General features: G+C 35.5%; 2 protein-coding genes, 2 non-coding genes and 6 pseudogenes across 8 annotated transcripts; 7 read left to right on the top strand and 3 right to left on the bottom strand.

The window, feature by feature from the left end:
- Positions 1–116,443: 116,443 nt before the first annotated feature.
- STPG2 (sperm tail PG-rich repeat containing 2) lies at positions 116,444–756,705 on the bottom strand. Its single transcript, XM_047091542.1, has 14 exons — positions 756,597–756,705; positions 746,958–747,070; positions 740,774–740,932; positions 737,817–737,981; positions 725,135–725,247; positions 721,345–721,456; positions 617,523–617,630; positions 602,383–602,542; positions 593,968–594,128; positions 581,152–581,244; positions 513,067–513,226; positions 423,855–423,970; positions 194,606–194,754; positions 116,444–116,573 (listed from the first exon to the last, which is right to left on the bottom strand). The coding sequence occupies exons 1-14, from the start codon at positions 756,703–756,705 to the stop codon at positions 116,444–116,446; spliced, it is 1,848 nt and encodes a 615-aa protein (XP_046947498.1).
- Positions 239,128–240,400, top strand: LOC124520398 (60S ribosomal protein L7a-like; annotated as a pseudogene).
- LOC124521386 (U6 spliceosomal RNA) lies at positions 579,220–579,327 on the bottom strand. Its single transcript, XR_006964484.1, has one exon. It is a non-coding gene; the product is annotated as a U6 spliceosomal RNA (small nuclear RNA).
- LOC124521434 (uncharacterized) lies at positions 591,045–591,144 on the top strand (annotated as a pseudogene).
- Positions 716,927–717,220, top strand: LOC124520572 (60S ribosomal protein L37-like; annotated as a pseudogene).
- On the top strand, positions 747,723–749,952 carry LOC124520399 (dnaJ homolog subfamily A member 1-like; annotated as a pseudogene).
- Positions 756,706–765,266: 8,561 nt separating the features above from the next.
- LOC124521421 (U6 spliceosomal RNA) lies at positions 765,267–765,371 on the top strand. The gene has a single exon (XR_006964516.1). It is a non-coding gene; the product is annotated as a U6 spliceosomal RNA (small nuclear RNA).
- A 15,268-nt stretch (positions 765,372–780,639) lies between these two features.
- On the top strand, positions 780,640–781,442 carry LOC124521109 (cytochrome c oxidase assembly factor 8-like; annotated as a pseudogene).
- Positions 781,443–857,703: 76,261 nt separating this feature from the next.
- Positions 857,704–1,030,769, top strand: RAP1GDS1 (Rap1 GTPase-GDP dissociation stimulator 1). Of its 5 annotated transcripts, none has more exons than XM_047090391.1 (15): positions 857,704–857,871; positions 886,466–886,573; positions 922,892–923,014; positions 932,511–932,636; positions 968,168–968,314; positions 981,565–981,693; positions 995,649–995,774; positions 1,003,681–1,003,824; positions 1,004,257–1,004,388; positions 1,006,017–1,006,151; positions 1,007,132–1,007,257; positions 1,008,020–1,008,156; positions 1,014,147–1,014,273; positions 1,024,733–1,024,861; positions 1,028,862–1,030,769. In XM_047090391.1, the coding sequence occupies exons 1-15, from the start codon at positions 857,868–857,870 to the stop codon at positions 1,028,987–1,028,989; spliced, it is 1,821 nt and encodes a 606-aa protein (XP_046946347.1). In that variant the 5' UTR covers positions 857,704–857,867; the 3' UTR covers positions 1,028,990–1,030,769. The 5 variants fall into 5 exon arrangements, with proteins under 5 accessions (XP_046946347.1, XP_046946346.1, XP_046946348.1 ...); XM_047090390.1 differs by having other exon boundaries at positions 857,705–857,871; positions 1,008,017–1,008,156; XM_047090392.1 differs by lacking the exon at positions 968,168–968,314 and having other exon boundaries at positions 857,706–857,871; positions 1,008,017–1,008,156.
- Positions 984,484–984,734, bottom strand: LOC124519929 (40S ribosomal protein S27-like; annotated as a pseudogene).
- Positions 1,030,770–1,039,313: the final 8,544 nt, after the last annotated feature.

Here is a 1,039,313-nt window from a genome sequence, read left to right on the forward strand (position 1 = left end):
GCAAGAGTGGAAGCCAGAGGATTGTCAGAGTCAATAGTAATAACCCATGCAAGAGATGGTGGTGCTGTGGAGCTAGTTGTAGGAGTAGTAGACATGTTTGGGCATGGTCTAGTTCCGGAGGTATTTGAAGGCAGAGCCAAAGCAGTCTTCTAATAAATTAGATGTGAGGTACAGAGAAAAGTAAGAGGATTCTAAGGACATGAGTCTAAACAACTGTAGGACAAAATTGTCATTAATATGACAAAGACTAAAATGGAGCAGTTTTGTGGAGGTTGGGGGCAGAGTTAGGAGTTCAATTTTAGACATGTTGAATATGAGATATCCTTTAGACAGCCAACTAGAGATATTGAGTATGCAGTTGAATATAGAAGTTTGGAGTTCAGGGCAGAGTTCCAAAATGTATATATAAACGTGGTGCCATTAGCACACAAATCATATTTAAAGCCACAAGATTGCATGAGGTGCTCCAAAGGAATATGTGTTTAATAGGAATGAGTCACTGTACCAAGGCCTGGGACCTTCCAAGAACAAACAGTTTGGAAGACAGAAAGAGTTGATAGTCAGCCAAGAGAAAAATCCAGAGGAGTGGTGTCCTACAAAGCAAGTAAAGGAACAAAAGGCTTTGGGAAGGGGTTATGATCAACATCAACAGAAGCTATCGACAATTTTGAATTGAAGTATTAAAAATTATAGTGAGATCATTCTATAGTCCCTGTAAAAGTTAATTAATGTAGAGGGAAAAGAGTGTGTTTGGGATTCAGACTTACATAAATGCAAATCCTCTCTGTCACCCAGGGTGTTCCTTGGGCAAGTTGCATACCTTCTTCATCCTGCAGATTCCCGAGAAAAGAACATCCTCTGGTCTTCCCCTGAAGTTGTTTGTCAGTTTGCTTTATATTTTCAGGCTATAAGCAATGAAAACATTTTTCAATAGGTATTCATTTTTTGAAGGTGTTTAATTTTAGCTTTGACTAAATAAGCCTGCATATTTTTTCTCCAATAACAGTAGAATCCTATTTATGAATTGGGGTAATATTTAAAAAGCTAGACAATTGACCCCTTTTTGTCCCTGGCCTGGCCTATGTATATACTTATACCTTGGCTACAAATTACTACAGGGGTTATGGAAAAGCAGATGGTCTATGAGTGCTAAGATGTACATCTTTGTCTTTGTAACTATAACAGGTGGTTTTAAAATTTAGTACTTCTACCTAACTATATGAAAGAGGTAAGACTATGGAAAGGCATGGCTAAAAAAAATGGCGACCTAGGGCTGTATTTACAAGATGACCTTATTTTCAATTAGAAAATGATACGATACTTTTATAACTGACAGCTCCAGGGTACATGACTTGTGATATTTAGCAATGAAGACAACCATAAACATAGCAAACATGGGGAGGGATAACTTGGGAGGCAGGAACTCACTTAAAATAAATGTTTTAATTGTTTGAAGTCAATCATTACTGCTAGATTATCAGTTATGATTTCAGTTATATGTCCATATAAAACATTACCACTCACAAATTTTCCTCAAACTCAGCAAAATGTAGAATCTGTCCTAAAAGCAAGCCCACACCACTCAAGGTTTTAAATAAGCAATTTTCTAATGAGGAAATTACCTTCTTTACCCTTAGTGATAACATAGATTTGGGGTCAGAAGAATAAATGTCTTACATGGAGAGAAGAGTGATACCTATCAAACAGAAACTGAAGTTGAGTAACAAATAGGTTAGTGTGGTATTGGTAGCAAAACAGAGATAAATATCTTGGCCCAGGTCAATGGTTAGCATTTCATTCAGTACAGGGAGCCACTAGAATAGTAGCTAAGGCCACTCAAACAGTGGGGCTTCATATGTTTTGTTCTGCAAAAGAACACTAATAGAACTTGAGGAAATTAGTCAGCCATAATTGCACCCCACTTAGAAGAGGAACTTAAGATGTTGGAGCCTCAGTGATTCCAGTGATAGGTCCTCAGGTTTAATTGTTCTTTCCTATGCTTCTAATGAGGGGTGTTGGGGAAACCCATGTTATGTTAGTATGAGCATTTGTATCAGCATCTCACTTTTTCTGCTGTGAGTCTTCTGAAGAAATCACAAAAATCATAAAGCCAATTACTTGTTTCTCTATTTTTAAATAAGACTGGCTAAATCATTTCAGACAAAATGTAAATGTATTCTAAAAAGAACCCTAAGTAAACAATTCCATCCTGGGCAACTATGACATCATATAATAGAAACTCAATAAATATTGAATGATGAACTGAACACATTCATAACTAACAAAATTCAACATCAAGAAATGTTTCCTCATTGCTATGTTAGTCTCTCTGATTTTATTTTCTCTTACTATGATCTCAGTAAATGTAGAGAATAGCTAGCCATCAATCTCTGTATACTATCTGTTCTGTACATGAAGACATTAAAGACATGAAGACATTAAATTTCTTTCATGATACTCAAACCTACTCAGCCTTCTCTTCTATAGGCTAAATAATTCATTTCCCTTTTTATATTTTAGTATTGTCTGAGTTTCTTGAATTAGCCAAAAGGAAAAGGTGCAGGGGATTTTGAACCCAATATTCCTTAAGTATGTTAAGAGTAATGAGAAAACAGCAGTGGTGTGTGGAGATGCCTCTACTAATACATGATAACCAACAGAAATTTTCAAAGAAATTGCCTACATCTGAATAATGTTATAAGTTGAGTCTTCTATAAGACACAGAAGAAAAGATGCTCAATGAGGGAGAATAAAAGGTTTGTACTTAGTCTATATTCTTTAAATACATGTGCCCCAGTTCCACAGTTCCAGAACTCCTAAAATCTTAGGCTCCCATCCAATACCTGCTAATGTGTACACTCTATAAAATGACAAATGCCTTGGAGTCTTTTTGTACTAGTAGATTCTTCTCTGAATACTAGAGAAAAGAAAAAATGGTTCATAAATTTCTGATGGCCTCAGAGAAAAAGAATCTTGAATTCTACTCAGAAAAGTTAAATATATAGAATGCAAGCTATTTATCAGCCTGACATGCACGTTCAAAGGAGCAAGACATGAGAAGTTTTAAGTTATGAAGAAAAGTTTTGCTACTGAGTTTTGCCCAACATTCTGGTATTGTATAATACAAGGGGAGGGCATCCTGAGATGGTTTATGTCATGAAGCAGTGGATTCAAGGGAAGTTAAATGTCTTTTCCTCCAAGAGACTGAGAAGAAACTGCTGATGTCGCAGATCTGGTTCCAGAGTGGATACTGAAGATTGGACAGCTACAACTTGACCTCTGTTTTCATGAGGGTGGCACCATCGCATAAGAACTCTTGTTAGTCAGTCCTCAAATACTAAGGCTTAAACTTGTCATGGGATTACTTTACTTCTAAATATTTTACTTGAATCAAATGTAATAGAAATAGCAATCTCATATCCCTTTCAGACATAAAAAAAATTTCTTGCCTTAACATTTGGAAAGATTTCCCAGGAGACTTGTCATCGTTACTGTGAAATGCAAATAATATAACTTAGTCATTTACCTCAACTTAAGTCCTTAATGATACCCCATCGACTCAAAAGGCCTGTATACAACTCAATTTTAATTTTTGTCTTAATTTGCAGTATGATTCAAAGGGTCATACTTAACCAAGGTTTTGAGGAAAGGGGGTTCTCAAATTTTGCAATATTGTCATTAGTGAGAGACTGAATGGATAACTGGTTTCCTGCAAAGCCTGTTTTCCCTAGGGAAGGTACTCACGCTAGTTAATCAACTGGAAAACAAGACACCTAGGGTTATCTCTTTACCACCCTATTTGCCCCATCAATAATGTACAGGCTGTCATTAAGAAGTCATTCCTCCCTTATGGGCTGAATTTTGAGAGGTGCATCATGTAGGAAAAAAATAGGAGTTATAGTGAGAAGACTATGGGTCACACTGTAATCTCAGATACATGCTGTGCTATTCTGCAGACAGTGTATCAAGATATGTTCCAAGGCACGCACAAGTGCATATAAAAATATATAGGCTGAGACCACCAAACTCATTTCATTAGGACCTTTCAAGGTTAACATTATAATCATGCTTCAGGGTATAAACTGATCACCAGCTGAGCTCTGGAAGACATTTCTTCTGTGGAAAGACTATCCCCAGTGGGTTAGTTGCAGAGCAAGAACATTTTACCTTTTGCAGATATTTCTGTAGCTGTACCAAAATGTCTTTCTTATCTTTTTCTTTATCTTGCAAATTAAAGCTCAAATCATCAAGCACTACTGGTTTTAAATAATTCCAATCTGAGGCTTTCTTTTTTCTTTTCCTTTTTTCTGTTGTTTCCCACGTTTCCAATTAGTAATGTATATTTTCTTGGTTTATTTGTTTTATTTGCTAACAAATTTACATGAGAACTATGTATTAGAATTCATTATAATCATCTCACAATGGAAATTTCATTTAACTAAGAACACCATAAGTACTGTCAGTAGTTATATTATAATATAACAGTTTCTATTTCCCAGAATGGTGTGTGATGTTTAGCACCGACTCCTGGATCCCGCATTAGGGTGGTAGATTTCTGATGGTTCTGATCATTCACCTGTTCAACAGCATAAAAGACACAGATGTGATCCCCATCATCAGCTCCTGCAGCACAGTGCTGGCATTGAAATCTTCTGTGGAGTAATACCTTCCAAACATTGAACTCCCGTCCATTACAGGAGTATTCCCACATAAGGAGGTGAGAAAACACAAGTTCGGGCTCCAAATACAACCAGACGGTAGAGAGAAAGAATAGGAACATTAGCATGCCATGCTGTTGTTCTTTCGGTAGGATTTACCTAGAATTTCTTGTTCATCACTTGCTCCTTTTAGTAGGTGTCCTCTTTCATTTCAGTCTAGAACCTGGAGATTATTAGATACGTTAAAAACAAATGAATAATATCCAGCAGTGGTTTCTGATCTGCCAGTAATGCTATGACTGAGAAGTCACAGCCCTTATGTTTTCTTTTTAATTATATACGGGATGTTATCTATATCCCCACAACCTGCTTTTGTATGTCACCCAGCTTGAAAAATCACCTAGAGCTGCATAGTTAATCACTTAGCAGCAGAGCCTATCTACTGAGGCAGTAAAGCATTGACCCAGAGTGCCTGGGTTCAAAACCCACCTTCACCACTTAATTAGGCGATTAGTTAACTTTTCTTTGCTTCAGTTCCCATCCCCCCACCTGCCACACTTGGGGTTACCCACAAGGTCAGTGTAAGGATTACATGAGTTCATTCAGAACAGTGCCTGGCATACAGTATATACTCAGTAAGAGTTTATTGAATAAATAAATGTAAAGTGTAAAGGTGTACACGTGGCCTATAGTAAATACTCATTTATTTTGTACTTTTTTAAATTTTTACCTTATATTAGAAATCTTGGGTTTATTTGGAGATAGAACAAAGCAAAAGCTGCCATTCTTGACAAAGGCTGTGTTGGGCAGTGCATATCAGAAATCCTAGAATTTCAGAGTGGCTTGAAGGCTCCTTTAGGGGGAGAATGTCAAATTGCTTAAAACTAATTTACTTAAAATCAATTGGCATAATAATCAATTTGCCTAAGGACACATTCATCTAAAATGTTCATTTATCAAATATACAACTTTTCTATGTTGTACCAACATAGTGTTAGCTCAGAGGCGTTTTTATAAACTCTCATAGTAACTGTTTGCCTACTTCTGAGGGTTTCCAAACATTCCAAGACATTTCACTCAATTAAGACAAAATGCTTAAAGTTTTATAAAGTAGGTTAAAAAATACACAGTATCTTAAAAATCATTAGAGTGGCATCTTCTTATATGTGCAATGCTATATCTATGACAGATTTTTATTAGGAATATGATTATTAGGCTAATGGGTGCTTTGGGGGCTTAGACATTAGGAGAATTAATTTTAGGTGAACAGACCTCAGATCCTTAAAGGGTCGGAATGTGAGAGCAGTAGCACTGGTTTGTGCCCTTGTCATTTTCGTGACTTATCTCTGTGACTAGCTTCAGCTCTGTCTTGACCTGCTCCCACATCTAGCCTGACAGCATTCAACTTTAGATCCATGACAAATTTCCAGACCTAGAGCCTGCTCGCCCACCTTGGTTGACCCTATGACAAAGTAGCAAATCTATATTCTGCACAGACTTGATGTGGCTACAGAAATCTATTTTGCCCTGTCTATGAACTCACAATGGTACATACAATTTAATATAACAGCTTTTCATTTTACTTGTTTTGATAATATATATGTTACAGCATCCATCTTCTCTGATAATAGGTATTCAGTTCTCATTAAGAAAATGGGAAAAGATAGTTAAGAGGCAGAGGTGTGGGGAGTTTGCCTAAGAAAAGAAAGTATGAAAGAATATTCAAAAGGTATGAGGAAACATACAGTTTGCACACAAAGGAATCCTGAGATGTGTGTGAACTCACAGTACCTCTTATCAAGGCAGCCAACATACTAGACCTTTCTTTGAAATCAGTTTTGCTTTTCATTGATTCCAGCTCTTATGTGGAAGACTCAATTCTCTACCATTGCTACTTCGTAAAACTCTTCTCCAATTGCACAAGGACTACAAAGGCAAAGAATTTATGTTTTGACGACGATTTTTAATTTTTTTCTGAACCCCAAGTTTGGTATAGAAATGCTAGGTTCCCAGAGTTTGTTTAAAGTTCTGTCTGCCTGTTTCATGATGTGAGTGTGTCCGTCACATCATGTAGTAACTAGTAGTGTGGAAACTGACATCTGCCAACCAGTAATGGTGGTCATACCTCACTGCTGCTCCAACTGCTCACAGTCCGGTTCAGCCTGCCACCCTGAGCTCCAGCCAGCTGTCAGGACTGTCACAGCTGCCATCTTATTTACTGCCATAAGCTTTCTTGGCATTGTAGACCCAGACACTGCTGAGACGGCGCCTGTCATTGGCTGTAAAAGGCACAGAGACGAAAGACTCTGAGGAACCCTGGGAAGGTGCAACATGTTCAAACCACCTGACAGTGGAACCAGTCAGCACTGAGGTCTCTGAGGTTGTTCTTTGTTGACTGATAAGATAGGACAAGGCACAGTAGGCCCTCCAGAACTCCTATTCAGAGCTGTTTTAATTGAATGTGTCACTGACAAGGGACAATCACTTGGGCTATGGCATCTATTCCAAATGAAACAATTGTTTTAAAGTAATTGGTTGACAAGAAGCCTGGCAGCCATTTAGGATAAAAGGCACGCATTTGTACAAGAAGAGACAGAAAACATGCTCCCTGTAATGGCCACAAATAAGCTTTTGAACTTTTCCCTTTACTTCTCATGAAATGAGTCCTTTCAAGACCTCTGTTTGAATAACTGTTGAACAAGTTTAGGGACACCACTCTGCTTTCCATGTTTTTTACAAACATAAGAGACTCATTCTCAGCTTGTTTGAATTATCTAGCCACAGCAATTTGCAGTGGATTTAATAGGGAAAAAAAGTGCAGAGGGCTGGTTTGTCTCTGAACTTTTTTCAGATCTCACTGTTAACAAGTCCTGGTACAGGGCTGCAATTATACAATGTAAGACAGAAGGCCAATTACACCAGCTAGTTAGCACAGATTGGGACACATTTTCCCCAATATATACATGGTTTCTTAGGAGGGCAACTCGGTCTGCAAAAGCTGAAAGTATCTAAGCAAGTGGCATTTAGCCACATAACACACCTGTACAACCACAGAATATATAGCACATTAGAAAGAGAAAAATTATATGCTCTAACCCACAATCACTTCATATACTCTAGACAAGATCATGTCCCATTATAATGATAAAGAAATCCGGCACTGTATAATATTTTACAAAATATTTCACATATCTCATTTGAGCCTCACAGTATTTGAAGCAGGAATTGTCTTTAACTATTTTATATATAGGAGGATAAATCCCACCTATATGACCATGGAGTAGAGATTAAAGCGAAAGCAGTATTTTTAACTCCAAGTCATCAATGAATGACTGTCTCCAACCCTCTTCTATTTCTGCTATACTGAATATGTCCTTCCTGTGAAATCATATCTAGTCTAAATTTTTAAGTAAAATATGAAAATAAGAGAGAGAGAATTATCCTTTCTCTAATACCTTCTTTTGTGAACTGGAGTTTCCACTATGCGTCACCAAGCACAAAAAGCCACTATAGTGGTTAAACATGCATGTTCTTAGTAATATTTTATAGGCTTGAAATGCAGCTCTTGACATCTATAGTTGTATGAACTTGGGAAATTTACTTACTTATTTATGTCTCAGTTTCTTAATCTCTAAAAAGAGGATTCATTCTTACATTCATCCAGCCGGTATTACACACTCACGGTATGTGGCACAGTATTCTCAGGCCCCAGGAATATAATCGGGAACAAGCCAAAGAAGATAGTTAATAAGTAGATAGTGGATATACTCACAGCAATAGCTGTAATGAAGAAAGAGAAAGTTGGGTAGAGGAGAGAAAGTGATGGTAGAATAGGGGGCAAGGTGCTATTTTACATAGAATGATCAGGGAAGGCATCTTTTAGGAGATGGCATTTGAATGGAGATCTGTCCATGGGAGGGAATCCTGTGAAGAGAACTGCAGGAAGAGAGGGGAACAAGTACACAAGCTTAGAGCAGGAATGTGCCTGTGTGTGTTCATGGAAGAGTGAAGAGTATGCCAAAAGCAGAATGAGAGAAGTGGAGGAAACTGGTAGGCAGTAGGTCAAGGAGGTAACCAGTGATCACTCAGGTAGGGCATGCTGGCCTTTTAAAAGATTTCTGATTTAGATCTAAATGTGATGGGAATCAATTGGTGCCTCTGAGGCATGGAGAATATCATTGCAACTACTGTTGGAAGAATAGTCTGTAGGGAAACAAAGGAAGAACAGAGAAACCATTTAGGAAGCAGTTTCAAATAATCTGGAGAGAGATGATCACATCTTGAACAAGGGCTGTTGCCATCACTCATGGTGGTGAGTGACTGTATTCTTTACTGCTGAATTGGATGGAGGGTGGAAGGGTAAGATTAATCGAGGGCGATGGCATCCAGTCTAAGCTATTAGGTGAGAGGTGGCCCCAACTACTGAGCTGGGACCATCAGGGGTAAACAAGTTTTAGGGGAATTAAACACATCCTTAGGGTGTGTTTAATTCCCTTAGGGGAGTTAAATCAAAGGTTTAATGTGAAAATGAAAGAATTCAGTACAAGGCCTGGTCTATAATATGCCCCAATAAACATTAGGTTTTGTTATGATTATTATCATGATCATTATTATTACTAATTAGTCAAGTCCTATAAATCTTATTTCCTTAATAGCACTCAGATGCATACTTACCTATCTCTACTCACTGTTGTATCTTGGTTCAATCCCTCATTTTCTTGTACTTGGATTCTTGTAAGAGCCACCTGAATTTCCCACCTCTAAATTAGACTATATTTAATCTATTTTCTTCGTGGCAGGAAGAATGGTCTTTTGAATATGTAAATCGGATCATGTTTCTTCCTAGCTTAAACATTTCAGAGGCTCTCTGTGGCCCTACAAGGAATCTGTGATTCCTTAATGATCTGGTCCTTGATTACTTCTCAGTACTATCCTCCTGTTTTTTTCAGGATCTGATAATATCAAAATGCCTGTGGTTCCCTAACATTATAGGTATTGGATACCTTTGCCCACGTCATTTAATTTGCCTGGAATACCCATTTAGTCTCGATATAGGTTGCAAAAAATTATTCTTCTGTTTAAATCTTGCTTAGGAATCATCTTTTCCTTTGAAGCATTTTACAAACTCTCCCTGTGAGTGGTACCTTCACAGTGCCCCCTGTCTTTACATAGTTCTGTTACTATAAATAACATCCTTTTACATACAGAGGACTTTAACATGTATGTGTCTAGTTCTCTCTCCTAGACAATTGCAAAATCCTTGAAGGTAAGGATATGCCTTCTCTACCTTTGAGTGAATACCATAGCCTAAATGGTTTGTGAAAAGAGGGTCTCTCTTCATCACTCCTGGGTTCTAGATGCCAGAGACCAAGAGTGGAGTCATACTATACCTCTGCACTCTATGACCTAAGATCACAGTGGCTTAAGACAGGTTTTAGAGTTTCAGCAGACTTCTTCAGTTTGCTATGAATTTTCCAATGATGCAGTGGCTATTAACACTAGTGAGTTATGCTAAATTTGAAAATGACTATAAAAATGAAATAATAGTGACTGTGGAAATAAGACTTTTTTCCTTTGCCTCAGTAACTACTGCATTTTATCGTGCCTTTTTGATAGCTAGTATATTTATCTTTTTATCTCATTACTACCTCAAACTGTTCATACCAAACTAGCCTCTTTGTAGAGATTTCAAGATCATTGCTGCCTTGGACCTTTTACATTTCTACTATTTTTAACATTCTTTCCTATTTTCTGAGACTGTGGGCCTAACATATGCAATTTATGAGTCACCTCTTCCTTGAGGTCTGTTCATTCACTCTGATTTGAATTGATAACTCCCTTCCCTGAGGTTATAACGTTATGTACACAATTCCCATTGGATTCTGAATTTGCATGGTCTCATGTTATTTTTGTATATTTCATTTATGCATTTATTTCTTCAAATAGCTTTTAATATGCTCACTTGAAGATACTGTCACATATCCCTTTCTGTATTTTTCAAAGCCCATGGTACAGTTTTGACCTCAGTACAGGTGTTCAATAATAAATGTTGAAGTGAAAAGAAAAATGTATAAAATATGATGATCAAACCCACAATTATAATCACTCCAAGCTTACATTAATGGCCTCTTGCTTGATCTCAGATAGAATGTCTTTTGAGGCTCTCAAGGCAAAAGGTAATAAACATTTTATTTGCTTTCACTTACAACCATATCTAGGAAAATGAATTAAATTAAAACTTAAAATTTGATCATGAATAGTCTTTATTTTAAAGTCAAAAAGGGAGACTCTATTTGGGAAAGGAAAGCAAAACTCATTTCTCCTTCAATTTTATAAGAATAATAAACTCACAGGTGATGTATTAGCATGATGGAATGAGGAAGCAATTCTATCAGATCTTCCAATTTACTCTTTAAAGTAAAATGGCCCCATCTGAAAATAATTGGATAAAAGTTTATTTCTTTAAGTACTGCAAGTGCCAACATCTTGGAGGTCAAACCTCCTGAAAGCGAGGGGCCCCATGGACACAGACTATATACCATCTCTGTTCTCCAGCAACTACCAGAGAAACAAATAATTAGATTCACCAGGGGTAAGAACTTTAAAGGACCCAGTGAAATTGATGTTATCATGGTAAATCTGATACTTACTTAACTGCATTACACCTTTGTTTTTCACCATTGAAACAAGTTTTTGGAGGGAGATTTGAAAGTATTTCCATTTATCACATATTAAAGCATGAAATAAGGGAGTGTACACTTTTTATAGTACATAGTCTAAGAACAGTTTCCACTGCCCATGTCATAGCTAGTGTACAGGTTCCTCACTAGACAATTTCACCCTGGCTGAACAGACCCTCCCTCCATTACTTGTTTGTCAAAGCAACTTTAAAAATGAAAGCCTAGGACAAAGGGCGTTTTAAATGAATTAAAATGGTCACAGCTGTTCCAAGGAACCTGGTGAAGAAATGTAGCAAATTTTACTCCCCTTCATGTTATTTTTTCTTAGGATAACTATTGGCATGTGGTCAGCCTGTCATGACAGAGTCCAATTAAAATTATATATCATTGCAAGTTTTCTTTTTTCTGAGGTCAATAATAGAGATTCTTCAGATAGCCCTTTGGTATCCACTCCTGGGCATTTTAATTTCCTGACAAATCTATCATCTGAAATTTGCCATCAGGAGTAGTCAATCTCTGAGCAGTGATAAAACAGCACAAATCCTGGTACTTCTCTTAGCATTGGAACAAAGAGACCATCTTTACAGATATTATTGTGGCTCTGTATTCTTATAACCTTACTTATGTCTGTGTATTAGAGTACTATAGGAATGAAATTCAGCCATGGATTTGATAAACTTATGAAAGAATGTATGAATATATGATATCTTAGACCAATATTTCCTTATCTTCCGGATCTCTCTTGTCTCTCAAATTCTCATTATGTTGTTATAAATCTGTTAAACATATTTTGGCTCTGTAAACAATAAAATTTATTCACTGACACAGAAAAACATAATTTCTAAAGAGTATACTGAGAATGAGTGGACATATTTTGAAGTGGAAAATTTACTAACATAGAACCAAACCACAAATTTCAACAGTTAAGAATTTACTGTCTTTGTGATACATATGTATCCAATTAAACAAAATTTAATATTTTTCCTTGGAATAAACAGAAATGCTTAGGATCCAAGGGGAACGACAGTCCGTTTGTTTGTTTTTTAACTGTTAACAACTTGTTACTTAACAAATCGAAGTGGAGGTCAGCAAATTAATTTATTAGAAAAATTAAACTGGATTAATAACAGCACTCAAAATATTTGGGGAAGCTATTGAGTTTATTTCTCAATAGTGATAAGCTGCTGTGGAAGAGATTAATGGGTAGATTAGATGGCTTGAACATGAGAACTAATAAGACTTCGGCAACATAGAGCATCATGCATACTACATGTTGAGGACAGAATTGTGTCTTCTCAAAATTCATATGTCAAAATCCTAATACCCAGTATCTCAAAATGTGACAGTATTTGGAGATAGGGCTTTAAAAAGCAATTAAGTCTAAATGAAATATTGGAGTAGCCCTAATCCAACCTGAGTAATGTCCTCCTAAGGAAATTAGGATACAAAGAGACACCTGGGATATGAACACAGAGAAAAGACCATATGAGGACACAATGAGAAGGTGACTATCTAAAAGCCAGAGAGAGAAGCCTTAGAAAAAACCAAACCTTGCAACATCTTAATCTTGGCTTTCTAGCCTCCAGAACTATAAGAAAATAAATGTATGTTGTTTAAGCCCACCCATTCTGCGGTATTCTGTTACAGCCGCCTTAGCAAACTAATATACTAGGGAAGGCCAAGACCCATTAGAAATCAGTGCAATAGCATCAAGAATGGAACTGAAAAAGTAAAAGCTTCCCCCACCCCATGTATTTACCAAAGAAGTGAGAGCACAAGAGAGCAGCAGTGCCTTGGTGGCTTAGTAGGTTAAGTGATTGACTCAATTTTGGCTCAGGTCATGATCTCACAGTTCATGAGTTCAAGCCCTGTATAGGGCTTTGCACTGACAGTGTGGAACCTCCATGGAATTCTCTCTTTCCCTCTCTCCCTGTTCCTCACCCGTATGCATGATCTCTCTCTCTCTCTCTCTCTCTTTCTCCCTCAAAAGAAATAAAATTAAAAAAAAAATTTAAAAGAGCACAGGAGAGCAAGTTTGCATTTGAAGACTTATGTCCAAGAAGCATAAGATTAGACAGTGCTATATACCAAGAATTCCAAACCGCATTCTGATATATAGCAATAAAGGAGGATTGGGTAATAAATGCATTCTGAAATAAGGACGGGTGGTGTTCTGTCAGGCAATTTTTACGTATAGACAAGAACTTCTGATAGGGGCTAGAGGTAAACTAAGCAGGATTTAGATATAGGGTAAGAGGATGGGCAGAAATTAGTGAAGTGTCAGATACATTAGGCACTGATTGAGGGTTAGAGCAAGGCCACCATCCTCAATTACCAGATAGGGTGAAATGGAGAATAGCAGAAATCAGTGTCATGTGAAGAGAGAAAATGCTATAATCCAGAAGCTGAATGAGATTTAGCTTCTTCCACTTTACCATTCTCCGTACTAGTACACCAGATCTTTTACCTAGATGGCATAGACCAGACATGTGGACATTGGAGCATTGATAGAGGGGTAAAGTGAGCTCATGTAGGTGTATAGATTTATGCAAGAATCTGGTTCAGTCAGAATTCTAAGTCTAGGGGAACTTGACTTAATCAGGTTAAACATTTATTCATTCATTCATCCAAATGCCAACATGTATGGAGAAACCACAATGCAGAGGCTTCTTCCTGCCATAATTGATTTAGTAACTGATGCTGAAGATGGGGGTGTTAGGGTGGATAGTTTAGAAAGGGCAGCTATACCTAAAGGTAGAACTCAAATGTAGTGAGCTATAGGGGAAGAGGCAGAGAAGGAAAGGTGTGAATTACATTCATTTAGGTAATCTACAAATCAGCAAATATTTGTTGCCCGTTTACAATGTGCCTAGTTTTACACAAGTTTCATAGAGAATTCACAAAAAAACTAATACATGATCTCAAGTTTTAAGGAACGATTCTGTTACTTAGCAAAAAAATATATTTACCTGAAAATATAAACTATGTGGCTTAGTGGAAATGAAAGTATAAAGATTCTTATAGATGAGCAGGGCACACAAATGTCAATGTGGATTGGGATTTTAACTGTGCTTTGTAAACAGGGAATGTAAATGGACATTGGCACCAAAGAAGAAGAAAGCATTGAAGCCAAACGTCTTGAGCAAAGGTTTTGAATTAGGAGATTAGAGCAGCATATTTTTTTTAAATAGAAAGCAAACAGATCTTACCAGAGGGAGATGATTAGTTAAAGAGCAAAGGAAATTTAAAGGCATTGGCTTCCCCAGGAAAGAGATTCTCAGATGGAGAGTGTGCAGAAAATGCATTAGGGAGTGGTCCCACGGTCAACAGCTGTGCCATGAAAGAGAAAGAAGTAGCACTGAGCACAAGGAGAAATTGGGCTCTGAGGCTATCTCAACAAAAACTTCAAATGACCCACGGGGAAACTCTGAAACTGGGATAGTCCTTCAGAGTTGCAAGGGGGACTGAGCATCTATAGTCTTAAACTGACCTGTCAATGGAATACAGACAGGAAGGGATGTGATCTTGGACAAACCAGCTGTTCTAGCTGAGGGTAATTGCCAGACAACCCTGACAGCTAGGGGTACTCAGCTGGCAGTTGGGAGACTCACTCAGTCTTTGTGTCCTGGAAGGAGACATGGGTAACATTCTAGTATCCATTCCAGTCCTTGTCCCTCTCAGATTTAGTTCTTTGTATGTGTTCTTGGAACAGGTCTTCCAGAACTCCAGTTTTAATGGGACAACTGTCCTAAACTCCTGATGGTCCTTCATTGCTTTTGGTTATTTAGATTGAGTCATACCCTTATTGGCTACCATCTGTCTTTCTCCTAAGGGAGACATATTCTATTAGTCATCTCCATAACTCTGTGTGTCAAGCCATCCATTTACTCCCTTCTATACTATGACCTTGCCACTAATTACAATAATTCCGTCTACCTAGTTTGTGTTGCTTAAGTCTCCCCACCTGTATTTTATTGCTTTGAGTTCCTGATATCTCCATTGCTCTCAGAGAATGCAGTTCCATAATGCTATAGTCTACCATCCACCTTGGCTTAATAGAGAACAGGCATCACTGAACTTCTTAGTGATACTGATTCCATTATCACCAACACATTTGTTTTTGCTTTGGTAGAATGAGCCCTCTGGGTGGTTCCAAGGAATGCAGTCATTGGTGGTATTTCAGACTTTACATAGTAAGATCTAGCATTCTCTTGACTAGAAGTTTAAATCTCTTCTCTATCTGCTGTAACAGTTTTGACATTTCTACCGCACTTTGTGTTGTTTATTTTTTGTTGATTTTTTTCAGCTTTTAAGATCTAGAAGTATGTTGCTGAGACCTTGTTAGGCTGTTAAATCCCACATTCCATGACAATGCACCAAAATTGATAAATTATCCAACTTTATATTCTTTCCTGCCATTGACATATCATTTTAAGAATCCAATTTCATGAGTACCTCACCTCCTAGTTCCTACGAGCATATATTGCCTAAGTTCTACATCTCCTTATAAGTATAGTTATTTTTCTCCATTTGCAGGCATAGCACTTCCCTAATCTGATTATATTGGGACTCAGTGCTAATTATTATCTTTGTGTCCAGGAATGAAAGAGGGGGGATTTGAAGGGGCTGGCAGGGATGTTCATATCTTCTTGCAGGTGGAGGCCTGTGCATCACCCTTAAGCAAGAGAAAGCAACAGCACTTAATAAGGAAAAGTGAGCCACCCTCACAGGGTAGAGAATTCAGGAATATTTGGTGATTCAATATTTGAATGCTGCAACACTGGCATCCCACCCCATGACTCAGGGCCCAGATCTTTGGACAGGATACATGACTAGGTTTGGCATGTAACTCTCTTAGGAGCTTATTATTAAATTCTAGACCTAGTCTGAATATTTCTCAAGCTTGAAGAAGTGAGAGCCTCTTTATATTCTAATAGGAGGACTCCTGACTTCCACTCATAGTTCTAAATACCAGTTAATTCTCCCAGCCTTTTATTATCCTTTTCCAAAGCATCAATTATACCTAGCAATACACATCCAATTCCATTGTCCTGTAGTTATTATTTCCTCATTGTTCTCAAACACCTGATACGCCAGCCCTATTAATGCAGTCTCTTCCACAGTCATATCATCCCAGTTTGCCACCAGTAGAAGTTTTAAGGATTACATTTGATCCTTTATACCAGCAGCTATATACTCCACCTGCTACCAGTAATGGAGTCCCCAGTGCCAGAGAGCTGGAGGATAAAAGCTCCAGGTTGTTATCTTAGCATCTACTTTCTTAAGGCTGCTCATGGAACCAATTCCTGCAGGTTGGGCTCTTCACGAAGCAGAGTTTGAGGTGGAGATTAGCATGAAAAAATTGGTTAGGGAGTGTTCTTGAGATTAAGACCTGTACAAGGAAAGGAAGGAAGCAGGATTGAGGGAGGGAGAAGTTATATTGTTATACAGTCCACAATAGACTCCAATGACCCCTAAGGGAACTCTGAAGCTGGGAGTTTAGATTTAGCCTTCTTGTGGCAAGAGGGCCAGATCTCCATACTTACTCACATATCAGCCATTAAGTGTGGTCTGCTTCTGAAAAAGGAACTTGACCTGGGTTAAAGAAGCTCCTTCTATCTGAAGGCAATTTCTGGAGATGTGGTAATGAGGGATTTAAGCCCGCATCACTCCTAGTATCTGGAAAAATGTGTCTTTAAGTTTTAAAGAGGTATCTGGGCAGTGTATTAGAACATCCATTAATGAGGAACTCTGAAAAAAATGTAATATTTTATATATTCATTTTATATAAAATTCCCTTCCTTCCATACCACCATTTACTTTGTATAATGACATAATTTATTCAGTGCAACTAAATCTAAGCTATCACATAAAAGAACATAGAATTTAGTGAAATTGTGAAAACACAACCCCATTTGATTTCTTAGCAATGTATCACAGGTTACATAAGGTGAAGAGTTGACATAAATTTTTAACATGTATGATAAACTCAAATTACATAGATTTCCATCAAAATAAGCAAAAATAGCACAGAGGTTGCAATAATCAGGGTGAAAGTTGATTAGAGCTCAAAAACATAAAAATCTTTTAGAAAGCAGTATAAGAAGGGATCAAAGAAAATATTTATATAGAATAGTTCACAGTGGCATTGTGTACCACACAGAAGTTTCAAAGAGAATAAAGTTGCAGTTTATTTTTTAAAAATGTTATCTTGCAGTAGAATACTACTTCTAATTTATCACAAAAATCATATTGGAATGCTTGTTATAAACACAGGTATCTGGTCTTATTCCAAACCCATCAGATTCTCTTAAGTTGGGTGACCCCAAAAGAAAACCTTGAGAAAAGTGTTTGAATACAAATAATGTAGTTGGAAGAAGATCCTAGGAAGCAATGGTAAGGGCATAGGGAAATGAAACAGGAAAAAAGTGATCACTGAGCAGGTTACAATTGAGGATAGCTGGAATTTAGTATTGTTAGAGAATTCTGGGATTGTGCAAATAGTTACAAATAGTTATTTCACCCAAGAGGCAAGGAAGTTCAAACCCCCATTAGTCATTGGCTGAGATCTGTTTCCAATAGCGTTAGTGCTTCATCACTTTTTATCTGTCCCACATGATCAAAGAAGAGCCCCTGGGAGGAGAGCTGCAAGTGCTCATAGTAGATGTGCCAGAATAGTGAGTCCAGATTGGATATGGGTAGGTGAGGGACAGTGTTTGCCAAAGAGACTTTCCAGAAGAGGAGAATGGAATTAAGATTTTTTTAAGTATCTTTTTTTAAGTTTCTTTATTTTGAGAGAGAAAGAGAGCGAGCTGGGGAGGGGCAGAGAGAAAGGGAGAGAGAATCCCAAGCAGGCTTCATGCTGTCAGCACATAGCCTGATGCGGGGCTCAACCTCACAAAGTGTGAGGTCATGACCTGAGCCGAAACAAAAACCTGGATGCTTAAATGACTGGGTCACCCAGGCACCCCAAAAGAGCAGAATGGGATTAATATTAGAATAAGATTGTTATGTAATTGATGTGATCAAATAAGTTTGTACAATACCACTCTATGACATACTGATGGAAAGCTAGACATGTTAGAAATGACCAATATAAAGATATTACCTCCAGAGAGGGAGCCAAGATGGTGGAACAGCATGGAAGTTTTTTGTTTGTCTCACGTCCATGAAATACAGCCAAACCAACACTAAACCATCCTGCACACCTAGAAAACTGATTTGAGGATTAACACACAATCTGCACAACCTGAACTGCAGAATTCAGCAGGTACGCGGCACAGAGAGGTGAAATTTGGGAGATAGAAGCTGCAGAGGGCAGGGAGCTGATTTTGCATGAGAAAAAGGACATATATGGGGGTGTGGTGGGGTTAGAATATGGGAAAAGCACCCCTCCCCAAAACCAGCTGGAGAGAAAGTAGAAAATTAGAAACAGCCTCAGGGACTAAACTAAAAATGGATAAAGGAGAAAGAAGAAGGTTTAAATTCCATTAAGACTGTAAACAGGGGGAATGCAGAGTCTGCAGCTCTGCAGCTCGATACTTGGTGGTGCTCTGGTGGGAAGGGCGAATCCCCAGGAACAGAATGGGGTCAGGGAAGTTCTCAGGCCACCCAGGGAAAAGTGGCTCCACTGCTGGAAGGACATTTGGTAGAGACTGTGAGGCCACCTGGACCCAGCAGACCCCAGAGAATGGCCACACTCGCTGGTGCTGGAACAAGGTCATTAAGGCTGAAGCCTGGTGCCCTATGTGTGTTGTGATTTTCCATAATCCCTGAAATGCTGCTGCTACACTATCTCGTGAACTTTTTCTGGGGTGGGCTGGCACCTGGCCACAGTCTCTGGGCATCAGAAGCAGCACAGTCCCGCGAACTTTCCTGGGTGCGGCTTGCATTTGGCCATTGTTCAGTGAGACACTCCACAGAGAAGTAGAACAGGTCAAAGCCACAGTCCCTTAGAAGTAAGGGGCCATGAAAAACAGCTGCATCTGAGACAAAACTTGGGAAAGAGTTACTACCTGGGGCTTGGTCATGGACAGTGTAAAAGCGGAGAGTGGAGGACAACTGAAGACAAAGAATGGGTGTGCAATTGCTGATTGGGGAGAACAGAGTTCCACTACTAGAGACTGGGTAGCTGGGTGATGCCATTTTCACCACTCCTGCACGTGCACATATGCACCTACAAGCACCACAAAATACACCCCAGTAGGCTAGTAGCACCATCTAGTGAAGAACGGAGCCGTTACACTAAGCCCCACCCAACTGGGCCAACCTCACAATGCAAGAACAGAAGTCTAACCTCCTGCTTAGTTTATGGACTATAAAGCGCTTCATAGTCTGACTTCTAGGGGAAAACAAAGTAATTTCAGTCTTATTTCAGTAATATTTCAGTCTGTTAGCAAGTCCACCTATTCAATTTTCTTTCTTTCTTTCTTTTGTTCTTTTTTATTTATTTTCTTTTTCTTGAATACAGAAAGAGAAAAAATTCACTTTTATTTTCAATTTTTATTAAAAATATTTTTCTTTATTTTTTTCCTATATTTTTTACTTTTGTGTAATTTTTTTTCAAATTCTATTTTACTTCCATCATTTCATTTTAGTTACTTCAGTATATTCATTTTTTCAAATTTTCAAAAGATTCCTTTTTTTTCTTTTTTCCCTTTTTTCTCTAATCTGTCAAGCCACTTTCAACACCCAGACCAAAACACACCTAGGATCTAGTATCATTTATTTGATTCTGTGTGTGTGTGTGTGTGTGTTTAATTTTTTAATTTTAACATTTTTTAATTTTAATTTTTTTAATTGTAATTTTTCTACTTCATTAATTCCTTTTCTCCCTTCAAAATGACAAAACAAAGGAATTCACCCTAAAAGAAAGAGCAAGAAGAAACGACAGCCAGGGTTTTAACCAACACAGATACAAGCAAAATGTCTGAGCCAGAATTTAGAATCATGATAATAAGAATACTAGCTGGAGTCGAAAATAGATTAGAATCCCTTTCTGCAGAGATAAAAGAAGTAAAAACTAGTCAGAATTAAATAAAAAATGCTATAACTGAGTGGCAATGATGAATGGATGCAGCAGCGGCAAGGATGGATGAAGCAGAACAGAGAATCAGGGATATACAGGACAAACTTATGGAGAATAATGAACCAGAAAAAAAGGAGAGAGATTAAGCCAAAAGAGCACGATTTAATAATTAGAGAAATCAGTGACTCATTAAAAAGGAACAACATCAGAATCATAGGGGTCCCAGAAGTGGAAGAGAGAGAAATAGGAGTAGAAGGGTTATGTGAGCAAATCATAGCGGAAAACTTTCCTAACCTGGGGAAAGACACAGACATCAAAATCCAGGAAGCACAAAGGACCCCCATTAGATTCAACAAAAACCGCTCATCAACAAGGTATATCATAGTCAAATTCACAAAATACTCAGACAAGGAGAGAATTATGAAACCAGCAAGGGAAAAAATGTCCTTAACCTACAAGGAAAGACAGATCAGGTTTGCAGCAGACCTATCCACAGAAACTTGGCAGGCCAGAAAAGAGTGACAGGATATATTCAACGTACTGAATCAGAAAAATATGCAGCCAAAAATTCTTTCTCCATCAAGGCTGTCATTCGAAATAGAAGGAGAGATAAAAAGTTTCCCAGATCAAAAAAAAAAAATTAAAGGAGTTTGTGACCACTAAACCAGCCCTGCAAGAAATTTTAAGGAAGACTCTCTGAGGGTAGAAAAGATGAAATGTAAATAAATAAACAAAAAGATAGATAGACATAAATACCAAAAGCAACAAAGATTAGAAAGGACCAGAGAACACCACCAGAAACTCCAACTCCACAAGCAACATAACGGCAATAAATTCACACCTTTCAGTACCAACTCTAAATCTCAATGGACTCAATGCTCCAATCAAAAGACATAGGGTAACAGAATGGATAAGAAAAGAAGATCCATCTATATGCTGTTTACAAGAGACCACTTTAGACCTAAAGTCACCTTCAGATTGAAACTAAGGGGATGGAGAACCATCTATCATGCTAATGGTCAACAAAAGAAAGCTGGAGTAGTCATACTTATATCAGACAATCTAGGCTTTAAAATAAAGGCTGTATCAAGAGATGCAGAAGGGCATTATATCATAATCAAGGGTCTATCCAAGAAGAAGACCTAACAATTGTAAACATTTATGCACCAAAAGTGACAACACCCAAATATATAAATCAATTAATCACAAACATAAAGAAACTCATTGATATAATACCATGATACTAGGAGACTTCAACACCCCACTCACAGCAATGGACACATCATCTAATCAAAAAATCAACAAGGAAACAATGACTTTGAATGACACACTGGACCTGATGGACTTAACAGATATATTCAGAACATTTCATCCTAAAGCAGTGGAATATACATTCTTCTTCAGTGCACATGGAACGTTCTCCAGAATAGACTACATACTGGGACACAAATCAGCCCTCAGCAAGAACAAAAAGATAGAGATCATACTGTGCATGTTTTCAGACCACAACGCTATGAAACTTGAAATCAACCACAGGAAAAAAATTGGAAAGGTAACAAATAATTGGAGACTGAAGAACATCCTACTAAAGAATGCATGGGCTAACCAAGAAGAGAAAGAGGAAATTAAAAAGTATATGGAAGTCAATGAAAATGATAACACCACAACCCAAAACCTCTGGGATGCAGCAAAGGCGGTCATAAGAAGAAAGTATATAGTAATCCAGGCCTTCCTAAAGAAGGAAGAAAGATCTCAGATACACAACCTAAGCTTATGCCTTAAAGAGCTGGAAAAAGAACAACAAATAAGCCCCCAAACCAGCAGAAGACAGGAAATAATAAAGATTAGAGCAGAAATTTATGCTATTGAAACCAAAACAACAACAACAATAACAACAACAACAACAACAACAGTAGAATAGATCAATGAAACCAGAAGCTGGTTCTTTGAAAGAATTAACAAAATTGATAAACCACTGGCCAGTTTGATCAAAAAGAAAAAGGAAAAGACACAAATAAATAAAATCAAGAATGAAAGAGACGAGATCACAACCAACACAGCAGAAATAAAAACAATAATAAGAGAATATTATGAGCAATTATATGCCAATAAAATTGGTAATCTGGAAAAAATGGACAAATTCCTAGAAACAAACCAAACCAAAACTGAAACAGGAAGAAATAGAAAATTTGAATAGACCCATAACCAGTAAGGAAATCGAATTAGTAATCAAAAATCTGCCAAAAAAACAAGAGCCCAGGGCCAGATGGCTTTCCAGGGGAATTCTCCCAAACATTTAAGGAAGAGTTAACTCCTATTCTCTTGAAGCTGTTCCAAAAAAATAGAAATGGAAGGAAAACTTCCAAACCCTTTCCATGAAGCCAGCATTACCTTGATTCCAAAACCAGACAGAGACCCCACTAAAAAGAACTATAGACAAATTTCCCTGATGAACATGGATGCAAAAATCCTCAACAAGATATTAGCCAACTGGGTCCAACAATACATTAAAAAAAAATATTCACCATGACCAAGTGGGATTTATACCTGGGATGCAGGGCTGATTCAATATCTGCAAAACAATTAACATGATTCATCACATCAATAAAAGAAAGGACAAGAACCATATGATCCTCTCACTAAATGCAGAGAAAGCTTTTGACAAAATAGAGCATCCTTTCTTGATAAAAACCTCAAGAAAGTAGGAGCATACCTCGATATCCCAAAGACCATATATGAATGACCCAATGCTAATATCATCCTCAATGGGGAAAAACTGAGAGCTTTTCCCCTAAGGTCAAGAACAAGACAAGGATGTCCACTCTCACCACTGTTATTCAACATAATATTGAAAGTCTCAGCCTCTGCAATCAAACAACACAAAGAAATAAAAGGCATCCAAATCAGCCAGGAGGAGGTCAAATTTCACTCTTCTCAGATGACATGATACTCTATATGGAAAACCATAAAGATTCCACCAAAAAAACTGCTAGAACGGATTCATGATTCAGCAAAGTTTTCAGGATATAAAATCAACGCACAGAAATCGGTTGCATTCCTATACACCAACAATGAAACAACAGAAAGAGAAATCAGGGAATCTATCCCATTTATGATTGCACCAAAAATCATAAAATACCTAGGAAGAAATCTAACCAAAAAGGTGAAAAATCTATACACTGAAAACTATAGAAAGCTTAAGAAAGGAATTGAAGAAGACACAAAAAAATGGAAAAAAGATTCCATGCTCCTGGATAGGAAGAACAAATATTGTTAAAATGTCGATACTACACAAAGCAATCTACATATTCGATGCAATCCCTAACAAATAACACCAGCATTATTCACAGAGCTAGAACAAATAATCCTAAAATTTGTATGGAACCAGAAAAGACCCTGAATAGCCAAAGCAATCCTGAAAAAGAAAACCAAAGCAGGAGGCATCACAATCCCGGACTTCAATCTACACTACAAAGCTGTAATCATCAAGACAGTATGGTACTGGTGCAAGAACAGATACTCAGATCAATGGGACAGATACTCAGATCAATGGAACAGAGAACCCAGAAATGGACCCACAAATGTATGGACAACTAATCTTTGACAAAGCAGGAAAAAATATCCAATGGAATAAAGACAGTCTCTTCAGAAAATGGTGCTGGGAAAACTGGACAGTGACATGCAGAAGAATGAACCTGGACCACTTTCTTACACCATACATAAAAATAAACTCAAAATGGATGAAAGATCTCAATGTAAGACAGGAAGCCATCAAAATCCTCTCAAGATGAAAAGTAGGCAAAAACCTCTTTGATCTTGGCAGCAGCAACTTACTCCACACGTCTCCAGAGGCAAGGGAAACAAAAGCAAAATCGAACTACTGGGACCTCATCAAAATAAAAAGCTTCTGCACAGCGAAGGAAACAATCAGCAAAACTAAAAGGCAACCAACAGAATGGGAGAAGATATTTGCAAACGACCTATCAGATAAAAGATTAGTATCTAAAATTTATAAAGAACTTATCAAACTCAACACCCAAAAAACAAATAATCCAGTGAAGAAATGGGCAAAAGACATGAATAGACAGTTCTCCAAGGAAGACATCCAGATGGCCAACCAACACATGAAAAAACACTCCACATCACTCATCATCAGGGAAATACAAATCAAAACCACAATGAGATACCACCTCACACCTGTCAGAATGGCTAACATTAACAACTCAGGCAACAACAGATGTTGGCAAGGATGCAGAGAAGGAGGATCTCTTTTCCACTGCTGGTGGGAATACAAACTGGTGCAGCCACTCTGGAAAACAGTCTGGAGGCTCCTAAAAAAATTAAAAATAGAACTACCCTATGACCCAGCAATTGTACTAATAGGTATTTATCCAAGGGATACAGGTGTGCTGTTTCAACGGGGCACATGCACCCCAATGTTTATAGCAGCACTGTCGATGATAGCCAAAGTATGGAAAGACCCCAAATGTCCATCAATGGATGAATGGATAAAGAAGTGGTATATATATATACAATGGAGTATTACGCAGCCATCAAAAAAGAATGAAATCTTGCCATTTGCAACTACATGGATGGAACTGAAGGGTAGTATGCTAAGCAAAATTAGAGAAAGACAAAAATCCTATGACTTCACTCATATGAGGACTTTAAGAGACAAAACAGATGAACATAAGGGAAGGGAAACAAAAATAATATGAAAACAGGGAAGGGGGACAAAACATAAGAGACTCATAAATATGGAGAACAAACTGAGTGTTATAGGAGGGATTGTGGGAGGGGGGATGGGCTAAATGGGTAAGGGGCACTAAGGAATCTACTCCTGAAATCATTGTTGCACTATATGCTAACTAATTTGGATGTAAATTAAAAAACAATAAAATTAAAAAAATAAAGTTAAAATTAAGTGTCTGAATGAAGGAACACAAAAAAATAAAATGAAATAACAAAACAACAACAAAAAAAGTTATTACCTCCACTGGGAAGTACATAGCCACAAGGTGGGTGAGGCCAACTGACAATAAGTGTGAACACAACCAACCAGCCAAAGGAATTCAATAGCCACCTAATCACATAGCACTTAGATGATGAATTTCCAGGTAATCTTAGTATAATTGTAATTTGGGGAGCCCTATCTATGTAAAAGATGCTTTTGTTATTTGTTTATGTGAGTTTAAAAAGATATATTAAAACTGATGAATTTTTAACCCACTCTTTCCTAGCCATTTAATTTCTTGAGTATTTTTCAATACACTTTAAATAGAAAGATGCTAAGGCAAAAATAATTAAATTGAAGTTTGTCTGAGGTAATGAAGTTAGTCTCCTCCAGATGTGGACTGTATCCTCCTTCAGAATTCATGATGAGGAGAGACGTTTGGGGGATCACAGTGATACTCTTTAAGCTTTAAAGAGTAGGCTCATCAACAGTGGGAATGTTTGCCGTCCCAAATATAATTGTGTTCAATCTAAGACCTAAATTATTACATTGCTACCTTTAATGAAATGCATTGGAAACCGAGTTTGAAATAAAAAGAAATATAAGAAGGCATCAGGTTGTACATTTGTTCATCAAGCTGAAAAATGTTAAAGAATCAATTATATTCACTTTTCTAGCTGTGTGTGTTTTTTTTAGGGTATTTAAAACACTTCAGTTTTCATTTTGAGGCTCCTAATAGTATGTTGGAAGTGGTGAGCAGGAAATAAACCACGAATGGCCTTATCAGTCAGAGTGAAGAATTTAGATTTTACTCTAAGTTTATTTTTCTCTAAGTTATTGAATTATTTTAAACAAAAGATTACACACCGTTGTTTTTTTTTTTTTTTTTAATTTTTTTTTTTCAACGTTTATTTATTTTTGGGACAGAGAGAGACAGAGCATGAACGGGGGAGGGGCAGAGAGAGAGGGAGACACAGAATCGGAAGCAGGCTCCAGGCTCCGAGCCATCAGCCCAGAGCCTGACGCGGGGCTCGAACTCACGGACCGCGAGATCGTGACCTGGCTGAAGTCGGACGCTTAACCGACTGCGCCACCCAGGCGCCCCTACACACCGTTGTTTTTAAAGAGATCACTCTCAGGAATTAGAGGCACACAAAGATGAATAGTTAAGAGAGTACTGTAGTAATACAGAAAATAAAGAGAAAGGATTTAGGCTAGGGGTTGGAATTTAATGGAATACAATGGACAGATTTGAGATAAATGTTTCAGGTAGATTGATGGCTCTAACTGCTGAACAGGATGAGGGGCCATGAATACTTTGATATTTAGAGAATATTAATAATCTCTGCCACACTATGATGCAAGAATGAATACAAAGTAAAGATAATTTCCAATTAACAAACAGTGAGTGTTTATTATCATCAGATTTACTGAGGGTGTTCCAAAAGCTCCATCATAGGAAAATAAAAATTAAACCTCAAAAGATAGATTAAGATACAATAGGGAATAGGGAATAATGACAAATACTTTTGTTAACATACGGTAAATACTGCATAAAACAATGACAAAATAGTGATGTCTATAGAAGTTTTTAAATGATGGAATTAAAATACAGAAAAATAATGACATGAAAGTGTCAAGAGATAAACAGGGTCAGAGTATTTTAAATCTTGTATTGTTTAAGCGAAGGTTTGAGATGTGGATTCATTTCAGACTTTGTTAAGTATGCAAACTAAAAATGTGAGTATACACTAAAAAATAGAAAAAGAATGTATAACTTCCAATCCAGAGAAGAAAAAAATCAATAAATGAAAGAAAAATAAAATGGTAGTAATGAAGAAAGGGAGAAAAAAACAGTTTTTTTCTCTGGTTAACCAGTTTAACCAGTTAAAAAGAAAGTACAAAATAAAATGCCAGTTGGAAGTGGGGAGGAGGAACAGGTAAAATGGGTGAAAAAGAGTGGGAGATACAGGCTTCCAGTTATGGAATGAATAATTCACAAGAATAAAAGTCACAGCATAGGGACTATAGTCAATGATATTGTAATAGTGTTGTATGGTGACAGGTGGTAGCTACACTTGTGGTAAGCATAACATAACATATAGAGAAGTTGAATCACTATGTCAAATGTCTGAAAAGTAATATAACATTGTGTGTCAACTATACTCAAATAGACAAAAATAATGGTGTAATAAATACAACTACCTTGATAATCACAATAAGTGTAAGTGGATTAAATTTACCATTTGAAATTCAAAGATTGACCTTTTTAAACAATCCAGTTATATGCTTTTTAAAATAAGAAACATACTGGGATGCCTAGGTGACTCGGTTGGTTGAGTGTCCAGTTCTTGATTTTGGCTCTGGTCATGATCTCATGGTTGGTGGGACTAAGCCCAGTGTCAGGGTCCATGCTGACAGCTTGCTTGGGATTCTCTCTCCCTCTCTTTCCCTCTTCTCCCACTCATACCCTTTCTCTCTCTCTCTCTCTCTCTCTCTCTCTCTCTAAAAATAAATAAATAAACTTAAATAAATAAAATAAGAAACATAACTATAGCACAATGACAGAATGGATAAAACATACTAAGACAACTAGGCAGATACTATCCAGGATAGCTGGATACTATCCAGGATAGCTGGTGTGGCTATATATAAACATCAAATAAATAATACACTAAGATAAAAAAAATTATTAGAAATACAATGCTTTTAACACACTATATATTGATTGATCTGCCATATGTAGTATATAATAATTCTAAATATGCATGTATCTAATATGAATTGACCTACCACATATAATACATATATATATTAATTCAAAATATGCATGCATCTAATAACATCACCTCAAAATACAGAAAACAAAAATTAACAGAATTATGAGAAATCAATATGTCAATTCATGTAATATATGAAAATAGTAAAGAATTTATAGTTTTGGTTCTTGATGTTAAATTATTTCTTTTTTTAGATATCTAATGCTATGCAAAAACCAACTCAAATCTTAGCAGTTGCAACCAACAACATTTATTTTTCTCTTGAATCTGTGATTTGAGCAGGCTTAGTAAGGAAGCTTGACTCTGTTCTACTTAGCCTCATGTGAGATGGCTTAAATGCTGGAGATCACCCGAAGTCTTGGCAGCTGATGTTTGGCAGCTATTGTCACTCAACTGAGACCTTAGCTGGGGTATTTGTCAAAACACATATATGTGGACACCATATGTGGCCTAAAATTCATGATATGGTTGTTGGGTTCCAAGGGTGAACATTCAGAGAGAGTTGAGGTGGGAAGAGGGCAAGGCAGAAGCCATATCACCTATTATCACCTGGCCTTGAAAGTTATACAGCATCACTTCCATTGCATTCTGCGAAGGCAATCACCAAGACCTGCCTAAATTTAAGTGGATGGAAAACAGACTCTACCTATTAATTGATTGAGTGTCTAGGTTGTAGAAGAGAATTATAGAACTGGAAATTCTGCTGTGCCCTCTTTTTAAAAAATGCAATATGCCATACCCTTGGACCAGAAATGCAGAAAAAAAAAAAAAAAACAAAAAACAGCATCTTATCAATTTGACAAATAATGACTTAAACTTGACTACTCTGCCTACTTATCTTACTTTAAAATAAGTATCTTTAAAAAAAATAAAATAAATAAAATAAGTATCTTTACCCAGTTCTCTTTTAAAAGATAAAGCAATTTTTGAACTACAAGAATTGTTAGGCCACCTAAAACTTATTATCTAAAGTAATTACCTATTATCAGAAGCAGTACTTTCTTCATTGATAGGTGGAAGTTGAAAAATTGCCATTGAAGTAGGAGACAAATGAGGCCTATTTTATAATTGCCTTACATGGAGTTTGCTCTGGCTTTTAAAAACCCCTGACCAGTAAACAACTTGGGTCAGATCATGAGATAGTCTACAAAATGCTTATACATTTGAAGTTCAATGAGGAAATAAGTATTTACTTAGTTTCAAAGCCACATTTTTCTTAGTAAATGGGGAAAATGTCAATATACAATTATACTGAGGTTTTATTAGCAATGCACCCCAAAAAACTAGTTTTTTTGTTTCTTCATGTGTTTTTGCTTTGCTTGCCTTCCTCCAAGGGATAGCATCTGTAGGTGATGACCTCCATGTTTTGATTAATTTTAGGTCATCCCAATTATAGCAGCACTATGTTGAAATTTGTGTCTCCCTCATAGCATCCACTAGAGTGTACTTCTTATAAGTACTTCATATGAGCTTAAAAATGATCACAATTATTTACCAAAAAAATCACTGAAAATTGCACATTAATAAAATAACAAGGATACAGAAGATTGGAACAACACAATTAAAAAGTTTCCACTAAAGGACATCTAGTGTACATATCTGTTTTTTCTAACTAATGATTTGAGAAATACATTATAAGTAGATAAAAGATTATGTAAAGTAGTATTAGGCCATACAGTAATAAACAATTATCATTAGCACAGGTCTTCTACTAGATTTTTTAAGTGCTTCAGAGTTTTTGTTGCTATAGTAGATATGTTTAATATAAATTTTATTTTAAGTAAAATAAATTTTATAACTGTTCTTGGTGTATAGGAATGTGCTTTTATATACTAATTTACATTGAGGAATCTCACTGAACTCTTATTACTTCTGAGAATATAGCTGTGGCTTCTCCCTGGGTTCAATGTGCATAAGGACTCTGTACATAGAGTCCTCTGAAAGAGGAAACTGGGGACATAAGGACTGTTGGAACCAATTCTGACTTTCGTGGTGGAGGGCAGGCCACTCTGTCCTGGAGTTCTTATTCCCAATGCTTAGTTTGATGGTGCAGTTCCCAGCCCATCTCCCTGGTTCTCACCTGCAATACTCAAGGCATGGCCTCAGCTGGAGGCTCACACTCCAGTTTTCACCATTCTGAATGCATTCAGTAGGACATTAAGAGTTATGAATAGCTCTTGTAAAGCAAAGACTCGTTATGTGGAAAACCTCTTTTAGAGGGAAAAAATCAATTATTACCCACTTAGGTAATTGCCATTAATAAATTGCTTTTTAATCTGTTCGCTCTTAAATATAATAGCTGTAAATACTTCACTGACATATTTGTTTAATATTTTTCTTTGGTTGCTCATATTTACTATCATAAATATCTATGGCATTTTATCTAGGGATTATATTGAATATTCCCAAATAGGCAAAGCTGTAGTTAAATATTCTGCCTTAGTATACTGATTCCTCAAGTAGTATTAAAAACACTATCAGTGGACTATACAGCTGTTTATTTTGTGGAATTTGAGAGATATTTTGAAGGCACCCCTGTTTCTACCTGAAAAAATAGTTTCCAGCGGTAAGGATCTAAAATTCTACAATGAAATTCAAATAATCATTGTTTAAATTGTTAAAAATCAAATAAGTCAGGCAAATTATGACCTTATATTATCTGAAACTGCCTATAGTTTAGTCTGCCTTATTATTGTCATAAATACACAAACTTACCCTGAAATCAAGCTCACAAAAAACCTCCTGTACAGAGGTAACACAAAAATAATATGTCATACAACAGGTCTGGTGTTTGATTCAGAATATAAGTGGGCCCTTGGTTATGTTAACACCTTTCAGTTATGAATGTCTTATGTGGAATTAGATGTTTCTGACTATGAAACAAAGACTTTGTGGAAATGAGATGTTGAATATGGAAAAACATGGTGAAGGATGTGAAGTAACTGTAAACACATTTGTAAATGGAGAGGCTGGGTGGAAAGTGTGTGCAAGAATGGTACAAGAAAATACACTCACACTTATGTTGCCTGAGAACAGATTCAATTTGAACTCTGAACAAACTAAAATGTAGTCCAAGTATCATACTCATCAATTTTCTTTTAAGCAATTGAATACATTTTCTATGTGTCTACAGAGATCTTCTTGTTAACATGGATAATAATATTTCAAAAATCATTTTTAAATTAAAATTTGAAGTCCAAAAAGAGTTATGTGATAAGATTTTTTAAGTCATGAGAGGTCTGAATTCCAGACACAAGGCTAGGGTGTGGGGAATGAAAATGTACTTCTATACTAGTTGGGTAAATGCTAGTTAGCCAAGTTCCCTTAAGTAAATATATGGTTCTGGGCATTGGTTTTCTCATCTAATAAAATGAACCTCATCAATTTTAACTAATTCTTAGGAAGACTGTTAAGTTGGTGATTTGGGATGTTTTGGAAGGAAATCATATATTCATTCATTCACTAAGGCCTTCTTGAATAATACACCACCACTCAGAAAAAGAAGGATGAAGTCTTTGCTTGGATAAAGCTCACATTCTATTAAGAGTGAACAGTTATATGAATATAAAATATGCCAGAAAACAACAAGTATCTAACACACACACACACACACACACACACACACACACACAGATTAAACCTAAACCAGTGTGGTAGTATGGTCTGGGGTTGTGTTCTACCAAGGGTGGTCAAGAAGTCATCTCTACAAGGAGCCATCTGAGTAGGGTTGTGAAGGAGGCAAACTAGTGACTGAGCTGGTTGCCTCAGGAGAGAGTGATCCAGGCAAAGCAACATGCAGGACAAGTGTTCCAAGACTGAAAAGAGTGGCATAGGCAAAGGACAGCATGGAGGATAGCATGATTGAGAGATGTGAGGGGAAGAGGGAAGGGAGGTAATGTTGTCTAGAACACATAGCCTCTTACTCTGAGTTACCCTGCAAGCCATGGGAGATTCTTTGAAGGAGAGTAGCATGGTATTCTTATGTAAATGTTAGCAGGATCACCCAGACCACGGGTTGGCATGGGTAGAATGGAGAAAGCTGTCCTATTGTGACAACTGAGGTGAATGATCAGGGTGACTAAATAGGATGGTGGTGGTGAAAGTGCTGAAAGTGGTCAGTTAGCTTTGGGCCCTATTTTATTATTCTTTATTTTTTAATGTTTATTTTTGAGAGAGAGAGAGAGAGATTGAGAGAGAGAGAGAGCATGAGCAAGGGTAGGGCAGAGAGAGAGAGAGGGAGACACAGAGTCTGAAGCAGGCTCTAGGCTCTGAGCTGTCAGCACAGAGCCTGACACAGGGCTTGAACTCACTAACCATGAGATCATCATGGCCTGAGCTGAGGTCGGAAGCTTAACCAACTGAGCCACCCAGGCACCCTGTGGGCTCTATTTTAAAGAGAGAGCCAACAGGATTTGCTGATGGACTGAATGTGGGATACCAAGGATCCAAAGATGGCTTCAAAGTTATCATGACGTTTTTTGAAATGGTTCAAATATTTTAAAAATAGATCAATGTACAGTCTTGAAGTGTTTTGTTTCTTCCCCCTTATGGTTTGGATCAGTGGTTATCAAACTTGAGTGTGTGGCAGAATCATCTAGAAAACTACCTGAGACTCTATTTTATCAAGTTTCTCAGGTGATTGTAACACAAGCTCGAGTTTAAGAACCACTGGTTTAGGTAAAGAAAATCTTTTTGGGATATTTACTAATGGCTAAAGTCCTTTTGCAACAAAAGCCAAAAAATAAATTAGAATTTTACTTATTTCATTCTATGACCAGGGACTTTTTTAATATGTTATTTAGTATTTACTGAATAAAAAACGAATCTCATTCAATTAATCATGGATTTTTTTCTTCTGACATTTCCTTTTCTTTTTAGATTTAATCCCCAAACTGAATAATTTCCCCAGTTTCCCTATTGTGTTTGAAAACCACATTTATTCTTGGTGCTGTTGCCCATAACCAGGCAGGTGAGTGTGTAATTCTCTTACTGTTTCCATACACAGAGGAAGGAATATTTGCTGGCAAAATGGAACACCGTGCTAATAGTTTCTGCTTTGCTACACTCACCCTCTTGCTCTTTGGGGCTTTAAGTTTCCCATTGTGCCTTCATTCTTCCAACAGAGGAAATTGTACCCCCCACAGGGATCATGCTGTGTTTTCAAATCCTAGAGGTAATGCAACAATGGTCATTCCTGGAAATGGGGAAACCCAGAGAAAGGAAAACAGTTTTCATATCTGGGTCATCCCAGCTGCTGCTGGCTTAAGAAAGAAGCACAAGAAACCCAGGCACATGGGAACCTATGGTCTGTACCCAGTTCCTTTTCACACAGCAGGCTGCCTCTGTGTGGCTGAGAGGGCACTTGATGAGATGCAGTGGAGTGATGGGGACTTCAGGAGAGAGAATGGAACGTGAGGATAAAATATTGGACAAAAATGCAAATGAAGTAAAGGTAATGGCCAGCATTACCAGGGTCCGTTGCTTTCAATAACACAGATGCTTTCAAGAAGATGAATTTCCAGGACAAGAGACAGCACAGATACAATCTAATTGACAGAACTGTTATGGACAACTGATTCTATTATTTTCAACAGGCTGAATCAGAGAATCTGTAGAAACACAGTCATATCTTGTAATAATATTCAAAAGAGAGGAATGTATAGAAAAAGACAGAATTTAACTTCTTCATATTCTTTCACATAAATATCAAAAGATGCAAAGTTTCAAAATGACCTAAAGTATAAGCCTGAAAAATAGAATCCATATGATGTTAAATAATTTAATTAACGTAGTTGACACTTAGAGGAAAAATCAAAAGTAAAATCCTCTCAATCTGATAGCTATCTTACATTCATTAATCTTTCAAACAAAACTGCTTCCCGAAATTCATGCATCACCCACATCTATGGAATTATCTGAGGGCAGTTAATTCTAAAAAATGATTACAACAGATTTCCATAAACAGCTGCAACATGTACTATTTTACAAGATCTTAATATATTGATGGTACTTGTAACATTTTATTTAGATTTATTGGTTCAGTCATGTAAAAAACTATTTTTTTCTTTCTTTTAAAATCAATTTTCTGATGTAAAATTTTTTCTCAGTTTTAAACCAGAGAAAGAAATATATATTAGGAGATTTTTTTTGCAAAGATATTTCTAAAACTATAAATATCTACTTAATTTTTTTAAAAATTGTATTTATTATTTTAGAAGCAAACAACCAATGAGAAAAAAAAAACATTGAATAATATCTGCATTTTAGTTCCTTTACCTGTTAAGTCTTTTCTACAAAATTTGTGTGAATATCATGCAGCTCATTAAAATTCTTAGGAGATATGTGCCTCATAAATGTAGGATTACTAACTTTTTTTAAAAATTGAGTTAGACATCACAGAGATTTAGATACACGCTATACTTGGAAATCCCCCAAAATAGAACTGGCCTTACCGATTCCCAGGGATATTGGTGAATCAATACTCTAGTAAAATGGACTTTGGTTGTCTTTTAAATGAGAAAGCACTTTTAAAACTATAAAGAGCTTACAGAGAGTACGAGTTTGGGCATCATTAAAAATATCCGTCTGTGTCACAATGCAGGTTGAGGATCATAGTCTCTGGCTCTGGGGAGCAACAATTAAACAATGGAAGAGCGTTTTTTAAAAGATCAAGTGAAGCTTTCCCAGTTTCCTAAATTCCATGTTTAATTAGGCTTAACTTTATAATAGAAAAAATTTACTTGAGTTGCTGGCTCAATAAATAGTTTCTTTATTTGCCAACTGTTTATTAAAGTATCATTCAAAGAACTTCTTTCTAAAGAAGGGGGGGTCATAAATTTAGGGAGGTCACATTCCTTTGGGAATCAAATAAAAACCAATTCTCACTGTTCCACTGCTGTGTGTATACACAAAGTTGTACTTACAGTGTCAAGAGGTCTTCTAACCGTCTGAAATCCACATGAAGAATTCCTCATCTCCAAAGGGACTAAGCACTGACTGAGCACCTGATTTTTTAAAGAAATGTCCTAGGTGCTGAAGACACACAGGGAAAGAGGCACTGTCACAGTCCTAGAATACACATATTTTGGATAAAACATATCTCTCTGAATCACACAAATGGCTTCACTTGGCTTCACAAAAATGAATAAAAAGTAATTATGATGATTACAATTTTGAATACAGTAACAGAATTGAAAATATTGAGCTAAAGGAAACAATGAGCTTTTCCCCCCTTACTTTTTCTTTTCTTTCTGCTTTTTGCTGCCCTATTATAATGTAGGTAATCATGAAATCTAAGCTTTGCTTTAAAAAAGTACATTATGGCTTACCGTGGAGTTAATAAGCATTTTTGAGTGCCTACAGTATGAAGAGCACTGCACTAGATACTGTAAAGATAAAAATCTAAATATTTTAGTGCTTTTATTTCCATCCATTTCTATGCTTTCATAATCATGTGTTCTCTCTCACTGAGCACTTGCCTCTGAAAAATGGTATTTTAACACTTGACTGTCTCTTTAGCAAAAGTCATCTTATTGAAATGATAAAACAGACTATATCCTGCTGAGCATGATATTGTGTGAGCAAATAGAGGAAAGGAATTAAGATTTGCTTAACATTGATGAATGTAAGGAAAAATAAACAAAAATGTCAAAAGATAGAGAATAAATGACAAAATGTATGTATATAAGTATGTGTGTGTATATAAATGCCTACATATGCGTGTGTGTGTGCGCGCGCGCACACGTTTGTGTCTTCTATGCAGCAAGGTCCTGAACAAAGAATGTGACAGCGATACTCAAATAAGTATAACAGTAAACTATCCCTCCATTTGTGTTTTATATTTTCTCATTTGGGATCCAGTTCACTGGGTCACTGGAAGGTAGGTGAGTGGACTGACGTAGGCAATATAAATAGGCAAAATAATGGAAAAGGCCCTCTTAGAGGCCCTCTGGGCATTGTTCATGAAGCGGGTGTGCTTTTAGCAGAGACAGAGACCCAATACAACACTTCTATTTCTGCAATTATTCTTCACCTGGAAAGTAAAGCAGGAAACGCAAAAAATAATCATAAAAGAAGGAAAGGACAGCAGAATAACAAATAACCACACACAGTCACTTCAGACCTATTCTGAAACAACAGAATACACTTTAAAAAGCAGTAAAAACAATAAAAATCCAGTCATTGTGAAAAAGGAGAGCCTTAGCTGCAATAAAGGCAGTCAATAAAGAAGCTCTCTCATTTAAACATCAAATGCACATTGTTTTGCAACACCTGTTATTCAGCCATAATAGCTTTCTTAACCTGTCAAAGTGTTTAAGCTGAGGAAAAGAAATGGGCCTCCAGCTGTGCAGTTCTGTGGAGAAAGCCTGTGCGAAGCGATATTAGTTTAATGAAATGTGTACAGATTGTAATTGTGGTAATAAGAGGGCAATTCCCTGAGGTGCCATAGGAAGGCGGTGAGCGCAGCCAGGCAGAAAACAGAAGCTTGCAGGCTGAGGGAGAAAATGCAGGCTGCTCTGGAGAGAGGGCAGGGAGTGAGCCGGAAAGACCAGGAAAGAGGAATCCTGCGAATGTGTTTTCCGCAGACTCAGTCCAAGAAAGAAACCAGGTCTACAAGGGGTTAAAACCTTCTCCTTGCAGCACAGCTGACCCAGAGATAATCTGAATCAGTGTTAACTCTGTGCTGCAGGTGCTGGGGAACACAGGGGAGACAGCTCTCAGTCAGTGACAAGATGACAATGACCCTTCTGAAACTCATATTCAGGATGAGAGACAATGAATAATCAAAAATAAGTGAGGTGTAAAGGGAGTGATAGAAAAGAAGAAACCAAAATATATTACAGATCAAATAAGCGTTGCCTTATTTTTGTGTTTATCTAGACATCATCCTAGGATTTACTCATAAAAGATCATACTTTAAGAGTATTCCTGAGAGAAGGAGTCACTTCTATCAGTTACTTGATAGACAATCAATTTATCATTATTTTAAACTTCCTGAATAATTTAAAAGCCCAAAGGTGAGGCATGTGTGGCAGGTCTCCATAGACCCTCATTGTATTTCTAGTTCTTTTTCTAAGTAGCTGTGTGCCTTTGGGCAAGTCTTAGAACCTCTCTGGACCCCCATTTCATTACCTGGGAATCTGAGGAAGTCAGTCTAAGCAATTACTCTCTATGATGCCTGTCAGTGGTCCCTTATTACCTAATAACATCAAGGTTCATTTTAATCATGTCCCTTCTCTCTCCTCAGGGTTCATGTCCTATGGCCATGACTGTAGAGTTGTGAATGATTATACCAAAATCCTAGTGCTTCCTTATATACCTGATGTGATTTAATTCCTCTATAACTTGTCGTTTTCCTCTCTCAAAATTTTATTCAACTGGCTCAATTCTGTTTGTTCTGTAAGATGAAGCTGAAAGCGCTCTTCCCATGTGCTCTTGTCTAGGCTGGAATGTTTCCCCCATTTCCCCCAATTTGCTAGGGTATGCTTTCTCTTCCTTCAATTAGCAGTTCAGACATGGCTTCTTTCAGAATGCACTTCCTGAGTGCCCAAGTCCAGGCAAAGCATTCATCCTATATATTCCAATAGCTTCTTCTACTGCCCACATCATGATGTCAGTCTATATTGTAATTGCATAGTTCCCAATGTCAATTAGATCTAAACTTCTTGAGACAAGGTTTATAAATGTATGTTAATTTTGTTTATGGTGGTATTGCTAGGGACTAGTAAAATTCCTGGTGGCTGGTAGAATCGCAGTGACTATGCCTTGAATGAATGAATGGATAGAGTGCTAGGAGAAGGTTAGTTTGCACATCCAAGCAGGGCAAAGGACCCATTATCCGTGTTAGCACCCTATGTTCCCTCTGAGTTCAATATTCTCTTTGTCCACCTCACTCATCAGACTATTTACTTTCTTCATGGTAGGAAGGCTACTATACTACCTTGCACAACATCTTCACTACAGAGATACACATAGAAATGTTTGCTGTTTTAGAGTTCTATACAGATTTTACAATCAGCCATTTCCCAAAAGGTTTTTCATCCCAAAGGGATTTTTTTATCTTGAATGGTAGAGATTGATTAGGAAATTATATATCTAACTACCCAATACCTGGCTTATTTTAGAGAGCATACTATGAAATTTGAAGGAGGAAAACCAAAAACAAAGAAAAAGAAATACATCATCAGAGTTGAACAAAGATTATCCAGTTTACTTTCTGTCTCCATAGACGGACTGTAGGAGATTATAATTTTTGTCCCCAAAAAATGTGTAGACCGAAGAGTCTTCAAATGTTTTTGATAACCACTTATGAATATTAAATGATTAAATTATATAAAACTTTTGTAGAACAAATTTAATTTGTTAATCCATAATATATGTCCAGGGATTATTTTTTTAGTAAATTAGATTAATCCTTTAATAAAATTGATCTGATAGGGCTTGAGCTCTAGAAATCATCTGTTAAATTATCCTTTCTTTGTTATGCATCCAACACAGTAGAAAGCGGCTTAGACTTTGAAATGAAAAATTAGGTTCATGTCCTGGTTCTCCGAGTTTGTTGGTTGGCCTATCTGAACTCAGTTTCCTCTTACAAAAAATCAGAATAATAATATGTTTTATGTTGTCCTGCCAAGTTCACATCCACAGTTGTTTAGGGCAGCTACCTTGAAGGTTTGAGCTAAGAAAAGAGAGATCCAAGAACATAGCAAATTAAACCTATATTTGCATTGTTTGGAATTTGATATTAGAACAGATTTTGAAAACCTCTTTAAGAATTCACAATTACTTGGAGATGGAGTATATTCTCCATGTAATTGCTAGGATTAAAGGCATACAGATATTTAGTTAACTACTCAGAAACCACAGGGTGCCAAGCCGTATTACCTGTTACTTCAAATTAATACTTACATATAGTGTTATAGTTTGTATAGCACTTTTTTTAGGAACAGTTGCTCACTTAATGTATGTAAAACACTTATTACCTGATTACCTGAAACTTGTGGCTGGAATATGGTCAGCCCTTAATCATTGGCCAAATTTCTATAGTTTATCTTCAACAACTCTTACAAAGAGGAATAATATTCTAATCCATGACTTACAAATAGGAAAACTGGCTCAAAATGTCCAGTGACTTGCCTAAGCTTACCCACTAGGAATTGGCAGGTTAGAATTTGAATCTAGATGATGTAGTAGCAAATTGTGTGATGTTTTCATTGCTCTATGTAATTACCTATCCATACGCATGAAAGATGACTAAATTATTATGGAAAGAGGACAATATTAGAATCCAAAAACGCACATCTTTCTAGTGACTCTATGTATTTCAAGGGTCATTTACTTTTACTCATAATTGATTATAGTTCCTTTTTCAAAATTATGCATTGTTTTCACTCCTATGAGAACGGCATTCTCCTGTGATATTTCCATCACAGGTGTTATATTTTAGATAATTAAGCTACCACTTGAAGGGGACACACTTTGTGTGAGGCCCTGCAAAGCTAGGAGCTTTACTATCATCTTCTCATTTCATCCTGCCCCCAACCTTAGGTGGTAAATAATATTATTCCCCATTTCCTAGGTGAGGAAATGGAGGTTTAGGGTTGCTAATTGATTTGCCAGGTACACACAATGAATGAAGTTAGGATTCTGAGCCAAATCCATTTGCATTGTCACCACCACACCACAATACCCTGGGGAAATGAAGAAACAAGTTAAACACAGCTTTTTTGTAGAATTATTTTTTAGAAATTCTCAGGTCTTTAATATACTAATGCACAAAGACTCTCTCCAATTGAAGGTGTAGAATACATCATGACTCAAACATTTTTGACAATGGAACTACTTTTTTCTCTGAACATCCTGTGGAAGTACTATCCGAAGTCCATATACTTTAGTATAATTAGGTGATTTCTAAGAAAACCTCAAATCCTAATATCTTGTAGTTTCAATCCAAACTTTGCTAACTGGATCTCTCTTCTTTTTCTTCTCTGGATCTCTTTTTAATCAAGAGCAGTGCCCATTTTTTCCATGTGAAATAATATCACATAAACACAGAGGGTTGTAAGAAGGTCATAGGTATCAATGGGTGCCAGTAATAAAATAACATAAAACAAAAAGCATTTATTTTTAACAGGTCATAAGTACCATGTACATTTAAGTAATATCAGAGTAGATTGTATCGTCGGTTGGAAAACTGAGATAGGCTTTCCTAACTTAAATATATTTTTTAAATAATGTTCAAATAAATCAAAGAATTTAGCAAGTGTCCCATGACATGAAACCTGAGCTAAGGTAGTGGGAGAATTCTAAAATCTATCTCAAACTAAACAAGATCTCTGAACCCAACTTTGCAATCTTTGTTTACTCTCGCGTACTCTTAACTTTTTCTGAGATAAAATTTTGAGCCAAATAAAATTCAAACCAAGCAAGCTGAACTTTTCATCTCTAATTTGTGTTAATTTTAATAATAGTTTGGAGGGTTTCTGAGACTTTCCCCAGCTGAGACCTCATATTGTGAGGTGACACCATCTTTTTAAATGGTCTTTACTCTTCTCTGATCCATGATGTCATGTGGAGAATCATGACCAATAGAACCTGACACGCCCTGTCATGGAGCCAGATACACCAGCTGGGAAGCCTAGTGAGCAACAAGCTTCAGCAAAGGGTAACTTGGAGGTTAAAAACTTGGCTTTTTCTTTTGAGGACCAATCAATTTGAATTACAAAGAACCTTTTTCAAATCTAAGCCAAGCAAATGACTTAGAACTTGTTCCATGGTCACTTTTGAATATGACAAGATTGTAGGACATTCATATATATATACACCTTCTTCTGATTCCTTTTAAAACAGAAATTAAAAGTTACTTTTCTTTTAATAATAAAACAAAACTATTATAATGCTATATTCTTTTTTTTTAGACTGGTACATAGTTGTTTTTTTTTTAACTTTTTTAATGTTTATTTATTTTTGGGAGAGAGACAGAGCACGAGGTGGGGAAGGGGGAAGAGAGAGAGAGGGAGACACAGAATCCAAAGCTGACTCCAAGCTCTGAGCTGTCAGCACAGAGCCTGAGATGGGACTCGAACCCACAAACTGTGAGATCATGACCTGAGCCAAAGTCAGGCACTCAACCGACTGAGCCACCCAGCTGCCCCTGGACTGTGGTACATTCTTAATAAAGCTCAAACTATATTAAATTGGCTGATCTAAAAACAGAGTATAAATATTGGCTTTCCACTGAATTCTATTTGAGTATTTTAAGGGAAATGGTGATTTTTCTGAGTGACTTATGGAGTAACTTGTATTTTATGTATGGGGATGAGGGCAAGATGTTCTCACATGGCTACCAGCATTGGCTCCCTTCTTTTAGGAAGGACGTGGTGATACTGCCATGGGCAAAACTCTGCCTAGGGATTAAGGTAACATGACTATATTGCTACTATCTAACCTTATTAAGATATGTCTCCGTTTTAAGAAGAAAACCTTACCTCTATAAATGTCAGGGGAGATGAGTTTGAATTTTGGCTGTTCCATCAACTCAACTATTCCAGTAGCCCTATATTTGGCACATAAGTAAGACTTCCAGGATGAAATGCCTCTGCAAGCATTAGAGTAGTACATGCTGCCCCCACATTAAGTCGCTGAACTTCTCCACATGCTTTTTCCTACTCCTTATCATCTTTCATTCAACATCTGAACCCTAAGAAGCTACCTCTCCTTTTACCTAATCTCCCTCAATCAATTAAAAACAAAAGAATCAACTTCAGGTTAATATGAATGAGTTTTGCTGATATATTATGCTTCCATAGATACTTAGGCCATCCCCCTAATCACCAAAACAAACACTTCTGGTACCCCATTAAAAGGAACATAAACTTCATTGAATGCAGTGAAGGTAGAAAACGTAATGGCTTGGGGAAGCAAAGTCCCCTAGCACTTCTGTACAGAAGTGCAATTCTGACCAGGATTTTATTAGAAAAGGATTTAGTCCTTGCTCTATGTATTAATTCAACATAATCCCTACCTGGGCAAATGTTTCCCATTCATAGTTTCTGAATGAGCTCTACTCAGGCTATCGTTTTTGCTGTCAGTAAATGTCACCAAGGTGAGAATTGTCTATTTCTTTTCTACTTCAGCCTTTAGCTTCAGCAGAAAACTTAAAAGAAAATGTATGAGCTATCTGTATTAAAAGGCCTTGGTCATTGAATCTTCCGTATGTGCTCCCTGGGCATCTAGAAGTTCTGTTTTATTCAAGCTGCTCAAATTTAAGCATCTATTCGTACTACGTTGAAATTGATATAGTCATAGCTGTTCCAAAACAATCTATTTATTAGGTCCAGGACTTTCTACCCCATGTCCTGAATAAAATAATCAGAACAGCTTCCTTTCTGTTTTCTGCACTTTATTATGAGTTGGACATTTGAAAAAAATACAGATCAATGATTTTCCCTTAACATATGACATAGGTGGTTTGTTTGTTTGTTTGTTTGTTTGTTTGTTTGTTTGTTTGAAAAAGAGAGGGCACAAGTAAATGAGAGGCAGAGACAGGGGAAAGAGAGAGAATCCCATGAGGGACAGAGAGGGAGAGAGCAAGAGGGAGACAAGGAAAGGCAGGGCTCACATGAAGCAGGACTTGAGCTCACTTGAAATGGGGTTTGAGCTCACCCGATGTGGGGCTCAAACTCATGAACCATGAGATCATGACCTGAGCTGAAGTTCAAAGCTTAACTGACTGAACCACCCAGATGCCCTGACATAGCCATTTCCTCACAGATTTTCCCAGGTTACTGGTTATGATACACATGAAATTGGCTTAATGAGTCCATTTGAAGCCTGTAACTCTTCTACTTATTGTGGGAGTAATTCACTTCCTATCTTTATATATATCCCTGCTGACGATTTCAAATAGTGTATATGTTTCCTTTTAAACGTAGTACACAAAACCGAGTGCAGCAGTAGCATTTTCCACCCAGAAGCCAAGACGATATCGCAAAAGCTGAAAATAGAAGAATTTTAAAAAGATCTATTACAAGACCGAATTGTTAACTCTGACTTTGCCTAGCATACTCCTCAAATATGGGGAACAATATTGGCCCTTTGTCGTTAGCATCATTGGAGCTTATGCACCTTGAATTTAATTATTTTGGTGATTTGGATAATAGCTATATATATATATATATGTATATGTATACATACATGTATACATATATATGTGTATATATATATACATATATATATACTATACATATATACATATATATATACTATACTATACATATATATATATATATACATACATATATATACATACACACACACACACACATATATATATACACACAGTATGCTCACACACAAACTTGTCAATCTTTACTATTAAATAACATGATTTTCAGGGCACCTGGGCTTTTGTTGGGCATATCTGATTCATTCTTTCTGGCATCAGGAAGATGATACTTTTGATCTAAGTGAACACATAACCAAAGGAAAAAGTATTTTCTAAAGTTAGCTTATAGTTTCCACTGCTATTAATATGTTGACTAGTATAGCATGTTTGAAGTAAAAGGCTTTTTAACAGTTGATCCAAACTGAGGCCAGGAGACTTCACAGTCACCACTGAATTCATGAGAAACCTAATCATTTTCTCTTCTTTAAAGTAAAATCAAAAAGCATGAAATACAGAATTTAAGAGCACAAACTTTGAAGTCAGCTAGGCTTTACCAGTTATAAACTGTTATTTAACCCCCACGATCCTCAAATTTCCTCTCTCTAAAGTAGGGATAACAAAGGATAAGTGGAGATGAACAAAGGGTAAGTGGAGTTTATATAACATAAACTAGCACATAGTAAATGATCAATAAACTATTAATGCTAACCTGTATTTCCTTAACATTTGCCAAGGGCATAGAAGAGTTCCTCCAAGTATCACTGAAATTGGGTAATAGTTCGAGACTCTTTGCCTAAGGCTAATCAGTCAAAAGTGCAATAACCAATAGACATTCAAAACATTCCTTTAACCTGACATTTTTTACAGGAGTAAATGGGAGCCATCAGCATTTTAAGCTTCCCTTTAACCCATCTCCTGCACGTTGGACTGAGCTTTACTTAAGGTGTGGTTACTGAACAATGGCCAAGTTGAGGAAGGAAGGAAGGAAGGAAAGAAGGAAGGAAGGAAAGAAGGACAGGAAGGACAGGAAGGAAGGAAGCAAGAAGGAAAAGAAAGAAAGAAAGAAAGAAAGAAAGAAAGAAAGAAAGAAAGAAAGAAAATAAAATGGTGATGGAAAGACTGGAGTTCTGTGACTTAGCAGTGAAAGTCTTTGTATTAAATTACCAGGCCTTTGAACTAATATGTCTCCTAAATGGGTAATTCCTATCATCAAATTTTATTTCCTTTCTTTATGATTGTATTTCACCCATCACTAATTTTCTATTTCTCTTGGTTCTCATTAACTGCTTTCTTTATATCTTTTTGTTTATCAGTCCTTTGAGGAAATGTGCTCTGCAACATGTTTTAAACAGTAATAAGTTCGTATTTATTTACTTACCAAGCTGTCATTAAGAAAGCATCCAGTATATGCAAAGAAATGTGCTAAGGATGGACAAGTATACAAGGATAAACAAGATAAATTTACTGTCCTTAAGGACCTCAAATTTAGTAGAAAAAATTAAAAAGTGCTCACAGTAAAGAATAACATAAGGCAGATTCTGATTAGTTCCATCAAGTTATCACCTCATTGGCTTATGATAACTGATTTCACAGTGTCCAGTCTTGCATTGCTTTAATGTATATATACCTCATCCTGGAGTCACACTGGTCTTAATAAAAAATCAATTAATTAATTGATTAAAAAAAATCCAGGAGCGACCAGGTGACTCAGTCGGTTGGGTGTCTGGCTCTTTGTTTTGGTTCGAGTCATGGTCTCATGGTTTGTGGGTTCAGAGCCCATGTTGGGCTCTGCACTGGTGCTGCAGGGCTGGCTTGGGATTCTCTCTCCCTTTCTTTCTACCCCTCCCCTGCTCATGCTGTCTTTCTCCCTTTCTCTCTCAAAATAAATAAATTTTCTTTTGTTGTCAAGGAAAACTTCAAATTCCATAAGATGACATTCAGTGTTTTCCATGATTTGGTCTTGGTTAGCTCTAAGTCTCCCCCCAACTTGTCCTTATCTCTCCCAACCCCCACCCTACTTTCTGTTTACTTATCTCCACCACAGAGACAATATGCTGTTGGTTACTCTATTCTTAGCACATACCAGTACCTACCTCATTGAAGCCAACTGACATATAGTTTCATTAAGGGATAAATTATATGTCTTGTAATATTGAATTTAAAGTTCTAGGATAATATTCAGACCAATGTATCTAAAAGGTAACTGGAAATGTTGGATTAATGCTTGATATGGAAACTGGGGTCCATCACATACAGTTATCTACAGACACATGATCCTTTAAAGCATAGCAATAAACAAGATACCAAGAGTTTAAAATGGTGCTATAGGGGCGCCTGGGTGGCTCAGTCGGTTAAGCGTCTGACTTCGGCTCAGGTCATGATCTCACAGTCTGTGAGTCCGAGCCCCACGTCGGGCTCTATGCTGACAGCTCAGAGCCTGGAGCCTGCTTCAGATTCTGTGTCTCCCTCTCTCTGACCCTCCCCTGTTCATGCTCTGTCTCTCTCTGTCTCAAAAATAAATAAACATTAAAAAAAATTTTTTAAATAAAATAAAATAAAATGGTGCTATATATTGAGTTAAACACAAATCTTTTCATTCTAGAACTTGAAAAAGAATATAATATGCTATGATGAATCATCAAGTAGAGTATAATATGTAGTATTTACCAAATTAATTTGACAAAGGAGCATTTCTCTTGGCTGACCATCATTGGCTTATAAACATTTTGAAAGAGAGAGAGAAAAGAAATGAGAAGTGATGAGAAAGGTAGAAAGAGAACCAAGTATGTTAAGTGTTTTGAAAATAAAAGGATCTGTTTTAGTAATAAAGTGGTGCTTAATAAATCAAGTACTATTGGGACACCTGGGTGGCTCAGTCAGTTAAGCGTCTGACTTCAGCTCAGGTCATGATCTCACGGTTTGTGGGTCTGAGCCCCGCGTCAGGCTCTGTGCTGACAGCTCAGAGCCTGGAGCCTGCTTCGGATTCTGTGTCTCCCTCTCTTTCTCTCTGCTCCTCTCCCACTCATGCTCTGTCTCTTGCTCTCTCTCTCCCAAAAATAAATAAATGTATAATAAAAAAATTTTAAAAAATAAATCAACTAATATTGGAAGACTTGACCGACATAAGTATTTCCAACAAAATAAATGTAACAAAATATACAATATGGGGTAGAATGGAAGAGAAAGAGAGAAGGATAGTGAGGAAGAGGTGCAGGCATAGAATGAGAGAGTCTCATAGAGGTCAAAAGTGGAACTCGAATACAGCCATCCTGAATTGTCCTAATGATATGATTGAGGTGAAACCACCACTTTCAGCTTCCAGCTACATGAACCATACCGAACTGGGCCAAGAACTCTGCAGTAGTAATTCATTCAGGGCATATAGACATAGACCAAAATGGAATTTGGATAATGGTTGTGCCTGTTGGAATTATATAATTGATGGGCTGTAGTCCCCAAATTGAGCTTATTTATTTATTTTTGACAGCCTAATTCATTAGAACAGGCACACTGACTGTTTAACATTCCAGAATCATTTGCTAAGGGACAAATAACAAATCTGACCCCAGAGAGACTGCTGACTGCCAATATACCTGTGCTGATTTTATATTCTCTTTCCACACACCCCACTTTTATTCCATTTTTATCTGCCATTTCTCTGTTTTACTTGACTTTTTCCCTTTAGAACCAGGCTTTCGGTGAGTCTCATTTTCTGCTTATTTTCCACCTTCCATTTTTTCTCCTTTCTCTCTGACCAACAAATGCTATATAGAAGACAGACTCATTCATCTCTAGAACCTTATCTAGGGGAGCATATGTTTCTTTTCTTTGAGGTCAGATTAACTATTCCTTATATGTAACAAAAAAGAAATATGCATTGGCAGCAAATTCAGCTATGGTAAACCATCATTTCTGTCCGCTACGTTAAGCCAATTTAACATGCTTAAACATGCCTTTTGTCATCGACAACAAAAGCAAAAAGCAGCTGAACTCTGGTTAATAAATCATTTTCTGAGGCAGAGAGACTGCTTGGGAAATATGATGCCAGACATTTAAGACTATTCTCTAAAGGGTTTTAGTCAGGAGTTCACCCAATTTTCTTATGATTAAAACTGTTTTAACAAAAGACATTTAAAAGAACATGAGGAGTATCTAAATTTAAAAACCAGCTCACTAAGTAGTTGAGGCAGACTTTGTAGTTGCAGAAGAGTTTATTGGATGAATTATTACTCCATAGGGTACAGTAATGGGAATATATTATGGAGGTATTTCATGAGGATATGAATTCCAAGAAAAGTTAGCTTGTGCATTTCAAAAAAATTGCAGGACTTCAACCTCTCTCTATTTGAGCTTCCACTTTTATTAAATTAAAATAAATGCATTAATTATATTTCAATTATTAACAGAGTATATAATACGTAATAAGGTTATAGGTGGAAGTGAGGTGACCTGAGCCCTCACCAAGAGACCATTGTGGCCACTGCCTCCCAGCTCCAAGAGTACATTGCAAAGCATGTACTGTAAAAGACACAAAACATCTCAACACACACACACACACACACACACACACACAGGACAAACTTCTGGAGACCACATGTTCAGTTGAAATGGCCATCTATGTTTTGACCACACACACAAAGATATTGTATGACTATTATGGTAAAAACTTGCCAGTATCATGTTTTATAATTGTCACTGCCAAATATTTGAGAAGATAGCATAACCAGGACTAGCTATTCACACTCTTGTGTTTTATTTCATTACACGAGGAAAAGAAATTGTGTGGTATTATATATTCGCTCATGTTAGGTAGTACATGCTTTCATTTTAGCTAGGACATTTTCTGATCAGATGATACATTTAGAAATACGTCTTCAGGTGGTCTGGGATGAATTTTTCTGGCCCGGTTTTTAGCTTCTCCTCCCATCCAGCTGGTATATGACTTTTAGAGCTTGGTCATGCTTCCAAACTGAGCACACTCAGAACAAAAGAGAGTAAAAGCCTTTGAACACACAGGTGCCGCTATATGCAGAATCCCTTGTTGCCATGCTTATTGATGTATGTGGGGGAGTGACAAACAACCCTGGCCAGATAATATAGTAATCTCCAATCTCTGAAATGACATTGTTTTCCAATAGATGACTAACATTGCAAAATACCATCATCCATATGGACACATAGAGTAAAATTGGGTTGAATGGCTTTTAAGGTGGTACAGCAAGCTGTGCTTTGAAAAGAACCATCCACAACCAAAAGAAGCAAGCAGCAAATCTCTGACTAGTGTATAGCTTGATACTGTCTTTTTAACAACATACTATATTTATATAAATGCTTTAGCCTTAAAATAATTAGGTCCATAAGTTAGCTAAATGCCTTCATAATAACCATGACATTTATGTGCCAGTTACTGTGCAAAATGCTAAATGCTCATTATCTCTCTTTTGTATGAGAACACTGAGCTGATAGAATAAATTATTTAGTATGCCCTTTTAATTGTATTTTTATTAGATTTATTTAATGGAAAGAGCACTTCTATGAGACAACTTCTAAATTTAAGGCTACTGCTCCATACAATTAATACTACCCCCACCATCTTTCTAGGCAAATATTTATTGAGCACATACTATTCTACAGGCATTGTTCTAAATGTCTTACTCATTCAACATTCACAATAAACCCATGAAATATTATTATTACCATCTTACAGGTGAGAAAACTGGGAGCAAAAAGGTTGTTCAACCAGATATTACACATGGGATAAGAGGCACACACAAGACTTGTTCCCAGACATTCTAAGTATTCTTAATCATTTTAATGTACTGCTTCTTTTACAACCTTGGAATATCTCACTTCTTGGAGGGTATTATTGCAAAAATTGTTGTGAGTAATGTTGGTGAAAGAGTTTTGTCTTGTGAAAAGTGCCATGCAAATAGTGGTGATTTATTCATCCATCCCTCCTTCATTCATTGACTGCTTTGTTCTACTAAACAATGAAAGTATCAAAGTCAGTGAAATGTTTTATTGTTTCAGATGGTAGACTGACTTCCTACTTCCTATCCAGCAATAAAGGGTCAAAAACACTGATTACAACCCATTCGTGTTTAAATTACACTTTGCTAATCCAAAAGTAGTTTTACATTTGCCAACTCTTGTCTGATCATTTTGTATGTTTCCCAGACAAATAATTAAAACAGTGTGAAACTTTCAAAGATATATCAATAAGATACTCACTTTAAATTGTGGTTCAATTTAACAGCACCTGCATCAGTTTCTCTCAACTCCCCAATAAAGCTTGGAAAAGCAACTTCCTTCACTAATGTAAATATCCTAGAGAAAATAATTACAACTTAAAGTCAACTGCATGTGATACCCTATGTAATTAAGCACAGTTTACTCCAGGAATGCACAGATGGTTTAATATCAGTGCAATTTATCAGTACAATTAATCACATTATTAAGTTAAAAAAAGAAAAAAGTGCATTCATAGGCAGTAAAAGGCAGTTTTTCAAGCATTTACCATTTATTCCTGCCTCACACAGCAGCCAGATACATCATTTTAAAACACAAAGCTTGGGGTGCCTGGGTCGCTCAGTTGGTTAAGCATCTGACTCGATTTCTGCTCAGGTCATGATCTCACAGTTTGTGATTTCAAGCCCTGCATCAGGCTCTGCACTGACAGTGAAGAGCCTGCTTGAGATTTTCTCTCTCTCCCTCTCTTTCTACCCCTCCCCACCCCACTTGCTCTCAAAATAAACTTTAAAAAATAAAATAAACATAAAACTTATTATATCATTTTTTTCTTCAAAATTCTCCAATGACTTCCCACACTCTTTGAAAACATTTCGAAGTTCTTACAATTTCCTGAACGATTTTATATTGTCTGGCCCCAAATCATCTCCCTGATTTCATCTTTAAGCCACTTTTCACCTTATTTTTTTCCCATCTGTTTCCTAAGAAACGAAATGTACCCACCTTGGGGAACTCTGTAATTGAAGTTTTTCTACTGAAAACTTTTTCATTATATTTTCATGTAATTTTGTCTCCTCACTTCATCCAAATTTTGCTCAGGTTAACACTCTTTAGAGAAACCTCCCTGTGGGAAATAGTTTTCTTTCTTTGTCCCCATATCAAGTTACTTTCCAACCTTGTTTTACTTTCTTTATAACATGTATCCATGGGAAATCATATTTTATGTTTATGTATAATTTTTCTGTCTGCCTCAATAGAACAATACATGGCATATGCTGGATGTCCAATAAATGTTAGCTAAACCAAGTCGTGAATTCAAACTCTGTATGCACCACGATGAATCTAATGATGTCTTATCATCATCAAGAACAATTGGGCCAAATCAACAGCCCACACCATATTTAAAATAAAATTTTATTGACATATAAAACACTACATAGTGTACATGACTTTAATGTTTCAGAGGGAAAAAAAATCAAAGTACATATTTATAGAAGAAAAGATTCATAGAAATTACACCTACAGTGGATTTTCCAAAGTGGCATGTTTAAGAAGTAGAGCAATTACTGGAATTTTTGTTTGTTTGTTTATTTTTATTCTCTTTTGTTTTATTGTTTTTTATCTTATCTACAATGATTTCTTGTTTGTTTTTTATAACCGTGTGGTAGGTGTGTACAGCATTTCTGTCTGACAGAGATACACTGTACCTCTTGGTTGGTACAGAGATTTGCTTTACACTTGATTGGTGCAATGGACTGAATGTTTGCACCCACTTTCCCAAATATGATGAAACCCTAACCCTTGGCATGGCTGTATTTGGAGATGGGCCTTCTAAGGAAGTAAGTAACTAAGGTTAAAGGAGGTCACTAGGGTGGGACCCTGATCCAATAGGATTAGTATCCTTACCAAGAGAGATACCAAAGGGCTCACTCTGTCTCCTCATACATGCATCAAAGAAAGAGCGTGTGAGTGCACAGCAAGATGGTGACCACTTACAAGCCAAAGAAGAGGCATCAAAATGAAATCTACCCTGCTGGCACCTTGGTCTTGGACTCTTAGTCTCCAGACTGTGAGAAAATAAATGTCTGTTGTTTAAGCCACCCAGAGTGTAGTACTTTGTTAAGACAGCCTGAGAGACCAAGACAGTTGGTAAAATAAACAGACGAAGCAAATCATGATCAAATTGTTCACCGTCAAGTTATGTAGTGAACTTAAGGACAAGAGACAGATACCCTTTTGACTTTCTAAAATGTTTAAATTCAGAAAATGCAAGAAAGCTTCACATTAAATTAGTCGCTACTTAATAGGTACATGTGTTTGTACACTATAAGATTTCTTACGGGTAAAGAATAAAAATGTGTGTTTGAAGATATACAAATAAGCATTTTATGCTGGACACATAAAACCTCTCTCAACCCAGTAACTTCAAAAATCCACTCAAAAGAAGTATTGAAATATTGTTGTTCAAAGATGTCCAATACTTAAAGATGTTGCTTAAAAGATATAATGACATTGGCTAAGTAAAGTAATGATTTATGGTATATTCTTACATTGGGAGTATACAAATAATAAATATCACACTTTAAAGAGCAATTGTATGGAAAATCACTTACAACTTAAAGTTAAGTAAAAATAATAACTTAAAAAGTATATATTACAGGATTTAATTTTCAAAAATATATTCTATATTGTAGAAATAGATTCAAAAGAAACAGCACAGTAGTAATCTTTTAGGTGAGGGATGTATTAATAACTTATGTAATTATTCTCTTTTTTATGCTTTTTAAAATTTCAAAAACTCCTACAGTTAATATAACCAGGTAAAATGACTATAACTTTTTTGAAGGAAAACCTTGCTTCTTATTGTAAACCTGAGTACTTTTGAGACTTATCAAAGGTTTAAGATATTGTACGTGAAAATGACATATAAGAAGAATATATAGGGAATATCTATGCTATTATGTTTGTGAAGCACAGAAGTAATACAAAAGGATAAAAGGGAAAAAAGCGATACATTTCACCATTTGAGAAAATGCATCATTTTCCTTTTCCATAAGACAAAACCTAGGAATTATCTGTAATCCCCTTCTACCAATTTAGGATCAATTTTAACCCCCAATTATTTATCAAAACCAACTTTTTTTTCATCTTTAGTTTTCTTCCCACCTGCATTACCTTTCTTCCAACAGAGCTGCTACATCAAAGTCAGAATCATTTTTTGAAAATATGATTTTATTCCCACCCCCACCTCTAATGTCAAACTTTTAGTTGTTCTCCAACGATCATAAAATAGAACCAGGCCTTCTTCTGAGCCCTGTATGATCAAAACCTGTCAGCTTCCCTTTGTGAAGCATTCTTCTTCCTGATCTAATCATAGTGTGACCTCATTTCAATTGCTCAGAGTACCACACACCCTTCAACCAGAGAAGGGAAGATACTCTTACCTAGCTGCATTCTTCAGATTCTGGTTCACTGGTTACTTCACCAAAACACTCTATGGCTGGTCAGTAAGGTGTGTTCCCTTACTGGAAGGACTTATAACATCTTAGGTCTTTCTTTCAGGACACTTAGCTTGTAGCAATGGATTTGTTTTAGTAACGATTTTATAAATATGGCTCTTCTTTGACTCTAAGCTCAATGAAACTCTGTGAAGTCAAGGACATCAACTGTTTTCACTTACTATTTTACCATCTTTCCCATTAGGCCCAGAAAAGTGTCTTGCATACAGTAGTGATTAATAAATATCTATTGAATACATATTTTCAGAATATTTCAAAAATCTGCAGTTAAAAAATACTCATAGATAAGAGAGAAAAGACATAAAAAGACATAAACAGTGTAATTTATTGATAAATACATAAATGTAGCCCTTCAAATAACATTTATAAAAGATACAACCTATATCTGCAAAAGCTAAAAAAATTTCAATTAACACCTTAATGTCAACAGTGGCATCTCCAGATATCACTGCTATAGATCTTTTTATTTTCTTTGATTCTCTTTTCAATATGTTTTCATATGATTATAAGCACCTATTAATGTTACATTATTTTAAAAGAAACTTACTTTTGACGACAAGTTAAATAAAATGATTCAAAATAATAGGAATATTTATCATCTCACATACTAAAAAGCTCAGAAGTCAGTAGGATTCTCAGACTGATATTTTCAGTAGCTCAGTGCTGTCATCAAGAACTCAGGTTTCAAAAATCTCTCTGTTGGTTGTCTTTTATCTGTCAGCTTCTCCTTGATTTGGGACCTCATGGTCCCAAGTTTGTTGACATATTAAGTGAATCATTGCCTTTTGTTCAGATCTTGTGAAAGAGCTGAAGAAACCTCTCCCACAATCATAGACTATAATTGGGCAAATTTAGTTCCTTATGCCTGACTCTGAATGAGTAATGTCATCAGGGCAATGCCATGCATTTATTGGCTCAGATAAATCAGGTTCTAGTATCCAGATAAGCTTTCTCTCAGTCACATGGTGGAGAAGTAGATACATGAACAAAAATGGAGTGCTGTAATGGAAAAGAAAGAGGTGAGAGACAGATACTAGATAGGCAACTAAAACTGTATCTCCCTTTATTGACACATATTAGAATTTCAAAAAAGGAAAGGAAAGAAAAAGAAGAGTAGAGAGGAGAGGAGAGGAGAGGAAAAGAAAAAAAGGAAAGAGAAGAAAAGAAAAGAAGTAAAACAAGGTAAATATCTAATCAAGCACAGTAATGAGTGCCTTATACCCATTTTGACTTTTCATAATTTATATTAAGAGAAAACACAAATTTTATCCCTATTGAACTGATAAATATCTTCTTAGATTAACAAACTCATTCTGGATAAACAATACAAATTTACATTTTCAAGTATACAGATCTGCTCTGTATGCTACACATTTAATTTAGCCCAGATCTAGGCACATCTACAGAAATAATAAAGTGGAATAATGATATGAGCATCCATTTGGTTCAACAACATGGTACAAATAAACTAATTAAATGCACCAAACCTACTTTCAAAGCTGCATATGATAAAATTGATCCTTCTGCAGAGATTCTAAGCTTGTCTAATTCACAAAGGACAGAAATTCTGACTTTACAAAATTATTACAATGGACAAGTGGTAGTATTTACAGTGCATTCACAGTGCAGCTACACATTAAAACCTCAGAAATTAATCATTCAAAGAACATCAGAAGTCCAAAAAGTATATTTCAGTATTCTAATATATTATGCAGTTATGGATTTCCTTTATATGTAATAATATTTATTCCTAAACATATAAATTGGCTTGAAACATATGCATAAAAATAGCTCTTTTTTATAATATCTGCATGTTGCTTGTATAGGTAGTTAGATTTTTTTGTACACTATAATAGCTCTAAGTTCTTTTTGTCTCTGAGAAACTTGTCTGTTGATATGAATAGTTGTCACCTTTTCCATTTGTATATTTCGATCAAATGGAGGAGTACTATTGCCAAAGATAACTCTGAGATTCTACAGAGATAAACACATCTTGGGATTTCTTACAACTGACGTAGAAAGAAAAAAAGGCAAATATTAGTTTTGACCCCCTCCTCAGAAGTTTCTCCATGTAAACTCAGGTTCTCAGCAGATTTCTCAAGGAAAATGTTATGACAGTCCACTAGCTTTAGATATGCTATCAGAACATCTAACTCTGTCTAGGTCTTTGAAGTTACAGACAGATATATTCTGATTCAGTTTCTACTTCATGCTTCAGCATTAAGCAGGGAAAAAAAAGAGAGGGGATGCTTTCATTTTTGAGGGCACTTAATGCAAAGGAATTTTACTTCTTTATCTATCACTGAGGAGTGCTGTTTACTTGCTCAGTCTACTCAGATCACTAGGGCAGTGAGCCAGTCCACAGCACCCCATCTTACATTTACATGAAGGGTTTCTCTCAACTTATTTACTTGAGGAATGAAACAACAACAACAACAAAACTTAAGAATTGGTCAGTTATTTTCATTTTATGTCACAAAGCCATAAATATATACAGAAAAGTATAACTATTATATTCATACTCACCACAAAATTTTAATAAATCTAGAAAAGAAAAAGAATAAATAGACCCTGTTAAGTTCTACAAAATCACCTTAGTATATATTAATAAACATTTTCATAAATATTCTAGTGAAAGGGGTTAATATGTAGCATATAACATATCTTTAGACATAAAGTTAATCTCCATGAACTATGTCTCTTTTCCTAATATGATTTCAGATCTTTTCAGATAGCTCCTGTTGTCCTTATGAAGTCATAAGGCAAAGAACCTTATTCAACTACACAATTAAGAATAGAAATGTGAAATGAATTGACCCAAACAATATTAATGGGTGCTTTATTTATTTATTTTAACATTTATTTATTTTTGAAAGAGAGAGAGAGAGAGAGAGAGAGAGAGAGAATGTGGGGATGGGGCAGAGAGAGAATCCCAAGCAGGCTCCACACTGTCAGCGCAGAGTCTGATGTGGGGCTTGATCCTACAAACTGTGAGATTATGACCTGAGCCAAAATCAAGAGTCGGATGCTTAACTGAGCCACCCCAGGGCCCCAATAGGTACCTAATTTAAAGTAAGTAGTACTACTTACAAAAGAGGATTTTCTGGATCGTAACAAGGAGCTTAAGATATGAACTTCCTTTCAAAGAATTAAACAGGTCACTGTGAGTAGATAAGGAATTCATAAAGCATATGAACAGCAATGTTTGTATTTGATTACATGCAAAATAATGGGTTCCAAGTGTAGATTTTATAGAAAGTCAAAGAGAATATTATCAATGTGAGAAAAATTAGAAAGCTTTTCTTAAGGAGGCAGAATTGCTTAGGATTAACACCTGTGATACAGACTGTTACGTACTTACTCCCCTTCCCTTTTACTCCTCAGTAAGGTTACACAAATTTTTAGAACACGTTACCACCTAGAATAAGAGAATACATTTCCCAGCTTCTGCCTTGGCAAGATGTGGTCATGTGACTAAGTTCTGGCCTATCAGATATAAGATGAAGTCCAAGATTATAGAACTTCCATGAAAGTGCTTAATAAAGACATGATTTTTTCTTGAAGAGACTCCCTTTCTCCCATTTGTTTTCTCTCTCTTTGAGGCTGAAACTTAAATGTGATGACGCTAAGATTGTGTCATCATCCTAGGAGCTGAAAGTTAGAATCAAAGAAGGATTTTTTGTATTAGAAAGAAGTCCCAACTTGCTTATATTACTGTCATTTTAAAAGTATGCAGCCAAATCTAAACCAACTAATATAATAGATAGAGAAGGTAAGTGTCCCTGCCTGGGGCACCAATAAGTTTTCTTTGTATTGGCTGCCTTGGGGAACATATTAAAGAGACCATATCTGCTTTCAGGGATTTTACCCTAAAGAAGAGAAATATGCTGAACAAAAATATTGCTTCTTATCTTGGTATCTTTTCCTAAATTGATCTTGAATGTGCAATAACTTGTATTGACTTGAGTTCTTTTGATTGAAAAGCTAGAGTCCAATTTCACATATGTCAGTTTGTTCTGAAGCACAGATCACGTGATCTTAAAGAATTTTCATCATTAGGTACTTTGTTTCAAGCGTATCCAAAAAAGTCAACAAATACCTTTGCATTGGATTTTACTTAATAAAACAGAGACATATAGAAAATAGAAATATATAGGGAAAAATTTGCATATTCAAAGCATTTGACCAATAGAAATGGCAAAACTTTTTTTGAAAAGATTAGTAAGGCAAAAGCATATTTTAAAAACAATTAGAATCATCTTTCAATTCAATCATCTCCACTTATGTAGAGAATCTTAAGCAAATGATTCTTAGGATTAGCTTGTTTTATTTTTTTTTAATTTGCTTTTTTGCAATAGATGTTCCTTAAATGTTTAAGAGCCAGAATTATTGAAATATATTTTCAATGCGTGAAGTATTTTACACTATCTTCACAGTGATGCTTAAATTCAAATACTATTCATAACTTCAGGAATCACCAAAAATGTTTTCCTGTTCTGTTTTGCCTTCATTCCACAACATATTTTTATTGTCAAAATATAAATATTACAAATATGTGTTTACAAAATCTTCTGTGATAAAAAAGAATAAAAAACTACTGTACACTTATAAATATAAAATAAGCTTGGGACATCACACACTCCACAAATGTCAGAAACACAAAGTTCAGAGGCACTGTTAAACCAGAAAAGCAATTTGATAAGTTGCCAACATGGTTTGTCTCCCTTAAGTTTTATAAAATCCTTTGTGCATATCTGGAAAAATAAAGTGCAGAAAGGTTTTCAAGGATCATCTTACAATCCTTTCCAAATGTCATTTGCCTTCTTGCCTAAAATAAAGCTTCAGTTCAAAATTAACACAGCCCCCTCGCTTAGGATTAATTTGGATACCTTCCTTCTTTAAGGAGCCAGACATTTTATACAACTAGTTAAAGAGTCCTGTTTGGCAAGCAGTTGGCAGAGGAGATCCCACCCCCTAGAGTTTTGAGCATGAGGGTCTATCAATGTCAAATCTAATTGCTCTCAGTGTTTCCCACGATTGATAGAGTTGAAGCCAACAAGTCCATAACATATCTCATCATTATAGCTTTCTCACTGTGGGGCTGATTGGTGCACCTGCCCGTGTCTGACCAAGGGCCAGTCAGATTTGTTTTTTTGTCTCTCTTCTGCTCGTACAGAGTAGAGCTGCCTCCTACCCTGAACATGGATTCACATTTATCATTTAGAGGAAATATGGGTTCATTACCAAATTCATAAATGAACCAGTATGACTAATTTTAAACATAATATGGGCAAAAGAAAAACTGATATTTTTTTGTATATGAACTATAAGACAGGCATAGACTTCAACTATAAAATGTGTGTATGATTAAACTATAAGATGGGAATAACTACCAACTAACCATACACTATAAGGTAGGTGTCAACTTAATGCAACAGCCCATCATGGAGAGGCAGTTAAGGAACATACATCGAGAGAAACTATACCTCTAGTGGCTGCAGAATCCAAGGGTCATCCGTTTATAGGCTTAGAAGTTCATGAAGATAATTTTTGCAATATCAAAACAAAAATCATAGTCACTAGTATTCGTGGTGCTCAGCTAGTTCAGATATGGCAACCTCTTTGACAGGGAACTCTTCTGAGAGGAGTACACTGAAGTGAATTAATGGGCAAAGCTACAGAGGTCATTTTTTCTTACTAGAGAAATAATTGCCTATCAAGACAATAACTTAGAATGTTCAGATGAGTCGTATGGTAAGTGCACAAATAGGTGTGCACGTGTCTATATGTGTGTGAAATATGTAAAAAACTACAAAATTAGCATTCTATCTTAAGACCTGGCAGCATGCAATTAATGATTTCATAAACCTGATGTATTAGTCTCAAATATCTGTAAATATCATGTCCTAACTATAAATGTAAAATACAGCAATTTATGAGACAACCAGAAATCATTTTTGGCATAAAAATTCACTTTGAATAAACAAAATTCAGGATGAACCAATCTTACAATTTTTTTTGGCTTGCAATCTTTATTTTAACATCAACAATTAATCAACAGAACTTATCATGGTCAATTGGCTTTCCATCCCAATGGCCATTATATAGGATGGCAGTATGTTTCCTCTTAGAGACTGTGCCAGTTTCACTGTGGAACAGATGGCAAGTCAACTGGGTTTAGGAGGGTAGTCTAGATGATGCCATATTAAGTGACATCTTCCAGCAGGAATCAATTTCATTGGACACTGGTGCCACCTTGACACATCACAAGGCTATCTGCTGCCTTCCATCAGACCTGTTGCCACTGTCACATGAAAATAGAGAATCTTGGGCAGTCATTGGGATAGATCTCCAGTGCACTCTTGGAAATCTCTTACAAAAACACCCCAGCTTCCAGGTGAATTTCTGCCCTTTAACTGTTCAAACAGAGAAGGGAGTGTGGTTCTTGTCCACATTCTGAAAGACCTAGTGGTTTAAAAGAGTAGAATGCACCTTCCCTATAGTATCAAACACACAACTTTTTGTCTGGCTGAAAAAAAAAAAAAACAAACAGTGATATTACAGTCCCTTTATCCCCTGCAATATAGTTGCCTAGAATAATTGAAACACAGCACTTTCACAGTAAAGCAGTAAAAATACTAATAACGTATAAAATCCCTATCATTATATTCTTACTAAATGAAAATATCTGTCACCCTATTCAGTCTAAAGCCAGGTTAAATTTGGCATGAATTTGTACATCCTTAGCATGAGCTTGGAACAGAAATAATTTCTTCTCCTCCATTCCTGGAGCTCTGACTTCTATTTGACTTTAGCTCAGCATTTCCATTTTATACCAGAACATGAACCCTCACTGGTATTCAGTTCCCCTGAATTGAAATAATGTCTCAGCTAACGAGCGGCTTCCAGTAGGGATCATGTAACTGGCATAGCTACAGCAGAAACAGCACTGCGTTCTGCCAACATTCCCATTTCATCTACCCTGGGTAGCTTTATTGTTGTGCATGTTTATGAGCATGAATCTTCTTGTCTAAAGATTACAATACAAAAGAAGCAGATCTCTGCCTCTGAAATGAGGACTAAAGCTTTAGAATGTGGCGCCTTTGATAGCAAAAATTGTCATTGGGAAATTTACATCTCAGAGCAATAGGACCCACCTTCTTGCCAGATTGTAATCAGTTTCAATTCGGTCTCTATTTTACCAGCTGAAAGAAATATGCAGATTGCCTTTCAACAACAACTTTTAAAATTATTTTAATGCCTATTTCATTATTTTTTGAAGAAAATAAGCAAAGGTTTCCTGTTTTCTATGCTTAATTTCTTGTATTAAGAAATGATTGCGAATTGGGGCTTTTTTTTTAAATCTTCAGTCCAGCATGCCTAAGTTCATATCACAAATCATCAACATTGAAAAAAAAGAAGCATTCTCTATTGGCATCTTTGTCTTTGGGTTTAGCTTTAAAATCCATCTCACAAACACCTGCTTTCCATGAGGATCAGCCAAAATATTCTGTTCAAAGATCAGTGCTATAGAGCATTGCCTGGTGGCTAGCGCAGATGACAAGAAGCGATGACAAGGAAAATTTCAGTGGATCTGTATCTCACCCAGGATTGTTTTTGTGAACCCAGGCAACCTGTGCCCTGCATCTGTGGTTTGGTAATATTCCACTCAAATTTGTCTGTCTGCATGCACAGGGCAGAGAAAATATCCAGCCATGAAAGGAAGATGGTTATTTTGGTTTATGAGTTAACTGAAATACCTCCACCTTACCCTCTACCCTCAGTCAAGATTTATTTCTTTGCCTCTTTTTTTGCCCAAGGGGAAGTTAAAAAGACTACTCAAGGCAGACAGATACAGACACTGTATGGCGTTACTTCGTTCTCACAACAACCATGTGAAGGAGATAGTATTAGCTCGGTTTTATAGTTCAGAGAACAGAGGCCAACGGAGCTTAGTTAACTCTTCAAGACTTACAATTAAGAGATAAGAGTCAATATTTGAACCCAGGTCTACATGACTTCAGAACCCATGCTTTTTTCTACTATCAATGATGGCAAAGCAGTTTTTCGTCTCTTGATGTCAACTCCAACTGATTGGCAGCAGCTCTTTGTAAATTTGTCCTTAGAAAGATTCTGAGGTCAAGACCCAAAAGAGAAATGTGCTGGGTTCTGTTAGTCTTACCTGAGAAAGTGGGGGAGGGAGGAGCTTTGTCACAGGTGCTGTGTACTTGACATGAAACCATTTGGTCTCCCAGGACCGGGTCTGTTCTCTGATCTGCAAGTTGGAAAACAGGCTTTTGTATGTCTTCATGTTGCCACTCAGGGTTGAAGTGTCATCGTGGTGAGCCCTACTATGATGCCTCCTCTGAAAACAGAAATCTGTTGCAATGAGATTTATAGTTAAGGAACAGATTGAGCGTGATACAAATTTCACAGTTGCTTATGCGCAATTTCATTAATGACAAAAACCACATGACAGCAGAAAGCTGCACCCTTCCAAACCAAGATGCATAGGAATGAACAAAAGGCATACATGCGCACACCTCAAATATCTACCAGCTATCCCAGCTGTGCTGTGAGCCACCCCTATCCACAGCTGGCACTGCAACTCTCCGACAGATTTCGGATCACTCGCACTTCACCACTTCACTAACCTTCGGGCTGTAATTCTGAGGCCCCCTCCCAAGTGAGCTTCAGGTCTCTGTCAAGGTAAAGTTTCATACTGTATTATTTATCTATTTCCTAAACACTTAGAAAGTGTGTAAGTATACTACAGTTTTTATCAGCTTCCTATCTTTTTCTAATGTGTCATTAAAGTGTTCAAGTGTTTGGGATGCCTGGGTGGCTCAGTCGGTTGAGCTTCTGACTTGGGCTCAGGTCACGATCTCATTGCTTGTGGGTTTGAGCCCCACATGGGGCTCTGTGCTGACAGCTCAGAGCCTGGAGCCTGCTTCAGATTCTGGGTCTCCCTCTGCCCCTCTTCCACCATGCGCTCTCTCTAAGAATAAATAAACATTTAAAAAATTAAAAGAAGATAATACTATTCAAGTGTTTGTGCCTCTAATTCCATTTTTGCCATAAGCTTGGTGATCTTAATTTGTGTGTGCGAGGTTAGCTAAACCACTGTATGACGTTGCTCCCTGGCATCCGTTTTGTGTGGCCAAGTGGCCTACAGGGGCCTTGAACTGGCACTAGCCCCCCCATGCAAGCTCATGTGATAAGCACTGTCCCCACTCCTCCTGGGGCCTTCCCCTTGTGCTCCCCTTAGATAAGATTCTTGCAAAATTGACTAAAACCCCACTCTTTGGTTTGAATTGACCATCTGGCTTTAGCTCAGAACCCCAAAATCCTCTGCCCATGGACCCTAGTAAAGGCATGTGCCCCAGATCCTGCCACCCTCTCTGCCTGTACCCTGCCTTGACTTTCCCAAGTGGCCTTTCAAGATGCACCGTAAAACCTCTTCTAGGACCCGTGAGTAATAAATGTCTCAACTTCAATCCTCTGTGGTCTTTTGTTAAACACAGTTCATCCTCTCATACCTCTGAGCTCTACTTAACAAGTGTTATTTTCACAAAGTCACAACAGAGTGAATTAGTATAGTGATTTTTAGAACACGCATGTCTCATTATAGCAGCACTTATTGTACCTGAAATAATCAGATTAGACTTTGATAAACAGGCATTTAAAATAAAATACACCTGGGAAGAACCTAATTGATTCAGTGGCAAATCAAAGGTAGGGCAGCAGGAACAGTCACCCCTGCGGACAGGTTATGCAGGGATGCAAATCTCTCTGCTTTTTCTTATTACCATGCTCCAGTGAGCCTAAACAACATCAGTGGTAAATTACTCCTCTATGAAAAAATCTTTTGGTGGCTAAAATTTTCAACAATTGCTGCAGTTACTGTTAAGTTTCACTAATTGACAAAGAAGTTTAACATTAGCACATTTTTATGGCATGACCTTTAATAAATATTGTTTTCTACATTAAAGTTATTTCAGGCCACTTCTAATATAAAATTGGCCCTGACCCATGTGGGCTCAACTATACAAATTCATTTCAAGAATAAATTCATCAGTGCAGAATTTTTCAAGCTCATTTTGGAGAAGTTCATTTCTCTAATGTCTGTGAAAAACCCTGTGTTTAATAAATTAGATTAGAAATAACCATATTTTTTGTGATCGATTTGTTAGAAATGAATGAATAGAACAGTGATTGTGAAGACAAAGAAAAACAGAATTCAGTTCCTTCAATTCTGTCAGTCCATGTGAGCACTTGGAGTTTTGTGTGTGAGGGTTTAAAATGTAAAACAATAAAACAAAGGGCAAACTATAAGACATAATACTTTTGATTGGTATGTTAGGCAGAATAATTACCCCACACACACACCCAAAGGAGTCCCTGAATCTATCAATATGTCACCTTACATCAGCAGAAAGGACTTGCAGAGGTGATAAAATTAAGGATGCTGGGATGGGGAGATGATGACGGATTATCAGGATGGGCTCAACGTGATCACGAGAGTTAATATAAGTGAGAGAGGGAGGCAGGAGACTGAGAAGAGATGAGACAAGGGAAGGAACAGGAAAAGATAAGGAGAGAGCATCTCCTCTTGAGCCTTGGGAAGGAACTCAGCCCTGCCAGGAGCTTGATTTTAGTCCCACAAGACCCAATTCATACTTCTGAGTTCCTGAATTGTAAGGCAATAAATTTGTGTTGTTTAAACTCACTGAGTTTGTGGTATTTTGTTATAGTAGCTAAGAAACTAATACAATTGGTTAAGTGCGATTTTAGTGCACACATGAAATATTTTAATACATTTTAGTACCTTTAAAAATTTGTTTAATGCTTATTATTTTTGAGAGAGAGAGACACAGAGAGCGCAAGCATGAATGGGGGAGGGGTGGAGACAGAGGGAGAGGCAGAATCCGGAGCAGGCTCCAGGCTCTGAGCTGTCAGCACAGAGCCCGACGTGGGGCTCGAACTCAAAAACAGCAAGATCATGACCTGAGCTGAAGATGGACCCTTAACCAATGGAGCCACCCCACACAGGTGCCTCACTTTTTAGTACCTTTAAAATTGAAAGTAATTATCTGTTTAAATTATTAATTGTATTAATAAAGAACAAATCAATAAAATCATGATAATGTTACTATTAATTGTTCCCCAAAATAATTTTGTCATAGAGAAGAGAGAGACGTTAAAGAAAAGGTGTCAAGTACGCTAAATATGTCAGTCATGGCACTGGTGATGAAGCCCGAGAATTCTGTCAGCTCTTCCCTGTCCACTCACATCTCTATGGTATCTGCTCTGATTTAATTTTCAACCTCTGCTCTCCCTTTATCATCCTCTCCACTTATGACCCTAACTGACTGGTTAAACACAATTGTTTAAAAATTTGTATCAACATACTGCAGGAAGAAAAGGGAAAAAGATAAATTGCTTCCATAATATGAACAGTCACTGTTAATTTCTTTGAGGGCAGAGACCACATTTTATTTATCCTTCCTCCCAGCATCTAACACAGCGTCTGGCATAAAACAGAACAATCAATAGTATTTGATTAATACATGAATGCTATAAAGAAGAGGTATGTATTTTGCATGTCCCTACTTCTCAGATATATCCTATATAACTCCTACATGTCTATTAATATTCTGTTTCAAAGCCATATGTTTACCAAAATTTTACTAGGTACCCCCCCCCAAAAAAAACCATGAAGTTCCTTCTTTAAGTCCTTTGTATGCCACATATTAAATCTAATTATACATGATTTTATTTCCTCTGCTAAACTATAAGCTCTTAATGATTAGAGGCATATAGTTTATTCTTAACTGTGGTCACCATAAGACCTACAGAATAATTTTCATATGTTACATGATCATAAATCATTGTTCAATTTAAGTTGAAAGCACTATCTCATCATTACCTATTTGACTTCTATCAATTCATGTTTGTAAAAGTATGAAAATGTCAAACATCTTTACATTTGCTTTAAAACCTGTAAAATGTAAGATCATACCTTTATCTCATTACCTTTACTATTTTATACTATAATGCATCAAACGAAGAAATTTCCTGTAGGAAACTAATTCTTGGAGATCTCAATATATATTACATGCACTTGTTCATGACCCTGGCTATAAATGAGTTATTTTTCCCTTCCCTTATCAAAACTGAACAGTTTAAATGGGTCTCTTTGATGTAAATGCATTTTCATACATTTTCAAAACATTTTCCTTCCTCCTTTTTATCTCTCTAAATCCTCACCTTACCCTTGCCCACATTATATTACCACATGTCATATCCTTATTTTCTGCAGCTAAGTGACCTATTGAGATTTATGGAGACTAAATGGTAATGACTTTAATAAAAGATGTGATGTGAAACTGCCTTTGCAATTTAAGAGTATGTCTCCCACAGTCTTTCCTGGATGCTAAAATAATCTGGGCATCAACCTTATGTCTCCATGTACAAAGGAGGCAGACAGCTGGAATTTCAGACAAACTGCATGCCCCTCCCCCTGCTCTCAAGACATCCCAAGCTCAAAGCCAGTGACACTACTACCTCTTGTGGTACTAACATAACTACATCAAAAGGCCCCAGGGAACTTCAGCTTTTCCTGAGTCTGATGCAAAAATATCAACAGAGTCTGTCTTGAAGAATAGTATCCGGCTTGACTCTCTAACATTTCTATCACAAATAATACACATGACAGTATCTTGGATAAACCAAGTCCAAGATGTTTCACACGTAACTGCTAAGTTTTTAGGAAATAGAAAAGGAGTTTTTTAAAGCTAGCATGAAAAGACTTTGAGAAAAATGAATTTGACTGGAGGATATGGACAAGAAGAAAATGTTTTCTCTCAGATGAAGCTACTTTCTGAAGAAAGAAAAATAGTCTCAGTGAAATGCACAAAACAGATCATTAACAAATAGAAAACCTATACATATATCTTGTCACAAAATTTGTTTTAAATACACACAGTGGTTAACGATATGGTATCACAGACTGTAAGGATTCACATACTTCGTGTGACATTTGTAGATTTTCTTTCTAACAAAACATGAGAAGTAAAACATGGTGAGACTTGAATTATCTGGAAGGAAAAAACACCTTTACATCTCTCTCCAGTGATCAGAGTGGGAAAGGAAGTAGTAACTTTTAAAGAAAATGAAAGATAGGATGCCTTTAAAATGTGGGCTGTATGCTGGAGCCAACTCATACTGATTGGAGAGTATTAAGGTCATTGTGGAATTATTACGGAATTCTGATACATCATTGGTAGTCTGAAACCATCTACAATGGAGGTGTCTACAAACATGGATATTATTTATCAGTAATTATCCAGCACACACTAATTTGTGAAGCATTATTTAGCCTAGTGTGGTTTCTTTTGCATACTTGAAAAAGAAAGGATACATTTAGGCTTTTTCTCCAAGATGGCGGCATAGGAGGATGCTGGGCTCACCGCGCGTCCTGCTGATCACTTAGATTCCACCTACACCTGCCTAAATAACCCAGAAAACCACCAGAAGATTAGCAGAACAGAGTCTCTGGAGCCAAGCCCAGACGAGAGGCCCACAGAAGAGGGTAGGAAGGGCAGAGAGGTGGTGCACGCTGCACGGACTGGCGGGAGGGAGCCGGGGCGGAGGAACGGCCCTCCGGCCAAGCAGAGCCCCCTAGTCTAGCTTCCAAAAGCGAGGGGCCAGACGGAGTGTGTTCCGACAGCAAGCAGGACTTAGCATCTGGGAGGTCATAAGTTAACAGCTCTGCTCGGAAAGCGGGAAGGCTGGAGGACAAAGGGAGGGAGAGTTGCTGAGCCCCAGGACTACAGAGCTGTTTGGCGGGGAACAAAGGCGCTCGCCAGCACCATCTCCCTCGCCCATCCCCCAGCGAAAATCCCAAAGGGAACCAGTTCCTGCTAGGGAACTTGCTTGATCCGAGCAAACAGCCAACGCTGTGCTTCTGCCAATCCGACCCTCCGGCGGGTCTGACTCCCTCCTGGGGCCCCAGGGACCCTCCCGAAGCAGATCTCCAAAGGAAAAGCGAGCTGAGCCTGCCCCTCCCGCCCTTGTGCTCCTTGCCGCTCCACCCCAGCTAATATGCCAGATCCCCAGCACCACAAGCCTGGCAGTGTGCAAGTAGCCCAGATGGGCCACGCCACCCCACAGTGAATCTCGCCCGTAGGAGAGGGGAAGAGAAGGCACACACCAGTCTGATTGTGGCCCCAGCGGTGGGCTGGGAGCAGACGTCAGGTCTGACTGCAGCATCGCCCACCAATGTAAGTTATTCAAGACAGCACAAGGGAGGTCCCCGAAGTCCTGCACCACTCCAGGGACTATCCAAAATGATGAAAGGGAAGGAATTCCCCTCAGAAAAATGTCCAGGAAATAACAGCTAACGAACTGATCAAAAATGATTTAAACAATATAACAGAGAATGAATTTAGAATAGTAGTCATAAAATTAATCGCTGGGCTTGAAAACAGTATAAAGGACAGCAGAGAATCTCTTGCTATGGAGATCAAGGGACTAAGGAATAGCCAGGAGGAGCTAAAAAATGCAATCAATGAACTGCAAAATAAAATGGAGACAACTACGGCTCAGATTGAAGAGGCAGAGGAGAGAATAGGTGAACTAGAAGATAAAATTATGGAAAAAAGAAGAAGCTGAGAAAAAGAGAGATAAAAAAATCCAGGAGTATGAGGGGAAAATTAGAGAACTAAGTGATGCACTAAAGAGAAATAATCTATGCATAATTGGTATTCCAGAGGAGGAAGAGAAGGGAAAGGTGCTGAAGATGTACTTGAAGAAATCATAGCTGAGAACTTCCCTGATCTGGGGAAGGAAAAAGGCATTGAAATCCAAGAGGCACAGAGAACTCCCTTCAGACGTAACTTGAATCGATCTTCTGCACGACATATCATAGTGAAACTGGCAAAATACAAGGATAAAGAGAAAATTCTGAAAGCAGCTAGAGATAAACGTGCTCTAACATATAAAGGGAGACCTATAAGACTCGTGACCCATCTCTCTACTGAAACGTGGCAGGCCAGAAAGGAATGGCAGGAGATCTTCAATGTGATGAACAGAAAAAATATGCAGCCGAGAATCCTTTATCCAGCAAGTCTGTCATTCAGAATAAAGGAGAGATAAAGGTCTTCCCAAACAAACAAAAACTGAAGGAATTCGTCACCACTAAACCAGCCCTACAAGAGATCCGAAGGGGGATCCTGTGAGAGAAAGTACCAGAGACATGCTACAAGCATGAAACCTATGGACATCACAATGACTCTAAACCCATATCTTTCTATAATAACACTGAATGTAAATTGACTAAGTGTGCCAACCAAAAGACATAGGGTTGGATAAAATGGATAAAAACACAAGACCCATCTATTTGCTGTCTACAAGAGACTCATTTTAGACATGAGGACACCTTCAGATTGAGAGTGAGGGGATGGAGAACTATTTATCATGCCACTGGAAGTCAAAAGAAAGCTGGAGTAGTCATACTTATATAAGACAAACTAGACTTTAAATTAAAGGCTATAACAAGAGATGAAGAAGGGCATTATATAATAATCACAGGGTCTATCCATCAGGAAGAGCTAACAATTATAAATGTCTATGCACCGAATACAGGAGCCCCCAAATATATAAAACAATTACTCACAAACATAAACAGCCTTATTGATAAGAAAGTGGTAATGGCAGGGGACTTTAACACTACACTTACAGAAATGGATAGATCATCTAGACACACGGTCAATAAAGAAACAAGGGCCCTGAATGATACATTGGATCAGATGGACTTGACAGATATATTTAGAACTCCACATCCCAAAGCAACAGAATATACTTTCTTCTCAAGTGCACATGGAACATTCTCCAAGATAGATCACATACTGGGTCACAAAACAGTCCTTCATGAGTATAAAAGAATTGAGATCATACCATGCACACTTTCAGACCACAATGCTGTGAAGCTTGTAATCAAGCACAGGAAAAAGCCTGGAAAACCTCCAAAAGCATGGAGGTTAAGAACACCCTACTAAAGAATGAATGGGTCAACCAGGCATTTAGAGAAGAAATTTAAAAATATATGGAAACAAATGAAAATGAAAATACAACAATCCAAATGCTTTGGGATGCAGCGAAGGCAGTCCTGAGAGGAAAATACATTGCAATCCAGGCCTATCTCAAGAAACAAGAAAAATCCCAAATACAAAATCTAACAGCACACCTAAAGGAAATAGAAGCAGAACAGCAAAGGCAGCCTAAACCCAGCAGAAGAAGAGAAATAATAAAGATCAGAGCAGAAATAAACAATATCGAATCTAAAAAAGTGTAGAGCAGATCAACAAAACCAAGAGTTGGTTTTTTGAAAAAATAAACAAAATTGATAAACCACTAGCCAGGCTTCTCAAAAAGAAAAGGGAGAGGACCCAAATAGATAAAATCATGAATGAAAATGGAATTATTACAACCAATCCCTCAGAGATACAAGCAATTATCAGGGAATACTATGAAAAATTATATGCCAACAAACTGGACAACCTGGAAGAAATGGACAAATTCCTAAACACCCACACGCTTCCAAAACTCAATCAGGAGGAAACAGAAAGCTTGAACAGACCCATAACCAGCGAAGAAATTGAATCAGTCATCAAAAATCTCCCAACAAATAAGAGTCCAGGACCAGATGGCTTCCCAGGGGAGTTCTACCAGACGTTTAAAGCAGAGATAATACCTATCCTTCTCCAGCTATTCCAAGAAATAGAAAGGGAAGGAAATCTTCCAGAATCATTCTATGAAGCCAGTATTACTTAGATTCCTAAACCAGACAGAGACCCAGTAAAAAAAGAGAACTAGAGGCCAATATCCCTGATGAATATGGATGCAGAAATTCTCAATAAGATACTAGCAAATCGAATTCAACAGCATATAAAAAGAATTATTCGCCATGATCAAGTGGGATTCATTCCTGGGATGCAGGGCTGGTTCAACATTCGCAAATCAATCAACGTGATACATCACATTAATAAAAGAAAAGATAAGAACCATATGATCCTGTCAATCGATGCAGAAAAGGCCTTTGACAAAATTCAGCACCGTTTCTTAATAAAAACCCTCGAGAAAGTCGGGATAGAAGGAACATACTTAAAGATCATAAAAGCCATTTATGAAAAGCCCACAGCTAACATCATCCTCAATGGGGAAAAACTGAGAGCTTTTTCCCTGAGATCAGGAACACGACTGGGATGCCCACTCTCACCGCTGTTGTTTAACATAGTGTTGGAAGTGCTAGCATCAGCAATCAGACAACAAAAGGAAATCAAAGGCATCAAAATTGGCAAAGATGAAGTCAAGCTTTCGCTTTTTGCAGATGACATGATATTATACATGGAAAACCTGACAGACTCCACCAGAAGTCTGTGAGAACTGATACATGAATTTAGCAAAGTCGCAGGATACAAAATCAATGTACAGAAATCAGTTGCATTCTTATACACTAATAATGAAGCAACAGAAAGACAAATAAAGAAACTGATCCCATTCACAATTGCACCAAGAAGCATAAAATACCTAGGAATAAATCTAACCAAAGATGTAAAAGATCTGTATGCTGAAAACTATAGAAAGCTTATGAAGGAAATTGAAGAAGAAATAAAGAAATGGAAAAATATTCCATGCTCATGGATTGGAAGAATAAATATTGTCAAAATGTCAATACTACCCAAAGCTATCTACACATTCAATGCCATCCCAATCAAAATTGCACCAGCATTCTTCTCAAAACTAGAACAAGCAATCCTAAAATTCATATGAAACCACAAAAGGCCCCGAATAGCCAAAGTAATTTTGAAAAAGACCAAAGCAGGAGGCATCACAATCCCAGACTTCAGCCTCTCCTACAAAGCTGTCATCAAGACAGCATGGTATTGGCACAAAAACAGACACATAGACCAAAGGAATAGAATAGAAACCCCAGAACTAGACCCACAAACGTATGGCCAACTAATATTTGACAAAGCAGGAAAGAACATCCAATGGAAAAAAGGCAGTCTCTTTAACAAATGGTGCTGGGAGAACTGGACAGCAACGTGCAGAAGATTGAAAGTAGACCACTTTCTCACACCATTCACAAAAATAAACTCAAAATGGATAAAGGACCTGAATGTGAGATAGGAAACCATCAAAACCCTAGAGGAGAAAGCAGGAAAAGACTTCTCTGACCTCAGCCGCAGCAATTTCTTACTTGACACATCCCCAAAGGCAAGGCAATTAAAAGCAAAAATGAACTATTGGGACATCATGAAGATAAAAAGCTTCTGCACAGCAAAGGAAACAACCAACAAAACTAAAAGGCAACCAACGGAATGGGAAAAGATATTTGCAAATGACATATCAGACAAAGGGCTAGTATCCAAAATCTATAAAGAGCTCACCAAACTCCACACCCGAAAAACAATAACCCAGTGAAGAAATGGGCAGAAAACATGAATAGACACTTCTCTAAAGAAGACATCCGGATGGCCAACAGGCACATGAAAGGATGCTCAACGTCACTCCACATCAGGGAAATACAAATCCAAACCACACTCAGATATCACCTCACGCCAGTCAGAGTGGCCAAAATGAACAAATCAGGAAGCTATAGATTCTGGAGAGGATGTGGAGAAATGGGAACCCTCTTGCACTGTTGGTGGGAATGCAAATTGGTGCAGCCACTCTGGAAAACTGTGTGGAGGTTCCTCAAAAAATTAAAAATAGACCTACCCTATGACCCAGCAATAGCACTGCTAGGAATTTACCCAAGGGATACAGGAGTACTGATGCATAGGGGCACTTGTACCCCAATGTTCATAGCAGCACTCTCAACAATAGCCAAATTTGTAAAGAGCCTAAATGTCCATCAACTGATGAATGGATAAAGAAATTGTGGTTTATATACACAATGGAGTACTACGTGGCAATGAGAAAGAATGAAATATGGCCCTTTGTAGCAACATGGATGGAACTGGAGAGTGTGATGCTAAGTGAAATAAGCCATACAGAGAAAGACAGATACCATATGTTTTCACTCTTATGTGGATCCTGAGAAACTTAACAGAAACCCATGGAGGAGAGGAAGGGGAAAAAAAAGAGGTTAGAGTGGGAGAGAGCCAAAGCATAAGAGACTGTTAAAAACTGAGAACAAACTGAGGGTTGATGGGGGGTGGGAGGGAGGGGAGGGTGGGTGATGGGTATTGAGGAGGGCACCTTTTGGGATGAGCACTGGGTGTTGTATGGAAACCAATTTGACAGTAAACTTCATATATTGAAAAAAAAGGATACATTTAACTCATTTAGACTAGCTTTTTGTTATTTCTCATTACAGAGGTTTTACTGCATGGGTTTTTAGTAGTTTTGTAATTGTTATCACACTGTTGCATGTGCCTATGTTTTCTTTCCTCAGCTAGTTTCTAAGGACCTCAGAGTCAAAAACTGTATTTCCTGTTTTCAATTTCTGTCTAAAAGACCTGAGTACACTACTAGCTTTGAGATTACATTGAATACTTGAGTGATGTCAGATAACTAGTGACATATTTTTGAAAAACAGTTACTAATATTCTCAAGAGGAAAACAAATATAATAGTTTTATTCCCTTTATTTGAATCCAACACTTAGTTTCCAAAGCAATAATGGTAAGAAAAACGTGCTTTATTAATGTGTTAGATATAATCATACAGACATACCCTCTTTAGTACATATCATCCTCATTTTTACAAGCCTTGAAGCAAGGCTGATATTTTGTCTTTTTGACAGTGTTGTATGCCAATCACCAAGGATGCTGCTTTGCAGTATTTATCAATAAATGTTTATGGAGCGATATATCAGTTCTCTTAATAGTCACAAGAACAAAAGATCAAATGTGTAAGTTTCTACGTTTACAGGGGCCAGTTTTTGTGTTCCCAATTTTAGTTTCTGGTTACTTAACTTACTTTACTTAATTTTAGCTTCTGGTTAACTTACTGTTAGATCAGAAAAATCGCAATGGTATTTTGTAAAGTATTTTTGTATTTAGCAAGCTCTCTTTTTACCTTTATAATTTGTTGATTCTGTTGGGCTTTCTATTAGATAACCATAATCATCTGAAAATAAGAAATACTTTTAAGTTCATACAAATAAATATGGATCATCCAAATAAATACAAATATGAATCTCCAAACTGGTATCATACAATACAGGTGCCACAATAAATGATATTGTATTGCTTCTGATCATGAAAAATGTTTCTAGTCTGGTATTTGCTCCAAATGCTTTAGTAAATACTCTTTAAAAAATTTTTTTTAATGTTTATTCATTTTTGAGAGGGAGAAAGAGAGACAGAGTGTAAGTGGGGGAGGAGTGGGGAGAGAAGGAGACACAGAATCTGAAGCAGGCTCCAAGTTCTGAGCTGTCAGCACAGAGCCCAACGTGGGGCTTGAACTCACAAACCATGAGATCATGATCTGGGCCAAAGTCAGACACTTAACCCACTCGGCCATCCAGGAGTCCCTCGTAATTACTCTTTATCAGGTGAAATGTCCCTTTAGCTCATAGTTTTCTGATAATTACTATGCAGAATTGACTTTGAGCTTTATCATAGACTGAGGTAACCATACACTTAATAATTTTGGCCATTTATGTGCCAAATTACATTAATACATTTTCCGATGATGAACTATCTATGCATTGCAGAATTAAATCCTACTTGCTCATGATATATCAATTTTTAAGGTGATATGGTGGTCATTTATCTAATAATTCATTTAGAAATTAACTACTTGTAAGTTGAGTCATCCTATAATTATGTTTTCTTATATAGACTGATCAGTAGCTTCCTACTCAATTCCAAACCCTGTGTCTTCTTTGCTAATAAAACTCCAGTTTGTTCATTACAGTGATCTTCCCAGCAGTTTAAGGTCCTGATTAGTTTTTGTTTTTTTTTTTTTTTAATTTATTTCTTTTTGGGACAGAGAGAGACAGAGCATGAATGGGGGAGGGGCAGAGAGAGAGGGAGACACAGAATCGGAAACAGGCTCCAGGCTCCGAGCCATCAGCCCAGAGCCTGACGCGGGGCTCGAACTCACGGACCGCGAGATGGTGACCTGGCTGAAGTCGGACGCCTAACCGACTGCGCCACCCAGGCGCCCCGGTCCTGATTAGTTTCTAAGCCAGCAGTTTTGAAACGTTTTTTTCTCAAGCCCTATTACACGTTTCAAAGTTTTAAGGAAGCCGAAGAACTTTCATTCATGTTGGTTAAACTGATTGATATTGACTATAGTAGAAATTAAAACTGAGACATTTAAAACAAAAAAGTGCGGGAATATACATCCCATAGCCCCCAGATCACTAACATTATAATTATCACATCATGTAGTCTCTGGGAAACTCCACTGTACACGTGTGGAAAAATGAGAACAAAGGAGGCAAATAACATCTCAGTGTTGTTATGAAAATTACATTGACCGGGGCGCCTGGGTGGCGCAGTCGGTTAAGCGTCCGACTTCAGCCAGGTCACGATCTCGCGGTCTGTGAGTTCGAGCCCCGCGTCAGGCTCTGGGATGATGGCTCGGAACCTGGAGCCTGTTTCTGATTTTGTGTCTCCCTCTCTCTCTGCCCCTCACCCGTTCATGCTCTGTTTCTCTCTGTCCCAAAAATAAATAAAAAACGTTGAAAAAAAATTAAAAAAAAAAGAAAATTACATTGACCTTTCAGGTTCCCAGATCACACTTTGAGGACTGCTGATCAGAGAAAATAAAAATAGTCATATTTTTCAGGTTCCTCATCTCCTTCTAGCTTGCTGTATACCCCATGATTGGATTCTAGCCGTTCGTACTGAAGCAGAACTCACCTGAGGAGGTTTCCAGAAGAACTCTTATTTGAGTGATAGAGGAGAGGAGTGTACCTGGCTGTCCATTTCTCTCTTGTTATTGACCTGAAAGAGGTTATGATATGTGGAGCTGGCAACAGCCCACTTCCAGCCATGAAATCACAAGTGTGAGGATGAACACCAGCCTGCTGTAAAGGCAAGAGTGGAGACAGAAAAGTGGCCTGAGTCTCATTTCCTCAGTTAGTATGTGGGTTTTTCTGTTATTTGAATCTGAACACACTTGTCTGATCCACTGTGCTTAACGACTTTGGGAATCAGAGTTTTACTAGCATCATCAACTAAGTTTAGAGCACCCTCACTTCTCTTTTGTGGAACAACTCGTAGAAGACAGGGACAGCGGTTTGCTGGAAAGTTTGGTTGACTGATACTGCACATTAAAGATTATATATAAAGCTGTCTAAATCTGATGTCTTTTTGCACAGGATATCTCTCGTGAGATTGGCTCCTTAAATTATATTCTTATTATTTCAGCTTCATTAGTGGTTTTGATATATTCAACATTTTATTTCTCCTTATACTAATTTTGACATGTATTTTGGAAAGAATGCTTCCATTTTATCTAGTTTTCAAATTTGTTGCTGTTCTCAATATTTTTATCATGTTTGTTTTAACCCTACTATGTTAGTTCTTTTAACATTCTGTATTTTGTTTACTTGCATCCTTCATTTTTCTTTACCTGTGTTGCCATGGGGTTGCCTAGCCTATGACTCTTCAAAAAACAGATTGCCGATTTTCTATCTGTTTCACATTTTTCTCCATTTTAATTTTTTTTTTTTGTTTCTTTGGTTGCCATTTTCTTATTCCTGCGGTTAAACATTTGGCTCTTTTTGTTTTCTGCCTTTCTAAAGCTAAAGGCTATGGATGCTAAAGCTACAATCTAGCTAAAGCTACATCCTGTTTTATTTTTGTCTCATAACACTTGACATATGGTGCTTTCAATATTACTCAATTTCCATAGTTTTAATTTACCATTTTCTTTAACCCCAAAGTTATTAGCATTTTTTTCCATTTCCAGATCTCTGATATTTTCTCAGTGATTAATTTTTGTTTCCATTAATTTTGTTCCCATTTTCCTTCTTCTGCCTCTGTAGATTTTCCTTTTCTGGCATTTCACAGAAAATGAATCTTACAACATGTGGTCTATTATAACTGGCATCCTTTAATTAGTATAATGTTTGCAAGGCTTACCCATGTTGTAATATACCTCAGTATTCCATATCTTTCTAGTGCTGAATAATATGCCATCGTGTGGGTGTACCACATTATATTTCTCCATTCATCAGCTGATGACCGTTGTGTTGCTTCCACTTGGGGGCTAGTATGAATAGTGCTGCTATGAGTATTAATGTACAAAGTTTTGTGTGCACACACATATGTCTTTATTTTTCTTAGATATATACCTAGGAGTAGAATTTCTGAGTTATATACCCACTCTCTGTTTAAATAGTCTGCCACTAGTTTCTGAAGTGACTAAACCTTTTGCATCCCCACCAGCTATTTAGGATGAGTCCATTTCTCCACATCCTTATGAACACTTAACCATTTTCTGCCTTTTTGATTATAACCACCCTAGTGTCTATGAAGTGCTATCTTGTGATTTCACTTGCAGTTTCCTGATGTCTAATGATGTTGAGCATTACTCAAGTACTTGTTAGCCATTTGTGTATCTTCTTTGAAAAAAATGTGTGTTTAGATCCTTTGCCCATTTTTAAATTGTGTTGTTTTTCCTTGGTTATTGAGTTTTAAGAGTTTTTTTTTAATATATTCTGTCACATGTATGATTTAATAATTAGGTATAGTTATTGTAGAAATTTTGCCCCATCCTGTGGATTGTCTTTTCACTTTTTTGGTGCTGTACTTTAACATGACAAAAATGAATACATATTTATTGGCTAGGTTCATTAACTCCTAAATCCATCTAATTATTTATTTTTTTAATATTAAACCAAAAATGTATTTATGTTCTCTAAAATTAAATAACCCGTTTAATTTAGTGCTTAATTCTGGACATTAAAAGCCAAATGATCAGTCTATGTTTCAAATTTTTTCCCTTTCATTTTGTTCACAAACCATTATTTGAGTCCTTATCCATGTAAGACACAATTCTACACTTAATGTAGAAGGAAACTTACATAGTTAAATTATATGCCAAACATTGAAAAACACTATCTTACTAAATTCCTGAGTAAATTCTGTATGATTTTAATTTGACTGTCACCAATATATAGATAAGAAAAATGAGATTCAGAGAGTTTAAATAAAACTTGTTTAAATTTTATAATTGAGGGAGCTAGAATAAAGATATAGGAGTTATGATTCCAGAATTAGACGTTATTTTCCACTGTCTTAAGCAAACTAGTATTTTTTAATAGTTCAGTGAGTTTTTTCAACTGAGATATAATTGGCATACAACATTGTATAAATTTAAAGTGTACATGTTGATTTGATACATTTATATATTACAATATGATTACCACTGTAGCATTAGCTAACACATTTCCCATGTCATATAATCATCATTTGTTTCTTGTGATAAGAATAATTAAGATCTAGTCTCTTAGCCACTTTGATGTTTATAGTATTGCTGAAATTTATCACTGTGCTGTCCATTAGAACTTATTTATCTGTAAGTTGCAAGTTTGTACCCTTAAATAATATCTCCTCACCCTCACCTCTCCCCAGCCCTTGGTACTATCATTCTACTCTCTGTTTTTATGACTTCAGTTTGTTTAGAGTCCACGTGTAAGCGATATCATACAGTTCTTGTGTTTTTCTGTGTGACTTATCTCATGTAATATAATGCCCATAAGGTCCATTCATGGTGCAAATGGCAGGATTTCCTTCTTCCTTGTGGCTTAATAATATTCCTGTGTGTGTGTGTGTGTATGTGTGTGTGTATGTACATATATATACCTCATTTTCTGACCAACAGTTGGGTTGTTTCCATATCTTGGCTATTGTGAATAATGCTGCAGTAAACATAGCAGTGCAGACATCTTTTCAATATCCTGTTTTCATTTCCAGTAGTCATGCAAGATCACTCAGCAGTGGGACTCCTGGATCATATAGTAGTTCTATTTTTTTTTTTGAGGTACTCCTTACTCTGTCCCATAGTGGCTGAACCAATGTACATTCCACCAAAATTGCACAAGTGTTCCTTTTTCTCCACAACCTCATAAAAACTTGCTATCTCTTGTCTTCTTGATGATATCCATTCTAACAGGTGTGAGATGCTGTCACATTATGGTCTTCATTTGCCTTCCCTGATGATTAGGGATATTGAGCATCTTTTCATGGACCTCTTGGCCATGTTTATGTCTTCTTAGAAAAATGTCAGTTCAGTTCCTATGCCCATTTTTAATAGGATTATTTGTTTCTTTGTTATTGAGTTGTATGAGTCACCTAATTATTTCTTCATTTCAATTAATACATTCTTCAATTGTAAGCTACTACTTTCTTGTGGGCTTATATTCCTCTGGATGGATCAGCTACATTGACTGGTTGTTAATCACTTAGGGGAGGAGCCAAACATGGCACAGAGATTTTGCCCCTTTGGTGATTCAGGATGTGGATACATAGGGTCCATCTCAAGGAAGAAGGTGTCGACTATCACAATCTGCTCAACCACCTCCAATCCGCTCCCTCCCCACATGCCAGCCTCACAAGTTTACCCTGTCTCAAGCAAAAATTCCCATACCTTGACCAACATGACATTCTTTTAGATTCTATTTTGGTTACATTTAAAATCAACATCACAGCTCTTCTTTGAATTGATATTTTCCAGTATAGTTTTTGGTCCCCGGCATCATTCTTTTCTATGATCTCCTTCTCAAACTTAATCCCTCAGACAAAGAGTGGGAGAAGAAATAATTAGGAGCTGGCCCACTTATTTGTTAAATATACTATCTGCTCTTCACCTCAGTTGTCCCCCAACATCGTCCTGATGTTACTCTGTCACCTTGGGCTGATTCTGTAGGACCACTCTTTTTCTGTCCCACAATAGTGCAGGGACAGGCAATTATCCCCCCACTGACACCATGATTAAGTAGTGAAGAGAGAAAGACACAAATATGAAGCTCTCACCCACTTTGAGGAATCCACTTTTGCTCTGATCTGAACTCTCAGTGTCCCCATTGCAGATGTGACCCCAAATGACCTCTTTCCCCAAGAGTTTTTCTTTTTTTTTTTTTTTTTTTTACCATTTGTCTAGGTTATTGAGCCCACTAGTGTCATTCTCTTTTCCATTTTTGGTTTTAGGTTTAAGGGGTAAGCCAGCAGCCATGCAAGATCATCTTGTCTGGAATCAGAAACATTTTTTTTCCTGTTAATTATTTGTAACTGGAAATTTCCTTATACTTAAAAGATTCTAAAAGGGTATCATGGAGTATCCTTGCCACTTCCCCTAAAGGCTGAATAACATTTAACTAAGATCTAGAAATAACCTTTAAAATACTGTTTATAAAGATGTCACCAGGGATTCACTGAACACTTGTAACTTAAAATGCTTTTATTAATAATGCAGGAAAAAGAGAAGGCATGGAAAGAAAGGGTTTGAGAGCAAAGCGTAGAAAGATAGAAAAATATTTTATAAAAGACATATTATGAATAAAATTTTAAATAAAGGTAATATTTGGGGCACAAAGAAAAATTGAGGAAGTAAGGACAACAGGGAATGAAAGAATTTTAGATAGGTTGCCCTTTTAATGTCCTTAAAATGTTAAATTTTGCCTACTTTGTTTATGTAGAATTGTAAATTTGATACTGCATTCAGACCAAGCTAGAAAATTATGAAATGTAAAAAAAAAATAATGAAGCTTATTTCTAATAATTTTTCTTTGGTAGCTGTGTTAAGAAATCTATAGTCTGTAAAAGAAAATGTTTCAGTTGCAGAATAGCCATCTCCTCATTGTAGTTATAAGTAGTATACCTTAAAAGTTTATTTTTTCTAATATGTTTTTTAATTTGACAATGATGCAAAGTCTCCAGAAAAAGCAGTCATCTCAAAGAGGTTATCTCCCTGACTTCTTTTAACAGCATATAACATATTTATCAAAGAATTTTGATGACACTAATATTGAAATAACAGTGATAGTACTGTAGCATTATTTATGGACAATATTCAACAAGAAAGGAGAAGGATATGCCAGTTGGAATTTCAGGATGTCTCCCACTACAGTAGATGACAGATGAGTTTCAGAGTTGTCATTGCATATCGATAAAACTGACTTAGATATATCCCAAGGTCTGCAGACCAGAGTTTAATCTCCCCCTTGGTACAAAGCATATTTGGCTATTTCTGTACCTCTCTAACAAGGCAGACTGATTGCTGTTCATTGGAAAAATCTGCACGTGGAAGGTGTTCATCTTTAAATCCCTCACATATTATTTCTGTGTTTATTTTCATCGGCCATAATGAACTGAGAATCTGAACTAAATTATAATCTGAACAGATTAAAAATTGAAACCATTAGGATAATCCACCTTAAACCTCAATCTGTGTCATTCACTCAAATGACCCAAATTTTTTTTTTAATATGAAAAATTTATTGTCAAATTGGTTTCCATACAACACCCAGTGCTCATTCCAACAGGTGCCCTCCTCAATGCCCCTCACCCACCCTTCCTCCCTCCTACCCCACATCAACCTTCAGTTTGTTCTCAGTTTTTAAGAGTCTCTCCTATGTTTTGGCTCCCTCCCTCTCTAACCTCTTTTTTTTTCCTTCCCCTCCCCCATGGTCTTCTGTTAAGTTTCTCAGGATCCACATAAGAGTGAAAACATATGGTATCTGTCTTTCTCTGTATGGCTTATTTCACTTAGCATCACACTCTCCAGTTCCATCCACATTGCTACAAAGGGCCATATTTCATTCTTTCTCATTGCCAGGTAGTATTCCATTGTGTATATAAACCACAATTTTTTTATCCATTCATCAGTTGATGGACATTTAGGCTCTTTCCAAATTTGGCTATTGTTGAGAGTGCTGCTATAAACATTGGGGTACAAGTCCCCTATACATCAGCACTCCTGTATCCCTTGGGTAAATTCCAAGCAGTGCTATTGCTGGGTCATAAGGTAGATCTATTTTTAATTTTTTGAGGAACCTCCACACTGTTTTCCAGAGTGGCTGCACCAGTTTGCATTCCCACCAACAATGCAAGAGGGATCCCGTTTCTCCACATCCTCTCCAGCATCTATAGTCTTCTGACTTGTTCATTTTAGCCACTCTGACTGGCGTGAGGTGATATCTGAGTGTGGTTTGGATTTGTATTCCCCTGATGAGGAGCGACATTGAGCATCTTTTCATGTGCCTGTTGGTCATCTGGATGTCTTCTTTAGAGAAGTGTCTATTCATGTTTACTGCCCATTTCTTCACTGGATTATTTGTTTCTCAGGTGTGGAGTTTGGTGAGCTCTTTATAGATTTTGGATACTAGCCCTTTGTCCCATATGTCATTGGCAAATATCTTTTCCCATTCCGTTGGTTGCCTTTTAGTTTTGTTGGTTGTTTCCTTTGCAGTTCAGAAGCTTTTTATCTTCATGATGTCCCAATAGTTCATTTTTGCTTTTAATTGCCTTGCCTTTGGGGATGTGTCAAGTAAGAAATTGCTGCGGCTGAGGTCAGACAGGTCTTTTCCTACTTTCTCCTGTAGGGTTTTGATGGTTTCCTATCTCATATTCAGGTCCTTTATCCATTTTGAGTTTATTTTTGTGAATAGTGTAAGAAAGTGGTCCAGTTTCATCCTTCTGCATGTTGCTGTCCAGCTCTCCCAGCACCATTTGTTAAACAGACTGTCTTTTTTCCGTTGGATGTCCTTTCCTGCTTTGTCAAAGATTAGTTGGCCATACTTTTGTGGGTCTAGTTCTGGGGTTTCTATTCTATTCCATTGGTTTATGTGTCTGTTTTTGTGCCAATACCATGCTGTCTTGATGATGACAGCTTTGTAATAGAGGCTGAAGTCTGGGATTGTGATGCCTCCTGCTTTGGTCTTCTTCTTCAAAATTACTTTGGCTTTGGGGTCTTTTGTGGTTCCATACAAATTTTAGGATTGCTTGTTCTAGTTTCGAGAAGAATGCTGGTGCAATTTTGATTGGGATGGCATTGAATGTGTAGATAGCTTTGGGTAGTATTGACATTTTGACAATATTTATTCTTCCAATCCATGAGCATGGAATGTTTTTTCCATTTCTTTGTATCTTCTTCATTTTCCTTCATAAGCTTTCTATAGTTTTCAGCATACAGATCTTTTACATCTTTGGTTAGGTTTATTCCTAGGTATTTTATGACTCTTGGTGCAATTGTGAATGGGATCAGTTTCTTTATTTGTCTTTCTGTTGCTTCATTATTAGTGTATAAGAATGCAACTGATTTCTGTACATTGATTTTTTACCCTGTGACTTTGCTGAATTCATGTATCAGTTCTCACAGACTTTTGGTGGAGTCTGTCAGGTTTTCCATGTATAATATCATGTCATCTGCAAAAAGTGAAAGCTTGACTTCATCTTTGCCAATTTTGATGCCTTTGATTTCCTTTTGTTGTCTGATTGCTGATGCTAGCACTTCCAACCTATGTTAAACAACAGCGGTGAGAGTGGTCATCCCTGTCGTGTTCCTGATCTCAGGGGGAAAGCTCTCAGTTTTTCCCCATTGAGGATGATATTAGCTGCGGGCTTTTCATAAATGGCTTTTATGATGTTTAAGTGTGTTCCTTCTATCCCGACTTTCTCTAGGGTTTTTATTAAGAGGGGATGCTGAATTCTGTCAAATGCTTTTTCTGCATCAATTGACAGGATCATATGGTTCTTATCTTTTCCTTTGTTAATGTGATGTATCACATTGATTGATTTGCAAATGTTGAACAAGCCCTGCAGCCCAGCAATGAATCCCACTTGATCATGGTGAATAATTCTTTTTATTTGCTGTTGAATTCAATTTGCTAGTTTCTTGTTGAGAATTTTTGCATCCATATTCATCAGGGACATTGGCCTATAGTTCTCTTTTTTTCTGTAGTTCTCTTTTTTTGCTGGTTCTCTGTCTGGTTTAGGAATCAAAGTAATGCTGCTTCATAGAATGATTCTGGAAGATTTCCTCCCCTATTTTTTGGAACAGCTTGAGAAGGATAGATATTATCTCTGCTTTAAATGTCTGGTAGATTTCCCCTGGGAAGCCATCTGGTCCTGGACTCTTATTTGTTGGGAGATTTTTGATAACTGATTCAATTTCTTCGCTGGTTATGGGTCTGTTCAAGGTTTCTATTTCTTTCTGTTTGAGTGTTGGGAGTGTGTGGGTGCTTCGGAATTTGTCCATTTATTCCGGGTTGTCCAGTTTGTTGGCATATAATTTTTCATAGTATTCCTGATAATTGCTTGTATTTCTGAGGTATTGGTTGTAATAATTCCATTTTCATTCATGATTTTATCTATTTGGGTCATCTCCCTGTTCTTTTTGAGAAGCCTGGCTAGAGGTTTATCAATTTTGTTTATTTTTTCAAAAAACCAACTCTTGGTTTCATTGCTCTGCTCTACAGTTTTTTTAGATTCAATATTGTTTATTTCTGCTCTGATCTTTATTATTTCTCTTCTTCTGCTGGGTTTGGGGTGTCTTTGCTGTTCTGCTTCTATTTCCTTTAGGTGTGCTGTTAGATTTTCTATTTGGAATTTTTCTTGTTTCTTGAGATAGGCCTGGAATGCAATGTATTTTCCTCTCAGGACTGCCTTTGCTGCGTCCCAAAGCGTTTGGATTGTTGTATTTTCCTTTTCGTTTGTTTCCATATATTTTTTAATTTCTTCTCTAATTGCCTGGTTGACCCATTCATTCTTTAGTAGGGTGTTCTTAACCTCCCTTCTTTTGGAGGTTTTCCAGACTTTTTCCTGTGGTTGATTTCAAGCTTCATAGCATTGTGGTCTGAAAGTGTACATGGTATGATCTCAATTCTTGTATACTTATGAAGGGCTGTTTTGTGACCCAGTATGTGATCTATCTTGGAGAATGTTCCATGTGCACTCGAGAAGAAATTCTCGAACTTCTGTTGCTTTGGGATGCAGAGTTCTAAATAGATCTGTCAAGTCCATCTGATCCAATGTCTCATTCAGGGCCCTTGTTTCTTTATTGACCATGTGTTTAGATGATCTATCCATTCCTGTAAGTAGAGTATTAAAGTCCCCTGCAATTACCACAGTCTTATCAATAAGGTTGCTTATGTTTGTAATTGTTTTATATATTTGGGGGCTCTGGTATTCGGCGCATAGACATTTATAATTGTTAGCTCTTCCTGATGGATAGACCCTGTGATTATTATATAATGTCCTTCTTCATCTCTTGTTACAGCCTTTAATTTAAAGTCTAGTTTGTCTAAGGGCTATTATCCAAAATCTATAAAGAGCTCACCCAACTCCACACCCGAAAAACAAATAATCCAGTTAAGAAATGGGCAGAAAACATGAATAGACACTTCTTTAAAGAAGACATCCAGATGGCCAACAGGCACATGAAAAGATGGTCAGCGTCACTCCTCATCAGGGAAATACAAATCCAAACCACACTCAGATATCACCTCACGCCAGTCAGAGTGGCCAAAATGAACAAATCAGGAGACTATAGATGCTGGCGAGGATGTGGAGAAACGGGAACCCTCTTGCACTGTTAGTGGGAATGCAAATTGGTGCAGCCACTCTGGAAAACAGTGTGGAGGTTCCTCAAAAAGTTAAAAATAGACCTACCCTATGACCCAGCAATAGCACTGCTAGGAATTTACCCAAGGCATACAGGAGTACTGATGCATAGGGGCACTTGTACCCCAATGTTTATAGCAGCACTCTCAACAATGGCCATATTTGGAAAGAGCCTAAATGTCCATCAACTGATGAATGGATAAAGAAATTATGGTTTATATACACAATAGAGTATTACATGGCAATGAGAAAGAATGAAATATGGCCCTTTGTAGCAACATGGATGGAACTGGAGAGTGTGATGCTAAGTGAAATAAGCCATACAGAGAAAGACAGATACCATATGGTTTCACTCTTATGTGGATCCTGAGAAAGTTAACAGAAACCCATGGGGGAGAGGAAGGGGAAAAAAAAGAGAGGTTAGAGTGGGAGAGAGCCAAAGCATAAGAGACTCTTAAAAACTGAGGACAAACTGAGGGTTGATAGGGGGTTGGAGGGAGGGGAGGGTGGGTGAAGGGTATTGAGGAGGGCACCTTATGGAATGAGCATGGGTGCTGTATGGAAATCAATTTGACAATAAATTTCATATATTGAAAAAAAAATAAAGTCTAGTTTGTCTGATATAAGTGGGGCTACTCCAGATTTCTTTTGACATCCAGTAGCATGATAGAGAGTTCTCCATCCCCTCACTTTCAATCTGAAGGTGTCCTCATGTCTAAAATGAGTCTCTTGTAGACAGCAAATAGATGATTCTTGTTTTTTTTTAATCTATTCTGATATCCTATGTCTTTTTTTGGAGCATTTAGTCCATTTACATTCAATGTTATTATAGAAAGATATGGGTTTAGAGTCATTGTGATGTCCATAGGTTTCATGCTTGTAGCGATGTCTCTGGTACTTTGTCTCACAGGATCCCCCTTAGGATCTCTTGTAGGGCTGGTTTAGTGGTGACGAATTCCTTCAGTTTTTGTTTGTTTGGGAAGACTTTTATCTCTCCTTCTATTCTAAATGACAGACTTGCTGGATAAAGGATTCTCGGCTGCATATTTTTCTGTTCATCACATTGAAGATTTCCTGCCATTCCTTTCTGGCCTGTCAAGTTTCAGTAGATAGATCCGTCACTAGTCTTATCAATCTCCCTTTATATGTTAGAGCTTGTTTATCCCTAGATGCTTTCAGAATTTTCTCTTTATCCTTGTATTTTGCCAGTTTCACTATGATATGTCGTGCAGAAGATCGATTCAAGTTACATCTGAAGGGAGTTCTCTGTGCCTCTTGGATTTCAATGCCTTTTTCCTTCCCCAGATCAGGGAAGTTCTCAGCTATGAATTCTTCAAATACAACTTCAGCATCTTTCTCCTTCTTTTCCTCCTCTGGAATCCCTATTATATGTATATTATTACGTTTGATTGCATAACTTAGTTCTCTAATTCTCCCCTCATACTCCTGGATTTTTTTATCTCTCTTTTTCTCAGCTTCTTCTTTTTCCATAATTTTATCTTCCAATTCATCTATTCTCTCTTCTGCCTCTTCAATCCAAGCTGTGGTTGCCTCCATTTTATTTTGCACCTCATTTATAGAATTTTTAGCTCCTCCTGTTTCTTAGTCCCTTGAAATCTATAGCAATAGATTATTGTCCTCTATACTTTTTTCAGGCCCAGCGATTACTTTATGACTATTATTCTAAATTCTTGTTCCATTATATTGTTTAAACTGTTTTTGATCAATTCGTTAGCTGTCTCTACTTCCTGGAGTTTCTTTTGAGGAGAATTCTTCCATTTTGTCATTTTGGATAGTCCCTGGGGTGGTTCAGAACTGCAGGGCACTTCCCCTGTGCTGTCTGGAGTAACTTATGTTGGTCGGCGTGGCCACAGTCATACCTGATGTCTGTCCCCAGCCCACCGCTGGGGCCACAGTCAGAGTGGTGTGTACCTTATCTTCCCCTCTCCCAGGTTCAGGACTCACTGTGGAGTGGTGTGGCCCCTGTTGGGTTACTTGCACACTGCAGGCTTGTGGTGCTGCTTTGATGGGATCTGGAGTATTAGCTGGAGTGGATCCTTTTCCATGGGCCTCTTGTCTACACTTGGCTCTGGAGAGTCTGTTCTGCTAGTCTGCTGGCTGTTTTCTGGGTTATTTAGGCAGGTTTCGGTGGAATCTAAGTGATCAGCAGGACGACGTGAGCCCAGCGCTCTCCTATGCCGCCATCTTCCTTCTACCCCAAACTTCTTAAATCTAGTTAGCATAGAACCAATCTATACATTTTCCAAAACCATGAAATTATAAAAACATAGAAATGTCAATAATCTACACATTAAATTAAAAATATTCCCCATTCCTTATAGTTCCAAATATAAACATTAATATAATACTGCTGGTAATACTGCTTTGTTAGTTGTTCATAAAATCTACACATTTTTATTGGGCCAGAAATTCTTCCAAGTTCTAAAGATTTGGACGTGTACAACATAGTTAGAAGTTCCCTTTCTCAGAGAGCTTACATTTAATGGGAGAGGCAGACAATTAGCAAGTAAATAAATAAGCAAGCTAAATTCAGGTCATGATCTTCACTATGAAGAGAGGAAAACAAAAAATGATGTATTAGGGTGGGTGGACAGTGGGGTGGGTGGAATCAGAGAAGGTACTCTAGGAAAGAACTCTCTAAAAATAAGATATTACAGCGAAAATTTTAATGATTAGAAGGAGTCAGCCGTGTGAAGATCTGAGGGAGTAACATCTCAAACAGTATGAAAGACAGGTACAAAAGAGAAAAAGAAATGAAACAAAGCAAACAATTAAACAAAAACTTGAAACTTGATTGAATGCAACAATTATCTCAGTTGCAAAACACTGTCAGGGCATGACCATATGTGTCTGTTTGCCTGGAGCAGTCTGTGTATGTCTATTGCCCAGGAATAATTACCCATAGCTCACCTATTCACTCTTCAAATGTTCTGGTTTCAAGCAGAGATGATGTGGTCACTCTGATTATAAATCTGAGATAATTGCAGCAATTTGTGGAGCAGTATTAGAAATTTTGAATATTGGGGTACCCAGATGGTTGGTGGTTAAGCATCCAATTCTTGGATTCAACACACGTCATGATTTCATGGTTTGTGAGTTCCAGCCTCACATCAGATTCTGTGCTAACAGTGTGGAGTGGAGCCTGCTTGGGATTCTCTCTCTCTCCCTCTCTCTCTTCCCCTCCCCCACTTGTGCATTCACTCTTTCTCTTTCTCTCTCCCTCTGAAAATAAACTTTAAATTTTTTTTTAATTTTGAATATTAATTTCACTCTTTTATTTATTAAGCTCAGAAATCAGAAAATTGCTTTCACTCATTACAATCTATTGTCTTAAGGCAACTCTTTTAATTGAGAACAATATATTTTGTTTATCATCTTTTCCTATGATCTTCATAAACCCCTCTGGTAATTATCTAGCTATGTATTCTAAAGCGGCAAAAAAATAAAAATAAAAAAAATAAATAAATTTTAAAAAATTGAAAGGATACCCCTTATTATTAGGTTTCTTTCATTGTCATTATTCTACTGTTAATGTTTGTAATGTACTTGGGAAGTAGGACTATATAAATAAGAGTGATTGATTAAATTTTCACCGTGTCCCTTTATTTGTGTTCACGGTTTATTTCCCAGTTTTCTTCAATCTATACACAGAAAAGTCCTGCATGATCTGAAGCCAGTTTAAAGGTTGACACCACACTTGCCCAAGGACTGGACATAAAGACCAACAGTTTACAAAGCAGAATATTTGCCAGCATAAATGTGCCAAAGGAGATTTTTTTCAATTTTCAAGTTCTTTTAAACTTTTTTTTTGAGAAAAGTAGTGTGACAGATATTGATATTGATATAGAGATAGATAGATATACATACATATACACATATATATTTTTAAAGCATTGTTGTATAACATATATGTAAAATATTACATAACATACGTAAAATACTACACTTTAAGAGGAGCATGAACATTCAGAAAAAAAATGTACTTGCATGGAATTTTAAAAATATAAGATTTGAAATAGTGAAAATACAGTATGTAATATACTGGAAATATAATGAGTACCTAAAATTCATCCTTTAAATTGTTCAGCATCTCATATATCAGACATTTTAGTTTCCATGCTTAGTAAATTCAATACTATTCCCACAGAGCTTATATATTAAGAAATTAGGATGGTCTTCCATAGGAAATTAAAACTCTTGAACTGGGACACTTGGGTGGCTCGGTCAATTAAGTGTCCAACTCTTGATTTTGGCTCAGGTCATGATCTCACAGTTCCTGATCTGGAGCCCCATGTTGGGCTCCATGCTGTAAGACTCTCTCTTCCCCTCCGCAGCTCGTGCTCTCATTCTCTCTCTCACTCTCTCTCTCTCTCAAAATAAATAAACATGTAAAAAGAACTATATGAAGGACTACTTATGGGAAAGTGGTTGGACTGATCATGTATTATCCTGGAAGAGAAATTAAGGATCAAGAGACCTAAGCCTAAACTGGTAGGAGTAGCAAGAATAAGCATGTATTTCACCCTAAATATCAAGGATTTGAAAATATTAATATTCTCACATTTGAGTATTATCTAATTCTTATTTCTAAAATTAAGTTCTTTGTTGCCAATAAACGTCTGGTACTAGCCATAATTATTAGGCGGTGGGTGGTAGAGATGTATATACTTTTATGACCAGTTTAATATAAGCTCCCTTCAATAAATTTACTTTCTCGAAGGCAAAAACAGAAATAATGCACATCACCTGCAACTGTTACATTGCCTACATTAGAAATGCCTCCTTTTAGGGGCGCCTGGGTGGCGCAGTCGGTTAAGCGTCCGACTTCAGCCAGGTCACGATCTCGCGGTCCGTGAGTTCGAGCCCCGCGTCGGGCTCTGGGCTGATGGCTCAGAGCCTGGAGCCTGTTTCCGATTCTGTGTCTCCCTCTCTCTCTGCCCCTCCCCCGTTCATGCTGTGTGTCTCTCTCTGTCCCAAAAAAAATAAAAAAAAAATAAAAACGTTGAAAAAAAGAAATGCCTCCTTTTAAAGTACCAGAATGAAACATGTCAGAGAAAGGGCACGAGGCACCTGAGTGTTCCTGGATGTGGCACTTTCTAATGACCATTCTTTCTCAACCACAATGGCTTGGTAAATTAGAATTTCTGGTATGACTCAATGCTTACTTATTTATCTAAATTAAATTCTAAATGACTTAATAAATTTCTGGAAAAATAAAATCAATGAGCTATTCATGCTTGCTAAATTCTTTTTTTTATTTTTAATGTTTATTTATTTATTTTGAGAGTGTGTGTGTGTGTGTGTGTGTGAGCAGGAGGGGCAGAGAGAGAAGAGAGAAAAGCCCAAGCAGTCTCCACGTTTAGTGTGGAGGGCTTGCTCCCATGACCCTGGGATCATGACCTCAGGCAAAATCAAGAATTGGATGGTTAACCAACTGAGCCACCAGGTGCCCAGATATTGCTAAATTCTTAATCATGCTCATACCTAAGACATTTCTTGACATTATAGCAAGAATAAATAGAAAAAAATAAGTAGGAAAAAACATTTTACTTCCTGAATGGTTCACTAAAAGTTACAGATGTGTCTGTAGGCCTCAAAAAGATCTCTCCAAAGTCAAAACGCTCTGTGGACACTGAGAAGTCCAGCTCCAGCCCAAGTCCTATGTGTGCTCTTGAGCTTTCAGGCCCAACCACAGGCAACTGATTTCAAGATTTTGCTAACAGGCCTCTCATGGGTGGGGATATAGGAATATGACTCAGCCCCACCATTTCCATGGCCCAATCAGGCTTCTACTCTCATATGCATAATGGCAGTCCTAACCCAGGATCCTCCATTTGGATGTGGAGGGTCTCAGCTGAGGCACTTTTATCCACTTTGACTCAGCACTTCTTCACTTCTATCTTTTCTCCCATTTCTCCCCTGGCCTACAGGTCCCTAAAAGACAGAAGTTTTTGTCTGGGACTCCTCATCAGGGAAACAATTCCTCCCATTTTCTTTGCATCCACCTGAGCCTCTCCCTATGATGTTCTCCAGAAGAAATGAAACACCCAGGAGCTGGGAGTGGTGCCTGTTTTCTTGCCTTTGTTTGCACTGTCACAGTAACTGAACAAAGGCTTGGTTGTTACTTTCACTTTGGCTCATTGTCCCAATTGACACACTGACACCTGATTGCATGGCAACCACTAAATGGTTTTCAGACACCACGCCTACTTTGAAAGTTGGGCATGAAAAAAGACTGCCAGCATCACTTTTGCAAGAATTACAAGGGGAATTATAAAATTGCCTCATGGCACATGTTACTTGTTGCTATGAATGGCAGTTAAGAAACATAAAACATCATACAAGAACTAGCACAATCCGGATTTTCTCAGAAACATCTACTAGCCAAACAGCATACTAAAATGAAAACATTTATATAATTAATTAAGGAAATACTTCTGATCTTGTTAAGCCCTGTTCATATCATACAATCCAATTTCCTCTACATCAATTCCTATGACATTTCTAACCGACAGATATAATCTATCCCTCTCATGTTATTTTATTGTATTTTCCTCAGATTTCAACCATCACATTTGCTTTGCTACTAGTTTCCTTAGAATCAGTTACTTGTGCATGCCTACATCTCCCTCCATATATTGTAAGCCTCTGGCATACCACCTCGCATCCATTATCACAGCCAAACCATTTTAATTAGCACTGTTTTGATTGTGATAAACACTCAACAGGGACACCTGGATGGCTCATTCAGTTAAGCATCTGACTGTGGCTCAGGTCATGATCACACAATTTGTGGTTTCGAGCCCCACATCAGGCTTTGTGCTGACAGTTCAGAGCCTGGATCCTGCTTCAGAGTCTGTGCTTTCCTCTCTGTCTCTGCCCCTCCCTTGCTCATGCCCTGTCTTCCTCTCCCTCAAAAATAAACATTAAAAAAAAATTTAACACTCAACAAATATTTAAGTTGAATTGCTAATTTGGATTTGAAAATTGTGAGAGAACTTCATCACTATGTAGCTTTAAAAGGTAAGCCTCATCCAGGAAGTTCTACTGGTGGAATAGCCAGTTAAGGCTAGTTTGTGTTTTTCAATTTTACTTCTTATTTTGAGATAGTTTATTTTGAGATACATTCACATACAATTGTAAGCAAATAATACAGAGGTATCCTATGTACCCTTTATCCAGTGTCCTTCAATGGCACCACTTGCAAAACTATGCTACAACAAACCAACCAGGATTTCAAGATGGATATATTCAAGGTACAGAACAGTGTTGTCACCAGGGTTCTTGTTGCTCTTCTGTAACCATACCCACTACCCTCCCACCTCCACTACCTGCTTATCCCCTAACTGGTAATCTGTTTTCAATTTCCATAATTATGTCAAGAATGTTAGACAAATGAAGGAATAATTTTGTGTTTGTATGTAACTTTCGGGATATGCTTTTTTTCAGTCAGCATACTTCTCTGGAGATCCATGCAGGCTGTTGTATGTTTCAGTAGTTTTTCCTTTATATTGCTGAGTAGAATTCTATATATGGTATCTTTAACCATTCATCTATTGAAAGACATCTGGACTGTTCCCAGGTCTGGTTTTTAAGAATAAAACTGCTCTAAATATTCATGTGTAATTTTTTGTGTGAACATATTTATTTCTCTGGGATAAGTAACCAGACTCAACAATTGTTGGGTCATGTGGTAGATGTATGTTTTAGGGTATTAAGAAACTGTCAAACTACTTTCCAGAAAGGGTGTACCATTTTACATTTCCACTAGCAATGTATAAGTCATCCAGTTCCTCCAAACCTTGCCAGAATTTGGTGTCATTGATATTTATTTTTAATTATAGCCATTTTGGTAGGTGTTAGTGATATCTCATTGTGGTTTTAATTTCCATTTTCCTTCCCTAATGGCTAATGATGTTGAACATCTTTTCATGTGCTTATTAGCCCTTTGTGTATACTCATTGACAAAATATCTCATCATGTCTTTTGCCCATTTCCTAATTGAATTGTTTGTTTTTGTTCGTTTTTTACTAATGAGATTTGAGAATTCCTTATATATTCTGGGTGATAGTCCTTTGTTAAATGTGTGATTTGCAAATGTTTTCTCCCAGTCTGTAGCTTGCCCTTTCATTGTCTCAGCAAGATCTTTTCAAGAGCAAGGTTTTTAATTTTGACATCCAATTTATCATTTTTCCGCATTATGGATTGTGCTTTTGATACCCAAATTTTTTTTTGTCTAGTCTAGCCCTAGATTGTAAAGATGTTCTCCAATTCATTTATGTTTTATTGTTTTATGTTTTAAAGTTAGGCCCATGACCCACTTTGGGTGAATTTTTGGCATAATATGTGACATGTTAGTCAAGATTCCCTTATTTATTTACATATTTATTTAACCTATGAATGTCCAATTGCTCCAGCACCATGTATTGAAAACTCATCTTTTCTTCAATGAATGGTATTTGCATCATTGCCAAAATTCAGTTGGGTATATGTGTGTGGGGCTACTCCTAGATTTATTGTTCTTTTTCATTGCTCAATGTGTCCATTCTTCTGCTAATATAATGCAGTCTTGATTAATAGACAAACAAAACAAAACAAACAAACAAACAAAACTCCACACCTAAAGGTAGAAGAGGCCACATTGAAGAAGGCGGGAAGTGCAGAGAAAGGTCTAGGAGAAAAATGGATGGTGGGTGCTCTGGAGGGGAGGCAGCTGTGGTTTTAGAGTAGGGAAAGAGAGAGAAGAACACACAGGGGAAGACACATGGAGAACATTTCCCCAAAGCGATTGGCTTGGAAAACAAGAGGAGCTGCATTTTGTGAGTTCTTGCAATCAGCTGGTCTTAAAGCCTAGAGTTTTAAAGGTCAGGGGCTTGGCTGCGATAGAGCCCTGAAGGCACTTCCCTGCTCCTGGAGAGTAGGCAGGTAAATAACCCAGGGGCAGACAGCGTGGAAATAGCAATTTGAAGAAAACTTCAGGCACAAAGTGGAGAGATTATTCACTCTTCTCAGGAGGAGTTCCTGAGAGGCAGCAGTTCAAGGAGAAGCCTCTCTGGGAACAAAGGAACTGGCAGGTTCCATTTCCCTCCCCAGCCCTCAGCATAAACCCTTTCCACGTAAGAAAGCAGCTAAGCGTGGACACTGGATGCCTAACTTGCTTACACCAAGCCCACACCCACTGTGCTCTGGCAGGACTGCCCTTCTCAGCCAAACTTGCTCAGTCCCAGCATGACAGCCCTTCCCCCGCCTCCCAGAAGATCAGCATAAATCCTGCAGACACCATCTCTCCTGACCAGAGAATTCTGCAGGGCCTCAGTTCTGGTGGAGTTGGTGTCAGGTCTCACTTCACAAGCAGACCATAGCACACTTAGTTAAAACTCAATACATTCAGTTCAGGGACCAAACACTTTCCAGAGCTGGCAAGGAGAGCTTTTGAAGATGACTAGCCAGAAAAATAGAGCAGTCAAAACACAACAGCAGAGTTCACACATCAAACACCAGAGACATTCCCTGAAGTGCCAGTCCCTGCACCCTACATGGGCTCTTCTTCATAAGGCCATTACTTGCAGGAGCAGGAGACATATTGGTTTTTCTAACATGCTAGAAGGCAGAGACTTAGACAAAATGCCAAGACAGATAAATTTATCCCATATGAAAGAACGAGATAAGTCCATGGCCAGAGATCTAAGCAAAACAGATACAAGTAACATGCCTGATGGAGAATTTAAAGCAACAATCATAAGGATATTGACTGGGCTTGAGAAAAGAATAAGACATCAGGAAGACAAAAGAAAGATAAAAGAGTTAAAAAAGAAACAGAGATGAAGAATGTCATGAATGAGTTCGGAGACAGGCTTGAAACAAAGAATAGAAGGCTGGAAGAAAAAGAGGAATGAATTAGTGACCTAGATGACAAAAAAAATGGAAAATAATGAAGCTGAACAAAGGAGAAAAAGAAAAATTATGCAACACAAGAATAGAATTAGGGAACTCAGTGCTCCATCAAACATAATAACATTATTATTATAGGAGTCCCAGAAAAAGAAGAAAGAGAAAAAAGAGCAGAAAATCTATTTTAAGAAATAATAGCAGAAAACTTCCTTAATCTGGGGAAGGAGACAGATATCCAGATCCAGGGGGCACAGAGAACTCCCATTAAAATCAACAAAAGCAGGCCAACACATACTTTAATTACTTGTTGTAATTAAATTTGCAAAATATAATGATAAAGAAAAAAATTAAAAGCAAAAAGACAAGTTTTTATTCTTATAAGGAAAGACCCATAAAGCTAGCTGGAGACTTCTCAACAGAAACTTGGCAAATCAGAAGGGAGTGGCATGATATATTCAAAATGCTGAATAGGAAAAATATGCAGCCAATAATATATTATCCAGCAAGTCTATCATTCAAAATAGAAAAAGAGATAAACAGTTTCCTAGACAAACAAAAACTAAAGGAATTTGTGACCACTAAACCAGCAAAGAAATATTAAAGGAGACTCTGAGCACATAGGAGAGACCAGAAGTGGCAAAGACAAGAAAGGATCAGAGAAAATCTCCAGAAACGATGACAAAACAAATAATAAAATGGCAATTAATACATATCTATCAATAAGTATTCTGGGAGTGCCTCAGTGGCTCAGTCAGCTAAGCGTCCAACTTCAGCACAGGTCATGATCTCACAGTTCATGAGTTTGAGCCCCACGTCGCACTCTGTGCTGACAGCTCAGAGCCTGGAGCCTGCTTCAGATTCTGTGTCTCCCTCTCTCTCTGCCCTTTCCCTGCTCATGCTCTGTCTCTCTCAAAATTAAATAAACATTAAAAAAATTTTTCTTTAAATAATAATTACTCTGAATGTAAATGGACTAAATGTTCCAATCAGAGCCGTCCTATGTCAGAATGGATTAAAAACCAAGACCCATCTGTAGGCTGCCTATAAGAGACTCATTTTAGACCTAAAGACACATGCAGATTGAAAGTGAGGGAATGGAGAAACATTTATCACACAAATGGATGTCAAAAGAAATCTGGAGTAGCAATACTTCTATTGGACAAACTAGACTTCAAGACAAAGGCTGTAAAAAGAGACAAAGAAGGACAGTATATAATCATAAAGAATCCAACAATCCAACAAGAAGATATAACAATTGTAAATATTTATGCATCCAAAAGAAGCACCCAAATATATAAAATGGTTAATAATAAACATAAAGAAACTAAATAATAAAAACACAGTAATAGTAAGGGACTTTAACACCCTACTTACATCAATGGACAGATCATCTAAACAGAACATCAACAAGGAAACAAGAGCTTTGAATGATACACTGGGAACAGATGGACTTAACAGATATATTCAGAATATTCCATCCCACAACAGCAGCATACACATTCTTTTTAAGTGTACATGGGACATTCTCCAGAATAGAGCATATATTATGTAAAAAATCAGGTCTCAACAAGTACAAAAAGATCAAAGTCATACCATGCACCTTTTCTGAACATAATGCTATGAAACTAAGTCAACTACAAGAAAAACTTTGGAAAGACAACAAACACATGGAAGCTAAACAATATGCAACTTAATACTGAATAGGTCAACCAAGAAATCAAAGAAGAAATTTAAAAAATACATGGAAAAAAGTGAAAATGAAAACGCAACAATCCAAAACCATTGAGATGCAGCAAAAGCAGTCCCAAGAGGGAAGTATACAGCAATACAGGCTTACATCAAGAAGCAAGAAAAATCTCAAATAAACAACCTACCCTTAGACCTAAAGGAGCTAGGAAAAGAACAACAAACAAAACCTAAAGCCAGCAGAACAAAGGAAATAATAAAGATTAGAACAGAAATAAATGAAATAAAAACTAAAAAACAAACCAACAACAACAACAACAAAAAACACAATAGAACAGATTAATGAAATCAGTAGGTAGTTCTTTGAAAAAATTAATAAAATTGATAAACCTCTAGCCAGACTTACCAAAAATAAAAGAGAAAGGACTCAAATAAATAAAATCACAAATGAGAGAGGAGAAATAACAACCAATTTCACATAAACACAAATAATTATAAAAGAATATTATGAAAGGCTATATGCCAACAAATTGAACAACTAAGAAGAAATGGACAAATTTCTAGAAACATATTAATTATCAAAACTGAAAAAGAAGAAATAGAAAATTTGATCAGACCAATAACCAGCAAAGAAATTGAATGACCAATCAAAAAACTCCCTAAAAACAAAAAGTCCAGTCTTCATAGGTGAATTCTACCAAACATCTAAAAAATATTTAATACCTATTCTTCTGAAACTATTTCAAAAGTAGAAAAGGAAGGAAATATTGCAAATTCATTCTATGAGGCCAGCATTACCAAAACCAGATAAAGATTCCACTAAAAAAGAGAATTATAGGCCAATATCTCTGATGAACATGGGTGCAAAAATTCTCAATAAAATACTACCAAACTGGATCCAACAGCATATTAAAAGAACCATTCACCAATATCAAGTGGGATTTGTTCCTCGGTTACAAAACTGGTTCGATATTGGCAAATCAATCAATGTGACATACCACATTAACAAAAGAAATGATAAGAACCATATGATTATTTCAATAGATGCAGAAAAAGCGTTTGACAAAATACAATATCTATCCATAAAAACCCTCAACAAAGTAGGGTAAAAAACCTCAACAAAGTAGGTTTAGAAGGAACATACCTGAACATAATAAAGGCCATATATGAAAAACCCATAGCTAATATCCTCAATGGGATAAAACTGACAGATTTTCTTCTATGATCAGGAACAACACAGGGATATCCACTCTCACCACTGTTTTTAACATAGTACTAGAAGTCCTAGCCACAGCAATCAAAAACACAAAGAAATAAAAGGCATCCAAATCAACAAGGAAGAAGTCAAACTTTCATGATTTGTAGGTGACATGATACTTTATGTAGAAAACCCAAAATACTCCACCAAAAAAAAAATGCTAGAATGATACACAAATTCAACAAAGTCTTAGGATACAAAATCAACATATAGAAATCTGTTGCATTTCTATATAGCAATAATGAAACAGCAGAAAGAATAATTAAGGAATCAATTCCATTTACAATTTCACCATGAACAATAAGATAACTAGGAATAAACTTAATCAAAGAGGTGAAAAACTTACACTCTGAAAACTATAAAACACTAATGAAAGAAATTGAAGAGGACACAAAGAAATGGAAAGACATTCCATTCTGATCAATAGAACTGAATAGGAAACCCGGAAACCCAGAAAGGAAACCACAACTACATGATCAATCTTCAATATAGCAGGAAAGAATATCCAATGGGAAAAACAGTATCTTCAACAAATGGTGTTGGGAAAACTGAACAGCAACATGCAAAAGAATGAAACTGGACCACTTTCCTATACTGTACACAAAGTGGATTAAAGACCTAAATGTGAGAACTGAAACCATAAAAATCGAGAGGGGAACACAGAAAGTAACTTCTTTGACATCGGCTGTAGCAACTTCTTTCTAGGTATGTCTCTGGAGGCAAGAAAATAAAAGCAAAAATAAAGTGTTAGGACTTCAACAAGACATTAAGCTTCTGCACAGCAACAGAAAAAAAATTCAACAAAAGTAAAAGGCAAACTTTAGGATGGAGAAGCTATTTGCAAATGACATATCAGCTAAGGGGTTAGTATCCAAAATCTATAAAGAATTTATCAAACTCAACACTCAAAAACAAAATAATCCAATTAAAAATGGGAAGACACAAATAGATATTTTTTCCAAAGAAGACACAGATGGCCAATAGACACATGAAAAGATGTTCTACATCACTCATCATCAGGGAAATATAAATCAAAACTACAATGAGATATTATTTCATAGCTGTCAGAGTGTCTAAAATGAAAAATGCAAGAAACAGCAAGTGTTGGTGAGGATGTGGGTAAAAAAGGAACCCTCCTGCACTGTTGGTGGGATTGCAAACTGGTGCAGCCACTGTAGAAAACAATATGGAGATTTCTCAAAAAGTTAAAAATATAACTACCGTATGATTCAGCAATGGCACTACTGGGTATTTACCCAAAGAACACAAAAATACTAATTCAAAGGGATATACGCAGGCTGATGTTTATAGCAGCATTGGCTAAAATATCCAAATTATGGAAATAGCCCAAGTGTCCATTGATAGATGAATGAAAAATAAGTGATAAACACACACACACACACACACACACACACACACACACACACACACAGTGAAATATTACTCAGTCATAAAAAAGAATAAAATCTTGCCATTTGCAATGATGTGGGTGGAGCTATAGTTTATAATGTTAAGGAAATAGGGCAGTCAGAGAAAGACAAATATGATATGATTTAACTCATACGTGGACTTTAAGAAACAAAATAAATGAGCAAAGAGGGAATAAAAAAGAGAGGCAACCCAAGAAATAGGGTCTTAACTGTGTACAACAAATTGATGGTTACCAGAGAGGAGATGAGTGGGGGGATGAGTGGAATAGGTGATGGGGACTAAGAAGTGCACTTGTGATGAGCACCAGGTGATGTATGGAAGTTTTGAATCACTATATAATACACGTAAAACTAATAGTATGTTAAGTAACCGGAATTTAAATAAAAACTTAAAAAAAAGGGATGAATCAGAGGTAGGAGCATATAAAGACAATTTTCCTATAATATATTGCTAAGTATGTGTTCAAATCTTAGACTAGTAAAAAATCATTTGTCCATGATCTTTTGATAATTCCTGAAATAAATTTCCCTAAATGAAAGTATTATTTGACTTGAACTGAGTTCTCTCTAGAGACCAACATTTTTTTTAAGTGGCATTGAGATTGAAAGGATGAACAAAGATTACTTTCATGGCAATATCTGGAATTTCTTACAAGAAACAACTTTATTTTCTATGTTTGACCCTGTTAATAAAATATCAACTTGAAAAAACTCTTTACTCTAGTTCTTGATTTTCCATATAAATGGTAGAGTGATATTGCCAATAGCTACAAAAAACAACCTTGCTGGAATTTTGATAGGAATTACATTAAAACTTACAACAATTTGGGGAGAATTGACACACTTACTATGTTAAGTCTTCCAATCTACAAATACATTATGTCTCTGCTTAGATTTTCTTTGATTTCTTTCATCAGCCTTGTATAGTTTCCACTCTATGGGCCTTTTTTTTAGATACACACATAAATATACTTTTTTGGGGGTGTCAATGGAATTATAGTATTAATTTTGGTATCCATATGCTCATTTCTAGTACATGGAAATACAACTGATATTTATCTTATTTACTGTAATCCTATTGAATACCATCCTTTTATTTCTAGGAGTTTTTTTTATAGATTTCTTGTTTTCTATACAGACAGTCATGTCATCTGAATATAGGGACTGTTGTATTCATTTCCGTGCTGTATTGTTTTTCTTTTCCTTTTTTGCTTTCTTATACTAGCTAGAACACCAGCATTATGTTAGATAAGTGTTGTGAGAGTGGTCATCTTTGCTTTCTTCCTGATCTTAGTGGAAAAGCATTCAGTCTTTCACCATTAAGTATAAGGTTAGCCATGTTAAGTTTGTTTCCTTGTTGTTTTGCAAATGGTCATGATCAAGTTGAGGGAGTTTCTCTACATAGTTACTTTTCTGAGAGTTTTATCATGAATTGGTATTGAATTTTGTCTAATTATTTTTCTGTATTAATTTCTCATATGATTTTTCTTCTTAGCTTTAATATGGTAATTAATATTTAATTTTTGCTTTTTTAAAAAAGTTTTTGTGCTCTAGTATGCTGAGCTATTACACTTTTTTTTTAATGTTTATTTTTTGAGAGAGAGTGAGACAGAGCACAAGTGGGGCAAGGTCAGAGAGAGAGGTAGACACAGAATCTGAAGCAGGCTCCAGGCTCTGAACTGTCAGCACAGAGCCCAATGTGGGGCTTGAACTCATGAACCCCAAGATCATGACCTAGGGCAAAGTTGGATGCCTAACCAACTGAGCCACCCAGGTGCCCCTGACGTTTTCTAGTGAACCATCATTGCATCTCTGGAATAAACTCTGCTTGTTCATGATGTAGAATTCTTTATATATTGCTGAATTCTATTTGCAAATATTTTAAAGAATTTTTGCATTGATTTTCATGAGGAATATTGGTCTGCTGTTTTCTTTCTTATATTGTCATCAGTTGATTTTGGTATCAGGGTAAGGCTTTGTAAAATGAATTCCTTTTCTATTTTCTGGAAAAGACTGTGCAAAATTGGTGTTATTGCCTCTTTAAACTTTGGTAGGATTTTCCAGTGAATCCATCTGGGCATGAAGATTTCTATTTGGGTTATTTTAAAATAATGAATTACATTTTCTTATTGGCTATATGGCTATACTGCTTTAGCTGTATCACACAAATTTTAATATGCTGTATTTTTATTTTCATTCAGCTTCAGGTATTTTTTGAACCAACTTCTTTGACTCATGGATTATTTACAAATATGTTGTTTCCTAGTGATTAGAGGTTTTCCTATTTTCTTTCTGTTACTCATTTCTAGTTTGATTCCATTGTGGTCAGAGAACACATTCTGTATGATTCAATTCTTTTAACTCTAATGAAGTGTGTTTCTGGGTTGAGGACGCCTTCTGCTCTTGCTTCTGGGATACAAGAGACAAAAAGAAAACCGGAGGCACTCACCACTGCTTCCCCCTCAGGTACTGAGTCCCTAGCCCGTCAACCTTCTTTCAGAAGAGGAAGATGAAGCCTTGTTTTATCAAGCCTTGGTTAGCTATTTGGTTGTGGTGGTGGTGGAAATGGTGGCAATTAACATAAGGAGAAAGTAAAATGTGTGTGTGTGTGTGTGTGTGTGTGTGTGTTGGGTCATACCACTTAATAAATTCCTACGTAAATTTCATATGTATGAATAAAGAACTAATAGGAAAGTAACCAAACAATAGCATATCATAAGGAAATATAATTTAACTGAAAATTACAGGATAGATTAAGAACTTCTAGAAGTACAAGTGATTGAAAAAAGTCAGAAACAGAAATGCAGACAAATATTACTAACATTAGAAAACTTTCTACAAAAGAAGCACACAGTATTAAAAATACATAGTCATGTACATAGAGTGTTTATAAATATTTATAAGGAGGTCAGTAAGATTTGAACAGACAATTCACAGAAGAGGAAGCATGCATAGGTAATTATTAAATAATTAAAGTTTATAACAATTTAAAAATAGAAATTAAACAACAATAGTTTTCTAGATGATGTGTCTTTGAATATTTATTGTATTTATAGTACTGCATATCATATATCTGATTGGAACTTAAATTAGGCATGTTTGATATAAATTTTACAATGATACAGTAACTTCCTTTAAGACAAAAATAGCTGTCTAAGTTCTTACTGCCAAGGATCACATTGCCAACATGGTAGTAAACAAGCTTCTATATTTCCTCCATCATCTACATGATTATTTGCAAGTAGATAATATGGTTGTGCCCTTTCTTTCATTTTTTTAAGTTTATGTATTTATTTGGAGAGAGAGAGCACAAACAGGGGCGGGGCAAAGAGAGAGGGAGGAAGAGAATACCATGCAGGCTCCACACTGGCAGCACAGAGGCCAAGGCAGGGCTCTATCCCACAAACTGTGAGATCACAACCTGAGCGACATCAAGAGTTGGATGCTTAAACAACCAGGCATCCCTGGTTGTGCCCTTTCATATAAATTCATATTTATTGTGAAGTAAGCTAAAAAGTAGTGAAGATTTATATTCGTTTCTGAATAATCTTTCAGCCTCCTGGAGGTCAGTAAACTTTCTCTGAAATGCCAAATAGCAAAATATCTTAGCCTTTGTAGGCCATAGGATCTCTGTTGCAACAATTTGACATTGCCTTTGTCAGGGAGGAAAAATTTTTCCTCAGCTTTCTTAAGTTTGTTCTTAAGGGCCTGCCAATTAAACTGACAAAAGGAAGATTTACAATAGAAAAGACAATGTTTATTCTTATTTGTTTATAGGACAGCTCACAGAAAATGTGGCATAAAGAGGGGGTTAGAATTTGGGACTTATATACCACATTAGTGTGGGAAAAGTTGGAGGAGAAAGGACCACTTAGGAAAGATAAAGGGGTACTTAGGAAAACAGATGAGAGATATGATAGTTTTGTAACAATTTCTTGGACAATTTCTTATCCCAGTGCTGGCTTCTCATCTTGTTGATAGGAGTCATCTTCCCTGGTTATGAAATTCTGGCGAAAGGATTTATGACAGTTGAACTCCTTGGGGAGGCTCTGCTTTTAGGCAGGTAAGGGGAGTTGAGACAAAGCCTTTTTACATCTCTTAATTCACAAATATCTTCACCTCAAAATAATCCTTATATCAGAGTAGTATATTCTGGAGCCCTTCACAATTTTATTGTGAAAGCAGCCATAGACCATATGTAAATGAATGGGGATGGCCATGTTCTAATAGACCTTTACTTACAAAAACAGGGGGCGGTGGTTTGCAGATCTCTACTCAAGACTTTCTTTATAATTTCAGAGCACATACATTAAATACAGATAATAGTTAAGTAGTTTAATTAATAATAGTAGTAAAGATTAATTTTGTAAGCAAAGAAAGTAACTTAATTTCCTGTAACATTGTCAAAGCCTCTAATAGTATATTTCCATAGTATTTATAATTTTTGAAATAGCAGAAATAATAGCATATAATGTTTAAAGAATTAGATAATAATTATCTATATGAAAGAACATGATTTTGGAAACACACAAACATAGCTCATATTTCTGGCTCTGCCATTTGCTAATTGTAGGTCCAAGGAAAAAAATGTTTGCAAGCCTTTGTTTCTTCATTTATAAAAGATAAATAATAATATCTATTTCATAGGGTTATTATGAATATTACCTGGAAAATATCATAAAAGGGGTTAGCACACTCCATAGCATGTAGTAACCTCTTAAATGACTAATGGCTGTTACTGTTTATAGCTTATTATTTATTAAGTAGAAGTTTCACTGGACAGATAATGGAGAAATGAGCATTTGGGTTATGCTATTATCCCTGTAATAGATTTGATATCTGCACTTTGAAACATTCAGTTTAATGATGATAATTACCACTTAAAAACAATGTGGTCCAAATTTTATAACCAGGACCATCCCATATTATTTTGTTTAGAATTCTGAGGGAAAAAAAAGTCTGTCCTAAAGCCCCTGCGGTTCAGTAGTTAGATGAAAAAAAGCACTGGACTAGTACTAACATGATAGGGAAAGGTAGGATAAAATAGGCAGAGGGGGAAAGGTTAGGACCTGAGGTCCCCGGTTGGGGAAAAACACATATTGTGACCATGAGTAAACTCCCTTAGGCTTAAGGTTCCTCTTAAGAATGTAACAGACACCACCCACTGCCCATCAGGTTCCCCTCAGGAATTTGACAATCCCAATACCTAAGTAAAATCAGTAAATCATAAAACTTACGTTATATGAGGGACAGTAGGACCGCCATCTGATTCCTCACACAATGGAATTGAGCTAATCAGGAATGAACAACACAGCACTTAGAGTGATCAAGCCAATAAGGGTAAGACCTGAGAAGAAACAAGGAGAAGAAACAAGGGGGAAGGGAAGGGAGGGCCAACCAGAACCTTATCAAAAACCCTTGCCTATAGGGGCGCCTGGGTGGCGCAGTCGGTTAAGCCTCCAACTTCAGCCAGGTCACGATCTCACGGTCCGTGGGTTTGAGCCCCGCGTCGGGTTCTGGGCTGATGGCTCAGAGCCTGGAGCCTGTTTCCGATTCTGTGTCTCCCTCTCTCTCTGCCCCTCCCCCGTTCATGCTCTGTCTCTCTCTGTCCCAAAAATAAATAAAAAAAAAACGAAAAAAAAAACAAAACAAAAGAAAAAACCCTTGCCTATAGTCGCAGGCATTCTCTTTTGAATGTCCCCTCTCTGTAAAGAGAGTTTTCATGCTACTCTTTAATTATTTTTTTGGCTTTGATCATTTTATTATTTTTTTCTTTTTCAAGAGCTTTTTATTTATTTTTTATTTACTTTTAAATCTTATTTAAATCCAAGTTAGTTAACATACAGTGTAATAATGGTTTCAAGAGTAGAATTGAGTGATGCATCACATATATAACACCCAGTGCTCATCCCAACAAGTGCCCTCCTTAATGCCATCACCCATTTAGCCCATCTGCCACACCCAACACCCCTCAACAACCCTCAATTTGTTCTCTGTATTTAAGAGTCTCTTATGGTTTGTCTCTGTTTTTATCTTATTTTTGCTTCCCTTCCCCTATGTTCATCTGTTTTGCTTCTTAAATTCCACATATGAGTGAAATCATTTATTTGTCTTTCTCTGACTTATTTCACTTAGTACAATACCCTATCCACATTGTTGCAAGTGGCAAGATTTCCTTCTTTTTGATTGCCGAGTAATATTTCATTGTATTCTTACTTTCTGATCTTATATTGTAATAAACTCTTGCCTGCTGCTTATTTTATTTTGTGTTCACCTCTTCATTCTTTGAAACAGCAAGACAACCAATCCCGGGTATTGAGGTAAAAAAAAAAAAAAAATCCTGCAACACTAATGAAATAGACACAAGTGGCAGTTTAAAAACTTACCATTTGAAAGGTGAAGAAAAGTTTAAATCAGTTATCCTAAGGTCAGGAGCATGGATCTTGTGTCCTTTCTCTGGGCTTTCTAGTTTTATGTAGGGTGACTAGTAACTGAATAAGAGTACTGCATTAAATTACAATACAATGAAGTAAATTGCTCTCAAGCCTGGGAGAAGCTGATGACATCACAGTCTCAAAAGCTCCTCTAAAAGTCAAAAATGCTTTATTCATCCTTAGCTCTCATCAGGGAACACTGACACACTAATGACATCTGGGTTTCTTTCAAGCCAGTGGATTTTGGAAAGGGTTGAAAGTTTTTTCTTTGAATGGTTCATAGCCCCAATTAGGAATAAAATTAGCCATTATCAGGGGATGGATGATTCTTTTCACAGAAGACTTCCTCCTAGTAAATTTGAATTGCAAATGTCAAAACCCCTAAAGAAAATGAAGGCAAAATACATACATACATACATACATACATACATTCATACATAAATAGTGAGGGTTTTTTTTTTTTTTTTTTTTAAGAGCAGCAGTAATTCATTATCAAGCAATTAGCCTTGCAATAAGCTCCCATTTCTCGGTTTAGAATATTCTGGTCAATATTGGCAATATAATTATGATAAAGGTTGAAGACACAGTGCAGTCCTCAAATGTTAACCATTTACAAACAATTTGTCTTTAATGACAGACAGGAGAGCATCTAATTACCCTCAGCATTTCAAGAAAGGCTGACTATTTGCCAAACAGCACTCCATTTGATTGCCTTTAAAGTGCAGCCCTGGGTTGTTAAAGGGAAAATAGGATTTTTGGCTCCAGGTAATTAACTTTCCCGCTGTTCCTTTCTGAGGACATAATGAAGGCTCTTTGAAGTCTTCATTACCAATGGGTATTTGTCAAGGCCAAAATAATAATGCACAGCCCCAAGTCCTTCAATAACAGTTTCCTTTATCATTCTCTATAAAATCTTTGAAATGACTAATGATCGCCTGAAAGGTGCAAAGGGCAAAATTCACTGTCTGAAATGAGACAAGTCATCTAGAGCTCTGGGACAGGACAGCCAAAGAAAGGAAAGTAATACTGAACTGAAGGAGGATACAGGGGGATTATTTGAAATCTAGATTATTTTCAACAAAGGCTGATTCTTCAACGCTTTGTGAAAAAAGTATAGAGGAAAAAATGAAAAATGAAAAGTAAAGATAAGTGAAAAAAATAAAGCATATGTTAAAATACATACATGATCATAGGAACTCGTTATTGATGGAACGGGCCAACACTTAGTAGCATTTGCCTTGAAATAGGAGTAAGAGTGAAATCATTCACAGAGCTGGTCTGCTCCATTTGTCTCAGAGATCACTAGATATGTTTCTAGTACTGCTTTTTCTCCTAAGACTCTAGCGTTGATAGAATCTATTGAAGGATAGCTCAGAAGTGCATTTCAGGGACTCTTCATAGGCTTTCTGAATCATGTGCCAGTGTGCCACAGATTTTCTCAAAACCCCTTCCTTTGTTAATTAAGGTGCAAGAAGAGATTCTAAATTAACGATTTGTCTTTTTAAGACTTTTCTGCCCAGCTTCCATAGTATTCCATTCAACACAAGTTTTCTTAGAGCTGGTAATAAGCTCTCTAATTGTGACACATTTTGGTGTCTCATATTCTTATATCTTTTTCAGAATATTCAAAGTAGAAGAGAACCAGCAATGATGAAATACTCACCATGTGTCACATTATCATATTCTCACTTTAACCTCCCAGCTTTTGTGTGGATGAAGGAACAATTCTAATTAGTCCTCTCCTGCTTTTAATTCCTAGGGAGCAGCCTAGAGTTCCCTTTCATCATTCCCCTGTTCATCACAATGTTTACTCATCTGACGAAACTCAGTTCATGGCTACATGCACATCTCATCTGCAAATCTTGGATTCCATTTTCATAATACATCCCGATTCCAAACACTTCTCACACTAGTTCAAATCAGCATGACCTGACCTTCAAATAGATTAGTGCAATCTCCATTGACTTCTACCATTGCTTATACCATGATGTTCCCCTACTCAGCCAGAAGGACACTGAAATCCTATGTCAGATTATATTATTCCTCTGTTTACAACCAACCCATCAACAAACTCACTCAAAAGAACATGTATATATTATATAATATATATGTATATATGCATATATATATACACATAGATCCATCTAGATCCATATATATGGCTCATTCCCTCATTCCATTGAAATGCTACCTTATGAAAGACACCTCATCTGACAACCTAACTAAAAGAGCATCCCTGTTCCAATATTGTCCATCTTCTTAACCTACTTCATTTTCTTTCAAAGAATTATCCATCGTGTCATATATTTGGGTTTCTTTCTGTTGTACCCCCAATAGAATTCCATCTCCAGGAGTGGGGATCTTCACTGTATTGTTCACTGCTATGTCCCTGAAACAGGGGACAATGAGTGAATAGGCAATAGATGATTCTATGGTCTTCTATTTTGTGTCCTCCAGTTACTAAAAATTCCAAGTAAAAATGTTTCATCACTTTTTTATGTTTCTCAAGACAGTCTTTTCCCAACTTTGAGATATTTGGAAACAAAGGGCATTATATTTCATAAGTCTACTTGTACCCAGTAACTTGTAAATTCATGTTCATTCATTTGTTTACTTCAAAGAGCTAACATTTCAGGTGGATGCCATGTTGGGAGATCATTAACACCATTTAGTGCCTTACGGAACAGAGACAATCTTCAAATCCCACATTTGCTTTTATCCTCTTGCCTAAACCAATTCCACTTTAGGGATAATTCCATATCTTATTTTGGGGTGGAAACATGACAGTTTAAATATACTAGGTGTATTAGTTTCCTAGCACTGCCCTAACAAAGATTCACAAACTGGGTGGTTTAAAACAAGAGAAATATATTCTCTCACAGTTCCAGGGGTTAAAAATCTAAAACCAAGGTGTTGACAGTGCCATACTCCCTTCAGAGCTCCTAGAGGAGGATCTTTTTTTTTTTTTTTTTTGGATCTTTCAGTTTCTGGTCCCTTGGTTTTACTCAGTTTGTAACACCAAACTTCAGTCTTTGCTGAAATGGTCTTGGTGACCATTTTCCCTGTGTCTGTCTCACCTATTTGTATGAGGATACCAGTTGTATTGGATTATGGGCCCACCTTACTCAGCATGAACTCACTTATAACTAGTTACTTCTGCAATAACCCTATTTCCAAATAAAATCACCTTCTGAGGTGCTGGGAGTCAGGACATCAACATATTATTTTGTGGGTCACAAATCCACCCCACTGCATGAGGAAAACAAAACCTCGTATATTTCCTTCCCATGGATGATGTTCCTTTATTCGTTTCACAGACATTTATTCAGCAATTCTTTTTTGTTACACGCAATGCTAGATTCAAAGCAGTAAAAATGAATTAGACCTATTTCTTATATAAAAGGAAATACAGAAACAATTAAAATATGATGCTTAAATGCAATACCGGTGGTATGACCAGAGTGCCACAGAGGCATAGATTAGTGTGTGATTAATTCTGCCTGTGAGACCAGACTAGCAATTACAAAGATAATTTTTTGAAGTAATATTAATAGAAGTATAAGAACTAAGCACGCAGAAAGATCAGAAGAGGCATTCCGGATGAGTCCATTCAATGCACATATATAAAGCACCTGCTGTGTGCTAAACATACAAGTTGGATGCTGGCAAACAGCTATAATTGGTGTTTGTTTCTGGGGATAGAGACATTAAATGCTTTTGTCTTGACAGAATATTAATTTAGTGGGGAAGACAGAAAAATAAACAGAAAATCATGATAGAATGTGATAGACACTATGGTGGGGCTATAAAGGAGTAGAGGAAGAGAGATAATTAGATTTGAATGCCATGTTAAATGACTCGGCAATTTCATAAAGAGTATTATACAGGAGAGTCACATGATTAGACATTTTGCTAAAAGGAAAAAAAAAGACTCCTATAAGGCATCCTACTGCAGAATGAAGAATACTTCAGACAGTGCAGTGTCAATCTTGTTTGTATTTCATTTTAAGTCCAGAATCTCATATATTCATACCCATATGCCCTTTGCTAGGTGTTGCTTGGATGTTGTGTTTTTTTTTATCACCATCCATGAATTAGCCACCCGGGGTCTAAAACAAAGAGATAATAAGAAAGCAATAAAAATGGGAGCCAAATTTCTATCTTTCTCTTGGACATTAAGCTATGAACATATGGAAAGAGAAGGCAAGTACCAAACCAATAAGTCTTTGGTAGTATGAACTTGAATTTAAAGTTTTTCTGAGCATTATTAAAAATTTAATCTCCTTTTGAATCACTGCATTCTACAGTAAGAAAGGATTTGAGAAAAATCTTCATTAACCAGAGTCCACAGTTTTTACTAAACACATTTTCTCATGATTACCTTTGTTTTAAGGGTATCTCAGAAATAACAATATAGACATATGTGAAAATTATAAGGAATTAATTTATGTATACATGAGTACACATGTTATAACTTCACCTTTTTAAATGCACATACATGAAATTCTATAATACGTTGGCGTCTGGAAGCCACCTAAAGAACAATGACAGAGAGAACTTCTAAAATTGTTAAGCATGAGCATAAAGCCCTATTTTCTTTTTTTTTTTAATTTTTTTTCAACGTTTTTTATTTATTTTTGGGACAGAGAGAGACAGAGCATGAACGGGGGAGGGGCAGAGAGAGAGGGAGACACAGAATCGGAAACAGGCTCCAGGCTCTGAGCCATCAGCCCAGCGCCTGACGCGGGGCTCGAACTCACGGACCGCGAGATCGTGACCTGGCTGAAGTCGGACGCTTAACCGACTGCGCCACCCAGGCGCCCCTAAAGCCCTATTTTCAAGGAAATACTTTTCCTCTACCCTTTTAGTTAATTCTTGGGGACCCGTGAATTAAACTGACAGAAGACAGATTAGGAAGAGAAAAGCCTGATTTTAATGCATAAAGGGGAACATAAGGTAGTTCACCAAGAAAGGTGATTTCATTGTGGTAGTTAGAATTTAGGGTTCATAGACTTAAGGGGATAGGAAGAAGGACACTTATGGTTGGGGGAGAGGGGGAGATTAATTCTGAGAAAGGGGTGTGGAGAGAAAGACACTTAAGAGAAAACAAATGACTTCTTGTTAAAATGAATAAGCCCTTAGGAGAACAGATGGGCAAGATGATAGTTTTGTAACAAGGTCTTTTTGGTGTGCTACTGACTTCTTTTTTGGTCTCTGGTGATAAGAATCAGTCTTTCCTGGCTGCTCTCTGGGAGGGGATTTATGACAATTGAGTTCTTTCTGGAGGTTCTGCTTTTAGGCAGATAAGGGATTTCAGAAACTCAAATGCCTTCAGCTTAAAATAATTGTTATGCCACAGTGGCATATTTGAGATCCCTTCATGAGAACTGAAGGATGGGCACAGGGTCTCAATAGAAAAGTGGAGACAATAGGATCCTGCCTCTCTTCCAACCACCCTAAGGCTAAGAATAAAAATGTAATCCTTCTGTGCTCTCACTTGTAACTGGTGGCTGCCACACCCAAGGGAGTGTTTAAGGATCAATACATTTGGCCTCCAAGTTTCAACTCAGAGAATCATGAGCTAGCAGCTTTTGCTCCTGTCCCTCTCCTCCTTTTCATAGGGAAGAATAATAAATAGTTTAAATTAGCCAAAATTCTCTCTGCCTCAGTTATTTTCTAGAACTAGATTTGCGGTTAAAAAAAAACACAAAACACGCCACTCCGGATAGTGAAAGAATTTTAATTAGGACTTTGAAATCCAAAGGCAGTACAGCCCTGTGTGTGCTTAGTAACTAAGGAGACCCAGGAGCATCCAGGGTGTCTGCAGTGAGCCTGGGAATATTAGATCAGGGAGAGTATGAAACACAAAGAGCTCACCTGGAGAAGGCTGCCTGTATTTCTGGCACTTGCAGGGGGAGGCACCTTCCAACAGTGGCTATAGAGATGGTGTGGGGCCATGGGGAGGGTGAAGGGGGCTGTGCAGTTCGGTCATTACACTCCCTCCTCGCAGGCTGATTATGACATCACTACCATCAAACATTTCTTAAATTATCTGTGCTTAACACATGTGATGCAAAATGTAACCTGAAGGGGTGTTTCTTGTTGTAAAAATATTAAAAATGTATTTCCCTTTCTTCCGAGGACCAATGCCATCTTGCTCTATTTCTCTCATAAATTCTGTGGTTATAGCTTCTATTCTTTTCTATTTTTTTAACTCACTTTTATATACAGATGAGAGATTTTAAAGGCATTCTCATTTGCTGAATATAAAAACTGAAGTGTAGCTGAAATCCTTAGAAGAGCAAACTATGTCTATCACACACCATTACCTTCTACATTGTTTGTGATTACCGGGCTTGAACTTAACAAAAGGCTCCATTAGAAATGAAGGGCAAGATCCCACCTTTTTGAAAGAATCTATTAAACAAAACAAAACCCATGAGATTTGGGGGGAAAAAAGAAAGAAATATCTGACCCATTTTTAGCATGCTAAAATAAACCACCAGCACCATCTATCAGGAGACTTCAAACAATGGCAGTAACACAGACTTAATCCAAATGGAAAGGTGATCTGAGTTAAATTGTCAGTATGCCTCGAAGCCTTTAATTTAATAATTAAATTTATTAATTATTGCCCAGTTCAAACTCAAATCACACTTCTTGTATGCAAAATATAAAAAAATATAACGTACACGTGTGCACTTATGTGTATACGCATTTGTGTGTGAATACATACACCTGTCTGTAAAGCAGAGCAAACATCAGATCATACACAATAGAGCCATGTTAAGGTGAATCTAAGAAACACAGATTATAAGGATTTTTCACATACTAAATATGGGCTCAGGTTCCTAATGGCAACAAAAGAAATATGAACATATTTCTCATATATGATTCATAGTGGCCCAGAATTTATAAATCTAGTTCAATTAAAATATTATCTCCATTTGGAACAAATAAATAAATAACCTCACAGAGCCTGTGACTAATCAGACTTGTGCTCTGATTGCATTATCCAGCATATCCAGCAAGTTTCTATGACTACCATTGAAATAGGAGAGAAGTGACTAAAAAGTTAAGAATTACTTGAGGGTAAGCAAGCACGGATATCCTGGCTGTTGTCACACGTTATAAAACTCTGATTATTGCAGTCTTCATTTGAGGCTTTTTCAGAAAATTGGGCTTTGCAAAATGAGATTATATAACACATATTAAATATAATTATTTAGCTTATCCTCTAGATTAAAAATAAAGCATTTTGTTTGTTTTTCAGAAGAAAAATGTTCTGTTGGTAATCCACTTCCTTTCTCAGTGATCTCCTCTGAATGTCCAATTTACATTTATTCGCTCAAAATGACACAGCATGAGTGACTTTATAAAAATGATCTTTGGCCCAGTCCCTTATGTTATCCTGGCCTATATAATGTTTGGAAGGTATGATTTTAGGAGACAAGAAATCAGTGAAAACTCTGAAATCCCAAACCCAAACCTCTTATTTCCTCTATGTATGAACTTCCTCTAGCCCTAACTTTCCTCAGCATTGGGAGAACAGGTGCAAGTTAGGACTATCATCTAAAGAATTATACTATTAGTATAACTATCCTTAGCTTCTGCAACATCTATTGCAGAGGCTAGTTAGAATCAACACGATTAGTTTTAGAGAAAGATCAAAGCACAGTCTTTGTTGTCTTGCTTTGGCTCTATATTAAAAGTGAGGTATTTTATTCAGCAATTTTCCATCTAGTGACTCATGATGGGTGATGGACAGGTGGATGATTGAGTTGTTTTTGAGATAAGAACTGCTTAGCGGAAGAGTTATGGACCAAAGCAGCCAATAAAACCATCTACAAAGAATAATGGACAGTGATGACAGAGCTATAAGCACAGCAGGAAACATTTTTAGCTCCCTTTCCTGTCATGGGGGTGCACTTTCCTCTGCATTAGCAAGGATTGGGTCAACACCTGCAATATAATGCATTTTAAATCTCAAATCTGAGCTCACCCTGCTTGAGAGAAAAATGTTCTATCAGATTCCACCTTCAGCTTTGTGAAACCCTTGTAATTATACAATTACTTAACAAACACAGGGGGCTGGGCATCACAAGAAGAAAATAAATCAAATTACGACAAATTCTTAGTATCTGGTAATCCCAACTTGTTTACCTAAACAGGTTAAATGATCTCACCAAATGGCAGAACTTGACTTCTCCCTCAACAGCAAATATATAAAAAGTGCTGAGTGAGCATATTTTATTCCTGTCACCTAATTTCAGTTTCCATCAACTTACTTCCAAGATATTATTGACCGGAAGTAGAGAAGAGTAGTGGGCGTAAGAGAGGTGCTGACTTGAACTTAAGCTGAGGGTACTCTGAGACATGACTGAGGAATTTAAAGAGTAGAGAAGTCTAATTCTACGAAGGATGAAAAATTTCCTGGAAAATACTCAGGCTTAGGGACACTAACCAACCCATACTCTTTGGAGGGCAAGAACAAAGAGAGTCTGTCATGAAGATTGTCCTGGTGGATATGTACCTAAGAGGAGTGTCCCATAAATAAAAACAAAAATTTGGCTTTCCTAAGAACTTGGTAACTCACAGGCAAACCAGAGGGGACATAAGAGTCCCCTGGACTGGTTTTATGTGTTACTTCCTTAAACAGGTCTAAAACATTTTTGTATTCAGTGTATATTTAACGAAGTCATGAAGGAATTGATGTTCTCCTTAATATTGTTTAAGAAACAGATTCACTTACTATTTCATTTCCATTGTCTGAATCAGACCTGATGTTCTGAAGATAGTTTGCAAACCATTTCTCTTTGGTACTTGTTCTTTAACACTCTTGTGGTACCACATCTCTTTGGTACCACTTCTCTTTGGTACTTGTTCTTTAACACTCTTGTGATTTTCCAAAACTTCTTGGGAGGCACAGTAAGCTATTTACAACTTAGATAATAAAAGAAGAAAAACAATCTCCATAAACAGCATCATGCCATGTATTATTATTTTCAGGTTTTTAGCTAACTGTGATCACTGACTTTCAACTAACCAAAGTACGTGACCTTGCAAAAAGAATTGACAGAAATAGAACTATGTTAGTGAGGAGCTGCTGCTGTTGCTATATGTATATGTGCCATTTGGTTTAGTTTTATCAACTTCCAGCCCAAGGCTCAGTCCATCTCACAGGAAGTAAACACCATGGTATTTCAGTAATGTTTCATTTCTACTACACTGAGTAGCAGAGCTGTGCCCTGGCTGACCCACTCTTTTCTCAGACTCTTCACCAGGACAAAATTAGCACGGCTTGATACCTTCTATCTCAAAGCAACCTTTCTCAGTGAGAGACCGATTGGTCTCCAACTTTCCCTTAGAGCAATACACAATGTTGGGGGTGGGGGGAGGTAGCCTATTCCATTTTTTTCATGTTTATGTGAATTTCTTCCTCCAGCTTCTCTGTCCTCCCTCTTAGTCCCTCCTCTCCACAGAAAAAGGATTGACTGATTTGACCGATATGATAAGCAGGATCTAGTGCCTACTGGCTCCTATTCCTCAGTTGGTGAGAAAGTAGCCCCTGTCCCAGGGCCTTGCTCTCTGTCCCTGCTATCAGGGCTCAGTGTCTGAGCAGAGTCTGGTTTCCCTTTGCAGCTTACCTGTGTCAACAGCCTGCACATTGTGTATTGTTGAAAGGAGTTTTTCCAAGATCAGAACTCAGGCAATGGCTATTAGGAAATCCACATACAGTCACAAACCCAAGGTGTTTTCTAATCCACCTCTACCGATAGTAAAGCTGATGCTTTAGTCTATATTTATCAAGCTCCTGTGTCTGTTTTTTAACTGGCTCTAAACTTGAGGGGAAGGAGAAATATGTACTATATTGGCCCTATTGAAACCTTCATCTCATAGATCTACCACCTCCAATGCTCTAGGGCAATGTTCCCAGAGAAGACAATGGCCCCACCAGATTCCCAGGATCCCACACAGGCAGCCTAGAGCAGGAGAAAAAGTAAGAAATTGTGGATGGCATCTGGCTTCTGATTGAGAATAGTTATAAGAATATGAGAGGTATTCTTTGGAAGCTCCCAAAAACACTTCGGGGGCAGGGGTAATTTAAAGGGGGTGCAGTGAACTTGGAATCACTTGTAGTGAACTATGGATTCAAAATACGTCAAGTCATTCTTATATATGGGATCTCAGACTTGTGAAATCTGTGGAAAGTTAAACTACCTGCACGTACATCTTATGCTTATAAGAAACTTATTTGTTCAAAACATTTTTTTGCTTATCTCTTTTTATTATAAGAATATGTTCATGAGATAGGCAGGATAACCATAATATTTCTATTTCACGTGTAGGAAATGGAGACATAGAAGGCTAGAAATGATCCTATGTTATATGCTATCAAGGGGTGGAGAAGGATTACAAAATGTATGTTGTCTAATTTCTAGACTGACTTTGTAATAAATCACTTAGAATTCCTTACAAATTCTCCTTCACAGAAATATTTTCTCAGAATTTTATAGGAGTATGAAGCTATTAGATGTAATGGGATCAAAAATTAGAGAAATACTTGGGCTTGCTGATTGTGATGTGCAGACTCTAAGACACCCCCTGTGATTTCTGCCTCCTGGTATTCATGCCTTTGTGTAGTCATTTACCTCTGAGTGTGAGCAGGACTGGTGACTTACTTCTAGCCAACAGAATCTGGCGAAGGTGATGGATGTCACTTCTGTCATTATGTTACATAGGGTTGTAGAAGACTCTCATTATTAGTTCTGTCTCTTGCTGGCTTTGATGAAACAAACTGCCATATGAACAGGCCTACATGGCAAGGAACAGGGGGAGATCTCCAGCGAACAGCCAGCAAGGAACTAGATCCTGCCAACAACAATGTGAGCTTGAAAGTGAATCCTTCCTTAGTCAAGCTTCAGACAAGAACTCAACCCTTGGACGCCTTGACTACAAGAAACCCTAAAGCAGAAGCCCAGCTAAGCGATGCCCTGATTTCTGACCATGGAAACAGGGCATAATTATGTGTTATTTCAAGTTACTAAGTTTGTGATCACTTTTTATGTAGCAGTAGATAACTAGATTGGTTTTCAGTGAAACAACAGGAATCCTCTAGCAGGTCCAAGCTACAAAGAGTCTAACAATTATGTTTCCTGCCATCATCCTGTTTCCCATGCTGCCCTAACTTGTACCAGATACTATAATAACCGCTTGTGCCTGGTGATCTTGTCCAGTAGATGTAGTCATCTTACCATGTTATCTCTTACCTCCCTGGCAGGATTTAATGCTCAGTTGTCTGCTACCAGACGCTGCAAGGCCAGAATCATTTATTACAGAGAGTTTAAGAATATTTCTGTATTAACAAGTCCTTGTCACATAAACATTAATGGAAAGCATAACTCAGTCTCAAGGTACCTTATGGAACATTTATCCTGAATTGCTTTACCAAGGCCTGGAAACAGGTGATCAAAATTCTCCTCTGATGATGTATGCAGCCCAGGACTATTGTGACAGAAGAAGGAAGGGAGAGGGAAAAAAAAGGAAAGAGAAAAAAAAAAGATATGAACCTCCTTACATTGTTCCCAGGCAGCTTTCCTTCTGAGTGTCAATTTTTATTAAATGTCTCTTATTTCTCTTTTTCCCCATGCAAGTATTGGAAATGAGGAAGAAATTGGTTTAATAATTTTCTGAGAAATCAGCTAAATTCTAATGTTGTTTGATCACATCCAGTTACAAAAATGTCAAGTGCATTTCCATTTAGAGTGCTTGCTTAAACAGCCGTGCAAATGGGGAACACCCGAAAATCAGCATATATCATGAGAGAGTTTTCACTTTTTTTTTCAGTACACACTTGCATTAATCCACTCTGTTACTCTTGAAAATAATGCATTTTTCCAGCACATCATTCCTTAAATGAGGGTGATCCATCACCACTGGAGATTCACCAGTGAGGCACATTAATAAAAGCAGACAGATTCAGTGTGTTTTCTTTGGGAAGGTTTGCTTCTCATGAGGACAACGTTTGGTTGCTTATGCCAAAAATTCAACCCAGATGTTTCTACAACTCCTGTTTTCCCTGCTAGGACATTTCCCTAGATAACAGCTTATCATAATTCTCATTCTACTCTTCATTAAAGGGCTGTTCATCTCAAAATACTATGTGCTATAAGGGGATGTGATTTTTCTCCCCTCTTCTGAAAGCTGTTGAATTAAATATGTTATAGTAACTATACTAGACATCCTACTCTGATGAACTCAGGACTTGTGTGTGTGTTTATTGTGATTAAAACACACACACACACACACATACACACACATTCAAACACCTATGTGAATAGTAAGTAGTGAGGCTCAGACATGTGGAATTCAGGCAAATTTCACATTTTTATCACATATTTTTCAAATCTTAAATATTTCTGAATAATTTACTTCCTGAAAATGACTAATAATGGGCTGTGGGAGAACTGAATATTTAAATTTCAGTATTTAATTAGATTAAAAATTAGCTAAGCAGTATTTTATTGAATAAAATTATATGGTATTTTTCTCCTAATCAACCCCCCATTTTTATTTCATTCCACAATATGTATAAGTACATCACATATTTAGGCACTGCTACTGACTATGTGCAGTTTAATCTCTAATTCCTGCTACTATATTTTAGAATATAGACTTTCTACAGGATGGGTGAATTCTCCAGCAGGCTACATTTTGTTTTTTAATGTTTACTTATTTTTGAGAGAGAGAGAGAGACAGAGTATGAGCAGGGAGGGGCAGAGAGAGAAGGAGACACAGCATCTGAAGCAGGCTCCAGGCTCTGAGCTGTTAGCACAGAGACCGATGCAGGGCTTGAACCTGAACCATGAAGTCATGATGGGAGTTGTAGTTGGACTCTTAACTTGCTGAGACACTCAGACGCCACACCTCCCTCCTTTTTTTTTTTTTAAATATTTATTAATTTTTGAGAAACAGAGTGAGACAGAGCATGAGTGGGGAAGGGGCAGAGAGAGAGGGAGACACAGAATCCAAAGCAGGCTCCAGGCTCTGAGCTGTCAGCACAGAGCCCCACACGGGGCTCAAACTTACTAACTGTGAGATCATGACCTGCGCCAAAGTCAGACTGTCAACCAACTGAGCCACCCAGGCACCCTTCCCTCCTTTTTTTAATGTCCAGCATAGCTACATTTTAGCCTTAGTGAGAAGACTTCATCTTCTCATATTCATTTTGACAGTTCCACACTTAAACTATGTGTAATGATTGAATTGAATCCCTGTGCTTGAAGTATTGAATCAAATATTTAGTCACCTCAATAAAGCTGAGAATAACAAATTTCTTAGCACAGATTATCAAATACCCAGTGTTAAGCCATATAGTATGTTTATGAACTTCAGAGTAAAACTCTGAAATTCAGAGTTATATAAAAACATAATAATAAGATATATAGACACTCCCTAGAGCAGATCAATTATTTTTGGTGTTATTCTCAGTAAATGGATTTGAAGAAATTTAATCAAGTAAAAACAGTTGATAAAATATGTGTTGATTAATCATAGCAACATACTTATATGATAGATTCAAGGAGTCATACATGATCTAAAACATGATTTACGAAAAAATATCAGTAAAAACTGTGCTGAGTATCTAATTGCATGAAGTTGCCAGGAAATGGGAAGAGTTTTAAAAGATAATTACCATAGACCTAGATCTAAGATCAGAAGAGTCATATGTCTCTATATAAAGAAAAGTTGGCCTACAGAGAGAAATGGTACATTCAAATCAGTTGAGAATATCAGCACAAAGAAAAGTACTGAAGACATGAATTAGAACATTCAAGGCAAACAGCTTGAAAGAAGAACACGGTATGAAACAAAGGAGGAGATTAGAAATAGACACATTTTAACAGTTTTTTTTTTCCTTAAAATTTTCTGAGGTTGGCTGAGAAGTTGATAACGTTCCAGAACATGAGCTCAGATTAATAGTACTAATTTTTAGTCACCAAATGGAGTTAGTATGTAGAAAGTTACAAGTGAGTGGCACTCTGCTCAAACTACTAGAACAACCTGGGTAGGCAACAAAATCGGAGTTAAAAAAAAAAATCAGAGAATTGAATATGCAAAGAAACTAAAATAAACTAAAATCCCACAAGTTATTGTGGGACCCAAGGAATTTAACAAAAATCCCCTACCCCTGGACAAGCAGAGCAAGACTAACTCCATTTTGTGCTACACCCACTATCTCATGTATAACCCCCACATGACCTACTTATTGCTTAAGACACTCCCCCACCCTAGTCAAGCCGCTGAGCACACCCTTACTGGAAACCGGCTCATATAGGAATGCGGAACCCCTAACCGCCAAAGAATGTAAACCCCACCTTTTGCCCACCAACCTTGCACGCCAATTCTGACCAGAGTGATAGGCTAGTTCAAACAGTTACTATAGGGTAAATTGTAATTCAATTGGCCACCTGCGTGTGGACTGACATGACTATGCACCTTTCTGTGTGTGTTACAATCTCATTGGCCACTGGCCCCTATAAAACTGCTACACCTTTTAACCTAGGGGTCCAAGTCCCTGCTCTGCTGTGTCGGGTATACTTGAGCCCAAGCTCAAGCTTGCAAATAAACCCTTGTGTGTTTGCATCGGTATCGGCTCCTTGGTGGTCTCTCGGATTCAAAATCGGGGGCATTACATTATGAGCACTTGGGAAGCTGCTTTTACCACTAACAGGGATGAGGAGAGGAGAAATCTTTCAGAGATAAGGGCCAGGCATGTAGAAACCTGACCGACTTTTAATGAACTTTCGCAGCACTACGCAGACGAGTTCGAAGGATGAAAATCACATGACACCTCAGCCAGAGTCTGGTCTGTACCCACTCGCCCTGTCTTTCCCCAAGTATTTACCATGATGGGGGTACACTGAAGCCTGGGGACAGAGCAGGGAAGTTGAGAGAGATACCCCTAAGGTACATGGGCCTTTTCCAAGGGCAAAATAACTATCCACCAAAAGCTGGAACTAGAGAGAGAGCAATAAGAGAAATCCATAGAAGTACTCTGAGCCTTTGCTGACTGCATTACAGCTACATGCCAAAGGCTGGGGACAGGGCAGGAGAATAAAGAGAAATCCCTCTGAGAAACTGTGGCTCTTCACCAAGGGTTCTACAGCAGGCCTCCAAACCCTAAGGGGTGGGCTGCAGGATAGAAAGACATTTCCCAGGGAGCAGGAAAAGAGAGCAGGACAAGAGAGCAAAGAAAACACCCAAATGACTCAGAAAACGAGAAGCTGGATGTGAGTGAAAAAGAGATTACCAGACTCTTGCTAATGCTCAGATTCCAAACCTTGCTAAAGGGAAGATTTTAAGTCAATGCTTTAAAGTACTTTAAGTTAGTGATGAACTGAATTTAACCAAAGGGGCAAGAAAACTCAGATGAGAGTCAAACATAGATTAGGCTGATTTAGCCCACGGCACTAATGCTTGACATAAGAAGGGCAGCCTTTTTATGGAGATAAATAGTATATACTTGGTCTCTTATGTATAAAGTCTGTCATAAACAAAACAACAATAATAATAACAATGATAATAATAAAAGTCACAACAAAATAAGCAATATGACCTTTGGTGTAGAGAGAAAAGAATCAAGGGAAACAGAACTAGAATTGGCCTCAATCCTGGAATTATCACAGACTTTAAAGTAACTTGGAGAAATATGCCTAGTCGAAAAGGTGGACAATAGACACGTTTAGATAAGGAATTTTAGCAGAGAGGTAGACACTATAAAAATGAAGAAAATGAAAAATACAATATCAGATTTTTTTCCTATGGGATTAAACACCTGAGATCTGTGGAATACTGTCAAATGGTGTAATTTCAGTGTAATGGAGTTCCCAAGAGAAAAGAGAAAATGGACTAGAAGAACTATCTGAAGACATAATGGCTGAGATTTTTTCCTGATTGATAAACTATGTCAACCTATAGACTGAAAATTTTCAACAAAACTCAAACAAAATGCAAAGAAAACTATAATTGGTTTCATCATAAACTGATGAAAACCAAATATTAAAAAACAGCTAAAGAAAAAGCAAGTATTATGTTAAGAAAAAAACAACTATACATAGAAATATATTGTAGCTGATTTATCAAAAACAATGAGGATCAAATACAATTGAATGATATCTTCCAAGTGCTGAAAGAAAACACAAAAAAAGACTGCCAAAGTGGAATTTCATATTGAGGGAAATTATTCTTCAAAAATAAAAACAAAAGAAAGACGTTTTCAGAAAGACAGAAACTAGGCAAATTCATCACTAGTACATCTGTATTGGATAGAATGCTAATAGGTGTTCTCTAGGAATTAATACCATATGGAAGTCAGATATGCAGAAACAAATAAGGGGACCTTATAAGGTAAAAATATGGGTAGACATCAAATACATTTTTACTTTATTTACATATACATGTACTAATTTATCTGTAAATGTTTTTAAAAAATTATTTAATAAAGTAATATGCTTTTGCCACATATAGAAGTAAAATATATTACAATAAGAACATAGAATTACACTGCTGTTTTTTTTAAACATTGTTAATGACATAGTATAAATAGGAACAAATGTGAAGATGATAGACAAACTCAATCATAATATATAACATTAAAATGGACTAATAATCATGGGGTTCCTGGGTGGTTCAATAGGTCAAAAGTCCGACTTTTGATTTCAGCTCAGGTCATGATCTCACAGTTGGTGAAATCAAGCCCCACACCAGACTCCACACTGACAGTGCAAGAATTCTGCTTGGGATTCTCTCTCTCTCCCTCTCTCTCTGCTCGTCCCATGTGTGTGCTCTCTCTCTCTCTCTCTCAAAATAAATAAACTTATAAAAAATAAATAAAATGGACTATCATTCCACAGGCAGAGATTGTTAAACTAGATTTTTTAAAAAAGGATTTGATTATATGCTGTTCTCAAGAAACACAGTTTAAATGTTAACAAATATGTTGAAAATGAAAGTATGTAAAGATGCATCATGCAAACACTAAGCACAAGGCTATAACTTTCAAGATAATGGTCTTTACCAGAAATAAAGCATCTCATAACAATAAAAGAGTGAATTCATTTAGAAGACCTAACAATTTTAAATTTTAAGTACATAAAAACAAAGCTTTCAAGTACATGAAGGACAACTTAAACACTAAAAGAACAAATAGAACTCACATGTAGTTAGACATTTCAAGAATCTTTTCTCAGTAACTAAAAGGGACAAAAATATCAGCATCATTGTAAAAGACTCGAACAATCACATCAACTAAGTTGGCCTGATTGATATTTGTAGAATACTAGACCCAATAGCTATAGAAATACACTTTTGTGTGTGTGGGGGTGTGTTGGGGGAGGTGGGTAGAAGCTATAAAAAGGTCAATATGGTGGGGGCATAAAATTAGTTTCAATAAATTTCAGAAGATCAAAATAATATAGAATAGCATTTCTGACCACAACATTAATTAGAAATTAACAAGATACCAAGAACATCAGAAAATATTTGGACATAAAAACACCTTTTAAATGGCCTGTTGTAAACATGTAAAATGGGGTCAGTCTGGCAAACTTTCAGATATTATCAGGAAACAAGATTATGAATATATAGCTATATGGTCAGATGAACTTTCCTGTAAGAGCATAATAAATGATTATTCCTTCTAATGTGATAGAGAAATGTCCTTTTGTGTTTCATGATCACTGATAGCTAATTCCTACTCCTTGGAGCCTTGATAACCTCTGTCATTCATTCATTTTTGTCTGAAATATCTGAAATATTCTTTTACAATTTCTCCCCAAGTCCCATTTTATTCTTCATCCTCAGTAAAACAGAGTTTATAGCATTACTAGAATAGTGCAGGAGTCAGAGGTGGTAAATACATTTAGTTACCCCAGGAGTCCACAATGTTAAAGTTACTCCAACAAAAATATAATGGAAGGTTAGGATCCAGGAATGTATGTTATTAATGTATCAACTCATAATCACAGTTGTAATTTAAATAACAAAATTTTGAAATAATTAAAAAATTAATTCTCTAATATTAATTAATCATGTTATAACCAAGCAAGAAAAACAAATGTAAAGAATGGAATATTATGCAAAAATAGAACATAAAAGCCGTAATCATTGTTCATTAAGTAAATGCAGTTGCATGAAATGAGTATGCATAAAAATATTTTACTTCACAGGACACCTGTGTGGCTCAGTCAGTTGAATATCCCACTTTGGCTCAGGTCATGCTTTCATGGTTCATGAGTTCAAGCACCATACTGGGCTCTCTGCTGTCAGCAAAGAGCCTGCTTCAGATCCTCTGCACCTCCCCCCTCTTTGTCCCTCCCCTGCACATGCTCTCTCCCTCAAAATAAATAAACTTAAAAAAATACTTCACAAATATTTTCTGTTAAATTACTAGTAAGTATTTGGGCCTATTTTGCATGTGTAATTATATTTTTGTCCCTTATTTGGAAGATGATTTGCTCTTCAGATTGTTTCTATAATCAATGTTACCTTGCTGTTCTATTTTATAAAAGTAATGCATGGATATTATTAAATATATAATATATAGAAATGTCTAAACTGAAGGAATACATAAAGGAAAAAATGAAGTTGTTCCTTAAATCACCGTAGAGATCATCATTGTTTAACACTCAGCAAATATTCATTCAGACTTGCTTATGTATATAAAAATTGGAGAGATGTATGTATATACATGTGTGTATAAAACATTTATTAAATGTTCATGTAATTATAAACATATATATACATACATATTATCCTGTAACCTGATGTATTCATATAACAAATAATGCAATGCAAATATATTTCATTATGTACTATGGATAATAAAATCCAGCATGTATAATAGCTTTATGCTAGACGTCTTCCTCAGTACTTGACATAAATTAACTCATTTTAACCTTATAATAACCAGTATGATAGATGCAATAATTATCCTCATTTACAGTTCAGAAAAATGAAGTGCAAAGAAGTTAAGAAATTGTCCAAGGTTACATGGCTAAGAAGTAGAATAACAGAGGATTCATCCCCTTTAACAGTTGCCTAGTAGGCCAATGTATAGATGCCCCTTGGTTCACTTAATTCATTCCATATGGATTAACGTTTAAGCTACTTCTACTATAGTTCTAATTCTTATATATATATATTTTTTTTCTATTGTTATCCAATCATTTCCAAAGGATAATTTCCTAGGTTAAATAGATTAGCTGGGTTCTAGATTAGAGAGAGAGAAAGAGGTACGTAGATATGTATATATATGCATGTATCTACATAATAAATAGAAAAAAATAATTTTTGTTTTTCGAAAGATTATTAGTAACAGTATGTATGGGGAAATATATACTTCAGTGATAATTTCATATGTATGACATATCTGTATATATATTTTTACAAATATATTTTATACAGTATCATATATGTATTGTATATATGTATCATGTGCATGTCTCACATATACATATATATGATGTATATAACCATGACATTTTATATCAAAGTGCATATTTCTTCACGCATGCCCTTATCAATAATCTTTGCAAAACAAATTGTATTTCTTTTATTATAAGTGATATTATGCATCTTTTCATAAAGCTTATTAGTTACTTGGTTTTGGTTTATTAGTTACTTTGGTTTTTGTTTTTCGTTTTTGTTTTTTTTCCCAAGAATTTTGATCCTGAGCTTACCTCTGCTCTGGGAGACTGTTGTTCCATATTTGTGGTTGAAGTTGGTAACTACACTTCTAGGGTACTCAGTGCTCTCAAAAGGCAAGCACATGTTCCCTATAACTCATCTATAGTTAAAATAAAAGTGCCTGAGCATTGGCCTCTGTGGGAAGAACACCTGCCTGGAATTGCAAGAAAAATAGATGCAAAAGCCCCCACGTGCAATGTGCATGCCTCTATTTGTAATGTAAAGTTTGTTAATAAGAGCCAGCTGTCTCTTACAGAGCCAGCGAGTTCCTGCTCAGAATGTGTTTACTAAAAGACCCTCTTGAAATGGCAACCAACTGGGCAAGTATCCTCAAGCAGTTTTCTAGATGAGAGAAAAGAAGGAAAAATAGGGTTAAAGATACATTTTATAGAACTCCTGCTGAACAACTTCAGGAAGCTTTTCAATAAATTTAAGGTGGTAGTCAATAAAGGAAAACCTTAATTCTACTTAGAAATTGCTTTCAAGACCTCATGAAAAGGCTAAGCTGTTTTTATGACCTTTAACATTCTTCATTTTCCCTTCATTTGGACCATTTCATTAAAGCAACTTCTAACCAGGTAATGATGCAGATCTCTTTGCTTGTTCAAGATATATACCAATTATCTATTTTTCAGCTTCATGCAGAAGTGTTTAAAGATCATTATTCCTGTATCTAAAAATGAATTCCTTGAAATTACTTTTTCAAACTAAAATGTTACTTTTACTCTGTGTGTGTGTGTGTGTGTGTGTGTGTGTGTGTGTGAAAGCACCTTAGATAAAGAATAACATACATTTTATCTGAAAGACTTGGGAGGCCAGTAAGGATCTTTATTATTCATGAAAGGAAAACTGTGGAAGAGAAAATAAGCAAGTTGTTTAATGTATGGGTTATCATTTGGAATACCCTGAAAAACAGGACCTAGTTGGAAGAGATCCTTCAGAAGAATTCATGTGTTAAACCATGTCAACTTAAGCAGCATTTTATTTATTTGGGTGTCACAAATTTTGAACAGTCTAAACTAATGATTTCCAACATGTGGAAACTTTGCAGAATCCTTTGGACATATTAAGTTAATGCACAGAGTTGAATAGATCCAAATGCAAAGCAAAATGTATTATTATACCAGAGTTGTTGCCTTATGTTTAAAGACTTCTTGCAAATCAGTAATGAGGAAAATTGTAGTCCAAGAAAAGAATAGTGAGCAAAAAATACAAGTAGGGAATAGACTTTATAAAATGAGAGTAGCCAGGACAAGAGATTTTAAAATTTTTCTTTTTTTTCAGTAGGAAATTTCAAATGATAAAGTGGTGGGAGCACCAGCTCATGAGTGAGGAGGATTTGGATTCTAGCTTTGCAATCCATAGTAAGATCCTTAAGGCATGCTGAATCTCAGTGTCTTTATTTATAAAAGGACAATAGTATTAGTTCTTACCTCATAATGTTCTGTGAGAAAGAAAGAGAATACATTGGTGGCTAATGTGATTACTTTCTTCATTTATTTAGTCAAAATATTAGGTGGCGCCATTTGATGTTTGCATGATTTTGAGAATCAAACATAACATATTATAAGTCCAAACTGAAGCATCTTGCCACACTGGAAGGAAACTTGGCAATATGAACCAAGAAGGTAAGTAATTCTATATGTACAATACATAATAAACAAATTCTAAAAACAAATGTGTAGGACTGTTTGCTAAAAATTTGTTGATTGTAGCAAAAAATAATTCCAAGAGTATAAAATTCAGGGATATATCTCTTACATGTATATAATGGACTGTAACACAGTCATTGAAAATAACGTGGCAGAATAAAATTAATGTGGATTGATATAATTACATGAAAAGATGGTTATATTATCCAATAAAATGAAAAGATTAATAATCCCCATAAAATGGCCCTATTTTCTAAGAAGTTTGAAAATATATACATTTTTAAGTATAGAAGAATATGTTATGAAATATTTTGTCAGTTATTTCTAGATAGTGAAATTTAAGTTGATGTATCATTACATTTTCTAATTGTTCAATAATCAATGCATTTATTTATATACTTTAGAATAGTATATAAGAAGTATAGATGGAAGAGGAATATTATATAGTTTTTGACTATAGTAATAACACGTTTAGCCATGTAAAGCAGTACATATTAATGGTTATTTCCATGAATCACACAATTCCCTAACAATAGCAGATAAATGAAAACTTAGTGGACTATTATTTATTAATACGTTCTTAATTTCTATTCTCCCACCCCTTGTAGAGTGAGCTATTGCAAAGGTGGAGAAAAAAAAAATTTTAATCTGAGCTTCTCTCTTTAGTTCTTCTTTCCCCTTGTGGAAAAATCTGGGCATTTCTCATATTTTGATGTGTTGAATAACACATTGGTCAAGTTGGAAAGAGTAATTTTGCTAAGATTTTCTAACTCATTTTTTACCCAGAAACCATATCTATCAAGGCTAAATTACTCTTGCATTATTTACTTATAGAAAGAGAGCACGTGCATGCATGCATGCATGCATGTGTGAGCAGGAGAAGGGCAGAAAGGGAGGGAGAGAGAATCCCAAGCAGTCTTCATGCCTAGTGAGGAGCCCAACCCAGGGCTCAATTTCACAACCGAGAACGCGATCTGAGACAAAATCAAGAGTTCATTGCTCAACCCAGGCACCCCTATTTTCCATTTATTGATCCAAAAATATTTATGGACTATTATGTATCAGGTATAGTCCTAGAGTGGAAGCCTATGTGTAAAAGATGGCTAGATGTGTCTGTTGATATCTAAAATAAAAGGGTTACTAAAAGACTTAAAGGAACCTAGTACTGAAAGAAAGAGAGGCTAGTTGCATTTCTTTTCTCCCCCAATCAGTAATAGAGGATAATATAACGGAAGCAACTCAAAGAAAAATAATAATAATTTTATCCAAGGATTGATATAGCTTTAAGCTATATTGATATAGTTTAAAAATGTTTTTATTAAGTTTATTTATTTATTTTTGAGAGAGAGCATGAGCACAAGCAGGGGAGGGGCAGAGAGAAGGAGAGACAGAATCCCAAGAAGGCTCCACACCATCAGCACAGAGCCCAATGCGGGTCTTTAACTCGTGCACCATGAGATCGGGCCCTAAGCCAGATCAAGAGTTGTACACTTAACCGACTGCACCACCCAGGTGCCCCTACATTGATACAGTTTTAAGCTGTGATTGATATATCTCTAAACTTATTTAATGTTTTTTTTTTTTCTTTTCCTATGTCGGCCTTTATTTCCAACTGGTAAACCTTTGACTACTAGATTTGATTTGACTACTATTAAAAAGGTTACAATGATAACATTTCCATTACTCATATACAGAGCAGAGAGAAAGAAATAGCAAAAGTGAGGATGGGACTATCATAATACTTGGTGAATACTAGCTGAAATACTTTACATACATCAGAATCCCTTTCTAAGGGGTTTATGTGTAATTTCACTAATACAAGAAAATACCATCCTCTTTAATCATGACTGGCTAAGCTAGACTCTGTCAATTAAATGACATTGACTTTCATTAGTGAATTTGTTGCTTTCTTTATAAAATGCAGATTGTGAAGAGAAATGAACAACCACAGGAGGCTCAATTCAAGTTTGTTGAGTCAATTCATTTAAATTCAACAAATGTTTATTGATTACCCACTGGGTATCAAACTTTGTGCTAAAGTAATTGATTCATAATGGTTTGGGTGCTTATTAATTAACAACATTTGCAATGCTTCCATTATTATATGTGTGATTGGGTGGCGTTCTGAGATAATTAACATTAAAATCCTGTGAATTTCTTTTTTTTTTTTTTTAATTTTTTTTTTCAACATTTATTTTTTTTTGGGAGAGAGACAGAGCATGAACGGGGGAGGGGCAGAGAGAGAGGGAGACACAGAATCGGAAACAGGCTCCAGACTCCGAGCCATCAGCCCAGAGCCCGACGCGGGGCTCAAACTCCCAGACCGCGAGATCGTGACCTGGCTGAAGTCGGACGCTTAACCGACTGCGCCACCCAGGCGCCCCAAAATCCTGTGAATTTCTAAAGGAAATATACAGAAAGATAAACAAATATTATTCTCTGTACTCATAACTCGTATTTTTTGTAACAATTTCTTTTGTAATGAATTTTCTATTCATTAGAAAATTGTGCCTTAAAACCAAAAATGGAATACTCACACTTGATAACAAATGTATATGAAAATCAAGTTTGCAATTATTTTGAGATTTTACTAAAATCCTGATAAGTCAACATCTGCTCCTAGAAAGTTTCTCAGACATGCTAATAAATAAAAAAATGATAAAGCTATATGTAAAACCATGAGGCTAAATGAGACTTCAGGATAAGTGTCTTTATTTTTTGTCCTCTCAGAGAAACCTTATCAAATCCTTCACAGATTTGGCTGTTCCATTCATGCAAAACTCCAGAGTGAGATGGGGTGTGTGTGTGTGTGTGTGTGTGTGTGTGTGTGTGTTAAGCTGTGACAGATTAATTTATTGAATTCTGTAAAGTATTATTTATTGAATTCTGTAGCAAGCCACTTAATATCTCTTCAGATGGCCCAAAACCATTAAGCCTACCATTTAGCTGCCAATTTCTATTTTTTTATTACTGAATTTCCTTTATACTTCTCACAGATTACTATAATATATTTCACACACCTGTGCCTCTGTTCAGTAGTCTCTTAAGTCTACTTTTAAAATTCTTCCATAGTTCTTTTACTATGAACAAAGTGTAAGCATCTAGAACTTAAGCAGTGTATATATAGTCTTAGTAGATAAATTCTTACAGCAGAAGAAGCAAGAAAAACAGGAATCCATGCTCTTTTTTTATACCTAGATTTGTAACACAATGTTTATGTGATTCTGAATCCTAATCATTAGTGAAGAAACTATTGACATAGGATGCTTGGATAGTTCAGATCTGGAACATGAAATTGGACTTATGTTAAGTGAGGTACCCATGGGTGGTGAAAAGCATGAAAAATAATTTCAATAGGAGGTTCTCAGAGACACCCATTGAGAGCTTTGCCTGTTTACTTGCTGCTCTGAAGTGGAGTGGCTTAGAAAACTGGGCTGCTGTCAGGGCTGGGAATGTGGCAAATCCCAAATCCACACCAAGGGAAGCTACACGTTTGTTTTTTGATTAAGAGGGGCCTACAGTGATAGGGTGCCCTCTGTAAGAACTCCAATACTCAAACCCTCATATTCAAATACCTCCTAACCTTTCACCCAAAATCACTTGCCAAAATCCTAGAAAAGGGACCTTGAATGCCAAAAATAGTCCAGGTTTGGCAGTACCTCCAGAAATGACCCCATGAAATTATACTCACTCCAGAAGAAAGGTGCTTTTTAGTGGCACAATTAAATATTGGGCATCTCTTCGCATACATATTCAAATAATGAGAGAAAACAGTGAGAGGGACTAGATTCATTATCACGTGCATGTTTCTTCCCCTTTGCCTGCCTTTACTCCCCTCTCTTTTCCAAGGGAAAGACATGACTTCTTCCTATTTTGTAAATGAAGAAACAGGATACTGGGACAGAGTGGAGGTAAGAGTGTGAGACTTAATTTCGGTGGCTAAATCAATTACTGCAATGAAGACCTGGAAGTGGAGGGCGAAACTGGGAAAAAGAAAATTTGGGTTGGAAAGAATGATTGGCAGGAGGTGTGAGAGATTCCAATCAGTTATGGCAAATGAATGGGCTATTTGAAACATTTGCCCTGGTTTCTTCAGGAGACGTGAGTAAAGAATGAACTTCCTTTCTCTAACATCAGTTGTTGTCTGTTGCATCTCTAAATATGATGGTGCAGATGTGGAATCCCAGTGTCTCAAGATTTATAATAAAATAGTCAGTTTATTGCTCCTGTTCCAGATTTTCACCTTCTTACCGTCTACCATCTACCTTCTACCATCATTGATTTATCGTCATTATTGAATGGTTGCATGATTACTTCAACATTTTCTACGATTCTACATTGGTGTTTCCAAATACTAATTTTTTTATTACAACAATTTAGTTATCACTTTCTTTGAAAGCATTACTGTTTGTGTTACCTTGAACATATGTATCCATGTGTGCATACAGACATAGATGTAAGCATGGGTATCGTCAACATAGAAGTTTAAAGGTATGCAAGCAGAATATTAGACCTTATTCTTAGAAATATTACAAGGATGTGGTGATTTTTTTGCCTGAGAAAACCTACTGTCTACCTCTGAAGTTGAACTATTTGGCAGCTACTGGTTGAATAAAGATGTAATATACCAATCCTGATACTGGGGATCTAAAATACTTTAAAATATATTTTTAAGTTCTATTGTATTCTAAGTCTAGAATACCACTTAAGAAAATATTATTTTTAATTCAGAAATCAAATTTATGTCCAAAGATATTGAGTATTATTTTTTAGATAATGAAAAATTGGAAATATCCAAGATATCCTAAAAAGAGAATAATGGTTTTGTTAAATTGGTATAACCTTAAAACAAAATAGCTAGAAAATATTTTTAGTTATGGTATTGCTGAAAAAGGTAAGATTAAACTACTCTATGTACATATACACAATCTAATTTTAAAATATAGATAGAAAATTATTAAAAAGTAATGCAGTAGAATGCTCATAGTGGTTTGTAAGTGTTATTGAAACCAGTTAATTTTTATTTCCTTTTACATTTGTGCATTAACTGCCTTCCTATAATTGTATAACTTTCAAAATAAAAAATAACTTTAAAAGTCTTATTAATAAGATTTTTATCTTCAATTCTATAAATAAAATTCCTTCTTCAGATTTCTCATATGCCCCCAAAACTGGCATGCACATCTACTCATTCAATCAACATGTATTGAGAGCACTCTATAGATGAGACAGTATGTTACATGCTGGGGACACGAAATGCCAAGCTTTAAATCAGGAATCTTTCCTTTTTTACTTTTTAAACAGTGAAAAGTGACTTGCCATAAGTCAAAAAATCAGATACGTTATGGGAATTTTTACTAGGGTGTTAAAATGTGTATTATCTTTTTGCGTATGTTGGGAATTTAAAAAGATAGGCAAAACTCACCTCCAAAAAAATCAATAAAATATATTAGTCGCAGTTAATTTCCAAATGACATCTTAGAAGTAAATCAGCTTAAAAATAAGTAATCAAAAGCATGCTTATTTCACTCTCTCAAACCCCAAAAAAAGAATGAAAATAAAAGACATTTCTAAGAAACAAATAAGACAACACAATAAAATCAACCAGGGAGTTTAAACCATCCATGGACTTCTGTCAGTCTACACAGGTGTAGACAATGCACAGGGTGCATTTTTCAATTTCACTTTTTAGGTGACCTCATATCGTTCAGTGTATTACATACCATGTTTAGGTTCATGTCTCCAAGTCTTACATATCTTGTCTAGATTACTCCCTTGAATTTCATCATAATTTTATTTTATTTTTCAATATGAAATTTATTGTCAAATTGGTCATATATCCAACTAGCTCTTAATTCTATTCCCTTGGATATCTAACAGAAATCTCATTTTAAAAACTGGAATACTGAGAGTTTCCCCCAAATCTATGTCTCTTCCAGTTTTTAGTTTTATTTTACCTGAGGCTCAGACCAAACTCTTGAGCGCCTCCTTTATCTTTTCTTTTCCCTTTCTTCACACTCATATCTGATCCATCAGCAAATACTGTGGGCTCTACCAAAATATTTCCAGAATCTGGTCAATTCCTCTCTACCTCCACTGCTACCACCCATCTCACATCTGAATCATGATCTCTGTTTCTATCTTTCATATCTCCTCATTCTCTTTTCAAAACAGACACAGCATAATCTTGTCAAAATCTAAGGCAAGTGCCTCATCACTGCTCATAACTCTCTAGTGATTTCCCGTCTCACTCAGAGTAAAAGCCAAAGTCCCTACAAGGCCTTTGAAGGAGCATTGTGATTTGCCTCTCTCCCATGGCCTCTGATTTCATCACCTCATTCTAGTTCACTCTGCTCTAACACACTAATGTAATTACTATTCCTTAAACAACAAGCTCTCACTTCAGAGCATTTGTACCTGTGCCCGGATTTTTTTCTCACTAGCCGCAAGAATCACTCCTGCTCTTCCCTTTGATCTTCCCTCAAATGCCCCCTTCTCAATGAGAACTTCCCTTATTAGAGTAGGCAGTTAGGCTTTAGCAGGATGCCTGGAAGCCAGCAAAAGGAGAGTCCCGGCTTGTTATCAGGAAAGTTAGGACCTGTCCTGGCAGCATTCCAAAAACAAAGCCACAAAAAAGATGGATCAAACCAGACAGGCCAAAGACAAAAAAAAAAAAAAAAAGTCTGGAGAGACTGACCAAATAAGGAAAAAAAAGACATGAAACACTGCTCCCAAAGAAATTCCCTCCCCAAATATGAAATATTCCACTCCTTAGTTAACAACTGTCAATGAAAGATAGAGACCGGGTCCAGCTCTCCCTTGAATTTGCTTGCTCTCACTTCTCAAGAGTGTACTCTCTTAATAAACTCTTCACTTGTACCATTCAACCACTGTCTGGGGCATCCTTGAGTTCTTTTCTTGCTAAGAAAATAAGAGCCTCTGGTGACATCCCAGGGACAGGCTGGGCAGGGGTCTCAGAGCCCAGGAGTCTGCCTAGTTCTCTTGGCAACATCTTGGCCACCTGGCCAAAATTGCAACACCACCTCCCACAGGAAGATTCCCTAACCCCCCTCCCTGCTGTATTTTCCTACCTAGCACTTTTATTTATCTCTTTAATATCATACACCCAACCCTCCCCAATGTAAACTTCATGAAGGCAGGTATTTTTTGTGTCCTTTGTTAATTGCTAGATTTCCTCCAGTTTCTAAGAGAGATGTTTTGCGTGTGGCTGATACACAACAAATATTTGTTTAATTAATGAATGAATGATCCATGGGGTTAGGGTTGTAACTTGGGTAGAAATATGAGTAGAATTTAAAAAAAAAGGACTAAAAAAGGAAACACACTTGTTTAAGAATATCTGGGGAATATAGCTGAATTATTTCTCTCATCAAACAGATAAATAGATGGTAAAAGTAAATCAGTATTGGTCAATTTTTATTGTTTCACTTTGTCTACCAACCAGCCTCATTGTAAAAGCTGGCTCATATCTTCAGAGATGGAATGGCTTTAGACTGGTCAGTTTCTGGCAATTATACCACAACCAAATTGCTCTCACAGTCCAAACTTCCAGCTAAGTTAGAGAGGGAGTTCTTCAATAATACCTGAACACGCAGGGTGCATTTTTCAATGTCTTTCCATTTACATAAGAGAGAGTTGAATTGCTCAACAGAGTAAATACAATCATTGGAACCATGTACATTTGCAGTTACTTTCAATGAGCTGGAAATGCTTTTGGAAAAGAGTATATTCAGTGTTGAGGTATCTAACATTTCGGTAATTGACTACATATGGAAACAAATGATTAGAAAATTAGATAAAGAAGTTACACTTAGTTTTATATTTCAATGAAATCACTTGGTAGGATTTTTTTGCCATGTTTTGTAAAAAAATCATTTAATAGATAAGCTCAAGCAAACATAAATATGACCTATTTCTATTGCTGAGACACAAGTAACAATGATTCAGATATGCCACATTCAGTATATAACTCACAGATAATTATGTTCCATATTTGTAAGGAATCTAGTACATAAATCCTTAAATGGAGCAGTTTAACCAACTTTAAAAGAATGAACAGCTGAATGGAATTGTAATGATATAATGTAGAAGCATAAAAATTGAAAGAGTATAGTCACCTTATAAATTTTCTCCATTTCATATTTATGCTCTCTCTCCTCTATTTATTGTATCATATATCAAATGATTCTACTTTCTAGGAAACCTGTTTTTATGAGAATAGCCCCAGTGATACAGCCATGGTAAATCTGGAGTAAGAACTTAAAGATACATGACCTCCTATACACTCCAGATGGCCTTGTATGATTTCTTCAATCATTTTGAAATGCAAAGAAGCTCTAAGGACATCAGTCAAATGGTGGCATTTAAATGTTCACCTATCTAGGGTTTTCTTGGGTGAAGAAGACGTCTGGATAAATGTGCACATTTGGAAAGCAATGTAGTCCTAGCTTCTGCCACGCAGCCCTGAGAAAGAGCTGGTATGATCCATGAATAATGTGGTGATCGCCAACACAAAAGCAAATCGTGTTGTACCTTAAACCAATTCTTTACCTTGAGTGTCAAATTAAAGTGGTTAATATATCCATTGTCTTAGAAATAGCTTGATAACTCTTTATAAGACTGCAATATTTAAATTGCCACTAAGTTGCCACCTTCAATAACTTTGCCATGATCAATAAGTGGTTCACTACATTTTGTAAGGTGATACCTAAAGCCGTTGTTCATGATGTGATGTCCGAAGCATTTAGTTATTACACTGTTTAAAAGACACTTATTTTATAAAGATCTGATATATAATTTTTAAGATACTCTTCTGTCTGTTGCTAATAACTACTTTGAGTATACTTTGAATAACCATTATAGAATATTCATGTTTATCCTTTTGTCACATAATCTGGGCTTTCTTCAATCTCATCCAGGCCTATTCTTTTATTGACAAGTATAAATTATTATTAGATTATTTCAAAGACAGAGTCTTTATAATAATAATTCAGATGTATAAGATGTTTACAATTTATAAAGCACTTGTATTTACACAACAGCCATATGCCATGAAAGTCTTAAAGCCAAAGTACAAGTTCACATGGCATCAGTTTTACTCAGGAGTAAATACAAAACAAAATTTTATTGAAGCTAATGCAATACATTAAGAAGTAGAATTAGGGGCGTCTGGGTGGCTCAGTCTGTTAAGCGCCCAACTTTGGCTCATGATCTCATGGTTTGTGAGTTTGAGCCCCGCATCGGGCTTGGTGCTGACAGCTCAGAGCCTGCTTTGGATTCTGTGTCTCCCTCTCTCTCTCTCTGCCCCTTCCCTGCTTGTGCTGTATCTCTCTTTCTCTCTCTCTCAAAAATAAATAAACAATAAAAAAAATTAAAGAAGTAGAATGAAAAAGCCATATGCATGTTTTTTAGATTGCAAGAGAGCAAATATGTTTATTATTATTATTTTTTAAAGTAAACTCTACACCCAACTTGGGACTGGAACTCACAACCCTGAGATCAAGAGTCACATGTTTTGCTGACTGAACCAGTCGGGTGTCCTAGTTATATGCATTTTTATAAAATACCTAGTAAAATAAAGAAATTTTATATAGTCCCAGGATTACATATCTATACCCCTAGGACCTTAAGATATACCCATGCAGAACCTGTGAGAGACACCAAATACATTATTTATATTATTTTAATCACTCTAACAACTGTATGTGACAGGTAGGGCAGAAGTTTAACAATCCCATTTTATAGACAAGGACTCCGAGACTATAAAGAATTCCATGATTAGCCAAAATGATGAATTATTAAGTATGAAACCCAGTTCCCAGTTGCTGACCTATATAAGTCTAAATCTCCTTCCTGAATTTCATGCTCATTTTAATAACAGTGGAGGAGGACAAAGAACTGTTAAGAAAAAAGGTAGTTAAAATATTAATAAGAATAGACCCAAACCATCAAATCAGGAATTAGCTTTCTTCTTCAATTCTGATATATACTTTCTCTGATTTATACAAACTCTATTCAATACATTTCATCCATATGGCACTTCTAGTATGGCTCAATTTTCAAAATGATGTAGCACGAATCACCCATAAGAAGTATCCAGCTAGCTAGCTACTTACCTATCCAGTTATCTATAAGTCGGTGCTGAGTTAAATGAAAATAATAAAAATATAGAAGGAAATATTCCCTGACCACAATAATGACTACAATAAAATTGTTCTCTGCATGACAGCCATGGCCTGGTGTGATCTGTATTGGATGCTGTAATATGAACTAAATGCAGTATATTAGTCAAAGGATCTCAGCAGCATAAGCAGCTGTTAATTGACAAAAATAAATTCAGCTGGTACATGAACTCATACCATGAACCATGTTTTATACTCCAACAATTTATGTGAAACTGAATGGGGCCCACATGGCATAACAAAACAATGGTTGTTAGAAAAATTACCCCCTCCATGACCACTTGATTTGTATATTTAAGTACTCCATGGTTTGGTACTTCATGCAGACTAAGTCATTACCAAAAGTGAAAAAATTGTTGGGAAGTTCAATTATTTTGCATGTCTACTAAATACATAAATAAGTGAATAGATCCAGTCCAATCTAGTTTTAGAGAGGGAATTATTTAAAATGTGAGTTTGAGGTTTGGTATTTCTTATAATAGATAGAAATCTGTGAAATTCAAATTTCCAAAAGCTGATGTTATGGATTAATAAGGAACGACTTCAAATGAAATGTATAATCAGTAAAATCCCTTTTCGTATATTGCATCTGTTTGACAGATTGGGTTATGCTACAGTTAGTTATCATGTGAAACAGATATTATTTTTCCCAGATACTAACCTTGACTCTTACCTGAGGATCAAGATTTTTTTTTATAAAATTGAAAAATAGATACAAGCAATCATCTGTATTGTCTCACTTTACCAAATCTGTTACATGTATTCTGTCACTTAATTCTCACAAAAAACTGTTAGGTAATTTTATCTGCATTTTCTATAAGAGTTAAGTCATGGTTCAGAGCAGTTAAACAACTATCCCTGAATCTTACATTAAAACTGGGATGTGAGAGGTGAAGGGGATTAAGAGTACACTTATCATGACGAACACTATGTTGAATCACTATGTTGTACATCTGAAACTAATATAACACTGTATGTTAGCCACACTGGAATTAAATTTAAAAAAAAAAAAAACTGTATTTGATGCCAGATCTATGTAACTACTCCAAAGTTGATTTTTTTAGTAATAAATGCCATATATTTGCCTCTAAATGGATACAAGAATCTTTAAAAAATAAACCCAAGTCAGGGTATCTTTTCATTTTCTAAGCGTAGAAAAACTACATAAAATCATGAAATCTTTAACTGGATATGACAATCCCAAAGGTGACTACAATGATCTCTGCCTATTGGCATTCACACCCTTGCATAATCACCTTCCCTGGGGTGTGAGTGGGGCCTGTGAGTACTTTGTAAATAACAGAATATGTAAGAACTGATGGGACGTCACTCCTGTGATGACATCACAGTTTACGAGTCTTGCCAGCCAATGTGCTTGAGAGCTTCTCCTTGCTGGCTTGATGCAGTCAGCAATGTTGAGAAAGCCCACATGGCAAGGAATCATTGGTGGTCTGTGGGACCTGAGGGAAGTCTCAAGTGAGAGCTGACAGCCAGTAAAAGTCAGGGCCTTCAGTCACACAGCCACAAAGAAGTAAATTCTGCAACAATCTGGATGAGTTTAAAAGCAGGCACATTCCTCCCTGGGTGAGTTGAAAGTACAGTTCAGCCAACGCCTTGATTGTGGACCTGCTTAACCTTGAAAAGAGAAGCCAGTTAGGGTGTGGCAGGACTCCTGACCTACAGAGACTGAGGTAATAAACGTGTTGTTTTAGCCATAAGTTTATGGCAACTTTTTATGGAGCAATGTGATACTAATGCTCTGAATGAGAAGCAAGGTTGGCAGGAATGCTTCAGAAAGGAAAAAGGACATCTCTATTTGACTACGTTGCATCTGAAGCATATCCGTGTGCCTCCTCCATCCTTGAAATACCCACTATAGACTTTTGGAGTTACCTCAGTGGTCTTGACCTTGAGTGCTATCATGTAAAGTGGACAGAAGTTTTGCTTTTTCTCAAAGTATTTTTATTCTGTAAGTGAGAAATTATCTCCTGAGTCATTATTATTCAGCATCAAATATGCAGTATTTGAATTGAGATTTTGTTATGCACCAGGCAAAAAAAATAACAATTGTCTTTTATTTTTCTTGTTGTCCCTTGATTTTCTTGAGTGCCCTTTATAAAAAGTCAAGGCGTACCCAGGGAAAAAGAACTGAATTTTAGAAACTTGGAGTAATGTTGCTTAATTTCAAAGACTATTAAATGTCAGGAAACCATCTGAAGAAAGGTGAAAATGTTTGGAAACGATATTTGTTTGATCATTGTTAAATTGTGAATAGTATTTGGAAGAAATTTAGATGTATTTACAAGCATTGAAGCGTTTCTTGATTTATTATTTGCATAGTTTCTATCACTACAATGAAAATTACCGCAAACTTTGCAGTTTGACAACACAAAGTTACTATCTCACAGTTCTGTAGGTCAAAACTCTAGTAGGCTTGGCTGGTTTCTTTACTCTGGGTCCCACAAAGCCAAAACAATGTATCATAAGGGCTGTGCTTTTTTTGGAGGTTCTAGGAGAGAATCCATTTCCAGACTCTTTAAGAATCCATCCATTGGCAGAGTTCAATTGCAGGGGGTCCTACTGAGGACCTATTTCCTTGCTGGATGTTGGCAGAGGGTTGTTCTTAGCTTCTTGAAGTGACCATATTCCTTGGCTCATGGACACCTCCCTCCATCTTCAAAGTCAGTAATCGGGGCTCAAATTCTTCTCATGTTTCAAATGTTTCTGCCTCATCTAGCTGCTCCCTTTCTCTTCTGCTGCATGTCTCCAACTGTAGCCAGAGAAATTTCTCTCTTTTTAAGAGTTCATATGGTTAAACTGAGCACAGGTAGATAACCCAGGCTAATCTCCTCATCTCAAAACTGTACTCACATCTGCAAAGTCCCTTTAATATATAACCATAATATATTCATAGAATCTGGGAATCAAGGAGTGGGCCTCTTGGGGAGGAGATTTATTCTGTCTACCACACTATTCTTCAGATAAAAAGTTATAATTTAATAATAGATGACTGTATAGAGCCAAAAACATCTTTAAATTGGGCGAAACAGTGTCTCAACAGAGTTTTCAGTTGTGTCATTCTGTGATCTTTATTTAGAATTACTCCAATCAGGGGGTGCCTGGATGGCTCAGTTGGTTAGGTCTCTGACTTCTGTGCAGGTCATGATCTCATTGCTCGTGAGTTCGAGCCCTGTATCGGGCTCTGTGCTGACAGCTCAGAGCCTGGAGCCTGCTTCAGATTCTGTGTCTCCCTCTCTCTCTGCCTTTCCCTTGCTCGTGCTCTGTCTCTCTCTCTCTCTCTCAAAGATAAATAAACATTAAAAAAAAATTTAGAATTACTCCAATCAGCCTGGAATAGGGCACACAATCTTGATTACATATTAAAAAAAAGTTCAAAGCAGAAAAGCATACAATTTCTTATATCATTTTCTTTTCTTCCATGTACAGAAGCTCATTTCAAAGCCTATTTGTAGTTACCAAACTTCGTAAACTCTTATTTTATGTTTTTGCTACCTAATTGTCTAAAAATGATATATATTTCTATTTTTCACTCTTTATTCTGAAAGTTTCTTCACTGACTTTTTTTAATTATTATAAAATGTACATAGAGTTTAAATTTTTAACCCTTTTTAAGTGTAATTCACTGTCTTAAAGTACATCCACAGTGTTATATAACCATCACCACTATTTCCAGACTTTTTTCATCATCTCAAGTAGAAATTCTATACCCATTGAGTAGTAATTCCCCAACACCCTTCTCCTCCCAGCTTCTGATAGCTTCTATTCTACTATCTGTCCCTAAAAATTGTTCTATTCTTGGGGCACCTAAGTGGCTCAGTCAGTTAAGCAGCTGACTTCAGCTCAGGGCATGATCTCACAGTTTGTGAGTTTGAGTCCCACATCAGGCTCTGTGCTGACAGCTCGGTGCCTGGAGCCTGCTTCAGATTCTGGGTCTCCCTGGCTCTCTGCCCCTCCCCCACTCATTCTCTCTTTCTCTCTCACTCTCTGAAAAATAAATAAACATTAATTTTTTTTTTAATTTGCCTATTCTAGATACCTTACATATGTGTAATCATACAATTGTTTTCCTTTTGTGTCTGGCTTATTTCAGTTAGCATGTTTTCAAGGTCCAGCCATGTTGTAGAATGTATCAGAACTTTATTCATTTTGATTGCTGAACAACATTCCATTGTATATATGTACTACATTTTGCTTATCCAATCGTATGTCGGTGGACACTTGGGTTTCTTCTGCATTTCCCCTTTTGTGAATAATGATGTTAAGAACATGGGTGTATAAGTATCTCTTGGAGACCCTGCTTAACTTTTTTCAGGTGTATATGCAGAAGTGAAATCACTGGATCACGTGACAATTCTGTTTTTTACTTTTTGAGGAACTGCCGTACTGTTTTCTGTAGCAGATGCACCATTCTAAATCCCCACCAACAGTGTGGATTCCAATTTCTCCACATCCTTGCCAATACTTGTTATTTTCTGTTGTTGTTTTGTGTGTTTTTTGACAGCAACTACCCTACTGGGTGTGTAGTGGGATTTAATTGTGGTTTTGATTTGCATTTTCCCAATTATCAGTGATGTTGAGCGTCTTTTCATGTGCCTGTTGATCATTTGCATATCTTCTTTGGAGAAATATCCACTCAAACCCTTGGCCCGTCTTATAATTTGTTTGTTGTTGTCGTTTTGTTGTTAAATTGTGGGAATTCTTTATTCTCAATCTCAAAAATAACCCACATCAGACATACAAGTTGCAAACATGTTCTCCCATTCCTTAGGACTTCTTTTCACTCTCTTGATAGTGTCCTTTGATCTTTGATGCACAAGTTTTTAATTTTGATGAAGTCCAATGTACCTTTTTGTTGTTGTTGTTCTTTTTTGCTGCTGATGCTTGTGCTTTTGGTATCATAGCTGAAAAATCATTGCAAAATTCAAGGTTGTAAAGATTTTCTTCTATGTTTTTGTCTAACATCTTTATGGTTTTAGTCCTTATATTTACGTCTTTGATCTGTTTTAAGTTTTTACTGACTCTTTTTTTTTTTATATGAAGTTTATTGACAAATTGGTTTCCATACAACACCCAGTGCTCATCCCAAAAGGTGCCCTCCTCAATACCCATCACCCACCCGCCCCTCCCTCCCACCCCCCATCAACCCTCAGTTTGTTCTCAGTTTTTAACAGTCTCTTATGCTTTGGCTCTCTCCCACTCTAACCTCTCTCTGTCTCTTTTTTTTTTCCTTCCCCTCCCCCATGGGTTCCTGTTAAGTTTCTCAGGATCCACATAAGAGTGAAACCATATGGTATCTGTCTTTCTCTGTATGGCTTATTTCACTTAGCATCACACTCTCCAGTTCCATCCACGTTGCTACAAAAGGCCATATTTCATTTTTTCTCATTGCCACGTAGTATTCCATTGTGTATATAAACCACAATTTCTTTATCCATTCATCAGTTGATGGACATTTAGGCTCTTTCCATAATTTGGCTATTGTTGAGAGTGCTGCTATAAACATTGGGGTACAAGTGCCCCTATGCATCAGTACTCCTGTATCCCTTGGGTAGATTCCTAGCAGTGCTATTGCTGGGTCATAGGGTAGGTCTATTTTTAATTTTCTGAGGAACCTCCACACTGCTTTCCAGAGGGGCTGCACCAATTTGCATTCCCACCAACAGTGCAAGAGGGTTCCCGTTTCTCCACATCCTCTCCAGCATCTATAGTCTCCTGATTTGTTCATTTTGGCCACTCTGACTGGCGTGAGGTGATACCTGAGTGTGGTTTTGATTTGTATTTCCCTGATAAGGAGCGACGCTGAACATCTTTTCATGTGCCTGTTGGCCATCTGGATGTCTTCTTTAGAGAAGTGTCTATTCATGTTTTCTGCCCATTTCTTCACTGGGTTATTTGTTTTTCGTGTGTGGAGTTTGGTGAGCTCTTTATAGATTTTAGATACTAGCCCTTTGTCCGATATGTCATTTGCAAATATCTTTTCCCATTCCGTTGGTTGCCTTTTAGTTTTGTTGGTTGTTTCCTTTGCTGTGCAGAAGCTTTTTATCTTCATAAGGTCCCAGTAATTCACTTTTGCTTTTAATTCCCTTGCCTTTGGGGATGTGTCGAGTAAGAGATTGCTACGGCTGAGGTCAGAGAGGTCTTTTCCTGCTTTCTCCTCTAAGGTTCTGATGGTTTCCTGTCTCACATTTAGGTCCTTTATCCATTTTGAGTTTATTTTTGTAAATGGTGTGAGGAAGTGGTCTAGTTTCAACCTTCTGCATGTTGCTGTCCAGTTCTCCCAGCACCATTTGTTAAAGAGGCTGTCTTTTTTCCATTGGATGTTCTTTCCTGCTTTGTCAAAGATGAGTTGGCCATATGTTTGTGGGTCTAGTTCTGGGGTTTCTATTCTATTCCATTGGTCTGTGTGTCTGTTTTTGTGCCAATACCATGCTGTCTTGATGATGACAGCTTTGTAGTAGAGGCTGAAGTCTGGGATTGTGATGCCTCCTGCTTTGGTCTTCTTCTTCAAAATTCCTTTGGCTATTCGGGGCCTTTTGTGGTTCCATATGAATTTTAGGATTGCTTGTTCTAGTTTCGAGAAGAATGCTGGTGCAATTTTGATTGGGATTGCATTGAATGTGTAGATAGCTTTGGGTAGTATTGACATTTTGACAATATTTATTTTTCCAATCCATGAGCAGGGAATGTCTTTCCATTTCTTTAAATCTTCTTCAATTACCTTCATAAGCTTTCTATAGTTTTCAGCATACAGATCCTTTACATCTTTGGTTAGATTTATTCCTAGGTATTTTATGCTTCTTGGTGCAATTGTGAATGGGATCAGTTTCTTTATTTGTCTTTCTGTTGCTTCATTGTTAGTGTATAAGAATGCAACTGATTTCTGTACATTGATTTTGTATCCTGCAACTTTGCTGAATTCATGTATCAGTTCTAGCAGACTTTTGGTGGAGTCTATCGGATTTTCCATGTATAATATCATGTCATCTGCAAAAAGCGAAAGCTTGACTTCATCTTTGCCAATTTGGATGCCTTTGATTTCCTTTTGTTGTCTGATTGCTGATGCTAGAACTTCCAGCACTATGTTAAACAACAACGGTGAGAGTGGGCATCCCTGTCGTGTTCCTGATCTCAGGGAAAAAGCTCTCAGTTTTTCCCCGTTGAGGATGATGTTAGCTGTGGGCTTTTCATAAATGGCTTTTATGATCTTTAAGTATGTTCCTTCTATCCCGACTTTCTCAAGGGTTTTTATTAAGAAAGGGTGCTGGATTTTGTCAAAGGCCTTTTCTGCATCGATTGACAGGATCATATGGTTCTTCTCTTTTTTTTTGTTAATGTGATGTATCACGTTGATTGATTTGCGAATGTTGAACCAGCCCTGCGTCCCAGGAATGAATCCCACTTGATCATGGTGAATAATTCTTTTTATATGCTGTTGAATTCGATTTGCTAGTATCTTATTGAGAATTTTGGCATCCATATTCATCAGGGATATTGGCCTGTAGTTCTCTTTTTTTACTGGGTCTCTGTCTGGTTTAGGAATCAAAGTAATACTGCCTTCATAGAATGAGTCTGGAAGTTTTCCTTCCCTTTCTATTTCTTGGAATAGCTTGAGAAGGATAGGTATTATCTCTGCTTTAAACATCTGGTAGAACTCCCCTGGGAAGCCATCTGGTCCTGGACTCTTATTTGTTGGGAGATTTTTGATAACCGATTCAATTTCTTTGCTGGTTATGGGTCTGTTCAAGCTTTCTATTTCCTCCTGATTGAGTTTTGGAAGTGTGTGGGTGTTCAGGAATTTGTCCATTTCTTCCAGGTTGTCCAATTTGTTGGCATATAATTTTTCATAGTATTCCCTGATAATTGTTTGTATCTCTGAGGGATTGGTTGTAATAATTCCATTTTCATTCATGATTTTATCTATTTGGGTCATCTCCCTTTTCTCTTTGAGAATCCTGGCTAGAGGTTTGTCAATTTTGTTTATTTTTTCAAAAAACCAACTCTTGGTTTCGTTGATCTGCTCTACAGTTTTTTTAGATTCTATATTGTTTATTTCTGCTCTGATCTTTATTATTTCTCTTCTTCTGCTGGGTTTAGGCTGCCTTTGCTGTTCTGCTTCTATTTCCTTTAGGTGTGCTGTTAGATTTTGTATTTGGGATTTTTCTTGTTTCTGGAGATAGGCCTGGATTGCAATGTATTTTCCTCTCAGGACTGCCTTCGCTGCGTCCCACAGCGTTTGGATTGTTGTATTTTCATTTTCGTTTGTTTCCATATATTTTTTGATTTCTTCTCTAATTGCCTGGTTGACCCACTCATTCGTTAGTAGGGTGTTCTTTAACCTCCATGCTTTTGGAGGTTTTCCAGACTTTTTCCTGTGGTTGATTTCAAGTTTCATAGCATTGTGGTCTGAAAGTATGCATGGTATAATTTCAATTCTTGTAAACTTATGAAGGGCTGTTTTGTGACCCAGTATATGATCTATCTTGGAGAATGTTCCATGTGCACTCGAGAAGAAAGTATATTCTGTTGCTTTGGGATGCAGAGTTCTAAATAGATCTGTCAAGTCCATCTGATCCAGTGTCTCATTCAGGGCCCTTGTTTCTTTATTGACCGTGTGTCTAGATGATCTATCCATTTCTGTAAGTGGGGTGTTAAAGTCCCCTGCAATTACCACATTCTTATCAATAAGGTTGCTTCTGTTTGTGAGTAATTGTTTTATATATTTGGGGGCTCCGGTATTCGGCGCATAGACATTTATAATTGTTAGCTCTTCCTGATGGATAGACCCTGTAACTATTATGTAATATCCTTCATCTCTTGTTACAGCCTTTAATTTAAAGTCTAGTTTGTCTGATATAAGTATGGCTACTCCAGCTTTCTTCTGGCTTCCAGTAGCATGATAAATAGTTCTCCATCCCCTCACTCTGAATCTAAAGGTGTCCTCAGGTCTAAAATGAGTCTCTTGTAGACAGCAAATAGATGGGTCTTGTTTTTTTATCCATTCTGATACCCTATGTCTTTTGGTTGGCGCATTTAATCCATTTACATTCAGTGTTATTATAGAAAGATACGGGTTTAGAGTCATTGTGATGTCTGTCTGTTTTATGCTTGTAGTGATGTCTCTGGTACTTTGTCTCACAGGGTCCCCCTTAGGATCTCTTGTAGGGCTGGTTTAGTGGTGACAAATTCCTTCAGTTTTTGTTTGTTTGGGAAGACCTTTATCTCTCCTTCTATTCTAAATGACAGACTTGCTGGATAAAGGATTCTCGGCTGCATATTTTTGCTGTCTAGCACCCTGAAAATCTCGTGCCAATTCTTTCTGGCCTGCCAAGTTTCAAAAGAGAGATCAGTCACGAGTCTTATAGGTCTCCCTTTATATGTGAGGGCACGTTTACCCCTTGCTGCTTTCAGAATTTTCTCTTTATCCTTGTATTTTGCCAGTTTCACTATGATATGTCGTGCAGAAGATCGATTCAAGTTACGTCTGAAGGGAGTTCTCTGTGCCTCTTGGATTTCAATGCCTTTTTCCTTCCCCAGTTCAGGGAAGTTCTCAGCTATTATTTCTTCAAGTACCCCTTCAGCACCTTTCCCTCTCTCTTCCTCCTCTGGGATACCAATTATGCGTATATTATTTCTTTTTAGTGTATCACTTAGTTCTCTAATTTTCCCCTCATACTCCTGGATTTTTTTATCTCTCTTTTTCTCAGCTTCCTCTTTTTCCATAACTTTATCTTCTAGTTCACCTATTCTCTCCTCTGCCTCTTCCATCCGAGCCGTGGTGGTTTGCATTTTGTTTTCCATTTCCTTTAAAGCGTTTTTCAGCTCCTCGTGACTGTTCCTTAGTCCCCTGATGTCTGTAGCAAGAGATTCTCTGCTGTCCTGTATGCTGTTTTCCAGCCCAGCGATTAATTTTATGACTATTATTCTAAATTCACTTTCTGTTATATTATTTAAATCCTTTTTGATCAGCTCATTAGCTGTTGTTATTTCCTGGAGATTCTTCTGAGGGGAATTCTTCCGCTTGGTCATTTTGGATAGTCCCTGGTGTGGTGAGGACCTGCAGGGCACTTCCCCTGTGCTGTGGTGTATAACTGGAGTTGGTGGGCGGGGCCGCAGTCAGTCCTGATGTCTGCCCCCAGCCCACCGCTGGGGCCACAGTCAGACTGGTGTGTGCCTTCTCTTCCCCTCTCCTAGGGGCGGGATTCACTGTGGGGTGGCGTGGCCCGTCTGGGCTACTTGCACACTGCCAGGCTTGTGATGCTGGGGATCTGGCGTATTAGCTGGGGTGGGAAGGCAAGGTGCACGGCGGCAGGGGGGGCAGGCTTAGCTCGCTTCTCCTTAGGTGATCCACTTCAGGAGGGGCCCTGTGGCAGCCGGAGGGAGTCAGATCGCTGCCGGAGGTTTGGCTCCGCAGAAGCACAGAGTTGGGTGTTCGCGCGGAGCGAGCAATTTCCCTGGCCGGAGCCGGTTCCCTTTGGGATTTTGGCTGGGGGATGGGCGGGGGAGATGGCGCTGGCGAGCGCCTTTGTTCCCCGCCAAACTGAGCTCTGTCGTCCGGGGGCTCCGCAGCTCACCCTCCCTTTGTCCTCCAGCCTTCCCGCTTTCCGAGCAGAGCTGTTAACTTATGACCTCCCAGACGCTAAGTCGCGCTTGCTGTCGGAACACAGTCAGTCAGGCCCCTCCGCTTTTGCAAGCCGGACTCGGGGGCTCTGCTTGGCCGGTGAGCCGCCCCTCTGCCCCGGCTCCCTCCCGCCAGTCCGTGGAGCGCGCACCGCCTCGCCGCCCTTCCTACCCTCTTCCGTGGGCCTCTCGTCTGCACTTGGGTCCGGTGACTCTCTTCTGCTAATCCTCTGGCGGTTTTCTGGGTTATTTAGGCAGGTGTAGGTGGAATCTAAGTGATCAGCAGGACGCGCGGTGAGCCCAGCGTCCTCCTACGCCGCCATCTTCCCAGAATCCTCTTTACTGACTCTTAAACTTACAGTTTATTCTTCCATTTTCAAGATTTCAATTCAGATACAAAAAGTGTTGTTCATTTTGTTTTCTTTCTTCCTTTTTTGGATTGGCAGCAAAAAAGATTTTCCCTTCTGTTTCAACTGGAAATCTAAAATGAACAGTCTCTGATTGCTTGGTATTGTGTTTTATTTGTTTTAATAAATATAATAGAGAATGAAGGTATAAACACTTTATAAACTATATCCACTAACCTTTTTCTCATACAGTTTAAAAATGTACACATGGTGGGGCGCCTGGGTGGTGCAGTCGGTTAAGCGTCCGACTTCAGCCAGGTCACGATCTCGCGGTCCGTGAGTTCGAGCCCCGCGTCAGGCTCTGGGCTGATGGCTCAGAACCTGGAGCCTGTTTCCGATTCTGTGTCTCCCTCTCTCTCTGCCCCTCCCCCGTTCATGCTCTGTCTCTCTCTGTCCCAAAAATAAATAAACGTTGAAAAAAAAAATTTTAAAAATGTACACATGGAAATCTAAGGAACTAAGGTTTCTTCTGCTTGGGAAGAAAGTTGTTAAATTTGTGTATTTACTATTGTGTAGTAAAGGATTTGGCAAGCTTTTGTATACAGTTCTTAGGAAACGACCTCTTAACCTTTGGAATTTCCCAAGTGATAGGGGTATCTTTGTTATCTAGTGTGGACCCCTGGATCACATTTGATACTTTATGTTAATGAGGTGACTCTGGTGGGTCCCTAATTTGTGCTAATGAAATGACCCAGGATAGGGGCTGGCCATGCCAGAAAGACCAGTCATGTGATTAGAGTGTTTGGGCTTTAAACCAGGTGATATCTACCCTACCTCTGAGGAGGATAGGGAATCTGGAGATTGAGTTTAACCATATGGCCAATATTTTATTCGGTTATGCCCGCATAATGAAGCCTCCATAAAACTTTGGGCACCACAGCTTGGGTGAACTACCTCACCCTTTGATTCTGAAAGGGTCATAAATCCCTGAAAATTCTGCATTTGAAACTCTCCCAAACTTTGCCCTGGGTACCTCTCCTTTTGGGTGATTTGTATCCTGTTGCTATAAAAAAACTAATTATAAGTATGGTGCTTTCAGTAAGTTCTTTGAGCTTTTCTGCAAGTTATTAAACTTCAGAGGTATCATGGAACCCCTGAATTTGTGGCCAGCTGGTCAGAATTGAAGGTGGCTCTGGTGACTCCCAAACTTGGAGCTGGTATCTGGAGTGAGGACAGTCTTATGGAGGAGTATACACTTTATCTCAAATTTTGCCACCTCCCAATATCTATTCGAATAAATACTGTATGGTGAAGGGAATAGTCAGCTTCCTTTGTGTTAGGATACCTTAGTGCCACCTCCCCAGTTGCCCCAAAGCAACTGAAACTTCGTACTTAGAAAGATACAATTAAAAACCATGTATCCTCAGAGATGTCTTTTAAAATTCAAAAGTATCTGTGATTGGTAGCATATCAAAGTGTTTTTAATCACTCATATCTAAGGCCACTTAATCTATTAGAGTAGTAAAAACAACTTGTCATGATGTATGAAGGAATAAGTGTTTCAAGAAAGGATAGTAACCTGAGAAAATTTCAAGGCTGGGTTTTCATGTGGACTACCAGAGAACACCACGTCCTCTGGAGATGTAAGCAGGAAAAGAGAGCGTAGAGAGAAGGGGCAAGATACTTTAAGAACAGGGTGAGAATGTCCCCAGTGCAAACCATTAATTTCATTAAACCATTAACAACCATTGACATAGCCTAAGGCTAAGCATACATTTTGAAATAAAAATTATTAATCTCAAAATCCACAGAAGATACAATGCATATGTGTGGGGTGCCTGGGTGGCTCAGTTGGTTAAGCATCCCATTTTGGCTCATGATCTCATGAGTTCAAGCCCCATGTCAGGCTCTGCGCTGAGAGCTCAGAGCCTGGAGCCTGCTTCAGATTCTGTGTCTCCCTGTCTCTTAGCCCCTTCCATGCTCATGCTCTCTCTCTCTCTCTGTCTCTCGATAATAAACATTAAATTTTTTTAAATAAATAAAAAACAATGCATATTTGTTTTCCTTTTGAAAAAAAAAAAAACAAAACAAAACAAAAAAAAAAACAAAAAACAACAAACCTTTCCTAAGCTCATCCCCCTTAATACAGATAACAAGAAAGCACCAGGGCAGTCCCAAGCCATAAACCAACAATGAAATCCAGTGACCTTTATTTGTTGTTGTAGATACTTGCAGAATTGTAGACAAGTGAACTGAATAACTGTGAAGCAGACTCATGTGATTCACCAAAGAGACTTCTGCGTTGTGAAATCTATGCATTAAATATTTATTAAGCAGTACCTGTAGTTCACCCTTGTAGTAAGTTTTATAGGATATTCAAAAGAAAAATCAGAATCAGATTATCTTCAGGAATTGTATCAGTATGCTGGGGAAACATTTCACATTTTAGTGATACACAAAATGTAGTAAAAAATAATTCATTCTGAAAAAGATAAATAAGTCTAGAAACACACAAAAGTCACTGGTTATTCCTGGGTGAGTGTTTCAGAAAAAAAATTTACATAAGGTTATTTCTTAGAAGGAGTTTACAAATAAATAGCAATTTTATAGGCAGATTGTGGCAGGATGTGTATTTTGGGCAGACAAAATAAAATATGTATGAAAAACAGAAAGTAATAGAAGGGCAGATTTAAAGAGAACGTAAAATAAATATAAAAGGTAGGACAGTCTAGCCATAAACCAACAGCTAAACCCAAGGAAGTTTGTGGAGGAACAGAGAGGTTCAATCAAGAAAGTTCTCCTGTGTCCTCCTAAGGAGCCTATGCGTTATTGAGTAGTGAAGTCAAGTGAAGGGTTATCAGGAATAGTGATTACACTGAAAAATAAAACAGAACCCTGGCTTTAGTGTGAAAAGAATAATGACAGGAGTGGAAGAGAGGCAGGTAGAAAAGTTAGGGGGGTATTTCAATAACCTTGCTAAATTATAAGGAGTAATTAATACTATGTTAGGGGTAGGGTGAGGTGCAGTAGGAGAAAAATAGAGAAACTGAAGATATACAAGGATTGCCACCAACCATTGTTACTGGGGGTGAAGGGATAAGAATGGTCTTGAATTAGTTTGGTTTTAACATGTAGTGTTTTAGGTATCTGTGGAAAAGCCAAGGATAGATAGAGATATAAGCATAGAACTCAGGAGAAAAAAAAAATGCATTCTAATTTACACCACTGAGAGTTATTATTGTATTGATTCTAGTTGAAGCCCCTGGAGTGAATGAAATTGCTCAGAGAAAGTAGATGCAACTAAAGAATATAAGGAAAGAAATATAAACCATGATCCTGGGGAACACTAACCCCAAATGAGATAGAAAGACAGAGAATGCAGTAAAAAGAATAATATAGAATAATCTGGGAAGTAGAAGGAAAAGAAGAGAGTGGGGTGGCAGCCAAAGGAAAAGCTTTTCACAAAGGGGCAGTGGCCCACGATTTCAGTTACCACATGAAGAGCACAGGAGAACAATGTTGAGAATAGCCAACTGGATTTGAGAATTACAAGGTTGTGAGGAACCGTCTGTGATACAGATTCAGTCATACCCTGAGGGTTATGTCCATTTCCTCCTCCTTTAAGTCAGGAAGGTCAAGCTTGACCAGGAGAAGCAGGGCAGCTTGGTGAAACACACACAGTGAGAGGCTTGCACATGTGTATACACTAAACAGTAGGATTCATTGATAAATCAGAAGAACAGATTAATGGAAATAAAGGACAATTAATCAGAGAGAGAGGAGGTGGACTTGAGTTCAGGGGAGGATTGTGCCTTAAAATTAACATAAACACATGATATGCTGAATATGAGAAAGAAAGATTATTCTGGGCTTGAAGTATTTGAGAGACTTGGAGCTGTCAGGGCTTGTGCAGGACCTTGAAGGCTGACCCAAGTTAACGGGAGAGAAGATGTGAGCACTTGGGGCAGAGAAACATAGTCACACAAACTGTTCATCAAACTGCTCGTCAATTTTAGGAGAAGCTTCATGGTGTGAGGATCTAGAGTTACAAATTGAAACTGAGAAGTTTTATAGTTTCTAGAATTTCGTCCCTAAATTGAGCTATAAATGTTTGATAGTCAATGGAATGGGCTGAGGCATATCACCATGTTTTTCTTATTTTTTTGTAAAAGAATGAGAGCCAGAAAAAGATCATATACCACAAAGTATACCACTTAAGCTCACCATGTGGAACTAGAATACCTAGGGGTTTTATTCCTTTTCATTTATTTTTACTTGTAGGCAAGATTTGTTTGTTTGTTTGTTTGTGTTTTTTTTTGTTCTGAAAGTGTGCAAATGTGGCATAAAAGCTAATCTTAATAAAGATAATATAAAGAAGTGAAGTAAAATCATTCATCCTACTTCCATCCAGAGATGATAGTCATTATAGATAATAACTATATATTTTTAGGTAAATACCCTTCTGGTCTATGCATTTGTTACATAATTGATACACTGCAAATAGAGAGAATATAACTTTAATTTCATACATTTATAAGCAATTTTCCATGTCTTGAAAAAAGCCTTGTAAAACATTTTGAAGGTCTACAAAGCATGTTCTAATATGTTTAGCCATTTGCTTATTATTAAATATTTAGTTTGGGTTTATTTTCACAATTCTAAATAATATTTATGTGCATATATCATTGTATACATTGCAGGTTATCACCTTATAATAAATATTAGACATTATATTATGAAAACAATGGGTGGAACTGAGATATCTTATTTCCTCAACTGATATTTTTATCAAACTCACAAAATATTTGTTTTATGTAATTTAATGAATGACCAAGAATTAAACCCATGCCTTCACATACAAAGGGAAGGGTAGTTTTCTCCTCTTGGGGTCTTTGATATTGTAATATTAGAATAAGTTTGTGGGAAACTATTTGGCGGAAGCACTTGGTTTGTTTAGCTAAGTTGAAGGAAGAGAAATAAAATAGTTATATACCTGAAACAGTGGTGCATATCTACTGTAATGCATATAACTAAAATAAAATATGATTTATAACAGTACTTAGAACAAGAATCACTATTACAAGGAACATTCATGGAATAAAGTTTGTTAGAAATATGAGTTTACGTGTATTTCTTTTTTTTATGAATGTAATTTATTGTCAAATTGGCTTACATACAACACCCAGTGCTCATCCCAAGTGTCCTCCTCAATGCCCATCACCCATTTTTTCTCTCCCCCACCACCCCCATCCACCCTCAGTTTCTTCTCCGTGTTTAAGAGTCTCTTGTGGTTTGCCTCCTCCCTCTCTGTATCTATTTTTTACCCTTCCCTTCCCCCAGTTCAGTTTCTCAAAATCCACAAGTGAAAACATATGATATCTGTCTATCTGACTGACTTCTTTCACTCAGCATAACACCTTCCAGTTCCATCCATGTTGCTGCAAATGGCAGGATTTCATTCTTTCTCATTGCCAAGTGTATATTCCATTGAATATATAAACCACATCTTCTTTACCCAGCTGATGGACATTTAGGCTCTTTCCATAATTTGGCTATTGTTGGAAGCACTGCTATATGCATTGTGGGGTACATGTGCCCATATGCGTTAGCACTACTGTATGCCTTGGGTAAATTCCTAGTAGTGCTATTACTGGGTCATAGGGTAGTTCTATTTTTAATATTTTGAGGAACCTCCATACTGTTTTCCAGAGTTGCTGCATGCAACCCACCGCTGAAACTAATAGAGAGCTTCCTTTTATTCAATAGCTTAATGTAAATCCCATGACAAAATATAGTATGAACTCTTAGGTAAACTGGTAGGTAGGTAGACAGATAATTTTATACAACTTTACTGAACTAAGATACCCAGTTGTTTGGCAGTATCAGTGCAGATACTACTGTGAAGGTATTTTTTAGATGTGATTAACATTTCAATGAGCAGACTTTGAGTAAAGCAGATTACTCTCCATGTTGTGGGTGGGCCTCATCCAGCCAGTTGAAGACCCTAAGAGAAAAGACAGAGGTCCCTGAGAAGGAAGGCATTCTGCCTCCAGACTGCCTGCAGATTCAAGACACATCAACTCTTGCTGGAATTTCCAGACTGCTCATCTGCCCTACAAGTTTCAGACTTGTCAGCCCCACGATCACAACAATATGAACCAATCTTTAAAATAAATAACTTTCTCGTTTATGACATATATTAGGTAGGATAACTATGTAGGACAGGTGATAAAAAGGGATACAAATATGTATCTTCTATTGTTTTTTCCCCTCTCCGGAGAACCCTAATATAAATAGATAGGTAGGTAGTTGCATGGATATGGATGGAGAAATAGGTAGATAAAGAGGTGCTGCCTCCAACTGATTTGAGAGTGTGTGCTGAAAGTACATTGTAATTAGAGTCAAAGACTGGGGTCCTGGCTCTACCATTTACTAGTTGTGTGGCCACAGAAACTCTTTCAACCTTTTTGGGTAACAGTGTCCTCATTTATAAAATAGAATCAGTAATATCTTTTTTGCACATTTGACATTATGAAAATTAATGATAAAAATAACATGAATTATGGCCTGCTTTCTAATACACATTGAGTGCTAACTGAACCATGTAGTGGTAATCACTTTGCACGCATTATCTCATTTAATCTTCACCAAAGACCTTTGAAATAGATACAGTTATATCTTATGGGGCACCTGGGTGGCTCAGTCAGTTAAGCAGCCAACCTTGGCTCAGGTCGTGATCTCACAGTTCGTGGGTTCAAGCTCCACATCGGGCTCTGTGCTGACAGCTCAGAACCTAGAGCCTTCTTCAGATTCTATGTCTCCCTCTCTCTCTGTCCCTCCCCTACTCACACTCTGTGTCTCACTGTCTCTCAAAAATAAATAAACAATTATCATGAAAAGATGCTCAATGTCACTCCTCATCAGGGAAATACAAATCAAAACCACACTCAGATACCACCTCACACTGGTCAGAGTGGCTAAAATGAACAAATCAGGAGACTATAGAAGCTGGAGAGGATGTGGAGAAAATGGGAACCCTCTTGCACTGTTGGTGGGACTGCAAACGGGTGCAGCTGCTCTAGAAAACAGTGTGGAGGTTCCTCAGAAAATTAAAAATAGATCTACCCTATAACCCAGCAATAGCACTGCTAGGAATTTACCCAAGGGATACAGGAGTGCTGATGCATAGGGGCACTTGTACCCCAATGTTTATAGCACCACTTTCAACAATAGCCAAATTATGGAAAGAGCCTAAATGTCCATCAACTGATGAACGGATAAAGATGTGGTTTATATATACAATGGATTACTACTTGGCAATGAGAAAGAATGAAATCTGAACATTTGTAGCAACGTGGATGGACCTGGAGATTGTTAGGCGAAGTGAAATAAGTCAGGCAGAGAAAGACAGATACCATGTGTTTTCACTCATATGTGGATCCTGAGAAACTCAACTGAAGACCAGGGGGGAAGGGAAGGGGTGAAAAAAAAGTTGCAGAGAGGGAGGGAGGCAAACCATAAGAGACTCTTAAATACTGAGAACAAACTGAAGGTTGATAGGGGGTGGGAGGGAGGAGAGGGTGAGTGATGGGCATTGAGGAGGGCACCTGTTGGGATGAGCACTGGGTGTTGTATGGAAACCAATTTGACAATAAATTTCATAAATAAAAAAAAACTATAATTATGTCTTAATTTTATAGATAAAATCTCAGCTTGGGTATTACTTCCTCAGAGACCCACCTGATCATCTTACCTAAATAACACCCATTCTATTGCAATTTTCAATCATCTCTCTGATTAATATGTTAAGAGCAGTAAGCACAGTCCAAGATTTTCTTCCTTAAAAGACTTGTTTACTATTTTACTATTAACTTGGCAGAGAATAGGCATTAATTTAATACTTGAAAAATGAATGTGTGAATGAATGAATGAAATGTTTTGGGGAGATATTGAGCATATGTGATAATTCACCATATATAACCATTACAAATTTAGAAGTAAAAACTCCATGATGAACATTATTGCAGTTTATACTACTACACAAGCAACGGGGCCTGCACGACTCATCTCCACTCTTGCTGAGGGACCAGAAGCTCAAGCAGTTCTTAGTCGTCATCTCCACTGCCCTGTAGGACCTGACAGCTGCGAAAACAGACGAAGAAGGGAGATGCACCCCACAACCTCACATACTCTCTCCTTTTGCAATACTTTCTCTGGAAAAGCTAATATTTAGTGCATTATGTTGATTTCTGCCTCTTCCACCATAATTTCCCTTTTAATGGATCCAGTCTTTCACTAGAAAGTCCCTTTGACTCTGCTGTCTTGTTGTTAGGGTCTGGGTTTTATTTGAGGACCTCCACCTCTTCACTAGCTCCTGTACACAGCAGGCTGTACCCCAGAGAAAGGAGGAGTTCCTGGAGGTGGTCAGTGTGGTCATTAGTAGAGGTCCCAGAAATGCCAGGCACATGTACATATCAAAAGCAATCAAGAACCAACACCTTTGTTTCCCCACCATAGTCTAGGATGAGCCAGCCTGACTGGCAGGGGCTTGAGGAGGAGTGTGAGAAGACATATTTAAACTGAAGTTTTACTGATGGGTAAACTGTGTGACGCTACAGGTCATGATTTGCCCAGGTTTACATGTTAATGACAGAGACAGGGTAGAACTCTTGATAATTATTCCATTACATAGTGTTTCACTTTTTTTTCATAATTGACAATAAACATTACAAAACTTATTCTTAATAAATACATTTGAATAATAAAGGGAAGAAATGCTATTTCAGAAGATGATAAATGAATACCTGCATTTGGCAAGGCATTCTCTTCCCAGAGGCCTCATTAGGTTATAATTTCAAAAGATGCTTCATGTGGCTCTCTGATGGTGCCACTACTACAGTTTCATGCTTCATTTCTCACCCTCCCCTGAAACGCTGTTGCACATGGTCCAGCAGCTGTTGTAACCAGGCATCAAATTTTCCTTTTACTAATAATTTTGTAGAAATCCTGATATGGTCACTTTTATCTTTTTTCTTTTTTTATTTTGAGATAAAAAGAGAGCACAAGTGGGGGAGAAACAGAGAGAGAGGGTGAGAGAGAATCGCAAGCAGGCTCCATGTTGTCAGCACAGAGCCTGATGCATGGTTTGAACTTACGAACCATGAGATCATGGCCTGAGCCGAAATCAAGAGTCAGACGCTCAACTGACTGCACCACCCAGGTGCCCCCGTCACTCTTTAAATGCAAAGTCAAAGAAAAAATATTACTTCATCTTCCAAAACCAATGCTTGCAGAGTCAAGTTGTGAAGGGCACTTTCCATTTGGCTCGTATTTGGTGTTTTATGAGTTGAATTATGAGGCATCATCCAGCAAAATTAAGCATTATCTATAGACTGGTGGTTCTCTTCATTGGCAAATTGTGCTTCAAAATTGTGCGATTACTGGTTCAGACTTACAGGCTGGATGAGACAAACCACGCTTCAATCTGATGTGACATGCTTCAGTGTTAGAGGGTAACTTGTGAGCATTTGGTCTCACAGGGCTTAGTTATTTATATTTTCAATGACAACTCATAATTTCATCTGCATTTCTCTCCTAAACACATTCATATCCAGAATCCCAGAATCCTTCATTTCTCTGTTATTTTGTATTATGTTTGTATTATTTCCTTTGTCATCTTTAAAATCGCCCTAAACTCATTCTTTTTTTCATCATTTCTGAACAAAGTAGTCACAGAAAGCAAACTTTGTTTTAATGCATAGTTGACTTGGCACACTGTAATTTTACAAGAGTGTAGCAAAGGCAGAGGCTGCTACAGAGTGAGATGGTTTCCCATAGGCCTTAATTATATATTTCTATCAGACAAGGTAATTCACTGAAATAAAAATTTTCACAGCAAAGTGGTGAGAACGGTAGCCATCTAATTAAGTCGTTCCCTAGGTGAGAGAAATCAGATAAAAATATCTAGGTGGGCTCCATGTAACATCTAGTCCATTCTTTCTCTAACTTTCATTTATCTTACTTTAAATAAAGAGGGATGAGGGAGTACTTATTTGGGAAAGCTTAAAGAGAGCTGTAGAAATGGCCACTAGTGATGAGGTGAAAAATGTTCCATAGAATGAAATAGAATGTATAGAAACAGCAAGTGCCTGCCGCTCCCTTCAAATATGCGAATGAATACACTGAAACAAGACAAAACTTATGTATATACTCTGCTCTGTACTAAGAGGAAATGTTTATAAATAAGAATGACTCCTCGGAGAATGTATATATAAAAGTAGACTATGACTATGCCCATATCAATATTTTCAGGAAATATTGTCCTGTCTTCCTTTATTTTTTAAAATGTTTATTTATTTATTTATTTTGAGGGTGGAGGGGCAGAGAGCAAGGGAGAGAGAGAATCCTCAGCAGGCTCCGCACTGTCAGCGCAAACAGCACTCTACGTGGAGCTCTATCTCACGAGCTGCAAGACTGCGACCTGAGCCGAAATCAAGAGTCCGATGCTCACCCAACTGAGCCACCCAGGCGCCCCAGTCTTCCTTTAAATGCATCCTGACAGTGAGCAGTTTTTACTCACTTCATTGCTGCCAACCTTGATCCCAAACACCGTGAGCTCACACCTCAGTTACATCAGTGGCCTAATGTCCTTACTTCCTGCCCTTACTCTTTACAGTGCTTTATCAAATCAGCACTCACAGTGATCCTTTAAAAATATAAGGTAGGTTGGGGCACCTGGGTGGCTCAGTGGATTGAGCATCCGACTTCCGCTCAGGTCATGATCTCACAGTTCGTGGGTTGGAGCCCCAGGTCGGGCTCTGTGCTGACAGCTCCCAGCCTGGAGCCTGCTTCGGATTCTGTTGTCTCCATCTCTCTCTCTCTCTGCCCCTTCCCCACTCACATTCTGTCTCTGTCTCCCAAAAATAAATAAATGTAAATGTAAATATATATATATATATATATATATGGCAGGTTGTATCAATATTCAGTTTAAATTTGGTGGTCTCTTCCATTCAGGATGGAAGCCTTACAATGACCTAAAAAGCCTTACTGAATATAGAACCTGGTGTTCTGAGCATTTTCTTATTTCTTTGTAACAGATCACCTTAAAAGTTAGTGGATGAAGAAACACTGATTATGTTATATATCTCCTCATTATTAAATCAGATAAAACTATATTTTATTATTGTATCTGGGGTTGATTAAGCTTGGCTGGTGGTACTTTCTTGGATTCTCTCATGCACTTGGAGTCCAATGGTGGCTGGGCTGGAATCATCTGACAGGCCTTTTAAGTTACAAGTCTGACAACTGATGCTGTCTGTCAGTGGTCTGTTAGTTGGTGGCCTGTTCTTGTGGCCTGACAGCTGTGCTCTAAGAACAAGTATCCCAAGGAATGGAAGGTAGAAGGTGTCAATTTCTTAAGTTTTGCAGCTAGAAACTGGCACAGCATAACTTCAACTATATTATATTGGCCAACTAATCACCAGGCCTAGATTTAAAGGGAAGGGACCTAGGCCCCACCTCTTGATGGGAGGAATGTCAAAAAATTTGGGAGTTATGTTTTAAAATAACTATAGCTGATTACTTCTCAGACCTTACCTTGTATACTTCTTCATGTTGACTCATTTCTAGGCATACTCACCTCCTTGTTGTTCCTTGAACACATCAGGTGGACTCCCTTCTTAAGGCCTTTGTACTAGTGCTCCCTCTGTGTCCACAAATGAACCATCTCCTGTCTGCTCTCCCCGCCCCCAACACTGTCTAAATTCAGTAGTGTTCCTGAAAGTCAGATCTAAAATTCCTTCCTTGAAAGTATGCTACTTTCTATACTAGGTTGTTCATTTCTTATAGGAACTTGATCTTACTTTTCCTTTGGTAAGCTTAATGAATTCAGTTATTACTGAATACAGAGTGGGTGGAAGGGTGATTAATCATTGATATTTATAATGAAGACTTAAGAGTACACAAATAAACTTGACTCATCAAAAAAAATATAGTTGGCAACATATAGTTAGTAAAACAAGGTTTGTTATGGTTGGTTGGTTGGTTATTTATTGAGAGAGAGAGAGAGAGAGAGAGAGAGAGAGTACAGGGCAGAGGGCAGAGAGAAAGAGGGAGAGAGAGAATCCCAAGCAGGTTCCATGCTGTCAGTGCAGAGCCTGATGTAGGGCTCAATTCCATGAGATCATGACCTGAGCTGAAATCAAGTTGGACTCAACAGACTGAGCCCCAAACAAGGTTTTAACAATTGTATTTTAATAAGATTTTCAATAATGAATATTAATATAAAGAGAGGATTATGGTTAATTTAGAGTTAACCAGAAAACGATTTGAAATACTTCTTTCTTTAGATTTCTTTAAGTTCAAGTTTCTACTGAAACAAACATGTAAAGTTACATCACAATAGATAAAAATTGCCTCTCATATTATGTATACTTGAGTATTATGTTCAGGGTTTTTTGCTGAGAAGTGATGTGATAGTTTATTCAAAGATACATTTTATTTTTGCTATCTTACAAACTGGCAATAAAAAGCATTACAAATGGATGAAAATTTTCAGGCTTTTAACAAGGTGATTGAGAAACGCATGCTTTGGTGAAGAAGGATAAAACATACAGTGTTGCAAAAATGTCCTTTGATGAACGATGTAGGAGGAAGGGCTAAAACATAATTATCCTATGTCACTCCTTGTGTCTAATTAACCACTAAGTGCTATCTACTCAATCTCTTGAATCTGTCCTTTTCTTTCCACCCTAGTACCAGCAACTTGAATTATGGCGTCATCATTTTGCAGTCCGCTAAGGTAACAATTTTCTAAATGGCTTCCAACACTCCTATCTTGCCCCTCTAAGTTCACTTTTCACATTGTCAGGGTAATATTTCTTGAAACAAAACTCAGTCATGCAGTGACACAATTCCTTTCTTAAAACCTTTCCATAGCTCTCCTTTGGCCTAAGGAAAAGGAAAGATGAAAATCCCCAGTGTGACAACTAGGTCCTTTTATGGCCTGGCCCCTGCTTCCCTCTTCAACTCCACCCTGTACCGTTCCCTCTCACACTCCCCATTCAAAATCCACTCATTCGGAAGCACTTGCAGTTCCTTGAAAAGAACCATGTTTTTCTTGCTTTTGAGTGCACTTGTAATTCCTTCTGTCAAAACACCTCTTTCCTTTCTTCTGTAGGAATATATGAAGGTGTTAATATCTGTCCATTATCTAGTCCTCTCTATGCACATGAAGTGGGAATTGTGAATATAGAAAATTATGCGTAAGTCAGATGGTTTGAGACAAAGTAGGAATAGCATCAAGACCAGGATGGACTGATCAGCATGCGTGGTCATACGCATTACCCAGGTTAAAAGAAGGTTCAGCAGTATATCACACTGGACCATTAACTCTTGGCAAGGCCAAGGCTGGATACACACTCCCTTGCTCTCAGATGGGAATAACTGAATGTGTGTTGTCTCTGGCTTATTGCTGATAGAGAAGGCCAAATGTACCTGGGTCACTAAGAAATTCTTCTGACTACATTGGATCTGGTGCTAATGACTTAGAATCTGATAGCGTGAAACTACTGGCCAGCAGTTAAACTTGAGGATTAATATTTCCCTGCTTCTGGATGACTTTCCTTACTTCTCCCTGGCCTCTCCTTTCCACACTGGGCCAATGGCCTGCTGTGTGTCTGTGGTAGCCTGTGCTTACCTCTGTAATAGCATGTGCCAACCTCTATTGGTTGTAAACACCTGTTTATTATTTTACCTCCTCCACCTGTCTGTATGTTCTTTAATGACAAAGACTATGAATGATATCCCATCACCTAGCACAGTACCTGACACATAATGCATTTTGAATTAATAAAAGGAAGTCCTGAGACCTTGAAGAATACCGAAGTTTGAGACTATCACTTCAGTATATTCAAATTGTTAGAGAAAAACAAAAAGTACAAAACCTGCAAGTAGAGGACAACATTTTCCTGGATAAGAATGCTTCAGCTTACTTGGTAAGGACATGTGGTTCCAGTTTCTATAACAACATCACGTTATAACATACTGGTCAGAGTTGACATCCTTGCATTACTCTTAATCTCAAGGCAAAATGATGACTATTTCATCAAATTTGTCAAATGCCTCTTTTGATTCTATGGAGGTTATTTCATACTATTTTCTTCTAAATGTGGTAATTAAATTAGTAAAAATGTTAGTGCTGAACAAATTTAGCTTTTCTGAGATAAACTCTGTTTGATTATGATGTATTATCCTTTTTATGTATTGCTTGATTTCATCCATTAATATTTTGTGTCTATGTTCATAGGTTTCAGATTTGATAAGTTCTTTTGACATTGATTCAGGTTCACTGAATCCTTTCCCATCTGTGCCCAGACCACATTAGCTTATTAAATAAATTCTTTATGATTTCATATATTCTTTATCCTTAGGAATCCCATTTGATTCTTTTTAGTTTCTCTCTCCTATTGTTCCCTTAAGTTGCTAAATTTTCTTCTAGAATATTTAACATATTTCTCATAGTTATTTAAAGATTCTGTCTGAAAATTCTAACATCTGGACCATCTCTGCATCTGATTTTATGAAGTCTTTCCTCTTTTGAGTATATGCATTTTTGTGTTTACTTCTTTATGCGTCTTACAAGTTTTCATCACTTTACAGTTACCATATGAAAAAAAGAAAAAAAAACAGTAGGATCTTAATAAATATTATATACCACCTAGAAAAATTTATGTTGGGTAAGGCGGTCTAATGCTCACAGCCTTCTGAACCCCTGCTTGGCCTCATGGGAACACTCCTTGGGCCTGGAACACTTCCTTACTAAGAGATAAAAGCCCACACAATCTGTGTCAGGTTATCTCCTTATATGGGAATATCTTTCCCTGTTTCAGCCTCAATGAGTGCACTTTCATTCTGCTTAAGTGTGTGTGTTACAAGGTACTTGGCCAAACCCACCACTATCTGTCCTCCATGCAGAGGGGACAGCATCCTTCCATTGCAGCAAGAGAAGGGTATATATAGGAGACTTGATGGGTTGGCTCTCAGGAGAGACCTGCTGGCCATAGGAACCAACAGCCACTACAGAAGCTAACCTTGCTCTGTCTCTTCTCTATGTAAGTAAAGCATTATTCCATCTGGTGCTTGAGTGCCTGGTGTTTTCCTTCATGATTCTGATATCCAGATTCAGTGGGTGGAAATGTTTGGACTTCTAATTCTTCTGGTTGGCATAATGATGATCTTTGCTATTCTCCACATAGTTGGAATCTTCTCTTGGGATTGGGGATCAGTGCGCACTGTTCTACCAGACATTATGTCTCTTATTCTCTCAGTCTGTTGGTATAAGGGCCTGAGTTAATGCAATCTATATTTTATTTAGGTCTGAGCTTTGTTGTACTTATAGTTAGATTCAATTCACCACTGGCTTCAAATTTTTGGAGGGGAAGATCATAAGCTTTCCCTTAGAAAAAGTTGACAGGCTAGAAATGCATTGAGCTGTTCTTGAAAACAGCATTATGACTTGGGAATGATCCTTAGAGGATGCAATATAGTTTTAATATCCATACTGTAGATAGATTTTTATTCTTTAAATGGACTTTTGGTATATAAAAATAAATGAAACATCTTTGAGTCAACTAGGTTAAATAAAATTTGTGTGACAAAAGGGTAAAATGCTGTTATGATTACAGTAAGGTAGTGGCCACAATGGGAAGATACTCATGATATCTTAAGATCTGGCCCAATGCAAAGTTCATAGCAGATTTCAAACAATGATAGTCTCTTTGGACTAGGTGTACTACCAAGGTAATTATTTTTAAAAGGGCAGTGTCTCTAACTAAATCAGTAATTTGTTCTAGCCTAGTGTTTGTCAGAATATGGTGTCAATTCAAATCACTTGGAGATCTTGTTAAAATTTAAGTTCTAATTCAATAAATTTGAAGTGAGATTTGAGATTCGGCATTTCTAAATCATCTCCCAAATGATGCCAACCCTCGGATTAAACCTTGAAGAGCTATGGTTTAGTCACCTGGCCCTGAAATCAAAATGTCTGACTCCTCACTAACAATATTCCAAAATGGTTCTTAATGATCTACACTTGCTCATATTAACCCTTGTATTGTCGCCTCCCACATTGTATTAGGATTTGTCTGTGTGACCAGTTAACTATGGAAGAAATGATGGTCTGTCACTTCCATGATTAGGTTACCAAAGTCACTGTGGTTTCTGTCTTTGGTTCACCTCTTTTCTCTGGGTCTCATATCACTTACTTTGGTGAATACTAACTGCCATATCATGGACATCCCTATGGAGAGGCTGATTTAATTACGAACTATGGCCTAAAGCCAACCGACAGTGACAAACTAAGTGAGATTCAAAGTGGATCCTTCAACCCTATTTAAGCCATCAGATGACTATAACCTCAGAGGCCAGTTTGACTACAACCTTGAAAGAGACTCTGAGTTAGAACCACCCAACTAATCTGCTTCTGGATTCCTGATCCTCAAAAGCTGTTAAATAACAAAGGTTTGTTATTTTAATTCAGGGACTAATTTCTTATGGAGTAGTAGATAACTAATACAAGTTGCTTAAGCTCTATATATTGTTATTAATTAATGTTTATTTATTTATTTTGAGAGAGAGAGACAGAGAGAGAGAATCCCAAGCAGGCTCCATACTTAGCATAGAGCGCAATGCAGGGCTCAATCTCAAGAACTGTGAGGTCATGACCTGAGTCAAAGCCAAGAGTTGGACATTTAACTGACCGAGCCACCCAGGCACCCCTTAACTTCTCCATTTTCAATTAAATAGTGTTAGTGGATTTTAGAGAAACCAGATCAATACTTTTCACTCTGGGTGCCTTAGTGATTGAATTATATCACCTTCCCTTCTCCCCCCAAGTATGTTCAGTTCCTAATCCCTAATCCCTGTGAATATTACCTTATTTCAAAATAGGGTTTTTGCAGATGTAATAAAGTTAAGATGAGATCATTCTGGATTAGGGTGGGCTCTAAGTCCAATGACTGATGTCCTTATATGGAGAGACATAGAGACACAGACACACAGGGAAGAAGACCATGTGATGTCAACAGAGGCAGAGAATGGAGAAATGCCACTGCAAGCCAAGGAATGCCAAGGATTGCCAGCAATCAGTAGAAGCAAGAAAGAGGCAAGGAAGGATACTTCCCTTTCAAAGCTTTCAGAGGGAGCAAGGCTCTGCCAACACATTGACTTTTGGCTTCTAGCCTCCTGAACTATAAGAGAATAAATTTCAGTTGTATTAAGCCACCCAGTTTGTGGTAATTTTTTATGGAAGCTCTAGGAAACTAACAGATGCTCAACAGAATTATCTATGAAATATCTAAAAATGGACATACCAGTTTCCCATTGAAGACATAGTGAGTAAGGATCTCAAATTCTGATTCTTATTCATAAATACCTGAGACTCAGGTATATGTGTTTTAACTCCTAAAGCTTATTATAATGCATAGTCAAGCTTGAAAATCATGGAGCTAGATGATTTTGAAGTCTTAACTTTACAATTCGATGGCTTCAAGTCCTGATGGAGTATTTGAAAATAAGAAAGATATTAATTTATAGGCTACTTTGGTTATTCATGCAAATACATGAAAGCCATTTGCAATTGTTTGTGTGGATACATACATAGACTTAATTAACTGTTTGGTACGTAGACATTCTAGGTGTTGAGTTGTTTACATTAAATTGTTTGTTTTGGAGTTAATGCCAGTTTCAAAGACAAGTGCATTTAAATGTGTAAAGATTTATGATTATTCTAAACAAGAACAGCATATGGTTTTGCTCCACAAAGAATAACTGCCTGTATTTTGCTGCATTTTTGAATTGTGTGATAAAGTAGAAAATTATCAGGATCTGGCTCTTCAGTTTTTGCTAAAATAATTACTGAGAAAAATGAACAGATGCTAGCTATAAATAAATTTCATAAACTCAGATATTGGAGATCTTCTGTGGATTCTGGGCACTACTTGTAGAAATATATTTATGATGGCTTCAATGAAACAATTATTTTGTACTTTTCCAGGTCAGTGCAGTGAGGTGAATCTCTCCCCCAAAAATACCAGAGCCAACACAGTGTCAGAATGTCATAGTTTTTATCTGGCAGTAGAAGGGCAAAGAAGCTCATATTCCTATATAACCAGAGACTCAGCAGTCATAAATTACCTCCAAAATCATACTGCTCTTCTTTTTCTGTTCTCCACTGGCAGTACCCAAAGCACAGAAAATACGATTTCTCTACTGAAAATAGAGATTCTAAAATTTTTTTCTATGACTTATAAAAGAAGAGGTGATACCAATAGGCTATTACCACATGCATCTCAGGACACTTGGTGACGGCCTGGTGAGAAAGGGCTGCCAGTCAAATTTATCAATGAGAAGGATGAGGCCAATTGATAAATGCCATTCTTGGGGAATTAAATTTAGAACTGCTATCATTGCCACACGCAGAGCAAGACTGTAAAATAAGGTGAATATACACAGAAAAGTTGAGAAGTATAAGATTCTATTTCTAACATCAGACACTTACCAGAGGGCAACTTAGGATTTATGATGATTTCTGCATATTCAGGCAGAAGGAGCCAGCATGCAGCAGAAGATGTGATTCACATGTGGGCTTCAATTAAGGATATCAAAGAGCAACCAGGGAACAAGATGCAAGGGTAGGAAGGTAATTAGAACCTACTCTTAACATTTCTTAATTGCCAACCTTTATCAGTAGCAGATGGTAGGTGAGCAGGAATTTTGGGGAATAGCCACCTTTTTGACATTACCTCTAATTAAGAAGGCTTTCTCAGTTATCAGGACAAACTTTGAAATCATTGTATTTTTCCCAGGTCAATATTAACTCAGAAGGTGTAATGAAGTCTGTTCCCCTTCTGTCTATCATTTACTCTAGCTGCTCCCATCTGTTCTAAGGTGAAAAGATGAACTTTTCAATGATTCTTGTCCAAGCTGCACACTCAGAGGTCCCCAATGACTCATGAGTGTTACTTCTCAGTGGATAACCCTATCATTGAGACAGACCTGGAGAATCTAAAACGGGCTCTAATATGTCAGATTGTCATTATGTCACAGCAAGGGAATTTGATACAAAACAACAATGAAACAAAACATTGCTACTTTACCATTCACCTCAAAAGCAATACTGTTTTGAAAAAGGGAAACCATCCCAGACCAGCACAAGTTGAGTGCAGACCAGTTGAAGATGTTTGTATACTTCTTTACAAATCCTGTTCTTGGCAGACTCTAGGTTAAGATAATAACTCTGCCTAAATGCGCAGTTTTCTTAAATGTCTCTGGTATGTGTGTCTGTAAATTACTCTGATAAATGCACCTGATACAACATGATCACTTTGATAGCTTCTCTTTTTATAGAACACTTGTCAGTTATTCTATGACAATGATTCGCAAAGTGTGGTTTTCATACCAATAGCATCAGCAACACCTGGAAATTTGTTAGTAATGCAGATTCTCAGGTCTAACCCCAGATCCACTGAATCAGAAGCTCTGGGGGTTGGGGGGTGCTCAGAAATCAGAAATCTGTGTTTGAACAAGCCCCCCAGTATTTCTAAGGCAAACTAAAGTTTGAAGCTATGATCTTAGGAATAGACACCAGTTAGTGATGCCTGTACCATACCATATACTTTAAAAACATTATGCCAGTTAATCATGACAATTGCCATGTGAAACAAGTTTTATCATTACTCCCTTTCTGTTGGTCAACAATCAAAGACTAACCAGTATAAAGTAACATGGTCAAAGTTCCAGAGCTAACAAGTGGGAGCTAGATTTCTAACCACATTCTGACCAGTCTAAGCTCATACTCCTAACCACTGAAGAACATCTAAGCAGAAACAGAAAATAACTTCCCCAATTTTGTGCAAAGATACACTGTAGGCACTATAGAAAAGCCAACTGTAGGCCCCAAATAGAAAAGGTTACATAAACTTTTTAAAAACACAAGGCTCTGGGGGTTAGCAATTGACTGAGTGTGGAGAAAAAATGACCTCCCTTATAGACATAAAACCTTCTGTATTGTGGAACAAAATATCTGTACCCCATTTTAAAACATGATTTAAGGTCATGTTAATAAGTATTTTCCAAAATCTCAGTTGGGAAGCAACTGATCTGAAATGTAGATAATATAAGTTATAGTCCTGGGTGTTGTGGAAGGTGGCTCTTGCATTCCATTTTCATTCTATCTAATGACTATAGGAAGGTTATATGTAGGTTAGCTTCCTTCAAGATCATCTTCAACACATTGTATTTCAGTGCTAGACATTCAATTTTTTAAAAAAAAAGTTGATGGAAGCATGTAAAAATCAGTTTGTATTTGTTTTTTGGATATACATTAAGAAAATTTTTAACATATTATTCATTGCCCTTTGAAGGACTCACATTAAACAAGACTTAACATGACTTTTCCAAAGGTGATTCATGGTGAATCATTGGTTCTGCAAGATTTTATTTAGTGAGTCTTCCAGAAGACTTTTTCTGCTATTGAGTAGGTCTGCAAAATACTAGATTATATTTAGTTATCCTTATGTCTTCATTGTACATCTTCTCAAAGCCTTTAGCATGCCAATGTGTTTGTAAATTTCCAAGGAAATTAAGAAATTGGGAAATTTCCCAATTCAATGAACCATGGAATCCTTTTCTGGATGACCACTGTTGAGACTAGAGTTCTGTGGAATATGTGCTAGGATGAATTTTTGTAATTAAATACCAGGAGAAATGTCTTCCTGGAGGAATTATTATGCTCTATTTTTGCCCTACATTCTGGAACTCAGAATCAAGTCAGATATTCACTTGTGAAAAATGATAGCATAATGTAGAGAAAAAGGCATTAACTCCAAAGCCTATCTATCTGGACACATCCCAGTTCCACCACTCACTAGCTGTGCGACCCTACCAAGATGCTTAAACTGTGTCTCCATTCCCTCAGTAGGAAAATTATTTTTTTTAAAGCAAGACCAACCTCTTGGAATTGTTTTTATGAATAAAATTTGTGAAGGACTTAGGAAAGTGCCTGGAATATGGTAACAACTACACAAACATTTGTTAAGTGGCAATTGAACTAGCTCTCATGGCTAATATCATTGTTCCTTTCTCTTTTGACCCAGCTCCTGCTTGTCAGCATCTATATCTCTTTTGTTAATTTTAAAGTACCTAAGTGACTTGTGGGTGGCATACTTTTTTTGGAATTATATAAATGATATGAGGGCATGTTTCAAAATGAAGCCGATGGGACAAAAAGGGAACTTTCAAAATAAACCTGATCAGTCAGTGTTTCTGAGAACAGTTCAGGGAGATAAGTACTTGGTCAGTTTAGTGTGAATATAGTTAATGAAGATGTCCCAGTGGATCTGGTTGGTTGATTGTAGTTGCCAGCATTGTGACACTCCCCCAAGCTTAGTATCTAATTCCATTTGCTCTGATCTTAGTTTCCCAAGAAAACTTTCTTCCTGTAATAAACAGCTATTGTGGAAATAGTCTATTCCTCTTAATAGTACTTTGGTTTATCTTTTGTTCTTTTCTGACTTTGGATAGCGCAAATTAATTTATCAGGGTTTGACCACCTTGAGTGAATTGATAGAAACGTGTTTTTACACTGACAAAGATAAGAAGTAGAAACGTTGTAGAGGAAACTGAAACAGGCAGTGCCCATGACCAGGAGACTTGGAATTGATTATACTTGAGAGGATTCTGCTTCCATCCCTAGCACTGGCATAGACCTGCTGCCAGAAGGCTGTGCTTTATCCCTGTAGATCTTTAGTAGATCTGGTGAAGAAGGCATGCTATTTGAAGAAATGGAAAAAGGGTGTTTGCCACCTGACAAGAGTACAGTTGTGAGACAATAATTAAATCAAGATGGACAGCAGGTTTGGAACCTGCCAGTGTTAATGAAGATTTACTCACTAGTGACATTTGATCAGATCTATTGGGTGGATTTTTAGATTTCATTAGTTAAAGACATAAAATGGTCTGACTGATTAAAGAGGGGAAAAACAGTAGGGAGGGACCATAAATTACTATAGCTCAATTAGGTGCAGACAGTTTAGTGAGTGTTTATTACTAGTACAAAGGAAGATTTTCCAATTAGTTTAAAAGGTTTTGAAAACAACAGTTATAGGCACAGTGATTTAGACCAATTGCTGGAATAATGTATTGGGAGAAGTTTTATTGATTAAAAGTAAACTGATAAGTGATTTGTAGTGTTCATTGTTTATCAGTAGAACCCCTGCTGTAAGGTACAATTTTCTTCACAAGATCAATTGGAGGACTGGGCTAATTTCTTCTCACCCTGAAAATTGATAAGAATATGAAGGGAAGCTGTATAACCACTGAAAATACCACCATTATTTATTCAGGTTAATCATCAAGAAAGTGACATTGTATAAATCATTGGGAATTTACCTTGCCAGGCTGGGTCCTTCAAGCTGGTTTCACTGTCATAAGGTAGACCAAAGATAGACAAAAGGGAGCCCAGGATTTAATCAACTGAAGCCATAGCTACTGCAAAACCTGGAAATGGCAAGGAATCAAAGTTGCATAGACACCTTCTCCAATAATGACTACTAGAATTTATGACGATAATTTGGTGGGATACAGCCTAAGATGCAGGCTGGTAGCCTGGATGTCTCTTTTTTCCTTGAGGTATCTATATGACCTCTAGGAGTGCTGAGCAAGTGAGAAATCCCCACCACTTGGCCATAGGTCTTGGAGGAGGCATTTCATTGGCCACAGACTTCCTTACCATGTGGGATTAAATATGAAAATAAAGAGAGAAAAGCAACAAAATGATAGTCAAGTCTCTGGGTTCTGCAGATGAAAGCAATACTAATACATGCTACATGAAGCTATCACAATATATATTAACAAAAATTCTACATAAGGAATAGAATGAACAAATATTTTCCCCATACAACCATTATTCTTTAAAAAGTATTTTAACGGCAAACAATATTCCCTTTTCATTTCCTTACTGAAATATACTCTGAATGTGTCCATCTGAAAGAGTTGCCTCTTGTGGTTCTATTCTTTCTCATTCACTTTTTCTAATTTTGACTTTCCCAACTGAAATTCTAAAGCCAGAAGCAGCAGCTTGAAACGTCCAAAGGGCAGAGTAAGACAACAAACTAGCATTCCATCTGTTGTGACATTTAGTATTTGCTTTTTCTGAGAAACTGCTTAGTGAATCAACTTCATATTAGCTTTAAGAAATTAAGATCTTAGTTCACATGCATGTAATTTCCCTGAGTATGGAATCAGTCTTCCTGGTTTGAATACCTGCACTGCTCTTCTGGGCTGCATGTGTGTGACATAGACTCATTTCTTGATTTCTCTGAACTTCAATTTGCTTGTCTGTAAAGTGGATAATAGTATTTAGCACATTTGATTGTTAAAAGAAATAATTGGGAGAATATATGTAAAGTACTCTCCACAATCCCTGGTACATAGGAAGTGCTCAATAAATGATAATTTTCTTATTCATATTTTTAATGTTTTTCTATTGCTACATTGTATACTGATTTATTGATGCAATCTAAACATGTTCTAATATTTCATATCATATCTAAAATTTTGTCATTAAACTAATTGGGTTTTTTTAAGTTTACTTATTTATGAGAGAGAGAGAGAGCAAGAGAGAGAGAGAGCACATACAACCGGGGGAGGGGCAGAGAGAGAGGGAGACACGGAATCCAAAGTAGGCTCCAGGCTCTGAGCTGTCAGCACAGAGCCTGATGTGGAGCTTGAACTCATGGACCATGAGATCATGACCTTAACTGAAGTTGGATGCTTAACTGACTGAGCCACACAGGTGTCCTCTCATTAAACTAATTCTGACTGCATTTTCCTATGTAACAAGAGAAAAACATGTACAGAAGTAGACCATTCATTTCTCATTGTTTTTAATGTGAGTGTTCATAAAAGCAAAGATGCAACACTCCTCCAATCTGGCTCACATACTCAGGGGTTTAAAGGTTAGAAAACCTCAAATAAGTCTTGAATATACTGGGTACAGAATCAGCGTCATTAAGGTGATTGATCTGGGTAACCAAATGTACTAAATGTCACTCTATACTAGCTAAACAATCACCTTAAGCAGGTAAAAATCAGTGACCAGTAAAAGATACTAGTTAAACTAACTAGCCAGTATTGTTTGTATGTAAGCAGGAGAGAGAGAAAGAGAGAAGCTAGAAGATTGAAAACCAAAGACCTTAACTGAAGATCAAAAAACAAGGGCCATTATTCATGTACAAAGTACATGAATAAAGTGCTAAGTGAATACCTGCCCCCCCCCCTTATAAACTGTGTGAAAACCCAGAGAATCCTATTCCTGGCTTCCTGGAAGAGTATATAACCTAGTTAAGCTGGACATCCTATTGAGCATTGGGAATTAACGTGTTCTTTGGCCTTGCTAGAAATAATTTTTCAGGGAAATAAATGTCTCACATAAAATGGCCTTTTTCTCCACTAAGGACTTCTATCTATAAATGGAGATATTTTGACTTAAAAAATAAAAATGGCATATTAATTTCACTTCTAATTTCAGACGAATACCTACTTAAATTCTCCACATTGCATAAGAGCTATCAAAGCATATTTATTGAGATATACTCTTTCAGGTATCTACCCTAACAATATTTGGGTCTGAGAACACAAGAGGACTATGGACAACCAATTCTGCTATCTGACACAGATGTGATCCCCTTTCTAATATGTATGTGAGAATAAATCAAGTAGTCTTATGCCAAAACCCACTAGCAATCTGAACAATAAACTTAGAAACTAGCAGTTACTTTCTATCATCAAATCCTTTCCGTGATGCCTTTGAAATAGCTCACATCTATTCTCTTGTTCATATTTACAATTTTCATTTTCATTTTGTGCCATTATTTCTTCAACTCTAAATTACAGCAATTATTTCATAAATGACTCCATTGCCTCTGTTTTTTTTTCTTTATTCAAATCTATGATCCTAAAATCTTTTGTGAGCACTTACCATATGTCAGATGTCATGGTGAAGGTCTGACACATAGAATCTCACCTAATCCTCCCAGTCACCCTGAGTTAGGAGGTGATAATGTGGGTTGGTTCTTTCAACATTGAATCTAACTTCTTCCCAGTGTCCCTTCCTGGGTTCAGAGGTGGGAACGCTCAGTGCCACATTTCTGAGACTCATTTCTAGACGAGGGAAATCAGGGCATCATTCATATGCATTCATGCAAAATTCGAACTGGAACTGAGTGAAGTTGAGAAAGATACAGAACTGGAGGTGTCCGTTTTCTGTTAGAAACTGTAGCAGAGATGCCATGACTGCACCTAAGAGATGTAGTGGTGACATTTCAATATAGCAGTGGCATCCTGATCATGACAAAAGCAGGAGTTTCTGTGGTGGTCCAGTCCCACAGTGTGGCTTTGGGCATCGCTTTCAAATCTTAGCATAAATACTGCTTTCTTCAGTCAATGCTTCCAAAAGGCGCGTAATATCCTGTAGTGACTCTCTACATGCTTAAACTAGTCAGAGAGGATTATGGTAACTGCAAATGGGTACTAGACTCTATATGTAAATATATTCCCACTGGACATTAGAAAGAGAGTAGTTAAATGTCTGTTAAGTTTATACAGATGAGTAAGTGTTTGGGATTCCAATCCAGGGAAAACTGTCTGAAACCATGATTTGAAATACTATGGTAGGAAGAGTGTGTACTTTCCCTGTTCTCTTCTCTCCTTGTAAATTCCTTGCTGCTGACAAGATGAAGTCTAATTACCTTCACTTGTCACCAAAAGCCATTTTTAGCTCACCCCAAGCTTCTCTCTTATTTCTTCGTCTTTTTCTCCCCCAGAGCATGCTACCTTCCAGTCCCACTGAACTTACTCCTGGCCTTGCCCATCTGTTTTGTATTTCACTCCAATTCTTTGGTCCGGAATTCTTCCCATCCACTTATCCAAATTCTACCCATGCTTTGGAGAATTTATTCTTAAACTATTTTTCTGAGAAAACTGTAGTGCATAATGATCCTTCCTCTTTAATTTCATGTTACTTTAAAGCACAGAATAACCAATTGAGACAGGAGACTGAAAATAGTTAAAGGGTGATTTAAGGAAAAAAAAAGTATTATTACCAAGAGATGTGGTGGTGACCTGGGAAATATTCCTAAGTTAGGCAGAAACAAAAGATGTCTACCTAATCACTAAAATACTTAGGTATAAATTATGGAAAGCTAGTATGAATCTGCATAGGAGGAAACATTATAATGATTTGGGAAGTTTGAATGGATTAATCATGCATGTGGGTAAAAGTATGCCAATTAGATGTTTTTCAAAAAGTCTTTGATGAGGGGTATCAATCATTTCAAGGTAATAATCATTATGTTTTTCCAGCAGATTTGAAAGAAAAAGAAGAACGACAACAATAAGTAGATCTAAAAGGGCACATCTACGAGGGAACAATGCTAATAATCCTGGTGTTTTTCAGGTATCAGAACTAGGATTGCTCTCAGTGACAGATTGTATTATGTTCTAAATTATTTTCTCTCTCTTCCCTGTTATAAGATTATACATTTCTATCTTTTATCGTGTAACTTTCTATGGAAGGAGTATACTTTCCAACCTCAGTGGTACCATGCTGGTCCAAGTGATTTGCCTTGGGCAATGAAATTTGGCTAGAAGTGAGAATATGCCAAAGGTTAGCAGAAGCTTTGAAAGCCATTGGCATGCTTTAGTTTGGTCTCCTTTCCTCTCTTAGAAGAATAGCATGTTCTAGATACGACCTTCAGGCTCTATTTTTAGCCTGCATTCTGGAACAAGGCAGAAATGTGGGACAGGAGCAGAACTACTGTGACAAGTAGCTAATACAAAATAGGAACAAGGAAAAAGGCAAAACCAAACCACAAAAAAACCAACCTTTAATTCTTATAAACTACTCGAGACTTTTGGGAAGGTCATTTGTAATGGCAATGTGACCTAGAAAAAAAAAAGATTGATGAAATCTTATGTAAAGAGTTGAATAATTATATATGTATAATCTTATGTAAATTTTGTTGAGTGACTTGGAGAAAAGCCTACTTTGTTTTCCCGTCAAATTGCAGAAGGGAAATGACACAGAATAATTTTTTAACAAAGAGTCATTTTGAATAATTAAATGAAAACAGGTAAATTACCTGAACATTTGCTATGTCTCAAGCATTATGCCCCCAGCTTGAACAACTTTATTTTCAGTATCCTATTTAGTCCTCGCTAAAACCCTATTGCAAATGAATCCCTTTACTAGTAGGGAAACTCACTTGCCCAAAGTCACAGGTCTACTACCATGCACGCTCATTAAAACCTGGCTTCAAGTGCCTGGCTTTCAAACATTTATTCGTTTTGGAGTGAACAGGTGATATATAACCCACGCATGAAGTGGTAATCCAAACAAGGGTAATGGAATTGAAAACCCTGAAAAGGTAGAAATTACTCTAGAAAGGGTAAGAAAGAGCACCTGTAAAACATCTGAATAAAAGCAACTGACACACTATAGATGTTGAAAATAAAAGTTTCAAGATGCAACTGAAATCTAAAAAGCCATGAAGAGTGTGAAATAAATGGATAGGACTTCAGATATAAATTTCAAACTATAATGAGTTATTTCTTATTTTGCTTGAATACATTTAATTTAGATTTAATAAAATTGTATTATGGGTTGAATCCTGTGTCCCCCATTCATCTGTTGAAGTCTTAACCCCTACTACCTCAGAGTATGACCTTATTTTGAAATAGAGTTTTTGCAGATGTAATTAGTTAAATTAAGATGAGGTCATATTGGATTAAGATGGGCCTCTAAATCCAATATGACAGGCATCTTTATAAAAAGGGGAAATTTGAACACAGACATGCACATAAGTAAATGCCAAGTGAAGATCAAGGCACAGATCAAGGTGATGAAGGAGAAGCTGAAGATTGCTGTCCAACCACCAGAAGAAGCCAGGAAAGAGGAATAGAAAAGATTTCTCCCTCGCAGCCATCAGAAGGAGCCAGTCTCACCATGGGTTTTCCAGTCTCCAGGAAACAAGAGACAACACCTTTCTGTTATTTAGGGAACCCAGTTGGTGGTACTTTGTCACCCTAGCAGCCCTAGTAAACTAATACGAAAGGATTACTAACTTAAAAAATAAGTTGTAAACTTCAAGAACATCATTACAATGGGATAATAATCAATTTATCAATATAATAAAAAGAAGCATGTATAAATTCATAATTCATAAAGCAATAATGAGCTATGGAGAACAATTATGACATGTTCATGCTTCTAGTCTTTGAGGCTGACTTGAGGGAGAGAACCTGATGGCATGAAAAAATTTTAGTTTATGAGATGAAAGGGATAGACATTCGAGGTTACTTCAATAATTATGGTTATTTCAATCAGACTGGGATAATTTTCCCGATTTAATTTTTAGTATTTCCCAAGAGTGCCTAATATCTCCTTGAAACACCTTAGTTACCTTAAAAATGTAGGCATAGTGGGAAGGACAGAAGTACCGTGTCTCCCCTGGAAACAGTATATTCTTTCATGTGCTCTAGCATTCAGCTGAAAGCAGCCAGAGAGAGTTAATTCACATCCCAGATGCCTAACTTACTCCCTGCGAGCAAATTACTCAACAGCGGGACAAGGTCATTCTTCATTTTAACCATTACCATAGCATTTTATATTGTCATGTGCTATGTGGTTTCACAATCCTTAAAATCCCCTGGTGAAGTAAAGGGGATGACAAACACAATTATGTTTGATTTACAGACAAGGGAGCTGGGACGCAAGCAGGAGACAAAGCCGTCATTGGTAAGGGCCATCCCAGAAGACAGGAGCTCTGGCTCGGGTCTCTATCATGTGGAGTGCACGAATAAACCTAAGGGATATTAACTATGCATGTAATTCTTACATTTCTTGAAACTTCATCTCCCCACCCAAGCTGATTTTGGGCAGCAGCCATCTGTCAAAGGAACAAAAGGTATGAAGCAAGTTAAGTACAAATTGTGTACAGCATGTTAGAATTGCAGGATTAGAGATGTCTGCAAAGTCAAAATGAAACACTGTAACTTAAAATCAACTTCCTAAAAGAGTATCAGGAGGACTAAGGACAAACACTCCTATGTGACACTATTTTGACAGGTGAATCCAGTCGAAAACATTAGTGGAGGTATGTGCAGGGGCCAGAAAAGACAAAGCTTAGGAAAAATACAAAAAATTCAATTACTTAGCATATTTTTCATCTGAAAATCCATATTAATTTGAGAAAAGAATCACCATTTCTACTTTGTTGCTTCATTATGAGATCAAAGCGTGACATGGCATTTATTTCAATGAGCCTGTCTTACCTACACTTGCAGCATGTAAACTCAGCTTTTGTCCAAGTATCGCCTGTAAAGCAACACTGGGCTTTTTGTTGTTATTGTTCTGGGGGCGTATTTTTATATCCAAGCCCACAACCTAGGATCCAGTTTCTTGAAAACTGTTAGAAGTTTTAAAATGAAATATCCAAAAGAGCCCTTAAGTCAACATTCAAGTCTCAGCTGGAATCTTGGGTATTGGACTGCAAGGTCAGGGTGGCTGGTTCATTTTCAAATTTCTGAAGTTGAATGTTGGACGGTTCATGTCTGTGTCAAGGTAAATCCTAAGATACCAGCAGCCAGAGAAGATGTGATTTCATGTAATTTAATGTTTACTGGCTTTTATTTTATAAAGTTTGAAATGTTCTTACCCATTTTCCTGCTGCCAATCAGAGATCCAGTGCTGCCCTGAATGTCTCATTGATTCCAAAATCAATGCCTGTGCTGCCACTGCTTAAGAGAACATGATTGCTCTTTCAAAGCAAGAGGCTGGCTAGAGAGGGCCCTTCTGAGTTTGATCAATTTTCCCACAATGAGGCAGAAGAGTTAAGAATCAGTGTGATGACCTATTTATATTGATGTCACTCAGGTCCAGGACTCTTCTGGCACAGAGACTTACAGATGGGAATTACAATCTGGGGGATGACAAGTGTGGAAACAGCTGTCACAAATCTATGACAGAGCATGTCAAAGCTTTTCTAGTGATTTCACAATTTAGTAAAATGGACACATAATTAGACTTAATTGTAGGATACAAATCACACTCTTTAATACAATTATAGAATTTCTTGTTTGGTGGCAAGACTATAGTATCTACTAAGCTAAATACCTTTCTTAACAGACCAAGCAAATTTATTATTATTATATGCTATCACATGTAATAATGGGAAGTGTCTTCAGATATCCTTCGCTTGGACTTTAAGATAAAATTCTACCCATTACAAATATTTGGAAAGAAGTTTCTACTTTAGTGAGAACTTAAACTTCAAAAGAATGTACATTTAGTGGGGGCATCTTTTTTTTTTCACAAATCATTTTTTTTGTTGTGGTGGTGGTAAAAATCACATAACATAAAGTTCACCATTTTAACTATTATTTATTTTTTTAATTTTTATTTAAGTTATTTTTTTATTTTTTTAAAAAAAATTAATTTTTTTAAATGTTTTAATTTATTTTTGAGAAGAGAGAGACAGAGCATGAGCGGGGGAGGGGAGAGAGAAAGAGAGAGACACAGAATCCGAAGCAGGCTCCAGGCTCTGAGCTGTCGGCACAGAACCTGATGTGGGGCTTGAACTCACAAGCTGTGAGATCATGACCTGAGCTGAAGTTGGACGCTTAACCAACTGAGCCACCAGGTGCCCCGATTTAAGTTATTTTTAAATTTACATCCAAGTTAGTTAGCATATAGTGCAACAATGATTTCAGGAGTAGATTCCTTCACGTCCCTTAACCATTTAGCCCACCCACCCCCACAACCCCTTTAGTAACCCTCTGTTTGTTCTCCATATTTAAGAGTCTCTTATGTTTTGTCCCTGTCCCTGTTTTTATATTATTTTTGCTTCCCTTCCCTTATGTTCATCTGTTTTGTACCTTAATGTCCTCATATGAGTGAAGTCATATGATATTTGTCTTTCTCTAATTTTGCTTAACATACTACCCTTCAGTTCCATCCATGTAGTTGCAAATGGCAAGATTTCATTCTTTTTTGATGGCTGCGTAATACTCCATTATATATATATATATATATATATATATATATATACCACATCTTCTTTATCCATTCATCCATTGATGGACATTTGGGGTCTTTCCATTCTTTGGCTATTGTCGACAGTGCTGCTATAAACATTGGGGTGCATGTGCCCTGTTGAAACAGCACACCTGTATCCCTTGGATAAATACCTATTAGTACAATTGCTGGGTCATAGGGTAGTTCTATTTTTAATTTTTTTAGGAGCCTCCAGACTGTTTTCCAGAGTGGCTGCACCAGTTTGTATTCCCACCAGCAGTGCAAAAGAGATCCTCTTTCTCCACATCCTCGCCAACATCTGTTGTTGCCTGAGTTGTTAATGTTAGCCATTCTGACAGGTGTGAGGTGGTATCTCATTGTGGTTTTGATTTGTATTTCCCTGATGATAAGTGATGTTGAGCATTTTTTCATGTGTTGGTTGGCCATCTGGATATCTTCTTTGGAGAAATGTCTATTCATGTCTTTTGCCCATTTCTGCACTGGCTTATTTGGTTTTTGGGTGTTGAGTTTGATAAGTTCTTTATAGATTTCGGATATTAACTCTGTATCTGATATGTCATTTGCAAATATCTTAAGTGTGCAATTTGGTAGGATTTAGTATATTCACAATGTTGTGCAACCATCACCTCTACCTAACGTCAGAATACTTTCATCAGTCCAAAAGGAACCTCCATACTCATTAAAAAGTCACTACCCATTTCTCCTTACCCACAAACTCTGGCAACCACTCATCCATTTCCTAACTCTACAAATTTGCCTGCTTTGGGTATTTTATATAAACAGAATCATACAATATATGTTCTTTGTGTCTGACTTAAACTTTTACGAAGCATAATGTTTTCAAAGTTATCCATGCTATAGCATGTATCAGTGCTTCATTACTCTTCATGGCTGGATAATATTCTATTGTACAGATACACCACATTTTGTTTATCCACTCAACAGTTTATCAATATCTGTGTTGTTTCCATCTTTTGACTACTCTAAATAGTGCTGTTATGAACATCCAACTATAAGATTTAGCTTGAATATCAATTTTAAAATCTTTGGAGTATACACCTAGGAATAGAATAACTGGATCACATGGTGATTCTATGTTTAATTAACTGGAAAACTGACAAACTGTTTTTCATAGTAACTGTACTATTTAACATAGCAGCAATATATGGGTGTTCCAATTTCTCCATCTCTTTGAAATATTTGTCATTTATTATTATTATTATTATTATTATTATTATTTTCATCGTACTGGGTGTTAATTGGTATCTCATTGTGTTTTGATTTACATTGATCAAATGATAAATTATGGGCAACTTTTCATGTGCTTATTGATCATTAGTATATCTTCTGTGGAGAGATTTCCTTTTTTCAAAATTTTTTCTTTTTTTTTTTTTTTCCTTTGGAGAAATTTCTATTCAAGGACTTCACCCAATTTTTAATTGGACTATTTGTCTTTTTGTTCTTGGTAGTACAGATTCTTTACATATTCTGGATACTGGATTCTTTTCATATGATTTGCCAATATTTTGTCCCATTATGTGGATTTCATTTTCACTTTCTTCATAGTGTCCTTTGATTCACAAATGTTTTTAATTTTGATGAGGTCCCATTCATCTATTTTTTCCTTTATTGCTTGTGTTTTTGGTGTTCTATCTAAGAAACCATTGCCAAATCCAAGGTCATGAAGATTTACTTCTGTTTTCTTTTTTTAAATGTTCATTTATTTATTTTTGAAAGAGAGGGAGAGAGATGGTAAGCGGAGGTGGAGGGGGCAGAGAGAGAGAGAAAGAGACAGATATTTCGAAGCAGGCTTCCCACTGCCAGCACAGAGCCTGATGCAGGGCTTGACCTCATGAACTGTGAGATCATGTTCTGAGCTGAAATCCAGAGTCAGACACAACCAACTGAGCCACCCAGGCGCTGCACCTCTGTTTTCTAAGAATTTTGTACTTTTAGCTCTGACATTTAGTTATTTATTCATTTATTTAATTTTTGTATATAGTATGAGGAAAGGGTACAATTTCATTCTTTTGCATGTGGATAGCCAACTGTCCTAGCATCATTTGTTAAAGACAATATTCTTTCCCATTGAATGGTTTGGCCACCCTTGTTGAAATAAATTGATCACAAATGTATTAGTTTATTTCTAGATTCTCAATTCTATTCCATTAATCTATGTCTCTATCCTTATGTTAGTACTACACTCTTTTGATCACTATAGCTTTGTAGTAAGTTTTGGTATTAAGAAATATGAGTACTCCAACCTTGTTCTTTTCCAAGATTGTTTTGGCTATTTGTAGTCCCTTGAAATTCTATATGAATTTTAGAATCAGCTCTTCCATTTCTTAAAAAAAATAAATTAAAAAAAGGACATTAAGACTTTGATGGGGACTTCATTAATCAGTATGTTGCTTTAGAGAATAATTCCATTTTAACAATATTGTGTCTTCTGATCCATGAACATGAGATGTCTTTCCATCTATTTAGGTCTTCTATAATATTTTCAGCAATGTTTCATAGTTTTCAGTGTACCAGACTTGTACCTCCTTGGTTAAAGGTATCCCTAAGTATTTCATTCTTTTTATGCTATTATAATGAAATTGTTCTCTTGATTTCCCTTTTGAATTGTTCTTTGCTGGTGTATAGAAATACAACTTATTTTTGCATATTGCTCTTGTATCCTCCAACTTTGCTTAATTGATTTCATAAAACTGTTTTATATTATAGTAACTAGTCAAAAACAGACTAGAGAATGCCTGGATAATGGGTACAATGGGTTACCACAGAGTAACCATTATGCTTTAAAGAAATCAATAGGATGAGTTTTTTAATCATGTTTCTATTTTAGTTGATATTATGGCTATTGTCACATACTTATTTCATAAATTAATAGTGACTTTAAGATATACCCTTCTGGATGTGACTGAAATAATCATAATATATACTGGCTTTCAGAATGACTTTTTAAAAAAAATTTAATGTTTATTTTTGAGAGAGAGAGACAGAGAGACAGAGAGAGAGAGAGAGAGAGAGAGAGAACAAGTGGGGGAGGGGCAGACAGAGGGGGAGACACAGAATCTGAAGCAGGCTCCAGGCTCTGAGCTGTCAGCACAGAGCCAGACGCGGGGCTCGAACCCACAAACAGTGAGATAACAACCTGAGTGGAAGTCGGATGCTTAACCGACTGAGCCAGCCAGGTACCCCCAGAATGACTATTATTTACGGTTACAAAATGTTGTTTGTTTCATGGATAAATAATAAAGCTGCCTGCCCAAGACCTTTGAATCATTAGAAAAAGCAAAAAGGAACCCAGTAGCTAAGCAAAATAGAATTTTTAATAAGAAGACATGGTGAAAAGATATAAAGACCTATTTAACATTTAAGAGTTGCATATATTTTTTGTGAAAATTTGTATCTTAAATAGCACTTTGGTTCTGGTGAGGTCATTGGTCCTCTTTATCTATTGGTAGAAACTTCATAGTATTTACAGACAAAGTTTAAACCAGAGCACCAGAAAGTCTGCCACCAGAAAAAAAAAAAAATACAGGGCCACCTGGGTGGTTTAGTCAGTTGAGCACCCGACTTTGGCTCAGGTCACGATCTCACATTTCGTGGGTTCGAGCTCCGCATCAGGGTCTGTGCTGTCAGCTTGGAGCCTGGAGCCTGCTTCCGATTCTGTGTCTCCCTCTCTCTCTGCCCCTCCCCTGCTCTGTCGGGCTCTGTCTCTCTCTCCAAAATAAATAAACATTAAAAATTTTTTAAAAATGTATAAAATTTATGCCATAAAATGTTGAGTAAATTTTATCTGTAAGCAGAAAGGACTTACACAAAACTAAAAAGTTTAGTGATGATAAAAGAGAAGTGACCATGGGCTAGCAGAAAGACTCTAGCTCTGAGAGAACTATATGATTAAAAAAGGTGGGAATGAAAACTTAATTTTCTAGCAATAAAGAAAAAGAGCTGAAGCAGAAATAGGTTGTCTCAGGGATGAGATTGATCACAAAGAAAATCTGAAGGAGCTGAATGGTTCATGGCCAAATACAGGGGAAGAATCAGGGGAAGGCCAACTTGGGGAAGAATCAGATTTCAAATTAAGAGCTTAATAAGCAAAGTTAGCAGTGTGCGGGGAGCTTAAGCTACAGAATTGTGAAACTGTGCAATAGCTATCTGTGGTACTGGTGGAACCTGAGCTCTCTAGGCAGAAGTATGAAGCAACTGGCTGAAAATATTTTAGGGCAAGTAAATAGGATACAGTTTATGGCATCAAGGTCATGGCATTTAGAATAATCTTGTTTTAAAGCCCTAGCTTAAATTCCCTGGAGTGATGGCAGTAAGAGGTGACCAGTGACAAATTAACAGGAGTCGCTCTTTAGTATTTGCTCTAAGTCAGCTTTGTCATGCTGACCTGATGGTGTCTGAAAGTTCAGGCCAGCATCCATCACTTAGCATTCCCAATTTTAGAGGGTGTTCATATACAGAGATAAGCCTTTCTTCCAGCAAGGTCAACATGTGAATACACTGGTTGTCTTAAAGCTAAACATCTAAGTTAGTGGGTGATTATTTCCTTCATGAAATAAATTATTTTTCATTTACAGAAGTTTTAAATATGACATCTCTGATCTCATAATCAAAATGGTTCCAATTTAAAAAGAAAAATGAATCCCTAGAGTATTAGGAGAGTATCTTTTACATTAAGGTAAGAGAGACTCATGGAAAATATTCATTCTTCCATGTAGTGGACCCTGAAATACAATACCCAGGCTCCTTTTGGTGAAGGACTTACTGCCTCAGCTGCTGGGGAGTACTGTTGCCAGATAGCTTTGAACTGTCCACCCCTTCTAGGGATTGATTCAGCTACAGAGAGCTACCTTACACAAGGTCACACTCATTCCTGAGGCGGCCCACACCTAATGACTGATATATGCAGGAGTATAAAGGCCACCCATTTTAACACAAAGGAGCCCAACTCTGAAAGTCCCACTTTATCTGTAGAGCACCACACTGGGTTGACTAGGGCTGCTGCTGAGCTTGGATGGGACCACTTCTCCCTCTGCTCAGTCCTGCTCCTCTCCCCCTCTTCTGTAACTGTTGATCTCAGGATCCTTAAAAAACATTCTGCATGTTAAATTGCCTCCATACTGGAGACTGCTCCCAAAGGAGTCCAATTTCTAACATGATACAAAACACATCAAACATATATATATATATATATATATATATATATATACAAAATGCATCCAGATTGTAAAAATGTACATATTCCAAATAAAATATGTAAAGAAAATATATCTAGATGGTTAAATCATACACATATTTTCATAGATTATAGAGGAATGAGGGGAAATGATAAAAAATGGAACAGCTTTGATGACATGAAGTGGAGAATTAAGGTTGAAACTAACATAAATATAGTTAAAAATAGTGGTTAATAGGAATGTGTGGGCATATATTCTGAATGATATGACATTCCATTAAAAATATTTATTTATTTTGAGGGGCGCCTGGGTGGTGCAGTCGGTTAAGCATCCGACTTCAGCCAGGTCACGATCTCGCGGTCCGTGAGTTCGAGCCCCGCATCGGGCTCTGGGCTGATGGCTCAGAGCCTGGAGCCTGTTTCCAATTCTGTGTCTCCCTCTCTGTCTGCCCCTCACCCGTTCATGCTCTGTCTCTCTCTGTCCCAAAAATAAATAAAAACGTCGAAAAAAAATTAAAAAAAATATATTTATTTATTTTGAGAGAGAGAGAAAGCAAGGCAGTGTATGGGCAGAGAGAGAGAGAGAGAGAGAGAGAAGCCCAAGCAGGCCCACACTCTCAGAGCAGAGCCCCTCGCGGATCTCAGAACCATGGGATCATTACCAGAGCCAAAATCAAGCGTAAGGCACTCAACCAACTAAGCCACCCAGGGCCCCTCCATTTTTTTTTAATGACTATCACTAGAAGTTAAAAAAGGTGTTCCCCTTCTTTCTTCTCATCCATAATAAAGTATAATTTACCTACATTTTCTGTTGATGTGCAAAATAAATAAAATTAATAAAATTGAAAAAAGGCAAAAAAGAATGGAAATTGGAACAGGAAAAGAAAAAAGTCATTGATCATTTTACAGTATTCATTCATCTATTTTTTTAAATTTTATTTTCACTTCCAATATTGATCTATACACAGACTTTTTTTTAAATTTCACCAAGTAAAATTTGATATTGCTTACAGATTTTTGTTGACTTCCCATCACAAACATTTGTTATTGCCCCCCAAAGCACATTTTAACTAATAATAAAAAGATTAAACATTAAATCTATTGTTATATTGCCTCAAAAGATACATCTAAATTTTACATTGTTTGTGACTCATGCATATTGTGTTACTTTGTTAGGGCTGCAGGAACAAAGTACTACAAACTGACTGGCTTAAACAATAGAATACTGAGTCCTGGAGGCTTGAAGTTTGAGATAGTTTAAAGAGGTAATCTACACATGGAGTTCTCTCTGTGTGCATCCATAATGAGAGAAATTTTCTCCCTTTTACAGGTATGGAGTCATATTGGATTAGGGCACACCCAAATAATCTGTTTTAACTTGATCATCTATAGGTGTTCCATTTCCAAATAAAGTCACATTCACAGGTACTGGGAATGAGGACTTCAACATCTTTTTGAAGAACATAATTCAACCATACACATATGGAAGATTCTTTTTATCTGTACAAGTTACAACAAGTCCTAGTAAAATATGAACAATGAAGGTGGCCTAATATTTTTGACAACATTGCAGTAATATGTAGCCTAAACAAAAGGAGAAGAAAAAACACCTTACTTTGTTTCGCTGCATCTTTTATTTTATTGCCAATCTGGGATAGGCAGAATTAACATGTACTGACTATTTGACTATTACATGCAAAATATTTTGCTACGGGGGTGCCTAGGTGGCTCAACGGTTCAGTGTCTAACTCTTGATGTCAGCTCAGGTCTTGATCTCACAGCCCTGAGATTGAGCTTTGAGCCCAGGCTCTAGACTGCATGTGGAGCCTGCTTAAGATTCTCTCTCTCTCCCTCTCATTCTGACCCTCCCCCTTCTTCTCTCTCTTTCTCTAAAGAAAAAAAAAAATATTTTCCTATGCATTTTGGATGATATGAAGATATATAAGTTGAAGACTTTGAAGAGTTTCTATCGTATTTATAAGAAGATCAAAACATTAAGAATACAAAGACATTTAAGTCTACTTTCTGCAATTTAAGGAAAATGTTATACTAGTGTTCTTCCATTTTATACACATTTCTTCATTGCAGAATTGGGTTTGTACTCTGTGAGCTGGAAGTTATGAAAAGTCCTTGAATCTTGTAATTATATGAATTTATACCACTAACTGCATTGAGAATATAATAGAATAGGACTTATCAATTGTTAAAGAAAGTGTAAAGCATTTTTATTGCTGAATAAAACAATGATGTATTACACAAAATTTTCAAATGGTAGCTAACTTCCTTTCTAGGATCAGCAGTTTACATTTATTTGACATACATGGAAAGTTATCCTTAGGAATTAATTTCATAACTTTAATTGGGGATGAAGAGCTTTATACACAGGATTTGGGAAAGTACCGTTTCCTTTCCTAAAAATTTGTTCTGTGACCCCTTAGCAAACAGCCTGCAATACATTATCATTTTTACATAAGAACCAGAGTGATTAATGCTGTATTCAAATTGCTTGTCTCACTTTTTTTTTTATTTTTTAAACATTTTGTTTTTAATTAATCTCTACACCCAACGTGGGGCCTGAACTCACAACCGTGAGATCAAGAGTTGCACACTCCACAGAATAAGCCAGCCACGTGCCCTGCTTGTCTCACTATTGTTTCAGAAAAGAATAAGAATTAACATAAGTAAGAAACACTCTCTAAGAAGGTGGGTTTAAGTGTAATGTTCCACATAATCCTACAGATTACATAGATCCCAATTCACTTTTGAAGCAATTTACAAGATGAAGTTCAAAATGAGGCAATTTGTATTTTTAGAGCAGTGTCTTTCTTTTTATAGATCATTTTGCAACAAGATTTAAGACATATTTAGCCATGGGAAGAGAAGATAAGCTTTAGTAATGAATTTATGCCTCCCCTATGATGTTATCTACTAAGAATAATTTTAAATCCCACTTTAGATCTTTTATTATTTGACTGTAGAGAAAATTATATGTAGAGGCACTAAGGCAAACTGAAGGCAGTTCATCAACAAAATCTACATCATGTGAAGATAAAATCATAATCCTCAGAGTATATATCATTCTGGATATCTGAATTATCTATACAGCTGAGCTAGAAGTAACCCTTTAAATTCTATCAATGAAAATTTTTAATTATTTTTAAAATGTTTATTTATTTATTTTGAGAGAGAGACAGAGACAGAGAAGGAGAGAGAGAAAATCTCAAGCAAGCTCCACATTGTCAGTGCAGAGCCCAATGCAGGGCTCCATCCAACAAACCGTGAGATCATGACCTGAGCAGAAAGCAGGAGTCGGACACTCAACTAACTGAGTCACCCAGGTGCCCCCAAATTTTAATTATTTTTAATGGACACATTTCTTAAATTGGCTATGTGCTTCACTGTCATGTTAAGTAGAAGTTTAATGAAACTTTCTTGAGACCTTAGTCATCATTATATAATATTTCTTACTTAATGTGGCAAAATATGATTTTAGACGTAGATGTATAATGAGAAGACTTATAGTCCTGAAATGGCCCTGACCAAGACAAGGGTTCTGAATTTTCTTTTCTGATGTCGGTTTGTTTTTTAATTATCCGTTGCCTCATATAGAAGCTGCCTTGTGAAATATTAAAAGGTATCTCATGGATTGATGTCATCTTGTTCTATGTGCTATCTTACTGTTCAGAAAATTGTAATCCTTATTGTGTTAGTTAATATCACTCAGTTTTGTCTTTGAACATCACAGGCTCAAAACCATTTCCAAAAATTTTATATCCTTTCTTCTATGTTAAGTACCTTACTTTCAAAAAAGCATAGAGAAAACACTCCACATCTTTTCAAGAATTAGTTAAAAATTTTTGGATAAGTAGCTTACTATAAGTTTTACACACACACACACACACACACACACACGAGATAATTCTGCAGATGAGACTCCAAGATTTTCTTAGTGCTTGACATTTATTAGAATTCTAGGTATAAGTAATATTAGGAATCCTACATAAACAAATTTATGTTCAGTAGTTATGAGTGTGAGATTACAAATAAAAGCTTTGCTATCTTGAGTTTTATAGGTAAGACTCAGCTTTTAAAGTAAATATATATATGTATATATATATATATATATTTACTATAAAAGTAAATTATAGTTTTAAAATTTGTAGTTTAGAGTATATATAGTTTAAATAGTATATATATACATGTATATTATATATATAATTTCTAAATAGTCTCTGTTAAATATAATGTATAATTTATCTGTATAGATAAAATTTTAATTTATAAGTGTTTAGTATTAAATCTCATGAAAACTGTTTCATCCATTTCCTCCAAATTTAGGGATAACCATGGTAAGGCCTGATTTAAAATAATGAAAAATAGGGCATGTAAAATACATTTCCAGCAACCTTGGAGATAAAGAGGTAGATAATAATTTTGCAGAGCTGTTAAAAATGAGATACAGTGCTAGTTTTTTTTAAATAGCTGCTGACTGGAAGAAATATACTATATAGTATTAATTAATATACCAGAAAGCAAGAGAACAAATAATAACTTTAAAATCAGATATACAATTAGAAGTCACAAGGGAAGATCATTCAAATCATAGATCCCGTTTGCCATGTAGATACTCCTCACATGGAGAACTGTAGGCAGCATGCCGTAGTGTGAGTTAGAGCAGGGATTCATCCATGTTACCATGGTTAATGAAAAACCTAGGCAACATCTGGAAGAACTGACAGTGTAACAGTAACAGCACACATCTTGAGAGTGTGCACACGATGGGTTGTCCTGCTCATGAAATCTCTTTTGTAATAACATTTACTATCCTGAACATTAACACATTAAGCAAAGGTTAAATTGGATACTAACATTAAGAACAAGAGACGGTTTAAAAATACTTCTAAACAAAAAATTACAACCTCACAATGAGCTCTATAATTATCAAATAAGAGACAGTTACCTCAAGGAAAACTAATAGTAAGTGATAGTGATGGTTCAAGTGAAAGAGATGAAAACTAACTAAAGCAAATAAGAGAGTTATTGGATAAAATTACTAGAAACGATCAGTTGGTGGTAGGGGAAGTTTTTTCTAACTAGTTCCATTCTTCCAAATAGTTCTGGTCTAGAAAGTTTTTAAACAATTTTAGGATTACGGACATAAGAGTTGTTCTACTGAATAATTAATGCATTATCTTAAGAGTAGTGATTGGTGAACTCTGCTGCATTCTAAATACTCATCTTTGTATTCTTCTTTCATGAACAGATTTTCATATTATGTAATATATTCCAGAGGAATAATAATTAAGAGGAAGACAACAAAAATAATTCCATGAAGTATTATCTGAAAATAATACAAGTGAGGTTGTTGCAAAATATGTAATATATACTCCAAATGCTCTTGGTTATCTGAATCAATAAGATCTACTGTGACCAGAACTATAGTTTACATGGTTTGCACGACATATGAAAAGGTACTGGTGAAAAAAATACTATAGAGATGACAAAGACTTTGGGAATTATGTAGCTAGGGTTTAATTTCACCACATAAACACCTAGAGGGAAATACAGGTTGGAGGGCTTCATCCCAGAGTACAGACTATAGTAGCTGGGGAGTTGTTAGATACTGGGAAGTTATGGTATTTTACCAACTCATTTGGCAATTGTGAAGCAGTGGCTATGTTTGAAAACTACTGACCCAACACACCGACTGCTTTTACAGCCATAGAACAAAGATTATGTACTTTAGTTAGCGTTACATAGCTAGGACATGAGCTCAGAGTTTCCATCCACCATCATTTCTGTGCTCTTTTCTCAATTCAATTCATCCAGTCCAATGGGAGAGCAAATATTCATTGATCTTTGTTTTTCTGTTTTATTGTTCTAATCTGGAAAGATTGATCTTAAGTACATTAATGGAGACATTTTAGATGAAGTTTTCTTAAACCAGAATGCGTTGAAAGAGTCCAAGCGTGCTTGAATCCTTTGAAATTATGTTAAATTTAGGTTATTTTTATCAAAGATGTTTCCATAGCTTTTATCAAAATTCCAAAGGAGCTTATGCTACTCTCCCTCCCAAATTAAAAATCATTGATCTAATTCTTATCTCTCACTTGTTTTTCAAGACCATGTTAGAAGCAGCCCACTAACCCCCAAATTTTGGGACTTAATATTTAAGTTTACCCATCTTCCCCAAATATGTAGGCTGTTAAAGAGAAGTAAATGTATCACCACAATTTAATCAATTTTTCTTGATCTCCTATCTGTACATGAAATTCACACCAACTAAAGCATACACAAAGTAAGTCATTTTTTTGTGATTTTTATTCTCCACTTTTATAATTTCAGAGAACTGACGAGTAAGAAAATAAGTCAAGTGGATAACACACACATAATAACATCATGTACTTATTTTCAGCACACCTAGTATCTGGAAAATAATTGCATTCTCTGGTTAGAGAATGAGATTCTAAAGTTAAAAAGAAAGGGTTTTCAGATGTCTTTATAAAATACAGCATTGTATTTTATACGGAAGCACTAGTAATATATATTGAGAAAGAATGCAGTGAATATATATACCACTATTGTAATATGAAAATTTTGAGAAAAAAAATAGAGAATTAAATGTCTTGCAAGAACAGATTTTTCTATCTCTTGAGGTTAGAAGAGCAATTATGTTCCTTTGAGTAGCTGATGGAGGGCATCATCAAAATGGAATTACTTCTTTGTGAGAGAACTGTCAGCTTACCTTTATATTAATAGATAATACCTTTAGAATATATCTGTGGGGAAAGAAAAGCTGTTTCAGTAAGTGGTGTCTCTATTGTACTTCTCAACTGAAGCCAAAATATTCTTTCAGATTGCTCCTCTAGTTCATTACCTCAAATAAAAATGATAAAAAAATTCACAAAATACTTTTTTTTATAACCAGATTGACTAAGTATCATTTATATCAAGTAGTTCATAGTATGTGGTAGTCCTAGCTTTTAGATTGTCCTAATGACTCTGCAGGAGAGTTTAAGTAGTTAAAGTGTATATTCGATATATATTATACCTGCAGTTGTTTGGATATTACGTTATATTAATAGTGAATTTAACACAACTGAGAAAACAGGAAAGAAATGGCAACCAAATAAGCCATTCAAAATTTCAAAATATAATTTAATACACTAATTTTTTCATTGATTAATATTCTTGGATTAAGATATTTTATAATTAAACGATTACAAAATGTACTTGTAATACAGAAGAGACTATACCAGATTTCATCTCAGAAGAAATATCAATTCTTTCACTAAGTCTTACATACATGAGCCTCCACGCAACAAAAATATTTTATGTTCATTTCCATGATGACCAAGAACAGTGAACAGAATGTGGCTTGGTTGATCTAGGGTAAACCTGTGAAGTTCAGAACTTTGTTCTGGTGACATCACTCCTGCTATTTAACATTCAGATGGCAATTCTTTCCCCACTTTCAATCATCTAACACACTTCTGTTATCTAGCTTGTTCCCCTTCATCCAAACCTGAGTGGAGCTGATAGAAGCTCTTTGCATATGGTAACTCACTCATTTCTCTTTAGTGTTAGTGTACTAGTTCAGCCAAGCATTAAGTTTCTCTATAATTGTGAAATAAAACTGTTTTTTCCTGAAAGTTAATTAAAGAAGGGAGCCTCCAAATGACACTATACTGATTGAAATGCAGAATAATTCTGAATGGAAATATAATGTCATGTTTTGAGGTTGTCTGGTGGGAATGATAGGCGTATATAAACAGAAAAGATAGACTGTCTTTTGTTTCTCTGTAATGGTAATGTTGAACAAGGAGCTGGTCTGATTTTATCTTCTGGAGGTTTACGTCATAAAAGGTTTGGGATGTGGGTGGGCATATCTGGGATACTAAAATATTTTTGAAGTACTTATTTTTGTGTGACACCATGTAAATATAAATAGTTTGTAATATCACAATAATAATCTTCAAAGAAATAGATTTGCAAGTAAGTTTAATAGGGAAATACATTTCCTTAAAAAATAATATGAACTTTTTAGTAGGATATTGAATAAATGTGTCGATATATGATATCTAATATATCTTTTCAGTTATAAATATTCATAAAAGATATAGGATTTCTGGAATTGTTTTAGAGGTAAAAGGGACAGAAGGCAAACTATAGTAAAGGAAGAGTTTTCAGATATGGCAGAGTAACTTGTTCTCAGAACAAGTCTCTTAGAAAAATTAGAGAATTTACTTCTGTTTCTTTATATAAGAGAATGGAGAGCTACACAGACAACCTCAGGTCTTGTAAGGCTCAGAAACCTGGTGAGAAGGGTGAGCAGGGAATAGCATTGGAGGACATTCCCTCACATTCCCTTGGAGGAATTTAGTTTTTAGGCAGCACAGAAGACAACCACAAACTGGATAGAGATCTAAACTGAGGGGCGCCTGGGCGGCTCAGTCGGTTGGGCGTCCGACTTCGGCTCAGGTCATGATCTCGCACTCTGTGAGTTCAAGCCCCATGTTGGGCTCTGTGCTGACAACTCAGAACCTGGAGCCTGTTTCAGATTCGGTGTATCCCTTTCTCTCTGCCCCTCCCTTGCTCACACTCTGTCTCTCTCTCAAAAATAAAATAAAAACATTAAAATAAATTTTTTAAAGAAATCTAAGCTGAGATTTTTGTCTTTCTTAGGTTCTATAGAAACGAGGTGGGGGCAGGAAAACCTAGGGACATTAGAAATAATCTTTTAAAATGCATAAGGAAAATTTGAAAAAGCAGCCAGATAAATAAAAGGCACATTATTTTCAAAGGGAAAACATTTCATCAGAAACCATAGAAGGCCTTATACAATGCAATGACATTTTTAAAGTGCCAAAAGAATGTATGTGTGAACCTCTAATTCTTCAGCCAGTAAAAGTATTCTCCAAAAATGAGGATGAAATAAAAATGTTTCCAAACAAACAAAAAAGGAGAGAACTCATCAACAGTAAACGTGCATGAACACACATATGAAAAGAAATTCATTAGAAAGAATAATGATCCCAAAAAGGAGCACAGAAATGCAAGAAGGAAGAAAGAGCAATGGAACAGATAAGTATATGGGTAAATCTAAATAAATATGATCTGAGAAATGACAATAACAACCTCTTATGGGCTCAAAAAACTAGATCTAGAATTGAAAATTATGACATTGTGGCACAAAAGTCAAGGCAATAGTTTCAAATGACATGAAATAGCTTTCATATCTTTGCATTTTAAAGAAGTACTAATTTAAAGAAGTATTAATAACTAATGATGACAATGAGTAGTTAATGGGCTATTGCTCCCTGTCATAACAAAATGTGTAATAGAAGTGAAAGTATAATGTGTGAAATGGAATTGAAAATAAAACATTATTGTAGACATTGTTTTCCAATATATTTGCTGACGAAATCACTACTCCAAAATATGGATATCCTAGACTAGCACTGTCCAATAGAAATATAATATGAGCCTATGACCATATTAAAATGTAAAAATAAACAGATGAAAATAATCATAATGGTATATTTTATTTAACCCAGTATACCTGAAATACCTGTATTAAATGTATTACATTTTAAAAAATATTATTAATCAGATATTTTATACCCTTTTTTTTTTGTCAAACTAAGTCTTCAAAATCTGGTGTGCCTTTTAGACTTAAAGCATATATCAATTTGAAACAGCCATATTATAAATGCTCAGTAGTCACATGTGACTAGTGGCTAACATTATGCACGGCAGAAGTCTAGGCTGAAAGAATAGACTCTGATGGCATCTAGATAAATTTGATCTACTGCTCCAACAAGTAGTCTAACAATATATCAGATATTAAACTCTACACTTTATTATTTTAATAAGTACTTTTTTGTTTATAATTCCTTAGAAATTAATATAATCTCAGTACATTCCTGAAATACAATGGCATTTTGTGGTGTGGATACTGAAATAAAAAGCAGTCTTTGTCTGGAATATAATAACATCAAATTATTCAAGCCCAGGCCTACTTTACACACACACACGCACACACACACATGCAAACACTGAAAAGTCTAAACCACTGTTGGTCATTACCATACACTCTGTGTTTAACCCATATCTATTAACTATTTACATAAGAATATTCTTAGTCCAAGCTTGCTTGATTATACTATTTGTTTGAAAAAGCCAAAATGTTTCACCGAGCTGTGATCTCACAATAAGTGAGTAGAACATGGCATTATTTTTTAGATTCCTTTGTTTTAAAAGATAGGTTAATTTAACAAAGGCTGTCAACTTCACCTTATTAAGGTAACTCTTCTACCTTAGCATTAAAGACAAATGAAGAGTAGACTTCTAAAAAGGAAAATATAATTTCTATTTTTGACCAGTCAACATTTACTTCTAGCAGCATACAGAGTGGCCCCTACTAAATATGTTAATTATTCTCTGTAGTTATAAACATAACCAATCTCTAGAACAGGGATACAAATGCATTGCTTTGAAGATAAAAAAAAAATATTTGTCTCAGAGATTCCATATGACAGTTAACTTATGGATTGTAAAAATGTGGCAACCCTATGATTCAGTGAGAACCAGCACACTTACCATTTAGAAGATTTTACTTTGCTTCCTGAGCGTTTTTGTTTGGCTTTTTGTCCTGTAGTAAAAGTGTTTTCTCTCTTGATCAGGGAAGGATTTGGTAGAGTGACATTGAATGTCCTCTTCAGAACAGAATGTCTTAAAAATGGACTGAGCTACAGATATTCAAACAAAAGAATAGCGTATTTTAATTATATCATTTATAAACTTTGAAAAATTATTTTTATAACTCTATAAGGAACTCATTAATGTAAATAACTTATAATTTATCAATACCACTCATTAATATCATACACATTTAGATTCCTAAGGTTAATATCTATAAATGTGCCTTAAAGTAAAAAATAATTACCAGTCATCAGGTTAACTAAAGCATATTTAATAGTTTTGCCAAAGGGTATACATATTTGAGAGAGACAAATATCTTTTGTGAAACTTTGAACATGTTTTTAAAATAAATATATAGCTTTTTGTATATATTAATATCAAATAATCTTTATTCCCAAAATAAATTTTGCTACCAATGAAGGTAGATATTGACTTTTCAGATGTTCCTTCTCTTAACATTTATCATTTCAACAAATAGTGATTAAATATATATAACCTGCCCAAAATTATATTTGGTACTATGAACATGCAGTAATGGGATAAAGTCCATTTACATTCACCATTCACTTACCAATGAAAACATTGAGAAGGCAAAAATCTAAAAATCAAAAAAAAAAATCAAGAAATAGTGTCTGATTTTCATTTGTTGTAAGGGGTGTCTACTAAATCACTTGCAAAAAGATCACTAAAAACAAAATTATAGAATATTCATTCAACTCATATTCATTGAGGTGCTTCCTATAAAGTAGGTACCAGTCCTAACATAGTGCTATTGACACTTAACTTTTGTTTGTTCTCATGCCCCTCTCTCCAAGAACACAGTACAAAAGGATACATAAAGAAATTGGGAATTGAGATGAGTAGTTAAGTACGAATTGTTGAGAATACTGCATTCTCAGATTTATAATTTTCATTGTCTGCATGTGATAGGATGAGAGTTACAAGTTTAGAGTCAGCTTCATGTAGAAGGATAATTAATAGAACTCAGTGCATTTTTGAACTTGGACACTTCAAATGTCTGTGACCTTTGGAAGGTTATTCCCCTTCTCTGAACTTCAGTTTCCTCATTTTCAAATGGAGTTAATGTCATCTACCCAATACCTACTTTCTGGGTATATTAACTGAATTAAAGTATGTAAAGTAATCTTTGTTCTAGAGAAGCAATACACTTAGTGGTTAAAAGCATGGGCTTTTGGTTGTAACCCTATCCTTGCTATCTGCTTTCTGTGTGTCCTTAAGTAACTTAACCATTCTCCCTGTGCTTTGTTTTGCACATTTAAAAAACAAAGATGATAAAATAGTAACTATTTTGGAGTATTGTTTTGAGAATTAAATTAGTTAATATGGTTTAAATGTGTCAAGCCTGCCATACTAAAACATCATGTATGTTTCAAGTATTATTATTATCATTATCTTGTATAGTGTCTCCCCAAAAGTAAATATTTAAAGCAAGTTACATAAAAATAAATTTTCATTCTTATAGCTAAAGAATTGTGAAATTAGCACTCAGTCTAGTACTGGTCTGAAAAAACACTGAAAATTCACTGGGATATATTATTCCAGCAGGACAAAATTAAAAGGAAGATCATTTTCATGATCAGAAAACAGAGAACAGAGTCTGGCAATCCCCACACCTTGTTGTCAGAAAATATAAATTTTTCATAGATATCCTCTTTTAAATGCATTGGTAAACAGAAATATATTTATACATTTCCAATAAATATAAAGCAGCATACGGAAAATAACATTAATTTGAATAATAACATAAGGGAAAAGTGCTAGTATTTATTTATAACATAAAACAATAAATACATTTCAGGAAAAATGTAATAAAATTAGAACTAAATAAAGCTGAGTTTATTTTTTTAATTTTTTTAATTTAAATACTTTTTAAAACGTTTATTTATTTTTGAGACAGAGAGAGACAGGGCATGAGCAGGGGAAGGTCAGAGAGAGAGAGAGGGAGACACAGAATCGGAAACAGGCTGCAGGCTCTGAGCTGTCAGCACAGAGCCCGATGCGGGGCTTGAACTCACGAACCGCGAGATCATGACCTGAGCCGAAGTTGGACGCTCAACCGACTGAGCCACCCAGGCACCCCTAAATAAAGCTGAGTTTAAATGTTAATCATTGTGTATATAAACCACAATTTCTTTATCCATTCATCAGTTGATGGACATTTAGGCTCTTTCCATAATTTGGCTATTGTTGAGAGTGCTGCTATGAACATTGGGGTACAAGTGCCCCTATGCATCAGTACTCCTGTATCCCTTGGGTAGATTCCTAGCAGTGCTATTGCTGGGTCATAGGGTAGGTCTATTTTTAATTTTCTGAGGAACCTCCACACTGCTTTCCAGAGTGGCTGCACCAATTTGCATTCCCACCAACAGTGCAAGAGGGTTCCCGTTTCTCCACATCCCCTCCAGCATCTATAGTCTCCTGATTTGTTCATTTTGGCCACTCTGACTGGCGTGAGGTGATACCTGAGTGTGGGCACCTTTTGGGATGAGCACTGGGTGTTGTATGGAAACCAATTTGTCAATAAACTTCATAAAAAAAAAAAATAAAAAAAAAAATAAAAAAAAAATAAATACACTTTAAGAAAAAGAAAAAAAAATGTCAATCATTCCAAAATTTTAAAAGAGCATTTTAAAATAACTAGTAAATTAAAAAAAATATAAATATTTTAGAAAATAATACAAAAGAATAACATCAACATTCACAGAATTACAGTCATAATCCAAATGTTTCATAATTTAAAAAAGGAAAACTGGGGAAATTCCACTTATTCCTCCTTTCATTCATTCCACAAGTGAATATCAAGTGGCTACAACATGCCAGGCACTGTACTAGGGTCTAATGATAAAACTGCCAACAAACAAGACAAAATTCCAGGCCTTGTGAAATCTACTGCCAATAATCGAATGATCGAATATATAAATGTAAAATCAAACAGTGATAAGAACTCTCAAGGAAAGCTACCCAGAAAGAAATAGGAAGACCTGACTAAGTAAAGGCAATCAGAGGCTTCATTAAGGGAGTGATGGAATGGAAATCTGAAGGAAGGACAGACCCTAGTTAGGCTACGATGAAGAGGAAGATGGAGTGAGGTAGTCCAGGTTCAGAGACCAACATAAGCAAAGACCTATTGCACATTCTAGACACTGAAAGAAGACTAATGGGCCTTGAGTGGCATAGAGGAAGGGAGGCATCATGTAAGGTGATGATGTAGAGGTAAGTAGGCCATGTTAAGAATTTTAGTCTTTGTGCTAAAAGTGATGAGAGACCATTGAAGCCTCCTAAAAAGAGGATGAGAGATGATTTTCAGATTTGTTTTTTGGAAAAGTTATTCATTAATATATTTTGCATTAATGTTTTTATTGTACAGATACTGAGTATCATATGTATACTTATCTAATTATTGAAATGATTTTGTATTACTAATTCCAATGGGAATTATTTATTTTTGTTTGTTTTTTTAAATAAGAATTACTCAGCAAGAGGCTTTCAGATTAAATTACCTTCCAGAAGCAGGGAAGACTCTACAAACCTGCTCCTCAGAGAAGAATGGGTTATAGATGAAAATGACAAGGTTTTGTACAAATAGACTATTGAGAGATTATGGCACAAGAGAAGGATCCAGGGTCAAGCCACTAAGAACTCTAAAATTCATTGCCATGTATGGGGAAGGAGCCTATAAAAGATAGAGAAATGGAGCAGGTGGAGAGATTGGAGTAGTTATCAGTCAGGGAAGCCAAGAGAAGAGTGCACAAGAGAATGTACTGAGATTTCAACCCTGCTGAGAAGTCTAATAATAAGTAGACTGACAGGGGCGCCTGGATACAGTCGGTTGGGCGTCCAACTTCAGCTCAGGTCATGATCTCACAATTTGTGAGTTTGAGCCCCGTGTTGGGCTCTGTGTTGGTAGCTCAGAGCCTGGAGCCTATTTCGGATTCTATGTCTCCTGCTCTCTCTGCCCCTCCCCGCTCACGCTCTCTCTCTCTCTCTCTCAAAAATAAACACTAAAAATGTTTTAAATAAAACTGACAAATGTTCTTCATATTGAGAGAAAAGAAGCACATTGATTAACTTAGTTGAGGTAAACTAAAGTGGTTATAAGCTAGATTGGAGGAAATTGAGATGAGGGAAGGAAGTACAGCATTAAGGAGAAATTTTTTTTTAAGAGATAGCTTCAAAAATAGAAAAGAGAAAGAAATAGCTAAAGGTAAATGAAGGTTCTGGAAATATTGGTATATACATATATATATGTATATATATATATATATATATATATATATATATATATATATAGCAGAAGAGATTTGAAAGTATTTAAGAGACAATGGAAATCATCCCATAATTGAGAGTGAGAGGGGATAACGGACGGTGAAATGTTCCAGAAAATACAGCAGCAATAAAATCCATAGCTTAAGATACGTAGAGGAAAAAAAAAGTTAGAGAGGGAGGGAGCCAAATCATAACAGACTCTTAAAAACTGAGAATAAACTGAGGGTTGATGGGGGGGTGGGAGGGAGGGGAGGGTGGGTAATGGGTACTGAGGAAGGCACCTGCTGGAATGAGCACTGGGTGTTGTATGGAAACCAATTTGACAATAAATTTCATATTAAAAAAAAAAGATACATGGAGGTATTGGTATTAGAAGGAAAAAAGGAGTGATCTTCTATTGTAATAGTTGAAAAGGATTAAAAGATAAATCCAGATGCATATAAATTTATAAATTATATAAAATGTAATTGAGGGAAATTCCATCTGATATCTTTTTGTTTGTTTTTCTCTATAAGTGGCTTCAAATGTTCCTCTTACTCATATTCTCATGGAAATGACTAAGGAAATATACGATTACAGAAAATCATGTGTTAGTGTTGAAAAACAGGGATAGGACATTTATCTGATGAAAGAATTACTGATAGATATCATAGTGATAGGAATGGACTGAATGGGGCTTTAGAGGGCTGCTGATTTAAGCCTCCTATCTCCCATCTTCAGCCAAGTTCCAAGAAAAAAATACTGACTTCCAGCATTTTGTCATTCTTGATCTAGAAATGAGGAAGTAGTATGGTATCATTGGGAATGAAATACTGGAATCAGTAGTTTTGAAAGGCCCCAAGTTTCAATCCTGGCACAGTACATAGAACAAACTTAGAAATGAGCATGGCCAATTTTATTTCTGACTTTAGAAGTCAGACAAAAGCCAAGATTCCACTATGCCTGCATTTGGGAAGTAGAAGTAGAGTAGAGGTATCAAGCTTTATCTATAGCAGACGAAATAACTGAAACTCTTCCCATGGCTATTCACCCCACTAGTTCTTTCTATACCTTTCCCCAAAGGTTTCTGGACCCCAAAATTGAAGGTCCACCTAAAAAATATTTAGAGAGGTGGTATAGCACCAGATATTATAAAATAATATAAATCTATATATTTAAAACAATGTGGCTCAAGCCCAAAAACAGGTGGTAAATTCAGCGGAAAAGTAGCTTGCTAGGCTTAAAATAAACATAGGCATTTAGCATATGGCAAAATTGGCATTTCAAGTCAACAGGAAAAGGATGCACTCAAGGGTTATTGGTACTGGAATAATTAGATTTGTAAAAATAAAATGAGTATCAAAAATATGAATATATGAAATATATCTTCACATTATGGGCTCATGCAAATTTAAATGTTTAAATGTTGTTTTAAAAGTAGAGAATTAGAATAAACAGAAGAAAAGACAAGTTATATCAGGCCTAGGATTTTATTTTTAGGAAATTATTCTTATTCTTCATAAATTGGTACCTGAGATGATTTTTTATTGTGTTGTTTTATATGAGAATGCTAAAAACTCTTCAGATTTCTAGAAAGAACTTCTGATAATGTTTTGTAAATTAATTTCAATATAAGAAAAAAAATAGAATGCTGCCATGGTCGTTTATATAAAGTTAAATATATGATTCTAAAACATGGCTACTGTTCACTATCAAAAAATATGTGCACGATCCAACATCAAGAGTTCCCATAGAGCTACAATAATCAAGATAATGTGATATTGGTGAAAGAACAGATAAAGAGATAGATGGAACAAAATAAAGAGCCCAGAAAACAATCCACACAAATATAGTCAACTGATCTTTGACAAAGGAGCAAGGACAATACAATGGAGAAAAGATTGCCGTTTCAACAAATGGTGCTGGAACAAGTGGATATCCAAGTGCTCAAAAATAAATCTAAACACAGACTTTACACCCTTCACAAAAAATTAACTAAAAATGGATCATAGACCTAAAGGTAAAATGCAAAAATACAAAATTCCTAGAGGATAACATAGGAAAAAAATCTAGGTGACATTGAGTTTGGCAGTAACTGTTTAGATACAACACCAAAAGCATGACCCATGAAAGAAATACTTGATAAGCAAGACTGTATTAAAATTAAAAAACAAAAAACAACAAAATAAACAAACAAAAAAACCCTTCTGCTCTGTCAAAGATGCTGTCAAGAAAATGAGAAGACAAACCACAGATTGGGAGGAAATATTTGCAAAAGACATATATGATAAAGAACTATTATCTAAAACATACAAAGAGCTCTTGAGTCTGAACGTTCTGATTTAAAAATGGGCAAAAGATCTGAACAGACATCTCAGCAAATAAGATGTACAGATGGTATATAAGCTTGTGAAAGATGTTCAACACCATTTGTCATTAGGGAATTGTAAATTAAAACAAGATGTCATTACATACCTATTCAGATGGCCAAAATTCAAAATACTGATGTCACCAAATGTTGGTAAGGATGTGGTGCAACTGGAACTCACTCATTGTTGGTCAGAATGTAAAATGGTGTAGCCGCCTTGGGAGAGAGTTTGGTGGTTTTGTACAAAACTAAACATATTCTTACCATACAGTCTACACTTTCTGGTATTTGCCCAAATGAGTTGAAAACTTATGTCTACAAAAGACCTGCACACAGATGTTTAGAGCAGCTTGGTACATAATTGTCAAACCTTGGAGAAAACAAAAATACCTTCAGTAGGTGAATGAATAAATAAACTAGTACATCTAGCAATGGGATATTATTTGGTGCCAAAAAGAATGAACTAACAAGCCATGAAAAGCCATGAAGGAACCTTAGATGCATACTAGCTGACAGAAGTCGAGCTTAAAAGACTGCGTAATGTGTGACTACAACTGTATGAGATTCTGAAAAACAAAACTATGGAGACAGTAACTAGATAACTGGTTGCCAGGAGTTAGTGGGAAGTACGGATGAATAAGTAGAACACAAAGGAATTTTTAGAGCAGTGAAACCATTCTGTGTGATACTGTAATGGTAAATACATGTCATTAACATTTGTCCAAACCCATAGAATTTACAGCATCAAAAGTGAACCGTAATGTGACCTATGAAATTTGGGTGATAATGATGTGTCAGTATAGGTTCACTAATTGTAATAAATGTATCCTGTGCTGCAGGATGTTGATAGTGAGGGAGGCTGCGCTGGGGCAGGGAGTATATGGGGGCTCTCTGCATTTTCCACTTGATTTTGCTATGAACAGAACACTACTCTAAAAAAGTCTATTAAAATATGTGGAGTGATTCCAAAATTCATCTGAAAGAGTAGACAAAAAAGAATAGATTGGTAAATTATTAATAACAATAATAAGCTTGCCTGTTACAAATTAAATAATTCAAATAGCCATAATGATTAAATTAGAGATATACTGGTATGCTGTTTGACAAATGTTTGGATGGAAACTTTTTATTAAACTCAAATGTTGCCATGTCTTATATGTTTCCATTCTAAATTCTAAGTTACCAAACATTTGTACATGCAATTTCATTTCATCTCTTTAATATACATTAAATAAAAAATAAGACATTTATGGTAAATTGTTCAAGAATGGATCTATACATTATTATCGCTGAGGATGGTATGAACATAAAATAAATGGTTAAAAATCACTAATACTGCAAATAATTTGCAGAAGGAGAATGATAAACAAGTACATGAAGAGAGACAAATTAGGTCTGGAAAAGACTAAAAAGCTGGACTCTAAATTAAACATTAAATCTTAAACTGTGACATTTGAGAAATGGGGTGATGTTAACAGGAATCTAGAGAGACACAAAATTTAATGGCTCAAATAACCACGTTGAAGAGGTGACAATGATCAAAGAGCTAAACTTCTGCAGTCATTACACTGTTGGGTGAAAGAATGAAGCACGTAATCATATGTTCTTAACTGTGCATAACATCTTCTAATTAACAACTTGCTTTCTTTTGAATCCTATGCAAGCAGAAGTAAGAAGATTGCCATCCTTGCTATATAGAAACGAAAACAGTTATTTAGTATTCCAAGCATTTTCCACCTAAAGATAGAATGAATATGAGATGGCTCTTAAGTGTATTTGATCTGCATTGAAACCATGTTCAGATCGTGGCTTTCAGAATACAAAAATATCTGAAACTACTCCTCTGCAACAGAGTCACCTAATGTCCACTTAGACTTTTATATTCTGTGTTGTATGGTTTGCAAAGCTGATTTAAAATTAATCTGAACTAAAGAACAATTTATATATGCCATTTCCTTGGAATTATGATGAATGTGTTTGAAATTTGAATTACAATTGAGATAAAGTCAATACAATGTTAAAAGCTGTGTTTTCTTTCTCAAACTCATAATGAAATAAAAGTTAAAATGGCTCTATTCTAATTTGTCATGTCCATAGTTTTCATGAAATTATAAATAATATGGTATCTATTCATTATGTAAAGTAAAACACATTTCTTAGGACATTTTAGTCACAAAGAGTCATTAGGGTATATTTATTCTTATGTTTGGTAGGATAGCAACTGTTGTATTTTTCTGGGGTGCTTAATGTCTTTCCAAGCCACAGTGGGATATTAAAAACACAAAATGCATTACATCGTTTCCTGCCAGAGGGTGATGAGATGACAATGACCTGATAACTTTTGTAATAGTGATTAGAGGTATGCATTTAGAATAAAGAATAAGCAAGTATTGAGACTAAGTCTACTGAATCATAGCTTCGAAAAGGTCAATGTCCTGAAAGACTGAGGAACTAGTATAGACTAAAGGAGACTAAACAAGCATGGTAATTAGAGATAATAGATGATTCTGGATGTAGAAAATTAGAATAAGGACTGCATTACAGATAATGGTATTGTCACAATGTAAATTTTGCAGGAATTGATCATTGTTTTATTGTTAATATCTTTGTTGTCAGAAGATATGTGCTGAAGTATTTAAAGGTAAAAGATTGTGATAACCGGTTACACAATATGTAACTCCATCATCATCATCATAATATGTAAATATGTATGTATATACATGTGTGAGAGTGAGCGTATAAGAGAGTGAGGAACAGAGAGAAAGATAAAAAGAGGAAGAGAACAAATGATACAATATGCTAACAATTGGTATTTGGAGTTGGAATTTTTTCAAAATAAATGTTGAAACAAAATTCAAACTCAAAATATACTCTCTTTTCTATGACTCCCAGTGTTCAACTGTCCTTTTGCTAATATCCTGGTTATAATGCCACCTCCCCTGCAATCAGGAGTCCTCTGTCCTCTACTCAATCCTATACCATGTGCCTCTTTTTCACAGTATCAGCTTCAATGGTGGTTCAGATTTATCTTTCCCCTAGAGATTTGTAAAAACTCTATTATTGGCCTCGTTGGGTCCTCCTAACCTTCAGGTCTATTTGAATTAACTTCGTCCAACACCCTTATAAGTACTGGAGAGAAGTTTGTGATTTCTATTGCCTGTTGGTCTTGTTAAATAGCATGGTCCTCTGGTATTTTTTCTCTTTCAAATAATTAGAGAATGAAGATTAAAGAAACACTAATTAAAAAATAAAGCAAGTTTCATTTACTAAGTGTATAGGGAGGAATGAGGGTTGGAAGAGAGGAGCAAGAGGGAGAATGACAATGAGACCAAAAAAGAGAGAAGGAGAGTATGAATGACATATGTTAACAGTTGATGTATGTAGTCATTCTACATCTTCTGTGGCAAAGCACCTCACGGTCGGGTAACACTTACCACAGAAAATTAGCTACAGTATTTGTAGAAGGAAGTCTTATTTTCTCCTCTTTTGTCAACCACACTATCACATCTACCCCCCTCCCTGCATCTGTACCTCTGATATCTCCACCTTGAGTAAGAGGAACCCCATTTAGGATTTCCGCATTGCTCCCAAACCCAGTATTTCATAGCCTCTCTCTCTGCTTTTTCTACTTATTAAATTTGATATTATATATTTTATTTTGTACCTTGCTTTATTTCTTATCTAAATTAGTAGAAGTAGTTTTTGTCTGTTCTGTTCTGTAGTACTTACAACTATGCCTGACACGGAAACCTGAGAGGTCTTCTTTTTGTTTGTTTTAAAATTCTGAGGACTTCAGGTCCTCATTCATTTCTGGAAAATTCTCAGGTAAGATTATTTGGGTATCTCTTCTCCATTTTCTTTATTTCCTTTTTTCTGGAATTCATATGAGACATGTGTTTAATCTTAAATATTCTCTATGTGTTTAGGTAAATGTTTATTAAAGCATGGAGAAAAATGCACAAATAAGTATAATGTAATGTATCTTCAAAAAAGTGAACATTGCTGTTTAAAAAGCACCCAGATCAAGAAATAAAACATCCCAGTCCGCCGGAAGGCTCGTGCATGCCCCTGCCCAGTCACAATTCCCCATATTCACTGCAGAGTCTACAGGTCACAAGTACCCTGACTTCTAAGACTGTTATAAGATCATCTTTGCCTGATTCTAAACTTTACATAAATGGAATCACATAGAGGATCCCCTTCTGTGTCTAGCTTCATTCATTCAGCATTATGCTTAACGCGGTTGGTGTGACATTCGTTCTGATTCTCTTTTACATTCCATTTTAAAAATATACCACAATGTATTTTATCCATTCTATTTCTGATGGCCATTTATGAGTTGTTTCCAGATTTTAGCCATTATAAATAATGCTGCTATCCATCAGTGTGCATGTCATTTGGTACACATACGTATGTATTTCTGTTAGTTATATGCCTAGAAGAGTAACTGCTGAATCATAAACTATATGTACTTTATTTTTACAGAATATACCAAATAGTTTCCAAAGTATATGAGAGGTTCATTTTTTACCACATCTTTTCCAAGATATGATTGTCTTCCCCCCCCCCACCTTATACATCTTAATGGGAATGAAGTAGTATAATATTGTGATTTTAATTTGGTTATCACTTATGATGAAATGGAATACTTGTTCATATGTTTATGACCATTTGGATATCCTCTCTTTTTAAAAATGTGCGTGTTTCAGGGAACCTGGGTGGCTCAATGGGTTAAGCGTCCGACTTCAGCTCAGGTCATGATGTCACAGTTCATGGGTTCGAGCTCCGCCGTCAGGCTCTGTGCTGACACCTCAGAGCCTGGAGCCTGCTTCAGATTCTGTGTCTCCCTCTCAATCTGTTCCTCTCCTATTCCTTCTCTGTCTACACAAAAATGTTAAAAAAAAATTAATGTGCCTGTTTCAAGTCTTCTCTCCATTTTAAATTGGGTTATCTGCCTCATTTTTATGGATGTGTAGAATTTCATTTCCAGATGTATGTGTTGCAAGTATCTTCATCCCTCTCTGTGGCATACCTTTTCATTCTTTTAGTGATATCCTTCAAAAATAAGTTCTAAATGTTAACGTTATCCAGTTTATCACTTCCCATTATTAGTTAGCATTTGTAAGTCTTGTTAAAGAAGTATTTGACTAGCTCAAGCTCATGAAGATAGTCCTGTATCTTCTTTTCTATCTTTTCTTAGATCTACAGTACATCTGAAATAGACCTCATATGCAATGTAAGACAGCAGTCAAGATTCTTTTTTTCCTATATGGGAAACCAGTTGAATGAGCATTGTTTATTGATAAGACCAACTTTTCCCACTGTACTACATTATCTTAAAGAGAAGTCTATTTGTAAGATATGTCTTCTCTTTCATTTGTCTCTTTATTTTCCATACTACCTTACCTACAATAGCTAGCTACATTCTTATTCCTAATTGTGTTGGCTATCAATTTCCATATACATTTTCAAGTCAGCATGTCAATTTCACACACAAACTGCTGAGATTTTTAATTGGGATTACTTTGACTTTAAAGAGCAATTGGGAGAAAACTGACTCAAAATATTTAGACTTCCACTTTGTAAACATATGTTTCAATTTATTTGATTCATTCCTATTTTTTCTCAATAATTTTTGTAGTTATCTCTTTAGAGATTTTGTATATTTTTTATACACATTTTAAGTTTTTATTTAATGTACCCTATAATTTTTCATGTCACCGAAGTTTCGTTTAAAATTTTTGTTTTCTAACCATCTGTTGCTGATATCTATAATATAATTTATTTTTGTTCATTAACTTTGCTAAATTATTTATTTATTAATGTGGCTTATCTATAGATCATTTTGGACTTTTTAAATGCATGCTATCTTCATATGGTTGCAATTTTATTTCTTCTTTCTAATATTTGTACTCTTAATTTCTTTTTTATTCTGTCCCTTATTGTATTGACTAAGAATTCCAGTACTAGGTTAAATAGCAGTGGTCTTAACACTGGTTATAAATAAGGAATCAGAACATACCACCCCAAAATATGTCACTTTGGCATATTGATTACGAATAGCAGATTCAGGAAGGGCTCTCTGCCTTCTCCCTTTTTACCTAAAATCAGGTTATAAATTTCCCATGAGAAAGGTGTCCTCCCTGTACCAGGAAGAGAGGAATATCCTTTTTATCAGTGACAGAAATGAATCTGTAGAAACAAACCTTACTAAAATAACCTTATCTTCCATTAGTTTTCTCAATATATTTCCTAGTCACTTTCCCACAATTTACTGTGCCTAGCCCAAACTCCTTTTTCTTTTGTCTTGTCATATCTTCATGATTTATCACTCTTTGTTAAAATGATATATAAGAATCCTTTCTTTGGGGTATTCATTTCCTTCCATGAAACTCCCCCACCTATGTCACATAGAAATATTAACATCAAATAAAATGTGTATGCTTTTTGTCTTATTAATCTATCTTTTGTCAGTTTAATTCACAGGCTCCAGCAAGTATATCAGAGGATAGAGGAAAAGTCTCCTTTACTAGAGGAGTAGACCACTTGCATCATTCTCAATCATGGATGGATATCTTTCAACAGTTCAGCTGTAAGTATGGCTTTTAAAAAAATATTCTTTATTGGATTATGGAAGTTTACTTTTATCTCAATTTATTGAGAGTGTTTATGATAAATGCACACGAATTGTATCCACTTTTTCTCAGTCTATTAAGATGATCACATATTTTTTCACCTTTTCCTACTTTTAAATGGTAAACTACAATTCTCATATTTTAGTCTTGTTACTCTTGTTTTTCTGGAATATTCTCCATGTTTTCAAAAGTTTTTTTTTTTTTTTCAATGTTTATTTTATTTTTGGGACAGAGAGAGACAGAGCATGAATGGGGGAGGGGCAGAGAGAGAGGGAGACACAGAATCGGAAACAGGCTCCAGGCTCTGAGCAGTCAGCACAGAGCCCGACGCGGGGCTCGAACTCACGGACCGCGAGATCGTGACCTGGCCGAAGTCGGACGCTTAACCGACTGCGCCACCCAGGCGCCCCTCAGAAGTTTTTAAAAATATTTTCCATCCATTCATCTCTTTGAATTGTATTCTGATTCCTCACATTAACTCATTACTCCCTTCGTTCCTCAGTTGTGTCTAACCATTACAATTTTTTATTTAAATAAATTTATGTATATGTGCATATATAAATTCCAGAAATATTATTGATGTTTCGTAAACACTTTAGTTAAGAGTAATTTTAGGTTTACAGAAAAGTTGCCAAAGATAACACAAACAGTTCCCACATAAACCACATCTACTTCTCCCTATCGCTATTATCTTACATTAATATATTTGCTACCATTAATAAACCAATATTGATGCGTTATTTATCTACTAAGACCATATTTATTCATTTTCCCTTAATTTTCACCAAATTATACTTTTTTCTATTCTAGAATCCCATCTAGACTATCACATTATATTTACTAGCCATGTCTTTGTGTGACTTCACAGCTCATTCCTCTCTGTCATAAATATTATTCAAGTATGTAGATACATCAGTTTGTTTTTCCATTCACCTATTGAATGACATCTTGGTTTCTTCCACAATTTGGCATTTATGCATAAAGTTGGTTTAAACATTTGTGTGCAGGTTTTTGTGTAGACATTGGTTTCAAATCAGTTGGGTAAACACCTAGGAGCAAGATTTCTGGACTGTATGGTAAGACAAAGTTTAGCTTGGTAAGGAACTGTCAAGTTATCTTCCAAAGTAGCTGGACCACTCTGCCTCCCCACCAGGAATAAATTCTGTTCCTGTCCATGTTGCTCCATATCCTCGCCAGCAATCTGCATTGCCAGTTGTTTAAATTTCAGTCGTTTTAATAGGTGTATAGTGTATCTTATTGCTGTCTTGATTTGCATTTCCCTAATTACAAATAATATTGAGCGTATTTTTACGTTTATTTGCTCTGCCACTGTGCCTGGTATGCATTACTACATAGTAGTGGTAATAAATAGTGGATGAATAGAATTATTTCAGAGAATAACTGTAAGGAATAAATACATTATCACATAGGCATATATTAATAGTCATAAAAGGTCATGTTTACGCCCACTCTATAACTCTATAATAACTATAGCCTTCTTAACACATGCACCCTTAAAAAAAAGTCACCTATATTTTTCTGTGCCTCATTTTTCTTCAGCTGTGATAATGTTTTAGAATTGCATCAGGCAAGGTCCTGTCCCTGGTGAGTAGACCTTTTACTGTGGAAAAAGCTCTGGGACTGTTTCGCAATGGTTTCTCCCCTTACTAGATTTCTAAAGGCATCTTTCTAAGATCGTCATAAGAAGACTCAGGTGGTGAAGTAACTGAAGAGGAAGCCCATGAAAGTGTGGCACCCCCTTAAGCTTGTATCCCCAGGACTTTCTCACTTTCAGGCTAGTGCACGCTCCACCTCCAGCAATTTGTTGCACTTACCATGTAAGTATTCCCACCAGTTTATGGCTCCAGTGGCTTCTGCTCCAGGTTAGTAAATCTCAGTTGCTGTGTATCTCTGGATGTGTCCGTCCCTTTAGCTATCAGAGTGGTGGTTGTCTCTGCAACTTTGGTTTTCAGATGGATCTAAGAAAAGCCACTGATTTTCACTTGGTTCATCCTTTTCTTGAAAACACAGGACCAACGGTTCACATGTGCTGCATGTATTAGAGCCGAAACCAGAAGTCCATGGGTATTTTCAAAATCTTTAAAATCTTTGTGTGTGTGTGCTTCCCAAATTTTTCATCTTGGTTTTTATTAAATCATATTATTCATGTGTATTTGATAGTCTGTTATCAGATTGCTTTATCATATATTCTTGAGTTTGCTAATTCTCCTGTTGTTTACATATGTTTATTCTCCCTCAGAGTGGTTTGTGATGTTTTATTGTGAACGAATTTTCAGAAGTTAAGAAAAATCTGTTCAAAACTGAAAGTAATCCGATAGAAAAGTTTTGTGGTTGCTTCTACAGGATTCTAGGTTTATGAGACACAAGGTTTAAAAATAATTATTTATATCTATTTATTATTATACCAGAAGTTAATAAAAAGTAGGCCCACACCTATTGTTCATGGGAGGCCTATGATTTACATTTCTCCTATTAAATACTCAGCCATACCAACCTCCAGCCCCAAAGTTGGAGAGCCTGTCTCCGGGGTTGAAACTTTTGCAAGTCTATACAGCCATTCTGAGTATATAATTGACAGAAGTTGGGTCTCACCAACATCAGTTTAGTTTTGAAATATCTGTTTATTTCCTAATCGTTGTGCTGTGCATTCCTTTGTGTATATATTGTCCTTCTGCCACTTGCTTGTTTTTATGTCACATACAAATGGTTACACAGATTATATAATGCAAGGATTTCCCCAAGGCTATTGAAACCTTTCACAAACATATTTTAGGGCTGCATCATATGCCACTGTGGTTAGGTCAACATGTAATTTATATTGCTTTCAGTTTTTCACTTTTAAAATAGATGATTAGACATAAACTTACTGAGCCAGAGGGAACCATATTTTGAGTTTTTTGAGGCCTAATTCATACTGCTATCTTCCTCATCATATACTTCTGTCATTATGCATTTTTCTGAACAAAAATTTTTGCTAATTGTAGTGTCATCTAGTTCTTTTAATGATTTTGCTTTGATTACTAGTATAAGGAAGTCTAAATTTTACCTTTACCTAACTGTAGTTTCTTTTGGCTGGGCCTTAGAATTAAATTGATCTAAGAAAGATTAACAGAAGAAAAGCATATAAATTTATTTAATACAAGTTTTTCATGAAATGGAGGCCATAATAATAAGTGAAGACCCCCAAACTGGAGAAACCTACAGTCTTTTACATTGGGTAGAACAGCGAGGCAATTGCGAAAAAGTAACTAAAATATATGGAGAGGCTAAAGGAGGGTAAGAATTATTTTAACAAGGTCTGTTTATATAGTATTCTTTTAGTGTCAACTTTTTATCCTTGATGACAAGAATGTTACTTTCTTTTTGGTATAGGAGGACAATCTTTCAAATGGGATTTTATCTCCTGCTTTTATAAGAAAGGAAAGTTACAGTGGTTTTCTTGTATTTGCCATTTTTTAAGAGCATTTAATTAAAAATAGTCAAACTGCCAGAGCGGAATAATTTTGGATTGGCATGTTTCAGAACTCCTTCACACCTAATGGAAATAATTTTATTTCTTTTAACTCTTAGTGGAAAGGTTAAGAGCATGTTCTCTTGAACCACATTTTCTAGATTTAGAACTAAGCACTGCTTCTTAATAGTTTTATGAATGGGAATAAACCCGATTTCCTAATGATCCACATCTGCTAGTTATCTGTGGTATTTGCTAATAATATTTTTCTATTTCTATTTAAAGATTTTAAATGTGTTTGTTTACTTTTCATACAAAAGTTTTTACTTTTGAGATGGATAAGTCTGTCACATTTGTCTTTTGTAGGGTTCTTCCACTGCTTTTATGGTTATATTTTTCACACCCTCTGAGAGTTTAACAAAATCATCCAAAAGTATATAAACACCATAGTAAAAATGTTAGAATAAAAGTGAGCTACTTAAAATAAATAATAATGAATAAAAAAGGAAACCAGTGATCTTTTCTCATGTCCTTTCAGAAGACTAGATCATAGATTATTCAATGCCATAAATCACGCATTCAAGTGTGAAATAGGATTACCTATAAGTTGAGAAGTAGTTATAGAGTTTGTTAAAGATATTTGCAATAGACTTTTTAGCACCCATGCTGGTATAGTCAAAACCCACAAATGTGTGAAGAAAAAAAATAGTTAACATTTTAGTGACATTTTTTAAAAGTTCACAACATTCAAAAGAAATATTATAGCTGAAAAACGGAAAATGACTAAGTTATCTCCAGTAACTGAAAAAGGTCATAAGAATTGTGTAGCCACTGAATTTAACCCCATCTTATGGGGAAACCTTAACCAGACAGTGCTTTGACATTATTACAGATAGAAATTACAAGCCAGAGTGACTGACAATGTTTAAACTCTACCAGTATAATCATTTTTAGTTTTAATAGCAACTATAAAAGAAATTTTTCATTTTTAAAATTATAATGATAAAAAGTATATGATTAAAAGAATATAAAATACTTTAAGTTGTATAAAGGTATACACATTCATAGTTACATATCACTATAACTGAATATTCTTCTTTTTCATATAGAAAAAACTCTAAAACTATCATCATTAGTTTACTAATGGCAAAAATAGAACATATTCACTAGATGGATGATTCACTAAAAGACATTTTCAACTTTAAAATAAATCACATGAATAATGGGATTAAGAAATCATTTTACATTCATATAGTATTCATCTTATATGAATAGCACATATTAATAATAAAGTAATTTTTAAAATATATTGAAAGGGAGACCAGTCTGTTAATTGATTGATTATATTAAAAATGGAATTGGAAGGGGCGCCTGGGTGGCTCAGTTGGTTAGGCTTCCAACTCTTGGTTTCAGCCCAGGTCCATGATCTCACAGGTTCATGAGATCAAGCCCCAAGTTGGGCTAGGCACTGACAGCGTGGAGCCTGCTTGAGATTCTCTCTCTCCCTCTCTCTCTCTGCCCCTCCCCCACTCACACTTGTTCTCTCTCTCTCTCAAGATAAACAAATAAACATTTAAAAAATGGAATTGGAGAAAAAACAAGAAAACTGGTAAATAGGTTGAAAAATTTAGGCTCTTGTGGTGACTAGGGCAGGAGATCAGTGTAAACTCAGAGTAGACAAATGTAAAATAATCAGATTGTGATCAAGGAACACTGCCAGGAACTCTATACTAAATAAAAGACATCCCATGGTTCAAATAAGAATATGACTGATGCTGTTATTGAAACTGCTTTGTAATTTTTTTTACGATAGAACTTTGTTTACTGTAGTACAAATAGATTCTCTGCTTGGTAAGGCATTTGGAATACTGTGGACAACAGAGAATAGCCATTATATTCTCTCTAAAAGATGAAAGTAAGGTGATAGGAAAAGGAGGTACAGCACATTTAAATGATTATTCTATAAATTCTCTTAAGCATTAATCTCATGATTAAATTCTACTTTAACAGCCTATCCTTAATATCTTAAAAACAAGGTAAACTAAAAGTAAAGCCACTATATCTAGGTAAATGTTTATAAGACTCTAAGAAAGTAGTGTGTAAAATATTTCTGCAAAATGTTTTAGGTTTGTTGCTGTTTTTTTGTTTTGTTTTGGTTTGGTTTATTTGTTTTTTGCCATTTAATGATTACTTAAAAAATCTGTGACAGTGAGGGGAACATGGCTGGCTCAGTATGTAGAGCATTTGACTCCTGATCTCAGTGTAGTGAGTTTGAGCCCCACATTGAGCACAGAGCTTACTTTAAAAATATATTCGACAGTGAAAACTTGTGTATTTAATTTTATCAATATTTGAAAACAATAATGGAAACTAATTTCTTTGGGTGTAAAAAATTCACGTGTATGTACCACCAAATGTCTGTTGTTGTTTTTTAATTAATCGAGGGTAAACGCTCTCTTTTCTTTCCTGATTGACAATTGGGAAAAAATGAAAAACTACAGTGAGCACTGTGCTGTCTGGAAATGAGAATTTCAATGGATAGGTTGCTAAAATTGATGTCATCTAAGATGCAAGGTCCTAAAAAAAATCAGTCTTCTATCCTTCTGTTTTTTTTTTTCTCAAATTCCTAAATACATAACATTTGCTACCATATCAGTTTCAGTATCTGGAGACAGTGAGATTTTTAGAATAAAAGATATTTAAAAGTGATAGTGTATAGTTCCAACAGTTTCTCTGGAAGTGGTCGTTATAAACCTCATCCCTAATGTTTTTTCCTCTGCCCTATAAAGTCTATAGGGCAGCAAATCAACTCCTTGCTGGTCCAACTGAATCCCATTTCCCCCTTCTTAGGCAGAAAAAGTTCTTCCATGTGTCAAATAGCCTATGGTAATTTTGCCTAACCAGTAGAATTGGCAAATGAATAAAAAGATATTTGAGAAAAGTGTTTTATTTGGTCAAGCTGCTTTCAGATTTCCCATAAGATAACTAAACACCATGAACTCCCTTCTCTCTTCCATCTGGCTTGTTTTTCCACACTGAAGCAAAAACTACAACAGAACCCAAACAAAACCACATACAACCGAAGTTTAATACCTTCAAAACATTGTAGTATGCTGGCGAGATAATTAAACTAGCTGCCAATTGTTTAGGAAACGTGGGTCAGAAAAACAAAGGTGGGAAATACTCCCACACAGCTAGAAGGATTTTTTTTTAAATCAGGCAAACATATATGATTATGATATTCATGAAGTATTATTAAACATCCACCTTCTTATTGGCTTAACAGACTACTCAATTTTGTATAATAACAACCCAATAACGTTTAAAAAAAATTTAATGCACATTAATATAGTAAGGAGCTGAATTCACACTTAAGAATTTGGATTTAGAATCACTGTGGTCACTTTGTCTTCTTTTGGAATAAAAATGAACCAAAACCTGAAATGATGTAATATTGACTCAGGATAGTCTGTTATATCTGGAAGAGAATGTGGAGGAAAACATTGGGTTTGTCCAACTAGATGTGGCAGTGATGTACAGGAAAAAATCAGATGTAACTCATAGGATGTTGCTAGAATTCAACAACAGAGTGAGTACAGTGGGAGAACCTATTCCGACAGGAAGATACTAGGTTTAGTTGTGGACATTTTGCATCTGAGATATCTGAGGGACAGCTAAGACAATGAAGACAGCAGGCAGTTGTATATTTGAGCCTAGAATTCACAGGGTAGGAAAGGTAAAATTAGTTGCTTCTGACCCATGATTATAAAGAAGACCAAACTGCACACACCCCAAAAATAAAAACAAACAAACAAACAAAAAACAGAGACAGAAGCAACACCAAAGGGAAAGAACAAGCTTAAAGAATCAGAAAGGGAATCTGGAAAAATATCACATAAAGACACAGATAGAGAAAATACAAAAGCTAAAACAGTGAGGCAATAATCTATATGCCAGGAAGTCAGGAGGGCAAGAGGGAGTTGCAAAATACCTAGAAAAGCTTTTGTTATTCCTTGCCTACTTGTATGTGCCAGTCAGGGCATTGTGAGGGAATGATCTGATAGAATTTAGATGATCAGTGGGGCACCTGGGTGGCTCAATCGGTTGAGCATCTGACTTTGGTCACGTCATGATCTCGCGGTCTATGGGTTCGAGCCCCACATTGGGCTCTGTGCTGACATCTTGGAGCCTGGAGCCTGCTTCAGATTCTGTGTCTCCCTCTCTCTCTGTCCCTCCCCCGCTCAGGCTCGCTCTCTCTCTCTCTCTCTCTCTCTGTCAAAAATATGTAAATATTAAAAGAAGAAGAATTTAGAAAAGAGGAGACATGGCAGCGTAGGAGGACGCTGGGCTCACCGCGCATCCTGCTGATCACTTAGATTCCACCTACACCTGCCTAAATAACCCAGAAAACCGCCAGAAGACTAGCAGAATGGAGTCTCTGGAGCCAAGCGCAGACGAGAGGCTCACGGAAGAGGGTAGGAAGGGCGGAGAGGCGGTGCATGCTCCACGGACTGGCAGGAGGGAGCCGGGGCGGAGAGGCAGTCCGCCGGCAAAGCAGAGCCCCCAAGTCTGGCTTGCAAAAGCGAAGGGGGCCAAAGGAGTGTGTTCCGACAGCAAGCGGGACTTAGCATCTGGGAGGTCATAAGTTAACAACTCTGCTCGGAAAGCGGGAAGGCTGGAGGACAAAGGGAGGGAGAGTTGCTGAGCCCCAGGACGACAGAGCTCAGTTTGACGGGGAACAAAGGCGCTCACCAGCGCCATCTCCCTCGCCCATCCCCCAGCCAAAATCCCAAAGGGAACCAGTTCCTGCCAGGGAACTTGCTCTCTCCAGGCAAATACCCAACACTGTGCTTCTGCGGAGCCACCCCTCCAGCAGCGGGTCTGACTCCCTCCGGCTGCCCCAGGGCCCCTCCTGAAGTGGATCACCTAAGGTGAAGCGAGCGAAGCCTGCCCCTCCTGCCTCCGTGCACTTTGCCTACCCACCCCAGCTAATACGCCAGATCCCCAGCACCACAAGCCTGGCAGTGTGCAAGTAGCCCAGACGGGCCACGCCACCCCACAGTGAATCCCGCCCCTAGGAGAGGGGAAGAGAAGGCACACACCAGTCTGACTGTGGCCCCAGTGGTGGGCTGGGGGCAGACATCAGGTCTGACTGCGGCCCTGCCCACCAGCTCCAGTTATACACCACAGCACAGGGGAAGTGCCCTGCAGGTCCGCACCACTCCATGGACTATCCAAAATGACCAAACGGAAGAATTCCCCTCAGAAGAATCTCCAGGAAATAACAACAGCTAATGAACTGATCAAAAAGGATTTAAATAATATAACAGAAAGTGAATTTAGAATAATAGTCATAAAATTAATCGCTGGGCTTGAAAACAGTATACAGGACAGCAGAGAATCTCTTGCTACAGAGATCAAGGGACTAAGGAACAGTCATGAGGAGCTGAAAAACACCTTAAATGAAATGCAAAACAAAATGGAAACCACGACGGCTCGGATTGAAGAGGCAGAGGAGAGAATAGGTGAACTAGAAGATAAAGTTATGGAAAAAGAGGAAGCTGAGAGAAAGAGAGATAAAAATCCAGGAGTATGAGGGGAAAATTAGAGAACTAAGTGATACACTAAAAAGAAATAATATACACATAATAGGTATCCCAGAGAAGGAAGAGAGAGGGAAAGGTGCTGAAGGGGTACTTGAAGAAATAATAGCTGAGAACTTCCCTGAACTGGGGAAGGAAAAAGGCATTGAAATCCAAGAGGCACAGAGAACTCCCTTCAGACGTAACTTGAATCGATCTTCTGCACGACATATCATAGTCAAACTGGCAAAATACAAGGATAAAGAGAAAATTCTGAAAGCAGCAAGGGGTAAACGTGCCCTCACATATAAAGGGAGACCTATAAGACTCGTGACGGATCTCTCTTTTGAAACTTGGCAGGCCAGAAAGAATTGGCACAAGATTTTCAGTGTGCTAGACAGAAAAAATATGCAGCCGAGAATCCTTTATCCAGCAAGTCTGTCATTTAGAATAGAAGGAGAGATAAAGGTCTTCCCAAACAAACAAAAACTGAAGGAATTCGTCACCACGAAACCAGCCCTACAAGAGATCCTAAGGGGGATCCTGTTAGACAAGTACCAGAGACATCGCTACAAGCATGAAACCTACGGACATCACAATGACTCTAAACCCGTATCTTTCTATAATAACACTGAATGTAAATGGATTAAATGCGCCAACCAAAAGACATAGGGTATCAGAATGGATAAAAAAACAAGACCCATCTATTTGCTGTCTACAAGAGACTCATTTTAGACCTGAGGACACCTTTAGATTCAGAGTGAGGGGATGGAGAACTATTTATCATGCTACTGGAAGCCAAAAGAAAGCTGGAGTAGCCATACTTATATCAGACAAACTAGACTTTAAATTAAAGGCTATAACAAGAGATGAAGAAGGGCATTATATAATAATCACAGGGTCTATCCACCAGGAAGAGCTAACAATTATAAATGTCTATGCGCCGAATACCGGAGCCCCCAAATACATAAAACAATTACTCATAAACATAAGCAACCTTACTGATAAGAAAGTGGTAATTGCAGGGGACTTTAACACTCCACTTACAGAAATGGATAGATCATCTAGACAAATGGTCAATAAAGAAACTAGGGCAATGAATGACACATTGGATCAGATGGACTTGACAGATATATTTAGAACTCTGCATCCCAAAGCAACAGAATATACCTTCTTCTCGAGTGCACATGGAACATTCTCCAAGATAGATCATATACTGGGTCACAAAACAGCCCTTCATAAGTATACAAGAATTGAAATCATACCATGCATACTTTCAGACCACAATGCTATGAAACTTGAAATCAACCACAGGAAAAAGTCTGGAAAACCTCCAAAAGCATGGAGGTTAAAGAACACCCTACTAAAGAATGAGTGGGTCAACCAGGCAATTAGAGAATAAATTAAAAAATATATGCAAACAAATTAAAATGAAAATACAACAATTCAAACGCTTTGGGATGCAGCGAAGGCAGACCTGAGAGGAAAATACATGGCAATCCAGGCCTATCTCAAGAAACAAGAAAAATCCCAAATATAAAATCTAACAGCACACCTAAAGGAAATAGAAGCAGAACAGCAAAGGCAGCCTAAACCCAGCAGAAGAAGAGAAATAATAAAGATCAGAGCAGAAATAAACAGTATAGAATCTAAAAAAACTGTAGAGCAGATCAACGAAACCAAGAGTTGGTTTTTTGAAAAAATAAACAAAATTGACAAACCTCTAGCCAGGCTTCTCAAAAAGAAAAGGGTGATGACCCAAATAGATAAAATCATGAATGAAAATGGAATTATTACAACCAATCCCTCAGAGATACAAACAATTATCAGGGAATACTATGAAAAATTATATGCCAACAAACTGGACAACCTGGAAGAAATGGACAAATACCTAAACACCCACACTCTTCCAAAACTCAATCAGGAGGAAATAGAAAGCTTGAACAGACCCATAACCAGCGAAGAAATTGAATCAGTCATCAAAAATCTCCCAACAAATAAGAGTCCAGGACCAGATGGCTTCCCAGGGGAGTTCTACCAGACGTTTAAAGCAGAGATAATACCTATCCTTCTCAAGCTATTCCAAGAAATAGAAAGGGAAAGAAAACTTCCAGACTCATTCTATGAAGCCAGTATTACTTTGATTCCTAAACCAGACAGAGACCCAGTAAAAAAAGAGAACTACAGGCCAATATCCCTGATGAATATGGATGCAGAAATTCTCAATAAGATACTAGCAAATCGAATTCAACAGCATATAAAAAGAATTATTCACCATGATCAAGTGGGATTCATTCCTGGGATGCAGGGCTGGTTCAACATTTGCAAATCAATCAACGTGATACATCGCATTAATAAAAGAAAAGATAAGAACCATATGATCCTGTCAATCGATGCAGAAAAGGCCTTTGATAAAATCCAGCACCCTTTTTTAATAAAAACCCTTGAGAAAGTCGGGATAGAAGGAACATACTTAAACATCATCAAAGCCATTTATGAAAAGCCCACAGCTAACATCATCCTCAATGGGGAAAAACTGAAAGCTTTTTCCCTGAGATCAGGAACACGACAGGGATGCCCACTCTCACCGCTGTTGTTTAACATAGTGCTGGAAGTTCTAGCATCAGCAATCAGACAACAAAAGGAAATCAAAGGCATCCAAATTGGCAAAGATGAAGTCAAGCTTTCACTTTTTGCAGATGACATGATATTATACATGGAAAATCCGATAGACTCCACCAAAAGTCTGCTAGAACTGATACATGAATTCAGCAAAGTTGCTGGATACAAAATCAGTGTACAGAAATCAGTTGCATTCTTATACACTAACAATGAAGCAACAGAAAGACAAATAAAGAAACTGATCCCATTCACAATTGCACCAAGAAGCATAAAATACCTAGGAATAAATCTAACCAAAGATGTAAAAGATCTGTATGCTGAAAACTATAGAAAGCTTATGAAGGTAACTGAAGAAGATATAAAGAAATGGAAAGACATTCCCTGTTCATGGATTGGAAGAATAAATATTATCAAAATGTCAATACTACCCAAAGCTATCTACACATTCAATGCCATCCCAATCAAAATTGCACCAGCATTCTTCTCGAAACTACAACAAGCAATTCTAAAATTCATATGGAACCACAAAAGGCCCCGAATAGCCAAAGGAATTTTGAAGAAGAAGACCAAAGCAGGAGGCATCACAATCCCAGACTTTAGCCTCTACTACAAAGCTGTCATCATCAAGACAGCATGGTATTGGCACAAAAACAGACACATAGACCAATGGAATAGAATAGAAACCCCAGAACTAGACCCACAAACGTATGGCCAACTCATCTTTGACAAAGCAGGAAAGAACATCCAATGGAAAAAAGACAGTCTCTTTAACAAATGGTGCTGGGAGAACTGGACAGCAACACGCAGAAGGTTGAAACTAGAACACTTTCTCACACCATTCACAAAAATAAACTCAAAATGGATAAAGGACCTGAATGTGAGACAGGAAACCATCAGAACCCTAGAGAAGAAAGCAGGAAAGACCTCTCTGACCTCAGCCGTAGCAATCTCTTACTCGACACATCCCCAAAGGCAAGGGAATTAAAAGCAAAAATGAACTACTAGAACATCATGAAGATAAAAAGCTTCTGCACAGCAAAAGGAAACAACCAACAAAACTAAAAGGCAACCAACGGAATGGGAAAAGATATTTGCAAATGACATATGGGACAAAGGGCTAGTATCCAAAATCTATAAAGAGCTCACCAAACTCCACACCCAAAAAACAAATAACCCAGTGAAGAAATGGGCAGAAAACATGAATAGACACTTCTCTAAAGAAGACATCCAGGGGTGCCTGGGTGGCGCAGTCGGTTAAGCGTCCGACTTCAGCCAGGTCACGATCTCGTGGTCCATGAGTTCGAGCCCCGCGTCAGGCTCTGGGCTGATGGCTCGGAGCCTGGAGCCTGTTTCCGATTCTGTGTCTCCCTCTCTCTCTGCCCCTCCCCCGTTCATGCTCTGTCTCTCTCTGTCCCAAAAATAAATAAAAACGTTGAAGAAGACATCCGGATGGCCAACAGGCACATGAAAGGATGCTCAACGTCGCTCCTTATCAGGGAAATACAAATCAAAACCACCCTCATATATCACCTCACGCCAGTCAGAGTGGCCAAAATGAACAAATCAGGAGACTATAGATGCTGGAGAGGATGTGGAGAAACGGGAACCCTCTTGCACTGTTGGTGGGAATGCAAATTGGTGCAGCCGCTCTGGAAAGCAGTGTGGAGCTTCTTCAGAAAATGAAAAATAGACTTACCTTATGACCCAGCAATAGCACTGCTAGGAATTTACTCAAGGAATACAGGAGTACTGATGCATAGGGGCACTTGTACCCCAATGTTTATAGCAGCACTCTCAACAATAGCCAAATTATGGAAAGAGCCTAAATGTCCATCAACTGATGAATGGATAAAGAAATTGTGGTTTATATACACAATGGAGTACTACAGGGCAATGAGAAAGAACGAAATATGGCCCTTTGTAGCAAGGTGGATGGAACTGGAGAGTGTGATGCTAAGTGAAATAAGCCATACAGAGAAAGACAGATACCACATGGTTTCACTCTTATGTGGATCCTGAGAAACTTAACAGAAACCCATGGGGGAGGGGAAGGAGAAAAAAAAAAAAAGAGGTTAGAGTGGGAGAGAGCCAAAGCATAAGAGACTGTTAAAAACTGAGAACAAACTGAGGGTTGATGGGGGGTGGGAGGGAGGGGAGGGTGGGTGATGGGTATTGAGGAGGGCATCTTTTGGGATGAGCACTGGGTGTTGTATGGAAACCAATTTGACAATAAATTTCATATATTGAAAAAAATAAAAAATAAATTAAAAAAATAAAAGAAGAAGAATTTAGATGATCAGTAATTGAAAGGACAGACAAATTAAGGAGATTCTACTTTGAGTATGCCTCATTTCTAAGAGCTGTGGGTATATAAAAAAATAGAAACTAACATGTTAGTAAAAAATACCCTACTATAATAGTGGATTTTATTATTTATTTATAAGCTATGATTGTGTGAGATTCCAGTTTATAAAATATATATTTTCATTTTATAAAAGAAAATAAAAGTAAGATTTGAGACAATCATTTTGCAATTTGGATTCAAATCTTCTCTCTCAGGAGGTAGAAAATTAACAATAAAATGAGATAAAATATGGAGGCAATGAGATTTAGAAAATATTGTAGATGAAGTCTCTTAGTGAGAGTTCTGTGATTTTAAAACCCGGCTGATCAAGATCTGAGGCACCTTTGCTTTGCTGATTTGTGCTACTTTGTTGAGGTTTTTCACTAAACATTCTTTGTGATTTATAATGTGGAAAACTGTTTTTTCACTATTTTGCAAAGAAGAATTTGGTATGTTATATATCTTTCCTTTAATATAATATTTATCAGTATATACTTTGAAACATGTAATTCTTAATATACTTGATTTATGGCATAAAATGAGTCTTTATAAAATTGTTATACACTATTATATCATATAAGATATCTTGATTATCCATAGTTTAAACTTTAGTCTCTTCGTCTGAGTAAATGTCTCTGACCACAGTCCTAGTTAGAACAATAAGGAGAAATAATAATATTCATAATATTAAAATAATATGCTATTCCTATTATCAATGTTTCTCAAATATTCTTCAGAATGGTACATGTCACCAGAGTGATTCCTTTAAAAGAAACATTGTAACCCACTAAAATTCAGTTGAATTTTTTTTATCACTATGAGCTGGCAGTGCTGAACATGTCAGTGGTAAAAGGCCCCTCGGTACCAGGTGTCCACTATCCATTCCAACCACCATTTTTCCATGTTCTACCATTAGTTAAGAAACGAAGCTAATATAATTTTACATGCCAATTATATCTCAATTAAAAGGAAATTTTTGTGTGGGGAACCTCTTTAGCAACCTATCTCAATAGTGTCTATCTTGTCTCAGTTTTAGGCAAGTCTTTCTCTAGTTCACTCTTTGTTATCAACAGAGTGTGCGTGTGTGTTTTTTAGGGGCGGCAATTAATGAACTACATTTTTCTTTGTTAAATCTACTTTTGTCAAATAGAAATATATGTTCATAAAAAAGGAATACACGCATGAAAGTTTATAAAATCTCTAATTCTCTCTTCAAAGCACAACCAATGTCAGTTAGCCTTTTGGTTCATATCATTCCATAAGCAGATATTTCACCCTTCTGATTCTTTTAGACATAGTCTAAAGCCCGCAACATATATTAACTATCATTGTTTTGTTATTGTTATTTTTGTTTTATTTTAACTTAAATTGCTACTATTTCAGTTTACTTATGCAAGTCACATTTGTTCTCTGACATGTGGGTCATTTATAATGATGACTTATTTTGGATAACGTTTTCAGCTCTGAACTCTTAATTGCCTGGTGGATGTCATCAGTTCTAGGAACTATCCTATCATGATCTTCCTAGAAATATATATAACACAATTTTTTGTATCATTTTAATCTACCCTCAATCATCAGTTATTCTTTATGATTCTGTTTGTTTTCTTTTTTTTAATGTTCATAAACTCCTCCTTTATTATTGGCATCATTTACTATTGGCTCTCTACATCCTTTTGAAAAATCTTATCCCTAGTGTATATTAATCCAATAGATATTTTTAAATCACTTACTATCTTGTAAGAACAGATACTTTCAGTAAATAAAGGTAATCAGACAAGATATGTTTATAAGGAACATATGGTCTAGGGGCTCCTGGGTGGCTCAGTCAGTTAAGTGTCTGAGCAGCTCAAGTCATGATCTCATGGTTCATGGGTTTGAGCCCCACGTCAGGCTCTGTGCTGACAGCTCAGAGTTGGGAACCTGCTTCAGATTCTGTGTCTCCCTCTCTCTCTGCCCCTCCTCTGCTTGTGCTCTCTCTCTCTCTCTCTCTCTCTCAAAAATAAAACAACATTAAAAAAAATTTTTTTAAAGAATATACAGTCTAATAAAAGATGGAGCTATCACATAACCGATATTAACACAAGGTAAGAATTAATATGTTTCTGATATAAAGAGTAAAGATGAACAAAATTCAGAGGAAGAGGTCAATATTTCTGCTTCAAGTGGCTAACAAGTCAGCATTTAAGCTGATTTTTGAAACATAAATTGATTTTGTAAATGTAAAGATGATTAAGTGATACTCAAAGGAAAGTGAACAGAATGAGTAAACAAAATGGGAATATTGGGTCAAGTGATATGGAGAATAGCAAGTACTTTTCTTAAGCTAAAATTCATGAATATGAAATAAACTAATAGAAGTAATGTTTGAAAAGTTCATTAAGATCAGGAAATGGAAAGCTCTAGAATAAGTGAAGACTTTATTTTTTACGGTGATCTGGTCACATTTTTGCTTCAGGTAGATTAGAATGACATGTATTTGAGATATGACTTGGAAAAATTAATGGCAGAGGATTGCTATAATTTTCCCATGATAATTTTAATGACTTTCAATTATCAAGGTAGAATCTATTTTTATCTTGGATCCCATTTTGTCCTGAGTCCTACTAAGTCCAAAGTATGTAGATTATTTGTTTGTTAAATGTCACTTTTCATTATTTTTGCACTAATTTTGGTACAGATTAATTTTAGTAAAGTTAAATAATATTGTGATAAATTTATTAGGTTTTTCTCTCCTACTAAGATATTCAATTTAATTATGCTGTTATTATTATTACCTAAAAATTCAAAGAGCTGATAACCACTGAGATAACCGCAACAAAATTATTAAGGAAAAGCTTGCCATACTAGATCTCTAGAATAATTAAAATCACTAATTTATTAAATTGACTGACAACTATCCCAATGGTAAGCATAAAATGGAGCCCTGAAACCAAGCTGTATATATGTGCAAGCTTGGTATATGAAAAACAAGGCATTATAAATAGAGAATGAATGTTAAGACAATGGTTTATCCACTTTAAAAGTAATTGGATCCCTAAACACCAGCTTACAAACAAACACACTCCCACAGATACAAGATTTGTCAAATATATAAATATAAAAACAAATACTTTGAAACTATTAGAAGGATAGAAAGGCTCACCCAAGCCTTTGGATATATGTATATGTCCATACATATGTGTGTGTGTGTACATATATATACACATATGTGTGTGTGTGTGTATATATATATATATATATATATATATATGTAAATATATACATATAAGAAATATATATAAAAGACACTTAGGGATAGGAAATGATTACTTAAACAACAAGCAAGAAGTAAAATGAATAAAAAGGTTGCCAATTTTGAAGTGCTGATGGCATGTAAGTCTAGAGATTTTTGTCAACTCTAAAGTTAAGGGACAAAGCTATTATTATGAATATATGTCAGAGTACCTTAGCGTGACCACTTTATCCTCATCAAAATGCATCAGACCATAAATAGAATAAAGTACGAAATCTGTATGATAGATATAGCAAAATAAATTCTCAGTTTACCCAAAACCCTTGATTAAAAATAAACTCTACAGTGTACTACCTCAAGACAAATAACTTGGTAGACTATGAATGCTCTTTAGACTCTGGCATTCTGATATTAAGTGCTAAATTTACTACATTGTAGCTGAATAATTGAAATAGCTACAGAATTGAGCAGCATCAATATTTCAAAAATAGAAGTCCTAAAGGCATACCATAAATTTTGCAAATGACATATATGATAAAGGGTTAGTCTCCAAAATCTATAATGTATTAAACTCAATACCCAAATACAAAATAATCCAATTAATAAATGAGTAGAAGACATGAATAAATACTTTTCCAAAGAAGACATACAGATGTCTAACAGATACATGAAAAGATGCTCAACATCATTCATCATTAGGGAAACGCAAATTAAAACTACAATAAGATATCACCCACACCTGTCAGAATAGCTAAAATCAACAGCACAAGAAATAACAGGTGTTGGTAAGGATGTGGAGAAAGGGCAACACTCTTACACTTTTGGCTGGAATGCACTGATGCAGCCATTCTGGAAAACAGTATGAATGTTCTTCAAAAAGTTAAAAATAGGACTACCCTACGATCCAGCAATTGCACTACTAGGTATTATCCTATAATACAAAAATACAGATTTGAAGGGATACATGCACCTGATGTTTATAGCAGCATTATCAACAATAGCCAAATTATGGAAAGAACCCAAATGCCCATATACTGATGAATGGAAAAAGAAGAGGTGGTGTGTGTGTGTGTGTGTGTGTGTGTGTGTGTGTGTGTGTATATATATATATATATATATATATATATATAATGGAATATTACTCAGCCATAAAAAGAATGAATGAAATCTTGCCATTTGCAATGACATGGATGGAGCTAAAGTGTATTATGCTAAGCAAAATAAGGCAGTAAGAGAAAGTCAAATACCATATGATTTCACTCATATGTGGGTTTTAAGAGATGAAATGGTTGAACACAGGGGAAAAAGGAGAGAGAGGCAAACCATAAAACAGACTTGTAACTAAAGAGAACAAACTGAGGGTTGCTGGAAAGTAGGTGGGCAGGGGGATGGGTTAAATGGGTGATGGAGGAGGAGAAAGAAGATGGTGGCGTAGCAGGACACGGGGTTCACCTCTTACTGCTGATCACTTAGATTCCACCCACACCTGCCTAAACAACCCAGAAAACCGCCAGAAGACTAGCAGAACAGACTCTCCAGAGCCAAGCATAGACAAGAGGCCCACAGAAGAGGCTAGGAAGGGCAGAGAGGTGGTGCATGCTACATGGACTGGCGGGACGGAGCTGGGGCAGGGGAGGGGCAGGCGCCTGGCAAGGTGGAATCCCCGAGTCTGGTTTGCAAAAGCAGAGGCACCAGACTGTGTGAGTTCTGACAGCCAGCGGGACTTAACATCTGGAATGTTATAAATCAACAGCTCTGCTCGGAGAGAGGGAGGGCAAGAGGACACCGGGAGGGAGAGGCGTTGATCCCCAGAAGACAGAGCTCAGCTCGGCAGGGAACAAAGGCGCTGGCCAGCGCCATCTCCCTCTCCCATCCCCCAGCCGAAACCCCAAAGGGAACCAGTTCACCAAACTTGCTTGCATCCCACAAACACCCAATGCTGTGCTTCTGTGGATCCATCCCTCCGACCCGGTTGGCCTCCCTCCCAGTGCTGCAGGGCCCTCCCGCAGGGGACCACTGAGGGCAAAGCAAGCTGAGCCTGCCCCTCCCGCCCCTGTGCACATTGCTGATCAACCCCAGCTAATACACCAGATGCCATCAAAGCAGCACCACAAGCCTGGCACTGTGCAAGTAGCCAAGATAGGAGCCACACCACTCCACAGTGAGCCCTGCCCCTGGGAGAGGGGAAAAGGTACACACCAGTCTGACTGCGGCCCCAGCGGTGGGCTGGGGACAGACATCAGGTATGACTGTGGCCACACCCACCAACACAAGTTACTCCAGACAGCACAGGGAAGGTGCCCTGCAGTTCCGCACCACCCCAGAGACTATCCAAAATGACAAAACGGAAGAATTCTCCTCAAAAGAAACTCCAGGAAGTAGCGACAGCTAATGAATTGATCAAAAATGATTAAAGCAATATAATGGAACAAGAATTTAGAATAATAGTCATAAAATTAATTGCTGCTAGGCTTGAAAAAAGTCAGGGAGGACAGCAGAGAATCTATTGCTACAGAGATCAAGGGACTAAGAAATAGTCATGAGGAGCTAAAATGCTATAAATGAGGTGCAAAATAAAATGGAGGCAACCACAGCTCGGATTGAAGAGACAGAGGAGAGAATAGGTGAATTGGAAGATAAAATTATGGAAAAAGAGGAAGCTGAGAAAAAGAGAGATAAAAAAATCCAGGAGTATGAGGGAAGAATAAGAGAACTAAGTGATGCAATCAAATGCAACAACATCCATATAATAGGAATTCCAGAAGAGGAAAAGAGAGAGAAAGGGGCTGAAGGTATACTTGAACAAATCATAGCTGAGAACTTCCCTGATCTGGGGAAGAAACCAAAAAGCATTTGGCAAATTTTAATAAATATTCATGGTAAAAATTCTCAGCCAACTAGAAACAGAAGAAATTGTTTTCAACCTGATAAACAGCATCTATGAAAAACTTAAAACTAACATATTTACTTATAAAAGACTGAATGCTTTTCCCATAAAATGAGAAAGAAGGGAAGGATGTCTGTTTTCACATCTTCTATTCAACGTGACATTAGAGTTCCTAGGCATTGTAATAAGACAAAACAATAAATAATAATAATAATAATAGGCATATTGATTGGAAAAGATTGCCTTTAACTGTCTTTAATTCATAGACAAAATTGAAAGTCCATGTGGAAAATCAAAGAAATTTACAAAACAGACACTAGAATTAATAAATGAGTTTAGCAATGTCACAAAATAGAAGGTCAAGATCAATTGTGTTTAAATATTAAGCAGAAATATTGGAACATGAAGTCAGAATAAAGCATTTAACAAAATATGTATTAGACTTATACACTGAAAATATAAAACACTGATGAGAAAAACTTTAAAAATTTCTAATAAATAGAGATTTATATGTCATTCATAGAGTGGAAGATGCTAAAATATTCTCTCTAAAATGATCTATAGATGAAACACAGTACAAATATCAGCAGGCTTCTTTTTAGACTTGATACACTGTTTCTAAAATTTATATAGAAATTCAAATGACCTAAAATGACAAAAACAATTGTGAATAAGGGAAGCTGATGCTACCTGATTTCAAGATTTATTCTATAACTACAGTAATCAAAATAGTTTGGAGTTTGTATAAGGACAGACATAGATAAGTAGAGCAGAACAGAATTCACAAACCGACCAACATATATGATGTGTTCATATTTTATGTAGGTGCCAAGGTTGTTCGATGTAGAAAGAAAAAGTTTCAACAAACATTTCTGGAACAATTTTTTTATATCCAATGCCAACAAAAGGTTTTCTTTCTGTAGGTCATGCCATATACGAAAATTAAATTTGAAATGGTTCTTAGATATAAATATAAGTACTACAGCTACAGAAATTCTTGGGGAAAAAAACTAGTAGAAAATCTTTGTGTCCTTGAGTAAAGCAAAAATGTCTTATATAGGATACAAAATTATGTACCATACAATACAAAAACTGTTAATTTGGACTCCATCAAAATTTGTTTAAATGTTCTTCAAAAGAAACTACAGATCTGGAAAATTAAAAACCAAGCCACAGCCTGGGAAAAAAATATTTTAAAAACATAATATCTTAGTAAGAATTATAACCAGAGTATATATATATATATATATGTTAAAAAAATCCTATAGTCAATAATAAGAAGGCAAAAATCAATGAAGTAGTGACAAATATTCTCTCCTGTCCAAACTCTAGTCAGGCTCTTCTGAGCCCTTTATTGTCTAAGCCTCAACCTTGGCTTATAAAGCCCTGAATAAAATAGGTCAAAGCCACTAAAAGTGCCTGTAGCTCCCCTTAAAGTGTCTGCCTGAGAAAACTGACAAAACAGTTACCCATTTTTCAGACTATGCCGCCAAGAGTTTCCTGTTGGTACCTGTCAACACTTGCAGACGGAGTCCCTGTCTCCCAGTTTCTGTGGGAGGGTGGCACCCTAGCTTTGATAAGTGTGCCAGTTAATAAACCAATGTGGGTTTCACAGGACCAGTCTCTCTTCCCATTTTTTGCAATTTTTCATTTCCCTGACTCTACTTGGCCCCTATTCATCTCCCTCCATATTCCTCTGTTCTCCCCTTAAAACACCCAGTTACTTCTGTACAATCAAAGTTGAGTTCACTTCACACTGGACTCTTTTCCCTAGTGTAATAACATATTACTGATTAAAATCTGTCCTTACCACTTTGCTGTCTGCCTTTGTTTGCCTTTGACATTAGGCAAAATATATGAATAGGCATTTCACAGAAGATTATAAACAACAAATAAACATATGGAAAGGTGCTCAATATTGTTAATCATGTGGAAAATGGAAATTCAAGCTACACACCTACTGCAATGGCTAAAATTAAAAAGAAAGTATCAAATGTTGATCATGACAAGGAGCAGCTGACACTGTCATACATCTCTAGTGGGAATGCACAATTTTTCAGCCACTGTGGAAACTTCTTTGGCAGTCTTTTGTGAAGTTAAATACATACTCACTGATATCACTCTACCCATTTACCCAAGAGAAATGAAAACATATGTTCACATAATAAGTTGAACTCAAAAGTCCATAACTGTTTCAGTCACAGTAGCTTAAAACTTGAAGCAACTCTAATACCTCATCAACTTTTGAATGTATAAACAATATATTGTATAGTTATTACTGAAATACAATTGAACAATAAAAAAAGAACAAGCTATTGACTCATTGAACAACAGAGAAATCCAAAAACTATTATACTAAGTGAAAAAAAGAGGCAAAAGTCCACATATGCTATGATTCAATCTACATGAATTTCTAAAAGATAATAATAATCACAGAAAGTAGAACAGTGGCTGCTAAAGGCGATGGGTCATTGAAAGAAAACTCACTGTAAGGAAGTGTTGGAAGGTGGGCAAATGGGTGAAGGGAGTCAAAAGGTACAAACTTCCAGTTATAAAATAAAGTAATGGGGATATAATGTACAGCATGACAACTATAGTTAATATTGTGCTGCATATTTGAAAGTTGCCTCACTGAGGCACGTGGGTGGCTCAGTCAGGTGAGCATCCAACTTTGGCTCAGGTCATGATATCATGTTTGTGGGTTTGAGCCCCATATCAGGCTCTGTGATGACAGCTCAGAGCTTGGAGCCTGCTTTGGATTCTGTGTCTCCCTCTCTCTCTACGCCTCCCCTGCTTGTGCTCTGTTTTTCTCTGTTTCTTAAAAATTAAAATAAAAAATTTTAAAAAAGGTTAAAAAAAAGTCTCATTACAAAAAAATTCTGTAACAATGTATGGTGACAAATGCTAACTAGACTTATTGTGGTGGTCATTTCACAATATATATAAATATCGAAAAATTATTTTGTACATCTGAAACTGATATAATGTATGTCGATTATACCTCAATAAAAACAAATAAGCGATGGAAATGTTCTATTATATGATTTTGGTGGTGGCTATAGAACTATTAAAGCTCATTGAACCTTTAAATTTAATTTTAAAATGTTATATGAATAGAATATCAATAAACTGGGGTGCCTGGGTGGCTTAGTTGGTTAAGCGGCCGACTTCAGCTCAGGTCATGATCTTGCGGTCCGTGAGTTCGAGCCCCGCGTCGGGCTCTGTGCTGACAGCTCAGAGCCTGGAGCCGGTTTCAGATTCTGTGTTTCCCTCTCCCTGACCCTCCCCCGTTCATGCTTTGTCTCTTTCTGTCTCAAAAATAAACAAACGTTAAAAAAAATTAAAAAAAAGAATATCAATAAACCTAATTAATAAATTAATCATTTCTTGATACTTACGTCTATTGAAAGAATAAAAACTGCCACTAGAAAAAAACCCACATTTTATTGATTCCAAGACACCCATTTTTCAATATCTTTAAAACTACAACACATCTTACAATGCATCGTTTTTTTTTCTTTTCCTTCCCTTTTTTTTTCTTTCCTTTCCTTTCCTTCCCTTTTCTTTCCTTTCCTTTCCTTTACTTCCCTTCCTTCCCTTCCCTTCCCTTTTCTCTTTCTTTCTTTCTTTCTTTCTTTCTTTCTTTCTTTCTTTCTTTCCTTTCTTTCTTTCTTTCTTTCTTTCTTTCTTTCTTTCTTTCTTTCCTTCCTTCCTTTCTTTTGAGAGAGGCAATGGAAGAGAGGGGCAAAGGGAGAGGGAGAGATAGAATCTTAAGCTGGATCCATGCTGTGCATAGATCCAGCAGGACTGGATCTCACAACCATAACATCATGACCTGAGCCAAAATCAAGAGTTGGACACCTAACCGACTGAGCCACACAGATGCCCCAATGTATGGTTTCTTAAAGTCAGAATGGGAAATACTTTTTCTTTCTTAGTATTATATGAAGTAATGAGGCATCTAACACTGGATGGCATATTAGATTTAATGAAATATGGTAATACTAAAAGGTTGAATTAAGCTAATTCTACCATTTATGTTTATGTTATGTGTGTTTCAGGCAAACACACATATACATATAGATATATCACGAGTAATCTGCTTTTTAATTATTTTTTTTAAAATTAGAGAAAATATAGAATATAATAGAAGCCTATGTATTTACCATCCATAATTATTAAAATTTCCATTTACAAGAAAAGCATACAGTTCATCCCTTCTCCCCTTTCCTTTTCTTACCATAGAAGTAAATATACTCCTGAATATGTCACATGTTCTTTATACCCATATTATTACATTTTGTATTCATAGCAAGAAATAACGAAGTCGTGGGCCGTAACATAATAGAATACTATCTAACAGTCAAAATAAATGAATTAAATTGACATGTATCAACAGAGATCAATCTTGAGAACTTAAATTAGGAGAAAAATCAAATAATAAGTGTATGATAATTGTAATACCAAAATACTTTAGGCTGTTTTCTATGTGCTAGGCACTGTTCTAAGCTTTCTACATATATTAAAAATACACATATAAACTCATTTAATCCTGAGAAAAAGCTCTCACATTATCATCATCCCAGTTTACATATGAGGAAAGTGAGGTATAGATGGATTAAGTGTTTTGCTGAAGATTAAACAGCTAATAATTTATTTACTCTTAGTTTGTCTGTCCCCAGAATCTGAGCTCTTACCCACTCTAATATGTGTAAATGTAGTATTGACCTACATTGCTATAACAAATAGTCACAATAAATATGTCTTATTCAGATAAGGGTGAGAACAAATGCTTCAGGTCAGCAAGGTGGATGGGGTGAGGGCGGTGTATAAGGTATTCAGTCTCTCTGGAACCCAGACTTAGAGCAAACCCACCATCTTCAAAACCTGGCTTCCTACAGGACTCTGGCAATCCCCATTGAACAGAAAGAAAATAGCATAGAGGACAAAATAGCATAGAGGACAAACAATGTGTAAGAGCCAGGCCTGGAAGTGGTAGATATCATATCTACGCACATTCCAATGACTAAAATTCAGTTATTTGGCCACAGTAACCATATGAGAGCTTCTGTCAGGAGCTCAGATTTACGACCTCTCAGTTTTCTTTTTTCTGATATTAACTCTCCTTTTTCCTGAACACTAATCATTGGCAAAAAGCACACAAACAAATGCACTAAAAAGCAAGTAAATATGTATATGACTATGTATAGAGTCGAGAACTTAGTTAATATAACCTCAGCTGGCTTGGCAAATGTATTTTTGATTCTCTTTCTGTTTCACTAACTTAAAAATTTTTAGAATTTTTTTTGACAGTTGAAGTTATTGTCACTGTTAATTCATTCTAAATTCATGGTGGTATATTAACCTCATCTTAGTTGAGCCCTAAGTTTAGTCAGAAACTCACAAAATTTGCCTAGCTGGATTTCAGAATTGTTATGGACCGATGATTCCTATGTGTCTTCTGTCCTTCTCTCTCCCTCCTTATGTGTATTTACTGAGGTCATCCTATCTTGTTCTCCCCCACTGTATGTTGGATAAAGACAGGAAAAATTCCCTTTCTAGTTTATAAGTCTTGTATTAAGTAAAGCTACATTTAAGGAGCTACCACTTAGGTAACAGCCCTGAGAAGCACCATCACAAATTGATAAGATTTAGATGATGAGATGATAGACTTCAAGCTAATGCTATAATGGGATGAAACTTTTGGGAAAGAAGAGAGAATTTTTCATATGGGCAGAATTTGAATATTTATGGTCAGAGAACAGAGAGTGGTAGCTGCAAAGATAGCTATATATCGCTTATTCCACAAGCTTGTCTGCAATGTGACATTAACAGTCTTCCATCATAATAAATGTACAGAATGATACAAAATTAAGAAAAAAATATATGTCAATATGTACTCAGACATCCTAAATCCAAAATTAAACTATACCCATTGTATACAATATAAATGAGAAAAAAGAATATAAAACAAATATCAAAGCAAATATTTTTGATATAGTTAATGAATGACAGGGCTTTAGCTGAAAAGTGTTAATCTTGATAACAAATTTTTAGTACTTGTATTTTTAGTGTTATTTTCAGAGAATAATTGTTTATTTACAAATACATAATAATGGATATGTAGGAGCACCTGGGTGGCTCAGTTAAGTGTCCAACTCAATATCAGCTCAGGTCATGATTTCACAGTTCGTTAGATCAAGCCCCTTTGTCAGTGAAGATACTGCTTGGGATTCTCTCTCTCCTCTTTCTCTGCCCCTCTCCCACTTGCACACTCTCTCCCTCCCTCAAAATAAATAAATAAACTTAAAAAATAATGGATATATAAGCAATATGTGAAGATAAATTTACTTTATTGAGCTTATTAACATCTGGATGTATCTGTAAGTAGCTATTGTCCACATGAGCCTAAATATTTGTATGCTTATTTTCCTTAAGTTTCAGTCATATGATAGAAGTGAGAGAACTATTTTTTATGTTCTCTATAGATTTCATGGACCCGTTAAATAAATATTCAAAAAATAATTTACACACACAGACACACATACATATGTTGAAAACTCACAAAGAGCAAATGTGTTTTATAAATTCTACATGACTAAATTAACAAAGGCCAATTTGTTCAGTACTGTCATTTTGTTTTTTTTTTACCCTAAACATGAAAGTACACTAAAAGAACCTACTTATGTGCCCAAAAAAGGAAGAAGGTGTTTTCAATCAGCAACACATTGTAAAGACAAAGCCAAAAACAGTTTGCAGTTTTTTGTTTCATTTTAACAATTACAAATTTCTGCTTTTACCAATATAGAGTTTTAACAGTTGAACAGAATGTTTTCTGTATCTCAAGGCAGACAAAATAGAACTGCCTTAGGAAAAAAAAAATTATTAAACACACCTCCCCCCAAGACACACACTGAACTCAGAATTACACAGCATGGCCCTAGTCTCAAAAGATTGTGATTTGCTTTGCAGCCCAATGTTTCCTGCTGTTACAAAAAAAATATGTAAGCTTTGTTTCATGAAAAAGCTTTAACCTGAGAATTACTGCACCACCATGGTTACTCAGTGAAATATATTGCATAATCTACAAGGTAGCAAGAAAACATTAGGTTTGGAAAATAAAATGATCTTTCTGTTGGAAAATCATCCATATGCCCCCCATGCATGTGTAGATACCTAAGCAGTTTACCACATTCTCTTAGAAACATCTTAACTATGAAGGAAGTTCCCACAGAGAAGTATGTGAATCCCAGCAGTGTGCAAATCACTTCTCTTATCTAATAATCTCTTACAAATATACCTTTGGTTGTTCTTTGACTTTCCTAAAGGTGAGACTCACCACAGGCATTCATTTTGTCTGCCAAATATTTTTTCAGAAGCTGTTTGCTTTTATGCTGTTATACCTGAGATGGGAGCTCATGACTCCATGAGAGAAGAGAAAGCAACATTCATATTCAAATGCTAAGAAAAATAAAGTAAGCTTCTCATGTTTAATTCCATCACTTTTTAAAAAAGCAGGAATTCTTCTGTTTTACATAGGATGAAAGAAGCATTATACAAAGTGGTTTATACAAGACAAATAAGTATTATTTAAAATAAAAATGATGAAATATTTTTGAAATATTACTTATTTCCATTACTTCCCAAGTATTAAAGATAATAAGAAAACACATGCACATAGCGTACATGCACAGAGGTTCCCAATTCAACCTGAAAAAAGCTAGAATTCATTCTATAAAGCTGTTGATAAACAAGTCCTTTATATGTCTAATTATAATCATTTTACTATAGCATCTAAAAGAACCAGTAATTTAATACATGTCAGTTATTTAACGTTATTGATTAGGTTACATAAAACATGTAACATTGATATAAATGTTCTAGATAAGTTCTAATATAATTGAAAAAAGCAATACTTTTCCACCCTATCATGTTTTCCAAATTATTTTTCAAATTTTAAGGAATTACCTGCCAAAATAAATCCCATTAACAGAGAAAGATATACTTAGTTTATTTAAATTGAAGAATTTAAACATTTAAACATACATCTCTGTTCATTTCTATTAATTAAATTATTTTTAATTATCTATACTCAATATAAAATTACTACTTAGAAACTATAATTAAAATATTGCTGTGCTAAGTTAGAACTTAAAAAATTAGCAATGTAAATAGTAATATTCCATGTATCTATGCCACATACTTTGCCTTCTTTTTGCTACACTCTTACAGAGCTATTGTTTAGTATTTCTGTCTGAGAAATGCATATGATTTCAAAATATTAATAAGGAAAACAAAGTAGCAACCTATCACTATGAATTTTTCTATTCTTTCTCTATTCATATACGTATTTTCCTGATTCCTCTTTTTTATTGTCTCTATGTCTTCTGTTATTTGTTCCATTTCTTTTGTTGCCTCAGTGTTACTTCTAGATGCTGGAGCTTAACAAATTTTAATGGTAACAGCCTGAGAATCAGTTCCCCTAACCACGTGCAGGAAGGGGAGTAGAGAGAAGCAGTTATAGATAGTCTTGGCAAAACAAACCATGGGGAAAATTCAGAATCCCGCTGACCTTTTCTGTTTCTGGAGATGGAGGTATGTAATTAAGGCATTTATTAGGTGAAAGGATTTTTTTTTGATATTTAAATTCAGTTTATTTATTTATTTATTTATTTATTTATTTTTTTTTTTTTTAAATTTTTTTTTCAACGTTTATTTATTTTTGGGACAGAGAGAGACAGAGCATGAACGGGGGAGGGGCAGAGAGAGAGGGAGACACAGAATCGGAAACAGGCTCCAGGCTCTGAGCCATCAGCCCAGAGCCTGACGCGGGGCTGGAACTCACGGACCGCGAGATCATGACCTGGCTGAAGTCGGACGTTTAACCAACTGCGCCACCCAGGCGCCCCTAAATTCAGTTTATTTAAAAATTTCTTTTTAATGTTTATTTTTGAGACAGAGAAAGACAGAGCATGAGTGGGGGAGGGGCAGAGAGAAAGGGACACAGAATCCGAAACAGGCTCCAGGCTCTGAGCTGTCAGCACAGAGCCTGACGCGGGGCTCAAACCCATGAACCATGAGATCATGACCCGAGCTGAAGTCAGCGCTCAACCGACTGAGCCACCCAGGTGCCCCTAAATTCATTTTATTTTCATTCTAGTATAATAAACCTATGTTATATTAGTTTCAGGTGTACAATATAGTGATTCAACAATTCCATACATTACTCAGAGCTCATCACATTAAGTGTACTCTTAACTCCCTTCAGTGAAGTGATTTTAAAAGAAATATTCAACTTAGTCTTGTGGGTCGATTATAGGATAGGCATTTTCAAACTATTACTCAGTTTTCATTCCTGAAGCAAATCATACTGCCCATCTTTAAATGGTAGACTTAATAGCAGAGAACGTGTTCATGAGGAGTAATGTTGCTTAAACAGGTGAAGTGTTTTTCAATTTGTGTCATTTGCATGTAAGGTATTAACAAATTTTTAATAAAAAGTTCACTTGCTTCAATTTTTATATTATGAATTTCAAGAAAACCTCCTTATAAAGATCTCTTTAACATTTGGGAAACCTTTTTTGTTTTTGATTATATTTAACACTGCTGAACATTGCTGTTATTTAACTATAAAGACTTTTACAAATCACGAAACAATTGCTTTCATGTGTGAAACAAAAGAAAAATGCATAATCATACAGTTCAGGAAAATGTTATAGAAATTCTTGCAGTAAAATCTATAGCTGGAAAAATAAAAAGCAGCCTGAAAAAAATATCATAACGGTATCGAAACTTGCAACAAATAATTGCATGCTTTAACTAAAATAAGAAACAAAGACACAAAAACATGCCAATAGCACGGATTTTTGGCTTATTTTTAAATATTGCTGTACTTCTTTTTTTCTGATTTTTTTTAATGTTTATTTTTGAGAGAAAGAGAGAAACAGAGTGTGAGCAGGGGAGAGGCACAGAAAGCAGACACAGAATCCGAAGTAGGCTCCAGGCTCTGTGCTGTCAGCACAGAGCCTGATGTGAGGCTCAAACTCATGAACCGTGAGATCATGACCTGAGCCGAAGTTGGATGCTTAACAGACCGAGCCACCCAGGCACCCCAATATTACTGTACTTCTAAACATAAAATATAATTCATGAACTTCCTGCAAAAATAGAAGACTAAAACAGTATTGAAAAATCTCCCCCCTTTGATATTTAACAAAATGAAGAAAAATAGTAAAAATAACAAAATTCACCAGCAGGAGCCAAACTATGACAGAGATAAAATGAAAAGCCCAACCCAAAAATGTAGTAGCTAACAAAACACAACTGATCTTAGTTTTAAAAAAAAAAAAAGGTATCATCCCTGCCCCATCTCCCCCCAAAAAAGCAATACTTAGGAAATTATGAGAAAAAATTATGTAAATTCTCAACACTTTCTAATTTTGAGCGAAGCTAACTGGAGTGATTCATCAGCCCTGGGCAAATCAGGATGACTCCAAGAAAGTAAAAATAACTTACATGATACAGGGAAACATCAGTAGAGTGAGAAAGTATCACCAGGATTTTCCATATTCCAGGATATTATACTGAGTTATGTAAAAGATCTAAAAGCTACGGGAGTGCCACAGTTTTAGCTGGCATTAGTGGCCCTGACACAGAATTTAATAAAACAATAAGAAAAAGAACCCAGCTCAGATTCCACAGAGCCGCAGCTGAGGCCTAGACCTTTCACTACTTATTCTTGTATTCATTCCTTTAACCACTTTTTAGTGAGAATCTATGATGTATCTGGCACTGTTCTAGGCAGCGAAAAAATGACAGTAAAAAATCAGACAATAATATCTTAGTATGACAGAGTTTACATTCTAATAGTTAGACACAGCTTTTAAAAACAAACAAAACTCAAATAAGTCTACAGCCTATTAGAATAAGATAAATTGAGTGGAAGAATTAAAGGAGAGAAGAGAGAGAAGATGACAAATAAGTAAAGACTGGAAGAAAGGGGATGAACCATGGACAGGCAAAGGTGAGATTCCAGGCAGTACAGACAGCAGGTGCAAAGGCAAGTGTAAGAAACAGCCAGCTCGAAGTGGTATTTACATGGAGTGAGCTAAGTGAAGATTAGAAGGTGAGATAAAAGGGTAATTGGAGTGGAAGTGGAGGCAGGTACATGGCATAGGGTCTTATACCATTGTATGTATTTTGGTTTCTATATGGAATTAGAAGTGAAGCCACTGAGTGCTTTGAACAGAGGAGAGACTTAATCTAACATATAATTTAATTGGCACATTCTGACCATGGTCCTGAGAATAGACACTAGGAAGAACAAGCGTAGAAGCCAGGAGACCCATTAGGGAATTATATGACTAATTCAGAGAAAAGAGGATGCTAGTGCTAGCAGTAGATTTAAAAAAGAGGTTAAAATTTGGATATATTTGGAAACTAGAGCCAATAGAATTTTCTGACTGATTAGGTAAGGATGTGAAAGAGAGGAGTCAAGCCAGAAGTTTGGCTGTGGATATGTAAATTTTGAAATGCCCACTTAGACACCCAAATGGAGATTTGATGATTGGCGCTCAGTGAGAAAAGACCCAAGAATCTTGGCATCAGATAGGACACCCAGCCCAAAAGGAACCTCACCCTCTTTGTCAAATAGCCCTGCTATATTGGTCAGCAGCAGCAAAGGGCTATTTAGGCTAACCATATAACAGTACCTCCTGCAATAAACCAGTTCACCCAGTCCTTGGACCGCCAAACAGCTACTCAACTGCTTAGGCTGACCCACAAATATACACTAGAGACAAAGCAAGAGAAGAAGCAGAGATTGTTAGTCCAGGCTGAGAAGAAAGCTGCTGGCAAAGGGACTGTCTCCACTAAGAGGCCTCCTGTCCTTCAAGCTGAGGTTAATATTGTCACCACCTTGGTGGAAAACAAGAAGGCTTAGCTGGTAGTGACTACACCTGATGTGGATCCCATTAAGCTGGTTGTCTTCCCGCCTTCCCTGTGTCATCAGATGAGAGTTCCCTTCTGCGTTACCAAGAGGAAGGCCAGGTTGGGGCATCTAGTCCACAGAAGACCTTCACCACTGTCACCTTCACACAGGTTAACTCAGAAGACAAAGGAGCTTTGGTTAAGCTGGTAGAAACCATCAGGACTAATGACAATGATAGATATGATGAGATCCACCGTCACTGCAGAGGCAACGTTCTGGGTCCAAAGCGGGTGGCTTGCATTGCCAAGTTGGAAAAGGCAAAGGCCAAAGAACTGACCACCAAACTGGGGTAAGTGTATGCTGTTGAATTTTCTGTACATAAAAGTAATAAAAAGTAGTCCTCTTCCCCCCACCAAAAAAAAAAAAAAAAAAAAAAAAAGATCCTTACTGGAGGTAAAACATGTGACTTTGTCAACATAAAGATAGTATATAAAGCTGACGTCAAGGTTTTGAGATAAAGAAAACAGGAAGTACAGGAAATTGAAAATCAGAGCCTAAGAGAATTCCAATAAGGGAAATCAGAAGGAACCAAAAAAGGAAACTAAACATATATGGTCAATGAAGCAGGATGGTGTCCCAGATGTTATGCACAGAAGTTTCAAGGAACGGTGTCAGGTGCTAAGTTAAATGCTGCTTGGGAAGCCTGGGTGGCTCAGTTTGTTAAGTGTACAACTTTGGCTCAGGTCACGATCTCACGGATCGTGGGTTTGGGCCCACCATCAGGCTGTGCGCTGACAGCTCAGAGCCTGGAATCTGTTTCGAATTCTGTGTCTCCCTCTCTCTCTGCCCCTCCCCTGCTTGCCCTCTCCCTCTCTCTCTCTCCAAAATAAATAATGCTGCTAATAGGTAAGATGAGGACTGAGAATTCACCATTGGATTTAGCCACATTGAAGTTACTGTTGGCCATTCCTGTGCAAATGTGGAGACTGAAAACCGGCTAGGCTCAAGGAAGAATAAGAGAAGAGTTGGGGAAAATGGGTATAGAAACTATGAGAAAGTTTGCAGTAAATGGAGACCAAGACATTTAGCAGTGATCAGAGGAGAAGAGGGATTAAGGAAACAGTTTTTTTTTTTTTTTTTAATGTGATATATAAGCCTGTCTGTCTGCAGCTGGGATTATCTAGAAGAAAAACTAATGTTGATAATGAGGGGGGTGGGGGAAACTGCTCAAGAGATGTCTTTGAGTGAGAGGAATCCTGATCTAGCACACACTGAAGGAGGAGGCCTTAGGTGGTCCAGGAAACAGTCCAGAAACTGTCACAAGCACTTCCAAATGTGCAAGTGGAGAAAGTGTGCAGATCATAGTATTTAGCCTTTATATGTAGTAACAGAGAAAATAGTCTTTTGAAAGTCAAAAATGAGTCAAGGACGATTCAGTCACATAAATCAGAGCAAATTTAAGATCTGAACAAAGCTGTCCATTTTAAGATTTTTTAAAAACGGAAGATAATTTGCATACGTAAACTATTTAAACATAATAGGGAAAAAAGAAAAGAAAGAAAAGGTTTGAAGTGGAGAGAAGCAAAAGATAAAACAAAGAATGAAAAATATGCAAAATAACACAAAGAATTTACATGAAACAGAATCCAAGGACTCAACACCTATTCTCAAGAATATTTGGAGAGATAGAAGAATTTAGAGAAATTAGGAGCTGAAATGGATCACACAGATAATAGGAAAGAAAACAAAATGAGTTGAAACATAAGATTTCACAGCTAAGGACAATAATTGAGAGGCAAAATATTCAAATGGAATGTATAGATTAGAAATAGCAAGAATCAGAATAAACATGATAAAAAGTCAAATAAGTGATAAAAAGAGAATAATGGAGGCAATTATAAGAAATTAAGAGAAAATAGAAACAGATATTAAAGATTCACATTGCGAGATGATGGTAAGTAGGCACACTGACATGATCAAATATGTGAAAACTATTTATCAGAAATCTGGCAAATGGAATAAAAAAAACTTAAGAAATATAATACAATCACAGTCTCTGACATGAAGGAAGAAAATAATCTAAAGATATTACACTACAGATCAGAAAGAACTTTAACAGAATATTAACAAATGACACAGATTCTGGTTAAACTGTTCTGTGTCCATGATAAAGAATTACTTAGATAGAGGCAGAAAATGCAAGTCAATTTCTTCAAGAAGAAAAAAATAAGCTCGCCTCAAATTTCATCAAGTAACATTAAATGCCACAATACAGAGGAACAGTGTCTTCAAATTTCTGGTGAGAAAAAAAAATGTACGAGTGAAGATCAGAAAGTTACCTTTGGATCTAAAGGCAAATGTCAAACATTCACATAAATGAGACAACACATGTTGAGTGCCCATGAGTTCAAGGATGGTTAAAAAATTAACTATTCAGTATTCAAATCCAGATAATCAAAAGATGACTCAAAAACTGAGAATTCAAAGACAGTTTTTTAATGATATGAACATGGTTAGTAAAGGGATGATGGTAAATATTGAATTCTTTTAGGGAACTAGGAAAACCATCTAGAAAAATTAGGGTTGCAGGAAAGTCTATAATATAAACCCTGATAAAGTAAACTAGATCTAGCAACAGAATAAGTGTAAGGAATGGTAAAATGTGTAACTTTAACTTCTAGAGCAGGGGGTCACTACATGCAGATTAAATTGAAACACAATTAAAAACATTTCTTTAATGGCTATTTTCTCCCCACTATACAATTGATAGTAGGGACCATGTCTATTTTACTCCCAAGTGTGAACGGCCCCCTCTCCCCTACCATTGATGCTTAAAGTCTAATCCAAGAATTCACTGAAGACAGAAAAGTTGTGATAGTTCATTCTATCATTGAATATTCATTTATAGCTGAAATAATTATTTACAAGGAGATGTTCTTATATACTATTTGGTTACCCAGGGGATAATTCAATTATAAAAGGATTATAAATAGTCTATTCTATTGTTTTATTTGTATATTTTTTTTACTGAAAATGATGTGATTTTTAATTTATAGATAAAAGGCTCTCTGAATGATACTCAGAAAGTTTTACGAGTTTAATTTTAAAATAGATTTGAATTCACAACAGGTCTTAACACACAATGATTTCAATATATCAGTCATGCCAGAGCACAATGTGGATGACAATTACGTGATGACTCCTTAATAGTCCAAGGGGATAAAGACCTTTTTCAAATGTGGGGAAAATTAATTTTTTTATAGTATTAACCCCTGAAAGCTATTCTCCTTTATAGACTACAATAGTAATGTCAGTTTCATATACTTTTACTTTATAAAGAACTCCCAGAGGAAGAAATTTCTGGAGGTTTTCCCAGATATATACAGCTACATTTTCTGTTGTGCTTGTAACATCTGCAAAGTATGGCACATCCAGATCCAGATTCTTATGATCATGGGGTTTCATAATTGCTTCCTCCATATTCTTTTTGAGGTAGGTCATATTCATAACCACTCCTGTAACAGTATTAGTCTTTATAATTGTACCTTTGGCCATTTGGATTGTTGCATTTCCCAAGCAGTTTCAAGTTTTCTTCCTTACTCAGAGATTTGCTGTGGAGCCAGTGGGTGGGTGGCCCCGAAGAAGACCAGGCGGCACGGTGGCTGCCTGCGGCAACCACATGCCCCACCTCCCCCCTCCTCCTGGCCGAGCTCATGAGCTCAAGGCCTTCTACTAGGAAAGAAGTACTACTACATACAGTACGTAGTTTTCAGGATGAGTAATCAGGTCTCTGAAATGTTAGAATGGCTCACACTAGCTCAAAGAACAACTGTTAAATTTTCAGAATTTCCACCAATGACTTGTTTCTATAATCAGCCATGGTGGAAGTATTTATGCCACAGAAATAGATGCTACAGCAGGAGTTATAGATAATATATTTATCTTATAATTTAGATTTGTTTGCAATGAGGAGACTCCATATTTTTCAGTAATGCTTACTTTCAAAAAATATTCATTTGAAAACGTTTTAGAACAGCAAGAAAAAAGAAAGGATATTTCAAAGTGTACTGCTTACCTAATCATAATTATTGAATATATAATATCCTTGTGTATTTTATAAGATTTTAGTATGCATGTTTTTGAAAATTAAAATGCAACTTATAATTCTATTTTCCATACCGTACACTGTAATATAAGTATCTCCCATGTTTAGGTATTCAATAAACAACATTTTAATAAACTAATCCACGATATGTAATTATCTTGAATTTATTGAATATTTACATATTTTCAAAATATTCACAATTACACAAAAATTATATGAGGGATGTTTCTGTGCACTTTTCCCTTACTTTCTGGTTACTTTCTTAAATGTATCCTAGAATTTGGATTATATAGGAAAAGAATATTAACTTCTTGCAAGACTCTTTAATAAATGTAACTAAAACCTATCTACAGCTTATACTCAGTGGATTCTGATTTTTATACCAAAACCATACTTTGGCATTTTTTAAATATAATTTATTGTCAAACTGGCTTCCATACAACACCCAATACTCATCCCAACAAGTGCCCTCCTCAATGCCTATCACCCACTTTCTGCTCTCCCTCACCCCCATCAACCCTCAGTTTGTTCAATGTATTTGAGTCTCTTATGGTTTGCCTCCCTCCCTCTCTGTTTGTAACTATTTTTTCTCCTTCCCTTCCCCCATGGTCTTCTGTTAAGTTTTTCAAGATCCACATATGAGTGAACACATACGGTATCTGTCTTTTTCTGACTGACTTATTTCACTTAGCATAATACCTTCCAGTTCCATCCATGTTGCTGCAAATGGCCAGGTATCATTCTTTCTCATACTTCAGCATTTTTAGACCTTGGCAAGTTTATAGAATTTGGGGAGGGGAAAGAATGTGGGGAAAAACGAACATCATTAAAAAATAATGAGAAAAATTTTAAAAGCACCCATGAAAATAATGTTTAGCAAACAAAATATCCTATAGGTTTTAAGTTCTAAGCTATGTTCCATATAACCAATTATTATATCCAGTAGAAAAAATAGTTTCTTTGTTAAACTTTTTACTCTCTAGGAACTTAAAGTCTGAGTGTTATTTTTATCAACCTATACTGCCATTTGAAAAATAGGAAAACAGCCAACATCATATACAATGCAGCAGATTAGAAATGAAAGGGCTTATATGAAATATCTTAGGGGACTGTTAAAATGAACAGAAAGCAAAACAAAAAAAAAGAAAGAAAAAAGGAAAAAAATGTGTTTGAATTTTTAGCTAGAGAAAAATCCTTTTGCTTTACTAATACAGATCGCCCCCAATTTATGATGGGATCATTATGTCCCTACAAACCATCATAAGCTGAAAATATTGTAAGTCAAAAATGCATTTAATACATTTAACCTACCAAACATTATGGCTTAGGCTCGCCTGCTAAAACGTGCTCAGATCACTTACATTAACCTATAGTTTGGCAAAGTCACGTTAACACAAAGCCTGTTTTATAATAAAGTGTTGACTATCTCATGTAATTTAGTGACTACTGCACTGAAAATGAAACACATAATGGTTGTATGGTAAAAAATGGTCGTAAGTGTATCAGTTATTTACCCTCAGGATTGCGTGGCTGGCTGGGAGCTGTGGCTGCTGCCACTGTCTAGCATCATGAAGCATCCTACCGCATATTACTAGCTTAGGAAATGTCCAAAATCAAAGTAAGAAGTATGGTTTTTACTGAATGCACATCATTTTCACACTACTATGAAGTCCAAAAATCCTAAGCCCAGCCATCTTAAGTTGGGGACTAGCTGTAGTCAAATGCCAAAAGAAAAACCTATTATGTCCCATGGACTATTCAATGGCAACTGTAATATAATGTGTTTTGCTTTTCACAATTCTGAAAGGAAATTATTGTCACCATGTTAAAACAAGGCAAGTCCAATGTTCATAGGAATTAGGCTTGCCCTTTTTTAACAGAGCCAAAAACAAGTCTGAAGCCCAAGCACAAAAGGTCAGTCACAAATGGTAATATATTACAGAGGTATTTCTTCATTTAAGTAATCTGAGTTGGATCTTCAGCCTACAATAGCTAATCAAATAAGACTATACTAAAGTACCAATCCAACCAGATATCAAAGCATTTACTCAGGATGAACCCAAAGACATGAAAAGGGCCTAAAACTTTATTCTTCTTTTTACTTTTGGTTTGTCACACTTTGCAATATCCTTGGGAGTATTTTAAATGACTCACCTCCCCTCAAGCAGCATTTTTCCTGCTTTTAAAATGATTAATCTCAGGTGCTTTTTGCTCACGATATATCACTCCTACAATGAACAGCATCAGCAAATATGTAATCTTTAAGACACTTAATTTATCTAATTGAGAAAATGAAAATAGAAGTTGAAAACACTCAGTGGAAGATAAGTTCTGCGGATAATGGTTATTGAAATGATAGTAGTTAAAAAGAAAGGACAATTACAACAACAGCAACCAAAAAAAAAATGAAGAAGAGAGTTTCAGGTACAAAGGGGTGTAGGTTGAGAAAACCAGGTTTTACCAGTTACATGCTAAAAAATGAAAAGATCCTGGGTTCTCGATGGCATTATTTCAATAACTGTGCATTGAAACTGTGCACTGATATTGTTCTAATAATGAGTTATCTATTATGAATATGCAATTTCAGCAACTAGTCTATATGAATGGTGCATGTTTTTAATAATCCACTTTACCTTTCTTATTTCTCATTTCTAAATGTAAAAATAACCTGAATACGGTTCAGTTCTACTGTATTGTGCAACTCCAGGGGGCATGCTGTATTTTAACCAAATGGGGCCCCTACAGTCATGCAATGGGCAGCCCTACCTTAGATATTTATGTTCATTTTGAAGAAGCTTTTTATAGAAAGTTGATTAGCTACTATTTTTATAGATGTTTTCCCCTTACTATCACTGTTAGCAATAATACGCTTTTAAGGCCATATGTTCAATACAGCAAATAAAATATTTCTTAGCAACTGAAATATATATGTTCTTCTGTATAGAGTGCTCATTCATTCAACAGATTTTTTTTTAATCTCTAGTATGTTCCACACAATCAGATTACAAAAATGAATAAGACACTCTCATGGTCCTCAAGAAACATCTTAATTTGAGGTTATCAAACTTCAAATCACATAACTGACTTGCCTTTTCTGATTATATGCTCCCCAAACCATCTTTCAATTTTTGTAACGTAGTTTCTCACATGGCACCTAGGAAGAAAATGTGCTTACTATGAGACTTAAGTACCTGGTCTCCTAGATACCTGTATTTCTTATTATAAATTTATACTGGCATCTTAGTTATAATTAGGTTTCCCATGTAGCTTCCTTTATGTAGTACTTTAAGTAATTATAGGTCTTATTGTAAATTGATATTTGAATTTTATATCTTTCTCCTGAGCCTGGTTAACATGACCCTGTCCATGAATTTTATCTGCCATGGGATGGGCATACTAGAAAATAAAATTTCTGAAATAAAATAGCTTGTGGGTAATGGTAAATTTACTAATGCCACATTTTAAAACCTCTTGGCAGTGGGGACACTGAGTAGCTCAGTTGGTTAGGTGTCCGACTTTGGCTCAGGTCATGATCTCATGGTTTGTGAGTTCAAGCCCCATGATGGGCTGTGTAGTGACAGCTAGGAGCCTGGAGCCTGCTTTGGATTCTGTGTCTCCCCCTCTGCCCCTTTCCTGCTTGTACTTTCTCTCTCTCTCTCTCTCTCTCTCTCTCTCTCTCTCACAAATAAGTGACCATTAAAAACATAATAATAATAAAAATAAAACCTCTTGGGAGTTACCAACCTAAGCTTCTCTAGGTAATCTACCTCTTCCTTTAGATCAGTGAACCAATTTAATATTTGACAGTAAATAAAATACTAGGTTAAATACTGGAGTTCCTGAACCAATTATAATTTCTGTATACAAAATTATAGCTCCAAACTTGATTTATTTCCTCTTAAATTTGTATATTTCTTTTGAATAAGTGTATACTTAAAGCACATTTAGCGGACTGCTTCTTCCTACCATACCATCTACAGTCCTTAGGCCTACTAACTATAATCTTAAATGCAAAAAAAGTTAAATTCCAATTTATACTAGTTTTTAAAAACTGCTTACTAATAAGTTATGATGACAAAAACTTGGATTACAAACTACTGTTTAAAATTTGACGGGCGCCTGGGTGGTTCAGTCGGTTAAACAACTTTTAATTTCACCTCAGGTCATGATCTCATGGTTCCATGAGTTTGAGCTCCACATTGGGCTGCACTGACAGCATGGAGCCTGCTTGGAATTCTCTGTTTTCCTCTGTCTCTGCTCCTCCCCATTCACTCTCTATCTTATTCTCTCAAAATAAATAAACATTAAAAACAATTTAAAAAATAAAACACATTTGTGAGTAGGAAAGTCAAAAATTTTCAACCTACCTTTGTCAGCAGTGATTACCATCACTGATATTAACAACCCTAATGTAATCAATTGAATTGGAGGTAGAAACAAATTATAAAAAAAATATGCCCAATAATAAACATAAAATAAGGTTATAGGAACAGTGTCAAAAATATCATTAATGACTACCATTGTTGAATGAGCTAAGTTTTTGAACTAAAGCAGAGACCCTCTCTGGAAGACATTTATGTAGCCAATCTAATACTTCCAGTTCTCTGCCTTCCAAACACATAGTAGGATTTCATTACCTGACTCCTTCATCCCCACTTTGGATTAATGGAGTCATATAATTAGTTCTTGCCAATGGTTTTAAGTGGAAGGGATGTTTATTAAGCATTTAGCGGATGATGTAAGACCCTGCAGAGCATTATTTTTCCTCTGGCACAGTGACTAGCAATGAGACAGTGGGTCTTTTAGTCTGGGGCCCTGAATATTTACAATGAGAAGAGGCCCCCCCCGCTAACCTGTTATGTACATCTAAAATGTACCAAATATAAACTGTGGTTATAAGCTAATAAAGTATGAAAATTATTTGTTAACACAACCTTTCTTAATAATATACACATTTCATATTACATTAAAAAATAATTCAGATAAAGACTGTTTACACGAGGCAGCATTAAAAATAAAGTGCAAAATGGGGCACCTGGGTGGCTCAGTCGGTTGAATGTACGACTTCGGCTCAGGTCATGATCTCACAGTCCGTGGGTTTGAGCCCCGCATCTGGCTCTGTGCTGACAGCTCAGAGCCTGGAGCCTGCTTCAGATTCTGTGTGTGTGTCTCTCTCTGTCCCTCCCCCACTCATGCTCTGTCTCTCTCTGTCTCTCAAAAATAAATAAACAGTAAAAGAAAAATTAAAAAAAAATAAAGTGCAAAAAATAAAAATAAGGAGGCAAGATAAAAAAGTAGAAATGACAAAATTAATGGACAGATTTCAAGGCAGGAGGCATTAAATTAAAAATTATACTTCATTTTTATAAAATATCAAATCAACAAAAATAAAATATACTAAAGTAGAGTGGCCTAACAATAGTGTTTCAAAATATATGCAGCAGGAAAAAGAAAAGTTAGAAATGCAAGGAGAAATGTAAGAGTCTACTTCATTAATTGGAGATCACATTATCTCCCCAAACTGGGCAGAAATTAAAATGCATTTGGAAAGAAATTGATGGTATCAGTTAAGAAAGTTAATTAGCATATAGTCTTTGTACATTAAGAGATAGTGAAAGGAAATTTTAACTAAATCTAATGGACTATCACAAATTAATATAATCGATGGCTTCCTTATATTGTTAACATACATATACACTCACAGCAGGGCCTTAGGACTGGGGAGAGGAGAAGGGAGATGATTATCTAGAAAAGAGTTAGAGGCAGGAGAAGATTGAAAAGTAGGGATGGAGATAGAAAAAAATAAGCTTTATCTCCAACAAACAGGAAAAAAATACATTATTTATAGACAACCTCTGAAAATTCATTAAAGTTAACAATACGTTAGGAAATACACATAAAAATCCAGATAATTTGTAAATAAAATGGAGCAATCATATAGGCCATATGTTTAACTAACTGTATTGAAAGAAGTTTATGAATTAACAACCAAAATGAGCGATGTGATCATGAGACACTGAAACACCAGAAGAAAACATTAAGAACAGACAAGAAGAAAATATTTGTAAATGCATAACAAGAAAATAGGTAATATCAAAAATATACACATAATGGCTTTGAGTCAACTGGAAAAAAATTACACATTGGAAAATTGGGAAAAGTATATAAAGGGCATTTTTTTTGCTTGTTTTATTTTTTATTATAATTCCAGTTAGTCAACATAAAGTGTTATATTAATTTCACGAGTAGAATTCAGTGATTCATCACTTACATATAACACCTGGTGCTCATCACAAGTGCCCTCCTTAATTCCCATCACCTATTTATCCCACACACCCCCTCCCCTGCAGCAACCTTCAGTTTGTTGTCTATAGTTAAGAGTTTGCTTTATGGTTGCCTCTTTCTTTCCTCTGCATGTTCATTTGTTTTGTTTCTCAAATTCCGCATATGAATGAAATCATATGATATTTGTCTTTCTTTGACTGACTTATTTTGCTTAGCATAATAGTCTCTAGCTCCATCCATGTCCTTGCAAATAGCAAGAGTTCATTCTTTTTTTTATGGCTGAGTAATTTTCTTTTGTGTGTGTGTGTGTGTGTGTATGTATATGTATATATATGTATATATATGTATATATGTATGTATATATGTGTATGTATATATGTATGTGTATATGTGTGTATATATATATATATATACACAAAAGAAAATTACTCAGCCATAAATATATATATACATGTATATGTATATGTATATGTATATGTATATGTATATGTATGTATCACCACTTCTTTACCTATTCATCTGTGAATGAACATCTGGTCTCTTTCCACAATTTGTCTATTGTTGATGATGATGCTATAAACATCAGAATGCATGTGCCCCTTCAAATCATTGTTTGTATCCTTTGGGTAAATACCTACCAGTGCAATTGCTGGGTTGTAGGGTAGTTTTATTTTTAACTTTTTGAGGAACCTCCATTCTATTTTCCAGAGGGGCTGCACCAGCTTGCATTGCCACCAATAGTGTAAGAGGGTTCCCCTTTCTCCACACCCTCATTAACATCTGTTGTTTCCTGAGTTGTTAATTTCAGCTATTCTGACAGGTGTGAGGTGGTATCTCATTGTAGTTTGGATTTGCATTTCCTTGATGATGAGTGATGTTCGATCATCTTTTCATGTATCTGTTAGCCATCTGTAAATCTTCTTTGAAAAAATGTCTGTTCATCTCTTCTGCCCATTTTTTAACTGGGTTATTTGGTTTGGGGATTCTTTATAGATTTTGGATACTAACTCTTTGTCAGATATGTCATTTGCAGATATCTTCTCTCATTGTGAAGGCTGCCTTTTAGTTTTGTTGATTGTTTCCTTCCTGTGTAGAAACTTTTTATCCTAAAGAAGCCCCAAGAGTTCATTTTTGCTTTTGTTTCCTGTGACTCCAGAGATGTATCCAGTAAGAAGTTGCTACAGCTGATGTCAAAGAGGTTGGTGCCTGTGTTCTCCTCCAGGATTTTGATGGTTTCCTGTCTCACATTTAGGTCTTTCACAGATTTTTGTGGATGGTATAAGAAAGTGGCCCAGTTTTGGGGCGCCTGGGTGGCGCAGTCGGTTAAGCGTCCGACTTCAGCCAGGTCACGATCTCGCGGTCCGTGAGTTCGAGCCCCGCGTCGGGCTCTGGGCTGATGGCTCAGAGCCTGGAGCCTGTTTCCGATTCTGTGTCTCCCTCTCTCTCTGCCCCTCCCCCGTTCATGCTCTGTCTCTCTCTGTCCCAAAAATAAATAAACGTTGAAAAAAAAAATTAAAAAAAAAAAAAAAAGAAAGTGGCCCAGTTTCATTCTTTTGCATGTTGCTATCCAGTTTTCCCAATACCATTTGTTGAAGAGACTATATATTTTTTCCATTGGATATTCTTCCTTAGTTTACCATATATATAGCTTTGGGTCCATTTCTAGATTTTCTATTCTGTTCCATTGATCTATGTGTCTGTTTTTGTGCCAGTACCATTCTGTCTTATCACTATAACTTAAAGCCCAGAATTGTGATCCCTCTGCTTTGCTTTTCTTTTTCAAGATTTCTTTGGCTATTTGGGGTCCTTTGTGGTGTTGTACAAATTTTAGAATTGTCTCTTCTAGCTCTATTTAAAATGCTGGTGATATTTTGGTAGGGATAGCATTACATGTGTAGGTTGCTTTAGGTAGTACAGACATTTTAACAATATTTGTTCTTCCAATCCATGAACATGGGATGTCTTTCCATTTCTTTGTGTCATCTTCAATTTCTTTCATCAGTATTCTATAGTCTTTAGAGAACAGATCTTTTGCCTCTTTGGTTAGGTTTATTCCTAGGTATCTTAGGTTTTTTGGTGCAATTATAAATGGGATTGATTCCTTGATTTCTCTTTCTGCCTCTTCATTATTAGTATATAGAAATGCAACCAATTTCTGTATGTTGATTTTGTATCCTGTGACTTTATTGAATTCGTGTATCAGTCCTAGGAATTTTTTGGTGGAGTCTTTCAGGTCTTCTACATAGAGTATCATGTCATCTGTAAATAGTGAATGTTTGACTTTTTCCTTTCTGATTTGGTTGCCTTTTATTTCTTTTTGTTGTCTGATTGCTGAGGTTAAGACTTCCAGTACCATGTTGAACAACATTGGTGAGAGTGGACATCCTTGTCTTGTTCCCGATTGTACAGGGAAAGATCTGTTTTTCCCCATTGAGGATAATATTAGCTGTGGGTCTTTCATATACAGTCTTTATAATGTTGATGTATGTTCCCTCTATCCCTACTTTGTTGTGGGTTTTTATCAAGAAAGGATGCTGTATTTTGTCAAACACTTTTTCTGAATCTGTTGAGAGGATCATATGATTCTTATCCTTTCTTTTACTAATGTGGTTTTACAAAAAGCATTCTTGAAAAAAGAAATACAAATGACTAACAGACAGGCAAATAGATACTCAACTTCACTGGTTATTATGGAAATACTAAACAAAAAATTTTTAAAAGGTACCATATTTTTCTCATATTTTGAAATCCTCAATAGATTGATACTTCATAGTGATTGGATGTGGCAAAACTTGTAAAATACTAAAGCATTTACAGAAAATAATTTGGTTGTATCTAACAAAAACTGAAAATGTGCATGTCTAACCCAGCAATGCCATTTCTAGTTATCTTATAAACACAATATTCATGGTTTACAAAGCATCATTTATAATTGTACACACACACACACACACACACACATCTATACATCTAACCTATACATCTAACAATAGGCTAATGACTAAATTCACTACACTATAATTATACTATTCCATAAATAAACCAGAATAAGGAAGTTATTTATCTACCAGTATATCCATCCAGATTTAGTCATAAAAAGAGTCCTAAAAATATTAAGCAAAGAAAGCATGTTCCTAAAACATATCAACTACACATATTTCTGTTTTCTGCCAGGATGGAATGGCATATAGCTCATCAAAACTTCCACAGAAAACAACCAAAAAAGGCAGATAATTTAATAAAGAGCTGCTGAGGCACCAAAGTCTTGATGACACAATATACTAAGACAAAGAAGTCAAATGAAGTGACACCAACTTTCTCCTCACTTCTTTTTCCTTTCAAAGCATTTGCTCATTCTTAGTGCAAAGAGGCTTAGAAGCCAGGCAGCAGAGAACTGCTAAGAGGCCAGGATCCAGACAGCTTTCAGCAGTATCAAAGAGCTCAAGAAAAAATAGAAGGTGGAGCTAGAAAGGTAGCCAGTGCTTGAAGAGCCAAAATTCCTGAAAGAACAGAGGCACAGAAATTTAGCCCAATGTTTGAAAGTTTTGTTCTGTGGCAATTAATAAATTTGAAAGCTGTTGAGAAAAGTGAGTTCTTAGCTAAACAGAAAGGCGCTGTAACCCAGAGAAGAGTTTTAGCTGTTTCAAATTCTAAGGGCGAGCAAGATTTCAGGATCAGCAAGAGAAGGAGACTTAGAAAAGACTTGTTCTCAATTAAATTCTGTGGAAATGTAAGAGTGAGTGTGGACCAAATATAGCCTTATATTTACAAAGACTGCAAACTCACCTCAAGACAGCTTAGTCACTGATCCGGTTGAGGTAATCTGCCCTACTTTACTGACTGAATTAAGATAGAGTGAGTTTTCTCTGGAGAAAGGACATTTTTATCCAGAGACTCTACAAACTTTTATGGGCAAATCTGGCATTAATCAAAAGTTACTAGGTAGGTCAAGAAGTGGGATCAATAGAAAAAAAGATACAATAAAGACAGACTTGCAGCTGATCAGGACATGGAGGTTATCAGACAGAAACTTTGAAATAAAGATGCTGCATATGTTCAATAAAAAAATGACAAGATGGAGAATTTTAGCAGAAAAATAGAAACTATAAAATAGGCAGAATATTTTTAAGTAATTCATGGGTCAAAAAAATCACAATGCATATTAGATAACACTTTAAATTGAACAATAAAACTACAACATATCAATAAAAGATTAACTCAGTATTATTGTGTTATTCTAAATAGTTCAGTTTCCCATTTTATTAACTTCTATTTTTCATTTATCAAGTATTTATATTCTAAATATTTTAAAAATTAAAATCATATTTTATAGCCTATTAATAGATTATTTACTTCAGATAATAATGGGTTTACAAGAAAGTAAGAAGATTTACAGAAAGTCCTTCTGATATATTTGCAATATCGTATTATTACTCACAACCCCTTCTGATTAGCTGTCTTTTCCTAAATAACCAGTGAGGAGTTTTGTTATTTAAATTAACAAAGGGTTTTAGTAGAAAAAAGTTCAGTAAGTATAATTCGACTACATGAAGGATATGAAGCTAAAAGAAATCCACCAATTAATTCCAATTCATGAGAAAATTTTAAGAAGCTTCAGATGCAAATTTACATAATACAGAAGTTTCCATTTATGTTTTTAAGAAGAAACTTTAGGGGCGCCTGGGTGGCGCAGTCGGTTAAGCGTCCGACTTCAGCCAGGTCACGATCTCGCGGTCCGTGAGTTCGAGCCCCGCGTCAGGCTCTGGGCTGATGGCTCAGAGCCTGGAGCCTGCTTCCGATTCTGTGTCTCCCTCTCTCTCTGCCCCTCCCCCGTTCATGCTCTGTCTCTCTCTGTCCCAAAAATAAATAAACGTTGAAAAAAAAAAATTAAAAAAAAAAAAAAGAAGAAACTTTATTCCTCTTTATGAGCTTTAGACATCCAATCCATAAAAATTAGAACTGATGCACTAAATTTTAATTAGTTTCCAAAAAATCTGAGAAGAAATTGTAATAGTGTCCTTCCCTAAAATAAACTGTAAAGAACAGTGAAGTTTCATTAGCACATTGTTAAGGGAATCATAGAGAGTTTCCAAATGAGAAAGAAAAGTGTGATAAAGAATAACTTAATGAGGATTTGTGTCATACAATATGAAAAAACAAAACACTAAAAACAAAGCCTTATTTAAGTGTTAACACTGGAAAGTTCTCATACTATTTGATTTTAAATCAAGATAAATCTGTACTTTTAACATTATGTAATATAAGGCCAAATAAAATATAAAATGCTACCATTGTTTTCCCTACTTTTGCTACACATTACACAGATGAAAGAAGGCATTTACTTTGAAGAGGGAAAATGGTAGTTTGTGCTTTAGAATTATAACAACAACATAGTAGTGTAGCCCAGGTATAAATGCTATCTGACTGAAAATTTAAGAAAGTTGAAACCTTAGCAATAGCTTTACGAAGAACATTAAGTATCTACTAAGAACAAAGCACTGTGCTAAGCCCTATAAAAAACACAAAGTAGAAGTATTGTAGTTACCAGAGTAAGCTGAGAAACTCTTGTCAGGGTCAAAATTGCATCTGTAGCACTAAATTATACATAGGTATAGAGAAACTATTGATACTAGAATCCTTTACCATAAGCTATTTAAAATATTTCAGGCAACAACAATATTTCATTGTCTCTTTCAGTATTGGAACCACAAAGACTGAAAAGAGTAAAGTGTGAAACATGAGTTTAGACTTCTAATAATCTGTGTCCTAGCATGTAGGTATCTGCCAATCATTGATTCATTCTACATGTATTGTTCACCTTCCACATATCACAGACATAATGCCGGGGGCAGGGAGTCTAGAAATTCTACAATGCAGAGGCAGAGACAGATAAACAGAACGAGCAAACACAACCAATTATCTCCTGCCCTCTGTACACACACATCCATATATACACACAAAGAGTCATTATTATCAAATGAGAAAAGTATTATGACAAAGATAAGGAAAGAGTATTACTATGTTATGGGAACCCTAGGAAAGAACAGGCTTTTGATCAATGTTCAGATCTAAACACAATCTAGTAAATTGCAGGTCAGTGCAATCAGGTCAGTTGTCACACTGCAACAACTAGTAAACCCAGTAAAGTGGATAACTTTAAAAAGTTACATACTTTTTAAAATATCAGAGTACTGAGGAAGCTATTAAGAGTATAAAAGCTAAAAATACCAAAGGGATGAACGTTTCCTCAACAGATAATCACCATCTGTTTTCTTCTCTAGGGGCATTTGATTTTGGGTGTGGTCTGAGGATCAGTGCAGGATCACAGAAAGTGATTTCACTGGAATAAGGAGACACCAGAAGAATATTTGGTGAGCATAAAGAGCCAGTGTGATTGTGGGAAACTAGATAAACTACAGGCAAGTGTGGGGAATAAGCTTAGGAAATCCCTGAGCTTGCGCTGGTGGGTTAACAAGGCATAAAGAAATAGAAAGCCACAGCATGTATGCATCTAAGATTAGGTAAAACAGATTAGGTAAACAGGACAAAGGCCCCAGTATAGGACAAAAATATAGGAATAGAAAAGTCTCAGAATGAAAGCATCAAAAATGAGGTAAAAAGATTAGGTATTCAGGGCAGACCCCCCCCCAAAAAAAAAAACAACTTACTACAATAGCAGAAAGCTGCTTTCACAGGAAGGAAGGACCAAAATAGGTAAACAGGTAAACAGGGCTATGGACCACAGCAGGGCGAAGTTGCCCAGAGAGGAGCTAATTAGCTAAAGAAAGATGACTTGTTGGCCCTGAGATAGCATGCTCTGTCTGTCTTGTCCTGTAGGCTAGCTAAGATAAACAGACTTGGCGCCTCATGCTTGCAGTAAACAACCAGCTGCCTAGCACTCGGACTTTGTTTTGTATTGACCCAAACCCCTAACACCGCATATCTTTGAAACCCCCTTTCCATCACACCCATGAGTTAATGTTCATGGATTCATTGTCTCTTTGTTCATGTCCATCAGGCTTGTAAGCCTTCTGATCCTAATAAAAATGGAGCAAGGACCCTTACTCAGGGCTCTTGTCTCCTCCCGGATATTAGCCTCTCTTGCATTTCAATCCTGTGTCCACTATCTTGCTGGACAAGAGAGAACTCCAGACCCAGAGTCTATGACAGACAAGTGGTTAGTTTTCCACATCAAATTTATTTGGGTAAATGGACAAGGATGGCACTGGACCTGAAGGGAAGAGTGAAATCTTTCCATCTTGCTATAGTTGTGAGGCAAATACTGAGAACTGTGGAATGCATCACATACACATCTGACATATTTTGAAACTTTCTGGGGCAAAGCATGAAAGCTAAAACTCCCTCAGTCTTTCAAGGCTAAGGAGACAAAAATCTACCATGCTTTCAATCAAAAGTTCATAAGGGTCATGTCCAGGGAAATGGGCCGAACCAACGGTGAACTGAATCTTAACTAAAATTGCAACCCAAACATGATCCTATTCTGTCCTGGGTTGGATTGAAGTGACTAGCCCCTCATGGATAAATCCTCCCTGTTGGCAAATTAACTGTAGAGCTAAAGATTTTACAAATATTTTATACACAAAGTCTGACATATAATAAAAAATTACTTGTCATGCAAGAAGGCAGGAAAATGAGACGACCAATTAGGACAAAAGGTAAGCAATAAAAAACATATGAATAAATGATCCAGATATTGGAATTATCCAAGAAAACCATTAAAATACCAATATGTTATCAACAATTAAGGAAAAGGTTGAAAAATTTGATGGAAAGATGAAAAATTTCTATAAGGAATTAGAATCCACAAAGCAAACATCAAGTTGGTATTTAAAAATTGACCAAGCACAAGGTCTGAAACTTCAAGCCCACTAAATGAGGTTAATAGTAAACTGGACAGAGAAGAAGACACAATTCGTAAACTATAAAAGAGGTCAATAAAATATTTGTAAACCAAAACACGGAAGGCAAAAAAGCATGGAAAGAACAAAATAAAGTGCAAGAGACATAAGGGACATAGTGAAGGGTTAACATACCTGTCACTAGACTCTCCAATAGAGATGACAAGGAGATTGTGGCAAAAGTAATATTTGAACAGATAATGACCAAAGATTTTCCAAAACTGATCAAAGATATCAACACACATATTCAACAATATTAGCTAACTGTAAATAGGATAAATAAAATGAAGAACATAACTAGCCACTAGCTATTGAAATCTGAAGACTAAAATAAATTGTAAAAGCAGTAACAGTAAAACTGATAGCAGACTTATCAATAGAAATGTGGAAGTCAGTAGAAACTATGCTGAGCCCCTAAAGATTAAAAAAAATTCCAAACTAGATTTTAATCCAGTGAAAATATTCTTTAAAGGTAAGGGTGCAATAAAATATTTTCAGACAAATAAAAAATAAAAGAAGTAGTCAGCTGCTGAGATAATCGGTTGCAATATACATACATGCATACATACATATACATATATATACATGTACATGTATATATAAAACACAGGAAGTTTGTCAGGATGAAAGGAAAATGACCCTAGAAGAAAAGATAAAACTAAAGGAAGAAATGAAGAGCAGTAGAAATGATGACTATGTTGATACATAGAAAAAAATATCGACTGTTTAAAAGAACAGTATTACTGTGTCTTGTGGACATACATCATAGAAAGAAAAATGTCTGATAACAATAGTTCAAAAGTTAAGAGGAGACTAAATAAAGGTAAAGTGTTGTGTGGTTCTAGCATGGCTTATAAAATGCTAATACACTAACTTAGATAGACTCTAGGACACTAACTTGGATAGACTCTGGTTGGAACATGCTGTCTTTGAGGTGCTTAGGAAATCCCCAGTTGGAAATCTGTAGCATGAAATGCAATATGCAGTTTTGAAGCACTTGGGGAAGATGTAGACTGGATAAATGTGTTGGGGGTTATCAGTAGCAGCAGCCACTATAGTAACTGGAGGAGAGCTCTAAAGAAAAAGCCTGAGAAGAAGAGAGGAGGAAGGTAAAAAGAGGGAAGATGGGGGAGAGGGGAGGGAGGAGGAAAGGGAAGAAAAAAGAAAAAGGAAAAGAAGGGAAGAGGAAGGAAAAAAGAAAGGACAGATAGAGGAATGGATATGGAGAAGGAAGAGTAAGGCAGGAAGAAGGAAGAGTGTCCTCAAGGCTTAAAATATTAATAATGCTATCACTTATTGAGGGCTCATAAACACCAGACATCATAATAGGCCCTTTAATAATTTTTTTTTCAAAAATTTGGTTCTATAGCCCTGTGAGGTAGATATGATTACCATCTCCACTTCAAAGCAAAAACAAAACAAAACAAAACATAACAACAACAAAAAAAAAGCAAAAAACAAAAACAAGCACACAAGCAAACAAAAAACCCGTGAGTTTAAAGAGATTAGGTAATATTTCCAAAGTAATACAGATATTAAACAGCAAAATAAAAATAGTAAATCTAGATATTTCTGACAGGTTTCATGAAATCAAACACATGCTTTAGTGCCCCTGAGAAGGGCCTCAGGCCCCTCAACAAGAGAGTTCTTGGTTTTGTGTGAGAAATTCAAGAGTAAGATATTTGGAGAAAGGGACAAAGATTTATTAAGTATAGAAGTAATAAAGGAGATACTTCATAGACAAAGTAGTGACCTTTCCTCCCACATGGGAAATGGGTCCCTCTTTGACTCTAACGAAAGGTTTTATAAGTTTTTAAAAACTAGCTAACCATATAGGGAGGGCTTACTCTTTAACTTTGGATTTATCACTTATATTGGGAAGTTAGTTTTTCCATTGTCTTAGGGTTGTGGAATTGCCCACAGGGAGCAATTTTAAGAATGTCCAGGCTTTATTACTTTCACTGCTAGGGGGTGTGTGGTCTTGTGGTCTTCCATGAGTCAGATCTCATTACTCTTTTTATGACCTACTGACATTTAGGTTAAAGTTCAGCTTAAAAACCAAAATGACTTTACTTTGGTCAATTTGTCTCCAGAGTCTCCCTTCCCTCCTACCTCATCCGTAGTCTATGTCGCAAAGCTAAGTCAAAGTAGGAAGAGTCCCAACACTGAGGAAGTGGTCACAATTGACCACTGCTGTGAAAACAAAATGACCAAAAAACATAATTGACAATGCTTAGAAACATGTTCTTTGGATTTTTCTTTCAAGAGGTCACTGCTGCTCTTGACAAAAATAGTTGCCACTGAGTGGTAGAAGACAGACTACAGTAGGTGGAGGCATTCATAGAAGGTATTTATATTGTCACATAAAGACAATAATATATCTGGACTCTCGACCCTTCTCTAGAGGCTGGTCATGAAGAAAGAACAATTGAGAATGGTTAATGTGTCATGGACAGAGGTTTTGTCTTTGTTCCAAATATCCTGGAATCATGAATATGCTGAAGTATGCTGAAGGAAGTGTCAGCAGCTAGAGAGGTTAAAGGAATAGAGAAGGCAGATAACTGAATGAGAGAGTAGTCTGAAGGAACAGGGCAGGGAAGAGACTGATGAAAGTTTGAGAGCCCTGGGGGATTGTGCCAAGAGGAATAAGGTGAAAATTGTCTTCCAATCCAAGGAGGGATTTTCTTTCCACTAAGAAAGTCAATGCTCAAGAGTCTACAAAGGAAGGAGTTGAAGTTCTTTCTGAGACTTCTATTTTCTTATAAAGGATAAAAAAGTGAGTTGCATTTTATTCGCAATAAAAATATTTTTCATACAGCATATCATTTAGTGTGACTTAAACTAAGAGTAAATACAACTCTGAATCATTCATATTTCTCCTTATAATTTTTCAGCTTCAAGAGTACAGGCTTTTATAGACTTGAAAATGCTATTTGGATATACTTAAGTAAAAGTTAAAGTTCCAGTTCATTGTGCCAGTTGGTTCAAAAAATTTTAAACCCTTAATTAGTTTGTACTTTATATTCTTTATAACTACCAAAAATTACACATACAATCAAGTGTGAATTTCTTTAAGGGTAACTCCCCTCTCCTGAATGTTTCATTACCTTGTAAGGTCACATTAAGAGACATTACAAATATAATATAATATAATATAATATAATATAATATAATATAATATAATATGTATATAAGTATAATGATATATATAGTTACCTATCTTCATTTTAATCAATGTGTTCTCTTTCATTGGGAAATTGGTGATGAAGCAAGGCTGGGAAAAGTGGTCACTAACTGGAATATCTTATCTGAAAGTTCATAAATGTTATAAATGGAAACACTGAGGATGATTTTCTGAAACATGTATGGGTCTTTAAGACTGAAGTATTAGTGAAATCTAACTCTGCAAAATTATCAGGCCTTTGGACAAAATCAAAAATGTATCTGGAACATGATCTCCCTAAGGTGAATGTGAGGCATAACTAATAAGTGTTATGAAGATATACAGTTATAATTAAGTGAACCACAAATCTGTTTTGTTGTGGTGTGGAACACTTTCAGAGATGAAAACCTTACTTATAGGAATGTGTGTGACCATAAATCATGGCCTTAGTAAATCTATAAGATTGTATTATTATAAGTAGTTATGGATATTACAAGCAAGTCATTTTTCCTTCTGGTTTTTCAGATTTAGGATCCCATATTCAGAAATGTATACCCATTTGGGACACAGCATTCTGGAATTTTTAACAAGATATAAAGTTTCATTTTCATAGAAAGACAGTCTCATTGTAAAGACCACATATCAAGTAAATGAGAAAAGACACGTACATGTGTTTGTGGGTGCTTAGAGGGGAAAAGCAGAAAAGGGAATTGAAAGAAGGAACAACTGGAAAATAATCACCCCATAAAAAGTCAACCACTGTCTCTAGAGTAGTAAATTATAAGTTGAGGGAGCAATTTGAAACAGGAAGTTAGGAGAGAATGCACAATTTGTAAAGTTAAAATACTGTAAAGTTGGAGTAAGGAATTTTAAAGTAATTTTAATGTATGAAGAAATTTTGGACCTATGCCATATTATTTTTTTCATATACTTCTAAAAAATGTACTGTAATACTGAGTATAAAATTCTCTATGAATTTAGCCTATAGTTATATGTCAGGAAGTACTTTTCTTTCCTTTACAGAGGCAAACTTTACATATAAATATAACACTTTATATACATGAAATATTACACATATATGTATGTATATGTATGTATATATGTATATATGTATTTATGTATACATAAGGGATATATATATATGTGTATATATATAAATACATACATATATATGTATATAGTTTTTGTTGAAATCTAACTTTAAAACTTACATTGAGTTGCAACTACGTGGATGGAGCTGGAGGGTATTATCCTAAGTGAAGTTAGTGAGTCAGAGAAAGACAAATATCATATGACTTAACTCATGTGAGGACTTTAAGATACAAAACAGATGAACATAAGGGAAGCGAAGCAAAAATAATTTAAAAACAGGGAGGGGGACAAAACATAAGAGAGTCTTAAATATGGAGAACAAACAGAGGGTTACTGGAGGGGTTGTGGGAGGGGGGATGGGCTAAATGGGTAAGGGGCATTAAGGAATCTACTCCTGAAATCACTGTTGCACTATATGTTAACAAATTTGGATGTAAATTAAAAAAAAATAAGTAAATAAAATTAAGTAGTAAAAAAAAACATCGAGTGAGTATGTCTCATATTTTGTTCTGATATCGTAATATGGTATTTTCAGCCTGATTAAAGAAATCACTTCAAGAAGTCAGTATATTTTCAACCACTTGATGAAAACAATGAACACATGAAGATGGACTGAAGACTGAAGGGAATAAATAAAATATACCTGAAGCAATTCATCTTTTTCCCCAACACTGTCCCCAGGGACACCGTGGGAAATTTCATAGCTCTTTAGGGTCTCCCTAGGATACTCCCTCTTCCTTGTCATTCACAATGGAATAAAATTCTTGAGCTATGAAGCTACCTATTTCTGAGCTGAGTTCATTCTCCTCTGGAAAAAAAGCATTTCTTCATTCATACAAAATAGCAATCTATTTGCAGTCGCTTCTTTGTGATTTAACAATGAACTTGGACCTGAGTCACAGTCACAGAGTTTAGGGTTAAATGGAAGCTTTCAAATACTCTAATCAAACTCATTTGTTCTATGTGCAGATTTGGATGTCAGTTCCAATACAGTGTACATACTACTTTTTTTTTTTCTTTCAACAGCTGGCTATATGCAGCAAGTTTTAGGAAATCTGAGATAGATATCCATCTTACTTGGATTAAACTTTGTGCCATTCTAACGTCACTTCTAAAATCACTTCCTCGTATGAAAATTATATGGTTTGGCCCTCGTGAGAAGACACAATCTTTTCTCTAATGGTATTAATCAGGCTCTGAATTTGTGCTACACATTGGGCTTAATCCTGGAAGCCACACTGATAAGCATGAGGGGATGGCCCCTGTTCTACTGGAGCTCCCTAAGACAGAGACAGACTTGGTCCAAAAAACAAGAGAGTGTTATTAGGATCTCTGACTGCTGAAAGGAGAACAATACAAGTATTTTTTTAACATAAAACTCAACATAAAATGTACCAGGACACTTAGCCTTGGAACTCTGTGTGCTCTTAGTTTTATTTTATTTTTCCAGTTTTTAAAACCAATGCATAACTATGTTTATATTTATTGCATTATTTCTCATAAATTTCTATTTATGATGTTTATTTTACTTTTCAAATTTCTCTTCAACTCTTCTAGGTGTCAAAAATCTATTAGTTTAACAAACCACATTACCACAGCCATTTCTATTACCCACAAAACAATAACTTCTAAGAGCCAACCCATGATTAAACTACAGTTTAAATGTTAGCAGCTGAATTAATTTTAACATGCTGATACCTTGTTAGTTTTCCCATTTGAACTTTTGTATTGCTACTTCAACAAAAAGAACATCAACTATGTAATCTTTATAGATTGCTCTCTTATTCAAATAGCTATTACTCATTTACTAAAAATAAAATGAAAAATAGAACAAGGCTTTCTGAAACTATATATCAAGGAGAAAGTTTTATAGCTTCAGTATTGCTTACAAATCAATTTCTTAAAGTTGGTCTGCCATTAGTAGCTTTTAAGACTGCCTAGAGCTGTGTCATTCACTGCTATTTTGACACATTAATGCACTAATGGTATGTGCAAGCTGACATAACTTCTCTCAAGTTCTATTACAATAATTATCAAGACCCTTCTATGAGACATGCAAAGTTAAGCAAGGTGACAAAGAGTATGTAAATACTCAAGTATTCCTGGAGCATTCATTTAAAAATGACAGTGAATAATTAAGAAACTATAAAAACACCAAGATAAGAACTGTCTGCCGAGAACCTCACCAGAGGAAACAAACTGTGAATAAAAGAGACAGCCACTTAGAAATGAAAGCAGGTACACTTAAGTACTCATTTGCTTTTTACAAAACAAGGTAAACGTTATGACATGATAACACATATCACATATTAAAATGCTCTGAATTATTGGTAGGTAGTTCTATTAAGTGAGTACACATTTAAGGAGCGTGTAATACAGTAAAAATGGAATTATCATCAAAAATCATTTCACTTTTAGTGGGAAAGTAGATAACATTTTTTTGTGGGGAAAAAGCATTAATATAAATTAGTAAATATGATATTCACTGGAGGAACAACTTGGTTATAGGCAATAAAGTACTTAATAATCAGCCTTCTGTAGTTTCCCTCCTTCCTTTTATCCTATCCCAGGCTAAAAGAACAAAATTCTTCCATATAGCCCTCCTGTTAGATTGCTTCTGTCAAAAATATGAAATGCCTTCCTATTGTCTATCTTATCACATTAAAACAAAATGTTCACTATCCTGGCTCCTTCCCAGCTCTTTCTCAGAAACATTATTTTTCACCCCTAATTTGATGCTAATGTGAGGGAATGATATCAAACCCTTTAAATAGAATTGCTTTTCATCCTCACTTCCCTCTTGTCCTGTGAATGGCCCAGCTATTTGAAGAAATTTGCTGCCCCAAGGGACAGCAGAATCCAAAATCAAGACATCAAGTTCTTGACTTAAAACATAAAAAAACAAGAAGTAAAAATGGTGACTCAGGCTTAAAACAGAGGATTAAAAATCATATGTGCTATTCTGTCAATACAGAAGAGATAAGAAATTATATGGTAGAGATGGAGAAATGAGAGGTTTAGAACTGGATCTAGAATAGAGGACATAATTGCTCTCCTCCCTTGTTGTCCTGGAAGGTATCAGGTCCAAAAAGTTATCCAGAATTCCATGTCAAAGGAAAATAGAATTGAAATAGCTATGTAAAGAGATTGGTGTAGAAAAGCCACACTGGCACTCCCAGAATGCCAGCAAGGTACAGAAGAGCTGTCAAATTTCCTCTATTGGAAAAAGGATTAAAAAGAAAAGAATAAAGAAAGAAACATACGGCCAGCAGACCTGATGGGCCCTTGTGGTCATAATGAGGGATGATGCATGGAAAGTGGAATCAAATGAAGAAGCAAACAACTCTACAAATGCCAGCACGGAGGATCACGATCCCAGGCATAACTGTACTAACTCAGAAGATGATAGATCAGAACAGAAAATGTCCTTAAAGCAAATTTCACTTTGCATCTCTAGTTAGGACACTACACAAACAGAAACATATTATTCCAGAAAGAATGAGAAATGACAAAAGGGAGAATGGGAGAGAAGGACAGGTAAATCTTGTAACAAACTAGTTAAGAAATCAGACTCTTGAGTAAAGAATGTCAGAGTTCTATCCCAGGTCTATTGTATTTTCTGTATATCTTTGAGCAAGTTACCTAATTTTTCTGTGTCACAGTGTCTTTATCTGTAAAATAGAAATAAAATAGTGCTTACCCCTCATAGAGATGGTATAAAATTAAATGAATGAATTAATAAATACATAAGAAAAACTTCAAATTGATAAAGGTAAAGCTCTTAAGCAATTCTGGAAAAAAAAAAACAAGCAACAACAACAATACAATGATCATGGCATATCCAGGTAATAAGTAAAAGACAGTTGGGTAAAGTAGAAATATTATATATAGAGGAAAGGAAACTGAGTATAGAATATACTAGATAGGAACAAAGTATAAAAGGACAGAACAATGACTTGGGTCCAGTCTACATCCTGTGATCTACATGCAAAAGGGTCTAGTATAAGTAGGTATGTGATCAGTGTATGAACAAATGAACATGAACAGCCATGAAGATGTTTAAAAAGGATTTATATATAAAGCACAAGATTTTGAAAGAATAATCTTGCAAAGTTAGATTGAGAATAAGAGATGAGTTTGAAAGAAGTATGATAGAACATGCACATATTTTTATAATAATTTGCCAAGAATGTTGATGAGAACAGTGACACTGAAAATTAAAGGGAATTTATCATTAGAAATATAAAGCAGAGGGGCACCTAGGTGGCTTAGTCGGTTAAGTGTCAGACTCTTGGTTTCAGCTCACGTCATGATCTTGTGGTTCATGAGTTCTAGCCCCATGACTGGCTCCATGCTGACAGTGAGGAGCCTGCTTGGAATTCTCTCTCTTTCCCTCTCTCTCTGCCCCTCTCCTGCTCTCTCTCTCTCTCAAAATAAATAAACTTAAAAATACATATAAAGCAAAAATAAATAAATACAGCAAAAAGAACTGTGAAAATCATTTACCCTCAAATGCTGTGAATTCCATAACTAAAAAGAAAGAGAATAAAGGAAAATGAAAGAAATATTTTAAACAACACTGAAGACAGTTTTTTTTTTCGGGGCACCTGGGTGCTCAGTCAGTTGAGCGTCCAACTCAGCTCAGGTCATCATCTACTGGTTTGTATGTAGAGCCCCGCATCCGGCTCTGTGCTAACAGCTCAGAGCCTGGAGCCTGCTTTTGTTTCTGTGTCTCCCTCTCTCTTTGTTCCTCCCCCACTCGCACTCTGTCTCCCTCTGTCTCTCAAAAATGAATAAACATTAAAAAAAATTTTTTAAGATACTTTTGGGGCACCTGGGTGGCTCGGTTGGTTAAACGTCTGACTTTGGCTCAGGTCATGATCTCACAGCCTGTGGGTTCGAGCCCCGCATTAGGCTCTGTGCTGACAGCTAAGATCCTGGAGCCTACTTCAGATTCTGTGTCTCCCTCTCTTTCTGCCCCTCCCCTGCTCGCACTCTGTCTCTTTCTCTCTCTCTCAAAAATAAATAAACATTAAAAAAAATAAAAATAATAAAAATAAATTTAAAAAGATCGTTTCCCATTTATAGAAAGATTTAAAATACCCCTATAAATTGTATACTATGGACTAGCCTTGGCCAGTCCCCAAGTCCATAGTATGATACTTTGTTCTAAAATGTTTGTGAACTCTGCATGATTAAGTGTGCGAGTCAGAAAAACTCCCTTCTAACTACCTTTGATCATCCTACAGGAATTTAGAAAAAATGTTGAGACTTTACCATACTATCTAGTTACATGTTATTAAGTTAGACTCTTAAAAATTTCCTCTGTGTATATATTCATTACAGAATATTTTTTAGTTCGTGGTCTAGCATTTTAAAGAATGATACTTAAACTCTCCAAGACAGTTTTTGCTTTGTGCTCTTAAGAGGACAGTATTTCAGAAAAAGTGATTACAACATTTACACTTCACGGATGTATCATAAAGTGTAATTAATCTTTATGGATACCTATAAGAAATACAAAATTGTTACATTTCCTTTTAAGAGTTTATCTTATACACGGATTAAAATGTCAATAATAAATCACCTTTATTTATATTTAAAGGGTAAACTTTTATTTCAAGTGCCAGAGGTTTTAACAAAGTTTTTAAGAGTATAGGCAAATATGAAATAATAGAAATAATAAAATTTGGTCTGAATAGATAGATAAGTGTGGGTCAAATTTTAATTTATAACAAAGAACCAGTTAGGATTTCTGAAAATGAATTCCAGAATTTTTTTTTTTAATTTTTTTTCAACGTTTATTTATCTTTGGGACAGAGAGAGACAGAGCATGAACGGGGGAGGGGCAGAGAGAGAGGGAGATACAGAATCGGAAACAGGCTCCAGGCTCTGAGCCATCAGCCCAGAAGAGCCTGACGCGGGGCTCGAACTCACGGACTCACTGGCTGAAGTCGGACGCTTAACCGACTGCGCCACCCAGGCGCCCCGAATTCCAGAATTTTTAGAGTTATGTTGTTAGAACTTATTTTTTATATTTCACATGTAATACTTCAATATTTACATTCTGATAAAGAGACATAAAGTTCACTGTTACTATTGTGCATTATTAAACAGTATATTGAAAAGAATAAAACTAAGTATATCATTTCTCCAATATATTTGCTAACCACTGGGGAATTTGAAATAGTCTTTTTCATCTCTAGATGATCATTAATTTTTGCTTAAAGAAATAATGAATGACTTACCACAGGACATAAAACAAATCACCAGGCATGTCAAAGAACTTTAGGGATTAAGGAAACTTGAGACGTTGGCTAGGCCAATCTACTAACTTATTTGATTGAAAACCAACCATATATAGTGACATAAATTGACCAGTTTGATACCGTTACAGACAGAGCTAGGATTAAAAGCCAAGTTTCCTAATGCTCCTTTGTTACACCACTCAGAATCATTATCTAGAACTGATAAACAAGTAAATCAATATTTGGAAATACACTCTGGACACAGGACATGAGATGAACAAAAGTGAAATTGGTGTTAACAACAATAACCAGGACCTATTATTTAATGTTATTTCAATATCTTTGAAAGCGCTCTTGAAAAATTAAACTAAAATTTTATCTTCAACAGAAATATTCATATGATCTAATTTGTTCATAAATAATGTATACCAAATATTATATTTAAAAAGTGAGCTTATATTAACAGGCATGCATAAGTAGGCTAGAAAAAATCCTGAAGTTAAAAATAGAATGATTGAGGGGCGCCTGGGTGGCGCAGTCGGTTAAGCGTCCGACTTCAGCCAGGTCACGATCTCGCGGTCCGTGAGTTCGAGCCCCGCATCAGGCTCTGGGCTGATGGCTCGGAGCCTGGAGCCTGTTTCCGATTCTGTGTCTCCCTCTCTCTCTGCCCCTCGCCTGTTCATGCTCTGTCTCTCTCTGTCCCAAAAATAAATAAACGTTGAAAAAAAAAATTAAAAAAAAAAAATAGAATGATTGAGATTCATTTTAAAAATTCTTCCATATTCATATTTAATTTGTCATTTAAAAAGGTAAGTCAAAACAAAATATCTGTTCTCTATATATCTTATTAAAAACGTTTGTTGGAATATCGACCAGTACTGGTAAACATGGGAGTTAGTTACCCTTTCAATTTAAATCCTGAACTGTGCTATCTCCTATGATAAAGAAAAATATGATCTATTTTTTTTTAAAAACCTGACTCTTCTTACATCCATGGGAGGGGGGGAGGTGAATAATAGTAAAACTTAATACTTATGAATACCAAATTGAGTAGCGTTTACACAAACAAGTAGTTTGATGCATTGTATTCATTAAATAATTTGATGCTACTGCTAAATTAGGAAAAGATTATCAGTGTTAAAACACATACCGAATCACTAGTAGTATAATTAAATTTCCATGTTTCTCTTGCACTGAAAAAAAATATTGCTACTTTGCCATAAGCATTACTAGTTTTTGTTTAGTATATAATTTATTTTTTAGGATGTTTCTTTTATAGGTTTTCAAACTTTTATAATTTCAAGTAACTAAACATTTTTCATAGCCTCCAGTTTTACAATGGAATCTGGTGGAAAATCAAACAGTTGCATAGTAAACTTTGTTGGAGTGATTTTTTCTCTATGCAAGTCACATTATTTAGCTACTTGAATTTAATATGTTACCATAAAAGCTATAAATATACTTACCTTAGGGGTCACTACTGACACTTGAGTCATTTATAATGACATAAATTTTAGTAAAGAAACTTGACAAACCATCCTGCAGGTGACATGCAGTCTTTGTCTTATCTTAAGTAATACTAGCTTGGAGAAGAGGGATGATTTACACACACACATGCAGTAGCTGGTGACTTACATTACATATGGATAATGAAAAGGTTTAAATTAGACTGGCAGAAATTTCGGTTGGAAAGTTGAAAAATGAATGAAATACTGGTATGGTCTGCAGGAGTTTTAAGTTTAAGGAAGCTGTTGACCCGTCTATACTGAAAAATGTCATCTATCTTAGGATTCAAGACAGAAGCTTGGAAAGAATAATGATTCATAATTTATCTCAGCTATGGTATTACAATATTAATCTCTTGAAATACCATATACTCTTACACCACCTAAGATGTTTGTCACACGTGAATGGAAGAGTTTCTCCACCATAGTGAAGCAGTTACTTAAAGAAGAAAGCTAGTCAAACAATTTAAATGTCATCTGCTTTAAAGTTACAACTGTAATGTAATGCAAAGCATTTTTATCCACTATATAAATAGCACATGGTATTTGACATTTTCCTACTGTTTTATGGCTTCAGATTCGTAATCTAAAATTTTTAGGACAGAAAATTTAGTTCAATATTCTAGAAGAGTGGCAAGAGTATGCAGGAGCTTTGGTATAAGATAGATTTGGATTGTAATATTGAATCTGTTACGTACCAGCTAGGTAAATGTTTTAAATACCTAGTCTCATTTTCATCATCTAGGAAAACAGAGGGTATATACTTCCTAGGGTAATTATACTTCCTAGGGTAATTATAAAGATTAAGCAAAACAATTACTATATAAAAATCTAGGAAGCACATGATAGATGCTCAATAAATATGGGTTCTTTTATTATTTTTGGGGGTGTTCTTTTATTTTAATATACTTCCCATTTTCCCTTCAAGAAGGTGCTATGTAAAATAGAATTGGTGATTATAAGCAAATTAGTAATAGTAAAGGGTGACATTGTTTATTAGACTTCACAGTCTTCAAAGGAATGATTATTTATTAGAAAAAATGTAACGATATAGTTTACTGTGTAATTATTTCATTTTTCTCAAGATTCCATTGCAAACCTGGAGAGGTTGGGAAAATATGGTTTAACATAACAGAAAAAAAAATTATTGGTTAGTGAGTGTGTCCTTTCTTGGCTGAAGTAGTTGTCTTACTCTATCCAACAACAAATTATGGCCATTCATTCAACACTAGTCACTGCACTAGATATTGACAATGCAGTGACAAACACAGATATAGATCCTGAGGGCATGGGACTCACAATAAAATGAGGGAGACAAACAATATTAAAATAATCACATAATGAAGCACATAATTAAACTCAGATAAGACATCTCTGTCTCCAGAGGAAGAATCAGACTTGGGTTCAGGGGACAGGGAAGACTTTCTGAATGAAGAGGCCTTTGCTGATCCCACATCCAACAAAGTAATAAAGTTTTGGTGACAGGAGTAGACAGTGGAGACTCCAGGTAAATAGCACAGCATACTAGAAAAGTTAAACTGTAGCAAAATATGTAACAGATCTATTTATTTTATAATATAAAAACAAGTAAAAAGTGAAATAAAATTGAGATAAACTTGGCCGTCAAGTGTTGAATGTGTCAGTTGTAGCAAGTTGTGGCAGACTTGTTCCTTTCTGGTTGGTGGTCTTTACAACACCGAATAAACAAATCTCCATATTTTTGCAGTGTTATGTAATTTTTTTGAGAGTAAATTTCAAAATTTCTGTGATAAGCAAGATCCATTTGGTGTTGTATTGGTGTGAGTCTTTTTTTTTTTGCAATATACAGGCAGTTTCCTGTTTAATCTTCCTTAATTTATTATTGCCTTCTGTTCACATTAATGATGCCTTGCTTCTCACTCACTGTTTTGCTGAAACTCCAAAGATCAGCAATACTCTTTTCTTAAGCATTTTATTTTAATGGGATTCAAAAAAGCTAGTTGATTATCACTTCTTTTAAATGGGAGAACTAACATGTCCTTCATTCAACAACACTTTCTCTTTTGGAGCATTATCTTCTGAGATTCTTTCTACTAAGGGCCATCTTGTTTCCACTTCTGAGCTTCTCTCTGGAAAAGTTTTGTACAACTAATCACTGAATATCTGAGCTGATACAAGCTAACATTCTGAGAATCATAAACTGAATCTTCACACTGAGAACTTTTTTTTTTGTTCTTCCTAAACAGAGGCCTGTGTTCATGTTTTTCCTTTTTAAGAATTAAACTTCAGTCACTAAAAAGTTGAGTGGAACAGCATGTTGACTTCAAATTATAGAGCTGACTTTATATAGAACATGTACATTATATAAAAATATTTAACAATTAAGAACAAACTATATTTCATCAGAGATCTTTCTATATTTTCTAAAACAACATTATTGAAATGATTCATTTCTAAGTTATGAGCATGACTCTTTGAAGATATTATTTACCAAAGGATGAACATTTGCACTGATTTGTACTGTGACGTGCTTTAGAAAACCCAACCATAAATATTAAATTCATTTATGCATTTATGTGACATATTTATTATCATCTAATATAATTTACTGCCACTTGAAAATGTCCATTTTCACTTGTGTTTCTCAAAAGTTGCAATTGCAATAAAATTTAAACATTGCAAATATTTTAGGTAAAGGATTATCACTTATATCTACTGGAAGAGTTATAAGTATTTCAAAGAAGGAAGTTTTGGGGGGCACCTGGGTGGATCAGTCGGTTCAGTGTCCAACTTGGGCTCAGGTCATGATCTCGTGGTTCCTGAGTTCTCCACGTCAGGCTCTGTGCTGACAGCTTGGAGCCTGGAGACTGTTTTGCATGTCAGGCTCTGTGCTGACAGCTTGGAGCCTGGAGTCTGTTTTGGATTCTGTGTCTCCCTCTCTCTCTTCCTCTCCCCCACTCACACTCTGTCTCTCTCTCTCAAGAAATAAATAAACATTAAAAAAATTTTTAAAGATGGAAGTTTTCAACAGCCAACTTATCTATAATTATTTTCTGTTGCAATAGAATGGTTATATTCATACACAGTTGTTCTAAAAATAATGTGTACATTTTGGTGACTACGACATAGATATAAATAACTGAAACAAAATTTAATTATAAAGCTGGTATTTGATTTATGATAAAAATATACAAAACAATAAAACCTCAGTTTTTGTATGAACATACTTCAATAAAAATAAAGTGAATGGTTAGCAACTGGTAACAGACTAGTTCCAAAATAGGTCAAACTACTGTTTACATTCACTGAAAAATAGCCAAAACATGAGTGTGATACTTGAGTGATGGGAACCAAACAAATTTAACCTTGTAAGTTACTAATTTTCTATCTGGAGGCATTTACTGAACTCCAGCACAAGGAGGAAAAACCCAACTAGAGCATGGTGGGCTCACTGAGCTGAGGACATTGACAGTGCAGTTAGAAAGTCGGAGGCAGCTAGAATTTGCAAGTCAGAGAATTAGAGAGGAGAGACCCATGGAGCATAACATAGATCCAAAATTCTGCAAAAGACGTCCCTTGAGTCTTTTTCTAAATAGTAATCTGTGCATGCATATGGTATAACTCCATAAACATGTACAAAGAAAAATAATTACTGGGGTGCTGTAGCTTGAATAGTTCCCAAAGATTAAACAGGAGAGAAGTTCAAGTTCAGACAAACCATAGAGCAGGAATTTTGTTGAACACTTGGGGCATCTGGGAGAATACATAAGTCTTGCCTCAGTAATAGGAATAGAAACTTGAAAGGCTATTCTAAGCTAGAAAGGGCTTTAAACATCCTCAAAAATTATATATATTTTATATATGATCCGCAAGTAAATTAGCTGTTTGTCAGTATAAACTTCAACAGTTTTCTGAAGAAAAACAATAATATCAAGTTATTAAACACCATAATAGTCAAAATGTTCAGTATCCAGATAAAAATTACTATACATGTGGGGTGCCTGGGTGGCTCAGGTGGTTGAGAGTCTGACTTTGGCTCAGGTCATGATCTCTCAATTTGCAAGTTTGAGCCCCATGTCGGGCTCTGTCCTAATGGCTCAGAGCCTGGAGCCTGCTTCAGATTCTGTGTCTTCCTCTCTCTCTGCCACTCACCCACTCACACTCTGTCTCTCTCTAAAAAATAAATAAGACATTAAAAAATTAAAAAAAAATACTATACATATGAATAAGCAAAAAAAAAAAAATGTGATCCATTACATGGCAGGGGACAGGGGGGATTAGCCAATAGAAATAAACCCAGAAATGTCTAAACAAAGGACATTTAAAGAGTCACTATAAGTATATTCAAGGATTTAAAGGAAATGTTAAGATAATGAGGAGCCCAAGAAAAAAAGTGAGATAAGATTTAAATAATACTCAACTTTTCCCTAATTTTGACTTAACAACTATAAAATATAAGCTCTCAGATAAAAGAACTCAAGAAATCATAAACAGTTTCAATACAAAGATTGCTGCAAAAGAAAAGATTGGTGACATTCAAGACAGGGCAATAAAAATTGTTCAAATAAAGCCCAAAGAGGAAAAAAAAAAAAAGAGGATGAAAAATAATGGAGTCCCAATGACATCTAGAGCAATATCTAGCAGTCTAATATATGTGTAATTATAATCTCAAGTGGAAAAGTAGAGTGGAACATAAAAATATTTGAATAAATAAAAGCTAAATTTTTACAATTTAAATGAAATATAAATGTTAACCAAAAAGTTCAACAAATCTAAAGCAAGATAAATATCAAACATCACCAACATTCATAATAATAATTGTATAAACAATATAAAAAAGAATATCTGGTATCAGAGAAAAAAGGGCACATTGTATACATCAGAACAAGGGTAACTGTCAACTTCAGAAAAGAAACAAAGGAGCTAGAGATCATTAACTGCATCTTTACAATGTCAAGTATCAGAAGTTTCCTATGTTTGGGGCAAGAAAAGGGAGAAGACTGCAAAGAAACATAGGGAATATTTTGGCATGAAGGAAATGCTAATTATTTTTATTAGAATGATGGTTACATGGGTGTTTACATTTGTCAAATTTATAACACTGTATTTCTAAAATGTTTTTCATTATATATAAATTATATCTTGATGAAATTAATTTAAAAATAATAAAGATAACAGAAAAATATAATTTGATAAAGAAATGTATTTCCATTCACAAAAATTTAATAGTCTAAGAGGGTATAGATATTAAGTTAAAGATATAAGCTTATTCTCCTACTCATTATTTTATTTATTCATTCTATAAATAGTGTTTTAAGTCCTTAATATGCACTTTTCTGACTCTCTGTGATTATCTATATTGCTAAATTCTGTAAGAAAATATGCTCAGTAAGAAGAATAGTTGTAAAAAAATTCAAACAGCTCTTGAACTTTGTCACACATACATTTCTTTTCACTACATAAAGCATACTTAAATGTATACCTTTTATATGAAAATTGAATTTATTTTTTTTATCAATTGTTTTAGTAACAAGCATATCAAATCAAATCTAACCTAGTACAAGAACACTTTTTGTACAGCAAATAATTTCTATCACTCCTTTAAGATACATTCCATTTTTCTCCTACACTGAAATGAGTACAAGTAATCTATATATTTTAACATATCTTTCAAATTTGATGAAAGCAAACTTTGATTTTGGTTATGTGCCTGGTAACAAAGCAGTTTATTTCATTTTCTTTTGAATACTTCTTTAATTCATCAAATAAAGAGAAATACTTCTGCTTTGTTTTATTTTGAAAGAATATAGTCATGACATCTAAAAATATATGAAAAATTTCTTTGAACTAAAAGGATTACAATGTTGATTTAGTTGGTAATAAAATAATCAAATAAATTATTGTATTTCAAATTTTTTTTGAGACATAAAAATCTTAACTGTAAATATAGATATGCTGAAAATTTAAGGAATCTGACAATATTTAAAAATATATTTTTGGGGGCACCTGGATGGCCTAGTCGATTAAGTGTCCGGCATCAGCTCAGGTCATGACCTTACGATTTGTGAGTTCAAACTCACCTAATTCAAGGTTCTCTGCTGTCAGCACAGAGCCCACTTCAGATCCTCTGTCCCCCCCCCCCCAGCCTCTCTCCCACTTGTGCTCTCTCTCTCTCTCAAAAATAAAATAAACATTAAAAACTTTTTTTTTATATTTATATATTTTGAACCAAGCCATTTCAACATTCTTGCCATAAACACCATCCCCAGCATAGTACCATACAATTGGGAAGGAACTTCCAACTCCCAGCTTCTCCCTGAAGAGTAAAGGGTTTGGACTTCACATCTAGCACCCCAACTTTAAAGATTTGCATTTGAGGAATAGGCCCCTAAAACACCCAGCTGTGAAAGCCAATGGGGCTTAAGTCCATGAGACCCATAAACCCATAGCAAATAAAGAAGTAGTTAATAGGAGCAAATACTATCTGCAGCTGTCACCCCAGGGTTCAGTGCAAAGGAAGCGAGTAAAAAATGCCCAATTTCCAGCTTTTCCCTAAATAGGGTCTATCTTCATAGTTTGAAAGCTGTTACCATGGGGCACCTGCGTGACTCAGTTGGTTAAGTGCCTGACTTGATTTCGGCTCAGGTCATGATGTCACCATTTCTGAGATCAAGCCCTGCCTTGGGCTCTGTGCTGATAGCACACAGCCTGCTTGGGATTCCCTCTTTCTCAATCTCTCTGTCCCTACCCCCATTCTCAAACTAAATAAATAAACATTTAAAAAATAAATAAAAGCTGTTACCAGAGGTTAGGCTTCTAACTTAGCATGCATCTAACTGTGAGCCTCACCTGAGTGTGAGAATGGGGAATTTGGTGGACACCTCCCTCCCTCTCTCTCTTGCCTGCCACAAGTCACTAGTATCTCTCTAGAAAAATATTTTGCACACTTCTGCACCCAGCTTTAGCAGTTGCTACCCCAGCTAAGAGTCTCCAAGTAGTCTGGCTCTGATAGCCAATAGGGTTTCTTTTCAGTAATCCCATAAGACTATAGCAAACAAAGTTCTTAATGGGCCCAGAAGCATAGCTCCACCCCTACAAACAGCTATATACCCAAGTCCAGAACAGTGGGAGAAGGCAAAAATACTTACCTTCAGTTTCCCTCAGAAAGAGGCCTAACGACATACTTTCCTAGCTGTTTTCTGAGGATCCAGCTTCCAGTTTACTTGCAGAGGTACTGAGTGCATCCATCCTTTTGGGTTACTGCTACCTTTTGGCAGACCCTAAAACTACTGAGAAACAGTAAGATCAAGAAGAAGGCTTGGACAATCATAATGGTTTGAGAGGCAACCAGAGCTGTGGCTATCAATAAGGTTTATCTCCTACACGACACCATCTCTCAAGACTGGGAAAGGTGGCTGTCTCATTTAGTACACAGAAACCAACATAAAGAATCAAGGACAATGAAGAAACAGAGGAATATGTTCCAAACAAACAAAAACCAAGATGAAACTACAGAAACAGACCTTACCAAAACAGAATCATAAAGAATTAAAATAATGGTCATAAAGTTGCTCACCAAAGTCAGAAGAAGAATGCATGCACAAAGTGAGAATTTGACAAGGAGATATAAAATATTAAAAAGTATCAAACAGAAATCACAAAGCTAAAAAGTTAAATAAACAGAGTGCCTGTGTGGCTCAGTTGGTTGAGCATGCAACTCTTGATTTCAGCTTAGGTCATGATCTCATCATTTGTGAGATCAACCCCCACATCTGGCTCTGTGCTGACAGCAGGAGCCTGCTTGGGATTCTCTGTGTCTCTCTTTCTCTCTCTCTCTCTGCCCCTCCCTTGCTCATGCTCTCTTTCTCTCAAAATAAATAAACTTAAAAAAAAAAAAGTTCAGTACGCAAACTAGAAATTCAATAGAGGGGTTCAATAGCAGAAAACATGAAACAGAAAAAAGAATTAGCAAACTCAAAAACAGAGCAGAGATGGGGCGACTGGGCGGCTCAGTCGGTTGGGCGTCCGACTTCAGCTCAGGTCACGATCTCGCGGTCTGTGAGTTCGAGCCCCGCGTCGGGCTCTGGGCTGATGGCTCAGAGCCTGGAGCCTGCTTCCGATTCTGTGTCTCCCTCTCTCTCTGCCCCTCCCCCGTTCATGCTCTGTCTCTCTCTGTCTCAAAAATAAAATAAACGTTAAAAAAAAAATTCAAAATTCAAAAACAGAGCAGAGAAATCCATCCAATCAGAGAAGCATAAATTAAAAAGACTGAAAGAGTGATAGTCTAAGGGACTTCTGGGACATCATTATTATGTACACAAAAGGGGTCCCAGAAGGAGAAAAGGAAGAAAAAGGGTCAGAAAGCTCACTCAGAGAAACAATGGCTGAAAACTTCCCTAAGCTGGAGAAAGAAACAGACAGTCAGATCCTTTTGTATGAAACCACAAAAGACCTCCAAATAACCAAAACAATCTTGATAAAGAGCAAAGCTGGAGGCATTATACTTACTGATTTTAATCTATATTACAAAGTTATAGTGATCAAAATAGTACGGTATTGGCATAAAAACAGACACATAAGACCAATGAAACACAATAGGGTGCCCAGAATTAAAATGATGTATATATGATCAATTAATTTGCAACACCACCACCACCACCAACAACAACAAAAACAATAATAGACAATGGAAAACAGATAGTCTTTTCAATAAATGGTGTTGGGACCATCTGGACAGCCACATGCAAAAGACAGAGTCTGGGCTTCCATCTTACACCATACACAAAATTCAACTCAAAATGGATTAAACACTTTAATGTAAGACCTGAAACAATAAAATTCCCAGAAAAAAACATAGTAAATAAGATCCTTGACACTGGTCTTGGTAATGAATTTTTGGATTTAACACTAAAAAGCAAAGACAAGAAAAGCAAAAATAAGCAAGTGGGACTACATCAAACTAAAAAGCTAAGCACAACCATCAACAAAATGAAAAGACAACCTACAGAATGGGAGAAACTATTTTCATATTATGTATTTGATAAAGGATTGATATCCAAAATATATAAAGAACTCATACAACTGAATAGAAAAAAAATCTGATTAAAAAATAGACAAAGGACCTAAATAAACAGCTTACCAAAGAAAATTAACAGATGGCCAACATGTACCTGAGAGGGTGCTCAACATCACTAATCATTAGAGAAGTGCAAATCAAAACCATATCTCAAAAAAAGTGAGATATTATGTCATGCTGGTTAGGATGGCTATCATCAAAAAGACAAAAGATAACAAATCCTCATGAGGATGTAGAGGAAAGGGAACCCTTATATACTGTCGTTGGAATTATAAATTGGCATATTCACTATGCAACAGTATGGAGGTTCTTAAAAAACTAAAAATAAAACTATCATATGATCCAGCAATTTTGCTTCTGGGAATATATCCAAAGGAAATAAAAACACTATATATATATATATATATATATATATATATATATATATATAGTGTTTTATATATATATATGTATATATATATATATAGTGTTATATATATATGTGTTATATATATATGTGTGTTATATATATATGTGTGTTATATATATATAACATATATACATATATATATACATATACACCCACATATATATATACATATATACATACATATATATAATGGAATATTATTCAGCCTTCAGAAAGGACATCCTGCCATTTATGATAACAAAGATGGATCTTGAAGGCCTAATGATAAATAAAATAAGACAAATACTGAATATCTAGTAACTGAGACTAGAATGGTGGTTACCAGGAGGTGGGGGTGGAGGCAATGGGGAGACTTTGAACAAAGACTACAATCTTCTAGTTGAAAGTTGAATAAGTTCTAGGTATGCAATGTATAGCAGGATGATTATAGTAATACAGTATTACGTACTGGAAAGTTGCTAAGAGAGTAGATCTTAAATGTTCTCACCACAAAAAATAAATGGTACTCGTGTCATGATGGAGGTTAGCTAATGCTAGTGTGGTAATAATTTTGTAATATATACATGTATCAAATCAGTATGTGAGAAGTAAGGTAGACAATTCATTTTCAGAATACCAAATAAAAGTTGTGTTGTCTAGTTAACAGTAGGTTTACAATCTACTGGAAATATATATGAACCCCCCACCCCACACATGATGGAGTCCCAAACCCTTAGACACTTCACTTCCTGGTCCTGCTTCCCCTTTCCATTTCACGGGCTTATTTTGATGGGCTTTGCAATGAGCATGCATCAAAGAACAAAGGGAGGAGGGACTAAAAGTCTCTATGTCACCTCAGGGAATGTACATTTGTTCCAATCAGACTACTTTTTGCCTTACATGGACATAGGCAATCTCAGGGTAAGCCTGTAACCTCTGTAGTACTCAGCCAATGAGGAAGCAGGGGAAGGACTTGCATGCTAGGAAATAAATTGTCTGCTATAACTGCCCTGAGTGTGCCTGCCCATCAGACACTTGCTCTTGCAAGAACGTTGATTAAAGCCTTGCTTCACTGGGCTCCAAATCTCTGCATCCCTCCTCTGTTTGGGCTGGTGGGCTTATTTCTCACAAATACAGGGTACACCTTTTATTCACACAGTGTTTTATGTCAATAAAATTTTATCTCTAGGGGCGCCTGGGTGGCGCAGTCAGTTAAGCGTCCGACATCAGCCAGGTCACGATCTCGCGGTCCGTGAGTTCGAGCCCCACGTCGGGCTCTGGGCTGATGGCTCGGAGCCTGGAGCCTGTTTCCGGTTCTGTGTCTCCCTCTCTCTCTGCCCCTCCCCCGTTCATGCTCTGTCTCTCTCTGTCTCAAAAATAAATAAAAAACGTTGAAAAAAAAATTTTTAAAAATTTTATCTCTATAAAATGTGGGGGGGTGGGAGTAGAGAAAGGGAAGTTAAAAAAAAAAAAAGACATGAAGGAGCCAATCTGTAAAGTTCCTAGGATGAGAATACAGGGGATCAGAAATAACTAGAGGAAAGCCATTGCTGAGTCAGTGTGGCTGAAACATAGTAAGTAAAAAAAAAAAAAAAAAGAAAGAAAGAAAGAAAAAAAGAATAGTCCAAAGCTAGGTAGGAGCCATATTATGTAGAGGTTTGATGGACATGTTGAGAAGATTGAGTATTATTCTAATTTGCAGCTTTCTATTTTAGTGAAAACATAAGAGAACATGAGCTGACATAGCCCTGTGGCTAAATCAAAAGGCACACCTAACATCCTCTCTCCTCACTGATAGATAATCCAGGAAGTTTCCCATCACAATATCCAAATGTCTTAAATGTCTCCTAACTTCATATGAATTATCTGTCCACCCAGAATACTCCTGGAAAGAATAAAGGGTGCCCCTTTACACCTTCTATTCTGGGAGCATTAGTTCTAGTGTTTCATACATAAGCATCAGTGCCTGTCCTTTGTTTTACTAGGAGTCCAGTTGAGTTCTTGTGTAAATTTATTTCCTAGGAGTTCATTCTAGAAAACAAGTTCACAGGTTTAGGACTTTTCATTAATAGACACTAATAAATCCTATATCAAAGGTGTAGGGCTTTCTTCTTACACCCCTGCAAGCATAATTGTCTGCAAACAAATTTAGTATATAAAGAAGAAATTCCCTTTGGCAGAAAGACATAGAAAGAAATGTCATTTCTTTTTCTGACTTAATAAAGAGAGAGACTGATTGCTTATAGCTTAAAAAGGGATTTGTGAGAAGAGAAAGGCAAGTAAGTCTATGAAGTCAATTTTCCTACCTAAAGCAGCTTTTGCTTCAATTCTGAGAGTATAGTTTTACGTAGCAGTAAAATGTAAAGCTTAAAGTATTTTTAGAAATCATATACTACTAATTATTAATAAATGTATAATTTATGAATTCAAGATAATTGTATAAGCTCTCATTTTGTCTGGTATTCTTGTCTTTTTTATTTAGGTTGCTATACTGGTTGGCAAAACTCCTATGAGAGAAAATGCCTTGCCTTGATTTATGTGATAATCAAAATTCTACATGATTTACAAAATCAACATGTCTTTCATGGTTTGGATTTATATAATTTAATTTTGTAATATAACTGATTTAGAATATGACCTTTAATCTTGATCTAATTTTTTGAGATAATAAGTAAAGTCTCTTTTTAAAGGTTATCAAATTTTAGGAAAAAAATCACCAGGGGAACTTATTAAACACATAGATGATTGATATCAGTAGATCCTGGTAGGACTTGCATGTTTACATGATTGGTAGTGCCCTTGACACATGTGATCTACTGTTCACATATTGGTTTATGAGAAACATTTCCAAAAGAGACAAAAATTAAAAAGACTTTTTTTCCCAAACATAACAAAATTTGATTTAATTTTTTTTTAACGTTTTTTATTTATTTTTGGGACAGACAGAGACAGAGCATGAACGGGGGAGGGGCAGAGAGAGAGGGAGACACAGAATCGGAAACAGGCTCCAGGCTCCGAGCCATCAGCCCAGAGCCTGACGCGGGGCTCGAACTCACAGACCGTGAGATCGTGACCTGGCTGAAGTCGGACGCTTAACCGACTGCGCCACCCAGGCGCCCCACAAAATTTGATTTAAAAAGAACTCTGTCAAAGAGGTCACAGGAAGTTTAACTTAAACATATTTGTAAAAGAACTTCCTAACAAATTTAACTAAAAAAATATACTTCATCAGAACATAAATTAACAAACAGAACTCTATCCATATAAAATTACAAAGATACAAATCCAATGAATTACATTACGAATCAGTATCTCAGAATGTGTGATCTTGAAGTTAATGGAATCTACAAAAAAGCGTACAACTCAGATTCAGATAACAGTACCACAGAGTAGTAGAACTTTTCAGATCATATCTGTGTATTATTGTGCTTTATTATAGGATTCACAGATTGAAAGAAAGTCAGGACACATAGATTAAGTAATTTTTAAAAGGACAAAGGGGATAGGAGAGTTATCTTCCAACACTCAAATGACATTCACAAAGGAAACACAGGAGCCATATAAACTGCTGAAGAGAACTAGAAAAATTGAAGAGTGAATAGAACAGCCAGCAGAAAGTACAGCCATCCAGTGAAATACCAAGAATTAAACAGAGGGTGGAGTTCAAACTCTCAGGAGAGGGGTTCCTGACCCAGGCAGACGTTACACTTGATGACCCTCATTTTCCCTATTGAATTTATGATTTCATGATGATTTCCAATCAACAAACTAAAATAATATAGCAAAAATAGAGTAGTATCCTTTGCAAAGTAGCAACATAAAAATAATAGACATATACTCTTTTGGTTAAAGGAGAACTGAATTTCATAGTCATATTTTAAAATCTCACATGGGCTAAACCCACGTGAGGTTATGGAAGGAACAATATCTAAGTAAGGTCGATATCCTCCCTAGTACATATCTTAAAACAGAACTCAACACATCCTCACATCTCCAAAATAAAAATCTCTACAAAACTTGAAGAGGCAGCAGTGCAGTTTTCATGGAATATATTCCCAGTTATAAAAGAGAAGGTACATTATCTAGTACAGATTGAGTAATTTAGTGATAATTAATGACATTTCTCCTCTAGCCAAAAAAATCTCTCTTTACTCTCAGCTTCCATGCCTCTTTCTTTCCACCCTTCTTAGCAGCTTCTAAAAATTTCTCAGGCTTGAGTCTCTCCCTCCATCTACTTTACACCTCTCTATATTTTTTGGATTTCAGTGATGAACTGTTTAGCTAAATCCTAAATCCCTTGATGTTGCATCCTCCAAATTATTATTTAGTATCATTCTAATGTATATGAAAGGCCAATGAATACAGGATGATTCTGTACCAAAAATCCTCAGAGTGACTTGTAAATTATCAAATACCTTATCCTGCTTCACTTTATTTTTTTTTTCATTCTCAAGCCAAATTATGGCATGTATTAAATGCAAGTTCACTTTTTAAAAATATTTAATTTTTTTTCATATAATACATCTCTAGTTAAGTGTAGGCTTCCCCTTAAGCTTTTGGTTTTAAGTCAAAACACACATATTCATTTGGATTGGTACTATCGGGAAGCAAAATTTGCCACTCCAGAATGTGTCTCTTTGGCATGTGGATTACTTTAGGCTGGTTATTATTATTTTTTATATAATTTATTGTCAAATTTGCTAACATACAGTGTATACAGTGTACTATTTACTTTGGGAGTAGATTCCCATGAGTCATCATGTACATACAACACCCAGTGCTCATCCCAAAAAGTGCCCTTCTCAATGCTATCACCCATTTTCCCTGTCCCCCTGACCCTCCACCTCCATCAACCTTCAGTTTGTTCTATGTATTTAAGAGTCTTATGGTTGCCTCCCTCTCTGTTTGTAACTATTTTTTCCCCTTCCCTTCCCCCATGGTCTTCTGTTAAATTTCTCAAATTCCACATATGAGTGAAAATATATGATGTATACTTTTCTCTGACTGACTTATTTCAGTAAACATCCACATTGTTGCAAAGGGCAAGGTTTCATTCTTTTTCATTGCTGAGTAGTATTCCATTATATATATATACATATATATATATATATATATATATATATATATATATATATATATATATACATATACATACACACCACATCTTCTTTATCCATTCATCAGTTGACGGACATTTGGCCTCTTTCCATAATTTGGCTACTGTTGATAGTGCTACTATAAGCATTGGGGTACATGTGCCCCTATGAATCAGTACTCTTGTATCCTTTTGATAAATTTCTAGTAGTTATTGCTGGGTTGTAGGGTAATTCTATTTTTAATTTTTTGAGGAACCTCCACACTGTTTTCCAGAGTAGCTACACCAGTTTGCATTCCCATCAACAGTACAAAGGGTTTCTTTCTCCACATTTCTTTCTCCACATCCTCACTAACATCTGTTGTTTCCTGAGTTGTTAATTTTAGCCACTAAGACCAGTGTGAGGTGGTATCTCAGTGTGGTTTTGATTTGTATTCCCCTGATGGTGAGTGATGTTGAGCATCTGTTCATGTGTCTGATAGCCAACTGGATGTCTTCTTTGGAAAAGTGTCTCTTCATGTCTTTTGCCCATTTCTTCACTGGATTATTTGTTTTTTGGGTGTTGAGTTTGATTAAGTTCTTTATAGATTTTGGATACTAACCACTTATCTGATATGTCATTTGCAATTATCTTCTCCTATTCCCTTGATTGGAACAGAAGGCTCAAGAAGAACCTTTGACATTCCCACTAACTGCCTAAAAATTTTAGATAAAGGACCTGTTCCAGAAAGGGAGCTATCACCATAGATAAATATAGTTTAATATAAACTAGCTCTGGCACACAGGGAGAAACTTAGCAAAGTCTGTTAAAATTCCTATGTTCCATTGTTTCTGTATGGTTCAACAAACATTTTTTTGTTTATTTTAACTTGTTTTATTTTTTATTTTTTAAAATTTACATCCAAATAAGTTAGAATATAGAGCAACAATGATTTCAGGAGTAGAACATTTTCTTACCAAACATTGACTCTTTTTCATTTTCACCCTCCTGTGAATTGCTCTTCTTTCCTTTGAAGTCCAAGCCTACTACCTCCTTCTTCTTAGTTAAGGATGTGTGTGTGTGTGTGTGTGTGTGTGTGTGTGTGTGTTCATATATATAATTCTTATATATATATAATTTTGCCTGACTCTCTTTTGAATCTCTTATGTTTCTGTGGATTCCCTGCACATAGGTAATTAAATTTAATTTTCTCCTGTTATTGTGTCTTATGTCAACTTAATTCTTAAACCATCCAAAAGAACTACTACAGGTAAAGTATTTCCTCTTTAATAGTTCTTTTGAAATAGACAATAAATGACACAATGTAAGTAGGGATTGCTAATAAATTTACTAACTAAAATTTATAGTACATGATTAAAAACACATATGTAGATATTTTGTTTTTAAGAGAGGGGGATAGTTATCTTATATATTGTGGAATCACAATTTTACTTAAAATGTAAACTTAAAATTTAAAGATAATTTTAAAAGATAATACTTTAATCTGAGTTTTTCCACAATAAAGGTTAAAACTAAGCTGTTCTAAAATAAAGTAAAACAAACAAACAAAAACTACGCTGTTCTAAAAAATAATTATAAGAAAAATAAAGACCAGAGGATTTCCAAGAAGCCAGAATATTATGAAATCAGGAAATTGGCATGGCTTTTAAAATTCCTCAACATATTAAAGGCTTTAAAACATATATGCAACATCTGCCAAAGATTCCTTCCTTGACCAAACTTGAGTCAGTCTCCTCTGAGTCATCTTTTTGACCTGCTCCCAACCTTGGCCTCTGTCCTTAGCCTTTAGTTCAGTGTTAGCAAGAAACCTGCTGGGTCAGTTTAGTTAAATTCATTACCTTGGTATATTATCACTCTGGATACCTGATTACGTTTCTCATCCACCATGCTCACTATCTTATCACTGCAGCCTGCCTTCAGCAAGAATCCTATTAAGTCGGTCTAGGAAAAATTCTCCTAGCCATGATGTTTCCTCCTAGTAATTTACTATCCATTGACCCTTATCCTTTTTCTTGGCTATGAATCACTACTCTACTTGTCCTTGCTCTATTTGTACTTGATCTCAATCTTTCTCCCCTATTGTAAAACCCCACTGCAGTAGTCCCTCTTGAATAAAGTCTTCTTTATCATTTTTAACAACAGTAGTGAATAATTTATTTTCTTTAACACAGTAGGATAAAGGAGACACAGTGCCTAATCTTTACTTAAATATTTCAAAAAATTATAATGGAAAGTTTAACATAATGTCCTACATAACAAGTTCTGACAAGAATTATTTATGTAGCATACAATTTAGTGTCCAGTAAAAAACCAAACCAAATAAAACAAAACAAAAAAACAAATCCATATTCTCCATAGGTACTGCAAGGCCTAGAATTGAGGAGGAAGAAATTAAATCTGTAGCTGGTACTATAAGTGACATGGGACTGTTTTCTTATACTACAGTGTTTCTTGAAGTGTGGTCTATTGAGAGCTTCTCAAATTTTAATGGGCAAAGAACATCTAAGAGTATTGTTAAAAGCTCAGGTTTGAAACCACAAAAATTCAAAAACATATGTGCAGCTCTATGCTTATTGCGCCATTATTTACCATAGCCAAGAAGTGGAAGCAACCTAAGTGTCTATCAATAGACTAAATGAACAAGGAAAATGTGGTATACATATACAATGGAATATTATGCAGCCAAAACCAACCAAACAAAAAACCATGAGATAATGCCATCTGAGGCAATATGGATAGATCTAGAGGGTATTATGCTAAGTGAAATAAGCCAGACTGAGAAAGAAAAATACTATATATCACTCCTAAGTGGAATATAAAACAAAACAAAACAAAATGAATAAACAAACTGAAATCAGAATTAGACCTATAAACACTGAAAACAAATCGATGGATGCCAGAGGGGAGAAGGGTGGGGGGTTGGGTAAAATGGGTAAAAGGGAGTGAGAGATACAGGCTTCTAGTTACTGAATGAACAAGTTACGGGAATAAACGGCACAGCATAGGGAATATAGCAAATGATACTGTAATAGGGATATATGTAGATAGATGGTAGCTACACTTTTGAAAAACACAGCATAATGTGTAAACTTTGAATCAATATGTTGTACATCTGAAACTAATGTAACACAGTGTGTCAGCTATACTCAAAAAAAAAAAAAAAAAAAAGTCAGATTCTGATTCAGTGTCCTGGGAAGAGGTCGGAGATTCTGCTTGTCTAACAAACTTCCAGGTGATGCTGATTCTTCTAATCCTTGGACAAGACTTTGAGAAGCAAAGCATAGACAAGTGGGATTCATTGGGCTTTTTTCTTAAGAGGATAAGTGAGTGAACCAAACCATGCCAGACTCTGATTCAGCAGATCCAAGGGAAGTCATAGGAATCTACATTTTTAACATTCTCCCCCAAGTGATTCTCTATGAATTCTAAAATTTGAGAACGACTGGCTCATAAAAAGGGCTGGAAGAGGATTTGGGAATGGGTTTCCTACATATAAACTATAGCTTTCTCCTCACACAGCTCCCAGAAGCTTTACACTTTAGGAATGTCCTTGATGGTAACTTTCACAGGATATCATAAGAACAAAAATATTAAGCAATGAGATTGCAAAATGATTTGGTTGGGGCCCTCTACCTCCCTGGGGATGGCCCTAAGCCATTAAAAACAAGTTAAGTGGTAGAAATTGAGTGGAAATAAGTTCTAAACCCTCAGGAAGCAAAGAGGTTAATTAGCAGGGTTAGTCTTGGATCCAGAGCTGTGTCTCTATTCAATACTTTTGTTAATGATCTGGAAAAGAAGGTGAAGTTTTAAAATTTGCAGAAAAAATTTATTTTAATTTTTTTGAGATTAAGGCAATCAGCTGAATTCCAAATGACCTAACAATATAAGGTAATTAAGAAACACAAAGGTTGATAAAATCCATTTAAAATATGTAAAGGCAAAGCACATTTAAAAAATAAATTCAAATTACTCATACACATTGATGAGCTCTGAACTAAATGTAATTTTCTCAGGAATAAGATTTATGTATCTCTTTGTGCAATTCAATGAAGACATTTGTTCACTACCTAGAGGCAATAAAAATGGAATGAGGTATTAAACCATATTAAAAGAGGCCAGAAATAGGACACACATATTATAATACCTCAATTTATGAATCAATAATATCTCTTTATCTTAACTATAGTAGTATAGTAGTCATCTTAGTCACATCATCTTTAGAAGGTTATATGAAAAAAAAAAAAAGGAACCAGAAAGCAATGAGAAACTATTATACTTACAAGGAAAATGAGGCACTCTTTATCATAAAAGATTAAAGGATACATTTAGTTGAGAAAGGGAAAATTAAAAGGATATGTAATAGTATATAAAATAATGAATACTAATGGCAAAACCAATTGAGCACTCTAATTTATCTATATTTCCAAAGACCATTTGCTAGTAACAGAAAAAATATAATCCAATTATATTAGAAGGTAGACAAATATTACCAATAAAGGGTATATTGGTTCTTAACAATGTCCTCCTATGAAAAATCCATTGTAAAGGGTATTGTATTATCCAGGTAAATAAGATGACGGAATAAGATTAGGAGACATTGTTTAAAAATAATGGATTATGAGTATATCTGCAGACGATATGCAGTATACTAAATAACATAACCAGTGGAGGTAGAAAAGTAATTTTTCCTTTGACTGTTCCTATACTTTGCAGGATAGAGAGGGAGAAAAATGGAATTTTAAAAAGATCCCTGTTTAACCTGACGAGCAAGGTGGCTCTAAATCATGTGCATCTGGTGATTCTAAAAATACACAACTGTAAAAAAATTCATTTATTAATTCTTATAAAGAAATAAATTTAAAATTAAGTAGATGTCATTGAAAAAAAAACCTAAGAGATTATAATCATTAATTCATTAAATAATACATACTATAACAGGAATTGTGCTAGATGCTGGAAATAAACTAATCAACGGGAAAGACATTGTACCTAACTTCATCAAGCAAACCCAGGCAGTTGTATTTCAGTGTGAGAAGTGGTACAACAGAGGAAGTATATGAATTTATGATGATATAGGAACATATATAATAGACACATAATCCAGATATAGGGCATCAGATAAAGCTTTCTGGAATACTTGATTCCTGATATGGGGAACTCTGAAAATATTTTTCAAATGAAAGGCAGCAGGTTAGATTGTTCAATACAGTCAATTACATGGTAAATTTTTGCAAATGAAAGACGTTCCATTTATCCAAACTAAACAAGAGGTGGGACAAGAGGCGCAGGAGACAGGTGAAGGCCTAGTCATGCATGCCATGATAAGGCGCTGAACTTTATCCTGAGAGATGAGAAACTCTTGAATGATTTTAAAGCAGTAGAAATATATAAATACAATTTCATTTTAGAAAGTACTCTGGCTGCAATGCGGAGCACAGACTGGGGGGCAGGGATTGGGGAAAAGACTGAAGCCGGAGAGTTTATACAGTATCTATGGAGTAGATGATTATGGGTAAGATATTGATACTGAGAATGAATAGAAGCAGACAAATTCGAGAAATGTTTAGTGGGTAGAATCCACAAGTTCCTAGGTGACTGAATGGGAGATGACAGTAGTGAAACTTTTACGAAAGAAAATGATGTATGCATTTGTTTAGAATTTCAAGACACCTTTTCCTTTCTAAATATAAATAGAAAAAAAACTTTACAAATTTGTTGATATTAAAAGTAACACAAGATATGTTAGATATAATTTCATCATTCTTCTTTGTTTATAATATGATACCATGCTGTACATAAATATGGACAATTTTATTGAAAAATAATCATGTATTAAAATTTCCCCCACTATGCCAGATTATAAAAAGTATTTCAGGGGCGCCTGGGTGGCGCAGTCGGTTAGGCGTCCGACTTCAGCCAGGTCACCATCTCGCGGTCCGTGAGTTCGAGCCCCGCGTCAGGCTCTGGGCTGATGGCTCGGAGCCTGGAGCCTGTTTCCGATTCTGTGTCTCCCTCTCTCTCTGCCCCTCCCCCGTTCATGCTCTGTCTCTCTCTGTCTCAAAAATAAATAAACGTTGAAAAAAAAATTTAAAAAGTATTTCAATTTAAAAATTGTCTTTTTGATTGTGAGATTTTACTGCAGTTGTAATATGTTCATCACTATAATGTTGAATGAAATACTAGTATTGTACTCCACTTCTACTGTCATATTCTGAAAAACCTCTACTTTTATTAGAATCAGCACACAAAAGAGTCAGGTTGGTGAAAAAGAATACAAAAAGCACCCGTGGCAAGAAGGAGCATAATGTGTTTCAAGAAACTGAAAGAGAGCTTGTATGGATGGGGTGTAGAAAACGGGAGGATGGAGGGAATAAAGGTGAGCTAGGAACCACTAGAAAACATTGAGTTGGTTTTAAGAGAATTAACACTATGGAAAAATTGACTTTGCGAGCTCATTAGACATTTAACATATGACTATATTCAATATATGAACTGGAATAAGATGAGTTCTGATATGGTATTATGAATCACTTTTGTAGTGAACAGACCAGAGCAGATCATCACTCTGTTTATCAACTTGTGGCCTTGGCATATTAGTTAGCAGAGCTAAGTAATATCTCTATAAAGTTAAAAGAACGTATATATTACACCTGTTATAAAAACTAAATGAAATAATATATTTATTATATACATTCAATTCACTAGCACAATGCCTAGACATAGTAAAACTAAATGATAGTGAGAATGGCAATGTAATTTTTATCTGACTTGCTAAAATTTAATTTCATTATGTCTAAGTGAAATTTAAAGCCAGTTTAAACCATCCTGATTTATCTTTTCATAAATAGTTTTTGAGGTCTGGAAGTAAAGATGGCATTGGATTTGGAGAGTGAATAACTAGGTTCAAGACTTAGCATGTCTCTTATTAGTGTATGTAGATATATTGGACTGAATTGTGTGCTCCATCCCCCCAAAAAGATATGACCACCCAGAACCTGTGAATGAAACGTATTTGGGAAAAAAAGTCTTTTCTGATATAATTACTTTAAGGGTATTGAGATGAGGCCATCCTGTATTAGGGTAAGCCCTAAATCCAATGATAAGTGCCCTTATAAGAGAAGTCCATGTAGAAACTAAAGGGTTATGTGAAGATAGAAGCAGAGATTGGAGTTATGCTTCCTAGAGATAGCAGAAGCTAGAAACATGGAAGGATTCTGATCTAGAGCTCTCAGAGGAAGGATGGCCCTATTGACACCTTGAGTTTAGATTTTTGGTCTCTAGAACTGTGAAAAAATAAATTTCTGTTGTTTTAAGCCATGAAGTATGTGGTAATTTATTATGGCAGCCCTTGAAAGCTAATGCAGTATATTTTTGGCTTTGAACAAATGGTTTAACCTATATGAACTTCTATTTCTTTCTCAATAAACTAGTAAAATTATGCCTGACACATAGGGTTGCTGTATTGATTAAATTGAATGATGTATATAAAAGTATTTTTAAACTATGAAGTACTACTCAGGTCTAAATGCTTATTATGTTTTATAATCTGTGGTATGAGGTTTTTAATAAATGTTTTGTTTTGAAGGATGTTACAAGAAGAAAGAAGAAAGAATAGTATATTTAATGTTTATCATCTGTCTAAATCATATGCCTAAAAAATAAGTAAAGAAAAAGAATACGGAAACATGAAAAGTTTAATCTTATAAATAAAACCAGTGGCATATGTGGAGTAAAAAGGTTACAGACCAACCAAGATGTCCTTCAGTATGTGACTAGGTGAATAAACTGTGGTATCCAGACAATAAAGTATCATTCAACATTAAAGAAATAAGCTATTAAGATATGAAAAAGAAATGGGGAAAACTTCATTGCATATTAGTAAGTGAAAGAAACCAATCAGGAAAGGCTACATACTGTATGATTCCAATCATTTGACATTCTGGGAAAGGCAAAATTATGGAGACAATAAAAAGATCAGTGGTTGACAGAGATTAGAGGGAAGAGAGAAATGAATAGTGCAGTACAGAGGATTTTTAGGGCAGCGAAACTACTTATTATGATACTATAATGGTGGATTCCTGTCATTACAAACTTATCCAAACCTACAGAATGCACAATACCAAGAGTATACCATAATGTAAACTATGGACTTTGGGCCACCATGTTATGTCAATGCTGGTTATCCTTGGAAACAAATGTGGCACTCTGGTAGGGATGTTGATCATGGGAGAGGCTATGTATGTGTGGGGGCAGGGAAATATAAGGGAAATTTCTGTAACTTCTGCCCAATAGTGCTATGAACCTAACACTTCTCTAAAAATAAAATGTATTAAAAACAAAATGAGCCAAAAGAGCTAATTAAAATTGTTGTAAATAAATTAAAAGAAAAAAGCTTACAGAGGAGAGTGGCTTATACTATGGAATAGCCTAGTTTAGGAAAATCTTATGCTAGTTCTATGTTCATTTACCACCACATACAAAATGTTATAACACAAATAATTACAATTGCCTGTGTTGTTAGTGCTACTCACTGCAATGAATATAGAGAAGAATCATGTGTCCCTTATGATTTCTAAAAGGGAAGTCAGTTCACTTTAAAATTAATAAATCTCTGAATATTCTATGATTGTAGAATGAAAGTAGTGAATGGAGCTATTTTTAAACAGAATCACCTGTGCTGAGCTCTGTCTTTGTGGAATAGGGCTTTCAATTTGCTCACACCATCCACACAACTAAATACAACACTGCCATTTCTGAGAATTTTTCACTTATAATTTCTTCTTAGAATATGGCTTCATAATCACTTTTGATCAACATCTGCTGTTGATTTTTTCAGTTTGCATTAGAACAAAACAAATTTCAATATCTATTGAATATCTCCATAGGAGATCTAAATTCTAGTCTCTGCTCTCTTATTAATAGCTGTGTGACTATAGTTATTAATATGCTAATTATAATTTCAAAATGAGGAGCTCCTACTCATGTACCTAGACAAAATAACACTTATTATTACTATAAAAATTCTTGATTTAGCTGTCTTTGACAGATGTCAAATATGTAGATAATAAGTTCAGGGAAACATTCAAGCTGTTAGGAAGGTTTGGTGGGTCCCTCACAGTTTCTTACTTATGGACACTTTCACTCCTAGTCAGAGATTGAGGTAACTCTTGCTGTGCCCAGTAAATGAATTTAAGAAATGATTAAAAGCTTTAAGACCTAATCAATGTTATGTGATACTATCTAGATTCTTAGATTCCCTTAATAACTAGGATGATGAGAGGATATAAATAAGGTAAAATTCAATGGGGATATATATAAAAACATGTTTTGTATATGTTTGTTTGTTTGTTTATTTATTTAGAGAGTGATTGAATATGCAGAGGCAGAGAGAGAGGGAGAGAGAGAATCCCAAGCCAGCTACACACTGTCAGTGAAGAGTGTGACACAGGGCTCGATCTCATGAACAATGAGTCGTGACCTAAGCCAAAATCAAGAGTCAGACACTTCACTAACTGAGCCACCCAAGTGCCCCAAGACATGTTTTTAAAGAAAAAAAAAAAAAAATATATATATATATATATATAATATGTAAATTAGTTTAGTGTGTGTCAAAAAGATTTGGGTCATTTGGGGTTGTAAAGGGATTGCAAAAAAGAGAATCTGAGTTAGGTCCATATAAATAAAAGAAATATATTGTGCAGCAAGTATTTAAATCAAGACTAATAAGCATTCCATTCTTTTTGCATAGCTCAGACATATCAGGGTAAACTGGGGCAAATTATTTCAGCTCTCTTGATTTCAGTTTATCTGTAAAATATGTATAATAAAAGCACTCACCATATATAGTTATTATAAGAAGTGAACAAATATATGAGAAGCACTTAGATTAGTTCTTGCATAGAATTAAAGCTAAAAGTATTTATAAAATAAAGAAATATATTAGCCTTTAAAAATCTTGGTAGATCTAGAAATTGATGGGACAGTAATTTTCCTAGACAAATGAGGCTTACTTCTGTCCCTTCCTTGTCCAATTTTGGCCAGATCTGATTTTTATTTTCTGCCTTTCTATAATCCTGCTATTCTGTAACTGGGTGTCATATCAAAGAAAAAAACTATTAAGTTATCAAAATGTGATTTTTCTGCTACTGAGTTCTTTTTTAAAGTATAATGCTATAAAATAAATTTAACATATAGACTAGAAAAAAAAGTTGTCTGTTAATATTTGGAATATTTTTAGAATTTAAAGTTTAAAAAATCCATGAAAACCATACAAAGAAACATTGTACTTTGAGAGACAAACTGTAATGTAAAGAAGAAAAATGAAATGTTTTGAGTTTTCAGACATTAATAGTAGCATTGGAGCAAATATGAGAACATACTTTTTTCAAATCCTCTAAAACATGTCAGCAGTTACTTTCCATAAAAGTGAAATCATTTTATTCACTATAACTAATATCTGGACCCTGAGTCTTGAGAAAGGTCAAGTCATGCTATGAGTAATGTTTTAAAGCAAATCAAACCAGACTGATACTCTTAACTCTTAATCACTTTCCATTAGAGTAATAACTTGCAATCATAAGGCTCTTTTCCATGGAGCTTTTTTCTGAATAATCTACCTCCATTATAGAAGTAGATGACAATGCTCCTCTTTATACTTCTCAAGTACATCTCTAATTTTCTCCATTGTGGAAGCAGTTAATGGCTTATTTTCTCTTTCTTTATGACATGAATGTTAATAGCAAGGATCTGTGAGATAAGTGACTAAATCCTAAATGAGTAGTTTTGTTGGAAACATTCCAAATCATGACATAAAATGAAACTGTTTTTGCTTTTTTACCACTTTTTGTAGTATTAGGGTATCACGGCCATATCGTTTTTGTTACAGAATAATATATTGCTGCAAATGCTTGGGAAAGCAACTGCCAGAGAAAGAAATCACCAGACTAATGTAGACGCAGTGGGAACCAGTCATTCCTTTCTCATCATTATCAAATATTACTAAATCTCTTCATCTGAACCTGGGATATAGGCTATACAGTTTTGTGAATGTAGGTTGTAAACTATTCAAATTGTTAATTCATTCCAGGACCTCTTTTATTTAAATACCATTGCTAGATCACCTCTTCAATAATAAATGATCAGCATTTACTTATATTTTTGGTAAAAAGGATTCTGGGTATATTTGAAAGGACACTAGACTGGCTTTCAGATAACTGGTTTCAAATTTAATCTGCTATTCAAGTTTTGTGATCTCTTTGGGAAGATATCTTTTCGTGACTCTCTCATCTCTATAAGACTATTTTGTCCCAGCCCCAAGCCTCCTTGGTCAATAGCAGTCACCTAGGATCAACTGTGGCCATACTCTCCCTCTCTTGAGTCTAGTCAATTCTCTTTTTGAATTAGTCTGTTAAACAGCATTCGCAAACCACGCCTCATGACAATAAAATACCATTTTCCTCAGTACTGGCTCCATCTCATTATGGAGCAACTTTAAGGCCTAGATAATTAAGAACCTTGTGGTAGAAGACATTTCAGACATTCAAGTTCAACCTCGACTCCCTACTTCCTAGCAGTTCTAAGGTCTGTATTTAATTTCTTACCACAAAAGAGGTGGTACAGGAAGGATTAGGAGCAGCATGAAAAAAACAATCTCCTAGAAATGGGTGGGTGAGATAGAAACTTAACATTAAAGACGGGAGATTTCAAAGACAAACTCTTGCTCTCGGTAAGTCATTCTTATCTGCCTGTTTCACCCCATCAGCTGTATCTATTTCTCATTCCACAAAGGTCTTTATGGTTCCGTATTTTTTTAAGATAACACACATCCTTTTCCTGAGCATTAGAAGGCATGATAGAGTCTTATCTTGCATCAGATTTCAGTATGATTTTTAAAAACCCCTAAAATGAACACAGTCATTCTTAGGTGTGTCTGAAAAATAGCTACTCTGAGTGATTAAAATACATTTATCGAAACTGGTAATGTCTCCAGGATACATCTGCAGAAACATAGAGATTTTATTGGACAACTATTAGACAAAGCACTCTTCATCTACTAAAAGATAAGCAAGAAAGTGGTCATTAGAGTAAATGGTGAAGTTACTTAGGTCCACATCAGTAATGCATGGAATTAACCATATTTAATGTTATTGGAGAGGAATAAGCCATCTCCCTAATCATAGTCATCTTGATCCAATTCCATCCTTCAGAAATTTTAATTTATCTAACTTATAAGAAAATGTGTTAAACAAAGGCACTTCACAATATTAGTGCAATTTGCATCAAATGCACTAGAGAAAATTACCTAATACAATTTTCTAAGCCATTTAGTATCATGAACTTGGCACTAAAAGGAGAAAATTGCATTTTATGATTTGTAGGCTGTTGAAAACATCACACACCTGAATTCACACAATCTACATATTTTTATGCTGTTCCCTCAACAAAATACCAAGTCTTTAATAATCCAGAACACTAACTTGAAGATGTTACTGCATTAAACTAAAACATAAAGAGAAGACATCTAGCTCTATTTGAGAAACAAACTATAAAAACACTACAATCATTTCTCCCCCACTTTTGAAATAAAATTACAAATCTCTTCTTGTCTCTATAATTATTTTTTATAAGACTGAAAGAACAAAAGGTTAAAACAGGGACTGAAAAAATGTGTGTATGTATTGTATTAATGTTCATACTCTATTGAATCAAAGGTTGCTGAGTAAAAGAACCAAAGAGAAAAGATCTATGTATCAATAGAGTACATTAATTTCCCTTTAAAAAATAGACTCATACTTTATTAGGTTCATGCCAGTATAAAACTAAATTATATAAACTGGATAAAGTTATTCATTTACAAAACTAATCTTATAAGGAAGGCCTCCTGTTTTGTAATTCCCTAGTCAGCTATCTGAAAGAGGGGTAGGGGGGTAGTCAAAATAAATGAAGCAGTTGATATTTGGAATTATCATAAAGAACACCAGCTTTCAGAACTTGTCAAATGAGATGAACTGAGTGGCTATCATTTCTATCTTTTCATCATCTGATGTGGCATATAAAACAGTGACAATAAAATGCTGTAAAGATGACTACTCCTGAGATTCTTCTGATGTCATCTTACTGCAAACATAGCAGGCTCACATTTCAACTTAGACACCCAAAACCTGACTCATCTTGCCAAAGGGGAGGGAATATAAAACATCACTTTGACCTCAGCACAAGAAAGAGAAGTAAGATGGCAGAAGAGACACAAAGGCAGACACAAATTTCTCAGGCAAGAGAAGGAGCTACAGGGCCAAACAAATACACAAAAGTCATTCCTGAGGTTAACAACTAACATAGGCAGTAAGCATTTTGCTAGGCATTTGGAGCAAAGGAAGCAAAGACTCTGTACAAATCGATTTATAAAGACTGTACTTAAAGTGACCTTTGAGCAATTGCATTAGCAGGGACTGAGAATTTCTTGCAAAGAGAGTAAGGATCCTGAAATAAGTGATATCAACACCAAGGAAAAAAGGCATAGAAACAAGAGCAAAGTGACATACACAAAAGAAGACTCTAGATTAAAGTGGAATACAATTTACTTCCTAAACCAAGCTAAGTCTTTCTTACATTTTTCTTAGCAAGGAATAATTGTCACTTTACATTAGAACTTTATGTTATATTTTAGAGTTGGCTACATATACCTGTGCCTAAGGTTGCTACGTGACAAAATCCATACAGTGTCATATTCACTGTCATTTCCTGGTATGAGTACAGGTGATTTCAACAAATATTCATAGTCTATTTTTTTTAAAATTTTTTTTTCAACGTTTATTTATCTTTGGGACAGAGAGAGACAGAGCATGAACGGGGGAGGGGCAGACAGAGAGGGAGACACAGAATCGGAAACAGGCTCCAGGCTCTGAGCCATCAGCCCAGAGCCCGATGCGGGTCTCGAACTCACAGACCGCGAGATCGTGACCTGGCTGAAGTCAGACGCTTAACCGACTGCGCCACCCAGGCGCCCCTATTCATAGTCTATTAATTAATAAAGTTGAGAATCACCAACTGATGCTAAATACAAGAAAAAGGATGATGAAAAAGAGAATATTTACATAGTCTCAAAGTATCTCCCTATAAATTATTAATTAACTATAAAAAAGAAACATAGTATCTTTATAGTGAAGAAAATGGACAAAACTGTAGCCAAATGACCTTACCAAGGAGGGACAAATAGTCACTCTGTGCCTTTAAATGTGATACCCTGAAAAGTACACATATCACATATGTAGCATTGCAACCATAAATGCATAATCCAATCCTAATCATGAGGAAACACTAAAAAAGGCAAAATTTAGGGAAATTCCTCAATTTCTTCAAAAATATCAACCATCATGAAAGACAAAGCCCATTCTAGATTTTTTTTTGTTTTTTTTTGTTTTTTTTAATATGAAATTTATTGTCAAATTGGTTTCCATACAACACCCAGTGCTCCTCAACAGGTGCCCTCCTCAATGCCCATCACCCACTTCCCTCTCCCTCCCACTCCCCATCAACCCTCAGTTTATTCTCAGTTTTTAAGTGTTTTATGGTTTAGCTCTCTCCCTAACTTTTTCTTTTTCCTTCCCATCCCCCATGGCCAATTCCAGATTAAATACAAGATACACACAACAACTAAATGTCAAACATGATCCTGGATTGGATTCTGTATCTCCCAAAAATGTTACCAAGGATATTACTGGAATAAAGGACAAAAGTAAGATGTGGGCTATTAAGGAGATAAAGTTATTGTATCTAATTTCTAAATTTGTAATGTATTAAAATTTCTAAATTCGATAGCTACTGGGTTCTATAAATGATATCCTTATTCTTTGAAAGTCACACTAAAATTTTAAGTGTTATGCTCAGAATTCGTGATCCCCAAAGGCCACCAGGGAGCCGAGTCCGATGTAAAAGCAAAAGAGCCTTTATTCGAGCTAGCTCAAGCTCAATCCCCTACCTGCACCAACACAGCAGTGAGATACCGAGATACTGGAGAGAGAGTTTCAAAAGGACAAAGGTTTTATTGGGGCCTAGGGGCAGTTGGTGAGGTAAAGGCTGTAGCCTCAGCCGATTGGCTGGGGAAGGGTCCGAGTCCTGTTAGGCAGGTGAGCGGGAGGTTACTCAAGGGGAGGAGGTGGTCAAGGTGAAGGACACAGAACAAGATGGAGTAGGCCAGCGTAGGCCCACCCTTTCATAAGGACTAAGGGGAAGTATGATGTATAACTTTGTACATGTAACAGAAAATCCTGTACTACTGTAATTTTACCGTAAGTATAGAAATATTTCAAGATAAAAGGCTAAAAAATTCATTATGACATTAAAATTACAGCTGAGGCCAAAATCACCTATCAAAAACATAAAAGGAACATCCACAGTGGTAGGATATATTTGAAATGTAATTAAAACAATTTTAAATATTTTTATAACCAACAATATTAGTATATTTATTAAAAGTTTGACATAATGGTGCAGGGACAATAATTTCTTACTAATATCAGCTGTGAGTTTTGTTACTATACATATATAAAACAATAAATTATAGCTTTCACTTAAAGCTGGTGGAAGAGGAAGTATCTTTTGGCTCATTCTGCAAGTATATGTATGATGTTGTCCTCAGGTTCTTACATGACTAGTAACTGGCCAAGGTGTACACCTTTGTTCTTTTCAACTCCTGATTTTGACATCTGCTCCACAGTAGTAAGGCAAGTTAAGTGAAATAATCCATTAAACTGAAGTTTTGTGTATTGCTTGAATAAAATGCTTCCTAAACATTTTCAAGGCTATTGTCAGATTGCTGTCTTTAATTATTTTATTCCTAATTCTTTTGCATTTGCTTCCTTTTTTTTTTTGTACAATCATGTGTCTTCGTTTTAGTTTTCATTACATGCACATTTTCAGTATGATGCTGGAATCCAGTGGCAGGAAGGTTGTAGAGGGTGTATGCGTAACAATTACCTGTACTCTCAATGCACAGACAGTTGGTTACATTGTCCACGGTTCCCAGAATGCTATTTTCTCTGCTAAACTACTGCTTGTTAGTCATTCCTGTTATTCTTGGTTTGATAAGATTTTTTTTCAAGCAATAGTTTGGCAATATTTTGTTTTGTTTTGTTTTACATGCAATAACTGTTATTATATCATGGTTGAACATCTCAAAAGAGAACAGTATCCAAAGTCTTTTAACTCCAGCCAAAATTTCAAAAGATGAACATATTATAAATTACGTCTTTAGGTTTATCTCTATTTGGAGGTGAATCTTTGGAAATTAACATAAAGGCAAATGTCATGCCTCATTTGTACTAAGGACTATATGCTTTGGAAGCCTTCATGATCCTATGACTACCAGTCACAGATATGTTCAAGGATGTCAGAAATTATTTTGAAATAAGTATTTTCCCATTCTATCTCCCAAAGTTTCAGACCTGAAGTTGAAGCATATTTTGGTTCTATTCCAAAACAGAATCCAAACTTCCATTCATGTGTAGTGTATATGGATGTCAAAGTTTTGAGGCACATACTTTAAATCAATGTGGGAAATGAGAAAACATGGTTAGTGTTAGAGATAGTAACTGTTCATAAATTTCAACTACTATTAATCAAATTCATATGTAAATGAATTTAAAATGAGTTCAACGAGCTTTTAACACGTTTTGTCCCACATAGAGTGACGTATTTGATCTTTAACACTATAAAAATCCTCAGGGTAATCAGGAGTTGTTAAACCAGAAGTCTAGTTTGTTATCTCCCTTTTGCAGTGATTCAGTAAAAATGCCTCAGACATTTGCTAAGCCTAAATACAATGTGAAATCGCTTTCTCTATGCGAATGAATTTAATTTCCTTATTTACTTGGAGTTTTTGAATTCCTTATATATCTATAATTCTTCCTAATTTCATGGCAAATTACTTTTATAATTGGAACAAACACATACATATTATATAAAAACTATTTTGACAAAATATAAATTGTTCTATATATTTGAAAATAAAAACAGTAGCTAATACAATTTTCAAAATATTCTCTACAACTTAATAGCATATTCATTCATCCAAGCTGTACAAGTAATCATTAGATCAATACTGGTAATTCTATCAGATGCCTGACATCAAATAAAACATGAGATAGCTTTAATCATTATGTAGGAAATCAGAAGAGGAAAGGAAGAAAAGTCAGAGTGCTAGTTATGAGGGATACATGGCAGAAACAAGACTTTATTATGGATTTATTAACAGGATAATAATTATTTTAAAATTATAAGAAAAAGATTTAAATACAAACAAAATTCAAAGTTCTGAACTTTCAATTAATTGAAACTTTTGTACACTCTACAAAAAAAACAAAAGTAACTTAAAACTAAATGATACTCAAAACTTAAATAAACAATTTTTTAAATGTATTCAATATTCCCTATGCCCGTACATATCCATCATTATTTTCATCTACAAGAAGCATAGCTTGGCGGAAACTGTATGGCATTATGAGCTAAGCCAACTGTGTTTTGGTTTTAATCCTAACAAGTGAAGGGTAGCAGAATATGTCCCCTCAAAAATGCCACTTGGGCATAAGGATTAATTTGAGCCAAAGGCACTTGTAAAATAACAGATACAAGAAGGGCAGTCTAACTCCTCTATTCTTCCTAAAAACAGGAGATAAAACTCCCATATGAGAGATGCCCTAGCTAAGCCAGCAGGAAAAGAACATTCTTATTATATAAGATGGGGAGTTAAGGTCAAAAGAAAACTGTACAACCAAGCTTTGTTGAAATAACCCCTATCTTTTTTTAATCTCCCCATATATTTTAGCTACTTTTTCACAATTATGACTTCATGCTCAACATAAGCACCTAGACTTAACTGCTTTTTGGGTCTTAATTTTTCTGTGATGGCTCCCATGTACATGTAAAACATATTAATTAAATAAAATTTCTATGCTTTTCTCTGATTAATCTGTCTTACGTCAACCTAATATGCAGGTCTAGCTGGAGACCCCAAGAGGATAAAGGAAAAGTTTTGCCTCCTCTATGCAAGTACAGAAAGAAGGTCCCTAACTTATAATGGTTCACCTTAGGACTTTTCAGCTTTATGATGATGCAAAAGTGATATGCATTCCAAAGCATGCAGACTATGCTTTGAATTTTGAATTTTGCTCATTTCCTAGGCTAGTGCTATGTAGTACAATACTCTCTTATGATGTTGGGCAGTGGAAGTGAATCACGGCTCCCGGTCAGCCACGTAATTATGAGGGCAAACAACCAAGGCACTTAGAACTATTCCATTTTTCACTTTCAGCATAGTATCCAAAAAACTAAATGAGATATCCAACATTTATTATAAAATAGACTTTATTTTTAGATGATTTTGTCCAACACTAAAGTACTGGAAGTGTTCCAAGCACATTTAAGGTAGACTGGGCTAAGCTATCATGTTTACTGGGTTAGGTGTATTAAATGAAATTATGACATGATATTTTCAATTTATAATGGGTTTATTGGGTTGTAACTTCACCATAAGTTGAAGATATGTAATTACTTTTTCAGCTTGTCAAACATCTTTAACATCACTAGGTCTCACCTTTTTTCATAAATAAAAGACATTATAGAACAAAAACAGACACATAGATCAATGGAACACAATAGAGAACCCAGAAATGGACCCAAAAACATATGGCCAACTAATCTTTGACAAAGCAGGAAAGAATATCCAATGGAATAAAGACAGTCTCTTCAGCAAATGGTGCTGGGAAAACTGGACAGCGACATGAAGAAGAATAAACCTGGACCACTTTCTTACACCATACACAAAAGAAAAATCAAAACAGGTGGAAGACCTAAATGTAAGACAGGAAGCTATCAAAATCCTAGAGGAGAAAGCAGGCAAAAACCTCCTTGACTTTGGCCACAGCAACTTCTTACTCAACACATCTCCAGAGGAAAGGGAAACAAAAGCAAAAATGAACTATTGGTACCTCATCAAAATAAAAAGCTTCTGCACGGCAAAGGAAACAATCAGCAAAACTAAAAGGCAACCACCAGAATGGAAGGAGGTATTTGCAAATCACATAAAGAATTAATATCCAAAATCTTTAAAGATCTCATCAAACTCAACACCGAAAAAACAAATAATCCAGTGAAGAAATGGGCAAAAGACATGAATACACACTTCGCCAAAGAATACATCCAGATGGCCAACCAACACATGAAAAAATGCTCAACATCACTCATCATCAGGGAAATACAAATCAAAACCACAATGAGATACCACTTTACAACTGTCAGAATGGCTAACCTTAACAACTCAGGCCATAACAGATGTTGGCGAGGATGCAAGAAAGAGGATTTCTTTTGCATTGCTGGTAAGAATACAAACTGGTGCAGCCACTCTGGAAACAGTATGGAGGTTCCTCAAAAAATTAAAAATAGAACTATCCTATGACCCAGCAATTGCACTACTAGGTATCTATCCAAGGGACACAGGTGTACTGATAGCAGCACTATCAAAAATAGTCAAAGTATGGAAAGAGCCCAAATTTCCATCGATGGATGAATGAATAATGAAGATGTGGTATATATACAATGGAGTATTACTCAGCCATCAAAAAGAATGAAATCTTGCCATTTGCAACTATGTGGATGGAACTAGAGGGTATTATGCTAAGTGAAATCAGTCAGTCAGAGAAAGACAAATACCATATGACTTCACTCATATGAGGGCTTAAAGAGACAAAACAGATGAACATAAGGGAAAGGAAGCAAAAAGAATATAAAAACAGGGAGAAGGCAAAACATAAGAGCCTATTAACTATAGAGAACAGAGGGTTGCTGGAGGGGTTGTGGGAGAGGGGGATGGGCTAAATGGGTAAGGGGCATTAAGGAATCTACTCCCGAAATCATTGTTGCACTATATGCTAACTTGGATGTAAATTAAACAGTAAGTTAATTAAAAATAAATTAATTAAAATTAAAATTAAAAATTAAAAAAAAATTTTAAAGACGTTAGACTTAAACCATCATTTCCAAATTACTACACATTTAGTTGCTGTAAACAACACAATTTGTCTTATAGTTCTGTCGGTCCAAAGTCCAACATAGGTCTCAATGGGCTACAAATAAGGTGTCAGCATGGATGTGTTCTTTTCTGGAGGTCTAGTGATGTGTTTCTAGCTCCCACAGGATACCTGTATCCCTTGGCTCATGGTCCCTTTCCTCCACCTTCAAAGCCATTAATGTTAAATTTCTCTTCTTCCATCTTTGTATGTCTCTATTTGACCAACTCTGGGAAAGGTTTTCTGTTTTTAAAAAGTCATGTGATTGGGGCGCCTGGGTGGCTCAGTTGGTTAGGTGTCCGACTTTGGCTCAGGTCATGATCTCGCGGTTTGTGAGCCTGAGGCCTGCGTCAGGCTCTGTGCTGACAGCTCAGAGCCTGGAGCCTGCTACAGATTCTGTGTCTCCATCTCTCTCTGCCCCTCCCCCACTTGTGCTCTGTCTCTCTCTATCAAAAATAAATAAAATGTAAAAAAAAAAAAAAAAGTCATGGGATTATTTTGACCTACCCAAATAATACAGAGTAATCTCTCCACCTCAAGACCTTTAACCTTCATTATTTTGGCATGTAGGGTTATATATTTACAATTTGGGGAGATTAGTTCATGGACAGATGAGGGGCCATTATTTTGCCTATCACATAGTATTTCATGGGACTGCAGTTTAGTACCAGAATTATTAATCTATAAGAATGAAGAACTGCATGATCAATAAGCTTGTGAAATTTCCTTTTAAAAATATCACTTTTGGAGAGTCAAAGTATACACTGCTTTTTTAAGAATTTAAAAAAGTCTTCATAGTATTGAAAAATTTTTGCTTAATTATCTTTTTCTATATTTCACACCCACTAATCTGGGAAGATTTTCTCTTAACACCAATTGTGAAATGCTTAATTACAATACTTTGTTTTAGCAAAAATAGTCTGTGATATCTGAACTCAACAATAATTATGGATATTCAAAATCATGATGAGAAAGATGCTAAAAACACTCAAAAAAGAGGTAATATGTGTACAACTATAGATATGTGTCGATTTTGTAGTAATTCATTAGAGTTAAGATTGGCAAGAAATATCATGGATATACCACATCTGCTGTGAGTTAGATTAATCCCTCAAGTTAGTTTGTCAAAGGCAATGTAAAGCAAGCAAGGGGACTATATGGGGGCAATAGATCCAGTGTACCTTGTGAGGTACTTCCTTAGCCTCTATTCTCTTAGTCTCAAAGTCACTTAGTGACCCTGTCTGCCAAGATCAAAACTTGAAAGACAGGGGCGCCTGGGTGGCGCAGTCGGTTAAGCGTCCGACTTCAGCCAGGTCACGATCTCGCGGTCCGTGAGTTCGAGCCCCGCGTCAGGCTCTGGGCTGATGGCTCGGAGCCTGGAGCCTGTTTCCGATTCTGTGTCTCCCTCTCTCTCTGCCCCTCCCCCGCTCATGCTCTGTCTCTCTCTGTCCCAAAAATAAATAAATAAAAAAAAAAAAAAAAAAAACTTGAAAGACAAAAGACTAACTTAAATCTCACTCCTTCAAAAGTCTTTTCAATAAGCAAACTTTAGACTCTTCTGAAATGTGAATCAAATTCATCATCAGAAAAGCCATATCCTCATCTATGCACGCATATCTCAGCTTCCAGTTTCCCCACAGAATGGAAAGCCAATTTTCTCCAATTTTCAACTAGGGTTAAAACAAAAAAAGAGCTTCTAGTAAATATTTACTTAACCAGAAATTCTAATAATGAAAGCAGCCCTTTTCCTATAGCAATACAAAAATTGAACTTACCTATATTAAGCACCCAGCTACTTAGGTACTAGGTTCCTGGCTATGATATAGCTGTGGCCTCCACTAGGTAGGAACTGAACATGAAAAACTTGGGGAAACAGAACTTGTTAAGATTTAAGAATTTACAAGGTTCCTATTCATTTAGCATCAAATGAACAGTATCTGTGTTATCATAGAAATAAAATATCCATCTGTTTTCAGCCAAGAACTCGGGATTAAGTGAGAAAATGAGAGAATATCTACAATAAATGATCACTCTATAATCTTTAAAGTGCATCTGTCTTTTAGACAAAAAAGTTATCTACTTCTGCCAAGAATTTTCATGCATTTTTAATAAGTTGATAATAATGATTGTTAGAGCTATTAAATGGTATTTGAATGTATCCAACATTACTCTCCTATTAATAGTAAAGTATATATTAAGATACTCAAGAGTTTCATATTATATACATAAATACACACACATATTATATACATAAATGTACACATACATACAAACTCAGAAGATACAAAAGACTACCTATCTGAGTGAAAATATTAACTATTTTTACTATCTTATTTGGGAAAACTGAAGGAAACAATACCAACTAATACATTTTTTCTTTTATGTACCAATATATGGCTCTTAACAATTCAAAGTAAAATACTATAATTAAGGTAAAAAATGTTTAGTCCTAACACCTTAGAAAAGATTTGATCCTAGAATTTGAAATATGTCCAAATAGCAGTTTGGGGGTGAATAAAATGTTTATCTTTCTCTTTTCTTTGAAAGATATTTGTGCTGCTAAATGTATTACTTCATTTTATAAGTTCTGCTTTTATTTAAACTCCATTTTAAAGTAATTACAAATTTGGGGCGCCTGGGTGGTGCAGTCGGTTAAGCGTCCGACTTCAGCCAGGTCACGATCTCGCGGTCCGTGAGTTCGAGCCCGGAATCGGGCTCTGGGCTGATGGCTCAGAGCCTGGAGCCTGTTTCCGATTCTGTGTCTCCCTCTCTCTCTCTGCCCCTCCCCCGTTCATGCTCTGTCTCTCTCTGTCCCAAAAATAAATAAACGTTGAAAAAAAAAATTTTTAAGTAATTACAAATTTAAGAAGGGATTAAAGTTGAATATATCTGGGAAAATTGCAAAAGTATGGCCTTTCATTTTCTAAGTAGCAAGTTGTGACCCAACTGCTGCTGCCTTTATAAAAGAAACTTTTAACTTACTTTAGTTCATCTATTTACGTATATAGATCACATTTTGTGCTCTCAAGTGCACCACACTAAGGAGATCTATAGTCATTAAGTTCATGCTTTGGTCTTCAATAATGGAGCTTGATTTTCTCTCATTTAATCAGATTTATACAATTTTCCAAACTAATTGGGGTAAACTGCCTAATTAAAAAAACAATTATATTTTATAATTGACCAAGTTTTTTTTTTTTATCAAAACCACTATTCCCCATAATCATTGTAGATTTACACATATGCAGTCATCAAAATTGAGTATTATATATGAATGCTTTATTTATCTACCATCTATTATAAATGTCCAGTCAGTTAGAATGAGCAAATAGAGTGAAAGAAAGTTTGGATTGACTGCACATTCATGACTTTTATCACTCTAGTAAGCATATTAACTTGTCAATGGGTATTTAGTACACTGGGGTATAACAAACTATACAAATAACTAAAGTCCAAATAATACTGTTACACATAGCAAATGACTGCCCCATAAAATATTATAAGAATTATGCAAGTGTTCAGCAGCTGCCAAATGAAGACACTCATTACCTATGTCTAGTCTGCAATAAAGTTACAAGACAATATTTACTTATTTATTTATCTGTTTATTTATTATTTATTTTTAGATAGACACAGAGGGAGAGAGAAAGAGCAGGGGAAGAGTAGAGGAAGTAAGAGAAACTTAAGCAGGCTCCACACTCAGCTGTAGCCCAATACAAGTCTTGATCCCACGACCTAGGGATCATGACCTGAGTGAAATCAAGTCAGATGCTCAACTGACTGAGCCACCCAGGCACCTCTACTCATTCATTCTAGATGACTCCATATCAGAATCCCTAAGAGACACACAAATGCAATTTATATAGTACAAACTATAATGATTATCTAATATGATCAATATATAATTAATGTAATTACTGGTGCAGAACAAGCTATAAAGATTATCAGATAGACCATTGCTTAGAATAGATCTTGTGTACCTATCACTAAACGAAATTTACAATATTCTTTTTACATGACAGTTTGAGAAGGACCAGTCATTGGTTTCCTACATAGATAGTTAGAAACCACGTTAAAAATTTCTGTCTCTTTCTCTGTGTCTCTATCTCTATTTCTGTCTCTTCTCTCTCTCCCTCTCTCTCTCTCTCTCTCCCCACCCCCTCTCTCTGACACACACATAAACAGAGTCATTTAAATTCCTTAAATTCTATTTTAATCACTAATCAAGTGTAGGGGCTTTCAACTTCCAGATACCTACAAACATCCTTAAGGGAAAAAGAAAGTTTATGAAAGTAAACCTACTCCATATTGGGTAAATATTTAAGTGTAAGAAAATCATAATTTGATGTAGGTTGAACCAATTAATAAATACTTTATTGTCACTACTTCTTCATATATGCTGGTGTAGAGTCTGATTCATTACATGAAATATAATTGGATTTTCAAGGAGATATGGTTATTTCTAGCAAGCATCAAAGATCATTTCCATGTTTACGTTGTAAAGATGTGCTTTCCTTAGCATTTTCCTATCATTGTTATTTGTCAATATCATTGTTATTTTTCAAATCAGAAAAAAATAAAATCATAAACAGTTTTGATTAAAAACTGTTAATGGTTGAGGGGTGCCTGGGTGGCTCAATGGTTCAAGCATCTGACTCTTGATTTCAGCGCAGGTCATGATCTCACAGTTTGTGGGATTGAGCCCTTCATCAGGCTCGGTGCTGCCAGTACAGAGCCTGCTTGGGATTCTCTCTCTCCCTCTCTCTCTGCCCCTTCCCCACTCATGAGTACAAAATAAATAAATTAAAAAAAAAAAGAGACTGTTAATGATTGAAAATTAAGCTTTTCTCATTCTTCATTTTATATATTTATCTATGGTATGATTGCCATGGTGATTATTACTTTTGCATTCTAGAGCTGTGCTATCCAACAGAGTAAACACTAGCCACTATTTAAATTTAATAATATTAAAAATTCATTTCCACAGTCACACTAACCATACGCTAACTGATCAAGTAACGGATAACATGAAACATTTCCATTATCTCAGGGAGTTCTCTTGCACCATGCTGCTCTAGAAGTCCTGCCAAGAATGAAAGATCATGAGTTTGGGCAGTCAGTGCTCTTTTGTTTTTGTTTTTGTTTTTTTCCAGACAGCACTCTTAAGTAATGTAGCCAACATTCAAACCCACTCCTATCTCCAGAGGCTCTGCTTTTCCCGCTGCACTAGGCATTTAGCAACCAAAGATACTCTGGTCAACAATACAGTTTCAGCACAATTTATAAATGTACAGCAGTTACAGAGAGTTAGGTAAAAATTATATTTCGGCCCAACTCCCTAGCTATAGAGAACACTGCAGACATTTTTCAAAAGCATATCAGGAAATATAAACATAGATTAATATACACTTAACTAATAAAAATTATAGGTTTGGGGTACCTGGGTGGCTCAGTTAGTTAAGCGTCTGACTTCGGCTCAGGTAATGATCTCACCGTTCATGAGTTCAAGCCCCACGTCAGGTTCTGTGCTGACAGTGCAGAGCCTAGAGCCTGCTGCAGATTCTGTGTCTCCCTCTTTCTTTGCCCTTTCCCTGCTCGTGCTCTGCCTCTCCCTCTCTCCTTCTCTCTCTCTCTCAAAAATAAACATTAAAAAAATTTAACTAAAAAGTGATAGGTTCATATGAGTCTGTACTCAGCCTACTTTCAAAAATAATATGGAATTATTTATGTTAGAAAGTCTAAATATCTGGCACTTTATTAAAACCTTATAATTTAACTCATGAATTGGCTTATTAATTTCATTCTTCAGTTAACCAAGTGGAAAATGACTGTTGTAATATTATTCAAAGACAAATGGGAAATATCTTAAAAAAATTTTTTTTTTGCATTTTATTTATTTTTGATAGAGAGAGAGCACAAGTGGGGGAGGGGCAGAGAGAGATGGAGACACAGAATCCGAAGCAGGCCCCAGGCACTGAGCTGTCAGCACAGAGCCGGTCGCGGGGCTTGAGCTCACAAACCGCGAGATCATGACCTGAGCTGAAGTCGTATGCTTAACTGACTGAGCAATCCAGGCACCCTGAATATCTTAATTCGGGAAGCTATAACAAAAATAGCATAGATTGGTGCCTCAAACAACAAACATGTATTTCTCAAAGCTCTGGGGAATAGGAAGTAGAAGATCAAGGTGTCAGCCTTTTGGTTCATGTTGAGAGTCCTCTTCATGGTTTGCAGAGAGACACCTTCCTGCTGTACCCTCACATCCTCTTTTAAAAGGGCACTATTCTCATTCATAAAGGTTCTACCCTCATGTCCTAATTGCCTTCCAAAATTCCAAAATTGATGGTACTTCCATCAATCCTTCATCTGAATGCCATCAAATTGGGGATTAGGGTTTCAATATATGAATTTTGTGAAGATACAAGCATTGAGGAAAGGATGTTGCAGGAAAGGACAACTGTATGCCCTGGTACCAGATCTTTGCAATTCTTTTAAAAATAGTTTTAATACTGGGCACTTGGGTGGCTCAGTTGGTTAAACGTCTGACTTTGGCTCAGGTCATGATCCTGCGGTTTGTGGGTTAGAGCCCTGCATCGGGCTCTGTGCTGACAGATTCTGGGTCTCCCTGTCTCTCTGTGTCAGATTCTGTGTCTCCCCCTCTCTCTGCCTATCCCATGCTCATGCTCTCTCTCTCTCTCTCTCTCTCTGTCTCTCAATAATAAATAAATGTTAAAATAAAATAAAATAAAGTAAAGTAAAATAAAATAAAATAAAAATAGCTCTAATGTGTAAAGAAAGATATTCAGAAAACAGGATTATTTTCTAAACTAAGAATATTTTGAAAAAGCCAAAATTCCAAGGAATTATAAGTGTATTGTGATTGATTTTATCTGGAACTCTTCATATTACCTTTCCAGTGCATCCATGAGTGCCAACTCCTTATATCTAGTAGCTCTAGGAAATTATCCATATACTATAATAGAAGATAACTATATCATTTATAATTATTTCTTTTTTGGCATTATTATTTGGCCAAAACTATCTGTTTTTAAGTAGAACTTTATACCATAAAGTAATTTGCCTAGGATCTGTAGCTATAATCAACACTGACTCCTGAAACCGTAGCCTATCCCAACCCCTCTCTTATTTCTGCCCCAGCGTTCTCCCTCATTGTGTAAGAAGTCAGACATTGACTTTAAAACCAACACTTTCTAAATGTTTCTTGAAACATGAGTTACTAAGACTTATAGAATGTGCATGCACCTACTCAGTGCATTTTTCAAATTGTGAGTTGAATCAGTTTAATGGATTAGAAAATCAATTTAGGGAATAGATAAGCTTCAGAAATAGTAAGCATCATAATGCAACACACAATAATTTTGTTTCAGTTACAAATTTCATAGCAAACAATAGTGAATGAAGACAAAGTGAACCAATCCAGTAATAAATAAAGAATATTGTTTCGTGTTAAAATCAAAATTCACTTGTTTACACCATTTAATTTTCTTTTACCTGCTAATTATACATATCATTGTCTTTTTCTCTGTTTTTTTTTTTTTTTTTTTTTTGAGAGAGAAACGGTGCAAGTAAGCGAGGGGCAGAGAGAGAGAGAATCCCAGGAGGGCCGTGGGGGGGGGTGGTAAGGGGGGCAGGGGGAGGGGAGAGAGAGGGAGGGAGAGAGAGAGAAGCGGGGCTTACCCGAAGCGGAACTTGTGTTCACCCAACGTGGGGCTTGAGCTTACCCAATGTGGGACTTGAACTCACAAACCATGAGATCATAACCTGAGCCAAAATCAGGTGCTTAACCACTGAGTCACCAGGTGTCCTTTCTGTCATTAATTTATATTCTCATCAACCATCAATAGATCAATTTTGTTAACAAAAATTAAATTTGATTCCTCAAAAAAGAATGTTTTAGATATATTTTAGGGAAGAAAAAGTCCAAATCAAAACATAGTTTTTATAGCTGAGGAAAAGATATATTCTAGAATGATAAATTGATTGATGGCACAATTATTAGTTTAACTGTTGTATTTGCTGAATGCATCCAAATGCCAATAATAACCCTAAAAGCTATCCAAAAATAAATTTTAGGTTAACTGGATCACTAAGAAGCTTTGTATTATTTACACTGCAGCACAGAGATAAATGAGGTCAGTGCTATGCAAACTGCTGTCATAAACTGGGAGAAAAGAAGGCCTAAAAAGTGACAAATATTATCAAGACTGTGACAATCTCCTGATGTTTCAAAGACATTATAGCACATTTATCAGTGAAACATTCCTGGGGATATATTTATTGCATAAACATAGAATTCTTGACATTACTGATGAAAATTCCCTTACTTTTTTATTCTGATAGTACTTTTTAAGCCTTTATCATTTGCCAATTTATAAGCAAATATAGATTTGATGATCTATGCTATGATGGTTTCTTGCCAAGACTACAAACAGAATTACGAGGAATTTCTTCCACTAGAAGAAGAGATTCAGGGTCCGAAACACCAGTTTCATAGTGGCCAGGTCTTTGCTGCATCCTATTATCAGCTATAAAAAATTTTAAAGTAAAAATAGAAAGAAGTCTAATTAGGGTCACTCAGAAAAGGTTGAAGCCATACTACTGTATATTATTGGTCAGTTGGTAGGCCCTTTATAATGCTCAAGTACAGAACTAGTCTAGTCATAATACAGGTGTTAACAGAGATTAAGTTGCTTTAAAGAGAAAAAACAATATTGGGGCACCTGGGTGGCTCAGTTGGTTGAATGTCTGACTCTTGATTTCACCTCAGGTCATGATCCCAGTATCATGGGATTGAGCCCTGAGCACTCAGCATGGAGCTTCCTTTATATCCTCTCTCTCCCTCTGCCCTTCTCCCCTGATTTGATCTCTCTCTTTTTCTAAAATTAAATAAATAAATAAATAAATAAATAAATAAATATTAAAAAAAACAACATTAACCCTTCATTTTACAAATTTGGGAAATGTTCTGCTTAAGCAAAATAAGTAAACAAATTTAAAAAAAATGGACAAAAATTTAGCTACTGCAATAAGGCCTGAAAGGCACACATAATGGAAAAGAACAAGTAGAACTTTCTTTGTTCACAGAAGGTATAATCATGTATGTAGAAAATCTTCTTGTGAAATCTAGAAGAAAGCTATGGGAAATAATAAATGAGTTTAATAGAATTGCAGGATATAAGATCAATATACAAAATTCAACTGCTTTCCAAAAATGAGTAATGAACAACCAGAAATTAAAAATTTTTAACGGCACCTGGTGGCTCAGTCAGGTAAGTGTTTACGTCTTGATTTTGGCTCAGCTCATGATCTCAGGGTTGTTAGATCAAGCCCCATATACAGCCCAGTGTGGAGCACAGCACCTAACTGGGATGCTCTCTCTCTCCTTTCTGTGCCCCACTTGTGCTCTCTCTCTCTCCCTCTCTCAACATAAATAAATAAACCTTAAAAAATAAATTAAAAACTTTTTAAATGCCATTCACAAAAAATATGAATACTGAGGGAAAACTATGAGAAAAGATGTGCAATATCTGTAAATTATAATGTTTTGTAAACACTGTTGAGAGAAAATAGAGTGAACATAAGTAGTGGAGTCATATCATGTTCATCAGTTGAAAGAATAAAAATTGTTAGCATGGTATTTCTTCCCGAACAGAACTACAGATTCAATACCATCTAAATAAAAAAAAAAAAAAAAAAAAAAAAAAGAGGTTAGAGTGGGAGAGAGCCAAAGCATAAGAGACTCTTAAAAACTGAGAACAAACTGAGGGTTGATGGAGGGTGGGAGGGAGGGGAGGGTGGGTGATGGGTATTGAGGAGGGCACCTTTTGGGATGAGCACTGGGTGTTGTATGGAAACCAATTTGTCAATAAATTTCATATATATATAAAATAAATAAATAAATAAAAATAAAAAACCAAACAGAGTTTTTAAAAAATAAAACAAAAGTTGAGAAGGTGATTTTAAAATTTATATGTGATGTAAATATTTAAAATTTATATGTGATGTAAAATTTCAACATAACTTTGTGAAAGAAAAAAATTTGAAGAACGATTTGATTTCAAAATATGTAATAAAGCTACAATAATTAAGACAGTGTGGCATTGGCTGCACATAGTCAAATAAATCAAAACAACAGAATAATGTATAGAATTGTTCAATCACTATATTGTACACCTGAAACTAACATAACATTGTTTGATAATTATACTGGAATTTAGAAAAAAGAAAAAAATAGCTATAGTAAGCCTAGAAATATACTCACTACTGATTTTGTCAAAGGTAAAAAGTCAGTTCAGTGGAGAAAGGACGATCTTCTGATGCACAATGCTAAAACAATTGGATTACCATATAAAATACAAAAAACTACAGCTCAAAGTTCACACCATATTAAAAAATCAAGTTAAAAATATCCAAAACATAAATGTAAAACCTAAAACTCTAAAACTTCTAGAAGATAACATAGAACGTTTTTGTGTCCTTGGGTTAAACAAACATTTCTTAGATATAACACCAAAAGTATAGTCTATAAAAAGAAAAATGGACAAATTAGACTTCAACACATTTAAGAACTTCTTTTCTGAATGTCATTATTAAGAATTAAAAAGACAAGACCCATAAATTCACAAAACATATCTGATAAACTACTCTTATCTAGAATGTACAATAAACTCTCAAAACTCAACAGTAGAAGTGTCTTTGCCCCAGTGAGCCTGACCCTTCCTCTCCTACCCCTGACACCAGAGTGGACAGGTTGAAACAGCTAGAATGAACCAACCACAACACATAGACCAGACCAGATCACACCAGACTAGGAAGCCTCTTTGTTGTTCATGGTTTGAAACTCTTCTCTCTCTAAGATACAGAGGATAGTGAACACCATTGAGAAAATCAATCAAGAGCTCCACTAACATTAAGCAACCAGAGGAAGTGCTCTCCTTCACCACCAGGCAGGAGATTCATCTCAGCCAGAGAGAAATACCACAGTAGTTGGAATAGCACCAGTGAGAGGGATCTAGCCACTATGAGGAGCCCACCACAAAAAGCATCTTTTACCCTGTCACCTGAGACTCTCCTTGCTGGCACACTTCAAAATACTAATGTGGCCAAGGGCCAATGGTGGGAAGACCCTGTCACAACAAGTACTAAGGGAAGTATTCTAGATTTCTCACGAACAGTAGTTAACCTTGTTACAACAAGGGAGCCTCTTTAGTTACACATGTCTGAAGTCAGTCACTCCTTCCCCTTCAGAGAAAACTATGGCTCAGTCAAGGAAATGCCTTCTGCCTACTCAGGTCGCATCAGAAGGGACCAGTAGGAGTCCCAGTGGTACCAGATAAGTCAAAAAATATCAAAATGACACTGCAAAGTCTCTAAAATTTAAACAATCTTAAGAACCATCGTCCCTTAAAAGTAGGTCAGGAACTATGAGCTAGATATAAACAGGGTCACTTCCTGCAAAAATAAAATATTTGACTATGACCCAGACAAAATAGAAGAAAAATGTAATAATAAACTAAATCTCTGGGATACAATAAAAAAGCATTCATCACACCAGAAACCAAGATAATGACAACCAGAAAGAGAAAAGACTCATGCCAAATTGACATGAATTAGATGTTGGAATTGTCTGACAAGTATTTTAAGGGAGCCATCATAAATATTATTCAACAATCAATTACAAACTCTCTTAAAACAATTAAAAGAAAATCTCACCAAATAAATTTTTAAAGAGGACGAAATGGAAGTTGTAGAACTGAAAAGTTCAGTAAGAGAAAATTCACTGGATAGACTCAATAGTTGAGATGATGTAGGATAGAAATAGTCAAACTGAGGGCAGATCAATACAACTAATCTAATCCAAGAAATATACACTAAAAAAAAAAAAAAACAGAGCCAGGAGGGTCTAAAGAACCTGAGAGACAATATAAAAATACTAGCATTCATATTAACTGAGTCCCAGAAGGAAAGCAACAGAATTATCATATAAAACCATGGAGGCAAGAAAGAAGTGGCACAATGTTTTTCAAGTGCTAAAAGAAAAGAACTGTGGATATGAATTTTATATCTAGCAAAACTATCCTCCAGGAACAAAAGGGAAATGGGAAATAAAGACATTCTCAGATGAGGAAGACTAAAAGAATTTGCTGCTGGACAACTTACCTTTAATCATCTGGTAAAGAAAATTCTAAAACAAATAAATAAAAAAATAAAAACTCTTGGAGCATTAGAAAAGAAGAAGAAACCACAGAAAAAGGAGACTCATGGATACAAGCCACAAACTCCCCTTTTCCTCATGAGTATTATAAATTACATTGATGATTGAAACAAAAAATTGTAACAGATAAAATACAGATTTTTCACCCTTCTTATGTATGGCACTTATCAACATGGCAATATAGGTAATGTTTATTTTCTTCTGTATCGTAAAACACAAGTGTCTAAAGAAATGGCTTCATAATTCACTTTTCTTAATATCACTATTTCAGAACGATTAGCACATATTAGTATTCAGTAAATAATAAATGGATGAATGAAATGAATAAAATTTATACTTATCACTCTCTTCTAAATACTAAATAAATGCTTCAGGTATTAAAATGATTATTATCAAAAGTATTAAACATACTTGATAATTTGCTAAGAAATACCACAATCTGTAATTAAATATTATTTTCAGTCACATATTTTTAACCAACAGGCATCTTTGTGTTATGCTATTCTTAAGACAATATTCAACAATTTTTTCATTGACATATAACTTTATAACTTCATGGGAAGAAGAAGTACAAGAAGGATATTAAAGAAATTACAAAAATATTCAAATTTTTAAAATAATAAGAACCTTCATTTTATTGCATAGGGACACTTCATTCATAGCCAAGTTCAATAATACAGGTAACATTAAGAGCTAATGTGAGTAGCATAACTTAGTATGCAAGTTCTGTGATCCTATTTTTAACTTATGGTGTTTTTGAAGGAGGTCAGTGTTCCAAGTTTCTATTCTTAGATCTGAAGATTTGAGACATATCTGATAGTCTTTGTAGCCCTAAAATGTCATAAGCTTCTGTTTCAAACTTCCCACATCCAACCTAAGTCCCTACCTTTATTCCTGTATCTCCAGCCTGAACACATTGCAGAATATAAAATGCAGTAGGTGTTCATTTTCTAAAAGACTTTCTTAAGGATCTTCAATAATTACATAGGAGGACTTATCCCAACCATCCTTAATGCTGAATGGATTCCTGATGGCTGTGTGCATCAGCACATTTATTTATAGGGATATGTAAACCTAAATAAAAATGAATTTCATATTCTCATTCACCATTAGGTATTTTTTAAGTTTATTTATTTATCTTGAGAAAGAGAGAGACTGCAAGATCGTATATATTAAAACACACAAATTATTTATTTATTTATTTACTTACTTACTTACTTACTTTTTGAGAGACAGCATGTATTTACATGAGTTGGGGAGGGGCATAAAGAGAGTGGGAGAGAGAATCCCAATGCTGAGCATGGAACCTCATGCAGGGCTTGGTCTCATGACCCTGATCATGACCTGAGCCGAAATCAAGAGTCAGACACTTAACTGAGTCACCCAGGCACCCCAGTATGATTTTAAAGTAGTGAAAGCAATATAAATAATAACCCATGAATCAGTAATTTTTAACCTAACAATCATGAAATTCATTAAATTATTTGTTAATTTAATAATTTATTCATTAAACAAATATTTATTAAGCAATTAACCATATAAACTATTTTTTTAAGTCAGGAGTTAAACTTTTTCTCTAAAATCTATATAGAAAATATGTTAGGTTTTGTGGATAATAAAATATTGGTCACAACTACTGAACTCTGCCATTGCAATGCAAATGTACAATAAATAATATATATAAAAAATTACTGTGGTTGTGTTTTAATAAAACTTCGTTTACACAAACATCTATCAGACCAGATTTGGTCCATGGACTATAGTTTACCAATTTTGTTCCAGGTGATTATATTTAGTCTATCTAGGTGTCTTTAGATTACAAATACTACAAACGTATACTTACAATAAATACACACCCATATAATTTACATATGCTTATAGCCCACACTAGCACACATCCAATAAACACTACACAGTGAAAGAACCAACAAAGAGATTATGCCTGACTCAACTATAAGATGCAGATGTAATATCATGGAATGTTATAAAAATTGATAGTAATTATATACTTGGGTGATACCAAACATGTTACTAAAAGATAAGAATTTAGAGGAGAAAACATGATGCAGCTTTATTCTCAGATTTTGAATAAAGAAAGAGAGTGAACTAAAAAGCAAACTAATTGCTGTCTGGATTTACATTTATGCATCAAGAAAATAGGTCACTGCTATTTTGGGATAAGTACAAGACATCCCATATGAAAATAAGGAGGTAAAATTCTTCACTACACAATTATATTGAATCTGTACCTGGAATACTTATTTTAGTTACATACTTCAGTATCAGAAACATACAGAATAATCCTATAAGCCATTCATAACACAACATTAAACATAGCTCAAAGACAGAAGAAATTGATTTCAATTGATGAAATGATAAATATGCATCTAATAGCTGTATGACAACAAAGAAACTTAAAACTAGAAAGACAACAGATCCATTTATCAGAATATTTTTAAATAATTTAAATCAAATTGTAACTTTTATATTTTACAAGTCAATTTTCACTAATTTGGAATTTGGAATTAGACCAGAAATACATAACAGAAAGGGTACTCCTGTGGCAGGAAAAGATCATTTGCTGCTCCATTTTCTCTGACATTAATTAGTTTACATAATCATGAAACCCAAGTTATATAATCTTATCCCCACGTGAATCAGCCCAAAGGTTGACTTGCTCAATTTTTAAAATAAAAGGAAAGAAAGTTACAGCAGCTTGGAAAAATTTTGTACTTATAAATAAATGGTACACTTTTTGGATAACCTGATTCTTCCACAGATCATCACACTTGAAGATGAAAAATGATGTGAAATAAGAGATAAGAAGATAAAATTCTGAACAATGTATCTTTTATTTCTTTCAAGCACATGTTGTACCCCAAGACTGCCATGGTTCACTGCAACCAAATTGGTTTTCTCTTTTTGTATCAATATCCAAATCATGGTTCTCTCAGAAGGCATAAACTAACCTTCTCATTAATCCTGTGAATGTCACCAGTCAGAATGTTGATAGCTAATCCATGTTGCCTTCTCGTAAGATGTATATTAATATTTCCAGAATGTAATTTGTTATAAGTAATATGAAATTCTCTAAAATATGCTTTTATCTAGATGATATATACTTATACTTTTTAATAATTCTTTAAGCATAGTATTCCTTTGATGAAAAATTTAGAGAAATACCTGAATGTCTTTAAATCATTTTTTGTGATTAAATAAAATATCTAAAACTCAAACATGTGAACTGAGTATAAGGGAAATACCTTAAAATAGATTATTCTATTAAATAAATCACATTGACTAAAATCTCAGAAGAAATAATAATTGAAAAGGGCAATAGAAAAATAATAATCATTCTAGTAAGTATAATTAATCCTTAAATGATAAGAAAAAATAGATAAAAATGTTAAATTACTATATTGGGATCTGAAAACCCAAATTGATATCAGTAGTTCTTTTTGATTTATTACTTAGGAGAATATATTTATCTGCTTCTAGAATCTAGCAAATGAAAAACAAAATATTAGAATGCTTATTTAGAAGACTTGTTTTATTAAAGTTAATTATTTAGTAGAATAACAAAATTACTATATATGTATGTTTTTATACATAGGTTCATGCCAAAATATTTATGAAGTTTCAATTTATCAAGCTCAAGTAATTAATACACACACATAAAATTTTATTGTGGATAAAATTTGGAATTTTTTTTAAATTTATTTTTTTAAAGTTTATTTTTGAGAGAGAGAGAGACAGAGCGTGAGCATGGGAGGGGTAGAGAGAGAGGGAGACACAGAATATGAAGCAGGCTCCGGGCTCTGAGCTGTCAGCACAGAGCCCGACACGGGGCTTGAACTCACGAGCTATGAGATCATGACCTGAGCCGAAATCAGCCGCCCAACAGACTGAGCCACCCAGGCGCCCCTGGAATTTTTAATCAAATCTTTCTTTTTTTGATATTAAAGGTGTATACTAAATGAACAAAGTTGAGAATTAAATTCAATACAACATATGTTTATTAAATGCTCCCTATGTGCAAGGCACATGACAGATGTTGGAATATAAACATGTATAAAATGAAGTCCTTTCTTCAAAGGGCTTAAAATTAAAAAGTCTAAAATCAGCATACAAATAGTTATAATGTAAAGCAAAAAAAAAAAGGCAAATATTTTGAAATTGCTCAAATAAATTTGGATCTTCAATGAGATATGTGCCTATTTCACATTGTTGAGGTTTCAAAAAGGAGTCATAAAGGAAGTAGCATTTGATTTGGGTTTTGAAGGCTGGATGGGATTTCTACAGAAGGAGATGTATAGAGAGAACACTCTCTGTGGATGACACAGTATGAGCAAATGACAAAGTGATAAGGCAGTGACTAGAAGATATATTCATTTATACACATACACAAAAGCTAAAGCATGGGGTATGCATTTGCATAGTGGGCAAAAATTCAAAAATTAGTGTTGTAATATTTTTATACATATTCTTAAAACCCAAGATGAGGAATTGGACTTTGTTTAAGAAGCAATAGGAAGCAGGAGGTAATTTTGAACACAGTTAACCTGTCTAGGCATATAGATTAGAATGCAGAGATATTTTAGGCAAAGATTAATTTGGAGGTTATTAAAATAATCAAGAAAAGTGAGGATGATGACCTGAACTACATGGTTGTAGAAGAAATGGAAGGAATGACGTGAGAAATGTGGTAAAAGTAGAATCTAGCACACTTACCAGCCAATTCGATTAGGCATGGGCATGGAATGGATGAGATGAAGCCAAACTGACCTTAAGATTTTTGGTGGTATCATTATTCCAGTTTTCTGGGGAATTTCAAAATACTATGTCTTTGCTTCTTTTATTCATTTGTTTTTGTTTGCTCTTCCTTACATTGTACCAGGACATTAGTAGGCCTTTTCAATCTGGAGATTCATGGCTTTAAATCCAGGGAGAAATTTTCATATTTTGATTAATTTCTTATCTTAATTTCCACTGTTCTCTCTTTCTGGAATTGCTATTAGTTAGATATTCTGTTTCCCAGGTTTCCTTACACTATGTGCTTTTTGTGAATTTTTTAAAATAAAAACTCTTACAAAGATAGCTTCTATGTTTTCTTCTAAAAGCTTTTTTTTTTAATTTTTTTTAACGTTTATTTATATTTGAGACAGACAGAGAGCATGAGCAGGGGAGGGGCAGACAGAGAGGGAGACACAGAATCTGAACCAGGCTCCAGGCTCTGAGCTATCAGCACAGAGCCTGACACGGGGCTCGAACTCACGGACCCTGAGATCATGACCTGAGCCGAAGTTGGGCGCTTAACGACTGAGCCACCCAGGCACCCCACTTCTAAAAGCTTTTAAATTGTGTTTTCAAATCAAATATTTCACCTACCCAGAAATGAGTTTTGCATCAATGTGCTGTAATGATCCAATTTTTCCCCATAAGGATGATTAATTTTTTTGCAACAGGTCTTAAAAAAAAATCCATCTTTCTCCTGATGGTCTTCAAGCCACCCCTCTCAAATATCAAGTTTCCATATGTATATAAGTCTATTTTGAGCTATTCTAATCTATTGATCTGTGCATTTATCCCTACACTGATATCCCACTGAGTTAATTATTATAGCACTACAAAATCTTGTTATGGGGCTCAGTACTTCTTATACAGGTATAGGAATGTATGTGATACAGGTACTGTGATGTTCTTCCTTAGGAGTGTCTTATATATTCCTTTGAAATGTATTTCAAATACATTTTAAACAATCTTGTCAAGTTCCTTGTCATTAAATTTACAGATGAAGTTGGGAGAATACAGACTTGAGAAGCTTCCTATTCATCAACATAGTACATTTTTCCATTTACTTAGGTTTTGTAACGACTTTCCATATATGGCAAAACCTTGGATTGCGAGTAACTTGTTCTGGGAATGTTCCACAAGACGAGCAAGAATTTCTAATAAATTTTAACTTGATAAATAAGCAATATTTATAAGAGCCGATGGTTCTTCTCCCTCTCTCTCTCTCTCTCTGCAGGACTGTGAGTGGTCACCTCTGATGCTTGGATGCTAGGTCTCAGGCTGGGTGTTTGGCAGAAATTGGTGATTTTTCAGAACGTTGGAAGGTGCTCACAACTGGTACTAGTGTATTTTTTGTCACTTCAAATCACCTATGGACAGTCCTTTGCTTTTCCATACAAGAATAGGTTTAGGAATGCTTTGCTTCATTCTAGCTCAGGCTGCCTGCAGATATGGACCCTTTCCTCTGCTGCCTTATTGCCAGTTACATTAAGTACAGTATATGACAAGGGTTTTTTTTAATACTGTACTGTAGTCAACATCCGTGCAAGCATATACAATGGCCCCCATTGTATATGGCCCCCATTGTAGAAAAAGTTTGAAAAGAAAGGTGGAAAGAAGGAGATGATTACAGTGGAAGTTAAGAAGGAAATCATCAAAAAGTACAAATGAGGTATGTGAGTGGCCAAAATTACAAGATTTTATAAGAAGTCTACATCAACCATTTGCACAATATTAAAGAAAAAAGAAGAAAGAAGGAGGCTAGATGCAGAAAAAGGAGTCACAAGCATATCAAAGCAATGTCCACGTGTTCTGGAAGATGTAGAAAAATTGCTTTTGGCTTGGATAAATGAGAAGCAACCAGCAGCTAATATTGTGACTGAGAACTCTATCTGTGAGAAGGCAAAGGCCTTGCACACCAATCTTTTAACTAAACTGTCAGGTACATGAACAGAAAATGAAGAAGGCTTCACAGCAAGCATGGGACGGTTTGATAACCTTAAGAAGAGAAGTGGCATCCACTGTGTTGTGAGGCAGGGAAAGGCTACGAGTTCAGATACTAAGGCAGCTGAGGCATTGACTACCGAGTTCCAGAAGCTCATGATTTCTGAGTGTTGCCTGCCAGAGCAAGTTTTTAACTGTGATGAGACGAGACTTTTTTTGAAAGAGATGCCAAAGAGGACCTACGTTACAGAAGAAGAGATTGCAATGCCTGGTCACAAGCCTATGAAAGACTGTCTCACCCTCTTGTTTTGTGCTAATGAGGATGGAGGATGGAGGAACCCCTCACTTCAAATGAGATTAGAGAGATGTATAAAATGTGGTAAACAGTGCAAAATTTTGTAGAAAAGCACCACAGGAATAAGGCTGCTGCAGTGAGAGTGATGAATCTCTTTAATGACAGTGCAATGTCACATCTCGGCAAGAACCTCAAAAGGAGATAAAAGCAAGTGTCACTGGATAGGTTCCTTGTTAAAGCTGCACAGAAAGAAAAAGATTCCATTGGGCCAATAGATAGCAGTGATTCCACTAGTGATGGTGAGAGTTGTCCTACACAAATAACCCTCTTCTTTCTTGTCTCCTTCACACCAGTCACGAAGCTTTTCAAAGGTAAGTGCAGGGTAATTTGTTTATTTTTCTTTATATTTTGTATTTTCTTTATTATTTTGTATTATATTACAGTATTGTAATCACTTTTATATGAATATTTTGGGGTTATGGAAGAAATCATCTGAGTTTCCATTATTTCTTATGGGGAAATTCACTTTGATATACAAGTGCTTTGGATTACAAGCATGTTTCTGGAAACAATTATGCTTCAAACCAAGGTTTTAGTGTACTTTTATTTATACTTCTTTTATTAGATTTATCTCTATGTATCTCATATTTTATTGTCAATTATATAGTAACTTATAAATAATTTTACATTTTCTAATCACTGCTGGCACATAGAAATGCAATCACTTTTAATATAATGATCTTCCAACAGTAGGTAGTCAAAATCTGTTATAAATTTTATTATTTGCCTATAGATTTTTTTTGTATGTTAATGTCATCATCAAATAATACCAGTCATTGACATTTTTTCATTTTATTAATTTTCTATCACTAATGTCTCTCACATGTCCCATCAAATCCAATGCCTAATCACTTCAGTTTTCAAATTTAGAAGTGCATATGATAGGTTTATTATCATAGTTTTTGTTCTTTAAAACTCCATCCATCCTCCTCTTCCAATCTTTATCAATCCATTCCACACCAAACTTTATCTACCTTTGTTCCCTTTTGCCCTTAAATAGGAGTGGAAATATGAGATGTCCTTGTCTTTTCCCTGAATTTGTTTGAAATGTTTCTAAGATGATAACAGTGAATGCAATGTTTGTCCTATATTTTGAGTAAATACTCTTAAATTAGATTAATGAAGTCTCCTACTATTGTTAGGTTCTTAGCAACTTTTATTGAGAATGGGTAAGACTCTGTGCCCAATTCCAACGTGTAGGTTTTTCCCCTGCACATCCAAGCAATTTTCCAATACCAGCTGGGTATCCTACAATTCATATCAATTCTGACATTATCTATCAGGTGGTAGTGTCAGATCCCACATGGTAAGGGCTCAGTGCTACATACTGCCTCCCCTGTACACTTCAGATACCAAATTCAAGTCAAGGTTGTCACCTGTGCTTCTGACTGAGTGGGTATAGAAAAGAGGTTCCAGTGACCCCTCCTTGGGTTCAATTAATTTGCTTGAGCAGCTCAGAAAACTCAGAAACATTTTACTCACTAGATGAACAATATATTGTAAAAGGATGTAACACAAGGAGAGACAGATGGAAGAAATGAGAAAAGTGTGCAGAGATTCCATGTCCCCTCTTTGCATTCCACTCTCCTCAAATCTCCAGGTGCTTGTCAACTTGGAAGCTCTCCAAATTCTGTCCTTTTGGGTGTTTATGGAGGCTTCATTACAAAGGCACAAATGACTAAATCATTGGTCACTGATGATTGAACTCAATCTCCAGCCCCTCACCCTTCCCCAGAAGCCAGGGAGTGGGACTGAAAAGTTCCAACCCTCTAATCACGTGGTTGGATCTCCAGGCAACCAGCCCCCTTAGTTGTTTTCCAAAAGTAACTTCATTAACATAACAAAAGGCTCCTTGATAGCTTTTATCACTTAGGAAACTCCAAGGGTTGTAGGAACCCCTGTCAAGAATAGAGTGAGAGACCAAATATATATATTTATTATGTCACAATATCACAATGAGTGTTGAGTTTTAGGAAATGCTTTTGTTATTGTTAATTTGTTTTGCACTTAATGATACTACTGTATGTCTTTCTCCCTTCACATGTTAACATATAAATTATATTAATGTATTTTCTAATTCTCCATTATCTTAGTTCTTACAGGGAGAATTTGGGAAGGGAGATAAGTTGAGTGCACAATCAATTTGACATTGTCAACCAAAAACTCAGGGTTAATATTTATTAAATGATAAGGATTCAGATAAAACAATAATAAAATACTAAGACCTTAATTACCTGGATACTTGTCAGTACAGATGGTTTACAAGAGACTAGCAAACATGCGGAGAAAGTTTAACTTCACAGCTATTTTAAAAATGAATATTAATAAAATGATTGTTGAAAATGGAATTTTTAAAGTATCAAATTAGATTTTTTTAAACATTAGAAGATATACAGATAATGTAGTACCATACACACCTACTATGAGTGGAGAGGTAAACTGACATAATCTTTCTGAAAGCCTAATTGTCAGTAAATATCTAAGCTTGTCATTGCAATTCTAAAATCAAGCAAAGGAATCAATTTGAACAATAGGAAAAGTTTTATGTACAAAGATGTTCAATGCAGTATTACAGTATCAAATATTGGTAGCAAATTAAATGTTCAACATTGATAGAAGGTAAATGTAGGGAGCAAATCAAAGAATACAAGAAATATTGAACAGTGTGGGGTTGTTTTAGTAATGTTGGGGACTATTCATTTGAAAGATTAGAAATAGTCTTCCTCACATAATGAAGTCATTAAGTATACATAGGAAGATATATTTCTTAACATCTATCTACCTATCTATCTATCCATATATACTATATTTTTTATATTTAAAGGAGCTGGAAATAATATGCTCTTAACTTCATAAGAATTTGGAAAAAAAGAAGAGAATATACACTGAAATATAGCACTCTTTGCCTCTGAGTGATAATAGAGTATTTGTTCTTTTTTCCTATATGATTGTCTTCCTGAAAAAGTCTATATGAAGTGAATAGTATTTTCTAATTATAAAATAAACTTAAAAATACACAAGTCTTATCGAGCAGTAAGCAAGCCCATTTTATATTTCAGAGTGAAAGAGCATACACATTTTAAGTTTCTATGGGAATCAACATAATTTAATATGTAAATGTTACTATATTAAGTGTCAAATGACCATATTAGTGCCTGGGAAGGCACTTCATTCGGAAAATGTCTGAAAAAGCTAGCCAGTAAAAAGTGCTGATGAAATAACCTCTATCTTTAAAATGTTGTTATGCCCAGAATTCGTGATCCCCAAAGACCACTAGGGAGCCGAGTCCGATGCAAAAGCAAAAGAGCCTTTATTCGAGCTAGCTCCAGCTCAATCCCCTACCTGCACCGACGCAGCAGTGAGATACTGGGGAGAGAGAGCGTGTTTCAAAAGGACAAAGGTTTTATTGGGCCCTAGGGGCAGTTGGTGAGGTAATGGCTGTGGCCTCAGCTGATTGGCTGGGGAAGGGTCGGAGTCCTGTTAATGTTAAATAAAAAAAATGAGTTTGTCCACTCTAACCAACCACTAATGATGACTGATATGTTATTACAGCATTATTAGATGGAATAAAGTCATAACTTTATAATTAGGCTATCCATATCCTATTAAACTTATATATTCAAAATGAGTCAACTCTTGACCATGAAATGGCAAACATTCCTTTTGTTATATGTATAACCTTGAAGAAACTGGCTTCTAAGAATGCTTAATAAAACTTCAAGTATCTTAGCAATGACTTGGAAATTCTATAAATTATCTGATCACAAGAATGAAAATAAAGTAATAGAAGATGATATTTTTTGTGAATTTTGATTTAGATGTAGTCTAGAATTTAAAAAAACACTAGAAAAAAAACAGATCTGAAAATAACGAAAAAGAAGATCTGAAAATAAAGACAAAGAAAATCTGAAGATAAAGACAAAGTCAACTGTACCACAGGTAATGGATCTTAAGAAAGCTTGTGTTTTTGTATGATGAAATTATCATTCCCATTTAATTCTTAGGATAGGAGGTTTACTGTGTTAGAATGATCAAAGCAGCATCAAAGTTCTTCTACAACCTGGAAAAATATAAAGCCAGCCACATGGTTTGCTCTAATTTTTAAAAGCCTAAAGAGAAGGGATGCTTCCTGACTAGTAAAGAGTTAGGAGTTCTAAGCACACATCTGAGTGACTGTTTTAAATATCAAAACTTGAATACCAAAACAATCTTCTACTCTCAATATATAAAATATAGAGCAGCAGCCAAGTTTTTAAGTGTGACTATAGTATCCATAAATCTCTTTACAGCAATCCATCCTAGTTATAAGTACTACATAAAAAGTTCTTGTGTAGCAGATATATTGGGTATCAAGACTTGATATTTTCATTTTGTAACAGGAATTACTACACACAAGGGACAAAGGAACAAAATTGACACATAAATGAACAAGCAAAGGACAAATAGAAAAAAAAAAAAAGCAACAGGGTCTTAAGACAAGTTTTTGTTTTTGTTTTCATTAAACTTCCCAAGGGGCACCTGGGTGGCTGTCGGTTAAGCATCTACCTTCGGCTCAGGTCACCATATCGTGGTCCGTGAGTTCAAGCCCCAAGTCGGGCTCTGTGCTGACAGCTCAGAGCCTGGAGCCTGTTTGGATTCTGTGTCTCCCTCTCTCTCTGCCCCTCTCCCGCTCACACATTGTCTCTCTCTCTCTCTCTCTCTCTCTCTCTCTCTCTCAAAAACAAATAGAACATTAAAAAAAATTTTTTTTTAATTTTCCCAAAACTCATGCTTCATGTTCACTGAGGGTATGGAAGGAAGAATGACATGTATTTACTCCTTTTATTAGTGCATACACTACAAGATCTGAAAAACCAAAGCATAGGTAGGGAAGACAGGTTGAAGCATTCTTCCTCCCTTTTCTTTGTCTCTGAGTGTGGGTGTCTGTGTGTGTCTGTTTCTTCCTTCTCTTTTATTTTCACATTTTGAATAAGGGAATGTTAAAATTATATTCTATTTCTTTTGAGCAAGGTCAAACCTCAGTAGTATTTCTACTCAAAAGACTTGAGTGATAGAGGAGTAGATTTGAGTAAACTTTGACATAGGTATAGAAATGACACAAAATAGATTCCAGAAATGGACTGACATAAATATAGTAATCATATAATAAGAAAAATGGGGAGGGTGGTGAGAATGGCTGTTTAATAGTGTTCTTGGCAGGGGTAAGTGGGTGGCTCAGTTGGTTAAGCGGCTGACTTCAGCTCAGATCATGATCTCATGGTTCGTGGGGTCAAGCCCTGTGTTGAGCTCTGTGCTGACAGCATGGAGCCTGGAGCCTACTTTGGATTCTGTGTCTCCCTCTCTCTGCTCCTCCCCCACTCATTCTCTCTCTCTCTCTCTCTCTCTCTCTCTCAAAACTAAAAAAAAACATTAAAAAAAATTAAAAAATACTGTTCTTGGCATAATTGTCTATATATCCCAAAGAGAAAAATATTTTTACCTCAAGCTACACGCACACAAAATTATCTTCCTATAAGCAAAGATATAATAATCTGTTAATTTTTTTAAAAAGTAGGAAAATATTGTTATACTTTTAGAATGAAAGAGGCCTTAAGGAAAAAAAAAGGAACTATGAAGTAATAGGTAACTAGATTCAAGTATATAAAATTACAAAATTTATGAATGCAAAAGATACCATAAGTTAACAAGAAAGACAAGTAGTCAAAATGCAGTCTTAAGAATAAATGTTATATATCTCTACTATATGATAAGCTTCTTATCATTTGCATAGTCAAAAACAATTAAAGAAATAAGAATGGGCAAAGATTGCATGCAACTTTGTGGAAGAAGAAATACAAACAGGTAACAGAAAATATACAAAGGTTCAGAAAAGCGGAAATTAAAGCAAGGACTTTCCTCTTTTTAACTGATAGGACAAAATTTAAAAATTGGTAATATCTAATGCTTGTATTATTGTGGGGAAATGGGAATTTTCATGCATTCTTGGTAGATATATGAATTTATACCACTTGATTGAAAAGTGACGTAGCCATTTCAATTGAAATTAAAAATGTGCATACACTCAGCCAATGGTCCCACTTTGGAAACTAACCCATTAAGATTAAACTCTAACATGTAAGTTGGGTGTTCTTGGTACAACCAAAGTTTTTGTTATCATTATCAATAACAAAGATAGAAAGGCAATCTGAATAACCCAAAACAAGGAAACAATATAATGTATTTGGAATATCTATTCCATGAATGCTATATGTTACTACTATGCAGTTATGTAATGTTAGGGGAAAATGTTTATACATACTGTTAGTGAAAAGGCTACATACTGCATGATTTCAATTACATGAAATTCTGGAAAAGGCAAAACTATGGAGACAATAAAAGATCAGTGGTTGCCAGGGTTGACAGGAGCAGAAGGGATAAATAAGCAGAGCACAAAGGATTTTTAGGGCAGTGAAAATACTCTGTATGACATTATAATGACAAATATATGTCATTATTCATTTAAACCCATAGAATGTACAACACCATAAGTGAACCCTGGGGTAAACTATGGACTTTGGATGATACCTATCAATGTAGGTTCATCCTTGGTAACAAATGTACCACCATAGTTGGGGGTGTTGATAATGAAAAGGGCTATCCTACAGAGGATATATGTCAAATCTCTATCTTCTGTTCAATATTGCTCTAAAATCTAAAACTGCTCTAAAAATTAAATTGTATATTTAAAAAATAAAAGCAACCTATGGAATGGAAGAAAATATTTGCAAACCATATATCTGAGAAGAGATTAATATCTGGAACACATGAAGAACTTCTATAATTCAACAAAAACAAATAATCTGATTAAAAAAAAAAAAAAAGCAAAGAACTTGAATTTCTCCAAGGAAGATATACAAAGACCAACAGGCATGCGAAAAGATGTTCAACATTGCTAATCATTAGGGAAATGCACAGCACATCAAAACCAGAATGAAATATTATGTCACACCCAAGAAGATGACTATTATTTAAAAATAGAAAATAGGAGCGCTTGGGTGGCTCAGTCGGTTTAGCATCCGACTTCAGCTCAGGTCATGATCTTGTGGTCACGAGTTTGATTCCCACATAGGGCTCTGTGCTGACAGCTCGGAGCCTGGAGCCTGCTTTGGACTCTGTGTCTTCCTCTCTCTCTGCCCCTCCCCCCCCCACATGCTCGCTCTCTCTCTCTCTCTCTCTTTCTCCCTCTCTCTCTCTCTCAAAAATAAATAAGCATTAAAAAAATAGAAAATAACAAATGCTGGCAAGGATATGGAAAAATTGGAATACCACTGTGGTAGGAAGTAGAATTGTGTAGTCAGTAGGCAAAACTGTATGATGGTTCCTTAAAAACTTGAAAATAAAATGACCATATGATCCAGTAGTTCCACTTCTGAGTAATACCCAAAAGCATTGAAAGCAGAGTCTTGAAGAGACCCATGTTTATAACATATTCACAATAACGAAAGGTATAGGCAACCTCATGATCCATTAGTGGATAAATGGATAAGTAAAATGTGTCATATGTGTACAATGTATTATTATTCAGCCTTAAAAAAGGAAATTGTGGCATATACTATTAAATTTTGAGAATATTATGTTAAGTTAATAAGCCAGTCACATACACACACACACAAAATACTGTATGATTCCACCTATGAGGTGCTTAGAATAGTCAAGTTCATACAGACAGAAAGTACAATGGTGACTGCCAGGGACTGGGGGGAGAGAAAATGGAGAATTGTTGTTGACTGGGTTTTGCAAGACGAAAAGCATTCTGGAGATTGGTGCCACCATAATGTGAATATATTTAACACTATGGAATTGTACACTTAAAAATGGCTAAGATGATAAATTTCATGTTTGTGTATATTTTGCCACAACTAAAATTTTTAAAATTAATCTTAAAAGATACTATTGGTCCCTGGATACTTTAAATAGGAAAATCTTTGTCATACTAGAAAAGATCCAGTGCTGAAGCTGAGAATCTGGTTTTGTTCTTATATTGATCTCTGTACTCAATTTTGCACTAAAGGTAGTTTCATATTTAAATGGTAATCTAGTAATCTATATTCTGAAAGTTTAGCTCCATATCTTGAAAGTTCTCTGAGTTGTGGCCAGAGGAAAATGACATCAAAAATCTTTTATAGCTCATCCACACTGAACTTATTTGACAACTCAATAGTTGACATTTTAAAAAGAGAATATAAGTCTGAATAGATATTTAAATATGTATAATGTATGCATTGGTGATTTACTTAGTTCTACAGTTATACCCATTGCTTCCTATCTTTCATGATACACACAGATATAAATCATCCAGCTCTGACCTATAAATATTTCATTACCTTTTTAGATTCTACTACTGATAAAGACACAGAGATGTGAACTTCTATATCAGATACACTTATTTTTAAATAAAGAATTTCCAAAATCATAAAAAAATTCAACCCAGTGAAAAATCTACATATATTACCTTGATACACAATATACCTGATAGTGCTGAAAGTGTTTAGATCAGAATTTAGAACATACATATATTTGGTTGTTGTTGCGCTGTTCTTTTGTGTTTTCTTTTTTTTTTTTTAAATATAAATCCATGTTAGTTAACATATAGTGTAATAATGGTTTCAGGAGTGGAATTTAATGATTCATCACTTACATATAACACCCAGAACTCATCCCCACAAGTGCTCTCCTTAATGTCCATCACCCATTTAGCCCATGCCCACACCCAATACCCTTCAAAACCCCTCAGTTTGTTCTCTGTACTTAAGAATCTCTTATGGTTTGCTTCCCTCTCTCTTTTTATGTTATTTTTGGTTCTCTTCCCCTATGTTCATCTGTTTTGCTTCTTAAATTCCACATGAGTAAAATCATATGATATTTGTCTTTCTGTGACTTATTTCACTTAGCATAATACATTCTAGTTTCATCTACATTGTGGCAAATGGCAAGATTTCATTCTTTTTGATCACTGAGTAATATTCCGTTGTTATACATACCACATCTTCTTTATTCGTCAGTCAATGGACATATGAGCTCTTTCCATATTTGGCTATTGTTGATAGCACTGCTATAAACACTGAGGTGAATGTGCCCTTTTGAATCAGCATTTTTGTATCCTTTGGATAAATACCTAGTAGTGCAATTGGTGGGTCATAGGGTATCTCTATTTTTAACTTTTGGAGGAACCTCCCAACTTTTCTCCAGAGTGGCTACATCAGTTTGCATTCCCACCAACAGGGCAAAAGTGTTCTCCTTTCTCCATATCCTCAGCAACATTTGTTGCTTCTTTAGGTGATAATTTGAGCCATTCTGACAGGTGTAAGGTGGTATCTCATTGTGGTTCTGATTTGCATTTCCCTGATGATGAGTGATGTTGAGCATTTTTTCCTGTGTCTGTTAGCCATCTATACACCTTCTGTTCATGTCTTTTGCCCATTTCTTCACTGGATTATTTGTTTATAGGGTGTTGTTTGATAAGTTCTTTATAGATTTTGGATACTAACCTTTTATCTAATATATCATTTGCAAATATCTTCTCCAATTCTGTCTGTTGCATTTTAGTTTTGCTGACTGTTTCCTTTGCAGTGCAGAAGATTTTTATCTTGATGAGGTCCCAATAGTTCATTTTTGGTTTTGTTTCCTTGCCTCATGTGACATGTCTAGTAAGAAGTTGCTACAGCTGAGCTCAAAGAAGTTGTGCTTGTTTTCTCCTGTAGGATTTTGATGGTTTCCTGTCTTATTATTAGGTCTTTCATCCATTTTAAGTTTATTTTTCTGTATGGTGTAAGAAATTGGTCCAGGTTCATTTTTCTGAATGTTGCTATCTAGTTTTCCCAACACCATTTGCTGAAGAGACTGTCTTTTTTCCATTGGATATTCTTTCCTACTTTATCAAAGATTAGTTGGCCATACATTTCTGGGTCCATTTCTGGGTTCTCTCTTCTGCTTCACTAATCTATGTGTCTGTTTTTTGTGCCAGTACCATGCTGTCTTGGTGATTACAACTTTGGCTCCAACTTTGACTTTCTTTTTCAACATTACTTTGACTATTCAGGGTCTTTTCTGGTTCCATACAAATTTTAGAATTGTCTGTTCTAGCTCTGTGAAGAATGCTGGTATTATTTTGATAGGGATTGTACTGAATGTGTATATTGCTTTGGGTAGTATTGACATTTTAACAATATTTTTTCTTCTAATCCAAGAGCATGTAATGTTTTTCATTTCTATCTTCTTCATTTCTTTCATAAGCTTTATAGTTTTCATCATACAGATCTTTTACCTCTTATCACCAAACAGGTTTATTCCTAGGTATTTGTGGATTTTTTTGGGTTTTGTTGCAATTGTAAACGGGATCAATTTCTTGATTTTTCTTTCTGGTGCTTAATTATTGGTGTATAGAAATGCAACTGATTTCTGTACATTGACTTTTTATCCTGTGACTTTGCTGAATTTATGTATCAGCTTTAGCAGTTTTTTTGGTGGAGTCTTTTGGGTTTTCTGTGTGGAGGATTATGTCATCTGCAAATAGTGAAGTTTTACTTTTTCCTTGCCAATTTGTACACCTCTTATTTCTTTTTGTTGTCTGATTGCTGTGGCTAGGACTTCTAGTACTATGTTGAACAACACTGATGAGAGAGGATATCCCTGTCATGTTCCTGACCTTAGGGGGAAAGCTTTCAGTTTTTCCCCATTGATGATGACATTAGCTGTGGGCCTTTCATATATGGCCTTTATAATGTTGAGGTATGCTCCTTCTATCTCTACTTTCTTGAGGGTTTTTATTAGGAAAGAATGCTGTATTTTGTTTAATGCTTTTTCTGCATCTATCGAGAGGATCATGTGGTCCTTGTCCTCTCTTTTATTAATGTGATGCATCACACTGATTGGTTTGTGGATATTGAACCAGTCCTGCAACCTCGTAATAAATCTCACTTGATCATGGTGAATAATTATTTTAATACATTGTTGGATTCGATTTACTAGTATCTTGCTGAGAATTTTTGCATCCATATTCATCAATGAAATTGGTCTGTAATTCTCTTTTTTAGTGGGGTCTTTGTCTGGTTTTGGAATCAAGGTAATGCTGGCCTCATAGAATAAATTTGGAATTCTTCCTTTCATTTCTATATTTTGTAACAGCTTCAAAAGAACATGTATTAACTCTTCTTTAAATATTTGGTAGAATTCCCCTGAGAAGCCTGGACTCTTGTTTGTTGGGAGATTTTTGATCACTGATTCAATTTCTTTACTGCTTATGGGTCTGTTCAAATTTTCTATTTCTTCCTGTTTCAGTTTTGGCAGTTCATATGTCTCTAGGAATTTATCCATTTCTTCCAGCTTCCCCAGTTTGGTGCCATATAATTGCTCATAGAGTATATATTTGATATATTATCTCTTTCAATGTAAATATCTCCATGAAACCTTTTAACAAGTATATATCAGAGACCTAAAGAGTTTATGTTATGCTAGTTTTGCAAGGATGCAAAAATACTGATAAATGGGCTTGGGACTAAAACTCAGTTTGTGATTCTAAAACCTAAACTCTTTGTGTTGAATAGAATATATTGCCACCAATTGTTAACAATTAAATTAAGTTTTGGAAATGAGCTATGATTTGGAAGTATTGTATAGAGGTACTTTTTTTTACATTAAATCACTGATGATAATATGAAAGCTAATAAGCAACTAATAAATATGAAATATGAATATAAATATGGAAAATATATTCATATTTAATATAATATATGAAATAACTATATTTCATATAAATATGAAAACTAAAAATCAACCACAATATGTGTACATATAATAGAATCATCAAGATTCTACACTATAATCAGGCATTTTATGATTATAAAACAAAAACAAAAACAAAATGAAAGCTCATGTTAAAAAAAAAGAAAACAGAAAGACAGGCTCCAGTATAAGCTCTTCAATCTCATCTCAAAATGTTTCACAAAGAATCACTTGAAAAACAACTTAAAAGCCATGGCAATTCCATTGTTGTGTTTTATGTGTCATAAAGCCTCCTGTTACGAAATTTTTAGATCTCTAATTTTCATTCCTAGATAATAACTGAAAGACAAATTACTTTCAAGCAGCAGCTCAGCTCTATTCACCTTCAAAATGATTTGAAATGGTCTAGGACATTCCAGAGTACAGGATGTTGATGATGTCTACTTCTAAATGTTTGCTCATTCCATCATCTGAGGCATTAAGGTACTCTGTGCTCATAATTTTAGTGCATGACATTCGATCACATCCTGGTATGTGTCTTTAGAGTAGCTTTCAAGATGGACACTATTCTCTGGACAAAGATTACTAAATATCTTTATTTTCAAGTTAGTTTTGTTTGTTTTATTTTAGTTCTTAACTGATACCCTTGCTGAATATATATGAATATAACCAGTGAGCACTTAGGAGGTCTGCTGTCTAGGCTGCACATTGTCTGCAAGTCCCACAAGTGGAACTCTACCAAAGAGCTTTTTCACTGCCCCCCAAATAGGAAGTGTATAAAAATATTTTATTGGGAAAAGGCAAAAAACATAAATATATAGGCCAAGTTCAGAAATTACACACAAATTCTTTGGTTATTTTCTCTTATAGATGTGTTTCAACAAGAGAGATGATTAAATATAGTACATGTTTGATTCATCCACTGGCTGATTTTATTTGTAGCAGAGCAATTTTTGTAATGTTTATTCTTTTTTGCTGAAACTTATTCTTGAAATCACAATCTACTTGTATTATTTATAATACTGAGTCCAAATTAATGATTAAATAAAGATCGTGACACTTTAAAAGTCCTTATGTTGTCTTTCACTTCTGAAAATGTTTTTAAGTTCTTGCATTTTATTAGATGCTTCCATCTTTTCAGTTATGCCTATAATTCCAGAAATGTAGTTTACAAAGATCGTTCTAAGAGAAATATAAAACTGTTACACAACTGTCAAAATAAAATTTCAAGAGTACTGGCACTTATGAGCTACAGTTGATATTCCAAACAATGATACAGAACTGCAGTTATTTCTCTTCTATATTATAAAATAATAAAAACAAAACAAAGAAGTAATTATAGCAAAAAAAAAATTATGGACATTGGTTTTGCTTCCAAGAGAAAGAAATCTATACTAAATAACTTGAGATCTTCAAGTACTGATCTTGAGCACAATTTGATACACATATATTAACAAATTTATTTCAGCTGTGATAGTAGCAGCACCAGGAACAGCAGCAATGGCGAGGTCGGCTGCTGCTGCTGCTGCTGCTACTGCAAAATCCAGTGTCTCAAAACACTTTACCCTGGCATGTTCCATTCCCCCTCCTTTCCTTCCCTCCCTTCCTTCCTCCCTCTCTCTCTGTCTCTGTCAGTCTGCTTCTCTTCCTAGCAGCTCAGATGATATAACGAGAGGCTCTTACTGGCACTATATTGTAGAAGAATTTGTAGAAACACTGATGAAGAATTTTCCACGACTCTTGGATTCATCACCCAAATCAGAAAGGTATCACAGAGAGAAGAGAAAATTGGCGGCAGGAGTTGTCAATATGCTGTTGAATTCCTCATCCCACCCATTTAGGAGTGGATGGGTGGGTGGGTAGGGCATGTTCTTTTAATAAGTCTTTAGAAAAGGGGCATTAAAAAACACTGTTTTTGAAATGTATTCCCTGAACCAGTTTGACATCTGCTTATGATAATGGGATTAGCCTATACTGCTAGACTTAGAAGAGATTAGAAATGAGAAAGTTTTTCTCATAAATCAGGTTTATGTTAGAAAAGAGAAAAAAACAGATTGAAGTTGTGTTGAGTCTTGTCTAATAAATCCAAGGAAACATCAGCAGAAAGAATCTAAAAGGTTTCTCAGTGGTTGCAGAAGGAGAATCAGTGGACCATTTGGAATAGATAGGTATCTGCCTAGATCAAGAAAATAGAGATCCAGGAGAGAATGCCTAGATTTCACAGAAGCATAAATAGATTCAGCTTTACATATCTGTTAGCTTAAAGGGTTTGAAGCCAACTTATTATCCAGTTTGGCTAAGTATTTTCTAATTCAATCTCTTCTCCTTTTCCATATTTCCCTCCCTGTGAAATTCAAAACCATAGCAGGAAGGTAGGGAGATAAGAAGGAAAGAAAAGTTCTAAACAAAGGAAAAGAGATGTCAATCACACAATGTCCTCTTTCACACTGTAGGTTCAAGTTGCAGGAAAGAAGGAAAAACAATTGCAACCAAGTGAATTTCACAGTTTGGAGATTATAAGCAGTACTGACTGGGACAATTTAATTTCTTATTTGAGACTTGTTTCAGGATAAAATGACTATAGTATAACATTGTGTCTTTTTTCTAAAGGTGGGCAGAAAAGTCATGAGCCTGCTTGAGTTTTTAACCCAAGGGTAAGGGAACGTTGCCCTTGAGTAAAGTTTAAAGGGATGGTAAAAGGCAAACTCCACACATTGTGCTTACTCAGCATATTAGCTATATGTACATCTTACTTTACCTAGTAGCCAGCGAAAATAGGCAGTATTCCTTAATATCTTAGATAGAAAATCCCCCCCTTCTGAGTCATTTAGTTATCCCTTAATCAATCACTCTGGCCAAGGTAGTACTCTCATCAGGTATGGATAAATTTTCCATTTATTCAGGAAAAAAACAATCTGTTGCCATAAGAAAGGTGGAAAGAAAAGAAAGATGACAAAAAACAGCAAATGTCCATGAGAATAAGTATCATCATAATATCCTGAGTGTATCAGTGAGTTACTAGATGCTCAAATGTCCTACAGTAAGCACATAAAAGAAAGGACATTATTATGCCCTGCTACTGTGGTCTTCTACATGGCATCTATCTAGTGAAATGTTTGTAATGATTTATATAAAAAGTACATTTAATAGAATTGCTTATAATTTCCATATTTTCCTAAATTAAAATTAAAATTCTCCCTACCATCAAGGGATCTCTAAGAATTCAAGGGATCAAAATTATAATTCAGATTATATCATGTTAGAGTTTATACTTGAATTAATCTTACATATACCTTGACTTCATATCATAATCAAATGTTTGTCCTCTGTCCCTACGTGAGTTTACATTAAAGATCATAAATATCTTTTCCCATCTTTCTTTATCACTAGAAAATGTATATGCAAAACATTCATATGCATTATCAATGTTATATATGTATATACACATATAGTAGGACTTCTTACATGTCACCAAGAAAATTTCTTTCAAGTGAGAACATAATTTCCTGATGATATTCAGGTTAAAATATTGGCTAGCTAGAAGGTCTTTATTTTTATTCCCTAATTTTCCCACAGAAAAATATTAAAACTAGGAAAGAAAACAAAGCCACCAAAGCAGGGAGAATCAGGATAAATGGCCAGGCATGTGCCTGAGACCAGAAGGAATTTCTGATAACTAAAGGTTAGATGGAGCCATTAAGCAAAATCATTTAGGAGAAGGTAATAAATTATGTCCATCAAAATTTAGTTCACATTCTTACCTCAGAGACATGGTACCATCACTAAGTAAAGAAAAAAAAATTCATTATTTTACTGACTAGGAATGGTTTTCTAAGCAACTCAAAGCCATTCTCTGTTGCCTTCTAATACTACACTCAGGACTACAAATCTAATAATCAGTAGATCCCAAGACAAAATTTGCCTGGAAATAACAAATCAAACCCCAGAACGAAGTCAGTAGCAGAGGGAGATGAAAGCAAGGATAACCATGGGCAAAGTGCATACTCTCTGGGCTACATAGTCTTCATGATTGCTTCAAATTATCCTAAAATTAATTCCTATCTACATAATGACATAGCTGACCACGCAGTGAGAGTAGGAGTCTCAGTTCAGCATAGCTCACCAAATTAATGACTAAATAGCAAAGAGTCTTTTAACTGTAGACCTGGAAGAAAGATTCTAATAACAAGCAGGTATTAGTGAAGTAGAGCAAGAAAGATCAATATATTGATGATAGGCAAGTATGACTCTTTTCATTAAATGGCAAACACAAAATAGTAACATGTCAATTATACAAAAAAGGAGAACAATGCAGCTGGAATAAAATATTGTAGAAATAAAAATATCCTTGAATAATATGAACTATAGTAAATTTCAAATATCAGGTGAAATTTTTCTACATTTATATGATAATAGTATTTATAAATCTAATACATTTTAAAATTTGAATTAAGTAGAATATTATCTAAGGAAAAATGATCAAATTGTTAGAGACAGTTCTAAAATTTATGAAGGAATTTTTAAAAAATTGTCATAGAATTTCTGCCGTTAGGAGGTTCATAGCTCAGGTTCATTCATTTAACCATGAATGTTTTTATTCTTTCAAATAACAGAAAAACTAAAAACTCAGATTTATTTACCCACTATTATCTATTATGTGCTAATGGATGCTAGGAGCTAAAAATAAAGTGGTGGGCAAGAAAATCATGGTCTCTGTCCTCATGGAGTTTATAATCCTGTGTGTATAGAGACCATGGATCCAACTGCTTGTGGCTAAATATTAAGGAAATGTTGGAATAGCTAATGAGTTACATAATGACATACTTTGTACCACTGAGCTGGCCAAAAAAAAAGTAACATAATATTAGCCCATTTCATGTGCAGTTTTGACTAAAGATGAGAAGTTTTTGAAAACCATAGAGAAATATTAAGGTACCTTAAAAAGTTATGATGATTAGAATACTCATTTGATGTTTTGTTTTGGGGAAAATTCCATATTATTTCCTATATCCTTTTAGTGAGAGCAGAAATAAAACAATAAGTAATGTATACTCAATTAGCAAGGAAAGGAAGGGAATCAATACTTTCCTGTCTTTTTATTTTCTTTCTTACTAAGATTCTGATTTTTTTAAGTTTTTATTTAAATTCCAGTATTGTTAACATACAGTATAATATTAGTTTCAGGTGTACAATATAGGGACTCAACACTTCCATACAGCACCCAGTTCTCAACACAATAAATGCACTTCTTAATCCCCATCACCTTTTTTTATAGTCCCATTTTCACAAGCAAAGTAGCAATAGAACAGTAACTACTCATGACAAATTTTGAGAAATAACATAATTTTCCACCTATCTAGTAAAAGAAGTCTTTAGGATCATACTTTTAAGTTTCCTTTTCATTATTTGTAATATTCTCTTGGAGACTAGGAAATCAATTTTATTTTATTATTGCTTTTGTCTTTCTCTATATGCCATTATTGATTTGTTTCTACTCCATTTATTCCTGAGCAGAGACTGCATGAGGACTGATTGTTTAATTTGTTGTTTGTCAAAAACATCACTAGTGGTGGTATCAGCAAGTCTTGGGGAATAGCATTTGCTAACTTAGGCTCAACTATGTGTTACCACTCAATTCCTTTAAAAAAAAAAAAAGGCTAAATTTGTACAATAGCAGAGGTTGCTTTTTAGAGAATTATTTCATTTCAAAAGGTTGACCAGTTTATGCCAATTCATATGTGCCCTCTGAAGATTTATTAAATTATAAAATGATCAAGAGGTAAGAGTGACTTGTTTGCAGTGAAGAAGGGGCATACTACTTTAAGTGTACAAGCTTGAAAATGTTCTAAATACAGTTAATAAATTCTACCAAACTTCCTCAGATTTACAACAAATTTTAAATACTATATGCTATTTTAATATTTTGGTTTGTAACTTTACTAGACAAATTACTTCATATTCACATTATAATAGAATGTGTAGGATAGAGAGATTATTTAGATAAAATATATGCAATATATATGCATTATATAATGTATACACACACATATATGTACATATATGTACATATACATATATATATACATATACATACATATACATATATACATATACATATATATATATATATAACTTAAACACAATAGAGAAATATGAAGGTACCTTAAAAAGTCCTGATGATTAAAATATCCACTTAATGTTTTATTTTTGGAAATATTCCAAATATGGAAACATTCTGTTATTCCCTAATCCTTTTAGTGAGATTGATCCCATACTTTTCCTTGCTAAGTGAGGTTAAATTTAATATATAATGTTAATATATAATATATTAACATACAATAATATATGTTATCTTAGGCTTTAGAATGTAAGATTCATGAAGACAGATTTTTGTCCATTTTGTTCAAAGCTGTATCCTTAATACCTGGCATTAAATTGGTACACAAATGTAGAAAGAAGTTTCATTATCCCCATCTCAGAAATGAAAATAAGTACATACATATTAATTGATTTATGATTAGGATTTTAAGTGTCTAACTTCTGATCTCATACGAAAAACATGAGGTTCAGATTAGAAATGATTTATTTTTGTGACCAAGTTTAAGATTAGGAATTAGAATCAGTGATATCTCCATAATACATAAAAGGGATTAGTGTTTGACAGAAGTTGCAAGGGTACTTTTCTGGAAGATTCATTTGCATTGCAAAAATTTGTTAAAGATAATTGGCTTTAATAGGTTTGATGGAGATTATTTAGGGGTAAAACAGAGATAACCCTCCCCACCCCAACCAAAACCTTTTGACACTCTCTTTTCCTTTAACTGGGAAACCAGACAGAATGAGTATATACCATATTGGTAGGAATAACAAAATACATAGGCTGCTCCTTTCCACTCCATGAAAATCCCTTTAAGCTTTGAAGAAAGTGATATAGTAGCAAGTTTGCCTAAGAAAGAGGTGTGAATTACATACCAACAATGGATATAGTCCAGGTAGTATTAAGAAAGAGTGCCAGAGTAACAAAGAGAGACATGCATTCTGGAAACTGGAAATCTGCATTAGACTATGATGGTACTATATCATAGTTTACAAGAATGGTGGTTAGGCAGGTCTTTATTATTATTCAGTTTTGTCTAATTAGTATTTCTGGCAAGTAATTTTTAGTACCAAAATCCAGACTTGCTCACCAAGCCCAAAACCCAAGTAAGTAACTCTCTAAGAACTGTAGCAGAAAATACTTCCCAAAGAGTATCTAATGCATTCTTCTGCAGTGTAATCTTGTTCTTCCTCCATCAGGAGTTGGAGTCTAATCCCCCTGGCCTTTGAACCGAGGCTGGAATTTGTGACTTGCCTAACAAACAGAATGTAGCTGAAGGGATAATTTGGGACTTCCAAAGCTAGGTCATAAGCCTACAGGTTCTGCTTTCACCTCTTAGAGGGCTTGTTTTGGGGCACCCAATTGCCATGCTGTGAGAAGCCAGCAAGAACTTCCATCATGAGAGTGATCCTTCTTGGACATCTAGCTCAGTCAAGCCTTTAGATGATGCCGGCTCTGGTTCACGTGTTATTTCATCTCAATGAGAGACCCCAACTGAGAACTGCCCAGCCAAACCCAGTCAGCCCACAAAATCATTAGAGATAATTTTTTTTTTTTTGTTTTAAGCCATTAAACATGTGGGTCTTTCAATACATAGCAATAGGTAATACATATAGGAACAAAGTGCTTTTAACTCATTAAGAATGTAAAATATGTCAGGGTATGAAAAAGCTGGACTAAATGAGTGCTTTCAGGGTATCAGCTCATTCAGAGAACAGCTCAACCATAAAATTTTAATATCATCCAAATGGGTGACCTGAGTATAAACACATGATTACAGGATGCACTGTGTTTTTAAATAAAATGCTATTTTCTTGTTAATCAAGTGGTTTGCATTCACTATAAGGAGGTTTCTTGCTAAAATCAATTTGAGGACTCGTGCTGTGGTAGTTGTTTTACTCTGTATTTTACATTCCCATTTGTTGTTAGGTAAGTGGGATAGCAGCCATAGCTCTCTCACTAGTAAGCTTTTTATAATTATGAGTTGTTGACATCTATCAACAGAGTGGTGTTATATATATATAAATGGGCCCTAAATATCTATCTTCATACATATGAGAGATGTAGACAGAGCATAATGATTCATTACTACGTTATTTACAATAATCAATTGAAATGTGTCACGTAAATGGACACAGGACATAACTAGGGAACCATCTGTTCTTATTTTCTTATTTCTCCCCCTTATCACAAATGTTCCTTCTCACCTGACCCAAAACTGCACATATCCCTTCTAGGGAGGATTAAAAAGTACTGATTACCTCAATGCTATGTCTATTCAAATAGTGGTCAATGATGGGATAAGGGAAAAAAATGAATGTGTGTGTGTGTGTGTGTGTGTATGTGTGTGTGTGTGTGTGAGCATATTTTTACATGTGTATTTGATCTAAGGATCAAATAGCATCTGATTATCTCAAAATTCAAACGGAAAACCCTCTCATTTTGTCTAGGAGGACATATAGAGAAATAGTGCCTGGACACCACTTTGAAATTCTACCTACAAGCTTTAGCATTATGGTAAACTGACAAAATTCATAAAGTTATACAACCTTAGATATGAGAAATTCTGCTTGCTCATACGCAAATGCCAAGATATATAATAGATAATACAAAAATATATCAGGTAATTAGGAGTTAAGGAGAGCAAAAGGGTAATTTGCTATCTATTTTAGAGCATAGATTAAGACAGCTTGCTTCTGGCGAAGAAACTCTTTTTCCACATTGGTTCAGATAAATATTTTCCCAAAGAATTTACTCTGTTTACTATGATCCCTAAAAATGTAAAAGCTAAAAGCTATTCATCCCAAAGGCATCAATTATCTTCAACTATCTGAAAAGACTTTGTTAAGTAGTATCTATTTATGAATATTATAAAAAAGATGTGGAATATTAAAAAAGAAAAAGTAGGACATGACTCTGGCCTCACTAAGATTATAGAGCAAATCAAAAGACAAAGCTAGGTTGGACTAAATACTAAAGATACAAATATAAAAAGCGATAGTGCTATATCCAAGGAAAGTCTTTTGGACTGGAAATAAGGCTGGTTTCAGTTACAGGCCTCAGAACTGTGGAGGAGACAATCCCCTGTGAGCCCTGAGAATTCCTGCACATTCTTGCTGAGTATACAAAGAATGCAAGGCCTTGATCACTCTTTACTTGGTCCATTTTCCAGGTCTTTTTGTTTTTATTTTGTTTTTGTCTTTTTGTGGGGAGCAGGGTTGAGGAATGAAGTTACATCTCTTCCCAAAAACAGCCATGCTTGCATTCACTATGAAACCAAAACAGTGATCTTCCAAGCTCTGGCTTTCTCACGTGTAACACAGCCAACGGTATATGCAGGCATCCATCATCGGCCCCTTGCAGCCCCCCTGTATAATTACCAGATAAAATATAGAATGTCCAATTAAATTTGAATTTTGTATAAAAATGGATGTTTCTCATGTAAGTGTGACTCAAATATTGCACGACACACACACATATATAATGAAAAACATATTTAACTAAAATTCAAATTTAATTGGGCATTCTGTACTTTTTATTGGTAAATTTGGCAAGCCTATCTTCATGCTACAAGGGGAACATAAGAACGAACAAAAATGAATATGAGGCTTTGGTTACTGATTTTGCTGGGAGTAATAAACTCCTTTGTCACTGATACAGGAGTCTCATGTTTTTCCCCCAACATCCAAGATAATAGTAACAGGCTAACATATTATCCTGCAAGTATGGAAGACTCAGATTCTGCACAATTCCTGACACAGAAAAGAGGACCTTTGTTTGTATCTGTCCACTGTGGCAGTTTATAGCTAAGTAGAAGCAGAGGGGATGTTCTAGGCAGGGGAAATGGAGCCCAAACAGAACACTTTTTGGAGAATAAAAAAAATAATAATAAAGTTGCATACTTAAAAAAAAAAAAGGTTAGAAACAATTCTTCATGGGTCCCTTGCATTTCTTACATGCAGAGATACTCATCGTTTTTGTTTTAACTAACTTTTGAAGGATGTTTGTAGAGTGAACAGCTTTGAATGAGACAGTATATTCCTTCCAGAGCAAAGGGCAAGTTTGTTTACTATTCAGTGAAATAAAGATAATGTTTCCTTCTTGCGCAAAGTTCAAGCAGGCTTACTGCACCTTATATTCAAATTCTCTAAATTTCATATTCCCCTTATGTAATCCTATACAGAGCGTGCAGGTACGACCTGGTCTTCTTCATACTACTCTAAAGGAATCCGGTCTTGGGAAAATGATGCAAAAGCTGATACTCTTGCTACTACTATTGCTGCAAGTAATAAAAGATCTATGTCTCAGATGCAGGTATCTCATATCTTCTTCCAGCATCCATGAACAGCGGCAGACTAACTTGTCAGCTTGCAATAGTTCACAGTTCTTAAGATTACAGAGAATTTTAAAATTTTGAAGAATTTATACATGATGTGACAATCACTGGAGAGCAATTACATGTTTTGGCTTGAGAGCTGATAGGAAGATGGTATTTTGGCATGATTTCCATGGCTCATCCTCACTCCCAGGACCTTCCCATATACTGTTTCTCTGGATGGAACAATGTTACCTCACCATCTTCTTCCCAATATTAGAAATGCACGCTTCTACATATGCGTATACAATTTCCATGTGTACTATGGCTAGATAATTCTCCTTCAGGAGCTGTCAACCATTTCAAGAAGCCTTCCCTGAGCCCCTCAAGTTCTGCTCTTTTGTCCTTTCTAAGTACTCCAAATGTGCCTTGTACTTTTCACATCAGTCCTTATCACATGATTGTAATTTTCTGTTCACATTCCATTTCGCCCACTAGACTTCAAGCCCAGTAGAGGCAGGTTTTAAAGTTATATTCTCAATACTTGAGATTATTAAGTGGCATAAAAAATTATCAATGGATATTTGTTGAAATAAAAGTTGTAGAAGTTGCAGGAAAATTCCCTTCTTTGTGGTATGCATGGCTGAATTTTTAATTATTTTTGAACACTAATCTATATTTATGCAGTGCTATAAAAACATAATGAGAGGGACACCTGGGTGGCTTAGTCAGTTAAGTGTCTGACTTTTGGTTTCAGGTCCAGTCATGATCTCATAGGCTCATGGGTTGGTGCCCTGCATCGGGCTCCCTGCTAACAGTGCAGGGCCTACTTAGTATTCCCTCTCCCTCTCCCTCTCCCTCTCCCTCTCCCTCTCCCTCTCCCTCTCCCTCTCCCTCTCCCTCTCTCTCTGCCTCTACCTCTCTCTCTCTTTCTGCCCCTCCTTAGTTCATGTTCTGTCTCTCTCAAAATAAATAAATAAGCTTATAAAAAAAACTTAATGAGAAAAGACAATGCCCCAATATTTTGCTTTCTCATTCCATTTCCAGAAAGATCTTCCCTATTTCTGTCATTGCATTGTTTAGAGGTGAATGCATGCAAGCTACCAACTCAAATTTGTTCTTCCTTTTTTCTTAGGCACAAAGTTATGACTGTATTTCCTGGCCCCTCTTATGGATAAATGTGGTCCACATAGTTATATACTCTCAGGTGAAAGATAAATGGCAGGGATGTGTTAGGAATCTCTGGCTCTGGATTTCTGTTCCCCTTCTAGAATGAAAAGGACTAGAATCATGACCCTCTGTGGTTTCATGGAGCAAGCCTGAAAGTGGCCTGAAACATTAACCTTTAAGCCACTTGCAGACACCTTCTAGATACCCTTTTCCAAAATCTGTCCCATAGATATTATTGATCCTGGGTAAAATGATGATTTTTATAAAACTTTGAACTTCTTATCACCTATATTTACACTCTTACAGTTTGATGGCAAAGTATCCATAACTGCTGAGAAAAGTTCAATTTTACTTGCAGGATCTGAGGTTAATCATATGAACAAAGTGGTCCTTCCCAAATGCACAATATTTTTGAGATCTCTTAAATGCTATTCTCTACTCCATGATATATTTATCTCTGGATTAACATGAAATAATGTTTTCCATCACTATCAGAAAAATTATTATCAACCTTATTTTTTCCAAAAGTATTTTAAGTAAAATTAATTCAGATATGCCTAATGATCCTGGCCCTATATGGCCCTATTATTAAATTACTTGCAGTTCCCAACATGTGCCATGCTCCTTCACACTTTATATTTTCTATTCCTATCTAAATTATATTCTCCCTCTTTGTCATTGTCACAAACTCTTACTTATTCTTCAAGATTCAGAAACTATCACCTCCTTTTGTGGAGTCTTCCTTAACTCTTTTGTGCTTTCAGCAAAACAGAATTGTTATATTCCAAATCTGGGCACTCCTCACCCCTTTGTACACACCTCTGCTATGTCATAATGGATGCTGGTGAATAGTCAGGACACCAATGTCTGTTTCTCATTCATTTTAGAATTTGGAATTTCCTAAAATATTGTAATATCCAGTAAAGATCTCACCATTTCCAAATAATTTATTCATTCTTAATCAAAGATGTTGGATTTCTCCTCCTCATCTTCCTCTTTATCCTACCCTTTCTCCAACATCTCCATCTCAAAAAGAGGAGGAGAAATCCAACATCTCGATTAAAAATGAATAAATTAAAAAAAAATTTTTTTAATGAATAAATTATTTGGAAATGGTGAGTTCTTCCTCCTGTTCTTTCTTCATTTTATTTGACCTCATAGCTTTATATTCACCAAATTTGTAAAGTTAAAAAAATGGGTATCTGCTAAATTGAAAAGCCCACATGTGAGGAATTTAAGAACATATAAGGGCATATACTACTGAGTCAAAACATGAAAGGAACAATTCAATATTCTTTCTAGGTGTTAAAGTTTCATCCCCTTGAGATTCATTGCACAGCCCTGTTCAATATGAAATTCTAAAAATATGAAAAATATTTTTTAGTAAGGCATTTGGTTTCTTAAAACCAAATGTTTTAAAAAATGAATTAGAAAGTAATTTTCCTATGTTAACCCACTTATTTAAACTAGGATTCTTAACCTACTTGAGCTAATTTAGAAAGAAAAGTATTGATCTGAAAAGACTTGTGCATGTCTGAAACTCTTATGTAAGATACAGGATAGAATATAATAGGGGCGCATGGGTGGCTCAGTTGGTTAAGCGTCCGACTTCAGCTCAGGTCATGATCTTACGTTGGTGGGTTCGAGCCCCGCATCGGGCTCTGTGCTGACAGCTGAGAGCCTGGAGCCTGTTTCAGATTCTGTGTCTCCCTCTCTCTCTGCCCCTCCCCCACTTGCACTCTGTCTCTCTCTGTCTCAAAAATAAATAAACATTAAAAAAAATGTTTTTGAAAGATTATAATATAAAGTATCTTGAAAGATTTTGTTATACATACATACTGATGGACATTCTGTAATTAGCCAAATATTTACAAAAATTATTTACAAAATATTATTTACAAAAATAAGCCAAATATTTACAAATATTTACAAAAATAGGTTTCTTCAAGGACAGAATTATTTATACATATATCAATTTTGTTTTCTACAGTGTGTAGTATAGTCAGAGAAACACATTTCTTTGAGAACGTTATATTAAGAGATAATGCTCCTGATTTTAGCAGGATTATCAATAAGAACCTGGTGAGTTTCAATAAGACATTTTTAAATCCCCTTTTTAAGCTAGCTGATAAATTGCATTCATCGGTCTATTTTTCACTAGGTATCTTAGCAACTCAAAAATAAAGCTGTGCTAGATTGAATAACTTAAACTACATAGTTCTGGTTGACAAGTCTAGATTTTTGCAAATATTCTTAGTAAATAATACCAAAAGTAAATTTAAAGTTTACAACAAGAAAAATCAAACATACATTTATTTCTTATTTTTTAATAACACTCTAATGTGTTATTAACTGTTTGTCCAGGCACTGTGCTTGGCACTTCATATGCATTACTATATCTAATCAATTCTAAGAAACTTATTTTTCACATTTTAACATCTCTGAAATATGGATTTATATTACAACCATGTTAGACAGATATCAGGATTCAATTATTACTCTATGTGCATAAATTAACTTGGCTATTATTCCCAGTGGCATGACTAGATAAGTAAAATTTCTCAGTCAATAAATCATCTAAGGACCATAGTTAAACTGATATTTTTTGTTCTTAGTACATAAAATAATGGTGCATTTTACAGTACTCTCACTAATGGCCAAGTTGTCTCTAGATTAATTTTTTGCTGGAAAATCAGAGTCTGTACTGTATCCTAAAAGACAGCAATCCCAGTTGCTCATCCAAAGCAAAGGCTTTGGAAATATTTTGTCTCTAAATAGACATTTATATCTTTAAATATCAGAGTATTAGCTGATTTTGATTTCCCACATTTATGTATAAACTTTAATTCAGTACATTAACCATCTTCACTATGTATAGTATAGAGTGCAAAGGGATTAAAAAATAAACTTAGAGTCAGAAGATCAGTAATAGTAATAGTAATAGTAATAATAATCCTTGAAAGCCATCAGTAAGGTGTTATTGAAAGAGCCAGGTAATTATTTAAAATGCAAATTTTATATAAGAAAGCAAGCTACTATATGAAAATAGCATCGGTAATAAATCTGAGCAAAGGGCATATACAATCAATGATTCTCATTAATAATGCAACAAGGAAAGTGTTGGAGTTTTTTGTTTGGTTTGTTTACCATTTTTGCTATTTGAATATATTGTTGGTAATTGTTGAGATAAAAAAAACTGGATTAAAAAAACCACATTCCATACAGAAAGTTCAACAAAGAGGTGTAGAGTCCTTAAGAAGAAAAACAAATTAAAGATAATAGTAAAGAGTGGCTTTTTTCCATCACTTATTTAACTGTAAATCTTGAACATACACTTTAAGAATGGTAACAACAGAAAACATTTTCAAGGATGATTTACGCCAATACAGTGAGTTCATGAGCACATTAATTTGCACCAACTAGGTATTTCATAAATTTTGGTTGAATGAATATCTGAAAAAGTAGAATGGTTACAAGATGCAGTAATCTTGAATACAGATACATTTGGTTATAAAATAATACAAATTCATCTGTAAGATATAGCATCAACATTTTGAAACATGACAGGAATAACAGAATGAAAGGAATTAGGATGGCCAAATAAACAAGATGGAAATAATCATTAACAAGGCCAAAACAAAAGGAAATTTTGTAAGTGAAATAGAATTTGTAAAAGCACAGAAACTTTGAAAAGCTCTATGTGAAGCTGATGTGCCTATTAATCCATAGACAATATCAAACTGTTAATCAGCCAGTGAATCAATCTTCCTTGACATTAATTGAGTTGTTGTGAAATAAATTAATAATTCTCTACATGTTAAGCACCAGATGTTAGTCTATAATTCATATAAATATGCAAACATTTTCCAGACAAAACGAATTCAACTTATCAATGCAAAATAATAATGAAATTCATTAGCTAGTTTCAGAAACACAAAATGATGATCCAGCGTGATCTGCAAATTTTGCTGTCGAACTATGAAATAATGCTTAGATTCACCCAAAACACAAAAAGCCAAGGGCTCTATCTTGAACTGATTCAGCTCTTAGAGTTACTACTTATCTTGAAATAAAATAATTTGTGGTTATCTTACTATACAACAATCTGTCTCAAGAGAATATCTGAACAACTTTAGCTACTGTATACAACTTTCATTGTGTTAAAGAACTATTAGCTACAATTCAGCAAGTAAAAAGCAGTTGCTTTTTTTTTAATGACATAAATTACCATAATGTATTTGAAAACTGAAACTACTGCTTGGCCCAATGTTATATGCTTCTGATTTTTCATTGTTAATCATAGAAAATAACTTATCTAGCATCTCTTATTTATGTATACATTTAAATCACAATTACATCTTGCTCACAGATTTTATTAGAACATCAATCTGAAAGTCAGATATAAGTAAAACACATTTGTCCTTCACAAAAATAAATATTAGCTTTCTCTGTAAAATAATTGGTTGAAAGCAAAATATAAAAATAAGTATATTATAAAAATATTACAGTTATGAGAGAATGCTCTATTAGAGGAAGTCTTAGTCAAAATCAAAGATGGCTAATCATTTCTGTCTTATTAATCCTAAAATGTCTTACAAAACACAAAAAAAGTTATGAAATTGATTTTAAAAAATTCAGTGTCTTTAGAGTTAACAGACTACATGATCAGTATAAAAATGAAAATTAAATAGGAAAATTTATAAAATTGGCTATATAAAAACAATGAAGGCAGAATGTGACAAATATTCATGGTTTTGTGATCCTGCAAGAGATAGACCCTCTCGACTACATTCTTAATTTATTGAAAAAATGGAAAAACTACTCTGAAAATGACAGCAACATATCTAGACATATACTTGTGTATATACTGTTCTTAAAACTAAAACATTGCTTGCCATTTTAAAAATTGATTTTCTATCACAGAGGAAAAAAACACGTCTTATTAAATCTGAGCAATCAGGGGCGCCTGGGTGGCGCAGTCGGTTAAGCGTCCGACTTCAGCCAGGTCACGATCTTGCGGTCCGGGAGTTCGAGCCCCGCATCAGGCTCTGGGCTGATGGCTCAGAGCCTGGAGCCTGTTTCCGATTCTGTGTCTCCCTCTCTCTCTGCCCCTCCCCCGTTCATGCTCTGTCTCTCTCTGTCCCAAAAATAAATAAACGTTGAAAAAAAAAATTAAAAAAAAAAATCTGAGCAATCAAAACTAAAGAAAAAAAGTATTATAATCACTATTTTAATATGATTATTTCCTTGATAGAGAAGGTAAGATATTATTCAATATCAAATTCAGAACAAAGAAATAGATTTAGAAATATTTCAGTGTCATAAATTGCTTAAATTTCCATCAACACAGTGAGAATTATTCCTCAAAGATACTCAGACTGATTTACCAGTTGACCTGGACAACGCTTATAAGACCTCATATCAATCCTGATGTTAAATTTAGCTTTTCAGCATTAAAAATAACTAAGTTGATATAATCAAAAAGTTAGAAAATTAAAAACGTATTCTGTGGGGTTTTTTTACAGTTTCCAAATGATAAAAATTTTAATAATCTTTGTGGTTTATAGATAATCTTCAGGTTATCTGAAAGTGAAAGAGAACTCTGTATTTACATTTGAGAAATTATTTCTAAATTCTAAAATTTCTTGTCTATTGAAAATACTGAAAAAATCTAAAGCAAAAAGTTTTCATACAAAGTTATCGCACACTAAATGCTCTCACGGCCACCATATCAAAGGAACAAAGGCCGAAAATGTCACCTGGTCCAGGAAGAATGTTTTTGCTAGATTGTGCTAGGCTGGTTGAGTTGTCAGCGTAAGATAAATGGAGCTGAGCTGTACCATTAACCTGTGACATTTCTGACAGTGCAAGGCTATGTGCTATGAGAAAAGTAGACTTTTTTCTTTGCTGTTCCTCAATTTATAATAGAAATAAGAAAAGATAGATGAAATGTTTTAATGAAAGACAGAAACATACCAGAAAAGCCTATCTTGAATAGATGCTTTCCATTATATGTAAAAGCATATCCCCAAATAAAAATATATTAATAAATATATCACATAAATCTATCACATTGTCTAAGGAGATAAACATTAAAATAGTCCTTACTTTAGCCACTTAAGAACAACAAAATTCATCTTTCCTTATTGATACCTTGACTTGTAGTCCTATCAAAAAAGATAATTAAAACCAAGTCCTCATTTTTATGACAATAAATCCCATTGCACTCTTAAAATCACTGTTAAGCTTAAAATATACAAACAATAATGGCATATTTTGTTTTTAGGTTTACTAAAATTTCACAGAAAGTTTGTTTTTTATTTCTGAGTTTCCCACTGGCATGGGAAAAATAAAATAGATAGATGATGGCTATGCTAGAAAGATCAACTACCAAGATATAATAAAGACTAAATACCAGTTAATGTTTTAATAAGAGTAAAAAAAACTAATAAAATCATAAATTAGTATTGATATTTACTCACAATTTAAGGGTGAAATCAAGTTACCTAATATGACTCTATGCCTTACTAACATGTGTCAATAAAATGACATTTTGTGATCCTGAGTCCTTGCTCAGAAATGCAATGCATACAAAAAAAAAAAAAAATCAGTTTTCAAGGACAGAATGTTACACATATACTGATTCATAGAAACCACTATCTTTTATAAATTCATATAATAACTAATATGAGCCAACAAAAAATGCTATATTAGTCACTGTGCTAAAGAATGACAGTATAAAGATGCAGAGATACAGAGCTTGTGCTCAGTCTGCCCAAGTCTAGGAAGGAAGGTGGAAATAGGACCAATGCCTATATCAATAATATAGTGCTAAAATGCCGGAGTAAGAAAAAGGAATTATCAATTATTCATTAAAGAACAATTTGTTGGATGTTTACTATATGCCAGCTACTGTTTAATTATATTTAAAAGGATATGGATAGATAGTTAGATGGAAGGTATGTAAGCAGACAGACACTTAACATAATACAGATATTTATCCCAAATACTTAAGGAAATATTATTAACAGTGTTTTAATTTTATATAGAGATATCTCACAATCTTTAAATCATGTTACATACATATGGATTTGTAATGTGAGATGAGGGATTTTTTTTAACAAGTACAGATTTTATTATATTCCTTTCAGTTATTAAGCAATTTCTGTGATCTCTTAATCCTCAAGACATAATCCTACATTTTTTATTGTAACTTTGAAATTTCATTTAGAATATGAGGTGAAAAATTCACCTCCTTAGTTCTTGTGTTTTATAAATTATTCAATGATCTCACAAACCCTTTCAAGGTTTGTGTTACCATCACTTTTCTAGATTATTACCTAGTTATCACATTGAGAATTTTAATTATGGAATGTCAATGTATGATTTCAAGAATAATCATCAGTGTTAAAATTTAGAGACCGCTTATACTCCAAAATAGCTATTTAACTTTCTATTTTATACCTGAGGAAAATCATGCTGCTTTTCCCCTATAGGTTCTTCACAATACATGATATTTGCTTCTTAAAACATTCTCTTATTTTTCTTTATTCCCCGCCCCCAATTTATTGAAGTATAAATGACAAATAACAATTGTACTTATTTAAGCTGTGCAGTGTTGTGAAAAATGTTTATTTGTACTTAATTAAGGTGTGCAACATTGGGTAAAAAGCTGTAATTGAACCCAACTAATTCTGCATGGGTGTGCACATACCTTTTGAAGATCCCGATTTCATTTCCTTTCAATCAGTATCCAGAAGTTGGATTGCTGGATCATGTAATAGCTCTATTTTTATTACTACAGAATGGCTATGCCAGTTTACATCCCCACCAAAAACGTGTAAGAGTTCTCTTTTCCCACATCTTTGCCAGCACTCATTATTTCTTGCCTTTTGATAAAAGCCATTCTAATAGGTGTGAGGTGGTAGGTATCTCCTTGTGACTTTGATTTGTATTTCTCTGGTGATTGGTGACATTGAGTATATTTTCATATACCTATTTGTCATTTGTATGCCTTCTTTGGGAAAATGTCTAAACAAGTCCTTTGGCAATTTTTAAGTTGGGTTGTTTTGTATTTTGCTATTTTTAATATTAACCTTTCATCAAATATATGGTTCACAAATATTTCTTCCATTCTGTGGGTTTTCTTTTTGTTTCCTTTGTTGTATAGAAGCTTTTTAGTTTGATGTAGTTTCACTTATTTATTTTTGCTTTTGTTCCCAATGCTTTCTTTTGGTGTCATGTTCAAAAATTCATTGCTAAAGGCAATGACAAGATTTTTTTCTGTTTTTTGTTTTTTTTCCAGGAGTAAACTCCTGGAACTATAAGTTTCAGGTCTTATATTTAAGCTTTTAACCCATTTGGGTTCATTGTTTTTCTTGTGTAACATAAGAGTCCAATTTCATTCTCTTGCATGTGAATATTGTGTCCCCCCAGCACCGTTTACTGAAGAACCTATCTTTTCTCTGTTGTGTATACTTGACCCTCTTATCAAAGATTAGTTCACATATGAGGGAATTTATTTCTGGGATGTAAATTATGTTCTATGAATCTCTTTTTATTCCAGTACAACACTGTTGTGATTGTTATAGTTTTGTAGTATATTTTGAATTCAGGTGGTGTGATGCCTGAAGCTTTGCTCCTCTTTCTCAAGACTGCTTTGGCTGTTTGGGGTCTTTTGTGGCTCCAGACAAAATTTTAGATGGTTTTATCTATTTCCCTGACAAATGTCATTGGAATTTTGATAGGGATTGCATTGAATCAATAGTTCATTTTTTGTATTATGGACACTTTAAGATTATTAATTCTTCTGACCCATAAACACAGAATATCTCTCCATCTATATGTGTCTTCTTCAATTTCTTTCCTCAATGTCTCACAGTTCTCAGTGTACAGATCTTTCACTTCCTTCATTAAATTTATTCCTAAGTTTATTCTTTTTGATGCTACTGTAAATGGGATCATTTTCCTAATTTCTTTTTGGAGAGTTCATTGTTAGTATATAGAAATACAACTGATTTTTGAATGTTGATTTTGTATCCTACAACTTTACCAAATTTGTTTATTAGTTCTAATAGTTTTTTGTGGAGTTTGTTGGGTTTTCTATGTATAATATCACGTCATCTGCAAACAGACAGAGAAGAAAAGCATTTAACTTTTCACCATTGAATATGATGTTAGCTGTAGGGTTGTTACATATGGCTTTTATCATGCTGAGGTGTATTCCTTCTTTATCTAATTTGTTGAGAGTTTCTACCATTAAAGTGTTGAATTTTATCAAATGCTTCCCCTGTGCCTGTGAAGATGATCATACGTAAAGTAAATAACAGGGAGAATAAACAGTAAAAGTTGGGCAGAAACAACAAGCAAAAGAATAGTTTAAAAACAAAGTCAAGTGTAAATACCAGATCAAGTATCATGTAATGCAACGGGCATTTTAAAGTACGAAGGAGCTCAGTTTTGTAAGAGAGATAATCCTATAATGAATATATGACATCTATGTGAAACCTACATCTATGAAAACTTACATCATAATAAAGTAAAATACATAAATAAAGTGAAGTGGCATCCTTCCCTTGGGATGGATGGGAAAATTGGGAAAAAGATAAGAATATTAGCTCTCACCATTCTACTTAATATTCTACTGGAGGTGATAGCTAATGTAATAATGGAAGAAAAAAAGAAATAAAAGGCAGGGCTATGTATTCAAAGTGAGAAGTAAGAATTAATTCTCTTTTAAGCAAATATTATCATTGTATAAAAATCGAAGGAATATACAAGGCAACTGCTAGAACTAGTAAGTTAATTTAGTAAGATTGCAAGCATATACAGATTATATTTGTATGTATTATCAGAAAGGAATTAAAAATAAAATAATTCTACTTCTAATTGACATTAATTATGTGAATCAATTTTTCAATATTCATGATGCATCATTGCACATGAATGTTTATATATACACATATAAACACAGACACATATTAATATTCATGTATGTTCATCATCTGTCAGTTCTAGTTTAGTATTTCTATTATGTGTGTGGAACAGAGTGTCTTGGAACTAATATGAAGGAAAGACATAGGAAATAATTTTGGCTAATTTTCTAATTCATTACAACTTTTACTATTATCCATTTCATGTTATGATAGACTATAATAACAGAATGGTTACATAAAGAGATTTTTTTAAATCTAAAGTTCACTTCTTTCTTTTATATGTCCAAATGAAAACAAAAAAAAAAGAAAAAAGGAAAAAGATTTTGAATACAAACACAGATATCATTTAGCACTATAATAAACGAAACTCACGTCTAAACAATGCATATTGCTTCATTTCTTATTTTCCTCACAAATCAACAATGTTTGTTAAAATATGAAATGATGACTACTACATATCTTTCTTTTAAATCTTTAGTTATGATTCACTTTCACCCCTGTAGGAGTTAATATGACACAGGAAAGTTATAGGTATAGTCTTTTAAAACAAGGCATGATTATGTTCATAAGATAATAATACCTATTCTTCCTCTTTCATTTTACTTACTATTTAACTTAAAGAGATTTTATTTGGTGTTTAATTTATTTATGCTATAGTCAATAATCCACAATCTTGTTTTTTCTCCAAATTATTTTACTGGCAATATTGACAAATGAACATGACATGCCTGTGACTTTTACTGCTCAACATAAATAGATCCATAGATTTTAAACTGGTATCTACTTGTTTAGAGTATTTTTAGAAAAATGTAAACTGTAATTCAGAATAAAAATAAGAATGAGATGCTCTAGAGTAATACACTAATTCTTGATAATTCATATATTTAATATCTAAGATATACCATAAAAATACTTACAAAAATTAAAAATACTTAATGTCACATATTTTATAATATACTAGTATATTTATTACTTAGAAATTTTAAAAGAGGAAGTTTGATTTTAATACTTAAGCTTTTAAAGACATTGCAAAAATTATCTCAATTCTCTACTAAGGTTATTTGAATTATTAATGGAGAATTTATTTGGTTCTGCTCTCACATTTTATGAAACAGTTTTATTAAAACTCTTTACATGCATTCAAGACATTAGTAGCTTTCTCATTGCATAGCCACATTTTTAGTCACAGAAGTTTCCTGGAGCATATTATCCTCACGTCCACCTAAATAATTTCAAATACAGCAATTTTTGAATCAAATTTTGATACTATCATGGCAAATTTTATCTGAAGCCACATGTACTTATCTGTATATCACAGTAAAATACTAGTGCTTTCTTTATTCATTCTGAACTTTACAAATTAATCTCAATAATAAAACTATCTTTAACAGTTTCATACTTTAAATGGTTTGTGTGCAACAACATTATGCATAATTATGAGGCTGTATACCCAGATATATTTACTTAGTTAATGTAAAATCTCTTTTCCTCTTTTCTTCTATGAAACTTTTTCAGTTGACTTCCATGAACACACATATCTAGCAGTGATTAAAGCTGTATTAGATTAATGTGTCTTTTCAGGAAGCCATCAAAATCCTCGAGGAGAAAGCAAGCAAAAACCTCTTTGAACTTTCCCGCAGCAATTTCTTACTCAACACGTCTCCGGAGGCAAGGGAAACAAAAGCAAAAATGAACTGTTGGGACCTCATCAAAATAAAAAGCTTCTGCACAGCGAAGGAAACAATCGGCAAAACTAAAAGGCAACCGACAGAATGGGAATAGATATTTGCAAATGACCTATCAGATAAAGGGTTAGTATCCAAAATCTACAAAGAACTTATCAAACTCAACACCCAAAAAACAAATAATCCAGTGAAGAAATGGGCAAAAGACATGAATAGACACTTCTCCAAAGAAGACATCCAGATGGTCAACCGACACATGAAAAAATGCTCAACATCACTCATCATCAGGGAAATACAAATCAAAACCACAATGAGATACCACCTCACACCTGTCAGATGGCTAACATTAACAACTCAGGCAACAACAGATGTTGGCGAGGATGCGGAGAAAGAGGATCTCTTTTTGCATTACTGGTGGGAACGCAAGCTGGTGCAGCCACTCTGGAAAACAGTATGGAGGTTTCTCAAAAAACTAAAAATAGACCTACCCTACGACCCAGCAATTGCACTACTAGGCATTTATCCAAGGGATACAGGTGTGCTGTTTCGAAGGGACACATGCACCCCCATGTTTATAGCAGCACTATCAACAATAGCCAAAGTATGGAAAGAGCCCAAATGCCCATCGATGTATGAATGGATAAAGAAGAAGTGGTATATATATACAATGGGATATTACTCAGCAATCAAAAAGAATGAAATCTTGCCATTTGCAACCACGTGGATGGAACTGGAGGGTATTATGCTAAGTGAAATTAGTCAGAAAAAGAGAAAAATCATATGACTTCACTCATATGAGGAATTTAAGAGACAAAACAGATGAACATAAGGGGAGGGAAACAAAAATAATATAAAAACAGGGAAGAGGACAAAACAAGAGACTCATAAATATGGAGAACAAACTGAAGGTTACTGGAGGGGTTGTGGGAGGGGGGATGGGCTAAATGGGTAAGGGGCATTAAGAAATCTACTGAAATCATTGCTTCACTATATACTAACTAATTTGGATGTAAATTTTAAAAAATAAAAAATAAAGTTAAATTAAAAAAAATGTGTCTTTTCCAATGGGACTTTGTTTCAAGAGTGTCTGAAAGTATAAGAGAATCTGAGATGAATTCCTACATTCCAAAGATAGCTCCTTATTTGCAGCCATATTTACTTTTCTATCAATACCTATAGGCTGAAAAGTGGTCCACACACTTTTCAGTGGGAATCACCACGAAATGAGACATACTGAATTAACCTCAAAAATTGTAGAAGAATATCTTTAAAAAGTGGTTTTTGATTTTTCTCAAAGAATATTAAAATCTAATAATCTAGACTCAAGCTGGAATGTCAAAGTTTATGCCCTGCCATCCTGTAACTTAAGAGAATGAAATTTAAAGAAGATGCAATGTTTATTTGATGTGAACTTTGATCTTTGGATTTTCTAAAACCTTTGAAAAATAAACACAACTTTCATAGAATCTTTCATTTTAACATGGTATGTATATGTATATATTATTTAAAAGACATATTTGCCTCATATTTTTCTTGACAATAAAATGAGAGAATGTTTTTAAAGCTTCTAGAACATAGAAGGAATCAGGATACATTAGTTCCTTTCCCTTGCAAAGAAAATAAAACACAAATTGTCACAAGAATTCATGAATAAGCATTCTAGCTGTCCTGCATTACTGCTTTTGACAAAAGAACTACCTTTCCTTAGTCCTCAGCCAAGCAAATAAGCACCTTTTTAAAAGGAACAAATGAACATTCTGCAAATAATTTTCCCTGATGAATTGTCTGAACAGTCTGCTGGAGGAATGTGTATTATTTTATATGACCTACCTTTTAAAACCAAATTAAGAGAATCAGAAAGCAAGCAAACATCAAATGGTTCTAATCACTCCTGAGATATTCTAGGTTAAATGCGACACTTAGCAGGTTGGGAACCCTTCGCATAAAATGATCTGTTTTTCAATTAAGCAGATCTCACTTGGAAGAGAGCAATGATGTTCAATACCCTCTCACTAGAAGAGCCACCAAAGTGATTTACTAGAGTAAAATTAACAGATCAGTAATACATTTTTTAGCATGCTAGTTTTCCAAAGCCTGTTTATTTTGAACCTTTGGTCAAGATAGATAAATTTACTTTGCTTCCTTCCTCTCAAGCACGGATTCAGATGTATTAAAGTTTTGTCAGTGACAACGCTAGATTTTGGATGAACTGTTGTCATCTTTTGTTCCCCACATGTCGTGTTCAAAATTGGATAAAGTGTACAAGCAAATTGCATGGCTCAGCAGGGTCAGGAAAGTTACAAGGAACTGCCTTGTGCTTTTTCTTGTATCCTAAAGGTACAATTATGTAACTTCTCTGCTAACTTTAAAAACTAGCTTTCATCAAATATTATTTTGAGTATAATATGGGGTTTATAAATAAACTGTTGCCACTTTAAACAATCCAGAAAGACATAAAAGACAGATGGGGAACTGAATGTGGCCTATTGTTTTATATAGCTATGGTTTTTTAAAAAAAAATCCCTACTCAGAAGAAAAAGCCTCTGCTAGATGGCAGCTGTTGAATACAGAGTGAAAAGCATCTTGCTAGAAAAACAAAGAAACCAGCACCACAATGTAAATAGCTCAGCTCTATAGCCTTCTTCAGATGAAGGACTCGAAACTTGGGTTTTAAAGACAGTTTATAAAATAATATCAAGAAGCCTTTTTTTTTTTTTTTTTAATTTTGCTACTGATTTCCAACCGGGCTGCAGCTATCAAAGTTTCAAATACTCTGGAATCTTTAGGCTTCACTAGCTGCATTTTAACCTCTGCCATGTGGCATGTGAATGTGGCTTGTTTAGTTAGGTTTAAGACATAATTAATAGGCAGTGTCAGGGACTCTCATTTCTGATCATGGGGGGCGTTGGCAACCTTTTGTTGCTTTCATTCCAGGCTGTGAGAAACTGGCCAGATGCTATGTCCTACTACCAAACTGCTATGTGGAAGACATCCCTTTTAGGACGCTTTCAAATCCTTTCTGGACAACTTCATGACTCCTGCAGAAGTTCAATTAGTTAAAGTTTTACTTAATTTGCTATAGGTACATAGAATGTTTCTAGATTTTGATGAAAACTTCATTGAGATAAAAATTATTACTGTAAATCATTACCATCACTTTTTTTCCCTCCTATATTTGGCTTAGTTAGGAGGCAACAGGGGATACTGGGAAGTGTTTCTATTATATATAAATTCCAGTCCAAGCCCTGCCACAAACAGACTTCTTGAACCAGGGATGTATTTCACTTTCCCTGGGTCTGAGTTGCTTCACCTTTGTAATAAGACATTGGGCTGAATGATCTGATCCTTTCTCACTGGAAAATCCATGGTTCTGTGGGTCTTGCTATGTGTAATCAATCACAAACTTTATGCTGCTTGAAGCCGACCCTTGCTTGGTTTTCACAAATTAAAATGCATGGTTTGAAGATTTGTGAGAGTCCTTGAGGTTCCATGACAAGTAGCAATTTTTTAATTTTGCTGAGAAACAAATTTTATTTGCACACAGTGCAAGGCTATATGCAGGAAAGAGTCAGATTTATTATAACAATATTTAGCCCTTTACCTACCGTTTGTATCTCAACAAAGTCTATGTCATCTTCTTGTTAGCAGCCTCAGCAAGGTTCCAAAAGGATCACTTTGTTTTTTGTATATTTTGTCTTTTTCTATGGGGGGAAATTGGTAATGCAATATATTCTATTAATTTGAAAATTTAGTCTTCTTATGAAATTTGAATTATATATCAAAATCACCTAAACATAGCTCTACGATGGAAATGAAAACTGTAAGGACCTTTAGAAATGTCCTATATGCCTCCATAATTTCAATTCATATCAGCATTTCCTAATTTTTCCACCCTAAACAATCACAGATTCCAAAGGCTTTGATGCTTTATGTAAATCAATATGTGCATATAGTGTTTAAAATACATTTTTATTCTCTAAATTAACATAATTACATACATTATAAAACTGTTTAATAAGTGATATATATTACAGTACAAATTATTCTAATAATTTAAAAATCATTTGTTGAATTTTAGAAATGTTTGATGCAATCTTTTGTTTGATATTACTATCATTAAGTAATGCTTCTATGTAATGATTTGGCATAGAGAACTACATTTAATACTTTTATAATACTTTCTTCCATTTAATTGACAGTCATTAGGTATCTCAATAAGTAATTTCTCTTCAGATCAACATTGTTTATAGTGCTTCCTCTTCCCTCAGCTTCTGTTAAATTAACAGTAAATGCATTTAAATACCTTCTAATCCATGTCTGAGACATTTATAGATTCAGTTTTCTATTATCAACTAACACATGACAACAATAAATCTGAATCTCATATTTAATAGGATTAAACTGATCCTTCAGGTCAAATGAGAGGTGGCATAAAGTGGTGGTTAAGAGCATGGGCACGTTGCCAGGCTGCTTGAGTTAAAATCCTGGCACTTCTGTTTCAGTTCTAAATAAGCTCTTAGTGCCTCAGTTTCCTTTCCTATTGAATGAGTAAGACTCAATTGTGTTGGAATGGTGTCTGGCCCTAATTTATTTTTAACATTGATGATAATGCTTGTGACTAGCTGTCTGAAGTGAAGTAAAGAGAGGTGATATTTAACTGAGAAGGCTGAACACAAAGATTTGCACTCTTGGCACTCCCGTAGGCTCTGTCCATCTTCTGCTTCTTCCTCCTAGAAGAATCAGAAGCCCCTGGTTTTTGCCTGAGGCTGCCCAATTACTCCCTATTTATCAGCTCTCTCCATCTCTGTCTTCCTTCTTAAAGTCCTATGGAGGCTACAGTGTACCCAAGCACTATTTGGCAACAGCTGGGGTAGGACCCAGTGCTGGATAGCCACAACCTCATGGGGACAGATGGACTCTAAGCATTTGTCCTCCAAGATGCTTGCACTACTTCTCAGGATGCCACCTTAGTTTTTGATATTTGGTATTTGTAGGCAGAGGGAAATAGTTCAAGAGCTGCAGTAAGTGAAGTGAACCATCCGTCAGTCTAGCAGACTGGGGACAGTGTGGCTCTAAATGTTACCTACCTTGAGGTCCTTGTACATTGGGACACAGGATGGACATGGGATAAAAGAAGTCCCTTGGGCATTACTAGGTGTGGAGCCCATATTGTTGCCTAAGGGCTGATCTGAGAGTTTGGCCAGAATTGGCACTTACTAATCATAACAGCTGCCAACCCTAAAGAAGAAGCAGAGTCCTAAAGGCTCTCCATGGAAACAGACCTTAATTGTTTAGTTTCTAGAGAAGTCTGAAATGGTCCCAAGAGAGCTAGTGCAGCTGGATGGCAAAAGCCCTGGGACAGGGAAGAGTTTGAGATAAAGGCTATTTATCAACAGATAAGAGACATGTTTCAACAACAGAAAAATCCACCCCAATGTATGTTGGCTAAAAATCAGTCCAGTCTAGACTAACAAGGGAATTTCCATGATTCCTCTATCCTTCAGACATAGGCTAGTATTCTAGTGCATATTGGAACCTCACAGAATCACAATGCTAGCATCTGTTTTCAAATATAACTTGGTTTTAGAAGATATTTAGTGAATTAGGGACTGGATGAATTAATGTACTTATAGAAAGAAATCTTTTCTTGTCTTACCTTTCTGGAAAGTTTGAACCACTTACTATCAGAGATTACTTGAATATACCTTATGTTTGAGGTATGTTGAATGCTTTCTTATCCACAGTGAATAGAGGACTAGTGAAATGAGCATTGGCCTTGAAGTCAAATACATCATAATCAAATCTCAGTTTTGTTTTATACCATCTTTAATGATCATGGACAAATCATTTCTGCTTTCTGAGATTATGAGACAAAAAGACTAATTTTCTCATTATTAAAAATAAATAATATATACTTTACAAGGCCATTAGGAAATTAAGGAAATGTATATAAAGTAAATATACCTAGTACCCCCAAAAAATAATAACTAGTACCTATTGTACATTGGTGTTGCTATTAACATATTGCATTAGACTGTTAGCCTTCCCTTGTCTGGGAAGGGAAGTCTTAATATTCATTCAATCTCTCATGACTTCAATGAACTAAATTCTGGTTTCTCTTCCACCTTACACATCCAGGTTATAAATTTGTTTCATACTTAGAATCCAAGCCTGTTGGTCCAACAATAATTCAGTACGCATTACTTGACAAACTTATTTTTTAACTAAAATCTAGATGTAATTAAAGAATTCTCCACTAATTGTCAGGAAATGCTTTGAGGAAAGACTAGATACACAGGAAAAATATGCTTTCTGGTATATACCCTGTTGATGTGTCAAACATCCTGCCCATCCTTATTACCAGAGCATTAATACTTTTCATCTTATAACTATGCTTAGCATTTCTCTAGAACTCAGATAATTATTTTACTCCATGGACCTGAGAACCCAGTTTCCAGGTTAAAAGGTTCAGGTAAAGGTTATTTTGTTCTATAATCATATTAACACTTGCTGGAAAAAGAAAAACAGATATTCTAACACTGTTTGTAAAGCATTTCTCTATGTCCAGATCTGGCCTTGGTTTTCACTTTAAAAGGTCTTAACTACCACAAGCTACTTTTAGGAAAAAGTAATAGTTTAATTTTTTTTTATTTTTTATTTGATTCAACTTGATTTGACTAAGGGCTTTGTGGGTACGTAAAAGGGACATGTTATCAAAGTAAGAAGGTTGGTTTCTAGCCAGCAGGAGCTGGAAGTAACAGGAGTCGGGGGGCTTTGCCTGCAGACAAATGGGCTACCAGTGTGAGGTGAAGAAGCGTAATGTAGATGTTTCTGTACATAATTTGAAAGAGACATTCAGTTCTCTGTCATAAGATAGGGACTTAACCAAGGTAACCATTTGAAATTACAAATGATTATAAAAGCACAGTTCAGTTATATTCCAGTGTCATATGCCCTTTCTAGAGAACCAAGGAAAATAAAATAAACCATGTATGTATGGTACATGTTTAAAAAGATTTAAAAAGCACTAGATGCTTACATCATTTCCTCCTAAGAATGAAAGTAAAGTTTCAGAGACCTTAGAACCATTCTGATTTTTAAATCCTGAATAAGTCAATAACTTTCTTGTATATGTGTGATTGCTGTTACATAAGTACAGTTTCCCAATACAGGGTAGAAATTATTGTTTAAATCTCCTTATTTATTAAAAAAAAAGATTTCTAAATCTAAAAATGTGAATAGGGGTGCCTGGGTGGCTCAGTTCGTTAAGTGGCTGACTTCAGCTCAGGTCATGATCTCCCTGTTCCTAAGTTCAAGCCCCATGTGGGTCTCTGTGCTGACAGCTCAGAGCCTGGTCTCTGTTTCAGATTTTGTGTCCCCCTCTCTTTCTCTGCCCCTCCCCCACCCATGTTCCCTCTCTCTCTGTCTTTCTCAAAAATAAATAAACATTAAATTTTTTTTAATGTGAAGAAAACTCATCAATGAAAAAGAATGCATTATTAGAAGATGCTGAAATCACTATTATAAAATCAATCTTGTGTATAAAATAGCTCCAAACCTAATATCATGAGGCAACTTTTCAGAAATTATGTTGCTATAATTTATGTCATTAGGTTTCCTGGAACACTTAAAGCCATCAATGTAAAATTTGAATTGAATATAGATTCCTAAATTACATACAAAAATATATGAAAAAAATATTTAAAAAATTCAAATGATAATACATTCGGATCAGATAAACTTATATTTTAGATTTTAGTGGTGAGTTCCTTATTTTCTAACTAGCAAAAAAAGCACACTTTTCTCTCTTTTATTATTTTATAGGGAATGCTTGAAAGCAAAGAAGATAGGTGATAAAAGTGAAGGATGAGATAGAATTACAAGAAACTGATAAAGCTGCATGAACTACAAGAGTCATTTGAATCTGAAAAGTAAATAAAAAAGAAATTAAAAATAGGTTCAAGTCATTGAAAAGAATTCTCCACATTTTAAAAACATTGGTCAATTACATAATGTGAAATACTTTGAAGTTTCCTCACTAACTCCTAGTAAATTCATAGGAAATTATTCTTGCCATATGAAAGGACACACATTTTATGAATATAGTTATGGTAAAAATATCAAATGAAACTTTTGGTAATGGTTATTAATATGAATTTCATTGTCTGACATATAATAAAAACAAGTATATAATCTTGAACAGATAAATGGATACTCTGATGGTGCTTACTATCACAAATTTGCACAAGCTGAAAGAGTTTTTATCTAAAGGCTCTGATATATCATTTATGATAAATGTTTTATGGGGTTTATGACAAATATTTCCATTTACACATTGTAATGAAGAAAGCGAAGCATAGAAAAGACTTAAAATTGTTAGCATGTCCTTTGCCATGTCCCACAAACATGTGAATTTATCAGTCTCTTACTGATAGAATTACAGTTAAATTTAAAAAGAAAAGGATGTAGAACTTTCTTATTCCATTTTATATTTATTTTCTAACTTGAAGGGAGAAAAACAAAAATTTGATGAAACTATAAACAAAATAAACCATGTCTTTTTCCATATAGAGTGTACCCCCAGCATGAGCTTTACTTGTCTCTGACCACTGAAAGATTAAAAAAATAAAGAGAAAAGTATGGAAATTAGTAATACATGTTCTTACAAGAAAAAAATGCTATAGTTTCATATTTCTCCATAAGCTAATTATATTAGAATGTATGATATTTTGTAAAATGACATAATGCTTTTAAATCTTTTAAATTTACATCTTTTATCCAAAAATTATAGTTTAATTTCCCTACTTCATTCTCAGTTCTGTACATTGGGGAGATAATCAGAAATAAAATTAAATTTATGCCTTAAAGGGTAGTAGAAGGCTATGGGAGAGATAATGCATGTACATATAAAATAATAAAATATAATGGTAGAAATTATTCCATCATTAAAACTTTAATGAATTATATAGACAATAAATGAAGTTTCATAAGAGCATGAGAACTTTAAAAGCAAAAAAAAAAAATTATCAAAGATGAGATCAGTCATAACTAAGCAGAAAATTCAACAACTCATTTTACTGATGTTACTAAGGTTGTCCTTAAACCAGGATGGACTAAAATGATCATCACTTGCTATGATTTATTGGGTGCTAAGGGAGGACTTTTTGTCCAAACTATATACAATGATACCTCACATACCTTTAGTAGAAGACCAAAAGTTTTTCATAGTAAGAGTTAAATTTAAATATGTAAGCAAAAGTGGTGACCTTGGTAATACAGTAATTTTAAATCACAATGTGGTATGTATGTATTTAATATTGGATTCACCCCTAAATTCAGGCTTTGACTCAGGTATTTGGGAACCACACAGTAGCACAGAATGGGAAAAGAAAAGAAAGTTTGACAGTCTAATTTTGTTACTTAACAACATAGCTAAAGGCAAGTTGTGATTTCAAATAATCTAATGTCTCAATGAACAGTACTGGAAAAACAGTTACTGATACGAAAAAAAAAAAAAAAAGAAGTAACTCTGATTCTCCACCTTTATCATTTTCTATCAAAATTCCAAATGAAAATTAATTAATTAATTAAGAGTGCCAACAAAGCATCAAGAGTTTTTGTTGTTGTTTGTTTTTTTGTTTTATACTTTGGAATTAAGTCTTAAAAAAGGGAAATATGGTGCTAATGCTAGAGAGCATTAGAGCATAAAGGAAAAAAATGGATCCATCTCATCTCACAAAAAGACAAAACTTCTTAGAAAACACTACCAAAAAAATACAAACTAGAAAAACATCTGTAAGCTATGTAACTGAAAAATGCTTGTCTTAATGATAATTAAAAAGTCTGTAGCAATTAGGGATAAGTAGAACAACTTTTGTCTGAGAATGCTGTTCAGTGTCCCCAAGCTGGCTTTAAGAATAAAAGCCACGTGTAAGTTATGTGGGAGGTGCTGGAAGCTGCAGCAATGGAAAGAGAAGGGAGACAGGGAAGAGAAGACAGCTAGTTCGGGGAACATTATCATAGCAGCTACCACTATGGGAAACAATTGTTTGAAAACTATGGGGAAACTCGAGGAAACTGTAGAACACAGGCCTCATAGTTATAAACGCAAGAGGTGAGGAAGGTGGGTTATATATCAACAACTCCTGCCAACTATTGATACAAATCTGCCTTAAAAAGTATTAATTCTCTGGGACTTGTAGTTGAGATGTTGGAGGTCAAAGTGGCCTTTGTGACTTCAGAGAACTCCCTGAAGAAAACAGATGCAGATGCCTGCAGTTGGAAGTTTGGCTGGCACTCACTGAAACTGTTAATCTCAAGAGAAATAGCTGAGATTGTAGGGCCTCTGCTATGAGAAGCAAATAACAGTAACTCCATAAGTAAAATTAACTGGTAGTTTGCATTAAAAAGACATAAATGTTTGAAGATCATGAAAAAGATAAATTTCATTAGTAATCAAGTAATGCAAATTTTATAATATTTGGATTTTGCATATTAAAATTTTATTTTTATGTAAATCAAGTCATTATGCTGTTCATCTTAAACTTATACCATGCTATATGTCAATTATATCTCAATAAAACTGGAACAAATGTAAAAAACTAAAGTAACATTTTTAAAAGATAGATTTTAAAAAATAATGTCAGAAAAACACTTGCTCATATGTTGGTGGAATGCAACTGACAAAAGTTTTATGGAAAATAATCAGCCAATATATTTTATGTACATTGATGCAAGAGTTCACTTCCTGGTCAGTCTATTTACAACTGCAACTCTATCCTTTGACACTTCAGCACTTTCATGCTTTCGCTTTCTCCACAGTATATTATCACCACCTAATAACGACATTTTGTTTTTACTTATCAAATTAGTTTTATTATTTGTTCCCTTCACTAGACTATATGCCACATGAAAACAGGGTCTTTTATCTGCTTTACTCATTGCCACCTAGACTTGAGAAGAGTAGCTATCACTAAATAGATAGCCAATAAAATCTGTTGAATGATTTTCCATAAATATATCATTAGGCAACAATGGAAAAACTGACCACTAATACATTCAAATAAAGTTTATCTTAATGCTGTTTTGTAATAGTGAAAAAATAGAAATAACATAGTGACCAAACGAAGGTACTCTTTACATAATATATGTGTATACTACATGGGTTAAAAATGATAATATGCATCTGTATATTTCTGATAAGAAAAATAGGCATTCTACATCATTAAGGTAACAAAAGAGTTTACCAAACAGCATATTCAATATGACTTGATTTTGGCTAAAAATATATATTTAGTATACATCTAATCTGGAATAATATGCAGAAAGATATTAACTCATCTCTGCTGATAGAATTCACAAGTTGATTCATCATTCACTGGTGATTTTCAATATTTTATACTGTGAATTTTATATAGTATGTGCTTATAACGAATTATAAACATATTTTTATTGTGGAAATATATTGAATCTAATATAGACAGCCTCTAGTGGCTAAAGGGTTGCATCTTTAATTTCTTTCAGTGCTGTGAACTGACCATCATCAAACAGACAAGCATTTAAAAATGACAAAAACATTTGTGCATATTGTTTTATGATACTAACTTGAAAATTCTTTAATGTGACTTAGACTTAGACTAGTATTTTATTTTTTTTAATTTTTTAATATGAACTTTATTGTCAAATTGGTTTCCATAAAACACCCAGTGCTCATCCCAACAGGTGCCCTCCTCAATGCCCATCACCCACTTTCCCCTTCCCCCACCCCCCATCAACCCTCAGTCTGTTATCAATGTTTAAGAGTCTCTTATGGTTTGCCTCCTTCCTTCTCTGTAACTTTTTTCCCCTTGCCCCCCACCCCAGTCTTCTGTTGAGTTGCTCAGTATCCACATATGAGTGAAAACATATGGTATCTGTCTTTCTCTGCCTGACTTATTTCACTTAGCATAACACTCTCTAGTTCCATCCACGTTGCTACAAATGGCCAGATTTCATTCTTTCTCATTGCCAAGTAGTAATCCATTGTATATATAAACCACATCTTCTTTATTCGTCAGTTGATGGACATTTAGGCTCTTTCCATAATTTGGCTATTGTTGAAAGTGATGCTATAAACATTGGGGTACAAGTGCCCCTAACATCAGCACTCCTGTATCCCTTGGGTAAATTCCTAGCAGTGCTATTGCTGGGTCATAGGGTAGGTCTATTTTTAATTTTTTGAGGAACCTCCACACTGTTTTCCAGAGTGGCTGCACCAGTTTGCATTCCCACCAACAGTGCAAGAGTACTCCCATTTCTCCACATCCTCTCCAGCATCTATAGTGTCCTGATTTGTTCATTTTAGCCACTCCGACCGGAGTGAGGTGGTATCTCAGTGTGGTTTTGATTTGTATTTCCCTGATGAGTAGGGACATTGAGCATCTTTTCATGTGTCTGTTGACGTCTTCTTTGGAGAAGTGTCTATTCACATTCTGCCCATTTCTTCACTGGATTATTTGCTTTTCGGGTGTGGAGTTTGGTGAGTTCTTTATAGATTTTGGATACTAGCCCTTTATCTGATATGTCATTTGCAAATATCTTTTCCCATTCTGTTGATTGCCTTTTAGTTTTGTTGGTTGTTTCCTTTGCAGTGCAGAAGCTTTTTACCTTCATGAGATCCCAATAGTTCATTTTTGCTTTTAATTCCATTGACTTTGGAGAGGTGTCAAGTAAGAAATTGCTGCGGCTGAGGTCAGAGAGGTTTTTTCCTGCTTTCTCCTCTAGGGTTTTGATGGTTTACTGTCTCACATTCAGGTCCTTCATCCATTTTGAGTTGATCTTTGTGAATGGTGTAAGAAAGTGGTCTAGTTTCATTCTTCTGCAATGTTGCTGTCCAGTTCTCCTAGCACCATTTGTTAAAGAGACTGTCTTTTTTCCATTGGATATTCTTTCCTGCTTTGTCAAAGATTAGTTGGCCATTCATATGTGGGTCCAATTCTGGAGTCTCTATTCTATTCCATTGGTCTCTGTGTCTGTTTTTGTGCCAATACCATGCTGCCTTGATGATTACAGCTTTGTAGTAGAGGTTGAAGTCTGGGATTGTGATACCTCACGTTATTTAGCTATTCGGGGTCTTTTGTGGCTCCATACAAATTTTAGGATTGCTTGCTTCAAGAAGAATGCTGGTGCAATTTTGACTGGGATTGCACTGAATGTGTAGATAGCTTTGGGTAGTATTGACATTTTAACAATATTTATTCTTCCAATCCATGGGCACAGAATGTTTTTCCATTTCTTTGTATCTTCTTCAATTTTCTTCATAAGCTTTCTATAGTTTTCAGCATACAGATCTTTTACATCTTTGGTTAGGTTTATTCCTAGGTATTTTATGATTCTTGGTGCAATTGTGAATGGGATCAGTTTCTTTATTTATTTTTCTGTTACTTCGTTATTACTGTATAGGAATGCAACTGACTTCTGTACATTAATTTTGTATCCTGCGACATGCTGATTGCATGTATCAGTTCTAGCAGACTTTTGGTGGAGTCTATTGGGTTGTCCATGTATAATATCATTTCATCTGCAAAAAGTGAAAGCTTGACTTCATCTTTGCCAATTTTGATGCCTTTGATTTCCTTTTGTTGTCTGATTGCTGATGCTAGCACTTCCAACCTATGTTAAACAACAGCGGTGAGAGTGGACATCCCTGTCGTGTTCCTAATCTTAGGGCGAAGGTCTCAGTTTTTCCCCATTGAGGATGATATTAGCTGTAGGCTTCTCATAAATGGCTTTATGATGTTTAAGTATATTCCTTCTATGCCGACTTTCTCGAGAGCTTTTATTAAGAAAGGATGCTGAATTTTGTCAAATGCTTTTTCTACATCGATTGACAGGATCATATGGTTCTTGTCTTTTCTTTTATTAATGTGATGTATCACACTGATTTGCGAATATTGAAGCAGGCCTGCAGCCCAGGAGTGAATCCCACTTGATCATGGTGAATAATTCTTTTCATATGCTGTTGAATTCGATTTGCTAGTATCTTGTTGAGAACTGTTGCATCCATATTCATCAGGGATATTGGCTTGTAGTTCTCTTTTCTTGCTGGTTCTCTGTCTGGTTTGGGAATCAAAGTAATGCTGGCTTCATAGAATAAGTCTGGAAGTTTTCCTTCCTTTTCTATTTTTTGAAACAGCTTGAGAACGATAGGTATTATCTCTGCTTTAAATGTCTGGTCGATTTCCCCAGGGAAACCATCTGGTCCAGGATTCTTATTTTTTTGGGAGATTTTTGATGACTGATTTAATTTCTTCACTAGTTATGGGTCTGTTCAAATTTTCTATTTTTTCCCTTTTGAGTTTTGATAGTGTGTGGGTGTTTAGGAATTGTCCATTTCTTCCAGGTTGTCCAGTTTGTTGGCATATAATTTTTCATAGTATTCCCTGATAATTGCTTGTATTTCTGAGGGATTGTTTGTAATAATTCCATTTTCATTCGTCATTTTATCTTTCGGTACTCTCCCTTTTCTTTTTGAGAAGCCTGGCTAGAGGTTTATCAATTTTGTTTATTTTTTCAAAAAACCAACCCTTGGTTTCATTGATCTGCTCTAAAATTTTTTTTTTAGATTCTATATTGTTTATTTCTGCTCTGATCTTTATTATTTCTCTTCTTCTGCTGGGTTTAAGCTGTCTTTGCTGTTCTGCTTCTATTTCCTTTAGGTGTGCTGTTAGATTTTGTATTTGGGATTTTTCTTGTTTCTTGAGATAGGCCTGGATTGCAATGTATTTTCCTCTCAGGACTGCCTTTGCTACATCCCAAAGCGTTTGGATTGTTGTATTTCATCTTCATTTGTTTTCATATATTTTTTTAATTTCTTCTCTAATTGCCTGGTTGACCCATTCATTCTTTAGTAGGATGTTCTTTAACTCCATGCTTTTGGAGGCTTTCCAGACTTTTTCCTGTGGTTGATTTCAAGTTTCATAGCATTGTGGTCTGAAAGTGTGCAAGGTATGATCTCAATTTTTATACTTATTAAGGGCTGTTTTGTGACCCATGTTCCATGTGCACTTGAGAAGAAAGTATATTCTGTTGCTTTGGGATGCAGAGTTCTAAATATATGTCAAGTCCATCTGATCCAATGTACCATTCAGGGCCCTTGTTTCTTTACTGATCCTGTGTCTAGATGTTCTATCCATTGCTGTAAGTGGAGTCCCCTGCCATTACCACAGTCTTATCAATAAGGTTGCTTATGTTTGTGATTGTTTTATATATGTGGGGGCTCCCGTATTCAGTGCATAGACATTTATAATTATTAGCTCTTACTGATGGATAGACCCTGTAATTATTATGTAATGTCCTTCTACATCTCTTGTTACAGCCTTTAATTTAAAGTTTAGTTTGTCTGATATAAGTATGGCTACTTCAGCTTTCTTTTGACTTGGTTAGGATTCAAAGTTCTGCTCTGTAGGCTCTGGCGCTGGGGAAGCACCTCTCAGTCTGGAGATACATGTTCCTGGCTGGCTTTGTCTGTGCCCCCTCACTTCAGGGAGGACTACCTTCTCCTACTGCAGACTGAGCCTCCACCCTCACTTGGAGCCCCTGAGGTGGTGGACACAGGCAGGCTTTGTCTTTTCCCACAGCACTGCAGGGAAACAGTGGCCTTTTCCTCCTGCAGACTGCGCCCTTGGTCCAGCCACCTCGCAGGCTGGTGGGGGGCGGATGGGGAGGGGAGGGATCCTGCCAGGTCTGTACTATTGTGCAGCCCTCCAGGGCTGGAGGAAGGGAACCACTTTCTCCAGCTGCGGACTGAGCCTCTGACCTACCACCGCACCCAGGGCTGGCTCCCCTCCTCCCCAGGTGCGGGAATAGGGAGCTGGCCCCAGAAGAAAGCCCCACAGTTAGAGATCGAATCCCTCTCAGTCTCAGTCCGAGGTCTTTCTCCAGTCTAGCTATGTTCCTGCACTTCCCTAGTTGTTCTTTCTCTTCCCTTTGTCTCTCCGCAGAAGGGGGTCCCTCCCCTCTGTGCCCACATGGCTTTGTTTTTATCTCCCCTGGTTCACAGTTACCCACCTATCTTTTTTCCAGCTTTCCCATTTTCTTCCTAGTAGATTCAGTTTCTTTGCCTCCCAGGCTCTGGTGTTCCAAGTCCTTTGGCTTCTACACATCTTTGTTTGAGGGATGCGGGAAGTACGGATCCCCTACTTCTCTGCCATGTTGGCCTGGGATCTAGACTAGTATTGGAGAGTTGCGGAACTGAACATGAGAACTAAACTAGTTTTCCTAAGTAGAGCTCTTTAATGGGATATATTTATGTGTATTTTGTAGAAAAAAAACCCACCAAATTAAAGTTTTCTTTTACCATTTCGAGGAGCTGATAGAACTATTGAACCAAAACATAACTTTTTACTTCATTTAGCATCTTGATTCACACTAATGTCAACTTCTTATATTAACATTTTGTATGCTATAGGGAAAATAAAATCTCAAGAGAAGAAGACATTTCTATTTTTGTTTGTTTATCAAGATAAAAAAATGTATAAAGCCCTCTATAACTGTATTTAAGTAATGCCTAGAGCACCAAATAAGAAATTTTAGGTATTCACTTGAAACAGCTAGCAGAATTATTTATTTCCTACTTCGGTTTTAACAGCATATCCATCACTGATGTTGCTGCAATACTGCAAAATAGTTTTGTTTTTGTTTTTTTAAATTTTTTTTTTCAACGTTTATTTATTTTTGGGACAGAGAGAGACAGAGCATGAACGGGGGAGGGGCAGAGAGAGAGGGAAACACAGAATCGGAAACAGGCTCCAGGCTCTGAGCCATCAGCCCAGAGCCTGACGCGGGGCTCGAACTCACGCACCGCGAGATCGTGACCTGGCTGAAGTCGGACGCTTAACCGACTGCGCCACCCAGGCGCCCCAATTGTTTTTTTAAAAAAACAGAAATTATTTTATTTTTCATGTCGATGTAGTCTCTTAATATCTGGTCATGTTTTTATAAAAATAAGTTAAACAATACAGTTTTAAGACCAAGTAGTGATACAAAGCTAGAACTTAATTTAGGATACACTCTTTCCTCTAGTTATAAAGGAACAATTATTTTTATTCTGTATTTTTCATATGACTCATTTGGTGGCAATCACAAAAGCTATACAGATGTAATCTTAAATTATACTATAACATCAGCTGTCTTTAGGTGGTGGTTGCAGTAACCGCGTATTACAAATCCTCAGGTCTACCTATAGAATCAGCAAGAAGGCTCTCTGCCTAAAGTCCTGTGCCTTGAGGACCTGTATTTCACAAACCCACAAGATAAATGTATTTAAGAATGAATGGATGTCCTGGTCACTTGGGATGCAATGCTCAGTACAGGCACACTATAACCCAAACATTACAAATCCACTTTTATGACCTACTACCGTTTACCCCAGGGAAACATTTCATATCTTTTTCTATGTTCTCAAAAATAAGAAGTGACTCCATCCAAATGTCATGAAAGTGTGCGGTATGTGCTCCTATCAACATCGGCCACAGACATATTTTGACTCTTGAGCAAACACAGAATGAGATGAAGCCAAAGGAAATTTACCACCTGGGACCTCCTCAAGGTGGGCCTAGGGCAACACTACAAATGGAAGTCCAAGTTCCATACTTTGAAATATTTTAAAGTTATACATCAGGCTAATAAACTTTTAAATATAATATGTTCTATTATCCTGCCTTAAAAGAGAAAGTTTTATAACCATAAGATTAAGAAAAGTACATCGTTTCATATTTTGGAGTTGGCATATAACAAGAGTGACTGAACATAATTTAATTATGGTACCTATCTGAATGAACTGATGATTGGCCAGCAGAGTCTGCATGAATAACAAAATACATATGTAATTCAAAATCACTACACCTTTATTCCATTAAATTTTTCTTGTTTTCATTTCGGCAAGATTACTAATTAGGTTGTGAAAATCAAGATCTTTCACATAATTTTGCTCTATTGATAGTAATGATTTAAGTTAGGATTATAAAACAATGGTAACTGCATTAAAAAGCATATCAAAAATTGTTGAAAATTTTAAACTAAGGGTTAAATGATTAAAATTATTTTTATGTATATTTTCAAAAAAGGCTCTTCTAAAATTTTTAAGTTATTAAAATTAATAATTGTCTTTTGTATAAAATTTATAGTATTTATTAAAATTAAAGGACAAATACAACATTACTAGTGAATATCAAAATTTTAAGTTTAATATATAGAGCTAAAATTTTTATGTAATAATCTGAAAATCAAATAAACATTTTAAAATATTTTTATAAAAATGAAACTATATAATTCTAGCATCAGTGTCCATCTAGTTGCCAAATTTAAGAAATAATTTCATGCTGCACACGTTAGGTCACATATGTACATGTTTTCCCACCACTATTTATTGAAGAGACTATCATTTCCCTATTATCAAAGACACAATGAGAAAACTACTGGCCAATAGTAAAGATTATCTCAGCAGTGGTTGTATTTCCTGGGTAAAAAGGGCAATGCCAACAGAGCCTGGCTACCAGGCTTGACTAAGAGAATATGGACATTAATGGGACACTTGCATTGAAGGAGAACTTGCGCAGTAGACTGTGTTGAGAATTGCTTTTCCTAAGAAATTGTCTTTAAAAAATCACAAGACCAGATATTATTGAATAAGCATATATGTATGGAAATATGTACTACCTTTAAACTTTAAAATAGCAGGGACTATTGTAGCCAATGGAAGTAATAAGGAATATACACAAACATCCACAAACAAATACATATGCTGAAGGAATAACATTTTAAGAATACAAACTCTACAGTTTTCTCTCCCTATTATAGTCTTCTGTCCCATATGCTCTTTTACTCATTTGGCTAGATATTCTGTGTTCCTTGGGGGGCGGGGGGAACAACCCAGTAGTAAAACAATGAATTGATAAATACTGAAGAAAGTTATCTGTTTTAATTTCTCTAGTAAGTATTGATAGATATAACCCACAAAAAGAAAATCTCTTTGAAGTCCTCAGTAGCTTTTAAGAGTGAAAAGTGGTTCTGTGAGCAAAATGTTTGAGAATCACAGCTAGGAACCAAGCTGGTTCCAGATCTCCACTTAGGTGGAATGAAAAGGGTCTGTGAGAGAGGTTACTTCAAAAAAATGTAAATTCACTAACCATTTATATATGTGTAACAAACAACAAAATAACTTCAATATACATGTGACATTTTAATTGCTATTTAGTTTGGATTGAACATCTGCAGGTTCTGAAGTAGCTACTGAAAACCATTTAAAGACAGAATTAGAACTTGATGCAAGGATTTTATTACTTCATTTACAAAGGTAGACTTTAGATCCCTACAGAACTAAAGAGGGTACACTACATAAAAAGAAGCAAAGTTGCCTTTTATATGATGACTCTCACATGACAGTGAGTTCTTATACATTCTCAGGCTTTATGTCAGTTCATGAAGCTTGCTGGAAAGCTTGGGAGTGAATGACCTTTTTATTTTTGAAGTAGCTATTTCAGACAAAGCTTTATCTGCACCACAAGGAGAGAAAAAGAAAAATGCTTTGGCCTACTACATGTGCCTCACAGGTTTCAATGTCAGTTCAGTAATATAACAATAACTATTTTAGGTTTCTGAATAGTTTACCTACTGTACTGGGCATGTCTCCTTTTTGTTACATAATAAACAGTAAGTCGAGGGAAAATCACCAAAGCTTATCTGAACTAGTGGACACACATATAAAAGAATGGGAAAAGTAAGCTAAAATATACTAGTGCGTGTTCTGTTGAGACAGAACACATCTATCATATTCCAACAACGATTCATCATAATATGGTTCCTTTAGGCCTCTGACCAGTAATTTGGAGTTGATCCTCCTAAGGGAGAGGAACATTTGTAGATGAGGCTTCATATTATATTGATGGATCTGTTAAATTAGATTTTGCCTTGTAGCTATTGAGCAATAGTTGAGATTCCATCCCCCTACCCCCCCTACCCCTGACGAGACCCTTTGTGTACTTCATCACATACAACTACCAGAACTAGAATACTGCAACAATCCTACCGGGATGAAAGAGGAATGTGACACATGGTATCGGGGATTTCTTAAACACCCGCCAGCATGGATGAAAAGTGTGTGCTTTATTCATACTTTTCATGAAATACATCTACTAAATAATGGCAACATTCCCAGATCTGGGGATACTGCTCTAATTGTTCAATCTGCAGACGGGACAAGTAATATCTGGTTAAAAGATTTATTGTACACTTATTCAGGGTCTGGCGTGATGCCAAGTGTTTTACATGCATTTTCTCATGTGATCCCCAGAAAAACCTTGTAAGGAGGTTAGTGTCACCATCTCAATTTTATAGAGAGGAAATGGAGGTTCAAAAAGGTTAAATAAATTCCCTAGATCACAAAGTTAGTAAATGGAAGAAGCTAGATTAACTTTTTCCAATTACAATCATTTCATAGATTAACCAATGTACATATTAATTCACTAACTGTATTCCAACTGGTGAGATTTGTTGGGAGGGGTTTATATGAAACACACTTGGCCAAACTACTTAAAATAAGAATATGCACATTTGTATGGTAAGATTAGTCTCTGAAACTGATCCTTACAAAATATTTTTATTAAGGTAAAAATGACTAACATGCCTATATACTGTTAAAATGATAAAAGAAATCCTAGATGAAATCTACTTATAGCTAGCACAAATACAGCAATGATTCCACAGTTAATATGGATTCATCCTTGACAAACCAGAAAAGCAATTTATAATAATAGAGTGAGTTTAGTATAGTGAAAGCAAAACAGAACAAACAGAAACACAGGCCTTAGACTAGCTAGACCTGGCTTTGCTGCTTATGACCTGTGTAAATTTGGGCAAGTTACTTAACCTCTCTGGGCTAGTTTTCTCATCAATAAAATGAGAACCCCAGTACCCAAATGGTACGGTTGCTATTAGGATTAGTGATTATGTACTAAGCCCACTGTGACATGGTGAGTACTCCTCGATCTCTATTCATTGTATCATTTCCTAGAGTGACTTATATCCAAGTAAGGCATTTACTGTCTGGAGCTGAGAATTTGTATGCAAGGAAAATAAAAAATCCAGGATTTTAATAATTTGAGAACACTGAATTAGAAGACACAGGGTACCTGTTATCAAATGTTCTTTATGACAGAGATGAAAGGAGTGAAGGCTAAGTTCTCTGTACCTCTCACAATCTCAATATCTAAGAGAGAAATGGTATGTATAATATGTACTTCTAATGGGAAAAAATGTTATAGGAGGACTAAAAAAACATGGATAAGAAAGAAAAAAAACCAAACTTGTAAATTCTAGGCTTAAGCTCTAGACTTTGTTTTTCCCAATCATCTGCTAGTTTTCCTAGCCCTGATCTATCAAGAAAGAGTTTTAGAAGCAGTGGCCCAGAGTAGGGGACTAAAACACCTTGAATTCAAAGTTGGTTTAGGCAGTTCCAGCCCTGATTAGTTCTGTAATCCCAGACAAATCAATGGATTCTGAGATTATTCTTCGTTTATAAAATGAGCGTTTGGGCTATTTGCACTAGTTCTACAGTCTCTACTAGAAATGAAATCCAATAACTACTTCAAATTTTAGTAACTGTCACCAAACAGGCTTCAGTAGGAGATAAACAGTGATTTCTGAGACATTTTAAGGGAATTCCAAAATATTCTCCACAAACAAGTATATTATTTGGCATATAGAAATCAAACCTTATTCATAACAATTTTCAGGTAACTGTAAAATGAAATACAATAAACTATACTAGATTCAAAATAAAATATTGAGACAAAATTATATATTGTTAGATGACATATACGAGTTGTGATAAACCAATGAAATTGGAATTTGAATTCATGTCATAGCTTATAGAATCAGCTTCATAGGTTTATATTCATATGCTTAATGCATTTTGGCACGTGACAACTAAGTTTCGTTAATTTATTTCAAAAATTCCACAAATATTTGCTGAGTACCTAAATATACCAGACACTAAGTTAGCTAGAAGAATGATATCAATGATTAAATATTTCACATTTCATGGGGATAGATATTAATTATATAAATATGATAAGTACTGCAAAGGAAAATTAAAGCTTCGATGTGAAAAATTAACATAAAATCTGATTCAGATTGTAAATTTAGGAGGGCTTTTTTTGAGGAAAGGACTTATATTTAATTTAAGAACTGTGAATGGGATGCTGCCAAAAAAAAAATGTAGAGGGAATCTGAAAAGGCTACATACTATACAATTCCAACCATTTGACATACTGGTAAAAGCAAAACTCCAGAAACAGTAAAAAGATCAGTAGTTGACAGGAGTTAGGAGGGAAGGAGGAATGAATAGGCAGACCACAGAGGATTTTTAGGGCAGTGAAACTACTCTGTAGGAGTATACTCTATACTGGTGGGTACATGTAATGATAAATTTGTCCAAACCCATGGAAAGTACAACACCAGAAGTGAACTGATGCAAATTATGGAGTCAGGTGATAATGATGTGAATATATGTAAGTTCATCAATTATTAAAAAAAGTATACCACTTTGGTGGGGTATGTTGATAGTAAGGGAGGCTATACATGTGTGAGGACAGGAGATCTATGGAAGGTATATCAACTTTCTGCTCAATTTTGCTGTGAACCTAAAGCTGCTCTAAAAAATGAAACCTTTGGAAGAAGATCCAAGACATGCAGGACTAAAAACAGGAAAATTTTAGAAATTTGGAAAAGAAGCCATGGTTTTCTCATCATTCTAAGATATTCTTATCCATATAAGGTAGATACTTCTTAAAAGCTGATAAATATGAGCTATGAATGAAATCTAAACTGAATACATAAATAAAAACAAAGTGGAATGCATTAAATGCTCATGTAAAAGTATTATACTAAAATGCTCTCTTTATAGCTATACAAATTGATTCCATGATACTCTCTACCTAATATTGTTTTAAATTACCTAGATAATATACATTAATAATGTCAATTTTAAAATATATAAACTACAAATACTCTCTCTAAAATTCACTCTAACTTTGGCTCAAAAGTTAGATCCAATGTAACTTAACATCTACTCCAGTTTCTAATACTATGTAACAAATTAACCCAAAACTTAGGGATTTAAAATAAAATATTCATTCCCTGTGTTCTATGGATCCAAATACAGGCCTGGATGATTTGTCTCTATTATAGCTCAACTAGTTAATTTTGAAGCTGGGACTCATGTGTCAGCCAGAGGGCAGTATCATGTAAAATCTTTCATTTGCATAGCTGGTACCTGGATAGGAACAACTCAAAAACTGGGACTGCTTACTGGAGCACCAATTTGTGGCTCCTCCATGTGGTTTGGCTTCCTCCTAGAATGTTGGCCTCAAGGTAGCCAAACTTCTTACATGGAATCTTTGGGCTCCAAACACAAATATCCCAGAGAACAAAGTAGAAACTGGGTTACCTTTGAGGACTTGGCCTCTGAAGTAACACACCATTGTTTCTGCCATATTCTATTGGCCATAAACAATGTGTAAACCCATCAAACTGGGAAGAGTATAGTTGTCACTGTTTATTGAATAAATGTGAAATTCACATATTGAATAAATGTGAGAGAGTCTGTGGCAATCTTAATTTCCACCACATCTAAAGCACTACCATAATCATGAAAAAAGTAACCATTACTTCCAAATGTGCTTGTTGCCTACTTTTTCTCAGGAAACTATTATTTTTCCTGAGGTAATTTAAGCATTTTAACCCCACTTTTCTGTCATCTTTTTACGTTCTCTACTTTGATTGGCCTTGGTGTCTCCACTAACTTCCACTACATTCTCACCTAAGGGCCTACACTGATTACTTGGATCACTACCCCATCATCTTAATACTGCTTTTCTCCTTACCACTCCATGAAACATATTAATATAATATTTTTATAATTAATAAAGATATTTAAATAATATTTTAATTATTCTATTGCATTCCAAATTTCTCACTTGACTTAACTTCTCCCATCCTTACTCTGGTGGACTTGACATGACGTGCAGAACTCAGCTGTCAGCCTTCCTTTCCTTCTCGTATGTTCTCATGCATTCTCAGACTACCACTTCCATGTCACAACTCTCTCCATCTCTCCATAGAATATTTCAGAGAAGTTAATGCTCTTAATTTATATGCATGTTTGTTTTTGTAATGAGAAAGAAAAGAATACTTTCTCTATCTAAACGTTGGTAATTTAACAGTACCCTAAATTTGCCCAGCAAAGCACTACAACAATTCAAAATATATGAGAAAATATAAAACATCATCCCCAGTTTCAAAAATTTCAAAACTTAAAATTCTGGAAGAAAATTATGACTTCTTTTCTATTCTTCTGTTAATTGATGTAACAGGACAAGTGAAGTTTGTGAGCCAAGAGGTCTATATCACTGTTCCTCAAACAATCAGTGGTTGAAGAGTCTTGTTTTAAAATCTCTAGTCCTTTTGCAGACTAAAATTCTTACAAAAAACATAAGTGAATTAATAGAAAAATGGTAATTCCCTTGGATCTCAAAGTAATGCAAATTGCTATTAAAATTTCTAAATAATTGCTCTTAAATTCTGGTCTCATCTAGTCACAGACTGGCAATAAAGTTAGTTAACACACCACCATGAGTCCTCACACCATGATTTCAAAAGCAGTGTTCTATAGTCTCATTGCAGGGATTCTCTAACTTTTTTTTTTTTTTAATTTTTTAAAGCTTTTATTCATTTTTGAGAGACAGCACACGAGTAAGTGAACATGAGTGGGGGTGGGGGAGACAAAGATAAAGAGAGACACAGTATGCAAAGCAGGCTCCAGGCTCTGAGTTGTCAACACAGAGCCCCACAGGGAGGGGCTGGAACCCACAAACCACAAGATCATGACCTGAGCCAAAGTCGGATGCTAAACTGACTGAGCCACCCACGTGCCCCGGGATTCTCTAACTTCCAGCATGCCGTCAAAGATATGTCTTAATACTTGGCTTCCAAATTCCACAGCCTAGGTGTACTAGAAAGTAACCATTTAAAAAATTGAGAAAGTAATTATCTAGGAATAAAGACATAGCTATCAAATTTCTTTGGGGCACCTGGGTGCCTCCGTCGTTTAAGCGTCAGACTTCACCCCAGGTCAGGATCTCAAGGTTGGTGAGTTCAAACTCCACCCCGGGTCTCTGTGCTGACAGAGGAGAGTCTGGAGCCTCTCTTCGGATTCTGTGTCTCCCTGGCTCCCTGCCCCTCCCCCGCTTCGTGGTCTTTCTCTCTTCTCTGTCTCTCAAAACAAAAATAAACATAAAAAAAAAATTTCTAAATATAACTTCAGGAGGCAGTACATCTGAGGAGAAAGTAAATTAACTAATGACCAATAAAAGAAAAAAACAGATTTTAAATTATTACCCCAGTGAAAATGAATGAAAATCATTTTATAGGATAAGCTTATAAGAACAAACTGATAATAACATTGGAATAATGGATTTTCTTCATTTTCATTTTAAAAAAAATATCTGCCCTGGGTGCCTGGGTGGCTCAGTTGGTTAAGTGTCCAACTCCGGCTCAGGTCATGATCTCACAGCTTGTGAGTTCGAGCCCCACGTCAGGCTCTGTGCTGACAGCTCAGAGCCTGGAGCCTGCTTCGGATTCTGTGTCCCCACCACTTTCTTCCCCTCCCCTGCTCATGCTTTGTCTCTGTCTCTTTCAAAAAATAAATAAACATTAAAAAGTTTAAAAAGAAATCTGCCCCAAGGAAAATATTTTACTACCTGAACAGTATTTAACAATTTTGAGTCCATAGGTTTATTTCAGAGCTTGATAAAAGCTAAATATAAATTCAAATATGTAACATTCATGTTTAATTTCAGACTCCGAAAAGTTCACAGATCACTGATCAAGAATGCTTGATGAATTTGCAAAAAAAAAAAAAATATTTCTTTTTATAAGTTAAATAATCATTTAATTTTCAAATTCTGAATTGTTACTTTCTTTTTAGTGGAACGGTATTTAGATTTTATTTTATTTTATATTTTTGGCTTAGATTTGGTTTTTAAAGTTTATTTATTTATTTGGAGAGAAAGAGAGAGCACATGAGCGTGGGAGGAGCAGAGTAAGAGAATCCCAAGCAGGCTCTGTGCTGTCAGTGCAGAGTCCAACGTGGGGCTCAAACTCACAAACCGTGAGATCATGACCTGAGTAGAAACCAAGAGTCCGACACTTAACCAACTGAGCCACCCAGGTGCCACTTGTTTAGATTTTAAATACTAAAAAAATAAAAAGTGCAAGTCTTCAGGGAAGTGAAACTATTCTGGTTTACTAACTTTTCATGTAGTCATATTTTTAGAATGCATTCATATAAATGTGCTGCCATTGTAAATCATAGCAAATGGATCGTAAATGTGTCACTCTCATAGTACTATTGGGAGAATAAACTGAGATAAGGTAGTTCAAGTCTTTAGCTTAATGTCTAAGAATATTTAATACTCAGTATATTTTATCCATTATCATAATTGTTACCATTACCATGAGCTCGTGTTGAAAGTAAAAACCCAGGCTTTAAAATCTGAGATAGTATACCAGAGAAAGAAAAAGAAAAGCCACAAAAGTAAACAAACTTAAAATATAGAAAGCATTACAGATATTAATAAACTAAAATATTGGACTTTAAATCATTAGTTCACTCAACAAATGTATCCTTCAATTTTTCATAAGAAGGAAGAGCAAATAATGGTGTCACTATTTTAAATATTACATTTTTATGAAAAAAGTAAACTTTTTATTGCATAGAAGGACTTTTTTTCCTCCAACCATTACAAGTGACCTTTTTACTGCTGACTAAAAACTCCAGAAAAGAAAATATGCTGAAAAGCTTATGATGTCTTTAAATCTAATATTGAAAATAATCACCATTAAGAAAATACAAATCCTGTCAATGCCAAAGACAGTTCTGTATTATTGGCCCTTTTCTGGAAACTATTCATTATATCTGAGTGGTGTTAGTCTTCTTACCCGGAAACCTGCTGATTCCTGGAATGTATCATTTGATGCTATTCCAAACAGCAGCCAAAGGACACAAAACTGAAACAGTAAGGAAACCTTTGAACTATGGTAAATTGTACTCTTAAAATTTGCCAGTAATCCCAAAGTTAATAATCAAATCATTATATTATTACTAGTTTTAATTACTGATAATGTAATATATCTTGCATGTAAAATTCCCTGAGGTTATTAAACTAGCATACCATGAACTGAATAAACATGTACATGTGTAAGTATACTTGATGTGACAGTAAGTAAATATACATATGGCTTAGTGTGTTCAGATGGAGAATTGGAAATAATAGTAATTATATATATGTATATATATAATTTATTAAGCACTACTTTATAGCAGTCATTTTTCCAACTGTTTTGCCTCCTTTATCTCATTTAATCCTCATAAAAACCCTAAAATGTGACTACAATTATTATTCTCATTTCACAAATAGGAAACCTGAATGTAGAAAGCTTAAGTATTGTTTAAAGTCACTCAGCTAAAGCAGAGGAATAACTAGGATTTGACCCTGAGGTCTGATTCCAAAGCTCACACTTTTAACCACTAACCATGTCGCCTTCCACAAGAATGAAATTAATGACAATCTAACATGTACCAAGGACTTCATAGATTTTCTCATTTTTACAGATGAAGAAATTCACAGAGGTTGTTACTTTTATGTGTTAAAGTACCGGAGTTCTTTCCCTATTTCCCAGTGTTTCTCAAAGTATATTCTATGGACCACCCACATCAAAGTAACCAGATGCTATTTTATTTTTTTATGTTTATTTATTATTTTTATTTTTGAGAGGGAGACAGAGAGAAAGAGAGAGAGTATAGGAGTGCAAGTGGGGAAGGGGCAGGAGAGAGGGGGACACAGAATTGAAGCAGGTTCCAGGCTCTGAACTGTCAGCACAGAGTCCCATGCAGGACTCAAACTCACAAACTGCACCTGAGCTGAAGTTGGTCACTTAACTGATGGAACCACCCAGGCACCACACCCAGATGCTATTTTAAAAGGTAGATTCTTGAGCTTTAGTTCCAGAGATACAGATTTGATACATCTGTAGCAAGGCACTTTTAACAAGTTTCCCTGTGATTTACTCCAGAGGTTGTATGTGTGTGTGTGTGTGTGTGTGTGTGTGTGTGTATGTATTTCTAATGAGAAGGTTTCTAGTTTTTCACCTAAGTATCTGCTATGAGAAAATGAGATATTCATGGACTGGCAAAAAGAAAAAGAAAAAAAGGAAGGAAGGAAGGAAGGAAGGAAGGAAGGAAGGAAGGAAGGAAGAAAGAAAGGGGAAAAGAAAGAAAAGAAAAAGAAAAGAAAAGAAAAGAAAAGAAAAGAAAAGAAAAGAAAAGGAAAGGAAAGGAAAGGAAAGGAAAGGAAAGGAAAGGAAGGGAGGAATTTAGTCTCCAAAATATTCAAGGTTAACATGTGACCATTTCATGGATTCTCATTCAGGACAAAAAGTGGATACTTAAATTATATCTCCTGAGGAGATGCCTTTTAACTTTTCTGTTGTTAAAATGTTACTAAGTAATATTTACAGAAATGAGAATAATAGGATATCCAAATATTTCTCCACTTTTGGTTTAGAAATCTCAGAGATCTTGAATTTTAGATATATTTCTATTCTTCCATTGAAAATCTGCCCTTACAAAGTTGTGCACAAAATCAGAAATAAAACAAAGCCACTTTAGGATATATAACAGTTGGCATTTACTAAGTACTGCAGGCCAGACATTGTGGTAAGCCTTGTGAATTGGGTAAATTATTATAGTTTTGTTTTGTTTTTCATTTTTTAATGTTTTTATTGAAATTCCAGTTAGTTAACATACAGTGTAATATTAGTTTCAGGGGTAGAATTTAGTGATTCAACACTCCCATATGACATCCACTGCTCATCACACCAAGTGATGAATTAGGTAAGTTATTATCTCTGTTTTATACATGAGAATCCTGAGATTTAGAGAGGTTAACCAACCTGAACAAGATGATAAAAATAGTAAGTCTAGAGCTGGGACTCAAACTCAAGACTATTGATGGCAAAGGCCTCAATTGTGCCAGCTCCATTCCATCACTCCCAGCCCAACTACCACCTCCAACATCACCACCACCACTGACTACTCCTACCACCATTATCACCACTGGATCACTACTACCATCGCCAAACCATCACCACGACCACCACCACCCCACCTTTTGCCTCAGTCTGTGTTACTGAAGAAGTCAATTTCCAGAGAACAGTTGGAGTGGTGGTATTTGTGATCAGGATAGGGAGTTAAAATTCAAACTGGACAGTCCAAATATACTGAATCACAATCTCCCATAGTGGAAAAGTGCATATGGATGCTGTCCCCAGGCAATTCTTACACAAAGTAAAAGGAAAGGACCACTATAAATCGCAACAGTGCTTCCATTTCTATGAGCATTACAATTATTAAAATACATCAACACACGTTTTTAAGGCTGGGAAAAATATAAATAGAAGTGTAAATGAGATAATATTTTAAGCATAGATACAGTTGCTTACTTTTTTGTGTTTTGTGACATTTGAAACAGTACACGATGACCTCGTATAATTTTCAAGCAAGTATACAGTATGGAAAACAATTAGGTTTATAAGGAATAAATGATTGCCAAAGTACTGATATGTTTCCATAATTTAGGAAAAAGAAAGCAAGGCAATATAAACTCACTTTCAAAATTTTGTATTTGCACTTGCAGTTAAGACATGTTAATGAGAGAACACACTTTGACATGGCACAGAAAAAAAAATGTGAACTAATAGATTTTGTTTTCAAGCCTTCCATTCCTTACATTTATTTGCATCATATAACTACATGCCAAACCAAGCATAACATGGGAATTTTGACACTATCATACTTCATACAAGGACATTTCAAGTAAAGAAAATTTGGAAAATGATGGCAGGTGTCTACATTTCACTATCCTCTCATTACTCTCCACAGGTCCCCAGATTAGCCATTTGAAACTAATTCATTAATTACTTAATGAATTGTGCACATATGTTCAAAGATACAATGGCAAGATTGTTCACTGTAGAATTTTTTTATGCCAAGAAGAAAAAAAGGTAAGAACAACCTATTTGTCCCTTACTAAAAGAAAACAGTGGTTTATTTGCACAACAGAACGTTATCAGCAATCAAAAGTAATAAACAAAATCTACATCTTTTGACATTTGATACATCTCAAAAAATTTGAGTCAAACAGTCAGCTGCAAATATTTATACATACTCTGAGTCAATTTATGTAAAAAATTAAATATATAAAAGAGCAACATATAATGAATATTTGGGGACTGAATTTAAGAATTAGGAAGAGGGTACCAAGAGAAAAAAGTGAGTAAGGCATTCAAAACAGCAGTCAAAACCAAAGTAAAGGAAGAGAGACACAAGATATGTACCATATTCCGGGGATAGACAGTAGTCCTCCATCAGAAACTATCAGGAAATGAGGCTGGAAAGATAGACAGTGGCCACACTGTGAAACATTCTTCCTGCTTGGCAAGGAATTTGGACTTTAGCATGTTAGAAATGGAGGACCAGATAGGTATTAGGAGGGCACTTGTGATGAGCACTCAGTGTTATATGTAAGTGATGAATCACTAATTTCTACTCCTGAAACCAATGCTACATTGTATGTTAACTAAGTAGAATTTAAATAAAAACTTGAAGGGCACCTGGGTGACTCAGCCAGTTAAGCATCAACTCTTGATTTCGCCTCAGGTCATGATCTCACATTTTGTGAGATTGAGCCTCATGTTGGGTTCTGTGCTGTCAAGCCTTCTTGGGATTCTCTCTCTCCCTCTCTCTCTGCTCCACACCCTGCTCACATGTGTGTGCACGTGCTCTCTCTCTCTCTCTCTCACCCTCTTAATGGGAGGGTGAAATGATCAGATCCATGCTTTAGGAAGATAATTGTGACTTTGAAAAATAATCAGTAACTCTCTCTGAGAATAGAAAGAGTGGCATATATTTCAGAACAGTTGTGGAAATCAAATTCATAGGCTTACAAATTCACAGAACTGAAGAATGAGAAAGGAAGAAAGGTTAAAAGATAACATCAACATTTCTACTTTGAAATAATGGGAGGGATTTGACGGGGGAAGCAGAATTTGCATTATCAGAAGATCTTTCAGGAGCTGATCTCAGTAGATGATTAGAAACAAATGTATCCAAAACTCATAGGAAAAAAAGGATTCTAACAAATTAAGTGATATAAATTTGAGAATGAAGTTATGGTACCTGAGAAGAAAACAGGATAGGACAGAACTCTGGCAAACATCTGCAGGCTGACATTTATGCAGCAGGCAAAGGAAGAAGAGACATCATGAAGGACAGAAATCAAGAAAGCAAGATTACCTAGGCGAAAGGAAACCGGGAGGATGTCAATTCAGAAAAAAGCGAAGAAAATTTAAGTTTGCCAAATATAGAAGACACTAGCTAAATGTAATTTAAGGATCTTTTCAGACATTTTGATAGCTATATAAGTGGATTTTTGTTAAGAAATATTTCACAAACTCTCATCTAACAAAAATACATACATGTATGTTGATTCATGAATTCTTAACGGTCATCAGGATGTCATAGGTTACGGTCTCATGTGCAATGTATTAAAAGTTAGGACTAATAACGCTTTTTGAAAGATATAATCTTGTAGAATCAGACAAGGGAGTATAGTTTGGAGAATAATAAAGAAACCAGAAATGTACTGATAAAATGTAGTTTTAACCTGCATCATCACTGATTTAATTTTCACTGTATCTTTTCCTTTAAAAGCTTAAATCATTATAATGCTGATGACATCATGAATATTAAAAGAGGTATAGTAAAGCAACTCTACATATGCAGTAGCCAAATTTAATATATAAAAAAATAGATTTATTCCCAATGTGGAGAGCTACTCACCATAGATAAGTGCTATGAAAGTACTTTTTTATTATTGCTATATTCCTAAAAAATTAGAGGGAAACAGATATCCTTTATAATATTAAAAAACAAACCCATCCACCCCCCCCAAAAAAAATTCATTAAATTGTTGGTAACATTTTTGATGAATAACAAAGTTCTAATCTTAAGGATCCTTCATTTTAGAGCATTTTTAACATGTATTTATTAAAAGCATACATATGTTCCACCTCTGTGGTTTTTTACAGTGATTTTCTCAACAAATTCCCAGATGGACAATATTGATTAATTAATAACTAATTATAAAATAAACCTAAATATATAATTAAAATCAAATATGTTTCCCAGCAGTTCCTGAAAGATTCAGTATTTTTCAAACAAATATTAAAAAGGAATCAAAGTGGTTAGTCATGATTTGTACATGGTTGTTTTGTTCAAGTATTTAATTTAAATAATTCATTCGAATGATCCATATAATGTAGTATTTCTTGAAACAGAACTTTTAAGCTCTTTCTTAATTTAAATAGTGCAACTAGAGAAAGCGTGCAAGTAAAACAATGAGCTTTAGACCACAGCGCTTTCTTCTGCAGCAGATTAAGAGCTCACATTATGCTATTTTCCCTTACTCTGATAAATTTATTCTTGACCTTGCCTATTATTACATAAGAAACCACTGCTGAGAATTGCAGTTAACACAGCTATGAAACTTTAATATCATCTTCCCCTGTTACAAGTGGTGTGATTTTCTGTCATTACCGAGATAGCTTAGATTGAGATATAAAGGCAGATGCACTGACACATTAGATAACCATATACTGTTTAAAGCACACAGAAGTAGTTTCAAAGGAGGGGAAAGAAGCTTCACAACAGGTCCCATGTCATGCCATCAATTATAGACCTGTCACACTAATGACTAAGGAAATGCAGGGAGCAGTGACAATGGGAACATTCATCTTGTTCTTCTCTGGAAAAGGTGCACCTGTATCCCACTGCACTCTGTCTTCTGCTACCTCCTGCCTTCCTGACTTTTGTTCTCCATGACAGTGAATGTGGTCGTGACAGTGCAGCCTATCTATCATCCTTTCTTCCTGAAAGGCACCTTGACTGCAGTTAATGACTGTAATAAGACCAAACAATAGACACCATACCCCCAAGCTCTTATATTCAGCTGCTCTGAAAATGGGCTCAATTGAGACGAAAAACAATCAAAATGATTGCACTGGAAAGGCAAATATTTCTATATCATCTCACTTAATTTGCTCCTCTAGTTGATGGCATATGTCTCTACCAATATTTAGACAGGAAGCGTGACTAAAAAGCAACGAAATTGAATTTGTTGTGTGGATTATGCAAACAGCGGTATATGGTAAATACACACTCTATATACTTAGAAATTTGGATACGTGGGCTTTATATTTATCAGTAGCACTTTTTATTTTGAGGTGCATGTTACCAGTGCTTCCTAATATTAAAGCAATCATGTTTGTAAACAAAGAAAACAATGTGAAAAAGAGATTCTTTATAACATGGGAAAAGAAAAACTCTCTCCAACAGTTACTGCTGCTGCTCGTACTGCCTCCACTATCATTGCCACTTCTATAGCCACGTGCCAGGTGCTGGAAGGTACTTTAAATTATTTTAATTGCCACAGAAAACAGTAGGTTACTGTTATCTCCACATTACAGAGTAAGAACCTGAAACTCAAAGAAGTTAAATTCTTTGCACAACTAGTAATTCTAAAGTCTTCTCTTTGCATCAGTATTACGAACACTAGGGTATATAAACATTAATACAACCTGTTGCTAACAAGTAAGAACGTTATAGTAAAAGGGAGTAAGCAATACAGAGTATGTCCACAAATAGCTCTGACACTATAATAATTCAATGAAATAATTTAATGAAAGTTTCAAGAGGGGTACAAAGATTTACAGAGTCAAAGAAAAGGAATTTTAGTGGTGGATCTCATGAGAACATAGCTTTTCTGTTGGAGGTCAGTATGCACTTACACCAACTAGAGCGTGAAGAGAGTTCTCTTCATTAGTCACACATAATGGTGTGTGTAAGACACCAAAAAGCTGTAAAATTCATGTTAAAATCCATTGGTGGGGGTGGTGCTTGTTAATAGGGTTCTATGTGCTGGTGTTTGAATCCAGGAAATCACTGCCTTTTTGAACTTCCCTATTACCTCTATATTTGCAGCAGTTCCTGAACGTGAACCTGAGCAAAACCCTACACTGTGTACAAATACATCCTAATGTCTGAGAAAAACTCACACTTGTGATGCTTTTCAGAAATGAGTGGATTAGAGGTTTATTGTAAGTAAGTCTGTAGGGGGAAAAAACCAATCCTGAATGCATTCTGTCTCACAAGCAAACTCAAGTCATTTACATAAGAAAGTTATAGGAAAAAAAGCCAGTGAGTTCACAGTTGATATGACAAGTGTGCTTGGGTAAAGTCAGCTTCCAATGAACAATAGAATTTACAATTTTAAATAAAAAGGCAGGTATTTCAGCATAAACATTTTAACATGTAGTCTTCTCTAATGAATATTTATAGCTTCACGGTCATAAGTCAACAGCCCTTGGGACTTTAGAAATAAATGATTCAGTTACTGGAAAGGTTTTTGGCCTCCATAGCCAGTAGATTTAAAGAAAAATTCAAATTTATGGTAACTAGAAAAAATAAATATATACTTAATTTCAATATTTTAGTAACTGATATATAAATATTCACTAATCTTTTCTTGGTCTAAACAGATGTAATGACTTGCTCAGGGCTCGTCTTAAAGTACCCGGAGTCTCCCATTCTTTCAAGATCTTCATTAAACTGTCAACTAAGACTTATAGCCTCTGGTTTCAGTTATATTTTCTATAAGAATTAAATTAAAGAATATGAGGCTTTATATTGCTTTCCTTCCACATTAGCAGGGTCCCATAACTATAATGAAAATAATTAAAATGCAGAAACATACATGATTTTTCTATCATATTCTATCTCTTTACTATAGTGTATAAAACATTTCTGGCATGTTGTTTTATATATATATATATATATATATATATATATATATATATATATACACACACACACACACACACATACATATATGTAAGTTTATATTTTTTGTAATTGATTTATCATGTGATTGAAATTCTCATTTTGTATTTGCAATTTAAATTTGATTGGAAAGATGATTTAGTTCATCATAAATTAAAAATGTCAAGCAGTTTATCACAAATTTACTCAAAAAGTCTATCAGGGTCTAACATTGGCCCACAGGGTTTAGCATATATATATTTATATATATTGTAATATTTCTGTCTGAAGTTTCTGTTAACTGAGTTAACCATGCACTCATGATCTCTCCCTTCCCTGATCTTCTCTAATGCTCATCATAATGCTTTTTTTTTTTCTTTAATGTTAACTAGTCTTTGCTAGAAAAGGCCTCATCCCGCTAACCAGACTGTAAGTTTTTTGTGGGCAAAAGTTCCTTACCTTTTCATATCCCCAGTTGTAGACAGTAATAGGTCATTCACATAACAGATTCATGAAATGTTATTTTTAAGAAATGATGATAATGAAAAAAAAAGAAAGAGGAGCAGAAGGGAGGGGAAGAAGCAGAAATTTAAGAAATGTATTATTGGGATTTGAAAATTCAAAATGATTCATAATATTTAGAAGGTGAGAAAGTAGGACTTTAGCTGGTTATTTTGGAGAGCTGGTATAATTAATATAGCAGCAAATTGGTCAAAATAGCTCAACTGCTAAAGCAGTAGCTTTTTTACTTGGATATATTTATTCCACATACAATTTTCTAGACCCAAACTTAGATTTTCAAACTTTAAACAGAGTAGCATAACGAAAAGGATGGTGCTGAATCCTCTGCAATTAATCCCTTAAACTATCCAGAGTTCTAGAATGAGTGAACACTCAATTTCTCCTAACTCCAAATGATCATTTCTGTCCCTTTAACACAGTCTGCCTTAAAGTGAAAAGCACCACGTTGTTATTAATGCCATTGTTGCCAGTTTTGGAGAGATTAACCAAATAGGTATTCATTCACTCTCATGTTTAAAACACATTTTTCCAATAATTTTAATCTAAATTCTGAAATTAAAATGTTACATAAAACAAAATTATCAGTATATTAATAGTAATTAATACACTTAGGGAAAATAGCATGAAACAGAAGAGATTTTAGCTTTACTCTCAGCACTGGCACTAAACATTACAATCTAAGGTAAAGTCACTCAATCTCTTTGACCTCAACTGCTCCAACTATATATTGATAGCAATCAAGTATACATTCTCCAAGGTCTATGAAATCTATGTTTATGATTTTATGAATTAATTATATTTACAAGCCCAGGAGCAACTTGGCAAACATTCAAGATCTGCCACCTTTATAAAAGTTCTAGGTCTTCACTGATCCGATACAGTCAAACAAAAGTTTAAAACTCTACACTTTTGGTCATTAGGAAAGAGATACACATTATGGTGGGCCTCTTTGTTTTTTTTTTTTTTTCAATATATGAAGTTTATTGTCAAATTGGTTTCCATACAACACCCAATGCTCATCCCAAATGGTGCCCTCCTCACTACCCATCACCCACCCTCCCCTCCCTCCCACCCCCCATCAACCCTCAGTTTGTTCTCAGTTTTTACGAGTCTCTTATACTTTGGCTCTCTTCCACTCTAACCTCTTTTTTTTTTTTTCCTTCCCCTCCCCCATGGGTTTCTGTTAAGTTTCTCAAGATCCACATAAGAGTGAAACCATATGGTATCTGTCTTTCTCTGTATGGCTTATTTCACTTAGCATCACACTCTCCAGTTCCATCCACGTTGCTACAAAGGGCCATATTTCATTCTTTCTCATTGCCACATAGTACTCCATTGTGTATATAAACCACAATTTCTTTATCCATTCATCAGTTGATGGACATTTAGGCTCTTTCCATAATTTGGCTATTGTTGAGAGTGCTGCTATAAACATTGGGGTACAAGTGCCCCTATGCATCAGTACTCCTGTATCCCTTGGGTAAATTCCTAGCAGTGCTATTGCTGGGTCATAGGGTAGGTCTATTTTTAATTTTTTGAGGAACCTCCACACTGTTTTCCAGAGTAGCTGCACCAATTTGCATTCATGGTGGGCCTCTTTGGACTTTGGAGCAACATATGTTACATTTGAATGTGCTTCCCTACATGGCTTATAAAGCTCTATCTCCTTGAGTTTGTTACAAATAAGGGAAGGCTCTCCAGCTGATGCCACAGTAGAATTTTCTTCTTTGTTTTGTTTGTTTATATTTGAGTAGGATATAGATAGATAGATAGATAGATAGATAGATAGATAGATCGATCTACAGTTTCCTTCTAAGTACCCCTCTTATATCTTCTTTGTATTATAGAGGCTGCAAACTTCTCAGAATTCTTTACAGTGGGATTCTGGATACAGATTGGGTCCTAGCAATTAAAAGTACACATGTGACATGGTAGGTATACTCAAGTGGAGGCCATTATTTTATCCTTAGCTCTGCTGGAAAACGCAGTTAATATGTAAAGTTTTCTGCTGCAATATTCCAATTCATACAATTCCATACAATTCCATGTGTCAAGTGGCAGTTATGGAGTTAGTGCAGTTTACCTACCAGCATTACAGATTCCAGTCATTAGTTTTATGGATATAGAAAGAAATGTAGGGCAGCAGTCTCAGCTCCTCTGGTGGAATGCACCATGGTCTTCTGCAATTATTTCTGGAAGCCCAGATTGGAGTTTACTCCACCAACTTTTCCAACAACATTACAAGCACCTTATTTTCTGTATCAATTTTTTTTTTGACAAAACAAATTGATTCCCTTTTCTACAACTGAACTGGTATGATACACCAACACTTTAATGCTAATACTAATAATATATAGCACAGAGACAAAGGAAGGAAGTAAAGAGGAGAAGGGGGGGGGAAGTGGAAGGGAGATAGAATACATTAGCTTAAAACGCAGTCAAACCTCAGTCCTGATTTCAGCACTGCCACTAGCTCATTAGTGTGACCTCACACTTTCCAGACCTTAGTGCCTCAACTATAAAATGACAGCACTGAAAGATTTATTCTCAAAAGGTTTCTGCAAATTCTAAAATTCTATGCCTGATAAATTAATTAAAGTTAAATCAATTGCTGTGTTGCCACAAGGATCTTGAATCCTAAAGCAAATGACTTGCTTCCATTATAACCAGAATAGACAAGAAACTGCATTTTTTAACTCTCTGATGATTTCTGTCATATCTTAGTAGTTTCATCAGAAAGCAGGAACAGTCAGTGATACTTTGAATAGAGATAATTACTCCTATGAACAACTTTCTGAATGTGATAGCTATTTCAATTTAAATCCTTAAAAAAATTAGATTAGTTTTGTAGTTCTTTTTCAAAATTAAAAGTATGAGTTAAATTATTTTTCTAGAAGTCAATTACTGAAGCATTTTAGTCAATAGGAATATGTCCTAAAGCAATACTCCTAACAGACATTCAGGCACTATCTGCTCATAAACTATAAAATGCACTCCGCAACTGAAGATTGTTACCTACTTAGTGAAAATGCTTTAAAGGAACTCTAAAATGGTTTGATGTATTGAAGAGTTGTAGTATGACATGGCATTTACTGGTTTTTAATAACTTTACCGTTTTCTTAGCAGATGATGCAGAACCAATTGTAGCTATTATAACAATTTAATTATGAAAAAAACAAATGATGACTAGATTGTAATAGCCTGACCGATTTGCTATAGTTTACAAAGCCAGATTTAACAGTTGTCTTTAACATTTTTGAGTGTGTACCGATAGTCTTCAAAAGACAGTGTGGCAGAGGCCGCTAATTGGTTTTAACATCCCAATGTTTAGCTGGGTCCCTCACTGCAGGACGTGGCCATGTATCTGTAAGTACTGGCTATTAACCAAGTAAAGAGAATTGCTATCTGATTACAAAAAGTAACTTTTGTGGCAAATGTGGGGATATTTCCTTCAAAACTTTTCTCTTCCCTCCAGTATGTGGAACTTGGATGTGGTATCTGGAATGATTGTCTCAAACCAGAGGGTAAAGACCACATGGCCAGGGGTTGCTAAGGATAAGTTGGTTGAAGTTCATGTTCCTGGCAACCTCATGGAGGCTCTATATGAGACCCAGACTGCCTATTTCTTACATTAGAGAGGAAGAAATTTCTATCATCATTTTGAGTTTTCTTTTATAGGCAGCTGAACCTACTCCTAACCAACATCAGTATTTTTAAGATTAGGAGGTTGTTTTAGTTCTCATTAAAATTGTGCCCACAGATTTCTTAAAGAATCACAAAATATCAACATATATGCCATTAGATACTGTTTCTTGGAAAAACTATATAACTGCTTCTTTAAATTTTTTGTGGGTATTATGATTTATGTGCAGATATACTCAGAGAGAAAAAAGGAAATGGAAATGCAAGATATTGCAGTAAGTATATACCTCAACAAAAATATCCAAAGTTCATTTTAATTACATATTTTAACATCTAGTTTGGACCTCATACTTAAAATGAATTACTTTTTTTCGATTTTCTAACTGGAACCACTATTAAATCATGCCAGTAATAAACATATAGAGCTAACTAACGACTGTACATTACAGATTCCTCTGCTAACCTACAGATGAGAAAACTAAAGAAAGATCCCCTAAAGAGGATTAAAGTCAACACACAAACATTTTGAAAAAGATTTTTTAATGTTTGTTTATTTTTGAGAGACATAGAGAGAGAGAACACAAGCTGGGGAGGGGCAGAGAGAGAGGAGACACAGAATCTGAAGCAGGCTCCAGGCTCTGAACTGTCAGCACAGAGCCCGAGGTGCAGCTCAAACTCACAAACTGTGAGATCATGACCTGAGCCAAAGTTGGACTCTTAACCGATTGAGCGCCCTGGCACAAAAACATTTTGAAATGATCTACACGCCAGTGAAAAAGAATTCAAACTAAATTATCTATTAACCAATTAGGTCATATATATAGAAATATTTTTAATGGCACCTATTAATAATTTTTTTAAGTACAAATAATGAAATCAGCACATACTGTGTGCCAGGCAGTATACATACTTTTTTCTTAACCCTTTTAATATCTTATCAAATAGATACTATTATAATCCCCATTTTAAGGGTGAATCTGTGGCTCAGCTCTCAAATTCTCTGGAGATAAGTGAAATAGGGAGTGAGTAGATGAGCCAGTGGAACTCCTATGTCTGTCTTATCTGAAAAGTGAGCTCCTAATGACTGAACTATGCTATCTACAAAGACCTCAACAATAACAAGATATATACAGTTTTCCCAGTTTTCCCTTTATGCCTTCCTCACCTCCAAGATCATCTTGCACTTAGCCAATAGGTAGTACCTGTAATCAAAACTAACAGAGAGATGGCTCAGTTGGTTAAGTGTTCGACTCTTGATTTCAGCTCAGGTCATGATCTCTGCAGGCTCTGCGCTGACAGCATGGAGCCTGCTTGGGATTCTGTCTCCCTCTCTCTGCCCCTTCCCAGCTTGTGCACTCTCTCTCTTTCTCAAAATAAATAAATAAACGTACAAAAATTAATTAAAAAACCATAATAGGAATGTGGCTTTAATGGATTTACCATATAAAGTTCCAATTACTTTAAGAACTTGTAAAAATCTATGATTTGTGATTTTGCTCAAACATATATTTACATTACACATTATGGGGATGTTGGCATCTGCATTTCAATTCAAACTGGTTATTTTCTATTTGCCTCTGCATATGCAGTAATGCTACAGTAACTATTATAATTGCATTTCCTGGAGAAATACAGACTCTGAGAAAAACCCATGAATGCAGACAGAAGTGAAAAGGAAGTGAAAATGTCTAAAACATAATGATTCTTAACTAAGAATATAATTTCAGATAATATGTAGAATGTTGAATAGAGCAACGGTTCTCAATTCTAATGTGAATAGGTTCGTTTATGTTTTATACAGAGACAAGACAAGAAAATTTATTAAAACGTTTTAGGAAGTATTCTAGTCAGTGAAAAAATAGCATTTATGGGAGAAATTATATGCTATGTTGGGAATCAGTGAAGCTTGATTTTATATCCATTTTAGCTGCCCAGAATACAGTGCATTTTCTTTTTTTGAATGAAGTGACTGATGTCACTTGTTTCTTTGGATTTTCATAAATTGGCATTCTAAGTTTAGCATTAAATTTTTAGCCTCTTTTTATGGAAAATGATAGCACATATCCCTTTGCTTCGTTTCTAGTGAATTGCAACTGACTGTGTAAGCAATTCAGCACTTTACAAAAGGCATACCTTTTTAAAAATCAGATCAGAAGCCAGACCTTTACTAGTTATCATGTTCATTTTAGAAAATCAACCTACATGTTCAAACAGCCTTATATGAGAATTATTCAACAGAGATTCTAAGTGTGGTAGAGTTGCTCTAAAATTATTTACTGAATGTATTTGTTCTGGTCACATCCCTAATTAATTCCTTTTGTGAAATAACAATACAATCTGATAGTGATCTTCAGCACCTTTACCTATTTAGCATTTACAGAGTGTTGGTTGCACTGATAAAAATCAACTTTCTTTTTTTTTTAATTTTTTTTTAACATTTATTTATTTTTGAGACAGAGAGAGACAGAGCATGAACAGGGGAGGAGCAGAGAGAGAGAGAGACACAGAATCTGAAACAGGCTCCCGGCTCTGAGCTGTCAGCACAGAGCCGGACGCGAGGCTCAAACTCACGGACCGTGAGATCATGACCTGAGCCGAAGTCCGACGCTTAACCGACCAAGCCACCCAGGCGCCCCTCGACTTTCTAATTTAAACCAACAAACTACTGAGTCAAGAACCATTTGAGTCAAATAATATTGCTGTAAATAACTCGTTCATACAATATTACACATAATGTTCAGGATCAAATCCCCCATATCTTTCTAATGTAGATATCTGTTTACTCTATGGATTTTTCCTATAGGTTAGTATTAAATGCAGGAAAGTTCATTTTATCACATTTCACAAATTATGTAAGTCATACTAAGATCTCTACCGGGCGTTCAAAAGAACTATAATTTCAAAAATATGTCATTTATAAAAGAATGTGGCTAAGAGAGTCAAGATTATAATCTCAAAAACTGAATGATTAATTTACTCTATCATCACCATGAAGTGACAGATGGAAACTATCTTGAGCATCATTTTCATGATAAAATATCAAACAATAGTTAGATTTTCTATTTTAAACTCTGAATTGGAGTAATTGAGCATTGTTACTATTCTTTTATTTTTTAAAAGAGAGAGAGGGAGAGAGCACACAAGCTGGGGAGAGGGGCAAAGGGAAAGAGGGAGAGAATTTTAGGCACACTGCATGCTCAGCATGGAGCCCAATGCGAGGCTCGATCCTATGACCCTGGGATCATGACCTGAGCTGAAATCAGGAGTCGGACCCTCAACTGACTGAGCCACCTAGATGGCCAAAATTGGTACTATTCTTATATCATTTAATTATCAACAGATGTTCTGATAATATTTAGAGACACTCTTTTATACAAAGAAAGCTTAGAATGTCCTATAAGATGCACCTTTCTTATTGTTGAGATTTAAGTTTCTAACACTTTAAGTTTCTTCCAAATTTAAATTTTTAGTGCAAACTTCCATAAAACCTAAAATAATTACAAAGATTAGATCACAAAAATAACCATGTAATACTTCCAGATTCCTATAACTGCCTAGAGTATTACTAAACTTACTGTCCAATGCAGATATATTTTGCATAAGCACACAGAAAAATTCCACAAATAATATACTGTTCTCAATTTTGGTCCAAATATCTCTTCTACTACCTCACTTTTAATAGTTTTTAATAGTAGTACTAACACTTATATGTTCAGCACAATCCTAAGTACTTTAAGCATATTAACTCAGTGAAATGAGATTGCAGAATTTAGTAACTATGTCAGTGAATCTTCACAACAAACATAGAGACAACACTATTATTGTGTCCATCATCATTATCAAATGAGAAAACAGAGGCACAGAAACTTAAACTAATTTGCCTAAAGTCATATAGGTTTATGTAGTGAAACATTCAGATTTGCATACAGGAATCATAGTTTGAGTCCCTGGTGATAATCATGACTCCATAATATCTCTTAATTTTATAATAAAAAAAAACCCTCAATTATAAAAAGAGGCACTGACAGTGACCATAGTACTGGGGACCATGGCAAACCAAAGAAAAAGATTCATTGAAAGAGGCAGCTGCTAAGTAGCTTCAGCCAACTACTGCCATGAAGAAACATATTAGGTTGGGATTTCATCTCACGCTACTTACAAGCTAAAAACTTAGTCAGTTACTATATACTATTTCATGATGTTGGCAATGAGATTTCAGGGTCAGAAAAAAACAACTTTGCTACTCAAGGAGGCACAAGCAGCAAGATCATTAGCATATTTGCGTCCTTTCCCCTTCGGTTTTGGTCCAGATTTAACATGTATGGTTTCTAAATGATGTATGCAAAACATTATTTACACAAAAGGACCTATTCAGTCACTACAGATCTCTATCTTATGCTCTTATAATTGCATAGATTAAGTGACATTTTCCAGAGAATTGTGCCTCATAAATCAATATATTTCAGACTTATTTGCAATTAGCAACTTCAACAGAACAGGTACATCCTGCTATAAAAGCATTCCATAGATAAGACTCTGCCAGTGGTAAATACCACTAGTGTGACTGCAAGGATGTCTTATAAGGAGATTTGACCGGTAGAAAAATCTTAACATCATAATTAATAGATACAGAAAAAACATTTAACGAAATATAACATCCATTCATGATAAAAACTCTTGACAAACGAGGAATAAATAGGAAATTCCTTAACTTATAAAGAACATCTACAAAAAACCTACAGTTAACATCATACTTAATGGTGAGAAACTAGATACTTTCCTTAAGATCAGAAGCAACACATGAATGTCCCCACTCACCACCCTTACTTATTATTATACTGGAAGTCCTAGCTAATGCAATAAAAAAGAAAATTAATAAAGGTATACCAACTGGCAAGGAAAGAACAACATTGTCTGTATTGGAACATAATAAAATTATCTATGTAGAAAATCCAAAACGACCAAGAAAAAAAATCTTTTGAAACTAGTAAATGATTATAGCAAAGTTGCAAGATACAAAATTTGTAGACAAAAGCCAATTGCTTTCCTATATACAAAGAGTGAACAACTGGAATTAAAAATTAAAGATACAATCCTATTTACATAAACATCCCAAAATACAAAATACTTAGGGAGCACCTGAGTGGCTCAGTCAGTTAAGCATCCAACTCTTGATTTCAGCTCAGGTCATGATCTCAGTTATGAGATGGAGCCCCATGTTGGGCTCTGCGCTGACAACATGGACCCTGCTTGGGATTCTCTCTCTCCCTCTCGCTCTGCCCCTTCCCCACTTGCTTTCTCTCTCTCTCAAAATAAATAAATAAACATTTAAAAAAATAAAACAATAAAAATTATTTTAAAAATATGAAATTCTTAGGTATAAATCTAACATATATGTATAAGATCTATACAAGGAAAACTATAAAATTGTGATGACAGAAATCAAAATTAATATAAATAAATGGAGAAATATTCCAAGGTAATGAAAAGAAGGTCCTGATATTATTAAAATGTCAATTCTTCCAAAAATGATTTATATTTTCAATGTATTCTCAATCAAATCTCAGAAAGTTACTCTGTGGATATCAAAAAACTGATAAAAGTTTATTTGGAAAGGCAAAAGATCAAGAATAGGTCTAACATGGAAGAAAAAAATCATAGGATTAGCACTACTTGACTTCAAGACTAACTATAATGCTACAGTAATCAAGACAGTATGATTTTAGCAAAATAATCAATAGATCAATGAAACAGAATACATAGCCTCAAAATAGACAAATATAGTCTATTGACCTTGGATAAAAGAGCAAAGGCAATCCAAATCATACTGAAACAAGTGGGCATCAACATGCAAAAAACTATACATATATGGTATTATATATAATATATAAATACATGTTAGGTATTGAAATATATTTGTGTGTGTGTATGTGTGTGTGTGTGTACATACACACACACAGAGGTCTTACAACTTGTACAAAAACTAACTCAAAGTCGATCTCAGACTTCATGTAAAATGCAAAACCACACAACTTCTGGAGGTAATACAGGAGAGAAATCTAGGTGACCCGACATTTGGCAATGATTTTAAAAGGTAAAGAATTATACGATCTGAAGAGAAATCAGAGAATCAGCAATGATTTTAGATATAACATCAATAGAATAATTCATGAGAAAAAAATTTCTAAACTGGACTTCATTAATTTTAAAATTCTGCTTTGTGAAAGCTACTTTGAAAGTCAAGCCATAGACTGTGACAAAATATTTGTGAAACACATCTTATAAAGGACTTGTATCCAGAATATACAAAGAAGCCTAATAATTTATGTGTGTATGCATGCATTTATTTTTGAAGGAAAGAGAGGCAGAGCATGAGAGGGGGAAGAGCAGAGAGAGAGGGAGACACAGAATCCAAAGCAGGCTCCAGGCTCTGAGCTGTCAGCACAGAGCGCGACACGGGGCTTGAACCCACCAACTGTGAGATCTTGACCTGAGCCGAAGTCGGGCGCTTAACCATCTGAGCCACCCAGGCACCCCATGTATGTAGTTATTTATGTATTTTGATGTATATTTATTTTTGAGAGAGAGAGAGAGAGACAGAGCGCTAGTGGAGGAGGGGCAGAGGCAGAGGGAGACACCAAATCATAAGCAGGCTCCAGGCCTGGAGCTGTCAGCACAGAGCCCAAAGTGGGGCTTGAACCCATGAACTGTGAGATCATGACCTGAGCCAAAGTCAGATGCTCAACCAACTGAGGCACCCAGGCACTCCATGAAACCCAACAACTTTAAAAAAATTATAGGGGCGCCTGGGTAGCTCAGTCAGCGTCTAACTTGAGCTCAGGTCATGATCTCAGGTATGTTTGAGCCCTGTGTCCCTGGTCTCTGTGCTGACAGCTCAGAACCTGGAGCCTGCTTCAGATTCTGTGTCCTCCTCTCTCTCTGCCCCTCTCCCACTGGTGCTCTGTCTCTGTCTCTCTCTCTCTCTCTCAAAAATAACCAAACATTAAAAAAATTAACTTAAATTTTTTTTAATTTTTTAAGAATTTTAAAAGTAATGAAATGGGCAAAAGATCTGAACAGACACTTCACCAAAGAATAGATAGAAAATAAGCATATGAAAAGATACTCAAAATCATGTCATTAGGAAATTGCAAATTCAAACAACAATCAGATATCACTACACACGTATTAGGCTAAAATTCAAAACACTGACAACACCAAATGTTAATGAGAATGTGGAGTAACAGGAATTCATCCATTGCTGGTGGGAATGAAAAATAGTACAGTCACTTTAGAAGTCAATCTAGCAGTTTCTTACAAAGTTAAATATAGTCTTGCTTTATGATCCAGCAATCATACTTCTATTTACCCAAATGAGTTGAAACTCTTGCCCACCCAACCTACACACAAATGTTTTTAACACCTTTATTCATACCTGCCCAAAAAAGCCAAAAAAAAGTACCCAAAATATCCATTAATAGGTGAATGGACATACTGTGGAATAACCATACAATAAATATGAAGTATTATTCAGCGATTAAAAGAAATGAGTTATCAAGCTATGAGAAGAAATGGTGGAATCTAAGATGCATATTACTAAGTGAAATAAGCCAGTCTGAAAAGCTACACATTGTGTGACTGACTCTATATGACATTCTCAAAAAGGCAAAACTATAGAAACAATGAAAAGATCAATGATTGCCAGGGAATCAAAGAAAGACAGGGAAGGATGAACAGGTGGAGCACAGGGATTTTATAAGGAGGTAAAACTATTCTGCATAATATCATAATGGTGGCACAGGCCATTACACATTTGTAAAAACCCATGGACCTGTACAATACAGAACACTGATGTAAACTATGGACGTTAGTTAATGTTAATTAATAATAACGTATCAGTATTGGTTCATCAGTTATAACATATGTACTACACCTGAAAGATGTCCATAACAGCAAAAACTACGTAGGATGGGGGGAGGATCTGTGGGAACTCTGTAACTTCAACACAATGTTCTGTACCTACACCTGCTCTAAAAAAAATAAAATCATTTTTTTTAAGAAGACAAAGAACAAAGCTCAGGCTGATAGAGTGCATAACATACAAAACTTAAAATAGTATTTGCTCAAACCATAAGAAATTGCCAATATTTAACCATTGTTGACTTACAAAATTTGTAATTTTATATGGTTCAACCTGAATGGTAGATGAGTTCAGATAGTGAGAACTGTTTGAGAAAAAGAATGGAAGAAAAAAGCCCACATTTCAAGTAACAGTAAGCAGTATGCAAGCACTCCTTACAAAATAAAAGTCCATCGAGTGCTCTCATGCCATGAATAAAGTGCCTCATCTGAAAATTGTTAATACTGGATTATTTCAAGTTTTCTTCTCCTTGTAATATTTGTGTGTCCTCAAAAATGATCTTCTTCTTTCTTCAGCTCTGTGCTGACAATGAGGGACCTACTTGGGATTCTCACTCTGTCCTCCCCTCTCTTTCTCTCAAAAAATAAATAAACTAGAAAAGAAAAGAAAAGAAGTTCTTGGGCATAGCTGCGCTTGTAAACCTAATTTTATGATGATGTGGCTCAGTTATTTCATTAGGAAAACCTTGATGTCAGTACTTTTAAATTGCTTTTGTTTTTCATTCTTCTTTAGGCTTAATCTGTTCCCCAGAGCAAAATCTTAACATTCTCCTTCCTAGAAGTTAGACTCCTGGATGCCAACTAAGAACTAAACTGGGAGAAGGATGGTAGTCTGGAGATGCAGTAAATAGTCTCTTGCTCCCACCCCCTTTTTTGTATATACTCTTCCACTTTTACTTCTGGTGTTAAATCTACTGGTTGGCAAAAATATTTTTATTTATTTGATGATTTTTAAATTGTGATTTTAAATCACTTTTTAGTTAACTAAAGATCTTTTTTTCTCCATTTGATGAAACACATCAGAGTGGTAAATGCATTACACTTAGTTTTATAAGCTAATATTTACTTTTCCTCTAAAATTATTTTATGTAACTAATTTTCCAAATGGAAATTTCCATTTTCTCTCAAATTACATACTTAGCATTTTACTGTGCTTTCTAATTTAAGTCCAGAATAAAGAAAACAAATGAAAGCATATACACAAAATCTTAAGACCCTAGCCTTTTCCTTCTGCCTGCCTCTATGGAATGGGAGAAGGATTTGGGGACAAAACTCCTTCTTAAAAATATCAGTAATGAAAAGTCAGAATTAATAAGGTATCATTTGAATGATGAATATTAACTAAACTTATTGTGGTAATGACTTCACAATATATGTAAATCAAACCATCCTGTTGTACACCCTAAGCTTATACCCTGCACTGATGTATGTCAATTATTTCTCAACAAAATTAGAAGGAGGGGATTTTTTTTAATATCTTATAGCATGTGTTCATCACACACACATACACACACAAATCTGGCATATGTTCTGAAGTTATTTTTTAGTAAATCACTGCCTTCTTAGTTATATGCTTGTATTTTTTAATCCTCCAATTCAATTGTGAACACCTAAACACTAATCTACTCACATATCCTTCGTAATACCTAGCTTAATTCTTTACATGCTATAGATGTTCAATGAAAGAATAAATTTAGAGACCATATTAAAGAATTAAATGAGGTAATGTTTCAGGACCCTTTAAATCCCAGATTCTATGATCTAAAAGCAATCTTAATATGATATGTACAAAACCATAAGGTTGTTCAAGTTAGCAGTCTACCACTTCTTGGTTTAATTTCTAATCTTTTATTCAAATATTAGGATATAATTTGGACAAATATTCATTTAAGAGCCAAAGGAAGAAAAATTTTAATAAATTTCTAAATGTTAGTTTAGCCAAGTTATGATAATTATGAACTTTGAAAATCTGCTTATCTACTACTTATACCAAATTATTGAGAAGGATATATAAAATATAATTGGGATTATAAATAGTCATCAAAGATCTTAAATATAATTCAGTTCAATTAGAGCAAGTGCACATTAAGAAAATACATGTATAAATAGAAAAATACTAAATCTCTAAAATACAACCATTCAGTGTTTCTTGAAAATGCTAAGTTTTTAATAAGACAAAATAAGATCTTATGTATGTCTAACAGGTATCAGATTATTTTAAAAAGCAGGCCACATGTGTCCCTGATCTTCAGCAGTCAATTGAAATTATTAAATATATGGAAATTAAGGTAGTAATATTCTTATAGATTAGTGAAAATAATAAGGATGTAATATTACAGGATAAGTTAGAACCACATTTACTAATTTAACAAATGATAATTAAGTATTTATTATACACCAGGAAAGCTACTCCAAGATCTTTCGTTTACTTAGGACAGAGATCAGAAATAATATACATAGATTTCTAGAGATTGATGAAAAGGAAATCAATCTTATCAACTCATCTATTTTCTGCTACAGAAATAAAATGTTATTTTATTTTTTAAAAAAATGTTTATTTAACTTTGAGAAAGAGAAAGCAAGAGAATACAAGCAGGAAAGGAGCAGAGTGAGGGGTGGATAGAGGATGCAAAGCGGGTTCCATACTGACAGTACAGAGCCTGGTGTGGGGCTCAAACTCGCCAACTGTAAGACCGTAACCGGAGCCAAAATCTGATGCTTAAGCAACTGAGCCACCCAGGTGCCCCATAAAACATGTTTTTAAAGCTTGGCTGCCTATTCATCCAGCACTGAACACTATACTCACAAAAGGAGCTAAATATGCTCCCCAATGTTGATTTTACTTTTCCTAGTCGACCTTTTGGCCACCACAAAGGAAATAATACAAGATTGAGAGCTAAGCATCTGAGAATTTAAAATAAATGACATGACACTTTTGTATTCATAGAAGTTACGTGCCTATCTTCTTATCATCAAGAAACTGATAAATATTTTGAGCAAATATAAAGCAGTATGTGTCAGACAGAAAAAGATGCTATTTAAAACTGTCAGTTACATATGAATATAAATATATGTTTATTACTACAAGGGGAAAGTGTTGCAATAATTGAAGGTGCTAGTGATACTTGTTATTTTGTGTACAAAAACAATTCATAACGTTCAAACAGAAAAGTGAATAGTTTATATGAATCATAAACAGTGCATCTGTTAGAAAAGTTTAGGAATACTTTTTTTTATTTTTTAGAACAAAAAATGAAAATATAATCATACATGGCATAATTACAGACATTAAATAATAACATAATATAATTGTAGAAATATATGGAACAAGAGTATTCATAATATTAATCAAAGTGACCTTTAAGAACTGTGTTTAGTTTATAACCATTTAATTCCATTTAAGGCACAAGTCTCTCAGGAAGTCTTACTTAGGAATTCTTCAGTTTTCATGAAAATAAATTAAAAAGAGAATTTGTATTGTCAATTTCAATGCCTTGAAATTTCACATGGAGAAAAAACTCCAAAATTATGTATGCCTTCTTTCTCCTTAATTTTTTTTTATTTTGCATAAAATAATACCCACAAGAAATTTCCAATTTTTCTGTTGTCTTATAATTAGGAATATTTTCTCTACAATCTTCACTAACATTTCAGGATATGAGGGAGCTTAAAACTAATTTTACACTTCAAGGATATTTAAATCTATAAAGCAGTTACTGAAGCAATATATTGAATAGCATTTTTAAATATTTTTTTAATGTTTATTTATTTTTGAGAGAGACAGAGACAGAATGCGAGTGGGTTAGGGGCAGAGAGAGAGGAAGACACAGAATCCGAAGCAGGCTCCAGGCTGCGAGCTGTCAGCAAGGAGCCCAATGCAGGGCTTGAACCCACGAGCTGTGAGATCATGACCTGAGCCGAAGTCAGACGCTCAGCTGACTGAGCCACTCAGCTGCCCCTTGAATAGCATTTTTAAAATATAGCTTACAATATTAAAGAATACAAAAATAGCACTTTATTTTTACAAGGTCGATACTATCATCACCTTTTTCCCTAGTAAATTAGAGTTATTGATTTCTTTTTTTTACATTTTACAGACAACAGCTACTCAGAAATATATTTCAGACTCATGGTAATTAAGTTGGAGCTACCACATCAGATCTCATTACAAAGGAATTAATGTTTTCCAGGACACAAAATGGACTATTTTACAAGATTTTAAGACCATTGATAGAGGAAGTAGCCACAAGGTGGCCTATTCTAGTCCTCATGGCAAAAATATGAATCTATTTGGGCAAGTCAGAACTATATATGATGCATCAAGAGTAGTCCATAGGTGGTCCTATTTATATAAAAATCAAAGAGAATTCTTGATTCCTGATGTGTAATTAGAATACAAATTAATAGGAATGGTTTGTTTGAAGGTCCAACATTTTTATTCTATGTGAGGAAACCAATCATTTCATTATCCCTCCATAAAATACCTGGTGAGCAAAAAACCCACAGTGAGGTAGGAGTGAGTTTAGGGTACCCCAACTTGTTTAAGCAACCCTGGATAAACAGGTGGCATTAGTTCATACATGTGGCTATTAATTTATATGATTCATTTAATATTTCTTTCTTCCAACTTCTTCTAGAACTAAGGAAAAAAGGTGCTAAGAAGGAAGAAGAAACATCAAGGAAAATAATGTAACTTGGGACTCTGAAAACTGTGAATAAAAGATATATATTTTTGTAGTCATACCCTCTGTTTTTCAAGAGTAGAACTACTGAACAAGAGCATAAACAGGTCAATATCAATTGCCTCAGGAATGACTAGGTCAACATCAATGACAGAATGAGTGAAGATAAGACATTACTGCACCAAGTGCCAATATCCACTCAGACTGTAATTAGTGCAACAAGGCCAAGGAAAGGAACACACTGAGCCTTGAGGGGCATCATCCTTGCAACTGAGTGATACCAGGAGAAAAAGAGGGCCAGAGGGTGTATACTTTGGCATTTGACAGTAATTTTTTTGACTGTCGAAGAGATCATGAGACTTTTTCTTTCTTGAAGAAGAAAACAGTTGATATTTCTAATGATTTTATTGTTGAGAATTCAAAGTCTGCTTTCCATATTAATTTACTGATTCTCCTCTAACAATGATTCTAATCTGTAACTAAACCTCAACTTAAAAACAAGACACTATGGCTGGTAAACTAAAGTTTATATTTTAGGAAAATATGGAAATAAAAATATGATTTATTATGATAACCAGAAATAAAAGTTTGGTAACTATTTATAAAATATCCTTTCCTTGGTTATAAACATGGTTAATTATCAAGAAGTTAAAGTTGAAATAGTACATTGAACAAATAATAAAACTTCTACATTGCAGTCAGAAAAACAGAATAGAAAAATACATAACTTTCATTTTGGCAAGATTTTTTCCTGCCTTTATATATCAAACTTAAATTATGTCTCAGGCAAAAGTACTTTTTGGTAATAAAAATAGTGATGGCTTAGATAATTTTTAGCATATTGAAACACACCAAAAAATAACACTATTTCAAGTTAAAAATAGGTTACATGCATATGAAACTGGTTTCTTTCCACTCTATTTTTTATATTGTTATGTTCACATCATCACCAAATGCCATTGTGAAAATCCTGTATTTCACTCATCTTTTTAACCATAGTACTCAATTGTCTATGTAAAATATCACATGTAACTTTCCTGGTTTTAAAAACATTTTACATAGGTAATTCTATAAGTAATTTCTGTGTTAAATAAAATTTGCATACACAGGAAAGAAATGACTTAGTACCTAAGAGGTTTGCAGCCATGGCGATTAGTAAAGCCAGAGCTTGATTATTTTCTTCACAGTATCACCCTAGAGGGGATAGAAACTGTGATTCTCTGCTCTTTAGCCGAATTACAGATAGCTAAAGGTATTCTTTTATTAAAAAACAGTGATTCTTAAACTTTTTTTATTTTTGGTGGGGATGGAGGGAAGTTAGTTTACTTTGAAAGTATTATGGAAACTATCCACAGAAAAATACACAAATGTAAGAGCACACAATATTTTGCTTCTTTTAAAGGCATTATGGATGGAGCACCTGGGTGGCTCAGTGGGTTAAGTGTACAACTTTGGCTGAGGTCATGATCTCACGGTTTGTGAGTTCGAGCCCTGCATCGGGCTCCATGCTGACAGCTCATAGAGCCTGGTGCCTGCTTCAGATTCTGTGTCTCCCTCTCTCTCTGCTCCTCCTCCACTCATGCTGTCTCTCTGTCTCTCTCTCACTCAAAAATAAATAAACATTAAAAAATTTTTTTTAATAAATAAAAATAAAGGGATTATGAACTCCATGAAAATGATTCATAGTATATAATCACCCAGACAATTTTTATAGGTTGAAACCAGTCCTTAAAGTCCAAAGATTTATCTTTATTCCAATACAATAACTAGTAACATAATTAACCTGGAATTCTATCAAGATATAATAGAGCAGACCATACCTCTGACAGGCATCTCAAGGCCTAATATGATAAACTTAAAATAGATTTTCCAGGAAAGACCTTAACAAGTGTCTCCAAACTAACTAACTTAGGAAGTTCCAAGGACTATCAAGAGTTCTGTAAGCAGAAATGAAAGGAGAAAATTAAACAAAGGATGTGGTCCATGGAGAATCAGAGAATTTTGTTGGGAATGGCAAATGACAGGTAGCTTTTCAGCATTCATTTTGAGGTTTTAAATAATGTGCCATGACCTTTAGAATTGAAGTGCAAACTGACTTCTAAAAGCAAAAAATTCAAAACACATTTCCAAAGGATATAAAATACTGTCCTACAAACTTTGAAACTAAAGTATAAAAGTGGGTTTTTAAAAGCAGAAGTTTAAAATAAATATAATTTATAACTATAAACAAACATTTTCTACAAAGACAATATGAGCATTTGGAAATAAATTTAGGAACTAACTTCATCCAAAAACTATGTAGTTTACTCAACTCTCACCATCCTTTATTAGTAATTTATTCATAAACAAAGGGAAAAATAATATTTTTGAAGTATTAAAAAATTTAAAATGGGTTTTGCTTAATTTATATTAATATATAATGGTATACCTCTACTCAGAATCTTAGTGTCTACAGAATCTTTAGTATCTACCTGTAGTTAAGAGTAGAAAACAAAAACTCTGTGTTTTATTTAATATACTTTGTAATCTAACATTGTCTACATGTCTAATGTCATACCATCTATTTTATGTTATAGCAGAACTGACTCAATAAAAGCTTTCCAAGGATATTTTATTCTCCAGTGTCTCTTGGAGTCTGCATATATTGCAAGGATTGTCCAAGTAGAAAATTCCTATTATTCTCATAGTTCACATAAAATGCTGTCTGAAGATTTGCCTGACTCATTTGGTTGACTTAGAGATTTCTTACCCCACATTTTTGTATCTTTTACTTATTTTCAATAAAAAAATATTTTATTGTAATTAAAATAGTTATATATTTTTCTCCTTTCAAGATGATTGCTAGGTATTTGGGAACAAAGATTTTTTTTTAACTTTTGTATTCTCAGAGCCTACACCATACTGAGTTCATTTTTGCAAACTAAGTATAAATGAGTATAACCACAAAATGAGAGTAATATAACAATAACTACAATTTATGGATCCAGCTGTTTGTCAAGTACTGCAAAAAAAAAGAAAATCAAAACATTTTTTGGCACATTTTTTACTGTATTTGTAGCAGACTTTTTAGCCTTCTATCTGAGTTATTAAATGGCTAAAGTGAGATTTAAATTTTTTTTAATGCTTATTTATTTTTGAGAGAGAATGAAAGAGCACTAGCAGGGGAGAGGCAGAGAGAGCGGAAGACACAGAATGTGAAGCAGGCTCCAGGCTCTGAGATGTCAGCACAGAGTCAGATGTGGAGCTCAAACCCACAAACCATGAGATCATGACCTGATCATTACCCTCAGCTTAACCAACTGAACCACCCAGGTGCCCCTAAAGTACGATTTAGAACAAGTTTCCTCTTAACGCAATTAACCTACCTTTTCTCTACAACTGTGACTTTAAATTTTCTTAAATTCAGACAGTAGAAGGAACTCTTTCTCTAATGTAAATTTATACAAATATATAATATATGGAGCATAGAAAATGGAGTTACTCCAATTGAAGCAGATAATGGAGATCCAGACACTTATATATTAGGAATCCTTTTATCTGTTGTAAGTGGCCCTTTGGAATGAATATGGAAACTCTAATGCTCTAGAAAATTTGTTTTCAACATTTCTGATCTTATACTACCTACTCCATTTTATTTACTGTAAAGATTATGTATAGGCAATTTTCAATATTAAAAAATAATCTGTATTGCAGTATTTAAGCATTTCTTCTCAATTTTCTTCTATAATATCTACAAAGTCCCACCAAAACTTGAGAAATTTCTGATTAACAATAAAAGCCTCATTTGTTAGAATCTGAGAAAAAAATATACTACTATCAAGTTGAATGGAGCTCATCTGAGACTAACAATTGATATCTAACATATATTTTTTCAAGTAATAATGAACAAAATCCAGTGACTTGGAGATATTTATCTTTCCTCAAATTTCATTTCTTCTTGCTCAGCTTATGATTATAAGACTCAAATGGCAAATTTCTGAATCTCCCTTCCAATGTACTAATCCTCCTTTTGAAAAATCCAGAGAACTGCTCTTCTTTATTACATTAGTAAATGAAAACAAACAGACACTAAAATATAAAAAGCTAGGAGCTACTGAAAACAAAGACAGCTTTTAATCTAGAACACAACTAGTTGCCTCTCTTCCAAGCTCAATGCAGAGCAAACAGGCTAAAAACCTCAGATCCCAATTTATCACTGAGGAAGGAAAGAGTTAGACCAAACATCTAATGATTCAACTTCTCTGGGGGCTGCCTGAGGAACTTTTATCTGCCTCATTTATCTATGAGCACTGATAGGATCCAGAATACTCTAGATGTTTGCCGGCTGCTAAGAAAAAGGAAGCAGGTTGAACCAGCACAGAGGTTTAATTAAGAGGTTCAGAATCTCTGGTTGCATTTATTGGTGAGAGTCTTCTCCTGTATGAGGCCAGGCACGAGGACTAGGAGAGATGGCTGTTTTGTTTAACGTACAGACACCAAAATAGAGAATCAAGGAAAATGAAGAAACAGAGAAACATGTTCTAAGCAAAGGAACAAAATAAGTCTCCAGAAACTGACCCTAATTAAAGAGAGATATATGATTTACCTTTCACACTATTCAAAATAACCAACATAAAGATGATCATCAAGGTTGAAACAATGCATGAACAAAGTGAAAATTTCAACAAAGAGAAAATATTAAAAATCACCAAACAGAAATCAAAAGGCTCAAGGTACAATTGAACTGAAAAATGCATTAGAGGGCTTCAGCATCATACTAGATCAAGCAGAAGATAGGAATACAAACTCAAAGACAGTTCATTGGCAATTATTCAGTCAGAGAAGCAAAAGAAAAAGGAAAAATAATGAAGATAGTTTAAGGGCCTCATGAAACATCTGCAAATGAGTCAATATAGGCATTACAAAAGTTCCACAAGACACAGAGAAAAGACCAGATAATTATTCAAAGAAATAAGTGGCTAAAAATGTCTCAGACTGGGGAAGGAAATGGAAATCAGATTAAGGAAGCCCAAAAGATCCTTCCAAAAAAATGGATCCAAAACATTCACAAGACACATCATAATCAAACTGTCAAAAGTCAAACACAAAGAGAATTTTGAAAGCAGTAAGAGAAAAATGACTTGTCACACATACAAGTGAACCCTCACAAAACTGTCAGCAGGTTTTTCAACAGAAACCTTACAAGCCAGAAGGGAGTGGGATGATAAATTCAAGTGCTAGGAGAAAAAAATTATTGATATTTCAGTAGAAGAAAATGGTGATGTAGGAGAAGACAGCTTCCCTGTTTTCTCACAAAAATCAATGATTGGACAGCTATCCATGAACAAAAACGTCTAGAGTCCACTTAGGAAAATTTAGCAAAACATTATAATAAAAAAACCAGAATAATAGCACAAGAAGAGAAAGAAGACAATTGAATTTTGCCTGAGTTTTCATATCCCCCAAGTGGCATTTTTCAATTCCAAGAAGCAGCTTCCCAGAAAGAAAGAGTTTCACTTGCCAAGAACGAGCAGAGTGGGTGACCAGCTTTGCCAGCCTCCTGGGGTACTGTGGGAGGGTCCTGCTTTGGTTTCACCCCACCCAGACCAGCAAAACTAAAACATCTAGTGCTGACTTGAAACAAGAAAGAAAAGCAGAGGCTATTAGCATAGATGCAGGATAAGCATAAGCAATTGCAGTTCACAAGTCTTACTCTGCAGATAAACTCAGTAGATTGTACCACTGGCAAAGCCAAAGGCCAGCACATTTGCTGTGGATCTCCAATAGATCTCACCAGCTTTCTTGCCACAGGTATTTGAATTCACTGATGCCAGCCACTTGAGTCTCTTCTCACTCCCTCCACTCCCCCAAACACCCCTGTTAGAGTCTAGGACCACACTAGCAACCATCCAAGGTACTATGGTTGGACAAGTGTAAGATACAAGCCACTTGAATCCCTCCCTGCCACCTTCAGACCCTAGGAGACATGACCATAGCCATCTCTGGCTTATGCAGCTGCACAAGAACAAGATGTCCGCCTAGGCAACAGGAAACTATAAAACATCCATAAAATAATTAATAAAGTGGCATTAGTAAGTCTTTCTCTATCACTAACTATAGTATAAGTAAATGGATTAATTTTCCATCTAAAGGAGTAGAATGGCTACATGGACTTTTTTTTAAATACACAACTATATGGTATTTCAGGCTTAAGGATTCACACAAATTCAAAGGGAAGGGACAGAAAAAGATATTCTATGGAGATGGAAACTAAGACAGCAAGGGTAGGTATACTTATATCATAAAAAATAGACTTTAAGCCAAAAATTGTATGAACAAAGAAAGCCATTTTATAATCATAAAGGGTCAATTCATCAAGAGGATATAACAATTGTAAAAATACGTATGTACACAACACCAGAGTACTTATATGTATTAAGCAAATAGTAACATATCTGAAGGGAAAAATAGGTAATACAATGATAGCAGAGGACTTCAATCATCACTTTTAAAAATGGATAGATTATCCAGATAGAAAGATCACAAAACAAGCCTTAACAAATGTAAGGATATTGAAATATCACAAAGATATTTTTCCAACCCCAATGGTATGAAACTAGAAATCAATAAAAGGGAAAAAAGCTGAAAATTACACAATATGTAGAAATTAAACAACATACTCTTGAATAACCAATGGGTCAAAGAAGATGTCCAATGAGAAGTTAAAAACGATTTTGAAACAAATGAAAATGGAAACACAACATACCAAAACTTATGAGATGTAGTAGAAACAGTTCTAAGAGGAAATTTTATACATTAAATGCCTGCATCAAGAAACAAAAATAATCACAAATAAAAAAAAAAACTAACTTTTCATCTCATGGAACTATAAAAAAGAACAAATTAAGTCCAAAGTTAGCACAAGAAAGAAGATAACAAAGATCAAACAGAAATAAATATGCAGACCAGAACAACAAAAAATGAATGAAACAACAAATTTGTTTTTTTTTTCAAAAAGGAATAAAGAAAATTAACAAATCTTTAGCTAGACTGAGGAACAAGAGACATCAACTAAAATCAAAGATCAAAAAGAAGACATTACAACTGACATCACAGAAACACAAAGGATCAGAGAGACTATTATGAACAACTATACACGAAAAACTGCATAACCTAGAAAAAACGGATAAGTTCCTAAAACATACAATCTACCAACAGCGAATTATAAAAAAAAAAAAATAGAAAATCTGAGTAGACCTACAACTAGAAAGAAGATTGGATCAGTTATCAAAAACCTCCCAACAAAGGAAAGTACAGATTGTTTCATTGGTTAATTCTACTTAAAATTTAACAAATCAATGTCAATCCTTCTCAGAGTCTTCCAAAATTTTGAAGAACAGATAACACTCTCAAACTCATTTTACAAGTATTATCCTGATACCAAAGCTAGATAAGGATGCTACAAGAGGAGAAAATTACAGGCCAACAAAATATTAGCACAACAAAATACTAGCACAATAAATTCAACAGCACCTAAAAAGGATCTTACATCATGATCAAGTGAGATTTATCACTGAGATACAAAGATGGTTCAACATATACAAATCAATAGATGTGATGTAACACATTAATAGAATAAAAGATAAAAATCATATGATCATTTCCATACATTCAAAAAAACCCACATTTGACAAAATCCAACATCCTTTCATGATAAAAACTCTCAACAAATTGGGTATCGACTGAACGTACCTCAATATAATAAAGAGTATATGTGGCAGGCCCACAGTTAATATCCTAATCAATAATAAAAAGTTAAAAGCTTTCTTGCTAAAATCAAGAACAAGATAAGGGTGTCACTCTACCCACACCTATTTAACAGTACTGGAAGTCCCATCAAGATCAATCAGGCAAGAAAAAGTAATAAATGTTACCCAAATTGGAAAGGAAGCAGTAAAATTATGTTTGCAGATGATATAATCTTATATATAGAAAGTCCTAAAGATGCCACAAATAAACTGTTAGAAATAATAAATTAACTCAGTAAAGTTACAGGATACAAAATGAACATACAAAAATCAGTTATGTTTTTATACACTAACAACAAACTATCACAAAAATACCATTTGTAATAGCATAAAAAGTAATAAAATACTTAGGAATAATGTAACCAAGGAGTTTAAAGATCTGTACATGGAAAATTATAAGACAATGATGTAAAAACTTGAAGAAGATACAAATAGCAAGATATCCCATGTTTATGAATTGGAAAAATTAATAATGTTTAAATGTCTATTATACCTAAAGTGATCTATTGATTCAATGTAATCCTTATCAAATCCCAAAGGCATTTTTCACAAAATAGAAAAATTAGTCCTTAAATTTGCATGGAACCATGGAAGACCCCAAGTAGCCAAAGAAATCCTGAGAAAGAACAACAAAGCTAGAGGCATCACATTTCCTAATTTCAAAAGATATTACAAAGCTATAGTAATCAGAACAGTATGGTTATAGTATACAAACAGACATATAGACAAAGGCAACGGAAAAGCGAGCCCAGAAATGAACTTTTGCATATATGATCAACTAATCCTTGATAAGGGCACCAACAACAAGGTGCCAGACAATAAATTGTCTTCTAATAAATTGTCTTCTAATAAATATTTTAGGAAAACTGGATAGGTACATACAAAAGAATGAAATTGCAGCCATATCTTACCCTACTCACACACACACAAAAATGAAGACTTAAATCTAACACCTAAAACCATGAAACTCTTAAATCATAGGGAAGATGCTCTCTGACACTAGTTTTTGCAATGGTTCTTTTAGATATGACACCACATGTAACCAAAATAAACTAGTGGAACTATATCAAACTGAAGAGCTTCTTTACAGGAGAAGAAACAATAGAAAAATGAAAAGGCAATTAATGGAATGGGAGAAAATATGTGCAAACCATCTATCTAATAAGTGGATAATATAAAAAATATATAAGGAACTCATACAACTCAATAGAAAAAAAAAGTTGAGTAAAAAATGGGCAGAGGACTTGAATACACATTTTTCCAAAAAAGGTATACAAATGGTGAACAAGTAGAAAAGGTGCTCAACAATCCCCCCTATCAGGGAAATGCAAATCAAAACCACAATGAGATATCACCTCACATCCCTTAGAGTGGCTAATATCAAAAAGACAAGAGATAACAAATGTTGGTAAAGATGTGGATAAAAGGGAACTACTGTGCACTGTTGGTGGGGGTATAATTTGGTACAGCCTTATGGAAAAGTGTATGGACATTCCTCAAAAACTAAAATCGAACTACCGTATGTAGCAATTCCACTTCTGGGTATAGATCTGAAGGAAATGGATTACTACTTTGAAGAGACATCTGTACTCCACTGTCTCTATGGCATCATTCACCGTAGTCAGGACATAGGACAACCCAAGTATCTATCAAAGGAAGAACAGATAAAGCTGTGGTTTGCGTGCATAACAATGAAATAATATTCCACCATTAAAAAAAAAAGAAGGAATCCCTGCCATTTCTGAAAACATGGATAGACCCTGAAAGCCTTATGTTAAGTGTAATAAGTCAGACAGAGAAAGATAAATACTGTATGTTCTCACTTACATGTGGAATCATAAACAGCTGAACTGATTGAGATAGAGTAAAATGATGGTTGCTTGGTGGGGGGGAGAGGGGAATAGAAGACATAGAGAGAAATTGGGTAAAAGGTATAAACCTTTTATTAAAAAATGAAAAAAATTCTGGAGAGCTTATATACTGCATGGTGACTATAGTTAACAATACAGTATGATTACTTGAAGGCTGCTAAGAGAGTAAATCTTAACCATAATCATCACACACAAAAAAATGGTAACTACGTGAGGTAATGGCATCATTTATTGCCACCTCATTGTGGCAATCATTTATAATACATACATATGTCGATTATATATGAACAAAGCAGAAAATCATATTAAAAATACTTGTATTATTAAATTTCAATTAATTTCAGTAGAATTTGCTTTTTTAAAGAGAGGTATATTTAAATTTTTCTGTAATATTTAAATGAAGGATTTTTAAAAAGTTAAATTTATTGAAGTTTCTTCTATCCTATTTTAAAATATTCTCATATAACTGTTAATTTTAAATTCCAGAAAATAATGTGTTGCTTCATGTAAACCTTAAAAATGTTCGTGTTTACTGAGAAGACTTACTCAACGAGAGAACATTAATCTGTCAATAAAACCTGCTATCTTGAAAGGGCATATACATATTCTTCTCACTAAACTAAGTTAATAAGTATGTCTTTATTCATGGATAAAGATTAGTGATCTAATCATGGGAAGAAAATCTTAGAATTATCCATTTTGTTGATTTATACAATAAGCATTTATTAATATGCTCCTATATGCCAGATTCTGTTGTTGAAGCCCTAATAATATAAAAGTAAATAAGTCTCGTCCTTATAGAGTTCAGAATCTGCTACTGGGAGTTCTTGATTGAAGCCATAAGTGAGTTTTTGTGGATTAACAAACCATTTAAAATTGTATACATGTTTTTTTTTACATGAACATACGTGCACAATTTTCCCCTTTAGGGTCCCTAGCTTTCATTATATCTTTAAAAGGATCAGTGACAGTGAACCAATAAATATCAACAACTAGAAGGAGTAAAAATGACACAGATTAGTTTGTAATTGAAATATAGTGAGTAATGTTCCAATGACAATTCTGACCACACCCGCATCCAAAAAATAAGTAAATAAAATAGAGAGAGAACACTAATTGTGCCTGGGACACTCAGGAGACTGTTTACACAAGAATAAAAATAGTGAGCAGACTTTGCAAATATGGCTGTGTAACTTAAGAGAGCTATTGTAATAGATATTATTGTTAGTACCACCTATATTGGATAGGTTAGATCCATGAACATGTGACACTGAAAACCTGTAACTAATGATGGCACAAATCATACACATTTAAGTGTTTTTTAAATATAACATAATATTGCAATCTTAAAACAATGTTATAAATTTCTAAAATCATCTTTTTCTGTAAAAAATAAAAGTAAAATATTTAGGCAAACATGTTCTCAAGAGTTACCAACTGAAACTTATTAAAGTCAATAGAGAAAGAAAGAAGTACCAAATTAAAAACTAAGAGCAAATAATAATAAATGGACCTATAATTTACTGGTCTATCAGATTAAAAATAACTTTTCCTTTAAAGAAGGAAAACTTTGAAAGAAAATTACTTTTTCAAAAAACTTTTCAACTATTAAAGAAAACAATATGAAGACAAAAAAATATTATACACTCAGTTCTCAACAGAAACATTACCCTGAAGTACAGTATGTGTGTGTGTATATATATAATATATACATATATATACATTCAAACAATACCTGAAAAAACATCATTATCAAACCCATAAATGTTTTCATTTGGCATAGAAAATACTATGAAGAAGTATAAATATAATATATAAAATCTTAATGAAAGAAAAAGAAAGATTTTTAAATACTAGAAAGATTAGTAGATACATTTTCTATGATAAATGCATCACAAAATAAAAGGGTATCATTACATATACTGACATTATTATTTGTAAATACCACTAAAATCAGTTTTAAAAAGTAGGGGAAAAGGATTCAGCTAAAGACTTAATATGATAATATATCAAACTATGAACAGCTATACCATCTAACTTATCAAGACTGATAGTTTACTGATCAACACTTACTTTAAGACCCTTCCTCATTGTGCCTAATAACCCAAAGTAAACAAGTCATAAACTTTGCCCAATCCCAGCCAGTTTCCCGTTTGTAAGACCTGTCTTACGTCACAGAGCTCAGGTCCTAAAACACCAAAAGTCCTTTGATTTGCATCTCCTGAAACACTATTAAGACTGCTTAGCAGATTCTCCCTTTCCAAAGTAAATAGAATTAGCATTGCTTAATCAGTAGGAATTAGCAGTGGTCTTCTGGGGGAATCAACAGCCAACAAATAAAATAACAACTCTTTCATTATTCATTTTCTTTTCTTTTTCTTTTTTTCCCTGATGTTGCATTATGAATCTGCTTTGACAGAATGCCTAAAAATTATTTACATCATGACATTTTAAATAAGTAGAAATCATACATTCAATAAAAGTGAACTTGTCATTAACTAACCCAAAAAACAACATTCACTATGGTTTGGCCCGAGTATTAACTCTTAAATTACTTGCTATAAGCCACTATAAAATATTTCACTTTTAATAGTGAGTAGAGTACAAATGGGGGACCTATTCATCCTAGATTGGGAATTAAGGCCAATCGTGAACACAATTTTTAAAACTTGAAGGTTTACTTAAGCATTCTTCTTGTAATCAGAAGGCCCACAGCTTAAGAGTCCTTTATTTATTATGAATCTAGACTACAGCATCTATACTTATTAAAAAAAGATAAAAGATCCAAACCTGATTTTACTGGAGCAACAGGGCTATCTTCTGAGCCTTCTAATAAATCCATGATTGCGATAAATATTTGGAAATTTCCATTTGTGTATGTAAACAACTAAGTCTTTAAGTTTCAGGGATGTAAAAAATTATACATATAACAGTGCTTAGTGGACATTTATAGATAAATTGACAAATAATTCTTAATTCAGTCTTTAAAAACTGTCAGACTGTATTTTAAAAAATGCCTCCTTCGATTTTAATAGCTAGTAATATGAATAAAACATATGTAAAGGACTTTAATGTAGACATTTTCAGTACTTTCTGGAAATTATTCTATTCTTTTGTTACTGATAAAAGAAAATTATCATTGACAAACCTCATATGTAGCTGGACCAGGAGTAATCTCTTTGGAATCTTTAAAACGCTTTGATGCCTTAACAAATAAGGGTATGGAGCAAGATTTCCTTAAAACAGGATTGTATGCTGCAGGTCCTAAAAGAAAACAAGTATAGAAAATAATAAAATATTTTAAAATTATTGATTTGGGTCATATAATTACTATTCTTAGATTCATGCTCTTAATATGTAATTTTAGCATCAAACAATCTTGGACTCATTCTTTTTGAATGCTTAAAATCATTCAGTTTAGGGCTTTGAAATATAATAAGCACAAAAAAGTGATATTTGCTTATCTAATAATTAAATGTAATATAGAAGTATTTTCCCAAAAAAGCAAATAGTACCCCCTCAAGATAAATATACATCATGAAAAAGAAATACCCGACTTCTTTATTTTCTAAAAATGCATCCATATGCTCAGTGAAGATGTAGGGCTTGAAGTGCATTTGGAAATATGAATAAGACTCAAAGAAGCAAAAAGGTAGTTTAACAGCATTCTGGGCACTAAACATGATGGAAGCCAAGATACAAAGACGGAATTCACATGAAATAATCAGATATAATAAACAGACTGGTTGAATGGAATAGGGCCTAATCCTAAATGAGAATTTTGTACTAGAGCCAATAGGTTTCAGACTGTATTACAAAGTGTCCCAGAATTCCAGAGAAGTGCCTAGGGAACACTGTATAGGTGAAGTCCAAGTAGAAGGAGGCTGAATTATTTTCATTCAAAACATCTCTAGATTTACTTTTCTTTGTTTGGGTTGCAGGTTAAAAAAAAAAATTAACTAAAATTGTCCGATATATATATTTTTAAATAAGCATTTGGAAACTACTTCCACAGGTAGTGGATAGCTCTTGAAGGTTTTAGACTAAAGGAGATTCATAAGGAAAGAAATAGTTTAAGAAATAAACTTCAGCAGTACTTTATAGGATGGCATGACTTGCTTTGTTTTAAGGACACTAATAAGGAGTTTACTAACATTGGTAAAGGAAAGGAAGAACAACTCCAATATTTTCTAATAGATGCAACAAATATTTAGTATGTTTAGTGGCTGGAAGAAGATAAAAATAAAAAATGGCTAATGAAAAGGCAATACTGTGGGGCACCTAGGTAGCTCAGTCGCTTAAGCATTCAACTCTTGATCTCAGCTCTAGTCATGATCTCACAGTTCGTGGTTTTGAGCTCCACATCAGGTTCTCTGTTGTCAATGCAAAGCCCGCTTTGGATCCTCTTTTCATCCCCCTCTCCCTGCTTCTTTTTCTCTCTCTCGCAAAAAAAAAAAAAAAAAAAAAAAAAAAGGCAATACTGTGACAAAAAAAAAAAAAAAAAACAACACAGTAGAAAGATACCATTGAAGAGGAACATCATGTGTTTGGTTTTGAACCAGTTATGTTTGAAAAGACGGCAGGAGATCCAATAGAAATGTTCAGAAGACAAGTGAAGATACACAATTGAAGCTCATGAGAAAGCTGTCCTGCAGAAAAGGAAAGGAGTTATTCACGTAGAGGCAATAGTTGAGGTATCTCTAAATGAAAGAGCGTGGAGAGAGAAAATTAAATAATTGAGGACTGAAACAAGGGGATGCTGCATATAGGAAAACAGGAGGAGAATCAAAGAAGGAAATAGTCTAGTGAGTAGAATATGGCTAGCACATCATAGGGAGAAGTTTTTCTTTTCTCCATCCACATGTTAACGAAAATGTACTGTCTGCCATTTGTCAAGCCTGTATTTCCAGAGAGTGCTAGAGGTCTACTATATCAAAGTTTTAAGAGGAGACTTCAAAGAGAGGTCACAGTGGAGCATACAGAAAAGTGGTGATGAATGAAACCAAATTAGAGGGCATTAAACAGATAATGTGGGGAGAGGAAACAAAAACGTGAGCACCGAATATTATGTTCACTGAACATAAACAATGAAATACATATAAAGATATTAATAGAATACAAAATTAATACCTCTGTCTGCCTACTACACATGCAACTGAAAATCACCTACTTTGAAGAATAGATTCCTCCAGATGTTTTCAAATCTAAAATATTTTTAGAATTGACAAATTCATATGAAACATTTTTAAGGCTTTAGCTTCATTAACTAGGACACATCAAAATTTACAATAAGAGATGACATTTGACTCTAGTTCAATCATTTTAAAGTCAATTCAATTCATAGGATAAATATCCAAAATTATAAAGTCCTTGTGGGAAGCTGGTATGAACTGAATGATTGTGGCCTCCCTGCCCCATTCATATGTTAAAACCCCAATCTCCAAAGTGATGGTGTTTGGAGATGAGGCCTTCAGAAAGTAATTAGGTCACAAGAGTGGAACCCTCATGATGGGATTACTGGTTTTATGAAAAGAGACATGAGAGAATTTATTTTCTCTCTCTGTTTCTGCTGTGTATGCAGATGTCTATCTGCAAACCAGAAGGAAAGCTCTCAGTGGGAATGAAATGTCACTTTGGGCATTATGATTTTGGATTTCCCAGACTCCAGCAACTGTGAGAAATAAACTTGTACTATTTAAACTACTCAGTCTATGGTATTTTTTTTATAGCAGTCAGAATTGACTAAGACAGAAGCTAAAGTGTATTGATCTGCCAAAAGACAAGTAAAGTGTTGTAGCAAGTGCCATCTTGCATCCATGACTTTGGAATAATAAATTTCTATTCATAGTGCAGAAAAACAATGTACATAGACATACATAATATCTTTAAAAATAGATAAATACAAACTAAACTACACTGGGAAAATGTGTCAGTTACTGCAGTATCAAGAAAAGAACACAAACCTATTATCAGGAACTGGGTGCATGATTCTACAGTCAATTAATTAAAAATTACAACTTTAACCATAAAGATGTATAAAGTTTAATGCAATAGATAAGACTATAAAGCAAACACTGGTTTACTGTTGTATCAGTAAATTTCATTTTCAACTACAAAATGAAATAGTCTATTCCCGGTCCTTACCAGCATGCTACAACAACTGATAAATATTTACCTTTATGGTTATAACTCATTAAAAGAAAATAAAATATTCAAATGTAGTTTTAGTGGATTTCCTCTTATTGGAATTCCTTTGAGAAGCATTAAGTAAAGTCAAACTCTCAATATGCATCTTACTGCATTTTAGCACTTAGCTTGCTTTAAGCTACAGAGCATTAAAAAAAAAGGGGTCTATTTTACTTGATCTTAAAATATATTTCCAATTACATATGTTACTGCTTATATGATACAGGTCAAAGATTTACATTGCTTCACCAGCTCTGATTCATGGCTGGATTATGCAGAAATTATCTTCTATTTATTTATCAAAATGCCACATTTTAATCACAGGTCATGGAAGAAGAAAACTTCTCATTCCAAATCAAACACCTATGAAAAGTCTGCCTGAGTCATGACTATTATATAATGGGAAATTCAAGAGCAGGTGATTCTTATAATTACATATTTTCCAGCCCTATGCCAGCTTAGTCTCTATGAAATGTCAACCAATGCTACAGGGCAAAAATGGGAGAGAACAGGAACAATGAGTAATTTAAAATAAAAATAATTTTGGTACATTAGAGTGGACTCAGAAATAACTACTTCTATAAATAAAGCTACAAACCTCAGATTAAAAATGGCTGTCTTCATAACAAGCTAAAATTTATAAATCATGCACTCAAATTTGTTTATGAATACTAAGTTGTTTTTTCACATGAAGCTGAAAGAAACTACTGAAAAGTAAATAATCCATGTGTGAGCATATCTTTAGGAATTAAAAAGCATCTAGGAAACTATTCATTACAATGGACCACATGACTTTAAAATGTCATTTAGAGAGTTTAGTTTTATGGAACACGTTTTCTCATGCTGATTTTATTCTCTAGCTCTACAAATGAAATAATAGCTAAAACAAGAGATTAGTGCACAAGGAACTATTATCATCAATGTCAAAGCCACATTTAGGTACCAAGCTCTTCTCCTGCTTCCTAAGACTCGATTTGATTAAACGGCACTTCAGATTATTACCAAACAACTGTGGTCTATTAAACTGAGCTTATAGGTGATGAGAAAAAACAGATAAGAGTCTCAATAATGCATAAACTTTTAACCAAAGTTCCATGTATGTTTTACCATCCTGTTAATATCGCTGTTCAAAAACAAAATGGGAACTATGTGTTTTAAGAAATAAGATCTTGGGGTGCTTGGCTCAGTCGCTTAAGCATCCAACTTTGGCTCAGCCCTGTGTCAGGCTCTGTGCTGACAGCTCAGATCCTGGAGCCTGCTTCAGATTCTGTGTCCCTCTCTCTTTCTCTCTGCCCTTCCCTGGCTCGTGCTCTGTCTGTCTGTCTCTTAAAAATATATAAATGTTAAAAAAAAATTTTAAACAGAAATAAGACCTTAAGTACTTAAGAATGATACTCTAAAATTACTATAGAGTATCTAAGAATTATTGCCAATACAGTCCCTAAGAAATGGTCTCTTATAATGAACTCCAACCTAAGTAGACTGAGTACTGCATCAACTGGAGTCTACCTAAAATCCACCTGTTAAAACATGTGTTCCTAGCATTGAGTAAGCAGTAGGACTGTCACTGTTATGACATGTAAATACAAGATCAGACAGATTTGGATTGACTGAAATATATCTTCAGACAAAAAAAGTGTGTTTATCCATGTATCTCTATATGCATTCTTATAAAATTCTTACCAAAATGTGCAATCATAAGCCCTATCAAATGAAGTCTTTGAACTGATCCTGTAAAAAATATTTCACTCTCTGATAATGTAAGTACATTATACAAATTTGAATGACTTTCATCAGTCTTGAATATGTAGGTATAATACACTTTCTGTATGAATTATAGGAGCCAACTGGTAGGAAGGATGATAATCTTTCATCTTCTACCACTTTGAGTAGGTGGTATATGAAAATGTAACACATGAGTGATTCTTAATGATAAATGAACAAAGTTATCAAATAATCAATGAAATATAAAGTTATTTTCAAAGTAAATAAAATATCTCACAACTGCCCCGGCAGAGTAGCAAATTTTCCTTTCATAACTGAATTTTGGTTTTTACATCCCACTGTTCATATTTAAACATTTGGAGCAGGAATGCCAAGAAAATTATCTAAGCAAAAACATAAAGTATCAATATGTATTTAAAGTCCCTTTATATCACTATCATTATTTTAACTCTCACTTAAAGCTGAATTAGGAAGGTATTCCCCCAGAGACTGGCACTTATCTCTGTGAATATTATATGTAAAACTCAGGATAATGCTATGTATCTTTGTAAAGTACATTAGGTCATAGATTAAGTGATGAGGAGTTCTTTAAATATAAACACTAAATTTATTTTGAACATTTGATTAATATTAAACAAGCTAAATTCTTTAAGAAAGAAATAATAAATACGTAATGATTTAAAACATTTTAATGGCTAATAATTACCACTTTAAAATGTAACTATTTGACATTTCTTTAACTTACTAAAAATTGTTATATTCTTAAGTGTTTGGATTTGAAACTTTCTCTGAATAGCTCTGCTATGATAAAGCTGGACTCAGAGTTTAGCATTTTCTGAAAGAAGAGCCTACATGATTAATATAGAGACAAGCGAATTAAACAAAGGTTAACATATTCATTGGCACCCTAAATGAAGACATTTTTGCACCTTAAACAAACATATTTTATAGATTAAGTAAAAGATAAAATGGTTCTCATGCTTTGATGCATAAATGTTACATTCACCAAAGATTAAATAAAAACCATTAGGTTAACCATCGAATATCCTAGAAAACTTCTTGCTCCTTTTCCATAAACTTAAATCTACGTCTAGATATAAATCTAGAAAATATTTTTTTCTTCTCCTTACCAGTGTTGTCTGCTCACTCCGCTCCTGTGATCACAGGATATAATGTACATACTCTCTAATGCTGTTCCTATAACTTCATGGAATAATAATAGCAGGCTAAGAATTCAGCAGAATTCTTTCCTTGCAAACCTTCTCATCAACTACCACTAGTTAATTTTAAACAAGACAAATAACAGGGGGATTGGTTTATCTTAACAGTACTTATGTCCAAACAGTAAATGGTTTCCTCATCTGGCTTCAATGCCCATGACCCACCAGACCTGTTCACAGCCCTTCCCTAGCTTCAGATGTGTTTCTCCTCTGGCCTCTGGCTGAACTTGTTCTATAGCTTGAAATAACAAGACTGAAAAACAAAGAGAATCATATTCAGCTCTATATATTTTAAATTAATCTTTTCCAAAGTGTAGTTCATGGACCACAGCCATCAAAATAACCCAGATTAGTGTCAGACTGTAGATTCGCTTAGATTCATAAATCATAAAATCATTCTCTCTGAAAGTGGAACCAAGAAAACACAACTTTAACAAAGCCCATTGCTTTAGACCTTTTTTTTTTTAATTTTTTTTTCAACGTTTTTTATTTATTTCTTGGGACAGAGAGAGACAGAGCATGAACGGGGGAGGGGCAGAGAGAGAGGGAGACACAGACTGGGAAACAGGCTCCAGGCTCTGAGCATTCAGCCCAGAGCCTGACGCGGGGCTCGAACTCACGGACCGCGAGATCGTGACCTGGCTGAAGTTGGACGCTTAACCGACTGCGCCACCCAGGCGCCCCAAGACTTTTTAACTATAATTTAATATGTTGCTATTAGTAAATATATCTACACATTAACTCTTTTTTCCCTCAAAAAATCTCAAGAATTCGTTATCCAGAGCAAAAACTTTCTGAAATTATGGATGAGACTATCTTTTCTCCAGAATATAATCTCTTATGCCCAGCGCCTGTTTATGGTAGAGTTTCAATCAGGGCCTACTGAGCTGAACTAGGGCAAGCCAAAGAAAGAGTCTGTTTATAAGCCAACTAGAATCTACTCCTGAGACTTTAAGCATTCTAATTATTTTCTTTTCATTTTAATTTCTTCTCCAGTAATTGTCTATGGAAAAATGGATACCTTAAAATCCTATTTCTATTTATACTGTGAAAATGACATTTAGATGATAGATCACATAAATGTTTGTAAATACATTCAGAATAATCATTGCCTGAGAGATTAGCAGGAGACTGCAGTATTAAGATGGAAAAGAAACTTACTTTATAGTGTATATCCTTCAACACATTATGAATTCGGTTATGGCCATGTCACACTATTTCAATTTGGGGCCAAGTGTGCAAAACTTATTTCATGATCATGGAAGATGAAATTCTGTGAAGTGTAAGTATATTCTCATCTCTATTTTAATCTATCATTCTCTGGAATAAATCTCAAACCTAAATTTTAATTCAAGATTTCTTATACTAGCCATGTGACCTTAATAAATTCTTTAAACCTTTTTTTTTTAATTTTTTTTCAACGTTTTTTATTTATTTTTTGGGACAGAGAGAGACAGAGCATGAACGGGGGAGGGGCAGAGAGAGAGGGAGACACAGAATCGGAAACAGGCTCCAGGCTCCGAGCCATCAGCCCCAGAGCCTGACGTGGGGCTCGAACTCACGGACCGCGAGATCGTGACCTGGCTGAAGTCGGACGCTTAACTGCGCCACCCAGGCGCCCCATCTTTAAACCTTTTTAAGTTTCAGTTTCCTCCTTTATAAAAGGGGGTTGAAATGGTCCAGAAAAATTCCTCAAAGCTACACAATTAGTAAGGACACATCATTCAACCACTTTAAGTCCTTGGGAACCTCCCCCAAAGAAAGGAAAATAAAATTATTTAAATTTTACAGAAAACTGATTTAATAGCTGAGCTATGACGGGCTCTATGATTTTAACAACTCCTTTACTACTTTACACTCCCTTCTTAATCTTTAACTGTCTCTAGCACTTGCCAAAAATATCAAAATTGCCAAACAAATATCATCTTAATTAAATGAAGATATGCTTTCACCCGAACATGGTATTTCTCAAACAGGTGAATAAGGTCTAGGAGATGGAACAAATTGAGGTTTATATGATAAATTTAGAGATTTTTGCTCCTGGATTATTATTCGCATACCACAAGTGGGTGTAATTCTGATTTGCACCTATACTTTTAAACTTATAATAAGTACACACACATTTAAGGAAAACAAAAATATCACAATTCTAAAAATCAAATTGTCTTCATATATCCACAATCTTGACACTGCTAGTTGCCAAGGATGCCACATACTGCTACTTTCAAAACCTGTTATAAACAATAATTTTTTAAAGATCAAGAGTTAAATGATGTTGTCTTAGAATCAAACAGGCCTCGGTGCCATCTTTTGGTGAAGGCTGCCTCTCTGTGGCAGAATACAATGTGTCATGTTCTTTGAAGGACAATTTTCTCTTATTTTTTTTTAAACCGGTAGAAAAGATCTGTATAATATTCATAAATACATAGATTTAAATACAGTATTTTTACTACTTCTTTCAGAATATTCTTGGATTCAGGTTTGGAAAGGTCTTGGACCCTGAGGAACTGCCTCACTCACAAGCATGTAGAACAAGGGATGAAAATAATTATTTATGCAAGTAACAGAAATCAAGTAAAATACAATTGCTCAAATAGAATGGTCATGTTTGCTGTCTTTTTTGAAAGTTAAAGTCATTATTCACTTAAACTGAGTGACCTCTGCTGGTCAGAAAGACATACTTATTAACAGATATCGAGCCTACCAGAAAGCAGCTGTTATCTTAATTTCCTGAAGGAATTACTTAAAAATACTAAGTGTACCATAAGATGATTCTTCTTACTCACTTAAAGAACAGTGATACGGGAACATATCCTATTTCAAACACTGAAAGCCAAGAAGCAAATATCAAGTGGATATCTTTGAAAAGCACTGCTTTAATTGTTCTCTCTTCATTAATGACTACTGTTAGTCATAATGAAAGTAGGCTTAAAAGACCTTCTTATTATATTTAGGAAGGACATATGTTCTACAATGAATTTTTTTAAGACTTGGTACTTTTAACCATATGATAAGTGAAAAAATTAGCATGTGTGCATTTTTTTAACAGAAAGGAACAAAATATCTCTCAATCACAAGCATGCAACTTGTTATATCTCAAAAATAAAGGATTTACTTAATTAAGCAATATTATCACAGAAGTGACATTTACCTTATCTAGAATGGAACATACTCCCTCATCAGAAACAGTAAAAACTAATTAGAAGAAGATACCCAGAGGGCCATAGTAAACATTTCAATAACCAATATCAAGCTGCTTTGTTGTTTTCATTCAAGGCATAGGTATACCAAAAAGCATCACTGAGAAAAAACTGTGCAGATTCTTTTTTTTGCATTTTAATGGAGGTCTAAACCTTTGGCAAGAAGTATACCAATAAAAGCGCCAAAGAAAGTTGCCTGAAAAAAATTTTAGTCAAGAAAATTATTATAATTCCTCATTGCTAATTATTGTAATATCTCCTTCCCCTCTTCTTCTTCTTTTTTTTTAATCTGTTTAACAATGTCCAGAGGGAGAAAAAGAAACATATTTGGTCTCTGCCTCTGCAAATACTGAAATCTATTTATATGCAAATAAGCTATCCATTATTAGTATGAGAAGAGACTTGTGCATAAAGGGAGAAATAAATTATCACTAGAAACCATTAATGAAATCTATTTCAAAACATAACATTTTACAAGAGCCCTCATTCATGTAATATTTGTTTAAGCCTCGAGGGGAAATAGTGAGTTCTACACTTAGATGAAACCTGATACTATATTATTTCCCATGCCAATTTGTTTTGTAAAATGCATTTATTCTTTCCCTAGAAATGACTTGATAATTGTAACTCCAATGAGTCTTTTTAAGAGAACTTTATCATTGAAGTTAAAGTCCTATGTGTTTGTCATATAACTGCCAGACTTTTTAGGGGAGTTTATTTTTGCTCTGTTACAATAATTGTTATTCCCTGAGGTTTAAAAACATTAACATTCATTTTTATACTCTTATGGTAGTAACATAAAAATAAATGAGTTTTAAGAAGAAGGAACATGAGTCTTTCTGGAATAAGTTGAATTTCTATAGAGAAGAATAAAATAAGCAATAATCAATGCAGACTATAAAATAATTTCATATGCTTTGCCCATTTTCTCTATGGGTTTCTTATTTTATTTTTTATGTAAACTTTATTGTGTTTATCCATTTCTTCAAAAAGTCCAAATAGAATGTTAAATGGTATTACATTAATACATTAGAATAGAGAAAACTGGTATCTTCATCATATAAAATCATCCCATTCAAGAGGCTACCCTCTTGAGTTAGTAGAATTAGTTCCTCATTTATTCAGACCACTATCTCTGTCCATTATCAGAATTTAAAAATCCTCTTTATGGAAAACTTTTGCCTTCTAAGTTAATTCCTCAAAACTATTCCTTTTGGGAGATGTAATTACTTTTATTATTTTTTTTATACATGATCACTACTGGTATAGAAAAATGTTACTGATTTTTATGTCATTCTTATATCAAGCAAGTGTGCTAAAATTTCTTATTAGTTTTAATAGCTTCTGGATTTTCAAAAGTTGTTTTGCTATATGATGCTATAATCTGAAATTAAAGATAATTTTATTTATTTTAATCCCTGTAGTTCTTCTGTGTTCTCAGATATTCTCTCCTTAGGTATTGGTCTGAACCACCTACTTTGTTAAGAAAGTTTGGTAATAGTGGGTATCCTTTTCCTCCTTTAAAATAATGCACAGTGTGGGTTTTAAGTTTATAACCTTTATCAAGTTAAAAAACTTACTTGTAATGATAGTTTTCTGAGTTTTTGTTTTATAAGCACACTAAGCAAATTTAACTAAGGTATCATTTCTACAGTTCTTTATTAAAGTATTTTTTTTTAATGTTACAATACAGAAAAATGAAATGCACTGCTAACTCTCTTGTCTCTGGCCTTGTTAATTTATCTTTGCTCTTAGATGACTAAGCAGTTTAAGATGAAATGTTCTGCCCATTACCCTCTACCATGCCTCATGCTGGCATTTAGGAGAGAAGAGCACATGACAGTGAGGATGTGGTATTACTGTAGTAAGGAAGTCAGCTGTTCTACTTATTCATCCTAAAGCAAAGCCCACGATTCAACATACTGCTGCCTTCAACAAACAAGACAAAGTTTCAAATCAGGAATGTTGTTAAAAGAGAGAAGAGAGAATAGTACTACTTATACTGCTGTACCCAAAGAATACCCAAAATAGTCTTTTTTTTTTTTTTGTAATGTATGACTGGACAGCAAAGTTCACCAGGCATATGACAGGAGCTAGCAGCATGGAAGACAAAAATCAAAATAAATTTTATAATGGGCCCTAGAGGAGAAAGAGATTGTTTAGGAAAAAATAGAACTTTAAAAATTCAATAAATAATAGATAAAACACATTTATAATGATATTGTATCTATAAAACAAAGAACGATCAAAGAAAAAGAAAGTATTCTAAGAACACATAACTGTTAGTATAGAAAATTCAATGAAATAAGAAAATAGCCAAAGGGAAAAACACACCATGCAGAATACAGAGCTAAAGGACAAAGAGAGAGAGAGAGAGAATATGATAGAAAGCTAAAGAGACATTTAAAAAAAAATCTGGTAGGTCTACATCCAGAGTTTCCAGAAAGAGAAAATAGAAAACATTGAGGATTTAAAAAAAAAATCCTCAATGTTTCAACAAAAAGATAGTCCCCTACAAAGAGAAGAATATTCAAAATGCCATCTTGCCTTATCTGTATCAGCAAAACTGGATATTAGAAGATAATGAAGCAAAATAAGACAATGTATGAGAAAACTGAAGACATTTTGAAATATAATGTCCTGCCACCATTTCAATAAAATGAAAGTCCAGAGCTAATAATATACATCCTTCTTATAGGAAAACCAATGCACACAAAAATAGGTCAACAGAGCTAAAAGAAAGAGGACCCCCATTGGGGCACCTGGGGGCCTCAGTTGGTTAAGCATCTGACTCTACATTTTGGCTTGGATAGTGATCTCAGGGTTGTGAGTTGGAGCCTTGCATTAGGCTATGCTCTGACAATACAAAGCCCGCTTGAGATTTTCTCTCTCTCCCCCTTTCTCTGCCCTTCCCCGCTCATGCTGTTTCAGTCTCTCTCTCTCTCTCTCTCTCTCTCTCTCTCTTAAAATAAATAAATAAACTAGTGAAACTGTTGCTTTTCTAAGCATTAGAGAAATACTCCCCCAGTTTTTTTCTGCAGAATTAAAGTTTTCACAGAATTTTAGTTAATGTTGCATATATAGAGTGTTCCTTAGTCAAATAAATTTGGGGAAAGTTGGATTGAACAAAGTTAAAACAGTTTTCTTTATCACAGGTCATGACAGAGACTATGATATTCTAATTCACACATAACAAAGGACCAATATAATGTGTGCATTTTCTACCACATATGTTTGCTCATGGATTTCCCTCTTTTTCTCAATCTTCTTAGAGAGTTAATGTTTGCAAAACATACTTAGAAAAACTTTAATTTCTGGGAAGCCACCTTGGTTTCCAAATTTCTAGTGTCTATGTATATATATATATATATATATATATATATATATATATATATATACATATGTATATAATAGTTTTTAAGTTTATTATTTTTGAGAGAGAGAGAGAGAGACCCCATGAGGGGCTCAAACACATGAATGGCGATATCATGACATGAACCGAAATCAAGAGTAGGATGATTAACCAACGCCCCTCTAGTGTCATTTTCAATGTACTAATTCTGAGACTGTAATTTAAACCTTAACTATAGTGTTGGTTAAAAGCACAAATGAAAGCCGAGACAAAATTACACTGAGGGCATTTTTTCTATTGTTATTAAAAATTCAAAGTAAATTACAGTTAAATAGTTCACATTTAAAAGCCATTTATATCATCTTTGGTTTTGGGTATTACAGAACTGTGTTTCTCAGCTTGCATAATCAGTCATCTTTAGCAATGCATAGTATTATCTAGCCAAACAATAGCTTCATCAGTTTCAGCATGTAGTATCTTCAGATAACCACAGAGTATAAACCAAAGAATACCATCAATAGTGAATGGTTATTTTCTATGATTGGCCACAGCTGCAAGAAATATATTCATTTATATTCTCTTCAACCTCTCTATCCTCTAATCAAAAAAAAAATTAGAAACACAGTATCTATAGTCTATCTGAAATTTGTGCAATAGAATTATTATGTGGTATAGAAAACACAAATATGAACAATGAGAAAAATGAGCTACTTTGAGGTCAAGAAGTTAACTTATTTATAAATATTGGTTTAAAAATGGCCTTCCAGTCCATCAGTGATATTTTAACTTTAATTAGTATTTTTTTTTAATTTCACAAGAGGCATACACACAAAAAAAGTCACCTAAATAGGAGGTAGAAATTATTTGCTTTTAGGTTCAAGAAATTTATGTGTGGACGTATTTTCCAAGTTGCCATTATCTTGACAATTTATTCATTTTCTCTTGTATATGGCCAAAGTAATTTATTCATGAACCTCTCAGAAAAAAATTCAGGATCTAATCTTGGTGAAAGGCTTACCTGACCCAGGAAACAGAGTCACATGAAAATCTAAGGATACCTGCTGAAGCAGCCACCCAGAACTGAGGGGGGAAACCTGCATGAGAGAAAAGCTCAATTGGATTTATATAACCTTTTTGACCAAACTGAGTAAATCTCTCAGCAGACCCTATGGAAAGATTACAGCAGTGCTAGGTTACAGAAAAATATCCAAAATGTAAGCAAGCAAGGAAAAAAAATACCTTATCCCTATAAATATCTTCTGGAGAATGTATTAAAGAAATCTGTTGAAGGTGTGTGTGTGTGTGTGTGTGTGTGTGTGTGTGAGAGAGAGAGAGAGAGAGAGAGAGAGAGAGAGAGAGAGAGAGAGAGACAGAGAGAGAGAGAGAGAGAGAGAGAGAGAAAGAGAGAGAGACAGACAGACAGACCAAGACAGAGAGAAAATAGTGTATGACTTTAGATCTTAAAATCCTCATTTCATTTCTAAGGACTTGTGCCTTTGACTAATTTATGGAAAGAAAGCACCTGTTACCAAGATCAGAGGAAGATTTGATGGATGCTAGTAGACTATGGGGGAAAATAAATGACTTTGGTTACTTTGCAAATTTGGAGAATGGAATATAATCTGTGTGACTATAGTTCCTTTTGTCTTGATGCTACCTGGATGGGTGATTCAGTTGGAATTTCCATATTAGATTAATGTTATCAACCATTATTGAAAGAGAAATGTGTCAGAAACTGATATTAGATATATTTTTGTGATAATACTGTGACTTTACAAACCCTGATTTTGGGGGGAGAAGTCCTTTCCTCTCTTATATAACCTAGAACTTGAAATACTGAACAAGGTGGGTAAAGTAAACTGGACTTAGCCCATAGATGGAGGACTCGAAATCAGGCTGCCTCCACCATCATAAACAGTTGCAAGAAGTATGGCAGAGAAGGAATTTAGGTAAAAGGCCACAGCAAAAAATACGAAAGAGACCAGCCAAGACTGATAAGATTTATCACAAGTGTCCAGAAACACATCCTTCATAAAGTCAATTCTTTTTAAAGGGGCTTTTGTTTCAGGCATGAATTGAAAGAGAGATAGTAAGAAAAGCTACTCCCTTTTTTAAAGTATAGTATTATTGTTTTGTTTATTTTTAAGATATGTATTGAAGAGTATCAAGAGCTAAGAACTCTATTTTGGTTGCATTAAGAATAACCATTCTTTTAGATTGATGCTGCCCAAAAGGTTAGTTTATTATCTTCCACATCTAGAATTGTGCAATTGCACAAAGTGGTTGTTTTTGAGATCAGATTAAATACACCTAGTTCCAAGCTTTAGAGAAATGTTTACATCTTGACCATTGTCTCATTTACATGGACTTCATCTTCTATACACAACTAAGCGAATCTAAATTTTACATCATTATTCTGGAAGATTATGGTAAACCAAAGATATGATCATTTGTTTCCAAACTACTCAGAGCTTGAATCACCTATTAAAGTTGATATTTCATTTTATAATGTGATATTTCATTTTACATTTCTGATCTGTACAAAATGATGTTAACAAAGATTCTCATTTTATTAAATCTTCTGTTCAATAACGTCCTAATTCATTTAGCATCTTGGTACTCAGGGATCCAAAGGGGAAAAATAATAAAGTCCTACCTCAAGGATATACCAGTACAGTGGAAAGAGGAGAGAGACAAATGCACATATGCCTATACCGTAAAATAGAATAAGATTAGTACTATCAGTTCTACAGGGCTCTAAAGCAGAGAGATTTCATCTGGTTGGCAGAATCAGGAAAGATTTCATGAAAGGGGACATTTGAGATAGGCCTGGAAAATGCGTAGAATTTTGTTAAACGGTTACAAGCTATTCCCAGGTGAAGGAAACAGCATAAGCAAAACCTTTATATAGCAGAGCATGAGGCATGGCTTGGAAACTAAACAGTATAATTTCACTAGATTATATAGTAGAAGAACACAGTGGGAGGGTGAGAATAGAGAAGACAGAACTAGAATGGAAAGTCTGGGATCATAATATAGAAGTTGAAGCCTTTGCACTTATATAATGGTCAACAGCAATGAATTGTTGGTGAAGTTGGAAATGGTAAATTCAGAGCTGCATACTAGGAGACCTTGAACCACTCATTTTCCAATATATACGATAATAAAGAAAATTACTTCTAAAATGGTATTCTTTTTTTTTCTTTTTCCATAACATTATTTCCTATACAATAAACTAAACATCTTATCTATACTACTCAGATTATGTAATATTCACTATTCCAAATAGTGTAGAATAGCTGTGACAAGAATAAGCACCTAGGTAATTACTGTGTGGCCTTATCAAATGGGTCTTTAATGTTGGAGGTTGGGGGAGCAGAGTTGAGAAGATCAATATTATCTCCTTATTATTGTATATTAAATTTCCACAAATGTTGTTTTAATTTTATTAAACATTTACCAGAGGAGTTCATTTTTAAATTTTAATAATAGTTTTGATTCTTTGAGCTGATTATTACTATGTTCAGAAAATTAAATCAAATTAAAGTTTTAAATGGGAGACTCCAGTAAATTCCTTACTCTTTGCCATCTGTTTTTCACATAAAAGAGCAAACATTACGTTTTTAAAAGTGTTACTCCAATTACCAATGAAATTTCTATTCCCCTTAGTTATGCTGAGCTGGTACTTCTAGAAATAGTTCCTTATAAAATAGCCTATTCACTCAACCTAAAAACATGCTACCAACCAATGGTTTAAGAAGAGGTTTAAGAAATGTACCTACAATATGGTGTAATTTATGAACTTATATTGACACTTCCAAACTAGGGCCTATGCCAGAACTGCTTTCAGTCTCATTTAAGTCATCCTTACCTGCTCTTTCAGAGCACTCTGAACAAAAATAAGAATAAAATTGTATAGAAAAGTGTCATTAATTGGTTCAATATATCAAATTCACATCAATAAAGAGCAATTATGGCATATTTAATTTTATTCCTTTTTAAATCAATCTATAAAAGTATGTGTTAATCTCTGTACAAAAGATATTTTAAAAAAACTAAAGATATTTTTTCTTCTTCATTTTCCCCTTTAGTCCATTGATTTCATGAAATCATCTCATATACTCACAAGGCCATAAACTGTGCTATAATTATAAATATCATAGTTGGATATATCTCATTAAACACTTTTACCATGAAAGATTTTTAGTGGAATTAAGACTGTCATAAATAAAATGTAGGAAAAGCTGTTATCTTAATATCTATGGGAAAACACAATGTATGCTATGAGAGCTTAGCAAAAATTGAATGAATAAAACAATTTTATGCTAATTTATATGGAACTATGTTGTTCAGTGAACCTAGATTAAAAGCAGCTATGAAAACTTGGGAAAAGCTTATACCATATGTGCATATGATTTTATCTTTACAAAATATTTCTCTGAGTCAATTAAAGAGCAGTTAAGAGTAACAAAATGAAGGTTCTCAAAATTACATTGCAATTCAATACTTGTTTGAAAAATAAAGAGTTAATCTTAACATCTGGATTTCTAATCTTCATTATAAAATGTAGTATGAGAAGATGACAGTCATTTGAGATAACTTATCCTTTGGTTTTAAGTGCCTCATCTTTTTCTCTAAAAGTTCTTGGATGCTCTAGTTGTCCATTTCTGCATAATGTTTTAACCTTCATATCTAGTTTTGTTTTCTTTATAAAGATAGTCATTTGATAATGACAGATGAAGTGTGGCTGCATAAAAAGTTATGAAACAGATATACTCATGAGAATTACAGACAGTACCAATAATTTATTGTTGAGCCTTCAAAATATTCTGTTACAATGTACACACATAAAGCCATATCAATTTGCATGTTTAGCTTACTAAATTAAAGGCCATCATAAAAACAGTTTTAAAGAAATGCTATATATCATAACTTGGCTGAAATGATATTCATGCTTTAATCCATAGATTTTAAAACTAAAAGTACTAAGAAATTATTTGTTCCAGGCTTTACCCAATGGAATGCTTTCTGCAGTATACTTGCAATGTGGTTATCCAACTTAGCTGAACTTCTCTAGTAAATTCTTAGTGGCATAAACAGAAGGAAGAAGACTTTACTCATAAAGAAAACTACTGGAAAGTAACTTTATTTCAGCATATAGCACATACAAAAGACCAAAGTCCTGGCTCATGATTGTGTCAGGATTTAACAGATAGTGGATAATATTGTAATATAATATTATACTCAAAATCTAGTCAGCTATATTATAAAGCTATCGATGACTAGTAGTGGGATTAAAAAAAAAGGTTTTAAACAGCCTAAACAAATTATACTGACAGCATTGTTGCCATCTTTTTTAAACATTTGTTTCCCTTACATGGCAATGAGCACAGCAGACTCGAACTTTCTGCACACTTCTAAGACATCTCACAAATCATCAGAGTAATAGAGAATTCATAAGCTCTAAAATACCCCAACCAACAGTCTCGGATGCACTGCAATACATCACTTCAGCTAAGTTTCCAAACCTCACAGTAGGTACTTTTATTATATCCATTATTGAATGAGTAAATCAAAAAGTTATTAAGCGACTTGCTCAAGGTCCCATAATTATTAAGAGTAGCAAAGTTGGAGTTTTAATCAATGCTGCCAAATCCCTAACTAGATACTTTTTTTGTAGTTTCACATTTTTATTTAAATTCCAGTTGTTTTACATACAGTGTAATATTAGTTTCAGGAGTTGGATTCAGTGATTCATCACTTACACACAACACCCAATGCTCATCACAATAAATGTCCTCCTTAATGCCCATCACCCATCTAGCCCATCCCCCACCCACCTCCCCTCTAGCAACCCTCAGTTTGTTCTATATAGTTAAGAGTCGGTTTTATGGTTTGCCTCTTTCTCCCTCTTTTTGCTCCCTATGTTCATCTGTTTCGTTTCTTAAATTACACATATGGGTGAAATCATATGGTATTTGCCTTTCTCTGACTGACTTATTTTGCTTAGTATAATACTCTAGTTCCACCCATGTCATTGCAAATGGCAAAATTTCATTCTTTTTTATAGCTGAGAAATACTCCAGAGTATGTATGTATGTGTATACATACATATACATCTTCTTTTTTATTTTTTTTTATTTTTTTAATGTTTATTTTTTGAGAGAGAGACAGAGCACAAGCAGGGGAGGGGCAGAAAGAAAGGGAGACACAGAATCTGAAGCAGGCTCCAGGCTCTGTGCTGACAGCACAGAGCCTGATGTGGGGCTCGAACCCACAAACCATGAGATCATGACCTGAGCCGAAGTCTGGCGCTTAACCGACTGAGCCACCCAGGCACCCCTACGGCTTCTTTTCCGTTCATCAGTCAATGGATGTTTGGGCTCTTTCCATAATTTGATTATTATTGTTGGTAGTGCTGCTATAAACATCAGGGTGCATGTATCCCTTCGACTCCATATTTTCTAGCAGTGCAATTTCTGGATTGTAGGGTAGTTCTATTTTTAAATTTTCGAGTAAACTCCATACTGTTTTCCAGAATGGCTGCACCAGCTTGCATTCCCACCAACATTGTAAGAGAGTTCCCCTTTCTCCACATCCTTGCTAACGTCTGTTGTTTCTTATGTTGTTAATTTTAGCCATCCTGACAGGTGTGAGGTAGTATCTCATTATAGTTTTGATTTGCATTTCCCTGGTGATGAGTGATGTCGCACACGTTTTCATGTGTCTCTTAGCCATGTCTATGTCTTCTTTGGAAAAATGTCTATTCATGTCTTCTGACCATTTTTTAACTGGATCATTTGTTTTTTGGGTGTTGAGAAGTTCTTTATAGATTTTCGATATTAACCCCGTATCAGATACATCGATTGCAAATAGCTTCTCCCATTCTGAAGGCTTCCTTTTAGTTTTGTTGATTGTTTCCTACACTGTGAGGAGCTTTTTATCTTGATGAGGTCCCAATAGTTCATTTTTTCCTTTTGTTTCACTTCCATCTGGAGACGTATCTAGTAAGATTTTGCTATAGCCAATGTCGAAGAGGTTGCTGCCTGTGTTCTCCTCTAGGATTTTGATGATTTCCTGTCTCACATTTAGGTTCTTCATTCCTACATTGGTTCATTGTCATGTGAGGGCATGACATTTGGAGTTGCTGCAGCCTCTTGCTACCAAGGCTTCTGAGATTCACAGATCAGAAAGAAGGAAAGCACCTACATCTTTGATTCTTATTGTTAAATTATCTGAAACTGGAAGCACAAACCTAGAGTATTATGGGGGGAGATAAATTCTCAAATGTGAAATGTTTACATATATCTCATAGTTTTAATGTGAATGCTATTATTTGGCCATTGTTCATACAATTCAGTGAGAAAGTAAGTTATGAAAGTACACTATGGATGTCAGATATAAGACAGAAAGAATAGAAAGGTTAGTGCATTGAAAGAAAATTGAATTGCTCAGTGACTTATAATACTAACTTAACACTTTTCTCACAAGACTAATTTGGAAAACTTCTGATTACAAAAGTCAGAGAACAAAAAGGAAGGATGGGGGAGGGACATATTATTTTCCTGATCACATAAAGCAAGGGGCAACAAGCTTTTACTGTAAAGGGCTAGAAGTTAAATATATGGCCTCTGTTGCAGCTACTCAACACAGCCATTGCAGCACAAAACTAGCCATAGACAATTTATAAACAAAGGAGCATGACTGTGCTCCAATAAAACTTTTATTTATGTACACTGAGATTTGAATTTCATATAATTTGGCACAAAATGGTGTTCTTATTTTTATTTTTTTTTTCTTTTTTAAGTATCTAAAAATGTGAAATGACTTTAAGATCATGGCCATACAAAAATAGCTGGATTTCATTTGTAGGCCTTAGTTTGCCAAACCCTAAAGAAAAAGAATTCTAATGGTCTAATTATGAAACAAGTCTAATTCCATATATCCCATATATTCCCATATTCCCAGGGCTTTAGGAAATTCTATTTTGGGTGTCTACTCTGTTCTCCAGGGAAGAATCTTATATAAAGAAGCATTCCCAATTAGCTGCCAGAGATTGCTTACAAGGGACTTCAAATCAATGTGTGCATCAGTGTCTATGAACAGAAAAAATAAAATGATTTACATATTCACATGAAAAGAAAATCAAAGGTGTCCCATACTTTTTACCATGACTAACCTTTTCTTACTTTACTCAAACCTAAAAATTTGGAAATTTAAGCCATAGTAAAGCTGAAAGAGATGACCACTTTACCTTTTATGTATTTATTTATTATACTGGTTATAGAATACAAATTCCCATTATTTCTTATTCAGTATCACTACATGAGTGGCTCCTATTCACCCATTATTCATCATTTTATTTTGTGTCTTTTGCTAAGTAACATCGTAGTAAAAATATCTATGCCACAGGAGTAATAGCAATATCAAAAGAATTTACCAACTTAAATTAAAAAATAGTTCAGTCTGATTAATGAAATTATAAAGGAAATAGAATAATTTAAATGAATGTATTTTATTATTTCATTGATGTATAGGTAGGCCTAGGTAAAAACCTTTGGGGGTGATTCATTGTAAATAGCATGACCATACATCTCAGCCCAGAATAGTGCCAAATTAGCACCCTTGTCCTGTGTGTAATTATTCACAGTGGTCTATTTCATTCTGAAAAGCATATCCAAATGGAAAAGAAATTATATGGTCTCCATAACTTTAGAAACACATGAGCCTATTTTGCAGTCTATATCTGATAATTCTATTTTCTAAAGTTCTTGGAAGAGGTCTAATTCTGATGTTTATTCCTTCTTAAAAATGGTATATTATTTATTTGTGCAATTTTTAATTGTGGATTGTGAACTCATGTTTGGCAGGATTTATTTCTGAGAATCTCATGAGGACTAGGAGAGAGGTTTCTGCTCTGCCAAGCACCCTACGGATGGTACCACCATAAGACTACTTTATATGTTACTATCTCAGGTTGAAGTCTTTCAAACTTATGAAAGTAGTATAAAGAAAATACTAAACTTAAGTGAGTAAAAATTTATGATTATGAAGTCTCAGGGAAGAACTTTTTAAATTCAGGCCAGAACAAAATGCTTTCTTACAGGTTTGTTTATTTGTTTTGCTGATATTAGATATGTTTTTCTAGCCCATTCTTTACCTGATAGTGTAGCCTTTACAAAATCCTGGCTTCATATAGATGTAAGTTTCTACTCACTAGTTCTGAACCTAAATCCTTTCCTCTATGTGGGTATCAAAATACTAATTCTTCTCCTTCTGCAAGACAATAAAAGCATTAGTAATCACTTACTACTCAAGAGACAATATCTCTTGAAAGCTCTTGAGTTCCTCAAGCTTAGCTCTGCATTTTAAAGCACGTTTGCCATATTTTATCCAGTATTTCTTTACAGTGTGAAGATTTTCAAAATATCTAATCTTCCATATTTCTGGACACCAAATAGAATGGTGAGTGGGAAAGAAAAGAGTAAAACTAGCAAATAATAAGTTAAAGAGGTCGGAAGAAAATGTAGAGAATGAACACAGTTAATGGGGGAGATTTTCAAAAAAGACCTGATCAGCCAACTGATATAGCAACATAAGATAAAACATGAGAAAAAAGGACATTAGCTTTATATAAGTCTGCTAGGAATTTAAGATTGTAAGTTCAGAGTAGCATTTCAGGTGGTAACACCTGAAAAAGATACCCTTATTTATTTGAAGAAATTAGCTGGAAACAGAGACACAGAGTAGCCTCCTAAGGCTGGATATACTTCATTAATGAAATTATTGTACAGATTTAAAAATTTATACAGTAATCCTAAGCATGGTGCTCTGTAGAAACTAAATCATAGTTACTTTCTCTACTCCTTTCCCTTCTTCCATGAGAAAATTATACAGATACTGTCAGATGCTATAAGGCAAGAACCTTAGAAAATAGAATTCTCAGATATAAACTCCCATGCAGGAAAGGGTTCACTCAGCAGGCCTCAGTTGCTGAAACCAGCACATCTCCAAGAAAGGCCTGTCTTATGTGAATGACCCCAAATAAAAACTCTGGACACCAATGCTCAGGTGAGCCTCCTTGATTGTCCACATTTTTCACATACTGCCACACATGACTGTGGGAAAATTAGGTGATTCCATGCAATCCTACTGGGATAGGATACCTGAAACCTTGTGCCTGATTTCTCCTGGACTCCATCTCATGTAACTTTTCCTTTTGCTGACTTTATTCTGTATAATTTCATTGTAATAAATTGTAATTGTGAGTATAACAGTTTTTCTGATTCTTGGGAGTTCTAGTGAGTCATCAACCCTGTGAGTGATCTCAAGGATCTTGAACACAACTACAAAGTAGTTTCGTATGTTTCCAAAAGTTATGATGAACATGAAGCTCATTTCCAAATGGATATACTTTTCAGAGTGAAATGAGGCACTATTAACAGTTACAGACAGTACAAGATGGATGATAAGGGTCAAATCAAGCACATTTCTATTAAGAACTTTTTATCATAAGAGAAAACAGAGGAACAAAAATCAGTAGGGAATTAGATACCTTGAGGAGAGAGTCAAAACTTTGGAACAGCCACTGTGAAGAGTATTCATTGAGTCAAATAGATAAATTCCACTGAAATGCCAAATAGCTGTCAAGACTTCATTGTATTTATGAGCATCAGTTTGGAGTGGGTCACACATGCCCAATAAATGGAAATTTATTCCAGAGGCCCTCAGTAAAGAAATTGAAAAAAACAAAGCAGATTTTGAGGATGGCTTTGAATTCTCACTCAAATACTAAATCCTGCCAATCCCCTCAGATTTTTTTCTCTAGGTGTACATATTGTGTCTTCTCATTTTGGGTCCCTAACAGCTTACCAATAATACTATTGGCATAATACTCTACAAGTCCAAGTTCTAATCTAGAATCAGAACTATTTTATTACTTATTTTAATTAAAAAGTAGCACATGCTTTCATTATATCTACAAAGTAATATATATATATATGTATGTGTATATATATATATATATATATATAATGAATGAATCACTTCTTATATACAACTCATTATTTTGCTGCATTTATTTCCATTTATTTTAATGTAAATACCATTCATCATTAACACAGTTTTGTTTTGATTTTTTTAATGAGTTCATATCCTATAGAAATTTTTAAATGCTCCTTTTCTCCAATTGTTATTTAACTAAAAGCATCTTATCAGCAGATCCTGTGTGCTTTTTGTTCCTTAAAGTTTATTTATTTTGATAGAGACAGAGAGAGAGAGAGCACAAGTGGGGGTGAGGCAGAGAGAGAGAGAGTGAGGGAGAGAGAGAATCCCAAGCAGGTGCCATGCTGTCAGCACAGAGCCCAATGCAGGGCTCAAAACCATGAACCATGAGATTATGACCCCAGCTGGAATCAAGAGCCAGACACTTAACTGATTGAAGCACCCAGGTGTGCTGTAAAAGTATATCCTTTAAATGACTTTATTAGATTCCATCCCAATGAAACCGTCTATCTCTTCATTTTTTCAGATGAGAAATTTGAAGCTTTGAGAGGTTAAGGGACTTCTCCAAAGTCACAGAGTTAGTCACATTAAATTTAGGACAAAAAAATAATTTCTCCAGATTTCTTGTTTAATATTTTCTGACTTCACTTTAATCTGCCCAACATAGTGCTGACCATTTAATCTTCCTAAAATATTGACTAAATCATATCACCCCTCTCCTTTATAGCATTGGCTCCCAACTCCACAGGGGAAAACATCCAAACTCTTACCCTAGTTTCTAGATTATTTAAAATCTAGCTTTGCGGGGCGCCTGGGTGGCGCAGTCGGTTAAGCGTCCGACTTCAGCCAGGTCACGATCTCGCGGTCCCTGAGTTCAAGCCCTGCGTCGGGCTCTGGGCTGATGGCTCAGAGCCTGGAGCCTGTTTCCGGTTCCGTGTCTCCCTCTCTCTCTGCCCCTCCCCCATTCATGCTCTGTCTCTCTCTGTCCCAAAAATAAATAAACGTTAAAAAAAAAAAAATTTAAAATCTAGCTTTGTACTACTTTCATTTTCCCTATCCCAAACTACTTTATATTAAACATCTGCTCAAATTTAACCTGTAATATTACCCTAGAATATAGCATACTAATTACAGGATCCAAGACTTTTTTTTTTTTAATTTACATCCAAGTTAGTTAGCATATAGTGCAATAATGATTTCAGGGGTAGGTTCCTTAGTGCCCCTTATCCATTTAGCCCATCCCCTCTCCCACAACCCCTCCAGTAACCCTCTGTTTGTTCTCCATATGTAAGAGTCTCATGTTTTGTCCCCCTCCTTGTTTTTATATTATTTTTGCTTCCCTTCCCTTGTGTTCATCTGCTCTGTGTCTTAAAGTCCTCATATGAGTGAAGTCATATGATATTTGTCTTTCTCCAACTGACTAATTTTGCTTAGCATAATACCCTCTAGTTCCATCCACGTAGTTGCAAATGGCAAGATTTCATTCTTTTTGATTGTCGCGTAATACTCCACTGTGTGTGTGTGTGTGTGTGTGTGTGTGTGTGTGTGTGTGTGTGTATACCACATCTTCTTTATCTATTCATCCATCGATGGACATTTGGGCTCTTTCCATACTTTGGCTATTGTTGATAGTCCTGCTATAAACATTGGGGAACATGTTCCCCTTCGAAACAGCATACCTGTATCCCTTGGATAAATACCTAGTAGTGCAATTTCTGGGTAATAGGGTAGCTCTATTTTTAATTTTTTGAGAAACCTCCATATTGTTTTCCAGAGTGGCTGCACCAGTTTGCATTCCCACTAGCAGTGCAAATCTTCACCAACATCTGTTGTTGCCTGAGTTGTTAATGTCAGCCACAGAATCCAAGACTTATGTACCTTGTTTCCCTCACCAAGATGTAATTTTCTTTTATCTCACATATCCAAATACTAAAATCCTTCAGGGCGCTATTCAAATCCTGTACTCTTCACAAAACTTTTTCAAACCACTCTAATTTACTCTAAATTTTTAGTCCTCTACATTCTTTTTATATGAATAGACTGTCCTCCAATTAGGTATAAATTATCTCAGTTATTCATTGGCATGTCAATCACCCCTGCAATGTTAAAGAAAAATACTCAACTATACTGAGTAGACTTGCTTTAAATTCATGAATGCAAACTTCAGATGGATTCCTTTTTTCAAAAAGTTCTATTGTAGTAAAATATACATAGCATAAAATTAACAATTTTAACCATTTGAAACAGCACAATTCGGCATCACTAAATGCATTCACAATGTTGTACAACCATCACCACGATATATGACCAAAACTTTTCAGCATCCCCAACAAAACTCTGTATCCATTACATGATAATTCTTCCTTCCCCATCTCCCCATCTTTGGTCATCTCTATTCTACTTTTTGTGAATTTGCATATTCTAAGTACTTCACATAAGTGAAATTGTACAGTATTTGTCCCTCTGTGTCTGGCTTATTTTTTATAAAGTGTAATGTTTTCAAGGTCCATTCATATTGTAGCATACATCAAAATTTCATTCCCTTTTATGGCTGGATTATATTTCATTGTGTGTATATAACACATTCTGTTTATCTATTCATCTGTTGATAGACACTTGAGTTGTTTCCACCTTTTTGGCTATGAACATTGGTGTACAAATATCCATTCGAGTCTCTGTGTTCAATTATTTTGTATATATACCTAAGAATGAAGTTACTGAGTCATACATTAGTTTTATGTTTCATCATTTGAAAAACTACCAAACTGTTTTCCATAGCAGCTGCACCATTTTATATTCCCATTTAATACACAGGATTCCAATTTCTGTACATCTTTGTCAACACTTGGTATTAGCTGTTTTTTGGATTACAGCCAAGCTAGAAGGTATGAAGTGGTATTTCATTGTGTTTTTGATTTTCATTTCTCTAGTGAACGATGTTGAGTATCTTTTCTTGTGCTTATTGGTCATTTACATATCTATATTGGAGAAATGTCTATCTAAAAACTTTGCCCATTTTTTAAAGTGGCTTATTTTTGTTGGTGTTGAGTTTTTAAATTATGTATAATATATGTGATTTGCAAATTATATATATATATCACATATATATATGATTTGCAAATATTTATATATATATAATTTGCATATATTTGCATATTTATATATAATTTGCATATATATTTATATATTTATAAATATAAATTATATTTATATATATTATATATATTATATATATTTATAAATATAAATTATATTTATATATAAATATATATTTATATTTATATATATAATTTGCATATATATTTGCATATTTATATATATATAATTTGCAAATCACATATATATATATGATTTGCAAATATTTTCTTCCATTCAGTAGGGTTTTTGCCATCTTGATAATATCCTTTGATATGCAAAAGTTCTTAATTTTAATGAAATCTATTTATCTACTTTTTGTTGTTACCATTTGTGCTTTTGGTGTCATGTCTATAACATCATCACCGGGTCTGACATCATGAAGATTTTTCTTAAAATTTTCTTCCAAGAGTTCTATAAAATTTTAGCTCTTCTTTAATATTTTATAAACTAATTTTTGTATATGGCAAAAGGTAAGGGTCCAATTTCATTCTTTTGCATGTGGATGTCCAGTTATTCTAGCACTGTTTGTTGGAAAGGCTACCTTTCCCTTCATTGAACAGTCTTGGTACTCTTGTTGAAAAGCAATTAATCATATATGTGAGAATTTATTTCTGAGCTATTTCACTGGTCTAAATATCTTTCCATATGCCAGTACCATACTACCCTAATTGCTGTAGCTTTGTTGTAAGTTTTGAAGTGAAGATATGTGAATTCTCCAACATTATTCTTTTTCAAGGTTGTTTTGTCTATTTGGGGCCCCTTGAAATTCCTTGTGAATTTGAGAATTGGCCTTATCATTTCTGCAAAGCTGTTATAATTTTGATTCAGATTGTGTTAAGTCTGTATGTGTTTTTTTAAAAATTTTTTAATGTTTATTTATTTTGAGAGAGAGTCCAAGCATGGAAGGGGCAGAAGGAGAGGGAGTGACAATCCCGAACAGGCTCCATACTGTCAGTGCAGAGCCTGATGTGGGGCTGGATCTCACAAACCAAGATCATGACCTGAGCCAAAATCAAGAGTCAGACACTTAACCAACTCAGCCACCGAGGCTCCCCAAGTCTATAGATGATTTTTAATAGTACTGACATCATAACAATATTAGGACTTCCTATTCATGAAAGCTTAAGGTCTTCTCAGGTCTTTTCTGAGCCTGAAACTTTCCCTGGGCATGCCCAGTGGCCTACTAAATTCCCTGTATGTGTGGTTAATTTTGAATGTTAAAAAGATAACCAGGTACTGTCTTTTTAAATCTCTTGGAAGCTGCTGTAGCCAGTAGAGGTTAAAACAACTGTGACTTGCCTTTTGCACCAAAATGATCAGGAAGAGCAATATGCAATTAGGACACAGAGCCCCAGCATTTGAAATACAAGGTCCTTATTGCCCACCCTGGTTCCAGCAACTCAAGCCAGAAACAGGGGTTGCCATTTCCACAACTGCCTGCCACGGGGTGGGTGTGAGGGTTGGGTAGTCACTACCACACTGAAGGTTGAAATGGACAGATAGTAACAACTCACCAGCTAAGCTTTCTACTAGTTGGTGAAGTATTCAGACAGGCTCCAGAGTTCCAAAACAAGCACTTCAGTTTGTGCCAGTACAATTGTTTTCTAGGAGGAGAGACAAATCCCTGGCCTTTTGTACTCTGCTATCTTCCCTGACTTTACTCCTTACCAGATGGGTTCTTAATCCCCTAATTTATGTATCTATCCCAACTTCTCTCCCAACACCCAGATTTAGGCATATAATTCCAACCTCTATGGACTCCTAATGCTACTACTCAATCATAATATTTCAGTTTGATCTATGTAGTCTCCCACTCCAAAATGACTATTTCATAACTTCTCTCTTTTTAGTCACTCAATCTTCACTCTCAGCCAATTACAGTACTTTCCATACCTCACTGAGAAAATCAAAGCAATCAGAGGAGACTTCCACGGACTCCCATTACTCTCTGCCCAATTACCAGCATCTTGCATATACATCCTACTCTCCCCTGTCTGTTACCATAGATCCATACTGAAAGCCATGAGAGCGAGAATCATTGAGGCCATCTTAGAAATCTACTTACCACATTCATAACACAGGAATATCCTGTGGCAAGTTTTGCTGACAGTAGTTTTGAAACACCATTCTGGGTGAATGGGTGACTAAAGTTAAGGAGGTCAAGTTAAAAAAAGAAAAAAAGGAGGGGAGGTTAATTAAAGGTTTTGCTTATTTTCAAACTTCAAAAACAAAAAATACCCTTTTTTTGGCAAGTTTTAGGGGGAAAGGTATACTATTTAACTTTTTTTTATTTTTATTTGTAAAATAAAAAAGTCTTTACCTACATATATATATTTAAAATTTAACAAAAAATGGCACACCATGTCCATTAGTGATTTAAGCATGTCCTCTAACAATATACTTATAACTACACTCAGTTTAAAGTATAAAATTCTGAAATACATTCTACCTGAATTACTGGTTTGTGGAAAGCAACCTAAGAGTTAAAAGGGAGAGAATTGTGCTCATATTGCATACTCTACTATTCTTTTCTTTTGTAAAGATTTATCAATATCTGCTCTACAAGTGAGTTATCTTTATTTATTCTGACATAAGCCTATTTTCCACAGACATACTGCCTTTTCTTTTCCCTACGAATATAAATTATCTACTTCCTTAAAAAAATAAATATACTTTATATTGCCTTCATTTCTCTTCATCTTTATTTGATATGTTTATAAAATATTTGGCTTTCAAGAATATACTGGTACTGTATGTGTACGTAAATCTGTCCAATACTTTCTTAAACAAAGAGATCAGCTAAAACTTTATATTAATTTATATTTACTGGCTCCCTGAAAATGCTGCAGACTGGTCAAAAGCTCTAAAGTTTGTATTCTTAGAAAATGATTCTCTATGAAAGATGTATAATATCCATCCTATTTTTATAGGTTCCTATCTCTATTCCATGCTATGTTCCTTGGTTTTAAATGTTATAAAGTCCTCGGATAAAAGTCTTAGGAAACACAGCCTGGTGAGAGATAACTGCAAATATAAAATAAATACTCATGACACCTGGTGCAGAATTCACATGAACAATAAAAAACTTTGACCGTGACATTAGTTTGCCCTTCAAATGTATGGTTCCTATTGAACCAATCAACATTGCCTGAGTTTATTTCTGATTTCTTCTAATCATCATTTTTTCCCTCTTTGCCTCTTCACTTTCTCTTCTCTCCCTGTTTAAAAAATAATAATAAATTGCTCTTTCTCTCATTCTGCTCTCCCCACAAGAGCTATTTCAAATCTTCCCACTTGTTGAAGCACTAGAATCAATCACATGATTTCACGTTCTGCCTTACCATACTCCGATGTTTTATTATTGAGAAATCATTAGATAGACAAAATTATTAAAAGCACAAAAGAAGTATTCCCTCCTATATTCTTTATAGATTGTTCCAGTTCCCTCCATTCATACCAAGAAGCACAGGAGCATTTCCACTATTTCTTTTTTCCTCCTTTTAATTTCAGTAGAAGAAAACTGATAGCAGACCATCAGGAAAAAGTTAAAAATATATTTTTAAATTTACATATATCTGATTACATTTCAATGTGCTTATCACATTGCCCCCCACTTCTATTATCCTATCTGCTTTGGGTAGATGCACTCCTCTTTGCTCTAGCAAGGGACTAGAAAATAATCAAAGCAGCAAGCTTATTACTATTGACTGTAACCCAAACCAATAATTTGTAAGAGCCTTATAAGTTATGAGAATGTACCCTACCATTTCAAAGCTGTTGGACCTTCCTCCAAGAAGTGGAAACACCAAATCAAAAATATGAGAAAACATAACTTCACAGATATTTTCTTTATTTACACTGACTACAGCCACATCACATGGAGTATCCATGAAGTTGAAAACTTGATACAAGCTCTTTTATTTATAATTCAAATCCATCTCTTCATTATCTCATCCTTTCATCTTTTCTTCTTAAAAAAATATTCTTTGAAAACTCCCAGACCTCCCCCTAAAATGAAGTTAATTATATCACAAGCAGCTCTGCTCCTAATTAAGTTTAATCTACCACAAATGCATTTTCTCATTATCACTAACACTAGAATAAGGTCCTCTGGTTGGTAAATACTCTGCTCCATGAGATTGACTCCCAAGTGTAATATGGGCTTAACTCAGGTTTGTGGTCACAAGAAAGTTAACATTTAGCAAAATAAGTTCTGGAAATATTCTTCATGACACTCAACACCTTCCAGCATTCAGTGAGGTTTTTTTTTCTGTTTTCACTCCTAAACTAGATAGATAGATAGATAGATAGATAGATAGATAGATAGATAGATAGATACCTAACACAAAACAATAGATGGCATTCTGATTAATATTAACAATACGCACACTGAGACTGAAATTTCCACTAACTCAAAACTATCAAGTTTCCAAACAAATGTATTATTAGTGGTGAGTGAGTTCATCCTATTTCAGTACAGTGTGTTTTCCTTGTAATTTTCTTGTACACATTCAATATGGGTGTAGATAGAAGTCAGTAAGTTTAATAAATTATGAGATTAACAACTACATCATTAGTCTTATACTAACCCAACTTACCATATGAAATTAAGACCAAGAAACAATTTTCTCTGATACTTCAGTGAAGAAAAAAATTCTATAAGTTGTTGGTAAATGTTGCTAAACACGATAAATGGTAAATATTTAAACAATTTTAATTAAAATTATTATAGTCATTATTTTCACACTGATGGTGTCAGTCTAGACTTTAGGGGTTCTGAATTACTGGCCTTTCATCTTTTTAATGAGAACTAAAATGGTATATTAACAGGTATGGCATATTTTCCAGGGAAGAATGGCTTTAGTTTATCAAAGTATCTTAGAAGGCCATTTGTGTCAGAATAGGGAGGCCCTAGAGGGCTATCTGCAAAGAAAGTGCAAAAAAAAAAAAAAAAAAAAGGATCTAAAAGACTCTATGAGACAATGAAAGATATTTGGTTTTATTTTGCTCTGGCATTTTAGACAGGAAAGAGATGAAGGACCCAGTAAATTAAGGAGACAAGGAAGTTGTAGATGGAAAACCAAGGAAAGGATTTAGCAAGACGTCAGAAAGCTGGCAATCATATACCTATAAGAAAAAGATGTTATAAAAGACTTTAGAAAAATGGATATGTTATATTTACATTTAAACTGTTTACTGATGAGACAAAATACATTGGACAGTTAAAGAGATAGTGCGGTACTTTGCGGGAATTGAAGGAAAGAGTTGAATTTTGTTTTAGATTAATGGAGTAGAAGCAAAAAAAGAAGAAGAATGGTGGCGAGATGTAAAGTCATGATCAAGGATTGGGTGGAAAGAGGAAATAAAAACAACAGGTAGTCAGAAAGAAGTCACCAAGAATCTTCAGCACTACTGCGTGGTCAGGGAGTAAGGGGTTGTATTTTTAATGCACGTGGATAAGAAGATCTGGGTAGTTAATATTTGGGCTATTCAAATAAAACCAGAAAAATCAGGTGCCCATAACAAAATATAAAAATATTTAAGGTGCCAGCAAAATATTTGTTTTGCTGAAGTTTCAGGAACTTCTTTCCTGGAGTTTCAGATGAGATCTAAATATGAGTCACAAGAAGGGATGCTGCAATCCTTTATCAATGTAGGTAATAAGCCAGAAAGTTTTAGAGATGCCAGATATTCTAGGAATTATAAATATCTGAACTATTGCAAGAGCCTCTTAACTTGTCAGTCTGCTTCCACTGCTCTTCTTTCCAATCCATTCTCAACACTAGCACAAGTTTTCTCAAGTATGAATCTGATGTGTTACTTCCCTATTTAACAGCTCCTGATGGCACACCAAGATTGTTCGTGATTTAACTCAACATAGTTACATTCTCAAGTTCTGCTACTCTCACCATCACCAGCCACATTATATTACTTGTTTTCAAGTTCATCTATTGATCTTCATATACCTTAACAGAATTGATTATTCCTAAGTCTTTGTTTCCAATGTATTCTATTAAAGAACTTACCATAATAAAATCCTAGCTACTGAAGTTTGAACTCATTCACCATGCTAAAATCTTAAGGACAGGAACTAAGGTTTGGGATTTATGTCTCACACTCTATAACCTGCCCAAGCCCTAGGTCTAATGGGTGTTCAATAAATGGTTTTAAATTAATGACCAAGGTGCTATAAGTATCTACCCTGGAAAGTAAATGAGCCAAAGCAAGTATACACGTATACATGTCTGAATACATGTATTATGCGGGAGGTGGTGATTTCATTTTACATGGTACATATGTTAAAATACAATGACATTTCGGGGTGGCGCAGTCGGTTAAGCGTACGACTTCAGCCAGGTCACGATCTCGCGGTCCGTGAGTTCGAGCCCCGCGTCGGGCTCTGGGCTGATGGCTCGGAGCCTGGAGTCTGTTTCCTATTCTGTGTCTCCCTCTCTCTCTGCCCCTCCCCCGTTCATGCTCTGTCTCTCTCTGTCCCAAAAATAAATAAAAAACGTTGGAAAAAAAAATCAAAATACAATGACATTTCAAGGATGATGGAAAGAAGACACAAGCTTGAAACAGTGAGTTGAACTATATGGTCTTCAAAGTTTCTTACAACCCTGTGGGTCAACAATTTTATGATTAATATATCGTGAATGGAAGAAAAAGAAATTCAGAAAGAAAATATAATGCTAAGCATCTATAGATGGTCATACTGGAAGAGAAAATACTCTACTTCAGGTCCTCAGTGTCTCTGTGTGTACCTCATTAGCAAGGATCTCTGTTAGTTTCCTATTACTATTGTAACAAACTACCATGAACATGGTGACTTAAAACAACACAAATTTATTTTCTTACAACTCTGGAGGTTAGAAGCTGAAAATGGGTCTCACTGGTCTAAACCCAAGGTGTTTGCAGAGCTGCATTCCTGTCTGGAGGCATGAGGGGAGAATATATTGTATCACCTTTTCCAGCTATTTGAGGTCACCCACATTTTTTGCCTCATGACACTTTCCACCTTCAAAGCCAGCAATGGCAGGTTGAGTCTTTCTCACATCACTCTGACTCTCTTTTTCTCTTTCACTTATAAGGATGCTTCTGAACATAGAACCTTCTTGAAAAATCCAGAATAATCTCCCTATCTCAAAATCATTGGTTAGCAATGTTCACCTAATTACCCCTCCCATATACTATGGGTTGAATTGTGCCCCCTAACAGATATATTGATGTTTCAACTTCCAATACATCACATTGTGACCTTATTTGGGAGTAGGGTTGTTGCAGATTACTTAAAATGAGTTCATATTAAAGTACTGTGGGCTCTTAATCCATTATGACAGCTGTTATAAACAAAAGGAGACAGACACACGAAGAGAAAATGGCCATATAATGATATAGGCAGAGATTGGAGTGACTCATCTACAAGCCAAGGAATGCTAAGTATTGCCAGCAAACACCAGAAGCTAGAAGAGGCAAAGAAGGATTCTCTTCTACAGGTTTCAAATGGAACATGGCCCCCTGCTCCCTTCATAGGAACTCCTGGTCTCCAGAGCTGTGAAACAATACATTTCTGTTGTTTAAAGCCAGCCAGTTTGTGGTACTTTGTTATGGCAACCCTAGCAAAGTAATGCATTGTATAACAGAACATATTCACACGTTCTTAGGATTAGGACATGGACATCTTTATGGGGCCATTATTCTGCCAACCATAGTCAGTGCGAAAATGATAAAAAATAGAATACATTTGCCCTCTAATCAAGAAAGAACAAGATAAATCTCTTTTTGGAAAATGGAAATAATCATCTTTTTTTTCCCTTCTATTTTACATAGTATCCTGAGGCTTTTATCTACTTGGAACTTCTATTAAGAATTACAGGTCACTTAGCAACAATTTTTAACCACTGCTTTTTCTATTGATTTCAGTATTAAGTGAATTAAGTGCTTATCTAATATAATGGCTACTTCAGGTTCAGTTTAGGAAAACATATAATTTAAATAAAAAATTAATAGCCAATGGGATGCCTGGGTGGCTCAGTTGGTTAAGCATCCGACTTCAGCTTAGGTCATGATCTCACACTCTGTGAGTTCGAGCCCCGCGTAGGGATCTGTGCTAACAGCTCAAAGCCTGGAGCCCGCTTCAGATTCTGTGTCTCCCCCTCTCTCTGCCCCTCCCCTGCTCATGCTCTGTCTTTCTCTGTCTCAAAAATAAATAAAAACATTAAAAAAATTTAAGAAAAACTTAATAGCCAAAACATAGACTAGTCACCATGACAGAGCTTAAATAAACTAGGGGAAAAAAAAATCTATAACTGCTCAGTGTCCTCGAGTTTTATTTTAAAAAAAAAGAAGAAAAAGTTTCCACTCTAAATTTTTAGAGGTTATTTTTTAAATTTTATTCTATTATGGTAAGAACACTTAACATGACATCTACTCTCTTAAATTTTTTTAAGTGTACGTTATTGTTGACAGTAGGTACAATGTTGTACATGAGATCCCTAGAGCTTATTCATCTTGCTCAACTGAAACTTTATGCCACTGATTAGTAACTCCCCATTTTCCCTCTCCCCACTTCCTGGAAGCCACCATTCCATGCTGAGCCTATGAATTTAGCAATTTGAGATACCTCATATAAATGAGAACATTCAGTACCTGTCTTTCTGTGACTGGCTTATTTCACTTAGTATAATGCCATCAATGTTCATCCATGTTGTCTCACATTGCAGAACTTATTTCTTAAGGCTGAATAGTATTCCATTGTATGTATATACCACATTTTCATTATCCATTCATCTGTCATTGGACATTTAGGTTGATTCTACATCTTGGCTGTTGTGAATAGTTATGCAATAAACATGGAAGTTCTATTATCTCTTCAAGATTCCAATTTCAGATTTTTTAGATAAATACCCAGAAGTAGAATTAATGGATCACAGGGTAGTTCTATTTTTAATTTTTGAGGAATTTCTGTATTATTTTACATAGTAGCTATACCATTTTGCATTCCCACCAAGAGTGTGCAAGAGTTATGATTTTGCCACATCCTTACCAACATTTGTTGTCTTAGTTTTTTTGATAATAGCCATCCTGACAGGCATGAGTTGGTATCTTGTTATGGTTTTGATTTTCATTTCTTTGATGATTAGTGATGTTAAACATTTTTTCATATAACAATTGGCCATTTGCATGTCTTCTTTGGGACAATGTATATTCAAGCCTTTAACCCACTTTTAATCAGACTATTTATTTATTTATTTATTTATGCCATTGAGTTGTAGGAGTTCCTTATATATTTTAGAGACTTAATATCTTATCAGATATATGCTTTGCAAATATTTTCCCCTATTCCATGGGTTGACTTTTCACTGTTCCTTTGTGTGCAGGAGCTTTGGGGCTTTTAAAGACATTTAAATCTGTATTCAGCACAGCTTGTATCTAACAACCCTTTTGAAGGTGATAAGACTGCATTCCTTTTTCTTATTTTTAAATATATAAATATATATATATATTTATACATATATATTTATTTATTTATATTGGAAATGTATATATTTCCAAAGATCTTTTAACCCCACGAAAGCAAAATGACATACTTTGCATTTTTTCATTCTGTCAAATTCATCTTTCTCCTTAATAGAGTAGGATTAACACATTTGTCTTTTGAGATAAGACACATTATGTGCTGTTCCCTAGTGACCAATCTTTATAGGAAGATCCGGTTCAGACCTATTTTGCCCATATAACTAGAGGCTAGTAACAGGAGGGACAGGAGAATGTGAATGGGGACAGGTAAAAGAATGAGAGCTTTTGGCCTAATAGAAAGCTTTCTCCCTAAAAAAAATGAATCTCATTTGCCTTACAGATTTGCATACCATTAACAAATATGAACACTTATTTCAATTGTGAGGAGCATGTAGCTAAAATGCCCGAGGGGAAGAAAAAGTATGGAAAGAAAATCTTATTTTACAAGAGCAATGGAAAAAAAAATCAAAGGTACTGTCTCTCTCTTATTTGAAAAATGTTTTATATTAAATACAAGACCAAATACATATTTGAAGTATTCCAAATTGAAAACAAAAAATACCCCAAGAAAAACAAACAAAAAACCTACAACAGAACAAGTCATTCAAGAACTCTTCAATTTCTTAGGAAATATTTTCATTTCCTTAGCTTTCATTATTAGATTATGAAAATATATTATTCTTAAAATCATATGCCTAAAAAAGAACAATGCATTCCAGCTTCTGCATAAATGTTAATAATTTCCTTTCTCTCATAGTCAAAGCATCCTGGTTAAATGTTGCTAACGTTCTTTCAATTCTGACTCTCAGGGGACCTAACTACAAATATAATAATGTATGTAATATTTTTAAAAAGAAATATTGGACAAAAATCTTAACACTAGAAAATAATAAGGGGCATCTGTGTGGCTCAGTCAGTTAAGTGTCTGACTTCAGCTCAGGTCATGATCTCAGTTTGTGAGTTCGAGCCCCACATCAGACTCTGTGTCGACAGCTCAGAGCCTGGAGCCTGCTTCGGGCTTCTGTGTCTCCCTCTCTCTCTGCCCCTCCCCTGCTTGCACTGTATCTCTTTCTCAAAAAATAAATGAACATTAAAAAAAATTTAAAGAAAAAGAAAATAAGAGCCCTCTATCACAAGAAGAAAATAAAGGTCAGTATGTAGTTATCTGTATACTATTAGTTACTTGTATAGCATATAGATGTTAAGTGAGAAATTTAAACATGGTACCCTAAATTACCTGAATCCTGGATTTTAGAAGGCAAGAGACTAATGCTTTTATGTGCAAAGATAGGCTACAATTCTGCAAAACAAAGAATGATTTAAGTCCAATGGCAAGGATTTTAAGGTAAAGCTTTCAAGTATATTTAAGTTTCAATTAATTCTACATATTTCTATTATACAGTTTATTGGATTTCAGGCAAAAGCTTTTATGAGATGGCATGAACTAAGGATAAATAGGGACCCTATAAGTAGGTTGACCAAACGTCCCTGTTTGACCAGGACAATCTTATTTTATACCTGTTGTCCGAATATTTTTTTTAATTTTTTTTAACATTTATTCATTTTCAAGAGACAGAGACAGAGCATGAGTGGAGGAGGGGCAGAGAGAGAGGGAGACACAGAATCCAAAGCAGGCTCCAGGCTCTGAGCTGTCAGCATGGAGCCCAACACGGGGCTTGAACTCATGAACCACAAGATCATGACCTGAGCCGAAGTCTGACACTTAACAGACTGAGCCACCCAGGCACCCCTGAACATTTTTAATTGAATCCTTTTTGTCACAGGATACAAAAATTAATGTACAAAAATCTGCTACATTTTGATACACTAATAATGAAGCAGCAGGAAAAGGAATTAAGAAAACAATCCCATTTACAACTGTACCAATAATAATAAAATACTAGGAATAAACTTAACTATAGATGTGAAAGACTAATACTCTGAAAATCATAAAAGATGATGAAAGAAATTGAAGATGACACCAACAAATGGAAAGACATCCCATGCTCATAGATTGTAAAAGCAAATATTACTAATGTGTCTATACTACCCAAAGCAATCTACACATTTAATGCAATCCCTATCAAATACCAACAGAATTTTTCATAGAACTAGAAAAAATAATCCTAAAATTTTTATGGAACCACAAAAGACCCCAAATAGCCAAAGCAATCTTGAAAAAGAAAAACAAAACTGGAGACATCACAATTCCCGACTTCAAGTTATATTACAAAGCTATAGTAATCAAAACAGTATGGTACTGACACAAAAACAGATACATAGGTGAATGAAACAGAATAGAAAGCCCAGAAATAAACCTACAATAATATAGTCAATTAATCTTCAATGAAGGAGGCAAGAATATGCAATGGGAAAAAGAAAGTCTCTTCAACAAATAGTGTTGAAAAAACTGGACAGCTACATGCAAAAGAATGAAACTAGATCACTTTCTTTATACTATATTCAAAAATAAACTCAAAATATATTAAGGGCCTAAATAGGAGACCTGAAACCATAAAAATCCTGTAAAAGAACACAGGCAGTGTCTCTGGCATCAGTCATAGCAATGTTTTTCTAGCTATGTCTCTTGAGACAAGGGAAACAAAAAAAAAAATAAACTATTGGGACTACATCAAGATAAAAAGCTTCTGCACAGCAGAGGAAATAATCAATAAATCTAAAAGACAACCTCTGAATGGGAGAAGATATTTGCAAATGACACATCCGATAAAGGTTTAGTATCCAAAATATATAAAGAACTGATACAAGTTAACAACCCAAACAACAAATAATTCAATTAAAAAATAGGAAGAAGACATATTGTTCAAATGAAGATATACATATGGCCAACAGACACATAAAAAGATGCTCAACACCATTCATCATCAAGGAAATACACACACACACACACACACACACACACACATACACACAGACACACACACACAAACATATACAATGGAATATATACAATGACAAATCCTTCCATTTGCAAAGACATGAATGGATCTAGAGAGTATAATGCTAAGCAAAATAAACCAGTCAGATTAAGAGAAATACTGTATGATCTCACTCATATGTAGAATTTAGGAAACAAAACAAATGAACCAAGGAAAAGAGAGACACCCAAACAAAAAAAACAGTCTTAACTATAGAGAACAAACAAAGGGATATCAGAGGGGAGGTGGGTGGGTGGATGGGTGAAACAAGTGAAGGGGATTAAGAGTATACTTCTCTTGATGAGCACTGAGTAATATATGGAATTGCTGAATTTCTATATTATACACCCGAAACTAATACTACACTATATTTACTTAATTTTAAAAATTAAAAAAAATTAAATCTAAATTTAAATTTAAAAATACAAGACATAAATAAAGTATTCCATGTAGATGCAAACCAAAAAAAAAAAAAAGAGCCCTTTTCACTCTCAAAGTCCTCTTAGTAGATCACTCTATCCAAACAATTAAATCAGGATGACTAAGCCTGTAATTATCTTCTAAAGTTGTACCTTGTAAAAATGTTTTAAGTTATGTTTATAATTTAAAAATTAAAAAATATATATAATATACACATTATTTACATCTAGTAATTTATTTAACTTCTTTTAATGTTTATTTATTTTTGAGAGGGAGAGGGAGAGAGAGAGAGAGAGAGAGAGAGAGAGAGCATGAGCAGGGGAGGGGCAGAGAGAAAGGGAAACAGAATCTGAAGCAGGCTCCAGGCTCCAAGCTGTCAGCACAGAGACTGACGCAGGGCTCAAACTCACAAACCGTGAGATCATGACCTAAGCTGAAGTCAAACACTTAACCGACAGAGCCACCCAGGTGCCCCTTCATCTAGTAATTTATTGCTAATATATCACAACGAAATAGTAGCAGAGTCCTCTCCAGGAAGTTGGCTCCAACTCGAAGCTAGCTTTCTTATCTCAGCCTGGTATATTTCAGGTAATTGAAAGGCAAGAAAGGGTTGATAATAAGTGGAATAGAAATCCACATTGTGATGCACCTACCTGCTTAGAAATCCAAATTTAAGAAATTCAAGTCTACTGGTTTGGATGTAGTATAGGCCAGAAAGTGAGGCAACTAGAAATTTAGATTATGAGACCATTACTATGATTTATGAGGAAATGTAAAGAGTGTGAGAGTTGGAGGAGAAGGAAGGTTTAAAGCAATTCCATTTTTTTTTCTAGTTGGAAGAGGGTAAATTCTATAAACAACAGATCAGTGTTCTTCAGTTTTGCTACTCTGTAGAACAGTGAGCCATAAATATAGCCTATCTAGACTTTATCAAGGTATTTAATAATGTCTTTCATTATATAAATGCACAAAAAGTAGATTTTTTTATCTGAATATACCTACTTCACATTCAGCTACTCTATATACTACACTGTACCTCTCATAAGAATCAAAGCAGACAAAAGCATATCATTCCACACAATCGCTTTATATTCAACAGTCAGCCCTCACTCTGACCTCAGTTGTTGTTTTGTTTGTTTGTTTTTTAATGTCCTTAGGAATCAAAATTTCTTTAGGCTCATTTGATCTTTACTTTTACGGCTTATTGAAATCAGCCTCAAAACTCATTTCATGGTCTTGTTTCCCCTAATATAGTTATTTCTAACATTCTAGAGACAGCCACTCCCTCTACCACCTCTAGTCCCATGGAATAAACTCAAGACCAACCCAACCGGACAGAGTATTTGTTCTGTATGATATTACATAAATGTTACTGATCCATTATCAGCATCAATCAGAATGGATAGTTCTGTTGACTTTCTTGAAATTGTGTTCAACCCTGTTTTTATCTTTATCTTAGATGATGATACATTTTTCATGAAGATGAAGTCACATTTTTCATTGCATAATAATTGAGATTAAACATTTTTAAGATGGTCTGCAAGGCCTACATGATTTGGCCCAAGCCCACTAATTGCACCTAATAATTGCAAACTATTTGGTATTATTATTTGTACAACACTTAATTTGTACAACACTTATCTACTCTCCCTTTAGCTATACTTCCCTTTTTTTTTTCCTTTTTTTCTTTTTCTTTTTTTTTTTTTTTTTTCAGTTCTTTGAATGTGCTATGCTAGGAGTCATAGAACATAATGGTACCTCTGCCTGGGACACCCTTCAAATTCAGCCTCCGAAACATATTGCACACATACACTTAGATTAAACTTTTATAGACCTCAGCTTAATTGGCACTTACCTGGTGGTGGCCGTCCTTAATCTGTAGAACAGAACCCTTCTTTATACACTCTCACAGAATCCTTTATTTTGTAGCATTTACTTCAGTTTGTAATTATGAAGTATTTGTATAATAGCTGATGATCTCCCGCCTCCAGATTTTAAGACATATTATGCGGTATGAATTTTATACCCTACTGGATCTGCCATATTCAGCACAGTGGCCTACTACAGAGAAAACACACCATAAATAATTGTTCTTTTGTAGATTAAAGAATACAAGGCTGGAAAGATAAAGAATACGTTAAAGGAGAGAATCAGTACCCAAAATAATCTTGGCAAACTGGAAAGGTAAGCGACAGTCAGACCCAGGGGTGCTAGATGATAAGTAGTAAATGATAAATTTAAATATATCACCTATCCTCCACACAGTAAGCCTATGAAGGACCTTGTCACAGTCTCCAAATTAGTTTTATTATTTTAAGTGCTGATACTCTGTTATAATTCTTAGATTTCATCCTACATTTGTGTTCAATTGAGTAAGCATAGAGAATATAGTTAACATTTAGTCACATGGTACATAACCCAGGAATTTTTTAGAATGGTCATGAGAACTAGTCATGATCAATAAATAACAAAAGTCTACTCAATAAGATTGCTAAACAGATGTTGCAATATGGGACGGAATTAACAATGTAGAATCTACAGTAAGGACAATAATAAGACTATTCAAAACTGCTCAGAATACTCCTGGTATACTGTCTAATCTTGGGAACTTCACTTTAAGTGACATACTGAGAAAGAGAGGACATGGTTTGAGACTTCATGATTGTGTTGTCATTCTTAACTGTTTGTTGTCCTTCCTGTAAGAGGCTTGTAAATCCCTGCCCTTTGCTACGTGACTTAAAGTGTCTCCCAGTGAGAGATATAAAATTTCCTACACCATTAATGTTACAATTGGATGTGTGACTTGCTTTAGCTAAAATTTAAAAAATGAGTAAAAGTAAACTGTATATGTAAAATATGAATAAAAAGATATATGCCATTTCTGAGTAAACATTGCACCTTTTTCCTCTATTAAAAGATAGGCAAAACTTAGAGGCTGCTCCTTCACCCAAGGTTCTAAAATGAAGAAGAACTTCAGCAAATACATAGCTGACCTATTATGTGAGTGAGTAATAAACATTGTTGTAACCACTAAAATCATAGGATTGTTTTTTACCACAGCAAAGCCCAGAGAAAGTTAATTAACAGTGTCAAACAAAATAATTAAAAACTGTGAGACCATTTCATATAAGGAATAGTTCAAGACACCAAGATGTTCCATTTGTTGAAGAAAAAAAAAATGTATAGGGACATTGTAGCACTATAGATGAGGGAGCACTTTTAATGAGTGGTCAAATACGAGCGTAGTAGAACTGGTCTGAGTATTCTTCATGGGTCAAGTTAGGACCAACAACTGGGAGCTTTAGGGAAACCCATTTCAGGTCAGTAATAGAATTTCCTACTTGCATAGTCAAAAACGAAATTGGCAGTTTTAGAATGCTTGTAAAGTTTCCTGGCATTGGGAAGTTCAAATAGCTCAGTACATTTAGTTGGGGTATTTTAAAAAGATTCAAATGTTGGTTGGCTCCATAGACTATATAGACTCTTTATAAACCAAAATGCAAAATTTATATCAAAATACAGAAGACTTGAACCCACTTTTCTCCAAATACTCATTGTCCAGTATACGTTGGCTTTCTTCCTTTCATTCTGTTCTTGTTTAAACATTATAAACAATAATTGGTAAAGAAGAAAAGATTTCTTTTAAATAAGTCATATGCTTCCAAAATTAACAGTCTAAGATCGGATATAGCAGTCATATATGAGACAGTAATACCATTCACAAAGATTTAAATATTTAAAATAAAGTAATTGAATTTTAAATTAAAATAGGAAACTACAAATACAAAATTGCTTTTGGTTCTAAATATTATTCAAAAATAAGACTAACTAATGAGTGCACAGAGATTTATAAAATAATGCTCCATTTTCTATATGCAGAATATGATTTCTCCTTCATTTATGAGTCTATGGTGTATTTATAATCATTAGTATGACAACTAATAGGACATTTGATTATTTTAATTTACCCATCCAATATAGAATTTGTTGAATGAAAGAGTGTAATATCAAAATGAACCAATCAACTTTATATTTAAAAATTAATGAATTACATCTTCAGAAGAATGTTCATGCTTGCTTTTACAAGAAAAATAACTATCAAGTAAGTTCTCTTTTAGTACTTATTTTTGGCATACAAATAAAGTCAATGCCATCTTAAATAATTAACATGTTAAATTGTGGCTGCCAACATCTGTTTCTTCTATTCCTTCCAATTAGTTCTCTTATATTTAATTTTAGTTATCATAGAGGAATGTTCAATTTTATCATACATTGTAATTTTTTTCAAATAGGTACTACACAGTCACTTAATATTCATTAAATGTCAATAATAAATTCAAAATAACTATAAAATCAATATTTTAACAGTATAAAAAATATCTCACTATCACATCCAAAATCTCAAAATATTTAGCATGAGTAACTGTAATACATTTTTGGACACATTAAATTTCTTTAGCCTCAAATTTAGAAGCTCAGTGATTTTTATGACTTAAAATGTAAATGAAACTCAGCTGTTGATAATTTGAGAAAGGCTTTAAAGTGTTTAATCCATTACCAATTATGTTTGCCTTTTTATTCTATTAAAATTTTGACTAAATACAAAGTACCTTGCATTCTTTTAATCAGTCTTTCCATTTTTTAACCTATAAAAAACCACAAAGGGGTGCAATGAACCAGGGAAAGTTTGGTTTTATTTTCCTTTCTCCTAGTTATTTTTTAAGTTTTATCATTTGTCATTTATCATTTTATCATCAGTCTCAATGATTCATTTGGTAGAAAAAAAAATTTAGAAGATCCTGAGTATCTCTGACAATTAAACATGACAGCATGTTTCAATAACAAACTATAGCTTCTATTAGAGTTTGAATTTCACCGCATTTACTATACTGGATTACAAAAGGAATGAAACCTTACATAATTTGTTTCCATGCAATTTGTTTTCATATTTAACATTTATAAAATTACAATTTTTGAATTAAATTCCCCCCAAAATTATTGGCTTTGTCTACAAAATTAGGAAATAGCTTTACACAATATGCATTTTTCCTTATCATAATACATCCACAAAAGAGCTAGTTTGCTTTGGCCTTTTCCTAGAAAACTGGCATTTTAGAGAAAACAGGAAGTGATTGAAATTTAACAGAGAGTAAGAAAGAGTCAGGTGGTGAGAAGAGAAAATCGGAAATAATGAAGGGAAAATATAGAAGCAACCCTTTGATTCCAGGCACATACAGATGACCCGCTAACACAATGACAGTTTTAAAGACACAATGCAAACTGAAGCTTGAATTGAGCGGGTGTGCACAATGAGGTTTGCTCTCTTCAAACTTCGCCAGTGACAGAACATGCCGAGATTAACCTGCTGGACAATGAGAGTCACATGGGGTACATCGAAGTTGCCCCAGTTGCCCCAACAATGGCCACTCTAGATCAAGTCAATAATCATCTGACTCCCAGACATGTAGCTAAGAAGCCCAGCCAAGATCAGTTAAGCCTCCTTGTCATCCCTAGATGCTCCTGGAGGAGCAAACAGTTGCCACCCAATTTTAGGGTCCTTTGTTACATAGTAAAAGTAAAAAACAAATAATAATACCGAATAGTTTGCAATTATTAGGTGCAAATTTTGGACATTCTGACAATTGTTACCCTAAATGGAATAAAAGAGACCTAATATAACACTTAAACACTAAAGGAGCCTACTGTCACAAAATAAGCAGCTAAGAAAATAATCTTATTTCAAATATACTTTAAAAAATTCTTATATTGTTATACATTTGATCATATCTATTTGTAATACATATTAGAAATTCTGAGAGATGATATGAAAATCATGTACGGGCATTGGTTACAAATAGGCTTGGATTCAAATCCTGTCTCCACCATTTATTACTATCTTATTTATTATTATTATTTTTATAAGCTGTTTATTCATTATTGCCATGGGAAAATAATGTAATTTTTTGTGGTACGGTTTTCATCTATAAAGTGGGATTTGATATTACTCCATAAAATTAATAGTGATGACTAAAGAACTATTACAGGGAACAAACTTATTCACTAATTATTTCATTGTTTAATTCATTCAACAAATAGTTACAGAGCATCTACCACATGCCAGGCACCATTTTAGGTGCGAGGATATGGCAGGGCACTAACTAGGCAAATTGATATTCTGGGGTAGCATACTAACAATAAGGAATGAACATGTAAATATTAATTGAATTTGTGACATGAAAAAAGTACTACAGATAAAATAAAATGAGGTAAAAGGGCCTATGAGTGCTAAGTGGGGTTGTTGAGGAAGACTTTTATTGTAAGTTGAGATCTTTTTTCTTTTAATTTGTTTTAATGTTTATTTATTTTTGAGAGAGAGAGACAGAGAGAGTACAAGTGGGAAAGGGGCAGAGAGAGAGGGAGACACAGAATCCAAAGCAGGCTCCAGGCTCAGCTGTTAGCACAGAGCCCCAGGCAGGGCTCAAACTCACAGACCACGAGACCATGACCTGAGCCTAAGTCAGACGCTTAACCAACTGAGCCATCCAGGTGCCCCTATTATAAATTGAGTTCTTAACAGAGACCAAAAGAAGGTGAAGAAATGAGCCACGTGGGTGTTGGGAGGAAGAACAATATAGGATGGAGCTCACTTGGTAAGTTCAAAAAACTGTCATATACCTAGAGTACAGGTGAGCAATGGACAGAGAAGAAGATGAGTTCAGAGAGGCAGAGGAAGCCAGATTCTACAGATTCTTACAGGTCATAATAAGGACTTTGTTTTTTATTCAAATTAATACTGGCAGCTACTAGACATTTTGAACAGAGGAGCAACATAAAGATAGACTGTATGGGCAAGAGAAGAAACAAGATTAGTTAGGAAAATTTCTGCAAAGATCCAGCTAAGATAGCTTGAACCAAAGCATTAGCATTAAAGGAGAGGAGAAGCTATTGGAATTTGGATATATTTTGAAGACGGAACCTGTAAGACTTGCTGATAGATTGGATTTGGGATTGAGAGCACAGAAGAATCAATGATAAGGTTCTAGTGTAAGAAACATGAAAATGGAACTGCCTTTCTTGAGATCTGGATGGAGTTCAGGAGAGAAATGTTGAACGCTAACAGTAGGAATGCCCTAAAGTTCAGCTTTAGGTTGGGTTTTGAGATAAATTCTGTTATTCCACTTTGGAAAAGTGAATATATTGCCTGTGGGCGTTATTTCTGGTACTTGTGATCATGGCTGTTACCATCAGATCCTGCCAGCATCACAACTATTATAGGAACAAAGCATGCTGTATCGATGTCAGGCCATTCGGGAGTGATTGAAAGCACACAGTGGTTTAAACAGAGAAAGTTTAATATAAAGAATTATTTAACTATGATAAAAGAGTTATAACTAGGATATAAAAAAAAACTCTATATTTTTCCCTAGGGCTAAAGGAGAGTGCCTAAGGAAGGACAAAGACAGAAAGGTGCCAATCCTTCCTCAGGTTGGATTTCAAAGTATTTTGAAACCTACTGGGAGACAAAGAAGTCTTCTGGTTTTCACAGCTCAGAGCTGGTCTGTAGTTGATGAACAAGCAGGAAGCATCCCTCTGGAGGGCAGGACGGGGCAGTAAGGGAGGAACAGGTGGGACACAGATGAACACAACTAAGCATGTGAGCATGTAGAGGGAACTGGGGTTCTGATGCAGCAGAGGGCTTGAAGCACACAGTGTGTACGTGAGCCATTGCCAGTAGGCAGCATGCAGACATGCAGAGTAGAGACAGGGGTGGAAACTAACTGCAGCCAGGGAGCCGGGCATATGAACATGCAGAGAGAGCAGGAGCCCTGGTCCAGCAGGAGGCCTGGGCACAGAGTGTCCATGTCTGGAGGGCCATAGCATAAGAACCATGGAAAAACAATCCTGGGTGGGTTATGATGAGCAAGCAGGAATAGGGATGACAGTGTGAACAGGAAAACTTGAGGATGTGGTATCCATGTTGAGAGGGTTATGGGAAAGTAGTCACCAGGACAAGGGCTGCAAAGTTACTGAGGGTCTGTGCATTCTAGATGGATGGCTGCAGCAGCATATAACCAGATGGCTTTCCTCCCATACTGCTGACTCAGCATGCAGTGGCCAGAAAGAGCAGGGGAGCCCCTGCCTCCTACAATGTCCCTTTAGCACCCTCTACTGAGAAAGTTCAACATCATATTCAATGAAAAGGAGAAATGCTTAAAGCAATTCTCCTCTATCCATTTGCTGCAGCAAGTGTTACAGAGTGAATTTGAGGCTGAGAGGCAATAAATAGATAACTGGCATATATGTCATTAAGATTTATTATTAATATCTGGATAGTCACTCTCAAATATAGGCAAGCATTCCAAAAATAACTTTAAGTAAAATTCCCTATGTGTATTAAATGTTCAAATCTATCATTCAGTTGTAATTGCATGTTTACTGCTGCAGGAAGATATGATGATTGTGTAATTTGAAATGTTATACATAAAACACTTATTAATAATTCTCAGCTATCTAAATAAATAGCAAATAGATTGACAGTTAACATCCCTTTTATCAGAGAACATGTTAGCTATGTAACGTTACAAAAAATAGATCCCTTTTTAATAATAAATGCTTATAGAAATTTAAATAAATCATCAGAAAAGAGTTTTTGAGTATTAGCTTACATCATAATAACTTTTGTAAAATATTTGATATACTAGCTCCATACATTAAATAAAATAACCATATCTGCATATATGTATTTTGTAGTCATTTAATTTTTACTCAGGACATAAACCTCAAAAGAAAAAAATTCTATTTGGTAATTCTTCTTAAATACACTGAAAACCCAAAAGAAAGGTGAGTTTTATCTCTTTCTCACAAAAAAGAAAAATCAGCAAGCTATCATCAGACGGTTGACTCAACACTAGTGAGGAACCCAGCTCCTTCCCATCATCCTCTCCCACTCTACGTGGAACCTATTGTTTAACCTCAAAGTTACATACTGCTCCAGAGAGGAAAATGGCTACCAGAGCTCTGAGGGAGAAAATGAAATGGAAGGGGCAAAAGACATCACCTGTCTGTCTCCACTTTACCTATTCTTCCCACATGTCCCACACAATGATGTCCAAACTTATGATTACACCTAGCTGGAATGGACTACTAGGTTTGTAGTATTTTAGCTGGATACATTACTGTTCTGAATTGAATTAGATTCCAAATAATACTGAAATGTAACTAGTCCATCCTATCTACCATCCTATAATAGAAAAGCTGATAAATAGAAAGGATATAAAGCATGTGATAGAGGAAAAAACTGGAAGAATTATTGGGAACAAAAAGGGATGAAGTAAAGTTAATGTGGTCCTTGGAGAACAGCACTTCAGTGTTAAAGAGAAATTGACAGAGATGAAGTCAGGAAAACAAGACAGAAGCAAAAGGCAATCATTTATTTATTCGCCTGTTATATATGAGGAACTACACTGGGATACTGCGAATACAATAGCAAACAAGAGAGATAAAATCCTTGCCTTGATGGAATTCATATACTAGTGGATATTACGGGAGCAATAAAATCACAGAGACTCTAAATAATAGGTTGGAGACCAAACAAAGAATAAAGTGGCCCTTGATATTCATATTATCTACAACAAAGCAAAATGAATTCTCAAGGTCTCACTAAACTTTTAGGGAAGGAAGAGTCTAAAATTACGAATGAGCACAATATGGTAAAGGAATCAGTATTGATAATTACTATTTTAAGATATACAAAATGTCACTAATGTTTTCAATTTAGGGATGCTGCATTTATTATTTAAGTAAAAATAAAAAATTAAGGATTTTCATTATATACATTCATATTGTATGTGTGTGCATTCATCCATATATATTTTATATGTGTGTTTTTACATGTATATATACAATTTATTTACTATGAGCATTGTTAAGTTTAATTGTTAACTTGGTAGGATTATTATCATCCCATTTTACAGATAAGAAAATTGAGTAACAATTTATTGGGCAATAACCTGCCCATGGTCACATAACTTGTAAGTGACAGAGCTGAGATTCAATTCTGGAAGTCTGGTTCCAAAATCTGTTCCCTTAGCCAATTCATTGTTTCCTCTCCATTTTTATTCATTCAGTCTACCTAACCTTATTTTCTGTTCCCATTAATCTTAATTTTGTTATCATTAAATTTTCCTTAACCCCAGCAACAGTAAGAGGCTGATTTATGAACAAAATATTTAGGGAGATGAATGGATTAGAGAGAGGAACAAGGAGAACAAAGACAAGATCTGCCAAGTGTGTAGAAGAAGTGTCATTTAATATATTATTGGAATAATGAGTAGAATTTTCAGTTGGAAATATGGGCAGAAAGACTTTCCCTATAGGGAAGAAGAGAATATTTAAGCATTAAAGCCATAAACCTGAAACTGATATAACATTGTGTATCAACTGTATTTCAATAAAAATAAATAATAAAAGTATTAAAGCCTTCATTATCTACTAGTTTAATAAAATTAAATAGGCCAATCAATCATAAAAAGATGATCTCTGAAATATCTCTAAAAGATATGTTATTTATTGTTGTTATTTTTCAGAGTAGTGGGATTTGGAGAGGCAACATTGTGAGACAAAAAAATCACTGGAGTGCATGCCAAAAATCCTAGAATTTGGTGCTGGTGCTTTCAGTTTGTTAATTTTCAGAATAATAAGAGAATAGTGTTCAATCTATGCTGCCTACCTCACAAGTTTAAGAATTATAAGGGCTTTTCTTCAGTGCTTTAAAAACTATTAAGTATTGTTAAAAATAGAAGATTAGGTCATTATGCTTAATCACCATCATTATACAGAGCTCAGTAAATAAAACTTAGAGGATGATCACAACGCACTTCACACAAGAGAACTGATCCAGTAATAACTTCACAAAAAATGCAGAAATACATGTTCCCATTTAGTCAAAGGGGAAATATTGTCAACTTCAGTTTACAGTTAAGTTTCAACAATTGCCTATATAGTTTGTCAGTTTTTCTCCCTGACAATTTTTAGCCAAAATTTTATCACAAACTAGTCACTTCTTTTCTTTTTTCTTTTCTTTCTTTCTTTCTTTCTTTCTTTAGTTACTTACTTAGTTAATTACTTACTTTGAGAAGGAGAGAATATAAGCAGGGGAGAGACAGAGGGAGAGGGACCCACAGAAAGGATTGTAAAATCAATGAAAAGTTTTCAGTTTCTTAAATTCTGTATGTAACACCTACTCCGTGGGAGGTTTCACAGTCAAATATAAAATATAATGTTAACCCCTACCATTTTGTTAACTAAAAAGAGATATTAGTTAATTTCGCTACTCTACCTTTCATTATTTTAGACTAAATAATATTGACCCTAACACTTGCTTTAACTACAATAGAAATTATCTCTCTTCAATTGTTTTTCATAGTGGATTAACCATTCTCCTTATTTCTCATATTATGCCTCTGATATTCAGCCTCAATCTACCAATTTTCTACTTTTAGAAGCTATCAAAGATGAGGATTAATTATATGCTCTCTCTATGGTCTATTCCTTATTTGTAAAATTAAAATTTAATTGCATAAAATCATGGTAGAATACCTCAATAGTTTGGGTAATTTTCTGTGTCAGAAATTCCATTTTTTTACTAAAGTACTATCTGCTACTTTTCTGAACCAAATTTTCTTGATTCACTATCAAATTGCCTCTGCCAATTATGTCTGATAATAACATTTCACTACTAGGGATTTAAATAATGATGTTTATGTTGCTACAGGGATGTGATATTGAATATAAGAAAAAATCACTAGAGAAATTAAGACATCAAAATGCATTGCCAATAAAGTTTTAATTTACAATCACTAAATATTTTTCTGCCCCATATAAACCAACTACAAATAATTTAAATGCAGTTCTATATTGAATCAGTACGAATATAGCAGAATCTTGGCCCTACAATCTCTTCTTGCCTTATTATTCAATGATTTATGTTACTTAACATTATATTGATGTTTTAAAAAAAATACTAAAAATTAACACAGGAAATAACATTTTCTCTAGCTCAAGTAATTTGGACTTATATAATTAATTGGCAGTAATTAAAGAGAATTATACAATGAGTCCACAAATAATCTATAAATGTATCCTTGTTGATTGCTTCATGTATATGATTATTTAATTATATTTCCTTAGAGTAAAAATTAAATAATTATATATCCTACTATATTGTTTGTATCTATATCCATAATATAGCTACTGAGAAGAGGAGAATATATATTAACATATATGTTATTTTATAAACATAATTTTTCCCCCAGAAAGTCCATAGTGGGAAGAAATGCCATTAGACTAAATACTGAGAAACCTACATTTTAGTCTTGGCTCTTTTTCTCACAGGCTTTTTAATGGTTGAACATCCCTTAACTCTTGGCCTCACATTCCTGATTTGTAAGCAGAGATTGGATCAGATGATATATACAGTCCTGTCTACCTTAAAGATTCTACAATTCCATGAAATATAATTTCAAGATGTGTCCAAAGCCTTTATCCTGCATAGATAAAATTCACAAGAATCAGCTCTCTTTTTCTTTCACTTGGATCAAAGGTGACTAAAACTGATAAAAGCAATTTGTTCAATTCTTCTTCATGACAAGGCATTCCATCAACTCTGACCTAGGTGCCTATCAAATACAACTTCTGATTTAACAGTTCACCAGTTACATTCTTAACTATCATCAAGTTCTCATGAATGAAATTTTGTTATAGTTCATTCTACCCCATCTCTGTTCATAATTTTAACTCAATAATACATATGGGCCTTAGAAATATTGTCCTATAATATGTGAGCTAATTTTATAAATATTTCTAATAACACATTTGAAAGAATGCACTCAACCAACTTTTCTCTCAGTCGTACACTAGAAGACTATTTTCCAAACACGAATGATTAACTTTCTTCTTCTCCCTAGATGCTTATAGTTGACTTTACTCCCCCCCACAGAAAACAGTGAAGATAGTTCAATGATGATATTTACAGTATTTATCTCTATAAATAACAAAAAGAGATATGCAAGATAGGGAAATTATGCTCTTCATCACGTCATTTCATTCAACCAGTTAAAAAACTACTGAAACATAAGATAACATTATCAGGGAGAATAATATGCTATTTTTTAAACCCATAAATATCATTGCTAAACAACAAAGGGGAAATGAATGAGAAGTCTTATGTGCATTACATCTATAAATTCTGACAAAATTATTCTAATGTAATTTTTCTATATCACTTCAAAAGGATAATCATCTGTAAACGTGTTTTTCAATGAACTCTGCCTGAAATGCTTTTGAATTTTCTGATCAAAGATGAAAAAAATATTTTGCATGAAAAAAAATAATAAAGGCACTACAAAGGTCTTATATTCTGCTGTAACTGGCCTAGATAACAAATATATATACATATATTTTAAAATAAATACAAGCAGCATAATTTTACTAGTCTTTAAAGTAAATTATAATTGTTGTGTTAAATCCTATAATATTTTTCCAAGAGTTTTTTTAAATTAATGGTAATTTGATGAAAACAAAACTTAGCATATATTCAAAAACTGTTCATCTAGAAGTATATACCACCCTAAACAAAAGCTATTGTGAAAGGCAATTCCAAGCCATTTATATCTTATCTTAAATATAAATATTTAATACATTAGAACATCATGTAAATGATGAAAAAGTTTCTGCTTGAAGTGTACTACTACAGATTACTCTTACCACCATGAAAAGAATGATTTTAAGTCATTGTGTAAGGTTTTCCAAGCATTTTCCATTTCAAGTAATAATATAATTTATAATAAATATTATTTTTATAGGTTTGCGTTCATTCAAATGAATAATTGATGACTAGAATAAGAAAATAGATCTCTTTTTTAAAATTTGTGTTCAGATGTTATGGTGGTTGTGACAGAAAGATAAATGTGAAGGAGAAAATGGGAGAAGGGCAAAAGCAAAATATATGCATCAGGGTTAAGAGAAAAATAAAACACAACAGAAAAAAAAAAAGAGCATTTTTCCCCACCTGGCACCAACTTCTCTTAGGAAAAGAAATCGTTTAGATTGGAAAAATACCTTGATTAGCTGATTGGAGATGGGAAGAGAAAATTCAAGGGACATAGTCTTTATGAAGAGAATAAAACACACAGCAAAATGTAATTCAATAATATTTTCTTAAATGTTTCCATGTCTGTATTCATGAGGGATACTGATTTGTTGTTTTCTTAATGAAATGTATCTGTATGCCTTTGTTATCCAGGATATGCTGGCCTCATAGAAAAGATAAATAATATTCCTACCTTTTCCATTTTCTAGGAAAGTTTCTGTAGGATCACAATTTTTTGTTCCTTAAATGTTTGTGCCTTAAATTTTCTTGTCAAAAGATTTTTAATTAAAAATTAAATTTCTTTAGTAAACGGAACTGAACTATTCAGATTCCTTTTTCTTGAGACAATTTTGGTAATTTCTGTCTTTTCAGAAATTTGTCCATTTCATCTATAATGTCAAATTCTTTGGCACAGTGTTTTCCATAATGTTTTATTATTATTCCTTTAATGTGTGGAGAATATGTAAGATGGCCATTTTTTAATCTCTCACGTTGCACAGAGAATTCAATTAAAACATTTTTATTGCAAGTATATAGGTGGTTAGATTTTGTTGTATATATCCCTTATATCTTTCTAATGTATATCATCTTTATCTGGTTAGTCTACTTAATGGTTTACCAATCTGATTAATTTTTTTTAAGTTTATTTATTTATTTTGAGAGGGGAGAGGGGCAGAGAGAGAGGGAGAGAGAGAATCCCAAGCAGGCTTCATGCTGTCAGCCAAACCAAGCGTTGGATGCTTAATCGACTGAGCCCCCCAGGCACTACTGATCTTATTGGCATTTTTAGAATAACAAGGTTTTTTTTCATTATCCATTATATTTTGCTTCATTTAAGTTTCAAAACTTTCTTCTCTAATATAAACATTAAGAACAGCTTAGTGCAGTATGGCATATGAGAAAAATCACTGATTTTGGAGTCAAGGTAGACCTGGGTTCTAATCTTGATGCTGCTAGTCACTAGCCATGCTACTATTTTTTTATTTTGTTACTAAAATGGAGAAAATGATACCTGTTTCACAGAGTAAGGGAGAGAATTAAGAGAAAATATGCATGCCCAACTTCTTAGATATTTTTATTATGTTGTACAAATAAATGTCACACCTAAAACTAAAATATTCATGTATCAATTATCTTAATTTTATGGTAACTAAAACATAATGAAAAAAGATATAATAACTCATATAGCATTCCCAATATACAAGTGTTTCATCAACTAAAGCATAAAATTTTCCAAAGCATTAAAAAAATTAAGGATAATTTCAGTCTCCTATTTTAAGACTATGGTTTTCCATTAGCTAGTTAAAATCATTATACGATGGTTATACTCTTTTATTTAATCCACAGTCCATGCTATCACTATGTCTGTCAGGATCAAATATAAGCACTATATAATCGCCCTATTCAAATTTTATCCATTTTCAAATTCTCAAAGTATGGATAATTATATAAGAACTATAATACAAAAATAAAACTAAGCCTCACAATTTTCTGGTGAATTAATAAAAATTTTTATGTAATTTTTCAAAGGATTTTTAACTGTATCCCAAACATGTTTTTCTTTTGAACCCCTACTAAACAAGATTAATGCCTAAATTGTTAGCCAATCTATGACTACCTGGGTGAAACAGGCTGGGTCTATGCCCATTACACTGAGACAATGGACTTTGCAAGGACAACAGACTATTTTCTTCTCATTCCTTTCTTTCAGTTTTCTTTTTGGTAGTCTTCTCTTAATTCCAAATATGTAAAAATTTCAGACCTCTAAGAAATGAGTGATCGCCCACTTAAGTAACAGAATCCTAACCATGAAAGTCAGGCTTAAGTGAAAAGTTTAAAAAGGAAAATTAAAAAAAAAAAAGAAAGAAAAGAAAAAAGTTGTCAGCCTTTATAATAACTTATGACTTTACATTTATTTCTTTGACGATTTGTTTAGTTTCTATTGCTCCCACTAGAATTTAAACCCCATGTAGGCAGGAATTTTGTCTACTTTTGCTCATCATTATATTCTAGTACCTAACAAAGCTCACCAAGAACAGTGTTCAATGCATTTGTAAGATAAATGAATTGATTAATCAACTAAAATTAATGAGTATGACTCTCTCTCCCTCTCTCCCCAATATAAGCAATTATGGGAGGAAAAAAAAGTAAAATCTCCTCTAAATTCACTTTTCTCTAGGAAAACTGAAAAGTCTCTTCAAAAATAAATAGATAAAAACAAAACAAAACAAACAAACAAACAAACAACAACAAAAACAGAACTTTTCATCCAGGTAGTTTGATTAACTAAGCTACTTTGCAGACTTCGACAAAACATGTAGTTAATAAGAAATTCTTATGATGTAACAAGGTATAAAGAGATCCCATTTTTTGTTTTCTTATCTCTAACTCCTACAGTTTTCTGACTAGGTATGTAAACTATTCCACAGCAAAGGGTAGAGGACAGGTAACTATAGAAATACACAAAGAGGACCGAATACTGGATATCCTCAGAGATGCAGGTCTCAAGATGCACAGTGCTATGTAACTAGCGATTAGATTAAGTAAACTTCTCTCTCTGAGAGAATATCTCCTGATATATAACATGACAGATCATAACTGGAGTTAAGAGGATGTTTTAAACTTTGGAGAATATGGCTGTAATTTTAATCTGTACAGCATAAAAACTGAAGTGACAAAGTGAGCCAAGACATTAGGGAATGAAGATTCTTTTTTTTTTTTTTTTTTTAAATTTTTTTAAATTTTTTTTTTTTTTTCAACGTTTATTTATTTTTGGGACAGAGAGAGACAGAGCATGAACGGGGGAGGGGCAGAGAGAGAGGGAGACACAGAATCGGAAACAGGCTCCAGGCTCCGAGCCATCAGCCCAGAGCCCGACGCGGGGCTCGAACTCACGGACCGTGAGATCGTGACCTGGCTGAAGTCGGACGCTTAACCGACTGCGCCACCCAGGCGCCCCTGAAGATTCTTAATGAATTAAAACTTCCAAGTTTGCTTTTGTTTCTACATATATTTCTAAATACATTCTGTGCTAGTGTGTGGCACTCCATACTGTGAATGCCCCATTAAGTTTGACTTAGGTAAGAGTATCACTAACCTCTCTGCAGTAGGGTATATTTTTTGCTGGCTTTCAAAAACTGATGGTTTACATTTCTTTCCCCAGATTCCAGCCCAGTACTAGGTACCCAGCCCCCTAGGTACTCAATTTTTATACCCAGAGAAAGTTTAGTGGAAGCAGAGATAGGGTCTATTATATTCAAGGAACTAAATTTTCATCTATGAAAAAAGGAACTGAACTTCAAAAGAATTTAGCAGGTGACTTGGGGCTCGTTAGCACCAGACTTCAATCAAATGTGCTATATTTCCTCAGCAGTTAGATTCCCTCAGGCTTATTGCTGCAGAAATTGTATTATCTATTTTTTTTTTGCTTTATTGAAGTATAATCAACAATTAAAAATTATATATAATTAAGGTACAACATGATGGTTAGATACATGTATGTATTGTGAAAGGACTACCATAATCAAGCTAATTAACACATACATCACCTCACATAGTTATTTTTTTTGGTATGATAAGAACATTTAAGATTCACTCTTAGCAAATATCAAGTATACAATACAATATTATTAAATATAGTCACCATGCTGTACATTAGATTCCCAGAACTTATTCATCTTATAACCAAAAGTTTATACCCTTTGATCAGCCTCTCCCATTTTGCCCCACCCTCCAGAACCTAACAACCATCATTCTATAATCTGGTTCTATGAGTTTGACTTTTTAGGATTTCACATATAAGCAACATCATATAGTTTTGTCTTTCACTGTCTGGCTTAGTTCACTTGCATAATGTCCTCAAAGTTCATCTATGTCATTGCAAATGTCAGGATTTACTTCTTTTTTAATAGCTGAATAATATCCTATTATATATGTATCCCACATATTCTTTACCCATTCATCTGTCAACGGACATTTATTTAGGTTGTTTCCATTATCTTGGTTATTGTGAATAATGCTGATTGACATGGGAGTATACATATCTCTTTGAGACACTAATTTCATTTCCTTTAGATACATATCCAGCAGTGAGATTGCTGGATGATACTACACTTCTATTTTTAATTTTTTTAGAAACCTCTACACTTTTTCCATCATAGTTAAATTTACAGTCCCACCAGCAGTAAACAGGGTTCCTTTTCTCTAATCCCTTGCTAACCTTTGTTATCTTCTTGTCTTTTTGATAAAAAGCATCCTAACAGGTACGAAGTAATATCTCATTGTGGTTTGATTTGCATTTCCCTAGTGATTAGTGATGTTGAGCATGTTTTCATGCGTGTGTTGACCATTTGTATATCTTCTTCGGAAAAATGTCTGTTTAGGTTCTTTGGCCATTCAGGTTCTTTGGGTTATTAGTATTTTGCTGATGAGTTGTAGAAAAAAAAGGTCCTTATATATTTTAAATGTTAACCTCTTATCAGATACATTGTTCTCAAATATTGACTCCCAATTCCATAGCCTGCCTTTTCATTTTGTGGATTGGTTTCGGCTGTGCTGAATAAAGCATCTTTGTTTGAGGTAGTACCAACTTGTTTATTTTTGTTTTTGTTGCCTGTGCTTTTGGTGTCATACCCAAAAAATCATTGCCAAGATGAATGTCAAGGAGATCTTTACCTATGTTTTCATCTAATATTTTATGGTTTTAGGTCTTACAATCAAGTCTTTAATCCATTCTGAGTTAATTTTTGTGTATGGTATAAGATAGTGATCCAATTTCATTCTTTTGCATTTAGATATCCAATTTTCCCAGCACCATTTACTACAGAGGCTTTCTTTTCTCCATTGGGTATTCTTGGTACCCCTGTCATAGATTAGTTGACTATTTATATGTGGGTTTATTTATGGGCCCTCTATTCTGTTCCTTTGGACTATATATCTGTTTTTGTTTTTTTTTTTTTTTATGAAGTTTATTGACAAATTAGTTTCCATACAACACCCAGTGCTCATCCCAAAAGGTGCCCTCCTCAATACCCATCACCCACCCGCCCCTCCCTCCCACCCCCCATCAACCCTCAGTTTGTTCTCAGTTTTTAACAGTCTCTTATGCTTTGGCTCTCTCCCACTCTAACGTCTTTTTTTTTTTTTCTCCCTTCCCCTCCCCCATGGGTTCCTGTTGAGTTTCTCAGGATCCACATAAGAGTGAAACCATATGGTATCTGTCTTTCTCTGTATGGCTTATTTCACTTAGCATCACACTCTCCAGTTCCATCCACGTTGCTACAAAAGGCCATATTTCATTTTTTCTCATTGCCACGTAGTATTCCATTGTGTATATAAACCACAACTTCTTTATCCATTCATCAGTTGATGGACATTTAGGCTCTTTCCATAATTTGGCTATTGTTGAGAGTGCTGCTATGAACATTGGGGTACAAGTGCCCCTATGCATCAGTACTCCTGTATCCCTTGGGTAGATTCCTAGCAGTGCTATTGCTGGGTCATAGGGTAGGTCTATTTTTAATTTTCTGAGGAACCTCCACACTGCTTTCCAGAGCGGCTGCACCAATTTGCATTCCCACCAACAGTGCAAGAGGGTTCCCGTTTCTCCACATCCTCTCCAGCATCTATAGTCTCCTGATTTGTTCATTTTGGCCACTCTGACTGGCGTGAGGTGATACCTGAGTGTGGTTTTGATTTGTATTTCCCTGATAAGGAGCGACGCTGAACATCTTTTCATGTGTCTGTTGGCCATCTGGATGTCTTCTTTAGAGAAGTGTCTATTCATGTTTTCTGCCCATTTCTTCACTGGGTTATTTGTTTTTCGGGTGTGGAGTTTGGTGAGCTCTTTATAGATTTTAGATACTAGCCCTTTGTCCGATATGTCATTTGCAAATATCTTTTCCCATTCCGTTGGTTGCCTTTTAGTTTTGTTGGTTGTTTCCTTTGCTGTGCAGAAGCTTTTTATCTTCATAAGGTCCCAGTAATTCACTTTTGCTTTTAATTCCCTTGCCTTTGGGGATGTGTCGAGTAAGAGATTGCTACGGCTGAGGTCAGAGAGGTCTTTTCCTGCTTTCTCCTCTAAGGTTCTGATGGTTTCCTGTCTCACATTTAGGTCCTTTATCCATTTTGAGTTTATTTTTGTAAATGGTGTGAGAAAGTGGTCTAGTTTCAACCTTCTGCATGTTGCTGTCCAGTTCTCCCAGCACCATTTGTTAAAGAGGCTGTCTTTTTTCCATTGGATGTTCTTTCCTGCTTTGTCAAAGATGAGTTGGCCATATGTTTGTGGGTCTAGTTCTGGGGTTTCTATTCTATTCCATTGGTCTGTGTGTCTGTTTTTGTGCCAATACCATGCTGTCTTGATGATGACAGCTTTGTAGTAGAGGCTGAAGTCTGGGATTGTGATGCCTCCTGCTTTGGTCTTCTTCTTCAAAATTCCTTTGGCTATTCGGGGCCTTTTGTGGTTCCATATGAATTTTAGGATTGCTTGTTCTAGTTTCGAGAAGAATGCTGGTGCAATTTTGATTGGGATTGCATTGAATGTGTAGATAGCTTTGGGTAGTATTGACATTTTGACAATATTTATTTTTCCAATCCATGAGCAGGGAATGTCTTTCCATTTCTTTAAATCTTCTTCAATTACCTTCATAAGCTTTCTATAGTTTTCAGCATACAGATCCTTTACATCTTTGGTTAGATTTATTCCTAGGTATTTTATGCTTTTTGGTGCAATTGTGAATGGGATCAGTTTCTTTATTTGTCTTTCTGTTGCTTCATTGTTAGTGTATAAGAATGCAACTGATTTCTGTACATTGATTTTGTATCCTGCAACTTTGCTGAATTCATGTATCAGTTCTAGCAGACTTTTGGTGGAGTCTATCGGATTTTCCATGTATAATATCATGTCATCTGCAAAAAGCGAAAGCTTGACTTCATCTTTGCCAATTTTGATGCCTTTGATTTCCTTTTGTTGTCTGATTGCTGATGCTAGAACTTCCAGCACTATGTTAAATAGCAACGGTGAGAGTGGGCATCCCTGTCGTGTTCCTGATCTCAGGGAAAAAGCTCTCAGTTTTTCCCCGTTGAGGATGATGTTAGCTGTGGGCTTTTCATAAATGGCTTTTATGATCTTTAAGTATGTTCCTTCTATCCCGACTTTCTCAAGGGTTTTTATTAAGAAAGGGTGCTGGATTTTATCAAAGGCCTTTTCTGCATCGATTGACAGGATCATATGGTTCTTCTCTTTTTTTTTGTTAATGTGATGTATCACGTTGATTGATTTGCGAATGTTGAACCAGCCCTGCATCCCAGGAATGAATCCCACTTGATCATGGTGAATAATTCTTTTTATATGCTGTTGAATTCGATTTGCTAGTATCTTATTGAGAATTTTGGCATCCATATTCATCAGGGATATTGGCCTGTAGTTCTCTTTTTTGACTGGGTCTCTGTCTGGTTTAGGAATCAAAGTAATACTGGCTTCATAGAATGAGTCTGGAAGTTTTCCTTCCCTTTCTATTTCTTGGAATAGCTTGAGAAGGATAGGTATTATCTCTGCTTTAAACGTCTGGTAGAACTCCCCTGGGAAGCCATCTGGTCCTGGACTCTTATTTGTTGGGAGATTTTTGATAACCGATTCAATTTCTTCGCTGGTTATGGGTCTGTTCAAGCTTTCTATTTCCTCCTGATTGAGTTTTGGAAGAGTGTGGGTGTTCAGGAATTTGTCCATTTCTTCCAGGTTGTCCAATTTGTTGGCATATAATTTTTCATAGTATTCCCTGATAATTGTTTGTATCTCTGAGGGATTGGTTGTAATCATTCCATTTTCATTCATGATTTTATCTATTTGGGTCATCTCCCTTTTCTTTTTGAGAAGCCTGGCTAGAGGTTTGTCAATTTTGTTTATTTTTTCAAAAAACCAACTCTTGGTTTCGTTGATCTGCTCTACAGTTTTTTTAGATTCTATATTGTTTATTTCTGCTCTGATCTTTATTATTTCTCTTCTTCTGCTGGGTTTAGGCTGCCTTTGCTGTTCTGCTTCTATTTCCTTTAGGTGTGCTGTTAGATTTTGTATTTGGGATTTTTCTTGTTTCTTGAGATAGGCCTGGATTGCGATGTATTTTCCTCTCAGGACTGCCTTCGCTGCGTCCCAAAGCGTTTGGATTGTTGTATTTTCATTTTCGTTTGTTTCCATATATTTTTTGATTTCTTCTCTAATTGCCTGGTTGACCCACTCATTCGTGAGTAGGGTGTTCTTTAACCTCCATGCTTTTGGAGGTTTTCCAGACTTTTTCCTGTGGTTGACTTCAAGCTTCATAGCATTGTGGTCTGAAAGTATGCATGGTATAATTTCAATTCTTGTAAACTTATGAAGGGCTGATTTGTGACCCAGTATATGATCTATCTTGGAGAATGTTCCATGTGCACTCGAGAAGAAAGTATATTCTGTTGCTTTGGGATGCAGAGTTCTAAATATATCTGTCAAGTCCATCTGATCCAGTGTCTCATTCAGGGCCCTTGTTTCTTTATTGACCGTGTGTCTAGATGATCTATCCATTTCTGTAAGTGGGGTGTTAAAGTCCCCAGCAATTACCACATTCTTATCAATAAGGTTGCTTATGTTTATGAGTAATTGTTTTATATATTTGGGGGCTCCGGTATTCGGCGCATAGACATTTATAATTGTTAGCTCTTCCTGATGGATAGACCCTGTAACTATTATATAATGTCCTTCTTCATCTCTTGTTACAGCCTTTAATTTAAAGTCTAGTTTGTCTGATATAAGTATGGCTACTCCAGCTTTCTTCTGGCTTCCAGTAGCATGATAAATAGTTCTCCATCCCCTCACTCTCAATCTAAAGGTGTCCTCAGGTCTAAAATGAGTCTCTTGTAGACAGCAAATAGATGGGTCTTGTTTTTTTATCCATTCTGATACCCTATGTCTTTTGGTTGGCGCATTTAATCCATTTACATTCAGTGTTATTATAGAAAGATACGGGTTTAGAGTCATTGTGATGTCTGTCTGTTTTATGCTTGTAGTGATGTCTCTGGTACTTTGTCTCACAGGGTCCCCCTTAGGATCTCTTGTAGGGCTGGTTTAGTGGTGACAAATTCCTTCAGTTTTTGTTTGTTTGGGAAGACCTTTATCTCTCCTTCTATTCTAAATGACAGACTTGCTGGATAAAGGATTCTTGGCTGCATATTTTTGCTGTCTAGCACCCTGAAAATCTCGTGCCAATTCTTTCTGGCCTGCCAAGTTTCAAAAGAGAGATCAGTCACGAGTCTTATAGGTCTCCCTTTATATGTGAGGGCACGTTTACCCCTTGCTGCTTTCAGAATTTTCTCTTTATCCTTGTATTTTGCCAGTTTCACTATGATATGTCGTGCAGAAGATCGATTCAAGTTACGTCTGAAGGGAGTTCTCTGTGCCTCTTGGATTTCAATGCCTTTTTCCTTCCCCAGTTCAGGGAAGTTCTCAGCTATGATTTCTTCAAGTACCCCTTCAGCACCTTTCCCTCTCTCTTCCTCCTCTGGGATACCAATTATGCGTAAATTATTTCTTTTTAGTGTATCACTCAGTTCTCTAATTTTCCCCTCATACTCCTGGATTTTTTTATCTCTCTTTTTCTCAGCTTCCTCTTTTTCCATAACTTTATCTTCTAGTTCACCTATTCTCTCCTCTGCCTCTTCCATCCGAGCTGTGGTGGTTTGCATTTTGTTTTCCATTTCCTTTAAAGCGTTTTTCAGCTCCTCGTGACTGTTCATTAGTCCCCTGATGTCTGTAGCAAGAGATTCTCTGCTGTCCTGTATGCTGTTTTCCAGCCCAGCGATTAATTTTATGACTATTATTCTAAATTCACTTTCTGTTATGTTATTTAAATCCTTTTTGATCAGCTCATTAGCTGTTGTTATTTCCTGGAGATTCTTCTGGGGGGAATTCTTCCGCTTGGTCATTTTGGATAGTCCCTGGTGTGTTGAGGGCCTGCAGGGCACTTCCCCTGTGCTGTGGTGTATAACTGGAGTTGGTGGGCGGGGCCGCAGTCCGACCTGATGTCTGCCCCCAGCCCACCGCTGGGGCCACAGTCAGACTGGTGTGTGCCTTCTCTTCCCCTCTCCTAGGGGCGGGATTCACTGTGGGGTGGCGTGGCCCGTCTGGGCTACTTGCACACTGCCAGGCTTGTGATGCTGGGGATCTGGCGTATTAGCTGGGGTGAGAAGGCAAGGTGCACGGCGGCAGGGGGGGCAGGCTTAGCTCGCTTCTCCTTAGGTGATCCACTTCAGGAGGGGCCCTGTGCAGCCGGAGGGAGTCAGATCGCTGCCGGAGGTTTGGCTCCGCAGAAGCACAGAGTTGGGTGTTCGCGCGGAGCGAGCAATTTCCCTGGCCGGAGCCGGTTCCCTTTGGGATTTTGGCTGGGGGATGGGCGGGGGAGATGGCGCTGGAGAGCGCCTTTGTTCCCCGCCAAACTGAGCTCTGTCGTCCGGGGGGCTCCGCAGCTCACCCTCCCTTTGTCCTCCAGCCTTCCCGCTTTCTGAGCAGAGCTGTTAACTTATGACCTCCCAGACGCTAAGTCGCGCTTGCTGTCGGAACACAGTCCGTCAGGCCCCTCCGCTTTTGCAAGCCGGACTCGGGGGCTCTGCTTGGCCGGCGAGCCGCCCCTCCGCCCCGGCTCCCTCCCGCCAGTCCGTGGAGCGCGCACCGCCTCGCCGCCCTTCCTACCCTCTTCCGTGGGCCTCTCGTCTGCACTTGGGTCCGGTGACTCTGTTCTGCTAATCCTCTGGCGGTTTTCTGGGTTATTTAGGCAGGTGTAGGTGGAATCTAAGTGATCAGCAGGACGCGCGGTGAGCCCAGCGTCCTCCTACGCCGCCATCTTCCTCCGTCTATATATCTGTTTTTATGCCAGTACCATACTCTTCTTATTACTGTAGCTTTGGAATGTAGTTTGAGACCAAGACGTGTGATGCCTCCATTTTATTCTCAAAATTGTTTTGGCTATCATATCATTCTTCCATATCTTTCCACTTATTTCTGTTTTCTTCCATTTAATTCATCAGTGTCTTACAGTTTTCAGTGTATATATTTTTCACCTTCTTGGTTAAATTAATTCCTTAGGATTTTTTTTTATGCTATTGTAAATGAGATTGTTTTCTTGATTTCTTTTTTGGATAAGACTTTGTTTAATTTTTTAAACCAAGTTTTCCAGTGCTTATAAGTTCACTACACATCCTAGACTGTGACCTTCTTCCACCGCAGTCATTGTTTTAAGAAAGAAAGAAAAAGTTACAAATATAATGAATGTAAAGAAATAGAAAGGGATACAGGCATAAAATTCAGAAAGAGGAAGATATTTCCCCTATTGTTTCAACATATTTTATATGATGAGATTTCTGTGAGAGGTCTCCTATTTTAGAATAAAAATATTGCCAATTGTATTAGTTTTCTATCACTGCTGTACGAAGTTACCACAAATTTGGTGGTTTAAAATAATACAAAAATATTATCTCACACTTCTTTAGATCAGTCTGGTGGGGTTGGATTATTTCATTGCATCTACCTCACAAAGACCAGAATAAAAGTGCCTGCAGAGATGCAGTACTTTCTGAAGTCTCTAGAGGAGAATCTGTTTCAGAAAACATTCAGATTTTTGCCAGAATTAAGTTCCATACAAATGTAAGAGCCCCCATTTCCCTGCTGGCTGGTGACTATTCTCAGCTTCCTGAACCTGCATGTATTGCTTCACTCAAAGCCCTCCTCCTCCATCTTCAATGCAAGTAGGGAAAAGTAGACTCCTTCTCACATTTTAAATCACTCTTCTTCCTCTTTCTTCTGCTGCATCTCTCACTGACTCTTATGCCTTCTTTTTCCAATTTTAAAGGCCAATGTGATTAGATTGGACCCGCCTGAGGAACAGCATTTACTTCCATCTGTAAAATCCCTTTGCCATGTAACATAAACATATATTCAAAGGCTCTGGAGATTAAGGCACAGGTATCTTGAAGGGGCAGGTGAGGTAGGATGGCATTATTCTGTTCACTAAGCCTACAATTATGACAATTATTTATTTAGCATTCATAACATTCTAAACATAGCGGTTACTCAAATTCCACCAAACTTTTGCATAATTTCTAAATAACCTGAAGTACAATTTATGCTTGTACTCTGTAAAAGCAAAGCAGACCGTTGGAAGGTGTGTTTTCATTATTTCTTACTGATATAAGTTCACTTCAATTTGTATTTAATAAAACCTTGCAGTTGAGATATGAGAACCATTCTGAAAAAGTGCAGTGAGATGGAAAACTGTCTTTCTGAACTTTTTCCTACACTAAAAAAAATCACAGTATAGTTCAAACAGATAGGAATTGTTACAATCTCTGAAAGCATGTACCCTGCAATGAATTTAATTTAATCTTTACAAAATAACTTGACTGGAAAACACAGTTCAGAAGGCCATGCTGAACAATGAATTTCATTTATAGCAAAATAAAATGGCTAAGAGTACAACTATTATCTCTACTCTATACACTACACTGATGTTATGATTTTATGTAACTCCATTTTTCTGCCTAGCACTGAATGCAATTTTAAAGTTGTCAAAGTCAAAAATACTTTAGAATACAAATAATCTCTATGAAATAGTTTATATCACACTGAATCTCAAGATGATATTTTCCTTCTAATAATTTTACAAACCTACAGTCTTATTTTTTATTATAGTCAATTAGGAAAGATTAGTCAAACTTCAATACCTCTACTATTATCAGGATTATGAGTCACATAAATAGAACTGATGTGGCATTATCAAGACAGTAATCACATAAAAAACTATTTTTGCAAGGTGACCTCAATATGCAGCAACCTGTTCTCTTTTTCTGCAAATATGCATATTGTGATACACCTTACATATAATAGTATGAATTACTTTTTAAGATATAAATATACATATATACCAAATCTACAACTTTGTTTAGTGATACTAATCTTTAAAAATAAAACTAAATTCATACTGCACACTTCTAGGCAGAAGATTACTTTGCTAATTGTGTGAAATGTATAAGTCATAAAATTCAACTAGTCCAGAAACATTATAGCAGTAATGAATAGCTCACAATATAGTAGTCCTCTCACTTGTCTGTTGGGGGTACATTCCAATACCTCCAACAGATGCCTGAAAGTACAGATAATACTGAACCTTATATATACCATGTTTTTCCCTACTCATAACAGACATACATACGATAAAGTTTAATTTATAAATTAGGCACAGTAAGAGATTAATAATAACTAATAGTAAAATTAAAAATATATACTTAATAAAAGTTACATAAATGTGATCTCTCTCTCTCTCTCTCTCTCTCTCTCTCAAAATACATTAAAGAGAAAGGAAAACCATAAAACAGACTCTTAAGTATAGTGAAAAAACTGGACTGGAGGTGGGCAGGGGGATGGGTTAAATACATGATGGGGAATAAGAAGTGCACTTGTGATGAGTACTGGGTGTTGTATGGAAGTGTTGAATCACTAATTGTACATTTGAAACTAATACTGCACTGTATGTTAACTAACTGGAATTTAAATAAAAACTCATATGTATATATAGTATATTATTACACACATTATTGTACTGTATTCACTTTTCTTATTCTTGTGATGATATAAGATGATAAAATGCCTATGTGGTGAGATCTAAAGTGAGGTGAGCAATGTGCATTGATGTAACATTAGTTTAAGACTGACCTTGTAACTATACATCGAAAGGAGGACCATCTGCTTCCCAACCACAGCTGACAGTCAGTAATGGAAATCTTGGAAAGGGAAACTGCAGATGGGAGGCAGCCACTACTGTACTCTCATAGTGAGAAAGGATAGGGTATCAAGTCTAAAAACGATAGGGTTACTAAAAGCTGGGACTATCTCCTAAACAACAGTAACAATGGATTTAGTGACTTTCAGGTTTAACATGTAGACTCTAGAAATGAAAGGTATATATATAGATCTTCCTTGACTTACGAGGGTTTCTATCTTGATCAACCCATCTAAGTTGAAAATATTAAGTTGCAAATGCATTTAATACATGTAGCCTATGAACATCATACCTTAGCCTAGCCTACCGTAAATGCACTCAGGACATTTTCATTAGCCTACAGTTGGGTAAAATCATCTAACACAAAGCTTATTTTATAAAAGTATTGATTATCTGATGTAATTTATAGAATACTGTACTGAAAGTGGAAAACAGAATGGCTGCAAGGGAACAAAGTGGTTGTAAGAATATCAGTTGTTTACCCTTGTGATGGCGTAAGTTGACTGGGAGCTATAGCTACTGCCACCACCCAGCATCATGAGAGAGTTTCCTAAGGCATATCGCTAGCCTGGGGAAAGATCAAAATTCAAAATTCAAAGTACATTTTCTATCAAATGTGTAACACTTTCACACCACTGTAAAGTCAAAAAATCGTTAAGTCAAACCATCACAAATCAGGGACCATGAAAAATTTCTGAGAGACTGAAAGTAGGTAACATTGAAAAAAACTTCAGTCCAGGGCATGCACTGAAGGAGAAAGAAGCATGCAGGACAGAACTTAGAGAGAAAGGCCAGGGTCATTTGAGGTACTTGAGCAAGAACAATTAGGCACTATCACTTACCTCTTCCAAGAAGCCACATAAGTCTCTGTCCTGTATTTAGCCAGAGGCAGATGTGGAAAGGTGCCTAGAACAGAGCGATTAAGTGGAACAGCCAGGACAGGGACATAAGGGGAATGTCTCAGATGGCCAGTGAAACACAGTACCTGAAGAAATGTTAAAGTACTCCCATTGATTGTTACAGATTAGCTATCTTTTCTTCTTACTGGAAACAGTTTAGAGAGCAAACCCTAATAGCAACTTCCCCTGCCCCAAGTGGGCTACACCAACACATGCATTCTAGACTCTAACAATTATGTGACCATGTGCTCTGGTTTTCCCAGGACTTTGGTCTATGCCTATAGTTCTTGTGTCTCATTCAATTTAGCATTTATTTTGAAAACAGCAGCCAAATTTGAGCATAATATCATGTAAACTATCTAGCAAGTAATCTCAACTTTGAAGATGAGCACAAAACCAAGTACTGACAAACATTTAAGGAAAGACAACTCAATTAAAGGGATATTTTTTTAAAACCTCATAACCTCAGGGCACCTGGGTGGCTCAGTCGGTTAAACGTCCGACTTCAGCTCAGGTCATGATCTCACGGCTTGTGAGATGGAGCCCCGCGTCAGGCTCTGTGCTGACAGCTCAGAGCCTGGAGCCTCTTCAGATTCTGTGTCTTTCTCTCTCTCTCTGCACCCCACCCCCCTGGCTCACACTCTGTCTCTCTCTGTCTCTCAAAAATAAATAAACATTAAAAAAAACCTCATAACCAAAGAAACAAAGTGAAAGGTCATTCAGAATCATAATTTTATATCAGAATATTTAATGTCTTAAGACAGGTAAATGAACACATGTAAAATGCTAGAAAATTCAAGATATAATAAAGTAAATAAAATACTAAAGAAGGTTGGTGAGACAATATGAGAAGAAATAATTACTTGTAGTTTCTGAGAATGAGAAGAAATCATATGAGCTCAGACGGAGAGGGTTCAGCTAGATCCAAGCAGAATAAAACAAACAAACAAACAAACAAACAAATAAAACTCTTATATCTATCCAAGTTAATGAAAATTAAAGACCAAAAAAAAAGAAAAAAAAAACTCAACTCCCATATGATTGGAACAAAAGGAAGAAAATTACATTGACAAAAGAATGTTCAGTACCAGTATGAGACACAAGAAGACCACTAAATAATATGAGACACAAAGAGATCTCATAAACAGGTAGAGATGACAGATTCCCAATAAAGAGATAACAATTTGAGGACTGAACTGTCAGCAGTGACAATGGAAGTTTGAAGTCGGTGGAATGACACTTTCAAGTGCTAAGGAAATTAGATATCAAGCAGAATGATACAGCCAGTAGGGCAATATTACAAAAATAAGGATGACATTAAGACATTTTTATATTTTTTAAAGTTAATTTGTTCAAAATTAAAATCCTGATGGTCTTTCCAAAATCATCACCTCTTAGATTTGTCTCCATCTCAGTTAATGGAAAATCTCCCGATAGTTGCTTAGACCTAAACCTCTAAGTCACCTTTGGCTTTTCTTTGTCTCACAGCTTATATCAGAACCAGTGGCATATTCTATCATGTTTGCCTTCAAAAAATATCTAGACTGTGACACTTAGCACCACCGTGACAGCCAGTACTCTGCTCCAAGCCACTATCATCTCTCATTGATACAGCAATAGCCTATTAACTGCTTCCTCTCTTGTTCCCCTCCAGTCTATAATATACAGAGTAGACTTGTTAAAACAAATCACATCAACAGTCCATTCAAAACCCTCTAATAGCCTTCCATCTCACCATGAAGCATGACCTACCAAACCATGTATCATCTGGATATGCATGACATCTCTGGGTACATCTACTAATCTCCAAATAATTCTTTCTGCTATAGCCTTACTGGCTTCCTTGCTGTATCTTGAACTTGCTAGTCCCTCCTGTAAAATATATTCCATTTATCTTCAATGCATTTTCATTAGACACTTTCATATTCCATCAGTTCTTTCTGGTCTTGATTCAAAAGTCACCTTCCCAGTAAGGATTCCTTTACCTGATCTAAAATTTTATGTCATATATTTTTGCTTTATTTTTTCTGCGACAGAACATAAGATAAAACACAACTATATATTTTATATTTTATCATGCTTATTGCCTATCTTCCTCCCTAGAATTCCCTCCTAGAATTCCTCCCTGTCTCCCCTCATGAGAGCAGGGATTTTTGTATGTATATACTTTATGCCAACTACACAATATGTACTGAACTGAATGAACAAATGAATGAATGGAAGCACTTATCACTAAAGTCTATAACTAAAGGAATTTCTAAAATATATACTCCAAGAAGAAGAAAAATGACCGTAGAAGGAATGTCTGAAATTTAAAGGAGATGAAAAAAAATTATAAATATGGGTGAATCTGAATAGCACTTTATTGCAGAAAACAATTCGTCACGTTAAAGAAAACAAAGATCTTGATGACACATAAACTTTATTAAGTGTGCATGTAGCAATACCAAGGGCATTTACTAAAAAAGAGAAATTAAGGGTATATGGTTCCAAATTAGTAGGAAAAACAAATGAAACAGGGTGGTGGTAGAGGACGGTGGAGGCCCTAAATCATTTCAAAGAAAAAAAAAGACAAGAAATACAGAAAGTAGAGAACAGAAAAATAGAGATTTTGTCACCTGGTTATCAAAACTAAATCTACCTCTTTCCTGAATAGGAAAGGGTTCTCACTAAAAAAATAGTTGGAAGTAAAAGGATGAAGAATAATATGCTAGACAAATTCTAACAAAAACAAAAGGCTGATACAGCTAAAAGTATGAGTAAAGATAAAGAGGGGCAATATAACATGATAAAACGTTCAGCTCAACAGAAGGCTATAATATGTAGTCACCTAATAGTATTGATTCAAAAATTAGTAAGTGAAAATTAAACAGACCATTAGGAGTAATTGTAAAATATATCATTATAGTGGAGTTTTTTGACACACCACTCAGGGTAATTAATACATTAAGCAAGATATAGAAGATATATTGAGGTGTCTGGGTGGTTCAGTCAGTTAAGCATCTGACTCTTGATTTTGGCTCAGGTCATGACCTCATGGTTCGTGAGTTCAAGACCCACATCAGGTTCCGTGTTGACACTGCAGAGCCTGCTTAGGATTCTCTCTCTCTCTCTCTCTCTCTCTCTCTCTCTATCTGCCCCTCACCTGCTTTCTCACTCTGCCTCTTAAAAAATAAATAAACAAATAAACAAATAAATAAATAAATAAACTTAAAAAATTTTAAAGATATAGAAGATATGAAAAATTCAATTAATAAGCTTAATCTAGCTGACATCTATAGCATTATATCCAATGACTGGAAAATACACATTATTTTCAATTGTAAATAAAATATTTACTAAAATACTATGTATTAGGCTATATAGAACAAGTCTTAAGAGATTTCAAAATACTGACAATATGTAAATAACATTTCTTTACTATAAAATTTATAATTTAGTTAACACACAATTACAAAAATGTTTTTAATAAGGCTATAAACATTTGAAAAATTTAAATACAATTTTAAATAACATAGGTCAAAGGAGATACGATAATGTACATTAGTATAAATTTAGAACTGAATGGCACTTAAAACACTGTAAGCAAAAGGAAGTAGCAAAAAGTAAATAAATGTGGTTGCTTTAAGCCAGAGAGATTTTGAAGTTGTCTGCTTACAAATAGACCAATGGCTAATTAAAAACTTCCCAAATCTTAATTCCTGAAGCTAGAAAGGAGCAAAAAAAAATCTGGTAACAATGATTGATAAAAAAAATTTCAAGAAAGTAATATTATAGGCTAACTTCATTCCTAAATATATGTACAACAATCCTTGAGATAATATTGTAGATCTAATTGTGAAAAACAAAGCAACAAAATGTCTATAAAATTATTTAAGAACTATGATACGAAAATAATTCTTTTTTTTAAGGTTTATTTATTTATTTTGAAACAGAGCGAGACAGAGAGAGAGAGCACAAGAGGGGGAGGTGCAGTGAGAAGAGAGACAGAATCCCAAGCAGGCTCTGTGCCATCAGCACAGAGCCCAATGCAGAGCTCCAACTCATGAACTGTGAGATGATGACCTGAGCCAAGACCAAGAGTCACTCAACCAACTTAGCCACTCAGGTGCCTCAAAAGGGAAATAATTTTTAATCAAGATACAAAAGCAATGACTTTAAGGAAAAGATGAATAAATTCAATATTAAAACTGAGAAGTTGTGTTCATCAATAGAAATCATTAAGAAACTGGAAAACAAATCACAGTATTTACAGTATGTATAACCAATAAATATAACCATAATATAAGAACTACTAATCAATAATACAAATAATTAATAGAAAAGAGATATGAAAAGGGACTTAAAAAAATTATCCAAATGGCCAAAGAGCATATGAAAAAGGATTAAATTCCACTAGTCATCAGGAAAATGCAGAATAAAGCCTCAGTGAAATACTCCTACACCAGAATGGCTAAAAGAAAAAAGACTGACAACACTACAGTTGGTGCAATTGCGGAGCAAGTGCAAATCTCATGTATTACTGGTGGGAATATAAATCACTACATCCACTTGGAAAAACTAAAACATCCACCTGAACATACATCAGACACTATGACCCAGAAACTCCATTCCCAGGCATATGAATCAAGAGAAATGCATATTTATATACACCAAAAATATATCAACAAGAATATTCACTATAACATTTTTCATGAAAGCCCTAAACTAGAAAGAACCCAAATTTCCATCATAGCAAGATGGATATAGAAAATCTGATACATTCTCATAATGAGAATAAACTAATGACTGCCACCTGAAACAATATGGTTTACAGCCCATTCAAAGTTGAGAATGAATTCATATACAAAATAGTGTACACCTTATTACTCAATTTACACATAAGTTGAAAATAGTGAAAATAAACCACTGGTGACAGAAGCCAGAATAATGGTTAGCGACTAGGAGAGAATTAGGGGAGGGGTTAAGGATATTTTGTTTCTTCATTTGACAATGCTTACATGGGCAGTTAAATTTATAAAAATGCACTGAGATATAAACTAATAACTTGTGTACTTTTCTATAATATTTTAATGTAATGATTTTTATTAGGAGGTAAAAGCCACAGGCTTCATTATCTCCTGAAAATATAAATTTGATATTTCTGTTATTGCTTTGTAATATATTTACAATAAAAATTACATATGATACCCAAAATGCTAAGAGATAGATACACTGAACCTATGTTGGCATAATTTAGCTTTATATATAAAAGTAGACTTTTAACATATATTTTAACACTGTAACATTTCTAAGAATTCCACATTTCATTACATTTCCTCAAAATGCAAATCATTCTGTAGTGAAAGAAAAAGTCTGCACATATAATCTCAAGTTCAGAAATGAAAACTTTTAACAACATGGAATGATGTTTTAAGAGAATTGTAATGTATTCAGGTAACCAATGCTGACTCTTCAAAGTAAGGTACAAAAAAATCAATTTTTATCACTTGAAATCTATTGCAATTAGAGAGCAATGCCAAGTCACTGACACACTAATGGGTTTCGAAATATTTCAAAAAGAAAAGGAAACTGCTAAGTGTTTTAATTGAAATGCAGTTCTAGTAAGTATAACAAATTGGATAATATAATTTTTCTGTAAAGCTACAGTATAAAACTATCATAACAGTGTTGTTTTAATAAATTTATAGCATTGTCTAGATACATTTTACATAAAGTTATCCTACATTGAACTATTTAAAAACTTTTATTGTATCTTCTACTACAGAAAGAGTTGTTTTTCTGTGTTCCAAGTGTCTGAATTCTAATTTAATTTTAGAACAGTTGTGTAGCATTTCCAAAGAGGATTGGCTCTACACATGGCTTGCTAGAAAAGAATATTCTGATTGAAATATATTTTTATGAATTTAGCTGCAACTGTAACCTACATGGAAATGATTAAACTTAGAGTTAGACACTAGATTTTCTAATTCCTGGGGTGTAAAATTAACAGTTGCAAAACCATACTTTCTGACCACACACAAAAAAAACTGTAATAATTACACATAAAAAGTATAACCACTTCAGGGTGTCTGGGTGACTCAGTCAGTTAAGCACCCAACTCTTGGTTTTAGGCTCAGGTCATGCTCTCACGGTTTCTTGAGTTCATGCCCTGCATCGGGCTCTGTGCTGTCAGCACAGAGCCTGCTTGGAATTCTCCCTCTCCCTCTCTCTCTGTCCCTCCCCCACTTATGCTCTCTCTGTCTCTCTCAAAAATAAACAAATAACCATAAAAATTTACAAGTAGAACCACTTCAAGAATATCACAATCTTCCCTTTTCCTATCTCCCTCTATTTCTTTAATCCTTCCTTCTTGTCATTTAGTTAATAACATTTTATCCTTTGAGTCTCCTGATTTCTATGATTATATTCCCTGGGCTTAAAAGAAACATCCCCTCTCCAACAAACACACACATTTCTACACTTTATTATCATTCAACCAGGTCAAGAAAATCTATCTTCCTCCTTCCCACCCATCTTTCCTTCTTTTCTTCCTATACCTCTCCCCCTACTGTAATGCTAATATCACACTATGGTCAATAAAACGCTTTAATGCTGGAGCAGTATTTCAAGGACTAGCAAAACTTACTCCTGGTGCATTTAGATTTCTTTCAACCACCAATTTAGAAACTATGGTGAATATGTAACCAGACATGAATCTAGAGTAGTAAGTTTGGCCAGTGACACAGCTGGCTGCTATTCAGAATTAAAATTACAACAGAATAAAGCTCATATCAACCCTCCCACCCCCACAAAATTTCTTTTTGCTTTCTCCCTTAAGATTCATTTCCCCATACTATACACTGGGGAAGGCAGTATGAAGACTGTCTCATTCTTTTTTCACATTTTCCACAGCATGGTAGGCCCTTCATTCCTCCCAGGCTTGTAGAGTCTGGGGTGAAGGGGTAATGGGGAGTTATTGCTTAATTAGCATAGAGTTTCAATTAAACAAGATGAAAAGAGTTCTGAGGATAGATGGTGGTAACGGTGGCAGAACATTATGAATGTATTTAATATGACTGAACTGCACCCTTAAAATGGTTACGATGATCAATTTTATGTTATGTGTATTTTACCACACACAAAAAAGAACTTAGACACCAGTACACTAATAACATTCCAATCCATTAAAAAGAATACATTAAATCTCCACTTGGCATCAGTGTCATCCTATCCTTTGCAGCCTTTAACTGTAGAGATTATGCTTTTCATTCTCAAGGATTAGGTCTTTGAGGGCATTCACTCCTAATAAAAACTAGTTCCATCAATAATAAATTCTAAAAACTAATAATAATAAAAATCTGACCTGAGGTGAAGATTTCATGAATCAAGTTTTTCTTTTGTTTTTTTTTTTTTTTATTTTTTTTTTTCAACGTTTTATTTTTTATTTTTGGGACAGAGAGAGACAGAGCATGAACGGGGGAGGGGCAGAGAGAGAGGGAGACACAGAATCGGAAACAGGCTCCGGGCTCTGAGCCATCAGCACAGAGCCCAACGCGGGGCTCGAACTCACGGACCGCGAGATCGTGACCTGGCTGAAGTCGGACGCTTAACCGACTGCGCCACCCAGGCGCCCCTCTTTTGTTTTGTTTTGAGGTGTTTTTTATTTTGTTTGTTTTGTTAGGGGTGTGTGTTTGGGTTTTTGTTTGTTCGTTTGTTTTACTGTTTATTTTTTAAAGACAGAGACAGAGACAGAGTGTGAGTGGGGGAGGGGCAGAGAGGGAGACAACAGAATCCAAAGCAGGCTCCAGGCTCTGAGCTGTCAGCAGAGAGCCCGATGCAGGGCTTGAACCCACAGACCACGAGATCATGACCTGAACTGAAGTCCAACGCTTAACCAACTAAGCCACCCAGGCACCCCAAATTCAAAAAGCAGATTATACACAGAAGAAAGAATTAATGAACTGGAAGAGAAGGCTAAATAAAATACCTACATGATGCATGGGGAAACAAAAGAATGGGACAGGAAGAAGAGGTTGTAAAAGAAAACAAAAGAAGCTATGTTTAATTGGAGTTGAAAAAGAAGTACGAGGGGGAGGAGGAATATGAAGGAGAAAAGAAAGAAGAGTGAGAAGATGCAATCTTTGAAGATGTAATGACAGAATTTTCCATAAACAGGAAGAAAAAAAGGACATCAAGGAAAACTCAAGAAGCAGTATATAAATCTATTAGGATAAATATACAGAAAAGCACACCTAGATACAACTTAAGTATTCATGGATAGATGAATAAATACAGAAGGTAAAGGTACAATAGAATGCTATTCAGCTAGGGCTGCCTGGGTGGCTCAGTGGGTTAAGCGGCCGACTTCGGCTCAGGTCATGATCTCACGGTCTGTGAGTTCGAGCCCCGCGTCGGGCTCTGTGCTGACAGCTCAGAGCCTGGAGCCTGTTTCTGATTCTGTGTCTCCCTCTCTGACCCTCCCCCGTTCATGCTCTGTCTCTCTCTGTCTCAAAAATAAATAAACGTTAAAAAAAATTAAAAAAAAGAATGTTATTCAGCTATAAAAAAGAGAAATTCCTACCATTTGTGACAACATTGAAGACATTATGTTAAGTGAAACAAGTCAGACAAAGACAAGTACTATATGATATCATTTACATGTGGAATCAAAAAAAAAAAAAAAGAAAGAAAAAGAAAAGAATTACTAATGCTTTTGTCTAGGAAAAACGTTCCTAAAATTTGGAATAATGAGTAGAGATGGTGTCATTTGCCCTTAAATTATTCTCTGTAAATCCAAATCTCTTTCATAAATAGAAAAATTATCTCATTCTAGTGATATTACAAATTACATTATTATATTTTATACTGGCTGCCTCCTCATTGTCTAGAGAATTATTAGACTAACAAGGTGAGAATGGGTAGAGGGCTTAAACTTTCCCAAGCCCAGCTTCCCACTCTTGGCAGAAATCTATCCCAAAGCATTATGAGCAGTTAAATCATCCAGCTTATGCTTACATAACTCCATTAACAAGAAGCCTCCTGTTTTTTTTTAATGATTCATTTTTTTAAATTTTTTAAAATGAGTGATAAAGTTTTATGAAAATAAATTTTACAAAATAAGGACAGTAAAAAAGACATTGTTTTACATTTTTCCAAAGACCTGTAATATCTGGCTTAACAAAAGATAACTGGATTTTCATATTTATTTTTGTATTCACACTTACAATACTGTAAATCAAGTAGCCTCTGGTAAACAGCACTGTCAATTGCAAGTAAATGAGAGTGAAAAAACAAATAACATCATACGAAAATAATTTTGCCCTACCAGACTCCTGTAAGAATTTTAGGACCTCCAGAGATTCCTGGACCAAACTTTGAGAACCAGTGTTCAAGCAGCTATTCTGTTTTCTCTTTTTTCCTCCTGGATATACCAACATCCATGTCCCTTAAGTTTCCATCAAAATGCTTAAGTCCTTCATATCTTTTCTATCCCTGTCCTCATCCCTTAGTACCCAACAAACATTATCAGGCCTTCCCTAATCCCCATCTACACCCCCTCCAGACAATGAGCCCATTTTGCATTTATAATAACCTTCTCTATGACTTATTCTTCAAAGAACCTTTCATAACTATAATCACAGAGTGTTTTATCTTACCTCAAAGTTGCATACTGACGTATGGATGTAACACAGAAGGCTCACTTTTAAAATTATTATTGAAAATTCATTAAATAGCTTATTAATTGCAAAGACTTGGCACATAGACACTCAGAAGCCAAATATCAACTTCTTTTATTTCTCTAGGGCTTTGAGTTTTGATCTTCCTGTGTCTGGAACCATGTAGGCCAAACTTCTATTTACTGGAAGAGAAACTTAACGGGATTTGAATTAAATAGTTTTTTCTATTTCCCTGGAGCATATGGTTAAATTTGGTATATTAAATTAAATGCATGTGCAAAACACCTGTTGTTCAAGGTTCTTGTGTAATAGATTCATATCTGACTCTCACAGTAAATTATAACTTTATGATGAGACAGCACATCTGCCATGGTCACCAATATATTTTATGAGCCTAACACTGCCCTACAAAAGTACAGAGCTCAGGAGATATGTGCTGAAGGAATGAATGTATTACATCATTCCCTTTCATAGGTGTTAGTTTCTAGTTTAACTGATACTTTCTGACTCATTTCAATAAAAGTTATTTCCCTTAATTCATTTAGCCCTGACCGGGTGAAAATATAGTACTTACACCTCATACATTTGAAGAAGTTTCCTAACTCTTGAAGCAACTTCCTCCATTAAAAGGCAATTAAGTTGTTCTTATATTCCCAAAATTTTCATACATTTTAGACAAAACTTAATTTGGGTGTTTTGTTTGTTTGTTTGTTTGTTTTTTGGTGTATGCGCTTTTTTAAGTAGAGTCTATGCACGTCTTGGGGCTTGAACTCATGACCTTGAGATCAAGAGTTGCATGATCTACCAACTGAGTCAGCCAGGTGCCCTGGTAAGACTTAATTTGATTAGCTTCATTCACATTTGAAGGTCAGTATCAAAGCAAAGAGTACTCCTTATGAATTATAGGATTATATAATGAACCTAGGATTATATAGTTGACCCTTGAACAACACAGGTTTGAATTGTGTGGGTTCACTTGTACATGGATTTTTTACAGTATAAAACTATAAATGTATTTTCTCTTTATGACTCTCTTAATAACATTTTCTTTTCTCTAGCTTACTTTATGGTAAGAATGCAGTATATAATACATATAATATTCAAAATATGTGTTAATCAACAGTCTGTTACCAGTACAGCTTTCAGTCAACAGTAGGCTATTAGTAGTTAAGTTTGGGGGGAGTAAAATTTATGCATGGATTTTTAACTATACAGAGGGTCAGCATCCCTAATGCTTGCATTGTTCAAGGGTCAATTATATAAATGCATACATTTGTAAAACAGTTTTCTCTTTGAAAAATTACCATAAAATTTAATAAGCAAATATTATTTTTAACATTATTTTCATAGGTAAAATGTCAAAAAATTTTAAAAGATGTAGCACTTTGAACTACTACAAATTTATATGTAATTATAAATTCACATGATATGTCATAATTATTTGACAAATCAATGAGGATTTGCCACTGTGTACCTTCCTGGCTTACTAATATACTATAAACTGTTTGTAACCTTACTCTTTCTATGTTTAAGAAACTTATATTAACAGCTGTTCCTCTACCAAGGAGATATCTGCACACCCATGTTTATTGCAACATTATTAACAAGAGCCAATATATGGAAGCCTAAGTGCCCAACAACAGATGAATGAATAAAGAAGATGTGGTATGTAGAGACATGGGATATTTTTCCGTCATGAGAAAGAAGGAAATCCTGCCATTTGCAACAACATGGATGAACCTTAAAGACATTATACTGGGACACTTAGGTGGCTCAGTAAGTTAAGCATTCGACTCTTGACTTCTGCTCAGGTCTTGATCTTGTGGTTCATGAACTCAAGCCCTGCATAGAGCTCTGTGCTGACAGTGTAGAGTCTGCTTAGGATTCTCTCTGTCTCTCTGTCTCTCTCTCTCTCTCTGCCTCCCTCTCTCTTAAAATAAACTTTTTTTAAAAAGGCATTATACTAAGTGAGATAAGTCAGAAAAAGAAAGATAAATACTGCATGATATCAATTACATGTAAAATATAAAGAAAGCTGAACTTATAAAAAAAAAAAAGAGAGAGAGTAAAATTGTGGTTGCCAGGGGCTGAAGACTGGGGGACAGGAGAGATGTTGTTTATGGGTACAAACTTATAATTAGTAGGTAAGTAAGTCCTGGAGACATAACACAGCATAATGATTATAGGCAACAATATTGTATTATAAACATGAAACTTGCTTAGTGACTAGATCTTAATAATTCTCATCACAAAAAAAGAAATGATTATGTGACCTGATAAAGCTGGTAGTTAATGCTACAATGGCAATCATATAGCAATATATAAAAGTATCAAATCAACCTTATGTTGTATACTTTAAACTTATATAATGTTATATGTCAAATACATCTCAGGAAAAAAAATTTTAACAGACCTGCTCATCCATTTGCAATAAATTTATATGTGATTTTGGAAACAACTGTGATATAGGGGACACTAAAATTGACGTTTATTATAATCATCTGAGGACATTTTTCTCCCTTGCTAGATACCAGGAATTTGAACACAAGGATTGAATAATTTTCCTTTATTCATAGCACAGTACCTGAAACATAATATGTGCTCAAAAAACATTTTTTTATAAATAATGAATGAACAAAACAATTGAACCATCTGGGTCTTATTTCTGTTTATATTATTTTCTATCTGTATTAATATGACCAAATTTTCTCCTTTTTTTAATTGCCTGCCTTTTAGTTTTCTCCTTTATAAATAAGGACGGTGATCATAACTCATAAGGTAGTTGTGATAATCCAGTAATGAATGTGAAATGCCTGGGAAACTTAAAACTTTCATTCAAATATAATACATGTCTATTTTAATCATTAATTTATCTAACTGAGCCACCTTCCTCTTTGTGGCTTTTATCTACCCAACTCTAATGTTCTCTCCCACCTTCTTAGATGATTTCAGAACATGAATCATCTTATTACATTACCCTATTAAATATTTCTAAAATAGTTTAATATTACTATTAATAGCCTTTACAATCCTGGACTTTCTAACCTTAATCTTGATCCAACTTTAATTGTAGGCATGAACACACCTTCAACTTAACAATGACATAGAATATCAACTTCTTATTCTTAAACCACATCACCTTTGAGACCTATAATGAAGCCTTGTCTTGCCCACCCATCAATTATTCCATATTTTTACTTAGAACTAACTTTATCTGCCTTCATTTGTCCCCTTTCTCTGCTTATAATTTGTTATCTAGTGCTGCATTAAAAACTACCCCCTCAAAACTAGTGGCTTAAACAACAATAATCATTTGTTTTGATCAAAACTCATGCACTTAAGCATGACTCAGAAGAGAAGATTCATCTCAGCAGTACAGGGTATGGTGTCAGCTGGGGCAGCTTGACTGGTGGGTGGAGGTTCTTGTACTTCCATTCACCTACAAAGCTGGCTAGTCCGTGCTAGAAGTTGTCCCTGAGCTAGAACTGGAGGCCTCATTTTCTCTTCACAGACCTCTTTATAGGCGCTTGGTTAAGGCACTGCAGGATGGCTAGTTTCAAGAGTAGGCATTCTGAGAGGACCATCCAGAAGTGCACGAAATTATTATGATTTAGCCTTGGCAGTCACATAGCAATTCTTTTGCCATATTCTATAGAAGAAATACCAAAAGTCCACCATGGAATTGGAAATAAACTCCAATACTCAATGAGAGCAGTGTCAACACTGCACTGTGTGAGGAACATGTAGGATAGAAGATATTGTGGCAAAAATGTGGAAAGCACAATCTTCCATAGTCCATTCTCTGGCTACATTTTGTATCTCCTATATGTAAAATACAGGCCACCCTGTGAAGGACTCCCAAATTTCAACCTGTTGTGGCATTAACTTGAATCTCAGTATTTTGTCATCTAATTCTGATTCAGATACGGATGAGACTCCTCTGTTTTAGTACTTCCGTACAACTCTTTGAATACCGTTCCTCTCCATCTAAAGGCCTTGAACTAAAGAGACAACTTATCTGGTTCACAGATACCCTATAGCCTAATGGTAGAACAGACATAAGATAAAGGCTATCAATACAGCTACTCAAAGGTCGAAAAACAGGAGGGACACAGCAGTCATAGGCTCAAGGCATTTCAAATCCAGTGGAGTTCATATTGCCAGTTCCTAAATTAGGGTCCAATCCTAATTCCTAGGAGTTGTTCAGTATGTTTCATTACTCCATTCTGTGGGCTTCTGGTTCTGTCTTCTAAGTTATCTTTCTTTTTATACAAGAAGTAGCCCATGTTTGCAACGAGGTGGTTTTTAGCCAACTTCCTATCTGTAGAAATTTGAGAGTCCAAAGTCTTCTTTTTATTCTATATACTGTGTCTATTCTTCTTAGTTCCAAGCCAATGTAATTTTTTAAAGTGTGGCCTCTTTGTTTTATTGATTTATAATTCACTCCATTATATAATGCTATACCCACAAAATGTATAAGATCTCTTCTATATATTACCTGTCTATATAAAATACACATGTGTCAAATATTTCTTACATTTTTACATCATTTTCTACTTTAAGGCTATAACTCTATGTCAGACTTTGATTATATTATCCTTTATATTCTAAAATACTGTATACAAGTTCCTTCCAACCCCTACTCCCACATACTTATTCTCTACTTCTCAAATGAAGCTTTTCCCAAAGTCTCCAAAAAAAAAGTGAATAACTCTGAAAACTCAGTATACCAGGCATAGGATAATTTTGCCTATAATATATGATTATTAATAAATATGATCATGTTCAAATTGTATATAAAGAGCTTACTTGAAATATATATAAACTGCCCAATGAAATAAAGTTAACTTGAGGTTGAAATGAATAAAATTAGCTCATTTTCAATAATATTTCCACCATTTTTAACAAAGATATAGAATCAACAAATCCTCAATACTGATCTGATCTATTTTTGCCCACACTCAGAATTACCTTGCATTTTAACATCCCAGAAGCATTCTGGAAGCTATAGAAAAACAACAGCAAAAATTACGTATTTATTGCAGTAGGTTAAGTACTCACCAAGAGGGATAAACTGCATTTTGATAAACCCTATAGCATTTCTAAAGCTGTAATATTACAAACCACTGAGAAAATAGAATAAATAATTAGTTTTCACACTACACTGACTTTTATATCAAAGGTATTACTTATGTTTATTGAAAAAGTGAACAAAACTACCAACATGGTATATGTTCAATTAACTTCTAAGATAAATTATAGTTTTTTTCTGAAATAATTTCCTATGGGAGTGTGATGCAGAAATCACAATGTTATTTTCATGAGAAATGATCTATACTTTCTACATAAAATAAGTCTCAGCACCTGTTACTATCAGCCTTCAAATGTGTTCTATGCTGCATATGTTGCAGAATCTTTCATTTATTTAACTATTTGATTTTAATAAACATTGTGCTTTAAACTTCAATTGTTTTTCACCTAAAATCTTAAAATAAGTTTTACTTACTATAAAGCAATGTATGTGCTTTATTAGAGGAAACAACTGAAAAGCAAAACAAAATCTTCTGTGAATCTAAGGTAGTTACTTATATATTGTTTTCTCAGTAAGTAAGGCCTTCCCTGATAACATTATTTGAAACTGTGCTTAACCCACTCTGAACTCCTACTCGTCCTTCCCTCTCTTATTTTTCTTCAAAGCATTTATAATGATTTGGTATTCATTCTTTTTTCTTTCTTCTTTTGTTTTTTTCCTTGCTTTCTTTCATCTATCAATTTATTGATCTATTTATTCTCTTAAATGTCTAATCCATTAAATGTCTCTTACATCTCATATTACACTCTATGAAACAATGTTTCTATTTTGTTCACTGCTGTATCATAAGGCCCTGGAACAGTGGTTAATACACAAGAGTCCCTCAGTGTATATTTGTTAATGATTAATCAAATGAATCTTATCTTGTTACCAGGTTTAAATACATATACCATTTGAAAAATTGTCATAGGACTCTATCCAGTTGATGTATGAGAATTAACTAAACCCCATTTTTGTTTCTTTAGAACATTTTAAACTTTTCATTACTAGTGTTCTTTAATGAATCTCCTTGATGCTTATATTTTGGGCATATCATTTATTATTTCCCTAGGGTAATCCCAGAAGTAGGATTTTGGGGTTAAATGGCATATATTTGAAACATTGTGCCAGCCTGCCTTTGAGAATCACTGCTATCAATTTACACTCCCATCATGTTGTATAAGAGTCCCCAGTTTCTCACACTCAATATTTTCATTTATTTTCTTTTTTTTTAATGTTTGCTTATTTTTGAGAGAGAGAGAGAGAGAGAGCAGGGGAGGAACAGAGAGAGAGGGAGACACAAAATCCAAAGCAGGCTCAAGGCTCTGAACTGTCAGCACAGAGCCCAATGCAGGACTTGAACTCACGTACCCGGGGAATCATGACCTAAGCCAAAGTCAAGCGCTTAACCGACTGAGCCACCCAGATGCCCTCATTCATTTTCTTTTTAAACTTGCTGTTAGCGTACCTGGGTGGCTCAGTTGGTTAAGCATCCAACTTCAGCTCAGGTCATGATCTCACAGTCTGTGGTTTCAAGCCCCATGTCGGGCTCTGTGCTGACAGCTTGGAGCCTGCTTCAGATTCTGTGTCTCCCTCTCCCTCTCTGCCCCTACCCTGCTTGCACTCTGTCTCTCTTGCTTGCTCAAAAACAAATAAACATTAAAAAAAAATTTTAATAAAAACAAAAAAAAATAAATAAACTTGCTGAGTCTTTCCCTCTTCTAAATGTCCAAAACCAGGTCAGTAAGAGTGATAAAGTAATGTTTAAGCCCTTTTTCACTTAACAAAAATTTTACTTTACCTGAGCTGGATAAATCACAAAACCATTCACATGTCTATGAATTAAACCTTGACGCAATAAGAGTAGGTTGCTTTATAATGTGATGCACTTCATTTAATAATTTCTTCATTAAATTTTTGTAATGTGTTTTTATGGGTTACACAACATTTAATGGTCTTATACTGATTGCAAATATACTACTTCCCTCTTTAATTTAGACTAATAAAAATAAATTTTATCTCTCTTAAATATATGCAAAAACTTGATTTATGAATATAACAAAACCACTTCCATGCTGTTAATAAGAGTTCTAAAATAGGGGCGCCTTGGTGACTCAGTTGGTTAAGCATCCGACTTCGGCTCAGGTCATGATCTCACAGTTCGTGAGTTCGAGCCCCGCGTCGGGCTATGTGCTAAAAGCTCAGACCCTGGAGCCTGCTTCACATTCTGTGTCTCCCTCTCTCTCTGCCCCTTCCCTGCTCATGCTCTGTCTCTCTCTGTCTCAAAAATAAATAAACATTAAAAAAAAGAGTTCTAAAATAATTTGAAATAAATACATCACTATAAAATGCCGAGTGAATGAATGAATGTCCTGTAAGTTGGTAAATAACATAAGAATATTATTCATTTATCAACCAAACTCATAACTCATATCATTTATCAACCTCAGTTCTTAACAATTTAACTACAAATGTAAAATATTCAGTAATCAGTTTTAATTTGCCAATTATTCTATTTATAGGTAGAAAGTTAACAATATGCATATTCTTTAAGTTTTGTAAGGCAAACCACTCAATTCTTAGTAATGTCATGACTCAAGGAACAAATATGGATAAGATGCTCTATAAATTCAATTTTATAGTTTCATTTATGTGTATATGTATATACACACATAACAACACAAAATTATTTTATCTGGCTTATAAAGAATTTGACGTACAACCCCAAAAGGTCCTTCCTATTAATAATAAGGTAAAGAAAAAATACCAATGTTTAAATGAAAAATAATAGGATTAAAAAATACTTATTTTTTTAAAGTGTTTATTTACATTTCAGTTAGTTAATATATAGTGTAATATTAGTTTCAGGTGTACAATTTAGTAATTAGACATTTACATACACCTGGTACTCATCACAACAAGTGCCCTCCTTAATCCCCATCACCTATTTAACCCATCCCCCGCCCTTCTGGTAACCATCAGTTTGTTCTCTATAGTTAAGAGACTTTTTTGTGGTTTATCTCTTTTTTCCCCTATGATTATTTGTTTTGTTTTTTAAATTTCACAGACGAGTGAAATCATATTGTATTGTATTTCTCCAACTGACTTATTTTGCTTAGCATAATACTCTCTAGCTCCATCCACGTCATTGAAAATGGCAAAATTTTATTATTTTCGATGGCTGAGTAGTATTCCATTATACTTATGGAATATTCCATTATACACATACATACATATATCTCATCTTATTTATCCATACATCAGTTTATGGACATTTTGGCTCTTTCCATAATATGGCTAATGCAGATAATGCTGCTATTAAACATGGGGGTTCATGTATCCCTTTGAATTAGTATTTTTGTATTCTTTGGGTAAATTACTGGATCATAAGGTAGTTCTATTTTAACTTTTTGGGAAATCCCCATATTGCTTCCCAGAGTTGCTTCATCAGTTTTCCTTCTCACCAACAATGTAAGAGGGCTTCCTTTCTCCACATCGTCACCAACACCTGTTGTTTCTTGAAAAAACATTCCACTCTTAACTAATTCTAAGATATGATATGAAATGATATTATCTATAGGATAAAAATTGACACAAAGCATATAACCAACAGAACTATTACCACTGTATCTTATTTTATAACAATGATTTTCCTTTTATAAACCACAAGACTTAACATATTTAGTTAGATGGTATTCCCAGGAAAAGTTAAACGGTATTAAGAATTATAAACAGATATGGGCTATTCTCATTTTAGACCAGAAAACCATATTACTATATATATATTAAAAAGAATCAAGAATTCTCTGTCATATTCATCAAAAAAAACCTAGCCTAACTGAAAAATCAATAAAAATGAGGAATCTATTTAGAGAGTTGATAATATGATGCCTGAATATCTTTTCCTTGATTAAATCAATGTAAGAGAATAGGACATATGGAAGTTAATTTTCAATTACCAAAACGAAGCATGGATATTAATTGAATTGGCCCCAGTCACCTATTGAATCTATGTTAGAAACATGTTTTGGATGGTACACCTTAAATACTAGATTAAATTTAAAACAATGAACAATTCTAATTACTACAATATTTGCACATTTTAGAGGAAATCAAATTTTATACATCATGATATCAAGTAATAGCTTCAGAAATCCATTTTTTCTAATGTGTTTATTATAGAGGCATGTGGGATTTCTGCTGTAATTTCTTTGAATTATAGGCTACTTTTAAGATGCAGGATGGCAATCTTGATGGATTATTAGTTTAACCAGTGTGATAAACTCGTTTCACTTAGCAAGCTGGCTACTCTACAGTTGTGTAGTGACTTTGACAGTCATTATGTCTTTGAATTCAAATAATAACTGTCTTTATAATGAAGATACTCCCCTCTCCCAAATTGTTTCAGAAGCTAGTGCTGGCTTGACAACAAGAAGAAATATATTTCATATTATAATAAGGTTTTATACTTCTAAGGAGCTTCAGAGCTTCTGGAGATGACTTTGAAATTGTCTTATTAATCTTTAATATTCTCATGAGAGCCAAGTAGACAGCAAGTATTATCTGAATTTTGTAAAATAAAACTAATAAAACAATTAGTGAATTTACTTGCCCTAGGCTAAATACTGAAACAATGAAAAATCACAGTGCCAATCCTGACACTTAATTGAAACTTATACATTCCATCTACAATAATTTTTATGGAGAGAACAGTAAAGGCTGAGAGAAAAAATAATCTTCAGAAAATATGAAGTTCAACATAATTTACTTCAAGAAACCCTGAAATAGATATTTTTAAATTTTTTTTTTAATGTTGATTTTTGAGAGAGAGACAGTGTGAGCAGGGGAGGGGCAGAGAAAGAAGGACACACAGAATCTGAAGCAGGCTCCAGGCTCTGGGCTGTCAGCACAGAGCCCAACATGGGGCTCAAACCCACAAACTGTGAGATCATGACCTGAGCTGAAGTCAGACACTCAACCAACTGAGCCACCGAGGTGCCCCTGGATATTTATTTATTATTTGATTGTGCTTGGTGATGGTGACCGTGATAGTACCAGAATTTCAAAGAACTAATTCCCCTGTTCCACTTCTGGGTGACCACATAATGAGTGTGGTCAGGGACACTAACAGTGTTTGAATTCTACTTCATAACAAAGCTGAAACCTGACAAAATCAACAATGGTACAGCAAACTCCAGAGGAAAAAAAAAGAAAATACACAAAGTTAAAATTTGACTTACAATGGACCTTTACATTGGCAAAATACTTGATTCTTGAAAGAACAGTGAAAAACAAAGCAAGCCTCTATGGATTGTAGGGTCTCTGAGTACTCTCATTGGCTGACAGGTTGTAGTCTCCTAATTTGGTTCTTTATCAAAAACCCTTGAAAGAGTTTCTCCATTCTGTTTCATTTTTTTTCTCTTCATATTCTCATAAGGAGTCACTACAACAGTTTGGTTGTTTAGCAGTAATACATTTCTAAATTACTGCTGGAAATGATTGTTCCTATTTTCTATCTAGTTTTCCTGTGTGAAATAACACACTTAACTGATTTATCCTCATTACCAGGAAAAATTATTGCATTCATTTTTAGTCTAAGAAAACTATTATTAGTAGCTGAACTAATCCTAATTTTTAAAATCAAAATTACTTTGGGAATTTTAACCTTCCCAAATAAATGTTTATCTTTTTATATGGATGTTTTCTTGATACTTGAGAAAAATTAAAATAATTCCATGACACTAACATGATGTGTGTCTTATACATAGTTAAATTCCTTTCTCCTCTAACAACTCTACCATACTAAGAATTTTGGGTTATTCCCTAGTAGAAAATGACTTTATTAGTTTTAAGTTCAAATGAGTAACATTGTCTTTGGTAAAATTAAGGGACATAAAACTCAAAAAAATCTTATGGCTGAAAAAAATCTAAAATCTTTCACTGAATAAAGCAGATTTTTTTTCATCTTATACACTTAAAAGAGGGGTATGGTAAATATAAAGGTATGTTTATAATATTCTATTTTAGTATGGAAACCTTAATTTTTTTTTCCTCATAGCTTTAAAAACACAGTCTGTACTTACCTGGCCCATCAGTCATTTTCTCCAGGCACCGAGGAGCTGTGCTAAGAAAGGAGGTATGTTTCAGCTTAGCCGCAAAACTACGGGGTGGCATGTATTTATGTTGAACTTGGGACATCTCATATGATTTTTGAACATCATAGCTGCCAGGTGCTGGAATGTCCTAGAAAGATTTCAATGGATGAGCATAAACATATCTTATATGGAATATATCTAAGACTAGGTAGCATAGATGTTCACACTAAACAATGGCATAAGTAGAAAAATATAAAAATTTTCTTAATCACTTTTTAAAAAAAGAAATTTAAAAGAGTATCCCTAAATTTATGCTCTCCTAATAAAAGTGTAAATTTGCTTGTCAAAATTTAAGGTTAAATAAATAGAATTAGGAAACTTAGATCCATATTCTTTAAAAAAAATAGCCTTTATAATATAGATCAAACTTTCATTTTCAAATTTCACATTGAAAATCAAATTACATACAGGAATGAGAACAATAATTTTTTGTTTTCATAAGCAGCAGAACTATCCCTGCTATATCTGTTCTACATGACCATACTTTACTTGTTCTATGAATGAGACTGCTTATTTCATTTTTAAAATTCCAATTAAGTTAAAAGCCTTCCCCCTTCATCATTTATGGCTGTTTATATGCTCTACAGTTATATTAACATTTTTAATCAACATAAACCACATGGAAATTAATAACTACAATAATAATTCTAAACTCAATTAAACATAAAATATCATTGCACAATTAATGCCTGTAAACTATTAGCTAATTATTTTAATGAAAAAAATTTAACTCCTTTTCCTCAAATTATTTTAAAATAGAAAATGTTATATGTAACATATCTGTTCATCTCTATGATGTAGAAAGATGGAACTTTTCAAGTTTTAATGATTTTCCGGTACACAGGTGACTCTTGTGGCTAATGGTGTGCACTCTAGCACTAGACTTCTTGGGTTTCAAATATCTGTGCCTTACTTCTTTAGAGACCCTAAGCAAGCCAGTTAACCTCTGTGATTCTCAGTTTCCTCATTTGTAAGTGGGAAAGATAATAATATTTACATCATAAATCATAGGGTTGTTGTGAGGATTAAATGAATTAAAACAGGTAAAATACTTAGATTGGTACCTAATTCTATAAAAGCATTAGCTAATCTTAACTATTCTACAAAAGCCAATTGCAATGCAAACAAGACAGAACTACCAGAGTTTGGGCTAATAGGGGAGTATTATAATGTTTCGAATAAGTCAAACAAATCTGGATATTGAAAAATCAGACTTTTAAAGTCCATGTTTTATAAAACATACTTTCTCTGGTTTCTCATACCCTTGTTATCACCTCCAAGCACATGCCAACAACATTATTTTCTACTTCCAAAGAATCACGAAATATGGTAAGAGTACTCAACATGACTAGGGGAGAGATGCTTACACGAAACCTCACATTTCTGGTTTAAGTCCCGTGTCAAACACCAAATGCCACATCGGAAAGTCAACTAAGAAAGGTCAACAGTTGTTTTCTTCTGGCCTATATCAACAGAATATTTAGTAAGAGTGGGCTCAAGAGAAGCAATAATAGCAGTAACTCCAAAGATGACTTCTGGATCTTTTGGGGCTGCTTCAGTAGTATGTGGAAGGAAAGTGGGAGAGAGTACCAAAGCACGAAGAAATCGTGAATACACACAACATACTCAAGGGTATTTAGGAAAGCTTTGCAAAGATCTTGACTGTCCCTACTATACACTTTATTTTTCTTATCTGACATTATTATGGTTACTGCTTCCTGAACACCGTGCCTGGTGTCACCACCTATTCCTTTTTCCAGTGCCCAGCCTCTATATGATTGATGGCTATGGCTCCTGCCACATAGGAATCTTTTTTTTTTTTTTTTAATGTCTCGAAGCAACAATAAGAAACTGCATCCGTGATCAGTTTTCTTCAGAAATACTGTGTTCCCACCCAGGAAAATTCATCACACTAGTTGTACTAAATTTCAATAGATTCACTGGCTCTTTTATTAAGTGAAAATATATTACCCTTGCTCATGATCACCCGTTCTTACAGCGTATTTACGCTTCTCTGAAAACATACTACCTTCTTTTATCCTTTATCAGTGCTTCTAAGTTCTTCTTACTTATCTTCAATTCTCATTTTGTCTGACCAAGAGACTGATTTTTCAAGTCAATTTCCTAGGCAAATGATTGGTAAGATAAATCTGAAACAATGTCTAATAGCAATAATTTAAACAATACGTATATATGGTACCCTAAACACCATTTCAGGAAAAAACAGTATGTGTAGCTAAGATCATCAAATCTCTCTGGGTGATCCTTTATACATCACAGAAAATAGGAAAGGCACACGGTGAGTGGATATGAAAAACATTTCCCATGGCTTTTCTTTTTTTACCCCAGTTATTTGTATCCTGTTCCTGTATTTGGAAAATTCAAAATACTTCCCAGCAGAATCTGAGTCCTGGTCCAAAAACTAAAAATGCCTGATTCGCATATTCCTGGTCTAATTTTTTAGCTAGGACATGAATCTAGGTCCTAGGCTTAAATGACAAACTTTGAACTGGCAGCCAATTATTCAAAGAAACAGACAGCACTAAAAATTCCATTCTAGTGAGGGGCTGGCAATGCTAGAAGCTATGTCCAGCTCACAGAGGCAACAAGAGTAAGTACAGACTGAGGGAAAATGCCACAAAATGTCTGATGAAATAAAAGCTATGCCTCAGTGCAAATTAGAGGTAAATCTAAGGTATCCTGACTTTATCTAGAAAACTCAGGCCCTATCTAAAAATGACATAATCACAGAATTAAAATAATTGATTTATGTAAAAATCTTAGAATGGTATCCGGTACATAACAAGCACTAGAACTTCCTTCTATTGCCATCATCGTTGTCATTAGCATTTTATTCCTATTAGGTGTGACACTGCATGTAACCCTCAAAGATACCTTCCTTGCATGGAGAGATGTCAACTGGATATTTAAAGGGAAAGCTGCTAGTATGTTAAGAACCAAACAAACAACAATAACAAAACTGAAAAGTAGTCAAGTTGTTGAGAATCACAAGAAGACAATGTCCCAGGCAGTTTAAAAAAAAAAAAATCACTAGTTTCAACCAGCTTCAAGGGAAAGCAGGTCGCCACATTTATGTTTTGGAAAAACTATTTCACATACTTTGTGACCTTATTCAATTCTGTCAAGCAAGTTGAAGCCCCTGTAAAATTCTCCATGCCCAAATACAAGCTTCTTCTTCAAGGTATTTAACAAATTTTGAACTTGGAAGAGTAGAAAGCTGAAGAGTAAAGCTGAAACTTGAGAGTAGAGGGTAGAACATGCAGGAAGAAATAAGAGACCCTCAGGGTTTCAACCGGAAACTCAAAAGAGTGACAAGGGCAGAGCCACAAAGACAGAGTGGAATCTTAGTCTTGTGGCACTTCTCAGGTAAACCGTCACTAGAAGGACGAACCCCAGCAGTCTACAACAGACCTGACAGCAAGAGCCATATGACAGAAATCCGTGCACTAGACTTAACACTGTGGGTAACTGAACCACGACTACTCCTTTCAAGTTATACAGTAAGTGCTCTTTCATATCTATTTTCATGTCTTTTCTGTTTCTAGGGACAAACATATCAATACAATGGTAGGTAGCATAATGTAAGAATTATCACTATGCTTTGGCTGAAATAAGCTTTCATTACACCTTTTGGGTAGATTGTTCTGGCTGTTATTTCCTACCTACCTGAGTGTATTCCAGTCTAAAAATTTATTTTAAAATCCCAAATATATAATTATTAAAAAAATCACTAGAATGTATTTTCTAATGAAGCTTGTCCTATCAGTTAAGCGACTTAAGCAGACTTCAATGAAACTTTCAAACAAAGCTTTGAATCACAATCTTTAATCAAATGTATATATAGTATATATATATGTATATATATGTGTGTGTGTATATATATGTATATACATATATATATATGGGTCATAAATGTAGTGAAGTTTGCCTCAATATGCAGAAAACTTTTTGATTAAAGCAATTTACCAATATGCTTATTCAAGTTGCTTCATTTTGGCTTTGTAGAGAATAAAGACATTTCAGATAATAATCAAATTATCTTTGTTTTGCATATTGCAAATTATAATTACAATCACATTACCCTTGCCATTTTTCAGCTTTCCTAACATTTGCCATCCTGAACACATGCCTCTTTAAATATCTGACTTAGGAAAGAATAAGTGTTATTTTAGAACAAAAAAATAATAACATATAATATTCATATAGATAGGAAATTATACTGTTTTGTGATAGGCAAAAATAGAAAATATTGATTTTATTTGCCATAATCTCCTGGAACACCAGAAAAGACTTTTTGCCCTAATGCTGGTTTATGAAAGGAACTAAAATTGTAAGCTACACCATGGTACTTCAGGCTCAGTAAAGAATAACATAAAATGCTGATGGACAAAATCATGTAGACAATAAAACCACTGATTTCACCTACTTTCTCTAATGTAACATTATACAATTCATACTTGAATCACAATTTTGCAGTTGTTTGCTGACATTTCCACTTCATTAGCCTCAGATAGCCTTAAAGTAAAACTCATTATCTTCCCTTTCCCAACTACCCAACCTTCTATCCTTTCTTACCTACCTATAATAACTCCTTATTTAACCAGGTCTGCAAATAGAAAGCTGGCATTTACTTTTCTTCACCTTCCTCTCCCATATCTAAAAATCATCAGTTATAACCATTGTAACATCTCTCCCTTTATCCTTTTATTTTCTTTACTACCAAAGCAATCTTGCTAAGGGCTCTAAAATATACCTGACAACTGTACTAACTGTCTCTTTAAACGTTAGGTCTTCTGTCTCAAACCATCTGCATCACAGTTGCAAATAAGTTATTGTACTAAAACATGACAGAATTCTGCGGGAAACATGCATTGGTTCCTGAGTGTAATGTGAAATTTTTCGGAAAATTATCTTTGGCAGTAAAAGTCTTCTTAAATTTGAAGGCAAATTTACAATTGTAAAACCCAGTTCAAGTAGGTCCTCTTCCATTCTTGATCACCCTAGCTAGAAGTGACAGCCTTCACTTTTCAATTCTTCTGTTCCTTATCATATAAATATACTTATCTATATAAACACATAAATATAAGTATACTGTATACTTATTTGTAAACATATAAACATACAAAGAGTTCATTAAACAAATATATTTATTTGAATATATATTTCTTTTTTCATCAATGTAAAAGCAGGAAGAAGGTATATAGCTATCTGATGCTTCCTCAAAAAAGATTCTATTTACCTTATATATTTGCAGATTAATTTTCCTTTTACTCTCTCAAAGAAAGCTGACATTAAAAATCCAGGAGCATAGGGGCACCACAATAGCATTGGACATTTAGGCCCTTTCATGCTTCCTCCTGTACCATTCTTTTTTCTTTAATGTTTATTTATTTTTTAGAGAGTGCAAGCATGGGAGGGGCAGAAAGAGGGGGACAAAGGATCTGACGTGGGACCTGCACTGACAGCAGCAAGCCTGACATGAGGCTCAAACTCATGAACCATGAGATCATGACCTGAGCGGAAATCAGTCATTCAACCAACTGAGCCACCGAGGCATTCCTCTCCTGTATTATTCTTAGACTAGCTCATCCTTATGTTCTCAAGATACTGACCATAGCCCAAACCATAACATTCTCATTTCAGAAATGAAAGTAAAGGACAAAAGGCAAAAATATGTTTAATAACACAACAGCTTTCTCTGAAGAACTTTCCCAGTCCCATAACTTTTGCTTTCTTTGCATTAGTTAAAAGTATGTCAAATAACTACCCTATAACTATAATAGAACTTGAAAAAAGGAATTGTTTTAGCTGGGCACATTGCTCTTCAAATAAAATTGGATTCTGTTGGTAAGGAAGAAAAAGATAAATATATCTTTATATCTATATGTGGTTGGCAACTAGTAATCTCAGTCATAATATTCTCTGCCTTTGAGGGCACTAGAATTATAAACTATAACTCACTTCTAGAGTACTATCCAGGATATTAGACTATCTCACTCAAGAGATATTTTGACTAGAGGTTTGTGGGCTTTGTTCTCTAATTCTTGCTCATCCTGTGGGTCTCAACCTTTCCTGAATCCATTAGCTGTCAGGTCTCCAGTGATACACGTTTAGGACACACCGCTCTTAACTTTGTCGCAGTTGTTACACTTGCCATTAAATAAATCTTCAATTACTTGTTTAATATCATTCATCTGCATAGGTATATGTAAACTTTTAAAGGTTCAGAAAGTATTTTGTTGATCATTGTATCTTCAGTGATGGCAAGTGCCTTGCAGTCACTAAGTGATCAACGAATATTTTTTAATCAATGAGAAACTATATGAGCTAATGAAAGAGTGAATGAAAATGTTAGTATCTACCTTGAAGTCATTCATCCATGTGTGGCCTTATCACTGAGCGCCCCCCTAACAGCAGGGTTGCCATAATGCCTTGAAAGTATTTTCACCCCTAGAGTGCCTAAATTTGTCTCACATATAAACAGTTTATATTAAATGTGTGCTAGGTAAAGATTGTTCAAGTACTGTTTTCCCTAAAGATGTTAGGGATGTTCCTGTTTCTAAAAAAAAAAAAAAAAAAAAGGTATAACTTACAATCTCAGCAATGATGTAGAAATATGCATACATCTATTCATACTGACCAAGGACTGACTTCCACAAAATCGTTAGGTAGTTAATTAATATTTTATGTGAGATGCATTTCCTTCTCTTTTCTATCAAAAAAGTAGACTTTTACTTTTGAGGCTTGAGCTTTTCATGACCACCTTTGACATTGGTTTTATAGAAAAAAAATGTGTATCTCAGCAGATTAAAGTAAAACACATGAACAGAAATGGCCTATATAACCTTTCTTTTCCTGTAAATGCTAATGTTACTGAGGCAGGAAAAAAAAAGCATAGATTATTGCCAGTCCTAATAGTTCTAACTGACATGATAACATTTCTTCAGAGTTTCATCAACTCAATACAAATCCGGAAGTTAATTCTTTTGTAAGTTGAAAGTGCAAAGAGTTAATGTAAGTGATTTTTTAAAAGACCATAACTGTTCCTAGAACCAGTTGGACAGATTTAGATAAGGCACTAAAAATTATCTTGATAAACTTGGAAAACTTAATAGAGTTAAATTTTGAATGTGACTTGTGAGGGATGAAATCAAATGACCCCCTATTGTCATCTATTATGTTCAGTATGGCAAGAATTACCTCTTATATAAAAAGAAGGATCATTTTAAGGTAGTGCTATTGAAATACCATGGAACCTAGAGTCAGAATTGCTGGGTTATATTCATAGCCTTGTTATTAGCATCATTCATGCAGGCCTTCAAGAACCTCACTCATCCAAGCCCCTCTCACCCTGATGATGCCGAAGGTCATGTTCAGAAATATTTCATGGGTCACTGTGCAGGGGATGTGTTTTCTCCCTTCTCTTCTTCCTATGACATTGGTAGTGAGATGAGTCATAGAACTATTTATATTTGGAAGTTGCCTCTCCCACAGTAAGCTATGAGTGGGCAGGATAATCCGGACTTCCTTTCTGTGAGGTATAAATATCTTAGCATTCCATTACCTGCATCAAAAATTAATTATGGCTGGGATGTCTGGGTGGCTCAGTAGGTTAAGTGTCCTACTCTTGGTATTCGCTCAGGTCATGATATCACAGTTTATGAGTTCAAGCCCCATGTCAGGCTCTGCAGTGCCAGTGTGGGGCCTGCTTGGGATTCTTTCTCTCTCCCTCTCTGTGCCTCTCTCTCTCTCTCTCAAAACAAATAAACTTAAGACAGTGAAATAAAAATAATTATGGTTATATCTAGACAGAGAAGAGTAAAGGTGATGACAGACAGGAATAAACTATGAAAAAGGAGAGAAAACAAGGTAATTAAGACAAAGGAGATAGGGAACAGGAACCGAAGGCTGCCTACACACAGAGGTAAAGATCCCTGGTAATGTTAACCATACACTCAAATAATGTCTTCCATGTTATGACACATGGAAGATCTCAAGTTTATAGATCTCAATAGCAAAAGGCAAACTGTACATTTGAAATGAAGGAAACCAAATTATTCTCCCTGAATGTTCCTCTTAATATCTTTTCTAATGAATGAAATATATTTTAAATATCCCATTTCCTTCCAGATTTATACTGCTTCACATAGCACTAAAGAATTGTTCAAGTCAGTTTATACTTGGTGTCAAATTTAATAACACATTTTTTAGTGACACTAAATGTTTCTTGATTGAATAGATAAAGAAACAAAACAGGCAGAATAAAACATTAGATGAAAAAGCTTCAAGGGTTCTATCACTGTGTCTAAGTGTCATACATATAAAGGTTATAGCCATCTAAAAACATCCAAAATATCTTTTAACTTCATAAAGAATCAAGAAAATGATCATCTAGAATAATGCAAATATCCTACTTCTTCCTTTCCCTTTTTTTGAAAAGTTTGGTATATTGTTTCCCCTGTACTGTAAACAAAATGCTGCTTAAGTGATCCTGTTTTTAAATGCTACACTCTTTTAGTTTTGGTCTAACAAAAATTTACTCTTTACTAAGCACTGATGCTAGTAACCATCCATAGTGAAGACTGTGGACTCTGAAGCTATGTTGTCTGGGTTCAAGGTCTGGCTCAGTATTTCTGCTAATCACATGACCATGGGTAAATCTTATGTCTCAATTTCCTCATCTATAAAATGGGAATAATAATAGTTCCTACCTTGGAGGCATGTTGTAAGGATTAAATGAGTTAATATATGTGCAACACAGAGTGCTAGGTGACACTATGAGAACTGTGTAAATTTTAGTTGTTATTATGCCTCATAAATACTGATATTTGGGTGATACTTGATTTTTCCCCAAATAGCTACTACAAGTAATATTTGAAAGTAATATATTCTTCAATGTCAGAAATAAATTAATTTAAAACATGAGGGTTTTTTTTGAACATGCAGTTTAAAAAAATATCAGTATATCTGTTTCAAATGACAAAAAGCACAAAGACTGACATAAAATTGTAACTTGGTTATGGGCCAAATATAATTTAACAAATATCTTCATTAGACATTAAAAAAAAACCCAAAACTTAGAATAGAGTCCTCTATCATTTACTAACATTATTAAATAAATGTCATGCTCTAAAAAACAAACCAAAAAAACACTCTTTTCTCCATACATTTCAGGAAGATGAATCAACTCTTTTTAAAAAGTAGTATTTATTGAACAATTTCAAATGACTTTGTTAGAGTTATTGGAAATCTACATTTCAATATATTAAATAAAATGTAAATTTTCTAGTCCCAGGTTCTGGTTTTGTAGAATACAGATACTTTCATCACCTTAAAGATACAACTATCATAAGAAAAGTGAATTTCTTTATAAAGATATTCCATATTAATGCCTATATAATAAAAGGCAAAGTCAATTTCACATGCACAGAAGCATGTGGGAAAAAAAGACAAGTGCAAGAGAAAGAAAAAAGAAAGTTCATGGTTTCAGCTTAGAAAAGCATCTAATTCACATCTCTCATGGATTCACTCCAAATTTGCCAGAGAACTCATAGGAAAAATTAAAAAGAAACATGCACACGCGCACACACACACACATACACATACACACAACACACACACACACACACACACACACACACACACACACAGCAAAATGAAATGAACAAAAAAAAGCTAACAAACCAGAAGTAAAAAGGGATATCTAACTTAAATCATATAGTCCTGATTGGCAAACAAAAATTGGTATAAAACATTTATTTTGTTTGTTTAGCTGAAATATAGTATCAATTAGCATAAAAAGAGATACTGCATCCTGTCTCCACTGTCTATTGCTGGCTTAGAGATCTAGGATCTGTATCACATAGATTACTGGCCCAGTATAGATCACCTTTGATGTAACTACATATTGTTCTATTTTTCCTTCCCATTACTACACTACATTCTCACTGTAAATATTTAAAATACAAAGTAAAAAAGAAAATCCCTCTTTTACCAACCTGCACAGTTGGACTCACTGAGCACAATATTATTGTACAATATTGTACTGTACAATATTATTCTACTCTATTACTTTAACCAGCCTTCACTAGTGAACATTTAACTCATTTCCACTTTTGCATTGTTATAAACAATTACATAATAAATTAAAACATATACACATATGTCTATGTACTTCTGGACAAATGCCAAGATAAATTCCTAGAAAATGAAATTGTTAAGGCAAGGGATATGTGCAATTTAAGTTTTGGTTGAAATTATCAAGTAGTCTCAGAAAAGTTTTAGCAATGTAAACTCCCCCAATAGTACAGGGGCCCTTGAACAACATGAATTTGAATTACACGGGTCCACTTACATGCAGATTTTTTTTAATAATTATATTGGAAAATTTTTTGGAGATTTGCAGCAATTTGAAAAAATACACATATGTACCGTGTGGCCTAGAAGTATGGAAAAATTTAGGAAAAAGTTAGGTATATCATGAGTGAATAAAACATGTAGCCAGTATTTTATCATTCACTACAATAAAATATTTACAAAGTTAAAATGTATCAAAATGTACACACACACACACACACACACACACACTTACAGATAGCACATGGCACCATTTGCAGATGAGAGAAATGTAAACACACATAAAAATGTAGTACTGAATCGTAACTGTATAAAATTCACTGTAGCATGCACAGTACTACTGTGATAATTTCGTAGCCATCTCCTGTTACTGCTGCAGTGAGCTCAAGTGTTGTGAATATCTGCCTAAAACACTGTGTGACACTAATTCCTCCACATGAACAGTTTCTCTCTCCACTAAATTGCCTACCACAGCAAAAAGTGATCTCTTGTGGTGCTCACATATTTTTCAACATGTTGAATACAATACTGTTAGCCCGGAATAACACCATAGGACCCATACAAAGTGCCACTAGTGATGCTGGCAGTGCTCCTAAGAAACAGAGAAACAGTCATGTCAGTATAAGAAAAAGTTGAATTGCTTGAAATGTACTATAGATTGAGGTCTACAGCCTGCCATTCCAAAATAAATGAATCCAGCATTAAGGGCCAATGTAAAAAAAGAAAAGACAATTTGGGAAGCCATCACTGTAGCTACACCAGCAGACACAAAAACCCTGCACTTTTTGTGAAATACTTTTTTATCTTGTATTAAAAATGCAGCTTTTTGTGTGGGTGCAGGATTGCTATAAGAAAGTCATACCTATAGACTCTAATATGATTGAAGGAAATCTGAAGTCATTATAGGACAACCTAAACCAAAAAAAAGGTAAAGGAACTAACGCTGGAGAATGTAATGCCAGCAAAGGATGATTTGAGGCTTTTCAAAAGAGGTGTGGCTTTAAAAAATGTCAAGATAACAGGAAAAGCAGCTTCTGCCCAACCAAGAGGCAGCAGACAAGTTCCCAGACACCAGCAAGAAAATCACTGAAAAGAAAGGATATCTGTCTGAATAGGTTTTTTTTTTTTTAACGTTTATTTATTTTTGAGACAGAGAGAGACAGAGCATAAACAGGGGAGGGGCAGAGAGAGAGGGAGACACAGAATCCGAAACAGGCTCCAAGCTGTCAGCACAGAGCCCGACACGGGGCTTGAACTCACGAACTGTGAGATCATGACCTGAGCTGAAGTCGGACGCTTAACCGACCGAGCCACCCAGGCGCCCCAGTCTGAATAGGTTTTTAATGCAGATGGAAGTGCCCCATTCTGAAAACAAAAATGCCAAAGGACATTATTGGTAAGAAAGAGAAGCAAGCACCAGGACTTAAGGCAGGAAGAGATAGGCTAATTCTACTGGTTTGTACAAATGCAGTCACTTTTATGATCAGGACTGCCCTTACGTCTAAAGCTGCTAATTACCTATAAAGCTGCTAACCCCCAAGCCTTGAAGGGAAATGAGAAAACATCAGCTACTGGTCTTGTGGTTATACAAGAAGGCTTGGACAAAAACCCTTTTTCTGGATTGGTTTTATCTGTGCTTTGTCCCTGAAGTCACGAAGTACCTTGACAGTAAGGGGACTGCCTTTTTTTTTTTCTTTCTTTCAAAGTGTTTAGGAATTCTTTAATTATAAAAAGAAAGGCAATGGGATTATCTATCAGGTTCTAAAGGTACCCATGCATTAAATCACTCAAATTCTAGGGGCGCCTGGGTGGTGCAGTCGGTTAAGCGTCCGACTTCAGCCAGGTCACGATCTCGCGGTCCGTGAGTTCGAGCCCCGCGTCAGGCTCTGGGCTGATGGCTCAGAGCCTGGAGCCTGTTTCCGATTCTGTGTCTCCCTCTCTCTCTGCCCCTCCCCCGTTCATGCTCTGTCTCTCTCTGTCCCAAAAATAAATAAACGTTGAAAAAAAATTAAAAAAAAAATTAATAAATCACTCAAATTCTATCTTAAAAACCAAAACCTTAAATTACAGTACTATTAAGCTTCCTTATAGTAAGGAATAAGACCAAGCTATACTAGGGTACAAACCCTGAAATTCTTGGCATGAAAATGATTTAGTAGACATCTGGTTTATTCAAACATTAGGCCTACTGAAGACAGAATTAACAGAGCTCATGGAGTAGGGAGAAAAAAAATCCATACAGCATCTGCTTCACTGCAAATTTCCTGGGGAAAAATTTTATGCATTCTGTACTACAGTCTTACCAGTAAGCATCCACATGTGCTTGATACAGGTTAACTTGAATAGGAGACTAGAAACTTTCTGTACATTCAACTGGGCAAGTAGCAGTAATGATGCAACTTTCAGAAACATTTTTAGGCATAAGAAATAGCACTGCCTACAGTGAGAGTCTTTGATAATCAAAGAAAAGAATATCACTAAATATAATCTTACAAATAAGAAGGAAAATATATGTATTTTTACCAAAGCATTGCTTTACATACCAGGAAAAATGTCACAATGAGATCTTCTATGAAATTAAAACATTAATTGTTATACTCAACTTTAATCAATTCTGAAGTTATTTTGTGGTATTATAAATCAGAGAAAAAAAAATTTAATCTAAATGCAACTTAGGTAAGAAATGAAGGACTAATATGGGAAAAAAGCAGCACTTCTCTGGCTAACTCATTAAAAAAATGCCAAATAAAGATTTTGAGTCAAATTTTATTAAACACCATAAAAACAGATCACCACTACAATTCAAGAGGATAATCTAAATATGCACTTGACAATAAAGCACATTTGAGTATGGACTGAAAAAAAAAGTTTTCCAAAAAACCATCAAATGTATCATCTCCAAATACCCAAATAATAAATCACTTCTGCAGGCCTTTTGTTGGGTGGAATCATAATGAACTGAAGATTTATTGCTATGAAAAAAAAATCTGTAGTACAGTAACATGAATCTTGGGTATTAAGCATAATTAGCTGAATCGAGTTAAGAAGTTCAAAATCTAATAAGAAACGTGTGTGTGTGTGTGTGTGTGTGTGTGTGTGTGTGTGTGTGTGTGTGAGAAAGTCTATAAGCCAGTTGACCCAAGAGCAACCAAGATATCTAACCTGTTCAGTAAGAGCAAATATTATTTTAAATCTTGTTCTTTGAAGGCAATTAAAAATTACAGTTCCAACAGCCCATAAACCAAATTTAAAAAACTGTAGAAAGCAATTAAAACCACATTCAAAAAGCCATTTTTTTTTCAGCTCAATATCAGTACCTCAAGGGGAAAAGAAAAGCATCCTTCTTTTGATATTGGACAATGCCCCCATCCACCCCATGAGTTCAACAACAAAGGCATAAAAATGGTCTACCTTCAAACACATCTCTAATTCAGCCTCTAGATCAGAGGGTCAAAAACATCTTTAAGGCTCCTTACACATGGTACTCTATGGAAAGCACCGTCAATCCTATGGAAAAAACCCCAACAGAGAGAACATCATTAAAGTCTGGAAGGATTACACCACTGAAGATGCCATCATTGCTATAGAAACAGCCATGAAAGCCAGCAAGTCTGAAACAATAAATTCCTGCTGGAGAAAACTGTGTCCAGATAGTTTTTTTTTCTTTTTTAAGTTTTTACTTAAATTCTAGTTAATATACAGTTTAATATTAGTTTCAAGTGTACAATTTAGTAATTCAACACTTACATACAACACCCGGCGCTCATCATAAGTACCTGCCTTAATCCCCATCACTTAATTACCCCATCCCCCTACCCACCTTCCCTCAGTTTTTCTCTATAGTTAAGAGTCTATTTTTTGGTTTGCCTCTCTTTTTTTCCCCCTATATTTGTTTGTTTCTTAAATTCTACATGTGAATGAAATCATATGGTATTTTTCTTTCTCTGACTTATTTCACTTAGCATAATACTCTCTAGCTACATCTACATCATTGAAAATGGCAAGATTTCATTCTTTTTGATGGCTGAGTAATATATTCCATTATATCTATCTACCTATTGATCAATAAAGAAGATGTGATCTATCTATTGATCAATGATTAATATATTGTTAAGATTAACAGATAAGATAGATCACATCTTCTTTATCCATTCCTCAGTTGATGGACATTTGGGCTATTTCCATAATTTGGCTACTGTAGATAATGCTGCTATAAACATGAGGGTCCATGCATCCCTTCGAATTAGTGTTTTTGTATTCTTTGGGTAAATATCTAGTAGTGCAATTGCTGGATAGTTTTCTTTTTAACTTTTTGAGGAACCTCCACCCTGTTTTCTATAGGGACTGCCCCAGTTTGCATTCCCACCAAAAATGCAAGAGGGTTCCCCCTTCTCCACATCTGTGCCAACATCTGTTGTTTCTTGTGTTGTTAATGTTAGCCACTCTGACAGGTGTGCAGCAATATTGTAGTTTTGATTTGTATTTCCCTGATGGTCAGTGCTGTTGAGCATCTTTTCATGCATCTGTTGGCCATCTGTGCTCTTTGTAAAAGTGTCTATTCATGTGTCTAAATGTTTTGCATTACTTCATATGACTTACAACAAATGTAATTTTTTAAAAAATCATGCAAAAGACTGGAGATACAGCAGAAGAGGTGGGAGGAGACAGTTTCAAGATAAGTATTTTGGAAACATTCAAGATCTAATAGACACCACACCAAAAGAATGAACAGATGACAGCTTTATGGAGAGGAGTACTTCTGAACCAGTACCAGATGATGAGGAAGAAGATACAGAAGAAGCAGTGCCAGAAAATAAACTGACATTAGTCAATGTGACAGAAGGGTTCTAATTACTTAAGACTGCTTTTGACTTCCCTCATGACATGGACCCAGCACTGAAACTAAAACAAATGGTGGAAGAAGGACTGATTGGTATCATACAGCAACATTGTTAGAAAAATGAAAACAGCAGAAACGTCAGAAAGAAATTATGTGTATATATATTCTGTAAAGTTGCACCAAGCATGCCTGCCTCTTTTGCCTCTCCTTCCAACTCCCCCACCTCTTCTACCTCTGCCACCCCTGCGACATCAAGACCAACCTCTATTCTTCCTCCTCCTCCTCAGCCTACTCAATGTGAAAATGATGAGGATGACGGCCTTTATGATGATCCACTTCCACTTAACAAATAGTAAATAATCATCATAGCCAATCAATATAGCCAATAAACTTAGTGTTGTGTGTCTTTGTGTGAAAATCTAATAACTGTACAAGAACAGTATGAGATGGTTTTGTGTCATCATCATCATCATCAGTGGTTAAGTATTAATCATGTGGGACATCATGCACAAACCTGTATGGAAGTGGTAGCCTATCCTCACATAGGCATAAAATGAGTGATATTTAATATAAAAGTAGTAAGGTGCTCATTTTCTTACTGCCTTATAACTTTGCTTTCAAAGGATTACATTACTGTACAGTGTGCCTCTCTCTCTCTCATCACTGGAGAAACTGACTATCATCACAGGTAAGTGGCTTTTAAAACAATAACAATGTGTCCGATACTGCATTATGAATATTATTGTAATACTTTATGCCATAAAAATTTTATGATTCATTCATTAGTGGCTAGGCTACCATAAGGCAATCATATCGCTGCTTCTTCATTATCAATGCATGAATCATCATACCTGTAAATAAATATAAATTTCTTTTTCAAATTATCTTTTCATTTTTGATATCTAGTGTAATACATATAATAGCTATAGTATTTTTGTATCATATAAGACAGCATTGATGTACGCACAGACACTTCATTTTTATAAACAATGTAAACTTAACAGTATCAATAAATACAGCACAGTACTGTATATATATTTCTTCTTCCTTATGAGTTTCTAGACATTTTCTTTCCTCTAGCTTGTATTATTGTAAAAATACAGTATATAATATATATAAAATGCAAAATATGTGTTAACTGACAGCTTATGTTATCAGTAAGGCTTCTGGTCAATAGTAGGCTATTAGCAGTTAAGTGGTGACCTCAAAAGCTATACACAGATTTTCTCTTTTTTATTTTTTATTTTTAGAGAGAGAGAGAGAGAGTACGCATGCAAGTTGGGGAGGGGGGCAGAAAGACAGAGAGAGAATCGTAAGCAGGCTTCACACTCATCACAGAACCCAATGCAGAGTTACGATGAGCATCGAGTCTAGTGCTCAACTGAGTGAGCCACTCAGGCACCACTACACCACACATTTTCACCTGTGCAAGGAGTTGCTGTCCTCTGCCCATGCATTGTTCGAGGGCCAACTGTATACCTATTTCCTCTACCTTTGCCAACACTATTATCTTTTTTAAATCTCCTAAATGAGAAAATTTTCTTTTTTAAAAATCTACATTTCTTTAATTTCAAGTGAATTTAAGCATCTTTTCACATGTTTACTAGGTTTGTATGAATCATTTTCTAATTAAGTTCATCTTTTTTCTTTCTAGTTTTGTAATCTCTTTGCGTATACTAAGGAAATAGTCTTTGTCTTCATATGCATTTAAAATATTATTCCCAGTTTATAATTTTTCCTTTGACTTTATATATGGTATTTGTCTTAAGGTCTGGAAGTTTTCAGTTTTGTTTATTTTTAATAAGGCATTTTGTAGTAATCTTTATTTAGTTTTGCTACAGAAAAGTGTTAAACTTTATGAAGTCACATTTTCCTGAGGTTTCCTTTATAGTTTCCTACTTTGGATAATTTTTCTTTAACATTTAAATATTTATTCAATTTAAAATCTGCTTTATAGAAAAAGTATTCAATTTATGTTTCTGTAGCTACTTGAAATTTGTCACTCTCAGAATATAAATATTACCAGCACAGAATAGGAGAACTAGTCACAGAAGATAGCATTGTAGGAAGACCCATCAAAAAGCAAAACATTATAGTCAGGGATAGACAGAAAATGATATGCTAGCAGTACTTTGCAGTGTACTTTTCCATTTACTCCATAGGTTAAAAGAGCTGAAAATAAACTTAGAGGATGGGGGAAGGTGGCAAAACTCAATCCCACAGAGTTGCTCTAGGTGAATGCCTACTAGATAATGAAAATTGATCAAAAATATACAAATCAACTTAAACAGCAGCTGTAGATTAGATGATAAACTATCATTCAACTCAATAGTGAGTAGGTTTAAGAAGAAAACCACAAACACCAAATGTTGATAAATACTGGGTTTAGATAGTCTTATCATTATTTGAGCATGTTTAAAATGTATGGCAGCATGTGAGTTTGATAGAGCAGGATAATGAATGTGATAACCTTTGTTGTGTTATTCTCTATCCTTTTCCATAGGTTTGAAATATTTCCTAAACCAAAGATTTAAAATGGTGTGTGAAAAAAGAACACAACAAGAATTAATATAAATTTATTTGGCTCGTTTCAAGATGATATGGGTCTTATAATTGCAAAACAAATAACCCAAAGGAAAAAAATCAATAGAAGTGTAAAAAAATTAAGATTTTTAAGATTATTGCAAAAAATTTACAGAAAATAAATTCCAATTAGTAATTAACTATAACTAGTAATAGTTCTTGTTGCTAATGGGTTCTTTTCTATAATACATGAATATCTCTTAGTAATAAGAAAAATATAAATTTTATAACATAAAATAGAAAAAGACATGATTGTTAGATTTTCAAATTAATAAATAAAGTCAGCTAATAAATAAAAATCAATGACTAATAATCAAAATAATGAAAATTGAATATTTACTGGGAATCAGCCAACAAAGCAACATGGAAGGATCCTGAGCTTCCCTCCTCCCACAAATGTACTAAACATACAGCTACACGTGCAACAATTCCCTGTGACCCTTTAACTAGGTACAGAAACTAGCTGAGTGACTCTTACACATTGGATGAATGAGAAATACTCACATCAAAATTGGTTAGGAAAGGCTGAGACACACTCTCACCATAAACCCCACTCCTGACACAGCGCCAAACAATCAGGAGGAAACCCCCAACTCCTATCCACTCCCTGAGGAATGAAAGGTTTGGCACTCCACATCCCAAATGTAGCATCCCAAATGATAGATTCCCACCAGAGGAAAGAGCTCCAAAACGCCTAGCTCTAAAAAACAATAGGATTGTACCCACAAGGCCCATAAGACTAGAGCAAAAAAGAGGCAATTAAAAAAAAATTAATGTTTATTTTTTTTGAGGGGTGGGGGAGGGCAGAGAGAGAGGGAGACACAGAATCTGAAGCAGGCTCCAGGCTCTGAGCTGTCAGCACAGAGCCTGACGCGAGGCTTGAACTCACAAACTGTGAGAGCATGACCTGAGCTGAAGTCCAATGCTCAACTGACCTAAGCCACCCAGGCACCCTGCAATTTTTAACAGCTGTATTGAACTCACCACAGCTAGCCATCAAGGACTCATCACAGAGGGAGTAGGCAAAATTGACCATCTCCCAATCTTTTCATGGAAGAGCATTACTAAGCCAAGCTTCTAATTGAGTAGACATTAGGGACTGGCTGTGATTCTCCCCCCAGAACCAGGGAAGAGAGTGGGTACCTCTCCGACATTCTCTCTTCAGGCCACTCCACATTCCTAGTATAAATATATTCCTATAGATGTGAGGGTACAAAACATTATTTTGCATTCTTTATTTCATCACATAACACTAAAACTCAAAGTGAATTGCTTTTTTAAAATTATTATTTAATATCATTTCAAAATAGAAATTATGTATTCTGAAACTCTTGGTCATTCTATTATCAGATTTCATTATTAAAATTAAATATGAATTTTAAAGATCTTTGAGTATAGGTCTGATTCTAACAGTATCTGATAAAACTAACATATTTATAAACAATACATTGGATTTAGAGGATATGCTTTCAAAACATTTCTAAAGCCTTAATTTTGGTATACTAATGTAATTTTATCTCAAAACGAAAGGAAGGTACTCAATTTTTAATACTCTTAATATCTGCATTACTCCTTTACTCTTCCCCTCCTTTCTTCCAAAAGTCAGTAAAACTGTCTTTGCCTTTCCCTTTTTCCAAGCAACATATTTAATCTAATATTACAAAACATACTGCTCTCAGAAAGGCTTTTAGACCAAACAATATAATATTATCTAAGATCTATGGAAATTTGATTATTTGAGGCAAATTAAATAATGTTTTCATACTAACCATTTTTAATGTATACCATTAAAACATAAACAATATAAATTAAAGTTGATGTACAGTGCCACTTAAAAATTCAAGAAAGCTCTAATCAAACAAAGCACAACGTGACATCCTTAAATAGTACCCACAATTTTACTAAAAAAGTCTAATAATTAATACACTATATTTCCTACTCTTGATTTTATAAATGTGCTTTATTCTATTTAATTAAGTCTGAAAAACTGTTCTCACTTTGATTTTTTCAAATCAAAATTAATACATTTGCTTGTCAGTATCTGCATTTCATGATCATTTCTGCATTTTCAGGATTCATCTAGTGCAAATGGTGCTGTTGCATTAATCAGTACTTACATCATCATTTAATAATGTTCCTAAGCATCAAAAATACTCATAAATGTACAGCGTTTTTATTCATATGTGAAATACAGAAGAAAATCAGATTACATTTTAGATAATCAGGGAAGTATTAAGTATGAATTGGAATCAAAAAGCATGCTCCTTTTTCTCTTTTAAATTTAAAACATTTATTAATATGAACAGACTAAGTCAAATTATTTCTTAGGGACATTAAGCGAATTTAGTATGAAAAAACAGGGGTCTCACTTTGTGGACTAATGTATTAGTTTTCTAATGCTGTATAACAAATTGCCACAAGCTTAGTGGCTTAAAACTATACTTGTTTATTAGCCTACAGTTCTGTAGGTCAGAAATCTGGAGTGGATATGGCTGGATTCTATTCTCAGGGTATCACAAGTCCAAAATCAAGGTGACCAGACAGGCTGAGCTCTTAACCTGAAAGGTCAGAGGAAGAATACGCTACCAAGCTAATGCAGGTTGTTAGCAAATTCCAGTTCCTTGCAGCTTAAGGTCTGAAGTCCCTATTTCCATGCAGACTGGGAGCTTCTCTCTGTTCCTAAAGACTGTCCACATTCTTTTCAGGTGGCTGTTGCTATCTTCAAAGCAGCAACAACCTATTTAGTCTCTCTCAGATTCTTATTTCTCTGGCCTCCCCTTCTGCTCTTAGGTAGAGAAAGTTCCCCACACTTAAGGGCTCATGTGATTACATTGAGTCCACCTAGATAATTCAGAAGAATCTCCCTATTTTAAGTTCTACAGTGTCATATATCATAATTTAATCATGGGAGTGATCGTTCATCATATCTACAAAGTCCAGGGAGTTGTGTGGAGCCCAGATAAACTAATTATTTAGTGATCCAAGAAGACAAACACTGTGATGCATTTTTAAACAGACAAGCTTTAGATATTTTAAGGCATTTAGATAGATATTTTTAATACATTTAGATATTATTAAAAAATTATTTAGATTAGGGTTTGAACACAGTCTGTGAGATGAATGGAACAGGCAACACTTGATTAGCAGTTCAGCCTTCATGTCTCATCTGTGGCTCTAATTTCACAAAACTCTACACAGAGGCCAAATTCTTACAGTTAATCAGCCCTTGCCATATTAGAAAGCAATTTTGTCATCATCTCTTATTAGAAGCATAACCCTTAGAAGTATTGACTTGCTCTCCAACACGAAAAAGCTAATTAACCAGCATTCAGTAATTTCCTCAGAGGATTTCAGATAAATATAGTATTTAGTTTCTTTTCATATCCAATAATAGTCTAAAGCCCTGGGATATTTATCTCTGAGTTATATAGGTCATCCTGTCCACAAACAAGATCCTTTTGTTTCACATTGCTGTTTATCAGTGACAGAGTCAGGACAAGAACTCAGAGCTTTCACATATAGTTCAGTGCTGTATAAACTACATCTTCCTCAATCATTTAAAAGTTCTCTCAACCAACCAGAATAAAACAATTTCTCCTCACTGTGCTAACTTACATTATCATAGTGATCTGATTTATTATACCATCTATCAAATATAAGATCTTCTGTCCCACATTCTCTTATGATCATCATGCTGTATCCTAAAAGATTAGAATGACTTTCCCCACAAAATTGACTACTATGTATGTTCTTGATTAAATGTTCACAGCTTAAGGAATATCAAAATTTATATATATATATAAATATTTATATTTATATAAATATATATAAATATATATATACACACTCACTCTACATCTCTACAGAAAGAAGAGAAAACCATCAAAGCAGTAGCTAATTAATGCTCCCCACGTCAAACACATATTCACACACACACACACACACACACACACACACACACACACCCCACAAGAAAACTGTAAGACAAAACTACAAACCAACTTAAATTTCTTCAATAAAACTTTCGGAGATTAAAAAACATTATTAAATACAATTTAAAAATTAGAAACAGAAATGAACAAAAAATAAAAGAAATAAAAGTTTATTTGTCTTATACTAAAAACATATAATCATCTAAAACAAGACTAAGTTACAAGGCAACCAGGGAACAATAAGTTCACATAAAAATTTCATAAAATGGGGCACCTGAGTGGCTCAGTCGGTTAAGCATCCAACTGGATGTGCCTGGGTGGCTCAGTCCTTAAGTGACCCACTTCAGCTCAGGTCATGATCTTGCAGTTCGTGAGTTCGAGCCCCATGACAGGCTCTGTACTGACAGCTCAGAGCCTGGAGCCTATTTCAGATTCTCTCTCTCTCTCTGCTCTTCCCCCACTTGAGCTCTCTCTCTCTCTCTCTCAAAAATGAATAAACATTAAAATAATAAATAAAAAAAATAAACAGATGGTTGCAAACTAGTTGTCTCCAACAATAAAAACTGATATAAAGCTTAAAGGCATGATGGTACAGGATGCATATAATGTAAAAATGAGGAAACTGTTGATCTTTATGATGATTGATGAAATGGGGATTTCTGGAAGGCAGGCAATTGGTTAAAGTGATTATCTCATACCATTTTTAGGAATATGACTTCAGTTTCTTTATGACTGTCAAAGGCATTTACAAGAAATAATCTAAGTTTCAGTTATATTCATAAAATAAGATAGATTTAATCTGTTTACATGTGTAAATTTTTTTTCTACTCAGAGAATTCTTAAGTACAGTCTCTATATTTAATTTTAACAGAACTAATATTTAAAGTAATAACATTGGACAAACTTGTGCAAGTTGAGAAAAAAAATCTATTTGAGTATACATAGTGAAAGGAATGAATTTATATCTCAGAAAACTGAAACTTAAATGTTCAATTCTGGAAATGTGCCAGTAAATCTACTGGAATTTAATTTTTTTTTCTTAGTCTTCAAGACCTCTAAGCAAAAGACCAACAAACTTGCAAAGACAATTAAATTATGCAGGCTGCAGACTTCTCAAAAATAACATACCAAGTTGGGTAACAAGACTATTATTATTTCTAATGTTTATTTATTTATTTTGAGAGAGACAGTGGGAAGGATGGGCAGAAAGATATGGAGAAAGAGAATCCCAAGCAGTCTCCCTGCTGTCAGCTCAACACATGGCCTGATCTTACAAACTCTGAGGTCATGACCTGAGCCAAAATCAAGAGCTGGTTTCTTGGGTTTTTTTTATTTTTTTATCTAAAAAAAAAAATTTATTGTGCATTCATTTTTTGAGCGAGAGATGGAGAAAGAGCATGAATGGGGGAGGGGCAGAAAGAGAGGAAGACACAGAATCCAAAGCAGGCTCCAGGCTCTGAGTTGTCAGCACAGAGCCCGATAGGGGGCTTGAACCTATGAACTGGGAGATCATGACCTGAGCCAAAGTCAGACATTTAACCGACTGAGCCACCCAGGTGCCCCTCAAGGGTTGGATTTTTAACTGACTGAGCCATACAGGTGCTCTAACAAGACTATTATTTTTAATAAATACACACAAAAGAAAATATGAAACAATAAATCTAGTCAAGCCACCTTAAATTAGTATCAAGACTTCGGGGGAAAAAATTCAAATGCATAGGAATTCAGGTAATACTATATTTATGAAAAATCTACACAAAGAAAGGTGTCAACTAACCAAGATATTATAGGCAAAACTTTAACAAAATGACTTATAAACATGTTTAGTATATGCAATAATAGATCTAAGACTAAAACAAAGTAAAAATAATGCAAATGAATAATGGCAGGAGAAGAGAGAGGAACAAGAAATAATTTAAAAGCTCTTAATTGCTATGTAAGTTGTATATGGTAATCCAAGGATACCATTAAAAACTGATAAAGCAGAAGGTAACAGGATAAATAAGGAAATGGGACTAAGAGAATTTCCAAAATGATTAAGTACAAAAATAACAACAATAGCAAAAATACAAATATTCCTAAATAAATAAATTGACATCATGAGAGGCCAGAGGAAAAAACAATGTTAAGGGCATTAACATAAGGGCAGAGAATTGGGTGGTTAGCTTAGATGGTGGAGTGGTAGAAGGCCTCTATACTTGCTGCATCCTTCAAACACAGCTAGATAAATATCAACTCATTCTCAACACCCAAGAAATCATTCTGAGGACTGACAGAACACACTGCACTGCTACAGGAAGAGAATGGGCCATATAGTGAAATGTAGGAGGGGCAGAGATGTGATCTGGGGGAGAAAAGAATCACAGGTGCTGCAGAGAAGGGGGAGCCCTAATCACAAAGAGCAGTTAGAGAGACAGAAAAAGAGATTGGATCAAACAGGGGATTGCACAAGGAAAACACTTCCTTAAAGCAACGAAAACATAGCAGCAGACTCCACAAAATACACCAGACACTTCATGAAGCACCAGGTCCTGGACAGTATAGGACCTCTTCTTAATAAACCCATTACTTTCGGGGGCAGGAAACAAAACAGGCTTTCCTAACACAAAGAAGAAGACAGAGACCTAGACAAAATGCCAGGATAGAGGAATTCATCTCAAAAGAAAGAACAAGGTCATGGCCAAGGATCAAACTGAAACAGATACAAGTAATATACCTCATCTAAAATTTAAAACAACCATCATAAGAATACTAGATGGGATTAACAAAACCTTAAAAGATACGAGGGAGTCCCTTAAGGCACAGATAAAAGACCTAAAAACTAGTCAGGCTGAAAAAAAAATCTATAACTGAGATGCAAAACCAACTGGATGTATGAACACAATGATGGAAAAAACAAAGAAATGAATACATGATATATAAGAAAATTATGGAAAATAATGAAGCTGAAAACAAGGGGAAAGAAAAATCATAGATCACAAACACAGACTTAGGGAACTCAGCTAATCCATGGTCATAATAACCTCCGTATCATAGGAGTCTCAGAAGAAGAAAAGAAGGAAAAGGGTGCAGAAAGTTTAGCTGAGCAAATTATAGCTAAAACTTCCCTAATCTGGAGAAGAAAACAGACATATAAATCCAGGAGGCAGAGGGAATTTCCAACAAAATCAACAAAATTAACTGTAAGACAATATGGTAATAAATTTGCAAAATACAGAGATAAGAAAAGAATCCTGAAAGCAGCAAGGGAAAAGAAATGCCTAACTAACAGGGAAAGTTAAATAAGGTTAGCAGTAGATCTGTCCACAGAAACTCTGCAGTTGAGAAGGGAGTGGCATGATATATTCAATGCGATCAGTGAGAAAAATATACAGCCAAGAATACTTTCTCAAGCAAGGCTGTCATTCAGAATAGGAGAAATAGTTTCTGAGACATATAAAAACTGAAGGAGTTTGTGACCATTACACCAACCCTTCAAGAAATATTAAAGGGGATGGTGGGAAAGAAAGACCCAAAGCAATAGAGACCAGAAAGGAACAGAGAAAATCTCTAAAAACAACAACTTTACAGATAATACAATGGCACTAAGTTCATATCTATCAATAATCACTCTGTATGTAAATGGATGAAATGCTCTAATCAAAAGATATAAGGTATCAGAATGGAGGGGAAAAAAAAAAACAAGACCCATCTGTACACTGCCTATCAGAGACTCACTTGAGACCTACAGATGTGTGCAAACTGAAAGTGAGGGGATGGAGAACCATAAATCATGCTAATGGATGACAAAAGAAAAGCCAGAGTAGCCATACTTAAATCAGACAAACTAGATTCTAAACTAGAAATTCTTTGAAAGAATTAATAAAATTCATAAACCCCTAGCCAGACTTACTACAAAGGAAAGAGAAAAGGACCCAAAATAAATAAAACAATGAATGAAAGAGGAGAGATCATAACCAATACCACAGAAATAAAAACAATTAGAAGATAATATTATGAATAATTATATGCCACCAAATAAATTCCTAGAATTTATTTGCCACCAGAATTATATGCCACCAGATAAATTCCTAGAAACATATAAACTACCAAAACTGAAACAGGAAGAAATAGAAAATATGGACAGACCAATAACCAGAAAAGAAATTAGATTAGTAATCAAAAATCTCCCAACAAACAAAAGTCCGGGGCCAGATGACTTCCCAGAACAATTCTACCAAACATTTAAAGAAGAGTTCCCTCAAACTGTTCCCAAAAAAGGAAATAGTAGGAAAACTTTCAAACTCATTCTTTGAAGCCAGCATTACCTTGATTCCAAAACCAGACAAAGACCCCACTAAGGAAGAATTACAGCCCAATATCCCTGATGAACACGGATGCAAAAATTCTCAATAAGATACTAGGAAATTGAATCCAACAGTACGTTGAAAGAATCATTCACCACAATCAGGTGGGATTTATTCTTGCAATGATGGTTCAATATTCACAAATTAATCAATTTTTAAATCATTAATCATAAATCATTAATCATTAATAAAAGGAAGGATAAGAGCCATATAATCCTCTCAATAGGTGCAGTAAAGGCATTTGACAAAGTACAGCATCCATTCTTGATAAAAATCCTCAACAAAGTAGGAATAGAGGTAACATACCTCAACATCATAAAGGTTGTACATGAAAGACCCACAGCTAATATCATCCTCAATGGGGAAAAACTGAGAGCTTTCCCCTTAAGATCAGGAACACAACAAGGATGTCCACTCTCACAACTGTTGTTCAACAAGTACTGCAAGTCCTAGCCTCAGCAATTAGATAACAAAAGAAATAAAAGGCATCCAAATTGGCAAGGAAGAAGTCAAACTTTCACTCTTTGCAGATAACATGAAACTCTATGTAGAAAACCTGAAAGACTTCACCAAAAAATTTCTAGAACTGACACACTAATTCAATAAAGTCACAGGATACGAAACCAATGTACAGAAATCTGCTGCATTTCTATACACTAATAATGAAGCGGCAGAAAGAGAAATCAAGGAATTGATCCCATTTACAATTTCACCAAGAACCAAGATACCTAGGAATAAACCTATCCAAAGACGTAAAAGATCCGTACTCTAAAAATTATAGAACACTTATGAAAGAAACTGAAGAGGATGCAAACAATGGGAAAACATTCCACACTTATGGAGTGAAAAAAAATATATATATTGTTAAAATGTCAATGCTACCCAAAGCAATCTACAAATTTAATGCAACCCCCATCAAAATACCACCAGCATTTTTCACAGAGCTAGAATAAAATTCGTATGGAACCACAAAGACCTCAAATAACCAAAGCAATCGGGGAGGAAAAAAAAAACAACAAAGCTGGAGGCATCACAATTCTGGACTTCCAGCTATACTACAAAGTTGTAGTCATCAAGATAATATGGTACTGGCACAAAAACAGACACATAGATCAATGGAACAGAACAGTAAACCCAGAAATGGGCCCACAACTATATGGTCAACTAATCTTCAACAAAGAAGGAAAGAATATCCAATGGAAAAAAGACAATTTCTTCAACAAATGGTGTTGGGAAAAGTGGACAGCAGAAGAATGAAACTGGACCATACTCTTACACCATACACAAAAATAAATTCAAGTGGATACAAGACCTCAATGTGAGACAGGAAGCCATCAAAATCTTCCAGAAAAACATAGAGATTCTACACCAGCAACCTCTTTGACATCAGCCATAGCAACTTCTTACTAGACACTTCTCCAGAGGCAAGGGAAACAAAAGCAAAAATGAATTACTGGGACTTCACAAAGAAAAAAAGCTTCTGAACAGCAAAGGAAACAATCACAAAAATAAAAGGCAACCCACGGAATGGGAAGAGATATTTGCAAATGATATATTGGATAAAGGGTTATAAGTTCTATAAAGACCTTATCAAACTCAACATCCAAAAAACAAATAATCTAGTGAAGAAATGGGCAGAAGACATGAATAGACCTTTTCCCAAAGACATCCAGATGGCTAACAGACACTTGAACAGATGCTCAACATCACTCATCATCAAAGAAATACAAATCAAAACCGCAATGAGATACTACCTCACACCTGTCAGAATGGCTAAAATTAACACAAAAAACAATAGACGTTGACAAGGATGTGGATAAAGGGTAACCCTCTTACACTGTTGGTAGGAATGCAAATTGGTGTAGCCACTCTGGAAAACAGTATGGAGATGTATCAAAAAGTTAAAAATAAATCTACCCTATGATCCAGCAACTACACTATTAAGTATTTACCCAAATGATACAAAAATACCGCTTTGAAGGGGCACATGCCCTTTGAATGGATAAAGCTGTGTGTGTGTGTGTGTGTGTGTGTGTGTGTGTGTGTGTGTGTAATAGAATATTACTCAGCCATCAAAAAAGAATTAAATCTTGCCATTTTCAATGACATGGATGGAGCTACAGTGTATTATGCTAAGCAAAACTAGTCAGTCAGAGAAAGATACCATATGATTTTACTCATATGAGGTTTAAGAAACTAAACAGGTGAACATAGAAGTAGGGGGAAAAAATAGAAGGAGGCAAACCATAAGAGACTATTAACCGTAAAGAACAAATTGAGGGTTATTGGAGAGAAGGTGGATGAGAGATGGGCTAAATAAAGGGGGAAAAATCATCAACAATAAAATGAACTTATCAAATTTTTAAAAATTACTTAGATTACTAATAATATCTCTTAAATGTTCATTTATTTATTGAGAGATTGAGAGAGAGAGAGAGAGAGAGAGAGAGAGAGAGAAAGCACAAGCAGGGAAGAGGGACAGAGACAGAGGAAGAGAGAATCCCAAGCAGGCTCCATGCTCAGTGCAGAGCCCAATGTGGGGATTGATCCCGCTACCAAGAGATCATGACCTGAGCTGAAAGTAAGAGTCAGACGCTTAACTAACTGAGCCATCCAGGTGCCCCACTAATATTTTTTAAAGCAAAGAAATTAACAACAAAAAGCACTACTGAACATGAATATTTTTCTCTACATGTGTCTTCTCTTTTTGAGGAATAATGTTATACTACACTAAAAAATACAATACCCTATAGAAGGAAAAATTTGTCATACCTTTTCTTTCATTTCAAACTACTCAAAATCACCCTACTACTAGAATTCTATTATTCTTATATCCAATTTATTTTCCCAGGGACAAAAAACAAAAATAAAATCATTCAATTATAATATCATTACATGTTTGATTGAATTAGAGGTATTTTCATCTCTTACAAAATTAAAGTTCCAGGTACTAACTTAACACATTAATTCTATTAAACACATTGATGCTTTGAGTCTAGAAATAACCTTGGACTCTACTAAGCTCACAGTGTCTCTGAAAGTTTCTATTAGTGAAGGATGCCAAGAAAATCATAATTAATAATAATAATGCAACTTTTTTCCTAAATTATTTTTCTTTAATTACATAATTAAAATTAAATCATGGATAATCAGAAATGTAGATAACAAAAGAAAAGTTTAAATATTGAAGTAGCCAACATGTTCTGCAGTGAAGAAATTTACCTCATAAACAGAGTAAAAGATATTAAAAGGAAATATTTTCTCATCAATCAAAATAAAGGATCATTTTAAAACTTTGAACTTTAATGAAAATTAGTTATTCAAAACTCCATTGGAAACGCTTTATGAAACCCATTATTCCCTGGGGTTACCAATTCACACAATGATCATCTTAATGACTTATTTTTATTTGTCATTAATGTGTTCTCTGTATTTTTATGACATATATAAAGTCATCTTATCCCAAGTAACTTTTTTGCAACTTTGTTAATTATATATTTGACATACTGTAAACTTCACATATTTGAAGTGCACAATTTGGTAAGTTTTGGTATGTCACCCACATGAAACAATCATTACCAATGAAGGTAATAAACATTTTTTTTTACTCTTACATAATAAGCATTTTTCCCCTCTCAAAATTTGTGTGTGTGTGCGTGTGCGCGCGTGTGTGTGTGTGTATATGTGTGTTCCTTTAAAGTCATCCCATCTTCCACCCACTTTCACATGTAAACACCAATCTTCTTTCTGTGACTACACACTAGTTTCCACTTCTAAAGTTTTACATAAACGAAACCACATATTACATGATATTTTGTTCCTAACTTCACTCAGCACAATGATTTTAAGGTTCACCATATTCTTGTGTATATCTATTTCATTTATTTAAATTGCTGAGTAACATTCTATTGTATGGATATCCTATTCTGTTAATTATTCACTGGTTGATGAAGATTTGGGTGGCTTCCAGTTTGGGTTTAATAATAAGTAGTTTTGGTTAATAACACTGTCATAAACATTCACATACATGCCTCTCATTTCTCTTGAACAAATACCTGGGGGTGCAATGTCAGGGCCAATGGCAGGTGAATTTTAAACTTTTGAACTTAAAAAAAATTTTTTTAAGTTTATTTATTTTTGAGACAGAGATAGACAGAATGTGAGGGGGGAGGGGCAGAGAGAAAGAGACACAGAATCCCAAACAGGCTCCAGGCCTGTGATCCAAACTGTCAGCCCAGAGTCCAACACGGGGCTCAAACTCCAAAACTGCAAGATCATAACCTGAGACGAAAGTTGGAAGCTTAGCCAACTGAGCCACCTAGGTACCATGAAACTTTTGAACTTTTGAAGAAACTGCCAAACTGCTTTCCAAAGTGGTTATATATGTTTCTCTCTTCACATACTTACTGATATTGCAATTATATCAATCTCTTTATGTACTTTTCTCTAAATGCTAAAAATCTCCAAAATACCAGGCTAAGAAAAAAAGATCAGAACCTAATGATTTTAAAGAAAAAAAAATGAAGAAAAAGTTGAGAATCCATCATAACATTAAATTACAGGTTGAATGTACATATTAATGGAACAAGGAATCATCTAAATAGTATATTAAAAACCTTATTGCCTCAGAACTTTTCTTTAAAGGCATTAATCTTACTTTTGGACGAAATTCTTCCAAAGGAAAGTCACAGTTATCTTTGTATCCCAATTGCTATCATAGTACATACCAAGGTTATAATAGTGTTTTATCAGAATCAAAATCATGAATTCAGATGAGTTAATATAGGAGAGAAAATGAGCAGACATTATAATATATATATATATATATATATATTAAGTATATAAAATATTAAGAACTTAAGGTAAAATGTTATGTCACAATTGGGTTCTAATATATAAGTTTTCATACTGCTATTTCCCAGCACTAAGTTTTCAAATCTACATTGTTTTGCCTCTTTTATTTCACAGTCTTGTAAATGTACAACAAAACATTACTAAAATATTTGAGACGTGGCATATTAGAAAGACAGTGACAACTGAAAAAAAATAAAACAAAGGGTACTTTGAGAAATGACCTTGTATACAAGAGAAAGAGAAAAATTACATAAGAATAAAAGTAAAAGTTAACTTCATTAAAAATTTAGTTGGTTCAACTACTTCACTGTGTCAGGCCATCAAAATAATTATGATTCAGTGAATGCAATCTAATCTCAGGCGAATGCTAAAAAATCTGTCTTCCAATTAGCACATTGGTGGGACCTGCCTAATTAAATCAATTGAATTCCAGTAGAAGAAAAGCCCCCTAAGTGTGCACTGTGAGACTCATATGAAGAAACAGATGTGATCATGTATTTACAATGCACATTAGGAAATTGTTGGCAAATGTTTAATATGTAATTTTTTTCTTTATATACAGCAAATCAAAGGTCTAGGAAAGGTCTTAAACCCTAGTGAAATTCTCAAATGTGCAAATTCCAATTTTAAAAATCTAGTCTGTTAATGCTTCTTTAATAATTAAGCAATGATGTCTTAAAAGCATATTTCTAGAATTGGATATGGGACCATAAAAATAGGTAAATTAATTTTCTAAATATAAGTGCCATATTAGAAAGTAATTAGAAAGTCCTCAGAGATATTTATCACTAAATTACATGCTGCTTTCTTTATTTTCCACTGTGTAGGGAAATGTTTTACTTTTCTTTGAACATCTTTCCCATACTAATCATTACATATACTTAAAAGTTAATGATACCTTGCTGTATGAAAGTTACTTTTAAGTTACATGTAATTATTTTTTTAAGTTTTGAAAGATTTTTAAGAGAAGATAAAACAATAAAATGCATAAAATCTAATTTTGCCTTTCAATTATTACTAATTAAATAATATTTCACAAAAGTTTGTATTTTACATAGATGAGAATTATGAATGTATTTGCTTCCTGCAAAGAGATTCCAATGCTCTCTTAGTCTGGAAAGAAGCAAAAGAGAACAGAAAAACTGGACTCGAACACAGCAGCATTTGACAGCAGACAAGACAGCACTCTCAGAGAGATGTGTACAAAATAATTAAAAACTGTAACCTAGTACGTATCTCTCTGGATTTGGTAAACAAAAGAGAGCTATGAAAACCATTACAGAAATACAAAGTTTAATAAGGAAATTGGGGCTTACATCAATGTGAGAGAACCTAGACAGTAAATATCTGGAAGGCTGTAGTCAGAGAACTGAAGAAAGAGGCACAATGTTAGCCCAGAACACTGGAGTTGGCAAAGAAGCCAACACTCACAGAAAAGTCTGATAAACTGCTGCATCCAGGGACCACAACTATAAAACAGGAATGTGTGCAAAGATCTCTAAAGCTGCTATAACTGGGCATCATGACATCCCCAAAAAAATGACTTCTGCTTTATTCCACATTCCAAATATCATGTGAGATTCTCTTATTGTCAAACTCTACCCTGGAGCCAGCCATACAGAGAACAAGCCAAAAATTAAGAAAATTAAGAAAATGTCATGATATTAAACAACAATATGAATTATAATTAGAAAAAATTCATAAATGAAGTTATAGACCTCAGGAAAGCATAGAAATGAATCAAAAGCTATTTCTTAAGTGAAGAATAAATTTAAAGGAACAGGAGAATAAACACCATATATGATGTCCTAAGACAAAAATAAGATTGATTTTCAAAAATTAAAAAGAAATGAAGAAAGAAAAGTATTCAACGCAGAATGACAAAAATATAGAGTAGTCAAAGATCAATGTGATTAGATAAAGAAAACAATCAAAGAAATGGAATAGAATACACACTAATGCCTATAATTCAAGAAAAACTTCTTAGAGAAAAAAAGATTTAAAACTACATATATGAAAAGCACAGTACTTACCTTGGGAAACACTTTCCAGAGGGGACAAAATCAAAGTATATCAAGTAAAATTACTAAATTTTATTTAAACACACACACACACACACACACACACACACACACACACACACCTTAGGCATCCAGGCAAAAAAACAAAGAACTTTAAAGAGAATGAAAATACGACTTTTATCAGACTTTTCAACAATAGTGCTTTATGCCAACAGAAAACAGTAATATATTTAAGATCGTCAAAGAATGAGCTTGTGAGTCAAAGATTTTAAATGTAGCCAAGGCAATTTTCAAGTATAAAGGTAACATAAAATTTGTTATCAGCAGGGAAAAATAAAGGCATAATGTTCCCATGAGCACTTTCTGATGAATCTACTGAAAAATGAGCTTCAAAAAGCCAAAATGAATGGAGAGGCATTGACATATGGACAGGTGGGGACTTGTAAATATATACTCCTGGAAGAAGGAAAACTAAAAGATAATTTTAGTGGAGAGATTAATTACGTTTCTCCTCCTCCACTGCCAACAATTTGGCTTAGGTCACAATCATTTTCTGGGATTAGAGCAATGACCTCTTACGGTAGGCAGAATTGTTTCCCAAAGATATCCATGCCCTAATCCCTGGAATTTGTGAATATGTCACCTACATAGCAAAAGAGACTTTGCAGATTTCATTAAGGTTATGTATTTTAAAATGAGGAGATTATCCTGAACTATTGAGTGGGCTAATCTAATAACATGAACTCTTAGAAGCAGAGACCTTTCTCTGGGTGATGTCAGAAGTCAGAGATTTGAAACGTGAGAAGGATTCAACACACTATTGCTGATTTAAAAATGGAGTAGGCCACATGAGAAGGAATGTAGCTGATCTTAAGCAGCTGTGAGAGATTCTCCTGGCTAATAGCCAGCAAGGAAATGGGGACTTCACCCTACACCTGCAAGGAACTGAATTCTGTCAACAACCTGAATAAGCTTGGAAACAGATTCTTCCCCAGAACCCCCTAAAGGAACATGACTCTGCCAACAGCTTGATTTTGGCCTCATGAGACCCTTAAACAAAGAACCAGCTGAGCTGAACTGCCGCTGGACTTCTAATCCACACGAACTGTGAGATCATAAATGCATGTTGTTTTAAGCTGCAGAATTTGACGTAATTTGTTATAGCAGTTATAGAAAATTAATACATTTCTTTAGTAGTCTTGTTGATTCCTATATATCCCACTCCAATTCATTCTCTACATGACTGCCAGAGTAATCTTTCTAAAATTTGTATCTATTTTTGTTTTGCTCCTGCTGAAAACCACCACTTAAAACCTCACTGCCTTCTAAATAAAGTTCGAACTCCTGTGCTTGGCCATAGGAGAACCTTGTTTGATACAGTAACTGTTTACTCCTTCAGCCTATTCACTCACCCTAATCTCCTCACACTCTGTGCTGTAAATATTCTGAGTTATTTTGTCCCTAAAAATTGCAGAGCAAAGGAGCCTTTGTACATGCTGAACACTACATGGAAGACCCTCCTTTCATTCAGCTCTCTAGCCTGAAGGACTCAGGTTAAATATTACTAAACCTCCTCAGCTGACTCCTCAGGCTGGGTTAAGTAGTCTGCCTATATTTACTCCTATCAGAGTGTCTCTCATTATTTATCAAAAAAATGCCTTCATCTTTCTATTTCCCTCACTAACCTTCAAGGTATGACATAGGAGATCTGATGTTTTATTCTTCAAAGTAGTTTCAGTAATGATGGCCATGAAAAAAAAATGGAAGGTAGAATGTTAAAGAATCTACTGATTTGAAATAGACTAAAAGAGGAAAGTTGAAGTAATAAACAACTATCAAACAGAATGTTGATAGTTTTTCTAGATTAGTGACATAATTTCTACTGTCTTTGTAACATTTAAGAGTACCATATTTTGGGGGGTGGTGTCTGGGTGGCTCAGTCAGTGAAACAGCTGACTCTTGATTTCAGCTCAGGTCATGATCTCACAGTTAGTGAGACTGAGGCCCCAGTTGGGCTCTGTGCTGACAGTGGCAGAGCCTGCTTTGGGATTCTGTCCCTCCCTTTCTCTCTCTACCCCTCCCCTGCTTGTGTGCACATTCTCTCTTTCTCTCTCAAAATAAATAAATAAGCATTAGAAAAAGGAATACCATATTTTTAATAATTTGAAATTACTTTGAATTTACTGTATTTTTTAAAGATTTTATTTTCTTTTATGTAGAAAATGGCTTGTGACTCCTTTATTATTTTTTTAATTTTTTTAATGTTTATTTTTGAGAGACAGAAAGAGACAGAGCATGAGCAGGGAGTGGCAAAGAGAGGGAGACATGGAATCCGAAGCAGGATCCAGGCTCTGAGCTGTCAGCACAGAGCCTAACCACGGGGCTCGAACTCGCGAACCATCAGATCATGACCTGAGCTGAAGTCAGATGTTTTATCCGACTGAACCACCCAGGCACCCCTAAAGATTTTATTTTTTTAAGTAATGTCTATACACAATGTGGTGCTCAAACCCATGAGTTCTGAGATCAAGAGTCGCATGCTCCTCCAACTGAACCAGCCAGGAGTCCCTGAATTTACTTTAAATTTGAATTTATTTTCAAATTGTTTTCCCCTAGGAGTATCTCTGAGAAAATATTTATCATTTTTTGGTTAGACACTATTTTCTAAGTACAGAAATACCAAATTCGTGATCTCACTTCATTTTACTCAAAGGAGTAGTCTGTTTCTAGCTAAATTTTTTTCTAAAGCCTCTCAACCCAAGAACCTGTCATAGTGCTCCCAGTGAGTCACCATGGTAACTTTAAATGTTTCCCACCATGCTATAGATAAGCTCCATCCTGACTGCTATGACAAGACCACTGAGAGAGTGATTAATGGGTAAAGCCACTGCAAAAGGGTCTGTAAAAATGCTATCATAACTGAAAACTAGAGAACAATATAGAGTGTTACCATTCAGAAGATTAGTCAACACTAAATTTTAAAAATATATTAATTATTTTTTTGAAACAGGAAAAAGCATACTAGCAAAAGATCAAGTCCTTATGATTCTCTTGGAGGTCAAGTCTTCTCAAACACTATGCCAACAAAAATATTTGACCTTAAATATCATAAAGAAATCTAAAACAGGAATAATAAAATTAGCTTAAAGGGCAAATAATATCTTATGTAAAGATACAAAAACAAATTAATATTGCCCTGTCTTCATTGTATTCATGGAGATCAATGAATAAAAACATTGATATAGGCACATCTATCTTCACAGACTCATCACAGAAAGCTGCAAGTCAAACATGGAGTTCTGTCTTGAATCTCTATGAGTAATATTATACACTAATATTCACTGAATTGAATATTCACTGAATTGGGAAGAAGGCTACTAAACTGTTAGCTAGCAATTCTAATCCAATGTGCTCTCACAGAGAACAGAGAAAACAAAGTTACCTTCAAGGAAGAGAGAAGTTTTACTGAAGGCCCATTCCAGTTTCTGATTCACATGAGGAATGTAATACAAATAAGACTAGCTTGTTAGTTGCAATTTGAATCTCTGTCATTTCAGTACTCGTGAACATAATAGCAGAATTCAAACACTAGCTGCTAATTATCATGCTGATTTTCATTAAATTTGGCAAAAGGTGCCCAGCATGGAAATATTAAACTACTTTCAAATCATTTGACTAAAAACATTCTTCTATTTATAGCCATTATGTTTAATTTTTATTTTCTAATACTGACACTAACCAAAGTCTAGGTAATTAAACTCACCCAATGATTCTAGTACAAAATACTTTTTTGCAAATGTTCATCCTGAAATGATAAAAAGATACTTTCATAAAAATACTTGAACTTAGATAATGTGTTACATAAAATAGAAAATTGTTTATAGTTTCACCAATATTATAAATAAAGCAATTTTTAAAGAACATTAATCATATAAACAAGATTGTATTATTTGATAACTCAAAAATAATCACCTACAGAAGTCAAATTTCTTCATCTGTGTTATACAATGGATCCCAAAATCTTCCAAACTCCCAAAGTTCCCTAATTTTCTAATTTACAAAGAGCACCGTTTCACCTTTACTAAGTTTATCGATGTTGAGCTGGTTGAGAGGACTCAGAAAACTAAAACAATACAGCAAAACTTAAAAACTACTTGGACAAAGTCTCTATTAATGCTGTGAAATTTAATTCATATACAAGTTGACATCTGTTAAAACTATTATCCATCTTTCAAACTGTGAGACATCTCAATTTCTTATGAATAGCCCTTAAAGATTTCCTAAATTAGTGTGGAGATTAGTTACCTGATATCCACACTGGGTCTGATAAAATAAAAAACTGAAACATAATATAGACAACACAAGCTCAAAAGGAGAAAACTGTTTTCATAATCTAAATTATTTAGTTGACACTTTATAAAGTTATACTTGCAAACTCAGCCTCTACCAAGAAGGTAATGAATAGAAGACAGACATCTAAATAAAGACTTGGCCAATTTAAGTACATGATGATGCCATTTGGCCTGGGAAACATTTTAATTCCCATCAAGTGCATATGACAGCATTCTTTCCTGAACTTCTAGCCTGAGAGGTTGTGGTTTCACGGGTAAATCAATAATGTACTGGCCCAATCTGACTTTATACAATCTATAACTCAAGTTAGCCCTCAATTTCTAGCTGCAGCACTGGCTCTGGGTCCAAGGCAATGATGGCAAATGTATTTTGAGATTCTGGGGCTATATTTTCTCTGGACAAGAGATCCTAGATGTTTATGGTTTGTGTGTGAAAGGTCTCCCAGGTCAATCAATGAATTTCAAAATTATTTCAATTAGTTTTGGCTAATTGTTGCCTACTTCAAACATAGATTGGCCCTGTATTGTCAAAACCAATTCCTAGTTTTATGGAGACAGATATTCTTCCCCTATAATGCCAGCTCTTTTGACCTCTGCAAATGTCCTACATCTGGAACTATAGCCCAAAGGAGATCAAATGCTCTTCCTGGAAATCATAACTATATGACACTGAGATTCCTTGCAACCTTGGTAGCATTACTTTGAGAGGGGGTGGCATCTACTCAGTACCCTGTAGTATATGAGTCAGAAGCTTAGTTTGAACAAAGGAAAATAAAACTGTAATGCCAGGTGATAACAGTGGTGGTCATTCTGGGGAATTATTTAGAACTGAGAGTTTTTCTCTTATTTAATACTGCATACAACTAACTGCAACAACATAACTTCAAAAGACCTAAGGCCACTGGAGGTAGCCAGTGAAAGGAGAGGCAGCAACTATGACCATATGTTATTGAAAACAATACATTAACTCAAAAAGGTTCTATACAAGTTGCTGTAAGTAACGGTAATAATAACAAAAACAACACAATAGTTTTTTTTGAATGCTACATTACTTTTCATATAGTATAAATATTTTAGATTTCACAGTATTTATTATTACTATTATTATCAGCAGTATTATTGGTATAGTATCATAACTAAATAAGATGACAGAATAGCAGATAAAAGTAAGAAAAATTCAGTTTCCAAATTTCTCATTTCAAAAAATTCAGATTGTATATACTGTGTTCCTCTTGTGGTGTGCCTGTAATGTTGCTTTAGTAACAAAACTCAACTAGCAGAAACACATACATTTTGCTGATCATGATTTGAACATTACAGAATTATAATGTAGGAGGTTAAATAAGTTAAGCAGGATGACAAAGTTCAAAACCCAAGATTCCCAAGATTTGTCATTGTGTTATACTGACTATTTTCTTGTTTGCTTCTGTGGATTGATAAAATATGAGAGCCCCCAAGGCTCCTCCAGATCCTAATATGAAGTAACAAAAACTGTTACTATCTTGGGGCACCTGGGTGGCTCAGTCGGTTAGGCATCCGACTCTTGGTTTTGGTTTAGGTCATGATTTCACGGTTTGTGGATTCAAGCCCCACATTGGGCTCTGAGCTCAAAGTGCAAAGCCTGCAGATGCTCCCTCTCTCTCTGCCCCTCCCCTGCTTGTGCATGCACGTGCTCGCTCGCTCTCTCTCTCTCTCAAAACTAAACTTTTTAAAAACTGTGATTGTCTTACATTATAACTATCTGAAGAGGTAATTCCTTAGAAGCAGTAATATAATGCTATTCTGTTAATATAAAAGATTTTTGCTACATTTTATATTGGCCTAAATGACCAACAGACTAATAGAATAGTCTAATAGACTAATAGAATAACAAGAGCTCAGTTCAGAATGCTTTCACATTTCAAATGAAAACACCATAAGTAAAAGTAAAAACAAAAAAAGAAAAAAATCTAAGTTAACACTCAATCTCAGAAATGTGCCCTACCACCTAGAATCACAGTATGTATATTATTATAAGTATATAAAATGTTGGAACAATCTATAAAAAGTAGTTTTACACTGCACAGAAAATTGTGCAGTACAATCAGATTTCAACCTACAAATTTTTTCCACAATATCTTTTGTTTCAGTTGATTTATATTTCACACAACTCTTTAATGCAACTTCTTTCAGCTATAAAATTGCAGCTTTCTGTACATTTTTCTTTCTTTCCAACATGAAAGGAATATCCAAATATTATGAGTTGTAACAAATTAAAACTTCACCCTCACTATTAGACAAATAGTTCCTGCTTGAGAAATTGACTTAATTTAATAGAACTACCATCACATCTCTTGCTAAAACAAATAAATGAATGAATGAATGGGCATGCTATTAACCTGTATTAAAAAAAAAAAAACTGGGTCAAATCTATAAAATCATGATTAAGAGCTTTAGCTGCTTAGACGCACCTGGGTGGCTCAGTCAGTTAAGCATCCAGCTTTGGCATCATGATCTCATGGTGCGTGAGTTTGAGCCCTGTATGGGGTTCTGCATTGACAGTGCAGAACCTACTTGCAATTCTCCCTATCTCTCTGCCCCTCTCCCATTTTCTCTCTCTCTCTCAAAATTAATAAATAAATAAAAACTTTTTTAAAAAAAGCTTTAGCTGCTTAATTTAATAATAATTTGATGAGCACTTTTTTTTTTTTTAAAGTAAGCTCCACACCCAGTGCAGGGCTTGAACTCACAACACTGAGATCAAAACCCCACCTGAGATCAAGAACTGGATGCTTAACCAACTGAGTCATCCAGGTGCCCCTTGATGAGCACTTTTAAGCCCAGAATATCCTTTTACCAAATATATTACAGAAAAAGCACAGAATAGAAGCACAAAATAAAAGATGGACTCCACCGGAGGAACTTAGTAAAAGGTTACTCAACAGAAGTGAGTGGTAGGAGGAAGCAGAATCTTGCATCCAGGTACTGAATAAATTCACTGGGAATGTATTACCTCATGGGATAAAAATAACAGAGTCACAGGGGTGCCTGGGTGGCGCAGTCGGTTAAGCGTCCGACTTGAGCCAGGTCACGATCTCGCGGTCCGTGAGTTCGAGCCCCGCGTCAGGCTCTGGGCTGATGGCTCGGAGCCTGGAGCCTGTTTCCGATTCTGTGTCTCCCTCTCTCTCTGCCCCTCCCCTGTTCATGCTCTGTCTCTCTCTGTCCCAAAAATAAATAAAAATAACAGAGTCACAAAAGTAGAACTGGGGGTGTGCAGGTACCAAAACATCCCAGGAACTAGTCCTTGACCAAATGCAGACTACTTTCCTCAAAAATAACAATGGGGTACACTGTTAAAAGTCATCATCCAAATGGAGAAACGTCAGCCTGACCTTGGTAGTTGCAACATGAGCCTCTTGACGGTAAACAGGCCACTCCAGCGCCTCACTGAGGTGTAGGAAATATGTGATTGCAGTAGCAACATCCTGCAAACACATGTAGTAGCACTGATAACAACAGTTCATGTTTTGTTTTGTTTTGTTTTGTTTTGTTTTGTTTTGTTTTGTTTTGTTTTTTGAAAGAGAGAGTGAGCGCCCAGGCATGCAGGGGAGGGGCAGAGGGAGAGACAGAGATAATCTTAATCAGGCTCCACTCTAAGCACAGCCAGATATGGGGCTTGATCTCACCACTGCCTAACCAACTGAGCCACCAAGGCACCCCCAATTCCTGTATTTTAAAAAATGCCAGTGCATGCTAACTTTGGGATATTTTAAGAAGCACTAAGAGAGTTACAGCAGCAGTTTGGGGAAAGGATGATAGCCCCCAAATTTCCTCTCTTTCTAATACTGAGAAAAGAAATTTGAAAGCCTGTGACTAGTTTTTATCTCAACTCTACCCTAAACTAAGGGTCTACTATAAGGTTAACAGGCAAAACTAATTCTTATTTCTAAAGAACATGTTTAAAATTATTTAAAACTTAAGTATTAGTTTAAAAAGCTAATTTTTTGCCTTCCCATTCTCTACTCAATTTATTTTTTTTTTTAATGTTTACTTATTTTTGAGGGTGGGGAGAAAAAGAGAGAGACAAAGGATCCGAAGCAGACTCTGTGCTGATAGCAGAGAGCACTATGCGGGGCTTAAACTCACAAACTGTGAGATCATAACCCGGGCCTAAGTTGGACACTTAACTGACTGAGCCACCCAGGCACCCCTCTACTCAATTTCCTTTAAATTCTCTCACCCAACTCAACTATATTCAAAAAATCAGTAGAGGGTCACCTGAGTGGCTCAGTTGGTTGGGCAGCTGACTCTTGATTTAGGCTCAGGTTATGGTCTCATAGTTCATGGGATGGAGCCTGAATTGGGGCTTGGAATTCTCTCTTTGCCTTTCAGCCACTTGTGTGTACGTACATGCACTCTCTCTCAAAATAAATCAATAAACTTAAGAAAAACAAGTAGAGGGTCAATAATAGGTATTTTCTCCTGTAAAATTAGGCTATATTGAAGGAACATAAATTTTTAATTTAAAGAGTAGTTTTTAGAGTAACCTGATTTTTAAAAAGATAGAATAAAAAACAAATATAAAATAACTGTTAGACACAAGTTAAATTTTTTAATAGTTTGTCTCTGTATAGTATACTTTGATACTATACACATTCAAGAAAAACTGACTGAATCAACAACAAAAATATAAAAGGGGATAATACAAGATTAATGTAAATAAAAACATTAACCTAAAATACACATAAAACCTGGAGCTCAGTTTACTGACTTAGATAGCATACTCTTTTTTTCCTTTCAGAAAAGGATGAAATCCCCATGGAAGTATCTGAAAGATTTTGAGAAAAAAATGTCTCCCTTAGGTAATCAGATAGAGTAAAACAAGGTGATAAAACAGACATGATTTCAGGGATAGTTTTAGAATAAGTAAAGAAACCTCATTTATGGACTTTTTTTTTTTTTACTTTCACAATTGTTTTGTGAGGTATAACTGACATACAATAACTGCACATATTTAAAAAATACAACTTGAAAATTTTGACATATGTATACACACTCATGAAACCATCATAGTAATCAAGATAACAAATATAACTATCACCCCCAAAAGTTGTGCTGTGCCCTTTGTAATCCTTGCCTCCTATCCTTCCTTACTGTCTTCATCTGTGGGCAACCACTGATCTACTTTCTGTCATTATAGATTAATTTGCATTTTCTAGAATTTTATATCAATGGAAGTAAACAGTATACATAGTAAAATACATACTATTTTTTTGTCTGGATTCTTTCACTCAGCATAAATATTGTATTCATCCAGGTTATTTTGTGTATCAATTCATTCCTTTGTATTGTCTAGGAAAATTGGTCTGTATTTATGTTTCCATTATATAAATATACCACAATGTTTTTATCCACTTACCAATGATAGACATTCAGTTTGCTTACAAGTTTTGATTGACTAGTAAGTAACATTGATATATTCATGTACAAGTCTCTGAATGGATATATGCTTTCTTTTCTCTTGGGTAAATACTCAGACATGGAAAGGCTGGATGATACGGTATCACACATTACAATTTTTAATGAACTCCAAAACTGTTTTCCAAAGTGGTTGTACAATTTTACACTCTGACCAGCAGCATATGGGATTTCCAGCTCCTTCATATCCTCACCACTTGGCTTAATCGATATTTTTCATTTTAGCCAACTTAATAAGTAGGTAGTTATATCTCACTGTGATTTCTCCAATCCCTCCAGTAAATTTTCAGACACTTAATCTACCTCATAAATCCCTTTCTTCTTAAAATAGTTAAAGTAGTTTCTTACTGTCGGCAACTGAAGTCTATACAATATATCTTGGATATCAAAAGCATTTGTTTGGAGAGAAAGGATAAGAAGTTAAAGATAGGGGTAACAATTATTTCAAGTGGACGATAGTTTCTTTCCTAATGTATACGAAGTGACGAAGCAAAGATCTGAAAATAAAAATAATCCCAAAGGCCCAGGGATATAAGGACCATGAAAGAGAAGATCAGGAAAAGAGAGATAGCCAATGAAAATTTTATTGGGAAATATGTCATCTCTGAAGAGCTAAAGAGGAAAGGTTATGAGAAGACAAGGCTTATAAGTTTATCACCAACAAAACAAAAGTGTGTGAAGACATAAGTGAACAAAACCCCAGTGTAAGGCCATAGCAGCAGCAGGGTTACGGTTAGAGTGGGAGTAAAATACAAATGATTGATACAGTTGGATAAAATGTGGGTAATCTAAATAAATATGAGTAAAATAGATCAAGGCAGACAACCAAGAGTTCCTAAAAGTCCTGCCTATATAATTATAAAAGATGAAGCACATTCTAGGAGGGTTATTTTATGAATAAATCCAGTTTTAAATATTATTTTAGTTTTAAATTTCCTTCCATATATCTTTTCTGTAATATAAGTGATTCACAAATTACCTACTGTAATATTTATATCATCTTGTTTGAAAAAGGAATTTAAGATGGTAAATTCCTTCACTAAAATATTATCATTTTTTCTCAGAACACTCATCCATGGAGTGTTAATAAAACGTAAAATAAAATGTAGTATAATTGCTCATTGCACTATTTAGAAAACAGCTCATTCAAATCAAAGCAACTGCTTCTGGTTCCTAGTTTCAAAAATAAAACTTATTTTCTAAAATAATTTACTTCCTAAGATAGGATTACCTCCTGTCTACTTTGGCTTGTAATTTTGCCTCGCAGCACCTCTTTTCTTTTGATCATCTCCAAAGGGCTTGGCATGTCTCTCCTGAGTTAATTTACCTCAGGATTCCCAGTTAACTGCTTCACTCAAGTCTTAACCATACTGTTCAGCTATCAGCTTACATTAACTAATGCTCAGTGTGATCCTTAGTTATCTCTATGCCTATAAGTTATATGTCTGAACTGAAGTCTTCCTTGATCTAAATTAATGCCAGTTCAGGAAACTTGCACAGATTTTTCAATATTGGTATTCCTGCTCAGAAGGCTGCATCTCAACAGTAACCATCAGCCTGGGGCTGGTGAACAAAAGTAGCTCAGAGAAAGAGTAAGAAGTGGATCTCAAAATTGGCAAAAGGAAAAAAAAATTAATTTAAAAAAAATGATTGCAGTTCAACTGGCCAAAAAAATCCAAAAAGTAATAAGAATATTTGACGTCATTTGCACTCCCAACTTTATTTCTCAATTTTATGTTTTTCAGCCATCCTGTGAATTTTTTAAATAAATACGACTAAATACTAAAAGAAAATTCTCTAACTCAGACAGAAGATAAGAATATATTATTTATTTAAAAATCAGATCAAAATTGGGCTCATGGTATAATCCTAAAAGAAAACGACATTATAACACATGGTCAAGCAACTGAAATGAGTCTGATAACGATGACTCAGTAACAAGTAAGATGCTGTACCATTCTGCTAGTAAAATGTGAAAGATAGTTTGTTACTAAAATAGCTTCCTTGAAGTGCCTAATTTACACCTAAAATACTCCAAAGAAATAAAAAGACAATGTTTATCTGTAACATAGAAAGAAAAAACCATAACTCAAATCTAAGATTACACAATCTTTCCTTTTTTAAGTTCATTTATTTATTTTGAGAGAGAGAGAGAGAGAGAGAGCATGCAGGGGAGGGGCAGAGAGAGAGGGAGAGAGAGAATCCCAAGCAGGCTCTGCACTATCAGCATGGAGCCCATTATGGGCTCAAACTCACAAACTGTAAGTTTATGACCTGAGCAGAAATCAAGAGTGAGACACTTAACCAACTGAGCCACCCCCGTGTCCCAGATTACACAATCTTTCAAGAGATGTAGTCAAATTTATGACAAAGTATCTTTTTGCTATCTAAATGAAAAAATATTGGAGCAGATATGTCTGATTCTGTATTATATTCTATTAACTATCCAATATGAAATAGAGTGTTTTCATGAAGCCATAATTCTATCTACTTAGTATGGCTTAACATGTTCTTACCTCATTGCAGTGGTTTGCACCATTCCCTTTTTTCCAACTTTCCTAACAAATTGAACTTAATAGTTGTTAGATTGTTTTAATAAGTGCTAAGCCTAGACTCTGGGATGCTAGCATATAAATTCTGTACTGATGCTTTTCATGCCAACTTTCCTTCCTAAATTTTTTTCTAATGAAATCTCCTTTCCTGGTTTATCAGTGAGGTCGATTTTAGTTGCATATAACAGAAAAAGAAACACAAATTACCTTAAATAATAAAGAAAATTATTGGCTCATATTACTGAGAACTCTAGAGCAATAGTTCTCAACCCTGTCTGCACTTTAAAATAACCTAGGGAGGCTTTTTAAAAATATCCTTGCCTATATCCCAACGCTTCCTCTCCAGAGGTGATGCTACAAGTAATTTTGGGTACCCCACACGTATTTTATATATATATATATATATATATATATATATATATATATATGAATTACCATCATATATATATGATACCAGTTACCAATATATATTATATATGTATATATATAATGTTATGTGTATTTTATTATATTATATGATATATATTATATATTATATATATATTATAAATATTTTAAAATGTTCTCAGATAACTTCCAACGTGTGCATAGGGTTAAATGCCACTGCTTTAGAAGAAGGGTGAGTTTCAGACATCATTTACACAGGATTTCAATTCTATTTCTCTTTGATTCTCTAAGCCCTATTCTCTTCTATGTGTCAATTCCTTCTGTAGGGAGGCTTTCTTCTTGATAGAATAATGGCTGCAGCCTTATATCCATCTGTTAAACAATTCAGTTGAAGAAGAGAAAGCTTCTTTTTTCTTCAACCAGAGAACATAATCCTAGACTATTCTCTTGTCCATCTTAGCACCTATTCACTGTGACAAGAGAGAGGATTATGCAAATTATCATAACTAACCTAAATCAAGCAACATAAAATTAATGCAAAAATTTATGTCTAGAACTAATGAAACCTAGAACATTCTAATTGAAGCAAAAGTGTCAATTATCTCTTACAAATGCCTATATAACTCAGAACACAAATGGAAAACAAGAGAAAAATCACAAATAAATAGTGTCAAAAGTAAACAAAGACAAATGTTGTAGATGTTTGATCTGCAAAAAACAGTTACATAACTATGTAGGAATAATGGAACATTTTAAAAAGCAAAACAAAAACAACCACCTGTGGGTGATATGACTACAAAATCAGTGCCCGTAATCTGTTCTTAAGTTACAGTGGATGGTCCCTGAATATGTACCCATAACTGTATATTTATTCCTATGTGAAAATCGTTAATTGAATGAGACTTAAATTATAGGGCATCCTTAGTAATGCATTCCTCACAAGTGAAAGAGTCTACATTTTCTATTCACTAAGTAATGGTAGTCAAAATGCTTTAAATCATAAAATATTTATAATAGTCTTGAAGAAAACTGCAAAAAAATCATTTTATTATTATTACAATGAAAGAAAAGTTCAACAAACCATTAACAGTTGCTATTGTTAGATGGTAGACTGCATAAACTTTTCTTTTTTCTCCATTTTTGTTTTCAAAAACTTTTTCAATTATGTATTTCTCTTATAAATAAAAAAAATTTTATTAGACCAACAAGTTGTCTCAATTACAGAATTAATAGAAATATTAAGAGAAATGAAAACTTGAAACAAATCCTTCACGACATGGATGGAGCTAGAGAGTATCATACTAACCAAAATAAGTAAGAGAAAGACAAATACCAGATGATTTTGTTCACATGTGGAATTTAGGAAACAAAAAATGAACATAGGGGAAGGAGAGAGAGAGAGAGAGAAACCAGGAAACAGACACTTAACTATAGAGAACAAACTGATGGTTACTGGAGGAGAGGTAGGAGGAGGGATGGGTTAAATAGGTGATGGGTATTAAGGTGGGCACTTATGATGAGCACTGGGTATTTGTTGTATATAAATAATGAATCATGAAATTCTATACCTGAAATTAATATTACACTGTATGTTAACTAACTGGAATATAAATAAGAACTTGGAAAAAAGAAAGAAAGTACATTTTGTTAACTCACTGTCAAAAAAAAATCCTTCACTTCATTCAAAAACTTAAACTTCTACATTTCTCTTTTCCAAAAATTCAATGTTTAATCACTAAATCTTTGTGAATGTTCTTTGGGTAAATGTCAATAGTATGGTATTCTAATGTTTACAATACATACTGTTATGTTTTCATATAAGGTAACACTACCACAGTTGTTTGATTCACAAAAAAGAATTACATAACTAGGTAGGAATAATAGAAACCATCATTTATCCCTTGCTTAATATAATCTCCATGGCAAGGCATTTAGTTTTTCGTGAGACTAATGAATTCATGAGACTCATGAATTTAAGTTACAGATTAAATTCTTCAATTATTAAATTGAGAACAACTTGAATGCAATGATCTGTATTCTTTACTTATCAAGATGCAGATAATTGCAAATTTTAATTTTTTTAAACTTTATTTTAAGAGAGACAGAGACTGCATTAGTGGGGGAGGGGCAGAGAGCGAGAAGGAAAGACAGAATCCCTCGCAGGTTTCCTGCTGCCAGCTCAGAGCCTGAAGTGGGCTGAACCCACAAAACCATGAGATCATGACCTGAGCTGAAACCAGGAATCCGATGCTTAACCAACTGAGCCACCCAGGCATCCCCAGATAAATGGAAATTTTAAAGTTCAGAAAAAGTATGGGGTAGAAGAGAAATGGTGAGCAAAAGCTGGCATTTTTATAACCGAATTACATTTTTACATATAATTCATGTAATGGGAAATAAGAGGAAAGGAGAGAATTACTTTTTAAAGGATGAATCAAGAATTAAAAATAATCTTCATTTTGCTGTGATTCTGCAAAAACAAGCAATATTAAAAGAAACAATAAATATCCACATTGCAAGTTCAAGATTTTAAAATAACTGTCTTTGTTTTAAATAAGTATATATAGAACAAGCAGGAAAAAAACTTAAAAATATGGAAGAGCTGAATAGCACAATTAACAAATGTCAAGTGATTGACATATCTAGAACACTTACCTAATAACAGCAGAATATACATTCTTTTCAAATATATGTGGAACAGCTACCAAAATATGCCATATGATATACTATAAAACAAGTCAAATTTTTTCAGGATTTAAATTATATAGATTGTATTTTTGACTACAGTGAAATAAGCCAGGAATCCAGAAAAAGATAAATCCATAAGTGTTTGGAAATTAAACAATACAATTCTAAAAATCCACTGGATATGTGAAAAATTGACATGACTGGAGCCATTTTAAAATGGATACAGAGTGACGACTGCAGAGAAACTGCCTCACTCATCTCTGTTTGAATTGGGCCAAAACACTTGGATTGGTCAAAACATCAGTTGTTATAAGCAGTTGTAAGAAGTCAGCAGGATAATGGACATCCTGATTACAATACTGGTAGTTGTGGACTTTCTGAAGATACAACCAGTTAGTCAACCAATCTATAACCCAGACTAGTTTAGCTTCTTAACACCCATAGAAAAAGTTTTTTTCTTTTCTTCAAACCATGTAATGGCTCCCCTTCTTTTTTCTCATAAAAAACCCTTGCTTTTGCCCTACAAGAGAAAATACTACTTGGGTTTTTTACCAAAATATGTGCTCCCCAAATTCAAATTCTTTAATACCAAATAAATGCTCATTTGCCTCTCTTTGCGGCTCTTTATTTCCAAGTTGACATGTCAAAGAACAAATTATAATGGAAATAAAATATTTTAAAGTAAATGGTAATGAAAATATGATGTATCAAAATCTGTGGAATGCAGCTAACATGGGGCTTACAGGGAACTTTATGGAGAATAACCAAAATCAAAAATCTAAGCATCCAATTAAAATTCTAGGGAAAAAAAAAACCAGCTTAATTAAACCTAAAGTGGAAAGTTTTTTAAAAGACAGCAAGAGTAATAAATACAAAATAGAAAATCAACAAAGTCACAAAATGGTTATTTGAAAAGATCAATAAAATTGATTTTAAAAATTTAGCAAGACTGACCAACCAATATAACGGGGAAAAAAAACAGTGCAGGAAAAAAATAGAAAACTAGTCCCTAAATATACCACAGGAATTTAATATGTTATTAAAAACTATCTCAAAAAATTCTAATCTGAGATGGTTTCACCACTGAATTCCAAGAAATATTTAAGGAAAAATACCAATCCTACACAAATTCAACTGGGAAATAAGAAATGAGGCAATCATTACTAAAGTAATTTATGAGGTAACTATAACCATGATATTAAAGCCTAATAAAATCATTAAAAATAAAACAAATACTAATTTAAGCCATGGATACAGAAGCATAAGTCCTAAAAAAATATATTAGCAAGTAAGTGTTATAACATATAAAAAGGATATTACATCATAAACAGATGGAGCGATTCAATATATGCAAAAATTAATTTCATATTCAAAAAGTAATCAATGTAATTTACTAAATAGGAGAATAAAGAAGAAATATCATAAATATGCCAGTATATGTAAAAAATAATATTCAGTACATATTCCCAATATAAACTCTTAGCAAATAGAAACAGGACTTCTTTAAATGATGAAGACTATTTTTTAATTACTGTTCACATTACACAACATAGTGAAATACTGAAATGTTCTCCCAGAAACAAAATAAAGATGTTCATTCTCACCAGTTTTATTCAACATTTGCTGGCACCAGTGCCAGTCACTAAAACATGATAATCATCTTCATCATTATCATCATCACCATCAGTGATTGCAAAGTCATTTTCCATGGATTATATGGTTTTGCATGTAAATAATCTGAAGTATACTATAAACTATTAGAATAAATGGGTGAATTTCTCAAAATCAGTGTATATAAGGTCAATGTATGCATTATATATTCTAAATATTAGAACAAATCATTGGAAAATAAATTTTTTTAAAGATACTTATATTTTAGCACTAAAAAAAAAAAAACAACCACAGGAGTTTTAGCTCCAGTAAAAATAGAAAACACATAATCCATCCTGCCTCTCCTGCTGAATCCATCTAAAGACCCCTAGACAGGGGCGTCTGGGTAGTTCAGTTGGTCAGGCATCCAACTTGGATTCAGGTCATGATCTCATGGTTCGTGAGTTCAGGCCCCACATCGGGCTCTGTGCTAACAGCTCAGAGCCTGGAGCCTGCTACAGATTCTGTGTCTCCCTCTCTCTCTGCCTCTCCCCTGTTTGCACTCTGTCTCTATCAAAAATGAATAAATGTTAAATTTTTTTTCAAAAATAAATAAAAACCCTAGACAGAATACATAGAGCAGGTAACTAAAAGCTATGAAAACTAAGTAGGCGACTTCCAGTTCCAAACAAAATGGCATAAGCACATTCTACCCTAATCCTGTAAGTTACAACTAAAATCCTGGATCAAATATAGCTATCAGAAGCCCCTAAAGAGCAGAGAAAATAGAGTAGACTAAGATCCTCAGGACTCAAGGGAAGACCTGATAATTAATTCACTTAACTCCCTAATTTTTTTTTCCTCCTATACATCCTAGCCTAGACACAAGAGTAGCCCACACCCTGGAAATGGCAATTGAAACAGGAAAGAGGAAAGGAAAGGAAAGGAAAGGAAAGGAAAGGAAAGGAAAGGGGAAAAGGAGAAAAAGAGAAAAGGAAAAAGAAAAGGGAAAGGAAAAAAAAAGGGAAGGGAAGGGAAGAGAGGAGAAGAGAAGAGAAGAGAAGAGAAGAGAAGAGAAGAGAAGGAAGAAAAGAAAGAAAAGAAAAGAAAAGAAAGAAAAGAAAAGAAAAGAAAAGAAAGCCAGTCTCAAGAAATGCCTGTTCTGTCTAGCCAAAGAACCAGGAAGAAATCCCTGTAGGACTTTTGACTATAGTCATCCTACTCCATAGGAACACTGCTAAAAAGTCTGCACCCTGCTCCTCCACCACCAGGTGTTGTGGACACTATGAAGCAGAGCCTTATTAACCATGCATGTGCTGTACTAATGAAGTGCACTCTCCCACTCCCCACCTGATGATGCAGAAACTACAGGGCAGAGCCTTGACCCAATTCTACTCTATATTAGCTAAGCATGACAACAAAAAGTTAGCACCTTACCTCCTTCCAGCTAGAGAGCGTCAGGAGAGGAGTAGATTATAGAAAAGAGGAAGCTGAAGAAAGGAATTATTTATATCTGTATATGAAGTTGTTGGTATACCTCCAACTGGCTCATGGGTGAAACCAGAATCAAATTAAGAAAGTAAAAGCTCTGAGAACTGAAATGTCATGTGAAATACTGTCCAAGTTTCAAACTGGCCACTGGGTAGCATACAAACAAGATAGAACAAAATAGCAGTGCAAAGATTTTAAGTACTAAATTGACATTTGAACTATAGCCCACAAAAATGGTCCAGGATGTGTGCCCTAAACCCAAATAAATTGACTATCTGTTAAAATAGATTTAAGTAGGAACCAGAATTTCATAACATAATACTGCAAATGTCCGGGACACAATCCAACATTACTCATCGTATGAAGGAAAAGAAAATCTCAACTCAAATGAGAAAAAATAATCAAGAGAGGACAACACCAAAATGAAACAAATGCTGGAATTATCTGACAGGGACCTAAAAACAGACATCATACAAAAGTACCAACAAACAATTATAACAGTCTTAAACAAATGGAAAATTAAAAATTCTTAGTATCTAGAGTATACAAAGAAAAACTAAATGACAACTTTAGAATGGAAAATACAATTAACAAATTTTTTTTAATTTCACTAGATGAGCTAAATGGCAGAACGGAGATGACAAAAGAAAGAATCAGTCAACTTAAAGATAGATCAGTAGAAATTATCCAAATGAGAACAGACAGGAAAGAGATTTTAAAAGAATTAACAGAGCCTTAGGGATCTGTGGGAAAATACCAAAAAGTCTAAAATTTATATCGATTCAAAAGGAAAGTAGAAAGAGTATAGGGTTAAAATGTATATATATTTGAAGAAATAATGGCTAAAAATTCCCCCAATTTGACAAAAGATATAAACCCCACAGATTCAAGAACCTCAGACAAGACAAACCTAAGTAAATCTATACCCAGAAACATCAAAATCAAATTGCTGAGAAGTAAAACAAACCAAAAAAAAATCTTGAAATAAATCAGAGAGAAATATACATTACCTTCAGAGGAACATCAATTCAAATAAGAACTGATTTTTCTCATCTGAAAGTCATCCATCTCATTTCCTTTCTGTTCCTCAAATACATCAAGTCTTTTCCTCCTCAGGGCTCTGGTGCTATAAGCTCCTCCTGTCTGAATCAATCTTACTTAGCCTCTTCTCACCATTGGTTTCTCATTTAGAATCTTAATGCCATTTTATCAGGGTAAACTTCTGGGAGCATCAACCCACCCCATATCTCTGTCATTTCTCTCTTTCACAGAACTTGTATATTTCCTTCCTGACTCATAACACCAACAGAAAAAAAAAGTCATGTTTATTTAATTTTTTTACTTATGGCCTCCTTTCCCCTCTGCACTAAAATAGTATTTCTATGAAGAAAAAGATTTTGCATGTCTTTTCCACCACTATGTTCCTAGCACCTAGAACTGCACATGTTAAACCGTAGTAAGCATATGCTAAATGAATGAATGAATGAACGAATGAAAGAACAACTGGATAAGTGCTTGAAATTAAACTAATTAGAAAGAAAGGGAGAGCTAATATTGAGTAAAACTTAGTATAAATTAATTATAGGACATTCTAACTCAGTTTTCAAACATGGAATTGTCTTAACATTGTCTGAGAACTTTAAAAAATATAGATACATGAACCCCACTCCACAATTAATAATTAATTATTATTATTAATTCATAATATCTAGAAACGAGGACTTGACATGGGCATTTTTTTAAAGCTCTCTAGTTGATTCTATGAAGCTTTCCAAGCCAGGACTGAAAAACACTGGTCTTACTAGTTGGCATATAATTTTGGATCTACTAGCAAATGAAGAAATCTAGTTATAATAATGATCCAACAATTGTAAAGAGGAAAAGGGTACCTTTATAATAAAGTTTGAAAGACCTAATAGCTTCCAATAATAACTGTTTTGGCAAAATAAATTCACACTAGTATGTACTTTCCAAGAATATTGGCAACACAACAGATATTTTTAAATGATGTTAAAAATAACCTTCATCCTAAGAGAATTTGAGCAATTTAAGCTTCAGTGAAAATCCAGATAGTCATGACAAAAACAGAAACACAAAATGAAAGAGAATAAATAGCTGCCCTGGGAAGTTAACAAATTTGTCTTTTCTTCTTCATCTCTCTCATCCACTAAATTAATTAACTTTAAGAGCCCAATGAAAGTTTACTTCCTTCAAAAATTTTGTCTGCCTAACTTCATCACTTGAGTTGTGTTTTACCATACTTAACATACTATCTGTCTGTAATTAGAGCAAATGAAGAAGTTACAAGAATTAATTGTATTTGGATGCATTAAAATAAAAAAAATACCAATTAGAATCTAAGTGGAAATGTCAGACAGGCAGTTGAACATATATCTGAGGTCAAGGCAGACATAAGTGACCCACTGTGTCCTTGAATTATAGAACAGCTACTACTCTTTGATATTTGTAACAATGGGACTATAGTTTTAAACTCTCAATTAAGATTATAATGCATATAAAAGGTAATTCCAAGTGTTTACTATTCTCAAGCATGACTAATATTGGACCATAAATCTACACATGATGGATTAAATAATAATCCTCATTCAATATAGGGGCATCATCGTGTTTTTAAATGTAACAAATACCAGACAGAATCAATGGATTTCAAATTTTAAAACGTTTAGTGCATACACAAACCCCAAATTTTTCTATACAATTTCATGCTAAGTTTGAAATTTAAGTCTGAATATTTTAAATTTAATAGGCAAATTTAAATGAACAAGTTGAACACAAATTTTAACATTTACAATAACATAATTTTTAGGTTTGCTTCCTGATTTGTGTTCATTTTAATCAAAAATAACAAAATTATAATTGCAAATCCTGAGGATATTGAAGCTCAAATCAACTATACTTTAGAACAGTTACTAAAAATAAATCCCCCAAATTTATAACAGTTATAACATCTGGATCTACACATGAAAGATAATTCATTGAAATGATTTATCTAAACCTAAATATAAATAATAATTGATACCAACAAACAAGAAAACCTCCCCCTGTATGGTTATTTTCACAGTAATCTCTATCTGAGAGCAAATTCTTATCTCAAGCTAAACTGATGCTCATCATATAATACTTGAAATTATATTTAGGGCAAACACAACTAAACTGATGATTCTCTGAAGCCCAATTAGAACCACTGAAATGGTGGTTCGCCAATCCTATGGAAAAAAATTAGCACCCTATACTAAGTTAAAGAAAGTAAAATGGGATAGGTTACCAAGAAAATAAAGTGCTAGGTCAAGTAAGGATTTTGTAAGTAGAACAAATTGAGAAAATCTGAACACACAATGAACACTGGAAAACAATGACTTTCATATATTCTATTTTTATGTAAACTTAACTTATTTCACCCAACTAAGAAAAATTCAAAACATAGTGAGTGAAAAGTTTAGATACATGGCAGCATTTGAAAATAAATAAAATAAATTTAATATTTATAAAGTATATTCTAGGGTGCCTGGCAGGCTCAGTCAATGGAGTACGCAACTCTTGGTCTCAGTATCATGAGTTCAAGTTTCACGTTAGGCATGAAGCCTACTTAAAAAAAAAATTGTTAAACAATAAACCTTTAAAAAATAAAATAAATAAAATTATATTCATACAAGGTATATTGATACAGAGGATAAAATAACCTCCAATAGCCTTGGCTTTCAGAAAACATAGGCACAAAAACACAACTAAACTACATGCAAGGTATAACATAAAAGATAAGTACATTTTCTCACCTTTCTCTTTTTTCAACTTTTATGCAGACAATACCAAATGTTTCTTTTAGACTATGTATCAATTTGATAAGGATTTCATTTCCTTTTTAGGTTCATTAGATTTTTCATAATTACATTATTCTTCCCTTAAGGTAAGTACTGCTCATAAGAGAAAAGAGAATCTTCTCATTTATATTCTTCCTTAAATGTCTATATGCTGAGAACCTAGTATGTACCCAGTATGATATAAAACCAGGAAGGACAACAATGAAACAATATCTACCTTTAAGAAATTAATAATCTGTTTAAAGTTAAGACAAATGAAAACCAACCTCATAGTAATGGTCTTAAATAAATGTGTGACACTGGTCCAAATTAAAATTAAGATTTTAAAAAAGCATTCTTGACTAATGATATTCATAAAAGGCTTACTATAAAGAAGACTGAGAAAAAAATTACCAGCCTCCTATTTTATGTCCATATTTTCTGTCAAAAAATAGCTTTCCTACTGAAACTAAAAATTTGTATATTGGTTCATAAGAATAGATTTCAAAATACTTAAAAGTAATTATCAGAGATAATCAGTATGTTCCAAATAAAGTTAAATCTGCAACTCCTGATGAATTCTATCTTGTGATATTGAGAGAGCCTGCAGATAAAATAGTGTGTATTATTAATGCATTCAGGAGAACTCTAGAGCTATCACAAAGTGATGATGTGTCATTCCTTCCACATACACACACAAAAAGTTGATCACATGCTGATCCATAGAGAAAGCTTTGTATGTTTAATTTTGAAATAATTGAGTATATTCTATTTTTCATAATGGAAGCAAGTTTAAAATAATAACAAGTAATTAGAAATTAGTACTCTTCTAAACAGATCAAATTTAAAATATGAATTAATACTTTAAGCTAAGTGAAAATTAAAAACAATATAAAATGTGTGGCATATAACTAAGTAGTATATGAAGGAAATTTATTGCCTATATATATATGTATATATATATACACACATATATATATATATAATCAAAAAGTAACTGAAAATCACTGAGCTTCCATTTCAAGACACTAGAAAAAGAAATACAAATCAAACCTAAGGAAAGCACAAAGAAAAATTATAAAGATAATCAATGAAATAGAAAATACAGAGAACAGAGTATTAGAACAGAGAAAATCAACAAAGTCAGAAGTTTTTCTTTAAAAAAATGATTACAAATATTGATAAAACTTTAATAGGATTTATTACAGAAAAAAAGGAAGGAAGCAAGAGGGGAAAATACAAATTACCAACATCAAGGGGAAAGGAAGGAGCATCATTATAAATCCTATAGATAAAAAAGAAGGCAATATTATGATTAAGCAAATATATTTGACAATATGGAAGAAATGGATATATTTCTCTAAAAGTTGAATTAATAAAAGTAACCAAAAGAAGAAATATAAAATATACATAGTCCAAAATCTATTAAGGTGTTTAAAAATAGGATTATTATTATTCAGGTATGTCAAGGTAAACAGATTGAGAGCCGACCACCATTGAAAACAAAGTCTGTTATACACACAGATCCCAATTCCACAGGAGGTCACACAAAGAAGCACCAAGGTTGGTGGGGAGGCAGGAAGGGGAAAATATGGATGAGAGTTTTTACTGTGGTTTCCACTAGTAGGAATGGTGACAAAGGATATGCAGGTTTAGGATTGGCTAGTTTGAGTAATTTCAGAAGGCTCAGGGATTTAGGGGGCTGTCCCTTATTGTCTGGTACCTGTCCCTGGGTGATTAAAGCAGGAGAATAATGGCCCCTATTGGCTTCCATAAAGAAGGCGGTTGGTGGTGAGCTCTGGATTGGTAAATTTGCATAAGAAAGGAAATTTGGAGGAGAGTCATTCCGGGCTAATCCTGGAAGGGGCAGTTTCTCCAAGGTCCCCAGAGGCCAAATCATCAGAAACACAGGGTTAATAGATAAGGGAATTGAATCCTTTCTTTAAAACCTTCCCACAAGTAAAATCTCAGGTCTAGAAGGCTTTAACAGGGAATCCTTACAAACATTTAAGAAAGAGTAAGTCAATCTTGCAAAAAATAAACTATTCTCTCTTTGAGAGACTAGGAAGAAAAAGAACACTTACTCTCTTTGAAGAATCCAGTATAACCTTGACTCAAAATCCTTAAGGTCATTACATGAAATTGTCTTCCCTGCCAATAATTCTTTCACCAATACTGCCCTCCTTAGACTTAGAGAATGGCTTATTTACTGTTACGGTATTCTAGACATTATTTATGATCAAGGAACTCATTTCACAGTAAAAGAAATGTAGCATCGGGCTTGTGCTCACACAATTCACTAGGTCTAACATACTCTCAGCACTTAAAATCATCTGACCTAAAAGAACATCAGAAGGGCTTGTTGAAAACTCAATTAAGGTACCTGCCAGTTGAGAGACAAGACCTTGAGAGCACACATGGTGGGGGTGCCGGGGTGGCTCAGTCGGTTGAGCGTCCTACTTCGGCTCAGGTCGTGATCTCGCGGTTTCTGCGTTTGAGCCCCGAGTGGGCTGTGTGCTGACAGCTCAGAGCCTGGAGCCTGCTTCAGATTCTGCATCTCCTTTATTCTTTGCCCCTCCCCCCCCTTGTGCTCTATCTCTCTCTGTCTCTCAAAAATAAATAAATGTTAAAAAAAATTTTTTTAACATACATGGTGCTAAGATACAATATATATCAAGTACCTCTTCTCATTATTTCACTAATAACATGCAAAAAAATGTTTGCCTCCTGTCTCCATAACTTTGAGCTCTACTTATTTATAAGTCTTGCTTCTCAAGAGAGGAATGTTTCCATTAGAGACACAACTGTGATTGTACAAGTTGAAAGCTCAGTGTCAACTAGCATTTGGGGATACTGATGCTACTGAAACAAGGTAGAGTTTACTCTACTGACTGGAGTGATTTGTCACAATTAACAAATGGAATCTGGGTTGCTAATACACAGTGAGGACAGGAAAAACTTTATCAGGGCATTCTCTGCAATTCTTCTAATACTTCTATCTCCAATGTAAGATTGTTAGAAAGCACATCGACCAAAAAAAGGAAGAGTCGTTAAGGATTCACATCCTTCAAAAATGAAAGTTTGGTCTTCTATTAGGTAAATAACCCTAAACTGACACTCTTGAGAGCAAAGGAAAAAGGCAGAGAGTAATAGAAGGAAGTCAGAAGTATCATCTACAGCCTTGGACTATTTAAAAAATAAGGACTGTGGCAGCTCTTCAGATAAATTTCCTTCTCTCTCTCCGCTTCTCTCCCTTGTATGTGTCTATGTGTTAAGTATTTTAATCTTCCTTCTTCTCTTTCTCCTTTTTATTTTCTAAAAGTTTTATAAGTTAACAAAGTATGATTTAGTATTTATGTAACAATCAAACTGCACATTAACACTGTATAACAGCATTTAGATAACAAAATATTTAGATGGACTATGACTAAATTTAGCCAAAAATGAAGATAAACACAGTTGGAAACTTGTATCTCCTCATGTTGGAGAGTGAGAAAACTTATGTTATACAAAGCATAGTTGTTTGTATTAGGCAGAAACACAGAGTTGTTTGGAATATCACGTGGAAATTCAAACATGAGTAGAAAGACACATATGGATGTTAAGTGATCTAAGGGGTGAAAGGTACCAGATTTTAAGCAATTTATTATCCCAGCTCAAAACCTGAGAATCTTCAAACCATATTTGTGCTTTGTCAGATGGCTCTTTGCTGCGTTTGCCAACAGGAGGTACTAGAGGATACTGGAAAGGCTGACGAAAGAAGGGATTTCTTCCTATGCATCTGCCACTTCATTTGAAAGCAATTTCTTCCTATAGTAGCAACTGAATTTACGTAGCTACAATTTTTCCTACAAGTTCCTGCTTTGGTTTTCCTTATGTCATTCTGTACCCCCTCAAACTTTATGATGTAAGTACTTCTTCCCATTATATCCTTTCTTTATCCTCCTCTTAGCTCTGACTCTTCCCTTTACCCTCTTTTTCTATTTTTCTATCAATGTCATTTTAACTTATATAAACCTGTTACAGTTTTCCATATCTGTCCCCTATGTACTTGTGACGATGATATAAAACTTACTTAGTAACTACATTTTAAACTTATGTGATGGAAAAATACCTTTTCCCTTAGACATCTATAATAATTTGTATAATAATACAAAGGGACTACTGTTTGTCCCTAAAAGTGCCAACAGAAGGACAATTAGTACACACTTTTGTATATAATGATGACCATGTACCCAAAAGTTTAATGTTTTCAATTGGTCAAAAGATGTCTGTGATAACCATGTCAGTGAGATATCTGTAAATGAATCCAGCATTTCAAGCTATAGCTTTTTTCATCAGTGGAGGTAATTTTGAAAAGACATATCAGTTCCTACATATTTAAACACACTGAAACAAGGTTTACTCCTCATGAATATATGCATCCTAAGTAAGATAATTAGAAATTTGAAGTCAATTTCTAAATGCCATAATGCCATGTTTCATTAGTCATGAATTTATTATAAAGAGGTCTTAATGGTATTAATGCCATCATTGTTATACCATTTGTAGGGTTGCACATGTGGTTATATTGGCTTCAAGGACTTAAATGATGGAGTTATAGTCTTGACTAAACATTTCCATATCACTGTTAACATACTTCCTCTTGTTTAATAACCAAATAAGCTGTAAAACAATGACTGGTTGATATAAAATGTAAGAATCATATTGGGATGGATGCCACAAATGTCACAAAATTTAAACCTCCGAAAATATATAAAATATGAGTCATTTTTCTGTTCATTTTATTTTTTTGTTAATTTTTTTAATGTTTATTTTTCAGAGAGAGAGAGAGAGACAGAGATAGAGTGTAAGCAAGGGACAGAGGGCAGAGAAAGAGAGACACAGAATCCAAAGCAGGCTCCAGGCTCTGTGTTGGAGCTCAGAGCGGGGCTCGAACCCACAAACGGTGAGACCATGACCCCAGCCGAAGTTGGGAGCTTAACCGACTGAGCCACCCAGGCGCCCCTCTGTTGTTCATTTTGTTTATTTATTAAGTAGGCTCCAACGCAGGGCTTGAACTCATGACCCTGAGATTAAGACCTGAATCAAGATGCACCCATGCACCGGAGCCACCAGCACCCCAACTATTGTTCATTTTAAATAAACGTGACACCTTCAAAGTTAGGACAGATTTCATTCTCAAAACACATGAAAGTGCAAAAATTTTTTAGCAACTGAAGAGTAAAGATAAAATCCTTTCTTCATGAAGCTATTATTTACTTCTGAGATCTATGTAGGGCAATCAAAAATAGCTAAAACTATAGAAAAGCATTCTTCTCATAATCTGTGTAAGTACTGGTAGGTAACTGCACCCAATCAAAATTCAGGCCACTAGAATCTGGCTTATCCCAGCGAATCTGGCTCGGCAGTTGCCTTCGCTATCCTTTCTCTGCTTTGATGAAGATGACATCCAGCAGCACTTGTTCTTGCTGTTTGCATATCAAACCCATTTTCTGAACTAATGAAGTTACACAATTAAATGAAAGTTATAAAGACTTCAAAATGTAACGTAACTCAAGGAAGTATCTAAGTGTACTCTGACCAACTCACTTTCCATGATTTCAGAAATCATGCGCCTTAACTCCTTTACTTGCATTAATGGGCCTATATTCAGAAAATTCATTTTCATGTGCTTTCCTTCACCAATGGTTAGGTGAATGATAAGATACCCATAAGCAAACTAGCCAACAAAATAAAGTCTAAAAACTATGCAAAAATTAAAACACTTTCTATATATTTTCCAATGAGAAATTACAAAACAGCCTGAGAGTAATACAGATTTAGTCAGAAGAACTTTAATTCTTGTGAAATAGTTCAGCTGAAATCACTTCTGATATATTTTTACTATCTTTAGGGTCCCACGGGTCTGATTTTACTTGTGAGTTCCTGAAACACTAGCACCAGCTAAGCAATGCCTCCTCTTCAGAGGGCTAAATCCCAGCAACTAAAGGTCTCTCCGAGTTTTCAAGTTTTAATAATTCTACCCATTCCCTTTGTCCCCCAAGGCCTAAACATGGTGGCACTGATTGCCTGTGTTACTATGTCCAAGATACTTTAGCATTCCCTCTTTGTCTTTTTAGTTCTCCAATATACACGATTCCTTATATTCTCTATCTCAAAATAACTAGTGAGGTTCAATGTTCTGACCAGGGCCTGACTGATATAGCCCCTCTCTGCCTAAATACACCTTTACAACTTTTCTATCTGCAGCAGCCACCCAGTGTGAGGGAAGGAGGGTGTTACTCTAGCACATTTCCAGACTCTCAGATATTAAGAGGAATTCATGCTTTATCATCTCTTGGATTTCTTTTTTAATAACTTTTTATTTATTTATTCATTCTGAGTGAGAGAAAGAGCGAGGGGACATGTGGGGGGGGGCGGTGCAGAGAGACAGAGGAGAGAGAGAATTCCAAGCAGGCTCCATGCTGTGCTGTTAGCGCAGAGCCCAGTGAGGGGCTGCAACCTGTAAAATCATGACCTGAGCCAAAATCAAGAGTCAGAGGCTTAGCTGACTGAACTACCCAGGTGCCCCTCATCTCTGGGATTTCTTAACTTCAGTCTCCATTTATCCACCATTACTACCCAACCCTCAATCTTACCAGAGTTCACAAAGAATGTGGAGGAGCATAAAACAAGCCTCACATTCAAATATCAACTCCATTGCTTTGCTGTCTTTCTCGATTCTTGCATATTCTTCCAATTCAGGGGAGGCTTTCTCATTCAGTATAGCAAGAAACTTCCCTTACTCTACAACTTTCCTATTATATTTCCTGTAGTAAAATTATTGGATTTCTGCTATCACCATGAGGAGAATATGCCCCAGCTATCCTGCTGGTCCCAGTCAAATGGCAGCATGCAGTAGACTTTCCCCCAGAAAACCTGCAGCCTGAAGTAAGCTTCCCTACCTGAACTGCAAACTTGCACGTAATAAATGTCTTTCATGTTATGCTACTAAGATTTTGAGTTTATTATTCAGAAATAGCTAATTAATACAGAAGTTGGAACTCTTGGCCAACCTCTAGTTCTACAATATTTAAAGGAAAGTTGAAATTAGGAAACACTTTAGAAATAACGTAGAAACTTCTTTTCATTTTATTAAGCCATGGTCCCCACAATTGCTGTCTCTGAAGTAAACTTCAAGAAATGTTTCCTAAGTCAAAAACTCAACATTTATTCCCTTTTCATTCCTGACATAGTAATACCATGCAAGACAGAGGTGCCTCAGGTGGAAGAAGGCGAATATCACTTTCAAAAAAGTGTTAAAAAGAAAAAGACATTACCATATTTCAATATATACTCTTCATTAATATTACAGAATGATGAAAAGAGAGCATAGGCTTTGGAATAGGACTGACTTAGCTTTGAGCCATAACCCTGCCATTTACAATCTTTATAACTAACTTATTCATAGGTTACTAACACAATGAAATAAGTGTTAGAAGCAATAATACACTTACTTCTTACTTTGATCCTATTGGGCTATCCCTATTTAATTTACTATCCTTATTTAATGTTTGAGGAAACTGAGATTTAAAGAAGTTGCCTAAGCTCATTCATCTACAAGGGGGAGTAAAAATTTTTAAAAGCATTTCTCTGATTCCAAAGATTTTGCTCTTAAACTTTAACCTGTTTAGGGATGGTAATCAAAATATTTAACAACTTAAATTATTATAAATTAAAAATATATAAATCACAATTTATTTTTAATATTCTCTTCATTCTCAACTCTCTGTATTCTAGGTCTGTTTATCAAGTAATTAAAGCTATAGTGCAAACTGCTAACCAAATAATTCTAATAAATTCAGGTCATTTCTTAATTTTTAGAAAAAGTTGCTCTAATTTTTTGTGACTCTTTGATACCAGTTGTCATTAGGCAAAGGATGCCCCTTTATGAGGCATGAAGAGATCTAAGAAAGCATATCAAATTCTTCCAATGACTTTCCCACTAAATGATAATCATAGTTAATTTTTAGTCTCTCAATAACTGGAGGAAAGTTATTAACTTCAATATTGTTCATAATACTGAATTCTCTATCAGCTTCTGGAAGACAGAAATTACATTTAAAAAAAAATTCTATTCCTTATAATGTCTGAGATCTTTACAGTCTCATCTCTTTTGTTTTAAATCATAAAAGTAATTTATTATACTGTCATATTTATTTCATGTAAGCCTAATTCTTTAAGCCAGAGAAGAGTAGCGCAAAAAGACTGAACTCTATTACTAAACTGCCTCCGTTTGAATTCTGACTCTGTCATTTAAACTTTAAACTTGTGCCTCAGTTTCCTCATTTTTCAAAATGACCATAATTATAGTGCTCAAATGAGTTACTATACATTTGGAATGGTGCCTAGTACAGAAGAAGCATTAGCACTTATTTTTATTAATAAAATTAATTTAGTTAACATCTGTGACAGATTTCTTTTGTTGTTGTTGTTGTTGTTGTTTTTAACAATTCATGTCATTAAATGAATATAAAACGTAACAGATTCTCAGTGGTGATTCCCCTAACATACACTCAAAACCAAAAAGTCCAACACTGGTAACTTCTCACAAATCCTCTGGTGATTTCACTCTGCATTTCACTCCTAACCTGCATAGTTTTTTGCCCTTTGGAGCTGTAACTGTATTAATGACTCTTCTTTGAGAGGACCCACTATGAGAGAGTCTTAGGCTTTGTTTCATTCCCTAGAGGCCTCTAAGGCTGTAACAATTAAAAATCAAAGTCATCTAGTTGTTTGGCAAATGTCCTCAGGGTAAAAGTGAACTTCACTGCCACTCTGGGTCCCTCGTAAATTTAGCCTTTAGCCTGTGTACTCATTTCTTTCTAATTCTTGGAAGCACTCATGAAAACATTCTGTTTTTATTTTATCTAGAATTTTGCTTGTTTGCAGAGAATAGGTCAGTCCAGGAACCAGTACATCATAATGCTATTCCAAACACATACTCACCATTAACTCATGAGTACTATTTTTATTTTATTATTATTTTAAAATAATACATTCACAGCATAATAAAAATCAAATCATGGATGAGTCTAAAATAAACAGTAAAATTGTCCTCCTTGACCTCTCCCTGTTCTATTCCCAGAAATAATTTAACAGTAATTGGGTTTCTTAGAGGTTGGGATTTTTTATTATTATTTACCACTACAAACTTAATATAAGGACTTATACTGAAATCTGTCAACTTTTGACATCTGTTGACTCTGCACACTATAAGAAATTTAGCATATTTTACTGCCCCCCAAACTTTTACCTCTTTCTTTTATTATTATTGATATTAAGTTTTCTAATATTTAGTCTTTTATTTTTATTGATATTAAAATTTAATTGATATTAAGTTTTCTAACATTTACATTTTATATTATAACTAAGATCTCTGCAATTTGTATAGATTCATCTAAAACCAATCAGTATTAAAACAGAAATTAGAATATCATATTTATTGCTTATCAAACCAACTAGTATGGTCAAACACAAAAAGAAGCAAATAAAATTCTGTCACCAAATCCCTGACTCTTGAAGATGACCCATGAATGAGCTAAAAATGCCTTCTTTATTAATTTGTTTTCACTTTATTTCATCCAGGAATTGCTTAGTTTCTATTCTTCTCTAGGTTTATATCACTCTTCTTTCATTTCTTTCCTTATATTTTGCTGGAACATCTTTATACATGGAAATGTAGAGGTACTACGCTTTCCAGGCTCTTGTGTGTCAGAAAATTATTTTCTTGATTCATTTAATTGGATTTATATTGGATAAAGTCAGAATTCTACATCCAAAATTATTTCCTCTCAGAAATCCATCATTTTCTAGCTCTGAAATATTGCTAATACTACTGGGATAGTGTTTGATATCAGTATGTTTCTCATCCCTCTGTAGGTGACCCACTTACTTTTCTCTGTGGAAGATTCCAAGGTATTTTATTTCTAGTCTTCTGAAAATGCAAAACCATGTGAAAATGATTTTTGACTTTTAAAATTCATCCTTCCTGGTATTTTGTTGACTTCTTCTTATTGAAGACTGGTGTCTTTATTCAGCTTAGGAAAACCTTCTGTTGTTGTTTTTTTTGTTTTTTGTTTTTTGTTTTTTGTTTGTTTGTTTGTTTGTTTGGGTTTTTTTGTTTTTTGTTTGTTTGTTTGTTTGTTTGTTTTTTACCATCAAATGGTCCTAACTACTATCTTAGCATTCCACTTTTGGAATGCCTAATAAACAGATGTTTGGTTTGTTTCTAGCTTCCATTTATCATATATTCACTCTGTCTTTTTATATTAAACTAATATTATGTTGTAGTTAAAAATAACTTATTTTACTGCGACCATGTAAAAAGAAAAGAGATATATGTTCATGCCTTTCATATGAAAGCAGAAGCCTGAGTTTTTAAATATTTTTATGTGAACCTTATATAAAATTTTGAAAATCAATGTGTCCTTTAAGATTGCAGCATATCCTTATATATAAATTTTAAATATGTAGGAGGTAAATTGTCTAATTTTTTTTTTAAATATGGAATGCTTCAGGGATGCCTGGGTAGCTAAGTCAGTTAAGCGTTCAACTTTGGCTCAGGTCATGATCTCACAGTCCGTGGGTTTGAGACCCACATTGGGCTCTGTGCTGACAGCTCAGAGCCTGAAACCTGCTTCAGATTCTATGTCTTCTGCCCCACCCCACCCCCAATCTGCCCCTCTCCCACTTGTGTTCTCTCTCTCTCAAAAATAAATAAAAATAAACTTAAATAAATAAATAATAAATAAAATATGGAACACTTCACATATTTGCATGTCAGTCTTGTGCAGGGGGCCATGCTAATCTTCTCTGTGTCATTCCAATTTTAATTGTTATACTGCCGAAGTGAGCACTGTAATATTTTTATTTGAAAGGAAAATTATAAAACTAATCCCATTATTTCATAAATTTAAGATCAATTTTGATATGAAATTAATAATTTGGATTCTCATTACATATATATTATACACCCACAGGTTTGAAGAGTATCTCATTTGCAGAAGAGTTTCAAAAGCTAAAATATTCTATGTGATTAAACTATTCTGCTACTTGGGTAAGCAAAGTCCCACCCAATACTTTCCATTGCAAGTATGTCATGTCAAAAAATAAAAATACAAAAACAGAAGTTTCAAGATCCAGTGAGAGACCAAGGTAAAAGAGAAAAATGTAAATTAGATAACAGAAATTGGTAAGTAACTCATCTTTCTTTAGGGCACATCACCATCTTTTTTTACTACAATCAAATTTAGCACATACATATGCATTCCTAGGGGTACCTTCAGAGATTTGAATTTTTTTCCTAGTAACTATAATATTATAATAGAAATAACTATGAATCCACTAAATATTCCTATGCTTGAAAGCTTTAAACTAGTAATAAATTACTTCTGACATACCTCACAGTGGATCCTACAATGTGTACAATGACTCACTTGAGAAACAACACAACCATAAAATTGCTCAAGATAAAGAAATGATCTATTAAAACAACACATTTATTTAACAATTATGAGAATCTCTTACATGTCAAGAAAACTGACGGATGATTTTAAACTATCTTTTGAACTTATAGGTACAAAGACGTCATAGAACCTGATGTCAATTTTGACCCGATCTCCTACCTTCAGTCAACCAATGTCTCAGAAAAAAATAAGTCTATTCCTGATGCCTCTCACCAAATTAGTCTAATTTGTATGATTTTTTAGACTTTACAACTGTATTAATTTAACAAGTTAATCAACTCTTGGCACTGTGAACCTACTATAATTTTATTTCAGCAAGCAATACTATTTCTCAAGTTTTAAAACCTGGTTGATGAGCTTGTTTCGATAATTTGTTATTAAGAATATCTTATAATGACAGTCTAATTTCTATATAGATTTATTTTAGCAATATCTATACATAGAAGTCTAACTTTTTAACTGCAAATTTCAAAATGTACTTTTAGTAAAATCAATCTGGATGAAACAGTCAAGTATTCATGTTTAAATGTCATCTGCTTTATGTATTTCAATTTATTCAATACTAGCTTTTTATAAAAAATGGAAATTTAGTTAGAAAAAAATCATAAAACACAATTTAAAATACAGATTAACATGGATTTAAAAAATCACTATAGAGTCTTAGGTTTCAAGATTGACTCAAATTTAAAAGAAAAAATTTACAGTTATAAGTAAACTGTTTTGAACCTTAAGTAGGCCTTCCACTTCATATACAACATGATTATGTTTTCCTACACGTTCTAAAAACAAATGTTCTCTGACCCTACAGGAGATGTTCCATATAATCACCTCTCACAGAGCAATGCTGGACTGTGCTTAGCTTCAAGACTTTTGGTGAACTTTAAAAAATGGAAGTATCGGGGTACCTTGTTGGCTCAGTCAGTTGAGCATCTGACTCTTGATTTCAGCTCAGGTCACAATTCCAGGGTAGTAGGACAGTGCCCCACAGCACTGGGCATGAACCCTGCTTATGAGTCTCTCTCTCTCCCTCTGCCTCTCTCCCCCATTCATGCTCTCTTAAAAAAAAAAAAAAAAAAGGAAGTATCATACCAGTCAAAGATGTTACCAACAGCGTACCATGTACCTTTCTCATATCCTAATATGCTGTTCATGTTATACAGTCCCTCCAGGATTCCCAGATTACAAATAACTTTTGTTATAAAGGGGTCTTCTTACCATATCTGACAGTTTAGTAGGTTTTTCTGGTCTTGACAAAATAGCAGCATATCGGTTAGTCAAGTTAGGTAATTCATCAGAAACTCCACCAACCTGTGAATTCCAAAAAGCATGTTGAAAAATAAAAAAGAGTGTATCAATGCTATTTATCAATTCAAGTGGCCCTATAAGTAATAAATTTTCAAGGAAGCCCATCAATGTTGCTCTGTCACTAAATAGAGACAGATATATATTCATTAAAAATTAAAAATTTTAAATGCGATATAGAAGCAAAAGACTTTAAGTCAATGAGATATTAAATGGAAAAAAAAAAGAGTTGATTATATGGACCTCTAGAAAAACAAGATAGATCTACATACATTATTTAAACACATTACAAGTGAGTTATTATCTATACCATAATGTCAAATTCAAACATCAATTCTTGTTGTTTCATTATATATATATATATAAGTAATATACATGTATATATACACATACATCACATACACATACACACATATATAAAGATATTTGGCCAATTATATAGTATTATTTGTTAGTACTTAATTATTAATACATGAAATAAAAATATATGAACAATAACTATTTACACTGATTATGTGAAAATCCTAGATGAATAAATTTTCTGAGCAAAATCATCTACACTCTCTTAAATACTACAATTCCTAATATGCATTGAGTATGTAAATTAATAGGTTACATAAAGCTGATAACCTAAAATTTTAATTAGCAATTAATTAATCTTTTTGATATTATACTCTTTCTGATTCATCATATAATTTAGCCATTTGTATCCATTTAATACTTTAAACTGTTAACCAATAGTAACATTCTTTGTATATACAAAGGGATGAGAATATTCTCGTTTTCCCATTTTTATATACTTTACTGTTTTTATTTCAGAATCTGATATACTCGTTTAATACTTCAGAATTTGATACCTACTAGAATAGATCTCTCTTTATACACTTTATGAGGAACATTAATCTACTATAAAATCTGTCCCTTAAAAGATGTATCTTTTAAACTATGTGCCTCTTTACCCTAAATGCTGAAGCTGGTGCTTCTCCATTCCTTTCCTAATATTATTCCTACCTAGTCATTCAAAAGAAAATAGATTTTTATCATTTTCAAACAGAAAAATCAGTCACAAATTGTGAAATCCTTCAAATCTAGGACATCAGACCCAGCATTATTATTTTGTGTGGTTTTATATTTATTAAAGTTAAAAAATAATTTACTTTTATAATAATTTTATTATTATCATGTATATAGTGCTAGAAATTATAGCATAAAGAAGGTCAAAAGTATTTTGCAATTTTTACTGTTTATGGGTAGAAGTTCAGAAAATGAATCAGTCATTGGATGACTTTGGCTTTAGAGGGAATGATAAGTTTGCAGAAGGCCATATTTTCACAAAAATAATTTAAATCCAGATAAAATATAAGAAAATCCTATTTTTAAAGGCCTAATAGAGTCATGGATACTTCTAACTTTGAATTGTCAGCATAGACAAGAGGGGCTAAGAGTCTAAAGAGGGTAGAACCTCTGAAAAGTGAGCTATTGCCTTGTAGGTGCTTTCTCCCTGGTAGCATTTGCTCACAACAGGCAACAGAGAATTTGAGTTTAGATCTGGCAGAGGAATGCTGTTAAAACATTGAGAAACAAGCTTATTTTGGTCTTGTGAAGCCAGAATGGCAAAATTGCAGATTTAAGAAGCTTCAAACACATGATCTCTTTCCCCATGAAGACGTTTGCCAGGGGAAAAGGGATAGGGGTGATGCTAAAAATCTGAACCAAAATACTAAAAAACATATGCATTAAAGATTGCAATTCAGAATCTGACAAAGCAAGGGGTCTTGAACACATCAGGCTCACAGCTGAAATCCCCAGAGAGACTACACTTAAGGAAATGAACAAACCAGAGGTAAATAAACTAAACCCTAAAAAAAATATAATCACTAGAATTCATTATTGCTTTAAGGTGATCTCCTCTGACTTCTACCCGACTTGCAAAGGAAAGTATAAACTCTCTAAAATAGAAGGTAACACCATTTAAAGTCTCTATATTGTATACAATATCTGGCATTTTATTAACACTTCGTGAGCATGCCAAAAGACCGACATTTATGGTCAAAACTCAAGACAAAAAAAATAACAGAAAATAACAACAGACAATAGATGATCCAGATGTTGGAGTTAGTACACACAACTTTAAAATAGCTATAATTAATGTGTTCAAGAAAACAGAAAAAAAATGGAAAATAATAGTTAAAACATGAAGAATTTCTCCTAAAAGTGAAATCTTTAGAATGATTTAAATAGAATTCACTCTAGAACTGAAAAATAGAATATCTGAAATTAAGAATTTAGGTCAATTTAATAACATTTGAAACACAGTTTTTTGAAAGAAAGATTAATGAATTGAAAGATATGTCTGCAGAACATATCTAAACTGAAGCACTAAGAGAAAAAATGGAGAATAATACATAGGGATTATAAGAGATGTTTGAGGCATAATGAATAGGTGTAACATATATATTAATTAGAGCCCCAAAAATATAGGTAGGAAAGAATGTGACAGTAGAAATATATAAAGATATAACAATCAAAAATTATTTAAAAGTGATTAAAGACATCAACACAGAGGCTCTGCAAACTTCAGGCAAATAAATATAAAGAAAATCACACTTTTGACCCATCAAAGACATAGGCCAAAAAAAAAGGGGGGGAGGGGGATCAATTGCTTTCAAGGGGAAACAATAAGTTTGACAATGTACTTTTCAACAGAAATTACAAAAGACCTAAAACAATGGAATAACATATTTTTTTTTATATATGAAGTTTATTGACAAATTGGTTTCCATACAACACCCAGTGCTCATCCGAAAAGGTGCCCTCCTCAATACCCATCACCCACCCGCCCCTCCCTCCCACCCCCCATCAACCCTCAGTTTGTTCTCAGTTTTTAACAGTCTCTTATGCTTTGGCTCTCTCCCACTCTAACGTCCTTTTTTTTTTTTTTTTTTTTCCTTCCCCTCCCCCATGGGTTCCTGTTAAGTTTCTCAGGATCCACATAAGAGTGAAACCATATGGTATCTGTCTTTCTCTGTATGGCTTATTTCACTTAGCATCACACTCTCCAGTTCCATCCACGTTGCTACAAAAGGCCATATTTCATTTTTTCTCATTGCCACGTAGTATTCCATTGTGTATATAAACCACAATTTCTTTATCCATTCATCAGTTGATGGACATTTAGGCTCTTTCCATAATTTGGCTATTGTTGAGAGTGCTGCTATGAACATTGGGGTACAAGTGCCCCTATGCATCAGTACTCCTGTATCCCTTGGGTAAATTCCTAGCAGTGCTATTGCTGGGTCATAGGGTAGGTCTATTTTTAATTTTCTGAGGAACCTCCACACTGCTTTCCAGAGCGGCTGCACCAATTTGCATTCCCACCAACAGTGCAAGAGGGTTCCCGTTTCTCCACATCCTCTCCAGCATCTATAGTCTCCTGATTTGTTCATTTTGGCCACTCTGACTGGCGTGAGGTGATACCTGAGTGTGGTTTTGATTTGTATTTCCCTGATAAGGAGCGATGCTGAACATCTTTTCATGTGCCTGTTGGCCATCTGGATGTCTTCTTTAGAGAAGTGTCTATTCATGTTTTCTGCCCATTTCTTCACTGGGTTATTTGTTTTTCGGGTGTGGAGTTTGGTGAGCTCTTTATAGATTTTAGATACTAGCCCTTTGTCCGATATGTCATTTGCAAATATCTTTTCCCATTCCGTTGGTTGCCTTTTAGTTTTGTTGGTTGTTTCCTTTGCTGTGCAGAAGCTTTTTATCTTCATAAGGTCCCAGTAATTCACTTTTGCTTTTAATTCCCTTGCCTTTGGGGATGTGTCGAGTAAGAGATTGCTACGGCTGAGGTCAGAGAGGTCTTTTCCTGCTTTCTCCTCTAAGGTTCTGATGGTTTCCTGTCTCACATTTAGGTCCTTTATCCATTTTGAGTTTATTTTTGTAAATGGTGTGAGAAAGTGGTCTAGTTTCAACCTTCTGCATGTTGCTGTCCAGTTCTCCCAGCACCATTTGTTAAAGAGACTGTCTTTTTTCCATTGGATGTTCTTTCCTGCTTTGTCAAAGATGAGTTGGCCATACGTTTGTGGGTCGAGTTCTGGGGTTTCTATTCTATTCCATTGGTCTGTGTGTCTGTTTTTGTGCCAATACCATGCTGTCTTGATGATGACAGCTTTGTAGTAGAGGCTAAAGTCTGGGATTGTGATGCCTCCTGCTTTGGTCTTCTTCTTCAAAATTCCTTTGGCTATTCGGGGCCTTTTGTGGTTCCATATGAATTTTAGGATTGCTTGTTCTAGTTTCGAGAAGAATGCTGGTGCAATTTTGATTGGGATTGCATTGAATGTGTAGATAGCTTTGGGTAGTATTGACATTTTGACAATATTTATTCTTCCAATCCATGAGCAGGGAATGTCTTTCCATTTCTTTAAATCTTCTTCAATTACCTTCATAAGCTTTCTATAGTTTTCAGCATACAGATCCTTTACATCTTTGGTTAGATTTATTCCTAGGTATTTTATGCTTCTTGGTGCAATTGTGAATGGGATCAGTTTCTTTATTTGTCTTTCTGTTGCTTCATTGTTAGTGTATAAGAATGCAACTGATTTCTGTATATTGATTTTGTATCCTGCAACTTTGCTGAATTCATGTATCAGTTCTAGCAGACTTTTGGTGGAGTCTATCGGATTTTCCATGTATAATATCATGTCATCTGCAAAAAGCGAAAGCTTGACTTCATCTTTGCCAATTTGGATGCCTTTGATTTCCTTTTGTTGTCTGATTGCTGATGCTAGAACTTCCAGCACTATGTTAAACAACAACGGTGAGAGTGGGCATCCCTGTCGTGTTCCTGATCTCAGGGAAAAAGCTCTCAGTTTTTCCCCGTTGAGGATGATGTTAGCTGTGGGCTTTTCATAAATGGCTTTTATGATCTTTAAGTATGTTCCTTCTATCCCGACTTTCTCAAGGGTTTTTATTAAGAAAGGGTGCTGGATTTTGTCAAAGGCCTTTTCTGCATCGATTGACAGGATCATATGGTTCTTCTCTTTTTTTTTGTTAATGTGATGTATCACGTTGATTGATTTGCGAATGTTGAACCAGCCCTGCATCCCAGGAATGAATCCCACTTGATCATGGTGAATAATTCTTTTTATATGCTGTTGAATTCGATTTGCTAGTATCTTATTGAGAATTTTTGCATCCATATTCATCAGGGATATTGGCCTGTAGTTCTCTTTTTTGACTGGGTCTCTGTCTGGTTTAGGAATCAAAGTAATATTGGCTTCATAGAATGAGTCTGGAAGTTTTCCTTCCCTTTCTATTTCTTGGAATAGCTTGAGAAGGATAGGTATTATCTCTGCTTTAAACGTCTGGTAGAACTCCCCTGGGAAGCCATCTGGTCCTGGACTCTTATTTGTTGGGAGATTTTTGATAACCGATTCAATTTCTTCGCTGGTTATGGGTCTGTTCAAGCTTTCTATTTCCTCCTGATTGAGTTTTGGAAGAGTGTGGGTGTTCAGGAATTTGTCCATTTCTTCCAGGTTGTCCAATTTGTTGGCATATAATTTTTCATAGTATTCCCTGATAATTGTTTGTATCTCTGAGGGATTGGTTGTAATAATTCCATTTTCATTCATGAGTTTATCTATTTGGGTCATCTCCCTTTTCTTTTTGAGAAGCCTGGCTAGAGGTTTGTCAATTTTGTTTATTTTTTCAAAAAACCAACTCTTGGTTTCGTTGATCTGCTCTACAGTTTTTTTGGATTCTATATTGTTTATTTCTGCTCTGATCTTTATTATTTCTCTTCTTCTGCTGGGTTTAGGCTGCCTTTGCTGTTCTGCTTCTATTTCCTTTAGGTGTGCTGTTAGATTTTGTATTTGGGATTTTTCTTGTTTCTTGAGATAGGCCTGGATTGCAATGTATTTTCCTCTCAGGACTGCCTTCGCTGCGTCCCAAAGCGTTTGGATTGTTGTATTTTCATTATCGTTTGTTTCCATATATTGTTTAATTTCTTCTCTAATTGCCTGGTTGACCCACTCATTCGTTAGTAGGGTGTTCTTTAACCTCCATGCTTTTGGAGGTTTTCCAGACTTTTTCCTGTGGTTGATTTCAAGCTTCATAGCATTGTGGTCTGAAAGTATGCATGGTATAATTTCAATTCTTGTAAACTTATGAAGGGCTGTTTTGTGACCCAGTATATGATCTATCTTGGAGAATGTTCCATGTGCACTCGAGAAGAAAGTATATTCTGTTGCTTTGGGATGCAGAGTTCTAAATAGATCTGTCAAGTCCATCTGATCCAGTGTCTCATTCAGGGCCCTTGTTTCTTTATTGACCGTGTGTCTAGATGATCTATCCATTTCTGTAAGTGGGTTGTTAAAGTCCCCAGCAATTACCACATTCTTATCAATAAGGTTGCTTCTGTTTATGAGTAATTGTTTTATATATTTGGGGGCTCCGGTATTCGGCGCATAGACATTTATAATTGTTAGCTCTTCCTGATGGATAGACCCTGTAACTATTATATAATGTCCTTCTTCATCTCTTGTTACAGCCTTTAATTGAAAGTCTAGTTTGTCTGATATAAGTATGGCTACTCCAGCTTTCTTCTGGCTTCCAGTAGCATGATAAATAGTTCTCCATCCCCTCACTCTGAATCTAAAGGTGTCCTCAGGTCTAAAATGAGTCTCTTGTAGACAGCAAATAGATGGGTCTTGTTTTTTTATCCATTCTGATACCCTATGTCTTTTGGTTGGCGCATTTAATCCATTTACATTCAGTGTTATTATAGAAAGATACGGGTTTAGAGTCATTGTGATGTCTGTATGTTTTATGCTTGTAGTGATGTCTCTGGTACTTTGTCTCACAGGGTCCCCCTTAGGATCTCTTGTAGGGCTGGTTTAGTGGTGACAAATTCCTTCAGTTTTTGTTTGTTTGGGAAGACCTTTATCTCTCCTTCTATTCTAAATGACAGACTTGCTGGATAAAGGATTCTCGGCTGCATATTTTTGCTGTCTAGCACCCTGAAAATCTCGTGCCAATTCTTTCTGGCCTGCCAAGTTTCAAAAGAGAGATCAGTCACGAGTCTTATAGGTCTCCCTTTATATGTGAGGGCACGTTTACCCCTTGCTGCTTTCAGAATTTTCTCTTTATCCTTGTATTTTGCCAGTTTCACTATGATATGTCGTGCAGAAGATCGATTCAAGTTACGTCTGAAGGGAGTTCTCTGTGCCTCTTGGATTTCAATGCCTTTTTCCTTCCCCAGTTCAGGGAAGTTCTCAGCTATAATTTCTTCAAGTACCCCTTCAGCACCTTTTCCTCTCTCTTCCTCCTCTGGGATACCAATTATGCGTATATTATTTCTTTTTAGTGTATCACTTAGTTCTCTAATTTTCCCCTCATACTCCTGGATTTTTTTATCTCTCTTTTTCTCAGCTTCCTCTTTTTCCATAACTTTATCTTCTAGTTCACCTATTCTCTCCTCTGCCTCTTCCATCCGAGCCGTGGTGGTTTGCAATTTGTTTTGCATTTCCTTTAAAGCGTTTTTCAGCTCCTCGTGACTGTTCCTTAGTCCCTTGATCTCTGTAGCAAGAGATTCTCTGCTGTCCTGTATGCTGTTTTCCAGCCCAGCGATTAATTTTATGACTATTATTCTAAATTCACTTTCTGTTATATTATTTAAATCCTTTTTGATCAGCTCATTAGCTGTTGTTATTTCCTGGAGATTCTTCTGAGGGGAATTCTTCCGCTTGGTCATTTTGGATAGTCCCTGGTGTGGTGAGGACCTGCAGGGCTCTTCCCCTGTGCTGTGGTGTATAACTGGAGTTGGTGGGCCGGCTGCAGTCAGTCCTGATGTCTGCCCCCAGCCCACCGCTGGGGCCACAGTCAGACTGGTGTGTGCCTTCTCTTCCCCTCTCCTAGGGGCGGGATTCACTGTGGGGTGGCGTGGCCCGTCTGGGCTACTTGCACACTGCCAGGCTTGTGATGCTGGGGATCTGGCGTATTAGCTGGGGTGGGTAGGCAAGGTGCACGGCGGCAGGGGGGGGCAGGCTTAGCTCGCTTCTCCTTAGGTGATCCACTTCAGGAGGGGCCCTGTGGCAGCCGGAGGGAGTCAGATCCGCTGCCGGAGGTTTGGCTCCTCTTCCGTGGGCCTCTCGTCTGCACTTGGGTCTGGTGACTCTGTTCTGCTAATCCTCTGGCGGTTTCCTGGGTTATTTAGGCAGGTGTAGGTGGAATCTAAGTGATCAGCAGGACGCGCGGTGAGCCCAGCGTCCTCCTACGCCGCCATCTTCCCAGAATCCAAAAGGAATAACATATTTAAAGTGCTGGGAGAAAATAACTACCAACCTAAAAATCCAACCCCCCAAAATTAAAAATGGCAAAATAAAGACATGTTCAGACAAAAGTATACAATAATTCATCAACAGACCTTGACCAAAAGAAGCAATAGAGAGAGTTTTTCAGGAAGAAGAAAAATAATGTGATATAGAAAAACAGAAATGTAGAAAGAAACAACACACAACAGAGAGGGTAAATATTTGGGTAAATATGAATAAATATTAACTGTACAGAACAATAATATTCAAAGAATTTAAAATATATGTAAACTTAAAATGTATGACAATAATTAAACAAAAACAGGAGGTAGGAAAATGGAGCTGAAATGTTCTAAGATAGCATTATTGGAAAAGTGGTAAAAATAATCCTTTTTATTAAAGTACAAAAAGTAAGAGATGCATATTGTAATTTTGGTGGTAACCACTAAAACACTATAAAACAATACATAACTAAAAATGTTATGGAAATAGATGAAATTGAATAATACAAAATATTTGATTAATTCAAAAAAGGTGAGGTAAGAAAAAATCCTAAAACAAGTGAGCCAATAGAATATATGAAACAGTTTGGTTTCTATACACACAAATCTATCAGCAATCATATTAAGTGAATTAATTGTGCAGTTAAACGCAGTTTATCAGACTGGATTTTTCAAACTCAGGTTTAGGGTGTATTTTTCACTCTTGACTATAGTTTATTAAATTTTATGTAAACTAAAACAGTTTGGGTTATACTTATAGGTAGTTTTTAATCATCAGTAACAGTAACAAAAGTTATTAAGTTCTTACTATGTGCCAGGACCTATTTAAAGTATTTTACAAATATTTATTCATTTAGTATTCATAATAATGCTTTAAGGTGTGTACTATTATGATCTCCATCTTACTAAGAATTTAAACAACTTACACAAAGTCAGTGACAGAAGAAAATATACCCAAGTAGTCTTGAGTACTCTGACACCAGAGATCATGCTCATAATCACTATGCTATACTGTCTCAGCATATGCAGTGGAGAATAAAGATTATAATGAGAGGCTTTTAAAAATTTCTTGCAAGTAATAATTTTCATAACTCTTTTAAATCTAAATGTCAGGTTACTTAGAATAATGAACTTCTAGTACATTTTAAATAAAATACAACAAAAATATTCTAAAAACTACTAATGTTCATGAGGCACTAAAAATACACTTAAATCAGCAGCTAAACATGGTTAAGATAGTAAATTTAATGTTATACGTTTTTTACATTAGAATATATATAAAATAAAATTTTGTAATAATTCATGAACTTCTCACTTTGTAAAACTTTAATTTTTGTTTAAATAAGAAAACCTTCATTTACTTTTATTTTTCTTTTATGCCTACAAATCTTCAGCATCTCTTGGAGATTACCGTCATGATTTACAGCTGTTCTTTCATTACAACGAGATCTATTTCAGCTACATCTGAAGCTTTTAACTAATTTAAGGCACTAGAGTGATAACTTTGGCAGCACATATACTAAAACTGGAACATCACAGAGAAGATTAGCACCCTGTGCAAAAATGACATGCAAATTTAATTTCACTTCATTTTTAAAAAGTGTTGTAAAGCACTAGGATATTCTTACATTACCACCATAAATATCTTAGGATTCATTCCTATAAACCATGTGTGTTCCACTCTTTCTGGAATAAAAATACTTTTCCTGATAGGAAAGACAAATCCAATTCAGCAGTTCAGTGGCTCTACTATCCGTATATTATCCCTACAGAGTTCTTATCTTTCTAGCTACTCTTTTTGGCCAAACTTATACACTTATGAACTTATACAAACTAATTTTAATTTTCCATAGTATTTTGTACAATAAATTGTCTTTCTCTTTAAGCTTCTTTAATTACAGTTCTATGCCTCTTTTATTCATTTATTCAATTATAATTTCCTGAGTGTCAACTATACGACAGACACCATGTTTCCTGTTTTCTGTACATGTCCTTTTATGATTTGACAAGTATGTTCAAACTTCCCCAATGTTTAACTTCTATTTACTTTCTATCTGTAAAATATCTATTTGTTTTATCTGTATTTTTTACCCTAAATGTTAGCTATTTTTACTTTTCCATATGTACATTCTTTTAAACTTTCTCAAATTCTTTAGGAATGAGAAAGAATAAATAATAAATATATACACATATATTAAAATGTCCTTTTAAAATGTACTCTTAAAATTTTAATGTGAATCAAAACTGCAATGTCAGAATTTTACTCATGAGATTTTCTTCCTGTCAATCCTTACAGGCTAGTTTTACTCTTAAGAGTCTCTGATCTTAAGAATATTTCTTGTTTCCTGATGATCATTTTGAAACAGGGATAATCTAAATTCCTTGTACATACCTAACAATGTCCAGAATCTCTTGTTTGACAATTCTAAACTGTAAAATAATATGATCACTATTTGTGAAATGATTCTTCCCTTCTATTCAATTAGTTCTCCTTTATTTAGTCAAAATTAAGCTAGAGTATGTGTTCCTCCCATAGCTTCCTCTACCTTATGTGAAAGTAAATTATCAGTAAATCAAAAACATGTAAGATGGTCTGCTTTCAGTAAGATGAGAAATACAACAATAGCCTTTTATATTTACTCACATAGTTATCATCTTTGATACTCTGTATTACTTTATATAGACCCAGATTCCATCTTCCATCTGGTAATATTTTCCTCTGCCTGGAAGACTTTAACATTTCTTATACTGCAGGTCTTTGAAGGATGACTATTTCAGCTTGTGTATAGATACATATATATGTATTCACACACACACACACACACACACACACACACACACACACATACTTCATATATTTCACATATTCCAAGTGTTTTCATTTTTGAAAGATGTTTTAACCTGCTATAGAATTATAGTTTGACAACTGTTTTCTTTTAATACTTAAAAATGTTGCACTATGTCTTCTGACTTACATCATTTCCCACAAGACATATGCTCCCATTGATAACTTTGCCCCTCAATACTATATATCCTTTTTCTCTGGCTGCTTTTAAGAATTTTTTTAACCATTCTAGTCAATTTGGTGATAATATGCCTTTGCATAGTTTCCTTAATGTCTTTTGCTGCAAGTTTGTTGAGCTTCATGGATATTTCAGTTTTTATAAAGCTCCAATCAAAGTTTGGAAATTTTCAGTCATCATTCCTTAAAATATTATTGTATGACCCCATACTCCTTCCCTTCCTTCAAGGACTCTAATTACACAAATATTAAGCCACTTCAAATTGTCTCACAGTTTACTGATACTTTATTCACTACTTTTGTCTTTTTTCTCACTGTGTTTCATTTCAGACAGTTTCTATCAGTGTCTTCAGGTTCACTAATCTTTTCTTCTAAACCTCCTATACTGTTGTTAATGAGAGTGTACTTTTTAAAAATATTATACTTGCCATCTCTGGAACTTCAATTTGTGTCTTTTTATTTGTGCCATTTCTCTACTCAATTTACTCAATCTTTCTTCTACCTTTTGAATGTGAAATGTAGTTATAATAACTGTTTAATGTCTTTGTCTACTATTTCTACCATTTGTGTAATTTCTTGTCTTTTACTATTGGTTTGTTCCCTGATTCTAGGTTATATTTTCCTGCTTACTTGCATACCTATTTTTTTATTGGATATCACACTCTGTGAATTTTATTTTCTTGGACACTGAATATTTTTTAATTCCTATGAATTTCCTTGAGATTTGTTTTGGGATACAGATGTCCAGTAAGGAATAAATATATATAAAAGATGAAACACTTGGAGAAAAAATATAAACTATCATTCACAGGTGGCATAATGTGCGTGAGGAAACTTTTTTCAAAACTAATAATAAATTAGTAGAATTAATCATTTAATTTAGCAAGCCACATGGGTCATTGGTAAAGCAATCTTCAATAAAGATTATAATATTTTTTATACCTATAACAGAAAGCTAAACAATGAAAATATTTAAAAGGTACCATTTACAATAGAATTTAAAAACATGAAACACTAAATACAAAGGAAGAAATCTAATAAAGATGGGTAAGACTTGTACACAAAAATCATAAAGCCACAAAGAGCATGTAAAGGAAACTTAAATTCCTCTCCGGAAATAGTGGAGCAATTTTAAAATGAAGATAAATATTTAAACAAATACATATGACATCCATGAAGAAATAAAGAATATGATCCATTTTTAAAAAAGAAATTACAAACATAGTTGCAAACCGAATTAATGTTTATTCTTATGTCATAAGTTACCATATAAAAATGATTTCAATAATAATAGTATGGCTCAAAATAATGGGGAAAATATGTCACATGTAATTGTTATAAACCCTAAGTCTTGGCATTAGATATAAAGAATATTATTTTGGTATTCACAAATTACCTGATAATCGGCAGGACCAGGAGAAGTAAAAGCTTCTTTCTGAACCAGCAAGAGAGTCCGAGGAACAGAAGAACCAAATGCACTTTTCTTTTTTTTCTTCAAGTAGGTATTGCTAATGTTGTCAATCATAGTATTGTTTAGGATATTATAAAACCCAGGACCTAAAATCATGAGGAATATCATATGTAAGAATAAATATGCTTTTAATTCTTTTAAACTGAATAACTTTAAATAAAGTAATTTTTTGAAAGAACTCACATATTACTAGCAAGAATGTAAAATGGTATGACATTTTGAGAAACAATTTTTCAAGTTCTCATAAAACCAAACATATACTTAATATATGATCCAGAATTTCTATCCCCAGGTATTTTCCCAAGAAAAATGAAAACAACCCAAATGTCCATCAGCTAGTGAAAAAAAAAAAGAAGTTCTATATTCAAACAATAAAATACTACCCAGCAATAAAAAGAAATATAAATACAACAATATGAATGGACATTAAAAACACGATCCCAAGTCAAAGAAGATAGACACAAAATCCTGAATAACGTATGTTCCATTTATATGAAATTCCAGAAAATGCAATATCATAGTGACAGTAACAGTAGCCTGGAGAAGGTGGAGATTAACTGCAAGAGGGGAAAGAGAAAACATTTTTAAAATGATGGAAATGTTATAAAACTTAATTGTAGTGGTGATTACCCGACCACATACATTTACCAAACCTCATCATACTTTACACTTAAAATGAATTACTTTAGGGGCGCCTGGGTGGCTCAGTCGGTTAAGCGTCGGACTTCAGCTCAGGTCACGATCTCACGGTCCATGAGTTCGAGCCCATGTCAGGCTCTGGGCTGATGGCTCAGAGCCTGGAGCCTGCTTCCGATTCTGTGTCTCCCTCTCTTTCTGCCCCTCCCCCATTCATGCTCTGTCTCTCTCTGTCCCCAAAATAAATAAATGTTAAAAAAAAATTTTTAAAAATGAATTATTTTATGTGTAAATTATATCTCAATAAAGGAGAAAGGAAGGAAAGGAAAGGAAAGGAAAGGAAAGGAAAGGAAAGGAAAGGAGAAAGAACAAACGAAAGAAAGGAATTCTTGATGCCAAAAAATATTGAAAAGTTGATGTAGCAACATTAAAAATCAATTTGGGAGAAAAAAATCACCTATCATCCAATATTCCTATCACAGCAGTTATTTTATTTTTGCCTTTTACCTTTCAGGACATATTTATAGCCAGAAATATTTTCTACAGTGGCAATCTGAGTAAATAACATCTTTTTCAATCAAAATAATACAAACTTTCTATGTCATTGGAAAAAGCTTTATCAAAACATTAAAATATTTGAAAAAATATTTGTATATGTTTTATAATTCAGTAATTTTAAAACATTAGTTCCAGGAAGCAGCAATATCCATAAAATGCAATATATACTTGAAAGGACATTTAACCTGGTTGTATTCATGTTACCTGAATTCTACTAAATTAGCTCTGCAACTAAATAGATATAAAACGTAATTTCAATCTCATTTGTTTTTCTGGGCTTCAAGTTCTTTGTCTGAAGATACAGAAACTGACTAGATCAGTACTACTCAAAATGTGGTCTATGGGCTGTTGCTAATCCAAAAACAATCTACCAGAAAAGGAGCTTATAATTAAATGTAAATTGACTATTCCCTAGGTATTTTATAACTAGTCTTTCTCCATAAAGGAAGCACTGTGTTGATTTACATTTTGGTGCAATCTCCTTTCTCATTGTAGGTAGGAAACAAGTTGCTGACAAGTGAGCACTTTGAATACTATGAGGCTAATGATACTTTAGGTCCTTTCTGGACTAAAAATGATTAAATCATTATACATTGTAAAATAGAAGATTTTTCTAAAACAAGCTACCTAAAATCTTCCCAATTTTTCAAATATTCCAATTCCAACATCTTTTCCTCAAAAGTCTCTCCCAGGAGCGCCTGGGGGGCTCAGCTGGTTAAGCAACTGAGTCTTGATTTCTACTCGGGTCACGATCTCATGGTTTGTGAGGTCGAACTCCATGTCAGGCTCTGTGCCGACAGTGCAGAGCCTGCTTGGGATTCTCTCTCTCTCCCTCTCTCTCTGCCTCCCCCCTGCTCACGCTCACTCTCTCTCTCTCTCTCTCTTTCTTTCTCTCTCTCTCTCCCTCTCTTCCAAATAAATAAATAAATAAATAAATAAACAAACAAACCATTTTTTAAAAAGTCTCTACCAAAGAGTCTCTTGTGCCAACTCTCAGAAAACCTAAATGCTACTATGGTTTATTCCTGCCATCTTCATAATTCCCTCCACTAGTAATGTTTAGGAGAAAGGTACATGGAAAGTGTGATAAAAACTATTTAGACCACCATTTCAGGTAATTAAAAGACAAGTATGTCAGATCTGACTCTTTTCTGGCATGAGAATACAATAAAACACATTACAACTTAAGTGCTTAAATACAGGGACCTCACAGTGTATACATCACAAGTACTGCCTTGTTAAGTAAAAGCCATCCTGATCATGTAATTCACTCACATTAGAGGTTTTTCATATTCATTTTCCACTCAGTAGGTGTAGAAATGCCAAGGAACCCCAACGTTAGTTTAGGGTTACCTTCTAACAGTAATCTGTAAATCTGTCCAATGACTGATGGGTCCAATTCATTACTGTACCTAATCTCTACATGCAATAAAATTTTTTTTAATAAAATAGATAAAATAGATAAATAAATAAACTCAAAGTTCCATGAGGCCATTCTCACTGATTCTTAAAACATGTAAGACTTGGGATTGGATTGGAGGGGGTCATCAAAATTGCATGTAATCCTTTAAAAATTAACTAACCTTTGGGAAATTTATATTTTATTCATAATATACTAGGCCATCAAATTGAAAACAAGACCCAATCTTAAGGCAGTTGGGTCAATCAGTAAGTTCATTTATAGAAATAATTTGGATTTCAAATTCATGATAAACACACTGAGCTAGCCTCAGGTGGGGAAGTGTCGAACACTTACACATGACCTCTCCAGAACTACAGTCTTAGAACAGTCAGACTTTATAGAGGCTTTGGGCAATTGTTTCAACAGGGCTAGGTGTATGGTGTAAAGCTTATAACTTTGCCTAAGAAGTGTTGGAAACCTTAAGAGACTCTTAAATACTGAGAACAAACTGAGGGTTGATGGGGGTGGAGAGAGGGGAAAGTGGGTGATGGGAATTGAGAAGGGCACTTATTGGGATGAGCACTGGGTGTTCTATGGAAACCAATTTGACAATAAATTATATTAAAAAAAAAAAGAAGTGCTGGGATATCACTTCTACCATTTGTCAAAAAAGACACCAGATTAGCCAAGATTGGAAGGGAGAAGAATGAGACTCAACCTCTCAATGGCATTAGTAGTAAATAATTTTGTACCCCTATAAACTTACCATAACAAATTGCCATAACAAAACTTGTAGCAATGGTTTGGGAAGGGGCGATGGGTCAGAAGCTGAAACAACTCAAGACATAGAGACAGGGCCATCAAAGGACTTGGTGATGGCTTAAAAGACAGGAGGAAAATGTTATTGCAGGCTGGAAAAAAAGAAAGCATATAATGTAATGGCAGAGATTTTAACAATACTAATGCTTGAGACAATAAAGAAAATACCTAGTAAATAAGGGGTTTCTGGCTAAGAAAGTTTGAGGGCTGAATATCATCACAAGTGCCAAGTAACGATTTTCAGCCATGTGTGAGAAGGTATGGAAAGAAAGAGATGGGCTAAAACTGTTGTTTTCAAAGGGAATTTACAGAAAATGAAAATAAATCAAGATTTTCTGGATTTAAAAGTAAAACTCTTCTTCATCCATCTCTCCGTACAGCAAAAAGCTCTCAAAGCAAGAAATGGCCTGAGAGCAAAGACCTCAGAAAGATTTCAGATGGTACCTCACAGAATTTCTCAATTAAAGAAAAGGACTTCTATGAATCTTAAGGCCATATGTCACAGACCCTCTTGGCTAAAATAATAGTGCTCCCAAGAATCTAAGAAAATGGAAACAGAGCAGTACCAAAGGTGACCCAAAGTAGAGAAGGGTTTTTCTAAAAAGTACATCTGAATGTGGCTTCTGTCCAGTGTACTTTATTAGAAGTCAATTCAATAATATACTCACAAAGTTTTTATAAGGAATTGTACAAACTTGGAAGAAAAAAGACAAAAGTGCAAAATGAAAAGTGGCTATAGACCCCCAATCTTCTACAGGCAGGAAGCAGGTTGAGAAAGCTCAAACACAGCCTATTTCTTTGGGATTTTTTTTCTTGCTTCTTGAAGTAGACCTGTATTGCAATATACTTCCCTCTTAGGAACAATTTTGCTGCATCCCAAAGGTTTTGGACCATTGTGTTTTCATTTTCATTTGTTTTCATGTTTTTTATTTCTTTGATTTCCTGATTAACCCATTCATTCTTTATGTTGTTCATTCATTCATGTTGTTTTAACCTCCATATGGTCTTCCAAAATTTCTTCTTGTGGTTGACTTGGAGTTTCATAATGTTGTGGTCAGAAAAAATGCATGGTATGATTTCAATATTTTTGTATTTGTTGAGGCCTGTTTTGTAACCTAATATGTAATCTATTCTGGATAATGTTACATATGCACTTGAAAAAAAATGTGTATTCTGCTGTTTTAGGAATGTTCTGAATGCATCTGTTAAGCCCATCTGATCTAGTGTGCCATTCAAAGCCATTGTTTCCTTGTTGATGTTCTGTTTAGATATCTGTCCATTGATGTCAATGGGGTGTTGAAGTCCCCTACTATTATTAGGTTATTATAAATTAGTTCCTTTTGTTTATTATTGTTTTATATATTTGGATGCTTCCATGTTGGATGCATGGAACATTTACAATTGTTATATCTTCTTGTTGGATTGTCCCCCTAATGATTATGTAGTGTCTTTCTTTGTCTCTTTCTAAAGTCTTTGTTTTAAAGTCTAGTTTGTCTGATACAGGTATTGCTATTCTGGCTTTCTTTTGACATTCATTTGTGTGGTAAATATTTCTTCACCCTGTAACTTTCAATCTGCAGGTGTCTTTAGGGCTAAAATGAGTCTCTTACAGGTCATATATAGATGGGACTTTTTTTTAATGTTTATTTGAGAGAGAGAGAGACAGAGAGCAAGCAGGGGAGGGACAGAGAGAAAGGGAGACAAAGAATCAGAAGCAGGCTCCAGGCTCTGAGCTGCCAGCACAGAGCCTGACACGGGGCTCAAACACACAGACCACAAGATCATGACCTGAGCCGAAGTTAGATGCTTAACCGTCTGAGCCACCCAGGCGCCCCTGGGACTTTTTTTTTTTTTTAATCCATTCTAACACCCTATGGCTTTGATTGGAGCATTTAATCCATTTATATTCAAAGTAACTATTGATAGATATGTATTTATTGCCATTTTATTACTTGTTTTGTCATTGTTTCTGGAGATCTTCTCTGATCCTTTCTTGTCTTTGTCACTTTTGGTCTCTCCTTTGCACTCAAAAATTTCCCTTTAATATTTCTTATATGGCTGATTTGGTGGTCATTAATTCCTTTAGTTTTGTTTGTCTGCAAAACTCTTTATCTCTACTTCTATTCTGAATGATAGCCTTGCCAGATAGAATATTCCTGGCTGGATATTTTTCCCATTCAGCACGGTGAATGTATCATACCACTCCCTTTTGGACTGACACATTTCTGTTGAGAAATCTCCAGCTAGCCTTTTGGGTTAAGGACTTTTTTTGTCTTGCTGCTTTTAAGATTTTTTTTCTTTATCACTATATTTTGCAAATTTAATCACAATATATCTTGGTGTGGGCATGCTTTTGTTGATCTTGATGGGGGTTTTCTGTTCCCTCTGGATCTGGATATCTGTTTCCTTCCTCAGATTAGGGAAATTTTCTGCGATTATTTCTTGAAATAAATTTTCTGGCCCCTTTTCTCTCTTCTTCTTCTTCTGGGACTCCTATAATATAAATGTTATTACATTTGTTGGAGTTGCTGAGTTCCCTAAGTCTATTCTCATGTTGCATAATTCTTCTATCTCTCTTTTGTTCAGCTTCATTATTTTTTATTATTTTGTCTTCTAGGTCACTAATTCATTCTTCTACTTCTTCCAGCTTGCTATTCATTACATGAAGCTCATTTCCAATCTCATTTATTGTATTCATTCTTTTTTTAAGTCTTTTATTACTGTAATAAGGGTCTATCTAATGTCTTCTATTCTTTTCTCAAGCCCAGTGAGTATCTTTATAATTGTTGCTTTAAATTCTCCATCAGGCGTGTGTGTGTGTGTGTGTGTGTGTGTGTGTGTGTGTGTGTAACATATATATATATATATATATATATATATATATATATATATATATGACATATATGTTAGATCTCCGGCTGTGGCCTTATCTTGTTCTTTCATTTGGAATAATTCCTCCATCTTGGCATCTTGTATAAGTCTCTGCCTTTTTCTCTGTTAGAAAAGACAGTTATGTCTCCTGCTCCTAAAAGTAATAGCCTTATGAAAAAGAGGTATGTAGTGTCTGTGGCATGGCACTTCAGTGAATGTCTCTGGTGTGTCCTGTGTGTGATCTATTATTCCATTTTGGCTGCTCTGTCCTTCAGGCCAGTCATCTGGAGAGGCTTTCTTTGCCTGCTGTGGGCAGTATTTGATCCCTGCATGAATGTGGCAAGTTTTAACTAGGTGTGCTCTGATCTGATTGTGAAATGAGATCTGACACTGACTCCACCAGAACTAAGGCCTTGCAGAACTTTCTAGTCAGGAGACATGGTACGGGCAGGGGCATCTGCTAGTCTTCTTAGGGAAGGGCTTGCCACACTGGGACTGAGGCAACCTTTACTGAGAAGGGCAGTCCCTCCAGAGCATGAGGGGTGGGGCTTGGTGTAAACAAGTTAGGCAGCCAGAAATACAGCCTATTTCTTAAAGAAGAGAAAGGATGTGGAGCACCTGGGTGGCTCAGTTCGTTGAGTGTCTGACATCAGCTCAGGTCATGATCTCACAGTTCATGAGTTCAAGCCCCATATTGGGCTCTGGGCTGACAGCTCAGAGCCTGGGCCCTGCTTTGGATTCTGTGTCTCCCTCTCTTTCTGCCCCTCCCCAACTCATGCTCTGTCTCGAAAATAAATAAAAAAGCATTTTTTTTAAAGTATGATTCGAAAGATAGAACCAAGAGCCCAAAAGGTAAAACAAAGGACCTTGGAAAATCATTACCATTGAGCCAAACTGGGCTCTAATCAAGAAAATGACAAATGTACTTGGTTGGATTTTGGAATTGCTATAGGGCTATGACTACTATAGGCTTCCAGTTTTCTCTTTTCTGAATAGAAGCATCCAGTATGATTATCCTCTTTCTCCCATCACTGTGTTTTGGAATGTGTGGGACAGAGAATGTGTATCTTTAGTTCACAGCTCTTCTCACAAAGAAAAGTCATACTCAAAAGCTAATATAAAGTACTAAACCCACAAATTCTCACCTATAACTATACTGGACCTTAGATAACAAAATCCTGAACTTCAAGATTACATTCATAATTTCATGAGACTTTGGAGGCCTTGAGAAGGCATGTAGGACAACTGTAAATATTTTGTGGCCATAGGGTAGTCTACAGTAAATTAAAGATGGCCACAAATTCTTTGCTGCTCCTGTCATTGAGAGATGAAGTTTCAGGTTCTTCTGTTGCTCTGAGTAATTTGATTAACTAACAGAATGTGCTCTTTCTGACATTAGGCCATAAGAAGCATTGTACAATGCTGCCAGGTCCTATGGAGCCCTTAGCTACCAAATTAAAATACCAACTATCCTGGGGCAGCAATGCTGAAGTTATGCATGCACTCTGAATGAGTCTCATCTGAGCTCTGCCTCCCAGGCATCCCACAAAATAATAATATATAATTGAAAACTCTGTGTTTTTAAGCCACTAAGTTTGTTATGCAACAACACATAATTATATCTTAACATTTATATAAGTTATTTTTGTGCTGTATTCTTAATTCTGTATACTAGAATACCCAGTGAGAATACTAGAATATGTGATGGAATATCCTTAAAATAAAATTTTAACAAAAGTGCATATCATAAGTTAAATTACTGGCAGTGACCACATAGTTGACATATATGCACATCCATCAAGAGAAATTAGGAAATTTACTAAATAAAGAAAAACCATAGAAAATTACAATAATGATATGTAACATGTTAAATTGAAATCTTACTAAAATTGTACATTATTTTTCATCTATCTGTGTTTAGTATATAGTCAATACTATAAAAATGTGATTTAAAATGACAGCACAAACCACAGAACAAAAAAAAATGTACTCTCTTGTTACGTCCATCTTGTTAAGAATATTAAGTTATATAAATACACGGATTAATTGCTAACCTGGCATTTCCTCTGTCCTGGAGTCCTGTGTGAATCGAGGAGCACTCTGACCAAATGGGGTATTTTTCAGTCCCGGTGTTTTCTTCAAGGAATTGAAAGCAGTTCGAGATTCATTATATGTGCCAGGAGCTGGGGTGATTGATTTCATAGGTACAAATCTCTGGTAAAGAACAGGAAAATATGCCAATGAGCAACTATAGTATATTTCAATATTTCATAAATTAAAAGCTGCCATCTTAGTAATATAACATCTGGAGTTTAATTAATTCTTAAAGGAGTGAAGAAAATATAGATGAATTAAGATCTTGTAACTATTAAATAGCATAAAATATATAGCTCTTAGTAAAATCATATATATATTAACATAGTAATGCATTATGTACTTTACTAAGCCAAATAGACTTTTTTGAAGGAAATTATCTCAACATGAGATTCTAGATGATAATGTATGGACAATCTTCACATTTATAAGATAAAAAATAAAAATCTATATGATCTAACATGATTTCTTTTATGTAATAAAATTATACAATTGACAAAGTTCCTCAACATATATATTCACTTAACTACACAATATCATTAAATATCTTTTTAAAAAATCTCAAATATAAGTGATATATAAATCCAATTTAGCTTATAATTTTAAAATTATTATATTACAAACATAAAAAGTTTATTATAAAGTTATAATATTTAACTTCTTAATAATATGTATCTATATGTATAACTGAACTCTTAAGAAATATAGCATTGTATAATCTTATTTTTTAACATTTTATTTGAAATAAATTTCAAATTTACAGAAAAAAATTGTACAAATAAAAATAAGGCAGAAAATACATGTATGTATGTTTACCCAGATTCACCCGTTGTTAACATGTTATGCCATTTGTTTTCATTTGCCCACACTCTTTGTTTCTCTCTCTTTATTTCACTACACCCATTCCTTCCTCTATGTGTCTCTCTGTGTGTCTTTCTATGTGCATGCACACACATACACACACACATGCAGTATATATATATATAGAACCAGTCAATGGAAAGTTAATATATGTCATGGCCCTTTACCCCTAAATACTTTGGTATGTATTTACCACGAATATGGATTTTTTTACATATCTGAAGTATAATTATCAACTTCAGTATATGTACAATTATATAATACTATTATCTAATCAACTATCAATATTCAAAACTGTCAGTTGATCTAATAATACCTCTAGTCCATTTTTCTCCTTCAGTATATAATCTAGTCTAGGTTCAGATATTGCTTTTAGCCTCTTTTAATGTAGGAACATTTCTAAAACCTTCCCTTGTGTTTTGTGACTTTGGAAGAATATAGCACCCCTCTTTTGTATAAAAGAACCTTCCTTAGTTGGGGCTTTTGTGATGCTTCCTCATGATTATATTCAGGTTATACATTTCTGGATAGCATACTAAATAGGTGATGTTGTAGCTTTCTGAGAGTATCATATCCAGAGGTACATGATGTCCTTGAATGTCAATGGTGATTTTAATTTTATAAAATTGAATACTCTCTCTATACTTATCAGTAAGCACTCAGCATTCTACTATAAGCAAGAGCTCTCTCTTCTCCCCCAATTATTCATTTATTTTTATCTATTTATGTATTTACTATCCATGTGGAAATATAAATGTCAGTTAAAACTATTGCGATTCACTACTGTGTTGTTGTTTTTTGTTTTGTTTTGTTTTGTTTTGTTTTTTTTAACCAGTAGGGAGCCATTAAAGTTGGCTCACACATCCTTATGAGAAGTCATCATCTTTTTTTTTGAGATTTTTTTTAATTTCATGACATAAGAAGATGTTACAGGTTCATCTTCTACCTACTTTGCACAATCCCTGCTTCTTGGCTTATTTAACAGACAAAGCTAGAATATATATCTATATATCTATATCTATCTATACCTATTTCTATATTTATACACACACACATACTCAGGGATACATATACCCATATACATATATGTGCATATATATGCATATACATATACATATATATGTATTACAAATCATGAGTTCACATTTAAACCTTCAATTAAAATCTGTCCTTTCTCACCTCCCCCAATCCATATTTGTATGTACCTTCTTCCAACTGAAAACCCTGGTTCACGATATTGACTTTTCTGCTCAACTCTGTAATACAACAAGTTTCATGACTGCTTCACCCAAAGGTGTGTATTTGAATTGAAACCATACATTAAAATTTTTCTATTAAATTTATATATGTGAAAGTTCAGTTTAGTCTGAATTTTAAAAAATATTTTTCCGGGGCGCCTGGGTGAGTCAGTCAGTGAAGCGTCCAACTCTTTTGACTTCAGCTCAGCTCATGATCTGGGTTCTTGAGTGCAAGGCCCGCATCAGGCTGTGCACTGACAGCATGAAGCCTGCTTAGGATTCTCTCCCTCCTCCCTCTCTCTCTGCCCCTACCCTGCTCACACTCTCAAAATAAATAAACTTTCAAAAATTGAAAAATTAAAAAAATAAATAAGTAAATAAATAAATAAATAATACTTTGCGAATGAATATGTGGAGTGTTAAAATGTAATCTTTGAGGACACACATATCTTTCAGAGAAGGTTCTGAAGGCTCTCTGTGGAGGGTGGGGATAGATCATATCTACCACTGCCACTAGGGTCTTTATTTGTGATGCAGAGTGTATTTCACAGTAATCATATCACATTCTCCAGGGTATGCACTAAGGCAACTTGAAGATATCTAATATATTTCTATGGCAATTTAATACTATCAAACTTATAATGTGGCAGCTTCCAGATCAAAGTAGTTGTAATAATTATCCAACTGCACTATGTACAGCTCTATTTATTTTCTCTTAACTCAGGAATGTTATTAACCTTCAGATGACTACAGGTTACTACTTTGGAACTTAAGAGGCATCTCCTTAGAGACAATTAGATGGATTGCAGGTATATTTTGGAGACACAATTAACACAACTTTTTAATAAATTACAACTTTTTAATAAATTTTAATAAATTACAACTTTCTAATAAATTAATGTTGTGGTGAGGGGCAAGGAAGAATCAAGAATGAATACCAGATTTCTCCTTTGAGCAACTTGATAGCACTTAAGGTACTACACAAAATGATTGTGTAAGAACAGGATACTTTGTGTGTGGGTGTGTGTGTGTGTACCTTTGATTTTTTTTTAATATCATTATTACAACCAGATTCTCAGTTCTTATGCTATTTCTGTTCCTCTAATATATAGTCCTGATTTGATATCACTTGGCACCAATTATAATATTTTAAATATATTTTCAGAAATGGAAAAGAATATGATATCTGTTTTGTTTAAGGGGACGATGAAGAAAGCAATAATCATTCCGGGGTGAAAGATATGGAAGAGTTAAAACCAACAGTAATGACTGCTAGAGGTAGTGTTAGTGTTTAGTTAACTATGAATAGGTACATTAATGACTGATAGGAAAAGCAATAATGCAATTAACAAGGTACACTTAAAACACAAAATTTTTGATTTATAAAAATAAAAATGGATTATATATCTGAGATATCAGGGTTTTTTTGGCCATTTGTCTACTTTATTTATTTGTTTCAAGTTTTAATTTAATCTAATTAGTTAACATATCATGTAACATTGGTTTCAGGAGTAGAATGTATTGATTCATCACCTATAACACCCAGTGCTCATCACAGCAAGTGCTCTCCTTAATATCCATTACCCATCTAGTGCATCCTCCACCCACCTCCCTTCTACCAACCCTCAGTTTGTTCTCTATAGTTAAGAGTCTCTTATGGTTTGCCTTCCTCTCTCTCTTCTTTTTTCCCACTTCCCCAATGTTTATTTCTTTTGCTTCTTACATTCCACATGAGTGAAATCATATGGCATTTGACTTTCTCTGACTGACTTGTTTTGCTTAGCATAATACACTCTAGCTCCATCCACATCATTGCAAATGGCAAGATTTTATTTTCTTTTTTTTAACTTTTTTATGTTTCATTTATTTTTGAGAGAGAGAGAGAGAGAGAGACAGACAGACAGAAAGACAGAGTGCAAGCAGAGGAGGGGCAGAGAGAGGGAGTCACAGAATCCTAAGTGGGCTCCAGGTTCTGAGCCGTCTGCACAGAGCCCGACATGGGGCTGGAGCTCATGAACTGCGAGATCATGACCTGAGCCGGCGTAGGACGCCCAACCAACTGATCCACTCAGGCGCCTCAAGATTTCACTTTCGTGATGGCTAAGTAATATTCCATTGTGTGTATGTGTGTATGTATGTATGTGTGTGTGTGTGTGTGTGTATTCTTTATTCATCAGTCAATGGAAATTTAGGATCTTTCCATAATGTGGCTATTAATGATAATGCTGCTATAAACATCAGGGTGTATGCGCCTTTTGAATCAGTTCTTTTGTATCATTTGGGTAAATACCTAGAAGTGCAATTGCTGGATCATAGGGTAGTTCTATTTGGAGGAACCTCCATATCATTTTCCAGAGTGGCTATACCAGTTTGCATTGCCATCGACAGTGTAAGAGGGCTTCCCTTTTTCCACATCCTCAACATCTATTGTTTCCTGTGTTGTTAGTAATAGCCATTAAGACAGGAGTGAGGCGATATCTCATAGTTTTGTTTTGTATTTCCTCGATGATGAGTGATGTTGAGTATTTTTTCATGTGTCTGTTAACTATCCATATGTCTTCTTAGGGAAAAAAATGTCTATTCATTTCTGACCATTTCTTAAATAAATTATTTATTTTTGGAGTGTTGAGTTTGAGAAATTTTTTTATAGATTTTGGATACTAACCCTTTATCTGATATGTCACTCTCAAATATCTTCTCCCATTCTCTAGGTTGCCTTTTAGTTTTCTTGATTGTTTCCTTCACTGCAGAAAGTTTTATCTTGATGAAGTCCCAATAGTTCATTTTTTATTTTGTTTCCCTTATCTCCCTTATCTCCAGGTCAGAGCTTGAAACCTATGCTTTCCTACAGGATTTTGGTGGTTTCTTGTTTCATATATAGGTCTTTTATCTGTTTTGAATTTATTTCTTTAATATGAAATTTATTGTCAAATTGGTTTCCATACAACACCCAGTGCTCATCCCAACAGGTGCCCTCCTCAATACCCTTCACCCACCCTCCCCTCGCTCCCACCCCCCATCAACCATCAGTTTGTTCTCAGTTTTTAACAGTCTCTTACATTTTGGCTCCCTGCCTCTCTAACCTTTTTCTTTCTTCCTTCCCCTCCTCCATGGTCTTCTGTTAAATTTCTCAGGATCCACATAGGAGTGAAAGCATATGATATCTGTCTTTCTCTGTATGGCTTATTTCACTTAGCATAACACTCTCCAGTTCCATCCACGTTGCTACAAAAGGCCATATTTCATTCTTTCTCATTGCCACGTAGTATTCCATTGTGTATATAAACTACAATTTCTTTATCCATCAGTTGATGGACACTTAGACTCTTTCCATAATTTGGCTATTGTTGAGAGGGCTGCTATGAACATTGGGGTACAAGTGCCCCTATGCATCAGTACTCCTGTATCCCTTGGGTAAATTCCTAGCAGTGCTATTGCTGGGTCATAGGGTAGGTCTATTTTTAATTTTTTGAGGAACCTCCACACTGTTTTCCAGAGCAGCTGCGCCAGTTTGCATTCCCACCAACAGTGCAAGAGGGTTCCCATTTCTCCACATCCTCACCAGCGTCTATAGTCTCCTGACTTGTTCATTTTAGCCACTCTGACTGGCATGAAGTGGTATCTCAGTGTGGTTTTGATTTGTCTTTCCCTAATGAGGAGCGATGTTGAGCATCTTTTCATGTGCCTATTGGCCATCTGGATGTCTTCTTTAGAGAAGTGTCTATTCATGTTTTCTGCCCAATTCTTCACTGGATTATTTGTTTTTTGAGTGTGGAGTTTGGTGAGCTCTTTATAGATTTTGGATACTAGCCCTTTGTCCAAAATGTCATTTACAAATATCTTTTCCCATTCCGTTGGCTGCCTTTTAGTTATGTTGATTGTTTCCTTTACAATGCAGAAGGTTTTTATCTTTATGAGGACCCAATTGTTCATTTTTGCTTTTAATTTCCTTGCCTTTGGGGATGTGTCAAGTAAGAAATTGCTCTGACTGAGGTCAGAGAGGTTTTTTCCTGCTTACTCCTCTAGGGTTTTGATGGTTTCCTGTCTCACATTCAGGTCCCTTATCCATTTTGAGTTCATTTTTGTGAATGGTGTGAAAAAGTGTTCTAGTTTCAACCTTCTGCATGTTGCTGTCCAGTTCTCCCAGCACCATTTGTTAAAGAGACTGTCTTTTTTCCATTCAGTATTCTTTCCTGCTTTGCCAAAGATTAGTTGGCCATACATTTGTGGGTCTAGTTCTGGGGTTTCTATTCTATTCCATTGGTCTATGTGTCTGTTTTTGTGCCAATACCATGCTGTCTTGATGATGACAGCTTTGTAGTAGAGGCTAAAGTCTGGGATTGTGATGCCTCCTGCTTTGGTCTTCTTCTTCAAAATTACTTTGGTTATTCAGGGACTTTTGTGGTTCCATAAAAATTTTAGGTTTGCTTATTCTAGCTTCAAGAAGAATGCTGGTGCAATTTTGTTTGGGATTGTATTGAATACGTAGATAGCTTTGGGTAGTATTGACATTTTAACAATATTTATTCTTCCAACCCATGAGCATGGAATGTTTTTCCATTTCTTTATATCTTCTTCAATTTCCTTCATAAGCTTTCTATAGTTTTCAGCATACACATCTTTTACATCTTTGGTTAGGTTTATTCCTAGGTATTCTATGCTTCCTGGTGCAGTTGTGAATGGGATCAGTTTCTTTGTTTTTCTGTTGCTTCGGTGTTACTGTATAAGAATGCAACTGACTCTGTACATTAATTTTGTATCCTGCGACTTTGCTGAATTCATGTATTAGTTCTAGCAGACTTTTGGTGGAGTCTATCGGGTTGTCCATGTATAATATCATGTCATCTGCAAAAAGTGAGACCTTGACTTCATCTTTGTCAATTTTGATGCCTTTGATTTCCTTTTGTTGTCTGATTGCTGATGCTAGCACTTCCAACACTATGTTAAACAACAGTGGTGAGAGTGGACATCCCTGTCGTGCTCCTGATCTCAGGGAAAAAGCTCTCAGTTTTTCCCCATTGAGGAGGATATTAGCTGTGGGCTTTTCATAAATGGCTTTTATGATGTTTAAGTATGTTCCTTCTAACCCGACTTTCTCGAGGGTTTTTATTAAGAAAGGATGCTGAATTTTGTCAAATGCTTTTTCTGCATCGATTGACAGGATCATATGGTTCTTTTCTTTTATTAATGTGATGTATCACGTTGATTGATTTGCAAATGTTGAACCAGCCCTGCATCCCAGGAATGAATCCCACTTGATCATGGTAAATAATTCTTTTTATAAGCTGTTGAATTCTATTTGCTAGTATCTTATTGAGAATTTTTGCATCCATATTCATCAGGGATATTGGCCTGTAGTTCTCTTTTTTTACTGGGTCTCTGTCTGGTTTAGGAATCAAAGTAATACTGGCTACATAGAATGATTCTGGAAGATTTCCTTCCCTTTCTATTTTTTGGAATAGCTTGAGAAGGATAGGTATTATCTCTGCTTTAAACATCTGGTAGAACTCCCCTGGGAAGCCATCTGGTCCTGGACTCTTATTTGTTGGGAGATTTTTGATAACTGATTCAGTTTCTTCGCTGGTTATGGGTCTGTTCAAGCTTTCCACTTCCTCCTGTTTGAGTTTTGGAAGTGTGTGGGTGTTTAGGAATTTGTCCATTTCTTCCAGGTTGTCCAGTTTGTTGGCATATAATCTTTCATAGTATTCCTCGATAATTGCTTGTATTTCTGAGGGATTGGTTGTAATAAGTACATTTTCATTCATGATTTTATCTATTTGGGTCATCTCCCTTTTCTTTTTGAGAAGCCTGGCTGGAGGTTTATCAATTTCATTTATTTTTTCAAAAAACCAACTCTTGGTTTCATTGATCTGCTCTACAGTTTTTTTAGATTCTATATTGTTTATTTCTGCTCTGTCCCTATTATTTCTCTTCTTCTGCTGGATTTGGGGTGTCTTTGCTGTTCGGCTTCTATTTCCTTTAGGTGTGCTGTTAGATTTTGTATTTGGGATTTTTCTTGTTTCTTGAGATAGTCCTGGACTGCAATGTATTTTCCTCTCAGGACTGACTTCGCTGCATCCCAAAGCATTTGCATTGGTGTATTTTCATCTTCATTTGTTTCCATATATTTTTTAATTTCTTCTCTAATTGCCTGGTTGACCCATTCATTCTTTAGTAGGGTGTTCTTTAACCTCCATGCTTTTGGAGGTTTTTCAGACTTTTTCCTATGGTTGATTTCAAGTTTCATAGCACTGTGGTCTGAAAGTGTGCATGGTATGATCTCAATTCTTGTATACTTATGAAGGGCTGTTTTGTGACCCAGTATGTGATCTATCTTGGAGAATGTTCCATGTGCACTCAAGAAGAAAGTATATTCTGTTGCTTTGGGATGCAGAGTTCTAAATATATCTGTCAAGTCCATCTGATCCAATGTATTATTCAGGGCCCTTGTTCCTTTATTGATCCTGTGTCTAGGTGATCTATCCATTGTTGTAAGTGGAGTATTAAAGTCCCCTGCAATTACCACAGTCTTATCAATAAGGTTGCTTATGTTTGTGAGTAATTGTTTTATATATTTGGGGGCTCCCATATTTGGCACATAGACATTTATAATTGTTAGCTCTTCCTGATGGATACACCCTGTGATTATTATATAATGCCCTTCTTCATCTCTTGTTACAGCATTTAATTTAAAGTCTAGTTTATCTGATATAAGTATGGCTACTCCAGCTTTCTTTTGACCTCCAGTAGCATGATAGGTAGTTCTCCATCCCCTCACTTTCAATCTGAAGGTGTCCTCAGGTCTAAAATGAGTCTCCTGTAGACAGCAAATAGATGGGTCTTGTGTTTTTATCCATTCTGATACCCTATGTCTTTTGGTTGGAGCATTTAGTCCATTTACATTCAGTGTTATTATAGAAAGATATGGGTTTAGAGTCATTGTGAGGTCTGTAGGTTTCATGCTTGTAGTGATGTCTCTGGTGCTTTGTGGTCCATGCAACATTTCATTCACAGAATCCCCCTTAGGATATCTTGTAGGGCTGGTTTAGTGGTGATGAATTCCTTCAGTTTTTGTTTGTTTGGGAAGACCTTTATCTCTCCTATTCTGAATGACAGACTTGCTGGATAAAGTATTCTCGGCTGCATATTTTTTCTATTCATCACATTGAAGATTTCCTGCCATTCCTTTCTGGCCTGCCAAGTTTCAGTAGATAGGTCTGTCACTACTCTTATGGGTCTCCCTTTATAGGTTAGAGCATGTTTATCCCTAGCTGCTTTCAGAATTTTCTCTTTATCCTTGTATTTTTCCAGTTTCACTATGATATGTCATGCAGAAGATCGATTCAAGTTACGTCTGAAGGGAGTTCTTGTGTCTCTTGGATTTCAATGCCTTTTTCCTTCCCCAGATCAGGGAAATTCTCAGCTATGATTTGTTCAAGTACACCTTCAGCCCCTCTCTCTCTCTCTTTCTCTTCTGGAATTCCTATTATACGGATATTGTTCCATTTGATTGCATCACTTAGTTATCTATTTCTCCCCTCATACTCCTGGATTTTTTTATCTTTTTATCAGCTTCTTCTTTTTCCATATTTTAATCTTCTAATTCACCTATTCTCTCCTCTGCCTCTTCAATCTGAGCTGTGGTCGCCTCCATTTTATTTTGCACCTCATTTTTAGCATTTTTTAGCTCCTCATGACTATTTCTTAGTCCCTTGATCTCTGTAGCAATAGATTCTCTGCTGTCCTCTCTACTTTTTTCAAGCCCAGCGATTAATTTTATGACTATTATTCTAGATTCTTGTTCCATTATATTGCTTAAGTCGTTTTTGATCAATTCGTTAGCTGTGGCTACTTCCTGGAGTTTCTTTTGAGGAGAGTTCTTCCATTTTGTCATTTTGGATAGTCCCTGGGGTGGCCAAACTGCAGGGCACTCCCCCTGTGCTGTCTGGAGTAACTTGTGTTGGTGGGTGGGGCTGCAGTCAGACCCCATGTCTGCCCCCAGCCCACCGCTGAGGCCACAGTCAGACTGGGTGTACCTTATCTTCCCCTCTCCCAAGGGTAGGACTCACTGTGGAGTGGTGTGGCCTCTGTCTGGATTACTTGCACACTGCCAGGCTTGTGGTGCTGCTTCAATGGGATCTGGTATATCGGCCCGGGTGGATCTGCAAGGTGCACAGGGGTGGGAGGGGCAGGCCTAGTTCATTTTGCCATTGGTGGTCCCCTGTGGGAGGGGCCCTGCAGCACCGGGAGGGAGGCAGACCAGTCGGAGGGATGGATCCACAGAAGCACAGCATTGGGTGTTTGTGCAGTGCAAGCAGTGATGGGTACTGCTTCCCTTTGGGGGAGAAGATGGCAGCATAGGAGGGCGCTGGGCTCACCCCGTCCTGCTGATCACTTAGATTCCACCCACACCTGCCTAAATAACCCAGAAAACTGCCAGAAGACTAGTAGAATGGACTCTCCAGAGCCAAGTGTAGACAAGAGGCCCACGGAAGAGCGTAGGAAGGTCGGAGAGGCGGTGCACGCTACACGGACTGGCAAGAGGGAGCCAGGCGGTGGAGGGGCAGCTTGCCTGGCAAGGCAGAGTCCCTGAGTCTGGCTTGCAAAAGCGGAGGGTCCGGACTCAGTGAGTTCTGACAGCCAGCGGAACTTAACATCTGGAAAGTTAAAAGTCAACAGCTCTGCTTGGAGAGCAGGAGGGCGAGAGGACACTGGGAGGGAGAGGTGTTGAGCCCTGTAAGACAGAGCTCAGCTAGGCAGGGAACAAAGGCGCTGGCAAGCACCATCTCCCTCTCCCACCCCCCAGCTGAATTTATTTTTGTGTATGGTGTAAGAGTGAGGTCCAGTTTCATTCTTCTGCATGTTGCTGTACAGTTTTCCCAACACCACTTGTTAAAGAGACTCTTTTTTCCATTGGACATTCTTCCCTGCTTTGTCGAAGATTAGTTGACCTTATAGTTGTGGGTCCATTTCTGGGTTTCCTATTCTGTTCCACTGATATATGTGTCTGTTCTTGTGCCAGTACCATACTGTCTTGCTAATTACACCTTTATAATACAGCTTGAAGTCCAAAATTGTGATACCTCCAGTTTGGTTTTCTTTTTCAAGATTGCTTTGAGTATTCAGGATTTTTTGTGGTTTCATACAAATTTTAGGATTGTTTGTTCAAGTTCTGTGAAAAATGTTGGTGGTATTTTGATAAGAATTGCATTAAATGTATAGATTGCTTTGGTTAGTATAGACATTTTCACAATATTTGTTCTTCTCATCCATGAGCATGGAATGTTTTTTCATTTTTTTTGTGTCCTCGTCAATTTGTTTCACAAGTGTTTTATAGTTTTCAGAGTACAGATCTTTTACCTCTTTGGTTAGGTTTATTCCAAAGTATCTTATGATTTTGGTGCAACTGCAAATATGACTGATTCATTGATTTCTCTTTCTGCTGCTCATTGGTATAGAGAAATGCATCTGATTTCTGTATGTTGATTTTTTATCCTGCAACATTAGTGATTTTGTGTATCAGGTCTAGCAATTTTTTGGTGGAATCTGTCAGGTTTTCTATATAGAATATCATGTTGTCTGAAAACAGTGAAAGTTTGAATTCTTTCTGGCTGATTTGGATAACTTTTATTTCTTTGTGTTGTCTGATTGCTGATGCTAGAACTTCCAGTACTATGTGAATAACCGTGGAACTCTCAGTTTTTCCCCAATGAAGATGATATCAGCAATGGGTCTTTTGTATATTGTCTTTATGATGTTGAGGTATGTTCCCTCTATCCCTACTTTGTTGAGGGTTTTTATCATGAGTGGATACTGTATTCTGTCAAATGTTATTTCTGCATTTATTGAGAGGATCATATGGTTCTTACCCTTTTTTTAATTAATGTAGTGTATCATGTTGATTAATTTGTTAATACTGAACCACCATTGCAGCCCCAGAGTAAACCCCACTTGATCATGGTGAATGACTTTTTTAATATACCATTGGATTGATTTCCCAGTATCTTGTTCAGAATTTTACATCCATTTTCTCAAGGATGTTGGCCTATAATTCTTTATTTTAGTGAGGTTTTTATCTAGTTTTGGAATCAAGGTAATGCTGGCCTCATAGAATGAGTTTGGAAGTTTTCCTTCTATTTATATTTTTTGGAATAATTTGAGAATAGGTATTAAATCTTCTTTAATGTTTGGTAGAATTCACCTGGGAAGTCATCTAGCCCTGGACTTTTGTTTGTTGGGAGATTTTTGATTACTGATTCAATTTTTTTGTTTGTTATTGGTCTGTTCAAATTTTCTATTTCTCCCTGTTTCAGTTTCAGCAGGTTATATGTTTCTAAGATTTATCCATTTCTTCTAGATTGCTCAATTTGTTGGCATATAATTTTTCATAATATTCTCTTATAACTGTTTGTATTTCTGTGGGTGTTAGTTGTGATCTCTCCTCTCTCATTTGTGATTTTATTTATTTGGGTCCTTTCTCATTTCTTTGTGATAAGTCTGCCTAGGTGTTTATAAATTTTATTAATTCTTCAAAGAACCATCTCCTAATTTCATTGATCTGTTAACTTGTGGGGGTTTTTTGTTTGTTTGTTTCTATATCATTTATTTCTGCTATAATCTTTATTATTTCCCTTCTTCTGCTGGCTTTAGGCTTCATTTGTTGCTCCTTTTCTAGCTTTTTTAGGTATAAGGTGAGGTTGTGTATTTGAGGTTGTGAGGTTGTGCTTCTTGAGATAAGCCTGTATTGCTATATACTTACCTCTTATGATCATTTTGATGCATCCCAAAGGTTTTGGACTGTCACGTTTTCAATTTCATTTGCTTCCATATATTTTGTATTTCTCTTTAATTTCATGATTAACTCATTCATTCTTTAGTAGGATAGTGTTTAACCTCCATGTATTTGTTGTTTTAACAGTTATTTTTCTTGTGATTGACTTGATTTTTCATAGCTTTGTGGTTGAAAAATATGCATACTATGATCTCTATTTTTTGTGCATATTGAAGCCTGAATCTGTCCCCATATGTGATATTTTCTGCAGAGTATCTTTGTGCACTCAAACTAAATGTGTATTCTGCTGCTCTATGATGAAATATTCTGAATATATCTATCAAGTCCATTGGGTACAGTGTGTCATTCAAAGCCATTGTTTCCTCCTTGATTTTCTGCTTAGATGAATTGTCTATTGGTGTAAGTGGGGTGTTAATGTTCTCTACTGTTATTGTATTGTAATCGATGAATTTATGTTTGTTATTAATTGATTTATATATTTGGCTGCTTCCACATGGAAGCATAAATAATTATATTTGTTAGGTCTTCTTGTTGGATAGACCCTTTTTTTATGATATAGTGCCCTTCTTCATCTCTTGCTCTGTTTTCGGGTTAAAATCTAGTTTGTTTGATATATATATGGCTACTCTGGTTTTTTTCACATCCATTAGCATGATAAATGGTTCATTCTCTCATTTTCAACCTGTAGGTGTCTTTAGGTCTAAAGTGAGTCTCTTGGGGCATCTGGGTGGCTCAATCAGTTAAACGTCCAACTTCAGGTCATTTCTCATGGTTTGGGGGTTCAAGCCCCATCTCAGGCTCTGTGCTGGCAGCTCAGAGCCTGGAGCCTACTTCAGATTCTGTGTCTCCCTCTCTCTCTTCCCCTTCCCTTCTTGCTCACTCTCTCTCTCAAAAAAAATAAATAAGCATTAAAAAAAATTAGAGACAAATGGCCAAGATGACAGAGTAGCATGGAAGTTCTCAGCTTCCCTCATCCTGAAATGAAACTACATCAGCATGAAGTGAGTCCAGTGAAGAAATGGGCAAGAGACATGAATAGACATTTTTCCAAAGAAGACATCCCAATGGCTAACAGACACATGAAAATATGCTCAACATCACTCATCATCAAGCAAACACATATCAAAACCATAATGAGATACCACCTCACACCTGTCAGAATGGCTAACATAAACAACTCAGGCAACAACAGATGTTGGCAAGGATGAGGAGAAAGAGGATCTCTTTTGCACTGCTGGTGGGAATGTAAACTGGTGCAGCCACTCTAAAAAACAGTATGGGGGTTCTTCAAAAAATTAAAAATATAACTACCCTTTGACCCAGCAATTGCACTACTAGGTATTTATATTAAGGATACAGGAGTTCTGTTTCAAAGGGGCACATGTACCTCAATGCTTATAGCAGAGCTATCAACAATAGCCAAAGTATGGAAAGGGCACAAATGTCCATTACAGATGAATGGATAAAGAATATGTGGTATATATATACAATGGAATACTACTCAGCAATCAAAAAGAATGAAATCTTGCTATTTGCAACAATGTGGATGGAATAAGAGTGTATTATGCTAAGCAAATTAGTCAATTAGAGAAAGCCAAATATCACGTAACCTCACTCATATGTGGAATTTAAGATACAAAACAGATGAACATAAGGGAAGGAAGAAAAATTAATATAAAAACAGGGAGGGAGACAAAACATAAGAGACTGTTAAATACAGAGAACAAACTGAGGGTTGCTGGAGGGGTTTTGTGAAGGGGATGGGCTAAATGGGCAAGGGGCATTAAGGAGTATACTTGTTGGGATGAGTACTGGGTGTTATATGTGGGAGATGAATCACTGGAATCTACTCCTGAAATCATTATAGCACCCCCAAAAAGTCCTCTTTAATATAATTTTTTAAAGTTTTATTTAATTTTTGAGAAAGACACAGAGAGGTGGGGGGGAGAGGAGCAGAGAGAGAAAGAGAGAGAGAAAATCAAGCAGGCTCCATGCTGTCACTGTCAGCATGAATCCCAATGCGGGCTTGATCCCACAAACCATGAGATCATGACCTGAGCCAAAATCAAGAGTCGGACACTTAACTGCCTCAGCCATCCAGGCATCTCTAACTTTTCTTTTTATAATCTCCCGAAACACCATCAGATTTGTTTCTGGCTTCACTTGTATCTATTATGCTCTATGTATGAAAATGACTGTAGAACATTACCTGGGACTGAGAAAGAAAAGCAGGTGATGCATCATTTATGCTTGGTATCATACTTTCAGTCTTCTGAAATTGACTTTTAATGTCATATTTTCCAGGCCCCGGTACTCCCTAAATTACAAAAGAAAAAATACATGTTCTCATTAAGAGCATCTATAGTACCTAAGGGAACAGTTGGCTAAATATATGAACCAAAGTTACAGGGTTTTTAAGCAAATTCCTACACGAAATTACTAAAGCACTTCATTAAAAGGCAAGCCAGAACAAACTTAAGAGAAACAACAAAAAATTTTCCTTAGCAAAGTTCCCTAGGAACCTGAAAACATACTACTTGAAACTTTGCTGCCCTCTACTGATAGAGCTCAGAAAAAAATTATCTACTTCACATAATTAAAAATTACAATGAATAAAGGTTTCTATATTTCTTCTATTTAAAAGTATACAACCTTATGAAAAGCCCACAACTAACATCATCCTCAACGGGGAAAAACTGAGAGCTTTTTCCCTGAGATCAGGAACACGACAGGGATGTCCACTCTCACCACTGTGATTTAACATAGTGTTGGAAGTTCTAGCATCAGCAATCAAACAACAAAAGGAAATCAAAGGCATCAAAATTGGCAAAGATGAAGTCAAGCTTTCACTTTTTGCAGATGACATGATATTATACATGGAAAATCTGATAGACTCCACCAAAAGTCTGCTAGAACTGATACATGAATTCAGCAAAGTCACAGGATACAAAATAATGTACAGAAATCAGTTGCATTCTTATACACTAACAATGAAGCAACAGAAAGACAAATAAAGAAACTGATCCCATTCACAATTGCACCAAGAAGCATAAAATACCTAGGAATAAATCTAACCAAAGATGTAAAGGATCTGTATGCTGGAAACTATAGAAAGCTTATGAAGGTAATTGAAGAAGATTTAAAGAAATGGAAAGACATTCCCTGCTCATGGATTGGAAGAACAAATATTGCCAAAATGTCAATACTACCCAAAGCTATCTACACATTCAATGCAATCCCAATCAAAATTGCACCAGCATTCTTCTCGAAACTAGAACAAGCAATCCTAAAATTCATATGGAACCACAAAAGGCCCCGAATAGCCAAAGGAATTTTGAAGAAGAAGACCAAAGCAGGAGGCATCACAATCCCAGACTTTAGCCTCTACTACAAAGCTGTCATCATCAAGACAGCATGGTATTGGCACAAAAACAGACACACAGACCAATGGAATAGAATAGAAACCCCAGAACTAGACCCACAAATGTATGGCCAACTAATCTTTGACAAAGCAGGAAAGAACATCCAATGGAAAAAAGATAGTCTCTTTAACAAATGGTGCTGGGAGAACTGGACAGCAACATGCAGAAGGTTGAAATTAGACCACTTTCTCACACCATTCACAAAAATAAACTCAAAATGGATAAAGGACCTGAATGTGAGACAGGAAACCATCAAAACCCTAGAGGAGAAAGCAGGAAAAGACCTCTCTGACCTCAGCCACAGCAATCTCATACTCGACACATCCCCAAAGGCAAGGGAATTAAAAGCAAAAATGAATTACTGGGATCTTATGAAGATAAAAAGCTTCTGCACAGCAAAGGAAACAATCAGCAAAACAAAAAGGCAACCAACGGAATGGGAAAAGATATTTGCAAATGACATATGGGACAAAGGGCTAGTATCCAAAATCTATAAAGAGCTCACCAAACTCCACACCCGAAAAACAAATAACCCAGTGAAGAAATGGGCAGAAAACATGAATAGACACTTCTCTAAAGAAGACATCCAGATGGCCAACAGGCACATGAAAAGATGCTCAGCGTCGCTCCTTATCAGGGAAATACAAATCAAAACCACACTCAGGTATCACCTCACGCCAGTCAGAGTGGCCAAAATGAACAAATCAGGAGACTATAGATGCTGGCGAGGATGTGGAGAAATGGGAACCCTCTTGCACTGTTGGTGGGAATGCAAATTGGTGCAGCCACTCTGGAAAACAGTGTGGAGTTTCCTCAGAAAATTAAAAATAGACCTACCCTATGACCCAGCAATAGCACTGCTAGGAATTTACCCAAGGGATACAGGAGTACTGATGCACAGGGGCACTTGTACCCCAATGTTTATAGCAGCATTCTCAACAATAGCCAAATTATGGAAAGAGCCTAAATGTCCATCAACTGATGAATGGATAAAGAAATTGTGGTTTATATACACAATGGAGTACTACAGGGCAATGAGAAAAAATGAAATATGGCCCTTTGTAGCAACGTGGATGAAACTGGAGAGTGTGATGCTAAGTGAAATAAGCCATACAGAGAAAGACAGATACCATATATTTTCACTCTTATGTGGATCCTGAGAAACTTAACAGAAACCCATGGGGGAGGGGAAGGAAAAAAAAAAAAGAGGTTAGACTGGGAGAGAGCCAAAGCATAAGAGACTGTTAAAAACTGAGAACAAACTGAGGGTTGATGGGGGGTGGGAGGGAGGGGCGGGTGGGTGATGGGTATTGAGGAGGGCACCTTTTGGGATGAGCACTGGGTGTTGTATGGAAACCAATTTGACAATAAATTTCATATATTGGAAAAAAAAAGTATACAACCAAATCTTATCTAAGAAAATATTTTTACTATATTTTCAAGTTTCTATTAATCAATAAACTACCTTGTTTCCAACAAATAAGCTTCAGGATATATTTTATTTCAAATACAAATGTTAGAAAATGTAAGAAATTAATTTTTAGCCAGATACTTTATAATAGATAAAACTTAATTCAGCAAATACTCATACTGACTTTTCTATTATCTTAAACACATTTAACTTGAGATATACATATATATATATGTGTATATATATATATCAAGAATTTAAAGACAGTACTATATATATTTAAAAATATATACAAGTGCTATTTAAATATATATCAAAAAGTAGTATATATTAATTATCAAAGATTTTAGTAATCTTGATACAATACTTTTCATACTATTAAAAAGTTTCAAATCTTCTGTTTCATATATACCTCCTCTACTTTTTTACAATGTAAAGAATTATTCCTTAATTTATGAATTACATACTTGGATATATAATAAAACTCTATCAGGAAATCCTGTCATCTCTATCATTATATGTCTAAAACCAACCCCACTTCTCTCCATCTCCAAAGACATCACTCTGATCCAAGTCTCCATCTCTTACCTGGATTATCGTGAAATCTTCCTAACTTCCCCCTGCTTCCACCCTTATCCTCCTTCAGTCTACTTCTCAACATGGCAGCTAGTGATGGATCCAGTTAAGGTCCTGAGTCATACTGTACCACTCCTCTTCTTGAATCCATCCAGTGGCTTCCAATCTCATGTTGAGCAAAAATCAAGGTCTTAATATGATATGAATTTCACCCCCCAGACTCACTATCAGCACTCTAACCTAATCTCCTATTACTTTCCCATTTCCCTTTTTTTGTTTGTTTGTTTCACTGTATTTATTTTGACAGAGAGAGGGAGAAATCAAGCACAAGCAGGGGAGAAGCAGAGACAGAAGGAGAGAATCACAAGCAGGCTCCATACTGTCATCACAGAGACCCACCTGGGGCTCAGTCCCACAAACTGTGAGATCATGACTTGAGCTGAAATCAAGAGTCAGGCACTTAACCAACTGAACCACCCAGGCACCCTATTTCTCATTTCCATTCACTCTGTTTATCAATAAGATCTCAGGATCTTTGCACTCTCTTTGAGATGTTCTCCTAGATAACTCCAGGGCTCACTCTTTCATTTCAATCATAACACTATTCAATGTTACCTTCCCAATGAGTCATTTCTAGGCCACCCAATCTCAATTTAATTGCCTCCCCTAAGTAACTCCTACCCCCTTTCCTACCTATTTTTTAGCCTTATCATGTTTTACTATCCAAAATACAATTTTCTGCTATATTGTAAGATCCAAGAGGGCAGTTATTTTTTGTTTTGCTTGCTCCTGTATCTTTAGAGTACAGAAGACTATGTGGATCATAGTAGGTGCTCAGTTAATATTTGCCCGAAGAATGGATGAAAGGATAAATGTATGCATTGAATCCTACACTTTCACTGATCATATAATGGATTTGGAGATAGGTTCCTCTGGGAAATAATGTGACTCCAAATAAGAGCAATAGCTAGTTCTAACCATAGTAAAATATCTTAAAGCCTACATATTAAATAATAACAATAACACCTGGGAAATTTTTATTGAGGATAAATTCTTATACACAAGTACCTATTCTTATTAATAAGTTTGAATCTAAAAATGTGTATGAAGATCCATGTTATCTTGTCTCAAATGAAGAAGCCTATGCCATTATTTGGTGGCTGCTAGAAAAGATGCACTTTGGCTATGGAATAAGATTGTTTTTAAATCTACAAACTTATAGGAAGTTAAGTTTAGAATTAAAAAAACTTCTACATAATTCTGTTTATACAAACCTATGAGATACATATCAAATATAGAAATATAGAGAACATAACTTGAAATATACCATATTAACCTATTTTCTTAAATTTTACCGATATGCTATATCCATCTTCTACATATAGGCAGGCTTGGTATAAAATAATCAGCTACTGACAAATTGGGATTACCTTCCTACTGTTATAAACAACGTGTAAGTGCTCATTACTATGGATCACAGGGGAAAGACTAAGTGTGAATAATGAGATAAATGAATATACTTAGTCTTGGGTTTATTTTGCATAAAAGCAGAAATGAAATCTTGACCTCTTCAGTGAATATCTTTTTCCTTTTTTACTGTTTTTTCATAAAGTTCCTAATGTTACTGAACTTTATTTCATGAAAGTAAGATATAGTAGTAAAATTAGCTCTTGCTTCTAAAACGTTAGGCTTAGGACAATTAAAAAATTTTTTAAATAGAGGACTATGAGACACTGACCACTCAGGACAAGCCTCCGTTTATGACAATATAAAGGTGAAAAGACTTTGAGAAGACCAAACCCTAGGCACTGGCTGAAAATGCTGTAATATTTATCCTGCTTTTTAAAATTGTTATCAACAGACTATCCACATTAGTATCAACCTATTAAATACATAGTTCCCTTCACCACAGTGTCTCATCCGAGATCTAGTGAGCAGAATCTCACTGAGTAGAGGAATCCACACTTCTAACAAGCCTCACAGATGATCCTCATGTATAATAAAGAACCACAGCTCTGTCCGAAAGGGGATTACAGCATCTTCTGCTAAACACATACATCCCAAGGGAGAAGTCCTAGATCTAAGGAGTATTCTGCCTTGGAAACGGAAGCTAAAGATTATTAAGGCAGGTTGTTTATCGCATCTTTTCATGTGTAATCTAATAAAAATGGGCCTCTTCTTTTAAATAAAGTATAATCATCCATTTGATCAGATGGCATGCAGGGATTAGGGGGACAGGGAGAAGCCATATGGTTCTACCTTTACTCCTTTACCTTGGGAGTCACCATCAGAGATGATTATTCTTTTAATTAAAAATACTAAAAGTTTAGGGGCGCCTGGGTTGCTCAGTCAGTTAAGTGTCCAACTTTGGATCAGGTCATGATCTCGTGGTTCATGAGTTTGAGCCCCATGTTGGGCTCTGTGCTGACAGCCCAGAGCCTGGAGCCTGTTTCAAATTCTGAGTCTCCATCTCTCTCTGCTCCTCCCCCACTCACACTGTCTCTTTCAAAAATAAATAAACATTAAAAAAATTTTTTTAAACATTAAATGTTTACTATGTGCAAAGCACTGGTATATAGTAATAAATGAAGCATGGGGTCTACTTTTGAGAAGCTCACACTAGGTTAATGGCTCTAAAACTAGGCTGCACAAGATGATCATTTGGGGGATTTATAAAAATAACGACTCAGTCCACTTTATTCAAATTAAAGACAATCGAAATGAGACCCAGACATTTTTTTTTTAATTTAAAGCTTTATGGTTCATTTGTTTGTTTGTTTGTTTGTTTTGTCTTATTTTTGTTTTGTTTTGTTTCCCCTGCAAGTAAATCTTTATTTCTATGGTTTTACACAACTCCTACATCTACTACAGAGACTTGGGGAATCTGGGACTCTGCTTTCACAGAATTATTTTATCTTGCCTCTCCAGAAATTTTACTTTATTTGTTGTTGTTGTTGTTACAAGTAAAATCAACTTACATAAGGATTTTTGTTAAAAACAACAAATGACCCTAAATCTCTAATGTCCATTAAGTCTTTCTAAAATCTAAATTTTGAATCTTTCTTGAATCTTTTTGAATCTTTCTTGAATCCTATGTTCTTTTTTAATTTTATTTAAATCCAAGTTATCTAACATATAGTGTAATAATGGTTTCAGGAGTAGAATTTAGTGATTGATTTATCACAAATGCCCTCCTCAATGCCCATCACCCATTAGTCCATATCCCCACCCAACACTCCTCCAGCAACTCTCAGTTTGTTCTCTGTATTTAAGAGTCTCTTCTGGTTGCCTCCTCTCTGTTTTTATCTTATTTTTCCTTCCCTTCCTCTATGTTTATCTATTTGATTCTAATGTGCAGCCAGAATGGAGACCTAAATCAGTTTAAAAATCACATTGCTAGGCCTCATCTAGGTACAATCACTTTCCAATGGTTCTGTAACCACCACTGTTTCCTAGAGTTTCAGAGCGCCTTCATGTAAATTAAGGACTACAGTAAGACCAGGTAACCAGGTATTTCTTTCAGCTCGCATTCTATAATTTTAACTTCTGCAGTCATATTTTTAATTCTCAAGTTCGCTAATTCTCTAAATCTTTGTTCATGCTTGCATTATCCTCCATATTTCCAAGGATATTAATTATAATTTTATTTATAGTTCTGCTTTCTTTATTGTCTGTTTCCTTGGAGTTTTATTGATGTTGCATTTTTGTTTGTCCTTGTGTTTTGCATTGGAGGATTTCCTCAAATGTCTGGTGATCCCTTGCTCCCCATTCAGATTTAAGAGTGAGCCACTAAAAGAGTTGATTGAAAAATTCATATGTGGATAGATTTGCCTTGAAAGCTATTGGACTTCATTATGCTGTGATGGAATCATAATTCTTTAGTGAGTCCCCAAATATCAGTCTTTTCTCCAGTCTGATGACAATTTGGGTGAGTGGGAATGGTACCTGGAACTCTCTTGCATTCTGCATATAAACTTCCACTTAAACCCTCCATTTTCTTCTTGTCTTACTTATAATTATGCAATATTAAGAACATGCAAAAAAACATAAAGCACAGTTGAAGAAACTCCTACATACCCTTCACCCAGGGTCAATAATAATTCTCAACTCATGTCCAAATTTGTTTCTTAATCCTATCAGCTTCCCCAATTCTAACTCCAATGTTGTAGAGGAGAATGCAAAATATAATGTTATCAATACATACTACAGCATGTATTTCTAAAAGGGACTCGTTTTAACATAAACACAAAACCATTGTCCATCAACTGATGAATGGATAAAGAAATTGTGGTTTATATACACAATGGAATACTACGTGGCAATGAGAAAAAATGAAATATGGCCTTTTGTAGCAACGTGGATGGAACTGGAGAGTGTGATGCTAAGTGAAATAAGCCATACAGAGAAAGACAGATACCATATGGTTTCACTCTTATGTGGATCCTGAGAAACTCAACAGGAACCCATGGGGGAGGGGAAGGGAGAAAAAAAAAAAAGACGTTAGAGTGGGAGAGAGCCAAAGCATAAGAGACTGTTAAAAACTGAGAACAAACTGAGGGTTGATGGGGGGTGGGAGGGAGGGGCGGGTGGGTGATGGGTATTGAGGAGGGCACCTTTTGGGATGAGCACTGGGTGTTGTATGGAAACCAATTTGTCAATAAACTTCATAAAAAAAAAAAAAAACACAAAACCATTTTTCCAACTTAAAACAATTATTTGATTCTTTATTTATTCAGAGTTCTAATTTTTGTGACTGCCTGAAATTTATGTGAACAATAATAGAAATAATTTTATGTTTGTCTTAATCAGAACCCAATTAAAGTCCACACTTACAAGGGGCCAATGTTTTTAAGTCTCTTATCATCTTATAATCTATAGGTTCTTCTCCATCATTTATTTTATTCTCTTTCAATTTATTTGGTGAAAAAGCTAAGTTTTTGTCCAATTTCTGAGAATTCCCCACAGTTTGTATTTTCTTGACTATCTATGTGTCTCCTGTCCCTTGTACTTCCTGTAAACTGGCAGTTTGTTGTAAGGGCTTGATCAGATTCGAATTCAATATTTTTTCAAGATTACTTCATTGGTAGCCCTGTATACTTCCACCAGGAGGCACATATTATAACTGATTCTATCTATTCTACAATGTTAGCAGCCATTAATGATAACTGACTAGATCTAGTCATTCAGTAGGAATTATAAAATGATAATATAATTCTATAATTCCTTCTTATTTATTACCTGAAATACTTCTATAAAAAGAGACTTCTCTCATGAATTATTTAGTCACCCTAAGATACAGTTCATATAGGAAAAGCAAGATAAATGCTTGGTTGTTTTTTTTTTCTTTCCTTCTACTTACCAGTTTCAAAATACGAAGTTAGACTCTTGCATCTTCAAATAATAATCAATGAGTTTTTAAAATTCTAATTTTAAACTCATGGATTTAAAAAGATTTGAATTATCTTAACTCATTGGAGTTGTATTGCTCATTGAGACTGAAGTCATCCTATATTTGGTTGGTGGGAACCTATTTAAATGAGCCCCTGAGTCCTTTTGATATGACCCTGAGTAATCTATCATAGCCCCCCTGCTTTCTGGTATAACAATATACTTTAGGTTCTTCAGATACAATTCCTGCCCCAAACCTGGAATCAAATATTTCTCCAAGGAGCTTTCATTCTTTTTATCTGGAGTCTAGAAATACCCTCCATTTTTGTTACATCATCTCACGCCTTTCCTCTTTTATCTCAATATCCCTAAATCCAGAGCTCTCTCATTTGATTTCTCCGCCAACAGACATCACATCTTCTCCTGCAGTGGGGGTGAGAAAGTTGCCCAGCTATAGGAGATTGTGTTTTGTATCCAGATTATCACCAATCCTTCTGTTTTCAGTCCCACCTGCCACCTTCCAATGTAATTAATATTCCTGGGCTTTTTGAAGGTACTATAAGGTAAACTGGCTTTCTTGGTGGCATTCCTCTCTGAAGGTATTTACATAGTAGCTTCCTCCATTCTACCGTTTTACATTTACCCATCAACTTTTACATTTACCATTTGCCCATCCACTTTACATTTTTGAAAACTGAACATATCTTTTATCTATTATCATCTCTTCTCTCATTCTTTTTGTGTTTGTAGTATTGCACCTTTCATAATTCTTTTACTTATTAATTTAACGGCGTTTTGGGAGTATTATGGGCTAAACTGTTGTCCCTCCAAAATTCATATGGTGAAGTCTTAACACCCAGTACTTCAGAATATAACTGTATTTGGAGATAAGGACTTTAAATATATAATAAGTTAAGATAAGGTTTTTAGGGTTGGCCCTAATCTTATATGACTGGTATCTTCATAAGAAAAAGGAATTTTGAATATAGACATGACTGTGCACAGTGGAAAGATCACGTGAAAATGCAAAGAGAAAATACCTATTTATAAGCCAAGGGCAGAGATCTCAGAAGAAGTCACTGACAACACCCTGATTTCACACTTCTAGCCCCCAGAACTGTGAGAAAATAAATTTCTTCTGTTTAAGCCTCCCAGTCTGTGGTACTCAGTTATAATAGTCCTACCAAACTAGTAGAGGGAATGTAGCAGGATTCTCACACAGAGACGGTGACACCAAGGATTTTCTTTCCAGGAAGCAACTTTATTTGTGCCGGCACCACTCAGCTGGGTTTATACCCGAAGAACCATGCCCCGAATGTCACGGGGTGTAGTTTTTTATATATATTTTTTTGTCTCCTATATATGGTAACCCACAAACATGAAGTCTAATTAAGTGGTCTCATGTCACAAGGTCATGAGGGATGTTGTTACGTACATGTTTAGCCAGGTTGCCTTGAGGCTTTTCTTTTGTTTTTGTTTTTATTTTTGTTTTTCTCCTTAGGGAGGGGATGCTACCACAAGAGGAAGCTAAGATATAAGCATGGATTCAATCTATCTTGTTCAACCAGAAGTTTGTCTGTCCCAATCCACAAAAACTAAAAATATAAAGGGTTTCATGAAGCCAGAAATGTAGCAGAAAATATAACACTGGTACCAGCCAAGTCTAAGCGTTGTGGTGATGGTAATTCTTAGAAGGAAAAAGTTAGCTTTACAATTTTTGACACCTAATAGTTCAATAATATTAATTGAATAGATGGAACTACAGATGGATGAATACCATCCATAACTTTTGACTTTTCTGCATCTCTCTTTGAAATACAGAAGATAGTTTGCAAGATCTCTGATATTTGCACAGAACATAGTAGCATGCATGTAGTGTCTGAACTTATGTCATGGACTTAAACTGATTATTCCAGTATAGAACTCAAAATAAAAAATACTCAAACTGACAATATTATGATTACCAAATGAGCTTTGGTGCAGTAAGATCCAGAGAGAACTCTATTTTTAAGATTTTCTTTGTTTCAGGGAGCCTGGGTGGCTTAGTCGGTTGAGTGTTCAACTTCAGCTCAGGTCATGATCTCGCAGTTTGTGAGTTCAAGCCCCACATCAGGCTCTGCGCTGACAACTCAGAGCCTGGAGGCTGCTTCGGATTTTGTGTCTCCTCTCTCTCTGCCCTTCCCCACTCATTCTCTCTCTCTCTCTTCCTTTCTCTCTCTCTCTCTCAAAAATAAACATAAAAAGTGTTTTTAAATATTTTCATTTGTTTCTATACACTATAGTTTCATATCTAATTTAATTGTTGCTTGTTCTTCCATTTTGAAAATGGCCTCATTCTAAAGTTTTATCATCACATATCCGATACCCTTGCTATAATGCCATGACATTGCAGAAAAGGTGTGTGGGGTGGGGGGATTGAATGTCTTTTTACTAGAATTCATCTAGGTATCACAAAAAGGTTTTATTAGTTTAGAGGCCTTTCTTAGTCTATAAAACTCTCACTTCTGCAATCAATATTTTCTTAATGCTTTTAGCTCTCCCTATCTTTGATCCTTCTTACAAAAAAATGAAGAAACTTTAATTCCCTATGTTTACTGAGCACCACTGTGTGGCAGGCGCTATATTCCTGTGTTATATTCCTATATATATATATATATATATATATATTCCTATGCTGTATTCCAATATATTCCTATTCCAATATATTCCTGAGTTACCTCTAATCCTTAAATATCCTGCAAGATAGACACAATTCAAGTTTGCCCAATAGGGAAAATGAGATCCAGAGAGATTAAATAACTTAGCTTTAAATACAACCAGTAGGGACACAAACGAAACTAAGGTCTGAGTAACTACAAGCCCCTCTTTTTTTTCCCCCAAGAAATATTACAAAAATGCAATATTGCAGATCATGACAAAAATGATTGAAAACAATGACTGAAAATATTTATTAACCTATTATTTAGTAACATGCCCTGTTTTATTTATTCTGGAATGCAGCCGGATAAGTGATCCCAGCTGATACCATATGGATTAGAAAAATGAGGCAATTGAGTCCAGCAAAACCAGAGAATCATTGTACTTGTGAAGGCTAATTCCAGTAGACCTGGAATTAGTGTGAGTTGTTTTGTTAAATTATCTACAAGGCACTGATCTTTGGTAAAGATATGAAACTACTGACTAATAGTCTTGCTTTGCAATTATGGCTCCCATAAGTTTCAGAGAGGTTTGTACCAGCTTGTTAGCATTGTTTATTAATAGCAGTGAGATTGATGATTTGCCCCTGGCCTTGGTGAGACTCCTGGAGGGCTTTACTATTGGTACTGGTTATGCAGCAAAATATCCCATGTGGCCAACAGAGTATAAGAAACTGTGGAAAGGTTCTGTTTTGGGCTCCCAGATTCTGAGCTGTTCATGAATGTGTTCATAATGCATGTCCTGATATGGCATTAGAGAAGGAAGACAATTAGAGCTCACTCTTGACTTCTCTGGAACCCTTGTAGCCTTTAACTATGAAGAATATTCTTACTTTAAAGTTGTTGATATTTGTATTTTTTTCCTGCAATGGACTGTACCTTTAAGCACTGTCATTTTGGGCCCTAAGTCTTTAGCAATCAAACCCTATGTGTCACTATTAGTGCAATGATGAAAAATAAATTGTTTTTGTTGTTATATTGTTATTATTTTAAGACACTACACTTTAGGGTGACTGGTTATGCAGCAAGAAATTACAGAAATGTTACTAATATTTACTAAGCACCTACTATTTGCCCAGCATTATTTCAATTCACAGATACAGAAACTGTCACAAAGAAATTAAATTAATTCCAAAAGCAACAGAGTTTCTATGTACTTGAGACAGATCTTATTGGTTGCTACCACAATCCCAATTTCCAACCTCCCTTTCCACAGCCTTCTGCCAAATAATGGGGCCATGCAACACAGTCCTGGCTAATAACTGTAAGCACTTGTCCAATAGAGAAAACAGAAGCCAGAGCAGGACTGGAAGAAAGACAAGTTCAATATTGAAATGTTAGTTTTCTTGTTGTTATAAAACTTCAAGGTAGAGATGTCATACATACAGTAATTCATGGAAGACTAGAGCTCAGTGCAGAGTTCAGGGTGTAAATACATACTGGAAGCAATCTGTATATTTGGAAATGATCAGTACTTAGACATGGTACCTGAAGCCATGAAACTAAATGTGGCTTCTGGGAACATTGTATAAAGAAAGGGCAAAGAATATTATGTAATATTTGTGATTCTTTTATATTATATATTTTATATCATTTGTTATTATTTTATATTAATTTATATTATATTCTTAATACCATTAATCCTTTTTAATGGTATATATGAATTAATGAATCATTCTAATCTTCAGACTTCATTCTGATAATTTTTCAATCACTTACCATATTCTTCAGCTAATAACTAGACTAAATATTTTGACAAGATTGATGATTACCCCATTTTCCAAAGCTAATTAATTGTATCTATTCTAATTCCTAAAAACAAGATTATATTCTGCTTCCTTTTTCTATTTTTGACACAATATAATGAGAAACAAATTTATTTTTTTTTATATATGAAATTTATTGACAAATTGGTTTCCATACAACACCCAGTGCTCATCCCAAAAGGTGCCCTCCTCAATACCCATCACCCACCCTCCCCTCCCTCCCACCCCCCATCAACCCTCAGTTTGTTCTCAGTTTTTAACAGTCTCTTATGCTTTGGCTCTCTCCCACTCTAACGTCCTTTTTTTTTTTTTTTTTTCCTTCCCCTCCCCCATGGGTTCCTGTTAAGTTTCTCAGGATCCACATAAGAGTGAAACCATATGGTATCTGTCTTTCTCTGTATGGCTTATTTCACTTAGCATCACACTCTCCAGTTCCATCCACGTTGCTACAAAAGGCCATATTTCATTTTTTCTCATTGCCACGTAGTATTCCATTGTGTATATAAACCACAATTTCTTTATCCATTCATCAGTTGATGGGCATTTAGGCTCTTTCCATAATTTGGCTATTGTTGAGAGTGCTGCTATGAACATTGGGGTACAAGTGCCCCTATGCATCAGTACTCCTGTATACCTTGGGTAAATTCCTAGCAGTGCTATTGCTGGGTCATAGGGTAGGTCTATTTTTAATTTTCTGAGGAACCTCCACACTGCTTTCCAGAGCAGCTGCACCAATTTGCATTCCCACCAACAGTGCAAGAGGGTTCCCGGAGAAACAAATTTATAAGCAACTTAAAGTGAAAGTTTGCAACTTAAAATATTTTCAGTATGCTTATATCAAAATCATTTTTGCTATATAATTATACTTAGCATTATATTCTTAATAAAAGAAAATAGGGGCGCCTGGGTGGCTCAGTTAGTTAAGCGTCTGACTTCAGCTCAGGTCACGATCTCGCGGTTTGTGAGTTCGAGCCCCGCGTCCGGCTCTGTACTGACAGCTCAGAGCCTGGAGCCTGTTTCAGATTCTGTGTCTCCCTCTCTCTCTGACCCTCCCCTGTTCATGCTCTGTCTCTCTCTGTGTCAAAAATAAATAAACGTTAAAAAAATTTTTTTAATAAATAAATAAAAGAAAATAGCCTCATTTAAATATATTGAATAAGTATGTTCCAGACATAGTTAACTCTTTAAGTGACTAATTATAATGACTGATTAGCCAGAGAAATATATAATTCTGACTTGAGAGTATAGGAAGGAACATGTGTCTATTATTTCCATTTTCATAACTGCAACATAAATTTTGGTTCATTTAGACAGCATAATACCTTCTTTCTGATGTCAGGAAACAAACACCCCATGTGTGATTTTTTTTTAAGAACAAATTAAACAGAACCAAATCAAATAAATATGGTATGAAAAACTCTAAGTGAACAAAATAGATTTGAAAAGTAACTGTATTAATCAATAACAGCACTATAAGTGTCACTGAGTCTCAGATACAACACTTTGGTTACACATCACTGAAATTAGAAAATTAAGTAAGTGACAGGAAATACACTGTAGGATAAATCATAAACTAGTTAGCTTACCATATGTTCAGTAACAGAAATAAAAACAAAATAGCTTTTCCATGTATATCTAGAAAGCATATCAGGAGAGGCAGAATTCAAATATAAGCTGCTAGGTTTGACTATATATTGTTGTTTTGGAGGATGGGGTTATTTTATGCAGTTTCAATTATTCCAACATGAAATTGAGCAAGGCTGATGAAAAGCTACTTAGATTTCTTAATATATATGCTGAAATAATAGTTCCTATCAACATTGGTGTTTGGTATTTACCAAAATATGGTAAATCTGAAGCTATCCTGCCAAGTTCTAAACTACAGTAAAGGTGACTAAATGTGGCTATCCTGAAAAATATTACACAATTACCAACAATTATGTAAGAGTGTCGTGCTCAAGTATCTTTGACCAAGAGAAAACATATACAAATAGATTATATAGTTTTCCCATAATTACTATATCTTATATGATGGATTATCTAGTAGTAGTCAAGATTTATAATGCCTATTTTAGTAAATTAGTTCCATGTAAATGTTCAGAGTTCATTAACATTTACTACAGTGCAATGCAACATGAACTTCTGAATAGTTACTTATTATGAGTATATTCTTCCTGCTCTTTGCAAACCCAAATTCCTCATTTTAAAGGAAAAAGAAACAATAACACTTAATGAATAATACATAGAAAACTGAACACATCCAAATAAAATAATGTTAAAAGTTCCAAATCTTAAATGGAGCTAAAGGACCACATAAGATTAATTGATATTACATTAACAAGGATGAAGAATTCAAATGTCTACTTGGAGCCAGGCAGGCAAATAAGAGTTGCATGGTAAATAGTACACTGGAGATCACTCACCCTCACTCCCATGGGCAGCATTTAATCAACTCCAACTGATTGTTGTTAGGATGTTAGGATGTTGTTGTTTGTTTTTGTTTTTGTTTTTGTTTTTAAGAAAAGCTGAAAATCTGGATTTGTATATGAAATGCTACAAGTTACAAATGTTGGCAATCAATTCCATTGTTTTATAACTACAAGTTGGCCATAGTCCACTTGATTAAGTTCAACCCACTGACTACTAGATTCCACTCTGCTTAGTCTTAGTCTAAATATATTAAGAATATACCTCCTTATATAAATTCCTACATACACCTTGAAATATCACAAAATGAAAGGTTTGATAAATGAGTTGGATTTTTCCATGCCTTGTTGCAGTATCAGGATGAAATTATAATGTTCATAATCACAAGTGATTAGCAGAGACTGGATCTTTACACACATTGATAGTTCTGAAACTAGGATTATCTTGGTCTGAAGTAATCTCTGAAATGCTGTAGAGGGAAGGGACCCAATTATTCATACTTACTTTCACTAGATACTGTGCAATGATCAGACTACTGAATCACATCAAGGCACTGCCTGATACCATGAAGAATCTGTTTTGTCTTCACAATTCTTATTGCTATGAGAGAGTTGATCTAACTTCCTGTGACATTCACAAGTTAGTGAACACAATAAATCAGAACTTTCCATACTCCTCTAAGAAGTGTATGGGGATATGTTGGTGGCAACCAAAAAATGAAGTGTGAAAGTAGACTCAGTTGGACAGATTTATAAGTCCCCTGCACAGATAAGGTTGTAGATCAAGTCATCAAGTAATGAAAGTACCAGAATAAGAACTTGCACTGACTCTGTGCCATGGAATGTCAATATGGATTTCATAGGAATGGGAAGGTCAAGAAGATGATGGGGAAATTCTAATTCCCTAAATTGAGGATAGTTGTGATTACCCAAGAGCACTGAAACAAGACATTTAATACCAAGATTAAGGAGATTCTTTGCCTATATCTTCAATTGCAGTGTTCATAAAGTTTGGCACCTATGTACTCCTTAATGGGCAATTAGTGTAAATAAAGAACATCAATTTAAGGTAAATTTTAGAAAATATGTTTCTTAATTTTATTGATAAAAAATAACCATAATGTTTTTAAATTAACAATACAATAGGTTTCATTTCGATGAGAAGGATAATGTTTGCAGTCTTTCACCAAGGTAGCACTATGCAACTCAATGGGAGATAGTTTAATTTATAATTTAGGTTACATTTGCAATTGATTTCTCATGCTAGCTTCTACTAAATTAGAAATCTTAAATTCACAATCATAGATCATTGTAAATGTCACCAAGTGTTTCGTGCTTGCCAGATAAGTCTGGATATTCATATTAAACACAAATGGCCCAGAAATTATGGAGAGACGGCTCACTGCAGACTACTTTCAGCACTCTAATAGATGATAAATTCTAACATTTTACAGCCAAATGCTGGAAGGTTGGATGTTTCAACTTGGAAGACAACAGTAAATGTATTTCTAATTCACTCTTATTTTCAGTTCTGGAAATTATTTCTTCATGCTCTGTTGCAGCATTTGGATGTGGTTTATATATTAGTTAAATAATATGTCATCAGTTTCTTTCTCCAAAAACTAAAAAAGACATTGAGCTGGGAAAAAGTCCAGATGTCAGACTCAAGTGATTGTATTGCAGCTTCATTGTCTTTAAAAATCCAGAGATGTATATTGTAAACCCCGAAGCAACCACTACAAAATAAAGAAGTGTAGCTAGTAGGGGAGCCTGGGTGGCTCAGTAGGTTAAGCATCCAACTTTGGCTCAGGTCATGATCTCACAGTTCGTTGAGTTTGAGCCTTGAGTCAGGCTCTGTGTTGACAGCTCAGAGCCTAGAGCCTGCTTCAGATTCTGTGTGTGTCTCTCTCTCTGCCCCTCCCCCACTCACACTATCTCAAAAATAAACTTAAAAAAAAATTTAATTTAAATAAATAAATAAATCCCACATGATAATCTCTGCATTTTGATTGAAGTGTTTAGGCAATTTGGATTCAAAGTAATTATTGATATGTTGACATATTATTGATAGATGCATAGTTTTTTTATACTCTCCATTTGTACCATCTGTCCTTTGGGTTTTTTTCTCCTGTCATAGCCTTCTTTTGGATTAGTTGAATATTTTTTAATGATTTTATTTATCTCCACTACTATCTTATTAATAATTTCCCTTTAATTCCTTTTTACTGGCCTCTCTAGATATCTTTAACATCACAGTCTACCTTCAAATAATAGTATGCTTCCGTATGTATAGTGTAAGAATTTTCTATCAGTATTCAATTTTCTTCAGACCTTACCTTGAGGTATTGCTGTCTCACATTTTACTTCTACATGTGTCATAAACCCCCAGACATTAATATATTAATTATACTTTAGACAACAAATTATTTTGTAAAGAGATAAAAAATTAAAAACACCACTCATATTGGTTTATGTATTTACCATTTCTAGTACAGGAGTCAGTGTCAAAAGAGTCTGGGTACGTGAAAATTTATTGTATCTTCTGGACATGCCTGGGTCTGATCTTTTATATGCCATTTCCATTTCATTGTACATTATTTTTGAACACTCCAAACCTTATGGCCATTTGGTTAGAAAAACCTAGTTCATGATGGCAAGATTAGGCTACAATGGTCATCTGTGATGTGCTATGATTAGATACTCAGTTTCTATCAAGGCCCAGTAGCAAACCAGAGCCGTTTCTCACAAAGAAAACAGTCATCTGCAGAAGAGGACATAGAAGTACTCCAAAATCCTAGAGGTATATACTCTTATTTTCATATTAGTACTTGCCAGAATTTTTCTACTCTATTCTAATTTGCAACAGACACTTCAAGTATGATCAAATCTTCTGAATTATAAGGCCCAAGTGAAAGAGTAGCTTGCACTGCAGCCTGGACTTGCTATAGAACTTTCTCTTGCTCTAGTTAAAAACTGGCCAACTTATCTGTATCTCAGTAGATGAGCCAAAGTAACACACTCAAATGTGATATACATTTCCCCCTAAAAACCATAAAGGTATGCCAAGAAGTGTACTTTTTTTCATAGTAAGGATGTGGAAGGACTAGGAACTTGCCTTTCACTTTGGAGGGGATATCCTGACATAATCTGAGCCACTAGACCCCAGAAACTTCACTGAGATAGGAGGCCCCTGAAATTTTATAGGGTTTATCTCCTGCTGTCTGGCTTGCATATGTCTTCCTAAGGCATATAAAGTTCTTGCTACCTCCTGCTCATCGAATCTAATCATCCTAATCCCATCAATATAGTGGGCCATGTTGTTTTACAACATATTTTACACAGACTGTGTCCAGGATAGCAGCTGCAATCTGCACCACAACCTGGTTAAGTTTATGATGATACATAATCATTCCCTAAAATTCATCTGACTTCTCCACAAATAAAATTGGATAGTTAATAGAAATGTAATAGGTATCAGCACTACTCAGTCTTTCAAGTCCTTTGATGGTGGCCCTAATTTCTGTAATTCCCTAAGATTTCAATACTGCATCAGGCTTAATACCTTGGCAGGGAAGAGAATTTCCAAGGGCTTCCACTTACCTCCTTCTACCATAATGGCCCACAACCTATATGTCAGAGAGTCACTCTGGCGATATTGCCAGTTCTAGGTATATCTATTCCAGTTACACTTTCAGGAACAAGAGTTACATACAAACTAAATCTATGGACAAACTTTTCCCTCTACGAGTCTAACTTCAACTAAGACCCCATCTATCAAGTGACTACCATAATCCCCACTTTGACTATTGGACCACAGTGGCATTTTAAGCCTCCAAGAATTAGTATCAACTCAAAGTCAGCAACTGGTATTCTCCACAATTTCCTTTGCCCTAGACTACTCAAGTAATTGAACCTAGATCCCATTGCAGAAGGCTTGAAGAAGTATTTATAGAATATACATGTGGCAATATTGCTGGGTCCTCAAAGGCAACTCTGCTTCAGTTGACACTGCATCATAATCCTCCACAAGTGATAGCTCAATTGTGATACTACTTCATGCCATGAATTACTAGTATACTATTTCCCATTGCAGGGAAATCAACATTGTGCTCAAACCTTATAGTATGGCCAAACCAATTCCAAAATCTCATCTTTGATTGTACAGCTTTTCGGACTCCCCTCCTAGTAAAATTCTGGATTGGTCAGAAGCCAACTGAGACAAAGAAGCCAAGATAGTAATTTGAACAGGGAGTACTCAGTATAAAGAATTATTAACAGATAAAAGGTAATAACCCACTATAAGTAGTAAAAGAAGACTAAGAAATACAGTAATTGCTAATGGAAGAAACATTTACTACCTCTAGAACTGAAAGAAGATAAACATGGAAGAAACTAAGAATATGGAAGAAGGCAGGGCACCTGGATGGCTCAATCAGTTGAGCATCAGACTGGCTCAGGTCATGATCTCGTGGTTCGTGGGTTCAAGCCCAGCATCAAGCTCTGCACTGGATAGCTCAGAACCTGGATCCTGCTTCAGATTCTGTATCTCTCTCTCTCTCTCTCTCTCTCTCTCTCTCTCTCTCTGTCTCTCCCCCTCTCCTGCTTGTGCTCCCTCTCTCTCTCAAAAATAAATAAATAAACATTAAAAAGAAGAATATGAAAGAAGGCAACTCCCACAAACTAAGGCTGAAATTCTGACCTAATTGGAGACCATGTGGCTGCTACAAACTTCAGGGGATAGGAGAAGTCTGCTGCTGTGCCAAAAGGCATGACCTGATTCATAAGAAGTTGACCGCTAGGGCACTAGTGTGCCAGAAATGGTCCTCCAGAAAGCACTCTCCATGGCATGGGTGGGCTAAAGGTTATCTGCAGGAAGCTGTCTCCTATAGCAGTAGCAGGCTGAGACTGGTTCTCAGCCTGATAGGTACCTGAGAAGCTAGCCTGAGAAGCTAGCAATTGACACTAGTCTGAACACTGTTGGAAACCATACCATAAAAGGAAGAAAAGGCATACTAGAACCAGAAGACAAGCCCCTTCCTCCACTATTCCTGCTCTGTCCCTCTGGTACCATCTATTGACAAAATCTAACATTATGCCAGCTGGCAAAGGAGAAATGCTTACATATCCTGTGATCTAGTATCACAAAGCAGTACAGAGAAAGGTATATTTGGAGCTATGGGGCAATAAATAAATGATTAGTGCATGGAGCCAAGATGGGGAGCCTGATGAATACCCCTTATTTTGAAGCTAAACTACTGGGATACAAAGACAAATCATAACGTAGTACGATATTTTGATTCACCATTCTCCCTTCAAGAGATGAAACACCTTTTTTCAGAACCTATGGTACAGAGCTAAGCCAAACTAGAAGAAAATGCAATCTTAAAAACTCATATTAAGGGGCACCTGGGTGGCTCATTTGATTGAGCGTCCAATCTCACAGTTCATGGGTTTGAGCCTGGCATCGGGCTCGCTGCTGTCAGTGCAGAGCCACTTCAGATTCTCTGTCCCCCTCTCTCTCTGCCCCTCCCCGACTCTTGCTCTCTCTCAAAAATAAACTTTAAAAAAATTCATATTAATATATAGGACACATAATTACAAGTGCAAAGTAGGACTGTGCAAAATAGGACTCATGGTCATGCTAGAAATAGACCAAAAACCTACAATAATTTAATATATGTTAAAGTAGTATCTAAAATAGTGAGTAAAATTGGATTAATATATGTCTGTTGTTGGTACAATCAGTGGCCTTCTAGGAAAAAGGTAGGTCTTTCTGTAAATAAATAAAAATGTATTTTTCAATAAAGTCAAATATACTAGAGGAAACCATGTGAGAAGTATTTTAGAACAGGAAAGTATAGAAGGCATTTTTTTAAATTTATTTATTTAAATTCAAGTCAGTTAACATACAGTGTAGTATTGGTTTCAGGAGTAGAACCCAGTGATTCATCACTTACATATAACACCCAGTGCTCATCCCAACAGGTGCCCTCCTTAATACCCATCACCCATTTAGCCCACCCCTTTACCCACCTCCCCTCCAGCAACCCTCCGTTTGCTCTCTGTATATAGAGTCTCTTATGGTATAGAATTTTAAATTATGATGTAAAACTCAAAAGCCATAAAAGGGAACACTGATAAATTTGACCATGAAAATATCCAAAACTTCTGTATTACAAAAATTACCATAACCAAAGTCTAAAGTCAAATAACAAACTGGGAGCAACCCAATCACAAAAAGGTAAACTTTAACATACACAAAGTTCCTATAAAACTTTAAAAAGAAGAAACCTAATTTTAAATAGACAGAATACCAAAAAATATGCACAAATGGTTGTTAGCCATATGAAAAGCTGCATAATTTCTCAGAATAAGAAAAATGCACTAGATGCCATTTTCACATATGAGATTTTAAAAGATCCAAAATTTGGATACAGACCACTTTACTGACCATAGGGGAATTACGAACACTCATATGTTTATGATGAAAGGGTAAGTTGGAAATATCTAGCACAATTTCAAATGCACACATTATTTCAAACATCAATTCTAAATTTAGGAATCATCCTATGGATAGAATTACATATGTGTAAAGGAATAAATACAAGGCTATTTATTTCAGCACAGTTTGAAAAATAGCAAAAGACTGCAAACAACATGATTTTGCATCCATATGGAACTGTCAAAGTAAATCATGATACATAACTATGATGCAATGCTATATACCTTTTTTAAAAGGGATATTCTTTGTGAACAGATATGAAAATATCCACATTTACTGTTAAGTTTTTAAGAAAAGCTTCAGAAGAGCATCTAGAGTCTACTACCATTTTCTGTAAAAACACAAAAAAAGTAAAAATGTATATTACTAGTATGTGCATAAAATGTTTCAAGAAGTAATATAAATGAATGTAATTTATTTGCTGGGGTGGATATTGAGATATGGATACATAGGGAAAAGTGGTGGGAAGCAGACATTTCCCTATGTGAATTTTTAAGTATGTACTGATTTTAAACCATGTGAAACATGTTGCTTATTCAAACATTTTTAACTTCAATTATTTTCATTAAAAAGTCAGAAGGAAAATTAATAATATAACGAACATAAAGTTAAAAAAAAGGAAATTAAAGTAACAGAAAATACTTCAGATATTCAAAACCTAAAAGCTGGTTCTTTGGAAATATTAATGGACTGACTTTTAATAACTTAAGAAAAAAGAATAAGGGTAGAAATAAACAACTTTAAGAATAAAAAAAGCAATGCAATAAAAAAATATGCTGCTTCCATAGCCATAAAAGAAGATAGCAAACTTCAGGGCAAAATGTTTTTATATTTAGCTAAAAGAGACAGTTTTATGTAACATGGAATTAAAAATAATTAATTCAACATTAGAAAACCTGAGTGAGTTAATATTGATTAAAGAAACTCAATTAATATACAAAAATTTCCCCCTACAAAGAGACACTCAAGCCAAGGTTGTTTTATAAATAATTTTTACTAAGCTCTCAAGGAAGAAAAATTTCTTTTTTTTATGCTAACTTTTTTAAAGAGTAGAAAAAGAGGGCTTGTAGATTCTTCATAGAAAAACCAAAAAAGGAAAGCAAAAGAAAAGCATGTAACAATCCTACTTATGACACAGAAGTAAACATATCAGTAAACTTTAAAACTAATAATATATAATAAACTTCAATATCCATTCATGATCTTTTATAAAGTTAGCAAAATAAGAATAGAAGCATATTACTCTAAGCTAATAAAAACTGTCTCCCAAAACCTACAGCAAACATCATACTTAAAAGTAAAATTTTATAAGCATTTCTATTTATTAGGAAGATGAAGATATCTTTCACTGATGCTAATCAGTATAGTATGTCTTGGTGAATGTGATAAAAGAAAAAGAAAAAATGAAGGAAGGAAAGAATAGAGGGAAGGAAAGAGGTAGGGAGGGAAAGAGTAAGGAGGGAGGACTGGAAAAAATATGTCAAAGTTAGTATTTTTAAAACTGAAGAGAATCTATCCATAGAAAAAACATAAGTAAATTAAACAGGGCTGCTTGATCCAAGAATAAAATATACAAATCAACATTACTCCTATATGCCAACAATAAATCATTAGAAAACACAGTAAAAAAAAAAAAAAGATGTAATTTGCAATAGCAAATAAAATAAAGGCCTATGTGATGTCTAGGAATAAATTTAACAAATATGTAGAAGACGTTTATGGAGAAATTAATAAATATTATCAAAGGACATAAAAGTAGTACTAAATAAATGGAAATATGTACCATGGTTTTAGATGGAAAGATACATAATAAAGTTTCTCTTACCGATATGATGTATCATATTGATTGACTTCTGAATTTTTAACCACTGTTGCATCCTGGGAATAAATACCACTAGATTGTGGTGAATGATTTTTTTCAACATATTCTTAGATTCAGTTTGCTAGTATTTTGTTGAGGATTTTTGCGTGGATTTTGTTTGCTAGTATTTTGTTGAGGATCTTTTTGTGTGGTATCTTTATTAGAAATATTAGCCTATAGTTCTCAGAAATATTAGCCTATAGTTCTCTTTTTGTGTGGTATCTTTACCTGGTTTTGGTATCAGTATAACGCTGGCCTCATAGAATGAATTTGGGACTTTTCTTTCCTCTTCTATTTTTTGGAAAAGTTTGAGAAGACTGGGTATTACCTGTTCTTTAAATATTTGACTGTGAAGCCATCTGGTCCTGGACTTTTGTTAGTTTGGAGTTTTTTGATTACTGGTTCAATGTCATCACTGGTAATTGGTATGTTCAAATATTTTATTTCTTTCTGCTTCAGTTATTCACAATGTTAAGTGCAACTAGGATCCCAATAAAGATTTGGTTTTTGTTTTGGTTTTGGTTGTAATAGTCTGATATTAATAGATTACAAATTTGTATGGAAAATCAAATATCCAAAGAAAATCTGATATGTAAGAATTCAAGGTGAGAGCAGTAAGGAAGATCTTATTCTTTGTATGTGTATATGCTGTAGTAAACATATACATACTATTACAGATACAAACTAATGGAGAAAAGAGCATATAATTCAGCAATATTTTGATAGATACCTTTAAATATGAAAAAAGGATACCTCACACAAATAAACTAAAAATCTCAATATGCAGACTTGACAGTAACAGAAGAAAATATACAATAGCCCATTTCAACAGGATAGGAAAAAGATTTCTTAGAAAAGGTACCCAAAATACCACAATGCATGAATTAAAAGATTGATAAATATGACTATAACAAAGAAAAAAATTGCAACTGTAAGGGAAAAGTCTATGAACAAGGTAAAAGGACTAGCTAAGGACTAGAAGATATTTGCAGCACATCTAAAACACATTGGGATTGGTGTTCAGAATGTATAACAACAGCCTACAAAAAATATGAACAGGAAATTGATAGAAGAGTAAACAGGAACAACAAATAAACATAGGAATATATGTCCATTTAAACAGAACTTAAAAAGACTCACATCCCCATCACAATGAGTTCAGAAAATACAAGTATTAGTGAGAAAATGGTGAAAAAGGAACTCTTATCCCAAAGCTAAAAGGATAAATCACTATAGTCATTTGGAAAGAAATTTGGTAGTGTCCAATAAAGATGAAAATACTTTATAAATCAAAACTGCTGTCTCTGGTTATACACCCATGTGTACCAGCACACATCAGCAAACACATTTAGTGCAACATTATTTGTAATAGCAAAAAATTAGAATCAAACTAAATGTATCAATATGTACATTGGTAAATAAACTACTAGTCACACAATGGAATACTATACTAGAGTAGAGGTAATTAAACAGATCTCCTTGTATAAATGTGAGTAAATCTTCCAGGATTTGGGTGAAAAAGTATTGAAAAATGTGTAAAGTAGGATAGTATTTATGTAATTTTCTAAATAGATCATTTATAGATCAATATATACCCCCCAAAAAACCTTAAAAAAAGTACTGAAGATATACACTAAATTCATGATGAGAGTCGCCTTCATAAAAGAAGGGAAAAAGTGGGTACGAAATGGAAAACAATAGGGACTTCAGTTTTATGTCCTATATTTTAAAAAATAATCAAAACCAAATTCTATATTTTAAATACACACGTATTTGTTACATTATTGTTTATATTTTTATTCATCGCAAACTTTTCAAAAGTACATTCAGAGATTTAAAAACATTAATGAAGCGCAAATTAAGCCTGACCTTAAAGGTAAATGTATACGTGATACATAAATATGGCTGATAATGTTTTTCCTGATGAGGAGGAAATTCTCTCAGAGATTATAGAGTCCCTGAAACAGTAGTACTCAATTAAATGTAGTATCAGACTCACCAGAAAAACTCTCCAAGAATATACAAGTGAGGCCCTCTACCAACCCCATTAACTCAGAAACTAGAAATAAAAGTATGTTTTGGTTTTTGTTTGTTTTTTTTTAAAGCAGGATTCAAACGAACATCCCACTTTAAGAACTGCACTGAGGAATGTAGGGAACAAGCAGGCCAAAGGAGTAACTCTCAAGGTTGGAAAGTATAAGGCAATATATTATAGTCTGGCCTGGTTTCTCTTGGTTTTCTCTTTTAACTCACAAGATAAAAGAAGATAAAATAGGTACAAGATTGTACAGAGGAACTCTAGATTCTTGAGAATAATAAGACTATATCTTAGATAAGAGTTCATATAATTAGAAATAGCAGTAAGGCAATTAATCCTGGCTAAAGAACAAATTTTCTCTTAAACTTGAAATGAAAAGAGCAAGTAGAGTTATATGTAGGTTTTTTGATATATAAAGCACAAGAAAGAGTACATAAAAAGTTTTGAGTTCTTTTTTCTCTTACAGAAGAATTTATGGAAACTTAAATTAGCTAAACAATACTAAATAAGAATTGAGTTCATAGAAGAATCTCCAATGGATACTGAATTAAAGTTTTAGAATAAAATGGTTCTGGGTCAGAATGTCAGGCCCTTCATTTACTAGCTGTAAACCTTGGCCACATTTCAGTTTCTCTGGTTTTAAAATAAAGGTAACACCATGGGGTGCCTGTGTGGTTCAGTCGGTTAAATGTCTGACTCTTGATTTCGGCTCAGATCACGATCTCACAGTCGTGAAATCAAGCTGCAAATCAGGCTTAATCAAGCTCCACACCCAGCCCAGGGCCTGCTTAAGATTCTCACTCTCCCTCTGCCTCTGCCCCTCCCCAGTGTGTGCACACATACATTCTCTCTCTCTCTCTCCCTCCCCACCTTCTCTCTCTGTCTCAAAAAAATAATAATAATAATAATTAAAATAAGAATAACAACAAAAGGAACCAGGGCTCCATTAAGAAATGATTAAATACGTGTCTAATAAAGATGAGCTAAGAACATTTTATTATACTAGAAAACACAAAAGGAATCAAGGCTGCCAGGTTTGAATAAAAAGAACTCAGGAGCTAAGTCAAATTAAGCTCCCAACTGCCAAAAATGGAAGACAGGACAGTAATAAGAATATTCACTGAAACACAAATTACATGTTTAACTCCATTAATTCATAACAATATTTTTAAAAGATCACTGGTCACCACTGGAGAATGCTAAACAACAATGTATTATTTTGAAACGTGGAAAGTAAAAGGAATGAATGAAGCATTTATCTTGATTTTTCTATATGAACTATACCACAGTGTAACCAAATAGTTGTATGTATTTCAACTTAAAAACGAGGTGGAGAGGAGGACAGGAAGATGGTGGCGTAGGAGGACGCTGGGCTCACCGCGCGTCCTGCTGATCACTTAGATTCCACCTACACCTGCCTAAATAACCCAGAAAACAGCCAGAGGATTAGCAGAACGGAGTCACCGGACCCAAGTGCAGACGAGAGGCCCACGGAAGAGGGTAGGAAGGGCGGCGAGGTGGTGCGCGCTCCACGGACTGGCGGGAGGGAGCCGGGGCGGAGGGGCGGCTCTCCAGCCAAGCAGAGCCCCCGAGTCCGGCTGGCAAAAGCGGAGGGGCCTGACGGACTGTGTTCCGACAGCAAGCGCGACTTAGCGTCTGGGAGGTCATAAGTTAACAGCTCTGCTCGGAAAGCGGGAAGGCTGGAGGACAAAGGGAGGGTGAGCTGCGGAGCCCCCGGACGACAGAGCTCAGTTTGGCGGGGAACAAAGGCGCTCGCCAGCGCCATCTCCCCCGCCCATCCCCCAGCCAAAATCCCAAAGGGAACCGGTTCCGGCCAGGGAAATTGCTCGCTCTGCACAAACACCCAACTCTGTGCTTCTGCGGAGCCAAACCTCCGGCAGCGGATCTGACTCCCTCCGACTGCCACAGGGCCCCTCCTGAAGTGGATCACCTAAGGAGAAGCGAGCTAAGCCTGCCCCCCCTGCCGCCGTGCACCTTGCCTTCCCACCCCAGCTAATACGCCAGATCCCCAGCATCACAAGCCTGGCAGTGTGCAAGTAGCCCAGATGGGCCACGCCACCCCACAGTGAATCCCACCCCTAGGAGAGGGGAAGAGAAGGCACACACCAGTCTGACTGTGGCCCCAGCGGTGGGCTGGGGGCAGACATCAGGACTGACTGCGGCCCCGCCCACCAACTCCAGTTATACACCACAGCACAGGGGAAGTGCCCTGCAGGTCCGCACCACACCAGGGACTATCCAAAATGACCAAGCGGAAGAATTCCCCTCAGAAGAATCTCCAGGAAATAACAACAGCTAATGAGCTGATCAAAAAGGATTTAAATAATATAACAGAAAGTGAATTTAGAATAATAGTCATAAAATTAATCGCTGGGCTTGAAAACAGCATACAGGACAGCAGAGAATTTCTTGCTACAGAGATCAAGGGACTAAGGAACAGTCACGAGGAGCTGAAAAACGCTTTAAATGAAATGCAAAACAAAATGCAAACCACCACGGCTCGGATGGAAGAGGCAGAGGAGAGAATAGGTGAACTAGAAGATAAAGTTATGGAAAAAGAGGAAGCTGAGAAAAAGAGAGATAAAAAAATCCAGGAGTATGAGGGGAAAATTAGAGAACTAAGTGATACACTAAAAAGAAATAATATACGCATAATTGGTATCCCAGAGGAGGAAGAGAGAGGGAAAGGTGCTGAAGGGGTACTTGAAGAAATTATAGCTGAGAACTTCCCTGAACTGGGGAAGGAAAAAGGCATTGAAATCCAAGAGGCACAGAGAACTCCCTTCAGACATAACTTGAATCGATCTTCTGCACGACATATCAGTGAAACTGGCAAAATACAAGGATAAAGAGAAAATTCTGAAAGCAGCAAGGGGTAAACGTGCCCTCACATATAAAGGGAGACCTATAAGACTCGTGACTGATCTCTCTTTTGAAACTTGGCAGGCCAGAAAGAATTGGCACGAGATTTTCAGGGTGCTAGACAGCAAAAATATGCAGCCGAGAATCCTTTATCCAGCAAGTCTGTCATTTAGAATAGAAGGAGAGATAAAGGTCTTCCCAAACAAACAAAAACTGAAGGAATTTGTCACCACTAAACCAGCCCTACAAGAGATCCTAAGGGGGACCCTGTGAGACAAAGTACCAGAGACATCACTACAAGCATAAAACATGCAGACATCACAATGACTCTAAACCCGTATCTTTCTATAATAACACTGAATGTAAATGGATTAAATGCGCCAACCAAAAGACATAGGGTATCAGAATGGATAAAAAAATAAGACCCATCTATTTGCTGTCTACAAGAGACTCATTTTAGACCTGAGGACACCTTTAGATTCAGAGTGAGGGGATGGAGAACTATTTATCATGCTACTGGAAGCCAGAAGAAAGCTGGAGTAGCCATACTTATATCAGACAAACTAGACTTTCAATTAAAGGCTGTAACAAGAGATGAAGAAGGACATTATATAATAGTTACAGGGTCTATCCATCAGGAAGAGCTAACAATTATAAATGTCTATGCGCCGAATACCGGAGCCCCCAAATATATAAAACAATTACTCATAAACAGAAGCAACCTTATTGATAAGAATGTGGTAATTGCTGGGGACTTTAACAACCCACTTACAGAAATGGATATATCATCTAGACACACGGTCAATAAAGAAACAAGGGCCCTGAATGAGACATTGGATCAGATGGACTTGACAGATATATTTAGAACTCTGCATCCCAAAGCAACAGAATATACTTTCTTCTCGAGTGTACATGGAACATTCTCCAAGATAGATCATATACTGGGTCACAAAACAGCCCTTCATAAGTTTACAATAATTGAAATTATACCATGCATACTTTCAGACCACAATGCTATGAAGCTTGAAATCAACCACAGGAAAAAGTCTGGAAAACCTCCAAAAGCATGGAGGTTAAAGAACACCCTACTAATGAATGAGTGGGTCAACCAGGCAATTAGAGAAGAAATCAAAAAATACATGGAAACAAACGAAAATGAAAATACAACAATCCAAACGCTTTGGGACGCAGCGAAGGCAGTCCTGAGAGGAAAATATATTGCAATCCAGGCCTATCTCAAGAAACAAGAAAAATCCCAAATACAAAATCTAACAGCACACCTAAAGGAAATAGAAGCAGAACAGCAAAGGCAGCCTAAACCCAGCAGAAGAAGAGAAATAATAAAGATCAGAGCAGAAATAAACAATATCGAATCTAAAAAAACTGTAGAGCAGATCAACGAAACCAAGAGTTGGTTTTTTGAAAAAATAAACAAAATTGACAAACCTCTAGCCAGGCTTCTCAAAAAGAAAAGGGAGATGACCCAAATAGATAAACTCATGAATGAAAATGGAATTATTACAACCAATCCCTCAGAGATACAAACAATTATCAGGGAATACTATGAAAAATTATATGCCAACAAATTGGACAACCTGGAAGAAATGGACAAATTCCTGAACACCCACACTCTTCCAAAACTCAACCAGGAGGAAAGAGAAAGCTTGAACAGACCCATAACCAGTGAAGAAATTGAATCGGTTATCAAAAATCTCCCAACAAATAAGAGTCCAGGACCAGATGGCTTCCCAGGGGAGTTCTACCAGACGTTTAAAGCAGAGATAATACCTATCCTTCTCAAGCTATTCCAAGAAATAGAAAGGGAAGGAAAACTTCCAGACTCATTCTATGAAGCCAGTATTACTTTGATTCCTAAACCAGACAGAGACCCAGTCAAAAAAGAGAACTACAGGCCAATATCCCTGATGAATATGGATGCCAAAATTCTCAATAAGATACTAGCAAATCGAATTCAATAGCATATAAAAAGAATTATTCACCATGATCAAGTGGGATTCATTCCTGGGATGCAGGGCTGGTTCAACATTCGCAAATCAATCAACGTGATACATCACATTAACAAAAAAAAAGAGAAGAACCATATGATCCTGTCAATCGATGCAGAAAAGGCCTTTGACAAAATCCAGCACCCTTTCTTAATAAAAACCCTTGAGAAAGTCGGGATAGAAGGAACATACTTAAAGATCATAAAAGCCATTTATGAAAAGCCCACAGCTAACATCATCCTCAACGGGGAAAAACTGAGAGCTTTTTCCCTGAGATCAGGAACATGACAGGGATGCCCACTCTCACCGCTGTTGTTTAACATAGTGCTGGAAGTGCTAGCATCAGCAATCAGACAACAAAAGGAAATCAAAGGCATCAAAATTGGCAAAGATGAAGTCAAGCTTTCGCTTTTTGCAGATGACATGATATTATACATGGAAAATCCGATAGACTCCACCAAAAGTCTGCTAGAACTGATACATGAATTCAGCAAAGTTGCAGGATACAAAATCAATGTACAGAAATCAGTTGCATTCTTATACACTAACAATGAAGCAACAGAAAGACAAATAAAGAAACTGATCCCATTCACAATTGCACCAAGAAGCATAAAATACCTAGGAATAAATCTAACCAAAGATGTAAAGGATCTGTATGCTGAAAACTATAGAAAGCTTATGAAGGTAATTGAAGAAGATTTAAAGAAATGGAAAGACATTCCCTGCTCATGGATTGGAAAAATAAATATTGTCAAAATGTCAATACTACCCAAAGCTATCTACACATTCAATGCAATCCCAATCAAAATTGCACCAGCATTCTTCTCGAAATTAGAACAAGCAATCCTAAAATTCATATGGAACCACAAAAGGCCCCGAATAGCCAAAGGAATTTTGAAGAAGAAGACCAAAGCAGGAGGCATCACAATCCCAGACTTTAGCCTCTACTACCAAGCTGTCATCATCAAGACAGCATGGTATTGGCACAAAAACAGACACACAGACCAATGGAATAGAATAGAAACCCCAGAACTAGACCCACAAACGTATGGCCAACTCATCTTTGACAAAGCAGGAAAGAACATCCAATGAAAAAAAGACAGCCTCTTTAACAAATGGTGCTGGGAGAACCGGACAGCAACATGCAGAAGGTTGAAACTAGACCACTTTCTCACACCATTTACAAAAATAAACTCAAAATGGATAAAGGACCTAAATGTGAGACAGGAAACCATCAGAACCTTAGAGAAGAAAGCAGGAAAAGACCTCTCTGACCTCAGCCGTAGCAATCTCTTACTCGACACATCCCCAAAGGCAAGGGAATTAAAAGCAAAAGTGAATTACTGGGACCTTATGAAGATAAAAAGCTTCTACACAGCAAAGGAAACAACCAACAAAACTAAAAGGCAACCAACGGAATGGGAAAAGATATTTGCAAATGACATATCGGACAAAGGGCTAGTATCTAAAATCTATAAAGAGCTCACCAAACTCCACACACGAAAAACAAATAACCCAGTGAAGAAATGGGCAGAAAATATGAATAGACACTTCTCTAAAGAAGACATCCAGATGGCCAACAGGCACATGAAAAGATGTTCAGCGTCGCTCCTTATCAGGGAAATACAAATCAAAACCACACTCAGGTATCACCTCACGCCAGTCAGAGTGGCCAAAATGAACAAATCAGGAGACTATAGATGCTGGAGAGGATGTGGAGAAACGGGAACCCTCTTGCACTGTTGGTGGGAATGCAAATTGGTGCAGCCGCTCTGGAAAGCAGTGTGGAGCTTCCTCAGAAAATGAAAAATAGACCTACCCTATGACCCAGCAATAGCACTGCTAGGAATCTACCCAAGGGATACAGGAGTACTGATGCATAGGGGCACTTGTACCCCAATGTTCATAGCAGCACTCTCAACAATAGCCAAATTATGGAAAGAGCCTAAATGTCCATCAACTGATGAATGGATAAAGAAATTGTGGTATATATACACAATGGAATACTATGTGGCAATGAGAAAAAATGAAATATGGCCTTTTGTAGCAATGTGGATGGAACTGGAGAGTGTGATGCTAAGTGAAATAAGCCATACAGAGAAAGACAGATACCACATGGTTTCACTCTTATGTGGATCCTGAGAAACTTAACAGGAACCCATGGGGGAGGGGAAGGAAAAAAAAAAAAAAAAGAGGTTAGAGTGGGAGAGAGCCAAAGCATAAGAGACTGTTAAAAACTGAGAACAAACTGAGGGTTGATGGGGGGTGGGAGGGAGGGGCGGGTGGGTGATGGGTATTGAGGAGGGCACCTTTTGGGATGAGCACTGGGTGTTGTATGGAAACCAATTTGTCAATAAATTTCATATATTAAAAAAAAAATGAGGTGGAAAATTATAGGAGTTCATCATTTTTCAACTCCTAATAAATAACTGGGTATGGACTCTGATCATCAATGGCCACCAATATCACAAAAAGATAGCAAACAGACATCATGTACTTCCTGATGGAAGTATACAATCCCACGTATGAAGTGGTCTTGCTGAAAAGATGGAACATTAATCTGATTAAGCCTCTAGATCTATATAGTGATTTGCAGGAAGTAAAAGAGACAAAGGAACATACTAAAGGACACCACTGGGAAATACTCAGCAAGGCCAGGCACGGGAAATTTAAGAGAACAATAACGTTTTTATTTCAATAAATATATAAAGAGATGGAGAGAAAGTCTATGTATTAAAAGAAAGCTAAGAGCCACATCAACCAATTACAAATGTATGAATCTTACTTGGATTCTTATTGAAACACAATTTTTTAGAAACATGAGGCAACTGGGAAAATTTGAACAGCAAATAGCAACTTGAAGATATTAAACTATTTTCATTTTGTAGGTATAATGCTTATGTTTTAGATAAACATATTGAAATGTTTACAGATTAAAATATGTAATATCTAGGATGTGCAACAAAATAGTTCAAGAAAGAGAATAAAGAGAAACATGATTGTGAGCTGAAAATTACTAAAGCTGGATGATGAGTACACGGGAACTGATAATAGTGTCTCCACTTTTGAGTATGTTTTAAATTGTTTATATTACAGGTGCCTGGGTGGCTCAATCAATTAAGCATCTGACATTTTTTTTAATGTTTATTTTTGAGAGAGAGAGAGATAGAGTGCGAGCAGGGAAGATGCAGAGAGAGAGGGAGACACAGAGTCCGAGGCAGGGTCCAGGCTCTGAGCTGTCAGCACAAAGCCTGACGTGCGGCTTGAACCCAAGGGCCATGAAATCAGGACCTGAGCCAAAGTCAGAGGCTTAACCAACTGAGCCACCCAGGCGTCCCAGCATCTGACTTTTGATTTTGGCTCAAGTCATGATCTCACAGGTTCATGAGTTCAAGTCCTGCATCAGGCTAGCATGGAGCCTGCTTGAGATTCTCTCTCTCCTTTTCTCTCTCTCTCTCTCTCTCTCTCTCTCTCTGCCCTTCCCCCACTTGCACACAAGTCTTGCTGTCTCTCTCTTGCTGTCTCTCTCAGTCTCCCCCCCTCTGAAAATAAACTTAAAAAAAAAGAAAAAGGAATTGTTCATATTAAGTTTCTTAGAATAAAAAATAGAATTATGTCCCCCCTTCCTTGGCAAGCCTTGCTCACACTAGCCAAATTGCCTACTGGCAGGGAACCACCCCTCAACTGAGTTCACTGCAGCTCCCAGCAACCTCAGAGGAGTCAAAAGGCAGTGAGCCGAAAGCAGAGCCTGGGTTCCTGCAGAAGCTCATCTGTAAGCTTTCCATCTTGGGCCAAATCTGCTAAAAGACAATCATCAAAAAGGTGAAGCTAACAAAACAGAAAAATCCATAGCAACATTTTGAAAATGGGGTGGGATGTACTTTAAGCCTTGGAGACTAGTATTATACCAAGAAAAAAAATGCAAAGGCAATTGTTTTTGATGAGGTGGCTCTGACAGATGCTAATATGGTTGAATCCAACATCATGTGGAAAGCTCATCTTACGTACTGATAGCAGAAGAAAAGAAAGCAGGGACTAGCCTGAAAGATCGAAAAACATTCAAAATGGGGAATAATTTGAGCCTACACAGCACGACATGTACCATTTCCCAGTGATGGTATCCCTGATCACATGCTAGACCAATGTAATTGTAATTTGTGTCAAGAGGTTTAATCCAGGGTCACATCACATAGATCAGTAGTTGGCAAAATTTTTCTGTAAAGGGCCAGGCAGGGATTATTTTAGGCTTTACAGACCATATACGGTCTTTCTTGCTATTCTCTTTGTTTTATTTTACAATCCTATAAAAAATGTAAAACCCATTGTAAGCTCAAGGGCCCATACAAAAAGAGTAACAGTCCCATAGGCCATGGTTTGGTTCATAGTCCATAATTCACCAGTCCATAAGGATTATCTTATGAAGTATGTAAGTTTAAAGCCCACAGTTTAAACAACCTATAACTGCAAATGGACCACAAAGGAAATGATTGGGAGGAAGTGCATCAAGGATGTAGTTAGGTTAGCCATCCCTTGCCATTAGGTGAATGAAACTTCCCTGTGAGTGCCACGTGTATGATAAGCTGTACTGCATCATGTAAAGAATCATTACTGACCAAGTATCTCTTGGTCTGTGTAAAGTGTTGGCCCCATGTCCTCCTTTTTGCAAAGCTCATTGTAGGTGTTTGTCAATTCAAAGAGAAAAACAAATAAAGGTATGCAGTTACTTAGGAGATTGAATTAACTAATGAATCCTTTTCAGGTCTCTGCCTAATCAACAAAATACCCCACCAAAGACACCTGGCTAGACATGTGGAGGAAGTTCCCTTTAAACCGCCAAAGTTAAATTTGATTCTATCAAAAACTGGAGTATCGAACTGATCTATGTTGACGCTACCTTATTATCCTTTGGGGAAAAAAATTTTCTAGCACAGAAGAAAATCATCTCCAGATAAAAGGTTTTGGAAGTTATGCAGATTGTCAAGGAAAAGAAGAAAGAAAGGACAAGAGACTTGATAGTATCACAAAGCTACAGAAACCCAGGCTATTATGTATACATGAAAAACAAATTCACATGTGACCAGTAGGATGGTCTATAAAATTATTCTTTCCCAGAAATTACTTAGGTAGGAGACAAGTATCTGATAAAGACTGAGATGCTCCACCCCCCAGCAGCTCTTTGTTTGGACAGGTATGTGATTTATTGCTTGGTATATTTTTTGAAAAGAACCTTCTTACTGTTCCTATTTCTTTATCTATTGATGGAAAGGAATTTAAATATACTTGATCTTGTCAAGTCAAAGATGGGTCCAGTGGCCTTAGTCTTTTGTGCTTCCTTTTTTTTTTTTTAATTTTGAAAAATAGTATGTATTCATGAATCCTCACACCTCCTTCTTCCTAGCCACAATGATAAGTAACCACTGTTAACATTTTGGTAAACATCCTTTAAGACCTCTGTCCAAGCATATATATGTATAATACAATTTTAAGTTAAATGGGCTTCACTGTTTCATTAATGCATTTTAGAAATCAATAACATGTTCTTGACATCAAGCATTCCATTTTAATAAATATAAATCTTTATACATAGTTAAATAAGAAATGCGAACTATTTATACTTATATAGTTATTAGGAGAATTAATAGAGACAAGTATTCGGTAACTAGAAAAAACTAAATAATATCACATATTTGAAATACCTAACACAGTGACTATTACTTAGCAGACACTGAACTGTTGAACACATTATGGAGAAGAATCTTTATCTTATGTTGATACACTCATAAATAGGCATCACCTATTAGGAGACAGCTAGTATATTTAGTGACTAAATTCAATCTTTTTCCTCCCTAACTTCACTGAGGGAGGGCAACATAGTCTTATTATCAGAAAAAGATTTCTCCAACATATACTTAACCTTCCAAGATTTCAGAAATACAAAAGGACTAATGAAATATCAGTTCTCAAAGGCTAGTTGGTCGATAAGTTTCCCTGACAAAAGACCTAAGGCCTATTTATACCAAAAATTCCTAATTTCTTAAAACAAAATAACAAAGAATTGGGAAAAAGTAATTACAGTAGTATGAAAACCCAGGTATGTTAATAGAATTAAAAGGACTTATTCTCTGTTCACCTAAATATCATTGGAATAGGTGCCAAAAATGTCACTAATTTTAATGAGAAGCAAATGAGAACATGCAATTGGAGATCAGCTTTTAAGCCTTCATAAGAACCCATTGTGTAATCACACTTCGAGTATCCTCTGCTTAGAGTATAGGTACACAGCATCCCAAATCCTTTAATATCCTGGTTTCCATAGACACCTCTAGCAGGGACTTGACTCTACATGAGCCATTAACTAGAGTTATATAAAACCTGTAAGAATCAATCCCTAAGACATTTACAAAAGCAAACACAACAAAATCTAAATTGAAGTAAATTTAATATAAGCGCTTAATGACTTTAGGCTTTTCTTGGGTACCTGTGTCATAATGTACTCTCTCCTCCCACTTTTTTCTACATATCAATTTAGACAACCAACAATTTTATCTTTACCCTTTACATGAACTTTATGGATTCTCTTGAGACATAATCATGGAAGCATTGACTGGTTTCTTTTGGCAACATTTTGTGATAAATACACTATTCATTCCCCAAAAAGTAAAGATATTCAAATCTTAGATATATCTTATTTTACAAAGTAAGCAAGGATAGCTATATACCTGATTTTTCAGATTCTTTACTCTGAAAATTCATATGCCCTCAATACATGAACTACTGAAGACTTTATAATCAGTTCTAAATTTTGTAGTTCTATTTTGAGCTTTGATCATGATTGTATACATTCATTCTTATGATTTACAATTTTGCTAATTATTTAGGAAGTTCATTTTGGGTAAAATGTATTATCCGTTTGTTTAGTTTAAGTTGAAGCCTCTTAACCTGCAGCTAAATACTTTCTCTGATCTTAAGATACATTCCTTATAAACTAAATTTATTCCCTATAAAAAATATATCACAGTTCCAGACATAAAATTTTAAGATGACAATAGCTTAGGTTATGTTCCTGTTTTTACTTTTCACCATTCCTTCATGATCACTATGTTTTCATATGTTTCATGTAAAACAGCTGATATTTAGCAGGAAATCAAATCAAAATGTGTAACCCCATTTAACAGAGTATAAAAAGCACAGGTATTACTTACAAAACATTTAATTTTGCACTTCCTATTTTTATACAATTTAAAGAACCAAAATACAAATGAGAAAAATTGTTCTTCAAAAGGAACACCCTAAAAAACTATGAACATGAAAACAAATAACCTTTGCATTACTACAATTTGGATTACAATTGCAAGCAAAATTAATCAGCATAGGGTTTATTTTATTAAAGATTATTAAATGTGATCTCTCTAGATGCTTAGAGTTCAAAATTCTTTATAGTAAATCATCTTTATTTTACCTGCTAAAACAAAAGTTTTAACTCAATATTTTTATTAAAACTTTTCACTAATCTTAATAACTCTTACATTTACTATAAAATGAAATTCTTAAAACTAAGATCCATTTTGGAGCTTATCCCGAAGCTATTAATTATTGAAAATATTACCAAACCATTAACTCTGAAAATAATTAAAATAATGACTCTTTCATACACACCATTAAGTGACTCTGTTGCAATTTTCCCTTGGTGATGTTGTTTTCACAATGTTTCAATAAAGTTAAAATTTAGTCATAACATAAGGAATTAACAATGATAGTAACTGACACATGGCAAGTGTTTAATAAATATATTCTATAATAACTGCATAAAATTTTCTACAGTAAAAAAATCCTGGAGTCTAGGGCTAGGGCAAGGCTAATGGGAGTGTTGCTCCCAGGAGTTCTGTCAGGATAGAAGAAGCTGAGACTGTTCTGCGTCACAAAGGATCCAGGAGAAAACTAGATCATGGAAACCTAAAACAGTCGGTGGGAGAATCCTGGAGCCAAGATTATAGTCTGAAAGCAGTGACCAGCTCAGAGTTCATTACATGCAACAAGTTAGGGTAGGTAAATTGTATGGGACTAAGTCTATGAAGGACAAGAAAGTGCTAAGAAGGACAAGTGAAAGCTGAAGGCCTGCTTTTATGTGATACCAGTTATGTAGCAAAGGGTCATCTGCTGTGGCTCTACCTTTAGAATATTCCAATATAATCCAATCATTTTTCCTCTGGGACCTAAATTTACATGAATGCCCTTACAACCATATTGAAGAAGTAATATTGAACCAGAAATTTGAATGAAATGAGGGAAAAGACATTCCAGGCGAAAAGAATAATAAATGCAAAATAGTTGAAAATAGGAACCGGTTTGGCATGTTCAAAGAAACTGAAAAAGGATAGTAGAATATATAAGTAGGGGGAAATGTGGCAGAAAATAAAAATGAAGCAGTAGACTGAGTCTCTATCATTAAACACTTTATACAGTATTATTAAATGCATGAATTTTATTCTTAAGGTGGTGGAAACCAGTGGAGGGTTTTGAGGAAGGGAAGTACTTAACCTGATTTTATTTTAGAAAGTCATCTCTGAATGATATGTGTAGAATAGACTATAGATAGATTATGAAGAGAGATTAAAACTCGTAAGTCTTTTTGGAAAAAATGATACTATTTAATGACTGGCTAGTCGAATGAATGGGAAGGGCAAGTGGAGGAAATCAAAAGTCTTGTTTTGCACATGAGTGATTTGAGATGCCTATCAACTATTCAAGTAGAGATGTTGAATATGCAGTTAAATAAAAACATCTCCAGTATGGGTGAGAGACCTGACATAGAAATTTGCAAGTAATCAGCACATAAATGGTATCCAAAGCCAGGAAACCAAATGAGATCTTTTCTAAGAAAGAGGTATAGAGGAAAGGCACAAACTAAGCAAGCTGAGCACAGAAAGGGAAGAGTGGGTATGAATAGATAAAGGAGCAGAAATAAATGGTGATGTATTGCACAATCATTACAGTAATTCAGAATGAGCCAGGAAATCCTCTTTAAATTTAAAGTTTAAGTCACAAGGATGTAAACTACAACATAGGAACTAAAGCCAATAATATTATGATGATTTTAATGGTGACAGGAGGTAACTGGACTTATCATGGTGATCATTTTGTAATGTATATAAATGTTGAATTACTATGTTGTGCACCTGAGACTAATTAATATTTTATGTCAACTATACTTCAAATAAAAAATTGTTTTAAATAAGTAAAATTTATTTTAAGTCTATTTAACACCCCCCCCAAAAAAGTACTTACTTTATGACTGGTAGTGTAACAGGTTCTGGGATGTAAGAATAAGTGAACTATACCACAGAGTTGTTGGTGCGTACAAATATGGCAGAAGCCAGGCTCTACTGCTCTGGTAACATGGTAAGGGTAGTTCAACTTTGTTGTAGGCCACATTACACTTTATGGTACATTGTATTTGGAATGAGAGAACTATAAATACCTAATGGGCATGCCATTGCTTTGAGCTTCCCTAAATGACTACTGTAACTTCGTATTTCTCAGGAAGACTCTGGAAGCCATGGCTATGAAGTTGTTACAAGAGATATTAGCTCCAATGCGACATGAGGCTTTTAAACCAGAAAGTATCCTCCACCTACTCTATATGCGTCTTCTCCTGCACCTGAGCTACACTGTTAGGAGACTGCTACAACTCCCTCAGAAGGCAAATGTTTGGTGCTGCCCTACTGCTAAGCTAAGGTTTCTGTCCTATATTCTTCCAAGTAGACTGATTTTTATAAAATGACCTGCTTGTTTTATTATATATTATTACAAGTATTTACCAGAAAGTGAAACTTCAAGATGTTTGCATTTTTACATAAATCAAATTGGGATTTGAGGAGCACACTTTTAGTTAACTTGACAATGATGGACTGGCATGGCCAAGAATTTTCAGAATAACATTTCTATAACACATTTAAATGATTTTTATTCTATCTTAACAACAATACCTAACATAAGGCTTGAGCTACTTCATATCTTTTCTCAGTTCACCAGTGATGGCTTGACATAATTAGGTCTAAGTAGACTGATTTAAAGCATGACAGTATGGGCTAGACTTTTCTGAACTTTGACCCAGTGTCCAAGGTGCTATGAGAGGAAAAGGATTGGAAGGTAGAAGAGATCTTTTAAAAAAAAAAAAAAAGAAGAAAGAAGGAAGAAAGAAGGAAGAAGGAAGAAGAAGGAGAAACAAGGAAAAAGGAGAAAGAAGAAAGAAGAGAAGGAGGAGAAGGAGGAGGAGGAGGAGGGAGATGCTAATGAGATACTGATGCCTGGATAGGGGATCTTATTTACCCTTACTCATAGCAAAGTTCTAAGAAACATAATAGAAGATTTTCTGTGCTTGTGGGAGTGAATACAGGTCAGAGTAAATTCAGGTTTGTGCTAAGAGGAAAAACTGCTCACTCCCAGACTACTCACAGACCCAGTCACAGGTGGGCATGAAGTAATGATGCCTACTGACCAAATTAAACTCTGATGCCTGGCTAGGGAGCTAAGGTGGGCACACAAGCCTGACGAACCCATTTTTGTGACCACTCTGATGAAGGAGTGTCACACTCAAGAAATGTCTGTGTATGTGTTAGCCAGCAAAACCAGGCAGGATCAAAGGGTGGCAATACTTGACCAACATTTCCTGCTGCCTTGTTGTAAGTACCAATAAAAATAAACTCCATAAATAAAATTATATGATAACTGAGTATTTTAAAAGCCCAAGCCCAGAGAATAAAGTAAAATCTTGATTATGATTTCAGACTGTGTAGATCTCCAGATTTACCGGTGGTATTTTTTTAAATATACCACCAAAAATGAAAGAGACATACTTGATTAAAAGGATACTTAAAAAATCACTATACTGCTTGGTTTACTAAACACTGTCATGTTTTTCTGTTGTAAATTTACCTGTGATTTACAGCATTAAAAGATATGGTGGGCCATATAAAACTAATTGGCCAAAATTCTATTCCAATCAACTAGAAAGCAAACATCAATGCCCCACTCATTGAATAATGCAAATACTGATGTTCACAAAACATGCTGATTGTCTTTTTTCTACATGAATGTTGTTAACCAAAGGACAACAAAGTTAACCAAACTTTGGTTTGGTTGTAGTTTCCTGTGGTAAGATATAACTGTACCTGGAGACCTATAAATACATAATGGGACACCATACCTTTGGTTGTTTATCATTTGTAGCTGGCATGTCCCTGGAAAGATCCTGGAAGCTATGTCCTATGAAGTAGTTACCAGAGATATTGGATGCTATGGGGCATGAGACTTTTAATCCTGGGAAAATATCACATTCTCTTGATATGTATCAAATCTTGCACGTGAGCTATAATTCTGTGTAACTGCTAAAATGACTCCTGTAGAAGAATTCCTGATACTTTTGGTGGGGAACTGTGGTTCCTATCCTATGTCACCCAAAAAAGACTGTTCCAAATATGGTCTATGACAATTTTAGGAGTCCAAATGTTTAGCTGAACCAAGGAAGTTGAATCAAAGCCCAAGATACCACTCTAATGGGCCATCAATCTTCAAGAGGTATACAAACAACAGATTTCTATCAGAAGAATCTAAAAGAGAATGCTCCAAAACTAGGATACAACATAAGGCCTTTGATCTGATATATGTTTGGAGAGGCTATGAAAAAAAATAACAGGGCAGTAATGGCTAAAGCTAGAGCTGGATGAGATAGAGAAGTAAATAAATAATCTTTATTAGGTCATACACTAGAGAACAAGATTAAAATCACAACTCTGATGGAAAAGAAACCCAAGAAAATTCTGATGTTATAAACTCTATGTCTGCTTTATTGCTAACATATCCCATATATTTCTGTATATTTAAAGATGTGGCATGGGTACAGAGTTACCAAATGCCTCAGCTTATCACAGTAAGTATTTCAAAGAGATCAAATGATCTACTATGGCAGTGCCACGGTATAGGTGAATAGACACTGGGTCTGATTTCTCTCACTAAGGATAAATAGCTATGTTAAACAGTATATGCCACCACTATCAGTCTCTTACCTTCACCCCTTTGCTTGCTAAAGAAATATGGTACACTGTGGGACCACAAAATTCTCCATAAAGAAGAAATCCCAAACGGAAATAGCTTGGGAGGGCATATGATAAAAATCCTTGACCCACCAGATGTGAATGACTGAAATGTATACAATCTTCAAATGATGGAAAAACCATACGATTTTATATAATACAGGTTTACTTTCTATCACAATTTTGCCAAGGTATATTCTTCAGAGTTGCCTCCATATTTCAAGCAATACTTTTACAACAAATAGCCTAAATCTTATATGGAATGTTCCATTTAGTGGGGAACAGTTCATGTGAAAATTATATATACAGGAAAATTATCATTCACAAATCTTCTATGAAAAATTCTTCCCTAGTAAAAAGAAAGGTTAAATATATCTGTTTCTCTTTTGAATGAATGAAATAAAACTAATGGGCAGAGGTGAGAGGGTCTTTTTTCACATCTTGAGTAACCAGAATTAAGGTACAACCTTGCTGCTTCCATTAAAACCTGATTAAGTCATTATAATAGTATCCACAACCATTTAATTTTGATAATTTAAACAGAGACTTCATAGGGTAAAAAGTTACCTCTGTCCTACTAGTCCTAACAAAATTACCAATAACACCACAATAATATACTTCCTAAAGCAAATTAAAACCAAAAAAAAAGGGGAAAACAAATCATCATCAAGAAGTAGGATTCATGTGAGACAGGAAACTATTAAAATCCTAGAGAACACAGGCAGTAACCTCTTTGACATCATCATAGCAACTTCTTATTAGACATGTCTCCTGAGGCAAGGGACATAAAAGTAAAAATAAATTTTAAAAGATAAATAAATAAATAAATAAATAAATAAATAAATAAATAAATAAAAAGTTTCTGCACAGCAAAGGAAACAATCAACAAAATTAAAGGCAACCTATAGAATGGGAGAAGATATTTGCAAATGATATATCTGATACAGGGTTAGCATCCAAAATATACAAAGAATTTCTAAAATTCAGCACCCAAAAAACAAATAACCCAATTAAAAATGGGCAGTAGACATGAACAGACATTTCTCCAAAGAAGACATACAGATAGCTAACAGACACATGACAAAATGCTCAACATCACTCATCATCAGGGACTATAAATCAAAACTACAATGAGATTATCACCTCACACCTGTCCGAATGGCTACACTTAACAACACAAGAAACAACAGGTGTTGGCAAGGATGTGGGGTAAGGGGAACCCTCTTACACTGTTGGCAGGAATGCAGACTGAAGCAGCCACTCTGGAAAACAGTATGGAGTTTCCTCAGAAAGTTAAAAATAGAACTACCCTATCATCCAGCAATTGAACTACTAGGTATTTACCCAAAGAATACAAAAATACTAATTTAAAGGGATACATGCACTCTGATGTTTATAGCAGCATTACCTACCATAGTCAATTTATGGAAACAGTCCAAATGTCCATCAACTGATGAATAAAGTTGTGTGTGTATGTATACACACACACACACACACACATACACACACACCTTCATACACACACACACACACACACACACACCTTCAAAAGAATGAAACCTTGCCATTTCAATGATGTGGATGGAGCTAGAGATTATGCTAAGCAAAATAAGTCAGTCAGAGAAAGACAAATACCATAAGATTTCACTCATATGTGGAATTTAGGATATAAAACAAAAGATCATAGGGGGAAAAAGAGAGAGAGACAAACCAAGAAACAGACTCTTAACTATAGAGAACAAACTGATGGTTATGAGGGGGGGCGGGGATGGGTTAAATAGGTGATGGGGATTAAGGAGTGGAGTTGTTGTGATGAGTACTGGATGTTATATGTAAGTATTGAATCACTAAATTGTGCATCTGAAACTAGTATTACATTGTATGTTAAGTAATTGGAATTTGAATAAAATCTTTAAAAAAAGTAGGGATTCAGAGAAAATATATAATCAGAATCTATAAGGAATTTCCACATGCTGCAGGCACAGACAGAACAAACCTGAAAGAAATAAAAGGATGACATCACTATTATACCTCCCTTGCAAAAAAATCATAAGCCAATGTAGGTAACAATCCTACTGAGTATGTGCTACTTTTTAAGGAACCTAGAGAAATACTCCACCTCATCTCTCCTGCTCATTTACACATCTCTTTCCCTGTGCATTGGGAAACAAATATCAAAAAGGGTACATTACAGGGATAGAGAATGGTATATCCTGAGATGTAAAGGTCCCTCAAGTAAAGATGTTTTAAAGGTCCTGTCAAATATAGATGCCAGAAATTGCCATTTGACATATATTCCATATATTATATTTTATACATTAATAAAACTGTTATTAAATTTTCTTCATTCATGGATAGAATAAAAAGATGCCATTTCACACTTAAAATTGGATAATCAGAGAAATGACTCCAAATTTTTTAAACCTGAAAGCAATTATGAATAGAATTAAAAATAACAAATGTATATATTTGCCTGAAGAAATTCTTTCTCTTCACATATAGAATATACCTAAGTAAATCCTTTAAACTTTCCACCAAGTTAACTGATTATAAGCCAAACACCAAAAGGAGATATCAGTATGGGAAAAGAAAATTCCTGGCATTCATAGAGAGGTAGTTCTATCTTTTCCGGCAAATACAATCTCAAATCACTATAACAATTGTCACTCCCTACTGTTGATTCAGCCACAGAGAGAAAAGTATCTGCTTCAATAACTACACTGAATGTTTTGTCTTGAATTTTACTTTGTACAAAATGAATTTGGTAAGTCACATTTTCTACTTCCATTTGTCTGAAATACCCTTCTCCGTCCTTTCACTTTTAGTCATTCATATATTTTTGTGTATGTGTGTCCCTTATAAATAAAATTTTGTTTTTTTATTATAACCCAAAGTTGTTGCCTTTCATAGGAGGGTTTAAACTATATAAATGTATTTACATAACAGAATAAATGGATTCTGTTATCCATTTCCCATCTATACTCAATTCAAGTCTGTACCATAGCAAAAAATGTCCTTTTTCTCATTTTGAATGTGGCTGAAGAGTCCAATAGTAGGCTGAAAATTTTCATTCTGCACAAAAATTATAAAAATTAAATTTCCTACATTTAGAATCATCCTGCCTGGAAAAAAGAATCATAATCAACCCAGCATGTAGAAATGTAGTTGCTATCAAAACTTGTTCCAGCTATGTTCCAAATCAGACGCAATATCATAAAAAGCCAGAAGATGACTTTGGCTTCTTCTGTAAGGACACCATCCAAAATCACCTGCTTCACTCCTCAACTGTAAAAGTTTCACAAACTAATATTTGATCACTTAATATTATACCCTTCCTTGTGACATCGACTGAAATAGAGTCTGATATTTGACTGCTGATAGCTTTGAAAACCTCACCCCGCCCTCTTCCCTTCTGCCCACATCTGGCAAACTGATAAGAAAGGCTGGGTGCTCCCTCCTTTAGTACCCGCAGGAGTTTCAAATCCTATCTGCATGTAGGAACTACTAACCATAGTAAAGACTCAAGCCGATTGATTGAAAATTAAGTAGAAAAATCTAATTTAAAAAATTATAAAAGTTTAATTATAAAAGCTAATTACTAATTCAAAAATGATCCAGACTAGAAAATTCTGCTACCAAGATCTTTAAAATGTCAAGATTAAATCATGTAATTTATTTTATGAGAGAAATAATTCTAATATCACAATCTGACATATTTGTTATCACAACTGACCTCACCAAATAAACCCAAATAAAACATGATAAAACACAGTCATCAACTGCATAACATCATTTCTTCTTAAAAATAAAATTTTCTGTGCTAAAATAATAATTACAATGCATTATACATCAACCTAAAATCTCTAACAATGTTTTATGTAGTAACTAAAACCCTATAAAATATTTAGATATGTAACAATGTTTAAGATGTAAAATATTAAAATATAACTTCCTAATAATCAAAAAATCCACCTAGCTATTAACAAAATGTTGCTTTACACATGTGAATAAATACAATGATGCCTCTCTTAACCCAGCAACATTGGAGATGAATTATGCCTTCACTGATAACTCAGTGCACTTTACAAAACATCTACAGATGGATTTTATGTTCTTTCAAAATTGTGTTTAAAATGTCCCCAGAGACTTTTCCTGAACATCCTTTTGTTAAAAATTTTGTATTGGGTTTAAAGGGTGTGTGTCCTATGGCATTACTATATACATAAACAAGGGACAGTCTCTACTGGGGAAACATTAACCAGGAGATGTTCTGTAGGATAGTTGAATACTTGCAAAATTGATTCAACTCTATATTAAGGAAATCGTCTACTCAAAACCGAAGAGTGGTTTAATATAAGAAAATCTCTCAAAAGATCTATCAAGTCAGTAGATTTAGTGAGATTCACCACACGATGACCTCATTAGATCACAAAAACAGCACTAAACACACCTTCCAGATGGAAAAATATTACAAAACCAAGAATAAAAGATATTTTTTAAAGGGTAAAGAGTATTCATTTTAAACTAGAAGCCAATGCCATGCAAAAGGAAAAAACTAAAGGCATTACCATTAAAAACAGAATAGGATACCACATACCATCTGTATCATTTAATATTGCCTTATAATTTCTGTCCAAAGCAGCAAACTAGCAAGCCAAAAATAAGGATGAGAAAGGTGGAAGCCAAATTACCATTCTGATGACAAGATTGTGTGTGTGTGTGTGTGTGTGTGTGTGTAAAAGCTAACAGAATTATTTAAAAACCTTTTAGAACTAGGGTGCCTGAATGCTCGCTTCGGCAGCACATATACTAAAATTAGAACTAGGGTGCCTGGATGGCTCAGTTGGATGTTGCATCCAACTCTTGATATCAGCTCAGGTCATGATCGCACAGTTCCGTTTGTGGGTTGGAGCCCCACTTTGGGCTCCACACTGAGTGCAGAGCTTGTTTGTAATTCTCTCTCTCTCTCTCTCTCTCTCTCTCTCTCTCTCCCTTTCTGCCCCTTCGCCATTCGCGTGCTCTCTCTCTCCCTCTCTCTCAAAAAAATAAGTAAATAAAACTTTAAAAAATAAATACATAAATAGGGGTGCCTGAGTGGCTGTTGGTTAAGCATCTGACTTCAGCTCAGGTCATGATCTCATGGCTGGTGGGTTCGAGCCAGTTGTCGAGCTCTGTGCTGGTGGCTCAGAGCCTGGAGCCTGCTTCGGATTCTGTGTCTCCCTCGCTCTCTTCCCCTCCCCACTCAAGCTTTGTCTCTTTCTCTCTCTCAAAAAGCAATAAACATTAAAAAAAATTTTTAATAAAAATAAAAATAAATAAAAATCTCTTATAACTAAGGGAAAAAAAGTTTTGTAAGGAGTCCAGTTACTGAATAACTATTTTAATAAAATCTTTTGTCTATACTAGTTATAGTCAGTTCTTAAAAAAACAAAAAACAAAAAAGAAGCTCTGTTTTATTTAAACCAAGAAGATACAAATCTTATAAACATCAGTACTACATGTGTTTATAAAAGATTCTCTAATGACATTACAAAAGAGCTATCACATTCAATCTCTGAAATAACATTCTTCTCAGAGTTAGAATTTCTAATAATAATAGAAAAAATATTTATTCCGCAATATCCCTGCCCTATATTAGCTGTATGAACAATCTAAATAGCCCAGAAACTTGGGGCACCTGGGCGGCTTAGTCAGTTAAGATTCCAGCTCTTGGTTTTGGCTCAGGCCATGATCTCATGGTTGGGGAGTTCCAGCCCTGTATCAGGCTCCTTGCTGACAGGATGGAGCCTGCTTGGGATTCTTTCTCTCTCTCTCTCTCTAACCCTCCCCACTCCTTGCACATGCACATTTGCACACTCCCTCTGTCTCTCTCTCAAAATAAACTTTAAAAAATAAATAGCCCAGAAACTGATCGTAAATATATATAAAAATTTAATAAATGATAAATAAACATCACAAACCAGTACATTATTCAAAATGGACTTTTGTTTGAATTATCCAAGAGCAGAGATACTCTTTTCTCACTATACTTGAACAAGAGACTGTGAGGCTATTTAGTGCAACAGCCATCTTTCCACTATTAGTAAAAATCTTATCTGTGAACAAAACAAGTACAGAAGAGGCTCCCAGAAGTAAAACAGAGAAACCAGGTGCTGGTGACATCAATGGAGCCTAAAACAGTACACACCTACTCCAAAATGTACCAAGAAATTCCCTTTATATTTAAATTAATACAGACTGAGCTCAGTTCACTGACACCTGATACACCTCAGGGAAAGTATATACCTGGGGTGCCTGGAAGGCTCAGTCACTTGAACATCGGACTCTTGATTTCAGCTAAGGTCATGATTCCAGGAGTGGGATTGAGCTCCACATGAGCTCCACATGAGTTTCATGCTGAGCATGGAGGCTGCTTAAGATTCTCTCTCTCTCTCCCTCTGCCCCTCTCCCCTGCTTGCACTCTCTCTCCCTCTAAAACAAATAAATAAATTTTTTTTTTAAAATTAAATTACATAAAAAAATAAAAACATGTATGTACAAGGACTATGCAAAGTAAACAAATATATATTTGAATAATTCCATTTAACAATATAGACAAGAAAGAGACTCACTCATCATCAATCTTTCATTTTAACAACACTGAGCTACTTTACCTAAACAACTGCCCCCCGCCATTATCTAGGCTATTTCTGCTACTGAATCAAAATGAGGCAATAGAGTTTAAATACAGATGCACTAAAAAGACCACTATTAGTTATGACATTGACTTATACTGCAAGATAATATGTTTAAGTTGTATATTTTTTATAGCTACAACATTATCAGTATGAGTGAATTTACAAATACATGTAACCATGTTTTAATCTGGATATTTATCTACAGTTTAGAAAAGTACTGTACTATAGTATGTTTTGTGAATAAAGAGAAATGGATATATCTTCCATTTTATTTAATGTTTGTACTGGATTATGCTATAACTAAAACATAATTTAAAATTTTGATGCCTCAGAGTCTTGAACTACTTAGAAGTAAAACAATATGCATTTGAATGCATTTGTCTGAGGATTTGAATGCATTTATCAAAACTGAGGAAAGTTTGTTTTGTGTATCAAAAATATATTATTTATAATATAATCAAACATCACCTATGTAAATATTTAAATGACTTTAGTGGCTAACAATTTTACACAATTTGGTGGGAAATGTAATCCAACCTGACTCTCACAAAAGGCAAATTGAGTATGGATACATAGTATGTCTTAATACAGAAGTTATTTGTCAAAATTTAAAGAGAAAGCCACACTTGAATATTTACCCTGTTTGAAAAAGAGCTATGTCACATTCCTTTATCCATATCTAATACGAAAATATATCTTAATCTGTAGGAACACTGATAAAATACAACAGAAATGGCAGCAGATATATCCCCTTTCTACTAAACCAACTATTAATGTTACCATTCATGAGTCAGGAAGAGGTAATATCCATAAATCACCTTCACTATTAAGTGAATAACATGTACTCAAATTGCCTAACTCATTCTCTCTACCTTTAACTGTACAAGTGAGTGCTTTATTTATTCAGAAGTTTATTATTTCTGACAACCAATATCAGTTATGGTTCTTTTTATTAAATGTATAATATATATTCAGAAACATGAAGAAATTACATTCTTTTTTTTTTACCATTTAGTATTTATGGATGTCAGAAGGCTCAAGTTTCAAACATGGCCTCATCAATTATGGCAACACATTGAGGAAATGCTTCCTTTTCACCTCTTTCCATTTTAGGAATCTAAACAATCAGTCTATTTCGTGGAGTCAAACATTCTCCTCATATAAAAATCCCCACAAAATACATTAAAATTATTTGTTTGATTATCATATAGGGAGGGGTTAGGTTTTTTGTTTTGTTTTGTTTTGTTTTTTCAGAAGGCAGTCTGGAACTCTATCTCAGACAAATGTGTCATAAAGCCTGAATTCCACAATGAAAACACTAAAGAAATTGCTTTGACCTGAAATAAGCTTAGCAGAATTATTGGTATAGCTCCTATAATATTCAATTTTAAAGAAATTTTTAATCCAATGAATAATTGGATTAAACACAATAATTTAGCTATTAAACTTTGAATAGTGTTGTTTATTATCACATTTAAAACCAGAAAGCCTATACTTTGGTTATTAATGGAGGTTAATGTCTTTTTTTTAATGTTTATTTATTTTTGAGAGAGAGAAGAGAGAGAGAGACAGAGCATGAGCAGGGGAGGGACAGAGAGACAGGGAGACACAGAAATGAAATAGGCTCCAGGCTCTGAGCTGTCAGCACAGAGCCCGACTCAGAGCTCAACCCAAGAACCGTGAGATAGTGACCTGAGCCGAAGTCAGGAGCTTAACCAACTGAGGCACCTGGGCACCCCAGTAAGTTAATGTCTTAAATTGTCTTTCACTAAGTAATACTGAAAAGATTCAGCTGCTTCATGAAGATTTGGGAGCAAGAAAGGACGCATTATTAATATATAAAACAAATGCATTCAACAACTTATTTTATATATTGAAAGCACTCATATCCAGATAATGTATTATTTGTACTACATTATTTAGGCATAAAGCTATAAGAAATGAGAGATAAGGCTAATACATTTTTGAAAGGTTTTCAACAGTGAGCACTGAAACAAAAGTGGTTTCTTGATAAACCTGTACCTTTCAATTTAGTTTTCCAGATTGAAGCCTTGCTAATAATGCTTTATTGGGTATTACGGAAAAGAATCCTTCTGTTCCTAACCCCATTATGTATGCATGCATGCATGTATGTATGTATGTATGTATGTATACATACTAAGAAATAAATACTTCAATACTTCAATAATAAATGGCAGATGGGATTTTGGATGTTATATTTATATCAACATCCAAAATCCCATCTGCCATTTATTATTGAAGTTAGAAGAAAACAAAAGGTGTTTTTAAAATTTTCACTTCTCTGATAAAATTTTCCTGATGGTATGCTCTAAAAGACCTGGGTTCTCTAAATTTAATCTTAATTCCACAATAATGTGCTGAATTTACAAAGTAATTCATAATCTTTTGTACATTTCCTTGCATGTATGTATGTCAAGAAATACCTAGGCTGGGCTCCTTTGACTAACTTCTGCCCATAACCACCACAGAGCCTTTGATGTTCCTTTTGCAAGAATGTACTTCCCTTACGTCCTCCTCTAATTTATGTTTTCCTTCAGATCTCACCTCAAACCTTGTGTCTAAAGGAAAGCTCTTCTTTCCTGATTTCTTCAATGACTAGGTCAAATTACTTCATTTAAACGCTGAAAATCCTGAGTACTGCTCTTCCCTAACATTGTTTCTGTGATGCTTTTTTTTTGCTAGACTGACTATAAAATCCTTGAGGAGACAGACTACACATACTTTTGTTTATGACTGTTATCTTCAGAGGTTAGCAAAGTACATAGCATATGGTAGAAGCTTAATCAATATATGTTGAATAAATTATTAAATGAATCACAAGTATGTAGAAATGGCCATTAATCTGAAAGGCTCCTAAGTTTCATGGTAATATGAAAGCCAGCCAAAGTCAAGAAAGGAAAAGTACCCATTTTTTCCCTTTAAAATATGTATGTGTTTTGTGGATCCAGACTCAAACAAGAAGTTCCAAACATTATGTGTGAGAGTGTTTAAGCATAGTAACAACCTCAGCGTGCTACTACATTTCAGAATATGAGCAGGCAGCAAACATATTTAAACTTGTAGTTTTTTTTTAATTTAAGTTTTTAAATTTTTAAACTTTTAAAGAACGTATGTATAAAGATATGAACATTTGCTCTTTCTACTGTAACTGGTCATTTATGTAAGTATATCAATCACCATTTTTTGAAATAATTGTAATATATAATAGGAGAATTTAGTGTCCTACCTATATAAATTTTCCAGAAAATTCAAAATTATTCTTTAACTAAGTAAACTTTTTAAATTTAAGTATTTTTAACTATTGAATAGTAATTCAGAAACAACTGATAGGTCAGTGCTCCTGCCACAATAAACAGCTCTACGAAACTATTATAATTCTTGCGTATGTTATTTATTAAGTTTTGCCTTCTTATCTGTCATCATGACTTGCTTTAGTCAGTTTGCCTCTAATCAGTTCTTTCAATTTGCTATGGGCTAGGATAAAGTAACAGAAGGTTTGTGAGCAGATGCCTAAAGCAAGAGCAGTAAGTTCTAAGGGTCTCTCTTTGCCAAAACAACAACAATGAATTTAGTGGCTGAAAATTTTGGTGTTTAATTTTTTTTTTCAACGTTTATTTATTTTTGGGACAGAGAGAGACAGAGCATGAACGGGGGAGGGGCAGAGAGAGAGGGAGACACACAATCGGAAACAGGCTCCAGGCTCTGAGCCATCAGCCCAGAGCCCGACGCGGGGCTCGAACTCACGAACCGCGAGATCGTGACCTGGCTGAAGTCGGACGCTTAACCGACTGCGCCACCCAGGCGCCCCAAAATTTTGGTGTTTAGCAGAGTTTGAGTTCTAGCTGTTGGCAGAATCTCCATGAATCTCTCATACGTCCATACACAGATAGCCCTGGAAAGATGAAGACAGTAACTTCTGGAGAAAACTTATTTACATTTCCAGATACTAAATATAGAGACATCCTTGCCCCCCCACACCCCCGACTTGACTAGAGATAGTCAAGGTAATAAAGATAAAATGCCTACCTCCCCTTTCTGGGGTAGAACTGCTACAATGTCTCCTCTGGAAGTAAGGATGGGGCAGGTTTGCCAGCACGTCTCATATAAGATCAGAGCCTACCAGTGTCAGGGTTTCTGTCCTGACTTTTAGAGGGTAATGCACCCCCACTGTGTGTGCAGGCAGCACTTGGCCGGCCATATTAGCTTTACTCTGTGTGGACAGGAGATCAGGGACCAGAGCCAGAATGTCACCATTGCTATAAGTATTGAAAGTAAACCCATTTACTCATCACTGTGGAAGCCTAATCTATGGAGGAGTAGCAAGCCAACCTAGCAGCTGCCACCACACTACTGCCTAGAAACTGCTTGATCACTTGACAGTAGTTCCCCTGTTAGTATCATGATGGTGACAAGCTACTTCATGTCTCTCTATCTCAAGTGATCTCATTTGTAAAGTGTATATAATAACAATTACCTCAAAAGACTGTTGTGAAGTGAATGTTGTATGAAAAGAAGGTAGTCACCATGCCAGAAAAAATGAAAAAATAAAAAAGATGGTTACTATTGATACTTTTATATACATTACTTACTCATTCATTCATTCACTTATTTGTACTGTGTAAAAAACTTTTTATACTTATTTCCAGATTTCTTTTTATGTTCCACAGTTAATACAATTGGATACAAGGAGCAGTAGAATTTTTTCTATTTGTCTTTTCTTATACATTAAAAATATAATACCAAATTCGAATTCAACTCATATGTATTGAGCATGCATACACGACAGCCACTATACCAGAATTTTCTTATTTTACAGTATCAATGTATACTTAGTACTCATTGAAAATACCCTAGCAACATTCCTAACACTGATAATTCAATAATTTGGATGATATAAAAATAACAATGAAATTAAGAATAAAATAGAAAATAAAAACTCAAAGATGCATAGCCTAAAGCATTGTTACTTTGTTATAGGCACATTGCAAATATATTTCAAATAAAATTTGAAAGGAGACCACATTAATCACTTCCTAAAAAGAAAATATCAACTCCTAGAGTAGAAGCAAAGGAGAGGAATATGAGAATCAATGGCAAAGCTCCTTCAAACCATGTAAATCCCCTCTCCTCAGATATATGCTCACCTACACAATTTTTATTTTTATTTTCCAGGTGCAAGGACTCTGTGTATGTGTATTCTGAATGTTCATTTCTCCCACCTCCCACTAAACATCACTGACTCAAAAGGTAACCTACTCATAGATGTACCTTTGCCTGTTATAACTTTTTAGATTTTATTAAAATGTAATCGATTTTTAAAAGTAAATAAAATAAAATGTAATTGATGATGAAAATATCTTTATTTCACCTTCATTCTTTGAAGGATATTTTCTGTGGGTATAAACTGCTAACTTGGCAGCTATTTTCTTTCAAACTTTAAATATACCATTCCATTTTCTTCTAACTTACCATCATTTCTGTAATAATCATCTGCAGATTATTTTTGCTCCTTTGAAAGCACTGTGTCTTTTTCTCTGACCACTTTGAAGAATTCCTCTTTTGTATTTAGTTTTCAGCAATTTTAACATACTTGGCCTTGATGTGATTTACTTTGTGTTTATCCTCCCTGTAGTTTGAAGAGATTCTTTAATCTGTAGGTCAGTGTCTTTTGTCACTTTTGGAAAATTCTCATGCAATACCTCTTTACATAATGGGTCTGCCCATTCTCTTTTTCTCTGCTGGAACTCCAAGTACACATATGTTTCATATTTCTCTTGTACTCTTTTCTGTACCTTCTATCCTTTCATTTTGATTTCAGTCTTAATATTTTCTACTGAACTAGCCCCCAAGTTTCCTAATCCTCTCTTCTGCTCTAGAATTAATAAAATGACAGGTATCAGTTCTAATCTTCTGTTAAACCTATCGATTGAGTTCTTAATTTCATGTATTGTACATTTAGCACAAAAATCACCATTTTTTTTAACAAACCTGGTTCTCTGTTAAATTCTCCACCTCATTCCTTATTCTTGATCATATTAATCACAATTATTTCAAAGGCTGAAAACTCAAATATCTTGATTAACCAAAGGATCTAACGTCCTGTTGGACTGTTATTGAATGCTAGTAATTATTTATGGGAAAATGTATAAACTGAACGATGTTATCTTCTGCTAGAGAGGATTTACTATTCTTGGGTCTTGCAGTTAAATAGGCAGATCATCTTGGCCAATCAGGGACTGAGAGATTTTGATGCTGTGTTTAAATCTTTGTGGAAGCTGATCTATTTCCTCCTATTTGCCCTATTCCTGAAAATCTGTAGTGTTTACCAGAGCCCTCTTACTAATCCTTCTGAGTATACATGCCTTATTGCTATTTTCTGTCTCCCTAGCACATGAGAATGTCAAATCTAGGCTACTCTTTTAGGTGCCACTTCCTACATGGATTCTTGGTTTCCTGCCTGTACATGTTAGAAATCAACAAATGCCTCAGAGAGAAAAGCAGCACAGAATGCCAGGACTGCTTATCTGCAGTTCCCTTTGTTCAATATTCTGGGCTTCTCAAGTCTTGACTACCTTAGTATTCCTAAATTTCAGTTTTTCATTCCCCCAACCTTTGAGACTGATAAAAGATTTTTATCAGCCATTTCTGCTTAATGTCTCAGCCTTTCTTCCTATGCCACTTACAAATCAAAAGATGCCTTGATGGAAAAAGTTCCAGAAAATGTCAGGTTAACCTCAATGCATTTCTCTTCCTCTCTGAAATCTTTATCCTTTAAGTTCCACTCCTTTGGTTGTTTTCTGCTGCCTTCAGCTATTTGGCAATCATATAATTTATCTAGTTTGTAATTGTTCTCAGCAGGATATTCGGTCTGATAACAAGATACTGCAGTATAGCCAGAAACAGAAGTTTTAACTATGCTTTTTAAGATACTGAAGTATATGATTGAATAAAATCAAATGAGAAGGAAAAAATGAGTCATGTAATAATAAAACCCAACCTCAATAATAGGAATGTATTCTGTAGATTATGAAAAGAAGTCCCTCTATCCTTCAGAACATCACATAAAGTTTTATATTTTTCTTGAGAGTTTAAAGTTTGGAACCCTTGAGGGCACCTGTAAAATCTTCAAACAAGAAAAACCACACAATTTTAAAAGGTATTAAAGAAACAAATGAATAGTAAAGCATCCAAAGAATCCAACATGAAAAATTGAAAGTAAGAATGAAAAACTCAAAAGAGAATTTAATCTCTAAAATAGAGGTCTTTAAAATTTTTATTAAAATTATATAACCTTAATCTCATAAATAGCTACTGTTTTCTAGTTCATACCTTTAATCACAATTGAAAATGTTGGGGGGGGGGTTGTTTCCATATGAATATTTGATGCAAATTCAAGTAAGAAGATGAATCTTAAATGTAATTTTAAAAGTCTGTAGAGATTTCAGATCCACTGTAACAAATGTTGAGATTGACTATGTGTGATTTTTGACATTAAAAGGAGTTATGGGTATTTTAAAGTTTATGTCTTTGCCCAAGCCTGCCATTTCAAACTAGTCAATCCTCATGTTCACTGATAGGCAGTATAATGTTGAAAGACATTTGATTTAAGAGTTGCAAATGCCAGTATTATCTCAAAAGGTCACTATAATTTTAACAGGTATAGTTAGAAAATCTATTCTCATCCCCAATTACAACGTCACTATGTGTTTAAAGAAAGAATACAATTGTACTTTATTAGCTAGAAATATTTATACTAAAATCTGCATATACATTAAAATATACAACTTTGTAATATACATAGTCATAGAATTTTTGCTACTAACCATTTCCTAACATGTTAAAGAGTCTCTGACCTAGGCTGTTAATCAACTAACAAAATAATGCTATTAATAACAGCAAAGACTCTACAGTTATGGTTCTCATGAGCATATGGTTCTCGTTTGTTCCCGTGACCCCTGAGAGTCCACATCTTTTCAGGGAATCCTCAAGATCAAAAATGTTTTCATAGTAATTCTGTCTTAGTCTGTTTGGGCTACTGCAACAAATTACCATAAACTGGAGAAAGCTTAAACAACAGAAATGTATTTCTCACAGTTCTGCAGGCTGAAAAGTCCAAGATCTGGTGTATGGCAAAGGCCGACTTCCTGGTTCATAGACAACCATCTTCTCCCTGTGTCTACACTTAGTGAAAGGGATAAAGGAGCTATCCGTGGTCTCTTTTATAAGGTCACAAATCCCATTCATGAGGACTCTACCCTCATATCCTCATCACCTTCCACAGGACCTACTTCCAAATACCTTCATGTTGGGTACCTTCCAAATACCTTCATCTATCAACATGAATATTGGGGGGACACATTCATACTAGAAATAATAAAATTATATTTGCCTATTTGACTCTTGTTCTCTCATGAACACTTGTATATGTGTTTTAAATAATTCTCAGGTTCAACTTCAAATACAAGTATCAAAAATATAACCCACCTAAATAAAAGTTCTTTAGCAAATAATCCTAAAATTTGAATGGAACCATAAAAGACCCTGAATAGCCAAAGCAATCTTCAGAAAGAAAAAAGCTGGAAGTATCACAATTCCTGCTTTCAAGATATACTACAAAGCTATAGTAATCAAAACAGTATGGTACTAACACAAAAATAGACATGTAGATGAATGGCATAGAGAGCCCAGTAATAAAACCACACTTAGAGAGTCAATTAATCTACTGCAAAAAAAAGGCAAAAATATCAACAGAGAAAATACAGTCTCTTCAACAAATGGTGCTGGGAAAACTGGACACCTACATGCAAAAAATGAAATTGGACCATTTTCTGTACCATACACAAAAACAAACTCAAAATAGATTAAAGACTTATATGTAAGACCTGAAGCCAGAAGGCCTGCAAAAGAAAAGATAGGCAGTAATTTCTTGGACATCAGCCTTAGCAACTTTTTCTGAATGTATCTCTGCAGGCAAGGGAAACATAAGCAAAAATAAAGTATTGGGAGTACTTTTGCACAGTGAAGGAGACCATCAACAAAACAAAAAGGCAACCTAGTGAATGAAAGAAAATATTTGAAAATGATATATCCAATAAGGATAATATCCAAAATATATAAATAACTCATACAACTCAACACCAAAAACACCCCCAAATAACCTAATTAAAAAATGGACCAAGGACATGAACAGATATTTCTCCAAAGAAAACATACAGATGGCCAACAGACACATGAAAAGATGCTCAACACTAATCATCAGGGAAAAGCAAATCAAAACCACAATGAGATATCACCTCACACCAGTCATAATGGCTAGTATCAAAAAAGCAAGAAACAACAACTGTTGGTAAGCATATAAATTGGTGCAGCCACTGTGGAAAACAGTATATAGAGGTTCCTTGAAAAATTAAAAACAGAAATATCATACAATCTAGTAATTCCACTGCTGGGTATTTACCAAAAAGAAAAGAAAAAAAAAACTCAAAAGATAATATGTACCTCTATGCTTATTGCATCATTATTTACAATAGCCAAGACATGGAAGCAACCTAAGTATTCATCAATAGATGAATGGATAAAGAAGATGTAGTGTATTTGCATGTATATATAAATAACACACACACAATGGCATATTACTCAACCATAAAAAAGAATGAAATTTTGCCATTTGCAACAACATGGATAGACGTAGAGGGTATTATGCTAAGGGAAATAAGTCATACAGAGAAAGACAAACACTGTATGATTTCACTTATATGTGGAATCTAAAAACCAAAACAAACAAGCAAACACACATACACACACACACACAAACACACACACACACACACACACACACACACACACACACAATCACATAAATACAGAGAACAAACTGGTGGCTGCCAGAAGGGAGGAAGATAGAGGGCTGGATGAAATAGGTAAAGGGGACTAAAAGGTACAAACTTCCAATTTTAAAATGAGTAAGTCATGAGAATGAAAAGTACAGCATAAGGAATATAGTCAACAATTTTGTCGTAACTTTGTATGGTAACAACACTTACTATGGTGAGCACTGCATAATGTATATTATTGTCAAACTACTATGTTGTATACCTGAAACTAATATAATATTGTATGTATTCATATAAAGTTCTTCGGAGTTCTCAATCATTTTAAGAGTATAAAGAGATCCTAAGGTCAAAAAGTTTGAGAACCAGTGCCCCACAACCTAAATGATAAATTAAAAAAGAAAATAATCAGAAAAAAAAGTGTTGCTATATCTATAGAATCTTTTTTTAAATATCACACAAGATAAAAATAGTACAAAAATAATTTTATATGCTGTACTGATAAATCCTCAACGTTGAAGAGTACTAATGAAATACAATAAAACTTAAGTCAAACAGCAAAATTCACCAAAACTAAATATTCCTACTCTCACAGGATGTTATAGAATGAACTATATCCCTCCCCAAACTTCATTTGTTGAAACCCTAACACTCAGTGTGACTGTATTTGGAGACAGGGACTTTAAAGAGGTAATTAAGGTCATAAGAGTGAGGCCCTGATCCAATAGGACTGGTGTCCTTAGAAGAAGAAGAAGAGATACCAGGGATGAACATTGCACAAAGAAAAGATTCTGTGAGGACAACAGCAAGAACGTGAACATCCATAAGCTAAGGATAGAGCTCTCAGAAGACAGCAAACCTTGATTTTCAACTTCTAGTCTCCAAAACTGTGAGGAAATAAATTTCTGTTGTTTAAGCCAACCACTCTACTATTTTGTCATGGCAGCTCTAGCAAACTAACACACAGGACTAAAACTTTTCATATTATCTAGTGACCTTCTGTAACTTTTAGCTATTTCAGTGAGAATCACAAGGGCAGAAGAAAGACAGTGTCCAAGTACCCCACAATGTGTTCCTAATTCTTTTATTGTCTGATCCCTTCAAAATTTAAAACTTAATATGACAGTTTTCCTAAAATAAATTTTATCTCGTATGCAGAGCTTGAAGGTCATCTCAAATATGACCCTTAAAAATCTTTGTTTCTCTCTCCAATTGTAAAGCAAGTTAATTACTGTGAAGAAAAAAAAAACTCATGAAGAAAGCCTAATTTTTAACAAAAAGCGGGGCACTGTGTTTCTGAGTATATCCTCATTTGACTCCCTAGACAGAGAATATCTTCTAAGAATTTCCTTCTAAAGGGAAAGCTAGCCCAGAATTTATTACTACTACTACTATTACTTAGAAGCCTTCATAATATATTTCTCTTAGAGATTTACATAAAAGAAACCCAAGTCATCATGAGCTAGCCATTCAGATTTAGGGAAAAAGTTAATTCCTAGAATAGGTAAGTATTCCAAATCCCTAGCTTCCAGATTTCTAAATAAATACTACCAGATTTAAAATACCACTTCACAGTATTATATGAAGAGTAACCACTTCACAAAATAGTTTTCCTAATTCACTGTTCTAAGTATATACAGATTGCCTGCATTTGCAGTGACCCTGAATGTTAATGAACAAAGGCATCTCAGTAGATAAAAAAGAGAAGCAAGAGTGCAAAGACAAATGTGCACAGTCAATATCTTCCCATCATTTACACGCAGGACGTTACAATGAATGTAATTAATCTGCCATTACAAAAGTGTTGCAGCCACTGAAGGAAACCGTCTCTTTAAGACATGTTAAATGCTAAAACTTCATATTTTAAGGCTATGAACATTATTTTCCTGTTATTTAAACCAGTAGATAAACATATAGATCTCTAAGATTTTAATATCTTAAATTTGGAATTTAGTACTATATATAATCAAGTATAATCTTATTTGAATTCTATTAGATAAATGGAAGGAAATCTTCATGATGTAAAAGCATCAATCAATAATAACTGTATCTATTATGTATTATGTTTCTCTTAATGTCTTTCAATATACTATTAGATTCAAATAATATGAATGAAAATTTATCAATTTATGCTTAATTTACAATTCAATTGTATCCTAGCTTTTACAGATGTTCACAAGAGTTATATTTTAATTACACATTTAAATAATTTCTCTCTCCTCCAAAATAACATTTTTGCATAAACTGTTTACAGATATGAATCAATACAGGCAGCTTTTTGGTTAAAAATATCTTACTACATCACCATTATTCAAAATATTTTGCTCACACCCTATTACGTAAACGTGGATATGTATCCTGTACAGGATGACTTTGCATGTCCTCCAGGTAGGCCCAGAGGGCAATGTTGGCAATAATGACCCATCTGTTCACTACTGGCAACTAGAAAACTTCTAATGAAGACAGATGTGGGTCACCCTGTACAAGCAGGCTGCAGGGTGTTAATGAATCCACCTAATGGTCACTACCTGCCACTCTTCACTGATTGATGACCCAGAAGGTTTAGTTTGAAAAGCAAAGAGGAATATTTCACATACTCATTAGTCTGATCAGGACACTGCCTTCACTTTCTCTTACATACTCACTCTTCACTAATTTTCTTTTATCAATTCTTACAAAATATTACTATTATTTATTAGGCCCCACATTTTAAAATAACCTTGCTAGCACTTTTAAAAAGTTAATTCCTCCTCAATTTCTCTACTGACAAACTCACAAAATATTAATTCCATATTGTGATACAACAACCCTAAAAATATGAAACAAAAAAGTTACTATTTTCCTATGTCATAAAACTGTTTAGGTAAATTTACATATAACTTTATCATCAATGTCAATTTCTCTAAAATGTTACTTTAAGAAATACTGCTGTCATTATATGTTTGGAAATAAAATTATTATTTCATTCCAGATCCCAAGAAGAATGTTCACTTATAGAGACAAATTCCTCCTGATTTATATACCCATTAAAAATGTGTAGACATGGCATTTCACTTTCTGAAAGATGCTGTGGATGAAATTTAAAAATCATAATTTATGGAATTGTTTTTCATAAGAAAATTTGAATTACATTATACCTAAACTCTTAAATAAAATTCAATACAGCCATTCTATAAGGTCAGTATTACCCTGATTCCAAGACCAGATAAGGACATCACAAAAAGAGAACTACAGGCTAATAACTCCAATGAACATAGATGGAAAATTCCTCAAAAAATACAAGCACACTGAATCCAAGAATACATTACAAAAATCATTCACCACGATCAAGTAGGATTTATCCCCAGGATGCAATTGTGGTTCAATATTTAGGTGTCATTCAACGTGATACCTATATCATTAAGAGAAGAATAAAAACCAAATGATCAATTCAATAGATCCATAAAAACCATTTGACAAAGTACAACATCCATTCATTATAAAAACCTTCAACAAAGTAGGGCTAGAAGAAACAGATCTAGACATAATAAAGGCCTTATATGAACAACCCACAACTAACATCATACTCAATGGGGAAAAATTGAGAGCTTTTCCTCTATGGTCAAGAACAAGACAAGGATATCCACTCTCAGAATTTTTATCCAACATACTAGTGGAAGTCCTAGCCACAGCAATCAGAAAACAAAATGAAATAAAATGCATCCAAATAAGTAAAAAAGTAAAACTTTCACTATTTACAGATGACATGATACTCTATATAGAAAATTCTAAAGATTTCATACCAAAAAACTATTAGAACTGGTAAATGAATTCAGAAAGGTCACCGACTATAAAATCAATGTACAGAAATTTGTTACAGTTCTATATACTAATAAAGAAGCAGCAAACAGAGAAATTAATAAACAATCCCATTTACAATAGCACCCAAAATAATAAGATACCTAAGAATAACCTTAACCACTGAAGTAAAGACCTATAATCTGAAAACTACAAAACACTGGTGAAAGAAACTGAAGATGACACAAAGAAACGGAAAGACATTCCATGCTCATGGGTTGGAAGAACAAATATTTTTAAAATGTCTATACTACCTAAAGCAACCTACAGATTTAATGCAATCCCAACCAAAATACAAACAGCATTTTTCACAGAACTAAAACAAACAACCCTAAACTTTGTATGGAAAAGACTACAAAAGACCCAAATAGCAAAAGTAATCTTGGGAAAAAAAAGAAAACTGGAGGTATCATAATCCCAGACTTTAAGATGTATTACAAAGCTGTAGTAATCAAAACAGTACGGTACTGGCAAACATACACACACACACACACACACACACACACACACACACACACATCAATGGAACAGAATAGAGAGCCCAGAAATAAACCAAAAATTATACAGTCAATTAATCTTTGAGAAAGCGGAATAGAATATACAATGGTCAAAAGTCTCTTCAACAAATAGTGTTGGAAAAACTGGACAGCTATATGTAAAAAATGAAACTGGACCTCTTTTGTGAACCCACTTACACTGTTGGTGGGAATGCAAACTGGTGCAGCCACTCTGGAAAACAGTATGGAGCTTCCTCAAAAAGTTAAAAATAGAACTACCCTACGATCCAGCAATTGCACTACTAGGTATTTACCCAAAGAATACAAAAATACTAATTTGAAGGGATACATGCACCCTGATGTTTATAGCAGCATTGTCTACGATAGCCAAATTATGGAAAGAGCCCAAAAGTCCATCGACTGATAAATGGATAAAGAAGATGTGATATATATATATATATAGATGTGATATATATATATATAGGCAATGGAATATTATTCAGCCACAAAAAAAGAATGAAAAAGGAGCTAGAGTGTATTAAGCTGAGTGAAATAAGTCAGTCAAAGACAAATACCATATGATTTTGCTCATAAGTGGAATTTAAGAAACAAAACAGATAAACATAAGGAAAGGGTAAAAAAAAAAGACAGAGAAGGAAGTAAACCGTAAAAGACACTTAACTATAGAGAACAACCTGAGGGTTGATGGAAGGAGGTGGGCGGGGGATAGACTAAATAGGAGATGGGTATTAAGGAGGGCACTTGTGGTGATGAGCACTGGTTGTTATATGTAAGCGATAAACCAATAAATTCTATATCTGAAACCAATTTTACCATATATTTTAACTAACTAGAACTTAAATGCTTGAAATCAAAACAGAAAAAAAAAATAAAGATAAATCCAGGGTCAAAGATAAAAGGAAGAAAGGAAGGAGGGAAAGAAGAAAGGAAGAAGAAAAAAAGAAAGAAAAGAAACTGGACCACTGTCTTACACCACACACAAAAATAAACTGAAAATGGATTAAAGACCTAAATGTGAGACCTAAACCATAAAAATCCTAGACAAGAACATAGGCAGTGATTTCTCTGACATCAGTTGTAGCAACATTTTTCTAGATATGTCTCTTGAGGCAAGGGAAACAAAAGCAAAAAAAAAAAAAAAAAAACTATTGGGACTTCATCAAAATAAAAAGCTTCTGCACAGCACAGGAAATAATCAACAAAACTCAAAAGCAACCTATAGAATGAGAGAAGACATTTACAAAATATATAAGGAACTGACACTCAACACCCAAAAAACAAATAACCCAATTTAAAAATGAGCAGAAGACATGAACAGACATCTCTCCAAAGAACATAAACAGATGGCCAACAGACACATGAAAAGATGCTCAACATCACTCATCAGCAGGGAAATGCAAATCAAACCTACAATGAGATTATCACCTTACAGCTGCCAGAATGGCTAAAATCAACAACACAAGAAGCAACAGGTGTTGGTGAGGATATGGAGAAAAAGGAACACTCATGCACAGTTGGTGGGAATTCAAACTGCTGCAGCCACTCTGGAAAACAGTATGGAGGTTCCTCAAAAAGTTAAAAACAGAATCACCCTTCAATGCAGTAATTGCACTACTGCGTATTTACCCCCAAAATACAAAAAACACTAATCAAAGGGATACATGCACCTCTGTGTTTACTGTAGCACTATTTACAACAGCCAAATTATGAAAGCAACCCCAGTATCCATCAATAGATGAATGGATAAAGAAGATGTGGCAAATATATACTCTGGATTATTATTAAGTCATAAAAAAGAATAAAATCTTGCCATCTGCAAAAACATGGATGGAGCTAGACAATATAATGCTAAGTGATATGTCAGCCAAAGAAAGACAATTACCATATGATTTCACTCATGTGGAATTTAAGAAATAAAACAAATGAGTAAAGGAAAAAAAGGAGAGAAACAAAGAAATAAATACTTAACTGTAGAGAACAAACTGATGGTTACCAGAGGAGAGGTGGTTGCAGGATGGGTGAAATAGGTAAAAGGGATTAAGAGTACGCTTATCATGATGAGCTCTGAGTAATGTATAGAATTGGTGAATCACTATATTGTACATCTGAAACTAATATAACTGTATATTAACTATACTGGAATGAAATTAAAACATTTAATTTAAAAAAGAATAAACAAAAATGACTGTTAATGATGATGCTCTGCTACAAATTCTGAAAACAGAGAAAAGATCAAAAGTGTATGTTCTGAAAACACCATAGGAATGTGAAATGTTAACAGGAGAAACTGGGTGAGGGGAAACTGTACTATCCTTGCAACTCTTTTCTAAATCTAATTCTATTCTAAAGAATTAATTTTTAAAAAATCTAATATATCCATAACTTGGTTGTTAGAAAAATTCTTACATATAAAAAGTAAACATATGCAATCGAAAAGTGAAAACATACCATTTTTAAAAATGTACATTTTAGGGGCGCCTGGGTGGCGCAGTCGGTTAAGCGTCCGACTTCAGCCAGGTCACGATCTCGCGGTCCGTGAGTTCGAGCCCCGCGTCAGGCTCTGGGCTGATGGCTCAGAGCCTGGAGCCTGTTTCCGATTCTGTGTCTCCCTCTCTCTGCCCCTCCCCCGTTCATGCTCTGTCTCTCTCTGTCCCAAAAATAAATAAACGTTAAAAAAAAAAAATTAAAAAAAAAAATGTACATTTTATGTATAAATAAAACTATGAGAAGTATTTAGTGTAAAGTAATTGTTTAAATTTAAGTTTGAAGGAGTTTCTATAGTTTATAAGCTATATTGTTGTTTCACTTTATATAGAGAGGTTTAAAACAATCTGTTGTGGCTTAAGTCACAAGTGGACGACTTACTCTTACAGCAAATCAGTTTACTAGTATCAGAACCATGATTGAGCTTCATTGAGATTACCTAGCAATTCTTGAGGGGATTCTGGGAAGATGGCGGCATAGGAGGACACTGGGCTCACCGCGCGTCCTGCTGATCACTTAGATTCCACCTACACCTGCCTAAATAACCCAGAAAACCGCCAGAGGATTAGCAGAACGGAGTCACCGGACCCAAGTGCAGACGAGAGGCCCACGGAAGAGGGTAGGAAGGGCGGTGAGGCGGTGCGCGCTCCACGGACTGGCGGGAGGGAGCCGGGGCGGAGGGGCGGCTCTCCAGCCAAGCAGAGCCCCCGAGTCCGGCTTGCAAAAGTGGAGGGGCCTGACGGACTGTGTTCCGACAGCAAGCGCGACTTAGCGTCTGGGAGGTCATAAGTTAACAGCTCTGCTCGGAAAGCGGGAAGGCTGGAGGACAAAGGGAGGGTGAGCTGCGGAGCCCCCGGACGACAGAGCTCAGTTTGGCGGGGAACAAAGGCGCTAGCCAGCGCCATCTCCCCCGCCCATCCCCCAGCCAAAATCCCAAAGGGAACCGGCTCCGGCCAGGGAAATTGCTCTCTCCGCGCAAACACCCAACTCTGTGCTTCTGCGGAGCCAAACCTCCAGCAGCGGATCTGACTCCCTCCGGCTGCCACAGGGCCCCTCCTGAAGTGGATCACCTAAGGAGAAGCGAGCTAAGCCTGCCCCCACCGCCACCGTGCACCCTGCCTTCCCACCCCAGCTAATACGCCAGATCCCCAGCATCACAAGCCTGGCAGTGTGCAAGTAGCCCAGACGGGCCACGCCACCCCACAGTGAATCCCACCCCTAGGAGAGGGGAAGAGAAGGCACACACCAGTCTGACGGTGGCCCCAGCGGTGGGCTGGGGGCAGACATCAGGTCGGACTGCGGCCCCGCCCACCAACTCCACTTATACACCACAGTACAGGGGAAGTGCCCTGCAGGCCCTCACCACACCAGGGACTATCCAAAATGACCAAGCGGAAGAATTCCCCTCAGAAGAATCTCCAGGAAATAACAACAGCTAATGAGCTGATCAAAAAGGATTTAAATAATATAACAGAAAGTGAATTTAGAATAATAGTCATAAAATTAATCGCTGGGCTGGAAAACAGCATACAGGACAGCAGAGAATCTCTTGCTACAGACATCAGGGGACTAAGGAACAGTCACGAGGAGCTGAAAAACGCTTTAAAGGAAATGGAAAACAAAATGCAAACCACCACGGCTCGGATGGAAGAGGCAGAGGAGAGAATAGGTGAACTAGAAGATAAAGTTATGGAAAAAGAGGAAGCTGAGAAAAAGAGAGATAAAAAAATCCAGGAGTATGAGGGGAAAATTAGAGAACTAAGTGATACACTAAAAAGAAATAATCTACGCATAATTGGTATCCCAGAGGAGGAAGAGAGAGGGAAAGGTGCTGAAGGGGTACTTGAAGAAATAATAGCTGAGAACTTCCCTGAACTGGGGAAGGAAAAAGGCATTGAAATCCAAGAGGCACAGAGAACTCCCTTCAGACGTAACTTGAATCGATCTTCTGCACGACATATCATAGTGAAACTGGCAAAATACAAGGATAAAGAGAAAATTCTGAAAGCAGCAAGGGGTAAACGTGCCCTCACATATAAAGGGAGACCTATAAGACTCGTGACTGATCTCTCTTTTGAAACTTGGCAGGCCAGAAAGAATTGGCACGAGATTTTCAGGGTGCTAGACAGCAAAAATATGCAGCCGAGAATCCTTTATCCAGCAAGTCTGTCATTTAGAATAGAAGGAAAGATAAAGGTCTTCCCAAACAAACAAAAACTGAAGGAATTTGTCACCACTAAACCAGCCCTACAAGAGATCCTAAGGGGGACCCTGTGAGACAAAGTACCAGAGACATCACTACAAGCATAAAACATACAGACATCACAATGACTCTAAACCCGTATCTTTCTATAATAACACTGAATGTAAATGGATTAAATGCGCCAACCAAAAGACATAGGGTATCAGAATGGATAAAAAAACAAGACCCATCTATTTGCTGTCTACAAGAGACTCATTTTAGACCTGAGGACACCTTTAGATTCAGAGTGAGGGGATGGAGAACTATTTATCATGCTACTGGAAGCCAGAAGAAAGCTGGAGTAGCCATACTTATATCAGACAAAATAGACTTTAAATTAAAGGCTGTAACAAGAGATGAAGAAGGACATTATATAATAGTTACAGGGTCTATCCATCAGGAAGAGCTAACAATTATAAATGTCTATGCGCCGAATACCGGAGCCCCCAAATATATAAAACAATTACTCATAAACAGAAGCAACCTTATTGATAAGAATGTGGTAATTGCTGGGGACTTCAACACCCCACTTACAGAAATGGATAGATCATCTAGACACACGGTCAATAAAGAAACAAGGGCCCTGAATGAGACACTGGATCAGATGGACTTGACAGATCTATTTAGAACTCTGCATCCCAAAGCAACAGAATATACTTTCTTCTCGAGTGCACATGGAACATTCTCCAAGATAGATCATATACTGGGTCACAAAACAGCCCTTCATAAGTTTACAAGAATTGAAATTATACCATGCATACTTTCAGACCACAATGCTATGAAGCTTGAAATCAACCACAGGAAAAAGTCTGGAAAACCTCCAAAAGCATGGAGGTTAAAGAACACCCTACTAACGAATGAGTGGGTCAACCAGGCAATTAGAGAAGAAATCAAAAAATATATGGAAACAAACGAAAATGAAAATACAACAATCCAAACGCTTTGGGACGCAGCGAAGGCAGTCCTGAGAGGAAAATACATTGCAATCCAGGCCTATCTCCAGAAACAAGAAAAATCCCAAATACAAAATCTAACAGCACACCTAAAGGAAATAGAAGCAGAACAGCAAAGGCAGCCTAAACCCAGCAGAAGAAGAGAAATAATAAAGATCAGAGCAGAAATAAACAATATCGAATCTAAAAAAACTGTAGAGCAGATCAACGAAATCAAGAGTTGGTTTTTTGAAAAAATAAACAAAATTGACAAACCTCTAGCCAGGCTTCTCAAAAAGAAAAGGGAGATGACCCAAATAGATAAAATCATGAATGAAAATGGAATTATTACAACCAATCCCTCAGAGATACAAACAATTATCAGGGAATACTATGAAAAATTATATGCCAACAAATTGGACAACCTGGAAGAAATGGACAAATTCCTGAACACCCACACTCTTCCAAAACTCAATCAGGAGGAAAGAGAAAGCTTGAACAGACCCATAACCAGCGAAGAAATTGAATCGGTTATCAAAAATCTCCCAACAAATAAGAGTCCAGGACCAGATGGCTTCCCAGGGGAGTTCTACCAGACGTTTAAAGCAGAGATAATACCTATCCTTCTCAAGCTATTCCAAGAAATAGAAAGGGAAGGAAAACTTCCAGACTCATTCTATGAAGCCAGTATTACTTTGATTCCTAAACCAGACAGAGACCCAGTCAAAAAAGAGAACTACAGGCCAATATCCCTGATGAATATGGATGCAAAAATTCTCAATAAGATACTAGCAAATAGAATTCAACAGCATATAAAAAGAATTATTCACCATGATCAAGTGGGATTCATTCCTGGGATGCAGGGCTGGTTCAACATTCGCAAATCAATCAACGTGATACATCACATTAACAAAAAAAAAGAGAAGAACCATATGATCCTGTCAATCGATGCAGAAAAGGCCTTTGACAAAATCCAGCACCCTTTCTTAATAAAAACCCTTGAGAAAGTCGGGATAGAAGGAACATACTTAAAGATCATAAAAGCCATTTATGAAAAGCCCACAGCTAACATCATCCTCAACGGGGAAAAACTGAGAGCTTTTTCCCTGAGATCAGGAACACGACAGGGATGCCCACTCTCACCGCTGTTGTTTAACATAGTGCTGGAAGTTCTAGCATCAGCAATCAGACAACAAAAGGAAATCAAAGGCATCCAAATTGGCAAAGATGAAGTCAAGCTTTCGCTTTTTGCAGATGACATGATATTATACATGGAAAATCCGATAGACTCCACCAAAAGTCTGCTAGAACTGATACATGAATTCAGCAAAGTTGCAGGATACAAAATCAATGTACAGAAATCAGTTGCATTCTTATACACTAACAATGAAGCCACAGAAAGACAAATAAAGAAACTGATCCCATTCACAATTGCACCAAGAAGCATAAAATACCTAGGAATAAATCTAACCAAAGATGTAAAGGATCTGTATGCTGAAAACTATAGAAAGCTTATGAAGGTAATTGAAGAAGATTTAAAGAAATGGAAAGACATTCCCTGCTCATGCATTGGAAAAATAAATATTGTCAAAATGTCAATACTACCCAAAGCTATCTACACATTCAATGCAATCCCAATCAAAATTGCACCAGCATTCTTCTCGAAACTAGAACAAGCAATCCTAAAATTCATATGGAACCACAAAAGGCCCCGAATAGCCAAAGGAATTTTGAAGAAGAAGACCAAAGCAGGAGGCATCACAATCCCAGACTTCAGCCTCTACTACAAAGCTGTCATCATCAAGACAGCATGGTATTGGCACAAAAACAGACACACAGACCAATGGAATAGAATAGAAACCCCAGAACTAGACCCACAAACGTATGGCCAACTCATCTTTGACAAAGCAGGAAAGAACATCCAATGGAAAAAAGACAGCCTCTTTAACAAATGGTGCTGGGAGAACTGGACAGCAACATGCAGAAGGTTGAAACTAGACCACTTTCTCACACCATTTACAAAAATAAACTCAAAATGGATAAAGGACCTAAATGTGAGACAGGAAACCATCAGAACCTTAGAGGAGAAAGCAGGAAAAGACCTCTCTGACCTCAGCCGTAGCAATCTCTTACTCGACACATCCCCAAAGGCAAGGGAATTAAAAGCAAAAGTGAATTACTGGGACCTTATGAAGATAAAAAGCTTCTGCACAGCAAAGGAAACAACCAACAAAACTAAAAGGCAACCAACGCAATGGGAAAAGATATTTGCAAATGACATATCGGACAAAGGGCTAGTATCTAAAATCTATAAAGAGCTCACCAAACTCCACACACGAAAAACAAATAACCCAGTGAAGAAATGGGCAGAAAACATGAATAGACACTTCTCTAAAGAAGACATCCAGATGGCCAACAGGCACATGAAAAGATGTTCAGCGTCGCTCCTTATCAGGGAAATACAAATCAAAACCACACTCAGGTATCACCTCACGCCAGTCAGAGTGGCCAAAATGAACAAATCAGGAGACTATAGATGCTGGAGAGGATGTGGAGAAACGGGAACCCTCTTGCACTGTTGGTGGGAATGCAAATTGGTGCAGCCGCTCTGGAAAGCAGTGTGGAGCTTCCTCAGAAAATGAAAAATAGACCTACCCTATGACCCAGCAATAGCACTGCTAGGAATCTACCCAAGGGATACAGGAGTACTGATGCATAGGGGCACTTGTACCCCAATGTTCATAGCAGCACTCTCAACAATAGCCAAATTATGGAAAGAGCCTAAATGTCCATCAACTGATGAATGGATAAAGAAATTGTGGTTTATATACACAATGGAATACTACGTGGCAATGAGAAAAAATGAAATATGGCCTTTTGTAGCAACGTGGATGGAACTGGAGAGTGTGATGCTAAGTGAAATAAGCCATACAGAGAAAGACAGATACCATATGGTTTCACTCTTATGTGGATCCTGAGAAACTTAACAGGAACCCATGGGGGAGGGGAAGGAGAAAAAAAAAAAAAAAAAAAAAAAAAGGACGTTAGAGTGGGAGAGAGCCAAAGCATAAGAGACTGTTAAAAACTGAGAACAAACTGAGGGTTGATGGGGGGTGGGAGGGAGGGGCGGATGGGTGATGGTATTGAGGAGGGCACCTTTTGGGATGAGCACTGGGTGTTGTATGGAAACCAATTTGTCAATAAACTTCATATAAAAAAAAAAAAAAGAGATTACCTAGCAATTCTTCAATTACAATTCAAATGTGAACACCTACACACAACATATACATACAAACAAACATACCACCCAGATAACTACTTTGGGAGTGAAGAAGTGTTCCTTTTAGGCTGACAAATCTAAATTATTCAGTAAAACATCCAATGGAATTTTTTTAATAAAAATAATAGGACTACTCAAACATGTAAAATTAGGCAATGTCAAAGTATAATTCTAAATACAACAGCATAATCACATTATGAAATACAGCAGCTTTATTCATATAAAGGCAGTGATATAGCTATCACAATTTCTTTTTTTTTAATATGAAATTTATTGTCAAATTGGTTTCCATACAACACCCAGTGCTCATCCCAACAGGTGCCCTCCTCAGTACCCATCACCCACCCCACCCCCCGCCCTCCCACCCCCATCAACCCTCAGTTCGTTCTCAGTTTTTAAGAGTCTCTTATGGTTTGGCTCCCTCCCTCTCTAACTTTTTTTTTTCCTTCCCCTCCCTCATCGTCTCCTGTTAAGTTTCTCAGGATTAGAAAATCTTTTCTTTTTTAAATATGAAGTTTATTATCAAATTGGTTTCCATACAACAGAGAAAGACAGCTATCACAATTTCTATCCTCAAAACAGTATACAATGAATTACACACAGCTGCTTCATTCACTCAAGTAACCTTAAGAGTGTTATATTAGAAAAGTAAATATGATTTTTTTTCAAAAAGCAACAATTAATATATCTAACACCTTAAATGCAGTAAGTGCTTTCACATGCATTATCTCATTTCTTATATAACCTGTGAAGTAGGAATTATCATAACTCCCATTTTATAAATAAAGGGCTCAGAAAATTTAAGTTACTTGAGAGATGGAGCAAAATTTCACATTCATATGCTCTAATTCATAATCCTGTCTTTTTTCCCCACACTTTAAAGTTGAAAACGAGGTCTACTTGATTTACAGTGTAACCATATCTTGTTTTACAGCAACACATCATTTACCCAAGGGGTTTGTATTCAACTATAACAGATACATGAAACAAAGTCTAACACCAGAGAAAATCAAAATATATCCATGAGTAAGTATAAGAAATATCTCACAAGCAAAAATTTAAGATTGTGGGTTTTTTTCACAGGCAAGTAGAGATCTATATTGTATTTCCTAACCTAACAATGTTTTAATAACCTAAACCATATATAATCCTTTCAAAAGAATGAAAACCAAGAACCTGCAGGGTCTCTAGTAAAAATCACAAATTTACTGGCAGGTTTAGTGTGTGATCTAACTGACAGGGTTGAGAATGTTGTAGATGCAGAAAGTGTAGAGAGGGGATGGTATCAGAAACAGTCAAAGCATTTGAAGATCAGCACAATGGAATAGATCTAAGAGCAATCTAGTCCTGACAAAAGTCTCTTTCTGGTCTAAAACTGCTTTGAATGGCCCACTTACACTTGTCTTGGCTCTTGCTCTACAATAACTGCAAGGTGCCTCCTAACTCTAGACACCACAGCCCTCTGCCACCACCAACCTCTGCCCTCTTCTCTACCTAGGGCATGAGCTCCATGAGGTTTAGTGATAGAATGTGCATACAACATCAAGAGTGCACCAGGAATGAAGGTCCATCCTGATGATGTGGGATTCCAGCTTAATTACAATCAGATATTCTGATTAATTTCTGCTATAATTGACTTAGGGTAATAGAGTATTTGATGGATTTGCAGACCAGGAAAGTATACTCTCTTGGAACTGCCAATACAAAGCCATTAATGACACAGAAGAGTTGCAGATATTTTCGTTTTGCTTCTATAATGTCAGAACAAAATTGAAACCTTTTGTTTTCCTAGGATAACCTTAGAATGATCCATAGAAAGCCCAAGTCATTATAAGTTACATTATTTCTAGACAAGTCAGTGGATCTAAGTTTAGGACTGTCTTCAACCCCAAAGGACCCAGGAGATCTTAAATACCTTCCAGTTACTCACTGAAGAGGAGGGATGTATCACGGCCGAGAGATTTTATGCACAGAGGTGTACACAAATACTAATGCATGCATGTATACCAGGCTATCAACAAAGAAGGCCCATTCCAAATTATAAACAGGAGTTAAAAACATTATAAAGTACATTAGTGTGTTTGCACTTGTCAAAAAAGGAGGTGAAGTACAAGTTCAGAGGAATGATATATAGTCTAACTTGAAAGACTATACATAGTCCAGCACATCTTTAAAACATGAAGCCAGGGGGGCCTGGGTGACTCAGTTGGTTAAGTATCTGACTCTTGATTTTGGCTCAGGTCATGATCTCGTGATTCATGAGATTGAGTCCTACATCGGGCTCTGTGCTAACAGTGTAGAACCTGTTTGGGATTCTCTCTCTCCCTCTCTCTGCCCCTCCCCTGCCCAAGCTTGCTTGCTCTCGCTCTCTCTCTATATATATTTCAATACATAAATAAACTGGGGTGCCTGGGTGGCTCAGTCTGTTAAGCATCCAACTTCAGTTCAGGTCATGATCTTGCAGTTCAGGAGTTCGAGCCCTGCTTGGGGCTCTCTGCTGTCAGCATGGAATCTACTTCGGATCCTCTGTTTCCCTCTCTCTCTCTGCCCCTCCCCCACTCGTGCTCGCTCTCTCTCTCTCTCTCTCTCTCTCTGTCAAAAATAAACTTTTTTAAAATAAATAATAAACTTTTTAAAAATGCAGCCAGCAGTGCATAAAAATGGGCCTCAATGTGTTCACACTATTCACGATTTCTGTTCTGACCCTGCATCAGCTGCCTCTTATTATGTTTACTAATCTAATATTGATCTTCCTAGATTCTGGACTCTTTCCTCTCTCTTCTACTTATAATCTAACCCCACTCTTCAGACCTGATAATCAGCTAGCTTTGAACCTTCTCTGTCCCCCTTATCTATATTTCAGATGCTCCCTCTACCTCGGTTCTAAGTGGTTAAAAAGTCCTCAAAGCAGAGAATGCATGGAAGTGATGGTGTCCTGTAATGATGCTCAGGTATTCTGGCTGCTGAGATAAAATGTTGACATGGAATTAGGGTTTCCAAATTTAAAACTAAAGGCACTAAATTAAAAAAAAAATGGAGGAACTACCATATTGATCAAATTATAAGTCTCTTGGTTATACTTTTATCTGTGGGATCAGTTTCAAATATCAGTATACGCTGAACCTTTCTCTGATAGTGATCTCAGGACTACAACTTCTTCAAAGCCGGAAGATATAGCCTTTTTCGTAGTATGAGATAGTTATCATCCACTTAGTTTCCTTTCCTTTTGAACTATATGCATGAGGCAAGGGAAAATAAGAGCAATAAGGTAATAGGGTTCTCTTGTGAAAACTTGTCAATCTTTCTTCAAAAACAAAAATCTGAAGGAAGGCCATCATTTATGAAAATTCAGAACAAAGCACTGGAAATAACCATGAGAATTTCTGGATAGTCTTGACTTAGTTTCATGGAGTCTATTACTCTGACAAGGCATCACATTTTATTAAAAGCTAAAGCTAAAGATGTGCCTAAACACTTAATTCTGTTTAGGGGTATGACTTGTGTTCATGGGGCATGTCTTGTGTTTCCGTTTCCAACAGAACCAGATTCTCCATCTGGAAGTCGGTGTTTTCAGTTCTTGAAAACATTTCAATCTTGAGGATGGCTAAAATGCTACAAGCATTTATTAAAATAAGGGAGGCTGAGTAGGGATCAAAACTTGGGCTTTATACAGAATCAGAACTATACATACAGAGAACAAACTGATGGTTGCCAGAGAAGAAAAAGGTCCGGGGTGATGGGTAAAATGGGTGAACGGGAGAGGCAAATACAGGCTTCCAGCTATGGAATAAATAAGTCACAGGGTGAGCAGGGAGAGGCACAGCACAGAGAATATAGTCAATGATATTCTATTAGGATTGTATGAAGACAGATGGTAGATGCACTTGTAGTGAGCACAGCACAGTGTATAAACTTGTGACATCACTATGTTGCACACCTGAAACTAATGTAACACTGTGTCAACTCTACTCATATTTAATAATATGCATATACCTTGGGTTTTATTGGGTTAGGGTAGGAAGTAAAAAGAAGTTATTAATTCAGTTCAAGATTTGACAAGCAGGGTCACAGCAAATAGCTTAGTTCAGTAGAGGCCATGGTAAGAGTTTGGTAGAGTAAGTACAAAAAGCCATTACCTAGGGAGATAGTCAAGCATTAAGAACTGAAAGGAACTGTCAAATAGGAGGAGACAAGACTGTGAGAAAATTATAGGGACAACTAAGCTATCCTTAACAGTATACTTCCCACCCACCAAGGAGGCCACCAGAGCCTAATGTTAAATCCCTGTAACTACATTGTACTCTAGTGCCTCCAGAAATTTCTCCAGCTTCTACTTCCTACCCTCCAATTTGAACCCACTTTTTATGTTAAGGAACAACCTCCCCAACGTAAGCACTCAAGTCAAATTTAGTCTCAATTTAGTCCTACCGCATCCTGTAACTCCTGCACAGATGGATTGCCTCCAGATATGATTTATCCTAGAGGAAAGATCAGAAAACTGCTACCACAGACCCAGAACTCCAGCATTTCGGATCTGGTATATTAAAGAAACTTATACTTGGTTTCCCTTCTGCCCATCTGTCCCCTATTCAAGTCCATCCTTAACACTGCCAAACATTTCCTAAATAACAAATCTAATCAGGTAACTCCCTGATAAGCTCTTCATTGACTTCCTTTGGCTATATAGAAAAGTGCAGAGTTCATAGATTGGCATTACAAAGCCCTTCTCCTATCTCAGTCTAAACTGTACCCTGAATAAATCTATTCCATCTCTATAGCCACTATTACCATAATCTTCTACTCTTGCCCTCTCCATTCTAGGGTCCTTCCAGAAGAAATACCATGTTAGTCCCCTATATGAAACACTTTGTTGCCCTAAGAACAAAATCTAAACTTCCTACCAAGGCCTATAAAGACTTGCCTAATCTGGCCTCTCTGGGTCTCCCAAATATCATCTTGTACCATCCATTCTCCTTTCTCACTGAACCCCAACTCCACTGGCCTTCTTCAAGTTCCTCTCATTCCCATCTCAGAAAACTCACACATGCAATAGTGATTCTTAAACACTGAAAACTGGAAAATAGTAAAACTGTGAATTTAAATCCTGGTATAAGGATACTTTAGAATTAACTATTTCAGAATATTTAAGACTATCACAATCATTCTTTTCCAAATCACTGATGTAAATATTACACTGATAAAACTTTCATTTTACTATAAACAGGCCAAGATGATCTTTAGTGGAGTTTAATCTTTTTATTCATATAAATTCTTAGAAAATATGAAATAACACTTATAATAAAAAAAAATCCAACTTGACAAGTAGAAAAAGATTGTGAAAAAATAATACTGAAAAGCAAATGTCTTGTAGTATGCTTAATTCAAATATCCATCAGAGTTTTCAATCATTCATCACATATACAGTTCCAAGAAGTAGAGATATTAAAATAATCAAATCAACACAAATGTTCCAATCATTATCACTGGTTATCACAGTTCTCATGTTCCTTATATATATTGTTTCAGTATAGAAAAAATAATTTGAAAAAAAAGACAATGAACAATAAAAACAAAAATCCTTGCCCTCTCACAGCTTACCTTCCAGTAAACTATATATCATACAATTTACATATACTACAAAGTAATTTACAAGCAATATAATATACCCATTTTATACATTCTAATGAGTTTTGACAGATCCAAAAATTCTATAACAATTAAACCATAAGGCCATAATCAAGATGTAGAATGTTTCCCCAAAATTTCCTTGCACTACTTTCCAAACAATCTTTCTATCACAAGCCACAGGCAACAGCTAGTTTATTTTCAGTTATTACAGACTGGATTTGTCTTTTCTAGAGTTTTATATAAATGGAAGCATACAGTAATATTTTATTAATAGTGGGTTTCTTTCACTCAGAAGAATGTTTCTGAGATTTGCCATGAGGTTTTGTGAATGAGTCATTCTACAGGTTGTTCTCTCTATTGCTAAATGGCATTACATTGCATGAATATCCACCTATTTTCCATTCACCTATTGATGAACATTTGAGTTGTTTCCACTTTGGGGAATATTCATAATAATGAATAAATCTGCTATGAAAATATGTGTGTAAGTATTTGAACGTATATGTTCATTTGTATTATGCAAATATCTAGATGTGGAGCTGCTAAATTTTTAATTTTTATGTGTTAATATTTGAAATGTAATTTATTTTTGTATATTGACTCTATCATATGATCTTGCACATTCACTAGTTCTAGTAGCTTTGTTGTAGACACTCATAATGTTTTATTTCATTAAAGAAAGGGGAAAACAAGAGGATTCTGTACCTGGGTTCAATAAAGGTATTAAAATTATCAAATCAACACAAATGGACCAATCATTATCAATGGTTACCACAGTTCTCATGTTCCTCTTATATATATTGTTTTAGCATAAAGACAAAATTATTTGAAAAAATAAAGACAAAATAATTTGGGGGCAAGGGTAAGCAATGTCTTAAAGTAACACAAATAAACTTAAAAAAACTGTTGGAACAGAAGTATATCACTTTGAGATAAATGAATGTATATTCGTAGGCTATAACAAAACAAAAATTCTACACATACTGTGACTTTAAACTTGTTATATTTTTAGTATCATAGAAAATAATAAATTATTGAGTGTCATGTATTTATCAGTATAATAAACACTACAGTAAACACATCTCCTGCACTGTTGAAATTAATTCTCACAACAAACCATGAGATACTCTTCATTGTATTTTTTTAATGTTTATTTTTGAGAGAGAGAGAAAGAGACAGAGTGCGAGTGGGGGAGAAGCAGAGAGGGAGACACAGAATCCAAAGTAGGCTCCAGACTCAGTTGTCAACACAGGGCCCGAAGCAGGGCTCAAATCAACAAATCATGACATCATGACCTGAGCTGAAGTCAGACACTTAACCGCCTAAGCTACCCACGTGCCCTGAGATACTCTTAATTTTAAATAAAAGCCTTGAAACAAACAATTTGTTCAACAGTCTACAACTAGCAAACGCTGGAGAAGAACTCAAATCATGTCTGACTTCCATAAAGTCCATGCTATTGTTTTTCAGTGCTTGTTCCTTTAAACCAAAAAAAGGGCAGAAAAAGCATGTTTTAAAAATACACAATATCAAGGAAGAACTCATATATATATATATGTGTGTGTGTGTGTGTATACACATATATATGTGTATATATATATATATATATATACACATTATGTGTATATGTGTGTATACATATATATATACACATTTAACAAATCAAAAAACCTGTAAGTCCACATAAAAGTAATATATTTCAATCATTTTTGAAAGAACATAATTAAATATGGATCTGCATCACTGTCCAAGCTCTCATTACTTGAATCCAAATATTTAAATAATGACCTGCCAAACATCTTACCCAAAATTCAATACTTAAATAGAAACTTACTATAATGAATCTGCAGGTGCATACAAGCAAAAAATGTGACCTGCACAAATCTGGTCAGAGAATTTAGGGTGGGCCACAGTTTTATCTCAGCTGTTGTCCTCATGAGACCACTCCTGATTTTGTTTAAAGTGCAGTACGTTACTGCAATGATCTTATCTTCCCACTTCCTCCCATGCCTTCCTTGCTGTCCAGGCTTAGTACTTCATTGATCTCAGATTTTGCTTCTGTCACTTGGCTGAGGACATAATCAACCCAGAAAATTTATATACTTTTAGTATCTATAACATACTATTTCACTGTTTATTGACATTACAGAACATGTTTTTTGCAAAATAAGCAGTTATGTGATATACAGCAGTATCGTTATTGACTACATAAAACCTTACTAATGAGCTCAATACATATATTTTTTTTAATTAAGTAACTGGTGTTTTAAATGCCTTATAGAAATCCTTGTGCGATTGTTATATAAGTGTTTAAGTGTGTTTTATTTGGGAAACCGATGTAGCATTTTGCATGAACCAGATGTATTATCTTTTTTAGTTTTTTTTTTATGTTTATTTTTGAGAGAGACAGAGAAGACAGAACATGAGCAGGGGAGGGGGAGAGAGAGAGGGAGACACAGAAGAGATGTATTATTTTTTTGTCCTTAAAGTAACAATACAGGTTCCTGCTACCCAAAAATTTGTTATCCAATATGCTTTCAGGAATGAATGAGATTTAAACAAGGGAGTTCTGTAAAATAAACAACTATCAAAATAAACAACCTGAAAAATGTTTCCACGTCCTCCTGCTTAAAAATGACTATTCCAATTTACATTGGAATCTGAACATTTCCAGCTTGCATTAAAAGCCCTTCATTATTTCGATCTTTAGGGTTCTCTCAGTACTAAAATAATCTCATTGGCTAGCTAGATTACTCTGCCAGCTACACACAGGCCATGTTTTCTACTTCTACCCAAAATGTCCTCATTTGCTATTGCCCACCAATCTTCTGCCCAACATTTCCTGTAAGAGCCAAACTCAATGTGATTTTATTCCTTCACTCAATAATTCCTTTCATCTACCATGTGTTAGGGATTTAAAAGATTTAAAATCAATAAGACATAATCTCTGGCCTCAAGAATGGCATGGTCTGGTGGCAGAAATACACAATGATATTATAAAGCATGATAAATGCCATGATTGAGGTATGTGTAGACTATCAGGTGTTAAATCTCAAAGAATGAGTGCAAGTCAGCCACATGAAGAAAAAGAAGAAAAAGTCTTTCCAGGGGAAAGACTAGCTTATGCAGAGGGAGAGAGGTGTGGAATGAGGCACAAGAATGGTAAGCTCAAGAAACTGAAAGGAGTTCACTATGACTAAAATATAGGATACATAGAGAAAAAATGTGAAATGTGCATTTGGAGTAGTTAAAGGTCAGATTATAACAGCTTTGTATGTCATAAGAACTACTAAAGCCCATTTCATTCAGCATATCCCTATATTGCAAATATACTCTATTTTTAATCCTCATAGATCTATGTCATTCATTTGTTCATTCATTCATTCATTCATTCATTCATTCAGTAAATGTCAGGGGAAACACCATGTATTTTCTGTTTCATATATGTGATCTGTGTCTCCAATTAGAAGGAAAAGAAGTTGTTTTTTTTTTAATATCTGAAGTCCTATGGCAACTAGTGTAATGCTAACCAAACATTACTCAATTCAATAAAAGCTTTTTGAATTGAAATATTAATAACTTAATTATCAGGTTATTTAAAATCATTAACCTAGCTTTTATTTTGGCAGTAATCCTAAATTAGCAAAAGGTAAATAACACATGCAGAGATTTATAGTGGCAAGAACTATAAAGTCTCTCCTCTAGAAAAGAAAAAAAAAAAAAAACTCTAGCTATTCAATAAGAGCTTATCTCTCGGCCTTCCATGCTAGGCAAACTCCCTGAAAGAGTAAGCAATCTATATTCACAAGATTTTCTTAAGTCTATCCGTTCTTTTTTTAATGCTTTATTTTTTTAATATGAAATTTATTGTCAAATTGGTTTCCATACAACACCCAGTGCTCATCCCAACACGTGCCCTCCTCAATGCCCATCACCCACTTTCCCCTCCCTCCCACCCCCATCAACCCTCAGTTTATTCTCAGTTTTTAAGAGTCTCTTATGCTTTGGCTTCCTCCCTCTCTAAGGTTTTTTTCTTTTCCCTTCCCATCCCCCATGGTCTTCTGTTAAGTTTCTCAGGATCCACATAAGAGTGAAAACATATGGTATCTGCCTTTCTCTGTATGGCTTATTTCACTTAGCATCACACTCTCCAGTTCCATCCACGTTGCTACAAAAGGCCGTATTTCATTCTTTCTCATTGCCAAGTAGTATTCTATTGTATATATAAACCACAGTTTCTTTATCCATTCATCAGTTGATGGACATTTAGGCTCTTTCCATAATTTGGCTATTGTTGAAAATGCTGCTATAAACATTGGGGTACAAGTGCCCCTCTGCATCAGTACTCCTGTATCCCTTGGGTAAATTCCTAGCAGTGCTATTGTTGGGTCATAGGGTAGATCTATTTTTAATTTTTTGAGGAACCTCCAAACTGTTTTCCAGAGCGGCTGCACCAGTTTGCATTCCGACCAACAGTGCAAGAGGGTTCCCGTTTCTCACATCCTCGCCAGCATCTATAGTCTCCTGATTTGTTCATTTTAGCCACTCTGACTGGCATGAAGTGATATCTCAGTGTGGTTTTGATTGCATTTCCCTGATGAGGAGCGACGGTGAGCATCTTTTCATGTGCCTGTTGGCCATATGGATGTCTTCTTTAGAGAAGTGTCTATTCATGTTTTCTGCCCATTTCTTCACTGGATCATTTGTTTTTCAGGTGTGGAGTTTGGTGAGTTCTTCATAGATTTTGGATACTAGCCTTTTGTCCAATATGTCATTTGCAAATATCTCTTTCAATTCCGTCTATTGCCTTTTAGTTTTGTTGATTGTTTCCTTTGCTGTGCAGAAGCTTTTTATCCTCATGAGGTCCTAATAGTTCATTTTTGCTTTTAATTCCTTTGCCTTTGGGGATGTGTCAAGTAAGAAATTGCTGTGGCTGAGGTCAGAGAGGTTTTTTTTCCTGCTTTCTCCTCTAGGGTTTTGATGGTTTCCTATCTCACATTCAGGTCCTTTATCCATTTTGAGTTTATTTTTGTGAATGGTGTAAGAAAGTGGTCTAGTTTCATTCTTCTGAATGTTTCTGTCCAGTTTTCCCAGCCATTTGTTAAAGAGACTGTCTTTTTTCCATTGGATATTCTTTCCTGCTTTGTCAAAGATTAGTTGGCCATACATTTTTGGGTCCAATTCTGGAGTCTCTATTCTATTCCATTGGTCTGTGTGTCTGTTTTTGTGCCAATACCATGCTGTCTTGATGATTACAGTTTTGTAGTAGAGGCTAAAGTCTGGGATCAATGTGATACATCACATTAATAAAAGAAAAGATAAGAACCATATGATCGTGTCAATCATTGTAGAAAAAGCATTTGACAAAATTCAGCATCCTTTCTTAATAAAAACCCTTGAGAAAGTTGGGATAGAAGGAACATACTTAAACATCATAAAAGCCATTTATGAAAAGCCCACAGCTAATATCATTCTCAATGGGGAAAAACAGAGCTTTCCCCCTGAGATCAGGAACAGGACAGGGACATCCACTCTCACCACTGTTGTTTAACATAGTGTTGGAAGTGCTAGCATCAGCAATCAGACAACAAAAGGAAATCAAAAGCATCAAAATTGGCAAAGATGAAGTCAAGCTCTCACTTTTTGCAGATGACATTATATTATACATGGACAACCCAATAGACTCCACCAAAAGTCTGCTAGAACTGATACATGAATTCAGCAAAGTCACAGGATATAAAATTAATGTACAGAAATCAGTTGCATTCTTATACACTAATAATGAAGCAACAGAAAGACAAATAAAGAAACTGATCCCATTCACAACTGCACCAAGAAGTATAAAATACCTAGGAATAAACCTAACCAAATATGTAAAAGATATGTATGCTGAAAACTACAGAAAGCTTATGAAGGAAATTGTAGAAGATACAAAGAAATGGAAAAACATTCCATGCTCATGGATTGGAAGAATACTACCCAAAGCAATCTACACATTCAATGCAATCCCAATCAAAATTGTACCAGCATTCTTCTCAAAGCTAGAACAAGCAATGCTAAAATTTGTATGGAACCACAAAAGACCCCGAATAGCCAAAGTAATATTGGAGAAGACCAAAGTGGGAGGCATCACAATCCAAGTCTATCCATTCTTAAGTCCATTGTCATCTGCTGCCTGCAACCTGGTCCATCAGAGTGTTTTGCTAAAATTACCATTTATTTTAAAATTCTGCAACATTCAATGGATTCTTTTCAGTTATCTTTATTTTTTTAAACGATGTTTTGGGTTTTTTTTTTTTAATTTTATTTACTTATTTTGAGAGAGAGCATGAGAGCAAGCAGGGGAGGAGCAGAGAGAGAGGGAGAGAGAGAATCCCAAGCAGGCTTCATACTGCCAGCGCAGAGCCCAATGCAGGGCTCGAACTCACAAATTGTGAGATCGTGACCTGAGCCGAAATCAAGAGTTGGATGCTTAACCAATTGAGCCACCCAGGCACCACTTGGGTTATGTTTATTAATCTATCCAAAGTATGGAACACAGATTGCAACCACTTTCTTGATACACAATCCTCCTCTGGCTCCTATGAGATCATTTCTTCCTCATTCTACTCATACCATTTTTAATCCTCCTTCTTTGCTTCTTGCTTAGATTCCCCTGATCCTCCACTTACTCATTAAAGGTTGTCAACCTCCAGGTTCAATCCTCATTCCTTATGGACTATATAACTTAGCCCGAAGACTAATTCCTAAATCTCCAATCCAGATTTTTCTCAATTTTCTGACAACCTTCAAGACATTTCTACCTATGTAACAAACAGATGCTTAAAATAATCTGATTTCCCAGAACTACACATCACACACACACACACACACACACACACACACACACACACACACAATGACACGCTTTCTGTATGCTCTCTCTCCAACTCTCTCTAGTATCCATATAGTACTCTAAGTGAGAAATCTAGCAGTCATCCTCAATACTTCCCACTCATCCTCCTAGATCAAATTAATCACTAGATAAAAACCAATATTAGCATACAAATATATGTCACTTTCCCATCATTTCTAGGGTTACCTCACTATCTTTATTTTTTTTTTCTTTTTAGAGACAGCAATCAGGGAGAGAGGCAGAGGGAGAGAGGGAGAGAGAGAAAGAGAGAGAGAGAAATCTTAAGCAGGTTCCATGCTTAGCACAGAGCCCAACATGGGGCTTGATCCCAAGACCCTGGATTACAACCTAAGCCAAAATCAAGAGTCAGATGCTCAACTGACTGAGCCACAAGGTGCTCCTCATTTCACCATCTTAATAAAGGAATTCACTATGTGAATCACTATGTACACCCCATACATTTGACTCACAGTTAACTGTCCTACTTTTCTAAAATCACAAAGCTGTTGTGAATTTCCTGCTTTAAAATATTTACTGGTTCATCATCACCTCTAGATAAAAAAAAGATTGCTTTTCTCAAATGTTCATGGCTTTGCACATTCTCTTTGCCTGCAATGTTATATTTCATCCAAATAACTACCCATCCTTCAAAACACAACCCAAACATATTTTGAAATCCTTTCCTGACTTCTGCCATCCTCCAAGAAGAATCAATGAGTTTCTCTTCTGAAGTCCCATTGTAACTGATTTGAATATTATTGAAAACTTTTGTACATACTTGTAGTTTCTATCAAAGTGTGAACTCCTTGATTTAAGAGCCTCTGTATTATTCATCATCTTTCTATTCACAACATGGAGTAAGTATTCAATAAATATTCATTAAATGAGTAATAGTAATATGTATCACTTATCATGTTAACAAATGTCAGACACTGTGTTAAGCAATTCATGTGTGTGTGTATAATTACATCTCATTGGATTCTCACAACCTTTTTGCAGATACTATTATTTATACTTTAGAAATTTAGATGGAAAACTGTTTAAACTTAAAATGGCAAAATAACTTGCCAAAGATCATACAACTAGTATATGCTAGAGTAAGAATTTGGAGTGTGAGTCTACAGCCTGAACTCTTCACCACTAAGTCAATAATGTTTTATTTATTTTATATAGTTCTTAAAATTTTACCATGAATGAGCATGACTTCAGTATATAAAAGTCATGAGTAACAATACCAATCATTTTGTGATTAGACTTGAAAATATCAGATGCTCTTCCAAAGGATAAATAACCACTGTCTGAGCAATAAATGTTTCCAAACTTCTTCTTCACTCCATTTCTCACATATAATTTTTTCTCCCATCTTGACACCTTTCCTTTCCTCTTTGAAACCCTGATTTAAAAATTGGAAAACTTATCTTAGAAAATAAAAAAAGTTTGCACTCCAACTTTTAGACACAGTAGCCATTACACAAACCAGTAATTTGTGTTTAGGAAAGAAAAACATTTAATTGTGTGCAAGTCCTCCTAAATCTTTGTTTATCCTCAAATTTAAGTTATTTCAAGGCCACCACTACATATCACTAACTGCAATAGAATTCCAAATACCTGTTAATAATGCTAACTAATCAGGTAATTTAATAAATATTAAAGACTAGCAATGATAAGTGAAAAGGTGAAACCTTTCCATCATAAATAATGGAACAATCCACCCATAAGAGAGAGCCCTTAGTAATAATGACAGGCTTCAAAAGATAATCATCATTAATGTTTATAAGCATATTTTTACTTACTTGAAACTACACCTTTCTACTTGAAATCTACTTAAGATCTTACTTAAAATTAATAAATTATCTTAAATAATCTACTAATTCAGAGGAAAACCTAGTTTATAAATTATACCTTTTAAATGTAACTTTTAAAATTAACAGTTTTGGGGCATCTGGGTGGCTCAGTCGGTTAGGCATCTGACTTCGGCTCAGGTCATGATCTCACGGTTCGTGGGTTTGAGCCCCTCATCGGAGCCTGTTTCAGACTCTGTCTCCCTCTCTCTCTGCCCTTCCCCCACTCGTGCTCTGTCTCCCTGTCTTAAAAATAAATAAACATTAAAAAAATTTTTTTTAACAAATAAAATTCTGTTTTCATAACTTTATATAGATAAATGGAATGATAGTTCTATAACTTATTTTGCAACCAGAATTTAAATAACATTTTTAAATACATACTGCTAAGTTATTTCCATTTGGCAGAACAGACAAAAAACTAAAACTTCCAATTTAGGTTTGCTCAGGAGAACTACAAAGCATATTTTCATATCTTGCCACATACTGTTTAAACATTTGTTTTAATGAATATGGGAAATGAATAAGTAGTTTTATGTCCATAAAATCCAAAATATTGGCGCCACCTAGTGAAATTTTGCTCAGTTTTTTAACAGATAAGAAGTTATTACAGCAACCTCATAAATTTTGCATTACCAAATCAAAGAACTTCAATAGAAACTATTATTTAATGTCTTTCTATATTAAGGACTTCATTAAGGAAGTTAATGAAGATGCATGGCCAAAAGCAAGAAAGATTTTTGTGGAAAATGTTCAGGTTGAATAAAAGGTAATATTTGTGTTTTTTAACAGAAGTTCTCAGTAGAGTAGGACAACATAATATATTCAAAAGATGTACTGAAACAACACTGTATACATAGCATAATTAAATACACCTCAGGGATATGATAAATTTTTAAAAACTCACATTCATTAAAATATTATATTCATACTATATTTTGTGGCACCATAAGAAAATGCTTAAATCCAAAGACACTAGAGTATTTAATTATTTTATTGCTTTAAATTTATTCTTCCAGGACATTAGGATAAATGGAAGGAAAGATAAAACCTAAGAATTCTTTCCCTAAATTCAAATTTTAAATAAAACTGCTTGGGGCATCTAGGTAGCTCAGTCGGTTGAGAGCCTGACTCTTGATTTTAGCTCAGGTCATGATCTCCCGGTTAGTGGGACCAAGTCCCACACTGACAGTGCAAAGCCTGCTTGGGACTCTCTCTCCCTCTCTCTATGTCCCCCCTCCCCACTCATGCACGTGCACATGCTCACTCTCTCAAAATAAAGAAACAAACATTTTTTTTTTATTTTTTTACATTGATTTATTTTTTTGAGAAACAGAGTGAGACAAAGCCTGAACTGGGGAGGGGCAGAGAGAGAAGGAGACACAGAATCTGAAGCAGGTTCCAGGCTCTGAGCAAGTGGTCAGCACAGAGGCTGATGTGGGGCTCGAACTCACAAACTGTGAGACCATGACCTGAGCCGAAGTTGGACGCTCAACCGACTGAGCCACCCAGGCGCCCCAAAACAAACATTTTTAAAACTAAATAAAAGTGTTCATTTTTCAAATCTGTAATCAATTTATTCAAAATGTGTTAATAAACATTAACCTCACTCCACTAACTATAGTTATATCAAAAAACAAGCAGAATAAAAGATTATCATCTCAGAAATAATGGTTTCATTGTGGACATAAGATAAACATTTTTTAACAATTTCACATATAAGAAATAATGTTATTGAAATTAATCATGGGGCGCCTGGGTGGCTCAGTCGGTTAAGCGTCCGACCGGCTCAGGTCACGATCTCACGGTCGGTGAGTTCGAGCCCCGCGTCGGGCTCTGTGCTGACTGCTCAGAGCCTGGAGCCTGTTTCAGATTCTGTGTCTCCCTGTCTCTCTGACCCTCCCCCGTTCATGCTCTGTCTCTCTCTGTCTCAAAAATAAATAAATGTTAAAAAAAATTTTTTTTTAAATTGGAAAGAAATTAATCATAAATCCAGAAAAAAGCAAATCAAATTTACAGAACTCTTACAAGTCAGTAATAAAAACAGACAATCCATTTTAAAATGGGCACAGACTCTAATGGACATTTCTCTGAAGAAGATATATGAATGGCCAACAAGTACATGAAAAGATACTCAACATCAATAGTCTTTAGGGAAATGCAAACCAAAACCACAATGATATATCACTTCACACCAACAAGGATGGCTACAATCAGAAAGACAAACAAAAGCAAGTGTTGCAAAGACATGTTGAAATTGAACCTTCAGTTTAACCCTAATGTAAAATAGTACTGCTGCTTGTAAAACAGTTCCACAAAAAGCTAAAACATAAGAATTATGATATTATCCAACAATTCCACTTCCAGTTGTATATCCCAGAGAAATGAAAACATATGCCCACATAAAGACTTATATACAAATGTTCATAGCAGAATCCTTCTTATGCTCATTCTTATGATTTTATTTAGCATAGTATTATACTTATTATTTCCATTCTTAACCAAAAAGTATAAACAACCTAAATGTCTATTAACTGATAAATACATCAACAAAATGTGGTATATCCATGTAATGGGATATTATTCAGCTATAAAAAATGAAATATTGATACATGCTATGACATGGCAAATACTATGCCAAGAAACCAGTCACAAAAGGACAAATAATGTATGATTCTATTTCCATTAAATGTCCAGATAGGCAAATCTACAGAGACAGAAATACATTGCCCACAACTGGGAGGACGGGGGCAAAATGGTAATGACTGCTAATCGGGATGAGTTAAATACTCTAAAATTGATTGTGATGATGGTTGCACAACTCTGTGAATACACTAAACCATTCAACTATGTACTTTAAATGGATGAATTGTGATATATGAATTATGTCTCAAAAGAGTGGTCTCTACAAAACAAAGCAAACTTCTAAATTTAAAAAGAAATGCATTTTGAAATAAACTTTACATAGCTTGGGGGGAGAAAGATGAACATGTTGAGAAACAAATCTAATAAGACTACACCCCTCTTCTAGAATGTGTGTTAACTTCCCCTTACATGGAAGTAAAGGGAAGGGAAGGCTCTGGATTAGCCAGACCCAGAGAGTTCAGAGGAAGAAGTTTGTAAAGATGTGAAAACATAAAAACCTTAGAGGGAAGTCAAAGTCTAATAAGCAAAAAGAAGAGTATGAATGTATAAATACAAGCCTGAAATCTGAGTGAGATCCAGGGGAACAAGAGAAGGATCAATTGGCTCCATGTAAGTAAAGAGCATTCTGAGAGAGTTTTGAGGAATCACTACCTACAATTAATTTGTAGGTACCATCTATTGTAGGAGTCAGTGCATCAGCTGAATTTAAAGAAGGAAAAAATGGAATGAAGCTAGTCGGCCTATTCCACACCAAATTTAGCAACTTTCCCGAGTCATACTACACTTGCTGCAACTGATCTTATTATGTGGGAGAAGTATTCCAAACTGTTTTTTCCTAGCATCTTTAAAGCTGATCACTCCTCCTTGTTCTTTTTCCCATCCCTGCGCCCCCAAAATGAAGATATTTCTCCAGTCTGTTGAAAATCCTGCAGCACTCCACTACTGAAATCCTTCTCCATATTCTCATTTCTATTCATCTGCATTTGGGCAGCTAAGACTATAAAGGATATACAGAATAAAACTCATTTTCCTGTAATTAACTAATGTTAGAGATCAAGCATTAAGACAAAAAAAGAAAATACTACCAGAGAGGCTGTTTTTCCATGCTTTTTCTCTCCTTGCCTAAGAGAAAGATCTCATGAGTAAGGGAATAGAAAGAAAAGCAAAAAACCATGGATACGTGTGCTTGACAATGGGCCCTACGCCCTATACTTCCCCATCCTAAGTGCTAAACTGAAGGGCAGGAAGGTCTCAGCAATCCCAGGTGGGTTTGTGACTCAAAGAAAACCTATGCATCATTTCCTAGAGGGCAGCTAGAAAAAGTGGTAAACCATAGGGTTCATCCAACCTTCATCCACATATTGACAGTTTAGCTAAACTACTCCATATGGCTAATTCAGCATCCACTTTTTTGTGGCCAGTCTGCAGGGGCTTTGAACTGACACCAGCCCCTCCCTTGAGGGCTTGCCCTAGATAAAAGACTGTAGAGTCACAAGTAAATGTAAATTCCAGGCATGATTCCCCCAACAGCCTTTGTGAAAAGCACTCACTCACTCACACCTTCCCCTTGCCTACCCCTTAGATGAGATTCCCTTGAAGCTTACTAAAACTCCACTTTTTTAGGTTTGAATTGACCAATCCATATGTAGCCCAGGAACCCCAAAGCACTCCACACATGGACCCTAATAAGGGTATATGCCCCAGAAGTTCTACCGCACTCTCTGCCTGCACCCTGCCTTGACCTCCCCACAAGATCATGCCCTGTAACTCCTCCACCACCTGTGAGTAATAGAGTTAGATTTTAGTTCCCTTGTGGTCTTCTGTTGAACCAGGCTCACCATCCAACACCCCAGGTCTCTACTTAACAAATGGTAATTTAACAAGATCACAAAAGCACAACACACTCAAGGTTTTGTAAGTTTTCTTCCCCATAAAACTGAATTCTTGTATCCTCAGTGGCAACTATCATTTCACTTCTATTCCCTCTATCCTACCTACTTCCTGTTTACCCTCATTTTTATCTCCAAATTCTCAACTTTGCCTTATTATTACAGTCCATCAAGCCCCTTCTGATTTCTTTTATTCCCTCCACATAGGCTTGATTCCATGGTTAACCATTCCAGCCTTGAAAATCCTTATTCTCTCAAATTCTCCCCACATCACCATATTTATAGTCTCCAACAACATATAGCCATATAATACAAATCCCCACCCTTGCCTCCATAGAAACAAGCTTTTGTTGACCAGTATATAATGGGATCTTTTTCTGTTGACCTGGAACTATTTTATTTACCTCAGTTTAACTCCTTATCACATCTCCCATAGTGTGCATTCATTCTTCAAGACCCACCTCCCTCACTTTTAATTTTTTTTTCAACGTTTATTTATTTTTGGGACAGAGAGAGACAGAGCATGAACGGGGGAGGGGCAGAGAGAGAGGGAGACACAGAATCGGAAACAGGCTCCAGGCTCTGAGCCATCAGCCCAGAGCCTGACGCGGGGCTCGAACTCATGGATCGCGAGATCGTGACCTGGCTGAAGTCAGACGCTTAACCGACTGTGCCACCCAGGCGCCCCCTCCCTCACTTTTAAAGAGTGTTTTACATATGTCACCAAAATGATATGAGCCATCTAAATAAAATCGTAAGTCTATATGCTATGCACCTCAATATCTTTCTTTCAGGAGTCAGCAAACTATGGTCTATGAGCCCAATCCAGCCTAATAATCATTGACAAATTACCATTTAGCATTACGTAAGCCAAAAAAATTGGAGTTGAAAAAGTGGAAAAGACTCCATCTTCTCTTGTTACCTCAAAACTTAAATTAAAAATTTTTTAGAAACAATATTTTTCATATTTGCAAATGACATATCAGACAAAGGGCTAGTATCTAAAATCTATAAAGAGCTCACCAAACTCCACACACGAAAAACAAATAACCCAGTGAAGAAATGGGCAGAAAACATGAATAGACACTTCTCTAAAGAAGACATCCGGATGGCCAACAGGCACATGAAAAGATGTTCAGCGTCGCTCCTTATCAGGGAAATACAAATCAAAACCACACTCAGGTATCACCTCACGCCAGTCAGAGTGGCCAAAATGAACAAATCAGGAGACTATAGATGCTGGAGAGGATGTGGAGAAACGGGAACCCTCTTGCACTGTTGGTGGGAATGCAAATTGGTGCAGCCGCTCTGGAAAGCAGTGTGGAGCTTCCTCAGAAAATGAAAAATAGACCTACCCTATGACCCAGCAATAGCACTGCTAGGAATCTACCCAAGGGATACAGGAGTACTGATGCATAGGGGCACTTGTACCCCAATGTTCATAGCAGCACTCTCAACAATAGCCAAATTATGGAAAGAGCCTAAATGTCCATCAACTGATGAATGGATAAAGAAATTGTGGTTTATATACACAATGGAATACTACGTGGCAATGAGAAAAAATGAAATATGGCCTTTTGTAGCAACGTGGATGGAACTGGAGAGTGTGATGCTAAGTGAAATAAGCCATACAGAGAAAGACAGATACCACATGGTTTCACTCTTATGTGGATCCTGAGAAACTTAACAGGAACCCATGGGGGAGGGGAAGGAAAAAAAAAAAAAAAAAAAAAAAAAGGACGTTAGAGTGGGAGAGAGCCAAAGCATAAGAGACTGTTAAAAACTGAGAACAAACTGAGGGTTGATGGGGGGTGGGAGGGAGGGGCGGGTGGGTGATGGGTATTGAGGAGGGCACCTTTTGGGATGAGCACTGGGTGTTGTATGGAAACCAATTTGTCAATAAACTTCATAAAAAAAAAAAAGAAACAATATTTTTCAAATCTCATAAACAAATACTTGCTATGACAAAAAAAAAGCATTGAGAAATGTCAAGTACAATTATGATCCTATTTTCAACTACTTCAACTTAATTCCTTATTCTTTTTACCATTATAGGACAAATAAATTAAAAGCTATTCTTAAGATTTTATTATTTTATTATTATTATCTAGGTCAATATACTATCATGGAAAAAGTTGTGAGGAAAAAAATCTTTATTTTGAACAAAACATTTATTAGTTTTATATTACATATGTAGAATATATCAATACATTCATATTATTTGCTTTCATTATAAATACCCCTTGACACCTCAATATTCTTACTTTATCAAAATTGTTTTCAGAGTTTATTTTTAAAGGAAAAAGAAGCTAACTGCATATAGTTAGAACAGATAAGCCCCTAGGTGAACACAATATTTTGTTTAAAATTTGTACTTACAAGTATATATAATTAGAATTAGCTTCCCCTTAAATATGGTCAAATTAAACTATACATTAGATTTCACTAGAAAAGGACACACTAAGCAGCAATCAAATCTTCAGCTCTTTATAGTGTTCACATCTTCTACCATCCACTCCCCCAACTCACCAAGACTTGTGCTATAACCATTCCTTATCTTTTACAGTTTTTCCATGTATAGCAAATAACAGTGATGTATCACAGGATAATACTGACATAATATTTTGGCATTTAATTTACAATACATGTAAATGAAAAATACAAGATAAGAGCAAAAATGATAGTGGTATATATTTAAGGTGTACCATTTGATCATTTGATATATAAATATAGTGAAATAATCACCATATTCAAGCTAATTAATATATATCCATCATATAAGATAGTTACCATTTTGATTTTTTCTATTGATGTTAGATCCTTCCATACTGCTTTTGTTCAGTTTCAACCATGAATGAGTGTTGAACTTTATCAAATGCTTTTTCTATATCTATTGAAATGATCACATGGGTTTTTTTCCTTCCATTTTCTTAAGTTGTTCTATCATGTTGTGTATGTTGAACCATCTTTGCATCCCTGGGATAAATCACATTCAGCCATGGTATATGATCCTTTAAATGTGCTGTCAATTTTTTTATTTAACTGCTGATATTTTATTAAGGATTTTTACAACAGTGTTCATCAGGAATATTGGCTTGTAGCTTTCTTTTCTTGGGAGTGTCTGCCTGGTTAGGGTATCAGAGTGATGCTAACCTCATAAAATGAGTTTGGAAATGTTCCCACTTCTATTTTCTGGAAAATTTTAAGGATTGGTATTAATTCTTCTTTGAATGTGTAGTAGAATTTACCCAAGATAATGGGTCCTGGGCTTTTCTTTGTTGGGTAATTTTTTTATTACCAAGTAAGTCTCCTTGTTATTGGTCTGTTCAGACTTTCTACTTTCTCCTGATTCAGTTTTGCTAGGTTGTATGTTTCTAGGAATTTATTCATTTCTTTTAGGCTGTACAGTTTGTTGGTATACAGTTGTTCATAACAGTCCCTTACAATTCACTTTATTTCTCAGGCATCCATTGTAATATCTACTCTTTCAACTGATTTTATTTGAGTCTTTTCTGTCTTTTTCTTACTCTAACAGTTGATCAATTTTATCTTTTAAAACACCAACTCTTAGTTTTGTTCTTTTTTGTTGTTTGTTGTTCTCCATTTGACCCATTTCTGCTCTAACCTTTATCATTTCCTCCCTTCAGCTAATTTGGCTTAGTTTGTTCTAATTTTTTTAGTTCCCTGTGGTGTAAAGTTAGGTTGAGATTTTTCTTCTGTTCTCATATAAGTATTATTCACTAAAACATCCCTTTGAGAACTGCTTTTGCTGCAGCCCATAGTTTTGGTATGTTTGGTTTTCATTTGTTTCAAAATACCTTTTAAATTTTCCTTTTGATTTCATCTTTGACCCAGTGATTTTTTCTTTTATTATTTTTCCTTCTCATTTTTTTAAATGACTATTTTTTTTATTCAAGTATAATTAACATACAGTGTTATAATTACTTTCAGGTATACAATGTAATCCAACAATTCTATACATTTTTCAACATTCATCAAGGTAAGTGTACTCCTGGGGTGCCTAGGTGGCTCGGTCAGTTAAGCATCCAACTTCGGCTCAGGTCATGATCTCACAGCTCGTGGGTTCAAGCCCCACATCAGGCTCTGTGCTGAAGGCTCAGAGACTGGAGTCTGCTTCAGATACTGTCTCTGTCTCTCTCTCTGCCCTTCTCCACTTGTTCTCTCTCTTTCTCTCTCTCTCTCTCTCTCTCTCTCTCTGTCTAATATAAATAAACATTTAAAAAATTTTAAAGATAAGTGTACTACTAATCACCTTTATCCATGTCACCCATTCCCCCACTCACCTCCTCTCTGGCAACCACCAGTTTGTTCTCTGTATATGAGTGTGAGTGTGTGTTTTTGTTTGTCTTTTTTTGTTTTGTTTCTTAAATTCCACATATAACTGAAATCATATGGTATTTATCTTTCTCTGAGTTAATTTCACTTGCAATATACCTTCTACCTCCACCTATGCTCTTGCAAATGGCAAGATTTCATTCTTTTTTATGGGTGAGTAATATTCCATTGTATATACACAACACATTATCTTTTAGCCATTCATCTATCAACAGACACTTGTTTGACCCAATGATTTTTAAGAGAATGTTGTTTAGTTTCAATGTATTTATACATTTTCCCATTTTCTTGCTATTGTTGATTTCTATTTTTATTCCATTGTGGTCAGAAAAGATAGTTGGAATTATTTTGATGTTCTTAAACTTGTTAAGACTTGTTTTGTGACCTTTCAAGATATGTATCCTGGAGAATGTTCAGTGTGCCTTTAAGTAGAATGTATATTCTGTTCTTGGGTAGACATTTCTACATAGGTCAGTTGAATCTATTTGGTCTATAATGTTGTTCAAGTCAAATATTTCTGTATTCATTCCTACTATTTTGTATAGCTGTCAATTTTTGTCTTAAGATATGTCAATATTTGTTTTATATGTTTAGATACACTGATATTGAGTACATATATAATCGTTATACCTTCCTGTTGAGATGACCTTTTGATCATTATATACCGACCTTCTTTGTCACTACAGATAGTTTTAAACTTGAATTCTATTTCTTTCTGACATACATATAACGAACCCCACTTTCTTTTGATCATTATTTGCATGAAACATCTTTTATCATCCCTTTACTTTTGGCCTATGTGTATCTTTAATTCTAAAGTGTGTCTCATAGACAGCATATCACTGGATCTTGCTTGTTTTTATTTTTTAAATATATTCAGGCACTACAGGCCTTTTAATTGGTGAATTTGATGTATTTACATTTAAGGTAATTATTGATAAGTGAGAAATTTATTATTGCCATTTTAAAAAATTATTTTCTTTGTGCCTTATAATGGTTTTATCTTTCTCTTCTTATGCTCCTTTCTTACTGGATAATTTTTTGTAGTGATTTGTTTGTTTTTTTTCTCATATTTTGTGTACCTGTTATAGGTTTTATTCATGGTTAGCTCAAGAGTTATACAAAATATCTTATAATTATGACCTTCCATTTTAATTTAACTTTAATCACATACAAAAATACTAACCTTTTATTACCTCCACATGCATATATAGTTTGTGCTCTTATAGACATTTTGCTTCTTTTTAAATTGTGTGCCATTAAAAAATATATTTATCAGGACACTTGGCTGGCTCAGTCGGTTGGGTGCCCAACTTCAGCTCAGGTCATGATCTTGCAGTTTGTGGATTCGAGCCCTGTGTCAGGTTCAGTGCTGATAACTCAGAACCTAGAACCTACTTCGGATTCTGTCTCTCTCTCTGCCCCTCCCTGGCTCAAACTCTGTCTCTGTCTCTCTCTCAAAAAAAAAATTTTTTTTAATATATATTTTTAGCTAAAAATATATATATTTTTAGAGTTCAAGAAATTTACATACTATCTTTACTACTATAGTAATCTGTATGTGTTTATGTATGTACCTTTATCTATGGAATTTATGTTGTCCTATATTTTCATGCTGCTGTTTAGCATGTTTTGAGTTTTAAGAAATCCCTTAAGCATATCTTATGAAGTAGATCTAAGGGTGACAAATTCTCTTAGTTATTGTTTGTCTGGGAAATACATTATCTCCCTATTTTTAAGGAATGTTTCTGGGTATAGTATTCTTATTTGGCTGTGTTTTTTTCCCTTAGCACTTTGAATATACCCTCTCACTCTCAACTGGCCTCAAGGTTTCTACTGAAAAATAAACTTATATTCTTAGGGCACAGTTTGGGGGAGAGGAGTCTAATATGTGATGAATCAGTTTTCTCTTACTGCATTAAAAATTCCGTCTTTGCTGTTGACTTTTCATAATTTAAGTATAATGTGTCTCAGTGTAATCTCCTTTGGGTTGATCCTATTTCAAGACTTTTGAGCTGCATGAATACTAATGACCATGTCCTTCCAAAGATTTGGGAAGTTTTCAGCCATTATTTCTTTCTGCCCCTTTTTCTCTCTTCTCCTACTGAGATTCCCAAAGTGCATATATTGATTCTCACATGATGTCCTATAAAGCCTGTAAGATTTCCTCACTCTTTTTCATTCTTTTACTTTTTCCTTCCTTTGACTGGATAATTTCAAATGAACTTTCTTTGAGTTGACAGATTCTCTCTTCGCATGATTGAGTCTATTATTGAAGCTTTTTATTGCATATTTTCATTTTATTCACTGTATTCTTTAGCTCCAGAATTTGTCTGGTTACCTTTTGTGATTTCTTTCTCTGTTAAACTTCATATTTTCTTCAATTATTATCTTGATTTCACTGAGTTGTCTTTGTTCTCCTGTAGCTAAATGAGCTTTCTTAAAACAATAATTTTGAATTTATTGACAGATCTCCCTTTCTTCGGAGCCAGTTACTATAATACAGTGTTCTTTTAGTGGTGCCCTGTTTCCTTGAATTTTTTATGTGTTTCTTATAGCCTTGCATTGATGTCTGCACATTTGAGGGAGCAGTCACCTCTTCTAGATTTTATGGACTATCTTCAGTGGGAAAAGACCTATGAGTTATTGTCAGGCCACCAGCTGAGTAGGGCACAATGGCTCTAACTCCAAAGGAAAGGGGAACCACCAAGGAGGTTTTGACTTCAGGGAGGGTGCAGCAGTATACACTCTATGAAGCTAGGACACCTGAGGTCAACATGGTCAAAAACCACAGGGTTCTGTGGCAGCATCGAAGGCTACTGGGTCGTCAGTGTCAAAAGCCGCTGCAATTCCCCTGTTCTCCTTTTCCCCACAGGAGAAAGTCATGGCCAAAGGGATCCTCCTAGAGCTGGGTCCAGTCAGGGTCTTGGGTTTGTACATGGTTGTGAGACATGAATGGCAGCTCCAGCCCTGGTGTCTCCTTCTCCAATGGAGGCACAATGGGATGGACTCCAGACAGCTCCATCTGCTGGGTTAAGCATCAATGAAGACTGCAGGGATCCTCAGTAGCAAAAGTTTCAGATATCCATAATGGTAACAAGGGCTGCAAGGGTCCTCCTGCTGTCTTCACACATGGTAGCAAGTTACACTACTGAGATCCTTCTTGGCATCAAACTATGATGGACTGAGGGATGGTGTGAAGCAGATAAAATGCCTCTTATACTTTTCTATGTGGCCATCCTGAGTTTGAGCTCCTAAGGGTTTATGTAGCTTCTTCATTGTACTCTAAGCTCTCCCATAGCTATTTTCATCAGTATGTAGTTGTTTATAGTTTGTTTCTTTTGGGGGGCGGAGGGGAGCAGAATGAGTGTCGGGACTCCTAGTTCACCATCTTCTTGATGTGACTTCCAGAAAATATTTTATGTTTAAAAGACTCATTTCCTCTCTTTGGTCTCAACCACAAAAACAAGATGACAAAAGGGACGTCATCACTTGGAAAGTATCATAATAAGAACCACACATTATGTTACTACTATGGCTCTCAGCCCTACCACATCTTCAGAAGTTGACCTATGGCAAATGTAGCTATCCTGCCAAGCAGAAGAGAGAATAACTGGAGTGCCAAGGCTAAAAGGTGAAATACCACTGGGACTGATCTAATGTGGCCTCTAAAAATTGTATACCACAGATTAAGGCATGGATTTCGTGAAGAAACAACACCTAAACCCAAAAAGGCAACTGTTGCACCATCCAGTTCATCTTAAGGATTTCAGTGATTAATCATACAATAAATGTTCTGGTTTAAAAAAAAAAACAACTAATTTCCTGTATTCTAGTTTCCATTTCTGCACATAAGAACTTGGATATCATCATTCCTCCCTAACAACAAGTAGAAACCTGAACAGAATGTAAACTCAAATTCTTCTTAGATCCATGAAAGAGCAAAAAACTCAGGGCAAACCACTGCCCACAAGATCGGAGAGACAGACAAGCAAATACAGGGAGTCACAGCTTACCAGAGCAGAGATTTGCTCTGTATAGGAATACCTAAACTGTAATTGAAGAATTGCTGGAGGCCCAGTGAAGACAAATCTAAGAGGTAAAAACACCATGAGCCAAGTCATAGGGGAGGACCCCACAATCTGGTTTACTTCCAGGAACTCAACTAGGTTCTCACAGTAAATACTGGAGAAAAACCCCTTTGTGCATCTGGCAGGGGAAGAGGAAAAAGCAGCATTTTGAAATATACCAGAACATTCTGTTTTTCTTAACAAGATAAGCTCTCTGGAAAATCAAACTAACCAGAGCCCAACTTGCTGGCGCATTATCAGCACAAAATTGACCTACAGAATGGAAATGCACAACTCCAGTCACCTCTAGCCTTCCACACAAGATAAAGGAAATACCTAACTCCAACCCACACTAGCCATTCTAACCCATCTAAGAGGGGGAAAAAACTGAGAAAGACTTGTGAAATTCAGTCCAGTGCAGAGGCATGGGCTCACTAAAATACTAAGAGCTAATCACAGAACTAAAAACTCTTCCCCTCCCCCATACCTTACCACCACATTACTAAAGTCATATTTACAATACTAAATTTACAATTTACAATACTAAATACTAAATACTATTTACATACTAAAGTAATATTTAGTTTCTTTGCCTAATACATCATGTCAAGTTATACAGATAGCATTTTTGTATCCCCCCAAAATTCATGTTAAACCTAATCCCCTATGTGATGTTATTTGGAGGTGGCACCTTTGGGAAGTGATTAACTCATGAGCACAGAGCTCTGATAAATGAGGTTAGTGTCCTTATTTGAACAACAACAACAGCAAAGTCACCCAAGATAGCTCCCTTGCCCCTTCCACCATGTAAAGACACAGCAAAAAGATGACCTATGAACCATAAGTGAGCTCTCAACAGAACTGAATCTGTTGCCACCTTCATCTTGGGACTTCCCAGACTCCCAGAGCTATAAGGAATAAATTTCTCTTATTTATAAGCTACCCCATCTGTGATATTCTATTATAGCAACCCAAACAGACTAAGACATCTAGTTATTAAGAATAAATTACAACAAATATAAAAAAAAATTAGAAGAAACAGGGCAAGCATCAGAGCCAGACATGGCAGGAAGAGTACCATCATCAGATGTGAAACTTAAAACAAGTAGGATTACCAGGCTAAGGGCTCTAATGAATAAAGAAAACAGAAGGCAAGAAGAGATGAGAACCACAAAAGGCAGAAAAAGAATGAATGAGAAAAATAGGAGCAAAAAACAAGGGCATCAAATAGAAAACAGTAACAAATGTGGTAGATATTAATCCAACTATATCAAAGATCCTTGAATGTCAATGGTCTAAATTTACCAATTAAAAGACAGATATTATATATCTATATCTATAACTATATCTATAAATTAAAAGCAAATGGAGAAAAACACACCATGCTAACACTAATCAAAGGAAAGCATGACTAGGTGTAATTTCAGACAGTACAGATTTCAAAGCAAGGAAGGTTATCAGGGCTAAAGAAGATCATTACATAATTATAAAGAGGCCACTTCTCCAAGAAGACAATTTTTAACGTGTATGTGTCTAACAACAATGCAGCAAACTAAATGGGGCAAAAACCAATAGATCTGCAAATAGAAATATCACAGTTCAAGACTTCAACACCCCTTTCTCAGGCAGGCATAAAATCAATAAGGACATAGTTGCAATCAATAATATCATCAATATCAATAAACTAGATATAATTGACATCATTAATAGCAATGAAAGCACATATGAAAATCTAAGTTCCCATCTTAGGAAAACTTAAAAAAACAAATTAAATTGAAAGTAGGTAAAAGGAAAGAAATAAGTAGAATTAGAGCAGAAATCAATAATATTAAAAATAAATGAAAAATAATGAAAACAAAAGTTGGTCTTTAAAAATATCAATCAAATCTATAAGTCTCTAGCCAGACAAACTAAGAAAAAAAGAGAGAGGGCACAAATTACTGATATCAGAAATGAAGGAAAGAACATCACTACAGATCTCACAAACATTAAAAGAATAAAGGAACATTATGAACTCTATGCTCATACATTTGATAAGCCTGATAAAATGGACCAATTCCTTGAAAAGACTCAAGCTTTCAAACTCACACAAGAAAAAACAGATGATCTGAATAGGCGTATATCTATTTTAAAAATTGAATCCATAATTAATAACCTTCCTAAAAAAAGAAAGCACCAAGCCCAGATGGATTCACTGGTGAATTTTACCAAACATTAAAGGAACAACTTAGATCAATTCTCTACAAACTCTTTCAGAGGATAGAAGCAGAGGGAATACTTCCTCTCATTCTATGAAACCACCATAACCTTAATACCAAAACCAGAAAAAAAATTACAAATACAGAAAACTACAGACCATTATCTCTCATGATTCCAAATTATACACTTTTTATCCTGTTTGAGACTTATAATTGTAATCCTATAAAAACAATTATATTATTCTATTATCGTGTCTTTTCATTTCTAGAAACAATACTTTTCATTGCTGATTGATATTCAGGGGAAGACTAAGGAAATCAAATGCAGAGAAAATTCTTATTGAAATACCTATTGATTTTTCAGCTGTGAATCATTTATTTATCCTTACTCTAAATGGGTTCATTTAAAAATTTTTATTCTATACTCTTCAAAGTTTTTTTTTTAATTTTTTACTTGAGTATAGTTAATACATAATGTTACATTAGTTTCAGATGTACACCGTAGTGATTCAATTGCTCGATACATTACGCTATGCTTGCTACAAGTGTAGCTACCATGTGTCACCATATAACACTATTACAATATCACTAACTATACTCCCTTTCTGTCCCCTTTATTCTCATGACTTATTCATTCCATAACTATAAACCTGTATCTCCCACTCCCTGTCAACCCCCTCCACTCCTTTCCTCTGGCAACCATCAGTTTGTTCTACACATTTATAGGTCTGATTCTGCTTTCTGCTTATTTGTCTATCCACTTGTTCTGTTCTTTTACACTTCACATATGAGTGAAATCACACAATATTTCTCTTTCTCAGTCTGATTTATTTCACTTAGTAGAATATTCTCTACGTCCAACCAGGTTGCTGCAAATAGCAAGATCTCATCCTTTTTTATGTCTATGTAATAGTCCATCATTCAAGTTTTTATGTTTAAATATAAAAAATATTCTGAAGAGGAAAAAAAAAGTTCCAGGGCTTTATTTGCCTACAATTTCTAAATAAGTAAACTGAAGCATAGCTACAAAAAAAATTTAATGGAATTTTGGGTTTTATATTAATAAACATATACTATCCAGAAGGAGGATGAAAATCCCATGTACAAATCAGACCATACCAAGAATATTATGCTTAGTTCTAGTATCAGATTAAAAAGAGAGACAGACAGAGAGGAGACTTACAAACTACTTTAAGAAGATCCCTAGACAACTTCAAAGGAAAATAAACTATTATGAAGTTAAATAATAAGAATAGTCAAAAGTAGTTAGAACTTTTATCCTTACTAGAAAAAGACTAAAAAGAAAGCATAGGAAGAGGGAGAAAAAGTAGGCAGAAAGCAGGCAAGTTTAGGTCAGTTTAAGAAGGAAATTGTAAGAAACAGAGTTGTCCACTAGTGAAACAATAAACCTTAGGGCTAGTGAGTTCTTTATCACAAGAGGTGATCAAGCAGAGATGGTAATCACTTGGAGATTTTAAGTATAGTTCCTTCAGCAATATTCACTGAATAACAACTAACTACCAGGCATGATAAATCCAAAGACTACTCTAACCTTGTAATTATCAGAGTCAATGATGTTAAAACATAGAAAGTAGATGAACTAGCTACATTTCAACTTACCTTTTTTTCCTCCTGCTGTATTATTACTTCATAAAATCGTGGGAGATATGAGCAATGATTTTGCTGTTGATCTTTCTTGATATTAATATTTTCATAATGAGGTGTCTTTTTCCTTTACAAAAGTCAGAAAGAAACTGAGGAACTCTCAATTTCAAATACATAATTATTTACTTAAGCAAAGAGAATACTTTTACACTAATGTTTCCTGCTTAAAACGTATGCAATAAGGAGGAGCCTGGGTGGCTCAGTCAGTTAAGCGCCCAATTTCAACTCAGATTATGACCTTGCAGTTCATGAGTTCAAGTCCTGCATCAGGCTCTCTGCTGCCAGCACAGAACCCGCTTCAGACCACCTGTCCCTCTCTCTCTGTGTCCCTCCCCCTTTCTCTCTCACTCTCTCTCAAAAAATAAAATAAACATTTTTTTAAAAACGTAGTGGGAGCCTGGGTGGCTCAGTCAGTTAAGCGACTGACTTTGGCTCAGGTCGTGATCTCATGGTTCGTGAGTTCAAGCCCTGAGTCAGGCTCTGTGCTGACAGCTCAGAGCCTGGAGCCTACTTTGGATTCTGTGTCTCCTCCCTCTCTCTCTGCCCATCTCCCACTCACGCCTCTCTCTCTCTCTCTCTCTCTCTCTCTCTCTCTCTCTCTCTCTCTCTCTCTCAAAAATAAATACACATTAAAAACAATTTTTTAAAAATCATATGCAGCAATAAGATTATCTGGTATTGGGGTGCCTGGGTGGCTCAGTCAGTTAGGTGTCCGACTCCTGATTTCAGCTCAGGTCATGATCTCAGGGTTGTGAGATGGAGCCCTGGAGAGATTCTCTCTCTCTATTCTCTAGCCCTCCCCTGCTCATTCTCTCTCTCTCTCTCAAAAAAAAAAAAAAAAAAAAAAAAAGATAATCTGGTTATGTTGGTTAGTTCTGCATTTTCTAATTCAGAGCATTATAATAAACCTATACTAATAATTACTCCAAATAAAAAAATAGGATGTAGGATTTATGTCCAGAGGTTTGTTTGGTTTAGGGTTTGTTTGCTCATTTTTATCCAGAGCTTAAATAAAAAGTTACCAAAAATTTTTTCCTGTAAATTCTATTTAACAGAAAACATCTTTCAAATTTCAAATCCCCTGATATCTCAACTAAAATGAGAGGGTAAAGTTCTATTCTATTTATAGCACACACACACAAAAAAAGGCATAAAGACCTTTGAAAACAAAAGAGAAAGCTTTATTTTTCTCTGAAGATTTTTCTCTGAAACCACAACCTCAAGAAAGAATAAGAAACTAAGTAAACAGTGATTAGGAGCCCACAAGCTTCAGAATCAGACATCCTGATGTGAATCCTAGCATTGTTATCTATTAGCTATGTGACCTTACACAAATCATCTTACTTCTCTAATCTTCAAAGTAGATTCTTCACCTAATTGGAAATAGTAACAACCAATTCTCAAGATTGTAATGATTAAAGTGGATAATATAAGTGAAGTGTTTAATGCCATACATGGCCCATAAGTACACAGTAGCCATTAGCTATTATTATTACAAGAATTATTATTTAATAGGCTATACTGACTATACTGTTTTCTCCATTTCTTAAACAGAACATCCAAAAAACCTCATATTAAACATTTCTAATGAACTATACTGAACATAAGCATTTTCAAAAACAGATTAATAGAAAAACATAAAAACAAATGTTTAAGTCACATAATTGCAATTATTTTCTTTGACATTGCTATGATTTAAATATACATTTAACATCTCAGTTCACTGGTAAATGCTCACTTCGTTGATTCTTTTCACATGAAATTCAACAAATTAACTTGTTTTCAAAACCTCAAATAGTTGTATGGATAATCAAATTTATATTTGGGAGATCAGAAAGATCACATATCATTTAGGTTGGTATCTTTCCCAAAAAGAGACCTAGAAGTTTGTCTTTCCATTTACAATTCAATGACCAAGTATCTCCACTTTTATACTATATCAGATCTCCCAGAACAATTCTCACTGGATCAATAAAGCAAAAAAGTAAAAAAAAAAAAAAAAAAAAACAGTTAAAAAAGGGTAGAAATGTCAGTTACCAGAAGGAACCAAGACAATTCCAACTAAAAGGTACAGTGAAGGCAGCAACACCAAAGAGCAGACAAATTATGGAAATGGTGACATAACTGAAACAGTCTGGAATGCAATCTATATGAGTACATTGCTACAAGCAAAAGTGAAAAATGCAAATGGAAGAAGAAATGCAGTAAATAAAAAAAGCTCAAAGAGAAAGTAACATTACAAAGCCAGTAATTAGAATGGGAGTGGGCGATAATTCAAGAAACAAAAGAAACTTAGGAAAAACTACCAAGCAAAATCAGAGCAACACGGTTAGACGGAGTCCTGGTTATGCCTGAAGTATTTAGTCAGAAGTGTAGTGAAATGAAAGAAAGCAATCATCAGAGAACACATACCTTTGAAAAGTTAATTTTGCTTCATGTTAATTAAACCTCAATAAAACTGATGAGAAGGTAGGCAAGGCAAGCAGGCAGACAGACAGATTAAACAGACAGATAAGCAAATCAGCCAAAATGGAAGAAAAAAGACAAGATTAGGATACTGAATAACAAAAGCATATGTCAAGGGGATGAGCACAGTTAGTAAAACCATTTCACAGACTTTGTTTTGTTTGGAAGAATGACAAAGATATTAAGTTTAGACCCCATTAAGCTAAATGTACATATTAAAGTTCTCATGTAACTACTAAAAGAATAAAAGTACAAGATGTACCTCCTATATTAGGAGAGTGAAAAAAATGAAAAAGAAAAGAGAACAGGTATAAATTCCCCAAAACAAGAACCATGTTTTATTATTTTAATTCTCAGTTACTATGTTTAGTACCAGCACATAGCAAGAATTCAAACAATGTTTGTTCAATGAATGAACATTAGCAAGGGACTCCAAGCAAGAGAGCCTAAGCTACATCCACCACTGGCATATAGATGAGTCTAAATCTGTGTAGGAAACTAATTAGATAGGTAATCACTGTGGGACTTCTTAGAAGAAAACTCATTCTATTAGACAAAGAATCAGGCAGATAAGCTGGATCCTGTTTAAAATTTTTAACGATGAAAGCAGGTGACAGGTTCTGAGAACAACATAGTATTCTTTCTCAATTTTCCCTTCCATGTACACATGTCTAAGGCCTTACTGTAGGAGGAGAGAATAAAGATAGAAAGAGTTATTTGTCCGGAAACGCATTTCTTAAACTTCATAAATATAACTTTCAATCTGATGCTATGGCTCTGACCCTGCCACCCCCCACCTCCAATGAGAATGGTTTATAAATCTATCATTTAGTCAGAAGAATGGACACCAGAGCCAGGGACAAGATAAATACTGAGTCATCTTCTTTTATATTTTCTCTGATCTTCTGTGCATATTTTAGTACTCAGACACATGGGCTGTACAATTACAAACAGACCTCAGTTAAAGTCTAGCTCTGTCACTTAACAGCCTCATGATCTTAAATGTTAATTATTTTTTGACCCTTGCATTTTTTAGTGATAAATATGTATAACAGTGACTACACAGAGACTTGCAATGATTAAATGAGGTAATACATGTAAAGCAGGTAACACAGGATCTGGCTCGCAAAAAAAGCAATAGTTTTCATATAGCCTATTCCAAAATATAATACTTCTTGGAGTTTTTCATACTGATTTGTCCTTTCATAACAGCCTGTCCTAAATTATTAGAATACTTTCCAGTCAAGAACTACATTAAAAGCATATTACTTTTACTTACTGGACTATATCATACTGCCCAGGACCAGGCCCTGACTTCATAGGAAACTGGAGTCTTCCCAAAGAGTTGCCAAAATGTATCCCCTTATATTTCAAAGTTGCATTGGAAAAATCCTTAAAAAAAAAATTAAAAAGGTGAACATGAGACATAGTTTAAAAGAGTCGTGAAACAATGTTTCATTTTATTTGGGTCTAAATCTAAAACAAGGACAGCCTTAGTCAAGGGGGTTCCACTAACAAATGCTAAAGTCTCCTTCAACCTAAGTTATTGCCGCTGTGCCCCATCCCACTCCTGACTCAGCCAAGACTCTAGGGGAAACGTATGTCTAGCTTTAGTATATCCTCAATCAATATGAACGGCTTTGTCTTGGCAGTGCACGAAGCAATCTAAAACCTTAAGGGCAATAAAGATGAGCTTCTCATTGTTTAACAAAGTGAGGATGGGGCAGAACTGTATGATTTAGGGAATAGAAAGTCTGTTAAAAATGATCTTAATTAAATAGAAATTAATTTCAAGAAAGTAAATTCAAATTCAAATATCACAGATATTAGAGAACTTCTAATTACCTGGTATTTAAAACTATAATCTATTCATGTAAACTTTTCAAAAAGTAACAAATACATGATAAACAAATTAAACACTACCCCTGGTACATGACAAACAAATTAAACACTACCCCTGGTTCATTTTCTCAATGCTTGAGGTCCAAACACTACAGAAATTATTTGTGATATGAGAAATCAACCATCATGTTTCCTTTGCATCCCCTGTAATGTCAATTTTTTAAAATCAAGCTGATGAACAGCCACTTTTATTTTTTTTTATTTTTTAAATGTTTTTATTTATTTTTGAGACACAGAGAGAGACAGAGCATAGTGGGGGAGGGTCAGAGAGAGGGAGACAGAGAATCTGAAGCAGGCTCCAGGCTCTGAGCTGTCAGCACAGAGCCCTATGGAGGGCTTGAACTCAAGAATGGGAGATCATGACCTGAGCCGAAGTCGGACGCTTAACCGAGTGAGCTACCAGGTGCCCCAATAAATGTCAAAATTAAGCATGACCCTGAAAAGTTCACTTCAGAGAAGTTAAAGGACCTGCTTTCATTAGAAATTAATAAAATAATAAAATATAACATAAGAACAGTAATCTCTCTTACAGAAATTCTTTTTTGTTGACCTAATATATTCTAAATTGAGCAATCACTTAAGAATTTTTTAAGTCATTTTTTAACCAATGGTAAAAGGTAAACTCTATTTTTTAATTCATATTTGTAAAAACATAGCTTTAAAATAAGCTTGGATAAATACTCTAACTTATATACACATAAAAAAATAAAATCCCCATAATAAACTTGTAGGTTAACTGCATAAAACAGTGTCACCCCTTCTACGTGACTATTACTCTTCTAGAATAGTGAGACCAACCTCTGTCAATTACCATAAATAATCATTAATGAAATAAATAGCACTATTAGTGATGGAAAGTGTAATTCCAGTTCAAAATGGTGAATCAAACCCCACATCTGCCTAACTCCTACTAAAACTTCAAAAGGAGTGCATAAAATAGACACAAATTATCAATGCTAGAAACTAAGAGAAAGTGTTATTCACATGCCAAAATTTCAATGGATTTCTGGGAAATATAGCACAGCAGAGACTATAACTAGAAAAGGAACTTATTGTATATGAAAAGAACCTCCTCTGAGGCTTTTGATGATCCCAAAGAGACAGAGACTAGAGATAAGGATGGACTCGGGTGGTGGGAGCAATTCTCAAAATTCCTTGCACCCTTTGAGATTTGTGCCAGGGCCATTACGTGAAGTGATGAAAGACAATGTTAACACCCACTCTATTCTTGGCATACATGGTTGAAAATAAATTAGAAGCACAGCCATTGCCTCCAAGGAGGACACACTTTCTATTTACAGAGGCACCACTCCAGAAAGCTTCAGGACACCACAACAAAATCCAAAAAGAACCTGGTACAGCACTAAAATTCCCTACTATGTCAAAATGCCTTTTACTCCCTAGGACTTACCATTAATCACTAACCCTCACATGTTGTATAATACAAACACAATAAAACTAAACTGTCCCTTCCACACCCACCAGATCTTCAAGAATTGAAAAATAGGGGCCAAGACAATCTCTGACAGAATTTTGATGCTTCTATAAAGTGAAATGGGACCTTTGCTGATTCTTTTTATAGATGCAATCACAAAGAGAAATTGAACTACAGTTTCTCTACAGGTTTCCCTTGCTTGATTTCCCTTGTCTGTTCCTTGCTTGGGGGTAGTAGAGGATGTTGGAGCCAAGGGTAAAGAAACAGAGTTAATAATTATTTCTAAGTAGGATTCAGACATGGCTTGAAATGTCTGGTGAACTGAATGGGCAAACCAACCAGAAGGCAAATGTGAAAACAAATCCTATAGGAAGTAACTAATCATAATGACTCTCACCCAGTAAGAAATTCGTACTGTCAAAAGAGTAGCAATGCTAAATACTGAATATTTTCTGTTGACTGAATTCACCACCTAACAGTCCCCACTGGATTTATGCAAGTGTCCTGTGGGGTACAAAGAGGCTATGATAAAAATCTAAAAGACCTCTTTCATTAAACACTGGTAAAACTGAGCGATACTTTTAGACCCCTCTAACACAGTATAACACAAAGACAGAAGAACATTATCCCCCCAACCTCACCCCAGCTCATCACGCACTTTAGCTGTGATCAAGTACAACGGTAGAAACGCCCAGCAGAGAGCACCATCTGGCAAGAGACTGAAGAGCCTGGTGGAACAGCAGCCGTCTCCGTGGAAATAGACTTGTCAGGGAGCATGGTCCAGACAGCCTCCTGAGGACTCCCAGAAACACCGGGAAAGGAGAAGTTTGCAGAAGGCTAGAGGACCTCTACCATCATTAGGAGGAGACAACATACTTATATTTGAGCTATTAGCAAAGCTGTGACTCTCTTTAGTATTCACAATCCAATGAAGTCTGGAAAAACTGGTTGTATAAATAAAAAAGGATTAATCCTTATTTCCACAAGAAATATTCTGATCTCAATGTACTTAGATTATTAATGCATAGATCCCTTCTAATGAATTACAACACAACAAATAGAAGAGAGTATACATACAGAGTACATACATACATACATATATAGAAAGTATATATTGCTTTGGCACTCCTGAGTATAACACAAAAGGGAATAAGGCAGTCAGACCATCCAAAGATTTCCCATCTTCACTATGGATGTTCAGCTTTAACACGCTATGAAGCTATAACACTATAAAGCACTAAATCAAAGTAAGATGATATTATTACTATTATTACAGTCATAAGTATGCTTTCTAGCCGATCCATAATTCTCAAGCCCAGATCTTTGTCAGTACTAGAAGGAACAGAGATATGAATAAAAATGGGAAGAGCTATCCCACCAATCTCTGTAACACACAGAGTATACACTGATTTGGCACTCCTGAGTGTAACACAAAAGGGAATAAGGCAGTCAGACCATGCAAAGGCTTTGGATCTGGCTGCAGACACAAATGCTATAATACCTAGCAGAACAGCATAGAAAAACGGCACAGACTAACACGTCCAGCAGAGCCACAGATGGTAGTAGAGGAATGCTGGAAGAAACTGCGGCATCCCCTAGAGGAGCTGAAAAGCAGCCTGTTCCTTCAGGCCAGTGACAACTCCAAAGACTGCTGCACCCTACAGAGCTTCAGGAAAAGGAAGAATGGCAAGCCACACAACACTTTCTTTTGCTAAAGTACGTGTTCTAGACCATCTTTCACATGCAATTACCTAATATAGCCATAAATTTCAAAGTACATATATGGTTTTGCAGACAGAAAAAGCGTAATTTCTCCATTTGTTCTGTACTTTATTTCTACTTAGAAATTAAGTCAAATTTCATAATTGTGCAGATTTTTGGCATAATAAGAAGTGAAGCACACAAATGTAGAACTCTGTGCTAATACAATAGAGCCATTTTAGGTATGTTAGATGTTTTATATATTTCAGGCAGGAGCATATCCATTTTTATTTACTATAGCCTATAGATTTTTTTTTATTCATTTTTGAGAGACAGAGAGAGACAGAGTATGAGCAGGGGAGGGGCAGAAAGAGAGAGAGGGAGACACAGAATCAAAGCAGGTTCCAGGCTCCGAGCTGTCAGCACAGAGCCCAACACAGAGCTCGAACTCACAAACCGCAAGATCATGACGCGAGCCCAAGTCGGATGCTTAACTGACTGAGTCACCCAGGCGCCCCAAGCCTATAGATTTTTTAAATATCAATATTGTAAGACAGCATTTTGATAAATCATCTTACATCACATTTTTAAAGCCTAAAAAATACATGTTAGAGTTTTATATTAATTCTTTTAACATGGTACTTCAAAACCTTGAGCAGAATTATGTCTAAGAAGCTTTCTTCAGGTTAATTTCCACTGTTCTGATTTTGTCCAGTAGAAGGGAAGATTATGCACACATGTGCATATTCACCATTCAACACATTAGCAAAATCCTTTTCCTGTATATATACTAACATTCATTTCACCTAAACCATGTGAATTGACAACTACTTAATTCACTAACCTCTGACTGTGGAGGTTACTCAGGTAAATGTTCAATCTGAAATTTAATTTAAAAGCCTCTTAAAAATGCAACACAGAAAATGAAAAATAAATTGATGCACTCTTAACTCTAAATCATACTCTATATCAAGAAGTGTTGACAATACCAATTTCAAGGTCATTGTCAACTTGGAAAATCATTAGCAAATAAAATATGACTTAATTGAAGCAAACTCAGCATGGAGCTGCATTATTTTAAGTGAATGTTGTAATATAACTTGAAGAAGAATTACTAACTGCCACTCCCATTGACAATAAAATGTATGAAGAAGGGGCTATGCAACTTTTCCACCACATCTTTTCCATAATTAAGTATGGAAATAGGATTTGTGAAGAATTAAAAGTCCCAAAGTGCATCAATTCAAACACTAATGGACTGCTCTCCAGCATGGCAGCACATAGGTATTTCCCAGCATGTTATCATTAGCAAATGTCAATGCCATAATTCCAACCACAAACGTTTGAAATTTCAAGCTTGTGAAATCCACTTCTGGAAAGTAGACTTCTAATGATTACCTGGACTTTTCTTAAAAAGGGAGAGAGAAATAGAGAACCTATATTTTATAATTGAAATGTTAGAGAGAGACAGAGAGAGAGAACCTAAATTTTATAATTCAAATATTACACAAAGTAATTTATACCTAGAATTTTTCTTTACTGATTATATATGCAGCTAAAATGTATCATTTGTTGGCTAGAATCTTATAAAACTCTTAATTTCAGAGTTTCTTCTCTATTTAAATGCTATGTAAAATATCTTCAGCAGATGTTATTCACCACATCAGGGAAGAATCACAATAATTACACATCTATTGGATTATTTTCTTAATTTTCTATTAATACATCTAGAAACTGAGTCCATATATTATATTATCTCAAAAAGTAGCTAAGGAGATATATAGAATTAACAGAAATCGGGTAAGACCTAAATGAACATTACTACAGTATCAATTTCATAGTAGTCTATAGGAACATGTTGGGTTTTTTTTTTTTTTCTGAGGGAAAAATAAGAAATAAATTTTACATGTAAAAGTAATGTTTAGTCATATGTGGAAAAGGTTTTGTACATCTAGGTAAGCTTAGGGGCGCCTGGGTGGCGCAGTCGGTTAAGCGTCCGACTTCAGCCAGGTCACGATCTCGCGGTCCGTGAGTTCGAGCCCCGCGTCGGGCTCTGGGCTGATGGCTCAGAGCCTGGAGCCTGTTTCCGATTCTGTGTCTCCCTCTCTCTCTGCCCCTCCCCCGTTCATGCTCTGTCTCTCTCTGTCCCAAAAATAAATAAACGTTGGAAAAAAAAAAAAAATTAAAAAAAAAAAAACATCTAGGTAAGCTTGGAGGCATGATTTTGGTCTTCGAATAGATGATATATTATTCCAAAACAAAGAAATAGTGTGTGTGTGTGTGTGTGTGTGTGTGTGTGTGTGTATGTGTGTGTGTATGTATATATATATACATACCATATATATCTATATACCATATATATATACCATATATGTATACATACCATATATATACATATCATATATATATACATACTATATATATAGTGTCCATATATATATAGTATAATTTTTAAAAAAGAATAACCATTTTAAGATGTAAACAGAAATCAGAGAACTGTTTAAGCTAAGGCCAAGGATCTATCATTATTGTGAAAAAAAGTTTAAGTAACCTGGCCAAGAACAAATAACTCTTAAGTGGTAAAGTGAAGAAACAAACCCAGGCAGTATACTCCATTACACTACCTCTCATAACTTTTTACCTTGGACAGCATATACTGCTATTAAACCACAGGACTTCCATTAATTTCACAGCAATTTTTACAAAATTTATCTCCATTGTTCTTCTAAGCATCTTCCTCAAATATCTAGGATATTGGTACTCTCTGTTGATGAAGACTAATTATTTTGACATTATTAACAGGATGATGGGATGGTGAAGGCCTAAAAAACCAGGTATGGCATTGAGAGAGCAAAATACTCATGGGACAAAAGACCCATAGTCAGAAATAAATGGGAAATCTCAAGGTGAGAATAAGAGACACATCTTTAACTCACAATGTCCTTATTCTCCATATTTCCAGAAGTAACCTCATTCCAAAGCATGAAGCCATCCATGAGGTCTTAAAACATCTATATTTGAATATAAAATGTTATCATTTTTACTATGTTCCATAATAGTAGGAATCAGAGGAGTCACAAGCTAAAAATTAAATAATACTGGCTTATGCATTTACCATTATCATTGTTATTTCTTTGTGTGGACTTAAATTACTCTCTAATAACCTTTCATTTCAGCCTGAAGGACTGCCTCTAGTATTTTCTTTAGGAGAAATACCAGAGAGAAATTCTATCAGTTCCTGTTGGTCTGGGAATGTCCTAATTTCACCTTCAGTTTCAAAGAATAGAATTCTTGATTTTTTTTTTTTTCAGCACTTTAAGGCTATCATCCCATTGCCTTCTGGCCTCCATAGTTTCTAGTAAGTCAGTTGTTAATTTTATTGGGGAATTCCTTGTCCCTTCTCTTGTTCCTTTGACTATCTCTCTTTGTCTTTGGCTTTCAACAGTTAGACTGTAATATATCTCTTTACATTTATCCTGTTTGGAATTCATTGAGCTTCTTGTATGTGTAGATAAATATTTTTCATCGAATTTGGGGTGTTTTTAGTCATTACTTCTTCAAATATTCTCTCCACTCCTTTTTCTTCTTTCATCCTGAGACTTCCATTAGGCATATGTTGCTATGCTTGATGGTGTTCCAAAATCTCTAAGGCTATGTTAATCTTCATTCTTTTCTTGTCAGACTGCACAGTATCAATTGACTTGTCCTCAGGTTTGCTAATTCCTTCTTCTGTCAGTTCAAATCCATTACTGAATCCCTCTAGCAAATATTCATTTTCATAAGTGTCTTTTTCAATTCTAGAATTTCTATTTGATTTCTTTCTATAATTTCTAACTTTTTATTGATATATTCTACTTGGTGAAATACTGTTCTTATATTTTCCTTTTGTTCTTAGTTCTTTAGACATACCTTCCTTTACTTCTTTGAATATATTTAAAATAGCTGATTTAACAACTTTGTCTAATTAAGTCGAACATACTGGCTTCCTCAAGAACAGTTTCTATCCATTGCTTCTTTTCCTACATATGGGCCATATTTTTTTGTTCTTTGTATCTCTCAGAATTTTTTGTTGAAAATTGCATGTTTTAGATAATAAAATATTGCAACACTGAAAATCAGAATCTCTCCCTGCCACCTAAAGGTTTGTTGTTGTTTGGCTAGTGATTTTCCTAGACTATCTACAGATTCTGTATTCTTTGTCATAATGTGTCTACTGAAGTCCCAGCCTGGTTAGCTGAGTGGTCAGGTAATGGTTGGACCAAGGTTGGACAAGGCATTTCTTTAAATGCCTTGAACCAATAAGTCTCCAACCTCTGCAGAGGTACTCTTTGCATGTGTTGGGGCACACCTTCAATGTTCAAGTAGACAGTTTACAAGTCTGCCTTAGTCTTCACTTCCTGCCTGTATAGAGCCTCAAGGTCACCTACAGGTAAGAGCTTTGTACTTTGTCAACTCTGTTTTTGCAGTGATGGGTTAACTATGAAATTCCTTTGAGTGTTTTACAGGATTAAGCAAATAAATATATTGAGAATAATGGAATGATAAGTTTCTCAAATATGGAAAAGGAAAGCCTAGAACAAATCTGTGGTACTAGACTGGAATTTCCTAAGAACAAGACATTCTCTTTTATAACCACAACATAGTTATCAAAATCAGGTATCAGCATAAACTCAAAGTTTTTAATATAAAGATCAATAAAAAGTAAGTATGAATCTCTAACTCATCGACTGATGGCCTGGAGCAGTGACACCTCATTAGCAATGCATGTACATAGTATACTGATCTTGTTTTGAAATACCATTCGCTACTAAATGGAAGTAGGAGGGTTCCTTAAAGAAATGTCTGATTCCAAAGCTGGGGCAGGGAAAAAAAATAAGTGTACCTGAAACATCTTATTGTGCCAGAAGGTAAAGAAATGCTAAAAGAATGATAAGAACATGTCAAAAAGACACTAGGAATAGCTTAAAAGGACTCCTAAGGATCAAATCTGAGGTAATTTAAACCTCAAAATAAATAATGACAGTAATAAATTGTAACTCTTTGAGTAAAACAGGAATTCATTAATCTATACCAATATAAATGGGAAAGATAAAGCTCTTCTTCATAATAAAGTGCCAACAAATAAATGTTAAAGGAAAGATGGAGTTATAAAACCACGATTTGAGGAGCGCCTGGGTGGCTCAGTCAGTTAAGCATCCAAATTCAGCTCAGGTCATGATCTTCCAGTTTGTGAGTTCCGGCTCCCAATGGAGCTGTGTGCTGACAGCTCAGAGCCTGGAGCCTGCTTCAGATTCTGTGTCTCCCTCTCTCTTTGTCCCTCCCCCACTCACACTCTGTCTCTCATCTCTGTCAAAAATAAATAAACACTAAAAAAAAAAAAACACCATTTGATAAACACAGTAAAATTAATTTAGGCACCATCAAAGGATATTAAACTAGTGAGTGTGATGAAGAAAATAATATCTATTCTTAAAGTAACTCCCACAAAACATCTATAATTTAAAAAAAAAAAATGGCAACTTTACAGTAGATAAAACTGAAAGACATCACCTCAAGTTAACATCACCAATCTTGGGATAAGCAGACATCCTGTGCCTGAGAAGGAAACATCACTTTTGTAGTACTCCTGCCAAAATATAAACTTACTCTAATCATGTGAATATGCACAAATCCCAAATTAAGAAATATTCTACAAAATAACTAGGCTGTACTCTACAAAAACTCAAGGTTACAACTGACAAAGAAAGACTAAAGAACTGTGCTAAATTAAAGGAATCTGAAGAGACACGACAACTAATTGCAATGTGTAATACCAGATTTGACTCCAGAATAAAATTATTTAAAAAAAAAAGATACCATTGAGATCATTAGCATTTATTTTAAATCTGCAGATCAGATATTAGTATTATGTGAATGAAAACTTCCTGCTTTTGATAATTACATTGTGGTTATAAAAGAGAATGTCTTCTTCTTGGAAATATACATTGAAGTATTTAAGAGTAAAGGGACATCATGTCTTAAATGTGCCCTCCAATTCTTTGATAAAAATAATAATATAAATATATAGGAAGAAAAACTGATAAAGCAAATGTGATAAAATGTTAACTGCAGAATCTGAGCAAGTTATATGGTAATTCTCTGGATTATTCTTGTAACTTTTCTATCAGTCTGAAAATATTTCAAAATTTAATTTTTTTTTAAAGAAAAGTAATGGGGCACCTGGGTGGCTCAGTTGATTGAGCATTCAACACTTGATTTGGGGTCAGTCATGATCCCACGGTCGTGGGATTGAGCCCCATGTCAGGCTCCACACTGAGCATGGAAACTGCTTAACATTCTCTCTCTCTCTCTCTCTCTCTCTCTCTCTCTCTCTCTGTCTCTCTCTCTCTCTCTCTCTCTCTCCGCCCTTCTCTACCCACCCCCAAATAAAAAATTTTAAAAAGTACTAACTGAGAACAATAAATGAATTAGATCCACATGGTTAATAACGTTAAGTCAAAAAACAAGCAGCCTACATACCAGATGATACCATTTACTTAAAATTTTTAAATCACACAATATATATTGTTATTCATGTATGTAATATAGATTCAGTGTTTACTTTGGCAAAGGAAAAAGAATGGAAGGAGGGAAACTGGGTAATTATGTTTAATGTTACTATGTTATATGTGATGGTGGGTCCATGAGTATCTGTTATTTTTGTTTACTTCCATTTTAGTTTCAGTAAAATTAACATACAGTGTTATATTAGTTTCAGGTGTACAGTGATTCCACAATTCCATACATCACCCACTGTTCATCATGGCAAGTGCACTCCTTTTTTTTTAAATTTTTTTTTAACATTTATTTATTTTTGAGACACAGAGAGAGACAGAGCACGAGAAGGGGAGGGACAGAGAGAAAGGGAGACACAGAATCCGAAGCAGGCTCCAGTCTCTGAGCTGTCAGCACAGAGCCTGATGCAGGGCTTGAACCCATGAACCATGAGATCATGACCTGAACTGAAGTCAGCCGCTTAACTGACTAAACAACCCAGGAGGGTGACAAGCACACTCCTTAATCCCCATTGTCAATTTCACCCATCATCCCACTGACCTCCTCCCCTCTGGTAACCACCAGTTTGTTCTCTACAGTTCAGAGTCTGTTTCTCACTGCTTCTCAATCTTTGGGCTAAGATCAAGTGCAGAGTCAGTTCTTAGTTTATCACTCTCTTTTTTTCCCCCTCACTCATTTTTTTTTTTATATATGAAATTTATTGACAAATTGGTTTCCATACAACACCCAGTGCTCATCCCAAAAGGTGCCCTCCTCAATACCCATCACCCACCCTCCCCTCCCTCCCACCCCCCATCAACCCTCAGTTTGTTCTCAGTTTTTAACAGTCTCTTATGCTTTGGCTCTCTCCCACTCTAACCTTTTTTTTTTTTTTCCTTCCCCTCCCCCATGGGTTCCTGTTAAGTTTCTCAGGATCCACATAAGAGTGAAACCATGTGGTATCTGTCTTTCTCTGTATGGCTTATTTCACTTAGCATCACACTCTCCCCTTCACTCATTTTTTGTTTCTTAAATTCCACAAGTGAAATCATATGGTATTTGCCTTTCTCTGGCTTACTTAATGTAGCATTATACTCTCTAGTTCCATCCATGTTATAGCAAATGACAAGACTACATTTTTTTTATAGCTGAATACTATTCTATTGCATATATATATATATATATATATATATATATCTTCTTTATCTATTCATCTATCAATGGATACTTGGGCTGCTTACATAATTTGGCTATTGTAAATAATGCTGCTATAAACATGAGGTGCATGTATCCCTTTGAATTAGTGTTTTTGTATTTTGGGGGTAAATACCTACTAATGCAATTACTGGATCATAGGGTGATTCTACTTTTAACTTTTTGAGGAACCTGTATACTGTTTTCCACAGTGGCTGCACCAGTTTGCATTCATGGGTATCTGTTATTATGTTTGTACTATTCTGTGTGCAATTATATAAATTATAATTAATATATTTAAAAAAAAACTTTTCACAATTCAAAGTATCTAAGACCCAAAATGCCCCAGTATAGCCACAAACCAAATGGTTTCTAAAGGTATTTGGCCCTAAGCCCAAAGATGGAGACATATACAAACAAAAAACTATAGAGTATTGAGAGTAAGAGTCAAGCCAAATCTGAGAATACCCGTTCTTCACCCAAGGTGTCTCTCTCTTCAGCCTCTCCTCAAGTCTATGCTTAATTTTGGTCATTTTCCTCATAAGGATTATTCTTCCAGATTTCATAAAAGTATAAAAATACAGCAGGTCCAAAGCACTATGTACTTCAGTCTTGTAATTAAAGAAAAGTTCCTTATCTTTTTTAACAACCATTTGTGGAATAAATAATGATTACACTATCAGATTCAAATTCCTTTAGTATAAAAATTCTCATTTCCCTTTCAAATTCAGGAAAAGAATATCTATGTATCGCATATGATTATACATTGCAGCAGAGACTTCTAGTAAGTGAAACCTGTTTCCTCTTCTTCCTAGATATAGTTAGACTATATATCCCAGCCTCCTTGGAAGTTAAGTATGGCCATGTAACTGAACTTTAATACCCAGATTTGGCCACAAAATCCTCCCACTAGCAGTGGGATTTTCCCCTTCTAGCAGCTGGATACAGATGAACCGAAGCCCTTTGATGATGAAAGTAACAAATGGAATAAGCATGCATCCCTGAATCTCTACATAGAGGAAAGTCTCTTGTCCACAAGGAACACTCATGTGAGTGAGGAAAAAAAGAATTTCTGTTAAGTTAAGCCATTGACATTTGAGGGTCTATTTATTACTGCAGTTAGTGTTACATTAACTAACAGATGCATAATTATAAACAATCTTCCAATTTTTAATAGGAAATGCATCATACTTACAAACTGAGGTTTATAGTATGCTGGACCTAGTGTGCTGTCACTAGCAGGTGGAAAATGTTTTATAATACTGCCATCCTCATTAATATCATATCCATATGATCGTCCACAAGAAGGAATCGAAGGAACATCAACACTTCTGGAAACTGTAGGTGACCTTGAAAACTTCTGTAAGAAAAAACATTTTCTATTATTTGCTTGGAAGCAAGAGAAAGAATGAAGAACCAAATATTAAAATTACTAAAATGCAATTATTAAATATTGACTTAATACGTTTCATAATATAAACCAAAAAGGTTTGTTCTATGGAAGTAATTTAAAGGAGTGAATTCAAGTTTCACCTAATCATATAAATTAAGATAATATATAATATTACTATTAAAGCCACGTTAAGAGGTAAGGAGTCCCTCTAACTCGGCTCAGTTATTTATCTTGCTTAGTAAACAAGTATTTCTGATGCTTAGAATAGGCATTCACTCCTACAGTCACATTCCCAATCACCAGTTCCAAGAGGTTACTTATGCCATGCTATCATAACAGCTGCCAGGCAAAAATGAACTTCATAGTTTTCTGTAACATTTCCTGGCTTCATTCCTTACCAGTTCCAGACTTATCTCCATACTACCTATGCCTTGTATAAATATCCTAATTATGCTGACTAGATAGCAAGGAAAATGTCTATGACATAATACTAAATGGAAATAGAAAGTAGACTTGATGACTATAGGTACATATGATATATGAATTATACATAAGTATATATAGTAATATATATAAGTCATTTAATGATAAACTGAAAGGAGCTATGCAAAAATTAACAGAATTCTCAAAGTTAGAGCCAGAAGTTTTACGGTGATTATCCTTTTTTCAAAATTTCCTTTAATGTAAATTTATAATTCCTGTAATGTATATTTATAATTTAAATAAAAACAAAAAGAAGTAACATATAGTAGAAATACTAGTATAAAATATAGCAAATAAAATACTGGCATTTAAATGATTTAGTTATCTGAAAAATTACTTATTAAGAATATATTGATAGGGCACCTGGGAGGCTCAGTCAGTTAAGTGCCCAACTCTTGATTTTGGCTCAGGTCATGCATGATCTCGTGGTTCGAGGATTTGAGCACCACATTGGGTTCTGTACTGACAGTGACAACCCTGCTTAGAATTCTCTATCTCCCTCTCTCTCTCTCTCTGCCCCTCCCCTGATGCCTCTCTCTCTTAAAACTAAATAAACATAATAAAAAAACTTTTTAAAGAATATATTGATCCTTTGTTGTTTCTGAATAAACAAATGCTATAGTTGAGTACATGCATGCCCAACAAACAATTATGTTATAAACATACTATCACTGGCAGAATTTTACTTTTTTTTTATTGCTAGAGACAACTATTAAGTAGTTTCAGTGACACTTATGAGACTGATTATCAAATTAAAACAGGAGGTATTGAATGGCTCCTGCTACTTTCAAAAATTATTTGCATAACGTCAAGACTTTCCAAAATGTATCCCCTACCTCCTTCTCCATCCTCTATTCCTACTATTCTCCCTTATATCCTGTACTACAAATATTCCAAAGAACTTTGTTCTTTTCCAAACACACCTTGCCATTAAATACCTCAATGTCTTTATTCAGGTGGTTTTCTCTACCTGGAGTGTTTTTTCCCATTCTTCTTACCTATTTAGTGAATCATTCTTCAAGATCCAGTTCGATTGTGCTATGACCACTCCCTCCAAAAACTCTCTACGTTGGGCTACTAGTAGACATTTTATTGTATGTTTATTAAAATAGCAATGCATCAACTGTTTTGTACTGAATTACATTCATTATTTCCCTATTAAAATATAGATCCCAGAGAGCAGTGATTTGTCTTCTATGTATTATCAGTGCCTAGCATTATGTCTAGTATTCATAGTCACTGAAAAAATGTCTGATATTAGTTTCAAATGCACAATATACTTATTGACAATTCTATACATTACACAATGCTCACAATAAGTACAGTTACCAAATGTCCCCATACAAAGTTATACAATGTTATTGACTATATTCCCTATGCTGTACTTTTCATCTCCATGATTTATTTATTTCATAACTGGAAGGATTCAAAAAAGAAGAGAAAGAAATTCCTAATGTGTCAGTTAAAAAGCATTCATAAATCTGAAAAAAAGACTTACTACTTTTCAAAAGAAAATATCACACAGCGTCACAAAGAAAATGCAAAAGATTAATGTCTAATAAGACAAGTACTTCCTTCTTAAAAAGACAAAAAAAAACAAAAAAATGTATGATATATCCTTACATAAGTAAATGAACATTTACTTTGTCCCCACACACAAAATAGCTGATATTTAAATATACCTAAAGGGGTGCCTGGGTGGCTCAGTCAGTTAAGCGTCCGACTTCTGCTCAGGTCATGATCTCATAGTTCGTAAGTTCAAGCCCCGTGTTAGGCGCTGTGCTGACAGCTCAGAACCTGGAGGCTGCTTTGGATTCTGTGTCTCCCTCTCTCTCTGCCCCTCCTCTGCTCATGCTCTGTCTCTCTCTGTCTCTCAAAAATAAGTAAATGTTAAAAATTTTTAATAAATAAATAAATATAAACCTTAACATCATTGTCATTGCACTGACATTATTCAACTGAATAGTTAGCCCTAAAATATGTTCCCCTAAACAAAGCTGATTAAAATTTAATTAATATGAGCTATGTGAAGGAGTTAGAGAAAGAGGAAAGACAACCACTCTAAATAAACCATGACCAAAATCTTCTAGATTATTTATTTTAAAGGGGTAGGACTTTGGTGTAAAAATTATTACAGAACACCAATGTACCTTTTCAAACATGTCACCCGCTAGTCTCCTACACAAATTTTTTACTCCACTTACTATATAAAACATTAAATCTTTTCTATTTTAACTAAAAGAAACATCAGAAGCATAATTTAAAATAGAACATACTGATTGAAGATGCTCTTTAACCTGTAGTGCTTTTCTATTCATGATATCTGATGCTCCATGATAAAACTGATCATAGCTTGCTGGTCCTGGACTATCTGAAACAAACTTCTTAAAACGCTCCTCCCGGTTTTGTAGACTATGGCCTCCTTTTATATTATACTAAATTAGAGAGAAAAATATGAAATAATTTAAAAAAAACATTTTATAATTAATACCTATTTGGTAAATTTTACATATTAATATGAACAAACAGTTTTAAAACCCAACCTGAGAAAGTTAAGCCTCTTAACTAAAGACACAATTCTAGTAAAAGGGGATAACAAGAGAGGATGACAATTATCGTTTTAATTCTGACCTCAAACTAAAATTTACTGTACTTAGGACACTCTAAGAGAATACAAAACTCAGTTTTATAACAGGAATCAAGACATAGGAATCTTCAAAGTTGTACAGCAGGAATAAAGAGTATGTACTAACAGGCCTCTGGAGAATATGCACCTCTGAAATGAGCTTAAAAAACTGGTATTCAGGGGCACCTGAGTGGCTCAGTCGGTTAAGCGTCAGATTTCGGCTCAGGTCATGATCTCATGGTTCATAAGTCGAGCCCCGTGTTGGGCTCTGGGCTGATAGCTCAGAGCCTGGAGCCCGCTTCAGATTCTGTGTCTCCCTCTGTCTGCCCCTCTGCTGCTTGCACTCTGTCTCTTGCATTGTCTCAAAAATAAATAAACATTAAAAAAAAAATTTTTTTTAACTGGTATTCACACTGCAGGGAAAAATCAAACCTTCCAAGCTTGTTTAGGATTAATTATTTTCATGAATTATTTTTTGGCTACATCTAGGGACGTTTATGTAGGCTTACTGGCAACAGCATGGGTTTTTGTTTGATTGTTTTTTTGTGTTTTTTAACAGCTTGGTTTTATCTCAAATTAGTTTTACACATTGTTTTTTGCAGAATAGGTACAGGGAGGAATCTCCCACAGCTCTCCATGCCACATGTCTGGATTCTCTGGAATCAGAAAATTATCAACTCGGTAATAGTCAGTGAATTCAGATAAAATTCCATCATATTAGTTTCAATTAACAGTCATAGTGTAATCATTTAAAAATGGTTCATAGTAATAGTGGCATTTGATTAATCAGATTTTTTTAAGTTATTCACTTACCAATACATACTCATGGTATATAAATGTCAGTTGTTCATAATCACTATTAATTGAGTCTATCTCTAGTCTGCATCTTATTCAGCTGCTTTCAGCTTTTTTTTTTTAACATTTTTTTTCATTTTTAAGAATGAGAGAGGGGATGAGTGGGGGAGAGGCAGAGTGGGAGACATAGAGTCAGAAGCAGGCTCCAGGTTCTGAGCTGTCAGCACAGAGCCCCATGTGGGGCTCAAACTCACCTACCCCTAGATCATGAGCTGAAGTCAGATGCTTAACCAACTGAGCTACCCAAACGCCCCTGAGCTTTTAAGAAATACACAAAAGAGGGGCACCTGGGTGGCTCAGTCAGTTAAGCCTCCAACTTCGGCTCAGATCATGAGCTCCCGGTTTGTGAGTTCCACCCCCGTGTCGGGCTCTGTGCTGACAGCTCAGAGCCTGGAGCCTGGTTCAGATTCTGTGTCTCCCTCTCTTCTACACCTCCCTTGCTCACTCTGTGTGTGCGTGTGTGTGTGTGTGTGTGTGTGTGTGTGTGTCTGTCTGTCTGTCTGTCTCTCTCAAAAATAAATGAACACTTAAAAAATTAAAAAAAAAAGAAATACACAAAAGGCATCTTATGTTAAAAAAATGAATCAAAATTATATTTTTAGGTCATCAATTCACTACTTAATAACCGTTTTAATGAGATCATAATCCCTATGTTGAAAAGAGCTTGGACCTATAATAAAATTTAATGATTTTGCAAAAACATTAACATTACAAGTTAGATAAAAAGTAAAATCATGTGAAAGGAGAACATGTCCTCAAAACTTGATTATTTGAAAGCCATTACTATAGTCTCTATGATCTTACATTTCACACTGCAGTTTGAATTTATATTGAACTTCAACAGAAGACAGTAAAATTAATCTGATTTTTTAACTGGTAGAAATTAACCAAGAATTTTTTTCCAATTATTCATATTTCATAATTACCAATTCTACTGATTTTACAAGAGTTTATAAAAGGAACTACATGTCAGATAAATAACCCAAAAATTATATTATGAGGTAACTATATATTTTATATGAAAATCTGTGAGAAAAATAGCCTTACTACTTCTTGGGTACTGTGCTTTTGTCTATATGCTATGGTTACTTGATGAATTACTATATTGCCACCAACCTCCCAACAATAAAGGAGGCAGAGTCTCATCTGAAGGGTGAGGCCATGCACTGTATCACATACAATATCCTATCCTTCAACTCTAGTGAGATGTATTTCTCAGATCAAAAGTAAAACAGGGGGGCCTGGGAGACTCAGTCGGTTAAGCATCTGACTTCGCCTCAGGTCATGGTCTCACAATTCGTGGGTTCAAGCCCCGCATCGGGCTCTGTGCTGACAGCTCAAAACCTGCAGCCTGCTTCGGATTCTGCGTGTGTCTCTCTCTCTTTGCCCCTCCCCCCTCACACTCTGTCTCTGTCTCTCAAAAATGAATACACATTAAAAAAAATGTTTTTTTAAGTAAAACAATTTGGACATCTATTGCTAGGCCTAGGTAGTGAGAAATATGAAATATAACTATTTATCTACATCCACAGAAGAGATCTCCACATCTAGAACCAATCTTACATAGCAAGAAACAAGATGGTATCTGCCATGCAGAGACAGCTCACAAACTAGAACAGAATTAGAACCAGGAAAACATAAGTGAAATCTGAAGTGACCCTTTGGAGTGGTTTTCATTCTAGGAAACAGGATCTGAACAGAATAAGGTATATGACTTAATAGGCTAATAAAATAAAATAAATTAAATTAAATTTCATTTGAAGTCTCCAAATAATATTTACTAAGTAATTGCTAATAGAAAGCAACATTTCAACCTATGCTTCCAAAATAAAAGTATTAAAATAAATTATTAATCATTTGCATTAATCTCTAATAAGATTATCCCTTTAATTATTATTCAGTATATTAATTATTTACAGAATTAGTATGCTAACTATGCCACATCACAAACGTATTTCCTAATTCAGTCATTTAAAATAATGAACTTTATGTTTTAAACAGTGTGATAAATTCACATTTCTTGAAGTTCGAAAAGTTCTGTAGGAATTTAGCCTAAAACTACCAAAAAAAAAAAAAATTCAACAACAATTCAGTAAATAAGTCATAGTCATCTTTTAAATGAAGGAAATCAATCTTCTCTTGGCATTTGTTTATAGTTTTAAGAACAAAAATAGAGAATACTAGAACTTTTTTTTTTAGGTCAACTATTACATTAAAAAAATTACATTTTCTAATTCCTTATTCTTGAAATCCAAGAAATAAATTGGAATAAAATAAAGTCTGATCTAAATTGCATTTTGCATTATTTTACATGTGGAATTCACTAAAATCAGTATTAATAAAATATCCCAACACCCTCATATTTGTCATATTTAACAAGTTTGAAATCTATCTATTGTATATTTTATTCCATTCCCCTCTTCGAAGAGTGGAGTTACGGTCTTTATAAAGCACCACTGGTAGAACTAGCAAACCCATAGACCCATAATACGCTGGCCATAGGCCATGGAGTGGAAATAGGAGTGACATTTCCAATTAACTGTAATGACCCACTACTATTTTTTTGCTTTTTGTCCTCTAGGCATTAGTATTCTAGAAGTTTTAAGAAACCAGGAAAGAGCCATAAATGTCCCACTGAATTGGAAGTTGAGACCATGCCTGGCCATTCCAGCTTCCTTATGCTAGAAAGCTGAAAACAAAATAAGGAAGTCAGTGTATTGGCTGAGGTGATTAACACTGGCCAGCACTGAAAAACAGGACTAATGAGGGCCACAGCACTGTGGTGGGAAGAACACAGAGACACACTTTGCAGAGCTTCCTCGAACTATAATGCCCAGTGAAAATGCTAAGAGCAAGTTTATATAAAGATTTGAGAAGGACGCCTGTGAACAGAGCACAGACTTCTTAGAACTAAAGACTGTAGTCACCACATCAAGCTAAAAACTCCACCAGATAAAGTCCCTGTTAAAGAGACAGGGAACACAGAATGAGTAATGGAAAAATCTTAAGCCACCTACAGCTTCATGATCAGTTACAGAAACTAACAGATCCCATCTGCATTTCCTTGCTTCCCACATCACTTTGTTTTCATTTTCCCCCTCTCTCTTTCCCTCTTCTGTTGTAAAATGGCAGCACTAATAATGGATAAAATTTATTGAATGCTACCTATAATCAAGCACTATTTTTAAATGCTTACTAACATTTAATTCTTAGAAAAAGCCTACAAATTTAGTATCTCTGTTAAACAGATGAGGACACTAAAGCCCAGAGATTAAGTAGTGAAGACTAAGTCTTACAGATAGTAAGTGGCAGGGACAGATTTCAAACATAGGTAGTCTAGGGGCACCTGGGTGGCTTATTGGTTAAGCGTCTGACATCAGCTCAGGTCATGATCTCATGGTTTGTCAGTTCGAGCCCTGCGGCAGCTCTGTGCTGACAGCTGAGAGCCTGGAGCCTGCTTCAGATTCTGTGTCTCACTCTCTATCTGCCCTTCCCCCCTATCGTGCTCTGTCTCTCTGTTTCTTTCTCTCTAAAATGAATAAACATTAAAATTTTTTTAAAAAACAAAATGAAAAACAAATGTAGGCAGTCTAATTCCAGAGTCCACACTACTAACCACTTCTTTATAGTATCTCATGTTCTATTTACTTACCATTTAATCTATAAGTTGCAGAATAATTGAAAAGGAATATGAAAAAACAAGAGCAAAAATGGCCTTAATATAGAGATCCATTCAATAGTCACACTGTAATACCATCTCTGAATGCAACAGCTAGACACTAGTTTGGCTCCTTCAGAGAAGTTATACTTGAAAATTATACATAAAATAATTTCATTTTTAAAATTATATATATGGAAAGAAGAATTGTGTGTATGTGTAGTGCACATTAGAACAAAGAGAACTGGACAGTCAAGGGGTAAAATGTAATGTAAATCTATTGTTTTCTATCTGTCCAGCAGATAGAAATCTTCCCTATACTTTGTGGTTTTAAAGGAGGTTCCAAACACAGGATCCTCTATCCCAGGAACCATTGGACCAATCAGGTTCTCCCTACTGGGAATTTTAACACTGAGTGGAGTCACACATAAAAAACAGACGGAGTTCTAGAATTAAGTTATCTAATAGCAGTTCCCTATTGCAGTTCTTATTTCTGACATACCTGGAATCGTCTTAGTCCTGTCCTTCCTTCAGACCTCACTGTTCAATTCATCCTTCAGGTCCACAAGCCACCCAAATACTCTTCCTATAAATATTATTGTAAATCCAGTATCTGTCTTAGAAATCTATTTTATTGCTTCCAACAAAAAAATCCTGATAGAATAGTTGCTATTATTAATTTAGGAAGTCTAATTCAACAATTAAGGCATCAATGACTGCACCTGGGCCTTCAACAGAGGAGATAAAGATCTGCTGGGCTCAACTAGGAGTCATTATATATGAACACAAAATGTATGTGAAAAGGGTAAAAGATGATATTCATGATTATGAAGATATTGGAGTTACATCCATGGCTTCTGAACATGAATGGGTCATCAAAAATATTCTGGTCATAGACTCTTGAGACTGTATAGGTGCAAGATGAGACAATGGCAATACTATAGCTTAAGAGTATGACACAAAAACTAATTCTTTCACTCTACTGCCACCCTCCTTCTACAGATCTTGATCATTTACACAACTTTCACATAACATAATTCATTCAATAGTCTTATTCTCCCATTGAAGAGTCTCAAGAACCATGAAGCATGTAACAATGTTTTATGTCTTATAGAATATATAGAATAATGGAGAACACCCAACCAGGCAATCAATATTAAACACATTTATTTTCTCTTATTCTAATAACAAAATATAGATTAAAAGGAGAAAGAAGATGATATGAAGGAAAAATAAAATATGATAAATGACATATTAGTCTATTAGAGGAAGAAAGTATGATTCTTATTAACTCAGACAATTATAACTATTACAAATTTACCTGTGCTTCTGAAACATTATAGTGTCCTGGACCTGGAACAGCTTTCTCAGTGTTAGAAGCAATAGTAAAAGTACTGTCTCTGGCAGCCAAAGAAAGGAATGGTGCATAGCCACCTATAAAAGTAAAATCATATCACTGGCAGATAAGATAGGGTCCCAGTGACTTCACAGAAAAAGCATCCAAAATATATAAAATCATTTAGTAACTTCAGTTGTTGAGACTACATTTTCAGAACCAATGGGTGCCCTCAGAAGTTGTTGCATTTTTTAAAAAATCTGGTGTAACAGCAGAATGTTTATTAATATATATTAAATAAAAGAACCTACAGAACTGGAATTCCTAAACAACAGAAAAAAATACCTAAAGAAATAAAAAACAAAAGTCCTTTTTCTTTTAGGTACATCTGGTTGAGATGAAAATGTCAGTTATGCTTAGCTAATAAAATGTTTTTATCCACAGAAGACCAGTGTTTCATATTCTGGAATAGCACCTACTATTTGTAGAAAATAGCACATATAAAGTTGCAGAGACAGCTTAGATCGAAATAATTTAAAGTGAGTTTACAGCAAGTAATTAATAATGTCTCTTTACTTTGGTACATAGTTGGTACTTGGTAAATATTTCTTGATTACCTGACCCCAAATAAAGATTTACAAATCTAAGATACAAATTTCATTGGAACAAGTAATCATAAAATTAGACAAACTTAATAAATTTAGTAGACACACGTAGTCTGCTGAAAGATTTATAAAAAAATTTTAAGAAATGGAAAATGAGTATAGTGTAAGCAACACACATTAAAGAAGTGATGGAAGAGAATAGAGCAACTATCTTCAACAAGTTATAAAAGAATGAAAGTGAGGCCTCATATTTGTGTGAATCTTAAACACTAAAGGAAGATGTACAATACTGTGAGAATACATGGTATTAATTAGTGTAGTTTAAAATCTTGTTAATCTTGATTAAGGAAAAATATTTTTAAAACAAGAAATAATGTGTTTATTTTACAGCCCACATTTATTAAAATGCAACTGAAATCAAGAATTATTTGTTATATCACTAAAGAAAAGCAGCAAACCATGAGAGAGAACAAGATACAAATTTCCTTCAAAATACACACATACGCACACACAAACCAAGCCACAGATTATAAAAACATGAACAGTGCACACACCAGAAAATTTCTCCCAAAAGGCAGAAAAGCAAGTCCCATAAACAGGAGGAAAATCACTGAAAAGAAACAGATCTATCCGTGAGAAGATGGGATTAACACACAAGAACATTAAAGTATCTGTTATAAATATTCTTCATATGTTCAACAAAGTAGAAGAAAGATGAACATGATGAAGAGAGAAGATACAACAAGACTCAAATCAAACTTCTGAAATGAAAAGTACATTCATAGGATTAACAACAAATTTTCTTCTCAACATTTCTTCTCAATTCTTAATCTCTTTAAAAATAAAAAATTTAATGTTTTATTTTATTTTTGGAGAGAGAACGTGAGCAGAGGAGGGGCAGAGAGAAAGGCAGACACAGAATACCAGCTGTCAGCACAGACCCCGATGGGGGGACTCAAACCCAAGAATGTGAGATCATGACCTAAGCCAAAGTCAGATGCTCAACCCATCGAGCCACCAAGGTGCCCCTAAAAATAACCATTTAAAGCAAAAATAATTTGGAACTTTCCAGAACGCTCACTGAAAAGCGGAGAAGCGGCGGCTGCCCAGCTGCGCCCAGCAACACATTCCTTCCCGCTCCCCCACACGAGCCTCGGCCCCCTCACCGGATGTAGAAAAAGGTAAAAGAAACTACTTACTATGATGTTTTGGGGGTCAAACTCAATGCCACCCAGGAAGAATCAAAAAAGGCTTACAGGAAATTGGCTTTGAAGTACAACCCTGACAAGAAGTCAAATGAAAGAGAGAAGTTTAAACAGATTTCTCAAGCTTATGAAGTGCGCTCTGATGTGAAGAGAAGGGAATTATATGACAAAGAAGGAGAACAGGCAACTAAAGAAGGTGGAGCAGGTGGTGGTTTTGGCTCCCCCACGGACATCTTTGATATGTTTTTTGGAGGAGGAGGAAGGATGCAGAGAGAAAGGAGAGGTAAAAATGTTGTGCATCAGCTCTCTTATGTAACCTTAGAAGATTTATATAATGGTGCAACAAGAAAACTAGCTCTGCAAAAGAATGTGATTTGCAATAAATGTGAAAGCCAAGGTGGTAAGAAAGGAGCGGTAGAATGTTGTCCCAATTGCCCGGGTACTGGAATGCAAATAAGAATTCATCAGATAGGACCTGGAATGGTTCAACAAATTCAGTCTGTGTGCATGGAGTGCCAGGGCCATGGGGAACGGATCAGTCCTAATGACAGATGTAAAAGCTGCAATGGAAGGAAGATAGTTTGACAAAAGAAGATTCTAGAAGTTCATATTGACAAAGGCATGAAAGATGGCCAGAAGATAACATTCCATGATGAAGGAGACCAAGAACCTGGACTGGAACCAGGAGATATTACCATTGTTTTAGATCAGAAGGACCATGCTGTTTTTACTAGGCGAGGAGAGGATCTTTTCATGTGTATGCACATACAGCTGGTTGAAGCACTGTGCGGCTTTCAAAAGCCAATATCTACACTTGACAACAGAACCATTGTCATTACCTCTCATCCAGGTCAGATTGTCAAGCATGGAGATATCAAGTGTGTGCTGAATGAAGGCATGCCAATTTATCATAGACCATATGAAAAGGGTTGCTTAATCATCAAATTTAAGGTAAACTTTCCTGAGAATGGCTTTCTCTCTCCTGATAAACTCTCTTTGATGGAAAAACTCCTACCTGAGAAGAAGGAAGTAGAAGAGACTGATGAAATGGACCAGGTAGAACTGGTGGACTTTGATCCAAACCAGGAAAGATGGTGCCATTACAATGGAGAAACATATGAGGATGATGAACATCACCCTAGGGGAGCTGTTCAGTGTCAGACCTCTTAATGGGGCCAGTGAATAACACTGCTGGCATTTTATATGCAGTAGTGAACGAGTGAAGGACTATACAGCTTTGGATCTGGTAGGAAGATAGCGGCTGATAACCACTGATTTCGGTGTGGGCCTTAGATGTTTCAAAAAATCTGTTTTAGCCGTTTATTTTTCTCTCCAGTTTTACTTTAGGATATTATCAGTGTACTTTTTTTTTCTTATTCATGCCTATTTTAAAATTACATAGGCATTGGTTATTGGTATCAGGAGATAGGATTAGAACATGGGCTTTTGATGGGTGGAGTCAGATTTTTTGAATCGAAGATACTGGCATTCTTTTGAAAGTGTCATTACTATGTTCTTCACTCATTCTATTAATTTCTACCGTGTTTGGGACGCAGCTTTTCATTTTTCCATTCAGTGACAGTTGGAAGTGTCTTCCGGGATCCTTGCTATTGTTTTTGTTTTAATATTCAACTATAGTAGTGTTTTAAACGTTAAATGAAGAATAAAAAATATAAAAGCTCTGAAAAAAATTTAAAAATAAACAAAGCAAAAATAATTTAAGTTACTGTGACATAGCATATATATAGAAGTAAAATATATGGCCATAATGGCACAAAAGATGAGATGGGAGAAATGGAAGCACACTGTTGTAAGATTCATATACTATATGTGAAGTGGTACATTATTATTTGAAGGTAGACTGTGATAGGTTAGAGATATATATTTAAACCTCAGAGCAACCGCCACAAAATAAAGAAGTGTAGCTAGTAGGGGCACCTGGGTGACTCAGTCGGTTAAGTATCCGACTTTGGCTTAGGTCATAATCTCAGTTTCATGGGTTCGAGCCCCGTGTCAGGCTCTGTGCTGACACCTCAATGCCTGGAGCCTGCTTTGGATTCTGTGTCTCCCTCTCTTTCTGCCCCTCCTCTGCTTGTGCTCGCTCTCTCTCTCTCTCTCTCTCTCTCAAAAATAAATGTTTAAAAAGAAGAAGAAGAAGTGTAGCTAGTAAAGCAATAGTGGAGATAAAAACAAAATTATTTTTAAAAAAATAAACTCATTCAACAAAGGTAGGGAAAAAAGAAAAGAGAAACAAAGAGCAGATGAGATAAATAGAAAACAAATACCAAGAGAATAAATATAAACACAACAATGTTGACAATTAAATAGAAAAGTTCTAAACACCCCAATTTAAAAGGCAGAGATTGCCACCTGGATAAAAAAGCAAGACCTAACTCCATGCTGTCTACAGAAAACCCTCATAAAACATAAAGACATAAAGAAGTCATAAAACATAAAACATAAAAACATAAAGAAGTTAAAAATAAAATGGAAAATATATACCATGCATCCATGAATCAAAGGAAGCTGGAGGGACTATATTAACATCAGACAGAGCAGATTTTAGAACAAGGAAAACTACAGAGAGACGCTGCTTTTCTGACAAAGGGGTCATTTCATCAACAGGATTTAATAATCTTTAAGAAACGCAAGGAAGTGATTGCCATAAAAATCAGAATAGTGCTTACCTGTAGGGGAGAGGAAAAGAGATATAATTGAAAGGGAAGTTTGGCAATGTTATATCTCTTGAGTATTCACTTTTTGTGCCATACTTTTTATGCAATTTTCAGCATAAGTATTTAATCTCACAAGTTTGTTTTTTTTTATTTAGCTCCATGCAAACATGAGGTAATGTGAGATAGGTATGAAAACAAAAGCTAAGTTCAGACTAGTTCTGAGGCAGCTGTCCTAACACCATGGCAGAGATTCTAACTGAATCTACCTAAACAAGTGTGAAATTAATTGCAAAATATTGAAATTCATATAAAAATGGGAAAAAACACACAATAGCCCCACATATTGAAGAAAGCCAGTACTCATAAAATCTTCATGGAAGTTTTCCAAAATTAATTATATAGAATCTTTAATCATTAGGCTAAAAGTTTGTATGAAATATTGAGCTCAAGTAAAACCACAAGAAAATTAAAATGTTTATACTAATTAGCTCCATGAAAGAAAGGACTTTTCTGTTTTATTCATAACTATATACCTAATGTTTACATATACCTAATGTTTAACGTTTACAAGACATAGGACTTTTAGTGCTAAAACCAGAACATTCCCATATAAATCAGGATGGTTGGTCTCCCTATCATAGCACCCTGCATATTAATAAATAAATATAGAATTCAATAGGTGATATTCTAAACTACACCATTACTCATTCATTGAACAGTGAACACTTTATTGTGTGCAGGGAGAGGCAGTGAGGGTACAATAACAAATAAATTAAATCCCTGGCCTCAAGAAGTAGGAAAGCCAGACAAATAAATAATTACACTACAAAGAGTGTTGCCAATAATTAAGATATAAAAATATAGGAGAAGATTCTGGGGAATTAGGGCTGATGGAGTGTGAGACAACAGGTTTGATTTGTGACATGGATATATTGGCATATGAAGTGCCAATTATGAATAATAAATCAAACTGTCAGGTACAAAGAAGAAATTAGGAATATAGAAGAAGGAAAGATTTGAGAAGAAAGAAATAAGTTCAGTTTGGGAAATACAGAGTTTGAGGCACCAACAACAGAATATAAATCAAACTGGCATGAAGCAATAAAAGTCAGTACGTTCTGAGAAATAAGGTGGGCAGCATGTGATTAAAGGACAAATTCTATAGCCACAGCTACAGCCACAAAACCAAAAGGTCATTCTTCACACAAAAGCAGTAACTCCTGACTCGATTTCAGCTCAGGTCATGATCCCAGGGTCGTGGGATCAAGCCCAGCTTTGGGCTCCATGCTGAGCATGCAGCCTGCTTAAAATTCTGTCTCTCTCTCTCTCTCTCTCTCTCCCTCCCTCCATCCCTCTATCCCTCTCCTTATGCTCTCTCTCTCTCTCAAATAATAAATAAATGAATAAATAAATAAGCAAGCAAGCAATAACTGGATCTTTGAAACATACTCATCTTCAGGAACATCAACATATCCAGTAAACGTATACCTATTGTTTATTTAAACTTAAATACAGATTGCATTTCCTGAGGTGGTCTCCCTAAATTCTGATTGGCTAATAACTCATTATTGGTGGCATAAGCACATAGTTATAAGTACAAAACCATAAACAGCTCATGCTTCTGTGGCAGGTAAAGCTAACCACTCCTCCATCAAAGAAGAAATCTGGGAGCCAGTGTTACCCAGCTTAGATAACTGATATAGAACCAATATAGATAATTAATACACAGCTAATGTACGGTGCCCTTATTATATAAATCAGGTTCAAAAAGCAGTTAAATCCTCCTTAACACAATAATGCCAGGAGCAGTCACATTACTAAAAGAACTATGTTTTTATCATATTTTACTAGGGTGGTTGTCTCTGAGGAAAATTTGCTTTGATGAGACAAAATATGCTTCCTACTTAGAGAAATGAGAGAAAATCAGGAATAGCTCTCACTAATCTGAAATTGGAATATCCATTATCTCTCCTATTCATGAAATCAGAGCAGCTTAGTCCTGTCCATTTTAGGCTGTAAAGCCTGGGTTGAAAGAGTCTTTCTGATTCAATGGCCAAAAGCTGGGGCAATGAAGTTTGCAGATTGGGGTGAAAAGAATTTCCTGAGGAAAACATGAAGATAATATACAAGAGCATTGACCAAGCAGGCTATGGTAAGAGGAAGGGTTAAAAAGAAAGAAAGGTTAGGAATAAAGAGCATTTGCATCTTTTGAATATCTAAGACTCGAAGATCCTCTGCTCTTCTATGATTCAAGGTAACAAGTTATATAAAGTCCCAACATCTAATCTTCCTACATAATATTCTATAAAATCTACATGACCCTTAATTGAAATAACTGTGTATATTTCTGCATAGTCCAGTGCATTATCCCAGAGAGGTAAGGCAGAATAAACCTTGAAAAGGGGTAATAGCTCCTTTTTTTTTACATTTATTTATTTATTTTAAGGGGGGGAGGGAGAGGGAGAGGGACAGGGGGAGGGAGGGAGGGAGGGAGGGAGGGAGAGAGAGAGAGAGAGAGAGAGAGAGAGAGAGAGAGAGAGAGAGAGAATCCCAAACAGGCTCCACGCTGTCAGTGCAGAGACCAACCCAGGGCTCACTCCCATCTGTGAGATCATGACCTGAGCCAAAATCAAGAGTCAGATGCTTAACCAACTGAGCCACCCAGATGCCCCTATAATAGCTACTTTGAAATTATCCAGTACAGAAATGATATCTGTACCTTCTACTGATTATCAGCATGTGGTCACTGAGTATTGCTAAAACAGGGCTCAATAGGATGCAGCTGCTCAGAGTTGCCAAGCATAGAATTTCTTAGTTCATTTTACAAGTCAGAAAGGCACAATTCCACAAAACAGTAAAGGAAGACCCTTGTTGCAACACCGCACTTACTGCTAAGCAGAGTTCACACAAGTCATGTAATGAGTTTTTAACTCTATGTGTAGTTCATTAGACCTTTTTTCTAACTTTATGCCAAGAATTATTGTTTATTTTTTTAATTAAGCCTTTATATGTTATGCTATTGAGCTAAAAACTGAGAGGTACCAGTAAAGATCATGGTTATTGCCCCCCAAGAAGCTCACATTTTAGTGTGGCAGCCACATAAGTTAACAGATAATTAAGATACAGTATCAAAGTGCTATGAAGGAGACATTAAGGAGTCAAAGAATGACCTGAGAAATCGTAATCAGAGAACAATTTCATTTCACCTGAGTCTGAAAGAAAAAGCAGGACTCAGTCAAATGAAAAAGGAAGAAACAGCATAGTGGGCAAAGGTATCAGCAGCTGCAAAAGCATGCAGGTGAGTAAGCATGAATTTAAGGAAATGCAAAGTTGGAACTGCTGATATGTATACAGGTCAAGTGTTGGGTGTGGGTGCCTGGAGAGATAATGTGGGAGGCCAGGTCAGAGATGAGACCATGAAGAATCTTATGCACTACGTTAAGTACATCAGATTTTAACCTTAGTGTTAAAAGAACTTTTTTTTTTTTTATCAAATAACATAACTATATCTTAGAAAGATCATTTTAGCCATAAGAGAAAAGTTGGAGACTGAAATAAAGCAAAAAACAGCAATATTTTATTGGTTTAATTCAAAATAGAAATAATGAGGCCTGAACAAAGTCAAGGGCAGTCAAATGAAGAAAGGAGACTAACTTGAGAGACAATAAGAAGATAGAATCAATAGACCTCAATAAGCAATGGGTATGATCAGTCAGAGAAGAAGTCTAGAATAATTTCAAAGTTTAAAGTTTATGACTGATTGACAGGTAATTTTTCAAAGAAGCTAGTAACGACGGGGAAAATGATGAACTCAGATATGTGGAGCTTCAGATGTCACAGACCACCCATATAAAGATGTCCAAAACATTAATAGCAGTAAGAAAGCCCTAAGATCAGAAGAACATTCATCTTAGAGATATAAATCACCTATATCTCTAAAGACTTTCTTCTGGAAGTCTTCAGAATCAGAATATGGATAGTTCAAGCTATGGATCTGAATGAGAAAGTATACATGAGGAAAGCAACCAGCAAAGGATGGAAAATACACCATATAAACATTTAAAAGCATTGAGAAAAATAAAAACCTTTAAAGAGGGCAATGAAGGATTGGTTGTCAAGGTGGGGGGGGGGGGGGAATGATTCCCTGATTCAGTGTGTAACAAATGTTTATTAGGTCCTAACCATGAATCAGGCACTGTTTAAAGACAGTGTCAAAATAAGGACTAAAAAGCATCACAGGTATAAGTGTTTTGGGTGGTGGTTGGTAGCTAATATATTGCTAGGGAGTTAATGTTTAGAACAACTCCACTGTATTAAATACAGACATAGGCGCCAAAAAGACTGATACAATATCAGATGCTGAAAAGTAGTAAAATTCAAAATTAAAGCAAGGACAAATGAGAAACCTGCACTCCACCCAAAGAAACCTAAATCAACCTAATATCCTAATCTGATCGGTCATATAGAGCAATGGATTCGTTTAAAAATATATAGTGCAACAACAGAGAAAATGCAGATTAACAAGGGAAAAACTACAGCTTGAATGGTAGTAAACTCCACAAAATCATCAGATTAGAAAAAAGCAGAAAGCAAATTAGAAATATTTGTTATGGGGGTCCTGGCTGGCTCAGTTGGAAGAGCATGCAACTCTTGATCTCAGGGTCCTTAGTTCCAGCCCCACGATGGGTGTAAAGGTGACTTTAAATCATATTGCTAAATAGAAATATAAAAGTTAAATCTTACTAAATAAAGTATCTCTGGTTAATGGTAGCAAATGTGTGTCAGGCAGACAGGATTACAAGGAAAAGAAACAGTAGGCAGTAAGAAACACAGAATTTAGAGACTCACATAGTCATCAAGAGTCAGGAAATCAAAATCCCAGATCTAACGTGTACAATTTAAAGTTTGATGGAGACAACCATTGTACCATCTTATGTCCTAGCCATACGATTACTGACTTTGTGAAATAAATGATTTTACCAGTTACCGCCTATAAAATAAGGAGAGTATTTTCTCTGCCTAGTTCATGTTTTGTTATATTTATGAAGTGATACCATTATGTTTAACAGGCACACAGAAGCAGGGCAGGCCGAAAGTGAGGTGCCTGTCACAGAATGCTTGCCTTTCCCTACCTCTTACCTGTTGCCTGCCGCTTCAGGAAAGGTATCTGGTAGGACCCAGGACCCACATGCTCCTCAGTGCTGCCACCTTCAGACAATCTGAGCAAGCGGGGAGCCCGATCATACATAATTGCAGGAGGGAGGGGCGGGGCGGGAGGAACTGCCTCTGAAAAGGGATAAAAACAAGGCGACTAGAGAAGGTGTGCAGTAAAAGGAAGGTTACGACAGTCTGTAGAGGGAACAGAAGAGCTTGAGTAAATGGACGAGCTGCCGTAGGGAGCTATCTCCCACCTGCTCATTGGGGTCAGATTTCCCCTAGGCCAAATTCTAGCCCCGTGGAGTGCGACCAGAGATAAGCTATCCTACACAAACATCTATCAGTTCACCAGGCGAGAGGTGAAGCGCTCCGCCAAGAAAGGAGATTAAGTACGCGCCACTCGGTGTGCTTCCGGCCTTCTCTCCGCCCCGGAAGTCTTTGGGAGAGAGAGGTTGAAGCGCTCCTCCAACTCCGCGGCCGAACTCTCCAAGCATGCGTACTGAGACGCGAGCCCCTCCTCCCACAATCCTTCACGTCAGAGCTCACCGCCTACTCAGCCGGAGGGCTGGGCGAACCTTGGATCTCCTTTTGAGGCGCCAAGTGTTTCAAGTGCTGGGCTTGTCGGGAAAACTCTGGAAAACACGTTAGACTAGGTTAGAGCTCACTTGACCATGATCCCTTTCCGCTATAAACCAGTTAGGGCGTCTGGGAAAAGACTACCAAAAACTATGAAAGAAAAAACCATTCTCTCGAAGCAGAGCCTGGGTTCTGCACGCTCAGCCCCCACTCCCATTCCAAATACATTCGCACCCGCAGAGGGAAAACACCTCTGACTTTACTACACAGATAATCCAAACAATGAAGAGATACTCAGGAAGTGGTGGTGAAAAGAAACGGTTGGAACCCAGGGAGGAAACGAAAAGCTCACCAACTGAAGCAATGCAAAGTTCAGGTAACTGAAAGCTGCTTTTGTTGTCACATGCCAGGCAAGGGCAACATTGACTCCTTACTCTTAATTGTAAAGCAAAGGCTTGAGAAAACAGTCCATCCTCTCTGAACCAATGAGTCGCTTAAGCTTAGGCAGAAAGAACCCGGCTTCTGCAGATGTCTTAAGAAATCTATGTCAGAATCCACCTTATAAGGTGTCTCAGGCTGGGTTTGGGGGGTTTTTGGTTTGTTTTTTGCTCTTTGTTTTTCGTTTTTCCCAGCAAGAATCCTTTCCAGATTCTAATCACCCTTAAAGGCTGAAATAAGTCCTGCTTTGACTACACCTTGCCCCCAAATGAGACACAGAACTTTAATTTGTACCTACTACAAATTTTTACAGTATTTAGATTCTGTAGAGCACGATCTGATGTTCAATTCAGTGGGTCATTTAGTATGACAGTTGTTCCAGAAAGATCAGAATGCTCTCCATAAAAGGATAGATGCTTCCCAAGGATGTATCTGTAATACCTCTTTTTTTTTTTCCTACTCAGCTAGCTGAATAATTATTTACTTAAAAAAAAAAACACATACTGGCATGTACTATAGGTTCAGTACTCTGCTGGACTCTGGGGATACAAAGATACAGGAAAGTTCAGCCTCTGGGATTCTGTATGGAATGGAGTAGGGATGTGTATTAGCCATAATATGAGGTGATGAGATGTATAAAATCAGAAAAAGAAAATATTGCAGGTCTTTGGAAACCACCTCTCTCTACTAAGAAGCTAGATACTGATCAGTGATCCTTTCTCACTGACTTCATTTTTCTCCTTGCATGCTTACAGACCCCCTCATAGTTTTTTAAAAGTTATTTAAACCTTATTTTCCCAAAGTTCCCCAGATACCCACTGAGATCTAGAATACACTTACTATTAGATTTTATGACACAGTATGAAGAAAAAAGTCACAGAGGTAAAAAGAGAAAAACCTATATGCTTTGGAGGATAATCCAGTAGTGCTTTTACATTAGCCTTCTATTGGTGGACATTCCTTAAGGACATCATTTTCCCTGGACCCAAACAAGAATATAAACCCAGAAAGCAAATTCAATTTTTTTTCAACGTTTATTTATTTTTGGGACAGAGAGAGACAGAGCATGAACGGGGGAGGGGCAGAGAGAGAGGGAGACACAGAATCGGAAACAGGCTCCAGGCTCCGAGCCATCAGCCCAGAGCCTGACGCGGGGCTCGAACTCACAGACCGCGAGATCGTGACCTGGCTGAAGTCGGACGCTTAACCGACTGCGCCACCCAGGCGCCCCTTAAACTACTTCTTAGACTACTTCTCTTTGTGCTCCCACATCCAAACAAGTGCCAGTTGTATTGTTTTCATCTCTGTGATTTTTCTGAAATCCACCCCTCACTGAATTCTCACTGTTATTTTGTTGATAGGCTCTCTTACTTATATGTTGTATTCTAACATTTCAACTGGAATCCTTTTCTAATTTCTCTGTTGCAATTGATCCCACACATATAGATTAATCTTCCTAAGTACAATTTTGAGAATGTCACTCTCATGCTCAAAACTCTCCTATTGCTATGACGTAAGCTTGGCATTGGGTGTTTCAGACAAGCCAGTCTACTTTCAATTTCTCTATCTTCCAGTATCCCCCATTCATACAAGTTACATATTCAACAAACCTTGCCCTTTTCATCTCTGTGCTTCTATTCAGGACTTTATCCCTGCCTGGAAATGCCCTTCCTTCATTTCTTACTATGAATGGTAAACTCTAGAGAACATCACTTTTTAATTACAACATTTAGATAGCACATTTTTTCTTTTTTTTTTTTAATTTATACCCAAGTTAGTTAACATATACTATAATAATAATTTCAGGAATAGAATTTAGTGATTCATCACTTACATATAACACCCAGTGCTCATCCCAACTTCTGTCCTCCTTAATGCCCCTCACCCTTTAGCCCTTCCACCTACCCAGCAACCCTCAGTTTGTTCTCTGTATTTAAGGGTTTCTTATGGTTTGTCTCCCTCTCTGTTTTTATATGATTTTTCCCTTGCCTTATGTTCATCTGTTTTGTATTTTAAATTCCACATATGAGTGAAATAATATGATTTGTCCTTCTCTGACTTACTTTGTTTAGCATAATACATTGTAGTTCCATCCACATTGTTGCAAATGGCAATATTTTATTCTTTTTGATTGCCGAGTAATATTTCATTGTATGTGTGTATACATATACATATACATATACATATACATATGTATATATATACCACTTCTTCTTTATCCATTCATCAGTTGATGGACATTTGGGCTCTTTCCATACTTTGGCTTTTGTCAATAGCGCTGCTATAAACATTGGGGTGCATGTGCTCCTTCGAATCAGCGCTCCTGTATCCTTTAGATAAATACCTAGTAGTGTAATTGCTGGTTCATAGGTAATTCTATTTTTAATTTTTTTTTTAATTTATATCCAAATTAGCATATAGTACAACAGTGATTTCAGGAGCAGATTCCTTAGTGCCCCTTACCCATTTAGCCCACCCCCTTCCCACAACCCCTCCAGTAACCCTCAGTTTGTTCTCCATATTTATGAGTCTCTTATGTTTTTGTCCCCTCCCTGTTTTTATATTATTTTTGCTTCCTTTCGCTTATGTTCATCTGTTCTGTGTCTTAAAGTCCTCATATGAGTGAAGTCATATGATATTTGTCTTTCTCTGACTAAGTTCACTTAACATAATACCCTCCAGTTCCATCCACGTAGTTGCAAATGGCAAGATTTCATTCTTTTTGATTGCTGAGTAATACTCCATTGTCTGTATATACCACATCTTCTTTATCCATTAATCCATCGATGGAAATTTGGGCTCTTTCCATACTTTGGCTATTGTCTATAGCACCGCTATAAACATTGTGGTGCATGTGTCCCTTCGAAACAGCACACCTGTATCCCTTGGATAAATACCTAGTAATGCAATTGCTGGGTTGTAGGGTAGTTCTATTTTTAGTTTTTTGAGGAACCTCCACACTGTTTTCCAGAGTGGCTGCACCAGCTTGCATTCCCATATTTTTAATTTTTTGAAGACCCTCCATACTGTTTTCTAGAGTGGCTGCACCAGTTTGCATTCCCACAAGCAGTGCGAAAGAGATCCTCTTTCTCCTCATCCTCGCCAACATCTGTTGTTGCCTGAGTTGTTAATGTTAACCATTCTGACAGGTGTGAGGTGGTATCTCATTGTGGGTTTGATTTGTGTTTCCCTGATGATGAGTGATGTTGAGCAGTTTTTCATGTGTCTGTTAGCCATCTGGATGTCTTCTTTGGAAAAGTGTCTATTCATGTCTTTTGCCCATTTCTTCACTGGATTATTTGCTTTTTGGGTGTTGAGTTTGATAAGATCTTTATAGATTCTAGATACTAACCCTTTATCAGATATGTCATTTGCAAATATCTTCTCCCATTCCATAAGTTGTCTTTTAGTTTTGCTGATAGTTTCCTTCACTGTGCAGAAGCTTTTTATCTTAATGAGGTACCAATAGTTCATTTTTGCTTTTGTTTCCCTTCCCTCTGGAGACATGTCAAGTAAGAAGTTGCTGTGGCCCAGGTCAAAGAGGTCGTTACCTGTTTTCTCCTCTAGGATTTTGACGGCTTCCTGTCTTACGTTTAGGCCTTTCATCCATTTTGAGTTTATTTTTGTATATGGTATAAGAAAGTGGTCCAGGTTCATTCTTCTGCATGTTGCTGTTCAGTTTTCCCAACACCATTTGCTGAAGAGACTGTCTTTATTCCACTGGATATTCTTTCCTGCTTTGTCAAAGATTAGTTGGCCATATGTTTGTAGGTCCATTTCTGGGTTCTCTGTTCTGTTCCACTGATCTATGTGTCTCTTTTGTGCCAGTACCTTAATGTCTTGATGATTACAGCTTTGTAATACACCTTGAAGTACGGAATTGTGACACTTCCAGCTTTGGTTTTCTTTCTCAAGATTGCTTTGGCTATTCGGGGTCATTTCTGGTTCCATACAAATTTTAGGATTGTTTGTTCTAGCTCTGTGAAGAATGCTTGTGTTATTTTGATAGGGATTGCAGTGAATATGTAGATTGCTTTGGGTAGTATTGACATTTTAACAATATTTGTTCTTCCAATCAATGAGCATGGAATGTTTTTCTGGTTCTTTGTGGCTTCTTCAATTTCTTTCACAAGCTTTCTATAGTTTTCAGTATATCGATATTTCACCTCTTTGTTTAGTTTTATTCCTAGTTATTCTGTGGTTATTGGTGCAATTGTAAATGGAATTGAAATCTGAATTTTTTTCTCATGCTTCATATTGGTATATAGAAATGCAGCCACTTTCTGTACATTGATTTTATATCCTGCGACTTTGCTGAATTCATGTCTCAGTTCTAAAAGTTTTTTGGTGGAGTCTTTTGGGTTTTCTATATGGAATATCATGTCGTCTGCGAAGAGTGAAAGTTTGACTTCCTCCTTGCTGATTTGGATGCCTTTTATTTCTCTGTGTTGTCTGAATGCTGGGGCTAGGACTTCCAACACTATGTTGAATAGCAATGGTGAAAATGGACATTCCTATTGTGTTCCTGACCTTAGGGGGAAAGCTCTCAGGTTTTCCCCATTGAGGATGATATTAGCAGTTGGTCTTTCATATATGATCTTTATGATCTTGAGGTATGATCCTTCTATCCCTACTTTCTTGAGGGTTTTTATCCAGAAAGGATGTTGTATTTTGTCAAATACTTATTGTGATGTATCCCATTGATTGATATGCAGATATTGGACCAGCCCTGCATCCCAGGAATAAATCCCACTTGATCATGGTGAATAATTCTTTTAATGTATTGTTAGATCCAGTTTGCTAGTATCTTGTCGAGAATTTGCATCCATCTCTATCAGGGAAATTGGTCTATTGTTCTCTTAATTTTTATTGGGGTCTTTGTCTGGTTTTGTAATTAAGGTAAATGCTGGCCTCATAGAATGGGTTTGGAGGTTTTACTTCCATTTCTATCTTTTGGAACAGCTTCCAAAAAATAGGTCTCAACTCTTCTTTAAATATTTGGTAGAATTCTCCCTGGAAAGCCATCGGCCCTGGACTCTTGTTTGTCAAGATTTTTGATTACTAATTCTGTTTCTGTACTGGTTATGGGTGTGTTCAAATTTTCTACTTCTTCCTGTTTCAGTTTTGGTAGTCTATATATTTCTAGGAATTTGTCCATTTCTTCCAGATTGCCCAATTTGTTGGCATATAATTGCTCATAACATTCTCTTATTATTGTTTGTTTTTCTGCAGTGTTGGTTGTGATATCTCCTCTTTCATTAGTGATTTTATTTATTTGGGTCCTTTCCTTTTTCTTTTTGATCATACTGGCTGGGTAGATCAAATTTTGTTAATTCTTTCAAAGGGCCAGCTCTTGGTTTCATTGATCTGTTCTACTGTTTGTTTGTTTTTTTTGGGGGGGGTTGTTTTTTGTTTTTTGTTTTTTTAATTTCAATAGCATTGATTTCTGCTGGTTTGGGATTTTATTTGCTGTTCTTTTTCCACCTTTTTAAGGTGTAAGGTTAAGTTGTGTATCTGAGACCTTTCCTCCTTCTTTAGGAAGGCCTGGATTGCTATATACTTCCCTCTTATGACCACGTTTGCTGCATCCCAGAGGTTTGGGGCTGTGGTGTTATCATTTTCATTGGCTGCCATGTACTTTTTAATTTCCCCTTTAACATTTTGTCTAACTCATTCATTCTTTAATAGGATGTTCTTTAGTCTCCAAGTATTCATGGTTTCTCTAAATGTTTTCTTGTGCTTATTTTGAGTTTCACAGCATTGTTGTCCGAAAATATGCACAGTATGATCTGGATCTTTTTGTACCTATTGAGGGCTGGTTTTCTTGTGATTAATTGACTTATATATTTGGGCGTTTCCACGTTGGGGGCATAAATATTTATAATTATTATATCCTTGTTGATTTTCTGCTTAGATGATCTGTACCCTTCTTCAACATCCTTTCCCTTTCTCTGTCCTCTTTCCGCAAAAACAACTCCCTACCCTCCATGGCTACATAACACATTTTAAAGAGTACATTTTTAATATTTGTTGAACGTTTTAAAAAGGATAGTAAAATATAAAATGAAACACCAGCAAAGAAATATTGCTTTGATACTAGCTTAGTATTTTAAATTTAATGAGAACCAAAATTTTTAAATGTTATGAAACAACAAAGGATTAATGGCTACTCCTTGAGAAAAAGAATGGACCATGTTTATCATAAGTATTCATCTCCTAAAAGTTTTCACAGACAACCACATTTGCTGATAGTTTCTGTTGCTTTTTAAAAAGTATTATTTGGGAGACCTGAGTGGCTCAGTAGGTTAAGCATCAGACTCTTGATTTCAGCCAGGTCACGATCATGGTTCATGAGATCAAGTCCCACGTCAGACTCTGCAGACAGTGCAGAGTTTGCTTGGGATTATTTCTCTCCCTCTCTCTCTGCTCTCCCCTGTTCTCTCTCTCTCTCTCTCTCTCAAAAATAAATAAATAAACAAATAAATAAATAAACAAACAAATATATATTTTTTTAAAGCAGGCATAAATACCAGATGAAAATGATAGCTAAGTCTCATGTAACCTAAAAAATGATAATTCCAATATTACTTAAAATATTCCATATTATAGATAAAGATAGAGCTTCTCATTTTAGTTCATGAAACCAGTATAACTTTAATATCAAAAGGTGATCAAGATTCTACCAAAAAAAGAATAATATAGGTAATCTCTATAATATATATGTAAAAATTTTAGTGAAATAATAACAAATGGGGCACCTGGGTGGATCAGTTGGTTAAGCGTCTGACTCTTGATATCAGCTCACATCATGATCTCACAGTTCATAAATTTGAGGCCAAGTCAGGCTCTGCACTTACAGTGCAAAATTATCAGCGAAATTAATATATGCTCATATCAATAGATGCAAAAAAGGCGTTTGACAAAATCAAAGGACAATTCCTAATAAAAATTCTTCATGTATTGGAAATTGAAGGATATTATTTTAATATAATAAAGAATACTTAAAAAAATTAGAAACAGAAAATATTAAATAGCAAAACACTAGAACTATTCCAATTGAAATTAAAAAACAGATGTTTCTATCAAAATCATTAATAATGAATACAATAAACAAAGTAAATAATGTATTAAATTGGAAAATATATTTTTGCCCTTGTTGTGATCAAATAACAAAATGACACAGGAAAGTGTATTAAAATTACCCTAGAATTAATAAGAGAAATAAGTAAAGTGACCGGGTTCAAGTTAAATATATAAAAACCAGTAATTTTTTAATCTATACTAATAAGTAACTAAAAAGGAAATTGTAAAAAAAATCATTTGCAATAATGAAAAAATTATATACATAGAATTATGCAATGGGAAACTCATAGAACCTAAATACAGAAGATGTAAACAATGGAAAGATACCAAAGTTAAATTGGAAGACAATATCATAAAAATATCAATTAGGCTATTGGCCTAAAAATAGACAAATAGATCAAAAGAACTAAAGAAAAATTCCAGAAATGTTTTCCAATATATGTAGCCATTTAATATAAGACAAATGTATTTTAAGTGAGAAACAAATGAACTCCTTAATAAATTCTGCTGACACAAATGACTACCCAATTTAAACGACAGTAGAATTTACCCCTATATTTCACATTTAAAAAATAGTTTCCAGTTGGAACAATATGGAGAAGATTTGAATGGCCCCTGTGCTAGGATGGCATAAAAATCCATGAAGCATTCCATATTTGGGGCCATTAAGGAGGGCACTAATTGTGATGAGCACTGGGTGTTATAGGTAAGTGACGAATCACTAAATACTACTGCTGAAACCAATACTACACTACACGCTATATGTTAACTAACTTGAATTTAAATACAATCTTAGAAGAAAAAAAATAAAAATAATTTCCAGATTTTTTAAGATGTAAATGTAAAACATGGAACATTAAAATTCATGTGTAAAAATCTAGAAAATTATATGTATGGGCAAGGGAGAGCTTAACCCCTAGAGACAAAAACTTAGAGAAAAGATAGTCCTTATATGACAATATCAAAATTTAAAAGGAAATGCCTATCAGAATGAAGTGAAATACTACTTTTTTAGTCATCATAATGACAAAGATTTAAAAGACCAATGAAACATTTTCTGGGAAGATGCAAGAAAATATAATTTCATAATGGATAAATGTGAACTATTGCTTTTTTGTAAAGCTATCTGTGAATATGCCATAGATATCCCATAAAACTTAAATACTGTATCATAAAATGATATACATACATACTTTTATCCATATATTTAAACAAACTTTGTACTGTGTAAAAAGTAAACAACAGTAAAAATGAAATACCTATTAATGAAGGGAATGACTGAATCATGTCACCATAAAATACTATGCAGACATTTTAAACATTGAATTAAAGTCATTGCAGTTAGTTGGCATGATTTCCATCAGGTATTGTTAAGAAGAACAAGATTCAGACAAATGTGAGACATCATTTTTCTAAAACCAAGAATTAACCCGCCCCCCAAAACCACTGTACATGTTAAACGTATATGTGCTTGTATATTTATGTATATGATTAAGCATGGAGTAAATATGAAAGGATGCATATTTGGATATTAATAGATTACCTAAGTTGGAGAGAAAATGTGGGCCAAGGAGGGGAAGAATAAGGAAGGAATAAATAATTATCACATTTATTCATTGTTTATAAAATAAGAGAAATGCTTCAGGATTATTTAATAAAATTTAATGTGTGAAACTTTGGCTGAAAGAGACAAAACAGGGGGTGGGGGGAACAGGCAGAATTGTGAAATGTTTATATTGTTTTAATGCCATGAATGAGGTAAAGCAAGAACGTGGTGAAAGGTAAATCAGGTCATATTTCCAGTAAAGGTTGCAACACACATGCATATACCATTTGGGCTCATTTGGGAAATATGTATCTTCCCACTTGATTCAAATGATACCTTGATGAGAAAAATCCAATGCCAAATGAGGTAAACAGTAATTGGAGGCAGAGCCATATGTGGTCTTATGAGGTCCATCATGGGGAAAGATGTGGAGAGGCAGTTGGAGAGGTTTTACCACAAAAATGTTGGGTCATGAAGGAAATTAAGTTATGTAAAACTGGGTTAAGTGAAGTTTGCATACTGAGGAGTTTCTCAGGAAGGGACAGATAACATGTTTCTATTACTAACTTTGTCCAAAATCAGTCTGCATAATAAATCACCTGCCTGAAAAGCAGTGGCAACTGCTTGCTCATTCTTCTGTTGTTACTCTGGAAATTGGGTTTGAGATCCAGACAGATGCTGCAACCTGATCCTTAGATTGCTTTCCCTGTCCTTATCATGGGTTACTCTGGGTTGGGTCCTCCTATAATGGATAGTTCCAGTTAACAATTTACTGATCATATTCTTTTAATGGTGAGAAAATAAGGCACACAAATAACAAATGCAATACTATTGTTTAAAAAAGTGTGAGTAACATGGTAAGGTATTTAACTTTTTCTTCAAGAAAGTAAAATGAAGACAAAATGAAAAGTCTTTTAAACTGTGATGTGTGCTTTTTAAAGATTAGAAATCAGTAAATTTGACACTTCTCATCATTTAAATTCAGTACATTAAAAATGGAAACTACATGGTAGTGAGGTACAAATCTCATCTGGCTCAACTTATAAATTGTTGATAAAAAATTTAAGAATATATTTACATGGAATTTTAAAAAGCCTGCTGTCTTGCATAATAGTCCCAAAGGAGCTTATTATAGTTTTAGAAGATTCTCCATTATTAGAATTCTGTTTCAGCATTGTACAGTGTTTTACTAAATATATGTATCTATATTCTTCTGTTATGTAGACCATATTAAATTGATTTGCAGTTCTCATTCATTAAGTCTTCTGACTAAAATCTCATACTCTAAAAATAATTACCTTGAATATTATCATCCTTAAAAAGGAAGGAAACCCTGTCTCATGCTTATGACATGGATGAAACTTGAGGACATTATGCTAAGTGAAATAAGACAGTCACAAAAAGACAAATACTATATGATACCACTTATATGAGGTATCTGAAGTAGTCAAATTCATAGAAACAGAAAGAAGAATGGTGGCTGCCAGGAGCTGGTAAAGGAGGAAATGGGGAGTTGTTTAATGGATACAGAGATCCATTTGGAAAGATGAAAAAGCTCTGGAGATACCTTGCACAACAACATGAATACACAATACTGAACAATAGTTCATTACTTAAACTACTTAACACTAAAAAATAGTTAAGATGGTAACTTTTATGTGTTTTTTTACCATGATTAAAAATAAAAAATAAGGTTATGATCTTAAAATACACAAGTGTTTATGAAATTTCAAATGTGTTTGATGAAATATACTTTCTTCTCATGGTTGTAATATAAAGGATTTGTTGGTAACATGTCTTTACCTGGGTGAAGGAAAATTCTACTAAAGCCCAGTAAATAAGGTAACAAGTATTTATTAATTCCTTGTTATAAACAAGATATTGAGAGGTATACAACACATTTTTGTAGATACACAGATAGATGATATAGATATAGATATAAGTATAGTAGTTGGTGCAAATCCTAAAAACGTTAATAAGTGGCAATTCAAGATACAAAAATGTCAAGAAAATAATAGAAGTCACAAGATGGTGCATGATCAGTAGTTAAGGGAAGGTTACTAGATAAAAGAAAGTTTTAGCCTAATTGAACTGGCTGAATAACTAACACAAGTGATATGCATATGTCCCACATATACAGTAGAGAGTTGAAGACATTTTTCCTAACATATTTGTGGTTAAAAGGAACTGATATTCATTATGTCACATTTTATACAACTATTTGATAAGGTATCTGAATTTATCTTTCTTTGCTTCCTCCTCTACTTTTTTGTTTTAGCATATGAAAATTAAGTCTCCAAAAGTAATCCAGTAATTCCAAACTCACACAAACCCAAACCTGGATAAATGTGACTCCAAAACTTTCTGTCAAATTAATTTCAGCTACTAGGACATTAAAATATAATCTTTCATTTTTCTGCCTTCTCTCTCACATTTCCCCCTGTTTATTCTAATATACCTCGGACACCTCTTTTCCCCTCTTAACAAAACACAAGCACACAAACCCACACACAACTCTGCTTACCCCAGTTCTTGGGATAGAGCCTGAGGTGGCAACATAATCAGATAGGAAAAGTAAAGGAGAGAAGAATCTTCAGGCCCCCTTCTTGAAGGTCATCCCATTCGCCACCAACTACCAAGAATCTCATTATCTAGTGGTCTTGTAGTCATTCTTCTTATTCCTACTCTCCACTAATACACACACTTCACAGAGAATGTTATAATAGGTGTGGTAAACATATCTTAGGAAATCCTTGGAATGACCACACCAATTCCTAGGTATTTGCTAGAATTCTTTCCTGTGCCTGGAGTACACTCTTCCAGTAACATGTGTCCTAACTTTATTTTCATTTTTGCACTCATTTTTATCTGTAATATGTAGGGGTTGGAAAATGATTTCTAGACTCATTTTTTAATCTGTAATATTTAAGATTCTGGAAACTGAAAATTTTTTTAAAAACAAGTTTTTTCAAAAAGGGCACTAGATGGCACAATTTTACCAATTTATGCTAATAAAGTCATTCATCCTCGTATTAATTCACAAATAAAATAATTTCATTTTATAAATAGTTACATGTAAATAATTTAATAGGAAACCTGTAAAACAATAAAGAGAAAAGTTCTTGACAATATAATATTTCCAATATACCATGTTTTATGGCCTTATTTATGAACATGGCAAGCAGAATTCTAGCATTGGATGAATAATTTAAGTAACCGAGAGAGAACAGCCATCTCTATAGTGAAATACACCAAAAACCTATGGATGTTTAACATTCATGTCTATCAAATGTACATTTTTATAGTATTACTAATGTATAATAAAACACTATAATATAGTAAAGTGGACTGATGATTCCACTGACTTTGAATACTTAAAATCAGATGCTAGTGAATGTTTCTTACTTCACTGCTTGCCTTAAGCTCATTATATCCAGTTAGGAACCTTGTCTCCTCATGGTTAAAAATGAATAAATTCATCCAGTAACAATAGAAAATGACTAAGGTCTATTCAATTTAGTAGCCAGTTGACCTTTTATTTGCTAAAAGTACCATATTTAGAACAAAAGTCCCAGATCTATCTAATGTTTTCACTATCACTTCATTTTCTGGAATTATTTATATTTCACAAAGTTTATCAGTTCTTGAACTGTATCTTGACATACAGGACAGCACATCAACCAAATAAACAGAATGTACACCTCACCTGGACAATCTCCCAACCCTGGCTCAGGTTCTTGGAGAAGTTTTGCCTAATTACCTAGTGTATACTTCTACCAGATGGTACAATCAACTGTGGTAAATCCTTATTTAAGAGACTAATAGGGAAATGTCTCTACTTTTGCCTAATGAAAAAGTTCTCCTGTTTAGAGGAAAGTCATCATCATGGACAAAAGAAACAGCTTCTAGAGGATCACATATGAAAAGAGGAGTAGGGAAAATGACATCTACATTGTTAGCTACACTGGGCTACTCTAAATATTAACAAAGTAAATATAGCCAAATTGCCCTTACATTTTAACAAACCAGGCAAAGCAGTGTGGTGAATGGCCTGAGGGAGTAAGAGAACAAGAAGTTGGATAATTACTAGAGAGGGCCTCTTGAAGCAATACTGGAGATCCTTGAAAGTTAATGATTCCATGAATAGCTCATCAATGGTAATGCTAAGTGGACAATGATTTCTTATAGAAAGTTGTTCCCAGACATCAAAGATGACTTACCCTATAACCGCTGAACAAATATCAGCAGTATCTGCCAAATTCTACTACATGTTTTACATAAAGACATGAAAGAAATTCCAAATTCGAAACCATAACACTGTTGCCAACCATCAGCCCAACAAGTTAATCAGCTGTCTTTTTTTAAGATCGGTTACCATGATAGGATAGGAAAGATAGATTCTGTTCTTTTTGTTCTTAAATGCTAGGCTTCACTTCAAAAAGTCTTTTTTCTCTTCCCTTAAAATAATGTTTAACTGATATTGTAACCAATGTGTACTACCCACTGTGATAAATAAGGAGGAAAATAGAGTAATAACAGGATATACTGTTCTTCGTAAGAAATGTGTGTATGTATGTATATATATAGGGAGAGAGAGAGAGGGAGAGAGAGAGAGGGAGACTAGAGAGAATATATGAGCCCATTTCGCACTTCTCAAGAGAAGCATTATAATGTGAGTACATAGTGGACATTATTGTTTATTCCCCAACATGTTAATTCCACCGGAGAAAACTATCTGAGTAAACTATGGTAATTCATTCCCTTTGACAATGATTAATTCAGAAAGGGTTTGTGACCCAACTATGGCTATTGTAGGCATAATTCTAAAATGAGTCCTTAAAGATTTCTCACCCTAATCCCTGAAGCCTATGAACATGGTGACATGTCACTTTCATGCTTGTGTTCTCTTCTTTGGCACAGTCTTAAGAAAGAGAAATTATCGGGGCGCCTGGGTGGCGCAGTCGGTTAAGCGTCCGACTTCAGCCAGGTCACGATCTCACAGTCCGTGAGTTCGAGCCCCGCGTCAGGCTCTGGGCTGATGGCTCGGAGCCTGGAGCCTGTTTCCGATTCTGTGTCTCCCTCTCTCTCTGCCCCTCCCCTGTTCATGCTCTGTCTCTCTCTGTCCCAAAAATAAATAAACGTTGAAAAAAAAGAAAGAGAAATTATCTGGGCAAGCTTAAAATCTAATCACACCAGCTCTAAAAAGCAGAGGGGTTTCTTCAGATGATAGCAAAAAAAAGTCAGAGATGGGGCACCTGGGTGGCTCAGTTGGTTGACCGTCCAACTTTGGTTCAGGTCATGATCTCAAGTTCAAGCCCCACATCGGGCTCTGTGCTGACAGCTCAGAGCCTGGAGCCTGCTTTTAGATTCTATGTCTCCCTCTCTCTCTGCCCCTTCCCTGCTCGCTCGCTCGCTCTCTCTCTCTCTCAAAAATGAATAAACATTTAAAAATTTTTTAAAAAGAAAGAGATTCAAAACAATAGGATAGAAGAGAACCACTTGATGAGGAATGTAGACAGCCCCAAATTACTCAGATCCACCCCTTAGCTAATAGCCAGCAAGGAAATGAGGATGTTGGTCTTATTACCACAGGGAACTAGATTTTGTGAACAATCTGAATGAGCTTGGAAGTGAGTTTTTCCTCAACTCTTCCAGGAAGAAGCCCAGCATCCTCTACAAACTGGACATTAGCCTTGTGAGTTTCTAAACACAGAACCCAGTAGAGCCCACCCAGATTTCTATCCTATAGAACTATGAGATGACAAATGAATGTTGCTATAAGCTACTAAGTTTGTGGCCATTTGTTATGACAGCAATAACAAATTAATCCAGTGGCCAAAGAATTGTAAAATATAGTCTACTAGTGATTCTGAGGAAATTGTATTTCTACAAGAGAGCCACAGGACAAAATGGTGTCTCTTCTTTTTTTGAATGTTACTATGTCCAGACCTAATGGGCAGAACTAACTTGTGGATATATAGAATTATGTTGTTGAAATTCCTAAATCACCCTTAAAATCACAGAATAAATGTACTTGATAATAACGTACGGGACATAAGCATATTAGAAAATAGAGTAAACCTATGTCTTCATGTTACTGAAGAGACTAACCTTGGAGCTGACCCTACTTCAGGAATAACAGATATGTGAGATAATCTTTTTGTTGTTTAAGCCAGTTGGAGGGAAGATTTCTGTTAGGGACAAAATATTTTAACTGATAAGACATTGATAGAAAACTAGTATAGTTACATCTGGAGACCCAGTGTTAAGTAAAAGAACACTGAAATGAGAGACTTGAGATAACATATCCAGCTGTAGTTATGTATTTATTTAATTTCTCATACATTTATGAAAGTATTTAATTTTCTCCCCTTTTTAATTTATATATCTAATGAAATAGAAAACATTGAAAAGAAGATTATATGGAAGAGATTTCTGTGATGACATGAAAAATTTATACCTAATATCAATACAGCTTGTTAAGAAATTTCAAGTTTGGCCAACAAAAGTGATGCTTTATTTCCATGTTGTGAAATACCAAAACATTGTCAATACATAGAAATTTGTAACTAGTTAGTTATCTAAGTATGAAAGGAGGTATCGAGATTGGGATAGAGATTTGGAAGTCAGCATATGAGAGGTGCCTGGGTGGCTCAGTCAGTTGAGTGGCTGACTTTGGCTCAGGTCATGATCTCACAGTTTATGAGTTCAAGCCACACGTTGGCCTCTGCACTGGTAGCACAGAGCCTGCTTGAGATTCTCTCTCTCACCTCTCTCTCTGCCCCTTCCCCACTCATGCTTTTTCTCCCTCAAAATAAACTCTAAAAAAAAAAGGGAAGAGAGATTAATGGTCACCCAACATAAGACAAAAAGAGACAAACAGTGCCTGAAGATAGGAAGAACCCTCAGACACAACTAAGATTAAAGACCTGTAGGCAAAAGAGGAGGATCCTGTGAATGAAAATAATAAAATTGGTTAGGCATATGTGATTAGAATCAGAATAAATAATGTCAGGAAAGCTAAAAGCATAGAGGATGGAGCTTTGAGAACTGTTTGTCCAACAATCAGAAGTAGAAGAGAGATTTAGTAAGATAAAGATTGAAGTGGATTGTCTGAATTTGGCATTTTTAATGCATTATTTATTTCAGTACAGATAATCTCAGTCATGGGGTGAAGAAGGTGGGGGATAAGCAGAAGCCAGATTGCTGTGAGTTGAGCAGTGGGAGGGACACTTCATCTCCTGAGACTGGAGGGAAGGAAATAAGGATCAATGCAGATGTTTATCACAATGGAAATATGCAAATGAAGGCACATGGAAATAATACAACAGCAGGGTACCTAAGCTCAAGTGAAGTAATTACAAGGAGAACAATGCTCAAAAGATTTCCTAAAACACCATCTTACACAATCAGAATAGTTATCGATGTCCAGAATATGATACCAACCTCAGTGTAGCTATAAGTAAAACATTAATTTACTTTCTGCAATTATCAGTACAGAATGCTACTGGGGGTGTTCTCTAAAGAATTTGGATATGAGTTAAATAAGATTGTCTTCAAAGAATAAAACTATGTACTTACATATAATTCATTTATAGGCAAAGTCACCTGAAAGACAGAATTCTTGCCAAGTCAAGCCTGCAATATTTGAGGTAACTTATTGAATATATTAACATAGCTAATGAAAGAATGTATCCATAAAAAAGGGAAGGAAGTATTGATTGGCTATGGAAGGAAATAAAAAGCAAATCACTCAGGCAAAGCCACCCCAATTCAGAGATGAATATTTTTGTCTTGCTGGCCAGGCTATTCCTGGTGGGAAGACCAATAGAGAAAATATATGCACAAAAATTATTATAATTCAACCTATAGATAGAGTACCATGGTAATTAAGAGGAAAGGAGATGACTTCTAATTGATCAGTGATATATGAGGACTGAAGCAGGGAAGAATGAAATGTCAGGAATATGGAAGAATTTGCTATTGTTCTATAATTTTTTCATTTCTGTGTTTTATTTTCTCAACCAAGTTACCAAGTTCATTCTGGTCAGGGACTCATAGATCGCAAAACAAAAAACAACAAAACAAAACAAAACAAAATCTCAACACCACTTGCTCTAGAGTAGGATTACAACTAAACTCCTACAGGTTTGCCAGCAAATATGTAGAATATACTCTTTCCAATGACCTCATGGGAATTTCTGTCAACTTGGCACCTCATATGGAATAGTATCAAAGCTCTTACTTCTGGGGTGCTGGCTGGCTCAGTGGGTAGAGTATGTAACTCTTATCCCAGGTTTATGAGTTCAAGCCCCACATTGGATGTAAAGTTTACTGGGAAAAAAAGTAGAAGAAGAAGAAGAAGAAGAAGAAGAAGAAGAAGAAGAAGAAGAAGCAGCAGCAGCTTACTTCTGATTTCCAGAGCAGGTTTACAAAGTACACAGAGCTACTTACAGTTGATATCTTGAGGCCATGAAAAGAAGTGGCAAGTAATTAAGCCAAAGTTATGCAACCTGTGAGATCAAAGACCCACCACAAAGCTAGGACAGGACAATCTTCATGTACCAAATATTTGTTGCGGATCTGCTGAATGCTAGGTCTTGATCTAGGCACTACAGAAACAGAGACATAAGAACACATTATCCTTAGTGTCAAGGACATGACAGTCTAATGCAGAGATAAGTGAACTACAGCCCATATTCCATACTCCGTTCACTGCCTGTTTTTGCAATAAAGTTTTATTGTAACAGTCACACATTCATTTTCATATTATTGATGAATGCTTTCAAGCTACAACAGAGCTAGATAGTTGCAAAAACAAGCCATATAGCCTTCAAAACTATATATATATATATATATATATATATTACAATTTTTCTAAACCTCTTTGAAATAAGTTGCAGACATCATTCCCCTTAACCCCTAAAAGCTTCAGTATATATTTTCTAACAAGGGAATTCACTCACATAACCATAATAAAATGATCAAAATCAGGACATTTAACCTTGAACAATATTATTTAAATTGAAATTTTACCAGTTGTTCTTATGTTCTTATTTCATTTATATAAAAAAAAAAAATCTGGTGCAGAATCCAGTCTGGATTACACTTTACATTTAGTGTTTATGTCTCTTTTGTCTCTTCTTTACCCTAAAATAATTCATTAGTCAGGGAGCCTGGGTGGCTCAGTCAGTTAAGTGTCCAACTTCAGCTCAGGTCATGATCTCACAGGTTGTGGGTCTGAGCCCCGCATCAGGCTTTGTGCTGACAGCTCAGAGCCTGGAGCCGGCTACAGATTCTATGTCTCCATCTCTCTCTGCCCCTCTCCTACTTTCTCTCTCTCTCTCTCTCTCTCTCTCAAAAGTAAATAAATATTAAAGTTTTTTAAATAAGTCATTAGTTTTTCATAATATTGATATTTTTTTAAGAGTATATAGACCAGTTATACATCCTCACTTTCGGTTCATCTAATGATTAGGTTCAGGGTATGCATTTTTGGCAGGAATACTATGAATGTGATCCTGTGTTCTTACCAGTATTTCACATCACAAGGCACATGATGTTGACTTTTCCTACTATTTATGATGTTAACTTTTTAAATGTTTGTTTATTTATTTTTGAGAGATAGAGCACAAACTAGAGAGAAGAGAGAGACAGAGGGAGACACAGAATCTGAAGCAGGCTCTGGGCTCTGAGCTGTCAACACAGAGCCCAATGCAGGGCTCGAACCCAAAAACTGTGAGATCATGACTGAGCCAAGGTCAGACACTTAACTGACTGAGCCACCCAGACACCCTGATAATGTTAACTTTGCTCAGTTAAGGTGACATTTGCCAAGTCATTATAAACATATTAGTTTTGCTCAGTTAAGGTGACATTTGCCAAGTCATTATAAACATATTAGTTTTCTTTCTGTAATTAATTAGTAATTTGTGATTAGAAACTTTGAGACCATGTAGATATCCTATTCTTTATCAATGGGATAGTTTCAGTACCCATTGTTGTTTCATACCTGAATCAGTTGTCACCTAATAATAGATTTTTTACTTCCCATTGGAGAGGAATAGTCAAAAAGGCAATGGGCAGACTCCTTAAACTCATAGTATCATCTGCCCCTGACAGACAGTTGAACTAAAAACTTCAGGTACCTTTTAGACCAAAAATGAGAATTAAGTTGGAGACTTAAAAGGAAGCAGATATGTCAAATGTATTAGAACCTGCTGCTATTATAGCTATCACAGCCATTAATGAGAAGAGGCCCGCATACTAGTTTAGAATGATTCATTAAATAGTTAAGCTCTACCTGAAAGGAAAACTTACGTATATATCCCTGACTTGTGGATTTCTCAGGCAAATCAAAGAAAACAGAAAGAAATATTAGGACCAAACATTTAACTTAAGATGCTTTTTGTCTTAAACTTTATCAAAAACAAAGTGACACAGTTATAGGATCAGCATGAATTTAACTCAGATTGAGAAGGGGCTTATCCATGGTTTGTGCTCAGAAAGAAAAGGAGGATGTTGTAGGTGAGGGAAAATCTTTTCTTCTACCCATCTTAGTTTTTCTAGCTATGGTCCTACAAATTAGACTGATCAAAAACAGATTAATAAGAGAAAAACAAGGTTATTAACATGTGCATTGTGCATATACACAGGGGAGTACTCAGTGACGGGTAAACCCCAAATGATTGGTTGGAACTTGAGTTTAAATACCACCCAATAAAAAGGAGTTTGGGGCATTTGAGAAGGGGAGGCCATTTATGTGAAAGTGACTAAGAAAAGTATGGTACACAGGGATTGTTGGATGAGATTTGTTATGCAGATTAAAATTGGTGCCTTCTCGAATGGCCAGTTGTTAAAGGTCCTCCTCTTACTGGTAGGAGAGATTGAGGACATCTCTAGAAATAAACATTTCCTTTATATAGCATGGTATGTTAACCAACTGGAATTAAAATAAAAACTTAAAAAAAAAAGAATTTCCTTTATAAATGTAATTTCCTTTACAATAATAAAACTTGTGTCCTGTTTTTAGGGCTTTTCCTGCATCTGCTAGTTTTCAATGGCCTTTACTTCAAAATAATCCATATGCCAAAGAGGTGTATTTTGTGGTGGCATATTTGGATACTCCTCAATATTTATAAGGGCCTAGGAATTCTACTGGTTCCTGCAGTAGTGGGAAGAGAATCCATCTCAAGCTGCCAGAACCTAGTTTTGCAAATAGAGTTCAATGTTCTTTACTCTTTCCCTCCATGAGATGGGTAGCAAAGAACATGCCTACAAGGCTTCTTCAGGTCATACCCAGTATTTTAGGCAAAGCATGATGCTGGAAAACTATAAAGGATTGACACAAATGAGATGACCTTGAGAAATTTTAGGGATAAATATTCAATTTTTTTCAATTTGTTTTTATTGTGGTAAAATACATATGATGTAAAATTTACCATCTTGATAATTATTAAATGTACAGTTCAATGGTATTAGATACATTCAAAATGTTTGTTGTGCAGCCATCACCATTATCTATCTCTATAACTCTTTTTATTTTGTAAACCTGAAACTCTATACTCATTAAAAACAAAAACAAACAAAAACAAACAAACAAAAACAAAACTCTTCATTTGCCCCTTCCCCTAGCCGCTGGAAATCACCATTCTACTTTCTGTACAATGGCTTTGACTACTCTAAGTATTTTATGTAAGTGAAATCATATAGTACTGTCTTTTTGTGACTGGCCTATTTTATTTAGTATAATGTACTCAAAGTTAATCCATGTTGTAGCATGTGTCAAAATCTCCTTACTTTTTAAGGCTGAATAATATTTCATTGTATATGTGTACAACATTTTGCTTATCCATTCATCAGTTGATGGACACATGGGTTGCTTCCACATTTTAGCTATTGTGCATAATGCTGCATCATACCTGGGTATACAAATATCTCTGAGATTCTGCTTCCAATTCTTTTGGATATATCCATAGAAGTAGAATTGCTGGATCATATAGTAATTCTATTTTTAACTTTTTGAGAAACCATCATATTGTTTCCACAGAAGTTGTCCCATTTTAGACTTCTACCAATAATGTACCAGGGTTCTAATTTCTTCAAATCTTAACAGCCATCATAATGAATATGAGATAGGATTTCATTATAGTTTTGATTTGCATTTACCTAATGATTGATTATGTTGAGCATCTTTTCATATGCTTATTGTCCATTTGTAATCTTTCTTGGAGAGATGTCTATTCAAATTCTTCACTCATTTTTGCATTGCATTGTTTGCTTTGCTATTTACTGAGTTTCAGGAGTTCTCAATGTCGTCTGGATATTAATCCTTTATCAGATACGATTGCTAAATATTTTCTCCCATTCTGTGTGTTGCCTTTTTACTCTGTTAATATTGTCTTTTGATGCATTGTTTTTTAAAATTTTACAAATTTCAATTTGTCTTTTTTTTTTATGTTTTGTGATCTTGGTGTCATATCCAAGAAATCATTGCCAAATCTAATACTGTGAAGCTTTTGCCCTGTTTTCTTATGAAAGTTTTTTAGTTTTCAGTTTTACATTTAGATCTTTGATCCATTTTCAGTTACATTATGTATATGGTTGGGTAAGGGTCCAACTTCATTCTTTTGCATACGGATATCCAGTTTTACCAACACCATTTGTTGGAAAGATTGTCCTTCCGTTGAATGGTCTTGGTACCCTTGTCAAGAATCAGTGAACCATATATAAGAAGGTTTATTTCTGGGCTATCAATTCTATTTCATTGATAATTATGTCTGTCTTTATGCCAGTACCATGTTGCTTGGATTACTGTTGCTTTATAATAAGTGTTGAAGTCAAGAAATGTGAGTCTTCTAACTTTGTTCTCCTTTTTCAAGATTGTTTTGGCTACTTGGGATCCCTTGAGATTTGATATGAATTTTAGGATGGGTTTTTCTATTTCTGCAAAAAACATTGCTAGGATATTGATAAGGATTGCATTGAATCTGTAGATTTCTTTGGGTGGTATTTACATCTTAACAAAATAAGTCCTCCAATCCATGAACATGGGATGTGTTTCCATTTATTTATGTCTCCTTAATTTCTTTCGGCAATATTTTATAGTTGTCATTGTACAAATCTTTCATGTTCTTGGTTGATTCGTAAGTGTTTTATTCTTTTTGGTGTTATTATAAATGAAATTGCTTGCATAATTGCCTTTTCAGATTGTTCATTGTTAATGTATAGAAATGCATCTTATTTTTATGTGTGGACATTGTATCCTGCTACTTTGTAGAATTTATTAGTTCTAACGGGTTTTTTTGTAGAATCTTTAGAGTTTTCCACATATATGATCATATCATCTGCAAACAGAGATAATTTTACTTCTTCCTTTTCAATTTGGGTGCCTTGTATTACTTTTTCTTGCCTAATTTCTCTGGTTAAAACTTTTGATGCAATTAACTCAAAGTTTTAAAGAAGTTTCATAACTTCATAAATTCTTCATTGCTTATTAAAAGGCTTAGGTTGTGTTGTTTTGTTTTGTTTTGGTTTGGTTTGGTTTGGTTTGGTTTTTCAGACCTTGTCATTAGTCAAGCACTCTTAAGAGTTGGAGGCAGTGCTAGGGAGTAAAAAAAGTAAAGTATTTCAGATATCGTTCAGAGCCATCAATCAAAGGACACCCTCACATGTGCTCGGGAGAGCTCAAATAAGCAAGAGTTTTCTGCATTGATCTTTTTGACTAAACCCATAAAGTCAACTCATAATCCAGTATAAAGGAGTATTATATTTAAAAACAATTTGTAGAATGAGAATTAACAATCATAGAGTGCATAATCTATGAGTTAGCACTATATATCTTTAGAAGAATCATGTATGGTTTTATTTACAAAAGAGAAAACTAAAGTTCAAAAAGATTGAGTGACTTATAAGTTACAGGGCTAAGATAAAAGCCCAGTTCTGAATCTAGAATCCTTTTCACAGTGCTACAGTGCTTATGTATTACTCTTATACTAGCAGGTATTTGTTTGAGAACAACCAAGAAAAGGAAATGACTGAGGTCAAAATAATTTATAAAGTGAATTTAAAATGCTTTTTGTACAACTTTTAAATTTGAGTTTTGGTTGTAAGAACTTTCAGTTCACGAAAAGAAATTGTTCCATACATCAGTGCAATAGTACTAATAGCTATTAAATACTAATAGTTATGTCTAGTTATTATTGCTGTAGAACACCCAGTAGCTTCTCTACAGTAAAGGCATTTAACAGGGATGGAATTCATCAAACTCAGAGTAACTACACAGATATAAAAACTAAAGAATGCAAAAATTAAAATAAGACGTGCTACAGTAATGGGATTGTGTATGATTTCACTTTCTTTTAACAAATAAAAATCACTGCCATGGGCCACAGGCAGCCAATCAGGCAAGTCAGGGTGGCCTTGTGGCCCTGGAAGGGGGGCCCTTCTCCCTCAGCTCTGGGAGCCTTCCCTGGCCCCAGCTGTCAGCTCCCCACCCCTCCCACCCCCCCCCCCCGCGCCCCCCACCCCCCACCGAGCCCAAGGTGGAGTGCAGGGATGGGGCACCAAGCTGGGTCTCAGGATTCTGACCTTCAAGAAAATCCTTCCATGATTGGACAGGACCCCTGGGGTAAACATTGCAAACCTTCAACCTGTTCACTATTACGTCTTCAAAAATGAATCACCGTTGGAACAAAAGCTAAGAGAATTAAGACAAGAAAGACAAGAACGGAACCAAGAGTTCTGGGAAAACCAGAATTTGACATTTCGTAAGGAAACAGAAGAATTTATTTGCTCAAGACTGAAAGTTAAAAGCCTGGAACTGAGAGCCAGATCAGGTCAAAATGCAACATTTGACCAGAAAAAATGGCTGACTTTTACAAGGAATTTTTAAGTAAAAATTTTCAGAAGCACATGTATTATAACAGTGGAGCAGCCGTCACTGTGTGCCTCTGCCAGATACAGGAGGAGGTGCTGAGTTGTACAGCACCTGTGAGGTATTCTTACCAAAAAAATGGAGTGAAATCTAGTGAGACCTCCAAACTCAATACCAGTTCACAGGAAAAAGAGACTGGTAGGAGTATAATTTTGCTATCACCTTCTTCATGGGAAAAGTGGCCCTGGAGAGGGTTTGGAACGAGCTTACACCAAACAAAAGAAGACCAGCACTTAGAAGCCTACCCTGAACCACCCACCGGTGTCCAAGTTTCCAGGAGAAGCAGCTATTTTGGGAGTTCATTTTACAAGGGCTCTAAAAACCTGTTAGGGAACTGAGTCCTACACCTTTTTTATGGGGGCCCCTTGGCTTATGTCAGCACAGGGTGGACTGGAAGAGGAGTCCTGGTAAGCAGGGGGCCATGTGACTCTGTCCCCACTGTGGATTCCAAGCTGGTCCTGGGTCACAGACATGATATCAAATAAAACCCAAGCACTGTGTAAAAATAAATAAGTAAATAAATAAAAGTAATTTGTCGCTATTATCATCGTTATTTTTAATAAATAAACATCAGGGAGAAAAATACTTCTATGGAATTTGCTTGTGAATTGCTCTTCTAGCCTCATTAAAAAAATTATTTTCCTAAGCCTCGGAACTAATTGAATTCTGAATAAACTTACTCCATTACTTAGAATTAATTTTCTGGACTCTTTTTACAATGCAAATCTTTTGGTCTATGCTGAATCAGTAAATTCTGTTTCCCAGGCAACTTTGTGTAAATCAAAGCTGAAGGTCAGACCAAAATTAATGCATTACATTAAAGTAAAATAGGATTGCTTTGCATTTCAATTGACGCTATTTGGTTTTGTGTGTTTAAATGTCCCTACTACCACTGTTTAATTTTAGGTAGCTTGAATCTCTTGTACATTTTATGTATAAAACATTTTATGAAAGAAAAATTACATTTTAAAAATTAAACAGGAGTGAAACACAAGAATTAATCCAATGATAAATTTTCATCTTCATTAGTAATGAAAGACATTGAAATCCAATTAACAATGAAATGATTTTGCTCACCTATCAAGTAAGCAGATTTAGAAAATAATGCTCAGTACCAGTAACAGTACAGAGAAATGTTTCCTATTTTGGCTCCACATCTCTACGGCCTCCTAATTCAGGTCCTCATTATCTCCTGCTGGAACAATCTCAGCAATTCCCTTCTAAATTGTCTGCCTGATCCCAGTCTTGGATTTCTTAAGTCCAGGCTCCACACTGCAGCTTGATATATCTATTTAAAATATAATTCTAACCATATCATTGCATGTGTTTCTCAGCCTCTCAGTTTCCAGGGTGGAATAGTTAATGACGTACAGCATCTGTAGAGAAATTGCTAAATGTGTGGTTGCAGTTCAATTTTGCCATGGTTAGTACAGACAATAAAAAACTCACTGAATCTAAGATTTGTTCCTCTGATACCCACAGGAAGCCAAATTAGAATTATAATGTTTGCATAGTAAGCCTGGAATTAGAATAGGGACCTGAGTTGTACAATTCAAATGGTTAAAGGAAACAAGTTTAAAAAGCTTGGAGCTTTCACCTCCCTAGCCATTTTCATCAGTAGGAGATTCTCTGCCTGGACAGTGCTTCATAGGGATATGTGCAACTTTTCATTTTGGGGTTCCATATCTTGTACTCCAAAAAGAACTTACCTTTCTATTTTTGTAGGGGAGGAAAAACTTTTTCTCTGCCCTCTTAGGGTCTCCAACTGGGCCTGACATAAACTGACAGAAGACAGATTAACAGAGAAAAGCATACAAAATTTCATGCATATTTTCATATGTACATGGTACTTAGTCTTCATTGGAAAATTAAAACACAAAAAGCTGTTAAGCCTGGGTGCTTACATACCAGGTTGATTGAACAAAGTACAGTAAAACCTTGGTTTGTGAGCATAATTCATTCCAGAAGCATGATTGTAATCCAAAGCACATATAGATCAAAGCCAATGTCAAGAGCCATTGACTCAGCTGTGGTCATGTGATGCTCAGCATCACATACTACTTGTATTATAAGACATTGCTTATTTTCAAGTTAAAATTTATTAGAAATGTTTGCTTGTCTTATGGAACACTCACAGAACAAGTTACTTGTAATCCAAGGTTTTATTGTATAGTAATTATGGAAAACTATCTAAAATATATGGGGAAACTAAAGGAAGATGACAGTTATTTCAACAAGATTTGTTTGTACAGATTCTTCTCAGCCTTGAGCTCCCTCTCTGGAGATGAGAATTTTCTTTCCCTCCAGGTGCAGGAAAGGGCTTCTTTTGCATGGGAGTTTTCTCTCTTGTTTTCATGGAGAGAAGGAAAGGTCATAGCGCCTTTCTTGCACCTATTGTTTTTCAAGTAACTTTAGCTCAAAATAGTCAATATACCAAGTCAGCATATGTTGGGATGGCATGTTCTGAAAACCTTCATTTACATTATCTCTCTAAAAAAGGTATAATACCACTGCTTAGGGTTTTATTTATTAAAGTTTAATCACTTCCCAGACTTGCTCCTCAAGATTATTTTGATTAGGGTTGGAGGTATTCCCAAACCCTTTAGTCCTAGAGTTCTATACAGTCCCCAGGTTTTTTACTACGAAGTCACTAATTTAAGCAAATGTTTGAGTACCTATTCTATGCCAAGCACTTTTTGATGTTCTGGAAATAACCTATGACCTAGACAGACACTATTTCTGTTTTTTGAAAAATGCTATAAAAGTAGTTTTCCCAGGGAGCAATCTTACTTTTTCTTATTGTTAAGTTCTTGGGTAGCCTCTCACTGTTGTCACTATTCCCAAAAATAGATCATTGGGAAGTTTATTAAAACTTTAAATAATCATTTAATATAATAAATAATAACTTCCCAATTATCTATCATATATTGGCTTTTCTTAAAATATAGCAGTGAGGATGATCCTAACTTTTCTATTCCTCTTAAATTTAACAGTAGATAACTTTAGATAACTTGTGTAGAATAAGCATTGCCGTTAATTCATGTTAAAGAGTTTGAATTAGGGGCATAGAATTTGAAAGTTGTCATTAAATTATTTGCTACAGTCACATACTTCTCTCATTCTTCCCTCACCTGACAGTGTTGAACTTTCACCTGAGCCCTGTGTTTTGAGCAGCGATGGTTAAGAAATCCTTGTACCCTTTTGTGTTCCAGGAAATGACTGTCCTCAAAGCACAAACTTGGCCTCACATATTCCAAGATGACTTCATCCTTCCTCATAACTCCCATATTGCAGATGACTAATTTGTTTACCTACCATTATAAAGCCCCAGACTCCCCCTTTTTCTTTGAGATATTCGTCATTAATAAATTTTCTCTCTAATGCAATCATTCATATGCAATCATCTCTTGAACTGTCCAGTAAAATTTGTCTTTTACACACCAAATCATAATGCTCAGTGCTACCTTAACACAAACTTCACTGGGTTTTTATGAGAATTAAATGATTTAGTATTTGTGTAACATTTTAAGTGATGTCAGAAATCTCGTATGTGTTCAACAATGTATTATCTGTATTACCTGTATTATCTGTATTACCTGTATTATCTATTACTATCATCATTATTTAATTGATGTTAATTCCTAATCAATGTTAGCAAAAAACTATTTTTCAAATTGTTAAAGAAAAATGATTCATGATACTTGTTTAAGATAGTAAGGCAGACCTAATTCCAAGTGGACCATTGCAGTGTTATAGGGATAATGCAGTGGGTCTCACAGTAGGGGAGAGAGATTGGACTCAACTCCCAATATAGCATGGGCAACTGGGATGGGGGTCATTACTAAGAGGAAACATTAGGGGTAAGAGGGCGTGGGATGGGATTCTGGCTAAACTGACCCAATAGGGTTCTCGCCTGAAGGCAGGCCACGATGTTCAGACATCACCTGGGGGAATGGTGGCAGATGAGGAGCCCAATTAGATATTGAGGGTGATCAGATATGGAAGATGGGAGATTTTAGTTACAGCAACTTATCAAGACTCTTAATAAAAGTGAACAATGCTGAGAGGGTCACTGGAGTCCAAAAGTCAAGCCTAGTTGAAAAAGAGTTCAAGTGAACTCAAGTAGAATTTGATCAAGGAAAAAAATCTTTGGCATCAGGAAAGGGGTCTGGAAAAAATCCCATCTATATATTGTATTGCTGTGCGGCAATCTGACCTAAAGTTCCCAGAAGAAGAGCAGGAAAATGTCAAGAGGGGAGGTACAGGGGAAATATCAAAACTGAAAAAGAAGTGGTATTCTCCTAGATTCCCAATCCTACTTCTAGACAACAGAGTGAGCAATTTCCTTCCAATCTCATCATTTGAAATGTGTATCCTCAGACCAAATCCCCTACCCCTACTTCATAGCATCACAGCTCTCATCTAGCAGAGACCTCTTCCTTCTTCAGTGCCTCCAGCCTAGAACCGTCCATCCTTCCTCTATACCAATATCCTTGACATTCTAAGGTAATTTAACAGCTCCAGTTCCTTTAGTTCATATTTCTTTTTTTCCTTGACTCTATAGACCTCTCATCTCCACTCTATCAGCCAGGCATTTACAGAAACTTTACTTTGATCTTCTCATCACAAGAAATCTGAGAACCTGAGAACCCTCAGATTCTTTAAATTAGAAATCCCTCTCTTGTAACAGAATTTCTTTTTTGAATGTCACATTTACATTTGCATGTTATAGAGGCTAACTTACTTTGTACCTTCATTATGACTTTCAGTTACCTAACCATTCTGTCTTTCTCAAGTTAAAAAGGACCTCCTTGCTTCCCAAGACTCTCTTCAAACTCAATGTGTTCGGGGATATGTTCAGCTTTAGGGAAGAGAAAGTACAACTAAAAGTGGCTGGAATCCGAATTCTTTCAGAGTTGCAAATGTTTAAAAGTAAGCTGAGTGTGGTCATTTAATCTTTGGAGTGGGCAAAGATGTGAAAGATTATCTCCTAAGCAGCTTTGCCCATCTACCTTCATGTAGCAACATATGAATATGTTCATTTCTTTGTGTGCCAAGACATGGAAATGGATGGGAAGGACTGGCTTAAAGGAATAGAGGTTTACTGTCTCACCTGACATGAATGTTGGGAGAGGCAGTTCCAGAGTGGTGCCGTGGTTCCACAATGCCATTGGACACCCAGGCTCTTTCTACTTTCTTGGTCTACCATCCTTATCATACTATCATTTGTCTTCTTAATTGTTGCCTCACAGTACCACATGGCATCAGTTCCTCCAGGCCTCAAAACCACAAACCAGGACAAATAAAAGAAGAAGAAGAAGAAGAAGAAGAAGAAGAAGAAGAAGAAGAAGAAGAAGAAGAAAAAAGAAAAGGGGGGGGGGTAGTGACACCAGATCACATCTTATACCTCATTGGCCAGAACCAAGTCACATGGACACATTAGTGTCAATAGAGTCTGAGGAATGGAATTTTTAGGTTTTACAGCTGCTGCAATAGAGTCAAATAAGGAAAAGGGGGGGGGAGGTTGGTGGAATGGGTGTTATGTGAGCCCATCAATCTATAATATCTGACACACCAAATTTCTAGGGTAATTCTATTTTTAATTTTTTGAGAAACCTCCATACTGACACAGCAAGTTTCTAAGATGACAATATTTAATATAACCATCTCTAGCGGAAGTTTAATACTCTAGACGTATGGTATCTCACCCAAACCTGAATCTTCCCCAGTGTCTACTTCTAGCCTCTTATTGAACATCAGAATGATGCTGAAGGAAGAATGAGGCTAATACAATTATTCTCACTCTCCAGTTGAAATCTGACCCTTGTTGTAGCTCCAATTTTCAAACACAATCCTAGTTGTGGTTATTGTGGGCTTTCTTTTAAAATGGCCATCCCTTTTCTTCATGAGATTGAAAATAATACCAAATCTGTCTTGTGTCATATCTCATGTCATATATAGGTCAAAATTCCTTTGATGCTATTAATATGAATAGCAAAAGCAGAAAGAGGAGTGGGGCCAGGTCAGGAACCCAGCCAAGTGACAAAAACATCGAGACTGAAGAGAGGGCTAGTGTGAAAATTTAATCTGAAAGGAGGTGATCAAGATTGTAGCTGTTATTTGGCAACAAGGTAAAGAGGCAGGGCAAGAAGTCAGGAGGGCTTGCACTACACCCAAATAAAGCTATGAGGACTGCATTATACTCTAACCTGGTCTCTTTTGAAGGCTTCTGGCCCTGCCCCCAAGAATATGCCACATCACTCTGAACTCACCATAGGGCAGATTAATTCAGCTAAATACCTTCGCTATAGTTTCTCCTAAATTTCTATTTCTTTCCTTGGCATTTCACTTTATTTCAGTCCTACATTTCTAACTACTCACAGAATAACCCTACTCAGTTGTGTACAATGTGCACAAGAACATTATAGTGATATCTGAAGCAAAATGGAAAATAAAGTCACCTGCACTACTACCCATCCCAGTGGGTTAAATTCCAATTTGTAGGATATAAACTGTGAAAAGCTTCTTGGATGGATTACCAGGAGGAAGAAAGGTGTAGGGCAACTAAGCTCCACAGAATCTTGACACCTTGGTTTAGATGACTAGGAGCTGAAAAAAAATCACCATTTCAAAGCTGCCAATAGTTTTTTGTTTCAGAAAAACATGACATATTTGGGAGAAACAATCCCTTTGTCCTGATTAAACCTATTGAATTTTTTTGTTATGTAAATACAGAGCAAAGACTACAGTTTAAAAAAAAAAAGAAAAGAAGGGTTTTGTTTAATTATGCAAAAGATTGTTCACTTGGTAGAGAAGAGTTGAATTTCCAGATTTGATTCCCTTGAGTGAATGTCTCCCCTGAGATTAAGACTCCTTTATACCTGAAAAGGGTTGCTTTTTCTTGGGAGATGTGAGTTGAGGACATTATTGGTAGAAGATAAGGACCTGGGGGCCAGAGGTTGAAGGAACTCTTTATATAAGACGCATTGTGAGCCCTGGGCAGGAACAGCAGTTTTCAGCTCCAGATGGTGAAATGTGATACAGAGTTGAGGAGGCAGCCTCCTCTGCCCAGAATCTTTCATCAACTAACACCCCGAGGAATGTCAGCTTTTAGAATCTCAGACCTGGAAACAGCATTCAATGTTTCCTGGTCTCTCTTTGTCTCTCTCTCTGTCTCTCTCTCTGTCTCCTTCTCTGTCTCTCTCTCTCTCCCCTCTCTCTCTGTATCTCTAACTCTGCTATCCCTCCAGTGGTTTCATTATCTCTTACGGCAAACAGCCATTCTCCATAAGACAAGAAATAGGACCAATGGCATCTGTTTTCACAGACTTTCACAGACTTTCAAAGACTTCTAACTTTAAACTCTTGTTTAAAAGCAAGGCCTTCTTCCTTCCTTGCTATCTCTATCTAGAACAATCCTGATCATGATAATGTGACTCGGATCATATGACTTACCTCACAGAGTGAGAAGTATTCAGACTGACCTGGTTTTAACCACACACCTAGAGATAGAAGCTTTATCACTAGAAGAAGTCAGTGATCTGACTGGTGTACTTGGCAGCTATAAACAGTAGCTACCTCTTGCATTTTGTGAAAGTTGAGTAAGATTTATTTCCCAACTCTGGGCATATATCCACTGTTTCAGAGCCCCATCTGTACTGCCTTGTACTCTCAGGCAAGCCCTTAAGGAAAGAGAGAACAGACATGTTGTCCAAATGCTGGAACACTAGCCCGAAGAATGGGACCCAAATATTTGTGAATGAAAAAATGAACGAAAATTCTGAATGCATTATTTCTTAGACCTTTCCTACTACCCACTTTGTTCACCTTACTTCTTTCCTTCATGTAATCAGGATCAGGGAATATAGGTAAGAAGAGTGGTCTTATCTGCCCTGACTCTTAACTGGATATTAGGGGAAGTGGTTTGAGGGATACAATCTGTCTTCAACAACATAAACTTGAACCATTTAATCCCCATAAGTCTGTGAAGTAGGAATATCCAAGATTTTGGATCTTTAAACATGTAAATCAGTCAACATGAGTGTGATAAATTTAAACTGCTATAGGATCAGAATAGATATTAATATTTATCATTATTTATTGAGAAAAAATTTTTCTCATAATTTTATTTAGAAAAATCAAGGAAATTAATTTTTAAAAAGAGGGGAAACAGTTTGACACCCTAACAGTAATATAACTGTACTCATTAAAGAATTATTTACAGCAGATTCCTAATTATCATTCAGGACAATAACAATTATGCATTATCATTAATTATGTATCAAATTTACTGGAGTGCCTGGGTGGCTCAGTGGGTTAAACATCTGCCTCTTGGTTTCAACTCAGGTCATGAACTCACAGTTTGTGAGTTTGAGCCTCACATCGGGCTCTGTGCTGACAGCGTGGAGCCTGCTTGGGATTGTCTCCCTCTCTCTCTGCCCCTCACCTACTCTCTCTCTCTCTCTCTCTCTCTCTCTCTCTCTCAATAAATAAATAAATAAACTTTAAAAATTATGCATCAAATTTACTTTGCAAATTTTTCCAGTTTTATTGAGATGTAATTGACATATACTATTGTATTAAAGGTGTACAATATAATGATTTGCTGTATGTATAAACAGTTGACCCTTGAACAACACGAATTTGAACTATAGGACAGATTTTTTTCGACAAATGACAGTACAGTACTGTAAATGTATTTTCTCTTTCTTAGGATTTTCTTAATGAAATTTTCTTTTTTTCTAGCTTTCTTTATTACAAGAATACAGTATATAATACTTATACAAAATATGTGTTAATCAACTGTTTATGCTATCAGTAAGGCTTCCAATCAACAATAGGCTATGTGTAGCTAAGCTTGGGAGAGTAAAAAGTTATATGCAGATTTTCAACTATGCAAGGGTTGGGGCACCACATTGTTCAAGGCTCAACAGTATTGCAAAATGATCACAACAATAGTTTAGTTAACATCTATCACCTTACACAGTTACTAGTCTTTTTTCTTGTGATGAGAACTTTTAAGATCTACTACTCTCGTAGCAACTTTCAACTTTCAACTTTCAAATATACAACACAATATTGTTAACTATAATCACCATGCTGTACATTACTTCCCCAAGATTTACTCATCTTACAACTGGAAGCTTATACCTTTTGATCACCTTCATCCACTTTCCCTACCCCTCAAGGAGGTATTGGCCTGTAATTTTCCTTTCTTGTGGTGTCTTTGTCTGGTTTTTGTCCTTGTCCTTTTCTGCTATCCATAATGCTAGCCTCATAAAATGAGCTCAGAAGTGTTTCCTCTTCCTCTGTTTTTTGAAAGAGTTTGATAAGGACTGATATTAATTCTTCTTTCAGTGTTTGGTAGAACTCATCAGTGAAGCCATCTGGTCTTTTTTGGAAGGTGTTTGATTACTGATTCAGTCTTCCTACTAGTAATTGGCCCATTCAGATTTTCTATTTCTTCATGGTTCAGTTCTAGCAGGTTCCATGTTCCTAGGAATTTATCCATTTCTTCCATGCTATCCAACTTGTTGGTATACCATTGTTCATAGTATTCTCATGTCCATTTCATTAAGAACTATTTCTGGAGTTTTATCTTGTTCTTTTTTTGCAACACATTCCTCTTTTTCTTCATTGACTCTGTGTTGACATCTGTGGATTACATAAAACAGCCACCTCTCCCAGTCTTCATGGAATACTCTTATGTAAATGATGAACATATTCGTTCAGCTCACCCTGAGCTCTTGGTTGTCTCTCAAACTGCTATGATTGCACAATCCACCTTCTTTTTTTTTTTTAACGGCTCCTAGTAGCTGAAGATGTACCAAGATCTGTTGGTGTCCCAAAGGGGAGGATCTCAGTCAGCACCTAGACTCTGGCTGTTTGGATGCCAAACCCAAGATGAGGTGTCACCATCTTGGACTGGACCCTTTTGCAAATTCTATGTGTTTCTGATGCTTAGTTTTGAAATCTTGGTTGTCAGCATTTGTTGTTAATATTGCATGGTCATCTGCCCATGTATAAAAAAAACAAAAACAAAAACAAAGAAAGCATTGATCAGTATCTCATCATGAATACCTAACTGTTCTCTAATGTTCCATGTATTTGTATTACCTTAGAAATTTCTTAAGATATCTTACATCTGTGATTTTTTAAAGTATCCAAATAGGCCTCTTTCTGGGAAAACCTGGGAGATGGGTATTTTTGTTTGCTCTCTGTGCTGGGCCCTGGGAGGAGAGCCAGTTACGAACTTCTTCTTTGATTGCTACAATCCTGTGGGTACCCACTAATATAAGTCCCACTGGCCACCAGAGCCAGGTGATCAAGGGATGTGTCCCCTAGGTGGCATCCACAAAAGCCAGGGTGCCAGATGTGTGCATAAGCTTCTTCTAGGTGGACAACGGTCCCGTGGAACAAGCAAGAGGGATGTAGTGATAGCGCCTTCAGGTCTCCTGGCCTGGGAAGAATCATAGTCACCCCAGATGTGTGCTAACTTAGAATGCTGACCTTTAGACAACAGCTTTTAAAGTATACAAAAAGGCCTCTTTCAGGGACAGGGTAAGACTGGGAGAAAGGGATTTCTGTTTGTTTCTTCTGAAATGAACTCTAGGCAGATAGCCACTGTGAGTCTTTGTGAGGAGGCCGAGAACTATCTCTTTGTTGGCTATAGCCCTATGGGTCACATGGATGCGAGCTCCACTGGCTTTCAGAGCGAGGTGTTCTGGGGGACTGTCACCCAGATGGAAGTTTTAAAATTTGGGGCACTAAATGTTGGGTCCAAACCCTTCACTCCACAGGAAGAAGCTGGCAGTTGTAAGTTTCCTCTGGATTGCATGTTGCTATGCCAGGGGTGAGGTTAACAGCCCTTCCTACCCATTTCCACATGGGTATTTTCTTCTTCACCCAATGTGTAGGAGTCACTCAAACACTTTCTGGATTTTACTGGAAGGAATTGCTTTGTGTGGAGCTATAGATTCAGTATGTCTGTGAAATGAGGTGTCACCACCTTGGACTGGACCCTTTTGCAAATTTTATGTGCTTGTACTGAAATCTTGGTTGTAGGCATTTGTTGTTCAGATTGCAGGGTTATCTGCCCATGTATTTAAAACAAAACCAAAGAAAGCATTGGTCACTATCTCATCATGAGTGTCTGACTATTCTCTAATGTTCCATGTATTTGTTTTACCTTGGAAATTTCTTAAGATGTCTTACATCTGTGATAAGGTAATCGTAGGCTGAAAATTGACACTATGACTATTGAGAACTCTTGATGGAGACAAGAAAAACATTCCTTCAAACCAGTAGGTTTTATGGCTATTAGATACAACACTTTCTCTTAGAGCAAATACTTTGAAATGACCACTTCACCATCCAAAATGTAATTATTTGGTGACATAACAAACAAACAAATAATTTTGGCCAAAAAAAGGGCTATATAAGCCCTATCTATAATACAGAAGATAAATAAAATGAATTTCATTTAAAATAAAATTACACATATATTGTTATAAATGTATGAGCACAACTTTATTTACTTAATATGGCTCTCCCTTTGAAAGTCAGCTCTATGAAGGCAAAAGAATCTATTCTGTTCACTGATATATTCTCACGTGCATAAAGTGGTGCCGGACATATGGAATATGTCACAATAAATGTTGAATAAATGTGACATTTAGGAATGCTTTTGTTTACAAATAAAACAATTAACAGTAGATTAAAGCCTAAATACATTTATTGTTTATATTATAGGAAAACCTGGTTCATGCCACAGATTCTCTGCATTGTCATTATCAAGGTGCCAATGATATCTTCCCCTATTTTAGCAAGTGGGTTGCTGTAGCTGCAAACATTATGTCTTTATACAATAGAAAGCAGAAGAAATTATAACAGAAGAAGAATATCTTCTTACTTGTTTTTTTTTCAGGATGCTAACTGTTTCCCAAATGTCTACAATGGACTTCTTCTGAGGTCTCATTGGCCAGAATGGCTTCACACTGTCATTTCTACATAAATTACTGGCAAAAGGGAATGAATAACATAATAAGCATATATACCAATCAAGGTTTATGCCAGGGATTGGACACAATGCCATCTAAACAAAATTGGATTTTTTTAAACAAAGAATTAGGAGACATGATGTCTTCCTACCTGATAGTTAAATAAATATTCTTAATTGTAAATTTATGATAAATAATAAGGTTACCTTTTATAATTATAGTAAATTTACCTTTCTATAGTAAGCATTATAATAAGGTTACCTTTTTAAAAATTTTAATTCTAGTATAATTAGCCTACAGTGTTGTATTAATCTCAAATGTACAATACAGTGATTCAACAATTCTATACATTATTCAGTGCTCATCATGATAAGTGTACTCTTAATCCCCTTTACTTATTACACCCATTCCCCCACCCATCTCCCCTTTGGTAACTACCTGTTTGTTCTCTATATTTTAAGACTTCATTTTTTTGTTTCTCTTTTTTTCTTTATTCATTTGTTTTGTTTCTTAAATTTCACATACGAGGGAAATCATATGGTATTTGTCTTTTCCTGACTTGCATATTTCACTGACATCCATGTTGTTGCAAATGGCAAAATTTCAAATTTTCATTCTTTTTTGTGGCTGAGTAATATTCCATTATATGTGTATACCACTTCTTCTTAATCCATTTATATATCAGTGGAAACCTGGGCTGCTTTCATATATTGACTATTGTAAATAATGCTGCAATAAACATAGGGGTGCATATATCCCTTCAAATTATTGTTTTCATATTCTTTGAGTAAATACCCCATTGTGCGATTACTGGATCATGTGGTAGTTTTCTATTTTAATTTTCTGAGAAACTTCCATACTGTCTTCCACAGTGGCTATGCCAGTTTGCATTCCTACCAACAATAAATGAGGTTCCTTTTTCTCCACATCCTTAGTAACACTTGTTACTTGAGTATTAGATTTTAGCCATTCTGACAGGTGTGAGATGATATCTCATTGTGGTTTTGATTTGCATTTCCTGGATGATGAACGATGTTGAGCATCTTTTCATGTGTCCGTTGGACATCTGTATGTCTTCTTTGGAGAAATGTCTGTTCATGTCTTCTGCCCATTTTTAAATTGGATTATTTGGGGTTTTTTTGGTATTGAGTTGTATAAGTTCTTAATATATTTTGGATACTAACCCTTAATCAGATATGCCCTTTGCATATCTCCCATTCAGTAGAATGTCTTTTAGTTTTGTTGGTGGTTCCCTTTGCTGTGTAGAAGTTTCTATTTTGATGTAGTCCCAATAGATTGTTTTTGCTTTTGTTTCCCATGCCTCAAGAGACATATCTAAAAAAAAATGTTCTATGGCTGAAATCGAAGAAATTACTACCTATGCTCTCTTCTAGGATTTTTATGGTTTCAGGTCTCACATTTAGATCTTTATTCAAGTTTGAGTTTACTTTTGTGTATGGTAAAAGAAAGTGGTCCAGCTTCATTCTTTTGCATGTAGCTGTCCAGTTTTCCCAACACCACATGTTGAAGAGAGTATCTTTCCCATTGGATATTCTTGCCTCATTGTCAAAGTTTAATTGACCATATTAATGGGTTTACTCCTGGGCTATTTGTTATGTTCCATCGATCTATACGTTTCCTTCCTTCTTTCTTTCTTTCTTTCTTTCTTTTTTTTTTTTTGCCTGTACCATACTATTTTCATTACTACAGCTTTGTAATATAACTTGAAAGTCTTGGATTTTGATACCTCCAGTTCTGCTTTTCTTTTTCAAGATTGCTTTGACTATTCAGGGTTTTTTGTGGTTTCATACAAATATTAGGGTTGTTTGTTCTAGTTCTGTGAAAAATACTATTGGTATTTTGATAGTAATTGCATTAAATATGCAGGTTGCTTTGGGTAGTATAGACATTTTAACAATATTAGTTCTTCCAATTCATGAGCATGGAATGTCTTTCCATTTGTTTGTGTCATCTTCAGTTTCTTTCATCAATTTTACAGTTTTCAGAGTATAGTTTGTTAATTTTTGTTAAGTTTATTCCTAGGTATTTTATTATTTTTGGTGTAGTTGTAAATGGAATTGTTTTCACAATTTCTCTTTTTGCTGCTTCATTATTAGTGTACAGAAATCCTATGACTTTCTGTATATTGATTTTGTATTCTATATCTTTATTGAACTCATTTATCAGTTCTAGTAGCTTTTGGTGGAGTCATTAGGGTTTTTTATATACAGTATCATGTCATCTGCAAATTAATAAGGTTACCTTTTAAATTTTAATGCAACTGAATAGGAAAAAAAAATTCCAGAATGATGGTGTATCCCTTAATGTTGCTTTTAGCTGAATGAAACAGAAACAAGACTAAAATGGATTACCAAAAAGGGTTTTTTTGTTGTTGTTTTTTGCTGCATTTTTTTGTTGTTGTTGTTGTTGTTTTAGTAACAAGAATTCCCAAAATAGGCAGTCTCAAAAACTGATAAAATGGTTTCATGATGTCACAAGAAACTCAAGCTTTATTCTGCCAGACCTCATGCAACTTTCTTTCTTTGGACCATAAAATGTCTGTTGTTCTCCTAGCATGTTTGTACTGTATGCAGGAAAAAGAGGGAGAAAAAGGGAAAAACGCAGAAGATGATTGCCAGGCAAGTAGGCCACCTTTCAAACAGTGTCTACTAAGTGATTTTTGCTTCTATCTTCTTGGCTAGAACCGGTTCACAGGTCCACCACTGTCTGGGGAGATAAGTATTTGCACTTGATTCAAACAAAAATTTGGATCTGTTATTAACAAATAAGGGGGAGAATGAATATTTTTCAGGCAACTACTCGTGTCTCCTATTTTGGTCACAAAATATTTTAACAATGGCTACCTTTGAGTGGTGAAATTATAGATGAGTTCTATACCTTTTGTATTGCCTGAATTGTTTTCAACATGGTGTTGTTTTCTTTTAACTGGAAAAGAAAACACCACAAAGCTATATTCATTCTGAAGGAGAAAACAGAAAGTTTGAAGATTTTTTTTTTTGCAGGCTGTACCAAAATATCCTTGACATTAAAATGTCTGTTTCAAATAATCATGTCAAAATAGTCTTACTTGCCCCTCTCATGGAGAGTCATGGCTTTGGAAGTTATTCCTCATGATCTCCATTATTTGCTACAAATAAAGTTTACTTTACATGATAAATAAAATAAAATAAAATATTAAACTAATTTAAAAACAAAATACTTTTACTGAACATATAACTTTGGTTATACTCTTTGAATCTTAGTTAACTTATCCATAAAATAAAGACACTACAGTCAACTCTCAAAGTTATTGTAAATTTTAAATTAAATAATGTATACAAAATAGGGGCACCTGGGTGGCTCAGTCGGTTGAGCGTCCAACTTTGGCTCAGGTCATGATCTCGCAGTTTGTGAGTTTGAGCCCCGCATGGGGCTCTGGGCTGACAGCTTGGAGCCTGGAGCCTGCTTCAGATTCTGTGTCTCCTTCTCTCTCTCTGCCCCTCCTCGACTTGTGCTCTGTCTCTCTATGTCTATCAAAAATAAATAAAATGTAATAAAAAACTTTAATAAAATAATTAATGTATACAAAATATATAGCATAGTTGTCACCAAATGACAGCTTTTATTTATTAGTGCTTGCATAAATGGTAGATAACATAAAATAACCCTTTTAATTAACTATATAATTTATGTACTTTACTTAGCTATATCTTTTACATTAGCTCATTTCTACCGGGCATTTACTAGGTAACAGGAACCATGCTAAGTGTCTTGCCTATATTAAATCATTTAAACCTCAAAATGACTCATGAAGTAGGTAGGATTATTATTTATTTTACAGACAAAAAAAAAAAAAAAAAACCCTGCAGCTTAGAGAGGTTAAGGAAATTGTCCAGGGTTATATAGCTAGGATATGGCAAAACTAACATTTTGATCCAGGAGGTATGACCCAAAGTGTTCATCCTTAAATAGTCTACCAAAACACAAATCTAAAATGCATCAATTTAAAAATTATAAAAATATCATTAGCCTGGTTATAAATCAGTTCTTCTGAGATATTACTCATTATTTTAATTTCTGAATCTAGCAAAAAGAACTGTAGAATCAGCTGAATACATCTTGAATAATATTCAAAAATTTAAAACTTGTCATTGCAATTTTTCCTCATGATATCACCCTGGTTGAAAGTACTGTATTGAATAATTTCTGAAAATTCTACTATAAGTTCTCAGCTAAATATATCAAAATGTAAAATTTTCAAGATAATTCATGTACTGGTTTACAGTTTGGCTACATCAATCTGGAAGACTAACAACACTGTGAAAAAGAATCAGCAATCTGTAACAAAGAGTAATAAATATAGATATTCTTTCTCAGATATTACATAACTGATTGTATTAACTGCCAAAAAGAGTCCACTCATAAGTATGAAATTAATAAAATGAGAAGAGAATAATGGATTATTATATTTAAAAATACTAAGTGAAATCACTATACAAACAATTTATAAATTATCTTAGCTGAATCTAAAAGGACTATATTAATTAGCAAAATACATTGGTAAAAAAATTTAGACAATTTTTTAGTATTATCACTACAAGGCTAACTGCATTTACCAACACAAATAAATTAAGTTCAGTAAAAGTTAATGAGTGCCTACTATCTTCTTGCTGATTACCAGAAAAGGCAGAAAAGTCTAAGAAATGATTTTTTAAAGTGCTTATGAAGCACAGAGGTTCACAGAAGAGGAAAGGATTTTACGTGGAGCTCAGTCAGAAAAGCTTCAGATAGAATATAACAGAATGCATCTTTAAAAGATAAATAGAAAACTTCTTTGGATGATTTCAATGAAGAAAAGCATTCCAGGCAGAAGGACTAATATGAGCAAAAGCAGAGTGTATAAAACAGTAGGGTAGTTTGAGTAATTGCATGCTTTTCAACACTCCTGAACATGAAGTTTTAGGAAAGTAATATGAGATTTAATGATAAAGCAGGTGATTAATGGAGGATCTTATCTGCCCTAATTGTAGTTTGAGCTTTATCCAAGGTCACTGGGGAGACACTGAAAGATTTATATCACTGAGGTAATATGGTTATCTGGAGTTTTAAATCAATCACTTTCATCACTTGCATGAAGACTCTTGTATCATGAAACATCTCTCTTTGCTTCTAAAACCATATCTTGCATTAAAAACTGTATTGAAGGGAGCCTGAGTGGCTCAGTCAGTTGAGCATATGACTCTTGGTTTCAGCTCAGGTCATGATTTCATGGTTCGTGGGTTCGAGCCCTGCATCAGGCTCCGTGCTGACAGTGTGGGGCTTCCTTGAGATTCTCTCTCCCATTCTCTCTGCCCCTCCCACTCCTTTCTCTCTTGCTCTCTCTCAAAATAAATAAACTTAAAATAAAACTGTTTTGATATTAGTATATCTATACCAGTTTTACTTTGGTTAGAGTTTGAATGGTCTGGAATTTTTAATTCTTTAAATTTTCTGCATCCTTTTATTTAAAATGTTTCCTTCGAACATATAGGAAAGAACTTCTCCCCCTTTGACAATAGTCTTTATTGAGACTATTTAGAATATTAACCCATTTATATTTAATACAATTTTACTAATAAAACTATTTGCTTTCTAATTGTCCCATCTGTTTTATATTCCTTTTTTTTTTTTCACTCTTTTGAATTAGTCAAATAATTTTTACCATTCATTCTCCTTCTCTCCACCATTAGCTTATTTGTACAAACATTTTAACTTTTATTTTAGGAGTTGCTCTAGAGCAAGGTTTCTCAACCATGTTATGTCTAACATTTGCATTGAATAATTCTTTATGGGGAAGGTGAGGTGCTGTTCTGTGTATATTATAGGATGTTTAGCAGCATACATAACTTCTACCCACTACATACCAAGAATACCAATGACCCTCTTACAAACAAGACAATCAAATGTTGTTTTCAGACATTGTCAAATATCTCCTGTGGGGCAAAATCTCTCCTCACGAGAACCACTGCTCTAGACCCAGACTGTCCAATATGTTAGCTAGTGGCCACATGTGAGCATGTGAAATGATCAACAAAATTGATGAACCTCTAGCCAGACTCATTTAAAAAAAAAAGAGAAAGAGAGAAAGAACCCAAATATTCTTTTTCTTTTCTTTTTTCTTTTTCATGTTTTTTTTTTTTTTTTGTATCTCCTTTATGCGTAAGGTTAGGTTGTTTATTTGAGATTTTTTCCTACTCATTGATGTAGGTCTCTATTGCTATAATTTCCTCTTAAAACAGCTTTTGCTGAATCCCAAAGATTCTGCACTGTTGTGTTTTCATTTTCATTTTCATTTCTCTCCACATAATTTTTTATTTCTTCTTTGATTTCTTGGTTGACCCATTCATTGTTTAGTAGCATGTTATTTAACCTCCATGTATTTGTGGTCTTTCCAGATTTTTTTCTTGTGATTTATTTCTAGTTTCATAACGTTGTGGTCAGAAAAGATTCATGGTTTGACTTCACTCTTTTTGAATTTGTGGCCTAATATGTGATCTATTCTGGAAAGTGTTCCCTGTGTGCTTGGGAAAAAAAAATGTATATTCTCTTCTTTTAGGATGGAATGCTCTGAATTTATGTGTTAGATCTATCTGGTCTAGTATGTCATTGAAAGTCACTGTTTCCTTGTTGATTTTCTATTTGGATGATCTGTCCAATGATGTAAGTGGGGTGTTATAGCCCCTACTGTTACTGTATTACTATTGATTAATTTCTTTGTTATTAACTGTTTTATGTATTTGCGTGTTTCATGTTGGGTGCATAAATATCTACAAGTGTTATACTTTCTTGTTGGATTGTCCCCTTTATTGTTATATAGTGTCCTTTTTCATCTCTTTTTTACAGTCTTTGTGTTAGTCTATTTTGTCCTATGTAAGTATTGTTACTCTGGCCTTCTTTTGACATCCATTTGCATGACAATGTTTTTCCATCCCCTCACTTTCAATCTGCAGGTGTCTTTAGGTCTGCAATGAGTCTCTTATAGGCAGCATATAGATGAGTCTTTTGTTTGTTTGTTTGTTTGTTTTTTAATCCATTCTGTCTCCCTATGTCTTTTGATTGGAGCCCTTATTCCATTTACATTTAAAGTAATCATTGATAAGTATGTATTTATTGTCATTTTGTTACTTGTTTTGTGGTTGTTTTTGTAGTTCTTCCATGATTGTTTCTTCTCTTGCTCTCTTCTCTCATGGTTTGCTGGCTTACTTTAGTGATATACTTCAATTCCTTTTTCTTTATTTTTTGCATATCTATTACTAGTTTTTGATTTGTGGTTACTATTAGGTTCGTATTTAACATCTTCTGTGTATAGCAATCTATATTGAGTTGATGGTCACTTAAGTTTGAGTCTGTTCTGTACTCCTCTGTCTCCACATTTTAGGTGTATGCTGTCATACTTTACATCCTTTTATTTTGCGAGTCCTCACACTGATTTTTACAGATATACTTATTTTACTGCCTTTGTGCTTTGTATTTTTCTTACTCTTACAATTTTTCCTTTCCACTCAGAGTGCCCTTTAACATTTCTTGTAGGGCTGGTCTCACGATCATGAACTACTTTAGCTTTTGTTGGTCTGGGAAATTCTATCTCTCCTTCTATTCTGAGTGATAGCTTTGCTCGATAGAGTATTGTTGGCTACAGATTTTTTTTTTCTTTAAGCACTTTGAACATATCATGCCACTCCCTTCTGGCCTGCAATGATTCTGCTGAAAAACTTGTGATAGCCTAATGGGGGTTTCCTTCATATGTAATTGTCTTCTTCTCTTGTGCTGCTTATAAAATTCTCTCTTTATCACAACTTTTTGCCATTTTAATTACTATGTGACTTGGTGTGGACCTCCTTGGTTGATTTTGTTGGGGAATCTCTGTGGCTTCTTTATCTGGATATTTGTTTCCTTCCTCAGATTCAGGAAATTTTCAGCTATTATTTCTTCAAATACATCTCTGCCCCCTTTTGTCTCTCTTTTTCTGGGATTCCGACAATGAGAAATGTTATTACACTTGATAGAGTCACTGAGTTCCCTCAGTCTGTTATCATTTTGCACAATTTTTTTTTCTCACCTGCTCAGCTTGATTACTTTCCAATACTGTGTCCTCTGAGTTTCTATTTCATTCTTCTCTTTCTATAGCCTGCTGTTTATTTCATTAGTTATTTTTAATTTCATCTATTGTGTTCTTCATCTCTGATTGGCTCTTTCCTATGGCTTCTGTCTCTTTAGTAAGGGTCTCACTGATGTCCTCCACTGTTTTCTCAAATCCAGCGAGTGCCTTTATTATCATTACTTTAAATTCTCTATCAGACATATTACTTATATATGTTTCACTTTGGTATCTTGCTGTGATTTTGTCCATTTCTTTCATTTAGAACATATTCCTCTCTCTCCTCAATTTATCTGCCTCTCTGTCTATTTCTGTGTGTCAAGGAGGTGAGCTACATCTCCTGCGCTTAAAAGAAATGGCCTCATGAAGAAAAGTTCCTATAGTACCCTGCAGTGAAGTTTCCCTGGTTCACCAGTATCTGGCACTTCAGGGATGTCCGCTATGTGTGTTCTGTGTGCCCAGCTGTTGTGCCCTTTTCCTGTTGGCTACCTTTTCCTTCAGTTCCATTATCTCCAGAGGCTTTCTTTGCTCATTGTGGGCAATGTTTGCTCCCCAGCCACGGTGGGGCACACAGTTGTAACAACGTGTGCCCCGTCTACTTGCAAAATGAGACCTGCTGCCACCCACTGGGACCAAGGCCCCACAAAGCATGCTGGTCAGGAAATGGGAGACACAGTGTTAGGAAGGTTTGTGCCAGCCTTCTGGGGGTAGGGATCCACAGTGCCCAGATTGAGGCAAATGTGACTAGGAAGGGTGGATTCCCTAAAGCACAGGGGGACAGGGCTTGGTGTAAGCAAGTTTGGTAGTGAATGTGTGCTGGTTCCCACTGGTTGCCATCTGTTTTAGCTGGGTAGCAAGGGAGGTAGAAGATGCCTGCCAGCTTCTTTGTTCCTGGAGAAGTCCCTCTGGGAACCCTGCCCCTTCTGGGATATACTCTGAAATGCTAGGTAACTCTCCCTCCCATTTGCCCCAGGCATTTTACACACTGCAGATTCTATGTTGTAACTCCTTGGGCTGTTTGTTGTACTGTCTCTTTAAGGGCAGGGACTCGGCTTCCTATCTGCTCTAGGTTTTCCCAGAGCCGAGCCCTCAGATTTTTAAAATTCCAGCCTTTAAGTCTTTTAAGACTTGGTTGTAAGAATTCGGCCCCTCTAGTGTACAAAACCAAATGTTATGAGGATTTGTCTTCCCCATGCAGACTCCCTGGTGTGACAGTCTATTTCTTGCCCTTCATGCCCATGGCTTCCTAACCACCCCTCCATAGATGGCCGTGGTTTTCCTCCCCACCATATCTCCAGCCCTCCTACCCTCTTCTCTATCTTTAGTTGTGGAGTTTGTTCTGCCCATCTTTGGGCCATTTTCTGGGTTATTTCACTGATGTGAGTGTTATCCAGTTGTATAAGATCTAGGGGATAAGATGAGTTTAGGATCCTCTTATTCTGCCAGACTTTAGAACACTTTCACACCATTAATTACTCCTTCTCTCCTTTTGTGTTATTGCTGTCAAGTATTTTAACTCAAGATATTATAAATGTCATTTGCCATTACTATTATTGTTTTATACAGTTAATGCTAACCCACATTTGACACTTTCTGTTACTATTTGCTGCTTCCTGCATTTCCATGCTTCCATTTGGAATCATTTCTTTCTGGCTGATGCACTCCCTTTTTTGTTTCTTTTAACGCACACCTACTATTGATTAATTCTTTCAATTTTTGTTTTTCTGAAAATGTCTTTCATTTCAGGTAAATGAATTATTATATATATGTATATTTATGTCACCACAACCTAGATCAAGCATTCTAGAAGCATTTCCACCAGTCTAGGAGGTTCCATTATGCCTCTCCTAATCAATATTTCCCCAACGGTAATACTATCCTGACCTTTACAACTATAAATTAGTTTTCCTGCTCTTGAACTTCCTATAACTGGACTTACACAATATGTGCTGCTTTGGGCCTGGTTTCTTTTGCACAAAATTATGTTCATGAGATTTATCTATTTGATTGCATGTGGCAGTTTTATGAATAATATTCCATTGCATGACTATACCATAGTTGATTTATCCATTATTATATTGATGTAGATTTGAGTTGCTTCCAGATGATTGAGATTATGAATAAAGCTGCTATAACCATTCTTGTACATGTATTCGGTAAACACAGTATTCACTGTACTAGGAATGAAATTGTAGACTGTTTAACAGATAACTGCCAAACAAATTTCCAAAGTAGCTATACCAATCATCCTTCCTATCAACAATTAACACTATGAGAGTTCATTTCTTCACATCCTCACTAACCCCTTGGTATAGTTCATCTTTTTATTCTTAGCCTTTCTGGTGGATATCAGGCTTTGAGTATACAGAAGTCTTATGAATATATTCTGACCTTTAGCTTCCCTTTTCGCCTCTTAATGATGTCTTTCGATGGACATAAATTTTTAGTTTTAGTGAAGTCCAATTTTGTTCTCTATTATGGTTATTATGATTGATTTTAAGGATAATTGCTTACTCCAAGAATATGAAGATACTTTTTTATTATTTAGTCTAGAAGTTTTATTATTTAACATTCGCATCTAGTTCTATGATCCATCTTAAATTATTATAAATGTTTTTGGAGAGAGAGAAAAAACATGAGTTGGGGTGTGGGGCACAAGGAGAGAAAGAGAGAGAATCTTAACCAGGCTCCATGCTCAGCACAGAGCCCAATATGGGGCTCAATCCCATAACCCTGGAATCGCGACACGAGCTGAAATCAAGAGTCGGATGCTCAACCTACTGAGCCACCCAGGCACCCCAAATTATTATAACTTTTGAAGGATATATTTGCAGGTTTGTTATTATAAGGCATTTGCTTTCATTTGATTACAGAAATTATTGTATTGTTTGGTATTTCCATCATTGCTGTTGAGAAATCTCATCGTACTTCTTTAAAGAGTTTTTTCCTTCCAGCTGCTTATAAAATGTTCTCTTTGTAATCACTTTTAGCAGTTCAGCTATTAATGTACCTACATATGATTTTAATTATCCTGCTTGGAGTTCATAAAGCTTCCAGATTCTATGACTTGATATCTTTCGTAAATTTTAGAAAATCTAGGTCATCATCTCTTCAAATATTACTTCTGCTCATTCTCTCTCCTCGCCTTCCAGAGCTCAAATTACATGTACCTTAGAATATGTCATCATGCCCCAAAATTCTCTTATGCTTTTTTTTCCATTTCCTATCTCTTTTTCTTATTCTAATTCAATCTGGATAATCTTTTCTAATCTTTTTTTTTTCTCATTTATCAATCCTTTCTTCAGTCATGTCTCATCTGCTATAAAGCTCATTAAGTTCTTATTTGAGTTACCATAATTTTAAGCTTTTTAATTTTCAAAAAATTTGTCAAAATTTCTGTTGAAATTTCTTTTATCTTTTTCCTTGAACGTATTGACAGTTACTCTAAATTTCATGTGCAATAAATACAATATATGGATCTCTATGGATTTATTTCCTTTATCTGTTTTGTTTTTTTTCTGTCACGTTGTGGTCTCATCCTGGAATATCTATAACTTTCCACAAAATACTGGAAGTTATGTATAAAAATTTGTAGTGATAACTTGAATCTCTGATGCTTTCTTTCTCCAGAGAAGACTTACTTCTGTATTTATGTATTTATTTTTGAAACGTTAGAATAGGGATAATCACCTGAACACGCTCTGGGGCTATACCAATTCAAAGTTTTGGTCTTTGTGATAACTTTATATCTTTTATTTGTACCATTTCTAGTGGGCCTCAATGAGAGTCTAGAGTGTTTACCAAATCCTCTTTCCTTTGATGGTCTCTGAACTCAAATTTTATCTCCCCAGCATCATGAGAAATGAAACCCCTGTACAGTTAATCAACTTCTTGGCCACTGCTTTCTATCTGATATCTAATCCCCCGCTATTGTACACAATTAGTGTACAATTAGTACATGCCTGGAGGGGATAAGCAGCACAGATTGTTGGGATCATCTCAATTTATATACCTCTTTTTCCAAAATCCTGGGTTCAGGGTTTCTTTTCCTAGTTGCTTCAAAACCAATTTTTTACTTCATTCAGTTCTGTTAAAGTTGTTGTTGGAAAGTAAGTAATTATGATATAAGCTGGTCCATCTATACAGAAGTAAAAATCCTCTAAATCTGTCTCTGTGGATTATGTCTGTGAAAAAGAAAAAATGGAGGAGAAAGACCAGTAGGAAGAAAATAACAATCTGAAGTATTGAACTTCAATCTGAGATTAAGACAAAGAGACAAAAAGTATATTGAAAAGTGAAAATTACTAGAATTTAGGGATCAGATGTGATCAGATATGTAAAAAAAAAAAGATTCAGAAGAGACAAAAAGAACCAAGCATGCTTAGATGATGGATAGTGGTGCCACTAACTGAACAGGGCACACGAGATAAAACAGGATTGAGGGGTCACAATGGAAAGGGATGTGGTCAAAAAGAAGAGATAATAAATTCTGCTTTGATTATGTTCAAGGTGTGTGTGGACGTGTTAAACAGAAATAGCCACTAAACAGCTAGATTTGGGAAAAGAGGTTTGGACTATTGATACAAATGTGTAGTTACCTGAAATATAAGTGGTGGTTAAAATTATGATGCATGCAAAACTATATGCTATATTTATCAGGTGTTGGGCCTGCAATTATGCAGGTAAAGTTCTATATGCAGAATAAGTGAACAAGGCTTAGGACATAACCCTGGAAAACCTGGATAATTAAGATAAAGGAGGCAAAAAAATGTTTAGAAGCAATATCAATTAATTATATATAAAAATAGTTCAGCAGTCCAAACAAAAACCATCAATCCCTTTTTTTCAGTTATTCTGTGAAAAATCTTTTCTTCCCAATGTTAACTCTTCTATATTCTTTCTTTGTGTAGTTCTAAATTAACAAAGCTAGCATTTTAGTAAGCCCATAGTAAAACTGTTATCATGTATTTCCATAAAGATTTATGAATCGGGAACAAGACACAAACACCAGAATGATAAAGGAAACAAAGGTAACATGAATAAATTCAAGCTGGGGTTGATCTGGTATTACAGGTTTAGAGAATAGGCTCTTGGGGCACCTATGTGGCTCAGTCAGTTAAGTATCCACCTCTTGATTCCAGCTCAGGTCATGATCTCACAGTTTGTGGGATCAAGCCCCATATTGGGCTCTATGCTGACATCATGAAGCCTACTTGGGATTCTCTCTCCCTCTCTCTCAGCCCCTCCCCCACTTGCACACACACACTCTCTCTCTATCAAAATAAATAAACTTAAAAAAAGAGAGAGAATACTTTCTAAAGTAAGACTATAGGTTGTAAAATCGGAATGCCAAATTTGCATCCTGACTCTTCCACTTACTAGTTGTGTGACTTTGGGAAAGATGCTTAATTTCTCAAAGCCTCAGTTTTCTTATTGATGAAATAAAAATAATAGCAGTACTTACCCCATTAGGTTGCTATTACAGCAAAATGAAAGAATGTGTGTAAAGTGTTTAGCACAGTGTCAGGTATATAATAAACTATACATAAATATGGGAAGGTATATAACTTCAGACCAATTAAATTATATAAAGGTAAAATTGGTGTGAACATTCACACCACGGTTGGATTCAAGCTTAAAACACATTTTACCTATGTCCAAATGCCAGGGGAACTTAATTGCAATGTTTTTCACTCCTTTGATTACCAAAACTAATCAAACTTTGAATATTTCCTTTTTGCTATGTTGTCCCCTAAAATGAAAATAAAGATGAACTTCCTACGTAGAATGACCATCTTTTTGTCAAAGCATGTGAATGACCATGTTCCTTCCTTTAATTGCCTTTGTATATGTAATGGAGGTAATTGTAATATATGCCTTCCAAACTAGAGGGAAGGGTTATTGGCTCATGCAAAGGTATATGCTATATTTATCAGGTATTGGGCCTCAATCAATCATACTGTCAAAAGATCTAGTTACTGCTCCTGTTAAAATTTCATGTGATTGGAATTCTCCTGGGGAATTAATTCTCCTAAACCAAGAACAAAATTTGTATTTGGCCAAGATGATAGCTTCACTCTTGAAACCAACAAATTTTAATGATTGAAAAGCTAAATACTTGCTATTTATCCAAAGATAATAAGCAAATTTATATTCAGCACTAACTGTATTGACTTTACTTTCTTTTGCCTTCAGAGATCTTTTTTCAGCATTTTTTTTTTTACCTCTAATACTGTCTCCACTTGAATGTGCTTAGTTAAAATGCACTAATGCATTCAGAAAACATTCTTCTTTCTTCAAGAAAGCCACTTTACCTGGGTGCATGGAAGAGAAGAAACTTGTTGACTCTATTCTCTCATTTTCCATATTTTACAAGTCAGAAATGTTAAAAATGAGGCAGCTACAATGTATTCTTAAGAGTCTTTCAGCTTTAGGTAGCAGAAACAATACAAATTATTTGGTACTCAAAACAAATGTGTAGGCAAGTAACTGCAATGCACAGGAATAGCACTGGCTTAGACACAAATAAATCAAGTTCTGAAAGAAGTCCAAAATAAGTCTTGTAGGGCTAAAATCAAGGTGTGGACAGGAATCATTCTCTCCAGAAGTTCCAGGATAGAATCTGTCCCTTGCTATGATGGTTAATTTTAATGTGTCAACTTGACTGGGCCACATGGTATCCAGATATTTGGTTTAAATATTATTCTGGGTGTGTCTATGAGGGTGTTTTGGGGTGAGACTAAACATTTGAATCTGCAGGCTAAGTAAAGCAGATTGTGCGTGGGCCTCATCCAATCCATGGATGGTCTGGATAGAACAAAAAGGGCAGAGTAAGGAAGAATTTGCTCTCTCTGCTTGTTTTGGATATGGGACATCAGTTATCTGCCTTCAGACTCAAACTGGAACTTCACCATTGTTCTCCTAGGTCTCTCTAGCCCTAGCTTGCTGACTAAAGATCTTGGGACTTCTCAGCCTCCATAACCACATGAGCCAATACCTTATAATAAATCTCTTTATGTTTTTTTTTGGTTTTTTTTTTTTTCTGTTTCTCTGGAGAACCCAAACCAATGTACTTGCCTCCTCAAGCCTTTGGAAGTTGCCAGCATTCCTGGTTTGTGGCCACATCACTCTAACTCTCTGCCTTTATGGTCATTTTGTTTTCTCCTCACTCTGCTTTCCTGCTCCCTCTTATAAGGACTCTTGGGATTACATCAAGCCCACCCAAAATGAAATATCCAGATAATCCAGAATAATCTGCTCATCTCAAATATTAATTTAATCATATCTTTAAAATCTCTTTTACCCTGTAACATATTCACAGGTTCTAGAGTTTCAAATGTCAACATCTTTGGAGGGCCATTATTCATCCAACCAGAGAGGATGTCGTGTTCACCAATTCTAGCAGAGAAATCCTAGGGAGAACTCTAATTGGCCCAGTTTAGGGAACATGTACATCCCTAAGTCAAACATCATGGCCAAAGGAATGTCAAGGATTAGTCAGCCTAATTTGCATGCCTACTCCTGAGGGATGGAATGAAAATGTTGTAACCATGGTCCAACTAGGTTTATAGGAATTTGGAGTGGAAAGGCTCCCCAAAAGAAATGTTGCATTACCAGAAGAGAGGAGGGATGGTGGTTAGACAAAAACAAACAAACAAAAAAACCCACAGCAGATGCCCAGTACATATCTGAATGCTCTTTGGCAACAACAGTAGAACTCTTCTTATTTAAAAATTCTATGTGTGAGACTGTGTACTTGTCTGTATGTTTTCAGTCTGGAACAACAACAACAACAAAAAAGACTTGAATAAGGGCATGGGATTTAGAGGTAAACCAACCTGAATTTATAGTTTGACTCTACCCTTTCTGGCTGCATATAACATTTGACATGTTATTGAAATTTCCTGATTTTCAGTTTCCTCACAGGTAAAATAAAGTCGCTTACTATATTGCACATGGATGTTTGTCATGTTTCCAACCCAGTACATTTGAAAATATCTTTATTATAGTGGAATATTCCTGGGGCACCTGGGTGGCTCAGTTGGTTAAGCATCTGACTGCGGCTTAGGTCATGATCTTACAGTTTGTGAGTTCGAGCCCCGTGTCGGGCAGAGTCTGTGTCTCCCTCTGTCTCTGTGCCCCTTTCCCACTCATTTCTGTCTCTCAAAAATGAATAAACATTTTTTTAAAAAGATATTTATAGTGGAATATTCTCAGTCTTAAGAGTGCTGCTTCCACAGGGTAGAATACAGAAAACTAAATTCCCTGGGGCACATGGGTGGCTCAGTCAATTAAGCATCTGACTTCAGCTCAGGTCATGATCTCATGGTTTGTGAGTTCAAGTCCCACACTGGGTGAGCTTGAGCCCTGCTTCAGTTGAGTCCCACTTCTCTCTCTCTCTCTCTCTCTCTCTCTCTCTCACACACACACACACACACACACACTCTCTCTCTCTCTCTCTCTCTCTCTCTCTCTCTCTCACTCTCTCTCTGCCCCTCACTCACTTGCACCCTCTCCCTCTCTCTCTCAAGAAAAAAAAGAAAAAAGAAAATTAAATCCCCAGCCTCTCTTGCATCTAGACCTGAGGCTATGACCGTGACTCAGCTTCTCTATTCAGACTTATATGCACCGGAATTTGCATCAGTAAGTGAGCAACAAGTAGGAATCTACAGTCTGAATGCATTTTTGCTGCTTCTTTTGATGGTAGCAGCAATAGTGTATGCAGTTTCTCAGTGGTTTGATGGTCAACTTCCTGGCACATAAGTGGCATGGGGGCTTGGGGAGGAGCTGGGAATTGGCACCACCTTCCCTAATGCTCTGTAGGACAGCAAGAGAAGCAGTGGTTTCCTCTTTAGTCCAACTGTACCATATGGTGTTGAGAATTGTTTCTAGGAGTATAAGTTGAAAGTCCAGTTCTCTAGGCCTTCTAACAATTCTGCAAGCCAATGAATATCCTTGTAATAAACTCCCTTCTCTGCTTAATTAGCTAAAGAGAATTAGCTTCAGTTGCTTGAAATTAAGAGTGATGACTGATAGATCTACCTCAGGGTTGGTGTATAATTAAACAAAATAAAGTATTGTCACATAATTGGGCTTCTTTAATTTGCCTGCCACTTGGGATCATCTCCCAAATACACTATCTGTGCCCAAGCTCTTGTTTCAGGGTCGGCTTTTGAGGGAACCCAAGGAGGACAGACCACGTTAAAGGAAGCGCAATCCCAAGAAAACAGTAAACATTGACTTTGAACATTTCAGATAAAAAGAGGCATTTGAAACTAAAATTCCAAAGTGAATGCCCCAATCATTCTTTTCTTCAAGTCAAATTGCTTGAACATGGAATTTTATTTTTAAAATTTTGGAATGATTCCCATGACTTTCTATGCCATTAAGGTATCTGGCATAGATTATTTATTTTCCACAGAAATGTTGACAAAATTCTCTAAAGGGAATAGTATTTTTAATATATCAAGTTATCTCTGTGTTTATCCCAGAAGTAAAAGGTTTCATATGTGTTTGCACTGAAAATAGTGCTGAAATTTGAGAATGTACTTAAAAGGAGAAGACTAACATGCAGTAATATTCTACTGGTTGGGATGTATTTTACAAGAAATCTAATTACTTTCACAGAATAGTTGAAAACCTTAGACCTAGATTATGTGAATGATTTTCATTTGAACAAATTAAGAGAATTGATTCATCTTTGTTGCAAAGCAATCTAGTTACATTTAGTCAGGGAACATTCACAATGTTTGAGTTCAGTGTTTCTGGAAACCTAAAAAGAAAACTAGAGCACATTTTCCCTGCAGGCTATAACTTGAAAATTCAATTAAGATTTATTGATAAAAGACTGCACCAGCTAAAATATATTATCCTAATTTAGGAATCAATAAGCATTTCTGTGATTTTTATGCACTATAAATTATATACTTTAATTTATACCTATCTGATGTCCGAATGTGTTGGCAAATAAGATGCCTAAAGCAACGTATGGGGATAGAATAGAATTCTGCTAATGTTGAAAAGATGTGGCATTTGTATTCTAAGCATAACAGAGCTTATGTGGACTGTTTTAACAACTTGCATACTAGACTCATTACATTTATATAGTGTCCCTTCTGTCTCTAGTCTTTTACACCTGGCTGAGCCACCCACACACCATAAAGACAAACTGAAAGCACTGAAAGTTTTAGGCAGTTGCCTCCACACTTTCCCATTTCTCTCCCCCAAAACTTATACCTCCTTCTGGCCTGCTTTGGCTTTTGATAGCCTGTATGTGTAATAAGGTTTCAGGTGGGGCTGAATTGAGAACAGTGGCTGGATGGCTCAGTTAGTTAAGTGGCCTACTCTTGATTTCATCTCAGGCCATGATCTCAAGGTTTGTGAGTTTGAGCCCCACTTCAGGACTCTACACTGTCAGTGCAGAGCCTACTTGAGATTCTCTCTTTCTGCCACTCCCCTGTGTGTGCTCTCTCTCCCAAAATAAATAAATAAACTTAAAAAAAAATATTGAATGACAAACTGGCAACATTTCTTGGGTTAATTTCCTGTAGCAAGTCCCCTTGGAGATGTCTGTTTTCTCTCACTTATGTAAGATGGTCAGGCACCTGTTCTCATGGGGGCGAGTCTCATAACCTCATGTTTTCCTAAAGACTTCTTGATATACAGAGCATGCTTTTAGTGGAAGGTATGGGGAAATTTGCATACTGATGAAGATGCCATTTGAGAAAAAAAAATGAATCAAGATCTGAACAACTTCCTTTTTGAGATTTAACATTGTTAGAAATTTTCTGACAGATTGAGGTGGTTCAGTCCAAGATTTTTCATTGGAAAGTAGCACCAAGGACTCTGAAGTAGAACTCTCCCTCAGTGATTTGTCTTTAAGACTCAGCCAACTCAAGACCTAGATGTCTAAAATAAGCACATGGGATGCATGAAAATACTCCAGTAGCTTCCAGTAATGGCCTAGCATTGATCCTTTGGGGACCAATGGCTGAATGTGTGCAAGTATAAATTTGAAAATTAACTATGCTATAACTGTAGAGGGCTAAGGGATCTGGCCAAGTAAAGGATATCCTTGTAGCAGTGGATAAGTGTTCCTGAGACTGTGTAGAACAGGTGCTTAGTAGCGATACCAAGTACAAAAGCGGAACACCTCTGGTGTTAAAAGACTTGATAGACTTTTTGGATCTCTCCTCTAGCTTCTTTCTGAAAGCTGAACTGACCATTGTGAACGATTTGTTATGGGAAGATCACAGTAGGCAGACATTGGTGTTTCTGCAAATTTGAGAATGAGATATGTCAGGCTGATAAACTCAGTTGTGGTTTCCAGCTCTATTTACTTTTAGAGTTTTGAAGCCTCCCTCTATTCTTATATGTTTGGGTATAAGCCACATATATTGTGAAACTTAGATCACAGTTCTATTTCTTCAATGGGAGTGTAATAACTGAGCAGGAAAACATAGTTGATAAATTTACTTTTTAAATATCAACATAAGTCAAAATGTTAAGAAAATTTTTAAGAACAAGAAAATAGTGTATAGATTTATAATACCCTTTTTCACAAATCTCAGTGTTTAAGTGAACAGTAGGGAGCTGGCTAACTGAGAAAGATCCTGAGATACAGATTGATTGAATGATAAGAGAAGACTATTCTGTGTTAGAATGAATAGGTGGCAAGTAGAAGACCTAGACAAAAACAAGACCAAATATAGCCAAGAAATTTACATTGTTTGTCTTAACTCTGTACTTTAAAACCCGATTCCCACTCCCATTCCTTATATAGCTGGCAGCCAATAAAGAAACAGAACTTTGGAAAAAAATATGTTAGAAAACAAAATGAAAGAGGGGTACCTGGGTGGCTCAGTCGGTTAAGGCACCTGGGTAGCTCAGTCAGTTAAGTGTCCAACTTTGGGTCAGGTCATGATCTTTGGATCAGGTTTGTGAGTTCGAGCCCCGCGTGGGGCTCTGTACTGACAGCTCAAGCCTGGAGCCTGCTTCGGATTCTGTGTCTCCCTCTCTGTCTGCCCCTCCCCCACTCACACTCTGTCTCTCTCTCTCCTTCAAAAATAAATACATATTTAAAAATTTTTCTAATGAAAGAAATAAAATCAGATTTTAAAAATAAGGTACTTAGTAATAATCTTAAAAATAAAAGTATAAGATTTACTTGGGAAAAAAATGGGAAATAGAGATATACTTTGTATAGAATGACTTAATAATATAAATATGAGAATTTTCCCAAAGCTTAATGGGTTAAATCAATGTCATCCCAAAAAAAATTCCAAAAAAGCTTCCTTTTTTTCTTTTTGGACTTGCAAAAATAACTCTGGAGTTCACCTATAAAAATAAATGTATTAGTGTAGAGCCAGAATACTTCTGAAAAAGAATATTAATATGAAGGGAAAATACCTACCAGATGTTACTATATGTAAATCTTCAACATTACGGAATATGATTACTAGCAAAGAACAGACAAATCTGTGAAACAAGAGAATTCAGAAATAAACCCCCAAATATATAGGAATTTACCACATAGTAAATATATCTTTTTGAGTCTCTGAAGGGTGAATGGATTATTCAATAAATGATACTGGAACAACAGGGTAGCAATTTAAGAACAATCTCACAATAAATTCCAGATAAGTAAATATTTAATTGTGAAAATAAAAACATAAAAGAACTAAAAGAAAAGATGAGACCTTTTTTTTTTTTTTTACAATCTTAGAGTAGGAGACTTTTTATAGGAAGATTGAAAATCCAGAAGTCATTAAGAAATAGAGTCATACATATGACTAAACAAAAACTAAGAGCTCCTACAAGACAACAATAAATATTACAAATAAAGACAAAACACAACCAACCAAGTAGCTGGAGAAAAAACAATTTGTAACACATGACAATTAAGTTCTAATTTTTTTAACATACAAACAACATTTGTTAATCAATAAGAAAAAAAGCAACCGAATAGATAAAAATTGACCTAGGATATAGACTTGGAAATACACTTAAAATATTTTCTTTAAGAAAGAAATGATGCAGGCACAAAACAAAGTCTCTTTCGTGAGTCTTAATTCTGGTAGGCAGGGCTGATAATCAGCTGGTAAGTTTTGTACAACCACACTAGTTGCTATTATGACTTATGCCCAATCTGATTGATTAGTGCCCATACCCTTCCCTGTTGTTAAATATTGTAAATATCATCCCTGCTAGTAGAGGATTAACAGACAATAAACCAAAAAAATATATATACCAGAGTTTCTCAACCTCTTCACTACTGATATTTTGAGCTGAATAGTTCTTTATGTTGGGGGCTGTTCTGTACATTGTAGGATGTTTAACATCTCTGGCCTCTAACTCACTATATGCCAGTAGTAGCAGCTCATCCACCTCAGGAAAATCAAAATGGTCTCTAAACATTGTCAAATGCCCCTCCCACTGTTGAGAACCACTAATACATATAATATGCCAGGTAGAGCATTATAAAGTGTTATAAAGGAAAATAAAGGTGGGTGGGGAGTGACAGAATGGAGGGAGGCCATATGCTACTTTCAGTAGGGCGGTCAGGTAAACACTCTATGAAAAGATGACATTTGAGCAGCAAATTTAAAGTGAGTGAACTCCCTTTAAGTGTGAGAGAGGGAAGAGGATTCCAAGCAGAGGAAACAGCAAGAGCAAAGACTGAAACATGAGCAGATCTGCCATGGTTGAGGAATAGTGAGAAAGCCACACTAGTTGGAGCAGAGTGAGAGAGGTATTGATAAATGAGGTCAGAGAAGACTCCAAGAGTCAGATCTTTTAGGGTATTCAAGGCTTTGGAAAGAACTTCAAATTTTACTTTGGATAAAATGGAAATCCACAGGACAGTTTTGAGAGAAGATTGATATGATCCATCTTATTTTAACAGAAAAAAAAAGAGTAAAAATAGCTATGAATCTATGAAAAAATAATCAACTTCAGTTGTAATTAATTCAAAGGACTTTAAAAAATTGATGTATAATTTTTTTTCACCTAGGATATTAGCAAAGATTACAAAGTTGAAACATTCAGTGATGCCGAATCTTTAGGGAAATAAGCACATTCCTCTGCTTTTAATGGATGTAAACTGGTACAACTTCTTTGGAGGACAATTTGTCAACACCTATTAAAATTTAAAAATTGACGCAGTAACTGCATTTAAAAGGAACTTAACATACAGATGTACTCCACAAATGTACAAAAACATAAAATTATTTCAGGGGCATTGTTTGAAATATTAAGAATTCAGCATTTTGCTCAGTGTTCACTAACATTGGACTGGTTATATAAATTACAGCAAATCTATATAATAGAAGTTGTGCAGTAATCAAAAAGTTTAAGGTAAATCTACATAGGCTGATATGGAAAGATCTTCAAAATATATTGCTCATTCAAAAAAAAAATAAAGCTAAATACAAAGCAGCTTATCGTATAATTCCATTGTTATTTAAAAGGATTAAAAAGGTGTATGTGTTTTGCCTTAAGGATACTCATTTTCTTTATATCTGATTTCAATTAACTGATTTGTTCCCTATGCTTTTCATTAAACACAATACAAGATGATTAGTAATGAATAGTTCCTTTTGTTTGCACGCTTGATTTTTAGAATTTTGTTTACTTTGTAGATTTATTTTAGGGGACTCTGCTTTTTAAGGTATTACATTTTTACATTTATATTTTAATATAATTTCATAATAAATATAATAATTCTACAAGTAAAAACCTGATGAACTAGTATATGGTTAGAATATTCTTGGAGAGGTACATAGAGAAATGTTAACAATGATTATCTCTGGAGTAGGAAATTTTATATTTCATTTTATACCTTCAAGTACTCATTTAAGGGTTTTAGCATGTTCATATTTTCTACAATATCAATAATACTTCAAATTAAAAGAATACAATCTTCTGGAATACTAGTACTATTCCATGAACAGTCTCTATACCAGTGGCTTTGAACTCCTGTCTTCTGGGCCTGTCTCTTATTCCTGGTCTAGGATTACTTCTTGGAAATAATAACAAATTTGGTTTTCCTGGTTTTTATGCTCAATTCTCTGAACTCCATTTGCATTTGGTCTCGCTTCCATTCCTCCTAGTGCTCCAGGTAACCACCTCATGTGATTTCACCTGTGATCCATCTGTGTGCTTAACTGGCACCCACTGGTCTTCCATGAAAGCGGGCCAGACCAGAGTTTCATTAACTTCCAAGTACAAGCAACAGTATCACTTAGGGAAAGTGATTGCAAAGAAATAGTGATATTTAATACAAATTGACTTCATAAAGGTACTCATTAACTATATTGTATTCAAGTTGAAGATAAAAACTGGTCGTTGTTGCCATGCTTTTATTATAAAGTTGTAGGTTATAATGAATGGCTTATATGGTTTAGGGCTGTGGGCATGCCTCGCTCAGAAGAGGTACCCACACCATATACAAACACAGTCATTACAAAATAGTAGACCAAGTTGGGTAATTGCTTTCTTACTGGCAGTCAACAGGCTCATTTTTGGTGCCACACAGGCCACAGAATCTATAGGAATACTGTTTCAGATTGCCTTGGGGCCACATGTAGTTTGCAAGGGAAAACTTATCTGTCTGTTACCCACCCCACACCCCATGGTTAGTTTCCTGTCAAGATTCTTAAATCCCACTTTCTGGCCATTACTCCTACTTCTCATGTGTAGGTTGAGTACTTTTCATCTCTGCTACTATGACAGGTTACCCTGAGTTGCTAACATGTAGCCAATAATAAATAATGGCGTTCCTGACATTTTCACAAGGAATAAAACAATGTACATAGGTGTAAATGTCACTTTTTTGTTGTCCAAACTTATTTCGTGCTTTTTCTAACCTTTATTTTTTGCCTAGTGTCTAACATCTATTTCTGAGCAGAGTTTTCTAGTTAAAAACTTGCTGATTTGTTGACATCTTCTGGCTAAATAACTGTCAGATTCCCATTTGGCCTTTAAACTTTCTTCAGCTCCAAGTGAATAAACACTAAAGGGGAAAAAAACACAGATGCTCAGAACCAGAGTAAATAGCATATGTTTTTTTCCTGCTCTGCCAATGCCAGTAGTGGTATTGCAATCCTAATTAATAAATGTGGTTTACTGAAGCCAAAAAACAGTTATTATTTTTTCCAGGAATTACATTAAGACAGTATTAAAATGATTATTCAGGTACCCTACTCTTTAAGGACAGATGAGATTCTATATAACTGTCTGAAAAGCTAATTTGATGAAATCCTATTTGGTATTTTAATTACAGTATTGGGGATATTATTACCATGAAAAACAAATTCTCCAATCGCCGAGTGAAAAGCTTTCAGGAAAGAAAAGATTGCTGTGGTGGTCATTAATGTGGTTTGCTGGGCACTGTCAGATAATAGCACTCCGGATTATCATTGCACCTAGAGATCAGCTCTTTCTGCCTTCAGGTTTTGGACATTTGGACAGATCTTAGCAGTGCCTTCCCTCCTTCATGATCTACCTTTCATTTTCCTTCCATTACAAAACCTTAGGAATTTCTCTTTTACCAGGGCGTGTCCACATTCTACATAAAATTCTCCTACCTCCTATGTTTTTAAAATGTGCTTATGGACCTACACAGATACATAACTAGCACATGGTATATTCCTTGGGAAAATTTTTTAACTTTAAATGATATGTTAGTTTAATTCCCTATTGTATCGATTTTGTAAGTTTTAAGTTTTACATACTGAATAATGGTTGAGATCTACTATGAATTATATATATATATATATATATACACACATATATATTTATATATATATGTGTGTATATATATATATACATAGTAAACATATACATATACATAGTATATATATATACACACATATACACACATATATACACATATATACACATATATATGTACATATATACATATGTATATATATATACATAGTAAAACCTCACTACTAATGTAGAAAGTATGAGATATAATCAATAGAACTTTAATTTATATTCAACCAGCCTCAAAAGAACTGCTACCACTTTGTATGTGAATATCTATTTTATCTGAGATGTAAAAGGAAAAAACTGAAATTCTACTTGCCATCATAATAATTATTGGGAAGTGATAATAATGTTGTGTAAGTCTTTCAAAAATATATTTTATGAGAAATTAAAATGTTTTAATGTTTTAAAAATAGGTTCTTAAATTTAAGATGCATGCATTTGCAATATGAATGGAAAGTTTCTTGAAATCTAATTTTAATTACCTGCTTTGAAACTTGTGTGTTTTGTGACCATATATAATAACTGGTGATTACTAATAAATAGGTAACTCATCAATTTTTACTTATTTAATAGTTATATTGTATTATCAGCTCTCACAAAGAATAATTACTTACAATTATTATATTTAGTTTTTTTCTTTTCAAGTACCTTTATGAAACAGAGTTTCTAAAGTTCAAAACAAAAACAAAAACATAATTTAGACCCAGATCTTTTTCCTGTATATGACTCATGTATATTCTCCTTCTAGAACTTCTTTTGAAGTGATGACAGGCCAAAAGATGGAAGAGGGAAACAATAAAGAGAAATCAAAATTTCACTGCAGTTATTTAATATTATTATAAAGTCAATTCACCAACTTTAAAAGAACAGATAGGAAGTGGTGAGAAAAGAGATCAGAGAGAATAAGTAAACAGAGATTTGATGAATGGATGAGAAATGGATTTCATTCAACAAGTAAAAAGAAGCCAGTAAAATTTCCTGATCAAGGTATTGACATAATAAAAATTATCTTTGCAAAGATTAATCTGCAACAAATTAACAAGAAGGGAAACAAAATGATATAGGAATCTGTTATAGTACAGAGGTCCTGACTGCCTGGAGTAAAGTAGTTCTTATGCAGAGGCAGAGAGTGTATAAGAAATATTGTGAAGAAGAAATGGGTAGAGCTTTGGGACTAATTGGTATAGGTAACAAATGAGAGGGAAAGATAAAAGCAACTCTCAGGCAATAGGTTTATGTTGCAGCAAAGTTATTTGTTTTGGTAAGAACATCTTCTGAAGACTGTCATAGCTACCAACAGGATACCAGCTATAATTTAAAAATCCCGGGGCGCCTGGATGGCTCAGTTGGTTGAGCATCGGGCTCTTGTTTTGGGCTCAGGTCATGATCTCACAGTTTGTGAGTTTGAGCCCCTCATTGGGCTCTGCGCTGACAGTGCAGAGCCTGCTTGGGATTTCTCTCTCCCTCTCTCTCTCTCTGTCCCTCCCCGGCTCGCTCGCTCGCTCTCTCTTTCTCTCTCTCAAAAAAGTAAATAAATAAACATAACAAAGTTAAAAATAAATAAAAATAAAAATTCGATGACAGGCATGCCTGCCTGGCTTAGTCAGTAAAGCATGCAACTCTTGATCTTGGGGTTGTGAGTTTGAGCCCCATATTGGGTATAGAGATTGATTAAAAAATAAAATCTTTTGGGGCGCTTGGTTGGCTCATTCAGTTAAGTGTCCGATTCTTGATTTCAGCTCAGGTAATGATCTCACAGTTCATGGTTTTGAGCCTCGCGTTGGGCTCTGTGCTGACAGTGCAAACCCTGCTGGGGATTCTCTGTCTCTCCCTCTCTCTCTCTGACTCTCCCCTGCATGTTCTCTCTCCTTCCCTCTCTTTCTCAAAAATAAATACAAATTTAAAAAATTAAAAAAATAAAGTCTTTAAAAAATAAATAAAAATAAAAATCCAGTGACAAAGAGAGAAACACATACTAACAAACAAGTGCCATTAACTCACATAATGCTTTTAGAGGAAACTATATTTTATGAATCACAACAGCCATATGTGTGTAAATATTGTGCACTGTTGGGTTCTTCTGAACATTGATGTAGAGATGAATGCTACCTACCAGTGGCTGTGACTATAACATCTACAATCTTTGGAAGCAGTTGAGCAAAACTTGAGGAAACCTATTCAGTTCTCAGATACTATCTAGCTCAGAATGGCTTCAAAGATGCTTTGCATGAACTCCTTAATTCCCCAGAGGCCAGTCATCCATAGATTGGCTACCAACTGGATGAAGAGAAACAGGAGTGTTACATTGTTACCAACAATGATGGGAAAGTTCACAGAAGGAAGGACTCTTCTCCCCACCAAATCCCTGGTGTCCTTGCTTTCTTAGATGAAGGGGGAACTAAGAATTATCTACCATACAATCTTAGTTTCCTAGGGCTGCTGTAAAAACATCACCATAAATTTACTGGCTTAAAATAACAGAAATCTTATCTTTCACCATTTTGGGGGTCAGAAGACTGTTTATGGTGTTTATAGGGTCATGCTCCCTCTGAAGCATGAAGGGTCTGAGGAAGAATCCTTGTTTGCCTATTCCAGATTCTGGTGACTCCTGGTAATCCTTGGTATTCCTTGGTTCATAGTCCTGCTTCATTCCAATCTCTGCTTCTGTCTTCACACGGCTTTCTACACATATCTGTGTGTCTTCACCTCTTATAAGGAGACACCTGTCATTGGATTTAGGGCCTGCTTTAATTCAATATAACCTTATCTCAAGAGCCTTAAGTAATTACATCTGCAAAGACTCTATTTCTGAATAAGGTTACATTTCTGAGGTTCTGGATGGACAGAGATTTTGGGGAAACACTGTTTAACCCACTATAGATACCTAAGTAAAAACCCAAACATGTCCCAGGCATGCTCCCACATCTTGTAAAGAAAAATGTTGCCTTTTTACAGTTGCTGAGTTATGCAAAGGTAAAAAAGCAATAAGTTCTGAATCTAAAGATCAAAGGAAAAAATAGCCACAAGGCTACATTGGGAGTAGGTTAAAGCAAAAATGTTTTGATTGAACACAGCAACACAGGGCATTAAAGAAAAGGCACAGTTTCCAAACTCCAGGTTTAAATTCTTGAGAACACAGCCTTCCCATGCGTGCTGGCTTTTATACACACACCTTTCCCTACTTGTGATAGACACATTCTGCCTTTATTTCACTATGAAAGAAGGAAATGAAGGAAAGAAGATAGGACATATTCCGCAGGCTTGTTATCGGACTTTCTTTTCATTAAACAAAACCCTTTTATTTTGTCAATTGATGTTTAAATTGTACATTTAATGCTATCTTCATCTTTCCTTTCATTCTCTAGTTTAGCATATTCATCCAATGAAGCCCAATTGTAATATTTTATTTTATCTAAAACACTCTGATTGTTTAGTCATGTAGAATAGAATGTGTGGGATTTTTAAAAAATACTAGTTTGTAATTCTTTTTGAAGTTTGTGTAAAATTGTGACTTTTTAAAAACTCATCACAATTTTTTTTCTGAACATGAATATAATTTGCATAAAAATCAGAAAGAGGTAATATGAGACAAGATGTTAGATTTATAAAACTATCTTCTTTCTTATTGTTGCTTTCACATTCTTATTCAGCAAATGAAAGGAAGAATTACATCACTGTAGGAATTCAGTAAGCTTTTCCTAGATAAGACTAAATTTGTCCTCCTGTCTGAATTAAATAAAAACAGAAGAAATATGGTTAGCCAGAATAATAGAGGCTGATGATAAAGAGATGAGTGAAACTGTGCCCCTGCTATTGAAGTGCTAAACAAACTAGTGGTAAAGAAATAATTATAATGTGATGCATGCTTCAGTGGTGATATTTACGTATTGCTATGACATTATAGGAGTTAAGTTGGTCAGAAAAAGGCTTCCCCGGGAGATGGCATTTGAGCTAAATCTGGAAGGATAAGAAAGACTTTGCCAGGCAGAGAATAAGTTGGAGAAGGATGCTCTAGGCAAAACAAAGAGCTATGCCAATTTGTGAATTGTATTGTGTTCAGAAAATGTTAACACAATTATTGTATCTAAAGAATAGGGCTTGTGTGCCAGATGGAACATGGCAGGAAACAAGGATAAAATGATAAAGCAGATTAAGATCAGGTTATGATGTGCTTTGTCCATGCAGTAGGTATAATATTTTACAAACACTACATCAATGCACTTTAATGTCTCCATTAAAGCATATTCCTTTGCATGCTTGCACTTCCAAAGTCAAGCCATGAGGCTTATCATACCAAAGCAAATACCAAAATATTTCAAATATTTCAAAATTTTTGAATATATTCAAAATTTTGAAAATATTTCAAAAGCCTAAATAGTTTGTATAAGGGAAAGGCAATCCAGAAAGGAAGGTTATGTGGGAAGAGTCTGCTTCTTTCAGTCTTGTTCATTAAACAGAAAGATGAGACAGGAAGAGTGAAACCAGGGGCATGTTTCCTCTCTCCTCCTACTTCCTGCTTTGAAAGCAGTAGGGTTGCAGGTGGAGGGTGGGGCATGAGAGGGAAAAGCATTTAGAAATGTCAAAAAGTGAAATTAGCAAGATGGAGGGCTTTGGACCTAGGGACTCACTCCTTAGGAGTAGTGCTGGGGAGGCCATAGGCCTAGACAAACCCCACCCTTCACTCAGTGCAATGTTCAACACGGCATAGGAACCATGATGTGGAGGTGGGGATAAATGATGGCCACATAAACAGACCTGCAGCACATCTCCTGACTGCTCATGGCTTATGCACGTCCTACAGGAATCTCAGAAGTTCCTGAATGCTTTTGAGAGGGAAGCTGAAAGTGCTGAGAATGCCAGTAGACCAGCCTAGCCTGGGGTCATAGAAAGGACACTCTGTGAGAGAACTTAAAGTCCCAGAGCAAATGACCAGGCTTCAATAGTGAATGCCATCCCATCCTCCCAAAAGCTGCACCTCGATGTTCACCAGTCCAAGGAGAATACTCATTCAGCCTTTTCACTGTAAAGGTTAGCCCATCAGCCAAGTAACATATATTTTTTGAGCAGCTGTATTCTTTGCTGTGGGGATACAGAGATGAAGGAGACAGGCAGAACTTTGTGAAGAAGTGATATTTGACTTGAGCCCTGATTGGTGAGAAGAAGGCAGCACGGGCAGATCTGGGGGAAGATCTGAAGTGAGCTAGGGCACTGTGACAATGGCAGAGGCTAGAGTCAGAGAAAGACGCAGAAGCAGAAGATACAGAGCCTTGCCGGCCATGGTAGACAGTTTGGATTTTATTCTGATTACAGTGGGGAATCATGAAGAGTTGCATGAAGGGGAGTGACATGATCAGATTTACCCATTAGAAAGATCCTTCTGTGGGTGTCTGGGTGGCTCAGTCGATTAAGCATCCGACTCTTGATTTCAGCTCAAATCACGATCTCACAGTTAGTGAATTCAAGCCCGCAGTGACAGTGCAGAGCCTGCTTGGGATTCTCTCTTTCCCTCTCTCTCTGCCCTTCCCCTGCTGTCTCTCTCTCTCAATCTCTCTCTCTCTCTCTCTCTCTCTCTCTCTCTCTCTCTTTCTCTCCCTGTCTCTCTCAAAATAAATAAACTTAAAAAAAAAGATCATTCTGGGTGCCATATAAAGGGCAGACTGTAAGGGACAAAAGTGAAAACAGGGAGGTGGGTCAGGAAGCAATTTTAGTATTTCAAGTGAGAGATGACAAAAGCATACTTATAACAGCAGAGACAGTAAACATTGTTGGATTTGGCATATATTTTGGAAGTAGAGCCAATAAGTCTTGCTGATGAATCTGACTAGGATGTGAGGCAAAGAGAGGAATGGAGGCTGTTGGATTGATCAACTAAGGCACAGTGGCCATTACTTGGTGGGAAGATTTGGTGGGAGATGAGTGAATTTGGGGAGAGGTGGAATCAAGAGTCTTGTCCTGGCAGTGTTAAGTTTGAGATACCAGTTAGACATCCAAGTGGAGATACAAAGTTGGGAGATAGATATACAAGTTCAGAGCAGGACAATATAGGGTTGGAGATGAGAGGTCAGTCTACAGATTATCTGTCGCATATAGATCGTATTAAAAGCCAACAGGCAGGATGAGGTCATCTAGATAGGGAACAAGGAACCCCCCTCACCACCGAGAAGTCCTGTGAGCTGCACCACCCTTTCTTCCCAGCCTAGATACTCTTAGAGAGTCATGGTGGAGGGAAAAGAAATCTCAGAGACCAAGCACTCTACAAAACACTACACATTTTATCCAAAGGGATGTTTTAAAATTATTTTGCTGGATTACATTTACAGGTTTAGATTAAAATTTAGATTTTCTCTTACCCACCACACAGTAAGTGAGGGCTTATCAAATCAGCTTATCAAATCAGCTTATCAAATCAGAAATTCCAGTTTCTTTGATTACCTGAGCATAGTGGGAATAAATCTGAGATCTTGCTTCATATATAACTTTAAACCAAATAATTCTTACCAACCTACACATAGTTCAAAAAAGTCAATATAATATTTTAATGTCATATATAAAAGAAATAAAAGGAAAGTAATTTATAATAAAATAATATGTATTTCAATATGTCAGTGCTCAGACACGACTACACTAGAAAATATGAAGTAGTCAGATGCTTGCATCTATATATAGACTCACCATAAATGTGACAGCCAGAAATGTGGATGCATTTTTGGCAACTCAAATACCCAAACAGCATCCGCCATCAATAACACGATTCTCCAAAATGGCAAACAACTTTTGTAAGGTTCTGAACAAAACCTAAGTACATACTTCCCTCAATTTGCACAATACTTCCATTTCTGTAAAACCACTTTTTAGATGCCTAAACAGGCTTTCCACTTACATGAATTTCTCTGGAAACACTGTGCAAGATATGAAATAATTTTTCATTAAGCAAGAGTGTCCATGCATTATAGGCCATTTAGCTTCCCTGGCCCAATAAAAGTTAATAGTACTCCCAAATCATGTGACAACCAAAAAGGCATTCATAAATTTGCAGATATAGAGAGTAGTATTACTCCCATTGAAGACTTCTCTTTAAGTAACATCAGATCATTTTTTAGTTAATATAGAGCCAATGAGAAATTATAAGCAGAAAGGTGTTCACACACCAGTGTTTTAGAAGATACCACCAATGGTATTGTATAGATTTAAATGGTGGAAATCAGTGGCTTAGAGTTCCATTAAGTGGTCTTTGCAATAATTCAGATAATAGAAAATAAAAACCTAGATCAAGATCATGGCATTATGAAGGGAGGAGAATCATAATCTAGACACAGCTTTAACAAAATGAAAAAATCAGAAAGTCCATTATACATAGATTCAGGAAGAGAGAGGAATGTGAGATGGCTCTGTATTTTCTAATTTGGGAGAAGTGATAATGTCATTCACTGTATTAATAAATATAAGAAGAAAAGCAGATTTGGAGGACAAGAGGGTAGAAAATAAGTTATATTCCACTTCAAGAAAGACTTGAAGAAGCTGCAGGACAGTTTTGTTTCCATTCATTTTACTATCTAATAAGAAAGAAATGCATCGCATTTATTTAATTATAATAGTAGTTAGCACAGTTATGATAAATGCAATAAAGACTTTGGCATCCAATGAAAAGTTGGCCTAATTAGTCTGGGCAGCAAGGAGATGTGCCCTGCCTGAGAGGCTCCAGGAACATTTATGGCCCCCAGTTTCTCAGCTGTACTTCTCTACATCACTCTGCACTGCTAGGATTTCACATTAGTTGAGAATCATTGAGATGACCTATTGTTCAATTTCCTTAGCCATCATCTTTTTGTGGTCTCTGAGACAGGCCTGCAACCTTTATTATCTATCATGGCTTTCAAGTGAGAAAAGAGCTGTTAAATCTTTCATGGATACAAAGTGAATTCATTAGGAAAAAAATAAAATAAATCATTTTTCCCTAACCAGACTTTTTCTCACCAAACGCCTCTACCTCTTGGTAGAGTTGTGACAGCAACTGACCTTTTTGAAGTCTCATATACATCCATAGAGCTGGATACTCATACCGGTGACCCTATGCCAGAGAATTTTCAGGTATACCTGGAAATGTCTACTTGTCTTTCAATGTCACTTCTCCCACTATGTCTATAAAACGCCACCTCCACTTTCCTGATTTATATGGGCAGCCTACAAGAAAGCTGGTTCTTTCAAAAATTGTCTTAGACCAGCAGTCTTGAGGAGACTAGTAAGGCAAAAAGCCAATCTAAAACTGCAGAGCAGTTCCAGCAAAATCAGCAGATCCTCAGCCAGAATTACCTGACACTTCCCATATACCAAAGGAGACTTGGTCCCACAGGAATCCCTCCTTACTTACACGTTGTGAAGAAAAACTGGTGCAGCAATTTCTCAAATGAGAGAAAGCTTTAGTTATTATCAGAATAAGAGGGGAAAGTGTTATATAAAGTGGACTTCGGTGAGTTATAAGACTGTAGATGAAATAAGTTCCCTATTAGAATCTGACCAACTGATATTTAAAACATCTGTGTTCAAATCACTCAGTATTGAACTGGCCAGGGAAAACGTGGAAGATTTTCTACTTTGTAGTTTTCACTGCAAAACTCTTTTAAATGTAATTTTAATGAATAAGTGACTACTACAATGTAACTCATAGTTTGAAAAATCAATATTTGTGTGAACTTCTGAATTTTGGCTCTGGACCTAAACCATAGTTAACACACACACACACACACACACACACACACGCACACCTTTTTTTTTTTAATAGAACAAATATAAAATATAAGCCAGGCTACAGCGAAAACAGAAATATCTATTAAATAGAAATAGAAACAGCTTTTAAAACACCTAAAAGATCATTAATTCGTAAAGCCCCGACCATCCTCCAAACACATTTAGATCAGTTGAGAAAACCTAGATGATTAGAAGGTTTATGGAATATTAAATAATTAAATAGAGGTGTTTCCAGGGGGTGCCTGGGTGGCTCAGTCACTTAAGCCTCCAACTCTTGATTTTGGCTCAGGTCATGATCTCATGATTCATGAGTTCAAGCCCTGCATTGGCTCCGCACTGACAGTGCGGAGCCTACTTGGGATTTTCTCTCTCTCTCCCCCTCCCATGTGCATGCTCTCTTTCTCTCTCTCTCAAAAACAAAATAAAATAATCTTTAAAAAAATAGAGGTGTTTCAAAAAAAAACTATAAGAAAACAAAAAAAATGAGGTGTTTCCAGAGGCAAAGAGGACGTCTGTAATATGTTTTGCATCTGTAATATGCTACTTTACTATTATCATTGACAATTTGAAGACTATAGACACAGACATCTGTTTGTAGAGCAGATAGGATCTATGCAACATCTACAGAAGAGTAATTCATTTGTGTTGATGTCTAATTAGAAAATTGTGAAAAGCTATGTACTAAAATATTCCAGCTAGTTTTAAGAAATAGAAATAATATAGGGGCACCTGGGTGGCTCAGTCAGTTGAGTGTCTGACTTCAGCTCGGGTCACGATCTCGCAGTTGAGGCGTTCGAGCCCCACATCAGGCTCTGTGCTGACAGCTCAGAGCCTGGAGCCTGCTTCAGATTCTGTGTCTCCCTCTCTCTCTGCTTCTCCCCTGCTCATGCTCTGTCTCTCTCTGTCTCAAAAAATAAAGATAAACATTAAAAAAAAAAAGAAATAATATAGTGTGTGTGTGATTGTATAAATATATAAGCACAAGTCACACTACTATTCTCTTTTAATTACAGTTTCAATGAAGATAGAATCAATTGCATTTCTGATATGATAGGTGTACCTTTAAAAAATATATGTATGATTTCTCTTTCAGTAACTAAAAATGATGACTGTGGAAAACACCAACCTATCTTAATAACTAGGGGTCAGAAAAGGGATGATGATAAATACATTCAATCCTAGGGCATATATTCAAACCAAGTATGTATAAATAATGAGGTGTCCCTTAGCTATAATCTCTTTGGGAACCTCTTTTCAAATTCAGATGTGAGAACTGCAAAACACAAGCTGATGCAATATTCTGAAAAATCCTCCAGAGGGAAAAACATCTACAAAACAAGCATATCAAATGAATTGTGTTCAAGAATTTAAACCAAAATGGTAATGCTAAAAGAGCAATATAGGATCATGAAAATAAAATTATTTTGCATTATCATTTTAGATCATTCTCTCTGTTTTGGAACTGAAGTAATTACTTTCAAGAATATATTCCTTATATGAAACCTGAAAGCTATTATTGTTTTATCTGTCTTGGTTTAAAAAAAAAAAGCTATTACTTTTATGATAGCATTTGACTTGGTAAAAGTAATAAAACTATAAACTCCCTTGTCAAAAGCATGGAATTATTTAACTAGATCCCACTTTGACCACACAAACATGATAAAATTAAGAGAAGTTTAATGTTCACAATAAATCCCATAGGATCTGAGAATATTTTTATGACCTTGAATATGAAAGTTCCCATGAGAAACATTTGTGTTTTTTCACTGCATAAAAAACAAAGCAAATTGCAAATAAGGTACAGAGAACTTAATCAAAAGTATTTCACCAAATGTTAACAATTGAGTACCTACAAAACCATTGTGATAATATTCTCATTGACTAGCTAACAAGGAAAAAAAATTAATTTTTAATTTTAAGTAGTTTTCTAAAAGTATAAAAAAAATCCTCACTCTAATCCTGGTTTACAGTTTAAAATGTTAATATATGATAATGAGGCTACCTTCTGAATTACTAGTGGAAAGTAATCACTGGGATAGTTGTTTTTATATTTTAATGTATCCAATGGAAAAAAAAATAGTTCTGTAACTTTGGCAAGATACAAAAACTTCTAATAATTTTTGTAGTTAAACTTCTTATGCATTATTCAGTACTTACATACTATTGTTTTATACTGATATGAATAGCAATCTCACAAAGCACTTACAAAATTTAGAATCTTTGATAGAACAGGATTAGTATAAAACCTACATTAAAAATTTGTTTCTGAATTATAAAATCAAACATATTCAAAGTAAAAGAAAAAATTATACGTTTGGTATCTATTCATATTTCTATTGATTCTTCTATGTATTTGTCCACTTCTGTTTTTCTCATGGGTTGTTTGCCCTTTTCCCATTGATTTAAGGGCTCTTTTTATATCAGAGACTGGCCCTTCAGTTAGAGAATGTGTCACAAAATTTTTTCCAGATATTGCCTACTACTATTTAGTGTATCTAAGATAATTTTTCTATATACATGCTTATACAGTAACTTTAGATTTGCTCATTTAGTGACTTCTAATTTTCATGATATTCTTTAAAATATCTACCTCACTCACTCATGTTTTCTTCTTATACATTTATGATTTTGTTTAATAAAACTTAAGCCTTTGATTTAGCTATTTTGATTTTAAGAGTAAAATGAATAGCCCTATTTCTGATTTTTCAAGTAGCTAGCCCACTTATTTCAATATCATCTATAATTTATTTTCCCTCTGACTTGAAATAATACTTTCTGTGATTAACAAAATAATGCTTCCCCAAAGAACTCCATATCCTAATCCCCAGAACCTGTGAATAAATTAGGTTATGTGGCTAAGAGGAATTAAGGTTGCAGATGGAATTAAGGTTGCTATTCAGATGAACTTGTGGTGTGGAGATTATCCTGCATGATCTAGGTGGGCCTAATGTAATCATGAGAATGCTTGTAAGTGGAAGAGGGAGATAGAAAAGACGGAATCACAGAAAGATTTGAAAATATTATGCTGCTGGTTTTGAAAATGGAGGAAGGGACTCCAAATAATGCAGGCAGCTTCTAGAAGATGGGAAAGGCAAGAAAATGTCCTCTAGAGCCTCCAGAAGGAATATGGTCATGCTAACACCTTAGCCCGGTCAGACGCATTTTGGACTTAGACCTCCAGAACTGTAAAAAAAATAAATTTGTGTTGTTTTAAGGCAGTATGTTTGTGATAGTTTGTTACAGCAGTAATAGAAAACCAGTATGTCTTATTTTATGCGTGAGAAAATGAGAATTAAAGTGACATTAATTTCCTAATTAATGGCACATTTTGGTTAATATAAAGGGATCCTTATTTTTAGGCCCACAAGCTAAACTTCTTATACTTACAAATAATAAAAAATTAGTAAAAGAAAGAGAAAAAAATAGAACTTAAAAATATAGCACAAATAATTGAAGGGTTGAACTATAAGTAAACTGAAAAAAAAATAGGAGGTAACTACTGCGCAGTTAAACATTACTATGGAGACCTATAGTAGATTACCCTGAGGATTGGATAATCAGTTCCTTTAACTTTAGAGTATAATTTTCTATGAACATACCTGACATTTTTAGAATTTCCAGAGCTACACAAATGAATGGCCACAATAATGATGCCATAAAATAAAACTTTTACTGAGAACAAGGAAAACTTTGAAATATTATGCAACCTTACCTTTCTACTCAATGTATGATCTCCTTTCCACATAAAGGTTGGACAGAAAAACTTTTCCTATCAGTTGAAAGTGTCATGTAAGCAGAGAGAATCTTTCCAAGTGTGCTTTCTCATGAATTTTTCTGGTGTAGAGCAAGCATGAAGCACTAGGCTTTGAAAGAATGTTCAGAGATTTACACTCAAGGTAACACTGTAAATTTAGGCTTTTGTGTACCCCTGTAGCACCAAAAATGAATCAATAATACGTAAAAACATTAGGAGAGAAAACCAAAAAGATATAGTCAAACTCAAACATGAGATAGGTCTCCATGGATGAGAAACAGAAGAGAAATGCCAGAAGTTCTGCTAGACTCTAAATCCAAAAGTAAACACTAGTAGCTAGGATTTTGTTTCTGAAGGCTAACAGAGACAACAATATGGCACGCAAGATGGAGAACTGAAATGACATCCACTGATCAAGGCTAGGGCCTGGGGTGGAACTCACCTCCTAAAAGGAAAATGAAAAAACACTGTTGTATCTGCTGGTTTGGTCACAGTGCATATGGAGCTTCAGGCCTAAGCAGAGAGGCACAGCTCCTTGACTGTGGAAAAAAAAGCAAGTTATTAGGTGGCTTGAGGAACAGATCTGCAGTACTGTCAAATCAACATGTACTGATGACTCCAAGTTCTATTATAAAACTCTATTTTAGCCTAGAGATTTGGAAGAGGCAACCACACGACCACCAGCTAAGCAGAGGTGAGCACAGAAGTAAAGTGAGATAGAAATGCAAAGTAAAATTTCAAAATACATACACTTGTGTGTATGTGTGTGTGTGTGTGTGTGTGTGTGTGCCTGTGTGTATCCAAGAACAACAACAATAAAGTCAACAATTAAACGAATCCATCCCAGATGAAATTAACTTAGAGAACAGTCTAACAAAGATATTTAGATAGGTGTTTAGCAAGTTCATTGATATAAATGAAGACATAGTTTTCTTTAAAGAAGAAAAAGAGAAGAGCTGAAAATTTTCAAATATTGATTTAGACTAGTGGATAGGACTGACCATTTTCTTTTTTTTTTTTTAATTTTTTTTTTTCAACGTTTATTTATTTTTGGGACAGAGAGAGACAGAGCATGAACGGGGGAGGGGCAGAGAGAGAGGGAGACACAGAATCGGAAACAGGCTCCAGGCTCTGAGCCATCAGCCCAGAGCCTGACGCGGGGCTCGAACTCACGGACCGCGAGATCGTGACCTGGCTGAAGTCGGACGCTTAACCGACTGCGCCACCCAGGCGCCCCAGGACTGACCATTTTCAATGGTCATTATCAATTTCATTTTTAGTTTCTTAAAGTACATATATCCTCAGCAGTATAGTTTCATTAATACTAGAATAAGTACTTGTTTCAAAATATCTTAACTGATACATAAATTAACTTATGCAAACCTACCTGGTTTTGCCATCTTTGGGTGTTTGTACTTTCTATGGGCTTGTAGTAAACATAAAAAGAGAAGGAAAAATTTGTCCCAGTAATACAGTACTTAAATTTTGTGTCATAAAGCTGACAATTGCTGTTCCTTTAATGTCTTCTGATATGTAAACACTGTAGCCAAATAAAAGATAAAGATAAAAAAGGAAAAGAAAAAGAAATCTGAACAAAAGGAGACAGAAATAAAAGAAAAAAAACAGGTAAATATGAGAATCATAGAACTTACAGAAATTAAAAATGAAGTTATTTTTAAAAACACAATAAATTGAATAAAATTCACAATAAGACATAATAGATACAAAAAAGAGAATTAGTACACTTAAAGATAATATCAAGAAATTTACCCCAAAAGTAGAACTTAGAAACAAAGAGATTTATTATAATGAAGATAAATAGAGGATTTAAGGGTTGATATTTATTGAAAAAGAGCAGATGACAGACTGCAAAGCTTTACTATGTGTCCAATAAGTATTCTAACAGGAGATAATGGAGGAATAGTAGAGAAACAATTATTGAAAAAATAGTACCTGAGAAATTTCCAAACTCAAGACAGACATAAATCTTCAGATCAAGAACACTCTAAACATCATGTAAAAAAATGAAACTAAATTCATATGAGGTGTATCCTACTGAATGTATATAACATTAAGAATAAAGATTAAAAATACAATGAGATACATCTACGCACTACTAGAACAGCTAAAGCACAAGGAGCAACTGGAACTTTCCTACATTGTTGGTAGGATTATAAAATCAGGCAACCACTTTCAAAAATATCTTTGTTATTTCTTATAAAAACAAACAAACAAATAAACTTCTGTATGAACCAGAAATCACATCCCTAATATTGACCTAAGAGAAAGAAAAGCATATGTCTATAAAAATATCTGTAGGAGAAGGTTTATAGAAGATCTATTTATAATAGCCTCCAAACTGGAACTCAAAAACTCATCAACTGGTGAAAAGTGAGTAGATAAAAAAAATTGTAGAACATCTATACAGTGGAATGCAACTTAGCAATAAAAAGACACAAAGTATAATGCATATAAAAATGTTAATAAATCTCCAAAGCTAAGATAGAAATTAAACACAAAATCTTATATAATCCCATTTATGTAGCATTCTGAAAATGGCAAATCCATAGAAATAGTAATAAGATCATTGTCAGAGACTGGAGATAGGTGAAGGGTTGAATAACAAGGGACATGAAAGAATTTGGGGGTTGATGGCAATGTTCTATATATTGAGCTATACACATGAAAAAAGTGGATTTCACTTATGTAAAATACACCTCAATGAACCTGAATTTTTAAAAAAGAATGAAGAAAAATATTAAAAGCTATCAGAGAGAGAAAAGGAACACATTTTAAGACTTCTCCTTGAAAAATAAAAGGCAACGGAAGGCAATAAATTATTAGATTTAAAGCAACGAGGAAAAAAAATATATAAACCTGATCTTTTATATCCAGTCAAACTATCATTCAAGAATGAGGCAGGGGCACCAGGGTAGCTCAGTTGGTTAAGCGTCTGACTCTTGATTTTAGCTCAGGTCATGATCTCACAGTCCTGTGATGGAGCCCTGTGTCCAGCTTAGTGCAGAGTCTGCTTGGGATTCTCTCTCTGCCCCTACCTCACTCATGCTCTCTTTCTCTCTCAAAATAAATCAATAAACTTAAAAAAAAAAGAAGGAGGCAATTATATTTTCAGATATATAAAAGCTAAAAGAGGTTACTGCTTATGGATTCTGACGAAAAGAACTAATAAAAAATGTCTTTCAGCAGTAACTAAAATAAAACCAGTAGGGACATACGAAAATTTATTTTAATGGTGTATAAAACTCAACGAAAATAAATTTAATTAGTACTGAGGGTAAGACAATTCACTGCTTTCACATTTTAAAAAGTCAAGCAATTCTAAGAGTAAAGAGGATAATAATGGATCATTAAAACATGCTAAGATCATTTTTATGTTTGAAGAAGAATGGAAACACCAAATTATTTAAAGTCTGTGAGAAAAATCTATAGTTAAATATTATGCAAAAAAAATAAAGATTACAACTAAAAGACAAAATATAAAATCAACAATAAATGACTTAGCAGATATAAAGTGGAGAATAGAAAATTTTTGTAATAAGTCAGAAAAAAATTTTTAAGTAACCAAAAAAAGAATTGTAGGCATAAAATATAAAATAACTTAGTAAAAATAAGTGCAGCCATATCAGAAATATTAATAATTGAGATTATTATGTTGGATAAAACAAAAAAATTGCTGTATGCTGCTAACAATACACTAAACCTAAAGACCACACACAACAGCTGAAAATAAAAAACAAAATATATCTTATGCAAATACTAGCCAAAGAAAGTTATTTTAGCAATATAATATTTGAAAAAAATCAAATTAAAAAAGGGGTTCCCGAGTGGCTCAGTCGGTTGAGCATCCCAACTCTTGGTTTCAGCCTAGGCCATGATCTTAGGGTTCATGGGATCAATAAAAAAGACTAACTCAAAAGAATGAGATGACAAACCATAGACAAGGAGAAAATGTTTGCAAAAGACACATCTGATCAAGGTTTGTTATCCAAAATTTACAAAGAACTCTTAAAACTCAACAATAAGGGGCACCTGGGTGACTCAGTGAGTTAAGCCTCCAACTTTGGCTCAGGTCATGATCTCATGGTTCATGAGTTTAAGTTCCAAGTTGGGCTCTGTGCTGACAGCTTGGAGCCTGGAGCTTGCTTCAGATTGTGTCTCCTTCTCTCTCTACCGCTCCCCCACTCATTCTCATTCTCTCTTACTCTCTCTCTCTCTCTCTCAAAAATGAATAAACATTTAAAAAATGTTTTAAATAAATCTCAACAATAAGAAAACAGCCTGATTAAAACAATGGGCAAAAGACTTCAACAGACATCTCACCAAAGAAGATATACAGATAACAAATACGCGTATATAAAGATGTACCATATCATATGTTAAGGAAATACAAATTAAAACAATAATGAGATACTATTACATATCTATTAGAATGGCCAAAATCTAAAACGGTGACAACACCAAATGCTGGCATTCTCATACATCCCTAGTGGGAATGCAAAATGGTATAGCTCTCTGGAAGACTTTTGGAAGTTTGGCAATTTCTTAGGAGGCTATACATATTCTTGCCTAACGCCCCAGCCATTGTGCTTTTCGGCATCTATCCAAAGAAGTTAAACACTTATGACCACACAAAAATTGACACACAGATACTTATAGCAGATTTATTTATAATTGCCAAATTTTGGAACAAAGATGTTCCCCAGTAGGTAAATGGATAAACTGTGATATGTCCAGACAACGGAATATTACTCAGCACTAAAAAGAAATGAGCTATCGAGCTATGAAAAAACATGGAGGAATCTTAAATGCATGTTACTAAGTGAAAGAAAATAATCTAATAACGTTACATACTATATGGTTAGTGTTTTATGACTTTCTCAAAAAGGCAAAAACATAGAGACAATAAAAAGGTCAGTGAGTGCTCGGGGCGCCTGGGTGGCGCAGTCGGTTAAGCGTCCGACTTCAGCCAGGTCACGATCTCGCGGTCCGTGAGTTCGAGCCCCGCGTCAGGCTCTGGGCTGATGGCTCAGAGCCTGGGACCTGCTTCCGATTCTGTGTCTTCCTCTCTGTCTGCCCCTCCCCCGTTCATGCTCTGTCTCTCTCTGTCCCAAAAATAAATAAACGTTGAAAAAAAAAAAGTTTTTTTAAAAAAAAAAAAAAAGGTCAGTGAGTGCCAGAAGTCGGAGGAGGCAGAGGTGAAGAAGCAGAGCACAGAAAAATTTTAGGGTAATGAAAATAATCTATGATTTAATAATGATGAATATATGTCTATTATACATTATATATTATACATTTGTCCAAACCCACAGAATTTACAACACCAAGAGTGACATTTAAGTTAAACTAGGGACTTTGGGTGATTTTGATGTGATGCAAAGGTTCATCTTTGGTTAAAAAAAAAAAGTATTCTGATGAGTGATTTGATGATGGGGGAGGCTATGTACATGAAGGGAAAAGGGAATATGAGAAATATCTATGCCTTCCTCTCAATTTTGTTGTAAACCTGAAACATCTCAAAAAATTAAGTCTTTAAAAATAAAAAAGATGCACTATTTGGGCAGTGGTGTCTTTATAGGACTAGCTTGGCTTCAGACTTCCAACTTAGTTCCTATATGTGTAGCTTCCAAGATTGATTCCCCTTTCTTCCCAGAGATTCTGAGAAATATCCAGTAGTCTTTACCATAATCCTTTTCTGTTGATGCCTAGCGGAACTGTTTTTATTGCTTATAGCTGAAAACCTAAACTGATACAGCTCTGAGGTCCAATCTACCTGGAAAGTAAGGGAAGAGTTCATCATATAAACTCTGTTGAGAAACAAAGACTGTGCCCTTGGGCTGTATTGTTGGGAATCTGGGCCTCATGACATTAGGTCAAAGTTTGAAGAATCTAAGAGTATGCCAAATTCCACTAAAACTCTACTGAAACTTCTGTCTGAGGTCACCTATGATTTTGTTACTGTTATATCCAATGCATTTTCTTCTCAAGTTTGATATTTTGGCTATATCTGACACTGTTGACCATTCCATCCTTCTTGAAGCTCTATAGTCTCTTGACAGAGAGAATTTTGAGGGCAGAGATTGAACAGATGATCTTTGTATTGCCAGTACATTGCATTCTGCAAGCAGAATGGCATTCAATGAGATTTCAATGAATGAATAAATACATATTTTATTTTTAACTACAACTAAAGGAGAGCGCCTAATCAAATAAAGCACACAGGAAATTTTGGTTGATAGGGAAAAAAGAACAGTAATTCATTTTGACTGTTTTGAGTCCATTGTAATTATAGTGATTAATAATGGCATGTCAGCAAATTGTAAAGTAATGCAAACGTATCAATGGGGTTGGTCTATTTGTTAACATATTTAATTGATTTATCAATTAAATTAGGGAGTAAAAAGATAATGAAGGAACTATAAAAACTGTATGCAGTTGTCAAGATCCCAAACAACATCAAAAGTCCAGTGGATATTCAGTTAATCATACAGGTCTTTACCTCAACAAAACCAAAAGTACCTTGCTGGTTTAACAATACCATCTCATTTTTTGGAACTTCAGAGATCACAGACTGATTACCACATCTAGATCAAATCTGAAGATGAAAGCAATTTTCACCTATACAAAAGCAAACCCAGCTCCATTGACGTTTATAGTTAAATAATATTTATACCAAGATCAAACTTGCCTCAACCTATCAGATATCAATCTCATGGGCATTCATCCACCAGGAATAGGGGTCAGAAGACTTTAGTCTGTGGACCAGGTCCAGCCTCTCATCTGTTTTGGAAATAAAATTTTATTGTAACACAGTTGTACCCATTTGTAAATGTATTGTCCAAGGCTGCATTTGCTCTATAATAGCGAAGTTGAGTTGAGATAGATATAATGTGGCCCACAAATAGCCTAAAATATTTACTATCTGGATCTTTACAGAAGAAGTTTGTTGATCCCTGATCAAGAATATATGAATATATGAAGAAAGCAGAGAGGTCTAATTTAGATTTTTGAACTTGTACAAGGAGCCTTGAAAATGGGAATTCTTTCTATCCTATTGTCAGAACTAAAGTTTCTCCCTCATCTCCTCCCCTCTCCATCTCACCTTTTCCTTATAGTTAGGGCTTACAACTATCAACAGTTTGTCATAATTAAAATTTGTGATTAAAAACATATGGTGTATCAGAATTCCATGTCCACTTGTTAATTCACCTAATTCTTTTTCCTAGCTTCTCACATTGTTCTTACTTGAAAAAAAATAATGGTCTCCTTTTTGCTAATACTCCTTCTTCTAACAATCCTTCATCAATCTATTTCTCTGCTCTTATTTTTTCACAAATATCTTAAATGTAATACTTCCTAATGTACATGTTCTTAGTAACATTTTCTCCCAGCTCCACACTTGTTCATGAATCATTTATCTGTCTCCATAGACTTCATCATCATTCTGTATGGCTTAATTCCCTCTTGCTTTGACCTTTCCTTTAAACCTCACACCTGCATTTCCAAATGTACATCTTCATGTGGGCGTGTTGCTTTCCTACTCACACTTGTCTGGTTTGACATCTAAATCATTGTCTCTACGCACAAAAAAAAACAAATCATAAAATACACACAAAAATAGCACAGCTATTCATTGTTTACATTCCCTAACGCAATTAAATGCACCACTCTCTTACTGGTTGCCAAAGCTAGAAACAAGGGAACCTTCTCAACCATCTACATCGACCAAACCTAAAATTCTGAAGAGTCTTGAAATTAAAATGTATTCGGGAATTGTATTCTTTACATTTTATTTTATTTATTTATTTTTTAAGTTTATTTATTTTTGGGGGGACAGAGAGAGACAGAGCATGAACGGGGGAGGGGCAGAGAGAGAGGGAGACACAGAATCGGAAACAGGCTCCAGGCTCCGAGCCATCAGCCCAGAGCCCGACGCGGGGCTCGAACTCCCGGACCGCGAGATCGTGACCTGGCTGAAGTCGGACGCTTAACCGACTGCGCCACCCAGGCGCCCCTACATTTTATTTTTTAAAGAGAGAGAGAGAGTGCAAGGTGGGAGAGGGGCAAAGGGAGAGAGAGAATCTTAAACAGCCTCCAGAGTCTGCACAGAACCCAACGCGGGGCTCAATCCCACAACCCCCAGGTCATGACCTCAGCTGAAATCAAGAGTTAGATGCACAACCAACTAAGCCACCCAGGTGTCCCCATATCATTTTTATTACCCTATTTTATATTCTCATCATCAAATAACTTTAAAATAGTAGCAACCTATGTTCCTGGTTTCAATTGACTATTTCTCTAATTGATCACTCATATTATTCTCAGAATTATTATAATATGAATCTAATCATGAAACATCTCTGTTCAAAAACCTTCAAGATCCACCCTCCCATAACTCCCAAAGCAAAAGTTTTAAAGTGGCATTCAAGGTTGATTATGCCCTGAGTGTCTTGTCTTGTCAGATTTATTTCCACTTAAATACCCTCTTAAATTTAAGTATAATAACATTTGATTATTTTCCATTTTCCAAATATATGTGGCATAAGAGTTGAGCCATTCTTCCCACCCACACTCCTTCACAGACTTTCCTAAGCACTTGAGAAAAAAATAGGTGGTCGTAGTTTGGCTGACAATTCCATTTTGGTTTACTAAGAACCTAATGCAAGCTGGCTGAAGAAGAGGGAAGGGTACAAAGAGGACCAAGGAGATTCTGAGGAAATAATAAGGCAATTATAAGAAAGAGAAACTTTGCAGAAAGAGCAGGGTTTTGAGCTGTTTTGCTGTATGACTCCTTCCTCTGTTTTCTCATTAAATCTTTACTAAGTCTATTTTTCTAAATAATACTCTACACAGTTGGATTTATTTAAAGGCTAAAACTGAGTGGCCTGGCCTGAAGGAGTACATGAGGTAAGTCCAAGCTGACCTTGGATTCCATTTAACTGCATATTTGTTTGCTTCCACCTTTATTTTATAAATGTTTTTGAAGGCATGAATCAGGTTTATAGGGACTGATCTCTGCTTATGTGATTGATTTGAATTCTATTAGTCTCTAACCTGTATTTTTCCTTTAATTTCTATTTTAATACTATCTCTGTGTACTATTCTCCTAATCCTTCTAGTATAATCAGCTGGACAAATGAATTGGCTCATTTCCACAATCTTATCTCCTCTATATTGGTATCCCCTGCTGTATTACTCCACTTGGGTTTTATGAAAGACCTACATTAGTACCTGTCTTCAGTAACCAAAAGAAATATGAAGAGGATTTTAGCTTTTACAAAAAAGGTGGAAGGTGGCATTTTTTTGCAGTGAGACCTTACAGAGGCAGCAGCACCTCCAGCAGCGCCCCCGAGCTTTTTCCCCTGGAACTACACTCAACATCTCAGCATGAAGGGGCATAACTTTGAGCTGTGTCTGTACCTGTGCTTTATCTCAATTCCTTTTCTGCATCTGTTAGCAAGATATGTCCTAAGGTATGAGAAAAGCCCAAGAGAGATTATTTTTAGGGGTCTGGAAATGCTCACAAAATTTTACATAGAAATAAATGGTAATTACTTCTTCACTTTACATCATTTTGGCTCACAAATGATTTCATAGAAATGCTCTACTTTCGAATCACAGGGAGACTCATGGGGTGGGGGGTGGGGGCGTAATCCTCTCACTATCACCAACATAGCACATGCTTAGAAAAGCTCCTTGAGGCTACTTATTCCTTCCTTGAATCAGAAATCAAAAGCCATTAAAATTCTTTAGAAAACAGCTGTTGCGTTTGACTTCTTTACCACTACCAAACAACAGTTGTTGGATATGACCCCTTCTCCCATTAAATAGCATTAGATGTGAGATACTTTTAATGAGGCTTATGATAGTCTATCTTTAAAGCTCTCTTCCAGTGCACTAAATTAGAGCATGCAATTGGTGTTTAAAAGAAAATCATGCCAGACATTATTTTAACAGTGCTGATTAACAAAATCCTAACTCTCATTGTTGCTACATTCTGGTACAGGGCAAAAACAAACAAATAAGACAAGATTATATCAGACAACAATAAGGCTATGGAAAAAATAAAACAGAGCAATGTGATAGAGTGACTGACTGATTACTTTAGATTTGTTAGCTTCAGTACATTAGAGATGTGAGGCAACTGAGTTACTCTGCGATATTTGAGCTGTGACCAGAATGACAAAAGAAAGCAATTATAGAAATATCTGAGAAAGGAACATTCCTGACTGAGGGAATAGCTAGCTCAATGGCACTGAGGAGGAATGAACTTGGCATGTTCAGGAACAGAAAGAAAGGCAGTGTAAGGGGATGGAGAGTTCAAAATGATGACAAAGATGCATGCATGGGGATACATCACATGAGGCCTTGCAAGCCATGGTAAGGAGTATGGATTTTCTTCTAAGTGAGATAGGAAGTTTTTGAAAGGTTTTAAGCAAGAGAGTGATGGATCTGATTTACATTTAAAAATGAAGACTCTATCTGCTGTGCAGAGATGAGATTGTGAGGGGGCAAGAGGAAAAGTAGGAGGCTCATAAAGAAGTCTAGCCATGAGAAGACAGTGGCTTGGACCAGGGTGGTGTAACAGAGACAGAAGTGGTCAGATGTGAAATATGTTTTGAAAGAATGAAGAATCAGATGGATTGGGTGTGGAGATGGGAGAGGAACAGAGAGAGAAAAAGAAGAATCAGCCAAGACTTCCATGTTTTTGGCTTAAACAAAATGAGATGGTAAATATTAACAAAGAAGCAGACTGGAGATGGCAGGACTACTGAACTTTCTTTTCTGGCCATTTCAGATTTGAAATGTTTATAAGACATGCAAGAGGAAATGCCATTATAGGTAGCTAGACACACAAATCAGAAATTCAGCATCAAGATCAGAGATGACGTACAGACCAGGGACTAAATAGAGACTATCAGGGAGTGCATGTAGAGCAAAGAAGGGAAGAGAGAAGAGGAGATGTTTAGAGGGTATTTCTACCAATATTTTGGTGACAGCAGAGGAGAAGGGCCTCTGAGTTCGGGGGACAAGCAGAGCGTGAGCTCTTCTTTCTTTCTGAGCTCCAGACTCCTACATCCAATGTCTATTTTATAATCATCCCCAAACAACGAAAAAGATATCCTTTTCCTCTGTTACTGCTTGAAGAAATTCTAGGATTTTTCTGTGAGCTGCTTGTCCAATATTCATATTTGTTCTAAGAATACAAATGTTTCCAATGACTTCCTCCTTTTGCCAGATTCTTTTTCTGATGCAAATCACACACACACCCCCCGCCGCCCCCCATCACTTCCAAACTCAGCATACTCTGTTCTTTGACTTTGGCATCTAGATGTTCATGCTTTCCCTGATGACACAAGTCCTGTTGTGCTTTTTGTTTCAGAGGTACCTTTGTGTTCTGTGTTGAAGCATTTCATACCTCATCTTAGTAACTGAAGAGTTTAAGAGAAGTACTTGAGGCAGAGAGCCTGGCCAATTAGCTTAATCTTCACCACTGACTAGAAGTATAATCTTTAGTAAATCCTTGAAACTACTTTACCTCACTTCTAAAATATATACTAAAAGTTATGGAAAAAACATTAAGTGAATGAGTAAATTAATAAATGTATATAATAGGTACCTAAAGACCAGGAGTTAGATCAGATCTCTTTGTCATCTAGAGGTCTTGACAAACACTAACAGTTTTTATTCTCTATGATTTGGTGGTTAAGAATTTTGCGTAAGAAAAAATAAACTAGTAATACCAGTCTCTTCATCCTTTCTCTTATGCCAATTCTCATCTTTCAATGTGAAAGTCATTGTTACAACTATTGTTTGCATGTAGTTGGGGCTTAAGAATTGTATTGCAGTGAGACTTTTTGGCATGAAGTCTCCAGTACACCAAGAGTTGCCAGAAGGAACAGTAACCTAACCCCAAAGACAGTTTCAATGTTTTACTTAGGCCTATATTGCTAAAAAACCCAGTGTCCATCCTCTTTGTTCTACTCAAAGGACATGGTTTCCAAAGTGCGGTGTACAAAACAATGGGGAGCAAGAATAAAATATTAGACTTGACACATTTATTTTGTGTCTAAAAAATATGAAGGGATTTATACTTTTCTAATACTTAATGCACTAACACGGTTGACCTCAATGTTCCACAAGTCAAACACAGTAGCATGTACAGGAGGCCCAGGAAGGGTTGGCATTGAGGTGCTCATAAGTTAATTGTTTTTCTAGGTGTTATACCGGAATTTACACGCTACACAGAATGTTGTCAATGTGGTTAATTTTTACAAGATTAGATCTTTAAAATAACAATGGAGATTTTATATACTTTGTCTAAGACAAGGTGTGACCATGAAAATATTTTTACCACATGGTAGGCAGTTCACTGGTTATCTCCTAAAAAGGATTATCCAACTAAAAGCTGAGTAATATTTATCTTTAAAAAAATTTTGATAAGTGTGTCCACTTTGCTGAGCTTTGCTATGAATACAAGTGACTGTAAGATATTTTTGAAACCAAAATAATATTCTTAATCAGTTTCTTCAAGGTAAAGGTGATATTTTCAATAATGAAGGAAAAACTGCTATTCAAAAGGCATTTGTGCTACAGAGAGATCATTTTTAAAATAGTTACTTGGAAATGTCCCACTGTTTTGTTGCTGAAAACAATTTAAATGTAAAACTTCTAATATCTCCACACTTAAAAACATGGAAATAGAGTGTTTAAAACTGTTGTTAAAAATTTTCCAGGTGAGTAGTTTCGATGGGTTTTAAACCCCTTTCTTAAAATTAGAAAAATGCAATAAGTTCTGATTAGTTTCTGAGAATAACTGACTGATATTGGCTGATCAATTGATAATGTTTGCTAGCTACATTTCAACAAAACCCTTTGCATAATTGGGGATGGGATTTAAAAATAAGTATGAGTTATCAAACACAGATAATGGTACATTTCTTCTATCTGGCTGTACTTATTTTTGTGAGATAGCTCTTTTAGCTAAAATAGACATTAAAACCAATATGGGAATAAACTGAACTTAGAACCAGACCTCTGAGCCACTATATCATTAGATATTAAACCAAGATTTTTTTGCTAATGTTTTGTTTTGGTTGGTTGGTTTTTTTTTGTTTTTTGAGAGAGAGAGAGCAAGTGCGAGTTGGGGAGGGGCAGAGAGAAAATCCCAAGCAGGCTTTGAAATGTCAGTACAGAGCCTGATGCAGGGCTTGAGCCCATAAACAGTGAGATCATGACCTGAAATCAAGAGTCAAATGTTAAACTGACTGAGCAACCCAGGCACCCCTAAACCAAGATGTTCTAAATTAATGATGTATGTCAACCAAATTGACATCACCAAAAAAGGCAAAAGGTTGTTGAACCATTGATAAATAGAATGAAACAGTGTGAAAACTATTATTTAATATTTTTTTATCTCATCATTCTTAATTTCTATTTTGTTTGTTTTATGAAGTATGTATTATAGTCTGGGGTGCCTGTGTGGCTCAGTAGGTTAAGTGTCCAACTTCCGCTCAGGTCATGATCTCGCAGTTCATGAGTTTGAGCCCTGTATCAGGCTCTGTGCTGACAGCTCAGAGCCTGGAGCCTGTTTCCCTCTCTCTCTCTGCCCTTCCCCCACTCATACTCTCTCTTTCTCTCTCTCTCTCAAAAATAAACATTAAAAAAACTAAGTACATATTACAGAACATTATTAAATATATATAATTAATAATTATATAATTATAATGAATGAGCAGTGTTTAAACATTTTTAGTCAGGAGTGCAAAATCTAAAAAGAAATTTGGAGATCACTGCTTTAGTAGAACCAGTCCCATGATGCCTCAAATTCCCGTTTACTTCACCCATCTTTGGAGGTACAAGTGCCTTTATTATCAATTACAACCTGCTGTTCCATTTCTATACTGCTTTTCAATCTTCTAATCTGACTGAATCCCACTCCCATCTCAACCTTTCCACTCTGCCCTCTAAAAAGCCTGAGTCTGGATCACCAACTTCTTGTGGTAGCTAATCTCCTTAGATGGCTCCCAATGATCACGTCTCCTGGTATTGACAATATTGTGAGTTTCTCCCTGGAATCTGGATTGTCCTTGTGACTCATTTTAATAAATAGAATGTGGCAAAAGTGGTACTATGCCAGTTCTGGGTCTAAGCCTCAAGAATTTCTGTGAGCTTCCACTTTTGTGCATTTGGGAGCTCTGAGCTGCCATGTTAGAAGTGTAGCAACACTGCTGGAAAGTTCATGTGGAGAGAGAGAGACCCTGAGACTATAGGGAGAGAGACAGGGAATTGTCCTAGCTGAGCCCAGCTTTCCAGTCATCTCCACTAAGGCACCAGATATGTGAATGAAGCAACTTGGATTTTCAAGCCAAATCAAATCCCAGGTGACCTCAGCCCCATCTGACATCATGCGAATTGGAAGAATCACTCAGCTGGGCCCAGTCAACCTACAGTATCTCAAGAAATAGTAAAATTATTACTTTAAGTCACTGAATTGTGGTATGGTTTATCAAGCAGCATTGATAACAAAATCCTCTGTTATATTCTTAATCGTCTAGAAACTTTCCCTTCCGTCTTTTGACTGAAAACTGACTTTCCAGTTGAGGACATTTTACCCTACAGTCCTCTCAAGTGACAGCTGCTTTTCCCCTCACACCCCACCTATGCCAGGGCCAATAAACTGAGCAGATATTGTCCTTGCTCCCCACTGTCCTCCTGCAGAGACCTCTGCTCTCTTGAAGCTCATGCCATCTGGCTATAGCCTTCCTAAATCATGCTGCTGCCATCTGCTGATCTCTTGGCCATTCCTTTTACTCAAAGACAAGCTAGCCCCTGGCTCACACTCCGATTCCTGCTTTTGTCATTGTGCTCTATAATTTCAACATCCATGTGAATGACTCAGCCTATAACCTTCCTCTTAGTTCCTTGACTTCTTAAGTTTTCCTCTCCTCTTTGGCCACCTGATCCCACGGTCATACCCTAGAATTTATAAATGGAACCACCGCTGAAATATAAATTTCAAGTATCTCATTCTTTTACCTCACATGTGCTATTAACCACACTGAAACACTTATTTGGCCACATCAGAGTCTCTAATAGGCAATGACATGTTGAAGGAAATAACACAATCAGATTAACACATTTTTTCATTGATAATTACAAACTTCATACGGACCTTCATCACTGCCCACAATACTAATTAGTTTCTGCATTAGGTTTGCATTCATAATTTTGGACACGACTATTTTATGCCATCTCTTCTCACCTCAAATCTCCTATTTCCCCTGCCCTTCCCCTTACCCTCCATTAATGATGTCTCCTCATGCTTCATAAATAAAATAGAAATCATTCAATGGAGACTCCACATCTTCCTGACATCAAATCTACCAACCCACCTGTAAGTGGGTTAGTATCTTCACTCCTGTTACAGAGATTCACTTCAGGTGTCTGTCTCTCAGGCTCATCAGCCCACTAAGAGCCCTGGGTCCCATCCCCTCTTGCTTTTCCAAAGGTTTTGTACCTCCAATTATTCTGTCTACTTTGCATCACTGAGAGACCATCCACTTCAGTGTAAAAACAAAAGATATTTTTATTTTATTTCTCAAAAAAAAATTAATGCTTATTTATTTGAGAGAGAGAGAGAGAGCACAAGTGGGGTAGGGACAGAGAGAGAGGGAGACACAGACTCTGAAGCAGGCTCTAGGTTCTGAGCTGTCAGCACAGAGCCGAATGCAGGGCTCGAACTCATGAATTGTGAGATCATGAACTTGAGCTGAAGTCAGAGACTTAACCAACTGAGTCCCCCAGACACCCCAATTAAAAATATTTTTAAATACCACATATCCCTTTAAAACATTTTTTAAATGTTTATTTATTTTTGATAGAGTGCACACATGCATTTGCATGCGAGTTGGGGAGGGGCAGAGAAAGGGAGACAGGTTTGAAGAGGCTCCACACTGACAACAGAGAGTCCTCTGTGGGGCTTGAACTCATGAACTGCAATACCATGACCCCAGCCAAAGTCAGATGCTTAAAACTGAGCCACCCAGGCACCCCAAGTCCCATATCTCCCTTATTATGCTATTTTTCTGCTCACCTCTGCAGAAATTCTTTTAAAAACGCACACAAGCAATCACCTGCTAGCCCTTCTTCAAACTCTAAATCTGGCTTCACTTTGGGGCACCTGGGTGGCTCAGTCCAACTTCAGCTTGTGATTTCATGGTTCAGGGGTTTGAGCCCCACCTCCAGCTCTGTGCTGGCAGCTTAGAGCCTGGAGCCTGTTTTGGATTCTGTGTCTCCCTCTCTCTCTGTCCCTCCCCCATTCGTACTCTCTCTTTCAAAAATAAATAAACATTAAAAAAAACTTATCTCTGGCTTCACTTCCCAGTATTCCCAAAAATTATGCTTACAGAATTACCCATAATCTTCTCATTGCTAAATCCAATAAATATGATTTTCTTGCCCTCTTGTTTCTTTTTCAGTTTTCTCCATTTGAATACAAGGCATCACCATCCATCCAGTCACTGAAACCAGAAATCTCAGCCTTAATTAGCCTTAATTACTTACACTTAATTCCTCCTTGACTCTCTCACCTAAATCTAATTCATCAGTAAGTGCAGCCTTTTTCCCTCTATACCTGTAATCTTTTTACTCTTCTTCTTCACTACAACCAGCCTGGTGCAAACCACATCATTTCTCACCATCAGCTCTTATTTTTTCACCGGAGCCAAGGTGATCTTTCCGAATTATAAACTGTACTTAAAATGAAATTTCAACTCTGAAACATGACCTATAAGACCCATCTGATGGGATTATAATGGTAATATTTATCCTTCCCCTCCACTCCACACATTCCATACAAAGGAGAGAAACTTCCCTCTGAAGGAAGAAAATTAAGAAAATACTCCTGTTTTCTCTCAGCAACTGCCCCCTCCACTCTCTTCTTTCCTAAGCCTTCCAACCCCTGAAAGATAGAGCTAAATTATCTCACTGATGAGTTAGGGAAAGGGAACTGAGAATGTGTGGCCAGAGATTTCTTGGGTTCTTTCCTTCAGAATGACTTAATTCTCCTCTGCCCTTTAGTAAATAGCCAGCCACTGGAGGGAAAACCCACAGTTCAGCTCTCTTTGGGATGACAGGAGAGTTGGTTTGTTCAGGGCCATGGCAGGGGGAGGAATGCTAGTATGCCCATTTGGCTCTCCTTGCTCATTAGCACTATCTGTAATATAGCTGCTAATTTGACCTCCAGCTAATCTGATTCCTGAGTCCTGTATCTCACTTGGTTTTAAATTCTGGGATAACACAGAGGGCTTTTATTTATTGGTACCTACTAACACATCAGATTCTGCAATATTTGAGTTTTCACTGTCTCTGCGACTTCATTTTTTGCCTCTCTCTCGTACTATTATGCTTCAATTATTCTGGTCTTTTTTCATTTCCTAAAACATAGTCACAATTTTCCTGCCTCAGGATCTTTGCACTTGTGGCTCCTCCTCTGGTTTTTTGCATGATCTGCTTCTTATCTGCAGGTCTCAGATTAATTATCTTGTTCAAAGAGTGGCCTTCTCACACAATGTTAGTTACAGAATGTTCCTTCCTCACTGCCATTTTTGTCCGTTTTAGCTCCTTATCTGCTCCTCTCACAGTACTTATCATATGTTTATGTTTTGTTTGTTTATTTAGTTGCTTTTTGTCCTTCTCACTCAAATGGATTCAATGAGGCAACAAGTCTTCATTGTGAACCGCTATATACCTAAGTCTCAGCTCACAGTAGGCTAGTAATCACTGTTTGTTGAATGAATGAATGACTACGTGAAAACAGTAACTTAGAATTAATATCTGACTTGTTGAACTGATAATTACAAAGTGTTAATTCCAGTAGATTTCCATGTGAATTTTTCATATTCCTATAATTGTTTCGTTCCCAGAAAACTGGGAATAGGTTTGTTTATCATAAAAATTGGATTTCAAAAGTGCAAATGCCTTAGAGAGATGATTATGTCAAGAATACAGGAGTCAATCAATGATGTTTACTGAGAGCTTACACATATTGAACAATTACTAGGTTCTAGGAAGGAAAGAAAAACATTAAAAAGTGGATCTGGATAGTGGATTGGGAAAGACAAAAACCCATGAAATGATGAAAGCATACATATATAGTAAAAAGTCAGAAAAAAAGTGTAGAAAAAGTCAGATTAGAGAACTATTAATAAATTATCAAGGATACTCATATATGTAATATCACATATGTGTCACCTGTACACATAGGTTTTAACTAATTTTCATACATTTGGTATAGCAAAGTAAGTTTAATATTAACTAGTCAGGTAAGTGGAATAATGCCCCACCCCCACCTCCAAAATGTGCATATCTAAGTCCCTAGAGCCTGTGGATATGTTATTTTACATGGCAAATGGGACTTTGTAGGTGTGACTGAATTAAGGATTAGGAGATAAGAAGATTGCCCTGGATTGTCCTAGTGGGGCCCAATATAATCACAAGAGTCCTGGCAAGGGAAAGAAAGAGTCAGAAGAGGAGGAGAAGATGTGATTGCTGGCTGGAAGGAGCACACAAGCCAAGGAATGTGGGCAGACTCTAGAAGCTATAAAAGGCGAAGAAACAGATCTTTCTCTAAAGCCTTCAGAAAGGAATGCAGCCCCCTTGATATCCAGATTTTAGCCCAGTGAGCTCCATTTTAGACTTCTGATCTCCAGAACTATAACATAGTAAATCTGTGTTGTTTTCAGTCAATAAGTTTGTGGTAATTTGTTATAGCAGCCATAGGAAACAAATGCATTAAGAAAACTATATTCAGTCTTTAATACTTCAGAATCTTGCAGCCCCTCAGGATCATCACTATAAGAATCAATTATTAGTGAACTGTAGGTAAATAGACATGCTGGTTAATGAGGCTTTTCTATTAGAAAGTCTGAATGAGCCAGTTTTTATTAGAGAAGCTTTATAAGTACTAAGAATTGCTTAATCAGGGTTGGATGAGATTAAATTAGGATATGTCTCCTTAAGGAAGTCTTTAAGTGATTTTTAAAGTGTTAGAAGAGGACCCCTGAAAAGGAAATGATGGAGATTATGAGAGATCTGGAAAAATCCAGAGGAAATAGGCAGTCACTGGTGACTTGAGCTACATAGAAGTATATGGAGGAAGGATAATGTAATCAAAACTCCTCTTTTGAATTACTTTATTTTTATTTAAAAGGCCACTCTCAAAGGGGGCCTGGGTAGCTCACTCAATTGAGTGTCAGACTCTTGATTTCAGCTCAGGTCACGATCTTACAGTTTCATGAGTTCGAGCCCCACGTCAGGCTCTGTGTTGACAGTGAGGAGCCTACTTGAGATTTCCCCCCCTCTATGCCCCTTCCTAGCTCACACTCTCTCTCTCTCTCAAAATAAATAAATAAACTTGGGGGGGAGAAAGGCCACTCTCAAAATGCTTATAGATGTTTCACAAGAGGAAAGGATGATTACAAGCCTTGGGTATAGATTATTAGATTAGCTTCAGTTAACTCTGAAAAGAAAACTATTCCTAGGTAGAAACTAAATCAGACAGGTAACTTTGCCAGTATAGAGAGGTAGGTAAGATAAGATATAGGTGTTTCTTTCTTGTGCAGTGTCATAGTGGAAGTGAAGTTAGGGGTAATGAAACAGGTTGACATTCGGCAGTGTGATGAAATGAAAGGGATGTGGACTTTGAAATCAAACAGACCAGGTTCAAATTCTGGCTCTTTTTTTTGGTCATGTGACATTAGGTAAATTAATCAAACTATTTTGTTTCTCCATTTCCTTATTTGTAAAACACCTAACTCACATGGCTAGTACTGGAGGTTAGTATTACATGAGAGTTCTTGACACATAAATAATCCCAAGAGCATCAAAACTAATTTCAATTACTTCCCAGTTTTGCCTTAGGCCAGTTCAGGGTCAGAGGAAAGGACTGTTGTAAGACTTAGAGGATTTCTCTACCAAGTCGGTGAAGATGTGTATATGTGGGCAGGTGGGGTAGACAGTCAGATAATTTTAGGTAGTAGAGCTAAGTGCCTCTATCAGAACCAAGCATCATGAAAAATATATTCCTTAAATTTGAAAGGCAGTTCATGCTTTTTTCCCTCGACAAACATAATTCACAGTTTTTACAAAGATGAATTGAAAGTCAGAGACAAAGTGAATTGCCCCCACCCGAGACAAAATTAACTGCCACAGACAGAAGTCTTTAAAGGTAGAATGGGCCTCAACATTCTTGTGTCCTGAACTACTTTCTTTCTTTCTATGGCATTGTGCTCAACCATCAGTTCTCTTGGTGTTCTGAAGTCACCTATTTTTTTTTTTTTTTACTTTGGCACAATTTTCTCATTATTATGCAATGTGGAACATACAATGAAGTGAGTAGACTTGGTAAAGAACCTGTAAACTGAGAACTCATCTTTCTCTAAGCTGACATCTTGCTAATGAACTCTTTAAGGACTGACTTAAATTCAAAGTTTAGAGATGAAAAGGAATGAAAATTTACCCATACTTATCCAATGGTCTAAAAACATAGAATTATAATAAATCATTGCATATTATGATTTCGAATCCTAGATGCATAGCAAGTTTCTAACTCTCTTTTTAATGCAATAGAATGGCAAAGCCAATTGAGATTAAAATACTAAATATCATTTCAAATAACTGACCCTATATCCTAATCAAAAGTAGTTGTGTTATTCACAAATAAAATATTATAGTAATGCAGGGATTTTGTCTTTTATATTTGTAAATTTCAGAGAAACAGGGACAAAAATACTTTAAATACTTTAAAGACAATGAATAAAAAGACAAATAAAGATATTTTACAATATAGTATTATTTTTTAATCTGATGAGGTCACAAAAAATATAAGGTATTTTCCCTCAATACATTTATTTCCATATTATTGCAGTGTGGATTCGAACCAGAGAGGCTTAGATCTTATTTCTGCTTTATTTACTAGTTATAGATCCTAAGTTAAATCATTTAACCTCTCTGAACATGTTTCACTATCTGTAAAGCTGAGATAATAATACCTCACTCATAGTGCTGCTATATTATTTAAAATAAGCAATACTACACAATACCTTATCAGTCACGAAGCCAATACCATTTCCTTAGTAAATTTCTCAGGACTATCTATTACTCTCTATCCCCACTGCTTCTATTTTAGTTCAGCTCACACCTAGAATATGATAATGGTCTCCCAGCCTCCAGTGTAGACCTCATTCTTAGCCACTTTTCACTTTGCAACTACTAAAATATAAATTTAACTATGACATTTTCAAACTTCAAACCTTCAAACCCTTCAATAACTCCCTGCTACCCTCAGGATAATATCTAATACCTTACCTCAGCCATCACGGCCTTACAAGATTTGATCCCTCTTACTTGTCCACTTTTGTTCCATGACTTCTCCCTTTCCCCAAATCTGTGTACACCTCACCCTAACCATTAATGGCTTACAGATTCTTTAAAAAGATTCAAGCTCTTGTCTCCAGGCCCATACATATATAGCTTTCTGTTTCGTTGACTTTTATTCATCTTTCAGGTCTCTGCTGAGATGACATCTTTTCAAGGAGGCTTTCCATGATAGGGTTAAATGTCCTACCTATATTCTTCCACACTACCCATCTTGGTAGTTATAGCACTGTATTTTAACTATTTACTTGTCTGTCTCTGTGCTCTTTGAGGGCCAAAACTGTGTCCTAGTCATACTTGTATACCAGTTCCTAGGTAGACTGGCACTTGCCCTCAACAAATACTGCTTTCTTTAATCTATTACTTCTTTTCCTGCCCCTATACTGTTTTCATCATGTCATTCTATTTCTAAGAAACTTTCAGTGACTCTCTATTTCCTACCTTATCAAGTTTAAATTCCTTGCTTGGCATTTTTAACCCCCCACAACGTGTCCCTCATACTAAATTTCCAATCTTATTTCTAACTATGCCCTAATATGTACCATTTTATATATGACATATCTTTCCTCATGCTGTTTCTCTCTCTTGGAATTGATGCCTTTCTTCCCAACATCTCTCCACAAAAAAATTCTATCCACCCATATCCTCTTCTTATGAAGCCATCTTTGACTAATTTTTTTTTAAATGTTACCACTCACAGACTTAGAGGATTTTCTAAATAGGAGAGACTTTAACAGGCTACTCCCTACTTTTGTTCCACATGATAAGCACCTATAGTTATCTCTTAATAGTACTGAACACAGTGCTGAGCTCAGAACAGATGATTTTGAAGTGCTTTGTCCCACTTAAAAAAAATGGGCACCTGGGTGGCTCAGTCGGTTAAGCATCTGACTTAGGCTCAGGTCACGATCTCACAGCCCGTGAGTTCAAGCCTTGCATCGGGCTCTGTGCTGACAGCTCTGAGCCTGGAGCCTGTTTTGGATTCTGTGTCTCCCTCTCTGTCTCTACCCCTCCCCCACTTGTGCTCTGTCTCTCTCTAAAAAATAAAAAAAAAGAAATAAAAGAAATGTATTCAATCTGAGGCTATAGTTGCAATATGTAGATATTAGTCAGTTTGAGGTGATAGACTATGAAAAAAGAAAATTTTAATTTCATAATATTTAGAAAACAGTTAACCTATTAAGTAAATGAAAGATGTGTGTGGGCTGCGGGTGGGGAGGGGGGGTAGGGTTATAATGAGCCAGGGGCTGAGACATTTCTGTTGTTCAGCCTAGACCAGCCTAAACTCATAGAGATATTTCGAAAATAGTTTAGGGGTGCCTGGGTGGCTCAGTGGGTTAAGCATCAGACTTCAGCTCAGGTCACGATCTCACGGTTTGGTTCATGGGTTTGAGCCCACATCTGGCTCTGTGCTGACAGCTCAGAGCCTGGGGCCTGCTTCAGATTCTGTGTCTCCCTCTCTCTCTGCCCATCCCTCACCCTCTCTCTACAAAATAAACATTATAAAAAAATAAAGAGTTTAGGTAGAAGACTGTTCACTGCCAACTCATTTTTTATCACTGTAAAGTTCAGTTAACTACTCCAGTGAGATTCCCTTAAATGATATTCAGAATGTCATGGTAAAGAAGAGGCAATCATTTCCCTATTATTCTTTTAAAGAACATTCTCTTTTCTCTCGACTTCCTCTTGCTCTGCCCTTCCCAGTACAGTTCCTTTAAAGAATTTAAATCACTTTTAACCGCTTTAAGGATATACACATCAATGAAGTAAGTCATGTTATAAACCTTGCCAAAATGTAGTGCTTCTGAGCCTAATAAGCATTTTCTTTGATCTTTCTCCACCCACTCCCAATAGCTATCTGGCTAATCATAAACCAATTTTCAAAAATAACTTGATAGACAAATAAGTCTGTGATACTTAATGTATTTTTTAGATAGAATTTGAAAACCTTTGCTTTGTGCCAGAATTTCCTCCTTTATTTTGCAGCAGGCCTAATGAAATCTTGACTATTGTCTAACCCGGAGCATGGACACTAGTAGCTTTATTTCTGGAAAACTCTTGACATCAGGTGACTATTTTCTAGCTGTTTATGTAATCAGTGACTAGAGGTATCCTCAAAGCAATTCTTCTAATACGTAAGGTTTTTTAAAAAGTTTATTGATTTTGAACAAGAGACATTGTGAGTGGAGGAGAGACAGAGAGAGAGGGAGAATCCCAAGCAAGTTCTGTACTGTCAGGGCAGAGCCCAACATAGGGCTGAAACTCACAAAACTGTGAGATCATGACCTGAGCCAAAACCAAGAGTTGGCCGCTTACCTGACTGAGGCACCCAGGCACCCCTAATGTGTAAGCTTTTTGAGGGCAGGGGCCATTGTTTATTTTTTATCCCTAGTGCCTAGTATCATAGTGCCTGTATCGTAGGCACTCAGTAAATTTCTATTAGTCAATAGAGAAGAAACTAATACAAAGACCAGTAACCACCTAGCAGAAGACTCATAGTTCAGGATAGAAACAACACAGATAGCAGGCATTATCATCATCATCAATTATAAATATTTATTGAATAACTAATTTTACTTGGTAAAGCGCTAGAATTTATCAAATGAATATTAACACCATTCTTTCTCTCTTTCAGGATAAAAACTCTGAGAGAATGAAGACTCATTCATACAAAAAATTTTTATTGAGCACTTGCTGTGTACTAGCATTGTACTGGCCCTGGGGATACAAGGGCAAATAAGGCAGACAAAAATCCCTGCCTTTAGGGAGCTTAAATTTAAATGGGGGTGCATACCAATAAGCAAAATATATATTATTTTAGAGGTAAGTGCTAAGGAAAAAATTAGTATGGAATTCAGGATATAAAGTGGGAATGTTGAAATTTTAGATAAAATGGCTAGGAATCCCGCATGCAGGTAACTTTTGAATAAAAAGATGAAGAGAAAAAGGTCATATTCCTATAATAGGAGAAGAAAGGTGAGGTGAGGAGAACTAGTGTTCATTGTGAAAAGGTAGGTGTTACATTGGCCCACTTCTGCATGTAGCATTAAGTATTGGGTCTCACTACCGATATACCAGTGCTTTGGGCCTCACTGTATGCAGTCTGCCTAGACAGCCCTGTAATTTTAATTGGTAGGAGTGCTGAGGGGATGGTTTATGGATTCAAGCAGAACCAAAAAAAGCACTTAAAGTAGTGTCAGGTAGGAGGTCACAAAGCTGCTGAAGCAGCTTTTGCTAGTTTCAATTTGTATATCCTAATGAAAGATAGAAAATGCTCTTAGAAATTACTGTAATGTATAAGAAAAGGAAGTAGCAGGAAAACTGAAGCAAGTAAATTTGAGAATCTGGGAGAGATTAATGAATAAGAAAAGAGAAAGACAAAAAATGAAAAGCAGCAATACAAAGACCCCACAGTGATCTGGAGAGGTTCAAAATGAATGTGAAACATGGTGTGTGTCTCCAAAATGAATAGGGAATATGGCAGGGGGGTGTGTATGTGTGTAGCTTGCATTGGTGTGTTATGGATTGAGTCCTGTCCCCTGCAAATTTGTATGTTTGAGACCTGACACCTAGTAACTCAAAGTTTAACCTTATTTGGAAATAGGGTCATTGCAGATTTAATTAAAGATGAGGTCACACCAGAGTAGTTGGGCCTCCAATCTACCATGACTGGCGTCCTATAAAAAAGGAACATTTGAACAGACATGCCATGAAGATTGTGGAGCTATGCCACCCCAAGCCAACGACCTATAGAAGCTAAGAGAGGCCTGGAAGAGATCCTTCATTAAGTGCCTTCAGAGGGAGCATGGCCCCACCAACACTTTAATTTCAGACTTCTGGCCTCTAGAACTGTGGGACCTTCAATTTCTATTCTAAGCCACACAGTTTGTGACACTTAGTTACAGCAGCGGTAAGAACTAATTCGGCGTGTTAGATTATTTTAAGGCAAACACCAAGAGCACTCTTTTATCACAGAAAGGGAAAGGGTGCAGAAGAGTGATGTGCCTGATTGTCTTTATGCATCAGAAAAGCCCAATAGCTTGGATATCTGTAGTTCAGTTGTATTTTCTTGTTTTACCAAACCTCTCTCTTTTTAATTATCGTGTTTCATTTTTGTTTTAGAAAACTCACATAAAATCTGCTCTCTACTTAACGAATTAGAAGGCGCTTCTGACTTGTGTGCTTGTATGGAATAAACGGAAACTGATCTGGCTGTGGGCGGGGGAGCGGGGCGGGGGACGGCCCGGATTAAGAGAGAGAAAGCGCCTTTTTCTCAACATTGAATTGAAAGAATAAAGTTGAAAGGGAAAAGCAAGCCCGATTCAGCTATGCAGCATCTCACTTCCACAGGTTGTACTGCTGTGGCCCTCTCCCCTGCAGGAGTGCGGGTGCTGCTCTCTGGGGAGAGCGAGCTGATTCCTTACCACGATTACGAGGGGTCTGGGCAAGACCAGAGTGTGGACAAAAAGAACCTTTCCTCCAGCCTCCTCCCTCCCGGCAGAAGAACCAAAAACCTGGCGTCTTGCGCGCATGCCCAGTCGGGAGGGCGCCGTCCAAAGAGCGCGCCCCTGCTCAGGCTTTTCCCGCAGCTGTTGGGGCTGGGGGTGGGGGGGGAGGGGGCGGTGCCGGGAACCCGCAGCGGCCCGGCGGCCGGGGGAAACTCCGGCCGGCCGACTGGGCGGGGCCGCCGCTAACTCAGCTAGACTTTTATTTTTCTGCCTGGTAACTATGTTCCCGCCACCGTCCCAGGGAGAGGGGTGTGCCCTCGCGGTAGGGTGGAGCCCGAGGGCACCTCAGTTAAAAGGCTTTTGAGGCGTCTCGGGGGAATGGAAGGCCGCGCTAATGTCGGAAGAACAGCTGACTCCCTGAAGGAAATCCTGGGGCGGTCACTGTTCTCGACTGCCCAGACCTCTCTGTTTTTAAACTAGCCACAGCCAAGACAGCCCTAACTGTCCCACCGTTACGCCCGCTAACATTAAGCGCCCTCCCAGCGACCACCTCCCTGCTCTGTGCTCAGCGGGCCCACAGGCTGCTCGGAAAACGGGCGTCCTCAGGTATCTGTCTCTCTCTCAGAGGTGCTGGCCTTATCGCCTATGCGTCCATTCCAGCTTCATTGCAATGTGCCCGCTCTGCTTCTCGACCACCCTCCCGGGTCTGAGGCGGCCCAGCGTCTCCGGGAAATTCCCGCCTGTGCAACCGGGTTGTCCCGTAAAGAACATGGGTCGGTTTTCCGGGTGTGGACTGGCGGGGTCGGAGAGCAAGCCGGGGCAGGCCAGATGGTAGCACTCGGGACTCCGTATCCCCTTGCCTTGCCTTCTCCCGGCCCACCCACCGCACCGCAGGCGGTCGCCATCAAGCTCCTCCGCGGCGGCTGCAGCTGGTCCGCAAACACGCCCACCCGCACGCTCAGAATCACTTGCCTCTGGAGTGGAGGAAAAAAAAAAAAAAGAGGGAGGTACTGAGCATGCTCGGCGGGGAGGGCGGGGCGCTCCCGGGCCGCGAGTCAGGGCAGGCGCTCCTCAAGTCGGCTCGGCGTCTCCGCCGCCCGCCCGCTCGGAGCCGCGCCCGCCGCAGGCTGCGCCCGCCCGCCCCGCCCCGCCCCGCCCCGCCCCCCGCCGCTCGTCCCCGCCGCGGCCGCGCCGCCTGCAGCAGCAGCAGCAGCAGCAGCTGCTCCTCCCCGGCGGCCGCCCCCCGCGGGTCCCTCCCTGGCTGCGGGAGAGACAGAGGTAGAGGGAGGACACAGCGCCGCGCCGCCCGCACCGGAGACCTTCGCCTCGCCCTGCTGGCTCCTCACCCTCTGGGAGGAACATGGGTAAGTCATCCTTCCTCCCCCGTCATCGCCTGACATTTTTCTCTTTCTCGGCGTGTTGCAGGGTGGGAAGCCTTCCTCGCGCAAAGTTGCCAGATTTCTCAAATCCACGGGTGTAATACAGTGGCTCTTCCTCCGGGGAGAGTCGGCGCACGCGGAACGCACGCCGGTCCCCGGGCTGGGAGGGTCCCGAGCGCGGGGTGGGGTCGGGCCGCGGCTCTCGGGCACCTCGCTGCCTCGCCTCCCCTCCTCCATTCTTCCTGCCCGAGCGGGTGCCCGGGCACCGCGGAGCCTGCCTCGCGGGCTAGCCTCCTCTGCCTGCCCCATCCCCGTTTCTCCGGAGGCCGCCCGCTTCCTTTCCCCGGCGTCTGCTGGGCTGGAGGCTCGGTCGGACCGCCAGAGAGACCACTTCGCCTAACTTCCCTGTCAGGGCGACCTTTCCCCATCTTGGGGACTGTTCATCCCGAGGCGGGGAAGTGCGAGCAAGTAGTTTGTCAGGGCGATTGTACAACGTGCACGGAAATTATTTTTGATGGGGGAGAGCGGACAGCCTCATGGGTTGAAAGGATGACTTGTCAGAGGCCACGAGGAACGTGAGGAAGGATGCATAGAGCCGCTAGCTGTTGAATTAGTGTTGGGTGACTACAGTGTGCAATATTCCTGTGCTCAGCCCATTTTCTTGGTTCCTTCGCCTGTCTACTGTAGGAGGAAACGCACCCTGTAACATGTTACCGAACTTACGTGTTAGTTATTCGTTCCCAGCTTAGCCTGCCTACATCTACATAATCTGATTTTAGTTCCTTTGTATGTCTGGTTAATCTCAAGAGATTGTTTTGGATGAGATATTTAAAAGCAAATATATTTTCTAAAACTGCATGTAATTTATCTTAAAATTTTTTCATAACATATTGCTTAAATACTAAGTTCAGTAATTACAAAAACGTCTGATTAATTCTGCAGTTATTTTTTTTTTTAATAGTAGCATTTCGGAATAGCATACTGCTACATGTTCCCAGTTTGCTTCCACTGTTATCACAGTTTCCTCTTTTTAAAATTTGCTCCATTGGCATCTGTCAACTCGGATTCTCCTACCCCTTCCGTGCAGGTTATTTTAAGCCTAAAATGAGTGTGGTTCTTTGATCTGTCAATACAGTGCTCAACACAACTAGAGTTAGGTCGTGGCAACTCAGAATCTTCAAGGAAGTATCTAAATCTAGAAATGGTGTCGATGGAGCTTACTGGGAAAGCAAATGCTCCAAGCTCTGTTTCAGACTTTTGAGGCTAGTGTTGCAGGAGGTGATATGAATGAAAAATGAATCTGGGGCCCTGAATTTTATTTTCAGTTCAGTTTTTCTCCCCCTTTTGATGTGCTATTGACATGGTGAACAAATTTATGTAGAAATGGGTGGCTCATATGTACTTAGCTTTTCTCTAGGAGTACAAATTTAAATAAATATTAATTCAGATTATCGGACACATTGTGAATTTTCCTTGAACATTCAAAAATTTACTCCTAATTGTAGGTCACAAGTTTCTCCTGTAAAATACATTTGCCCATGTTTCAAGGTGAGCTACAAAATCCATTTAAATAAAATTTTAACTTCCATGTTGAGTAAGAATCTTTTCAGTAGAAAAAATTCAGTTATGTTGCAATACTTATGAATAAAAATACTTAAAATTATTTACTTAAAAATAATTAATCTTCAAAATCTTGAATGTTATTGCTTGATTTCAAAGAATGGCCAGATAGAAACCTCTTATTTGGAGCTTCTCAGATACTCTTTGATTAAATCAGTCTCCCATAGCACTCTGTACCTTGTTGGAGGCTTTTTAGTACTTACATAATCTGCCTTATAATGGAGTTGTTTATGTGTGTGTGTGGTTAGCATTTAGTCATGAGTTCCAAAAGATGAAAATTATGTCTTATTGATTTTTGTGTATCCCCCCACCCCTCCGTGCTTTCCACATAGTAGATATTCAATAAATCTTTGGTGAATTCATTGTTGAACTTAAAACCTACCTATTATTTTCAGTTTGTGAACCTGAAAGTATGGGCTGTGAACAAACATTAAAGTTGGTAGACTATCATGGAGGCTTGGAGGAAATGGGAACAGAGAAGTATAATTTTACTATGACTACTCTTCTCTCACTAAAAAAAAAACAAAGAAAAGAAAAAGAAAGTTGGGTCTTCTCAGAGCTAAAGGTTTTGGAATAGCCTCCAGGCTAGCCATTTCCTTCTGCACTGCTGTTTTCAATGGTAAGGTGGTTTATCGGATGATTACTAGATACATACAATAATGTAAAATTGAAACCGTGGAAAGCAATTTCATATTCTGAACCAAGGAAGTTATAACAATTCATGTATACATAAAAGGTATCTTGATTAATGGTAGGAAAAAAATCACTTTTTAAGGCCGTCTCAAGAAATAAATAAGGTGATTTAAAAAAAAATTTTTAATGTTTGTTTGTTTTTGAGAAAGAAACAGAGTGCAAGTGGGGGAGGGGCAGAGGGCAAGGGAGACACAGAATCTGAAGCAGGCTCCAGTCTCTGAGCTGTCAGCACAGAGCCCAATGTGGGGTTTGAACTCACAAACTGCGAGATCATGACCTTAGCTGAAGTTGGATGCTTAACCGACTGAGCCATCCAAGGCGCTCCATAAATAAGGTGATTTTTAATAATCTCATGGCAGTGATTTTTCCCTGTAAGAAAGTGAAAGAAACTTCCTATATAATGTTATGGGTGATGGCTATTATTTAATGTATATATTTTATTATAAATTCAACATGTACTTAATATTTATTGAATATCAACCACGTACACTGTACTGTGGGAGGAAAGAGAGGAATAAGACATTCATATTTCAAGCTGCATATAATATTAACAGGAATGAGATGGTACATACACAGCTATAACAGAAATAAAGTATAAGTGATATAAAATAACTTTACATTTACATGTATTGTAGATTCAGGGCATGGAGAAAAGGTTTTAGAAAAATGATGTTATTTGAAACAAAAAAAGTTGGTTAAGCTTCTGAAAGGTAAAAATGAATGGAGACGGTTAATCAGGCCGGGGGTTGGGAGGAGAGAAATGGCATAAGTGAAGTTAGAGAGGGAACACTCAAGGAGTTTCAGGATATGGTTAAATAACCATGTTTGGTTGGAGCAAAAGGTAAGGTAAGAGTGTGTGTCACCTTCCTCAGTACTAATAGGTAAAGACCAGATAATGGAGGACCTTAAATGACAAGTTGAAAAAGTTTTTGGACTTTGACTTGTCTATTGAGGGACTGTGAAATGTTTTTCTGTAGTTAAGTGACGGATCAAGTCTGTGGTTCAGGAAAATTAATCTGTCAATTGAGTCAAGGATGAATTAGATAAAAAAATAGAGAACACTTCAGAGGGTGGTTGTTGCAGTGTGGGTGAAAATATTTACTGGTCTGAACTTGGCTGTGACAATGGGAAGAGAATACTGCAAATAAAGAACAGAATTTCCTTGCTAACCTATTGAATATGGAATTGAGAAAGGAGTCATACATTGTCACCTGGGCAATAGAGAGATGTAAAATTATTAATATATATTTAATCCACTGGAAGAGGAAATGTGAATCGTTAGTTTTGGACCTGGTGAATTGCCATTTAGATTCTCTGTTCATTGATGACAGGGATTCTTATAATAGGTTTTGAATACATTTCTAACACTAGTGTCTGACACATAGTAGCCATGCAGTAACCATTTGTTGACTGACTGAAACTAGGTAAAAAAAAAAAAAAATTAACAAACAGTTATTTTAACTCTTAAGAGAGGATTTTGAACTAGAGATCTGGAAGTTACCCATAAATCTCCTGAGATGATATTTCAAGTTAAGTAGGAGGCTGAGAGACAACAGAGAGAAAGAAAAAATTTGTCCAAAGTAAGAATCTTGAAGAATGACCCATTGTTAGGGAAGTGGAATGGAATGATTTGACACTGGAAGGGACGTAGGAGTGAAAGGCTAGAATCTGCATGTGGTTGGTTTCATGAAAGAATGGTCAATAATGTCTTTTGCTTCAGACCAGTGATAAGGACTGAGAAAAGGATCTTTGTTGATGTAGTTTGCTTAGGATATTACTCAGTATATTTTCTAAAAAGCAGCTTTAAGAGGTATGCTAGAAATGGAGGTCAGTTGTAGAGGCTAACTGGATAATGAGTAAGTGGAACTAAGAATTCCCAATGTATTCATGCTATATCCCTTGACCTATTTAAAGATCTGTAAGTAAGCATAGGTTTTTAAAAACATTTTTAAAATGTTGCACTTTACATGGAATGACACATGCTATTTTCTTGCCTGAGAATAATTTGTTATCTCACCATAGTGCTTCAAAATTTCTTTGACATTCCATTTTTTATGTCATTGTGTCTTAGTACAGTATGCTTTTTATGTTTGCAATATCTGTCATACAGAGTGAGCTTAGAAATGGTTTTATAATTTCACATGACATTTTACATAAAGTGTACTCTTCACTGATGAATGGTTTTATCACTTTTTATTTACTATTAGTCTTTGTGAATTTTGGATTTCTCTAGTTGTATGTATGCCTCTAATTATACTCTTAATTCCTGGAGTTTTGTTTTTCTCTATAAATTTGTGTTAGCTTTAGATATAAGTCTTTTTTTTTTTCTCTTGTATTTCTAAGTCCAGGAATGGTTTCATAGATCAATAGTAAAAAATAGTACTTTTACTTGTTCTTTGCAAAGTAGAGTGATAAAAATCTTTGTAAACTGATAATCACTAAAATTTATTATTTTAAAAGAGATTGACTAGTTCAATAATTTTTCTTATGTTGCCGTTATATCTATGTTGTATATGTCTTTTTTTTTTTTTTACTTATAGGAGAATTGAAATCATTAACTTTGGTAGAGTCCTAGTCTATCTAGTACTATGATTTGGGAGGTTTTAATAACCCTAATTCATTTTGTGAACTGTAGATTTTAACTTTCACAGTGGAATGTTGGAGCTTCTAGCTGCCTTTGGGGAAGAGTATGGTTTTCCTCTTCAGAGATTCCAAGTCACCTGAATTTGAACTTGGCAATTCTGGTGTTATTGGTGGCACCAACAACAGCTATAAGAATGACTTAAATTTTTTAATCCTTGCTCATAAACATCAGGAAGAGTAGAGAAGGAAGATCCACTCCTTTGGGAACTTCATGTTAATTTTAGATAATCATGTTCAGATAACACTTAATTTAAAATACTTTTCTAGGCATTTAACTTGGCAAATAGTTCTTTCTTGTGGAGAGAGGAGGTATAATAAATGAAGATACCAGAATAGGTTATAAAGTCTATTTTGGTTATAAAATCCTATGATTCTGTGAAACTGAACTTTAAAATGTACTCAGTATCATTGATGTCTTAAATATGCCATAAACATACTTATATAATTCATTTTTCTTTGGAGTAATGTCGACTTGAGGTAGCACTTCAGGGTTTGAACCAACCTGTTAGCTTTGTCTAACCAGACAGCCTTAAATACCATTACTCATACTGGCTAAGATATGGATTCAAATTGCAGAGTAATGTCATTCTCTCAGTACATCCATTTATACAACTTTTGTTGCTAGAAGCATTCCAGGCATTAAAAGTGAGAATTAGGATAGTGATAAGTGGAAGTAAATTGAGCTGCTAGCTATGATTGGCTATGCTTACAAACTCCAAAGTCCTTCTAACTTTTTGTACAGAAAATTAATTTTGTCTTTATGAGCTATGTATCTGGCCTCTTCTCTAAAAGCTGTTTTTGCTTAATTTTGTCCATATTTATGATTTTAATTACTATGTGTATGCTGTTAGTGCCTGTGTGTGTGTGTGTGTGTGTGTGTGTGTGTGTGTGTCTGGGCTGTCTTTTCATCTAAGAGATTATTAGACATCTCTACATGCATAGTTAATTCAAACTCATTTAGTTCAAAAGCAAACTATTGTGTAATAATTAATAATGATAACTAGAGGTGTGATGGTTAATGTTTAACCAAAAACCCTTCTCCACAAAAGCCCTGATTTGTGGTGGTTGTTGATATCCTATGAATTCATGGTTGGGAAGAGATGAGATACAGCACACTAGTATATGGTGGATCTGCTATATAGATATAAGAACCTGTGAGCACAGATAATAGTAAAGGGTAGTAAAATAATTAAGTAGTAATGAGTTTTGAGTAGTAATATCTTTGTTTTAATATAACTTACTTAAGTTTATAAGATTTAATTTTCAATAATGTGTGTTTTAATAATTGCCTCGAAAATTCTTAAAAATTTAATAATCATTCTCATGGGCTGGTACAGGTGGGTTCTGGTATACCACTGGATTAATAATTATCATTTATTACTGTTTAATAAGAATTATTGATGAGTTATGTTAAACTTTACACTTTCTCATATTTTTAAAATTTAATTTTAATCTTTTCAACAATTCTATGAAGTGGGTGATACTATCCCCATTCTACCGATTCAGAGAACTAAGTAATTTATCCAGGGGGAGAGAGCTCAGTCTCTAAAATTTTGTTTTAGAGCAGTGATTCTCAAATTCTGGCTTGCTTAAGAATCCTGTAGCATTTGTTAAAAAAAAATTACTAGGCCCGCCCTCAGAAATTTTGGTAAGTAGGTGTTGGGTAGGCTGAGAATTTGCATTGTCAAGACATTGACAGATGATGCTGCACTTTTAATAGCCTCACCATAGAGCATAGGTCTGCAGACTTTTTACATAAAGGGTCAGATGGTCAGTATTTAGGCCAAGAGGCAAAATCAAAAATAAGAGAGAAAATATATATGTTGAGAGAAAACAAATATCCACAAATATTTTATTGACTATGTTCAAAATACAACATTAACTGAACAAAAGTTATTGCAATATAGGTCTACCAATGAAAATATTGTAATTCTGTTTTTGAGATAGCATTTCACTTAATTGGGATTCAGAGTTACCCTGCCATCAAAATTGATCCAGATGTTCATTTGTTAATGCAGATCTTTAATGTGATTTTATGGATTTTGTCTTTGGAACATGTTTTCACACAGATAGGTACTCTCAAATGCTTGTATCCGTGTATCCGTCCATGGGCATATGATTTTATTAATGAGACTAATCATTTCTATGGAAGGAATTATAGAATCTTTTAGATTCTTCTCTTGACATTTAACATTTAGCATGCTACTACATTGCAAATTAACCACTTACAATAGTAAAGTAGAAACTCCTCTGTTACTTAAATGGATTTTGATGTTTGGAAGTTTCATTTGCGTCTGAAATAAGGTCTGAAAAACAGTGCTGCAACAGTAGTTTGAGCTTGCAAAATATATCTGTTGTAGATTTGTATATGTGTGGAGATCTTATTGTATAACATTTGACAGCACGAGAAGGGTATATAGCAGATTGATGGTTACTTGTGTTTCCAACAACGTTGTCAAAATGACTTAACATAGTTATGTTTCTCATATAAGCACTATTTTGCCTTGATTTTCAGGTCAAATTCTAGGAAACACCAAATCTGCAGCAAAATCTAATTTCCAGAGGCATTCATTGTCTGATAATAGTGGCATTTTTCCCCCAGAAATTTCATTCTCACTTTTTTTTTTTAATGTTTTACTTATTTGGGGGGGGGGGGGCAGGGAAGGGGGGGGGAGAGAATCCAAAGCAGGCTCTGCACCATCAGTGCAGAGTCCAACGTGGGACTCGATCTGAGCAGAAATCAAGAGTCAGATGCTTAACTTACTGAGCCACCCATGCACCCTGCATTCTCACCTTTCTGCTAAAAAATCACGATAAAACTGTACCACTGGTAAGCCATTAAACTGCTCTGTGACAAGGTAAGTCAGGATATTTGGCTTCTAATTCTTATCGAAGTACACAGAACTGACAGTGGTTAAATCAATGAGAGTGAATGAAGTTGATACTCCTGGCATGATAATTTAAAATATCTTCCTTATAAAATGCCTGCCAATAAATAATGTAATGAATAAGCATAGACTTTAACCACCTTACATTTCCACAAACATTGTGAGTTTGTTCAGCTATGCCTTTTACTGTTCTTCACATTTTTACCATCATCATTTGTAACACATCTTAGCAGATTCCACTTCAGGTTGTACTGAATTAATATTTTCTCAGCTTTGAAAATATTCTTGCCTATTCTATGCAGACTCTTCATAGAAGCTACTTCTTTAGTTACTTCACACTCAGCATCAGTCTTTCCACAGATAACATGCAGTGTCACTAATACAGGTCAGCTCATCAAGAACCAAGGAACACCTTTCAAAATTATTTGCCTTATTTTTTAGTTGAATATTTATATTGTTCCTAGTGTCCTCACCTCTTCAAGTAGCTATCATCACAGAAAGGCTGCCTCAAACAAATCACCGCATCCCCCCCCCCCACCCCCCGAAATATTTCGTTAGCTCACCATGAGCTCACCAAGATTTCCGTGCTTGGTTAATGAGTGAGCCACTCAAACTTACTTCATTTGCAACTTCATTTTCATTTTTTATTTTTGAAAAGAAATTCGGCCGTGATGAGCCATTATGTTTTATGTTTTCTAATTTCTCTGACCCTTTCCTATGAATTGTGAATATGATGAAGGCTTAGTCTGATAATATAGTGCTGTATTTTTCTAGCATAGCTATAGTGTCACTGCACAATACAGTGGTTTGCTATCTTATTCAATAACAAACTAATCCATATACCACTTTAAATACTTTAAAAATATGACATTTGAAGTATGCTTTTCCTGTTTTGACTTGATCAAAGTGAAATGTTGTGTTATGTCAGTAGACATGGTACTTGAAACAGTGGACAGCCATAACTGTGCTATCCACAGTGCTGTCCATAATTTGGAGCACATCAGACAACAGGGCAAACTGATAAAAGTGCTACCCACGGTTTCTGTCTCACCTACTCAACTCTGTCATCATAATGTGAACACAGATATAGACAATAAATACAGGAGTAAGTTGTGTTACACTAAAACTTTGTTTATGGACACTGAGTTTCAATTTCATATAATTTGCACATCATGAAATATATTTCTCTTTTGATTTTATTCAACCATTTACAAATGTAAAACTGTTTTACCTATAGACTATTCAAAAACAGGAGTAGTTTGCTTGCTTCTACTATAGAGTCATGCTAAACTACCTCATCTTTACCGGTGACTTTTTCTCCCTGTGAATTCCCTAGCTCAGTAAATGGTATCACTATCTATCCAGTCAACCGTTCCTAAAATCTAGTCATTATAACATCCATTGGATTCCCTAAGTTCTAACAGTTCTGCCTCTTTGAATCAGCCCTCTCCTCTTTTCTCTGCTGCAAACATGCCAGTTCAAGGGTTTATTACCCCTTGAAATCTTCTTACTCTTCTGTAACAGATGTTCTTTCCCCCAGCATTTCCCCTCTTAACCAGTTTTTACATGCTGCTAGAGTACTCTGTTTAAAAGGTGAATCTGATCATTTCACTTCTTAGATATATTTTTTTCAGTAGCTCTCCAACACATCTAGCAGGGTTCCCAAACTCAAATGAAGAAGCTATATGATTAAAGAGGGGTAAAGTGGTAAGCTTTTGACACAGGTGCAATTTTTTCCTCACATACTAAATTGAAAGGAATATTTTTTAAAATTAATTTATTTTGAGAAAGAGAGAGAGAGGTGGAGAGCAAACAGAGGAGGGGCAGAGAGAGAGGGAGAGAGAGAAACACAAACAGACTCTGCACTGTCAGTGCACAGCTCGATGTGGGGCTTGAACTCACGAGCCATGAGAAGTTGACCTGAACCAAGATAAAGAGTCAGATGCTTAACTGACTGAGTCACCTAGGCACCCAAGGAATATTTTTTATTTTCATAAAGATGTATGTTTCCTCTCACTTTTCTTAAAAATTGTCTGTTTTTCATTTTCTCTCTTTTGATAAAAGACAAAGGTTAGAAAAATATCTCTCTACTATAATAAGAATAGCAATGAAAGCATGATGAATGGCAACTAACACTGGGCCTCAAGGTGAAGATACAACAGGAAATGAGGAGACTATGGCAAACTAGAGGGTATGTGCCTAACCTACAATAGGAGTTCCCTACTGCACTCCAACCGTTTTTGCCGTGTAGGAATGTGGACCCAGGGAAGCCAGATTTGGGGACTTTTAAAAGAATCCAGCAATTAGATTTTTATCTAAAGATAGCTGGCCCTTGAACAACATGGAAAATGGTGGCATGGACCTCCCACACAATTGAAAATCCACATATAACTTTTGATTCTCTGTAAAGCTTAACTACTAATAACCTGTTGACTGGAATCCTGACTAAGCAGTTAATTAACATATTTTTTAAATTTTATTTTGAGAGAGAGTGCGCGAGTGAGTGGGGAGAAGTAGAGAGAGAGGGAGACAGAGAATCCTAAGCAGGCTCCGCAGCTATCAGCATAGAGCCCAACATGGGGCTTGAACCCATGAACTGTAAGATCATGACCTGAGCCGAAACCAAGAGTCACACGCTTAACCCCACTGAGCCACCCAGGTGCCCCTATTTTTTTTGTTTTTGTTTTTGCTTTAGAGAGCACAAGCCGGGGGGAGAAAGAGAGTCTTAAGCAGGCTCCATCCTCAGCAAAGAGTCCCATGTGGGGCTCGATCCCACAACCCTGGGATTTTGGCCTGAGCTGAAATCAAGAGTCAGGCACTCAACCAGCTGAGCCACCCAGGTGCCCCATGCATATTTTTTTATGTTGTATGTATTATATACTGTACTCTTATGATGTAAGCTAAAGAAAATAAAATGTTATTAAGAAAATCAAAAGGTGGGGGTGCCTGGATGACTCAATTGGTTCAGCGTCTGATTCTTGATTTGGGCTCAGTTAATGATCCCAGGGTTGTGGGATGGAGCCCTGCCTTGGGCTCCACACTGAGCATGGTTGCCTACTTAAGATTCTCTCTCTCTCACCCCATCTCCCCCACTCGCGCGCACATGCTCTCTCTCTCTCTCAAATAAATTTTAAAAAAGAAAACCGTAAGAGAAAATACATTTACAGTGCTGTACTGTATTAATTGAAAAAACATTCACGTATAAGTGGACCTGTGTGTGATTCAAACCTCTGTTGTGCAAGGGTCATCTGGACTTAAGATTGTTAATGGTTTTTCGAATTGTAAGATCCAGGGCCTCCAACAGTGACATCATGGCTCTGTATCTTTCTGTCCAGGGCAGAGAACTGAGGGTTAGGGAGGCTAAGAGACATGCCCAAGTTCACACATTGAGTTAGGGGTAGTGTCAGATCTAGAATCTTGATTTCCTAACTCCTCTGCTAGTGTTCTCTTCATTATACCAGGCCAGCTCCAATTTGTTAATGAAAAAAAACACATCTGTACACATACACAAATACACATACCTATACACACATGCACACAGAAATGAGCTAACTTCAAGGATTCACTCACGTAAATAGGTTAGTGGAAAACTCTTCCCTTTGTAACATTTTTATTACTAAAGTCTAGGTCCTCATCTCTTCATTCCTGTACTACTGAGACCATTTCTTAGTTGGCCTCCCTACTACTAGACTCTGTGCTCTCCACTCTTTTCTACATGCTACAACCAGATTAACTTTTAGATTAGTAAAAAGATACTGCACTGATTATATCATTCTTCTCAAGATCTACTACTACTTGAACTGACTATCCTATCTTGTCTAAACTTGGCTGAGCTTTCAAAAGTCATAGAAATCTGTTACCTTTCTTATATTTCTCTCTCTGAAATACATCTTCCTTTGATAATCACTGACTCTGAAATATTCTTTGTCAGTGATAACACCAGTATACCTTTGTTCACGTTATTCCTCCTCCTAGAGTAACTTTTTTCCTCTGTTCTTATTCATTCTCCATTGTCTAGCTCATGAAGGCTACTTCAGACCTCTTATTTCTCTGGATACCTGTTACTTCTTGGACTCCTATAACACATTCACTAATACAATTTTAGTCACTCAGTGTTTCATATTTCTTGTTGGCATTCAGTAATACTTGTTTGTTCAAGTCATGGAGTCACTGCAGACTTAGGTCAGTCTTCTTAATTAACAGCATTATACTATAGTGATTATAGTCATGTTTATAATAGAGCTTGCAAACCACCAGCCAACGGGCCAAATATACTTTGCAGATGGGTTTTGTTACACAAGTTTTAGAAATTGGAATTAGTCAACATTTAAATAACATGAAATTTCTGATAGAAATCTATTTTGCAAATTTTTCTTGAAAAATTAAAAATTTAAGATTCCTGAGCCTGTATTCCTATTGGTGACAGTTAATGATAGTGTCCTTAGGCAAGGTGTGGGGTCTCCAGTACTTCTTCCTATTATTTTAAATCCTATAAATTTCACTCAGTACTCTATCTGGAAGATATTTTTTAACCTGTTCATTTGTACTTTATTTTTTAGTTTATTATTTTTTTTTAATTTGAGTATACCTCTTTCATCTGGCAACTATCTTTTAATTTTCTGTATTTATAGATTTGATTCTGCTTTTTGTTTATCTGTTTTGTTTGTTTTAGATTCCACATGGAATCATATCGTATTTGTCTTTCTTAGTCTGATTTAACTCACCTAGCATTATACCCTCTGGGTCCATCCATGTTGTCACAAATGGCAAGATGTCCTTTTTTATGGTTGCGTAATACTCCTGTGTGTGTGTGTGTGTGTGTGTGTGTGTGTGTGTGTGTGTGTGTGTGTTGGGTATGTGTACACTGCGTCTTCCTTATCCATTTGTCTGCTGACGAACACTCAGGTTTCTTCTGTATCTCAACTATTGTAAATAATGCTGATTAAACATAGGGGTGCATATATCTTTTCAGTTAATGTTTTTGTATTCTTTGGGTAAATACCCAGTAGTAGAGTTATTGGATTATGCGGTATTTCTATTTTTAACTTTTTGAGGAACCTCCATACTGTTTTCCACAGTGGCTGTACCAATTTACATTCCCCCTTGCAGTGCATGAAGGCTCCTTTTTCTCCATATCTTTGCCAACACTTTTTATTTCTTGTCTTTTGATTTTAGCCATTCTGACATTTGGCCAAGATGACAGCCATCTTTTCATGTGTCTGTTGGCCATCTGTATGTCTTCTTTGGAGATGTGTGTTTGTATCTTCTGCCCAGTTTTTCATTGGATTATTTGTTTTTTTGGTGTTGAGTTATATAAGTTCTTTATGTATTATGTATTTTGGATATTAAACCCTTGTCCTATATATTATTTGCAAATATTTTCTCCCATTTAGTAGGTTGTCTTTTTATTTTGTTGATGATTTCCTTTGCTGTGTAAAAGCTTTTTTGTATGTGTATGTATGTATACGTATGTATGTGCATGTATGTATGTAGTCTTAATTTCTTTGAAGAGACATATCTAGAAAAATATTGCTGTGGTTAATGTCAGAGATATTACTCCCCATGCTGTCTTGTAGGACTTTTGTGGTTTCAGGTTTCATAGTTAGGTCTTTAATCAATTTTTAGTTTATTTTTGTGTATGGAGTTAGAGAGTGCTCTAGTTTCATTCTTTTGCATGTAGCTGTCCAGTTTTCCCAGCACTATTTATTGAGAAGACTGTTTTTTTTCCTCATTGTATGTTCTTTCCTCTTTTGTCATACATTAATTGGCTATATATGTATATAATATATATAATATAAAACATATAATATTAACTGACCATATTGTGGGTTTATTTCTGAGCTTTCTATTCTTTTCCATTGATCCATTTTTATGCCAGCACCATACTGTTTTGATTAATACAGCTTTGTAGTATATCGTAAAATCTGGGATTATGATACTTCCATCTTTGTTCTTCCTCAAGATTACTTTGGCTCTTCAGAGTCTTTAGTTCCATACTAATTTTAGGATTCTTTGTTCTAGTTCTGTAAAAAATGTTATTGGTATTTTGATAGGGAATACATTTAGTCTGAAGATTGTTTTGGATAGTATGGATATTTTAACAGCATTAATTCTTCCAATCCATGAACATGGACTATCTTTCCATTTGTTTGTGTGATCTTCAATGTCTTCCATCAGCTTTATAGTTTTCAGAGTATAGATCTTTCACTTCCTTGGTTAAGTTTTATTCCTGGGTATTTTGTTGTCTTTGGTGCAATTGTAAATGGAATTGTTTTCTTAATTTCTTTTTTATGCTGTTTGGTTATTAGTGTATAGAAAAGATACCAATTTCTTGTTATTAATTTTGTGTTTTGCTACTCTACTGAATTCATTTATTACTTCTGTTACTTTTTTGGTAGGGTCTTTAAGGTTTTTTTTTTTTTATGTATAGTATGTCATCTGTGAATACTGACAGTTTAACTTCTCCCTTACCAAAAAGAATGCTTCTTCTATTTTTCTTGTCTGATTACTGTGGCCAAGACTTACAGTACTATGTTGATTAAAAATGATGAGAGTGTACATCCTTGTCTTGTTCTTAACCTTAGAGGGAAAGCTCTCAATTTTTCACCATTAGATATGATGTTAACTGTAGGTTTTTCATATGGCCTTTATTATGTTGAAGTATGTTCTCTCTAACCCCACTTTGTTTAGAGTTTTTATCATGAGCAGATGTTAAATTTTGTCATGTTTTTGTGCATCTGTTGAGATTTTCATATGATTTTTATCTTCGTTTTGTTGTTGTGGCATATGGCCCTTACAGGTATTTGAATTTGTGATCTCTGAGATTTCTATTACAACTTTTGAATTACCAAAGAGTTAATTGTATTCATTTGGCCATCAATCATGGTTTAATCTGCAGTTGATCAGAATGATACAAGGAATTAGAGAAATAGAGGATAGAATCTCTCCTCTTTCATAAATTAATTCTGTAGTATAGCCTTTAGCAAGTTACTTAAGCTCTTTAAGCCCTCATTTTATCTGTATCCTTAAAATATTATCATTATTATTGAATAAGAACCAGATAATAGATTTCAAATAAAAATGGAAGGGGGAAAAAGCTCATTTCATAAAGAACTAATACAACTCGTAATAAGGAATCCTTCACACTCAGTTACTTAATAAAGGCTGACCAACCCCCAGACCCAGATCTATTGTATTTTTTTTCCCTTTTTTGTGTGGGGCGGGGGGGGATGCCCTTGAGCATTAAATACACTTACTAGGGAAAATGATGGTATGGTATTTTTTAAAAAGTCATCAAAGTGCAATAGGCTGCTAGATTGTTTCTAAAAAATTATTTTCTTGTACATATTAGAAAGCATTTTCTAACATATAAGGATTATATAAAATTATTTAAAATAATTATATCAAATGAATTACATAGAATTACATAATTTTAAAGTATTTAAAGCAACAGTTTAAATTTAAAATTATGTAAAAAAGAATTACACAAAATTATAAAAATAATTTCAAGTAACTAGTAAGTTCCCCTTTTTTATGTGTGCGGATTTTGTTTTTATAGTCAGGAAAAGAAAAAAACAGGAATCATTGTACTTTAACAAAAAATTGCTTTCAAAGCTGTGAGAAGCTTACACCAAGATTATTTTTAACAAGAAATTTGTCAGGAATGAAAAACTGTTTCCTTTAGTTCTTACAAAAAATATTCCATTTTGAAGATTCCTCCAGTAGCTCCATTATGAAAGATGACACTGATCCTTATAAAGAAGCAAAGCTTACACTGAAATATTTATTTTACAGAAATATAGATGTTAGTTTATCTTTAACAACAAAATTATAATAATGACAGGACTTTTATATGAGCTGATTAACTTAATTTCCTTTTAGTTGCAAGAATGCGTTTTTGGGAAGGGTAGTGTGAAGCTCCAAGAAAGAATAACTGTATTGTGTCACATTTCTGGCTTTTATGTGGTTTGTATAAAACATCATCAGTCAGATCAGAAACACAGGACTATCCTATTAGGCAATACAGAAAGTGACAAATAATGCAAGCAGTGACAGTTTTGCTTTTGAAAAGCTTAACCTCTAACTGTAAGATAATAACAAAAGAAATGAGTAACAGAAACAGATAAGGATATAGTTTGGATTCTTGAAAGAGAAAACGCAGAGACCAAAGAATTTAAATAAGAGAATAGATCATATTTACCTTTTAAGCACCTAATAAAACTTCTCAAGAATATACAAGCGCTCATTACTTACAGTGATCTAGAAAATTTTTCTTAGAATTTATTTTTCTATTTAACACTTAATGAAAGCTGGAGTATGTATCCAGCATTGGTACTGCCCTTGAGATACTATGGCAGAGACTGCTCCTGGTACATCTCATTGTGATTTCCTTCCTTCCTGACTTCCTTCCTTCCTTCCTTCCTGACTTCCTTCCTTCCTTCCTTCCTTCTCTCTTTTCTTCCCTTCCCTCTTCCTTCCTTCCTTCCTTCCTTCCTTCCTTCCTCTCTTCCTCTCTTTTCTGTCTTGCACACATTCACATATATAGACAGTTGTTAGCTCATAAAACTACCTAACATGGTTGGGTTATAAATTAATTTTTGAAGAATTTACGTCTACATAAAGCAAAATATAGGCACTCCTTGCTTTGCACAGTTCTGATATTCATGAAATATGAATGAGTTTCATTTAACCTGGTACTGTGAAGATTGCCTGTTCACTGGAAAGAGCCTAGACATTGAAGACACATGTGTCTGGATTTATCCCACCTTTGGCACTTATCTTTCTGGGCAAGTTATTCAGCTTTCAGATACAACTTTCTCCATTAAAATATGGACAATAACAATAACACCTATTTCACAAGGTAGTTACAAATATTGATGAAATAATAACTATATAAATTTTAATTTCTATTCCCAAAGGTGAACATACATTTTTTTGGGAAACTGTATCTTGTGTTCAGATGAAAAAGCAATCAAAGGATCTAATGCTGTTGGTTGTGTTATTTTAACCAAATCAGTATACCGAATATCAAATTATTATAGCAGATTGTGCTTTCCAAGGATGGCCACAACAATATCTCTTTCCCCACACATATTTTTCAAGAACTTGCCATTCCCCATTGAGAGCTGGGGAGTTCTCTTCCTGTTTAAAATGAGCATGCTTGTGACTCACTTGTAACCAATAGAATGTACCATAAGTGTTCTATCATTTCCTAGGCCTGATAGTAAAAAATGTTGCTTCCATACTGTTTGTGGAAATACTGACCTGCTTGGAGCCCTGAAAGTCTGACCCTGTAGCTACCATTCTGTGGGGAAGCCAGGCCATCTGGAAGCCTCGGGTCTCAGGTTGGCATTCATAACCTTCCAAGTCCTTTTAGTCCAGTCACCAGAACCATCAAGTGATTCAGATGATGCCAGCCCCTGCTATTTAGTCACTCTTGGAGACACACCCCTATCTTTTGAGACTCTCCATTGAGGCCCCAGACCTTGTGGAACAGAGACAAACCATCCTCAGTGTGCCCTTTATGAATTCCTGGTTCACAGAATCTGTGAGTTCAATAAAATGGCTTTTGTTTTATGCCATGAAGTTTGAGGGGGTGAGGGGGTTGTTAATGTAACAATAATAATTGGAACAGTTATAAAACCTGAAAGATACATTGTTTCAGTAAGAAACGGATTGCTATTAAAACTTTCAAAGTGGGAACTACCTGATGAATAAATGTTTACGGGGTTTTTCTTTTCATTTTAAACAAAGATGGCCTAACAGAGAATTTTGTCTAGTAAATAGCATTTCCCTGTGGTTTATTTAATTGTCTTTTACTTGACATTGATTCCCTTGAAGAAATATTTGCTGCCAGAAAAGAAATATGCATGTTTAAACAGTTTAAACAGTTTCATTATTGCTTTATGGTAAACTTTACCTGTTTGGCTAATAAAAACTGTCAATACTCTTAGTAAGGATAGTTACCACTAACATTTGCGTATTTAAAAAAATTTTTTGTGTTTATTTTTGAGAGAGACAGAGACAGAGAGAGAGAGACAGAGGCAGAACATGAGCAGGGGAGGGGCAGAGAGAGAGGGAGACACAGAATCCAAAGCAGGCTCCAGGCTCTGAGCTGTCAGCACAGAGCCTGACATGGGGCTTGAACCCACAGACTGTGAGATCATGACCTGAGCCAAAGTCGGATGCTTAACCAACTAAGCCACCCAGCCACACCAAAATTTGTGTATTTTTTTTTTTTCTCAAAGCACAGTAGCCTAATAAAACCTGATAGGAACAAAGGAATATCTATATTCATCTTTCCAAATTAAAACTTAGTAGTTATCCTTAATACCAGTTTTAATGTTAATCTTATAATAATAACCTCATATTAGTATATTTGGCAAAATTATTTTGAATTTGTGTCTTTCCTATCACTTTTTGGGGGACTGTGGATTTCTACATTTATTACCACCAAATAATAAAATAATACTTTGTTGTACATTTACCAAGGGATTTCAGTTATAGGGCCATTATTATGATTTTCTAAAATATTATTGTCATAATAATGGTACTTTTTATTAAGGCTATTACCATGCAGAAGATAATCAGTATTGTAGTAACATTTGGATGGACTGTGCTTTAAAGTTTGTGTGTGTGTTTGTAAATATAAATAACTGCATATATATACACACGCATATACATATGTGTACATCTATATACACATACACACACACACAAGGTGCTTCTAGAAGAATGCACAAGAAAATGTTAACATTGATTGCTTCTGGGAGTGAATTGGGATATGTGAAGATAATTCCCACCCAAAATAAAATCGAAAGTAAGGGGGGACAAAAAGTTTTTCTAACTGTGATAACTGTGCTATCTATATTCATGTTTGTATCTTTGGCACTTAGTGCAGCGTCTGGTGCTAGGTCAGCCTTTAGTTCATATCATTGAACAAAAAGAAGCTTGAGGTTATCTTGTTAATGTATTATTCACTTGATCCACAGCATTCATGACCTGATACGTTATGATATTTTTCACTGAAAGAGCTAATATTCTTTGTCTTTTCTCACATAATTTCTCATTTTTCTAAGAAGGCTATTTATGTATCTGTACTAGTCTAGGTCTAATCAGAAGACAAATCACATAATGTTAAATTTATATGTATATATAAATATCCTGACAAGAAACATGAAGTATATACATCATACAACATAGCTTGTTATTTAGAGAGCATTTTAGTACATACAGCAGGGTTGCACCACAGGAGAGGAACTCTGAAATTACAACAGTAAAAGCTTATGTAGGGTTGCTGGCACATCTGTCATCCAAGATACACACACACGCACACAGACACACACACACACAGTCTATAATCTGGAATTAAACAAATCATTCCTACTGAAGGGGAAAAGTATCTCTAGTGTTATTACCCTAAATGTAAGCTAAAAGCAAACCTCTGGAAAGAAGAGGGGGATTTTTTTTTTTTTTATGTTCCTAGAATGTCTCCAGAGAAGGAGACTTATTATAGCTTATCAATTTCCCTTGCTCAGAAGGCCCTAGTAGTAAGGAATGTCAGGAAATCCAGGGAGAATGGTCTTCCATTACACAGAAATGTAAACAGGAGACATTTAATGTAAAAAATATTAAGCAATAATAGGAGAGTAACTTTAAAGGTATATAACAAATCTGATGGGTAACCTTGAGCTACGAGAGTACATCCAAGGAAGGACAAACTTCCTCGGAAGGTGAGTTCTCATTAAGATATAATTAAGATCACTGGGTTGCCCAGGCCAGAGGTAGCCCACAGTCACTAGGCCTGCAGGAACAACTCTTTGGAGAGCATGCAAGCTGAGGTTGATGAGTGGGCCCCAGACAGTAGGGCATGCAGAGGAAGTTGGGGTGCCACAGCAGGTACTGCTAGAACTGGGCTAGAGAGGCCCCTTTCTACAGGAACCCAGCACACTTCTTTGTACAGTTTGGACCAGAGCGGCTCTGGGCATCCAGCCCCACAGGGTTTCCAGCATGTACTTTTCCAGGGCTGAAGAGATGGTGTGGGAAGCAGTGACTTGGGCTGGGATGCAAACGAGTTGTCTGGGGCTCTTGTACAGAGTTCTCCTGCCTCAGTTGAGAGCTGGAGAAAAAGTATGGTGAAGGCTATGACTTGCAGATGTGTGGCACTGGAGAAAATTATGAAGACTGAGCATGAAGGAGAGCACTTCCTCTTCAGTACTATCCATTGTCCTCTACAGACATACCTTGTATCTTGCCATCTGGCAAAGGGAGAATATTTAAAGGGCCAGGATTCATTTTTACAGATCAGGCAGTGAGGGTGAATTTGGAGCTGAGAGACATAAGTTGATAACTGACCTAATGTCTCTTCATCCTGTTGCTTAAATTTTCTTTCAAATTTATGGTGCATCATAGCTTTAACACCATTTGAGTAAGGGCATTGTCATACTTTCTGATTTATTTAGTTCTTACCTAAATCGTCTTTTGTTTTATCTTGACTCTAAATTTTCATTATGCTTTCTGTAGCAGTATCCTGGGAAAATATTTCTTTTGTGGGTTCATAAATAATAGTTTAGACAGTATCATTTTCTAAAGATTTTTTAGAAAAGATTTTAAATATATACCTATGTTTAACTCACCTGTCACATTTATGATTACTTGTGTAGATATCATTTTTTCTTTTTGGCATTTTACTCAGAAAAGCTAGTGTTGCCTAAAAATTTATAAATTTCAGTGTACATTATCTCTTCCTTGTTATTTATTAGATTACTAAGTGAAACTATTTGCTTTGCACTGATCTTAATGAAATATACTTCTTTATATGTTTCTCCAGCTAAAGAAAGTTCCTTTTCTGTAGGTCTTTTATGTCAGTCTTCCATCCAATTCTCTATTATTACAAAGCGTTGTAAACAGGGTCTTTCCTTCTTTCTCTTTGTTTGATTAGTGACAGCTTTAAGTATATTCTGATGGAGAATCTTGCTCAAGACTGCTTGTAAGTCAGTGTTTAGCCCCAAACACTTCTCTTTATCTATGTTATGTAGATAGCCTTCGGAAATTCCCATACACTTAGGCAGAATTTCCTCTTATATTATCTGCCCCTTGTCTGACCTTCCTTCCCTGTCAGGCATATCTTAGAGTCTAGGGCAGAGCTTGGAGGCATGATATCATTTACTCTTGAATGTTAAGTGCCAGGAACCAAAGCATTGTAGGCAGATACTTAAGTATCATCCTGGAGGAGTAGAAGGTTACAGGTAAAATAGTTAAGTCCAAGATCAATGTGTTAATCTAAGGGGCTAAGTGGAGTGTAAGGGATAAATTAGATGGGGCCTGAACAAAACTGAGAAATACAGGATAGAACATTGTTCTGTAAGAATCCTGGTGGTAGAATATTGATACTGTGAGAACTCTGGTTTGCAGGCACATGCTAGGTATAAGAAGTTAGAGCAGAGCACATATATTTCATGTGGTTATTTGTATGTTTACAGAGTTTCTCTTCTGTTAAGGACTCAATGAGCTTACCTGTACAGGAGTGAAGTTTGAAAGTATATAGTTTCCACTTTCCAGCATCTTCTGGAACTCATGTGTCCAGAGAGCATCCCGGTAGTTCTTCACACAGAAGCTGTTTGTAATGACAGATTGCACATTTTTACCAACATCATTCTGGTATAATTCTTGGGTTTCTTTAAATTCTTTGACAAATGCCATCAGACTTTGTTGATTTATCTACATTGATTTTCTAAGTTGGCTTATAATATTTTGGGTGTTGACTACTATTGGGTATGGTATTTTAAGTCATTCTGTTAGGGAATTGTTGAGAAAAAGAAATCGCCCTCATATTTTTCTGGGTCATTTCTGCGACAAGGCATTAAGCCTGGATCTCAGTGTAAATCCCTATCTAATTTTAAAAAGCCAATGTATTAACTTTTTATCAATTATGTTATATGCTAAAGCTATAATTGATAGTTATAAAACATGAAAATAATTCTTGAACTCTAAGTGAAAAGGTTTTAGGCATTGTGTGAAATAAAATTTTACAAACTATTTCTTGCTTTTATCCATGATGGCTTAATATTATAGTTGTGAAGATCATCTGTCAGACTCTTGACCCTCTAATCAAATGTGACAAGTTAGACTACATTGTTTCTGGTTTAAACTAAAATAGACTTTAACATCATTTAAGAATGAATGAAAAGTGATTGCTCATAAAGTTTTTATCTGATTTCTGAAATAATTAGAATGAGAAGAACACTTAGAAATGTCGTTATTTTTAGGATAGTTCGTCTTAATAAAAATATTAATTATGGTGATTTGTACCATAATTTATAATAAAAGATGCAAGCACAAGTAACTCAGAAAGTAAAGTAGATTTTCAGGATTTGTGAAGTTTCTACTATAGAGAACAGTGTGAGTATCTTAGAAGAATTTCCTGTGCTACAAGAATTTTCCTTTAGTATAATAAATAAGCTAAATAAATTTCCCTCTAGTATAATATCTTAGTGTCTTAGTATCTTAGGGTATCTCAGAAGAATTAGCATCTTAGTATCTTAGAGTATCTTAGAAGAATTAGTATCTTAGTGTCTTAGAGTATCTTAGAAGAATTTCCTGTGCTATAAGAATTTCCCTCTAGTATAATAAATAAGCTAAATACATTTCCCTCTACTATAATAAATAAGCTAAATAAATTTCCCTCTAGTATAGTAAATAAGCTAAAAGAGTTTTATTAACCCAGGACTATAAAACTAGCAAAATGAAAAAAGCAGAAGAGATAGGGTGATCTTGGTTCTAACATTGAAGGGGCAGAGAGAGGAGAAGGCCAAGAACAAATGTTCAGAGACTGGTGTTTTGAAGTCAGTAGAAACTATTCAAAAAAAAAGAAAAAGAGTCTGTTGCTTCAAAGATATCAAATAAGAGGACTGAGAAAAATCCACTGGATTTGTCATGATATCATTTAAGACCTTTGCCTGAGTAGTTTTGATAGAAATTAAGAGGACTTGGTTAGATTGTGGTTTTAAGAGTGATGAAATAGTTAGAAGTAGGAGATGCAGAATTAATGACCAAAGTCAACTTTGCTTACCTCTTTGAAGATGTTATGTTTCTTTTCACAAGGCAGGCTAGACCATCTGCTGTCATATAGGAAATAAATTACTTTTAAGAAAAATTATTAATACTTCTTAGTAGTAGAACCTCCCATGAAAATTATCATTCTTGACTCACTGTCCCCCTGCACTCCCACCATCCAAAAGCTGACAAATTTTTCATTAGAAGAGTTTCAGTGTCTTAATGGTAAGGATTCATTGCTGAGATTGACTGTCATGGTTTGAGGGAGTCCAAAAATAACACCCTCTGTTCCTTACCCAAGTTCAAAATCACTGGAGACGTAAGCAAATGAGTTCTCTGATGGAATTCAAAATAACTGCTTTAAAATTGGTGAAGGCTTATTTGTATAGTTACAAAGGAACTGCTAACACTCCAGGGCTGAATTAGATGTATTTGCTAATGTTGTCACTGGTGTAGCTGGACACCCAAAGGTATGGAGGAACAGAGAGTTCTTGCCATTCTAAAAAATCAGGAACCCAGAAGGGGCTGAGTTATACATATCCATTTCTTCTTTCTCAACTTATTAATCATATACATTACTTCTTTCCTAGAGAACAGAGGTAGTGGTGGGCAGTTGCCAAGGGAGTACGCAGAAAGGACCAGAAGTGTCAGTGTAGTAGAAATTTTTCCATAAGGAAGCTTGAGGCCACTGGGAAAGGGGTTGCAACCCCAATCATTTTATTCTCCAATATGCTTTTTTATTTTATTTTTGTAATGTTTTATTTATTTTTGAGAGAGAGGGGGACAGAGTGCGAGCAGGGAAGGGGCAGAGAGATCAGGAGACAGAATCTGAAGAAGCTGGTTTCAGGCTCTGAGCTGTCAGTACAGAGCTTGTCGCAGGGCTAGAGCCCGCAAACCCTGAGATCATGACCTGAACTGATGTCAGACGCTTAACCGACTGAGCCACCCAGGCTCCCCTCCAACATGCTCTTTTAAAATTGATGTATATTTGGGGTGCATGGGTGCCTCAGTTGGTTAAGTGTCTGACTCTTGGTTTCAGCTCAGGTCATGATCTCATGGTTTGTGAGTTGGAGCCCCTCGTCCAGTTCTGTGCTGACATTGGGGAGCCTGCTTTGGATTCTCTCTCTCTCCCTCTCTCCCCAACTCGTGCTCTGTCTCTCTGTCTCTCTCAAAAATAAATAAACGTTAAAAAAATAAAATGCTTAAAATCATAATAATGTGTAGTAATTCTCTTTGACAGCTTTAGTTGTCTCTGGATGAAGAATTTAATGAACTTTCCTAAAAAGATCTCACATCATTAATAGGCATGTAATTATTCCCATGGAGAGACTGAATGATTTTTTGTCAATAAGAAATCTTTTAAAAGTGGGATGATCTATGTAGGTTTTAGTTATATATTTTATATTCTTTAATGCTTCAATTGACTTCATTGATCTTAAAATATAAGACACTATATACTTCAAATCATATGGAGTACATAGTAGGTGCTTAACAGGTCACATTTACCTTCCCTTTGCTATTGGTACACTTTGGTTCTTCAGCATGTCATACAAAGGATGGTAACTAGACAGCTTTGTACAAGTAAGTAATTCATTCCTTTGTTTACTCAATTAATTTAACAAATATTTACTGGATACCTCCTATGTATCAAGTGATAGGTATAGTGCAATGACTATAATTAACAAGATGCCCCATACAATATAGTGGGGAGCATATGTTAACAATTAAAAAATATAATTAAAAATTATCAGGGGCGCCTGGGTGGCCCTCTTGGTTGAGTGTCTGACTTCAGCTCTGGTCATGATCTCACGGTTTGTGAGTTCAAGCCCCGCGTCGGGCTCTGTGCTGACAGCTCAGCCTGGAGCCTGCTTCAGATTCTGTGTCTCCCTCTCTCTCTCTGCCCCTCTTCCACTTGTGCTCTGCCTCTCTCTGTCTCTCAAAAATAAATAAATAAATGTAAAAAAAAATTAAAAAAAAAATTTAACCTGGGGTGCCATGGTGGCTCAGTCGGTTAAGTGTCTGACTTTGGCTCTGGTCATGATCTCACAGTCTGTGAGTTTTTGCCCTGCGCGCCAGGCTCTGTGCTGACAGCTCAGAGCCTGGAGCCTGCTTCAGATTCTGTGTCTCCTTCTATCTCTGACCCTTCCCCACTTGCTCTCTCTCTCTCTCTCTCTCTCTCTCTCAAAAAAGTAAATGAACATTAAAAAAAATTAAAACAAAAATCCTGTGAAGGATGGATATAGTGATTGAGAATGAACCCGTAGGGTTAAGGAAGAGGACACTTAGGTGGAATGGGCAAGAAGGTCTCTAGGGTGGTAACATCCAGATTGAGACTCGATGAGGAGGGCATGTCAGGTAAGGAGCTTTGGGGATGGGATAAAGGGAAGGAAAGAATTAAAAAAGACCCAGATGCCAATATAGAGTATGAATAACTCTTAACTGCTTTTTATTACTTGTTTACTGATAGTTTTGATAGATTGCTATAATTTGACTAACATAAGTCTTACTTTTTTCCTCAGTGTTGGGATAATTGCTTTTTATTGCTTTTAATAATATTAACTTAGATATTATATGTTATTCATACTTTATTTCAGGAAAATCACCTTAATATGCGCTTAATAAGTTTGAACAAGAATATCTAAGATATGATTCACTACAACTTTCTTTTTAGCTTATAGAAGAGAAGAGATATATACAAATATACGGTTTTCTTTAGACTAAAAATCAATTTCTCAAAACTGCTTAGTGCCTCTTAAGAAAGTAAATATTAATCTTGGATGTGAAGTCCAAGGTTATCAAGGTTGTATGAGGTGTCACTAGACCGTGTTAGTATTATTAGATATAAAATTTAAGTTTACTTTTTCTTGGGTTGGCAGGGAAAGTAAATTATCTTTCATTTCATAATAGGGTGTTTCATCATATTTTTAGAATTGTCATCAGCTGGCAATGTACAAAAGTCTATTAAAATGTATACCTTACTTTGAAGTAAGAAAATGCCTGGGGCGCCTGGGTGGCTCAGTCGGTTAAGCGTCCGACTTCAGCCCGGGTCACGATCTCGCGGTCCGTGAGTTCGAGCCCCGCGTCAGGCTCTGGGCTGATGGCTCAGAGCCTGGAGCCTGCTTCCAATTCTGTGTCTCCCTCTCTCTCTGCCCCTCCCCCATTCATGCTCTATCTCTCTCTGTCTCAAAAATAAATAAATGTTAAAAAAAAAATTGAATAAAAAAAAAAAGAAAATGCCTGAAATTCTAGTACTGTAGCAGCAATGCTGGAGGTCCTTGGTATCCCATTAGGGTGTCTATGAAGTCAATACCATTTGCATAATGCCATCAAGACATTTGTCTTTTTCACTCTGTTGACATTTCCCTTAGTAGTACAAAAGCAATTATGGGTACAAAATTGTGGGTGCTTTCTAGTATATGTGAATCAGGGTAGTAGCAGCACCAAACTAGTCTTAATACTAGTAGTATTCTTCACCATGACATACTTAGAGTAAAATATATGTACATATACATACACACACACACACACACACACACACACACACATACACACACCAGTTTCACGTAAGAATACCCTTAGTTTCCTTAACACACTTAAAAAATATTCTGTGTAATGGAAGGTGCTCATAAAACACTTTCATTGCATTGCAAAGTCTGATGGCTGTTTTGAAGAGAAGCACTTGTGCAGTTGTTTGAGTTATGAGCTGACCAAGGTACCTTTTTCCATGGAAAAACATTTTTTATTTGAAAGAACTGAAAGACAAACTGGTTTTTCATATTTGGAAGACGTTTTCTCACAAATGAATGAAGTTCATTTTTCACTTAAGAAAAACAACTGACAGTATTTGTTGCTGGTAGTAAAATTGAAGTTTGTAAGAGAAGATTAGAATTTTGGAAAACTTGGGGGCACCTGGGTGGCTCAGTCAGTTAAGCATCTGACTTCGGCTCAGGTCATGATCTCGTGGTTCCTGGGTTCAAGCCCCCTGTCGGGCTCTGTGCTGACAGCTCAAGCCTGAAGCCTGCTTTGGATTCTGTGTCTCCCTCTCTCTGTGTCCCTCCACCGCTCATGCTCTGTCTCTCTCAAAAATAAACATAAAAAAAAGGATTTTGAAAAACTTGTATACCTTCAGCTTGACATTTCACCAGTATTTACAAAGTGTCTTTTAGTAAGATTAGTGATGATACTAATAAATGTGATATTTTGAAATAGTACAATGAAATGTGTCAATATTTGGAAGATAACTCCATGACCTAATTTTTTAAATGACCAATGCACTGATGATAAATATCTCACCTGCATGAAGGATTCAAATTGCAAGAGATCAGTGGATTTGAATGTGAGAATTGGAAGCATTTATTAAAATCGTTTCAGGTTTCTCATGGCAACCAACCTTTAAAAAACTACCACTTTTCAAGGTTTGGTATGATATCAAAGACTATCCAAGATTATCTGAAAAGGCTATTAAAATACTGTTCTGATCTTCCAACTATGTATATATGTAAGGCTGAATTTTTTTCATCTACTCAACCCAAGTGACAAATTATAGAAGATTGAGTACAGAAGCAGATATGAGAATCCAGTTATCTTCTATTAAGGCAGATTTATAGAGATTTGTAAAAATGTAGAATAATATACCATTCTTTTCAGTGAGTTTTTTTGTTTTTGTAATATATTTTGTATTAAAATAATAATTTTAACAAGTAATAGTTTTATAATATTAGGTTTAAGTAAATTACTAAAATAAATCCTAAAAAGTCCCAGTTTTAATTATTAGTATGTTAAATGTCAATAGAAATAACTGATGTAAATAAAAGCCCTTTAAGAATCTGAATTTTTAATAGTGTAAAGAGATTTTGACAATCTATGGTGTAGCAGAATCCACATATAATTTAGCATGAGAGCACAGCTTTATAATCCAAAATGTACATGTTTTGGCTTCAAGCAGTACTTTGGTTTGAAGTGTTTTTCAAATGGCAGTGTTAAAGTAGGTTTTATAGTCATCAGCTTTGTATTATTTTAAGTCACATTTTTTTAAATGTTTGTTTATTTTTGAGAGAGAAAGAGAACGTGAGTGGGAGAGGGGTACAGAGTAAGGGAGACACAGAATCTGAAGCAGGCTCCAAGCTCTGAGCTGTCAGCAAAGAACCCAATGCAGTGCTCAAACCCGCGTACTGGGAGATCATGGCCTAAGCTGAAGTTGGACGCTTAACCGACTGAGCCACCCAGGCACTCCTAAGTCACGTTATTTGAAACTTTTCTAAACCTTTGTTTTCATTTTATGTCTTTAAAATATAGCAGAGGAAGCCAAAAATGAAACAAGATACTATTTGCAAAGCTATATAATTTTTTTGTGGATGTTCAGTTTTTTTTCAATTAATCATGGCTGGTTTCCCGAACAAGCTAACTATGGAATAAGAATCCCGAGAAAAATGTTCTGTGATAACCTGTATTATTCCTGAATATTCCTGGTATCTTAATGGATACAGATTATTTCATATCCAAGTTAAATGGATACATTTGATTTAAAAAATTTGTAATAGTACAGTCGATTGCCATTTTGTAATGTATGTGGGAGTTAATTCACAATAATGAGGGCCTGTTGCCTGTTAGTGATAACTGTCATGAAACATGATGATCATATGTTAGTGAGATTTCTGATTTCTCTTTTTTTCTATACGCAGATAATCTCAGTGATACCTTGAAGAAGTTGAAGATAACAGCTGTTGACAGAACTGAGGATAGTTTAGAAGGATGCTTGGATTGTCTGCTTCAAGCCCTGGCCCAAAATAGTAAGTTTCATTATGTTTCGAATGCCAAACAAAAAAGTCAAATCAGCAGTCATTTAGAAATTGGTATGTAGTTTAGCACATAACTTGCATTCACATAACTTGAGTTCTTTTGAATCCTATCCCAGAATACTGGGGTTGTTTCACATATTCCCCCCACCAACCCCCCCCACCACTCTCAAAGTACTGAAAGCCAACTTGATAGGCAGAAGAAAGGAGGAATTGATTGGTAGTGATGACATTAATATCAGCCCCAGAGAGAGACCATTATTTCATTCCTAACAGATAAGCAACATAGTTGTTTTTTCTTCTTAACACCTACCTTTGTTCTTTGAACAAGACTTCTGTGCATTTGTGGGGAGACTGGGGAGGAGAAGCAGAGGGGAGCTTAAAACACCTAAAAATTTTTTCTGAGATCCTATGGTCACCTTTTTTTATTTTATTGTTATTATTATTATTATTATTTATTATTTTGAGAGAGAGAGAGAGAGAAAGAGAGAGAGTATGAGCAGGGAAGGGGCAGAGAGAGAGGGAGAGAGAATCCCAAGCAGGCTCTACACTGTCAGTGCCAAGGCTGATACAGGGCTCGAACTCACGAAACCTTGAGATTATGACCTGAGCCGAAATCAAGAGTAGGATGCTCGATAACTGAGCCACTCAGGTGGTTCCTTTTTAATAAAAGTCAATTTTTTAATAATTTTATTTTAAAATAATGTAAAATAATGTTTATGCTTAGATTTAATTGGAAAGAGCCATAAGTCATCCAAAAATCCCTTAAACCTGAAGTAAGACTTGATCTTTGATGCTGTGGTAAATAATAACAGGGATAAAAATTATACAGCTCTTCATTGGCTAACGTATTGTTGCACTTGATCCATCATATTTCCATTCACTAATTTTTGTAGTATCACAGAAAACAGGTACAGAATGATTTTTATCTGCTCCCTTAATTCTTTGTCCTGCTATGGCTTGTGCTGTACTAGTTTTTAATTACACCATTATCTTATTCTAGGACTAATTATGTAGCTGTCAAAGAATTCAGGAGAAAGTATGTAGTGTTAGAGTTTTAATTTCAAACACTCAGAGATATTTGTATTATTTCTTTTTTACTTTATTTTTTAGTGTACTATGCTTAGAAAATCTAAGATGATTGCAGTACTCTCCATCAAAAAGCACATTTTTTAAATGTTTGTTTATTTTAAAAGGGGGGAGGGGCAGAGAGAGGGGGGAAGAGAGAATCTCAAGCAGGCACCACACTGTCTGCACAGAGTGAGATGTGGGTCTTGAACTCACGAACCTGAGCTGAAGTCAAACACTCAACCGACTGAGCCAACCAGGTGCTCCTCAAAAAGCACATTTTAAAGCTAGCTTGGAAAATTCTTTTTTAGTAGTTCTCTTTGCTTTTGAGATTGTAACTCTGTCCAGCTATTTAATCTTAGAGATAACAGAGAAAGGGTTTGAAACAAGGAGTTCAATAAGAGCAAGGTTCACCATGGTAAAGAGAAACAACAGAAAAGCAGGGTGTCTAAGTCTGTGCCGTCCATTGTAGTAGATATATGTGGCTATTTAAATTTAATAATTTAAAAGTAATTTCCTTAGTCTTACTTTTCAATAGCCATATTTGGCTAGTGATTACTTTATTGAAGATCACACATATAAGCCATCTGCACGATTACAGAAAATTCTTTTGGATAGCATAGGTCTAGAGGACTAGAAAGAACCTGATTTTTAAACATGCCTGTATAGGCAGAGTTACATAATCATGTGATTAAGCCTAAATATATTGAATATCTCAAGCTCATTTTTTTGGGAAGAGTTGTTTTATTATACTCTTGTTTTCGGTGGCCTTTTTTTTTTTTTCCTGTTTGATGAAAGAATTTTCTAGATGGACCATTTGTTCAGGAACTGAAGGATATGGAGGCAGTGTTCTTGGTTATATGTAGAGGGTTGTTAAATCCTGTCCTGGAAAGACTAATGACAGAGAAGTGAAGTTGAATTAGAGAAATGAAAAAAGGAAGCAAAAGTTTATAACTTTTTGAAGAATAGATTTAAGGAATACAAGTATATAATTGTTGGATTAAATTTCAGATCCATTGCAGACTTACTCGTTGAACCCACTGATTGAAAATAGCCTTGAAATTGTATATTATAGTGTTAACGCCAAATAGCCACAAGGTGTTAATAAACCAACAAATGCTACCAGTTTAACTCTTGACTCCCCAAGAAGGGAGCAAAGGAATATGTCTTTTTAAGACTCTGTAACAAAATTCATGTGTCCTTACCTCTAAGACTATTGACTCTAAAGAATTTGACACAGGAAAAAAAAAAAAAAAAAAAAAAAAAAAGAATTTGACACAGGAAGACAGAGTTCGTGGAAATGTTCAGTCTATGACTTAAGAGTGATATCTGTCATTGATTGAGTGCCTCCTGTGTATTCAACACTGGACTTGGGACTATATCTGTTTCTTAATCTTTCCTATAGTCCCATGAAGACAGATTATCATCACCATGTAAAGGAAAAGGAATAGACACTATAAGGTTACTTCCCTTGCTCTGACAGAATTTAGCATTTGGATTTGAACTCTTAGTTTGGATTTATTTTGAACTACCAAATAAAAAAATTATATTCTGAGTAAAGTATGGCTTTTTGCTGAGTGTATAGAGTACAAACTTGTTTCCAAAAGCTAGGTTTTAATATTGTGTCTTGAATTTTTGCTTTTTCTTTAAAATAGGTTCAAATTATATTACTAAAGAGGGGAATGATATATAAACTTTTTTTCCCTTGAATTACAGACAAATGGATTATTTTATAGGTATTGATGTATTTTTTTTTAAATTAGCATGTAGCTTTTAAACAAGAAAAAGTAAAAAAAAAAAAATTGGTAAGATCTTTATTTTCTACAGTTGTTCTTCCTTGAAGTGATTGATCCATTGTTACTTTCATCCTCTTCAAGGTAAAATTATAAAACATTTAACTTAAGTGAATCTGTACTGGCTTTTTTTTTTTTTTTTTTGGAGAGACCTTCTGGTGTCATAATTCTTCCTTAGTGTCAGGTGTTTTAGCTAAAAATATCCCTCTTTGTACCAGAATTGCACCTGATCAAGAAACAATGATTTCTCCATTCTGTACAAGATGGTAATGTGTGTTAATAAAATCTGAACTTAAATTTTTATTTTACAATCTACTAACCTGTCATTGGAAAGGACAAATCTGAAAGGAAAGAAATTATGCTTTTTAAAATTTTTACACTGTGGGAATTTAGTATATTTGAATTGCCCATCAAAAATCATAATCTGAAATTAGAATATTTGCTTTGATGTATGACTTCAGAGTGATTTTCTTTCTTAAATTTTTGGAGTAACGTTTTATTTTATATATATATATATGTATGTGTATATATATACACATACACGCACACACCAGAATCTTAAGAGGCATGAGTTAGAACATTTTAATACTGACCAGGTTTTATGGAAAACATTTTAAGTATTTTGTGTAAATCTCTGATCTAAATTAATAATAGAAGCAATTATTTACTCATAAATACTTCAGATCTCAATTTTAAAATGTTTTTAGGGGCGCCTGGGTGGCTCAGTCAGTTGAGTTTCCAAATCTTGATTTCAGCTCAAGTCACGTTTTCATGAGTTCGAGCCCAGTGTCTGCCTCTGCACTGACAGTGTGGAACCTACTTCTCTCTCTCTCCCTCTCTCTCTTTGCTCCTCCCCTGCTTGCATGTGTGTGCACTCTTTCTCTCAGAATAAATAAATAAATAAACTTAGAAAAAAATAAAAACATAAAATGTTTTTAGTAAATATTTGAAGGCCACCCACTAAGATATCAGATTCTGTTTACTCTTGTCTCTTTTGATTCAGAGAATAGAAGATTCTCTGTAAATGCTTATCGTAGTATGCTTACTCTATTTCATGCTTATTTGAAAATTTAAAACAATAGGCCACATTTTCATCCCTAAACATTAGGACAGGAATTGTCCTTAGAGAGTATGATATCTAAATCACCTTGTCAGACAAACTACTTGCATAAATCAAAGGTCCAAAGACAAAAAAAAATTAACAGTCCATTCATGGTAAAAAATTCTATTCCATTGTAAGAGCGTGGGGACCGTGTTCTGTTGCTGAGGGAACCACAAAACAATGCCAGCATGATCACCAACACAGCCTTAAATTCTTGTTCTAAAGGATTAGGTTGTTTTCCTCTGTCTCATTGAATCATGTATCTTTGTACTCTAACTTTGTTTAGTTAATTGCCTGACTTCATACAAGAGTCACATAAACGTTGATTTTCTGTAGAACAACCCTGTGAGAGAACACCAGTTTACTTGTCTTTAAGAAAAATGTATTTAGTATATAGCTCCACATTCCTAACTTTATATCGTATTCCTCTACTTGTCTTAGGATATTTCTTAGCCCTTGTTCTTTTTTTTATTCTTTATTTTGATTTTTGGCTCCCTTCTAGGCTATAATCCTAAGCATACCAGATTATGTATACAAACTGCTAATGTATATTACTCTGAATCTTTTCTAACAGAACTTGCTGTTGTCATTTGCTTTTAGTCTGTTTCATACCTTTAATGTTTCCTTTTTTAAATTTATTTTTGAGAGGGAGCGCAAGTTGGGGAGGAGCAGAGAGAGCGGGACAGAGGCTCTGAAGCGGCCTCTGTGCGGACAGTAGGGAGCCTGATGTGGGGCTTGAACTCAGGAATTGTGAGATCATGACTTAAGCCAAAGGCAGACGCTTAACCGACCGACTGAGCCATCCAGGCGCCCTTTAATATTTCTGAATTGGCTTACTTTTGGGTAACAAAATTATTTCCTAAGGGACTTTGAAACTTGTTATCAAATGGTTTTCAATAGCCATGTTAAATCTGAAATCACTGACCATGAAAGATTACTGCAAATTTAGTAGAAACAAAAAATTATTTTACTTCTTTCATAGTAATATCTGGATTTCAATTTTTTTAATGTACCACAGAAGCGTACGATGTACCACAGAAGCAATATATTTCTTTTGCGAGCCAAATTTGTTATGTTGTTTACCTCATTTACATAGTTTTCTTTTATGTGATTCTTATAGTTATTGTGTCCATAGTCCATAAGGGCTTATTAGTGGTGCTAATCATAGATTATCAAAGTTCAGTTTTTACTAAATAAAGATAGCATTGTGGAATAGAGGAGACTAAAGTAGAGAAAATGGTCCACCAAAAAGACATTGACAGTACTGGATGAATTGAGACTCCTGGATTGCCATAGAATAGTGGGAGCAAGTGACCTAAGTCAGAAGTTTCCACACATTCTCTAAAAACTCATACAGATCAACAAAGATATCAGGTAAATATATGAATTTAGTGCCATACTGTTATCTGAAGATTTCCTGTTTCTGGTGATGTTCTCTGGTCCTTTGTAGTCTTTACTGCTTTCCACTCAGAGAGTCCCCCTTAGAATTTTTTGCGTGGCTGGTTTAGTGGCCACAAACTCCTTTAGTTTTTGTTTGTCTGGGAAAGTCTTTGTCTCTTCTAGTCTGGATGACAGCCTCACTGGATAAAGGATTCTTGGCTGCATGTTTTTCCTATTCAGCACATTGTATATTTCCTGCTACTCCCTTCTGGCCTGCCAGGTTTCAGTGGACAGGTCTGCTGCTACCCTTATGTGGCTACCCTTGTAGGTTAAGGCCCGTTTGTCCCTAGCTGCTATCAGAATTCTCTCTTTATCTGTGTATTTTGCCAGTTTCACTATGATATGTTGTGGTGTTGACCTGTTTCTGTTGATTTTGAAGGGAGTTCTCTGTGCCTCTTAGACTTGGATGCCTGTTTCCTTCCCCAGTCTAGGGAAGTTCTCAGCTATAATTTGTTCAAATAAACCTCCTGCCCCTTTTTCTCACTCTTCTTCTGGGACCCCTATGATGTGGATATTGTTTCATTTTTTGGAATCTCTTAGCGCTCTAATTCTCCTCTTGTGATCTAGTAATTTCCTTTCCCTCTTTTTTTTTTTAGCTTCATTATTTTCCATAATTTTATCTTCTATTTCACCTATTCTCTCCTCTGCTTCTTCATTCCTCACTGTCACTGTACCTAGTTTATTTTGCATCTCAGTTATAGCAAAAACTGAATAGTTTTTAGGTCTTTGGTCTCTGCAGCAAGGGTTTCTCTTGTGTCTTCTATGCTTTTCTCAAGCCCAGCTATTAGTCTTATGGCTGTTGTTCTAAATTCTTGTTCAGATATATTGTTTATATCTGTTCTGAGCAATTTTCTGGCTGTGATTTCTCCTTGATCTTTCTTTTGGGAAGAATTCCTCCATCTTGTCATTTTGGCTAAGTTTCGGTCTTGTGTGTGTTTTAAAAGCTTGTTATGTGTCCTGCACTTGAGAGGCCTACTATATTAAAAAGGAGTCATACACTGTCCAGGGCCGGACACTCCAGGAAGCATTCCAACAAAGAGATCAAGTAAAACCAATTAACATAACTTATGTCTTAAGCATAACTAGAAGTTAGACTAAAACCTTCAAATTATTAGGGAGAGAAATAAATATCAAAATCTAGCCTACTCAGCATCAGAGCCATGATAGAGAGAGTTCATTGAGACTGCAGAAACTGCATGGAAAAGAGGAAAGGAAAATTGGTTGAACCAGGACCCCAAGGGTGATAGTACATATTTAAAATTGCCTTTAGGAAGAAAAAGTCCTAGCCTGAGAAAATACTAAGATCTGGTCTTAGATTTGATTAGAATATTTGCTATTGAGATATCAAAAGGAAGAGACTTAAAAACAGGACCCTAGGTAACAGATCAAGTGAGTGCCACTTTTGAGGATGAGCTTATTCTGCCTTGCAGACTTGGTGGTGGATGGAAAGAAGGAAGCAAAATAGGGAAATTGTTCTGTACAAGTAAGAAAACCATAAAATTAGAAGACACACTAATAATCCCCTTTGGTTTAAGTTCAGAAGAGGGAGCTTTTGAACTGGAAACCTAGATGTTGATCCCAGATCTTACCCTTATTGCATACATTTTTATTGCTTGTATATACAGAATTTGAAATTGTAGGTGATAAACATACAAATTGCTATAATGAATAAAGCAGAAAATAAGAACCAACATTTTAGCTATTAAAAGTTTTCTTCCTAAGCAAACCATAAAGCAGTTATCAGTAACAGAACACCATGACCTATATTAAATATCTTTAAGTCTTTGCATATATGAAAACAAATCCTAAAGTAAGAATTTCAGATACTTGGAATAAAATTGGATAAATACCAGGATGATGTGAAATAAGAGTTAACTAGAAGACTGAAGAAAAAGAATCATTTAAAAACTTTTTTTTAATGTTTATTTATTTTTGAGAGTGAGCAGGGGAGGGGCAGAGAGAGAAGGAGACAGAATCCATTGTAGGCTCCAGGCTCTGAGCTGTCAGCACAGAGCCCAACACAGCGCTCAAACCCACAAACTGAGATCATGACTGAGCCGAGGTCAGAAGCTTAACTGACTGAGCCACCCAGGCACCCTGAAAAAGAATCATGTTAGTAATTAAAACTAGATTATAAGATACCAGGAAAGAATAGAGGTGACTGAAAATTAAGGGGCTTTGAAGAAAATAGGCAAAAGAATGAAGACAAAACAAAGGATCAGAGGGAAAATGATAGATATGTAAGATAGGCAAAAAGATCCAACATACACACAATTGAAGCCCTAAAGGGGAAAAAAAAAAACAAAACACTGAAACAGAGCTAATATTTAAAACTATGAACTTTTCTGAAATAAAGACCACAATCTACATGATGTGGAAGAGCCAGCCATGTACTTGCAAAAATTGACCTGTAATGGTCAACTCAGAGAGTTAGTCTAGTAAAATTTTTACTTTATTTTTTAAAGATTTTTTTAAAAATGTCATCTCTACACCCAATGTGTGCACAAACTTAAAATCCAAAGATTAAGAGTTGCATGCTCTACAGACTGAACCAGCCAGGCTCCCCAAAAACTTTTACTTTAAAAGTAAAAATAAGTACAAAGAAAAAATCCTTAGGACCTACATTCAAAAAGGTCAAGTTATTTAAAAAGGAAAGAAAATCAGATTGGCATCAGACTTCTTAGCAATATATTGCAATATAAAAGCAATTCAATAATGAAACAGTATTTTAAAAAAAATTCAAGGAATAAGTATTTTATATTGAGGTAAACTGCTCAGTATCAAGGCTATTCAAAACAACGACAACAAAACAGTTAAATGTGGAAAAACCCAGGGAACACTATACTCTTTAGTCTTCCACAGGAATCCTCTAAACTCATGCTGTCCAGTATTCCTTCACTGACATGGCTATTGAACATTTGAAATGAGGCTGGTCTGAATTTAGGCACACTGTAGATTTCAAAGACTTAGTACCAAAATAAATAAAGTAAAATAAAATAAAATAAAATAAAATAAAATAAAATAAAATAAATAAAATAAAATAAAATAAAATAAAATAAAACCTTATTAACAGTTTTTAAAATATTGATTATATATTGAATCTCATTTTTTAAAAGTTTATTTAAATTCAGGTTAGTTAACGTGCAATGTAGTATTGGTTTCAGGAATAGATCCTAGTGATTCATCACTTACATAAAACACGCAGGGCTCATTCAAACAAGTGGCCTCTTTAATGCCATTCATCCATTTAGGGCCCCCCAGCCCCCACATTCCCTCCAGCAGCAACCAACCCTCAATTTGTTCTCTGTATTTAAGAGTCTCTTATAGTTTGCCTCCCTCTCTGTTTTTATCTTATTTTTCCTTCCCTTTCCCTATGTTCATCTGTTTTGTTTCTTAAATTCTATATGGGTGAAATTATATATTTGTCTTTCTCTGACTTATGTAGCATAATACTCTCTAGTTCCATCTACTTGAATCTCATTTAAAAAAAATTTTAAGGTATTTACAAATACTTGATTTCTATAAGCCATTGTTTCTTGAATGGTGGCTGGTGGCTGATTAAAGTGGGTTTAAGAGTTGGGCTGCCCAGTGTGATATGATGGAAAATGCAACATCATCAATAAAATACAATTGGGTTATTCAGTGTAGGAGAGGACATTTATAAGAAGACATTTAAAATAATGAACTTAAGTTCATTAGTCAAGGGTCACATTCTAAGGAAGAGGCAGCATATTGGTTCCAAGATATGTTCTGTGCACTTAGTCAAAAGCAGAAAGAAGAGGACGGTGTATATCCAAATATATTTGTATCCAGGAGTTTGCAGAAAGGCTTGAATCTGATTGGAGGAATGAGAAAGACTGTCTTGAAATCTGTCACAGGCCATGAGATTAGCAACAGAAGCAAAGTATAACTATGATACTGGACGCTGTTTGCCTTTTGAGGTGCTTTTAAGCTGTACTTCATAAGGAGCAATAAAAGCACTTGTTTTGTGCATTCTCCAGAAGGAGATAAGCTTCCATTGGTATTTGTACTTTGTGATTAAAACATTGGCATAAGACCTGGTTTTCTAACATTAGCTATAAATGTTACCATTTTGCTTCTTAAGTTTGCTAAATTTGAAAAACTTCTTCTGTTCCTAACAGAGAGTAAAATATGTAAGAGAAATGATGCTATATGCCAAATATATACTTAAAAGGATCTGTCCTCAATATTCATAGTACCAGTGCTGACTTACTATCACTAAGGAGTACACTTTTAAGTTATTGTTGAGGGAAAAGTGATGGGGTTTGTGCTGCTCTGTTTTTTTGACATTCTTTTTTTTTTTTTTTTTTAACATTCAGCTCCTTTATTTATTTATTTATTTTTTTATATATATGACATTCTTTTTCAACAGAACAGGGTTGCATGTAACTCTGCCTGGACAGCTACTGGGGGTTTTCTGTGGTTATATGCTTGATTGATGTAACTGGCTTCTTTTATTTATTTTTTTTATTATTTTATTATTTTTTATTTTATTTTTTATTTTTTATTTAAAAAGTTTTTTTTTAATGTTTATTTTTGAGACAGAGAGAAAGAAAAAGAGAGAGATGCAGTGCAGGCTGGGGGAGGGGCATAGAGAGAGGAGACACAGAATTTGAAGCAGGCTCCAGGCGCCGAGCTATCAGCACAGAGCCAGATGTGGGGCTCAAACTCACAGACCACGAGATTATGAATGACCTGAGCCGAAGTCAGATGCTCAACCAACTGAGCCACCAAGGCACACTTGGCTTCTTCTTTTTTTTTTTTTTTAAAGTTTTTATTTAAATTCCAGTTAGTTAACATAGTGTAATAGTAGTTTCAGGTGTACAATATACTGATTCAACACTTCCATACAACACCCGGTGCTCATCACCAGTGCCCTGCTTAATCCCTATCGCTTGTTTAACCCATCCCCCACTCACCTCCCCTTTGGGAACCATCAGTTTGTTCTCTAGACTTAAGAGTTTGTCTTGGTTTGCCTCTCTCTATTTTTCCCAACTTTGCTCATTGTTTTGTGTAACTGGCTTCTCTCATCAATTAAGCACTATCCCAATATGTTCTGAATGTGTTAAAGAATATGAGGTATATAGATTGGACTTTTGACTGATACAGTGAATTAGAAATGAATTAATACATTCCTAACAGAAAGGTATAGTTGATATTTAATGGAAATTCTCAACAGAAGGGTATAGTTGATATTTAAAGGAAAATAGCACAAAGTAATAGATTGATTAATCTGTATTCAGTGTCTTTACTGTGATTATAAATGTTTGAAGCTGATATTAAATGTATGGGCAGTATCATACCTTTTACCTCCATAGTACCATAGTCCATGGTGGTTGTGTTTCCTCTAGCAACCTTCCTTACATGGTTTAAATATTTTCACTTTTTCCTCTGTTAATTCAGATTTCCTGAGTACCCATTTGAAACAAAGATTAAAGTTTCACCATTATGTACTCCTTCAATTCTATAAATGAGAGAGTTTGTGAAATAATAAACATTTAATCATTTTCCTAATGGAAACTTTTTAATAAAATATACATATTATAATTAATTGATAGAATTGTGTTTATGACTTATTTTGATATACGGTATAAGGTGATGATCTAATTTTATTTTTTTCTAGACAGTCACTTTTCCCCAATACTCTGTGTTTTTTAGTCTCCCTATTGGTTGACGATGCTCCTTTTATCATATAATAACTACTTAATTTAATGTAATTGGGCCAATTTTGGAGTTTTATTCTACGCCATTAATCTGTTTGTCTATTATTGTGTTGTAGCCATGCTATTTTAATTATATTAGCTTTATGGAGGAAATTTCTCTATAAATCTGTCAAAAATTTTTATTTTCATGGGTTTAGTATATAACAGAAATTTTGGAAATTTGCATTGTCATATTCCTGTAACAGTCTAAGAACACAGATTATATCTTCTTTTATTTAAGTTTTTTTGTGTCTCAGTGAGATGTACTTTGGTACATATGCTTTCCATACATACCTCATTTTAAGTATTCGTATTATTTTACATTTTTTGGTTGTTATAGCAAATGGAATTTTTGCCATTATAACTTCTAAGTGGTTATTGTTGGAGAAAAATTTTAAATCTGTATTGATTTTTATATTTTTATTTGTATTCAGCTACCTTCTAAACCCACCTAGTAGTTAAAATAAAAGTTCAACTAGTTCTTTTTGATTTTGCAATCAGAACATCTGCACAGTCACATTTTGCTTCCTCTTTCCCTTGTAATTCTAGATGACTTACTGTGTTAGCTTGAAATACCAGCAAAACAGTAAATAACAATTATATGGATAGTATCTTACTTTAATTTCTGCTGTTAATGGCAGCCCTTTTAATGCCTCATCATTCAGTATAATACCTCTTGATTTAATGTAAAAGTTTTCTTTCATATTAAAAAAATTGTCTTAATGAATTTTTTAAATCAAAAGGAGTTTACCTTTAAAGCATAAACCTTTAGCCTAATCAATTAATACTAAAAATATTATTTTTAATATTATAAAGTTTATGATAAAATTATTTGTTGGGAGAATTATTACTAGAGGAAGTTTTTCTTAAGAATGGGAAGGACAACATAGCTTTACAATTTCAGATTGAAGGCCATTTAGTATACCAGTAAGGTTCAGTATGATTTATATTTTCCTTTGCATATTCAGGGACAAATACTTACCTAATAAGAATTAGTACCTGAAGAATAATTAAAATTAACAGTATGAATTGTGTATTGTAGAATGAGTGATTATTAAATGGTCTGATAAACATTCTAGGAAATTTCTCAATTTAGTACTATATAGCCCTCAAAGTTTTCAGAAGTACAGTCAGTAAAGCATTACTTTTTTTTTCTTTTTGTAGGGGTGTCATACAATTTTTTAATTAAGTTTAAAAATTTTAATTTCCATATAATCAACATACAGTGTGATATTAGTTTCAGGTATACAGTATAGTGATTCAGCATTTCTATTTATTACTCAGTGCTCATCATGATAAGTGTATTCTTTAATCCCCGTCACCTATTCCACCCATTTCCCCAACCACCTCCTCTCTGGTAACCATCAGTTTGTTCTCTATATAGTTTATTCTCTATAGTCTGTTTCTTAATCTCAGTCTCTGTCTCTCTCTCTTTCCTTTGTCCACTTGTTTTGTTTCTTAAATTCCACATATGAATGAAATAATATGGTATGTCTTTCTCTGACTTATTTCACTTAGCATAATATTCTCTAGTTCCATCCATGTCACTGAAAAGTAAGATTTCATTCTTTTGATGGTGTGTATATATATATATATATATATATATCACGATATATATATATATAAATCACGATATATATGTATGTGTGTATATATATATATATATATATATCACATCTTCTTTATCCATTCATCTTTCAGTGGACACTTGGGCTGCTTCCATAATTTGGCTATTATAAATAATGCTACTATAAACATCAGGGTGCATGTATCCCTTTGAATTAGTGTTTTTGTATTTTTTGGATAAATGTCCAGTAGTGCAATTATTGGATTATAGAGAAGTTCTATTTTTAACTTTTTGAGGATCCTCCATATTGTTTTCCACAGTGCCTGCACCAGTTTGCTTTCGCACCAACAGCTCACGAAGGTTTCTTTTTCTCCACTTCTTTGCCAACACTTGCTGTTTCTTGTGTTTTTTATTTTAGCCATTCTGACAGATGAGGTAATATCTCATTGCATTTTTGATTTGCATTTCCTTGCTGATGAGTGATGTTGAGTATCTTTTCATGTGTCTGTTGGCCTTTTGTATGTCTTTTTCGGAGAAATGTCTGTTGGTGTGTTCTCCCCATTTTTAATTGGATTATTTGTTTCGGGTATATTAAGTTGTATAAGTTCTTTATATATTTTGGATACTAACCCTTTATCACATATGTCATTTGTTAGTGTCTTCTCCCATTCTATACATTGTCTTTTAGAATGTTGTTTCTTTTATTGTGCAGAAGCTTTTTATTTAATGTAGTTCCATTAGTTTATTTTTGCTTTTACATCCCTTGCCACAGGAAGCATATCTAGAAAAATGTATCTACAACCAGTGTCAGAGAAAATACTGCCTATGCTGTCTTCTAGGATTTTTATGGTTTGAGGTCTCACATTTAGGTCTTTTGAGGGTTTTTGTGTATGGTGAAAGAAAATAGTCCAGTTTAATTCTTTTGCATGTAGCTGTCCAGTTTTCCCAACACCATTTGTTGAAGAGACTTCTTTTTCACTTTGATATTCTTTCTTCCTTTGTCAAAGATTAATTGACCATATGATCGTGGGTTTATTTCTGGGTTTTTTATTCAGTTCTCTTGAGCTGTGTGCTTGTTTTTGTGCCAGTACCATACTGGTTTGATTACTACAGCTTTTAAAAAAAGTTCTTTTCAATGTTTATTTTTGAGAGAGAGAGAGCACACACGCATGAGCACGCATGAGTGGGGGAGGGGCAGAAAGAGAAAGGGAGACACAGAATCCGAAGCAGTGTCCAGGCATTGAGCTGTTAGCACAGAGCTCGCATCCACAAATCATGAGGTCATGACCTGAGGCAAAGTCAGAGGCTTAACCGACTGAGCCACCTAGGCACCCCAATTACTACAGCTTTGTAATATAACTTGAAGTCTGGAGTTGTCCTACCTCCAGTTTTTTGTTTTTGTTTTTGCTTTTTTTTAAGATTGCTTTGGTAATCAAGGTCTTTTGTGGTTCCATACAAATTTAAAGATTGTTCTTTTTTCATGAAAAAGCCTGTAGGTGTTTTGATAGGGATTGCAGTAAATTTTAACGATTTTTGTTTTTAACAATATTTGTTTTAATAATATTTGTTATTCCAGTCCATGAGCATGGAATGTGTTCCCATTTTTTTTGCATTGTCTTGAATGTCTTTCATCAGTGTTTTACAGTTTTCAGAGTAAAAGTCTTTCATCTCTTTTGGTTAAGTTTATTCCTAGGTATTTTACTGTTTTTGGTGTAATTGTAAATGGATTGATTTTTTATTTTTTGAGAGAGAGAGAAAGAGAATGAGTAGGGGATGGGCAGAGAGAGAAGGAGAGGGAGAGAAAGAGAGACAATCCCAAGCAGGCTCAGCAACGTCAGTGCAGAGCCTGATATGGGGCTCGAACTCATGAACTGTGAGATCATGACCTAAGCTGAAATTAAGAGTTGGATACTTAACCAGCTGAGCCACCCAGGCATCCCTAAATGGGATTTCCTAAATTTCATTTTCTCCTGATTTATTATTAGTGTATAGGATGCCACAGATACCTGTACGTTGATTTTTGTATCCTGAAACTTACTGAATTCATTTATTAGTTCTAGTAGTTTTTTGGTGGTGACTTTAGGGTTTTCTATATATAGTATCATGTCACCTGGAAATAGTGAAAGTTTTACTTCTTCCTTACCAATTTATTTATGTTGTCTGATTGCTGTGGTTAGGAGTTCCAGTACTATGTTGAATAAAAGTGGTAAGAGTGGAATCCTGGTTGTTCCTGACCTTAGGGGAAAAGCCCTCAATTTTTCCCCGTTGAATATGATGTTTGCTGTCGGTTTTTCATATATGGCCCTTATTATGTTGAGGTGTGTTCCTTCTAGACCTATCCTGTTGAGTATTTTTATCACGAATGGATATTGTACTTTGTCAAATGCTTTTTTCTACATCTGTTGAAATGATCATACGGTTTTTATTCTTTCTCTTGTTGATTGATAATACCAGGTAAAGCATTACTTTTAGTACAAGAAAACTGTTCACAAAGTTACATCATACAAGCTTTTGAATTGTGCTATAGCTATAAATTTAGATACTCATTTTTTTGCCAGTTTATGTTTATATTATTCAACACTGAAAGTGTGAACTTGATTGCTTCTGATTTTTCTTCTTTAATGTACTTTTATATAGATACCTCTTAGTGAGTTTTTAATGTCATGTGAATTTGGTAGTTTAAGATTTACTGAAATAATGAAGTATACATATAAGTTATTTTATAAATTAAAAGTGTTTTAAATACTTAGCCTTAAAGACTATTTTTTTTAATGTTTTATTTTCATTTTTAAGAGAGAGAGCATGCTAGCAAGGGAGAGGCAGAGAGAGAGAGAGAGAGAGAGAGAGAGAAGCTGAAGCAGGCTCCAGGCTCCAAACTGTCAGCAGAGAGACCTATGCAGGGCTCAAACTCATGAACCATGAGATCATGACCTGAGCTGAAGTTGGATGCTTAACCGACTTAGTCACCCAGGAGCCCCACTAGAGACTATTTTAAAAGTTTCTAACACTAGCCAGAAAAGTAGGTAATTAAAGTAAATTCTTCCCCTTTTTTGAAGTTTGATTTCATGTAAATCTTCACATAAAATTATAGTTTTTCCATTATGTTAAAACTGAAAGAGATATCACACCATGGGAATATGTTTTATACCAAGTTAATAAATAAAAGCGAAGTAGTTTTATTTTTCATTGTGACTCATTTATTATTAACTGCGACTTTCATTTTTTTTGAGTTAGGAATGTATGTGAATATTAATGACCAACAGCAAAATTGTTAAATTGGAAAAATAGTCATAACATTAAAGACAAAATAGAGTAAAAGATTAATAACTCTGCCTGAGATAGTCAAAGTAAGGGAAGAAGAGCCAGGATAATGGAAAAGATCCTAAATTAAGAAATACTTTTTAGAAGCACATTAAAATGGAGTGATTCTAGTTGAAGAAATGAATGGTAAATCAATAATGTATCTTTTTATATGAATATAAGACACTACATTATTTTTTGTTTGCTGTACAATAAGATCTTGATGAAGGCCAAGGTATTATATACCATATTACAAAATCACTAACAACTAAGGAAATATGAATATTTTGTGTTTTTAGTAAGGTAGAGTTTAGGTATGATTTTCTAGCATAATATTCATGTAATGGGCTATATACAACAAATCTGTATTCTCTAAATTTCTTAATAGAAGCTAATCGTATTCAGTGCCTACTGTTGACAGATAATTCACTTGGTAATTTCAGCTGTTTCACTACCACTTAAACAAAAAAAACCCAGTGCATTGTATAACTCTTTGAGATTTAAGAAAGCTAGCACATTTAGGTAAAACAGAAGTAATTTTTTTTCCTCTGTAGTTATACAGGGCTGTTGGAGCAGTGGTAGAGAACACTGCGTGACATTTGTGATCTGGCATATCAGTTATTCATGGCTAGAGTAAAAAAAAAAAAAGTCCATGTATTGAATGTAGATGGACCTATTAGAATATTTGTAGAGTATTCAAATATAGTTAAGTTCATACTGCCATGGTATGTCATACTGCTTTGGTTAAACATTAACTAGTTTAAAGTTAGATGTGGAACATCATGTACAGTCATATCATACTTTGACTGCACATCTCCTCATCTTCAGGTCTCATTCATTCGTATATTCAGCACTGAGTTTTATTTAGTAAGTTGCAAATACTGTGATGTCTCCTGATAATGGCAGAAATTTAGTCCTTGCCCTCAGAAGCTTATTATTCTGTGATAGAGACTGATAAGTAAATGTAAAATTATAATTTTTCATAAATGCTGTAATAGAGGTATGTTCAGTGTCTGGTGGGAGTACATATATTTGCTGACCTTAAGAAAGTAAAAGTAGTTCTGTCAAATCAAAAGGAAATAATCATAAAATGAACTAAAGGCATGATCTGACTCTCGTACTTACTTCAATGTTTAAAAAATATCAGTTTGTCATTTGTTGATTGAATTGGTTTTTGTTTGTTTTAGAAGACACTAGAAGTAGTTACTTTATATGAAACAGAATGAACTACTTTATACTGTGTTGTGCCATGATTGACTAATAGTATGCATGCTGATGCTTTTGGTTCATTAACCTCATTAACCACTTTTTTTTTTTCTAACTTTTTATTTTTTTTTATTTTTTTATTTTTTTTAATTTTTTTTTTCAACGTTTATTTATTTTTGGGACAGAGAGAGACAGAGCATGAACGGGGGAGGGGCAGAGAGAGAGGGAGACACAGAATCGGAAACAGGCTCCAGGCTCTGAGCCATCAGCCCAGAGCCTGATGCGGGGCTCGAACTCCCGGACCGCGAGATCGTGACCTGGCTGAAGTCGGACGCTTAACCGACTGCGCCACCCAGGCGCCCCCTTTTTTTAACTTTTTAAAACCTTACTGATTTACCACCTGATTAAAGCATGGGATTTTTAACAGTATTATACATAACATTTTTTACATTGAAAACTTTATCTAGCATTTCATATTATATAATTCTGCTTATTCTTTCAAAAATGTATACATCCATTGGGCAAGTAATACCTTTCATTAAATTATAATATTAAAGGCTCTTAATTATCATGTACAGATTAAATGTAGCTATTAATTTTTAGGCATTTTAAGTAGGGAAAACATACCTTTTGTACATAAAGACACATTTGATGCAAATATGAAGATCAAATGTTTAAAAACTTAGAACACTAAGAAAAACTACACCTTTGATAAATATCTTTTTTTGAGAACAAAAAAAATGTCTTTTTTTTAGATTTAGATATAGATTCTTTTACATATTCAGCTTTGGTTTCTTTGTTTCTCAAACTACAAAGCTGCTGATAGCAAAACTCCAGGATTTCATATGAGTTCAAGCTATGTCTACCTTAACACAAATGTTAAAATAGAACTCAGAAAATGCTGTATTAAGGACCCAGCTTCTTCTCAACCAATTCTAGACCTGGGCTGACCATATAGTAACTTTGATACCCAGGTGGCTATTGAGCACTTGAAAGGGAACTAATTGAAATTGAGATGATTTATAACTTCAGAGATAGTCATTAAAAAAAAAAAAAAGTCAAATGACTCAATTTTTGTGTTGATTACATGTTAAAATGATAATATTCTATACAAATAAAATGCATATTAAACTTAATTTTGTCTGTTTCTTTTTGCCTTTTTTAACATGACTGCTTAGAGAATGTTTGTTTATGTGGCTCACATTATATTTCATCGGATAGCACTGTTCTGTACAAATGGTTTTCAAACTTTAGGGTACATAAAGATTATTTGGAAGGATTTTTTTTTAAGTTTATTTATTTATTTTGAGAGAGAGAGAGAGGGAGAGAATCCCAAGCAGGCTCCATTTTGTCAGCGCAGAGCCTGATGCAGGGCTTGATCTAATGAGTTGGGAGATCATGGCCTGAGCCTAAATCAGGAGTCAGGCACTTAGCCAACTGAGCCACCCAGGTGCCCCACTTTGGAAGGATTATTAAAACACAAATACTTGGGCTCTATCCTCAGGTTCTGATTCAGTAGCTTTATGTGGGGCCCAATAATTTGCATGTTTAATAAGCTCCCAGAGGATACTGATGTGCTAATCTGTAGATCAAACTTTAAGTAACAAGGTTCTAATGTAGACAATATCTTTTTAGTGGGGTTGAAAAGAATGTCTAGGATGAATCAAAGGCCACATCAGTGTTGACACAATCTGTTAGTTGGTTTAATCTATAAATAAAACACTGTCATACTGTTTAGAGAAATTTAATTATGAACTTTGTGCTAGACCTTTGAAGAAAGATTTGTGGAATTTTGTCAAAGACTCTAACTTAAAAAAAAAAGTGAGTATATATTTGTCATTGTGTTATTAAGAAAATGAAGAGAAAAATAAAAGCAACTGTTTGTCCTATGGGAAAGTAAGATTCAACCTATCATCTCTAAGACAACAATTTACTTACATATCTAAAGAAAGGAGAGAAGGAAAATTGTCATAAAAAAATCCATACAGTTATAAAAATACAATTGTGTGTGGCACAGAGAGATCTTTTATCTAAAGTATTTGCTTTTTTCTTAGATATTTTCTCTCATTTCTGTATTCTTAAAAACAGATAAGGTAGAGAAAGATAAGGTAGAGAAAAGTCAGAGAAGGAAGGGGACAATAGTAGAGGATGGAAGAGAATAGTAAATAATAATAGAAAGCAGTGAGGACATAGATGATTATATTTAAGGTTGGGAACAATTCTTGTAGTGTCTTCTGTTATACTTGCAGACCTGTTTGGCTAACTATTTTTGGGGCCAAGGAAGGTGTTTGTTCATGGAAGGTGTTGTTCAAATAGTTACTCAGGCTTTATGAAGAGCTCCATTATTTTTAAGAAAATCCCTTTGTTTTTCTTTTTCTTTTTCTTTTTTTTCTTTCTCTTTCTCTTTTTCCTTTTTTTCTTTTTTCTTTCTCCTTTTCTCTTTTCTTTTCTTTTTTCTTTTCTTTTCTTTTCTTTTCTTTTCTTTTCTTTTCTTTTCTTTTCTTTTCTTTTCTTTTCTTTTCTTTTCTTTTCTTTTCTTTTAGACCTAAGACTAGAAAATACTTTTTAATATTGATTGTTCATCCTTGCAGTTGCCACTCTTTGGTCCTATTTGTAGCTCCTAGATAAACAAACAATATTTCCTCCCTAACAGACCTTCTTTATTTGGAGATAACTATCACATTTCTCATTTCCTCAGTTGGTCTTTGTATGACAAAGAGACAGTAGTATATTGATATAAGGTGATAGAACCAAGGTTGAGAATATTTTTTCCTACTATCTGCATGGCATGTGTGTGTTCTTCCTTAGAAATGTTTAGGAGGATAAGATGATCCTCTTTTCTAGGGGCAGAGGTATATTAGGGTTCTCAAGAGAAATAGAAACAATAGGATATATGTGTGTGTATCTATACATATGTGTGCGTGTGTGTGTGTGAGAGAGAGATTTATATTAAGAAATTGGCTTACTTGATTATGGAGCCTGGTAAACCCAAAATCTGCAGGGTTGGTTGGCAGGATGGAAACCCAGGGAAGAGCTAATGTTGCTGTTCAAATCTGAAGGTTGTCTACTGGCAAAATTTCCTCTTGCTCAGGATGAGGGGAATAGGGTAGGTGGAGGAGTGGGGAGAAAGGGTTAGGGAGGTTAGTCTTTTGTTTTATGTAGGCCTTTATCTGATTGGATAAGGTCTAGCCACGTTTAGAGGGCAATTAGCTTTACTCATACTCTATGCATTTAAACGTTAATCTCATCCAAAAACACCCTCACAGAAACATCCATAATAATGTTCCAACAAATATTTGGGCACTGTGGCCCAGCCAAGTTGACACATAAAAGTAACCGTTACAGGGGTACCTGGATGGCTTGTCAGTTGAGCATCAGAGCTCTTGGTTTCGGCCCAGGTCCTGGTCTCATAGTTCCTGGAATTGAGCCCCAATTTTGGGCTCCACACTCAGTGCGGAGCCTGCTTGGGATTCTCTCTTTCTCCTTCCTCTCTGCCCCTCCCTGACTTCTACACACATGCTCTCTTTCTCCCTCTCTCAAGATAAATATTTTTTTTTAAAGTACCCATCACAAGTGGAATATGTATTCTACTGAAATATCAAAATGGATTGTGTGGCATAATACTTATGTTTTGGGATAGCTGCTAGTGAAGAATGATGTCATAAGTATTAGAACTTTCCAGAGAGGAATCTATAACTGATTTTACTGAGGTTTTCCATGACCTCTGTTTTTTAATATTCATTGGGATAAACCCAAAAATGAGGCTCAAAAAGGCAGAGTAATGGGCTTTTTAAAAAGACATAAATTCAAAGTCTAGGTTTTAGCACACAATGTTCTGTGAGGTGAGTTCATTTTAGATGCATGTAATTTTCTCTTCCCATAGTTAAGTATTACACATCTTTTCTATTCATTGTACTAAAGGAGCAAACAGAATGTTTTCGTTTGGCTCATAATAACTTAGTTATGGATTGATCATCTTTTCTTTCTGATGTGTATATGTGGGAGGGATAATATAAAGGCAAGGTAATGTTCTGCAATGATTTCTGAAGGTTTAAAGAACATTTTTGCATATGTTTGCTTTTGAAAACATGTAATCTAAGGCCTGATTAGCCTAATGCAAAGTGAAAAGTTTAGTCTCTGCATGAGGTAGTGATAGGTAATTCTACAAGAAAACTTCATTTTTGATGGGAGAGTTCTTAAAATATAAGGCAATCTTACAAGCTCTATTCTCTTTTCTGTTAGAAGTAACTGTGCCTATGACAACATCAATAAATGTAACTTGGTTACTCCATCTTTAATATTCTATAACAGTTTATACATACCTCTGTTTGAACTTAGTGTGTATTAATTGTGTATGCCTTTTTCATTTATTCAGGGCAGGGCAATTCTATTCAACTAGCATTAGTTGGGTACCACCACACATTAATTGGTACTTTGCCCTGGAGAGTTTAGACAGACAAGTGGTAGATAAATTTTAATACAATATAATACATTATGTAATAGAGCTGATTACAAAGTACTGGGGAAACAGCTGGATTCAAGTCATATTTTAAGAGTCTTTCAGAGTATCACATGGGGATTGACATCTCACCTGGGTTTGATGGATAAATGAGTATTTTATAGGTATACACTTCTTCTACCTCCCTCTTCTTCATACCTTGGATAATACCAACTGTCTACCTTTTTCACTTTCCAATTCTAGTACCCTTCAGCTGTTGGCCAAATAAAATAAAATCACCCAATAGTATGGAATGTTGCTGTTTCAAATTTAGGGTCCCTAGCCTCAGCTGGTAATGCTTGTACATATTCCTTTTTTGTAGAATATATTTTTCTCCTTTTCTGCTTACAATACTTTATTATCCTTCAAAACTCAGCTCAAATGTTACCTTCTTATTGAAAATTTCCATGATCTTTATGGAACTGTGATTGCTTCCCACTATATCTGTTTTACATAACCTCATTGTGGTATTAGTCACATTGAATCATGATAATTTATTAGCCCCTCTCTTTCTCTTACTAGACAGCTTTATGTGAGGATATGCCATTTCCTGTTTGTCTCTTATTCCCAACATAGTAGGAACTCTGTAAAAATTAATTTTTTTTAAATGATCTCAGATCTACTCCCAAGTCTTCAACTATCAAATAGGTGCTAAGAACTTGGAAACAATTACAACATTGTGTGTGAGTATTGGAGGAGAGGTGTGAGTTTGATAAGAAGGATCATAATGCTGGATTTTGAAAATACAGCACACTTACCCAGGTACTGGTGAGGGCTTAAGGATTATGAGAAGAACATCCCAAGCAGAGGAAACAATATACACAAAGTTGTAGTAATGATAAGAAGAAATATGGTTCAATTAGACACTGAAAAGTTTGGTATGGCCAGAAAAAAAAAAAAGTACATTCAGGGAAGGGGCAAGAGATGATAAATGGAAAAGGGAGTAAAGGGTTCAAATTATGAAAGGACTTTTATGACATGTGTCTTTGTCTGCTTGGGTTGCTGTAACAAAATACCCAAGACCAGGTTGCATTTCTCACAGTTCTGGAGGTTGGGAAGTCCAAATAAAGACACTGGTGGACTCAGTGTCTGGTGAAACCTGCTTCTTGATTCAGACAGCTTTTTGCTGGAACCTCACATAGTAGAAGCAGCCAGGCATCTCTCTGGGGTCTCTTTTGTAAGGTCACAAATTTCATTCATGAGAACTCCCCTTATGATATAGTCATGTCCCAAAAGGCCCCACCTCCTAATGGCATCCCTGGGGTTAGGTTTCAACATCTGAATGGTGGGGTGGAGGAGGGGGACACAAACATTCAATCTATAGCACCATCCTAAGGGAACCAGCACAAGCAAATAAACATCAGATTTGTGTTTTGAAAAGATTGTGGTAACAGTTTGAAAGAAGGGTTGGGGGATAGGCAAGGAGAAGAAAGAGGAGGAGGACATTTTTTCTCAGAGGCAGGAATTAAGGATAGGTAATATCATAGGTAAGTTTAACTGTGAAGGAACAAAATATTTACACTCTGAATTATTAGGAAAAGTTATTTGCTGACCATGATGGAGAATATGGCATATGTATAGAATAGTAGATGTTTAGAATTATTGGCTTAGGAAATGTGGAAGGGAAATAACTAGGGATAAATAAAAGGATTGCTGAACAATGTTGAGGGTCCAGTTAAGATTGTAAAATGTGAATTTGTTGTGGTACTAGTTATCATATTTAATAACATATTTTAAAATTGGAGAGCGGGAAGAAGCATATGGCTGGATTCGTCAGGGATTGAATGGCAAGGTTAAATAGCTAGGTAGGGTTTTAGGGAACTGAGGTAATACTAGAATTGCTGAAATCATTGATCATTTTATTCAGAGTAGGTAGGGATGAAGTCAGTCATGGAAAGGACTGATAGATTGGGAAAAGAAAGGAGGAGTTGAATGAATAGAGGTTTCAGGGAGATTAAAAAATATTTGCTTCCTAATAAGGAAATAAAATACATGATAAAATAGCAGACTGTAATAGAAAGTAATTTCCAAACTTAAGCTTTCAACTAGCTTTCAACTGTGGAACAACTCTCCAGGATGAAGGGGCCAGGGCCCTGGGTGTTACTGTGTGATGGATTGTTACAGAGCAGTGGAGAATTAGGCCATTTATTAAAGACAGGGAATGTGAGGCCAAGTTATTAACCTCCCTGTGTAGATTCACAGTTGTTCAGAATGATGGCAGGAATTGGAGGGGAGAGAGAACCTAAGAGAAAGATCCAGTGTACTTGAGGGTTAGGATATTAGTGATGAGAATTGTACAATCTTACTGGATGGTAGGGGTTGAAAAGAGAGAAATTGTTTTTGAGTGAAGCCAGAGGACTAATGGTTTAGAAATGATATTTTTGAGCTCAGAAAATACCAGCTCAAGCTCCAAGCTCTGAATCTTGTGGTAGAAAGGGAAGAGAAGAGAGTTGAGATCTGCTTGAGAGCACGTCACAGGAAATCCCTAGAGAGGGATTCCAGCTGCAGTGAAGGTGGGGAGGTAGAGTTCTGAGAGGGACTGGTGTTTGTACACAATAGTCAAGGGATCCAAAGGACACAGTGAGGAAAGGTTCAGATGAGGTCTGAAGAAGTTTAGGGATGGGAAAGTTCTTTAACTGGCCATTTCACAATTATTCTTTTCCCTGTTACCGTGTTCTGTCTATATAGCTTGGGATATTGCGATCCATTTTCTCATTTATGATCTTTTGTCAGTCTCTGCTTAGCAGAGTGAATTCTTCTTTGACTAATGTTTCCCCTTTTGTTCTGGTTTAGGCACTGTTAACAAACCTCCATCACACTTTTTTCTCTTATCATTTAGGTAGGCTACCCTGTGATGCCCTGCTTTCTCTCTTAGAACATTTTGCCTGGACCTTTCCCTGTTGGTTTGTAGGATTTTTACAGTTTGATATTTGTCTTCAGTGTTACAGAGACCTAGTCGGTTATTCCAGTGCCATGATACCTGGTAAATCCAGGACCAAGTTGGAAAACTTCCAGCACTCATTTTAGGGTGCTACATATTACCATTTCCCACAGTTTGCAAAGTGCATTGTAAGTTTTTAGAGCACAAACATCTCCAAATTGGGGCCAAGGTTACTTTGCCAGTCTTGCTTTTACTGTCATAGGGCAATTGGTTGCTATGGTGATAGGACTGGGAGAGTAAGTGTGGTAGATAATGAAGAGTTGGAGCTGTTTTTGAGCATAGGGCTGAGGTAGAAGACCATTTTGAAATATTGTACTTGGAAGAGTGTTCTGACATCTGCAAGGTTCTGTAAGCCAAACTAGTGTCTTTATGCTCTAAGCTATCATGGAAACTTAAGTGGCTACAAAAGTTGTATGTGGGTAAGGAGAGGGAAATGGATGGTGAAGATCCTAGTGATGATAACTGACCTCCTGATATGTTCTGTTACTTCCACTGTGAAATCTACTGTATTCTTGAACCCTGATTCTAACCACCTTGAGTAAATATTCTGCCTAGTCTAGCTTGGTCTGTAATACCTTCCCTTTCAGTATGGACTTAACAAAGGAGTAGGGTACAGAAAATGGTAATCCTCTGCAGGAAATGAGGTTCTAAAATGATGGATAATCATCAAATATTATGAAGAGTAGACAAATGGAAGTCTACACTGAGTTTGGTCCCTCTGTACATTAAGTCTGCTGTGGGATTTTTATCAAAATCATATAACTGCTTTTATACTCTTTGAGGGCAAGGTATAGACTATATGTCTTGTTAGCCATTTGCCTAGCACAGGGTAGGTATTTACTAAGTATTTAAAGCTAAGCCAGTGCATGAATCTAGTAATTTTCTTTAGAGTGGTGAGGAAGACTTACAAATGTTAATAATGTAACTTACATATTTGTAATGGTGATATCCTGCTCCTTCATTAAGCTTATAGGTTTCTTTAAGGAAAGGAAAGAAGTTTCTCAAGTAACATGACACATGTTTCCTCACAGCTTTCATTTAATGATGTGTAATGTCTGTTGGTTTACTGATAGCTTTTCAGTCTCGTGTGTATTTTAAGAGCTATTTAGTTGCTATTTTATCAGCAGTAATTTCAACGCATAACTTACCCCCAATTTTGGTAGGTTATGGTAGTCTGAAGTCTGTTTCTCTTTTCGGAGTTTAGTGTTGGGGTTTTTTGTTCCTACTGTAGCCAGAGTATATTGGAAACATTTACTTGGAAAAGTTTACTTGATTCACCTCTTTTCAAAATGATTCAGTGCCCTTGTAGTGCTAGACATATTTTGAATAGGATTATCAGTATTTTGCCAATTGTTCTTTACCCTTGTTCTTGATGTCTCTCAACAAATATAAAATCATTTATGGTCTCTGAAAGTCTCTCATGACTTATTCTGTAACAATTACTGTTTGTTTGTTTGTTTGTTTGTTTTAACGTTTATTTATCTTTGAGAGAGACAAAGACAGAGTATGAGCAGGGGAGGGACAGAGAGGGAGGGAGACACAGAATCTGAAGCAGGCTCCAGGCTCTGAGCTGTCAGCACAGAGCCCGACATGGGGCTTGAACCCATGAACCGTGAGATCATGACCTGAGCCAAAGTCGGATGCTTAACTGACTGAGCCACCCAGGTGCCCCAGCAATTATTGTTTCAACTGACAGTCTTTTTTGTTATTTTTCTTGAAGTGCTTTGGCTTGGTATTTCTTCCATTCATAGCACTTCATTCTCCAGTCTCCCTAACACACACTTTTTAAAATAAAGAATTTACTTAAAATATATTATAGTCAACTATTCCTGTGTCACAGCATATAGTCTAGTCACTCATTCCCCCTAATAACTAAAAACTTCTACCAAAAGTTTACATAAAATTGATTATTTATCATTTCAACATTAGGTCATCTGTTCTGAAGTGTTTTTAATCTTTGTGAAATTAACATCAAATTTTTTTCTTGATTAGTAATATCTTCTCTTTTGCTTTCTTAAAAAAAATTTTTTTTAACGTTTATTTTTGAGATAGAGAGAGACAGAGCATGAATGGGGGAGGGTCAGAGAGAGGGAGACACAGAATCCGAAACAGGCTCCAGGCTCTGAGCTGTCAGCATCTCAGAGCCCGACGTGGGGCTCGAACTCACGGAACGCGAGATCATGACCTGAGCCGAAGTCGGCCGCCCAACTGACTGAGCCACCCAGGCGCCCCTCTCTTTTGCTTTCTTATTCTCAACTCTTCATTCACTCAATTTTTGTTTTGTTTTGTTTTGAGAGAGAGAGGGCACAAGTGAGCAAGGGGCAGAAAGAGGGAGTGAGAGAGAGAGAGAGAAGAGGGACTCATCCAAAGCATGCACCAGCTCACCTGCATCAGGGCTCAAGCTCACGTGATGCCAGCCTCAAACTCACAAAGCGAGAGATCTTGACCTGAGCTGAAGTCAGATGCTTAACTGACTGAGCCACCCAGGCGCCCTCACTTTTATTTTGAGTATAGCTGACACAATGTTACATTAGTTTCAGGTATACAGCCTAGTGATTTGACAGGTTTATACATTATGTTGTGCTCACCAAAAGTGTAGCTACCATCTGTCCTGTTACATGGCTATTATAATATCATTGACTGGATTCCTTATGCTGTATCTTATTCCAGTGACTTACTCATTCCATAACTGGAACTCTGTATCTTGAGCTTTGCTTGATAACTTAGTTCCTATTCTCTAGGACTATACTTGAAAGAAAATTATTATTTCCTCCCACAAAACTTTAAAAACTTTTCAACTTTACCTAAGCTAACATAATTTTATTTGGGTTTGTTTCTTCTTTCTAATAGAGCAGTAGTAAATCACTACAAATCTTGGTCAGTTCTTTGTTTCATTTATGCCCTGTGTCTCTTCATTTCCCCTTTTTCTTTACTGTGACTTAAATTCTTCTCCCCATCTTCCCCTCTTTTTCTCATTACACAGCTCTCCTCCTTTGGGGAAGCCATGAAATTTAACTCCCAAGATTATAGGGGCTATTTGCTGAAATTGGTTCAGGCCTAAACTAATCAATACATGGCATGGCATGGCATGGCATGGATCTGGCCAAAATAACTAATTCAGATCAGTTCAGTTGGGTGAACCATGGTACTTTTGGGGTTTGTTTTGTTTTGTTTTTTGAGGCAGGGAGGAGCGGTGTGGGGAGAGAAGACTTCTGTGTTGCTCTTCAATAAGACCTGAAACTGGTACAACCATTTTTCCTCCATGATATGGGCTAGTCTGATAATGTCAACACACAGAAGAAGAGAGTTGAGGAGAGCTCAGAGGAATGAATGCAGCAGGAGCAGGAAACCATTCATGAAGCTCACTATACTTTCACATTTTACAATGGTGCAAATTGTAGGGTAGTACATTCCTCTGTTGGAGCATAAATTGGAGTATGTAGTAGTTTCTGTTATTTACAGTATGTCCTGATATGTACAGATTTAAAATAGATTTTCTGTTTATAAAATAATGCCAGCATATGGTATAGAACTTGAAATACAGAAAATGTTTTTTTTTTTTTAATTTTTTTTTTCAACGTTTATTTATTTTTGGGACAGAGAGAGACAGAGCATGAACGGGGGAGGGGCAGAGAGAGAGGGAGACACAGAATCAGAAACAGGCTCCAGGCTCCGAGCCATCAGCCCAGAGCCTGACGCGGGGCTCGAACTCACGGACCGCGAGATCGTGACCTGGCTGAAGTCGGACGCTTAACCGACTGCGCCACCCAGGCGCCCCCAGAAAATGTTTTTATTGTAATTTTTTTATTTTATAAAATTTGAAATCATGCCACGTAAACATAGCTTACTTTTTAAAAAATGCTTTTTTGTTGTTATTTATTTTTGAGAGAGAGAGGGAGACAGAGTGTGAGCAGGGGAGGGGCAGAGAGAGAGGGAGGCACAGAATCCGAAGCAGGCTCCAGGCTCTGAGCTGTCAGCACAGAGCCTTACGTGGGGCTCAGTCAAACTCACAAGACGCGAGATCATGACCTGAGCTGAAGTCGGATGCTTAACTGACTGAGCCACCAAGGCGTCCCTAAAAACTTATTTTTGAGCATCTGCTTATGATGTCAGATATTTTTAAATGATGTTTTTAATGATTACATAATGTTCTTTTGGATGGCTAGACCACAATGGTAGTATCTATTGTTGGATATTTCTTAATTAAATCTTAATTAAAGATGATAATGTGAGTGAGCCATTCAGCTCTATCTCCTTCGTCCAAGGTTACAGTAATGTCAATTTTAAGTGACTCCTTTTTTCCTTTTCTATATACTTTTTTTTGCTGTTTGTTTTCCTGAAAAAGTGGAGTAAATTTTACATCATGTTGACTTGTTTGCTTCAAGTTGACTTGTTTGCATTAAGTATTATTTCCTTAAGTGCATTTCTTGGATCACTTTTTTTTTTATGATGTTCCATTAAGAAATGACTTGTTTATTTGAGAAAGAATGTATACTCCTGTTATATGCTTACAGTAAACATTAACAAATTAAGGACTTTAAAGAATCCTGAATCCTACAGATGTCAAATCTCTAGCTTTCTTTATGTTTTCACCTAAAGTATTTGACATAGAGTGGAGATGTGTCATTTACTGAAAATATTGCTGCACTGTGTTTTACTATAACCTCATACTCTTAATTTGCAATGAAGAAATCCATATTTACTATAGGAACCATATTTTCAGTACTTGCAGCTTTTAAGTGAACAATTCTAGTTATATACTCTGCTTTTATTGCAATCATGAAAACACTTCCTCCTGGTATTTACCTTCTCAGTAAATATCTTTCTTTTATTTTTTAACCACAGAACTCTTAATTTCTTAGCAACTGTTTTATGACCTAGTTAGTGGTAATGTTAAAGTAATCAAACTAGTAGATATCCTGGCTTTTTCTTGCAGAGATTTCCAAACACATGACTTCTCCCACTCCCACAGCTTACATTATCCCTGGAGTTCAAATGACTGCAAGACTTTCGGAATCATTTGTTGTAATTTTATAAAATGACTGTCACAACTTACTCTTTTAGTAAGACCTGTTTCTGATGGTGAGTCATTGTGTAAATGGGTCTTTGTTCTGCCCTCTTTCTTTTCATGACTGCATACATTTTCTCGCATCTCATGGTCCTTTTATTTGCTTAAAATCCTTACTGGAGAAAAAAGATTCTCACCAGTGAAAGAAACTATTTTATTCATTCCCCACTCCCCACTTCATATATTTCCATTTTCTTTTAGGAACATTAATTTCTTATTTGTCAGGCTCTTACTTTAATCTTCTGAAGCCAGCATACATTCCTCTTATGTGTTTTAAATTGGTTTTAAACCTGCTTTGCTTTCTCTATACTTAGTTCCCATTCTTTCCTTCAATTACTGCCTCAGTTTATCTCAAAATATTGTATATCCTTTTATTACTTCAGTTCTTACTACTGCAAAATATGTCAAATAAAAATATTTCTTGGGGTGCCCGGGTGGCTCAGTCAGTTAAGCGTCCAACTTCAACTCAGGTCATGATCTCATGGTTCATGAGTTCGAGCCTCGTGTCGGGCTCTGTGCTGACAGGTTGAAGCCTGGAGCCTGCTTTGGATTCTGTGCCTCCCTCTCTGCCCCTTCCCCATTCATGTACTCATTCACTCTCACTCTCTCCCTCTCTCTCTGCCCCTCCCCCACTCACTCTGTCTCTGTCTCTCAAAAATAAACAAACATTAAAAATTTTTTAAAATATTTCTCACATAATAACTGGTAAATCTAATCAAAGTATTGTTATCACCACATATCTGAATGAGTTGTGGTAGGAAGAGTAGGGGACTGGGAATCAGAGAAACTGGTTTCTTTTTTCTTTTCCAATATAATCTTATGTGTCCTTGTAATATTAGAAAAACATAACCTATAATGCAGTTCTACATGACTGTTTTAAAAATGATGAGAGAATATCTTTGAAATTGCTTTGAAATTTAAAAAATGCTCTCAATACAAATTTAAAGTAGCTGTTGCGCTGGTCAGGTATGATTAGAAAGATTGATGGACTTTCAGTCAGGCATCTTTAAATGAAAACACTGAGTCTGAGTAGGAATAACCTAAAATGGTGGGGTGGCATTTCAGAGAGGAAACGTGTGCAGTAGGGAGGTATAAAATAAGGTTAATTTGTTTTACTACAAGTAATTTAGTGTGACTAGCATGTAGGATGTCAATGCAACAGTTGGGAGACCGGTTGGGAAATATGACAGATGTGCTTGACTATCTCATTAAATGTTATGGTGGATCATTTAAAGATTTCAGTAGAGGAGTGACATGAAATTTACATTTCCTGAAGTTTATTTTGGTGTCATTGTAGATGACAGATGGGGGAGGATGGGAGCTGGAGTTAAGGAGACTCTTGAGGAGGCTGTTGGATTTAATAAAGGTCAGAACTGAGAACCTGAAGTAACATGGATGTACAAAGGATAGATGCAAAAGATGCTGGTGAGATGGAATCTGTAGAGCCTGTGTTTTTGATTAAACGTAAGTGATAGGAAGGCATTTAGTAAAAGAGACAAATTTATAATCATTCAAGAGCTTCTGGCTTAGATGGGTTTCCTGCCATTCACTGAGATAGAGACTAGTATGAATCTAATGGGAAAAGGGTAAATTTAATTTTAGAAATGTTAAATTTGAGGTATTTATGGCATATCCAAGTGCAAATGCTTTGTTTTCAGTTGGATAAAAGAAGAGAAGATTTGGGACTTGTCTATGTGGTAATAATCAATGATGCCTTGCATTTGGGTCAGATGGCCTAGGCACAGGGCCAGGTCTCTTGTTACACCTTATTCTAAAAATCTACCCCTTGAGAAATACATAGTTCCTCAGGGAACTTTGAGTTCCCTGGCCCTTTGGGTCATGAGTCCTATTCTTGGTCCTTGCAGTCAATCCCAAATCTGAATCTTTCCTTCATAGTCATAAAGGTCCCTTGGACATGTAATATAAAGATACCAGTTCTTTATTCTTCCCATAATTCTAAGTAAAATTTCACACATTTTTTTAATTACTCTAAATCAATACTTTTAATCTAATCTAGGTACATTTTTAATCCTATAGAGTCATACTAATAACAGTCATTATTTTTGTTTTTCTAACTTGGAGTTTACTATAAATTGGTTATCAGATGCATGCCGTTAATTTATTCTCATGTAGTCTATCTGCTGACATAACACCATAAATTCAGCTTATCTCAGTAACATACCTGAACACCCCCTCTTGGTGTTTAACTGCAAACCCAGTTACTTTAACGTATTTACTTTGTAGCTTTGTTGGGAATTTTGGACTTTGTGGAAGGAATTATGAGTTCCTTCTCATTCCACCTACTCTTCTACCAGGTTATTGGCCTTGAGAAGTTCTACAGGTAGTTCTTTAACTTCTCCTCTAAGGCATTGTGTGTTATTGGCAATGTAGCCTGGCTCCTTGATTTATTCTTCTTTCAAGTTTCTCTAATCCAGTTGCTTGCTTTTCTTGTTCTTTCTATCACTGGCAGTTTCATAACTAAGTTGCCTCCTTGCCATCAGGAGGTCATGTGGAGTGTGGACATAGGACTGCAGGAACAGAATGAGTGCTTGCATAACTGCAAAGGCTACTGTGATGGATGTGATTCTTGCAGTAGCTCCCCCCAGATATTACTTAAAGTAGCAATTGTCCTTCATATATGGGTCCTTCAAACTTCAAGGACTGCCAGCTGCCCATAATTTGTAGGCATAGTCAAGCATTTTTATGACCACACCTAGATGTGAAGGGGGCGGGAGGTGGGGGGAAGATGTTGAATTGATTCCCACAAACATTTACCAGGAGTGTAGTTAAAATGTCAGTAGTAGTCTGGCTAAAGATAATGAAAAGTCTAGCTTTCTTTTTTTTTTTTAAGACTCACGATCACAATGCATGATTTCTTTACAGGTAGCCAATCATTTGGATTGCAAACACTAACTGCCGACTATTTCTTAATGTTCTTTTAAAATTATTTCAAGAGTACTCACAGATATCTGAGAACATCTTTTCGTTCACAGATAAATATACATTTTGAGATACAGTAGATGGCCCTTGCAGAAAGTATATATGAAATGAGGCTCAAGCTTTGTAATTATTTACTCTACAGTGGCATTTTAGTGGTAAGCAGTATTTGGTTCTTTATGTTTTTATGCCTAAGGAAAGAAGATAATTCCCAGCTGTTTAATTTAAAATCGAAACTTACATAGAAATCCTATGCTAGCAGGTTAATAGAATTCCTGTAAGATTTTTCTAAACTGTAAATCAGATTTATGTGAAAAAAACCAGATTACATTTTCCCTTTTATTTCTCTGACAATAGCATTAAAAAAATACTATTCCCAAATCCTCATTCGTTTTAGTGCAAACTATTTTCCCAATTCCTTGGATTGTAATCTGTGGCAAGTCTCATCAGAGCGTAAGAGTTTTGTATTGTTTTGTTTTCATTTTTGCCCCTGATAGTTCAGCTCTGATGTTAAGCCATTCTTTCAGTTAAGGTTAAAATGAGACACGTATGAGTGATTTGCACTTAACTGCTCGCCTCCACACACACAAATGCCTCAGCGTCACATCTAATTGTGATTCACGCCTTATGCCAGACTCTTGCTGTCATCCCAGCACCAGCAGATGGTGGGACAAGACCCCTGGGGCAGCGTGTCCCAGCATTCTGGGGATGTACATCTTCTGGTAACAATGGTCAGAAAAGGGAGGATTTTAATATGGCAAATTGAGTTCAGTTCTTTTTGGCTTCTTGGGGAAAAAAATCAATTAGTGGAAATTTGGTGTCCAATTTTCAGGTAGTACCTTAAAAACTTATTTTTTAGTCCAAGAAACAAAATAAAAGCAAAACATCACATTGTATTTTATAAATATTCTTGCTCAAAGGGCAGCTTCTGTGTTTAAGTCCCATCATGGGTAGTTTATGTTTGTAATAATCTGAATTATAAGAAACTTAGTAAGAAACTGCACACAAAAGAACAGGTTTCCTCTATTCATGCTCAAGTAAGTGTTCTTTAAGAAAAACATTCCAGTGGATGCCAGATAAGACACATGTTGATTTGTTAGTGTCAGCATCTGAAGTTGCTGTTTATGCTTTATGATTAGTGGCTTTAGACAAGTTTTACTTCATCTTTCAGGGCTCTGTTTCTTCACTTAAGAACTGAGGTTGTTTTAAGGTATCCCCACAATATCCTTTTTATTGTAGTATATAAAATATAAGAAGCTAAAATAGTATCAGATGTGTGAAAATGTACTGGGTTTATGGTAGCAACAGGAAATGCATGGGTGGAGTTTCAACATTGAATAACCTTGGTTACTTGATTTGTAGTACTGATATCATAGGTGAATACACACACACATGTAACCAATTGCGCATAACTTTTTTTAAGATAATAAATCCGTGGAAGTACAATTTTCCATACAGTTCTCCTTTTCTTCAACCATTTCACAGTTCTCCTGATGATGTTAAGAGAATGTTAAGGTTCTTTAGCTCAGAATCCGCTGTAGTCAAAGAGTGCACAGAATAGTGGTTTTTAACTTTTTTGACCAGAACCTATAATTAGAAATACATTTTGCAGAGAGCAGGCATACACGTACAATTACACGTGTGTCTGCATACACATGGTTCAAACCAAAGTTTCACTTTTTTACCTCACTATGGGCAAAATTTTTTTCTGTTCTTTTGTTGTTGTTGCAGGTATTATTTTTGTTTCTCTCTTTTTTTAAAGTATGGTTTAAAAAAAATTTTTTTTTTACATTTGTTTTTGAGAAACAGAGTGAGACAAAGCGTGAGTGGGGGAGGGGAAGAGAGAGAAGGAGACACAGAATCTGAGGCAGGCTCCAGGCTCTGAGCAAGCAGTCAGCACAGAGCCTGATGTGGGGCTCGAACCCACAAACTGGGAGATCATGACCTGAGCCAAAGTTGGACACTCAACTGACTGAGCCACCCAGGTGCCCCAAGTATTTATCTTTGAGAGAGAGAGAGAGAGAGAGAAGGGGAAAGGGCAGAGAGAGAGGGAGACACAGAATCTAAAGCAAGCTTCAGGCTCCAAGCTGTCAGCACAGAACCTGATGCAGGGCTCAAACCCACAAACCATGCGATCATGACCTTAGCTGGTCGGATGCTTAACCTACTGAGCCAACCAGGCTCCCCTTTTGTTTCTCTTTTTAAGAAAATACTGGTTCTTGTTCACCAAGCCAGAGTTCCTAATGGGCATTGGGATCCACAATTTGAAAAACACTATACTAAACAGTCAGCACTTACCATAAAGAAATACATTATTTTTTGGTAGACTCTCAAATTATTCTATTAAAAATGATTTTCTGGGGCGTTTGGGTGGCTCAGTTAAGTGTCCAGCTCTTGCTTTAGGCTCAGGTCACGATCTTATGGTTCTTGAGATTGAGCCCCACATCGGGCTGTGTGGTGATGGCACAGAACCTGCTTGGGATTCTCTTTCCCTCTCCCTCCCTCTCTCTCTCTCTCTCTCTCTCCCTCCCTCTCTCTTTCTCTCTCTTCCTCTCTGCCCCTTGCTTACTTGTGAGCATGTGCATACAGACTCTCTCAAAATAAATAAACTTGAAGAAATGATTTTCCTATTTCCTACTGATCATATCAGCTGCCATTTACTTAACAAGAAATCTTTAGAGTTCTCTCTTATTTGTACAAACATTTAAAAGGAGTGTAGTTATAATGTCAATAGTAGTCTGGCTAAAGATAATGAGAAGTCTACCTTTTTTTTTTTTAAGGATATAAAGGATACAGAGGACTAAATTTAAATTGAACGTTTTAAAGAGCTTTTTAATTCTCTGTCTTTAAACACATGCCATTCCTCTTCCTTGATCAGAACCAAATAATGATTTTAAGTTTTGTTTCCTTGAGTTTTTCTTTAGTTCCTTCATTCCAGGTTCTTACTGTCTTTTAATAGGTCATGCTTTCAGTGACATGTTAAGAAAAAGTGAAGTAGCGTGGTTTCATAGAAAGGCTATTTGTATTTTAACAAAGAAGAGAAGGGAGAAAGAGAACTCTTGAATTTCTATATCAACAAATAGAGTTCTGAATACCATGGCCTTATTGCTGCTCATTCTCTTCTTCATGAGCAGTTATTTGAATGAGTTATATGAAAAACATAGTATTGGAACTATATGGTCTCCTCTATAGGATTCCATACAAAATGACATAAGGTGAATGATTAGCTCATTTAATTGTCATTAAAAAATTGCTATAGCATTGTAGGAAACCATAGAAATTATATAGATAAAGATATGCTGTTAAGAATTCAGAAGGGAAGTAGAAAAAAGGCCTTGCTAGTCCAAATAGACCAGGTTGGAGCTAACATTGAAAAGCAGATTTGGTATGCCAGTGGTGTATATTCAGAAAGGATTCCTTTATAATATGACTTTAGGTAGACAAAACATTGTATTATAAAGTATTTTGTGCAAACAAAAACTTAAAATAAAAGCAGCTTTTTGAACTGAAAATTATAAGTATACTTCTTTTGTATAAATATATATACACTTGAACATATACTGAAGTAATTTCTATTATGGACGGTGAAAATTCTTGGAAGACTTCATTGTAGATAATGTCAGTATTAGTGTTGAAGATTTTCCTTAAAGCTCTTTGTATCTCTTTCAGATATGGAAACAAGTGAAAAAATCCAAGGAAGTGGAATACTTCAGCTGTTTGCAAGTCTTTTGATTCCACAGTCTTCCTGCACAGCCAAAGTAGCTAACATCATAGCAGAAGTAGCCAAAAATGGTGAGGTTTTCCTCAAGAACTTTTCTGCTGGGAACATCTTCAGTTTTACACCTCACTTGTCAGTATGTTTTATTAATTTATGTTTTAATTTTGTAGATTAGACATTGTCCATTTCTTTCTATTTCTCTTTTCTTTGACTGTTTTTCCCATATAATTGTTTAAAATGACTATAGTTATAGTCATTCTATTCATACATTTCCCATTTACTATTCTGTTCCTTCAGGGTAGAATTAAAGGGAAGTACTGCTAGTCCCTGCAGTACCTGTGTCATTTATTACTTTGGTAATAGGATTCTTGAGCTTGCCACTGAGTCATTCATCTTTTTTTTTTTTTTTTTTTTTTTTTAATGTTTATTTATTTTTGAGACAGAGACAGAGCATGAACAGGGGAGGGTCAGAGAGAGGGAAACACAGAATCTGAAGCAGGCTCTAGGCTCCGAGCTGTCAGCACAGAGCCGGACGCAGGACTCGAACTCATGGACTGTGAGATCATGACCTGAGCTGAAGTCGGATGCTTAACCGACTGAGCCACCCAGGCACCCCTGAGTCATTGATCTTAATTGTCACAGGAGAGCTTACCTTTTTCAGTGTATTATATGTTAGTGTGTATTATACCCAGATAAACTTCCTTTTTTTTTTTTTTTTTTTTTTTTTTTTTTTATTAAATAGTCTAAGCCTATCCTACCAGTATTGGCACTTGGCTCTTAACTGCAACAGTGCAGTTGGAATGTATGTTCTGTTTTCTGCACTCACCTATGTAGGACATCTTTCTTTCTTTCTTTTTTAGTATTTGTTTATTTTTTATAGTGCAGGCAGGGAAGGGGATGAGAGAAAGGGGAACAGAGGATCTGAAGTGGACTCTGTGCTGACAACAGGGAGCCCAGTGCAGGGCTGGAACTCATGAACCATGAGATCATGACTTGAACAGAAGCTGGTCACTCAACCAATTGAGCCACTCAGGCACCCCAGGACACATCTATTTCTTAAGTTTCCACATAAGAATTCTATGAAAAAACAACAATGACAGCAAGACTTAGATTATATGATATCTAATCCATCCTATTAGATGTGGTTTATGTCCAGTGAGAGATTCTTTGGAAGAATTGTATTTTAGCAGAAATATTTGCACGTGATTTTAATTCAGTTTGAGAAAAACATGACTTCTTTTTAAATTTTTTTTTTAGAGGCCCCTGGGTGGCTCAGTCGGTTAAGCGTCCAACTCCGGCTCAGGTCACGATCTCACTGTCCATCAGTTCGAGCCCCGCGTCGGGATCTGTGCTGACTGCTCAGAGCCTGGAGCCTGTTTCAGATTCTGTGTCTCCCCCTCTCTCTGACCCTCCCCCGTTCATGCTCTGTCTCTCTCTGTCTCAAAAATAAATAAACGTTAAAAAAAATTAAAAATAAATAAAGAAATAAATATGTATTTTTTTTAATGTTTATTTACTTCTGAGAGAGAACGAGGGAGACAGAGTGCAAGCAGGGGAGGGGCAGAGAGAAGGGGGAGACACAGAATCCGAAGCAGGCTCCAGGCTCCTAGAAGTCAGCACAGAGCCTGACGCAGGGCTTGAACCCACGAACCATGAGATCATGACCTGAGCCAAAGTCAAACGCTTAACTGACTGAGCCACCCAGACACCTCAGAACACTGACTTCTTAAAGCTGTTTTTAAGTATAAGGGCTTTAGTTAATGTCATGTCTTTACTGTGCCTGGATTTTCAAAATTTGATATTATTTTTAGGCCTTTTATTTTAGTAATTTGCATATATTATACTTTTAAGAAGTTTTAAAAATTCTGGCTTCATTTACATAATCAGTAGAGCAGGTGGCATGTAAAGTACTGGTATGTGTTGTTTGGGGCCCAGTGAAACAACTTGTTCATGTGTGTTACCAAAAAAATTGCCATGAAATTTTTTCATTTGTTTAGGAGTTCTCAAAATGTCTTTCAAATTCCAATGAGGTTCTGTATTGGTAAATCATTTTTTGGCCGTTAGCTGAAAACTGGCCACCTATTGTTTTATGTCATGTCTCAGCTACTGTACATATATAATCACTATGCTGTGCTTTGTAGTTGAGCTGGTCATAAATGTTCAGATTCCTAGTGGTTTGGGAGTATTTAGTGTACTTCAAACAGGTTTGAAGTGCTCTGAATAGATTGCCTTGGGGCATCAAAGAACTCCAGAAGCAGATCTAGTTTGAGAATGGAACCCTTCCAGATGTTGTTTGTTAACCTAGACCAACCACTATGTGAATCTTCTTAGATGGAATACAGCTTGATTTCTTTTTTAACTGAAAAAAAAATTTTTTTTATGTTTATTTTTGAGACAGTGTGAGAGGGGGAGGGACAGAGAGAGATGGAGACACAGAATCTGAAGCAGGCTCCAGGGTCTGAGCTTTCAGCACAGACCCTGACATGGGGCTCGAACTCACGAGCTGTGAGATCATGACCTGAGCTGAAGTCAGATGCTTGATCAGCTGAGCCACCTAGCCACCCCAATACAGCTTGATTCTTAAGATCACATGGTTTATTTTTAACTTAATGAGAATTACAGTATAGATTTCCAGAAATCAGTTATTTTCTCAAAGCCTTTTCTCTTTTTTTCTTCTCAAATCTTTATTTAAATTCTAGTTAGTTGACGTATAGTGCATATTGGTTTCCAGAGTAGAATTCAGTGATTCATCACTTACAACATCCAGTGCTCATCATAACAAGTCCCCTCCTTAATACCCATCACCCATCTAGCCCATCCCACACCCACCTTCCTCCATCAACCCTCAGTTTGTTTTCTATCTTTAAGAGTCTCTTGGTTTGTTTCCCGCTCTCGTTCCCTCCCCCTGCCCCTTTATGTGTTCATCTCTTCTGTTTCTTAAATTTCACATATGTGTGAAATCACATGGTACTTACCTTTTTCTGGCTTACTTCACTTAGCATAATACACTCCAGCTCCATCCACAAAAGCCTTTTCTCTTAAGAATGAGTTTCCATACTAATTTTAGCATAGATTCAGAAATTTTGGATAGTAAATTTTTGTGGATTGCCATTCCTCTGTGATCTTACTTAATATCAGTCATTATAATATTTTGTCACAGTTTCATGATAACTCTGCTGCTATAGGTTGCTTCTAGTAATACTTTAGTAGATGACAGCTATGTTCTAAAGACATAATAGAATTTGTAGCATTTATACTTTTTTTTTTTTTTAAATTTTTTTTTTTTTCAACGTTTATTTATTTTTGGGACAGAGAGAGACAGAGCATGAACGGGGGAGGGGCAGAGAGAGAGGGAGACACAGAATTGGAAACAGGCTCCAGGCTCTGAGCCATCAGCCCAGAGCCCGATGCGGGGCTCGAACTCACGGACCGCGAGATCGTGACCTGGCTGAAGTCGGACGCTTAACCGACTGCGCCACCCAGGCGCCCCTTTAGCATTTATACTTTTAATCAGAGGCTTGTTAAGGGCATATCACTTACCTCTACTGGTTAAAATAAGTGGGATACATTTAAATAGTTATTTTTTGCTTAATCACCACATTGTTTTTGTAAGTGACTGGCTGAGAAAGTAAGTTAGAATCTTTTTTAAAAATAAATAATATCTTCAGAAATGCAACATGACCCACAGAGTACATTAATCGGGCTTATATTTCTTCTTTTTAGAAACTTGGTGGTGAAAACAAGATTTTGTGAACCAGAGTTAAAAAGAGATTGGAAGGTGATTTTTTCATCTCCACTCTGCTGTGCATTTTATGTAACTACAGAGGAGAAATATTAGCATATACTTCATAGATTCAGATTAACCTTAAAATATAATTATGTTTAAATTTGTGCATACAAAATCTCCCAAAAATTAGCATACTAATGTTGAAATTCGAGAGGATTAGCAAGAAGTTTCATGTGCAAGTTTAATGTGGGAGCATAGCCATGATCATAAATTACAGTAAAGGATTTTGATACCTTTAAATAAAATATTCCCCTATGCGATACACTTAAGACTGATTTGAGGCAAAAAAAAAATAAGCAAGATAGGAGGTGTCTATGAATGTTTCCTCCTTTTCAGAATTGTATTGTCAAGATATAATAATAATTTCCTAAGACTAGGTGCCATTAATATGCCTACATTGTGCCAGGAGTTATGTACATTATTTCAAATTCTAATAACAACCCCATATGAGATAGGACTTTGCACATGACATAACAGGCTAAATATCTTGCCTATCTTTACACAGCTAGTAGGTAGTAAAGCTGAGATTCAGACACTTATGTGGGGCACCGTGGTAGCTCAGTCGGTTAAACATCCAACTCTGGATTTCAGCTCAGGTTATGATCCCAGGGTCATGGGATTAAGCTTCACATTGGGCTCTGTGCTGACCATGGAGCCTGCTTAAGATTTTCTCTCTCCCTCTGCCCCTCTCCCCCACATGTATGTGCTCTCTCTTTAAAATAAAAAAATTTTAAAACTATATGTGATAGTCTTTGGAATTTATGCTTCACCTTGTTTTATTCTTCTTTACTTCTCTTCAGTAAATGAGATATTATGATAGCAGTGGAAGAGGTACTAGTGATTTTAATGCAGGGATAGCAGTGTATGACCTGAAAGATTAAGCTGATAACTGAAGTTAAAGGGTATAAAAAAACAGACAAAAGGTCAACCACTTGGCTTCTGTTCTTTTAGTCCTCTAAAACACTCCTTCCCTGTCTTGGACCATCAGCATCAGAATCACCAGGAACTTATTAGGATGCAGATTCTTTGATCCTCTCCTTCAGACCTATTGAAACAGGGACTCTAGGATCCACCCATTTGGTTTAACAAGTCCCCCAGTGATTCTCATACCTCTATAGCTTGAGAACTAAATCGCAGTCTAACGTAATAAGGAATCAGTAGTTTGGATCAACATTATGCTTTTTCCCCCATCTGTACTTTATCAGATTATAAAAGTCATTATCAAACTTTTCCACTTGAATGCTCCCAACCACAAAAGAATAAAAGTGTACGCCTAGGATGGACTAGAGAGGGCACTGCCAGAAACATGGAAGTCTCGTGTTTTCTCTTGTAAATTTGTTTTAATTTTGCCCTCTACTCTATAACAAGTATATGTCTATTTTAGTATTAAATATATGTATGCTCTAGAAAAGTTGTTGGATAAAATTAATACCCACCACCAAAAATAACGCACCAGGTTGTCAGGTAGCTTTAAGTATTCTTGATATTGTAGTTTTGGAAGTTTAACCTCTGTCATTTTGTAAGAATTAGTAGCAATTTTTTAACAAAAGGCAATACAAAGTATAAATGAAAAATGTGACAACAACCTGCATATAAAAGTCACAGCTTTTTATATATTTATTCCTCATAGTTTTCCTTGTCCTTCTGAAGAAAACTGTAAAAAGCTAAGAGTTAATAATTGCTATGAGGTTTTTAGAGAAAATTCAAACTGAATATACTTATTGTCTAGTGTAACAAACATTAAGGCAGACTCTAGCACTCTGTTTTTATTTGGCTTAAAGAGTTTAGTTTTAATAAAATAGATTTGGTTCTGTCTGGCAGCTGAAAGTGGCTTTTAATATTTGATAAATAGATATGTAAAAAGCAGGTTTTATAAAAAGAAATTTTTTATTTTATAGTTTTATCACAGTACTGTACTTTGTGATGATGCTAAATGATATGTAATTCAAGTAGGTTTGGGAAAGTAAAAGCAAAAAAGAAAGGAAGACTGGATTTAGAAAGAAATAGAGATATTCTATCAAGCATTTGAGTGTTTTGCTACAAAGGAAAAAACTACTCTTAAGAAATCAACTTTATGTTAATAAATTTGGGTTGGTATTGAGATAGAACAATGCCTATTCCTTAAAGCTCTATATTGAATTTCTGCATTGAAGTCCACACATTATGCAAAAAGCAAAATGAATTTTATCTTGCATAGACACACATATATGCGTACAAATACTTAATGGTTTCTTTTTTTTTTTAATTTTTTAAATGTTTATAATTTTCGAGAGAGAGAGAGAGAGAGAGAGAGAGAGAGAGAGCAACCAAGGGAGGAGCAGAGAGAGAGGGAGACGCAGAATCTGAAGTGGCTCCAGGCTCTGAGCTGTCAGCAAAGACCCAGATGTGGGACCTGAACCCACAGATCCTGAGATCATGACCTGAGCTGAAGTCAGACACTTCACTGACTGAGCCACCCAGGCACCCCAATGGTTTCTGCCTTTTATTACATAATGGCTTCCACAGACTTTGGTTTTTCCACTCACTGTCATTCTGAATGTATCTTAGTTTCAGCTTTCCCCTGATAGTCCTTCCCTCACTCCCCTGGAGTAAAAATTGTCAAGAGAGGATCTGATTTTTCTTCTTCTTTTTTTTTTTTTTTTTTTAATTCATCACTATTATCCTGTTTAGTAGATGTTTTTTTCTTAAGTGGGCTCCATATCCAATATGGGACTTGAACTCACGACCCTGAGATCAAGAGTCGGGTGCTATACCACCTGAGCCACCCAGGTGCCCCATTTAGAAGATTTTTTGAACTAGAATATCTGATAGGCCAGCTTGTATATAGTCTGGACTGGAGTCAGAGTCCATCCAGCTATGATCAGGTAACAGGCACAAGCAGTGTGAACTAGGGATGTGTCTAGTGGGAACCCCTTTGAACAGGGATGACTGTCACAGCCATTCATTCAATTATATATATAATATTATACATAACATATAATTATGTTACATATATAATATCTTAATTATGTTATATATATAATATTTTAAACACATTCCTTATTAAGTCCTGGTATATTTTTACATATATCCATCTAAAGTATGTAACTGCATTATATAATGCAATATATATATAACTATTATATACTATTTTTCATATATAACACTATATTATATATTATACTATATTATATATTATATAATAACATATATATTAATTATATAATACCTTACACATATTCCTTATTAATTCCTGGTATTTTTACATATATCCATCTAAAGTATGTAACTACATTATATATATATATAATATTATATATATAATATATAATGCGCATATATATGCATATTATATGTAACTATATATATAACTATTATATACTATATTTCATATATAACACTATATTATGTATTATACTACTATATTATATATTATATATAACATAATTATATATATTAATTATATAAGATCTTAAACATATTCCTTATTGATTCCTGGTATTTTTACACATATCCTTCTAAAGTATGTAACTTCATGTCTTTAAAACTAGCTAAGGAGGGCTGCACTCCTCAGTTAAAAAACAAATTGGCTGAAAAGCAGGTTTTAGAAGGGAATTTACTCTTTTCAGGGACTGGCAGTATTGCCTTTATATTGAAAGCTAAGGAATGTACTAGTTTTATTTTATTTTTAATGTGCTTTAAAAATTTTTTTTTTACATTTATTTATTTTTTGAGAGACATAGAGAGACAGAGCACAAGTTGGGGAGGGGCAGAGAGAGAGAAGGAGACACAGAATCTGAAGCAGGCTCCAGGCTCCAAGGTGTCAGCACAGAGCCTGACGCGGGGCTCGAACTCACAAACTGTGAGATCGTGACCTGAGCCAAAGTCGGACACCCAACCGACTGAGCCACCCAGGCGCCCCTTTAATGTGCTTTTTAAAAAAATTGAAACCTAATTGACCTATAACATGGTGAGTGTTTAAGGTGTTCTTTATATGCTTTTCTATTTAAAAAAAAAAAAATGTTCAGAACAGCTTTAGTTTTATTTGAATCTGCAATTTTCCTGTAATTACTTATTCTCTATCATTTCAAGAATAACTGAAGCTGTTGATTGTACCATCAGAATTTTGAAAGATATGTTGGTATCATATAGACAATTAGGGTATCAAAGCAAAAATAGTAGCTCATAAATGTTGCCATTGTGTGAAGCATAGCAACAAACAAACCAGTACAATCTAACAACAGATTCCATTTATGACATAAGAGTGCAAATCAGACTGTTCCTAAATTTCTTATTTTAGTAGTTATTAAAATGATCTCACTGTTGGAAACTAGTTATAGGAAAAGGTAGAAGAGATAATGAATATGTGTATTTAATTTGATTAATTTGAGTTGGTGACGTGCTATTTTAAGATTTGAAATATATAAAGATCCTGAAGTGTGACCATTAACTTAAGAGGTAGACAAGTAGACTGATGTGTCATCTTCCATAGAAGATGGTCATTGAATTCTTGGAAGTACATATAGCATGATTTGTTTTCCCAATAGGGAAAACTGTTAGGGAGTTAAAAAAAAAAAAATTAACAGTAAATTTAAAAGTTAGCTTTAGAAGTAACAAATCTTCTTAATCTTGGAAGTTCAAATTACAGAGAGCTTTCAATAATACAGTAGTAAGTAAGAGATATAATAGAAATGCAATACTTTGTTTAAGTAGAGAGGAATACCTCTGTGACTCATAGCTATCTTAGCAGGAAAAGTTGTGTCAGAGGTAACAGCTCACATAACAGCCCTATATGATGTGCTCTAGGAATTTGAAAATGAAGAGAAAGAGAAGGAGGGTTGCTTATGATGGTGTTTGTGGAGCAAGCTAAGGAGTGGGCCCCCTTGAAAGTAATACTGAAAAGATAGTGATTTATTTATGTAGTAGGATGGGTTATAGGTAGAGGAATTAGATGTATGTTGACTAACTTCATTGACCAGTACATCCTTACAGCAAATCATGATGTCCAAAATAATGGTTCTCAATACTATTTGGAGAACTTTTATTAATTAGATGTCATTATTATCCTTTAATTATGTAGTAGTCTATCATGAGACACCATAAAACTTATGTCTAATCATCATGACTGTGATGCTGTTATTGGGAGACAATAAATTTGAGAATGGTTTACTATAGAGCTAATGAAAAATGAGTTGGAAGCATAAGAAAACTTAGCATTTGGTACTTAAGACCTATGAATGTGTGTGCATAACAGCAGATATTAATGATCCATACAAATAAAGAGTAGGAATGAAGATAAGGAATAGATGATTCCACTAGATCTTAGCAATTGAAAAGGAACTATTATTTTTAATGAGACACTTGAACCTTTGAAAAAAATCATATTTTGTCTTTTTTAGAGACCATATAGTGAAAATTCGCACAATTTGATAACTTAGTTTATAACTGTAGTACGTTAATTATCGGGTTCATGGAAGGAGCATTGCCAATGTTTCCATCATCACACATTGCTTCCCAAGCACATTTGTAATTATAAGAAGATAGTGATCAATTAGGTATAATGAAAGTTAATTAAAAGTCTTTTTGGTTGTGGCAGAGACTGTCAATAAAAATAAGAGCCCACTCATTTTGTGTACTTATTCTATGAAGTATTTAGTAGGGTTATAATGGTGCTTTTGAACACAATGTACTCTTCAAATGGTAAGCCATCTTAAACATTTTAATCGTAGGTATTTATTAAGGGACGTGATTTATGTAAATTGTGAATTTTTAAATTTTTAATTACATATGTCTCTTATTTTCAGAATTTATGCGTATTCCATGTGTGGATGCTGGATTGATTTCACCACTGGTGCAGCTGCTAAATAGCAAAGACCAGGAAGTGCTACTTCAAACGGGCAGGGCTCTAGGAAACATATGTTACGATAGCCGTAAGTGTTGAAATATCAATGATACACTTAAAAACTTTTGTTTAAGAATTATGGTTTTCAGACTGATTCCACTTTTAGTGTTAGCACTGTCTTTTCTAGGCTAAGACACTAACATGAGCCAGATGATTTAGCTCTGCTTGCTTAGCAGAACCAGTGGAAATTTGAGCCATAGGATTCTTAACTAAGAAGTTAAGGAAGTGAATTCTTTTTCTCTGCTATCACAAATAATACTTTCAGAGGAAAGTAAGTCAATTTCTGAGAAATTGGGGTTTTTGAAGCGTTTTAGAACAAATGTATATTGTCTTTTCAGTTAGGTTTTATTGCAGTTATATCTCTGAATGAGAATGCTTATGAACACAGTTTTTTAAAGTATTTAAGTCTGTCCAAATAAATTTTTAATTACTTGTAATTCAATAAAACCATTAATAAAAACCATTGTCTTCTCAAAAGCTAGACTGGCCTACTGCATCTGCATTGACTCCATTCCTATTTGTCATAATGTCATTATCATCCTCACCGCTTTCTGTAATACACTACTGTGCCAGGTAAAGACAAAGCAAGAACTTGGGTTTGGATATATTGCAAAAATTTTACATTTTCTACTTCTCCTCTCCACAAATATGTAAACAGAATACAGAAAAATCTTGAGTATATTCAGTTAAATTTGCCTTATCCTGGATTTTCCTTAGATTTATATTTTCTGAGCCAGAAACACATATTTTAACATTTACCTTTAAAGTCTCCTAGGAATTTAGTTCTATTTATATAACTAAGATAACTTTTACTGTTTATTTTCCCCAGTGATTTCATGCACAAAAGACATAACCCTTTCATCATAGGCGATGCCTCACAAAGTGACTTGGACATGTAAGCCAGATAGAAAATAAGGTCATAAACATATTTATTTATGATAAAAGAAAGTAGAAAAAAGACTGAAACTGTAACTTTCAGTTTTAATTTCTTTGTAGCATTGGTGGTAAGGCTAGCCTAACTTATTCTCCTTTCCTTACTTTTTCTGGAACATAATATATTATGTGTGAGGATGTGGATGTCTTAATATGAATTTTAACTTACAGTTTCCAGTCCCCAATACTGATTATAAATTTATCTATCTGTTCCTTCCTTCCAGTGTCTTTTATCCTAGGGTATTAGCTTTATTTATAAAATTCTAGTGCTTTATGTTTGTAACTTTGCCTTTTTATATTTAGGATTTTTATTAAACATCATAGCTTACAGTATTAGCTTTGAGTATTGAGAGAACCATTTAGATATATTTTATATCATTAATGTTAAGAATAAAAGTTAAAAAGATCTCTACAGAGTAATAGTCAAAGATTGATGGCATGTGTTTGGTGACCATTGATCATTACTATGTTTATTCTTATGCTTCTGTGTTATATTACTAGAATTTAGGGCTGCCACAAGTATTCTTTAACCCTTGCTCTGTTTAGTTATTCTTAAATTATGCATTATTCAAATATAGGAATTCTCTATTTTAAGTACTTTTGTCCTGGAGTTTCCCTTAGTTTTGGCACAATAGAAGAAACACTCATAGTGATCTCTTATCTCATACTGCTATTATTTTTATGGGCACACAGTAATTTTATTTCCTGTGTACTCTAAAGAACCATGAAGTTAGGGTAGTAAATGTGTAGTTAATAAGATTATCATTCTGATGAAAGTAAAGTCCATTTGCTCTGTTCTTATGAGGTATAAAGTCTGTGGGTGTGCTTTAGGCTATGAAGTTAATTTTTTTTGTTTCATTTACTTATAAATATTTATAACCACTTCATTTTCATTTAATTCAATGTAAATTATAGTTAAATGGAAAATTAAGCATAGCAAATATAGGCTGTTTTTTATACTTGTAAACCTTGTTTAAGGAAAGTGAAGTTAATAGTCTTAAAAATGTATAAATATAAAGAGTGATTTATTACTGTAAATTGTCTGATAAAATGTATTCATTGTGCCATGCTATTTTATGCATATAATTTCTATAAGCCTGTATGCTTTATTATCCTTTTATTTGAAATTAAATCTCTGTGAACATCTCAGTGATTTTGTCAGAATAATTGTAAGAAAAGTACAGCACTTTTATTTGAATTACGAAAATGATATTTTAGTCTGTAAATATAATGCTGTGTGCTTGATTTGTGAATTTATTTGAAATGCATTTCTCATTATATATTTTGACAATTAGGAGTTTGAAAGAACCCAGGAATTAGATTTCTTTTTTAAAAAGTAGTAACTTCTCTTTTAATTAATTAACCTTCTTCCCTGTCAAGAATGTAATGCTTCATTATTGAGGTACCTGGGTGGCTCAGTCGTCTAAGCATCTGTCCTCCGCTCAGGTCACGATCTCATGGCTCATGGGTTTGATCCCCACGTCAGGCTCTATGCTGACCACTCAGAGCCTGGAGCCTGCTTTGGATTTTGTGTCTCCCTTTCTCTTTGCCCCTCCCCTGCTCACACTGTCTTTCTCAAAAATAAATTAAAAAAAAAAAAAAAAAAAAAGAATATAATGCTTCATTCTTAAAAAGAAAATAGAAAACTACACATGACAGCTTTATAAATACAGGGAATCTTTTTCTTATAAATAATACATGTTTTAAAATTCACATTGGTGTTTTATCAAACTTACCTGTCAGACTAAGCAGTTTACTTACATTTTATAAATGCACTCCAAGTGGCTAATTTTTTTATTAAAAAATTTTTTTAATGTTTATTTTTGAGAGAGACAGAGTGGGAGCTCAAGTGGGAGAGGAGCAGAGAGAGAGAGGGAGACACAGAATCTGAAGCAGGTTCCAGGCTCTGATTCAGGCTGTGAGCTGTCAGCACAGAGCCTGACATGGGGCTCAAACCCACAAAACATGAGATGACTGAGCCACCCAGGCACTCCTAAGTGGATAATATTTTAATGCAGGTTCATTCAGAATGTTACTAGGCTTACAACAGATAATAAAGCCAATATATGCAAAAAGCACCAGAAGGAATTCACTATAAGAGATAAAAATTTGAGAAAATTTGTGTATATTTTATGGATTTTTATTTTAACCCTTAAAAGGTAATGCAGTTGCTAGGATATTTCAGTTAACATAGTTTATTTGAAAGGAGGAGAACTCCAACTGTAAAAGGAATTACACTTGCCATAAAATCCATGGAAATCTTTTGAAAAAAGTAGGTCAGATTTCAGTTTTACTGGCTTTGACATTTTAGGAACTCTTCCGAATGGAAGGAAACTCTTACATAACATAGGTAGCAGGCTGACAGAACTGCTAAATAGGACGGAGTGAGGCTTTGTTGCTGATCAACTTTTTGAATCCCAGTCTTTCTCTTGCATATAGAGATGAAAGAATCACTGGATAAGATTTTTCATTTAAGATGCCTGGTCTTTTTTCTGATCTTCCAAAGAGCCTCCAAAGATACTTCAGTTATGGATTTTTCTTTCCAAGTATCCAAACAGACTTCTGATATAAGCAACATTTTAAAGCTGTCTTGCCTTGAACTTTGCCAAAAAACCCTTTTTATGAGACATTTGAGATGCTTTAAATCAAAGATTAGGGGGGCGCCTGGGTGGCTCAGTCGGTTAAGCGGCCGACTTCGGCTCGGGTCATGATCTCGCAGTCCATGAGTCCAAGCCCCACGTCGGGCTCTGTGCTGACAGCTCAGAGCCTGGAGCCTGTTTCAGATTCTGTGTCTCCCTCTCTCTGACCCTCCCCCGTTCATGCTCTGTCTCTCTCTGTCTCAAAAATAAATAAACATTAAAAAAAATTAAAAAAAAATATTAGGGAAAATTTGTATTTCAATTTAGAAAGGAATTAGCAAAATTGTGATGGGATATGTTGGGTAATGTGATTTTAAATAAAGAGAAGTAGCATTACATTTCAGAATTGCATGCCTTCAGCCTATTTCATTTACATTTCTCTCAAAGGAGATATTAAAAAGAATGAGTTCTTTTTTTTCTCATTTGTCTATCTCTGTAGTATTCCCTTCTTTCAATGACTAGTTTTGTTTATATAGCTGTACACATTTTAAATTGTTGATATAGTTAAATAGCCTTATGGTAGTGAAGAGCTGCTTTTTAAATTTCCACACTGTATTTATAATTTGTAAGGATAAATTGGTGATTGGAGACTGAGTTTTCTCTGTTTGAAGATGTTACTGCTTGAGGTCAGGAAATAATTGATATTAGCTGTATTTGTCCAAGGTTATTTAGTAGAAGCTGGAAGAAAATGATTAGACAAATATTTGTGCCTTTCTATATACCAGAGAAAGAATAATGTACAATTCAAGTTAATACATATTAAAATTAAATGTGCATCTTTATAGAAAATTAATGATTGTTATATAATTGATACTATTATTGGAAAGGTACACACTTAAGAAACATATAATATGCCATCTTACATGATATGAAGAAAATTGGATTTGTGCTCACTGAAGAATAAATAAATATTCAAAATGAGATGATGATCAGGCTTGCCATAGCCAGTATTTATGAAGTGAAATAAATATTGTTTATTTCATTGACTTCAAGTATAAATGGAAAGGATACCAAATATATGCCTGGACCTATTTATATATTAATGATTATAACTTTGCTACACTATTTTTATGTAAAAAAAGAATTCATCATTCTGATTGCAAATGCTAAAATATAATTTGCATTAATTCTATAGTATTTTGTAATGTAAGTTGGTTAGATAAGTATGTGTTATAATATAGACACGCTTTGAAATTGCCTAAGTAAGCAAAGTGTATTTGCAAATTTATGTCTGGCATTTAAAATAAATGCTTATTTCAGTGGTATAAATTAGGTTAAGTATTTAATCATGTATTAGAGAGTTTTGCAGGTTCATATATTTACCCTGCTTTGTGTCAGTAGTCAGTTTTAGAATAAAATAGAATTATTATCCAATAAGTAAAAACCAGATTCTTTTATCAGTTAATCTGTTGTATAAGAATGGGTTTATCACCAAAGTGTATTATGTATAGGAGAATAAAAAACTACATGCAACTGCAATTTTTAGAGATAGTAATTATGGCTATTATCACATGAAAATACTTTATTACACAGATATGCTGAATATATTGGAAAAAAATGTTTTGTAACACGATTATAAACTGAAAATTTTCACGCCATTAAAGATGTCTGTCTCTAATATGATAGAGAAAATAAAATGCACAAAGGAACACAACTTGTTGACAGTTAAAAGTACACACTAAATTTATGTGGGTTTTGGTCAGAATAAAAAGAAATATATGATAGGAGTTGTAATTGGAGCCATTTTTAGAAATTAAGCAAATAGTGCATTGCTTATATAAAATATAGTTCATTTTAAAATAAAAGTAATTATAAATAAGTGAGATTTTACTATGCCCCTGGAAGGCAAATATTGCAGATGTTAAGATTTCCAATTCTGCCATTTACTAAGTTGTCATTTAATCTTCCTGAATTTTAATATCCTCATTGGTAAAGTGGACTTGTGTGAATTAAGTTAGGTTTATATTTAGATGTATAATATAAATTTTGAGCTGCTGTGCAAAGGAAATATGTAGCATATATGCATGATCCTTTGTCTTAGTTTGGGCCACTATAACAAAATATCATAGACTGGGTGGCTTAACCAACAAACATTTGTTTCTCACAGTTCTGGAAGCTGAGGAATCCAAGATCAAGAAGCCAGTAGTTTTTGCCCATAGCAAACTGTATGCATACATGGCAGAGAGAGAAGCAAGAGAGGAAGCAAGCTCTCCTGTCTGTTATAAAGGCACAAATCCCATTATGAGAGTTCTACCTCTATAACCTAATTATTTCCTACTACCATCACATCAGGGATGTGAATTTTGGAGGGACACAAACATTCAGTCCATACATTATTATTTCTAAAAGTGTGCTGTGACATAATGTAATACATATACTAATATACATAAGATATCTAAAATAAAGATACAAGGACCAGAAGCCATTTAAAGAGAGGCAAAGATAAATCATTTAAGAATCAGGGATAATATACTTACCATAATAAGCACTAATTTAATTTGAGCTTGGCAGCCAGGGTGAAAAAAAAAAGTTGTTATGCTAAGTAATTTTTATTTTATGCTAAGGAGAAATAGTCTAGTTCTTTGGTAAAAAAAAAAACAAAACTGTTGAGACAAATGCTAGAAGAGATTTATCACTGGGATATCAGCTCCCTAGATGAATCTGTACACATCCCTCTTAAAATATGCAGAGGATATTGGCTGTCATTGGAGACAGCATCTTCAATAATGGCTGTATAAAAATTGCCCAGATAGTCTCCATATGATTGTTTCTTATACCAAATCTTCAACAGAATCCAAGAAATAATACTGAATACTTTGTTTTACTTGGACATCATAGCCCAGATATATTGTTTTTTAGTGAACTGAAAGCATACAACTTAAAAATTTGACATTTTGACTTGAATGTATTTTCTAGTTTATTTTCAGCCAAAATACAGTTCTACTTTGTTTGTACTCATTGTACATGCTCAATTTCTATGTTGTATAATGTATCCACATTTCTGTTTTCTGAGACCAAAAAAAAAAGTTTATCTTTTATTTTTAAGCCTGTTATCAATTTGATAAAAATCTGATTTGCATGAAAGTGAATATTTAAAAATACCACATATTGAGGGTGGCTGTATGAATCTATATATGTGATAAAATTGCTTGGAACTATACATGTCCATACACATACACAAGTGCCTATGAAACCTGATGAAATCTGAACAAGGTCTGTGGGTTTTACCAGCGGCAGTTTCCTGGTTGGGGTATATTGTATTAAAGTTGTGTAAATGTGACCCTTCGAGTGAGCTGGATGGAGGTACATGGGACCTTTCTGTACTGCTTTTTTTTTTTTTTTTTTTTCAGTTTCCTTGAACATCTAATTATTTCGAAATTAAAAGTTTAAAAAGCTCCTTATATCTGAGAGGCATACATGTTCTCTCTTGTATGTGAAATGACGTATGATCTACAGCAATAACTGTTGGGGTTTTTAAGGTTTTGTTTGTTTTGGTTTACTGGGTTTGCACAATTAAAATGGAGGATACAGTTGCCTCTATTTTTTTCTCCCTTCAAATTTTCAAATTTGACTTTCAGGAAAAAATCAACAAAAAATTGCTAGTCCCAAAATAAGATTTAGGGAATTTATTTTATTTTATTTTATTTTATTTTATTTTATTTTATTTTATTTTATTTTATTTTATTTATTATTTTACTCTATTTTTTGTCAAGTTAGCTAGCATACAGTGTATACGGTGTGCTCTTGGCTTCAGGAGTAGATTTCGGTGATTCATCACTTACATAAAACATCCCAACAAGTGCCCTCCTCAGTGCCCGTCATCCATTCTCCCCCCACACCTCCCCACTCCCTTCCACCCTTTATCTTTCCCTTCCCCCGTAGTCTTCTGTGAAGTTTCTCAACTTCCACATATGAGTGAAAACATAATGGTATCTGTCTTTCTCTGACTTATTTCACTTAGGATAATATACTCCGGTTCCATCCACGTTGTTGCAAATGACAAGATTTCATTCTTTCTCATTGCTGAGTAGTATTCCATTGTATATATAAACTACATCTTCTTTATCCATTCATCAGTTGATGGACCTTTGGGCTCTTTCCATAATTTGGCTATTGTTGATAGCACTGCTATAAATATTGGGGGTGCACGTGCCTCTGTGTCAGCCACTCCTATATCCTTTGGATAAATTCCTAGTAGTGCTATTGCTCTGTCTTAGGGTAATTCAATCTTTAATTTTTTGAGGAACCTCCACACTTTTCCAGAGTGTCTGCACCAGTTTGCATTCCCACTAACAATGCCAGAAGGTTCCCCTTTCTTAGGGAGAGGGAATTTATACTCTCAAGTCTTAGAACAGGTAATGAACAAGTTACAACTTATTAGCTTCTGCCTTCTATGCAACCTATGGTGATAGGTTACACATTAGTATTCCTAGTCTCAGGAGAATTTCTGTGTTTGGCCACAAGCCTCTACTTCAGGTGAGATTTCTGGTAAGTATCAGCCTTTAAGTAGTTTATAATTTACCCTTGTTCTAGAAAACCAATGGAAATAATGTGAGGGGGAAAATTATTTTGCTGATAATCACTTCTGTTTTTGTCCAAGTGTGTCTCTTATATTTAAGGAAGTTGTAGTGTATTCATTGTATTGAAGCATGTATATCAATGTTAAAAAACAAGGTACTATGTAACAAATGCTAAAAGAGGTTACATAATATAGGTCTAGGAAGGAGCTCATTTGTGATTGAGCTCTTTCAATAGTATCCATGAAAAAGAAGGCATTTAATCTGCATAGGATTTCAACCTGTGGAGAGAATGTTAAAGGATTTTTTCAGGAGCACAGGAAAGCCTTTTAAAAGATAGATAATATAATGGAGTGATGTCTCAGGAACCCAGGTTAGGGAAGAGCTTCTGTAATGGGGAGCCGTTGAAGGTATTTCAGCAAAAGAATGAAATGTTCAAATTGATACAATAGACAAAGTTAATTTGAGAGAGATGTACATTATAAGATAGGCAGCCATTCTTAAGAAGTGTGCATCTGAAAACACTTAGGGAACATTTTCAAAATACGTTTTTGTAGTCATATGCTAGAACAAGTAAATCATCAGCATCTCTGAGGCTAGAATACAGCCTATTGTATACATATTCTGCAAAAGCTCCCTAAATGATTCTGATGCACATTCCTACTTAAAAATCATTGGGCAGTGGACTAGATGAAGAATAACCACTTAAAAAGCTTTTTTCCCCCTTTTTCAACTTGAGGAACAAATGAAAGAGAGAACAGGAAGGAAGAGAGAGAGAGAGAGAGAGAGTGTGTGTGTGTGTGTGTGTGTGTGTGTGTGTGTGTGTGTGTGTAGAATCAAAAAAGGTATCATTTAAGAGGAAGGAGTCCATGGGTCCAGAATTTGAATCAAGATAATACCAACAAGAGACATCAATAGTGAGATCCCATCTAGGTGAATATGTTTGGAGGTGTGTTGAACCTGAAGTGCTGTTGTCACATTCTGGTGAATGTGCTTTAGGATTCATGCATTTATGAGTGATCGTTGACCCATGAGAATAGAAGAAACGCTTAAAGGAAAACAGCCATATTTAGGATGTAGAAGACATGAAGGAGCTTGTGAAGAAGCACTGAAAGATTCAAGGGAAATAAATTTATTTCTTGTCATGGATTTCATAGAGTTGGTGGTAAACAGTGTCAAGTACTGCCAAGAAAAAAAATACTGAATTTTGTTTGATGACTGGAGAAAGAGACATTCATATTTTAAAAGACATCTTTAAGTTGAGTCTTGTTTAGAGAGAAGTCAAATTTCAAGGGCTATGGTAGGTAATGAGGAAATGAAGGGGGAATATTAACTTTCTGGAAGTTTAATGAGAAAAAAAGAGATGAGTAGTTTGAGGGAAGGGCCGCACTGTGAGAGTGATATAGAGCACTGGAGAGAGGAACATATTTGTTAGGCTAGAACCTGTGGACAAGGACAGAGTAAATCTCTTATAGGAAATAACTGATGGAGAAAGATCATGGATGAAAGGAGGAGAAATGAAATCATGAACCCAAGTAAATCTGGTATTATAGAAAACTGTCAGAAGATAGGTGAAAGTATAAAAAAAAATGTTAAGGCAGTAAAGAGGGCAATCAGAATAGTGTTTCTGGCATGGCCTCCTATCTTCCCAATAAAATAGAAGTCAAGTCCATCTGTCAGTAAAAGTCAGCAGCAAGGCAATAGTAGGAAACTTGTGGTGTGGGGGGAAAGTTCAGAATTGGGGCTGTGGGGCATGATATCAACTGTCATGAAGATAGAATTTTTTAAATAACTAAATAATAGTGGAGGTTTACTGTGGTTACACATCTTGATTTTTGCATCCATGTGTCAATGTGTGTTGTGCACTTAAAATGTATGTAGACTATAAGGAGTTATTTTGTACTTTGATGTCTGGACAGAAGGAAAAAAACACTGAAAATAACTTGAAATTGATACTTCAGCTTCATAGAAGCATATACTTGGATCAGAATGGGAAGAAAAGTGAGGCAAAAAGAGGAGGAAGCCATTGCAGTAGGCCAGGTGTGATGTGGTAAAAACTGACTACAACAGAAGGAATGAAATTATAATATGAATTGAGATTAGATTGTTTATTATCAGTGTGGTTTATTTTTGCTAAGTAAAACATGCACTGGATTTAAACAGTGCATGAAGGGTTAAACCTGAAGGGTTTAAATAACCCTTCAGATAGTTTGTTTACATGTTGAGGAATTGTGATCTTTTCCGTTTTTATACTTGCTATCACATTCAGATGCCTCTTGTTTATTAAAGTGGCATTTAAAACTCAAAGATTCTTTAAATTTTTACCTTGATAATTGTAGGGCAAAGGACACATTGCAGAGCTGCTTTTTTCCAATACTTCATTAGTTTCCAAGTACTATAAAGATGTGACTGTCTTGTTAAAAAGAGATGGAATAATCATTTTCAAGCAGTTGTTACCAATTTTATAGATATGAAGGTGGAGACAGCATTTGAGAAAGTGTTGCATGTGACAGAAATATTAGATGATTTTTCTTGAGTTCAATAAGAAGTCATACATAGTTGCCGAATTAATTTTTTTTTTTTTTTTTTTTTTTTTTTTTTTTGTCCCCTGGATACCAGGCTCCTTCCTAGTCTCTGAGTCAAAACCTGAATGGCCTTTGGAATTTTTCTTTCCTGAATAACAAGTCTTGGGGGGGGGGAAGTCTAATTTATAAAGTTCTTCAAAAATAAGATTTGTTTTTGCTTAAAACTTTCCCCCCATGGGGCGCCTGTGTGGCTCAGTCGGTTAAGCGTCCGACTTCGGCTCAGGTCACGATCTCGCGGTCTGTGAGTTCGAGCCCCGCGTCAGGCTCTGGGCTGATGGCTCAGAGCCTGGAGCCTGCTTCTGATTCTGTGTCTCCCTCTCTCTCTGCCCCTTCCCCGTTCATGCTCTGTCTCTCTCTGTCTCAAAAATAAATAAAACGTTAAAAAAAAATTAAAAAAAAAAACGTTCCCCCCTTTATTACCTTAATTTCACCGTTAAAGATGAAGTCAACGTTTAGATATAGTAAACATAAAATTTTCAGTCTGCTTATGAGAACCTTGTTAATACATGTTATCCTCTGCTCTTAATTGTGTTCTGTTTTAATTTTTCAATTTTTGTTCTTTGTAACCAAGCTGAAGTACTGAGAACTCTCTCTGTTCTTAGTAGTCTCTGCTGCATGTTGCAGATATTTCCCTTGGCTGGGAGGGAATATAAAAGATAAATGCTATTTGAAAGTGAATAATTCACATTCTTCTTGCTGGCTGGAATAAATGTTTGTATCTTTCCCAAAACCGTGCTGTTGTCAGTTCAAGTTAAATTTTAAGTCGTAACTGTATATACATGTGGGCACACATACACACATACATATACATAACCTAGCATTTCTTTTAAGTATGAAATGGTTTCATACAAAAGCCTCTCTCATATGTAAAATAATTGGAATAAAATTTAGTTTTGATCTTGAGCAGTTTAGACTTATAAAGTAGAATAATAAATTATTTACATTGTAACCCAAAAGCTATTCAGAAATCATTTAAGGTAATTTTATGGAAATAATTGAGTTTAATTATTGTATAATTTTCTTATAATCTGCAGTTACTCAGTCTTTTGCTAATAAAATGATAGTATAGAAATATAAAAATAAACGGAGTAATTTCAGTGATTTCTTGGTGATTCGTGGATGCTCTATTATTTAAAGGCTTTTTGAAAAAAAGGATTATCAAACAGTTTTGGCTAATGTAAGAAATCTATTGACTGCAGAAATTAGCACAAGTATCATCAGGCGCCCCAAAGCTATGTCTATCAGATGCCATGTTGTGACCTAATTTTAAACTGCATCTGTGGAACTAGTGCTTTCTTCCTGATCCTGCATTATAAATGTAAATATGTAAATGTATTTGAAATTTTCCTGCATAAAGACAAAATTTAAACCTGAATATTATACTGTGCCACAAAATTGCAAGTTTGATGCTTTTTTGGTATGTGAGTATTTATTTAATGATCATGGTTTTTTCTTCATGACTCCTTTTTGTAATTTCACTGATGTAATATTTATAGCTTTTACTTTCATATCTAGTCTTTCATACATTTTACCTGCACCTGGTTCATGAATAAGTTGCTTTTTGAGTTCCAGAAAAGATACTGATGGATTCACATTTTTCGTTTAAATGCTTAAGACATATTTGAATAAACTAACAAAGATTTAACCTGTTGAACCATCCTTTCAGTCAGTCTTTTATATGACATAGGAAAAAATTTATCACTACTAGGAAGATTAGATTTAGAAACATGCCTTTATGTCATTGAAGACATGTATTTATGTTCCTGCCTCTAGAAAGTCTCAGCATCTACACCATGGGTCATATGGTTTGAGTGTTTGTATTCCATTAGTGATGATGAGTAAATCCCTGGAAATTCTCACTTTGTGTCTTTGTATTCTTTTGTGTATATGGATGCACCAAGTACTTTAATCAACAAATATTGATTGAGCCCACTGTGTTCAGGGCACTATGCCAGTGATGGGCATCACAGGAGAAAATAAGAGCAAGAAATTCACATCCTTGTGGGGCTTACACAGGAGGCAATAAAGAAGTAAATAGTACAAGAAGGAAATATTTACAGACTGGTCATTGATATCAAAGGAATAAGCAAGATGATGTAACGGAGAGAATCTGAAGGTGAAGAAAGTTGTCTCTGAGGATGTTATTTGAGCTGAGGTCTGAGAAATGAGAATAAACTATTTAAAGAGAAGGGGAAGAATATTTCTTTAGAAGTATAGCAACTGCAAAGCCCTGAGTGAGGAAAGAACTTACTGTGTTTAAAGAACAGAAAAGAGATCAAGATAAAGGAGCTGCGGTGTACAGGAAGAGTATTGTACAAAAACATGGAAGAAATAAGACCTAGATCATAGAGAACCTTGTGGATTATTCTAGAGTAATAAGAATTTATCAAAGGGGATCTGATTCGGGTTTTAAAAACCTCACTCTTGGAGCTGCATGAAAGTGGGTTGAAAAGAATGGAAGTTGAGTAGTAAGATGGAAGCATGGAGACCCAATTGTGAAACTTGTAGTTGTCATTGTTGTTGTCGTTGTTCAGGCAAGAGGGAAGGGTGACCTGGTTTAGGATTATGGTAGTGAGGATGATGGAAGGCATCAGAAGAATTTGAGAAGTATTTGCAGTGGTGGTTGGATCAGGAATGTGAGAATAAGAGAAATCAAGAGTGATGTCTAGATTTGGAGCTTCAGCAGCTAGTCAGAGGTTAGGGTAGTTTACTGATACAGGAGAGAACAAAGATTGTTTTCTTATATTTTTCTGACTTTTGCTCTTACTGCTGCTTGTTTTTCTGGGGGCAGTAATAAGTCTGAGTTTTTTATAGAGATACGCAAGAGGAAATGATAGGTGGGCAATTTCTATATCTTTGTATTCATGTACATTTTGGGGATAAACACCCAAAAAGTTTAGGTAATTTTTTGCATTTAGCATAATATTCAGATTATACTTGGATAGGTGGTGTAGATTCGGAAAAAAAAATAGAAAGCTTAAGGGAGTAAAGCTAGAATTCATCATTTTTAAAATTATGATTTTTTTAAGTACAAGAAACTTCTAGAATAAGTCATCTATTCCACCCCTTCCAAATTTTACAGCAAAGGAAACTGAGTCCTGAGAGTTCGAGTGATTTTTCAGGTTAGTGTTAAACTAAAATCCATTTCTCTGGTTCATTGTCTCTGTAAGTACCATATTTGAAGAAGTTATCACTTTCATAAAAACATCATTAAGTACATTTATGCTTCAATTTTTTTTAATTTTTTTAAATGTTTATTTATTTTTGAGACAGAGACAGAGCATGAATGGGGGAGGGGCAGAGAGAGAGGGAGACACAGAATCTGAAGCAGGCTCCAGTCTCTGAGCTGTCAACACAGAGCCTGATGCGGGGCTTGAACCCATGGACCGTGAGATCATGACCTGAGCTGAAGTCGGACGCTCAACCGACTGAGCCATCCAGGCGCCCCAATTTATGCTTCAACATTAATGGTTCAGCTCTTAGAATTGCAGATATAGGGGGAAAATTGCAGCTATAGGAATATGCGGTAAGAATTTTGCTAAAAGCTAATCCTAAACCAACATTTTGTTTAATCTGTTAAAAAATCACAAAAATAAACTTTACCTAATTGAAAGAGATGGAGCAGAACCAAGTGAGGAGGGAAAAGCTCCTTACATTTTTCCAAATTTGAAAATGTTATGTAAAACATATATATGTGCATAAATATGCTTTATTATCATATTTGATCCTTTACTTTTGTCATTTTCTATAGATGTAGAGGAGTCTATGAAATACTTCCCCGTTTATTCACTGGGAAATAAAAGACACTGTGATTTCATTAGGATTCTTAGTAAAACTAAGGAAAGCCATATAACAATCTGAGAGTTTTATTGTTCTCAAACCAGTTAGACAAACATAGGTTTTCAGACAAATATCTGTTGCTTTGTCTTATTTCTTCTGTATACAAAGTGATAGATGGTAAAAGTTAAAATTATACTGTCTTTAATAATTGTCTGAAAAAATTCTTCCATTCCTGGCATGAAGAATGATAGGAATTTATATACATCTTACATATTTTTAACAAATATTTTTTCTAATGTTTATTTATTTGTGGGAGACAGAGACAGAGTATGAGCAGGGCGGGGGGCAGAGAGAGAGGGAGACACAACTGGAAGGAGGCTCCAGGCTCTGAGCTGTCAGCCTAGAGCCTGACACGGAGCTCGAACTCACAGGCTGTGAGATCATGACCTGAGCTGAAGTCGGAGCCTTAACCAACCGAGCCACCCAGGCGCCCCAACAAATATTTTAAAATTAAGTTATGATCAACTTTTACTGATTGATACGCTTTTAAATTTGTCTAATTTATTGGCATTGTAAAGTGATCTTTTCTTTTTAGTAGCTCACTAACAGAAAAATTTTTTTTGGATACTGTGCTTTGATGAAATAAATTGAGGATTTATTTATTTTTAATATAAGTCTAAGTTAACATATAGTGTGATAATGATTTCAGCAATAGAATTTAGTGATTCATCACTTACATATAACACCCAGCGTTCATCCCAACAAGTGTCATCCATATAGCCCAGTCCCCCACCCAGCACCCCCACCAGCAACCCTCAGTTTGTTCTCTGTATTTAAGTCTCTTGTGGTTTGTCTCCCTTTCTGTTTTTATATGATTTTTGCTTCCCTTCCCTTATCTTCATCTGTTTTGTACCTTAAATTCCTCATATGAGTGAAGTCATATGATATTTGTCTTTCTCCGACTGACTTAATTCCCTTAGCATAAATACAGTCTGATTCCATCTATGTTGTTGCAAATGGCAAGATTTCATTCTATTTGATTGCTGAGTAATATTCCATTGTATATATTCCATTGTATATGCGCGCGCACACACACACACACACACACACACACACACACACACACCACATCTTCTTTATCCATTCATCAGTCGATGGATTTGGGGCTCTTTCCACACTTTGGCTATTGTTGATAGTGCTGCCCTAAACATTAGGGTGCGTGTACCCCTTCAAAACAGCACTCCTGTATCCTTTGGATAAATACCTAGCAGTGCAATTGCTGGATAATAGGGTAGTTCTATTTTAAATTTAAAAAAAAATTTTTTTATTAGTTTTCTTTAGTTTTGAGAGGCAGAGAGAGAGCATGAGTGGGGAAGGGGCAGAGAGAGAGGGGAACCCACAATCTGAAGCAGGCTCCAGGCTCTGAGTTGTCAGCACAGAGCCGATGCAGGGCCCGAACTCACGAACCGTGAGATCATGACCTGAGCTCAAGTCGGCCGCTCAACTGACTGAGCCACCCAGGTGCCCCTCTATTTTTAATTTTTTGAAGAACCTCTATACTGTTTTCCACAGTGGCTGCACTAGTTTGCATTACCACCAGGAGTGCAAAAGTGTTCCTCTTTCTCTGCATCCTTGCCAACCTCTGTTGTTTCCTGAGTTGTTAATTTTAGCCATTCTGACAGGTGTAAGGTGGTATCTCATTGTGGTTTTGATTTGCATTTCCTTGATGATGAGTGATGTTGAGCATATTTTCGTGTGTCTTTTGGCTATCTGGACGTCTTCTTTGGAAAGGTGTCTATTCATGTTTTTTCCCATTTCCTCACTGGATTATTTGTTTTTTGGGTGTTGAGTTTGATAAGTTCTTTATAGATTTTGGATACTAACCCTTTATCTGATATATCATTTACATTTGCATTCCGTCGGTTGCCTCAGTTTAGCTGATTGCTTCACTGTGCAGAAGATTTTTTATCTTGATGGGGTCCCAGTAGTTCATTTTTGTTTTTGTTTCCCTTGCCTCAGGAGACATGTCAAGTAGGAAGTTGCTGTGGCCGAAGTCAAGGATGTTGTTGCCTATTTCCTCCTCTAGAATCTTGTTAGCTTCCTACCTTACATTTAGGTCTCTCATCCATTTTGAATTTATTTTTGTGTATGGTGTAAGAAAGTGGTCCAGGTTCATTCTTCTGCATGTCGCTGTGCAGTTTTCCCAGCACCACTTGCTGAAGAGACCATCTTTATTCCATTGGATATTCTTTCCTGCTTTGTCAAAGATTAGTTGGCCATACATTTGTGGATCCATTTTTGGGTTCTCTATTCTCTTCCATTAATTTGTGTGTCTGGTTTTGTGCCAGTACCATATTGTCTTGATGATTACAGCTTTGTAATTTAGCTTGAACTCCAGAATTGTGTTTCCTCCAGCTTTGGTTTTCTTTTTCAGGATTGCTTTTCCTATTCGGGGTCTTTTCTGGTTCCATACAAATTTTAAGATTGTTCTAGCTCTGTGAAGAATGCTGGTGTTATTTTGATAGGGATTGCATTGAATATGTAGATTGCTTTAGGTAGTATTGACATTTTAACAATATTCTTCTAATCCATGAGCATGGAATGTTTTTCATTTCTTTCTGTCTTCTTCATTTCTTTCATAAGCTTTCTATAGTTTTCAGTGTATAGATTTTTCACCTCTTTGATTAGGTTTATTCCTAGGTATTTTATGGGTTTTGGTGTAATTGTAAATGGGATCGATTCCTTCGTTTCTCTTTCTGCTGCATCATTATTGATGTATAGGAATGCAACCGATTTCTGTGCAGCAATGTTATATCCTGCGACTTTGCTGAATTCATGGATCAGTTCTACCAGATTTTTGGTGGAATCTTTTGGTTTTCCACATAGAGTATCATGTAGTCCGTGAAGAGTGAAAGTTTGACTCCCTCCTGGCTGATTAGGATGCCTTTTATTCATGGTGAGAGTGGACATATTTGTCGTGTTCCTGATCTTAGGGGGAAAGCTCTCAGTTTTTCCCCATTGAGGATGATTTTAGCTTTGGGTCTTTCACATATGGCTTTTATGATCTTGAGATATGATTCTTCTACCACTACTTTCTTTCTTGAGGGTTTTTATCAAGAAAATACATTTTGTCAAATGCTTTCTCTGCATCTGCTGAGAAGATAATGTGGTTCTTACTCTTTCTTTTATCAATGTGATGTATCACATTGATTGATTTGTGGATATTGAACCAGCCCTGCATCCAAGGAATAAATTCCAGTTGATCATGGTAGATAAGTATTATATTATTGGATCCAGTTTGCTGGTTTCTTGTTGAGAATTTTTGCATCATGTTCATCAGGGAAATTGGTCTGTAGTTCTCCTTTTTACTGGGGTCTTTGTCTGGTTTTGGAATCAAGGTAATGCAGGCCTCGTAAAATGAGTTTGGAAGTTTTCCTTCCATCTCTATTTTTTGGAATAGCTCCCAAGGAATAGGCCTTAAATTAACTCTTCTTTAAATGTTTGATAGAGTTTCCCTGGAAATCCATCTGGCTTAGACTCTTATGTTTGGGAGATGTTTGATTACTGAGTCAATTTCTTTACTGGTTATGGGTCTGTTCAAATTTTCTATTTCTTCCTGTTTCAGTTTTGGTAGTTTATATGTTTCTAGGAATTTGCCCATTTCTTCCAGGTGGCCCACTTTGTTGACATATAATATTCTGTTATTATCGCTTGTATTTCTGCAGTGTTAGTTGTGTGTCTTTTTTTTATGATTTTATGTATTTGGCTCCTTTCCTTTTCCTTTTTGATCAAGCTGGTTAGGGGTTTATCAGTTTTGTTAATTCTTTCAAAGAACCTCCTGATGTCATTGATAAGCTCTACTGTTGTTTTGATTTCGATGTCATTGTTTTCTACTCTAATCTTTATTATTTCCCATTTCTTCTGGTTTGGGGCTTTATTTGCTGTTCTTTCCCCAGCTCTTTTAGGTGTAAGGTTAGACTGTATATTTGAGACCTTTATTCCTCCTTTATGAAGGCCTGGATTGCCATATACTTCCCTCTTACAACTGCCTTTGCTGCACACAAGAGGATTTGGGCTGTCATATTTTCATTTTCATTGGCTTCCATGTAATTTTTAATTTCCTCTTTAATTTATTGGTTAAGCCATTCATTCTTTAGTAGGATGTTCTTTAATCTCCCAACTAGTCATGACTTTCCAAATTATTTTGTGTGTGGTTGATGTTGAGTTTCATAGCGCTGTGGTCTGAAGATATGCAAGGTATATCTTCTTGATCTTTTTGTACTTGTTGAAGGCTGATTTGTGTCCCAGTATGTGATCCACTGTGGAGAATGTTCCATGTGCACTTGAGAAGAATGTGTATTCTGCTGCTTTAGGATGAAATGTTCTGAATATATGTTAAGTCTGTCCTGTCCAGTGTGTCATTCAAAGCCATTGATTCCTTGTTGATTTTCTGCTTAGATGATCTGTCCATTGCTGTAAGTGGGGTGTTGAAGTCCCCTACTATATAGTATTATTATCAGTGAGATTCTTTGTAATTAATTGATTTATATATTTGGGTGTTTTCATGTTGGGGACATAAATATTTATAATTGTTAGATCTTCTTTGTGGATAGACCCCTTGATTATGATATAATCTCCTACTTCATCTCTAGTTACAGTCTTTATTTTAAAATCTAGTTTGTCTGATATAAGTATGGCTACTCCATCTTTCTTTTGATGACCATTAGCATGATAGATGGTTTTCCATCCCCTACTTTCAAGGTGCAGATGTCTTTAGGTTTAAAATGAGTCTGTTGTAAGCAGCATATAGACAGGTCTTGTTTCTTATCAATTCTGATGCCCTATGTCTTTTGATTGGAGTGTTTAGTCCTTTGACATTTAGAGTAATTACTGAAAGATATGAAGTTAGTGTCATTGTGTTGCCTCTAGAGTTGGTATTTCTGGTGGTGTTCCCTGGTCCTTTCTAGTCTTGCTGCTTTTGGTCTTTTTTGTTTTGTCTTTTCTCCACTCAAAGGGTCCCCCTTAAAATTTCTTGCAGGGCTGGTTTAGTGGTCATGAACTCCTTTAGTTTTTACTTGTCTGGGAGACTCTCTCTCCTTCTATTTTGAATGACAGCCTTGCTGGATAAAGAATTCTGTCTGCATATTTTTCTGATTCAGCCTGTTGAATATATCCTGCCACTCCTTTCTGGCCTGCCAAGTTTCTGTGGATATGTCTGCAGCAAACCTGATTTGTCTTCCCACATAGATTAAGTATTTTTTTCCTTTGCTGCTTTCATCATTCTTTCCTTGTTATGTATTTTGTTAATTTGACTATGATATGCCTTGGTGATGGTTGGTTTTTGCTTGGATTTTGATGTCTGCATCCTTCCTCAAATTAGGAAAGTTTTCCGCTCTCATTTGCTCACATAAAAACTTCTGCCCCTTTTTCTCTCTCTTCATCTTCTGGGACTCCTATGGTTCAGATGTTATTCCTTTTTAATAAGTTGCTGAGTTCTCTAAGTCTTGTATCATCCTCTTTTGCCTTTGTTTCTCTCTTTTTTCTGCTTCCTTATTCTCCTTAATCTTACCTTCTGTATCACTGATTCACTGCTTCATCCATCCTTGCCATCGTATCATTCATTTGAGACTGCCTCGTGGTTATAGCATTTTCAATTTCATTCTGACTAGATTTTACTTCTTTTTTCAACCCCAGCCAGTATTCTTTTTATTGTGGTTCTAAATTCTAGTTCAGACATCTTGCTTATCTCTGTGTTGTTAAACCCCTGGCTGTCATTTCTTCCTGTTCTTTCTTTGGGGTGAATTCCTTCATTTTGTCATTTTGTAGGAAGAAAATGAATTAGTAAAATAACAATTAAAATTAAAAACAAAACAAAAAATTAAATAAAGGAAGCTAGATCCTAGGTGCGTTTTGGTCTGCTTGTTGAAAGTAGCTTGATAGAATAGAGAAAGGAAAGAAAAGAAAGAAAAAAAAAAGATAAGAAAAAATATAAGAATAAAAATTATATACTAAAAAAGAATACAAATGAAATAATTTTTTAATTAAAAATAAATTTAAAAAATTTTTTAGATTCAAAGAAAAATATATTTTTCTCTTTCCGCATCCAAGAAAAAGAAAACAACTACAAAAACAATTTAAATAAAAACAGAAGCAAAAAAAAAAAATGAATGAACCAGCAAACACAATGAAACCTGAGTAAAGTTATATCCAGTTTCTCCTAGAACTGAAACTATGAAGGTTCTATTTTCTGTTCACTAAGCAGGTGGAGAGACTTGTGCTGGTTTTATAGGGGATGTGCTTGGAGGGCACAGTAGGGCAGGATTTGGTGTATGGTTCCATTCTCCACTAGGTGGTGCTTCTTAGCTTACTGGCGTGGATCATTGAGGCACCAATGCATGAGAGAGGTTGAAGTGGCTTCACCCAGCTCCCTAGTCTGATACAGGAACTTTGCATTCTCATCTACCTGCAATCAAGCACCCCTCCTTTGTCTCAGGCCTCTGTCCACTCCTACCTGTACCTTGTCCATGTCCCAAGTTTTCTGCCTGCCAGGCAGCACCTCCCTCCAGAGTTTTATCTCAGAAGGAATGTGTTTCAAAACCACACACTTCAGAAACCCCTGTGGCTTGGACCCACGCCAACTCTCTGGGAGCTGGTCTCACTGAGCAATGGCCAGGTGCCAGCTTGCCCCAGAAAATGTTCATGTGATCACGCAGTGCAGAGGTTCAGAGATTGTAGCAAATCACAACACACAGCTGGCACCAGGTTTCACCATACTCTGGCATCTTTGTCCCAATACCAGCAAATGTGGCTGATCTCCAGGGTCCAAAGGGACCTTTACCTGTGGGGAGACCAGATGGTCTCTACCAAATGCTCTCCAAGCAGGAGAACCACTTCTCCCCATGTTGCACAAGGACCCCTGAGACCCGATGCCCTGCTTCCTTACCAGAGCACCACCAGATACAGAGCACTGATACTTCAGACTCTGTGCTGCACTGTTTATAGAATCCTGTTGGTAGTGAAACCCTCTCCTTCCTTTCCATCAGTGGTTTTAGGGAACAGATTTCTTGTTCATTCCCCTGCAAGTGTTTTTATTCTTTCTCTCTTTCTCTCTAGCTACTTTCAGGGGAGTGTTTTTCCTGCGCTCTCCTGATGCTCTGCATTCTCCCCCTTTCTCTGTCCTCTCTCTGCAAAAACAATCTCTTCTGTCCCCCAGTTTACCTCTCCGCACTGCATAGCTGCTGAGTTCTGTGGCTCAAGTTATGCAGATTGTTTGTTAATCCTGAGATCATTTTCACAAGTGTGCAAAATGGTTTCCTGATGATCTTGGTGCGTTTCAGGGATGAGACCAGCTGAGGGTCTCCATGCTGCTCCGCCATCTTTTTTCCTCCAACCTAAATTGAGGTTTTAAGCTGCAAAAACATAGTAATGTGTCAAATAAACAGCAAAAAAAGTTCTTCAGTGACCTGAAAAACCTTGTTAAAATAAGCAGTGATAGGAAGATGAAAGAACAGAAACTGGTTGTTTCAACTGGACAGCTTGTCACTAGCGTGAATACCAGGTGATTGTTGTTGTTTTTTCCTTTGTTCCACATAACATAGGCCAGTTCATAACTATTTAATATATGTCATTTGTATCACCTAAACTTTACTAAATCATGTCAGTATATATAGTGCTTTATGATAAAGAAATGATGGAAATGAAGAAATGCCAAGTCATTTTTTACAGAATGGTATATATTTCAGGAAGCCATAACTGAATGAAAATCATAGGCAGTTTTTTAAATAATAATTTAATGTTAAAATTGATTGACTTAGAACCAAGCCTCCAGGTGAAAATATTTAATGATTTCTGAGTGTAGGATCAATGCTATTATTCTTGCACAAAGACCTGGTTGCCTTTTTCCTCTTCACATTTCTGAGTTGTTATGACATAATTTCTGTCATTTCTAGAATTTTTTTCTTAGCTACCCTTATTTCTTTTAACCCTGATTTTTCCCTCATTTTTTGATTTGGATGAATATTATAAAGTTAATTAGGAAAGTTGTACATTAAAAGCAATCTTGTAGAATGGGGCTGATGCTTTTCTGTGGTGGCCAAAAGTGATTTTGGAGGAGAAACCCTGTCCTTACATAGTTATGAAGCAGTTAAAGTTTGACCTCAATTTGATGTGTATTTAAAGCACCTCTTAAATCCTCAAGAATACTTACTTTTTTTTAAGATTTTCAATTTTTATAGTATTTGAACCTTTTTTTCTTGTTTATTTTGAGAGAGTGAGAGTACACACACGTACAAACAGGGGGAGGAGCAGAGAGAGAGAAAGAGAGAGAGAGAGAGAGAGAGAGAGAATCCCAAGCAGGATCTGCACTGTCAGCACAGAGCCCAACACGAGGCTCGATCCCATAAACCATAAGACCTGAGCTGAAATCAAGAGTGAGCCACCCCATGTGCCCCAGTATTTTGAATACTTAAGTAAAATTTTTCAGTGGTGTTTCACATTCTTCTTTTAAATATAATAGCACTCAATAATGATACACTCATAAATACCCACCATATGATTCAGCTATTCCATTCCCAATTATTTACCCAAGTATTTGTATATCAGCATTCGATGCAGTTGTATTCACAATATCCTCAAACTAGAAACAACCCAAATATCTATCAATATAGGTAAATGGATTAAAAAAATAGTCATGTATCCATATGGTGGAATATTCTTTAGCAGTAAAGAGTAAACCACATACATACCTGACACCATGGATGAACCTCCAAATCATTAAGCTGAGCTAAAAGAGTGTCAGACATAAAAGAATACATACTGTATGAACATACATATAATATATTTATATCTAATGCATATATATACATATACATATACATATACATATACATATACATACACACACAATGCAAAATAATCTATAGTGACAGAAAACATTCATTGTCTGGAGCCAGAGGTAGAGGGAGAGATGGTTTGCAAAGAGACATGAGGAATCTTTTGTTGTGATGAAATACTTGCTATGTTGATTGTGTTGGTGGTGTCCAGGGTAAACAGAACCATCAAAACTTATCAGGTATACATTTTATATCTATTTAGTTTATTTTACATAAGTTTCCTTCAATAGAATTAATCAGCGAATCAGAATCTAAACAAAGAGGTCCACATTTTTTTTTTTTATACATACAATAAATGCCACTGGTCTTAAAAGACATTCTGGAAAACATGACCATAGGTCTTTCTCTGATCCTTCCATGTAAACTAATTTCCTTATTTGTCCTTCCATTATATTCTGAAAACTTTATTGTGTTTACTGCTTAAATATTTTCCTTCATACTTTTCTCTCCTTAACTGTGAATTAGTTATTTTTGTATTCCTAAAACCTAGCTCAAGTTTATGAAGAATCATAGGTACCCACCCCCAAAAGTTTGATAAATAAAGGCAGGAAAATGAATGCTAATTTGGTCACAGGTTTTGAAATCCCTTGACCAAAATGATTATGCAATATATGTCATTAATCAGTATTTTAAGAAACTGTTACTCCTATTCAATAGTGGCTAACTTAGATTACAGGTGAGCTAGAGAAGACACTTTAATTTTACTGTATAAATCTACTCATTATGAATTCATAATTTATAGATCTTAGGTGAATATACTTATGTTTGTCATAAATATAGACAGTTAATTTCTGTGAAATTTTATATAAACCAACTTTCTCCTTTTTTTCTCCATCAGTTCCTCCAGAAGATGTGTATATTCTCTGTGCTTCTGTAACACCCTGTAAAAAACTTTATTGAAGCATTTATTGTTTTTCTATTCTTACCTTCCTCATGGGAATAGAAACTCCATGAAAGCAACATCTTATATTTCTGTTTGTGCCTGACACAAAGGCTAAGTTAACGTTTGATAAGCACCTATTCTATAATGAAATGTGCCAATCAGTTAATAGTTTTTTATTTTGTAAATATTGAAGGTCTGTTTAGGATTGTATGTCTTCTTAACATTGTATTATGTCCCACTTTATCCCTGGTGATACTGCTTGTTCTGTGTCTACTATCTCTGACCGTATCGACACAGATTTCCTTTGATTAGTGTTTGCATAATATATCTTTCACCATTCCTTCATTTTTAATTTGAATGCCCTTATAAAGTGGGTTGTTTATAGATAACACAGTTGGTCTTGCTTTTTTATCCAGCCTCTCTCTACTTTTTAAGTAGCAGATTTAGAACATATGTATTTAAAGTGACTTTCTGTGGTTCGCTTTACTTGACATTTTGCTAGTTGTTTTCTGGTTTTTTGAACTTTTCTTTATTCCTGTTTCCATCTTTTTCTGATTTCTTTTGGAAAAATTGGGTAATCTTTATTCTTCCCGTGTAGTCCCATTATTGGCTTATTACTTACACCTTTTAAATTTTTCAGTGGTTCCCCTTGGTTTGCAATATAGATCTTTAACTTATCACAGTTTACCTTAAAATATATTACATCATATATAGTTTAATAACCTTACATCTGTGTACTTCTAATTCTTCCCATTCTTTGTGCTATTATTGTCATATATTTTGTTTTTACATAGGTTAGAAACCCCACAATATATTGTTCTTTTTACTCTAGGCAGTTAATTATCTTTAAAAATAGGAAAATTTAATATTTAGTTTCATTTTTGTCTTTTTCAGTCTTCTTCATTTCCTAGGGTAGATCCAAAATTTTGTTTAGTATTGTACACCTTTTGCCTAAAAAACTTTTGTGAATATTTTTATGCATAAGAGATTTGCTGTCAGTGAGTTCTGTCCACTTTTATTTGTTTGAAAAGTTTGTTACTTCACCTTAACTATTGAAAGATATTTTCAATGGCTATGGAATTCTGGGTTGCAGGTTTTGTAAAAAACATTTTGAAATACCATTTCAGTATTTTATAGATGTTATTCCTTTGTCTCCTAACTTGAATAGTTTAGATGAGAAGTCTATTGTTTTTCTTATTTTTTCTATTCCAAAATTAATTCTTTTCCTCTCCCCCCCCCCCACCCAACTGCCTTCAAAGATTCTCTCTCTCTGTCTCTCTCTCTCTCTCTTTTTTTTATCAGCTTGGCTCTTTGATATGTATTTTTATTGTGTGCTTTTTTGGGGTTCCCTAAGCCTCATAGATTTGTGGCAAGGTATATTTCATTATTTTTGGAAAATTCTCAGCCATTAACTCTTTAAATATTTTTTCTACCCTATTCTTTATCTCTTCTTCTGGGATTCTAATTATAGTATGTGTTAGACTGCTTGCTATTTTCTTTCAGCTCTTAGGTGCTCTGGGTTTTCTCACTCTTTTTGTCTCCTTATATTTTAGTTTTTATAATTTATCTTGATCTACAATTACTGAGTCTTTCTTCGGTTTTGTTGAGTCTACTGTTAAGCCTCTTGAAATAATTCTTCATCTTTAATATTGTGTGTTTCTTTTCTAGCATCTCCATTTAACTGTTCATAGTTTTCATTTCTATGCAGAATTCCACATGTGTTCATGGATATTATTTACCTTTTCCACTAGTTAATCATAGTTATTTTAAAGCCTGTCAGGTATTTCTAACATGTAGGTCACAATGAGTCTCATTCTTATTCTTTTTAATATAATTTTTTTTTTTTTACATTTAATTATTTTTTGAGAGACAGAGCACAAGTTGGGGAGGGACAGAGAGAGAAGGAGACACAGAATCCGAAGCAGGCTCCAGGCTCCGAGCTCCGAGCTGTCAGCACAGAGCCCCACGTGGGGCTCAAACTCACAAACCGTGAGATCGTGACTTGAGCCAAAGTTGGATGCTTAACCAACTGAGCCACCCAGGCACCCCACAATGAGTCTCATTCTGATGATTGGTTTATCGTTTAATAGTGGATTATTTCTTTTCTCTCTTTTTTAATACATCTCTTAATTTTTTATTGAGTGCTGGGCATTATGTATAGAAAAACAGCAGAGACTGAAATGAGCAGTATTTAATCCCCTGGAAAAAGCACACTTCCTTTTTTATTTCAGGCAGTCAGTATAGGGTGGAGGTCCAGCCAATCTAGTCAGAAGTTGGCTGGGTTCACATTTTACTGTTGCTAACTTTACTTCAGTGCAGGAGTCTTCAAACTCTCTTAGTAGTGGGCTCTTCTTACCTTGTGCTTAGAGGAGGGGTGCTTACTGTTCTTGCTTTCTCTTCAGCCTTTATTCATCTGTGCATACCTAAAGGTGGTATGTGTGTACCACATGTGGTATGCATGTGCCACAAAGGGATTCCCTGCATATTCCTATTCCTCTTCCAACAGTAGACTGTGGTTGACAAGCACAAGGCAGAACCTCTATCACTATTACTACTAGTACCCAGAGTAAAACCCATTTCTAAACATTTGGATGCTAAGTGGGAAAAAAAAATTCAAGGACAGTCAATTAAGTAATGAGGAAATAATAATTTTCCATAGGTTGTGCCCATATCACAGTTTACTACATGTACACTATTGATTAATTAAAATTGTATATTAATTATACATTATTGTTAGTGATCTGAAAACCATAATTTCTGTGAGCTGTATAAAATCTGAATATATAGTAAAGGCTTACTTAAATCTTAAATGTCGAATCCTTTTTTTCTGTTTTTTTGTATGAAGCTTGAATATTATACATTGTTTATGTGGAGGAGTATAATAGTTTCCTAGGAATGCTATTACGAAGTACCACAAACTGGGTGGCTTAAGAGAACAAAAATTTATTGTTTTATAGTTGCGGAGGCTAGAAGTCCAAAATCAGAGTGTCAGCAGGGTTGTGTTCCCTCTGAAATCTGTAGGTGAAAAGGACTTTTTTGCCCCTCCTGATTTCTGGTGTCCTCCAGAGTTCCTTGGCTTGTGGGAGTAAACTCCAGTCTCTTCCTGTCTTTACATGGTTGTCTTCTCCCTTTGTGCTTTTATAATTTCACATTGGCATTCTCCTCTCTGCATCTGTCTCCTTTCAAGAGGATACCAGACATATTGCATTAAGGACCCACCCTACTCTAGTATGACCTCATCTTCTCTACTCACATCTGCAGTGACCATGATTCCAAATAAAGTCAGATTCTGGGGTACTGGGTGTTAGGACTTGCACATATATCTTGGGAGAACATAGTTTGACCCCATATAAGCAGGCATAAAGTCTGTATCTCAAAAGCATACTTCTATATCAATAACATTATCTCAAGCAAGTAAAGATATCAAACTACTGAATTTGAAAGACAAGCTAAGAATACATTCATGAGTAGATCTGTGTCATGGATTTATTGTAACTTTTTAGGAAGGATTTTGATAGCTGATTCCTTTTCAATTCAAGTAAATTTGCAAATAGCAACTGACATTTTAAAAATCACATTTAATGAAAATATTTATAAACTGTGTCCCATTTGCTGTTTATTTGGAGCACTGTTTGCATAGAACTCTGGTGACATTAGGCAATTCAATCCTTTCCTTAACTCAGTAATGGGATAGTTTGGGGATTTTCAGTAATATTGTTCACTTAGCTTTCTAAAACATCTGAATTGCCTCACACATGTGGCTGGCATTCCCTGAGAAGTAATGGGCTCTTTGAAGTTTAAAATCTAGTCTCTAGCTACAGTTTGGGCTCGACTAAACAGACTCAGTAGTATTTGTGTCCCTACATTTAAGAGTCTAATTTATGTTGCCTGTTGTTTTGAATCCCTGTGCAGAATATATTTACATGTGTTCAGGTTCTATCATAATAAAATATTTGTTGTTAGAGGTTAAAAAGTAGCTTAGCAATGGAGTTTGAAGAAAAGCAGTGATGGACTTCATTAAAATAAATTTTATCGTGGCACCTTTGTAATGATTGCTTTTTGCAAACTAACACTAGTAAGGACTTGAGTTATAATTGTTTGACTTAAAGCATCTACTCTGAATCACGTCTGTGTTCACTAAGAAAGAGCACTTGAAAAATTATTATTTTTAGACAGTGTAATTTTTCAGAACTCAGCAGGAAAAAAAACAGGTCTCAGCTTTCCAGCTTAGCTTATAAAAAGAATGTTTGATTTATTTACCATACGTCTTTTATAGTTTCTAGTAATAGTTACTTGGGGAAAACAAAAATAAGTACCTGATATAATGATTAATGATTGGAAAGTTAAAAGAACAAGATTTGAAGGTTTTTAATGCGTTAAAAACCAAAACTAAACACAGCATATACTAAGTACTTCCTGTGTGCACGACACAGGCAGAGTAGAAATAGAGGTTGAAATAGAAATGAATAAGAGTGTCAGAGCTAAATAGAAGCTCAGAGTCTTCTGTTCCTTCATCCCCTCTTCCAGAGCAGGAAACACATCAACAGAGGTTAAGAGGCTTTCTTATGGTCAAATTTAACAAAGCTTATAATCTGGAAACCTTATTATGGCTACTTTATAAGTCATTATTACGTCAGTGATAATACAGTTTTTCTAATATTAAAAACTGATGTCTTGCCAAATTGAACTTCTTAAGTTAACATTTCAACTTTTAGGTAACAAAGAAATTCTGACTCCCTCTCCCAACAATCAGGACTAGTCCTAGGTTTTCATTATGAAGTGTTCTTTGCATTCAGCTCCTCAGAGACCCTAGCTTATGACACGCGTACAACTTTGTTTACTTGAAGAGTAAAAGTTTTACCTCCTATTATAATTTACTTTCTTAAATTACAATAGGAGAGTCTAAAAGTGTTGGGGAAAGGATGCACATACTCCTACAGCTAATAGTGGAGAGGGTGAAAAAGTGAGGAGAGATGGTGTTAGATGTTTTCTAACATCTGTTGTGCTGCTCCTGTTGTGGAGCAGCAGGTGTGGTTTCTGTTAAGAATGCAGGCGTTGAGAAAGGGAGGGGCTTTAGAAAGTTGTGACTGGGTGCGTCATCGTGGGTGATGTGACAGGGACATGTGAGGAAATATTGCAGCACAGTTGGAGATCTTGTCCATGCTTATGAGGCTTACAATTTTTGAAGTTTAAGAAAAGATTATATAACTTGTCCGTTCTTTGCAATGTTTCTAAATATTGTTATTAAAAGCACATTCTCTAGGAGTGTTAGAAATTTTTCACTCTCAAAATGGATCTCATTGAATGGATTAGTGGCTATGAGTTTTGACATGGCTGTGAAAATTGTGTTATTGTACTTTGCCTCTTTGATCTTTAACCAATTATATGTGAAATAGAGTTTGTCTATCAGCTGCTCTCTGTTTAGTGTGCATTTTGGATGTCTGTTTTAGTGTATAAATTAGTCTTAATATTTGTTAAGTTCATGGATAGTCTAAAAAGGTTTTTGGCAGGAAAGATACCAAGAACTTTTCAAAAGTGTATCTCCAAACATAGATTCTCAATTGATAGTAGACAGTGCTATTGTCTTAATGAAATGAATGGCAGAAGTATTTCAGTGTGCCTTTTTTGTGTGTTAAATGAGGAAACATTGAATTAGAATTCAGATTTCCCAAGTTGTAGTTCAGAATACTGATGTTTAATCATAATCTCTTTAAGCAAAGTCCAAGTAGAAAAAAGGGAAAAAGAAAAACGGTTTGTAATTTATCTTTTTAATTCACTTATCGGAGTATTATCTCCGAAGTACATTTACAATATAAGTCATTTGTATTTATCAGCTCAGTGCCTTAGCTTCTGTTTTTGCCATCAGTAACCTTAAAAAGCCTTTATAGCTTTATGCTCTATGCCATTTTAAGCTACACCAAACACTCTAGCACTTACAGCAGTGCGTGTGCAGCCTGTGAACAGCCAGCATCATTAATTAACACTTGCAGAGTATTATGTGCAGGATGCTTTTATAGAAAACAGAAAAAGGGAGACAGTGCCCAAATCCATGGCACTTTAGAATGGTAAAGGTAAACTTTTTATTTGCTAAGAGTTCTTTGAAAGGATAAGAGATAATTTATTTAACAGTATCTCTATACACATATACTTTCTCATGTTCCTCAGTATGAATTTCTAACAAAATTTAGATGAAACCTTATTAGTATGCTCAGCCACTGTTTGTTTCTCTCATGTCATCTTCTGAGCTGTACATGATAGTTGTCACCACAATAACCATTCCTGATGTCACAAAGAATGATGACTTCTGTAGGAAGTAAGTTTGAGCAGATGAATGCATAAGGAAGCAAGATCCTATTGTTATACAAATAATTAGAGGGTGGGAGGAAACTAGTTTTAATTATGTATATAAGCATAATTTTTAAAAGAGATTTTAAATTTGTATTTCATACTGAGAATTTCTGAGAAGAAATATGAAAAAGGTGATGTTTAAATCACAAAAGTGGAAGGAGCATGGAAATCATAGACTTTTAAATTGTAAAAATAAATTAATACTGTAAAAAATTTATTTCAGATAATATTTGCTATTGCAGAGTCTAGTTTTTTGTTTTTTGGTTTTTTTTATATCCAGCAACATGCCACCTCCCCAATTTTTTTCTCTTTAGTCTTTTCAGAGAGTTGAGTCTTTTCTTTTGGAAATCTGGTGATGATAGAAATGATAACTATGTATTTGCTGATGTTATTATAAGGCTTTTCTATAAAGCATGAATATAAAAAAGTTCCAGAATTATGCCTATCTCATCATATTTTACATGAAAGGCACTTTCTACTAGCTACTTGGCTGCCTTTCCATTTTTTCTTTCAAGTTGTAACATCTATGTATCTCTGCATTTATCTGTTTCCCTCGTTTCCTCCCTAACTTGAACTGTTGTGGGGTTTTATTTTTTCATGTACATGCTGTATACACTTCATACTAAATTGTCTTATTGAATGTACAGAAAAGTGGACTGTCAACAAAGACCTGCTTTTGTATATTCTGGAATAGGTTCAGCCTTACGTATCAGATTGCCTAATCTTTAAAAGTCAAGCAACCCCACAACCGCAAATCAAACAATATCCAAGTAGTAGTAGAGTGATGAAGCCATAGGAATTCACACGCTGCTGGGAGGAGTGAACACTGGCCTTGTAAATTATGTTTCCATTATGTTGTCATTATGGAGAACCTGGAAGATGTGCAAATTGTGTGAACCAACAGTACCATCTGTGAATTATTAATGATAGCCCAAACCTAGGAACAACCCAAGTAACAGTCATCAAAAGAAGAGGCAAATAATTGCAAATAACAAAACATGAGTTTCACAAACCTAATGTTGAGTGTTAGAAGACAGGCACAAAAGGATAAATGAGGGGCGCCTGGGGTGGCTCAGTCTGTTAAGCATCCGACTTCGTCTCAGGTCATGATCTCGCGGTTCATGAGTTCAAGCCCTGCATCAGGCTCCGTGCTCATAGCTCGGGCCTGCAGCTTGCTTCGGATTCTGTCTCCCTCTCTCTCTATCCCTTCCGCATTCACGCTCTGTCTCTTTCTCTCTCAAAAATAAATAAACATCGGGGCGCCTGGGTGGCGCAGTCGGTTAAGCGTCCGACTTCAGCCAGGTCACGATCTCGCGGTCCGTGAGTTCGAGCCCCGTGTCGGGCTCTGTGCTGACTGCTCAGAGCCTGGAGCCTGTTTCCGATTCTGTGTCTCCCTCTCTGTCTGCCCCTCCCCCGTTCATGCTCTGTCTCTCTCTGTCCCAAAAATAAATAAACGTTGAAAAAAAAAATTAAAAAAAAAAATAAATAAACATTAAAAAAAAAAATACAACATGATTCCATTCAAATAAAGTTCAAAAAACAACCAGAGCTAAACTATTCTATAACCATATTGTGCTGCTTAAAACAAAAGCAATTATATTATTTTCATTTTCATTCTCTTTCTTTCTGACACATATACCCATACACCACACATACACACATTCACTCATTCACATTCATCCTCAAGGTGAATGATAATTACCAAAATGTAGGCAAAGGCCCCACTTATTCAGTAAATACCGAGTGTCTACTATGTACTGAGTATTGTTGTCCACAGGGAGAGAAATATACAAGTCAATCTGAAATTAGAATACACTCTAGCACATCACAATGATTGTATTCAGTGGTTGTGTTTAGGTTCTTTCCTCAGCCTTAGGTATAACTTGTACCTGATGATGGAATACCAACTTGGTAACTTTTTTTTGGTAACACTTTTTTTTTCTCATTTGTGAAACATAATAACCATGACATTTAAGTTTTATTCTTTCCTGTTTTTGGCTACTGAAAAGTAATGGAAGTGCAGTATCTCTTTAGATTCATAGCTCTCCTCTTACCTAGTGTGAAGAAAGATCATACTTGTGCTGGAAACTACTTCCTGTGACAAGTCATAATTAAAGAATGTAGCAGGGCCCCTAAAAAGTTGGTGGGCTGCACTTTCATCAGTGGTTGGATACCTTATTACTATCGAAAATTAAGATAAATTCTATTTATAGAAGTAACATTGCAGGATGCGTCACAAGTTAGAAGATACTTACTATGAGAAGAGTTAAAAGTCAGCCTACATTCTGGGGATATGAAAGTTTAGGATAAGGTACCTTTGTAAATTATTTTTAAGTGAACAATAATAACTCATTTTAATACTGTAACATAAAGCTATAGAGCTACCTTTATTGTAGGAGAATAATTTATATGGATTTGTGCAATGAGAGATGACCTAATATGTATTTAAATGACTTGTAAGATATCTTTAAAGACATACTCTTTCACTGGTTTTGGTGAAGTAATAGAATTCAGCATTTTACATTCCTCAGATTCATCCCTGGCTAACTTACCAAAATAGGGGGTGGTGAGGGGGAGGGAGGGAGAGAGGGAGGAATGAAGGAAGGAAGGAAAGAAGGAAGGAACTGTATAAATGTTGCTGTAGTGATGGTTAATATTTTTTTAGCTTAGATTTCTATTAGTATATCTGCTTTGCTTTTTTCCTCAAATTTAGTATAATGTAATTTCTACTATAGAGATTGAGTTTACATTCTGTAACCAACTCCTGATAATACATGACTGAAGATCTTTGTTGTAAATAATCCAAACCGGGCAGGAAGGGAGGAAGGAAACTGAAGAAGGAAGCAAAGGACAGGAGGAAAAACACTGTGTCTCTGAAACACAAATAGGTAGTTTGCTTTCTAATGGTAGTTACGTTCTTATTTACTGCATTATTAAATTTGATGAACAAATTCGTTGAATAAATTTGTATTAAAGTTTGTTACATTATTGAATATTTTGAATATTGAATAGCTAACTTTTGAAAGCCAGCATAGCTTTTAAAATTCATAGCAAATAGGCTCTACAAAGATTCTTAGTTTCCTAGTACATGAAATTAAGGCTTACTTTAGCAATTCTCTAAGATTTCTAAGTCCTAAGCATATGTGATTTATATTTTGAAAGCACATACTCACTCAGCAGTTTGAATCAAAAACTATTAAAGCTTTGCATTTTAGGCATGGGCTATACTGTATATTCATAATATTGAAGGTCTAACCATTTAGATTTGTAATCATACTGTTCAGTTTTCTCGGACATCATCCCCATACAAATTGCCCAGCAATTGAGATAATTTACGTTTATGTTATTGGATAGTAAAACCTTGGATATTAGATTTCTAAATGAAATATTACCATTGTTCTTGGCTGGTTTATGACTAGTTACCCTGATAACTAAGAATTTTCTGTGGTCTTATTAGCTGATTAGCATAGTTTCCTGTTCTGCACGTATATAACAATATAGTAAAGCTAAGTGGACATGGCACAAAACTAAGTGAACAAAATTTTTTTTTCATTTGAGTTATGGATTTCCTGAAAATTTTTCAAAATTATGAAACTAGAATTTATGAAGCCCTGCTTTGTAAGGTGTGTGTATGTGTGTGTTTATCATAAAAAATGATATAGTTTCATTGTCTAATATGATTCAGCAGCGATTATAAAGATATGACCTTAGTTTCAGTTCTTATTAGAAAAAAAAAATCTTTCACTTACTAACTTCATAACTGTAACTCCTTTGTGAGCCATTTCTTTTAGTGATCCTTTATATTAGGCTTCTGTAGCTGCACTCTCCCGTACGGTGGCCACCAGCCAGATTTGGCTATTAAACAATTGTGAAATGTGGCTTGTCTAAATTAACATGTAACTGTACGTGTAAAGTGTACTCAGATTTCAGAGATTTGTTGCATAAAAATGTAAAACATTTCACTAATAATTTGTATATTGATAGCATGTTGAGATGCTGTTTTATTGGATTCTATTGAAATAGATTATTCCAATTGATTTTTTATGTATTTCTTTTCACATTTTTAATGTGGCTCCTGCTAAATTTAAATATATATTAATGTGGATCATACTTAGGCTCTCATATTTCTATTGGACAGCACTATTCTAGAGTCTCTCATTGTTTGTATGTGGAAGTCAGATTTAGAAATGCAGATACTCTTTCTTTCATCTCTTTCCATTCCTGCGTTCAGGGGTCAGAAAGTATTCGAAAGCTCTTTATATGTTCCAACAGTTAAATGACATCTATTCTATGTGATATATGTGTGTACATAAGAGAAGGTATGTTTAACCATCATTTTGACCACTGGTTGTAATGATGAAGTGTATTGGTGTGTTCTAGAATGAGGGAATAAGATGAAACACAAAGTAGCAAGAAGTGAGAATGGGAACATGCTTATAGACTATAGAAATGCCATTACAGAGACCCCAGTACTAATATTTAAGAATTATATTTTGTGATCTCGAATTATTCTGTAGGTCAGAAGGTTTTCTTTGATAATAACTAACTTTGAAACACACTGATAGGAAGATATATTTAATAGTTTCCAAGCTGAGAAAAAAAAATGTCTACAAAATATTAGTTCCTGTTTTTTCCTCTAATTCAGAATTATCAGTTGTGAAAGAGGAGGTAAAAATTTTCACATGTGATAGTCATACATTCCTAGGACACAGAGAAGTTCGTTAAGCTCCTATATGATGCCAGTGAGAATAATCTTTTTTCTCTGAAAAAGTGATTGTCTCTTTTCCCCATCCCACCCCCATTTCCATGTTTACTTGTTTTATTTTGTTTTGTTTTTCCAAAAAGACATATTTAATGCCCTGCTTAGTTTATTTTCTACTTACTCACTAAATAAGGATTAACAACACTGTTATGTTTTATATTTGAAATTGTAAGGTACGTTTCTTTTTTCTTTTATTTTTAATTTAACTCTTTGTTTTACAGATGAGGGCAGAAGTGCAGTTGACCAAGCAGGTGGTGCACAGATTGTAATTGACCATTTAAGGTCACTGTGCAGTATAACAGATCCCGCCAATGAGAAGCTCTTGACTGTCTTTTGTGGCATGCTGATGAACTATAGCAATGAGAATGGTAAACAAAATTGAAAACTTGCTTTATCTCTGGGGGAAAATTAAAAATCAGACTACAGTACAAACCAAAAATATTTAGAAAAATGATGAACAAAGAATTCATAAGTGGCATATAAAATTAATAACTAGCCAACATTAGATTACAGTGTTTCAAAAATACAGAATGGTCTAATTTATTAAATGGGATGAGTTTTTGAAGAGTTACCCATGTTAATTAATACCAAAAACAAAACAACATAAATGGTTTAAGATTTCTCACTGTGCACACTTTAAAAATAACAATATTAAAATAGCTTCACATTTATTACTTTATATTAATGCCAGGAGTAGCTTTAAAACACAAATACTGTCTATATAAGTAAAATTACTTTATCTAGATACTAGATTTACTTGTAAGAATAGAAAAAAAATTTTTTAATTGTTTTTTTATGTTTATTTATTTTTGAGAGAGAGAGCACGCGAGTGGGGAGGGACAGAGAGAGAGGGAGACAGAATCCTAGGCAGGCTCTGTGCCATTAGCACAGGGCCCAACGTGGGGCTTGAACTCATGAAGTGTGAGATCGTGACGTGTGCCAAAATCACATGCTTAACCAACTGACTAGACTTAGAAAAATAAAAAAATCTGGACTTAGAAAAATAAAATTCAGGGCAATTGCAGTGTCTGATTTTAGAAATTTAATAAATATTTGTCTAAAGAAGTTTCTTTTCTCTGTAAAAACATTCTTAGAACCTAGCAACAAGTGACATGTCAAAATTTTCAGATAATCTATATAGTTATTAATTAAATGAACATAGAATCAGTGATATGAAAGCTTCACTATAGTTTTGAATGTCACAAAAAATGATTCATCTTCTATGAGTTACAGCATGGATCAAACACTCAAATTCTGATCATTTTCTAGACTGTAATATATACATAAGGTCTTTTTATGGTTTGTTTTATAATGGCATCTTAAGCTGTAGTCTTTGGCAGAGACAGATTTTATTTGCATATTGAACACATTATTCTTTACTTTCATGTGTTCTAGAAACATGTGGGCCTTCAGGCATATTTTTCAGTTTTCAGTTTTATTAGTTACAAGTCCAAAGAAATATTCTTAATAATTTAAAAAAAAAAAGATAAACATTGATGACAAATGGCTTCTGACATTTGGCCTTGGTGTTGGTGACAACCACAAATGGTGGAGACTGTAACCCTTGTCCCATTGTGTGGAGAGAGTCACTACTCTCCTCTTGCTGGTGGTTTCTATATAGCAATTTGGCCAAATACTGCCAAATCTTTTCATTTGGAGATGGGGTGGACTGAAAATCTGTCTTTTCATGTGATATCTGAGTTTTAAATGTTGGAATATATATATGCTTTTTTTTTTAATATTTATTTATTTTTGAGACAGAGAGAGACAGAGCATGAACGGGGAAGGGGCAGAGAGAGAGGGAGACACAGAATCTGAAACAGGCTCCAGGCTCTGAGCTGTCAGCACAGAGCCCGATGTGGGTCTCGAACTGATGGACCACGAGATCATGACCTGAGCCGAAGTCGGCTGCTTAACCAACTGAGCCACCCAGGCGCCCCTATATATGCTTTTTTAGCACTGTACAAACTAAACTTAGAATGTGTCCTCAGGTCGCATCCTAAGCAGGGGATACCGGTTTTAAACCTTTGAATTAAATTTTCCAACAACAACAATAATAAAATAGTTTTTGTTTGTCAAATGGCTGGCCTATTAAACTCAAGCTAGTAACAAATGGTACTGTTTATAGGGTCAACTACCACTTTTTTTTTTTTAACCCTGTGGTGGAATCATTTTTGAAAAGAAAATGAACAGGGGAAACAGAAATGATAGAGTCTAGGTAATCTACAAATTGAGGAGCTAGTTCCTAAATAATTGAAATTTGACCATACTAGATATGTATCTGAATTGCATTAAGAACTCATTGGCCAGTTGTTCATGTTCCTTTCTCTTCAACTTCATTTGGGACATCTTGGACACCCATCTTCACTGGGTGAAGGTCCCACCTTGAGAAAGTGGGACAAGTGCTAAATAGGAGAATTGTTTAGAAAGGTAAATGAAAGAAACTAGTCATGAAGCTATGATAGCTGCTTTGGATATAAAGGAATTAGTCTTGTTATGAATTTGAACTCATTGTCCTTTGAGGAAGCTGTTGTTCAAAATCTATACAGAAACATATCAAATGACTACATGGTCTTTAAAAATATCACTAATTCTAATCCAAAGGAGACTGCAATTTCCTTTGAGTCTCTACAGTAGGATATTACAGCATGTAGACATATGTACTGAGAAGGAAATGATTAACAACACGCAGAGTCCACAGATGAAATGCATAATATATTTGTTTTGTAAGGATAGGCTTTTTTTCTGGTGTGCAAGTATTCCCCAAAAGTAGATACTTTGGAAAACTTGATTAACTTTTCTCAGAAAATTATTGAAGCAGAAGTGTTTTTGTTCCATTATTCTAAAAGCTGCAACTTGAATGCAGCCTCAAAACTTACTAGATAAAATAGAAGTACAGTTATCTTTAGTATTTTAAACAAACAGATGCCAAATGTAGAACTATCTTCTTTCCTTTGCTTGTATTTACATTTGTCTCTCATGGGATCATAGTTTGTGAAGTGATTCTTTTTCTCCATAATACTCTTTAACTTATATTCCTTTTCATTTTGCGTAATTATTGCGTCTTTGTTCTGATTACTTTTTCTTCAAAATGCCTGTTTAAAGACTTTCCTACTTAAATATTAGGTCTTTTTGGCTAACTTCAGGTCTTTTGATATTGTGTACCCCTAGATGAGTCACTGAGAAAAAAATAGAGCTTTTTGAAATTCAGGAGACAGTTTTTATTAGCCCTCGAAAATGAGTTCTTTTTATGAGTATTTACTATTGAATTTCAGTACATAAGCTTCTTCTAGTTTTTGAGTAGAATAGTTGACTGATAATACCCCCTTGTTACTCTACCAGAAAAATTAACTGTGTGTTTAGACCCAGTAACTTAAGCCTTATTCATAGTTAGGGAGTTGTTACTTTAGCTTCACAGATAAAAATTTTTAAATACAAAGATAAGAAAGTACTGAAAATGGTCACAAAGACCTACCAATATAGTTTCTTTGATGAGAATATTTTCAAATTGTTTATTAGGCCTAAAAGTGAATTGACACAAGACCGAGACCTAAGATAATCTTGATTCCTGTCCATCTGGTGGACAACTGTGAGCACATCCAATTTTTAAATACATTAAATAGGGAATAAAAAAAATTTCCTAACCACATGCCAGACAGATATAGTGTGAAAATACCTATGTGGAAAAGGGATTCTGGTACCCTTTGATAAAGCTGTATAAAATTTAAGGTTCATGAAATTTTAAACTTTTTGAACCAGCTCAAGACTATATACACTTTTAAACTATGAGCTGGATATATTCTTTTGTTTCCCCATTGGTGAAGCAATTAAAATTTTTATACCCAGACTGGTAAGTATGGAGTATCTGAATAGAAAAAGTTATAATTGCTTAGCCAGAAAAGTTGTATCCATAATATTATATAAATCAAATCATGTTTACATAAAATAAGACAAAATTTTTGTTTAGGAAAAATCATTTACAATTTATCCTTTTGGGAAAAATCATACCTGTTTTTTACATGGCAGAAAAGCACTCTTCAATTCTGTTGCCCTCCAAAATAGTCTGAGTGTTCGACAGTTGTGGTTATAGTAAAGCATGTTGACAATTTGATAATCAATTTGAGGAAATGTGCTGAGCTTCCTATATTTTCTTCATCTAGTTATTATTCTATAAATAAGAAACCTAAGCCTATTATTATAGATATTTTTGTATCTCATTAGTTTCTTGGATATCTTTTTTTTTTCTAGCATTGTTTACCCAATACCAAAACATTGCAGTGAAGACTAAAAATTTTGTTCAGATCTATTTTCAAATATGACACCATTTTAGCATATAGTATACAGTTGGAAAATATATATTGACTTTTCTGGAAATTTAGTATTGTCTAAAATTTTTTTATTAGCAAAATCAATACTTGGAAGAAAAATGGGTTTTTGGAATGTATTTTCTTTATTCTATCAGAAGATGATAAGCTCTTGTCTACTGTATTAGTTGATATTCTCTGTTCACATACATGGCAGCAGCAGAAAGTGGCATTGAAAACATCCTGATAATAATGCCAGATCTGTCATCAAAAATTTACTCTAGGTGATCCACAAATTTAATAAATCTGAAAGTTGATTGCAATTTAAATACAAACAAACCAGTAATCTAAAGTAAAGCACCGGTATAATTTAATACTTTATTGATGAATCTTTTCGTGGTTACTGTTTTTATTATCTTACATGTACTGTGTAATAACCATGATTAATCAGTAAATATCTCTTAGAAAACTCTGTAATTGAGAAAGTAATTTTTTTTCTTAATATATCTATGCTAGAGACATAAAATACAGTGAAAACTCTGTTATAATTCTTAGGAAAATTATTGGTGGTAAGCAATAAAACAAGGACTGAAGTGACTTGTTTCACATAATCTGTGCCATAAGAGAGAAGAGTAAAGGAAATAAACTTGCCAGCAAAAAAGGAAAAATTAGTTTCTTTCTAAAAAGATTAACATAATATACACAATTTATGACTGGCTTCTTCATGTGACCTATATTATATATGTGTGTGTGTATATACACACACACACATATATAATCAATTAAGGAATATGATGTATATTGGATATATAGGATATCAGTTTGAGGATATGATATGTATGCATATATATCGTATATATGTGACATATATGTGAATATATATATGATTTTTACAAATAGAGTTGATTTTTCTCTAAAATCTTAATAACTCCCTGTTACTGAAAGAGTAATTTCTCTTTTTTGTGGTTTCTAAAATCTCTCTGGGATACTCTTAGGATAATTCTCACATTGATTTACAGCACAGACTCACGATAACTGAACAATGATTGAAGGGAGGCTGTGCAGTTTAGGAAATGCAACTCAAATGCAAGGGTATGTTGTTGGAGCTAACAATTGAATTTAAGTATTCAGCCTAGTGCATAAATTCAGTTGTTTAAAATAGGCCTGTAAAGCATTTTCTCTCCTCTAAGTAAAGATTACTTTATACATAATTAATTTTAGCTGCTACCTTCATTTCAACCATTAGCAACAATTTCACAATTTTAATCATTTTCCTAGTGAAATCAGTCCAGTAACTTGCCTTACTTGATTTTTCTTCACATTTAAAATAAGAAGAAAAGAAATTAATAAGGAGTAATCCTGATTAAAAACTAAAAAGCACTTTGGTGTGAGCGACTTATTTATATTTACATTTTGGTATTACTTCATTATAGGTAAAAAAAAATACTACTTCCTAGATGTTACATGTTTAGAAAATGATTTGCTTTGCATGAGTGAGGAACTATTTCTGCGATTTATTTACCATGGGTACAAGCTAATTAATGATTACATATATCTTCTAAATACTAACAAGTTTTTTCCTAACTTTAAGGTAAAAAAAAAAAATCAAAATGTAAAATTTTATCTTTGCAATTTATTGTCTTTTATTCCCTTAATTATATTGATTTTTCAGTATACCATTTTCAGTGTATTTTGTGTTCATTTTTTTTTCTCTGTTTATAAAGACCTGGAAGATGTGCTTTTAAGCTCACATTCTTTAAAGTCCTGTTTGTCAAATTATTCTACTAATGTTAAACAAATTGTGTTAAAGACTTTTATTATGCACCTAAAAAGTTTTTAGGCTTTAAAAACTTTTGTAGAAGATTTCTGAATTTCCAGTTTGTCCAACAGAGCATTCAAATTTACTCACCCGGTTTGCACTCATGAAGTTCTGCTACGAATGTCATTTTAAACAAATTATTTCACTGAAGGGCAGAGCAGTTAGTTTTTCTTTTGCCTCCTTTTAATTTGTGTATTAACTTGGACCTATTACACTAGCTTAGCTTTTCATCATACTCCTTCTGAAAAATTACTAAAATGCTATTACTTAAGATAGGGTAAGAACTTGGTTTTTAGTAGAAGTGTACCAAATGCACATTTGGTTTAATTCCACATGGTCAAGTAGTGGCATTATTTAGCTTTGACCATTATAGAATGAACTTCTGAATGTAAGAATCTGAAATTTTATCAGAAAAAAAATGAAATGATTCTTACTTTTTTTGTTAATGATTTAAATTTTGGCATTATGGTACAGAAATAATACTTTCTTAGTATTTTCAGCTTCTAGATTTTTCCTATATCATAATAGTATATTTAGAATTGTGATACTAAATAGATAACACAGTTTTAACTGAGGGCAGTAGAGTAACAAAATATGTTTGTGATTCCTCATTCTCTAGCATGTTTTTCTTTATTTACTTCATGTCTGGATTGAAGATGATTAATTGTAGATATTATTGAATATCATTTTCAAGATTTTCCTCATAATAAAAGTTTGAGGTGACAGAGGTGGCTTTCTGATTTTAATTCATCCTCACAAGATATAAAGAATTTCCAATTTGGGCTTTCTGAAAGATTCATGGCCTGAATGAAATTAAGTAACTAAAAATTAAAAGCAGTTCCTAATATTTATTATTGTAAATTCTAAAGAGGATATTCTAATCTCTATTATTCTGCCTTAATTTAATTTTTATATTTGTATATTTGTCACCATCATTAGTTATTGCCACATTTTAAATAGCGCAATGTAAATATACATTTACATTTCAGCTGACTGACAGAATTTCAGCATATGAAGCACAGAGGGGGATTTTCTCCACACGTGAAATGCTTCCCAAATTTAAAAATGAGTATTTAGAGTAACAGTAAAACTGAAAGACCAGGCCTTGTTTTTATTCTTGACGTTACTATACCAGTTGAAATATGATGGTGTCAAGCACATGATTATTGGCCACATACAGGTTTGTAGGTGCCAGAAGTGACATTGGAGTAAGTTTTCAGGTGTTTGGCCTTCTAAGAGCTAAGGCTAAAGCCAGGGATAAATGATGGAATTTGGCCACATAGCCATCTTTAATGTGGGGATACTTGCAATGTCTGCCTAGAGAGAAACTCAAGGCAGAGAGATATCATATGTAAATTCTTTTGTATAAAAAGTAGTAATCCTGCTTTCTAACTACCAGTAAAATCCAGTCAACATCAAACTGCCTATATTTTGTTAACTGAAACATTTTTAAGTAAATACTGTTTGAAAGATGGATATTGGCCAGAAATCAGAAATCTTTTGTTATGTAGATATGTCTTGTTAACACAGTTTGTGAACTTCAGTATAATTTTAAAGTGTGAAAACTTAGTATAATGCTCCAGGGTAACTAGCAATATTTGTTTGGGTTTTTTTTTTAAGCTAGTAAATCCTTTTGTAAAACAAAAGGCTTTTTGTTTTTAAAGATACATGTTCATAAGATATACATGTTGTGATGTACATTAACCTGGCATTTAGTTTGATTTGCTATACTAAAATGTAGGCTTAAATTTTCACCTACTATGGATATGGCCTTTCTCTCAGCAATGAGAACAGAGACAGGATATTTTTCTTCCACTAAGAGCTGCTTAAGCAGCAGCTGGTAGTAGTCCTCTTAAAACAAAACAAACAAAACAACAAAAAATTTTAACCTTTGAAAGACATAGTTTTCTTCAGTCAGAGTAGACATACTTTGTAGAATTTCCTTTTTAGCAGTATCCATTATAACAAGAGTGAGCCTAGGAGAAAAAAATTAGTCTACTATACTAGATTGAGACATATTCATTCTAGATGTCACTGGATTGAGAAGAGTAAATGGGTAGGTGTCTTAAGAATAATAAACCATTTTTCCTTTTTGTGATTCTGCTTTGGGGATTTTGCTGTTGCTATTGTTTTACATTATACTCACTCGTAATTTTGTCATTATCTCTAAAACTTTTACCAAAAAAAGGGAAATTTTACTCTTGTAGAGACTCTTGATTTTCAGAACCCAGAAAAAACTTTTGAATTCTTTTCTGTTTTTTATTAACTGTTAAAAAACAAGAATTGTGTAAAGGTATTGCTTTAAACCTCCATGATTCTCAGTACTAATGAATCTTGATTCTCTCTTTTTTTTTTTTTCATTGAAATTACTGTTTGTCCTTGAAATGCATAACCTAGGGCTTAAATTATAGGGATAATCCAGGTGTAGAACACATAATGCATGTTTTTGTTTAAAAAGAGCTTTTAAAATTGAAGTTAATTTTAAACACATGTATTTTTATTTTTTTATATGCTCAACACTAGGTTTAGAATAAAAGTTCTCCACTTTCCTGACCAGTCAGCAAAAAAATACTGAGTAATAAGTAACTGAAAAGGAAGTCTACTTATTCCTGCACATGTGTATGTGTAAAGTTTTTAACCATGAATCATCCTCTTGGTAGCTGTAAAGTCAGTTTCCTTTTCACTATTATATTCACTACAACTTGTTTAAACTTATTTCTATTTACTGTTTTACATCATTTTTAATTTTTGTAGCCTTTTTTGGAAGTATATATATGCCAATAGTTAGGTGCACTTTCTTCAGTCTTTATTCTTAAATGGCTTTTATCCAATTTGTATTACAACTCTTCATCAAGATTTATATTTGCTTGTTTTTGTTGTTTCAGCTGTATATAATTCACTTGATTGTAGATGGGGTTTTTATGCAAGCCTGTAAATAGGAATATTGTACTCTTTATACTATGAATAGTATACATACTATTTATACATACTAATGTAGAGACTATGTATTTTGAGTTGTGTATATCTTATTTGACACAGTTACATCATTAAATCCTGTTTACCAATAAGTTTAATCTTGTAACATTGTCTATATGGGCCTTTTCTTGTAAATAAGGTAAACATGTGTTACAGTCTTCTTAAGAAACTAATTCTTTATAGTAATTGATCAACGTAACTTCAGTTGAGTTACTGGGATTCTTTTCTGGACCTATAATCTATCTATACCAATGTTTTAAACATTAAACTTAAAACTCAGGGGGAAAAAGGTTCTTCAACTTAAGATCTTCTCTCCAGATCTCCATTCTTTGGAGTTTCCATGAGTGTGACCTGAAGAACTTGGAACCATTGAAATTCAAATGTAGGTAGGTAAGTGTTCACACCAGCGCATGCGTTGATTGCCTTATATCTCTTTGTATATGCATCTGTATTGCACCCCCTCAGTGCCTTTCTTCCTCTTCCTCCCCATAGATCATGTAGGGCCTGTGTCATCTTGATATTTTGTAATTCTGTATTTTGGTCAGTATTTGTCTGTGATGTGTGTCAGGAGCAGTTTTTAAAAGTCTTCAGACGTTTATGACATCGTGCTGTCTAAAGACTGTCTTTCACACATAAGTGTTTGCTATGTACGAGGCTGGGTTGCATTTTGTGAATTGTGTTTGTTGAGCTCTGATAACATTCCCCTGGAGTTGCTGGTATTCACTGAAGGATACAAAACTTCTCAGTCTTGGACTGTTTCACTTTTTCAATTCTAGAGAATGTGAACCATTTCTGGTTCTAAGAATTTTTTCCAGTTAGTCTTTGATTTAAAAGTCATACTCCTGATAACCATTCATAATAACATGAGCGTGTCACCTACTATCCTTTGAAGACCATTCATAAGCTTTCTTTGGGCAATAAGAAAAAGTGATTAAACTTCATCATTTGCTTCCAGCAATAAGAATTAATACCAATTTATTCCACACAATTTATTCTACTTAACCCCCACCCCACCCTCCAAAAAACTGTTGCTAGCTAACATACTAAGTTGTAACTGAAATAGGCAAATAGACCCAATCATGGAATCGTCCCCTAAGCTTAAGTAGAATTTCTACCCAAATAATCAAAATAGGATGTTCAGGTGCTTAATGTAATTTTGGTTAAAATATCTGAACACCAAAATCTAGTATTCCTACCATGCTTTTAATTTTTATTTCTTCTCCTATTATCTCATCTGCCAAGCACATCATTGAATTTCAGAATCTCTATTCCATGTTTTGTTTTATTTTCAATCTCCTCTAAAAGGTAGGTAATCCTTTGGCAGTGGTTCTTAAACTTTTGGTCTCTGAACTCTTTTAGACACTTAACAATTACTGAAGACCCTATAGAACTTTTGTTTATAAATATGGACTATTAAAAAAATGAGCTACATCTATCAATATCTACCATATTAGAAATTAAAATGGAAACAATTTAAAAAATTATTTAATATTGCATATTAAAATAATAGCTCATGTTACCGCATCTTTTTATGCAAAATAACTTCAATTTTAAAAATATTGCTGGGGCACCTGACTGGCTCAGTCAGTAGAGCATATGACTCTTGATCTGAGGGTCATGAGTTCAAGCCCCACCTTGGGCATGCAACCTACTTAAAAATTAAATGCAAAATTAAATATATTGCTGAGAAGAATAGCATTTATTTTACTGTGAATGTGTGCTGCAGAAGAATATGATGACTACCAACACAATTTGGTGCTACCGACTGGGTCATAATAAAGCCCAGCGGTTTTACCCACCATTGTTTTTGTACCATTGGGTAAATATCAATACAGTGAAAAAGGCACATAAAATCTTGGTATTTTTATGAAAGTAGTTTTGATTCTGTGATCCTCTGAAAGGGTTTTAGGGACTCCATTTTGAGAACCGTGTTCTAGGATGCCTGCTTATCTTGAAATGAAAATTTGTATCAATCTGTTTGAGTAAAGTTTTTTTTTTCCTCATTTGGGCCTTCATTATCCAGGGAGAATGACTTGCCTGCAGTTGGTATAAACAGACGTTAGAGTTATTTGAGTATAATTTTTGTTTTAGTTAGCCTCATAGAAGTGGATATAAAAGAAAACACCCAAGTGATCAAAAATGGGTATGTCCATTGGATGACTATATAATTTTTCTCTTTACTTGTGTGTGGTATGTGTGTTGTATGTGAGTATACAATTAATTTGGCTCCTGGGTAGCTTTGAAACACATTTTCCCAAAACAAAGTGATTTTCATGATTTGTGGCGATTTACACCAAATGCCATTGGGCTATACTTTTTCTCCTGATCTACTATAATTTCAAATATTATTGCTTCAATTTGTATGCCAAAGATTCTATGAAACTATGCAACATTTCTTAACTTTTTGCCCCTCATTTCCCTGGAACCAAAATTCATACCTTAAGAGCAGTCCAAGAAAGTGGTAGAGATGCCAAGTTAGGAGAATATGAAGAACATCATCTTCTAAGTGGCATTCTCCTATTGAGTTATCTCCTTCATAGCATTTGTTATTCCTCTGATGTCCCTGGACTGTTGGATTTGTATAGTTTGTACCAACAGTACTGAGGGGGTGTGTGATGCTTACATATATGCAGACATACAGTGGAGTTTGACTCACACTCAATGCATGCGCTAGTGCTCACGCTTACATACCTGAAATTTAATGATTCAACAGCTCTGCAGTATTTGAAGAGGTAGTCAAAATGAGTAAATAAATAAATGAAAGTTAAAAATACTGCTAAAGAACAAAGATCTGCAAAGGTGATCCAATAATAAGGAACTTACTGGTAAGTAATCAAAATAATTTCTAACTTGGAAGGCTTATTGGTGCATGATCATTACAAATACTGTGGCCACAATACAAGTTTTCTGCCAGTATAACGCTTAATACTATACCTTATAAGTAATTTAATAATACCTTATACCTTATAAGATAATTTAATAGTGCGAATCATTCATCAGTTGCTGAGTTGTATAAGAAGAAAATATTTAGCATCAAAAGCATAAAAACATCATTTAGTTGAATGTATTCTTTTATTTCTGTCTCCTTTTATAACAGATTTCATAACTCCATTGCAAAATTTGAAATTGTTTCAGATTTTTTGAACTCTAAATGTAAACTTCCCTTTTTCTCAGGGCTGTTTCCTTGTTTTGGTGATAGGCCCCTTTCTAAGATAGATGGGCCCCCAACAACTGAACCAGCTACTATGCATACACTCATCAGTTTTCAGGGTGATAAGCCTCTGTTGGCTGTCTCTTCATACTTTACGCTGAAAATAGGAAAAATTAACCACCGAGACTGCCAGGCATACAATCAACTGAAATGTGAGGCAGCTCAAGGGCCTTCATGTTCTTATCTGACAATCACCCAACTGCCTCCTTATCTATTGGTTAAGAACTATAAAGAGTGATGAAGGGTTATTAGGCAAACTGTCAAGGGATGCATGCTAAAAGGAAAATGTGTTTGTAATAAACAGGATTTTTATCTTTAGATTCCCAATAGGGAACTTAAAAGAATTTGGAGAAAATTATTATCTTAAAAATGGCATATAATTTTTAAAAATTTTGAAAGCATTCTTGTATCTTTGGGTGAAACAGTTATTAATAGTAAGTGTTTTGCATAAGCATGTGTTGATGTTTTTCTTAGCTTATTCTGAGAGGCAGTACTTTTGATTTTCATTTGGTTTATTTACCTTCAGCTTTGGTACAGGTATTCTATCATAATTGTTCATGAAGACCATTGTGGAAATCCAAGGCATATTAAATACTTTAAAACCAATTAGTTTCTTAGAAAATGAAGGCAAACAATGATGACAAAGCTTATTGATCTCATTCTCTTCACCTCTCAAGCCAAATTTTCCTTTCTTTACTAAGATGCTTGTCACTATTATTAAAGAAAACGTTGAAAAGAAAAATATTTTAAGTAATACATTTTTTCCTTGTTAAAACTACTTTCCTTCCTAGCAGTCATCGAAGAACGCTCTGGTGCAAATGATCAAAATAATTTTTGTGTATTATATATACTTTTCATTATTATGAAGCAACTATTTTTAAAAGATTCTAAGATTCTGTCTTCTCTTGGTCTTTATTAAATTGGTTTCTCTATGCTTTTCATATAGTCTGATTTCCTATAATACAAATATTACTTTGACTAACATTTTCACTTAACAACCAGCGGTAATGTTTAATTATTTATGCACTTTTAAAGCCTGCTCTACAAAAGTATAAGACCCTGTTTTAAAAAAATGATTTGACACATTATTTCATTTCTAAATTTCCTTTAATCATTGAAAAGATTCAAAACTCAACTCTTGTGAACTAATGTTTTAAAATGTTTCAGATAATTATATGGATGAACTTAATCTTGTTTTACTGTACTTGAAATAGTATTGAGTTTGCAATAGGGAGAATAAGGTGTTTTCTTCTTACTAATGTCCATTTGATACATAAACACTTCTGTTTGTTTGTTTGTTTCTTACAGATTCCCTTCAAGCTCAGCTTATCAATATGGGTGTTATACCTACCTTAGTGAAATTACTGGGCATCCATTGCCAAAATGCAGCTCTTACAGAAATGTGTCTTGTTGCATTTGGCAACTTAGCAGAACTTGGTAAGTCCTAGCCATGAACCACAAATGTAATTCACTTATCAGTGTACTTACAATAAATTTTCCTTTAGATGTTAACAACCTGAAGATCCACGTAGATTGTATTATTTTTTGGCAGCATTTGGATTGCTTCAATGTTTAAAAAAGTAGATCCAATTATATTTTATGATTGAATTGTTTGTAATTGGAGCTGCTTTGCTTCCCTCATTGTTTTATTTATCAAAATTTAAAATTTACACTTGTATATTATTCATTAGAGTCGAATATTTAAAATGATTTCCACTTGACTTTAGTATTCTTATATGAGAGACAGTCTTGAAATCAAGTATTGTATTTCCAGGACAAAAATAAAGTCGGTGATTTATTACATTTTATGTAAACTATTTGCTCATCAGGTAAAAAGGAATCTAGCAGACTAAGGCTTTCCCCCCTCTTTTTACAAAATCCCTCAAAATGAGAGAGGACTTTTTCATAAAAATATGTTTATAACAGCGTTAGAAAATATTCTGAGAAATCCTTGAAAATCAGACCAGCCCAGTCATAACAGAGAAGGGGACTGATGACTCCAGCACCCCTATCTCTTTTCTCTGTTTTAGTTTTCTCTGTATCATTAATGATACTCTTCTTTCTGGCCTCCCTCCCTGTGATTCTTGATATAAAGTTACAATTCCTGGTCTGAATCTACCCCCACAACCATATTCATAATAGATTTCATATTCTGGGAACAATGAAGCCAAATGATGTTTTGTCATAACTAAATATAACAGCTAAAGCAAATTCTATTAATCATACCCATTTTATACATAAATAAACAGAAGCACCAGGACTCTAGCCTTGGATTTTCTAACTGAAAGCTCACGTTCTTACATACTGCATATTAAAGTCTTGATCTCAGTACTTTACTTTTGCATTGACTTCAAGTTAAAGGAACAGAGATTATTTATCAAAGCTAAATTTTAAAAGTCTTTTTTTTCTTAAAAATAGCAACATGTTTAGATTTAATTTCTTTTCATGAGACAGCTAGATTTTTTTTTTAGCATTGATGACACACAGTGTTAAAAGTCATTCTTATTCAGTGGGTCATCTCCTGGTATTTATGAATGTTCTTGTCTTCTATTTTCTTCTGCTTTTCTTCTTTTTCATACTGTCTCATTATTTCTATCATTCATGTAAGACCAAGAATGAAAGAACATTTATTCATTGTTTTACAAGATATTAAAATGGGTTGTCAGTTTGTGTTTGGTATACTGTATAGAAATAAAACAGAAGTCATGTTATAATCTCTGATAATGTCATAATCTTTGTAACAGAAGCATAAGCATCATTTAATGTGTGTTGCCTGTGTTAAGGTATCAGGATTTATTTGGGAGATTGCATAGACCACCTCAATTCAGCCTCCTCTCCCTGGCCTTTATTAAAAGATGGATATACACTCAATTAGTTCAGTCCGATTTCATAGTCTGTTTCCAGTTGTTACTGCCTTTACCCCATTTGGAGGACAAAAGGATAACCAGCTGTTACTGCCTTTACCCCATTTGGAGAACAAAAGGATAAAAGAGAAATATTCCTTTATATACTAAGACTTCTAGAGTTTATATCATGTCTGTTATGTTCATGTACTATCTAGGTTATATGTCAATACTGAAGTAGAACCTTATGCCCCAGAATACTTTTCTTCTTTTCAGTGTGTGCTTTATTCCCCATGAGTTAAAAAATCGACATAGTATTATTTTTATTGGCATAGGGTAAATATCAAGTTCCTATCATATTTGTATTACAGACTTCTGAATATGGCATATCACTATATGCTAGAGTTACTTTTTGTCAAAATTTTTAAATAAAAATGTTAAACAGCAGAAATTTTTGTGGTTTTTGCTCACAAAACATATAGCTTAAAGACAAAATATAAAATAATTCAATTCATATCACTATATGCTAGAGTTACTTTTTGTCAAAATTTTTAAATAAAAATGTTAAACAGCAGAAATTTTTGTGGTTTTTGCTCACAAAACATATAGCTTAAAGACAAAATATAAAATAATACAATAAGTACAATCTATTATGGAATTGGGGACAAAAAAAAGGAAAATGCAGCTCTGCCTTTTTGTTCTCGTTGAACCCTAGTTTATGTACACACATAATTTTTTTATATTCACAATTATAGCATGAATACAATTTTAAAGTTTGCATTCTTATCTAATATTATAGATTAAGTATGGGATTTTTTTCCCTTTTTATTTGGTTCCAAAATCTTCTATAAAGAAATTTTTCTGCTTAAAATACTAGGATTTTGAGGGTAGAGATGTTAGGATAAAAACTTGAGTTTAATTTCACTTCCTTCTGGAAACTAAAACTTCAGTAAAGGGATACTTTTTAAAAGGCTTGAATTTTCAAGGAAAGGGGGAAAAAAGGGAGGGGAGGGGGTAACAAAAACATTTTAGGACCTGGGAAGAAATACCAGCAATAACTTGTGTTTTTAGCAATACTTTGATATCTTAATCCTGAATTGGAAAGCCAAGAAGTAACCAATTTGCTCTTTGGAATCTTCAAAAGGATCAGAATTTGGTGGTATGAAAATCTTACTCTCTTTCCTCTTTCTTTCTTTCTCTCTCTCTCTTTCTCTTTCCCTCTTTCTTTTTCTTTCTGTCTCTCCTTCCTTCCTTCCTTCCTTCCTTCCTTCCTTCCTTCCTTCCTTCCTTCCTTTTTCTTTCTCTTTCTCATTCATTCATTCATTCATTTAATCAAAATGTGTTTATGGGGATAGTTTCCTACTCATCTTGATTCAGGGTGCTTTTAGTGCTGCTTCCATCTGAAGGAACACCCTTCTGTAAGCCTTGCTTTTCCTCCCATAGACTGGCAAAGGACAGTAGAGCAGCCAACACAAATTCCTTTTGGGCATGGCTAAAAACAGTAGTGATTTTATAACATCCTGGGCACTTCACATACATCTACCAGGAGCTGGAGCTCTGCACCAGGCACTTCTTTTTGTGCTGCTTCTTCCCCTCTTCCAGGGCGGGTGGAAGAGGGTCTTCCTGAGGGGGCATGTTCTTGTGAGGAGGTCGTGACTGCTGGAAAGCCCCTTTCCACACTTTATGGTAACTGCCCCTTCCCATGTAAGCAAAAGACTATTCTCTGGAGAGACAAAAAATGGAAAGTTTGTTGTCTGGGGACAAGACTTAAGTTAAAGGAACAGGTACCAGAGTACCATTCCAAATATAGATTAAGTGAAAATAGGTACACTGATGGTGAAAATCCCAATGTTATATCCCTTTGTCCTCTAGAACATAGACTTAAAGGTACTTATACAAAAGCACTATCTGACCACCCTTACAGATAATCTTGCAGTCAAAAAGACAACATATACTCATAGCTCCTAATCAACTTTTAAATCCCAGTTTTTATTTTATTTTATTTTATTTTATTTTATTTTATTTTATTATTTTATTTTATTTTGTATTTTATTTTGTATTTTTTTTCATCATGGTAAGTGTACTCTTTAGTCCCCATCCCTTATTTCCTTCAGTCCCCAACCGACCTCCTCTCTGGTAATCATCAGTTTGTTCTCTATAGTTAAGAGTTTGTTTCTTGGTTTGCCTCTCTCTCTTTTTTCCTTTGCTCATTTATTTTGTTTCTTAAATTCACATGGTATCTGTCTTTCTCTGACTGGCTCACTTCACTTAGCATTATACTCTCTAGATCTATCCATGTTGCAAATGGCAAGATTTCATTCTTCTTTTATGGCTGAATAATATTCTAATAATATTCTTTAAGCATTCATCTTTCTTTTTAAAAATTTTTTTAATATTTATTTATTTTTGAGAGACAGAGACAGAGCATGAGTGGGGGAGGAACAGAGAGGGAGACACAGAATCTAAAGCAGGTTCCAGGCTCTGAGCTGTCAGCACAGAGCCCTGTGCAGGGCTCGAACCCACAAACTGTGAGATCATGACCTGAGCTGAAGTCAGATGCTTAACTGATTGAGCCACCCAGGCGCCCCTAACCATTCATCTTTCAGTGGACACTTGGGCTGCTTCCATAGTTTGGCTATTGTAAATAATGCTGCAATAAACATAGGGGTGACTGTATCCTTTTGAGTTACTGTTTTTGTATTTTTTGGGTAAATACTCAGTAGTGTGATTCCTGGATCATAAGGTAGTTCTGTGTTCAATTTTTTGAAGAATCTCCATACTGTTTTTCACAGTGGCTGTACCAGTTTGTATTCTCACCAACAGCACAAGGGCGTTCCTTTTTCTCTACATCCTCACCAACACTTGTTTCTTGTGTTTTTGACTTCAGTCATTTGGATAGGTGTGAGTTGATAACTCATTGTAATTTTGATTCACCTTTCTCTGATGATGCATGATGTTGAGCCTCTTCTCATGTGTCTGTTGGCCATCTGTATGTCTTTTTTTTTTTTTTTTTGAGGAATGTCTGTTCATATCTTCTGCCTATTTTTTAATTGGATTATTTGTTTTTTGGGTATAAAGTTGTATCAGTTCTTTATATGTTTTGGATACTAACCTTTTAATGGATATGTCCTTTGCAAATATCTTCTCCCATTCTGTAGGTTGCCTTTTAGTTTTGTTGATTGTTTCTTTCACTGTGCAGAAGCTTTTTATTTTGATATAGTCCCAGTAGTTTACTTTTGCTTTTATTTCCCTTGCCTCAAGAGACTTTATCTAGAAAAATGTTATTACAGCCAGTATTAGAGAGATTACTCCCCATGCTCTCTTAGGATTTTTATGGTTTCAGGTCTCACATTTAAGTCTGTAATACATTTTATGTTTATTTTTGTGTATGGTGAAAGAAAGTGGTCCACTTTCATTCTTTTCCATGTGGTTATCCAGTTTTCTCAACATCATTTGTTGAAGAGACTTTTTCCTATTGGTTATTCTTTCCTCCATTGTCGAAGATTAATTGACCATATAATCATGGGTTTATTTGGGGGTTTTCTCTTCTTTTCCATTGATCTATGTGTCTGTTTTTATGCCAGTACCATACTGTTTTAATTTTGTAATTACTTTGTAATATAACTTGAAGTCTGAGATTTAGATACTTCCAGTTTTGTTTTTCTTTTTCAAGCTTTAGCTATTTGAGGTCTTTTGTGGTTCCATACAAATTTAAAGATTGTTTATTCTATTTCTGTGAAAAATAGTACTGGTATTTTGATAGGGATTGCATTAAATGTATAGATTGCTTTGAGTAGTATAGACATTTTAACCATATTTGTTCTTCTAACCCATGAACATGGAATGGCTTTCCATTTCTTTGAATGGTCTTGAATATCTTTCATCAGTGTTTTACAATTTTTAGAATACAGGTCTTTCACCTTCTTGGTTAAGTTTTCTCCTAGATATTTCATTGTTTTTAATGTAATGTACATGGGATTATTTTCTTAATTTCACTTTCTCTTGTTTCACTATTAGTGTATAGTAATGCAACAGATTCCTGTACACTGATTTGTATCCTGCTACTTTACTGAATTCATTTATCAATTCTAGTAGTTTTTTTGGTGGAGTCTTTAGGGCTTTCTATATATAGTATCATGTCATCTGCAAATAGGGAGAGTTTTACTTCTTCCTTACCTATTTGGATACCTTTTACTTCTTTATGTTGTCTAATTGCTGTGGCTAGGACTTTAGTACTATGTTGAATAAAAGTGGTAGAGTAGAATCCTTGCCTTATTCCTGACCTTAGGGGAAAAACTCAATTTTTCACCATCGAGTATTATGTTCACTGTGGTGTTTCATATAAGGCCATTATTATGTTGAGCTCTAGACTTACTTTGTGGAAGGTTTTTATAATGAATGGATTTTCTACTTTATCAAATGCTTTTTCTGCATCTATTGAAATGATCATATTTTTTTTATCTGCTCTCTTATTGATGTGACATATCATACTGATTGTTTTGCAAATATTGAACTATGCTTGCATCCCAAGAATAAATCCCACTTGATCGTGGTGTATGATTTTTTTAAATGTATTTTTGGATTCAGTTTGCCTAATGTATTGTTGAGGATTTTTGCATCTATATTCTTGAGAGATATTGACCTAGAGTTCTCTTTCGTTGTAGTGTCTTTATCTTGCTTTGGTATCAAGGAGATACAGGCCTCCTAGAATGAATTTGGAAGATTATTTCCTCTTTTGTTTTTTGGAATAGTTTGAGAAGAGTGGGTATTAACTCTTGTTTAAATGTTTGGTAGGGTTCACCTGTAAAGCCATCTGGTCCTGGACCTTTTTTTGTTTGGAGGGTTTTGATGACTGCTTCAGTTTCGTTGCTGTTAATTGGTCTGTTCAAATTTTCTATTTCTTCCTGCTTTAGTTTTGGTAGGTTATATATTTCTAGGAATTTATCCATTTCAATTTGTTAGCATACAGATTTTCATAATATTCTGTTAGAATTATTTGTATTTCTGTGGTGTTGGTAGTTGTTTCCCCTCTTTCATTGGTAATTTTATTTGGACCCCTCTCTCTTTTTTTTTTTTTTTAAATGAGTCTTGCTAGAGGTTTTTATCAATTTTGTTGATCTTTGAAAGAACCACCTCCTGGTTTCATTGATCTGTTCTATTGTTTTTTGTTGTTGTTTGTTTGGTTGGTTAGTTGGTTCCTACATCATTTATTTCTGCTCTAATCTCAATTATTTTCTTCCTTTTGTTGGGTTAGGCTTTTGTTTGTTCTTTTTCTAGATCCTTAAGGTGTAAGGTTAGGTTGTTTATTTGAGATTTTTCTCTCTTCTTGAAGTAGACCTGTGTTGCTATAAACCTCCCTCTTAGAGCCACTTTTGCTGTATTCCAAAGATTTGGGACTATTTTGTTTTTGTTTTCATTTGTTTTCATGTAATTTTTTATTTCTTCTTTGATTTCTTGGTAGACCCATTCATTGTTTAGAAGCATGTTATTTAACTGCCATGTATTTGTGTTCTTTCCAGATTTTTTCTTGTGGTTGATTTCTAATTTCAGAACATTGTGGTCAGAAAAGATGTATGGTATGACTTTGATTTTTTTTAAAACGTTGAGATTTATTTTGTAGACTAATATGTGATCTATTCTGGAAAATGTTGTATATGCACTTGAATGTATGTTTTGCTGTTTTAGGATGAAATGTTCTAAATATGTCTTTCCCATCCATCTGGTCCAGTGTGTCATTCAAAGTCACTCTTTCCTTGTTGATTTTCTGTGTGGGTCATCTGTCCATCAATCTAAGTGGGGTGTTAAAGTCCTCTACTATTAGTGTATTACTATCAGTTAGTTCTTTTAAGTTTGTTATTAACTGTTTTATATATTTGGGTGTTTCCACATTAGGTGCATAAATATTTACAATTGTTATATCCTCTTGTTGGATTGTCCCCTTTACTATGATATAGTGTCATTCTTTGTCTCTTGTTACAGTCTTTGTTTTAAAATCTGTTTTGTCCAATATAAATATTGCTTTGCCGGCTTTCTTTTGACAGCCATTTGTATGGTAAATGTTTCTCTATCCCCTCACTTTCAATCTGCAGGTGTGTTTTGGTCTGAAATGATAAGCAGCATGTAGTTGGGTCTTGTTTTTTAATTCACTCTGTCACCCTGTGTCTTTTGATTGGAGCTCTTAGTGCATTTACATTCAAAGTAATTATTGATTATTGCTATTTTGTTACTTGTTTTGTGGTTTCTGTAGATTCCCTCTATCCTTTTGTCTTGTGCTCTCTTTCATTGTTATCTTTCTTTAGTGATATACTTGGATTTCTTTGTCTTTATTTTTTGCATATCTATTAACTGCTCTTTGATTTGAGATTGCCATTAGGTTTGTATATAATCTCTTCTGTGTATAGCGGTCTATATTATGTTGGTGGTTACTTACATTTGAGTCCTCACTTCTCTCCCCACCACAATTTTAATGTATGGTGTCATACTTTACATCCTTTTATTTTGTGAGGCCCTTGACTGTTTTTTACAGAAATATTTATTTCTACTGTTTTTGTGTTTTTTTATTTATCATACTCTAATTTACAGTTTTTCCTTTTTCACTTGAAGCGTCTCATTTAATAGTTCTTGTAGAGCTGGTTTAGTGTTCATGAACTCCTTGAGAAACTTTTCATCTCATTCTATTCTGAATTATACCCTTGCTGAATAGAGTATTCTTGGCTGCAGATTTTTCCCTTTCAGTACTTTGAATGTATCATGCCACTCCCTTCTGGCCTGCAAATTTTCTGCTGAAAAACCCACCGATGGCTCTATGGGGTTTTCCTTGCATGTAACTGTCTTTTCTCTTGCTGTTTAAAAATTTTTTCTATTGATCACTACTTTTTGGCATTTAATTACTGTGTGTCTTTGTATGGACCTCCTCAGGTTGAATTTTTCGAGGGAATCCCTGTGCCTTCTTAATCTGATACCTGTTTCCTTCCTCAGATTAGGGAATTTTACAGCTATTGTTTCTTCAGATAAATTTTCTGCCACCTTATCTCTCTCTTTTTCTTTTGAGATCCCTATAATGTGGTTGTTATCACACTTGATGTAGTCAGAGTTCCCTAAGACTCTTCTCAATTTGTAGAATTTCCTTTCCTTTGCTCAGCTTGGTTACTTTCCATTACTCTCTTCTGGATTGTTAATTCATTTCTCTGCTTCATCTAACCTGGTATTTATTCCATCAAGTCTATTTTTATTTCGTTTACTGTGTTCTTGATCTCTGATTGGTTCTTTTTAATCTCTGTGTTAATGGTCTCACTGATGTTCTCCACTCTTTTCTCCAGTCCAGTGAGTATCTTTATGATCATTAAATTCTCTATCAGGCATATTACTTGATATCTGTTTCATTTTGGTCTCTTGCTGTGGCTTGATCCTGTTCTTTCATTTGGGAGATGTTTCTCTGTCTCCTCATTTTGTCTGACTTTGTGTGTCTGTTTCTGTGTGTTAGGAAAGTCGGCTACTTCTCTTTTTCTTAATGATATTAGTCTTATGAAGAAGTGGTCCTGTAGTGCCCTGTGGTTCAGTGTCCCCTGTTCCCCAGGGCCTGCACTTCAGGGACCATCTCTTATGTGTGTTGCATGTGCTCTGCTGTTGAGTCTTGGCCTCTTTTTCCTTCGTTCTAATTATCTACAGAGTCTCTCTATTGTATGCAGTAAGGTGTGTGGTGGTCAGCTTACGAAACACCTGCCCCTGCTGGGACTGATGTCCTGCAAAATGAGCAGGTCAGGAGATATGTTATTGCGAGGGTTTGTACTGGTTTTCTGGGTAGGGAGTGGATAGCACTGGGACTGAGGTGAGCATGACTGGGAAAGGTGGATCTTGACCAACGTGTTGGGGAGGGAGATTTGATGCAAGCAAGTTAGGTAAGGAGTGTGGAAGCCTCACTGGTTCCCACAGGTGGCTATTGTTTTTGCTGTAGAGGAAATGGTACCTGCCAGCTTCTTTATTCCTGGAAGGGGTCTCTGCTGAAAAACCCTTGTCTCTCCTAGCTGTGCTCTGATAATCCTTGTCTCTCCTAGCTGTGCTCTGAGATGAGCAAATTACTCTCTCCTCACCTGCCCCCATCCTCCCACCTCCTATTCGCCCCCGGGGTTTTCCAAACTGCTCGTTCTACACTGTATCTGCACAAGCTGTCATGCTATCTCTTTAAGGGCAGGAACTCTGCTTCCTGATACCTTCTGGGTTCTCCCAGAGTGGAGCCTCCTTATTTTTAAAGTTCTAGGCTTTAAGTCATGCTGGTTTCAAGAACTCATGAAATTTGGCCGCTTTCACTTTCAAAGGTAAATATTAGAGACCCATCCTCCCTGTTTGTTGTGGAAGATTTGTTTTCTGCCCTTCTCTGTACTACCAGCTTCCTCCCCACCATATATGGCCACAATTTGTTTCCCTCCCAGATTTGTTTCCCTCCAAGACCACATCTTTGCATCTTCACCCTTCCTACCTTCTTTGATGTGGCCTCTTCCCTGTCTTTAGTTGTAGAGTTTGTTCTCCCAGTCTTCAGGTCATTTTCCTGGGTTATTTATGCTGATATGGGTGTTATCTAGTTGTATCCATGGGACAAGGCAAACTTAGAGCCCTGCTATTCTACCATCTTCCCAGCCAACTTAAATCCTAATCTTTAATGAATATGCAAACAGAGAGGTGAGGATAGCTTCTAACATGAAAGATAATGAAATAAATAGAAAAAAAGCATTGTAGAGAAAATAGAAACTGTACAGGGTAAGGAAAAAACCAGTATCTTCAGATAAGTTAGAAAAACATACTGTGAGCATGAAACTATAATGGGATGCTATTTTTAAGAAAGAGGAACAGAACGAAAAAGGCTGAATGTTAAAAGCACAATAGCTAAAATGAAAGACAAATATTTGGAGAAATAGTTGCAGAAGTAAAGCAAAAAACAAGAAGATGGAAAATACAAAAAAATATAGAGAGAATTGGGCCAAGAGTTTTAGAAAGAGATAAACAGGAGGAAATCGCCAAGTAACTCCCATATCACAGAACTAATGTACATAATTTTCTATGATTAGAAGGGTCTGTCAAATGCCTAGCCTAATGGATAAAAATAGACCCATATCATGGCCCATCAATGTGAAATTTTAAAATGGGACAGGGGCACCTGGGTGACTCAGTCGGTTAAGCAGCCAACTCTTGATTTCGATTCAGGTCATGATTTCACAATTCGTGATCAAGCTTCACGCTGGGCTTCATGCTGACAACACAAAGCCCGCTTAGGATCCTATCCCTCTCTGCCTCTCCCCTATTGATTCTCATTCTCTCTCTCTCTCTCTCTCTCTCTCTCTCCCTCTCTTTCTCGCAAAGATAAATAAACTTTAAAATGGGACAAAGAACATCTTACAAACTTAGAAAAAAGTTACACACAAAAGACTGTAAATCAGTTGACATCAGATATCTCAAAACACTGGCCATCAGAAGAAAATAGAGTACTGCCTTCAAATTTTGAGGGGAAATTAGTTCCAATATAGAATTCTATACCCAATCAAACTGTCAATCAAGTGTGAAGTTATAATAAAGACATTATCAAACATGAACATCTCAGAAAATCAGTATCCTACATACTTTTCCTCTGGAAGCCACTGAAAATGTGTTCCACCAAAAGAAGGGATTTAAATTAACAAAGAAGACTACATAGGAATCAGAAAACAAGGGATCCAACAAGAAAACAAAAATTCCTACTAGTGTGGTGACACGAGAGCCCTAAATGGCCTGTTTTCAAAGAGCAACCAGTCCAGATTGGAACAAGTCAAAAGGCTAGACTCAAGATTGGGGTAATTCTTGGAGGAGATGAAATTGATTAAATACTTAAATAAGCTTAGTAAGAGAAGATCAGATAACTGATGGGCAATTTGGAGTTTAATTAATGATAAGTACTAGACAACTGATGGAAAGTTTGGAGTTGAATTAATGATAACTACATAGAAAACTAAGCAAATGAAAAAAATAATCCCAGGGTAAGTAAAAGTAATTCTAGGGAAAATAAAATACTATGAGAAATACTTGGAGGAATAGAATATGGATAGCGAAAAAGAACACTAACACTATCATTTTTAAAAAGAGTGAGAGCACATAACTAGATAAATATTAATGTCTTTCTGATTCACCCCTGATTTTATGTTTCTGAAATTCTTCTCATTTGAAGTATTGTCTGAAGCAAAGGAGCAACCAACAGTGTTCAGGACTTAAGTCATCCCTATTTATATCAAAGTAACTTTTTAGACTAAGGCTGCTCACATTTATAGAATATGATCTCTGAGGGTTTAGGTAGCTTATTGGAAAAGACAATCCATACTCCACTCCTACTTCTTTTTTATGGCATTAAGGAATCATTCAAGTTTTGGAGTGGATTTTCATCATTTTGGCATCGATCTGGTGTCAAAAGCAGTGTAACAAGAGAACAAATCAAAACTGTTAAGCCATATTAAGATTTGTTTTTCTCCTTTCTTTTAAAGTTTGAATTTGCAAACTTTTTTATTTGGTATCAATGGATATTTACCTGAAACTAGAGAGTAGAACCTCACTCCTGTATTTATTTAACTGTTCAGTCAGTCACACATTCATTCAATCAAGTGTTCTTAGGTACTGGGCATTATACTGTATACGGTGTTTGTGGTTGTTAATCTGCACTGTTCCTGCCCTCAAGGAGCTTAATATTATACTTTAGCTTATACTCAAGGGTGAGATGGAAATTTATTTTTTATTTATTTTTATTTTTTAAAGTTTATTTATTTGGCAGGGGGTAGCAAAGAGAGAGGGGGAGAGAGAAAATTCCAAGCAGACTCCATGCTATCAGCATGTCATGAACCATGAGATCATGACAGCCAAAATCAAGTCGGAAGTTTAACCAACTGAGTCACCCAGGAGCCATGGAAATTTGTTTTTTTAAACAAATTTACAAACAAGCATATAATTATAAATTGTCATAATTTCTTGTATCAGAAAGTAATGGAATAAGGTGAGGGACTAATTTAAATTAGAGGCATAAACTCTGGGTGGGATAAAGCATTTTCAGACAGTCAAGATTTCAAAATATTTACCTCCTATATATATTATTATAGTAGTTCTCTTAGGAAGCTGCTATAGGATGCTTCTATCAAATCAAAACAAGTGAAAGCAAAAGGATGTAGGTAACAGAGGAGAAGAAAGTATCAAGATAATGATAAAAAATAAATTCTAGGATGTCAGCTGTGCCCCCAAAACAGAAGCAAATCTATATTGGATTTGGTCAGAATTCTCTGAAAATTCTGGATAAATTATTGGGAACTCTGAAGCAGCAAAGCAAATTAAGAAGATAATTGGAAAGAAATGGAATGGATTACTGTTGTATTTTGGGGGTAGATTGGTAGACTTTGGTAATTCATTGGATGTAGAATTAAATGAGAACAAGTGAGCAATGACTCCTAGATTTCTGCCTGCATAGATGGATAGATAAACTGTTCATTTACTAAGTAAAGGAAGTCTAGAAGAAGACAGATTTCAGGTAATACCAGAAGTCCTTTTTAGACATGGAGTTTGGATGCTACAGGGAGGAGTATTCAAATGGAGATGTCAAGTGACCAGTTAAATAAATAGCTTGAGGCACAGAAGAGGGCTAGAGATGTGACTGTATAACTATCAACATAGAGGAGCAGTTTTGATGCTATGGAAGGGAATTAGATTTTCTGAGATGAGAGTAACAACCAAAATAAGGTAAGAAAAAAAAGGATCAAGTCCCAAGGAAATGGAATTTATAGAGTCTGGTGGAAAAGGAGGAGCAAGTTTGAAACTACAGAGGGTGGATGTAGGCCAAAACTAGTTTGAAGTGGGTTTAAGAATGCATGTGAGTTGAGAAGGTAGAGACAGTGTATGTAGACAGTGCTATCAAGGAACTTGTTTGTGAAAGTGAACAGAGATTGGATGGTAGTTGAAGAACAGTGAAGTAGAAGAAAGTTGTTTATAATATTGCTTTTTTTGTATAAGAAATATTAGAGCATATTTAATTGCAGATGATGAGGCTATAGAGTGAAGAGAGATTGAAGATGCTAAAGAGGGAAGCGGGACTGAGACCCCAAGCACATGTGAAGCATTGACCTTTAATAGTAGGCATATCATGCCAGTGCAAGAGCATACCACTTTAATGATCTGAGGGTAATAATAAGTCACCTTTACTTCAGCCATGTAAAAATGCAGTCTATTAAGAGTAATTTTTCTTCTTTGGCTAAAAGCCTTGAAACTATGAATTTATAACTTAGTAATTTAATTGTTGCTATGGTTACACCTATATGTTATGCTGGTGAACATTTTTTTACAGCCTTGAATAAAACTGGGTTAGAACGTTTTCTTTAATGACATTTTTCCTTTTCAAGAGCATTTAAACTGTATCTGATAGTTCCTGTATTTGAAAAGTATTTGTATTTATCAGTAATGGTACAAAATGAGCATGTATTGAAAGTAATAGAATACAGTTACTGTGTTTAAATTTTATTTGCTTACTCTATATGTCCCTCTCCTTTTTTGCAGAGTCAAGTAAAGAACAGTTTGCCAGTACAAACATTGCTGAAGAACTGGTAAAACTCTTCAAGAAACAAATAGAACATGATAAAAGGGAAATGATTTTTGAAGTCCTTGCTCCATTGGCAGAAAATGGTGAGAAATTAAATGCACCTCTTGATTATTTATCATGTATGCTTTCCATTCTTCCTGATATTATTGAATTTCAGATATTTAACTCAAAGCCCTTCTTTGCTTTATTAATGATGTGTTAAGTTTTATTTTGGGTGTCCATAACTTTAGCTACATTATCTACTCGATTATATCTACATTGGCCAAAGCTACTTACCAAGTTCCTTTGATTTTAAAGTCTTGCTAAACATCGTTCTGTAGCTTACACATTTTTGTGCCCATCTGGAAAAGGCACCAGAGAGGCTGAACTCCACTTATGTAACCTTGCAGGGCAAAGGGACAGTGTAGACACTGGTAAACTATTCCCATCTTTGCATTAAAAAATCTTAAGGGATACACCATTGGAATAAGAGTGAACCAGAGTAAACAAAACATCCCATATAATTTTTCAGATACAGTGTCTAGCACATAATCAGAGAGGACCAGATACATGAGGAGACAAGATATTGTAAGCAAGAACCAGCACAAAGAACAGGCAACCACAGCAAATCTCCAGATATTGAAATTATTAGACAGTGATTCACAGGTATGCTTATTATGTTCAGAGAGTTAAAGGCAAGCTTGAAACATTTAGAAGGAAACTAAAAACTATAAAAGGTAACATAGCAGACTTGAAAAAGAAACAATTAGAAATTCCTGAATTGGAACAATACAGCCCCAAATAAGAACCTAATGGATGCGTTTAACAGCAGATTAAATATAGTTGTTTTAGAGAACCAGTGAACTGGAAGATAGACTGGAAGGAAATCCACAATGAAGTATAAAGAGAAAATAATCAGCATACATAAAAAAGAGAATAAGAAGTACAGAGGATACAGTGAGAAGGTCTCATATACATTGTTTGGAGTTCCAGAAAGTGCAAGGGGGGAAGCAGAGGCAATATTTTTTTTTTAATTTTGGCATAGAATTTACCAGAAATTGTGAAAGATAACAAAGATTCAAAAACTCAAATGAATCTAAAACCTGATAAAAAGAAATATACATTTTTTTTTATACTGAAACTATAGGAAACTAATGACAAAAATCTTAAAAGTAGCCAGGAAAATAATAGATTATCCTAAAAGAGGTGATAGTTTGACTGATTGTTAATCTTCCAGCACAACAATGAAAGATGACAATGAAACATCTTCTATGTGATGAAAAAATAAATAAATAAATGCCAACCTAGAATTCTAAACCCAATGAAAGCATCCTTCAAAACTAAAGGCAAAATAAAGATATTTGCAGAGTAAAAACTGAGAAAGTTCACCACTGACTTTTAAGGTGATTACTAAAATAATTTTTAAAAACAACATGTAACTGCCAAACTAATGGAAGGATTTATGGGAAGATTTTTTTTTATCTTTATTAAAAAAAAATTTTTTTTAATCTTTATTTTTTGAGAGAGAGACAGAGTGTGAGCAGGGGAGGAGCTGAAGGGAGGGAGACACAGAATCTGAAGCAGGCTCCAGGCTCTGAGCTGTCAGCACAGAGCCCTACACGGGGCTTGAACTCCCGAACTGTGAGATCATGATCTGAGCCGAAGTCAGACGCCTAACCACTAAGCCACCCAGGCGCCCCTATGTTTATTTATTTTTGAGAGAGAGACAGAGCACGAGTGGGGGAAGGACAGAGAAAGAGGGAGACACAGTACCTGAAGCAGGCTCAATGCTCTGAGCTGTCAGCACAGAGCCTGACTGGGGGCTTGAACTCGGGAGCTGTGAGATCATGACCTGAGCCAAAGCCAGATGTGTAACTGACTGAATCACCCAGGTGCCCTGGAAAGATTGTTTCTTTAAATACACCTTCAATCAATACACCTTCAATAACAGAAAAGAGGAGAGAAAAAGGAACATAGAACAGGGGTTACAAATACAGCATAAAAAATATATTAGATTTAAGACACAGTATTACAGTAGTTACATTAAACGTACTTGACCTAAATGTTTAATTAAAAGACCAGTTGTCAGCTGAATTTTAACAATCAACTATACTTTTGGGATGTCTTGGTGGTTCAGTCAGTGGAGCATCCAACTCTTGATTTCAGCTCAAGTTATGATCTAACGGTTTGCGGGTTCGAGCTTGTGTCGGGTTCTGCACTGGCAGCACGAAGCCTGTTTGGGATTCTCTTTATTTCCTTCTCTCTCTGCCTCTCCCCTACTTGCTCTTTCTCTCAAATAAATAAATAAAACTTTTTTTTAATTAAAAAAATTTTTTTTAAAAATCAACTATACTTTTTAAAACAAACAACCCACTTGTTAAATATAAGGAGATTTAAAAGATTTAGAATAAAAGGATTTAAAAAATCATTCAAACTTAAAGAAGTCTGAGATAGTAATATTTAATCGTAAATAGAATTTAAGATTAAAAGACTCAATAGAGATAAGGTGACTTATGGTGATGAAAGTTTAATTCAACTGTGAGCTATAATAAATATACATTACCCCAAAACATATGAAGGCAAAATACTCAGAACTATGAAGAGAAATAGAAAAATTCATAAATATCATGGGAGCTTTTAATGCCTCTGAGTAATTTATACTACAAGCAGATTAAGAAAAACAACAAGGATATAGAAAATGTGAACAACATGATTAAGAAAATTGATTTAATGGATGTATTAGAGAGTACTGCACCCAGCTGCAGGGCCCTTTCTTTTCAAATACACATGAAATATATAAGACATGCATAGTTATGAAAAAGTTTTAACAAATTTCAAAGGATTGCAACCTTATGGAGTATATTCTCTGACTTAAGTGAATTGTCTAATAATAAAAAGATAACTAGGAAATCCATTTATACTTACATATTTAACAATATACTTCAAATACCTCAGAGGTCAAAGAAGAATCGTGTTGGAAATTAGAAAATTTTCTAATAATGAAAGCAATGCTATATTTTAAATCTTATGTAGGTAAAGTCATACTTGGAAAGAAATCTGAAGAGCTGAAATTAATAAAATAGAAAATTCATAATGCAATATCGGTGTATAATCACTAAAATTCAGTCTGAAAGACTAAATAAAACTGGTAAATCCCTGCTAGGATTAATCAAGGGAAAAAAAAAAGAAAAAGGAGAGAGAGCGAGAAAAGGCATAGATAACCAAAATCAAGAATGAAAAAGGAGATCTCACTATACAGATCTTATACCAAATATCAACAGACACCATTTATAAGAATAAAGGCCAGTCTCACCATGAACAGAGATCTAAAATTCCCCTTCAAATTTTAGCAAGCCAAATCTAATAATATATTCAAAATTAATCATTATAGCAAAATGGATTTATTCTGAAAATACAAAGCAGTTTAATATTCAAAATGCAATGAATATAATTTGTATTAAAACTTGTTAAAATAGAAATCAAATGATCTTCAGAAAAGAAAGCATCTGATAAGATTAACTATCCATTCATGATTTTAAAAAACTCTTTGCAAGCCAGCACTAAAAGAGAGTGAGAAGGATATATATCAGAAGCCTACAGAAAGTATCAAGCATTTCCCTTGAGTTCATGAATAAGAAAAATCATTCCTACTTCTGTTTATTATTGTCTTATGGGAACTAAACAGTGCAGTAGAGAAAAGATACAGGAAAGACATCAAACAAATAAATAACATATACCTCCTTATTCATAGATGATATGGTTATATATGTCAAAAATTCAAAAGAATCTATAGGTGAGTTTTTTAATTAGGATGAGTTATGTTGGGGTGCCTGGGTGGCTCAGTTGGTTGAGCGGCCAACTTCAGCTCAGGTCATGATCTCGTGGTCCATGAGTTCGAGCCCTGGATGGGGCTTTGTGCTGACAGTTCAGAGCCTGGAGCCTGCTTCAGATTCTCTGTCTCCCTCTCTCTTGCCCCTCCCCAACTCATGCTCTGTCTCTCTGTCAAAAATAAACAAACATTAAAAAAAAAAAAAAATTTAGAATGAGTTATGTTGCTAGCCAAAGCAAAACATAAGCAAACAAAAAATCAAAAACATTTTATTCCTATAAATCAGCCAAAAAATAGTTACAAAATGCATTTTTAAGAAATATATTATTTATAAAGCATAAAAAACAAAATACTTTAAGAATGGACTAATAAAAGATGTGCAGGGTCTCTTGTAGAAAACTGTAGAAAAGCATCAAGAGATGATATGTTGTAAAAGTATTATATCTCCCCATATTGATCTGTAGACTCAATGGAATTCTAACCAAATCTCAGAAGACCAGGTATAGCCAAGACACTGAAAGAGAACAAAGTAGCAAAACTGGTTTTACTGCATAACAATAATAAAACTTTATTCTGATAAAACTATAATAATTAAAAGGCAGTGTGGTATTGGTGCTAGGCTGAATGAGAAGACCAGTAGAACAGGATACCCCAGAAACAAATGGATGCATTAATAGGTGCTTATTTTATTAGGAGGAAGAAAAGTTGTCACTGCAAAACAGCGTGGAAAGAACAGTCTTTTCAATAAACAATGCTGGGAATATGGGGGGACAAATCAATTGAAGACACGTATATAAACTCCCATTTCATACTGTACTAAAAAAAGGTATTCAGATAGATTATTAAGCGAAATGGAAAAGTTAAAACCAGAAAGCATACCTTAAAAAATAGAAGATAGAAGAATATCATCATGGCCTTGGAGTATAGTTTTATTAGGTCACAACAATCTCAAGCATAAAGGAAAAGATTGATAAATTTGGCTAAAACTTTCTAATAATGAAAATGAAAGACACCAAAAAAACACCGTTAAGAGTCAAAAGCAAGACAGTGTGTGAGAAGATATTTATGACACATATAATCAAAAGAGTGTGTAAATATATAAAAACTCCCACAAATCATTAAGAAAAATGTAGAAATTCCAGTGGGAAAATGCATAAAAAATTTAAATAGGCACTAGACAAAAGATAAAATCCAAATGGCTAATAAACATGAAAATATGCTTAACTCATTAATAACTGAGATACAAAATAAAATCACAATAAAATACTACCATGTATCTACTGGAAAGTATAATAATATCAAATGTTGATGAGGTTATGGAGTAGTGGAAACTCACTACATGCTGGTGGGTGTGTACATTGGTACAATTTGGAAAACCATATCTGTTGAGTTGGAGATTGTATTCTGTGTGATCCAACAATTTTGCTCTTAAAGTGTACCCAGAAACATGCACATGTGCACCAGAAGCCATTACAGGAATGTTCTTAGCACTATTTATAATAATGAAAAATTAGAAACAACTCCTATCCATTAACAGTAGAATAAATAATGGTATATTCATATAATGGAAAAATATATACTTACAAAAAGGAATGAAGACAACTATAACCAGTAGTATAGATGAATCTTATAAACATTGAAAGGGAAAAGCCAACACTGAAAAATATGTAAGATTCCACTTATATAAAGTTCAAAAAAAGGTAAAATTAAACTGGTTTTTAGGAATGCCCATTTGATAAAACAATAAGGAAAAGTATGACTATGATTACCATAAAAATCAAGTATTTAGAGGGCTGGAGGGAAGAATATGTGATAGGAAAAGGGAATGCACAGAGGGGCTTCCTGGGATGTTGGCAATGAATTTCTTGATCTAGGTAGTAGCTGCATGGTAATTTGCTTAATAATAATTAAGCTAATATGCATATTATGCACTTTTCTGCATTTGTGGCTTTTTTCACCATTTAGAAAAGATTTTAAAATATATATATATACCTACATAGATACATATTATATACATACATACATATGCAAATAGTAGTTATAAAGATAGACGGTCCTTAGGCAGAATGGTGTTAATAAATGGTGCTGGGCTGTCTGCTTTGGCAGACTGCCTTGCTGATCTTCCTTAATAAGGCTATTGAAGCCTCCCACATATACATGTATATGATTAAAGTCAAACTGTGAGAGGAGAGATCGATAAATTTTAATCTTGACGGATTTAAAATTTTCTAAAGGCCTTCGATCTTATTCTTTAGGCAGAAAGTTGTTTTTCATCTCATTTGGTGGTTTGGCCAAATGAAATTTTTATGGTGACCTTCAGTCAATTTTATGCCATAGAATTACCTGTAACCTTTCTTGTAATATGTCAAAATAACAGAGTTTTTCTTATATGTTTTCTCCTTTACTATCTTCCCTTCTATCTTATAATCGTGCAGCAAATTGAATGATACCTTTGAAAACTTGTTTCTGGACTATCCTTAGTATATCACCCTTGGTTTTCCTTATGTGCAAAGGAGACATTTAAATTGGGATTTGTATAATTCAAGGTTTTTAGGAATTTTAAGGTTTTTTTTTTTTTTTTAACATGGCTTTGATTCTAGTCACCACACATTTCTAGCCCTAGCATTCTGTAACCAAGGAAACGCCCTACTTTCAGCATAGCACAGTACAAGTGTACCTTTTAAAAAAATATTCCAGTTTGAATATTCTGTGTATTCTGGAGATAATATTCTAAAGATTATCAGTGATCCTGGTGTTAGGGGGAAATGAAACCTAAATTTTATATCTTAAAATTGCCCAAAACAAAATGTCAAGTGTAAAAAAGGTCTTTGTTTCTCCCAAATAATAATAACCTGAAGCTGCCATTGCTGAATATGTGCACATATACAGCTTAGGGAAACCAATGGCTAAAATAAAATCCAACTGAAAAATAAAATTTAAGTTTAAAAATTTCTATGTAGCAAGTTTCTAAGGTCAGTTCATCTACATTTATTGTAAGCTGTATAAATATACCCAGAGCATTTAGGTAGACCAGTTTAGGTTAAAATACAAAGATGAAAGAGGTAGGTCTACTCTAATGAGGGAGACAGATATGGATATGAATATAAAACCTGCAATTAAGTAAGTTCTATAATAAAAAAAAAGTTATTAGGGGTGCAAACAATTTGATAAGAGTAGAACTTACTATGAAGAGAATTTTTAACAATATAATTGGGATGTAAATTTTTCTGTTAAAATACCTTCACACTGTTGGTTATCAGAAAGCTCAAAAGTTATTTTTTTCTTTCAACTTTTATTACGGAAATTTTAAAACCTATTCAGATGTAGTGAGAATATAGTCTAATGAACCACCAAAGATCCATCACCCAAGCAAACTTGAAATTAACGAAAACCTGAAGTCCTTTTTCAAAACATGGCTTTTAAAGTTCAGAAAGTTACAGATTTATTAACTGCCTTAGACAAATAACATCTAGGGGCACCTAGGTGTCTCAGTCTGTAGAGCGTCCGACTTCAGCTCAGGTCATGATCTCATGGTTCGTGGGTTTGAGCTCCATGTAGGGCTCTGTGCTGACAGCTCAGAGCCTGCAGCCTGCTTCAGGTTCTATGTCCCCCTCTCTCTCTTCCCCTCCCCCACTCACACTCTGTCTCTCTCAAAAAAAATAAATAAATAAACATTTTAAAAATTAGAAAAATAACATCTATACAAGTATGAATCCAAATATATATGTATGGTATAGTTTGAAATTTACTAATAGCTCTTTACTTTTCAATAACTTTCTATTCACATGCCATTAGTGAGTATATTTTTACTTTATATAACAGCATATGTGTTTTATTTTAAACAGTGTATTTAATAGTATTGCCTTTTTAAAACATGAGCATAATATCTACAATAACAGTGGAGTGCTATTACTTTCCTTCAAAGCTGAGAATCAATCTGTTTAGGTGCTGCAGACATTGCAAAAAGTGCCCTAATGTCAAGTAAAAAAGAAAATTGAAATAAAACTTTTGTGTATATAAGCTGCACTGTCAGATAGTTCCTTTTGAAACTCAAATCTTCAGACATGTATTATGTAATCATGCATTTTCTTGATTTCTTATAAGTCTTCATAATAGTTTGCTTATACCAGAACTTCTGTTTCATCTCAAGTTTTGGTTATTTTGTTCACATTATTTTTTAGATGCTATTAAACTACAGCTGGTGGAAGCAGGGCTGGTAGAATGTCTACTAGAGATTGTTCAGGAGAAAGTGGATAGTGAAAAAGAGGAGGATATTGCTGAGCTCAAAACTGCTTCAGATCTAATGGTTTTATTACTTCTTGGAGGTGAGTTATAATTTAAGTCAACCTAAGAACATGATTATTAGATTTTTTTTAATGTATTGTCTCTTTTGTGAACACTATATATATTAGGCATTTTCTCATTTTCCTGCCTCATTTAATCCTGGTGTGATGATTTGAAACCTTAAACACATCATGAAGAGAACTAGAGATAGTGAACCTGGAAAAGAGGAGTTTTCACTATCTTACAATATTCAAAGAGCTGTCATAGGACAACTGTGGCACTAAAAGCTAGAGGGCTACTTGGGACTTAGACTAGAAAAATCCTAAACTCTTTTATAAAAAGAGTCATTACTTGTCCTTTTATGAAATATCATTTCTGAAGTATATAGTTATCCAGTTGGATATTCATTTAGGAATATAGATTTGTTGCTCTATATGCTTTTCCTTTTATCTATTTGTTTCATTTACTTCCAGATGAATCCATGCAGAAATTATTTGAAGGAGGAAAAGGTAATGTGTTTCAAAGGGTGCTGTCCTGGATTCCATCAAATAACCACCAGCTACAGCTTGCTGGAGCACTGGCCATTGCAAATTTTGCCAGAAATGGTAAGCATCTCATATTATCCTTTTTAAATCAGATGTTCTATTTTGTTTTTGTTTTTGTTCACCGTTACATGTACTAAAACGAACATTTCAGAAGTTAGTATGAAGTGTACTGCTACCTTAATTTTTTTGAGATACGAAATACTTAGTGTTTTTTTGTTTTTGTTTTTGTTTTTTTAAAGTAAGCTCTGCTCCTGGAGCCTGTTTCCGATTCTGTGTCTCCCTCTCTCTCTGCCCCTCCCCCGTTCATGCTCTGTCTCTCTCTGTCCCAAAAATAAATAAACGTTGAAAAAAAAATTTAAAAAAAAAAAAAAAAAAAAAAAAAAAAAAAAAAAATAAAGTAAGCTCTGCTTACCAACATGGGGCTTGAGCTCACTACCCCAAGATCAAAATTCACATGCTATACCAGCTGAGCCAGCCAGGCACCCCTACTTAGTGCTATTTCTAGCAAATTACATATTTTGTGCAATTTAACTAAGTCCTGGTATTTTAAAGATCATGAATAGTGATTGTAAAGTCCTTCTTTGAGTACTCTGTACTTTAGAGATCAGTAAATTTGAGTCCCATTCTAATATCCTCTTACCTGGGAGGATATGCTCTCTTGCCTGGTGATTGTTTTTTTAAGTTTTTATTTACTTATTTTGAGAGATAGAGAACGAACAGGGGAGGGGAAGAAAGAGAGGGGGGAACAGAGGATCCAAAGCGGGCTTTGTGCTGACAGCAGAGTGCCTGATGTGGGGCCCAAACCCATGAACCATGAGATCATGACCCAGACTGAAGTCAGTTGCTTAACCAACTGAACCACCTAGGTGCCCCGCCTGGTGATTTTTTAATTTAATAATGTGAGTATTATTTGTAGGGTTATTGTGCCTTATTTATCCTTTTATGCCTGCTGAACTTAAGTATGAGTAATCAGTCCTCTCGTTTAGAGTAGAATATTTAATTTGGTTTAATAACATTTCCAAGGCACCAGACCTTCATGTTCCTTTCTGAAGTCTGGAACTTCTGTTCAGTCTAGAAACTTATACTGTGTCTAGGAAAATCGGTTCTTCTTGTTTTTAGCTCGAATTTATTCTAATGTGAATTGTATATCATAATGGATGGCTTATTTCGTTTTTACTTCCTTACTTCTGAGGATGATCATTCACTCCTTAGTGATGTAATTAGGAATAGTAAAATATTGGTAATTGTTGAAGGTAAATGTGGAGTAGTGAGTGGTTCATTATAATATTCTCTCTGCTTTATACATACATATTTCAAAAGTTTTGTCATTGAAAAATAAACATCAGCCATGATAACAAAATATAGAGTACTGTCACTGTAACATTGGCAGGACTTAGGCCTACTTGACTATAAATGAAAATTATTGGTAGACATTTTAAGCATGTGGTTTCTATTTACTCATCTAATATATTGTCAGGCTCTATGCTAGAGATTTTTCTGGTCATGACTTCTCACTCAATAAAGAAAAAAATCTATAAATCTGATGGGAGAAAGTATTGGAATTCATCTTATTTTCATGTAGTTCCATCTTCCCTAATGTATAATGGACAATTGATAGGCATCACTATTATAAAATATTTATAGGTATTTGTAAAGAGGAAAGGAAAAAATGCTTTTGTTTTGTTCAGATGGAAATTGTATCCATATGGTAGACAATGGAATTGTAGAAAAACTTATGGATTTACTGGACAGACATGTAGAAGATGGAAATGTAACTGTGCAGCATGCAGCATTAAGTGCCCTCAGAAATCTGGCCATTCCAGGTAAGACTTAAAAATGGTGAACAACTATGTAAGAAATAAGATCTATTGTTTTGGGAAGGTATTTATTTTATGTGATTTGTGGACCTGCCCTGACCAAGAAAAAAAAATCTTCAAATTATTTATATTTTTCTCACTAATAAAAGGAGATATATCAAATAAGTTTTCTAAGACTATACAGGTATAATTGTTGTATTTGTTCAGATCATTCAAATATTCTGTTACCTTTTGTAAACTCCTAGATTTTCATCATATTGTATGGTTAAGCTTTTTTAAGCATCTTCAGTTGAGGTAGGATAATAGCATCATTTAAGAGAGTCCCTATAAGAATGACTTTTAGGGGGGGTTTCCCCTTCTATATAAGCAGACATAAGTTTTAAAAATAGCCTTAATGTGTCTTTGGATTAAAGACACTTTGAGCCATGAAATCACATTATCATGGTAAATAGTACAGGAGATAGTTAAAGCTATTATTCTACTTTCTAAAAATAAATTTCTGATTAGGTAAAATAGTATAACTGTATGATGATACAATCTATAAGATATCAATTTGGTTCATATAACAGATTAATATTGCTTATTAATGTCTATAACATCTATAGTAACACAATTGGATCAAGAACACAGGTAAAAAGAAACATTTATTAAGCCTGAGGAATTGTGCTTTTTGTAAATAAGAAGACAACATTGTCAGAGTTCCTTTTCAAATTGTTTAAGTGTTTTGAGATTAGGTTTAAAAAGCCAGTATGTATGATTTTGTATGTTATGCTCCTATAGACAAACAAGATAATTACCCTCACCCCCAGTCCCATTCTTAAAATACACAGAAAAGCAACGTGACCTTTAAATAGAAAAATGTAACATGGGGCCTTAAAAATAGTAAGACAATAAATGTATATTGAACTGAATATCATCAAGAATGCTAGCACCATTTTAACTATATTCTTTTTCCTCTCTCTCTCTCTCTCTCTCTCTCTCTCTAGTTGTAAATAAAGCAAAGATGTTATCAGCTGGAGTCACCGAGGCAGTTTTGAAATTCCTTAAGTCCGAAATGCCCCCAGTTCAGTTCAAACTTCTGGGAACGTTGAGAATGTTAATAGATGCACAAGGTAAAAGAAATGCTTTCCCAAGGTACATTTTTTGGTATGACAGTCAGTGTGCCTTAGTTGAAAAGGACTTGTTTTTAGCTTTGAGAATTATGTAATCATAAAGATAAATGGCAAATAAAGGCAAAAAGAGATTGGTTTTAGAGCTCCATTCATTAATCCCCATGCTTGGTTATAATTGACTTTAAATGGAAATTATATTGCATCTCTTTATTGTACATATAATCCTGGTTTATCACTGATTCATTAGCAGTTCTGAAGGGTTTTTATGTTTTAGTATTTCATACCCATTTTTACTTTGTCTTAAGAATCATGTTTCAATATACTGACAGTCAAAAATTTTTTTAATTTGTTTGGCAGACAGGGAGATCATTTTTCTGTTTACAGAAACAACCATGAAAACCACTGCTTGGAATGACTTACGTTTATTTACTTATTTCTAAATTCTAAACCTTTGTCTGTATTGATTCCTCAGAGTCCTTCTGATACTCTTTGTTGTATTTTGCCAGAGTACTAACAGACTACCAGGCTGAACCACAAGAGTATAAAATTGTATTTTTGTATTTTGTATGAAAGTCCACCACTTTATAGAAAAAGCTAAACAGTCCATCAGATACGGAGTATTCGCAGTTCTTAATAAAATCATTGTGCTGTGGTTTTAGATGTATAGTTTCCTTTTGCACTCTTACAGTCCGTGCCAGGTACTTCAGTTGGTTGCCTATCAGTGATTGTTTCTTTTGTGGTTTGCCTTCTTTCCTATAGCAGAAGCTGCTGAACAACTGGGAAAGAATGTTAAATTAGTGGAGCGTTTGGTGGAATGGTGTGAAGCCAAAGATCATGCTGGTGTGATGGGGGAGTCAAACAGACTGTTGTCTGCCCTCATACGACACAGTAAATCAAAAGTAAGTTCCAGAGGAAACCATTTGCTGGAAAACCTGCAAGTGGCCCCTTTGGAAACTCAATATCATAGATCCTATAAATAAGCTTGCATTTCACTATTTATATATAAATACATTACAGGTGTACCTCAGAAATATCATATAGGTTCAGTTCCAGAACACTGCAATAAAGTGAAAATGTAGTAAAGCAAGTCAAATGAACATTTTGGTTTCCTAATGTATATAAAGTTGTGTTTACACTATATTGTAGTCTCTTTTTAAATTTTTTTTTCAACGTTTATTTATTTTTTGGGGGACAGAGAGAGACAGAGCATGAACGGGGGAGGGGCAGAGAGAGAGGGAGACACAGAATCAGAAACAGGCTCCAGGCTCTGAGCCATCAGCCCAGAGCCTGACGTGGGGCTCGAACTCACGGACCGCGGGATCGTGACCTGGCTGAAGTCGGACGCTTAACCGACTGCGCCACCCAGGCGCCCCTACAAACCTTCAGTTTGTAAAAAACACAGTATCTGTGAAACACAATAATAAAATGAAGTGCAATGAAATGAGGGATGCCTGTGATCCAGAATTCTGAAAAAAGAACTGAAAATTGAGGCTTTTAATTAGTTCTAGTCCATCATAGTTAAGAGTAAGGCTTTGGAATCAGACAAAGGAGTTCACGTAGTATCCCCACTATTTTCTTGGTCAAGTGTCTTTCACATCTCAGTGTATTAAACCTGGGGTGATACCCACCCGAAAGTGTTGTGAGAATGATTCAGTGAGATCACCTATATGAAGTACTCAACTGGAATGTAGGACAAAGTAAGCACTCAGTAAATGGAACCACCATAAATGTTGATGTTATTATTTTTACCACTATCCTCAGTGTAAAATATCTTCTGTGTACCAAGCACTGACCAAGCTAGCTAATGATATTAAAAATTAAATGATATCTAGATAGTATATGGTGCCCTGAACTCACAAAGTTGGATGAAATCCATTCTCATAGCAGTGTCCAATCTAGTATGTGTCTGACGTGGTTGATAACCTGTTTTTGTTCAGTGAATGACTAAATGAATTATTTTAAAGATCATAATGGTGGGAAGCTAAGCCAGCTGATTTAGTATCTGTATTATATACCTTTTATTTTTTTTAAGCCTGTTATCCAGAGTGAGCCTTTTGACCATTTCACTTATGTCCATGGGAAAATGCATCACAACTTCTTAACCTAATCTTGGAACTAAATTCATTAAACTGTTAGGCTAAATTGAGAGTTGAGGCTTTTCTGCTAATATTTATCACAAGGTTCCCTTTCCCTCATCTAAACCCCTACTCTCCCCTTCCCCAACAAAAAAGCTTTCTGGTACCCATTAAGCATCCATCACATGTAGGTGCTTTAAAAAGACAAGAGCAACATTACATTGTACCTTTCTAGGAGTGTGTGTGTGTGTGTGGGTGTGGGTGTGGGTGTGTGTAACAAAAACAATTTCCCCCATAGAATCTTTTTTTTTATTTCAAGTTTTTATTTAAATTCTAGTTAGTGTAACAAAAGGGACACCTGGGTGGCTCAGTCGGTTAAGCATCTGACTCTTGATTTCAGCTCAGGTCATAATCTCAGGGTTCGTGGGTTCAAGCCCCACATCGGGTTCTGCACTGACAGTGCACAGCTTGCTTGGGATTCTCTCTCTCCCTCTTTCTGCCTCTCCCTCACTTGTGCACTCTTTCTCTCAAAGTTAAATAAATGTAAAACAAAATTTTTTTAAAGAAAACAGTTCCCCCCTTGAATATTCCTTTATTTTTTTTTATCTTTTCAATTTTTTTTTCAAATTCTAGTTAGTTAACCTATATGGTAAAATTGGTTTTAGGTGTAAAATTTAGTGATTCATCACTTACATACAATAGCCATGATACAAGATTATAACTTTATGGGCACATTATAACTTTATGTTTATAATTCAGTACCAAATAGACTGGGTTTTGTTTGTTTGGGGTTTTTTTTTTTTTTGCATATCTTTCCTACAGTTGAGTGTATATTGCTGCTAAGCAGCAATAGGAACCTTGATTGACATACTTTAATGATCAGAACACAGGTGTGTTCCTTCTGGAGCTCCAGATTAGAATTATTTTCAAATTTCACAAGCATTGAAGTGGAATCTGCAATTCCTTTTGAGCAGTTTTCAGAACATGTTCTATTGAATAATAACCCTAAAGAATATTCCACAAAGAGAAACGGTTGTACGATCAGATTAGTTAGAGAAATAGTTCATTTCTTTTCCCTGCCTTTGAAATTCACAGCACACATTAGCACTACTCTAAAAAAAAAACAAAAAAAAAAAAACATCCTTTACTATCGCACAGTGGGTCTTTTTTGCAAGTTGCATCTATTAAATACATTCCACTGAACATACTTTGGAAAATGCTGCTCTGGAATAAGCTTTTAAACACTAGGTTCAAGGGTTTTTTTCTGTTTTTTTGTTTGTTTTTTTTTTTTACATTCCTGTAGATCCTTAACCAACTGTTGTGAATTATAGCTCTGTCCTTGTGTTATTTTTAAACTTTGAAGATCCTACTCCTTTTAAAGTCACCCTGAATTCTGTCTTAGAGTCCAACCCTCTGAAAGTTTGCACTGACTCACAGGGTTTCACACTAGCTTAGTCATCTCAGCCATATACAGTATATTTCTGCACTTGTGCCAATAGGTAAATTCACATCTTCCTTCAAAAGAGTGCCCTGGACTAGAACTCTTGAGCAACTAGCTGGACCTTCTGATTTAGATATCAAAAACAGAAAATATATTTTGCCTCTACATTAGGAACATAAAAATTACCTCCTGTCAAAGACACTTTTTTCTTTCCTTTAAGAGTGAAACATTCTTCGTCAATTATCAAGCTAAAAACTTGTCTAAACAAATGTTTTTAGTCATTTGCTCATTCATCTGACAAACATTTAAATCCTACACTGAGAAGTAGTTTTTGATGCTACAAAGTTGAGAAAGAAAATTTTTTGTTAGGTGATTCAGTGCCTACACCAATCTGCAATTATAAATTACCTTGAACTCAGGCCTATTTCAGAACATTACATTGTAATAATCAGTGTTATTATACAGTTTTCAACAAAGTTTTTAGCAGGAATTTATCTCAGTTATTAAGGGCATATTGACCGTAAAAGTTAAATATGCAAGACTGTTACATAGATAATTTGCCTTGGTTATGTATGTACCAAAATTTAGCTTTCCATAAGAAAACTTGAGAAACAGGATTGCAAAATAACACATCATTTAAAACTTTGTAAAGCGTTAAAGTATGTCCAAAATTTTTGGAGATTTTGCAGATACATCTAGGGTTTAGAAGGATTACCCAGAAAAATATCTTACTATTTCTACAGTTTACTTATTATAAGTGAAATGATTTTAGAAAAGTTAAAATTATTTTTAGATGTGGATATTGAAATTATTTGTAATTCTCCAGACGAACCTCTTTGCTCTGTGGAATGGTGCTGATATCCCTTTTTTTTTTTTTTTAATATCTTTAAGTTTAAAAATGTAACTTTAAAATACATCCATAGAGCCTTTTTAGAACACATTAAGTGACTGCCTGTGCATGCCACTATGATGAATTCAGTACACTTACTTTTGGTTAGACCACAAACGGTCTAACTGCCTGGATTTGAATCATGGCTTTTTACCTCTTAATCACTGACAATTTTCATAACTTAATCTGAGCTTCAGTTTCTTCGTCTATTAACTGGAGAAAATATCTAGCTAATGGGATTTTCTTTGAGGATAAAAATATGCTAATATCTGTAAGCTACCCTGTATAATGTCCAGCGTGTAGTGGTTGCTCTATAGAGGGCAGCTATCAATATCATTCTCTTTTGTCATATAACACAAGTACAATGCTTCATTTGTCTTTTATCCCCCATTCTGTCAGGCACAGTAACTCCATAGCGGACCTACTCAGTAAAACTTACTGAAGTAGGAGGAGAGAGGGCAAGGCATTTAAAAAAAAAAAAAATACTTCAATATCTGTTCAAAAAAGTGAGATGGAAAAGGACCTATGCTTGAACTTTCGGGGGAGCTATTTGCTTCTGATATACAGTTTCCTTCTTCATTCATGACCTGCCCCTTCTACTACAGTAGACTTTCCAGGGTGAATCACAAAATAAAGGATGAAATAATAGGCCAGGAACCTTCATTAGGTGACTGCATGTGTGTCTATGAATCTCTTGTGGTCTTCTTTACTCAATAAATTCCTTTGTGATTTTTATAAAATTCTTCACTAATTTTAAGAATTTTATATCTGTTTCAATAAAGTGCCCACTCAGTAAGCAGTGTGTTGAGAGGCTTTCTTTTCATTAGAAGAGACTTTAAAAGATCGTTTTTCACTTACTAAAAGAGGTTGATGAGAAAAAGCTTGTTGGATGCTAGAACACAACTACCATAAAATCTCAGTACTAGGACCCCATCAGTTTAGATTGTTTGATCTCTAAATGTTGTTTGGGCTCAAAGCAAAGACATTACAGATAGTTTTCTTAAGAATTTATATAAGGTGGAACCATTAAAAAAAAAAAAAAACCTTTTTCAGGGTGCCTGGGTGGCTCAATCGGTTAAGCGTCTGACTTTGGCTCAGGCCATGATCTCACGGTTTGTGAGTTCGAGCCCCACATCAGGCTCTGTGCTGACAGCTCAGAGCCTGGAGCCTGTTTCAGATTCTGTGTCTCCCTCTCTCTCTGCCCCTTGCCTGCTCACACACTCTCTCTCAAAAATAAACATTAAAAAAATAAAAATAACCCTTTTTCAAATATTTTAACAGATTAATTTTAAAAATATTTCTAATTACAGTAGTTTTATACTCTTGAAGCTAATGCAGATGGGGTATTTAATATCTGGCACTTCAAATGACTGAAAGTAGTAAGAACCAAGAAAATTACTTTTAAAAATTCTCTAATTGAGACTTTGCACTAAATCATATTTAAGCCAAGAGTTTTCAGGCAACAAAACTTTGAGATGAAAACAAAAAAATAAATAAATGTGACCATTTTTAAAAATCTAACTTTTGCCATATATTCTTATATGTTCTTTTTATGTAATAACTGTGTAATTATCACACAAACATATGATAACACATTATTCCAGCATTATAGAAAAAGTCACCAAGATGCAGAGAGGTTCTGTAATTTCCTTGGTCAATGTTGGCACTGGGCTTTTTTCAATCTGGAGCACACTGTCTCCTTTGCCATTGGAGAGGACAGAGCTATAGGTACCATGAGAAATAAGGGAAACAATTTTTTTTTTTAATGCTTATTTTTGAGAGAGCGCATGCACATGAGCACAAAGGGGGGAGGAGCAGAGGGAGGGAGACACAGAATCCAAAGCAGGCTCCAGGCCCTGAGCTGTCAGCATAGAACCTGATGCAGGGCCTGAATCCACGAACCTTGAGATCATGACCTGAGCCAACATTGGACGTTCAACCGACTGAGCCACCCAGGTGCCCGAGGGAGACAGAATTTTGATGTAAGTTCTCCTCAAGTCCCTTTGCATGTAATCCAGTTTTGTCAGATCCAACAAAGACATAAAAGCTTAAAAAAACAAGAGACTTTACCTGGATCACCTGGGGAACAACTGCCTGGTGCTGTAATAAATATTTAAAAGGAAGGACTTTTTTTGTTGTTGTTATTCCAAGTCTTACTCTCTTTTGTTAATCCTGTGGTAAGGCATTTGGGGCAATCACACTTTTATTTCTTTGGTAGCTTCTGGGACTCCCTATTCCTTGCTATGAGCTGCAATGGTCTTTTCCACCTGGGTAATTTAAGTTGTCATCTTTTGATGAATTTATTTAAAGCTAAAAGCTTTTTCCTTTTCTTCTGTGAAGAAAAAAAAATATGGTTAAATGTAATGATTCATACAGGACACTGTCAGGAAACCACTCAATTTAACAATGAATTGACTGACTATAGTGCAGTTTCTTTCTGTTTAAAAGTAAAGTTTATAATTCTTTGATATTTATTTATTGTAGGATGTAATTAAAACCATTGTACAGAGTGGTGGCATCAAGCATCTAGTTACCATGGCAACTAGTGAACATGTAATAATGCAGAATGAAGCCCTTGTTGCTTTGGCACTAATAGCAGCTTTAGAATTGGGTAAGTACCCCAGTGTCAAACTTATTTTCTCCTATTTTTATCTTGGATGAAATGAAGCACAGGAGTGGAATAGAAGTCAGACAAAACCTTGACTAGAAGCCTTTTGCTAGTGTGTGTCTGCAACCTAGAGCTAAGAATATAGGAGATCATGTTTTGTAGATTGCGACGACAGCTTTTGCTTTCGGTAACATTTTTAGGCCAATCATTGACTCTTTTTTAGAGTTTGACTCTTAAATGTTACTTCAAGTTATAGGCACTTAGTGAATACAGACAACATTTTCAGAAGGCCTCCCAGAGAAATGAAACATTATTTAGAATACAACAGCGGGTTTAGAGTCTGCTACTCTTCCAGTGACCCAGACCTTCTCTTCCATCTCTACTACTGATTCTCTTATCTCCTTCTATCACCATGGTTTCTATTGCTTTACAGTATTGCACTCATTCTAAATTTTCACCTTCTGGGTCAGTCTTCTGTGTGTTTTACATTCAGAATTCTGCAAAAGTAGAGTTTAAATCAGTTAATTTCTGTCTAGTATATAGCATCCCTCTTGGTCAGAATTCTTCTTGAGAAGCTAGTTCATAGGCATCTAGCTTATGGATAGTAACCTTTGTCCCAGGAACCAATCTCTGATATAGTTAGCTGGGGACAATCAGTCACATGCCTGTGGTTAAGGCCTGAGGCTGCCTTCCACAAAGGAGGACTATAGACTTAGTAGGTTTGTCCTGTCAAAGCCATTTAGATAAACACTGTTAACTGATCACCTCTTAATTCCCAGTGATGACTTATATCCATAATTCTACACAAGAGCAAGTGGACCCACCAACCCCTATCCTAAGGGAGAGGCCAAAACATAAACATCATATATCTTCCTCTAGTGTCACATTTACTCAGATTTTAGATGTGAGAGATTTGGATTTTTTTATCTAAAAGAGTTTTGAATTTTAAAAGTTTTTAAAAAATCACAGGTATAAATAGGATGTAAAATTTTTCTTAATTTTAAAGATAAAACACTTCAAGAAAACATATGCTTATTCTCAGTGACTTGGCCTATAGTTAGAGAAGCTTTGGAGGTCATTTTGAGTCCTGGATTAGTCATGACTTAACACAGGGTTTGGGTGGAATCAGCCTAGAAGTCCAACCATCTTGGAGGGTTAGGTTGGAGGAGCTATGATTAATGAAGGTGGGAATCATTGAGGACATTGAATACCAAACTGGGTTCATGGCATGATTTTAAATGGTTTAAAGTGATGGGGCAATTTCAGAATAGGCTTGACCATCCAGCCTGGGATGAATCTGGTTTTGTGCCAGTATCTTCCAAACAAGCTGTAATTGCATCGCTTCCTGATAGCAGAGCATTTGCCTGAATCTGGTCCCCTTACCGTAGAATGATATAAAAGGCAGTACATACTTTTTTTATTGTTACCTAATGTTTTCTAGGCTCCTTGGGCTTAAGATAATACTTTTTAATACACAACCCACTTTGAAAACCATATTTTTCTAGCCTTGTTTCCTTACAGGTGTTTGATATGATTAAGGAATTACAAATCTTTTGTATGATAGTAATATTAAAGCAACCTTTAAGAGTCTTTTTTGGGGCGCCTGGGTGGCGCAGTCGGTTGGGCGTCCGACTTAAGCCAGGTCACGATCTCGCGGTCCGGGAGTTCGAGACCCGCGTCGGGCTCTGGGCTGATGGCTCGGAGCCTGGAGCCTGTTTCCGATTCTGTGTCTCCCTCTCTCTCTGCTCCTCCCCCGTTCATGCTCTGTCTCTCTCTGTCCCAAAAATAAATAAACATTGAAAAAAAAAATTAAAAAAAAAAAGTCTTTTTTTTCTTTTTATTTAATTATAAATTCACATGCAGTTTTGTAAAACTAAAAAAAAATACTACAGAGATCCCTTGTATACTTTGCCCAGTTTCTCCCAATGGTAACATTTTGCAAAACTATAAACAATATTTTAACTATTCATGTAATTTACCAGTCCTACACAGATTTCCCCAGTCGTTTGTGTGCGCTTGTTAAGTTCTATATAGTTTTATGATGTGTAGGGTTGTGTATCGACCACCACAGTCAAGCTACTGAATGGCTTAATGCCACAAGGATCCCTCCACTTATAACCACACTCACCTACCTCCTACTCTTACCCCTCACCTTGCTTCTAATCCCTAGAAACCACTAATCTTCCCTTCATTTCTAAAATGTTATATATATAGAATCATGTAGTATGTGACCATTTGGGATTGTCTCCCATAATTTCCTAAAGAGTCATCCAATTTGTTTGAGTCTCAATAATTTTTTTTATTGCTGAATAGTGTTCGATGGTAGGTACATACCAGTATTTGTTTAACCATTCCTGTCAAAAAACATCTGGGCTGATTCCAGTTTGGGGCTTTTAAAAATAAATAACTACTATAAATATTCATGTGTAAATTTTTTGTGAGCATTGTATCCATTTCTTTGTATATATGTCTAGGAGTGCAATTGCTAGGTTATATGGTAACTACAGGTTTAATTTTTTATGAAATTGTCAAACTATTTTCCAGAATGACTGTACCATCTACATTCCCGCCAGCACTATATAGGTGATCTAGTCCTCTCCACATCCTCACCAGATATTTGGTGTTGACACTTTTTTATTTTAACCACTCTGATAGCTGTAGTTAAAGTATCTCATTATGGTTTTAATTTCCATTTTTCTGATGGTAAAGCATATGAAAAGATGTTCATCATTATTTGCCATCTGTATACATTCTTTGGTGAAATACCTATGGATATTTTTGCGCATTTTTTTAAATTTATTTTTTAATTTACATCCAATTTAATTAGCATATAGTGCAATAATGATTTCAGGAATAGAATCCAGTGATTCATCCCCTGTGTGTAACACCTAGTGTTCATGCCAACAATGACCCTTGCCCATTTAGCCATCACCCCACCCACAATCCCTCATTTTGTTCTCTATATTTAAGAGTCTCTTATGTTTTGTCCCCCTCCCTGGTTTTATATTATTTTTGCTTCCCTTCCCCATGTTCATCTGTTTTGTATCTTAAATTCCTCATATGAGTGAAGTTATATGATATTTGTCTTACTCTGACTTATTTCGCTTAGCATAATACCCTCTAGTTCCATCCACATTGTTGCAAATGGCAAGATTTCATTCTTTTTGATTGCCATGTAATACTCCATTGTGTATACATATACCACATCTTGTTTATCCATTCATCTTTCGGTGGTCATTTGGGCTCTTTCCATACTTTGGCTATTGTCAATAGTGCTGCTATAAACTTTGGGGTGCATGTGTTCTTTCAAAACAGCACACCTGTATCCTTTGGATAAATACCTACTAGTACAATTGCTGGGTCGTAGGGTAGTTCTATTTTTAATTTTTTGAGGAACCTCCATATTGTTTTCCAGAGCAGCTACACCAGTTTGTATTCCCACATGCAAAAGAGATCCTCTTTCTCTGCATCCTCACCAACATCTGTTGTTGCCCAAGTTGTTAATGTTAGCCATTCTGACAGGTGTAAGGTGGTATCTCATTGTGATTTTGATTTGTATTTTCCCTGGTGATGAGTGATGTTGAGCATTTTTTCATGTGTAGGTTGGCCATCTGGATGTCTTCTTTGGAAAAGTGTCTATTCATGTCTTTTGCCCATTTCTTCACTGACTCCTTTGTTTTTTGGTATTGAGTTTGATAAGTTCTTTATAGATTTTGGATACTAACCCTTTATCTGATAAGTGATTTACAAATACCTTCTCCCATTTGTAGTTGGTTTTTAGTTTTGCTGATTGTTTCCTTCACTGTGCTGATGCTTTTTGTCTTGATGAGGTCCTAATAGTTCATTTTTGCTTTTGTTTCCCTTGCCTCTGGAGACATGTTGAGTAAGAAGTTTGGCTGAGGTCAAAGAGGTTTCTGTCTCCTTTCTCCTCTAGGATTTTGATGGCTTCCTGTCTTACATTTAGGTCTTTCATCCATTTTGAGTTTATTTTTGTGTATGGTGTAAGAAAGTGGTCCAGGTTCATACTTCTGCATGTTGCTGTCCAGTTTTCCCAGCACCACTGCTGAAGAGACTGACTTTATTCCATTGGATATTCTTTCCTGCTTTGTCAAAGATTAGTTGGCCATATGTTTGTGGGTCCATTTCTGGGTTCTCTGTTCTCTTCCATTGATCTAAATGTCTGTTTTTGTGCCAATACCATACTGTCTTGATGATTACAGCTTTGTAATATATCTTGATGTCCAGGATTGTGATGCCTCCAGCTCTGGTTTGCTTTTTCAGGATTGCTTTGGCAATTTGGGGTCTTTTCTGGTTCCATACAAGTTTTAGGATTGTTTGTTCTAGCTCTGTAAAGAATGCTGGTGTTATTTTGATAGGGATTGCCTTGAATTTGTAGATTGCTTTTGGGTAGTATCGACATGTAAACAATATTTGTTCTTCCAATCCATGAGCATGAACAAAAGCAATATTTGTTTTTCCATTTTTTTGTGTCATCTTCAATTTCTTTCATAAGCTTTCTCTAGTTTTCAGTGTATAGATTGTTCCCCTCTTAGGTTCATTCCTAGGTATTTTATGGGTTTTGGTGCAATTGTAAATGGGATTGTTTCCTTGATTTCTCTTTCTGTTGCTTCATTATTGGTGTATAGTAAAGCAACCAATTTCTGTACATTGATTTTATATCTTGTGACTTTGCTGGATTCGTAGATCAGTTCTAGCAGTTTTTGGTGGAATCTTTTGGGTTTTCCATATAGAGTATCATTTCGTCTACAAAGAGTGAAAGTTTGACTTCCTCCTTGTTCATTTGGATGCCTTTTATTCCTTTGTGTTGTCTGATTGCTATGTTAAATAATAGTGGTGAGAGTGGACATCCCTGCCTTGTTCCTAATCTTAGGGGGAAATGCTCAATTTTTTGCCATTGAGGATGATACTAGCAGTGGTCTTTTAAAATTTTTTTTTTTTCCAACGTTTATTTATTTTTGGGACAGAGAGAGACAGAGCATGAACGGGGGAGGGGCAGAGAGAGAGGGAGACACAGAATCGGAAACAGGCTCCAGGCTCCGAGCCATCAGCCCAGAGCCTGACGCGGGGCTCGAACTCACAGACCGCGAGATCGTGACCTGGCTGAAGTCGGACGCTAAACCGACTGCGCCACCCAGGCGCCCCAGCAGTGGTCTTTTATATATGGCTTATGTAGTCTTGAGGTATGATCCTTCTATCCCTACTTTCTTGAGGGCTTTTCTCAAGAAAGAATGCTGTATTTTGTCAAATGCTTTCTCTGAATCTATTGAGAGGATCAGGTGGTTTTTGTCCTTTATTTTATTAATGTGATGTATGATGTTGAGTGATTTGTGGATATTGAACCAGCCCTGCATCCCAGGTATAAATCCCACTTGATCATGGTGAGTGATTCCTTTAATGTATTGTTGGATCTGATTGGCTAGTATCTTGTTGAGAATTGTTGCATTCATGTTCATCAAGGAAATTGATCTGTAGTTCTTTTCTAGAGTGGTCTTTACCTGGTTTTAGAATCAAAGTAATGCTGGCCTCATAGAATGAGTTTGGAAGTTTTTCTGCCATTTCTGTTTTTTTGGAACAGCTTCAAAAGAATAGGTGTTAACGCCTCTTTAAGTGTTCAGTAAAATTCCCCTGGATAGCCATCTGGCCCTGGACTCTTGTTTTTTGGGAGGTTTTTGATTACTAATTCAATTTCTGTAGTGGATATGGGTCTGTTCAAATTTTCTATTTCTTCCTTTTTCAATTTTGGTAGTTTGTATGTTTCTAGGAATTTGTCCACTTCTTCCAGATTGCCCAATTTATTGGCATATAATTTCTCATAATACTCTCTTACTATTACTTGTATTTCTGCAGTGCTGGTTGTGATCTTCCGTCTTTCATTCTTGATTTTATTTATTTGGGTTCTTTCCTTTTTCTTTTTGATCATACTGGCTAGGGGGTTATCAATTTTGTTAATTCTTTCAAAGAACCAGCTCTTGGTTTCATTGATCTGCCCATTTTTTTTTTTTTTTGATACCACTGATTTGTGCTCTAATCTTTATTATTTCCCATCTTCTGCTGGCTTGGGGTTTTATTTGCTGTTCTTTCTCCAGCTCTTCAAGGTGCAAGGTTAAGTTGTGTATCTGAGACCTTTCTTCCTTCTTTAGGAAGGCCTGGATTACCATATACTTCCCTCTTATGACTGCCTTTGCAGTTTGGGGCTGTGGTGTTATCATTTTCATTGGCTTCCATGTACTTTTTAGTTTCCTCTTTGGCTTTTTGGCTAACTCATTCATTCTTTAGTAGGATGTTCTTCAGTTTCCAAGTATTCATGGTCTTTCCAAAATTTTTCTTGTGATTGATTTCTAGTTTCACAGTGTTCTGGTCTGAAAATATGCATGGTATCATCTGGATCTTTTTGTACTTGTTGAGGGCTGATTTGTGTCCCTGTATGTGATCTATTCTGGAGAATGTTCCATGTGCTCTAGAGAAGAATGTGTATTCTGCTGCTTCAGGATAAGTCCGGTCCAGTGTGTCATTGTTTCCTTATTGATTTTCTGCTTAGATGATCTGTCCATTGTTGTAAGTGAAGTATTGTAGTCCTCTACTATTATGGTATTATTTCAGTGAGTTTCTTTATGTTTGTGATTAGTTGATTTATATATTTTGGTGCCATTTATTTATGTTGGGGCATAAATGTTTACAATTGTTAGATCTTCGTGGTGAGTAGATCCCTTAATTATGATATAATGCCCTTCTTCATCTCTAGTTACACTCTTTATTTTAAAACCTAATTTGTCTGATATAAGTATGGGTACTCCAGCTTTCTTTTGATGACTGTTAGCATGATAGATGGTTCTCCATCCCCTTACTTTCAATCTGAAGGTGTTCTTATGTCTAAAATGGGTCTCTCATAAACAGCATATAGATGGATCTTATTTTCTTATCCATTCTATTACCCTATCTCTTTTTATTGGAGTGTTTAGTCCCTTTACATTTAGGGTGAGTACTGAAAGATATGAACGTATTACCATTGTATTGCCTCTAGAGTTGGAGTTTCTGGTGGTATTCTCTGGTCCTTTCTAGTCTTTGTTGCTTTTGGTCGTTTTTGTTTTATTTTATCTTTTCTCCCCTCAGAGAGTCCCTCTCAAAATTTCTTGCAGGGCTGGTTTAGTGGTCACAAACTCCTTTAGTTTTTGTTTGTCTGGGAAACTCTCTCTCCTTCTATTTTGAATGACAGTCTTGCTGGATAAAGAATTCTTGGCTGCATAATTTTCTGATTCAGCATGTTGAATATATCCTGCCATTCCTTTATGACCTGCCAAGTTTCTGTTGATAGGTCTGTTGCAAGCCTGAGCTGTCTGCCCATATAGGGTTAAGGAGTTTTTTCCCCTTGCTGCTTTCATCATTCTTTTCTTGTCTGTGTATTTTATGAATTTGACTCTGATTGCCTTGTTGATGGTTGGTTTTTGTTGAATCTAATGGGAGTTCTCTGTGCTTCCTAGATTTTGATGTCTTTTTTTCCCCCAGGTTAGGAACGTTTTCTGCTATGATTTGCTCACATAAACCTTCTATGCATTTTTATCTCTCTTCAGTTTCTAGGGCCCCTATGATTCGGATGTTATTCCTTTTTAATCCATCACTGAGTTCTCTAATTCTTATAGTGTGCTTTTTTGCCTTATTTCCCTCTTTTTTCTGCTTCATTATTCTCCATAAGTTTGTCTTCTATATTGCTGGTTTGCTGCTCTGCTTCATCCATTCTTGCCACTGTGACATCCATTCGAGATTGCATCTCAGTTACTGCATTTTTAATCTCGTCCTGACTAGATTTTACTTCTTTTATCTCCGCAGGAAACCATTCTATGCTTTTTTCAACCCCAGCTAGTATTCCTGATTCTAAATTCTGGTTCAGACATCTTGCTTGTATCTGTGTTAAGTCCCTGGCTGTCATTTCTTCGTGTTCTTTCTTTTGGGGTGAATTCCTTTGTTTCATCATTTTGGAGGAAGAAAAGGAATAAAAACAACATACACACAAATCAAGTAAAGGAAGCTAGATCCTAGATGTATTTTGGTGTGGTTTGTTAAAGTAGCTTGGTAAAATAGAGAAGGGAAAATAAAGAAAAGGAAAAAAAGAAAACATTTAAAAATGTATACAATAACATAGGACAAAATGAAATGAAGTAGACTACAAAAAATAATAAAAATATCGTCAAAAAATTTTTAAAAATCTTTTTTATAAAACAAAATAAAAATAATTTTTTTCTTTCTCTATCCATGAATAAGAAAAGACAAAATATGAATAGATGGACCAGTCAACAGAATGAAATTACATCTAGTTTCCCCTAGAAGTCAAACTGTGAAGCATTTTATAGTCCATACACTAAGTAGGGGGAGAAATTTGTGGTCGTCCTCTAGGGCTTGGTTGGCACAACTGGACGGGGCTTGGTGTAACGGCTCCATTCTCCACTAGGTGGCGCTGCTTAGCTTACTGGGGTGGATTGGTGTGGTGTGCATATGCGTGTATACACTTGTGCAGGGGAATCACCCAGCTTCCCAGGTTCTAGCATCAGAGCTGTGCTCTTTCCAACTGGCTATCAAGCATCCCTCCTTTGTCTCCAGCTTCCATCCACTTCCGCTTCTTCACTGTCCACCACCAAGCCATTAGCCTGACAAGCAGCACCTCCCTCCCAGATTTTATCTCAGATGTTTCTGTGTTTCCAAACCCCTCACTTCTAATGGCCCTGCGGCTTGAACCCACTCTGACCCTCTAGGGGAGGGTGTCACCAAGCAATGGCTGGGTGCCGGCCTGCCTCCAGAAATGCTCCCACAAGCACACCACTTCAGAGACTGTGTCCGGGTGCCAGCCCACCCCAGAAAAATTTTGCATGATGGTGTAACAGCAGCGATCCAGGGACTAAGGGAAATCATAACACATATCTGGCTCCAGGCTTCACTGCACCCTAGCATCCTTTTTCCAACACCAGCAAACTTGTCTATAATCTGGGGTCCACTGGGACTTTTGCCTGTGGGGAGGTTTCACGGCCTCTACAAAATGTCCTCCTGGCAGGGGAACTGCTTCTCCCGTGTGGCCCAAGGACCCTTCAGACCTCACTGTCTGCTCCTAGGGATTCATCCTTCCCACCAGAGCCCCACCAGGTATCAAGCTGTGGAGTTCCCAACTCTGTGCTCCCCTATTTATAGAGTCTTAATGGTATTGAAACCCTCTCCTTTTTCCCTTTATTGTTCAGTTCTTTGTGGGTATTTCCACTCTTTCTCTTTCTTTCTAGAGGCTTTTGGGGGGAGTGCTTTTCCTGTACTCTCCCCCCTGTCTTCACCCTGTCTCTGCAAACAAAAACAGCTCCCTACCCTCCATGACTTCTCTCTCCCCCAGTTCACCTCTCTGCACTGCTTACCTGCTGAGTTCTGTGGCTCTAGTTATGCAGATTGTTGTGTTAGTCCTCAGCTCAATTTTCTAGGTGTGCAAAATGGTTTGGTGCTGATTGAGCTGCATTTCAAGGATGAAAGAAGCAGAGAATTTCCATGCTCCTCTGCCATTATGACACCTCCCTTTTTGCTCATTTTCTAATTTTTAACTATTGAGTTGAAAATTTTTTATATATTCCAAAAGTTTTATAGTTTTACATTTTCTACTTACGTCTGTAATCCATTTTGAGTTAATATCTGTACAGGGTGTGTGGTTTAGGTAAATGTTTCTTGCAGAGGCTATCTTGCCTTCCCTGAATTGATTTCGTACCTTTGTCAAAAATCACTCTGGGTCTATTTCTGGGGTTCTCTGTTAAATTCTCTGTCTCTCCACCAAGACCACATTGCTTTGATAACTGTGCTATATAGTGAGCCTTAATATCAGGTAGAAAATTCCCCCCACTTTATTACTTCTTTATCAAGATTCTAGGGCCTATGGCTTTCCATATAAATTTTAGTATAAACTTAGCGATTTTCTACAGAAAATCTCCTGGTATTTTGATAGGAGTTGCACTAAGAGACTTCATTTCTTAAAGATACATACCTAAATACATATGAAAGAAGCCATATCATTTTTAGGATTTTCTCCAAAATAATTTGGGATGGGTGAAAGTAGGTGAATGAATCTAGAGCTAGATGAACATGTTTGGACATAATAGTAAGTAACGTATCACTATGTATTCTTTTCTACTTTTGTATGTGTTTAACATTTTCCAAAATAAAGATTTTTAATTGCCTCATATTAAAAGGAATATTGTAAAGCTAAATTTTAAGCTTAAACTCCTGAAATATCTGAATTTTTAACTCTATTTTTTAAATAAGGTCTAAATTTAATATTCTATCTCTCAGTCATTGTTATTTTATTTAATCAGTCCCTTTTGGAGGGTTTTATGTGGTCAGTTTCTAGAAAGGGAATCGATGTTTAGCCACATTGCACCAGGCTCATAAACAGTGGTCATAACTGATACTTTGTTTCATATTCTAGGCACTGCTGAGAAAGATCTAGAAAGTGCTAAACTTGTACAGATTTTACACAGACTGCTAGCAGATGAGAGAAGTGCTCCTGAAATCAAATACAATTCCATGGTCCTGATTTGTGCTCTCATGGGATCTGGTAAATATTTCTTCTATCATTTTACATCTATCAACATATGGTTGACATTAAATATAGAATAGTTGTAAATGGTGGCTTTGGATTTTAAGAACATTAGAAATTAGTTTATGGAGGATATAGGATTACTTGAAAATATTTCAAGAAGATTATAATGAAAGTATCATATAGCAAATAGTCAAAAATCAGTGTTAAAAAAATAATACCTGTTTCATCAACTCAAATATTTCATATAAAGAACAAGTTCTGATTTTGTGTATCATGATATTAGCTAAGGGATTTGGTCAAGAAATCATTGGCATATCTTGGTATATGTTCCATGGACACTGAAAAGAATGTATATCCTGTTTATTGGGTGGAGTGTTCTTTAAAATGTCAGATCCTTTTGGTTGATGGTAGTGGAATTGAGTTTGCTATATTATTTTGATATTCTAATTGTTCTGTCTGTTGTTGAGATAGGGGTGTTGAAATCTCCAAAAATAATGGTGGATTTATCTATTTCTCCTTTTAATTCTGTCAATTTTTGCTTCCCATATTTTTTAGCTCTTTTGGTAGATACACACACCTTTAGGATTACTGTGTCTTCCTGGTGGATTGACATTTCTATCGTTATGTAATGTTCCTCTCCATCTCTGGCAATTTTTTGGCTTTGAAGTCTACTTTATCTGATATTAATATAGCTACTTCTACTTTCTTTTGAATAACATTCATGGGATCTTTTCCCACCCTTTTAGTTTCCATCTGCTTTATCATTATATTTGAAGTACAGTGTATTGTTAGGTTATGTGCTTTAATCTACTCTGTTAGTCTCTTTTAATTGTGTATTTAGTCCATTTACATTTATGTAATGACTGATGTTATGGCTTATGTCTGCAGTTTAATTTTTTTTTTATTTTCTGTTTGTTTCTCATTCATGGCTTCTTGTTGATTGCTTGAACATTTAGTTTCATTACCCTCTCTCATTTATAATTATCTAAGATATTCCTCTTATATATTTACAACAGCATTTAGACACTGTTACAACTTTTGTTTTCAACCTTCAAATATAATTCAGAAAACTCAAGAGAAAGAAAGTCTGTTGTATTTATTTACATCTTTGCTATATGTGTTGTTTTCCTTCTTTATGTTCCAAGGTTCCTTTTCTTTTTTTAAAAAACATTTTCCTTCTATTTAGAGAACCTACTTTAGCCATTATTTTGGGTTAGGTCTACTAGTGACAAATTTTCTTTGTTTTCTGTTATTTTAGAATGTCTTCATTTCCCCTTTTTGTGAAAAATATTTTCTCTGGGTATAGAATTCTGGGTTGACAGTTCTTTTCTCTCAATACTTGAAAAATGTGCCACTTTCTTCTGGCCTCCATAGTTTAAGAAAAATTCAGTCTTCCTGTTATTTTTTTCCCTTGTTGGTAAGGTGTCATTTCAAGGGTTGGGTTTTTTTTGGGGGGGGGGGGAGGTGTCTTTAATATTCAAGTTTGACCATGATGTGTTTTGGCATGGATTTTTTTTGGGGTTTATTCTGTTTCAAGTTTTCTCACCTTCATGGTAGGCTTATGTCTTTTGCTAAACTTGGAAAGTTTTTTTAACCATATTTCTTCAGGTACTTTTTCATTCCTACCCTATTTCTCCTTTCCTTCCAGGTCTCTAGTGGCAAGAACGTGAGATCTTTAGTTATATCCCACAGGCCCCTGAATATTTCATTAAATTTTTCCCAGATTTTTCTCTCTCTTGTTCAAATTGGGTAATTTCTGTTGTTGTTAAAGTTCACTGATTTCTTTTATCCCCTCCATTCTACTCCACTCTGATTCGAAATTATCCAGTAAGTTTTTATTTCAAGTACTAGTTTTGGGTCCTATAATTCCCATTTGCTAGTTCTTTATGTCTTGTTCCCTTGCAGAGACTCTGTTTTTGAGATTATTATATACATAAAGTTTACCATTATAACCATTTTTAAATGTACAGTGTATTGGCAGAGTAGTACATTCACACTGTTATACAACCATCACCACCATTGTTTTTCCCAAACTAAAACCCAGTACTCGTTAAAACATGTCACCAATCACCCATCCCCCAGCTTTTGGCACCTACCATTCTGTCTTCTAAGTGGAATCATGCAGTGTTTTGGTTTTTTTTTTTTTTTTTTTGGTCTGGCTTATTTCACTTAGCATAATGTCTCCAAGCTCACCCATGTTGTAACCGGTGTCAGAATTTCATTCTTCTTAAGGCTGAATAATTTTCCATTGTATACATGTATTACATTTTGTTTATTCATTCATCCATCAATGGACATTTGGGTTATTTACACCTCTGGGCTATTGTAAATAATGCCACTATGAAAACGCTGGTGCACTAATATCTTTTTCAGGCCCTGCTTTTAGTTATTTTGGGTATATACACAGAAATGGAATTGCTAAATCATACAGTAATGCCAACTTTAATTTTGGGGGAAACCATCACCCACAGGGGCTGCAACATATTACATTCCTACAAGCAAGGCACATGGGTTTCAATTTCCCTACATTCTACCATTTATTGTTTTGTCTTTTCTATAATAGCCATCCTGAGGAGTCTGAGGTGGTATCAAATTGTGCTTTTGATTTGCATTTCCCTAACAATTAGTGACATTGGGGATCTTTTCATGTGTTCATTACCCATTTGTTTTTCTTCTTTGGGGCATGTCTATTCAAGTCCTTTGCCCATTTTTTAATAGGGTCATTTTGTGTTGAGTTGAAAAGGTTCTTTGTATGTTTAGGATATTAATCTTTTATTGGATATATCATTTGCAAATGTTTTCTTCCATTCTGTGGGTTGCCTTTTCACTCTATTGGTAGTATACTTTGGTACACAGAAGTTCCTAATTTTGATGAAGTCCAGTATATCTGTTTTTCCTTTTGTTGCCTGTGTTTTTTGATGCATATCCAAGGTCATCCCCCTTTCTATTTTAAGTCTTAACAGTTTTAGTTCTTAAATTTAACTTTTGTAGATAAGGGCTTGTGGCTCTCCAATTTTACCAGCACCATTTGTTGAAAAAACTGTCCTTTCATCATTGAATGGTCTTGACACCTTTGTCAAAAATATTTTGACTACATATATGAGGGTTTATTTCTGGGATCTCTGCTTTATTCTGTTGGGGTGTGGGTGTGTATATGGCAACCTATCTATATGATATAAAGACAGCACCACACTGATTTATTATAGATTTATAACAGGTTTTAAATTAGAAAGTGTGAGACCTCCAACTTTGTTCTTTTTTGAGATTGTTTTAGATATTGAGAGTCCTTTGAAATTCCATCTGTATTTTAGGATGTGTTTTTCTATTTCTATTAAAAACATTATTTACAATAAGACCTCAAGTCTTCTTAATGTAAATATATCAATTTAAGGAATGCTGATTACATTAAACTTACTAGACCTCAGTCTTCTCATTTGCAGTCTCAAAGTCTTAAGAAGAGCCTTGTATTTTCCTGTAATTGAGGTTAAATAGAGCAAGAAAGCCAGAAAGAGGATGATCAGGAATAAAAAAGGGAAGCCTGTTGACACAGAAATTTGTTGAAGGGATGTGAAGTACAACCTATTCATTTGCCACAAAATTAATTTGAAACAGATCTGAGATTTTTTTTAAGTCATCGACTTCATATTTGAACTGATGATAGAGTCAAGGGGTATATAGCTGAAACTTGAGATCATACAATGAGCTGTGTTTCATTATAACTCATTACCCTAATCAAACTTAGACTATAGAACTTGACATTTGATTTATCTGTGTATAAATATGGCAAGTAAAGTTCCTTTGATTTTTTTATAACACATCTATAAAGAAGACATTTCTAGGCTACTGCTGTGCCCAACCTTGTCTTTAAAAGTGTCTTAGCATTTCTAGGCTACTACAGTTTTTTCAAAATATTATCTAAATAAACATTTTGGGTATATGTATTGGATAGACTGTATAGTAAGATTAGAACAGTTTAACAGAAGCATCTCTGTTATCTTGTTTTTTTGTCTTCCAGAATCTCTACACAAGGAAGTACAGGATTTGGCCTTTCTAGATGTTGTATCCAAACTTCGCAGTCATGAGAACAAAAGTGTTGCCCAACAGGCCTCTCTCACAGAGCAGAGACTTACTGTGGAAAGCTGAGAACCGCCCTTCCCTGACACACAGCATCATCCCACCTCTGATTTCCCTTGTCCTCCCATCCAGCTGCCTCTCCTGCTTCATTTTCTTCCATATCACTTGTGCATGCGTGTAATGTTCCCGTACCAATTGAAGAACTGCTGTAGGTACCTGCCCAATAAGATTTCTAAACCCATAGTTAGTGTGAACATGAATTTGTCAAAAACAAGTCTCCACCCCATAACTGTTCTCTTGTATTCCTGTTGCTTGAGCTACATTAAGTAGAATGTGCATGTTGTAGTCCTATGATGATGTAAACTTGGTACTACATAATGACTTGCTCCTCACACTTGGTAAACTACATAATAATGTACTGGTAAATTAGAAACAAACAAGAATGCAGCAGGATCTGTCTAGCTTATTAAAGATGGAATTGAATAGTAAAAATAGCTCCATTTTTTGGTGCTTGGGAAGCACAGTGACCAAAAAACTGTATGGCTGCTCATTCATTAGTCTTACTAATGTCAAACCATGGTACCTAGAGTTAAATAAAATCCAATGCTCTCACTCTTTACCCTATGGTTTCTCCTTCTTCTTAACTATGTAGACTCTTGAAATTGCCACAAACTTGGCAAGACTTCCCTGAGGTTTTTAAATTTCATATTGAATTGGCTATCATCAGTAGCCTGATATTGAAAACATTTGTGGTTTTCAGCGTGAAACTAAGGGGCTGAAGAATCTATTTTACACTAAGTACATCTTTTTTTTTTTCTATATATTTTAGAATCTGATGTAGTTTGACCTCAGCACTTCTTCTATCAATTAATCAGCGTCATCCAACACTTGTCTTTAAAAGTCACTTGGCATTTGTTTTCACCTAAGGAAATTGAGTATAGTTCATCGGAAGGTAGTTCTTTTGGGGGGTTTTTTGGTTTTTCTTGGCTGTTTTTCATCATTCAGCTTGAAAGCAAGACATTTCCCCTGTTATAATCCTTTTAAACCTTCTAGTAGAACTAGCAGGACATAGGAAACATGATTAAGAAAATAGAAGTAGCAGTACATAGAATAAAAGATTAAGAAAGAAGTTTGTCTATACTAAAGAAAGGAAGCAGGTTATAAAAGCCATAGTAGCCAGTCCAGTTCATTCTGCAGATGGCCTCATACCAAGTAGCTGTTAGAGTGTCCCACCTCCATTTGCCACAGAGAACTGCAACAGATCTTAAAGCTATCAGAAAAGGTGACAACGCCAAGACCCAAGAGATGAGAAGACCCTCTTGGCGAAATATAGTGTATTCTTCACTGCCACTACTACCACCAAATGGGTTTTTAGAACTTTGAAACACAATCTTTGTAAATCAAAAGATCCTTGTGACATACCTGTCTTGTCCCCATGCACAAGTTTGACAAATACTGGCTGAAAGGTACGATGATGGGCTCCAATATGGAAGGACTGCAGGACAGTAGAATGGGCTGCCCAGGGTGACAGAAGCTCTTTCCTGTCCAATGGGAGATGCTGCACATATCTATGGAGTGATTGAAGTTGGACTTTTGACTCAGAAACAGCTATAATTCAAGAAAATTAAAACCTCAGTGGAGGTAAAGAAACTTTGTTCCCTTTGATGTCCAGAAAAGGAACGATTATTTTGAGTGCTTATGCTACACTTACTGTAAGAATGATCTTGTTTATTGTCTTCTTCTGGGCTGGATAGTGGACTATATTTTATTATAGGTTTTGAAAAACATCTGTAATGTTGAATAGGCTATCCATATTAATAACTAAATAAATAAATAGTATATCAAACTATTATGGCATCATTTGGTTTGTTTGTGTATTTTACTTCTATTTTCAGCTCCTAGAACAGTAATTGCTCATTGTTGGTGCTATTTGTTGATGAATTCCCATTTACATAGAGAAATTGAGATTTAGGTGTTTTTGTCTGGCTTCCAAGAATATCTTTTATAGGATCTATCCCTATTGAAAAGCATCATATAGAAAACCTTAAGTCAGAGGCATCCAAAAGTTACAGATTTAAGAGAAGCTATCATCTGGGCCACCTACCAGCAATCAATTGATACACTAGGAATTCCCATCTGCAGCAAAACAAAGTACATTTCTAATCACCAGGCTTTCTACAGCGAGACCAGAAGGCTGTGCCCTTATGATAACAGAGGTCCACCAAACTGGGTGACGTGCTGCTCTGCCAGGGCAGGAGGTGGGAGTCTACAGACAATACTATACCATATATCTTACTACTTCATCTTAGTTCTAGAGGCCACATTTAAACGTTTGCTACCCATTAAACATGCATTCTGAGGGAGACAATGGGAGGAACCGCCTGGCATAGCATTAATTATCGCTGTGTCAGGATTAGAGCATAGCTGAAAAGCAAAAAGGCCAGGAATTAGAAGGAAGATGATGTCTGAGTGAAATGCGCTAAAATGTCTTCTCTCCCTCCTGGGAAGGAAGCCCATTACCTCCTTGGGATCCACCCTAAGACTAACCTCGTGCTCAAAGCAAAACTAATTAAATGCTGGTCCATAATTCAGTGTTTTCAACTTGATAAAACATGGTTTGTGCATATTATAACCATGGAGATGTAGACAAAGTTTTTTGGTTGTGAAATGATTTTGACTTGGACCAAAATGCAGCTCTTAAATATAAGCATTAGTGTGAAGTGTTCTGAGAAACCCTGCATGTGAAGATTTCAAACAGAAATGCTCTTTGGTGTCATTAGAAAGCTTATTATCTAATTCTGAATATGAGGGATGAAAATGTTAGGTAAGTTTTACCCCCTTTGTGTTCAGCTGTTAACTAGAATCAGTAAGCTTTAAAGTCATAACTCTAGGCAACCATAATATTTGAATTATACAAGTATCTTTTAAAAAGCACTCAATGATATTTGGGATGAATCTTCATAGCTGTAACCAGGAAAATTGAGGGTTTGTTTTTTTTTTTACAGATGTATTCTCTTAATTTATATAGATACAATACATAATGCCATGTAGCTTCATAGGTTGATGTTTTATAGGGGTGTCTGACAAATGTGAAAACTGTTTTAAGTGTAATTAGTGGAAAGAGTAACGTCTTTACTGTGTGATCTGAAGTCACATCCTGGTTCTGTTACATACTGGCTATGTGACCATCACAGAGTTACTTAAACCCTCTGGGCCTGTTTTCTCATCAATATGATGAGTTTAATAATCTCTCCTTCCCAGGGTTTCTGTAATAACTGAAATTTGCAGAGGTTGAAGGTAAGGTTGGATAGAACTATAATATCTGTGATACCCTATGGCCTATCCCCTTTTCCCCCTGCAGGATCCCAGCTAAAGGAATTCAAAGAACAGCCAAATAGGAGACACTGTCTATTAATAGTTTGAGGAGCACTGAGTTATTCTCAGTTCAAAATACATAACCCCTTGCTTCCCCTCCCCGCCAAAACTATGACAGCCAGGTCTGCAGAGCAGGCCTTGGATATAGGTCCCTAATACAGTACTTCCCCTTCCCATTCAGATGTCTCTGTCTCTACAGTGGAAATAACAGCTCAATAATCCTACCTTTTATTATTAAGCCAATATAAATGAAACTGCAGTACTATGAGTTCTCAATCCCTCTTCCCATTTTCAATGTTGCTGTTTATCAGTATATATTTTTATATACCTGTTCATTTATGTCTTTTTCTTAAATATAAATACTGTGTGTTTTACATGAAGGCTTTTGGTAGCTATGCTCTGAATCCTGATAGAATCCACCTGTGATGGCCTATTGGTCATTATGCTTCTTGACTACACAGACAGAGTCCCTTTATGTTGGAGGTTTCAAGGGTAAGCTGTTGGTTATATGGCATGAATGGTCAGCTACAGTATTTGGAGGAAAAAAGGGAGCATTGCATGGAATTTATGCTCCTTTTTAAATTTAACTAATTCCTTATTCTTTCCTTCTTAGTGGACTTTTAAAAAATCATTATTTTCTTATTCTCACTTTATTTCTTCCTAGAAAACCAACAAACCAAAACTTTTTACCAAAACTTTTTTGCTACAGCCACAGACATTTTAATCTAACATTTCAAAAATGGACAGTATACACCTGTTTATAATACTAGATAGATAGGAACTTAATATGGTGACAGTTCATTTATATATTAGAACCAATTACAATTAGACCAAACTTAGGTACGTACTGATGCCTGTGGTTCTCCTGACATTATTGTTTTCTTAGTCCCTGGCTTTCCCACTGCTTAATACCACATTTATCCAGAGAGATGTAGAGCCTCCTACTTACTGAGCAAAATGGAAGATCAGGGTGATGTTATGAGCAGTGTCCTGGGCTCACAAGCAACTTCAATGGTTTCTCTGGTCCCCAACATTGTCAATGCAGTTCTCAAGGAATCAAAAACAGAGCAAGCAAGGTGGCTAAGGCATGGAAATGGGGGCTTAAGGGAAAATTGACTTGAATCAAAAAAAAAAAAAAAGAAAGAAAAAAAAGGCTTTTACCTTCACCCCTGACCTGAGGGCACATTCTTGGAACTTGTCCATGGCTCAGAGATTTGTAGTCTTGCTGGTAGGCATGTGTGCAATTTTATTTTACTCTGTTTAGCCAAATAGAGTTGAAACCACATTCAGTAGTGTGTGGAATGGTTTTTAGTTGGTATTGGTCACATATGTAATTTTCTGTTTCAGGATTAGGCTTTCAGAAATTTGGCTAAATTTATCTTCATCAGGGAAGTATAAAGCCTAATCTTGTCATACTTTGAAACCTATTTGAGGTTTCAGGTTTTTTTTTTTTTTTCAGGAAATTATTTTAAAGTTACTAGACTTCTGTTAATATTTTAAAATTTTAAATCCTTAACAAATACATCCAGTATATGAACTTTAAATATAACAATAGATCTTTTAAAAATATATGTAATCTATTTTCACATATAATTGAGAGACATTACTATTTAAGTAGTTACTTGTTATTTATTGATTCCCAGGAATCCTGAGGAATTTTGAAGGAAAGAAACTTCTGGCTGTCCCTTTAGATTACAGTCCTACTAAATTTCTCTGTGAATGCTCACTTTAAATTTTATAACCATATCTACTTTAAAACAGGCCTATCAAAATAGTGTTTCTGTTGGCTTTTAAGGGACTGCAATATAAATGAAGCCAAGACCATAGGGAAGCTGGCTTCATCCCTGACCTCACAGAGTCCATGCACTCAGATGAAAAACTCCTTCTCCTTTTGGGACATTTCACAGGACTCTTCCAAGGTCAGCATCACCCCATCACCAGGAACATAGCAAGGTAGCTGCTTTTGACCTTGTCTTCCCTTAGGGATATTCTGCTCAGCTTCTTGGTTCTCAATCCCATCCCCATGTCTAGCATAGGCCCATCAGATGAATACCTGTAGTTACCTAGAACTTATGAAGGAGGGAAAGGTTGAATTATACCCTAATATAAAGGCATGTAGGTTGCAACCCAACACAAAAAGATAAATAGCTGACCTAATCAGTGTGAACAATGGAGAGGAAATATTAACCAGAGCAGCTTTGATTTCAGACCCATCTCTGAAGCAATCCAAAACAGTTCTCAATTTCACTTGGGGCCAACCATCAGTATACAATTCTTCACCCCACCTTCCCTTTTTTTAAGGTTCTAGAATGCAACCCACTCCCCCATCATATCTTTCCTACAATAACTTCCTTTCTCTTGCAGGCAAGGAAAGTAAGGGAGGAAGTATGAATGACTCCTATTCCACTCTTTACCCATACCACTCAATTCCTAGTACCCAGAAAGTAGAGGAAGTGACACAGCAGAGTGACCATTGAGCTTTATAATATCACATACTAATACCTTTTAAATCCTCTGCTTCCCTGCTCCTACATCCTGCCCTCTTGTTCCCCTATCAGGATAACTGTGAGCTTCAGTGCCTTACCCGGAACCATGAGAAGTGGGAGCAAGATGTGCACTGACCTAAGAAAAGCATCCGAGGGTTACCCATACATATGAGCACCTATAACTGGATTTGGCAGTCCCTTACTCTAGAAAATGCAGGCTTTGTTAAACCTGTGACTAAAGTCCTATGCAGAGTTTCAGAATGAGGTTCTGGCATGCTCGGCCACAGCAACTGCCCTGTGCGTGTGCATATGATGCAAAGGTGAAGTGTCCTGCCTCGTGTAGCTACATCGTCTTCTTTCCACTTATACAATAAGCATTTGTCCACATTACTAAGAACTCTATTTCATAGACCTTTTTAATGGATGCATATTCTTCAAATATATGGATGTACCATAATTTACTTAACCATTTTCCCCACATCTAGACGCTTAAGACATATTTTGATTTTTGAAAAACAAACCCCAAACGCTAAGCCGTGAGCACTTGGAGATGCTAGAGCAGTTCCTAAAAAATTATCTGACCTGTCAGTCCCTCTACTTTCTGCCTCTAATTCCTATTACAATCTTCTTCAGAGGTCCTTGTCAATTGCTCAGTGTAGCCTCTTTGCACCCTCCTGATTCCACTTGTCCTTTCATTACTTCTTGGACACTCTGCTCCTGCCAAGCCCTCCCCATTCTCCTAAAGGGACTGACCACCCTAGGGAAGAGGGGCCACAAGAGCAGACTGACAGCACCTCCCTCCTGGGCATCTAGGCATTAAGTCCGTTACACCCACTCACCATTGACCACACCCTCTTCCTTACCAAATGTGTCAGAGTGGGCCAAAAAAGAGTAGGCACAGAACACACCTCCAAACACCCATTAGAGCTGATGTTTAGCTAATTGGAGCCTAATTGCCTCTTGGCAGTGTCCTCAACTGCTACCAGCACTTTTGCACCTGTTACCAATCCTGTGAACCACCACTCTTGATTTGTTCCAAGCTGATAAACACTCTCCAGGCACCACTCACATGGAGAGGGGAAGAGTGGGGTGGAGAGCCTCTTCTTCCTCAAGAATCTTCATTTAACACTCCTTGGGGTTCGATAACCTGGCTAACCCATTTCTTCCTATAGACCAAACATGGCAAACTGGGGACCCTCATACATCTTTGTATCACAGGGTATTTTGAAAAAAACGGGGCGGGGGGTGGTGCTGAAAAGCTGTAAACATTTAAAATTTGGATGATTTTGGGGGTGCCTGGGTGGCTCAGTCAGTTGAGTGCCTAACTTTGGCTCAGGTCATGATCTTGCTGTCTGGGTTTGAGCCCTGTGTTTGTTCTGTGCTGATAGCTCAGAGCCTGGAGCCTGCTTCGGATTCTGTGTCTCCCTTTCTCTCTCTGTCCCTCCCCTGCTTGTACTTTGTCTCTCTCATTCAAAAATAAACATTAAAAAATTTTAATATAAAAAATGAAAATTTGGATGATATTGGATAAAAACCTAGTCTTTTTTTTTTTTTTTTTAATGGAGAAATCTGGTAACCAGGAACTCTCTATTCCAGGAGGACAGCATGTGGCTGTGGTCCCCCTTTGGATAAGGCATGCTTCTCCAGCCTGTTAAGAGTCCCTGCCTGGCCGCCTTCCCCTGTTCCTCTGTAGTTCCTGGAAGTGCATGTGTCTGTGACCCTGTGTAGCCCTTATGTGCAAGCTACCTACTTTTGGAGCAAGAGTAAGGGGAGTGGATTTTTAGGGCAAAAGCAGCAGCACTACGGGAAAAGCCATTTCTAACGGAGGTCCAAATATTTGACCCAAGGGCATTGACCCTGAGCAAACATGCATTGTTTTTATCCCCTCAAAGACTTGAAATTCAGAGGGTCAGTGACAGCTGCAATCTGACAAACGTTAGGTGCATGGAAATGCAGACAGCTACAAGCCATGCCTTGGCCTGCCCCCACTCCATCCTGCTAGCAGGAAGGGGCTGGTGCTGACCTTCTTGTCCCCTCACAGGGCTGGCAGCATACTGTGGTGACTGCAGAAATTGAAAAAGTCCCTTCTTATCTGGGTCAGAAATGCATCCCTTCTCCTGAGGCCAAAAGTATCCTAACCATCCCCATGAGTTGGGTGCTTTTATACAAAAGGGGGATACTGCTAACCCAAAAAGAAAAGCACCCTGCTCCTAAATGTTTCATTGACATCATATACCAAACAGAAGTATTTTCCCTGTATACTCCAGAGTGAATAAGCCCCAAGGACCAGGTAATTCTCTGTGATTCAAACCACCAACATCACACAGACCGTGAGCTAAAATATGACAATAGCACAGGAACAGTTGTCAAACCTTGTTTTCACTAGAGGTGACTAATTCAGGACCAAATATGTGCCAGAGCTCCCATAGCTCTGCCATATTGGAAGATGAATATAGTATCAAGAAGAGACTCAAACAAACAAAACGTCTTCAGTTTGAGAAAATGAGGCAGAGCATGAAAAAGCAGAGGAAAAAGAAAGCAGCCACCACTTGGGACACAGACATGGTGCAAATGTCTATAAAGCCAGAACATATGGGAACAGTGTGCTTAGGCAAAGGGTCAGATTAGTAGGATCAATTAAAAAAAATTTAAAAGACATTTTGTGATAGATATTATGAATTTTTCACCCAATATCCAGCTCCCCATTCCTTTTTACCAGAACTCCAGTTTTGTTCAGGGGGACATTAAGCCAAGCTTAAAATACTCCAATTTCTCAGCTTTCTAAGCTTCACCTTTTCCTTTTCTTCCTTTTCCCTGCCTCAGATGGTGATATGGTTCCACATGTCCACCAGCCCTCTTGCAAACATGAGGTACAAACATGAGGTGAAAGGACTATACACCAAGGATAGTGGAGCAGAAAGGTGAAAAGCACCTCGACCCTCAGTAGCATCCATGACCTGGAGGAGCTGCCCTGTACCAAGGACTCTCAGTAACACATGAGACACACACCTGCTGTTCAAACCTCTAGAGCAAGGCTTTCTGTTATTTGGAGTAGAATGCAATTTTGATTAGCAAGGCTAGTCATTAAAGCATCAAAACCTCTGAAGACAAGTTGTTCTGTTCATGAGCCATAGACACAGAACTCATTAAAACAAAAGACAAAGAATTAAAACAGTTGGGACTACCGGCTTTAACTCTCAAAGTTCAGAAAAGTCCCCGAACAGCCTCACTTGCTGATGTAACAGCTTTCCTCACTACACAAAAATTTACTGAGCTCTTACGGTGTACATCAGGCACCATGTTGGGATAGAACGAGAAGACAGATATGGTCCGTTGGGGAAGAAGATGAGAAACATTAATCTATTACATTAAGTAAACAAGTAAGAGTGTTAACTGCATAAACAATTACCGGGGTCTGTAGAGAGAGGACTCCGAGCATCCTGCAGCAGAGAATACATACGAAAGAAGGGTGGAGGCAAAAGATAAGGTGGGAAAAATAGAGAAGACCAGATGGGGACAGTGGGGCTTAGACATTTAAAATTTTTATTTTGTCATAGAAAACCAAAAGTTTTTAAACAGAAGATTGGAATATTGGCTTTATGTTTTGTTCTACAACCAGAACTATTGCTAATAGGACACACACGCACCAGCAGGAAGATTAATAGGTAATTGTGCTAAGTTCCTAATATTGAGAGACAATTCTCCATGGGCATCTTGTGTTTCTATACTTCTGTGAAGAGATAGCTTTTTGTCTCTAACTATCCCTACAAGGATGTTGGTATAACAAACAGCCTTGTAAGACAGAGATAATGCCTCCTTTGATGGCAAAATATGGCCAAGATTGTTGGCAGACCCCTTTATAAGATTGGAGCTCTCCTAAGTGTTCCTCAATTGAAGCACAAACCTACTATGTGTATAGTCACCATCTGAGTCACTGCCCCCTGTGGGACTAGGGGGCATGAGAAACTTACAACCTGCAGGGCAGTGAGTAATAAAGTCCTGTGTCTCTGACCCAAGAATCTCATACCTCCTCTCGGCATTGGTGAAACAGAGGCAGGCTGACCTGTTAGCTCACATGGAGGGTAAAGCCTCAGAGTCATCACAGTTCTTCATGCTTAAACTGGGACCATATGGACAGAAAAGGGTGGATTTTGGAAGCAAAGTTGATTGTGAAGTGTCTGAATTGGGTGGCAGTGCAGAAGACAGTGAAGATGTTAATGGAGAGGAGGAACAAAGGAGGAGAAACAGGTTCTTGTAAGAGAACAGTGAGCTGGCTTTGATGCACTGGGTTGGAGGTGCTTAGGGCATCTTGAGGAGACATCCAGTGGCAGGTCCTTATCTAGCTAAGCCATGCCTATAGGAGATGTTCCATATAACAATAAGACCCTCAGCCTGCAGTGTGCCTTTTAGTACTTCCTAAATGCACATATTGTTGTGTTGCATCAGGGTTCCCAGGAAACACCAAAAACATCCCCCCCTGCCTGCCAAAAAAAAGGTATACCTTACTCAAAACTTAGGGAATTAAATCTCCG

Source organism: Lynx rufus, unplaced genomic scaffold, assembly GCF_022079265.1.
Source record: "Lynx rufus isolate CCGP_SWC_20201006 ecotype Redwood Valley unplaced genomic scaffold, mLynRuf1.p SCAF_3, whole genome shotgun sequence".
Taxonomy (NCBI): Eukaryota; Metazoa; Chordata; class Mammalia; order Carnivora; family Felidae; genus Lynx; species Lynx rufus.

Coding starts and splice junctions, on each gene's coding strand:
- STPG2 (XM_047091542.1), bottom strand. CDS start 756,705: ATGTATGATCGGGCTCCCCGCTTGCTCAGATTGTCTGAAGGTGGCAGC. Junction 740,933..746,957: donor ATAATGTTTCAGAAGCACAG/GTAAATTTGTAA, acceptor TCTCTAATTTAG/TATAATATAAAAGGAGGCCA. Junction 116,574..194,605: donor AAAGTAAAATCTTCTAAATG/GTAAGTGTGCTG, acceptor CTGTCACAATAG/TCCTGGGCTGCATACATCAT.
- RAP1GDS1 (XM_047090390.1), top strand. Junction 886,574..922,891: donor TCAAGCCCTGGCCCAAAATA/GTAAGTTTCATT, acceptor TATCTCTTTCAG/ATATGGAAACAAGTGAAAAA. Junction 923,015..932,510: donor AGCAGAAGTAGCCAAAAATG/GTGAGGTTTTCC, acceptor TCTTATTTTCAG/AATTTATGCGTATTCCATGT.